This window comes from Arvicanthis niloticus, chromosome 1, assembly GCF_011762505.2.
Source record: "Arvicanthis niloticus isolate mArvNil1 chromosome 1, mArvNil1.pat.X, whole genome shotgun sequence".
NCBI classification, from domain to species: Eukaryota; Metazoa; Chordata; class Mammalia; order Rodentia; family Muridae; genus Arvicanthis; species Arvicanthis niloticus.
Window position 1 is genome coordinate 48,079,577 of NC_047658.1, and position 1,153,433 is coordinate 49,233,009.

Genomic DNA, 1,153,433 nt, shown 5'->3' on the forward strand with positions numbered 1-1,153,433 from the left:
TGGCTTACAGGTTTAGAGGTTCAGTCCATTATCATCAAGGCAAGAACTTGGCAGCATCCAAGCAGGCATGGTTCAGGAGGAGCTGAGAGTCCTACATCTTCATCTGAAGGCTGCTAGAAGAGTACTCCAGGCAGCTAGGATGAAGGTCTTAAAATCCACACCCACAGTGTCACGCCTACTCCAAAAAGGCCACACCTACTCAACAGGGCCACACCTTTTAATAGTGCCACTCCCTGGACTGAGCATATAAAAACCATCATACTCACCTCTGTAGGTTATAGTTTTTAAAACCTACTTTAATAGGTTTTGCTAGGTTTCAAATCCTACTTTAATAGGCTTAATAGGGTTCTTTAATGCTTCAACTTCCCTTCTAAAATGACCATCAACAATGAAGAGTATCTTTCTCCCAATCTATTGTCTCTATATTTAAGATATTCTATATACAATCCCACCATATTTTTAAAAGCACAATTTTTATTATTTCTCTTTAACAGTTTAGAAAATAGGTTTATTGAAGGTTAATCAATTAGTGCAAGTTCATGTTAATCATAAAGTTTTGAACCAGTGTTGAAAGCTATGAAGACTGGAGTTAAAAGATTTTATGAAGCACTCATTAGGAGAGTAGAAGTAGCCACATCTGCTCTAGAGGCTAAAAGGGGTCAGGCGGGTTTCCTTAGGCATGAAATATAATTTAATAATTTATTAAAATTAGACTCCATCCAGCAAACAAACCTGTGCTGACCATCTTACTCTGTTTACTAATGTAATTACTGCATGAATTCAAGAGACTCAAGGGACAAGCCCGTCCCTTCCCCAAGGAGCTTTCAGTGAGAAATGATTCTGTGCCTTGTCTTCTTCAGAGTGAGACTGGCAGGAGACTTTCTTTTTTAACAGAAACAGCTTTGGAAAAAAAGCGTGCAGTCTTTGTGGAAGCCTACTGTGTAGGAAAACAAAGGAAAGGAAACCATCAATGTTGATGAACACCTGCGGGAAAGGCAAGAAGCAGCTGACAGGACCAGGCCAGGAGCCCCTGAGAGAGGTGGGCACTCCCTGCAAAGGATGCTTAAAAGCTTGATTCATTAAGGTGTTTTCAAACTATGACCACTGGTGAGAGCTCTCCTGCAGCTTAGACACTTCCCTTGATGCTAAGTGGGTTCTTAGGCAAATCGTTTTGTTTTGCCCACTCTACAGAGCACTATGTATGCATGCATGTGTGAGAGAGGGCAAGGAGAGAAAGAGCACACATTCTCTGGAACGTGAATGAGGACAGCATTCTGTCATTTGGGGAAACAAGAGGTCAGCTTCATAAAGCAATGCCCCACTGGGAAAGGAGTTTCCATATAAGGCGCAGGGAAGAGCAAACTCTTTCTGTGAGAGATTGGAAAGTGAACGGTTTAGGCTATCGCTGGCTAGATTGATGACAACTAGACACAAACTATAGTGATTGGAGAGGAGGAAACCTCAACTGAGAAAATACCTCCAGAAGATGGAGCTGTGGGCCAGCCAGTAGAACATTTCCTTAATTAGTAATTGATGGGGGAAGGTAAAGCTCATTATGTGTAGTACCATCCCTAGGCTGGTGGTCCTGGGTTCTTTAAGAAGGCAGGCCGAGCAAGACATGGGGAGCAAGCAAGTAAGCAACACTCCCCCAGCGCCTCTGCAACAGCTCTTGCCTTCAGGTTTCTGCCCTCTTTGAGTTCCTGTCCTGACTTCTTTCAATGATGAACTACAGTGTGGAAATGTAAGACCAATAAACCTTTTCATCACCTATTTGCTTTTTGGTCATGGTGCCTTGTTACAGCAATAGAAACCTTAACTAGGACGGGCTATAAATACATATGACTAGAGGGTTGTTTTCGCCACTGATTTAACCAATTATGGTTAGATAATTAAATTTCAACACAAACTTTTGGACAAATATTAGAGGGTTTCCAGGTGGGGTGTTTTAGGTGGGGAGGTATACCCAGAGAGGGCACAGAAGCTCCGTGCTCCCTCTTTCCCACCCCGCTACTCTTTCCTCTGCCTTAAGCAGCTTTTCTGTTTAGTTTCTATATGTACACTTTGAAATAAACTGAGCAGCCATATACGACTTTTCCTGAGTTCTGGAAATCAGTTTAGAGAATGAATTATCAAACCTGCAGAGGGACCATTGAGACCCCTGATCAGAAGTTTGTAGGTGGCCTGGACATCCCCATTGTGATTGGAATCTAGAGCTGGCCCTGATATTCATTTGGTGTTTCTGGATGTTAGGCCATTCTCTTTGAGTAGCTCTGCCATCACAATGGGAGGCTGCCATGTTCCCTGTGGAGGGAAGAGGAAAGGTGGGAATTATGGAGATGCCTTTTTCTGCCTACATCTAGAGATTGCATGTCCCTTGTCACTTCAACTTGATCACAATTAGCCCTGCTGCCTTGCCTCATAGCAAGGACTACACGGTATGAGCACTGTGCATCGAGGAACAGACTAGTGAACTTACATTAATGACTCTTGCCTTTGACTTCTTCCTGCCAGGCTATGCTTCGATGGCTACAAGACTGAGAACAGCTTCAAATGTGGAGTAGGCTTAAGGAGTAGGGACTGATAGGTATCAGTGATAGGATTTTACACAAAATAAAAACCTTGGATAGTTCCCTGGAACTCCAAGTTCATGTGGTTCCTGCTGTGTAACAGAATCCTTTAATTCCAGATCCCACTGATGAGTCTCCAACAGTTTTTCTTGGTCATTTTCCATCATCTGCCTTAGTAGGCAATTTTACAATACACATGTATTCTTGTCTTATTCTAGTGAGAAAGCTCACCATGTGGGGATCAGCCCAAAGAGTAATTCTGATCTCATTTGTGTCCCTCTGAGGCACAGGAGGATGGTCAACCACGTAGTCGACAGCATTTACTGGGCCAGTGTCCCATCGTTCCTCTTCTTGAGATAAATCTTTGTGTCTGTATGTGTGCTCCATGTGTATGTGTGTGTCCACATGTATGTATGACACATGGTACATATGCAGAGGTCAGGGAACAAGCTCCGGTGCTGGTTCTTACTTCTGCCTTGTGTGAGCGTGCCTCTTGTTCATCGAGGCTAATGATCCCGTTTGTGGCTTGCTCTGCAGTAAAAGGTGGAGGAAGCCAGCGTGTGCGTAGGGGTCCAGTGCCTATGGACAGCAGTTTACTTGAGGTGGTATGGGTAGCACAGCAGGGCTTAGACCTACTCCCTCTTACTGGTCCCCAACCTGTCTTCCGCTTGGAAGAATTTGGAATTCTGCCTGCCCTTACCTAGAATGTGGACCCAGACCTTGACTTACTACCCAGAAGATTACCTTGCCCACAGAAGCTATAATCACATTCTCCATTCTCAAGAGGCTATTACTGTGGAAAAGGACCCTAGAGAAATGTGCCACAGGTGTGTGGAGGGGGGGGGTCATGGCATGGTTGGGTACATTAGAAGAAGGTTGGGTTAAGTAAAACAGAGTAATCTTTCTGTAGCATTCCTTGGAACAGGTAATAGAGGAGAAATATCAAGTGTCCTTGTGGAAAAAAAAATGTTCACAGCTGTTGGACATGGGACTGAGAGGTAGAGTTTGCCCAGCACATATCATACACACACACACACACACACACACACACACACACACACACACACACACGGGGGGGGGGAGGGGCGGAGAGACCATACACATATGTACACACATACACTTAAAGGAAAAAAAACCAATATGTGCATATTGAGTAAAATGTTTTTGTCATCTCCTCTTTGTCCTGAATGTATTTGGATTTCATTTTCTTCTAGATTCTGTTGCAGCTACTGTTACCGTGCTCAGTTTCCATATAGACCTTATTTACATATTTACAAAAAAATTCAACATACCATCTCAACCTCTAATTTCTTTTAACAGAAAAAAAAATCTTACAGTGTTTTCCTAATGAGCTTGATTGAGGTATAATTTACACAAAATAAAGCACACCCTTTACTAGAGTGCAAATCAGAAAATTTTTAACAGATAATCATGGCCACGCCCATCAAGCAGTCCCTTGCTCAAACTGTGGACAAACCTTCTCTCTCCACCCCCCAGCACCTGGAGATTATTGGTTTGTTTCTCAGTTCTGCCTTTTCTGCATTGGAATATACAATGAACACATAATGAGTTGTCTATTCAGCCTTGCTGCTTTGACTTGCCATAGTGCTTCTAAGATGTTTGTATAAGAAGTTTATTTATTTTTCTTGCTTTGCTTTTTGCTTCTTTGGAGGAAAAGCCTTTTCTTCTACCTACTTAAGTTCATGTGGTCAAGGATATGTGCATTAATTGGCAAACAGATTAATAGAAGAAAAAAATTTACTCTGCTTGAATGAGAGAACACTTTATAAGAAATGGCTCTATCAGTAGTGGCATATAAGGCTTAGCATTGGCTTAATAAGATGGGGGGAGTAGGAATTTTTCAAGTTAGGAGACGGAAGGTTCTAATTAGGTTTGTTTATATAATTCCTTAAAATACCCTAATGGCAAAAGAAAGCTTTCTTCCTCAAAGCTTCTGCTATAACAAAATGCTATGGGTGGTGTACACTATAACTAACAGACATTTATTTCTCAAAATTGTAGAGCCTGGAGAGCCCAAGATCAAGGCATGGACAGGTTTGATGATTGGTTGAGGGTCACTTCTAGTCTTGCATCATCTTCCTGTGTTGCCTCGTGGCAGGAGGAGAGAAGGTCTTTAGACTTCTTGTAAAATGGCTGTGACCTGGGAAGAGGGCTTATTTGGTGAAGTGTTTACCCCATAAGAACAGAGACTAGAGTTCAATCCATGTTGGAAGTTGGGCATGGTAGCATTTGCTTATAATCCCAATGCTAGGAAAACAAAAATAGGCATATCATTGGCCCCACTTATTGTAGGTCAAATAGGCAGCTCCCTGACTAGCCAGTCTGGCCTACTTGGTGAAGTCTGGGTCAGAGAGAGACCTTGTCTCAAATATACAAGGTGAACAGTGTTCCCAAGAGAAATAACAACTTAGTTGAACATCATGTATACAGTCAACCATCCACCCTCATGAACTTACATACACATAATTATATCCACATGCACACACATGATAACTAATTGAATTATAAAGTATCTATACTTGTGACCTAATCACTCTCAAAGGTACTACCATCTAATAATATTGACTTGGGGGTCAAAATTTCAATATGTGAACTTTGTTGGAGAGGGAACTGATTTTACTATCTTTAAAAAGATTTATTTTTATTTATTTATTTTGGATTTAATTTTTTATGTGAGTACACTATTGTTGTTCCCAGACACACCAGAAGAGGGCATTGGATCCCAATACAGATGGTTGTGAGCCACCATGTGGTTGCTGGGTATTGAACTCAGGACCTCTTGAAGAATAGTCAGTTCTCTTAACCACTGAGTCATCTCTTCAGCCCCCAATTCTAGTACCTTAGTACTTCAGGATATAACAGTATATGGGGATAGACTCTTTTCAGATGTAATTTTTATAACAATAGATGAGTGGGTCTTACCTGATATGATTGGTGTCCTTTTAAGAGGAAAGTAAGACACAGGTGGCCTGGGCAGCTGTGTACAGTGTAGGGATACCTGGAGAAGCTGGACATTTTCAAGTCAAGGAGAAAAGTAGTAGAAAAGACTGAATACAATGACACCCTGTTCTTGGATTTTAGTCTCTATAAATGAAGAAACAAGTATCTGTAGTATCATTCTCATGGCATTTACTGATGCTTAAATGAGAGTGAACACATACAATGAGTAGCATCTCACTTTTTCCCATTTTAAACAATGTGTTTTGAAGATGATCCCAAAGTACATAAAGTCCTTTCATGTATTTTTTGAATATAAAGAATACTGAATTTGATTCTTACAGCAACTCTATAAAGGAAGTAATCATAATTATCTCCAGACTAAAGCTGAATGACTCATTAAAGTAAGAGATTTCTCCCATCTACTCAGAAGAAAAAAAAAAAGATAATTGGTCCCAGGTCTGTTCAAGTCTGTATTAGGCACTGGTCTTGTTGCTATGACAAAAAGATAATAAAATCAACAACAGGAACAAGTTTGTTTTGGTCCATAGCTTGAGTGTGGAGTCCATCATGGACAGGAAGGCATGGTGACAGGAAAGTGAGGTCTCTGATCACATTGTGCCAGGAAGCAGAGATGAACGCTGGTGCTCACCTCAGTGTCTCCTTTTTACTCAGTCCAGGACCTCAGCCCTTGGAGTGGCACTGTCTTCCTCAAATAAACCTTTCTGGAAACATGTCAACAGACATGCCAGAGGTATGTCTCCTAGGCGATTCTAACCCATCCCATTGGCAATGGGGATTAGCCATCACAAACTCCTAGCCTATGTTGGCTATATAGTCAAGCCCAATGTCCTTATCTTGGCTTTCAACCTTGTCATAACCTATCATTTCTCACTTCAGTCCCTTTTCTATAGCAGATCTTCCAACAAAACCAACGACTCCCTTCATTTCTTATTGCATTTGTTATAGGAATGGCCTATTTGGAATCATTTTGTATGAATGTGCACGCCCTGCAAACCTTGCTGCATGAGGACTTTCAAACTTGAAAGCAATGAGTTTTGGTGCTCGGAGGGGAGCAGGTAACCTGTAGAACAATGAAGAACATGTTCAGCTTTGATTGTCATATTAGATCTTGTTCTACTAAGAACAGAGAAAACACTCCGCTGGCAGTGTTAACAAGCCAGGGCTAGCCGTGGCTGCAGGGAGTTAAATCTACCAGGGGTCCTCACCAGCTGTGGAAAGGTGGTCAATGAATTTTCTAGTGAATAGAATTGGGGAAAGAAAGAAATAGTAGAAACCAGTAGGCTTTAAACTAAAGTTTGTGTTGCCATAGTGTGGCGTGCGTTTGTGTCACTCCAGCAGGGGATGCATTTATATAGGAAGGAGAGTTCTGAGAGCAGGATATTTGCTGTACTTCCTGTTTGGGTATCTGGCCAGACAGGACATCCTCTTGTCTTCCACTTGTCACTGCAAAACAAGATTTCCAGTTTATTATAGCTCAAGTTTCTTAAACTGCCCTAGATTGATCACGTGGTATAGATAGATCATAGCAATTGCTGCCAGTACCCTGAGGAATGATTGTTTCAGAAAACAATTGCGTTGGTGGTACCCATTGTAGCTCTTCAGATCCCATTATGGCAACAGGCCAACAGAGCTTCCTGGGAGAATGCCGAGGCAGAGGACATGTGGAGAATGTGAAAAAGCGCCAGGGATTTGGGCAAGTATGGAGGGCACTCCTAGAATTTAGTTCTTGCTCAAAATTTATTAGCAAGTGCATGAAGACTGAGAAGAAAATTATATTATGGATGTATGAAATAAACAGCATTTTCTTTATCTGTCTGAGTTTTGTGCACAACACTCAACAAGAAAAGAATTGAAGACAAGGGGTATAGCCCTGTGGGGCTGCAGCTAGCGTGTGGGTGTGGGTCCTGTTAGGTTGAGTTGTGGATCCCTTGTGTCTGCCACTCAGGAGGCTAGAATTGCAGCTTGGGGAACAGAAGCGTGGGAATTTGACTGAGTTCACTCCTTGCGGCTGGGTGGATGCTGGGCTATGAGAAGCCATCGAGCTCCACCCAGGCTTGGAGAGGTCTCAGCCTGAAGTCCCGTGGGGGCAGAGCTCCTGGGTTGGTGGTCTCTGGGCCGAAGCAGCTGACCAGGAGACTGGTGATTTCTCTCCTTGGGCTCCCAGATGCTGCTGGGAGCCGTAGAAGAACTGAGATGTGACGGCATATTGGCTGGATGGGCTGGACTGGCCCCACAGCTGAGAGGGGCTAGGGAGAGAAGCTCCGGCAGGGTAGAAACTCTTGGTCATTACGACTCACTTGGCTGGGTCAAAGCTGGCTCGGCTAGCTTGCTTGAGTTGGCAGGCCTCCGTGGCTGGAATGCAGAGAGGTCTTTCATGGGAGACTAGGCATTGGCGGCTTGGTAGTCAAAGGCCCCCTCCACGGTTCTCCATGGCAGGGCCCCGAAGACAAGAGGAAGACCATGATTTTAAAAGGTTTATTGTCATGGTGGAAAGTAGATGTAGCTGTACCCTGTGTCCTCAGGGTGGGCCTGAGGTTAAATACTGTTTGTAAGGAGGAGGGTCTGGGGAGGAATGCTTAATTGGCTATGCCCTCTGGCCTTTAAGTATCTCATTAATATGGAGATCCCTTGAGGCTCTGCAGCCTGTAGTTATGCCCTCTACCTGTGGAGGGGCTGGTAGGGGCATTGCCCTATGTGACTGAAAAGTGTGGATCAATGGAGGTCTTTGGCCTTGTGTCAGAAGCCTGGAGTCTGGGAGCGTGGTGAAATGTATGCCGTCCCTTGCAGGGATACCTGTTGAGTCTCCGGCCATCTCTAGCCAGTGCTCCACCAGAAACCATGCTATCCTTTCAGGGACCCACATAGCCCAGTGGCAGAACACACGGTTTCTATGCACGGAACGCCTGTAATGCCTAGAAATCCCTTCTATTAATATCAACCAATCAACCAACCAGAGTCAATATGTAAAAATGCTCACCAATGAATTGGACAATGTTTCTTTCTTTGATTGAAGGCCTGCTCAGCTTTTTGCCTCACTAATGTATAGCATTGTGTGAGCTTCTTTCCTTTGATATCTGCCAATCTGATGCTTGAGGGTTATCCATTCAGATATTAGTCTAGGAATCTTGCCAAGTCCCTTCCCTTTTAGAGCACTAAGGGAGAGCCTTTCCTGCTCCACCTCCATGAGTAACTACCCTTGAAAATAGCTCTCTAAGTCTGAGATGCCTGTGCTACATTTCCCAGAGCCCCTTGAACCCAGTTATAATCACATCAGAACCAAGGCTGAGGGGCAGAAGTGATGTGTGCCTGCCTTCATTTTGGAAGTTGCTTTCTCCTTTCTCATCTGCAGAAGATATGATAGCCTGGAATCTGGAACAATTTAGACTTCAAAATCATCCCATCAAGGACAGTGTGGTGTTGGGGTAAGACTCAACCCAGTGAGAAATGGTCTTCCGTTAGGTAAGGCTTTCTTACTGATAGCAGCTGTCAGCAATCCCTTAATTAATTCCTCCCACAGAGGACTGGAGAAATTAACAATTGAGAAGAGTGGAGGGTGCTTAGAAGGAGTTGGTGGTGATGAAGTATACTTCAGACAACTTATGGATCTCCTACAATGCTCAGAAGATTCATTAGGTACCAAAAAATAGAAAGAGAAGGTAGCAGACAACCATGGCTACTTTCTACTGTTTGAAAATGCTTCCTGCTTTAGTATTATCCTGTAACCTTGAGCCAAAGTTAGGAAGACTCATCTTCAAAGATGGGGCAACTAGAGTCAGTTAAAGAGTTGCAACAAAATAACATATTAGTGACTCTTTTATTTTACTTAAATAAATGTGCATGTACCACGTTTTTATTATAGCTTGTGCTATATTATATTACATATATAATAAAATTAAAAGGACTATATTGTGTGTACCCTCTGGCTAGAGTTATAATATATATATTATATATAGTTTTATATATAATATATATGTCATCAATACAGTATATATACCAATAATGATATATATGATATATTGATCATATATATTGATTATATATACATCTATATGTGTGTGTGATATGTTCATATGTGTATGCCTGAAATGTGATGTGCATACATATATTCCTTTGTGTACATATATGCAGGGGTCTTTAACTGCTCTCTACATCATCACCATCATTTGTTATTGTTACTTATTTTGAGATAGGGTCACTTACTGAAGCTGGAGCTTACTTATTGACTAGACTGGCTGACAATGAACTCTGGGAATCCTCCTGCCTCTGCCTCCTCAGAGTTGGCATTTATTAGCCAGATGCCACTATACCCAGATTTTTTTAAAACCTGAGTTCTGAGTTTCCAAATTCAAATCTTCATGTCTATGTGGTTAGCGTTTTACTGATGGGGCAATCTCCCCAGCCCTAATTTTTTCCTTAGATAAACCTTGAACATCACGAATCACCTATAACTTCAAGGCTTAGTTTCTCTGAAGTGAAATCAAAGCCTTTGAAAGTGATTTCCAAAGCATTTAGCATTCAGTCTCCATACAGGTAGTTTTATTTCTCTAATTCTTTTCAAATTTTAATTTATTTAGTGTGTGTGAGTGCATATGAATGTGTGATTGTGTGTGTGTGTGTGGGTCAGAGCACAACTTGCTAGACTATGTTCTTCCCTTCTATTATGTGGGCCCCAGGGATATAATTCAGGTTGTCAGTCTTGGCTGCATCTTACCCACCCTAATTTATGTTATTTTATCATAGGTATTTGGAAATCAAAATGTTCTTTACGGTTTATTGTCTTAGTGGTGACTTTCATAGGTATTCAACTTAGTTTCCACAGAAATGAAATAATTTTGCATTCATATTTTTTAGTTTAGATATAACTTGATAAAATTTTACCATTTCAATAATTGGCAAACTAGATCTTTGAACAAATCAAACTGGTATTAGATGAAAGGAAAAGTGTAGACATGTTAGCTTCCTGTTCAGTGCCATAGTCTTTGTGTTAAGACAGTAGACAATGACTAAAAGTTGGCTAGCCCCTGCTAGCTAGCCTGTAAGACACACTTCCCTGGGCAGTACTGTACTCTGGTATGTCTTATATTTGATGAATGGGGTCCTAAGCATGATTTCAACTCTCATATTGTCCCTTAGTTAAAAATCTTATGCAGAGTCTGCTGCAGATGGACATTCTTAAGTAGTGGCACAATCTCTTGTATTGGTAAAATTTAAGTATGAGATCGAGACAAGAACAAATTGAGGGACTACCCTAAATTTTTGGGCTTCCAAGCAGAAGAAACCAGACTGAATTCTTTGCTATACGATCCACAGCTGACCTACCATGTGTTCAATTAAGACTTGTCATTATCTGTTCTCTGCCTTTTGCCAGGATTTAATGTATATGACAGATCTTGTATTTGTCATAGGACAAGAACTTCTCCAGCCTCATGAAGCATCAGGGCACTTGGCTGAACTTTGCATGGAGATGCACTGTGGGAGGCTGAGGCAGGAAGATTGCCACAAGTTGTATGTGTGGCTACTCCTGAGTTTCTACCCTCATGGTTTGTTCACCCTAGGTAATTGTCCAATGCCACAGTGCTTGCCTATTCTCCAAATTCTTTCCTCTGCACTTTCTCTTATACAGCCTTTATTTCAGGATTCTTTGTTAATCTGTCCTACTGAGTTTTATTTAGTTACTTATTTTTCTTCCATTTTTGTGTGCTTGTGTGTGGTGTTTATTTGTGTGTGTGTGTGTGTGTGTGTGTGTATTTGCACATGTGTGGGTCCATCTGTGTTACTGTAGGAGCAGGTGTGTATGAAGCCCAAGGTTGATGTCAAGAATTATCCTCTATCTCTTGCCTTCAGAGAGACAGGTTCTCTTTATCAAACCCAGAGCTAGTCCATCTGGTTAGCCTTATTAGCCAGCTTGATCTGGGAATCTAATTTCCAAGACTGAAATTACAGGCAGGTGGCTACCCTGCATGTATGTGGGTTTGAGGAGATCTGAACTCTGGTCCTCATACTTGTGCTGCAAGCACATTGGCTACTGAGGTGTCTCCCCAGCCTCCTATTGAATTGTTTTTTTTTTTTTCTTGACTTTCTTTTTTTTCATTTTTATTAGATATTTTATTTACACTTCAGATGCCTCCTATTGAATTGTATGCCAAGGCTTTTACAAGTACTGCTTGGACATCAGGGACACTTCTCATCTTTTCCTTGTCCTGCTATATTCAGAACCTTTGCATGATTATTTCCTCCTACTTAGACACAAATTACTGCCTTGAGAGGTTGATGATAACTTATTCCTTTGAGTGAAACAAATTTGGGTAGCTGATGGAAGTACTCTGGGCATCGTAGGAGAGAGAGAGTGAGAGAGAGAGAGAGAGAGAGAGAGAGAGAGAGAGAGAGAGAGAACAGAGAGAGAGAGTTTTGATCTCCACTCATTCTCAAATTCCAAGTTCCATGCATTCATTTGTCTGCCTGTCTGTCCATGAGGCAATTGGGGGCTAAGTGCTACTTTGGGGGGGGATGGGTCTGGTTCAGTTGTCATCGTAAGTTAGATCATAGAGAAAGATATTGTTAAGGCCACAGCTCTTATCCATGATAGGGAGCCATCAGAAGAACATGGTTTGGTTCAGGCTTACTAGGGATGCTTGACGTACCTTGAGGGTAAGGTCGTGGACAGCAGAAGGCAGCAAGGCTCTTTAGGCTCCTCACTGCTCTCCTGATAGGAGCCAATAGCAGTTCAAACAAAGGTGGTGGCAGTGAATGTGTAGAAAATAAAACTGGGCTTATGTCTTTTGAGACGTGGGAAAAGGATTTGCTGGTGGATTTGAACTACTTGCAGGTGACAGAGAATGATGAGTCTACCCGGGCAACTGGATGAGTGGAATTCCCTGTATGGCAATGACTGTGGGGAGATGCAGTTTGTGGTTGAAAACTGAGAATTTTACTTTGTTCATCGTAGGCCGGAGCTGCCAACCTGACATCTCAGTGAAAGAATGATAGCAAGTGATACATGGGATTAATGAGGATAGAGTTTCCTTGGTTCTGATCTCATCTCAGACCCTACATGTGACTCAGAAAGCCTGCCTAAAACCCAGTGGTGACATCTCCCAGACGGTACATCAGACTCCTTTCCCTGACCTGAAGGCCCTGTGTGATCTGTTCTTCCTTGGCTTCTAGTCTTGCTTCCTGTGGGTCTCCTCCATTCTCAGCTCTGGCTGACCTTGGCCCCTGGCTAACCTGGTTCACTTCTTTGCCAGGACAGGTTCCTGTCTCTGCCTCTTCTTCCCTAAAGCTTAAGATGTGTCAAGCATCCCTATTAAGCCTGAACCAAACCATGTTCTTCTGATGGCTCCCTATCGTGGATAAAAAAGCTTTAGGCATCAGAAAAGCTTATCCTTGCCTCTTTTGGATCTATTGCAGCATTACAGTCTGGACATTTAAAAATCACAGTTGTGTTCAGAAATCACCATTTTGCTAATTCCCATTCCTCCCTCCAGTCTCTTCTCTTCCTTTTGGTCTCATTCTCTTAAAACTGAATGTATACCTGACTCATGCTATTTAATCTTGGTTTCTTTCGCCACAATAGCAACTCTAAGAAGACAGAGAACTTTGTCCACATGGCTCATGGCTTCATCCCCAAAGCTTACATTATACTAACTCCACAATAAATGTTTGTTAAGTGAGGGAGTACATGGATTCTTCCTACGGTTGGTGTTTGTGAGATACTTCAGTGTTTTCACGGCAAATCCCTTTTAACTCAGATTAGAGGGAGTAGGTTTCCATTGCTTACTTGGGACAAGGTCATGCTTCAGATGTCTTCTTTTTCTTTGTGGTACCCATGATACCTGGGATCCTGGCATCCTTTGCACCACTGTTATTTTGTCCTGTGCCTGCTTCCCTGACAAGACTGGAAACACACCAGGGCTGAGTAGAATTTATTTACATGCCTACCACAGTGCATAAGTCATTAACATGAACAGCAGTCATTTGCAGAATGAAATGATTTTAAGCTAAATTAATTTCCCTCTCATTATAAAGGTGAGACAAATTGTAAGAGCAAAACTCACTCGTGTCTTAGGAAAGCTTTGTGTTGCAGACAGGAAATCTAATTTACTCTTAAAGGCAATTGCCTCAGAGGATAAGTGTTTAGCTAGATGTGACATATTTAACTAAAACTCAGCCAAAGTAGGGGTGGTGGAACATTTGCTTGTACCTGTTAGGAACCACTCAAAAGACTCTAAGTCTATGTTCTCATTGAATTTTTATACCAACCTTTAAGTGTGGACATGACCATGTGCATTCTGCACCCAAGGAAACCAAGTGTCATGGAGGGAACCAGGAAATGCAACTTAATCAAGATTACAAGGTTAGTGGAGGCAAAGTCAGGAAAGAGTCAGGCAACCTGGCTCCATGATATGCCTTCTAGCTGAACAGAAGCAGATCCTTAAACAGGCTTCGAAAGAATCAGTGCAAATGGCAAGATGATCAGGGAACAAGAATGGGGAGAGCCTCCATCCTTTGCATTTTTTTTCCTTTATATAAAACTCAAAAAAACCAGATTATTATAAGCATTGCTTGTCACCTGAAGTGAGAATGCACAAGCAGGTTGGGCTATGATTCAAAGCTAATGCTTGAACTAGTTAGACAGAAGTTCAGTCACTTTTTACAGGTTGGTTCTGGGCCTAATTTGCTACTCTACCACCCTCTATGCATTGTTTCCTGGGTGGCAGCTGGCTCATTCCTTCTTAGTCCTTTGTTTCCATACCAGGAGCATGGCCTGAGCTGTGTGGATATTAGGGTACGTCCAGTCTTTGTGGGGTCCAGTCTAGCACCTCTCCTGGTTGGATTCTGAAATGGCTATCTTGACTTTTCTTCTGCAAGCCATCCAGGGGGTGATCACATGATGATCAAGGTGGGTCTTCCTTGAATACCACCAGCAAATTCATTCTCAGACATTGTCTAAATACTGTCTGTCTCCTCATGCTTCTGTGAACCTTTACAGAGAAGAAACAAGAAGCATTCACTTTGGTTTCTGCCCTTAAGCAGTTACATATTAATTAGAGACATGAGACTGTCTATGGGAAGCAGTGACAGGAAAGGTAACCATGCGTAATAAACGACCAAATTGCACAGCAATGTTGTGAGGCATGGGAGGTCAGAAGTTGAATAAATCAGTGTCCCAAAGAAAACCACCAAGTGCCACAGTGGGGGGATACAAATGTCACTCAAGTTTAGAGGACATAAGTCTCTCTAGAGATACTAAGGATAGAGGATGGTAATGGGACATTACAGGAGAAAGGATACTGAGAGGAATGGAGCAATAGTGGCAAAGACAATGAGAAAACAGACAAACACCACCCAAGAGGACATGAGCCAAACAACCTATTCTGCATCAAGCTCAGGGGCTGCAAGTGAATTCTACTTGCAGCTCAAATAGTGTCATTAGCTAAATGAGTACCTGATCCTCTCAGAGTGTCTTCTTAAGGCATTCCAAAAATGCTGACAGAGAGCAGTTCTCAGAAGAGGATGGAGAGACGCCCATGGGCAGGAAAGTTACTGAGGTGTGAAGACCCATGTATCAGAGACATCTAATGAATGTTTTTTTTTTTTTTTTTTTTTTTTCAGGGAAAGCAATGCAAAGTCCTGTTACTGGTCTCACTGGCTCTTTGTGTCTATTTGGGAAGGTTTTGAAAGATCAACAGAACTTCCTAGCGAGCTCCTGCTGCCTCCAGGCATGGACCAGTTTCAGGGAAGGAGCCCAATGGTTTCTGTATTTTCTGGTTCCATCTATGAACTTGCAGCTGCTCTGAAAGACAGACAGTGGCAACTTTCTTTCCAAAACATTTTTTGTACATTTTCTTAATGTATTGAATCCATAGGATAATGTCACATTTGCTTACAGCTATTCGGAGAGGCTGAGGATAATGCTAAAAGTTGGGAGAAATGAGTTCCTGGCTCTCCCATGCACCAGCTAGGTGACCTGAAGCAAGTGGCTTAACCTCTCCTGGCCTCAAGCAGTTCAGGGGAGATCATTGCTCAGGTCCATTTGGATCCAAATGTTTTGTGAGCCAAAGAAAACAACTTGTAAGAGAAAACACTACAAGATATAATCAGATGGACCAGTGGTTAGAATTTTCAGCTCCAAAGCTTAAAAGTGGTGCAGCTCTGGGAAAGTTAGTCAATGGCCTGAGCCTCAGTTCATACATATATGAACTGAGATATATCTATCTCTATCTCCTCTCTCTCTCTCTCCCCTCTCTCTCTCTCTCTCTCTCTCTCTCTCTCTCTCTCTCTCTCCCTATATCTACCTCTCTCTCTCTCTCTCTCTCTCTCTCTCTCTCTCTCTCTCTGTGGGAATAAAAGTACTTATAATGAAATGAAATGACTGGAAACATGTCAGATAAAATACATTTGTGACACACTGGTTGCTTTACTTTTCCTTTTATCTGTGGTGACCAAAAAAACTCCACTGACCATGTAAAGCAATTCTCTTCTCCCCCTCCCCTTTTTTGATCTAATGTCATTTCCTAAGCATCTATGGAAGTCCAGGTCCAGAGGAAGGCACTCTGCTTGGGTGAATGTGGTTTATCACAGACATGTTTAGTTCCAGAAATCTGTGGGATGCTTTGTGAAGAGGTTATCATTTTGGCTAAGGCACCACCACCACCTCTCTCTCTCTCTCTCTCTCTCTCTCTCTCTCTCTCTCTCTCTCTCTCTCTCTGTGTGTGTGTATGTGTGTGTATATAAGAGAGAGAGAAAGAGAGACACACAGAAGATATACATACATACATACATACATACATACATACATACGACACAAAGATGGGACAGACTTAGAAACACTACTTACTTCCTTTGAGACAAGGTCTCTCACTAGCCTAGAACTCACCAGTTAGGCCAGGTTCACTGTCCAGAAAACCCCAATGATGTCTCTGTCTCCGACCTCTGTGCTAGGATTATAAGCATAAGTCACACACCCGGCTTTTTCACATGGATGCTTGGGATCAAATCCAGGTCCTTGTGCTTGCACAGCAAGCACTTTACCCTCCCCGCCCCCAGTCCTCCCCCTTAGCTCCAAGATATAATACCCTTAATATCCAACTAACTTGTGTGTGTTCCCCAAGGGCTTTGGAGGCTACAGTGTTTTAACTACCTTCCCAGCCTGGTAAATCTGGGAGCTCCACAGCAAAAACAGACAGCATCCATGGAACTCTATCTCATTTGGAAAATACCCATTGTTCCCAGAAGGGTAATTAAGGGGTTCACAGAACTCCCCTCTGGGCTTCACAGCTGTGTCTCTGTCTGACTCTGCCTACCAGGTATAGCCTTGACCTCTTGGAAAGGTGAACTGATGGGTGTTTGTCCCTACCAGAAGTTGACAGGCATCACAACAAACTTGTAACTCTACCCGAGCTGAGCCACATAACTGGAGCCACAGGCTGAGCCAGCCATTTCACTTGGGTCTGATATCTGAGCCACTGGCAGTCACTAGCTCACCTCTGAGGGACAGTGACCTATGGAGCCACCTGGACTAAGCCTGGGAATCTTTGCTTTTCCCTGGAGGCAGCCTGGACCATCTGCCCTTCCTTGGGTTGAATGCTGGGAGCTGTTTCTTTTCCCAGCTTCATCCAGAGTGATTTATGCTGGGGTAGGTAGGTCTTGTTTTTAGAGAGAAGGATGAAGCATAAGGGTTACAGGTTTTGTTTCCTTACTAAAATAATACTTCACTATCTTCATTGATGCGAAAAGGTCAAATGATGGGCTCAAGCAATCAGGTTGAATGAAACCACTGATTTGCCTCCACTTATTTGACCATTTCTTGTCTGCACGCGTGGGCATTGCAAGTATGTGCCATCTGAGGCATGTGAGTGGATGCACGCATGTTTGTTGAGCTTAAAGGTCAATGCCAAGTGCCTTCTTTTATTGTTTTCCAACTTATATTTTGCGACAGGACCTCTTGATGAAACTGGAGTGCACTTAATTTGCTAGAATGACAGATCAGCAAGCCCCAGGAATCTTCCTGTCTCTTTCTTCCCAGCTCTAGGATTGTAGGTGCATGCCATTGAGCCTGTCTTTTATGTGGGTGCTTGTAGTGAGCCGCTGTTTCAGTGGCTACACATTTGCATTTCCAAGATGGCACTGGCCGCATGTCTTCTCCAGATGTAAACATTTATCTGCGCAGTTGCTAGGCAGATAGGCGTGCCTTAGTCACTGCCAATCCCGAGGCATGTGGTGAGCGAACAGCCAACCAGAAGTGAATACGTCACTCTAGACTGTACTTAAGCCGGGCCCCTTCCTCAGCTCGACCCTTCCGTGTCTCTCAGCGTTTCTCCACGTGGGTGATAAAGATTAAAAAGTCTCGTTTCACAGTAATTACCTGTTCTCTGCGTCTCGTGATTTCTCCGCGGACGCAAAGCTCGAAGAGGGGCGCGTTAGAGGTGCTGGGACTCAAACTTGGCTCCTCATGCTTCTATAGTGAGCACATTATGGACCTCACCATCTCTTTATTTCTGTTAGTTGTCTTAAACTGGAAAATAATTTTTATCTAGGATGTAGGAGCTTTTTGTCTTTTCTTCTTTCTGACCTTCCTCCTCCTCCTCTTTCTCCTCCTTCCCCCACCCTTCCTTTTTCCTTGTGATCCATTCTTTCCCTCTAGGATGGAGTACCTCTGCATTGCTTGCATTTAGATGTGAAGGTGCTTATCCTCTTGTATTGCAGAGCCGAAGGAAACAAGGAGGAGAAGAGGCCAGCCCAGCAGACAACACCCCTAGAGCTAGAAATTTCTCAACCAGCAGCAACGTCCCTATTTCAGCATGGAAGCCACTGGCTGCAAGGACCTCATTTGGGCATGCAGATTTGCACCATGAGAAGGACAGTTGCTTTCTCCCAGGGCAATGATTCTTGTTTTCCTGTGGAAACTCATGCTGCCAAAAATTGATAGTTTCTCACAGCTTGCCTGACAGGTACAATTGTCGCCTGGAACAGAATAAAGAGACAATGCAAAGTAGATCCTCTAAGCTGCCTTTAATTGGCTCTTCAAGTCACTTTTCTGAGATGGATTAATCACACTGAGAAACAGTATGTCAGCACAGCTCATAAAACCTGCTTTCCCCCGATCATTTTCCAGGGCCCGGAGATATGTGGTGTCACGTTGGTTCCTATGTAAAGTCCTGTTGTAAGATTTTACAGAGACTGGCTGATGAGCCACACCCACCAGTGTCTTGGTACACTAAGTCCAGTGGACAGGTGTGAATCCCAGAGGCAGGTTTAAGTGCACATGAAATTCTTCCCACTTGTGAAAAAACAGCAGGGCCCCTCCTTCTCCCCCATCTACCATTCTGTTGGCAGGAGGTTGTATTATGCAAACTCTTGCCTGGAGCTCTGCAGAGATTCCTATTAAAATTCTATTTCCTATTTAAGGACACTTCTGTGTGAGTATTGATCACTGGACCAGGGCCATTTCAGTGCTGAAGAGACTTCCAAGTGCACCCGGCTGTCCTTCCCCAAAGCGAATACGCACATCTGAAGACAGTCTTTGGCTGCGGCAGTTTTAATTTTGGGTATAAAGCTCAGTTACTTGGAAGGAGAAAACCACGGAGGCTCAGCATCCATGAAGAATTTAAGGCCAAAATCAAATCAAATCAAATCAAATGTGCACAAGTTAATCTTAAACACTTGATGGTATGCAGATTTGCATTCCTGTTCATGTAAATCACTATAATGAGAATTGGTTTCAAACAGCCAGATGAGAGCATCGTTTCTCCATTTACTTCCTAGTCTGAGGGTGTGAGAGGCAGACAGGTACTTGGATGACTTTCCCAGGCCTTCTTCAGGGTGGCTGGATGGCTGTAGGATGGAGTGAGACGAAGGGAATGATGAAAGAGTGGACATCTAGGCTGGATGGTCAGCTCATTGCTGAGGCTTCATCTGCAAGGTTTCAGTTTAATCCTCTGGCTGAGACATCATGGCAAGTACTTGTATGGAGACAGGCTGAGGCTCCGTGTTGGAGGGTGGCAGCTCTTTGCTGACTGTCCTTTACTGGTCACCTCTAGCTTTCAACCTGACTGCTTCCTTTTGAACAGTGAGGACAGTCTCTACAGTGAAGTTGACAATAGGGTAGAGCCTAATATAATGCAGTGTAGTCACTCATTGATATGTTTTGTTAGCTAGAGGCAGGTCCTTCCCACACTCAAGAAGTCATACATAGATGTGAAGACTGGGAAGTAGAGATGCAGAGCAGGAAGCTGTCTATCATTCTCTTTCTCTCTCTCTCTCTCTCTCTCTCTCTCTCTCTCTCTCTCTCTCTCACTCTCTGTGCGTGTGTGTGCGCGAGTGTGTGTGTGCGTGTGTGCATATGGAAGTCAGAGGTCAAACTTGTTCATTTCCTTCTTGCAACAAAGTTTATGACTAGGTCTGGGGATCACTGAGTATGTTAAGATAATCGCCCAGAGAGCTCTTTGGATCTGTGTGTTTGCCTACTCTGTGCTGGGATTACACATAAACACATACAAGCTACCATGCTGAGCTTTTTAAAGGTGTATTCAAAGGTCAAATTCAGGTCATCCCGCTTGTGTAGCAAGTGCTTTCCTCCTTTGCTGTCTACCCAGCCCTATCATACCATTTCATTTGCACCAACGTGTCCTGAAAGGGTTAAGCAATGTCAACTCTCATGTCACCTAGGCAGCATATCCTAAGGTTACAGAACATTGGCCTTTTTTACCGTTTGAGTATCCCCACTTGTTTTCAGCTATTTTGCAAACTTCTAAATGAATGATGCCTTTCGTTAAGCTATGTTGATAGAAGACAGAAGATTTAGTTTTAAATGCCTCTCTGATGTTATTCTTAATCAAATTTAGTTGTATGGATGGATCATCATTGTTTAGGGATCACACTGGATCATCTAGTGTTTGTTGAGAAAGGACTGAGGCAGGGGTAGAGAACAGAAGAAATCCCACTTGAATTATGTGTATGGCACAGACTAAGCAGGGGAATGGAGAATTCATTCAATGGAAAATAAATCTGTTTATTTCTTAGATCTTGGTCTTGGATAGAATCATGTTGTTTGTTAGTGTAGGAGTTTTGTTCTGAACTACTGTAAAGGCAGACAGCTCTGTGTTAGTTGTCATAATGTAGAAAGGGAATCCAGAATGGCAGATATGGTCCTCAAGTCATCATGGGCTTCCCAAGACAGCCCTATCAGAAGTTTTAATCAGTGGTTTAATTAGTTGAGCACCAGAATCAAAAATGTGGGGACTGATATTTTCACCTTGACCATTACATGCCAGTCCAATGCTTGAGGATGGTAACTACTAACTTGTCTGTGCTTGACCTGGGGATACACATTTCTAATGCATTGCCCATTTACACCTGTACGACCCCTTTTACTCTGCTTGCTTCAGCATTGAGAAATCGAGACATGGAGAATGTATATAACTTATTAAGTTATGCAACTAAAATTGGAAGTGCTTGGAGGTGAACTGAAGTTGTGATCCTAGAGATCTTATTCTTGGCTGCTAGGCCACAGACCCACTCATACTTCCTGCTATAGAACAGTGATTAATATATGTATGTGGGGAGAATGATGGAATGGGCAAAGGGTGGCCTTGGCCTCATAGCTCTTCCCCATTGAATCCATGCCCCTGTCCAAGCTGGTGTTGGATTCCTGTTATCCTGGCTAGCAGTCTCTTAGCCTTTGCTGAGGAAGAAGAAAACATCTGAACGGAAGGCCCTGATGGCTGATATCTCTATTCCTCCTCCACTGCACTCTGGGCAGCCTGGCCTGAGAAGCCCTTGTTTCCAACTTGTTTGTGATCCGATACCTCATCTTGGGGGTTCAGAAGCTGTGAGCCCCTGGGCTGGCTAAGCTGCAAGATCTGATGGACATTCCACAGCTGTCAGCACTGTAGGCCTGGCTCCTGATGCGACTGGCATGGAGGGAGGTTTTTCTTGGCTTTCCTTGAAGAAGTCTGTCAGGTGTCCATAAAGTCCTGAGTAGATGCTGAGTAGAGCTGGCCTTCTGCCTCATAGGGCCAAGGGTATGGTAACCTTTGAGCTGTCTCTTGCTGACAAGGCTGTGAACATTGGCATGTATACTACTCAGCCCAGACGAGGGACTTTTGACTTTTCATTGGTGGCCACTGGAACCCAATATATGTGTCTAGTACTATGCTAGGCATTATGAACATAGAGGGTTCCAATGGCATTTAAAAGACTTAGGGTCTAATGATAGAGTACGCATTCTGACTAAGAATTATAACACATAATTACTACTTTGTTATTTGTATGTGCTCTGGAGACATATGAAAAGGAACATTCACTTCTTCCATTTAATACAGTGAAAATAGGGTAAGATGCCAAAAGAAAAAAAGGCATGGCTTAGTGAGGGATAAAATCAGTTCATCTCCTGCATGGTAGCATCATAAAGTAGTCTAAGAATAGCAATGGGCACGCACTGGGTGTTCAGTGATATGGTTGTGGTGGAGATGGCAATGTTGCCTTTCCTCCCTTGCTGTTAAATTCCGAGTTTGTTTTTTTCCCAAAGGGCAAAGTCCTCAGTGTCAGTCCCCTTTTAACCCCTTCAGGTGAGTTTCCCTTCAGCGCCTCAGACTGGCCTCCAGCCCCCTAAGATCACCCCAAAAAGGCTGAGCACGTTTGCCTTGTTTGCAACCTGCAACTATACACAAGCCTTGTAGTCCCAGGAGGTCATCCCAGAGACGTTCCAAAGTGACCAGAGTGCCAAGTGCTTCTCCTTGCTGGGCACGAAAAGGGATGTTGTGGCATTTCCTCCACACAGTACCCTCTGAGTCCTGAGGAGTCCTGGACAACACTGTTCAGAAAATTTCTATCCACTCATCACTTTCAATGAATCCCTTCCATGGGTGGAACGAAGTTTGTGCCCCAGCATTCTGCATTCGTGCAGTCAACGGAACACAGGTTGAAAAATTTTCAAAAATTATATCGAGCATGTACAGACTCTCCATATCATCACCCGCTAAACAACACACAGTAACTATTTCTCTTGTGTTAGCAGATAGGATACGAGTAAACCAGATCTGATTTAAAGTCTGTGTGAAGACGTGCACAGGGCACACTGCACACCATGTTAGTCATGAGGGTCTTGAGCATCACTGGCTTGGAATCTGCAGAGTGTCTTGGAAAAATTCCTCTGTCTACAACTCGTAATCCTCTCATCAGTTATTTGAGATAGGTTTTATTGACTCCATAGCAGTAGCAATAACATTACCAACACCCACATTTATCAAGCACTGTGCTGAGAACACTGTGGGTGTTTCTCCCCAGAGTATTCTCAGACCCTTGTGAGCTAGACACTACTATTACCCTCCCATTTAAAAGATGAGAAAATTGGATCATGGAGAACTTGATATCTTTCTTAAGGTTATTCAGCTAGTAGACAAGGGGACAACAGTTTCAACACAGACATTCTGTATTTAGAGAAGAGAGATTAGCCCAGAGGGAACTCTGCCTTCATCCTCTCCTTCCACAGAAGGGACCTGCATCCACGAGCACTGAAGTCACCATCAGAATCGTCTCTACTCCCGGCTTCACTTGGGCATCTTCTCCTGTGACCTATGCTGTCCTATAGTCCCCTATTTGCCATTTGAGAGCTCAAATCCATTGAGAATTTTCTGCCTGAGGCTTCTACACATTCAGTCTTTCTGTTCAATAGAAAGCTGGAAAGGATTTTGGGCCAGTGTCTATCTCAGAGGGTTTGTACAAAGACTAAATTAGATAGCATGCACAGATAACACTCTTGCAAACAGTTTTACTTTTAATTGTCTCCTGCACTCATAGTAGGATTGGGATCTTGAGTGGTCTCCCTCCCTCAAACTCATGTGTTGTAGGCTTGATCCCCAAATTAGCTATGCTCATAGGTAAGACCTTTGGAAGGTGATTATTTCTTGAGGATTCTGCCATCGAGAATGTATTATTCCCACTATGGGGTGGGCACTTTGGGGCCATTGAGAGGTGGCAGAAAGAAATATCAGGAGGTGAAGCCTGATTACAAGTGGGTCACTGGTGTCTTTATGTTTTATTTTCACATTTTTAAAATTTTATGTGTACAGATATTTTGTCTGAGTGTACGTCTCTGTGCTATCTGCATGCAGGGCCTGAGGAGGACAAAGGAGAGCACCAGATTCTATGATGACTGGGACTTCAGATAGTTGTGTCCTTCCATGTGTATGTTATTAATCAAACCCTGGTCCTGTGGAAGAGTAACTAGTATTAAATATTAAGACTATCATTCCAGGTCTGATGACAACCCTTTGGAAGGCATATTTTGTCCCTAACCTCCTTCTCCCTATCTCTTCTTTGGCTTCCATGAGGAATGTGGCTTTGTTCAACTACTCTCTCGCTACTACAATGTGATGTTCTACTTTGCCCTAGGCTTTTAATGGTAGGGTCAAGAGATCGTGCCAAAACATACCTTTCTTCTTTATAAGTTGAGTATCTCAGGGATTTTGTTACAGTGACACAAAGCTGAATAATACTTCTACCTCACAACCAAGAACTTCACACATAAAACAAAGGTGGAGGAAGGCTTTTGAGGAGCAAGAGGGACAGTTTGTCAACTCTGATACACATTTCAAGGCAACCTTATACTGACTAGTGAAAGTCAAGGAGCATGTGTTTCTCAGTATGCACACAAGATGCATCTGAGCAAGAGAGATGGCGGGTATTATTTGAGTGAGATTTAGTCTTGCTGTAAAACTATGGATAAAATTGTGTATGTTAAGTACTGGGGAACTCAGAGTAATGTGAGGTTTTCAAAAATTCAGCTGTTAACTACCTTCCCTCTTTTTAAAAAAAATACTGTGAAAGGGTGCCATATATAATCATTGTTTGTTTAATTTTCTTTTACCCATTGACTCCTTTTTAATCCTTCATTGTTTATTACATTTAGTGTGTGAATGTGTGTGTGTGTGTGTGTGTGTGTGTGTGTGTGTGTGTACATGTTCTAGCAGGCACACATGCATCATATGTCTGTATATGTTTGTTCAGAGGACAATTTCCAGGGCTCTGTTCTCTCTTTACCTTAAGCATCTTAACGTCTTAAGAATTAAATTCAGGTTGTAAGGCTTGGTGGCAAGTGTCTTTACTCGGCCATTTTACCAGCCCTCATTTCTAATCTTTAACATTCAACATGGAAATTGATATTTCAGAATATTTGTTGTGGAAATTATAGGTAGGTTGAAATAAAACCTGTCCAAATGTCAAGAATTCATTGAAGTTACACTGAAATTTTCTTTTTGGGAGGTTGCCCTGAGAGAACAGCCAAAAATGGAGACCACATTACATTTGTCATGTCTTGGCTCTGTGGCCCCCTCACTAAACTGAACTTGAAGCTTTGATCACTCTGATTTGGAATGACCTTTGTTACCCTTTGTTACCTTTTCCTATAGATGTCTTCCAGGCCGTGCTAGGCATTATTGTTATTTGGAAAGAACCATCTGATGAATGTGTGGAAAAGGTCAATGCACTTCTTCTCTTGTGTCTCTGGCTTTACCCACTGGCCTTGCTTCTAGCCATTAGGACTCACTTCTCTGTACGCGTTTGCTGTATTTTCATGGGTACTGATGTGTTTCAGTTGAGAACAGTGATTCTCAGCCTATAGGTCATGACCCCTTTGAGGGTCAAATGACCCTTTCACAGGAGTTGTCTAAGACCATGGGAAACAGATATTTACACTACAATTTGTAACAGTAGCAAAATGATAGTTACCAAGTAGTAATGAAAATAATTTTATTGGTGTGGGTTACTACAGCATGGGGAACTGTATTAAAGTGTTGCAGCATTGAGAACAATGAGAATCACTGGAATAGAAGCTGGGCACATTTGAGCAGCCTGGGACTCCTCTCTGACAGTGGTAGGATAGTCCTTTTGCTGCTGTCCTGAACTCTGAAACACCTCCTCAATTCTGGGTACCACACAGGTCCTCTTCAGATGATATCTCCATTCAGCTTCTCTTCTTCTTGGTAACAGATACTACATTTATCCCTATTCTAAATGTGATGATTTTGGATTGGAGTAACACGTTGGAAATATAGGGCCGTGCTGACAACCTGGTCTCACCTCTGGCTAACCCCCAAGCCTTTTCCACATTCAATACCAGTTCACTGAGTTGTTCAACTTTCGTTTTACACCACTGGTGTTGAAGACCCAGGAGAGGAGCTGCCACCTGACTCTGTTCTGTTTCATCTTGTAGGACCTGGTTCATCACTCAAGGCTGCTGACATCTTTTTGGAGCCCAACCGTGTCATCTGATGTATTTCTACCTTTCTCAACTGGTGTCATCAGAAAACATATGATAAGCATATAACATTTATATTCATGAAAGCCATTGATAAAAATGTTGAATGGAAAAACCATGGGATTCTGATGATGTTAGGAAACATACTTTATCCCAGTGAAATTTATTAATTACCACTCTGAGCATTAGCCTGCTGCTAGCTATTGAATAATGCAGACCTAAACTTAAGTCTCCATCTTACTAACAAGATACAAGAATCTAAACCCTGATATTGTAGGGCAGGAAAGCCTGTGTTCAGTAAGGGATTTATTTTGTCCAAATAAAGTTTTGACCCTGTTTTCAGCTTCTAGGAGATTATCTCTGAGCTCTGGGAATGTTCTGTCTATAAGAAGGTCTGTTTACCTGGGATCCTGTGCCAGGCCAGACATTTTATGCAAACAGTAGGGTTTATGCTAGGGTCTTAGCCTGGAAAGTATCAAGTGTTTTGGAATTGTTAGAGGCTAAGTGTCTTATTTAGTGTTTCTATTACTGCAAAGAGACACTGTGACCATGGCAACTCTGATAAAAAAGAAAGCATTTAATTGAGGCTGGCTTACAGTTTCAGAGGGTTAATCCAATCTTGTCATGGTGGGAAGTAGGATGGTGTGCAGGCAGATACGGTGCTGGAGAAGGAGCTGAGAGTTCTACACCTGGATCTGCAGGCATTAGGAAGTGAATGGGACATACTTCCTCCAACAAGGCCACACCTCCTAACAGTGCCACTCCCTGTGATCCTATGCGGCTCATTTTCGTTCAATCCATCACATCACACATTATGTACGCCAAGGAACACCCTAGACCCTGAGTTATGGATAAGCTTCCTTGGTTAGCCAGACTGTGTGTGTGTGTGTTGCCCATGTTGCTTTGGGGAGACATGTTGACTGCCTGCCTTCACTGCCAGCTCAAACCTGCTCTTCCCACTCTTTTTGGACTCTAATACTTGACCCTCCTCGATCAAACATCGGTGTGACTGGGGAGGTATTGAATCAGTAGTTGGTCTTAGGGACTGCAAACTACATCAGGAATCTCTGGAGAGCACCTTGTTTTCTTTGGATCCAGAATGTCATTCTTTCTGGGCTTCTTCTAGAATCTTTTGTCTGTCTTCCTTAACTTCCTTATGAATGCAGGCAAGCAGGCAGCCTCCTCAGAGGCTCCTCACCAAGGGAGGCACAGGGTCCTTCTCTTCACAGCTGCCCCATGTGTTTTAAAGGCACCCATTTCTCTCTACTCCTGGGTAAGATACTATGTCCAGAAAGATTCTAAGCTCTACTTTATCTCCTGCCCTTAGGAAAATTCGTACTTAGATGCAGAAGAGCACATTACCCCACTATTAGGCATTTACACTGCAGCCTAAATGGGTGCCTGCCTCCTGTCTTAAAAAATACACTAAAAATGTCGCCTTCCCTTCCCTCCCTTTCCTTCGCCTCTCCTCTCTTCCCCTTCTCTTCCCTCCCCCCTTTTTTCCCTTTCTCTGCAAATAAGACTGATGATGATCCCGCCATGTACCTTAGGCTGGCCTTGAACGTATGATCCTCTTTCTTCCTTAGCTGAGAGTATAAAAGTATACCAGGATAGTTGGCAATTGCCATGGAAACTCCTTGGGGGCAAGACCTACAAGAATTCATCTTTGAATTTAGACTTTGACCACACCTGACCTCTGACTCAGAGCTGACACTCAGGCCAAATACAACCTGCAAACTTAAACTCTTCTTCCTCAGTTGGGCTACAGGTCACTCTGGCAGCCAGAAGCTAGATGTCTGGGATGCTCTTGAGAGCCCCCAGCTCTGCAGGAAGTGTCACCTGGGAGGTGGGTCTTTCCCCTTTTATCCCCCACTTGCCTCCTTCTCTCTCTTCAACAGCAAAGTCTTTTTGGTCTTTGTTGCTATGAAGAAAGGCTTGCTGCCGAAGGAAGTCAATTAGTGTTCACACTTTCCTGCAAGCTTGGCTGTTTGTGGCCAGACCTGAGCTCCTAAACTCTATGCTTCTGACCCTTCCTTCATATCTCTTGCCCCGATTTCCTCTTCTGTAAAACAAAGATACTTATAATAAAACTTACCTCTCTACAGTCACAGTGAAAATGACAGGGTTATTTAAAGGACTTGTTCCATAAAAAATGATCAGGGCAGTTATTTTCCTTCTCTGCTGGAGCTTCTATCCCTAAGCCTGGGACCTCAGGAAGCCCTGGGCTTCTGTGCCCTGAACAGCCACAGTTGTGCAAGCACTCTTGGGTCTCCTGTTACAACCAGGAGCCGGCAACAGACCAAAATAAGTGTGTGTGAGGGGAGGGGTGGGGGTAGGCGGCAGCGGGGGGGGGGGGGGGAACCGATGCAGGGAGTCTGACCAGGTCAGCTGGGAATGCTTGTCAACCATCCAGGGTGGCTTTTCCTCTAGGCTCCTGTATGGGTCTGGAGGTGGGTGTGTGACTCATGAGGGTGCCCTCCCCACCCCTACATCCAAATGTTCAGCCCTTCCCAGAGCCAGGGCTCACCTAATCCCCACAGTGGGAGTCAGGGGGTATCCACGCCTGTGCTGAAGGCTAAGGTTGCACAGTGGTAACTTCACACTCTGCAGCATGTGGAGCTGAGGCCTCTGCAGAGCAGTCTCCTGCAAGGCAGGCAGCGAGGTCATCTTGGCAGGCATCATCTCTCTAGCCAGGATCCAGCCTCAGGCAGTGGTATCCCAGGACCTGAGCAGAGATGGCTGAACAAGAAGGCAGTGGCCTGCAGGTGCTGCTGCACACGCTTCAGGTAGGAAATGCACAAGCCAGTGGGCTTTGCCTCTGCCCAGCTGGCCTGTGATGCTGCATGAACACTCAGTCCTCCCTGGCAGCCAGTAGCCTGGTTTGCTAACCAAGCAGTAGCATAGGCACCAGCGCTCACCTTGAAGCTGCCCTAAGGGATGCTATGGTGTTTAAATATTAAACACGACAATGCTGATGATTGTTCTGCTTAAATTATTGAACCTGCTGGGATCAAAGGCTCTGGCTAAAAGATACAGATTTGCTAGATATCGGAAAGGGAAGAGAGAGAGAGAGAGAGAGAGAGAGAGAGAGAGAGAGAGAGAGAACTGTCTGGCAAATGAAAGACGTATAGTAAAGCTATTGAATGAGGCTAAAAAAACCTTGATAGGTGTTTGGAGAACTGTGTGGGAGGAATGGGTAGCTAGGGAGAGAACTTCTCTTGCTAAATGGTTCCTTCAATAAGCTTCCAAATTGCATTCTGCATCAGACTGGCCCAGGATGCTAACTGTGTATATTCTCAGGTTAGATGTGGCCAGAAGTCATTGGAACCAATCAGGGGCTGGAGCCTCGGAATTGGCTTTCTCCCCGGCGATGCTATTCACTAGTAATTTTGAGAAGCCTTTTTCTGGGGCAGTGTTTTGCAAAAGTGTTTGCACTGTGGAGTCACTTAGAGAATAGTGGAAATACTGATGTCTGGAATGCCAGTCCCAAACAAAGACATGGGTTCTCTTTTTTTTTGGGGGGGGGGGAGAAATCCTCATTGAAAGTTTGGAAATGTCTGGATCTTAATACACAGCCAAAGTTGCGACTGCTTGGAAAGATACTTATGTTTTGTGGGATTCAGAGGATGTTAGTGTTCAAAGAGGTTTGAGGGGGTTCCCCCCCTCCCCCGGAGGCTTGAACCCGGATGTTATAAACAAAAGCCACAAGACAACAATCTTCCAGGACAGGAGAATGGGGGACTAGGTTTTGTCAGCGTTTCTGTATTTGCTTCTTTCTTCCTGCTGTGAAATGTTTGCTTATTGTTCCTGCAACTTGAAGGGAATTGGCATTCCTAAAATGTTAAGGAAACCCACCTTTCAGGTATTCAGAGGAGAGTAAGTCCTAGCAGCGAATGGAGTAAGTTTTTCAGTATCACGTGACTATTGAAAAGGAGAACCTGGGCCAACACTCAAGAACTTAAATTAATTTGCATGAATATGTTTCTGTCCCTCCTCTGTACGTTTGCACGTGCATGTGTCCATGTGTGCATGTAGATGTGGATGTCAGAGGACAACCTTGGGTATTTATCATTCTTCTCCTTGATCTTTGAGGTGGGCCTCTCATTGAACCCAGAGCTTGCTAATTCAGGAAGGCTGGCTGGCTGCAAATCCCAACAACCTGCCTATCTCCATCTTCCAGGGTTGGTAGTATAAGCACATGCTACCATGCCTAGCTCTTGTGTGTGGATTCTGGCAATAACACTCAGGTGCTTATGCTTGTACAGTAAGCCCTTTACTGACTGGGTCATCTCTCAAGACCTCAAATCCAGTTTATTTAGGGTTGTTTGTCTCATTGTATGTGATGTGTGCAAGACAAGGCCATATCTGGGCCAGGGGTGTGGAAGGTGGGAATGAACCTCAAAACAAGCTGGTGAAGTATATCTGAAAGCATTTAGATGGCTAGATGCTTTGGTAGTCAGATACCACAAGTTAATATTTTCTCGTAATTCCTAACGTCATGAAGAATTCTTGATTAACTGTTGTTCACAGAAGTGAAGACTTGGCTGATTAGAATTTTCTTGCTCTGGCTGTTTGGGGTAGAAAGATGCTGGTGGATTGGTATCAAGAGCTCAGTGGAAATGAATGTCCTGTAGTGGCTGGAAGTCACTGCAGGTTCAGCTTAATCTTCTGTCTTGCTACCAGAGGGGACTTATAATTGATATTTAGAATGAGCACTCTAGGGCACCGCAAGATTCTCAATTATCAAAGAAAGATTTAATTATTTTCACTAGGCCCTACTTAGTTTCCAATTAACTAGAACATTAAAATAACACCGGTGCGTTTTGTGCTGGTTAGTTTGGTTGCTGTGTACTTGATGTGAGCTAGTTTGACCCCTCCTAAGTGCTTCCAGGACCCCTGTGTTTATACCTGTTGTAAAGTTGGAACTATAAAATCCTTTTAAATGGTGAACCCAGAGAGAGCCAGGAATCATCGTGAATGATGGATTTGGTGTCCTGTTCCAATACCTGTTCCCTCTTAGCTTAATCTAGAACAGTTGTCCTCAACCTTCCTAATACTGTTACACTTTAATACAGGGTCCTTATGTTGTGGTGGCCCCTAACCATAAAAATATTTCATTGCTACTTCATGACTGTAATTTTACTGTTATGAATAGTAATATAAATAGTTGATATGCAGGATGTCTCATCTATGATCCCCCAAAGAAGTTACATCCCACAGGTTGAGAACCATTGAATGAGAGACTCCCAAAGGTTTCTGAAAGGAGCTAAGCAGAAATACTCTAATTAGGAATTTCCAAGATCCTGCCAATCCAAACCAACACTTTTTCATTATCCATAAATGTGACAGACAAATGGCTCTGTGTGGCTTTTCAAACCTCTAGAGAAGATGAACAGAAGGTGAACTTCGGTTCTGAGTTTTGAATAGTGGCTCAGAACCTTACTGGGGTGGGGGATAGGGCTAGAAAGAGCACAGTCAATAAGGCAGATGTCCCCGTTATGCCCCCCACAATCCTAGAAGCCTACTTCCTTAAGAACATCACCTCTTCGGAATCGTAACATAAACCTGACCACCAAGATATAATCTTTTGGCCTGTTATCTTTCTCTGTGCAAACGAGGATGGGACAGTTGTTGTTTTTTTCTTTCCTTTAGTTTTAACACAGCCTGATTCCTGTCCAGAGTTCAAGAATCAATTTTCTACTGGGATATTTTTCCACTTGACTGCTTGAGTTTTAGATAGAAAATTAGATAGACTGATGGGGATCCTCAGGGTGAAAGGGAGTTATCTACTCAGTTCAAAGAGGCAGAGAGGACTGTGGTCCAGCCCCAGCTCTAGTGTTTACTGGCTCTTTATCCTTATGTAAGCCCCCTGACCTCCCTGACCCTCCCTCTATGGATATATTCAGGGAAAGCAATAAAAAATGGTTTCTAAGCACTTAGTGTGAGGCTTAAAAGAACATCTCATATATTTTTATCATATTTTAGAAAGCACTTGTAAAGCATGCATGCTGTCCAACGACTGTGGTTTTGATGATTTCCCTAGAGGAATATGCAATTCTGAGATGCTGAGAACACTTCTCTACACCCTTCATAAACCTGCCCTTTCCTGGGTGGACTCCAATATACTTAGAAAAAAAGGCAGGTGTCTCATTCTGTGCTGCTCTTGTCTCCTCCTGTGGTTTGAGTTAATGGGGAAGATGGGGAGCTGCCAGGGTCACAGGATGTGGACTGTGCGCCAGCCCTGATGTCACAAGACCTCATCTAGCAGTGTCCCATGAAATGCCAGTTAAGAACCTTATTGAATCATGAAAAATGTATAATGATTAGGTCAGCTTTGGCACACTCTGTGCTGCGATGTGGGCACATGCTTGCTATTTGCATTCATACTTTAGTATTTTATGGTATAGCTGTTCAGGCTGAATCCCAGGTCTGCAGCTTTGCCAAAATGTGTATAGCTGACTGCTTTTCTCAAATGAGGTTCCAAGAACATCATTTATTCTGGACTGTGAATAAAGTAGCTCTCAGGATGTGGGGTTTCCTGTCTTGAGTAAACATTGACTTTTGCTAGTAGGAAACTTGAACTGAGGCATCCAGTTTATCTTTTGCTTTGAACTTGATCCTCCAAGGATTATTTTCAAGATAACAGGTGACTCAGTGCCTGGGCTGTAATGATGAAATGTGTGGGGAAAATGATTGATTTGTCTTGTTCATAGAATTTAGTCATTTTTGCTTCCATATGTGCTTGATAATTTCGCTTGTAGACCTCTCCATGGGGGATGAGGAACTATTCATGTCTTTTATCTGTGGGACCAGGTTGGACAAAACCAGAGCTTTCTCCTTTGACAGAATCAGAAAGGCTTGAACAGATCTAGCCAAGCATTTCCTACTTGGAAGGAGAACACTGTGAATCAACTCCCCAGAACTTGCTAAGATTGCTCTCTTTGGTTGTTTGAGGTAGCTGAGTTTGTTGGAGATGTTTACTTCAATTATGGCATAAACATGGATGTAGAATGAAGTGTCTTAATTTTGATCACCAGTAAAGAAAGGAAAAGAAAATCACCCTAATGTCATGCACAATGGAAAGAGAAGGTAAAAAACCATCAGGATGTCACCTCCATGAGTCCCTAAGGGATAACAATGCCCGTCCACCTGGATCTTGAAGGGAATGGTGGCGGCATTCAGATGCAGTGCCTTGGAAGTAGAACAAACCCTTCACTTGGTGTTTTTCTCTAAGACACCGCCGATTTCACAGACTATCTTGAAGTCTTTTGAGGTCAGAGAAAGTGGACAAGTGTTCTTTTGGGCCAAATGGGAACCTTCATCACTTCACATCACTCTGCCACCTGGGAAGGAGGTGTGTCTGTCTGCCTTTGAGGTGAGACCATCATTGCCCAAATGAAATTGTTGAAGCTACTCAAGACTCAGTAACATAAATTTTGTAAACACTATGAAGGAGGATGTGAAACAGATCTTGCCACTACAAAGTTTGTCTGAGTCTTTCTTAAGTGATGTTAGATCTATTTATTTGTCACTTTGAGGGAATTACTTTGGCCTGATGGAATGGAAGGTTGGAGGAATGTGAATTTCTCATAACAGAGGGAGGGTTATACTACATCTTAATTCAGCATGGTGGTAGCTTCTGATGAAGGAAGGTAGTGCTTTTGAGATGGGCCAGTTAGATAGTCTCAATACTGTCTACCTGCTACCCATCATCTGTCTAGCCCTCTAGTTTATCTATCACCTTTTCGTGATATAAGATATTCAGAAGACCATTGGGTAGGTGGTATGTGTGTGTGAGAGAGAGAAAGAGCACATGGCCCTTTGTTTAAAACTCTGTCTCTGGACAAAAACCTGCGGCTCCTTTGTTCAAAATTTCTTCGTCCTCAAAATGAGAGTTACACTAACTACTAATAGGCTGCCCATAAATTAGAAAAAAAAGTGTGAAAAAAGGTCATAAACACAGTGGCCTTTGTTCAATCGTTGGCAATCATAATTAAAAGGAGTTTCTGTCTTCATGAAAACCTGCTTCAGATGAAAAGTAGGAAGACCGATATTTGAAAATTAAATTCAACATGGGATGACAGCTATGGTAAAAGTGAACAGCCTGAGACAATTCCATGGAATTTGGAATGGAAGCAACTCCTGAATAGGCCTTAGAAGGTGGCCCCCATGTCACCTTGGCTGACCAGAGTGAGCAGAAGACGTGAGATCATCCATTCCTAGCAAAAATATACAGGGGATTTGGTATGATTCAATTTGAGTTGAATAAAATGCATATGGGAAAAGAGAGATGGAAACAGAAGTTTGCTTCGATTCTGAAGGGTCTTGGGATATAAGCTTTAGGCCTGATACACTCAAGGAAGTTGCTATTAATTCCTGAATGTGGCTACAACCAAGGCGACATCTATAGAGCTGTTTGACTTGGGTGATACTTGATTTGATGCAACACTGTTTCATGTTGCTATCAAATTGTATATCCTTACCTTCCTTTCTTTTCTTTTTAAATTTAATTATTATTTTTAATATGTGTTTATGTAGTATATATAAGTGTTCATGTGGGTGTGCCCATGTGCTATGAATGTACATGGATGTGTTCATGGATGGATGTGTTTGTGTGTGGAGGACAGAGATGTCCAATGTGTTACAATGTGTATGTGTGTGTGAGAGAGAGAGAGGGGGGGTGGGGTGGGGTTGAATGGCTTGCATTAGCATGAACGCAAGGTTAGTTATTGGATTTGGGTAGCTTGCCAGTGATGACATCACAGAGAAAAATGATCATCACCCTCTGTTCTTAAACCAACTTGTGTCCCCAGTTCTGTTCCTATCTCTATTCTGATAAGCCACAGCCTGGAGCTCTTCTTCACTTTCACTCATCTCTGAATCTCACCTACTTTTTAGCTTCTTCCCAACTCTAAGCCCTCTTCACAGGGAAGGGATAGACTAAGTCTAAGGCTAGGCTTGCTTACATCGAGGGAGGAGATTGTTCTAAATACATGGTGTATTTATTTTATAGGTAGTATTCAACTGTTCTGGCATCAGTGCTGCTCTGACTGCATGAGTAAACTAAACCAGACAGAGCTGACTCAAGAAGTACTATGCACACTTTAGAACCAGGGACAGTTAATGTTTCCACCTTCAGAGTCCTGGTTCTGGTTTTGTCGTGTCCCCGATTATCCACCTCCTCACAGAAAAGGGTAAAACTCGGAGGCTAGCATGGCTTTGAGGTATAATTGGAAATTGGTGAGAGGCTGAGGCAAGTGGCCAACATAGAATCCCATGCCCACAACAGAGACTACACACTGGCAGCACTTGCTCTACAATTTACCTAGTTTCTAAAGCTGGAGTGGGCCTTAAGACAGCCAAACACAGTTTCTGTCTGAACCCTGGGTTACGGCTCCCTAGAGGAAATGTTGGTTACTTCTTAGTGTATATATAATCATTGGACAGGCAGCAATGAATCAAACAGACTGGGAGCCTCTTCATATTTCAGAAATAGGTGAATGGAAATGCATCCTCCTGGGTGTGACCTTCATATCCTTCTGCCAGACCTGGACTGAAGGAAGTAGAGGGTTTATTGGATCTGTGCCCTTTTTTGCTGCAAGGTTTCTTCAAGAGATCTGCGGACTGGCTCCTCATCAGTGGAAAGCAGGTATAAGACAAGGGAGACAGGAGCAGTGATGCCGGGCATGAAAGAGGGACCCAAGAAATGAACGGAATGGAAGAGTGGCTCAGAGTTCACCCTGAGCACATTCTTTATTCTCTTCTCTCCTGTCTCTTGTCTTTTTGTTTTCTGTTCATGTGTTTTTATTTAAAAATTTTAACTGTAGACAAGACACATTGGCATAAACCTGTAATCCTAGCACTCTGGAGCCCAAGGCAGGAGGATTACGAATGAGGTCTGATGGGGATTATGTAAAGAGATTTTGCGTAGGCTTAGATTTTTTTAAAAACCTACTTTTAGTTAGGGTTTTTAAATATTTTAAACTTTTTCCCCCACCACCACCCACCAGAGGTAGTGGAAAGGAAAGATTAATAGAGCAAAGAAGGATGTGGACCTGTTTTTAAAATATTTCTTTGGATTAAATCTAATCTATGTCGTCAGGATATCAATACTTTAGGTCACATGAATTAGAAGTGGCAGCTTGATCCACTTGCAAACACCGTTTACGAATCAGCAATGGCAGGCCAATCTAGAAGAAACTGCAAGCCTTTGCTAATTGGCTCTAAACCAAGGAAGTTGTAAGAAGGAACCAGAACATCATTAGAAGTTTTTTCTGGTGTGTGTGTGTGTGTGTGTGTGTTTATGAAGTCATAACAAATGATGAACAACAAAGTATGGTAAGGTGTACCAATACCACTCAGAGTTGTCAGTGAAGACCAGTGTCAGCAAAGCCCAATGATGACCAATAAACAATGGCAAGGTGAACCAATATCATCTGTCAATGTCCACTATCTGTTGGGCTTTATTTATACCCTTTTTAAACATCATGTGCTCTTTCAAGCATCTACTCTAGCAGAACATCACATGCCCTTTTCCTAGGCTGCCCACAGAAAACTACCACATGTCTGTTTTTAGCAAAACATCCTCCCACATGTCTGCTTCAGCAAAAACATCCTCTCATAAGACAGTTCCCAGAATATCACATGACACAACTGAGTCTCCAAAAACACCAAAAATTTTTACTTCAATTTTGTCGGACTAAAAAAATGGAAATAAAATACACGCAACACATAATGTATCATTTAAACCAGTTTTAAGTATTCAGTTCATTAGTGTGTGTACAGTCTCATTTATTTATCATGCAGTCTCCAAGTCATTTCACCTACATCAGCTTCCTCTGCTTCCACACTGGAACCTGACAACCATGATTCTATTTCTCTCTTATAAAACTGACTGCTTTAGGAATCTTGTGTAAGCAGAATCATACGTTTGCTATTTTGAGGCTGGTTTAATAGATAGTTTGTTAATTATTAATAATTGGCAATAATTGTCAGAGCCTTGTCATTTCTTCTAAACTGACCTACCAGTGCTGAGTCCTAAACGGTGTTTGTGAGTGGATGAAGCTACTGCTACTAATTCATGTGAACTAACTACTGATATTCTGTCAACACAGATTAGATTTAACCTGAAGAAATAGTTCTAGGCAGGTCTGCATCTCCCTTTGCTCTATTAAACTTTCCTTTATTTATTATTATTCACTTAATGTAATTAAATTTTTTTTTTTATTTTTAGAGCTGAGTACCGAACCCAGGGCCTTGTGCTTGCTAGGCAAGCACTCTACCACTGAGCTAAATCCCTAACCCCATGAATGTAATATTCTTAAGGCTCATTTTGTTTTGTTTAAGCAAATAAATTTATTTTATTTTTATTGAGAATTTCATACATGCACATGACACATTTTGTTCTAATGCACTACCCATTCTTTCCCCTCTATTCTTCCCCTATCCTATCTACCACCTTCCCCCAACCCTGAGTCCACTTAATATTGCCTGTATCACAGTTTCTGTGGAGAACCCAATACTGTTACTCTCCAAAATGGGCATCATAATGAACTGCTTCCTCAGTTCTTGTCTTTGTCTCCATGAATCCTCAGTTGCACATATAACGACCATTTTCCCCCATTTTGTAGGTTGTCTCTTCAGTCAGTTAACAATTTTTCTTTTAAACAATACAGAAATGTTTTAATTTCCTTTGTGGTACAGATGGCTGCTCTTGGAACACTGGTATCTTATTAAAAACTCTTTACCTGAGCCTATGGAAAAGAATTAATAAAAATTTAATCTTTGAAAAAAACTAAAGAAAATCAATCTTAAAGAAAGCAAACTCTAAAATTGAAATAAAAGCCAAGCTGAACGCAAACAAGCCAACTAAACTATTATAAACATACAAAGAATAACACTTATGTAGTGAACACCTAGATGAAGCAACAGTGAATTCCCAGTACCCAGGGGGACACTGTCATGCTGACCGCACCTCTACTCTTGATACCTACCAGCACAGATCACTTCTGAAGATTTTACCTTTCACATGAGTAGGACCCTATAGCAAATCTTCTCTTGTGTCTGGTTATTTTTACTTAACACTCTGTGATCCCTCCAAGTTTTGTATATAGTTGAACATGCTGATTCTCTTGTCCAATAGAATACCATTGTGTGATTATGGTATGATTTCTTTTTACATATTATGGTTGATGAAAGCTGTGATAATTTCTCAATTTGGGCCCAGATTAAAATAATACTTTTATCCACGTTCTAGTAAAGGTTCTGTGAACACATGCATACATGACTGTTGGATATATACTTATCAGAACATATGCATACATGACTGTTGGATATACACTTATTACTGAAGCAGCGCTTTCGGGTTTCCATATGTTTAGCTTTCATAAATAACAGCAGTTAATTCCCAGAAAGAATTTCTAGAGGAAAAAACCATTTATTATCTACATAGATACCATTAAATTACCTTGAGAAAGTTTTGGCTAATATCTACTTTTGCTGGAAATTTTTCATTTGTATCTGTTAGCTGAAAGTGGTTTGAGATACTTTTTCTTGGACTCTATAGGAATCTTTGTTTTCCTCTCTCTCTCTCTCTCTCTCTCTCTCTCTCTCTCTCTCTCTCTCCCTCTCTCTCTCTCTCTCTGACAGATTGGCATATATGTCTTTTTAACTGGGTGATGAAAATCTGAACTCAGGTTTCACACTTACATGGCAAGTGCTTTACTGACTAAACTTCATCCTGAGCCCTCTCATCCTTTCATAATAATAGCTAAAGAACGACTCACTTCTATTTAACAGTTTTCATGAGTTAGAAGCTGTGTAAAGTTCTTCATGGGTGTTGTCTCATTTAGTCTTTGGAACAATCCTATTCAAAAGCCTAAATTGGAACACTGGATTGGTTAACAAATTTCCCACCATCTCAAGGCTAGAACATGCCATTGCTGAAATTTGAATGAAGGGAAAGTTATTTTAGCAGAGGCACCAGTGCCACATGTACTAAATCTTTCAAGGAAAGGCAAGCCTTTACAAATGCCCCAAAATGGAGATTTTGTTGGGTAGATTGTCTGAGAGGGGCGATATATATTCTTCCTTGCAAATCTGAGAAGAGTGTTAGTTGTGACTTAGCTAGAATCACGGTTATTAAAGGAAGAAAAGAGATGCCCAAATTTGGACTCCTCAAACGATGTCACAAGATGGGTATAAAATATATCCCACAGTCCTCCATCTCCAGCTAGTGGCCCTATTTTAGAAGGTTCTGGAAATTTATGGAAGCAAAGCCTTATTGAAGGAAATAGGTCACTGGGTAGCAAGAGTGATTTCTGATAGTTATGTCTGGTTCCTTGTGTGTTCCTTGCTCTCTGCTTTGTGTCCATCATGAGGCCATAAAATTCTTCTGTCACACATTTCTGCCACTGCAATGTTCTACCTAATTGTATGGGACCAAACAACCCTAGTCAGAACCTCCTGGAACTGTAAGCAGAAGCAAATATTTCCTTCCTTGAGTTATTTACATCAGCCATAATGTCACAACAATGAGAACTTTGACTGGCATTATCTATATGGGGTGACAGTACAAGTGTTAGATCTCCTTTGCTCTCACATCAATGTGCTAGAGCACCCGGACTAGTGCTGGGAGTCATTCCGTAGACTTGGAATGTGATTCTTACTAAGTCTGGTCACTATATGCTGTAGATGACCATAGTAGACTGTGCCTGTGTATCAGTAAAAACAGATATTGCGGTTGGATTTGGCTCATGGTTTGCAGTTTGCCGATACTGGCCTGCAGTTGTAGGCCAGGAAGAAAGGTGGCAGCTGAGATTGGCAGATAGTGACAAAGGGAGCTGTGAGTGGCCACTTGCTGCTGTAACTGCCAGGTGGAACCCATGGGGAGTGTATAACCTCTTCAATCTCAGCCAGCCCTTCTTACAAAGGAACAGACAACACCACATCTCTTCAAGTGTGGGTGGGCCTGGGAGAATCTTGCAGACCCTGAAGTGCACAGATAAGACAGTATCTTCAGAGACTGCTGCTGTCCTGCTGTTCTGGGTATTGGTAGAAACAGCACATGGACTTCCTAGTTCTCTGATATGTGCTTCCAGCAGCATGTGGTGGGTGCTATAGTGTAGATGGTGTCTACGTTCTTCATCCTGACCTACCTGTGGTCTACATTCAAACCAGAACTTACCAAATTGGGTTCTGAGGAACATTTGCGTTACTAAATGTCAATGTTGACTTAATAAAAGAATGAAAGGATGTATGGATTTGAACTGTTAGTACAAGCACATTTCTTAGATAGATTTACCAATGAACTTTAAAACATATTTTCAGTTTAAATATATTTTTTCCTAAGTAAGCTTTTCTGAGAGCATCTTTGGCTGCCCTGTCACTGTATGACTCCCTTCCCACTCTCCACAAATTTCCTGATATTTTCTTTGGTGTCCTCTCTTCTCTCTCACCAGGATTAGAATTTCTTCTGTCATGTTTAATCTTAATCCCACTATTGCTGAAAACATTATCTGCTAACACAGCAGATGTTCAGGGAATGTGTGTATGATGGTCATAAAATATGCACGGTATATTGATAAATTTTAGATATAATTTTTAGCATTTCTAGGTCATCTTGGAACTGGGTTAACTTTGAGGGTCAAAATTCTTACAGTTTTTTAAAAGAAATATATGAATGAATACATTTAGAAACCAATGGTTTTAGACCAATTTGTATTTCACCTCTACTGATTTGTGGGGTTGTCTTTCTTTGGTGTGGGAATTGATCTCAGAATGTTGAAAAAAATCCTGATAGACATGGATTGTAAGTCAAGTCTACTGGAAGCCCAGTGCCATTTCTGTGCTCGGAGAGTTTCAACAGCAGGAAAATCCTAAGCTTCAGAGTTGGAGTTGATAACAATGTTTTTTGAGGCTCAGGAGAATCAGGAAGACATAAAGATCCCACAGCCCTGGCCAATGTTTCAGATCAGAAGCAGGTCATGTTTCAGAGTCAGGCTATTTGATGAAGCTCTTCCCACGGGACTTGGAGGAAAGCAGCATTGTCAATAAAGGGTCAGTAATAAATTCTCTCTTACCATTCCCTATCCCTACCTCAAGCAATGTGTGTAAACATCTCTGATTTCCTGGTCCCTTCAAACTGCATAAGCCCAGCGTCTTATACTCCCTACCCTGGAACATCTTTATTGCAGCCCTTTAAAGACACCACCAAATCCAAGCAGCTCCTAAGGCAATGTAGATATTCTTTACCCTTCATAATAGTTACATACAACTTACAAGCAAATTTCATTTTATCCTTGATATTCATTATTGAATCATAAAAATTATATACTATATGTCTTGAAGGAAAATAAAAATGTTCTAAATGCCAGCTAAAACTTTGGAGAGAAGAGGCTAAGATGATAATATTTGGAGGAAGGTGGCTATTAAAATTCAGGCAGTGTGTTATTCTTTTACTGTGAGCCCCTTATATTTGCTGAGCACTTACGGTGTATTAAGAAATAGTCTAACCATCCTCCACGTTCCTGTCTTGCGTTGTCACTGCTCTGAGACCCATTTAACAGGTGAGAAACAGACCTCTTGACTAAGGTCATGAGGTCCATTAGGTGGCAGAGTGTATATCTGAACTCTGCTGGGTTCTGACTCCACATTTTACTGTGCTCTAGTCATTGGACTATAGCATCTCTTTCCCAGCTACCCACTTCTTCTCTTGTATAAATATAAAAGCAACACGAGTGAACTCTTAAAAATTTCATGAATAAATAACTAAAATTGAAGGAAATAAAAACTCCCATAACAAATCCTATTCTCTAAAACTATTGTATAAGTGACTACTTAATATTTTAAGATGTTTGCACATATATTTCTACAATTATGTATTTAAATTTCTATCCTCTTTATACATCATTTTCAATATATCAATATAGCTGAACACTTTTCAATCTAGAGCTATAGACTCAGTTCATTCTTTTATGTTATATTGTATATTTTAAATACATGATATACAATAATTTAAATAAATACAAGGTTTTTTGTATTTCATTTAAGTCTGACTTTACGGTCATTATTTTTGATGATATATGCTACATTTGAACAGTCAGATTTATTAAACATTTCTTTCATGAATTATTATTGGCTGTAAGACTTTCTCTGTATATTCTAACTCTTATACTAATAAGACTTAAATTTTAAGTTTTGCACTGAATCACTCATCTTTCTTGCCTTGTTGCTCTCATGGAGTTTTATGCCACATTATACTTTATTTGCGCCAACAGTGGTGAAGTTTTTGCACCTGGTATTTCTTTTACCAAGACTTGTCTTTTTTGTTTTTTGTTTTTGTCTTGTTTTGTTTTTGCTTTTTGTTTTTTCTTTTACCAAGACTTGTCTTGGTAAAAGACAAGACTTTTTTTTCAAGACTTGTCCCTACATCACCCACTAGAGCTCTGCCTGCTGGGATCTGGAAGAGCTACATTTTATCTAAAATGAGTATATGCAGGTTTCTGTCTGAGTTCAGGTTGATTTTGGACGCTGTCATTATCTTTATGTTTGACCTGAATTTCTGGGTCAGTATTCTTCATGAACTGATAGCTTCCAGACTTCAGTGCTAGAGTGAACAGTCCAGCAACGATAAGAGAGTGATACATACTTCCTCGATAATTTAAAATTGTTTTCATTTTAATTCTTTCACATATTGAATGGTTCACTTGGCCAGATATTAGTAGACCAGATACTAGGTGTATGACAAGGCTCTCAGCCACATACATTTAGGATCCAACTACTTCATGTTGGGAGGAAAGTGCTCAGGAATGGTGCAATCACTCCCACTCCCAATCCACAGGCCACTGTGCTCAGTGGGACTCAGCTGAAAACATGGTGACATTGTTATTCCCAGGTAGGGGAAAGAGCTGATATCCCAACAGCTGCATATTCTGTTATACCCATTGACCTATGCCAGTTAATATAGATCTCTTAGCTTTTGATTCTTTTCCCTGGGGTGCAATGTTGCAAATATTCTTTAAAAAATAAAGAAATTTTTCTTAGTTACACACACATACACATACAGAGACACAGACACACACACAGACGCGCACATGCACACACACACACACATAGACACACACAGACACACAAGCAGACACACACACACACACACACACACACACACACACACAATGTGAAAATTTTGATTGCTATCTCCAAGTCTATATAGGTTTTTCTAAGGGAGGTTTTTAAAGATGGAGATAGCAGAGCTGGTTCTAATCAAATAACAACTGGCTTAACTTTTAATCTAAACATGGTAAATCTCTCATGCTTCTAGACTTGATACAATATTCCTTTTAAAAGATATTTTTCTCTATTCTTGAGGATTGCACACATGTCTACGATGAAACATGATCATAGCCACAATGTTCCAACAACCCCACTTCTTTCCAGAATATTTTCCTCCAAACTTCTTGTCTTCTTTTCTTTTTCTGACAACTCATCTAGCCCAGGTACTCATGCCCATATATACATGTGTATGAGGCTATTCATTGAGCATGGGAAACCTACCAGTGGCATAAAAAGAATATTTCTCTCTTCCTCAGGAACTGTTAACTACCAATGGTTCCTCAGTAAGAGGTGAGACATGCATGGGAATTATTGACCCCATCTGTGCTAGAGTGTTAGCTGGCTCGGTCTGGTACAGGTAACTCAGCTGCTGTGAGTTCATGATTGCCATAGCTATACCATGTCCAGAAATCAGCATTTAACAATCTCCTCCCATCCTCTGTCTCTTATATTCGAATATTCTTATCTCTGTAACCTAATTTAGATTTGAACATCTTTCATATCTATATGAAAATCAAACCTTTGACTTTTCTTATTTGTAGATCCTAGATTTTAAATGGATACATAAAAACCACACATGTACATAATATAAAAATAGAAGTAAAAATTGTACAGGAAAATGTAGGAGACCAACATTAGTGGGCAGGACGAGAAGGAGGTGGAGAAGGAAGAATGGAGGAACACGCTCAGTGTGTTTTACTTATTTGTATGAAAATGTCCTTGTGAAATCAAGTACCATGTACAATGAATATAAACTAACAAAATTTAAAAGTAAACATAAAGATAAACTTAATTGAAATGTTACTTTAAAAACCAGCCTTTTCCAACAACTCAGCTCTACAGTATTTGCTGTTCTTCAAACAGTACCCAAGCATTTGTACCTCGCGCCTATGCTTTGCTTAGTGACAAGTACAGTCATTCTTGATTTGCTCAAACCTCCCTTCATGAGAATCTCAAAATAAAAATTGTCTTTGCCTTTTCAGATATGTAGAACCAGATTTACCTTTGAAAATTGTAAAAGAACCATCAGATCTCCTCTTACCTAGCACATCTGTTCACTCACAGCATCGAGGTCTCACAAGGTTTATAGTTTGATTAAGAATCATTGCTTTGAGACTTCTTGTGATGACACAGGACTACATAGTTACTAAGCATTATAAATGATGAGGGAATAGCAAGCTCAGGTTCCTTTTGGATGAAGAGGACCTTAATCAACCTTCAACCTTGTGTGAATCTCTTCTTCTGAGCAATGTGACATTGAGTAATTCAGCCAAACTTTTATACAGGAGATAATTTTGAAATATGGTTAAATGTAAGTACCCTTTTGGAGACACATTGGTGTTCTAATGAGATAATGATCATGCAATAGACTGAGGTCAGGAGATGGGAGGCACCCAGAGGAAAGAGCAAAATCCTGGTATTTATGTCTTTGTCTCTGGCTGTTTTGTGCAGCTATAACAGAATACCAAAGTCTGGGTGTTTTATAATAAACATAAATTGATGGGTTACAGTACTAGAAGGTGGGCAGTACAAGACTAAGGGGGCAGGTATCTGGTATGAATTTTTTCACTATTTCATAACATGGCAGAAGGCATCATTTGGTAGACAGGTAAGGATGGAAGGAAAAGGAGAGAAAGGGAAGAAGAGGGGGAGGGAGAAAGGGAAATAGAGAGAAAACAAGGGGAAGGAAAATTGAGAGAGAGAGAGAAAGAGAGAGAGAGAGAGAGAGAGAGAGAGAGAGAGAGAGAGAGAGAGAGAGAGATTCCAGTGTATCTCATTCCTGTGATGAAAAATCATCTCTTGTAGCCTAACTTGGGGAGCCCAACTCTTAACACTATTGCATTGAGAAATATACTTCCAACATGTGCCTTTTGGGTGACACATCCAGACCATATCAACTATGAAGAAGTTTAAAGTTGGGAGAGGTGGGCTGAAAAGGGTGCTGTGACATTCCATGACTTTGTACAATCTATGAAAATAAGGGCTGGAATACAGGCTTGCTAAGAGTGGGACACCATTCACCACACCAGGCTGAAGCTGACACATTCTCTTCTAGATGTTTAGTGAACTTCACAGAAGCAATTCTTCACAGAGAGCCATTCTTCAACTCACCTGGGTGATCTAGAAGTATATATATATTTCATACTTATATTTTTAGATTTGAATTAATGTTCACTTTACATCCCGATTGCTGTCCCCCTCACATTCCCCACCTCATGTAGTCCCTACCCCTCCCCTTCTCCTCTGAGAGGATGGAGGCATCCCCTGGGTATCATCCCTCAGCATATCAGTCACTGCAGGACTCAGCAATCTCCCACGGATGCCAGACAAGGTGACCTAGTTATGGGAATGGGATCCACAGGTAGGCAACAGATTCAGGGATAGCCCACATTCCAGTTGTTGGGGAACCCACATGAAGACTGAGCTGCACATCTTTTACATATGTGTGTGTGGAGGGGGGACTAGGTCCAGCCTGTGTATGTTTTTTGGTTGGTGGTTCAGCCTCTGAGAGCTCCCAAGAGTCCAGGTTAGTTGACTCTGTTGGTCTTCTGGTAGAGTTTTTATCTGTTCAGGGCCCTTAATTCTTCCCCTACCTCTTACATGAGAGTCCTCAAACCATCCAATGTTTGCCTGTGGGTCTCTGGCTGAATCAGCTTCTGGGTGGAGCCTCTCAGAGGATAGCCACGTTAGACTCCTGTCTATAAGCATAACAGAGTATTATTAATAGTGTCAGAGATTGGTGCATGCCCATGGGATGGGTTTCAAGTTGGGCCTGTTACTAGTTAGCCATTTCCTCAGTTTCTGCTCCATCTTTGTTCCTTTATTTCTTGTAGACAGGACAAATTTTGGGTCAAAAGTTTTGTGGGTGGGCTGGTGTTCTTATCGCTCCACTGGGATTCCTGCCTGGCTATAGGATGTGGTCTCTTCAGGTTACATATCCTTACTGCTATCTCTAGACAATTGGTCTCAATTTCCAAAGTTCCTGTTAATAGTAAATTTATTTATTTACTTGTTTGTTTTATTTTTTAAATTTCTTTTTACTTACTCACTTTACATCCTGGTCACTGTCCCATTCCCAGTCATCCTCTCCCACAATCCTCCCCCCTCCCCTCTCCCCTTCTCCTTTGATCGGGTGGAGTCCCCCTGGGTATCCTCCTATCCTGGCACTTCAAGTATCTGTGAGGCTAGGTGCTTTCTCTTCCACTGAGGCCAAACAAGGCAGCCCAGGTAGAAGAACATATCCTACAGACAGGCAACAGCTTTTGGGAAAGTCCCTATTCCAGTTATTGGGGGATCCACATGAAGACCAAGATGCAGATCTGCTACATATGTGCAGGAAGGCTTAGGTCCAGCCTGTGTATGTTCTTTGGTTGGTGGTTCAAATTTTGAGAGACACAAGGGTCCTGGATAGTTGACTGTTGGTTCCTACAGAGTTCGTATTCCTTTGGGGCCTACAATCCTTCCTTCAGATCCTTGTAAATGTATCTGCCCACTTGGAAGTTCTTTGAATGTTGTTGTTTAGGTTTTTTTTTTTTTTTTTTGGAGATTGCATTATGTAGGGATGGCTATTGGTGATGAACTCAATTCTTGATCCCTTTCCTCTTTTCAGAAAATAGAAGATGGGGATGAAAATTTTGAAGCCCCCATTTTGAAGCTATTTGTGGAATTCTAATCACCAGTCATTCTATAGATATACATTGAAACACCAACTCTGAATATCCTAAAGGTTTAAGAAGCTCTCATGTCAGGAACCAAGGAAGAAAATCGAACATAATAAAAAGTTCTCCATTGCTTTGATCTCTTAGGAAGGTCTTAGGCTCTGTGTACCAAGATCTTGAATGATAAGCAAATAGACCAATTATATTACAATATCATATGACATTGGAGACAAGATAAAGAGTGAGACATTACCAAGAGCTGTCAGTCACTGTCTTCCCTCTGACTGGAAGACCTTGAAAGTCCATTAGAACATATACTGCTTGTTGACTGGTAAGTGTGGGCACTGTGTGACCTCACTTTAAGTCCTGGATTTGCTACTAACTGGCATTGAATAAAGCACAGGTCATGATTTATCTACAAAATAAAGGATGAAATCGATTTTCCTAAAGATTGGTTATTTGCATGCTACAATCATAGTTTTTCAAATTTAAGTTCCTCTATGCTATTGTTTATTTATCATCTTTCTAGTAAGCTTATAATTATAACTTAAGGAGATACTGTATATACAGCCATAGGCACTGCAGTAGCTCCTCACACAAATAGAAAGTAGTCACAAAAATAAATGTAATACAAACAACATAATGTTATTAAAGTCCAACTGGATAGTATTTCTCTGGAGTTTATGAGCCTTGGGTCTGCTATTTGTTTTCTAAAAAGATCAGCTCATATTAGAGAGGTATAAAAATGTACTAATAACCAGGACTTGAATGATATTTCCCAAAAGAAGAATAAACACTTTACTGAGAGTAAACATTTTTCTCCATGTGATTCCATGATATTTAATGTGATGTCTCCAGTGGCATCTAAATTCAAGTCATATGCTCTCTGTAGGAGGTTTGTGACCTTTCAAGAACATACTGGATTAGAAAGTCTTTAGGGTAAAATTACATTATTCCACGATTCTCTTCTTGTGAGAGAGGAGTATTGGGGAGTAGGAGTCATATTATTTTTGAGTTCATACATCTATTAGATTGAATACTTATTGGCCAGCAGCTTGAAGAATTAAAGTGATTGGATAGAACTCCATATCTGAAAGGTAGCCATGACAACCAGCTGAGAGCAGTCAGCACTTCAATTCTCCTAATATTCCTGGAAGAAGGAGACTTTCATAGCAGACCCTCTTGGTCCTTGAGATCTGTGCTGTGGCCCCATTCTTTGCCTGGCTTCCTCTCCACCGGTTTGAACTAACATGTTCTGATTTCCCTCATGGCAAGACTATCAGTTTATATCTGTTAAACTCATTTCCAACGCTGACCAGAGGCTAGCCAATCCTAAGGCATCTAGGACATAAAAAAATTTCTCCTTTCCTAATATCTTCCTGGAAGATATAAGATCCTGAAATGAGCTGCACAAAACTGCTGGCTGGTTTCCAGAATTCTGTGACTTCTGTGTAGGTGGGTCACCACCAGAAGCAGAGCTTTTTTATTTGCCATTACACTTTTTAATATTTAAAAATTAAAGCTAACATTATATAAAATGATGCTTTGAAATATGAGAATATTGTGGGATGTTTAAATCTATCTAATTAACAGATGAGGCACCTCATCTTTTTTTTTTTCTGACAAGAACACAGATCAGCTCTCTGCATTTTTCAAGAATATAATATGTTATTATTATAAATAGACACCTTGCTGCACAGTAGATCTTTGGAGATGCTATTGCTTTTAATTGTAATTATGTATTCTTTGGTCAGTTTCTCCCCTTTCTCCATCTATGACAGTCTTTGACAGCCATCATTATACTCTAGACTTCTATGAAATCTACTCTTTAGACCTCTCTCTCTCTCTCTCTCTCTCTCTCTCTCTCTCTCTCACACACACACACACACACACACACATCTATTATTTACTTACTTTCTATGTATCCCATTCATGAATAAGAGGGCAATTTAGTTTTCCTCTTTTGCTATGTGGGTTCTGGGGATTGAACTCAGGTCATCAGGCTTGGCAGCAAGTACTTTTCTTGCTGAGCTATCTCAACAGCACTGATACATTCCTTGGAGAAATGGCTATTTATGTTTTTTTGTCCATTTAAAAAAATTGGGCTATTTAGTTCCTTTTCATCGACTTTGTAATAATACTTTTTCTTATTTTTTTGAAACTTATATTTATGTGTTCAAAGTAACTTGACGCCACCCACTGCTGACTTTGGAGTGCTTTGTGCATTTTGGATATTAGTTTCTTGAAAGGCAAATGGTCCAGAGTTCTGAGTTTAGAATTCCACCGTCATTTTCAAATTTACTAGAGTAAATCTGATATTTGCTTTTGTTTTGTTGTCTTTTGAGACAGGCAGTTTAGGCTGGCCTCCACTCACTATGCATCCCAGGTCTAGTCCTGAGATTCTAGATGTGTACTTATAATGTGTTGTAGATTCTTTATTCTGTAGTAACAATGGTTGCTCCTTCTCAGAGTTGTCACTTGGTAGTCTCTCACTGTTGGGATTCTTGGCATCTCTTGTTGAACTCACCAAATTTCTACTCAGTTAATCTAAGCTAGATGGCTGGAAGCTGTCAGTGATGATTTGTTCTCATGAGTAAACTGGGAGAAGTTCTCTTTGGGATGGTAAAGGTACTTATCCATGTGTGTGAGGTGACTATACTTAATATCTGTAACTTGAATATTTCTAGGGGGAATTGAGACTATAGGGCATAAAACCAATTCATGTCAATGTATGAATAGAGTGATAATGGTAGTTTTCAGCCTACTAACAGAGATGGGAGACTATGAGGAAAAAGAAGAGGGGAAAGAAAAGGAAGGCAACAGGAAAAGGGGACATTAATGAGCACCAACTGCATTCTAGGTCCTGTGCAGCTTTTTATGGGGACAGGGCCAACAGACTTTATATCCATCCTTTCTGTGATATTTCCAGTCTCTAGTTTTAAAGCTCCTTTTAGACTGAATCAGCTTCTTGTGTTTTCTTCCAGAACAATCCAGTTTCAGCGCTTTTATGGTGCTTTGCATCTTTGCAACATGTGTCAGTTTTGAGACCAATTCAACAAGGTCTGGAAAAGGGAGTCAGTGGTGTATGTTTAGTTTTATTTGGTGTGCCTTACAGGCACAGGCACATGGGCTATCTGAAATCACACTAGTATTTGTAGAGTGACCTGCTATCTCATCAAAGTTCATTTGGGAACCACTTTTGTCCCTGTATCCAAATGTTCTACTTCCTACATTATTATTCAGTTCTCTGTGGCCCAGGGACAGATGTTATGTGAACAATAATGTGCAAATAAATGTGTTAGCCTGATGTGTGCTTAGCTCTTCTGGTTCATTATAACCTGGTGTTCTATTGTATTTGTCAACAGCTTAGAAGTACAGAGAATAGGGTAGTTCAACCACTAGTGAATATGTTGCTTATAGTATAGGTGCTGAGTCTTTGTATGAATTGAAAATTGATTCATGAAATTGTTTAAGAAAAGCTAAATTCCCCATTATCTGGAGCAGAAACACACTTGCATGTTCCCAGGTACCTATGGTCAATTCAGTGTTCATGTGTGATTTGCAGAGGGTCCATGGAAAGTGAAAGACATAGTGCAGAAAATCTTTGAAGCAAGCTTAAATCGTAGTAAGAGACAGGAATCCTCCAATGAGTCTTGTGATAACACATGATCTTTTCCCTTGATTCTAGTGGTGGTCAGTTGGGAGCAATTTTTCCTTGTGGGGACATCTAGCTATATCTAGAGAAAATTCAGGTAATCTTAGTTGTGGGGGCTACTGGGTAAACATTTCATTGTTTATCACTATAGTGATGCCAAATAGCTATGATAACACAGCCTTCTTCCCAGTAATGAGTGCTCTATTACAAAGTATCTAAAGTTCCCAGAGTGAGAACCCTGGTGCTATTGTTTAGGTATCATTTGTTCCCCAAAATTCATGTGCTAGTAGTTTTTTCCCTGAAATGATAGTGTTGAATGGTAGCAGGACCTTTAAGAGGTGGGGCCAGGTAGAAGGTGGATGGAACATGACCTCACCCACCCACACTGATGCCATGCCTTTTTATTTCTAGAATTGTGAGTCAAATAAGCTTTTCTTCTTATAGAGCCTCTGGTATTTTATAATGGTAACACAAGACAGATTAAGACATTTGCTCTGTTTAATCAACCTTTTACTTATTTTATTAACCTAGGCTAAAAATTCAATGGAAGAATATGTGATAGCAGAGTATAATTGTCTGTCCAAACAATGCTTTCAGAGAAAGGGAGTGAGGGAAAGAGAGAGAGGGAGTAAGAGAGAGACTATAATTTCTAATTCTTGTTGCTGTTCAGGGAAGGATCAGACTAGTGGCTCTCTGGACATCATTTTCTCACCAGAGCTGCTTCCTCCTTCTCTTTTTCCTCTCCCCCCTCTCCTCCTTCCCATCTTTGTCCTCACTTCCTGCTGGTGTAGTGCTGTTGAGTCCTGAGAGCCAATTGGCAGTGATCAATGTAATTTGCTTTGATGCATTCCTGAGGCTAGAGGAATTTTGAACTCTGTGAGTGACACATGCCCAGAGGCAAGGGATATTATAATTCACAAAGGGGAGAAGGAAACCAATTAGAGTTGATTAAAAACCAAACACACGGTGGGATGCATTTAGGCCCCAAATCATTCAGCAAGCTGATGTAGGCACACCAAGATCCAGGCATGCTAAAAATAAAGATGGATATGACTCCCTGTGGTTTACAAGCACACAGGAGAACACAGGGCAAGGTGAAATAGGAGATTTTTTACAGACAACTCTGCTCCTCCATGATTTCTATCCTGCTCTTGTTTTTCACCCTCTGCAATGTAGTTGAAGACAGTGGAGCTTAATTTTGATCTGTACTGGCTAGACATTGCTTTAGCCCCAGAGAGAACTCAATTCTAATCCTAGCTGTACCACACACAAGCTATGTGCTCTTAGCTACAGTCTTTAGCTTCTTTCAATTTCAAGATCTTGATATAAAAAAGGAGAACATGATACCTACCTATTGTGGAGACAGGAGGTATGATTCTGAATATGCTTGTGTAGTTACAAAACACACTAGCTGCCTGGTGGATATTCATTCACCCTGTTATCCTCTGAAGCTGAGGCACATAACCCCATCAGACTTAGTTATTTTTTTTTATTGCTGTGAAAGGACACCATGACCAAGACAATTGATAAAAGAAAGCATTTGACTTGGGAATCATGGTTTCAGATGATGAGAGTCCATGGCCATAATTGTGGGAAGCAGGGCAGCAGCCTGGCTGGCACAGCACTGGAAAGGTAGCTGAAGGATTACATTTGATCTAAGAGCACCAGACAGAGCAACAGCATGAGGAGAGAGAAAGAGAAAGAGAGAGAGAGAGAGAAAGAGAGAGAGAGAGACAGAGAGACAGAGAAAGCAATAGAGAGACAGAGACACAGACAGTGAGGGACAAACAGAGAGACAGAGAGAGATAGAGGGAGACAGAGAGACAGACAGACAAATACAGAGAAAAAGAGAGTGAGACACACACAGAGACAGAGAGACAGAGACACACACACAGAGACAGACAGAGCTGGGGATGGTGTGGGATTTTTGGAACCTCAAACCTCATCCCTTGGGGCATGCTTCCTCCAAGGAGAAAATATCTTCTGCTGTTTCTCAAACAGTTACACCAACCAGGAGTCAAACATTCAAATACATGAGCTCATGAAGCTCATTCTTATTCAATCCATCACATCATCCTATCAAAATAGTGGGTCTCCTGGAAGCACTGTCTTGCAAACATTTAGGATGATCACCAGAGTGCAAGGCATGCTCTAGAATTTCACAGCATGGACAGGAGGATGAACCACTCATGATTTCATTACCTACATTCAACAATATCATCCCCTTTCTTCATGATCGGGGGGCAGTGATTGAGGGGAAAGACAAACACTGCTTCCAAGTCTTCTTGAGAAACAGGGATCTCTAGGATCAGATTAATCCTTTTTCTGCCTTTCCAGACTCTCCTTTTTCTTTGCATCCAAAAGCCTTGTATTCAAATGGCTTCAATACCATTGTCTCAGAATGGTACCTCACTTTCTATAACTCAATTCTCCAGGAGCATCAGCTCTCTTGAAACAGAATTGAGAACAACAACAACAAAAAGAAAACCAAGTGATGAATGGAACTGATGGCGTGATTCTTCATCAGCGCAAGGACAACCCTATGTTACCACCCCAAAGCCTGCCTCATCCTTATTGCAAGGCAGTTAAGCAAGCCCTTGGGTCTAATTTGCAAGCTAGTTATCTTACCAAGACCAGCAGATTAAAGCAGAAGGCATTAAAGATAACACCTTTAGCAAAAATAGAGATTCTGAATGGAGACTGAAGTTTACACCATGGATCAATAATACATTGGAGTCAATTGTAATTTTCACAACAGTAATAATTCATTATTTCCAAGAATGGTGAGCCACTTTTGAGCTTTTTCTCTTTAAATGGATGAAGAATTTCTAACACACACACACATACACACACACACACACACACACACACACACACACACACACACAGAGAGAGAGAGAGAGAGAGAGAGTGAGAGAGAGAGAGAGAGAGAGAGACAGATCATGTGATAGCTAAGTCATTATATATCCATCCTCATCTTTGAGGGATGACTTATTGCTCCAGGGTATAGGAGATTAGAACAGATCCTAAAAATATTCCCTGCCATCTTAAGATGTGGATATATCTTTAATATATGAAATTAGGGGCTCTGAAGCTCATGATTAATTTGCCTTATGAGGAACCGTTCATGTGCTTCAGTTTATCTTCTGGTATGGAAATTCATGAGAGTTTAAAAAGTTACAAACTGACTTGAGATCCCTTCATAGCAAGGAGCAGGGAACATTGAAGTGAGAAGTCCATAGATGAGATTCTTCTTTTGCATGCATATATGTGTGTTATGTGTGCATTTGTGCATGCCTGTTCATATATGTGTGTACCTGTGTGTGTAGAGGCCAGAGACTGACAATGGATGTCTTCCTTGGTCACTCCTTATCTTTTATATTGAGGCGGAGCCCTGATTGAATACCCTGTTAGCTAGCCAGTTTGCTTTGGGTGTCCTCTAGAATCACATAGCAGGATAGCATGGGCTTTGAGGATTCCAAGGGGCTGCCTACCAAATGCTGAGATTACAGGTGGGCTACTATGCCAATCTAATATTTATGTGGGTGCTGGGGATCTAAATGTAGGTCTTCACACTTGCATGGCAAGCACACTACCCACTGAGACACTTTCCAAACCCTCTTATTTCTTTTGAGTAAAGACTTTTTAGTTGTAAAATGGGCATTTGTTCCCTGAGAGAAGAAAATAAAACGAGAAGGGAGAGCTTATACATTGCAGCTCCTACGTGTACTTAGTATGTACACAGAAAATATTATAAAAGTGATAATCAGATTTTGTTGAGATTGAAGCTTATACAACTTTGGATTCTTCTTTAAGGAAAGGGATACAAAACAAATATACAATTAGGCATGAATAAGGATGTTTATCTAGACTAAGAAGCCTTTAGAAAGCAATGGTTTCTTAAAAGCCGACAAATGCCACAAGCTTCACAAAATCAGAAAAATAACATTTTTAAATTGACTTCTTGGCATTTCTTTATAATGCCTTTTCATATATTCATTTTTTGGCTGAATATACTTTGATTGCCTTATTCATGTGACATTTTATAATACCATTTTCTATAGAGAATATAAAGAGAATTCAAACCTCTTCCCCAGTATGGTTGATCAAAATTTATTTTTTTACTATTGATAATTAAAAGCAAATTTCTTTTGGGTTCACAACTTGTTCTCAGGAAGTATCAGGTAAACATCTAGGACCATTCTCAAATTTGAGGGAAAAAAAAAGACCTCTCTGAAGTTTCTTTCAATGAACTTTGAAGAATATTGCTTTTTTATTGCTATAACCAAACATTTTGACAAGAAGCAACTTTCAGAAGACAGGTTTATTTGGTTCACGGTTTGAGGAGGATATGGCCCACCATGGAGGGGCAAGCATGGAAATAGGACCACAAGGCTGCTGCTCACATTGTATATTCGGAGAGCAGAGAGCAGTCAGGAAGAGTTGTCAAGCTATACAACCTCAAGTCTGTCCCCAGTGACCTGCTTCCTCCAGCATGGCTCCACTTTCCAAAGGTTTCACAGCTTGCAAAACTTCCCAGCATCTGGGGACACATGAGTCTATCTGGGGTACATTTCATATTCAAGCCACAATTATATCTCCCAGCTCCTGTCTATTTTCATTGCATGCCTCATTTCTTCTCTTCTACTAACATTCCATGCTGGGCACTGTAGACAAAGTGTTCATCAGATAGGGCATACATACTCAACCCAGTGGTTCTCCAAAGCAGATGTGCTCCTGGAAGCCACTGTTATCAGGGACTTAATTGTATCAAAAGTTGGTGCAAATCATAGAAATAAATCCAGTTATACTCAGGGCTAAATAGATCCTCAACACAAGGCGAATGCCACTTTTGTTGATAGATTTTACTTGTGCTTCAAATACCTTCTTGTAAGTTACATAAAAACAGATTAACAACAGTAACAACAAATCCAGATGCTTATGTAAACACATGGTCAGGACCTTTCTCAGGATTTAGAAGAAACCCCAGGCAAGTTAAGGAGCCTGAACTGAAGCTGTTTAAGGGTCATGGGAAATCTGCTTGCCTCTGATGCTGACAAAGGACCCCAAGATGTGAATTTGGAAATGTTGCCCACATTCGTCTTGGTAATCTGAAGTTAGTAATTTCATTTTATGGAGATGGATCTCTCATTTTCTTCTGAGCCAGCCCAGCAGTGTCACTGTGGATGGGGAAGAGAGAGAAGACATGAGGATTTTAGGACTACTTTCCTGCTTTTTGCCTCTAGCAGAGACTTCCTTAGTAAACTAACCCCAGGGCTTCCCAACAGAACCAAGCTACATAACTACATCAAAGCCTATACCTACAATTACACATTGTCAGCCCCTTCCGCAAGTAGGGAGATGAGGAGAGTGAGCTGAGTTCTTGGGATAAACATACTCAGGCATTTCTGTTTTGAAAGCCATCAGCCCCTTGAAGGTATCAGGGCTCAGGCAAATTCTGGATTGGTCTCCTGTTGCTCTGGTTTTTGAGGATTTAGAAATTAAATGAGCCTGTGTGTTTAGGGAATCTATTGCCTTCTCCATTCATCTCCTGGTGTTTAATTCTCTTCTTTTGATGGGTAGACTGAGGAGAAAGGTGCATAGTGGCAAGTCCAATATGTACGTGAGTGCTGCGTGCTGTGAATATATGAATACAATTGTACCATCGTATATAACCAAGAACAAACTCATCTTCTGGGGACAGTCTTTAGAGAAGGACATCTTCTTTTGAACATCTGAATCTATTTTAGAACTTGGATGTCAAGGTAGTGGTGAGATTATTTATTTATTTATTTATTTATCTATCTATTTACTTATTTATTTGCCTTTCCAAGCTCAGGAGGTTGAGCATGGAGATTCATGGCTGTCTTTGGCTTGCTAATAACTGAGCCTTTTATGTGAGAGAGTTAGAGATATTCAGGGCAGAAGCGACATGTAAGTTATGTTTTTAAGACCTAGTGGAGGCTTGCTGTGGGATCAGATGTGGTGAGGTCTATGTGTAAAAGCAAAATCACATAGTGCATTGTCTCTATGAAACTGCATGCAAACAGAGACTGTTCCCTATTAAAGAGCTTGACAGCGATGATGGGTATCCAAATGCTCAGGTTCTGTTCTTTATACACACACACACACACACACACATTTAAACAAACATGCACAAAAATGCCAGGACATGTTATAAATATCTTTAATATACCTAATAACATAAAATGAATATGCACATTAATAAAAATGTCTTACAACATTATCTTCAATGATTGAGCATCATTCTATCGTACTCTGGTCATTTATTTAATGTTAGACATTTAGAGTGCTTTCAATTTCTTGGGATTAGCAACACAGAGGAAGTGATGAAGACCCTTGCAAATAGATATTTGTCTCCATCTCTTGGAAATAATTGCAGTGGAACAGTTGGGTCAGAGGCACTGTACGTTTTAAAGGCTTTTGATTAAGTATTTCTTAATTGCCCATCTAAAAAAGTTGCAGCAATTTATGCTGTCTTCAGCATTGTAGGAGAGTGTCTGGTTCCTCACCCTCACCAGGGCTGAATTTTATCATGCTTTTAAATCTTTGCCCATCTGAAAGGGGGAAAGATAGCAATTCATTGTAATTTGCATTTCTTTGATTACTAATGTGATTGAACATTTTTCATGAGCACGTTATCGCTTGCATTCTGTTTTTGTAAATTGCCTGTTTTATTTCTTTTGGACAAGGGAATCTTTTACCTTGGGGAATTTTCTCCAAAGACACCAGGATCAGATTGAAAAACAAAAATTATCTGTTCTTTGATTTTTAGAAACATGGAAAATGAAAGATATTGTCTAAATGGAAGAAATCTGGTTCCTGTTAGCAAGTGCTGAATCTCAGCAATGGGGTCAGGGGCAGATTTGGGGACTTTTGCCTCTATTCCTAAATCAGACCCCAGACTGCCTTTCGGGATCCTCAAATTCTGTTAATGGCTCTCAGGACATTACTGCCACTCTTTTTTATAGGGCTTACCAACAGCTACCTCTTTGTCTAGAACATTTGAGGGCCTGCATTTCTGTGCCTTAAACTAGGTTTTAATCTCCTGAGAGGCAAAGGCAGTTCCTTCTTTATCTTTGAACTCTGCCTATGATGGGTGCTTAGTAACTTGAGTGAAAGGTTGTACCATTTCCTCATTGTTTTTTTTTTTTTTTTTTTTAATCAGACTTTCTGGGTAGTTTTAGATAAATGACCCGACTTTCCCTTCCTTCTCGTTCTCCAAGCCTCAAAGGGGGGAAAAAAATCAAATATTTGTTTATAAGGTATGCAATGTTAAGCACATCTTTGAAGATATTGAGAATTGAGAATTATTCCAGAGCCAAACAAACAAACAGCAGCAACAGCAACAAAAGAAAAACAGCTAAGACTATCCTACACACAACTCATTAACCTCATCTGAAATAAAACGTGGGCTACCATTGACATTTCAAGGGCCATGTTTCCTAATACCCCAGCCTTAACAAATTGTAATTATTTACAAACTTGGCTGCAATGGGAATCCAATAACTATTTCTAGCCTTGTTCAACAATCCAATTAAGGAACTCTTTATACATAACATGTATGCCATGTTTCCCTCTGCAGTACTAAGATGATGTTATGTTTTGAACCTATAACTGGTTATTGGGTTGTAATTCTGTGTCTTTAGCCTTCGACTCTCTGGGGAAGTGCCTGTGAACTCTGCTTGGTCAAAGTTCCAAAAGAAAGACTCATTTCCATGAAATTTGTGGGATGTGGTCTTAATCTATTCAAGTTTCTTTTAGTGTTCCTGCTTGCAGGAGGTTTTTTTTTTTTTTTTTTTTTTTTTTTTTTGTGGAGCCTTGCATTGGTGAAAAGCAATAGGAACTTAGTTCACTATAATTCAAATGTTGATCCCCAACCCCAATATGATTGGGCATCTTACTTCATGTGGATATTCCATCCAAAGAACTTCATCTCTAAAACAGAGAGGGATATGGCTGAGTCCAGGAAAAATCTTTACACTGATGTTACTGTTAGCCTCATGCATCTAAAGCTTGCTGGAGTTCTAGCCCTTGCTTTGCTGGCTTGGAGATTCTGTATACCACTACAGCATAGTCAGCAAAGCAACTTGCTGAGCTTGTTGCAAGTTGCAGTTCACATCATGCTTAGTCACTTCTGAATATTTCCAGTGTGCATTGACTGGTGTTTAGTCACCTATGCACAGCCATGCTGAATATCCTTGAATGCATCTGTTCAAGTGAATCCCCTTGGAACCTAGTCCTGCCAGAAGCCAAGTTCTGAGTGAACTAAGCTCTGGGTCTTTTCTAGAAGGTCTGTATTGGATTTGGGTGTTTTCTGTGATGTCTTTATTGAGCTCCATGTTATACTTTAAGGTAAAGGAGCGGGGAAATTGTGACTGTTTCAGAGAGACTTCACCACTGAACAATAGATAAACACCTGCCTAGCATATCAGATAAGGAAGACTCCAGGCTATATCTTAACTGCTTAAAGAAAAAAAAAAAAAAAAAAGAAGAAGAAGGAAAAGCTATTGCTAGTGCACAATGACACAGTATGACACAGTGAGAATCCTAAAAATATCCTTCTTGGGGAATGTTTACACTGTTCTCTAGGTGGTGTTGTGACATCCATCATGTTGCTAATCCCATGATCCAGGTGAGCACTGTGAAGTCACAGTGGTGGATTGAAACTGCTAAGATAAAATTTTAACAGTGGCATTTTCTTCATTCTTGTCTAGACCTGTCTGTTAAGCGCAGGACCACTAGGTTGTGCTAGAGTATAAATCCAGTATTTCAGGCCTTCCTGCTACATCTTTTCATTATTGACTGTTTCTTTCATTCTTTCATATTTTAAAGAAGCATTAGATTTTTCTATTCTCTGTGTCTTGGAAGAATATACCAAACAGCCCTGTGTTCACTGTTCTTTGATGTGAAGAACCTTTGAGTGACACTGTTTGATTTTGTAAAAAGTCAGAGGAAGTGGAATATTGAGGATTATTTACAGTTCTGCTGAGATAGACAATACCTAGTCATCTCCCAATATCTGGTGTCCTGGTGTGAGAACCAAACCACAGCTTTCCTTCAGTTAGCTCATTTTCTGCTTGACTTACAGGTTCTGGAAAGCTAGAAGCTGTAACTTGGGTTCTTTGAGTTTCCTCTCTCCTCTCTTCCTCATTTCTTCTCTCCTCCCCTTTTCCCTTTCCCCCCTCTTTTCCTATTTTTCCCTTTGCTCTTTTCTCTCTCCTACCCTTCTCACCTCTCCTCTCTTTTTTTCTTTCCCTGCCCACCTTTCTTCTCCTTTTTTCTTCTCTCTTCCTAAGAAATCATTCTTTATCTCATATGCCTCTGACAGTTTGGCATCTTCACTTTAATATTTTATAGGTATAACAGTTATTATGTCAAAAACTAAGTACTCACCAAATTTAATTTTTATAGAAAAAAAATTTTTTTTCATATAACACATTCTGATCATGGTTTTTCTTCTTCATCTCCTCCCAGACCTTTGCCATCTCCTCACACATCCAACTTCATGGCTTCTTTTCCTCTCTCTTAGAAAACAAACAGGCAAATAAAAGTACAAATTAGAATTAAGAAGAAAATCCACAGAAACCTCTCCCTCTCTTCCTCTCCTCCCCCCCTCTCTCATACACACACACACACACACACACACACACACACACACACTCACACAAAGTCAGAAATAATAATATACAAGCAAAAGACAAGTAAGGTGAAAAAAACCCGCTCAAACTGAGATGAAACATTTTCAAAAATACAATTGAGTTTATTTTGTTTTCTCCATCCATGGCTGGGCCTTTCCTTAAGCACACCTCATTGAGATTCCATTGGAGAAAACGAATTTTGCCTTTGCAAGTGGTTGCCAATTAAAGATAATTTGATTTGGGGGGAAGGTTTGTGTCTACTTCCTTCTCTCAGCACTGGGACCCCAATTGGCTTGGATCTGTGCAGACTCTGTACATGCTGCCACAGTATCTGTGAGTTCAGATGTTCAGTTTTGAAGACACTGGCTTCTTGGTGTTATCATCCCCATTGGCTCTTAAATCTTTTCCTAGCCCTAGATTTTATACCCAGTATCCTTATCTTCTCTCAGTTCATAGGATGAGCAGGTACAAGTTGCACATGCCAGCTATCTAAGACATTTTTGATTATTTTTCTTAATTCAATTAATCAATCAATCAGATGTACACACTTTCCCTCAACACTACAATTCTAGTTCAAGCTCCAGTCATCTTTTACTTAGAGAGACCTTGAAATTTACTCTTTGCATGGAAATCAAGTCAACATTTAAATTAGAAAGTATTTCTTTCTTACCTAAAATCCTAGGAGTGTTGGGGCTGGGTTTGAAGGTTAGTTCTGTCTAGTGCCAAAATCCAAGTTCATCTTTTCTAATCACTTGATGTGATGTGTGTCAACTTATCCTGGTTATAGGCAGACCATTGGGAAAGCATGACTTCTGAATGTGGCCGTTGGAGTGTGTCTGGACAACATTAACATTTGAGTTATTAGCCTGACTTAAAAAAGATCTACCAAGATGCATGGGCATCATCTAACTTTCTGATGGCCTGGATTCAATGAGAAAAGTCTGAGGAAGAGTTAATCCACTCTTCATGGGCGGGGCACTGAACTTCTTTGCCCTGTAGACTCTGGGGCTTGCATTTGAGTAGCAATCCCAAACTCCAAGTTCTTAGGCCTTTAGATACAACTGGGAGTTAGAACATCTTTTGCCCTGTGTCACAGGCCTTTATACTTGAGTGGGATTAGACTAGTGATGTAATTAGCTATCCAGCTCAAAAAAATCATGAGACTTCCTAGATTCCTTAGCCTTATAGCAACTTCCTGTAGTAAATCTTTGCATGTCTCTTTCTCTTCTTCCATCCGCTTCTCTTTTGCCCTCTTCCCATCTTTCTATCTTAGTGGTTCCTTGCTTCTCCTTCTCTGCAATATAGTTGGCAACTAGTCATTTTTCTTTATTTGGCCTCAAGAATGCCTTCTTATAGGTTTCTGAGTTACTTGGACCATTTGCTTAATGATTTATCAATTGTCATCATCATAGTCTTGCTGAAGATTTCCTCTTGTGACTGTATTGATTAGAATTAGCGGTGGCTGCGGATGATGAAGAATGGAATGTCACCACTTTTTGTTTCTCACATATGGAAACACAGAGGTAAGCCAGCCCAGGGACCAGTGTTTCTGGTTCTGGCTCCTCCTCCATACAAAATGTTGTGCTATATGGTGGCCTACTCAACATGCATTCTGCACACCAATACGGCTCTTAGAATTCCCTACTAAAGTTGATTTTTTTCACTGGAGAAAGAGAGAAATAAACTTCTGCTGACATAGTAGCTGTTTTTGTTCCCCCTTGTTTTTCACCCCATTAAGTTCCAGTTTACTTGTCAGAAGGAGTCTGGGTAGGTAAAGAATAAAGCCCATGATGTGAGCACTGTCTATTTTTTACAGATGGGCTAACCTAAGCTCAGAATGTTTTACTGTACCTCAATTTATGTAAAATGTGCATGACCAACACCTATCATGGCCTATGAGAGGTCATCAAAACTTATTTACTTAATTTGAATGGGAACTTTTCTTTCTGACCATCACATGGGACCCATTTTTTTTCCTTTATCAAGGTTTTGATGGAAAAGACAAACTCAATGCAATTAGAGATGACAGGAGGATGTTACAGGGCATTAAAGAGCCAAACACAAATTCAAATACTCTACTACATACAGGGAGTTGAAAGATTGGGGGGATTTGTAGTTTAGGAAGTTGATATGCATCTTTATGGGTGAGCTTCTAGCATAAGAAGTAGAGTGTTCATGAAACACTCTGTGACTCTTAATTTGGTATCATCTTCTCGGATTGTGAAATCTATGTTTGTTCCAATGTTTATGTTTGCCTGCCTCTCTGAATTTGGTGTCACACTGACATTGTCTCTACCCTCCTATGAAGTGTCAGTTTAATTTGTCTCAAGAAGTCTCCTGAATACACTTTCTCACAGGCGGATCTCACCTCTTCCTGAGTGAGCTTGGTTGCATTTTTGAGATTGTCGCTTGGGGTCTGTTGAAGTTCTATCCTTAGAGATGCCAGGCTGAAGTTGGCAGGGGACACATAGAAAAGTATAGAGTCCCAACCAGCAGGTTGGATTTCAAAACACAAAAATAATATTCGAGGCATAACTTCCCTGTTTATGCTCACAAAGGCTGTCTCTGCAAGAACTCGGCAGTTCCCCCTACACTGTTGGCCCTCTGCAAATCAGCACCAACGACAACATTATAATTATGCTTCAAAAACAAAGGCAGCCAGAAGTTGCATCTTAAGTATTCGTTATTTGGTTGTTCTAGGAGCATGTGTGTATGCTCAGCAGGAATAGCTTAAACATACACTCCTTAAAAATCTAGAACCTGGGGTTTAATTTTCTGTCATGTCTATCTTAGATAATATCACGTTCCTAGAGGAAAAACAGTCAAGCGTTTTAGGAGGTAAGGGGCAGAAGACATTAATTCTTTGCATGGTTTCTGTTCACAATACAGTTAAGCACATTTAGGGAGGTTTACCAAAAGCCTTTGGGAAGGGGTATCAATGAGGTAAGGTGGGGACACAAGAATATAATCTTATACTAGTTATTGTGAACATCTCAATTTCTCATGTAGTCAGTATTCATCACATATATTAAAAAGTGGGTCTTTTAGGATATAGGCATCCTAATGATTGCCATTTATTCAGGGATGATACCAGGAACTTTGTAGTCATGATAGTTTCTACAATAAGATTTGAAATTGTGGGATGAGGTAGGATAATACTCTGTGTCTGAGGGTGTACATAAAATGGCAGCTAGGTGGTACAAGTGAGAATCATACCTACATGCTCTGGAGTCCTTTCACCCCCACCCCCAAAGTTGTCCTGTTATCTTTAGCTTGATTGCAAACAAAAGAATGCCACTTCTGAATTCCAGCAATTCTAATTTAAACCATGCTTTTGAATTAGAAAAAAAGTAATTCAACATAGCTCCCATTTGCATGTGAAAGAGAATTAATTGTAGAGATATGAATGTTTCAGACCATCAGAATCTAAAGTGGCCCTGTATCTCCTACTTTAAGCCAGTTCTGAAATCTAGGTAGGACTCATATGCACTTATTCATATTACTTAATTTTGTTTGCTTCTTCTTACTCCTCTCTCCCCATTCTCCTTACCTTGTATCCATGCTTATATCCTTCTACCACCTAGTACTACCATTTCCAGTTTAATATCACTTATGCCTCTCTATTAACCCCTCCACTAAAACCTCCCCCTCTTCATAGGCCTCTACCCCCAAGTAGCTCTGTCTTCCCTTTTTGTTACATCAGTTTGCTTTCTTCTTGTTATAGTTTGGTTCTTTCTATCTCTCTCTATCAACACTCACTATATAATTCAACAATCAAATAAGTTCACAAATTTACCAGTTAAATAAAATTCACTCAGTGAGACATGAGAAAAGCAGAGTCCCATCTTAAATGACCTGCTTAGCCCCGCATCCATCAGCTGAGGCTAATGAGGGAGACAGTTACAAATATAAATTTGGCTGTTTACAAGTGGTCAAGATATGGAAAGTGAAGAGCATATTTAAGGAAAGCTATGTGCCAGCCTGGGAGTACATAGGGAGGGGGCCCACTGCTCCAGCTGTATGTGTAGGGGAGGATGACAGTGTCAGGCATAGGTGGGCTAGGAAGTCCTTGGTCCAGTGAAGGCTGGACGCCCCAGTGTGGGGAAAATCGTGGATGGGGAGATGAGAGTGGGAGGATGTGTGGGGTCATAACCTCATAGAAGCAGGAGGAGGAGGTGGGGGAAAGGGGATTACATCTGAAATGTAAATAAAATATCCAATAAAAAATTTAAAAAGAAAAGTGCGTGTATGTGTGTGTATATGTGTGTATATGCTTATCAGTGCACTGCTACTGTGATTTCATGCAAACTGCAGTTGTCTCCTTGCTGTGGGGTCCTAGTGGATATATAGTTGGCAACACATCATTTTGCTGTCTCTAAATAGCTTCTCATAGAGGCAGAAGTGAAAAGGTTTTGGTGATGGATAGAGAAATCCTGAGAAGTAAAGAGTTGTCTATAATCTCTTTTTAATATCAATTTCAAACATACATGGACTATTGATAAGCTCACTTGATTATTCTTCAATTTTTATGTTACTATTTATTCAGTCATTAATCTTTCTATTCATTCAAACCAATTATCTTTCAGTCGACACTCTGAGCATAGGACATCAGGTCATTGCTTACAGGATAAAGTATAAGTTTCCCATCTGCTTCTCTCTGCTTAGGTCAGCTTTTGCTTTTTCTTGCATGTACTTGAGGTTACTGGACAACTCTTAAAGCACTTTCACTTTCTTTACTTGGTGACCAACTATTGCTTAGTTGTAAGGCAAATGGCCATCATCCTCTCCTAGACTTATTTTCTGTAATTCTCATTGACCCCAGACCTAAACTAAGAGAATCCTCTCCAATGTTCACAGAGTACTCAGCGAGCCCATCTTCAGGATGGCTATTAAGCGGATATCTGTGTGATAATGAGAAAAAGATGTTCTTTTCTGGAAACACGCTGTCAAATCTTGAAAGTTTGGTAGAAATATGTAAACCCTTGCTGGTTTTGATGACAGACACATCCTCTTATATCCAGTACTATTGAATAGGGAAAAAGCTAACTCACTGGCTTCAGTGTCCAGCAACTATCTCCCCTTTTGCTTAGTCTAATTACATGATTGTTACTGTATTTTAAGTTCAAATTAGTCCCACCAATGTATATAATGTATGTAGGTATATATAAATAGCACCTAGTAAAATTCTTGGTACATTTTTTGGTTGTTAGTAGATGTATGTTGACTTGATACAAAAATGTTTAAAAATAGTAGAAGAATATTGTTGCTATAGGTTTCTCTTTAATAAGTATATCTCTAGATCAAGGATATTAAAAACGTTTGGTTTCATGTATCTCATGCTGCCTACTTCAGCTTTGATTTTCATTTACTTCTCTCAGTTTTATCTTTTAAATATTTATTTATTTATTTTTATGTGTATGTATATGTGCTTTTGGGAGTTTTTATGTACCACTTATAGTCAAAAGTCACAGGAGACCAGCGACCATTGGGTTCCTCTGGAATTGGAGTCATAGGTGGTTGTGAGCCACTCAATGTGATTATTTTGTAAGAACATTAAGTGTTCCTATAAGCTCTGGAGCCATTTCTCCAGATCACTTCTCTTGGTTTCTATTACAAGCAAGGTTTATGGTCATTTTAGATAATTCTAAATCTGAATAAGCAAAAATTTTTGTGATTCTACTACTCAGAACTATTAATATGTATTTTCCTATGCAAGAGCACATTAACGTAGACTATTTTAAAAAACAAATGTATCATTTTGTCTCAAATAGAATAGGCTAATGTATAAATCTACAAACCATAAAGAAATAGCCAAGACTCAGGGAAACTTCTTTAAAGGCAGTCTAAAAACAGGTTGCAAGCTGTTTTAGAAGATGCCCAAGTTTCTACCCCTGAATGTAGAAGGATAATAATAATAATAATAATAATAATAATAATAATAATAATAATAATATAGGTGGCACATGTTTGCAGTTCCAACACGTGGAAGATCTAAGTAGGAAGATCATGAGTTCCAGGCCAGCTTAGATTATATCCTGAATAGACAAAGAAAAAAAATGAACTCAAACAAACAATGCCCCCAAATTAAAAAAAAAAACACTTATTTTTATACTGTTAGGGTTATCTGTGCAATAGACTACAAAACTAATGTTGGAGATTCTTCTCTACTTGGAGAGGTCTGAAGGATTCTGAGGAGAACACATGTTTTTAGAAGTGTTAGCTGTGTCAAGGGCCAGAAACATGTACACTCTGCAGCCTTCTCTCAATCAGCATAAAGCATAAAGGCAACTTTCTGAGATTAGTTGTAGATCAGTCTCTTAGGCTTACTTACATTTTTCAGATTGACAAATGATTTTTCCTACCACAATGTGCTACAGTCCAACAATGCCTAATGTAGTCATTGTGCAATTAGCATTAAATTAGTTATAGTATAAAATGAGACAAATTTGGCTTTTGAAAATGAAGACTTTCATAAAAGGCCAAACTTGAGTGAAAGAAAGCCAGAGAACATTTCAACTCAAAAGGCAATTTGCTTTGCAAAAGGAAGTCAGGAAAATTACAGCCCATCATACCTAATTAGTGCACACATTTGCGTTTAAATGTATGCTCTTCCTCTAAGGAGCCATCTCCAAGTTCCTTCCCCCTTCACCTCTCAGCAGCCAGAATTCACTGTTGATGCTGATGGTGAAACAGGCATCAGAGAAACATGATATTGGCCATTTCCTGACAGGACTGTAAGATGTACTGACAGATTGAGCATTACAGAAAGTCCTGTTCAAGCAGAGTTAACAGCCACCCGATTATGAAGGATTATATGGAAATTCCCAGGAAAACTCAACGCACTAAATGAATTTCTCCCTGATACTTCAAGGATTTATTAAAGACTTTACCTAGATGTTTGTGTAATCTCTGTGTAATGGAGCTGAATTCTACCTTATCTCTCCAATAATAGGCTAGCTTTAGTGAGTCTATGGTTGAAGAATGGCTAGAAAGAGAAAAAATATTAATTTCATAGCATGGAAACATGAATAACAATCACGTTACTCAAGTGGTTAACTGAGTGATGGCATCATCCTTGATGTCATGTGGCTATCACATGGCCCTTCATATGGAATGGGTGGAAACTCTCATCACCAAAGAAGAGGTAATAGGAAAAGAGAAAAATCCAGATTGAGAACTGTTCTGTAGGGTATCTTCAGCATCTCTCAGTATTGGAAAGGTCATGAAAAGAAAGAAATGACTGACAAGCAATTCTACACCAGAGGAATCTGAGGAGACTTAGCCTTTAAATGAGATGCAGTTACTTGGATGGGACAGTGGAACAGAGCAAGAACAAGGGTCAAAAAGTGCATGAATTCAGGGAAGTCTGGAGTTCACTTAACAAGAATGTATGAGTATTTTTTTTTTCTCCCTCTTCCACCCTTCTTTCTCTGGTGCTGGGATCAAGTATAGAATCTCATGTGCACACTAAACTAATGCTTCATCACTGGGCTATCAGCTCTGCTTTTTTTTCATTTTGGCAAATGTAACCAACCACCATTGGATATGGTTAACAAAAAGGAAATGGGGGGCTTCTGTATGTCTTTGAAACTTTTCTGTCAACCTAAATCATTCAAAATTTTAAAATTCAGGATTTTTGTTTACTGTACAAGTAGCTCTTGATTTATCTCTTTCTAGTTCTACCTTTTCCTCTTTCATCTTTAGCCCAGCTTGGCTTTGAGCTTCATACATAGCCAGGGATAACCTTGAACTTCTGACTTTCTTTACCCCCAGAGTGCTGTGATTATAGGCATGCACTACCACAATGGAATAAGTGGTGCTTGGACTTAAACCTGGGGCCTCATGCATGCCAGGCAAGCATTCCACCAACTGAAACACTGCTCTAGCTTACTCCCATTTTCTTCATGGACTTAGACATGCCTCTAACATTGGCCTTTCATATGGTTTTATATAGATCAATGTGCTCTTCACTGAGTGTCTATGCTTCTAACGTTATGGCTCAGATACAACGTTTCAGAATGTTATTTCCCAAGAGGAAATGGTTTTGGTGGTAATTCATCATTAAATTCTTGACAATTGGCCCTGGAGACTGAAAATTAGAAGAGGGTCAAAATGTTTAACCTAATTATGGACAAAGTAACTTACAGGCATACATAATGGCAAGTCGGCATTATTATAATTACAGATGGTCAGAAAATAGATGAGTGTTTAAACAGTAGACTTGATTTTGAGGAGGAATGAATGAAAGGGGGCTTTAGAAGTAGTTTTATTAAACATTCCTCAAAGTGAGGCAGTGTCTGTGTAGGACCTCGGAGAGACTGAAAGCTGTCTGCTCTTGCTTTTGCAGCTTACTCTCTCTTTGCCTTGCTGGAAGAGGGGAACTGTGGTTTTCAGTCCTGGCTGATCTGTGCTTCTTTTACACAGTTAACTCCTCACAAAATTTAAGACAAGTAATATGCGGCTTTGGTTGTCTACATCCTTACTTGTTGTAGTACAGTGGTTCTCAACCTCCCTAAGGCTGAGACCCTTTAATACAGTTCCTTATGTTGTGGTGACCCCCAATCAAAAATTATTTTTCATTGCTACTTCATAACTGTAATTTCTATAATGTTGTGAATTGTAATGTATGTATCTGCTTTTTTTTTCTGGTGGTTTTTGGCCCTAAATGGACATGCATTAGCCCTTCTCATACACTGAATTCAGTTTAGACATGAGTGTCAGAATTTTGAGTTTGTGGGGGTTTGCGTTTAATTCGTGTTGAGAATCCTCACACGGATCATGTCCTTGATGTCACCTTCCACTTTGGATCAATGTATTAAATAATATCCAATACTTTCAAATAAATAATTGACTAGAGCGGTCAATAAACAGACAGCTAAATGGGCATTTTGTCATAAAGTCCTGACTCCATAATGAATGTAATGACGTTCTCATCTCTTCCTTCTTCTGGATAGGCAAAAGGATGCTGCTGGATTCCTAAGTGCTCCCGATCCAGCTGTGTTTTCAGATTCTTTCAAAGGATAGGCAAAAAACAATTTCTGTTCATGACACTTGCTCAGTCATTCAACACAAAAGAGAAATGAACTCAAAACAGGTAGGAGAAGTGAAACAAACTTGTCTCCATAAGTGAGACTATTGAGCTTGGGGCCTATGGAGTATCTTCTTGGTTCTTGGAATTTAGCTATGACAATTAGATGGAAGAGTTTCCTTGTGTCTTCTATGCCTTTTGTGATTTTATAGACTTGCACACATGTTTCTAGATTATGCTATCCATGCAGGCTGTGTAATCACTTAAGGAAACTTCAAGAAGGTAATAAAAATGTGACTTTATTCACTGACTGCCATATAGACAGACCATTTCCCCCAGTGTCTTGTGACAGCCTTTGACCTTGAAGCCTTGGTTCATAGTGGAAGTATAACACTGCCTCCACCTTTTGATGCTCTTCTCTTTATCATAATTGTTATTGATTTTAACCATGCATTTTTATTAGTTTTATACTCCACAGGGTTGACATTGATTTTGGGGAGTTCTCTGGTTTTCTTGGGTGTGCTCTATAAAGAAGGCAAAATACCATACTATGAGGGAAACCATATGTGGGATTTGTATTCAGCATTATCATATACAAAGCACTTGTTCTTGTCTGAGCCCTGGTGAAATACTTCCTGGATACATGAGGCCTTGTGTGAGATTATCCACCATCATGAGTGTCCAAGCAGTGCTCCTGGCACAGTTCTAATGTGCAATCTGTGCTTTCTTGTAGCTCTAGGGTGGGATTTTTACATGTTCAAAGAGACATCTAGCATATGTATAGATAGGTGGCAAGATCTATGTGACCTTTTCAGTAAAGGATAAAACTTCTCTGGAAGAATTTTTTTTTTTTAACCATACTTACCTTTACATAGTCATGATTAACAGTGGACATCTTATTCAGCAAAGGAATTCCACAGGATACATAATATATAAACAGATGAAATATATCTTAACTACTTCTTTAGTCTTGGGGTGATCTTGAAATGAAGTTTTTGGGCATTTGCAAAGAAATATGTTGCTGAATTTATTTCCCAAACTGATTTCTATTTAGCTGCTTCATTGTAGTTATGTTTATCACAACAAATCCTGTAATAAACTCTCATTGTATATGACCACATAGCCATCCTGGATATACTAGTTAAGGAAGGATTTGCTTTGAAGATGAACATTGTTTGGATGGAAACCACAGTTGAGGTTCTTCAGAGGCACTTGGGATGAGCCAGTCATTTCCAGAAGCTCATGATGTGGTTTAAAATATTCCCAAGATGAACCTCGTCAAATGAGAAAGTTAAGCTATCCATGCAGGCTGTGTAATCCCTTTCTTAAGGAAATTTCAACAAGGTAAGTATTGAGAATTATTTTTCTTCTTGAGATACTCTCCAGCAATCTGACTCTCAAAGAAGGGAATTTTTAATGTCTGTCCTTTCTGTAACTGACCTTGGCTATTGTGACTGGGTTTATAGAAGGGCTCATTTATTTAAAAGAATATGTGATCTTTTTCAATCTTGGCTATTGTTGGTGTCATTGATAACTCCTTATTGTTGGAAGCTCTGTCATTCATATATATGTATATATCATTGTTGTTGAGTATTTTTCTTTCCTGAAAACTGTGATCAATACTAGAGTATTTGATGAATGAGGTGCTTCTTCAAATAGAAAATAATTTGGGAAATTAACTTTCATGGTAGGACGGGAAGCCCAGTGTCTGATGATCTTGCTTATATTGATCTATAGTTCTGTAGTATAGATATACAAGACAATCCAGGATGAAAAGGGATCAATGTAATCCTCTAGAGGGTGAGTCTTGTCAAGGATGAGTGGGAAATCATAAGTGGAAACTTGATTATGGCAGAACCAAGCTCACAGTCTATAAAACCCATTTGTATCCTTTTCAACAGTATTGGGCTGCCTATTCTGCCTACTGTTGTGGTTATGTATGAACATGTGTCAATATTAGTCAAAGAAATGAGGTTAAAAATATTGACCACTCCTAGGACCAATGCACAAAGTCTTCTGAGAAAGAACCTTACAATTTTGTATTTTATTGATGCATCTGAATACTTTTGGACTTTCTGTGAATGAAGAAGAAACCCTCTTTTTGTAATTAGGCTACTTATACATTTGGGGTTATTTACTATATGGTCACATTATCTTAACTAGCCCATACAACAAATAGACTTGCTCCTCTGCTTGCTAAGTAGTTTCTTGTAATGTCAAAAGTATGAGATCTAGAGCTGTTTGTAGCACTGGTGCTCTGGCTCTGCAGGCTAGTAACTAAGAAATTTGGAAGATGATGCTCTTTGAACAGAGAGTCAGTTTCTGAACACGAGCTGTGCCTCCTCTTGTGGTACATCCCATCACTTCCCCCAACTCAATCTCAGTGTTCTGCCATTATCAATGGGGACAGAAAGGACAAATGTAAGTCATTCACCCAAAATTGTTTATCTTCTTTTTCCCTTGCTGAAACATTTTGTTTGCTAGACCCAAAACAACAACCCATCCTTAATACAAGGAAATTTAAAAAATTTATATCATGTGACAGCAGTAGCAGATTTTGTTACTGAGAATTTTGTACATTCACATCACGTGTTTTGACCAAGTCCACCCCCATACCTTTCCCTCCAATGTTTCCCATATTACCCCCAATTTCCCCTCCCTACTTCATGTTCTGTGTTTTTCAATCCACTGAGCCCACCTAGTGCTGACAATATGTGCATGTGTATGGGGTCATCTGATGGAGCATTGGGCAACTTCTAACAAGTGTGGTTCCCGTCTCTTCACACACATACTAGCATTTATTGCTCTGTCTTTTCTTTTCTTCTTAATCTTATCATGCCTACTGGAGTCAGATGAAATCTTAAGGTCGTTTTAATTTACATTTTCTTGATGGCTCAAGATACTTCTTAGTTATTTGAATTTCCTCAATCCCACTCCGTTTTTCTTCTTAAAAAAAAAAAAAAACAAGATTTATTTTTATTTTATGTGTGTGGGTGTTTTGCTTACATGTATGCCTTCAATACCAGAATATGTCCAGAGAGAGAGACTATGTCCTCTGGAACTATTGTGAGCCATCACATGGATGCTGGGAATTAAACCCAAGTTCTTTGTGCTATTAACTACTGACACATTTTTCTAGCTCCTGTATCAGTTTTTTGTTGTTTTGAGAAGTTTATGCTTAGTTCTATATCCCAATTCTTAATTAGGTTGATTATTTTATTGATGGTTTGCTTTGAGTGGCTTTGTATAGTCTAGACACGAGTCAGCCCTCTGCCAGATACTGAGAAATTAAACATTTTCTTATTTTGTAGGCTGCCTTTTCACCAGAATGATGTTGTCCTCTGTCATACAGAAGCTTTTTAGTTTAATGTGGTACCATTTGTCAGCTCTTACTCTTAATGTTGTGCTCAGAGGATCTTTGCTTATATGCTATATGAAGCATATATGCTTTATTAAATCTTAAGGTAATTTTAATTTACTTTCTCTTCTGCCATATTCAGGGTATAAAGCCATATGTTGTGTCAGTGGTCCATTTAGAGTTGAACTTTTTGAAGGGTAAGAAATGAGGATCAAGTTTTATTCTTCTTCGTGTAACTATCGAGTTTGACCTTTGTTGAAGCCTTTGTTGAAGATAATACCATTTCTCCAATATCAATTGTTGGCTTCTTCAGAAAAAAATCCATTGGCTCTAGCAGTGTTGTCTTAGTAGTTCTATTTCATCGATCTATATGTCTTTTTTTATGCCAGTACCATGTTGTTTTTATAACTATAGCTTTTAAATAATTTAATAAATTAATTAATATTAATATTAATATTAATTTATTAATAAATTTAATTAATTTTTAATAATTTAATATTGTTTTTTATAACTTGAAATCTGGAATGATGATACTTCCAGCAGTGTTCATTGCCTGGGGTTTGTTTTGGCTATCTTGGGGCTTTTGTGTAAATCAGAAAACATTTATTCTTTTCATTTGTATCATTGTCTTCATTAGCTATTTTGAGAGGGACATCATATTACACAGTTTTTTTTCAAAGCATTATTATGGTATTTTTCAACTGGAGTTAAGTTGCAATTTGCAGTACTTATATATGCTTTGCTGTCACAGATGGGGCTGGAAGTGGGAGATGGTTTTACCTACTTGAGTAGAAGCCAGAGACATTGCTAAATATCTTATCTTCCACTTCTCCATTTCAACATATTCACATTTGCTTCAAATATAAACATTAGGTTAAGAAACTCTGCATTAGTGTAAGTTAATTTGTTGAAATTATATTTTAAAGGATAATCAGCAGAGTAGGCATTTTAAGAGGATGTGTGCAGATTAAGGAGAAAGAGATACATAAAAAAATTATGAAGGTTGAAGGCGAATGCTAGGATGTTTTAATGGACCAGAGGATTCAGGCCAACAAACAGACTGAAGAAAAAAAAATAATTACTCCTTCCCAGGAATATGGCAATTGTTCAGCTATGCTTTTGAAATGTCTTAATACTGTCTTAAATTAATTAAGACCACCGGAGATTGTGGTAGGGAGAGATCAGGGGCCATTATACTGAGGTTAGGAATGGTCTTTCTCTTATAAGGCCTCTGTCTCTAAAAGCTGGGGGTGTATGCTTTAACAGTGATTCACACTCTGCCTGAGCAGGTACCTGTCCTCTGAAGTCCTTGGCATACTTCCAGCAGATGGACACACTACCTCTTTCTCTTTGACTTCTCATTATCAGAGTATGGCTCTATAAAATGACAGCCGGTCCCCAATACCAAAGAAACATAAAGTGTGCTTTTTTTTTTTTTAGCATAAAGACCTATTGTCACAGTCTGGCATCATAGGATGGTCCTGGCTTTTCAGTGGGTCCTGAAACTGGAAGGGTCCAATGATGTTTTCTTTAATTATAGCATAAGTGATGGAAGTGGACAGCACAGGGAGTTCAGAGAAGGTGCAGGATTAATTAATCTGAAGTCATAATAGCAAAATCAGGGTTAGGACTAGGTTTTCCTTCTCCAAGTCTGATATGTTTCTGTATTCTATGATGGTAGCACTTTAAGAAACAAATCAATAATTCAGAGAAAAGCTCAGTAAAATCTTTGCTAGATTTTCAGTTTAAATACCAATCTAGCTAGCTCAACCCTGTTCTCTCCCCAGCTCCTCTGTTATGTTTGCCTCTCTCTCTCTCTCTCTCTCTCTCTCTCTCTCTCTCTCTCTCTCTCTCCCTCTCCCTCTCCCTCTCCCTCTCCCTCTCCCTCTCTCTCTCTCTCTCTCTCTCTCTCTCTCTCTCTCTCTCTCTCTCTCTCTGAACTGGTTGCATGCCAAATTTAGGGATACCTTTTAGAGGTCAGACTTGAAATGTTCTTTTATTGATCAGCTGCTGAGATAAGTTCACTATTGTTCTGCATAAAATCATAATTTTCTTTTTTAATCTTAATTAATTCACCCTCACAATTTGATGAGTCTGGTATTTAGAAAATACTTCCTAGGTCAGTCTTACTTAGTGTGTTTTTGAGGTTGCTGTCTATGGTTGCCATCTAAAGCCCCCATTGGTCTGGGCATATGAGGCTGCTTACTCAACTCAGCTAACAGTTGATGGCCACTGTTCCCAGATCAGTGGTTTTCTTCACTGGTTGTCCACTGACATCAGCCCAGGTCCCTTATAGTATGGTTATTTCAGAGTATTCTATATTCTTACATGGAAATTCTGGATTATAAATGTCAGTGTCCCACTGGCATGACACTTATTTCTTAACCTTCAAATTACATTGCCTTTTATGAGTTAGCTTCAAAAGGCATCAGGTTCTACTTCTGTTTCACTCTATCTGGTAATAAGAAAGGTTGTAATATTGAAGGGTAGAAGAGACAGCTCTTGCCTGTTGGTGATCAGTCTGCCAAAGTATTTGAGGACATGTTAAGATTCTCACAGTTTGTACCTTACATCTTAAATGCTTTCATGAAAAAGACATTAATTTGGCTATTGTTGAATGATTTCCTTTTTCAGACTTTCTAGATTTCAAAAAATCAATTCACAAAATATGGAGAAAGTTGTTTTTCAGTTTTTGTTGTCCTCAATTATCATCATTACAAGTGGAATAGACACAGGAAAATGAAATATAAAAAATTTGTTTTGAGGGCTAAAAAGTAAATGATTCCCAAAATAGTAGACACATAAATGATAGTGTCATGGAGTTGAATGTATGGCATGCCAGTTCATGCCTGGATCTCTCTCTGTCTTTGTCTGTCTGTCTCTCTCTCTGCACATGAGAGTATGGTATAGGCCCAAGTGTGTGTGTTAATGCCTTTGTGTACATTTGCAGAGGTCAGAAGAGAGCACCTGGACTCCCATTGCATCAGTTTTCACATTTCTTTAAGACAGGGTCTCTCACTGAACCTGTGGCTAAACTGGTGGCTACCAAGTGTTAGCAATCCTATTATCTGTGTCTCCCACAGTCCTATGATTATAGGCCGGTATGAGGTCATACATGGCCTTTTACATAGGTGCTTGGATCTGAACTCATGTTCTCTTGCTTTCACAAAAGCATTACCCCTCTGAACCATCTATGGAATTCATCTACACAAAATGCCTATTTTGTAACTTTAAATTGTATATAATGTCTCTGAAAATATCTCGTAATACTGGGGCTTAAGGATAGCTATCCCCTGTATGATTATAGAGTGCTCATGTTGGTCCAGTATCCATGGAAGAACAGGCATCTCTGCAGTGCATATCACTAAGAAGTTGGATGTATGCTTGTATTAGTTATTTTCTTGTTGCTTTGACAAAATGCCTGAGAAGGGCTTCTTAAAGAAAGAAGAGTGTCACAGGAGCCTTCTATGTCTCTCATTCTCAGTTGTGACCTCCCCTACCCCAAGTATACTCTTGTGGGACCATGATAGGATAGCTTGGGTTTAGGTAGAAGTGCTGGTTGGAAGTAGCCTGGAGACCCAACAGGTGTCCATTGCCTGTGAGGGATGGGCATCTATTCGGATGTGCTCCCAGAATCCAGGTTCCTGACACATGGCAAAGATCTCCATTAACCTGCATCGTTCAGTCACATAGGGCAATGCAGCCCCTCCCAAAGAGCATAGGTAAAGGGCATGACTACAGGCCTCAGCCTCAAGAGATTTTCATACTAATGAGATACCTGAAGGCCAGAGGGAGTAGCCAATTAAGCATTCTTCCCCAGACCCTCCCCCCTTCTCCCTCCCTATTTAACTCAGGTGTGCCCTGTGTTTCATAGGGGGTGCATCCAGATTCAACTACCATCAGCCATGCCAATAAAGCCTGTAAAAATCCATGGACTTTCTCCTGTCATTGGGGCCAAGTTGTGAGGAACCATGGAGAAGGTCTTTAATGAGCCAATGTAGCTGCTCTTCCCTGAGCTTCTCTACATTCCCCACAGAGGCCTGCCTCTTCAAGCAAGCTAGCCGAGCCATTTGGAGCCAAGCCATTTGGAGCCAAGTAACAAAAGAATTCCTTTTCTGTGAGGCGTGGTCTGGGCTTCCCTCCCTCTCCTTCGATTCTCTCTGTGTGCAGGCCATTTGTGCCTGCATGCCCCGCATCTCCATTCTGTCACAGCCCACTAGCAGCATCTGGGAACCCCAAAGCTTGAGACCAGTTGGTCCCTGGCAGCTTCCTGGCCTGAGGATCTCCAACTCGAGAGCCCTACTCCATGTCCCCGAAAAATTTCAGACTGAGTGAGAACTCCCCCCACTGGGTGGGGCCCCCCATAGTGCCTGCCAGGTGCTGCACGTGGAGTGAACTTAGTTGAGATTCTCAAGCTCCAGTCTCCTTGGAGCCATGGGAACCACAACAGCCCAACAAGATTCAAGAACCCACGCCCTCGCCCACGCCCACGAGCGAGCTATCATTCCCACACACTGTTTAGACAGGAAACCATTGAAGAGAACGCTTAAATATTGTGACAGGGATCCTGAAGTGTAGCTCTTCACAGGTGATGGTTTCTGGCAGGGCTGGGATGTGGGGAAGGACTCAATTTTCTTTAAGGGGCTGACTTCTGGGAGTTTGATCATGATCCAGTGAGTATTTGGGCAACATAAATTGGATTTGATATATATTTCTGTTTTCTTTTCTCCTTTTCTGTGAGGAGGTCACAAGGGAGGAGGGGGTATGCCTGAGAATACTGGGAAATGACTGTGATAAGGGTGTATTATGTGAAACTCCCAAACAATCAATAAAAATATTATGTTGAAAAAGGAAGAAAGAAGAATGTATTTTGAGTTATAGTTTAAGGGCACACAGTCCTTCATGGTAAAGACATCAGGAAGGCTGGAGTGCAAGACACCTGATCACATTACATCTGTAGTCAGGAAGCAGAGGGAGAGTGGCAGAGGAAGGAGGAGAGGGAGAGCGACCTATCTTCAGGACACTATCCCATGGGATGATGTTGCCCACATTCAAACTGGATTTTCTCTCCTCAGTTAAACCTCTCTAGAAACAGCCTCATAGATACACTTAGAGTTGGGTCTCTTAGAGAATCTAAGTCCATTCAAGTTGACCTCAAAGGATCATCTTTGGATCTTGATCAAGCTACAATGACCGTACTTTACTGAGTCATAACTCTGCTTTAGGGCATCTGGGCTGGTGGGGTAGTATGCAGCAACCTGGAGCTTGCACAGGTTTGGTCCCTGAATGTGCTGCTCAGTACCTCAGTCACCCTGATTCTGAGCATCAAGAAGATATTTGAGATGAAAGATGCTTCATTTTCTGGATAAAACCTCCTTGAAAAACCTCTATGGTCTGTGCTGCTGCTGGAGGCCATGTTGGTATCTGTGATCCCTGCAGCCATTGCAGGCTGTGTTAATGCCCATAGTTCATGATGCTGCTTGGGGCCATGTTACTGTCTGTGATCAGGATGTGTGTACTGAAGGATACCATGTTGATGTCTGTGGTCAGTGTTGTCACCAGAAGCTATATTGACTGATGTTAGTGATCCATGCTGCATCCAGAAGCCATACTGAGGTTCATGGTCCATGCTGTTACCAGGGCCCATGATGAGTTCTGTGTTCCATGATGCTGCTGGAAGCCCTGTGGTTATCCATGGTTTATGCTACTGCCAGAAACCATATAGAAGTCCGTAATCTGTAGACTTGCTAGCTGTTACTGGTAAGAAAAGTTCTTTTTACAGTGATATTGATGACTGCAGACTCATAATTGAGAAGAAATATTGAAGGCTTCTGTGATACCTCCAAGCCACTACAAGAAAAAAACAGCCTAGACAGGAACCTTGGAAGAATAGGATGCTAGTATAATTGTGTGCAGTGTATAGAAGAAAGAAGAAGAAGAAGAAGAAGAAGAAGAAGAAGAAGAAGAAGAAGAAGAAGAAGAAGAAGAGGAGGAGGAGGAGGAGGAGGAGGAGGAGGAGGAGGAGGAGGAAGAGGAGGAAGAGGAGGAAGAGGAGGAAGAGGAGGAAGAGGAGGAAGAGGAGGAAGAGGAGGAAGAAAAGGGAGAAGAGGAAAAAGAAGAGGACGAGGAAGAAGAAGAGGAGGAAGAGGAGGAAGAAGAGGAGGAGGAGGAGGAGGAGGAAGAAGAGGAGGAGGAGGAAGAAGAGGAGGAGTAGGAAGAAGAGGAAAAAGATGAAGAAGAGGAGTAGGAAGAAGAGGAGAAAGAAGAAAAGGAAGAAGAAGAAGAGGAGGAGCAGGAGCAGGAGCAGGAGCAGGAGCAGGAGCAGGAGCAGGAGCAGGAGCAGGAGCAGGAGCAGGAGCAGGAGCAGGAGCAGGAGCAGGAGCAGGAGCAGGAGCAGGAGCAGGAGCAGGAGCAGGAGCAGGAGAAGAAGGAATTCTGAGAAATAATTCTGGAGGAAAAATGTACCTCGTTATAGGACTCAGAAAGGGGACAATTTCTCAGTGCCTTTGGGATGAAGGTTCCTGAGATGTGATTGATTCAATGGCTTTCCAGGAGTATGGTTGTATCTCCTGTCTTGGATGCTTTTAGCATGTGTTTTATAGGTAGTGGATCCTAGAAGCATCAAAGCAATAAATGGCAGCTTCTGGATGAAGCAGGGTGATGCTGACTTCCTTCCTCAGTGTTGGTTGGTGTAGAGGCCTGAGCTGCAGGCACCGGGAGGCATTATTTACTTGCCGTGTTTAGAATCCATCCTAAAGAGCTGGAAATTGTTTGACACTACTTTTCAGTCATCTTGAATTCTAACCTGCACACTTCATGCTGTAATTTGTCAACTGTGTCTTGGAAAGATATCACAGCCTGCCTAGAATAGAGACAGAGCTGACATTCCAGTGACTGCCATTTAAAAGAAATCAGAGAACCTTTCAGGGATATGATGCTGTTGATTACTGCCGTGATTAGCATTAGGGCTGGGAGACTTCACCATCCACCAAGTGGCAACAAGTGTGCTGGGCGTTGTTGACAAAGCTCGGGGTTCCTGCTTGTTTTTGCCAGAGGAGGCAACCTTAGTCTCTCCAGATGTACATTTTTTCCCCTCTGCGTTTCTTATGAGCATTTTGCTCATAAGTCGGGAACATCACGACCCAGATGGAAAACTGACTCAGGAGCCTGTAGCCCTAATGACCTTCCAACCTAGTTTTAGATTATTCACCTTTTCTCCATCATGTCTGCCCACACACGGGCACTTACTCATGATTTATTGTGTATTTATTGTAACCAGATTTTTTTTTTTTAAAATCTGATGTGCTGTATCTAACCCAACATCACCAGTGAATTCGAAAAAAAAAAATTAGGGAAATACTGTGAATATGGAATTGAGTCTTACAGAGGTAACAGGAACTAGGCTAAAGTGAGCCTGCATTGTAAGTACATCTTGGGGTTGGGGGAGTAACTCAGTGGTAGAAGACTCTTCTAGCGTGTTCAGGCTGCATACTCGGTATAGTTCTGTCATAGTGCTCATGCTGCAACATACATTCAGGAAAATTTCAGGATTGAGGAAAACAGGGCAGCAAGGCCATGGCAGATTTCACATTCTGTGTCTAAGTTGCCCCGAGAAATCCCATCACATCTATTTTGTTCCACCTCACTCTAACCCATCCAGTACCACTTCAGACCGCTCCATCCATTTTCATATCTCCTCATTACATTCAGTCCCACGTCTCCCGTCTGATCCCATTTCATAGCTACCCAAAAGCCTCTCTGTGCAAGAATCCATCGTAGGTCCTATGGATGCCAAAAGGAATGATTCAGAATGCTTAGTCTAGAGTTTATAGCCCAGATGAAGTATGGATGATTAAAAGTGGCTTAAAAAACTTCTCTTGCTTGAGAAGTCATCTAGGACCATCCATTCTATTATGGAATTGCATCATAGCCTAATTAACTGATATAATGTAGTGAATTTGACACATTTGGTTGCTGAGACAATGCCAAAAGAAGCCTTGAGATTTCAGGCTAATTCTCCTTTAAGGCTGTCCCTGGGGGAAATAAGATGCCATGTCAGACATTCAAGATCCTTAAGACTCTGCTGCTAAAAAGAACATATATAGTCAATAGTCCCAGGTGAGCCCATATCTCCAGATTACTTTGCCACATTTGACTAGTATATCTGCTGACCTCTTCTTGACCCCAGTTACCAACAAAGAAAGCAGAAGAAACTACCAACAAAGTTATACCTCAGTTTTCGAGTCCCCAAATCAAAAGATCTGATAAAAGAGCATTGTCTGAAGCCATTGAGTTTTAGAGTAGTTTATTACGCCAGCATACATAAACAGGTAACTTTTTAACTAAGCATTCTAAGGAAGGGTAGGTATAAAATATTGTTGAGAGAACAAATGCACAGAAAGTAAGTTTGTTTCCTGTGAGGCCAAGCATGGCCCCACTTAAGTGGGTACCAATTGTACCATGATCCTTGTGAACAGTGTGTGCCGAATCCCTTGACTTGTACAGTACCCAGTTTGTTCAGACTTTTGACAATGGTGAGACCTGAGAAGGTAAGATAGCTGAGGAAATTATATAAAAGGGAGACCTGGAGCTGGTAACTGAAATATGACTGGAAGAGGGAGGATAAATGATACCAGGCAGTGGCATCAGGATGAACAAATCCCCAAAGGACAAGACCCATGATGCTCTTGGGTACACCCACTGGCTCTGTGTAGTTGACATATTCTGATTCAGGGTACTAGAAAGGACTGGAAATGTTCTTTCATGGTAGTGATGTGAAGGGCCGTATTTTCATTACCATGATTCTGAGGCAGGAAGAAGAAGGTAAGAGGGAGATACAGAATATAGAATTTGAAGGCAAAGAGGCAACACGTTCAAAACAGTCTATGAGAAAATTGCAGTTCAAAACTGCAGTCTCTGAAAGACACTGTTTGTTCTCCCAACTGTTTGTTTCTCCCTTAAAGCTTGGCAGATCCATTTTTTATTGGAAAGTCTTAACTGACAAGGGATTACTCAGTGATTCATTTAAAAGGAATCATTAAAGGAAAACCATGGCACATCACATCCTGCCTTCTTTAATTGCTCATTTATTATTACTGTGGGTGAGATAGCGGCTTTGTGCTATTCTTCTAAATAGTGTAAAATATTTATTGGTAAATATAGCAGTGCATAAATTAGTGCCGGTTGAGAGTTTGTGGGGCGGGGCATTTCCCCTCCACTGATTGCCATAATTTTTACTTAAAGAAAAACAACACTGATGTATTCTGGTTGAGCATTGAGTGAGAGAGTTGTGAGCTCAATATCTGTAGGAAGGAATTGTCTTCTTTGTTTCTCTGTCAAAGCAGGAGTCTCTGGGTGGACCTACAGCATGTCTGTAAAATCAATTTCTTTTCTATTAAGAACACTGCTTGGGAAGGAGGCATATAGAGGTGTAAAATTTTTTCTTTAGGGGTCACAGCTGAATTCAGAGGCAAACTCTCCAACTTTAAGAGACTTTCATAAGTGAGGGTATTTGTTATATTTCTTATCTCAAAGTCCACAGGTAAGTGGTTCTGTAGAGTTGATTTGCTGGCTTAACAATGTCACCTAGGATTCAAGATAATGTCTTCATACAACAACATCCAAAAATAGGAAGTTTATTTTTTTTTCTGCAGAAAACCATTTTTAGAGTCTTCCAGCTGACTTTGACTCAGATTTTCTTTTCCCAGACCTAGGATTGATATCTACTTCTAAACTAATCATGATAACTTCAGATAGGTTTGGAAGGTTGGCTTAAGTTCCACCTGTGTGCTGGAGAAGAGGGAACAGTATTCTCTATTAATACTAGATTGCTCCTTTGAAGCAAGTTCTTTTTAGCTAGTTAGTTATTTATTTTTCTGTGTACTGTGTTTTGTCTGCATAGATGTAGTACACGGCATTCTTGCAGTGCCCTTGGAGACCAGAAAAGAGTATTAGATCCCCTGGGACTGGAATTATAGATGATTGTGGACCATTGTGTGGGTGCTGGGAAGCAAACTTGGGCTCCTCTGCCAAGAGGAGGTCCAGTATTTTAACCCCCATGGCATCTCTGTAGTCCCACAAATAGGATTTTCATTAAGGGATCTACAGAGAGATGGCTCATTTGTGTGAAGCCTCTATTGTTGGCCATAGGTCAAAGTAACTTGGGTCTGGTGATTTAATATATAACATATGGTCAGCTACATCCCTGCTGGAAAATATAATAGGAACATGCAAGACAAGAGTGTTCTCAGGGAGTATTCATGGGCCCTGTAACAGAGCAGGCAATTCTTTATGGGGAGAAATTAATTCAATAAAACACTAAAAACAATAAAACAGGTTGCTTATTACACCTCAGGAGGTGGGAATAGAGAGACAAATAAGACCTAGTTTTTGCCCACAAGGAATTTAAAATTCCCTGTACCATCTGTTTTATTCAATTGGTCACACAGAATGCAGATTCACATGCCAATGTCACCATGCTGCCATGCTTCCCTCTGGGAACGAGGGGTTACAGCATGACTAGAATATCCCACTGTCACCTCTTCATTTGGCGTCTTTGTCTTTAACTTTTCAGTCATGGACACGGCTAGGTTAAATGTCTCTTCCCTTGAGTCTCCCAGCACCAGTGTTTACCTTTGCCACAGGGTTTATTTAGCACTACCAGGTCTGACTGTCTACCAGCTGTTGTCTCAGCCAGGCAAGAGCCCGTGATGGCAGATTGCCTTTTGATCAATAAATATCTTCACTGCCTTGTTGGTGACTAGAACATAGATGACAGCCAATGAATGTCTGCGGGATGAATGTATGAATAATTGAATGGAAGGAAATGAAAGTGAAACCCTTTATTTCTCCTCTGTCAGCTTCTGCCTTATTAGTTTTTTCTCTTTCTTTGTCCTCACCTCTTCATTTCCTCTTTTATTTTCCCTTTCCTCGCAATCAAGTCATGAGTCTAGCATTTTAAGTTATACAGCATTTGCACAGTCTCACACAAAGCTTCTCCCTTCTCTCTTCACGGAAAAATTGAGGCCAACTCACAATTGTCAATATTAACCAGAGAAAGAATCCCATGCACATCTTTTATTCTACTGCAAATAATCTTTTGGTCTAGTTTTCAAAGGTATAAAGTTCTTTAAACCCCCAAATGATAGACCTATGCCAGAATTGTTGCTTCTTGTTTCCAGCTTTGAGTAGAGGAAGGTACTGACATTGTGTATATACATAACTGGCAGTTGCTTGAGGGTGATATGGACTTTAAATTTTGGGTGTAATACATTCAATTAATATGATGACAGCCATGTACAGATATACTTTTTAGGTTAAAGCTCATAGAAAAAAATCAGAATATATCTATATCTATATCAATGGTTTTCTTTTTTGATGGCTCTATATGTGTTAAGTACTAGGAGGTCCTAGAGGCTTTATCTACCTGGAAAAGAAGTTAGTAAACTCCATTTTGAAATTTTGACCATCTTAATTTTGGTGGTATTAGTTTTGATTTGTAAAAATATAGCATTAAGACATCTATGTAAATGTTTCTTAAGTGCCTCTGGAATTTTTTGCTGGAGAAAAATATTTCTGTTAGGTGTTTTGAAATATGACTTTCTGGAAGGATTGGGTGGTAGTAGACTTTGTGTATTACCTGAAGTTCTTTTGGATTCCACTAAAAGTGTTTATTTCTCCTTTTTTCTCTAAAGCAACCCTCTGATGGGTGCTTTTTTTAATTCTAATACCTAGTGAAGGTGAGATAAGAAAAAAGATTACACATCCATGTTAGAGTGAGTGCTTTGTCAAGAACTGAGAGCTGAGTGATGGAGTGATAGAAAGCATCCCAGACCTGGTTTGGGGGAGGTTTGGAGACATCACAGAGCCCAGCATGCACTAGAAGGAGGAATCAGCACTGCCCAGCCTAAAACGCAGGGAAAGAGCTGTCAAAGAGGGAACAGTATAGTCAAGTTTGCAGACCAAGCTATAACATTTCTTGGGAAGGAATTTACAGCTGAGTGTTCCCACACCATGGAAATACCTATTTTGGATAGGAGTGTTGAAATTAATAATGAAGTTGGAAATATCAAGAGAAGAAAATCATGAAGATTTTTGGTTTCCTGCATTTGTCCAATGTATAATGGAGAATTCTTGAGGTCATCGAAGTGGAGAAGGAACACAAGTCTTTTTTTTTTTTTAAGGCTTTATTTATTTATTTATTTATTTATTTAATGTATGTGAGTACTCTGTCTCTGTCTTCAGACACACCATAAGAGGGCATTAGGTCCCATTACAGATGGTTGTGAACCACCATGTGGTTGCTGGGAATTGAACTCAGGACCTCTGGAAGAGCAGTCAGTGCTCTTAACTGTTGAGCCATCTCTCCAGCCTGGAACACAAGTCTTACTCATGGGAATGTTAATACTCATAAATGAAGCACTTACCCAAATAAAGACAAAAATGACCACTCCCTAATGTTACAGTGGAAAGACATTGCCTGACTTCTAGAAACCTGGACTAGGTTGCATTTCCAGAATTATGATATAGGTTACCTCAGGGAATCTTCATGTGCTCTCAACTTCTGAATAAAGACTTCTGAAGAACAAGCAACAATGTCAAGATTTAGAAGGATTTCTAAAATCATTCTCACAATATGATCTGTTACTACTTTACACTTTCTTGAGAAAAATCAAAGCTTATTTTTGCAGTATTTGCATCAGAACATTTTGATGGCTTCCATTTGTGTGTGTGTGTGTGTGTGTGTGTGTGTGTGTGTGTGTGTGTGTGAGAGAGAGAGAGAGAGAGAGAGAGAGAGAAAGAGAGAGAGAGAGAGAGAACCTTTAAAAATAATTCAAGGCTACTTAAATGTGTGATGTTCTTGTGAGTGAGGCCCACAAGGTTCTTTTAGTTTGTTGTCTCTGGGTCAATCAATACTTGTGTTTGTGTGTACCTTAATAATGTTTTTATTAGACTAGTCCCCAAAGAGGGGTCTTGAATACTTTAGAGACACAGCCCCTGAAACTCCTCTCTCAGTGAGTTCACTCATTGCTACTTAAGGAGAGCTCTTCTATCCGTTGGACTTCATGGAGTTGATCTCAGTGCAACAAAGCGTAACTCTGCTTGTTCTTTGCATCTCTAACCAGGCTACTTCTATCCTCTTGCATTCATTGTAAAGATACCTACCTGTCTGTGTTATCATTGCAGAACTCCTCTGAGAAAGCATCTATCCTGCCCATCCTCCAAGTCCTCAGCGATCTGCTTTCTGTTGGTGAGTAGGCTACGCTCATATCAAATCATATTGTAGATTGGAGACAGTGTCTCTATTGTCTGTCCCAGGAAGTGGTATAGCTGGGTATTTTTGTAGCTTAACTTTCCTGTGTAGGAGAGAACCACAAGCCAATGTTTTCCCCTTGATATGACTTGATAAGATTTGTGTAGACTGGGATAATTATACTTGGGCTCCTCAGCCTTGTTACCTTGTCATCTTACAGTGCCCAAACTTAGGAGGCAGTGAGATGTTGGGTGGTTATGCTATGCGTTTTCTTCTGTAAGTTCAAACGACTTCATCTGGGAGAGCTGCTTCTCAGTAACCATATCCATCCCTCCCTAGGCTCCCTTCCTTTGTGTCTCACAGGAGGAGCCAGCTACTTGGGTTTTCTTACATGTATCTTGTGGAGATGGAACTTAAAGGTCGGCAAGTCATTTACTTTTTTAGAAATGAGAGACAGGATTGAGTAGCTATGAGTCACCTGAGTTAACTGGATTAAGAAATATTAGCATAAACAGGCAACACTGAGGATGTATGGCATGCCAGAGATAAAAACCTCCAGGATCCCATCATACTATGTATGGTCTTTTAAAAAAGGAATCAACTTTTATGTCCTCCAGTGGCAGGGCCACTTCCATGCATATAAAAGTTTTTAAAGTGAGTTTCCATTTTGTAAATTATCACTTGTCTTCTGAGATGAAGCTATCTTCAGGAGGTAGGTAGAAATGTTTAGAATAAAGCCTTGGACTTTCTTTTCCCATATGGATGATATTTTTGTTTGTTTGTTGAGACTGGGTTTCTTTATGTAGCCATGGCTGTCCCAGAACTCACTCTTCAGACCAGGCTATAATTATTTTTTTAAAGTCTAGGTCTCATTCTATAGTTCAGGATGCCTTGGAACCAGCAATCCTCTGCCTAAACTTTCTATGTGCTAGGACTACAAGTGTGCATCTCTACTCCTGGATACATGTGGCTCCCCTTGTCCAATATCCCATCTTTATCTTATTCTTCCTCCTTTATCTTATTCTCTTTATTCCTGCCTTTATTTCATTATTTTTTTCAGACAATCCTTTTTTCATTAGGATGGAAACTGAGAATTTCTTCTTCGATACTATTATACCTGTTGACTCCCTTGATTAGGTCACACAGGACCTTCTCCACATTAATATGTAATCACTGCTTTTGAGCTTTCCTTGGGAAAAGTAAGAGAGGTCTTATTCAAATCTATTCTTCTGTAAAAAGACTAATGCAGAGCTCAGGGCTCTGACCAAGAGTTCTTGGATACTATGGGCATTTTGTTTCTTAGGAGGTCCCTATAGTGGTTTCTCTATTTCCCTTCTATTAGTTGCTAAAGATCAGAATTAGGAAATCATTACACCTCCAGTAAAATGACTCTAGATAAGACAGCACCTCACGTCTGCTACTAATGACTCACATTTATTGCAGAAGAATATTTAGTATATAATGATGTGTCGATTTATAGACATCTACATACTTGTGTATACATAAGAGATGACTTAACAGGTCCCCAGAACTTGTAGTATCATTCAATTTACCATAGCTTCAAGATGTGAGTATATTAAAATTTCTAAATATCCTTCAATTACCATATTGCACACCTTTATTCCCTCAGGTGGTAGCACAACTTGAAGACAGGTCATGTCAAGAATCTGCCAGCTTGTGTTTTTGTGGTGAAATGAATGAACCTTCACATTGTCTCTAGCTGTTAAGTCCGAGGTTTCCTCTGGGGAGAGGGTTACCATTTGAATCTCATCTTTCCTCTGGTTTCCTCCCAGGTACAGACCGGAGGATTTATTATATGATCAACAAAGGTGGCAGTGAAGCCCTTCTGCAGACTCTGGTGGACACATCAAGGTCAGCTTCCCCTGACTGGGAGATCCTCCTGCCTCTCTTCAGGCTGCTGGCTAAAGTTGGCCTAAGAGGTACTTACATGTCAAAACCTAATGATGACTAACAACATACTTCTGGAGTTGTCCCCTGAGAGCAATTGGGGTAGCCCTTGTGGGAGGCAGAAAGGGAGGTCTTAGGTGCCCTGGTGATAACAGGCCTTGCCTTATAGGGGAGGGAATTTTACTTTATTGTTATTTTGAGGCCCAGAGTATTACATATTTTTGAGACTGGCTTCAAGCTTTGCTGCACAGGGTGGCCTCAGATTTACTGCAATCCTTCTGCCTCAGCTTCCTGTATACTGGGATTAGATATGTCAGATAATATAAGATGCAGTGCTTAGGAATGAACGAATGACACAGACATTATAGTTACAGCTGTCATGGGCGGCAAAAGCAAGGATCAAAAGTCAGAAAAGAGGGGAGTGACTCCAGCGCATTTTAAATCCTCACACAGAATGAGACCATTTTCTGAAATGTATCTCATATGAAAGTACATTTTCTGTATTAGCTTTTCTCTCTTGTTTTGGAGGCAGAGTCTCATGTAGACCGAGTTAGCCTGGTACTCACTGTGTAGGAAGGATGATCTTGAACTCCAGAGTGCTGAGATTATAGGTAATATATCAGCATGCCTGACCATACTTGTGCATTCAATTTTTAGAGCTATCATAGCAAATTGCCACTGACTGTTTACTATTATCCACCATAAATATAGTCTCTGATACTTCTGGATTCTGTAAGTCACAAACCAAGTCCTTGCAGGGTATGTTCCTTTCGAAAATCCCAAGGGAGAATCCGGTTTTTGCTTCTCCTTGGTATTGCCAGAACACTTCTTCCGCCCCCATCTCTTTCTTGTTTATGGGCTGATTTATTTTCTCTGTCTGTGTTTACACAGTGCTCTCCATGTGTTCACTTTGTGTGTCTTCTTCTCTTTGTATGGGCGTATCAGTCATTAGGTTTAGGATCCATTCTGTCCCATCTGATCCCCCTCTTAGCCAATTCAATGTTCAAAATCCTCTTTTCAAATAAGATGGCATCTTGGATGGCTGGGTGGAAATGGATTTTTGGGGCAACACCGTTAATCAACTCACTGTGATAAGTCACTAGGTATAGCGCTTCTGCCTCTTTCTCTTCACCCCTGGAAGATCCTGAAACACTTCTTTAGGTCTCTGGAACTTCCTAGAGGAAGGTTGAATAATCTAAGCATTCAGAGCTCATGCATACTTTGCAAAAATCCTTTGACAGTTACACTTAAACTGTGTATTAAATATCATATCACATATTATGTCACAATTGAAAAGCTCAGACCCCTTTGATGTTCTCTGCTAGAATCTGAAGCTCTATGCTCCAACACTCAATGTTTAGATCGCTACTTAAAGTTTATTGGCACTCTACAGCTGGACTGAGAAAAGCACCAGCTAGCCCCTGCATGAGTATGTCCCAACATAACTAACAATTTTTCATTTAGTGATCGTTCAGCTGGGGTAACTATATGCAGTGTTCTACACAGTGCAAACATCTCTGTGACCAAGACAGTTTGAGTCAGCTCACACGGAGCTCCTGTTCCAAGTGGGGCAGGATAGCTGGTCAGCAAGTAATTAACTGGATGATAGCAGACTATAATGACTGCCTCAAGGAGGAGAAAGAATGATGCTACCCTAGGATGGCACAGTCTGGGAGAGGTGACATTTGAGCTGAAACTTGAAGAACAGGGAAAGTCAGCAAAGCTGATTGGGTCGAGTGCACTCTAAGAAAAGATAGTAGAGACCTGATATATCCCCCAGTCACACAGTTCAGGCTGTTTTCAAGACTGTTCCTGACTCTGAATAGCTGTGTGACCCTGGTCAAGTTACTTAAGGTTTATGAACTATGGTGCCCTTATGTCTAAAATGTAAGCATAGAATTTAATTCTAGAGTTTCTAGGAAGAATAAATGAGGTATTAGGTCACATCTATCACTGCACTGTCTCTGACCCACCAACTCCTGAATAATGACACAGACACTTATTTATTATAGCTTAGGACTTAGCTGGATGCACACCAGCTAGTTCATCTAACATGAGTTAGCCTGACTATTCTATTCCACACCTGCCATATGGCCTGTTACCTCTCACTTAGTTGGACAGTCCTAGCATCTGTCTCCATGGTGAATCTCAAGTCTCTGAATTCTTCTCACACTTCCTATCTCTGCCTGGAAGTCTTGCCTGTTCTCTCCTGTCTAGCTGTTGGCTGTCAGATCTTTATTAAATCAAGCAGAAGGTGATGGAGATGTAGGTTCACAAAATACTAAGGCAGGTGATGATCCATTAAAAATAACAATACCAAAAATCCAGACGGTACTCTGCTCTCTGCCAGTACAGAAATCAACATCTGAATAATACAAAGACAACTTTCACCCAGTGTACAAAATGTTACTCAAACATACATCCTTAGCATGTGGGGCCAGGGTCCTGACAGTCAAATGGTAAGAAACATTCAAGGGCAGTGGTTTCCAAGTTACTGCTCTTTGTGTATGTGTGTTATATGTATGTGTCCATGTATTTACATGTATGCATGCGCATGTAGAAGTCAGGGGGTGATGTTGGGTATCTGTCTCAATTTTGGCACCTTATTTTTTGTGACCTAGGTTCTGATTGAACACAAAGCTCACTGTGTTAGATTTCTTTGTCAATGAGCCCCTGGGACCCTCTTCCTATTGCCTGGATCAGTGCTGGCATTGCAGGTATATGTGCAGCCACACAGTGCTATTATCATTACTGTAGAGGATCTGTACTAAGTTCCTTATATTTACACAGCAAGAACTCTTACCCACTGAGTCATCTTCCAGCTTCAATATTTTTTATCTTTACAGCAAATTTTATTGTGTATACTTGGGATTTTCAATGTGACATTATGAGACAGAACTATCTGTGTCATTACCACAGATAAGCAGATGAACACATCTACCAACTCATATAGTGTCACTTTATTTTGGTGACAGGAATAGCTAAAGTCTACATATTTAGCGTGGCACAATTGTGCAAACTTTATCTTCATGTTGAGTACAAGAGCTGTAGGTTCATCTATCTTGCTTATTTGCAATTCTTTGTCTTTCGACCCTATCCTCCTTCCCTGCTTAACCCTCAGAGTCAGCAGAAAGCACTTTCATTACTACTGTGCACTCATTCCCTCATGCTAGTGAGCATGGCTTATCAACAAGACAAGAGAGAACAAATGCCAGCTAGGGTATGGAGAAAGGGAACCTTGGCACACTTCGTGGTGCTGAAGATCAGGATGGCTGTTATTGAGATGGCATAGAGAATTGAAAAAAATAAAAGAGCTACCACACAGGCATAGTAAGACATACCTGGCGTCTTGACACTTGGAAGGTAAAGGTGGGAGGGTGAGAAGTTCATAATGTGTTCCAAGCCATATTGGGACACAGGAGACCCTGGTCAAAACAAACAAACAAACCATGAAATTACCATATTACTCAGAAATTTCTATAATCCTTGGTTTGAACATATACCCAAGAAAAGGAAATGACTATCTCAGAAAGATCTCTGCCTTCCCTTGTTTATTGATGTACTAGTCGTGAGAGCCATGACATGGAAATAGTATACGTGTTTATGCATCAATAAAATGTGATATACATATGCAATGGAGTATTATCTAGTCTAATGGGTTGTGTCTAGAGAATATTCTGCTAAATGAAATAACAAAACATGTATAGAAATATATTTCTATGAATCTTATAATAATCATGATGATTTGGGCATTACACTTAGAGAAGGAAACAAACAAATGTGACTAGACATAGTCACCTGATAGTGGGAGCAATGAGCATAAACAAGAGGTGTTTTCCTCTTGTTTTGAATGCTCACTTTGTAACTATTGAGATGAAGATAATGAACGGCTTACCCACAACACTAGATGTCAGGTTAGTAGAGCCTCATAATTTTTAACTTTAGTTTTCTTAAAAGCGTTTCACTTTGTATTATGAAAATTCTTTGTTAAATGGAAATATTGCCATCATCTACCTATAACTTTGATTTATCTTTCTCCAAAAGTTCCACACTATCTTTTGCATATTCAAAATAATATCCAGTCAAAAGAACACAATCCAAGGTGAGTATGCTTTTAATCTCAGCATTACTAGGGAGGTAGTGATGGAGGTAGGTGGATCTTAGTGAGTTCTAGGACAGTCTAGTTTCCATTGTGAGTTACAAGACAGCACAGAGATCTGTAGAAAAATAATTTCAAAAACAAAAGCAAAGCAAAGCAAAGCAAAGCAAAGCAAAGCAAACCAACCAACCAACCAACCAACCAAAACCAACCAACCAACCAACCAAACAACAACAAAAAAATCCAGAACGAAAAACCCAAAACAAAAACCCAAATAGCAAAGGATCTAATCAAAGTTCATGCACTGCATTTGAGTATACCGCTAATTGTTTTATTCAATCCATATTTATCTTAAAGACATTGATATATATGAGGTTGACTAGGAGTATCTGTAGAATCAAAGGCTTGCAGTTTTAGAACCCATAGCTTTCATGTAAATAAGTAATCCAATCTCCACTCTTCTGATGCATTTGGCTCCAATGGGGGAGTATTTAGAATATTTTTAATTAGGATAAAAAGTGTCTTTGGCCATAATTATCCTCTGTCGTCTGTCATTTTTCATTCTCTCCTGAAACCTTCAGCATGAATGTGAGGCATAATTAAGAGAAATGAATTTGTGTTCCTAGATAAGAAGTTTGGACAGAAGGCACTAGAATTAGAAGCACTTGATGTGACCTTGATTCTGGCCCGGAAAAACCTGTCTCATAGCCAGAACCTCCTGCACTGTCTCTGGGCATTGCGTGTGTTTGCTTCCAGTGGTAAGTTGGGCTGGGACACCTGGAAATCATGTGGTGGTCTGGGAGAGTGAGGGTTTGGGCGAGGATGCATGTGGTCCTATTCAGACACATAACGGGACCTGACAACCCAAAGGTTACAGCTCCTGAGCAACACCTAAGTATTGTCTTTGGATTTTCCTCTGAGTTGCATATACAGCATTCCAAATTTCTCTATTAATAATACCAGGTAAGAAGTTCTGTGGCAGGAGAAAGGCAGGCTTTACTCAGGCCTTGACACAGTCATAACAATATCTGTTCAAAACAACATTGTGTTGGCTGGAGAGAGAACTCAGCCAGTAAAATGTTTGACTTATAAACACAAAGACTCGAGAACCCACTAGTATCAAAATACTAGCATGGTGATGTAGACTTGTAATCCCAGTGTTGGGGAGGCAGAGGCAGGAGGATGCCTGGAGTTTGCTAGCCAGCTGGTGTAGCCTAATTGGTGAGGTCTAAGCCAATGAGCAAACCCATGTCAAAGGCAGTAGACTCTATTCTTCTGGATGAAACCTGGCCTCCTCAGACAAGCCTGTGAACTCACCCACACATTTGTGCACACACACACACACACACACACACACACACAAAGAGAGAGAGAGAGAGAGAGAGAGAGAGAGAGAGAGAGAGAGAGAGAGAGAGATTAAAACAAAGAATAGTCCTTATTAATTCCATGTTGCTACTCACTGATGCAACAAAATCCTTACTGATTTTTTTCTAACCTCATGCTTTTTCCTAACAGACCCTCTCTCTGGGTAATCACATCTGAACCTGTCAGAGGATAGTTATTAAGGATCTACTTACTTCAGCTGTTTTTAATTATCGCAACTGTGTGTTTAGATCTATATTTTTATATCACAGAAAAGAAAAAGCCAGCTGCTTCGAAGAGTGAAGTAATTTCTTAAGTTTATACAGATAAAAAGTCCTGAAGGCTGGCTTTAGAATTCCAAAAATCATGTTAATTCTACCCCGTGTGGAGGCACTTTTCATTAATAGATTAGATTCTATACCTCCTATCTCACATGTAATGAACACAGACTTTCATTTCTCCTTTTTAAGCTCCCTTACTGGGGAATAAAAGTGACAATTATTTAGATGTAATATACTCTGTAGGGGAAAGACTGTGGGCTTAGAGCCAGGGAGCCCTCAGTTTGACTCTGATGCTATTTCTCATGAGTCGTGGAACGTGGGCACTTGGCCTGTTTAACCTCATGGTTTTTTTCCCTTTGTAAAATTATAGCAGCAATAATTATTACTATTAATCTGCTAGGTTTTTGTCTCGCTAAAACAACAGAAATTAATTTTCTCACAGTGCTAAAGGTTGGAGGTCTGAGACCAAGATTTTGGCAAGGTTTGTTTTCTTCTATAGCCTGTTTCCTTGGCCAGCCAAAAGAAGATCCCGTCATTCCCCCATGTCCCCATGTGGTCTTTCCCATGGGCTTGTGCATCCTTAGTCTCTTTCTATGTTAAAATTTTCTGTGTGACAGACACAAAACAGATTAGATTATATTCCTTCTCCAATGGCATACCTTTAACTTAATTATGCCTGTAGGTCATAGGGATTGTGGCTTTAAAGTGGATTTGGGGAAGTGCATTCAACCCCTAGCAAATCTCATAGACTTGGTATGGGACAAACAAGATCATGTTCATAGGTAAGGCCGTGACACTGCAGCTGCCTTATCCTACCCCAATCTTTCGTCTAATATTTTGAAATCACATGAAGAGTACATGTGTAAGTGTAGTAACTATATAACCCCTCCATGTATCCTAAGAATGGATGAAATATTCCATTTTTACTATTTTTATTCTTACTTTAAATATAGGGTCTTGTGAAGCACAGAGTGGCCTCATACTCACCATATAGCCAAAGATCACCTTGAATTACATGTCCTCCTCTCTCTACCTCCCAATTGCTGGGATTACAGTCATGGGCCACTATACCTGGTTCAGTATCTCAATTTTCACTATTGAAGACTCTTAATAAACATGGAGTCTACATAAAGAGACAGTTTTCTCCATAATGATAATAAAAAGATTAATAATAAGATGGATTATTGGTTCTTTGTTCACAATGTCCTCCCTCTCTTACACACACACACACACACACACACACACACACACACACACACAGAGAGAGAGAGAGAGAGAGAGAGAGAGAGAGAGAGAGAGAGAGAGAGCGCAAAGAATATCAAAGAGCATTTGGGACTATCTGAATGAATCTGTACAAAGCCATCTCCAAACAATGAAAGAGGAATTGTACCACTTTATGAAAGACAACTGTCATTAATGAGAAACCCAAGAGCATAACAGCCAATCTGCAGCTTGCCAGCAATACAGGACTTAATGTAATTTTTGGTTTCCTAAAGAGTTTGCTGTCTTTAATACATATATGTAATGACAATATAATTAATAAAATAATAGAATTAATAATAACATAGCAATATAACATCAGCTTAGCTCTGAGAAAGTCAGTGATTTGTCTGTGAGTGTGAGAATGTAACTAGTTGGATCATATGTTAGCCTACATTTATCATACCAACTAGCTGTTACATAAAGTCATGGTGCCTCTCTGCATTGCATTTACTTATGAAAGGCTGACAGAGTTCAAGAAGTCTGTGGGTTCTGGGTTTTTTTGGGGGGTGAATTGTGACCCTATTTACTGTCTCAGCAAGATTTCTGAACAGCTATTTCTACCTGATTAGCTGGATGTACCCATAATGTGTTTATGGTAGCCAGTGAAGTTGTTGGCAGTGGCCACATGGCCATGTTGGGCAACCTTTTGGTAAAGGTGAGCCCAGTGAAGTTTCTTCTTGTATCCACTCCTGATTTCAAGTCTTTCATGTTAGAATCAGAGGTATTAAGACTACACTTTCACTACTTTCAGTTAATGTGGTAATTCTTATTGGATTACCTGCTAAAAAATTTATTCTAGTGTTATTTTCCACATTAAAAGTAAAGACTATATTAATAAGTATAACAGTGGGAAGACTGATGGACACAACTGGGATGACAAATCCATCCTGTTAATATGGGTGGTAATGGTCTGTACTCTCCTTGGTGGGGGTATGTGCATAGTGGATACTCCTAGAACATGTACTCCCTGTAATGGGCAAGACTTTGTTCTCAGTCTTCACCTGGTAGACAGAACTGTGGAATTACCACATCCAGGTTTGCATTCCTCTCCCGAGGCCTGAACTAGGTCAGTCTAAGACACATTGCTCTTCTCTTTGCATCTTTAAGATGCCCTGTTCCCACTTATTTTCCCAGAAAAAGCCTGGACCAAAACACCAGGCAGTCTTATGTCTCCCCTCCCAGAAGTACAAGCACCATGGAGGAAAGAGAGAAGTCATCTTATCAGAGAATCGTTTTTCTTTTTCCACTTCCTTGTCTTCTCCTATGGTTCTATATCCCATAGATCCTTGTTCTTTTCAGGGCCTTCTGTACTCTTCCCAAATTCAACTGAGTTGAGAAGGGTATGGGTCATATTGAAAAGTGGCTGGGATATCCTTGGAGATGGTAATGACATCTGGAGGGTTTTATTTATTGGGTGTTCCCTTGACTTTCCATCATTCAGATCTATGATCATGTTCTAATACCCTCTCCCCAAATTGAGCGAAAAGGGAAACGTTCCCAGGCTAGTTATCTTGGAGCACAAGACTCATTCTTCTACTGGTATTCTGATAGTGGTGCAGCCAACTCATTGTCTCAGTCTTAGGGGTGTCAAGTATTAAATAGAATAGAGGTTGAAACTGAGGGAGAAACAGATACCCCACTCACTGTCTTTGTTGTTTCCATTTTTTATTGTTGTGTGTTGACCCCCTTAAAATTGTCAATGGTTAAATCCAAGTTGTGTTAGCACATCTTCTTGTGACAGTAGCTACTCACTACTATGCATTTTGTCTTCAGTAACTACGGGAGCCATGCTGGGAATTAACGGAGCGATGGAACTGCTCTTCAAGGTCATTTCTCCTTACACCCGAAAGCACACCCGGACAATCAGGTATAGAGCATGCTCATAGAACCCTGGGCTCTGGGTGATGGATAGAAGATGGAGGTGCTTGCCCTTAGATCTTCTTGATGCTTCCATTTCAATCCATTGATGCTTTCTTCCTTATAGATGTACAGTGGCTCTATCCCATATAAATCTGTATACAGATGCATACCCGATCCCAGATTTCTTATTTCCTCTCATTCTCATGATAATCTCAAATAATCATATAACTCTCAAGCCAAAATGCACAGAGCTTTATCTAAGGTTACAATGCTGGGAAACGGCAGAGGTGAAGTTTAAATCCATAGCATTCAAACCTCATGTTCTTTTTGTTGTTGTTGATTTTGGTCTAGTGCTTTCAGATAAATACTTTTTTTTTATCTGCAGTGATAAATGAGCATAACCCTCAAAAGACAGCCCAGGAGTGACAGGGTCTCAAAAAATCAGCCAGTTAAACTTCTTAGATGAGTCCCGAGCCTTCTAATAGTTCATCATGGTTGTGTGTTGGTCTTGTTTCATGGTTTTATGACTGGAGAATGAAACCTGGTCCATTCTCTCAGCCTCTGCATCCCAGAGTGGAGTGAATCACTAAGTTAAAAAGGGAGATGGTTTCACATAAAGGCTTTAGAGATATTCGGAACCATTAAGATCCATCATTTATGGGAGTGACTCAGCGAGGACCTTGAGAGAATATTAGAAGAAATTCAGCCAATTTCTAAGATATATGGGGTCATTTGGCAAGTAGCATTTCCATGCCCAGCCATGATATTTTCTGCATCCTAGCATCAATCTCAAGCTCGTGTTTCACCTGATTATTTTTCTCCTGGGTCACCACAGTTATCCCACCACCATCCATTCTCACCTACAGCTCTCTACACCAGTGTTTCCTGAAGTGAAATACATTACATAGCAGCCAAAAAAAAATGGCCTCATCAAATAGAGAAGTTCTGGACTCAACTAAGTGAGATAGGTTTCTTTTTTTTTTTTTTTTTTTTTTTTTTTTTTTTTTTTTTTTTTTTTATAGGTTTCTTTATGCTAAAATTTTGCAGAACCTTTAGTAAAACTTATACACACTGGGCCTAAGATGGCTTTGTAGTGTGCTCTGTCCTAAGACCAATCTGGCCAGAGAACTCCACTTTTTAAAGATCAACTTTTAAAAGGGGCTAGAACAGTCTGCATTTTATTTTATAAATTTCCACTCTAAAGCGGAAACTTATTGCAAAGTAGCAGTCAACCCAACCCAACTCTACCAGCAAAATTCTCATGCAATAGGTGAAACACCTCAGAGTCAAAAACAAGAGTTAAAAAAAAAAAACTCTTTATTTTTCTGTAGTTTCACTTTACTTTGTTCTTAAATGTCCACTGCATCAGATGACAAACATTCTAGCCAGGGATCAAAATCAGATTAGTGATCCTTTAGTTCATGGTGTCTTTCTGTCTACTGTGTTCCTCTTCTGGGGATGTATTCTAGATTTAAAGGTGCTATGGGTGACTGTGAGAAGCACTGATAGAAAACAGTTTGTCCTTAATCATCTGTTCCCATTGGGATGTTCAGGACTTGAGTATGTCACCAATTTTGTCACTGTGCACTGCCTTTGCTGCTGAGATCTGCAGTCTCAACATGTCTTGGCCACTAACACCTGAGTTTTATCCATCCTATTCATAATAGTATCTCGAATATACTGTTCCTATAACATGCAATTGTCTGGTTTTTCTCATACACTATGTAATTTTAACTGGGCCCTTGTACATATGAGTCTCCCTAAGTGATCTCTTCTTCGACTTGGGTACCATGCTTTTTGAAGTGTTTTCTTCTTATCAGTTAACCTTGGGTATCAAGGCATTGGGTCCTAATGTTTTTCCATCCTGATGGCTTCTGTTGTCTCTGTTATGAAGGCCAAGACTGGGAGAACAAAGCAATACAAATACCACATGTAAGACAGTAATAAGTATTTGTCAGGCTCTTGTAGAGCCTCTCAAGAGACAGTTATATCAGGGTACTGTCTGCAAGCACTTCTTGGTGGCCAACCATTGGACTGAGCACAGGGTCCCCAATGGAGGAGTTAGAGAAAAGACTGAAGGAGCTGAAAAGGTTTGCAACCCCACATGAAGAACAACAATATCCACCAACCAGATCCCCAGAGCTCCCAGGGACTAAACTACTAACCAAAGAGTACACATGGAGTGACCCATGGCTCCAGCCATATATGTAGCACAGGATGGCCTTGTCCAGCCTCAATGGGAGAAGACGCCCTTGGCTCTGTGAAGGCTCGATGTCCCAGTGTAGGGGAATTTGAGGACAGGGAGGCAGGAGTGGGTGAGGGAGAACCCTCATAGAAGCAGGGGGAAGGGGATGGAATAGGGGGTTTCCTGAAGGGAAACTGGAAAAAGGGATAACATTTGAAATGTAAATAAATAAAATATCTAATAATGAAAAAAAAGACAGTAATAAGTAATTAAAGCATACAAGTTCCCTTCTTAGGGATACCTCCTGTTGCTATCTGTATTGTTTTTCTTTGCTCCTGTAAAAAGTCACATTCAGGTTCAGGTTCAGATCTGATCAAGGTGTCACAGAACAATGGTCAAACAACATCAGAGATTAACAGGGGTGGAATGCTTCCAAGAACAGAAAATTTGCCAGGGATCTCAGGAGTATTAAGCACTGTACCCACCATTTCTTCATGTCTGATCTGCCTTAGAAATCTTCTGCCAGATCGTGCCCCTTCTTAAGCAAAATGCCAAACTAAAAACCAAATGTTCACAGAGAGGCCTTTTCATGAGCCTTTACAATGTAGTTGGCATTGCCATGGTGTTGACTAGGTACCTAGCACCACAGTTGGCTCTTAGCATGCCTTATCTCTTTAGAGCCTCTTTTCTTCTTTGAGGCAGGTGCTATTACTGTGTCTCCCTTTACAGGGGAAAAAATGGAAGCTGAAAGAAGTTAAGTAACCTGCTGGGGATTTAATTGAAAGAGCCAGGATTTAAGCACTGCCTGATCCATGAGCTCCAGCATGGAAAGCACCATTGGAGTATTTTGCAGTCTATTTCCAGTGTTATATTTCTAAAAACCCCATATGTAAGACAATCACAAGTAGTTAAAGTTTGCTTAAATTTCTTTTATCGCCTAAACGGTTCATATCCATGGAACAATTTGCTTAATGATAGGGAATCTTTCTCCTCAACTGAATGGCCATTTCCTCTCAAAGGCTAAATAGCTATTCTCCCTGCTTTTCAATTCTTTCCCAAAGCTCCTTTGTTTTCTAACTCTCCACCCTTCCCAACTAGAAAAGAAATGAAGGTATTGAAATTGGAAGATGCTCCCCAGCAGCTCCAATTCCTTGGTGAGCCACTTTACCTTTCTTAACTAACCCCTGCATTTCTCAAATGTGAATATTAAGCCTTAACTTACAAGCTTGTTGTAAGTTGGCACTAGAAACAATGGCTAGAAAAGTCTGTGGGGTTTGACATGCTAGGATATGTCACTCACCAGTAATAGAGATACAGCTGGGTAATAGGCTGCTTGCCTACAGCTAGACTAGAGCTCCTGTAAACTCCACTCCAAATCTCAACTAAGACCACCTAAATAAACTGTGCTTGATTGCCTGTACTTACAAGGCCAAACCTATGGCTTTGAGGACTTTTCCATGGGAGGATATGGTAACATGCCTGTAGGACTGAATAATGTCCTCCAAGGCCTTGCAAACTGTGGGGGAATTATTGCAGGATGCCTTTTTGAAAGCTGGTGCCCAGTGTGGTGCCACTGTGACTCCTTCCTCCTGTGAAGATTAAACCCGCTCTACTTTTCCCATGTGTACCTAAAATAGACACGCAGCTGTCCTCCGATCTCCAGTGGTACTCAGGGGAAGATTTATGGCAGTAGCTCCAGCCTTAGGAGGGAGAAAGGGCCTGTGCAGCAATATCCCAAGCCTCCTGTGGCCTCATGCCAGCCTCCATGCCTAGGAAGGCAGCCGCTCTAGACTTCCTTCATTTGCTAGATAGCCACCATTTTGTTACCCTTCACCGATGTGTGAGTGTCTTGTCTTGTGCCTTCTCACTTCCTTTTGCTCCCCACATCTGCCATTTTGGTCTGAAGAGTCATGACAGACTTGGCAAGCCATTTCTGTCCTCTCGGTGGTCTTCTTCCCTGCGTTCAAGCTGCCAGGAATGTGCTTCAGTTTATCTCCCACTCTTCATCGCTTTCTCTCTTCAGCTGTCTCTCAGTGTGGCTTGCTCCGGGAACGGTGTTGCCATTCTACTAGAGGGGAAAACAGCTCTCTAGTCTCCTTGTCAGAGCATGGGGAACAGGGAGTCACCTGTCCTCAGCACTGCTCTGGAGTCTTTTTCATTTTTCCTTTCAACACACTTTGTACTTATCTTTGTTTACTGTTGCCCCGGGGTCTTCTCTCCCCTCTAAACTTTGCTTATCAAGGTAGAAATTGAACCATGTTTACCTTGTTTCCCTTTCCCCAGCAGGGTCTAGCTCCACGTGTAGACTATGGCAATTCTCAGTTAAATTCAAAAGAAATGTATTTTAAAAGATTTATACGTAATCATTTTTACTTGTAAGGTACTGTGTGATAATTTGATGCAAGTATTCATTATGTAATGAGTAAATTAGGGCGATTAGCATTTCCACCAACTAATGTATGAAACACTTCACAAATTTTGCTTCGTGTGTTATTTTGAGCAGAGACTGTACTAATCATCTGTGTAACACCTCAGCGTTAGGATGTATAGTGTCATACATAACATGCACCAAAAGATATAATTTAACTAAAAATTATTGGTGATTTCTGAATGTATCTGTAAGTGCAATGCAGCATCTACCAAGTGAGTCACTTCATGTTGGTTGCCATTTTTGTTCCTTAGCTTATCCTGGGTGTCTAAACATACCTGAAAATTCATGTGGCCCTTTTACCAAGAACTGTATGGAAGAGGGGACTGAGGTGCCTCTGGAGAGAAGTCAGCCAAGGGAAAAGAAGCTGGAACATCAGCCTTAACAGGAGAAAGTTTTTGATCACTAGAGGGAAGGGATGTGTTATTAGAGTTGTTTCAGGGATCTGCCAGGTTGGCTGAAAGGAAGGCTGTAAAGTTGAAGGGCTTTTCAGAAGATAGGAGTAGCACTCAAATGAAAGCTTTACTTCCCTTTGAATTAAATAGCTGGTGCTGGTCTGTTAATAGATTCAGGAAGAGGTTTAGAATCTGTGGGAGTGGTCTATAAAAACCTGGAGGTGGAAATGTCCCTAAGTCAGAGTTTGGCCTTTTGCTACCAGTTCGTGTATCCACACAGTTTTCCTGGATCAGTTCAAACTTACTAAGTAGGACAATTTCCTGAGGGAAAGATGATCACTTGCAGGTTCTTGACTCATCTGGTAACTTAGAAGAGCTTCCGTTGTTCCATGTCTCAACATTCTCTGCTTCAAGCTTCCTCCTTTTTCTTTTACTTACAGGGCTCCAGGTTTTTAGTAGTGATGATATCCATGTGCACTGGATGTTCCCATGACATTTCCCAAAGCGTGGCTACATCCTCTCTGATCCCGCTGGGTCCTCAGGCCATAATATTTAACCCCTGGTTGAAGCTGGATTATCAGCTATGACAGTATACAGCAGCTTCCAGGATTTTAAACTCTGCTAGCTTGCCATGCCTCACAGAGTTCCAATTATCAAAGCCAATTACAATTTTCTGAGCAGGAGCTGCTTCTTCAACCCCATTGTATTCTCTGATCATTGGACCGCATGTTGAGACAGAAGATTCAGGATTAGCCATAGGCTAAGATTATCTCTGAAGCTTCCCCGAGAATATGGGAAGTTGATAATTGTATTCAGGACCATGCTGGCTTCATCTTTACAGGAGAGGTCTTCAATTTTCTCACACCTTCTATCTTAGGCTTTCAGCAGATCTATTATGCTAGGATTTATCTTTCAAGATCAGGGGTCTTGGGGCCATGGAGTATCTTGGCACAGTTGTGGGTTATATTCCGTGCTCTAGAGGTCCTGGGATTAAATACCTTGGCAACAGAAGGCAGCATAGTGTTTGGGTCTCAAACAAGCCACATAGGCAAATTCTTCAGTTTAGTGTCCTGTTGGCTGTCCTAGTTGCTCCCTGTACTTAGAATAGTGTTAGTGATCTTCTCCCTTTTGAGCTCTTGTCTGCCAGGGCTCTTTGGCATTTGAGCTTTGCCTGAGTGCAGGATTACTGGGCATTGCTTCATTGGCAGCTATTTATGGTGATTTCATTTTCAGTTTATGAGCTAGAAAAATGCCTCATACTTCTTTTTCTCCCAAACCAGTGTCTTTCCAAAGTCAAGTCTTCTGAGTGTTCTCTAGCCAGCTTACCATCCCATTTTATTTGAGCATAGTAGTTGATAAACGAATGGAGACTCAGCCAAAGCTAATGGTTTCCTTGTTATCATGAGCAACATAGGTGACACAGCTTTGTCACTGAGAGAGTGGGGACTCAAGTTACAGGGAACAGAATTTTCTGTTTCTTGAAATAGATACCATATTTCTCCTGGGTGTTCTTTGCTTCTATTAATATCAAAAAACATTATAACTTTCCACTCAATGTAAATAAAATCTGAGTTTTTCAGGCATGGGCTCATAATGATGATTCAGAAGCCCTGTGCTTCAGAGCACTTGGACTCAAATATTTTGGAACAGGAACAAAAAAATTCCAACCCAGCTTCACAAGTGATGATATTGGGGATGTGCACCATGGGCTCAACTTACTGACAAAGTGATTATGGCCTTTGCAACCTGACTCCAAGCCTGCAGTTGATAGCGGAATGAATAGTTTCCTACATGAATTAAACCCTGGCAATGAGGTCTATGGTTGAAATCCCTTTCATCTTCTTAAGAAGCCACTGACCTCTCGCTGTTAGGTCTGGTCATAGATATTCAAGTCACAGGATTGAAAGTTGGCAGCTTCCAAGGAACTTTCCTTCTAGTTCACCTCTTTCATCTAAGGTGAGGTCAGTGAAATCCAGAAAAGCTCATCAAACTCCTAATGGGTTTTAAGACATATTCTGTCACTGAAGCTGAAGGAAACCCTACTGCATAATATGAAACAGATATGCTTTAAGACTTTTGTGTGACGTTTGATACATTTGTCTTGGTAGGAGGCAGTGAAGATTTACAAATAGAAGATGAATTTTTGTCCTCAGGCTTCTGAATCTGTGCAACAACTACAGTGCAGCATGTGAGACAGAATGGTCCTCCATAGTGATCCAGTGATTCAGTGATTCATACAAAAGAGAGCACACATCCTGGGTCCTATGTATACTAGAGGGACTTGACATGCTCTTCCTTGTAACCATCCTCTCATTTCCATCGGTATCTGTAAAATTTGTATACTATTTTACCTCTACATAGTTATTTGTCCCCGTTTTCATCTCGATAGGAGGCAGACTCTTGGCTTGCAAAGTGGTGGGGTTTTCCATCCCCTGAAGATGTTCTTACATGCTTTTGTCAATCAGGGCATCTGGTTGAATCTTCCTTGAAATCAGCAGAGTAACCATTTGGGGCCTAGAAAGGCTTAGTCTAGAGGCACTGTGAGTTTGAGGTTCTAGATATTTCCCTTTACTCCCTCTGAGAAGCTCTCTGATCTTTTGTCACCCAAGTGAGGTAGTCTAGATATCTTGGAGAGGGGTCCTCTGAGACTTATATATGACTGAGGTGTGCAGAATTTCTAAAAGCATTCTTTGACTTGTGAACAATGATTGGCAAGTAGATGATTTCCACTGTTGCTGTGGTATTTATTTTCCAGAATGACATGATGAGGGAGTCAGAATTGGTTTGATATACTAATATTAGAAACAGAATACACATCCTGGGTTCATGTATACTAGAGGGACTTGACATGTTCTATGTGTCCCTTGTAACTATCCTCCATTTCCACATGTATCTGCTCAAAGTTACACTATTCAACCTTTCCATAGTTACCTGCCCCAGTTTCCATCTTAATAGAAGGCAAACTCTTGGATACTTTTGCTTGCTGCAGGAATAAGTCTTTGAGCCTAGCCCTGTACGTAAAATTTTATACGTAAGTTTGTGTCTTCATATCTTCCTACAGATCATAGATTCTTTACAAAATTACTTGTGAATATGAGGGAGAGCATTTGGGGAACTGAAGAGATAGAGATAGAGATAGAGATAGAGATAGAGATAGAGATAGAGATAGAGATAGAGATAGAGATAGAGATAGAGATGATAAAGATAGAAAGGAAGGGAGGGAAAGAAATACTTTTAGCAGGAAACACTCTTGTGTCCACCAGTCTTTATTCAGAGGACTTCATGGCCACATTCTACAGGGAACAATTCCACAGTTACATACCAAAGTCATAAGATCATAAAGCAAATTGGGAAAGCTCTTTTGTTGTGTGGAGCTGAGAGTGATGTGATAGGATATCTTGAAGATGAGTATGTTTAACATATAAAAGCCACCCAGTCATGCAGAAAGGAAAAAGCCCAGTAGAGGCCAGTGTGCATAGTTATTGAATGCTAATTATTTTGAAGAGTTTGGGCAGAAATTTTGTGATGAGGTCAGTTTGGAGACTTTCTGCTTAGTTCAATTACGGTGCTATTTTGTTGTTGGATCTCGGTGTGATCATTAGTTAAATTCAACAGAGCAGATGAGAAAAATAGAGAACAATGAATGGCTATTTAAAAGAAGTGAATATTATAAATTAAGTTTGAATTTCGTTCAGACAGCACTTCATAGGTATTCAGTAAATGCCAGTTAATTTAATGAACATTGATGCTTAGGTTTACCTGAGGTTCATCCTTTCAACCATTAATCTATTCACTCAATAGTATTTGAAGATATTGTTTTTAGTAGATATGTGTGGGATTTGAGATGAAAAGAAATGGCTCTTGCCCTCAAGGAGCTTGTAGATGATCCATAGTACATCAGCATTTAAATGAGCAAGACAAATGCCATAATGATGGGGTATTCATGGAGGGGGTCTTAGTGTACCCAGAAACTGGCAGAGAAGAATTTCCAAGGAAAGAAGCTTTGGGCATGGAGTATGGAATATATTTTCCAAATGCTAAGGTTATACTAAACAGGTTCTTCTAGGCAGAGGCAGAAGAGAAAGTGAAAATACAAAAACACACACATTGATGTGTAGATCTGAAGGTGTGCATGTATGTGCACACACACACAATTTAATGCATAGTTGGTGTATACTGGATGAGTATGAAGCAGAAAGCTCACCCAGATTGATCAAAAAACCCCTAGTATCTTAGTTGAAAATTATAAAATGCATAATTCACAAAGAAAGAAGAAAAATGGATAAATCATATGAATTCAACTCTTTAGTAATCTGTAAATATAATTTAGATGAAGGCACTCTGTATAAATCAGAGCAGGAAAGACTTGAGATATGATAAAATTTACTGTTCGTGAGGATTTACTAAGATGGGCACTTTTATGCTAGTGGGAATGTATACTGATAAAACACTCATGAGAACAATTGGTGATGTTTACCAAGAGCAGAAGAAAGTTTCCATTACTCAACTCAGATTTTTTACTTCTTGAAATCTGTCCTAAATAATTACTATGAAAACTGGATGAAGAAGACTCATGCTTACAAATATCAATAACAATGTTATTTATAACCAGAAATGATATAAACAGAAAAATTCAATAACAGAGAATCCTTAGTAAATGTGATATGTTTATCTATTATGGTGTTTATGTGCAAAATGCAAAAACAGACTAGGGAAAGAAGTTTGTCTTGAAAAATTTCTTTCAAGACAAGTATTGAATAAAAAAAATATTAAGTTTCAAACTTTATGTAAACATATAAACAAAATGACCCAGGTCAAGACAGGAAAACTGGGGTTAGATTTTCTTTCCACAAGAAATAAATAAAAATATAGATGAGGCAATATTTTTAAACATATAAACATCTGGCAGCAATGAATAGTGATTCCTGAAAGATTAATTCTAGACGTTGGTAGTGACAGACCCAGGTGTAGCCCAAAAGAAGCCTGTAGTTAAGGAGGTAGAGACAAGGAGCTAATATGAAGCTTGAAGTGTCCCGGGTGCCTAGAATTTATAGGACAGAGTACAGGAGCTAAGGGGGAGAGAGAGAGAGAGAGAGAGAGAGAGAGAGAGAGCGAGCGAGAGAGAGAGAGAGAGAGAGAGAGACAGAGAGATGAATGGGACAGAGAGGGAGAGAATATGAGTGAGAAAATGAATGAGTTTTCTCCCAGTTCATATTTGATGGACCTGAGAAATAGAACTTGTGCCCAGATCCCTGCAGAAAACTCTGAAATGGGGACTAATCTCAGTTCATTCAGCACTGTGGCGCAAGGGGAGACAAAAACAAACAAACAAACAAACAACAAAACAAAACCCATCCAAATAATATTTCTTATGAATAGATGCAATATTTCTAACTTAAGTTTAGCACATTGTTAAAAAAGAGCTATTATCATTCCATTGTGTACATCTAGACTGGTTTCATTTTCTACCTATTGTGACTACAGCAACAATCAATCTGGTTGTGCATGTGTCTCTGTAGTATAGGATATAACAAGGTTATGAGATCAGTAGACGAAAATAAGCCATATCTCTATGGTACTTGGAAGTAAAACAAAATCAAACAGTACTTAAAAATAGTCTTTTTAAGGAACACCTCATTAAAATACATTTTCTTTAATTTTTTTACTTATCTGTAACACATTATGATCATGACCACTTCCTATCATCCTCTCATTTCTTTTACACTCCAACTTATCCCTTCTTCCTCTCCTTTCCTCCATCCTCCTTTCTCTGTATTATTTTATGCAAGCAGCTAACACTATAGTGTGGTCATGAATGTCATGGCCATGTCAGATCTAGAAAATAGCATTTCATGGTACTTCTCCACACACTGACTTTTACAGTCTTTGTTTCTCCATGATGTTCCCTAGGTCTTGAAAAGGGTGTTAGAGTTATCCTAGTTAGAACTGATGACCCGAAAGTCACTTATTCTCAGAACGTTGACCAGTTATGTGTCTCTAAATTAACCATCACCTGGTATAATGAGAAGCTTCTCTGATCAAGGTTGAGAGTGGCATGAGTTTATGGATATATGTATACATGTTTAGAGTGAAGTTTGACCCCATGGCAGCAGTTTATCAAAACATCAGAAATAAATTACCTTCTAGGGCCAGTGACCTCCCTGGGCATAATATCATCACTTTCTCCTTCTCCTTCTCCTTCTCCTTCTCCTTCTCCTTCTCCTTCTCCTTCTCCTTCTCCTTCTCCTTCTCCTTCTCCTTCTCCTTCTCCTTCTCCTTCTCCTTCTCCTTCTCCTTCTCCTTCTCCTTCTCCTTCTCCTTCTCCTTCTCCTCCTTCTTTCCCCTTCCTCTTCCTCTTCCTCTTTTTCTTCTTCCTCCTCCTCTTATTCCTCCTCCTCCTCTTCTTGACTTTATTATTATAATTGATGATGATATTGGTTAATATGATACTTCATTTCATTTTATTTTTATTTTTTATTTTTGAAATTGTCATGTAATAATTTTCCTGTCTCTCTCCTCCCTGCAAATCCTCTCATATACCCTTCTTAGCTCTCCTTCACCTTCACACCCTATTTTCTTCACTAATTGCTATTGCATGGATATATGTACTTGTACATATAAACATAACCTGTTCAGTTCATATAACATTACTTGCATGTATGTTTTCAAGAGTAACCATTTGATACTCGACAACTAATTGGTGTGCTCTTCCCCAGGGAAGAAGACCACCTCTTCCACTCCCATCTTGGCTCAGTTGCCTATAATGTTTTTTTGTGTAGGGTTGAGGTCTTGTGACAGTGGGTAGGGGGCCTGTTTTCCCCATCCAGTTTGTCATGTGAACTGGTGTCATCCTTGTTCAGCTTACATTTGGGCAGTTAATCTTTGGTGTAGATTTATAGTATCAAGCTTGTATTCCCTTCTGTGAACAGGCCTTAGATCCAGTCAAGAAGTGATTGGTTACCAGCCTAAACAGTCATGTCATGATTACATTTATGGACACATCCTGTCTGTGTATTTGTATTGTGACATGCTGGTTTTATAGCTGGATAAGGCCACTGATGAATTTTTCTCTTTGACCTTCTTGCACCATGTGTGAGGGCCCCCAAGGAAGAAGCTTGTATCCTAGCCCATTTTAATTTTTCTGTGTCCAAAGTACATGGGGTGTTTTTAGCAATAGTGTCTTGATAACTTATTCTGGCCAGCAAACAAAATCAATGACGATAGTCTCTATTGTTTGTGGAGCCTCTGAAAGCTTCATGGCTATCAAGGCATAGGAAGTTGTCCTACAGCCAGCACCTAGATTTTGGTTTAAAGGTCACGGCTTCTCAAAGCAGCATTGTCTATTGCTACAGAGGACCTCCATTTACACGTCTCTAAAAAGTATTATAGACCCAGTTAGCTTATTAAAGGAGTAGGTTTCTACATGGTATATTTATACATCACAAGTTGGGTTTTGTTTTTTGGGAGAAGTTGTTTTAAGGGAGTTGATTTTAGAATATTGCCTTTATTTACATAGTTATTTTGAACATCACAGATATTTTTGCATTAAATTTAATTTTTTAAATATCTCTTTTTGTAATATCCCTTAATATTTCTGTAATATTTTTGTAATATCTCTTAACATCAATGGACTTAATTTCCCAATTAAAAGACATAGGGTAATTGACTGGATATGTAAACAGGACCCAGCATTTTGCTGCATACAGGAAACTGCCCCCTCAGTGACAAAGACAGACTTTATCATAGAGTAAAAGGCTGGAAAACAATTTTTCAAGCAAATGGTCCTAAGAAACAAGCTGGAGTAGCCATTCTAAAATTTCCAGCCTGAGAACACAAAGGGAGGGACTCATGACTCCACCTGTATAGGTAGTTGAGGGGGGTATTCCCAGGCATCAGTGGAAGTGGATGGCCTTGGTGCCTAAAAATTTGGATTCTCTAGTGTTGGAAAATTTCGAGAGCAGGGAGGCAGGAATGGGAGGATGGGAAGAGCATACCCTCATAGTAATTGGAAGAGGAGGGATGGGGTAAGGGGTCAGGCATCAGTGGAAGTGGAGGGCCTTGGTGACTGGAAGTTTGGATTCCCTAGTGTTATGGAATTCGAGAGCAGGAAGCCTGGAATGGGAGGATGGTGGGAGCACAAACTCCATCTCTTTTAAGCCCCTACTTAGTATATGCCTTCTCCTTTTATATCATTTGTGCCTCGATGTCCCTCACAAGACCTTCCCTGTGTGTCCAATGTACTTGTATATATAAACATAACCTGCTCAGTTCATATAATGTTACTTCAGGCCTTTAGAGACTTTCCTTTCAACTAAGATCAAACATCTAAATATTCAAAGCTATAATTCACATATGAATGAGAATATGTACAGGTTATCTTTTCAGGGCCTGGATGACCTCACTCAGTGTAACATTTTGTAGTTACATCCATTTTTTAAAAGTTTTGCAATAGCTTTATTCTTTGGTAATTAATAGAATTATATTGTGTCTATGTACTACATTTTCATTAACAAATAATGGGCAGCTAGCCTGATTCCTTCACATAACTAGTGTAAACAGTGATGAACATGGCTGTGCAGGTATTTTTTGTGATAGGATATACAGTTCTTCGGGTATACACCCAGGAGCAGTATATCTGAGTCATACAATAATTGTGCTTTAGCTTTTTGAGAACCTTCCACATTGATTTCCAAAGTGGCTGCAACAGTTTACATCCTCCACAATGAATGAGGGTTTGTTTCTCTTTGCCTACATCCTCATCAGCATTTGTTGTTAGGTTGTTTTGTTTGCTTTTCTATTTTTTATTTTTGCCATTCTAATTTCAGCAAGAAGAAACCTCGAAGATGTTTTAAAGTGAATTTCCAAGATGGCTAATTACATTGAACATTTTGAAAATGTTTATTAAATACTTGTATTTATTCTTTCAGGAACACTGTGTTCAGAAGTATGCTAAAATTTTTATAGAAATAGTGTTGAATTTGAAGATTGTTTCTGATTTTTTTTAGTTGCATTAAATGATTCAATGTTTAGGTATAAATCTGGGAATAGAATATATATTGCAATGTTCACAACCCTGCAGAGACAAAATAAACAACAGCCAAACCAATAGAACTAACTAGGCTTAAAAGACCTGAGAGTTTAAAATGTTGATTTTCCTTTGGTTGAGCTATAGAACCAATACAATCTTAGTACAGGTTATCAAGCTCTTATTTTTAAAATTATAAACTTATAAATTGATTTAAAAATTCGCTTGGGAATGCAGAGGATCTAGAATAACCAAGACAGTTTTTGAAACAGACGTGAAAAGTTGAAAGAGCAAGAGCACTTAAAAAAAATTTTTTTTATTGGATATGTTATTTATTTACAATACAGATGTCATCCCCTTTCCTCATTTCCCCTCCCTAGAGCCCCCTATCCCATTCCCCTACTCCTTTATGCTTTTATACCATTTTAATTAGATGCATATATTAAGATCAGTTCCAGATTGAGGGTCTAGCAATACAATAGATGCAAATAGTCAAAGAAAAAGCAAGGCATTAAACCCAATTATGTGAACACTTCCATGATAATTGTTTCTAAAGGCTTATCAGGATGACCAAAATATCTGAGACAAATTACCCATCCTAGCCCAAAGTCATTTTCATGTCTGAAGCCTACTTCTTTGTTCTAGCCTAATATTTAGAATCCTGTCTGGAATTACTTCTTTGTTCTAGCCTGAGATTTAGATTCCTACATGGAAATTACTTCTTTGTTCTAGCCTAATGTCAGATTCCTGCCTGAAGCCTACTTCCTTGTCCTTGGCTCATGTCAGATTCTTGCCAAGCAGCCCCAAAGGCTCTCTGCCTCTCCCTCCATTTTATTTCATTAACAAGACTGAGTCTGTCTTAGGTTGTTCTGACAAGAATGCCTTCTTTACCCATCATGGAATATGAATTATCAAAAGCAGTGCACTTTTGTCTTAGGTTGGTAAGGCTCTGGAGCACTTTATTTCAAGTGTTATAATAAAGCTTTAGTAATCAGGACTGTCGTAGTAATGTCAAGGTTGACAAACAGATTAATGAAAAAAAAAAAACAGGTAGTTTAGAAATCAGCCTATACATATTTGGACATTTTTTTTTTTTTGCCCTAGGTGAATTCCATGAAGAACAAACATCTGCTTAATAAATGGTGCTTGAAAAATATTCATATGCAAAAGATAAATTTCAACTTATACTTCATACCTAAAGGGCTTAACATAAAATTATTATTATTATTAATAAATGTAACTAAATAATATCTATAAGATGTATGTAAGAAAAGAGATGGAAGTTTTTGTGATTGTTGGCTAGATAAAAATTATTTAGATAAATTAGATTCACTAGTATTGAAAACTCCCAAATCTCAAAGGCTTAGTAAGGTCACAATAGTGTTTGGCATAGGCCGAGAGATATTTGTCAATCATCTATCTCATAAAAGTGCCTTAACTTGTGTATACAGCCAGTGTTTAAAATTAAAAGTAAAATGAAGTATTCAACTGAAAATGGACATAAGATATTACAAAAAGATACACAGAAAATATGCATATAAATGTGCTCAGCATATGTCTCATTAGGAAAATACATATTATAGCATAATATGACAATGAATAGAGAACCTTAAAAATTATTATGTGTTGAGACCCATGCTGGAGCCTTGTTGGGCGCCAAAAATGTTGAGGCCTGAGCTGCCCCACTTTGGGCAGCCAAAATGTTGAGATCTGCCCTGCATCCTCACTTTGGGGGCCAAAATGTTGCAGCCCTCTCCACTCCATGCTTGGGGGCCAAAATGTCCCGGACTGCTCTGCTGCTCTGGTCCACGGGTCAGGGTCTAGCAAGAGAGAGAGTGGGGGGAAGAAGGGGAAGAGACGCAAAGAATAGAGACAAACCAGAGGGTCTGTAGTCAAGTCTCAATTACTGTCTCCCATAGACGATATTCACACCTCCTATTGACTCGCCTATTGACTATTACAAGAAAATCCTGGGTATTTATAAGCACAAGCAGGAGAACACAGGTGAAGACATTCCACCACGTGTACCATGCAGCTGGGGTCACTAAACAGCAAAGCAAGCTATGTGGGATAAACAAGATGTTTTTCAGAGTGTGCTCAGCTGTTGTAGGCTGTTGAAAAACAAGTCTCTATCAGGGTATATGGTTCCAGATGGCTGCAAAGATGATAGCTGCTTTCTAGCTGCTTTCTAGCCACTTTCTGCTAAAAGACAGCTCCCAACAATTATAATTAAAAAGACTATCCACTGATGATGCCTATGAAACACATAAATGACCAGCATGGTACAATAACCCTAAATGTTGTATGCAGTAGTGGTGCACATACCTTAGTGGTAACCAACAACTCTCTAATTAGACATAAGACCCACTCAATAAGAGGGAAACTTTGCATAACACTGGAAATCTAGCTAACTACTCAGTGCTAGCAAAGTTATAATTAATGGAGGAAAATCTACAGCCACTACATTACTAAATCAGCACACTCCTTAAAAACAGTCTATAAACAGTTGTTTATATATCCACAGATAAGTGTATTTATTACCCCTCATCAAGGAAACTTGTTTTTGCAATGGACAGTGATTATTACAGAAAACCACAACCAAGGCTCAGGGAACATTGTAGAAGAGAGTGAATAAAAGTTGTAAGAGGTAGGGAATTATGAGATTGTGTCTCCTAGTAATACCAGAAGCTACACCTATAAAGTCTCATCAACATAGAGGCAGACTTGAACTGAAGAAAGATGACACCACAGGGAATGCCAAAGTGAAGAGGGGAAACTAAGGAAAGCTGGGGGTGGAAACACACCAATTGGTTGCCCAGTACCAAACAGCCCTGAAAACATACATACTAGTAACACAATACAGACTAAGCAGGTTAGATTTAGTAATACACACATGCACACACACACACACACACACACACACACACACAGAGAGAGAGAGAGAAATGCAAGAAAAACAGTGGCCAAGAATTTGAAGGAAAGGGGAAGGGGTATATGGAAAGGTTTGGAGGGAGAAAAAGAAAGGGAAGAATGTTGTAATTAAATTATAATCTCAAAAAATACAAAGAAAAGTATTAGAAGAGTTAGACAAGCTGGATTAAAACCAGAGCTCCCACGCTCCGCTGGTGAGAACACAGAAAATAAAACGATTGTGGAAAATGGATTACTAAAATTAAAGATAATACCTACTATGTGATCTAGGCATTCCTTTTCTGTAGCTACACAGTAGAAATGAGGACACATATCCTTATGCAGATGTAGTCCCAATGTTTATAGCAACTCTATTTACAACAGTGCAAAATAGGAGACAACCCTAACATTTACTGGCTGATGCACAAATAAACTGTAATGTTTTCATACAATGAGATATTGATCAGCAACAAAATAAAAGAAATTATTGGTATAGACATGAGTAAACCTCAAAATAACTGCTGAAGTCCATGTTTATTGCTGTACTCCTTACAACAGTAAGAAAGTGGAACCAGCCTGCTGTCTATCAAAAGATGTATGGATTGTAAAAGCATATGTGTATTGAAAGAATTTTATGTATTAGAAAAAAAACTGACATCATGACATTTACAGGAAAATGGTTGCAACTGGAAATTATTATGTTAAGTGAAATAAGAGACTCAGAAAAATATCACATGCTTTCTCTTATATCAGGGAGCTACACTAAAATTATATATGTATATATATGTATATGTAATATATATATATATATATATATATATATATATTACATTTATATACGTGCATATGAGTAGGTCATGGCACTAGCAGGGTTTATGTGAGGAACCACAGAGATCTAAAGGGGTATAGGAGGAATAAATATGATAAGAGAGCAGAAAGGGGGAGTAGCTGGGGCAAGGAGGGGGCTAATGTGGAGAAGAGCTAACGAAAACAAAGCGTAATACAAATGTATGAAGATGCAATAGATATGAATGAAAAAGCCGGTTACTTTGCATGCTAACCTAAAAATTAATAATAAAAATCGTACTGAGAGAGAAAATCCAGACAAAAATGTATGCTATGTGTTTCTACGTTTACTAAATTTTAGAATAAGCTATGGTAAAAGAAAGCAGATGGCTCGCTGTCTGGAGAAGGAGGGTCAGCATGAAGGCAGGGTGAAAATTATGTAGGAACATGAGGAGATATTTGTGGGTTGTTCCTCATCTTACTTTTTTGGTCAGAGGTTTATGCGTTGTCAGATCTTATCAAATTTTACATAAATGTGCCTAATGTATTCTAAGTCAATTATATCTCAGTATATATCATTTATAAAAACTGGGTGGAGTACCTGAACAGTAAAATATTCAAAGAAAGATGACAAGTGTTCTGTGTCATGGAACTGTAAGTTATTGACATTTCCTGTAATTATTAGACACAGCCTTTGTAATTACAAAAATTTAAACTAAATGGGAATTATTGAGTACTATCTAGTCTAAAATACATATTAGTATATTGTCTGACTTATGTGGAAATTAAAAGCACCACAGTCAATAATTAAGTCATAGCTTTTATTCACTCAAAGAGGACCTGAAAAGGAGTTTTGACAGGTGGCACTGACTTCAACCCTCAATATTAGGGATGAGGAACGGAGGATGGAACACAGAAGTGTTTCCTGGCTAGAGAAACAAGTAATAGTAATATGTGTAGCAACATTTGGGTGAGGAGAAGAAATGGTGGGCTATTCAAAGCAACAGTAGAGATCGATGGTGACAGAAGACAGGGACACAGCTAATGTATGAACAATCTAATGTCTTTTCTCTATGTATTTCTGTTGTCGTCTTCCTTCTCTTCCTCTCTTCTTCCCTTCTTCTTCCTCTCCTTCCCCTAGAAAGTTTTTGTCACTTTAAACAAAATCTATTTTTTATTGCATTCTAGGTAAATTCTCTATTTTTGTTTCAATTTAAATAATTCAATTTCTGCTGAATCCTGCCTGCTGTTGGTAACTGCCAAGTTTCATACCTATTACTATGCATTTCATATAGTTTCCATTTTTTATGTTCTTAGATTTACAGCCTCATGTCAACTTGCTCTTGTATCTCAGACACAAACGTCCTCTAGAATATTCCTCAGAGTGAAAAATCAGATATTTGCTCCCTTTTTCTCATTACATTTGTTCTGCTTCAGAAGTATCCTTTGATTATTCAGAAAATTGACTCCTTCTATCTTTGAATTGAAGAGTAGTGTTCTCTGCTCTGTTATCCTTACAGAGGCATGCATATTAGTTTATAATCAAAAGCAGTCCCATCGGTTGCCACTTAAATATATTATAGCAGGAATTCCAGGGTCAGATTGATGGAATCAAGATAGAAACAGAAATAATTACTCTTTTGGCACTTTGAGTTCTTAGAGAAGGAACACAGAGAGGATCTTTGGTGATGGCCATTGTAGTCATGGCTTTTCCCGTGGCTGTGACCTTACTTGGTAAGAAGAGTTTGTGTTAAATTCACAGTTTGTGGGTATAGACCACCATGATTGGGAAGACTGAGAGGCAGGCACTTGAGGAAGATGGTCACATTTCTTTTGCAATCAAGAAGCAGAGTGTGTGGTGGGTTGTAAAATCCCTAACCTTGTCTGCCCTCAGTGACCTACCTCCTCAGGTAAGAAGTCTCCTAGAAGTTCCACAATCCTTCAAAACCAAGCCACCAGCTGGTGTGTTCAAACACCAGCATTCAAACACCAAAGCTGGTGTGTTCAAACACCATCCGGCATTTTACACCCAAGCTCTTTAGCAGTTAGTCTTGTTTTGTTGCTTTACCAGTGTCACTGAATGATGGTCCTCAATAGGGCTTCTTCTCAGGTGTGCATGACAAGGAGCAAACCTGGAGGATCTCTCGCTTGCAGAGGGGGAAGTATCCAATCTGAGCTCTCAATCCAGAAGTCTCTCACATTGTTTTCATGAGTTCTCATTCGTTTGGGATAGAGGGGTTTTCAAATGTTAACCAGCCCTTCCATCATATCTCTGGCTATCAGAGACTTCTAAATGTTCTGCTTCAGGATGTTGTATGTCTGTTTCTCGGTCCTGCTAATGGTATTGCAATATGAATATTCTTACATGATGACTGGGGAGTGGAGTTTATTTGATTTAGTAATCACACTTGATAAGATGGTAGATCAGAATTAGGTGATGTCCTGTAACTATTCAAGTAGTAGGAGAAGGTGTCCTCATAAACACGTGGCTGCAGCGTGATGACTTTTCTTTTGGTACGATTTACAAACAGAAATGATTGAATAGCTAGAATAAATAAATAAAACATGTGCAGTGGACAGTTTTACTATAGCACAAGGGCTCTAAAGAGGAAAGAGACAGCCTTTGGCCTTGGCTTCCAGGAGGTTGAAATAATTTGTCTTTGAAAACGACCACCCTAATCATAGTAATCATCATTACACACAATATAATCTCATCTTATGTTGCTTGATTCAAGCCAAATGAATCCCCCCAAAAGGATTTTCAGAGTTAATATCAAGGTCCCCCCAATTATGTAATGCTGTTACAGGGTTATATAATAGAGTTGCAAGATTAAAATATAAAAGAGGAAGAGGGAAAGCAGCAAATAATCAGGCAATAGGAACGGAGGAAGGCAATATTTCTGAAACACAACCAAAGGTCGATGAAGCAAAGACTCATGAATGGAGGTTCCAGATGGCACAAACCCATGAGTCCTGAGCATGTGTCACCCAGCGACATCTATTGGTAGCTGTTGGTATTACAAATTCATTTTGTCGTGTTCACAAACTGGTCTTATTTGGATATAAACCTGTCGTTTCAAAGAAACTCAAAGAAAATAGCTCTTAAAAATTCAGTTTGCTATTATTTTCTCCCTCTTGTTTGAAGGACTCAAATATTGACTTCTTAAATTCTATTTCTGATTAAGATACATGCTCACTCCAGAGTAGCCTTTATTATTATTCTCTTTTCTGATCACAGCAGCTGGTGAAGGCTGGAGTGAGTTCCTCAGAGATTAGTCACTGGGTCAATAACTATCCTGCTTTTAAAAAGCATAAATAGAGGACCATATTCTGGAAGGCTACTGTTAAAAAGGCTTTAATTTTCAGTGGTGCTTTGTGTTTTGTACACATTCTTACATTGTCTTTTTTTTTGTCCTTGCTTACTTCAAAGGGAAAACAACTCAAGAACACAATACTAAAATAATTTATTTCTTCGGAAAGGAATTCCAAAATAAAAACATATTTCTGACTGAGAAAATTATTTGACATATATTTAATTTTTCCTTTGAGAATTTAATAAATGTATACAAGGTGCTGTGGCCATGTCTACTTTCTCCCCATCCTGCTCCCCCTAGACTCTCACCCAACATGTCCCTTTTCTTGCTTCATGGCCCATTCTTTCTCTTCTATTTTTAAAACATAACCCACTGAGGTCAATTAATGCTGACCATTTGGTACAAAGCTATCTACTGGAGTATGGCAACCTATCAGGAGTCACACCCTTGAATTAGGCTGACTTCCCCTTCCCCAGAAACCTTCCATTGCCAGTAGCTACTTGGCATGGGTTGAGGAGTGGGGACTCATGAGCTGTCTGCCTTCCTTGATGAACCGTTGACTGTTGAACTTACACAGGTCTTGGGCAGGTAACCACTGCTGCTGTGAGTTCCCAGAGGACAGTGTTTGTTTTAGTGTTTTACTGCTGTGGACAGACATCATGACCAAGGCAACTCTTGTAAGGACAATATTTAATTGGGGCTGGCTTACAGGTTCAGAGGTTTGATCCATTGTCATCAAGGTGGGAGCAGGGCAGTATCTAAGCAGGCATGGTACAGGAGGAGCTGAGGGTTCTACACCTTAATCTGAAGACTGCTAGCCCACACCCACAGTGACACACCTACTCCCAAAAGGCCACACCTACTCTAACAGGGCCACACCTTCTAATAGTGCCACTCCCTGGACCGAACATATATAAACCATATATAATAGTGTTGTCTGTCCAGAAAAAACTGTTTCATAGCAGTTCTCCCCAACCTCTAGTTCTTTTTACCACCTCATCCAGAATGGTCCTCAAACCTTGGGTGTATGTGGACATTGGCGTGTGTGTGTGTGTGTGTGTGTGTGTGTGTGTGTGTGTGTGTCTGTCTGTCTGTCTGTCTGTCTGTCTGTCTGTCTGTCTGTCTGATATAGAAAAATTATCTTTTAAAGAATTGTTAGAAAGTGGTATGACAAGGCAAGAACTAATTTATGAGTGTCCCAGCCTTGTAGAATTGGATTCACCCAGATCTATGATGGCTGGGACATGGTCCTGTACCATGATAGAATTGAAAAAGTCATTCATCCTACTGTCCATCTCTGAGCCTTACTTTTTTCTCATTAGTTAAAAGGAAAGTGGGACAATCAATAAGCTATACAGATTTATCTTTCTGTTTTTTGTACCCTGGGCTTTAGGTTGTTGGGATATTGACATAAAAACCCAACTCTCATCTCAAGGGAGACAAGAGACAGTTTATTGTAGAGCCAGATAAGAGTGACAGTGCCTTGGGAACATAGATTCAGGATATCAAAATTCCATGTTCTAACATGGCAACAGTTCAGTAAAGTCTTATAGTAACAGAAAGATGTTTTAAAACATGAGAAACATTAGTTGGATTTGTTAAATCAAAGCTGGGAAGTCACTCCTATAGCCTTCAGATGCTATTGGATCAACAACATTCTTCGTCTATTGGTTGGTTGAAACTAGAAGTCTAAGTTAATTTATCCCAAAAGTTTTAGCTGTTAGTCACAAGGATATTAGATGAGTCAGAGAGGTGGGCAAGGAATATTGTTAGGGAGGTAACAAGAACACAAGATAAATTGTAATTAACCTCTGTATCTGCAGCTTTCCAGCCCTCCCTCCATGAACAACGGGATGCCCGTCAGTTAGTCACCGTGGCAGGTGGTTTGGTACCCAGTGCCTGTCTTACCCAGGATTTGGTTCACAGTGTCAACAGAGCACACCTGCTGCAAATCTGTCAAAATGTTTCCTGTATGTTGCTGCTGTTTTGTCTTCAGGAGGTGGTTTGACATGGACCCCTCAGGCTACTATATATAAGTGTCTCTCATAAGTAAGTTTCATAGAGGATTGTCATTATCATAATTTTTTTTAAAAAAATTAATCACTAGTATTAACAAAAATGAAACATCAATTGTGTACACAAGGCATGAGAGTTTTCAAATACGTTATCTTAATATTTATGTTACTGCTGTGAATGCGGCATTTGTGCTGCCAACTTATAAACATGGAAACCGAATCTGAAAGTCAGAAGACCCAATCCTAAACCCTACACTTTTTTTTTTCCTTGTACAATATACCATCTTTTGAATTTGTGCAGCCCAAGGCTGTGATAAGCCCATCTGAGATTTGGATTGCTCACCTACTGTTAATACCAATTTATCTGAAATCAAGCAACTTCCTCTTTGCTTTTAAGTAAAAACATCCTAACTGTGCAGTGACTCTCACACCTGATGAAAATCAACACCACACCTTCAAATGAGGCAACAAGATCTAACACAGGATCAGCAAATAGGAAGGATGTGTGTGTGTGTGGGGGGGGAAGGAAAGGCATTGAAGGCATTGCTTTGTGTAGTCATGGTCTGATCTCTTTACAAGATTTTCTTCTTAAAGTGGAAAATCCTTGTTTATTTATTTATTTATTTTTTTAATGAATCCTTACACAAGACTTCAAACGAATACAGATAGGCGCTACCTACTTGGAAGCAGTTATAGAAAACTCACGAGTTTGGTGTTTACCCTACTCCTGATATGTTCCTACCCCATTACTCTGTCTGTTCATAAATATGATTTCATAAATATGCCTTGAAAATTTCTCAAAAGTCGTTCTGTAGATATGCAGACTGCATATGACAAGAACTTTAGACTGCGCCATCTTCCTTGTGCGTGCAAGCATTCTGAGCTGGAATTTAGAGGTCAGTATATGCTAGAAGACTTAAGGCATTTCTTGTAGTTCCGGTACTGCAGGGTCCAGTCTGAGTGAAGGAGGCAAGGTCCACCTTGCAATTTCCCTTTCTACACGACTAGTTCCGAGTGTAGGGGAAAGCTGTGAAAACGAAGGGGATAGAGGACAGATGGACACGAAATAGTCTTTAAAATTGTTAATACTAAATTTCAAAAATTACACACAGCAAAATAGAAAACAGATATTTAAGTAGGTTAAAAGCTGTTTATAATTTACTCTTCTGGTGTGTAGGAAGAATCTATAATTACATTGTAAAAGTTTGTTACATGCTTTATATTTTCTTTCAGCGAGTAATATGTATATAATGGATGTCTCCTATAATTCCGTCTTCATAGCTAACTTTTTTGAGTAGTTCCTTGTAATGTTTGGCATTATTTTATATATTCACTAAATTGTATGAATTTACAATACGCATTATAACTTTTATGATTTTACAAAATGGGACTGTCCTAAAGCTATTTGCTTTCTATTGCATTTTTAATTTAATGATACATTTTGAATATTTTATTAGTTAGGTCATAAATGTATCTTGTATCTTTTTTTGCATTCGAGGTAAAAGACACATAACAGAATATTAACCAATTTTTAAAATTAAGATTTATATTTTTATGCATATCAGTATTTTGCCTTTTTGTCTGTATGAGTACCATGTGCTTGTGTGGTACCCAGGAAAGTCAGAAAGAGAGTTTCTTGGGATAGAAGTTACTGATGGTAGTGGAGCATCATGTGGGTGCTGGAGTCAAACCTGGATCCTCTGCAAGAGTAATAAGTGCTTTTAACCACTGAGCCATTTCTCTAAGCACCCAAAATTGACCACTTTAAAGTTTGCAGCTCTGTTGCATTTTGTATATTCATAATGTTGTATCATGACTATCTCAATCTGGCTCAGCTATTAAAAGCAATGAATTAATGAAATTCTTAGGCAAATGGATGGATCTAGAAAATATCATTCTGATTGAGGTAACCCAATCACAAAAGAACATACATGGTATGCACTCACTGATAAGTGGATATTAGCCCAAAAGCTCGAAATACCCAAGATACAACTCATAGACCACATGAAGCTCATGAAGAAGGAAAACCAACGTGTGGGTGCTTTGGTCCTTCTTAGAAGGAATAACAAAATACTCACAAATATGGAGCAAATATGGAGACAAAGTGTGGATCAGAACCTGAAGGAGGGGCCGTCTGGAGACTGCCCCACCTGGGTATCCATCCCATGTGCAGTCACCAAAGGCAGATGCTATTGTGGATGCCAGGAGTGCATGCTGACAGGAGCCTGATATAGCTGTCTCCTGAGAGGCTATGCCAGAGCCTGACATATACAGAGGCAGATGCTCACAGATAACCATTGAACTGATCAAGGAGTTCCCAATGGAGGAGTCAGAGAGAAGACTGAAGGAGCTGAAGGGTTTTGCGGGCCCCATGGGGAGAGCAACAGTACCAACCAATCAGAGCTCCCAGGGTTTAAACCACCAGCCTGGGAGCACATAGAGAGGGACCCATGGCTCCACCTGTATATGTAGGGGAGGATGACATTGTTAAGCATCAGTGGGAGAGGAGGTCCTTGGTCCCTTGAAGGCTGGTTGCCTTCCCCAGTGTGGGGAAATTCCAAGGTGGGGAGGTGGGAGTGGGCACACCCTCATAGAAGCAGAAGTGGGGATGGGATACAGGGTTTCTGGGGGGGGGGAATGGGGATGACATCTGAAATGTAAATAAATAAAATACCCAATTAAAAAAAAGATGTTTCATTGCTATTGAAATATGTAGCTCAAAGAGAAAAGCTACATCCATTAAGCAGCAACCCTTACTCCTTCCTTGCCTCCCACCTCTTCTGGCCCCTAACAATTACTAGTTTATTTTCTGTCTCTTTCCAATTATTTATTCTAGATGTTTCATATAGATGCTTAACTTACGGCCTTTCCTGCCTTGCCTCTTGTTTCATGTAATATACTATTTTCTAGGTCTGTTGCTACTGCATCATGCCTCAGTACCTCCTTTCTTTGACAAATTAATCTTATTCCTTTGAACAGATATAATCCATTTTGTGAATCCATTCATGACGAGTTGCTGAGCATTTTTTTTAATACCTTTTGCCTGCTGGGATTGTTGATGCTAAGAACACACGTGTGTACGTATCTGAGTACCCGGATTTAATACTACTGATATATAGCTAAGAGTACAATAGCAAATTTATACAAAAATTCCAAGATGAACTTTCTGAGGATGTACCAGATTCTTTCCTACAGTATTTGTACCAGTTTATATTCCTATGAGTAATGAGTGAAGAGTCCCACAGTTTCCCACCTCTGTACCAACCGGTTATTCTCCCTTTTATTTTTATTTTATTCATGATGGGCTTCAGTGAAGTGGTGTCTCCCTTAATACAACTTACCATGAAGACTAATGTTGGGAATGTCTTTTTTTTTTTTTTTTTTTTTATTGCTCACTGGCAGTTGTAGTTTGCTTTCCTGTTGCTGTGGTAAAATACTCTGAGAAAAAGCAACTTGGGTGGAAAAGGGCATTTTTGCCTTATAGGTAATAGTCCATCACTGAGGAAAGCCAGGGCAAGAATGCAAGGCAGGAGCTTGAAGCAAATCATAGAAGAATACTTGCTGGCTGGCTCCCAGGCTTACATTCAATTAGTTTTCTTACAAAGGTAAGGTTCTTTGGTTGGTGGTTCAGTCTCTGTGAATCCCCATGGGCTCAGGTTACTTGGCTTTGTAAGTGATGTCCTTGATCTTTTTGGTTCACTCAGTCCTGGTCCCCACTCTTCCACAAGTCTCCCTGAGCACCTGATGTTTGTTTGGTTGTGGCTCTCTGCATCTGTTTTCACCTGTTACTGGATTAAGCCTCCCAGGAGACAGTTATGTGAGCAATTAGAGTGGGGGAGGGGGCTGTCTCTGACTCTGTCTGTTGCCTGCCTTTGGACACCCTTCTCCCACCCATGACCATTCCCCCCCCCCCCGCTCCCCCCCCCCCCGGGGCTGCCTTGTTTGGCTTCAGTGGGAGAGGATGCTCTTTGTCTTGCTGTGACTTGATGTGTCATTGGGAGGCCTCCTCTGAAGAAAAAAGAATGGAGGAATGTGGGAGGGGGTGCAAGGGTGAGACTGGGAGGAGAAGAGGGAGGGGGCTGTAATCAGGTTGTAAATTGAATAAATAAATTAGTTAATAAAGAAAAAAAAACGGAAAGGTAAGGCTCACCTGCCTAGAAATGGTACTGACTGCTCCCTGTGAGCTGGCCCCTCCTACATTAATTATCAATCAAAAAAAATGCTTAATAGATGTGTCTATAGGCTAATCTGATGGAAAGGAGATTCAGACTCCAAGCATTGTGAAGTTGACAACCAAGTTTGGCTGTCATACTGGCTCTTTGTGTATCTTCTTCACACAAATGCCAAACCAAGGGCTTTACTTAGTATTTTAATTGGTTTTCTTGTTGATCTTGACAAACTCCTGAAATGTTTAGACAGTATTAAATGGTAGGCACCACCTTATTTCTGTGTGGAAATCAAGACATGGCATCCTTGGAAAAGAGGATAACTGCTGGGTAAAATAAACAACAAATATTCACAATTTTAGGCCAATATTCATGGCGATATCTTCTGATGAGCCAGCCCTAGGACAAGTTTCTCATAACCTTGTATAAAAGGAGCTCTATATTCCATGCCCATGAGTTTTAGTCAGAACTTTGCTTACCACATATAAAATGTCATTATACATAGCTACTGGAGAGAAGTCTCTCTCAAACCCTTTGTTTGTGAACTTCTGGGGATAGTGATTTCTGTTGTGGTCCAAGCTTTATTGGAGGTATAATCAGTAAAGCTCATGTGAATAGTACATTTTGTTTACCCATATAATTTGAACTTTGACATTAAATTTATTTATTTATTTTTTATATATTTGATCACATTCTTTCCTCTCCTCCACCTACTCCCAGATCTTCCCCATTCCTCCCACCCACTCTGAAGTGTTTATAAAAAGATAAAGAGATAAAGAGAGTATGTTCTGTGGGTGTGTGGAGAGGTATGGGGAAGGGGATGTCTCAGTGGGCCCATGTAGAGGCATCTCTTCCCGTGAGGGACCAGTCACACACTGGCATAGTATAGAATAAAGTTTATTGAGGGCATGGGGAAGGGAGCCAGGAGGGTAGTAGAGAGAGAGAGAGAGAGAGAGAGAGAGAGAGAGAGAGAGAGAGAGAAGCAGAGAAGCAGAGGAGTAGAGGAGTAGAGAAGTAGAGGCCGGCCATGACCACGTGGAGAGAGAGGAAGAGGGGAAGAGGGGACAGAGAGGCAAGAGGGTAAGAGTAAGAGATTAAGAGAGAGAGGAGGGGGCAAGCAGCCCCTTTTATAGTGGACCAGGCCTACCTGGCGGTTGCCAGGTAACTGTGGGGAGGAGCATACCTGGCTGTTGCCAGGTAACTGTGGAGGTGGAGTTTAGACAAAATACTAACACACCCAACCTCATGTTTTCTTCTCTGTCTCTTCCTCTTTCCTCCCAAAATCCCAATAAAACAAAAAGCAAAGATCAAAACAAATAAAAGCCAATATGTTCTAAGATACAGGGTGACCAACCATTTCCACCAGAGAGTAATGATTCCACTGGAAATCTTGTGTTTTAGAAAACCCCTCAATAAGAAATAGAAAAACTTTTGTTTCTCATTATGGGGGTAGGAAGTTTGGAGAAATGCAAAAGTCATGTGGGAACTTCTAAGATAATGGATGGATACAATGTTGCAAATATGACATAGGGAGGTAGATAACTAGATTCTGTTACATTGCTATCATTTTGATGTTGATGTTGATGTTGGCCACATGATTTGTAGCCTACAGACATGGACTTTCCATTGTCATACAACTCTGAGTAATTCCATTTAAATGTGCAATTTAAGTGTATCGTACCTGAAAATGCTTGAAACTCTGTCTTTAAAGGTGGATATTGTGGCTAGGTTTTAAAAGAGTTCAGTTAATAAAAATGATAGCCACTGAAGAAGAAGGCTATATACTGTATAATTTTAGTGACAGATGGAAGGATGTTCACACCCAGATTGAAGAGATACAACAAGAAAAGCCAAACATATTGTATAAGATGTCAAAAATAATTTGAGATTGGGAACGCTAGAGACAGCATGTGGAGGCAAATGTGAAGACGGAATCACAAAAACTTGGCACAAGATGAGCAACTATTTCTACAATTTAACTCTTTCATTTTTTAAAAATCTTTTTGACAATGGAATCCTCAGCTGAAAGTACTAAATACACATTTAACATATTTGTCCTACTGTTTTATTGAATGTTCTAGGAAACAGAGGGATGTTATAGTTCTTATTCCATGAGTTCCAATTAAAATACCCAGTGATTGAAAAAAACAAAGAAGGCTGAGAAGACAGGGCAGCTGGTAAGCTGGTTTCTCACCATGTGGAGATGTTCTGTTGGCCCTCACTAATGATCTCAAACTCTTCAAGATTGAGTCATGTGTCAGCCCTAGATTTTGGACAAAAATAATGGCACTTCAAACCATCTTAATTTCTCAGGAGATGTTGATGAAGATTACTGGTGATCCCATCCAAATGTTCACTTGATTTTTCTCCACTATGTGCATGTTCCTGGCACAACTGAACTAGAGTCAGTTATGACAATTTGATGAAACTTTTACTAAAGAAAATAAAAGACTTTGCCTGTTAAAGGTCTCACACACCATCAGTGTTGCTTCATCAAAGATAGTGTGGTTTGTTGCCCTGCTCTATTGATCTTTCCTAATACAGTCAGTTACTTGTAGTTCTCCTTACATCATACAGACATTAATAACATGCTTGAGTTTGTATTAATGGAAAAGTATTCACTCTTGGACACTAGCCTATATTATAGTGCTTTATAGTTGCTGCCATCTACAGAAAACATAACACGGACTGGACCTACAGTAACATAAACTCACTTCAAAGGGTGAGTGCTACAATTATCCTCCAATTTGTAAACATACTGAGGATCAAAATGAGGAACGAGTTTGCTGTAAATTAGAGATTTATATGCTCTGCCTTCAGACATGGTCCATGGTCTCTGAGGAACAATTAAGGGGTTGTACTTAAGTTGCTTTAGGTTTTGGCACTTATATAAAAACCAAACAATTATACAATAAGAAAAGAACCATAACAATAATAACAACAACCGCAACAATACCTCCCTAGTTATGGAAACAGAACTGCTTCAGAATTTATTAAAATGTCAACAGAAGGAGCTGGCCAATTAAATAAAGTTTTCTCAATTTCTTCATCAAAATTGTTATGTGACTGGATTCAATTCTGATTTTAGAAGTTCAAATTAAGTTTGTGCTTCAAAACCATTTTCCCTGAGTGAAATTTGACTTTGGAACATTTAAATCATAGTTATTTTAGACATGTATAACATAAAAAGATAAAAATGCAAAAGGCTCAATGAACAGACTTCTCAAAAGTCTACTCTAACTAGCCTGTGGGTACAGGTAGGCAGTCTTTTTTTTTTTTTTTTTTTGGAATGAAAATGAATTTCTATGTGTCCAAAAAAACTATTCTTACAAGTAAATAAAATGTTAAAGTTCCCCGATTAAACACTGTTGTTAATAGAGCCTGCCTAAACTTGACATGCCCAGGTCTGTGAAACAACAAAAGTCAGGACAATGAAGGAAGCAGGGGAGCATGGGAGCAAAGATGCAAGGCAGAAGGAATGTTGTCATGTCAGTCTGGTCCCAACGCACTAGAAAGCAAGGCTGTCCTAATGCCGACAGACACTAAACAGAATCGTGACTTGGGGAGTGAATGGAAAGGTCAGACTGTCTGTGCAGGGGATGGGAACTTTGTTACTGTTTTTGTTACATATGTGTTTAGTTTGGTCATAGTGATGTTTTTAGTCTAAAATTCCTGTTCTACATTTCTTAAGAACACATATTAACATAGCCCAAGGCATATACAGCATAGCCACAATGTCCGATAGAGAGTTGTAAGACGTTAAAGTAAGTGACTCTGTCAGAGAGGAGAAAGAATTATAAAATATTATTGTAATTTCTTTTTACACATTTGTTTTAGCCCACTATTAATTACTACTAGTTGTTAGTCTTATTTTCAAAATAAATATTATCACATATGTAATAGAAAATAAATAACAAGGGATAACGTGCTTCCAAATAAATACTTTTAAATATAAAGCAATAACATTTTTATTTTATTATTATTTTTACTCATTTGGTTTTCAGAATTTTGGTATTTCTACTTAGGTAAATGTATCTGAACTAGGTCCTCGGTCTGCCCTTCTCTCCCTAGGAGTTCATAGAACAGATAGATCTCAGATGTGTGTACATCCACTGTATATCTGAGGAGAAATGAACCAGGAATCAGATGATGGGAAGATGAACTAATTCGTACTTGAACCAAGATCATGTAATATGATTAAAATAGTCAATATGATCTGTCCTTATCAATACAGGAGGTATCAATATGTGCATGCCCGCCTTCTAAATACATAAGCAAGGAGGGGTCCAAAAGGCAGAGGGAGAATCTAAATGAGGAAACTATTACTCTAGAGACAAATGATTGTTTCCTGAAACTGCTTCACAGTGTAGCATAATTTAAGATCATGAATTCAGTGACTCAAGAGCACAAAGACAGATGAGCTGAGAGAGATGACTGAGGAAGAAGAAGTGAGAACACAAATTCTGTTTTTAAACGCAATTAATAGGATGGAGACAGAACAGACGGGGGGGGGGCGGGAAACTAATTCATGACTAAGAGACTTGTAATGATCGAATACAAACAGTAATAAAGATTAACATAATTAGAATGTCGACATTCATATGAAAGCCAGAGATTATAGTATCTAAGAATAACTGGTCTTTCTTCAATACAAATGGAAGGAAATACAACAGTAAAGAAGGAAACAAAATTCTACTACAGTGGTCTGAAAACTTGGACCAGGCATTATGGACTACAAACATGGCAAATATGTTATCAGTATCAAGGTCTTTCTATTCTCTTCCTCCAACATCCTTGAGGTATTGGAATTGTGCTTTTCTCTGTTGATGGCAATGTGGATGCAGGATATGGACCAAATTGCTTTCCACTAGTGTAATTTTATCTTTCTGGGAAGGAAGCAATAAGCACCCCAGAGAGCCTTGCATTTTTCACTGGTTAGAGATGTATCACATGGCCAGACTTAGATTCATGGGAGTCAAGAGCAGTGTTGTAGCTTTTAATCCTTGGCAAAAGGAAGTTATGTGTGGATATGGAGAGGCCAATGCAGAATCATCTACCAGAACAAAAGTCCATTGGTGTTGTCAAATGCCAATAGGTAGTGGTATCAGTGTTATCCTTTACAAAATAAAGATAAAAAGTAAGAGAAATGTGCAGCATGTGCAGGAAAAGTGTGTGTGTGTGTGTGTGTGTGTGTGTGTGTGTGTGTGTGCGCGCGTGTAGATATGGACATGGTGCATGTGTGGAGGTCAAAGGCACCTCCTACCTTTGTTTGATGGAAGGTCTCTGATTGGCCTGGAGCTTCAGTGCATAGGAGAGGATAGCTAGGCTGTGTGCTTCAATAGAGTCTTCTTCTCTGATTCCATCTTGATGCACAAGAATTACAGGTGTTTGCCACTGAGCCCAGCTTTATATATTGGCTTTGGGAAACTGAATTCAGGACATCACACTTGGAAGCTTCGTACTTTACTGTGTCATGTCCCTAACCAGCATGGGAGTTTTAAATATAGAAAAAAAGTGTGGCAGTGTTTTGTGGTTTTCCACACCAATCTGGATTTTATTTAAATCAATAATCATACAGTTATAGTTTTAGCTTTGTAAATTGCAAACATCTTTTAGAAATACAGGAGAATATAGTAAAAGTTGTTAGCTGACTTCTGTGTTTAACTCTTTGCACCTCATTCTATTAAAGAGCAACTGTTACTGGGACAAAAGCCATGGGCTACTAGGTCATTGGCTGTAGGAGGGGCACCAATTCTATACAGACATATTAATAAACTGCCCCTAAGATTTCATCTTTCTACCCACAGACAAGGGCATCTATTGAGCCTCGTTAGAGAGCTTCCTTTTGCAGTAGTGATTGGTAAAAAGTCTCATAGTGGGTCACTGTGCAGAAAGTAGGAGTATAGGACACTCAGCTCTCAATGAGACATCTATGGCACATCCTCAGGCATCAAAGGCTTGTCTTGGGAGAGTCACAGAAAGAATCTATACACTAAAATAGCTTTTGCTTGACATGACAAGACCTTTGTACACACAAACTCATACCAGCTGTGACTTCATGCAAAAGAGTTACACAAATCAAGCCAGTCAAACCCAGCACGAAAAGGAGGGGTTCATGAAGTTTCACCTCTATCTGTAGAGTTAAGGCAGTTGATGGCTGCTAGGGTAATAAGAGTCAGAGCTCTGTAGGAACTTGGCCTCTGATAGTCTAATTCCCTTCAGAAGATGGTTCTGCATATTGGCACATATTGGCAACACTAAGTGGGTTTAGGGAAATTTTAAAATAGACCACATGAAGTTGGGAGGGAAAATGGTGGGGGTGGTCAGGGAGGAACTGAGGGAAGATGGTGAGGGGATTTGATGAAAACTAGGTTATATGTATGTGTAGACTTCTCAAACAATAAAAATGAAAATTAAAAATATTAAAAGAAGATGTCTCTCCAAACTTCCAAATTACAAAGATTGAAAAGAGAGAATAAGAGAACAATACTTTTTTCTAAGTAAAAATTTAACTAAATCTAACTTTCAAGAGCTTACCATATATGCTTAAAATTCCAAATAATTATTAGAAAATAATTTTTATATCTAGGTTGGGTATTGGGTTATGCTTCTGATTGAGTATTACCAAACTTATAAATCCTTTGATTAACATTTAAAAAAATTGTATAAAAGCAAAAAGGAAAGGGGGGACATGGGACAGGGGTTTTCTAGGGAGGGGAAATGGGGAAAGGGGATGGCATCTTAAATGTAAATAAAATATAAAATAAAATAAAAAAAAAGAAAATCAATTGACTGCAAAAAAAAAGAAAATAATTTTTCAAAACCTCAGCCTTCAAATCTGCAGCGTGGAATAAAGAAACACAGTAACTTTAACTAAGGTCAAGACAGTGAAAAGGAAGAGTAAAAAGAATGTCTCAGCTGTGGAAAACACAAAGGAAGGCAGACATCCAGGCACACCCCCATAGTCATGGACCCTCTGAGTTCGACATTTGCATCTGAGTCTGGCTTTCAAAGGATGGTCATGAGATTTAATAAAGAAATTTTATTAAATATGGCAAGGAGACAGGCCGACGCATGAGGACAACTGTAATGGCAATGGCAGCAGCAACCACAGAAGAACTGGGAGTGATGTTACAGCAGAGAAAACACCAGGCAGAAGGCAGTAATGAGGACAAGGAACAGCACAATGAAAGCAACACAAAACAAAACAAAATTCAACAATTAAGTGTAATGTTATTAAAATGCCAACATTCCCAAAGACAGCAGCATTGCTTGTCATGACAAGTGAATGGACATACAAGGGCAGTGCAGTTGTCCTCTGCATCTCTCATCCAATGCAGCATATCACAAACAGACAAAGCTTTAAAAAGATACAGAAACATGAAGAATGTAACTAATCAATCTAGAATAAAAGTACACACCTTTTTTTTTTCTCAAGAAACAAATTACATATCATTTCACACGGAATTTCAAGGAATCATAAACTTATTTGCTACTACTGGGAATGTCATTGGCTGTATTTACATTGGATGTAGGGGTGAGCTGAGGATTTTAAAAAGGATGAAAGAAGTTTTCATGATTATATGTTGTGAAATATTTAATAATTTAATTTGTGTAGCTTTAAGATGTTTGATTAGCTTTCACATAATTAGGCATAACCATGGACGTTTAAAGCAAAATTGTTCTTACCCATTACTTCCTCTACCCATCCCTCAGTCTCGTGGGCCCTTTTGGCCTCAATTGTGTCCTTTCTACATTCATGTCACCCTTTGGTGTCTCCTCCACTTTCCTAATCCCTTAATACCTCTTGTGGTATTCTGTCTGGTTTCATAATCTATACCTACCCTCCCTACCCCTTATTTACATAGACTCAAACGTTTAAAATATGCTGTTATCACTCATTAATAGTATGTGAGAATTCATTTCATTGTGACATTTTTGATCAAGTACATAGTGTATTTAATCCTATCACCCCCTTTATTGTCTCTAATGTACATACATGTTTAGAAATATCCACTCACATATTTTATATATCATATGGTTGATAAGTTACAGCATAGATTTTGGGGCGAATATAATGAAGCAGATTTCTTAATACATCACAGTTGTCAACGCACATTAAAAGCCGTAAAGGTACTTAATTCCTTTGACCTAGAAATTTCATGTTGAAAACTCTTTTAAATTATTTAATACTTATGAACATGGAACTCGTCAACAATCTTTCTAATAGTAAAAGAAAAAGGATATTTTTAAAACAACCACAGAATACTGATAAAGTTAATAATAGTATATTTGTAATATCTCTAGACAGTCACAGAATAATCATATCTAGGGAAATATTTTTAATGTATAGAATAATCCTAAGACAGTTGATAAGGTAGAAAGTGCAGATAAAATTTCTAGAACACCCTTGACACCATGATCAATTAATATTTATGTACATATATTCATGTACATCGTCTAGTTTAAACATCTGTCAACTATACATCCATTGCATTCATCCATCTACTTAGAACTGCCCTCGTATATTCTAAAGTCAGATTTTATCTTTACTTGTTTTTTCACATTTTTTAGTTTAATCTATCTTTAATGTTTACCCTAATATGAACACTTTTAGAAAGCTACATAATTATTAATGAAAAAATAATATCTCGATTCATTAGTTACCCTCATCACGCCAACCACTGTGGTGTGTGGGATAGAAGGAATGTTGGGACTTTTTTCCTCAGAAGAGATGCTCCCCTGGCTCTTTAGAGAGCCACTGAGAGGAGCGGATTTGTCCCTTGTGATTGCCCAGATTCCTCCAGCATTCCTTTGCCAAGACAGGAAATGGGAGAATAGGATGCCAAGGGATGTGGCAGAGTGTGAACATAAAAATAGAGGCCAAAGAACCCGCTCACAGAATGGGGATCTGTGGTCTGCCAGGTCGTGAATTCGTCATTTTGCAGGAGATCAGGAGGGCTCACTAGAGCCTGGATGACATTTCCTCAAATGAGCAGAAGTCACCTGAGGGTGCACAGCTGTTCGCTTACACCTTTTCTATCTGCCTTCTGCTGCTCATTTGAGACCACACTTCCTCTCCATTCTTAGTGAGATCTGCTTTTTGTCAAAGTTAGGGTGACTGAAGCCTACACAGAGATATTGATTTGGGGACAGGCTTTATGGATCTCTCTTTCAGGGATCTGGAATATCCTCCTGGCACAGAGAAGTGACTAAACATTTGAATAAGAATTCCTGTTTCTTGACACAGTCAGGGACACCAAGATACAGATGATGGAGCCCAAATCACTGAGATTTCTCCTGGCATGCCAGTTTTAGCTAGACTCCAAAAAGAGGCTCAAAATCCCTTTAGTTTTGGAGTATTTTCTAAGCTGATTTTAATCAAGTTCCTATTGTAAACGCAAGGGCCTGCTTGTATTAAACACTCATACTGATTACAAGTGATTTTTTTTTTTTTTAAAATCTGGTCAGCCCAGTGTGCAGAGGAGACATCAGAGTGAGAAGCTGGAGTCAAACTCCACATTCTCTATCTGGGAATGAGACTGACAGGCATGGGTAGAAGTCTTTGAGGTACACATCCTCCTGTGAGAATTTGGCCCTGATCCTGGTCCTTGACATTTATTATTTCTTCCTTCCACTCCCACTCACATCTTTTTTTGGATAAGGCATTTTCATCTTATCCTGTTCTGGACTTTTCTCATGAGTGCAAACCAGAAGTACATCTGCATTTTCTCAGCAAGCTCATTGTTTGGCTGGATATTTTCGTAATTAAAAATTTCAAAATCCTCTCTTCATATATCAATTATTTCACTTGCTTAATCATCTTCCCCAGTGTTCTCCATGATCCTAGTCATTTGTCAAGCTGTCTGGGTCTTGCTAAGAAGTAATGATACATACGGATGAAGTTTCCTGTCTACTTACTTGACTATAGCCTTGGGATCTTTGCTCCTGTGGCTTTCCCTTTGCTTCCTGCTTGCTTTGTTGGATCACAGCATCACTTTTACTGTCTGACTCTGAAGATCATTCAGTTTGATGTGATTTGGTATTTCTTTGATGATGGTGCTTTTCAAAGCAGAGAGACTTAGGAAATTGATGCAGTTCAGTCTGCATCCATGTACCAGAACATGTTTTACAATTAGCCTGTAACCATAGTGGTGCCCAGCAAAGAGGTTAAATTGTGGAATGGATTCCTGATTCCATGCCGACAGATAGGACAGGGAATGGATGTGCCAGCATTCAGAGATACAACAGGCAGTTCTCTATTCTAACGGGAATGTCACAGCCTGAAAATTTATACTGTGGTGATTAAATCATGGTCCAAACCCCATCAAACTTGACACAAAAGGAATAAGATACCAAGGCCTTAAGTAAAAGACATATATAAAGAAAGACACATATTTCTACAATTTGTCATTTATCTCTTTCTGTAGAACTTGATTCAAATATACTGTCTTTGACACATTCTTGTCTACTTGTAGACATTATTTTATGATGAGCATAAATTTTTTTCTTTTATTATAGTTGGTGAGACTGAGTAATTTACTTCTTCAATTGCTCTATGAGGGTTTTTAAATGCTTCATTCACTCATGTATTCCTTCTTCCATCATGCATTTATTGACAGCTTACTGTGGGGAGGTTACTACATGGACATGAGGGGTGGAATGCTGTGAGGTAGTCTCTGATCTCAAGGGCTTTCTTCATTAAGAGAAAAGGCAGATGTCAGTCAAGCGTCCCATAGATTCCTGTAGAAGCACCATGTCTATTGCTGCCCCTTGAAAGTTGCATTAGTGAAGGGCATGTAGGTAGGATATTTTGTAGTTCTGTTTGATTAAATGTACTTATGTTTCTTTGAGACCAAAGAAGGCATACATACACAGGAGTGCCTTTATAGCTACTTTGAAGATGAGGTCATCTGGAGGTGTCTATTGTTCAGGGGTGGATGTGGCAGTTTTATTTACATGTAATACATTTTTAACATTGTTTAGAGCACTAGATTTAAGACCATGTTGGTCAGGGTTGTAATATTATAAAACAACACACAAAGTAACTAACTTAAAAGCAAAAATATTTACTTAGTTTTCAGCTCAGAAGTTCAATTGTAAAGTGTGTGTATGTTGTATGTGTGTGCATGTGGAAGCCAGAGGCCAATCTTGGGTGTTTTTCACAGGCAACAACTATCTCATTTTTTTGAGATAGGGTATCTTGCTTGCCTGCAACTCTCCAAGCAGACTAGACTAGCTAGCCTACTAAGTCCAGACATCTACCCGTCTCTATCTCAATGCTAGGATTTCAAGCATGTCACACCTGGCTTTTATATATGGGTTCTGGGAACAAACTCAGGTCCTTGTGACAAGCACTTCATGGCCTTAGCTATCTCCTTGGGACCTAACTAAAAAAATTTTTTAAACATTGACATTTTATTGTTTGTTATGCAAGTTATTTTCTTCTTCTCAATGAAGTATTAAGTCCTACCTTACTCCTTGTGCATGTATGGAATATTTCTTCAATTATTTCTATGTAGGAAATGTTATCAGAACCAGTACCTACACTTACCTGAATGAAAAAAATCTAGTACTTTTGTTTTCCAGAATACTTTTTGGAACTGCTAATCAAGAAGGGTGGGCACTACATTATGTATCAATTTATCCTAAAAAAATGAAACAAATAAGGTCTACTGTTTGGAAGCTCTCCTGACAACTGACTTTTTGGCTATAGCAGAATATTATCTGGCTGACATGTCCCAAAGCGCACGGTCAGATCAGTTCCATGTTAATAACTACATGCTTGACCAACATTGTTTCTGCATCCAAACTCCTAAGGTCTCTTCTTAGAAGACTATGCTCTGTGATGTCATTCATGACACTCTACTGTTATGGAAATTGTGACATTACTCAACAGCTGACTTGTTTCAATTTGAATTGATTCTCTTTTTAGCTACACGAATGCCTTGAATAGAGTGAATCTGACTAATGAATTTGTAGGCAGGATTTTGGCAACATGAAAGACTCTGGCCTCTCTAGAAAAGTTTTCAAAATTTGCCTAGTGTTTACGAGGAAAATTGCATCTCATAATTTACACCATTTGAATCTAATTTTATTTATCAACAAACATTCTACATATGTACAAAACCCAGTTCTTGTAAAGCCATTTAATCTTTAAACCCATTTAATCCTATCAGCGGGGTTGTTAAAATAAACATGGATGATTCTATGCCTGGGAGTTTACACACTGTCCCTTTTGCAAGAGCCAAGATATTGCTGTGTTTATCCTAGACAAGGGATGGCCTTCATTTGAGGATTGTATTGATCTCCAAAGCAAAGATAACTCCACATGCCAAAATCCCACACGAATGTTGTTAACTGTCACTCACACATCTCAATTTGCTGATCCAGATGCTTGCAGGTCCCCAGATCTGTCAACTTCAATATTTAAAAGAATCAAAAGAATTAACTATTTTACTTCTTCACTTTAATGCTTTGCATTGGCTGAGATGTATTTTAGGAGGGTGTACATATACAGAGAGGCAAAGAAAAGGCACCAGCATCATTAAATTGATGGATCAGACACTTAACAATTTTAATGAACTTTTTGTTCTGTTTTCAAAAATTATAAGAAAAAGTTCTTTCCTGAGCTCACTAAATTTTTAGCACCTCATTTATCTCATCTATGGCTCATATATGGGGAGTTTACAAATTATTAGATTTCAGACACCAAGGCTGAGATATTCCACATGTGTCATTATTTAAAGGTGTTTGTGTTATAGCACTTTAAAGACTTATATTGTTTTTGTAGACTAATAGCCACTAAGTTTTTCACTTGTTCCCATAATGGTGATGCTTCAAGAACAAAAATGGATTCATTAAGTTAAAAAGCTTATTTAAATTATTACCCAAATACCTTTACATAGTAAAAGCATGTGATAATGGTATAATAAATATAACTGTACTAATAAATATTGTGTTTGTCAAAGCTGATATTCAATAATACAACATGCATGAATACTTATATTGAAATACTTCATATGTTAGCACTATCATATTCTATCCATTGGGTTAAAGTAACTTTAATAATGCATAGTAATAGTGTAGAGTTTTTCTGTCTAAAACACAAGACTTGTCTAAGGGAACTTTCAAAACTTGGGGAAGATATTGAAGTTTTTTGTAATGCCCATCATGACAGATTTCAAATCCTCTCTCTTCTCCCTCAGCCACTTACAGAGTAAGATGTTCTTATGTTCACACTTCCAGGAAAATGACCTTAGTTTATATGTTAATGAAGAGATGTTATTTGGGTACCATCAAGAAGACCGGAAGGTCTTTTAACCTAGATGTCATTAACAAGCACATCCCTAGAAGATACCTTTTGGGCCACGTTGAGAACCTAAGTCATTCTTTCCATTGGGAAAAAACCACAGTTGTGTGGTGCCTCAACCATTTAGTGCTATCATGTAAGATACTTCAATAGCATGCATAGAGCCAGAGGGTTAGATGCTCCTTATATTTTGAGTATCTTTGAGGCCAATTTATACAATAGAAGTGGAGGCTGGACATGTATAGGATGATTCAATTCTATTGCCTGAGAAAGACAATTCCATAACACCTAAACCCTGTCTTAAGCAGAGGAGAGGTACTGTCATGTGAGTTTATTTTCTAGCCTCTTCCATTTTTATAGTTTATTTTTCTTCTTGTAATCAATTTATTTTAAGAATATATTTGTACCATAGGAATATACCTGTCCTGGGAACAGAACATTCAGGTTGAGAATCAGGAAAAGTGTACTAGATAAGCCAACTAGTTCCCTATACCTCTTTCTTCTTAGTAAGATGGAACCATCTTAGATCTCCTGCCAAAAAAAAAAATTATTTAAAAGGAGGATGGTAAGCATGTGTCACATTGGGTATTCTTTGTAAATTCCGGTGACTATCATGGTGTCCATGGTAGAAGCAGGACAGACCCTTCCATTATGTTGAAGGCTATATTTTGTAATTCTTAAGATGACAAAAATTGAATGTTCCTACTTCCCACTCAGTTTCTGGGAATGCAAGTAGAAAAGAAGCTGGCCTGTCATATTGGAAAATTTATCTCTGTCTGGTACACCTGGAAGTTGTGAAAATTTCAACTCAGACAAGATCCATAGAATGTCATGAAAAGCCTTTGTGTTGAATTAGGGAAGAATGATGTGACTATATCTCTGTCCTAGATCAACTTAAGCTTCTATAAAGGGTTGAGGGGAAGTGCACTTAGTGATCAATACCATGAATCTGACCAAGATGCTGAGAAGAATCAAAAAACAGGAAATTGTAAGTGGATCAGGATATATTTTGGGGTCAAACATTCTCAGGATTGTGAAGGCCCCAACTGGTTTTGACAAAATTTAAAGAATATTATGATTGTACTTTCAAAACAGTCGCAATGTGCTCTTACAAAGGGGCATACATGCACTTACCTTTCGACGGATAACTTACAACTTACAGTTTAGAATATTTTCACAAGATTAACTTCTAAAAGTAATTGTTCCAGAAACAGGCAACCAATGAACATTTTTTAATTAACAGTAGAGCAGTGTGTCTCTCAAGTAGAAGAAACTACTATTTCAGGTGAAGGTGGGTGGTCAGATAGGACTAAGATTCCATAAATTTTGACATTAGCATATTTTGTTTCTTTCTTTGTAGCCCCTCCTAACTTTTTGCAACAAGCTTCCTCTCCTCTGTTATATATGTCAACAGATTTCATCTAAAATTTTTATTTTCAAAATTTTTTGTTGAGTTAATGACTATACTTCTTACCAGGCATGATTTCCCTCTTGTTGAGTGGGTCTTAAGTCCAGTTAGAGAGCTATTGGTTACTGCCAAGGTATGTGTGCCAATACTGCATACCCTTAGGGTTGTTATTCCATGCTGGTCATTATTGGGGTTTGCAAGCATGGCAGGGTAGGAGTTCTGTTTCCTTTGCTCTTTCGGAAGCTTGCATGGCATCTTCTGGCATCATAAAATCTAGTCCTCAGGGAAGAGGTATTTCAGTTCTCTTCCATCTCAGGGCTCTCTGGACCCTGTGTCTGAAGTGAATGTTGTTTTTAGCAATAGAAACTTACCTTCCACCTCTCGGGGATAACTAAAGGTAGCAGAAATAGGCTACGTGTTTTTGAAGTTTCTTAGATATCCCTGGACAACAATTCAAAAGAGGGCGCCTCATGCCAAGTGTTGAGAATTTTGTTACATAGACCATGGCTCTTGGAGAAAGCACAATAAGCTCAGATGGGAAAATTTCATTTATACTATATAGGTATATTTATATATAGAATTCTGTGTACATCAAGATTACTCTTTGTGTGTGTGTGTTGATTGTTCATTTATCCTCAGTGCTGAATAATATTTTCTTGAATAAATGTACCACAAACTGAAGGATACTTTTATTGCTCTAAATTCTTGCCATTATAAATAAAGTCACTATAAATACCCATGTGCAGATTTTTGTATGGATATGAGTTTTCAACTTGATTAAATATCAAAGAGTGAAATCATTGGATTATACTGTATAGGTTTAGTTTGGTAATAAACTTTTTGTTCTGAAAATCCTTTTTTTGTGAAAACACTAATTCTATGGTTTTTAAAAGTGTCTTAATTAGAATTTTATTGCTATGAAGAGACACTATAACCCTGGTAACTCTTATAAAGAAAAATATTTATTTGGGTCAGTGTAAAGTTCAGAGGTTTGGTCCATTATCATCATGACAGGAAGCATGGCAGCATGCAGGCAGGCATGATACTGGAGAAGGAGCTGAGAGTTCTACATCTGGATTGGCAGGCAGCAGGAAGAGTGAGAAATGGGCCTGGCTTGAGTATCTGAAACCTCAAGGCCCATTCCCTGTGACATACTCCTACAACAAGGCCATGCCTACTCCAACAAGGCCACACCTCAACAATTCCAGTTCCTATGAGTGTAGGAGGACCATTTTCATTCAAAACTCTACCACAATGAGGTGATGTGGGGCTCCATATTGAGGTAGTAAAAAACTATTGTCATGTTGTTCAATTATTTATTAACTAACCAAAGCATTTATGGAAGAATTTGCATGTAGCTGATGTAATGATAACGGCTTACATGTAAAAGATTGTAACACAGCTGCTGTCCTCAGAGAACTTACAGACCAGTGTGGAGAAAGATGCACAAATACATAATTCTCATGGTACCAAAATAAGGGAAATTAGAAAGTGGATGAGAACTCAGCAGAATGTCGCAAAGCTTTGAGTGCAGACCAATAGGAGCTGGGGTCTGTTTGATCTGGATGTCGTAAGGTAGGTAGATGAGGAAATAGGACTTTGGTGGATAGACAGAAAGATGAAAATGAGGATGGCTTCCCAGAGCACTGCAGGGCTTCTTGTTCAAACCTGTGGAGCAGTGCAAAGGCCATGGTGTATGCAGAGGGAATTCAGGCAGTGCACTCTATCTACAGTTCTCTGAAATACTACAGTTCTCTGAAATACAATGGCCGCAGTTATACTTTCTTAGCAATAAATCCCATCTTTTAAACAAGTAAGATTGATATTTTCCCCCTAAAGTCTCTTCTATTATCTGGTTTATTTCCAAAAGAGGAAGAATAGTCACGGAACATGGAGGTGGAGGGTTCTCTTGCTCAATTTGAATAGACATTATTAAAAGGCAAAGAGTAGCTCCTTTAGAACTAAGTCTGAGCTTTGCTTTTTTTTCCCCCCTTCCCTTCTCCTGCTCGCTCTGGCCCCGCTCACTCTGGCCCCGCTCAGTTCAGAGTGGTATAACACTGATTCTACCATAGTCATTTAGCAACACCCTGTAAAAGTTTATTTTGCATATATATGCTTACTTGTAGACTTTGCACATTATATATTTATATATACATATTATATATATAGGATTAAAGTTGTGCATTAATATATAACTTACTTTATGAATAATTTAAGGAAATAGAAGCTGTTTACCTTAAGTGCTAAATTGAAAGTCACGTTCTTAAGTTGAAAGAGACTATTTTGTGTTGGGGAGCCCATGGCGACTCCAGCCTGCTTGCTTCTTCTCACTTATTAGATTTTTACTTCTGGTGCTGGGAATTCTCACAAACCTTTGGCAGTCTCTATACTGCTGCTGCCTGCAGACTTGGAACAAGTTCTAAACCATCTCTCCTTTGCAGAGCCTCTGCATATGACAAGCCTGGTATGGAGGGCTCACTCACTGCAGAACTGTATTCCAGATCTCTGTCTCAGACAGAAGCCATCCTCTGTCCGTCTCCCTAGTGTCTGTTATGTACCAAATCAGCCTGGGTTTTGGGTTTCAGTTTCTGTTCCAATTTATAATGATTGATGATGGTTCTCACAAGTAGCCTTTGACAGCACCTGGGTAGAGTTGGGTGTATGAGTGTGTTTCCTTCTCTTTTCCATTCCAGAGAGAAGTGGAAAAGCTCCATGCTGGGCACAGGATCTGATTTAGCCTCGATACCATATGCTCATGGTTTTTCTTCTCTCCCACCATGCAGGATCCATCTCAATTTTCATCTCTGGGTTCTTCTCTTTCCTGAAATTGATGATCAGTTGAAGCCATGTGTTACCCATTTTTCTTGGTCACCTGGCTCGTGTGTGTGTGTGTGTGTGTGTGTGTGTGTGTGTGTGCCTTTGTGTGCACTCATGTATACTATGTTTTTCTACTCTTCTATTTCCTCTCAAGCTAGGCAGGGGGCTGGAGGGGTGGGAATGCACCAGATGGCATTCTGGGTGTCTGTACTCATAGCAATGTGTTCAATTCCTATAAAGGACCTCCTGTCTTATCCAACTGTTATTTAACTTATTCCTATTTTCACTTTATCCTTAGCTATAATACCCCTGCCTCCGTCTGCTGGTTTAGCTTGGATTTTTGTTCGTCCTGCAGGCTATTCTTTCATGTTGACACAGGCTTCTTCCTGATGTTTATGTGATTACTTTACCCCCTCCTTACATTCTGTTTGAGTTCTCCTGCAACTGCCCTAGCACCCCTCTCCAAACTTTCAGCTCACCCTTGCACAGATGGTCTATTTGCTCCTTTCTAACCTTTTTTTTTTAAACATTTATTTATTTTGTGTTTATGAGTGTTTTTGGTTGTATGCATGCATGTGTGTATGTGTGTACGTATGTATGTATGTATGTATGTGCACCATGTGTGTGCCTGGTGCTTTCAGTGGTCAGAAAAGGCGTCAGATCCCTTTGGAACTTGAATTATGGATGGTTTTAAGACACTCTGTGGGTGTTGCAAAAACACAATTGAGTCCTCTGCCAGGGCAACAAGTGCTCTTAATGCCGAGTTCTTAACTCTCCAGCCCTTGTCTTACTTTTAAAAATACCATTCATAACATTTGAGAGTCTAAAGTTAGTGCACTTTACAAAACCACTACTGTTTATCATTTCTCTTACTATATTCTCCAAGATTATAAACTCTTTGAACACAGTAATTGGTTTGTCAATTTGTTCCGGTATGTAATTGATGCTCAGTAAACACTTATCATGAAAACAAATGACATATTCAAGACCTGCCTCCAATGACATTGTCTTTGTCTCCATGACTACCACTGAATGTCTAAGTCTTAAGTCTCAAGATGTAGCGTGACTGTTCTGTACAGAGCTGAGTCAATCAGCAAACTTAGCTGAACACGTTTGTTTCGTAGTTATGTGTTGACCCCAGGATCTTGCTTCTGTTGTCTGACTATAAACCATAGCCCGTATCTGAAAGATAAAAAAGTTACGCTGAACAATATTTTGAACACCGAGAATTATGTTGAAAGTATAAGAAAAACTGAGAACAGTTTTAGAGTGAGGCAGAAGGAGGCGTCTACCTCAGTGTGTTGCTTGCTAACTAGCTGCAGGGCCTTAGGTGGGCTGCTTATCCTATACTGAGTAATTTCATTATCTGTCATTCCCATAAAGTTCAAAAGTGATGTACATTGATAAATATAGGACATGTAGCATTTCACACTTATAGAGGCTCCCTACGTAGTGCTAACAATTACTAACACAACTCTCTTAATGGTTCTTAAAATGTATTTCAACCTGAAGCAGTAACTTGCATCGTTACAACTCTGTGGCTCTTTTGTAAATGCTTGCCAAGAGGTTACTTACGCGTTTGCCAACAGTGTAGCCTTAGTCTTTGTTGAGCAGAGTGGGAGTATCCCTGGTAGCTCAAATCCTGACTGGAGTGAAGAATGGGTGGGACAAAAGTTGTTCCTTTTTGTCTTTGGGTGTCACTGTAGTCCTGTGGATCAATACATTCTTCAAAAAAAATTTCCCAATGACTCATTCATTGACAAAAACACAGAGAAAGTTAGATGGAAGAGTTTTTTTTGTTTTTTTTGTTTTTTTCAGTTCTACTTTCCATTCCGTAGGTCACACAGCACCTAAACCATATGACATAATGGTAAGGAATGATAAACTAACTTCAGGATGAGATAAATTTAAGGAAAAATGGTTTTCCCCGTCCCTTCACAGAATCAGAGGGTCTACCAGAATGATAGCTGCTAGATGTCCACATCCAGAGGATGGCATCTCAAAGCCATAAAGTGGGGCTTCAGTTCACTTGTCAAGTGCAGCGGGCTTGGTTTCTTCACGTTTCTGAGCTTTCTTCCTTGTTTAAGCCCCAATGCCTTATATTTGACTTTTGTTGCTTTTGAAGTAGGGTTTCACTATGTAGCTTGGTCCATCCTAGAACTCATAATTCTCCTGTCTCAGCTTCTCAAGTGCTGTTATTACAAGGCTGTGCTACTACACCCGCCTAAGTGTTGCTTTTCATTGGCGTAGGCATTGGTTGACTAAAGCAGTTGTCTCAGTTCTACTGAGCATCATTGCTTTTCATGTTGTATTGAAACAGGAGAGTCTTGCTCAGACAGTAGACCATTGCTACACACTTGCCTAGTGACCAGACCCCGAACAAAGAGCTCCTTGGTAGCATTCCTGTAGTGCCAGAAGCCACTAAAATAGTGACTATTTTCTGTTACTCATTAGTTTATTCTAGGTATTTGTTCCTGTTTAAATCTTACATTGGCACAACACCACAAACAATATCTTTACTACTGATTTTTTAAAGGCATTTGTAACACAATCCTTATAAACACACACACATTCACACACACACAAACACACACATGAGTGTTGAGATAAAAGTTTCTTGGGTCACTAATATATTACATTCTGCTCCAATATATTTTTATTGCAAATCTAGTAAAGTTAAAAACTTATAAAATTGATTTTTAAAACCTACAACATGGTCACAGATTGAAGTTTGCAAAAGCTCTGGCCCTAGGCAATTTAGCAACTTTTATTTTTGAAGCCAAATATGCTCCCCTGTCCCCTGCCAAGTACCCACTACTGTTCTTGACTGCACATTCTCTCATCCCTCTAGTGGTCTCCTTTCCTTGGTGATGATGATTTGTGTGCGTGTGTGTGTTAATCCTTTGCTCTGTTTTTGTTGAATTTTCTTGAAGATACTATCTGTTCCCATGGTTACAAACTATTGTTGCTATTGTAGAAATTAGTAAATAAATATTTCCATGTTTGAGTGCCCTCCAGCATTGTAGGTGGATGCTGGCAGCTGTATTCTGACCAGTTTCAGGCAGCTTTCACATAGTTTATCTTGAATTCAGCCTGACCTAAATGAAAGCCATTATTTTCTCTAAAGGTATGGCTTCCCTTCTTAGTCAGTTAGTGGCTTTCTTGTGCTTAGATTTACCTAGCCTAAATGTTTCAGGTCGTCCCCCAGCTCCTCTTTTTCTTTCTTTTCTATTCTGTAATGACATTTTTTGAATAATAATCATCATCATCTCAGTTTTCCATCACTGACATCATATGTAAGAATTAAAAGCAAATGAATGATGTCTCATTGTGTAAAAGCTTGAATTTGAAATCTTTAGATTATAAGACTTTGGTCTTAACTATGGTCTCTATCATCATCCTAAGTTTGTGCTTCATCATAAATATTGATTCCCAAATTATGGTCTTCAAAGTAACAATGCTTCACTGGTTCCTCAGGACTCAGTTTCAATTTGGCTGTAACTTTGACCATGTCACACAATATTACCATGAGGATCATACTCATTTCTTATATCATCATGCTATTTGGTACAATCTAGAGAACTAAGGTCTGAAGTCATCTTTAATGTCCCTGTCAACAGTCAAAGAATGACCAAGCCCCCATCAGTTCGTTACCAGATCATTTATTAACATGTTTTAATGTGCACATGAGGATTTGCTAACACAGGATTCCGATTCATCAGGTCAGGGGACAGGCTTGTTCACAGTCTACATTTCTGTTCAACTCTCAACAAATGTGAGGCCGCTGGTAAAGACTCATATTCTGAGCAGCAAGACTCTAAATTTCCTTTAGCCCATCCTTTCTCCTCACCTCTACTCTGTTCTCTGAACCTATTATCTTGTTTCTTGCCCATGATGAAAGTGTTCTGTGGATAAGTTATACCAGGTCTCTTGTCTCTGTAAACCTAGCTGGTGATCTAGACCAGGTTAGGCACCTACTTTGAATATCCCTTATCTTTTCCTGTTTTTTGCACTTCTATTCTTCTCCTCTAACTTGTGTTGGCTTTTCTGTCTTCCTATGTAATATTCTTTGCTGTGTTATTCAACAAGAAGGCATAACCTAATGACAGGAACATGTTTGGTCCATGCTTTAAGATTTACCAGACTTCAGTACAATGAACTAAATAAACCCGTATTCTTTTTAAATTACTCAGTCTTATGTAATTGTCTTAGTAACGGGAAGTAAATTAAAATTCCTACAGAGGAAAATATTGGCTTTCAGAGAACTGCAACATGGAAGAATGCTGTTTGTTTGTCTTGGGAATAGATATATTACATATGATCCTGGTAACTTATGCTTAAGGCAAGCAGTGATGTGCTCCCATCACCTCTGAAGACTGGAAAAGTAGACCAGAGGGATTGTCCCTTCTAGGCTACACACACATGTGAACAGACTTGTGCCCCAAACCAGGAATTCTTTTTTTCTAATGTCATACAGACTTTCTCATTAGCCACTTCCTTACCTCAGCATATTCTTTACAGTATGTTGCCTGATACTGAGACAGAGCCAGCAGCATGAAGAAGACAAATGAATGAGAAAAAAGTAAAAGTAAATAAAACAGAAACAAAGGGTTTGAGATGTAATTGCATCTCCTCTTAGCCTCTAGGATTCTTATGATACGTACCAAAACACACAGTGCAGACTCAACAGCAGAGACAATCACTCAGCTCATTGAAACTAGCACTAGAAAAGTCTCAAGTCAGTGGAGCCAGATTCCACTGTGAGATTCCCCACTAGTCACTCATAGCCATCCTTTTCTCCCCCTAATTGAATTTTGGCTTCTACAACCCTACTTTTCTAACTCCATGGAGATTGACAAAATCCAGATGCTACAGTACATAGTCCCTATGTTGTGATGGGACAGAAAAAAATCAGAACTTATGAAAGTAGCTCAGCATCTAGAGGAAAGACTAGGGCAGCCAAATGGATTAGAAGGGGAAAAAAAAGTATGTGAGTTAGAAGACAGCAAATGTTTGAGAATGGTCCAGCAAGGCACCTACCCCACTAGACCACCAGCCAAGTCTATAGGGATCACATCAATGCATCCTCTGAACCCATTATTAATACTCCCCAGTGTGCGCACGAGGATTTGTTAGAACAGGATTCTGACTCATGAGGTGAGGAGTAGCCCGGAGACTCTACATTTCTCTTTGGGAGTCAGCAAATGTGAGGTTGCAGGTAGAGTCACACACTGAGGAACATGGCTAATAAAAATCACAAGTGACTTCCTGGTACCCTATTCTCATGGTCTCATGTAATTTCAATCACTTCCCCCAAAGCTTCACATTGAAATATTATGGACATATGAATTAAGTCCCCAATGAATATGCTCAGGAGGATACACTCAAAGGGTAGCAATGAGAGTGCTATCCTGCACCTCAGATGCCGGGAACAAACTGAGGGGTCACTAAAAACTGCCACAAGAGATGTTTTTATTCTCCTCTATTTAATTTTGATGCCAAAGTTGTGAATTTTGTGTGTGTATGTGTGTGTGTGTGTGTGTGTGTGTGTGTGTGAAAGCCATGTGCTTGGAGGGAAGGCCTCATCCTGAGGAAGCAGCTTCTCCTCCCAGTGTGCACATTTTCCAGTGTGTTCTAGGCATGAGTGGTTCAGGAGGTTGGCACTAAACTGCTGTGTTCCCTGTGCCTTCTCACCCCATTGCTCCCAATCATCCATCAGAGTCGCCACATGTTTTCAAGTACAAATCAAGAAACTTAACAGTGGCTGGTAAGGGCAGCACCTAAGAAACAAACAAACAAACAAAAAATGCTCTGCAAAGAAGTTGGTGGAAGGTGGGAAGTGATGGGGGAAGGGAGGGTATTTTCAGCAGCAGAGGGGGACCTCTGAGACCCATTTGGAAGATAGACACCTCAGTTAATGTGATTTCAACATTTATGCGTCTTTAATGGTCAGCGGAGATCAATAGAATGCCTTCTATGTGTGGTTAATAATGAATCTGATAGGTGGCAGCGATGAACATGCTACCTATGGGATACATGGACTAACAAAAAAAGACCATTGAACATTGACTTTTGCTTTTTCTTTCTTTTCCCCACCAGGGCAGCCACTGAAGTTTTGGCAGCATTGCTGAAATCCAGTAAGCATCTCTTTAAAAGAGGGGGTTATCTCTTCTTGTTCTTATTTTTGTAATGGGAACTCTTTTGCTCCATGGCTCCATTCTGACCTGTGAAGAAATAGAGAGCCATGTCTCAAATCTGCTGGAGAAAAAGAGACTTTGGTGACTGTAGAAATACGAGTGAATATATCTCCATGTGGACATGTCCACTTATAATCTAAGATCATTAGTATTGATTGTCAAGAGGACAGACTCCAGAATCACCCGGGGGAATGGTTTCTTGGCTTGCATGTGAGGGATTATCATGACTGGATTAATTGAGATGGGAAGATCTGGCCAAAGTGGGTGCCACCATTTCCTGGAAGGGGCCATCATTTGTTGTTCTCTGCTTCATGTAAATAGTATTGCCAACTACTTCAAGCTCCTGGTGCCTTAGTTTCTCTGCCATGATAACCTTGAATTATGAGCCAAGACAAACCTCTTCTACCTTGGGTTGCTTTTGTCAGAGTATTTTATCACAGTAAAAAAAGTAGATAAGACAGACAACTGTCCCTAAAAGTGAAGTAAATTGTCTATTGCAACCCCGGGGACTCTTCAATTCTTTCCGACAGAAGAAACAACCCTTAAGCATTACTAAACTAAATCTCAGCCCATGGGACTGTCCAGTGAAACAAAAGTTTATGTATGAGAGGGTAGGTAGACGAATCTTACATTTGGTTTTTAACTTAGCTCATGATTCTCTATATGCTTGGGCAGGTAGGGTGTTGGGAATTACTTGGACAATGTACTGGTTGCTAAGTTTTTTTTTTTTTTATTAAAAAGTTATTTTTTTTCTCAACTATGTGAGTGATTGCAAAAGAATAGCTTGGAGGTTCTGAATTATTGTGAGGATTTTTTTTTTTTTTTGCCTCGTGGCCTTAGCCTAATTACATTGGAAGTCAATTTCACGTGTGCAATATAATAGACAGCATGATGCACTTGGGAGTGAAGTCTTGGCTTAATGTTTTTATTCCTCCCCTCCTTACTGCTTCATCTGTTTTAATTTGGTACCTTGGAAACCACCTTCTTCAATGGTGATATTTGTTTCTCGATAGGGAGCCTGGGGCCTGTGTGTAATAGGTGAACTTTAATAAAACTTATAAATAAATAAATAAAACACTCTTTCTCCACCATCCATACATCTCTGTCAACCAGAAGCATGAAGAATAAGCCAAAGCACATGATGTTTCCGTTTATAGACCGAAGAGGAAAATGAAACTTGAATTCATTTTCTTGGTTGGAACCTCATACAGTGACGAAGTCTATCCACAAACACAGCTTTTAAACGTGGGGCAGGTGGAAGGCAGTGGGATCAGACTAGGAAGGAAAAGGAGGGAGTCTATGGTCTACTTAAGATGGAGAGATCTTACTTGTGAGTTCTGGGGAGGAGCTGTTGAGTCTTCAGAACCAACTAATTACACGTTTAAGACTCTTGATTCTTATTATGGCAGTGTCATTCTCTCCTCAAATCAACAGCTTTGCTACCTGGGACACCAGTGAGTGCAGTGCTTTGGGACAGGAGCTTTCTCCTGAGTCTTCCCAGGCCAGCTTTGGCAATAGAAAATGTGACTCTTCCTGGGAAGGGAACCCTAAGGGCTAAGTAGGGCCATCTTACCTCCAACATGCATGCCCATTTAGCCCTTAAATTTGAAGTTAAGTAACCTCTCATAAAATGTACCTCTGTTATGAAAAATCTTAAAGTAGTCTCACATTCCTCAACTTTAGTGATGAGGATCATGGGATCTTGCTCCAAAAGTCTAGTAGTATAGAAAACCAGTAGTATGTGCAAATATGAGCAGACTCAGTCACACACTGTTTGGCTGGGTGTTCCATACACTGGCCATGCTTAATAAGCTGAGTCTACAGTCTTAGAGGGCTCAGCTCTGAGTTTTCCAACATATGTTTTTCTTGTAGGGCAGTGGTTCTCAACCTTCTTAAGGCTGTGACCCTTTAATACTGTTCTCATGTTGTGGTGACCTTCAACTATAAAATTATTTTTGTTGTTACTTCATAACTGTCATTTTGCTACTGTTATGAATCGTAATGTAAATATCTGCTATGCAGAATATCTGATATGCGGCCCCTGTGAAAGTATCAATTGACCTTTCCCCGCCAAAAGGGGTTGCAGCACATAGGTTGAGAAACATTGTTTTAGAGGTTGGCTTTTGACTCTCCTCCTTTCTAGACTATTCTTTGGATCACTTGGTTGGGTGCCCCTGCTTTCTGTTTCCATAGGCTTTCCTACCTCAGTGCATTGATATCACTGTACAACTTTTCTTCTTTCTGTCTTTATCTCTCAACAGGCACTTTTAAGGGACAGGGGTTATCTCTATTGATCTGTATGTTTCTTGTATCAGCACAACAAGGCTGAAAGCACATATTTGTTTATTACAATTAAGTGATTGATTCGTGATATTTACCCACACAAACTAGCAAGATTGCTCCCTACTACCTAAATCTAACAATCCATGCTTGGAACCAATGGTCTTAACATTTGTAGTTCTAATCTCTATTTACTTTCCTAATAGGCTGCTAGGGAACTGAAAGCCTGCTGTCTTCTACATATAAAGCAGGTTTTACCATCCCATTAAGAAGATATATGGGGTTATCTGCTAATTCTGCTGAGCTGTCCATATGGGTCTTTGCCTGGGTCTTTGGTTATTTATACCACAAAACAGTTGGATCAGAGGTTCTCTAATATTCTTTCTCCCACTAAATACAAACCCTTCATTTATATCAGAGTCTCTCATCCTTAGCACCATTGACATTTTGAATTGGGTAATTCTTTCTTGTTGGGATCTGTTCTATACAATGTGGAATATTTAGTGACATCCCAGATAGCTATGTACTAGCCTTGGCATTGTGTTTAGATGTAACATCCCACCACACACTATGGGAATCAAAGCTGCTTCTTTTTGAGAATTGCCAATACCTATCTGGGTACACAGGGCTAAAATCTGCCCAAAGTTTCAAAATTTCCTTCCCAAGAGACCTTTTTTGGTATTTAATAAAGATGTTCTATGATTCCTCAGCATCAAGCATCATTCATCATTTGTAAGCAGCAAGAACACAGAAAAGAGACCAGTATTACACACATTCACAAATTACATGGAGGGGACCCTGCTGGGGCAGGGAGGTTCTGTCTCAAACAGTAACTCTAATGTGTAGGTAGAAGGGTGCTGAGATCATCTGTGAGCTCAGTGCAAAAGAAGGCTTCACTTGACCATGGGCTTGAAGTGCAATTACAGCCTACAAGACAGTTGCCACTGTTGTTCCACCAGCCCAGCCAAAGTATACATGGCATGGGATATCTGGGCATAGATGACACCAATCTACTTAGGCTGGAGTTCTTGCAGGGCTTTGAGTGTTTTGGAAATTTCTAGTCATTTTATAATGTCTAAATGTCTCATGCATTTAAACCTTAAAGTGGAATGCCTTTTGACTTGAATTGAAAACTGTTGAATCTATCAGTTGAACTTAAATGCAGGATGTTAGATTCTGTCTAAAATTCAAAACTGTATGTGCACAGCTCTCCTGGAACTTTTATGCAGACTTTTATCTATAAAAGGCACATTTTTTTTTAAGGTGGCTGCTATTCTGGTTTGATGTTTACTTGTCGGCGAATATAAAAGTTGGCAGTTCTAGTAGATCTCAGTAACTGCATCACAAACAGAAGACATTGCCTTGTCTAAATAAAACTAGAACAAAATATTTACTGGTTGGGGTTAGTCACTCAGTGTGCCTATGACCATCATCAATATGAAGGCAGGCTTGGGAATCTGAGGTCACTAAGATCTATTTATTTGTGGCTGACTGGAGTCAATCCCCACTAGTGGCAGAAAAGCCAAGACTCAGTTCTTTGAGGTATGGGGTCTGCCAACAGCAGTGGACAGGGAAAGGAAAGAACTTTGGATTACATTAGGGAGAGTTTATTATTTTCTTTGGCTTTCTCCCTCCCTTATTAAACCGGCTAGAAGTAATGTAGCCAGCACAGGAGATAAGGACAGTAGGAAAAGAAAGGATGCAATGGCATCTCAAATCTCAATTTCTGATCAGGCAAATTCTGCATGAAAAATCTGAGGCCTCATGTCCAATTATCTCAGCCATTTGACACTACAAAGAAAAAAATCATTGTGCATTCGAGAGTCCATCTGTCTCTGTCTTTTAGATTAGGATGGCCTGAGCTAAATTCCACATCATCCTCAAATCAGTTCATTTCTCTGCTCACACATGCACACTCTCCACTAACACTCTCCACTAAATGTTCTGTACAGAGAGCTTGCCTTTTGTGTGTGTGTTTTATTCTATCCAAAAGCACTTAGCTTCTTATTATAGAAATTTAATAGAGATTTGATTAGGAAATCACACTACTTCAATTGCTTGTGTTGTTTTTCTCTAAACCTCTCTCTCTCTCTCTCTCTCTCTCTCTCTCTCTCTCTCTCTCTCCCTCTCCCTCTCCCTCTCCCTCTCCCTCTCCCTCTCCCTCTCCTTCTCTCTCTCTTCTCCCCTCCCTCTTTCCACTAGGCTTTTATTTCTCTCACTTCTCTCTCTGCCCTTCTCTCTCACTTCCATATCCCTCTCATTGTGCCCGCAGTCTCTCCCTCTTCCCTTTTCTTTCTTAACCTCCTTTCCATAAGCATTACCCATAAATACACTTATGAAAAATTGTGACCACGGAAGCAGCCCTTGAATGAGGTACAGCAATGGAATTATAGTTGATTTGTGCTGGCTCCAGGGATGAATCTTCCAATAATGGCCTGGCATTAACCTTGCTACCCAGATTTAAAGGTCATAATCTTGCAACTAGGAAACACCCTCTGGTTCAGGTCCTAAATCTTACTGGGGGAGGAGGAGTCTACTTCATACTTCTTTTCTACTTGAGAATTAGCATTTGGGGGACTCAGGAAGTGTGCAGAAGTTAGGGAGAAAGAGGAGGCTGAGAGAAGTCAGCAGAGAAAGAAATACAGAGAAGAAAGGAAGGAGGATAGACAAGAGGGCTAATGGAAAGTTTGGCAGGAAGGCGAGACTTCTCACAGTCCCTCCTAGTTAACGTTCTGTCTGTCTGATTCCCAGGGAACAGGCTGCAGCAGTGTTACTGCAGAGAACAGGAAGGAAGAGCAAACCCAGTACACACAGAGGAGTCTGGCACGGACAGACAGCCTCATGCTTGGAGAAAATACCTGTGGTAGTCTGGTGATCGGCACTGTAGATGCTGGAGCACATGGTGGCCAGCTGATCACTGCTTTGAGATGCCCACGATGGGCCAATTTCAAGATTCACTGAAAAGCTGGGAGTGCTGGCAGCCATCCTCAGAATGGGCTTTGTGTGTTTAAAGATGGTTGATATTATGTCCCCTTTGTTTTGATGGCCATATGCAAGTACCAGCAGATCAGTACAGCATTCTTTGGGCTCAAGTGCATGTTTCCACAGAGCCTATGAGCTCCTCTCCAGGAGAACTGGCCTGTCTTGACAAGTCTGGCACCCTACGTTTCCCTGCTTCCTGCCTCAGTTTCCCAATGAAACTAAAGAAGGTCAGACTGTCATGGCTGAAAGACCTTGAGTCATCCTTGTATTTCTTCATTCTCTCTCTCAGTGTGTGTGTGTGTGTGTGTGTGTGTGTGTGTGTGTGTGGTGTGTGTGTGGTGTATGTGTGTGTGTGTGTGTGTGTGTGTAGTGTGTGGTGTGGTGTGTGTGTGTATGTGGTGTGTGTGTGTGGTGTGTGTGTGTGGTGTGTGTGTGGTGTATGTGTGGTGTGTGTGTGGTGTGTGTGTGTTTGATAGTAGTTGTGGTGGTGGTGGTGTGTGTGTGGTGTGTGTGTGTATGTGTGTGGTGTGTGTGTGTGTGTGTGTGTGTGGTGTGTGTGTGTGGTGTGTGTGTGGTGTGTGTGTGGTGTGTGTGTGGTGTATGTGTAGTGTGTGTGTGGTGTGTGTGTGTATGTTTGTGTGTGTGTGTGTGGTGTGTGTGGTGTGTGTGTGTGTGGTGTGTGTGTGTGGTGTGTGTGTGGTGTGTGTGTGGTGTATGTATGGTGTGTGTGTGTGGTGTGTGTGTGGTGTGTGTGTGGTGTATGTGTGGTGTGTGTGTGGTGTGTGTGTGTTTGATAGTAGTTGTGGTGGTAGTGGTGTGTGTATGGTGTGTGTGTGTGTGGTGTGTGTGTGTGTGTGGTGTGTGTGTGGTGTGTGTGTGGTGTGTGTGTGGTGTGTGTGTGGTGTGTGTGTGGTGTGTGTGTGGTGTGTGTGTGGTGTGTGTGTGGTGGTAGTGGTGTGTGTGTGGTGTGTGTGTGTATGTTTGTGTGTGTGTGTTTGTGTGTGTGTGGTGTGTGATGGTGGTTGTGGTGGTATGTGTGTGTGGTATGTCCATATGTGTGCACATGTGTGAGTTCAACTTGCACGGAGGCTAGAGATCAACTTCAGAAGTTGTTCCTCAGTTGGTATCCATCTTGTTTTTTGAAAGAGCCAACCTAGAGCTTGCCAGGTAGGCTACAGAACTGGCCAGCGGGAACCAGCGATCTGTTCATCTGGCCCTTCCTCACATTGAGATCACAAGCATATTCATGGTCATGCCTGATGTTTTTGTGTGGCTTCTGGGGTTTGAATTTCACTGATGTCTTCATGCCTGCACAAAAAGCACTTTACCAACCACTGACTTATCCTCCCAACCAAATTATTATTTATTTTTGATAATTTATGGTAACATTTATATTTATCATATATGATGTTGTGGAATGTGGCACACCATGAAATGGCTAAGTCTTTTCTATTTTCTCTAGTTTTAAACTCAGTCTTCTGTAGAGTAAAAAGGCTGGCCTACCACTTACTATATCTAGACTAGACTTAAATTCCTGATCCTCAGACCCCAGCCTCTCAAGTGTTGAAACAGGAGGTGTGGGCCATCCTGCTTGGTCAAATGTATGCCATTTGCAGAGTAGAGAGCATACCTTTATCAATTTATTTCTCAAGGACCCCCTGAAAGGCAAATAAGGGATATTGTCAGGAACATATGGCCTCAGAATGGCCTGGACACTACAGACCTTACTTGTCCCTCTCATTCCCAGAGGAGAAAGCTGAGGTAGAAGACGTGACCCGTGCGGAGCTCTGATAACCAGCCCCCGTGGCTCTTACATCTCAGTGGAGGGCATGTCTGAGCACCGGCCACTGTCACCCCTGCCCAGCGTAAGGTTCCTTGCTAATCCTTCACAGTGTACAGTGGTTCTCAATCTTCCTAATGCTGTGACCCTTTAACATGGTGGCTCATGTTGTGGTGACCCCCCCCACCCCAACCATAAAACTATATCGTTGCTACCTCATAACTGTAATTTTGTGACTATTATGAATAATGTAAATACCTGAGAAGAAGGGTACCTGATATGCGACCCCCTCACTCCAAAGAGGGACAAAACCCACAAGATGAGAGTCACTGCTTTACACAGAATGGAACCAGCCATGGTGTAACGTGCACATAAATATGTGTGACTATTTTCTTCTTTGAGCACCCACACAGGGGCTGTGCTTCTTACCTCATCCTCACATCTCATCGCCACATTAGATGCTCTCCTAATTATCTAATACTAGATAAGGAAGGAGTCCCATTTCCTAGAATCTTTTTCCACCATGCCTTAGTTACTGTGGTATGTTCACGAACATGATATCTCTTTTTTTCTACGATGACTTCTGGGGAAGCATACAATATGTATTTCACTGATGAGCCAAACATCTCCTTCAAATAATATTGATTTTTTTTGTATTTGTCACACTGCTGCAGTTGGCTTCATCTGAAGGCAGCATGGCAAGCTACATCCATCACCGTGCTGGTTTAAAATGACAACACTCATATCCATCATTTATTGAGTTCTTAGTATGTCATACTGTGTATGTGTAGCCCGAAAAGGTGATTTCGCAATCCCCATCTCATAAGTGGGGTAACTGAAGTCTGGAAGACTTAAATAATTTATTCAGCTAGCAGGCTTCAGGGTTTACCTGGCAAGTCTCTTCCTCCCAGTGAGCTAAGCCTATGCTTCACCAGGAAGAGATTAAAGAGGCTAGGTTTACTTAACCCAAAGAAGGAACAGCCAAATGTTGAAAGGAAGCTAAGTAAATATTGTCTAAGTATCAGGAGGATTATTTTGGAAGACCATGTGTTACTTAAGTCAGTAGTAACATTACACGGTCCACTCCACATAACGTTTGAACAGGACCCAGTGAGAGATGCTGGAACACTAGCATGTGTGTGAGGAGCCTGTGTCTGCTGCTTCGAGGGTATCAGGCAAGGTTGATGAATGAGGGCATGAGATCCCGGAGCGAGCAGGAACTGGAAGGATTACAGGCTCCTATTACGTCATGCCACATTCAATTTGGCATATTCCTTTTTACTTTCTTGGCTTCGAGTCCAGTCCGGTCTGCCAAATACTTGCGTATTTTGTATAAGTACATAAGTGATTTTAAAAAGTTTAAGTTAAAAGGTTGCAACTATACTGGTTGTCTCTTTTCCTTCCGTTGCCCCGCCTCAGTCTGATGCTGCAGAAGAGTGGGGCTGAGTTGCAGAGAGTTGCTCCTGTAGTTCCTCTTCCTGCCATGTGGTGGTGCTGTTCTTCTAGTTATCTCGACCATTGCTAGTCCAATATTTATTTTCTGTGAGTAATTTGTTTATCAGGAGGTTATTTTAATCTAATTTTGGCCATATTTGCTAGCGCACACTATCTGTGCTTCCCAGCGTTAGCAGCTTGCATGTCTTGAAGGAAATTAGCTGAAGATGGTCTCAGAGGCATTTGCGCAGCCATTATTTAAGGGAGGTGGGAGGAGGCAGGGTGAGTAGAGCTTGGGGTTAGAACAGCCGAAGGAATTTGTTGCCTTCCAAGTGGTGTTAGCATGACTGAGCAGGATCCAAAGGCGGGGGCATCCGAGTAGTATTTCACAGGCTGTCTCTGCTTGACAGTAGCAACACTGGTCGTTAGGGTTGCTAGTCTCCCAGAACCTTGTGACAGCTTGTAAAGGTTCTGGATTGGTTTGGAAGGACAAGAGTCTTCTAGTTCTGTACCCTCTGCAAGAGACCCTTCTCCCAATTGGATGACATCTTTAATTAACTGCTACCGCAAGCTGTGTCTGTAAACTGCGGAGTGGGAAGAGGTTGGAAAGGGAGCGACTCTATACCAGAGCAAGCACAGCAGCACCCACAGCCTGACTGTGGTGATTAATAACTTGCTGGACACTTTGCTCACGTTTCATTGAACTCTTTTCCTCATTTACATAATAATCATAGTACTATACCTGTTTTACCTGCCAAGAAGAGGTAGTTAGCAGAAAATGAAGACTTGCTGAGAGCCCACAAATAGCACAAGAAAAGCTAAACTTTACCTCAGTTGTGACTGCTGCCAAAGCATCAAATGTTCATATTTCTGCCAGCCTTCAGCAGGAGCCAGGATCCTCAGACTATGGGGTGAGCCATAGATTGACTATGTGATCTTAAACTCGGCCTTTGACATTGCGCTTGAGTTCAGATTGGCTTTCCATAAGTGGAGGATTTGAGGTGGGGCTTGATGCTTCTTTGCAACAGAATCTTACCCTTTTTGTCCTCAAAGCCTAAGCGTGAATGTTGCACATTCGGTAGGCACAATGAGGGCTCAGGTAGAGACCCCAGTTAATAACAGCTCGTTTTTTTTTTTTCCTTTCTTCTGACTTCTGATAGACACTGAGAAGCTTCCAGGGACGTTCCTGAGAGTCTGGAAGAAATAACACAGAAAACTTCTGAATGAATGTCTGTGTGGGGTATTTGGGAGCTTGACCTGTTGTTTGGGATTACAGCTTAAAGATGGAGTGACGTGATGCCTTCTGTGGGAGGCTGGAAAAGTGTGCCACACAACAACAATAATAAGAACAATAATAATAATCTAGTGATATTTGACCCAGAGAAAGCCAGAGTCTTGTATCCATCATCCCAGTCCAGTCATTTTGGAGTCTCTTAGGATTACTGGGTCTAATTAAACAATTGTGCTGAACCTCAGTCATTGAGGACAGTGGGGTTACTTCCCAGTGGCAGGAAGGTAAGCTAGCGAACCCTTTCCTGTGATAGTCAACTCTTCAGAGGTGACCATCCTGGATCTTAACAGAGCTGTGGATGGTGCTGGGGAGATGTTCCTGCTGCACAGAAAACTTGGCTAAAACATTATTGTTGGTGTACCACTGTTAAGTCAGGTCGGTTCTTATGCACAGGCACCACGCTACCCTTTACCACCTCCGTCTTTAGGGCTTTCCCTCTATTCTAACATGTGCCTGCAAGTTTGGGTCAAAATGTCCCTTCAAAAAGACTGTAAAAGTGTCCAAGTTTCCAAGTCATGATGAAGATGGCATACATTTGATATAATTGTATAACTCAATATCCACAGGGCATGATACAGTAGAGAACAGTGTTTACATAGTGGCCATGATGTCCGCTCTCATGCTACTGTGGGGTCAACTACAGAGACACAGTTATCGAGGTAGGCTGGTCTGTCCCATCTAAAAATAATGAGCAACATAGAAGCAGGTGTCAAGCCAGGAGCAGGAGTAGTGCAACGGATGTTAATAAACTTTGGTAAAAAGTCAATGCTAGTTTATTATTACTGCCATTAGGGGCTGAAGAAGTTGAAAATAGATAGGGGTAGGGCTTGTTCAAATTTAAATTGAGCTTGTTTAAATTTAAAGTTGTCTCCCAAGATCTGTCCATCGCATTAAATTGACTCCTGGTGGTTTTTAGTGCCCATCTCCCTCCTCCCCTCCCTCCCACCAGAAGCCTCTTCTGTGAAATGACTAACAGAAAATAGTTGAGTTTGTGGACCACACTCTTTCTATTATAGCTATTTCCCCATGCCCTGAGAAGGCAGAAGCAGCTATAGGCAACACATAAAGGAATAGCTATGGCTGTGTTCCTATAAAACTTTATAAAAATAGGATGTGGGCAGTGTGCTGACCCCTGCTTTAGACTGAGTGAACCTCAGCCCTGGGGATTGTATTCCATTAATTCTTATTTCGTAAGCCATTAACTCTAATGTATTTTATACAGCAGGCACTTAGAGCAAGCTATTTGAATAAGCAAAGGAATGAATACACAGATGCCTTCAAATCCGGTTCCCCTTGGCGCATCATTACTCACTTACTTTGTTTACATTTTTGGGTATTCAAGGGTTAACATCCAGGGTTGTGGAACTGTAAACCCTTTAGGTTTTAGTGTATCATTCTGGCATAATTGATGGCCGCCTGTGGGTTGACAAAGATAAACTATCTCGAAGATTTAAAGGGATAGACAAAAAGATAAACACTCCCCAGCTCCAGAGGCACACGGCTGCTTCCTCATCTCACCCAGGATTGAGTGTACGATTATTTATTTATGTCAAGATGCACATCAGCTGGTTCCCTGAGATCCTAGAAGTAGCAGGTTATGGAGCAACTTTCATATATTATCTCATTTAATGCCCGCAATAATCCTGTAAGACAGGTAAATATTTAACAATTCCACAGCAGCGACTTTCAATGCGATTGATTTTGCCCCGGAGGAACATTTATTGAGGCTAAGGACAATGTGGCTGTCACATCTGTGGGAGGGTTACTCCTGGAGGCCATGGGATCCAGACCAATTTGCTATTAGCATCCTACAGTGCTCAGAATGGGCCCTACAATAAGTAATATCCAGCCCCAGATGTCCACAGAGGTTGAGAAAATCTTGCTCTCTGTAGGCTCAGAGAGGTTGGCTGAGCTCATAGCTGTGTAATAGGCATTGGATGTGTTGGGAATAAGATATACTCATTCACTTCATTCTAGAAGGCTTCAACTCTATGTTTTCAATAGTAAATGATTTGGGATGACATCTTGGCAGATATCTATATAAATAGATGACAGTAAGGGTTAGAGATGTCATTCAATCTGTTCCTTAGCTCTTGTCCCTAACTTCAGACCTCTGCTGGATCCTAAGTTCTTCCATATTTCCCAGAGTCATTATTGTCTATTTCTGATGTGTGTGTGTGTGTGTGTGTGTGTCTGTGTCTGTGTCTGTGTCTGTGTGTCTGTGTGTGTGTGTTTTGAAGCTTCCATGTTGTGCTTGTTCAGGATGAGAAAAAGGCAACCTAAGGGCCATGGAAGAGGTCATGGTTAGTATAGTCCAGGTGGTAGAAGAGCAGGTGGAAATATTGATAGTGGCTGGAGCTGGTTTCAAAGGAATATGCAGAAGGCTCAAGAATTTAGGATTTTATAGTATGTGCCACTGGAGGACGAGGCAGAAGGCAGCAGGCTGGATGTGTATGTTCCTTGCTCCTCTTCACCTACCAAGTCTAGAGGTTCTGTGAAGCATGAGCTGAATTACACATCTGTAAAACCAACCACGTAATTTGCTTTCTAGAAGTGCATAGTGCTCAACTGCATTGTGGCCAGAAGCAGGAGGTGCTACACCACTCAGGCGCCTCACTGTCCAGGAGGGCAGGTTGGGGAAGCCTCTATTTTTTTTCTTCTAGGTGTAAATCCTACCTTCCCCAGGTGTCATCCTCTGATGTGCTTACAGTGGAAACAGCCAAGTGAAATGAGGGGCGGGGTTTCCCAGGGGACCTCAGCAAGGGTAACAGTTATTTTGGGGGCTTGGTGAGTATTTTCTCTCCCCCAGAGAGAATAGGCTCAATGCGAAACTATGGATGCATGGAAGTGTCCCTGAAGTTTCAAGGCAAAGCTGCTTATTCCTTGGGCATTTTTTTTTTTTTTGAGATGTCATAGACAAGTAATGATGAAAGGGGGTGAGGAAACCCTGGCCTGATACTGTTTACGTTTGCACACTTCTCTGCAATGGATCTCAGAGTTTGTGACTCTATGAGAGAGAGAGAGAGAGAGAGAGAGAGAGAGAGAGAGAGAGAGAGAGAGCAAGAGAGAGAGAGAGAGAGAGAGAGAGAGAGCAAAAGAGAGAGAGAGAGAGATTGATTCAGAGACATAGACACAGGCACAGAGACAAACACACATGCACATATGCACACACAGACAGAGACAAACAGAGATGCAGAGAGACCCAGAAACATAGGCACATACAGACACAGAGAGAGACAGACACACACAGAGACACAGAGATAGACAGAGATTCAGAGAGACACACAGAGAGACAGACACAGACATGCATTTACATACATACAGAGAGACAGAGACAGACAGACACAGAGAGATTGAGAGACAGAGACACACAGAGACAGAGACACAGATACACCCATGCACATATATACATACACACAGAGAGAAATAGAGAGATTGAGAGACAGAGAGACACAAAGACATACACACAGAGACACATAGATACACAGACACACAGACACACAGAGACAGACAGACATACAAAGGGGATGGGGAAGAGAGACCATTGCCCACCTTTCCAGGCATTTTCTTTTACTTCTCCCTTTACTTTTCCTCCTGGATTTTCCTCTCCTGCTTCTTTTTATTTTCACTCACCAAGGTTTTGCCATTCCCATTTGCTGTGCTCTCAAGATTCTGGGTATCTCCCAGTTGCAGGTTCTGCCTCGTAACTCCTTCCTGCCATGCAGGTCTTGGCCCCAGGGTCCCATCTTCCTTGACCATGCAGTCTACCATACCCATCCCACCCACTCACCACAGAGTCACTCTTCTGTTGCACTTGCCACTACCTGACGTTCTGTGTGTGTTGGCACCTGCATTTCTCCACGGCCTTCACACATGTGCATGCCCCATGAGGCCTGGAACCTCAGCTTGTTTGTTGCTTGTCCCTAGTGATAGCAATAGTGCCTGGAATATATTGGCATATCACTGACAAACAAATGTTTGTCTAGTGGATTAATATAGTGCCCTAGATGTGTGGGCATGATTTTAGTTGGTAATTCATTGCCTAAAGCAGCAGCAAGATTTAGTTTTGAGGGAAAAGGTTTCTGTTTATTTGTGTATGCAGAGTGATCCATCCAGGTTGCTGACCATTGCTGAGAATCAACTGATTCTAGATATTTTTTAAAGCATCGATATGACAACATGATCATATTATTTTGCACTGTCAGAGAGGTGCATCAATATTCACATATGACTAAGAATGAAATAAATGCCTCCGATGGCCATAGATGCACTCTATGTGGTAACATTGTACCTTTTGAAAAAACTTAGTAAATATGGCTTAGAATTAATAAAAGCATAAACTTGGCCTGGTCTGGTGGACCTGCCATTCCAACTACTCAGGAAGCTACTGAAAGAATGTAAGTTATCATAGCTTGGAAAGTAGTGAGAACCTGATATATACATATATATTATATATATATATAATATATAATTAATATATATCACATATCATATATCAATCATATATATTACATATTACATATTATATATTAATATATAGGTATATAATATATATTAATATATATCTGTGTGTGTATGGGTAGGTAGATAGGTAGGTAGATAGATAGATAGATAAATAGATAGATAGATAGATAGATAGATAGATAGATTAATAAACTGACTAAATCATAGTTCTCTGGTATACCTTGGGCCTGTCTTAGATTCAAACCCCTGAGCTCCACACAAAGAAGAAAAAAGTGAGTTATGATATAGAAGTATTGATTTGCTTAAATATGTGATCCATAATCTTGAATCAGAGGATCTCTGTTCTAATGGGCTTTCTGTCGTGGAGTGTGGCATAGCTACCAGTCTTCCTGTGTCAGGCAGTGAGCATGGAGCATAGGAGAAATGGCAGAAGCTCTTCTTGTGCAGGGAGAGGAAGATACAGACCCCAAGGCTTAACTGAGAGGGTGAAGGCCCCTCTGGTTTGGAACTATGTCATGAGAAGTTAGTTTCTAAGTGTAGCTTCCAGCTTAAAAGAGAAACATCTAGATTCAAAATCATTTGGAAAAACTATGGGTGGCTCTCCATCTGAGTCACTACTTCTGGAATTAAGAGAAAGTGTCTTTAATTTTTATAAAGGCAGATGATGTGAAAACAGGATTTACTTGAAACTAACACTCACCTTATAGCTAAGTTTACTGAGATATGTCTACATTACTAAAATAAGCACATTCAAATGGGGGAGGACAACTGTACACCTCTCCTCAATATCAATGCACTCACACTACATTCTGAAACTGACTTCAGGACTGGCCTCACTTAGCTTTTGGGTACCAGAAAGACCCCCAGACATTGTCTTGAGTGACCTGAATAATTATTGGTTACCTATTTGTGCCCATAAACCTTCCTGAATTTGCTTCTCACTAGGAGATCATAGGGGTCTGGGAAGAATCAGGGCAAATGGAAGATATGGGGAGAAACCCATTTCCTCTGGGACCCTCATGCTTCTTTATCTCTAGCCTTCCAAGAAACATTTTGCAAAGAAGCTAGCTGTATTGGTAAGAGTAAAATGCTGTACTGGATACAAAACTGGATGCTATCTGGGGCACCAAGGGTTTGGGAACAACTTAATATGTCTGCTCTTCGGTCAGATGGGAGATTCCATTAGAACCCTGGAGATACCATTTACAAGCTTGAGAGACTTAAATAAGCCTGTCAGCAAGTCTCCGATTCTGCATCTTCGTTTGCTAAGTTAGAAATATAATGGTTGTTCTACAGCACTTCCATAAGACAAACAAGATGGTCTGTGTGAGATGATTGGCTGCCGCTGAGCTCATAGGAAACATTCAACAAATAAGTAGTTTCCCTCGTACCCAGTAGTACAGTGACAGAGCAGGCCGTTCACTGTTTTATAATGTGATTTGGAAGCCTTGGGAAAGGCTGCTTTGTCCAGAAAAACTTTCTAAATTGGCTCACTGAGAAGATCACCATAAACAATCTATTGCAAAGGTGTACACAGTACATATTATAGGTAGAGACAGCCTTAGCTTGAGCTTCCTAATGTTTCAGAATGGACAGTTCCCGGTGAGCTATTGTAGGGCTTGAGCGCTGTGAGTCAAAGTGCATGTTTTAGTGTGAAGTCTTGATTAGGACTGAGCAAGTTTTGTGATATAATTGTTCCTGGTTGGTAGACAGTGGGGAGAAAGCTTGCAAGAAGACCTCAGACGGCACAGGGGGGCTAAGTGATTGTGTGCTCTCCATTTTCTTTTCTGAGAAGGAAGAGCTTACACGTGCTCAGAAAATGGACTTTTAGGCAGTTTCTGAACAAAGCATAGAGCTCTTTGATCTTTACAGGCAAGAATTTCCCAAGAAAGCATGTTAGAGTATGCGATGTAGCTGAACATAATTTCTCTCCCTGGAAGCGTCAGAAGGGCTCAAATCCTTGCAGTTATTCTTATATACACATATATCTTATTATACCCAAGAATGGTTTATGGTTTGACTGTGAAATGTCCTCATGAAATTGAATGTTGGAGCCCATATGCCCAGCTGGTAGTACTGTGTTGGAGTGTTTGGGAAATTTTAGGATGGAGACAGAGCTTGATGACATAGCCAATGGGATCAGGTCTTTGGTGGCTATCATGCCCTTCCCCTTTCGGAATCCCTCTTCTTACTGTCTGTTACGGTGGGCTGACTTGCTCTGTCACATACTCCCTGTGGTAATTATTGGTCTTGATTTGGTTTTACTACTGCATTCTACGCCCTACTTCTTTCTGGAATGGGAATTTTAACACCGTGTCAATGTCTTTTGGGAAACTGTAACTTGTTCTTGGTCTTATTTAGGGACTCACATCTGTGGATTTATTTTGATTTACATGGGCTTATCCTGAATTATCAGCAGAGGCAGGAGGGGACACATTTAAACTGCATTTAAATCATAGTACTGAATAATGTAATGATGTAATGTAGTGTATGTGACGATGTAATTATATAGACAGTAAATGGTAGAGCCAATGTTCAACCTCAAAAGCTATGTGACCCTGATGCTTCTGTTCTTGCATGGGGATTTCAAAAGAAACACATCATAGTGCAACATTGGACTTTCTGTTGTGCATAAGGACAAAGAGGTTGCTAGAATCATAAACAGTGCAGATTGTGTTGATGATGGTGATCTCAGGCAGCAGGCATTGAGCAGTCAGTGTATCTCTGGCATTAAGTGGCTTACTTCCTGATATTATCTCATTTAATTTTCTCAAACTAAGAGCAAAGAAACAATTATTTGTTTTGTCTTTAAGATAGAAAGACTCAAAAGTGGAGATGTGAAATAGCATGCTTGCTTGTGCACAGCTAGACGGTGGTGGAGCCCAGCCTTGTTCAGGCCTCCAGGTAGACAGCTGTCAGAATGTAGAGGGTCTTCCCAGAGATCAAGACTAGCAAAGCAGGAACATAAGTACCTGTGGATGGCAATGATGAGTTTAGAGTCTTAAACTGCTCTGTATGTCTCATTCCAGGATGTAGCTGCCAGCATCTCATGTGGTCCTCTGCTGCAGGGTCCTACATTTCCTTTGCTGAAGGACCTTACTCTACCTACAAAGAAACAAGACAATCCTAAGATAAGGGAACAGAGAATGGCAATGACAGACAACTCCCTTTTCGTTTGCCAACTAAGAGGGCAGAGTAGCGGGGTGCTTGTAGATGTACTAATCTGGGACCCGAAACATTTCTCGAAAGCAGCTGCCATGAGGCTCCAGATTCTCTAAGAGAAAGTCAATCCTTTGAGGCTTATAGGTCTCTAGGCTTTTCTGTTTAGAAGACAAATATCTTTGTGAGGATGGTTCTGCTCACCAATGCCTTCAGGGGCTAGGGAGATAATTCACTTTTAAAGGAGATGGGGTAAGACAAAAGGTGAGGTGGTTGCTATGGTAACCTGCAGGCCTGCTTGCCCTGTGATTAAACATTGACAACATGGCATACACCAAAAGTCTACAGGCTACTGGACTGTAGCTGCAATCACAGGATTGTTCTTCCCTTACACTCTTAATTATTTAAATGTATTGTAAAATATTTGAAGTAGAAATGTTAGAAGAATCTGAACAGGCAATCAAGACCACCAATGACCCGTTTTTTTTTTAGCTAACTTAGCTAAGTACCATTGATACTTTAGCATAATTCTTTTTGATTTATTTATTTTTCTCCTTACCTGAGTGTAAAAACTACACCAATGGGTGTCTCTAAAGGAAATTTTAACTTCAATTAAGAATACTTTGAAAATAAGGATTCCCATAAACCATGTTTCAGATTGGGAATTCGCTAAAAGTAAGTCCCCAAGAGGACATAACCCAGAGAGATGAGTAGAATATGGAAAGGTGAGTGGGAGTGAGAACACAAGAGAATTAATTCTCTGCTGTTCAAGGATTCTACAGTGGAAAATGGGCCAAAGATCTTTAGCTGTATCTAGAGTGGCCAACCAAACAAGGGATTCCCAGGAAGCAGGGCAATGCAAGACTTAGGACTTCTCACCCTACTTCCCTATTCCAGTCTATGTACCTCACCTCATCTTTCTAGAAAATGAAAATGTGTGTGTACATGTGTACATGTATGTATGTATGCATACATACATACATACATACATACAATAAAAATTGTAAAAACACTTTTAGGAAGAAGCCATTTATATAGTCAGACTATGGAAGAGCTGGTCTTCTTGGAAGGGGGTTGGAAAGCTTAAAGTCCCCCAGACTCTGAGCTCACCCAGAGCTGTATCTGGAAACACACATTTTTTCTGACTATTTTTCTACACTGAGAAGTGGTGTTTTTTCTCAGATCTCCAGGAACTCCTCTGAGCTGCTGATCCCAGTGACTCACGTTTCATTCTTTGGCTCTTCTCTACTTTTGCTCTTCCAAAGTTTGGTGAATCTCCACTTGTCGGCTGGAAGATGCGCATTGACTTTTACAAAACTTCCTAAACTATTCTCGGAGAAAGATTGACTGATGTAGGGTCAGTAAAGAAGGGGGTTTAATTTCTTCGGGTCTTAGTAAACATGGCAGTTTGTTGGGGATTAACAGGAAAACCATGAATAAAATCATTGCTATTTGATAAGGGATTTCTCTCTCAGACAATTAAAGATTTTCTTTTCCTCCGTTACCCACTTCTTTTCATCCAAAGAGAATAATGAATGAAGGTCATTTTGATAATGTATTATTGGTCACATTGCCTTAGAATAGATAAAAAGAAATGTCATCCACCCTCCACTGAGTACAGGGCCCCAGTGTCCCATATTTGCCATTCTGGCACTTTTCATTAAGAAATACTGTCCTTTAATGTCTCCTGGTTAGTTCCCAATTTTCTTTTAAACAGTGGATATAAGATAGACTGGAACCCTATTCAGGCAGCTAAGGACTCTATAGCCAAGACCAGTCAAGGCAAGATATACTTTTGTTACCACGAATAATACTCTGAAGAAGGCTTTGGAAGAGGTTTAAGCCTTTCACAAACATATCACTGGGCATAAGTCTTATCACTTTCAATTCAGGGTCATGGCTGCACAGAATTTTATAAAAAGAAAAGACAAAATAAAATCAACTCTTCACATGGGTCAAAATTCTCAGGGGTGCTAAGTGAAACCCTGTAATTTAAAATGTGACAAACAAGCAAAGAAAAGGTTTCTTAATATTACGAGGAAAACCTCTGTGGAATAGGGCATTAAATTTCCATGCTTTTTTTTTTTTTTTTAAACACTCATGTGCACTTGCATGGTCTTGTGGTAAAATAATACTTGAGATTGTAATCCCACTCTTCTGACTACAGCTCAGGGGAGCTTCCTCACACGCATTTGGCTAGAAGCACGTACTGTCTCGTAAACCAGCATGACTGGTTCCTATAACGGAGCCAGGCAGCCTCAAGAGAAGGACAAGATTTGAACATCTGTGGCAGAGTCACAGAGGCAGCCATCTAGAGCCCCACAGTGTGCCTTATTTATAGGAGCTCGAAGACCACAGCCCTTGAGTTGGGTTGACACCTCCACACTCATTCACTCACCCCATAGTGCAGGGAAGTTAATTTGAAAAATAGTGTAGACGACTAACTGTTGACAGAGGTATCTTGGAGTTGTCCTTGGTCTTGTGTTTCTTCAGAGACAATTGGTAAGATAGCTTGACAAATAGATCCATATCATAGATTCAGTGAATGTAACCAGGAAAACTGGGACAGGGAAATCACGGTGTGGAGGAGGGGCAGGCAGAACTCTTAAATCTCTATCCGCTATAGGGAAGCCTCACAGAGTAACCCTTCAATCTGTCTTGGCCTGAACCTCAGCAGTGTATGTTGTTCCCATCCCACAGCCCACACTGGTATTTAATAGTCTTTTTTGTGAGGAGTTCCCTTCGTGTTCTGCGCCCCACTTTCTGCCTTAATTTCTTCATAGTGTTGTCATACAGTCCTTCTCTCCAGAGGAGCCATAAGCTCAGACAGTCATTCATGAGGACAGTGCTGAGCAGGGTGAGGTTAGTTTGCTGTGCCCCACAAGAAGATACGAAAGAACCTGACACAAGTTGTTATGTTGTTACAGAAGTGGTTATTAGTTTCAGACACAAAGAAAAGAGGGATGGACCATGGGTCCTGAGAAGGAATTTAGATGTGTCGGGGAGTTCAGTGTCTGATGGGAAGAGAGGATATGAAGGGGCCAGCCTTCACTAAAGGTCGTGGTCCATTTAAGGGCACACTCACAGAGGTTGTTGACTGACTCCTTCAAAGGAGTACGGCATGAGGAGGATTTGCTTGTATGACTTTGATGCAGCCCATTTGATCTAACTGGCTGTAGAATAAAGTGCTGCTTTAGGGCCCATGAGTTGAGGAACAAATACATCATGTTGGAATCATGCCTGGAGAAAGGGAGGTTTCACTAGGCCAGAGGAAGCAAATGTTGACGTGGTAATCATATAAACATGTGACACTGTGATTGTCCATTAACTGGCTTCTCTACTGTGGGAAAAGCATATAGCATGTCTCTTACGCATGATAGATAACCTTTGAAGTATGGTGTCTCTCTCACTTAATCCTTTTCTCTACTCAGCTTTGAAGAGATACAGAGAAGAATGGAAATATGACGATGTCCCCTCCTTTCCTTCTTCCTTCCATCATTCTTGTCTTCACTCTGTTTCTTTCCGCCTTTCCTCCATCTCTCTTTCTTCCCAACCTAACATTATTTTCTTTTTTTTCTCTCTGAGAATAACTTACAGACACTCAACATTTTGCAGTAGTGAATTTATTAAAAAGTAGGAGATTTTCTTATATAACCTCTATTTAACAAAATCTAAAAATAAACTGTTGTGTAACTTTTCCCAGGGAGGTACAAACAAATGTCTGTTCCTCTCAGATAGGGAATGACAGACCCAAGAATTGATTCTATAGAAAGTCTATCTTGGGGAACCAATTAATTTTGGGATGTGACTTACAGGAGCTTGAATAATGGGTTACTTAAAAGAACAAAAGAAACTCAGGCGGCTACATCACTCAAACACTGCATCCCTGCCTGGGTCATGACTCATAGACCAGCATGGCTGGCACCGTCTGCCCAGCCTATAAGCAGGTACTCTACTAAACAGTCTTTGGTCCACAATTATTGACTGTTTTAACTTTAGCAATGCGTATCTTGTCAATCTTGTAAGCTTCCTGGCCCTTGAGAAGAGGTGTTCTCTGAGCCTTGGAGGAGATGATGTGGCTGTCTGCTTATTTTCTTCCATTTGTGGAAACATTGAACTACTATGTCATAGTAACAGTCACTTATTCTCAGCAGCGTAACAAGTTATGAGTCTCTGAAGTAAGCACTGCCTGTTGCAAAGGAAAGGGACACTTCTCTCCATAACCGAGGCTGAGAGCAGTGATGATCTATGGGCATTTAGAAGGCCATTTGAAAGCTGGCTTCCTGGGTCTGACAGGCTCCAGGTCAGCACCCATTGCTTCTTTCTCAGCCACTCCTGGCTGCTGAAAGGACCCATCATGGGAAAACAACTCTCACACGTATACCTCCTCGCACGATGAATATGTGGCATGAGCCTCATGAAAGTGACTTACATGCCAGGCTGAGGCATGAAGATTTGTCAGAGTCTTTCCTACCTTAAATGTGCCTTACTGTGCGGCTTTACAGACCCACTAAGGCTTCAACCTAGTCTTGAGGTCCTTGCCCAATGAACTTCCTTTTTAACTCTTTAGTAAACACAAAGTTGTCTGGTCCAGTGAAATGGGCACCACTTAGAACCTGTCACTTAATTCCTTTAGTAACGTCTGTCCATCCTCTCTTCCTATTCTTGGTATTCCTGAGGACTTCACTCAGTAATAGTCAAGTATTCCTAATGGTGTGTATGAGCCTGTCCATGAGGGACCCTTGTATCAATGCATATGAAGTCTTTGTCTCTAGGAGGGATGGGTAGTTACACAGCTTCAGTTACTCTGCTTAGTACTCAGACTGATCTGTCTGCATCCATGTCTCTCAGCATCACCAGCACAGCTGTGGGGGACTAGTCTATTGCTTGCTTAAAATTATTTCCCAATTCCGGCAGTTCAGAGATGGAATGTTTACTGATTATGGAAGCTTCCACTATTAAAGCCCCCGTCTGCACACATAGGCAAGGATCTTGTTTACTCTGTATCGGGTGTTGGACTGAAATAGTATCCCCTATCTCTTTGACCTCACGCTCTTTCTTCTTGCTGTCTGATTCTTCCCATGGATTCCATGTTTGGGGATGCCAGGATGAGCTCATTAGCAAGATCTAACATGTACTTCTCCCCCTTGTGCCCCATCAGCTATAATAAACGGCAAGCAAACACCCCAATCTCATCATTACATGGGCGAAGTTCACTGTAGGGAGAAAGTTCAGATGTGCTTACATGTCGTATCATCCACTGATGCTACCACAACCCTATTTGGAGATTTTTCAGTATTGAAGTATCATCTCTGCTCTAGCAGTCATCTGGGTGCACCTTCAAATCCATGCCTGACTCAAGGTGAACCATCTTGTATCACCCAGAGGAAGACAACTATCTTGTGATTTCCTCAAAGGACACTCGCCCCTCAGATGACATAGCATCAGTTACATGTTTTATCAGTCTATAGAAGGGACCACACAGCAGCCCACTATAGTGAGGAGCCACACTGCATTGGGACTGTCCCCATGGATGTTTCACCCTCAGAAATATCAGACTCAGTTGCATATCTTAATGTCAACAGCTTCCTTCAGTATAATCTATGGCTCTGTCAAACAGTCTTTGGGTGCCAATTGTGTTATGTGACTTTCCCTGTGGAGACATGAATAAATATATATTCATCACAGGAAAGGGTACTGATGACAGACCAAAGAAAAGATTCTATTTAAGTCTAGCTTAGTGATACAATGAATGTTTTTGTGGTTACTTTGTAGGAACGTGGTTAAAGGTTAGTTACTGGGATGTGGGTGACTCAGACAGCTGCATCAAGTGGTATGAGCAGTGACTCATGAAAATTACAGCAGTTCCCTTCAGAACTTGCAGGCAGCAGCTCCCGCAGAATCTCTCCATCACTACAGTTGCTTACTGTTTCGTAGCCTTGGGAAAGGGTCTTGTGAATCTTCTGAGTCTCAAGAACTTCGAGTCTTATGGGCCTCCCTCTAGGAGGGAGAGGGAGTATTTCAGTCAGAAAAAAAATAGCTTATAGCATAAACATTGACACAATATTATGAAGTGATCTACAAACCTTACCCAAATTTTAACCCCTGCTTCACTGATGATTTTTTTTCTAGCAAAAGGAAAAAACTGGCCTACTATTTGAATTATAATTACATATTGTTCTTAGGTGTCACGTCTTCCTAGTCTTTTTCTGTCGTCGCCATTCCAAGTCTGGTTTTTTTTTTCTTCTCATTTTATGATCTTGACATTTGTGAACAATATAGGTCACATGTCTTGTAGCATTTACCTCAGTGTGAGTTTGCTGACTTTCCTAATGCTTAGATTAAGGTCATGTGTTCTGGCAGGAGACTATAGAAATGTTGCTGTGTCCTTCTCAGGTCATCATATAAGGAGGCTTATTACAACCCCATGTCCTATTACTACAAATGTTGATTTTGATCATTTGGTATAAATAACACCTGCCAGTTTTATATGCTGAAAAGTTATTATTGCCATTGTAAGTATTATGTGGGAGACACAGTGTGGCATACTCCCGCAACTGTTTCCCGAGGAGCTGTGATTGACATGACCTTTTGCCTTTGTCTCCAGAGTCTAACAGCCGCAGGGCGGTGAACAGAGGCTATGTCAACAGCTTGCTCAGGCTGCATCAGGACTGGCACAGCCGCGATGTGACCAATACCTATGTGATGATCCGCCATGGGCTTCTGCTCTGCCTCAGGCACATTGTCGCCGTCCGGTCTGGCAGGGAGGCTTTCCTGGCAGCCCAAGGCATGGAGACTCTTTTCAACATTGCACAGGTAGCCAGCATGGGGATTTCCACAGCAGGTGGATGACTTCTGGGTGATCCTCCGAGACTTGAATATTGTCCTGAACAGAACAGGGGTATCGGAAAAACAACTTCAACATGGTTCTTGTTTCAATATGACAGGTGTTCTGGATTCAAATCCCTATTCCCTCACTCATTCTTATTCTCATTCAAGCAGTGTTTATTCAATCATTCATTTACTCACTCATTCAATCATTATGTATTTATTGTCTGCACACTACTAAAAATGACAAAGAGCACAGTGATTGTGCATGGGCTCCAGAATAACAGAACCCAGTCTAAAGCTGTGAAACTTTTAAACTATCATCTTACTTTGCAAACCATCAAATTTGCTTTTTTTTTTTTTTTTTAAAGAAATATGTGAACTGGCATGGTGCCACATACCTTTAAGCACAGCACTCAAGAGGCCAAGGCAGGCAGATCTTTGAGTTTGTGGCCTAGCTTGATCTTCAGAGTGGGTTCCAGGACAGCCAAGGCTATACTGAGAAACGGTGTTTCAAACAGTACTAACAACGAAAGAAATAAAAGAAACATACACATATACACTCAAATGAAGTGGAATAGAAACATTTAGATTTTTCTTGTACACGAAATTTACGTGATTCATGTGTTCAGGCAACTACGTACTGTGTTTTAATAGTTTCTTTATCTTCTTCTGAGTGTGAATCATTACTGGACCAAATATTACTGGGAATCTGTGAGGAACACAGCAAATTAGACTTCTGATCTTATGGGACACACATCCTAGAAAAAGGCAGGCATTAAATAAATGCATCACCCAATGAGGAAGATTTTTCCAGTGGTCTGTGAGACCAACAAAGTAAGAACAACATCTATAGGTGGAGGGAGAAGATCATTTAGAGACCTTAAATCCTCTCTGAGTGGGTGATACCCAAATGTAAATTATTAGACAGATCCTTATACAAAGTTTAAGCGGAAAAACGTCCCAGGCATGGGAAATAGTGACTCCCTTGGCTGGCACATATGTGCACCAAGTGGGGTGTGTAGTATGAGATTATCTGGGTTCCAACTCAAGTAACACCCTCCTCACCTACACTTTAGTAGGACTGATTTAAATGCCATCCCACTGGATACATGAGCATCCCAGATACCCGTTGCCTGCTCACTTTCAGATGCCTTATGTTCCCTGTTATCTTCCCTGTTGCTAGTCTCTGGTGCCCGTTGCTCTTCTCTGGAAACCTTCCAAATTTACTCTACACAAGTACATGCAGGGGCAATGAAGCAGCTGATGGGAGCACCAGTCTCCTCTCATCACAGCACTAGATGTTTCCTATTCTTTTTAAAATAGCATGCTCCTCTAAACACTAACATGATCCTGTGCTGCAAACCAATATCTAATTTTCTGTCTTCTCTCACCTCTGGGTTTTTCTCTGTCGCTACTGAATTCAGAGCTTCTCAGTCATGAAATAGCTGCATTTTGCATTCTGCCTTTTCTGGATCAAGCCATGCTTTCAATTTTTTCAGGCTTCCTTGTGCTCTGTAGACTCATGATCCCCCAAGTCTCTAATCTCACTCAGTCCTTGTGAAATTTCCCTCTTGATAGCTTGTACAGGGCACCCCGATTCTGGGTGGCATGCTCACCCAATCTGTCCTCTATATTATTGGCTGTTTCTCCCTCCTGTGCTAAAAATATCTAAAAGGTTGGTAGAGGGAAAAGATGGTGACTTTTACAGTTGTATATTGCAGAGAGGGACAGTGAAAAATTATATTACAGCAAATGATGGCTCACGTATGTCAGGGGCTACAAAAACATATGTAGAGTTTTGGAAGCAGTTCCTTGACTGGTCAATAATGTCTTTAATCCCTCCATAATGCAAACAACAAAGTCCCAGCTTCCAGTTGCTTTTGTAAAAGGGAGTTAAGTGTGAGTGGAGGCAGAATCTATAGTGAGGTTTATCCAGCCCACGTTGTAATGTCTGGTTGGTACTATATGAAAAAGTAGCCCAGGAAGGGTTATAGGACAATGCTACATGATGTGCTAAGCCTGCCACATGGAAACATGTGCATACTAGGTGGGTGGAAACTTCTGTGGATTGGGTTCTACACATGTGCTTATGCCCCACTTAGCTTTCAGACTTTAAAATAATATGTTCTCCTACAGGGACTTTTACCAAGATCACTTTTAACCTAATGATGTTTTCTGACATTGCCTTTCCTGCCTACTCCCTGGCCCATTATCAAGGGACATGGTGCATGGGAATCTAGAAATTTTTATTTCCTTGGATTCAATAATCCATTTTTAAATCCACAATCATTTCCCTCTGATTAGAAGCTACCCAATATGACATTATTCTTAATGCCCTGGTCTCGGTACATTTTAACACCCCCTCCTTGAAACCCCTGTGTGTCATGCTCACTGCACTAGCCACATGAGCTTGCTTCTCTCCTTTTACTCTCCTGGACCATCTCACACAAAGCAAAAAAGCAGTTGCCATCAATCATCATCAGTGACTATGTCAATGGCCATTACAGATAGAGCTGTGTTCCCAAATGTTGGCAATTTGGACATTCTTGGTTAGGACTTAGCTCTGACTTTCCTAAGGCTGAAGTTCAGAACGTCGTCTCCAATCTACATCTATTTACCTTTCTTCTTTCTCCTCCACACTCCATTTCCTCTTTTTCCAATACTAATAACTTTACAACAAACACTTGGGGCCATTTGACCAGGCCAAGAGGATGAAATATCTCCAACTAACTCATTTTCCACAGGGAGTGTTTCCTGCTGTGTCCTCAGAGACACTTGATTGGTACCATTTGAGGACACTAAAGGGAAAGTGGCATTCTTGATTGCATTAAGACATTTCTGTTTTGAAAGTTGCCTCACTTATATTTTATAGTCTGCCTTTTGTGTTTGCAGGGCTGGCTGGGGACTGAATGCAGGCTTTGCACATTCTAGGCAAGGGCATTAACCCTGAGCAGTATCCAAAGCCCTCATTGCTAATTCTTGTGCATGCTTTTGTATGTACGTGTGTGTGTGTGTGTGTGTGTGTGTGTGTGTGTGTGTGTGTGTGTAAGCCACAGGTTGACATCTAGTGTCTTCCTCATTTCCTTTCCACTTTATTTTTGGAGACAGGCTCTCTCTCTGAACCTGGAGTCCACTGATTTGGCTAGGCTGGCTGGCCAGCAAGGTTTCTGGGTCCTTCTAACTCTGTTTTTCCAGATCATAGATATATTGTTCTGTGATTTCTTGGAGTACCAATGTTACAGATTCATGCTTGCATGACAAGCACTTTATCAGTGGATCTATTTACCCAGCTAAGTTTTTATTGATCTATCTATCTATCTATCTATCTATCTATCTATCTATCTATCTATCTATCTACTTTTATGAGCCATCTGTAGTGTGTACCCCAGTAGGACAACAGCATAACACAGGCCTTATGGAGGATGTTCACCAGCTCACTACTATGGCTCCTTGGTCTAAGAAGTTTCTGTATTCTTTAACACTCTCAAACTGGAAGCTCAGCCTGAACACATTTCTACACCAAGTTCAGTGCACAACACATTTTCTAAGCTACTGGAGAAAATAGTGTTTTGGCCAAAGAGTTACAGAGCCTCATCGACTCTGTCTCAATTTAGTAAACTTGTTTGTATGTTTTTCACAGTGTCTGCAAAGACAGGTATTGTCATGTTCCATTGCCATCAAAATGTTACATCTGCAAACCCGAGTTTTCTTTGCTCTGGGTAGGTATCAAGTGGGATCTGCACAGTGGGCTTTGAGACAAGCAAGTTGGCTAATTTAGGCATCTGGAACTTGCTTAGTTTATCCATTTTCCTTTATATCTTTCTGTTCAGACAATAGCCAAAAAGAGAAAAGCAAGACTTCCATTAATTCAGCCACTCATTTCCTAACTGAGGCAATAATTCACAGTGACTCAGGCGTGCCTGAAGGATTATGTCACTCCTCTTTCCTCAGGCATCCTGGATAAGGACTTGTCTCAGGTGCAGCCTCCCTTGAAATAAGTTCAAGCCTGCTTTCAGACTAAATTCATCACAATATCAACCTGAGCAGCAAAATAGAAATAAAAATGCACATTCTGACTAGACAACATTCTCCATTAGAGTGCTCCAACTACTAAACATCAGACAGTAAGGCTGTTTACTGGCCACTTAGGCTGTGTGCATTTCATTATTTGAAATAATGTCCCAGCATGGGAGGTGCACACAGGGTCTGTTATAATATTCTCTCTGCTCAGACCTGCCTGGAGAACAAGAACATGGAACTTGTGATCTCTGCTGTGATTCAGATCCTCAGGCAGTGTTACCCTGCGAGTCGGCTTCCCCTGGTCACAGCCAGCAGTGCTTACACCTTCCCGGCCCCCGGGAGCACCAGCCCCGAGCTTCCATGCCATCTAACTGAAGGTAAAGTAGTAGATAGCTCGGCTTTAAGACAAGTGTTTGCATTTTACAGCTTGTCAGAAAGATGGGGATTAAAGCAGAAATTGTCATTGTACAGGTCAACTGTGATAAGCTCATTAGAGACATGTATGAAAGAGTAATTTCTCATAAACAGGAAGAATAAGCATCAAGCTCTCTCACGTTGTCCCTAATTATTAGCTGTTGCCACGTTGCCTGGTGGCTACCGAATGCCTGTACCGTCATTTCATCTAATTAAGAAAAATAATCTTTCCACCATTTTGTGACCCGACCTCTTTGCTGTACTGTCTATTGGTGGAATTAATTTGTTGTTTGGAAAAACTGAAACAAAACTTTCACTGTGTAAAGCCCTGTGATACACATTTTATATCTGAAAGTGTCATGATTCAACCTTCAGGAAGACCTTAAAGTCAAAGATTCTAGTGTTTTGTTTTGTTTTGTTTTTTTAAGTCTCATCTTCCTTCAGGGAGCAGATTTTCCACAATCGGAATTTTATCACATGGCATCTGATCCTTTCTGAAGTTAGTGGGTAACTCTTAAATAAATTCCTCCATTTTAAAATTAAGGACCTGATCAAGGCACTATCTAAATGACAATGGATTTAGTACATGTGGTCTGTAAACATTGACATTGTCAGTTGCACCAATACTCTGAAATGAGTGAGAGGGAAGCCCTTCTGTCATTCATGTGTTATTTCTCTCCAGATTCATATGGAGCAACAGTTTAGGCATCATGGCACCCTCCTCCTATATGCTCATGTGCATAGCATGTACACAAATCACTGAGCATCTTAGTGTGCTGGGGTACAGTGTTCTTGCTTAGCAATGGGTTCCTCATTTACAAGAGATGCAAGTCACGGTGTAGGAGAGAGTAAATACCAGACAATGAGTATCCTCATTCTTTCACCTTGTTTTTTCCCATCCAGAAGATTTTGATGATGACGGTGACGAAGAGATGGACAAAGACTCTGATGTGGAAGCTGTGAAGGAAGTAGGTAAACGTGCCCTTGGTTGCAATAATATTCATGCTGACACTATGCAGAAGAAAGGACCACTTCCTTATATTTACTGAACTTACTCCAGCGTTGTCACTGCAATGATAGTGATGTCTGGAAAGCACAGATACTGTTAATTTTTCAAATGTCATTTTCATCTTGATCCATCTAGTGCATGGTTTCTTTGTAAGTCAAGTCTATTGATTATGATTCAAATATTCTATCTGGATGAACCTGACAGATTCGTGTTTAGAGATGGTGTATTTAATACGTGCATAGAATGATGTTTTAGGGACCTTTTTGCTAGACCTCGCCTGTCTTCATAAATTGATTTTCCTATTCCCTGTGCATTCTGCACAACGATGTAGCCTTGTGCATCCTCGCTCACGCCTGTGTGAATCAGTCTTTCCTGCTTTGCAAAGTATGCAGGTTTGCTTCTACAGTACTGACGTTCCTGTTTCCTGTCCCACCATGATCCATGAAAGGAAGGTTAGCAAGCCTTTCTGTTCAAAGTTCACATAGTAATTATCTTACACTTGGTGAGCCACTTCTTTGTTTTAATGACTCCATCATGACAAAATCCTGCCACCCATAAAGCATGAATGAGTGGATATGGCTCTTTGTTGAACTGAACAACATAGTTTGTTGACTGGCTTTTTTGTTGTTGATAGGTGTTTTAAACTTTTTCATTGTTTTAATATTGACTGGATATTTCTTTTGTGAATAGGGTTTCTTGTGTATCAGGGGATGTGTAGCAGCATCCCCGATTTCTACTCATTATTCACCCATAGCATCCATCACTTTGCCCCTCATTCATGAACCAAAAATACCTCCAAGAACTGCCAAATCATTCTTAATTGACAATCATCCTCCTGGAAAAATGATAGTTGGTTTATGACTTATAATTCTGTCTCCATTTCTCCTTCTATATGCAGTTTTGGATAAGTTTCTCCATTTACAGTCCCTTAATTTTGTCATCTGTAGCATAAGATTTGAGCAACAGTCCTGGAGGTGAATTTCAAATTTAAAAATGATTCTGCACCAGCATAATGGCTCAGCAGGTAAAGGCAATTGCTCCAAAGTTTAATGATCTGAGTTCAATCCCCAGGACCCACATGGTAGAAGGAGAGAACCACCTTTGTCAAGTTGTACTCTGACCTCTGTATACACAGACATGTAGACACACAGATATTCACACACAAACGCACACACACTGTACACACAACACACAAACATACATACTATACACACATGACAGACACAGAAGCACACATACATACACACATCATAAAATATTATACAAAAATAAAAGAAAAATGTCCTTCTCTCTCTTCTTCTCTCCTCCCCCTTCCCTTTCTTTCCCATGTCTCTTTCCCTGTTCCCTTCTTTCCTTTTCTGGAAAGAAAGAGGGTTTGGCATTCTCAATCTGAGCAATTTCTCACTTTGCTGATGACAGTGGCAGATATCTAGGGACTATCTCTCAGGCCATCTTTGAGCTTAGACTGCTATTGACAGTCTGATGTTCCCAGGGTTTTGTTGATAAATAGAATCATTTCTGAAGTCATCAGTAGCAAATTGGTTCTTTGCTCTGGCTTGGCCACGCAGGCCTATAGAGTACGTGCAGAATCATTTGAATAATACTGGGCTGCTGTAGTCATTCATCAATGCCACCTTCCACTCCCCTCTTGCTCACACTTTGATAACTGGATGTCTGATGCACTGTCAGTTGCCTCTTGTATCTGATGCTGGGGGACATAGCATATGACAGTGCTTGACTCCACACAGCTAGCTAGAATGGTAGGGAGCACTGATAATTTCTCTGATTCCATTCTGGGGAGGATTGTAGGATAGGAGGGTGTAGAAACTAAACAAATACAAAAATCCAGCTGGGAAAGAAGTGAAAGATAAATTATCGAGGGCAGTGAAACTATTCATCAAAGCCCATGGCCAAGGAGATGGTGAAAACTGGATATGAATCTGACCTGCAGAGTAATGAGGTAGCATAGGAATGAGGTTTGACTCTGGGGTCCAGCCAGCATCAGAGAGCTGCCCATCCTGCAAGCAGCTTTTGCTTGGTGAATGCTGTAGCATTTGTTGCCCATGATGTGGACAAGGAGCCAGGCCCATTTCTTTTCTACTCTCAGAGCTGACCCAGGCCTTTAGCATGTAACATTCTCATTTGAAAATTATAGATAGATGTGACCTAAATCTGAGTAAATATATTAAAAGAAAGTCTTGTGAGAAGGAGGTCTGAGGAGTTGAATCTTCTGATTTGCTTAGAAAAAACTGCCAAAGTCAACATAGGAAAAGAGGAATGGCACATGAAGAGAAGATGGTGGCTGTGTTTTCTTCATCTGTGCACTGGATTTGAATAAACTGTTGGGAGAGGAGCATGCACAAAGTGCACTTGCATTCTTTCCCCAACTTCTTCCTTTTTGAATTTCTTTTCTTTCTTTGGGGTGTTTGTTGTTTGTTTGTTTGTTTGTTTGTTTTGGTAAAATCCATGTACAATAGGGTAAGTTCTGAGGAAGGGTTATATGATACAAAACCAAATAGGATGTTGATTTTTATTGTCAGTATTTTCATAAACTAAAGAGCAAATTAGAATTCTATGGTTTGAACAAGCAAGTGTGAATCAGGGCAGTGATGGTGCCCACAAGGTTAGAAAGCATTATCTAGATTAAGGGGCTATCAGTACCCTTGATAATATGAGAGCAGAGTAGCAGGTTCATCCCTAGATGAGCATAGTCTTTTAAGATGTGATGAGGGTGCCAAAAGATGCAGAGACCAAGCCACAGGGTCTTTGTATGTTTGTGTGTTTTTACATTCACACACTTGTTTGTGTGGTTTATGCATACACACACACACAGACAGACACATGAGTGCAAGTGTGCAGTTGCATATGCCTATGGAGACTAGAGGAGAATTCTGCATGCCCTAATCTACTATTCTTTGCCATATTCCATTAAGACATGCTTTCTTACTGTTTGGAGCTGAGCTGACAGACACTAAGCCTCAGTGATTCATTCTTCTGTCTCTGCCTCCTACATCATTGGGATAACAGGCACACGTGACCTTGCCCAGCTTTTTACATGAGTGTTAGAACCTGAACCCAGGTCCTCATACTTATATAGTAAGTGTTATGAACCACTGAGTTGTATCTTCAGCTTCAGATTCATGTCTTTGTAGGACAGAAATAGTTTTCCCACATCAATCCAACTTTGCTGTTATATAAAGAAATCAGCCACTGATGAGTGTGGGGAGCTGACAGAAGGCGGCTATCATCCTTGCAGCCATCTTGAGCCATATACCCTGACAAGAGACTTGTTTACAATAGCCTACAACAGCTGAGCACACTCTGATAGCATCTTATTTTAGATACCCAGGATTTTCCCTTGGGTGCGTGAGACTTAAAGTGTGATTTAGAGCCCAGACTTAAAGATGTGACTTAAAGGTGTAATTTAGAGATAAGACGTAAAGGCGTGACTTAGAAGTGAGACATATAAAAGGCAAGAGGCAGACAGAAGAAGATTATTAGAACTTGAGACTTGGAACTTGGAAGAGAACTTGGAACTTGGACTAGTAACTTGGCACTTGGAGGAAACTTGGAACTGGGAAAGAGACTAGCAACTTAGAACTAGGATAAGGACTTGAGACTTGGTGCTAGGAACTAGGGACTTGGAACTAGGGACTTGGAGAGAAGAGAGACTGAAAAATAAACAGGATTGAATCACACTCTGTCTGGTCTCCATTCTTCGAGTTCATCCTTACTCTCTTTCTTGCTGAACCCCAACCCGAGAACCGGAGCAGCTTGGGACAGTGCGGGCTCTGACAATTTAGCCCCCAAGGCTTTTGGCAGTGTGGGTTCCAACATTGATAGAGTGGTCCCCGACATTTTGGCCCCCAATGTGGGGCAGAGCAGTCCGCAACAGATAACATATAGGTGAACTAGAGCAACTGTGCCCTTATAATGCCTTATTTACAAAGAAAGCAGTGGACCACAATTTGCTAACCCCTGCTGTATGGTTGCATGGGTCAATGACAACATGTGGAATGAACTATGCTGCCACCTATGGCCTACATGACACTCCTTACTCAAGAAACAGCCTTATTCATTGGTAGGGACGGTCTTCCAAATGGCTAACCATGTTGTGTTCTTGATAGAACCATTCTGGGCCATAGCTCAGGGTAGGGAGCAGAACTGACAGGAAAAGTCTGTAGAGACAAGGTAAGGAGGACTGCCTGAATGGTGCCTGAATGGTGCCTGAATGATGCCTGAATGGTGCCTGAATGGTGCCTGAATGGTGCCTGAATGGTGCTTGAATGTATTATGAAGTCAAACTCAGGAGATTTGCTTTTGAGTTTGTAGGAAAATTATATAAAATGGATGGAACATCAGATTTTCTTCTTTTTCCACTGGTTCAGAAATATAAGCATTTATTTTCCATAATTCTTTAAGTTAGCTCTTTCAAGACTGACAGGTTTTCTCCAAATGTGTTTCCAGTGCTCGTGGTAGGTATTTGTTCCCTATTTTAGTAAGGACATTTGATCTATCCAGAGTATGAAAAGGCAGAGTTTGGACAGTATCATCCTGGGTATATTGTATTTGTAAGACTCTGTAACCCTTGGAAAACACAAACGTTCTCAGAGTAGAGAGAGTCAACCTCACCTTGAAACTATCACATGCTAATCTACAAGAAAAGTGTAATTACTCATATGATTTGTTCCAGAAAGAGAAATTTAGAAGCACTTTTGAGCTTTTAGCTCTACATAGAGACACAGGCACAGCAGAATTGACTGTCCCCAGAAACTGCATACATCTGCCATGCTCCTCTGCTGTCTTGTCTCCCATCTCACTATCTTTCTCTTCTGCTCCATGCCCCTGGCATCTTCTTTCTGTAAGCAAATTCAAAATGATTCTTTTGCAAGAATCATTTTTCTCTATATGTTGCTCACTGTGTCTTCTAGATTTCGTTATATCACAGTGACTTTCTTTGTGTGGCTTCTCAGATTATCCAGTCCAAACAGCTACCATCCAGCGGTAATGCCATCCACGAGCACTTTCAGGACATTTACCACTGCTAGAAATAACTGTGTTTCATTCACTTCATTTATGTCTCAGTTCTCTTACTAGAAGAAGGATCCCACTGGACTGTGGACATGTGTTTCAACATCAATAAGTCTTTGAGTATCTACAAAAGCACTTGCTCATGGAAAGTGCTCATTAAATGTTTGTGCAGGTGAAACACCCAAACAGCAAAGACAGCCAGGCAAAAGGGATGATAACAGCAGTGATGCTATTTATGAACAAGACAAAGAATTTCTCTTACAGCATGTTTTATTACTTATATACTTCATTGCATATTAATTTCTGATGAGGCCAATGAACATTGGCATCCATGCTTTAAGAAAAGCTTTCTATTCTTTTTCTTTATATTCTATTTAGAAATATAACCTAGTACATTAAGTTCTTTTTTCTAGCTGGGCTAGTATCATATTCTAAAGATAAAGAACTACTGACCTCACCTCATAAAGAATCAGATATGTATCTCGTCTTGACACCTCGCAGGGTGGATTTCTTGACTGTGGTCCATTCCTTCTTCTGCTATAGGATGATGACTTGGAAACTGATATGAACAAACTTAGTTCTAAACCTGGTCTTGAGCTACCTGAGGAGGAACTGGCACAGTATGATGCGATGTGTCCTGAGCTCTCCTGTAGCTTTGAGGTAAGCACAGGCTGTAATCAACTTCTTGGTAATTTATGGTGTGATCTTTGAAGAACCTTGGAAGCCAAGCAGAGGTGTCCAGATGAATCTCATTGTTCATCATTACCATTGTTCCTAGATCTTTCTGAGAAAAGAAAAAACAAAAGGAAAAAGAGTAGAGAGACCAGAATGATCTCAAGAACCATAAGTTGTGATACTCTACACCAAGGATAGAATCAGAATGACATTACACATTACTGTGGCCTGCTGGCATTGAGTCCTGGCTCTGCACTAAAGACCAAATGAAAATTCTGGATGATTTAGGTGATCTTTTGACAAATTGAGAAGGTCATCACTATAGATGGATTGTTAAAGGTAACCATCCAGAATCCAGGCTGTTGTATTAGTAAAGACAAAATGAACACCTTAGATCTAGTGATGCTAACCCAGTATGCTGCTGGTGCTAATATTAAGACTCAGACCAGCCCTTTGATCTCTATTATTCTCTTAATGCTTTTTAACAAATTATGAGCCCAGCCATATCAAAGGGCATAGAGAGGCACATGTAGAGAGTAGTTGATATATCCTATTTCACTCTAGAAAACACAAGAGGATCAGTGGTCAAAATTTTAGGGTAGAAAATTTCAGTTCAGTGTACAGACTAAAAAATTGTCTTTAAATCAAAGGCACTGCCTGGGGCACAGTGAAAGCCTGTTCTTTGCATATCACCAAGGCCCCTATAAATGAAGTTGTTCAGTTAGACTGTAATTGAATGGGGTGGGGGGGTGTGGAGGTTTCAAAAAATTTACATACCATATAGAATTATTCTAGACTCATTTAAAGCCTCTTCTGAGAGTGACGTTTATGGGATTCTGGTATTTGTTTACTCTTAAGGCTTAGCTTATTTCCATTGGTTGACCCTTTAAGAAAGTTCCTAAATCACAAGGGTCACACATAGCTTTGATTCCAGACAGCTAGCATAGGAGTGGAATTGTATTCTCTATCTGGAAGAAAATATTAATACACATTTTCTACTTTGAATTTGAAGAAACTAGAACCCAAATATGGAGATGATTTAAACATCAAAGACAATCTGCATGCCAACCACCACCACATTCCAAGTGATGCCTCTCCAAGACACCACTGCATCGTCAGGGAACATAGCTCCTTGCAACGAGAAGACACAGTCCACACGTCCATTCTGCACATGGTGAAGACAGGGAAGTCCAGTGTGCAGCCATCCTCAAAACAAAGATCTGCAACAAATGTGAACCAAAGCAGACAACAAAATGGTTTGGGAATAGATTCTTCAGGACATGATACCTCTGACCTTCAGCCTCCCTTAGAACAGGCGGCTTGGGACATTGAAGCAATTTCTTGCCCAAGGATAACGGCCTCGTTTTTGAACTCTACTAAGTCAGAAGAAAGCAATGAAGTAGCCGAGAAGCTTCTGCACACACATCCCAAGCACACACCTTTCCATGATCCTCATCTTTATGTGGCCAATGCTATGCGAACAAGATCTGTTGTGGGATTCAAGACAATGGCATTTCCTGATCTCTGGGGGCACTGTCCACCTCCCACTGCTCAACCCATGCTTGATCGCAAACTGGGAGTACAGAGGTGAGGGTTTTACTGACTTGGAATTTTCAGTGGTTCTCTTCTAAATACTTTCACAAATGGAGTGGTTTATACAGATAGTCTGCTGTTTGTAGGGAAGTGAGAACTAGCCTAGAGTTAAATACCTTTGGAGACATATAATCTTGTCTCTACATTGGAGATTTTATAATCCAAGTATGAGATAGTGGTAGGCATGTAATTCTGGGCAAAGACTTCCTTGGATGGTTCTAATATAAACCTTGGAATCATATCCATGGCAAACTAGCTCAACAGGGGACATCATCCAGTGTCTCCACATTCTGGAACCTTTCCTAAAAGAAATATTTTCAGAAAAATAAGAAGGTGATTATTTGAGATCTGTTTTCTTTTTTTTTTTTTATTACAAATTGGTGTTTGGCTCCTTGCTGATAAAGAAAAGTACCATGCTTTTTTATAGACCTAGTATTTGTAGAGAGATTTTCCCATATCACCAAGGACAGAATGAAAAACCATCTCAAATATTCTCCAGGGCAGAAATCCTAAGTGATAGATTATTCCCATATTTCAAGAAAAGCTGCATTGTCCTTGGATCAGCATAGTGGGATGAAAATGAAATCTGATAAAAGATATTTCTCCTGAGGAGGGAGATTGCTACACATATCTTGAGCCAGTAGAGTCAAATATTCAGACCAGAATGTTTCTTTATTTTAAATTTCATGTCTTCAGCAAATTAATCTTTTTATAGTAGGTCCCAAGAACTGTACCTACTTGGATTCTTGATTGATCTTATCTCAACATGACTGCTCTGCCTAGGACGCTCATACTTACAACCTCATGGGTGGTCTGTCCCTGTCATCTGTATACCACCTCTTCCTTCTCAGTCCAAGCTTTGGGTCCACCTCACCTTCACATTTCTCTTACCCAATGTCAACAAAATTCATTGAAAATGTGAAGAGGGATTATAAATTCCTCTTAAACTTTCTTCCTCTCTCTTCTTTAAATCTCCCAGACACTTTTTTTTTCTCACTCCGACAGAAGACTGACGTCAGTCTTCTACAACAGGCAGAGTCCGAGGAATGCAAATGTACAGAATAAATGCAAAGTAGAAAGCCTTGCTGGAGCCATTCAAGCTGCAAAGATGTAAATAGTCAATAGTGGCAATTTCTCCCCCAATGCTGTCTCAGTGCATAGGAAAATTTTAATTATACACACAGAAAAGCCATAGTACCCTAGTCCAGAGTCTCTTGAGGACTGTCTTTAAGTTATGAATACCTTAAAGAACACCTATCACTCCACTTTCTGTTTCTACTGATCATGTAGTTTTATGCTTTAAGAATGAGGGGAAAAAAGAACAGTGCTGTTTTTACCCTTTGAATGTAAGATGGAGGAACTGTTAAGTGCCTATCTTCTTTGTTTCATTAAGGATTTCTGAGCTGAGGTAAAGAGCAGGCACCAACACTTACATTGTTTCCAATTTTATTTACAAGGATCAAGATACTTGAAGATGTCCGGAGGCTCCTCCAGCCAAGTGATGTTATAAACAAAGTTGTCTTCAGTTTAGACGAGCCCTGGTACGTGGTCTTGAACATTCATGGAATGGAAACAAGAAGAATTCTGTTAGTTATGTTGATATGTGAATAGGAGTGTTCCGTATTAGGAATCCACTTCTGCTTCTAAAACCAGCATGGTGACTATTCTGTTTCAAATGCTGTAAGAGGATATCTTACTCTTAAGGAGTATAAATCTGTGTCCAAACATAGCAATATGAAATGTTCACACATCTTTTTTTTTTCTTATAGGCCTTTGCAAGGCAGCATTTCCAATTGCTTAAGATTCTACTCGAAGTTTGAATCAGGAAATCTTCGTAAAGCCATCCAAGTGCGTGAGTAAGTAAAACAGCTATGGTTGTGGCTCTTGGCAGGATAGAAGAGCAGGTGCTATTTCTTGCCATTACCTATTCACTGATCTCATATTGGTAGCTCAAAACCAAAACCAGTCAAGTTAAGAGTATCTTTACCAAGAACATTGTCAAACATTACCTACTAATAAAAGTTTTCCACTCTAAGTCATTTGTCAAAAGACAATGAGGGAACCTATTGGCTGATGCCTTAGCAAGGTGAACTTTTCACTACATCCATAAATATAAGTTATTTCTATATTCCTTACTTCCGTATTTCAGTTTAAGAGACTTCTCTCAGTACATGTGTATGCTTCTATTATTCCAAGGCTAGACCTGTGGACACAGAGAGTACATGACATTTCTTATTCTTTCTCCTCCTCACAACTATTTACTCCACATGGCTGTATTTAGGAGGCGACAACTTTGCATTTCCACCTTTCATTCCAGGGAACATCTATGTATCCCTGTCAAAAGCCACCAATGAGCTTTCACTAATAGAAAATGACTGCACAGGCAAGGAAAGACTAAGGATGCATAAAACTAAAATGAAAGAGATGATCCCTTTTCAGTTGCAGCGAGAGAATAATTTTTCATAGTCTCTTGATGTAACACAATTTTGCCATAGAGGAGTAGACTAGATTTTATTAGTTACATAATCCTTCTATGGCTGGCTTTTGACAAATCAAGGGGTTAGTGACAGTTAATAGTATAGTAGCCACACATGTTGGAATGAAACAACCAGGGCTGCCTCCACCTCCTTCTAGGTGGGCTAGGAGTAGCCTACCTTGCTTCATGCCTTTCTTTTCTCAGCTGCAAAATGAGGATAGCAGTAACATCTACTTTGTAGATGTTTTATCAGACGTAATTCACATTCATAAAACTCTTTGAGTAGTGCCCAGCACATGGTAAGCACTCAGTGGACGTGCTTTTATCTAGAGATACATGCTTACCATGATGAGCTTAGAACTTAATGTAGCTCCAATTTAACATGTTATTTTTGAAGGTAATTTTTTTTTGAGGGAAAGAGTTACATATGATATTTTTCTTTTGGCTTTATTTTTGTACATGGACTACTTCAACAAAGCCTGACACATAAGACAGAAAAGTTGAGCTTCTTGGACTAAAGAAAGAAGGGACAAGCATGTCACAGTTCCATTCTGCCCTACTTCTCCACTCTCAGCTCAGCTTCTGCTTAGTCTTATGGCTTCTGTTTGGTTTCTTCCTTTCTCATAGCAACAATGAATTTTGTTAGGAAAAGATTAATATAGATTTAAATATGGAAGGAAGGAGAGAGAGAGACAGAGAGAGAGAGAGAGAGAGAGAGAGAGAGAGAGAGAGAGAGAGAGAGAGAGAGAGAGAGAACCAAATGAAGAATTGGGGTTCTAAAGAAGGGGAACCACACACTGTTTACATCATCTCTTATTTCTAAAGTCAAATTCAAAGGACCTAGGAAGTAAGAGTTACCGAAAAGTTTCCTAGGTGGACAGTTTTCAGTCCAGAATCTGCCTAATTTACTGCCATCCCTAGGATTCTTTATCTATAGATTTACCTTTGATCATAGAACAGAATTATAAATGAATCAGCTGTAGTCAAAGCAGAATAAATAGGGAAAATAAACATCCTAATAAAGCTTTTAATGACCACATTTTTGGGTGAGCACTGTGGGACCAGTGCACGATTCAGGTCATAGAACTGCTTGTAGGCCTGATTTCCCCACCCAGTGGAGTATGCATCATTGCATGGCAAGCTCATTGGCATACTCTTACCAGCCACGGGTTGAAAGGCAGGTTTCTACCAGTTAACTCTGCTCTATTCTTATGTCTTGTATCAAGTTCTATTCTTTCATAATTATCCCTAAGCAAATGTTATACTGGCTTGGTTTTTTGGCAACTTGACACAATCTAGAGTTATCTGGAAAAAAAAAAAGAAGAAATTTCAGTTGAGAGAAGACCTCCATAAATTCTGGCTGTAGGACATCTTCTTAATTAGTGATTGATGGGGGAGGGCACACCCATTGTTGTTGGTGCCACCCCTGGGCAGGTGGTGCTGGGTTCTATAAAAAGCCAGGCTGAGAAAGTCAGGATGAACAATTCAGTAAGCAGCCCTCCTTCATGACCTGTGCATCAGCTCCTGCTTTCAGGTTTCTATTCCTGTTTGAGTTCTGGTCCTGACTTCCTTTAATGATGGACTGACTACAATGTGAAAATGTAAGACAAATAAACCCTTTTCTCCCAAATGTGTATTGGCCATGGTGTTCCATCACAGCAATAGAAATCTTAACTAAGACAGATGTCTTTTACCTGGGGTCAGGAATTGGAGTGTGTACATGAAGTATGAAAAAAAAATCACCTCCTTTGAAAGAGTGACTCTACCCATGATCTCCTTTCTGACTCTGCAGGTTTGAGTATGACTTGTTGGTCAACGTTGATGTGAATAGCTCCCAGCACCAGCAGTGGTTCTACTTCAAGGTGAGCGGCATGAGGGCCGCTGTCCCTTATCGGTTCAACATCATCAATTGTGAGAAACCCAACAGCCAGTTCAACTATGGTATGAGCTCTTTGGGATCAGGGGATTTCTGTCTATATCACGAATGAGTCACTTCCTGGTTGTTTGTATTATTATCAGAAGTCTTCCTGAAGTCCCCGAAGGTTGAGGATGGCCTAATGTGCTTTGCTTGCCAGTCTGCCAAGACAATGGCCAATTGAGGGCATAGTGCAAATATGGAAGGGCAGTGAGGTACTCTCACCCTGCCACAGAACATGAGGAGTGCACAGAATATTGCAGTACATTTTGAGGTATAATACACATTGAACTCTGGAGTCTGGAAGGTGATTATTTCTGCTTTCCACCTTCTAAATATTACAAGAGTAAATAAATATACTGGCCTGTTTGCAGCAAGACAGGAGAGCTGCAAAATCCACCTGAGGACTCCTTTATATACTCAGAAAACTCTGGAAAATGCTTAAATCACTATTTGGGATAGCTCAAGTACTAATGTATTTGATGGTTTTGAATGAAGAATAACTATGGGTGCAACCTTTATTTCATTCTACTTCAGGCCCTGCCTCTATTCCATACTGCCTAGAACAGACACTCATGCCTATAGAAAGATAAAATGTGAGCTTTAACTCTTGCATTCATTTTACAAAAGTGAGGGTTCAAGTGTATGTTGTGTTCTCTGTGGAGACTGTATGGGAGAATGGATGTTGTTCTCCTAATTCAAGAGCCATTTTCCTTGCATTCCTTGGTCCATGGCATCTTCCTCTGTAAAATCGGCAGCACATCACCTTTAATGTCTCCAGTGACATTGCTTCTCTTCTTTAGTCAAATCTCCCTTTGCCTCCTCCTTATAAGGACATTGGTACTTACATTCAAGACCCACATGGGTCATCAGTCTGGCTTCATATCTAAGTTTAATTACATTTGCTAAGTCTCTTTGACAATATATAGTGAACATTCACAGAATAGCTTTGAGGGATCAAGAACTGGGTGTCTTTAGGGGGTCATCATTCAGCCTACTGTTGTATTCTTCATTTGGGTCTCTTTTTCTTTTCTTGTGTATTAAGGCTTGCTTTTATTTCACAGGGATGCAGCCGACAATGTATTCTGTGAAAGAGGCTCTTCTTGGCCGACCTGCCTGGATCCGGACAGGCTCTGAAATTTGTTACTACAAGTATGTTAGAACACACTTGGATTCCTTTCATCTGTGTAGATATTTACCCTCAATTTTTAAACTTGTTTTCTGTTGTTCCTACAAATATCCACAACCTGTTTGTCTGCCAACTTGTTGTCAATGCTTGTCCTGAGACATTTCAGGTTAAATGGAACCCACATTAGTCCTTGAGTATCATTGGAAGTACTGAACTATGACTAGTTTCTCTTCACATACACTGTGAAAACTTGGGAACTTTTTTTGGCCAGGTCTTAGAAGTTGTACAGGCTGAGGCTGTGGTTACTGCTTCAAACCTTAGTTTTTCAGGACCCAGTGAACAGGAAGTCTAAGATTCTGTGTTCTGTCCCTGTGCACACGACCTTCACTTTTCAAGGTCACAAAGGCATGATGACTATATGACAAATGTATATATAGAAGCCTTCTTCTGTAGTAGGATAGGTTTGTATACAAAAGAGGGAAGGATTGCATTATTCATGTTTATTCTTCAATCAATAGACAAGTTTCATCAATTAACTCCAAAAAATGTGATGAAAATTTAAAAGGCCTATATTCTTAATGAAATAAATGGGTTTATTTACATGCACATGCATATTTTTCTTATATAAAAAATAAAATTTAAATACACAAACAAGGGTTAAGGAATGTTGCGATAGGCAGATTTTACATGATACCTTGCTAGTTCATTGCTAGATCTCATAAAAATCAACAGGCTTCTACTTTTTTTTTCTCTGCTAAAGAAACACTCACCTTTCTCAGATAATAACAGGTCCCTAACATACTACTAGCAGATAATATAGAATTTAGGATGATTATCAAAGACTCAGAGAAGGAAGGTATACACTTAACGTCTCTCTGCTTTGAGCTCTGGGGAAGGTATTGACAGGAAAGGTTAGAGGTCCTGTTCTTTTGTTTCGATAAAAGCAGAAATCACCATAGAGATAAGAGCAGCTCACAAAGCACAGACAGGAGCTGATTAACACTGTGCAGTAAGGCAGATAGCAGCTTCAGTCCTTGATGTATCAAGATATGAATCCAAGTAGCATTTTTGTATATTCTTTAGAAGAATAACAAAACCTTACAACTTTGTTGGATTTCCACTCACCTAAATGGCATGTATTTCCTGGCCCACTTATCTTAGGACCCCTAGGACTCTTTTTCTGGTACACTGAGATGTAGGCTAAACATCACCTCAGGGTTGTAGAGTTCACAAAGGCAGGAGACATAAATAAAATCCAATTTTTATTGTGCCAGAAATATCTTTTAATTTCCTTTGAAAATAGTGTCAGTATATGTACAAGATTTAATAAAAAACTTGCTTGGGTCTCGAACGTGAGGTTTGCACAAACATAAGATCTTGCATGATTAAATCAGTGAAGTGGAGCTCACCAGTCATATGCTCTTTTTGGAACTGGGGAATAAGAGTGAAACTCAAGGGGAGGCAGGTATCTCCTCAGAGGAGAAAGATGAAGACATACATCCAAAAGCACCACCCTGGCCTAAGGGAAGCCACTGTTAATAGCTTTTAGATTCATTAACAAGACAATTGTTATGTGAATTAAGGAGTAACAGAGGGATAAAATGCAAACCATGCATGTATAATGTAATTCATTTTTCATATCCCAGCCATGAATGTAACAGAGATGAATGGATAAGGTTGCTGCATTGTGATGCAGTTTGTTTTACAATTATTCACATTGTGTTAACACATTACCAATAATATGATGTAACAACAGGACAGACATGTGTAATCTCTATTCACCCACAGATTACAACACCTCTGTCTATTATGGAATACTTTACTCTACAACATCTTTTACCCTGTTTCCCATCACAATCTGTGATTGGATCTGCTCTAGAGAATTTCTTTGTTTCATCCCTGCATTTATTCTCTTTGGATTATTAGTCAAGGGGAGCCTTACCTCCTTGTTTCCTAGTCTTCTCTATCTTAGTACAGACTCAGATGTTCTGTTGTCTTTGTGGTATTAAATTCCCTGAGTTAGTGTCAGGATACTCAATGTAAGGAGAAATAAGAATGTGGTATCTGGATAGTTAAATACAAACGTGAAAGAAAAAGAACTCCTGGAAAGAATGGGGTCTCATATACTTTGGGGGTCCTTAAATACTTTGCCAGAAGCTAATAGAAAAGAGAGGAAAAGGCAAGTCTTTTCTTCCCTATTCCCTACAAACCTTTGCTGAAGCTATGATGGTGAGGTCCATGTCATGAAACAACCAATATTGAATTTAATGTGCTTCCTATAATCTCTCTCTGGAGTAAAACAGGGGAGAGGGTTTGATTTCACTGGCCTCAAATCAAACTTGTTTTGTAATTATTCACTATATATGATTGACTGCAGGAGCCAGTCAGGTCAATTCCCACATTAAACATTAGGTATTTTAATATTTTTATTACCTAGATAAATAATATGTTCAAGGAAAAACTTTTAATACTGTCTCTGTGTGCACTATTCGGTCATTTCCCCAGGTTACAAATTATCCCCTCTACTCTGGAGACTGAAGAACAAAACGGGTGAACTCATTTTTCTGTGCCCGTCATAAAGTAAAGCAAGGGCACATTGGATTGTTTTATTTACTTTCCTGTGGCCCAAGTCTCCTTCTGACTCGCAGCTTCACACCTTTCCCAATCCTCTCTCAGCTCTGGTCTAAAGTAATACCCATGTTGAAGGGCAGAGGGAGGGAAGCTGCAGGTGCTGAGTGGCCATGTAATACACTGCAGCTGCTCTCTTCTGACATTTATCTCTGCTCATGAGAGGAGATGGAACAGCTCATTCATGAAGATGAATGCCATACAAGAGCGCTGCCATCATCCATCCTTCTGAAAAATCTCAGGAGAGAGATTTGATGCTATATAGAATATTAGGGCTGCTGCAGGCACGGGGAAGCCCAGCGAGTCTGCTGCTGTACCTTATTAGATTCCATTAAGTCAAATGATGTACCCTTGTTAAAGCGCCACCGTCAGTGGGAGATTACCTAATTCACACGTAGCTTTAGTGTCGGCTAATGTAGTACACACAGAGGACAATAGTAACGACATGCAACTTCCTGGAACATTTCTGAGCACAACTGGAAATGGATGTAATTTGTAACTGCCTTGTGTACTTTGCTTCCTGCTTCATTGAAGGTTTTATGGTTACAAAAGTATGAACCCTTCTGAAGATGAATGGTTCAGGGAAGGGTAAGCTTTTAACGGTGGAGCAGCTGGGTCTGCGTAGCTCAGGTCATCTTTGTCCCAAGATTAGGGTTTCCAGCTGATCTGAGAGCATACCAGTAGCCAGGCTGCTTCTTCATTTTTTTTCACCCAGAAGAGATGTTTTAAAGAGAAAATTGTTTGTGTGAGTAAATTTCTACCATCCTTTCACCAGAAAGACATCTGACAAATTACTCCAACTTTTCTCAATCTTAGTTTTTTTGTCTATAAAATAAGGACAAAAGTGGCATCTACCTCCACAAAGCAGCTGTAAAGAGCAAAGGAAATGCAATAAAACACACAGTAGGTCACAGACTTGAATACTGTAGGCATTCAATTAATGTTAGCAATTTTTAGTAATAATTACTAGAACCATCAATTGAGTATTGGTGATAGAGTCACAGTACACAGCTCATCTTCACTAGCCCTCACCTGGACTGTTTGATATTCCTCTTTGTTGTAGTCTCTAAGTTTCTAGCACTCCTGGTGTACACTGATCGCAGATTCTTGCTGAACTGAACAAAACTTCTCTTGTCACTATGTCCATTTTTAAAAGAGAAGTGGTATAATATTAACAATCTTAGTTTCAGAGCTAAGTCCACACTGAATACTGCTTGTGTAGAATTGATCAAGATACTTCACAACAGTGAGCCCCAAAGTTTCCACCTGTGGAATGTGTAAACAATATTTTTCCCTGGAAGGGTAATATTAAGATTGACACAATAGATGACACATCTTAATTATTGTTCAGGGAATCTTAGCTCTTTTTATTCTGTAAATGCCAACTGAACAGTTGCCAATGTTCAGGCATGGCACACCAACCAAGCACAGTGACACAGAACGGAGTATAGTTGGTCCTTTTGATAGGTATTAGCAGTGAGGAATATACAAGTGTCAAAGAGTTATGTACAATATTGTAGAATAATTCTTTGAAGGGCAAACATTTAGGCTGAGAGAAAGAAACACAGTAACTGAAGATGATGATAAAGATTTTCTAAGTCCTTGTAACATAGGAAGGAAGCTGCTAATGTAGGAAGAATGACTGTTACTGCCCTGAAGATGTCCTTCAGCATCTTCACACTGCAATTGAGAAAACACAGACAACTAATTGGATGATTGGATTCTGCCTTGAACAAATCAAATCAGAAAGCCATATTTCAGTTTAGAGACTTACTAGTCATTTGTCAAAGGCCTCTGAGAAATGTTGTCTGTGGGCATTGCCACCTCCTATAGTGTGTTTACCAGAAAAGTATCCAGTGATGAAGTCTGTCATTTGTTTTAGAGTCCTCCAGAATTTAGATCCATCACTAGGAGTTGCAACACAACTTTCTTCAGCTAAATTTCACTCTCTACAAGCTGATGTTTAGTTTCCAATTTCCTGAACTCCTAATAGGGCACAACCATCTTGGGTAAGGCCAGTTTTCAGGGAGGGAGTTGACACCTTGAGGCTATGAGGTATATTATGAGAGATATGTATCTTCATGTGTGTGTGTGTGTCTGTGTCTGTGTGTCTGTGTGTGTCTCTGTGTTTACATATACACATGTGTGAGAAGATTTAAAACATAATCAAAACTACCATCTGGATTCATTCTCCTCTATCACAGGGACCATGGAATCTTAAAATTATGAGTCCATGCTATTTCTCTTTCCATTCCCCCAGAACTGGTCTTTTTTTGGAACCCAGGGTGGTTTCAGTGAGGAAGAACGTAAGGACAAATACAGAGATTTCATTACCCACTCTTTGTTGCTTTCTGTAGCAGAATAGAGCAAGGCTGAGTTTGTGATGGGTAAGTGTCCTTGTTATATGAATTCAGTGTACAGTGGGAAACCTACAAAGTATGATACATGTAGCTACTACTCTCCAGACTTCATGGGCAGACCTATAAGAAAGCAAGGCCATTACCAAATAGGACCACTACAACTGACTCTTATTTCAAGTCAAGATGCTGACTCTGTCTCCACTGTTCATAGGAGAAGAATCTGATGTCAGTGGACATTTGATGATGTTTCTACTTGTCTTCATATTCATGAATGTGTGTGCACATGTGTATTTACATTTGTATTATTTATAGATTGAACACTAATTCATACTTTAATACAGTGTCCCTGCCTCATTTCTCTTGGTTAGGAGCTGTAACTGACCAGTACTTGTTTGCTATTCAGCTAGGTATAAAGAAAATTTGTTTTTTCATTGGAGCCTTTGCAAGTGCAATCAGAAAGCAAATAAAGACAGAACACATGCGCCTCCCATGCCTTCTGGGCGACCATCTGCTCTTTGTATACTTTCTAATAACCAGAGTCTTAGCTTTTGGAGATACTTTAAAACTTTGGGGAAATCTGGAAAAAATAGACACAGCTAGATATGAAGACCCAGATAACAGCATGGGGGAAGATACTCTTTTGAAGCTATTTCTACAAGCACATGGGAAATAGATTCTATTAGTGTGATTCAAAAGCTAGGTGGGACAGTTGTTTTGAACTAGTGTTGTTATAGGGTTATTCTCTTCCCTCTTCCCAGAGTGAATGTCTCCAGGTTGCTAGGTGAACAGAAGCTGAAGCAAGCAAAGTGAGTTGGGCGGTAGCAGTTGGAAGTATTGACAACCTTTCATACGCATATCCCTAGTTTTATAAACATTGAAACATTACAAGGAACACAGGAAGTATGGTGGCATGCTATTAGTTCTTTTCCTACACAACTGCCTTTTTTGGTTAGTGGTGGTAACGGGAGTAAAAACGAAGTTAAAAGAAGAAAAGAATAACCATTTTTTTTATGTTTTGCAAAAACATACAAATAATAATCTATTCTTCTTTCTCTTTTTCTTTTCCCTCACCCTAAATCCCCAAACCTCACAATGAGCCAGAAACCTAATGTTGTGCCAACACCAGAGGTAGAATTGCCTCTGGTGTTGGGTGCATTTTACATTTTCATGAAACCTAGATGACAACCTTTCTCAGGAAAGCCTGTATAGCTGTCTCAACATCAACAGGCAAAACGAGAGTGTAACTGGCAGTGTGTACGGAAAACATTGCATGGAATGTACTTCTGGGTGCAATCTACTTTGATACTGTTCTCTGAAGTATCACAAATGGTCCTTCATCTTTGACAAAGGAAAATGTGCACTCTCAAGCTTTAGGAAGCGAAGTCACCTTTGGGATGGCAAAGTCATTCCTTTGGAAAGAACTTAGTGCGCAGTGAAAGAGCAGTCATTTCGGCTAGAGAAATCAGGGTTCAAATCCTGTATCCAGCATTTCCTTGCTTTATGGTCAACTAGTCCTTCTAAGCTTCCATTTTTTAATTCACAGGATGAGTTATTACAGCAGTGACAAAAGAGGACATATGTGAATCTTGAGATGGAATTCAGTGCTTAGTAGCGATAGCTAATAAATCCATTTGTCAGAAGCAAAGGGTATGAGCTCCATGTTGATATCCGTAGATTAGTGCTCTATTATACCTTCATCAGCGAAGCTTCTTCTAGCAGGAGGCAGTTAATACAGAGACTCATAAGTAATCAAAGTGCCAAGAACTAAATTGTGATGTGTTCAGCCCTGAGTGGGATATCAACATCATGCCATCCAAAAACACAGGAAACAACACAGAAGAGGGGTCAGGAAGAACATCAGAGGTAGAAGGTGGGTCATGTGCAACAAAAATACATTTTATGGATATAACATATCAAACTATAACAAAATGAAAGGAATCAGGTGTACTTTATATGGTTGTGCCGAGTGATAAGGATAGAGGAGCAAAATTTGGACATGTGCTTGCAATAGGACAGTATGAAACAGAAACGGCTTACATTATCCTTGTTCCTAGTGCAATGGTTAGGGAGTGCTCATCTGTGGTTGCAGTTAAGCAAGGGAAGTCACAATATGTATACGACAAATGGGAGATGCTGGGTCAAACTTATGTGTGTCTGAACTGATACAGGAGCTGGCAGTGAATTCGATTGTCTATTTCTTTACTTTCTAAGTTTTACCCACAAAAAATGGTTTTGATTACTGAGTTATTAGTTCTTTTGCCAATATGTAGCACAGGAGAGTTCTGACATTTAGAACTCTGGGGCCTCCCCACCCTCCTCTGCAGCCTCACTCCTTCCTCAACTTCATTCATTCTCATCCTGTCCTTTTCTGTTTTTTTTTTTTTTTTTTTTTTTAGAAATCACTACCGTCAGAATGCAGCAACCATGGATGGAACATCCGGGAAGCGCTATTACACCCTCACGTTTGCTGTTACCTTCCCACACAATGAAGATGCCTGCTATCTGGCCTATCACTATCCCTACACCTACTCCACTCTCATGGTAATGTCCTATAGTATCATTATCTTAGTAAGAGAGCAAAGGCAAGAGGTTTTTCTGAGAACATTCTAGAGATCCCAGAATAAGGGGTGAGCAGGGAGAGGAGAATTATCATTTTCCTAAGACAGTGGGGTGTGTTGTCATTGACTTGACTGATGTTCTATGTCCTTCCCTGACTGGAGCACGTGGTTGGGTCTCATGGTAAGTGCTGTTCTAAAGGCCCAAGTTGTCTAGTAGTTGAGTGTGGAAACTGGGGTTATGTCTTATGGCCTCTGTCTTTAGTAAGTCCACAAGTAAAGAATGAAGTTGTTAGTCAGGCAATGAATTAGGGTCAACCCCTGCAGATTAGGCAGAGATGCAGAAAAAGATTCCTTACTAGAAGAGAAAGGTAGAAGGCAGGAGAGAGATTTTGAGTCTGTGAGTCTGAGCAAATCTGTGAGTGAGCATATAGGTCAGCTTCTCAGTGGATCCCATGTTTGTGTTTGAGCAAATAGTAGAAGAAAACAATGAGTCCAGTGGACATTATTATTTATGTAGAAGGTGCAGCATAAAACAGCAAGATTCACAGCTATTTCTGTGTTTGAAGTCTCTACAAAATTATTGATGGGACAACTTTGAGGAACGTTATACCTAGACTGTACAGTTTCCTATCATTTCCATAAGTTAGCAAACCATCACTTTCCCCTAGTTATTTTATGACTATCCTGTGGAATAATGAGCTACAATATCTTCTACAGAATGCTTTTATCCTCTGTGTTAATACAAAATGTTACTGCCGTGTTTATAATATTATGTATATGCCTGCAATATAGTATTTAGCTTGAAGGTTGAACATTTTCATTTTAAGACTGTGATAAAGAATAGGACAAGATAACAACCGTTCAAAAGGAATGCTTTGATATAAATAAAATCTCTTGGAGCAGGCACACTCAAACCACTTGGCTAAGCCCTTCATGAAAGTGCAGCTGTCCTTTTTTCCATATGTTGTCTTGCCTACAGAGATATTTTTACTGTTTTCCAGATTGCAGAAGAAACACAACTAGTATTATTTGTGTATCACCCTTAGAGAACACATGAAGTTAATCTAAGGCATGCACATCTTGCAATATGCTGAAACAAGCCGTGGCTGTTGTAAGACATGCTTGCTGCCTTTGGGGACACACAACAGGCAGAATTCACGAATGTCTTCCTCTGCACTTATGATCTTGACAGTGAAACACTGTGTATGGAATGTCTATTGGGAAAAGAGGTGCACTTTTGCATACATGTTGGCTTTTTTCTATTGGAGGAAGAAATATGGGTATAGGACACCCAAACACACACACACACACACACACACACACACACACACACACACACACATATATATATGTTAGACTATCTTGGACTCTGAGAAGATTCTTGGCGGAGGTGAATATAAAACATTCAAAGAAGTTTGGGAGCTTGTCTGATTCACCTGTAACATTTATAGATGCATGAACCGAGCCTGAGAAATCCCATATCTGGCTAGTGGCAAAATGAGGAACAGAGCACTGGCCTTTCATGTTAATCCCTGTGGCCTTTCTATTCTACTATAGAAGTATAGAATGAGTTCAGTGGAATTTTCTGCTTTGGGATCAGCTTTGTATTCTTGCTTGCTATTACATGCTGTAGGTACTAAAATTTCAGCTTGATAAATTTTATAAGTATGTATGATCATTGGGTTTTGTGAGGAGATAGATATACAGATCTGAAATTCTGAGTGGTTCAGCTGAATACTAGCAGTTTTTATCAAGCACAGTACAGTTCTGATCTCAGGGGGCTTTGCTAGACTCTTGGTGAGTGTCTACAAGATGACTCAATGACTGGAATCAGGCTTCCATCTTGATCTGGTCCTCTGGGCTACTTCCTTCCTAGAGGCTTGTCTGACCAGGGCACAGGGTCTAATGCTCATGACTTACAAACACCTGAAGAGTAATTGGGATCTAGGGGAAAAAAATCTCATTTTCAAGGGAGACAAAAGCACCAGCAGTGAAGACCCTTCTTAGGGAGAAGAGATGGAGCTGGCTAGCCAGATGAGATAAGATCGCTAACTGAAGTTTGGTGATTTTTGTTTTCTTACCGACTATAGACATTTGAGAAGAGTTAATAAGAAAACTCACAGAAGAGGTGTGCAAGGCTTCTTCCTCTGAAATGAGCAGAATAGCATATAAAAGATAATCTGTTATCTGGAAAGTGACAAAGATACTCTCAATTTTAGGCTTCACATATCCAATGACTGATGGCCTCTGTCCTCTCTGGGTTAGGAGTATAATTGACTCTGGCTTCACTTGTGGAACCCTTCCTCCCACTTCACCAGAATGAGTTGGTTCTGGGACACACACTGGTAATTTTTATTTTTGGATGTGTCCTGAAACAGTTCTTTCCCAACTGATCAGTGACAAATTAATGTGAATGATGTCCCTAGGGTAGAATGAACTGTATGTGAGTTGAGGTTTATGTCGAGGGGTGGTAAATAAATTTTCATGTGGGATTCACAATTTGTAAATCTCTTACAACAAGATTATGTTTAAGACTTAGAAACATTTATTTTTATAGCAGAGGATTGTATGTTGGATATCTTTGCTGTGAATATAATTTTGAAACTTTAAGAACATTAATATTTTCTTATAAGAGAATGAGAATTTGGTTCTTTCAAAATGTTATCTTCCAGATACTTGCCGTCAATTCTGTTGGATAATCACCCAAATTACAGCATTAAACTAAAGCTAAGACAAAGAAATAGAATATTATAATTCTGAAGCAAACCAAGGGGGTTAGGTTTCAATCAGCCATGTCATGATAGAACTGAAAAGACTGCTTGGCTGTTAAAGTCCTGAGATGCTGCTGTAGAAGGCTTATTTGGAGCAGTGGTCCTAGCTGAAAATGAGGCCCAGAGACAATTTTGGGTGGATTAGGAGGTGAGGCAATGGAATTTCACTGAGAACTTCTACTTGCATAAGTTGGCAGGAGATAAGGAAGGAGGTCATGAGTGGGATTCCTATATTGGGAGAGCTTAATAGAGTTGGTGAGTAGTAGATTCGTGGGGCAGAGATTTTTGGGATTTTGTTCTGATATTTATAATTAGTGGAGAAAATATTTCAACCATCTTCAGAGATAAAAAACAGAGTGAGAAAGGAAAAGGAATCGGGGGAACACAGGAGGGAGGAAAGAGAAGAATTCCATATGGACAATGTTGTCCATTTTATAAAGGGTTCAGAATAAATGGAGAGTTTCAGAGACACCACATGGGAAATGTTGACTTCCATGTGGTAGATTAAAGATGCAACCAGCAAGCTATAAATCAATGTTGTTACATAATCAATAGATAGAGACCTAGCCTTGTATGGGCCAAACCAAAATGCCCATGTTGATGCAGGGTCTTGATATTAAGGAGGTGAACATGAAGAAACCAAGATATGTTTGAAGGACAGGCTTTTGCCAAGAGCTGGAAAATGCCAGATGTCTGGAGCCGTTGTGTTGAAGCTGTGCCATCCCATTGGGACATTAATTTAAGCAGTCATGAAGCATAGTTGCTGTGGTAGCTATGGAACACCTTGGCCAAAGAGTCAAGGCAAGAAAATATGCAGAACACCATGAGGACACTGGGTCTTTGATACACTAGTAAGAGGCCATTAATTCCCTAATGAAAGAAGGAGAGCAATCTTACCCTTGCCTGAGACTTGTCTCGAGTCCAGCACCTACTTGTTACATGTGGTCTTGGAGGAGCTAGTGTATAAGAAGTAGAAAGCTGACTGAGACTGGGGACACTTCAGTGGCACTACTACCTTGAGTCACCAATATACCTGTGAGTAGCCCCAATAAACTCATTGGTTCACCAATCTGGCCTTGAGCAAGAATCACTTCTTTACTCTGTCAGTGCCCTCTATTCTTCTGGGGAGTAAATATGTCTTGTGATATCTACTCAGGAAAGCTCACACCATGAGAGTCACAATGTAAGGACAATTTTTGAGAGTCAGATGGACACTGATGAGTCTAGGCCTCTGTTTCCTTGGCTTGTAGCTATGGGCAAAACTTTAAATATTTTTTCCACTTACTTTTTATACCTGTAAAGTGGAAGCAAAATGCCATTGCTCTATAGGCTGTTATAAATATAAAAAAATTGATGAATGAAAGTTTAAAAGTGCCTACCTTGGGTTGGAGAGATGGTTCAGTGGTTAGGAACACTGACTGTCTTTCCAGAGGTCCTGAGTTCAATTCCCAGCAACCAGATGGTGGCTCACAACCACCAGTAATGGGATCTGATACCCCTCTTCTAGTGTGTCTGAAGACAGCTACGGCATACTTACATGCGTAAAATTAATAAATAAATCTTAAATAAAAATGTCTACCCCAGTAATCAATTCTTGTTGGTAGCCATTAGAGCACTGGTGGTGTTTCTACGATAATCCTTTTTTTCTGTTAGAGTCATTAGCTGCCCATTCCATAATCTATACTAGTGTGGAAAGTACTTAAAGATCAAAGAGAACAGCACAAGGAAATAAATACAAGGCTACAGATAGATACTTGTCATAGTGGTCACTTATTAGTTTCACTTTTTAATGGCTAAAAGACATCAAAACGCTCTTCTCTTTGTAAATGGCAAATGTCTATCTTGTTCTTAAAGTAAGTTCCTAGAGCATGAGGGCATCTTTTATTGGTAGGGTGTTTCCCAGGTGTTCTCAAGGCACTTGCAGCATCATAGGAACAAAGCACAGTACTTTAAGTTAGGGAAGTTGGTGTTATCAGACAGGGACATTTGGATAAAGCTTGCCAGGAACTTCCTGTGTGCTCTCTAGCTTCTGTTTTTACTGACGGGTGTTATTTGTTCTTATGATAGGACACTCTGATTATCTGCTGAGTATAGTGAAGTGTCAAGGGGAATAAGCAGTGCAAAAATAAAATAGGCCTTGTGCTTGAGGGTGGGCTCCTCCCACCCCCAAAATTAGGGCACCAGAAAGTGCAGTTCTAAGGGAATCACAACAAGAAAAGATGATTTTTCCAGAGTTTGGAGTTTGGTGCTTTGTAAGTGGCCATCAGCAGAGTAGCCTGCTGAGGTCAGGGAATGGCTTTTGTGGAAGCATTAAGAAAGCCCAAGGGCTCTGTGGTGAAGCTCTGGATGTGGCCCCAGGCTAAGGTTATCAGCTTGATCTTCCTGCAGACAGGGCTTTCTCTTTAAGAAGTCAACCCCTCTGGGTGTTACTACAATCTCTTTGAACTCAGTGCCACTTTAACAAAGAACCCCACCCCTGTGGCTTCCACAGGGCTGTAATTAGCTTCACTTGGCACTTGTATTCACAGGCTCTGCTTCTGCCATCAAGGATCCCAACAATATCCAATTAAGAGAGCCTTTCTGGACCTGAGGTGGGAGCATTCAGCTGGAGGTCAAGACAAAGCCATTCGAGCAAAAGGAAATCTGGCAGAGGCTTTTTATTGGTTGACTGCTAGTCTTTGCCCGTGTTACTAGAACCAAAATAATCCCCTTGGAGTTGGAAGTGTCAGATATTTGGTGCACATTAGATGATAATTCCCAGAGGACATATATTTTATTGAGAGGTGAATGGGGGAGATGGCTATGGAAAAAAAATCAGTTTATGGGAATGAGTTTAAGTTAATGTACACCAGGTATTAGAGGGTGGTAATGGCAGTGATAATTACACATGTAATACAAATGGACAGAACTCAAACATGTTGTGCCTGCATTTGCTGTTGGGGAGTGTAGGGCCATGAAAGGGGTCTTGGTTTGGGTGGAAGCGCTGGCTGGAAAGCCCGGAGACCCAACAGGTGTCCATTGCCTGTAAGGGATGGGAATCTATTCCCTGATGCTCCCAGAATCTAGGCTCCCAACGCGTGGCATGGAACTCTATTGACCCACACTGTTCAGTCATGTTCAGGGCAATGCAGCCCCACCCAAAGAGCACAGGTAGAGGGCGTGACTACAGGCCTCAGGCCCTAGAGAGATTTACATACTAATGAGATGCCTGAAGGCCAGAGGGCAGAGCCAATTAAGCATTCTTCCCCAACTCCTCCCCCCTGTCTCCCTCCCTATTTAACTCAGGTCTGCCCTGAGTTTGGGCCCTTTTGGAAACCCAAGGACTTTCATTGGGGCTGCACTGTGAGGAAAGGTGGAGGTGGAGAAGGCCTTTAATGAGCTGCTGTAGCAGCAACTAACTTCCCGCAGGGAGGAACTCTCAGTGTTTCCAGCCACCCTACCCACAGGGGAGCAGGTTGAGACACACTGTGAAGGACAAGTTCCCTGGCACAGTGATATCTTCGTCAGCACTGACTTTCTCATAAGTAACTTCATAGACAAATGGAAAGCTGAACTTGCCTCCTGTATCTGAGTTCTAAAACCTAGATTTGATTATTAATGTCTTCATTATTATTATGTTACTTGGTAGTGCCAACTATTAAAGTCAGAGTCTCATGCAGATTTGCTAAATTGGTGTTCTACCGATGAGCTGCATTGCTTCTTGCCAAGTTGTTGGTGTCCTATCACTGAGCTGGACTGCAACCCTATTGTTTCATTTATTTTTTATTGTTTGATATCAGGGACTAAACTTCTGTGATTTATTTGGAACACAAAATGATAATCACAGCTTTTCCTTGACAGGCTGCCAATCATCCCAGCCCATCTCGGTGAAGACCCTTGTGGCCGTAATGAAATGAGAGACAGATGAAAGAGAGAATCTGACTCACAGAACAATTTGGCACAATACTATTTCCCAAAGTATATTCTGTAGCACTTCAATTTCCTAAATCTGTAAATTTTAAATGACATATTTATTTATTTATTTATTTATTTATTGTGTGTGTGTGTACATGTACTCACATGGACCACTGTGCACATGTGGACAGTTTGGAAGAGTTGGTTTTTCTGTCCTGTCATGTGGATCTTTGGGGTTGAACTCAGATCCTCAGGCTTGGCAACAAACATCCTTATCCACTGAGCCATTTTGCAAGCCCTCCTGTAATCTTTATTGAAAAAAAAAAAAATGAGAGAATCTAATGGCCATTTAGATTCATGAGGCACTGAGTACCAGTCTTCATTCTCAGTAACTACAGTGCCCGTATCATGTCCATAGTAAAGGAGCTGAGGAGGCCCATGTCATGAAGGTACTTTGATGTTATTTAACTCATCATTTCCGGTGTTTTGACTATGAACGGCTTGCTTACCTCCTTCAGCTCCTTAGATAATCCAGCATTGGTTAACATCCTGTGGCTGACACTTTGGGGAAGGTTCCTTGCTTTTGCAAATGCTAAGCAAACACCCAAATATTAATCTGTACCCCTACAGGGTTAACGCTTACAACAGGGTTTGAACTAGTAACCTAAGATTGATTTTTCTTTTGGCATATAAATTACTTCAGTAAGCTTCTTTGGGGAAAATGTTTTTCTATTTTTCAAACAGTTGTTTTGTTTTTGCTATTTGAAAATAATTTTTAATCTACCTCCAATTTTTCTTAATAATGATCAGAAAATGTGGTTTATATAACTTTCCTTTTTGTTGAATTTTAATAGCCTCATATATGACTAATTATTATTCTAATTTCACGGATGTTTGGGAATAATTAAATAGAACATGTTAAGACAACTATGTAAATGGCAATGCTGTTCGGCTGTTCTGTATTACTGCTCTCACCACATGTGTTTACCCACGTCTGTGGTGCCATTTTACAATTTCCCAATCCTGGTGTCATTTTTCTCTTTCTGCTGTTGTGTGTTATATATTTCAAAGCCATGTTATTTGATTCTTAAGATTTATGAGTTTTATATGTTCGTTGAGAATAGTGCCCTTTATCAAAATAAGATTTTAAAATCCCATTTAATGCACTTGATCTGGAATATGACTTTGCCATATATTACTGTTGCCTTGCCTGCTTTAATTTATGTTTACGTTTTCTTTTAGATTCAATATTTCTCCCTTAAAATGTTAGAGTACAGGCAAACAAAATAAAGAGATAATTTAGGAGTGAGTCTCAAACACACCAGGCTGCTTTCAAAAGTGCCTCTTATATACAACATGCATTAGAATGTGAAAAACAGAAATCTGAATGTTTCTGTCATTTAATAAGACTGATTAACCTGTTTATGCTTACAAGATATTTGGTTATAGCTGTCATTTGAGTAGATGTTCGTTTCTGTGCTTCGCTCCAGTCTTTGTTTTGTTTTCCTGTGCAACATGGACCATATTTTCTTTGAGTTGTTTCCCTCACTCCTGAGTGTTTGCATACTACTAGTTTCATTTTTAGATCTTAAATACAACACAGTTAAAATTGATATTGTTTAACTAACAATAACAGCCAACATTGAGTGTTTCTACATGACACATAAAAACTGGCATATTTGCATGTGTGTCTATATAGGGGGAAGTGCACATGAGTGAAGTTACCCATGGAGAGGGGAGAGAGTGTCAGACTTGTGACATGGAAGCTAGGTTGGAACTTGGGTCTTTTGCAAGAGCAGCACACCTTCTTAACCATGAAGCCATCCAGCCAGACCTTGTTTTTATTTTTTGTTTAATTTTAGGTAACTAATTTTTTCTGCTCAGCTCTAGGGATTGAGTCATGGGCATTGCACATGATAAGCAAGTGCTCCGCCTCTGAGCTAAATACTTAGGCAAAAATATAGAAAATTTAAAAAATCAAAAACAAAACCACTTCATCCAACCACTGTACCCAGCCAGATCCTGGACACCCTTCTCCAAGGTCTAGCCCAATAACTGTAATCCTCACAGCACATCAAGGAAACTTCTCTTTCAATAGACAGAGACCATTAAAGAAAACCACCGCAAACCAAAGCACAGAATTGTGGAACCAAGTCCCAAATGATACATCTACAATACAACTCCCACACCTAAGGCTCAAAGATCATTGAGGGAAAAGGTCAAGGAGTTTTCTGTGAGACTGTGTCTCCCAATAATATCAGAAACTGTACCTTTAACTCTCACCAACATGACTTTAATCAGAATACGAATAATAGGCATGCTAACATGGCCAGGGATAGCCCAGAAGGTACCTACCATACACAGAGAACTATAGAAAATCAAGGAACACTGAAAGCTAGAGAAAGCCGTTCCCAGGGGAATGAGCACCAATTGGCTATCAAATATCAAATGATCATCCCTGGAAACATACATACAATTTGCATTATATAGAACAAAATGATTATATTTAGAAATATACATCAGACAGTTAATGAAAAGAAAGGTCATAAATTTGAGAAAGACCAAGGAAGACAGGATATATGAGAAGGGTTTGGAGGGAGGAAAGGGAGGTAGGGGAAATAATGTATTTACATTAGAATCTCAAACTACAAAGGACATACTTCTTAAAATCTTTTATTTTGAGACAAAGTCTGTTAAGTTGCCCAGACTGGCCTTGAACACTCTGTAGAGCATGCAGGCCTTGAAATTGTCAGTTCCTTGAATTCTAAGCCTGTGATACTTGGCAATAGACATACTTCTCATAGTTTTTATTCCTGAAGTTTAGCAATCAATGCATGACATAGGGAATAGCATTTGAATACACACTCCAAAGATAAAAAACTGAGCTATCAGGAGGCAAAGTGTCTAAGTTTCTCCAAAAGTGGAATCAGAATGCAAACACAGTGAGACCCAAGCACTCACTTTCACTTAGCCTTCCTGCTCTAATGCTTAATGTTATATTTTTAAAAAAATATCCAGGAATCAAATATTGCTATGTGTATGCATGAAAAATGTTAATATTTTGTCTAATTTACTCCTTTTTCATGTATCTATTTTGCTTTCATCTTTTCTAAAAGTCATACGTATTATTTAGAAACTAGTTGTTTTGGTTTAAAACGTATTTAACTGCTCATGATCATAAATGTGACAGATGCAGGACAATTGGATTAAAATTCTCACTACTATCAAGTGCTAGGCAGGCTTCATTCTAACATCTAGTTATTCCAAGAGAAGTATAAGTCAGGAAATTGTGTGTGTGTGTGTGTGTGTGTGTGTGTAGATGCATGTATGATAGGGTTATTTACACGTACATACTCACATGGAACTACATATACACTTCAAAAATGAACTTAGTTACAGACCAAAGTTCCATTCTGTTTAAGGGAGGGCAGTGGTATCAGGTTTAGAATAATAATAAAAATCATGAGACATGAGACTATGTTTTACCAAGAGTAAACTCCATCTATTAGAAAAAAAAATGTAGTTAAGGTGACTGGGCAGAATGTATGGAGAGGATTTGGCTGAGGTCTTTGGACCCAGATCAGTTTCCTTTGATCTCCCAGTATTCATGATGGAGTAGCATGGTCTTAGAAATGACACTGAGTGCACAAGTCCTGTGTTAGCCTTGGGGAGCCATGAGCACTTGTAGTTGAACTTTTTCACCTACATCCTATGCATGTTTGACCAGGATGAAAAACATAGGACAAAATCTTGAAAGTTTCTCTAAGGAGAAAGGACAAAATTGGGCTACTTATTGAAACCTTCAAGTCCAGTTTAAGGGCTGGTGACTTAATGTAGGGGTTGGGGTAGGATTAAGTAAGGGTTATGGCATGGTTGTTTCAGATTCATGGAAATGATTTTGAGGAAAGAGATTCAAATAATTTTGGGTGGACACTTGATTGCTGCTCTGTTTTATTTTTTTGGACAAGACTCTTGTGAAATAGTAAAGGTCGTATGAATGTGGACAGTCAGCCCCAGGTGCTGGGTGACTTTATCCATTTCAAGGAGTATGTGATTCCAGGTCAAATTTCCTTGCTCTTCATCTTTAGCTCCTTCTCATTTTCAGTCTCCTTTCCCTTTTCTTTTCCTTCTTTAATACCTTTTCTGTTTCTCTTCCTCTCTTCACTTTTCTCCTCCTTTTTTTCTTCCTCTTCCTTCTCATCCCTCAACTTCAGCTATCTGCCTGTCTGCCTCTTGATTGTTGAGCTTACAAATGTGAGCCACTCGTTTAAATTCCACATAAAATTTCTGTATCCTCTTGAGGGTAGAAAAAAATCCATAGAATTATTTGGTTCTCTTTTTTCTCAACACATTTTGTTTTTTTTCCGCAGGTCTCAAATAGTTCAATACTTAACTATTTATAGCCATGCCATTTCTTTAAATTGTTAACTATTTAAATCTTTCTTTCTCTCTTTCTTCCTTTCTTTCTTTCTTTCTTTCTTTCTTTCTTTCTTTCTTTCTTTCTTTTCTTGTTTTCTGTTATAATCCTTTTCCATTTCTGCTGTAGCAAATTATAAAAAATGTAGTAGTTTAAATGAGATTAAAAAGAAAACCCTCAAATTAGAAATCTGACATGGCAAAGACCTAAGTGTTAGAATGTGCTTCTTCTGAATTCCAAAGGGATCATTTTTTTGACCCTTTTAGCTTCTGGAGGCTTCTTGTATTCATCTATTGGTTGTGACACCCTTTATCTTCCATATCAGGCAATCAGACTGAGTTCTCTGTGGTTCTCATCAGCTAGAAAAACGTCTTTGCTTTTAACCACTTATAATTACATGGACTCCAACTGGATAAGGCAGGTTAGACTACTTGTCTCTGGAAATTATCATCATAAAGTCTCTGTGCCCATTTAAGGTTAAGTACACACCTGTTCATAGATGAATACATGCATCCTTGGGGCACATAATCCTCCTTATCTATAAACATTTTCTCTATGCTACACACTACCATAATATATTTACAAATATCTTAAATATTCTCATGATTAGTGTGTGTGTGTGTGTGTGTGTATGTGTTTCATTTACCAAGCAGGCTTAGTTATCAAGAGAAAAGGTCAATTGTTTCTTCTTTACTCTGTTGATATCTACCTGATCACAAAGAAAATTGAGATCTTAAGCTGGATAATATTTATCCACCAGTACTCCTGTGTGGCAGTGGGGCTGACTATGCTCTCTCTGGTTCTTGAAGTCACTGTAACCAGATGTGATTCACAGGGCATCTCTAGAATGTTTACAAGTCATTCCCCTTGTTGTGGTTAGTGAAAATATCATCAGAGGTCTTAAAAGGTTGTTAACTAGGTGTCCTTTTTTCAATAGCTTTTTCATATTTTGGGTAATGCTGTGTTTACATCTAGTATTTAAATCTGGAATCCTAGTAGGAAAATCCAGTTGTTACTGATCAGTCTTTTGTTAATGTAGCATCCCATGGGTAAACTGTCTTTTGTTTTCCTCCAGAGTGCTCATAACTTTCCATTAATGCCTTGACCCACTTTACTCTGTGCTTCTGGGGATCATAGTCTCTAGTGCTCTGGGTATCCTCTGTCATCATGATAACCACACTATGGAGATAGGAAAAACATTTTATGTCCTTGCCTTCTTACTTATAGTGCAATGTTCAAACAAATCTCTTATGTAGATGTGTGCAGAAACAATACTGTCTCTTTAGCCCCACTGAACCTCTCCCAAGAATAGCCTCTCATCACTCAATGCTTTGTACACACCAGCCAGATTGGGTTGGCAAAAGCACTTCTAATAATTTCAAAATTTAGAAAATGAAAGGTATTTACTGTTTGAGCTATTAGATAAATATTAATAATATGTATGTTTGTTTTGTTTCTGTTCTAGACGCATCTTGAAATTCTGGAAAGAAGCATTGATCACAGGAAAGTCTACTTCCGGCATGATGTTCTCTGCCAAACGCTGGGAGGGAATCCATGTCCACTGGTGACAATCACTGCCTTTCCTGAATCTAACAGCACCGAGCATCTGGAACAGTTCCGTGAGTAAAACGATGACACTCTTCTCACAAATCTGGCCGAGAGGCTCATCTGCAGGCTTGGGAATGCACCTTCCCTTTTAGAACAGAAGTTCTATAATTGAGTGGGGACTTGTCTGTCTTGACAGAAATACATCACTGAGTCTTCTTAATATGACATGAAGAGTAAATGTTAATATCATTCTGTTGTTAAAGAATGGGGAAAATGAATTGCTAACTGTCAGAAAAAGGAAATGACCTGCTAGAATACAGAGCAGACCATCAGTGGTGATGACTTCCTCCCTCGTGAAAACAGACCCAGGCCTCTGAATCACTTTTTCCAGCTCCAATCCAGGCTCCTCTCTCTGCAAGCTCATTGTTCTGTTTCTCTCAGTCAAGTAGTATGGCAAGGAAGGAAGTAGCATCTTCGAGCCCTGGCAGATGAATCCTCTTGGTAACATGAGTACCTGCATCTGAAAGTCTGAGGATATAAGAGTATATAGCTAGTATTTCTGAAATCAAATTAAAGCCAAATCAAGAGTACAGATAAATGCACTGACAACGAGACACATGTGGATGCATATGCAGTCATACAGACACATGGATGCACACAGACACCCCAATATACAGATCCATCACACCCTTTTGATACTAGAGTCCTGAGTTTATTTGACTATCTTGTTACCAATGAGCTTCAGACATCTGGGAGGCAAGACAACAAAGGTGAATGAGGAAACAAAAAGAAATGTGGAAGATGAAAGAAAAGACTTGAGAATAATTCATCCCCAGAAAAAAACATTTTTACCTGATCAAGTGCTAATGGTGTTCAGGTGACTCTTTGGTAGATACAAAATGTAATTTCTCATAGCCCATCAACATTTGACAATGGATGCTTAACAACCTGGCTAATCAACAACTGATTATCCCATCTGAATTGACAAGGCCCTAAAATGCCTTAATGAATAGTAAGGGCTTTTTAAAAAATTCTCTTATGTGTTTTATGCATTTAAGAGCAATGTACCAGCAGCAATAGAGCCCTCTACTTGGCAGATGAGCAGAGCCTAGAGTTAAAGGTAGTAATCCAAGGCAATCTGCAGTGAGTAATTATTTATTTTAGAAAGTAGATGCATGGAATTCTCTGTTTTCCAACTTGTGTTTCTAGAGAAGAGAACATAAAAGATACATGAAAATATACACTTATTTTAACTAATCATAAAAATACCAAGCAGAAATCAGCCCCTGTCGACTCATCCTTGATCTTTCCCTGCTTTCTTTCTGTTTTCAATTGAATTGTTTCTTGGAGTTTGAGTTTTAGGGCATTATAATCCTCCGGTAAAATAAGAATGAATTCTGCATGCTATTTATGTTGTTAAAATGTATATTTTCACATGTCTTCCTGCTTAGAAGAACTGTGGCTTTGCTTGATGCCTATCTTGAATATCTACAATCTTGGAATTCTTAAATAAATAGTTTCTACCAGGTATTTGTAACAATAAAGAAGGCAGTTCATCTCGGAGAAGGGGATCCAATGGCAGGCAACAGAGTAAGAGACAGGACCCATTCCAATTGTTAGGGGACCACATGAAGATCGAGCTTCACATATAATATAAATGTATAGGGGGCTTAGGTCCAGCCCCTGAATGTTCTTTGGTTGATGGCTCAGTCTCTGAGCCCACATGGTCCCATGTTAGTTGAATCTGTGTCTTCTTGTGGTATCCTTGACCTCGCTTGCTTGCTCAATCCTATCCCCCACTCTTCCACTAAACTTTATGAACTCCGCCTGATGTTTAGCTATGAATCTTTGCATCTGCCTCCATTCAGTACTGGATGAAGCCTCCCAGGAGACAGTTATGCTAGGCTCCTGTCTGCAAGCAAAGAAGCAAGTATCATTAATAGTGTCAGGGGTTGGATTTCTCACAGGGGTTGGGTCTCAAGTGAGGTGAGCCATTGGTTGTCTGTTCCCTCAGTCTCTGCTCCATTTTTATCCCTGTTCATCTTGCAGGAAGGACAAATTTCGGATGAAAGGTTTTGTGGGTGGATTGATGTCCCCCTCCCTCCACTGAAAGTCCTACCTGGCTACAAGAGTTGGCCACTTTAGTCTTCATATCCTCAGCAGATAGGAGTTTCAGATAGGGTAACCCCAATAGACTCCCCAGTCTCATGTCTGGCTAGTCCCAGAGATGCTCCTCCACATTATTTCTCTTCTCATTCCCAGCCTCCCCCCACATTTGATCTTCATTCTCCTCTCTCCCACCCAATTCTCTCCATCCACCTACCTCCAATATCTCTTTTATTTTCCCTTTTGAGTGAGATTCACAATCCTCCCTTGGGTCCTCCTTATTACTTAGTTTCTTTTGGTCTGTGGATTGTAGCATGGTTATCCTGTATTTTATGGCTGATGTCCACTTAGACTTGAGTACATACCATGTTTGACTTTCTGAGTCTGGTTATCTCAAACAGGATATTTTCTAGTTCCATCCCTATGCCTGCAAATTTCATGCTGGATGTCTTTGTTTTTAATAGACGAAGCATACTCCATTGTGTAGATGTACCACATTTTCTTTATTTATTCTTTAGTTGAGGGGCATCTAGGTTGTTTTCAGTTTCTGGCTATTATGGATAAAGCTGCTATGAACATAGTTAAGCAGGTGTCTTCACGGGATGGTAGAGCATCTTTTGGGTATATGTCCAGGAGTTGTACAGCTGGGTCTTGGGATAGAACTGTTCCCAATTTTCTGAGAAACTTTGATTTACAAAGTGGTTGTCCATGTTTGTACTCCCACTAGCGATGAAGGAGTGCTCCCCTTGAGTCACATTTTAGCTATTCTGGCATGTATAAGATAGAGTTTTATGGTCCTTTCTTTTTGTTTTGTGGGGTTTTTTTTAATTGTAGTTTTTGCATTTTTTTTTGATGACTGTGCACATTGAATATTTCTTTAAGTGCTTCTTAGCCATTAGAGATCCCTTTGTTGAAAATTCTCTGTTTAGCTCTGCACCCCATTTTTAATTGTGTCGTTTGGTTTGTTGGTGTCTAATTTCTTGAGTTCTTTACATATTTTGGACCTTAGTTCTGTGTCAGATGTAGAGTTGCTGAAGATCTTTGCCCATTCTGTAGACTGACACTTTGTCCTGTTTCTTAGCCTTGCAAAATCTTTTCAGTTTCATGAGGTCCCATTTATTAACTGTTAATCTTAGTGACTGAGTTATTGGTGTTCTGTTCAAGAATTGACCATTGATGCAAAAATACTCAATATTCAGAAACTGAATCTAAGAACACATCAACAACATCATCCACCATCATCACTTACACTTCATCCCAGGGATGCAGGGAAGCTTCAATGTGTGAAAATACATCAATACAATCCACCATATAAACAAACTGAAAGAAAAAAAACCACATGATCATCTATTTGTTTGTTTGGCTTTTTCTTTTTTTCGAGACAGGGTTTCTCTGTGTAGACCTGGCTGTCCTGGAACTCACTCTGTAGACCAGGCTGGCCTCGAACTCAGAAATCTGCCTGTCTCTGCCTCCCAAGTGCTGAGATTAAAGGCGTGCGCCACCACCGCCCAGCTACACATGATCATCTAATGAGATGCTGAAAAAGCCTTTGACAAAATTTAGCATCTCTTCAGGTTAAAAATCTTGGAGATATCTGGGATACAAGGCTCACACATAAATGTAATAAAAACAATATAAAGCAAGCCAATAGCTAACAAAAAATTAAGTGGAAAGTTAAGACAATTCCACTAAAATCAGGGACAAGACAAAGCTGCCCATTCTTTTTGTATTTATTCAACATAGTACTTGAAGTTCTAACTAGAGCAATAAGACAACTAAAGATGAAGGGGATATAATTTGGAAAGGAAGAAGTCAGTTTTGCTGTTCTCAGACGATATGATATTACACATAAGTTACTTCAATAATTCTACCAGAAAGCTCTTATTGCTGATAAACACCTTCAGCAAAGTGACAGTATACAAAACTAACTTGAAGAAATCAGTAGCCCTCCTTTACAAAAACAATAAAAAGGCTGAGAACAAAATTGAGCAAACAGCACCCTCTACAATAGCCAGAAATAATATAAAATATCTTGGTTTAACTCTAACCAAAGAAATGAAAGACCTGTGTGACAAGAACTCCAAGTCTCTAAAGAAAGAAATTGAGGAAGCTATCAGAAGATGGAATGATCTCCCATGTTCATGGATTGGTAGGATTAACATAGTAAAAATAGGCATCCTACCTAAAGGAATCTACAAACTCAGTGCAATTCCTATCAAAATTCCAACACAATTCTTGTGAAGGAGGAATTCTGAATTTCATATGGAAAACCAAAAAACTCGCTACAGCTAAAACAATCCTGAACAATAAAAGTACTTCTGAGGGAATCACTATCCCTGACCTCAAGCTGTACTACAGAACAATAGTAATGAAAACTACATGAATTTGGCATAAAAACAGACAGGTTGATCAATGGAATAGAATCAAAGACCTAGAGGTAAACCATCACACCTATGGACATTTAATTTTTGACAAAGAAACCAAAACCTACAATAAAAAAATGAAAGCATCCTCAACAAATGTTGCTGGTAAAAGAATGCAAATAACCCCAAATCTATCACCCTGCACAAAACTCAACCCTGCACAAAAAAGTCCAAGCAGGTTAAAGACCTCAATATAAAACTAGACACACTAAATCTAATAGAAAAAAATGGAGACTTTTTTGGACACAGTCAACCCAGCCCAAATTATAGTCCCATGATAAGTGGGCATCTCCATTGCCTTCATCTAATTGCCCTGTGGACAATGGGGACATTTCTTAATTTATAATTGATGTGGGGGAGCCCATTCCACTGTAGATTATGTCAAGATTTTCCTGTGTTTTACAAGAAAGTAAGTTGAGCAAGTCATTGAGAACACCCAAGTAAGAAGTGTTCTTCTGTTATTTCTGCTTAGTTCTTGCCTCTGGTACCTGTTCTGGTTGAATTCCTGCCCTTCTTTTTCCCCAGTGATGAACTGTGACATGGAACAGTAAACCAAAAATTCTTTTCTCCTCCAATTGGTTTTGGTTAATGTTTGTGAGAGCAATAGAGAATCAAACTAACACAGGCTAAAGTGGCATTTTCCAGAGATTGGAAAGATTAATGGGGAGAAAAAAAAAAGAGAGAGGGGATGGCCTGTAGGTATGGCAATGCTGTTTGATAGGTAGAAAACTTGTAATGCTCCAGGACACAGAGAAATAGTTACACCTGGTAGTATCTCAGTATAATAGCTGAAAGTAGCCAGTACGGATATTTTGAAACTGCTAAATATTTGAAGTGGTTTATATATAAAAACTTTGATCAGATCATTGCTCAGTTTAAACATATAAAACCCTTATACTATCTCATAAACATGCACATGTTGTATGTCTATTCAAAAATTCAAAAATTCAAAAGTAATGGCCTCAAGAAAGATTAAATAAATACAAAAAATTTTTGACAGGGGACCCTTCATTTACATTTTGCAGTGGGTTTTGAGAATTGTGTATGTGATTCCGAATAGTCCAAGGTTAATTAAAACATAGGCTTAGCTGATGCTTTTGAATATTATCATCTCATTTCTCCAGATCATGCAAGTTATAGCCCATTTTTCTCATTTACTCACTGAACCCACTTACACACACACACACACACACACACACACACACACACACCACACTACACCTTGTGTGGATTCTGTGGCTATTTTATATATGGATTTCTATTTCTGTGAGCAAACGCCACAAACCAAAGCCATTTGGAGGAGAAGAAAGGCTTTATTTCAGCTTACACTTCCACAACACAGTCCATTACTGAGGGAAGCCAGAGCAGGATATCAGGGCTGGTATCTGGATATGATACAGAAGCCACGGAGGGATGCTGTTTAGTGGATTGCTCTTAGGGCTTGCTCATTCTACTTATAAACTCAAGACCACCAGTCCAGAGGTCAAATCACTCCATTGTGGGCTAGGCCCTTCCACACTCATCATTAATCAGAACAATACCTCACAGACTGGCCCATGGAGACATTTTCTTAATTGTGATTCTCCTCAGATGGTCCTGTGGCTTGTGTCAAGTTGACATAAAATGAACCAACACAGGAGCTGAATGTTACCTTCCATTGTGGGGATTAATTTCGGCAAACCCCAGTTTATAGGCATGTCAAATGGGACTCGCTGAGTTCAATACCATGACCAATGGTGGAGCCAGATTTCAAGCCTTATTTTAGCTCCAGAGTCTACAAGCAAAGCAAATGTGTTTCCTCTGCCATCGTGCTGCACATCTGTATCCTGGTTTCATTTTGAGTAGGATCTTCCTCTATTCCCTTTTGTATTTTGTCTGTAATTTAATAGGAAGTGAGGTAGTTGTGGCAACTCATTAAATAATCCCCAAACATACCACTCTCTAGCTACTTACAATGGGCTTTATTCAGTTCTCTCTTCCTAACGGTAAATGTAGATATTGTAGGTAAAGGAGCAGAAAGGCACAGAGAATATTCTTTTGACTTAAGATCTTTCCTTATATCCTTCACATTGCATCACAGAGCTTGGGTTATAGGGTTTAGACTTAAATGTAGTGGGACATAGACTCTGTGCAGTCATATAATTAAAACATTTTTGTTATATTTTACTTCTTTGAAAATTTATGCATGCATTCAATATATCCTCATCATAACCACCTTCTCCCCTCTTTCACATTCTCCTGGGATTTCCCCAACACATCTCCCTCCTAACTTCATTATTATTTTTAGCATCATCATTATATTTAACCTACTGAATTCAATTAGTGCTGCCCATATGCACATGAGTGTAAGCGCATTTTGCAGTGCATAAATGCCATCTCTGGGTCTGTAAAATCCGAACAACCCAACACAATATAAACACCATCTACTCCAAAGTGCAATTAACCGTGCCTGTAATTCAGAAGTAAAACCACTTAAGTTTCTTTGAACCATAGAATGTGATATATTGATTTAGAACACAGCAAATGAGCCAAAGGCTCAGGGTTCTTTGCCTCCAGGCCTTTCTCCAGGTGAGCTTAAATTGTCTCACTTGCTTCTTCCCCCAAGAGAGACTGGGTCAGTCTCAGTCAGGTGTGCGTTGTTTAGTTGTGATGGGGCCTCTTTCTGGTTCAGTGGCCACCACTCACCTTTCATAAGGAGAGATTTGAGCACTGAAGGGTTTTTCTCATTGGGTAGGATTGTCACTTGAGTTTTATTTTAGAAATCCAAAGAATAGAAGCATGGCTATGGTGCCCAAGAAAAATTTCCTTCCTCAAGGCTGGTTCCCTTGGGCCATTGGTTGTAAAGGCCCAGAACTGGAAAAAAATTTAAAGGACAATTTATTGATTACTTTTACTTCTTCCTTGGGTGTAGACTCCAGAGAGTCTCCCAGAGGCATTTATTTGGTTTGATTAATTTTTCAAAACTATTTTTATTTTTTAAAAAAGTTATTTTCCTGGAATGGTTTCACTTTACTTTCTTGATAAATATACCTTCAGTTCAGTTCTTACCAGATTTACTGGCCGTACATTTCATCTCTGCTTGGAGATTTGAGGATGATGATTCCCTACAATGTTCCTAAGAGAAGACTCAAGGCTTTGTACCAGAGACTGAAACCCTCAGAAGCATGATACCGGCAGATCTTTGAGAGTTTCACCTATGTCTGCACTTTTCAGTAGGATAATGGTTAGAAAGTTTGGGGAAATGCCAATCAAATCATTATGGAAGAGCTAAGCTTCAGGAAAAATTGAAGCTGTGTGGGGAGCACTTCTGGAGTTAAACTTTGACTGACATCTTGCCTGTGATTATTCATGAACGAGTCTGTTGATATGTCTTTGTTTTTAGTTAAGACTGCTTTATACCCTGCCAAGTTCCTGTGCTTCCACATACATCCTTGAGAGACAATCCTAGCCTGAAGGAAACAGCCTCAGTCAAACATAGACACCGTGCACCATAAACTTACCATGTAAGGATTTGTGGTCATTGCCTATCTTCCTGGAATTGGTCATGCTTTGTGTTGCTTGCCTTTAAAAGACACTGAGAAAGTACACTTGCTTGCTGGCATGGTATTCACCAGCAGCCCTCCCATCTCTGTCTCTTGCATCTTCTTTCTGCCTTTCCTATCATCATCGTCACTCCCCTAGTCATAGTTGCCAAGTTGACTAACTGACTGGCCCTAGCAAAAATGAAAGGAGTTCTCTAGAAGACAATGAACAGCTCAGTTTAGAATCATGGTCCAGGAGGGATAATTGAGGCACTGGAGTGTTAGGGAATCTAGGCTCTTCCTAACTGATAAAGGACCTTGGGCTATTGGTTAGCTTAGGTTTCTCCTAACTGGTAAGTCTGTACTACCTAAGGAGTACAGGGCATATGAGACACGCACAGCAGACTGGAAAGGATGAGGAGTGAATAGAATGTAATAGAATGAGACAGATACTCCAACAGGCTGGGACAGAAGACAACTAGCTCATGAGCAGGCTTGCGAATAGTTGCAGTTGGCAAGATCAATCTAGAAAACTTTTTCTCATGTTTTCTGAGGCTAGAGCCCACTGGCTTAATGATGGTTTAGCACAATTACACCTAATATAATTAACATTATTTTCTAATGTGTATGTTAATAAGCGTTGTGTCCTTTGAACAGAAAAGGTTTTATGCTCAGTCTGTACTTGTCAGAAGCTTCTATGTGTGTTTGTGTTTATCTGTATGTCAGCATTCTTGGATTTGAACTGAGAGAAGATGCTGAAGTTTAGCAGAAATTGAGAGTACTTTAAAGTAAAGAGAGTCCCGAGTGGTCATTATTCACACAGACCTTAGTGGAAGTGGAGAGGAGTCTTGGGTCTCATTACTTACCCAAACCTTTCGAGGAGAGGAGTTCTGCACTTTTCTTGACTCAGCCGTTTTCCCAATCATTCCTACTTTTTCCTTTTTTTTTTTCTTTTTACACAAAATATGCTGGCTCTGTGTGCATATTAGTCTTCCTCCTGCACCTCCTCCTCCCCATGCCTCTGGGAATTGAACCTACGGACTTACCATAGTAGACAATCCCTCTGTTATTCTATTGTCAAGTGATCTCCCAAACAGTCCCCCTTTAAAAATAAATATAACAATTGTAATTCATTCTGTGAAGATTTTAGACATGTACACAATCTATTTCATCATATCTACTCCTCTCTCTCTCTCTCTCTCTCTCTCTCTCTCTCTCTCTCTCTCTCTCTTCTCCTAGGACAACTCCATCTCCCACATTTCTTTCTCAATTTCATATTCAGTTTATTAAAAAAAGAGTTCAATTAGTGCTACTTATATGTATATCTTATTTGTGTAGATGTATAAGGGCAGTTACTGCTGCAAACATCTCTGAAGAAAATGGACTCTTTCCCTCAGTAGCTACAAATATTAGTGAGGTTCCCTGAGGGGTGTGTGTGTGCATGTGCTTTGTGTGTGTGTGTGTGTGTGTGTGTGTGTGTGTGATAGCACTCCATTAATAGATGAAAACTCCATGGACATTCTCTGCACTTTGACCAGTTTTGAGGCTGTGTATGGACCATTGTCCACTGCCAAAATATTTTCTGAGGAGGATGAAAAGCATCACTAACCTATGGGTATATGTAGTATTTAGAGGCAATTGGCTGCCTTGTCTATTTAGCAAAATAATCATAGTAGGCTCTTTCTTAGGATGCATGGCTTCCCTAGCCACATGTTCATGGTCAGGCTTGTAGAAGCAGGGATGTGTTCTCTCCTCCCGCCTATGTAATAGGCTTTAAATCCAATCAGAAAGCAGCTGGATACACTTATAACATTGAAACTATTTCATCCATAGGCATATTTTGTCAAGTCAATCGTTACTTTAGCTCACAGGGTTCATGGCTTAGTGTGTTGATGGCTTTTCTCCTGAATCAAGCTACACAGAACCTTCCAGCACTATGAAAGCTAGCCAGCAGAAAGGAAGCTTCTAGTTCACTGTCAACATGATTTCTCCATGCCCTGTGACCAAAGTATGTGGTATCTTCAGCAACCAAGAGCAGTGCCAATAGCCTGTCTTGTTTTAGGGGTTTCTCAGATTCCCCATACCAATAGCTCACAGGAAGATGTATCATGCCCGGCAGTGGGCTTTCTACTTAGCACCTATGGCTAGGAGGACTGGGAAGAGCAACATTTCACCCCACACCCCATTTTGTTAGGATAACTCTATTTCCATTTAAAACACACACACACACACACACACACACACACACACACACACACACACACACACACACAAGGTATTAGAGTGGTTGACAGGCTGTAGTTTGACTATTCCAACAAAGGCTGTCTCCCAACGTCAAGACCAAGAATCCGGTGGTAGTTATCTTTGAAGCTGGGTGTATCAGCTGGTCTTCAGTATACAACAGAATCCTAAAGAAGTAGGCTCTATTATCAGTGAAGAAATGAACTTGCCAACCAAAGTGAAGGCTAAGTAGGCAAATAGCAAGCACTTTCTTCTTCCATGTCCTCCTCTATATAGGCTACCACCAGAACATGTAGTTTAGATATAAGGCGAATTTTTTTTTCCACCTCAAAAGATTTGGATTTGGGATGGGACTTTCTACCTAAAATGATTCATTCATGAAAAATTCTTCACATGTGCACCCAGATGTTTGGGTTTTGGTTTATTTCATATATGGTCAAGCTGAAAACTAAGAATAATTATCATACTTGTTTTGCCTATATGTATGTGTGTTTACCATGTTCATGACCGGTGTCTGCAGAGCCCAGAGTATGGCATTGGATCACCTGGAATTGGAGCTAGAGATGGTTATGAACCACCATGTGAGTACTAGGAATGGAACTCAGGTCTGTCTGGAGTCGCTGCTCGTGCTCTTAGCTACCAAGCCATCTCTCCAGCTCCAATAAAATTCTATCGTGTGTATGTATCAAATTATCATTATCTAGTCATTAGTTGATGGAAATGAAAGCTGATTTCATTTGCCAGATATAAATAGAACAGCAGTGTGCACCATGAGCAAACAGTTATGTCAGAGAATAAAAAGACTTTGAAGATGGGACCAGGAGTCATATATTTACTTTAGCCTTCTGAGAAAACTCCACACTGAGTACAACAGTGGATACTTTTCCTTCTCTCCACATTCTTGTCAGCAATGGTTGTCATCTTTTCTTAACCTTAACGATTCTGACTGGAGTAGCATAAAAATCATGAAGTAGTTTAAACTCACCTTTACCTGTGGGCTAGGGATGTTGAACATTTAAAAATGTATCTCTTAGCCACTTGTATTTCATCCTTTTCAGAACAGCCTTTCCCTTCCAGAATCCACTTTTAAATTGGGTTGTTTACATGGCGTTAGCGTTTTAAGTTCTTTCTGTATTCCAGACACCAATTCTCTGACATCCGTGTAGAGGGGCAAACATTCTTTTTCATTTGGTTGGCTGCCTCTTTCCACAAGTAACAGTTCCTTTTGCAGTACAGAGTTTTCTAATTTCACGAGGTCCCGTTTGTGGACTGTTGGCCCTATTTCCTACACGGCCCATCTAGATTTGCATTCAGAAAGTCTTTGTCTGACATAGAACCTGAAGTGTACTCCCTATGCTTTCTGTTAGAAATGTCAGAGGGTTGTCATTCATTTGTATTTGATTTTTTTTGTGTGTGCAGAGTGAGATAAGTGTCAATATTCATTCTTCTACATGCAGATATCCAGTTTTCCCAGCATCATTTATTGGAAACTCTCTTTTTTTCTCCAATGTGTACCTTATGCTTCTTTGTTAAAACCTAGGCAAGGGTTGGTAAGTGGACTTGTACCTGGGTTCACAATTATACTGTGTCAATCCATATGTCTTTTGTTGTTGTTGTTCCAGTACCATACTGTTTTGACTACTATGGCTTTGTAGTATTACTTTAAATCATAAATGGTAATACCTCTAGCAATAATTTTATTGTTTGGGATTGTTTTGGTTAGCCACAGTCTTCTGTTTTCACATGAATCTTAAAATTAAAAAAAATGTAAAAAATTTCATTGGAAATTTGATGAAAGATTGTACTGAATTTTTGGATTGCTTTTGGTGAGATAGCATCTTCTGTGTCCTACAGTTTTCATTATATAGATCTTTTGGTTCGCTGGCTGGGTTTCTTCAACAGTATTTCTGAGGCTACCTTTTATGAGACTGTTTCTGTGGTTTCTTTCTCTATATAATTGTCTATATTATATTGGAAAGCTACTGATTTTGGTTTGTTTACTTTGCAGCCAGCTACTTCCCTCAATATCCTTTCCAAGATGTTCAAGGAATTTCCTGGTGTGGTGTTGGGGGCTCTTATTCAAGAATCATGTCATATGCAAATAGAAGTTACCTTGATTTCTTTTTTGTATTTATATCCCTTTTATTTTCTTCTCTGTCAGTTTATTTAGGATTTCAAGTACTGTACTGAAAGCAATGTTAAGTGTCTTGCTCCTGATCTTAGCGAGGAGGCTTCGAGTTTTTTTCCATTTGACATGGTGATTATTATTGTTTTGATTTATATAGTCCTTTATTATGGTGAGGTATGTTCTCTCTACCCCTACTCTGTCCAGCATTCTTGTTATAAAGAAATGCTAGTTTTTGACAAAGGATTTTTTTGTTCTGCATCTTTTGAAATGTGATGGGTTTGCCCTTAAATTCAATTATGTGGTAAATTATATTAATTGATTTACATATGTTGAACCATTTCTGGATCCCTGGATTGATGCCACTTTGATCATGGTTGATGATATTTTGGGTATGAATTTAGTTTGCAAGTATTTTATTGAGAATTTTTGCATATTTGGAGGTTGTGATATTAAGATAACACTGGCTTTGGAAACAGAGGACAGAAGTTTCCTTTTTCTATCTTATGAAGTGTTTTGAGATGCTGTGGTATTGGCTCTTCTTTGAAGGTCTGATTGAATCCATCTTGCCTTGGTGGGTTTTTTTTTTTTTTTTTTTTTTTTTTTTTTTGCTGTTTTTTTTTTTTAATTTTCTTTTCTTGTTGTTTTGAGGGGAAGATTTCTTAATTTCTTTCTCTATCTTAGTGTTTGCTGTAGGTCTGTTTAAATTGCTTCATCTTGGTTTAACTTTGATATATGCATCTAAATATTGAGCCATGTCTTTTAGATTTTCCAATTTAGTGAAATATAGTTTTAATGACCTCATGTTTGTCGGAAGTATTATATTGTCTGTTGTAATGTTTCCTTTTTCATCTCTAATTTTGTTAATTCATGTCTTCTCTTTGTTTTCAATTTTTGATTAATTTCAGTCAGGTCTCGTCAATCTTGTTTATCTTTTTAAAGAACCAGTCTGTTTTTCACTGATTCTTTGTATTGTTTTGTTCATTTCTTTTTCATTAATTTCTACCTCAATATTTATTATCTCTGCTTTTTGCTTTTAGAATTGGCTTGGTCTTATTTCTCTAATGCCTTAAGGTTAACAATCTGGTTATTTGAGATACCTTTGATTTTTTTCAGTATTAGTACTTAGAGCAATGAATTCCATTTTAATATTACTTTTATCACACTCCATAGATTTGAGTATGTCATATTTCATTTTTATTTAAGTCTAGGAATCTGTAAAAATTTCTTTTTAATTTTATTAATGGAATTGATTTCATTGTTCAAGAGTCTGTTGTTTAGTCTTTACACACTAAAATTACTGTGTGTGTTTTCTGTAGTTTTACTGATATTTTTATTACATCATTATCCAATAGAATACAGGGCTTCATTAATATTCCTGTATTTGTTCAGATTTGCTTTGTGTTATAATATGTGTTTTATTTTAAAGAAAGTTCCATGGGTTTCTCTGAAGGATGTGTCCTCTTTGGTGTTTACATGATATATTCTGTAGGTGTATTTTTGGTCCAACTGGTCTATGATGTCACTTAACTTAAATATATATTTATTCATTTTTTTTGTCGATCAGTCTAATGGTATGAATGAAGTATTAAATTTGCCTACTATGTCTGTGATGAGAATTAATTTGTGGTTTTAAATCTAGTAATATTTGCTTTATAATATTAAATGAGCCTATGTTTGGTATATTTAAATTACAATTATAATCTCTCAATTTCTCTCTCTTTGTATTTGTGTGTGTGTGTGTATATAATTTCCTTTTGATAGATGGCTCCATTGATTAATATGAAGTGGTCCTTTATCTTTTCTGATTAGGGTTTGTCTGAAGTCTATTTTATCATGTATTAGAGAAGCAATGCTTACTTTTCCCCCCCAGTTCCATTTGCTTACAATGCCCCATTTTGACAGTTTACCCTAAGATTAAGTTTATCTTTGACGGTGAGGAATTAAAAGGGATTCTTTTTCTTAACAGTATCTGCTAGTTTGTGTCCTTTGGTTTGGGAGTTGACACATTAATATTCAGAGTTATTATAAAAAGGTGCACATTATCATTGGTTTTTGTCCACTGGATACAAGCTGGAGTCATTTGGATAAAAGGAACCCCAATTGAGACAATGCTTCCACTGGACACTGGGAACTCTATTTGGCATTTTCTTACTTAATGATTGGTGTGGGAGGGCTCAGGCAACTGTGGGTGGTGCCACTCCTGTGCAGGTGGTCCTGAGTTGTAAAAGAAAGCTGTAGCAAACCAGTAAGCATTGTTACTCTGAGGCCTCTTCTTCAGTTATTGGCTTCAGGTTCCTTCCCTGACTTCCGTCAGTGATGGAGTGTGACTTGAGGGTTGAAAGATGACACAAACACCTTGCTTTCTAAGATGCTTTTTGTCATGATGTTTTATCACAGCATAGAAACCCTAACTAAGATAATGTGTATTGCTTCCTGTTATTTTTATTTTTTTATACTGTTTGGACAATTTTTAGTTGCATTAATTATTTTTTTTTACTTATTCACCTTATGTCCCTCTCACTGCCCTCCTTCCCATTGTCACCTACTCTCATTGTCCTCCCCCATCCTTCCTCCCCTTCTCCTCTGAGTGGGTAGGGTCCCCCTGATGGATCCACACCCTAGCAATCAAGTCTTTGTGGGGCTAGGTGTGTCCTCTCCCACTGAGGCCAGACAAACAGCCACCTAGAAAAAAATATCCCACAGGCAGGCAACAGCTTTTGTGATGGTCCTTGCTCCAGTTTGGGAGTTCCATAAAGACCAACCTGCACATCTGCTACATATGTGACAGGTGCCTTGGTCCAGCCCATATTCGCTCTTTGGTTGGTGGTTCAGTCTCTGAGAGTCTCATGGGCCAGGTTAGTTGACTCTGTTGGTCTCCCTGTGGAGTTCCTATTCACTTTGGGCCACAATCCTTACTCATATTCTTCCGTAAGAGTCTCTAAGGTCTATCTACTGTTTGGCCATATGTGTCTGCATCTGTCTTAGTCATCTGCTAGGTGGAGCCTCTCAGAGGACAGCTTATGCTAGACTCCCATCTGCAAGCATAGCAGACTATCATTAATAATGTCAGGGACTGGTACTTGCTTATGGGATGGATCTCAAGTTATGCTGGTTATTGGTTGACCATTCTCACAGTCTCTGCTCTCTGCTCCCTGTCCCTACATTCTTGTCAACAGGATAAATTTTGGGTCAAAAGTTTTATAAGTAAGTTAGTGTCCGTATCACTTTTAAGCCAGTGTCGTGGAATCATTTTTTTCTCCCCCAGTCTTTTGAATGTGTTTGTATTTTTTTTAAGTCTAAAGTATTCTGTCCAGTATCATCTTCAAGAATGACTTGATTGTCACAAGCTCTTTTAGTTTCATAGAAGGTTTCTCTTTCACCATCAGTCCTGATAGCTTTGTTGGGTGTGTCAGACTGGGTTTGGTAGTTGTGATCTTTCTGAATTTGAAATACATAATTTCAAGATTGGCCTGCTTGTGTATGTTATTTGACCTTTCTCTTTTGCAGCTTTCAATGTACCCTCCTTTTTGTCTGTATATTCTGTGTTTTAGCTATAATAAGTTATTGGAGGTTTTTTGCTGGTTCTAGTAATTCAGCATCTCATATGCCTCTTCTACCTGGGTGGACTTCTTTTTCCTTAAGTTTGTAAATTTTTTACCTATGGTTTTACTAAAACATTTTCCATGCTTGTTGAATCAAATGATTCTCTTTTTCATATATTTATGTTTCCCAACTATTATATTATACATTACATAAAGTCTATTATATTGGCAAGCTCTCCAATAAGACTTTTATCTGACTTGTCATTTGTTTTTCACTAATTTAGTTTTCTTTTTCTTCAGTATTTCTCTCTTTATTTGATTTTATTTCATATAATGAGTTGATTTCTCTTTTTCCATTAATCTCTTTGTGTTTGTTTTTTATTTTTTGGAAAATATTCATGTGTACTTTGAATTATTTGACTATATATATATAATCATTTATTTGAATTCTTCATCTGGAATTTCATGTAAGACATTTTCATCAGGGATTTTTACTATACAATCAGTAATTTTTGGAGGTAATAGTTTGTCTTGGTTTTTATGTTGTATGTGTGTTTGTGTTGTGTGAGTGTAATCGTGTGTGTTTCTTGGGAACTATTCATCTGGGTTAGATCATTGGTTAAAATTGTCATCATTTGGGGATTGTTTATTATTGATTGACTGACTGATTGATTGATTGACTGAGATAGGGTCTCATTATGTAACTTTGGCTGTCCTAGAACTCACTATGTACACTAAACATATCTGAAACTCACAGAGATATGCCTGTCTCTTTCTCTTCCATGCTAGAACTAAAGACACATGCCACCACCTTGCCTGGCTATGCTGTTTTAGATTTATCTGAAGTTACCTCTTTTTACTTAGTGGGTGTATTTGCAGTGTTAATGAGAGACCAGAGTGTAGTGCAATTGTAATGTTTTCCTCTGTTAGACTGGTGTTCCAGAGGTCAGGTTGAATTTTCACTCTACTCCTGAAGATTGAGTACTGCATGCAAAAGTGGTACTATCTAGCAGTTAACCCACTCTTATAACAAGGTAGCAGGTAACTAGAAAGTAGGCATTTGTTTTAGGGAGTAAAGTGATCCAATAGTACTATGTATGCCAATAATTTAGTTATTGTGAAATGAGTGGAAAGAAAAAGACATAAGCAGCCATGAGGACACCAGTGTTAAGTATTAGATTATTCTATGGGAAGTTGAGGAAAGGAACATACACAGGAGTGGAAATAATAGAAGCAAAGGAAAAGAAATATAGGGCAGAGTCTGTGGGTGTTTGGTTAACAATATGCCACAAAGGGAGGTAGGTGGTTAATAAATCAGGCCAGTATATCATAAATCTTAAATCTGGACTTTGGGAGGTATAACAATAAGAGAAATGCTATGGGAAAAGAAGAAAGAAAAATCAAACAGAAAATTGAAAAAAGGAGAAAGACTGAGAGACCCACAGATGTAACTAAATGTTCAGAAATGAGAACGTTAGGAGGAAGAGTGAACCTGCTGCATTGACCTAGAGTGTTCTGTGGGTAAGAAATCCCTGCAGTTGGAAGGACAGCTGACGGAAGAGACAAGATAATGGAATTACTGGCTTGGGTGTTGATTTCATTTCCTTGGTGGGTTTGTTGCATTTTCTTAATCCTGGCCTGGGCTATGCTGGGTATTGATTTTGACCAGTGCTCCTCTCTTCCTTCACTTTTATGTGAAGGTGTTTTGGGGGGAGTGTGGGAATGGTGGTGAGCTACTTAGTTCTATTCTGTGAGCTGAGGACAGACGAAGTAAGTTTCTTCCAGCTGTGGTCGAGGTAGTACTGAAGGGATGCTAGCAAGAGGATAGTGTGATGCCCAGAGCATTGTTTAGGGGGTTTTGTTTAGTTCCTATAGTTTTACTGGTTCCTGTTGAGTGCTGTAAGTCCCCACAAGTATAGCTTGTGTAGATTTCCTGCTAGGTTTGCAATTACTTCAGAGTCTGCTCGATTTTGCAGTTATGGCAGCAGCTGCCTTCAGTGTAGTTTCAAGCAAGAAATCCAGTCTGATGATAAAGAAAGTTGGTGGTTCTGATGGTCGAGGAAGTTTACTTAGCCTGATCTGTTTCTCTAGCTATGGTCATTCGCTTATTCCAACATGGCTCCAGGCCATCACAGTACTCTGAAGTCTTCCTTGTTGCTTTTTTTTTTAATTGAAAATAATTATTTTTCGTACCCTCTATTCTGATGATAATGTCCCCTCACCAAACTCTTTCCAGATTCTCCCTACCTATCTGCCTACTAAACTCTATGCCTTCTTTCTCTTTGGAAAATTACCCAAAAGACCGAACAAACCAGTATCTGAAAAAATAAGTAACAAAGAGAAAACACGGGAAACATACACACCAGTTGTTAGGTTGTCATTTTTAAAAACAAACCACTAAATACCTCTGATAAATGCTCTTGCTAAGTCATCTAGGCAAACCTTCAACATCTGACCTGCCTACCCAGCCCACTGTAGAGCTTATGGGCGTCATGCCTCTAAGAGGTATTAATTCTTACTTAACACCTTTGGCACCCCCTATACTTCTTACCTTCATCTTCATTTTGCAGATAGTAGGTAGCTAAGAAAAGCTCATAACCAGCCTTGTCCAGGAGAATGGGAAGTGGTCACTTGGGAAGGAGACTCCAGGCCACCAATCCACATTCTCCACCACCCTATCATTTTCTCTCTGTTTCAGGAGAAATTTGCCCAGAAATGTGCACAATTAAATCACACTACTTAATAAAGACTGACAACATTTTGTTAACCTTCTGCTTTCTCTGTAGTCCCTCCATAATATATTCTGAAGGATCCATGTCTGCATAAAGTTGACCTATCTTATCCCATAGATTTACATTTTTACAATGGGTTCTTCTTATTTCTCAGAAACTTTTTGACAAAATTGGACATATTGAGCATATATGTATATGTAAACACCTCCACATAAAAGTAAAGGAAGAGAGGGGCACTGGTCAAAACCAGTACCCAGCATAACCCAGGCCAGGATTAGGAAAATGCAACAAACCCACCAAGGAAATATATATATATACACATACATACATACATACATACATACATACATACATATGTGTGCACAGTCCTTATAACATTCTCTTAACTGTAAAAGTGTTATGAGAGAGAATAATTACTCTGTAGAGCTTTTCTGGGCAGGACATCTTATTCTCTCACTAGCAAGTCCTATTCTCCTCTTGCAGAGTCACTATTGCCTCAGTGGATGGTGAGAAGCCAAGAAACAACAAAGGTTCATGAGGGGGTAGATATGCTATTTTTGCAACTGAGGCACCGCCACTCTGCACCTATTATAGCTAAAGGAGCAGAGCATAACCTTTATATGTCTCTGGAGCTGAGATAATCTCACTTTACTGCCTGGGTCTCCCACAGTTAGCATGCTGTTCTTTCTAGGGAGCCAAGGTGGAGGGAGCTGAGGAGGCTGCACTCATAGTTGTTAAAGAATACCTTTGCCTTTTTTCTTTTTCTTAAAATTGTTCTTACAAAAGCAATGTTCTATTCAGCCTGCCATTATGCTAAAAGCTTTTCCTTGGAAGACAATAGCTGTTCTCAGAAAAAAAGAGATTTACATGAGGTCCCAAGGGTGTAATGAGCTACCACAAGGCACCTGCCTCGGGTTGGGAGTTGTCACTTGTAAGTGGTTTTAAATTAGAACCGAGTGGAAAAATACATGGTTACAGACTTCCCCTTTTGGCTTCTTTGCAAATCATTTTCCATCCTCTCTGGCCCTTGTCTGTTTGTAAGATGCATGATCTGGTATGGAGGACAGAGCTTTCTCTCAGGGAGAGCAAAGAGTGACAACAGAGGCAATGTAAAACAGAAACTCAAGTCAAGTGAAAAGCCTCTCAATTTTGGAAATTTCTGCCTGGCTTTATTTTGAAACCTCCCAAAGGTATGTGCAACCAAGCAATATTATGGAGCTGCTGGATTTTTGGAAAGTGGAAGTGGTCCACTTTGGGTAGCTTAACTAAGGGGGAATAGAGGCAGTGCTAGGCTTCAGACTTATGGCCTCCTACTAAACTTCCTTCTTTCATCCTCTATAGGGTGTGCTGTCTCTGACAAAGCTTTGAGTGACACAGAATAATCATAAGACTATACTGTTATATCTCTTTGAATATCTTAAATTAAAAAAGTTAGAATTTGAGACCCCAGAGTGTATGCTTTTCTTGCCTTGGGGTTTTCATTATTCCAAGCAAACAGGACACAGAATCATAGTAGGCAGCAGGAATACAAGGATAAGATTATTCTGTCTTTTGCCACTGAGACGTTCATAATCTGTTGGAAGTGTGTATGTGTGTGTTTGTTTGTGTGTAAGTCATGTAAACAGATCATTATAATAGAACAGTGACTTATGTCACTGTTATGTTGCTGTAAAGAGAAACCATGACCAAGAACATTCATAATAGAAGTTGTTTAGTTGGGGCTTTGCTTACAGTTTCAAAGATTAGTTCATTATTGTCCTGGTTCAGCATATGCAGCATACTGGCAGATGCTGGAGCAGTACCTGAGAGCTACATCCTGATTTGTAGGCAGAGAAGGAGAGACTGGGCCTAGAGTGGACGTTTTGAAACCTCAAACCCCATGCTTAGAGAATCACTTCTTCCAACAAGGCCATATCTAACCTAACAAAGTCACACCTCCTAATCCTTCTAATCCTTCACAAATAGTGCCATTCCCTAACAACTAAGCATTCAAATACGTGAGCCTATGAGGGTCATTTCTATTCAAAGCACCACAACAAGGTACACTGAAACAGGAGAGGAAACAAAGTTGAATACTGTAGAGGCATAGGGAAAAGAGGACTTATCACAGGTAGACTTATACACACAAGGCACCCTGTATAAACCCCACATGCAAGGTACTCTCATATTGATGAAACTTCAAAGAAACTGCAATTGGAAATCCAAAAAGTTTAAAGCACTATCTTACTCTTCCTTGTGACTATATAAAAGAGAGTCTGTAAAAACACACCCAAACCATCTTCAGTTTGTTTTGGGAGAATAAGGTGGGAGAAGTTTCGAACTGATCAAGATAATGGTGACGTGGAGCTCACATACATTTAGACCCATGATTCAGACTTACTGGGGCACAAAGCTTGGCTTTGCCATTTATCAGAGCTATGACCTTGTGTTACAGAACTTTATTGTCCAGCAACAACATGACTGTTATTACCTAAATTAAAAAAAAAAAAAAACTTCATAAGAACAGAGCTATTAATGGATGATGTGGAGAGATTTACTTGATTTTCACTTGAATTTTATTCACACTTCTCCCATTCCCAGCATTCCGTCATTCTTCCCCAGCTATCTGTGGTCTCCCAGGATTCAAGAGTGTATAGGATATGGAAAAAAACTCAACTGGGAAAGACACAATGGTTTTATGCAGGTTCTTTGGTAATGCAGTTTCTTGAGCCATTCATTCTCCTATAAACTACCTTAATATATGCATTGGTTCACCAAACTGTACTGAAGTAGAGCCATTACTTTGGCCTGTCATTCATTCCTGTCTAGGGTAAGCAAATATTTGTTAACTTCTTCCTAGGGAAAGTAAATATGAAGTCTTGGAATAGATGCTCAAATAGATACTTTGGCTTTTCCTTCTGTAAATGGTGGATACTAATAGTACCTCCTTCAGTCTGTATGTAGTAAGAGCCTTAAAACTATGCCTAGCACATAGTGAATGCTCAAGAAATATTTCAGTTATTGGTCCTCTATAAAATAAATGAATGGCTTTCTAAGTAAAAGTAGGTCTCAGCAAATGGGAGAGAGTAAGTTTCTAAGTTTACTATATGTGACAAAAAAGTGAGAGATTTTGACAGTGATTGAAAATAGGATTGATGGCCAAAAATTAATGGCTTGACAGTTTAATGCTAACAAAACCACTATATATTTTATTATATACTTATATATGCATATATATATTATGTATGTATATATACAGACACATACTGATATATATGCAAGAGATAAAGACAACCAAGGCTCAGGAGACTTTGCAGAAGAGGAGAGGAAAGATTTTAAGATCTAGAGGACCGAGGAGTTTTCTGTGAGGCTGTGCTGCCTAATAATCTCAGAAGCAAAACCCATACAATCACACAAGCATGCCTGCCTAAGCACGACCTGAACAAGGATGAAAATAGACACCCCAAAGTGGACAGGAAAAAGCCCACAAGGCTTCACCCCTACACAACTACAGGCAGCTAAAGAATGCCGAGACAGCAAGAAATTGTCTTCCCTAAGGCAAGAACACAAAAACTGGTTATTCAGTACTGAGAAGTGAGCTTTGAAAACATACACAGAGGTGGTATTATGCACAATGAGCATGTTGTGTTTAGGAAAAAAATATATGCATATGTAACAATTAATGAAAAAAAGAGGCCATGAATTTGAAAGAAAGCAAGGAAGGGTATGTGGCAGAGTTTGAAGGGAGGAAGAGAAAGGAGGAGATGATGTAATTATATTGTAATCTACAAAAGGAAAGAAAGAAAGTCAAAGACAGGTGGCGGTAGAGAAGGATACATTCAGTATTTGGAACATTCATTTTCGGAGAACTCAAAATTACCTGAGAACCCAGTTTAAGTGTAATTTTAAAGCCAATATGTGATGAAATATAATCCAATTCAGATGGAAATAAAGCAAATGATGTATTACTTGAGTACTTTGCCCAATTAACATGGAGACCAATGTTGTCTAGATGTGGTTATTGTACCAGAAACACAAAGAATCTTTTTTCATCAGAATCAAATTCCAGAACAAGCTCTTCTATAAATTGGCTCACTTGATGCAATGATTTACATATTTTGAAGTAATGAACTGCTTACAAAGTGTTAATGTGTGACTAATTTTTCCCTGCAACAGCCCTTTGTGGTAAGGATACAAAAAGTAGCTATGTTTATTATCTCCAGTTTCAGATGATGAAACTGACACTCTGAAAAAGTGACAAACCAATAAAAGCAAAGTTTGAGTTTTTATAAAAAACTTTCTGAGCTCTAAACTCCTGATCATGGTTCTTTTCCTAGTTTGCACTTTTCAGTTGTGCAATAATGAAGCTGGATGTGGTGACACATGCTTATAGTCCAGAAGTTGGGAGAGCCAGTACGGTTTCTCTGAGTTGTAGACAGCATGTGCCACACTGAGAGTTCTAGGACAGTCTGTCCTGCATAGTAAGACTGGTCTCCAAAGAAAAAAAAATAAAGGATATGTTTCTCTGTATGTGAGAATAATATCCTACCAGCTAAATATTCTGAGCTTCTCTGACATATTGAACTCTCATGTTAAAAGTAACAACCATTCTAATTTTAGTGAAAACTAAATTTTACTTCTCCTGTAAGATTTTTTTTTCTTACCTTATTGAATGACTTTCCCAATGATCTATAGCCCCTGGAGCATTTTTTGTTTCTGAAACCTAGCAGCCTAAATATCTCTCCTAGCCTCCAAATTCGCCGTTCCCTCTGAGTCCAAGCTTTGCATGGCTGCTTTCCTCTTGTCATCTATTAGCTTAACTTTGGTCTACAATGTCTTCCTGGGTCACCACATGTAATGTTGTTTCCTCCCTTGTAATGTCCTTATCTCACGACCTTGTTACAATTTCCTCATAACCCCTACGATGGCTCCATGAAAGCACAGACTGTATGCTATAGCTGTCACCATTATATCTTTAGAAACTAGCATCAGCCTTGCACAGAGTGCTTATTGAACAAAGCAATAAAACTCTTGTATCCATTCTTGCTTCTGCTCACCAACAACGCCTTTAACCTCTTTTCTGTTCTTGAAGAGTTGTCTCTTTCCTTGAGCTTTTTATGTTTCTCCAAGGATAGCTGCAGATGATCTCAGAGAGGAGTTAGAGGCTGAAGTCATCACCGTGAGCAATTTTATTCTTCCCCTGGACATCTTGTAGTTATCTCCTTTTGTTTTCAGCTCTGCGGCTATGTGCAGCTGTGAAGAGGACTTTGCTACTATGGTTACTGAGTCTTCAGAAAGTCACTGGACTCCAAGTAGCTAAGATGGGAGTAATACTTTTCAAACCTGTGCCGTACATCAGCAGCTTCGGGTATCTGATATTATCCAAGTTTCTAGGACAAATGACTCTTTTGACACAGGCTGTGTGAGGACCAGTGGGCAACCCAAGCCTTCACAATCTAGATGATTATATCTCTCAGAGTTTCTATAGCAGAGACACGAAACCTAACCCACGTGTCTCATGTATTTTTCATATCTATTGACAGGTACCCTGAGTGGTGGGTCATTACCAGCCCCCCCAGGTCTCATACTGAACTCAGAATACTAGTCTGTACTAATCAGATAGTACCCTGATGGATATATTTTGCAGAAGACTAGTGTTATGACCATGTGATAGCCATTACAATTATCATTAAAGTATATTGTTTTTATAGTAAGATTCTTGATTATGGGGGTTTTATAGAAAGACTTAAAGCCATGCTATTTAAAAAACAGTGAGCCATAGGGTGAATGTGGTGAATCCATCTGAGTTAAGAAGAAGCACAAAAGGAAAAGTCTTAATTTTGTAGGGAGTTTCTCCTTCCCAACAAAAGTTTTAAGAAGCACATGATGATGTAATAGTTTTAAAATCTAGATAGTAGTTAAATGAGCATTTGTTCTTTTATTTTTGAAGTATCTCCTGTTTATATTTAATGTATAAAATTAAAAGAATCTTTTAACATATTCTCATTTAAGGGAATGACTAAATTACAGTAAAAGCAAAAATGGTTATAGAAAAGAATTTATTTTATTATACTTCAGACAATCTGTAATGATAATTTCATGTTGATGTGTTAATTCACATGTGCAAAAACAAGTCACACTCACAGTCAAACACAAGAACTCACAGAGTCATGCTCGAGACACCAAAGGAACTAAGTTAACCTTGATAATTTTTTCCTGTGAAAGTTCAAATCCACGTGTATTGACACCAATGAACTCCCCACTGCCATTTTATACTCTACAGATTATTTCTTCAATGGCCTAATCTACCAAACATTCAGCAGTATTTTACATTTTTATTTCTACTAGAGCTTTAAAACTCATAATCTGTGGCTCCAAAGCAAGAAGAGGAAGAAGAAGAAGAAGAAGAAGAAGAAGAAGAAGAAGAAGAAGAGGAGGAGGAGGAGGAGGAGGAGGAGGAGGAGGAGGAGGAGGAGGAGGAGGAGGAGGAGGAGGAGGAAGAAGAAGAAGAAGAAGAAGAAGAAGAAGAAGAAGAAGAAGAAGAAGAAGAAGAATTTTCAGTGTTACTTTAATTTTAATACCTTTGTGTATGACTTAGAAGGACCATGATTTAAAATTTTTTTTTTTTTTTTTTTTTTTTTTTTTCCGATTTTTCTCTTTCAAGTTTTTTTCCTGGAACCCACATGGTAGATGTAGAGACCTGACTGTTTCAAGTTTGCCTCTAACTTCCACATGTACCCTGTGACATGTGCACACACCCAATACACAAAATAAACAAGTGTAAATGAATTAAAAAATATTTGTCTGATTTGTTTACTAATTGACCAGATGATTGATTATTTTCAGATTGATTTATTAGGAGCTTTTGATTTATTAGATGTATTCTTTGTACTGTGGTTTGAATAGGACTGTCCCCTTAAGACCATATTATAGATGTCAAATATGGTGGTAGTATTTAAAGTGGTTTAGGAGACATCTGGAGGTAGCTGCTAGCTGCAGAAGTTATGTCACTAGAGTTGGGTTGTTGGGGGCACTATGTTCTGGATTTGTTTTTATCTCTGCCTCCTTGTCACCGTGTTTTAAACCACCATGGTGCTGCTTCTGATACATTTGAAGCTATGACCAAAACAATTCTTCCCTTTGGAAATTCTCAGGGACTTAGAGATGAAGACACAAAAGCACCTAAGATAATTTGTTCAGTACTCATTCATTTTGATTTTGCAAATATTTATTGAGTGTCAATCATTATTCTGAGCATGGGACAGATTTTCTTGTCTGTCAGTTCTACTTAAATTTCTTAGTCTTTCTTGCTTAATTTTGATGGAGGCTAACATAGGAATGAACATATTTTCCTTTCCATTGCGAAAGCAATATGCTGGAGAACAAGTTCCTACTTCAAACACGATGGAAGTGAGGGCTAATGAGTTGTACATGGTTTCTTGGCTATTAAATGTAGAACCAGAAATCAGAATTAATCCTTCTCTAATAAAACTAAGGTTGTTGTTTGTAATAAAATTCCTATAAAATAATTCATAAAACATATAGATATAGATTAAGGGACAAGAATTAAATGCTTATTCATGAATTATATTCTTATATTCTTAAAATATAAGAAATATATTTTAGCCCCAAATGGATAGCTTTCCTCTCCTATTTTTCAATATTACTGTGATGTCAAATGGACATATGCTTAAAGATTAAAGCTTTGTTTTTGTTATGCATATGTAATTACATACAATTTTATAATATTTTTAATATTTATAATATTTTTATATTATAAATGATGAAATTTATAATATTTTTGTTATTGAACCAGATTGACATGTTTAGGTCTGAGTTAATTCATTGCTCTGAAATTCTACATATTTATGTCAGTTTGCCATTTTTGTAGTTTATGAGATGAAGCCTTAATCCCCAATATGGCTGTCTTTAAATGATGGCAGTGTTAAGGTTTAGTGACTCTAAAAAGACAAAGCCTGATAGAATTAATGTTCTTGCATGAAAAGACAGCAGAGAGCTCATTTCCCTCCCTGGACCATCTGAGGATACAGACAGAAGGTGTCTACTTAGAAGCAAGGAAGAGAGCTTTCACCAGAAACAAGCCACACTAGCAGTCTAGCTTCAGGAAGCTAGCCTCTAGAACCATGGAAGTACATTACTGGTTAAGTCACCCATTCTGTGGTATTTCTTCTGAGTTGTAAAGTTTTAAAAGTGACTTTTCAGCCCTTATTCACTTTATTGCATGTGGTGGGATATGAAGGCCTATTTCCACACAGCTTCATGCAATAGCCAGTTTTTTCAAAATCATTAGAGACACATTCCCATTTGTGCATGTTCTTGTCAGGTTTATGAAAGATCAACTGACACTAAATTCATAGATTTACTCCTCTCCTTGGCTTTACTGTCAATATGAAGTTTGGTTTTTTTTTTTTCCCACAGTGACATGCTTTCCTGGCTACAGCTTCGTAGCATTTTGGAAAGATCAGGTATCTCCAGAGATGCCCTTTAAGATCTGCTTGACTCTTTCAGACACTTTGTGGTTTGTACGAAAGTTAGGATTGCTTTTTGTTCTTTTAGTTTAAATTTAATTTGTAATTGGATAAGGGTTTATTTAGTCTATAGTTTTTTGGATAGTGTGAGCATTTTATATGATCATCTTTTAATCAATAAACATGGTATACCTTTTCAGTTATTCCTATTTTTTATGATGCCTATATCGTGTCAGTTTTCATAGTTTACTTCCTTAAATAAATGCATCCCAAATTAATTTTTCATATTTTGGTAATATCATGAAGGTATTTAATCATGTTTCCAATGCTGTTATTACATAGTCTAATGCATGACCTTTGGGGAGAGAAAATTTATTTTGGTTTATACTTGATGAGTACAATCAAGCAAGACACAGAATTCTTAATGGCAAAATGTTGAGGAATAGAGACATGGTCACGTGAACTTCCTCTCTACTTCTAGTCATGTTATCTATTAATATGGCACTTTACATTTATTGTTTGATATCACATAGTATTTATATAAAATTCTATTTGGTCACTGCATGTAATCCTTTTAATGTGACATTTAAGTAGGTTTGCTAGTGTTGGGGGCCGACTTTTCTTTACAATTTCTTAGTAGTGATTATTAGAAAAATTGATCTGAAGTTTTGTTTTCTCATAGTATCATTAGCTGGCTTTGATGTGGTACTAATTCTGCCCTTGTAAGGAAGTGTGCATGTGCTTCCTGCGTCTTAATTGTGTGGGAGAATTTGAGAAAGATTAATTGGTTCTGTAAATATTTGGCAGAACTCACTGGTGAAGTCCTCAGAGGCTCGGCATCTTTATCTTCAGTCATGCTGGGTTGCTTATTCTTAGGAAGGTATCTATTTAATCAATTAAATGATTTTGTGGCATACAGAATATGGTGTCTGTGCACGAGTACAGCCACTCCCACCCCCACCCTCATCACACAGACTCTGATGAGATCTAGAGACAGGATTTCTGATGGAGTCCTGGTGTCTGGATCAACAGATATGAGGGGATAGAGCATGAGTTTCCTGGGGACAAGCCTGAAGCTAGAGTCTCATAGGATAGGCTCAGACCATGGGTGCACTGGACTGTGAGGCTGGGAGGTTTGGTCAAGAGTCTGAGCCCACATTATTATTAATATTTACTTCTAGTCAGTCATCCAATAGTGTTTTCATTTTGAACCTTACAGAACTTTGTATTTTGAAAAAAATTCATATGGATTATGAATTCAAATGTATGTTAAGACTTTATTTTTCATAGTTTTCCAGGGCAAAATTAAAATAAAAGATCATTTTACTTCCGTCTTGGTCTGTGAATTTGAGACAGACACAAGGACCTATGGGGTTTCAGCATCATGCCAGGGCCTCCTACTTTTAACCCTATGCTTCTCTGCTGGCTTCTTGTATCTTGTGAAGTGCTCAAAGCAGAAGCTCAAGGTTTCCAAGTTTTGTTGAAACTCTCAGGACAGAAACATTCATTGATGCCTATCTACCAAAGCTGCTTCAGTATTTTTTGTTTTGTCTTGTTTGTTTGTTTTTTGTTGTTGCTGTTATTGTTTTGTTTTTACCATCTTCAGGATTATGCATTCAGAGAAATGTAGGAGTGTATGAAGTGACTTGCTGAAAAAAAAATCTTATTTTAGCTAGTCTTGTTGTATTTGAAGGATTGCTCAGACTATTTTGTCTAGTTTTTACAAAAAAGTGAGAATACCTTTTCTTGTATTTATTTGACCTCTCCACTGCTTATGCTACTTCTTTCTAGTAGACTAGAAAATAAAGATCTATCTTACAATTTTACTATGATGGCTCTGAGGACATAGCTTAGCTAATATAGTAGATACCTTGAAAGCATGAAGACCTGAGTTTGATCCCCAACACCCATGTAAAATACCAGGCATGGTACTATGCACTTGTCACCCCAACTGTGGAAAGGTGGGGACAAGCAGGTCTCTGAAACTTTCTGGTCAAACAACATAGGCAAATTTGTACACTACATTTTCTCGTGAGAAACCCTGTCTCACCCCAAAATAAGGTGTATGGTTTCCAAGAAATTATAGTTCAAATTGGTCTGTTACACACACACACACACACACACACACACACACACACACACACACACAGGTGTGTGTGTGTGCATACATGTGAATATTTACCTGCACATACACATGCACTCACATATACATGGTCATGCATAGTGCACAGAAACTGTATATCTATTCAGTACACACATGAAAACTCCATGGTCACATAATAAATTTTACTATGATAGCTAAGATGATTTTCATATTTTGTGATTTGAAAGAGTATGACTTTTATATTTGGAAATAATACTATTTCTAATGAAAAAAAATCTTTCCTTTCCTTTCCTTTCTTTTGTTTTGTTTTTCAAGACAGGGTTTCCCTGGCTGTCCTGGAACTCACTCTGTAGACCAGGCTGGGCTCAAACTCAGAAATCCGCCTGCCTCTGCCTCCCAAATGCTGGGATTAAAGGCATGTGCCACCACTGCCCAGCAAAAAAATATTCTTTATCTGATGATTTTGGGATTTAGTGAAGAAATACTTTGGTAGTTTTAAATTAAGACTTATAAGGACCCAGTTTTCTACAGGTTTTTCTATTTCCTTTGCCATGAGGAACATGAAAAGAGTGAATTTTGTCTTTAAGATGACTGATTTACCTGGAAGTATCTTGGTTGTCTGAGGCTAGTAGTCACCTGTATCTAACATCGACACCAGGAACTCAGTCCAGTTGCTCTGCTCTATGGGATCCACTTGAGATGCAGTGTGAAGGAGCGTGCCTTCTTGAATCTGGTAGAGATTCTCTTGGTTCGAAGGTGAGCTTTCTAAATTCTAACTGGCAGGCTAGGTGTAGAGAGTAATTGGAAAAATGATTGAATCTCAGCTCAGTAGAATCTCAGCTTAGTATGATCTATGTTATCTTTGCTTTACAAAAGCAGGACAGGATGATGCAACAGAACCTAGAGATAGATTCTATAAAGGCCGATAAGGCTCACTCTCCTCCCTGAGAAGTGATTGATGAATGGGTAAGACAGAAGGCACTTCTCCCCTCAAAACAAAGCACATGCATAGAGTTCCTTCAGAACCTGGCTTATCGAATGCTGACATTATACCATATCACTTTTCTCTTCTTGAAAAGCTGGATTTGGTGGAGTAGAGAAAAGCAGATATGAATGACACAGCAATTCCGGTTTGTTTTGGATGATTTTCTGAAGTCATTGTTGAAGAAAAGCTGTAATCTGACGAGACAGCCTTTTGTAAACTGGAGTCTCCAGAGACTACAGCTGAGATCTCACCTCACTGATTCTCACTGTAAGAGAGATTTAAAAGGACCACAGGTTATGAGCTGAGTCATTGGGCACATTACTGCCCAGAATATGATAATTAAAATGTATGTCCATAACCACCTTGATAATGATTGAGTGACTGCCTTCTCGCCTCAAGCTGGCTTGCACAAGTGTTCTGTTTCTGGCACCAGATGATCACTTCCAGAGTTCACAGGCAACAGCTCAGAGGGAGTAAGAGCTTCCCCAGTGTCTGTGAGCACTTCCCCTGCAGCTGGCTTTCTGTGGCTCACTGAGCATCCAGGTGGCAGCTGTGGATTTTGACATCCCAGAGTTTTATAGGGCAAGGGCAACCTCAACGTGTAGTGATGCACTTCCCATTTAGAAGTGGCTATTCAGGAAACTGATAGGGTAAAGCCCTCATTAGAAAGACCAGCAGGTCTCCCTTTACCCCAGGATGCTTTGACAGAGCTGTCACTGTCTCCCCCCAGGCAGGATCATCAGGCTGGAACATTGAGTAAAAAAAAAAACCATTTTGTTTAGTGTTCAACATAAATAACTCTTATCATTAGCACTGTGACAAGTGAAAGGAAGACCGGCATGCCAAAAGATAGGGATTTATGCATCCTTGAGAATGATGAGCAATGCTGAGGTTTCAGCAGCTAGAGAATCAGCCTTAGCCTCTGAGGATGCAGCTTGCTGCTGGAAGCTGAAAATAAAATCGGTATGAATCTCCAGTTTCCAGTGACTGATGCTTAAATGGATCCCCTGGGAATATTTTAAACTGAAAAAGAAAGGGAGTAGGTGGCACCTGATTCAAATCTTGAGCTAACACAGTGGTTTTGTTGTTGTTATTGTTTCTTTGTCTTCTTGGTGTGTGTGTTGTTTGTTTTTGAGGCTTCTTTACTTTTTTGAGGTTTGAAACATCTGTCTTAAAGTGGTGGGTTGCAAATGACTATCTACTTTAACAATAAATGTTAATAGCCTTGCTTATTAACATTCTGAACTCTTTGGAGAAAACAAAGAATTCTTGCACAGCAAACTGGACTCTCTATGTACACACACACACACACACACACACACACCATTTATTCCCTGTGGTTGAAAAGAAATGTCACCAGATGGCATGGCAGTTTCTTCAGATGTTACGAAGGGCAAGAATCTTTATCTTAATTTCTTTCAATCAATAATAATTCTGTATTCACAAAGAAGGGGGAAACAGAAAATAAATGGTCCTCTGAAGGAAGCTGTGATGTAATGATTTGGTGGGCAACTTACATAGTTTAATTAAGCACTCTGATTAAATCAATGTGTATCCAACAGTTCAGGCTGGCAATCAGCTTAATCTCATTAAATGTTGTTCTGGCCCCAATAATTGATTAATAATACATTATCATTTATGAATTATTGACTTCAAGTTATTATAATTGTGCCTGCTTTCCTCATTGCACCTGCTGCCACATGTTAATTACAAAATCCTTAAGCATTTTTCTTGGAATAACTTTACAGATAAAGGTGATGGGGTTTTTAATGAAGTGAGATTATCTTCAGTTCAGAGCTGGTTGGAATGAGCAAGACTTTCTCAACCCACCATTGTTTATAGAAAGGATGCCAGCTTTTCAAAGGGACTCTCAAAGAATGGAAAGGCACAGGGCTGGAGTTAGAGAGTAAGTTCTACCAGTGAAGTGACTGGTGCCAGAGTCTTACGTCCCCAGACTTTGATGGCCAAACAATTATGCCTTTTCAAAGCTCTCAAGTAAGTCCTGAGGGAATAGAGTCATACCTGGGATAGATATTCCTGTCTTGTCTAGGGAAAGAGGTAGTTTCTCAGAGAGGAAAACACAGCTTATATCTTGGGGACAACAGCTTCTTGTGACTTTGTCCTTAAGAAAATGTTTTAGTCAGTTATCTACAGAATTTTTATTTCAGTGGAAAATATAATAAAAATGAATAATTCCAAGAAAGTCATCTTTTGTAATACCCAACTGAAACTTATCTTGAGTCACCATTCTTGACTGGGTACTGATGGCACTTCTGTCTGTAAGGTTTAGAAATCCCATGGGTATCTCAGAATTTTAGGAGAGAAGTGATTTAAGGAAGGGAAGAGATGGGTTGGTGATATTTAGGGAAATTCCCTTCAGAGGGGTCTTTGGCCTAAGAAGGTGAGACATTTCATCTAAGCCAGTTTAGATACTCTGTATTCTACAGTTTTCTTTCAGTACAATCATTTTATTTTTATTATTATTATAATTATTATATTATATGGTTAGTAAAATCTGGATTGAAAGCCCCAATCTGTCTAGTAGGTCTCATAGTAAAGTTAAAGTAAGATCTGGGAAAGAGTGCAGACCAAGAAGCTATTGGCAATTGAAGGCTGCTAAGAGAGGGAGAGCCAATCTTCTGTGAAAGTATAGCCTCTGGTGAGTCAGTCATGCCCCATTGGAAGACAAGAATGTGTGGGCAACATAAATTATACTTGATGAGTCTGTAACAGCAAAGAAGGTGTAATTTCGATAACCTCTTGGTAGAGTGGTTAGAATTTATAAACAGGGTGCTAATGGAATGAAGAGTCCATGGTCTTATGGATAGAAAAATATGAGTTCTTGTAGGGACTCTACTGGACCAGTGTATACTTTGCCTTGAAAGATGTGGACCTGGAAAAAGTGACATTAAAAAATTGTGCGATTAGATGATTGTTGGCTCAGATAGCTGGGTCTTCTTGTAGTTATGGTACATATCACAAATTGTTTGAATGATGGCTTCCTTCTTTACATCTCTTCAGCCAGTAGGGATATTAAAACATAAGCCAAACAAAACTAACAAGCTTTACCAATGTTATTTATTTTTACGTCTATAATTATACTCTATTGTATGAACACACACAAATTTCATATTCATCTTCCCATTTGTCATAACTAGGTATTTGGTGTTAAAAGTGTTGTTTTTTTTAGCTTGTGATTGAACACTTGTTCTAGGCCAAGTATGTACATAAGAGGGGAGTCTAGTGTGATTTTACTTGGAAATTACAATAATATAGATGAGAGATGCTTCATGTACTGGCTTAACTTTTTTATTGGCTATTTTATTTATTTACATTTCAATTGTTTTCCCCTTTCCAGGTCTCCCCATTAGAAATCCTCTATCTCATCTGGCTCCATCTGCTTCTATGAGGGTGCTCACCCACCCACCACCCATTCTGGTCATCATTCCCTGGCATTCCCCTATACTGGGGCATGAAACACCCTCAGGTCCAAGGGTCACTCCTCCCACTGACATCCAACAAGGCCATCCTCTGCCATATATGTGGACAGAGCCATGAGTGCATCCATGTGTACTCTTTGGTTGGTGGTCCAGTCCCTGGGAGCTTTGGAGGGTATTTCCAATTGACACTGTTTTTAATAGCTGATTAATACTTCATTGTGTAAATGTACTACATTTTCTGTATTCATTCCTCTGTTGAGGGACACCTGGGTTCTTTCCAGCTTCTGGCTATTATAAATAAGGCTGCTATGAACATAGTAGAGCATATGTCTTTGTTATATGTTGGAGCAACTTCTGGGTGTATGCCCAGGAGTGATATAGCTGGGTCCTCAGGTAGTGTTGGAAGCCGACTTCTAACAGAAAGTAGCTATCAGCTTTGCAGCCATCTCGAGCCATATACCCTGACAAGAGACTTGTTTTTCAACAGCCTACAACAGCTGAGCATACTCTGATAAACATCTTGTTTATCCCACATATCTTCTTTTGCTGTTTAGTGCCCCCAGCTGCAAGGCACACATGGTAAAGTGCCTTCAGCTGTGTTCCCCTGCTTGTCCACGGCTGCAAGGCACGTGGTGAAGTATATATATACCCAGGATTTTCCTTTTAGTAAACGAGACTAGAGACTTGGTTATACCCCTGGCTTGTCTCCATTCTTCATGTCTCTTCCCCTCCATCCCCACTCTCTTGCTAGACCCTGACCCATGGACTGGAGCAGCAGTGTGGTCCAGAACACGGTGGCCCCCAAGCAGGGCAGTGTGGGCCCCAACAAGGTAGTACTATGTTCAATTTTCTGAGGAGCTACCAGACTGATTTCCAGAGTGGTTGTACCAGCTTGCAATCCCACCAACAATGGAGGAGTGTTCCTCTGTCTCCACATCCTCACCAGCATCTGCTGTCACCTGAAATTTTGATCTTAGGCATTCTGACTTTTGTGAGGTGAAATCTCAGGATAGTTTTGATTTACATTTCCCTGATGACTAAAAATGTTGAACATTTCTTCAGGTCCTTCTCAGTCACTCAATATTTCTCAGTTGAGAATTTTTTGTTTAGCTCTGCATCTCATTTTAATAGGGTTATTTGGTTGTCTGAGGTCTAATTTCTTGAGTTCTTTGTATATATTGGATATTAGCCCTCTATTGGATGTAGGGTTGGTAAAGGTCTTTTCACAATCTGTTGGTTCCTTTTTTGTCCTATTGAAAGTGTCCTTTGCCTTACAGAAGCTTTGCAGTTTTATGGGGTTTCATTTGTGGATTCTTGATCTTAGAGAATAAGCCATTGGTGTTCTGTTCAAGAACTTTTCCCTATGTCCATTTTTTTCAAGACTTTCCCCCACTTTCTCTTCTACATCAAACTTTCTTACTTTATTTTCCTACTCTGATGAGTAGATGATGGTATCTTCTCAGAATTTCAGTTGACATTTTGTTGGTTACAATAAGGTGGAGCATCATTTCAACTCTTCCTTGGCCCAGGGGATTTGTTCTTTTATTAAGTGTCTTTAGTCTTGATTTGTCCTTTCCTGACAATATCTACAGAACTTCCCCCCTCGCTGTGTAGTGGTAGTTGTGATGGACTTCACAGAGGCACGAGGGCCATGCTTTGGTGTCTTAGTTCATTATTTTTTGTGCCATTTCCCCACCCATAGCATGCAAGTTTTATTTCTATCATATTTGAGTATATTCTGATAATGGATGGAGAAATCTTGTACTTTGATTTGCTTTAGGAATATTTTAATGATTCATGAACTTTTTTTAACTTCTAAAAAATTTTCATATCAGCTTGTCTTGTTGCAGAACATAAATACAAAACTCCTACTGGGGTTTTTATTTGGATTTCATTAAAATTATATATCTGCCTGGAAAAAGTTCCAGTTTTGTGATATTGAATGTTCCTTTCTTAGAAGGTTCCATAAACATATATTTCGCCAGTTAGCTAAAGCTCCCCGATAGTTTATGTAAAATTTTACAGTTTTGGAATAAATAGCTTGCTTACACATTATGATTTTGTTCTGGTAATTTATATACTTATGGGCTATTGTAAATGATATATGCTTTAAAATTCCTTGTAAAATGATTCTTATTGGCATAGATATATTTCTAGTACTTTTGTTCTTAGAAAGCCAAGTACACTACCATTAAAAATTTAAGTCATGCTTTCCTGTACGTTATTTAGTGTTCCCTAGATGAATAATCATATCATCCACTGATGACAGCTTTCTGCCCTTGGTTTATGTGTTATATTCTTCATTTTCTCTAATTCTTAATGCACCCAGAACAATTTTTAGAAGTAAGAACAATGGCAGTAGTTATTCTCAGATTCTCATATTCATCTATCTCAAATACTAAAATATTTTTCAACGTTCCATCATTAACTTTGGAATTTATTGAAGGGTGACACCTCCAACCCCTGCCCACCCCACTCGCACATGTGAGTTTATTTATAAGATAAAGAAGGTGCCATTCTATTCACCATTTGCTCAAATGGTTGTGGAAACACGAATGGATATTGAATTTTATTCACTGTTTGTTCCCACATCTACAATGATTATCAGATAGTTTTTCTCCTATAATATGTTATTGAGATAAATCACATTAATTGATCTTTTGTTATTAAGCTAAACCCGCTTTCCTGGAATAAACCCATCTGTCATTATATATCAGCTTCTGAATTCAGTGCTTGGTCAAAGCTGGGAGGTGGAGGATTTGCATATATGTGTTGATGGTTACAAGAAACAGTTAATTTTTCTTTTTGCTGCCTTTGTCTGCGTTGGATATCATGGTTGAGCTTGCTCATGAGAATCAGGCTGAGCAATTCCTCCATCTTCCCATCATGTAGAAATCTCTGTAATTTGAGGCACGATTTAATATTATGGTTCTCTGGGTCTGGTGGTTTTATGTGAGAAAATTTAGACTGCTGACTCAATTGCTTCATAATTAACATTTTCTCCTATGTGTTTCTGAGACAAGATTGACAGGCAGTCTTGTTTGTGCATATGTTAGGGTGCACATGTGTGTTAGGGTGCACAAGCATATGTGTATATCTATGGGACAGAGGTAAATTCAGATGTTGTTTTACAGGTGCTATCAATTTATCTTGCATAATCCTGTCATCCTTTTTGTCTCCTTTCTTCCTTCCTTCCTCCCTCCCTTCCTCCCTCTCTCTCTCTCCCTCCCTCCCTCCCTCCCTCCCTCCCTCCCTCCCTCCCTCCCTCCCTTCTTTATTTACTTATTTATTTATTTCTCTCCTATTTTTTGGTGGACATGTGAAGATAGAGCCCGTTAGTGGACTGGAGCTTCTTAAGTAGAGTCTGAGAGTCCTGAAAGCCTGTCTTTGTTTTCCCACACCTGGAATTGCAATCATGTAGCACCATCTCTGGATTTTTAAATATGGGTTCTGAGGTCCTCATACAGTTAAGATCACAACTAATAGAATTTCAAGCAGCATTGGTGGTGTTAACTTGAATTAAATATCATGTCCTCATCCTTACATAGGAAACATTTTACTGACTGAGCGATCTTCCCTGCATTATTTTCTTTGTTTAATCTTTCTTAAATTTTTATTTTTTCTGATACAAACATTGAAGAAAAATCTAATTTCTTTATTTTATTATATTTTAATTTTTTCTTTATGAATATTGATGTTTTGCATGTATATATGTGCGGGACTTTTGTGCCTGCTGCTCTTGGGATTATAGATGGTTGTGAGCAGTCATGTGGGTGCTGGGAATTGAACTTAGGTTCTCTAGAAGAGTAGTCAGTGCTCTTAATCACTGAGTCATCTCTCTAGCCCCTCATTTTTTTACATACATCTTCAGGTTTATATTATTTGAATTTCTATGCTTCATTGTTAGTTTTTGTCAAGTCTATTTTTATTTAACATCTATTACTGATTAATCATTTCAATTTTATGAATTGATATAAACTTAGGGAGATTTTCTATATTTTAAAAAAGTTAAGTCATCTATTTGATTATAAATTGTTTTTTATTATAAAAAAGAATATGAAATGCATTTTACTCATACTTTGGAAATTATTGAGGCTATTTTATAGCCTTATGTATAAATATTTTCTTAAATATCTCATGTATTCATGAAGGAATAATGTATATCTTTTGACCATTCATTTTGTTATTTTGTATGTATGCCTTAGAGAAAACATGTCAGTCCTTGTTGCTTAACTCTCTTATTTCACCCACTTCCCTTGTGATCGCCAAGTCTAACATTATATAAGAAATTTATGTTTAGTGCTTCATTACCGTGATCATTTAAGTTTTTTCTATGCAGCTAATAATTTAGATTTATCTATGTTGAGACATTTGATAATTATATATAAATGCAGAAGAAAAACCTCATTAATTAATTGAGATATTGGTAATTATATAGTGATCTTTTTTATCTCGATTGCTATAACATCACTTTGTTTGATATTAATATTTGTGGTTTAACAGTTTGGAGGACAAGTATTTATACAGTATAATTATATCTTACAATGTACACCTTTGGGAATCTATTGTCATCGTGTGTGACATTGTCTCTGCCCATTTACCTGGGGTACCTAGAGGAACACCCTGTAACTTCACACAAGGTTCTTGCTGAGAGAATTTTTTCTCTCTATCTCCTGGCAGCATGTATAACATGGGCCAACTTTGGATTAAATTATTAGGTTAATGATTTGCAAACTACATTGATCTATACATTTCAATTGAAAATTAGCTGGAGAATGTGAATGTGCCTTGTCCAAAGCAGCAACAGAATTAAGTAAAGGTAGTTTTCTTACTATTTCCCTTGTGAAGCAGTTTTGGTTTTGGTTTACTTTGCTGACTATGTGTAGCTTGTTTAGAGCACCGATATTTACAATAGTCTCCTCTTAAAGTCTCCACTTTGGCCTGACTTTATGTGTTCTCTTAGATCTCTCGTGAACTTTCCTATTGTCACAATAAAACTTGAGTTGTCTGTAGGTTGCAGGAGACTCCCAGGGCTAAAGGTGACCTCATTCCTCCATTACTCCTGGTTGTCCGTTGTCATTTTGTTTTAGAGAACAGCACAATTTCCTTCTATGGCCTACATGGTGACACTCTGCATTTTATTAATCATGTCTGATGCTCTTTTTTTTCCTTTTGAGGTTTTAGTGTTGCTTTTTCCTTTGTTTCATTTCCAGGAAAAGGAGAGTCTTTTTGAAGAGTATTTTTCATGACTTATTTTCAGAGTGGCTTTAGAAATCAGAAAAGTGATATGATAAAAAAAAATATTAGAAACAAAAGAGTGGTTGGCTCTTCCATGCTTGTTCATGCAAACAACTGGATAACGTTAGAAATGTATATAAAATCTGTCTTGAGTATGTGGTGCCTAGAGATTATCAGGCCACCACACTTGGTTCTAAAGTAGCTTTGTGTGAACTTCCCTGTAGTTACATGAAAGAACTCTATGGTCAAGCTCCAAACTGCTGTCAGGAGAACGAACAGATGATGCTAAGGATAATCTAACTTTCCAGATGCAAATGTATTTTTGAAAGTCAGTGTCTAGTACAAAAGTCAAACTTAGACATTTGTTTCCAGTGTGTTCAAGTCTTTGGGTTTATCTGTGACACACTCCAGATCTAAGCATATCGTTATAATTCCAAAAGGCCAATTCCTATGGTTCTACTTTGCTTGGAGGTCTTTATATTCAAAACTAGAATTGTGACATCTGAAGTTATTTTTTCTACTGTATTAAGGTCATGGATTATTGGTGTTTAGTCTTTCACAGTATTTCACAATTTCAATGGACTTAGCATCAATCTCCCATTCACCACATTTCTTATTTTCCATGTATAGACTGATATGACTTGCACTTTGGAAATAGTTTAAGTTACTATATATTAAACTCTATGCTGTACTATTGGGCTTTCCAGTAATCCAGGTAATTCATGGTAAAGTGTGCAGAGGAGATTGTCAGGTGATTTCTACAGCATGGTATATTTTAGCCTATAAAAACAAAAATTTTGAATCATATGCATGTCTCATTTGATTAGTCATTTAACAACTCAAATATAATTTAATTTTGCATTATGCACTGGGTTAGGTAGTAAAGTGGTTACTGTTTTCTGAAGAGGAAGAACACAAATATGTTTATATGAGGCAACCATGTTATGAAAATTTATACAAATTCAAGATACAGTGTTATACTGGCTTGTTTTATTGTCAACTTGACACAAGCTGGAGTTATCACAGAGAAGGGAACTTCAGTTGAGAAAATGCCTCCATGAGATCCAGCTGTAAGGCATTTTCTCAATTAGTGATCAAGGGGGCAGGGCCTACCATTGTGGGTGGTGCCATCCCTGGACTGGTAGTCTTGGGTTTTATAAGAAAGCAAGCTGAGCAAGCAAGGGGAAGCAAGCAAGTAAGTAACATCCCTCCATGGCCTCTGCATCAGGTCCTGCTTCCTGACTGGTTTGAGTTTCAGTCCTGACTTCTTTTGGTGATCAACAACAATGTGGAAGTGTAAGCTGAATAAACCCTTTCCTCCCCACCTTGCTTCTTGGTTATGATGTTTGTGTAGGAATAGAAACCCTGACTAAGAAAAGTGTAAAGAAGGAACTTGAAAACTATACTTGGAAGGAAAAAAATTCAAATAAGACTGGAAAGAGCTAACATTAGTAACAAGATATGGAAGCCTTCCAGATGCTTCTTAGCATGATAGAGTGTACCATTGCCCATCTTTTGGTTGAGAGGTCACAGTATTCAAAGGTCCTTTATTTAATTCATATATATTGTTTGCTTCATTAAATCAATTTATATTGCATCTATTAGGGACCAGGGAATTCATCAGGGATGTATGTATATATGTTTTATGGTTTTATTTTAAACAGTTTTGGGTACTTTCATGCTAAAAGAAACAAAACTGGTTGTGCTGATAAAGAATAAGAAGAAAGGAGTTTAGATCAGTCATTTAGATAAGTGTTTCCTTGATGAATAGACAAATTTTAAGCCTGTGTCTTAAGAGCATGAACTTACTATTGGAGAAAGAGATTGAAGTAGAGTGTGGAAACAAGAATAAGAGAATTCAGGGCAGAAGGGATAGCATGTGTGGTCACATAGCATGAACAGGCTTGGTGTGTTCCAGGAATGAAAAAGGAGACCATAGTGACTGTGGGGAATAACAAGGACAAGCCCTGAGTCTCATACAGTTTGAAGACACTGTAGCCAGAATCAACATTAGTTTCAACTTTAAATTGGAGATTGTGGGCAATCTCTAATGGTTTTTTCTGTATATTCTATGTGTATGAGTGTTTGTCTGATATATGTATGTCCATGTACCACCTATGTGCCTGCTGTTCCCAGAGGTGAGTACATCAGGTCCCCTGAAAATGGAGTTACAGATGATTGTGAGCAATGGTGCGTATGCTGGGAATTGAACCTGGGTCCTCTATGAGAGTAGCAAGTGTTCTTAACTGATGAGCCATCCTCTAGCCCCAACTTTTTGAAAATACTTTTAAAAAATGTTACTAATGATTAGGAGTTTAAAGGGGGAGAGATGCCTGAAGAGGCAGCCCAGTGGGCAGGAACACTTGGCATGTAATCATGAGGATCTGAGTTTGAATTCCTCCGTCCTCATAAAAAGCCAGATAAGGCTTCACATGGTATTTTTGTTTGTTTGTTTTTGTTTTGTATTGTTTTTTGAATAAAATATCGCACACTGGGGTTTGGAGAAAGGAGGATCTCTGGGGCTTTCTGGCTCCCAGCCAACATTTATATTTAGGTAGAGATACTGTCTCAAGAGAATAAGGCAGAAAGCGATAGAGATACCCTCCTCTGGCACATCTGTACACATGTGAATAAATACACATACGCATATGCATATGCATACACATATGCATACGCATATACATATAATCAGATTCACAAAGATACATACATATACACCCATGGAGGAAGAGGAGGGAGGGAGAAGAAGAAAGGAGAACACACACACACACACACACAGACACACACACACACACGAGAGAGAGAGAGAGAGAGAGAGAGAGAGAGAGAGAGAGAGTCAAAGTCACAGAGACAGAGATGAGACAGACACAAAGACAGTAACACAGTGATAGTCACAGACACAAACAAAATGAATTAGGGGTTTTGAATGTTGTACTTTTGTCAGTAAGTAATCAACATTAGAGGGCTGGGAGACAAGGGAACAAGGAAGGAAGATCACAGCATGGTCACAAGGAGACAGAGAAATATTGGAGAAGTATTTGTGCAAGAGACAAGGAGAAAACCAGGGGCACCTATGCATGACAGGTACACCATGGACGGTTTTTCTAAACCTCAGAATTCAGCAAGAGGGGATAGTTTTGCAGAGGGAGGATATGTTACTGCTCAGCATATAATCTTTAAGTTCATGAGAGTATGAGAGACAAGAATGATATGTAGATAGACATTGGACATTAAGTTCTATCTGGAGCTGACAGAGCAGTCAGGACTTGAATAAGAGATAAATGCATTCTTGAAAATAGCATTTCTGCATTTTGCTAACCTACAAGGTAGGGAATCAGCTTTTACACCTGGGAGTCCTCAGCTCTGCTGCCAGCCTGGAATTGCCATGACTCTGAGTTGGCCACAGCCGGTAAGCATCAGCACAGCCATCTTCCAGCCAGTCAACTTGATGAGCATGGAATAGCCAGTGCTCTTTTCCTTAGTGCCTCTTAGTTAAGTCTCATCAGGCAAAGCACTGTGCAAAACTAGGCTGTAGTGAAGATAGTAGTTGTTATTTGCTAACAAGTTGCATAAATCTCAGAGGCAATGATGTATGTGTGTGCATGCGTGTGCAAGCACAAGCATGCATATGCACTTACAGTGGGAGGGAGGCTAATGTACTGTTGTATTGAATTTGGTAGCTTTTTTTGTACTTTCATGGGAAACACCCTACATATTTTCTCTATCAACAAGTCCTAGGCTTACAGTGACTAAGGACATGGGCACAGGTGAGATTGTGTTTTGAATTTGGATTAGGACAACATGCTTCAACTTCATATGAGCATCAAAAAATCTATCATTCTCCTGAGAAGATGTATTTTTTTTTTTGACAGCCACTGTGACTAGGGTAAATGGGATCTCAAGGTGGGCTTAATTTACATTTTTCTTTTGGCCAAGGATGCTGAATTTTTTCTCAAACACTTACTGATCATCTGTATTTCTTCTTTGAGAAATGCCTTTGGGGAGAGTGCTATCAGGAATGCAGATGGATTCAGCCACTATGGAAACTAGTGTAGGAGTTCCCCTAAAAACAAAAGGTAGGACAGACATGTGGTCCAGCTCTAAGTACTCCTGGGTGTATACCAGAGGCATCTAAGCCAGTATACCATAGAGGTATTTGCTGCTCTTTCACAATAGCTGGGGAATAACATACATACAAACATACAAACAACACACACACACATATACATGTATATAAACACATACATATCTATCTATGTATCTATCCATCTATCTATCTACTATCTATCTATCCATCTATCTTCTATCTATCTATCTATCTATCTATCTATCTATCTATGTATCTATCTATCATGGAAATTTACTTAGCCATACTTTTCAGGAAAATATAAGCATACATATGATTGTATGCATACATATGGATGTGCATATTTTGCATATATCTGCATATGTATATGTTTATGAAAAAAAAGAAAAATTTGTCACTCAAAAAGAGGGCCTGTGAGATTCTGTGATTATGAGTGGATCAGAAGCTTGTTTTAGGTAGGAAAATAGGAAAAAACAGACAAGACTGAACACAACTAATGATAAAATACCCTAGAGAAGTTAGAATAGACTCAGGGTAGATTAACCACAAACAAGTAGGAATAAACTGTGGCTCAGTGAATAAAGTATTTTTTGTTTAAACATAAAAAGCCAGGTTTAGTTTCACATATTTGTAACCCCAGCATTAGGAAGCAGAGAAATCAGGGGACTGCTGGCCATGCAGGGTTCCTGAAATGATAAGCTCCAAGGAGAGGAGAGCCACACTGTGTGTTCTGAATATTTTGTGAGTCATGTGTTATTGGGGTATCAGAAAGTGAGGAAAAGAGGAGGAAATGAATTCGAAGGGAATAGTCAAAGAATACTCTTTACAAGACAAAGAAAAGCTGTCCAGGACAGAAGGTGCCACAGAGAGCGCAAAGGGCCTGATGGCTCTGCTGGGAGAGCTGAGATCACAATGCTCAATGCTGACAGTGTATAGATCCGGAAATTGAAAGAGGGGTGAGTAAAAAGGAAGAATCATGCCACAAACTTTAAATATGGAGTCAACTGAGCTCTTCCCTGATAAGTTTCTGAGAGTCCACGCCTTAGAGAAAAAATTTCCTCCCATGGTGGAAGAGCTACCTTTTTTGTCCTTCATTTAAGACACTGAAGGTTGTAGAGCTTCTGACTCATTGTCACACAATAATGCCCATTCTTTGGATGGAGAATTTCTGGTCTGAATGTAAATGCCACCAGAACACGGTTTGAGTTTGTGCATTCATTTTAGGAAGTGATGAGAGCTGCCTCCGAGGGAATCAATCTTAAGCATATGTCCCCAGAAGTGTTTGTTTACTTAGCATTTGCTTATGTTTTCCTTGCAATGTCAGCTGCTTTTCTACACATAAGCCATTGTGAGCATATGGCACTTTGAGGTGTGTCACAGAAAATTCAGCTGAGTTTGTTAATTGCCAAAAGAGACAGGTATAAAACTCAGACAGAAGCCAGAATGTATCTACAAATGAACCCGAGGCAGGTGTGACTTGCCTAATTACTTAGCGATGAGAAAAAAACAGCCATTCTAATTTATTTACATGCCACTCTTAGAATATGAGGAGGCTCAGAGACTATCAAGTAGGATGCGTTGCCCTGAGGCCTCTAGGCTGTGATTGTTTTTATTTATTTCACAATATTAAAATATTCTTCATCCTTTGAGAATTGAGTATGTTGCATTTCGTCCATGTTTGCCCTTTTCCTCCACCCTCCCCTTGCATTTCTGTGCTCTATCCTCTCTCTCTGGAAAGTCCCCTCATTGTGGAGCCTTACTCAGTTCCCTGAATTCTGTGGGTAATTAGATAAAACAGATAAAGGTTCAAAGCTAATACCTATAAATGAGAGAACACATGTAATGCTTGTCTCTCTGGGTCTGGCTTACCTTATTCCAAATGATTGTTTCCAGATCATCTGTTGTCCTGTGAATTTCATAATTTTATTTTTCTTAACCACTGTATTCAGCTGTTAGGAAATAGAATATTTCTACTCTATAAATAGAATATTAAGTAGAATATTATTTTTTATGTTGTATGAATGTACTATATTTTTGTTACCTGTCCATCTGTTGATGGGAGTCCAGGTTGTTTTCTTTTTTGGCTCTTGTGAATAAAGAAACAATGGACATAACTGAGCAAGTGTCCCTGTAGCTGGATGTCAAGCTGTTTGGGTGCATTCTACAGAGTGGTATGGTTGGATCATGTAGTAGATAAATTCTTGCTTAACATAATACATTTCTAGCATTTACAGGAAACTCCACACTGATTTCCATAGTGGCCAGAGCAGTTTGCATACCCACTAGCAGTGAATAAATATTCATTTTTCTAACATCCACATTATCATTTGTCATTATTTTTTTTTAAATCTTACTAATTCTTAATGGGGTAAAATAAAATTCTAAATTAGTTTTATTTAAATTTTCCCGATGGCTAAGGAGGCTTAACATTTTAAAAGATATTTCTAGTTATTTGTGTTTTATCTTTTCAAAACTCTAGTTCTGGGTCTTGTTTTTAAAATTGGATTGCTTGTTTCTTTGATGTTATTTTCTTTTGAGTTGTTTGGACATTCTAGATACTAGCCCTTTATCAAATGTCCAGCTGGTAAATATTTTTTCTCATTCTGTAGGCTGCCTCTTCTCTTGGATGATGGTATCATCATCTGTGCAGAATCCCTTTAGTTTCATGGGTTCCCATCTAGCAGCTGTTAGTCTTTATATCTGTGCTGTGAAGATCCTGTTCAGAAAGTTCTTTCCTGTGCTCAAAAGTTCATGTGTACTCTATATTTTCTACTCTAGTAGGTTTAAGATATTGGGTAGCATGCTAATGTCTTTGACCCATGTAAAGTTGAGTTTTGTTCAAGATGAGAGATACAGGTCCAGATTCATTCTTCTACATGTAGCTATCCAGTTTGATCAGAGTCATTGTTACTGATAGTGATTTTTTAATAATATTTACTATTGGACTCTGTACAACAACAACAATAACAACAACAATATCATCACCTCCAGCAGCTGTCTAAACCAAACCAAATCAAACCAAACTGAACTGAACCAAACCAAACCAAACCAAACCAAACCAAAATATAACACCCCCAAAACATGTGACTATAGGAATGTGGGCTTATCATAGGTACTTCTTATTTTATGGAAGTACCATGCTGGTTTTATTACCATGACTCTGAAGTATAATTTGAAATCTGGTATAGTGATAATTTTAGCTGTTTTAATTTTAATTATTTGGGAATTCGTAGGGGCATCCTAAACCTTTTTTGCAGACAAAATCTGAAATTATATTTTCAATATCTGAAGAAACATTTTGAAATTTATTTGGGATGGTTTTGAATCCATTGACTGATTTTTGGTATTTCCATATTAATCCTACCAACTCATGACCATCTTCTTATATCTTCTTAAATTTCCTTTTTCCTTAATATTTTCATTGTACAAGTTTCTCACTTTTTTGATTAGATTTATTCTAAGAATGTACTATTCCTTTGTGAAGGGTACTCTTTCTTTCTCAGTATGCTTGTCATTTGTACACAGGACGTTAATGACTTCTGTGTGTTACCTTTGTACCCTGAACTTTTCTGAATGCTGATATCAGCTGTAGGAGTTTCATGGTGGAGTCAATACAATTCTTCTGTATTAAATAGTGCCAAAAGCTGATAAAGATACTCTGACTTCTTCCATTACAGTTTGTACACACGTCATCTCCTTCGCTTGTTATATTTCTTGAGCTAAGATTTCAAGGTTTCTATCTAATTGGGGTGGGGCAGAGTGGACATCCTTTTCTTGTTCCTGGTTGTAGTAGCGATTCTTTGGGATTTTCTCAGTTTAGTATGATATTGGCTATGGGCTTGCTGAATGTTGCCTATAGTATATTGAACTATGTCCCCTGTATTCTTAGACACTCTCCAGGACTTTCATCCAGAAGGTATATGAGAGTTTGCCAAGAGTCTTTTTGGAGTCAAATGAGCTGAAGGTGGTTTGTACCTTTTACTCTATTTATGTGGTAAATTATGTTTATTGATTTGTGTTGGGGACCACACTAGCCCCAAGTTGGGGTGGCCAAAATAAATGTTGCAGCCCAGGCAAAATGTTGAGGCCCGGGCCGACCCAAGTTTGGGCGGCCACTGTATCCCGGCCCAAGCTGCCGCTCCGGTCTTCAGGTCGGGGGTTCAGCAAGAGCGAGGGTGAGGCCAGATTTTACCTAATGTCTGATGTGTATGAATCTCTCTCTCTCATCTCCCTAATGTCTTCTCTCTGCTGTGTCTCCCTAATGTCTGAGATTCGTCTCTGATGATCCCTCTATAGTCTCTGATCTCCGTCTATATTCTCTGATCTCTGTTTCTGTCTTCTATCGTCTCAATTCTGATCTGTACTGTCTCTGCCTTTTATATGTCTCACTTCTAAGCCACGCCTCTAAGTTACACCTTTAATCATGCCCTTAGGTCTTGTCTCTAACTCTGATCTCTATACTTCTAAGTATACTATTAAGTCACACACCTTTAATCTCACACACCTTTAATCTCAAGGTATCTAAACCAAGATTATCCGAGTGTTCTCAGCTGTTGTAGGCTATAGTAATTTAAATCTCATGTCAGGGTATATGGCTCAAGATGGCTGCAAAGCTGATAGCCGCTTTCTGCTAAAAGTCGGCCCCCAACAGATTTGTATATTTGAACTATCCCTGAAATTCTGGAATAATGGTGAATAGTCTTTATTGATGTGTTTTCAAATTGAGTTTGCAAGTATTTTGTTGAGATTTCTTTTCACTCATGTTCATTAAAGAGATTGAGCAATAATTTTGCATATTATTTCTTGTAATTCGGTTATTCTGTGCTGCTTTGCTTGGCATTTTTATATTAAATGTTCTAGAACTGTTTCCTTATGTCCTGTGCCACAGTAGATATGTTTAACTTTCTTTTCATGCTTAAGTACTCTTTTTAACATTCTTTGCCGAAATTGTTCAATGGCCAAGAACCCGTTAAATATCCTTTCATTATGGAAAGTTTTACTTTCCCCTTTGTAACTAATTGTTTTGCATCTTGTAGTAGTAGTCTGTGCCAGCATCTGTGATCTTTTGTAATTTATAGAGCATCAATCTAAGCCATTCTGGCTTTCGTAGTCTCCATTGAAAGTTAGGTATTATTCCGATGGGTCTGTCTTATATGTGAGTGAATATTTCTCTCTTACAGCTTTCCATATCTTTTCTTTGTTTTTGCACCTTTGGTATTCTGATTTATATATGACATAGGAAGCATCTTTTCTGGTTCTCTCTATTTGGTATTTTATATGTGTCTTGAACATTGGTAGCCATCTCTTCCCTTAGACTGGGATCTTTTCCCCCTACAGTTTTATTAAAAATACGTTTTGTGCCTTTGAGATGCATTTCTTTCTTTCTTTTTTTTTTTTGCTACTATTTTTAAATTGGATATTTTATTTACATTTCAGATATAATCTCCTTTCCCTATTCCCCTTCCCACCCAAGAACCCCCTATCTCATCCCCCCTCCTCCCGCTTTTATGAGGAAGGAATGCCCGCCCTCCTCCCCTACATATACAGCTGAAGTCATGGGTGCCTCCCTGTGTGCTCCCAGGCTGGTGGTTTAGACCCTGGGAGCTCTGGTTGGTTGGTATTGTTTGAGCTGTATTTCTTTTGCCCCTTCTATACATAGATTTAGTCTCTTTGTGGTATCTGATAGTTCCTGCAAGTTCAATTCCTAAGATATTTCACATTTATTTGATATTTTATCTCTCTTTTCTTTCAGATCTTATATTCTCTCTTTGGTGAGGCTTGCCTCTGAGTATTTTTGTTTGACTTCTTGAATTTTTAACTTTTAGTTTTATTTACATTTGACTTTATTCAGAGATTCTGTATTTTCATTGCATTCCATTTTCTCATATTGAATTGTTTTACTGTTTCATTAAGTTGTTGGTATTTTTTAGTCTTCATCTGGCAATTGTTCATACACTATTTTACTTATTTGATTGTTTTTATTGCGATTTTGAAATAGCTGTTGATACATATATTCTAAGTTGCTTTGCTACAGGAATCTTACTTTGGGAGTATTGATTTTTCACAGAAATCAATTGTCTTCATGTTTGTGCTTTTTCAGTGTGACCTAGGCATCTGGAGTTTGGTGTCTGGAAGAGGTTTTTTGATATGGAAAACTTGCCTCTCTTTGCTGAATGGATGCTTGGATCTTTATGTCATCATATCCCACTTTGTTAGGTTGTAGATCAGCTGAATGGGGCTGATGATTCAGTCTTGGTATCACTGTTGATGTTCTAATGAGATAACAGAAGTGGTCCCCGCTCAGCTCAGATAGTTTCTAAGCCCAGAAGCAGACTTTCTGTGGAGTTAGAAGGATCTAATCCTCAGGAGTCTGGAGGAGGCATTCAGTACCTGTCCTTAAGCTGCAGGGTAGATAGAGTAGTGGCAGGAGTCTGTCATTCCTACTTGGGAAGAGAAGCATTGAGTGAATAGGGCACATGGTCCTCAGGAAGCAAGTCTGTGGTATTAGGCAGGGTTGGCAGCATGAGCCTGGGATCACTATCAGGAGAGAGAAGGCCATCAGGTGGGCATAGTACATGCAGTACACAGGGCGACCTGATGGGTGGTGGGGTTGGAAGCACAAATCTCTGCCTGGAGAGAGGAACTGGAGAAAGGCTGGCATGTGTCATGCACTCCCCAGGCTGATTGTGATGGTAGGTGGGGATAATCTAGGGTCCTTACATGTAGAAGGGCAGGAGTGTGTCACAAGCCTAGGAAGAGTTGGCAGTACATGTCTAGGGTCAAACTGGATGTGGAGGGGTAGAGAGTAGACTTTGGTCAAGGGTGGCGAGAGTAATGTTTACTGGAAGAGAGGGTCAGAAGGAAAACATGGAACACATGGTTCTCAGGCGTGTCTCAGATATGGCTGGAATTATTGGTATAGGTATAGGGTCCCCACTATAAGGGGTTGGTGTTAGAAGACTGAAGAAAGGGTTATGAACATGTAGTCATCACAAGCAAGCCATGGTGGTGGTGGTGGTGGTGGTGGTGGTGGTGGTGGTGGTGGGGTATATGTATGTATATGTATGTGTATTGTGTGTGTGTGATATACTAGATCCTCCTCCAAGTCTGCCCTCTGATTGTCCCTCATCCCATTCTTCCTCCCCTGTCTCCGAGAGGATGTCCACACAGCCCCCACCCCACCAGACCTCCCCACTCCCTAGGGCCCCGAGTCTCTTGAGGGTTAGATGCATCTTTTCTCACTGAGGCCAAACCAGGCAGTCCTTTGATGTATATGTATTGGGTGCCTCAGAGCAGCTTATGTGTGCTGCTTGGTTGGTAGAGAGTGTCTGAAAGATCTCAGGGGTCCAGGTTAAGTAAGACTCCTGGTCTTCCTTTGGGATACCCTTTCCCTCAGATTCTTCCAGCTTTTCCCTAATTTAACCACAGGGGTCTCTGGCTTCTGTCTATTGGTTGGTTGTAAATATCTGCATTTGACTCTTTTGGCTGCTTGTTGGGCCTCTCAGAGGGCAGCCATGCTAGGCTCTTGTCTGTAAGCACACCATAGCATCAGTAATAGTGTCAGGTCTTGGAGCCTCCCCTTGAGCTGGATCTCAATGTGGGCTGATCCCTGAATCTTCTTTCCCTTAGGCTGTGTATTTTAAGTGAGAGTATGTAATTTATTATCTTAAGTGCCATAAATAAGTGGATCCAACAATCATGTGAGCTTGATTTCTTTGTTTTAAGTCTTACCTATCTCTTCAACATTTTTCTAATATGCCAAAGGCCAAATGAATACAAATTTTTAAAGAATGAAACATAGACCTTACTTCTTTCCTACTCCATAAAGTTTCTGGCTCCTAAACATTCACATTAATGTTTATTGTGGCTTTTCTATAGGAAGAAAAAAACCGTAGAATGAAATACAGCTACTTAAAAATGAGAGGTGGAGAGAGAAGGATATCTATTTATCATCTATCTATTATCTATCTGTCTTTCTATCTACTAGAGAGACAGATAGATAGAAACAGGGAGATAGACATACAGAGAGATAAAGACAGACAGATAGACAGACAGACAATGGTAAATGGAGACTCTGGGTGGAAAATGCCTAACAATTATCTGAACCAGTTTTACAATGTTTCTGTTAGGAGTGACATTTGAAAATACATTTTAGAAAAATCATTATTCAAAAAGAAAAGTAATCTCATAATAAAAGTAAGATGCTTTGTGCCAGACTAGAAAAAAAAAAAAAACAAAATCAAATTCCAGTCTGAATGATAAACTTGAAGGAAATACATGGCTAAGAAGACAGACCCAGGTTACGTGTGAGAATCTGTGGAGATGAGCAGTATGTTCTTGTACAGCAAAGACAAGGGCAGAGGCTAGCAGAGAAACATGATGTGAGGCTGGAAAGAATGCTTCCATTACTGAAAACCAAAGGAGGACTATCTTGGACTAGCTTAGAGAAGAAAAAAAATCTCAAGTCTAGGACACAAATCAGAAAGTGAGCACAAGTTGGGAGAAAACATTTTTCCCTAAAGAAGGCACTTCCCAATGACTCTTTAGCAGCCTTTTCAAACAAGGAGAACTAGGATTCAACTGTTGAAGAAAAGCTGATAATAGACATGTGTTCTGAACCCAAGGAAATAATGCATGGTGAGGGAAAAACCACAAGTTAAAAAATCAAGGATGTTGGATTCTAAAAATGACATGATATATTAATTTGAGAGACCCTTCCAATTATTCATATTTCAAATGGCCAGTGAAGAAAGAAAAAAAGGAGTATAAACATTAGAATAAAGATCTGTAAAGTCCAACAATCACATTGAAAAATAAAGTCAAGTTATCATTGAGGAACAGAACAGAATAGCCACAGCAAATAAAACTGTAGTAGACAAATTGGTCATTCTCTTAGACAGTTGAATCACTTAGAAAAAAAAAAAAAAACACATATGAACACATTACATAGGATTTAGCACCAAAAGATAGATAGGCAAGAAAAAATTAGAAGGTCGCATTTTCGGAAACTGTGGAACATGAAGTAGAGGTGATGTCTTAAATCCCAGGCTGAGAATTTTCCACAAGGCTGATGACAGGGATCCCTAAATTGAAGATAAGAATGTTTCTCACTTGGGCACACTGGGATACAACTGTGGAGCAGAAAAAAAAAAATCAAAGGAAATTCTTGGGCCTCCACCAAGAAGGAAAGCCATAAAATGGTACAGTACTTAGGGGCTGTTTTCTAAAGCGCAACAATAAACTGTTAAGTTGGGGCAAAGATGTTTAAGGAAAAGTATGAGAAAGGAAATTCAAGAACACTTATAAGTGTTAAGTGGGATCCCAGATCATAGCTCTTTGATTAAGTAGACATTATTCTTGTCTGCTGTCCATTACTAACTGTAAGAACTGTATGGAGTCATCTAACTTCTAAATCATCTAACATCCAGTCCATAGAAGGTTTTCTGTTTTTCTCACTTCAAGAGTCAAACCCCAGATCCTCATATATGATAGATGTGTGCTCTAACACAATGTTACAAGTCTAGTCTCTTGGGTTTGTTTTTACAAACTCACACCATCATCTCTCACAGGGATTACTATTGTTTACTACAACAACTCCACACTTTGGTTAGAGGGTTTTGACAGAGTGGAGAGAAAACATGAGATCCACTTTTTGTCTTCTAAGAAGGTCTAAACCCAGAATACCCAGGAAAGCGTTGAACAGCTGCTGCATTGCCATGTCACACTGCCCCGGGGGTTTGGGTATGGCAAAATCCTTGAGAAGCAGGGGCTCACACAAGGCAAAGATGTCCAGCTCATGTCTCCTGTTCAGGTTCTTGCCTTCTCTCAGAGTTACAATTTGGATTTCGTTTCATGTGCTTGCTTCTGTTTTGAGTTGCTAATCAGCGCTCCCTGTAACTTGCAAGAGAAGCCCCTGAGGTTTCGCTGATTCAAGTAGAGCAGAACGTAAACTTATTATGGAGCATAAAGCATGAGACAATCCAACTGAAACAAGTTCAGAAAATAAATTTCATTTAGTGCTAAATGAATAATCTTCCCCACTTCTTGGGCAGACGGGAACAAGACATTTATCTGGAATAAGAACTGTGGCGTCTGAGTTGGCAAGCAATTGTGCTTTTATTATCCAGTGCTCTTGCTTCAGAATGGAGAGATGAAGGGTCCTTGTTGGTGCAGGACTTCTGAGTTGACTGGACACTCTCCAAGTCTGATCCATGATTTGCAACAATGGGAGAGCAGATAAGGCTTCAACCATAATCGTGACCCTTGATGATGGCTGAAAATTTACACACTTTACTATCTTGGAGCAGTGTTGGTGTTGTTTCGTGATTGCAGGAGTGAGTGTCATACTGACCAATGCTCTTAAGGCAGAGTCAAATCAAACACGTTGGATACAAGCTGCTATTTTGACAAATGGTCATTGAAAACCAATAACTAAGAACAAATTACCCTTCCATCTGCTTTTCCACTTATCAATAGTCTTAGCACACCATAGAACTTACTTAAGTGAATTAAGTGACCCGCTGGACTGTTTACTTAGGGTTGAGGAGTTACTACCCAGCCCTGGGAATGAGGACAAAAATTAATACCATCTGAAAGTGTGAAGTATTAGGTGAATACTCAAAATGGCTAATTTAGAGATCCTGGGAGCTTTTGATTCCCAGTGGCTCTCTGATCCTGTGATGACTAATCTTGATTGTTATTGTACTTGATTGAGAATTGTCTAGAAGACCAGTAGAATCTCCTGCATGTGTCCATGAGGGGAGTATGGGCAACACTGCATTGTGGGCTTGCAGCTCTGTGAGGAAAAGGAGAAGGCCAGCTAGCTTAGTGAGTTTTCCCCATTTGCTTCTGTGCTATTTTGCTTGTCCTGTCATGATATCCCTGACATGACAGACAGGAACCCCTAAGAATCTGAGAAAAATGAATCATTCCCTTCTTATTTGTGGGGCGGTGGGCTGCAAAAGGCAGCTGGGCACTTGGTAGAGTGCAGGCCTTGAACCCCAGATACTCGAAAGAGATGGTAGGAGTTCAGCCTTGCTCCCAGGCCCTGGTTCCTTTCACTTATCCACAGCCCCTCCCAAAGAAAGGTCTGTGGCCTTCCAACACTTAGCACAGGTAAAGGGCATGACTACAGGCTGCAGAGCCACAAGAGATCCCCAAATTAATGAGATAGGCCAGAGGGCATAGCCAATTAAGCATTCCTTCCAAGACCCTCCTCCTTTCAAAAGATATTTAACCTCAGGCCCACCCTGTAGGCACAGGGAACAGCTTCATCCACTTCCCACTATGACAATAAACGTTTTAAGATCATGGACTCCCTCTAGTCTTTGGGGCCCGCCATGGAGAATTGTAGAGGGGGCCACTAACCAATGAGTCACTGCCTAATCTCCCACCAGAGGACCTCTCTGCATTCCAGCCAAGGAGGCTGCCAACTCAAGCAAGCTAGCTGAGCCAGCCATGACCCAGCCAAGTGAGTTGCAGTGACCAAGAGTCTCTACTCCGTGGGGTACCGCCAGAGCTTCTCTCCCTTGTCTCTCTCAGCTGTGGGCAGGTCCAGCCTGTATGCCCCCCATCTCAGTCCTTCTGTGGTTTCTTCTGTGGGTGCCCAAGGGCTGAGACTACTGGTCTCTAGCCAGCCGCCTTGGCCTGGAGACCCCCAGACCCAAGAGCTCTGGCCCTGCAGGACCTCAGACTGAGCACAGCCCGACGTCCCCACCCCCCACCCCCACCCCCAACTCAGTGGAGTGAACTCAATCAAATTCCTGTGCTTCTGCCTCCCTGAGCCACAGTTCCAGATGCCTGGGGGACAGACATGGGGGAACCACAACTCAGCACAACAGGACCCAGGCCCACACATGAGCAACAGCACAACACTTATTTACTTTTAATTTTAAATGTCAGGCATTGTGTCTCAATGGTTCAAAGCAAGCAAACACAATTCCTTTTTGTGTGCTCACATTAGAATTTATGCTAGACATTTTGCAGATTGAGTTATGGCCCACCTCTTGTGTCTTATTTTGTTCACATGTCTGGACTATTGACTCATGCATTTCCGAATCTGTGGCTGCCATGTGTCAGTAGTAGGTGTGTGTGAAACTTGTTAAGGAAAAATAAGACATAAAAGAAGGAAGAAGGAATTGAGGTAGAAAGATTTGCATATGGTACTATTTTAACTAATTTGGTTACTTAATGAACAATTCTCAAGTGCCTGGTTTATGCAGACGTTCTGCTAAATGGTGGAATTATCATAGTGATATGTTCTGTCCTCTTAGGGTTTGGACTCTACTGAAGGCTGTAAACAAAAGGCACACACATGGATTAACAATCATAAAATTTTTAAGGGAAACAGATTGGGGGAAAGAAAGTACTGGTAAGAGGTAAGAAAAATCTCTGTCAGGGTCAGCCACTTAAAGAAGCTTGTAGGACCATAATAGAGGAAGGGGAAACTGCAGTGGGGCATCTGAAATAGTACTGAGATGGGAGCATGCTTGGCAGGTCCTGATCACAAGAACTAGAAGAGACTGGCAAGATGAGGGAAGTGGTGGGAACCAGTGCCTGTTGGAAGGTATAGCCTCTGTAAGCTTGACGGCTTTCCCTCAGGGAACTAGGCAAGTGATGGGTTGAAGAAAAGCAGATTTGTTTCAAACACTGAAAGGCTCTTTGTGGTCTCTGAGGGGACTGTTCCAGGATACAGATGAAGTAGCAGCACTCTTATTCATCTCTACCCATACATGAAATAGCAGTGACATTGAATGCAACAGTGTAGGGGAAAGGAGGAAGGATGAGAGAGAGATGAACAGTTTTCCTTGTTGAACAGTATAAAAATACACAATAAGGAGTCTCCCTGGGGATGGTTCTTGGTATAAACAATATGGATACGTTGCTCTGCCTGGTGTTGGGAGACCAGTACTCATAGTATTATTAGCTAATGAAACAAGCCAGAGTTTTGAGCATCAGTTTGGCTGTTAAGAGGAGATATATGTGTGCTGATCCTAATCTTAGGAGGAAAGTGTTTATTCTTTCTCTCAGCTTTTTTTTTTTGTGTGTTTCCTCCACAATTTGAGTAATGCATAGTAGTACGAGATAGAGATGGGTTGGATATGTTATCACGTGTGCCTTTGATCTCAGCACTTGGGAGGTAGAGGCAGGAAGAATTCTCTAAACTTGAAGACAGTTACAAAGTGAGTACAGAGCAGCCAGGACTACACAAGAGACCCTGCTTCAACAAATAAAAACACAAACAAGCAAGCAAACAAAGGGATGGAGTCATCTATATGGTACAATTAGAGAGTTCCATCATGAAAGGAATTCTGTGTCTTTACCAAAGACTTTTCTGGAGAACTTTTTACCTTTTCTTACTCACTACTTCCTGACATGTGAGAATGAAGTGCTCCTTACTGCTGGAGACACCACTTCAAAAGAGAGAAACACTAGCTAGACACGGAAAACTGTCTGAGACTTGATCTTTGACATCTGACCTCCAGATGATACATTTTTTTTGTCAGATTTGTGTATTTGGTGAGATAATACATTTTTGTCCTTTGCACATTTACAAAATTTATGTTCCAATCTTTGGTATCTGGTAAAATAGTACAGAGAGCAAGACAGTTATGCGTGATCATAGCCATTCTTTGTAGATGAATTACACTGAGTGGAGAATGTAGTCCTTCGTTTCTCTTTGCCTAGAAGTATTTCATGTCTGGATACTGGATTCCATGGAGTGCCTTTGGTACAGTCATGTGATTTTTCTTCTTGAACCCATTGGTATGGTATATTACGCTGCTTGATTCTTTGCTCCTTATAGAAGACTCATAGGTTGATGTTTGATTTCTTTCAGCACTTGAAAAATACTGTGCCACCAGCCTCTGTGGGTTTTGATGAGAGATCGGCTTTCATTCAAGCAACTTTCCTATAAGTGAGGTGCTATTCATGTCTAGATTCTTTCTGGAGTTACATTTCTTCTGTTTTTTAAAGTTTGCATATGATGGGTCTTGCTGTAGATTTCTTTGGATTTTCCTTACTTGGAGTTGACTAAGTTTGTTTATTTTTATTAATTTGGTAGGAAATTATGACTCACTCTTTCATCAATAAAGTAGCCTGAGTTCTCTGAAGGGGATAAAGGATACCAGCTCCAGGTGATCTACATTGAAAGCCTGTTCACATGTCTGGGTTTGTGTGGACAGAGGCAAGATCAAGACTCAGGTCTTAGTCTTCAGGGAACAGTTTTAGTGAGTTAATGGGATAAGTGGTAGTTAACTGACTGGTGCTTCCTATGTGTGTATGTGGCATTGCTGATGTGTAGCAGAAAGACAAAGACCCATTCTGAGAGAGAAGATGAGATTGTTTGGTTGCTGAGTCTACAGGCTGGTCTCTGGGGCTGAAAATTCAAGGTCAAATTGATTATCTCTTGCAGTACCTTTTCAACTCTACAATTTTCCCTCTGATTGTGTGGCTATAATTACAAGATTGGTAGATTATTTATATGTCATAGTTCTTTGAGAGTCTGGAATTATTCTTAGGCTATTTCTTTGTGGTTCAGACTTGATAAGGCCCGTTTTCCTACCAAACTAACAGATATATGTCCTCTCTTTTCCATACTGATATTTATCATATCTCTTAACAGTTCTCTCTTAAGTTTATTTTTTAGTTCTAAACTTCTTTTTTATTCTTTTTGCATTTTTGAGATAGGGTTTCATATAGCCCAGTCCTTCTTTGTACTTGATGCATAGCTCATGGTGAACTTGAATTGATTGTCTCATTTTCACCACAGAAATGCTAGAATCATCAGAGAACGTCCTCATACGTGATTTCTATTTGCTTTGAAGTATGCCTTTCCCAGAGCAGCTCCCAGGATGGATCTGGCTGGAACAGTGAGGGAAAGAAGAAAAGATTAACACACAGACACAAAGAAAAGCTAGGGTCAGGTGGACTCGCTGACAAAGAAATGGTCACATGCTAGAAGCTTTGGTATTTTTTGTATGCAGTTGGACAGACAGGTGAGGTAACTACACAAAGCTGTACAAAGAGAAGGAATTATTGCAAACAGATAATCAGAAAGTAGGGCTATTACATACAGCAGAACAAGGAGGCAGGTTTAGCTAATTTTATGAGAGCTGTCTCTAGCAGGAACATTCTTCAAAACATAAATATCTGGGGGGAGAAAGCTGTGGTGGAAATTTTCTGTATGCACTATCAACATTTTGCCCAGAGACCAGAGGTAGGTTTTGCCATCCCTCTGAGACTCACCATGTAGGAGGGGATGTTTTGCTATTTTTCCAAGGGTCAGAGATGATTCTTGACATGGACATGCCATATCAAACAATACACATCTCTTGCTCATGACTTCACTCACTCAGGACTTTCTGTGTTCCACATAGAAGTATATTCATAACTGCCTACTAAAACAGTTTACACACTTTGTATTAAGTGATTCTGGCCTCTCTCTGTCTTCTCGGTATTAACTTTTATTTAGTTTCTCTTTCCTGGGTTATATTTCCATTTGTGTATGTATGTTTGTGTGTGTGTGTCTGTGGTGTTTCTTTGTATGACTGTGTGTTTCTGTGTGTCTGTCTCTGTGTTGTGTGTAAAAAACTGATATGTTACAGAAATTGATATATGTGTCTGTACATGTATAATGGTTGATGTTGTACTAAAATCTAGACATTTCCAGCTATACAGTGTGATTGTACATTTTACTCAAGCCTTCAGTTTTAGCTGGTTTAAATGGGTTTGATAGCAGTCTTGGAAATCCATGTCCGTTTGGGACCTTACAATATAATTACTAATATGAATCTCTGTAGCTATCCTTAAGGACTTTATGATGAAATCACTTGGATTGGAGTACACTCTACATCCAATGACTGATATCCTTTCACACAGAAGATATGCTGGGAAGGGACACATGGGAGAGCAAAGGCCAAGGTAATGTGGAGGGCAGCGTGAGAAACTCTCTGTGTTGTCATCAGCCAAATAAGATGTAGAGGCACATGACGCTAGAAGAAGCAGAAAGGGTGTTTATCCTGGGGATTCCAGCATGAACAAAGTTCTTTAATCAGAGTTTTGGCTTAACTCTCGTTGAATAAATATCTGATGATTTAAGTAACTACATGAGTAGCAATATGTTTTGGGTGCCCTAAGAAATGAAGTAGCTTCTTCCAACACTGTTCTGGCAAGGAAAGGAGAGGATGAAAGTTTGGTCTACGTGTCATCTTGACCTCATAAGGGAGCAGAAGCAGAGCATTCTGATTAAAGTGGGATTTTCCTGCACATGGAGCCTGTATTAACTCCACTGACGAGGAGGAGGTCTCTTGTGTCATCATAGTGTGGGCTGGCCTCATTACTATTAGGAAGTGGTAGAAGTTCTGTTGCAAGAAAACAGTGTTGATACCCCAGCAATGGCCCCATTACTGCTGTGATGGAAAGTAGGAGTCTAGAGTTCTTCCATGAAGTCATTGACACTAGCTTCCCTACCTGGCCTACTCTGAATGGAACACTTTGTTGGCATGGAGGCCTGTCAGGATATCTCACTGCAGACTATTCCAGAGTAAAGAAGTCTATACAACATAATAGTTATCAGTATTGGTGATGTTGGACTCAGATATTATTTTATCAGTTTTCTGTCTTACTAGGCTGCTCTTTGCATGGTTCTTTGACTAGAAACTGCCAGGCAGTTTTTATTGAAACTTTTTTTTGTCTAATTTTCAATGCTAATAATTGTTATTTCCAGGTGATTGACTTTTTTAGCTCCAAATTTGGGAAACAAGATTGAAACAATACCCAGAGAACCAATCCCAATGTCATGATGCAGGTATGGAGAGCCACAGCTGGCTCACCCCTTGTCTACTTGTGGGAACTTCCTGGTTTGATTATATTTGAGAATCAGATTTAAATTGTGCTGATTGGGTACATTAACCTGTTTATTTATACAAGTAGATGTGTCTGAGTACTTTTGAAAAAGTTTCCACTTCTTTATTCTTGGAAGGTTGTGGAAATTATTATTGTATAACTTTTCCTGATGACAACTCTGGCTGCACAGACACAAAGGCAATCCTGGTAGGCTCCAGTTCTCATTGTGAATCATAGACCAGTTGGAGTTCTTTAACTCAGAAGAACCATGAGCCTTAATGCAATGATGGTCAGAAATGTCCTGTGTCCTTCCCCTTTGTTTATGAATCATTGCTTTAAGGAAGAAGGGATGTCATTAACAGTATTTTAAAAAGAGTTTTCACTTTAGAATTTCCTTCACCATAGAATCTCTCAGGCCAGTCATTCCAAGATGAATGAGTTATTATTTAACTTACATGAGTGTTTTCACGAACAGGAGTGTTAAAATGAGTAATTACATATTGGAATACTGGTTTGAAAAGGGCAGTGGGTAACTCTCCTCCTCCCCCTTGCTTTCTCGGGCTAATGAAGGCTTCTGACCTCACATTGTCTCCATGTCCTCCCACTGTCTATCCACAGCTGTGTCCTCTAACACCCTTTCTGTCCCGCTACTCTTCTGCCTGACCAGTACTCCTCTGCTGTGCTCCTAAAAACTGTCAAAGCATTTCAAGAGAGGGACCTCTAGGAAATGGCTGGCTTTCTTGGGTGTGATTTCTCTGCATACCATCTGTAGTTGTGGATAAACTTACTTGTGTTTCTGGACTCATGTTTGTTTGTTGGTGCAGCTTTTCTATAAAAAATAGTGTATTTTGTGTGAATGTCAGGATGGTGCTTCCTATTTTTTGCTACATTTTGAGATAACAAAAAAAATTACAGGTCAAATAATTTACTGTGAAATGAATTGAAGTGCAGCTGAAGAGGTAGTAATAGGGTTGGTGAGTTATGCATTTATTCTTTTAGACTAACTCTGCCCACAGATGGCAGATATCCATCTAAGAAATACAGATAGGATGCCTGGGTATCAGGGGTGTTTAATAAACATTGTAGACATTTCAGAGGTAGATATAAGACAGAATGACCGAATGGTTAACCTTTGAACTTCAGAAAGATCTGATTTGATGCCTTTGTGACAAACTTGTTAACTTCTCTGAGCTCGATGTCTTTATGTTTCTTATGATACTCAAATAATGAATATGTAAATTATCTGATGTAAGCATGTGCACATTTTGGGCAGTCATTAACAAGTCACAGATTTCTGGTTTAAAGACCTTTATAGGATGGAATGTAACAAAGACTATCTTTGAATTATCAGAACACTGGAATCTATTGTGAGCAAACATCTGTGAATTCAAAGGTAAGAGCTCATTTCAAGTTGATAACAAGTACAAACTTAAATTTAATCATCTTGCATGATGCCCATCAGGGTCTTGGAACATAGACATGTATTAGAATAGAACACAGACATGAATTGGAATAGAATGGGAGGTCAGGGATTAAAGTGTGTCTGATTATTATTATGATTTTGTATATTGGAGATTTTTATATTACCTACGTCATACATTATATCAACTCCATAGTTCTGGACAGGAAGTTTATAATTTGGAACTGGTCTTTATGGTCTATATCAATGGTCTCCTTTGCTAGAATAGTTTTGGTGGGATTTGAACAATGGAAGACAATAAAGCTTGATAAAAGGAACAGAGTGAGATTGTGATAGTTTTCTCCCAGAGTTGCCCATGGCTGCTTCCTTCCTTTGAAGGACATAACCTCTGGTAAGATCTTCTTTACATGGATCTTCTGGAGGCCCCATGTTTTTATGCTAAGAATGATTGCAGTTACTCCCAGGATACTGCATCAAATCTTACATATTTCCCTTAGGGTTGTTTGTTTGTTTGTTTTTGTGGTGAGGGAGTGAGTCTTGCTAACACTATGAGTCCTGAGCACTTGTCTCTTTAAAAATGATTCTTCTTTGTCCATCTTCTCAGAGGGTAGATGACTCCCTGTGGAATAGGCCAACACATATCTCTGAGATAATGTTTCTGCTTAGAAAAACAAAGAATAAAGGATTTTCCAGGAAGAATAGAAGATTAGATGAAGAGGGGGAAGGCTTGGAAATTATCTTCTCAAATGAACTCACAGGGGAAATCCTTGTGCCTGCAGGTTCTTAAGTTTCTTGTCTCGGAGAAATCCATCTCTTTCTCTAGCCTGTGACCAGCAGGCCCTGCAGTTGCTGCTGCCGAGGTTGCAGGGCTTTTAATCACCTGTGTGAGCAGTTGATAGGGCTATGAAATATGGCCTCTGAAGGCCTCTGAACTGCCTTTCCCTTCCTCAAATGGTGAATAATCATTGGGCTGCTCCACAGTTTCTGATATGAAGTTCAAATCAAGCCATGAAAAAACCCATATTTCATAAGGTAGCATATTTTTGGTTCCTGGCAGTAAATTTTCTTCACTTTCACTGTGCTATGGGACACATTTGGAAAGGTCAGTTTGGCACTGTGTAAATTAACCAGAGAGCCATTGGAGTTGAGTGCAATCTATTGAAAATATGTATTGATGGGCATTACATGGGGCAGAGACATGGCCATTGGGCCACTGGAGAAAATGGCAGAATTATATCATGGGCTTTTGAGTAATTGTTATTGTCACACTGAGTGATCATTGCAATGGTTATGAGGAGACGATGGCAGCAACTGTCATTTCCAAAGATTCCCGCTGAAGGTGAATATTGAAGTTTTCTACCAAGGAGGCTGCTGAGAGTTTGGCATATGGTGGTTCTATCCCTGCAAGTATGAGCCATACTGGCATGTTGCTCAAACCCACACAGAAAATTTGCATTGTCTTCTACTCTGTGGATCTCCCTGGAGTTGTGCAGTGTGCAGGCTGCCTAGCCATGGAAAGGGTCTCTGGGTTCCCAACTGCATGTCTGGTAGGAGATACCATAGTCCAGGGATTAGGAGGACTAGAGCTGTGAGAGCAGATGAACTTGAGTTGACTCACAGACTTTTCACTTGCCAGTTCTATGACATAGGACATAGATTTTTTTTTTTATTGTTTGGGTTTTCTTTGGATCTGTCCTAAAAGATAGCATTCTAATCCAACCAAATGACAGATAAGACCATATGAAATTAACAAAGCTTCTGCAGAGAAGACGAAACAATGACAAGAATAGAGTTTTGTACTCAAATGTGTACATGCTGACTATGCATCATACATGGATTAGTATCCGGAATACAAAAGGATCTGCTCCTAATAAACACCACTCCTCCTAAATAACCACCAAAAGAAACTGGGCTAGTAAACTGAACAGTCAGTTCTCCAAAAAAGAAATACAAATGGCCAATGTATATGTAAAAATTGGTTTAGCATCCTTATGCACTGAAGAAATGTCAATTAAAGCTGCCTTCAGAACACTTCCTCTTTTCCAGGTTGTGCTGTATGTTCTGGGAAGCAGAAGTGAACAAAGAAGGCAAAGGTCTGTCTCAGGCCCTAGTCTTGTCTGCTCGAATATCAGAATGGCTGCCGTCTTTGTTGCTTTTCTATGGCTGTGATTAAATACCACGACCAAGTGGTATTTAAGGAAGGACTGGTTGATTTTGGCTCACAGTTTGAGAGTATAGACCATCATGGTGGAAAAGTCATGGCTGCAGGAGTTTGAAGCAGCTAGATACTGTCTCTCTCTCTCTCTCTCTCTCTCTCTCTCTCTCTCTCTCTCTCTCTCTCTCTCACACACACACACACACACACACACACACACACACACTCAGGAACCACAGAGTAATGATTAGGAAAGAAGAATGAAGAAGACAGGCTGAATGGGGACATTTATGGATGGTTGTTATGGGGAAGAAGCTGAGAATTGTTAGCAGAAAGTTTTGACTGGCTCTTCTTGAATATGTCTGCTGCTCTGCTGTTGCCAATCCATCCCATTGGTTGTGAATGCCTTCTTCAGTTTGACTTCAACATTTGACCAATCAGCAATTGTTCTGCACCTTAGTGTGTTTCAGGTATTGTGCAAGGTACAAGGAATGTAATGGTGTACATAGTTTAGGAATGAGTATTAAAGCGGAAACTGAACTGAATTATTCAAATAGAGCAATCATGCAAAGAAGCACAGACAGCTGTGGTACTTGTCCTAATGTGGGAAAGCAGTTAAGTCAAAGTTCCCTACAAGTGTCACATAGCCTGAGAATTAAAGGGTGGCCAGGAGGTACCCAGAAAGGCCAGGTAGAGCAAGAGTGAATACTGATGGCTGGATGATTTCTAAATTATTCATGTGTGGGACCATCTATGAAGGCAGGTTTTCCATTTAAAGGCCTAGCACATGAGTGGATGGGTGGTTGTTTCACCAGTATTTGCTTAAATGTCAGAAAGCATAGTGGACTGATCTCCCATCTTCAAAGAATGAATGAATACAATTCTATATTGGAGAAAAAAATATCCTGGGCAATGCCCTGGGTCAGGAAGTGGGCAACGTAGCAGGTTGAGGAAAGCAATTTCTTCTTCACCTAGACTCCTTGGACCTCTTCTCACTAGTTTTGGCTTCTGTAATTTCCCGCTTCAACCCTTTCTTTCTCTTCTCTGGACAGGAATAACTTCTTTTAAAAAGTACTTAATTTAAGCAAGATGTGATCTCCTTTGACATGGCCCAGGAATGTTTGCTAATCTGGTGTCATTGTTATACATATAAATGAAACAATTAGGAACTACCAAAACCGGTCATGTTTAAGTTCATTACACCTTAACAACCCACCAGAAGAAGCTTTTGCAAACAATACCTCTATTGGAAGATTCAAAATTCAATACTAGTGATATGCTATACAGCAAGACTCTGCCTTTGGGTTCCAGTGCCTGCTGCTTTAAGCTGATCTATCATAGGCTAAGTTGTAAGGCAGTGAAAAATGACCTAATTTGGTGGCTCGTTTACACAATATAGATCCTGGTGGAGCTTTGAGGGCTTTATTAATAATAGCATCTGATGGCTTATTGGACGTGTGGTACCCAATTACTGGATTTGACAGTACAAGGTATATATTAATGACTTATTAGGACTGACCATGCTGGTAATTGATCACTAATGAGGCAGACTTGCTTGCATCTAGGCAAAGTAAGATTTTGAAACTTTCAGCAAGCTCTGCATAGATGCCTTAACAGAAGTGGTCTACCAAATGAGTGATAAATGTTTGATGAAGAACTCTTTCCAGCGCTCATTTTGCTAATTTTTAAAATGATAGCTGGATGGTTACTGAAAAAGTTCTCATTGGTGGTTGCTTTTGGTATTCAAAATTCTCAATTGCAGGCTTTGGCATCAAATAATTGCAATTTTTCTGAGTGTTAAATTACTCCTGTGACAACATAACCACATCTTGGGAACTAAGGTGTTTTCCTGGGATGGGTTAATCCCTGTCAAGCTGCTTTAGGTTGACAGAGACAAAGCATATTTTATGCAAGCTTTTCAAATACCACACAAAATGAACTAATTTTAACCATAACTGTAACTGCTCATTGATTCAAATATAAAATATTTTCTCCCTTTTGATCCTGCTTTAAATAAACATGTGTTTTCCTAAAGCTCTTGCATATATATATATATATATATATATATATATATATATATATTGTTTTCAATTCAAAAAACTGTTGAAAAAAACCTGTAATTTTCCATCTGACCTTTCTGCCCATTGTATCAATGAATTTTACCTAATTGAATCGAATGCCACAACTGACAAGTGTTCATTCTGAACATGAGCATCATATTCCCAAGAAGGCATTTTCTCAGTAACACTTAGCAAAATGATATCTATCAAACCACTGGTGCAGTTAGAATTTAATTTGCTCTATCAGCTGCCATTGTCATGCTACTTAACCTTAAAAAAAGTAATTTTCCTCAAGAGTTCATAATTCCTTTTACATTTCTTTTTTTCTCCCTCACTGAATGAATTTAATAAACTCTTAAGAAATAAAGGACTGGGTAAGAGCCATTCTTCACAAGATGACAAGAAAGAGGACAGTCTGTATCACCTCCATCTTTCCCCGCTTGCCCTAACTATCTTTCACCCATCAGTTAGATGCTGAAGTCTTCCGTTGAAATCTTTCTGCTGGTACAATGATGATGTCATGGTGCTCTTCTGGTGCTATGGCATCCTCTAAAGAAGGAAGAAGGGAGACACTGGCAGATAAGTGGAAAACCAAAGGAAAATGGAGAAAAAGGAAGGCTGAAGGGCAAGCAAATCAAGAAGAAAAAACGGAAAAGCATTATTGGGAGAATGGTTCTGTCAGTGAAATGCTTGCCCTTCAAACATGATGACCTGAGTCTGATCCTCAGGATCGATGTAAAAATATAGTGGCAAACACTTGCAATCCTGGCACAGAGGAGCCAGAGCAAGACATTCTGTGGGCTCACTGGCCAGCCATCTGCAGCCTACTGAGAGACCCTTTCTAGAAGGAAGTGAATAGTGTTTTTGAGGCTTGAGGTTGTTCTCTGTCCTTCTCATACACATGTATCTATGTACACATGAACACAAACATATACACAAACATAAAATTAGATGGGGGAGATAAGTATAATAAGAGGTCAAAAGGATGAAGAGGGGAAAGGAATGGTGAAAAGCAGACAAAACTGTAGCCTTTTCTTTTACCTCAGACCTCTGCTATTGGCATCTTTGCTGGATATGTAGCCATGCTAACCTTTCTCATTTTTAATGTCTGTGGAATAGTGATTCTCAGTCATAAGTGATTTTTTTTCTCCACGGAAGAATGTTTGTCACTGTCTGAAGGCAGTTTTGATTATCATTGGTGGTGATGGAATGATGTAATATGCAGAAGCCAAATATTTGGGTTGACCAGTGTCCACCAAATTTTATGTGAGTGAATCCCCAGATAATTGAACACTGAGTTGTTTATACTGTTGTGACTTGGTTCAGGTTGTGACTGTGTTCTGATTCTTCTTACTCAAAGAAGGAATTTAATTGAATTTAACTTTGATTTTTACAGAAGTGCGGGGCTGAAAGACTTTGAACTTTTAAAAGAGGTTTTGGCTTTTTAGAGAGATTGGATATTTTAAAGAGACTGAAATATTAATGTAGTTGAATTTGTAAGGACTGTGAGACTTTTAAAGTTATTTATGTCTCTAATGTGAGTTCTTGGGATGAATAAGAAAGGAAAGGTGTGGGTTAATAATGACATGTTTGTATGTCACATTGACAAGGGTTAGTTATTCTGGCCAACTTTATGTCAACTTGACACAGAAACTGGAGTTATCTAAAAAAAAAAAAGGGAGTCTTAATTGAGAAAATGCCTCCATAAGATCAAGCTGTAAAGAATTTTCTTAATTAGTTATTGATTGAGAGGATCTAGCTCATTGTGGGTGGTTCCACACCTGGGCAGTCGTTCCTGGATCCTGTAAGAAATCAGGATGAGCAAACCATCAGAAGCAACCCAGTAAGTAGCACCCTTCTGTGGCAGCTGTAGATCCTGCCTCCAGGTTTCTGTCCTGTTTGAGTTCCTGTCCCAACTTTCTTCAGTGATGAACAGTGATATAGAAGTATAAGCTGAATCAACTCTTTTCCTTCCAAATTGTTTTTTTTTAATTTTTTATTTTATTTTGTATAATGCTTCATTGCAGCAATAGAAACCCTACCTAAGACACTTTCCAAAAATATGAATGTAATCATGTTTTAGAAATAGTCCTTGTAGACATAATCAAGATAAGGTGAGGGAAGGTCCTAACCCACTGGCTGACATTATAAGAATAGAAAAACTGGGCACACACATATAGACAGAGGGAAGATGGTTACACAGAGATGGGGCAGAATTTGAGATTGTATTGCTTAAAGAGATCAAAACAGTCTTCTAGCGCAGAGATGCTAGCCAATGAAGGATAGCATCAAGACAAGGAGTTGAAGGGTCCTTCAGAAGGATGGAAGTCCTCTGACACATTGATTTTGAACTTCTAGTTTCAAAACCTCGAGAAAATGTATTTCTGTTATCTTATGTTCCCCAACTTGCATAGAAACAAGTTTGTTGAAAATTATACATCATGTATGCTACTTAGCATATTATGAGGCATAAGACAGCTACCACCAACAAAGAACTATGCAACCTAATATTGACCATGATGATAATAAGGTGCCTAGCCTTGGCGATTAGTTCTTATTTAAGACTCATATGTATTTTGAAGCTGTTTCTCTGTTTGCAAGCTCTTGCCTGTTTCTCACATGTTATTTAACTTTCAAGGTTTTAGTTTGTTATACGTCAGTTAACTTACGGACTTCCAGCAGGTGCTTCTTGTTTTGAGTCCTTTAAAATCAGACAGCACAATGAACTTGATATATAGTTTGGAATATGTGAAGTATAACTGTTAGTAAACAATTCAGTTGCAGTGTCCTGAGTTCCCTTGTGTTGGTACTACAAAGGATAAAGTCTTGAAGTGCTGAAATTTGAGAAGTCTTTGAGAAAGTCAAGCCAAGATTTTGAAGTGATTGGGTTGTGGAGGTGTATTAGAGTTCTCGAGAGACACAGAACTGTTCAAACACTCACACATATGCACACACATGCACACACATGCACACACATGCACACACATGCACACACACGAGCACTCATATGACCTACTGTAAAAATTTCTGGGCTTGAAGACTGTTTCTATCTCTTTGAACAATTTCCATCTTTCTAGTGGCACTGGCTAGGTCTTTTTTTCAACTTGACACAAGCTACAGCCATTAGAGAAGAGAGACCCTTGATTGAGAAAATGTGTCCATAAGATCAGGCTGTTGAAAAGCCTATATAGAGTATTTGCTTAAGTGGTGATTGATGGGGGGAGGTCCAGTCTATTGTGGGTTGTGCCACCTCAAAGCCAGTGGCCCTGAATTCTATAAGAAAGCAATCTGGGCAAGCCATAAATAGCAAGCCAGTAAGCAGCACTCCTCCACGTCCCTGCATCAGTTCCCTCTTCCAGGTTCCTGCCCTATTTGAGTTCCTGTTCTGACTTCCTTTGGTGCTGAATGGTGATATGGAAGTATAATCCAAATAAACCCTTCCCTCCCTAACTTACTTTTGGTCATAGTGTTTCACCACATCACTAGAAACTCTACCTAAGACACTACTGAAATTGAGTGCTGTCTTTTGCAGAATGGGAATGTGTATTAGTGTTCTCTAGAGGAATAGAACTGATTGAATACAGAGACACACAGATAGGCACATACGTGTGCGCGCGCGTGTACACACACACACACACACACACACACACACACACCCCTTAAGTAGAGTGGCTTACAGAGTTTGGTCCAGCTAGTCAAACAATGGCTGTCTACCAACAATGCCCAAAACCCACTAGTTTCTCATTCTACAAGACTGGATTGTCAATATATGTTGGAATACCAAAGAAGTATACTCTAATGCTTTGGAAGAACAAACTTGACAGAAAGAGTGAGGGCAAGCAGGCAAAGAGCAAAAGTTGCCTTCTTCCATGACCCTTATATAGGCTGCCATGATAAGGTACTTCCCAGATTAAGGGTGGATATTCCAGTCTAAAAGGATCCAGATAAAGACGGGTCTTCCCACTTCAAACTATGTAAATGAGAAAAATTCCTCACAGGTGTACCCAGACTCTTGGGTGCTTAGGTTTTAGTTAATTCCTGATGTAGTCCAGTTGCCAAGCAAGAATAGTGATAACAGTATGTGATGCTTCATGGATAGAATTGTTATGAGGATCAAGTAGGCAAAGAGCCCGACAAAGGCACTAAGGTAGAAGCTTGATAGTTTGTTCCTATCAAACCTGTCATAAGCATCTTGTCCTCTTTCATGAAGGTGACATACTTGCTGTACCACGTATCTGGGCAACTTTTCCCAATTAACATTAGTAAGGTGTGCTGGCTCAACATGCTGACAAGCAGCTGCATCATTCAAACCAAAATTCAGAGAAGGCATCTATGGCAATAGAGGAGAGAAGGTGATAGGTAAAGCCTTGGGAATCCTATATGGTACTAATCTTACTTATTCTCAGTAACATGACTGGCAGAGATAGAAGACAATGTTAAACATTTGGGAAAAGATACTTGGATAATGTGTGGCCATTCTGAAGAGTATCCTTAGCCCTCTTGTTTAGTGTCTATCAAAAATTTCTACTTTGGCAGGTTCTCTGTGAGGCTGAGCATAACCTAGTGGACTGGAAATATATGCTGATTCATGGAGGAATTCCCAGAACACTTCAAAGGCAAAACAAATTAAACAGGAAGTGCATTTTAGTGATGTCCAAGTGAATAATCTGTATCAGGCAAAGACAGCTAGCTTAGTACTTCTCTTGTACAAGTTAAGTGTATCTTCTAAAAATTACTCCTGACCTTCTGTGGAGGAAATTTATGTTGAAGATAAGGGCTTCTCTATTATTGGTGTCATTGAAGGGTGACTCCTAGTGCCCATAATGCTGTAGTTTGTTTGCAGAAGCTTGGGTTTTATCTATCAGATGACATAAGTCCATAAATTTGTTAAGCGTCCATTGGAGCCCTCTTAGTACACTCTATGAAGAGTTGGTGAAAGGTGGGCTCATCTTATTGGTGCTTACCTCTGAGTAGTTTTTGAAATGTTTTTTTGTTTTGTGTGTGTGTGTGTGTGTGTGTGTGTGTGTGTGTGTGTGTGTTTGGGTTTTTTGGGCTTTTTTGTTTTTTGTTTTTTGCAAAAAATGGACTGGAAGCAAATATTAGAAGTTAGCTAACTTCTACCTTATCAAGTTAATAGTGCTGATCTAGATATCAATGTCTCCCTCAAAATGTCTCAGTTTTGATAATTCTGTATATTCATATCAAAAATAATTATATAGAAATATTTGACATAAAATTCTATGTACAAATGACGTTGGGATCCTTTTCTATATTTCATCCCTCTTTTTGGTCTTGTATCTGAGCTGAAACTATTTATTTATATATGAATGGTGACATCAGACATATTTATCCTCTTTTGCCCCAGATCCTTTCCATCCTTCCTTCCCTCTCTCCCTCTTTTCCTCCCCACATCTTTCTCTACCTGTCCATTTTCCCTTGCCTTTAGCTGTTATTCTAGTTTTAAGAAAACATGTAAGGAGTGGTTCTTGACTTATAGAGTTCTTCAGATCCCTCAGCTCTTTCCAGTAAAGATGCTGTCCACCTTCTAGAGCACTGGTTCTCAACCTTCCCAATGCTGTGACCATTTAACACAGTTCCTCACCTTTGGTAACCCCTAACTACAAAATTACTTTTGTTGCTATGTCATAATTATAGTTCTTCTACTATTATGAATTGTCATGTAAATATCTGTGATTTACAATGGTCTTAGATGACCCTTATGAAAGAGTCATTTGACCCCTAAGATGTTGAGGCCTACAGGTTGGCAATCACTATCCTAAACAATATTCTAGCCACTAGGGGCTGGCCAGTCATTTGTTCTGAAAAGATCCAGTCTCCTCTCATTTGCTATTTCTTAGTAGGGTTTTTGGTTCTTAAAGCTATTCTGAACTTGAATTTTCCTACCAGGAAAATACAGGGTTTCATACTGTAAGTCTCCAAAACCTTTAAAATATTGAGGAAGGCTTAATACCATGTGGAATGAACCCCAACCAATTGAAATAAGAAGCAGAGTAAGATACTTCAGAATATTCTCTATTCCTCCTTTTTTGATGAGTATATGGAGAGGAAATTGACATTTGGACTTTGTAAATAGCCAACCCATTTACATATTTTGGTCCATTTGTAGAAGGCTTTTAATCAATGTGAAAATATAACACCACCACAGCTTTGTATCTTTTCTTGCTTCCTTGCATTTTTTTCTTTCTGTTTTGTTGTATGTTTTGTGCCTTTCAAAGTATTAACACATCACTGCCACCATACTGCTATTAGTCTTAAGCTAAGATGATCACCCTTTCCTTCAGAACTTCCTTTTAAAAATATTTTTATTAACTACTTGAGAATTTTATACAATGTATTTTGATCATAGTTACCTCAAATCCTCCCAGATCTATTGTTAAGTCTCTAATCCTCACAACTCCATATTACCTCCTTTTTATTTTAATAACTCTTAAGCTCCAGTTTGTCCTCTCATATACTTTTAGGTGTCTGTCCATTTATTAGAGTGTGCTCAATCTACCATGAGCCAAGCCACTAAAGAAAATTAACTCTTTTCCCATAAGACACCAGTTCTCTATAGCTCCTTGCTTATGATGGGAAGTCTTTTAGATCCCTCCCTGTTCCATCTTGACATGTTCTCAGGCTTGATTTTATGCAGGTCCTGTGCAGTTGTGATCTCGCAGATGCTGTGAGTTCATCTGTGAGAAGACACTGCTCTGCTCTGCAAATAGCTCTGGCTCTCACAGTCTTTCCTCCTCATTTTCCAAAATGGACCTTGTGCCTCAACGAGGAGGTGTAATATAGATGTCCCAAATGGTATGGGATAAGTGACTATTTTTAGTTGAATTGAAGACCCATTCCAAAGGAGGAAAGTCATGACTAGGAAGGCTTAATACAATGTGGGATGTACCCTGAACAACTGAAGTAAGAGGCAAGTGTAAGTTACTTCAAAAAATATTCCCCATCCCTACTTTGTGGTATAGGGAGAGATGGTTGACATTTATACCTTGTAAATAGGCAACCCATGTATAGAGACCCGATCTTCCTAATTTCCCATGGATAGGGAGTTCACATGTCTCAGGGGTGGACTTATCATAGCAAATACATAGTGTTTTTGTTATATAGCACATAATAGCAAACTATTAGTATGCTAGGTGAGCATACTATAAAATTGCTCTCTAAATTTTTGTGCATATATATGCACAATATATATATATATATATATATATATATATATATATATCCCCATAGGTTATTTCAACTCTCATCATAGTTCAGATTCCACAAAGAAGTTTATTTGTGTAATGGATAATGGTTAATGCAGAAAGTTACAACTAGTCAAAGTACAGAAAATAACTAGCTATGGAGTATTTGGATCAGCTCTTACATTAGAAAGTGGCCTGGCAGTCATAAGAGGATCATTTTTTTGGTCCTAATTGTTTCATTACTGAAGAAAAAAATAGTTTGTTTTAATACAAGAATATTAGAAGTAGAAAGTATGAAGGCTGGTTTCAAGGTGCTTCTTCACTTTCAGGGCTCTGGGGTCTATCCTTAGCCATTGAGAAAATAAAAAAATCTAGAAGGGAGACACTAAAGATTCATCTGTTGGGCAGTATGTCATTTTTTTTTTTTTTATGAAGAACATGGAAGTTGAGAGAAACACAGTGAAAAATGAGTGACCAAAACTTCAGATGTGATTTCCAGTTGTGTGAGGTGTTTGTTTGTTGGTTTGTTTTGTTGGTTTTGTTTTTTCCAACATATGTTATCTATTTTAGCCTTTCTACTATGCTTTACAGAAAATCTGGGTAGGAGAATTTAGTTGATTTGGCAATAGCCTACCTGAAAATATCCAAGATCTGCCAGAAAAAGAGTAAGGCAGAGTTTCATAAGACTGAAATTAAATTGGTCAGTGTTAGGACAGCCTTGCAGCTTCAATCTGCTTTTATCTCCATAAATAAGGACTATCAATACAGAGCAATGTTCTGAACTTTGAGTACATCATTTATTGGCAGTAACTAAGGCCAATACTAGGTCAAGCTTCATTTACTAATGAAAGGGAGAAACAGGACTATGGAGAACACTAATGAAACCCACCCAGATACCAAAGTGGAAAGACCTCACTTGCCAGAAGAATGAAACAAATGACATTCTTATCTCTTCACATTAAAAAGGTTTACCAAAATCATTTTCGCAGAGTATGTGATATCATGATAGAAATCATTTGATGTATAAAATGAATAATGTGTGTGGCAGAAAAATTCAGACATTGAAGATGCTTATCTGGAATCTATGAAAGTAATCATATGGATGAACGTCATTGCAATTAAATTTTGAACAGGAGGGTGAAATATATAAACAGCCACAGAGAAAAGATTTGATAAGAAGAAATACCTAAAGACCACATTAAATCTAGACTTTTAGTGCAGCATGGAATTAAAATTAGAAGCAAGGCTAAAATGACCCAACCAACATGTAAGAGATTATAGTCCTATGAGAACCAGATGACCCAACCAACATTTGAGAGATTGTAGTCCTATGAGAACCAGTGTCTGATTAGGAGAAATGATAGAACCCTGGTGGTTGCTATGATAAACTTGACATAATCTAGTTGACATAGCTGTCTTTTTCACAATGCCCCAAGACAGAATATACAGATATGGTGCAAAACAACATTTTAGTTACAGGAATTGTAGCACAGAACAATATTTTAATTCCAAGGAGGGTAGCACACTCAAGAGACACACGGTTTGTGCTTAACTTCTCTATAGGTTATAGAGCAAGATGAAGGCATTAAACAGCATGATTCCTATGGTACCATCTGCTTAAGCAGAGGGGATGCCCAGACCTGGCATGTGAAAAAAAAATAGATTTTTTTTTCTTCCAGGCATTGCTTTGTGAGGAGCACCCTTGTGGAAATTAGAACAAAATTGCTCTCAGTTGTGGCTCAGATTGATGTGGGTAAGAAGAGATGTAGTTATACATATCAAGGAAAATGTAAGGGAAATTTGGTGGTCCGCCAATACAGTGATATGATTTGCAGTATTGAAATCCTAGGCAGTAGATTGCTCGTGGGTGGATGCTAGATAGGATGTGAAGAAGTTTTCAGCTACTTGAATAAGAGCAGGTGGACATGATCCACTAATGTTGGGTAGACTTTAGTATAGGCATTTGCCTTTGTTGTTATCAGAAATGATTTAGGGATTGAATTAGGCTGAGATAGGAGAGATTAATGGAAAGCCTAAATCAGGGCAAGTGGAGTCACAGACATGGAAACAATGGTAACAAAGAGTGATATCATCATATGGTATACATGTCTGTGTATAGTCAGTGAATATGCTCCAATTAAAGTTTAATATCCAAAGATCTCAGGTGAAAAAATGCACTGTTGAGGTCAGATCTTCAAAGATGGCTTTGTTCTAATCTCTTGGTCTTGGGAATGAGCTATTTTATATAACAAAGGAAACAATGGACCTTAAAGTAGTGAGGTTATACTGGATTACCAGAGTAGGACCAATTTAATTACATAAGTCATTCAAAACAGCTTTCAGAGTCTAAATCAGATGTGGCAGAAAAGGACACAGAAGTAAAGCAGAAAACAGGAAGGGTGGAAGCAGGAAAGGAAGTTGACCTGCAGTTGCTGCCCTGAGGATGGAGGAAGGAACCTGGGAGAGGCTCTGAGTAAGGAAATCATTATTCCTGAACCTAGTAAGGAGCTCAATTCTGTATGCAACCTGAATAAGATTGAAAGGAGATTCCTCATTAGAGCCTACAAAGGAATTCCTTAAAGACCTGACATTGAAAAGGTGATTTTGTACATAATGGCATTGTTTGTCTTCTAAGCTACAGATTATGAAATAAGTGGATGTTGATTTCAGCTTCCAAGCTTGTGCTGATCTAATTGGCTTTGACAGCAATAGAAAATGAACAGACTGATATATCTATTTATGTAGATGCATATATCTGGATATTTAAAACTAGGTACACATATAAAAATTTCAGAAAGGGATTAATACATTATTATATAGAGAAAATAGAAACATCATGATCCAAGTGGATGTAACCTCTTGGTCAACTTCTCTGACACTCATCACCAAATGCTGGACCAGCAACATGATGTATTTTGACTGTAATTTACCATCTTCAGTGGTAAATTGGAAGTTCATGGCATATGTGATGTTTCCACAGTATTTGCTTTTGAAAGTTGCTTAGCATGTGAAAATTGTCAGGAACTCAAACTCAACTTCATTTTTTTCCACATGTTTTTACCAAAGCTTAGAATATATATATATATATATATATATATATATATATATATATATAGTTTGTGAATCATAAGTTTACCTGAAGACATATAATTATCATTTCAAAACATGTTTTAGTGTGTTTAGAATACAAATTGAAATTGCTCTGCTGAGGTACTGAGACTAACAGTTGAAGGACATGAGATGAGGATGGCTTCCTCATCAACACTGAACCTATACTTTCCCCACAGCGACAACTCTTGTAGATCTTGTTTATTGGTGCTCCATTATTTTGAAAGCTCACTCCTGAGTTTACCCAGAATAATGGCTTCTATCTGTTTTCATGCCCCAAACATTCTAGTCATAAGATGTTAATGAAGTGCTCTTAGGAGCAGCCACTGTCTGCCTGTTTCTTTTTCAGCACTAGCTTGGATTGAACAGCACCCTTGGCAGCCAAGCTGTATGTGGGCACTTCACATGCAGTCAACAGAACTGTATTCTGTATTTTAAATCAAAGCATAGATACTGAAAATGCTAATTTATGGTAAACAACAGCTAGATTGATGGAAAGCACAGCAGCAGAGGGATAGACTGTTGTTGAAGCTGGGAAGGGCGATGGAATGGAAATGAGAAATACAGAGACTGATGAGAATAAAATCACCGAAGTAGGCCTTTTAGAAGTTCAGCCAGAAAGGGAATTGGTAGAATAACATGGATTATTCTACATGAATTTATGTGTAGGTGGACTGGGAAGGAATAAGCCACTGAATAAAAAGCTTTCCTGAGTGGTTAATTAATATTCAAACTTTGAGTTTATATCTCAAGAAATAACACGGTATATCTACATTCTACTTTTGAAAAGGCCAGCTTGTTTATCTTGGGCTGGAATCCAGATGAATGTCTTAAAGTGGGTCAGAAAGTTTCAAGTTAGATACTGTGTCCCATGAATCTTACGATCCACAGGGATTTCACCCTGAGAATTAGACCAGAACATGCAAGAAGCATACTGATAATTCTCATGAGCAAGATTTTAAGTCGCAGCAGAAGTTAAGGCCAACTTTTCAAAAGACAGAGGAAGACGAGTTCCTTTTGGTGAGGTCCCTGACCTTTGTATCTATTGGGCTTCTGTGGAATATGGCAGAGTTGTGCTTTTTGCAGATTCCCACGTGGGACTTGATTCACCTGCATCCTACAATGGTCCCATGCTTGTCCAACACCACAGATTCATGAGCTCCTATACTATTTGCTCTTTATACTTTTCTTTTTAGTCTTAAGGATTTTTTTTACCTATTTGTTTACATATTTATGTGTGTGCACGTGGATGTGGCAGTTAGAAGTCAACATTCTAGCCTGACCTCTGTTTGTTGTTATAATGAATAACCATGATCAAAAGCAAACTGAGGAGGAATGGATTTATTTGTTTTACTCTTCCAAGTGATTACTTAAGTAAGTCAGAAGAGAAATCAAGAAGGAATATTGCCTAAATCCAAGGCTCACATTCAACTACCTTTCTTCTTCCTCCTCCTTTAATCACAGCTACAATTTTACTGCTAATTTTATTGCTAATTTTAATTTTTTACTCACATTACATCTGATCACAGCCTCCTTCCTCTTTTCTTCCCAGTCTCATCCTTACAAGTACTTCCCCACATTATCTCCATCCCTGTTCCTCAGAGAAAAGGAGCTCCCTTGGGTATCACCCGCCCTGTGGAATCTAGTCCCAGCAGGTCTAGGCACATCCTCTCCCACTGAGGTATACCCAGGAAGTCCAGGTAGCTTGGAAGGGGACACAGGGCAGAAAACAGAGGCTGAGACAGCCCTCATTCCACTTGTTAAGGGAACCACATGATCAGCAAGCTGCACATTTGCTATAGATGTGTGGAGAGTCTAGGTCCAGCTCCTGCATGCTTCTTGGTTAGTATCCCAGGCTCTGTGATCCCCATTGTTCCCAGGTTAGTTGTGGTGTCCTTGACCCCTTTGCCTTGCTCAATTCTTTCAGCTACCCTTCTTACACATCTCAGGTGTATCTGCCTAGTGATGCTACTGCTGAACCCTCTACCACTTGGCAATCAAGAAAATGTCCCCCACCACAGACATACACACAGACCAATCTATTGAAGGTAATCTCGTAATTGTGGTTCCCGCTTAGCAAATGTGTCAAGTTGAAAATCAAGATCAGCCACCGTTGCTTTCCACTTTAGATTTTGGGACAGGGTCTTGCTTGCACTGATCTTGGAATTTACTGGTTTGGCTAGATTGATTGGACAGCAAGTTTTGGGGTTCCACTGCCTCTCCAGCACTAGAGCTGTAGGTATGTGCCACAGTGCCTAGGTTTTAAAATAGGTTTATGAGTTTTAACACAGGTTCTTAACATTTGTCATCAAGGGTTTTAGTCCACTAAGTCACTTTCCAAGCCCCTTTGAAGCCCATTCTCTCAATGTATTTCTTTCTTTTTGATATTATAATATAATCACATATTTTTTTTCTTCCCTCCAAGCCTTCCTATAAGCCCTGTTACTATTTTTCAAATTTAAGGTTTTTTTTTTAAATTAATTGTTGTGTACAAAAATGGGTGTGGGTATATATATATATATATATATATATATATATATATATATATTACAGTATACATTATGCATACATATATAAATATATGTAAACATATAAATATACATAAATATTTATAAGCACAAAAGTACAACCAGCTCCGTCTGAATAATGCTACTTGTATGTATGTTTTTAGGGATGATTCTTTGATATTGAATAGCTAAATGAGAAGCTCTTCCTTGAGGAAGACATTCAGCATTCCTTAGTGGCTTGTAGCTGTTGTTGTTGAGGTGCATGGGGAGGTGGGAAAGAACATGTAAAGCATTCTAAATGCCCAAGAGAGATACTTAAGGAAGTGGGGAATATTTTGGTTAGAACTAAGGAACAAGTTGGGATGTCATTTATCTTCAGGTATATGCTGATTTAAGAGAAGAATTTGCCTAAATCCCTTCGGTCCAGAGGGTAGATGTGGGACTAAGGTACAGTGGTTATAGAAAACTTACTTTCAATTTGAACAGTCCGAACTAGAATTAGCTAATTTATGTGATAATGAATTCTATGTCTTCTGAGATAATTAAGTCAAGGCTGAATGAACATTTGCCATGGATGCTGTACAGAGAATAATAGAATTGCCAGAAGAGTGGAATGGGCTTGCACCCATAGCCTATATCTTGCAATTCATTATTCCCTCAAAACTGAAAAACTATTCTGTCCAAACGTTTTTACACCAAACTCCCAAGTTATTGTTTATTTCTCTGTCTCTCCAGTCACAGTCTTCTTCCTCCTCTCTTCCCTGTCCCATCCTTACAAGCTCCTCCCACCCATTGCTCTCATTCCTTCTGCTGCCTGCTGCCTACCCCAAATGTTAAAGTAGGCCTTTGCTTAACAAAATGCAACTCACCCAATAGTGCTCAGCCTGCTTTCTACTTCCTTGTATGCACTTACCAGCTTATCTCCTTATAATTTACCTTTTTAGTAGCTTCTCCAGGTATTGTATCTTTGCCCCAACATAACATATACTTTTTTACAGTAAACCTGACATTCTGTTTCCTGCCCTACCTCATGTATTACTGTTTGGAATCATTAAGATCATTAAGTGATATATATATATATATATATATAGTATTCTGAACATCTTTATGTATCTCCTTTTTCATTTTCCATTTTCATCAATAGATGCTTAGATTGTTTCAATATCTTTGCATTTACGAATTATCTCCCATAACATGGGAGTAGAGGTGAGATACAGATTTCGCTTCATATTTTCGGAAGTGGGGTCAACAAACACAATATTATTTTCAATGTGTTGAGGAAGAACTATGCTATTTTCCACAGTGACAATACCAGTTTTCATTCCTAATAAATGGGTGAAGGTATTTCCTTTTTATTTTTAATCCTTGCTAATATTTATTGTCATTATCCTTGTGAACACCCATTTTAACAGTTATAAAATTATATTTCACTGTGGTTTTAATGTTAATTTCCCAGATAACTATCAAAATTACTTCTTTTCATTTGTTTGATTGCCATTTTTATTCATTTTCTTGAAAAATACCTGTTTCGGCCCTTAGCTAATTTTTAACATGTACTTTAAATTTTTCTATTCATTTTTTTCTCTCTGTGTACATTTTGGATACTAGCCACTTATACAATATATACTTTGTAAGTATTTTCTCCTGTTCTATAGTTTTAACTTTTCATTTTTTATTCTTTCTTTTCTTTTTTTTTTTCTTTTTTTTTTATTTTTTTTTATTAGATCTTTCATTTACACTTCAGATACCATCCCGTTTCCCCATTCCCCCCCCCCTTAGAAAACCCCTATCCCATGCCCCCTTTTCCTTTTTGCATTTATACATTTTTTAAAGAAATGTTAATCATAGGCTTTATAAGTTTGGTATTGTTCAATCAGAGGTGTAACCCACTACCCAACCTAGATATATCAACTATCTTTGACTGGTGGAGATACATAAACATCTGCTTCCCTGTTTCCCCCCTCTATCTCTCTTTCATCACCTAGCTTCTCCTCTCCTTCTTCTTCTCCTCTTCTTACTCCTTTTCTTCCTCTCAGTACTCCTCCCACCTTAGCTCCTCCTACACATCACCCTTCCTGTTAAAAGGAAACTTTTCTCTCAAAATACAATTAGAGCATAATTATGCCTATTTGTACCAGTGAGGTACAAGATAGTCCTAATACCCAGTCCATCCTTTTGTTGACTAACCAGCACCTCTGTCATCTATCCTAATTAAAACACTTAGTTCTGAACCTGGCTTTTTCCTTGGCTTTAGGATGAATGTCAGCTGATGACCATACACTCAGATCTTTTCTCTCAAAGTAAATAGCTATAAGTTTTCAACCCCATCAGAAATCCAGAATGACTGAGTTGACTATAATTGTGGGAAGCACCAAGCATAGCTTCTAAAACTTAGCCAATTTATAGAGACCTCTGAACACCTGGACACTCGCTCTACTTCGAAACGTTGGAGCATCTGTTCTTCTGCCTTCTGGCCCAGGATCATCTGACAGACCTTAGTGCTGCAGAATTATTAAGGGCTGATTACTCTGTTTAGGCAGATATAATCAGTCGACTATTCTGCAAGTGTGTCCTTTTCTGGACAGTAATTTGTCTGTAGAAGGAAGGTGGCAATTCTTGCCTAGTGGCTGTCTCACCACAACTGGAGTAACTCCAAGGATGCTCAATTTCTTCTTAGAGTTTAACATAGGAAGCTGTCCGGAGCAGACAGGTCTCTAATGAAAATGAACATTAATACTGAAATGTTTGTCATGTCAATTCTAAGGATTTCTGATGTTTTGAAAACCAGCTATCCATGTAAGGTAATCTGGAGTGTTGCCTGTTAACTCCACTCAGCTATTTCTAAATAAAACATAGAGAACACCCTTATAATAAACTCCAAGTCATAAATTTGCTATAGTCCCTTAACTCACAGGCTGACCATCTCAAATCAGTTAAAAAAGTTAAAGAAGGACTGGGTCTAAGCTTTGTATTCCTAAGTGTGTTATACTGGTACAATGCCTATGAGAGTAACAATATTCATCTCACTCTTATATCACTAAAAAGCTCATGCCACTGAAAACCTTAAAATTTGTAAACAAAGTAAATTGGTGCCATTTAAGAATTTATATCTTCATCTTGATATTAATTATACAGATTTCTACTAATAGGTTATGGCTATGCAATAAACCCTAGCTAATCCTCTCTATTCCGACAAAACCACTACTTTTTCCTAGGGAGACAGCCCAACATTTACCACCTTAGTCCCCATGCCCAGGGAATAGGGGCGCTGACTCATCATTAGCTTCTTCAAGCTGATTATGGGCGTTGAGATATTAGAAGAGGGGTGGGGGGAGTGCAAGTTGACAATCCTCTGATGCTGTGTCTTCGCTGCCTCCAGATAGAATTCATGGACCTCAGAGGTTTGAGCAGGTCTGCCCAGCTTGCTTGTTGAGTAGATACACCAAGGTTGATCATTCTGCAATATACAATTCTCAAAACAAATTTTAGTATCAAGATAGGTTTTTTTTTTTTTAAAGAGGGCTGACATTTTATTAAGAATGTTGGTTCTAACCGCTTTTCTATTTTTCCCCTTTTATTGGATATAATATTTACATTTCAAATTTTATCCCCTTACCATATTTCCCCCACCACCCAGGAACCCCTTATCCCATCCTCCCTCCTCCTGCCTCTATGAAGGTGTTTACCCACCTACCCCCAGCCTCCCTCCCCACCCTCAGATTCCCCCCCCTCAGTGCTCAGCCTTCAGGGTACCAATGATCTTGTCTCCCACCTATGCCCAACAGGGCCATCCTCTCCTACATATACAGCTGGAGTCATGTGTCTCTCCCTATGTGCTCCTGGGCTGGTGGTTTAGACCCTGGGGAGCTCTGGCTGGTTGGTATTCTTGCTCTCCTCACAGGGCCACCAGCCCTTATGGTTCACGGTTCCTTCAATTTACTCTCTGACTCCTCCATTGGGAACTTTGATCATATTAATGGATAGCTGTGGGTACCTGTCTCTGGGTATGTCCGACTCTGAGAGACCTCTAAGGAGACAGCCTTATCAGGCTGCTGTCAGCTTTCCCATCCTGACATCCCTATCAGCGTCTATTTTTGATGACTGCCTATGGAATGAATACCCAGACACAATGGTCTCCCTACAACCCCCCCTTCAGATTCTGACCCACACTTTGTCTCCATATTTGCTCCCTTGGTTATTTAGTTACTCCTTCTAAGAAAGACCTAGGCATCCTCACTTGTTCTTTCTTCTTCATGAGCTTCATGTCGTCTGGTAGTTGAATCTTTGTTGTTTCAAACTTTTGGGCTAATCTCCGCTTATCAGTGAGTAAATACCATGTGTGTTCTTTTGTGATTGGGTTACCTCACTCAGGATGATATTTTCTAGATCCATCCATTTACCTAAGAATTTCTCGAATTCATTATTTTTAATAGCTGAGTAATATTCCATTGTATAAATGTACCACATTTTTTGTATCCTTTCCTCTGTTGAAGGGCATCTGGGTTCTTTCCAGCTTCTGGCTATTATAAATAGGGCTGCTATGAACATAGTGGAGCATATGTCTTTGTTATTTGTTGAGGCATTTTCTGGGTATATACCCAGGAGTGGTATAGCTGGGTCCTCAGGTAGTGCTATGTCCAATTTTCTGAGGAACCGCCAGACTGACTTCCAAAGTGGTTGTACCAGCTTGCAACCCCACCAACAATGCAGGAGTGATCCTCTTTCTTCACATCCTCACCAACATCTACTATCACCTGAGTTTTTGATCTTAGCCATTCTGACTGGTGTGAGGTGGTATCTCAGTGTTGTTTTGATTTGCATTTCCCTGATGACTAAGGATGTTGAGCATTTCTTAAGGTGCTTCTCGGCCATTCGAGTTTCCTCAGTTGAGAATTCTTTGTTTAGCTCTGTACCCCATTTTTTAATGGGGTTATTTTGTTGTTTGGCATCTAATTTCTTGAGTTCTTTGTAAATATTAGATATTAGCCCCCTATCAGATGTAGGATTGGTAATGATCTTTTCCCAATCTGTTGGTTGCCGTTTTGTCTTGTTGACAGTGTCCTTTGCCTTACAGAAGCTTTGCAATTTGATGAGGTCCCATTTGTCGATTCTTGATCTTAGAGCATAAGCCATTGGTGTTCTGTTCAGGAACTTTTCCCCTGTGCCTAGGTATTCGAGGGTCTTCCCCAACTTCTCTTCTAATATTTTCAGTGTACCTGGCTTTATGTGAAGGTCCTTTATCCACTTGGAGTTGAGCTTTGTGCAAGGGGATAAGAATGGATTAATTTGGATTCTTCTACATGTTGACCTCCAGTTGAGCCAGCACCACTTGTTGAAAATGCTGTCCTTTTTCCACTGGATGAATTTAGCTCCCTTGTCAAATATCAAGTGACCATAGGTATGCGGGTTCATTTCTGGGTCTTCAATTCTGTTCCATTGATCGTCCTTTCTGTCTCTGTACCAATACCAAGTAGTTTTTATCACTACTGCTCTGTAGTACAGTTTGAGGTCCGGAATGGTGATTCCCCCAGAGGTTCTTTTATTGTTGAGAATAGTTCTCGCTATCCTAGGTTTTTTGTTATTCCAAATGAATTTGTAAATTGCTCTTTCTATCTCTATGAAGAATTGATTTGGAATTTTGATGGGTATTGCATTGAATCTATAGATTGCTTTTGGCAGGATAGCCATTTTTACTAAGTTAATCCTGCCAATCCAGGAGCATGGGAGATCTTTCCATCTTCTGAGATGTTCTTCAATTTCTTTCTTGAGAGACTTGAAGTTCTTGTCATACAGATCTTTCACTTGCTTTGTTAGATTCACTCCAAGATAATTTATTTTATTCGTGGCTATTGTGAAGGGTGTCATTTCCCTGATTTCTTTCTCTGCCTGTTTATCCTTTGAGTAGAGGAAGGCTACTGATTTGTTTGAGTTGATTTTATATCCAGCCACATTGCTAAAGTTGTTTATCAGGTTTAGGAGTTCTCTGGTGGAAGTTTTAGGTTCACTTAAGTATACTATCATATCATCTGCAAATAGTGAAATTTTGACTTCTTCCTTTCCTATCTGTATACCTTTGACTTCCTTTTGTTGTCTAATTGCTCTAGCTAAGACTTCCAGTACTATATTGAATAGGTAAGGTGAGAGTGGGCAGCCTTGCCTAGTCCCTGATCTTAGTGGGATTGCTTCAAGTTTCTCTCCATTTAGTTTGATGTTGGCTACTGGCTTGCTGTATATTGCTTTTACTATGTTTAGATATGGGCCTTGAATTCCTGATCTTTCCAAGACTTTTAACATGAAGGGATGTTGAATTTTGTCAAATGCTTTCTCAGCATCTAGTGATATGACCATGTGGTTTTTCTCTTTGAGTTTATTTATGTAGTGGATTACATTGATGGATTTCCGAATATTGAACCATCCCTGCATTCCTGGGATAAAGCCTACTTGATCTTGATGGATAATTGTTTTGATGTGTTGTTGGATTCGGTTTGCGAGAATTTTATTGAGTATTTTTGCATCAATATTCATAAGAGAGATTGGTCTGTAGTTCTCTTTCTTTGTTGGGTCTTTCTGTGGTTTAGGTATGAGTGTAATGGTAGCTTCATAGAATGAATTGGGTAGTGTTCCTTCTGTTTCTATTCGATGGAATAACTTGAAGAGGATTGGTATTAGGTCTTCCTTGAAGGTCTGAAAGAATTCTGCACTGAAACCATCTGGCCCCGGGCATTTTTTGGTGGGAAGATTTTTAATGACTGTGTCTATTTCTTTAGGCGTTATGGGACTGTTTAGGTGGTTTATCTGCTCCTCGTTTAACTTTGGTACCTGGTATCTATCTAGAAAATTGTCCATTTCCTCCAGATTTTCCAATTTTGTTGAGTATAGGCCTTTGTAGTAGGATCTGATAATTTTTTTAATTTCCTCTGTTTCTGTTGTTATGTCTCCCTTTTCAGTTCTGATTTTATTAATTTGAATGCTGTCTCTGCGCCCTTTGGTTAGTCTGGCTAAGGGTTTGTCTATCTTGTTGATTTTCTCAAAGAATCAGCTCCTGGTTTTGTTGATATTTTGTATAGTTCTTTTTGTTTCGACTTGGTTGATTTCAGCCCTGAGTTTGACTATTTCCTGCCGTCTACTCCTCTTGGGTATACTAGCTTCTTTTTGTTCTAATGCTTTCAGGTTTGCTGTCAAGTTGTTGATGTATGCTCTTTCCACTTTCTTTTTGTGAGCACTTAGAGCTATGATTTTTCCTCTTAGTACTGCTTTCAATGAGTCCCACATGTTTTGATATGATGTGTCCTCATTTTCATTTAAATCTAAAAAGTCTTTAATTTCTTTCTTAATTTCTTCCTTGACCAAGTTATCATTGAGTAGAGCATTGTTCAGTTGCCAAGTGTATGTCGGTTTTCTGATGTTTTTGTCCATGTCAAAGACAAGTCTTAATCCATGGTGGTCTGATAAGGTGCTGGGGATTATTTCAATCTTTTTGTATCTGTTGAGGCCTGTTTTGTGACCAATTATATGGTCTATTTTCGAGAAGGTACCATGAGGTGCTGAGAAGAAGGTGTATTCTTTTGTTTTAGGATGAAATGTTCTATAGATGTCAGTTAAGTCCAATTGGTTCATAACTTCTGTTAGTTTCATTGTGTCTCGATTTAGTTTCTGTTTCCATGATCTGTCCATAGCTGAGAGTGGGGTGTTGAAATCTCCCACTATTATTGTGTAGGGTGCAATGTATGCTTTAAGTTTTAGTAATGTGTCTTTTATGTATGTGGGTGCCCTTACATTTGGGGCATAGATGTTGAGAATTGCAAGTTCCTCTTGGTACATTTTTCCTTTCATGAATATGAAGTGTCCTTCTTTATCTTTTTTGATTACTTCTGGTTGAAAACTGGTTTTATTTGATATTAGAATCGCTACTCCAGCTTGTTTCTTGGGACCATTTGCTTGGTAGATTGTTTTCCAACCTTTTACTCTGAGGTAGTGTCTGTCCTTTCCACAGAGGTGCGTTTCCTGAATGCAGCAAAATGTTGGGTCCTGTTTACGTATCCAGTCTGATAGTCTATGTCTTTTTACTGGAGAATTGAGTCCATTGATATTAAGAGATATTAAGGAAAAATGAGTGTTGTTTCCTGTTATTTTTGTTATTGGCAATGGAGATATGTTTGTGTAGCTACCTTCTTTTACGGTTTTTGGAGGATTACTTTCCTGCTTTTTCCAGGTTGTAGTTTCCCTCCTTGTGATGGAGTTTTCCACCAATTATCCGTTGAAGTGCTGGGTTTGTGTTGAGATACTGTGTAAATTTGGATTTGTCATGGAATATTTTGGTTTCTCCATCAATAATGATTGAGAGTTTTGCTGGGTATAGTAGTCTGGGCTGACATTTATGTTCTTTTAGGGTCTGTATGATATCAGTCCAGGATCTTCTGGCTTTTATGGTCTCTGGTGAAAAGTCTGGTGTAATTCTTATAGGTCTGCCTTTATATGTTACTTTGCCTTTTTCCCTTACTGCTTTTAGTATTGTTTCTTTGTTTTGTACATTTGATGTTTTGACTATTATGTGGCGGGAAGTATTTCTTTTCTGGTCTAAACTATTTGGAGTTCTGTAGGCTTCTTGTATATTTATGGACATCTCTTTCTTTAGGTGAGGGAAGTTTTCCTCTATAATTTTGTTGAGAATATTTACTGGTCCTTTAAGTTGGGAGTCTTCCCCCTCATCTATTCCTATTATCCTTAGGTTTGGCCTTCTCATTGTGTCTTGGATTTCTTGTATATTTTGGGTTAGTAGCTTTTTGTATTTTGCATTTTCTTTGACAGTTGTGTCAATGTTTTCCATGGTATCTTCTGCACATGAGATTCCCTCTTCCATCTCTTGTATTCTGTTGGTAATACTTGTATCTATGACTCCTGATCGTTTTTTTAAGTTTTCTATCTCCAGGGTGTTCTCCCTTTGTGATTTCTTTATTGTTTCTACTTCCGTTTTTAGATCCTGCATGGTTTTGTTTAATTCCTTCTCCCGTTTGGTTGCATTTTCTTGTAATTCCTTAAGGGATTTTTGTGTTTCCTCTCTAAGGGTTTCTATCTGTTCTTTGAGAGTGTTATTTATGTCTTTCTTAAAGTCCTCTATCATCATCATGAGAAGTGATTTTAATTCTGAATCCTGCCTTTCTGGTGTGATGGGGTGTTCAGGGCTTGCTATGATGGGGGAACTGGGTTCTGATGATGCCATGTAACTTTGGTTTCTGTTGCTTACGTTCTTGCGCCTGCCTTTTGCCATCTGGTTAATTCTAGTGTTACCTGTATTTCTGTCTCTGATTGAAGCCTGTCTTTCCAGTTGTCTCGCTTTTGTTTGGTCTTCTAGGAGTCCAGATGTCTTTGTGATTTTTTCCAGCTGCCCTGATTACAGTGGTATCTCTAGGATGCCTCAGGATATGGTGCCTCCAAGGTAGCAGTCCAGCTAGATGTCTGCTGTTCTGGGTGCAGTGTCTCCTCTTGGATATCTCAGGGTATGTTGTCTGACACTCTGAGTTCAGTTGTTCCTCTGTGGCTCTGGGTTGAGCGGACCTTCCAGTATGTTTCAGGTGGAATCCGGGGTCCACACAACTGCAGACCTGGTAGAGGTCTGGTCTGGGACTCAGACTCTGCAGGCCTCAGGCCGGAGGGGGGGCGAGCAGCAGAAGGAGCGTGCTAGCACCTGCTATGGGTTCTATGGATCCCCCAGAATGTGTCTGGGGGACTCCTGGGTGCACTCACCAACAGGCCTCAGACTGCAGGAGGGGCGAGCGGCGGAAGGGGCGTGCTAGCGCTGGCTATGGGTTCTATGGATCCCCCAGAATGTGTCTGGGGGGCTCCTAGGTGCACTCACTCTCAGGCCTCAGACTGCAGGAGGGGCGAGCGGCGGAAGGGTCATGCTAGCACTGGCTATGGGTTCTATGGATCCCCCAGAATGTGTCTGGGGGGCTCCTGGGTGCACTTACCATCAGGCCTCAGACTTCAGGAGGGGCGAGCGGCGGAAGGGGCGTGCTAGCGCTGGCTATGGGTCTATGGATCCCCCAGAATGTGTCTGGGGGGCTCCTGGGTGCACTTACCCGCAGGCCTCAGACTGCAGGAGGGGCGAGCGGCGGAAGGGGCGTGCTAGCGCTGGCTATGGGTCTATGGATCCCCCAGAATGTGTCTGGGGGGCTCCTGGGTGCACTTACCAGCAGGCCTCAGACTGCAGGAGGGGCGAGCGGCGGAAGGGGTGTGCTAGCGCTGGCTATGGGTCTATGGATCCCCCAGAATGTGTCTGGGGGGCTCCTGGGTGCACTTACCCGCAGGCCTCAGACTGCAGGAGGGGCGAGCGGCGGAAGGGCTATTCTTTCTTTTCTTAAACACAAAATTTCAGTTAAAAGCAATCTATTTGTCTTTTAGATTTAGAGCTCTTTAAAATACACATTACTGTCATGAGGGCAGTGTCAAGAAGATATTTTTCCTTTTCATACTTTTAAACCTTTAGTGGATATGTTTGTTTCCCCCCTATGCACTGCAAGAAAGGATCCAATTTCACTTTGCATGCAGATAACTCTTAGTATTGTGAATTAAAGGGACTTTTCTTGCTTTGTGTTATTGACACATTTGTCACATTACTCTATGGGTTTGCATTGGTTTGTTAGCAACTTCTCTATTCTTTTCCATTGTTCTATAGGATTCTGCTTTTTGAAATGCAGGTGTAATATCACAATGAGTGCAGGTTCTCTTTGAGCTGCCTTATTTTTATAACAGATTGTGAATTCTTAGTGTGATGCCTCTAGCACTGTGCTTTATAAGATTACTTCATCTGTTTGGGGCATTTGTGGTTCTGTATGATTTTTGGAGCCCCCTTTCTCTGTTTATTCAAAAAATAATTTTGATGGCAAAAAGTATTTTTTGTCTCTTTTAAGAATTTGATCTCTTTTTGGTATCAGGATGATGCTATATCATAAGTTAAGTTTGAATGTATATCTACTAATTTTTAGAAGAATTGAATAAAGATGGTTTCAATTATATATAATTTATATATTCAATTTATTATAAATTGAATTATATTTAAATTATATATGTATTTGTATATATATTTGTATATATCTATATTTGTATATGTTTGTACATGTATATATGTTTCAATTATATATATATGCAGAATTGAGTCTTAAGTCTCTCTTCTCCTGAGCTTTACTTTTGGAGAGAGTTTTGGTTCATTTATTCCATTTTCTTGTTTTATATTAGTCTGTTCTATATTTCTATTTGGTCTTCCTTCTCTTCCTGCTTCTCTTTGTGATTCTTTGCTCTATTTTTGAGACAGGCTCTTATTTACCCCATGTTAGCTTTCAACACAGTTTCTCTCACCTTCACCATCTGTGACCTAGGATTATACAGCACCATGGCCAGCATTCTGTTTCCCCTCGATTTTATTTCCCTAGGTTGCATGTTGTTAATGGTTTATCCTTTTCTTCTAGATTATCCAATGTGTTAGCAATTGGTTTTAGTAGTCTACGGGGCTTTCAAGATTATTTATTACAATATACTCTGATTTGTCATTTCTTTTATTTTAGTTTTTGATTTTCCTAATATAACAGTTAATGCTTTGTGAATTTTGTTTATGTTTTAGAAAAATCCAGCTTTTATTATTGATTTTTTAGCTTTGTTTTATTTCTGGTCTAATCTTCATTATAACTTTATCTGATAACATTGGCTTTGGTCTCATCTTTTGTGTAGTTCCTTGAGTTATAAAGTTAAATTGTTTATTTGGGATAGTTCTTCTTTTATAATGGACATGCTTATTGTTAGAAACTTTCATTTTCTAATTGATTCCCATATTCCATTAAGTTCTAGTATGTTATGTTTTCATCTTAATTTGTCTCAGTGTATTTTAAATTTTTGATTCTTAGTCCCTCTATGGTCTATTGATTGTTCTGGAATTGTTATGTTTCAATATACAGCTGGCCTGTCTATATACAGTGAGATTGCACTGTAAGAGTCTACTTAGACATAAATTTTTTATTCCTAAAAATTTGAAAAACCTCAGATGGACCACATAGCTCAGAAATATTAAAAATGAGAGCAAAATATCATGATTTCATTAATGTTTACAATACACATAGGTAATGGTCCACTTTACAATTTACAACAGTAAAATGTATACAAATATATAAGGAAAAGCTAAAATTCTGTGTCCACAAAGCTATTCACAGTCAAAAAGATGTACATGAATATAAGGATTCACAACTGCATAAAATAAACGTCAGTGTATGCTGGTTACTGTAAGAGTTTTATATTCCCCTATGTGGCTATTGAGGTGCTCTTAAGGGCTGCCAATAACTGCTTAAGGTGCCAGGTGGGTCTCATCATTTCCATATGGAGAGTTTGTCTCTCCAGTAAACTGGGCATTCTAGTGAAAAGTAGTCTCAATTCTTCCATATTTTTCACCATGTATAATTCATATGATGCATAGAATAATGTGGTAATTGACCATGCTAACGCTTAAGTTGCCTATCAACAACATGCTATTCATTTGGCTCAGCTTTATGCAGTTGTGAATCTTTACATTTCATGCATATCTTTTTTGAGTGTGAATAGGTTTGCGAATGCAGAGTTTTAGCTTTCTTGTATATTTTCATATATTTAACTGTGGCAAATTATAAAGTGGACCATCACCTACACGTATACACACATACATACATATACACACAAACACACACATATATATCCATATACATATATATATACACACATATATGTATATATATGCATACATATATGTACATATGTAAACATACATACATTCATACATACAGATGTATATATATATATATATATATATATATATATATATATATATGTATGTATATATGTGTGTGTGTGTGTGTGTGTGCATGTGCGTGTGTGTGCACAAGCCTGTGTATAGGACCTATCACTGGCCTGAAACATGACAATTAGACTAGGCTGCCTGGGCATTGAGCTTTAAGGATCAATTGTCTCTATCTTTCTAGTGCTGGTGTTACAGGTATGTATTCCATAATACCTAGTCTTTTAAAAAGTCTACAATGTTTCTACTGATTGTACTTTGCCAAATCATCAGAATGAAAAATAAAATTAGACAGGACTTTCCTGGATTTAGCTTCATAGTAGAATGCTTGTTTAGCATGCACAAGGCCTTGGGGTCAATCCCAAATACTGCTAGATAAATGAACAAATAAACAAGTAAGTGCTGCAAAGTCATAGACTTCTGATTGCACTGGCTCAATATACCTCATTGTTAAGTATCAGCTCATCTGCAACTTTTCTGGTTTCTTACTGTTGTTTTATTCCATTTCTTTTCAATGAAAAGGTAGCTGACATGATTTCAGTCATGAAATTCAGATGTCTTTACACCTTAATGTATGAGCCATACTAGAGAACATACCACCTGTAACTGAGAAGAGCATGCATTCTGGGTAGAATGTTCAAGGCACATCAATGAATTCAACTGAGTCTGTAGTGCTGTTCAGTTCTGATTGAATATTATATTAGGAATATTATGTTTGATTTGTCCACTAAAGTGTATGAGTTCACAGATGTCTTCTATTGTTCTTGTATGTCTGTCTCTTCCTTCAGATTGGTGAATATTGCTTTATATATTTAGATGTTTTGATATTCTGTATGTTTCACTGAGTTGCTGAGTTAACCTTTGCACCATAATCCAATGCCATTCTGGTCCCCTGTGTTTTTTTAATGATCTTTCTATGAACAACCACTTACCCTCTCAGCTTCTGGAAGGCCTCACTTTTCTTCTCATGTAGGAGTAGGACCCTGATAGTAATCTTTCTATTTTATTTCCCATTTCCCAAATGCAGTTTCTCTAGGCTACTGGTTCTCAACCTCTGTGTCAGAACCCTCTTAGGGGTGGCATAGTGGATATACTGCATAGAAGACGTTTACATTATGATGCATAACAATAGCAAAATTATAGTTGTGAAGTTGTAGCAAAATAATATTATGGGGTCACCACACATGAGGAGTTGTATTAAAGGGTCACAGCATTACAAAGGTTGAGAACCATTGCCTTTCTCAATGATTCTGTAGGCATATTACTCTTTCATACTTATAAAGTCTCTCAACTATGTTGTATGTTCTCCCAGTTTCTTATCTGTATGCAACTGGATCTCAAAGTATTAAGTAGAGCCCAAGCTCTTCTTCTGAATTACTGGCTCATGTTTGCAAATGTCTGTTACCCTTGCATGGTTATTGTAAGTATTCCAGTGCCATCACTGTGAAAGCTAAGTAGGTTGACATTCCTTTCTCTAGCTACCTCCTCTTGCCACCACCTCAATTGTTCTCCATGATACTATCCCTGTTCATATAATGCAGACTCAAAACTGTATTCAGAGCAAATTCCCCCCTTTGTATTCATAATCAGAACCCTACCTTCATATCCTCTCATTGATTTCCTTCAAATAAATGTCTTTCTTTTCTGTTCCTACTGTCCATACTGTAGTGTGAAGCTGATTACACCCCAACTAAACCTTGACAATGTACCAGCCCGTAATTCTCATGCCAGCATGCTGCTTTCTCCAAGTAGAAGCTCTGTACTTTGGTATTTATATATATATATATATATATATATATATATATATATATATATATATATCTCAAAAGTATGTACACTTTTGGTTTTTGGTATGATTTTTCACTGGAGTTTCCATCAAGGGATTTCCTCACAGAAGAAATGAAATGCACTTTAAAATTCTGGCTTCTCTTTAATCTATGACCCAACTCTTTTTATAGCATGACAACTGTGAATCATAATAATTTACATGTATGAATGCTTATTCCCTGACAGACTATGTTTTTGTGACTTCAGTGTGATGCTCTGAAGTAGAAACTATAATCATAATTTAGTAATTGCCAAAGATAATGAGTTCATAAATAGTTGAGCCTATATGGATTGGCCCTAGAGTTTGTAGCCATTCCGATGTTCTGTTGCTCACAGCTTTCTTTTACACATATTGCTTTAACCTAGAACATTAATGCTCCTCTCCCAACTTTGCTTGGAAATTTTTCCTTTAGATTTTGTATCTGAAAATATCTTCTCTACTTATCTTTGGTTCCCATTTCAAATCTCACACTACTTACATTGTGCTTTTGTAGTGAACTTTTTTTAAGTATATGATAGGCTAATTACATGACTAAGTAAGTAAAATTACATGCCTATAAACTTGATAATCCACAGAAACTATATACAATGAGGAGAGAACTGACTTCTACAAGCTGTTCTTGGATTTCTCATGCATGTGGAGTACTGTGTGGGTTGGATTGGAATGATGCCATAGACTCATGTGTTTGAATGCTTGGCCTATAGGGAGTGACAATGTTGGGAGGTGTGGCCTTGATGGAGTGGATGTGACCTTGTGGGAGAAAGTATGTCATTGTGGGGACTGGCTTTGGAGGTCTCCTATACTCAAGCTACTCTGAGTGTGGCATATAGTCTCTTTTTGCTGCCTGTGGATCAAGATGTAGAACTCTCAGCTCCTTCTCCAGCACCATGTCTGCCTTCAAGCTACCATGTTTCCTTCCATGACAATAATGGACTAAACCTCTGGAACAATAATTCAGCCCCAAACTCAATGTTTTCTTCTATAAGAGTTGCTGTGGTCATGTTGTCTCTTTAAAGCAATAAATCCCTACCTAAGGCAAATACTATGACACACCCATAGACATACATGTATATATACACACAAATGCAAAGTGTTTTGTAGTAGAGTGCATTTCTAGTTCTTCACATGGCAGTAATTTGTTTGGTTTGGTTTTTCAACACATGATTTCTCTGTGTAGCCCTGGTTGTCCCAGAATTTACTCTGCAGACCAGGCTGATCTCATTTAACTCTGAGAACTGCCAGACTCTACCTCCTGAGTGAGTGCTGGGATGAAAGGCATGCACCTCCACCACCTGGCCCACATGGCGTTTAATATCTCTTCAAAGACAGGAACTATTTGCCACCACTTTTTTTTATTCTTTGTGTTACTTAGAGGAGGGACTAGCCAATAACACTGATCATCATTTATATCGAATAATTTGTTTTTACACTAACTAGATATCAGATCTTGTCTTAAGCGAGTTCAAGGCACCTTTCATGCTTTTGTGTTTGTTTTTGCCAGTGTTCAGACAACCTAAAGGAGCCTTGTTCATTTATGTCACTGATATACGTGTCATTGACATAATTAAGTTTTCAAAGCTGACCTGGTAGATAAGGGTAGAAATGTGCCTATTCTATAAGAGACAGTTGATAACTGAAGCAAGAGTTCCATTGGTTTTCAGAGAGTTGGAAAAAAATTTAGATTTTGGTTCATTATCATTCATAGCACAATTTTGATTTCTTATATTAGGCAGCTTCAACTCAGCTATTCAAGACAATTTATGATTGTCTGAATGTTTTCGATAAAAATGTTGGTTTTGTGTGATTTGAAAAATTTTTTTCTGGTCCTAAAACATGAGGTGGGAAAAGCTGACATGAAGAAGTGATTGCTATTTACTGCTGCTCTCTGTCTTTGGTGCCTAAGATGGAGGGATGTGGTTGTCCTAGCAACTGCCTGCAACAGTGGTTTGATACTGACTGGATAGCCTCATTGCAGAGTGTAGCTGAAAGGATTTTCACCACTTCCTTGGAGCCCATGGTTATACCTCCTCTCTACACTCATTTTTTTGTCTTTGAAACTTCATATTTCTAGCTTTTTTTCTTTATCCCCCTTTCTTACTCCACCCTATGATTTTTCTCTCAATCATATCCTCTATTTGCCATTTCTCTTTCCTAAGAGCCTGTAAGTTTGTTTGGTGTGTGATGAATAAAAAGAATTTTTTTAAAAAATGTTTTGCGACAGAACATTTCTGAAGTAAAGGAGTGATAAATATCAAATCAAGTGGAGGCTAGAAATTTAATTTCCCCTATCAGGGCCAATCTGTGCTTCATTTTATCCTGACAAAAATTGATATTTTATCCTTGTCATAATGGAGGACTCTGATTGCAGTGCCCTTTCATAATTCCTCAAAAAATTATCGTTTTCTTTTCCTTCCCGAGAACTTGAATCAAAGCAGAGTAGATTCTATGCACATTGTGAAGAAAGACACCTGATATTCCTGCAGCGCTTTGTGTCTCCAGGCCTGGCAGGATTTCCATAAAGTCGCTGAGGTTCTTGATTTAATATGCTACATTCAGGATTTATCTCTAGCTGTCTTCCAGAAATTTATGTAGCAAAGGCAGTGACACAGCTCCCCCTCCCCGCACTTTCTTTCTTCAGCCACATTTCTTAAAATTAAGGAGGACTTGAATCTGAGATGATGTCTGAAAACTGGCCTTTAAAAAAAAAAATGACAAAAATTTGATGAAGGCTAGAGACAGAAAAAGCATGACAGATTCAACAAATAAGGGGTGTGTTGCCAGTCAGGCAGTTTCAAAGAATGAATTCATTTATGAAGTATAAGAGTCTCATGACGTCAATCCTGATTTTTAATCCTTGCTTACAGCTCAGGAAACTGAGGTACAGGGAGGTTCATTAACCTTACTTGTGTTACTAGCCGTGACTGACTTTAGAATGTAAACATAGAGCAGCCCATTAGGGTTCAATTTACCGGGACGTCTGGACAGTGAGTGTGTATCTACTTACCATCATTCATCAGTGGCAGAGCAGAAAATATATAGGCTCCTGTAAATCTTGATTTCAGAGAAAGGGAATCTTCAGGTGTGCTTTCATTGAAGGATTAAGTAACTTCAGCAAAGGTGAGTAATTTGCCCAGTTCCTTGGCCATTCCTTATTCTTAGTGGGTTTCATTTTGGTATGGCATTTCTAGATAATCAACTTTTCTCATCCTTACAGAGCTAAGGTTGATTTTACCAATGAGGAATTGCTTTGTGAAGAGTGAACATGTTTACCAGTAGGCTGAGGCAAGTCTTGGAACTGCCTCATGGTAAAGTGAAGTAGAGACTGGGTTTGTCCACTGTGTTGGTTGAGAGAGATGATGGAATATACAAGGTTCTGATGCATGTATCATGCTCACTTAAGCCAAGTGGATGGAAGTTTGGGAGGTAATATTCACCAAAGAAAGTAAAATTTCTAATAGCAGAAGAAAGAAGCCGGGTGGGGAGAATTAGATGAATCTAGGGAATGTTGTTCATAGGATGCAATGTCCACCTTCCCTTTCTTTCTCTATGTACAAGGAATATATAAGGAAAAAGGCATCTTATATTATTTATTAATGTTTTAAACACAAGACTCCAAGAGTTATAACATATATATATATATATATATATATATATATATATATATATATATATATAACACTAATAAAATATAAGACCTAAAAGGAGCTTTGTGTGGAACACAGCAGGATCTGGAGCACTAAGCAGATTGTAATTCAGTGGCTTCTCTAAGGACTACAGCTAGAATGCTGTCATCACTGGGTTGGAAGTACTGAAACTGTCCTGCAGGAGTTGGAAGCCTAGAGCCAGGCTAATTGCTTGCTGTAAGAGGCTAAAAGTGGATTCTATCTACTTCTCACAAAGGAAATAGTGCTGATTTTGTGCTTGGAGATTTCGTCTTCTAGAAGTCTGTGGGCTTACATTGCCTTTAGTCAGAAAGATAAATCAGGACCATCACAATGATGTCATCATTCTAATATCACTGTGAGTGGAGAGTCCTTGAATACTTTTTGGCTAGGGCATCTGATGGTGAAGGATAACAAACATGGATTATATGCGTAGAGAGAGAGGGAGAGAAAGACAAAGAGAAAAACCAAGAAATGTCCAGTTTCAAATAGAGTTTCTAAAAAACACTCTCAGAGTATGGGAAAGGGTGAATATGAAAATTTTATAAGAAGACTATGCAAGAAATATGAGATTTCATATGAAGATCTTTTAAAATTGCTATACTGAGGATCCTCAAAGTGGTAAAGGAAGGAATAATTCCAGTTATAAACATATGAAAGAAGATAGAAAAGGAGTAAGATTAGATGGCTGTGAGAAATAATAAGAAATCTTAGAAATGAAAACATACATAATATATTTCTTTAAAAAGTAATAGTGATAGTAAATAAGAACCTCCTTCTGTTCAGGAGAACAGAATTTCTGGCCTGGTTGAAGACCTAACATTGCCATTGGGACAGGTTAACAACTTAGCTGAGGGAGCATCTTTAGGAGGGTGGACTTACCATGAACCAAGCTAAAGAGATAGCTGGAATAATTAGTTTTTAAATGATATCTATTTGTCTGTCTGTCTGTCTGTCTGTCTGTCTGTCTGTCTGTCTGTCTATCTGTCTATGTTAGAGAGATTGTATTGTTACTTGTATATAGGTATGTAGATATTTTGGTATTGGATCAATTTGTATGTTCTTTCTTTGGGGAAGACTATTTCTTCTGCTCCCAGCATTCTCTAGTTGTCCATAGGTCTTTGTCTAGAGTTGAGGCCTTCATAAGCTTTCACTATTCCATGCTTGCATATTTTTTGTGTTGTCCTTATTTAGGTCATATTTATGTAGCCCTGTTGGTTATATTTCATGGTTGTAGTTACTAATATTTGGTAGGTGACATAATCTCACAGCAAACTCCCTGTTCCTCTGGTTCTTAGACCATTTCTGACCCCTCTTCATCAATGATCCCTGAGTCTTAGGTGCAGAAGTATTATGGAGATGTATCCAAGTGAATGGGCTTCACAACTCTGTATTTTGATCGGCTCTGGTTTTCTGTAATGGTTTTCATCTGTTGCAAAAAGAAGTTTCCTTGATGAGGGCTGAAAACTATGCCTCCCTGTAAGTATAAAGAAAATGTTTAGAATGTAGTTAGAGATTATGCTGGTTTGGTAATATGGTGGTTGTAGATGCTTCTGAAAGACCTATGGTATTCTAGTCCTAGGTAGTTGGCTGTGTTTCCAGGATCAGGCATGATTTTCCTCTTGTTGAATGTATTTTAAAACCTGGCATATTGGCACACAACTTTAATACTAGTCCTTTGGAGGCAGAGGCAGGTGGATCTCTATGAACTTGATGCCAGCCTGGTCTACACAGTAAGTTCTAGACCAGCCAAGGCTACATAGTAAGACCTTGTCTCAACAACAACAGTGACAGCAGCAGCAACAGCAACAACCAACAAAATAAAGAAGTCTTTTATAGGGCACAGCCAAGAGGGTTTCTAAGTTGGCTTGCTTTTCTGCATTATTTCAAAAGTGTAGTTTCTCATTTCTTATTCTCATCTCCTTTCTAAGCCAGCATACTTCCCCTAACACTTTGTTTAGGCTTCTCAACATTTTAAGCTTCATTTGTCTTTTTCTAAAGTTTTCTCCCTACCAAGTAGCTGCTCATCTATCATGTGGCTGATCACAATGCTGGCTTAAGTGACATGCTTTTTGTTCTCTCCTCCATTGTTTCCCAGCAGACAGCTTGCCTGCTCCGTGGTTATTTTAAACTCTAAGAAAATTTTTCTCAAACTTAAAAAAAAAAATAAACAAAATTTAGATCCTAAATTCCAATGAAAGGAGAATTAATGAACTTAAAGAAACTCACATAAGAAACAAACAAGGGAGCATGGTAAGGAGAACAGTCGTGTTCGCTGAAGGAATAGAGAAAGGTAAAATGTATTGAGGGTCTCCAACATTTTCTGATGACTGGAGGGACTGGCGGACTAATAGTAGAAAACACGGTCACTGAGAAATTTGCAGAACATAAACGAGACCAGAATCTTTCAGGGTACGTTCCAGGTACCAAACAAGAGAAAAAGTTATCTCAAAATACTGAGTTGAAAAAGAACAGAAGACAAAGAAATATCTAGAATCTACTCAAGGAAAAAGTCAGACAATTAGCCTGAAAGGAAGTGGTCCCCAGCAAGGTGTGACATTTGTAATAGAATAGTGAACCAAACCTTTGAAATGTTTGCAAGTATGCTTCAGTGAGAAAATAGTCATCCAAAGATGCAAATAATGACTAAGGAATAGGCAATAATGAAGATATGCAAAAGCAATACTAAGAATTGGTTATTAAATAAATGTGTAATTTTACATGATAAAATAAATTTCAGATAGCATCTGGAAGATCAGTCTGTACTTACCATCTCCTGCAGGTGCATTCAGATTCCTGTCACATTTAGGGGAGAGGAAGCACTGTGCAAGATTTTAAATTTTGCTTGGAGGAGTTATTATACTTATTAAAATTATGGTAATGACTAAAATACAGACATAAAAATCTATAATTTTGAACTTAATAGGGAAGGAAAAGGGACAGAATATATCAACCTCTGTCAGTTTAATCATAGGTCAGAAAAAAAAGATAAAGGAGCAAAGAAAATCAAAGTTAATAAACACAAAATATGTTGGTTGAAACCAGCATATACAAATACTAGTAATATCAATAAGTGTTATTGGACTAAAGTCAACTATTTTTGGATGAAATCATAAGATTGATTGTGAATTTCACCATGCTAATGGGAGATAACAATGACTCTAAGAAAAAGTTCCCAGATGTAAAGCAAAAGCAAGCTTTGGAAGAAATAAAAGCCTCAAATAAAAGCGAATGAAGGGATACCTCCCCACTGGGATAAAGCAGTCTACAGCATAGCAACAAGTAAAGTCTCATGTATTACTACCTCTATAGACAGAAGGAGTCAGACATAATTAGTAGGTCTCACAGATCTACAGAATGAGTGATTTACATAAGTGTATCTTGCTGCAACTTAGAGAATTCTACAACCATAAAAGATGCTTGCAGAGTCTAACCATAGTTTAGGTCACAAAGGAAGACTCCTCAGGCAATTTCAAAAAATCAATAACAGGTTTTATGAGCAGAAGGTAATTTAGTTTCATATCAATCATGAAAGTATTTGGAAACTTAATTCTTCATTAAAAACTCACCTTGGAATCTCAAAATGTCTCCAAGTAAAGGACAATGAAAATACTATACATCAAAACATATGGAGTGCAACTAAATTGGTTAATTAGAGCAATTTTCTGCACATTAAGCTAGTATTGGGCATCCTGGGTGATTTCTCACATGATTTGGTATGGATTTTCACTGTGGTACCTATACCTTGTAGGCATCAGGAATGCTCGTCCTTTTATTAGGCCCTTTCCTCAGATCCATCAGTATTCCTGTTCTTCAACAATAGGGTAAGTGACAAGTATCATGACCCTGTGATCTCAGCCTGACCTGTTTCATTCTCCTTCCTCTCTACCTCTCTGCTCTCATTGCATGACTCCTCTATCTCAGTTTGAGTTATCTGTGATGCTAATTATCCTCTCTCTCTCTCTCTCTCTCTCTCTCTCTCTCTCTCTCTCTCTCTCTCTCTCTCTCTCTTCTCCTGGCTAACGTACTTAGGAAAAAGATCTTTGAATCATCTGCACATTGTCAGGAACTGGTATGGTAGCCAGTATAGTACAGTATAGTACAGTAAGGGTTGCCATATATGAATTGAGCACTAAAATGATCAGAGGATACCTAAGCCTAGTCCTCTCCATGTGGAGTCTTTTGTGTCTATGAGACTAGAATTTGGAGTACAGACCAAACTCCAGAGATGACCATGAGCACCACAAATAATTGAGGTGGTGTTGAAAGAGTGGAGACTGTGGAAGGACAGTTAGGCATTGGCTAGTATGAGCCAATAAAGCCCCAGTTCAGAGTAGAATGGGAGTGTGATGCATAGAGTCAGGAGGGCATGTCATGGAGGGTTAATGAGGATCACCAGAAGACAAAGGATGAACGTGGGAGGTAGGAATCACATAGGAAAGATTTTAATGTGTAGTTGCCATCCCATGTGGGGCTGTATAGGGTGCTGTATAGTAAGGACCTTGAACACAGCTCTTAAAGAGGTTTTGTCAGAGCCTTATTTGGATGTGGTAGAGGTGTTGTGTGATAATGTGCTGAAAGGAAGAAAGTGTGCAGTCTCCTCGTTATACTAGTTGGAGTGTGTGACCTAGAAGTACCACTTTCATCTATGGGAAAATCCCAAGCACCCTTCAGCCATGACTTATGGTTGGTCCTATGCCCCTTCTCCTCATCTCCTTTTTTTCAGCATTTCCCAGAAAAGTTCAGTGAGAATATATATGCAGCTGCTGGGAATTTCTCCTAAGTGGGCTTTTTCTTCTGTGCAAAATGGGCAATGAGGTTGGGCAGGGTTGGATGATGGGGTAGGTTTCCACTTCCAGTCACTTGCCTGGATAGGACATAAGTGAGTTACAACAGATGCTGGCAGTGTTCTTCCAAATTCAGGCATGCGAATGCCCAGCTCAGTTAAGAATAGCATCATCTGAATGCTTTGCATCCTGACCTCAAGTACAAGATGACAGACATATTATCCCATTTCTTTATTCCTCCTTACCTAATCTCCCCTTCTTTTTATCCAACCTTTCCTGTATTCTTCAATAGATTCTGACTCCCATTCTACATTTTGCCTGCCTTTCTTTTATCTCATAAATCCTCAGCATTTTTCCATTTCCCATCATCCCTTTCTCTTCACCCTCATGTGTACATACACACATACACACACATACACACACAGATACACACACACACAAATACACACAGTTATAGATAGATAGATAGATAGATAGATAGATAGACCACTAGAGATAAAGAGAGTGCAATGCAAATATATACTTATGTATGTATTCAAGTTTGAAATTCAGATTTTTTGACCCCTTTAATTGTACATTTTCTTTTGCATCATGTGGTGGGACCAATATCTCTGAAATCATCTCCATGAGTGAGGCTCTGGGTCCTACCCCAGGCTGCCTGGCCAGATTCTAATTGCTGTAAAGTTTTCTCTGGAGAAATCTAAAAGCCAAGAACTAGAGCCCAGCAGGCTCTGAGCAGCAAGGTAGTGGTGCCTATGCTGCCTTCTTCACAGACTGGGTGATGCAGCTGCTTCTGGGTGATAAGGTTAAGATTTGGGGCTCAGAAGAGTAAATTTTGGTCAAAGTGCTGGGCAGAACTGATTCAGCCTTGTAATGCCTCCTTTCCTTCTATTTTTCCTTTCTTATTTTTTTTAATTCTTCCTCTCTGGTATGTAATTAAATGGTCAAAGCATTCAGAAGTTTTGGAACTGGCCTCACATCACTTTTAAATTGTGTGCAGCCTAATGGGCCATTACCTTTATAAATATACCTTATGGACACTCACATAATTAACTCATTGTGGTTTAATCAACACATCCTTAGGAAAAGTTGGGTGATATTCTGTTTGAAATTCTCCAGGCTGAATTTTTATGTGTAATTTGCTTTACGAGTGCATGCCTCTTATAGTGTGATTAATTACTTCTCCCAAAGAGGCCTTGGCACCCTTCCAACATTTAGAAGCTCTGTTCCCTTGGGCAAAAAAGTAACCTTGACATATTGGGGCAAGAGCTAGGACAGAAAAGAAATGGTCTGGAGTGAAGAGGGGGCAGGGCTGGAATAGGCTTGCCGTAAAGGCCCAGGACTAGTGATTTGGGTGGAACTTGGGTAAGAGAAGCTGGCAAGTACTGCATGCCAGAGATCAATCTCTAACCTCAGCAGACCCAAGGAGAAGGAGAGCAGGAGAGGTCAAGTGAATGGGGTTACAGAGAGAACAGGCATCCCAATGAAAATAGATTCCAGGAGAGCATCTCCCTTCAAAACTAAAAAGCAGAGAGTCAAGTAGATTTGGGCTATAACAAAGACTGAACTAAGCAAACATAACAGGGAAACCTGTAGCCAAGTCACAGCATGTGGGAATGAGCAGAGGCAGAGTCTTGTAGGAGGGTCTGGATTCCAGTTTGTTTGAAAAAATAATATATGCTTAATTTTTCACATTTATATTTTTTCTATATGTATGTGTGTGGGTGTACACATGCCACAGCGCCCTTGTAGGGGTCAAAGGACAACTTGTGGGGGTCAGTTCTCTTCCTTCCACCATGTGGGTCCCAGAGTCCAAACTCAGGTTGTCAGGCTTGACAGCAAGCATCTGTATCTGCTAAGCCATCTCTCCATTTAAGTTCAAGTTCTTGTGCTGTTTGTGAGGAGTTTACATGAGCACAGTTAATACCTATCAGCCTTTTACCCATTGCTTAAAAGTGGAGCAATAAATCTCTTTGTTATGGTGGGGATTAAGTGAAACTGTATGTATAAATTGCTTAGTACAGGGTTGGCTGTTTAGTAGCTGCTAATGACTGATAATTAACTTACATATGGCCTAGGTAAGACCTGTAACATGAGCAGTAGGTCCAGAAATGGCTCCCAGGAGATGCCCACATTCTCCTACCCTGGCCTGGAATGATTTCAGAGTTAGGCAGAAGTGACAATCCAAAGTGCTAATTTACCAAGATTTAGGCCTCAGTAGTTATTAGAAGCAATGTCAGAAATATGTCAACTTTCTTAAATTCTAATCTACATGTTCCTCCAGTGAAATATACAATGTGTAGTGACGTCTGTTGATATTTTGAGTGAAATAAGACTTATACCGTGGTGAGTTAACACCTGTGGAATTATTACAGAATATATGAAGCTAAATGTAATTTTGCATTTCACAGACACACTTTCATGGATGCCCTAGAGATCTGCCTGTTTGGCTTTAATGATCGTGTTTATATAAATATCATAAAAGTAATACAACTTGGAAGGAGATGCGGATGACCAGGCACACCTTCTCCAGAGCATTCAGGGTGCTGATGGATTGTTTTGATCTATTCATTTTACCATCACAGGCCTTCTGGCAGTGACGACAGTGACTGGAGTTATAGAATAATTTGTGGATTGTCTTACATCTCTGGCCTCATGCTTCTCTCTAGCCAAAAACATACCATAGGACTGTCAACTTTTTCATGTCAGCATATTCCCAGTCATATGTATGCCTGTTGCAGTACTATCTCTCTACAAATGTGGTGGGTAGAATATAATATATGGTGCAGCAGTTCCTGCCTTGGCAGAGGTTCTGCCTTTAGTGGACCTTTTCTATATGACTTCAAACCAGACATATAATGAGCCTCAGTTTTCTGATCCATGAAAGGGGTCTTTACTGTGAGCTGTTTTGAAAGTAGAAAAGTGGTTAGTAACTATGCCCATGAAATCAGTGCTCTTGAATTTGTTGTTTGTTATAAAAGCTGCTGGTTCTTGGCTTTCTTCGTGGAACCTGCCATGATATCTCTACACTCAGCAATATGGGACTCAACCTTTGTCCTCCTCCTGCCTTGCCAACTCCAGGGAGCCCCTGTGACCCCTGTGAGATCACATATGAACATGGACCTGTCTCACTAATTATTGAATTGTGATTTTCATTTGTAGAATTGGATAGATTCCCATGAACTCCATTGCTCTCGTATCGTTTCAACATTTTCATCAATACATTTCCTGTTCCATGAATAGTGTCTCATGCAAAGATAGTGCTTACTTTGTGCTGATCACAGAATTGAGCATAGTGGTGTAACTATGTAGCAGAGGGCTCAGGCTCTTGTAGAAACTTGGCCTGACCCAAATTTCTTTCCTATTTTTCCTTTACTGTATAGAATACTTAGTGGCAGGTAAGGGTAAAAGGATCAGATACAGAGACCACAAGTGGAAGAGAAGTAGAAAAATTAATACAATCAGTGAGGAGATGTATTCATTTGATTTTTGGCCAATGTCAAGGCAAGCTGTATGTTGAGAACAGACAAGAAGAGTCATAGGAGTCATTTGGATTCGTGGAGTTGGACTAATCCAGGGGTCACACTGCTGCAAAGGAGGTATGTGGAAAGATACAGACAGGATTGTTCTAGAGAGAGGCAAAGTTTTAGCTGAGGATATGACATACATTTTAATCCTGACTATTAAGTTAAGGGTTCAGTGGAACAAAGAACAAGAGCTTCAGAATCTTGTCATAAGGTTGTCACAGTCATGAAGGTTTGCAAGGATTTAGCTTAGTGATGGAGCCCTTGCCTAAGATAAGGAAAGCTTGTCAGCTGGATAAGAAATGGGTGTTATGAAAATGTCATTGGCTGGGGGAGGTAGCCAGGTTCTAAAATCCAGAAGAGCTAACCCAATATGAATTTCCTTCTGACAACAGCTGTAAGCTTTGGGACCTTCCCAAACCATCCATTTTCTGGGAATTTTCTTGAGGTTATTGTACTAAAAATATTGTAAATGTATGGAAAGTAAAAATTGCCACCAAACGAAGAGACCCTTAGCACAGTTCATGAGGGATCAAAATATAAGCACATTTTGCTTTCATTTTACTGAGCACTGGATGGGTTAAAAGAAAGGGAGTTTAAAATTACTATCAAATGTATTAATTTACAACAAAATACACACAGCAACATAGGACCATGCCTGTACCAGAAACTATACCTTCCATGAAGGAAGGCTCGTGATCAACTCCAGATGTTGGAACAGAGTCTCAAAGTCAACACAAAGTGAATGGGATGTTAAAGATGTGGTAATTATCATGCTTTGGAGGACTTCCTTTTTCATTGCAAATAGACCTTGGGTTAAAGTAACTGTACCAGACTCCCAAAATGAAAGAGCTATTTCTCCTTGTCTATACTGACAAGTCTCAATTTGTAATTTTATTAGTATATATTTTTAAAGTGTGTGTGTGTGTGTGTGTGTGTTTGTGTTTGTGTGTTCATGTCTGTTACTGCAAGTGCACATGTCACAGAGAACACATTTGGAAGCCGGAAAACAACCTTAGATGTCAAATTTTGCCTTCCACCTCATTTGAGACAGGGTCTCGGCGTGTTCTCTGCTGAATAAGTCAGAGTAGCAAGCCTGCAAGCTTCTAGGGATTCTCCTGTCTCAGCCTCCCATCTTGCCATAGGGGCCCTGAGATTACAAAGACATGCTACCACTTCTGGCTTTCCTGGAGATGCAAACTCATATCCTTTTAGTTCCATGGCATCAAGCCATTTTTTTCAACCCCAGTTTTATGATTTACTGTTAGGTCTCCATGACTTGTTACATTTCTTTGCATTACAAATTACAAGTATATTTTATGTATGTGGCACCAGAGTGCAACTTGTTCTGGCATGTTAGTCATGCTATTAAACCAATTCTAAATCACCATGAAGAATGGGTCAGTGCTGCCCCATACGACAGGGGCTGCTATGTCCTATGGTTCTTGTTATAAGGGTCTTGATGCCCCCTCTTCTCTTATATTACAGATGCTAAAACATGGTGATTTGAAGGCCAACTTTGGGTCTCTGTCTCCATCCTTCATGCTGGCAGTCTGGTTTGTGTTTTGCCTGGTGGAAAAATCTCAAAGTTACTAGCTATGTCCCTGTTACAGCCTTCTGCTCCTTCCTGCTGAAGAACAGAGACCACAGAACAAAATAACAATGATAGAGAAAAAGAAATAGATGGTAATTTCTGAGCAAGGAGTTTAAGTCTGATATGCTGTTCAGGCTTTACCAACCTGGCTTCTCACTCCATCTCCTGTGAACTGTGGGTTTCAGCACAGCATGTGTACCTATGTATAATGCAAAATACACAACTCCTGTATAACCCAGAAAACAAGAAGGGCAAACTCCAGAGTTTAAAATACAGTGTCATCATTTTTTTTTTTTTTTGAGCTGGAGTCACCTTTATACGCTGTCTGCCTCACTCAGGCAAACTTTAAAATAATATCATATTTCACAGAACCCTATTAAACTGTCACATAAATTCCTCTTATTTCCTTTTCCAGTCCGTGCTGATTACCACTGAAGACAGTCTGTGTCACTGGAGATTCTTTGCCTTCCCATCAGCCTTCTCCTCTTTTCCAGTTCTGTCGTCAGCAGGTAGTCTCCTGAAAGCCTTTCCAGAGGGAGATGCCACCACCCTGCTGAACCTGGTGCTTCCCAGAGAACAGTCACTGAGCTTGCAATTGAGCTGTGCTGAGAATCTGCAGGCTTTGCGGGGGGGCTCACAAATCTTCATCATTTATTGAGCACTTGCTGTATGTGTAGTTCAGGCCAAGCCCTTTACATTACTTCCTGTAATTCTCTCAACCGTGTAATGAGGTCAGATCATTTTTGCTATTAGCCCCATTTTTTGCAACAGAGGAAATTGAGGCTTGTGGAGCCTGAGGGATTTCCTACATATAAACCTTCCAGGACACTCCTGAATAAACCACATTGGGGGCCACATTGTTCACTATAGTTTATAGCTCTCAAAGCTCTTTTACCATTAAACACACAGACTCACCTGCATGGAGCAGAATATGATAGAATAATATTATTACATCAGTAAATCGGAGAACAATTAATATAGTCCTGTCTTTCCTTTTATATTTATGTCAAGAATATGTATGTGCTCGTATCTGCTTGGAAGTATATTTACATGAATGCATCTGCATATAAGTGACGTTTTCTGGGAAGACCAAAAGACACTGTCAGATTCCCTGCAGCTGGAGTTACAGGCTGCTGTGTGCCATCCAAGAGTGTTGGGAAATGAACTCAGGTGCTTTGCAAGACCAGTATATGCTTTTAACCACTGTGCAATCTCTCCAGCCTTGTATGCTTTTATACTTCAGATAAAGCTTTCAAAGTCAAATTTCACTTTAATTTCACAAATGAAAAACGACTACACCAATAATTCATCAATCATTCATTTGCTTTATTATGATCACAATAATAATATAATTCTCCTTTTAAATTATGCCAGTAATTAATTGTTATTTGCTGAGTATCACTACATTCTTTGTAAATACCCTTGCATGCACTATTATATCTAACTTTAACTATAATTTAATGATAATGGTAGCATTACTTTCCTTAGAGTTACAAAAAAATTCTTGAAGTTCATTGCATAGTACTACTGTACTATCCATGAGAGGTTTAACCTAAGACCTTATTGATGATCCAAACCAAGGATAGCTACAAGCTTAGTGCCATAGATTTTTATACATGCATGCATACCTGTGATAATGTTAAGTTCTGCAAATTAAGGTACAATAGGAGAGTAGAAGCAATAATAAAAAATATAAAACACAAATAACAACAGTGAACAGTAAAAGGCATACATGTGGATTTTACTCTCCAAAGGATTGAGACTAATGATATTTTCCAGCTCTGGTCACTGAGACCCTGGAAAACAAAACAGTAGTTAGTGGCGGATGATGGTACTTCAGCCACCAACCATGAGAGTGCATACAGCCAAGATTCTGACCTCCCCCTAAAGCTGCTTACCTCACTGATGCAGGATACAGTAACCAGAGCATGATTTGTTTATTTAGTGTGAATGAGTAGGAGGGGTGTATTTGCTTCTGCATGTGTGCATGGAGTCAGACATTGTCCTTAAGTGTCTTCTGTTAACACATTCTTTGCCGAGAACAGGTCTCTCACTGAACCCAGAACTCACTGTTTCAACTTGACTGGCCAGTGAGACCCTGGGTCTGCTTGTCTCTGTACCCCCAGCACTGGGGTTACAGGGGTGAACTGCCACATCCGATGTGTTTTGTGGGTGTTGAGCATCCCAACTTACCTTCTTATTGCCTACCCAGCTAGTGCTTTTACCTCCCCATCTCAACTGCCACTTTGTGATTTCTGGAACACAATGTCCTTATTCTACTTTCCCAGATCTTTCAACTACCTTCTAGTGCTTTGCAGACAAGCAGTCCAGTCACACCCATGCAGCTGGGTTTCTCTTTAAAAAATGACATGGGCAAGCCTCACTTTTCACAAAGATTCATAGCAGAGTGCTTCAAAATTGAGAGCTCTTGAAGTATATTTAGATGGTGATTTGGTTTATAAAATACCCATTTACATGCTATCTGTAATACCTGCCTCTGGCACCATCCTCTGGCACAGTTTAGGAAAATGCCTTAAGCAAAGGCACTGGAAGGGTGTCACTTGGTTTGTATTAGATAGCTTTCTGGGGACCTTTAAATCAATATTGCTCAGGAAAACCTGGTGACCATAGAGGTCCACATGGCATGATCATTTCAGTTTGCTGTATAACCCTTCCTATATCCTTCTTACACATCCGTCTGTATCTCTCAAGTCTCTTTGTCATTTGTCTGTCCTTACATCATAAAAATGGAAGCATTTCACTAACCTCTGAATTTGTAAGGCTTGTCAATACCATGATTTACGGATCTATTTCACTGGGCTCCAATTGAGAGACTATTCCTTACTGGCTGTTCCTCCTCCTACGAATCCACTGTGGTACTGTGAGTCTGGATGGTTTGGCTGCCCTATGGGATCTTTTACAGTGCCTGCTTAGGCACCTGCCTAATTCTCAGACAGAATAACACTTCTTTTAGGTAGTTTGTTCTCTTAATGCACATCTTTTATTAAGCATGTGTGTGTTCCCTTGGTTGTCTTGCTGGTTTGTAATTCTTAAGGGGAAAAACCTGATTAAATCTGTGTACTTGGGGGTCATTTTACAAGCCTTTTAGGTATGAAGTAAGGTAAGCATTGGAAGCAATTTTATTAAACACAATCAAACTTCTCTCACAGTCCACACTGAATGTGTTTTAATTGTTAAATCTAAGCTGATCTTGTGTTTGCTGTTCAATTAATTGGCTGCAGGTGAAACTTTATGGGTAGCTGTCACTCAACAGCTCTGATTATAACTAGGAATTCTTCTGGAATAGAGAAATCTTACTGACACAATTGCTTTCAAAAGCAATGGATTTTATGAATACTTTATTAAATAATAAATAATGAAGTTTACATAATATTTTATTTTTTGGACAATTAAATATTTATTCAATTTTAATGGTTTCCTTTCATGTTTTGGAGCCTATGCAGTTTTTCAAGTCTTGATTTTCTGAGTTTGTATAGCATGGTGTTGGCTCCAGGTGCTGTGACTGGACTAGAGTAGTAAAAAGAACCTTCATATGCTCCCTGTCTTGAGGTTGGTCTTGGCTAGAGATGGATTTAAAAAAATCAAGAATTGGAACCTAAAACAGCCTAGAAAAATTTAATCTGTGGTAGAAATACATTCCAGGTAAAATAGGAGCAAGGATTTAGAAGCATGTAACTTAGACACATCCTGGAAATAGACGGAGACTGGGATGAAGCCCAACCTAACCAGGAACAATGATGACAACAACAGCAACAACACCACCAACAACAATGATGACGATGACAAAAAGTGGAATGGGCATTCCAGTGGAAGAAATGCTTATTCAAAGACATGAAACCAAATAGCATCTATTATAAGCTGTACTGTAATTCCCCCTTATCCATGTTCAAAGACACCCAATATGTCCTGTGTGTTTTCCTATGGTTCCATACTTTTAATAATAAAGTTAATGTATAATTGGGCATGGTAAGAGATTGACAACAATAATAACAAATAACAAAAGAGCCAGAAAATATGGAGAGTGGGAGACCTTGGAACACTTAGTCCTAGGTTGATGTCTTTAGCAAATCTTTCTTCTTTGGGCTCAGGGAACCTGTGGAAGAGGAGGCAAAAAGATTGTAATAGCTAGGGTGGATGTAGTACAGACAACAAGAATACAAGGCCTTTTAAATACAGCAGGACTGATGTATATATAACTCACAGAGACTCTGGCAGTAAGCACAAATCCTGCATGGGTCTGCAGCACATGGGGTCCTAAGAGCCAAAAGAAGTGGACATATGTTCCCATTCCTAACCCAGAAGCCATCTCCAATTTATAGCTAATTGCAAATGAAAAATTAGTTTTCTCTAAGGGTCTCTCACTGGGGAAATGGACCACCCGTAAGGATGGACTCAGGCCCAGCAGTAGATGGCCAACAGAAAGTGAACTCAATGGCATTTTTGGAGTATGTTTGTTTTATAATGTTGAGTCAGGGCAATTTTTTTTCTGCCTTGTGGATCCTTTACATATATACTATGGCTTCTGGCTTCTGCTTTTGGTTTCTTATAGGATTTCTGTGTGTGTGAGTGTGTGCAGCACTGTATCTATATGTGTTTCTTGTGCTTTGGGGGGCATATTTTATGTTTATTTATTTGGTCCTAGTATGATTTGTTTAATTTTGCTTTGTTTTATTTTATTATAATTCCTTAGATGAATGTATGCATTCTAAGGAAAGACAGAAAGAGAATATATCCAGATGGGAGGGGGTGGGGAAGAATTGAGAGGAGTTGAAGGAAGGGAAACTATATTCAGAATATATTTTAAGAAAAATATCTATTTATAATAAAATATACCATAATACAGGTTATTTGTTTATTTATTATTTTTTAGTTATTTTATTTACATTTCAAATGTTATCCTCTTTCCCAGTTAAACACTTTATTCTCTCCCTCTCCCCCTTCTTCTATGTGGGTTCCCCCACACACACCCTCTCACCTCAGCGCCCTAGCATCTTCTTATGCTGGGGCATCAAGCCTTCACAGGACCAAGGGCCTCCGCTCCCATTGATGCCAGATAAGGCCATCCTCTGCTACATATGCTGCTGGAGCCATGGGTCCCGTCATGTGTACTCTTTGGTTGGTGGTTTAGTCCCTGAGAGCTTTGGAAGTCTGGTTGGTTAATATTGTTGTTCTTCCTGTGGGGTGGATAACTCTTTCCGCTTTTTTAGTCCTTCCCCTAACTCCTATATTGGCATCCCTGCACTTAGTCCAATGGTTGGCTGTGTGTACCCGCATTTGTATTGGTCAGGTTCTGGCACAGCCTCTCAGGGGACAGCTACCACCAGGCTCCAGTCAGCAAGCCCTTCTTGGTATCAGCAATAGCATCAGGATTTGGTATCTGCAGAAGGAATAAATCCCTAGGTGGGGCAGTCTCTGGATGCCCTTTCCTTCAGTCTCTGCTCCACTCTTAGTCCCTGCATTTCCTTTTGACAGGAGCAATTCTGGATTAATATTTTTGAGATGGATGGGTGGCCCTATTCCTCAACCAGGGGCGTGCCTATTCACTGGATATGGTCACTACAGGTTGTCTGTCCCCTTTGTTGGGTATTTCAGCTAATGTCATCCCTTTTGGGTCCTGGGAACCTCTTGGGTCCCTGGCATTGGGGACTTTCTAGTGGCTACCCTCTGTTCCCTAACCCCCACTGCTACACATCTCCGTTCAGTTTCCTGACCCTCTGTATTTTTCCCCTGTTTCCTCCCACACCTGATCCAATACAGGCTATTTAAGAAAAATGCATAGTTTACTTTTGGTATCTTCCTTTTAGTATTTTATATCTGGGTTGTCCCTGTGTAACTTAAACCATAGGCAATAAAAGTACAGAGAAGGCTGGATGACTATACCACTTGGCTGTATGTGGAGGCAATGCGGTGTAGCACAGAGGGTTCCTTTTTTTTAAAGCAGACCATGCATGAACAACCTTGCATCCCAATAAGAACGTTTAATTTTAACTTAAAGCATGAGTGAGCCATTTAATATTTTCAAAGCATGTTTGATAGATATCTCAAAAAGTATTTAACAAGAAGGAACCACAAGACTGATACATCTCTAGAGGTGGGGTGACTCTGATTTGGCTCCCTGGTGAGTCCACTCCATTTCTTGGTGTGCTGAGTAGATAGAGGATGACATACTACACATTCCCTATGTCAGGTCATGCAGAGGATCAAGAGCACATTCCCATCCCCATATCCCTCTGGGCTATTTTCTCAAGCCAATGCCTCTGATGCCATCCAACGCATTAGGGACACCTTAGCAAGACAGAAGTCCGCAGCAAAAAGGAAGATCCTTGTTTGGGAGCAGACTAAAGTTTGTAGTTCTCAGTCTCTCATATTCAGGCTCACTGTGTCTCTAATATTCTCCACCAGGCTCTCAGACCAGACCTCCTCTCCATATACATTGCTGTTTCCACACACTCAGATTTCCTCATCTGCCCGGGGCTCTTTCTTGTTGCTCAGTCATCTGTGAATATACTTAATTCAGAGGGTGAATACATTTAAATGGTTTAAACATAAAAGGCAGGTTGCCAAGCAACTGTGAACCCAAAATACCCTTGTCAGGTTATCCAAGTGAAGAATGGGCAGGCCACCACTGGAGTGATTTTGATTGCAGCAGTAGCAATAATAATGACCCTCATCTCTCTTTTCTTCTTTATCTCTTGCTCCTTCTCTCCCTCCCTCCTTCCATATATTACAGTAAGTCAGCAGCAGCTCAGCCTTAATTTTTAAGAGCAATTGGCTCTGTTTAAGCCAAAGGACACCCATAATAGTTGTGGGGTTTTTTTTTGTTTGTTTGTTTTTTGGTAGGGTAACTGAGTAGCCAGGTGATTTTTCTTAGTCCCTACTTTTCTCATTCCTTAAGGACTTCTAGGTTTGCCTCCTGTTCTACCCCTTGGTCCCCAGATAACTCAGACTGTGCTAAGCCTTGTAAGAATGAAAGCTCCCACATCCTAAGGTAAGCAACACAACCATGGGAATTCCTTGGCACACTCTCAGTGTGTTGTGTGTCAGGCAGTGACACATGTATTGGCACTTCAGGCTCTTACATTTTCTCTGCCTACCTTATTGGTTCCTATGACTCAGGGCCATAAATGATCCATGATGCCGATGCTTTCACTTGCTAATTTTTCTTCTGTGAAGAAGTCAGTCTTACACAGCTGGACCTGGGGAGTGCTTAGGGGAAGCTCAAGGTTCCTGAGTCATATGGGACTGAAGAGAATTGGCTTTCAGTGTGTGCAGCGATCCCCTGTTAGCTTTTTAAAATATGGGCATTGTGTAGGTTTCATGTTTTGAAGGTCTCACTCTCCTCATTTTTATCTTGTTTTCTTTATTCACCTGTACTGATGTTCAGGATAGCCCTTATGACACTAAAATGGCCAAGGCCTCTGCTTCCAGCAGCAGCTTGGATTTTGGAGCCTACATTATACCTCCTCAGGGACTTTGCATTTCACCCAAGTAGGGAGGCAATCCCCAGTAATCCCAGCACTTGGGACAAGAAGGTGAGATGAAGAGGATGATCAAGGCATCTTCCCAGTGACTGTTGTTTCTCTGTGTAGCAAATTTCTCAAACCCAATCCAAATATGATATTATTACACTGTACATATTATGTATCATTATAGCACAGATGTATTATTTTTTATTTTCAACATATTATAACAATCTTCAGAAGAGTCTGCAGAGTTTGACGCAGATGAAGAAATGCAGATGAATTTACTCTGTCATAAGACCTTGTGAACACCTCATTTTTCTCATTAAAATGCTTGTTTCAAGAGAAGTGAAGACCTCAAAATTGTATTTGATCTGGAAACAGAATTGGTTACTAGGACTGATTCCCAAGTTTCCTGAGTGATTAGATATGTCTCTGTTCAAGCTTCTCATCTTTCACTGCCTTATGATATACCAATGATGTGTGCAAACACAAGAGAGTAGCAGACTGGGAGATTTAGGAAAGTCATTCGCAAGCAAAGTTCTGTCTTACTTTGGTTATGTTTCTAGCAGTTTCTGTGACATATGTACTATATTGAGAGTATGCACAGACCCTGGATAGAGACTGTTAGAATTGTGGCCATGACTTTATAAAACATTCCTTTAGTGACAGCCTTTAGTGACTTGGCTTCATTCTCAATAGTCTGTTGATGCTACAGGCATCCCCAGAAGCCCCAGAAGCTTTCAGGCATACATTCATGTGTTCCTCCTGGCAGTAGTAATTCTACCAGGAAGATGTAGGAGCAAAAGAAATGGCTCCATGGATTATAAGAGAGGCTGTAAGTCTGAGTCACACTTGAAAGCATTTGTGACTGAGATCAGCTGACATACTGGTGCAGGCGGGCGCGCAGCATCTGTCTGCAATTTTCCTGGTATGATTTCACACTTCTTCCCAGTGACTGTTGTTTCTCTGTGTAGCAACTTTCTCAAACCCAATCCAAATATGATATTATTACGCTGTACATATTATGTATCATTATAGCACAGATGTATTATTTTTTATTTTCAACATGTTATAACAATCTTCAGAAGAGTCTGCAGAGTTTGACGCAGATGAGGAAATGCAGATGAATTTACTCATATTTATGCAGAGTCTAAAATTGTTATCTCAGCCTCTATTACACCACTTCCTCTTGGTTATCTGAAAATTGCCCAGGAATAGATTTGCTGATTTTCTTTTCATTTATACCCATTATGTGAACCCACTTTCTCATAGTTCAGGCAGAAGGCTACAAAATAAGAAGGTGAAATTACCCTTCAGAAAGAAATGTAAGTTTATAATATTTTGAAATTGGATTATTTCATGAGAAATAAGGCAGCGAGACAGAATGCTTTGTGGGAAAGCTTTCTTTTCTTACTTATTTTCTCTGAGTCTTGACTATATCCCATTGGAGTATAATAAGCTTACTATTAAGTGTGGTGAAAACAACCAGTGAGACACACTTGATAGAGAGTGTAGGATCCCACCATTCACTATAGTAAACTATGAGTCATGTGAAGCTTTTGAGCAATTAAAAATATGTAGTTTAAACTGAATTGCTCTAGTTAAAAATTATGTAAGACCTCTCATTTCTAAGCAGCATAACATAAAAACCTCTCATTTTATATTTATATTATCTCATTTTTATATTAAAATAAACATGTTAAAATTAATCCCAGTGTTTATAATTTTTTACACTTATTTTTATAAAAATACACAGAAGGTATCCAATGTATAGAGAGCTTTAAACCTCATAATTGTGATCTCTTACCAACAACTTTCTCTTCTTCCTTATGTAGGGGTTGCTAGATATGTCGTATTGAGTTCAACCCCAGATATATGGAACAGACTTCCTATTTTAATACAATTAACTGTACTAGTTGAGGAAAAAATATGCCCAGTTAGTCATTTTAATGTCATATCGGAAAATAGAGGTATCTTTGATGAGAGAGACTCTGTCTAATAGTCATCTGTATCCAGGGTGGTTGGTATCATCCTTGGCAGACAGATGATCCTATGCACGGAATAAATAAGAGCCTGTTTATCTCCAACTGATGCTTCATGGTGAGCAGTCTCTCAGTACAGATTAAGACATCCAAAGCAAATAATGAGATACATCTCCCATGGCATCCTTTTCATATTTGAGGCATAGATCACTGTGCTTCTGTTTGAGGAAGCTAGATGGCCTCCTTATCGAGACTGTAAAGATATTACTCTTGGATGTACATTCCTCAAACCTCCCTCTTTGCTGAAGTGATGAACCAACTTCTGGTTGGTTTTCATTTCCAACACTTACACAATACTACTTCTGCCTCCCTACCAGAGGGTGAACTTATTTTGTACTTTGACAATTTTGCCCTTAAGATGTATACTTCCAACTCTAGTTCCTGGGTTATTGAAAGAGCTTAGTGTACATCCTTTAAATTAATGAGTGAATAAATAAATGAATGAGAAATAGGATTATCATGTGAAACATTTGTACTGAAGGAATTAATTATGACAGCTTATTACAGTGACACATTTCCATCTTTTCAGCAACCTCTGCCCCAACAGTGTTGTTATCCTGAGATACTGGGACAAAAGTAAGATAGAGGAAGTAGATAGGGGGAAGGACCAAAGGTCAAAGTGGCTTAAAGATCACATTATAGTGAGGTGTGTACAAATTCACAGATCATGTGCTATCCATTCTACTGAAAGGGTGAATGGGTATTTCAGAATGAAGGACAGTGTAAGTCTGTCAGGCAAAAAAGGGCAGAGAGAATAAAATGGACATGGTGTGTTTTGGGAATAGCAAATAGCAAACTGGAAAATAGCATAAAACTAGTAGAAAATAATATTAGATATTTCAACGAAAATAGTTGCCAAAAGTGTAGATTCTGTCTGTCTGTCTGTCTCTGTTTCTCTGTGTGCACATGTGTTCATATATGTGTATGCTGGTGTGCACACTTATATGTATATGCACATGTAGAGGTCAGAGGGTGTCAAATGACTTCCTCTATTGCTGCCCACCTTAGCTTTTTGAGACACAATTTCTCTCTGAATCTGAGGCTCAATGGCTCTCTAAGGGTAGATGACCAGGAATCTCTATGGATTTTCATGCCTTCATGTCATAAATACTATGATTATTGGAGCATGACACATTGTCCAGCTTTTCTTTCATGGAATCTGAACTCTGGTCGCCATGCTTTCACTGTAAGTGCTTTATCAACTGAGGTGTTTTCTCAGCTCTGGGTGTATGAATACTATGACATTTTGTTATAGAAGATAAAGCTATTAGACATGGGAATCTATGCTATTTCCATTTTTTGTTGTTTCTGTCTGTCTATCTATCTATCTATCTATCTATCCTCTATCTATCCATCTATCTATCATTTATCCATCCATTTATTCATCTATCTCAACCTTTCTTCCTTTCTATTTTAAGAGCTGGGATCTTATCACGGGATGCTGGGTATATGGACCTCATGGTGAGGAAGGAGTTGCTGTCATAAATTGAGGAAGGGGGATTAGGTATTTGAGAAAAGATTAAAGAGAAGATGGTAGATTCTTTAAGAGCTGAGCATTCATGAGAAACATACTATAACTTTTCTCCCCTTCTGTGTCTGCTACTCATTATCTGTGAAAAAGGTTAAAAAGTTTAAGAAAAAGCCTTATGGGATGCCAGTAAAACAATCTTAGTCTTCAGGTCAGTTTCACTACTCATCGGCTACAAAAGGCCTATGCCAAGCCTTTTCTTTGGGGGCCTCTCTCCAGTTGTCCTCAAGGATCCAAGATGTGGTAAACTGGCTCTAAGAACCACCTTTCCCTAACTTTATCTGTGAACAAACTCCATGTCTCTTTGTTAAAATTGAGGGAACTTTGAAGGGAATTCAGAGATCTCCAAACTAGTATCCTGTGTGGGTAACAGACTAGAGGCAAAAAAGGTAGACACCAAAGCTGACAAAAAGGATGGGGTCTGGAGGTGCTTGTTGTCAATGTCAAGGGGATAGAGATAAAGATGGGTCATTTAATGTATTTTCTGCTTTTCTTCTCATACCAGACCTTGAACAGCTTTCTTACATACTATTATTTGCATTTACATACTAGGAAAGATGAATGAAAGATGAAAGGACAAATAATTTTGCTCCCTGTGTGTATTGCTGTTGAAAGAAATCAGGACGATGTAATAGACCTAGTATTACTAACTGAAATATTTAGGTCATGTCTATAAAAGTTATAGTCACCATTGATAAGTATGGACTTCAATGCTATCAAAGCCCAAAAGAGTTTGCTTTGTAAGTCTGAAATTAAAATTTCAACAGATTTTTAATTTTGCCAAATCTATTCCACTAAAAAGAGGCAAAACAAGACCCCAAACCTGTTTCCTTATCCATAATTTATAAGGCACTTGTTTCTATCTTAGTATATGATACTTGGTTTTGATAGCATTGCTTTCAGCTTTCCTTTTGGATCTACACACAGAGAATTATACATGATAAATGAGAAGAACATTGCGATGTGATTTAGAACACAAAAGTTCTTTTCTTCCTTGCTGTCCTCTCTACTCTGGCTAACAGGAAGAGAATGATAATGTCCATCTTCTTTCCTTTAAATTCCCTGGAAGCACTAAGCAACGAATTATGTTGGAGAAAATGGCTTCTCAGTGGCAAGGTGCCACTGGCTATCTTCAGTGGGTACTGATGAACATGTTTCAACAGTTCCCGGTGGAAGTACTTATTAATCAGACAGATATCTACCAAATCCCCATAACAATGCAAGACTTTTCTATTTTACAGTATTGAAGAAAAATTTTAAGAAATTAGAAATACACAAAAAGAAAGCCTTTATAATGTATTTGTCAGTGTTATATTGTTATATCTCTGGAAGTTACAGGAGAATCAATAAAAAAGACTCAGGCATGTATAAGACTGTTCAAGATTTTTTAATTATGATGGATTCTTTTTTCCCCCACTCATGGAAAATGTATACAGAAAGCCATAAAACAGAAAACAAAAACTCTCATTCCTATCTTAGATAAAAAGGAGACACATTTCTAGCTACTTGTAAAAGGAATGTTAAAGACAATTAATTTTTTATAAGACCCCAGGTAAAAGAACTTGAAAAGAAATGGAAAACAGAACTTATTAAGCATGTTAGCAATCTATGTCCAACATAAGTATTTCTTAAAACTGAGACTAAAATGAGCCTGTTTTCAAATAAAAAATTTGAGTACTCATGGTTAGTTGACCTCTTCTGCAAGAAATTCTAATGGGTGATCTTCACGCAGATGGGAAATAATGAGACTTGAAGTTTGTTAATACAATACCAAGTAAAATGTAATTTATAGGATAAATATGTGTTTGAATCAAAACTAAAGCAAGTTTATAATACTTTTTAAAATAAATATGTCTCATGAATTTTAATACATTGTAGAAACAAATCAGACTATTTCAATATAAGAAAAGGTGCATCTTATAATCGTTAAGGTGACCAACTGGAGAATAATAAAAAGATCTGCAGCTATTAAGCTAGTCAAGGAAGCAAAGGAACAATGGGATAAAATATCTAAACAATTAATCCAGATGCAAGTAAGAGAGGGATGGAAATCATTAATAGAGAAGTTAGGTCAAATGTAAAGCAAAATTATGATGGATGGCATTAAACCTGCACCTGCCATCCATTGCAATAAGTATAAATGGAATAAATGCTACAGCTGAGATAAAACAAAAGAGTGCCAAGCTGCATAAAGTACACTATCCAGTTTTGTGCTGCTATGAGTGAAAAATGGGTATTGGAAAGTGATAGGAAGTTCAAAATTGGATTTAAAAAGATATGTATTGTGAATACAATCGAGAAGAAATATCACATCGCTATATTAATACAAACAAAGGAGACATTTAGGCAAATTGCCTTAAGAGAGCAAGCAATGCTTTAATAATGACAAAGCATTCAGTAAATCAGGAATATAGAATGGTTGTGTGCAGTTAACTACAGATGGAAAATAAGTAAAAACTTGACAACAATATGAGGAGAAATAGACAGTTCTACAATAATTGTGGAGGATCTTCACAAGCCTTTCTCAAGTGAATTATAAACAAGTGGATCGAACATTAGTAAGAACATAGGAAACATTAGCATTTCATTCAACTGCTGCTTCAGGAATGTTGCATCCTGTAACAGCTTTTAGGTACATAGGTGGCATTTTAAAAAATTTTTATATGTTGGCCCTACATTCCATCTTAGACTTAATTTTGTCCATGTATAATATATTAGAACCAAAGAAAGGAAAGATTTAAAAAAATCATAATATAAGTCAATGAAACACCAAACAATTTTAAAAGAAAGAGAGCAAGTCAAGAGGAATGGGTCCTTAAAAAGGCATAAAATTACAATGCTCACTTTTAATAATAATAGAGAACAAAGAACCCCCATGTGGTATGAATTAGAATTTCCCCAACCTCTGATTGGTGCCTATGTTTGACTACTTATAGCCTAGCTGGTGGAACTGTTTGGGAAGGATTGTTGAAAGAAGTGTAGAAGGAGGCTTTGAAGTATCAGAAGAATGACAGTTCCCACTGTGTTCTTTATTTTCTGCTTTGGTTCAAGATGGGAGCCCTCAGCTGCTGGCCACCTGCCCTTCATTCTGCCATCATAAATTATTTTCTCTTTGGAACCGTAAGCTCCAAATAATTCTTACCTCTACAAGTTGCTGTGGTAAGGGTGTTTTATCACGACAGTAGTAAAATATCTAATACTTCCTCTATATCAGAAAAAAAAAAAATAAAGGGAACAATTACAAGAATTTCAAAACAATTTTATGCCAATAATTTTGGAATCATAAATTGAAAGGTGTGATTATAAAAATGTTTAATTATGAAATTGACAAAAGTAGTAACTAAAATTCTAAATAGATAAATTGTTAATATGTAATTTGAATGTGCGTCTAAACAATTTGGATTTGTGATCATATAAATTAATTATTAAACTCATTAGATATTATTACAGGCCTGGGAGAATGACTGAATTTTCCTGTACATTTAAGAAAAAAAATCAAGTATAGCATTTATAAATCTTACATAAAAGTGAAGAAGGAGTGCTTTCCTGTTTAGCATAACCTTGGTGGTAGGTCTTACTAGGAAGTTGCAGAAAAGAAAAATTATTGACTGATTTTCTTATGAGACAATGATACAAAAATCTTAAAGAAACAAGTGATTCCAGAATTGCATTAGAAGATAATACTTTATAATCCAGTTGATTTTATTCCAGGAGAACACTGTTGACATAACTTAAAAAAGAAGGTCAATGTTGAGAAATGTGATGTCCGAGATTTGATTAAAACAATCTTGTCAGATGTGATGAGCAGGTTGAAAAAGAGTGGCTGTGCCTTGGTCATCATGCCCGAAGGATGAATATGTTTTTTTTTTTATGTGCAGTTTCTGTAAAATAATTGAAGATGAAGCAACTGTTCTTTTTCACTACATTAAGAATGAGAAAAATTTTGTGTTTATTTCAACAGATGGTGAACATTTCACTTGAAATAATTGGCGTAATTTAACTGTAAGACTCTTACAAAGGCAATGAAACAAGCTTTGAAGTTGAATGTTTACCTACCATGCATAAGGCCCTGTATTTAACCCTCAGAACCCCAAAAACAGTCCTTTGAGAAGCAGTAACAGGAAAAACTGCTCTTACATAAGTAACAGTTACTTTCTATAGATCTAAAGGTAAAATGTTTAAAGTTCTCTTCAACACTAGTAAGAAGAGGATAGTGCCCATTGCCCTGTCTATTCATTAGTATGCTGCAGAGTCGAGCTTGTGTAGTGAGCCAGAGTTCTTCAACATGTTTTTATATTTTAGGACAGATAATCCATTTTGTGGGAGGGTGTCCCATGCACCATAAAATGTTTGGCAGCCCCCCTAGCCTCGACTCATAGATGGGAGTAGCATTAGAATCCCCAAGTGTGACAATGAAAAATATCTTTTAACATTTCCAAATATTCCCTGTGGGGAAAATGTTCTTTTTCCATCAAGAAAAAGAAATAAATGTTTTAAGATTTGGAAAGGAGAGATGAAACTATTGTTACTTGTAGAAGATTGAACACATACAACATCCTAAAGGAGACATTCATAAGAAGTGAGTCTCAAGTTTTACATCATTGTGTATTCGGAACTCTCTAAAACCTAACTCTCTAAGACCTAACACAAACAGCCCTAAATGTAAATTAAAGCATGAATCTTATAGCAAAAAATCATGGTCTTATTGAAATTGGAAGGAATTTTTTAATGAGCCATAAAATAATCAAACAATTTAAAATGAATAAACTTGCACCTTTTTGTGTTTCAAAATATAATCAAAAATGAGGGAAAGGGGGAAGCTAACATATTGGAGAAAATTTTTCTTAAATTTCTATCTCTTGATTCTATTTGGAAAATTTTTTTTAAAAAGAAACATCTTGAACTTAATAGGAAAAGGAAATTGAGTTTGAACAGACACTTCACTTATAGTAAACACATGGCTGCAATCACATAGAAATATTCCCATCATTATTAGTTAGCAATCATATGCTCTACATCCTTGTTAGAATGTCCAAATAAAAGTGTTTGCTTATATCAAAGGTAAATCAACAAGAAGGTCAACTGGACCAGTCAGTCACTACAGTTGATAGACCTGATTCTGTAGTGTCTTTTGAAACCATTTTGACAAAAGCTGACAATTACTTTTCATAATACCAGATTACTGTGATGACCAGAAGTCCTATTCCTAGGTACCCACCCTAAAGACAGACAAGCGCACACATAAGTTTAGGAATGCTACCTGAGAAAGAAGAGCAGATCCACGAATGGGTGAAATGATCCAGAAAATGGGGAATGTCCACAATCTTCTGTTTGACATGTCAGAAGACAGTCAGTTTAGTTATTTAAAGGATCAAACCATTGATATGTTGACCAGCACATGGGTGACTCTCATAGAATTAAGTTAAAAGCTGATTAGATGCTGTGTCTTTGTTAGCTATGTTAACTTGATGTAGCCCAGAGTCATCTTGGAGAATAGCCTTGATTAAATAATTTCCTGAATTAGACTGGCTTGTAGGCATGCTTCCAGAGCCTTATCTTGATTATTAATTGATGCAGGAGGTGCATTGTGTCCATTCTGGTGGTAACATTCCCTGGGTAGCTGACTCTTAGCTGTGTAAGAATGCTGGTTTATTATGATCAAGTAAGTTAGCCAGCAAACAGTATTGATTTGCTGCTACGCATTCTAATTGGGATCCTGCCTTGACTTCCCTAAGTGATGGATTGCAACACTGAAATGTAAGCTAAATAAATACTGTCCACTGAATTTTGCTTTTAGTTAGAGTAACTCATTACAGCAACAGGAAAGAAACTAGAACACACTGTCTGATCCAGTTACTAGGAAATTCCAGTAAAGACTACACCATGGTGGCATAAAGCAGATCAGAGGTTCCCACAGGCTGAGGATGTGGTCAGGTCAACTGGTCAAAATGCAAGGAGTAAGCATTTGTGAGGTTCCCAACCACAAATTGTACATCTATACCATATTCCCTCCATCAAGGCTCAGGGACCATCATGGAAAAGGGGGCATGGGGATTGTGAGAGCCATAGCTTTGTAAAAACCAGAGCAAAGCTGTATCATCTGGACTTCCAATAAGGCCACTGAACTCACAGCAGTTATGGCTGTCTGCATGAAACCTAAAGAGGAGCAGTCAACATTCTGCAAGGAGGGAGGCAGAACTGGTGAGAGCCTCTTCTTCTACCTGAGAAGCTATTGACAGTTGACATTTGGTGAAGTGAGAGTTGGTTTTCTTTCAGGCATGTTCCTGGTAAGTAGATTACATTCCAGTAAATGGTTTCATATCTAGGAGTATATGAGCAGCCCAAGTCGACTGAGTGGATTACAAACCCTATACAACAACAATAACAACAACAAAAGAACATGAAATTGCGAGGGAAAGGGGAGATGGGTATGGTTCTCAGAGGACTTGGGTGTGAATATGATCAAAATATACTGTATGTATGTATGAAATTCTCAAAGAATTAGTAAGACTATTCTATTAAAATAGTGTGGAGAGATGATTTTCCACAAAGTGAGTGAAGACAGTGGGCATGATAATGATGGTTAACACTATATCCATTTCATTTCATAGCATTATACACATATTGAAATCTCACTGAATTGTAAAACTGAAGTTGATAGAAATGTATTTCAGTAATGCCAATCTTTAAAAAAACTGGAAGAATGTGTGTATGGAAAGCTACAATTCAAAATCCTCTCTTTGCCTAGTGTATGAGTCAACTTTCCAGCACTGTGACAAAATGTGCGGTGTAATCGACTTATAAAGAGATTTGTTTTAACACAATTTCAGAGCTTACAGTCCATGATTAGTTCCTTTGGAGACTATAAGGGCACTGTTTTGGTAGCTAAAACTAGACCAATAAGGCTGTTGCTCTCCTTATGGAGTATGAGATATGAAGAGAAAGAGACAAGTGTGGATTTTCAACATCCCCTTTGAGGTCATGCCCATAAATGACTAACATACTCTAAGCCTCATCTTCTGGTTGTTCATCCACCTCCTAAAAGCATTATAGGCTAGAGAACATGCCTCAAATACATTGCTTTGAGAGAAATTTTGAAATTCAAACAATAGCCTTAGAACTTTCTTTCAATATGGTGTGTATGTGTGTGTGTAAGTAAGGGCGCACACACGTGCACATTTGTGGAGGACAAAGGACAACTTTTTGTGCCTTCTTTGCTTTCTAACTTGTTTGAGAATGAGTCTCTGTTTCTCCATTTCTCCACTGCATACTGCAAGGTTGCTTCAGCATGAACTTTCAGGGATTCTACTGTCTTCTGCCTTTATCTCATTGTAGATACACTGGAATTACAGATGTATACAACTATGTCCATCTTTAAATGTGTTCTGGGGACCTAAACTCAGTTTCTTACATTCATGTGTCAAGAGCTGTACCCACTGAGCCAGAGTTTCAACTTCTCTTATTTGCCTCTTTCCTCGCCCCATGGCCCATGGTCAATCTGTTTTCATATACCACCTTCGAGATTTTCTAGATTTCATATTAACTGATACCATCCTGAAGTCACAGTCTGCTCTCCTATTACTATTTTCTCTTTTAACCTTAGTAGCTTCAGCCTCTTTCCTCGCCCCATGGCCCATGGTCAATCTGTTTTCATATACCACCTTCGAGATTTTCTAGATTTCATATTAACTGATACCATCCTGAAGTCACAGTCTGCTCTCCTATTACTATTTTCTCTTTTAACCTTAGTAGCTTCAGCCTCAGTGGGCAGTCTATCTGCACATGCCCTTGCATCATGATTTTCCATGGTCCTTTTTAACTCACAAGGTGTTTTTATAGACTCCTGCATAGACTACACGTTTGTTGAAGCAGGTGCAAACTAGTTTGTAGTTGCTTTCCCATGTTTTCTTTCTGTACAGCTAATGATTCAATATCATATAATCACCAATCTTCAGGGGTAAGCTAAAGAAGATATAGAAATTACCCAAATGACCTTCCCTGACAGGTGCATTTCTATGTATAGATATCTTTAAATAGATCTTATAACTATAAACAGATGGGTACTGCTCTGGTGAAATAGTCTTTTCTATTTTTTTAGTTGTCTAAATCTTGTCCTAGATACCTTCTTACATCAACAATTTCAAGAAACTTACATTATTTTTGTCTTTAGTCTCATATATTTTACTTGTGTTTGTTTTCCTTTATTATTATTAATACTATTATCCTTTTAATTTTTGAGATTATAATACTTTCTGTCGCCAAATAGTATTCTTTTTGCATATTATTTCCTTAAACTCATGTCCTGTGGTTGCCTTTTATATTACTCTCAGTTACTAGAACTGTTATGCATAATGTAATAATGAGAATTCCAGTTTAAGAATATCTTGAGAAATTTTTCTGGTCATATTGTGTAGTAACTATCTGTGTTGGCTCTCTTTCTCACTAGACAACTATTAATTTCTCTTGAAAGAAGAATCTGTTAAATTTCTCTTGTAATCTGTACCACCCTGCAGAGTGCCAGTAGGAGCAGAATAGATTTGGTTGAACAAAGAATCTAGAAGGTGGAAATGAACAGGTGTTCATATAATTGGGCACATATGTGTAATGCAGTGCATGCTTTTAGTTTCCACTCAGCTTCGGATAAGCTAATAGGCTAATAGCTCTTGGCCATTGTTCATGTTCATACTGTGCCCTACTTTTGTTTAACAGATCTCACTATCACTGATACAAACTCAGGATTTAACTTGTTATTTAGAATATGGCCAAATTATTGATACCCCATAGGTTGCAATTTTCCTTTGAATTGATTTCAAGAAATTCATAGGGAAAAAAGTGAATCTAAGTATCTGTTGTGTTTTGCCTAGCAGAAATGATTCACTATGGCCCAAATCATCAACTACATGGGAAAACCTCATAGGATGTGTTTTGCATGCTCTTTACAGCTGTTACCTATTATGCGTCCTCAGGAGTGCCATTTGCTGCTACAACTCACTGGTCCCATAAGCTGAAGTCACCAATATGACTGTAAAAATGTTTGAAATCACAGAGGGGAAAGGAGCAAAACCAACGTGAATGGCTGAAATGCTGATTACATCTTCATAAGATTCCACGGCTGTCCCTGTTTACATGCTAAAAATGTTAAAACAACCTGCTAAACCGTGTGAAGTCTTACAGCATAATAGCTTATCCACTCAACTCTCCCAAGGATACAAACACACTGCCGAAGCCTCTATTTCAGAACTTTAGGTTGGCCTATGGACGCACACATTGAATTATAGTTCATATAAAAGTAATGGAGCCATCTGGCCCAGAAAATGAGAGTATTCTGTTGGTATCAGAAATCTGCAAGAGAGTAGCTATTTTTTATGTCTTCTTATGGGGCAAGGAGCACTTGCTATTGTTATTTAATGTTGTCAGTGAACATAGTCTAAGAGGCACAAAGAGTAATATGCAATTACAAAACTGAAAATACGCTTCTGATTGGGTGCGTATCCATCAAGCCTCTTTATTTCTCTGAAAGCTTTTTATTGGCTGCCAACACAGCTTGATTTGGAAGGAACAAAAGTAGCTGAATAAATTACATGATGAGACAACTGACCTCTAGCTGATTTCAGTTGTGCTGTCAGTGAACTGTGCATATTTTCCACCTAAAATATTTGTTCATAACTTTTAGTTAATGAATGATTAACCACACATGAAAACCTAGGGCAGTATAGACAAAGTCTTTACTTTCTATCTAATTTCATGTTGCCATATAAATGTTAAAAGCATAGTAGGGCTTTTGAGAGGGGCCCTGCTCTCAGAAATAGGGTTAGCCCTGAAGAAAAGTATTCTGAAGGTTGTTCATTGTCCTCTCTATCAAATTTTCCTTTGAATTGAACCCTGGAAACATAATTGTCTAAGCTATTCTCAAATGCATTGTATGTATAATAGAATTCTTTTATAAACAGATCCTGGCATACCTTTCTTCTGATATTAAACCATCATAAGGTTATTTTATACCCATCTCCTTTTCTTTGCTTTTTTCTTTCCTCTTGTAAATAGGGTCACAGAGTAGTCCATGCTGGCCTTGAACTCCCTACATAGCTAGGGACAGCATTCATTTTCTAATCCTTCAATTTTTAACTCCCAGTTTTATGTGATGCTAGGGATAGAATCCAGGGTTTTATCTGTACTGGGCAAGGACTCTACCAACTAAGTTCCATCTTCAGTCTAGGTCTTTTATCTTAAAGTAGTAGTTTGTAATTGCTCTTTTCTGCAAAGTATATCAAATATCAACTTTCGTTTCAACTCCTTCTTTCTGTTCCATTGCAGAAAGCACATCTGAATGAATGTCACCCAAAATATTATTTTATACTTGGTCTTATATGCACTTGGTCAATATTTTTTATACTTTGGCTTATATTCACATGGTAGAATTTAGCATTGTGTAATGGAAATCTGATTGCACTATCATGGAAAAATAGTAAGTTGTTTTTCTCACATGTCCAGACATATTGGAGAAGCCAATGAAGGTACATGTAGTTGCTTAAAGAGATTGCTAAGAACACTCATTCTTTCTACTTGGCATTATACTTATCATGTATTTTCAACACTCATGAAGACTTTCTCACTAGAAGATACTATATCTATGAGCAAGATGAGAAGGAAAAGCACGAGACAAATTTAAAAATCAGTAGTTGTTTGCAAGGTAAAATTGTTCCTTTCATCATATCTTTACTAAGACCCTTCTGCTACCATTTTATATCACTAGAAACACTTATTTTTCATAGCCATGCCTACTTTCAAGTGTATTGATGAAGCTGTGTATTTTATTTGGGGGAAATCCCTGCTCCTGTCCCAAAGGAGGTCTTTGGTAGCTAGAAGGAGAGACAGGATAACATGCAGGCAAGCAACAGTTTGTGGCATGCATAATATCATAAACAAAACATTTTTTGTTTCATTAATTTCTGGTAATTTTATAGAGTACTCTGTTACTGTGCATGGCCTACCAGTGACATGCTAACTTTATTGTTAAGAATATTTGAAACCCAATTTCTGCCCCTACTCTGACAAATACATGTATGTGGCAGTCGATTTGAAGTTCATGCTTCACTACCTACATCTCTTTGCTTCAGGCACTGCCCCATCTCTTCATTTATAGCGCACTGACCTCCTCCTCTTCTTCCTCTTTATCATCCTCTTCCTCATTTCCATTTTACTCTTGAAGCTCCTTTAACCTTTTTTTTTTGTCTGATAAAACATTGCTTATACATCAAGAGAGTCCAAATATCATCACATCCAGGAAATGTCCTCATCTCAGATCTATTTCTGGTGCTCTTTACACAACTCCATTAGGTCTCTTGTCATTGTATGCTTGCATATGTGTCATTACTGACGAATGATATGGCATCTTCTAGAACTAGGTCTTTAATTTATTTGACTTTTACAACCTGATGTTGGTTGCAGTTCCTGGAAAGGTTCTGGACACTTGTTTAAGGAAATGAAGAGCTGAAAATTACCTCTAATGTATGGATGACCTACAAAGAATTGAAGCCAACTGCTCTCACTGTAGTTGGAAAAGGCACCTTGATCTATGCCCCTTCTGTCTAGACCTCAGTGGATCAATGACTGGTGGTAGAAATATGAAAGATAAAAAGTGGGGTTTTTTTGTCTTAATCGGTAATATTAACATAAATCAGTAATATAAAGTCTCATTTGTATATTTTGTTGTCTGCTCTTCAACCTGTGATCAATAGTTACTCTGTTTTATATTTTTGTGTATGTGTGTGCAATGAGAGATAAAGTTTGTTTTCTTATAAAAACATCCATACCATTGAAAAGCAGGAAGACCTTATTTAGTTTGAACTAATTCAAACTATATATAAAGAAATTATTTCTTTATTAACCTTTCAGCTGTTTAGTGACTAAATTTATTTATGGTCAGCAAACAGTACTTGTTATTAAAGCAAGATTAGGAACAGTCAAGAATCAGGAGAGGCTACAAAATAAAAAGTGTGTCAGAAAAAAGTCCATCCACAGATTTGGCCAAGGGTTTATAGTTGACAAAAGTGAATTCTTCATATGATGCCTTCTTTCCCTCTTTATCTTCCAGTACATGGAGAATAGACATTAGTAGTCACTCACAGCACCTTTCCCAGGCTGGGGATGCAGTGCAGTAGTAGAGCACTTGCCTAGTATGTGTAGGGTATTAGGAGCAATCTCTACCACCCAAACAGATAGACCAATAAACACATCAACCACTTTTTTGTATGAGCCCAGGAATGGTCAAGAATATATCTCAGTGCTTGGGTTCTTCTTCTGTCTCCTGTGAATAATAGGCAGAACAGTGAGCTTCTCTGTCCATCACTGATACAGCCTCCATGAGATTTATCTGGTCACTCACAGATCGTATAGGTCACTCAGTAGACTCAGTATTTCTTTCCCCCCTTTACAATGTGAAGGAAGTCATCTTAGGAGTGTGTCTTCAGGTCTTTAGGTATTGATCCCTTCCTTTGAAAGATCAGATTAGGTATCATTCAATCATCCACCAATAACCTCTCTCCTTGCTTTCTGTCTCTACTAGGGAATAAAAGGGCTTATCCTCCCCACATCCCCCATAGACTGCAATCAAATAAGGAGTGAGCTAACATGAACTGAACAGCATGAATTATATTTAACACTTTTTATTTATATATTTTTTGTTTCTCTAACCACATAAGGTCATTATTATAAATATCCCCATTTTACAGATGAGGACATGGGCACCAAGAGATTTAGTCATTTGCCTAAAATCTCAGAGCTGGTAAATGATGAAGATAAGATTCAGTCTGAGATCTTTGATATCCAGCATCTTAATGGACTGTGGAGAGTTAATTGGTTTAAAATCTGCTTTGTGGCTTTTTATCATACCACAAAGTACTTTGCTTTGATAACAGCCTAGAGCCTTGGTGTCCTTGGTCTCTTGGGTCTTGAAGCTTCTGGAGGCAGATGGCTAATGTATAAATGTAGATCATATATATCAAAAACAACCTACTTAGGACTGACGTCATACCCTTCAGGTATGATTCCTTCCCCCGGGAGACTCTGTTGATGGAAATGAAAAACATATCTAGGTTTCATTTCTTGTGCCCCCTTTCCTGCAGGCTGTCGTCCTTATCAGGTGATCACAGCCCGAGTTCACCCAGGTGAGAGCAATGCCAGCTGGGTGATGAAGGGAACCTTGGAGTTCTTAGTCAGCAGTGATCCTGTGGCAAAGCTCCTGAGGGAAAACTTCGTGTTCAAGATCATCCCTATGCTCAACCCAGATGGTGTCATCAATGGCAAGTAGGTCACCTGACTGGCCCAATGGATCCACTACTGCATTTGTGTCACTGTAGTAAAAATCTTCTGCCATCTCATCTAAGGGGCGTTAAGTGTAGAGGCCTTGGTACTCTATAGAGATCTCCCTTGAGCTCCTTCTATCTGAAATGATTAACAATGTGCCTTGCATGCACATTTGTATATATCTCACAGTATTTCTTTAAATAGGAATAGATGAAAACACAAGCATTTTGTACGAGAGAGTCACACAGCTACCCTAGTCCAGTGCTTCATTCATAAAGGAGGGGGTGTGTATACAGGGTCCCCAAAAACTCCTCCAGCTCACTTGGTGAACCAGTGGCATTTCAGGGTTCAGTCCATGAGTTTTCATGGTGACTACCAATGCTTCTGCATTAGTATTACTTGTAGCTGCAAAGAAATATCTATTTAGTTATATATTACTGAATATAATTGAATAAGGAGTTATTTAATTAAATAACTGGATATAAATAAAATAAGAGTTTCATGCTAATGGACTGGAATGTTGTCTGGAAAAGAGAAGTGTGGTATCCTCATTTTCAAAATGCTGCTGCAGATCTTTAGGATGTATTAGGGAATAAAACTCTGAGGTCTGTGAGTAGGGCTCAGAGTCTGAGCTCAGGCCCAGATAAGGGACCCAAGGTCACATAACCAGGGAGTGGGAGGATTAACATTTATAGATACCCATTTAGCCCTTTTAGTAAGGAGGACTCTTTGTCCTATAAGAATGGGAGATTCTGTCCCATACATAAACAAAATGAAAGATGAACAGAAAATACTGTGAGAAAATGTTTATTTCAAAGATTAAAATAAAAATCATACTTTAAGATATCATTAGCATAGAAGCAAAAATTAAATTTAGAGAATACAGAAAATAAGGTAACAGTAAAGGGTTTGAAAGCAACAAATAAAAAGGGTCATAAAGAGACACACAAAAAGTTATAAATGATCACGGGGCTTAAATAAAAAGAGACAAAGATTAATCCTTTCAAGAAAAGAAATGAAATATTAAACAACTCTAATAGATTTCTTTTTTGATAACTATATAGATTAAATTTAAAGTGTTAAGAATATAATGGCTACACATATATGATACATGTATTATACATCATATAGAACACAGATTATATATATATATAAATTATATATAATATATGGTCATATAATATGTAATATAAAATGAAATTATATAATATAAAAGAACTAAGACAAATCCAAAGCATGTAATATGTCAAAGTATGTCAATACAAATCAATTAAAGCTATAGACATTAAAAGCAATAGCTAGATACAAAAAAGGAAAGAGTGAATGAAAGAAGTATAAATAAAGAAAGAAAAATTCAAAAGAAAAAGTGTACCAATCTGTATTTAATATATTAGATTAACACAACTAGGTTAGCTCAGTAGATCACAGGTGTAATTTATTTATTTAGTTGTCTATTTTCTTTTCTTGATTACTAATTGATTTATTCACTTATTGAGTTCTTATTTTCTTGGTAGAGATTGTTTGATAAGGACTGCTCAATACTGACTCCACAGAGGATTGGGAGTCCAGGTCCTTCACTGAAGAGCATCAGTCTTCTCTGGCAGCAATGGGGCCTCTAGAATCTTAGACTGGTTCAGACCCACCCTCAAGTGGTATCTTTTAAGGCTACCACACCTGGTTCCTGTCATGTGCTCCTCTAAGTCCGCAGTCAATCTCTGGCTGTTCCCTGCTTGAGCAGCCAAGAATTTTACAGTCTTTCTCAGCCTACATGGATGGAAAAAAGCTAAGGAAGGTATTCTGAGGGAGATGACCCCAATTGGTTATTTTATTATCCAACTTGTCTCGCTTCTCTCTTTCCATGGAACTATCAGGGATCAGAAGAAAATTGGAAAGAGTATCAGACTAGGCATGTTTAACTGACCAGGATCTCTGGGTGTCTCCTGATCTACTCAGTTTTTTCCTTTGGTGGAAGATGATAATGTACTGCTCATAGGCATTTCTTGAAAGAGAAAATCTCGCTTACCCAAAGCTTAGGGATTTCCTATTCAAGCTCGGGGATAAAGTGTTGAAGCTCCTTCTATTTCACATACTCATACCTCCAAATTAGGGTGTGCTCCAGGTCTTTGGTCAAAGTTAATGGGGTTTCAGTCACTGAGGAGCCTGTTGGCTGGTGTGCACATTATATCCAGCTCACAGCTGGTTACTTTGTTTCCCAAATGGCAGGGCAGCTTCTTCCCAGTGACAATGGCATTCATCATCATTACTATTATTTATTATGACTCTGATTGCTCTTTTATTTATACATCTTTCATCATAGAGCCTGAGACACTTTGTAGATCACTTGGACTGAACAAACAAGTATGTCTGAAAACAAATTGGAAATCATAGCACTTTCCACAGATAGAATAATCAGCGGGCCATAGAATGGAAAGGACTCAATGCTGCCATGAAAACATGGAATGTCACAATATAATGCTTAAAACTCTATGTCTTGAACCTATTTATGAATGGACTTAAAATGTGCTTCATCTAAGTTTCACCTGAGACACTTCTGTAGTTGATATTCCATTGTCTGGTCATGCCTACACCACTGTGTGTAATTAGGTGGGTGTTTACATTATTGTGTTTTAACCTTTGCTCTCTGAGATTCAACTATTGTAGTCAGTCTTCCATGTATATATCAAATTATCGCTGTACACATTTTGATTTCCTCATGAGAAATATTCCCCAAGCTTGATGCAGTTCACCTAAACTTTGTATATGGTTGTCATTCCCAATGTCTGGAATGTCACTGATTTTCTTTGGACATAATGCTATTAACAGGCATCTTAAGTGCCAGAAGTGATCTGTGAATGTTTGACTAAAAGGAGATAATATTTGCATCCTATTTGTGGCTCCAAACATCACCATGTCAATTAGAGCTAGACTACACTTTGTGTGCTTAGGCATTTGCTTGCATGCATGTGCTCAGGTATTTGTGCACATGCCTGTGTATGTACACATGTGGAGAACAAAGTGTAATTGTAGGTGTTGTTCCTCAGATGATGTCTATGGTGGATAATTTTGGTTGTCAATTTAACTTCATTTAGGATCAACAACCCCCAAGCATCTGGGCACACTTGTGAGGGATTTTCTTGATTGGGTCATTTGAGGTTAGACCTTCCTCACTCCCAACCAAGGTCATGTTTTCTGGTGACAGCCTACATAAAAGAACAAGGAAGAAGTGAACATTTTGTTTTCTGCCTGCTTACACTCACTATAACTGAAAATTTTCTTTATCTTGTTGCTGACACATACTTCACTTATATTAGAATTTACTTCTTTGGGATTCCAATATAGACAGAAGACCAGCTGCTCTCCATGAATTCCCTGGGATTCTAACATCGGACTGGAACTGGTGAGGCATTTTGTCTTGTTGACTGAACAAATACTAGATTTATGGCTTTTAGGTTGGGATTAAGCCATTCTTGGACTACTTAGACCACAGCTTGTCAGTCATTTAAATAAGTAACCCATATATATATATATATATGTGTGTGTGTGTGTGTGTGTGTGTGTGTGTGCGCATATATTCACATATATGTAATATATAAATGTAGAATTTAATTATACATTTCATATCCATTATATATATTTCACACACTCACACACAAATCAGTATTCTTTTTCTTTAGAGAACCTTGAATAATATACTATCCATCTGTGTTTCACTGGCCTGGGACATACTAGATAGACTGACTCATCAGGGAACCTGAGGGATCTACCTGTCATTACTTCTCCAGTTCTGGAATTTCAAGTGCTAGCTGTTGTACCAAGCTTTTTTGTTTCTAATTTTGGTTCTGGAGACCAAATTTACCTTCTAATTCTTGGAAGGCAAGAGCTTTACCAATCAAGGCATTTTCCCAACTCCATAACAAACTTTTAATTTAAAACTTACCATGGACCTACATGGAGCTTACAAACATGTGTCATAATAGAACAGTTTCCTTTTGTGGCATTGATGACAAACCTCTGAGGATGACTGGAAGATTTTGATAATAGTGGTCAGAGAGACACAGCCAGAATTTCTCGCAAGAAAAATATAGTGAGTCTTGCCAAGTTAAGAATCCCTTAGCAACACAAGTCTGAACAGGGAAACAAATACAACGATATATCTGTTATGATTAATTCCAAAAGAAACAATTTCCCATCTCCTGGCTGAGCTATGTATTAAATTAGGCTGAGTTCTCAGTGAGACAGGAGCAATGCAGTGGTTCTGAGATTCATAATTCTTTTCAACATGGGCTAGAAGAGAATGAGCTTTAGCAAGCCAGGTTAAATCAGAAGGAAGGGTGGGAGATATATTAAAGTGGGAATAGAAGAAAAGGCAGATGGCTTTCAAGCTGCTAAATAGGTACAGATACTATATAAATGGGGAGAGAGTGAAGCAGGGAAAAGGGCATGCCTGATTCCCATTTGTTAAATTTCAGGTGTTGATGGTATCATCAGCATAATTCTTACAAAGCCAACACAAAGCCTAGTGCTTTATTCACAGGAGACTGAACATATTGATCCTAGGAGTATGTCCAACTCCATAAACATGATTATCTTCTTCCAAATGCCTTGTGGACCAGACACAAACAACAATAATAAGCACAGGAGCTAGTGCAAGCAAACACAACAAGGTGTTTAAAAACTAACAGCATAATGTACAAGAGGAAACAAGTCAAGCTATAAAAATCATATATAAAAGACACTTGGCTGGTCTACTCTCATGAAGACACCTTATCCTGAACCTTCCTAGAGCAGCTGAGCAGTGGTACAACTACTGCACTTGGAGCAGCTGAGGAACCATTGCACTCAGAACAGCAGGATTTTGGGATCCAAAAGGAAGCCGTAGTCCCAGGAGCTCTTCTATCCAGGAGCTCAGGATCACAGGATCACAGAGACATCTGGACTCTGAGGAGTTCTGACATAAGCAAGATAACTGGAAAGACAGGCTCCAGTCAGAGACAGTGAGTGCAGGTAGAGTTAAAAATGGAAGTAGAGTTAACCAGATGGCAAAAGGCAAGAGCAAGAACATAAGCAACAAAAACTAAAGTTACTTGGCATCATCAGAACCCAGTTCTCTCACCATAGCAAGTCCTGGACACCTCATCACACCAGAAAAGCAGGATTCAGGTTTAAAATGACTTCTCATGATGATGATAGAGGACTTTAAAAAGGACATAAACAACTCCCTTAAAGAAATACAGGAGAACACAGGTAAACAGGACAGGTAGAAGCCCTTAAAGAGGAAACACAAAAGTCCCTTAAAGAATTGCAAGAAAACACAACCAAACAGGTGAAGGAATTGAACAAAACCACCCAGAATCTAAAAATTGAAATAGAAACAATGAAGAAATCTCAAAGGGAAACCACCCTGGAGATAGAAAACCTAGGAAAGAAATCAGGAGTCATAGATGTAAGCATCACCAACAGAAGACAAGAGACAGAAGAGAGAATCTCATGTGCAGAAAATACAGTGGAAAACATTGACACAACTGTCAAAGAAAATGCAAAATGCAAAAAGCTCCTAACGCAAAACATCCAGGAAATCCAGAACACAGTGAGAAGACCAAACCTAAGGATAATAGGTATAGATGAAGGTGAAGATTCCCAACTTAAAGGGCCAGTAAATATCGTCAACAAAATTATAGTAGAAAACTTTCCTAACCTAAAGAAAGAGATACCCATGAACATACAAGAAGCCTACAGAACTCCAAATAGACTAGACCAGAAAAGAAATTCCTTCCCTCACATGATAATCAAAACATCAAATGCATAACACAAAGAAAAAAATACTAAAAGCAGTAAGGGAAAAAGGTCAAGTAACATATAAAGGCAGACCTGTGGAATGGTACCAGACTTCTCACCAGAGACTATAAAAGCCAGAAGATCCTGGAGTGGTATCATACAGACCCTAAGAGAACACAAATGCCAGCCCAGACTACTATACCCAGCAAAACTCTCAATCACTATAGATGGAGAAACCAAGTTATTCCATGACAAAGCCAAATTTACACAATATCTTTCCACAAATCCAGCTCTACAAAGGATAATAGATGGAAAACTCCAAGAAAAGGAGGGAAACTACAACTTAGAAAAAGCAAGAAAGTAATCTTCTAATCCAAAAGAAGACAGCTACACAAAATAATTCCACCTCTAATAATTAAATGGCAGAAAGAAACAATCACTTTTCCTTAATATCTTTTAAAAACAATGGATCGATTCCCCAATAAAAAGATGTAGACTAACAGACTAGATATGTAAATAGGACCCAGAATTTTGCTGCATAATGGAAACGCACCCCAGTGACAAAGACAGACACCACCTCAGAGTAAAAGGATGGAAAACAATTTTCCAAGCAAATGGTCCCAAGAAACAAGCTGGAGTAGCCATTCTAATTTCAAATAAAATCAACTTTCAACCAAAAGTTATCAAAAAAAAAATAAGTAAGGACACTTCATACTCATCAAAGGAAAAATCTATCAAGATGAACTGTCAATTCTGAACCACTATGCTCCAAATACAAGGGCATCCACATTCATAAAAGAAACTTACTAAAACTCAAAGCACATATTGCACCTCACACAATAATAGTGGGGGATTTCAACACCCTACTTTCACCAATGGACAGATCATGGAAACAGAAACTAAACAGAGACACAATGAAATTAACAGAAGTTATGAACCAAATGGATTTAATGATTACTATAGAACATTTCATCCTAAAACAAAAGAATATACATTTTTCTCAGCACCTCATGGTATCTTCTCCAAAATAGACCATATAATTGGTCACAAAACAGGCCTCAACAAATACAAAAAGATTCAAATAATCCCTTGCATCCTATCAGATCACCACAAACTAAGGCTGGTTTTCAATAATAACAAAAACAATGGAAAGCCCACATACACATAGAAACTGAACAACACAATGACTTGGTCAAGGAAGAAATAAAGAAAGAAATTAAAGACTTTTTAGAATTTAATGAAAATGAAGGCTCATCACACCAAAACTTATGGGACACAGTGAAAGCAGTACTAAGAAGAAAACTGTTAGCTCTAAGAATCTACAAAAAGAAACTGGAGAGAGCATACACTAGCAATTTGACAGCACACCTTAAAGCTCTAGAACAAAAAGAAGCAAATATTCCCAAGAGGAGTAGAAGGCAGGAAATAATCAAACTCAGGGCTGAAATCAACCAAGTAGAAACAAAAAGAACTATACAAAGTATTAACAAAACCAGGAGCTGGTTCTTTGAGAAAATCAACAAGATAGATAAACCCTTAGCCAGACTAACCAGAGACACAGAGAGAGTATTCAAATTAATAAAATCAGAACTGAAAAGGGAGACGTAACAACAGAAATTGAAGAAATTCAAAAAATTACCAGATCCTACTACAAAAGCTTACACTCAACAAAAATGGAAAAATCTGGATAAAATAGACTATTTTCTAGATAAATACCAGTTATCAATGTTAAATCAGGAGCAGCTAAGCCATCTAAATAGTCCCATAACCCTGAAAGAAATAGAAGCAGTCATTAAAAGTCTTCCCAGCAAAAAAGTCTGGGTCCAGATGGTTTTAGTGTAGAATTCTATCAGACTTTCAAGGAAGACCTAATACCAGTTCTCTTCAAACTATTCCACCAAATAGAAACAGAAGGAATGCTACCCAATTTGTCCTGTGAAGCCACAATCACGATCATACCTAAACCTAACAAAAACCCAACAAAGAAAGAAAACTTCAGACCAATCTCCCTTATGAATATCTATGCAAAAATACTCAATAAAATTTCCACAAACCGAATCCAAGAACATATCAAAACAATCATCCATCATGATCAAGTAGGCTTTATCTTAGGAATGCAGGGATGGTTCAATATATGGGAATCCATCCATGTAATCCACTATATTAACAAAATCAAAGAAAAAAAACCACATGATCATCCCACTAGATGCTGAGAAAGCAATTGACAAAATTCAACATCCCTTCATGTTAAAAGTATTGGAAACATGAGGAATTCAAGGCCCATACCTAAACATAGTAAAAGCAATATACAGCAAACCAGTAGCCAACATCAAACTAAATAGAGAGAAACTTGAAGCAATCCCACTAAGAACAGGGACTAGACAAGGCTGCCTACTCTCACCCTACCTTTTCAATATAGTACTGGAAGTCCTATTCGGAGCAATTAGACAACAAAAAGAAGTCAAAGGGATACAAATAAGAAAGGAAGAAGTCGATATGATAGTATACTTAAGTGACCCTAAAACTTCCACCAGAGAACTCCTAAACCTGATAAACAACTTCAGCAAAGTGGCTGGATATAAAATTAACTCAAACAAATCAGTTATCTTCCTCTATTCAAAGGATAAACAGGCTGAGAAAGAAATTAGGGAAATGACACCCTTCACAATAGTCACAAATAATTAAAATACCTTGGTGTGAATCTAACCAAGAAAGTGAAAGAGCTGTATGACAAGAACTTCAAGTCTCTGAAGAAACAAATGGAAGATCTCAGAAGATGGAAAGATTTCCCATGCTCCTGAATTGGCAGGATTAACTTAGTAAAAATGGCCATCTTGCCAAAAGCAATCTGCAGATTCAATGCAATCACCATTAAAATTCTAACTCAATTCTTCACAGAGTTAGAAAGAGAAATTCTCAAATTCATTTGGAATAACAAAAAAACCCAGGATAGTGAAAACTATTATCAACCATAAAAGAACTTCTGGGGGAATCTCCATCCCTGATCTCAAGCTGTACTACAGAGCAATAGTGATGAAAACTGCATGGTATTGGTACAGAGACAGGCATGAAGATCAATGGAATAGAATTGAAGACCACACACTTATGGTCACTTGATCTTTGACAAAGGAGCTAAAACCATCCAGTGGAAAAAGGTCAGCATTTTCAACAAATGGTGCTGGATCAACTGGAGGACAACATGTAGAAGAATGCAAATCCATCCATTCTTATCTCCTTGTACAAAGCTCAAGTCCAAGTGGATAAAGGACCTTCACATAAAACCAGATACCCTGAAACTAATAGAAGAGAAGGTGAGAAAGACCCTTGACTACCTAGGCACAGGGGGAAAGTTCCTAAACAGAACACCAATGGCTTATGCTCTAAGATCAAGAAATGACAAATGGGCCTCATGAAATTGCAAGGTTTCTGTAAGGCAAAGGACACTGTCAATAGGACAAAATGGCAACCAACAGATTGGGAAAAGATCTTTACCAATCCCACATCGATAGAGGGCTAATATCCAATATATACAAAGAACTCAAGAAATTAGACTCCAGACAACCAAATAACCTTATTAAAAATGGGGTACAGAGCTAAACAATGAATTCTCAACTGAGGAAACTCGAATGGCAGAGAAGCACCTAAAGAAATGTTCAGCATCCTTAGTCATCAGGGAAATGCAAATCAAAACAACCCTGAGATTTCACCTCACACTAGTCAGAATGGCTAAGATCAAAAACTCAGGTGATAGATGCTGGCGAGGATGTGGAGAAAGAGGAACACTCCTCCATTGTTGGTGGGATTCCAAGCTGGTGCAACCACTCTGGAATCAGTCTGGCAGTTCCTTAAAAAATTGGACATAGCATTACCTGAAGACCCAGCTATACCACTCTTGGGCATATACCCAGAAGATGCTCCAACATATAACAAGGACATATGCTCCAGTATGTCTTATTAATAATAAGCAGCCTTATTAATAATAGCCAGAAGCTGGAAAGAACCTAAATGTCCTTCAACAGAGGAATGGATACAGAAAATGGGGTACACTTACACAATGGAGTATTACTCAAATATTAAAAACAATGAATTCGAGAAATTCTCAGGCAAATGGATGAAACTAAAACATATCCTGAGTGAGGTAACATGGTCACAAAAGAAAACACATGGTATCCACTCACTGATAAGTGGATATTAGCCCCCAAAGCTTGGAATACCCAAGATACAATTCACAGACCGCATGTAGGTCAAGAAGAAGAAAGACTAAAGTGTGGATGCTTTGGTACTTCTTAGAAGGGGGAACAAAATACGCACAGGAGGAAATACAGAGACAAAGTGTGGGACAGAGACTGAAGGAAAGGTCATCCAGAGACTGCCCCACCTGGGGATGCATCCCATATACAGTCATCAAACTCAGAAACTATTGTGGATGCCAAGAAGCACATGCTGACAGAAGGCTGATATAAGCTGTCTCCTGAGAGGCTCTTCCAGAGCTTACCAATACAGTGGTGGATGCTCACAGCCAACCATTGACCTGAGCATGGGGTTCCCAATGGAGGAGTTAGAGAAAGGACTGAATTAGATGAAGGGGTTTGCAACTCCATAGAATGAACAACAATATCAACCAACCAGACACCACGCCCCGAGGTCCCAGGGACTAAACCACTAACCAAAGAGTATACCTGGAGGGACCCATGACTCCAGCTGCATATGTAGCACAGGATGGTCTTGTCAGCTATCAATGGGAGAAGAGGCCCTTGGTCCTTTGAAAGCTAGATGTCCCATGTTTGAGAATGCAAGGGCAGGTAGGTGGGAGTAGGTGGTTAGAGAGGGAACACCCTCATAGAAGCAGGGGGGAGTTGGAATAGGGAATTTCCAGGGGTGAAACAGGGAAAGGGGATAACATTTGAAATGTAAATAAAGAAAATATCCAATAAAAGAAAAAAAAAAGAATGTATTTCTAAGAAAATAAAAATATTTGAAGGGAAACATTTTTCTGAGGAAATAAAGATATTTAAGTATCTAAAAAGAAAAAGGAAAGAAAATATCCAATAAAATAAAATAAGAAATGTAAATAAAGCAAATATCCAACAAAAGATAAAAGGAAAAAGAAAAAATAATTCTACAGAAAACACTGTTGGGAAAGATACTTTCGTTATCTGTCAATAAACTGACATCTAGGTGTATCATCTATTTTTAAAATATAATTATATAACCATATCCATTGAGACTTTCTACAAATCATATATTCTGTTACATAACTTAAAGCCTAACAAAATCTTCTATGGAAAATATGCAATCATTATTATATTTAAAATAGCAATCTCAGAGCATTGACAGACAATAGTTAATAAACAATTTTCCATTGTAAACACCTTATAGATGGGTCCTATTGTTATGTTCCTAATAAGTTTATTTGGCCACTTCATGATGATAAATTTTCAAGTTCAGATGCTAGAATAAAACATTATGTAAATTGTATATTTGATGCTGATTTGGCTGAGTTCTTTCTATTATGAAATTCAGAGGTTTATGTCTACACTAAAAATGGGTGGTGTTGCTGGGTGTTCATACCCTTGTGAATATAAACATTATAAACATTAGTATTTGCATTGGTATGTTAGATTACATATGACTTTAACCTTTTATAGTTGTGACTTCTAATTAGTAAATTTCCCAGAAAACTGGGAATCTCTCTCTTTTACTCATAATTTCAAGATCAAAAAAAATTAGAAATAAAAAGTGTCTAATACGTGTTTGTTGACTCTCCCCTTGACTGCACCTGATCATTTTGTTATTTCATAAAATGTGACTCACATGTGAAGTTGTAGCAAAGAAAGGGATATGAAAGATTTTGATTAGAAATGAACATATCTTTATTTGGATATAAACTCAGTCAAATATTAGTATGTGGGTGTTATTTTGGTATATGGGACAGTAGTGCTTAAAATTAAAAGAGGAAATTTCTATCTTAGCCTTTGGGATCCACGTTCAGTTGACTCTGTGGCCATGATAATTACCTAGTGTTTTATTTCCTCCTTCTGGTCTTACTCATTTATGTTCCTCAAAGAATTACCAAGGACATTCAGGGAGCCTGGTTTTATGTCTGGGTAATTTCAAGTAAGCTAAAGCTGAATAAGCTTGGCATGTGTGGCTTCCTCTAAGCTCGGGGGATTTATGTTTTTAAGACCTTCAGAACATGGGAGGAGGGGATTCATTTTTCCATAGGTTTCTTGGTCTATACTTGACTTCTGAAGCACATGTTGCCTGTATGCTTGCAGACTTTGAGTTCTGTAGTATTCCCCAACAGAGCAAGGGCAGAGGACCAGGTTTCTATTCGTGGAGATGAGGGAAGGACAAGAAGGAACATGGATAATCAAACCTGCCAGCATGTGTCTCTGTGTTACTGCCTCTTTTTGTTTGTTTGTTTGTTTTGCTGTTGTTGTTGTTCCAATGTCTGTCTCTTTGCTTCTAAACAAATGTTCTCTCTCTCCATTTCTCTTTCTTTTCTCCTTTTCTTTTCACCCTCTATCCAAAAGATACCTTTCTGGAGACTTAGAAGAACACAGGCTGCATAACTTGTAAGAGAACAGTCTATGTGTTCTTTAGACTTTGGAAAGACAGGCACTTTGGTCCCTGTTTTCTGTAGAAATGTGGCTTGTGGTGTCGATAATATAATGCCAGTACTTTCTCTTGAAGGCTCAGCTCCTTAGTTCTTCCTTCAGAGTCATCCCATGGCAATGGAAAGCTCCTACTTTGACATTCGTCTGCAGAACTTTGGTCCCTGGTGCTCTCACCCCCTTAACTGTGCAAGTTTAACCTGAACCAATCATTGGTTCCTTCTACACAGTACTTCTTCAGTCTTCCTGAGAGCTGAAAAGGGGACTGCAAGATCAATCATCTTCCTCCTTCCCTCCTCTTCTTCCTCCCTTTCTCCTTCCATGCCTCTTTGTCATTCCCTCTCCCTTTCTTTCTTTCTATCCTGTTTTAGTGCTGGGAATCAAACCAAGACTCTGCATGCACCAGGTAGACACTCTACAACTCAATGAAAGACATAGCCCTGTGATCGCATAGGTTTTTGTTTGTTTCAAAACAGGGTCTTACTATGTAGCTCTTGCTGTTCTAGAACTCATTATATAGACCATGCTAGCCTAAAATTCACAGAGATCCACCTGCATCTTCCTCCTGAATGCTGGGATTAATGGTATGTGCCACTATGCCTGGCTGCTCACATAGCCTTTATTTTCATCGATTCTATTCTTTTGTATTATTTGTAGCACCTCAGAAATAACAGCGAATGAACTGTTTTTGACTTTATTAATTTTTAAGAAACTTTTCAGGTTTTATGACATGGAACTGAGCTTGAGTAACTGAATGAAATGTTAGTGTAGATTCTGATTCTACCTTGTTTGTGTACTTCTGTGTTTGGGGGCTCTGACTGGAGGGGACTGAAGAATATCTTATCTACTCTTTGCTTTGTCTTACTTATGTTCAACACTTTGGAAAATTTGTTACTTTGATCTACTCAGTGGAACCATACTTTTCTCCATCTACCTCCCAGCCTCAGTGGAAGGGATAGAAGCTACTTTTGGTCCATTCTGTATTCCAATATATTTTATTAGACAAATGGGACAAGTAAAAAGAATAGTTTGATCTCATCGTTTTCCCACTACAACTTCATAAAATGAAAGGCACACATTTAAATTTAAAAAATGGAAGATATCAAAGATACTTTTTTTGTGTCCTGACTTAAATTCTTTCTTTGCAAATGCCTGTCAGTAATTCTCTACTCCTGGTCTAAAGGGAAACTGCAGGGATTTCTTGTCACCTCTCCTGACAGGTGGAAGGAGACAGGGAAGCCCATAAAGAATGTGGTTTGCTGTGACTGCCAATCCTCCTCTGTTCATAAACTGCAGGCACAGTGTGGGCTCTGAACAATGGAGTCCTGGTTCAGAGGAAAATCGACACACTCAATCTTGCTGATGAACTTGTTCATGTAGATCAGAAATAATTTGCTCCGGGTACTCTCAAGGTCCTGCTGTTAAGTCATTAGCGTAACGTGCAATGCCAGATCACTTTGGGCTAGGAGTTCTGGGAGAGCATTCTCAAGGGCTACCTCCATTGCCTGCACGTGGAGATTAGATCAGGTGCTTTAGGACTTCATTTGCCTTTCACAGACATCTCAGATTTGAATAAATATTGCTATTTATTATTCCCAAATTTAGGGTTATTAATTATATCAGCATAAACCTAATTTATGCCATCATAAACAGCGATAATAAATGCTGCCAACTGCTAATACCCAGCTCTTGCCAACTGTGCCTGTAGTTGATGGGTTCCCCCATCCCACTTCCCAGAAGTATTAAATTAAAAATGAGCCAATGTTGCAGAATCATTGATCAAGTGGGGACTGAGGCTCTTGGGAAAATGTGTTTGTTTTGTTAAGTGTTTTGATCCTTCATTGGCTGAACAAGTTCTCATGTTTGACTGTATTCCAGTGTTACTCCCTTGTTGCCTCCCCCTCCAGCTCTTGTAGAAGGGAAAGAAATGGGAGCAGGGATAGCAGGGTGGAAGAAGGCTCAGGGCATCATTCTTCTTTCTCAATATGCCCTTTCGACATGTGTCATCAGGGCATGCCCAACTCCTAACATGTTCTTTCAGCGCATACTTAGAAATCTTTATGAAAAATTCTTAGGTACTATATAGATGCAGTGTTTTCGACTTGCATTTCATTTTGACCATGTATCTAGTGAATTATAAGGCCTTCTAACATACAAACAATTCTGTGACTAGACGTGGGAAGCATAGACCTCACAACCCTGCCAAAACAGAGGATGTTTTTGAAAAAAAAAAATGTTATTTAATCTCAAATCTCATTGGGAGGGTGTCTACTTTATGAGGGGAGGAGGAGTCCATTCTTTTATGAGAGCTCCATAAGATCACATTGCCTTTCTCAAGGGGAACAATTTTTTTTTTTATCATCCTTTGTCCTGGTTCCTGTTTTATCTCTCTGTGGTGGTTGCAGGGTTAATACAGTGTATAATCCTGACCAGATAATCAAAAGATCCTGCCTGAGGTCAAACTTGACTTCCTTTCAGCAGGGTGGCTTTGGACTAGTTACTTAACCTCTCTACTCTTATTCCTTCAACATATTACAAGGTCATAAGCCCTACCCACTGTGCCTTACCTGCTTAGTGTCATGATCAAATATCACAGGGCTTTGAAACTATGCTGTGCAAAGTAAGAGAGGTTCCATTCACTGCCATGATGCCTGGATTTCAGAGGTGACCATCAAAGCTCTTCTCTGTGGCTGGGCCAACCTGGTTTAATCATTCTTATCTTGCTTTTCATTCCTCGGTTTCTCAAAGAGACCCAGATAGGTCATACCAGTGTGACATAAATCATAGAAGAGATGAGATTGAAGGCATGAAAGGTACCTTTTGATATATCCAGATATCATATATAGTATATATTTATGGTATAACAGGATGTGGCTAGAGAGCTGATTAAGTTTGAGTGAAAATATAGTGGTATCTACAGCTTGAATTTTAGAAATTGAAACTAACATCCTTTTTTCTCTTCTTCATACTTGGTCATTAAGTGACTTAGCTGGCCCATCAGAATAGACGCAAAACCTGACTTCTTGATCTAAGAAGTCAGTCTATCATCAGCTACCTCCATGAAGACATCTGTAAGAGTTTCAGGGTATTTGTAATGAGCCAGGTCTTGGGTCCATAGACTCTCTTTTCTCCAGTCTGAACGCTATATACCCCAAACTCAGATCAGAAGAGGCTCAGGTTTCCAGAAAAGTTCTCCTCATTAGGTGCCACAGGGAACTTCTCTTTTTAGGGATGGTTATGGAAAATCACTTTAAAGACTCACTACTATATAGTTCCTAGTCCTTCTGCCCAGTGCCAAGAAAGCCAGGAGAAAGTCAGAATCAGCACTTAAACTTTGGTCATGAAGATCCATCCTCCTCACCCTACCTTCCAGGTTGCCTTTGCCTGGTTATTTATCTCTCTGTGCTACCTAGCCCTTCTGAATTATTAGGCTTATTCCTTCATTGCCCTGCTCTCTTTTTGCAAATGTGATCCCATACATCTTCACTCCCCAACAAACACTTGCTTCTCTATTTACAGCTTCCCCTGCTCTCTACCCTTCCCCCTGGCCCAATAACAGCCAAGGAGATAAATAAGATACATAACTCTTTTTGGCTATTATTTTTTTTTTGTTACCCTGCACAGCAACATATATAATAACAAGGAAACAAATCTTATTACTAAAGTAATTACAATAAATAAAAAATAACCGAGAAGGGAGCTTCAGGAGGGTAAGCATGCCAGGGGAGTGATTGCAGCAGGATTAAAAAAATTTAATTTACTAACACCAGTCACTGCTGCTGTGTTGATATCCAGCTTAGAAGATGGTGTCTAATTAGAGTGGTTATTATTGTGCTTTGAAGACACTCACCCTTAGTTGACTTATGCCTTGGGTCTTTAAAGAGGAAATTTCCCCTCCCCCCAAAAAAATCCCTGGAGAAATCTCACTGTCAATAGTTCTGTGTTTGCAATAGCAGCATTTAGCACGTTCATCTCGATCATCAACAGAGCTTGCAAACTGCCGGGAATGGCTTGCTATCCATTCTTCTGTCTGCAGATATACTTCTTTTAATCGAGGTGTACTCAGGTGAGTTTACCCTACCAACTGTGTATTCCCTAAGCCCAGGTGATTTTGTGACTTAGTGAAATAGGCTAGTGCCAAACAGTCACAGGTAAAATGCAAGTGGGCAATCTAATTTTACCTCAATGCAATTTAAGTCCATTTGTTCTTATATGATTGGCAGTGCAAATGAAGAACAGTTATTTTTCTTCATCAATTATGACGACTATCATCCTGTGTCTGGTAGTCATCTTCCTAAGTGTTTTCAGTTTTTCAGTCATTTTTCTTTCTTTGTGATTGTAAGTCTTATAAGGTCTAATTTGGTTCTAACATACAATATTTAAAGTATAGTCTAACATCACTCCTCTTTAGTTCCTTAAACCTTTTGCAAAGTTATTTGGTAGTGTGCATGATAGATAAACCACCAGAGATTGTTTTCTGTGACTCTTAGCATCATTCTTTAACAATGCCATGTCAAATACATTTGTTAAATCATTACATTCCCTTGTTCTCCTGCATTATTCTAGAGAATAATCTCCATATTTAAAATCTGGGAAAATATGGAGTATAGACAGATAGTATGTAATAACTTCTCTCTAGTCACCGACATCATTACCATCTTTATTACAACTATACCATCAGATAATAACTGAGTAAAGTCTTTTTTATTTATATTTCAAATATTGTTCCCCTTCTTGATTTCCCCTTCCCAACACCCTATCCCAGCCCCCCTTCCACTGCCTCTATGAGGGTGCTCCCCTACTCACCCACTCACTTCTGCCTTACCTCCGTAGCATCCCCCTATGCTGGGGCATTGAGCCTCTTCTTCCATTGATGCCAGATAAGGCAATAGTCTGCTATATAAACAGCTGGAGCCATGGGTCCTTCCTTTTTTTTTTTTTTTCTTTTTTTTTCTTTTTTTTCCCTTTTTTTGTTTTTTTTTTTTGTTTGTTTTTTTTTGTTTGTTTTTTTTTGTTTGTTTGTTTGTTTTTTTGTTTTTTTCGAGACAGGGTTTCTCTGTATAGCCTTGGCTGTCCTGGAACTCACTCGGTAGACCAGGCTGGCCTCGAACTCAGAAATCTGCCTGCCTCTGCCTCCCAAGTGCTGGGATTAAAGGCGTGCGCCACCACCGCCCAGCTGCCATGGGTCCTTCCATGTGTACTCTATTGGTACAGAGACTAACAAGTAGATCAATGGAATATAATTGAAGACCCAGAAATAAACCCATACACCTATGGTCACCTGATCTTTGAGAAAGAAACCAAAAAATTCAGTGGAAAAAAGACAGCATATTTGGTGTTGGGGTCAACAGAGTAAAGTCTTAAATTGAGTTTTAAGACTCCTCCTGCCTTCCTCCTTCCCTCCTTTCCTTTCTTCTTTCCCCCATCTTTCATTACCCCTTTTTTCTCATTCTCTCTTCTTTCCTTTCTCTCTCCATTTTTCTCTCTCCCATCTCTTTCCTCCTCTTTCCCTCCCTCTCTCTCTCTAACTTCTTCATTCTCTTCATTCTCTTTCTTTCTTTCTTTCTTTCTTTCTTTCTTTCTTTCTTTCTTTCTTTCTTTCTTTCTTTCTTTCTTTCTTCCTGTGTCTGGGTAACTTAAACCTGCCCACTTCCCATACTACATTATTACAGAACCAGAGGCTGTAGAATTCAGTAGTGTTAATGCTGAAAGGCATTTCAATATATCACCAAGTCCAGCCCATTCTTTATTCATAGAAGAAAAAAAATGTATGCTGAGAATGGCACTAGAGTTTTAAATCTCAATGTCAGAGATGAATTTAGAATCCAGGACTATAAACTTACCTGGTGAATGACAATACATCCATGTATTCTTCCATATAAAGTTGACTAATTTATATCCTGTAAAGCTAGTTATTCCTACTCTTATGCATAAGATTGGGATATTTGGGCACATAAAACAAAGTATTCATTAGAAAGGAATACAAAGATCTCTGTACTGAAATGGATGAAATGTTAAAAACCTGTTGGCTCAGATGTTAGCAGGAGCTGTAAATGAAAAGGTCTGCAAGGGTGACAGTATCTCAAGCCTAGTATTTCCAGACTGGTTCTAAGGGATACACTGGTGTGATTAGGCATTTCACTTTAAATATTGCGGTTGTTGTAAGTTTAGAAAAGTTGAGTCAAAATTATAGAACTTGTCATTGCCATTGTAATATTACAATGAGGGTTCTCCAGAAATTGTTAAGAATGTGCCATTTCCTAAAGTTATTTATTTGATCAGGCTCATAATTGTAGACCTACAGTGAAGAGCATTAGAGATGCTTCCACTTGGGTAGTATTTCTTCATGAATTTACCTAAGGTCCAGACACAGGATGGAGCTTTATATGGAGAAGCTTGAAGCACAGTGGCTAAGAGCATTCAGTTTGGAGGAAGAGAGCTTGTGTGTTCCACTTACTACCTCTGTAGCTTGGGATAAGAAGCTTTCCCTGAATTGGATAATTTGGAAAATGGACTAGTAATGGCTGGCTATAGAAGATTTAGTTCTTGTGTCCTGGGGAATAACACTTATGAGTAATTGAATGAAGCTAGTATAAGATTGCATTGTGATGGGACCACTATTACAGAGCCTTTGGAAGGTCAATGAGGACATCTGTAGTTGGCATGTCTTACCAAGGTTCCTGAAAGTAGAATGCTAACAAAAGACAGGTGTTGCCTGGCCAAGAAAGATCCCATTGGCTCTTGGCATTGTGAATTCCTTAGTTCTGATGTGTACTCCAAGGGACTGAACACAGCACCCATGCTTCAATATTTAATTCTATACAGTGTAGATGATGATGATATTGTCTTTGTAGCTTCATTGTAAGTTAAAAGTCATTTTACAATGTGTGTATTTTTAATAGTGCTCTATGGTTACTAAAGTAGCTAAGATAAAAATATACAAATTAAGTTACCTACTAGCTGTCATGGAGAGTTAGTTATAGTAAGGATGCTGAAAGCGGAAAAAAAAAAAAATCAAACAGACGTTCTCTTTTACCCAGTATATTAATTGGCTATATTTTGTCTTAGTTTCACCCTGGCCAGTCTCCTCATTTTTTTCTTATGCTTAGTTATAGAGGCTCCTGGTCTATTTTCTGTTATATATTTTCCTTAGCAATGCAGATTACCATGACGAGACCAGTCCCTTCCTTCAGAAGATGCCCTTGCTGACAACTCATGTGTGTGCTAAACAAAGAAGAGCCACTCCAGGCAAATGTGTAAGCTGAGTAGAGCTTGTAGATATTAACAAGTTCCCTTGGGGTTCATTGTGATTTTGACATGATATAAAGTAAAGAGCTGGGCTATGTTAATGTGATATCAGGTGATTCACTGTCAGCAGAAGTGAGATCAATATCTTCCCTTATGTGCAGTGTTAAGGTAAAGTACCCAAAGCTTGGGCTCTATTTGTCCAAAGTCAAGACAAAAAAATTACAATGTTTGTGAGTCCTGATGAGACTGGGCCTCTCTCCAACAAGATACTGCATACATCAATGCCCATCATTTGTGGTGGTAACTCTAGAAACTCAGACAGCAAGACTCTTCTATAGTAATCAAAGCCCTGGAAATCCATCTGATCTCATGTAGAAGGAAAAAAACTTTTTAAATAATAATTCAATATCTAGCTATTAATCTGGCTATCTTGACACTGAGTTATTGGGTGCTCTCATTCAGAGGAACTGGCCACTGAGAGACTGAGTAATAATGCATATAGTTTAATGGATATTAGGGAAATAGCTTACTCTCCTCTGACAAGTCATGTTAAGGCATGAGATAGCATCGAATAGAAAATACATCCAGAAAAATAGTCCAAAACATTTGGTTCAATTCAGAGTTTCATCATATAGAAAAAGGGAAAAGTTTAGATTTTTGTGCTATTTATAAAAGATTACCTAGTTTCCTAGAATAGATGAAATGAAATCAAGTCAAAAGAGAATTGACTCCTCCATTGTACTGATACTTCCACAAATGACATTTCTCTCTGACAAAAATTGGATCCCTATCATCCCAAAGAGAAAGACAGTGTGAATTATAGATGAATATAGTTCTGTAAGATCCTCGTATAACCGCGGACTCTGAAGGAAATTAGCATCTCATCAAACCTCATACTCTGTGCTTGAATTCCTTCAAAGCCTTCATGCCACTTAAGCACACAGCTTGCTCTCCTGCACTGCACTCTGCTGTAATTTCTTCTCATAGAGACATCATCTACTATTGATAGACTTATTTAAAAGCCGCAATGGGAACTACAATAAAACATGTATCTCTTAAGATTCTACTATCAATACTATGATAAATACATAGAAAATTCCTGTTTGGATTATTTGAATAATGTATTTTATATTAACTTATTGATAGATTGATGAATTAAATTTTGGAGTGGAGGACAGAATTAGGCAAATACTCTACTGCTGAATTAAATCCCTAAAGCCCTAAATAATACATTTTAATGAAAATAGAAATGTATTAGTTTCTCTTTCTCTTTCTTCCTTCCAGCACCTCTTAGCTATTCTCACTCCAAGACCCCCCATACCACTCTGATCTCAAATTCATACCCTCCATATATATAGTATGTGTGTGCAAGTGTACACAAATATATAACTGCAATCTTCTGAGTCTGTCTCTGTTGATTTGCTGTTTGTATCTTTATGGTTTCAAGGCCTACCACTTTGTATTGGACTAACCATGAAGGGGCTCATCCCTGGGTGAGAGTTCCAGGGGATCCTCGGAAGAAGGCTATATTTATTTAGGTTTCCTGCCTTGTTATACATTTTTAAATTCTTCCACTGCCCTGAGTAGCATTTGAATCTCACACAATCTTACTCATTATGGAACATCTCTTAACTGAGAGATGTTAGTAAGCCTGTTGATGAAATTGTGAAATACAATAATAACCATATTATAGAAGTAAGAAGACATTAGTATACAGTGCAGCCTAATATTGGCATTATTCTGATGAAGTATAGCATTTTTTTTTTTTTTTGGATAATGGGACTTATTATATAGTCTTCAGGTTCAGGATGACTCTTTGGCATCTACATTGAGATCTGAAGTGAGGGTTAGCCAGCAACTAACTCACTCTGTCTCTCTCTGTCTCTCTCTGTCTCTCTCTGTCTCTCTGTCTCTCTGTCTCTGTCTCTCTCTCTCTCTCTCTCTCTCTCTCTCTCTCTCTGTGTGTGTGTGTGTGTGTGTGTGTGTGTGTGTGTATACAGGTAATAATAGGTAGGAAGGTATGAGAGCTAACTGCAAGTTAAATGATCATATTCAGGAGTTTGGAGAAAACTGGGTTTTTATTGTGGTGAGATTTCCAGATTCTCAGGTAACCACAACATAATTTTTCTGAAAACACACTATTTCATAAGCCTAAAACATGGTTTCTTAACCAATTTTGATGACTTAGTGTTGCTAACTTATATTCCATTTATTGTTAAATAAAGCTGTAATTATTATTAATTGCCATTAGCTCAACTGCTTCCCCCTCTACCACTGTGTAGTTAGTTGTTCTGGAAGAATCAAACACTTAAAGTCACACCTACCCAAATTTCATTCAATTATATTTCATTCTTAGGAGACCACTTTGGATCTTGAACTTGACACCCACTTCATTTGGCTAGCTCCTAATTTACATGGAACTTTCAACACTGACATTAATTTCCTTTGTCTTTTTTATTATGGCAATGATGCACTTGCTGAACTTGAGTGAATCAAGGACAATATGCTAGAAGGCATATTACCAAAGACACAGATCTTTTTAGTTATAATCGCTCAAATGCACTCTATTTTAAGGCTGCTGATGGCCCCATCCTTCTTTATATAACTCGCAAGGGTATCTTGACTTTTGCAAATTCCTTGCTGAAAGCCTGAGGAACCCCCATCTCCTTATCTAATAATTTGTCATACTGTGAAATGAAGTTGGGCTGACACAGTTGGAATAATTCACTAAGTTGGTCTTTGTGGTGGTTGTTGCTTTCTATAAGTTCTACTCCCTATTCTATGTGGCTCTGACCTTCCCTGCTTATGTCTCTCTCCCAGGACTTTGTCGAAGATCAGTGTCTGAATCAGTATTTTCATTTTCAGTCTTTCTTCTCCTTCTCCTCTTCCTCTTCCTCCTCCTCCTCCTCCTCCTCCTCCTCCTCCTCCTCCTCCTCCTCCTCCTCCTTCTCCTCCTCCTCCTCCTCCTCCGTCTCCATCTCCTCCATCTCCGTTTCCTTCTTCCTCCTCTTCTTCCTCCTCCCCCTCCTCCTCCTTCTTCCTTTTCATAACGGGGGATATTTGGTTCTCTCAAAACCTAAGAACTGTACATAGACAGACATTTCTTAAGCTAAAGGCATGCTCAGACAAAGCCTTTGAAAAGTCAGGAGCAGACCCCCAACTTCTGACCTAGGGTGATTCAGGCCTCGCCTATAACTAAAACTTGTGTCTCTTGATCTTTTTAATTCTTATTCATTATGCTGGTCAGGAAAGTTTAGTCTGGAAGGAATGAGAGTTGTATCTCTCAATATTTTCTTGAGGGGGGGGCGACCATAAAATAATTTTAAATCTTTATTTGTTTACATTCCAGTCATTGTCCCCACCTCACAGTCACCCCTCCCACAGTTCCTCATCCCAATTCTCCTCCCCCTTGCCTCCAAGAGGGTGTTCACTCCCCCAGTACTCCTCCTTGCCTGGGGCATAAAGTCTCTCCAGGATTAATGGCATCTTTTCCCACTGAGGCTAGACCAGGCAGACCTCTGCTATATATGTGCCAGGGGCCTTGGACCAGCCTCTATATGCTCCTGGTTGGTGGCTCAATCTCTGGGAGTTCCCTGTGGCCTGGGTTAGTTGACACTGCTGGTCTTCCTATAGGATTGCTCTCACCTTCAGCTTCTTTAATCAATCTTAGTTCACTAGACTGAGATGCTGGCATGAATCAAATCAGTGTATAGTATAGGTTCTTTAATGAATCAAATCAGTGTATAGAATAGGTTCTTTAATCTAGCACATTTCTTATAGCATTAATTTAAATTTTTATCTATTAACTTCATGCTTTGGTACACCAACAGAGGTCCCTCTTGAATATGAGTAAATCATAGATTATAAAGATCACCTGAGCATAAGAATGTGATACACTGTGCATAAATTTTAAGATGAAAATATTGACAACAAATGATAAGCTTAAAACAAAGTTTCAAGCTATTAATATAACCTAGCAAGCAATGTCAGGTAAATTATCCCTGTACTTGGTAGGGTTTAAGTAGAAGTGTTTTCGAACCAGTTCAGAAGCTAGTTAATTATCTTCAAATGTGTTAAATCACCAGAATGACTCGAGGGATTTTCTAAAATCAGAATCCATAGCTCCCCACTGCAGTTTCTGATTTTTTTTCATTTGGGAGAGATTTACTAATTTTTGATTCCGGGAGAATCTGAATTTATAAAAGTATTATTAATTCTTTGAGAATTTTATACAGTGTATTTTGGACACATTCACTTTTACCTAAAGTCTCTCCCAGACCCACTCCATATCTCACTCAGCCAACTCTGGCCCATCCCCATCTTGACCAGTTTATGTTGCCTAACTCCTCTTAGGCATGTGGCCTGGCCTAGAGGTTGTGATTGACCATTAATAAGATAATACATATTTTAGAAATTAGACTATTTCTATACCACTTGACTATGCTATACTGTGCTTCCATCCTTCTGCCTGTCACACTGCCATACAGAGAGAAATTGTAAGCCTAGGCAAAAACATGTGAATGTATGTGGTATGTTCGTGTGTGTGTGTGTCAGAGGTTTGTGAGAGAGAACATAAAAATGACACGTGTAGAGAATTCATCAAAGCAAAGAGACATCGGTCACTTCTGCCTCTGAGAAGCAGTACACATTGTTTTTTAAGCATGCAAGTGAAGTTGACATGAAATTAAGACATGTGTCTTGACTATGGAACATTAGAAGCAAAGAAGGTATAAAAAAAACTGGAGAAAGAAAATTGAAGGCAATACAGGAATAACATGAGCTTTTATTCTGTATTTAGAAAGTACACATTAAAGATTTATAGGCAGAAAGGCTGAAATTTCTGTGAAGTCAAAGTAAAATCCCTCAAAAAAATACCACATTTGTCAGAGTGGGACCAATCAACACAAGATACAGAAAAGTATAGAGGTCAACTGAAGATCAATTTCACCCAAGAAGAGGATTACTGTTCCATTGTAGATCTGATGAAAGGTCATCCTAATATAAAGATTATAATTTTGCCACTAGCTTAGGTGAGCCTTAATGAAGTCGCTGTGTGGGTGCCCAGTGTGGGTTCATTCACATATGTATAATGTTGAATCCCATTGGTCCAATCTCAAACATTTCTTTAGGTAAAATCAACCTGAACTATATAGGACCTACTAAACAACAGAGACCTAACCATGATGGTTGGAGTACCAGAGGGGCTAGGATTGTGTCAACGGAAATTTAAGGAGCTTTGAAAGTAAAATATAATGTAGAAAGCTCACATAAGGTGAAATACTCTGTGGATCCTGCAATAAAACTCCCTCATTGCGGGGGGGGGGGGGGGGGGGGGCGGGGGCGGGGAGAAGACAGCTGAGCTATTTACTTAGTCTTCTTTGTTATGTACTATATTTACTTTATTTAGATAGCATCAAATGATGATCCGTTAAGGACATAAGTTTACTAATACACTCCTCTCACTGAGGACATTTGAACACATTACTAGGAATGTAGGATAATTTTATATCTACTTGACACAACTAGAGTCATCTGGGAGGAAGGAATCTCAGTTGTGGAAATGCCCCTACCAGATTGGCCTGTGGGACATTTTCTGGATTAATAATTGATATGGGCAAGACAGCCCATTGTGGGTAGCCCATTGTGACCTCTGTACTGGTGATCTTTGGTACTTAAGATTGTAAACTAGGTAAACAGTGAGGAGAAAGCCAGTAAGCTGCACTCCTTCAAGGCTTCTGCCTCAGTTCCTACTTCTACATTGCTGAATTGAGTTTCCTGCATAATGGACCATCATATGTAAGATGAAATAAGACTTTTCTCCCCAAGTTGGTTTTGGCCATGGTGTTTTAGCACAGCAGTAGAAAAACCTAACTATGACATTGGGGACAGACAATGAATACGAATACTTTTTTATGTGCATGTTGAAAAAAATGCGTAGTTCATAAAACAAAATGATAAAAGCTCCATTTTTAGTAGGGCAGTGGCAAGTGTGCTGAATCTTTCTATAATATCCATAACAAAGAATCAGAAATTCCATGAGAATGAATATTCCTTTCTTTCATAAGCACATCCTGAACATACTGGGTGTTATTAATTAGGCAATATTTTTATGAGTTTGAAACTAGGACACCTCCAGAGTCCTACGTGACATTTACAGCTTTATGCTGGCATTCAGTACCTCGCATTGTTTTATTTTTCTCTCTGTTTTAATACTAAGACCTATATTTTACAACTAAGATGTTCTATAAATTTGAAAGTTGTTACTAAAACACTTGTTGATATTAGGAAGAGTGACCATTCAAAGATTTGTTCCATTCATGCCAATTTTCATAAGGAATCCCCTCTTATTTATATTATGTGTGTGTGTGTGTGTGTGTAGAGAGAGAGAGAGAGAGAGAGAAAGAGAGAGAGATATTTTATATTTATATAAATATATATATATTTATATATATTTCTCTTTTATATTTGTGCAAATATAAAAGAGAAATAGCAATACAGAAGACAAGAAGACCAGGGCTCTAATGCCAGGTCTAAATTTTCTTTCCTTCTTTTTTTAATATATATATACTGAATTTTCCTAGTGTGATTATTCAGTATTCTAACCTTTAGTTATTGAAAATCTAGATAATGTATTCTTACTACTAACATGGCTAATAGAGTCACTTTATATTAGACTAACTGGCATCAGTGGTTTCCAAGCTTGATTGCATTTAATACTTCATACCTATATTATCTTCAGGAGTTGAGACACATATGCCTCAAATTTTCTCACTCTTGAAACATAGTAATGGAAGTAGACAAAGCACACAGACACCCTCTCTTTTCTCTTTCTTATTTCTACTCTTAGAAATAACTCAAAATGAGATGAATCTTAATTAATCATTTATATGTCCTTAGCCTTCACTTCTATAAATGACATTCAGAGAAAGTATGATGCCTATAGTTGATATAGTTAGACCAGAATTGCTTTCATTTCCATTGATTAAAATAAAAAAAACATTAAATGGAAGGAATCTGATAAAGCTAAGCAAAGGTGAAGGAAGAAATTTAGATATGTTAAAATGAAGCTTTGGACATTTGAAATGCTAATCAAAGTTAACTTTGGGTAGGAAGCCTGAAAAATAAGGAATAGGACAAGGGGAAAGTGGTGGCATTTTAAAGAATCAGCTCTATGACCTTTGCAATAAAGCACAACTGGGCAAACATTGGAGGGAAATGCTGAAGACAAGACTGGGGCTCTAGCAACCAGGTTTATAACTTCCCTTAGATACTCTGGAATTTTCTTCCCTCCTTTTTTTCTATATATACTGTTTGTTCTACATGTAGTATTTAGAAATAATCTTCTGCATTGTCTACTGAAAAATATCTAGAGGATGCATTTTCTGCTTTTAGTGTCTGCTTATTATTTTTTTGAGTTTGTATGAGTTCCCTGATAGCTACAATAAGGAAGCTTATAACTAGAATTTAAGGACTTATATTTTAATGAGTGGATATTTCATTCACAACGATGAATTAACAGAGTACACAGAGTTTGTCTGAAGGTAATGAACAGGTTTGGGTTTTTCTTTTTTTCATTTTTTCTTTTTTCTTTTTTTTTCTTTCTTTCTTTTTTTTTTTGATTCTTACCATCTTATAGCTAGTTAGGTATAAACTTAGTTTTTCTGAAAGGAAAAGGTTGCAGAAGACATTTTCTGAACCAGAGATTGAATTTGTCAATTGAAGACTCCTGTTCTCATCTCTCCCAGAAGGAATTACTACTTTCTTTCCCAGGAGTTTCTGACTCGATGATGCTGTGAAAAAGTAGATATTGAGTACAGAATAGATACAGGAGGAAAGAAGTGATGACTGACTTCATAGAGACTTCTAGAAGCATGTAGACAATGCCATTCTATGTCAGTGCTTCCCTTATAAAGACATCTAAAAGGGTGCCAATTTCTAAGGCCACTGAACACCTTGGGTCTTTGGAAGAGGACTAGTCTCTTTTTTAAGATATTCCTATCATGGAGAGAGGGTACTACACCTTGCATGGGCAACACAGTAGAGTCCCTGGTAGCAAAGGTATGAGTGAGCCAGCCCCAAGGGTGTGAGAGCAGGAGAACTGTCCCAACCCCATACAGACTGCAGCACATGGGAGCGTGAGACATGCAGCTCAATGAGAAGCACAGTGGACCTGACTCTGAAGGCAAGGGTGCAGGTGAGCCAGCTCTGAAGTCATTAGAGCAGGAGAGTCAACCGGACCTCCTGCTGATTGCAGCATTGGGTGGCCTAGCTGGAACAGTGCTGGAGAGCTCATCCTGGTAGTGTAGAGAAGGGAGAGCCAGTGGGCTGACCAGCTCATTTACTAGCCAGGCTCAGATTTGGGGCTTTGAGTGGGCCTACTCCAAAATTTATACCTTCAGTGAACTGTTGAGGCACATGAAATGGCCACTCCTGCTGATCCATAGCTGCAGGATCTCCATGACACAGGATAACTTGGAGGTATCTCAGGCAGGAGCCACTGTTGATGATGTTACAGAAGCCAGTGAGCTCAAACCAGAACAATGACTTATTGCAATGCACATTCCCAAGTGAAGATGTGTGGACAGAGAGACAGAGTGACACATTGTGACATACTATGGTTTTCACAGTGAGATATTTTCTATACTTTGTTTTGTTTATATGTTTGTTTGTATTATTTTTATTTTGTGGGGAGGTTGCAAGTGTGAAGAATGGATACGAGGGGACAGGGAGATGAATGGAACTGGGGTGCATGATGCGAAACTCACAGAGGATCAATAAAAATGTGCAAAAGAGAAGTTTCCATCATATGCTTGGTGGTAGGATATTACTTATGCACTGCCACATCTCTCAAGTACTATTTTGAAGCATGTTAAGTACTAGAGACTTGCCTCGGCTTTTATTTGGAACTAAGCTGCTGTGTCTCTTCTACCACTTGGAAAGGATAACAGATAATCCTCTAAAAGTCCAACATGGGACACGCATGTGTGATGAATAGAAAAGAATAGGAAGGGTGTAATTTTTCTTTGAAAGTAAAAGTTTAAAAAAATGTGCTTTGAGTATAATAGATTGTCAACTGTGCTATCAAACTTGAAATTATAGCTGGGCCCAGCCGACTCACAGTGTAAATTTGACAGATAGGGCAACTGCCAAGTATTGTGCAAATGCTGCTTGGGTTCACAGTTTCAATTCATCTCTGAGGAATCCACATGGAGGACCTTCTCTCTCAGCTACTCACGGTCTTATAATTTCAGACTGTTCTCACCGTGGGGCTGAATACAACCATCAACTGTGGCTACGTTTTTTATCTTATTTCACACAAATGAATTCCTCCAGGACATGTTGCTTGTGAAACCACGCATCTTTCTTGTCATTGCCTTTTAGCTCTGTGGCTTACAGTGTCATGATAGACAAACACACAAATAAAAAGAAAACCTAAAGGAAATCCATGGTTTCAGCAAACAGCAGCAATACATTGACTTTGATGGATATTCTTTACCATCACTCAGGCCAAATGTTCAGTTCAGGGTTCAGTGCCGGGGGGGTTAGGACTGTTCTTCTGGAAGATTAGTAAAATGGATTGAAGCCTATTTTGATTCCAGCAATTCCCATATTCTTAGACATAGGGGTCTTGTTTGAGTTAGCCAATTTTGAACTGCTAAGACAGTATAAATCAAAACAGGGTATCAATGGTATTATATATTTTGGAGAAATACTTTTAAAATGTCAATCATTATTTTGATTTTAGTTGTGATACATGGAGTCACATGGTTTTCTCAGAACTGAGATGGAATTCAGTGATTTATCTCTCTTTCTCCTACACACACACACACACACACACACACACACACACACACACACACTTTACAAAGAATAAACATGATAGATCTTAGCCAAGAGGATTCATGATCTTGTCTTCAAAAGTACACAATGATCATTAACAGACTCTTGATCCTTAACCAACACACTTAGGGTATATGCTTTATTCAAAGTATCAACAAGTTGTATGGGAACAAAGAAAGAAGAGACATACAGGAAATTAATTTTGTCCCAGAAAGACAATAGCATTATCACTATTTGAAAGTGGTAGTTGGGGTTTGGAATAAGGGCTTCATAAGCCTTAAGAGGAAGTAAGATTGTACTACAGTTCAACTTTATCATATGTACTTTTTATAGGTTCCTGGCTATGTTAGCTTATGGTATAACAGAAAAGTTATAAATTTTATATCATTAAATTCTATATGATTCTTGGGACATCCCTCTAGGAGAAGTAATATTAAACCTATTATGTAGGTAAGAAAACTGGGGTTCAGAGACAGTAAATAACTTATTCACGTTCTGTTCTCACAGCTGCCAAGTGGTAGAGATGAGAGTTGAACATGGTTTGCCTTGTTTCAAAGTCCCAGTATTTTAATGGGCATATCAACACTGGCTTTGTCAATTAGCTAGCCCAGTAACTGTTCTCACAATGGACCTTGGTGTCCAGAATTGAACCTAATATTATAAGATAAAGTACCAGAGCTTTTCTTGATACCTAAGGTCTGCACAAATGATCATGAATGAGTTTATCAAGTTGAATAGCTCTCATCTGTAACATGAACACAGTCACCTCTCCAGTAAGAGATATTTAGCAAAATGGAAGCACATGGTTTGCATTGATGAAGGACTTGGCACAATACATGGTAAACACTGTGCTCCCCCTGAGAGTGTTGTTACTAGATTATTTCCCAATTACCATGAGAGACATTCACATGGTTCCAACCTTTGTATAAGATCATCTACCACCTTTGAGTCTTGTCTCTGTAGTGAAAAGCAAAGTAACTACATGTAAAATATTTCTATAACTCAGGTTGCCCTTCATACTAATTAGTCTTCGTTAATAAGATTTTGTTGTGCTTTATTATGAATCCTAAGTACTTATGCAGTGTCAGAGAAGCCACTAGACTCCACCTGCATTTCAATATGCTAAGACTTACTTAATAGTGTGTATCAACATTGTGGCTGGATTGCAGCCATTATGTTAGAATAGTATGGTAATGCTCATGGTGTCATCCTCTTTGACTTACCTAACTCTACCTCACATGTTCTTCCTCAGTGGAGACCCCATGTTGCTCTGGCATTGAGCAGGCAGGTTTAATCAATGCCAGATGTGTCATCTCCCACTAGAAGAGTGGGTATTATGTGGCCCTTGGGGTATGCACAAGTAACCATGATGATTCTGAAACTCTGAAGCCCAGGTATTCATATCCTACCATATCCTACAATTCTTCCTCCAGGGTGGGGATGCCAGTAGTTCTCAGCATTCCGAGATATTAGAGGCAGGTTTTATCTTTGTGTGTTATGAGTCTGTCTGTTGAGAATCTGGCTTTGTCCAGTTTGTTCTACTATATCAACTACAGTAGCTACGTATACACGGAACCGATGGGGAAGAATATTGATACATGTTTATTAACTAAAACTAATACCTTAGTCAGGTGACCTTAGTTTTAATTAAATTAATCTCAGTATACTATTCACAGTACTACATTTTCTTAAATTATGTCCCCTTAGTCTTTTTGAGGGCTATGGTACTTTCTTCGACTTCCTATGTTTTTGATGAGCCTGATAGTTTTGCAGAATCCTGGTCATGTATTTTGCAGAATGGGTCCCTTAATTGGGATTTGTCTGATGTTTTGTTCTTGGTTGGCTAGCCTACTGTTCTTGGGAAAGAGGAGGGCAGGTGTCAGTGCATTTCACTGTATTTTGTTGAGGAAAGACACAAATATCACAAGGCATCAATTTTGATGATGATCTTGCTGGGTTGTGTTTGTCACATTATCCACCAAGAAGTTACTTTGCTTTATGCCCCATATTGCTTTATACCATACTTTTTCTGAACAGTCCTTTTAACTTAAGTTGTATCAGGTCAATGCCAAGGATAGCAGAGATCAAGAGGTGCTCAGATGAAAGCCCGAAGGCAGATAAGGCGACCTACAGCCTAAGGCTCTTCTGCTTTGGTTTAAATTAATTTCCTGCGTCCAGTGGTATGAAAAATTGAAAGAATTTTTTCACCTTGAGATCAAAGAGGAATGGCTTTGGTTGGGTGACTGTAAGGCAGTATATCTGCATAGAAATGGGTCATATTGGTTGGGGTAACTGCTGTCTCCATGCTTTTTACAGGGCTTTGGGGAGCAGTATATAAATATAGTATGGTTTGATTATAAATCAGAACCAGCTTTCTTGTTGAAAGTTACCAAGGACCAGTCTCAGCTTGGAGAGGGGTTCTGAGAGAAGGGGAGTCTAGAAGCAGCAAAAACAAATGACTCAGAATCGAATGGTGGGTCCAAGTTGGTGGCCTATGTTCGGCTCAAGCCAGCTTTCCAGAATCCTCTCTCTGTGTGTTCTGCTTTCTCTGGACATCTCTAGACAGTTCTCTTCCTATTTTCTCCTTAGTAGAGTTCTCCAGGCAGTTCTCCTTTGCTATTATGAAAAATTCTCTGGATAGCTCATCTCATGCAGATCATAAGCCCAGTCTTTTATTTTACATACCAATCTAGTCATTTACTCCAGGTGCCCCTTTGATTATGAGTCAGCATCTCATGACCCCTGCCCAGTGATTCTAGGGAGACAGCAAGCAAATTCTTTTTCTTTTCTTTCTTTCTTTTTTTTTTTTTTTTTTTTTAACATTGCAAACAAATTCAGAGATCTCCTTGCCTCTGTTAGCTGGGTGGGACCGCAACATGAAATTCCCATTTCTACCATGCCTGGGCCTAGACCTAAATTCCCTCTGTCCTAGCCTGACCTTGAGCCCAGAAATCTGTCTGCCTTTGCAAGCAAATATCTCAGCTGAGTGAGATCTCCTGTGATCCCCACTCACTAAATCTCTTTACCTCCTTCCTTAGTATCTTTCTGACAAGTTGGCTCACAGCACAGCTGCTTTTGTTCTTATAGATTCATAAAGCCCCTTATATAATTCATATTACATTCTTATATTTTGCATAGTTGAGAAATTATATGTTTTTGAACTCATGTTTTTACAGTTCTTTTCCACGGTCTTAAGGACTGTCGTGAAGGTTCCAGCATTGATCATTTTGCTGAGACATTAGCCACAACCTTTGCCTCCTGGACTTGTGCTATCTCTGATTATCATGGAATCACTAACATTAACAGGGAGGATATTCCTTGAAGGAGTAACATAAAAATATACACAGTATTGTACAATGAAGCCTTATACCTACAACAGCCACTGATACTCTTGGAAGCCCATGCCCTGTTGCTCCTGTCATTCTACCTCTGTCAGGGCCGTGCCAGACATGTCATAAGGTGAACTGTATTAGTGACAAAATGGTCTGAGGTGACTCAGTGTGCATAAGCCAATGAGTTATGACACAGGGAGGATGGAAACCTGAGCTGGGGATAAACTGAGAACCATTCCTGGACAGTTCTTCCTCCCCTCTGTTAGCTAGAATTGTCTTTGTTTCTGTGGGCCTTTCTCTTAAGACACAACAACTTACACAAACAGTTTTGCGGATATAATATATAAGGTGTACCTGACTATCTTTTACTTTCCAAAGTAGAGCAGCTATGAGGAATTCTCCTTTATCCAGCCAGTAGAAGAAACTACAGACGTCTTAAACCCTGTCTACAAAACCAAACAATTGTTTTAATTGTGACTGAAATGCTGGAAGGCTCACTTACCTAGTCATTTAAACTTTTTAAAATGGTGTATAGGCATCTCATTGCTCAAATTAACCTTTCTGATGTCTACACTAACTGTCTGGGTTAAGCTCTGCACTGAAACCAGTTTCCCACATAAGCAGACTTTTAAAGTCTCATTTACCCTGACCTTTCTTCTAACCACCCCTTTATCGGACAACATATGTCTACAAAGTGAGAAAGGTCTGCTTGCTTTATACCAAATTCAATAATATCTGACCTTGCTCTTCAGCAGTAGAGTATATTGTTTGGATCATGAAATTGATGAGGTGAGAACAAGAGAAGCTGTGAGGGACATAACTAAATTGAAGGAGATCAAAGGAAAAGCCACATAGCACAGTTTGCTTACATTTAAATTAACTGATGCAAATTTATTTACTTATTATATTTATGGGATGCACCCATTGGTTATTAGCCCCTGGATACATTTTAAGAGGATCATAAAAAGAGACACTCCTTGTCATTATGGCTAATTAACATTCAAATTGACTGACTAACTAACATTTAAGTGCTAAGAATAAAATCGGTCATGGGCCAGTCAACATTTTCATCAAAAGTCCTTAAATAGAATCCATTAGATGGTCCTTTTTCCTCTACTTTTCTACCTGGTACCAAAATATCTCACACTAGAGAACATTGAAATTGTTCAGAGGAACTGTACAGTTACCACTGAGGCAATTAATATCCAGTGTGTTTCTGGGCTCATGCAAGGTGGCATGGGAAGCTTGATTAAATGGATATGACTTCTTTCCAGAAGAGGTTTATAGCTGTAATTGATGGAGAAGAAATGAACATGTCATATTCAGGGTTTACATGCCCTGTCGTTTTGGATTTGTTTAGTTCATATACTCATGACTTACTGAAACTTATCAATTAAGGTTCAGTAGTAACTTTTCCTGATTGAATACACACACACACACACACACACACACACACACACACACACACACAGCCTGCAAGTTCTTGCTCTGTCATAAATCCATTCAGAAGAAAAATTATGGGCCGAACAGGATAAAATGCTGATTAAAAAACTCAGCTGGGTTTTTTGTTCTTCTGTTTTTTCAAAATTTTGGGGAAGGAGGAAGTATAAGGGAAGGGAATTCATCTTTTCAGTCACTAACCTACAAGCAAATCTCTCCAGGAATACATGACACCCACACTGAAAAGACATATCATATTATTATTTATCTGTCTCCTGTTGGGGTTCCCAATGTTTTTTTCACTTTTCAGTCCTGGGTTGACGTCATGCTGGGAGCAGCATGGTGTGATTAAGATGAGGCAGAGGTTAGAGCAGCTCTGAGCCATCAAAGTGTCTACCAAGTGTTGTGAGGAAGGTTTCAGTCTTGATAACTGAAGACTAGGCTGGTATCACTACATAACAGTTAATATTTTTATGTCAAACAAATGCTTAGCAAATGCTCATAGAACGAATTCCTAAATTTTAATCTGCAAAGAGCAAACTGTTTTAGAAGAATTGGTTCCTTTGAAATCTGAAATTTAAGCTAAACGACAGACTTATGAATCAGTTGATGACTTCACTTAGAATCCAGAGAATTTAAAGTTGGTTTTCAAGCAGTCACTAGCCTACAGTATAAACATGAAGATTATCAATGGGCTTCACAATCATCATTCTGAAATTTTCTTCTTAGCTAATGAGCTTGCACAAGTTGGTTAATCTCTGTGAGGCCCAGTTTCCTTAACTAGTAAATTTGAGAGGATAATAAAATTTATTGACTAAGTATTAAAAACAAGTAAGGTGCTTAACACAGTGCTAGCAAGAAATTGATACTTAATCTTTTTTTTTTACTTTTATTATTATTATTATCAAATCATAATTTTTACTTTTTAACACAAGGGTTATAAAGACAAAAATGCAGGATGTGGGGAAGGGGATGACACAGGAGCATAGCTGTTCAGGGGGAGTACAGATATCTTTCAGAACAGGGTATCAGCTGGGTAAAGGTTCAGGGGACAGGTCACTATGACTCTGCCTATGAGGTTGTTACTCTATCCAGGGTGTTCCCAAATCCCATCTCCACCCAACCTAAAAGAGGGGACTTCTGCCCCTAGACCAAGCAGAGAGGTGCCACCCAGAACCCCCTCTGACTGGAGATCTGAATTCTTGCTTAGGCTGCCAGGCTAAGCACTGCAAGGGAATATAAGTAAAAGTTAAAAATATGTTTCTGGGTTCCCCGAGGGACAAGCCTTTCTGCATAGGAGATGATGTCAAAAGTATCCCCTCTCCAGGAAAAAGACATCGGGATGGGTATGACCCTCATGCCTCACTGGACAACGACAGGAGGACTGGAGCCATTACAAGGTCTCCTTTAATTACTGGAGGTCAGGCCTCCATCCCCACCTTGGCAAGATTAGAATCACCACAGCCCTTCTATACTCGGAGAAGGGAGGAGATGTCAGAGGCAGCCCTGCTTTTACACCGAAGGCCTAAAATCAGCCTTAAGCCTAAAATCAGCAATAGGCCTGACATACATGCCTGCTAACACAAAGTCTTGTTTTCTCTGTGGAAAAACACTGAAACAGATGGCTATAAGCAATTGTATACAGGCAGCTTTTGTGGAAATTTACCAGCCTGAGTAGTCATAGGCCTTGTAAATAGGTAGCCTTGGTGGATAGTACCAACTTAGATAAGGATACTTAATTAATCTTAGTTATTCTTTTTATAGTAGTTAATTATCAACTTCATAATAATACAATAATAATGATCAACAACTCATTTGGCTTCCTATTTTAGTTAAGAGTTATTCTCTTAGAAGATGATCATTTAAAGAAAACATTTTAATTTACTTTCTTTTAATGACATATATTTTCAGGTAAGTGCAGTAGGATTTTTTAACTATGCCTTCAAGCATTTGTATACTTTTTATTGAACCTTTGATTCTAAACTTTTATGTACAAGTAGATAACTTATTGTCCTATCCCTCTCTATGATGGTAGACAGTGCATATGGAGGAGCCAAGAGCTTCCAAGGGACTAAGCTGGGTTCAAGTTTCATCTTCTCAGACTGTGTTTCTGAAAGGGTTCATATGGATTAGAGGGCAGAGAGAAAGGTTACAACATATGAAATGCCAAGATATGAAAAATAACTAAAATAAATAATTATGGATAGCCACAAAATTAAAGGAAAACAAGCATAAAATAGTTTAAGTGTGTCTGGTGAATATGTTGGAGCAAAATCCTGTTGAGAAGGATGCTCTTTTCTAGAATTAGCCTTATGTACAAAACAGTTTAGGAAGCCTGAAATGCTAGCAATTTCTATCCATTCAATGGATATTTAATGAGTTCTCACTAAAAGCAAAGCACTGAGCTCAATATCAGTGTGAAGTGTGACAAAGCCCAGAACATGACCTTGACTGTGGTGGCTGTTATTCTAAGTTAATGAGAAGAATTACATTAGTCATAATTAATATTAGTTGACAGCCATAATCGCTAAATTATTATTTTACAAATAAGCAGAGTAGAAGCTTTTTATAAGGCGCAGATACCCAAAGTTAATTAGTTTAATGGATCAGCTAAGGTAATACTAGGAAAAAAAATGTATGAATATTTTTCCAGAGAACCTAAGGATCTGCTTGTGTTTTTGGAAAATAGCTACAGGGGAATAAAGAACAAATGATCACCAAGTCAGAACATCTTCTAATATTTTTCAACACTCTGCAACTCATCAAAATAAAACAAACTGGCCCTGCCAAATCCTGTAAAAGTATTGTTATGCAAAAAGGTCTTATTACGGTTTTATTTTGCATGAAATGTTGCCAAATTTTTCAAGGTTTTTCCATTAAAGTCTTTCCGCTAGTTACTATCACCAGAGAGGGTGACTCTGTGCTGATTATTTTTATAATTTTATAAATTATTTCCACTTGAGGATGCTGAGTATGTGTATTAAGGTATCCACTAGGGAGGATAATGAAAACCATTGCTCATAAATCCTGGTGTCATGAATTGTATAGCACTTTAAGTATTTTGGTTCTCTGAACAACACTCTCTCCTTGCAGTAATGATTTAGGATTTTGGAAGTATATTAGCCCAGGCTCTTAGTGAGAGTTACTATTGCTGTGATGAAACAGAATGTCTAAAACAACTTAGTGGGGAATAGAGTTTATTTGGCTTATGCTTCTACATTGTAGGTCATCATCAAAGGAAGTCAGGACAGGAACTCAAGCAGGGGAGGAATCTGGAAGTAGCTAATTCAGAGGCCATGGAGTGTTGCTGTTTATTGGCTTGCTCCTCATGGCTTATTCAGCCTGATTTCTTATAGAAACCAGGGCCATCATCCCAGGCACAGCACCATCCATAATAAGCTGAACCCTCTTCCATCAGTCATTAGTTAAGAATATGCCCTACAGCCTTGCCTACAGTCTGTATTATGAAGGCATTTTCTCAGTTGAGGCTCCCTCCACTCTGATGACTCTAGTTTGTGTCAGCTTGACATAAAAGTAGCTAGTAACCCAGTGATCTGTTACTTCCTCTCCATATTAGAAGAAATGAAGGATCTAAGTCAGAGAGAGGGCACATTGTTTCTCATTTAGACTTTCACTATATTATCAACATGAGGAATTTACTGATTGCTCTATCTTCAAGGACCAGGTCCAAGAAGGGGACCTCTTTCCTATTCCAGTGTGGTATTTTCTGGGTCTTCCAATTCTTATGTTATTCCCTCAGCTCAGATGACTTTAGTAGAGAGTTCAATCACAAGCTTAGCTGGTCCTGATGTTGCTTAGTGAGTACTGTGAGTTCTGATTCTACAAGTGCATCAATAACTACAACTCACACTAAATAAATGCTTTAGAGAAAAGGTTGGGGTTTGATGATGAAATTATGTAAATCCTACTCTTAAGATCTCCTCACTCTTCATATGCTCCCTACCCTACCTTCTCTTCCTATTGTGGAAAAGTATATGAGAGTTAAAGGTGGAGTCGGGTTGAGCCATCTGAGATCAAATATAACGTCTCCCCATGTCTTTGAAACAAAGGCATAATTCAAGCTTCAGGATTTGTTTTCTTTCTTTCTTTCTTTCTTTCTTTCTTTCTTTCTTTCTTTCTTTCTTTCTTATTTTTTTCCTTATAAAATGGGACATAAACCATATAGGTTCTGGAGAAAAAAAGTAACTTTGGTAAACTGTTTCAGGTAGAATCTGGCACAAAATACTCAACACATCCGTCTTCTTACCTTTCCTTACTTGCCATCTATGATGCTCTAAACAGATTGCAGCAATCCTGTGCTTCACTTCTCTTTCCCTTTTCTTATGCCATTCCATTTTTTCAATCACTCTAATACCATCTAAGTCAACTTTGTTTGGTAAATAGAATATAAGACACCCATTTCTACTTGAATTTCAGGTCAACAACAGACATAGGTGTGTGTGTCTGTGTGTGCACAGGCGTGTATGTGTGTGTGTGTCTGTGTGTCTGTGTGTGTCTGTGTGTGTGCGCGCATGCACACGTGCATATCAAGGCCTGAGGACCACATGAAATGTTTTCACTAATGGCTTTCTACCTTATATGCTAAGGCAGGGTCTCTTGAAACCTGGGGCTTGCTCTTTCTACAAGCCGCCTAACTAGATCACTCCAGGGATGTTGTCTCTCCTTTCTAGGTACCTGTCCGACTTTTAAATTGGATCTGTGGATGCAAACTCTCATCCTTGGACTTACTCCAAAGATAACATTTAAGCACAGTTCTGTCCTATGTAGTATTCAATGGGATATTCTGCAGTCTTCTTTGTACAAATACACTTGCCAGTGGTAAAATAGCTGCGCATGCTGATAGAAGCGCCTGTAGGGTGTCAGGAGCTTATCCTCAGCTCTATGTTTCTAGGTCATTATGAAATTCGTATGTTTCTTATTCTCAAGTATAGTTGGGAATTTTAAAAGTATGTGTGATTTACTAGTGTTTAAATATTAGTAATGAGCATAGTTAGGTATTTGAAAACTCAGTCATAGGTCACATGTCTATGACTCATGTGATTTTCTGAGACCATGCTAGAGATGGTGTCATTCTGAGCTCAATAATTGGCTCCATTCTTACAGAACAAAACTAATGGTTTTATAAACTAGATAACAATTGTTTCCACGTATACCGTAAATGTTGCATATTGTAGAAACAATACTCACTTATGAATTTTCAAGGCTTAATATTTAACATGTTGTGATTTGAAAGAGTAAGTGAATAGATAAGTGCAAGGTGAATATATAAACACAGTAGAACTCATTTAAGGTTATGAACAGGTAAACAAAAGGAATAAGAAAAGAAAAATACTAAATAAATCAAAGTAGTCTGTAGCTTTTTCTATCCTCTTAGGAAATGACCTCATACCAGCTTTAAATCCTTCATGCTTCTCCATCATATACATTGCCTTCAGGATACACAAAATGAGGAAATTCCAATAACTGCTTCTCTCCATGTCTCATTTGCTCAAGAAGCCAAGAACAGAATAGGTATATACAGAAACATGCCTGGTTTATGTAGGAAATATTCTGGAAATAGTCAGGGTACACAGGTTCCCGAAGGGGCTTCAGTTGTGCCCTAGCCCACTTTATCTTAGGGAGTTTCTGCAGTAAATCTTACCATGGATAGATATTAATTTTAACATCCTCAATATTAATAACAGCATTAAAAATAGTATAATAAAAGTTTATTGACTAATTTCCCACCATAATTTGCTTGTGATTCCTGTGCAGCCATATTATACTTTTATGAAATGGAGATACTGTATTCATTGGCTGCATAATAATGATAGTAAAAGAGGAAATGATACTTTGAAAATCATTCATTGGGATCTGAGACTTTGGGGGTTAGAAAATTTAATGCTGTTTCCATGGGAGACGTATTGAATAATTTTAAAAAATAATAAGAGAGACTTCTCAACTGGAAAAGAGCTAAAATGTACATAATATATCCATGAGTGGTTCATGCGTTATATGTTCAGAAATAGGCATCTTTGTGAAAAGAAGAACCTGTTGTCAAGGGTTATATTAAGAATTTGTGAGTGTCTAACTCCTTCCAGAAAATTAGTAATTATAAGTACCATAAAATGAATTAGAATTAATTCTTGCCCTATTCCAGGTACCATGCTAAGCACAGACTTGATTTTCCTTATTTCTCATAACCAGCTTATAAAGTTACTTTTCTTATGTAAAGAAATATTTCCAATATATCCTTAAGTCACATAGCTAGAGCATATCACTGATGATGTAGCTTAGGGTGGAGAGGTGACATAACTTCCAACCAAAACCATGGTGTGGATATGATAAGGAACAGAACCAGAAACCAGCAATGTTTCAAAAGTTTATCGTAGGTTAGAACTGAAACAAAAAGAGTGAAATGATGTTTATCAGGGCATCAGATGCTAAGAGTTAAAGAGAATTCACATCAGAAGCAAGGTTGGGTGTTAAAACATGCTCAGGGAATGCTAAGATTAAACATGGTGGCAGTAATAGACAATGACATCAGAATTATAAATTAGAGTAGGGTCAGGATGGATGGAGTAAAATCTCACCTTTAGGGTCAGAGATAAAGTTGATGGACAGTGGCAGCCATTGTCCATCCAACTATAATGACTCAGGAAAGGTAATCTGCTGGATCTAGTAGATGAAGACTTGCTGCCAGAGAACTGATGTGGAAAGGCTCTCCAGGGCAATTTCTGTGTCTTGTCTGTGTCTGAATGAAGGAGCTTCAACATCTCATACCACAGATAGGAAAATAATATATTTGTCTCTGTTTCCTTCTCAAACAAGTTCTAATACTTTTGCATAAGGAAGGCAATATAGAAGATTGTTGGGAGCATGTCAGATCTCAGCCATGCCCTCCCTTTTTATTCCTTTTTTTGTTCAGTGAACAAAGGTCTTTTTGCTCCCAGATCACTAGGGAAACCAGGAATGTTCAACATGCAGGGGCCTCTCCACAATGGAGGAGTTAAAAATACCTGTTTTCTCACCCAGAAAGCTGGAAATGGATATTGTAATGACCTGTTGACCTCTTTGCTATCTGTGGAGGCAGACCTCACTCAAATCTTCCAGAATGATTATCTCATACTTTTCTTCCTTAGACCTTTATCTTTAGCTCCCAGTCAATAGAACCGATCCTTAGGGAAAATGTCACATGGATTTTATGGTCTGCTGGTCTCCATGCTATCTCCATCAGTGACCACACTAGAGTCTAAGCCTTTTAGCTATAGAACCCTCCTTCATGGACACCCATACTTTGTAAAGAAGTGTAGTCACACCTTTACCATTATTGCACACCTGAAATTGGAATGACTGTTGCCTGGAAACCTGGAATGGGAATGATCATTATCTGGAATTGGCCCCAAATTGTACTGTGTTTTAAATATGCTGACAGCGAACTGCCTGGCATTAGACTTCCCAACGTTTGATCCAGGCTGATACAATCAATCTGATCCAAGTTTTCATTCTCCCTTCTTTAATGTCTGTGTCCCTATCTGACACTTGCAGGGGTCTTCTCAGCATATTGCTTCTATTGGAAAATTTTTAAACTATGTGTATATGTATATGTGAATTTGGGTTTGTGTGCCTGACATGGCTCTTCTACAAGAATTTTAGAATGTTATTCACTACCATCCTTCTAGCTCCCTAATTATATCAATAAGCAAATTTCTTTGAGGACCATGAGATACAATATTAGAATTGGTGCACTATAATCTATATATATTCTTAGAGAGCTATCCAGGACTCATGCTAGTGGGTCATCCCAAGTCCCCATAATCATCTCCCTATGGGCTAAAATGACTCAACAACAGTATTTGTGTCTGCACAAAAGGATACTTTGTCACTTGTTGGAGGAATTCTAGCAGCTTCCATTGCCAGAATCCATCCATGCATAACAGTTATACAATCAAGTTATCAATTCACTGGAGTGAATGATAATGATAGAATTGGTAGGGGGCGGGGAGAAGCCAGAGTCTTCTGTCTTTACCAATCACAGGGAAAGGACAAACTCAGAAGAAACAGAAGCCTTGCACCCAGAGTCCCACAGGGATCTTAGATACTGTAATGAAATCAGGCCTCGAAGAGAGAACAATTAGGGCAGCTTAAGTGAAGTTCAGAGAGGCTCCCGAGAGCTTCAAGAGTATCAAAAACCAATAAACAAACAAAGAAAACAAAGCAAAAATATAAAAAACAAAAACAAAACAGTAATTTTAGAGGGGCTGATCTATAACATTAATACCATTGGGGGACTGGCACTTCTAGGACCAGAGAAAGGAAGAAAGTGATAAAACTAAGCAAAATCTATTTTAAAAAATTGTTTGTGTAGTTCCAGGAAGTTGTGTCTGTTTTCCTTGCATATTAGTAATATAGAGTATAGGCACATAACCAGAAAAAGAGAAGAAATGGCTGTGGTTTTACATCTACTGGAGATGGGTGACAGCAGAGAGGATCATGTTTGTGCCCTATTCCTATGTGTGCCAGAGCATCATCTAATAGAGTGACTATGAGCTTCAGAGTGCAACGGGGCCTGTTAAGCTCTGTTTTACTGCTCATACCACTTTAAACATTTATTTATCCTGCCTAGATACCACTTCCTTGCAAACAAATGAGTATATTCACATTTATTTCACAGTGGTGTTCAGAGATCAAGAATATGAATCACAGAATATGAATCAAGGCATATTTTGATATTGTATTTAATAATAGAAGCAATCATAGAAGACTATTTGAGGTCTTCCATTGTTGATAAATCATTATCCCCCCTACATTCAACAAACCATCCTGGCTCTAGAAAATGAACCAGGGTAAATGAGATGTGAAAGAGAAAAATATTAACAGTAGGAGATTCAATGTTGGAAAGCAGGGGAAATATCAAGCCACACTGGTGATTACACGAAGGTCAAGAATGACAGGAACAAAGTTGCTGGTTATATTCATCCTCCATCTCTCAAAGGGGGAATCTGTCTCTCTGTCTCTTTCTGTCTCTCTCTGTGTCTCTTATCTATCTATCTATCTATCTATCTATCTATCTATCTATCTATCTATCTATCTATTTATCTATCCATCCATCCATCCATCCATCCATCTAATATGTCGTAGGTTCAGGTGGACATTCAGATTTTCTTTGCCATTTATATGTGTGTAAAGAAAAACAATAAGATGAGGTTGCTAGACAGGATCTATGCCAAGAAGGGACGGCTTCAAAGGAAGCAATGGAGGCCAGTGTTGTTTAGCATTCTTGCCAACCTGTCTACATCCCCTTTATGAATCTGAATACCTCATTCCAGAAGCTGTGACTTGAAGCCAGAAACCTTGGTCCAGGTTTGAGCACTTCTCTCAGCAGGCAGAAGTCATGGAAATTTCCCAGGTCCTATTGGTACTCAGTGGTCTTGCCAGTGAGCAGCTGCAGTAGGGCAGATGGGCCCAGGAGCTAGAAATCACAAAAATGTGACTTGTTGCTATAACAATCTTTCTAGGGTGATGAGATGTAAGAGAAAATGTCTTCAATTTTTTTGGTTTGGCCAAAGCAAAAGCAGCCATAAAAGATGATTTGATTAGGAAACTTCACTCTGCTTCATGCGGTAAAATTTAAGCCCTTCTGAGACAAAGCAAGTTGGTCTCATGTCATTTCAGACTTATAGGACTCTGTCATTGAATATTCCTCATTGCCAAGCATGACAGATAACATAATCCACAGGGGGAAAAAAAGCAGTCACCTGCCAGGGTCTATTCTAATATAGTGCAGCCTCCATTTTCTGTCTCCTACTTCTTGTTTCTCTTTCTTTCACCATGAAACAAAAGTCTATCGTTGATGTTTTTCTTCCACTAAACCTCATGTGAATCGTTTCAACCATTGATCAGCAACAGGATCCAGTTTATGCTGGAAAGCACACACACACACACACACAGAGAGAGAGAGAGAGAGAGAGAGAGAGAGAGAGAGAGAGAGAGAGAGAGAGAAAGAGACAGAGACAGAGAGACAGAGAGAGAGACAGAGACAGACAGAGACAGAGAGAGAGAGGAGAGAAAAAGAGAGAAGAGAGAGAGAACCTTGCATCCCAAGTCCTAACATTTGTGACTCAGGAATATAGCACGTTGTTTTAAACCATATTTTTTTTTTCTTACTTTTGATACATTAGGGCCATGTAAAAGCCAACAATGGCATACGGGAAAGGACCTGTCAGTAGTATTGGGTCTGTTCTGTGATAAATGACACAGTATGTCAACAAGTATTTGTCACTCATCATGCTGGCTTTCTTAGAATACTTGAAAGTGGGAGGGGGGCAGAAAGAGAGTAACAAATAGGGGGAAAGGAAGAAAAATAGGAAGAGGAAAAAAAGAAAGGAGAAAACACTGACAGAGGGGGACTAAGAGGTGGGTAGTTTCAGCAGAAGTGAGGTCACACACAGATTAAAGGAGGTAGGAAAAGCACCTGCCAATCTTAGGAATTGAAAATGGTCCAGGTCTGAGGCAGACTGAATCTCTAGCAACTTACCTCTCTGTTGTACTTTTCATACTCTTTTCTCTTTATGTATATATTTTTAAAATTTTATAAACCACCACATAGGTGAATGAGGATTTGAGCAGGAAGGAGTTGCTTCCTTCCTTTTATTCTTCAGATATATGGAAGACTCTCTCCAGGGCCAGACAAACTCAATCAAGCTTCCTGCTACTTCTTCTTTGGCATGGCAAACTCTGTTAGACTTGCCCCAGTGATTAAATCATTGAAACTCCTGTTTGAAAGTGAGTTTAGTATCAGGAGGGAGCTTTCGGTTTGGATTTCTTAGTGTCTGACTCTCCTAACATTCCTATCATAGTTATGCAAATGCACATCCTCCCTATCCAGATGCTAAGTTTCTGATTACTTTGGCATCAGAGAAAACTTCCCTTTGCATTGGATTTTGTGAGTATAGGGCTGGGTGCCCAGGAGGATGAGTAGATCCCTATTCCCTTCAAAGACACAACTGTTCCTCATGTTATCTAAGAGAATAATTTTGTATTAGTGAGTCTAAAAGATCAAAACTAGATGTCTCTAGATCTCAGAAGCTCTTTTTTTAGATGAACTTGGCAGTAGCAATGATTATTGAAAATACTTTTACTTTCATATCTACAGATTTACCTTTCTTGGTGATCCTATTCTAGGAATTATTTTTGTCATTTTAATATATATCTGGATTGTTTTTCCTGTATTAGATAAGTGGAAAAAGGAAAACACAGAAACAATAGATCCTTTTAGTTTCCAACCTGCATTAGCTGATAGTTTTTCTAAAATACAGGTCTAGGGATCTGATTGAAGAGTTTTGAGATGAGGTTACAAATCTAATTTTAAGAAGGGCTACATGATCTGGTGAGTCTGATGGTCAGTATTGTGAATAGATTGCTATCAGCTTCTATAATAATGTCCTATTCCTGTCCCCAGGCATTCTTATGTCTGTCTTCTCCATGCAATGGTGGTTCACCCTTCTCATTCATTCAATGGAGGAGAGTGAATCCTAAGAACTATTTCAAAGAACTCCTTCTCTTTGAAGAACTGTGATTATGAACTTTGGGTTGCAGTGGGCATTACATTTCCTATTCCCAGCTAAAGCTTTAAACTATAGCAGCTATTGAGTGCAACCTGAGAATGACACTGACAGTGTAGATAGTTGAATGGTAAGTGGAGAGAGAGAGAGAGTAAAACTAGATCCTTGATGAATCTGTTGAGCTTCTGACTAGGCTTCCCTGACTTAATATCTACTATGTCTGTCTATATCAGCAACTCCCAAACTTTTTAAGCCAAGATAAATGTGTGTGGGGTGTGTGTTTGGGGTGGGGGGGGTGGGTATTTAACACCAAAAGAGCTCAATCAAATTCAAAGAGGCAAAATTAGGAATCCATGTTTTAAATACCCTTTGAATTAGGCAGAGAACATGAAGTGAGTGTTACCAATTCTTATTCAGTGCCTACTAAGTATTATCTTAGGCCCGGCAAGCATAGATACCAGGAATTGAGAAGCCCGGTTCCTACAGGTACCTATTAAACTGTTTTGGTTGCATTCTCTAACGTACCACAAAGCATATATGTTGAAGACCTGGTCCTATTGCAGCCATGTTCAGGGTGGGAGGTGATGGGATCCTGAAGGTTTTAAACTCACCAATGGGTTGATTTCTTATTAGATTTACAACTTAATGGGCTACTGTGAAGTGGTAGTTTTTGGATGGGAGCATCTTGTTGGAAGAGACCAGTCATTGGGATGTTCCCTTGAAGGGTGTATTCCATCCATAGCACTTTTGCTCTGTCTGCTTCCTAACCACCATGCTATATTCCCTGACATGATGTTTCAAGTTGCCAAAGGCCCAGACACAAAGACCCAAGTGACCATAGACTCAGCACAACAATCAACAGGAAAATATTTAAAGTGGACATGGGTACCCTCTGTATGCAAAAAAGAGGAGGAAGATGTCTTTCACTATGAGCCAGAGAGATGCAGCTGCAAGATGAGATAGCACTTGGATTTGTTTCACAGATTCTAGGAATCAGCTAGTCATCATATGTACCATTGCAGATTCCTTGTAGCCTTCCTTGAGTATTTTACTATTTGAATAATTCTACCTAAATCAGTGGCTCAAAGAATTGAATCCTAAAGCTAAAGATGGCTTCATCACATTGGGGTAATGAGAGAGCCCTTCAACCATCTGAGTAACTTAACCTGTATCCATCAAATGAACCCACTAGAAATATTAAAAATTATCTGATTGTAATTTCTAGACTCAAATATCATTCTTAGAGTTCTCTCTGTTCCTCATCCTGGGCATATCCTGTACAACAGTAATTTAGAAAAACTCAATGATAGATTTCTAGTCTGGCCAAATGGGCACACTATTATCCATCTGCACATTTTTATAGAATGCTTTGCCTACACAATCTAGTTCTAAGACGCTGCTATTCTCTACACTTTTGCCTCATGGACACTTTGCTTGGCCTGTCAATTGATGTAAAAACCATTCTTTTGTAACCCCATAATGCGCAGTGCATCCCTTATGACACTGATGAAAGTATGCATTGAGTCTGCCTATCTCAGTAATATCCAAACTTTTTTCACAGCAGACTCAAATTGTTAGAATATTTATTTCATGTTTCACACATACTTAACCAGTGTGAGAGTCAGGCATGGCTAGCATCTTCTTATTTGTACTTTGTCACACTAAGGGACAAGGAGTTAGACTCCCTGTCAGACAGACAGTAAAGGTGGCAAACTTTTAAGATGGTTGGCTTTTTCCTCATCATCTTGAACTGAAACAAGAGCATGGAAGCTTAGAACAAAGGCTTTTCTCCTGCCAGTAGCCCTACAGCTTATAGACTGGCCCATTATGTCCCAGGTTACATCAGTACATAACAGTAATGGGCCAAACCACCACCCATCTTTCTTCAAACTGGTAAGTCCTACGTCAGGGGAAGAAACTTTTCAAGAGACTAAAAACCCAACCTTCAGGAAGAGGCTGAAAATTTGGGCTTCCTAAACCCCCACTCTGCTTTGCAGAAGTCTTTTTCCTCTGTCTGTTTCAGAGGTATGCTTCCTCAGCCACAATAAATCTTCAACTGCTGATTCGATCTGATCCTGTTTATATTTGTTCCAAGATTTTTCAGCTGCTACCTGTTGGGCTAGAGATTTTTTTCTTGCCTTTTTATTCTTTAATTGGTAGAGAAAACAATCCTAATAAAGACCCAGAGACTCCACTGACACCCTATCTACTGCTTCAAGGAAATTCTTCTACATTGAGGCATTCAATTAGCAAGTCTTTCGGTGGTTTTTATTCAACCTCTGTATGCTTCCATATTCTTAGTAAAGAAGAAAATATCTATAAGGTGTCACCATTCTGCCCTCATGTCATTCTTCCTGACCTGTCCATGCTGACCCTGACTACCTGTCACACCTTATCTGTCACATGTTCACTCTCTTCCAGTGGCCATTTTCTCTGCTCAGAATGTTCTTCTGATATCTACATTCTTTGCTATGCTCCAGTGTATTTGCTCACTTTTACCTATTAGAAAGGCTCTTTAGGACCATCCTATATCGTAGCTTCTTTGCATAAATTCCATAACTGTTCAGCATTCCTGCTTATTTTCTCATCCTTAGCCCTACCTGAAATAGGATGTATTTAGTGGTATGCCCATTATGTCTCCCCTCTTGCTATGGTAGTTCTATGAGGGTATTGACTTTGTTATCTAGCACACAGTAGGCACTTAATAACTATTTTTAATATATAATCAGTATATGCTAAAGAAAGGAAAACATAAAGGGAACCCAAGCATACAAAAATGATTGCATTTTTTTGGTGTTGTTAACTAAAGGAAGCTTTTCCCAAAGTCTCATTCCTCTCTTCACATAAATAGACACTTAAATTAAATATAGATGCATGTTCCTGAATCTTCCTATCCAATATAGGTGCAATAGCATTAATAATAAAAAAAGATGTCATGTCTGGCACTGTTTGGTGAAGAAGATTGGGAGAGATGAGAAGAAGACGCAGGAAATCTCCCCCTCCAGCAATCCCACACTCCTTTTAATATTTTGCTATCTTGATAGAGGCATTTTATTCCTGGAAGCACCCTGACATTTACTCAGGATTGCTTGAATTTACTACTGCAGTTGCCAGAGAAAAAATCCTTAGGTTGTAGAGGTTTCTCTTCCATAGAAATCTGGTCAATTTATTTTATTAGCATCTTTTCCAGTACCTGAACATAAAATAGCTGATTTTAGTGTTTAGATGCTTGGAGGTAAGCTAACAAAGAGACCTTGGAAGCTATGGAGAGCCTGGGGTGTCTCAGCAACATGCAGTGGCGATAGCAACATCAAAACAAAAACAAACTGACTCATTGGGAAAAAATGTTATTTCTCATATTTTTTTCAATTATCTTATGAGATTTGTGATTAGCAATTTAATTAAAAACAAGTTTGTGATTACAATGGAAGAATACCTGTTTCCATTCTTCTCCATCTTGGTAGTTGGTAGCTATGACTTATCTTTTTTAGGATAGTCTGTATTTCTCAGTTTATATTTTCCTGATTGTCTTACCTCTTTTCCCCTCATCCTTTTCTTTAGTTAATACTAAAAGCTTTTTGTGACTTACTGCCCCCATTTTCCCTTTCTTTCTCCCTTCCTGACCCCTCAATAGCATTCTTTCTTCAATTTCTAGAGAGTCTTACATGACCTAGGATAGTCTCGCCTCCTACATAGTGTAGGACGACCCTGAACATCTGATACCTGCGACCTCTCAAGTGCTCCTATTCCAGGCATGCACCATCAAATCTGGTTCCATGCAGCACTGGGTATAGAATTCAGGCTTTTTTTTCATGCTAGAGAAACCCCCTATAAAAGAAGTTACATTTCAAGCCCCTCTACCCTTGGAGGGGAATCTGAGTCTGTAGAGAAGCTCTTAAGGAAATGCCCTACCAGGCACACTTGGGCCAGTACCTGCTTTGAGTCCTGCATGTGTATCCTTTCCACATAGTGAACTTCAGTTTGGCCATTAATCAATCTGCCAGTTAAGAATGAATACAAGTGGGCCTTTCTTTGCTCGTTGCAGGAGTGTTAAAAGGTCTGATCACTTCTGAAAATAGTTTTGAAGTGTCTATGGTTTAAGCTGCAATGATTATATGAATCCATAATCCTTCTCTTAGCTACTTCCTGAAACAGTAAGCTACTGTTTTCATAACAGGCCTCCATGTAATCCTAAACTGTAAAGCTCTTAAATATTTATTGACAACTGAATACATAAGCTAATTGTGGCATAGTCATGCAATAGAAGAAAACTTAGAGCAAAACAAACATTTGTAGATCCTTCACATCCTCTGTCCAAAAATAACTTTTATCTCTTTAAAACTCTATTGAGAGTTTAGCCATTGGGACCATATGAGAAACCTTTATTACATTTCCAAGAACAAGCTCTGGATTCTAGCCCTGGTTCTTCATCACTCTTCCTGAGAAATCTCAAAGATGTTTAAGGTGATAAAAATGTTGGATGTGTATGAATTACAGGGCCTGTATGACATTTCAGTTCTTAGCACAGTTCCAGGTGCATAAGAGACACATCATAAATATTTATTGAATAACAGGATATACCTTATAGCAGTATGATAAATGCATAATCACTTTATCACCACTTTATTTATAAGGAGTTTGAGGTCAGAGAGGTTAAGTGACTTTTTTTTTTCAAAATATCTGAGCTAATAATAATTGACAGAGCTAAGTTTTAAGTCCAGGTCATTGGCACTAGTTTGTCTATTACATTAACTTTTGATTTAATATAAAATATTTAGTTTCTCAATTGGCGTCTATTGTTAGATAAAGCTATTGTTCTCATAGCTAAGTCATATTCCCGAACCCACAATAACTTAAAACATGTGAGTAATTATTATAAACTGTCAACTTTTACATAAATATAGAAATTAGTGATATAACTTAGTGTATACTCTGAAATTATATACTCTGTCATAATAGGAGTTAGCATTTGTGCTTTTCCCTGTATGCATTTGTGTTTCTTTGGATTAACCTCATACCTTGTGCATACAAAGTTAAGCACATGCTTGACCACTGAACTACATTAAAGTGTCATCCTGCCACACACTGTTATGATATATTTACATGAGACTCAAGTGTCTCATGTAAATATTTTAGTGGCTGTCATCATCACTATCACAATACCATCATTATGGTCGAATTCTTTATCATCTGTGTTTTACAGGTAAAAGAAAATGAAGTTCATGTAGGTTTTCCCAGAGTCATAGAAATAGACCCAGGATGTCAGATCTCTTAAAGTCATTACTATGCATTTTCTCATTTATCCATCTGTCCATCCATTCATCCTTCCCCAGAACTAGCACTTTGCCCTACAACACAGATGACAGATAACATTGATTTAAGTGATGTTCTCACCTCTCTTATAACTCATGTGGTTGGATCATGCAGATTAATAGAATGAAAAAGATGCATACTTTTCTTGTGCATGTAAGATGGAAGTTAGCCTACTTTTTATTTAAAGTAGAAATTATTTTTCTAGATTAAAACAATAGAAATAATAATAGACAAAATGCCCCTGTGGATTAAGGAGCTTGCTTTGCTGCCAAGCTTGCACATCCAAGGTTCGTCTTTGGGAACCACATGGTAGAAGAAAAAAAATCTTATTTTAGTAAGGTGTCATCTGGCTGTAGCACACACATATCCCAAATAAACAATAAACAAACAAACAAACAAACAAATGTAATTTAAAACTTAGAAGAACAAGAAAAAAATAACAAGTAAAAAGAAACAAAAACAACTGTATGTTTTAAATTTATTTTTGTAAACCCAAGTTAGGTAAATTTAACATTAGGAATCCACTTCACATTTATCCAGTTAAGAAATACATAGGGTTAATTATCTTCAGAAAGCCTTCTCATCAATTTCATCCATGCTACTTTGTGTTTTCTCTTCAACTGAACCTTTTTTGGCCAAGGTAAACATGCTATCATCAAAATTTTGTCTTTAACTCACTCAATGGTTAAAGAGCACAGCCATTCATTAAAGTCTTCCCCAAGGATTACATGATGGTAGTTCAGTTAGGATGGAAATCTCCAAAGCAGCTAAGAAGAATCTCCGATCAATGTGACATGAAGACAGAGGAGACTTTAAAGAGATAGTCATTTATTCTTCAGGTTGGCATGAATCCCTGGGAGCCAGATCTCCCATTTGGGCCAAGATGATGCTCAGATTAGTGTAAGTTTAGAGGACTGCAAGTTGATTAAAAGGTTTCAATGAGGAAACTAATTAAGCATGCCTCTAAAGCAAATAAAATGTACTTCACGGTGGCTTGACATTTCACTTCAGGGAGAGAATTGTTGCATATCTATTATATACATGTGTTTTTATATACATCCATTTTTAGCAGATTGATTTTATAAAGTAGAGAAAAAAATCTATAAATGTTTCCTGTTTAGACTGTAGAACCTCTGCGATTTTCCTGACTCAGGTGGTATGGCTAACATTAGAATGTCACACAAAGGCTTCTTGTGTTTTGCAAATGGACATTTTTTTTCATTACAATGTGCTTTGTCTTGTTAGTAAACTAAAAGGGCAAGAGTCCTTTCATTACAGCACCTGGCTCAACCACCTCATTTTTCTTATTTCCTAGAATGCTGTGCAACAGTCTGGAAGGAAAATACATTCCTCTTCTCCATATTATTTTTAAACTTATGTACATATTCTTTTCATTATGAAGGCAAATTCTTCCTTAAAATCTATAACTCAGGACAATCATTTTGCCTATCACACATACAACAAACTTTTTATTTATAACTGAGCCACTATATTTTGAATCTGAAATGTCTCTCAAACACTCATATATGAGGTATCTACTTTATGTTTTTCCCAATTTATATTTCTTTTAATAACTATATGTGAGAAGTATTATTATTTTTACCTTTTAATACCTTAAAATGTTGTTGGTATTATTGATGACAACATCTTTAAAACATGGTACCTATTGAGTGGTCTTCTGGCAATAGGAAGTATATTTTTGAAGAGGATTGTGGAATTCTGACCATTTCTTCCTCCCCCTTCCCTGTTTTCCTTATCCTGAGATGTGCGTTTTTCTCTGCCATGTGTTACTTATTGTGTATGCTATTTCACCAGAGCCCCAAAGCAGTGGTGCATGTGGACTAGAGCAGCCAAACTTGTGAATTTACTTTAACTAACTCTTGGACAACCGTTGACACTAGATTTCTTTAAGTCCTTAACAGGACTTAAAATTCTACAAGAGGAAGGTCAACTTGACAGGTTTACTCAATACTCCCTACCTAAGAATGTACCAGAAAAAATTATAATGCTGAAATCTGCCTCTGTCTCCAGAGAGGCCAGGGAGTTTGAAAATACTGAGCACCAGAGACATCATCCTGAAGTTGTCTTAATTTATTCAGGAGAGTCAGGAAGGTATGACTAGCGAAAACCATCCCCCTGTGCTTCAAAATTCATCTTTGGTTGAAAGATTTAGTGAAAAATAATCTAAAAATCAAACAAGATTAGAAGTATTCCAGGGAACGTGTCCAGGATCTGTCTTCCTAATAGTCAGGATGATATGGGCTTAGTGGCTTAAAGGATGTCAAAAGATTATATAAATTACCTGCTTTACCAAAGTTGGAAATAAGTGCTCACATTCTACGAGAAGCAGGAAAAGCAATGTCAGAAGCATATGCTTTAGTCACTGATTGCTGTGTTTCCTGGGAGATTTCTTTCATCCTGGGGACAGCAGGTTCTTCCATGTGGGGTCCTTGACCTCTTACAACATCTCTGCTTTTGATACCAGAGGCAGTAGTGTGTGAAGATTTCAGTGATAACAAAAGTGGGTGCAGTGAGTATAGAACAGAGAGAAAACATCTGCCTGCTTTCTGGTTGGAAGGCAGTAGACTACCCCTCCGTTTAAAAAGAGTATTTGTCTCAGTGAGCTGCTGGTAGAGCCTCTCAGAGGACAGCCATGCCAGACTCCTCTCTGCAAGCATAATATGGCATCAGTAGTACTGTCAGGGTTTGGTGTGCATGCATAGGATGGATCCCAAGTTGGGCCAGTCACTGGGTGGCCTTTCTTTCAACCTCTGCTCCATTTTTGTCCGTACATTTCCTTTAGACAGGAACAATTCTGGGTTAATTGAAGATGAATGGGTGGCCCCTTGCCCTCATTGGGGGCATGTCAATCTGCTCGAGGTGCTTCCTTCAGGTTCCATCTCTAAACTCTTGGGCATTTCAATCAATGTCATCCTTATTGAGTCCTGGTAGCCTCTCACATCCAAGGTCCCAGACTTTCTAGAGGTTCCCCCTGTCCCCCACACCCCATTGCTGCATATTTTGATTCATTCTCCTGGCCCTCTGGACTTCTCTCCTGTCTCTACACCCCCCATACCTGTTCCTGCCCTTCTCACCTCCCTCTTCCACCCAGATTTATCCCTCCCTCTGCCTCCCATGATTATACTTACAGCCAACCATTGAACCGAAGTTGAGGACCCCTATGGAAGAGTTAGGAGAAAGACTGAAGGAGCTGAGGGGGTTTGCAACTCCATAGGAAGAACAACAGTGTCAATTAACCTAGACCCCTCAGAGGTCCCAGAAACTAAGTCAACAACCAAGGAGCGTATATGGGTTGGTCTGTGGTCTTCAGCACATGTTTATTAGAGACTTTGTCTAGCCTCAGTAGGAGATGATGCACTTAATCGGTGACAGCTTGATGCCCCAGGGAAGAGGGATTCTGGCAGGGATGAGGTGGGAGTGGGTGGGCAGGTGATGGTGAGGTCTCAGAGGTGGGTAGGCAGGTGGGGAAACATCCTCTCATAGGCAGGGGGAGCAGGGACAAGAAAGGAGGCAACTTTTGGAATGTAAATACATAAAACAATTTAATAAAAAGAACAGTATTTATATTAATTCTTTGAGAACTTCAAAATACTTAAATACAGAACACTGTATTTAGATATTTGTCCTCCAGTTCTTCCCAGATCTCCTCCCACTGCCTACCCACCTAAGTTTGTGCTTCTTCTCACTCTTTCAGACTTATTGAGTCCAATTTTTGTAGCTGAATTACTTTTGAGTGTGAGACCTGCCCTGGAGCATGGTTGAGGGTGTTACACTTGTAAAGGGAACTGACTCTTACTTTCCCAGAAGCTATCAAGTGCCACCAGCTCCGCTGCTAGGGTTGGGACTTTGTACTCGCTCCCTCCATTCTATGGTAGGAGGTTGTCCAGCGTGGCTGTGTGGAGGCAGTTATTTACTGCTGTTACAACTGCTAGGAGTTCCTATGTGCAGCTCCCCTGTTGTATCCAGTGTATGTTTTTCTAGTCATCTACCACTTACAACTTTTAAGTTGTACATACCTGTCCCTGTACATCCCTGTCTAGCCCTGATAATGATGGCAGGTATGAGTTCCATTGTGTGGAGTGGGCTTTAAATCTGATTTAAAAATAAACAGTCAATTAATCTTATAACATTTTTGCCACTCTTGCCTTCATGGGCATATGCTTTTACGACAGTCATTTTTTGTAGCTCATGGCATCGAGTGCTGGTTAACACTAATGATTACAGTTTTCTTTTAGTAGTATGCATACCACCCTCTAGCTCTATAAGAGCTAACCAGTAGTGGGCATGAAGCTTCCTAGTCAGTACCTGCATGATCTTTGTGTCTCAAGTAAGTGGTGTATTCTATATGTGGTGTATTCAGTAATAGTGTCTTACCAACAAGTTCTGGAGGGTAAGCAAGAGGAAGGGCACTGGCTTGTAATTTTGGGGGCCCATGTGACCTGACTGACCAACAACTCAAAAACAGGTAGCCCATTGCTGGTCCTGGGCTTTCATTACTTATAAAAAAAGGTAAATGAGCTATAAAACAAAGTTTTAACTTCCAATTAGCAAGTCTTCAGATGAGTTTGAAGAATTGTGTAGAGATCAAGCCAGTTTTCAAATCGTTTGAGAGATGATTTGTTTCTGAAGTGCTGGGGAATCCCACCTAAGGCTCAGGACATGGTTGCCATGTGCTCTAGCACTGTGAAGCTATGACTTCCACCCTAGTCCGTTGTTGTTGTTGTTTTCAAAATGTTCTTCAACATAAAACTTACCTTTATTGAGATAATAAATGATGGTTGACAGCTTAATAGTTACTGCTTTAAAACGATGCTTTCAATTTCTTTACCAAAGTTTTAAAATCTTAAGACAAGCTTTTGTTATGGAAAGCCCACTGACCTTGCTAGCCTTCTGTCTCTGTCGTCCATATACCGGGATGACAAGCATCTACCACCACACCCAGCTTACTTTATTGAACTTAAATCTTCAAGAAATAGTCTTAAAACAATGGATAACCATGAATCTCATTAAGACATTATATTTTATTTATTTACTATATTGGACATTTTTTTCGTATTATGACACATTGCCTTGATTTTCATTTATACACCAAATATTAAAATATCTACCATGTGTTCATTTACCAATTTTGATTTCTTTCAGTAATTGTATGTGAGCAGTACTCTTACTGCTCTCTTAAAAGATGGAACCCTGGAGGCAGAAAGAAAGGTTCTGTATCAGGGCACACTATTCCTAAGTGCTTATTAGAAGTTGATTTTCCTAGGCTTCAGTCCAGGGATAGAGTTTTAAGTCTCTATTAGTCTGTCATATGTAGTTAGATATGAAGAGGGAAATGAAGTTGTTAAGAAAGTAAGAGAGATGAAAAATTGCAGTCAATTTGCGTGCAGACAAGTAGACATATGAAGGTCCCATTGAGTCTGGCTCAGTCAAAGTCTTTATGAATTAATTACACGTTACATGATTACTTAATCGCTAACTTATAAATGTACTCACCTTTTGACTTTAACACTTAGTAAAGTCACATACGTAGTCTCAGATGAACTACCACTCAACTAAGCTTGATTACAAATAACAACCTGATTCTGGAAACCTGAGATGCCTCACTCTCCTCTAGCCTGTACTCACCTGTGTTGGCAGGTAGCTTCTGAACTTGTAGCCTGTGTACATGCAGTAATCGTGTAAGTATACCAGGCTCCTGTGAGTAATATCTACTTCAGTGACAACAGTGCTATCATTTTAATTTTGACTTCTATTTCTATTTCATATTTATAGAGCTTGGGGCCAATTTTGTAAGATGAATGGGTATTGCACTTCAGAGTTTCTGGTTATTCTTTTATTTCCATTTGACCTGGGCCATACAGTCATATACTTACATAGTCAGTGGCAAATAGCCCTCTGTTCTCAGACTACAAGGTGTCACTTCCTATAGTTTCATCCACTTAGAAAAATGTGACAGGGGGTTCTCTATTTAATATGCCGACATGAAACTCTTAATATTAAATTTCCAATTCTGATTCTAAGTTTGGGTGAAAAGAAAGATTTGAGGATAAACACTAGATATTGTATGAAATGTTGCTCCGGTCTTGTGTCCTGCTCATGCTATAATCTCATTTATCTCTTTGCGAAGTAATGCTTATGATGGATTTAGATACAGAGCTACAGTGCCTAGAAATTTGTTTTGTGCTATAAGACACAAAGAATTTCAAAGTGAGAGAAGGTTGGATCAGGCTTAACTTGGAGAAATGGCAAACTCTTTGTTTTTCTGCAGTTGTTAGAAGAAAATGTTTGCAAGTGAAGCCTTTTGTGAGAGTTCCTAGCCAGATATATTCAGAAATGGAGGACTGTTTACTTGGTATGCACCTGTACTTGGTATCCCAGTTCTAGAAGCCAACTATAGCTGCTTAAATGCTAATGGATGACACTAAAATATAGAGGAGGGGGTCTCAGATAGGAAAGAATATGTACTAGCTTTTATGAATCCACAAGGCTCCATGCAAATTTCCAAAGGAAAGAAGCAAATAACTGTCCTATCACTATGATGCCTATGAGCCACAACAATGGCCAGCATGGTGTGATAACCTCAAGGATACAGTAGTGGCACATATACCTTGTTAGTAACAAACAGCTTTCTAACTGGGCAGACCTAGGTCCATACATATATGGAGCAGATGTGCAGCTTGTTCTTAATGTGGATGCTATAACAATTGGAGCAGGGACTTTCTCTGATTCTTTGTCACTGGATTCCTTTCCTGTAGCTAGGCTGCCTTGTCTGGCCTCCGTGAGAGGATGCACTTAGTCATGCTGTGACTTGATGTACCAGGATGGGTGGGTACCCATGGGAGGGCTCCTCTTCTCTAAGGAGAAGGATAGGGGGGATGTGGGGAGAGGAGGTATAAAGATGGGACAGTGGGGGAAGAGGAGAATGAGGTCTGCTATCATCCTGTAAAGTGAATAAAAAAACAGGCCCATGAGGCCTCAGACCTACACAGAGAATTACAGGCATTTTGAGAATGGGGAGAAATAGTCTTCCCCAGACCAGAGCACACCAATTGTATATCTAATGCAGTGGTTACATGCATACAGTAACATTATACAGAACAAGAAGGTTGTATTTGGGATACATATTTAACATGTATGTAGCAGCAATTGATGAAAAATGAGACCATGACTTTGAAACTGAGCAAAGAAAGGTATTTGGAAAAGTCTGGAGGGAGAAAAGAGAAGGGATCAATGATGTAATTTTACATTATAATAGTAAAAAATAAAGGAAATATTTTTTAAAAAAAAATAACTAAAGAGAGAACTGGGAGATGGCTCACAATGCAAAAGCACTTGCCACTACATCTGATGGTCTAAGTTTGATCTCTATGACTTAAAGGGTATTAAGAGAGAACCAATTTCCTTGGTTTGTCTTCTGATCTCCACTATGTCAGCCCTCTAATATCCACTATGAGGTGATGACATGTATCTATTCTCCCCTTCATGTGAGCATTTGTGTGTGTGTGCACACACACATGTACACAGACACATACAGATACACAGACACACAGACACAGACACACACACAGACACACACACACACAAATACACACACACACACACAGAGACATAAACACACACACACACACACACACACACACACACACACACACACACACACACCAAAACCTCTAAGATAATTGTAAGAAATTAATAAGATGACTAAGAAAAAAATGAATGGGTGTTTGGTACCTGTTTCTGAGTACCCTTCTGGATGCACCCTTTTCTGGGAACATGGGGTTGAGAAGCTAGGATGATATTCAGAATTAATATATTAAATTAATACCCTAAGACATCTTTGCTTTAGAGAATCTTGGGATATTAAGCAGCAGGAGTCAGGGCTCTTTGACCACTTTTATTTATCTCTAATTTCTAGGATCCCATAGCACTGATTTTACATGGCTGCCATTTTACCTTGTGATGCTTCTACTTGATTCCCACGTCACTGGTCTCTTGGATCATAAACATGTCTTATATTCTTCTATTGCAATATTTTTTAATCACTTGACCCTTTGAGAGAACTAGAAGTTTGATGGCTGAGCAAAACCATTTCAGTGCCCAAATTAAGTGATGAGGTGATCTTCTGTTCTGACTGTTTATTGTTGGAGGTATGCTCAGTAATTATATTCTAGCAAAACTTGGCTGAACCCTCTATGGAATTAGCCTGGTAATACTCATGTTCTTGGTCTGAGGTCTGACATTGACATGAAGACTTTAAAGGCATTAGGTCCCTCTAACATTATCCTGAGTACCAGAATCACAACTTACTCCTGCAGTCATCAACCAGTCATTGGGAGGGAGTGTGCAATTGGGTTTAGAACCTCTGCTTTGGTTGTAGAAACTGCTAGTCCACCTTTAAAGGACATACAGACCAGCCTATTACTTGCCCTGACTATTTTTTCCAGGAAGGGAGAATTTGCAATGAAGCCCTTTTATGCCTGGTCACATTCTCCCCTAAACCTCATCTGAGAGGAACATGCTGCAATGTCTCATATTTATTTAGCACTTGTCTTCTAGAAGCACACACATCCCACAGATCTGTTTTAAGATATCATTACTTCTCACGGGTTCTTTTATTATTTAAGATCTTACAGAAGTACTACACCAATACGTAATTGCTGAAAACCATATTTTAAAAATACATATGTGCCATATGACTTTCTGCCTTAATATTCTTATCCCATAAACATTCATGCATATACATATACAGGTATATATAAAACACATAAAATGCCTATAACGTATATAAAGAACAAACTCCTCATATGCACCTGCATTTATCAAGATTTTTTTCACTACCTTCCTTTACTCTTCAGTGCATCATTTTTCCCCCTTTGCAAAAAATTTCATCTCTTTTTATGGCAGAAATTCCCACAGCTATACTTTTCATTGGCTTATTTATTTCTCTCATGCCTGTGTTGGCAGTTACTTCATAGTGATCAAACTACTACTACAGAATACCTTGCATGACAACCACACAAACCCTCCTCACTTTACAGAGACCATGGAATGTCTTAGATGTGTGGTCTTCCCTTTCCTTAGACAACCAGTTACAATTCCCCCTAGCGTAAGCAATTGAATAATAAAATAAGATAAAATAAAATAAGGGTTTGGGCTGCATATATTCCAAACGTTTGTGTCATTTGTGTGTGGAGAAAATACACATAGGAATTAGAAAGATCTGGATTAGAATTCTATAATTATCCAAGTGCATGGCTTTTCTGCATCTCTGGTGGTAAGGTGTGAGAAAGTTTTGAGATAATCTTGTATTGATTGCATGGACAGTAGTGTCTGTGTGATGGAGTAGTGAATGGATGCCAGCTCTCTTACTAGCAGCCATCCTTATGGTTAAGGATACACCCTCAAGTCCTAGTGTCAGCTGTAGTGCCTTGGTGTTCTTTTCTAACTCCAACAAGAGACTTTTATACTTGTTTCTTTAGTACATCATTCTACTAATTTATACTCCCTTAGAGATGTTCCTTTATTGCATTCACCAGCATTTCTATGCCATTTATACTATATGCCCCTGAAGATAAGGATGTGGTCTGAGTCATTATGGAGAATTTGCTACCTGTGGGTTACTCGTTATTTCATACTGAAGTCTTGGGCAAATATTGCATGTCAGTTTTTTCACCTGTCACAGAAGAAGAACGACACTCAGGGCCTCAGTCACCTTTTACTCATGGCTCCTAAACTGAATCTTTAGTCACACCTTGTCAGTTCTGACTTTCAGAATTAAACTCTTGCAACTCTGAAAAACTTCTGAATTATCCACATGCTGAATCTGTTAATGAATCTCCTTAAAAATTAAGTGGCACAGCTATTAGGAGTAGTTTGTAGACCCTATAGTCATAATCTGCACTGAGGGTGTGTGGCTTCCTCATTTTGCTTCTGGATTATGTGCAGGGTATATCCAATTTTTTTTCTCCCTGAGAGGAACCTGGACACACCTGTGTATACTTCAGATTTAATTATTGTCTCTCTATTTCCAAGTAGTAACATGTTTCTTGGGTCTGTTGGAGAATACTAAGAGTTCTCATTATGAGCCCGTGCTGGCCTTTCAAAATGGCACTTCCATTCTGATCCGTCCTGATGTTGGATAAACAGTCACTAATAATACCCCATGTACTTGCTTCTTTCAATTGTGTTAATATTTATGACCCTTTTTTGCACCACTAGCATTTCTTAGCTAATAATCAGGTGATCACAGTATATAAAAGATGTTTTGTGCAATAACTGTGAGGGGGTGTGGAAGAATTAGGAAAAATTGGTTATCAATACTCAAAATGAATGGAAACATATTTTTGTCCCTTTTCCTCAAATCTGTTTTTATGCTACATGACAGTTGGAAGACAGAATTGTGATTGATTTTTTTCCTTTAATGGCATATAATTGACAAAGGTCTATGCATTTATTGTGCACAGTGTGATGTCTTAATGTCTGTAGTCACTGTGAAGCGATTAGCCCAATCAAACTAGTTAACGTATCCAACGGCTCATATGGGTATTTTTTTTTCTGCTGAGAGCATTCAAGACCAACCTTATACAGAACTTTCAAGGATATAATGCATTATAATAACTACAGGTACCTGTGCTGATACCGCTCCCATTGTATACTGTGCTTCTGTGTGTGGCTTTTTGAGAGTAACAGTATTGTCCATTTGTGTCTAGCTCATTTTCACTTCACTTGCTCTCCAGTTATGTTGTCTTAAATGGCAGGACTACCTCCTTTATCAAGGATGAATTATGTCACATTGATACATGCATTGCAGTTTCTTTGTTATTCCTTCTATGTCTTGGCTTTGGGTATTGTGAAGAATTCAAACATCTTTCAGATGAACAGATTTTATTTCATATATATATATACATATATACATATATACATATATATACATATATATATCCAAATAATACCATGTATATCATCATATAGTAGTCTTATTTTAGTGGTTTTGAAGAGTCTCTATTTTTTATCAATAACTGCTCCAATTAATGTTCAGTGTAATAGTGTATAATGCTTTCCTATTGTTTACCACTCCTCTAAAACCAATTATTTTCTATTTGATAATAGCCAGTCTACTAGGTGTGAGGTGATATTTCACTGTGGTTTTAATTTGAAATTTTTAGGTGATTATTAATGTTGAATGCCATTTTAAAAAACAAATATTTGGACTATTTTTGTGTTCTCTTTTGATTGCTATCTATTTATATTACTGGCTCATTAAAAATCTGTCCCTTTTGCCTTAATATTGATTTTCTTAAATTTCTAAAAAAAATCTAATATTAACCTGTTACTAGATGTACAGTATATAAATATTTTCTTATATTGAATGTTTTCCCCCTTAGTTAAATATTCCTTTGCATTGAAGAAACTTTTTAGATTGGTGTAGTCTGCCTGGTTTTGCTCCCAATGTCTGTGTTTCAGAGTCAAAGCCCTACAAGCTGATACCAGGAAGCCTTTTTTATAAATATGCACATCTAATATTTTCTGGTCTTAATTTTAATTCTTTGATTCTTTTTGTGTTAATTTATTATATGTGACCATAGATAAGGTTCTGTCCTTGTGCTCTGTAAGTAGAGAGCTAATTTAGTGAACACTTCATTGATGGAACTGTTCTTTCACCATTTTAATGCTCTTGGGATTAATACTGAAAATCAAGTGAGCAAGAAGTCTGTACAGAGCCCAACAACAGTAACAGTATCCTTTTAGAATTATTGCCACAGATGGGAATGAATAAACCTGTTTTTTATGTCACCAGGTGTTTGTCACGCAATTCCAGCAGCCTTGCAAAACCTCATAGGTCACTAAAGGATTTGTATCAGGAAGACCAAGTGCAGAACTGTTAAGCTTTGCTGATTACAATATCTGGCTAAGGCTTAAAATCTCTTTGCTCTTATGGGCCTAGGATAGAGGGTCCTCTTCAATACGTGTGACTGGCTAGTCAATTGATAACTTCATTCATTGATTAATTTATTCAATAAATGTACACTGATTTCTTTCTGTGCTCTAGCTACTGTGGGAGGAAAATGTCTTCCCTGACATTAAACAATTGTTTTAAGTGAAACATTTCCTAACATTAAGCAATTTTACAGCTAATTAAGAGACCCATTATTACCGTGATTCGTTAAATTTTATTTTATCTGATTATAAATAGTCTAATTGGAAAAAATGCTAATTGAGAACATTTAGGAAATATAGATCAGCAAAACTAATAAAATAAAAATAATTCACTATTCTGACATCAAGATTTAATCATAGTTAATATTTTAATGGATTTCTTTCCGCCCATTTTATAAATAGCTGTGTTTATAAAAAGGTGAATAATATATAATCTTGAACATTTTATTGTTCACTTACCATATAAAATACCATTACAATTACTTTACCAGTCCTTTTTAATGAACACTAGTCTGACTTTGTAGCATTTAGTTTTCAGCCATTTTTTTTATTAATACGAAGATGTTCTTGATATTCTGAGCACCATATCAGAGCATGGAAAAATCAAGGGCAAACAAGACTGAATGTAATGAGGCCTGTGGCTATCACAGAAACATTCAAGGTAGCAGTGAGATAAGCTGGAGGACAAGTTCTATATGTGTTAGATCTATCTATCTATCTATCTATCTATCTATCTATCTATCTATCATCTATCTATCTATCTATCTATCTATCTATCATATAGTTATCTATTTTCTACCTCAGTATATCATACATCTCTAATTTATTCGCTTTGAATTTTGATAAAATTAAAGTTAAAAATATGTACAGCAGTCATAAGAAAACAAAAGTGCCTATAGATTACTTATGTGAGTTGACAACTGTTAAAGTTTCTAAACTTCCACTATTAAGTGTGTAATATGTATATTACTTATCTGGTATTCTTGAACGATCATGTAGTATAGCTTACATAATTTATATTTTCCCCTCATGTCAAAACTATTCTTATGAGCCATCATTCTTAATGTTTAGTAAAAATTTTGTTACAGAAATAAAAAAATGATGTATTTGGTCATATGAGTTTTCCAAATTGTGGTGTTCACATTTATGACATGACACTGTGGTTTGGGTCTTAGTGGAAAATGGTACTTCACACTGGAAAATGAACACTACTGTGGCCAATATTTGCCCATCCCATGCTTATCACCTCAACATCCTTTCCCATATGGGAATTCTGAGTCAAGCCTTTTGTTAGTTTCATTTCTTAATGCTGGAGTGCTTTTAAAACCCTGGGCTCCAGCATGAAGCTGATGAATTGCCCTGCATTTCATCAGGATTAGTATGTGTTTTTGGAATATAGGTAAGGAATCATACTACAGTTGGGGTCAGACTAAGTGAGATTTTAGCTGATCTTGGTACTGAAATGAAAACAATGGGGTAGCTGTGATATAACAGAGAGAATGGAAGATTTGCTTCAGTATCTTTTTGATTAAACATATATCTAATGATATCATGTTGTATACTTTAAATACACACAATGACATTTATTAAAACAGAAAGAGTGCATATTATGAGCATTCAAAATGCTTTACCTTTTAAGACCTTGTGCTAGGGTTCAGGATTCTGGTTGCCTTTATCATGCTTATAGAGATTCATGGTGGAAATCTTATTAAGAGAACTTGTGCCAGAAATGATTCAATTCTACTATAATTTGGAAGAACTTGTTAAACACTATGAATATATGCCCTCTGGTACTATATAAAGATGAACATGATGCTATTCTTTTAAAAAGTACATAGTACTAGAGAGAGATAAAACTTACATATACACGAGTAAACTCATGTAAGAGAGGGAATAGTCTGAGATATCCTCTCTTAGAGATTAAAGGAGAGAGGAGGTTAAGCCAGTACTGTCTTGAAGGATACAACTTAGAGAGAAGCTTAAAAGGCTACATGAGATTTAATAGCTGGAGGTCAAAAGGCCAAGGGAATAACATGGGGGATAGGGCATAAGGTCAGAAAGGTTCCATATTTTTTTTGTTAAGTGTAGACAGTATAGTTTGGTAGATACCTAGGGTGGATGTTAACGTCTTTGTCCACCCTTCTAAGAGCTTTTGAAGCTTGTTCTAATGTAAAGTGCTACAAGGGCATTCCTGCCTTACTTTTCTGCTATTTAATGCTGGTGACTATTTTTCACTAGTGGGAATTTTTAGTCAAAAAAGAGCGTCCATGATGAAAGAGGAAGAAGAAAAAAAGGCATAAAACAAGGAATAAAATAATGTCAATGAGACTGAACTTGTACAAAGGGGATGGATAGAGGGTTCAAAAGAAATGGTCAAAAAATATTCATTCTGACTTGGTCCTTTGACACCTTTAGATGACTTGCTTTGTGGATTTCACAAAGTGGAAAACTCCATTCATCAAATACATTATTATTATTATTATTATTTTTGCTACTACTCCTACTATATACTTGGCTTTTCATTTGATACCTAACCATTCCCTAGCTTTCATTGAAGATGTAGTTAGGGAACTTAGATGATAGTATACTTTGAGTCAGGGAGTCAAAGTATGTTGAGGCCATGTGTCTTGCTCCAACTCACATAATTCTTAGTTATCTATCTGGTGATAAAATTTACATCAGTCATTCCCAAATCTGTGTTTTTCCTACTCCTTGTTTTGAATCTCTAGACTACCTGGATTCAGATATTCTAGTTCTCATAATAACTTTTCCTTCTGAACCTTAAGGCATATTTCGTTTGGGTTGACATGCAATAAATAGCCAAGAGAATTACATGCCTTGCATCTTATACTTTGCATGTTCTACAAACCTATCGCCTTAAAGCAAGATACAATGCCAGGGGTCATCTGGTTCACTGGTCACTCTAGTTGAAGTTCCCACTGGCATGTCTGAAAAATAATCTTTCCTTTAAAACTTTACTGAGTGATCTGCTTTATACAGCTGAGATGTAGAATCAAGAAAGAAAGTCATCTTTGCTTCTAGGCACGCTAAATAGTGATGGGAAAAAAAGCAATACATAGGTGCATGTAGAGGTAAATCCACCACATGCTGTGCTGTTTGCAGCCTTGGCCATTCTCAATCTAGCATCTATCTCTCACGCTAAGGAGAGAGAATTGATACGTTCTGACCCATCACTACATTGAGTTAACCTACTTGGGCAAACTATTTATAATCCTTTTCAGCTCCTTAGAGGAAAGAGGCAATATGAATATAAAATAATAACAGGGCTAACCTTCAAGCATTTTATGAATGCCCAGGTGTAATATGAGGCTTAATGAATTTGTGTTACTGAAATATTCTGAGATCCCAGCTGAAGGGAGCTAGAGAGTGCAAATGGTTATTAATTATTATTATTATCGACTCCTACTCAGAGTCAGGAAGATTGATGTTTTCTGCCATGCATTATCCCCAGAAGTATACTTGCAGGTGCCAGTCCAGTGTGCAACAAATATCCAATTCCTCAGAAGGATTAAGTCTACATTATTTTTTAAATATTAATAACATTCTATAATCTATTTGGAATGGACTCTTCTTTCCTTCTCCTATTTTACATGGTGACTTTGGATCTCTAAAATAAAAAAAAAAAAAAAAAAAAAAAAAAAAAAAAAAAAAAAACTGCACTAAAACCCTACCTAACCTCTATCTTTAAATATTGGAAAAGAATGCAAAAAAACCCTTGCTTGGCTTTGTGTCACCATATAAAATAAGCGGAGGGAAGGAAGGAGAGTGTTTCTGCTCTCCACTGTTGTCCGTGGCATACTTTACCTGTGTGGTATCTGTGGGCATGGATTTACCTATGACCTGTGAGCACCACAGTAGCTCTATAGAGTCAAGAAAAATTTCATGAGTTGGGCATGGTGGAGTAGTCTAGTACTTAAAGTTCTTGAGGGGGGGGGGAGACAGGGAGATTACTGTGAGTTTAAAGCCACCTTGGACTATGTAGTGAGAAGTTTCAAAAAATGATAGAAAAGTAAATTAGGAGCTGAAGAAATAGCTTGATGGGAAAGGATTTGCTTTGCAAATTAGAACCTGAGTTCAGTTCCAAGACCACCTGTTAAAAAGAAGTTGGAAATGGTGTTGTGTGCTTGTAGTCCAGCACTGGGGAAAGCCCTGCCTAAAAAAGCAAAAAAGAAAAAGTGGTACACTCCTTTGTACCGGTTGTCTAAAATGTGGTCTAAATAAGTGAGGCAAGACTCTGAAAGTTGTTGTTGTTGTTTTTTAATCTACACATAAATGTGCACTTACATGCATGTGAACCCACAGGAGAACACATGCATGCGCACACAGATCTCTTCTGCCAACAAGGTAAGGCAAAGTTTTGTTGATCATTTAATTTTACATAGTGTGAACTTCCAACAAAAGCCTCACCAGAAGCCACAGTCCATTCTATCTGTTTTGGGCTTGTACTTGCCCCAAGGAAGGAAGGGCAAAGAGTTGATGACTGTTTGATTCTGCCCAATCACTGCCTGTTGTCACTGGCTGAGGAACACAATGAAAAGAGCTGGGCAGATGGAATGGTTCAAGTGCATCCCAACAGTGATTACAGAAAAGTTTCACTGGCTTCTGAGATATAAACATGCAGCAGTTAAAATAAACAAACTTCCACATCCCTGCAATTATTGCTCGCTGATGCAGATGCAGCTTGAATGAATCCCAGCTTATCCCGGATGCTGTTATGATTTGAAGAAGTGGACTGTCTTGCTGTGTTATTCAGAGAGGGAACCGTTGGTATTCCGTGGAATGTTCTTGGGACAACATCCTCCTGGTTTTCCAGTCTAACTTTAAAGAGCCTTTCCAATCAGGTTAATGAGGACCCTCTGATCCAATGCTGTAGCATAAATTTGTTTACATCATTCTCCTGAAGTATCTCTGTGAAGAACATTTTTTTCATCTGCTAGCCTAGCCATCCACAGCCTGCAAGAACAACATCTGGCTTTAGCAGCTGCCATGAGAGGAAGAACACTTTCTGTCCCCTGCAGCAAGTAGCAAGTGTGTGTAATTGAGAACCTGTAATTGTAAGAACATGTAGACTTTTCACAGAAACTGTGAGCAGAAACTGACAAGAGAGGAGGAAGCCATCCAGCTTTTGTGTGACTTTTGAGAGAGTTTGAGAGGCAGAAAGAAATTTATGGGGTGGGGGTGGGGGGTAACAGAGGAAGAAGCTCGGAATCATCTTCATCTGCATATCTGCAGAGACAGTTGTGAGATGTGTCTGCAAGATCCTGTGCCACTTGTTAATTAAATAAAAGCAAGCAAATAAACCTTACAGATGCCCCAGCCTGTCAGGTAAGCTGGGTGAATCAGAAGCATGGTTGAGGGTCTCTAGCTTAGCTTTCTTTTTCCCTCTGATATTCCTAAGGAAGGTGCTGACTTGAGGCAGGAACTAGTTTGCTTAACTGACATGTTGATGCTAGTTATCCAGCATGAACACTGCTTCATGTTTGCATACTGGAATGAGATCTCGAAAGTTAGGCATCTTGAAGAGTAGCTTGTTACCAATATAGGCCACGTCTTTTCAAGGATGTCTGATAATCCTGATGAATCTATTTTCTTCAAAATCTGCATCTCAACCACAGCAGACTTTAGAGAGTCGCTCTTAAGAACCTTTTTAAAGCTATCTGCAAGGTCAGATAAGAGTCACCTGATATCATTGAACATGTTTGAAGAGGTTCCCTAGAGTCCTCTGACCCTTGACCCTGAACCCTATTATGGAACTTCAGTCAGAGGTGCAGCATTTGTGAGTTTACACCTGTTAATGGCATAACAAACTGTTGGGCCAATGACTTTCAACCTTAGTTTTCTTGGAGAGTTCATTAAGAAGAAAGGAGAATATTGGGGGCCAGGTATGGAGTAGCGTGCAGAGCACTGGTAAGTATCCCCACCAAAACATTCTGAGCAATGTACATGCTGCTGTATTGATGAGCCTGTCTAATTATTCACTGAACTGATGACAGCCTGTTTCACCTCAGCTCAAGAAAACAACAGCATTCTAGGAAATTGTGAGTGCACGTTAGTATTTTGTGATAGGTTGTTTATAAGGCAGTGATTAGAATGTATTCACCCACCAGATGTTTATGAAATGCTGACACTCTGCTGTGAAGTAAAACTCATGATAGTAGAGAAGACAGATAAGTTCTATCAGGAAAAGAAAAACTCACATTATTCTGAAACTGATAGAAAGGGATTTCTGATGGAGAATATTTTCTCTTCTAGGAAAACAGTATGATTTATGCAGGAAATAATGGGTCCTAGCCACAGGGTCAACGATCTTGAGGAAGGAACAAAAGGTTGTGGGCATAATAAAAGTTCTTGGACTCGGATGGAGAGAGAGAGAGAAGATTGGTTAGGGGAGGGTAAGTTAATCTATAAGGCACTAACGATAATGGCCTAGTTAATTGGTCAGGTCGGTTTGCAGATGAGATGCTATTTAGCCACTTTGGGCCTGAACCTTTATCTCCCTGTATAGACAGACCACATAACTTGCCTACAACAAAGGGTCCTGGCCTTGGGTGAAGCACATTGATTTTGGTTGAAAGTGATTTCTGGAGAAGTTAAATATTGTTGGGCTGCGCATCTGCCTCACTGCTCGGGTGCTGGAGCACTAAGGGCAAATCATGCAGGGGGGGCAAAACACAGTCGCTGATTAGGGGTCCCAGCCTGTGTTTTTTCAGGTGAGAAACAGTGAGATCTGGGATGAATGTTGTGGTTCTCAATCTCCTGTGTACCTAGACACCACTGGAAAACAAGAGGAGATGAGAAGGCAGTGGGGGTGGGAAATGCAGGCCTCTCCTTCCCCTAAACTTCAGGCAGGTGGAATCTAGTTTGATTATGAGTGAGTGCTGAGAATATGGAGGGGGTGAAAAAGAGAAGGTTTTTTTTTTTTTTTCAGGGAGATTTATGACAAAGGCCTTTAGTGATTCTTGATGATGTTTTAAGACCATCCTTGATTGTCCAAACTGCTTTATCTTTTGGCAAATGTAAACGCATATGTCTTACTTAGGGTAAACCAGGGATTAAATACCTTTTGTGGGGAGGAATACCCAAGAAGGGAAGCTCATTGGCTAAACACCAAGGGCCTATCTAGGTACCTCATTAGCATGGAGAATTCCAGGTTACATGACTGATGGTCATGGTCTTCTCAGTAGGGTGTCATGGTTACATGTTCCAGGAGACGTAGAGCTTGACAGGGAGCTGTTTCCAGGCCTACCATTCTCAATTCTGAGATCCCCTTGGGTTTTGAATCAGCTTCAAACTTACCTGTTCTTCTGTCTGGTAGCACGGTCCACTTGTTCCACAAAGCATCATTTGGTATTTTGTGCTGTTGGGGATATGAGGATTTTTGTACAGAAAGAGAACCTAGTAGTGCAAGACAGCATTGAAAATGATTGGAGAAGGAAAAATAGCATGTCCTTACACTGGAGCTGGAGATGAAGAAGCTTTGGATTCACAGAAGTTTGAATGTGTTTCTACCTTAAGGGCAATCAGAAGACACTAGAAGGTTATATCTTGTGTTAAGAATAGTTGGCTTTATAACGGTTGTATCTGTCAACATTACATAGTTAATATATCATAAAAGAAATATGAACTTTCAGGTTTATTTGGTTTAACATTTAAAATATTCTCAGTCCAGCATGCTGCACATGTACTCAGTAAATCTTGTGATCATAAAAGTTTGCAACATTCTCAGTTTTTGTCTTTATTCTGTCCCTGTGTATGTGTGTCTGTCCGTCTTTTTCTCTGTATGTCTGTTTCTCTGCCTCTCTCTCTCTCTCTCTCTCTCTCTCTCTCTCTTTCTCTCTCTCTATCTCTGTTTCTATCTCTATCCTCTCTCTCTCTCTCTCTCTCTCTCTCTCTCTCTCTGTGTGTGTATGTGCGTGTGACAAATTGTGAGCACACTCCAGGAAATCACACTTCTAATCTACAAGTGTTAGAGAAAGTTGCTTTTACGATATTAAATTAGCAGAAACACAAGAGGACAGAGCTCCAAGAGAGAAAGAATAACATCATGTTTCAAGAAACATTCTCTTGTACATCTGGATTCCAAAAAGTATCTGTATTGACTAGTTTCTTTAGGTGAAACCACCTTTTGAAGTTTGGATTGATTTTCTGTTGGTTTGAGAAGGAGTTTTGGAGGACGTAAAGTTTTAACTGGAAGTGGGAAAATCTAGGCTGTAGCAAGGTGAAAGGTGTCTTCAGCATGGAGTGAAAGTAACACAAAGCATAGGTCAGACACAGTGTCCTTCACATCCATTCCCAACAATGGCATCTCCCTGCCTTGTTTAACTTTTTACTTTATGTCCTTAGTACTCTGGAAAGCTTCTTGAAGGGACTCTTGGATTCATATCTATCAAAACCAAATAAAGACTGACGTTGAACGAATGGATCTGCATCTCAGACTGAAAATAAACACAGTTTAATAAGTATTCAGGTTTGAAAAACTGGGACTTGTGAGCCAAATCTTACTCACTGCGTGCGTTTAAGTGTGTTTCGTGAGCTCAGAAGAGTTTTTGCATTGCATATGGCTTAAAAATTTCAGGAAAAGATTGTGCAATTACATGAAGATGGTGTGAACTTCAAAGTGCGATGTTTATAAATATGGTGTTGTTGGAATATGACTCCACACATCTGTTGACGTGTTTTCAACATGTGCTTTAACACTGTGGTAATAAAGTTCAGCACTTGCTGTATAGAATGTGTAGTATTTAAAATTTAAATAGCTTCTTTCTGTCTCTTGTCTCTCTCTCTCTCTCTCTCTCTCTCTCTCTCTCTCTCTCTCTCTCTCTCTCTCTGTGTGTGTGTGTGTGTGTGTGTGTAACTTTTATTTACAAACAGTGAACCAATGTTTAAGTTGAAGTGCTCCTGTATCAGAATCCATGTCCTTTCTCTATCTAGATGTGACTTCTATCTTCACTTAGCATGGAGCCTGAAGATCACCACTGATTTGTGAAAATGCGGATATGAATTGAGTAGCGCTGGCTTGAGGCCCACCACTGTACATTTATGACTGATTCCTGTTGATTGCCTGTATACTGCTGCTCCACAGGCCCAGTCTTTAGCATTGATGTCTTGGCAGATGAGCTAGGGGTTTTAGAGCACTGCGTTAGTAGTTGATGCTGCTTTGGCCCCTTTTGTTTCGTACCTACCTGTACTTGGTGCCCAGTTCTGTGGCTCAGCAAATATAGGTACTGGAGTTTCAACCTAGGTCTAACACTAGGTTTTGATATAAATTCAACCATGTCACAGATGGGTAAGTTAGAAGTTTTGAGGAAATATGGAAAATTATGTCCTAGTCTCACCTCAAAGTTGAGTGGGTTAAATGTCAAAAATCCATTTATGTTGCTAATAGCAATGGCCAGCATTTAAGAAATATTCAATTATTGACCACTGTTGTGTATGTGAACATTTAGTCTAAGAGGAAAGAATGATTCATGCTCTCCAGCCTGCATTTGCTCAGCATATCTGATGTTTAAATCTAAAACCTCCAGTTTATTTCTGGAGTAATTTGTTTCTTTCTAATTCCTTCCTAAAAGGGGCTTCAAATTTGCCGTTCTGTCTGAGAATTTAACTTTCATAGCAGCTCACAACTGTCAGGGCTTGTTGTTAGGCAGCACTATAGCTAGAACTGGAGATGTCGATCTTTAGTGCCTGATGTACGTTCTCACATGGAACTACACAGGTTATTAATCTGGGTGTCATTTCTTACAGTATGTGGGACAAGGTCTGGACAAGAAACACAGACTATTATTTTTTTGTATTGCTATATCTGATTGCTTTAGTCCTTAATTTTGGATCATGGACTTCTTAGAGAATCTATTGACATTATTGGTCTTTCATGTGGAAATGAACATACATGGTATTTCTGTATGAATATCTTTTGAAAGGCATTAACCAGCATTGGTTAGGATCCCTGGTTTCTCAAGTTAGGACCCCTTAGTCTCCTTGGTGTCTCTGTCTCTCTCTGTGTCTCTCTGTCTCTGTCTCTGTCTCTGTCTCTGTCTCTCTCTCTCTCTCTCTCTCTCTCTCTCTCTGTCTCTCTCTCTTTCTCTCCTGCCCTCCTTGCCTCCCCACTCCCTCTCTCTCTGTTATTGAGTTTTTTCTTTATCTGATATGCATACCTAAGTGTGATTTCACTTCCACCCAGTTGTCATTCACACATTCCTAACTTAAAATATCCCATTCTCAAATTTCTTTTTCTCCTGAGAGAAGGCCTTTGAGAAGAGAAACTTTGGATGACACCTGGCATTAAATGTCACATGTCTTCATTCTTTTCTACATGAACGTAGTGCTGTGTTTTTGTATAAAAACTGTGTCTCGAGGACTTAAGTATTTCTTTGTCCTCAGTGTGCCATTGCCAGGTGGGGTTCTTAGAAAAAAATTGGATTAAAAAGATCTGATTTTATTAATGGATGAATCCATTGATGGATACATAACCCTGAGTCATTTTGAAATGTCTGATCTTATGAAATGAGTTTTGGGGGCCAATACATTTGGCAGTCATGTTTCTCCCTGTTCTCTCTCCCCTTCCTCAGTGACCATAGACTGAAATGGTAAGCTTAAATGCATTCTTACTTCTTTTAACTTATCTCAGGCCATTTGTCGTGGCAATGAAAACCTGACTAACACGAGTAGTAATAGTGTCTTTCCCAATAGAATTGTAAGAATAGAATTTCCTGTTGAGTAACTATCCCTCAAATTTCTGATAACTAAACTTCAAGGCTGTCAGAGCAGATTTCCCAGTTTTGAGGAGGTTCCAAAATCTTTCCCTCTGGAAAACCTTTTGTTCCTCAAGGCCCTGTTTCATCTTTTCTACTTTATTGTGTCATGGAAAGCTCTCTTTTCTTTGCTAATTATTCTCTTGTACCTCTCCTATTTTCAAAAGAGAAGAAAATTTTTCAAAAGAGAAAGCTGTGTGACAGCTATACTTGTGGGGCCTCGTATAAATCCTAGTTCCTAATAAATATTTGTTTAACACAAAATAACATTTTCAAAAGGCCTTGTGAACCTTCTTCCCTCTTATACAAATCCCATTTATGAGATATTATCACCTTGTTTCCAAGAATCAAGCCTGAAAAATCAGGGACATTTTTAGTACCTTTTATCCACATATTTCATCTTTTATAAGATCTTAGTAAGTTCACTTTCCCAATCATCTCTTCTTTCATTGACACACATTTGGTTTAAATTTCTATTACATTTTGCTTGGGTTATAATACTAATCCACTGGCCAACTTACTTTGCCTCTGTTTTAAATCATTTGTGTTTCCAGAAAAGTTATTTCCTTTGATTTTATGCAGACATAGAGGCCTTTCCCCCTTATTTAATGTTCATCAACTCATATATTTAATATGAATGTTCTTGAGCCCAGTCAGACCCACTGAGACAAATGAGGCTATTTGACAAAGCTCCTGGATTTTATCTTGAATTTCAGGGGACATGTGGATAAAATCTAGTGTTTATCAAATTTTTACTCAGTTCTCTTATAGTAGTGTGTTGTCCTGCCAAAGTTTGCTATTGGAGAGAATTGGGGAAGCCTGGAATAGCTGCCTACTAACCCTCCTTAGCAATTGTAAGGATTCTGCTATCAGTGGCCTCTATTTTCCTTGCATCATGAACTCAGTATATTTCTCTTCCACATGCTTTCCTCTATGACATTCTGCCTCACCATGGACCCAGAAACAACAGGGCTAAATGGCCACAGACTGAACCATCAGCCCAAATGTCATCCTTTGGTTTCCTCAGATATTTGCCCCAATGCTGAAACAAATTGATAAATGGGAAAGGGGACAAAGACAATAAAGTCCCCAGGTTCTGAAAAGCTTGGATATCATCCTATAATTTATCCATCTATTAGAACCTTTCCTAATGTCTCTCATCTATACCCTACTTGGGTGAAAGTCACTTTTGTTTTTGTATGCACTTTGTCATCCACACCATTTCAATTGCTGTACATTTTGCTTACCTCCCTGGAGGGATGGTAGGATCTACAAAACCTGTGCAACTGGCTCAGGCTGTTTCTCAGAGCAGCGTGCAACAACGGTGTGCTATATCAGAGTATGATAAATATCATAGTTTATCTGAGAAATAACTTGAAGATATCTAATAAGTATGAGCTTACAGTTCAAATGATATCCCTCTTCCCAGTTTCCCTTAACAAGACCTCCATCCCATCCCCCTTCTTCCTCTTCCCCCTTGTCTCTTTCTATAAAGGTGCTCCTCTACCCACTCACCCACTCCTACCTCATTACTCTGGCATATACCTATGCTGGGGCATCAAGCCTCCACAGGACCAAGGGCCTCCCCTCCTATTGAGAACACCTCTTTTCTTAGATAGACTTTTTATTATTTACTTTCTTGACCTCACCATGTATTGGTCAATATGATCACCTCTCACTGTCTTGGGGAGGTGATTTCATGACCCACTTCAATTCCTGTAACAAAATCTGTGGATGTTTAAGTCCCTTGTATAAAGTTATACATTTACATATAACCTAACATAACCTATCATAAACTTTAAATCATGTTTTGGCTATCACCAATAACTAATGTAGTGAGTTATACTGTATTGCTTAGGGAATGATAACAAAAAAAAAGCATGTTCAATATACATTCATCCATAAGCTTAGCATGGAGCAGAAGTATGGTGACTGATGCTCAAGAAATGGGTGGTGGGAGAGACTGAAGATCTGTGAACTGACGGAAGGCTGCACATTGCTATGTGTTCACTGAGTAGGGTGACTGGCAAACAGGAATTTCAAGTTTTGCTTTTTGGAACTTTCTAAATTGTTTTATTGAATGTTTTGGGTCCAGATGCAGACTTCATGAGTAAAATGGCTGGGTATAGATGGTGCATTCAATCTCTATATGCCTTTTGGAATCCAAATATTTTCTTTCATTCTCATGTATTTCTTCTGTAGACATGGTTCCAGCCAGGACTGTTTGTATCTGCGATGTTCCTTTCTATGCACTCCTATTCAGTTGTATCTCATTGTGGATTCTCAATCATTTTTTTGACAGTATCTTACTGTGATTGCTAGTTTTATGTCAACTTGACACAAGCCAGAGTAATCTTGGAAGAGGGAACTACAATTGACAAAATGTCTTTGTCAGATTGGCCTGTGGGGAAGTGTATGGTACATTTCCTTGATTAATGTTTGATGTGTTAGGTCCCAGATCACCATGGGCATTGCTCCACCTCTGCTGGTGGTCCTGGGTGCTATAAGGAAGTAGGCTGAGAAAGTCATGAAGGACAAACCAGTAAGTAGCGTTTTTCCATGGCCTCTGCCTCAGCTCCTGCCTTCAGGTTCCCAAGTTGCATTCTTGCCTTGCCTTCCCTTGGTGACTGATTGTTTCATGTAACTCTAAACTGAAATAATTCCTTTCCTCTCCAAGTTGCTTTTGGCCATGACCTTTATCACAGAAATAGAAGAGTTACTAAGTCACTTAGGTAGTACCTGGTATCTCTTTGGATTGTTGAGTGTTTCTTCCACCCACACAGTCTCCACATTTTCCTCTTAATATGATAGGATACTGAAGGATACTTACCTTTATTTCTCTCAGCACATAGGATTTTGTTTCTCTCAGCACATAGGAACAAATAGTATTGAAACCTGCAGTTGCCTGGCACTCTATAGTTTCAGTGCTTGTATAAGTTCTTGACCCTTCCAACTGTTTCTCTTTCTGATGTTTAATCTTTCCTGACCATGTAAAATCTGTACCAGAGTCTTTATGTAATCAGAAATGAAAAGATAGAAAGGTTATGCCCCAGGGGGATGTCCACCTGCTATTTACCCAGACCACTTGAAATCTTAACTCTCATTTTTGTAATTCTGCTTGATAGTGCAGCTTGCTTCTTCCAAGGACACCTGCCCTTTGGTGCCCATGGAGGATGTATTTGAACACTGAATTCATGCTTCCTCTAAGAACTCCAAGCTGTGTGTTTGGAGTTAAGTCTGAGCTGGGAGTCTGAGGAAGAGAGGAAAACCAGAAGCCTGCTTAATAGAATGCCAGTATGGGCCTAAGTTACCGATGTGATAACATTGGGTTTCTGTCTTTTTTCCTGTAACAGGCTGCTCAGCAAGTGTCTGCACTCCTTTCCAGTTCCCCTCATTTGCTTTTACTCTAAATGAAAGTGTTTTACCTGCCCACAGCCAGCAGAAAGAGCACTAACCACCATTAACTCATTCGCTACTTCTTCATCCCATCCCCAAATTGATTTCCGGTCATATTGGCCCACAGTTTTAGTTGCATTTCAGCCAAACAACAGCTGGGAGTTAACATCATCCCAGCTGCAGCCTGCTAGAGTAAACACTTGAGCTTCTAGATGTATAAAAATGATGAAATGACGAGACATATAGGTTTCTAATTGCAGCCAGAATTCTGCAGCTGGGAAGTCACCCGAAGATATATATTCTGTGTTGCAATAGAGCAATCACGCACTTCACCCCCACTAAACAGCACTTTCCTTCCTTCCCACTCTGAAGACGGCTGCCAGATCATGCGGTCCAGTTCCAGCTTCCCAAAACTAAGTTTGCTTCTCATTAGAAGCTGACCCAGCTCCAGTTCTGAAAATTCAGCCAAGGTCTGAGCTAGGGAGACAGATCAGCTGAAGTTTGACGAGGACATGATTATAAGGTAATGCCTGGAAATCAAACTCAGATGCAGACCTACAAAAAGATCTATGGGGTCACAAAGGCTTCCTTAACCAAGCACCACCTGCAACACCATATGCTTGACTCAGAGCAGGGCCATTTGTTTCCCCACTTGAGGTTTCTGATGGGTTGTCTTTCCCCTAATTTCCTCCCTTCCTTGTGTCGTTTTCTCTGGTTCATGTACATATAGTTTCTTCTCTCCAAACAGTTTCTACAAGTCATCACAGATTGCTGGGGGGTAGAGGGTTCTTGCTTTGATATGGAGGCTATTCATCTTAGTTAAATCCCTCTTTCCCCCCCCTAAGTTAAATCCCTCTTTTTCCCCCCCTAAGTAGAGGGCTCTCTACTTGCTCTCTGCAGCAGAAACTGTCCTTACATCTACCATTCATTCTTGGTCTCTGTCATTTGTATTTCGTTTTAATAGTAGAAAAAAAAAACATAACTGAATGTTTGTTGAGTTCTTCCACCTGGTATCTGCCTTACAAGATGGTTGCCAATTTACACATTGGAGTAATAATTTCTGTGCGCCTTCATTCCCTATGGTGCTGTTCTTTATCCCTTCAGACTAACTACCCTGAAGCAGAGGGGCTACAGGAGCTGATGGGGACGGTGTGTGATAGAGGACAGTCAACAGAGGTGGCCTGACATGTTATCTGCTGCAGAAGTTGGCCCCTGACACTTCTTCACCTTTTAATACCAGGGATGATGCTCATTATGAAGGACTCCATGTTTGTCTTTGCATGTCCAGGGTCTCACACAGTGCCTGTACCTGGACCAACTGTTTAAAAATGCTTAGTCAATGGACTGTGCAAATGCATGTGCTCAAGTCCAATCTGGTCAGATCTATTCCAACTGTAATATATCAAAGAGTTTCCCAACATGTTCTTTTTCTTTTTCTTTTTTACATATATCATCTCACTGAGTGTGCCTATTAGCAAACTGCCTTTGTGTGTATGTGGCCTGCTCTTTGAAAAATGAGCTACCAGAAAACATAAATATAACTAAATTGATTGACAGTTTTCACCAGAAAGAGCAATGGCACATTGCTGGGATATACGGCTTCCTATGTGAATTATTGGGGTCTAGTTCAGGACCCATGATGTAAATCTGACCTGTGTCCTATTCTGATAGAGTTCTGCAGAACATGACTAGGCTCATTCACTGTCATAGCTGCTTTCTCACTGCCACAGCAGAGGGGAGTGACTGTGGGATACAGTCAGATCTTGTAAATCAAATGTTTACCGTCCCCCTATAACATCTGTTCTCAACTTGTGGGTTGTGAACCTTTTTGGGGGTCAAATGACCCTTTCAGAGGAGCCACATATAAGATACTCTTCATTTTCTATATTTATACTATGATTCATAACAGCAAAATTACAGTTATGAGTTTTATGGTCACAGGTCATGACAGCATGAAGAAATATATTAAAGGGTTGCAGCATTACGAAGGTTGAGAGCCACTCCCCTCTAACAAGGAACTTGATGGTCCTAAGTCAGGCTGTTAGGGATTGAGCCTTAAGCAGTGGACAGATGAATTTTCTAAGAAAGTCAAAGAAACTTTTCTTCTATTAGAGCCCATCTTGGCAGTGTTTCTGATTGACTGTCTAAGTAATATTTACTTAAGAAAAAAAACAGAGAATGAAAGTGGAGAAGTAAACATAAAATCCCTGTCTGTGGAAGAACAGAGGAGCAGGTGGGGGCTTCAGTACATAGATTTTTGCCTTGTATTTTCTTGGAACACACAGGATAGGAGCTTCTGGGATGCTTTCTTCCACTAGGCAGCATCTGTGATATGCACAGAGAGTCCCCAGCTCCTTTTTTTTCCCTCATAGTTTCTGTTATCATTACACTTGAGGAGTCACTCCAGACACAGTGCTATAATAAGCTTGTAATTGGGAATGAAGGATGATGCTTGCTCGGGCTCCTTCATAAACCTCTGAGTAGGTACAAGCTGCCTTACTCTGAGAACTTCATGTTTTCCACAGTGGATTCACAAGAACACTTTATATATGAGTTCTTCACACCTGTGGGCATGGTAACAATTTTCTTGAATGAATCTACTTATAATTCTTTGCTCAGCCACACCAAAGGATTAAAGAGTTGTATTGTTTTTTAACTAGTCTCTGAAAGATTTTTTTTTCATGAATAACTACTTAGTTATAGGAATTAATGGGTTTTTTGTTTGTTTTTGCATTGGGGTGACTTTTTTATTGTGATAAATTAAGGTATATTTCTATAAGATCAGATAATTTTAATGAATGCAGATGGCATCAGAACTGTAAAGAAAAGCCAAATCTGAGGATTTGCAATTTGTCTTGGCAGCTGTCATTTAGCTTTGATTTTCTGAGTTGGACAGGAAAACTAATTGTACACTAATTAAGTGACTTTGTGATTTAAGTATTTTCATGCATGTAAAAGGAATACTGAGAAGTATTCTCTTCCCAAAACATGCCTACTATATTATCACAGAATAGACTATAGAATATAAGAACCAAGATTTCAAGCACAACTTAACCACTTCCGGATTCAGGTCTGTGGTTCATTTGTTCTGTGACTCCTTGGAGCTTCAGTCTCTTCTGTGGCATCTACAAGATAAGAAGTTAGCCATTATCATAAACTCATTCTGCTCCATTGGTGTGAACAAGATGTCCCTGAATATTACTGTTTTGAGACTCTTTGTCTCTTGCTGTATACTCAATAGTTTATTAGATAGTCAGACACATGCAAGGATGATCTCAACATAATTTGATATGAGTCATGTAAAGTAAGATCTGAGTTTACAGGGATACAAAGAGATATTTTAGTAATGCTGAGTGTGCAACCAACCATCTTGCAAAGCATGACACCCAATCTGCGCTTTTGGATCAGTGTCAATAAAATAAAGAGAAGTATGTTTTAGACGGTGATCATTGGGAAGTGAAAGCAAATGGTGAAGTGTGAAACTGTCTAGTACATATGGAAAATTACATAATGTGTGTTAGTATAGATAAACCATGGCAGACTATGTGGCTGAAGGCCTATAGAGGGATCAGGTTTTGCAAAGCTGTGCAAGCTTTACTTTATCTGGAGAGGCTATAGGGCACTAATTCAAGAAGGGCAAATTGCATAGCCATTCAATACCTCTTCCAGCTTCTTAAGAGAATGTGAATATATAAGTAACAGAAAAAAATAGAGGTATGGTTGTTAGAAACAGTAGACAACTTGAGGGTTAGGGACATTAATTAAATACACTAAATGAAAAAGAGTTGCAGCCCTGGGGCCCTTATTATCTTTCTGCATCTTCTCCCTAATATTGAGTTGAAGATGAACTAATTAAGGAGCAGGGTATTTTATAATTATTTACATTTTTGCATTTGGACCAGTTGTGGATTTCTGTAATAGCCAGCATTTGTTGCAAACAAAAACTTCTTTGATGAGATATGAGAGTCACATTTACCAATGGGTATAAGGATGAGTGTTCAGAATGTAGATAGAAACTATCTTGATTTAGGGAAATAGACATTGTAGGATTTTCTTTGTGGCCTGTGACCTTTCCAGCCTTTAGTTTGTGGCTAGGCTTTTAAAACTGACAGTGAATTCCTTCCTGCTGAGTGAGCCTTTAGACCAATTAGCCAGGCTGTTGACTACCCAAAGGTATAAATACCACTATTTACACCATTAGAGATATGATTCCAGGGTGTTTGTTATTGCGATATAGGTTCTGTGTCTCAGTAGATTTACTAATTGCTTTTCTTCCTTGTCAGTTTTCATAGCTAGCATCCTGATACTATGAGAGCCAGCCCTCAAGGAGGAGGCTTCCAGGTCATCTCCAGATATATTCCTCCAAGTCCTTTATCTTCAACTACAGGGTCTTATCTTCTAGTTCTGGGAACCAACCAAAAGCAGACAATAGCCTATCTTCTTTTGGAAGTCCCTTGAACTCCCATGATCAACAACTCAAAGGGAGGTTGGTACTGAGGTTTTTGTTAGATAGTTCATGGCTCTTGGAGAGCATTATCATCCTTTAAGACATAATTTGATTTAAATGTTGTGTGTGTGTGTGTGTCTAAAAGAGAGAGAGAATTGAAATGTAGTAAGGACTACTATATATATATAATAGTTTTTTTCTAAATATACAAATTTTCTTTATTCGATTGGACAGAATTGAGAACACACATACAGCCTGTCATCTGCAAACAAAGATAAAATAATGACCTTGGGGAGGAGTCAAGTGTATGCGATTATGGCTGAGAGCCACATGTTAACATTTTATTCACTTTTCTTTTTCTTTTCTTTTTTCTTCTATTGGATAGTTTCTTTATTTACATTTCAATGTTATCCTCTTTCCAGGTCTCCCCTCTGGAAACCCCCTACCCCATCTCTCCTCCCCCTGCCTCTTTGAGGGTGTTCCTCCACTCACCCACCCACTCTCCCCTTCCCACTCTGGCATTCCCCTACACTGGGGCATCGAACCCCCACAGGACCAAGGGCTGCTCCTCCCACTGATGTCCAACAAGGCCTCAGCTACATATACGGCTGGAACCATGGGTCCCTCCCTGTGTACTCTTCGGTTGGTGGTTCAGTCCCTGAAAGTTCCGGGGGGTCTGGCCAGTTGACACTGTTGCTTCCCCCACGTGGACGCCAACCCACTCAGCTCCTTTAGTCCCGTCTCCAACTCCTCCATCAGGGACCCCACGCTCAGTTCAATAGTTGACTGTGAGCTTCTGCCTCTATATTTGTCTGGTTCTGACAAAGTCTCTCAGTAGACAGCCATATCAGGCTCCTGTCAGCAAGCACTTCCTGGCATCTACAAAGCCAGGTTTGGTGACTGTATATGGAATGGATCCACAGGTGGGGAAGTCTCTGGGTGGTCTTTCCTTCAGTTTCTGCTCCACACTTTGTCTTCATATTTCCTCCTGTGAGTATTCTGTTCCCCCTTCTAAGAAGCACTGAAGCATCCAAACTTTGGTCTTTCTTCTTCTTGAGCTTCATATGGTCTGTTAATTGTATCTTGGGTATTCTGAACTTTGGGCTAATATCTACTTATCATTGACTGCATACCATGTGTGTTCTTTTGTAACTGAAATACCTCACTCAGGATTATACTTTCAAGTTCCATCCATTTGCCTGTGAATTTCATGAAGTCATTGTTTTTAATAGCCAAGCAATATTCCATATTGTTGTACATATATGTACAACATTTTCTGTATTCCTCTGTTGAGGGACATCTTGGTTGTTTCCAGGTTTTGGCTATTATAAATATGGCTGCTATGAACATGATGGAGCATGTGTCCTTATTACATGTTAGAGCATCTTTTGGGTATATGTCCAGGAGTGGTTTATTAGTCCAGTAGTTCCTCAGAAAATTGGACAGAGTACTACCTGAGGACCCAGCTATACCACATTTTATAATTTTTAACATTTTTTTAGTTTAAACATTGATACTATGTTCTAGAGTGATCAGAGCTATCTAGGTGATCAGAGGTAATTATTGTTCAAACACTATTCTTATAAACTTTGAGAAAATCCTCAATTTCTAATTTAATGCTGTTATGATCAGAGGACTGGGTCTCAATGCAGGTAACTATTTATATTGCTTGTGACACTGTAGTGCCTTACACATTCCTATGGCTATTCAATACATGGTATAAAAGTAAGTGTTTTTGTTGGGAACAGATTTAAGGTTGAACGTTTTTGATTCTGTTCTTTAAATTTGTATTCCTTTCATTTTTATATTAGCTATTTCAGGCTTTGGAGGAAGTTTGTGGGAAACTTTTCATCATTAGTTCTTTGGTAGTCTATTATTTTCAGCATGTTAGACTTAAAATATTTTTTTGAACTACTAATATAACCATATTAGATAAAATATATGTGTCAAATGATTCTCTTTTAAATTTTATCTTTTGCTCATACTTTCAGAATGTATCTGTCTAAGACTACACACACACACACACACACACAAACACACACTCATTAGTGGACTTTTCGCTCATAATTTAAGAATATAAATCAATAGCAGCATATAGCAATTTCTATTAATAGATTTATTTTACATTTATTTTGAGCACTGCTTTGATAGGATTAATTCCTTCCATTTTTCTGTGTGCTATATGTCTGATATCAATTTTCCTTTTTGTTCTTTCTTTGCTCCTTCCCCATATTTCTTCATCCTTCTCTTCTTACTCCCATCTGTTTATCTCTCTCCCTCTATTTTTTCTTTCTCTTCTTTCTTCTTCCATTTTCCCCCTTTAATAGGGATAAAATCTACATGCTCATGAGTGAGGGCAAGCACTCTACCTATCATTTATTTAAATTCCTCTCTTTATTAATTTCATTTTTTCTTTCATTAGATCAGATAAAAATATATTCTTGTATTTTTCACAAGTGTAGAAGTTACTACTTATATTGTATTATTTTTCTTTTTCATTAATGAAAAGATGTTGAAGTATGATATAAAAATTTCCCAGAAAAAAGTTATACATCAGATATTAATTATCCTAAAATTAACATTCTTGTTAGTGATATAAGAAATTAAACATTTCTAATCTGTCAGAAGTATAGCATATTAATAAACTAATATTAATATATATTCATAACTTTATTGAGGCATAATTGATATGCAACATGATGCTTTGATATGAAAATATTGTGAAAATTTTAGTCTTTTTTTTAATTTTAAATTTTAATTTAATTTAATTTTAATTTTTAGTCTTATTTTTTTAAATTTTTCATTATAGTCTTTAATTTTTCATTATTTGAATTCATGCAGTATCTTTATACCTTCTTAAATGAAGTAACAATACCAGGAAAACAAATGTAATTACTAATATGGACTGTTTTGTATCTTTCTTGATCCTATTTTAATTTTATCACTTATTTTAAAGAAGTGCTTCTGCATAAATTTATACATCAGATTCCACCTCCTTTCTCCCGGATTCTTGCTATAGAATGCCCTTCTATATTTCTCTTTATTTTATGAAAAATACAGTCTAAACTTGTTTTATATCCTAAACCGTGTCCACTTCATCTTCAGAAGAATGATCATCTGAACACAGGACTTGTAGCCCCTCAGCTCTATGAAAAGTTTCTCTATTGCCTTCTCTTCTTTGCTCTTAATGATGTTAAACATTCCTGCTGGGCAATTCCCTTTAAAGGGAATGTATCTTTGCAATTTGGTAATTTTCAGGACTATTTTATTTTCACTGTGATAAGTTCTCCTGCTTTGGGGATGGTGCCTCATGCTTTCTCTAGCTAAGACTGATGCTCTTGTGTGGACAATAAAAGAGTGTGGCTCAGCTGGCTCAGCGCCCTAATGGTGAAGAAAATCTGAGGGTCTGACTAGTTCTAGGCAGACTTTCAGCCAATTCATGTCTACTGTGAAGTTTTCTGTACATCTCTAACTCAGAGATTTCCATCAAATATCTGACCTTTTCTGCCAGTAAAATGCCTTGTTTTTGTTGAGCATAAAAGTCTGAGGCAACCTTGAGCTACTGAAACATACTCATGGGCTATTCTCATTATTCTCAATATTAAGATACTTCTTGTCTGTTGCCTTCTCTTCTGCATCCTTTTTCTCAAAGACTCACAAATATTTTTACAAACTTTTGCAATAATTTTGAGAGGGGGAATCTCTGGAGGTACAATGGGTGAATACATACTTTAAATCTTTTGTGTTTAAACAAAAATCCTCTCTATTAAGATTTTTCAGACTGTGGAAATTCTATTAAGAGATGACAGAGTCCTTCATTTCATAATTAAAAATATCCCAGGGAGACATAGCACAGTAATTTACAATTATAAATGGCTGCTATGCTTTCCTCTCTATAATTGACCCCTGATTCAGAATTAATTGCTTCCCTATCCCTGTCTTATCTCCTTCCCATATTTATAGGCTGTGGTTGGCAGGTCTCCTTCAAATTAGTTGGGCCAACATCCTAGGCACTTTGGAATTTGAATATATAGTACCAGTCTCACTGTCTGATACAAAACGCTTGTGTCATAAGGGCTTCCTGAGCAAAACTGAGTAAATTAGAATCGGAGGTTCCACAGAAAGCTCAGCTGTGATAAAATGAGAGGTTTGAGTCAGGTGAATCATGGAAATGCTACCCAACTTCCCCCAGACATTTGTTCGCAGAAGTGGTTGTAATGTTGGGTTCAGGATTTGGTTGTGAGATATATGTTTATTCTTTCAAGGAATGTATGATTTATTCATACATGGGATGACCATTATCAGTTAAATAATTGTTTGTTATTCAATGTTGTTTTATGTAAAGCTATGAAGAACAGAAGGTTCACCCTGTTAAAGTGGTTTCTTTGGAGACTCAGTTGTGTCAAGTTATGCTTTCCTGGAAGCTCTCTTGTGAGAGGATGTTTTGCTGAAGCAGACATGTGAGAGGGCATCTGATGTTATGCTGGAGTGGATGCTTGAGAGGAAGCATGATGTTTAGAAAGAATATAAACATAATCCCACAGTCTAGAGTAAGAGGGTACCCTTGTATTGCTATGCCTTGCAATCCTTTGCTGGTCTTTGCTAGCTGTGCAACACTTTGCTGGTCATGGTATTCCAACTTCTGCTGACTCACGCCAATTCTCTGTAGTCTTGTGGTTTCTATTGGATCTAGCCACTGCTACGGATTCATGTTTGGTGTTTGTTATTGGCTTGGACTGCTGATATCCTGACAAGGAAGACTAGAACCACACCAAAGATCTACTTCTAAACAGTTCCACAACACACTTCCCTGTCAACCTTCTTTCACTGCTACCTCTGTTCAGTGGACTAGAAGGGAGGTTGAAGTTTTTAAGAACCCCAATAAAAGTAGGTTTTTGAAAAAAAAATCTAAGCCTACACCCTAAAAAGTGCTTCTTCAAACAATAAATAGGCATGCATAAAATACATGTAATTTTCCAAAGTACTAAACTGACCTCTTCTTCTCCATATTACTCTACTGCCAAGCAACACAACCAACAAAAAGATAACACATTTATGAATTTAGAATAGAGATAGAAAAGTACTCGGCGCTTTGCAAGTTTGCACCATCAATATGAATGGTCTATGGACTAGACATCATGTGTACACAGAGAGACTGTCCTACCTCTCCACTTTGGTCTACTATTTGTGCCAAAACCTCACTTAAACTTCAAGATTACACTCTCTAAACATTTAAATAGAGCGAGTACAGAAGACTGTTCCTTATAGATAAAAAGTAAGAAAAATTACAGGTATCCCAGACACCCTATTCCCATACAGAACGGTGACAAGTGTGATCAGTGAAGTGATTAATGATTGCTTTTGTCAAGAGTAGACAGACTTGCTGCTGATTCAGAGAACTGTGTAATCTCTTCTCAGAGATGCAGGAAGCCAAGAGATTTGGTGTGGCTAGGATACCAAGACAGAGAATGGTGTGAATGGTGTGGCCTTATGAACGGTTAAATTTCTGTGTCTAAAATGTAAAAAAATAAATAAATAAATAAATAAATAAATAAATAGATAAATAAATTTAGACAACTGAATTCAAGCACAGATATGCCTTAAAAGTTAAGGGAAAGCTCCCAGAGCAACAATCTGATCTATAGGGAGGATTACCACCAGGTAATTGCCTGGCAGGAACTTTAAAGAGTGCTGACTCAGACAGAGAAAACAAGCTATGTATTGAACTGAAGTTATTTATTGTAGAGTGTCAAACACAGAGGGCAGCCTACATTAATTGGTGTTATAGTTTAGATCCAGACAAGTCCCATAGAATGAGAGTATAGGTGTGGATTTTGCTAGCACAAGGTGAGATGTTTATAAAATGCATTAAAGGGAGCTAAAATTGTAAATAAGGCATTCTGCTATCTTAAACTGCAACAAAACAAAACAAAACAAAACTGTGTCCAGTGAAAGTAGTGACGCTATGAGTAGTTAGCAAACACGAGTTTTAAATCAACAGCACAGACAATTCATAACTACGTAAATAGAGTGGGTAAGAGTCTATATTCCATCTTCAAGGAACTGGGATTCACTAAGGTCATACATAGTAACTTTTTAGGTGTGACTGTTTTGGTTACCAAAAGAACATGCCAATCTCCAATCTGATCTATTTTTTATTATTTTAGTTATGAGTTAAGTGACATATTGCTATATCTGTGGTCAGGCTGATTCAATAGACAGAAGGGGCTGTTTTTCTCTTATAGACAGGAAGGGGCTGAGTCCCTCAGACAGGAAATGGCTACGTCCCTATGTGTGCAAGGATAAGGATCCAAGGTGACATTCCCAGCATTCACATAAAGAGCCAGGTGTGAAGGTCTGCACCTATAGTCATAACACTGAAGAAATAGAGATAGATGGATCCCTGGATGTCACTGGCCAGCTAGTCTTGCCAAATTGGGAAGTTCTAGGTTTAACAGACACTGTCCCTACAGGTCAGATGGAGAGTTAATGAGGAACACTCCTGATATTGAGCTCTGGCCTCTACCCACACCCACACCAAAAATAAAAGAACCTGTAAAATAAAGTGTACGTGAAGATACATAGTACATACATCATGGACCAGTTGATTGAGTGAGCATTGCAGATTATATTTTGAGGCATATAAATGCTTATGGAGGGATTCTATCCTTATTGTCTAGTTTTCTGAAGTTTATCTGGTTATAGATAACTCACTAATACTTTGTGATTGACTGCTGAACAAAGGATAGGGGAGAGAGCAAGTCATCTCACATTCTAGTACACATATTTGTTTAAATAGTAAAACCTTTGCCATTATGAAGATCATTAACAGAGTATCTGAAACAAGACATCTTTTTTTTTTATTAGTTTTTACCATTGGAGCAAATAAGGATATAAATTATATAATTTTACATCTAGCTGTTTCATTGTGAAAGGAAGTGCTTTTTAGTATATCCACAAAGTAGAAAATCATCCCCATTATGTAATTCTAGTACCTTTTCAGCACCCCCCAAAAAGTCATTAGCAATTACTGTTCATTTTCTCGTTCCTTAACCCCTGACAATCTTAATTTACTCGTCTGTGCATAGATTTCTTAATTCTCAACATTTACTATAAATGATATCACAAAATATAGCCCCCTTTATGGCTGTCTTCATCTATGTAGCACATATTTAAGGTCCACATTCAAAATATTGTTCAATTTGTCAATATATCCTTTCTTCTTATGGATCTGTGATATTCCAGTGTACTAGAATGGTGTGTTTGTTCATACACCCATTTGTTGATATATATTGGCTTGTGTTCACTGTTTGGCTGATGTACCTAATTCATTGACTTTGATATTGCTTTTTCCTCTTTGTTTTCTTTTTCTTCTCATCTTTTAAAATTTTCTTTTGCTTTCCTTGAATTTAACCTTCGGAAAATGCCCAGTTTCTTAAAGTAGAAGGTTGGAGTTACTGACTGATCCATTTTCTTCATTTCTAATGTTGACCCTTATGTATGCAGGCTTTCCTATGAGTACTGCTTTAACTCAAATGTAAAGGTTGCGATACATTCCTATTATCATCATTCATCGCAAAGTATTTTCTTCCCTATGTTGGTTTTCAGTTCCCTTTGACCTATTTGTTATTTAGGATCACGTTGTTTAACGCCTTGTGATAGTGGATTTCCTCAATTTCCCTCAGATGATGTTATTTGTATTTACTTTCTGTCAAATAAATACTTTGTAGGATTAAGCATGTAACGTGTCTATGTCTGTGTTATGGCCCCTCACATGATCTGTCTTGCATAATGTCTTACTCCATGTGGACTCAGGACAAACCCATTCTGTCATTGGAACAATTGTTCTCTAGATATCTGTGGCTAAGTGGTCCATAGCATTGTGTATATTTTGTTTGTTTCTGAGGGTTTTTTTCCAGTTTCTCTTTCCTTCACTGAAAGAGGGAAAGTTTTCAGTGCTCACTGAATCATCTGTTTCTTCATTCATTTCTGTTTAATTTTTTTGTATTATGGTATTTTGTTATGTATGTACAAGTATGTTGATAGTGGTACTGCATCTCAAAAATTGATATTGATGTGTTGTCCATGGGTATCTTTTGTGACCCTCTGCTGTTGTGGTTTAAAGCTTCTGCTATCACTGTTCCAGCCATCCGGTCTCTTGTCATCTTTGGATGGCATAACTTCAACTGTCTGACTTGTACCTTGTGGATTTTGTTTTCTTCAAATTCACAGTATTTATGTAAGACCTAATTCACAATCCAAAGACTTAATTTTTTTCTTTCCTTCTAATTTTAACCTTTATATTGTATAGTTTACTAGTTTACATTTGGAGTGATTAAGATAAGGAAGTATTTACTATGTCATGTTGCTATTTATTCTGAAGGTCTCTCACTAATGTTTACTATTCTTCCCTAGATTGATTGACAGTTAGTTTGCAGTGCTGGAAAATAAGCCCACGGCCTTACATATGCTAGGCAAGAACTTACCACTAAGATAATGGTCTTGGCCTCTCCACCACTTTTTTACTTTCTGAGTTAATAAATATTATCAGGTTTGTCATTTAAATAGTTTTTCTTTCTTTAATTTTTTCAAGTTCTTTTTTTTTTTTTTACTAAGAATTACAACAAATGTATAAAAATCTAAATCAGGTTGATATAATAATAATACAGTTATGCAAATTATGTAGCTATATATTTTAATTATGTAAAATTAAGATATATATGATGTGTATATATACATATACACTAGTATGTGTGTTTATCTGTGTTTAAATATTTATATATGTTTCTTTCCCTACCCCATGTATTTTCTTATGATTTTCTATTATTTAGTATTGTTTTAATAAATGATCAGATAGATTCTCTTAGTTTATTTGGACTGTTAAGTCTCCCAGCCTTTGGAGGTACACTTTACATGTCTTGGATTTTGTCTTCAGTATTAATCTGGAGGCTTATAACTTCACACTGACTTTCTGTTCGTGCAGTGTCACAAGATGGTCACAGGTGAGCACTTTGGACCTTTCATGTCTTCGCTAAGTGTGTACAAAACTCTGTTTTGCACTTCTATTCCAAGCAACAGACTAAAGCATGCTTCCTTCTCAAACTCTGAGATTTAAGCTTTATGCTGTGCCCACTGCTTGCCTGGTTATTACTCCTGTTTCAGACTGCCATAGCATACAACAACCACAGAAGTGCCCCTGGGGAAACAAATGTCTTTTTCCATTCAGCAATCGAGTCAGGGCAATGGAGGTCAGTACTGCTGACTCCCTTTGCCTGTGACCAGTGCTCACAGCTGGCCTGTGACTTCTTGACACAGTGGTCCTAACTGAAGAGTCTTGACACAACTTTCAAGAGATCGCTAATTGGATTTCACTTGCCATCTGCCACACTGTATCTAATGGAGCCCATGAAAATGTAAATTCAGAATAGATGACAGAGTGAAAGAAAAAAACAGCCCCGTCTTTATAATTGTGAGCTCCCAATCTGGAGTCTGAGAGAGAGAGAGAGAGAGAGAGAGAGAGAGAGAGAGAGAGAGAGAGAGAGAGAGAGAAGCGGAGAGGACTACTTCTCTTAAAAAGATGGACATTGAATAAATCAATGCATGCATCTTATTTGATAAAGTTTTATTAGAACATATGGCATGAAAACAGAAAGAAGACTAGTGGAATGAAAGGGATCAATAGGGCACCAGGCTCGGGAGCACTGGAGGAGGGGGATAAGCAAGAACACATTGTGAATGAAATTGCCATAGTTGAAACAAATTGCTTTGTGTCCTATCTTCAAAAATTAATACATAAAATGTTAACTTTGGCTATTTCTCACTTTGGAACGAGAAGGATGAGGAAGAAGGAAAGCAGGCATTATCCTCAGATAATTTTACCTATGGAATATTATTTTGACAATTGTTCTTTCTCAGAAAAAGATGTAAAATTCATTTTTTTTTCTTGCCTTGAGTTTATTCGTAAAAATAGCATAGGACACTGGTCATCTGCAAATAGTGTGTGGGTAGGTGTGTCACAGCAGTCTTTCTGTCTTCACATTGGCAGGAGACTTTTCTATGGGGCCTTCACAGGGGCCTGGGCACCTATGGGAGCCTGGGCTGGAGCTGAAACCTGGGCCTTAGCTGGAGCTTTGGCCTTTGCATTGGTTTGAACCTTGGGCTTTGGTTGGCAGAGCCTACGACCCTTGGACATGTAGCTTCAAATAGGCTTCCCAAGCTTGGGGTGAGCCATGAAAGCCAGATGGCCGGCTGAGTTTGCGACTTGGACCCTTTGGCTTGATGGCCCTTTGGCTTGATGGCCATCTTGGGCTTGATGGCCTCTGTACGCACTCACTGTTGGTTTGCATCTTTTTCAGGCCTTTCTTGTGCTTCTTGGCAAAGCGCATGTTCCTCAGGAATTGGGGTCAACCCCCTTGATATTCATATCTTTGTGACCGGGGTTTCTTGATGCCATATCTGTGCCGTTTGCAGGACTGGTTGTGTGTGGTGTGGTTCTTGGACTTGGCCATGTCTGCACGGTAACTCGCGGCTTCCGCAGTGCCTGGGACCTGAAGAAAAAGAGCATAAAATTCATCTTAATTGGGTGTATGTATGGAAGTGTACGTTTCTCCTTAAAATACTCAGTGAACTTTTGTATATTGAACCAACCTTGCATCCCTGGGATGAAGCCTACTTGATCATATGGTTTTGATGTGTTCTTGGATCCGATTTGCAAGAATTTTATTGAGTATTTTTGCATCAATATTCATAAGCAAAATTGGTCTGAAGTACTTTTTTTTTTTTGGTTGGGTCTTTGCGTGGTTTAGGTACAGAGTAATTGTGACTTCATAGAACAAAATAAGTAGTTATGTTGTGTTCCTTCTGTTTCTATTTTATGGAATAGTTTGAGGAATGTTGGTATCAGGTCTTTTTTGAAGGTCTGATAGAATTCTGCACTGAAGCCATCTGGCCTTGGTTATTTTTTGGTTGGGAGGATTTTAATGGCTTCTTCTATTTCCTTAGATCATATGGACCTGTTTAGATAGCTTACCTGTTCTTGATTTAATTTTGATACCTGGTATCTGTCTAGAAAAGTATCCATTTCATCCAGATTTTCCAGTTTTGTTGGGTATAGGCTTTTGTAGTAGAAACTGATGATTTTTTGAATTTCCTCGAATTTTGTTGTTATGTTTCCCTTTCACTTCTGATTTTGTAGATTTAGGTACTGTCCCTGTACCCTTTAGTTAGTTTGCCTAGGGGTTTACCTATCTTGTTGATTTTCTCAAAGAACCAGCTTTTGGTTTTGTAGATTCTTTGTATCTTTCTATTTGTTTCTATTTGGTTGATTTTGGCTCTGAGTTTGACTATTTTTCCCTCTACTCCTCTTGAGTGTGTTTGCTTCTTTCTATTCTATGGCTTTCAGGTGTGATGTTAAGTTGTTAGTGTAGGATCTCTCTAATTTCTTTACTAGGGCTCTTAGTGCTATGAATTTTCCTCTTAGCACTGCTTTTATTGTGTCCTATAAATTTGGGTATGCTGTATCCTCATTTACATTGAATTCCAGGAAGTCTTTAATTTCTTTTTTTATTTCTTCTCTGACAAAGTTATTGTTGAGTAGACAGTTGTTCACTTTCCATGGGTATATGGGTTTTCTGTTGTTTTTGTTGTTATTGAAATCTAGCCTTAGTCCATGGTGATATAATAAGATGCATGGGATTATTTCAATCTTTTTGTATCGGTTGAGGCTTGTTTTGCTGGTTCATGAGACCTTGTTGCAAGGAAGTACTCATACCTCATATTGCTAAGAGGACTCCCTAGATAAAAAAGATACAGCCAAAAAAGCTTCTGAATTTGCTCTTTGGATCTTAGCAGAAATAAACTAAAGCACTTCTCAGAGATTAGAGATTAAAACATACATACATTCATTCATTCATTCATTCATTCATTCAACTATGTGCACTGAGGCATTTTGGATGCTCAGGACTCAGTTGTTAAACCAAGAATTGCTAAACCCAAGCTCACATTCTAGTAGTGATAACAGAACATTAACTTCACTGAAGGCAGATATGTGGCATAGTGGTAGTCACTGTTAAATGCAATGAATAAAAATAATAATAAAATTAGTCAGTGCAGCAGAAGAGACAATTGGGAGCCAGAGAAAGACCTTTTCAGATAAACTAGTATTTAGGTAAGATTTCATGGAATAGCCATATATACTTGTGGCAAGAGTGCAATCGGTAGCTGGAATAGAAGACGGAATGTGCTTGCAATGCAAAGCATTGGTGTGGGCGAGTGGGGCAGGTAGAAAAACAATAGGGGTGTTCATTCTGAGGGGTGTGAAGACCTTCTAGAATGAATCCTAATGCTGGGGCAAGTCAATTCTGATAAAAATAATGACAGGGTCTCTTGCTGTGGTGCACAGACTACATCACAACAATGATGGTTAGAGGTTGGTAGAGAGGGGCAGACCAGCAGCTTTACCATGGTCCAGGTAGGAAATGATGGAGTCCTAGGCAGGACACTAGTGGTGAAGAAGATAGATGGTCATGGTTTTTAATATACGTTTTGAAGCAGAACCTACAACTTTCCTAAGGAGTGGTTATAGATGTATAAAGTAAAGTGCATTGGATATGGAAATAAGGTATTGAACTCTAGAAACCTCGTAAAAGAATGTGGGATTCCCTTGCAAAGGATGAGCACAGGAGAGTTGCTATGTTTCTGTTTTTGTTTACAAAAATCTCAAAATAGTAATTTTAGTTTTAATTTCTTGGATGTAAGGTTTATGTATATATCAGTTACATAAGTCAACAGAAAGGTTTTCTTCTAGTAAAATGACATTGAACACACACACAAACACATGGATAAACAATAATAAGGAAGAATCTTTCACAAGGAGAATAAGATTGTGCTTTTAGGAAAAAAAAAATACTGATTTCTCCAGACCATCTATTTTCATTTGAATAGTTATATAAACCTGCACTGCAGTTCCTTCAGACAAGAAATGATGAGTATCTTGGGGGTTAAATAATCAATTTAGGGTGTTTTGCTCTCCTTAAAATTTCTTAAGATTAACTGAAAAATTCAGGAAATTCTGCTACTAATGGTCTAATTGGTCTCTAGGCTTTTATATAACAAGTAGGTATTGGGATTTGTTCAAAGTAGAGCATGCTAAGTATTGAAACAATACAGCATTATGCAAAAGCAAATCACAATGTAAATCTAAAGTTTAGTTAAGTGAATGTTCAGGACATTATTTGCTGGTGATACAAATGTGAATTTTAAAGAAATGAACTGTTTTTGAAATGAGATCTTATGGTACTTCTTCAAGTGCCTTTTGTAGGTCATGTTATTGAACTTCTATGAAATAAACAAAATCCTGAGGATTATCACCAAGCTGAGACTGGATGAGAACACAGCTAAATCATTTGGTCAAATTTATATATCAAGTTGTAAGTCTGAGCTCATATAGTCAGACCACCACTGACTGCATACATGTAAGCTTTCCACCTTTTCATTTCTTCAAGAAAATGCAGAGCTTAGAAAAATGAATTTGGAATTATGTAGCCAGAGCAATACTCATGAAAGGAGCTAAGCTTTAGAAATTTCCAGAAAGGAAGCTAAAAAGCAAAGGATGCTTAAGACTTTGTCTCATCAGCAGTAGAGAAGATTTGAGGCATTAGGGTAGCACACAACACTCTGGCAGCATCCCGGGGCAGGTGGAATTGAGAGTATATAAGAATGCAAACTGAGCAAGTTGCGGAGGGGATAAGCAAGTGAGGGATATATCTTCATGGTCTTTGCTTCAGTTTTTGCCTCCATGGGAAGAATTTGAATATTGTGGGTTTAGCATTATGTCATACTGAGGGGAAAACGTAAAATTCATGGGATGAAAAACCAGAATGGAGGCCACTGATGCACTTGAAAAATCATGGATTGTTTTTGTCTGAATGAATTTGTATTTTGATAGCTAGAAAGTTATAATTTACCTCTGCTTCCTTCCTCGATCTTCTCTTTCTCTCATTCTCTCTCTTTCTCTCTCTCCCTCCCTTCCTCTCTCTCTCTCTCTTTCTCTCTGATTGTTTTTACCTAGTACTAAGAATTCTTTCATGAAGAAAAAAACCATCAACATAGACCACTTGTGTTTTATATATTATAATTTTGATTTGGTTCTTTGTACATCAAAAGCACAAATACTACTACCATATGTTCTATAATATTTAGATATGTGATATAAATGGTGCTATCTCCTTGAGAGTGAGGGCCATGGGAATAGCTCCATGGGACAGTAACTGGGAAGGGCCAGGGAGACAAAATGAAAGGAGTGATGTAATTCTCAACTGTTGACTTTGCTTTCTGGTACATATAAAGAGGCAGTGCCTTAATATAAAGCAAGCTTTTAAAGCACAGAGAAGTAGAATAATAGTTACCTTTTAAATTTTTTTATTCTTTGACATTTTCATATACATATGTTTTGAATTTTATACTCTTACCCCCACTTGCCCTGTTTTACCCACCTCTCTTCATTTTGAAACCTTTCTTAATGAGTCTCTGATCTACTATTCTCTCTCTCTCTTTCTCTCTCTCTCTCTCTCTCTCTCTCTCTCTCTCTCTCTCTCTGTGTGTGTGTGTGTGTGTGTGTGTCTGTGAGTGTCTCACTGAGTTTAATTAGGGTTGACTGTATGAGTATTACTAGGCATTTCTTTACTGGAATGTGGGTAACTTACAGTAGCTACACCACTGAAGAAAACAGCATTCCTTCTCCTAGCCACCATTAACTGCTTATAGTCCTTAGTTAGGGCTGAAGCCTCAACTTATGGTTTGTTGTTAAGTCTAACTATATAGTGCAGATAAGAGTGCCTTGCCATGTTCGGAAGACACTTGTTTGCAACTTTCCTCATAAACATTTCCCTCTCTCATAAAAGTGAAATAAGACTCTTTTATGAATATATATATATATATATATATATATATATATATATATATATTCACCCAGAAATAAACCCACATACCTATAAACATTAAATATTTGATAAAGAAGCCAAAACCATTACAGTGGAAAAAAGAAAGCACCTTCAACAAATGGTGCTAGTCTAACTTTAGGTCTGCTTGTAGAAGAATGCAAATTGATCCATATTTAGCACTTGTACAAAGCTCAAGTCCAAGTGGAACAAGGCCTTCAACATAAAACCAGATGCACTGAATCTGATGGAAGAGAAATTGGGATGTAGCCTTGGATATGTTGGCACAGAGGAAAGTTTCCTTAACAGAACACCATGGCTTAGGCTCTAAGATCAACAATTGACAAATGGGACCTCATGAAACTGGAAAGCTTCTGTAAGGTAAAGGATTCTGTCAATAGGACAAAACAGCAGCCTACAGATTGGGAAAATTCTTCACTAATCCTGCATCTGATAGAGGGTTAATATTCAAAATATATAAAGAACTCAAGAAGTTAGATTCCAAAAAATCAAATAACTCAGTTCAAAATGGGGTACATAGCTAAAGAGACAATTGTCAACAGAGGAATCTCGAATGGGCAAAAATCTCATAAAGAAACGTTCAACGTCCTCAGTCATCACGGAAATATAAATCACAATGACTCTGAGATTCTACCTTACACCAATCAGAATGGCTAAGATCAAAAACTAATGTGACAGCCCATGCTGGCGAGGATGTGGAGAACGAGGAATATTTAGCTCTCTAGGATTTTTTTTTTTCTGTAAATATATCCATCAAAGAAAATGTGACAACTTTTTTTCCCTAAATCAACCGCGGTAGCACTGAGCATACCTTTGTGGACCCAGAGATGATGTAATGCCATCAGTATTCCATACTTAATACTGTTGCTTTAACAGTAAAAATAAAACCAAAACATTACAGTTTGAATTTTAGGTACTGACTGTCCATAAAGAACCTTCCTTTCAGCAGGAGAATAGGGAGTTGAATTTTCTTTATTCTTTAGATAAAGATGAATTAGTTGTTGCCACATGATGATTACTACACTGTCCTGTAGGTGAGAAATGAGCAAAGCAGACACCCGTGTTAGCTGCTGCTCTTACTTGATAATAGTCCCGAGCATGCAAAGTTTTGGACCACATGTATGCTGCTGCAGTGCCCAGAGTGGGGATCCTACTGAGTACTATCTGATGCATAGTAGGCACATTAGTTGGACAATCAATGTGTGGTAAATTAGTGAGTTCAATAATTTTTGGATACTTTATATTTTGAACATCACTCTATGCTTCATGCTGACTTGTGAAACATGGATCCTATTTATTTTAAGGGAGCTGGAGACAAAAGGGAAATATTATGGAACAGTCCTATCATCCTAGAACTAGAGATGCAAAGACAGGGGAATTGGTATAATTTTGTGAGACGCTGAGGCTACATAGTATAAAACTATCTCAGAAAAAACAAAGTCCATACATTAAAACACCACCCCCTTAAAAAAACCAAAAACAAAAACAAACAAACAAACAAAAAACCTCAATATGAAGTTGTCAAAGATATTTCCAAGACTTACAGTAAAGCTCTGAGTCACAACATTGGACTCACAGGTCATTATTTGCGTGTATGTTGGGGGGTGCTTATATGCATATGTGTATGATTGATTGTATTTGCTCTGTGTATACATGTATATTCTAGAAGTTGATGCCACGTGTCTTCTGCTGATCCTATGCTTTGATGAGCGTCTGATTGATTGTGGAGTCTGTAGTGTCAGTTAGACTGGGTGACCAATAAGAGCCAAGGAATCACGTGTCCCCATGCCTTCCAGCGCCACTGAAGTTCAGGAAGTACACCCCTGTTCGTGGCTTTTATGTGAGTGCTGCCGAACTAAACTCAGATCCTCACATTCATGCAGCAAGTGTGTTGTCTCTGAAAACTATTTTCCCAGACTCCATGATCATTTATTTTAAAAATATTGAATGGTGCAACCCCTATTTCAACCAAAAACTGGGTCCCCAAGTTTAACACATAAATTGAATGGCAGAAGCTGGGATGGACTGGTTAGTATGGATGCTGGAGGCAAAGACCCTTCATCTCTGTTCCTTTCCTTCCCCTCTTTCATACCTTAAGGGCTCTAGGTTCATTAAACAGGAAAGTTGTGTGAGACTTCTGAGCATCTTGCAAATAGCCCTCTTGCATGATGCATAGCTTATTCAAATTTAAAAGCTAACCTGACTGTGTGACATTAGGCCAGTTTCTAAACCTTTCCAAACCTGTAATGTAGTACTTATGCCTTTGTTTATGAGCTAGTGTGAAGATTATGCAACTAGTAAGACAGAGAAAAATATGAATTTAGTAACTTATTTTTAAAGGTGATGCCGCAGCTGCTGAGAGCAAGAAGAAAGTTTGATAAGTGGCCTGAACCAAGTTTCTCCAATATATTCTGTATCACAAACATGAGCTATTGAGCATGAAGGGGTTTAGCTTTTATGGTGTACAAAGTATTTTGTTTTTCAGTAGGTTTTGATTTATTGATCATGTAACATTTCAAAAGTCTCAATGTTTAACTAATTTTGTGTTAATATGGTATACCGAAACTTTTTGAGCAAGTACTCATTTAGGCTCTGGGGCCTCCAAGATGAGCAAGTGATCATTTTTATTCTTAGTGGGATGAACTTTTGATATAGGAAAAAAATTACAGTAGGAAATATGTTCTAAAGCTGGGATCTTCTTTAGTTTTATAAAAATTGAATATCCAAACATTTTGCCTGTCTGGGAATTTTTTGAGCATGCTTCTAAGATCAGGCCCATGGAAAATATTATTTTCTGAGGCCTTAAGTTTGTTGACATCTTTTTATATCTAAGGGCCAGTTTCAGTATAAACTGTGTTTAAAAATCTATTTCTTTAGGTACCATATTCAATATTTTACATATCTGAAATACTGTCTTTAGAGAGAGAGATTTTTGTCTTTGAAAGTCTTATTTTCTTACTGCCTATATTGTTAATGAGTCTATGTTTTTCTTAAAAAGTCTAGTAAGATTATTAGATAATCATATTGGTCAGACTATAAAAATAGTCTTGGGTATACAATACATTATGTAGATGTATAGTTTAGATTTTTTCTTTGTTTTATAAATATTTTGTAACATAGGCTTCAGTGTTTGTTCTGATCCTTTGCTGCCTGTGGCCTGAACTGCCTGCTGCCAGACCCTACTTGCCCTTAAGGGTTGGAGGTGAGGTGGCAGGAATCAACAGCATAAACTCCAGGAACAGGTGAGAAACACTGCAGCAAGCTCACCTGAACGCTGTTGCAAGCTCTTTTAATACCCTTCCCCTGCACACCACTGGTCCTAAGAAAGCATCTCTTCTAAACAGCAGTTCCAGATTGTCTGGTATTGTCTGCATCAGCAATCCTTGGTCTCTCAGGCAGTCTTCAATTAGGTCCTCCTTGCAGCTGCTCAGCCCTCAGTGTTTGTGCAGAGGCCTTGCCTTGCCTTCTACAATCCTTGGCATTGCTCTTGCCTTTCAGAAATGTGGGCATTTGGTACTCTTGGCTGATTTTTTTTTATATTTATCATTTTGTCTTAAATTTTTATTATCTCTTTTTTTTCTATTAAAGATGATGTCATTTGTTTCACATTTTTTTTCTCTCAAGCCCTTGCTTCTCTCATGTGTCCTATTTAAACCAAGTTTAACTAGCAAAATGAAGTTATCTTTTTCTAACCATTGACTCTCTTATAATCTCATATTCATTTAAAAAAAATTTTTTAACTTGGTTTTTCAGAAACCATGCGATATTTTACTTTTGCAAATTATAAAACAGCTTTTAAGATTCAAACAAACTTTGGAATAATTTATGACGTTCCTAAAAGTACCTATCATGGGGCTGGAAGGAAGCTCAGTGGTTATGAGCAGGTGTTGCTCTTCTAGAGAACCTGCTTATGGCTCTAGCACCCAAGTTGCGTGGCTCATAACTACCTATAATTCAGCTCCAGGGAATCTGACATCGTTTTCTGACTTTCACAGATACCTGCACTCAAATTGCGTATATATACATGAATAAAAAGTTTAAAAGTCTAGTTGAAATCATTATAATATATTACTTACCGTCTATCTAATTTTTAAAATGACATTGTTCATATCCATATAGTGATTCGACAAACAAAAAAAACATAACATTAATGTACTGTAATTAGTTGCACATACCTTCCATATTTCCATGGTTGTCCTAATTATATTTCACTGTCATATTTGTTTAGTTTCCCTCAATCTAGGATAGTCCTTCAGCCTGCCCTCTTCCCTCCCCTCGCCTCTCCTCCCTTCCCCTCCTATCCCATTCCCTCCCTTTCCCTTTTCTTCCCTTCTCTACCCTTCCTTGCAGCAACCGTTGGCTGGAATGCAGGGAAGTCCTCCACACTTACCCACGGTGGGGCCCCAAAAGACACATGGAGTCTGGTTCTAAGATCTTTATTGACATGGCAAATGGTAGATGGTCTGGATGTGAACCCCCCACTTAAGCCAGGGGAGGCCCGACTTAAATAGGGAGGGAGAGAGGGAGGAGGGTCACTTAATTAGCTACCCCTCTGGCATTTAGGTAATTTATTAATATGGAAATCTCTTGAGGCTGAGACCTGTAGTCACACCCTCTACCTGTGTAGATGACACCTCTTTGGGAGAGGCTGCATAGCCTATGTGACTGAATGGTATAGATCAAATGGAGGTCTTAGACAGTGTCTCAGGACCCTGGGTTCTGGGGGCGTGGCTGAACACCTGCTGTTACCCCATTGAGGTCAGGGTTCGAGGCTTATGCCACACCAAAAACTAAGACACCCTACATGGCCCCACACTCCCTTTCAATTTTCACTTCTTGATTTAGATATTTGAAGGATACTGACCAGTTATTAGAAGACTGTAGCTTACTTTGTGGTTTTCTGATATTCTGCTTTTGTGTGGAATCATCACTCACAACATAAAGTGCATTTCTCAGAATATTGGTTTTTTGGGAATGTAATATGGGCATGTCTCATCAAGTTATCATGGTAACTTTGATCTCTGCAGTAAGTGGGATCCCAGTGCCTTCTCCACCATGAAGTTATAATTTCCTCCTGAAGAATTAGGTATAGTATTGGGAGATACTCAACCAATTTGAATATTTTGTGACTTACATACTTTTGCTCCCTGATATTTACATCTATTGGTGAATTCTTTGCAAAATTATGGCTATTGTGGTGTTTGCCAAATGAGAACTTTGTGGTTTCCCCATCGCTTTTGTATTTGCTAACTGAAATTCTACCAAAATAGGGACTATTATTCTTTATTAATTTATGGCAATTAAAACTTATAAGTATTTTTTATTTTCTATGAAATATAAAACTTAACAATTTCAATTTATTTTATTGAAAAGTATTACTGTGTTTGGCCATTGTAATTCCAAAGACTTGGTATTGTGGGCATTTCAAAATGTATTTAAAAATGAAAGGGGATACTCCTTATTTTCCAGAAACACTATTTTAGACTTATATTTTTCACTGAGTTTCCTCTTTGTGGAACCAGATATTTCTTTAAGTGATTATATTCCTTTGTAGGTAATAATGTTTAGAAATGGCGATCAGTGCATTGGATATGCTCTCTGCTATAAAGACATGTTGTTTTTATGTTTACCAGTATGTAGAACTAGAAAATAAATGTGTGAAAACATGCACACACATACACATACACAAACACAACCCAACACCAACATATAACTGTTTCTGTGTATACAAAACTGTAAGCTCTCACCAACAACCAAGTGCAATACACCACAGATCTCATACCTTGTTTATAATTCTTCAAAGCCCTGAGAATCATAATTCCTGACTAATTTATTTTCTCAGTCCTAAAAGGTACATCATGTAGACTCAGAACCTTTAGCTCAGAAGTGCCTACTGCTCTTTACAAAAGGTATACTTTTTCTTTTATCGTGTAAAATTTTAAATATATACCACATATACACATATACGTATATACTTGCAGCTAATACAGTTTATCTGGAAAATCCTGGAAAGCAATGATTAGCATAAATAACAACATAAATAGATGCACATTAGCATGAAATACTGGAATAATATGGAGAATCCCCAACATGAAGCACTACACAACTGTAACACTACAACGACCCAGAGCTATTTCCCTCTTCTCATTTTGTCAGTTTTGTTTATATGTCATGGCTTTAAATTGCTCTTCAGTGTTCATATCATATTTGGGTTCCCTCCATGGAAAGCTCATGTATGTTTTTACTGATCCTAAGACAATGAGAAAAAACTTGGAAGTTGACTTCCACACTGAGCTGTGAGACAGGACCCATCACTTGCCCCTGCTTCTGTTTACCGAGTCTTTATTTTTATCTTCTATTTCTGCCCAACATAGGTCATAAATTTTATTAATTTCTGATTTATCATTCTTGCATCTGTACACAAATCAATTCATGCATATCTTATTTCTCCTTCATTTTTGCATGTGTTTTCTTTGAAATCACAACTATGTAGCCTGAAAGTCACTACATGAGATCAGTTCACACAGGTCTTTATTTTAAAAAGAAAAGTAGAATACTTTTTTTCTGGATTTGTGACATTATTTTTTAGTGATCTTCTCCTTTCCTGGAAATGTACTTCTTCCAGATAACATGCTATGTCTGTTTCCTTTGTTACGTGTGTTCATTGGTGCTTAAGATAAAGCCACCAACATATATACATAAATGTATATACAATAAATACATATATAGTTCATAGATATATGCTGCATATATAATATACACATATTTATTTTACATACATATAATACGTGTGTCATACATACTCCAAACAGACACACATACATGCACACACACACACACGTCATTTAATGATGGTTTCATGTCTTATTTACCAGGCCATATACCCTTCTCTTCGATATCTCTTTCAGATTCTCTGATGGATTCATGTAGCTACATACTGCACAATTATAGATGTAGTGATCCTTGTTATGTTATTATGAATCTTGTAATAATCCTAGAATGAAATGTCTCTATTAAGTAAAGGTAGGAGGAGGTTTTCTTAAAGTTCCTTAAGTGTGTGTGTGTGTGTGTGTGTGTGTGTGTGTGTGTGTGTATGCGAGTATGTGTTGTACATGTATATTGTGTTGTGTGTGCTATATTACATGCGTGTGTATATTGTATTGTGTGTGTTGTGTTTGAGAATGCATAGTTCTTATCAATTCTTATTTTCTTAACTGTACCAGATCTTGAACTTTTCAAGTTTTTGTCATAGAAATAATCATTAGTTCTTGATTTTAAAATCTTATTCCAGTATTATATATTCTAACATTTTACAAGGCTCAATAAAATATTTAAAATTTCTAAGCTAAATAATTTACTCTTGTCTGGTAAGTAATGTTAATTGCAAACTGCAAGCCAGTTGTCATCTGTGATGGCACTTGGATGGCCTCAGCACTGGTCATGGGTCTTAGGAAGTCACTGGTCTGCAGCAGCAAGAGTGTTTAGCAGATTCTTCACAAACCCTTGTTCATCTCAAGAAATACAAGTACTTAGAAATGTATGCCTTGTGTGTCAGTAGTTTTAGTTAAAAATGTATCTATTTGTATATTGTATCCAAGGCTGTGTGACAATGAGAATGATCTGATCACATATCCTTGATGGACATGAGTGATGTAGGCTCCTCCTTACTGGCATACAAGCTGTTTTAAAGAAGGATAGAAGAAAAAAAAAGAAGAAAGAATAGAAAGAAAGAAAGAAATAATAAAGAAAGAAAGAAAGAAGAAAGAAAGAAAGAAAGAAAAGGCTGAGCAGAATGATTAAAATTGATCCTACCCTATGATAGTTTGAATTGTTCTGTTGGAAGTTTGTTTTTTTACAAAATCAGGTTTGTATAGTAAGAGAAAATACATTTATATTTTACATAGTATTAGTTTCAAATAAAATAAACATGTCAGACACTAACATGACAGTAGGAAGCAGGGTGCAGAGTATGTGTTGTAGCAGGGGATGGATTGTCTTGAAGACTTCTTGAGCTGCTTCTCCTCAAGGTTATAGATTCTAAATATCATCTGTTAGAGTTCTCTTCAATGTGGGGCAATGCTGCCCTTTCTAAAGGACATGGCTCCATTTTTAAAGGTTAATTTTCTTGCTTTCCTTCTGTACTGTGTGAAGCATCACATCTTTCACTTCATCAAGCACAGACTCCAAGGGACTCTTATTTGAATGTAGGTTTAGCAGTAGGATGCAAGGGCAGTACAGATGCTACTGGTGGCTGGAGATACTTGGTGTGTGTGTGGGGCGGGGAGAAAGCATAAAAAACAACCTATTAATACTTAGACTGACTTATGTTAAAGTTTCAACTTTGAGTATTTTTCTTCATGTGTGTGTATTCATGTGTGTATTGAATATATGCGTATTTGTGTGTGTATGTGTGTGTGTGTGTGTGTGTGTGTGTGTCTGTGTGTCTGTGTCTGTTTCTATGTGTGTGTACATGGAGCATCTAAGAAAACTGCTACTTCTCACCCACTGGAACACTGCTGCCTTCTTTGGGACAAAATTTCTTGTTGGCCTGGTCCTCATCAATTAGGCTAGACTGCCTAGTTAGCAAGCTTCGAAATCTTTCTGTGTCATCTTCCTCAGTGTTGAGGTTACAACAATATGCTAGCATGACCAACAATTTATGTAGTTTCTGAGGACCAAACTTAAATCATAATGCTTACAAGACCCGTGCTTTACTGACTGACAGATTCCTACAGCCTCTGGATATTTTTCATAATAAAGATGATGTTAAAGTCAGTTGCTGGTTAATCTAGGCATGTTCAGTATTTGGCTAGCAGAATTTATGTAGCTAAGGACAGGTATGAGTAATCCTAAACTCAGTTAATAAAACTATGAGAACTTCCCGTGACTTTTATCCAACTCAACTGAACAGTTTCCAAGTATGGATATTGTAGACGATGTTTTGTCTCATTGATACCCTAATGGTTTTCCCATTCTTGGGCTGTGATTTTATCAACCTCTGGAAACTTATATCTGAGTCTCAGGTGTTGTTGAAGAACAACTTTCTTGGTTTCTTCTGCTCTCCATCGTTATAAGCATTTTGAGTTACAAATGATATCCTGAGCACAACAAAATAACCCTTAAATCTCTGATTGTCTTGAGATTTCAAACTACCTTGAAATTAATCTGATTTTTTTTTTTTTTTGCTTTTTATTTCCCCTTTTCTACTTGAGAAATGTTTATTTGGAAAGCTCTGAGCACAGCATCTGGACAATGTGCCTTATTTTGAGTTGCCAAGTTCTAGAGGCTTCAATGCATCTCTGGGCTTTTGAATATAGTTTCCTTCTGTACCCACACTTGTCCCAGTGTGGGATATGCTTAGACTGATGAAAATGCTTTGTGGATCCCAAACGCACTGCCATTCCTAAGATCTCAGAGCTTGCTGTGCTGGGCTCTCTTGCTATAAAGCCTGGCCTCATCTGTTCTGTCTGCTGGGTACCTTCTCTCCATTTCTCAGACATAGACAGATGGGGGATTTTTGAATCATCTTTTTTTTTTTACTCCAGTTTTGTAAATTCTCTTATGGAAGATATACAATTTCTCCCTTCCTTTTCTGATTTATGGCCCATTCTTTACTTTGGGACTCCTGGTAGTTCATATTCTTCTTTCAGAAGTAATGTTTATAGTACTTGTCTCCCAGTGTCTTGGTGATCTCTGTGACTGGCTGACAAACATTATCTATAGCTAGTGTTAAGAATATAATTTTGAGAAGTTGGGTCTGGTAGTATATACCGGGACTTGCAGCACTCAAGAGATGGAGGCGGCAGGATTGTGAATTGAAGGGCTACAGAATTAAGCCTATCCAAAGAGAAGAAAGACGAGATAAAGGAAAGAATGAGTGTCATTAGTTGGGTGAGTGGTTTTTTTTCTTCTTGTTTTTCTTTTTGTTATAATTTTTGACACCAGGTTCCATGATGTAGTCAGGTCACCCTAACTGTAACTATATAGCTGAGGGTAACCTTATTTGTCTGAACCTCCTATTTTTGTTTGCCATGTTCTAATATCATAATAATGTGCTACCATGCAGGGCTAGTTTGTCTTTGCTTTTAAAAAGGAAACATATATCACCAAAATTTCAATTTTGAAATTTAAACAGTTAAATTTTAATAATATTTCTACTTTTGTAGATCCCATCTCATTTCCTCCCCTCAGAAGTCTTGACTCATTTATTATTCTCTCTACTTTCAAATTATAATCTAAACAAACAGAACATCAATAGAAACCCTATGTATTATTCTTCAAAATGATGACTATGTGGATACAGATTGTGAATATCTGGCAGATATTCACAGATATGGGTGGGCCATATCTATATGAAGCACTTATTTTAAGACTAGGCAGTGACAGTGCCTGCTCCACCTAAAAAACCCTCATCAACCTCTGTATATGTCAGTCTCTGGCAGACCTCTAAGGAGACAGCTATATCAGGCTCCTGTGATGCTCACAGCTAACCATTGAACTGATCATGGGGTTCCCAATGGAGAAGTTAGAGAGAAGATTGAAGGAGCTGAAGGGGGTTTGCCCCCCGATTGAGAGAGCAACAATACCAACCAACCAGAGCTCCCAGGGTCTAAACCACCAGCCTGGGAGCACACAGGGAGGGCCCCATGGCTCCAGCTGGATATGTAGGAGAGAATGGCCTTGTTGGACATAGGTGGAAAAGGAATTCCTTGATCCTGTGAATGCTGGATGTCCCAGTGTGGGGGAATTATAGGGTAGGGAGTTGGGAGTGAGCAGGTGGGTGGGAGCACATCCTCATAGAAGCAGGAGGAGGAGGGATGGGATGGGGGGTTTCTGGGTGGTGGGGAAATTGGGAAAAAGGATAACATCTGAAATGTAAATAAAATAAAGAATAAAAAATAATTTAAAAAACCCCTCATCAATAGGGGTTCAGGATGTAGCTCAGTTGGTATAGTACTAGCTGAAATGCTTAAAGCCTTTCATTTGATCACAAACAGTGCATAAAATATTTTGACTATGGTGGCACATTCCTGAAATCTTAGCACTCAGGAAGTAGAAGCAGGATATTAATTATTCAAAGCCATCACTGACTGTGGTGAGTTCAGGGCCACTGTGACTTACCTGAGTCTTTGCCTCAAAAATAAACAAATGCATAGAAACATTCAAAGCTAGAAAAAGATAATGAGCTCCTATTTAGGCCGGGCATCTTAGCACTGTGATTCTTGTTATAATTACAGATCTAGATTGAGAGAGAAAGTGATTTGCATTTGAGGGGTTTCCTGGGATACAGGTATTTCAAGGTAACATTGAAATATCTGGATATTTGGGTATATTAAGTATCTCAGTTTCTACCAGAAACTTTATTATAAATGAAAATATTTAAATTTAAGCTTAAAAAATGGAAAACTAGCCTGGGAATATAGCATGGTTGGTAGAGAGTTAGACTAGGATGCCTAAAACCTGATTCCCTGATTTTGATCCCCAGAGGGTCATAAACTAGGAGAGTAACACATGCACTCAGGGGGCAAGGCAAGAGGCCTAGAGGGTCAGAGACTTCCTTGGCTACCTCGAAAGTTTGAGGCCAGTATGAATACATGACACTTTGTCAGAGAGAGAGAGAGAAAGAGAGAGAAACACAGAGACAGAGAGACACAGAAATAGACAGAGAGACAAAGAGAGGAATAGAGAGACAGAGAATCAGACACAGAAACAGAGACAAAGACAATCAGAGAGACACAGAGAAACAGGGAGAGACATACAGAAAGATGTAGAAAGACAGACAAACAGACACAACACACATAAAAGCATAGACAAACAGACAGAGACAGAGAGACGGGGACACAGAGAGAGATAGACAGAAATACAAAGACGAAAGAGAAAGCAAGGGGTTGATAAAAACTGTGGAGGACCAGTTATATCATATTACCTATGTGGACTAGAGGTATGTGATTTTTTTTTCTGTGAGTTTGTCATTTTCAGTATGGAAGAATAGCAATGATCTCTCCTTGCTTTTCCTGTAAGAAAAGCAAGACTTTCAAATAGAGGGATGGCCCCTTCTGAGAAATCACAGGCTCTGAATGTCTGGCCAGCCCATCATCACTGTCCGTCTGCTAATTCTCTGCACATCGAAGCGGCAGCTGTCATTGCAGAAATGCTACAGTAGATAATAAGATGAGGTACATTTTCATCTTCATATGCTTAAAACAAATCCCTGCGAAGAGCGCCAGCAGCTCCTATGACTACAGGGATCTCAGGTATCATTAACATAAAATGCCAAACGGATTTGCAGATTGGGAGCAAATGGATTTGCTTTAAAAGAAAAAGCTCTCAAGGCAGGTGTAGTACACATTGTGGTTGTCGGCGGTTACCGAGCTGTAGGAAATATCAAAGCTGTAGGCACACACAGAGAGATTCCTCCAAATCACAGCCACACATGCAGGCCTGAATACAAATGCAAGCATGTGTGGTTCTCAAATCTGCACAGCCAAGCTCTGCCGCTGGGATGGTTCAATTTCTTTATCCAGAGTACACACTAAACAAAACTTTCACTAAAATAACAGCTCCCTAACGTCTATATTATTTTCACTGTCACAAATTTCTTCACATGCAGATCACAGACAATCCTATTTCTTCTCCTCTCTTAGCCCTGACTAGTAGCCTAAAGAGTAATCAGTAATTCCCTTTGTAATTTTTTATTTTGATTAATTCTTTTCCATTCCATTCCACTGCCTCTACCATGAAGTGTGCTTAAATCAAATAAACTTCAAAGCAGATCACAGCCCCTTCTCTGTGGTTCCTAGTGAAGGTTCTTCTCTTTTCGATTCACCCTGCATATTGATTCCTGACTGCTATTCATAGGCAGTATAGTTTGCATGAGGAAAGGAAACAGTGGACATGGTCACCACTGAGCTGTGCGTCTCTGACCAGTGGGGACAGGAGATATGGATACAGAGTACATGTGAGTATAGTCACACAAGAAGGTGTGGAGATGGATATAGGACTATGCCACTCAACTTCCATGAAAACACAAATGATAGGTATCATTTCATTTGATCTTCAAAACAACCCAGAGTAGACCAGGCTTTAGTGGTACATGATGATCATACCCATGATAATGATAACCATAGGAGGCAGGATAAACACACCTACTTTTCTCTATGTGAAAATACTATTCTCACATAGGATTCTATGTGAGAATACTGATTATAAATGAACTCCCCAAATCCCATACCCAGTGATAGAGCCAGGAGCTAGAACTGTGTCTTCTTAATCAAAACTTAGGTGGTTTCTAGTTGCAATACAGAACTTTATTTTCTTTATTTTTTAAAGAATTATGGTACAGAATTGTGTTTCTGCTGTGTGGTAATCTATGAACCTTTCCATGGAGATGTTGCCCCTGAACTTGGTCTCCATGGAGCTGAGGGAAAGATGAAGGAGAGGGAATAGCAGAATTGTTGGCTGCTGGATACATAACAATACATGCATTTTTTTTTGTTTACATAAACAGGAATGCCTTGAGAGAACCTCAGTTCATTTCATCATGGTCAGTGTTACAGAAAAAATAGTCTGCTCTGTTGATGCGGATTCGGGTCAAGGCAAGAAAAATGACACAGCAGTTAAAGTATTCTCAAACTTTTGGATGCCTAGATTTCAGAATAAACCTAATGGATCTGGGAGGGAGAGAGGAGCGGGAGGGAAAAAGGGAGGCCAGTTCAGATATGGGAGGAGATGAGGGGGAAATACAGAGGGTCAGGAACTTGAAAGTAGGTGTGTAGCAGTGGGGGAGGGGGAACTGGGGATAACCACCAGAAAGTCCCAGATGCCAGGGACCCAAGGGTTCCCAAGAACCCAACAGGAAAGACTTTAGCCGAAATACCCAACAAAGAGGAAAAAGAACCTGTAGAGACCATATCCAGTGGATAGGTATGGCCTCCAGTTGAGGGATGGGGTCACCCACCTATCTCCAGATTAATATTAATCTAGGATTCCTCCTGTCAAAAGGAAATGCAGCAACAAAGAATGGAGCAGAAACTGAAGAAAAGGCCATCCAGAGACTACCCCACCTAGGGATCTATCCCATCTGCTGACACCAAGCTTAGATACTATTGCTGATGCCAAGAAGTGCTTACTGACAGGAGCCCGGTATAGCTGTCCCCTGAGGGGCTCTGCCAGAGCTGGACCAATACTTATGTGGATGTACACAGCCAAACATTGGACTGAACATAGGGACCCCAATGGGGAAGTTAAGGAAAGGACTATAGGAGTTGAAGGGGTTTGCAACCTCATAGGAAGAAAAACAATATCAACCAACCAGATCCCCAAAAGCTCACAGGGACTAAACCACCAACCAAAGAGTACACAGGGAGTACCCATGGCTCCAGATGGATGTGTAACAGAGAATGGCCTTACCTGACATCACTGAGAGGGGAGCCCCTTAGTCCTGTGGAGGTTTGATGACCCAGGATAGGGAAACGCTAGGCCGCTGAGACAGGAGTGGGTGGGCAAATGGGGGGACATCTTCAAAGAGTCGGGGGAGGGAGGAGGGGATAGGAGGCTTGTGGAGGGGAAACTGGGAAGGGGGATAATATTTTAAATGTAAATAAATAAAATAATCAATAAAAAGTGAAAAAAAAAAAGAAGTGAAGCAAATATGCCACAGACCAATTCTGTCATGCTTTACCTTCCCACTGCTATTGGCATTATATCTCTCTCTCTCTCTCTCTCTCTCTCTCTCTCTCTCTCTCTCTCTCTCTCTCTCACACACACACACACACACACACATACATACATATTTTTTTTCTGGCTATAATCTGTCACTATGTAGCTATTGATAACCTTGAACTTCTGACCTTCGTGCCTCTCCTCATTGAGGATTGAAATTACAGGCATGCACTGTCACACCTGGCTTATGTTGTGCTGAGAACTGAACCTAGGGTTTCTTGCATTGTTAAACAAACACTGTTACCATGTTAGCTACATCCCTAGCCCATCAAGTAAAATAATTTATGACAAAATTAGGATAAATAAATTATTGAATATTTTCAATTTCTAGTGATTTCTAAGAGTGAGCTTATAAGCAACTGGAAGCTAATGCTAAAAGATAGTTTCAGAACATGGAGACTTAAATATTGTAAAAAGGAGCTTGAACCATTTCTTCTCTAAGATTAATTGCAAATAGGCCAGTGGTTTTAAGAGGGAAAGTGTGTTTGCTTCTATAATTAAATGTCAGGGCAAGAATTCGTTCTCTATTGTTCACTTAATACCAATTATGGTAATTTTTTGAGAATTTTATACAAGAGTTCACTATTCACCCCCTTTTTCCCCATAAACCCTTTCAAATTCATAGACCTTTCTATTGTCTCTGTTACACACACACACACACACACACACACACACACACATCTCCACATATACATACACCCTACTGAGTCCATTTAGTGTTGTTGTGCATATGAACTAGAGTTTAGGACTGACCACTTGGGATTGGTTGAATCATCAGGGGCTTTGTCCCTGGAGAGAACTGATTAACTGATTCTCCCTTTCTCCTTACTCAATGATTAACAATAGCCCTTCATCTAGGGATGAAGTCTTGTGAAATTGCATCCTCCTTCAAAGTTGGAACTCTGACAAGTGTCATTATACAGTCTTATGTTGTTGGCTGATACAGTTCTTTTTAGAATTTTAATGGTACCAATGAGTATTCTTGCCCCTAATGGAGCAAGCCCCCATTTCTTCCAGTCTATTAAGGAGGATAAAATAAATAAAAATGATATTAGTGCAAATTTCTCCAAAATGGTTCTATAAGGATTCTTACAACAACAAATAGGACAAGAATTTCTAAGCTTGGGAATTCATGAAGTTTTGGGGGCAGGGCTGGCCTGCTGAAAGTTAAATAGGTGAGAATGGGTGAATATGGGAAGATTGGTCAACCACATATCAGGTACACTGTTCAGAAGAAACTAAGCAATTTCATTGCGTGGGAGATTGGAAGGGTATTAGTGGGAGGGAACCTAATGGTGGTTGTTCTGGTGATGGGGTTGTTGTGTTGGTCCCTTCAATCTGTGGCATCTTGCTGGCTTACCATATAAATGCCATCATAGCCACTGTAGCCATCATACCTGGGAACATATCCTATGGATGGATTGCTTCTGATAAACTTTTCAGTTGTCTTGGGCTCATAGAATAACTCTCCCTAGAAGCTTTGCTTCTTGTTAAGGGGTTGACTAATCTTTGAAACTAACATGTTGGCTTTGACTATGAGTATCCCCAGGGAACATATAATCTTGAGCTCGGTTCTGGTAGTTTTCAAGGATTTTCCAAGAGGAATGTGTGGGCTAGAGGCAAAGAGTCCTAGGTGTAAATCTTTAATTAAATATCTTGGGTCACTGTTTTTTCACTGAAGTGTAATAATAATATTGAGTTTTATAATGTTATTGGGCCATCTAGAAATATTGTATTTCACTATACTGTGTGTGCTATCTTGAGCTCAAATTAGTTATTTGTAGAACTAAAGGACCTGGAGGATTGTAGATTGACTTTCTTTTTTTTTTTCTTTGTTTTTTTTTTTTTTTAAATGGGTACATACAGTTGGAAACCATGTTTCCCAAATTTTGTTTTAAAACACTATTAACCCTGTATTAAGTCAAATACAGTTTCCAATTCCCACAGCTGCAGATAACTAGGTCACTCCACACTCTTCCAGTACAGATCTGCAGCTTCCTGGACATCTGGAGCTGATGGCAGAAGTCAGAAGTTGGATTCATTAGTTTAATTGTTTGTCAGCTTGGGTTTTATTTTATGAAGCTATTTTTTGTCTAAATGTGTTTTTTTTTATTGTTCCTTCTTGCAGTCACAGATGCTCACTAAGAGGCGAGGATCTCAACAGACAGTGGCTCTTTCCCCAAGCTCATCTCCAACCAACCATCTACCATGCCAAAGGTCTCCTTCACTACCTAAGCAGTACTGGCCGCGGGCCTGTGGTGAGTCACTTCCTTCTTTTCATACTACAATGAAGTTCCTTTTACTCTCCAGGAGACAGCTCATCAGCTGTCAAGGCAAGAAAAATAGACAAAGGGGACAAACATGTGGGAAACTTTAATGACAGGTTTATTATTATAGTTGTTATGTCAAACGACCACAGGCTGGGTGGCTTAAAGTAACAGAACTCCTCATATCACATTTCTAGAGGCTGGCAGTCTAAAATGAAAGACTTGGCAAGCTCTTCTGATGCTGGTGGCTTTAGAAATATCATCTCCCCCCCGCCCCCATTTCTTGCAGTGTTGTGGCTACCCACAGTACTCAGTTGTCATTGGCTTATGGTGGCCCATTTGATCCATCACTTACATCTTCACAGGACTATCTGGGCTTGGTGTCTGGTGGTCTGCACTCTCCTCTTCTAAAGGCACTCATCATTGGGTTAGGACAGTTATTCAGTTTAATCTTAGCATTCTTCCACTTATTAAGATGCACATCCCATACAAGACCATATTCCTAGGCTCCAGGAATTAGAGTTGCAACATACATTTTATGAAGACCCAATTCATTTCACAATAGGTTCAGAACAATGGTTTAATGCTTACTGGTAAAAACTGGAAAATTTTCTAGTTTTATTCTTACATTATTAAACTAGAAAAAATATTTTCATATATTTTTAGGACAATTCTAGCACTGTTCTAGGTTGTTTCATATGTAGAATTTTCTCTCTAGTCCCAAGTACTATGCAACTGATGCCAGACAACCTGAAACCAGATGCCTTAGTTCCAGATAAGAAAAAAAAATGGCAACAGAGTGGCCTATGGGAATGCTCATGTGTTTTCTACGAACTGTGACCAGATCCATCTGCAGAAGTGTGAGGACAAATGTCCACATGTACTAAAAATGAAGGAATGTCAGAATGAGCAGTTCCACCAGAACCTACTTTCTAAAGCTTCTACTCTGTGATTAAAAGAATGGCATGTTTATTGAATCCTGGAAAGACCTATGAGGTTTTCACTCCAATTTCAAGAGATGACCACATAAAGTGCTTTCCCTAAGGCCATTCAAATGTATGCAGTAGAGATTCAGTTCTGTGTTTGTGATGCTTAGGTACAGCCTCCCTTTGTGATTTACTCTTTGAGTGTGTTCAGGTTACCCACCTCCAGGTTCAAAGATTCTTCAGGATTCAGGGGACTCAAAATAGCTGTTTCCTTGTATTTGTAGTATACTGTGGTAAAAAAAACAACAACAACAAAAAAAAAAAAACCAAAAACATTAAAATTAACATCTGTAAAAAGGAAAATTATGATGTCTTTTTGGAATAGAGCCCAAATCTTTGGCAACAGTGTTACTACCAATCAGCTAAGTTCACCGGAACTTGGTGTAAGAATGTGGTTTTTTCCCTAAATTTTGTTATTTTAATTATATTTGTCTATGTAGTCTAGTATGGGATTCAATATATGCATATGATAAATAATATTCAAATGAGGGCACACAACATTCCTATACCTTTAAAAATTAAAAAAAAATATGTGGTCATGGAAAGACATATACTCCAAGTCCCTACCTACTTGTCGATACTTAAAATGTTAATTTCAGTACAGAATATTTAGCTCTAGTGTTCCTCGACACAGTAGGCTGACTGCAAATTCACAAGAACTTTCATAGGTTAGAGTTTCAGAGGCTCCAGAAACAATGTAATGATGAAGGTATAGATAGATACGCTGCTCACCCCACATTGCATATATGTGTATTGAAATATCACAGGATACCCATCAGGAGGTTCAGAGAAGAATTGGAGGTTGGTGAGCCATATAGCCATGAATTACATCCTTTATTCCATGCCCATCCTCCTCCAGAAGACAAACTCATACCTCCTGGGTCAAGGATTGCACCTAAACTCACACCACTAACATTGACTGCCTGATACTCTACAAATCCCCAGTTAATGAAAGATACTGTTGTCCACCATAATATTCCAAGGATTTAAAGGTTTGTCTCCCAAAGCCCATAAATAGACAGACTTTTGTTTAAAAGCTGCAAAACTGTACTGCCTTGATTGGCCGAGTCAACTTCTCTTTAGCCCATAGAACAACAGCATGTGACCCTGCCCCCAAGAATATAAATTGAATCCTGGTTCAAATGTTTAATAATGTACTGTAGTCATCCCTGCTTCCAAGGACACCTGCATCTCAAGGAGGCAGTGTAATCTCTGCTGTTGACTCTGTTCATCAAGCTCTACAGAGCAAGGCTCCAGTCTCACAGTTGAAAGCTGGAGAAAGGCTGTTTCTCAATGCGGGAAGCTTTAGCCTCCAGGAGAAGAGAGTGATTTGGAAGGGAAGAACCCTGTATCTGATACACATTTAAACACACACACACACACACATGTTAAGTCCTCAACAAAACAGGATTTCTTTCTGCTCTGACAATCTCTAATTGAAGAGCGGAGCATTTATTTTAAAGAGTGACAGGTGAAAGGCTTGTTTAAAAGTATAAATAAACATTAATTAGCTATAAACATGACAGCCGCAGACGTGTTTCCTGCTGGGACCATCTGAGAGGTGGGTGAGAAACAGCTGAGTACTAAATGCTATTCCCAGTGTTACCGAGCTCTTTAACAGCCAGGATGCCACCTTTTAGGTACCTACTGGGCTATATTTAACCCACCACCCGCCAGCAGCTGCAGCACTGCCACTCACTCTTGCTGGTCCTGTCCTGACAAAAAAGAGTCCCTTTCTGTCCACATTGATTTTTAAGTTCTGTGGCTGGAGAGTAATGTTGGCTCTGCCCAATTTTTGGGTCTTATGAAAATGTTTATGGAAGCGCTGGACCAAACACTCTGTGATGGCTGGGAAGATGCACCTGTCACAGATGCTACTCAGGCATTTGACTTGGGTTAATTGATACTAGTTGCAAGACCAATGAAATGGAAGTCATTGACCTGATTCTTCTGAGAATTGCCAAAGAACACAGGCAATGCACCTCTCTTCTTCATTTCCTGCATCTGTTCATCTTCTCAGGAATCTGGGTAGCTTCTTTCTTTTGTACATTAATTTATACTCTGCAGTTGTAAAGATTGAAGTAGGTAGGGATGCAAAGCCTATATACATATTTTACTTCATTTTTAGTTTATGAACATATTTTAATATTCATAATACATATAGTGCATTTTGAAGAACTCAGCCCCATTCCATCTTCTTTTATACCACCCACCACTCTTCCCTTCCAATGTCATGTGCTTTAAAAATAATTTAGTACCCACAGAATCCATTTATTGATGACTTTCTGTGCATAGGTGTGAGACCATCTACTGGGGCATACATCTCAGGTCCTGTGTTCCTAAAGACAATTGGTTCTTCATTAACTAGTAGCCTTCGGTTGCCAATAGGTCCTTAGATAGGATGAGACCACAAGGACATTTCCCCCCATCCATGTTTTTCCCAGTAATCCCTCAGCCTTGAGAGGCGAGGACATCATATAATGCCCCATTTAGAACTTAATGTTCCACACTCTTATTTTCTGCACATTGGATGGTCGAAGATCTCTGAATTATTCAACACATCACTTAAAAAAGGGGTTAACTGATGCATTTATCAAGGGGCATAAAGATAAGGACTCAGGGTGTGGTTTCTTACTATGCCTATTTAGCAGAATAAAGATTGCCAGTTGCTTTAAGATCATTTTTAGGTAGGAGGGAAGTAGCTCTCAAAAGAAGCAATGTGATACAAAGCAATAAAAATGGTGGCAGAGGTGTGTGTGTGTGAGGTTGTCTGGGATGACTGGGATACAGATGAAGAATTGAACAGGAATATGGAAGGACTAGGTATTGATACTTCAGCTGAGTTTGAGGGATAAACTGGTCGGTGGGGGAGAGACTCCTGGAGTCTTCTGGACCTTCTTTTAGCTCTTTCCCATTTTATTGAACCCAGAAAGGCTATTCTTGTTCAGATGTTGAACTCAGGGTAATGTCATCTAGGCAGTTCTCTCATTGAAGTTCCCTCTTCCTACATGACTCTGCATTGTCTATGGTTGACAATAAAAACTAACCAGGACAGTGATCAAAAGAAAATCTAATTAACTACTGATATATTCAATAATATAAATCAAGTTCAAAACATTATGTTAACTGAAAGAGAGTGAACGTGAAGGGAGACATAATGAATGTTTGCATTTCAATAATAAGGGAAGGTTAACATTAAAGCAGTGATAACTCTGGGGAAGGAGACTGAAACGTTGGGTTTAGGAGAGAACTCCTAGGTAGTGAAAGTATTCTATATCATGATTAGACGAACAGTTATACCAAACTTGCAGAGTTAGATATCCAGTAGTCATACTTTCTAATAATGTAAAATATCTGCTTAAATACAGAAAGTCTAAAAATATACAAAACAAAAATACAGAACTTTAAAATGCAACTAGAGAAAATTGGGGTGCATTAAAATAGGGCTGGCCCGCCAAAAAGGGTGCAAGTCAAGTAGAGAAATACAGCTTTGTCAAAGCCTAAAGAAGATAGTGAAGATGCTGTTCTTCACAACAGAGGAGAGAGAGAGAGAGAGAGAGCCACAGCGAGACAGAGAGAGAGACAGAGACAGAAAGCGAGAAAGCTAAAGCATGAAAGCATGCTAGCAGGGAAACCCAATGAAGCAGAGGCAAGTTCAAGAATCATCTGGTAGGAGGCATTGACTTGCTTCCTGCTTGTGAAGATCCACACGTGAGCCAGGAGACCCTTGATTCAGGGGATAGTCCAGCACAGCATCACCAGTGGAAGAAAGCTTTTAGACTACCAGGTCATGGGAAAACAGACAAACTGTCTCTCATGATTTGCCATGTTGCAGTCAGCCTGGCCCTTGGTGGGGCTTTAGGATTAGGAGAGGTATCGATTCTCTCCCATCCTCATGGCTCTTGCTATGTGAGTGCATGTTGATAAAGGGATTTCAGGGCTCTTTGCAGAGCTCATTGATTTCCATTTACAACTCACACAAGCTGGGCTGCCTTCTGCCAGAAGACTGTGTGTGTGTGTGTGTGTGTGTGTGTGTGTGTGTGTTCTTTCTCAGAGCCCAATAGAATATTAGTTTTCTCCATTTGACTGATTTTCCTGGTTATTTCAAATCCCCCATCATATTTGTTTAATAAAAAGGCACAGAAAAAGAAGGAGGACAAGATCACAGGCCCCTAAGACCCAGTTACGCAGACAGAGCTCAGGACACTTAGTACTGTTTAATTGTTGGCACTGTATACCTCAGAAATGGCACGAAAAACTGGTGTTTCTTTACTTATATCCATTGCTTGTTAATGAACTAAATTTATAACTCCTTGCATTTGAATATATGATGGGGGACAAACTACCTCAGGCCATTGCTGCTATAACTGGTAGAGGAGAAAATAATGTCCATGAAGGTATGGGAGAAAAAGAGTCATTTCAATTTTGTTTCTTTTTTATTAAGAATGATTCCTTGCTAGCAGAATAAAGGTATCTATTGAAAAGCTGTGTTTAGATGTGTATTTTCCTGACACAGATAACTTACATATAAATGAATTGCCAAAGTTTCTTAGATTGATTACATTGAGTACATTGAAAACCCGAGGCTACTTTTCATGTTGCTCCTGTTGGTGCCTTTCATGTACTTTTTAAGGACCATGGAGTAGAGGGGCAATTATGGTCCTACATATGCCACAGGTGGGGCCAGCTAGATTTCCCAAACAGATCTGCACACTTTGTGTTTTTGTTTGAGCTGGGATGAGGGGAAAGTAGGAAAAAGTTTCTGAATCAAAGTTTCCTTTCAGATGTTATGAGCACTTTTGTTGTGAGCTGGTAGAAACAGCAGGGGATTGGGGCAGGGGAGAAAAGTGGCAAAAACTGGGAGGAAATGGGACAGGTGAATGGGTTTTGCTTGGTGTTTTTCTCTGGAAGGGGGCAAAAGAGGCTTCAGATGAAGTTGGGTAAATGGTTTAAGTGTGTCAGGGGGTAGGGGTGGAGCATCTTTATTTTCTTCAGCTTCCCACAAGATTGTCCAAAGACAGTTTATCTTGCGAGTGGATAAAGGTGACAGTAATAGTTGACGGGTTCTCGCTCTTAAAGTAAGACTTGCATGGACCAAAGTACAGTCAGCCTCTGGGGTCAAGATCACCTCCAATTCACGAGAGGATGAGGCAAGACGAGGGTAAACTTTCCTTACTAAAAGGGTAACCACATTATGGACAAGCATTCATACTTCCCTGTGCTAAAAGCTTACCCAGACAACTTGGAAACCTGTTGTAGGTCAAAAAGACTAGTCTGGGCCTTGCCTTTCCATAGACAAAGAGAGTTTGCTAACATAGCTTCCCTGGAAAGTACATGATATAAATAAATAGTGTAGCAAGACCTTACTCAGAAGTTGTAAGGACTGAGTTTAAAGGTGGCACAGGAGCTACTGATTCACTCCCTTCTACATGTATAAATGGAGGAAGGGAATTATTTCAGCCCCGAAGCACCTGCCCAGGGATCCTTGCAGAACTCTGCCTTGGTGTCAAACTTACCACTCAGGGACAGCCAACCAGTGACATCGAGTAAGAAACAGCTAATGCAAGACCTTGGAAATACATTTTGTTTGCCAATTAACAATCATTGTATTATTCTTTTTCACTGGTGGAGCCACAGTTTTTAAATGTTTGATTGCAGAAAACTTTCAGAGCCAAAGTGATCAGAGTATGAGATGCAACATCGCTCTCTTTCTTTGGGCATTCAAGGGCAAGATGTTTAACCTCCTGTAACATTGGCAGAAGTGAAATGGCAGCTTCTTCCTTGGGAGACATTTATACTAAATATGGATGAGTATAAGTTCTTAGCATGGTAATTGGCCCATGCCAGACATTCTAATAGATATAAAGCATTAAAATTATTGAGTTAGTGGTAGGCATTCAATACAAAAGAAAGCCAAATATTCAACTGTATATTTTGGGTTTCATATGAGATTTTTCAATGTAACTGAAAAGAAAAAACTTTCATGTTGCCTGTGGCTAATCTCATCCATCATTAGATGTCATGTACAAGTTAGATAACATGTCACCTATGGAGAAAGTGCAGTTAAACATTGTTATCCATGAATTGTGCATCCAAAGATTTTAGCAAGTGTAAATTAAAATATTTAGGAAAAAATAGCTATGCTGAACATTGCAAATTTTGTTTTCCTGCCATTATTACCTAAAAAGTGAATAGCAATATACATGTTGTTATAAATACATAGCACCTATGATATGTTAGGTATTTTAGGCAGTATAAAGATCATGTAAAATATATGGAAGCTTTATATAACTTATATGCAAACATAATACTGTTTGCATAAGGTATTCAATTATTTATGAATTTTTGGTGTCTGTGAGGGCTCCTGAAAACAGATGCTTTGTAGATACTTGGAGAAGACTCTATAGTATTGAGGACTGTATCTGGGATATGCAGTTTGTAAAATGGACTCTTGGAAGGTAATTGCATATGTCACTAATTATCACTTCCCTTATGGAGATATTTACTATTCTCAGAAATATGGGCTGAATGCTGCCTGCCCAATATTGTGTACAAGTGGAATCTCTAGGGCTTTGAGAGCCTTGGTTGGTTTAATTGGAAGTGGTGCTCTTTGGGGATTCCATCACATTCTCCAGAACTTGCCTTTTCCCAGATCCAGCCTTGCTTTCATTTTCCTCTGGCAATTGTATAAATAATGCAGAGGTCTCACTGCAGAGAAGTAGCAATGAGACCCAGATGTCAAGATCGGAAAACACAGCAGCTCAAAGCTGGCAAAGCAGAGCAGTAAACACAATCAGACCTAGGTGAGCCTCGGGAGCTGGAGAAACGCTAAAGGAAGTATTTGAACAGGGCTAACCTCATGAAGATGGAGGCCCAATTAGCTTGCAGAGAAACCAGACTTGGAGCAAGAGAGGAAGAAGGATGGGAAGAAGTGTGCAGAGCATAGCAATGGGAGCCTGACCAAATTCTTTGCTGCACAAGGAATGACAGAGCTCACATTTTCATGAATTAAATTAACCTTGCAATTAAGCTCAGACAAAACCCAAACTTTCTTTCTCCAGATACTCTTCTCTGTTGACTTCAGCTATGTCCTTGCTATGATTTTTGTTTGGTCTCCGTTCTGGGATCCAGTCTTAAGCTCTCAACCTTTCTATGTGGTCCTGGTTTTCCTCCTCACTCAAATACTTTAGAACATCCTTCACCACCTCCAGGAAACCATCCTGATACCATAGAATGGCACATAAATTCACTAATAACCAGACTACTGCCCATGTCTCTAGCTTTCTAAAATTCAGTCTTTATTCACATTCTGTTTATTCTGAATTATTGCAGTTCCTCAAAGGCATCACACATTCTTCCCCATTCTCCATTTACTTGGTAAGACTCACCTGATGTTGTAGCATGCCCCTGTGTCTTGCAGGACCACCATAATGCACTCCTGCTGAGGTGACACTCATGAATGACATATAAAACATTCCTCTCTGAAAGTAGGAAATATGGTGTTAGTTTGATTTTCGGAGTTAACTTTATCTTTACCTTAGCTTTTCCCTCTGGCTACCATGTTTGTTAGCTTTTGGAATCATCCCCACTAAACAGCTTCTGGATGGATCAACATAGAAAGGAAGAAATGGTGTTTGTGTATTAAGGCAAATTTGGATTCAAATATTCACTCACATTCTCAATAATTGAAACTTGAGAAAGTTATGTGTTTGAAATTCAGTGTTCTTATTTAAAATGGAGATAATGACGCCTATGTCATCATAGGATACTCACTGTTATAATCATCATGAGATGATTATTGTTATAACTTCATAACAACATTTACAAATTTTTAGCACATGACTATACAATTAAATGTTCTATAACATCCATTTTGTATAATTTCTTAACAAGCCAGCTGACTCCTCATATATGTTGGATAAATTAACTATTTATTATTGTTACTGTGGAAGGCAACACTGAGTTATATTAAAAATTTTAATTTTTTTCCTGCCACATAGCAGGCAAGCATTTTTTGGGGGGGTCAAATACATTGACGAGTGAGATAAGGTTGTTCATTGATCTATGGGTATTGTGGTCTCCAAACTGGGCATAGAGACTACTATTCTGGCAAATAATTTTACTGGAAGAAAACAAATGTATCAAATCTTCAAGTAGAAAAGAAAAAGCTTTCCTCAACTGAAATAAGTTGATAATTTGCCTTGTAATTGCCCCCTGCAATTTGAAGAAGCACATGTTTCTTATAATTAACAGTCATTTATTTTTAGGGATGTCATTTGTGCAGCAAGCAGAACAATGTCTCCATTTCTTTCCTCCCGAATCCTCGGAGGCCACTGGAATCCTAGGGCTTAGCAGTGTTCATTCCCACAGGTGAATAGGTCTGTAATTTGTCATTTACCTCAGCTTTCAGAGTCTGTAAGGATCAGGAAGGAAAAAATAACAGCTTTTATCTCTATCTGAATCCAGCATTTAAGGAGCTCCTGTCACCGAACAGCCTTCTGGCTTTATTGAGAAATCTGTTGCTAAGACACAGACTTAATTTGTTTGCACACTTTTCATAAGAATGGTGCATGTTTATTCACACAGAAAAACCAAGATGTAAGAGATAAAGGTTGGTGGAAAGTTCACGGTAGTAGACGATTAGACCTTAAACTGTTATTCTGTTGGCTCCTTTAGAAAAGAGGTTTTTTAGACTATGATCTTGGTACTAGGACCATCAGCTTCACATGGGAGCTTATTAAAAAGACGAATTCCTTAGTCTCTCTCAGACTTACTTGAATCTCAGAATTGCTGGAGCAGGGCTCCAATGTCTGTTTTGCCAAGTCCTCCATGTTTTTTCTGATGCATGTTGGTATCTGAGACCTATTGTCCTGTAACATAGGCTGGAACATTGTCTCTATCTCATCCATCAATAGAACATAAAAACAGAAAGATGGTTTGAAAGAAGATGCTTGTTTTTTAAGGTTCCTCACAACTCATTCATGTACTGCCCTAATATGAACATAATGTAGAAAATAAGTGCATACTCTGCCCAAGAAGGAAACAGTTCATAAAATAAAAGAATCATAAAGGTTTGTTAACAAATCCTATGAAACCCAGAAAATACATGCAGGAATACAGCCCTATGCTGCATTACTCATGAGGGCAGACCATACTGTTAGATTTGAGCTGACATCACTGATAAAAGTCTATCATAATCTATAGCTATTTCGTTAGCCTGAATAACTGGTTATGAATTCACAAGCTTAACCCAGTGATTCTCAGCCTTCCTAATGCTGCAACCCTTTAATACACTTCTTCATGCTATGGTGACCCCCAACAATAAAATTATTTTTGTTGCTACTTTATAATTGTAAATATACAGTTATGAATTGTCATGTAAATATCTGATATGTAAGCCCTATGGGGCTGTGACCAACAGATTGAGAACCACCGGCTTAATCAGTTATTTGGCTGACACCTTTGCTCAATAGTCACTCATATTTAGTTAGGGAGTGATGTTTGATCTTCTTCAGCACAGGGAGAAGTGAAAGCTTGTGAGATAGAATCTGTACTGCAATTATCCTGTGACACCTATGCCTACCATCTGTCTATAATAGGAGATATTTACTAAAGTACTAACAATGCACCAGTGAAGAGGACATATTTATTAAACTCCGAAGCCATTCCTCAATAAAGGCCAGGTCTAGCTTGTAGCAGATGCCACTATTGATGTAGGTCTTTGGTTTGAATAGAATATGAAAAAATAAAGTAGAAGAGTAAAGGAATGGACTTATCCATCAAATGCAACATACGTGTACAAGCCATCAAACATTCTTTACTCAATACTTCCCATATCTAAATGAATACTGATCTTCTATATTTCCTTTGCCTATGGTTTGTCCTTATACACATTTTACAGTTTTACTTTTATTTTTTTGAACAGGATCTTATATAATAGCCAAGTCTAACCTCAAACTCTCTATATGACTGAGAAAAAGCCCTGTACTGATGATTCTCTTGGCTCTACCTACCAAATGCTAAGACTATAGGTGTGTGTCACTTTGGCTCTTAATCTATGACAATGGAGTTAAAAACTTGTCTATTTATCTAATCTGGCATTGTCTTTTAGTAAACATTTAATGATTCACTTCATGTATGTGTTGGAACTGAAATTTACCACTATGCTCAATATTTCATATTTGTTTCATGTATTAGTATAGATTTCGATTCTGTTTGATATGGCAAAGACTTTTGAGAGAACAGTATATATCTTTGATTTTTATTTACACATCTTCAAATAATTCAGTGTTCACCACATTCTGCCATCTTAATAAATCAGAGTCTACCTTCAGTTAATATGTTACCTCATGTACACTCTACCAACCTTATACAAGTATACTGGTAATTTATTTTTCTTGTATTTTATGATATTGTGCTGTCACACTTACTTGCACATATGCTGCAGCTATTCTCCACATTGTTAGTCTGTGCATTGGAATGTCATTTACATATTACAAGAATTAAAATAAGAAAAACATTTTCTTTACCATTGCATGTTCTTTTTTTCTTGGTTCTTCTCCAGTAAATTGACTGATAGAGTCTGCAATGGAAGACCACAATGATTTTTGACTCTAAGTACTTCTGTGTCAGGAAAATGATAGGTACTTGGACTCTTGGAGGCCACAGTTTTTATTCTCTAATGACCTTTTCCTGTGTGGTCAATAAGGCTAATGAGAATAAATAATAAGAATAATGAGAATAATAAGGCTCTTACATAAAAGTGAAGAAGCATAGGAAGAAGCAAAGCATAATTTGACCAGAATACTAGATACTAACAAATTCAATACACTGGAACTCTCTAGGTAGAGAACTAGTTGTATTGGGGTCTAATCCACCACTTGGCTGGACCTGCAGGGTGTAGTCTCCCAAGTAGCACTTCTGGGTTGTTATGGAACAGTACCTACTGTGTGTATTATATTCATCTGTTTCTATATGAATGCTTTATGGAAATCTTATTTCTGCATCCAAACAAGGGAGAAGAATTTTCCTATCTTTTTTTCTTCCTTTTTTTTTTTTTTTTTTTTTTGATGGAGGATGTTCATATGACATCTAGAAAGTATAATGAAGACTGAAACTCTTACAGGGTAGAATTTTTGATGCATCTTCTGTAAGGAAGGAGCTTTGTATACTTTGCTTGTCATATGGTAGAAAGAATGTTCATTTTGAATCAAATAACAAATTATTGTAACACTTAACTCCTTGAGATAACATGACCCCCAGGCTTGGTAGCTTAAACAAAGGCTGTATTTTAAAGTTAATGATTTTGACTAAGATTCATCTATGTCAACTGGATGATTCTCCTGGTTTGATGAGGGTGGCCAATAAAGAAACATATTCAACCACGTGACAGCAGTAGAATGCAGGAATTGTGGAAGTCCTTCTATGTGAGGTTGAGGAGAATTTGGTATCTTTTAGATTTCATAATTTGTTCTTATTAACATATTTTACAGGATTCTGTCTCTGACAATTTTCTTGTGACTTGCCAAGAAAACATGTAAAAAGAATGTATTTCCCTTCCATACCAGTGTCCCTGTGACTTCTTTTAATTAATATGAGCAGAAAAGCTTCAGCAGGTACAATAAGAGTGTATTCTTAGTATCGTTTGCCATTTGATACAAACTAGTATGTACCTAATTAGGGCTTCTCCTTCATCTTAAATTCTAGAGTGAAGTTATATAGTGCAGCCTCCGAGCTCATCTGTAGCATGAATTAAAAAAAAAATAAACTGAGTCTTGAAAACAATTGACTTTTAGGGGTCATTTATTTTTGACATCAGGACTTGGAGAAGAATCATGATTGTTCTTTATATAGTTGATATAGTCCCTTAAAATGCCTTTTTGTTTACTTTTCAATTTTCTAATCTTCATTTGTATTTCCTTATAACTGCTGTTGTTTCTTTTCTTTTTTTTTTTTTTTTCTTGGCTGTGATTCTATGTCCTTCCAGTCATAAGGGATTTTTTTTTTCAGAAGAGCTAATGATGACATGCATTTCTTCACATTCTATTGTCCCATAAGAGCCTTGCAATCTACTTTCTTCTCTGAGAGCTTTTACAATGCAGCTGTTCCAGAATTACCATGAATCCCACATGGCTGAGTAAACAGCATCTTTCTGACAACTTTGACATTTCAAACATATAAGGGAGCAGTGCACTAGCCTGGATTTATTTTCTCTTTCTGTTGCTTATTGTAGGTCTTCTGTGATTTCCATGGTCACTCCCAAAAGAAGAATGTATTCCTTTATGGTTGCAGCATAAAGGAAACTTTGTGGCAAGCAGGCTGCACTGTGGGTGAATCTGCCCTCTTGGAGGATGTCAGCTACAGGGTAAGACACTCTATGGTATAATATGGTATATTATGACCAGAACATTACTGTGAGTACATATTATCACTCATCTTTGTTTCTAGATAGAAGCTTTACCACTGAACCATATCTTTAGTTTCCAGTAACCCCTTTTTTTCTTAACATAATCATGTTATTATACCCGTACAGTTATAATATAAGCAGAAAAGATATTTCTGTATCTTTCCTACAATTGTTTTGAATAATGTCACACTATCTGGTAACTTTATTTCTTATCTTCTCTATGGCCCAGGGACTTGGTGACAAGAAGCCTTATTTTAATGTCTGGCTTTATAATTGTTAACTGTGTGAATTATCATTCTGCCACCTCTAAAATAAAGACAGTATAAATACTGTTTCTTTTACAAAGATTATAGGATGATCCTGAATACAAAAGAACCTTAAGCAAATATGAAGGGGTGAGTGCACCCAGACCCTCATCAACTCTCATCGTTCTCCATGATCACTCTTTGAAAAGCAGAACAGTTATCCTATTCATTCAACTGAATGTTATATTACATGGACTCTGGTAGTATAGACTCTCCATTCAATTACAACAAAATGGAAGTTAAGTAGGACCATTCCATGTGAGGATAATATAACTTCTTATGAGACATAAGTAGGAGATGAAATTTGCAAAGTTGTCCAAATGCAAAATAAAGACTAGCCTTGATTTCAGATTTATGAAGAAAAGAAATACAATTGTGATGTATCAAGTTCTGCTAAATCTTTTTTTCTAAGTATGATAATTTACTCTATACAAAGTAAGTTAATTTCTAAGGCTAATGATGGAATTAATGGAGAAATAAAAGCCCATCAAACTAAATAGGAGTAGCAGTCAATGAACTTAATTTTAGTACTAGGAGGTTGAAGTTGAAGGATGCTTAGTTGTAGACCATCTTGCTATATATAGCAAGACCCAGTCTGAAACAAATCAAAATAAAACAAACAAATAAAAACAAACAAACAAAACATTTACAGAGATAAGCCACCAGAAGCCTAACTGCATTATATTACTTAGGTGACATTCACCTGGGAAGCTCATGCCAAACTTTAACAAATAACCTCATGTATAATGCATGTGCATATAAAATATATCATTCAAACTTACATAGAATTGGTTTGGCTTTTATTGTGTCTTTTCTTAGAAAAGATAACAATATTCATGGACAGTTCTCTACATGGAAAACTGAGAAGAAACAACCTAAGAGCTCTCTGTATAAAGAGAATATGAGGCTGAGCAGATTCTGGGCATCATGGTTGTCTTAGTTCCTTCTCTTTCACTAAGATACCCCAACCAAAGCAAAATTGGGGACGTGGTTTGTATAGCTCATCCTTTAAGGGATAATTTGTCATAACAAGGAAGTCAAGGGAATAGAGGTTAAAATTCTGGCAACATCACAACCATAGTCAGGAGGCAGAGAGAGAAAGATACATACTTAGCTCAGTTTATTTTATACAGTCCAGGATCTCAGCCCAACTGATGGTGCTGCTCAAAGTTAGTCTGCCCACATCAACTAATTACTAATCAAGAGAATTCCCTGCAAACATGAAGGAATGCTATAAAAGTCCATATGCAGCTCATTCTGTAGCTCATCAAACTGACAATTGAGATTAGCTATCTGAATGACCAATTGCACAGGGGCCTCTTATATTCTGTATATTACTTTTACTGCATGATGATCTTATTTATGTTATATTATATTAGTTTATTAATGCACCAAACATTTCAAGCTCACTTCTGTGTCAAGTAAGGCAAAAGGCATGACAAGGGAGAGAGACAGACAACAGTTTCTGCCTCTGAGAACAAGTTAAGGAGTGTTTTATAGCAATATTGTTAAAATATTAGCCCATCTGCACATTGACAGTCATCTATGTGATACCTTATTTTAGGTGGTCAGTTGCCAGAATCTCAATTTTTCTCCCTTATAAAATGATAAAGTCAGGGTTTGTAAAAAATGTATAAAATTGAGTTTGATGATACTCTGGAGTTCTGCAAGGGTTATTCATGGCTATTAAGCAATGGATGTAAGAGGAACATGAGTAATATTGAGCTTCTTCCCACACCTTCAACACTTACAGCCTCACTTTGCAGGTCCTGCTCAACAGTTGAATCCTTCCACCATTGGTATTTTATATCTAAGAAACCATGATCTATAATGAATGAATTTGACTGTGGTGTTTAGTCAAAAATTTGTTTTGCATAGGTGCAAGTTGATTTTTCAGAATCAAGACGATGTGTTCACTTTGTCACAAAGAGATGGAGACCTTGGTGAGACCCTTTATGCAAGACATGTTTGTAGTCCTCTCAGTTGCCAGGAGTCACAGCCTTGAGAGAATATTTACATATCAGACAGAACAACTCCATCAGAAGAATTCTGTCCTTTAATATCAGTGTCAAAATAATAAACACATTTTACACACACACTCAAAATATTTATTCAATTTTATTTATCAACCATACCGGTACTTCTGGTCATTCTTCAAAACACAATTATGAAAAAGGACAAAATTTACAAAAGATGTAATTTTAAATATCTGTAAACTGACCAGATACAGATGGAGAAATAGTGAGTCTTGAAAACTGCTAGAGTTTTGTGCAGGAACACCTCAAATGGGTGTTCTACTTAATGAGATTTCCTTAACCATGTTGAAATTACTCAAGATATACAACTTAGAGGGAGGCATAGTAATGAACATGCTTCGTCATAGTAGAGCTGAGGTAGGAATATGGAGAGTTTAAGATTCTATGAGTTACATAGTGAGACCCTATGTCAAAGCAAAGGAAAACAATGAGCAGCTTTTAAAAATGTCACCAAGTATCGAGGGAGACAAGGTCCCAACCAGACATTTCTTGCCACTAAATGAAGCCTCCAAATCTGGAATGAGATACATCTAATTGAGTTTTTGGGCAAAGAGTTCTCATGAAAGTCCCCAAACAACCCAGATTAATGCCAGGGTTATTGGTTGCTCTCCACAATCTGATGGTAAGGCTCTATTGCTGAAGACAACACCTAAACGATTCATTGAGCATGAAGATTTTGACATGAGGCCTAAATAGAACCTTCACTTCTACAGGCTAGTGGCCACAGTACTAGAAGGTCCTCAGAACTCTACCAAAAAAAAAAAAAAACCCACCAAACCAGCTAAAATTCCTTCAATCTCAATGGTAACCTGCCTACTAGAGTGGCATAAAAATTGTGGGAGTAATCATTCACTATCTGTTTGAAATTAAGGCCACTCTATGAAATTGAGCTCATGGCTGACACCTCACAGGTGCCCGAGTATCTGTGGCTAGATTCACCATGAACCTAATGGAAACCAAATAATACTGTTCTGCTAAAGGAACATAACAATAAAATGACTCTCAATGACATTCTCTTATATTCATAGATTAATGTCTTGTTCAGCCACCATCAGAAAGCTTCCTTTTGTAGTACATGGGAACAAATACATAGTCACACCATTGGACAATATGAAGAGAGTTAGAGACTCTGAAACACTAAATCCTAAATGAGATGTCTTCAACAATTATCTACTCAGGGCTCAGGGAATTCTTTGGAAGAGGAAGTGGAAAGATGGTAAGAGCCAGTGGGAATGGAAGACACCATGGAAACAGGGGCTTCTAGACAAAACTGCTATATTAACTTATAAAGACTGTAGCATCACCCAAAGGCCTGAAGAAATCTAAGCCAAATGGAAGTGCCAGTACTTAGAGGGGAACTGGATACAAGCCCCTATCCCTAACCCAAAGCTATCTCAATTGATAATTACTCACAAAGAGAAAAATTAATTTTAACCAATAGAATCTTACCGGAATCAATATAAACTACACTTAAGGGCAGGTAAATCATGTCAAGAAGTAGATGGCTAAACAAAAAATGAAATTAATGATATTTTAGGAAGATTTTTGTTGTATAATGCTATGTGAATTTTTTTTAACTTTAAGGTCTTTTGCTTATAAAGTATGGTTTCTAATTTATTTTTATGAGTTATTGTATATAAGAATTGTGTGTCTTTTGTGGTGTTTTTGTCCTTTTTTGTGCGTTTTCTTTCTGTTTTTGTTTGTTTTGGTTTCTTTTTCTTATTTTGATTTTATTTTGTTTTATTTTATTGTAGTTTATTTTGTCACCTTAGATGCTTGTTTGCTTCCTTTCCTAATAAGAATGAGAAAGGAGGTGGATTTGGTTGGGTGATGAGTTGGGGAGTATGTAGAAGGGGTTGGGACAGGGAAAAACCATAATTAGGATATAGTGTATGAAAAAAAACTATTTTAAAATGTAAAAAGGCCAAGATAAGAACAAAAATATTTTTTCTCTTACACCTATATGCACATACTCAGCGATACATAAAAACAGAGAAATAGGATGGATAAAAAATGTCACAAGAATGCAGGGCAGTGGTGACACACACCTTTAATCCCAGTACTTTGGGGGCAGAGGCAGGTGGATTTCTGAATTCAAGGCCAGCCTGGTCTACAGAGTGACCAGGACAGGACAGCCAGGGCTACACAGAGAAACCCTGTCTCAAAAAACCAAAAACCAAACCAAAACAAAACAAAAAGTCACAAGGCCTAGATATAAGAACAAGAAAAAAAAACTAATATATGGCTTCTACATAATCTCATGTTATTGGAAAATATGTATATGTGAAGAGAAAACCTCAGAGCTAATTAAACAAGAAAAACCTCAATGATTTGAAAATTGGCCACAAATTGTCCTCTAAGTTCACTTATAATCAATCACAAAAAAGGAAGCTGCACAGACTCAGGATGTTTGAGGGCAAGTTTTATCCACATTATTAGCTAGTCACCATGTTGAGCAGATACTGAGAAGTACCAAATTTAAATACATATTTTAATAACTCACACTGTGGCACATATCACAATAAAAGTAAGGAGATTCTACAGATTAATCTAAAAAAGAAGTAAAATTCTAAAAAGATAGAAAATACAGGATGTAGAAAAGGTACAAAGTAAAATTTGTGATGTTCAGTTTTCTTCTAAAAGCTATAAACATAATGAAAATGAAGAATTCATGTAAACTTTATTTAGGAGACATTGCAGACAATAGAAATTGACTCTGAGAACACCGCAGTTAACGTATATTCAAACAGTTATATTTAAAAATTACTGTTAAAAGTGATGATGATGACTTTGCATATAGGCAATTGGTAGAAAATTGGAAACAAAAATAAAAATAAATGAGAAAAGAGAAGGGGGATTCTTTTCCAGTTGAACTGTCTAGTCCAAATTTGATATGTGGGCTTCAGCCTTGTCTTATTGTATCTTGTTTTGTCCTGTTTGGGTGTAGTCTCTTGGAGGCCAGATCTTTTCTGAAGAGGAAACAAATGGGGAGTGGATATGGTATAGAAGGAGATGTATGTGGGAGAACTAGAAGAACTAGTGGGAGGGAAACTAGTTGGGATGTATTGTAGAAAAGAAAAATCTAGTTTCCAAAAAAGTACTATAATTACAGCAAAAAAAAAAATAGGTTGACAAATTTATCATCAGAATTGAAATTCTAGTTGAAAGAATCAATAAACTTTATGACATAGTCAAAATTATTCACTTCAAGCAACAGAGAAAATTATATGAGAAAAGAAGACAAACATTGAGATGTACACAATAGCATCAAAATTAAACAATTTATGTGCAAGAATGATCTAAAAGAAAAGAATCTGATAAATATATGAAGAAGTAAAGGTAAATGACAAAGAAAATGTTTTTAAGAAGTAGACAAATGATAACCTATTACAAAAGAAATAGCAAAAGAGCAAGTATAAGTCTAAAATTGTGAGTGCTAACACTAAACATGAATGGACAAGACATTTCATTCAAAAGACAATGACTCTAACATTCAACTAAAAATCCTCAATTCTATGCTGTTTGTGAGAGATTAAGTACTTCCAGAAGGATTAAAGTGAAAGTTGGGAAGAAATATACCAGGTAAGACATCCCTATACCAGAGACCAGTGATTATATTGAGATAAGAAAGAATGCATTTTTGGTGGCCAAAATATTTTTTGACAAGAAGGTAATTTATCATTCTCAAAAGAATATCTGAGAACATAACTATGATGCATCATGAAGAGATGGGTTAAAATTTGATGCTAAAGCTTGGCTAGTTCACTACTCTTCTCTCAGGGAATGATACATTAAATAAAAAGAAAACAGAAAGTCAGTAAGGTTGAGACTACGTTGTGTGACCACACATACATGACATCTGCCCCTCAAAGAGTGCACACTAATTCTGAATGCACACCAAGATAAGGTGCTCATGATAAGAATGTGATAGTTGAAAAAAACTTAAGGACATTATTTAAAAAACAATCAAGTAAACAAATAAGCAAACAAGAACTCGAAACCTTATAAAAGTATTTACATGCAGCAGCAGAGTGTATTACAAATAAAGTTTGCAAGGAACTCAATGTCCCTGAGCGTTTGGATGTTATACCATTCCCTTATCATTACTTTGTGGCTAAAGAAGAAATTGGAGAAATTAGAAAATATTTTTACCTGAGTAACAAAACATAATACATCAGAATTTTTGGCATATAGCTGTGTCATTAAGAGAGATAAATAGATTACTTCAGATGATTCTGTTAGCAAGGTCAATCTCACATTAGTCATCTAATCTTGTACATTTGAAATTAAGTAGAAAGAAGAAAAAATATTGGGGTTTAATGATGGTTCAGTGGTTAAGAGCATATACTGCTATTGAAGATGAGCCAGTTTGATTCCTAATACCCATTCCAGGCAGCTCACAGACTGGAACTTTAACTTTAGCTCCAGACTGTGCTTCAGCCAGATGTACGAGGAAAAGAAAAAGATAAATTACCAGTCAGGAATGAAAGAGTAAGCTTCTCTGCAGAACCTAAAAATTATATGTGTATTTTGCTGTTGTTATTATTAATAAACTATGCGTCAAATGTATAAATTATTTGCAGGATATAAACTATGAAATTTGGCTCAAAGAGACAGAAAATCTAAGTGTATTTCAAGAAAATAAATTGAATTACAAATCAAAATACATCCCATAAATACCTATACCCAAATAACGTTGTAGGTGGATTTAAGCTGACTCTCAAGACATAGATAATCTTCAGTATAAAAAAAGTATTTTCACTCAGAAAATAGAGGAGGAATATTTGCTATTCCTTTATGAAGCCATGGTAAAGCCATGAAAAGCCATCAGAAGGAGGGATAGTGACAGCTCAATGATTTTTGGAAATGCCTATGTAAAACTATTTTTCAAAAATATCAACTCAATCCAAAAGCATGTAAAACATTCCTCACTGTGATAAAATAGGACTTTAGCTCATGAAGGCAAAATTAAATATTTAAAAATAAAATGCTATCGTATTTCTTTCAGTTACAGAGTTGACAAAGACTCCATCCTCTCAACATATACTGAAAAAGAATTTGACAAAAACCCTCATTTAAAATGAAACCTTATAACTGATAATGAAAACGTGAAGTTTTCAACCTAAAATCAGGTAGCTAAAATAACCTAGGACAGGCATCAGTGAGGTGGCTCAGCTGGTTGGTACAGGACAGTGCTTCTGAGTGGGAAGACTTGAGACCCTCCTGGTAGAAAGAACCAACTGTGCCAGGCTCTCCTATTTCCCTGGGTATTTTAGCACCCTTTCCCGCACAAATGTAAAAGAAGTTTTAAGTATGATCAGTAGTATCATATTTAATGGCAAAAGTATGAGTACTTCCCCATAAAAAGTAGGAACAGAACAGGATTGTTTGTGTTTGCCACTTCTGTTCAAGATTGTGTTAGATATTCTAGCAATCACAACACAAGCAAATTATTGAAGAGAATCATTTAGAACAGAAGCAAAACTTTTATGAACTGATGGGGTGGTACTTTTATGTATTAAATTCCTAAGGAATCCTCAAACATAAACTATTGAAAATAGTATTCATGTTTAGCAATGGAGCAAGATATGCGATCAATATAAAATTTGGTGTGTTAGCTCTATATGAGCCAGAAATAATCCTGAAATAAATTCCATTTGCAATAATAATAAAACCAAGATAACTTGTAGCAGATTTAATAGAGAAAAGTAAATATATTAAAACTGCTAAAACAGTGATAGCAATTGAAGGAGTCCCAAATAAATTGAAGTTACAAATTATGTTACAAATACAAATTAATGTATTGAAAGATCCAATATTTTTGAAGTGGAATTTTCTCTAGACTTTCTATAGAGTCAACACAATTTCTATCAAAATCTCAGCAGGCCTTTGTATTGATATTGACAAGCCAATCTTAAACACAAGAGAGCCAGAATAGCTCAAGCAATTTTGAGAGAGAAAAGTCTTAGTAGATTATTTATATGATTTCAAATTTTAAGAGAAACCTGCAGAGTTCAAGAAAACATTCTCTTTCCATGCTGATCAAAGCTTTCCACTTATGACTGCCTTTTGCCTAAGAAACCTTGTACATGGCGTTGAGCACATTGGTTTATAAAGTGGATATGAAAGCTGAACACTTAATGATAATAATCTATAAATTATTTTGAAACAATTCGTTAGTATATACATTATTTTAGATTAGTTAAATGCAATTATAAAAATTCACGCTTATGAGATAGATATCTTAAACTTTTCCAGCTTTATTCTTTTATTTTTGCTTTTATAACCTCATCATTTCTTTCTTCTCTTTCCTCTTCCCATGCCCTTTCATACACCCCTCCTGCCTTCTTTGAAGTTAATCACTTCCTCTTTCATTAACTGTTGTTGCATGCATATACGTACATGTGTTCGTGTGTGTGTGTGTGTGTGTGTGTGTGTGTGTGTGTGTGTGTGTGTACCTAAATATAGCCTATTCGGTCTGTGTGTTTTAAGGGTGGACATCTGTGATTTGATAACAAAATGTCTGGGGAAGATATTCTCTCATTCTCAGAATTCCTTAGTTGTCTGTGGTTATTTGTAGGTTGAGGCATTGGCATTTTTCGCACAACCACTTTGGTGTTATTTTGATGTTATAATTGTTCAGTTCATGTTTAGCATCCATATTGGTGAGTCTTTACAGGTGAGTTTCTGACATCACTAGGAGACAAGGTCTCATCGCTAGCTACCTAATCCTTTGGCTCTCTTGCAATCTTTCTGCTCTATCTTCTGCAATGTTTCCTGAGCCTCAGAAACATGAGTTACTCATAGATAAATCTTCTTGGACAAGGCTTCACAGCTGCACTTTATTTGGCTACAGTTTTCTGTAATAGTCCCTGTCTGTTGCAAAGAGAACATTGATGAGGGATAAGGACTATATCTATGGGTATAAAAATGAATATTTTGATTGCAGTTTGGATCATAGTGATTTATTAAAGGTTGCAAGTTTCTCATCCAAGATCTATAATTTCATTAGTTTTTGGTACTTGGTTAGGTTTCCAGGATCCAGCATAATTTCCCTCTTCTTGAGTAGGTCTTAAGTCTATTTAGGAAACTTTTCATTACTGCCAACATATGCCTTGCAGTTTTAGAGCAATCACACCCTTGTGGGTTCATAGGGACCATAGCTGGGTAGACTAGTATATGCTTCTTTCTTTTGGAAGCCTGCATGGCACTTTCTAGTTCCATGAAAGCTAGTCCTAAGGAGGAGATATTCAGGTCAGTTCCAGCTCAGGAGTCTCTGGACTCTATGTCTGAATTATATGTTGTTTTCAGGAATAAGGACTTACTTTCCCTTTCTGAGGGGAAACAAAGAGTGACAGCAACAGACTATAATGTTTTAGAATTATCTTGGCAACTTTGACCAACAACTCAAAAGAGGTCTTCTCATACCTGATGCTAGGATTTTTATTAGTTGGTGTTTAGGGGCTTAGGGGAAGCATTGTCAGTCCATATGAGAAAAATTAATTTAAACTGTATATATACAGACGTATGAGTATTGTGGGTTTTGTTGTTGTTTTTAGACAGACAGTTAATAGTATAATTCCTTAAGAATTTTCAGACATCCTTACAGTTGTTTCATTGTATCTTTTTGTTGGGTAATTATTTTCCTTCTTCTCTCTAATTAGAGTCCCCCTTTCCCATTTCTCTGATCAGATTGCTTGTAGTCTGTTTCTTCCCTCTCTATTGCTTCCACACCCTCACTACCCTGGCAATAGTCGCTTTTGATTTCTCTGGTTTCTCAGTCACTCCAGGATGTATACTTACATCTGAGAATTTGGAGCTAGGAGGATTTGATGAAAGATAAGCAAAATTTGTATATTGGGGTCTGAGTTAGCTTACTCAATATTATCTTTCTGGTCTCATCTTGTAATGTGCGGAGTTCCTAATCTCATTTTTCTTTACAGCTGGATAGTATTTCGTAGTGTATGTGAACCACATTTTCATCATCCATTCTTTGGTTGTAGAGCACTTAGGTTGTTTCCATTTTCTATCTATTCTCAGTAGAAAAGCAATGAACATGGCTGAGCAAGGATATGTGGAGTAAAATGTTTAGTCCTTTGGACATATATTAAGGAGTGATAGAGCTGGGGCATAGGGTAAAATAATTTTACCACTTGGAGAATTCTCCACAATGATTTTTATAGTGCTTGTGTTTCTTTACAATCCCACCAACACTGAAAGAGGATGGTTTTTTTTTTTTTTTTTTTTTTTTTTTTTTTTCCTCCAGATCCCTCTCAAAGTTTGTTGTAGGTTGTTTTGTTGAATTTTGCCATTCTGGCTGACTCAATGTTTGTGTGATGTAATTGCCAGGAATGAGGAACTTTTTTGAGATATTTTTTTTTCTTCACTTGAGAAATCTTTATTCAGATCCTGGGCCCATGTTTTCAAACTAGTCATTATTTTTATTCTTTGTGTTTTGAGTTCCTTATATAGTCTGGATTTTAATACTCTGACAGAGATAAAACTGGCAAACAATATTTCCTGTTCTGTGGACTTCCTCTTCACCTGGTTGTTACTATAGCTTCATAGAAATGGTTTTAGTTTTTATGGCATCCCAATTTTTAATTGATGGTCTTAATTTTGTGGCAAACATGGTCCTACTCAGGAAATATTTTTCTATATATCTATCATATAGGGCAGTGCCTATGATTTCTTCTAGAAATCTTAGTGTTTCAAATTTCATATTTAGGTCTTTGATCCACTTGGAGTCAATTGTTGTGCAAGGTGATAGGTATGGGTCTCATTTTAATCTTCTGCAAGTCGATATCTTGATTTCCCAGCCCCATTTGTTGAAGATGATTTCCCCCGCATCTGTTTTTGAATTTTTTGTCAAATATTAGGTGCCTGAAGTTATGTGTACTCATGTTTAGATTTTTTATTTTGTTCCATTGGCTTGCATGTGTGTTTTTGTATCTGTACCATATTATTTTATTATTGTTGCCCTATCATATTTCATAATATTTGGAATGACAATACCTCAGGCATCCAGCATCATTCTTTGTTTGGGCATCCTGGGTCTTTGTAGTTCCATATTATAAATATATTCCATTTTAAATATAAAATATTAGTACTATATTTTATATTTCTATGAAAAATGTTTTGGATTTTCCCAATGTGGGGGTTGTATCATTAAGTTATTTATTTGCAATCTTCCTAATTTTTCTGCAATATAGGCACTTAGACTTTTAAGTTTCCCACATGCAACTGCTCTCAATATGTTCTAGAGGTTTAACTGTGTTATGTTTTTATTTTCATTTATTTCCAAGAATTTTTTATTTCTTCTTGATTTATTCTTTGACCCATATATTACTTAGTAATGAGTTATTTAATTTTCATGAGTTTGCGTATTTTTTGCTATTAATTGTAAGTTTTATTGCATTGTAAGTTTTATTACATTGCTGTCTAACAGGATACAGTAATGGGTATCTTTTTTGAATGGGTCTGAGAATATGGTTTACTTTAGAAAATCCTTGATGCACCAGAAATAGAATGTCTGTATTCTTTGGTTATTAGGGCAAATATTCTGAATATATCTGCTAAATTCATTTGAAATATGATGTCAATTAATTCTAATGTTTGTCTTTGTTTTTTGTGTAGATGGCCTGTCTATTGGAGAAAGTGGGGTATTTAAATCACCTACTATTAATGGACTGTTGTTAATAAATCTATAAAACATTTTAAAAGAAAATATACCAGAGTTTAGTAAATGCATGTGTAGTATAGTAATATCTTATTGGCTAACTGTTCATTTGATTATAATGAAATAACTTTCTCTCTTCTGATTAATTTTTCTTTGAAGCATATTGTGTCAGGTATTGCGGTAATGATGCATTCTTACTTCATCATCTTACTCGACTAAATTTATTTTGTCCTTCCTTTTACTCTAAGGCTCTACTTATTATGTGTTTCATGTAAATAATGGATTTTATTTCTTGGTCTATTCAGCCATCTAGTTTTTTGATAGAATTGAGGCCACTGATATTTACATGTATTATTAAAATGTGTGTTTAAATTGTTTTCATTGTGCAGCTGATTTTTAGTGTTGTTTGTTTTCTCAATGGAACTTTAGGTTTTAATAATGATGGCTTGTGTTTCTTTCCATGGTCTCTCTATCATGCTAACTCTTTTTTAAAACCCAAAATAATGCTTCCTGTACTTTCTTCAGGTTTTGTTGGTTGGGTAGAATTTGCTTACATTTCAAATGATATTCCTTTTCCAGGTTACCTTTCTACAAACTCCATATCCCATCCCCCTCTCTTTTTCCTCTTTGCCTCTATGAGGGTGCTCTTCTACCCATTAACCCATTCCCATCTTGCTGCTCTAACATCTTCCTATGTTGGGGCATTGAGACTCTACAGGACCAAGGGCCTCCCCTCCAACTGATATCAGATAAAGCCATCCTCTGCTACAAATATATATATATATATATATATATATATATATATATATATATATATATATATCTGGAGCCATGTCTCCCTCCATGTATACTTTTTGTTTGATGGTTTAGACCCTAGTGGTTTATACCCCTGAGCCATTGGTGTACTGTTTAGGAAATTGTCCCCTGTGTCTATGTGTTTGAGGCTCTTCTCCACTTTCTCTTCTATTAGATTTGGTATAGCCAGTTTTATGTGGAGGTCCTTGATCTACTTCGACTTGAGCTTTGTATGAGGAGATAAGAATGGATCAATTTGCATTTTTCTATATGCTGACTCCCAGTTGAACCAACACCATTTGTTGAAAACGCTGTTTCTCGCCCCTCCTCCCCCCGGATGGTTTGGGCTTCTTTGTCAAACATAAAGTGACCATAGGTATGTTAGTTTATTTCTAGGTCTTCAATTCTATTCCATTGATCTTCCTGTCTGTTTCTGTACCAATACCATGCAGTTTTAATCACTATTGTTGTGTAGTACAAATTGAGGTCAGGCATGGCGATTCCCCCAGAAGTTTTTTTTCTTGTTGAGAATGATTTTTGCTATCCTGGGTTTTTGTTATTCCAGATGAATTTGAGAATTGCTCTTTGTATCTCTGTGAAGAACTGGGTTGAAATTTTGATGGAAATTCCATTGAAACTGTAGGTTGCTTTTGGGAAGATGGCCATTTTTACTATGTTAATCCTGCCAATCCATAAGCATGGGAGATCTTTTCATATTGTGGATCTTCTATTTCTTTCTTCAGAGACGTGAAGTTCTTGTCATACAGGTCTTTCACTTGCTTGGATTGAGTCACACCAAGATATTTTATATTATTTGTAACTATTGTGAAGGTTGTTGTTTTCCTAATTTCTCCCTCATACCATTTATCCTTTGTGTAGAGGAAGGCTACTGATTTGTTTGAGTTAATTTTATATCAAGTCACTTTGCTGAAGTTGTTTATCAGTTGGAGGAGCTCACTGGTAGAATGGGGGTGGCTTATGTATACTATCATATCTTCTGCAAGTAGTGATATCTTGACTTCCTCCTTTCCAGTTTGCATCCCTTTGATCGCATTTTATTGCCTAATTGCTCTGGCTAGAATTTGGAGTATTGTATTGAATAAATAGGGTGAGAGTGGGCAGCCTTGTCTTGTCTCTGATTTTAGTGGGATTGCTTCAAGTTTTTCTCCATTTAGTTGATGTTGGTTATTGGTTTGCTGTATATTGCTTTCACTATGTTTAGGTATGGACCCTGAATTCCTGATCTCTCCAATACTTTTAACATGGAGGGGTGTTGTATTTTGTCAAAGGCTTTTTTAGCATCTAATGGCTCAGCCATTAAAGCTAAGTTCACAATCAAAAATATAAGAGTTTAATAGAACTTTTTAAGGTTTTATATCATGGAATTATTTTCTTTCTCAAATTATGGCAGATACTTTTGCTCATTATATCAGGTTAGGCTGTCTGAAACAGTCTGTTAGGACTTTGAATGCATAGCTCCAGCCTCTTTTTTCTTTCAAAGTTTTTATTGAGAAATCAGCTGTTATTTCGATAGTTTATGTTTTATATGTGACTTATACCTTTTCTTTTGCAGCTTTCAACATACATTCTTTATTATTTATACCTGCTGTTTTAAGTAAAATATGCTGTGATCATTTTCTTTTCTGAAATTGTCTATTTCGGTGTTCTGTATTCATCCTGAATCTGTGTCAGTACATCTTCCTTAGTTTTCTTCTATGATTTTGATTAAGATCTGGTCTATGCCATTGAGCTGAAATATTTCTTCCTCTTTTGTGCTTATAATTTGAAATTTTGGTTGTTCATGGTTTCACTCATTTCTTCTATGTAACTCCTGTGCTTCCTTAAAATTGTTTATATTGCTTATTTATTTAATCTAGCTTTTACATTTTGTCTTTGAGCCACAATATTTTATCTTCTGACTGATTATTTCTACTTGTAAGGCTTTCCTTTGAGTTTTCTCATTGAGTTACTGGTTTTTTTTTTTTTTTTTTCAACTTTATCTTCACTTAAGATTGAATGTTCTTCAATTTTTTTTATCTTGTTACTGAATTTTCTTCTCAAATCTTGGATTGTCTTTATCATAACTACCAGTCCTGTGTTTGTGTCTTTTCAGTCATTTATTTTTTTAAACTTCTTTATCTTTAATTTCATTGAGCTGTCTCTTTGTGTCTCCTTTAAACTTCTTGAATTTTTTAACCAAATTTAGTACTGTTCTTTTAAATTCTGTGTGTTCTATACTTCATCAAAGTAAATCTCATTGACAGACATTTTACAAGACAGTTATTTTGTGGGGGCAAAGATACTGACTGGAATTTTCTTATTTGTAGTAGTTTGAATGAGAATGGCCCCAATAGGCTTCTATATTTGAATGCTTAGTCACCAGGTAATGGAACATTTTGGGAAGAATTAGAAGGTATGAACTTGTTGGAGTGGGTGTGGCCTTTATGAAGGAGGTATGATACTAGAGCTGTGATTTGAGGTTTAAAGAGACCACACCAGACCCTGTTCTATCTCTGCCTGCTGTTCAAAGATCAGTATGAAAAGCTCTCAATGATTGCTCCAGTGCCATGCCTGTCTGCTTCCTGAAAGATAATAGAAGAATTATCTTCTGAAACTAGAAATAACAGTGCAATTCATAATACGTATTACCTTCAAATCTGAGCCAATATGTTTATTGTTAGTTTGTACATGCATAGTGCAACGTGTCTATGTTGTGTGTTCAGAACCAAGGCTCTAGTGAAGTTGCTTGATCCTGCACAAATAAGACTGCCAGAAATGTCTCAGGTTCTTTGAATATTTGATTTTCAGTCATTTTCTGGTCATTGCATGCTAATAAACTTTTTAATGTTGTCATATTTTTACCCCTACACTCATATGTACATCAGCTAGAATATGAATAAGAAAAATACTCTCACAACCATTTTTTTTTCAAAAGATAGCAAGACAGTTTATATGGGGAAAATAATAGCCTACCCAGTAAATAACATGGGAAAGATTGTTGTACTACATGAAAAAGAAAGAATTTAGACCTTTAACACACAACATGGATAGCACTTTAAGTACAAACTCTACAAAAAAAACTTTTTTAAATTTTGGTCAGACATAACCTACTTTACAGCATCCCTAATATCAGGACCATAAAATGTAACTAAATTGGGCTTTACCAATTTTAAAGTGTTTTTTTTCTCTTCAAAAGACTTTATATAGAAAATAGAAATGTATGCCTTACACTGAGAAATATTTTGGAATAATTTATGTGGCAAAAAACTTTTAGCTAGAATACATGCTTGAACTGTAAAAAAATAATAAAAAAAGAAATAACTCATGGCTTTAAATGGAGAAAAATGTGATTAAACATTTCACAAAACCAAGAAATGTCATGTGGCCAAGAGGAATGGTATCAATTTCACACATTCATTAGCTAATTTAAAAGTTAAAATCAAAGTAAAATAACAGTTTACAATCAATAGGATGACCTTGGTATAAAAGACTGTGATTATCACATATTAGTCAAAAATATTTAGAAACTAGAATCATCATATATTATTGGTGCTAATGTAGAAAAATAAGTATACTCTAGAAAACACTGTCAGGTTCTCAAAAGTTAAACAACAAATTAACAGAAGTTAACAAACATTGCTCTTTGATAATTCTCAATATTAATGGTCTCAAGTCCCCAATAAAAACATACTGACTAATTGACTGGATGAAAAAACACGATTCATTCATCTTTTTGCTGAACTCAAGAAACACACCACACCATCAAGGATAACTATTACCTCAGGGTCAATGGATGAAAAAAGGTATTCCTAGCAAATGGAGTCAAGAAGCAGGCAGGTGTATCTATTTTAATATTTTACAGCATAGATTTAAAACCAGAACTAATCAAAAGGGATAAGGAAAAGTACTATATACTCATTAAAGGAAAATGCCACCATGGGGATATTAAAATTCTAGACATTTATGTACTGAAAACAAAAACACCCAAATTCATACAAGAAACACTACTAAATCTCAAATCATTTATTGACCCTCACACAGGGATAGTGGATGACTTACCCTGTTCCTGCCAAAAGACAAGTCGTTCAGACAAAAATCAAACAGGGGAATGTTGGAGTTAAATAACTCCATAAATTAAATGTACTTAGAAGACATCTACAGAAAATTCTACCAAAACATTAAGAAACATACTTTCATCTCAACAGCTCATGAAACTTTCTCTAAAATTATCTAGGTATCAAGATACAAAGTAAGTCTAAACAGAAAGAAGAAAGTTGAAAATGCACCCTGAATCCTCTCTGAATACTTTGGGTGAAACCCAGATATTACCAACAATTGATATGGTAGGAAATATACAAACTCATATTTTAATCTTTAATCCAACAATTCCATGCTATGTTTCTAAGAGAAAAGAACATTTATAGATCTAATAAACCCTTGCACATGAATGTTTGTAACAAGCACTACACATAATACTAAACTAGAAATTCTTTATGTGTGTTCAGGAAATACTGGATGAATAAAATACAGTATATTCTTACAATGACTGCTAATCCAGCTTTAAAAACATTGAACTATTGATATAAGCAACAGAAGTGAACTTTAAAAATATTCAACTAAATGAAAGAAGTCAGAAAAATACTATAATTAAATAATATAAAATTTCTGAAAATTATAAAACTGTTGAAAAAATGTCTTAGAGATTGGCCAAAGCAGGGTGTGGGTACAAATGAGCAGAAGGAAGAAAATGGTTAAATCCATGAGCTCTAAAGCCTAATTGTGGCAATTATTACAAACTGTATGCATTTGCTAAAAAGCTTTAGGCTGTTATACATACCTTCATGAAGCTGATGTATATTTTCAAAACCACATTTATTGATTATGCACCAACTGCTATGCAGAGTGCTGGATATTTGTGTAACACTGATGAATGAGGTCTGAATCTCTAATTTTAACACATTATAGGCAGATAAGACAGATGATCAAAAATTCAAAATAAAAATTAAATACAAGAATAGAAAGACTAACTGTGAGATAATACGGACAGGACTGACGGCTTTTGGGGGGATGGGGTACGAAGTTTATTAGATTATCCTGGGTGACTTCTGTAGACATTTTTTTTTTTTTTTTGAGGTGTAAATCTGATGATCTCTGTTAGGACCTTAAATGTAGAAAAACATCTCATGAGAAAACTTTTAGTGCAAATGTGATTTCTACAAACCTTAGAAGAAGTAGAATCCAGAAATTCTGTAATAATTAGAAGTTGAATCTGAAAGAACTTGCATGTCCCTGTGAATGATAGAACACTGTGTTAAGATGAACTGGCTGTAGGTTTTGTGCATCGCTGCTAAGCATGTGTTTTTCACCACTTGCTAAGCACGTATTATGTACCACTGCTAAGCATGCAGTCCCTTGTGTGACATTTTCAGTAATTGATTCTCTTCACAGATTTCTAATTCTCAAGAGTTTATAAAGATAACAGTAATCCTTACTCCTCCCATAATGCCAATACCAGGCACCAATATAATTCTCTACATACATTAATATGTTAATATACTTCATATTTCCAGATATACTTTGTGCAACACCAGTATGCATCATTAGATGATGCTTCAAAATATTTGTTAGTGAATAAGTATTTATAGTAGCATCTAGTTTCACATAAGAAAATAAACACAGAAATCAATTGCACTGTGAGAGGTTTTATAATAAGAGCTAGGATTTGAAATACATTTTAAAATTCTGACCCCTGAGACACTTTTGTAAAAGGGTATGCTGTGTTGGAGAGAAACTAAACAATAAGTCAAATGACTCTATACTTGTAATTCAAGAGATATTTAAAGCAAGAATAAATTCTTATTTGGAGCCTGAAAAATGATGGACTGCCTTGGTTAAAGAAGGGACATACATCATGTTAAGAGATGTTTTAAATATTTATTAATTTTGGATGGCTGGGGCTGGGCAATGTTATTTCTCTTTTCCAAACTTCATTAGCAGCAAACTATGTTTTGAACAGTGCAACAGTAGTCATAAATACTGATGGTTCTGCTTGTCCTGCTACTACATTCTTGCTACATGATTGACCCCAAAAGGAGGGGTACATTTGGGTTTTTCAAAGTTGACCACAGGGCTACACCCTAGAAATGAGCTCTGGCACACATTCTATTTATAGAATTCTGACCATAATTTAGAGAGTTTCAGTCTTAAAATTTTGAAATTGTGGTTGGTTTTGAAAGAGTAGCCAGATTGGGGTGAAGTAGACCCAAAAGGAATTTCATGGTATGTACTCACTGATAAGTGGATATTAGCCAAAAAGTACAGAATACCTAGGATACAACATACAGACACTAAGAAATGTAACAAGCAGAAACGCCCAACTGAGGATGCTTCAATCACACTTAGAAGGGGGAAGGAAATAATCAATAATCATTGGAGGCAGAGGGAGGGAGAAACCTGGGTGGGAGAGGGAAGAGGGAGGGGAAAAGGGAAACAGAATCAGGTATGGTAGGTAGAGGACAGGAGAGAATCCCAGAAGGCCAAGAGAATGAATGGAAATACGCCTCGGGGAGTGGGAGGTTGGGGGACGCTCTAGAATGTATCAGAGACCCAGGAGGCAAGATACTCTCAAGACTCATTGAGGGTGACCCTAACCAAATTGCCCAACATTAGGGAAAGGGAACTCAAAGAGTCCACCTCCAATAGATAGGCAGGGCTTCAGTGGAGGGATAGGGCTACTAACCCACAGTCAAATTTCCTTACCCAGAATTGTTCCTGTCTAAAAGAACTTCAGGGACAAAAGTGGAGAAGATACTGAAGGAAAAGAGGTCCAATGACAGCCCAACTTGGGATCCAGCTCATGGAGGATGGAATGGGGTACACCAAAACCTGACACTACTATGTTATGATGTGCTTACAGACAGGAGCCTGGCATGGCTGTCCTCAGAGAGGCCCTAACAGCAGCTGACTGAGACAGAAGCAAATACTTAACACACCCAACCATTGGACTGAAGTTGGGGACCCTATGGTTGAATTAGGAGAAGGATTGAAGTAGTTAAAAGGGAGAATGACCCCATAGGACAACCAACAGTTTTAACTAACCAAGACTCCAGGGAGTTCCCAAAAACTGAGCCACCACCCAGGAGAATATATGGGTGGGTCCCAGGCCTCTGGCACATATGCATCAGAGGTCTACCTGGACTGGTCTCAGTGGGAGAAGATGTGCTCAATCCTGGAGAGACTTTAGGCTCCAGGGAATGGGGAGGCCTGTTGTAGTGGGGAATCACCCTCCCAGAGGCAAGGGGGATAAGGAATAGAATGGGGAACTGTTGAAATGGGGACTGAGTGAGGGCAATGACTGGAATGCAATGTAAATAAATATCTACAGCATAATTACAAAAAAAGAGTAATCAGAAATCAAAAAATGTAAATTACAGTGTGGGTTTCTGAAATATGCCTTGACACAAAAATAACTGAATCCAAATCAACGTGTCTTCCTCAGTTGAGGGTGTACTTGACTCTTCTCTTTCTGGCCAGGTGTGATTCCATGTCTATAAAAATATAGGAGACAAATTCTCAGGGTAATTCTGGACTAGTTTCTACATTCTCTCATGTCTGGGTTGAACTAATAAGGGACTTCTAACTCTCTCACTTAGTAGAGGATAAGCCAAGACTCAGGGAGGTGGAAAGCTCACATAAGTCACAAAGCAACTACCTACTCAAACTAGGTTTTTCCATTTACTTGTCTGTCAACTACATCCTGCCTACTTTTCAGTCATTGGCTGTGATGCTTCATAGCTGGTGTTCAAGCAGTTTCTGAGGTTAGTATTCAGAGTCTGTGTTCTTAAACCTACTATCAGAAAATAAGGAGAGACAGGGAAGGATGTTCTTCATAAGGTAGGTATCTAATGCTCAAACATAACATTGAAATGTCTATACACATGGGGATTGTCTATACAGACATCTATACACATTACATCTTATTTAAATCTCTTAAAATTTTGGTGGGATGATAATGGTCCACTTGAGGTTTTTTATTGTTTCTTTCTTTTTTATTAATCATTTTATTCATTTACATTTCAAATGATATTCCCCTTTTTGGTTACCCCTCCTCCAAGAGATTTTGAATCCATCTTTGTCCTGCCCATTAGCAAGCAAAGCAAACAACCTCCAGTTTAGAATAGCCATCATTGCCTTTTCTCCCAGATACAAATGTATGTATGCAACATAAAAAAGAGAAATGATGAGATTGAATGAAAATTTCCTATAAATGACACAGCTTTAGGATAATTTTTTAAAAGAAGTGGATAAGCTGCAGCTATGGAAATGTAAGTGGGGCGATCCCTCATTTCACCTTATAAATCTTCTGCCCCCAGGCTTCGGTGAAAAGAGCACAGTTTGTTAAGGTCCCCAAGAAACATGAAATTAATTTGAATGTTTGATCATGTCTACAGAGGTAGATTAGCTAATAAAACTGACTTTACTTAGTGTCAGACCTAGAAACCACAGATTCAGAAAACTCAGGGAATATTGCACAGAATGTGGCTACAAATACCAGTTGAAAACTACTGGAAATCAAAAAATGCTGCCAAAGAGAGCCAGGAGAGAGGATATATATTTATTTCAGAAATCATTCAAACAAAAAAGATGGAGGTTATAACCCAGAGTTTTATTTTTAAAATACGACATGCTTTGTTTTTTGAATGTTATTTGCTTTTAAGCTTCTTTCTCAAGACAGAAGGTGGTTTCTAGCCTCACCCATCAGTAGTGTGTGTATTCAGAGTTATCCTAGAGACAATTGTGCTACTGGAATAACTTTAAATAGCTTCATGTATTTCCTGTAGTTTATGATCATTATTGCTTTTGTTAGTCTTGCTTAAAATACTGCATTCATAGTTAATAAGTGTGTGTACTTAAAACAATAAAAAAACTCTTTTATACACATTAGTATAGTTGTCTACTAGAGTTTGGAACTAAGAAATTTTGTATAAATTTATTTTTTTAAATGTCAATTTTTATATCATGATTACTATTTGAAGAATAACATTGTATTAACATATTAAGTTAGAACTTGTACTCAGAACGGAAGTCCTACCCCTTCACCTTGGATTCCAGACCTTTAGTATTAGATATATTTTGTGCACTTAACTGCCACCTAACCAAAACATCAATCTATGACATAATTAGAACTTAAAAAATGTTTGCTTTACATTTGTAAACTTATACAATTATATATACAATACTAACTACATGTAAGTTTATCAAGTTGCATAATCTTTGGGACTGGTAAATTTTTGCATGTGATGTTTACATTTCTTTTCAAAACTTTTAAAATGAAATAAAATAAATAAAAATAATTTTTAATATAAAAAGGCAAAGAAATAAAATATTTAAAGTGTTCATCCCTAAACCACACTAGACTAGGATTATTTATTTATTTATTTCACATAGATATCTTCATTGATATTTTATTGGCAGTAAGGTATCATGATTGACATTTGTAAGGGTACTCTGGAATTATTAAAACAAACTTGGCTATGATTTGTCAAAGGGAAGATGTAAATAATACATTTAGAGAGGTTTTAAAATCTAATTCATTAGGTTAATAAAAATGTTCATGTGTTGAGACATGATAACAGGATAAATCACTCCTTTCTGTGAATTGATGCATGGACAACAGTCAAATCACTGAGATGCTCCAGGGAACAAGCCCAGTCTACTGACTCCTGCTGATGGACTGCTGTCTTAGTCTTCAACATCAGTTCTCTTCATATTTCCAGCCTTTGTCTTTTACCAACAAATGGCAGCTGCTCCTGCTGCTGCAGCTCTTCTACTCTTCCCTGGGACAGGCTATGCTTGCCTTGTTTCTATCTGAACATCCCTAAGAGAATCCTTTCTTCAACTTTCTCTGAACTCCACATTGCTTCTCCTTAGAGCTCCCATAATGCTATGGGGAAACTGACTGGGAATTTTTAGACACTGCAGTACAAGGACAATCTGAGATGATCAGATACTAAGGGCAGGGTCTAGGGCTTAGTACTATGCTCGTAACTTTTAAAACAATGTGATATCCAAAATATGCCTGATGCATGGGTAGATAGTTGAATGAATCAGTTAGACTAGAATTCTTTACCTTGCAAAATTATGTTTCAAAAGTAAAGGCAAAATACAGGCACGCACCCATAAACAGATATTGAAGAAATTTGTACTGGTTCCAAAAGTGTTAAAAAGAACTTTTGGAAAAAAGGGAAATAACATAGCCAATATAATGGATGTATACGAAGACAGAAAGGATACTGCAAAGGGACAGGTGACAGTAAAACAATGTCTTTTTTATAGCTCTTTATTAATTTACCAAATTGGCAAGTATTAAAAAGTAATAATAGAGAGACCATATTTGAAAGTCAGAGCATGTTTACATATATGTTAAGATAATGACATGGATGACCCAAGGGGGAGAGAGAAGAGTGATTCAAAGCACTGATACTGTTTTTGAAATTGAAATATCATCCTACTTCTTACTTCAGTAGCAGGTGTATGTTGCATACTCAGAAAAAGTCCTAAGACCAAGTGGAGAAGATCCACTATATTAAGAAAGGGGAGAAAAATGATAGAAAATATTGGCTGTAATATGCTGACACTAATCAAAACAAAACAGTAGTTAATAACAAGTTCAGGAAACTTCAAAGGATGAAAATTATCATCGATAAAGAATGGCAATACATTAATACTAAAGGAATAAAAAATTCTAAAACCATGTAACAGGTCATGGCATACATGTGTTTAATTACATAAGACACATATGGGAAATGAGACCAAGTGTATGAAACTAGAAAAGATGCATCTGCTGTTACACCTGCAGATTGCACAACTCCATCAGTAGGCAGATGTAACAGGAAAAAATAGGAATCATCATCAACAGATGCAATTTATTTTTGTAGAGGGCTTTACCAAAAATCACAGAATAGACATAGTTTTAAAGCCTACTTGAAACAATCACCAACACAGACCACTTTGCATGCTAGAAAACACATTTTAGACCACTTATTAGGAGGAAATTTGCGACAGGCATTATAAACTTAGCAAACTACCCATGACTGGAGAAACTATGGCACCTAGAGAAGAATCTACTACTGCCTCTTTCCCAAGCTAATATGCTTTCTAAATACTTATCTTTATACTCACAGATGAATGTAGCTCTCATCACTCATCAAAGGAGCTTCTTTTTGCAGTTGACAGAGTCCATTATGAATAGTAACAGCTAGTCACAATGTAGAGATAATCTGACTTTGGAATGTCTATCCCTAGTTAATACAATGGCAACACAATGCTACACTTAAAGCTCATACAACATTAGGAAAGAGGAGGTGAAAACATTGTAACAGTCAGACTACCAGGACACTGGCTACAAGATAATATCTTTAAGAAAAAAAAAATACTATATTGAGGGGACTGGTAGGAAAGAGGGGGTGGGTCTGAGAGGATTTGAGGGTAGAGTGGGGATGTGATCAAGATACATTTTATGAAGAGCTCTAGAGATGACTTACTGGTTAAGAATACTAGCTGCTGCTCTAGAGGATCTGGGTTTGATCCCCAACACCCATATTATGGTTTATATGTCTTTGTAACTTCCGTCACAGAGGATTCTTCTTTCTGGTCATGAGGGATGCATGCATGTGGTACATGCACATACATGTGATAACATGAATACACACAAAATAATAACATAAAATATATAATTTAAAATATACACATGAAAACAAGTTAATACAAATTTTCAAATAATATTGAAAAATGATATCACAATATGTGCTCCTAGACATAATAAAATTAATTTATCCATCAATTGGAGGTATACAATTTCAAACATAGAGAGAATAATAACAGATTTTATATAACAGGCATGAGAGGGAAACTTCCAAGAGACATTAAAAATATTTGAACTAAATGAAAATGAAACTTGTAAAATTTTTAGCATGATAAAATCTATACATAGATGAATCTGTATTGCACTGTATGTACATATAATTAAAAGATGAAAGTCCTGAAATCAAACATCTAACCATACATCTGAGGAAAGAAGTTAAATGGCAAATCAAATGCAAAGAAAACACAAAGTAGGTAACTCAGATTAGGGAAAATAAATCAGAATGTATACACTTAATAGATGTAATTTTGATTTGTATAATATATTAGAACATAAATTATAAAAACTGAAAACATAAAATCAAAAAATGAAGTAAATGAAACCAAAAGATGAATCTTAGAATCCACAAGAGTATCACGTTTGTGTTGAGACTAAGTAGAAAGCAAACAAGAAGCCAAATTGCTAATATCAGAAATGGAAGACTGAATGGTTAGAACTCCTATGTGCATTAAATAGAGAAGAATGGAATACTGTGAAAATCTTTTTATCCTTACATTTGATCATCCAGATGAAATACATCAATTCCTTGAAAAACACAAGTTTTCACTGAGTTGAAATACCAGTGTTCACTGAGTTGAAATAGATCCTCTGAACAGGCCTACATATGAATGATGTTTAAGTGATAATAAATAACTCATAATCTACTTAAATAAATAGAGTTAGACCCAAATGAGTTCAGTAGTGAATTTTGTAATATATTTTATGCAGAAATTGTTCCAGTTTCTATAATTGCTTTCTGAAAATCAAAACTGAGGGAATATTGCTCAATTAATATTATAAGGCCAGTCAAAGATATAAGAAAAAAAAACCCAATAGATTAGTAATTCTCGTAGACAAAACTTCAAAATTCCTGAAGAAAATGTCAGAAAATCAAGTATTATTGTATATATAATTATATACCCTGACCATGTAAGATTTTTCTTGGTCACAGTTCATAATTAGAAAATTTATTTGTATAAATCATCATATCAAAAGATGAAAGAAAGTCTCATGAGCATATAATATATTCAGATAAAATATTTGACAAGATTTAATATACTTTTCTCCATACCAATAGTCCCTGTTCTCAACTTAACAAAGAATATTTTGCAAAATCTGCATGGCTAATATGCATCTTTCATGTTCTGTAACAGAAAGTTTCTCACTAAATCAAGAAAAAGAAGCTCTGCAAGAATGTTCTCTCTCACTGCTACATTTCAGTGCCATGCTGAAAATTTTAGCAATGCAAGAAGACAGGGAATGCAAATAAAAGCATGCTGATTACATGTTGGTTGCAATGTAAGAGGGTGATATACAAAATTCTATTGCTTTCCTATGAGTTAGCATCCAGCAAATGGATTTGAGATTTAAATACCCAGTAGTAGATAGAGAAAGCAATATGTGTCTGTAATCTCTACACTCAGGAAGCTAGTGTAGAAGAAATGCTGTGAGCTTGAGACCAGTGTGGTCGACATAGGGAGTTCTAGACCAGCCTGGTATACAAAGTAAGATTTTTTTCTACACACAAACACACACCATCCTAGTAACACTTACATCATTACCACATATGATAAAATACTCGAGTGAATTTAACAGAGTTACATTTATATGCTCTATAGAAAGAGAAATATGATGAACAAAATCAATGAAAACTTAGAGAGTAGGGAAATATTCACCTTTATGGATAGAGAAACATAATATTGTCACGATTTCAGTTCTCCCCATCTTTAAATATACATTTAATGCATTTTCAATCAAAGTCCCTGGAAATTATCTTGTAAACAGAATGGAGAAGCAGATGCTCCAGAGCAGCCTAATAGAACAAGGGAGTAAGACAGTTGGAATTCTGTCACTGTCTCACTTCAAGGCTTACCACAAATAGAATACAAGTCAGGATGGTAATGATGAAAATTAGATGAGTGTGTCATAGGAGGAGTTTAAAGTATCAAGAAGCAAACTCTCATAAGGATGGTTACTCATCCTTGATAGACATGTAATGATAATATGTCAAAGATAGTTTTTACAAAAACAGATCTAGAAAAGAATGGAGATCTGAAGGGAAAAGCAAAATAACCTAGGCATAAGTGTGTACCTTTCACAGAATTAACTCAAAATAGATAAATGACTGTCCTAGTTAATGTTCAATTGCTGTGAAGAGAAACCATAACCAAAGAAATTCTTAAACAAAACTATTTTATTGGGGGCTTGCTTACAGTTTCAGAGGATGGGTCCATAATCATCAGAGTAGGAACAGGGGCAGTAAGAAAGCACAGTACTGAAGCAGTAGCTGGAAGTTTTACATCTGATCCATAGGCAGTAAGCTGGAGAGGGAGGATAGGGAGAGGGAGAGGGAAAGAAGGAGAGGGGGAGGGGGAGGGGGTTAGAAGGAGAGGAGAAATCGGGAGGAGAAGAAAAGGGGAGGGGGAGAAAGGGAGGGGGTAAAAGGGAGAAGGAGGAAAGGGAGAGGGGGAGAGAGAGAGGAGAGGGAGAGGGAGGAGAGGGAGGAGAGAAAGGAGAGGGAGGAGAGGGAGGAGAGGGAGGAGAGGGGGAGGGGGAAGGGGAGAGGGGAAGAGAGCGAAAGAGAGGGGAAGGGGAGAGGGGGAGATAGGGGCGGAGGAGAGAGGGGGAGTGGGGAGAGGGAGACAGAAGAGGGGGAGAGAAGAGGAAGAGGTGGGGAGAGGGAAAGAGAAGAGGTGGGGAGAGGGGGGAAGAGAGGGAGAGAGAAGAGGGGGAGAGAAGAGGGGGAAGGAGAAGCCTATGGTAAGTAAGCCTATGGGGCCATTCTCATTCAAACAAGCATCCAGACAAAAGTGTAAACTGAAAGACTGTACAAGATAACAGCAGGAGACTATGTATATGATGATGACGATGACAGTGGACTTGACAATGGACTTTGGCATTGTGCCCCTCCTTGCCACCATGGCCTTTTAGATATCACACCAGCAGCATGATCGTTAAGAGAAATAATCAGTAAGGTGAGATCCATAAAAAAATTATCTGCCGTTCTGAGAAAAAAATACTGTTAAGAAGATAAAAATGGAAGAAAACAGTAGAGACAATTATTGCAGAATACATATGGCAAAGCATTAATATGAGTTGTCGTGAATAGAGCTTATGTGAGATATCAGGAGGTATAAAGCCCTTCTAAACTTAAAAGAGGGGGAAAGTCCAGATTAGAAAATAGTGAAATGAAGATACTTACCAAAGATGATACACAAGTGACCCAAACACACAAGAAGCAATGACCTTTATTATATATCTCAGGAAACCAAAGACTAAAATGTGATAGCCTTACCACCTGTAGGGGTGACCAAAATCTAGAATGCTGACATCAAATTTTGACAAGGACTTAGAGCCGCAGAGATCCCTGTTCCCTGTTGGTAGAAATCCCAAATGGTGTAATCACTTTGGAATAGGACTTTTGACTTCTCAGATACATTCTTGCTATTGAGTACAGTACTGCTGGCTTGAGTACTTACCTAAAGAAACTGAAACCTTAGATCTACACACACACACACACACACACACACACACACACACACACACACGCACGCACGCACTCGCACGCACACATATACACACACACACACACACACACACACGCACGCACGCACACATACACACACACACACACACACACGCACGCACGCACACATACACACACACACACACACACGCACGCACACACGCACACACACACATGCACACACACAGACACACACACATACCCTGCTACATGAGTATTTATGTTAGCTTTATTTATAATATCTAAATTTGGATAATCAGAAGATTAATAATAAAATAATATCAAATAATATGGTGAAATATGAATAGTATGAATAGAACAATGTGGAGTTACCTTAAGTGGGTATTACTAAGTGTCAAAATATGGATAATTAGCCTGTCCACAACCACTACCATTCTGGATAAGACAGAACTTTGAAGAGAGTCAAATATCAGTTGTTGCCAAGGGTTTAGGGGAAAAGGAAGGTGGCAGGTAGAGCATAACATTTGTTATGGCAGTGAAACTCTATGCTGATACGATTATGCTAAATGACTGTCATGGAACCTACTTTCTAAGCCTTTTCGATGTATGTTTTCAATAGTTTATCCTAATATCAACTCTGCCTGTTGAAAATGATGTTTCAATTTGAGTTCATCAATTAAAACAAGCAGACAATTTTTAAAGGCAGATGTGATGCAAGGGTATGGAGGTCCATGGGATCTCTCTGCATCATTTTCTTGATTTTGCTGTGAAACTAAAATGTGTCCTTATTACAAAAAATGAAGTCATTTTAATTATAAAATTATACATAAATAAATAGCTATATAATACAATGAGTTATTGTTTAAATAAGAGTAAACTTTTTGTAACAAAGCAAAGCACTACTAATTAAAGTGATTTAAAAATATTCCTTATCATATTTTTGTAGTAACAGTATGTCCATGCATTCTTAATCGGTCTTATAACTATCTCTATTAGTAGATTCTATTTATTTCAGCAATTAATATCTGTGAGCATCATTTCTCAGTGTACAGAGATTTTCCTCTAAGACCCATTCTTGCCATCATGGAACTTCCATGATAAAGAGGAAATGCAAACTAAAGAACTCACACACATAATAATTAAAATTTTTAATTATTATTTTTGTGAACACTTTGAAGAAAGAAACATAGTGAAAGCTCACCCAGAGAAACACACACCAGTGTGGATGTGAATAAACCAATCAGTGGACAATTGCTGAAACTCAAATAAGAATGACCTCTAGGCCTAGAAGCTATGTGATAACTCAGAGATCATAATAAGTCAAACAATTAATTATGGTAACATACTTATAAAACACATGCTTTTAATGATAATTGTATGATTAAATTACATTAAATATAAGGACAAAAACCACTAGAGAGAGGAGAATTTGCTGAATGTTCTAGAAATGACCCAAACTGCATTTCTACTAGTAGAACTTATAAATTCTTCCGTATAATTTGACTAAAAGCTGGAGAGATGGCTAAGACGTTAAGAGCACTGACTGTTCTTCCAGAGGTCCTGAGTTCAATTTCCCAGCAACCACATGGTGGCTCACAACCATCTGTAATGGGATCTGATGGCCTTTTCTGGTATGTCTTGAAGACAGGAACAGTGTACTCACATATATAAAGTAAATAAATCTTAAAAAAAAAAAAAACAACATTGACTTAAAGGCTGAACTTCCTCTATTTGTTGTATACATGATTTTACATCATATATTATTCTGTACATATTCTGTTAATACTGAAGTGAATGGTACTTTGAATGCTGCTAAAGGCTGTGACTGTCAATGTTTAGTGTTTCTGTCTATCCAAGGACCGTGTGTCCTATCAACTACAGAACAACATTCCCTTGGAGGTAGATCTGGTTGGCTGGAACCCCACTCAGGCAATTGGAGTAGAAGGAGGCTATACATGCCTTCTAAATGGAGATTCAAAGGTCATAAATAAAACATTTTTTTGCCATTAAAAAAGGTGAGACATATGAACCCTGAGAGGATGGAGTTTTAGAACTTTCATGATTGATCCAGCTTCAGATTTATGGCAGAGGACACGAAGAGAGTTCACTCGGGCAATTACACACTCACGGGAAATGAGAGAACTTTAGATGTGCATCCGCTTAGAACCATTAGTGATTGGCTCTCCCACATCCTCCATGGAGCTGGATAGAATCACTAGAAACTGGAGGTCTCTGACATGTATAGTTCCCAACTGGCACAACTCAGCAATCCTTGAAAGTGGAGGTACAGTGACATAGAAAAGGAGAGACCAAATTCAGTGTTGGAGTAGACCAGGCTGGCTTTTCAATCCCATTCTAACCATCTCATGGTTGTGGGTTTTAAATTATTTATTGTTATATTTTCCAAGCTTCACTGTTTTGATCTACAAAATCATACAAATAATGTTCATATCCGTTCATTTAAGTTAGGGACTCAGAATAACATAAGTGTGGTTTGATATACAGTGATATTTAATAAAGGTTGTGAGGCATTTTTTTTAATGATGACTATTCCTAATCACCCTACTTTATCATGATTTGATTTTATTCTTTTCATTTTAGACACTTCCTAAAATCCTGGACAAGCTAGCACCAGCATTCACCATGAACAGCTGCAGCTTTCTGGTGGAAAGATCACGAGCTTCCACTGCCCGAGTAGTGGTGTGGAGAGAGATGGGGGTTTCCAGAAGCTACACCATGGAGAGCAGCTACTGTGGCTGTAACCAGGGCCCCTATCAGGTATGTGAGTTTATAAGGGCCATGCTCCCAGCTCAGCAGCAGAATATATAAACGGGGAACAATAACAGACCTATCTTTCTTCCTTGCAAGGGGCAAAAAAGCTCCAAGCTAGGTCTTGCCTCACTCCTTTGCTGTGAAAAACTGGTTTGATGATTATCCTTTCCCGCAGCAGCTTGTCTGTTGATGCTGGAAATAATCTGTGCATGCTTTTCAGTGTAGTGCCTCAATCAGCCATCCTCACTAGCAAGCAGCAGGGAGCCTTTCTCTGATGTGAAGTATCAGTTCGGTCTGTAACATGCATGGAAATCTGTTATCTGTTTCAGTAACCAAGCTGTTCCCATTTATATTATAGAGGGTATAGGTCTATAGGTATGATCAAAACAGCTCGGCATTGTGCGATTCCTGTGCCAATGTAAACCAGCAGCTGCCCACTGTAACCAGAGCATAATGAGGTGTGTGCACACTATGAGTCCACCAGAATGAGTGGGATTTGGACACGTGTGCTAGTGTTGAGGGAAAGCACTCCTGTATAAATCATGTCCTTTCTACAGCTATATTAACTGCATGAGCAGCTGGATAGCTGCTACAGCATGCAGCTCTGGCTGCTCTTCCCCCTCTCCCATCGAGAAACATAAATAAGAGACTCCATGACACTGCCAGAGTAATAGACTCTTTTAAATTTCTTAGGCAAGTTGACAGACTGTTCCTTGGTGATTTCCATTCAACCCCAACATTACCTGGTTCTCATGAGCACTAAACCTCATTGGGTGTTAGTTTTGAGATGCCTGGAACAGCCAGGAAACACTTGGCATCTGTCATGAATTGGCGAGAATCTGTTAACTATCACAGGGATTTTAGGGACTGGGATGTGATGAGCTCTGCCTGTCTTCTGACCTGGTCAAAGAGATTTCTGACACAGAGCTATTGAACCATTCATTTTGTCTCACTAATTCTGTCTGTTAATTAATCTACACAGTTGCTTCAAAGAATTATTTTGTTACTGGCTTAATGTTATTAGACTAAATTAATTCAATTTGCTCATGTTAATATACATGCAAAGTAGAAAGACTTGGGATCTCTTCATAGACAGCAAAGGACCTTGCTCTTCTACTTGTCAGGATATTGGAAGCTCCTTTCCTCATATGCCTATATGCTTACCCAATCAAATGAAGATATTATTAAGGATTCCTCTCCTTATGACACAAGTTCTGTAAATGCATGGATGATTGGAGATTGTTTTACGAGAAGTTTATTCAGTCTACTGGCAGTCAAAAACCTGTGGGATCAAGAGAAATAAGCCTGTAATATTATGATCTCTGGCCTTTTAAATAGAGAATTTGCATCTTTGCTATATGTCTTAATGGAAAGGGCCCTGTCATTCAAAGACATCCCATGCATCTTTTTGCCTATTTATTTGCTTGTTGACTTTTATTGACTTAGCCTCTCCAAGAAGTAATTCATCCTAAAGTCATCCATTCACATAACTATTAGTGCCACTCATAGTAGATCAAATGGATCCTCAAAGGCTTTTCTGGATGTCTGAAAAGAGAATGGCTCCCAGGTCAGGTTCTTTCTAGATCTTAATTTTCCATGTAACATATATAATGGCTGTTAGCAATGACAAAGAATAAAGGATACTCAGCCAATGGGGTGGCTTTTGGGCGCAAACCCAACATTTATCCTGTGAAATTTCCCACATCGCCATTGTATGAGCTCTCTTAAAGGAAGAACGTAGAAGGAACTGGCTAGAGAAAACCCTCACTGGGCCAGACTCGGTTTTGCTTTCCCAGTCCCATGCTCTATATGAAACACCTCTATGAATGGATTGGTTTTCTCCTTCCCTTTGTTTCTCTCTCCTGACAAACACCACAGAGTCACTGAGCAGAATTACAGACAGTCAGCAGGGATGGGTGAGTGATTTTACATATGAGAAAGCCAGCCCAGAGTTGGGTGTTTGGGTGATTTTTGTTTGAGGCATATCATAAAATCTATGAGCTATAGTGTAGTATAGAAATTTCCACCCTGAAAATATTGCAAATAATTTTTTTTACATTGGAAAGCTTAGTCCCAGTTGGATCTTGAGATTATTATTCTAAGGTCATCTTTCCATTTTTTGTTTAAAATTACCATTTATCCAAAAGATTGAGGGTACTTAAATATACCCACGAGAGGCATTTCTTGCTTCCTTCATAAGAATATAAATATTTTTGCAGTTTCTCTGGTTAACATGGCTTTAAAGCAGTTCCAATCATTTCTCCCCCAGCACACTAAGTACCTGATTTGTTAGTAGTGAAGTGAAATAGCATTTCTTTCAGTGACATTTTTGCTGGAGCTACATTAAAGAACATTAGCCATTACATTCAGATAATTGTTATTTATATGATATTTTTCTCTTCTATTTTCCAGTCTTCCAGTTGGATAGTTTTAAAGAAATCTCCTGCTTGTATCTATTTGGGATACCATCTCTGCTCAATTTGTATAGTTAGATTCATAATTTTTGTTTAACCTGGGAGTCTAACCCATTGAGAGAATTACATTACCTGTTGGGAACTTGCCTAAAGCTTTTGAGGCTTCTGAGAGAGAAAGGTAAAATGAAATGATACAACCATTGGGGATTCATGCTTTTTAGAGATATCTAAATGATAGGGATGTATGCTTTTTATTAAATATTTATGACCTGAGTTTCACACACATCATGTGCTTTGTACATACAAAGTCATACATTTGAGTTTCATGGGTTGTTAATTGCTCTGGAGGTTGACATGAGTACTCCCACTCAAGCAGGTCATAGACATGCTTCTTGGTCACATCATGGACTTATCAAAGATCAGATGAAGAGTAGAAGATGGGTGACTCAGTTAAACTCACAGAGTGACTAGCTGGTGTTTAATCTCCTTCCCATGAGTTAGCTGCTTTACGTTGCGGATCCTCCATGTTTATGAGTGATCCATCCTTTCCAGAATCTACTGAGGTATTTCCCGAATTACTCAAGTCATAGTAATGCCCATAATACATATATTGCATGGCATTTGCTTGGAAAATGAACAAGGGCTCTTCATTTATATATGCACTAACAACAGACCAAAAAGATAATTTGAGTTAGTTTTAATGTGGTGAAACAAAGAGCTTATTACTTGTTTATTTGTAGTAGCATGTGTGAGATATGACTTAGAGGAGCATATGCTGTCCCAAACATTTGTACTACTAAAACTCCATACCCAAGGATGTATAACAACTTCATGGCCATTGCACAGATTGAGTCCTCTTTCACTAGACCTTCCTCCATTCCACTTTTACATCGGACTGCCAATGAACCTGATCTTGGGAGGGTCTTGTATGGTCCATGACAGCTGCTCTACTTAAGATGGTCATAGGCCAGAGAACAGCAATCTACAACACTATCTGTTTTTTTTTTCCCTAAGGAAAATTCAGCTGTTTATCATTAGGCTAAGAACTTTTACAATCTCTTAATCTTTTTAAATACTCAGTTCTGAGTCTAGTATTGAGCTAGTGTTCAAATGTATGATGAATGAATAAATAAACGAATAAAATGAGCCAAATTTCTAAATAGCAGTTAAATGATTATTCTATATGCCCAAATAGCCAATATAAGCAAAATCACTGTGGTCCAAGTGTGATCAGAAGCCACTGTAAAGATGAAGGTTTTTTGAGAACTGTTGGAGGATGTTCAAGTGGAAAGAATGTGGGCAGGAGAGGGAAAGTCAGAGAAACCAGAGCTGAGACCTCGCAGACCTGTCATGGTGTACATGATTTGAGAGCACCTAATGGATTCTTTCCCAGAATAAGGCAATCTGATCCAGGTGTGGGAACTCTCATGGCCACATTCTCATAACAGATGACGATTAGGCAGATAGGTTTCCATTTTTGTACTAGATAGATGTTGCAGTCCATGCTTTAGGTCCCATTATAGGCTCAGTCACTCATTTCCTCCACATGCTTATAACTGTGTCAGTCTCCATGTATTATCTCTACTGGAAGGAAACTTTCAGTTGCTTTCCCCAAACTTCTGGCTCTTCTAGGGTAGGCATATTCAGTAGGAGGTGTAGTTTGGAGGCAAAGGCCTAGCCCTTTTGCCTCTGATAGGACAACTATAAAAGGTCTGTTGAGCTTTCAAGCTCTCTGGTGGATCATCTGGGGCCTCTGTTGCATTTAAAGTGGGAGCCTACTTTTCTCCTGCCCAACTCTCATTTTTCATTGTAGATCAGTGTTTCTGGGAGCACTCTGCATCTTTCTATGAGAGCCTCTAAGACTCAGAAGATTCTCCTTGGTGCAAACAACTTATAACAGTGTTTATAAAAAGACTTAGATTAGGAAACATCAATGTTAGAACTAAACATTTAAATACTGAGGATGTCCTGAGAGGGGTACATTTCATATGGAAATTTGATTATCTACACAGGGCATACAAGGCTCCTATGATCCTACATTCATACTCTATTGGCTTTAGTTATGTAGGACATGAAGCCCTCTATTTGGCCAAAGACTTCGCCTGAGTAGTAAGATTTTTTTTTTTTTTTTTTTTTTAACAGTGTTGTAAAATGGAGGCCAGGTAGTCAGGCTCTGAGATGTTGCCTTCCCAGCATTGGGGATATGGAGAAAGGGGGATCATAGTATCATGGCCGATCTCAACTATGTAGTGAGCACAAGGCCTGTGTGAGTTATTCCGTATTCTAAAATGTCACAGGCTTGAGATGCAGCTCAGTAGAAGAGCACTTGTTCAAGGCTGTGGGTTCAATCCCAAGCATTTGAAAAGAAATGGCTATTGGGCATATTATTGTGATTATGTATGGCTACCATAACAAAGAACTGTAGACTTAGTGTTCAGTACTCTTTTACGGTTATGGAGGCCAGAAGTCTGAAGTCAAGGTGTCAACAGGACAACCTTCTTTCTGGGCTTCATCAGGGACACTATCTCATGCCTTTCTTTTGGCTGCTGGTATTGCCAGAAATCTGTTACATTTACATGGACTTTCTCCAATTGTGTGTCTCTCTCTATCTCTTCTCATCTGATACAGATTCCAAGTGTACATGGTTGAGGTTCTATCTTGCTATACAGAGTATACATTTTTAATAACAAATTACACTTGCAGCCACCCTGTTTCCAAACAGGATTATATTCTGAAGTTTGGGAAGAAGTACATTTTGGCAGGATGTTATTCAGCTTCACTCTTTGGTTTGTACAATATATTCCAGAACATGTAGACCCCAAAATGAAGAAAATGGTATTTATGTGAAATTTACCATATGTGTGTGTGTGTGTGTGTGTGTGTGTTTGGACATGGCATCTACTGCACAGCACAATGCTGTGTAAATGTCATAGGACAACTTTGTGGACTGCATTCTTCCCTTCCACTTTTAAGTGGGGTTCTAGAATTGCATTCAAATAATGATGTTTATATGGCAAACACTTTTAACCATAGATCCTAAGAAGATGCTTTTATTACTGTATTTTTTTTTGCAAAGTTACGAAGCCCTGTACAGATTATGATGCCTTTTATTTACTCTATTCCATGATGAGGAAAGCAAAGTTTAGAGTTTCTTAGCGCTTCATGAAAGATGATCTTGATTTATAAGTGCTGACTAATGTTGCTCAAATAATACAACGATCAAGCAGCAGTAACATTAAAGCACTTCCTATAGTGTTGAGTGGATGCAAGACTCTTAGCATCTACTAAATTACTCAATGGGTACTGCTGTGCAAGAAAGCACTACAGTCACTGTTAGTGCCCTGTTGTCCATGTTTTGTATATGAATACAAGGGAGAGTTTTGGTAACTTGAAAGACTGACAGCTAGCTAGTTAATATTCCCATGATGCCTTGCGGTTGTTTGAAGGCTCCACAGCTTTAGACAGGAGATCCATTTTCATATATGTGACTGTTTTTAAGTGGATCTAAGGCACCAGGTAAAGTATATAGCCTAGTTTTTATTTTTATGGAGATCATGATTAACACTGAGAGAGAGGCAGGGTTTCTGAGAAATTATGCTATGCAAAGGCTACTTCTGGTGAGGATCCAAGGACTCCCTTAATCTGAAGTAAACTGACATGAATGTAAAACTAACATGAATGTAAAATTCTGTAACTCGTTCTGTGTCTGTCTATTTTTTGCTCCAGAAAGAAAGTTCTCTTCTTTTATCAGAATCTTGCTAGTGGTCAAATTACTTCTTTTATGTACCATTCCCCCCTCTTCTTCTTTTATCTTATCTAGGAGGCTCTCTCCTTTTCTCCCTCCCCTCTTCTCTCCCTCCCCTTCTTCCTCTCCCTCTAATGGTCATACAAAGAAGAAAGGGAACACAAATGAAGTAGTAGCATTCTATCAGCAGCAAAATGGGTGTGGAAAGTCTTAAATAAAACAGCCATTTAAATGTCATGTGACATGGCTTGTTACATAGTTACCTATGCTAATATCACTTCCTAATCACTTTCCTTCTATTTCACCAGACCTGTTACATTCAGATAACTTTTTAGATTTGTGCAAACCTGGTTGAAGGAATTCTTCTCAAAACCATCTTAAACTGTAGACTTGGCTTTTACCAGGGCATACATACACACAGAGGAAGAAAGACTACAAACATCTGTGCATGCCAATGGATTCCATTTACAAATTCTCTAAGTAATCTCACCCTGTTCTTCACTGTGGGTTCCTTGTCAGACATGGAGTTCCAGAGAGGTCTCTGGATCTTACAGTGAAGAACATGATACACTGCTGACCTCTAGGTTCTTAATAGTAAATACTATGCTCTTCAGATTTCTGACTATAGGGAGGTATGGACTGTAGAGACTGAATGAACCACTGTGTGTGTGTGTGTGTGTGTGTGTGTGTGTGTGTATAAAAAGAAGCTACCTGTAATTCAAGCATGCAGAACACTGAAGCAGAAAAACTGTGAATTCAAGGCTAACTTGTCCAAGAAATGCCTAAAACTTGACAAGACTGAAGAACCTATGGCTTATAGAACACTCACCTTAATCTCCACAATAAAAGCTCACTCCACTTTTAAACTCCAAACAAGCTTCTGGTTTGCATTGATAAAAATTATTAATGCAATTTTGCCTTTTTATCTTAGAAATTGTGACAATTTTTAATCATGATATTATGTTTTAGATATTGTCTCTTCTTCTTTTTCCTCCTCTTCTTCCTCTTCCTCCTCTTCCTCTTCTTCTTCTTCTTCCTCCTCCTCCTCCTCCTCTTCTTCTTCCTCCTCTTCTTTTTGTTTGTTTGTTTGGTAGGTTGGCTGGTTTTAGCTTTGGTTTCTTGAGATGGGCTCTCACATTTGTAGCCTTGACTGTCCTGGAACTCACTGTAGATAATGCCGGCCTTGAACTCACAGAGATCTGCCTGCCTCTGCCTGACAGGTGCTGAGATTAAAGGCATGAGCCACCACTGCTCAGCTAGATCTTCTTAATCAAACCTTTAGGATTTTTTTAAAGATGAGGGCTCTGAATTTTAAAAATTGAAATGAGTGGTCAGACTTTAAAAAACAAATGTTTTTGACTCATGTGTCAACTATTATCAACACACCTCTTTCTCTCACACTTTCCTCTCCTCTCTCTCTCTCTCTCTCTCTCTCTCTCTCTCTCTCTCTCTCTCTCTCTCTCTCTCTCTCCTCATTCTTTCTCTCCCTGGTGTGTGTTCATAGATTTACTTAGAAAAACTGTATATATTTTTTAGACCTTTCCTTTATCATCTACTATTTGGTCTATTACACTTACTACATAGCATAGTCTCTCTATATTATAGACATTACATGTCTGAAGTCCTGAAAAACAATGGGGAGAGAGAAGAATCTGAGAGTCTTTTTCTAGGAGAGCAAAAGGAATAAGGGAGGAATGGGTGACAGTGTAGAAGACAACTTAGTTTTCTACAAAGATGGCTGAATTAAAAATAAGCAAAGAGACCTATTCTAACCATAACCACAACTGGGAAATATTTATATTCTCAGGTCATTTTTATATACCTCTATACCAAGAGTTATATCTTCAGGCTTTTGATTGTCAATGGAGGCAGGTTTTACTTTCACTAAGGTAAACGGGAAAATTAAGGACCCCCTCAAACATATCTCAAAGTTGTGTTAAAAATCATTTGGAGGCTTAAACAGTGAGATTTCTGAACCATGGGATCTTGAGTTCAGAAATCCTTTGAGCAAAATCAAAGTTTAAGAATTTATTCTCTTTCTTCTTCTTTCTTTCTTTGTTTCACTTTGAGTTCTGTTTTGTTCTTGACAAGGTCTTTCTGCTATAGTCCACAGTGCTCTAAGACTCACTGTATTGTCTAGATTGGCCTGAAACTAACTCAATGATTCTCTGCCTTAGTCTCTCTAGTAATGGGATGCCTGGTATAAACTGTGCTATCTCACCTTGATTGTTTAGAGCCTGGTGACCCAGGATCTGCTCATGTAGAGACTGAGACAGGATATCCAGGTGTGTATAGCAGGCAAGATGGGTTTAAAACGATTTTTTTCTCACTCTAGAACCTTTTTCAGGCTATCAAGAAATTTCTAATTCCACACATAAGAAACAGCTTATGCTACAGACTCTCAAATTCTCCTATTTCTGCCTGCTTTTATTTTACTTTTTAGCTGTCTTCTGTACATTTAGATGGCTAGCTTAGTTCTTTCATAAGATATATATTTAAACATATCCAGTATCCCAGGAAACTTGTGGATGATTCTGTTTGTTTCTTCTAGTTTTGGGGCCAAGCTCAAATAGAAAGACTTTAAAAACTTTTCTTAGGTGAACTTACAAGAAAAATAATGTAGTTATGTAAAGGATGGAACTAGTAACTGTATGTGCATTCACTAGGAGAAGACTTAACACTTTTAAAGTTCTTCTTTTGAGAGTGTATGATCACCTGCAAAAAGATTGCAAGAATCTGGGATCTCTAGAGGGCCCTTCAATGCTTCCTAGCTTTTGGTCAGCATTTTAAGAGCTTTGCTTGCCTTTCTGAAAAAACAAACAAACAAACAAACAAACAAATAACAACAACAACAAAAATCCCTACCAGAGTCTGTAAATCACTGGGTATTTCTGCCTCTGCATCAATTAACAGAACAATGATGTATCTCATTAAGTGTGTATTGGATTAACCTCAGTCTAAATCTTCTGTGATTACACAGGACACTAATCTCCTAGACCTCTTGTCCATGGTGTACAGGTGGTACTTTACCTCCTGGGACATCTGCAGTACCTAACATTTGTTTTAAAAGTCCAGCCTGCTGAAGAAGCTCCCTGAATGACTGCTCCCATTTGAGGGACTCAGAATAGGTTGGCAAGGGTCAGAAATGAATCTGAGGAAGTTGAGAGTGCTAACCTTTCTGGTTAGGGCAAGGCGATTGTTATATTTATTTTTGAGCTAGCATGTAGCGTCATATGTGAATGTGATTTACAAGCTGAAAGTAATCCCCAGTATGCAGCATTTGGTTGCTCTAAGCTAACATTTTAATGTTATATGTGTTTTTCTGTTTTCACCCATGTTCTGGAACAGCCTTCCCCTCCCCAGGGCTTAGAAAAGAGTACTGTTTTCCAAGCGCTTGGTTTTTTGCCATTGGAATGCCATTTTAGTTCTTTGCAGATACACAGATGAAATCCAGATGCTAATCCATCATTTTGGGAGAAGACTGTTTGGACCGTTTATGTCAGTGCCCTTTCTTTCCTTATTAACTATGATTCCACGCTTGTGGTTCTCTCATTTAACACGTCATTTTATTGTTTATTTATGGGGCTGGTGATCAAACCCAGAGCCTTGAACACACTGTACAAATGCTTTCACCAGTGAGCTACAGCCTTTGCCCCTTTGACCTCTTGCTATATGATCTCAAGGCACTTTGTGAGCAGTTTATTAGCTCACTGCAGGCTTGATGATACAGTGAAATACTGCCCTCATTCTGGATCCCTAAGCTCCATAATGTCTGTCAGCAGTTAGATAGAATATTAAAAGGAATTAAATAAAAATCAAGAGGCAGTGATGCTAATAAGGTTGCCAGCAGGGGCCTTTCCTGGGATTACTAACACCCTGGTGGCCTTGAATTTTAAAAGTCTGTTGTAGAAAATGATTCCCTGTATCAAAAATAAGGAGGGAATCTGACACTTGGAATAATCCAATAAGCCTTAAATGACCTCTGGTTCTTTAAAAATAATTTAGCTTCAAAGACCAAGAAGAAGAAAAGGTGGTTTATCTCAGTAAATCTTATTCTCCACATGTGATCAATGTAAATGCACTAAGCCACATACCCTTATGGAGCAGACATCTAAAACCAAAGGAAGCAGGCTTAAGCCAGGGTTTACTTCACTTGTAGCATTGGGGCACAGGATTTGTCCCACCTGGGATGCTTGACTTTGGTCCCTGGTGGGTGGCTGAGTCTTTAGAGTAGCATCAGCATACTAATGTGCCCAGAAAGGCTTAGTCCAGGTTAGGAGCGCTACCCACAGGGGCAAAGATAAAATGAAAAAGACAGCTCTAACCCCTTCCACCAGAACTGCTTTACTATGTGAAGAAGGGGAAAGTTCCAGACCTCTAGCTAATTCCTTGTCATTTTCTTCTGTGTCTTCATTCCAGAAGAGTGACTTAAAGAGTTCTTTTTAAAAAAATAAGCAAGCAGCTGAAGACCCCCATACTCGGGAGACCCTTCCTCAAGCCTCCGGAATCGCGACCACCCAAAAATCACAAGAAACCATACCTGGATGCAATCAGCAGAGGTTTATTAGGGGAGGAGCCGGCGGTCAAAAACGACAAGCTCTTTAGCTCCAAGAGCAGGGTTTTTGGCCACGTGTGGTGGGATAAAGGGTCTTTTATAGCATGGGGTGGGGGGAGGAAGGCATTTTTGCACGCTTACACATGATTGGTTGTTTTACAAATTTTGAACATAGCACTGGGAAGACCAAGGGAGGGGTAACCAAGAACAGTGGAACATTTCAGAGAATCTAGCCCAAATGATCTAGAGTCACTTTTTCCGGCTATAGGGCTATGGCCCCACCTAGGTGATAACATCTTTATCTGTAGTCAGGAATGCCTTCCTACCTTGGGTGAGGCTTGGGGAATGTAATCCAGCAAGTGTCCTTCACCTGGAATGTGAAGGCCTGAAATCTTATTTTCAGTTCCGAGTTCTGTAAGGAGGAAAAATCTACACATATTTCATAAAATGGCCTTTATAATTTTTCACTCTACACAGCAATTCTTTTAATAATATCTTTGTTTCTAGATTTCAAACAAGTAGAGAATATTTTAGAATACTTTGAACTCTTATATTAGAAGACAGGTATGAGATGTTTTTATATAAACTCATAATTGTCTCACCAGTCAACATACACTTATTATCTACTTTACTTAAAGCTGGCTGATGACTGTGCAAATATATAGAATACTAAGAACACTTCATGAAGGCCAGATATGTGGTCACTGCATCTTCAATCTCCATTTGTTCTTTCATACATCACTCAAGGAATGTTTTTAAAAAAAATTAACAAAAACCCCACAATATGTTAAGTGCCAAGAATATGACAGAGAGTAGAACCGACAGCTTCATACTCCTTGAGAGCTTGTCTTCCAGCCAGAGAGGCAAATAATTAAATTAGCAACAGCAGCAGAGAGCAGTAGGGAAAGATCTGGGTGCTATGAGAGAGGAGGAGATGGTGATTTGGGTCTTCTGTAAATGTTGGTTTCATTGAATATGAATTATCCAAAAGGCTTTTTTTGGGTGTGTGCATAACTGAAAAAAAAAAAAAAAAAAAAAAAAAAAAAAAAAAAAAAAAAAAAAAACAACATCTGGGAAAACAGAATCATTTACAAGTAGGACAGGGTGAGGAAGTTCTTGATTTCTCTTTCATCCTCATTTCCTCTCATCCTTCTGTCTCATTTCACATTTCTAAATCTCACCATGGGATTTGGTACCCGGCTTTTGCATCCTGCTGTATCTGAGCACATGCATTGGAGTCCTCAGGCTCTTTATCCTGGGGCTGGCACCAGGTAATCCTCCTTAGGAGCACTCCACAAATCCTCTGAGGGCATTGCTATGTAGTCCATTGTCAACTCTGCCTCCCTGGAGGCAAGGAGAGTCAGAAAGATTCGAAAGGACTAGAGAGTGTTCTTAGACCAGTGAAGCAGAAGTCAGTCTTTAAATGTGAGTCTGCTTAAATATTTTGTTCCGAATGACAGCCTGGCCACATCATCGATTTTTATTTTCCTGAAAACGCCTTCTCTTTTCAAAGAGATCTGTAACCTACACTTCCGTCAACTTGTTTCAAATGAGTCAGAAACATATTACCGGACTGGACATGAGGGAGAAGTATCCACGGAGGGAGCCAGGAACCTGAAAGTGATGAAAAATGAGCATAGTTGTAATGATTAGAGCCAGCAAGGGGCCTTGCTCCTCTACGAAATGTACTGGGGGACACGAGAGCAGAGCACACAGAGCAGAGAGTGTGTCCTACCTGCTGGCATCATCATCACCCGTCTACCTTCTTATTAGTCAGAGTATCCTCAGAGAGTTAAAAAGCCATTTTCAGTTGTATCTGAGTCTGGGTTCGGCCATGGTCCCTTGCTCACAGCCAGAATGATTTGACTGGCCAGAAAATAAGAACCTGAGGCTGATTGGCCTGACTGGATCATGGCAGCACCTGAAGCATTTTCCAGGCATGTGAAAAGGAGGAGGCCCAGGTGAAAATCTTCCAGTTCCCAACCAGAGCTTCTGATAAAACTCACCACCAGGGATTCTGGAGCTGATGACCTTGACAAAATCTAAAAACATCCCCCAAATATGCTCTTTACAAATCTGAAGAAAGTATGAATATTTTATACATTAATTACAGTACACATGTGCAATATCCCACAAAGCACAGGCATGATTTTTGACCTTGCGCTTACACTTGCCAGAATTTAATTTTAGTAATGCACTAAGGTGTGTGTATACCCATGTCGCTGCTTATTAATGGTGGAAACGTGAATGTAAATGCAATTCCCATCAGCAGAGGACCAGTGAAATAAACAGATATCAGTATGAATAATGGGTGGCACATAGAACAGAAGGAAAGAGATAATTAATAGTCTCTGGCCTTTTCGTATGTGGGTACATTAGGTCCACCAGTTTTTGACGGCATGTTAAATGTGTTACTTCTTCTTTTCTGATTTCTATACCTCCAGATGTATAAATACTGTACTCAGCTTATATATTATATAAAATACACTAATAGGCACTTACACCTTCTTCACATGCTAATTGTCATCATGTCACACCCAGACTACTAAGTGATGATCAAGACGGAAATTTCGGTGACGTGTCTATTTCCAGACTGCTGGCAGTGGTCATCCACTTCACCGTAGAATGGTGACATTTTCAGATGTTACAAGACTAGTACAAGCAGTTCTGCTCATGGCAAGACTCTGTCTTAAGAAATACAGAAAATGGAAACCTGGGCAAGATCTCAAAAAAGAAATGTAGTATGTATAAATAGAAAGCCTTGTATTTGCTTAAAACAAAAAGAAGTCATTCAACTGTAAGACAACTTTTTTTAAAAAAATCTAAGGTTTTTTTTTCTTATTTTAATGTAATATGATTTAAATGTGAACTATGACTGTTAAAATATGAATGTGATATTAGATTACATTTCAATGATCATAATGCTTTTAGAGAAGAATGATATTTCTCCTTTTTTCCAACCCTATCTAATTGCACTGAGGGGAAAATGTGTTTCATTTAATAATATAACTTAATTTTTAGATACTTGTGGAAGAATTGTGGCAGAAGTAAGCAATGCTCGAAGAAAATTGCTTTATAAGTTATCTTAAAGGGGTGGAGTTAAACTCAAACATAATAGGAGACTAACGGTATGATTTAAGGAGATGAGTAACAGTGTCAACATGTCTTTTAACAACTCTGTAGTAGATGGACAAGTGAAGGATCTGAGACCAGCCAAAAAGCTACCACAGCAGCCCAGTATTAGGGGAGGGCAGATAGCATGAGTCTGAGCAAAGACATATTCAGGAGGTGTATACAATCCATCAGCCATGAATACAAGGTGATTGACGTGGTAAGGGGTGAAGTCTCATGAATTCTACTGTGAGTCTTATGTTCCTGGCCTGGGTTGGGTATTGTAAATATTAGAAGGCATGACTGTCTATGTGCCTGTAAGTATGTGTATGTGTGTGTGTGTGTGTGTGTGTGTGTGTGTACAATCTTATGGATCAGGTGAGGTATTGGTGAAGAACCTATCACCCATATATTCTGAAAGAAGCAAAATTTGGATTATAAGCTTCATAGACAAGTCCTGCTATAATCTGGAGTCTGCTCTCAAACCATTAGTGGAAGAGGCTGGAAAACTGTGGACTTAATGGAGAAAAACTTTGTAACACACCTTCGTCACTGCTTCAAATCAACTGAATTTATATCAGTTGCAATATAATTTAAATCTAATACTTATTTTCTTGTGCAATGGATGTTCTTATATATTTTCTTGTTACCACTAGGTTTCTATAAATGTAAATCTATAATTTCATTATTATTTTGACTGAGGAAAAGAAATATAGGTCAAAGTTAATTGTATGTGTGTTTCTATGTAAACATATATCTAGTATAGTTGTGTTGTAGAAATATCAAGGAAAAATAAGAACACAGTGTGGTCCATAAATATAATATGTGTATCTATTTTTGCTATTTAATCATTTTGCTATTTCTTTAAATACTTGGTTTACATGCTTTAGTAGACTGGTGACTGATATGCACGTATTTTTGTGAATAATTAATTTTTAATTGAAAACAGATTCTTCTCTTATACAATGTATTCCAACCATAGTTTTCCCTCCCTCCATCCCTCTCAGCTCCTTGCCCCCACCCTACTCCATTCACTTAGCTGCCTCCATCTCCATTCAGAACACAGCAAGCCTCCAAGAGAAAACAACTAAGCATGACAAAACAAAACACAACCAAACAAGGTAAAAGACCTCACACCAAAGCTGAACAAGTCAACCCAACAGGAGGGAAAGAGCTTCAGGAGCAGACAGAGACATACCTGCTGCCAGTGTTAGGAGACCCACAACCAAGCTAACAGCCACAACACATACACAGAGGACCAGATACAGATCCATGCAGGCCCTGTGCTTGCTGCTTCAGTCTCTGTGAACATATTTGCACTCTGCTGAGTTGATTCAGTGGGCCAGGTTCTCCGGGTGTCCTCCGTCCTCTCTGACTCCTACAGTCTTTTTACCTCTTCTTCCTTGGGATTCTCTGAGCTCTAAGGGGCAGTGAAGACCTCCAATTTAGACTCTTTTCCCACATAATCTCTGGTTGTGGGTCTCTGTATCTACTCCTATCTGCTGCCAGAGTAAGACATTCTGATGACAGCTAGACAACTCACCCATCTATGAGTATACCAAAATATCATTAGGAATTATTTCACTGTTTTATTTTTTATTTGCTAGTCCTGTTTGGTTCCACCCTAGGTCTTTGTGCTATTTGCTCTCTGCTTCTTGGCCATTCAGACAGTGCTGAACATGGGCTCTATCTTGCGGTGTGGGCCTCAATTTAAACCAGACATGACTGGTTATTCCCTCAAGTTCTATGCTATCATTGCCTCAGTACATTTTGTGGACAGGATAGATTATTTAGTTACAAAGGTCTTGGGGCTGGGCTGGTGTACCCTATTCTCTTTCTGAAACCTATAGAGTACCTTCTTGCACCAAAAGGATTAGAACAAGCCTCCAGCTTGACCTCCCTAAGCTCAATGAGCTGTATTATGTTGTCATCTGCAATGATGCCCTGCTATCACTTCATAAAGTGTAACTCTCTTCTCCATCATCATCATCCTGTGTAATTTGGGGATCTCTACAGAATTCTCTTGGTCGACAATTCAATGGAACACAACCCAGTCTTACCACTGAAAATCTTGCCTGGCTACAAGAGATGGCCAGTCCTGCCTCTTTTCCTCCGTTATGAGATTTCCTCACCTGGATCAGCTTCATACTTTTCAGGAAGTTTCTTCTGAGCCAGTTTTCCTCACCACCCCTCAAATCCCACCCCCCATTTTTAGCCACCTCTTCCTGCATTCTTTTTATACCTTCCCCATGCCTCAGCATCACCTATCCCCTATCTAACTTCATTTTAACCGATGTTTGATAAATCTGATGATATTGTTCAGTGGAAGAGCATGTGCCTAGGATGTGAAAGGAACAGGTTCACTTCTCAGTATTAAAATAAGAAGAAATAAAAAATAAAAACCCACATAGTTTTGAAGATTTCACTGTTCAAATGATTATGTTTTTGTTGCAATATTGAATTGATTGTTATGGAATCTACCTAAAATACTTGTCATTTATTTTGTATATAAAAATTTGCTAGTTTCTCTATCTATATGAAGAAGATCTTTGAGTATAAAATTTCCCACACTCATTAGCAATAATTTTATCAATTAGTTAGAGTTCCAAAACTGCAATTGTTAGTTAAAATAATGGAGAAAACTGCAGAATTTGATTTTAGATAATGTCATTCATCCAGTAAGAGTTGGCTTGGTCTTCACTTATGGCTCATGGCCAATGTGAAAAATTGGCTTTCCACATGGTCTTTTAACATTCCCACTTATAGCAGCAATTTAATCTGTGTAAACAGGTAGAGGATGGGAGGTAGATAGAAATGGAATGGCTACTTTTACTTTAAATATATTTTCCAAATTCTCTCATCTCTTTTATTGAATGGGTACTTCTCCAATCCTTCCAAGATTAGCTAAAGGCAAGATATAGTTTCACTTCCCCCTTTAAGTTTTTTTTTTCATTCAGGTATTTTGCCAAACGTAAAAGTGAATTCATGAATTGGTTTGTCTATGTGTTAGCTCTTGTGATTTAGTATCCAGAAAGAGGCCATTGCAACAACAGATTGACTTCCAAATTGCATCATCATTTTAGCAGTCATTTGAAACCTCATTTACCACTGACAGCCCTTGCCAGTTACCATAACAAATCAATTTGTGTGTCCTAACACTCCTCAGGCACTCTTCAGTCACTCATGAACAGGTTGAATACAGTTGTCCTAATCAGCCACTACATATAACTCAGCCATTGAGTCTTTCTCTCTTACAAATCTCCCTGAGGTACTTACTTGCTCACTAGATCAACAGACAAATTAAAACCATTTATATATCTCAGTCATCAAACATTGCAGAGCTTCCTGATGAGAGGGGAAAGAAACATTCTTCCTCTTTTCACCCAGGACACAGAGATGGTTTTAGTTTGGACCATGATGTTCTTACTGAGTGGTTGGTAAATATATGATAAGATGAGACATGGGAAGAATTACTGAACAAGGCGATCTTTCTAGCTTGGATTTTCTCACTCTCAATTCTGATGTATTGTACTGTGTGTTTCTTTATTGGTAGTGCCTTTTAGTGTGTCCCAAATGGTGAGCAGAACTAATAGATTAGAGTCCTGCTTCTCAGGCAGAAACATTCTATCTGAGCTATAACTTCTGATAAGATTAAATCAGCAAGAACATATAGTAAATCCCTTGTTTGATTGATTGTTTGTTTTGTTTTAGTCTATACCATATTCTTTCTCATCTAACCTATAATTCTAAGTTATCCAAGCAGACTTCAAAGGAGAGTAAGTAGGTATTCATAATTGTGAATGTAACAAAAGAGTATATTTAAGCTCCTCTCATAAACTTCCTCAAATTGCCTTTGACTTTATAATAAATCATGGTATTTATTGAATCTTAATTTGTGTTCTTACATTCACATGCATTAACTGTTAATATAAACCTATACAGTGGTTGCTCTTTTTGTCATCTGCTTTTTAGGACCAGGAAATTATAGCAATGACTAATTGGGTGTTACATATCAGATCACACACTAAATAAACTGAAGGAGCTAAGATTTGAGCTCAACCAGAATCATGACAGCTGAGCCTGTGCTCCTTGTTGCCCTCTCATACATTGTCACCAATGCATATTCTGGGCATGGCTGTAACTCAGCCTTACATCGACCTATCTATATAGGTCCTATTTTTAATTTCCTTTCTATAGATGAGAAAACCAAGGGAAAAGACGGCTGGCTAATTCATTTAAACTGTGGAAACACAGAGAATTGAGATTTAAATGTGTGTCATTGCTTTTCATTATTTTTCTTCTAGTCTCTTGCTGCTCTCCAAGAGTACAAAGGTGATATAATGAGAAATAACGCAGGAAAGAGAGAGTAACCAGATTCACACATTGTTTGAAAAAGGAACATATATTTGGTTGATTTTGATGACATCACAGAAGGAGTGATATAAAATACAGATCTGATTAGAAGAAAGAAATTGGGATTTTCCTGGAAGATGGGTCACTCGAAAAGCCAAAGCATGTGGCCCAGTGTTGCAATGTGAGCTATTGGACATCTTATAGCTCAGTTGGCCATCAACTCTAAAGCACTGAGAACAAAAGAATCTTTTCTTGGCAGTAGCTGAAAGATTTTCTTGCAAAATCTTTCTTGAGGATTTTCTTGAAAGTACTGTGATTCACCAAATCTCTAAACCAGACAACTGTGATTGGTTTGAGAAGAGATATGGATATGAAGTTTGTCAGCCTTTCTGTCACTGTAAAACCCCTGATAGAACAGTTTGAGAGGAGGAAGAATTTATTTTAGCTCATGGTGTCAGAGGATTTAGTCCATGATGAGAAGGAGAGGAGAATGGACCAAAGGTTTTCTCATAACTGTGGCCAAGAAATTCAGGGATTCAGGGCTGGCTGGCTTTCTTTTTTCCCTTCTGTTACATCTGAGTCTCCAGCCAATGGAATGCTGTTCTCCCCTCCTCCCACATTCAGGATTACCTTTCCCCTTTAATTGCTTCTTTCTGGAAATACCCTCACAGACACACCCAGACATATGCTTTACTAATCTCCTGGGAAAAACCCAATCCAACCAAGTAAGTAAGATTGACAACTATAGTCATGCTGACTAAAGAAAGTCCATGGTGACCAAATGGAAAACTTTCTATGGGATCTTCCGTGATAATCAGGAAGCAGTGGCTGATCTGAGTGGATTAGGCCCAAGGGCTCTAGACTACCTTATTGCCATTGTACCTTTTCTTGTCTCTCTTTGTGAGCTTAGTCTTTAAAATGATCTTTGTTTTGAAATAGTTTTCTTGTATTTATTGTAAAGTGTTAAAATACTGAAATATGTGCAAGTACATATATGGGTATATATATATATATATATATATATATATATATATAATTTACATATTTAGGCAATACACACATACACAGACACACTGGGTATTATCTTCTGTAATTTGAATTAGGAACTTATTTCAAGGAAAAAAATATCTTTAATTAGTTGTCCAATTAACTATTTTTACAGATAAGAATAAGGTTCATGAGCAGAATTTAAAATTTTACATTAAAATTTACCAAGACAATAAAATAATATTTAAACTCAGAATTTAGGACTGGTAAAATGGCTTGGACAATTATGCCACTTGTCAATAAGCGCAATGACCAGAATTTAATTCTTGTGATTCACATGAGAGAAGTGACTCCTGTAAGTTGTCCTCTGACCTCCACCCCACACCTGCACTGTGACATGTGTACACATATAGTGCGTGCATGTGCGTGCACACACACTAAATAAATAAATAAATAAATAAATAAAGATGTAAAATGAAATCTAAATGTGCCTGGCTTGGCAGCATTGCTAACAAGAAATACAATCTGTTCAGTGTTAAAGAAGATAGAAGCTAAGCTTTAGGGATCTCATTGCTCGAAAGGTGATATCAAAGGCTCTCTGACACAGTTGGTTTCCTCTAGTTATCACTATCTGAGGAGATTCTGCGAATGGGAACCCTGTAGATTCAAACAATGGGACTTGCTTTACCCCATCCCTCCATCAGAAGAAAACTGACAGCTGCATCCATAGAATACAGGCCTGCTTGCTGTGCCTGCACACTAGAAACTACTGCAGGGAGTGCTTCCATCTGTCAAATTTTCTTTTCAACATTAATAAGATTGAAGCACACAGGCAAATACAACATGTTTGCCTGGGGTTAAACAACACTGGAAATTTAACCCGATCAAATCCTACCTCTGGTGTCTGTGTCAGGCACACTGTGAGGGAGCCCAGCAGGCTGATCCCCAGAGTTGAGCCTTTCTCTTAGGCCCTCCTATGTGTACTCCAGTGAAGCTTGCCTTCAGTTCTCTTTAAAGCAAAAACTAAGCCAGACTGTGTGAGGTGTAAAAATTGAACCAAGACCCACAGTTATTCACAGCATCACTTTCCTAGAGGAAACTGAAGCAGATGTCTTTTGTTTTTAGAGAAACCTTGGTTAATTCTTTGTAAATATATTTATTAATTTCGAGAACACTGAGACTATACTTATTAGGAAATGATGTGACAAAACACCAAACATGGACCTTGGTCCTGAGGCACACTGTGGATGAGCCCCCACTATAAACACAGTACCATGTTTTCCCTACCATAATGAACTCAAATTCTGCAACTGTAAGCCAAAATACACCTTTTCTCCATTAAAAATGAAGTCAAACATCCCCACTCTTACATATATGTGTTTATAATTTTCATCCACTTTCTTTTTTTATGGAAACATGTACTTGCTCACAGATAAGTATGTGTACACCATGTACACCAATCGTTAAAGACAATTTTTTAAAAATATGAATATCTTATAATTGTTATTATCCTCACCATCATGGGGTGGTTGCTTCAGATGTCACTGAATGGCTTTCTAAGTTCTTGTGTGGATGAGAGCTTTATTGTCATGCTCTACGACCATGCCTTCTGTTTGTATATTCAGTCTCTTAGACTTGTCTTTGCTATTTTATCTTTTGCTTGTAAGAGACTGAACAAGTTCATAATGGTCTTGAATCTTCCCTGTCTAAGAATTGTCATCATAAGAAAGCATATGATAAGATCTTGACCTTTTTGTCATTATGTGACCATATACAGTATTCACAAAATGGCTGTGTAGAATTACATATGCAGAGTTTTGAGACCTTTATGGCAACTATTACAATAATACTTTTAGGTTACATAAACCCAGTGCTGTGGAACTTAGTTAGGTACCTGCTACACAGGCATGAGAGCCTGAGTTTATATTTCCAGCAGCCACATTAAAAAAGAAACTCACAGAGACATGAGTATCCCTGGAATCCCTGGAACTTTTGGGTGAGCTGGACTTGCTGAATTGGTAAGCTTTCTGGTAGTGCCTCAAATAAATAAGGTGGAAAAACTGGTGAGGTGGACCACAAGGTTAATGCACTTATTGTATAAACCTGGTAGCCTGAGTCTGATTCTTGAAATTCATATGAAGGTAGAAAATGATTAGTATGCTGCAAAGTTCTCCTTCTAACATCTGCATGTCCACTGTGGAACATGTCCCTATATACATACATTATTCACACACACACAATTATAAGAAATTTCAAATAATTAAAATCTTAAGGTGTAGAACATTAAAGGAAAACACCTGAGACTAATGTCTGGTTACTACATTCAGACACATGCATATACATGTGAACACATACAAATATGTACACTGCATCTACTATCACACACACAAACGCACGCACAGAGAGAGAGAAAGAGAGGGAGACAGAGAGAGACAGAGACAGAGAGAGACAGAGAGAGGTTGATCAGATACCAAGAGAGTAAATTCCAGAGCCAATGGAGGTGAACCTTAGGTATCTAAGTAGTTTCTCAACACAAAGTATACCCTGCATGTCTCAGCTGTTTGATCCAATTATACATAGTTTTAGTGATGGCACAGGTGCCATGATGACTAGCCCAAAACAAATATAGTGTGATATACTTGTTCATCACTACTGACATCAACAAGTAAGACAATATACCTCAGGCTTAGTTATCAATAAATGTTATTATTGTGTTCATTTTCTACAACTGGGGACACTCCTCTGATTTTTATAAAAATGGTCCAGCTTAAATAGTGGTCCAACTTAATACTTAAACCCAAAATACTATATTGTAGTGACTGATTGCAGATAAATTAGTGGACTTGCAGTGTAGAAATTCAGCTTTATGTTTATAGATGAAAAGAATGTCAAAAGTAGATCCAGTATTAAATTGTCCATCTAAAGTTGCATTTTATATTATCAAGATCTCTGAAAGTACAACAGTCTGCCTCCAGAAAGAAGCAGACTTCTCACTTGAATGCTTTCCTGTATTAACTGTTGTCTCAATGAGTTTGGGATGCTGTGATTGTTTGAGCTTTGAGTGAGAGGTTGACATAAATTACATGTAAAGTGGTTTTCATTTTGTTTTGTTTTTGTTTTTGGTTTGTTTTTTTGTCGATGCTAAGAGTCTGCAACTCAGACTAGTGCATAAGAGATGTTGATTAAAGACTAACGTTGATTAATGACTGTTTTAAGAAAGAGAGAGAGTGTGTGTTACATCTTAGGATAATCCTTTAGAGGAAAGAGAGATTGGTTTTATGCTGAGATGATTTTCTTTCACCCAAGATGCACTTGCTTAGCTCTTGAGTCAGAGATACAAAGCAAAACTTACTATACTGAGGCCCTTTCATCTGTCACAGAGAATTTCCTGTAGAAATCTGACATTATTTCTATAAAGACCATGTGACTCCTATAACTGAAGATGTTTCCACTTGTGTTTTAGCTGCCGTGAAAGCCCAAGGGTCAATTAACAATGAACATATTAGCTGTGTCAATTCATGTTGCCTCTACTTTTAAGTTGTTCCTTTTTAGTCTTAATTTTTTATTAGAAATGACACAGTAGCTGGCCCCATTTTCATATTTTAATTTGACTTGTGTTGTACATTTCTTGAAATATCTCAAATACTTAGGAAGATGATATGTGACTAATAAACAGATTGATAAAAACATGTACAATAAGTTGGCAAGTTAATATTTTCTTGGTAGGTGACTGTAAGTAGTAATATCCTCACATTCCATGATGAAGAAGTGAGCTTCAATCTTCATCTCACATTTAAGCACCTCCTTCCCAGCTGAGTTTTTGTTTTAATAATCATCAGCCCTATTCCTGAATCTGTGCCTTCAAAATCATAACTAAGAATCAATACTTCCAGATAAAAGTGAGAATAACCCTTTTACAGTACATAACCATACTATGTTGACAGTGAATGTTATTAAAATAAAACAATCAGATGCATTGCATAAATTTTATTTAGGTGGAAATTATATCAGACACCAAAATTATGGGACATTGATTTGCTATTTTTTAATTTTAACTTTGGGTTGCTACTACAATGGTAAGGAAGTGATTGCTTCTGTCTATTGATTACTGACTTGAGCATGCATACAGTATGTGTTGAACACTACTCAGCACAGGAGAAGGAGCTGAATAAATGAATTCAAAGCATCAAATTGGCAAAAAATTTTAATGCACATTTCGTGCTACTTCTGGAACTAAAATCATAGCCTGAAAATGTTTTACATCTAAATTGAAGTGATGACTTCTTTCAAGTATTAGATCTTAATTTGTTAACTGTGTGTACATGGAACCTTGAGTATTTGCAGCTTTTAGTAATACAAATGTACAAAGGCAGGTGCTATAGATTCCTTGTACCAAAATACCTTTCACTGTACTGAAAGATTCTAAAGATCTTCTCAAAGCCTGTGTGGGTTGTGGCTTTCTGCCAACTTGAATATGACCACTCCTCTGTGAAGATATCTCTCTGCATATATCTCACAGACTATGTTTAGGGAAAAGTCATCCTCTGGACATATTGGGGTGGATTTAGACTGTCACTCCAACAGTCTTCCCCCTTTTTCTACTGCTGAAGCTTAGATAGATTATAAAGAGAGATGAAACTTGAGAATTGGTCACAGGGGGAGGAAGGTAACTCAAAATGGAACCCTGTTTCACTATCCTTTCTATCAGGCTCCTCCCCCAACAACTTCAGAATTACTCTCACAGCTAAGAATTTTTATACTTAGAATATGAACAAGAAATTGGACTGACTCGTGTATTCAGTGGCACAGACCCAAGGAGCTTTATATCTTAAACATGTTGGACACTCTTGGAGTAGATGGGCAAAGCTGACGATAATTTAATCAAGCCAGAGGAGGAACTCTGCAATAGCATTCCCTGTCAGCTTTCATGTCTCTCCAAGAGCCCATGGCATGCTTGAAACCATTTGTAGGCTTTGCAGACTTCTCCCTTTTTGAAGCTTTCCTGAATACGGAAAATATCCCAGGATTGGTGGTAACTAAAACAACTCTATCCCATCTGCCTTCTTATATTGACCTCCAGCCAGACCCTGTGGAGCAAGCAGCCTGACAGCAGGGCTCCTTGTCAAAGAAGATGGTGGAGACACAAAAGAGGAGTCTGCTGGCTGCAAGTCAGTTCATTACGGAGGGGGGGGTCACATAGATCTGGCACAGATGAGCAGGTTCTTTTAACAGAGAACTCAGCTGGTGGCTATTAAATCCTGAAGCCAGCAATTGTGAAAGCAAACCCCATTATACATTATTCAGGGTTTTTTTTTTTTTTTTTTTTTTGGTCTTGTTTTTCAGGTATTTCCCTTTCCAGTTATGCATTGCTTATGCTAATAATACAACTAATTTGCATTTCTTGGAAAAGTCTTTACTTGGAATTGAAGGCTAGAAAACATTAGCACATCATAAAAAAATGTAGTTGTAAAGTTAAGCATCAGTAATGCTTCAGTTGGGCAGAAGTAGGTTAATTAATTCAATGAATGAGCAAACACATGCCTTTTTTTGAAAAGACAAGCAAGGTGTTGTTAGTCTGTGGCAAGATAGACAAGTTTCTTTCTCAACTAATTAAGACCTAAGAGGAAGGTGTCAGTGATGTGTTATGGGAACAAAAGAAAAGAGAGACATTTTACCTGCTATTTCAAGTAGTCATCAGTAAAGATGTAGCCATGGACTGATAGTTTTAATTTTCCAAATATCTTCTATATTCACTGTGTCATTGGATTTTGAGGTAGTTAATGATCCTGATGGTCTGTATCATCCAGATTAAAAAAATAGCAGGATAAATATTTCCAGGAGTCATGTAGATGGCTAATAAACAGATCTAGGCCAAAGCCCAGGCCTTTTGGATAAGCCCCACACTCCTTCCAGGCAATGTTGTCTCTCAGAGTTCTCAAAAGATCTCCATTCAGCTCAGGCTACCAGATATTAACTATGCATTGCATGTGTGTGTGTGTGTGCCTGTATGTGTATTGTGTACATGTATGTGTGTGGTGTGCATGTGTGTGTGTTCTATGCATGTGTGTATGTGCTCTTGCATGTGTATGTGCTGTGCATATGTGTGTGTGTATGTGTGTGTGCCTGTGCTGTTGCGCGTGTGTGTGTGTGTGTGTGTGTGTGTGTGTGTGTGTGCTGTGCATGTGTGTATGTATATAGATGGAATCTAGTGGCCAGAGAATAGAGTTTGATGTAAGATGTTGTCCTCTATTGCTTTGTCCTTATTTTTTGAGAGCAGATCTCCCACTAAGTTCATCAATTGGGTAAAGCTAGTGAGCCAGAGACCAGTTTCCTCAGGGCTAAGATCATAGGTGTGCACCACCAAACTGACTTCTTTTATGTAGGTGCTGGGAATTGAAATCAGGTCCTCATCCCTGCTGAATAGGCATTTTACTGACCTAACCATCTATCCAAACTTAGCTATATCTTGACTTCTCTCTCCTTTTTTTCCCTTCCCATCTTCCACTTACCTCATCTCCTCTTCTTTCTCACTCTCATTCTGTCCCTCCTTTATTTTCTGTTGTCATTCATAACACTGAGACATCAATAGCCCAGTTGATTTCTTTATCAGAGGAGTCCTAATCTTTAGTTGTTAAATGTAACCATGCCCTTTCAAGCTGAATTTATCACACATGGCCTAGTCAGAGTAGATGGCATAACAAATTCCTCCCTTACGGGATTCTTCTGAGATTAAACTTGATCACTATGTGGAGAACTCCACACAACTCCTAATGCATTGTGATGCATCAGTACCTGATATATGTGGAGAACTCCACACAACCCCTAGTGCATTGTGATGCATCAGTACCTGATAAGTATGCAATATAAACACTGTCATCTATCTATCATCTATCTATCTATCTATCTATCTATCTATCTATCTATCTATCAAACAATGGCTTCTGTTGTGTCGTTGATTTGCTCAATAAGTAATGATGAGATAAGAACTTTAGTAAGGACAATGGTCTATCCTAATTTCAAAACTAGAATAAACAACTCTGATTTAAGATAAACTTAGATATTCTATTATCAGCTGGTTAGAATGATTTCTGGGCAAGTGCCAGTTGATTATAGTACCTTTCTTTTATAAGAAAATGTTTTCAGTGGGTAGAAAAAAAAAAATCCCTAGCCTAAAAACTCATCCCTAAACAAACCTCTAAGTATGAGTGTACTAGTTGCTTATGTTTGTTGTGGAATTCTGGTTGTTATTTAGTGGAATGGATGGCCTCTGTTTTATCAACATGGTGGGAAGTTATTTTAAAATCAGACTATGAAAGGAGGAATGTCTTGGAGAATTCTGAGCTAACATGCATTTGGAGAAAAAAGAAGTCAGAGCCTGAGGTTAGGGAGCCTTTAGTCATTGCTTTGTCTGTTAAAGTCAACATAAGATGTGTGTGGCTCAGTGGAATTCTATAATCGCTGTTCCTCCAGCAATGGACCAAGAAGGGCTGCTTTCTCAGTAGTGACACATCTTAAATCACTCTCTCACCCTGGCTGCTGACATGCTGTTGGGTGTAGAGCTCTATTGGAGATGAAACTCCACGCCAGTGGTGCGATTGCAGCTTACTTCTAGAGACAACAATAGAGTAAAGGCAGAATAGGTCAGTATCCACTTGGAATATCTGGCTCTTTCTCATATCACTTAAATAGGGGAGATAGTTCCTGCTCATTCTCAGAACTAGAAGATCTCTTACCGCTTATATTACCCTTCCCTTCTAGCCATTTCTCCATTCTTCGTGGCCTTTCTAAACCATTTTCTTCAAATACAGTTTTCCTGCATCTCAGCAGAACCTGTCCTCTGATGAATATTTGAACATCTAATTTCTCTATGTGATATTATAACTTAGAAAATAGCTGGAGACTGACCTGAGGACATGAATATAAAGCCCATTTAGAATCTCTCTTAACATCACTGTTTTGTTCCTGTCTCCAACATCTGGGCCCTTGGCTATGGGTTTGGTATAATACTGCAGTCATGTGTGCTTCCTGCTTCCCTAGCCCCCTGCTTTTTAGTCCATCCACTTCATTTCCAAGGTGGGCAGTCTGCCTAAGAATGGGATAGAGCTGGCACATTACTTAACAGAAAGAGAATCATTTTCAGACAGAAGTGGAAGAGCCCGACCCCTTCCTTCTCTTCCCACTCTGTCCATCTGGAAGAGAAGAGAAACAGAGAAATTTGGAAGTTGCCAAAGTTTAATTACTTCTACTGAAAGTGCCAAAATATGGGAAAGCTTATCCTGCCGTGGAAGGAGCCCAGAGGGCCCTGCGGACATTCTCAGCAGTCTGTTTGCCATTTGTTTTTTGTCTTTCCTTCTTTATCCCCTGAGTAACAAATTTCCACTTTTCCCTTCCAAGAAGAATGAAGACAGATTGTTCTTTGGAGACATCAAAAGGGTCTCTCAGAGGCTGCCACTGGACTCAGAGCTGTTGTGCCACCTAAATTCTTCTGTGTGAAGACACAGAACCATATAACCTGAACCACAGGGCAAGCATTTGCTGGCATGACCAGGCACTCAGGTCAGCCATTAGCACATACAAATCGCATTAAAATTAGCCTATTGGTAACCAATTCATGGCAGGGCACACCACAGCATGTTAAATAGTTTGTGAGTTTCCTTTGTAAGGCAGAGGGGAAGCAAATACTTAAGAATGAATCACAGAAACAAATATAAAAAAATTAATATGAAATTATAGGCAATATCCTCATTAAAGAAGTTGCCAACCAATACTATGCATTTGCTGAGCTACAGATATTTCTGTGGCTTATCAGGTTATTTCTTATGATAATCCCAAGAACAAATGCTAATATTCCCACTTAGTAAATTCAAAGAAAGCTGTATTTTTTTTTTAAATCAAAGTTGTGAGACTTCACTGAAATCAGTCAACCAACAAAGATGAGAACACTTTCCATTCTGTATACCATTTCCTTCACATTCATTTCCCAATCGCACAGTGGCTGAAGCACTTCTGTGGCTCAGCTATATCTTAGTTACCCGCCTCTTCTGTTTACTTCTTGGACATATCTGACATCCGCAACTTCAATGGACGGGAAGGATAATTCACTATTTCAATTGTAAGTTGATCCATAGGTGGTTGAAGTCAACCATTAAAAATTTTTGTATAAATAATTATGAACTAAAATTTTTGCTGTTTTCTAACTTTATCACACTAAGGACTTAGAATGGGCGACATAGAATGATTTTGTTTCAAGAATGAATTGCTTATTTAAGAGTTAAACATTCAAAAAAGAAATAAACTGAAAGTATTTTCAGCTTTTATCATAAACCTCCTTAAGTCATGAAGGAAATTCTTTACATTGAAAGGGGGCAGTATAAGTTTTCTATCTTGTGGCATAGCTCTCTTAAGTCTTCTGTGAAGCCAGCATACATTTCTTTTATTTTTATTTATTTAGTTAGTTTTGTTTCTTATGACTCTTGTTGTATAAATCTTTAAAGTGGCTGAACAATCATCCTGTTACAGAGGAGGCACTAAGTGTAGACTCCTCATTGCAGGCGATTGGGAGATGATAAGGGTAGCTTCTGGATTAGAAACTGATTGGACTTTCTACTTTAAGGTCTCTTTGGCTTTTCTAATCTTTGATTTATAATCCGCATTCTTAACATTCCCTTACAGGTTAGGACATTTATTTTACTAGTTCAATTTCTGCAAAATATAGCAAATGTGTGTGTGTGTGTGTGTGTGTGTGTGTGTGTGTGTGTGTAGATATATGATATACTGGACCAGTATATCATATATGTATATATATAGTTCTGAACCAGGCACAGATGTGTATGTGTGACAGAGGGTGTGTGTGTGTGTAACTATTGTATTTGTATGTTTTGCGGCTGTACAATAATTTGAATCATGAAGAAAAATAAAGGAGAGTATCTTTGTTATAATGCCTTCTTTATTTTCCCTTTCTTCTTTTACTTATTTTTCCCTTTTATCAAAAACAGATTTTTCCCCACATAATATATCCTGACTATGTTTTCCCCTCCCAGTTCCTTCCCACCTCCCTTTTTATCCAGATCTATTCTCTTTCTCTCTCTCATTAGAAACCAAACACGATTCTAAGGGTTAATAATACAATATAATAATGTAAAACAAAAGTTAACACATTGGAGTTGGACAACACGAATAGAAAGAAATGAGTCCAATATGATCAGTGCCTTGCTCAGCAATGATCAGACTCTTCTTTCTACAGCAGACAGGAATAAATGTAAAGACCCATGTACAGACATTATACAGAAAATGCTATGTACCTGGTTGTAGCCACCGGAGGCCACAAGTCAACTGGGTTCACCTGAAAGGGGGCTGGGAATGAAAGGGGCCGGAGGGCGAGAAGAGATGAAGCCAAGACAAAGTTCTCTGATCAAGGCTCAAAGCTTTAATGTTCAGCTCTCAATTTAAAGGGGAAGGCCCAACCCACAACCCCTCCTGGTTTCAGCCAGAGATGGGTGGGATAATCCATAATCTAGGTCAAGGTCAGAGATGTCTCAAGGCAAGCCCAGGAGCAGTTCTGCTTCTGTGTTCTGTGCAGTCAAGGTGGGTAACTCCACCTAGATCCTATCTGTTGTAGTAAACAAGGTCTCTCAGGCCTGCTCAAGGCTGGTGGGGGGAGGGGGGAAGGGCACACCTGGTCTTAAATGAGATGTCTCCATCAAAGCCCTCTCTTCAGCACTCAATGGATCCCACTGAAGAGAAGGCTGAAGGAGTATAAGAAGCAGAGGAGATGAGGGGACACCAGGAGAACAAGATCCTCTAGATCAACATGATTAAAGCTCATATGAACTCACAGAGACTAAAGAAACATGCACAGGGATTGCCCAGTTCTGCACCAGGTCCTCTGCTTATACAGGGTGTTTCCTGTTTAATGGTTTTATGAGATCATTGAGTATAAGATAGTGTCTTCTAATTCCTACATCAATCACTCATATCTTAAAACCTATGTTTGATGTCTAAATTACATATTTAGAGGAGTAGCAACAATCCTTAGCACTCCCTCAAAACCACAGAAATGTTGTAAATTTTATCATGAATCTTAACTGCTATCATTCACCTGTACATTAACTCAGGTAAAGCGTTCAGTAAATATAGAGAAATGGCTAAGATTTTGTCTAAATGACCTTGGGCCAGGTGTATGACAAAGTTGCTTATTAATGATCTCATACATCCTGGATACCTGAACACTGTTGAATTACTCACTGTTTAATAGTTATTCTAGGCTGTATATGAAATATATCTAGGCAAGAACCCAAGAGCAAGCCCATAAGCAGTATGTCTACTTCAAACTCCTGCCTAGAGTTTCTGTTCTGGCTTTCCTCTGTGACGGAGTAGAACCTGTAAGATGAATAAACCCTTTCTTCCACAACTTACTTTCGGTTATGGTGTTTATCACAGCAATGGAGAGCAAAGTAAGAGAGGGACTTTATCAATTTGACTAAAAATTCCTAATGACAAATAATGTTGAGCATCCTCTTGCAGGCTTACTTCTATCTCGGCATCTTTTTTGGAAGAGGTTGCTTAAGATCTTTTATATTTTAAAAAACTAGCTTGTTATTGTTGAGTTTCAGAATGTGCTTTACTTTTTGATATCTGATACTTTAAGGGAAATGTTCTTAAGAGAAATAATTATTATGTAAATTTTATGTTTCAGAAACAGAAGTAATAAAACTGAGACAGGTCAGGTATATATTGCCTGAGGCTTACAAAAAGAACTCAATTAAGAACCACCTTTAAAACTAAGTCCTAAAATCTACACCATGTACCTGTGTTTCCAGTAGTGTTTTTAAAATCTAAAACCCATAACAACACAGCAATCACACATTGCATTTTAATGCAATTACTTTAAATAATAATCAGTATTTTCTTGCTAATGTATAGACATAATATTTAGGGTTTAGGGAAGTTTTAGCCCTTTAATTACTGGAGAGAAATACCAGAAATGTCATTTTGGTCCCAAACTGTAGTCATCTCTAACATGTAAAGAAAAAAAATATATATGGTCAGATTCAGGCTGGGACCAGATCCAAACTAGAGTAGAAAGTCTGGTCTTTGTCTATTCCTCCTAATTTACTCCTGTCTTAAAATTTTAAACCATGGAATTAAAGAGCAAAAAAGTTTTGGTTTGACACAACTGTGATATCCAGTTCTTTTGATTTTGCAACTCGTCACTAAGAACTTAAAATGCTTACATCTCTAGAAGTGTAAGAAACTCACACACAGCCAGGCTTCCTTCTGACCCCAGATTAGGTACAAACCACATCAAAACACTTATTTGAACAGAGAGAACCTTCATTAGGGAAGAAAAGTAAAGGTGGTGTCTTTCTGACTCAGGCAGAAAAACAGCAGCAAATGACCTTGAAGGTGTAATTTTTAAGAAGAGAAAAAGGGAGACTGTGTTAGAATGGGCTAGGACAAAGGGGTGTCTTTTGATTGGGCATGTTAATTAGGTGAACCAAAGGGGGCTTTTGATTATTGGCCTTTGGTAGTCAGCCTCAGAAATAAGTCTGGCTTAAGAATGTGTCAAAATATTAGCAGAGACCTTGGTGGCTAGCTTCAGCGACATAACCTATAGTTTACAAGGGAGGAGAGGAAAGGGCAAAGACTGCCAGTGCCATATTTGCCAACCCAGGTACTGCTAGAAGCCTTCTGAGAGTAGAAGAATAAAGTGGGTCTTCAGCTGCCCCACCTGAGGGACCACCATGTGACCCAATGCTGAGCTACAGGATGGTACCTGGTAGGCACTCATATTGGATGATGTTGGTAGTGGAAAGGGTAGTTGCTGTCAACTTCAGTCTGCCATTGAGTTTTAGAATGTGGACCAAGTCAGATTTTACTGTTCAAAGGAATCAGATTTTAATGTGAAAGATCCTCATTTCTAAATGTTGACATTCGATTCATATCTTTAAAGAAACCGAGTATGCTTTGTGAAATCTACCTGTGATGAGATCTGGTTTTCAACAGATGATATTCACTCTATTTGGCTTCCCTTTGCTAACTAACTGTTTCTTTATGAGAAATTGCTCTCTGACAAGCACAAAATGGCCACATAGATGATGATAGAGGAAGCACATTTGTTTTACTTTTATATAATTTTATTTCCAAGGATGTCCAAGCCAACACATTCTGACTGGTTTATGTGAGGATGTAATGCTACCTGTACTTTCTGTATGTTACCTGATTCATCACCAACATTCACATGAAAAGATGAATTCTTTTTCCCAGGTCCATGCCTACTTCTATACTCATCCAACATTGTGTCTCTGTTTACTTTTTAATCCATCAAATATAGTTGGTCTTGTCTTATACAAACCTAGATATGCTGTCTTCAACCAGTCCAAGGTCAACTCATCAGGTCTGTACCTTTAAAGAAAACATACTGTCCTTCTCCCATAAGCTATCAATTTCAATAGCTCCTTAGTTAGGGGTATGAACATATGCCTATCTTCTCTCTCCATGACATACTTTTGTACAATGTATTTTGACAATTGTCCACCCTTGTAGCTCCTCTAAGAACTACTCTTTCCATCCTCATGCACCCACTTCAAGTTTTCCTCCTTCTCTTCTTTTTTTCTGCATCCTTCTTCTTTTCCTCCTCCTACTTCTTCTCTCATTGAGCCAATTTGTGCTGTCAACATATTTTTATGAGTTGTCTTGGTGTACTAAAGCCAAAGCAAGAAACAAAAAGCACAAAACACAACAAACAAACAAACAAACAAACAAACAAAAAGATTCTCCTTCTCCTAGAAGCCATCAAATACCACAGTCCCTCACATAGTGATAGGTGGGATTTTGTGTCTGTCTACCCCTTTAATGGATGCTGTTTTTGTCTGTCTTGAGCTTTAAATGCTACCACAATTCCTATGTATTCATATGTGAAATTGCTCTGTTCTGCCTGCAAAACACTTGTTCCTTACAGTTATTCACCTCTGAAATCTTACAGTCGTATCTTTTCCTCCTTTTCTGAAAGGATTCCTGAGCCGTGGTGGGCGGGGTGTGATTCTGCATGTACCATTTTGAAGTGATACTGCATACTCTCTTATCCTCAGTGTTTTTACCAGTTAAGGGTTTCTGTGTTAATTATTCTCTACTGTAAGAAGAAACTTCTTTGAAGAAGATTCAGAAATGTACTGATCTATCTGTATTGTAATAAGTCATTAGGAGTCATTTTAGTACTATGCCCACTTAGTAGAATGATAGTATTTGAAAGTTTCTTCAAAGTGTTGCCATTTCTTCTTCTCCCCTGCCTTTGTTTGTCCCTGTGTGTGAGTCTCTCTCTCTCTTTCTCCCTCTCTCCCTCTTCCTCTCCCTCCTCTCTCTCTCTCTCTCTCTCTCTCTCTCTCTCTCTCTCTCTCTCTCTCCCTGTGTGTGTGTGTGTGTGTGTGTTTATGCACTGCTAGGGATTGAACCTACAGCCTCTCTCTCCCCCATTCAAGGAAAGTACTCTACCACTGAAATATGTCCTAAGCCTTTGTGTTGTTGTTAATTATTCATTTTGAGATTGTCATGCTAAATTACCTATTCTGGCCTTGAATTCACTCTGTAATCCAGGAACTTGCAATTCTACTCTTTTAGCCTCCCAAGTAATTGGGATCATAGACAAGGGCCAGCTAGTTTTCCAACTTTATAAGGGTTAAACACTGGTGAGACTGATCTTCTAGTCCAGTCATAGATCTGAAGCTATGTCAAAAAGACAGAAATGAAAGGCTATCAGGAGGTTATACTCAATGGATACTACACACCTATATAAAATTTTTTTATGCATTGCAGTGTCATGTACAATGAATAAGCATCAATGGTGAATAAAAATAAAATACAATCACAATAGAGAAGAAACTCAGAATAGAAAATTTAAAAATACAAAATCTGTAGAATATTTCTTGGGTCTGGCCATCTCAAAAGCATTCTTCTGTACAGTGATGTCAGCTTCTTGGGCTCACGAATGCTTCATTACTATACATAGACATCTGCAAGAGGGACTGCAGAAACCTTTAGGGTGAGTATATGAAGCCTTAGAATTTGATTTGTGGTCATAGTAGTTAGTTCCCTATCCATCTAGCTGTGATTTAATTTTCTCCGGTTTGCATAACTTTGAGTCTACTGCTGTTTTAAGGTATTAATGTTCATTTTAAATATTTCTCAAGAGACCACATTCACATATCTTGCATTGTACAGTTATAATTATTCTATTTATTTTACTGCTAGTTATTGTTCTTAATCTTAATGTGCCTAACATGTAAATTAAATTTTATTATGGGTATTTATATATAGGAAAAACAGTATAATGGGCTTGGGGATTTATCCATAATCTCTTATATTGTCTGGGGATTAAGAAGGACATTTAGACTTGTTACTATCTCGATGAACTAAAAAATAATTAATGTGGTATATATTATATTTTCTCTTCAAAATACTCATTCGCATAACACTTTTTTAAATAAAGAAAATCCATTAATTCTAACAAATGTCTCAGCATAGTAAATAGGGATCACAAGGGGAGAATTTTTACCATTGTAGTCATATGAATAACAAATGTTCTCTCAGAATGACACACTAGTTGGGGTGTATAAACAACACTCTGGTAGGAAAATAAAAACAAAAAGGGAACAAGACAAAAAATGTGAAGCAAAATAATATCTCTCAGCAAGGGAGTCAAGTCCATAACAACTTGTTGAGATTTTTATGACTATTTAGTAAATGCCAACAATATGCCTGAGTTTTACAGTTTGTTAGATAAACTCTACACCAGATCTTCAAGTTTTCATTATATATATATTTTCTATTATTATTTTTTTTCTTTGAGACATGAACTCCTCACAAACCCAAGGAAGCCTTGAACTTACAAGAATCTATTTATATGTTTGTATATTTGAAGGCTTGCTCCTTGGAAGTTAGCAAACAATCTAGGTATTGGTCATACAAAAACATAAATCAGTACAGTATCTAACTGGCTTTTGAAGAGTCTTTAATACAGAGTGTATGGAATGTGGTCCTTCAGTATATTTTATCCATCGGGAAGCCAGTCAGTTTTTCTGTGAGGTGGACTCTAAGCCAGAGTGAAAAGGGAGTCACAAATAGATGGATAAAGTACAAAGGACAAAGTGTTAACTTCAAATACTATAGAGGCAGTGCAGTGGAAGCAGGCTGTGGAAATCTTTGCAGGCTTGTTGCAGCCCTTCCTGCCACTGTATTTTATCCATTCCTGATAATCTAATCAGAAAGCCAATTTACTTTCATGTGGGACTTTTATTATCATTCTATTATTTTAAACCTTGATATTCAGTAAGCCTCAGTGGCCAGAGACTTGGTTCTTAGTTTGGAGAGCAAGCCCATCTTAAGATACTGTGAAAACAGTAGCTAAAGGGAAAATTTCAGCGGCAGCTGCCATTTACTGTAAGCTTGAGGTGAGTCAAAAGAAGGGCAAGACTGCCAAGAAAGTTAATTTGATCTTGTGCTGCATGCATAAGCCACTTGTGTTTAAACTGAGGGACAGACTGGGAGAGCTGCACTATACATAGGTCAGGACACACCTGCAGAATTGCCTTGTGGTCTGTGCCCTGTTCTGTAAGCGATTTGAAGAAACAGCTTCCAAGTGTCTAGTCCACCTTAACCTCTACTGTTTGTTGTGTGTAGGTGTGAAGGAAATAGAGGACAGTCAAAATAAACTGGGAATAAATTTCCCATGCTGTTCACTACTTGTTGAAAATTGAGTGACTGAGAGGAAGCCTGAACCCCAGAGAACTGTCTTTGACAGACAGCAGAATGAGTCACTCATAGGTATCTTTGAATATGCAAATACAAGATACTGAAAGATGGGGGGGGGGGGTGCTTCTCCAATCATGCCACTTTGACACAGGGTTATTTTGAACTAAATGTGTTTTAAAAGGCCAACAGATGCAGCAAGGGCAATCTGGCCTTCCCAGTATTCTTTCCAGAAGCAGGAGGTTACATCCATATGGAGATGTCTTTCCTATACCAAAAAGAAAATAGTGTTAGTGTTATCAAGGATAGCAAGCTAAGACTGAGAGGAATCTATATAAGCAGACCTTGTTAGAATAATTCTTTCCTCTCCATCCCCTCCCTATATAGTGTGGTTACTTTTCCACAGTTGCTTTTCTTTGTTCAACCTGATTTTTGAAACATTTAGAGTTTGTTACCATTTTTGGATTTCCTTTCTTAATGAGGGCTCCTGTGTGACATAGAATCTGTATTAAACAAATTTGTGTGCGTTTCTCCTGCTATTTATCTTATGTCAAATGAGTTTGCAGGCACAACCGCAAGACATTAAAATTTGGAGGTAAAAATATATCTCCTCTCTGCCATCTATAGTGAGATCATGAGAGAAGGAGATGAAATACTCTTTGCCTGAACTACTCTCTGTCTCAACATTCTTAACTGGGGGGGGGGGTCTCTCCATCTGGCTTCAAAGCATTTCCTTCCCTCTCTTTCTCTGCTTTACTAGTCTTTACTCCTCTTAGTAATATGTAGCTGCAACATGCCATTTGTTTTCTGACTGTCTGTTCAAGTGGCCAGGGACTTGCCTGCAGCAGTTACTGATGTGTTTACTCCTGTGGTAATATTGGGCATGTCATGTTTTCTCCATATTGGAAAATGACAACAACAAAAAGAATTAAAAGGGGAAATGGGAGAAAACTTTGCTCTTTTTGAAATAGAAGTCTAGAAGTAGGATGGCTGGAGATGGGCAAAGAACACAACGAGCTATGTCTTTGTTCTGTCTGTCTGTCTACCTCTCTCTCTCTCTCTCTCTGGAAAGGAAAGAAGCATTGTGTGCTCTATGTGGGTGGCTCTTATCAAGATGGGTATCAGGGACCAATCTCAATATAAACAGTCACATAAGAGAAGGAGGGGGAGGGAGTCTGTGAGATTCAAAGCCAGTATTGTATCATCATGAATGCTGTAGGATTCCATCAACTTGGAGGTGACTGAAGCTGCATTATTCAAGGCAGGCTGATGTATAGACAGCAAGTTCTGGTGCAAAGAAAAAGGACTTTAATGGGCAGGTGACTCCAAGCCACTTAGATCAATGCTCAGTGTGGGAAGATAGGAACATTAAACACAGGCAGAGAAGGCTGGGTGTTTAGTAATTCAGAGCTGCCATGTATGAAGGAGATTAGATGTACACACTGAGTTTATTAGGGAAGAAACTGAGTAATATACAGCAGTAAACTACCAGGATCCAGTCGTCAGATCAGGAGTGCTTCCTAAGACAACACAGTTATCATGAAGGTGTAGCGTTTTGTTGGAGCCAGTTTCCTAATGAGTGATAGTCTCCTTGTTAGCCTAACACTCAGAGTAGGATCATCAAAATAGCAGCATCTTCCTCACTTGAAAACAGATTAGCCCACCCAAACCTAATGGATTAAAATACATAGCATAAAGTTTTGCAGGTGACTTGTATGCACATTCATAAGTTTGAGAAGCCCTGAGTACAGCACTCTGGGTTCATTATTAAAGAAAACACAGGTAATTAGTAGACAGCTAAATTTCTTTTCATCTACAGGGGGAGAGAGAGAATGCCACTAAATGTTCTGAGTGGAAGAAGGAAAATGCTAGCCCTTTCCGAATGCTTGTTTAATCAAAAACAACTTCAGGCCAGAAGAATATAGAATGCAGAGCTAGTTATCTGATTCCAGGTAGAAGATTCAACCTTAATTAAACATCTGTTGCATTCTTTAAGACACTAGGAATAAAGCAAAGTTGTCATATTCTACCCCTAATGTACAATATCACATTGCTCTTAGAATATGTCTCTGCCATTGCTGGACACACTACCAGTTCTCATTGTCACCCCTGTTCAGCCATAATGCTTTCTTAATCTTTGGTGATACCTACAGTATCCAGAATCATGTTATGTTGTTCTATTTATTCCACCCACAGAACATGAAATCTTTAAACACCAAAATGAAAGTCATTTCTTATTTGACATGTTGAACTTTTACTTCACTAGACTATGTGTTTCCTAATACAAAGAACTTTGTGTAAGGTTTCTGATACACTGCTGATACACAGTAATTAGGGCGGGACACCAACATCTAGTGTTCATTGATTTCTATGGTGTAAATATTTCTTTTGCATTTACTTTCAATCTGTCATTATGATTTCATTGAATGTGGCATTAAACATCAGTGTGCACAGGCTTCTGTGAGTTGATCTGAATGAACTTCATCACATAATAGCTCCTCAGTACCCAGAACAATGCCCAAAACATAGATGTTCAAATTGCATGTGTTTATTCATATAATGATGTCATGTAGTAAAGAAACAGGATTCTCTCAGAATCCTTTCCTAAAACCAAGAGGAAATGTTTGCCTTGTTCACAAACAGCAGAGGGTGTTATACCTTCCAAGGCCCACTGGAGATTATTCTCTGGAGGGGGCAGACCTGCCGAGTATGGAGTCGGCCAGGCGTTAATGGTGATTTCTAGGAAAGATGTGAAGTTGCGTCAGTGAATAAACCAAGGCTGTGAGAGCTTATGCATGGCAATTTGGCTAAAATAATAATGATACCAAGAGGAAGGATTTCTGGAGAGGTTTAGCCTAAGACCAACTTATTTTACATGGCATATTAAATATCACAATGAAGTGAGTGGGGAGCCAATGAACTCTAAAGGAAATGTAAAAGCAAGAATAACATTGCATTCTGGAAGAATCCTTCAGGGAGGAATGTGGAAAATTATTTCTAGTATTGGAAATACAATGGAGGTCCAGGAAAATAAGAACTACAAGAAAGACTGTACTCCAAACATAAGTCTAGGGAAAGATGTGGTAAGTGATTTGATAAGATTTGAACATTAGGGGAGGAGCAACAAGAACACATCAGGAAACAATTTAGGAGGAGATGCAGGTTGTACTTAATTCAATGGGAAGAATGGAAAGAGAGTGAAAGAAAATTACTATTGTATATAGTTGGAGTGAATTTTTGGCTACTTTGGCTTTATCTAAAATTATCTGATATACATTTCACGATGGGATATAAATATAAATGATATAAATTTCACGCTGATGATAAGTCAAACCTGAGGAGGCCACTTGCTGTCCATGTGGAGATGACACAGTTCTGAAGTCAGCGATATTGTAGCAATTGTAGCTAGACCTAAAAAGGTGATGGGGATCTCTGAAGATGGGGATACCTGAAGATGGGGATACCTGAAGAAATGGAATTGGTGTTAAGATGTTGAATGACATATAAGGAAAAAAAATGTCTGGGCTTAGGACTGTGTAATTCTAGCTACTCAGCAGGCAGAGGTAGGACACAAGATCACAAGTTCAAAGCCTGCTTAGGAACTTTAGTGAAACCCTGTCTCAAGAACAAAGCTGAGAACATACACGCTATGCACTCACAGATAAGTGGATATTAGCCCCCAAATTTTGAATACCCAAGATTCAATTCACAGACCATATGAAGCCAAGGAAGACCAAAGTGTAGATGCTTCAATACTTCTTAAAAGGGGGAACAAAATACTCACAGGAGGAAATATGGAGACAAAGTGTGGAGCAGAGACTGAAGGAAAAGCCATCCAGAGACTGCCGAACCTGGGGATGAATCCCATACACAGTTACCAAACCCAGAAGCTATTCTGGAAGCTGGAACGTGTTTGCTGACAGGAGCCTGATATGGCTGTCTCCTAAGAGGCTCGGCCAGAGCCTCACAAATACAGAGGCAGATGCTCACAGCCAACCATTGGACTGAGTGCAGGGTCCCTGATGGAAGAATTGGAGAAGGGACTGAAGGAGCTGAGGTGGTTTGCAGCCCCATGGGGGTAGCAACACTGTCAACCAGCCAGACCCCCTTGGAGCTCCTGGGGACTGGACCACCAACCAAAGAGTATACATGGAGGGACCCATGGCTCTGGCCGCATATGTGGCAGAGGATGGCCTTGTTAGTAGGAGGAGTGGCCCTTGGACCTGAGACAGGAGTGGGTGGGTGGGTGGGGGCGCATTTTTACAGAGGCGGGGGAGGGGGGATTAGATAGGGTGTTTACGAAGGGGAGACTTGGCAAGGGGAAAACATTTGAAATGTAAATAAAAAAATACCCAATTAAAAAATAGGAAAGAAAAACAATTTACTTTGACACAATCAGGAAACAAAAAGAGAAGGAAGCTGAGTGCTGGGAATATATATATATATATATATATATATATATATATATATATATATATATCACAATAGTAGAGTACTTGCCTAGTCGTCAAATTAAGATACTGAGATAAAACTCTGATTTTGAGTGGCCAAAGCAAAGGAAAGAATATATTTACTTCTCAACAACACAGAAAATTGTTCTAGAAAGGAGTGGCTACTCAGAAACAAAGATGTGTGCAATGTGCAAAGTCAATAAAGATGAAATCTGGGAGGCTTCCATATGAAGAGGGACTAAACAAAAGATGCAGAGGCATCACCATGAAGGAAACAAAAATGTTCTTGGAGTACTGAGGGTGGAAATGGACAAGGGAAGGTTCACAGTGGTGGAGGTCAGAAAAGTAAGCTGATTGCAGAATCAATGATCTCAGTAAAGCAAAACAAAGTTAGGATGCTGGTATTTCTTGGAACAGTGACCACAGTGAGGTAGTTTATGTGAAGTTTGGTAATGTACACATTTCAGAGATGTGAGTGAGAAAGGAAATGAGAAAGAAGTTGAATACTAAAAAAATGAATGTTATAAAAATTTCTGACCAGAGCAAGGAGAGATGGCTCAGTGGATAAGGGGACCTGTTGCTTTTGCAGAGGACCTGGGTTCAGTTCCTATATTGTGGCTCACAAATATCCACAATCCCAGATCCAAGGATCCAACAGTCATGAACATATGTAAAACATCCATCCACTACCACTACTACTAGTAATACTAGTACTACTACTAGTGAAACTACCACTACTACTAGTAATACTAGTACTACTACTAGTGAAACTACCACTACTACTAGTAATACTAGTACTACTACTAGTGAAACTACCACTACTACTAGTAATACTAGTACTACTACTAGTGAAACTACCACTACTACTAGCAGTAGTAGTTTTTTAAAATTTAAATTTATCAGATTTGTTATTTATTTTGCATCCCTCTCAGTGTCATACTGCTGATCAACCCCTCCCACAATCCTTCCCCTTATACCCCCATCTCCTCTGAACAGAGGAGGGCCCTAGATATCCTGTCACCTTGGCACACCAACTCTCTGTGAGACTAGGCACATCCTCTCCCACTGACAGCCGGAAATGGAAGCCCAGCTAGAACATATCCCACAGACAGGCAACAGCGTTTGGGATAGCCCTCACTCTAGTTGGTTTGGACCCACATGAAGCCCAAGCTGTACATCTGCTATACATGCACAGGAAGACCTAAGCCTGTGTATGTTCTTTGGTTTATGGTTCAGTCTCTGAGAGCCCCAAGGGTCCAGGTTAGTTGATTCTGATCATCTTCCTGTGGAGTTCCTCTCCCTTTAGGGGCCAGAATCCTTACTCCTATTCTTCCATAAGAGTCCCCATGCTCTATCTACTCTTTGACTGTGGGTGTCTGTATTTGTCTGAGTCACCTGCTGGGTGGAGCCTCTCAGAGAGCAGCCATGCTAGAGAAATAGTGGCTCACAAACATCCGCAACCCAAGTCCAAGGATCCAATAGGCATGCACATATGCAAAATATTTATACACCCAAAATACTACTACTACTTCTAAATATTTCTTAAATTAAAATGCCCAAGTATTGAACAGACACAAACTAGATAGCTTTGCTTTGCTTTAAGTAGCAGTGGGTCCTGGAAAAACATTGTACTGAGGCTACCGAGTATCAATTCATTTAGTGTTTCTCCAAAATCGAAGATTTGTATTTCTGTCAATTTTAGTTCCTAATGCCAAATACTCAGTTGATTAAACTTATTCTTTGCTCACAGATTTGTCTCCCTTTAGATAATGATACTGTTCCTCTCTACCCCTCAATGGCTTAGTTTTTTCAAATTATGCTTCAGCTAAAATATTCAGCTCTGAGATTAAAAGAAACACTTGCTATTTCCCTCCTTCCTCTTCTGCTGTGAGCTTGCTTGCAGGAAAGGGCTTGTGTTGTTACACTTGCCATGAGTGAACAGTAGAAGCCCCTCGCCACAATATGGGGTCTCTCTCCTTTAATCTTTACTCTGCTGAGATAGAAGACTCTCTCAGTATCCCTGGCCTTGGTAAAGTAGGCGTGTTCACACCTAACCTTTGATCTATGATTTCTAATTGTGTTCTATAAATATGGTGTGCTGCTTTCACACACTTTATTGACCTTTTGATGGGAACTTGGGCTCATGTCATTGGCCAGAATTGATGTTTCCTGCAGTCTGACAGCTGTGTGGATCTCAAAGGCAATTGTCAACAATACTATTCACCTGACCTTTCAGCACTCCTGTTTTCCTTTGCCTTCAAAACTAGACACACAAGGTTTAAAAAAAAAAAGCCCATACTTGCACTGATTGTAGGAGACATGATACTTCTCATTATAGTCGAGTGTAAAAACCTTTCTCTATACTAATCAGTTACATGTATGAAGATATTCTATAATGAAATAGCAGCTCCAATATTTAGCTGAATTGATTAGACAATATTATCAATATTGTAGCCACACTTTTATATCAGGAGAGACTATGACAATGCTGTTTTATGGATTGAAAATGGTCAATTATCTGTACATAGGTACACGAAGAGACGGAAATTTTGTCAAAATGCAAGTGCTTGGCAGCAGAACTTCCAGAGACTCCTGTGGATCACATATTTTAAATATTTTTGATTTAATTTCCATATTTCTGGGATGTAGGAATTGATTGACCAGGGCTTATCACTACATTATGCTTCACCTAAAACTCATCATCTCCCCTTGCATCTCTTAGGAACTGAGGTCCTGGTAGTTTATCACAAACAACAAATGGAGCTGCCTTCTTAGTGCACTTTGTCCAGGATGTTGTTGAAGAGAAATTAGGTTCTAAAAGAAAAAGTGAAAGACATGGTTGGCTACTCTCACCTTTAAAATCCCGTGCTTTTGATAAAGAACTACAAAATTCTCTGTGCTTGCTCCCTACCCCACCCCACCCCACCCCCACCTCCCAGTTTCAATATGTTCGGTTGGGTGGATGCTTGCTAATTTATAACACAAGCAAATTTATTAAAATACTACAGAAGATGGAGTTAAACATCTTCCTCCACATTTGGTTCTAGGACCACCCTCATGCACCCTCATGGAACGCAGTTGGGTTTTTCATTTATTTAAGTATTTGTGGGCTCTAGTCTTAGAGTCACAGAGTAGAAGTCCTTAGCATAGAGCTAGTGACTCTGAATGACAGATAGCCAGCATCATCAAGAGTCTGGTGTTTCATTGGCCATTAACTAAATGAAAGCTAATATAATATAATCAGAGCACAACAATAAGCCTCAGTTACCTAATATTCTAGAGCCACTAAACCAGAAACTATGGTACAAACACAGCACACAAGGCTTACTTATTATTTGATACTGGGCTTCCACCCTTCCACCAGGACTGAGGATGTGGACCATCTCTAGAGTCACAGGGTTTTCAGGCTCAGAAAAGGAGAGTTCATTCTAAGATCTCTTTTAGTTCCATGGTAGGATGCTGCTGCATCTGGCCTTCTCTTTGCCAGACCCTCTGACACTGAGCCCTCCGCTTGGGTCCTGCTTCCAGAATTGTTAACAGTGCCTCTTCGCTCCTTAAGAATTAAATTTTGTGACTTTGACTGTCAAAAAATATCATAGGTCCATCTGTAGCTAGAGCCCTCAGGCATCTGGGACCCTGGAGGCACTGATCTAGATTGAGTCTCTTCATTTCTTCTTTATATTAATTTAAAGCAAACTGCTGTGTTTTATATATCCACTGTGACAGAAGCACTCCACTATGCTCAAATGTTCTTTAATATCATTGTTATGTCAAGCATGATATAGGTACTCAATAAATAATTTTAATAGATATAATACCTATTTTCTGAAAGTCCACATCATCTTTAAATTTACTGGAAACACAAATGCCATTTGTGTGTGGTCTTATAGCAAAATAACCTACTAGCAAAGGGTCTCTTAACACCCACCTCCTACTTTCTAGTTTTTCCTGTTACTCACACTCCTCTCCCTTTCTCTTAATATCCTAAAACTCAATGAAAAGTTCAGTAGAAAATGATAAAGTTCAGATTTCATTAGCTTTTGATATCACTGTTCCTTGGGGAGGAAAGAAAAAAAAAAAGTCACATTTCTGGTGACCTTTCTAGTTAATTCATGGCTGAGAGAAAATCACCTTTAGTGTCTTTTCCATTTATGGATAATTAGACTTACCAGTCAGCATAGACTTGTGAAGTGGGCTGTGCTGTGAGAATGAAGAGAGGTAGAATATAAGTCATCTCACCTTTTTACCTCAGAATACCAGACACTGGGATAAGGCAAGGATGTGATCAGTAATTAACTGGCATCTTAGGGTGTGACAACCTCTAGCAGGACTTGTTACCTAGGACTGGGTGAGCTTCATGGCATCCTAAGCATCAGGAAACCCTCTCAGGATGAAGAATATTCATACTGAGCTTTCAATGGCACAGGACTTGGCTTTGAGGAATAGACAGTGGAGGCTGTTTTCATGAGCAGTTATAAAACATGTAAAGAACAGAAGATTATGTCCATGCGGAGTAAATGGACAAACTTGATTTCTGCAAGGCTCTACTTCTAGATATTTCTGTGTAGTTGAATCTTCTCAGTTAGAGCCTGGTTTTACTCCTGATCAAGGATTTTCCAGACAGACTGATATTATGATTCTTCCAGACAAGCTGGGTCAGGATCGACCTCAGAGAGTTCTTTATTAGAACAGTGTGGTCTCCAGTAATATCACTTTGTTGTGAGTTTTCTACATGGAGAGGGTAAACCAAGTTGTTGGTGTCAGATACAATTCCCATAAAGAGAAGATGAAAAGAAAGATCTATGAGGTCACATCCAGCCAGTCTCTGGAGAATTGGGGCAAGAGGACTCCAAGATGTATCTATTTTCTAACACTCTGTCCAGCTCAGACGCTTGTGTTTACATTTATATAGCACCTTTCCTCAAAGGAAATGACTTCACTCAGGGAACAGTGAGAGGTCATTTTCCATCTGAGTTACACGGAGATGCAATAAACTTCACCCTGTCAGGAAGTTTGCACTGAGAGTCTGTGAGTATTCTTTTGTGGCTTGCACCCCATCACTCCCACTCACCCACCTGCCTGTGTAAGATGTTCTAAGCTATTCTACACCTGCTGTTCAGGACCTCTGTCCTCTCTTCCCAGGCAGCTCCCATGGCTTTCCCAGTGACCTTAATTATCACCTCGTCAAGTACATGCATTTTGTGCATTTAATATGTCCCCAGAAATCAATCTATCCTCTCAATGCACTCATTTCATTTAACCCTTCCATCAATCCCCTGTCTCATTGGAGTGTATGTTCACATTCTGGTTTAAAGTGACTCACAAACACTCTGTTCTCTTATTAGAGCCTCATAAAAGGGGACTTTGCAGCCTGTGGGCTATGTGATCTTTCCACCTCTGAAAGCAAGCTTTGAAATGGTGTTAGCTCCCTTTTCTTGTTGTAGCATTGTGTGACTGACTGGTCTGGTCTAAATCTGACTCACTGCCTCCATGGTCTCTCCTTTTCAAGTTTGCAATGTGCTTTGAATATTTTTCGTCAAAGGGAGCAGCTGCTCTTTCCCTCTAGTTAAATTTTTATTTTCTGCTTTCCTTGCTATGGCTGCTATGTTCTGTTCCTCTGCATATTCTCTCTCTCTCTCTCTCTCTCTCTCTCTCTCTCTCTCTCTCTCTCTCTCTCTCTTTCTCCTGGCATTTGCAATCCTTTGTACTTGTAAACACCTGAAAATTTCTTTACATGAATAGAGATGGTAATTCAACTAAAGGGAATTTCCCTTATGTATGGGCTTCTGCTGTTTCAGTGTGTCTGTGTAGTTAGGATGTGTTGATCAAGGATGGCCTCCATGCTCTAGAGCTCTGGACAATAAGCTGAGACACTAGAATAATTCCAGGTGATTTGGAGCTAATGGATCAAGGTTCTAATCCTTGCTTAATATTTACCAGTTTATGATGTTATGTTTGCCATATATGGGAGCTGAAACAAATGATCACAGTGTGGCTTAAAACAAAAGACACATATTCTCTAACAGACCCAGTGGCCAGAAATTCCACTCTACTTAACTTTTGGCCACTAAACTTCTGGTGGTTACTAACTGTGCTGGTTAGTTTTAATTCTCAACTTGATAAAACTTACAATCAACCAAGAAGTGAGTCTTTTTCAGTTTTAAATTTTTTTACTCGATATTTTGTTTATTTACATTTCAGATGTCATCCCCTTTCCCCATTTCCCCTCCCTAGAAAACCCCTATCCCATCCCCCATCCTCCTTTTTGCTTTTATACTATTTTAATTACATGCAACTATTAAGGTCAGTTCTAGGTAGATTCCCGGCCAGGGAAGATAAGTTTTGGGCTGGAGAAATGGCTCAGCTGTTAAAGGCTAGGCTCACAACCAAAAATATAGGAAGTGAGTCTTAAGAAGAACTTCTTAGATAGGGAAAGTTTGGTCCATTTGGCATGTCTAAAGTGGGTAGGTGGAGTTTTGTCTTGAATGTCAGTTGAAGGTGAAAGTCTCCTTGAATGGGAGCAGCACCATTTAATGGACTGAACCTTGGACTGTATATGGGCAGAGAATGCTGCTGAGTAGCAAAGAGGTAGCACAGATATCTTTGTTTCTCTCTGCTCTTGACTATGGATGTGGTGTGACTAGCTGTTTGGACTCCTGCTTTGGCTTCATTTCAATAATGGAATGCAATCTGCCAATGTTTCCTCCCCACTGTTGATTTTTAAAAGTAACATCACAAAAAGAACAAGGAAACGAGAACACCAACAATCTGAGACAGTTGCTGGTCATAGATTCACTATCTCAGCTTCTGTCTCCATGTCCACAGGGCTGACTTGTCAGTCTCTCATTGTCTTATTTTCTTATAAAGACACCCTTGACTATGTTTGAGACTCATTTATGTCTAGTACAATATCATTTTGACGTCCTTATTATACCTTAAGAGGCTTGATTTCTTAGCAAGGTCATGTTCACAGGTACCAGTGGGTTGCAGACAACCTTTGGAGGTTGCTGTTTAGCTCACTACTACTTTAGTCTAGACAACTGATTGAGGATGATGCCTGATTTTGACCTCTGGCAACATACATGTGCATCAATACACACATGCACCTATGCCCACGTACATATACATATACACTGGACATTCAAAACACCCATGCTAAGTGACATCATACTTTTATAAGAAATTTTATAAAACTTCATATTTTGTTAAATATATTTGCTTACACCGAAGAACACAATTATTCATCTATGCTCTTACTATCTTTTAAGGAGGTAATCCTGGGGGTAATCCTGAAACCCAGGGCCTAACACATGATAAATAAGTGCTCTATTACTGAGCTGCATTCATATATTTTAAAAGTTTATTCACCTATAACTAAATTCAGATATGCTTTGTGGGACTTTGTCTTAGGAAAGAATATAGTTAGGGTTCTTTCCTAAGTAGGTTAGGGACCTGTCTTATTGTGCTCTCAGCAACTGCTGTGGTAAATAATTTGTTTGTTTGTTTGTTTTCTCTTGGGAAAGTTTAAAGACATAAAACTTCCAAAACAAACCAACAGAGATTAGGAAGAAGGACAGAGTGAAGGCAACCTGAATACAGTCATAGAGGGTCAAAGAAACCACGATAACAGGTATGAACAGTATGGCCTCATTGTTCTATAAAGAAATTTGTACAAAGTTCCCTCATCTAAATCTTTCTAAGCCAAATAGAAAAGCAAGGCTTTTAGAACCCACTCTTGACAACTCAAAGTTAAGAGCAGGTTAAATCTAAAACCCTATGCTAAATGTTCAAGATTGATTAACCAAATATAATGCAATGAAAATGCCATGTATTACTTTTGGTCAGGGTACTGGGCCTGAGACACAGTCAGTATTCAATAACATTTACTGAGTTCCTGTAGTATTCATTGCCACTGATGAATTGAGTGTGAATCCATGCAGAGGAGGAAATGGTCTTTGCCAGGGGAAGTATTGACTCTGAATTATTTCTCTTATTTCTTCAGATTTCTTTGATCTTTCTTGGGCCTGTTCTGAATGATTCAAGGCCAAGTCATCTAATTAAGGATGGAAGTAGGGTTAGATGGTGGAAGAACAATGACAAATACTTCACGCCCAACAGTTTCGACTTACCCCAAAACTACAGACACACACACACACACACACACACACACACACACACACATGCTCACACACATACAGTTCATGTACCTACACTATGTACTCTTTGTTGTATTGAGGGACACTGCTGTGATGAATCTACTTGGCCACAAGGTATCACAAGTCTCCAGGGAGTTGAGAGTCAAGGTATCAAAGGTTAACAGCAGCAACAATTAGGAGAGAGGCACCTTTTGGCTCATAAAGCTGAATTAGTCAGCCCTGACTCAACTCTGCTATAGTAGAAGTCAACTGAAAACCATTGCTGCTGGGTCAGCAAGATTGTAGCTGCTCTTCAAGTAAGGTGAGGGACCTGGAACATCTCTATACCTCTCAGGACTGGAACACTGTTTGTTGCTGGAGGTAGATTCAGACAGTTTTTGTAGAGAAACAGCAGGAAGAAAGTCCAGAAACATAATCTCTTTTTCCTTGGGGTTGATGCTCTTCAGCTCCTTTGTCTATAGAGTTGGCTCTCATTTTCTTCATCTGTAAAACTAAAGCTTCTTGGGAATAGACATGGCTTAGCAGTAAAGAACAACTATTCTTGTAGAACACTCAGGTTCCTCCTTCAGCAGCTAGTAGGGTGATCCACAACAGCTTGTGGGTTCCAGCTCCAAGATGTGTATGTATGCCTTATTCTGGACTTCATCGTCACCTGCACTAACTTGTGTACACACACACACACACACACACACACTCACTCACACTTTATTTATTTTTCAAATTTGATCCTGTAATTCTGAAATTAAAAGGAAGATCTGCCACATATTAGTTTATTGAACCTTCCAGTCTCCTTGCCTTATTTGGTTCTGAAATCAGATAATGAGGTGGGAGAATTTAGTCTTCATTAAAAAGAGCTGAGGCCCCAATGAAATTAGCAAGAGGTAAAGAAAACACAACACAGATAAACATTTTCACCCAGAGCTGCTCAGATTGACTATGCCAATTAGGATATTAATTTGGACATCATACCCAGACTCCTTATTATTCCTGAAAATAAGTTAAAAGAAGGTGAGTGGATACACAGAGGGCAGCTCTGAAGGAGTCTTGGAAGGGGTAGATTTTCAATCTTTGGAATAGAAGCTAAGAAGCTTGTTTGTGAATCAAGTGCTAATAAAAAACTGGGATCAAGAACAATAGGTAAAGTCTACAAGAGAAGGAAAACAAACCAGTTATATCCAACCAATATTTATTGAGTTTCTCTCTTAAGAAACTCACTCATTAAGGCAGGAAAGACATGTAGCCCTTGAGGCAAGATGTAACCAAGGCAATCCAATATTTAAACATGAGTAAGAGCAACAGAAAGCCAGGAGGGACATGCAGAGCTTTGTAGAAATTCAATGAAGGGGCCATCTCCCCTGACTGCATTAGGATAGCATCATGGAGCTGGTGCTTTCAGCTGGGTAGTAACACACAGGATGAGGTAACAAGGAGATGCAAGCATGACAACCACTGTCAAGAAAGAGAGAAGAATCTGGGAAGTGGAGCAATGAGAGATGCAGATTGCACTGCATGGGTAGTGTCCCAAGGAGGAAGGTTGATAAAAGAAGCATGTCATTACTTTCACTCCAGGGTTAAGGGGGCACCAAGGCAGGATTTTTGGTAGTGTTTATGAGGATACAGTTGTAGAAAACTTCATTTCCTCTGAACATCAGAAGCTCTGCTTGACCTTTTACAGTCACAGTATCCTACAGTTTCGCAGTACCAATCATCTGATACATTCTATCAGTATTGCTGAATGGAGAAACAGACACACACACACACACACACACACAGACACACACACACACAGACACACACACACAGACACACACACAGACACACACACACACACACACAGAGAGAGAGAGAGAGAGAGAGAGAGAGAGAGAGAGAGAGACAGACAGACACACACAGACACAGACACATACACACACACACACACACAGAGACACACAGACACACACACAGACACAGACACACACACACACACACACACACACACACACAAGCCCACACTCATGCACATACATAGACTCATACACACTATGGTGCTTAAGAATGCTGGAGGTTTATTTTTACAATGTCACTAAAGAAGAAGTACTGAGGTCCATCTCAATCCAGGGCAGCCTCAGAATCATCTGTAGGATGATTGTAAACCCCGTTCCCACAGTTCCTTATTGCATCTGAGGTGAAGGCCCTGCCAATTGAATTTTTAACCTAACATATTACCTTAGATGCTGTTGCTTATTGAGAATTGTCAAGTGAGTCAGAAGGCTTCTGGAGACTCAGTTTGAAGGCAGGTATAGAATCCCAAGAGTTTTTTTTTTTTTTTTTCTATCTGAACACTGCTATGGTTCTGTGTTGATTTTCTCCCAAGCAGTGTTTTGCCAACAATACAGGACTCTTCGATGTGCTAACCCAGATCCTTTAAACATGCCTGTCGGTTTCAAATATTTTTCTCATTAAAATTTTTATTTATTTATTTTCAATCTGTCAACTTTATGGAACTATAATTGACAAAGCTGTACATATACAAGGTGACAGTTTGATGTTTTGATGCATATATTCATTGTGAACTGATGACCCAAATCTAGAAAATTCATATCTCCAGTACCTCACACAACAAAGCTTATGTTGTTTTCATCCATGTAATACAATACTTCATATCTATTATAACTTCTTAGTAAATTTGAAGCACAAAGATTATTAACTGTCATCATTATGATGTGAGTTACATTACTAAGATATATTGTAGATTCATTTTGTAGAAAATGCACATTTCTTCATTTGACCAACATTTCATTTCTGTGATTCTCATTTTCTTTTTTTTTAATATTGAAAATAGATTCTTTTCTCATACAATACATTGCAACAACAGTTTCCCCCTTTTCCACTCCTTCCAGATTCCCCCCGCCCCCCACTTATTATCTCTCCCAGATCACAGAAAAGAGCAGGTTTCCAGGAGACAACACGAAACATGACAAAACAAGATATAATAAGACAAGGCAAAAGCCCTCATATTGAGGCTGGACCAAGCAACCCAATAGGAGGAAAAAAGTTCCTAAATCAAGTAAACAAATTAGAGACACACCCACTCCCACTGTTAGGAGCCCCACAAAACCACCACACTAATAGCTATAACATATACATACAGAACTTTGTGCAGAGCCTTGCAGGCCTTGTGTTTGCTGCTTCAGTCTCTGTAAATCCATGTGTACCCCACTTAGTTGATTCAGTGGGCCATGTTCTCCTGGTGTCCTCTATCCCTTTGAACTCCTCCAATCTTTCCTTTTCCTCTTTCTCAAGGTTCCCCAAGGTCTGAGGGAAGAGACCTTATGGCAACCTCCTATTTAGACTCTCCATACAATGTCTGACTGTAGCTTTATGAATCCACTTCTAGCTGCTGTCAGAGGAAACCTTATGGATGACAACTGTACAAGGCTCCAATCTATGCATATAGTACAATATAATTTCATTTATTATTATTATCATTATTATTATTATTATTATTATTATTATTATTATTATTATTATTAATAGTAGTAGTAGTAGTAATATTTGGCTAGCACTGTTTGGTTTTTTCCCTAGGTATCTGGGCTATCTAGTCACTAATTCTTAGCCATCTTGGGAATATAGGGCATGGGATTTCTTTTGTAGAATGGGCCACTAGTTAAATCAGATATGGTTGGCTACTCCCATAAGTTCTTTCCCACCAATGCCACAGAAAATCTTGCAAGCTGGACAGATGGTAAGCTAAAGGTTTTGTTGGTGGACTGCTGACAGGATTCCTCTTTCAGTGGCCTGCAGACTACTTTCTGGCACGAAAGACACTAGAAAGTAGTGGTAGAAGCGCCATGCAGGGACCAGCTCAGCCTCTCTATGTTCAGTGAGATGTTTGGATGTTGTCCTCAGCAATAGGGCCTTGCTAAGAGTTTTCAGAGAGCAGCCATCTGTTCCAGAAGCTACCTCAGTTTTTGGCTGGGTCTCCAGATGATACCCTTGGAGAACAACCCAGTCCCACACTGGGAGTCTTGCCTGGCTATAAGATATGGTCAATTTTCAGTTTTTCATAGTACAAAACATTTTAAAACAAGACAGAAATTGGATTTTCGCAGGTAGCAAGAAGGAGAAAACCATATTTATTTTGTTTGCTTATGAAATGGGAAAGTTTGTATATGTTTAGGTTCAAAAATTCGCTTAAAATAAATCGATCCTTGTGGACTAACAGTAGGTTTCCCAGCTGTTTTGAATTTTATGATTATATGCACATCTGTCAGTCAATCTTTGTGGCTAGGACATTCTTATACATAAAGCTTTATCCTTTTGCTCATGCAAAGTTAACCATGGCCCCAAACTCCCACATTTGGAGGGGTATGAATAAAATAAAGCACCCTTTGAATCACACACAGATGCATAATTTGATTCCAATAAAAATGGAGATGAGCTACAGCTAGATAACCATCAGCTCAGTCCAAGGTACAAAGGTTTACTTCTTTATGTTTGCATTTAGTCATTTTTATAGTACTGACTTCCCAGCTCATTTCAGAATAAATCCATGCAGCATTGAAACAAATGCCAAAGAAACAGAAAAAAAAAAAAAAACCTTCCTCAGAATTTCCCGTCCATATTTATAGTGAGTTGACAGATATTGCATTTCCTTCAGATCAAGCACTAATCAATTCATTGCTAAGAGGAAAAGAGAGAGGAAAAAAAAAGAGAGAATGAAGAAAACAGATGAAGAGGAACAGTTCATATGGAGCTTCTGGTCATTTTCCTTCTGCTGTAATTCTCATTAGGAGACCTAATTAGCATTACATTAATAAATATAGAAATTGAAGATGCAGTAAGCAAAGATGTTGCTGTCACATTTGCAAATGTGTTGCTGCCGTTTGCTTCTTTAGCCCAGCATCTTGGATTCTCAATTTGGTGTTTAGAAGAGGGCAGTGAGGTTTTTCTCACCATGATTCTGATTCTACTATTTGCTCAGAATACAAATAGCAGGGTGAAGGGAGGTGGGGATGTGACCAGCCTTGTTTGAATCCCCCAAACATCACCTAAGCAGCACCGTTGCAACGCAGTCTCATTTTCCTCTTAGCTGTGGATGAAACTGTGACTTTGCCTCTGACAGACTCCCTACTTCCTGATAGATTTTGGGAAATTTAGCTAGCCTTTGCCATTGACAATGGAATGTGCTGGAGTGTTAAAGAACAGACACTCCAGATTGTGTCTCTGGTCTAGATAAGGGAAACTGGGGTAGTGGTGCTGATGTGCAGGGTCGCTGTGTGACATTTCTTAAAGGATAATGTGCATATGACCTACTAGGGGGATTTTGCTACTCAGAAGGTGGATTCTGCAAACTCCCACAAATACAGACTCTGTGTGAACTTCATCTTGGTTAACTGTAGAACTCCATTCTCTTTCCCTGGCCAGTAATGTGTTTCAGTTTTTCCACCACTGCATCCTTCATCTTCTGTAACAAAACCAAAGTGATCTTTACTAGTCAGGATGGCTATGAAGCTTTTAAGTTTCAAAAAATAAAAAACCTTATAAAAGATGATTAGTAATTTTAGAATTTTATAAGGAACACATCTTGATTCCCCACCCTTAATGTAGCAATCAGTGAGTCATTGGTGGAGTGAGTGTCTTCTGGTGAAGATGATGGAGTTCTGCTAACTGTTTATCTCAGCCATGGTTAAGTCTGGCATTCAAGGTCAGACCCTAGAAGCAAGTAGGGGAGATGTAGATTGGGTATAGGAGAGAGAGCATGCTCACACTCACTGAGCATCCCTTGTGATAAATTGACTCAATACATCAGGTTTTAATCATTGTAAAGGCCACAAGAGGGTCAGTACTATTTTATATCAACTATAAAACAACTCAGATGAGTTTGGAGAGAGGGATAATAAAGAGACTTAGGAGTTTATAGAAAGAGGAGAACATGCACTTTTTTGCGGGGGGGGGGGGAGGGGCAGAAACAGCACTGAGATAGTGTATTTACATGTTGCAATGTTTGACATAAAAATCATTCATAATTTTTCTGCATCCAGAGGGCTGAGATGATAGGCACTCAGATGCCTTTAACTTCTGGCCCAGAGCTCAGTTCTTCATGGATACTCTCCTAATTTTCCAAAAGCCCCCAGGGAGATGCAAAACAAGAAAGCTCAAAGGCCCAGTGACTTCTCTCAGGTTCTGGATTTCTTCCTTTCTGTACTGGTAATCCATCAACCAAGTTGAAAGCCCCTTCCAACCACTTCTGTCTCTCCTATCTTTTACTCACTCCGATCGATAATTTTTACATACTAGGAATTACCCCTTTATTCTCATTAGGTTCCTGACTTTCCTGTAATTTTAAATGTAAATTAGGTCCATTGAAACTATGTAATTACTACATATAGTAAAATGGTTAATCACAATTGTTACCTAAGGATTGTCTAAGGATTAGAATCACTTCTGGATATGTCTATGAGGTTGTTTCCAGAAATGTTTAATAGGAGGAAAGATGTACCATGAAGATAAGTGGCATTATCCCATGAGGTGAGGTTTTAGACATGAATAAAAGGAGAAAAATGAACTGTGTATTCACCTCTCTCCTTACTTACTATAGACATAATGTGGTCCACTGTCTCTCACTCCTTTTGCCACCATTTCCCCACCATGATGGACTGTAAGTCATAATAGGTCAAGATGACCGTACTTTTGTCAGATTTCTTGTTCACAGCAATAAGAAAGTAACTCATACACGTCAAAAGATGGAAGTGATAAATACAGTACAAACAATTCCAGCTGCTGATACATTACATGGCTTAGAATTTCCTTCTTTTTGACTACAGGTATCCCATGATAGCCTTTGTGAGTTGTTGCCTACCCATAAAGGAACCAAAACAACTGTGTTAAGTGCCATTGCCCATAGAATGCATGCACAATATCAGATTCATCTTCTGTCAGCATCATTGTGTTTTTAAAGTTAACTTGCATGAAGGTTCAGTGATACTCCAGGCATTTCTTCTTAGTGTAATTGTCTTTAAGGAGAGGTTTTCTCTTCAAACTAACCATTCTTGTCTTACTTTCATATTTCATTAATTAGTCCAAAACTCTTCCCACAGAAATATAAAAGCAATGTGTAAAGACAAAATATAGAGATAAACATTTTGAATAATAGTTCATTCTCAATACTCATGGATAACATAAATCTATGCAATGCATCATAATGAAACTACTAAACAAAACAAAAAAACCTATCCAGAAAAGGCAGTTTATTCAACTACCATTTAGTACTGACACAAAACTACTACTCTGAAAAAGCAAAACTAGTTTATGTGAAGATAAATCGATGGAAGTTAGGTGAATCATTAGCCTTTATGGCTTCTACACACTCATTAATTACTGTCTATATCATTAAGGTAAGTCTTATTGGTTCTTATACATTTGATTGCACCATGAGTTATTTTCTAATGGAATGTGGTTACCTGCTCCCAAGTTAAAAGTACAAAAACATCTATGTCAAGGTGACCTTGCTTATGATAGAATATAGACTCTGATTAATGTTGTGGATAATCTTGATTTTTTTATGCACTACTTTTGTTGAATAACACTTAGAAAGTTTTATATACAGTGAACTTGAATAAATATATACCACTTGAAGAATTCTGGAGTCTTCAGCAGAATTTTTATCTTAATTTCTTTTAGCTATATCATTTCTAAGTGGGATGAGTTCACTCTTGAGGTGTAAAAGAGACCATTTTCTATGACAATTTTAAAAATTTCATGTATTTGAAGCATTTTTACTGAATGTCTCATGTTACATCACCTTTGTTCTGCCTTATTTATGATTTCATAAATAACCATGTGCACATATAATGGGGGCTAAGATCCAAATATAAAAAGTATCTGAGTTGCAAATCAGTACACCTTTGACGATCTGGGGAGATAACTCTGTTGGTAAAGTGTTTGACTTACAAGCATGAGAACCTGAGTTCAATCCTCAGAAGAGACATGAAAACAAATGAACCAAGCAACAACAAAACAACCACAACATGATGTGGTAAGACATGCTTCCCACAGCACTGGGAAGCAGAGACAGATGGATCACTAACCAGTGTAGCCTATTTGGAAACTTCCATGTCACCGAGAGACCCTACCTTTAGGTAGGTAGATGCCAATTGCGGAAAAACAACCAAGGTTGTCCTCTGACCTCCACTGTGGTAGTATACAAGGTGCTTGGTGCTGAGTCTGATGAATGAGTATACGCATACAAACCTGTATGAGATACCATTTTGTGTCTGAGGAGGTAGCTGCATAGCTGATGCCATGAATAACATGTAAGCTATTCGTAAGGTAGATGTTATGAAAACCATTAACGTATTCATGCTATGGCATGAATGATCTTGAAAGTATGCTAAGTGAAAGAAACCAGATGCCAAAAGTCACATATTTTATTCAGTTAAATGGCTCAAATTCCTGGAATTATCTAGACCAGAAAAAATTGTGTGAGAGAAAATATTTCAATGATTGCCTAGAGCTGATGGGAACAAATGTGAGGCGCGGTTGCTAATGTGGGAAATTTCTTCCCAAAGTGATGGAAATGTCTAAAAAATTAAAGAGGATTAGGGTTGTACAACCCTGTGACTACACAAAAATCATGTGTATGTCATAAATGGTTGGATTGTATGGTATGTAAACTCTCAATAAAATTGTTATTTACGAAATTGAGGGAACTGGAAAGATGGCTCATGGAGGGAGCTGCCGAGCCTGATACATTGAGTTCAGTCATTGGAACCTCCATGGTAGAAGGAGAAAAGCAAATCTTGCAGATTGTCTTCTGGCCTTCACATGTGTACCGTGACACACATACCCCCAGCTAAGCCCAGAGCACACAGGAGAGAGTGGAATCGAGGATAGAATAAACTTTCAAAATGAAAAAAAAAAAAAAGAGTATGAAAACCATTGTTGTAGGTGAATGGACACATTAGTTGAAGCCAATTCAGTTGAGAGGGCCATGCCAATAAACGTGCTCAGTTCTATTCCTTGTTTCTATTTTGAATGACACAGGCTCCAGAGGATGTTTTTCTTTACATTGTTTTCAGAAACACAGATGTTACAAGGGATGGCGCATGCCCTCCTGGTGTTCTCAAAGGCATAGAGTGAGAAAGTGTGGCTCACAGGACAAGCATTACACTGTTCTATTAGAAGGAATTAAAAACCATCTCATTGGGCTTGCAATATATTCTGTGAAAGGAACTGTAGAGCAGAGAGATGAATGAATGGTTTACATTTTCTTCTTCTTAATCCTAATGAACCCAGAAATTTCCCACAATTCCTTTGCTTGCCCTGGTCTCTGAGTAGCAGGAAATATTACTTTGTTTTATTTTTATTTCTGCCTTAATTGTCAGAGAAAAATTTGTACTGAATTGAGCTGTTATTCAAGTTGCCATGGAGGCAACCCCAGAAAATGGTATTATGTGGCTAAATGCTTAGAAGCTAAAGGAAAAGACTCAGCTTTGTTTGATGTTCATGCAAGGAGGGATGACTTTAAGACCCTGAAGGGTTTGGCAGTTGCCATAGAGCTTATTCTAAAAGAAGTTTATGTGCTGGAGTTAGAAATTAGGTCTTCCTTGGTACAGATGTACCACCTAATGTGGTTTTTTTTAAATGAGCATTTACTTAGAATAACAAAAGATATTACAAATCATAACAAACCACACAGAGAAAAACATTTCTGAATTGTACTGTGGAATCTAAAAGCATGATCTCTTCAAACACGGAGTCCCATCATTTCTAGTGTCCAGGTTAAGTACTGTGGGATGTGTTTGTAGTATGATAGAATGCCTGACCTTGTGTTTTATATCATGCTATTGGATGAGTTAGTGAAGTCAGAATCATTAGCAGTGTTCTTTAGAGAACGTTCCTACGCTGAAATGTTTGTTAATGAGACATAAGAGTCACTGTAAATTATATACAAATTGGGCACTTCAATATCTTTTTATTTCACCTCCTGAAGTTAGTGTCCTGGTGCCTATAGACAGACCTCAGCGTTCTCTGAGAGGAGGTACATGACAGAGAAGAGTGGAAAGCAGCACAATTAGAGAAGCAAGATGGCAAGGTCAGCCCACTGTTGTTGAAAAGCCTCTCTGAGCAGCACATGGTACACAAGTGTGTATAATTTCTGTGCTTTTATATGCTCATTAAAATAAATTTAGTTTAAGCTAAAAGAAAAAAAAGAACTCACTTCTGAAGATTATATTAAATAATAATAATAATAATAGTAATAATAATAATAATAATAATAATAATAATAATAATAATGATAATGATAATGATAATGATAATAATAATAAGGGCCTGGAGGAAGTGTGTTCCCAAGAGGCCCTAAAAGTATCAGCCTCTTGAGAGTCATGTTAAATTCGTCTCTTTTGACTGCCATATTCTAAATACACACAAAAACTTTTCCCCATTTCCTCTACATCTCTATAAGAATGCTGCTATTGGAACCAAGGTAAGTATAGACATTTATTAAGGACATCAGCCTTATCCCTAGAATAAAAGAACTTTTATGTGTTATCAGGCACATTCATTCCAATTTAAAACACAGAGACCATCCAGATGGTGACTCAATATGAAAAAAGAATTCTTTAATTTGTCAAGATTTCTTTCTTTTCCTAGAATATTCTCTATTCTTTAGACATTCCCGTAACCTAGAAGAGAAATGAAACCTTCCTTTCCCTTCATAAAATACATTTTTAAAACAAATTCATAGTAATGTCTTCACTATGAGAGTATTATTAGATTACTGAATCACTGTGAGTCAGAAGCCTTAAATCTTATCACAGTGGCTTAGAGGACACTTGCTCCGTCACACATATAAATCTGCAAAGCAGGAAAGAATCACCTTCCTAAGAAAACAGTGAACTGAAGCACTGTTCTGACCTTTTGATCTATTCAACACTACTTATTAATGCTAATGGTGTCCAAGATTCTTACTGAACCCATGCTAGGTTTCAGATCATAAGATACAGCCTAATCATCCCAGAGCTAAGAAGTTGTAAACAATATAGACTACACATAGAAGACACTGAGCGGCAGGTGATGTAAGGCAATGTGGTACATTAGAAAGAGGCTGCATCCTCTAACCCTCAGTTTGAAGATAAAATGTACTGATCCCTGCCCTCAGTTGGCTTACAGTTTCTTGAGGAAGCAACTTGATGGATAACATAAGATGGATGCACAATTGTGTGGTTTATTTCTGGGGAGATGTGAATGAATACCTATTTACTCCAGTTAGGGCATCAATGACAGATCAAATAAATGATTTCATTCAAGTTCAGTTTGGTGAACCAATGAGTTTATTGGGATTATTTATAGGATCATGTGTGACTCAAAGGCAGCTGCATTACCAAAAGGTCCATCTTAGCATGGGTGATGGATTCAAAGAAGCTGCATGCTCAGAGGTCCCAACATGGCTTACAGGCAGCTCCACAGAAGAGTCATCTTTCTCCAGCAACTGTTTACTGCTTTCATAATGTTGGAGAGTGGCCTTATCATTCCTGTGATTTTTCTGACCTTCCTGTGCCGGTAATTTTGTAAGCTTCCTGTGCTGTTTTAGTTTTCTCTAGCTTCCTGAGTCTTAGAAAACTCTCTCCCCTCCTCCAGAAGGAATTGCACAAACTTAGAGTAAATAGGTACACAATACAAATGCAGATTTGTAATTATCAATTATGATATGTTATGAAAAAGTAGATATTAAAAGCAAGGAGGGTCATGGTTCAGAATGGCGGTTATGGGTCTGGAGAGATGGCTGAGTGTCGAAATTGATTGGTATGCACGAGTGAGAACCAAGAGTTTTTATCCTCTAAACCCACATAAAAGCTGAGCGGGTATGGCAAACTTCTTATAATCCCAGTGCTTGTGAGGCAGAGATAGGGGTTCCCCAGGGAAAAATGTCTAGCCAGACTAATCAGAATTGATGGTCTTCAGGCTCAATAAGAGAATTCTACTCAATAAATAAAGTGGGAAGTAATTGAAAAAGACAGCTATTATTATTCTTTGGCTTTTATATGCATACAAACATGCACACACACACACACACACATACAAGTATACACATGTGCATGCATGCACACACACACACACACACACACACACACACACACACACACTCAGTTGCTTGTAAACACATGCTTTGTGCCCCAAAACTTATGAACATGCATGCACACATGCACAAACACACACCACACAAATATACACATGTATAATATACATATAATATACAAATACATATATATCATATACATATATGTATACATTGTATGCATATGTGTACATATAAAAAAGATTGGGATCAAGGTAAGTATGAACTGATGAGATGATGTGGAAGAAAAGCTAAATTCTTTCATTTTGAAATCTTCTCTGAGTGTCTCCACTGGAATAAAGATGTCGGTTGTTTCAGTTCTTAGTGTCTATTCTTTTGTATGATGGTTACATGGATATGCCTTCAAAAGGTGCTTATGTACATGTTTAACTTTTAGTGAGCATGATTTAAGATCTGACACTTTTTGATTCTTTACAGTGGAAGTGATATGTTACTTGGATTTCCTAGTGTACCACATGACTAATTTCAGGAACATAAAGACCATACTAAAGCTTGAATCATGGTGTTTCTCTGTCTCATAGGCAAGCAGTTATAGCTGATGTGTTTAAAGGCTAAACACTTGTTCTACTTTGCCATGGACTTGGTGAATGCCCACAGCAAAAGCACATTTTCTTCTACCTCAGAATTCTCTTCCAGCTCTGTACTATCTTTTGTTTGTTTGTTTGTTTGTTTGTTTTTTCCTGGGGCTTTAGTGTGTAAATAACTTGATTGGAAATACTTGCCATAGGAAATAGAGTGATCTGGAAAAGAAAAACATTTTTGAAAAAGAACAAAGTGAAAGAAACAGTGACATCATATGACATGCTAATCACCATAGCTGAGTGAAAAATCACAGCACAACAATTTCTATAGGTCATTCTGGCCATGGCTTGTCTGGGTGTTTCTTATAGTATGTCATAGATGTATAGACTTTCACATTGTGATTTCAAGGCTCAATGAGATAAAGAATGACATCCAAGATCACTCTGATTGTTGACAGGACTCTTCCTCCCTGGCAGATGGCTAGGGGGCCACTTTTGTTTCCTGTGAGTCTCATAGCTCAATGACATTGCCGTTTACTTAATCTATCTAGAGAAGTGGGAAGGTGATAGACACACTACAAGTTAAATAAAGGCATAGCTTTGTAATCTAGTCAGGGGATAGACAACTTGGTGCCTCTGTATGCTCCTTTGGCTAGAAGCTCATCACTAGTTTTGATCTATCCTTGAGAAGTACGTCTAGAACAAAGGCATAGTTAATATAACATGAGTATCATTGACATTCCTCTTGGATTGTTGACCTTCACAATGATCTAGTTACAAGTTTCTTATAAAAAGTTGAGGCACACACACACACACACACACACACACACACAGACACAGAGAAACCCTGTCTCAAAAAACCAAAAAAAATAAACAAAAAATTGAGGCACAGAGAAGGAAAAATAGGTAATTTTTCAGTACTGTTTTAGTTTTGTTGTTATTTGATTGTTGGTTTTTGTTTTGTTTTGCTTTGTTTATTTTTTAGGCAAATGCCTTCCACCATGTGTAGAAACAACTCTAAAATTCAAGTAAGATGAGTGTGTTGTTTGAAGAAATAGTCTGATAGCCACATGTGATGCCATGTTGACATAAGTTATTTACCACAGTTGCCCAAGTGTCATGGAAGATGAGCAGCCTTCGTATTACATCTGCTTGAGATTACTCCTTTGTCTGCCACCTTTTTAGTGGACACATTATAGCAGAGTTGCTTTAAAGTTTCTCTCTCCCTCTCTACCCCAAGAAGCTGCCTAGAACGATTGTGTTTCCCTCCTATCTCGGAGGACAGAAGTCAAGAGGAAATGTATGGCTATAGAACTAAAATGCTGTACAAGTGTTGCTCTTGTTTTGATAGAAGCAACCTTAGAGACTTACTGAGAAACCAAGGCAAGCTCTTGTAAGCTAGAGGGGAAAGAAGAAAATCTAGAAACCCAACATATTAATATTTTCAGTCTCCTCACATAATGCACTTTATTTGCAGGTTTAATCTCTCTAAACAGACTGTGAGCTCCTCGAAGGAATGTTCTTATCTTCTGCTTTCTTGTATTACCCAACACCATATGTTAGGCTGGGAGTGGAGGAGCGAATGGCATGTGTGCTGGGCTGTAACATTTTTCTCCAGTGGACTGGTGTTATTGAAAGAGATAATATGCTTGGGAGCTCTCCGTGAATTGTAGCTTTCTATATGTGCCACAGTTATTATTGCTATGCTCAACCCATCAGCATCATTCTCTTGCACATCTCTTATGTGCCATTTACAAAAATAGGCCTCTTCCTAGATAGATGGTCCAGATAGACCATTATGACTTGAGCTTAGCAACATCAAAAAATCCTTTCTAAAAATGCATTTATGCATCCACCTTGTGCCTTTGTGATCCAGGATTATAAGGTTGGAACTGTCACCTGTAGCTGCATACAGGTTTCTAGATGTTACTTTTGTACTTATATACACAGTCAGGTTTGTATAAAATTGGGAAATAGAACTGGAGACTAGAATCAGAAGAAATCTCTGCTAGTATTACATCACTTCTTTCCCGGACACTGTGTGTGTGTGTGTGTGTGTGTGTGTGTGTGTGTGTGTGTGTGTGTATGTCTATTTGTGTGTGTGTTTCTTGCAAACAGACCTTCTAACTTGCTGCATCTGTAGTCTGTTGTGAGCAGCTTTATGTCATCCAAAACACTTGGAAATACTTATTTTCATTAAAACCTTAACATAAATAACTTGTAAATAAAAAACCTATTCACACACATAAAATTTAGGCAGATAAAACGTCCACATATTTCTGAGGACATTTAGAATGCCCTTCTGCATTAGTGGCATTCCACATTGTAATTTACATTTTCCTATCAAATATAGATCTCATTCCCCACCATAACAGAAAAGTCATGTGACAATTAAAACATGACAAACAATTAGCTTTATAGTCTCTTTCTTGCTCCTGTGTCCTTTAACTGTACCTAGTTCTTCCCAGTCACCCAATACTGAGCCTCCCTTGTTCTGCTTCTTACAGATTATGCACCACCAAGCACATTTGTTCATATACACATATTATAGCTGAGGACCTGAATAAGAAGGAGAAACTGTATGACCTCTGAAACTGTGTGACTTTATTTAAAATTACACGTTCTAAGTCCCATTTTTCTATAGATTTTATGATTTCATTTTTCTTTAGTGTTGAAGAGCATCCCATTTTATACATGTGCCAAATTTTCATAAACCATTCATTGACTGATGGAAACTTAGGTTGTTTCCATTTACTTGTTATAGTTTGTAAAGCAGTAATAAAAGTACATTATTTTATTGGTGACTTAATGTTTCACTTAAATATATGTAACAAAAAGTTTATTCATGTTACCTTTCTTTTCTAAAACAAATTATTGATGCAACTCCATAACAAGTCAGTGTCTACATAGCTGGTTACATTTCTGGAGTTTAAACTTTTGATTATGAGGTCAGTGTTAGGATCATTTAAAAATACCTAAATTTTTTTGTTACTAAGATTATAATATAATTATATCATTTTCCTATTCTTCTTTTTTTTTCCTCCAAACACCCTCATAAACACCCATTTACTCTCTTGTAAGGTCATGGCTTCATTTTGTATATATAAACATATACACACATATATGCATATGTGTATACGTAAATGCATTTTCATAAGTATTCATAAACAAATATACAAATATAAATATATATTCATTAATACATGAATACAACCTGATCATCATATATAATGCTACTTGTATATATGTTTTAAGGGATGACCATTTGGAATTGGATAATCATTTAGTAGGCCTTTCCCTGTGAAGGACGGTTTCTCTAGTTCTCAGCATTCTTTGGTGGTTTGCAGTTGTTTGTATAGGGTTAAGACCTTATGAGCTTTTTCATGCTCGCGTTAGCCTATCTATTGGTGTTGAGGTCACGTTTAGGCAGATATTGGTGAGACCTCATGGGGTAGGTTTTGTCATTTCTAAGAGACACAACTTCACTGTAAAATTCCTGTTCATTTCATCTTACAATATTTCTGTATTTTCTTCAGCTTTGATCCTTGAGCCTTAGGTAAAGGAACTGTGTACTTGTAAAGTATTGCACTAGCAAAGTATTTTTCCTGAAAACATCTGTGACTAAAATTTCTTCACGATTTGATAGAAAATGATCAATTTCATTTTCATTTTATTTTTTACTTAATAAGGTTGACTTTTTCCCATTTGTTTAAAAAATCATTTGCATTTTCTTCTGTGAATGATTAATTCATGACTTTTGCCAACTTGGCTCTCAGTGTTTCTCTCTTAATCTGTGAAGACTTTTTAATTAAATGTTTTTAATCTTTTGACTTGAAGTCTTGAAATCATTCCCTACATTTTATTTGCATTTAATACTGTGTCTATGATGTTATTGATATCTAAACACATTAATTTCTGGTGTAATATTTCTCAGAGCTGAACACTCTATTCAAGTCATTATGAATTATCCACTATTTTTAAGCACATATAGATGCACAGAATATGTAAAACAAGTAAATAGAGAACATTTAGAAAGCCTGTGTGCTGCTTAAAGACAAATGACAAAATGAACTCTGGTTCCTCACATTGGTTTAGAAAATAAGCCAGGTCTAGTAGTTGGCCATCGCCCAGGTGTCTTCCCTTGGTGTACAACCCACCCCCAATTCTACAGTGCATGATGGACCTGATTGTATGATATTAATTTCCTAAGCTTACAAATTATATGCACCCAATATCTAATCAATGTATCATTTCTTTTTTGTCTTTGGATTCTACATAATTGTGACCACATTTCTATTATTCATTTTAGCAGCCAAAAATCCATAGTTCTGAATCGCACTGGTTGAACAATGGCACACTACTTCTTCTTCATTGTCATAATCTGAATACGCCACAATTTATTCATTGCTTTCCTTTCTTGTCATTTAGACATGGATATGTGTGTGTGTATGTGTGTGTGTGTGCGTTGTGTGTGTGTGTTGTACATATAGAGTGCATGTATATATGTTCACACATATGTGGGCACACATATGCCAGTATATGTGCACATATATGCTGCTGGTACATATGGAAGCCAGAAACTGACACTGAATATTTTATTGGATGCTCTGCATGTATTTACTGAGGAAGGGCCTCCTGATGAATCCATGGCGCACTGTTTCAGCTAACCTAGATAGCCAACTTGCTCAGTACACCTCAAGACTATACCTCTTGCGAACTGGTATTACAGCAGGGCTGTCATATTCACCTTTGTCTTTATGTGGGTAGTGGGGATTAGCATAGCTCTCAGGCTTGCTCTGCACATGCTACATGCAGTGAGCCATCTTGCCTTCAGTGGTTCTAATTCTTATGCATTTTTCTTTTTAAAGTCAGTTTTAGCTGATGAACCAAGGTCTTAGCTTTTCTATAAGTGGATGTGTACAACCCTGCCTTTATGCAGTATTCTTTTTGTATCTTTCTTTAAAAATCATTCATTACCCTGCCAAATCATTAAGAATCTTTCTGCCTCTTCTTAAACATTTATGGTTTGGAGTTTGATGTTTCCAATATAATTTTTGTTTAGGGTGTCAGAAAAGGATCTGGTACCTTCTTTTTTTCACATGGATGAACAGTTGTACCCAAATATGATATTTTCCCACAGTGACTTGAATGCCTGCTTGATTGTTGTCTCATACTGTATCCATTTGTAATATGTTCTTCTTTTCTCTTTTCTTTTTATTTTTCATTTAATTCTTTTCCTCGCTATATCTAATTTTATATGCATGTAAACAGAAAACATGAGACACAAATACAGTGTAAGACACAGAGAAGCAGTTGTATAGAATGAGTCACTTCTGATATTCTATTGCACAATGAAAAAGGATGATGGACAATTTTATTAAAAATTGAAGAATAGATACTAGAAAAGATTTTATATTTTCCTAGCACCAAAGAAAGGTGAGTACTGGAGATGGTAACTATACCAATTATTCAAATCTAGTAATTTCACAATGTGTCCTATATTGAAATGTCACAGTGTGCACCATATATATACATAATTACTGTTAATCAGACAATTCAAAATTCATACATGTACAGCTAAACTAAAAAAGATATTTAATTTTTACTAAATTGCATTATATTGAACTAATATTTAACATGTGGTCAACATGAAATTCGAATATTTGTATTTTATAGCATGTCCACAAATTCTTTTATACTTTATATTGCTATATTTATAATACATCTTACTTTGGACTTCACCATAGATAAAATGCTCAGTGATTGGCTGCTACCTGCCTGCCTTTGTGATAACCATTGACATCTGGGGTATCCTGCCCCACTTTGTTTTACTTGTCAGAAATATGTCAGGAGACATTTCATGTGCATTGGCATCAGGCTAAAAGGTGGATTTCAGCTTTTTGATTTAAAAATTTTAAGTATTTTTCTTGAGAAATTTACAGATAAGCACTGCGTGTGCATTATCCACTCTCTTCCCTCCTAAATTCATGATGTCTTCTTCATTTATTACATATGTGTTTGTGTGTATGTGTGTGTATATGTATACACACACATCCTACTGTGTTTATTCAGTTTGCTTATATATACATGTGTTTAGGCCTGAGCACTTGGGATTGGTTAACTTATAAGGGACTTGTTCCTAATAACATTGTTCTCAAATAATACCCTCATCTAGTTGTGTAGCCTTGTGGAATTTCCTCTACCTACCTTGGCATGTTGACTCTTGTGGTCATCATTTCGGTTTTGCTTATGCAACTATATTGTTGAAATGTCATAGAAGTAGCATCTCTGGCATGCCTAGACGATACTGTGTTATGGCTAGTTTCCTGATCTTCTTGGTCTTATAATTTCTAAGCTTCCCTCTCACAATGCTTTTTAAAACTTAGATGTAACACTTAAGTTATAGATGTGTCCATTAGAATAGGCTCCTTGTGATCATAAAAATAGAATCAATTAGTTTCCTGGATATATTAGCCATCTTAGCAGCTCATTTAGCATGCCCAATGTTCTGGGTTCAATATCCAGTAGTGAAAAAATGAGCTTTGAATTGAAGTTACATATCTGTCAAATTCCTTAGTTATTTTAGTAAATCAAGGAATTGTTCATTATTATTATTATTATTATTATTATTATTATTATTATTATTATTTTACCTTGGTTTCCAACAGTTGTTTGATGCTGTTTCTTTCTTGCCTTGCAATGTTCCAAGCCTTTTACAAATATCAATCACCCACTCATCTTAAAGTCTTCACAGGTTTGGTACCTCTTATCTTCTTAGTCTATATGAAAAATATCAAGCATTAATGTTAGCATTCAGGAGCATTGTTTTTGTGTCACTGCCCTTAAAAGACAGATTGAATGTGAATATCTATTTGTATACCTGTATGCATTCACCCCATCCCTTATTCAAAGTCCACATTTTTCTTTCATTTACTCTCTAAGTTATAAAAGTGATTCAAATGTTATTATAAAACTCACTACCTCAACACTGACATTTAAAGAGGCACACCGTCTACTTCAATTCTTCTTACAAGAGTACTGCATAGCAAAGCTCATGTCACTTGATGAGTTAAAATAACAAATGTCTGTTTCTCAGCTCAAGAACCTGATAGCCAAATATATGTTAGACTAGGCTTGGAAGCTCTGCTTTAGGCTATACGCTGATCTTAATACAGTTTTTATGTCTTTCCTTATGGGCATTCAACCTTGGATATGTTCTCATGGCAGTATCATACCATGGAAATCAAGTATTCATATCATCCAAGTACATTTCAAGTCTCCATTTTGCTCGTGCATAATACAATTCTGTCAGGCTAAGCAAACATCACAGCTCAAAGTCATTGAAATAGAAAAATATATTCAAACATATGGTAGGAATGTATAATCATGGAAAACGTGTTCTTATATACCATGAACTATAAATATGAAAGCAAGAGGTTGAAGAATTTGCAGCAACAGAGAGCTATGCTGGGTTTCCTAAACATGTTCCTCAGTGTCTACTTTTACTATTATGGACCTCAATCTTGCTTTATCTTTTAGGTCTAATTTCTGAGAGGTGATAGTTCATGGCTTTGCAACTAGGTTTTGAATAATTGAGAAACATCCCCTGTGAAGTTGATATTATCCCTTAAAGTTCTTCATTTTCATGTCATTCGTATCCATTTTTCTACTTTACTGAAAAGGTTTAATCAACACACAATTTTTATACTTTAGATTTACAATAATGATTTAAAATTTTCTCTTTTGTCACTATAGATAGTGATGTTTAATGTTACTAAATTAAGCTGTCCTTACTCCTATAATAAATCACATTTAGTGATAGTTGACTATCTGAGTTTTACTTACAAATCATTAATTCCTTCAAGACTCGGTTAGCAGCTCCATTTTCCCCCCTTTCATTCTATTTGATGTTTAGAGCTGTACTTCCTTTGTCAGAGGTTCTGCTTCTTTCAGGCTCCAGGACAATTGTGCTATTTATTTTTGTTATTCACAATAGTCTCTGAAGTAAATGTGTTCCTGTTAAGTATTCGTTAGCATGGGAAGAAGATGAGTGTTTTGGGACTGAGGTTGCTTTCATTCAGTGACCATGCAACACCAATGCTTGGCCTCTTTTGTAATTCCACTAGGCTTTCATCTGAGTCCCTGGCACTAAGTGTCTTTAGGCCAGTGTTTGTAGTGAAAGAGAGGGCTGCTTGATATGTTGTAAAATAGATATTAATTATATGCAAGAATGGATTTCATTGTGACATTCTCATTTATCTATGTAGTGTATTTTGATAATATTGGCCCCCCATTGTCTCTCTCAGACCCTTTCACACCTGCCAATCCCAGTCCTTTTCCAACTAGTGCCCTCCTACTTTTGTGTCTTCTTGTTACTTATTTTATTAAGTGGACCCATGATTTTTAATTAGGGTTCTATACAGGAGCATGGTCAACTTACTAGTGACTATACCACTAGAGGAAATTATTTTCCATTTTCTTCAACAGCCATTAACTACCTACTGATGTCTAGTGAGGGTTGATTTTGAACAACTTCTCATAAGACAGAGGGAGAAATCTTTGAGAAATCTATTGAAAGTGTTTTCTTGTGATTCAGTATTTTAAACTAAGCTGTAAGGACACCAAGTACACATTATTGCTATGCTTATGGGTAGGCAGCCCAATTTAACCTCATTAACAAAAATCTAATTTTTGTTTTTTATTAGTTAGTGCAACCAAAACTCTGATCTGAAAATTGTATTAGGACCAATTCCTAGCGCTATTGATAGTGTGGTGGGATAGACAGGGACTGAGGAGTCAATGGCAAGAGTAACTTAGAATCTTTAAACAGGTACAATTATTTACTTTTAAAACCAAATACAAGTTCAGTGCTTTTTGTATACATAGTATTTTCATATTTGTTTCTAATTTTGCTACTCTCTTTAGATTTCATAGGTTTTGTTCAGATCATTTGATAATCTGTACCTATCCCAAGGGTATCATTCATTTTATGCTGATTTTCAAATATGTTAATTTATAATCTGTGTAGTGTTTGATAATTTATAATCACAATGTACTAACTGATCTTTCTTAATAATCATAATATTGAGACCTTAATTTGGGTGTCTATGTTAGTTACTGAGAAATAAATTTTACATATTTTATTTTCCCACTTTTCTTCTTTAATTTTAATATTTTACTTTTTAATTAAAATATAATTACAAAATTTTCTCCCTCTCTCTCTCTTTCTCTCTCTCTCTATATATATTAATATCCCCATGAATTTAATTAGGTTTGTGGGGCATATCCAATATTTGTGTCTTATATTTTTCTTTCTTTTAAAAGAATTTTTAATTAAATTTACTTTTACTTTTATGCTTGTTCACAGTTTTTAATGATTAATTTAAAATTTCAAAATTAAATAAACTTTATTGTGTTTTATCATTTTTCCAAATTTCCTTGAGATAGATTTTATATTTTCTCTCTACATTCTTGAAATTAAAAACATATTATTTGGTAAAGCACTTAAGAATTTACATCTATGTATATTTATATTTGTTATATAGCTATATAATATTTTCACTAATAGAATTCCCACAGGATATACTATTTTATTATGAATTTACTTCTGATTCAGTGGACTTTCAGATTAATCCCGTAACTATTGGTAAAGCATTGTAAAGTTGTTTCTGAGACTTCCACTCCAGTTGAATCATATACAAATAATGTAACCTGCTCTAACTTGGAGGAATACTACAGATGTATGTACCAGTAATAAAACAATTTAAATTTTAATTACTTAATTTATTTTATTCTGACACTTATGTATAAGAGAGTTCATAAAAATATGTAATCACACCTTTATATAATCAGTTGGTGGCTAAACTATTAACATTTATATTCACATTAATGAGGAGATAGTCTAAACTATGTAACATTTCTATCTCACATTCATATACTTCTACAGTCACTCCACATTACTTTCCATCTCTCTGTGTGTGTGTGTGTGCGTGTGTGTGTGTATTCTGCACACACATATAGACAAACATATGTGCACACAGAGGCCAGAGGCTGACATCAACTGTTTCCTTCAATCAGTTTCCACTTTATTTTTTGAGAAAGGCTCACTCTCTGAATCACGAGCTCTTCAACTTCACTAGACAGGTTGGCCCACAAGCACCAATGTTCTTCCTGATTCTGCTTCCCCAGCACTGAGGTTGTTACAGCACTTGCTGTAGTGCTCACCCTCCATACATGGTTCCAGGAGAAACAAACTTAGGTCCTCACTATTTTGCAGCTATCAATTTAATTGCTGAGCCATCTTCCCAGCCCTCCCAGCTTTCATTCTAACAGCATAGGTAAGCTATGTCTGTTTTGAAATGTGTTGTATCTGGTATCTTTCATTCAACATTTTATTTATGGGTTATAGAAGACACTGTATAAAACAACTGCTATTCATTCTTAAAACTTAAACATCATAAAAGCCTGTGAAATTGTACCATCAAGAGACTGAAGAAAGAGCCTAGATGAAAGAGTCCATATGACAACCAAACAGCATATTTAAGTGGAAACATTTATATATGAGCTGTGTATTTGCTTGTGTTTTCTTATTGGCACTACATTTTGGAGTATAGTATGGTGGTGTTGCTGTGAAGAAAATTTTCTCTGTTCTCAGGCACGACATATATAGGTGATAGATGCTATGGACCTGCAGGACACTTTAAAATAATTCAGTGAGGTCTTATCAGATAGCTCAGCTGGTAAAAGTGATTGCAAGCCAAACTGGAAGAATTTTTTTCTATTCTTTGTGTCCACATGGTGGAAGAAATGAAGCAATGTTCTGAAGTTATCCTCTGACATTCCTGCATATGCCATAGCACATGTGCATGCACACATGCATACACACACGTACACACATATGCACTCACACAACAATAAACAAAATGTATGTATAACTTTTAGTATTTTAGAATTGCATTTTATTCATTGTTGTATGCCTGTGAGTAAACAGAAAACAGAAAAAATGTAACAGTACAAAGTGTTATAAATTAGCAGAGAACGTATTGGTGTCTGTCAGGTTATGTCTTAGCTTTTCTGTAGGGTTGAAATTTTTAATAACAAACATTTAAACACCAAGAAACAGGTTTTCTGCTGTTTTTTAATTCATCTTGTGTGGGCAGTGTGGCCTGGGACTTTAGTAAATTGTCTACAGTGTGACCCTGGAGCCTCTATAGTTCAGGTTCTGTGACCATCTTCTGCTCAGCTTCCAGGAAAGCCACAAGGACACACTTGATTGACAGTTGGGAAGGCAAAAGCCCCAAGACCTCTGAGAATTTGATAGTAGAAGGGTATTGAGTAATCAGCTAATCAGATACTGTAATCTTAAAAATGTCAAGAGGGATCAAGCACTCGGTCAAGTTCACACAGTGTGTTAAGGGTGTCAGAGCCTCTATGGCAATCTTGATTTTCTGAGTTTCAAATCAATATCACTCTCACTGCATCATCAAAGATCTGAATGTAGGAGGAGGAAGAATTCTGGGCCTGGAACATTAGGATAACACAGTAACTTTTCTTTCTTTTTTTTTTATAATTTATTTTTTTTATTTTTATTTTATTTTTTTATTAGATATTTTATTTACACTTCAGATGGCATCCCCTATCCCCATTCCCCCCCCCACCCCCCTTAGGAAACCCTTATCCCATGCCCCCGTTTCCTTTTTGCATTTATACATTTTTTTAAAATACTGTTAATCATAGGCTTTATAAGTTTGGAATTGTTCAATCAGAGGTGTAACCCACTGACCAACCTAGATATAACAACTATCTTTGACTGGTGAAGATACATGAATATCTGCCTCCCTGTCTCCTTAGAGGTCCCCCAGAGTCGGACATACCCAGAGACAGATACCCACAGCTATCCATTAATCTGATCAAAGGTTCCCAATGGAGGAGTTAGAGAGTAAATTGAAGGAACCTTAAGGGCTGGTGGCCCCGTGAGGAGAGCAACAATACCACAGTAACTTTTCAAACCAAGGAAAAACAAAAACAACCATGTGATTCTTAGCTTGCTTTTTGGGCTTACATTTTACTTTCGATCACATGTCAATCAGATATTTTCTGCTTGGCATACGAGCATTCTCACGAGCTCTTTTCAATATGTAATGCTGTGCTCTCTTGCTTGGCCTGGCAGGTAATGGTATCATGGCATTGAGCAGGATTTCAGAATCTTTATTTCTCTGCCTTTTATCAATGTTTGCTGATTCATTTATTTTTCTCCTTATACAGTTTCAGTTGTGCATCAGGGAAGAAGGGAGTTATCATGGTATCAGGCACTATGGGTAATTCTACATCAATAGTTCTGTGAAGAGTCATGGTGACTCTCATGGCAGCAGTACAAATACTTCCAACAGAAGGCTTTCTGTTGTCTGGCATTACTAATTTTGGGTTTCTGACTATTAACAGGCTTCCAGAAAATACGTATGGTGGGTGAATCCTTGACTCTCTTCTCAAATTTATGGTATTTTCTAGTATTGTTACCTTCTGACAGAAAAGGTATTATTTTAGGCCTTCTTTCTGGGATGGCACATTGCTGTTTATATTTGTTTGTCTCCCTGTCATAGAGGGAAAAATAATTCTGGCTAATGTGTGTACATTTAAGACTCTGTCATCATTGGGCATTGTGTTATTTTATGATGAAATAAGATGGGAATTTCTTCATCGGGATACCCTGTCTCATCTAGAGAAAGTTTACCCATAAAGTTCTTTTAGATTCTGTATGTAGAGGTTGGGACTGGTAGAAAAAGAACAATGATATTACTTTGCCATTAGTCATGTAAACTCATTCATGTAGCTTGTTTTATTATTTATTTCTAATTGTTAATAAGGAGTTTTAAGGTCGGAGAAGATGGCTTAATAGGTAAGATGTTTGTTTTGCAAACACATGAGGACCCAAGTTCATTCTCAAAACTTATGTTAAAAATCCTTAGAGTCAGGTAGATTTTAGGAGAGACTTGGTTACACAGCATATCCTTTACATAAACACACAAACTGCTTCAAACACACACACACACACACATGAGACAAAGACACAGGGGAACAAAGGAAAAGGAAAGAAAAGATGGAAGGGCCAATGATGGACGCTGTTACCATACCTAAAATATCAGGTATCCAGAGATGCCATGATCAAACACAATTAACTTTATCAACATTTTATGCTCATTATAATTTAACAAGTAATTGTATTTGGATGAATATGGAAAATAGAAACCAGGATTGACTGTCTTTGAGGAACAAAGCCAATTTGAGGCTTTGAATCATGATAGATTAGGGGATTCATGTTTTGAGAGTACAAGACTACAAGGTTTTAACAATTGTTACTCTGTCAATGAACTGTGCAGTCAATGAAATTCCCACCACAGACCTGAGATTGGTCCTTGGAAGATAATAGCATGGATGAGACTAGCTGTAAACTTTAAAGATTATATTTGTATTTAAAATCTAACGCTCCAAGAAAGGAGTGAACTAGCGAAAGAGGACTTAGACAATGTGCTGGTATATGATGGGCATGCTATGATGCAATGAGAGCTGCTGTAGGATACTAACTTTGTATTTTATAGACATGTTGTCTTTTGTTTACTGTGGTTTGAAGCCATAAGCTCTTGTGTTTGAACATGTGGTTCTCAACTTGTGGTGCTACTTTATAAGGTTATGAAACATTTCGGAGGTGAAATTAGCTAGAAGAAGTGGGTCAACAAGTGTAGGGTCTAAGGGTTCATAGCCTGGCCCACTTCTCATCTCCCCTTGGCTTCTTGACCATGGGTACAATTAACCAGCTCCCTTATTTCCTTGTCATCATGGTGTCTTCTACATGATAGACTCTATCTTTTCAAATATTAAGCCCCCCAAACTTTTTCTTCTTTAAATTGCTTCTTATCAGATATTTCATCACAGCAACAAGAAAAGTAACGAATACAGTTATTAGATTTGGCTGCATTTCCTTTTTTATCCTCTTAGAAATAATTATTTGTTTACTTATTTCTTTGTTTTAGCCTTTTGAAAAATAATGAAAAATACGAAATGAACCATTGAAACATTAAATGGGGCATTAGGCTTTTGTAATATGGGGTGGTTATAGATAATCTGAGTTCTTAAGAGGCTACAGAACAGTGGCTTATGGAAGAAGTGATTCTCCTTTATAGTCACTTTAACCAGAGGTATTATTCTTTGGTGTTAGACAGCCAGATTTCTTGAATCACATGAATGTATATAGCTTCTATTGTGATGGACGGACACTCAGATGATGCATTCACCACTCTTATCTTCAACTAATTGCTTGAAGTTGATCACATGGCCCTATAAAGAAAAGAACCTAGAAAATATGATATTTCTTTCAATAAAAATTATGCATCAATAAAATTATAAAAAGGCATTCCACTGCTACTAAAGGAAAGCAAAGTGAATATCTGCCCAAAACAGAAGCAAAACCAGAACCAAAACAAAAAATCCCTAGCAGTTGTTCTGTTCTAATGGAACTAATTGCTCTGAGAGAAGTTGATACTTATATGCTGGCCAATCCAGAAACTAGAGTAATTTTAAAGCCTAATAAAAATGTTGAATGAAAGAATATAATTCACAGGAAATGTTAATGTTACCCCATTCCGTTTATTCTATTCATAAAAGAGAAGACGTGCAATAAATACGGTGCTAATTATGAAGATACCTACTTTTCCTACTTGGCTTAAACTCTAAAGCCAGTTAATACAATTGCATACCTGCATTTGCTCTCAGCTTTCATTTCTCTACCTCTGAGACACATCTGTGTCCACACCACAGAATGTCAATAGAATGAATCTGACCATCTCACTAGACATCCCCAGTCAAATCAGTGGATTCTTTCCTCTGCCAATTATTACAGTGTTTCTCTTGCTTACTACTCTGAAGTCTTTGATCGGGTCCCTTTCATTTGCCCTTTCCTTTGTCTTGAAATTTCAACAGTACTTCTGTCCTCATTAACAAAATAAAAACATATACATAAATGTATGTAACAATAATGAATGCAAAAAGAAGTCATTAATTTGATGGAGACCAAGGAGGCCTACAGGTGGGTTTGGAAGGAAGACAGAAGGGGATAATGTAATTATAATTTAAAAATATAAAATAAGGAATGGAGAGATGGCTCCATTCTTAAGAGAACTGATAGGTTTTCCAGAGGTTATGAGTTCAATTCCAACAACCACATGGTAGCTTACAACCATCTGTAATGGTATCTGATGCCCTCTTTTGATGTGTCTGAAGACAGTGATGGTATGGTCATATACATTATATATATATATATATATATATATATATATATATATATATATCAATCACTGATGAAAGTAAGACAAAAAATTGCATCTTTGAAAAGTGCTCTTGAGCAAATCTAACCATCTTGCAGTATCTGTTCCATCTGTTCTTGATTCTTCCTCTTATGACGAATGAATTCAAGTCTCTCCTAGGCCAATTTGGGCTTATATGTGTACATAAATTCTTTTTATTTATGTTTCATCAAAGATATTTAATATTACAGAGGACGTAACTCAGTGATAGAGAGTTTGCCTGGCATGGGCAAGGTCTTGGGGTCAAGTCCCAGCATTGTGGAGAAAAATGGAAAAATAAATTGGAGCCACTAAGATGGATCAAAGGGAAAGGTGCTTTCATGAAAGTCCAAGTTTGATCCTTTAAACATATGTAGTAATGAAGGAGATAATAAACTTCACAAATTGTTGTCTGACATCCAAATATGCATCATGGCATGTGCATCCACACAAACACACACCAAACACCAATAGTAATAGTAGTAGTAGTAATAATAATACCTAAATATAAACTCCAGTAATATATAAGTCAATCAATTTGTTCAGCTTTTATATTCATTCATTCAAAGCCTAGTGTTGGTTATCTGAGTCATGGAACTCTCATAGAAGTTGCCAGCTCCATGTGTGCAAATATAATGTCAAACCAATAGAATGTTCAGTTGATTACTTAATGAGGAAACAAAATAATGTAAATCAAACATGGATTTTTTAAAACATATCTTTTGGAAAGAATGTACATTTAAGTAATATATAATCACATACTATCTATCAGACATAAACTGAGGAAGAATTCACATCTCAATACAATTTTATTTTCTTTATTTTATTTCTGTACCTACATATTTATATTATTTTGTTTATGAATATATGAATATACCTATTGCAAGGCACAGAACATTCTCCACAAAAAGTCTCCCCTGATCCAAGTGTCAGCAGCCCTGGCATAGAGGCCAAATAAGAATTTATATATGAGATGCATATTCATGTTTATTTTATGGACAAACTAATTCACCCATTGGCCAGTTAGTATACTGCCAAGTAGACTTATTTTTTGTCCTCATATCACTTTCTCAACTCCAAATTAAATGACTAAAATAAGCATAAATATAACAGGAGATGCTAGTTCCCAAACAAGGGATGAGTAGGTGGCTCGTTCTGTCTTCATGGGCTCCTTTCTATTCTCATTGATAACATTCTCTTATATATACATTCTATGTTCTCCGGTATCTGCTCTTTTCCTATTTTCCTATCACTGTTGAGTACTGGATACAGATATATTACAAATCCTGTCATACCCCAAAGCCTCATCCTACTGTATGATTATCAAGGCAAGGTCAAGACAGACTTTTTGTGTTCAGCCTAATAAATGCACTACCAATAAGCCAATAAAACCTTTATAGACATAGGACATAAACTATCAAGATATGTGGTATCCAATCTATAACTGCTTGCTTCTTTTGGTTTTACAAACCCTGTACTTGAGCCCTGAAAGCAAAACCAATCAAAGCTAATAAAAGTGCCAAGGTTTTATCCTTCTTGTTCCTGATGGGTTGTTTCCTCTACCTGTTCTGTTTCCAGAGTGATCACAGGCCGCCTTTGCTCTCAGATGAAGGAGACTCAGGCCAGCATATCCAAGAACTAATTTCAAGTATGCCTTTAGTGACAGTGACTTTCTACTTTAGTTCTGAATAGTTAAAGAAAACTAAACCCTAATTAGTTGATCAGGATATTGCCAGTGTCTTTATACTCCCAGGAACAGAACGCAAAACAAAGCTAAAGCCTGGAACTTGAGTTCCTTCCAGCTGCATCTTCAGGTGGTCAACTTTATAAGGGAGCTGCAATAGTCCGTGCTACAAATAAAAACTGGTTAGAACACACAAACATGTATGACTTACTTAATAAAATCAAAACAAAAACCTTATCCTAAAGTGAAGGGAAGAGTAAACTACTGTTAGAATGTTAGTATCTTCACATGAAACATTTTGCCTTTCGACAAAAGGTTTTGGCTAGTAATAAAACAATTTAGATTTTATTCTGAGCCATGAACCTGAATGTTCTTATGGCCCAAATTTGTAATAAAAAAGTAAAAAGAAGGAGATGAAGAGAAAAGTATTGCAGAAGCAGTCACACAGGGATATAGTTGATATCTGCAGAAAATTGACTTCAAGATATACCCCAATCTAATTTCTTATAATGCGGCTATGGTACTTTTGTATACTATACAAATATATAAATTCATAAATTCTTGAAATCTTTCTATTGTATATATGTGTTCCCTATATATATATATCTACATGTGTACTACATTTGCATACATTGCTCATATACTACATGCATGAGCATGCTTGCTCTTGTATGGGCCTGAAATGGACATTAACTTCTCTAGAACTGGAATTATGTATACTTGTGAGCTACCATGTGAGTATTAGGAACTGAGTCTGGCTTCTCAGTAAGAACAATAAGAGCTTTAAATCACTGATTCATCTCTCCAATACATCTTCATATACATTGAACAATTTTCTGATAACATAATCCTAAATATAAAATTCTATGCAAATAGTTGGCACTCTATGTTCTTTAGGAATAATGAGAAAAATATCTATACAGATGTAATTTCCATGTTTCAGTATTGTCAGTGGTAGTCTGTGATTTGTTAAATCCAAAGATGTAGAACCTGTGAGCCTATCTGTCGGTGGGCAGGATCTGGTTTATAGTACAATGCAAGACCTATTCTTTTCCCGTGGTTTCATATGTAGTGCATGTGTCTTGAGACTAGTAATGCCTATTTAGCTTAGGACCTTAAAGCATCCCTCAAGGTTTTCCTGCTTTCTTGTTTAGAATCTATATGCATTTGTGCAGCAGAACAGATGGCCAGTACTAAACTTATATAATCATATTGCTTTTGTTTTCACTGTCTTTGGCAGTAGAACTATGGTCATTGTGCTTTTAGTACCCTTCTAGATAAGGCTCTACAAATGACTGAGCCCTGTCTAGCCAGCCAGCCATGGAGAAAGCAAAGATTAGACACAATATTTTTTTTGGCTAAACATGTTGGTAGCTTTCCAAATCAAATGATGACTTTACAGAGCTCCAGATAGTGACAGAGTGTCACACTGTAATCTCAACTCAGTAAGGTCTTGTTCAGTTGTAACATAACGTCTCAACAATTTCTAATTTTTAAAGTAGTTCTGCAGAAGAAGCAGAGGACAACTGTGTTAACCAAAACCTTATACTCAATAGCCTGCCAGGAGGGTTTGTTATATTCATTGGCATAGTCACTTCAGATTCATTCAGTGGGAAAGTTCTGGGGCTGATCCTAATTTCTGGAAATGCATTTTTCCCTGAGAAAGTGATTATGGAGGAGGTACAGGTGCACAGACAGCACGGGCCAATGTTCTTTTCAATTCTACTTGAATTATGAATTTCTAGTAACAATCTTCCTCCCAGTGGTTTACTAACATGTGGAGCACAACTGAGTATACACTCAGAAGATAGAAACTGAACCAGCCAATTGTCAGTATGTTCTATTGAACTACTACTATGCACATGGGTTTCCCACTGGCATTAGAGAGAAGACATACACGAATATATTATGTTTAAGTATCTCCACAGTAACATTCTGAAGTAGGTGATCAACAGTTTCCTGTTATTTACCTTTCTTGTATTTTTTCTCCTTATTTCCCAAATTTGTTAATCAACTCCATTTTACATAATGGTGGTTATATCCACCATCTAGGAGGCTTCTTCATTGTCAAATCAGTATGTATTAATAAGAACATACACCAATCGGAGTATTTATAAGGCAGTTGTGTTCCAATAGACACCCAATAAATGTTGCAATTGTAGAGAGAAAGGAAGTCATTGACAATTTGGAGAAGTTAAGAAAATATATAATTTGTTTGAAGAGGTAGTTAGAGGTGAAGCTTAGTTGAAGATTATAAAGAAATTCTGCTTCTGTTTTAGGAATGTTTTAGCTGGAGAAATGAATTCCCACAGATAGTAAATATGACTAGCAGAAAACCTAATAGACAATTCATATATTAAGCAAGGTAGTTTAGTCTCTTCGACTGTCCATCGGCTTCTTCCATCTATGATATAGGGATAAGTATGCATCCTCATTTAGAGTTGCTATAAATACATGGGATATGCAGTAAAACATTGTAAGACAGTGAATGATGGTACCAGGCTCTTCCCTCACCTTCTAAGTAATGGATCAAATCATGAAGTTCTTTGTTGTATGAATTTGGATATTTTTCCTACAGGCTGTTGGATGATGGTAATTGTGATTTATAGCTGGGCCTTGTATTCTATATTAAATACTCATAAAATAGTTCTACCATTTTACAACTGGCAAGAAACCATGCACAGTATTACATTTTACTCCAATTACTTGAAATTTATATGAATGTGCGTAGAGCTGGCATTTCAAGAAGCAGTGTACTAGTGATTTTATATTGTTTAAAGTGACAAGGTATCATCTTAGGTCTCAGGGAAAGGTTTCAAATTGTCTTGACAATGTCATCTTCAAATACTGGTATACAGATAAAAAGTAACTTGTGGTTTAGGTTACATACCACTCCTGATCTCCACTGAAGAGCACATAAAGTGGGCTTCTATTTAACCAGCCTTTCGTAGTGAAGTTCTGAGTACTTTAGGCATATGAAGCAACACAGTATATGGTAATGTAAGACATAGATCTGACTTGCAGGCAGTTGGTTTCTATAATCTGATTACCTTCCTTCCTGGAAAAAAAAAATCTCCTTTCCTTGTTATATGTATTATACTATAGCTCTCACGAACAAGAATCTTGCACTCACATCATTTCTTTTATTTTGACTCCATTGTAGAAGATAGAAATAGGAAACAAGAGCATGAAATTAAGTAGACCTTAGAAGAATAAAATGTAACTATGTATAGTTCCCTTTCCCCCAAAAGTATTAACAAATTAAAATTTTAAACTATTCACTACTTGAAATTCATTAATGCATGTATTAATACATTTTTTTTCTCATTAGATCTTTTTCCTCCTCAGCTAGTATTGGAAGGCCCTCCTTTCACTTCCAAGTGTCCTGCTTGAAAGGCACAGTCAGGTATGTCAAGTTGGGGCTATCCCACAATGATAGGAATAGCCCACAACTGGACACAAAATCTGAATCTCAAAGAAAATGAGACCCAATTTTAAATGACAGATTTTGGGTTTTTTGTCTCCCTTCTTATATGAAATTGTGTTTTCTTTTGTCCCTGCTTTTATCTGATTTAATTGTATTGATTCTTTAGTTCTTAACATACTTTTTTTCAAGATCACCAGATTTCTTTATTATAACTCTTAGTGCCTCCAAGACTCTCTTCATTTCTGAATTTGATTCCTTTCAATAATATCCTAACTACCCACCATACCTCTTCCATAGCCCTCAAATAGCCATAGGATTTTAGAATTTAGAAAAGAGAAGTAAACCTGGGAATAAGTCAACTTACATAAGCACCAAAGACGACATGACACCAACCTCCAGGTTAGTTGGTTTTCCTATTGGGGGAGCAATAATTTCCTCTTGCCTCTTGTCACAAGCTTTCCTTCCTTTATGAAGGTTTCTGATAACTATTTTGAAAGAGCCTTTTCTTATGGCATTAGCAGGAAATCAAACTATTTATATCAAGCCTCAGGGCAAAATCACTGTGTATGTTGAAAGCTACTGAAATGCAGAAAATATGCCCCTCCCCTAGTTAATCTTCATCTCACCTTCTTCTTTTTTTTTTGTTTTTTTTTTTTGGTTTTTCAAGACAGGGTTTCTCTGTTTAGTCCTGGCTGTCCTGGAACTCACTCTGTAGACCAGGCTGGCCTCGAATTCAGAAATCCGCCTGCCTCTGCCTCCCAAGTGCTGGGATTAAAGGCGTGCGCCACCACTACCTGGCTCATCTCACTTTCTTATTCATACCTTCAAGTGATTCCTAAAAGGTCTAAAGATTTTCAAATTCTTGTTTTTCCCCCAGAATTCACAGTGACAATTCTCTCCTTCCATCTCCACATTCTACTAATAGAAGTGTATAATTGGCAATGAAAATGTTAATGTTATTTTATGACCTTGCTGCAAGCCATGTATTAGTTACTTTTCTGATTCTGAGACAAAACATGAAGACCAAGACAACTCACAAGATAAAGTATTGAATCAGACTTACACTTAACTTACTTACATGGGTTACTATGATGGGGGAGCAACAGCTCAGTGGCAACAAGAGCTGAGAACTCACAACATGATTCACAAGTAGGAAGGAGAATTACACACTGTGATTGGAATTACTCTTGGAACCTCAAAGCCTGTCCCCTGTGACATGCCTTCTCCAACAATGTCATACCTCCTAATTTTTTTCCTGAACAGTTCTACCAACTGGGGGCCAAATACTCAAATACATGAGCTTACAGTGGCTATCATTCTAATATCCACAGGTTGTGATGCCAAAGGTTTGAGTGACAAGGCCTAGCCTTGCAGGAGTTTCTGGTTTCATCTCCTTGTCCCAATGCAGGGCATTTCCTTCTTGAGAGTAGTATCAATTGCCCTTTCCCCAGAAACCCCACAGCTATCTGCTGCTCTGTGTTGAACTTCCAGAGCCTTTGATTGGCAGTACATCCTGGTTCTTTTTGCCAACAACAGGATCTAACCTGAACACTCTGCCTTATGTAAAACATGATATCTGAATGAGGCTGGAGGCAGGCGGGAAGAAGACAGGGCTGATTGGAAAGAGCTTCATTAAAAAATAAAACATTCCTCCCTGTTTGAAGTGAACAAAGTCTGCTAACAAGGATTCTGCTTGCTGGAGTTTCCAGCTGTTCCCTCCTGAGTGCTTGGGTATCAAAGCTGTGTGGGCTGACAGTAGGACTGTTTGCTTGGCTGCCAGAGCAATTACAGCCTGGCGGTGCTTAGGTCGGTTACTGCTTTCATTACTATTATTACTTGTCTGCTCATGGATTCTGAAGCCTGTCTACATAGACAGAAACCCCAGGGAATCACCAAGCCACAGGCACAGTGTTTGCCATCCCTGCGCTGTGACTCTTGGATTGATATGAATTTAACGTATTTCCTTTATCTGGTAAGCCAAACCAAAGAAATGTAGACTTACATTCACAGGAAAGAATGTTTCCTGCAGAAAATGTCAGTTCTCTAGGCAGGCATAAGATAAAGGAAAAACCGAATCTTCCTTTTCATTTGAAAAGATCTACCACCAGTAGTTTTGGACCAGGGTTCTCTTTTTGCATCTGGTTCCAGAAGCATATTTGATGTAAAACTGTGCACAATATATATTCCATTAGTGCTTTGCTTAGAGTAAAAAATAAATAAATTAATTGAATAAATTTATGAAGACAAACACACTAATAAATTTCTCCTTCAGATAATCAGAATGCTTTGCATTCTTAGAGTGTGCCTTTCACCCATATTTTTGCAAATATTTATGTAAATGTGCTAGTCTCACTGTCTGAAAACAGCCACAACTTAGAAAGCTTAAGAAACAATCATCTTTAATGTTAACTGTATTAATATTCCAATGTGGTCAATAAGGTTTTCTTATTGATATTTCAGCTCAAATACTTAAATTAATCTTTACTTCTTAATTTACATATTGACTCAAATCTTTAAAAAAAAAACGATTACACAGCCATCTTATTGCTTTTAAGCTGTCAGTGATGATTTTTCTTTACATTTGGTCAAGCCTTATTGACTGAACTGAATACAAAGTGATCCTATTGCTTTTGTTCAGATATCATTATTTGGATCTTAACAGGAATCTTGCCATGCAACAGTCTACAGATCTCAGTACTTGTGAGACCTTCTTCTCATTTGTTTCCCATTTTTCCCATTCCATCCCTTTTTAATGTATTTGCTCCAGCAAAAAACCAGAAGGAAAATAATGCACGTATTAATGAGGGAGGGTACAGGTGACAAACAATGCTCACAACTTGAGTGCCTACAGGTACTGGGCATGCGGCATAATTACAAGGAACTGGGGAAGTATAAGAAAAGGTGGCCAAGCAGCTGTGCTTCTAAACACGCTTAGTTGGACTACATATAAAACCCTTTGAAAAGATAAGCATTGTGTCTAACCAGAAGATGCCTGCAGGTACACATTTGTGTCTGTGACTTAAGGTGTCAGCTTAAGTCATAGAGAGGTTTTGTTTCCTGAAAAAAATGCAAATGTTTCCCCATTTTAATGAAGTTCTACCTATATGATTCTTGGGGGACTGACACATTCTTTTTTATCCTTTCTGGTGATCTTTTAACTGACAATCTAGGACTAAAATCACACCACGAACCAAGTCCTACACTAGCTGTATGAAGTGGAGGCATTCTTTGGGAGTGTGGCTGATTAGTATGTTGTTCCTACAAACTGGAAACATGGCTTCCTTCAGCTTAAATCCTAGGACACCATGAGTTACACTGATGTGTATTAGATGAGTGAGATGACCATATGTTCACAACTATCTGCCAGTCATGATCATTTGGTCCAGCTAAGCTGTCAATCATCACAAAACTGTCTAATTCTTCTTGTAACCTGAGATGTTGAATGAAAGAATCCTACATGGATATTTACATGGTATTTAGAATAATCAATTGTTCACAGCCTTTTTATTCTTATTACTGAAACCCAAATAAATACTCTTGGAGGAACAAACAAACAAATAAACAAAATATACAAGTACCTTGTGACCTATGCTTCTGGAAGAAGATGTTAAAGTTTTACCAGGATTTACAAGAGTTTCTTCCTTCTTTGCTTACCATACTTGGCTAGCTATGTTAGCCGTTCAGTTTTCCAATAAACACATCTGAGTCAAATGGATCTTTGTTTTGGAATAATTTTTCTGGGCTTCATTTTCTTTATTCTAATAAGCTTATATTTTCTATACTGAATATATACCTTAGAAATGTTATTCTATATTTCCCTATTCAGTAATTTAATTAGATATAATGATCTTTGCATGTGCATACACAAGCATACACACACACACACAAATACACATACATGCATATGCATATAAAATCCTTGAATTAATTCATACCTAGAGATAACATTATTCTACACCTTAAGGCAAGGCATATGTTCTTTATATCTCATTGACACAGAATCACTTTAGTAGTCAGAAATATTTCCCCATTTTAAAAATGAGGGTACTGAATGCAAAGGCATCATGAATGTGAATGCAGTTGTTTAGACAGGGGAGTGTGAGAGTTGGGATTCTGATTACCTAAGAGCTGATTATTAACAAATTCTATACTATTTGATATGGGTGCCTTCCTGGGGACTGCATACTCATGTGTAGTATCCTTCAACTGTTTATGGTCCTATTTCTTCTAAGGTGTTGACCCATGGAATGTCATAGTTCTATAAGAAGTTAGTAGACAGTATACATTAATGTAACCATGATGCTTCCTTAATTTTTTAAATAAGCTGAACTTAAACCATGTGCTTAGTTACCAGCTTGGCTTCCCATTTGGCTCAGGCTTCTTTTTTCATCAAAGACACAAGTTCATAAACATTTCATAGGCAAGCATTAATATGCAGATCACATTCTGAACATTATCAGACTAGATTTTAATGGTGTTCTTACCCATAAAACCTGCCAACCAGCCAACGTGACTGGCAAAGGCTGGATCCTTTTTTCATAGACAACATATACATGGGCAAGTAGTAGCTGCAGCTTCATGTTCAAGTTATTCTGTTCATACTAAAGAGTTAAACATTCATGGGGAGAACCTGTTCCATTGCCATGGCCACTAAGGATCTAGTCGATCATTGTCCTTTTAGGACAAGATTCTGTAAATGATGGTGGTAACGTTGGATCTATGGGGAATGCAACGTCTCTGAGTTTTCTTTCCAGTCTGCTGGGGAAGAAGGAAAATTCCAAGTGACATCCAACAGATTGCACACAGACCCAGAGCTAGAGCCAAAACTCTTTGGTCATCATGTAAAATAGGACTGACCAAGTTGTAGAAGATGAGTGCCTAGGTTGTGAGTGGCAATAGTGAAGGAGGAAGCCATCTGGCTCTATGCCTACCCAACTGGGATATACATGTTCTTGTGCCATACTGGGAAACATGTGGGTAGAGGTATTCAGAAAGAACAATAGCTTTGTGAATGCATAGCCTGTAACAAAGGAATACCTCCTGATCTTCAAAAGCTTTTGAGAAGCAGTTATATGAATCTTGACTTATTTATGTATTGTCCTGGCTTTGAACAAGGATTTGTTTCATCCTTGTGTTGGTCAATATCTATATAACTTTGCGTACAGAACTGAGAGGCTCTGCCAGAGCCTGAGCAATACAGTTGTAGATGCCTGCAGCCAACCATTGGACTGAGCACTTGGACCCCAGTGGAGGAGTTAGGGAAAGGACTGAAGGAGATGAAGGGGTTTGCAACTCCCAAGGAAGAACAACAATATCATCATCATTTAGAGAAACTTGTCTGAAAGGGGCAGTGATCTACTAGAGCCTTACTGGATATGACAATGGAGCAGATTCTCCCCATGAATGTTTAACTCTTTAGTACTCCCATAATAACATGAACATGAAGCTGAAGCTACTACTTGCCCAATGTTTATGTTGTCTACTAGACCTCCCAGAGCTCCCAGGGACTAAACCATCAACCAAAGAGTACACATAGAGGGACCTATGGCTCCAGCTGCATATGTAGCAGAGGATGGCCTTATTTGGAATCAATGGGAGGGGAGGACCTTGGTCCTATGAAGGCTTGATGCCTCATCATAGGAAAATGCTAGGGTGGTGAGGCAGCAGTGGGTGGGAGAGTCGGGGAGTACCCTCATAGACGCAGGGGGAGGAGGGATTCAATAGGTTATTGTGGGAGAAATTGGGAAGGGGGACAATATTTGAAATGTAAATAACCAATAAAAAAATAAAATAACCAATAAATATTTTTAAATGTATAACAAAAGCACTGTTTTAAATGGAGTGAAAACAAATCTCAAATTTAAATAATTTTTTTTTTAAAAAAGAACTGCCAGTTTATATATCTGTGGATCAGAGAAGTAAATTTGCTTAAATTCTAAGCTATTTAAAGACACAGTATCTGCTTCCACAATTTACCATCGGGTTGTGGTTTTTAAAGACATGAAAGGCACCCACAGACAGCTTTGGTGTCTGTTATGTGGTTATTCATGGTATAGGAATAATATCACCAACAAAAAACCCAGTAAGTTCAACATAGAAATAAAGACATATTTGAAATCCAGCTCACATTTTGTTCCCTGCTGGGCCAGTGAATCTATGGGTTTTTTTTTTCCCCTTTAGTTACTAGGGAAACAGTTGTCAGTAATGGAGAGGAAACTTGGGCTGAAAGGGTGGGCACTGGGCGGGGGGCGCACTTTGTATAGAGGAACTCATCAGATAGAGTCTGGCAGAGACACCAACACGTTTTCTGATTGATTTGGTCCCCAGCGTGAAAGCATTAGAGTCCATTTGATGGAGTCGATACACGAGGATGCCATAGAGCCTGTCCACCAGCCTCTCTCTTTCTTCCTTGCTACCTATTAGAGATCTCAGCTCTGCATAGCTGGATTGGCTTCTCTGCTGGGTGCATGTCAAGGTGGAAGATTCACAAACTGAGTTCTAGTTCACAGCCTCCTCTGAACTATTTAAAAACCATATTGGGTCTGGAGAGGTGGCTCAGCAGTTAAGAGCACCACTACTCTTGCAGACAATCCAAATTAAGTGTCCGATATCCATACTGGGCAGTTCACAACCACGTATAATTCACCACTAGAAAGATCCAACATCTCTAGCCCCTGTGGGCTTCTGAGCTCATAAGTACATACTCATACACAGAAACATAGATTTACGTGATTAAAATAATAAAAATAAATCTAACAAAATTTTCAGAGAAAAAATTCTCTCTTTCTCAGTCTATACTTGCACTTCATAAAGGTTCTGAGAATGTTTCTAGGAAGAATTCCAAGGAAATAGATATCTCATGGCTATTATTAGATTTAAATTGAAAGATTCTTACATCATAAGGAAAATAGTAAAAGCCTAGAATGGGATTCTAAAGGGTACAGGGAAGTGCACACAAAGAAAATGGAGGCTTACAAAACTGGATATGTTAGACAAATACCCACTAAAATGAGCAAGAGATTCTATCTCAAACCAGTCAAACTGGCAGTTGTTCAGGTAATAACAGATGCTGGTGCGGATGCAGGCAAAAGGGAACTTCTATATACTACTGGTGAGAATATAACTCAGTCAAGCTACTCTGAAAGGAATTATGAAGTTTTTTTTTCCAAAAATTAGAAATAGCCACATCACATGACCTAGATGTGCTTTCATAGGTATTCAATGAAAAAAAACCCAAGTCAACATGTCACAGAAAAACCTGGCAAACTTTGTGCCGTGTATGTGTGTGTGTGTGTGTGTGTGTGTGTGTGTTTGTGTGTGTGTGTGTGTGTGTGTTTGCACGTGTGTTCAATTGAAATTTATGCATAAAAAGCAAAATTATGTAGTTTTTAGGAAAATGAACGCATCAGGGATTATCATATAGACAGATTCATCGAAACAAAATTGTGTTTTCTTTCGTTTGTTCATATTGGATTTTATGTAAGGTCATGTATGTATAAATGACAAAGTCTTAGTGAAACTGTTCTGAAAAGTGAAGGACACTAATGAGCAGAAGTAAGAGGAATGGAAGGGATGTATAGCAGAAAATGTGGCTAAAGCAATTTATACACTTACATGTAAATCTTCTATAAAGCTCAGTGCTATGTAAAATGAATATACTTAAATAAAACCTTACACATTCCTTAGCACTAATGCTCCCTCTATTTTTGTACCCATTGAACATTTAAATTAAAACAATTGAATCTCAAAATCTGCAAAATAATTTTAGATTTAATTTCATCTATAAACATGAAATTTCCTGTTACATAAAACATCAATTCAGATATGATGCTGTTCTTTGAACCATGTGAACTGGTTGAAAAAAGTTTGAATGAAATTGAGTTTTGCTGATTATTAGAAAACAATAAAGAAAATTCTCAGAGGAAAAAAACATATTTGAGATGACATGACTCATTGTGTACAGCTATCTGATGCTGCACGGGATATCTCAGCATAGAGATCACTTTAAGATTTTGTGAAAGAAACCCTGTCTGCTGGACATGACATGCCCTATGTACACATGATCTCATAACATCTATGTATAAGTAATTCATTTGTACAAGATCTGCTCAAAATCAAGCTAGGCAAAACTCAAACATGGCTCCGAGAGAAGCACCTGAGGCTCCATCCTAGAGGAGCTAGCTGAAGGCAGTTGGTAGTTACTGGGGTAGCAAGTCACTCTTCTTTGGAGAACATGGTCACTGGTAGGTTGCTCATGCTCTAATGATTTGTTGGGAATACCTATGGGAAAATGAATGGAAAAGTTAGTGTTTAGTGCAACTCTTTCATATACACAGGAACTATATAAATATATCTATAAATTTCATATATGTAATATATATGATATATATATATAGTATGAATGTATGGAAATTTAAAATAATGTTTTAATCAGATAATATCAAGAAGTAATCATAACATCAGAGAAAATCTTAAATACATACTGGAATATTATTCGCTATGTGACCATGAGTGTATTCATTTCATGGAATGTATTCTAAACAGGTGATACCACAGACATAGACATGATGTAGTGTAACAGAAGAAGCCAATTATTTCCTTCAGATTACTTTGTGGAGTTAAAATTCTGAAGACTTTGAAGACTGTATACTCAGCTGGTCCTTTGTGGACACAGTAATGTGTATTTCCATCGGTGATGGGATCGAATGGTTTCTGGTTTTCAACTCTTCACCAGCAGTGTATTATGATAAAACATTAGTCCTTAGTGTTTAAGGCCTTCAAAGTTTAAACACTCAACTTTGTAATCAAAGTGGGAGGATAGTCGTACTAGGGCTAAGATTTTTCCTCAAGCGTCATGACCAATTTCTTGTGCTTTTGCATTAGCACACAGCTTACGGAGACAATGAAGATCCTCTGCACTGTACAAGCCATTTCTTGCTATGTGTGTTCATCCCTTGCTCTTCCTGACATAGTTTGTATCAATCCTAGTACATTTAGTGACAAGAATACTTCCTGGATATTATGAGTTTGGCTCAAGACCATTGCAGTAAGGCCATTATTGCAATAACTGAGGCACAAAACCTTTTCAGTTTCCAGTGAATGTATATACTTCAATTAAAATGTTTTATTGCTAAAAGTTCTCGTCATTATCTGACTTGTAGTTTAAATGATATCAGTAATCTTGATAATACACAGCTGTTGCCATCCTTTAATTTGTATGCAAACAAACAAGCATGTTGTTTGGAGAGTGCAATAGAGAACAATATGACAAAATGAAACATGTTTATTTTAAAGCATATAACAGGATTTTCCTATCTGTGAATGAAAATTCATTATTTTTTTAGGCTGTTTATCAAAGGAATTGTGGGAGGAGGATTTTTGCTACATGTTCTTTTGGAGGAGAATTATTTTATCAACTCTGAAAACCATCTATTGGCATTTTGATTTCCTGTGCTTTTGTAGACCAAGATGCGGAGAATTGATGTTATGTGGTTCTGCCTTGCTTTCCCAGAGTTCACTGTATTTGTTCATTTGTTTAAATATTTCTTGTTAGCTCTTGGTAAAGTGCAAGAATGTATCACATAACTCCTGGATGGTTATTACTAAGTCCATTTTCAGATATTTCTTAGCTAGATTGCTATTGTGACTAGACTTTTTTATTACACTTAATAATTTATTTTGCTGTTTCGGGAAAGAAAATTGATTTTCATGTATTTAATTTGTAACCTTGTCTACTTACTCAGTTCTTTATGTGTGTCTAATGCATTCTGTGTTCATGTTGATTCTTTTGTCTTATATTACTATATGATCAGTCTTCAAACAATGATAATGGGATTCCTTCCTTTGTAATATATAAAGCTCATTTTTCTTATTGGATTTTCTGGAACTTTCCAAGTAATATTATTTAATAGTGATGAGAAAATGCTATAAATTAGGCCATAGTTTTAATAAAGACAATGTTACAGTTGTCAGTTTTAGATAGTACTTGCTATATTGTTGATAACAATGAAGACTTTTGCTCCTTCATAACAATGTATAGGCTAAGTTCCATGCCCACCCATACATCCCCATACAATTTCTCCCCATCATGCCAGAGATAGAGAAACACACAGAGAGAATATTTCTCCAAGGCTCCATAAGCTGTAAGACACTTCATTTCCATTGTACCTACAAGGAAACTGAGGCACTAAAATGTCATATGGCTTCCCTCAAATCACACAGATAGACATGGTAGTACTGCAGGTGAAGCTCTCCAGGTCCAGAACATGGTGCCCTCCTGAGGTTTACATACTGCAACTTCCAACAGGAATGCATGCACCTGCCTTGATTTTCTTCTTTCTTGTCTGCCTTTTATTAATCTCCTGTGTCAAAATCTGTTTTATGGACATTCCCAATGATGCCACTATACTACAGTTAAAAAACAAACAAAGAAACAAACAAATAATATTTTAGTTCACATAGCATAACTTTTGTGTATTCTAGTTCTAAATATAGGATTCATTAATTTCAGATATAGAAATGTATATATGCCTGCCTCTAAGTCCTATCTAATATCTACTAACCTATCATCTGTCTCTCTTCTGTCTAATTAGCCTATTATCTATGTACCTATCATCTATCTATTTTTATGTATCTTCTATTTATCTTTATCTGTCTGTCTTTCTGTCTATCATCTCTGTCATCTATCTATTTATCTACCTATCTATCTATAATCTATAATCTATTATCTATCTATTATCTATCATCTATCCATCAAATGTATGATATATACATAGCTACATATATATTTATATCTATCTATCTATCTATCTATCTATCTATCTATCTATCTATCCAATCTACCTACATAGCCATAATCTATTTATCTATGTGTGTATGCATATATGTATATGCATATTTGTGTCTATATACATGCATGTATATGTATGGTGAATAACATTATATAATGATAAAAGGACACAGATTTGAGTAGGGAAAAAAGTGCAGTCATAGGAATTGTGACAGAGAGAAAGGTATATATGATTAAGAATGAAATTCTTAAGAAAAGAAAAAAAACAAACACAACAAAATAAAAACTAGGATAACATCATTATTTCTTCATCTGTAATAAATACTTATCATTTGTACCTATTTTCCCTTGAAGTATTGGATAAAACCATGAAGTTATTCTGTGATGGATCTTAAATCTTTCATAATCCTGTTAAGCCTTTCTCTATCTGCCTTTATCTTAGTACTTCTATTTTCTATCTCTATTCTGCATTCTTTCCTAATTTTTTTTTAACATACCCTTTCCATGCTTTTTATTTAGCCTGCATTAAATATACTGTTGCTTATTTCTGAAAATATAAACAAGACATTCCCCAGCTACTTTCCCAATCTTGGTAATAAATCTATTTTAATAGAAAACACTTGTTTTATGTCTGGAAAGTATTATTTTTAATTTAACCACATTATTTCTTGTTAACATACTATTTTTCCTATATATTTATAGGCATGTTCAGTGGTACACATCTTTTATAAAATGAGACCTTTCTAGAGTTCTTCAAAGCCCAACAACAATTCCTGTTTTGGGATTTGTGGCAAAAGTTGAAGGCCATTCATAGTTTGAAGACAGACTGGAGAATGAATATCATCACATGAAGCCAGGATCACACACTGACGACACTCATTAATGGAAAGTGAAACTTTAATTTGTAAAGAAATATGATAGGAATATTCAAAGAGCTTGGCAGAGAGCACCCAAGCTTTCATTTGTACTCACTCAATAGAACCCTCTTTCTAGAAAGTTTTAATCAAAATTCACAACATAAAGATTTTTAAAATGTGATCTATAGTAATTTTCTATTGAACTTGCCCCTAGGTATGTATGGCAAAAATACATGATTTCTAACTGAAAAAGAAAGTATAAAAACATACCTATAAAGGATCACTTCAAATTTTAAAAGATATCAACATAGAGTTTCAAAACTTGTAAAATAACTGAGCAAAAATACTACTTTAGTGCTATTTAAAAGCAAATGGAACTAATAAATAAAGCCCAGGTTGATTGTGTATGACAAGATATACACAATATATAAATATAAAAAAATGTGTCAGCAACAGGTCTTTTAAAAATTACTTTTAGTTTTTTTTACAGTCAAGCTGTTACTCCAGGTCTGCCCTCCCACAGTTCCCCATCCCATTCCTCCCCCGCCCCCCCCATCCGAAACAGTTTTTAATGTGGGAGCATTGACAAGAAGATTCAATATCCGCAGAACATTAATAAGAAGATTTAATGTGGTTGGAGAAAGAATCATTGAAATGGAACATTTTTGCCAAAATGCACCCAGAGTTCATTGTAATGAGAGAAAGAAATGGAAAATCTAATTTTAAAGTTAAATCACATGAAGAGCAGAGCAGCAAAAATATCATAAACTTACTAGTCACTTAGGTAGAGGGATGGGGTTGCCATTCCACAGTCAAAAATTCTGACCCAGAATTCTTCCTATCTAAAAGAACTTCAGGGACAAAACATAAAGAAACTGAGAGAAAGGAGGTCCAGTAACCAGCCCAATTTGGGATCCATCTCAAGGGGAGGCTCCAAGGCCTGACACTATTACTGATGCTATTGTATGCTTACAGACAGGAGACTAGCATGGTTGTCCCCTAAGAAGCCAAACAAGCCACTGACTGAGACAGAAGCAGATACTTACATCCAACCATTGGACTGAAGTCGGAGACCCCTGTGGTTGAGTTAGGGAAAGGCTGGAAGAAGCAGAGGAGGAGGGCACCCCCATAGGAAGACCAGCAGTCTCAACTACTCTGGACCCCTGAGATATCTCAGACACTTATCCACCAACCAGGCATCATATAGGAGCTGATATGAGGCCTAAACATATATAACATATATAACTGCCTGGTCTGGCCTTAGTGGAAGAAGATGCACTTAACCCTCAAGAGACTTGAGGCCACAGGGAATGGGGAGGTCTGGTGGGAGGGCATCATCTTGGAGACAGGGGAAAGAAGGAATGGGATGAGTAACTGTGGGAGGGGAACTGGAAGAGGGGCAATGGCTGGACTGTGAAAAATAAGGCATAGTAAAATCTTTTGTCAGAGAATGGGGTGAAGTAAACCTCAAAGGGATAATGGATATTTTGTTTCTAGAATCATTGAAAGACCCTTTCAATGAATCAATGAATTCCTGAAGATAGAAATGAATATCTAAATTTTCTTAGGAATGGCTAGAATTAACGGATTTTCCAAAAGTCTGAAGAAAATTTACCTTCCATTTATTGACAGACTTTAGTATCTTTAGTAATCTTTTTTTGAAGTAATGTTCTCTTAGAATTTTAGGAGGCAAATATTTTCAAGATATCATTGTAAAGCTCCCTTTCTTCTAAATATCTGCATTTTACTGAAAGATTATAGCATTAAAGCCTGACCGAGTTTGTAGCCCAGGAAGCTGGGTAAGCATCTCTCATCACTGTTAACTCTTCAGGATAAATTGTATCATCGCACAATTTGTCTCTGGCTTTATTTTATCATTAAGTCATGAGCATTCTCCATATTGCTAAATGGTTGTTATAATTATCCATTTAATGGCTCCATTACACCCTATCAGATTTCTTCCATTAACGTTTCCTTAGTCATTCCTTCTTTATTAGACATTTAGGTTTTATTTCCCTCAAATTTTGATTATTATATATAACATTGGTATAATTTACATTTTATGCATATAGCTTCACTTTTATTTTCAATCAGTTCATTAGAAATAGTTCCCTGAAGTGACATTATCATGTCAAATGTTATTGAGTTATTTCCCTAAAGGTATGAATCAATTTACAGTCCAACAGACATTTTGGTATCTAGGAGCTTTGGGTATAAAGGCAGGTCAGAAGTATATAAACTTATATATTTGTACTAATTTACTGGGTTTAAATGGTAGGTCTAGTTAAAATAGTGGAACTGACATTTTTCTCATATGTGTTTTTTTTCTTTGTAATTATTTTACTGTTTTAGTTTAGCCCTTTTGCTACTTAAATTTATGTGGGTTTTTTAAAACTACATTTTTGGTCTTACTCTTTGTAACAGATATTGTTTAGGGGAGGATTATCAGAAGAAAACATTTGACGGTTGCTTCAATGAGGTGAACAACTACTTGTATATTTTAGCAACATTATACCAAAATATCAATGTAGAGCACATGGTTTTCTCACCCAACCTGACACTCATTCTCTTATTCTCCTCTTTTATGAGATTGAACAAGGTGAAAGTGTCTAGTAGAGACTGTTCAAAAGCATGGGGGTGGCTCTAGAACACTGTTCTGATGAGTGAAATGTAAGCAAATTCATTTTGGTGATATCTCTCCCTACTTTTTTCCTCGTTTGGATGGTATCCTGGATGGAGCTACAACAGCCATGTTCTAATACAAGAAAACCAGAAGAAAGACAGATGATTGATTTCTTATTTTAGATGTTGAAATAATACCAAAAGGCTTCTCACACTCACTACATTTACGAACTATACAAAGCAAAATCTTACTTACTGAAGGCAACGTAGCTTGACTTTTTCTATGGGACAGCTAATCAACTGTTAGGGGGAAAAGTTGGTTTCTATTTTATTGGCTCTCGCTTTTAAACCATTCAACGATAGCTTTATTTATACACTCATTACTGTGAGACCACACTCAGTTAGGTGGTGCTTTACATTTCATACCCATGAGTATGACTCAAGTGGGAGAACAGAATTTGAAAGCAATTATGAATTCTCCACCCAGAGAAGTCAAAGTCCATGTGATGAGTGCTGTGTGTGCCTAAAGAGGAATCCAAAAAAGACGTCTTCGTGTTGACTCAGGAAGAGGTCTTGTTTATTCGATTACTAGGCAGGGACAGTAGCATGTATGGGTGTAAATTCTGTGCCTGACAAATAATGTTAAATAGGACAGAGACATTGCTGTGTCCTTTCCCTTGAAGATTTATTTCCACGCCAGGACATGAATGTGAGAAAGAGATTGTTTATATAAAGAAATATTGTTAATACTGTGTGAGAGTGAAAATGAAAATAAAATAGGAAAGAAAAAAATCAATAGGAGAGAACAAAATGAAGCCGCAGACTCTCCCAAGTCTCCCAGTCAATAAAATGATATGAGTTCTTTGAGGAGTTTTCTGAACTAGTGTTTTTATGACACCACAAGTGTTGCCTGGAATAAGTGGGCCTGAACCTGAAATAGAATCTATTTTCATGTTATAAACGCTATCTCTCCAGCTACAACCATATAGAAGCAGGCTGGTGTGAAAGAACGACCCCCAGCCCATCAATATTGGGCATGCTAGTAGATGTGTTTCCAACAGTGCTTGTTCAGTTATATGCCTAGCCAGGAGCTGGGATTTCCATGTGTAAGTGGTGCACCCAGAACTAGAAGGCTGGAGGTTTTTTTGTTTTTGTGTTTGTTTGTTTGTTTGTTTGTTTTTCTTCTGAGAGACCTTCCTAAGTCACAGAAATGAGGAAGGTCACTAGTTGGATGTGACCTTTACTTCCTTTCCTGTGACCCAGAGAAGTTATTCTCCAAGGAAGAAAACAGTCTACATACAGCCAGGCAAAGAGTCAGATATTAGAACCTCTGTGCATAGATATGAGCTCTGTTTTTTTTCTCTTTCTCTTTAAAAAGTGATCTTTTTTTCCTCCTGTGGACTTGAGGAGGAAATAAAAGCAATTTGTTCAACATCTGTCTTCTCCTTGTATTGCAGCTGTTTACAGAGGAACTTGCTTCCTTCAGCTCTGATGTAATGTCTCTTTTCTTGAGGAAGCAGGTGTCAAAACAAGCAGAAAATCCAATTTTCAAGCAGCTCAAATCAACTTGAGACTTTCTACACACTGGGCTGCTTTTACCTTCGAAGTCTCCCATGAGGCTTGGTGCTTCCCAATATCAAGTTTTGTTTTTTGTTTTTATTTCCCTTGGCATGTTTAAAAGCAGTTCTTAAGAATCAATTCTGCCCTATCTTGGTCCTCTAGAATAACAGCACTGTTATTTGGATAGAAAATCATACATTTTAATTTTAATTGACATAGTAATTGTACCTATTTTGGGGAACTGCACTGGGTGCATATAATGTCTAATGATTAAGCAGTGTGTACATGGGTATAATGTCTAATGATTAAGCAGAGTAATTATTATATCCGTCACATCAAACATGTATCATTTTTCTTGTGCTGGTAAGATTCAAAATTTTTCCTTCAGTTGTCTTGGTATATAATATATTGCTTATTATTTTATAATTATTTGTCATAATTGTAATGTACTATATTATAATACATTGAATGAAACCAGTTATTTCATACAATTATTATATCCTAGTAAATATGATATGATCAAAATATAATTTTTTTTTTAAAAATCCAATTTTTGATTATTTTTACTTAGGTTTTATATATAGGTCCCAGGGCTGTTCTAAACTCTGTCTCATTAAACCTTATTTTTAGCAAAAGAGAAAGAGAATCTGGGCTAACCTCTATTTATATTGCAGGGACTCTGGAACATTTCTTCATCAAGTATAAAAGTGATAGAATTTATAATGCTTTAGGTATCTAGAGAAGAGATAATCCCATTTTACAGATGAGAAATTCAAGAGTAGTAACGTTTCAGTAGCCCACATAACATGATCAGAAAAGAGTGAAACTAAGATTTAAGCCTAATTCTGGAAAGCACATGCTCTACCTTGCTGTGTAACTATCTGTATTTGCATATCAGATTTTATGGGCAATAGTGGAGGCAGAGTTCATTGCTGGTCTCTGTTACTTACTAGCAATGAAACTTTGAATAAGCTCCTTGGTTTTATATGTCTGAATATCTTTCTCTGTAGATTAGAGAAGATAATTACCTCATAGGACTTTGGTGGGGAAATAGCTTACCATGATGTCTGTGGGTCTGTTAGATGGTCTAAACACTTACTGGCATTGAGTAGGTGCCTGAAAAGGTCATGACAATTGCTATAATCTGCTTTTCTCTCTCTACCACCTTCTCTTATTCTACTTCAGGTTTCACTATGTAGTCCAGGTTAGTCTGCAACTTTTAATCCTCTTGCCTCATCCTCCCAAGTGATAGATAACAAGCATATTCTATTACACCTGGTCAGTGTGCTCATTTCTACTTCATGAATTATGACATAGAGTACTAGGCTTAGTTTTGCTTTTGTGTATTACCTTCGGACAGAGACAGAGAGAAGTGTATAGTTTATTTTGCAGTTTCAGTAATTATATGTGAAGGACCCCTCTCTTCTTTGCCATAGTTTAAACTAATGACAAATTGTATATCTCCTAAAAAGATGTTGATGATGGTGATGATGATGATGAAGATGATAGCTTTGTTTCCACAATAAACTCTTTTTCAAAATACAGGTGGAAGATTGGTGAATTTCATTGCAAAGGGATGGGGTGGCATCCTGTGCCACTCATGATCTTTATCGTCCCCTTGAACTTGCTATCCTGTTGGGAAATGCAGACATGCAGAATGTTTGTGCAGCAAAAGTTGAGAAAAGCCAATTTTGGAAAGTGACTGACAAGCACTATATATCCTCAATATTTGTGACAGATCTACATCTAGAGTGTCTCCTCCTCATCTGAAAATGGCACTACTTGATTCCCACTGAGTAGTCACTGTTGATTGCTTTGTTTAACTGGCAGGGTCTACAGTTTGGTACTGGAGAGCTGGAAGAAATGGGAGCTATGTACTGCTTGGGTCTGCTCATCTTGGAACTCAAATCTGCAAGCTGTAGCCATAAGCTCTTGGCTCAAGCATCAACTCTGCTGAGTGCAGAAGTTCTGGAATACTACCTCGAGCGGTAAGATGCTTACCTACTGGGAATCAAGGATAGCTCAGGTATTTTTAGAGCAAGTGTCCTGGTGAAGTGGATCAATAGGTTCTTGATAGACAGAAAAGAAGGATGAGCTACCAAATGAAGGTAGGTTCAACTGTCCTGTGAGGAAAGCCAAATTGTGAATTGCACCAATACAGAAAATGTGGGGAGGTTACCCCTTGTACACACATGTAAATAAAAATTTTATATATTTATAAACATATAATTAATACTCATTGCTTATGACAATGGAGCTGAAGCTTGGTGTTACAGTCTTACACAAGGAAAGACCCTTTTCCATGTGCTACATTCTTGCATGTAACATTTCTGAGCTATTGTTCCATATTAAAATAGAGAAGTGTCTCACTGTTGATAATTTGATGATTGGTACAAGTGTCTCTTTTTCAAACAGTGTCATTCTGGGCTAGAAGATGATTATGATTTATTATTGGTCAAGAGAAATTACTTGACATGGCAGAGAATGGCTGTATGTCTGAGACCTGAGCATCAGTAATGACTCAAGGGGTAGATAACCATTATACAAGTGAGCTCGTCAATGCACTTCACTGTAGACAAATACTTTATTTCTTGAGCAGAGTAAATCTGGGGACAAGAAGTGGAGAAAGGATGCCATGTAAAAGGTGAGATGACCAGGAGTCATCACAAGCCCCAAAGAGGCTAAATCATAGACTGCACTTTGAGCAATGGGACCTATGTAGGATTCTTTGTCTACTGGTAAATGAGGAAGCATATAACCACGAGCTTTACCTCCAACAGCAGAGGCAAAAGTGTTAATATGTAGAAGACTTTCATTTCCAGCTAATTTTCATTAGTTTTCTGCATGTCACAGTTAAAACGCTGCTTCACTGTGGCAGCTCACCAAATGGTCAGTCAAGCCTAAAAAGATCTAGCAGTGTACATGAATACAACTTTGGAAAGCCTCCATTTCTCTGGGACTTAATTACCTAAATGCAATAATTAACTTACTCATCACAGAGTAATATAGAAATCAAAGAACAGAGACTTTAGTTAATCCAGTGCCAGCCCCCTGACCAGGTGAGAGTGCCACTCTTTATCTTCCTTTGGGCGTCCCTACTTCCGTCTGAACTTCCTATGCCTTTCACCAACAAAACTCTTTGCATGTTTGACTTTATCTCAGTTTTCAGATTCCCCCTCTGGCAAGTGTATTCACCTGCTTCAACTTATATTTCCAATTGTTTTCTCATCTTTTCCTTTGCTGAGCCATCTTCGGTGGGGACATGGATGAATCTTCTTCCTTACCTTTCTCTCCCCTCCATCCTCAGCTGCTCATTGAGGGAAGATTGAGCAGAACTGGCATGGCTTGCTTTCCCTGAATTGATTGTGCCCGTCTATTTGATCCAATGCAGTAAGGATTAGTTGCCTGTAAATGAGAACAAGAAGAAATCTATCAAAGAAATGCCTTTTCTAGTTCAACTCTAAAGAATTCAGTGTCAAGCTTCAAATACAACGGGTGCTATGCAGGATCTCATAAGAAAATAGACGTAACACACACACACACACACACACACACACACACACACACACACACCATACCACTATCAGTTTTTGGCCGCCATTAGTCCAAAGATACTGAGGCGAGACATTGTCCTCTGACTTCTTTCTCTGTTTAAACTGACTCGGGAACCTAAGAACAGGATGCCTGAACAGAGGGAGTGATTAACATTCTTGTTTGGAACATATTTGAATTAAATTGGATATGTATGTTTGGTAAAGATTAACAATAAACTATCTCTTGCAGTTTGATTCTTCATCACAATATCCATTTTGTGAAGCCAGTGGACAAAGAGACTTTGGTTCCTGCTCAAAGGGCCTGGTGACTACTTGACATGGGAAAAATCAGCCTGAAGGTTTCTTGATACCCATATATCCCAGAGAACAAATCCATACTCACCGACAACAGGGAAACTAATAAAATAAAATCTGCTGGCTTGAAACCAGAGATAGGTGTTTGAGTGCACTTGATAAGTTTCTATCTGGTGAATAGAGTTAAATAAAGAAATACAATAATAATCAGTTATAGCTGATTAAAACTACTAAAAACAAAAAGCGCACACACACACACAAACACGGAGTTCATTTTATGTTGGCCACCTACTGCTAAGCATCAGGCACGCCCTGGATTGCAGTTGATATATCCAGGAACTCTCCATCGGAGATGCTTATTACCCTCTACCAGCAGGTATCAATTCCAAGTGGCTTCTTGTTTATGGGTGGGACTTTGTTTCTACTTCAATTTTTCAGTATTGGGATTCTGTTTTTCTTCTTCTTCTTCTTCTTCTTCTTCTTCTTCTTCTTCTTCTTCTTCTTCTTCTTCTTCTTCTTCTTCTTCTTCAATAAAACAAAACAAAAAAGAAATACACTAATCAACATGAAATATTAGGGATTTACCTAGTACAAGGACTTTATATTTTATACAAATACCAAGCATACAATTAATGCTTGTCAACAGCTCTCTGTATATTTTCTTTTTATTAATATGTTATTTAGAATAATTTTACACATGCATGTATATGGTGTATATACACATGCATGTAGGCATGCACACCCCTATACATGTGTGCAGAGGCCAAGGATTCCATTTGATGACCATTAGTCCCTTGACTCAGGGTCTCTGAACCTACTTGTCTGGCAGCCAGAATGCTCCAGTGATCCTTTCATCTCTGTCTCCCAGTGCTCTGGAACTTTAGGTCACATCTGTCTTTATACATGGGCACTGGGGATTTGAACATTTGTACAAATGTTGGTACTGCAAATGTTCTTAGGCACAAAGCCATATCCCTAGCCTCTCTTAGTATGTAGTAAAGATTTAAAGTATGTTTTAAAGCTGTGGCAAACTTCTCACACTCTGCCTCTTCTCTGTGTATAATAGTGTTTCTACTACCTTTTGCAAAGACTCTGTTGTCATATTCTAAAAATGAAAAGGAGAAAGGCTGCTCTTTTCCAAATGTCTGCTTTAAAGAAATGCAAGCATACTGCATTTGAGCCTTCGGCTTCCTCAAAGAGATTAACCCCTGGGGACAACCTGCAGGGAAGAAAGTGTGTGGCTGTACATGGACACAGTGTTTTCTGACAATAAGTTTCACGCCTCATTTACCATAAAAACAATTAGAGTGCTGACTGATCCACCGAGCTGAGTGGAGGAGAGGTGGAAATGGTGAAAATAAAACGCGGACGTTCTTTGCTTCCTGTTTTCTTTTATGTCCTCTTCCTCCCTGTTGCTCATTAAAAAAAAAAAAATGTCTGCCGACTCCTTAAAGCATCTTTTGATCTTCTTTTTGTCTCTCTTCCTATCTCCTCCCTCTCAATCTTCTCCCTGGAAGTAACCGTGTGCAGGGCAGGGTTGGCTGCTGAGCGGCTTCCTCTGGAGGTGCTGTTCATCCGCTGTGACAGGTCTTTTGCAAAGTCGTTTAACAGTTGTGCCGAGTCAGCTGCTGTTCATCTCGATTTGTGTCCCTCCGCTGCCTCTTGATCTTCTCAGCTGAGCGACCCTATCTCCATGTGTCCCTCCATTAATAACAGAGGAATGTTCTGCGCCTCAGCAGCCCCTCAGTAACTCGTAGATTCTCCAACTCACAGATGGCCTCTTTAGTCTGACTCTCCTCAGCGTTTACACAGAGAAAATTTGCTTAGTTGTTTCTTTAGTTTGACAGGACAACACTAAAAGCCAAAACTCTTACCCAGATTGTAGAAAAAAATACTACTATTACTTTTTGTCTGTGTCTTTGTGGGGTGGGATAGAAATACTGCTTTATTGGCAGGTAGAGAACACATGACAATCTCGGATATCTTTTGTCTGAAATGACATCATATTATTTTGAAATAGCATCTGTCTTTGGCTTGGAACTTACTACATAGGCTAGACTTGCCAGCTAGCAGGTCCCAAGATTCCTGTCCCCAATATACCCCCATCCGTACCCCCACACCATGTGAGTATTATAAGAATTACTACCATGTTTGACTTTTTTTATGTGGAATCTGCGGATTGAACTCAGGTTTTCTTGCTTGCAAAGCAAGCATTTTTCAATGGAGCCATCATCTCCTTAGCCCTGGGAAAAGATTAATAATTAAAACTGCAATTGATTTTTATTGTAAACCTATAGTTTTATTGGATAGAGAGAGATCTCAGCACTTAAAAGCATTGCTTTTGCAGAGGACCCAGGATCATTTCCCAGAACCCACATGATGGCTTACAACTGCCTGTAATCCAGTTCCGAGGGAATTGAAGTCTCTTCTGGCTTTTGTGGGCTCCTGCATGCACACACACAGACACACACACACACACACACACACACACACACACACACACACACACACACACGCACAGAGAGAGAGAGAGAGAGAGAGAGAGAGAGAAAGAAAGAATCCTTTCGTTTTTATTTTTAACTTTTTACTGATTCTTTGTTAAATTTGTTAATTTCTCTCTGTCCTTACAATAAAACAAAAACAAACAAACAAATAGACAAAACCCCATCTCACTATGGAAACTGCAATGTGTCAAGCTATGCCACACATCAATACCCTTTTATCCAAACAGCTTTACTTGCAAATGTTTACTGCAAGGAGTCATTGGTCTGGTTTGAGGTTTCTGGCTGTTACACCATCAAGACTGGATTCTTACTGGGACTCCTCTGAGATGTCCTGTGTCATGGAGACCCTGTACCTTGGATCTTCAGGACCTCCCCTTCACATGCTCCAGCAGTTCACAGATAGGCTAGATGTCACATTTTTTAAAGAGGAAAATAAAGTTTTTATTCTATGAATCAGAGCATATAATTCAGAAAACACACATATTAAAAAACCCCGCCCCAGCCTTTAGCCATCAGATGACCCCTGCCAACATTCACAATGAATATATTAAAAGACCACATCATTTTTTTCACATTGTTTACCATGATATACTTCCATCTTTAAGGCTCGGTGGTGCTGACGTGTAATCTCAGCTTCCTGGGAGGCTGAGACAGGATAATTGAAAGTTCAAACCTACCTGGACTACGAAGAAAGTTAAAGGCCAGCCTGAGCAACTTAAGAAGGCACTATCTCAAGCTAATATGATGAAAAAAGGAACTATGGATATAGCTAAGTAGTCAAGTGTTGGCCTAGAATGTACAAGACCATACGTTCGATGCCCTATAAATAAGTATATACATAGTCTACCTTCCTAGCCCTGATTAGTAATGTCGCCATGTTATATAATGTATCTACATGCATGGACCTGTATGCTTTTCGTTGTATAGTATGTTCCATCAGATTTCAAGGGACACAGGGCTTTTTAGCATTTCAATGTGCACATCTGATGTTGAAAGTACAACTCATTAGTATTTGCTTAAGTGAGCTGTGTTTTCCTACACTTAACTTCACTGAGGAATTCTCTACTGAGTTTTGACTGTAAAGTTTGACTTCCTGGAGGGTTACCTTGAGTTATATTAAAATAGTAGATGTGCTCAGTTTATTGACTGCTGAACCCATCACCAGATCTGATACCTGTGTCTATTCATCTGAGTCTTGGATGGTTTCTACCAAATATATTGTGGCCTTTCTCAACACTCTTCATGTGATTCTTTCATAATGCATTATAAGCTTTTAACTTTCATATTTAAAAAACATTACAATTCAAAGACCTGTTACTTCCTATTATCATTTTAGTTATATAGAAAAAGATTGTGTTATTTTTATATTTATTTGCAACTTTATTGAAGTCAATAATCATACTTAACATTGTTTTTTGTTTGTTTTTTTTCCCATTTTTTATTGGATATTTTATTTACACTTCAGATGACATCCCCTTTCCCCATTCCCCCCCTTAGAAAACCCCTATCCCATGCCCCCTTTTCCTTTTTGCACTTATACATTTTAAAGAAAAATGTTAATCAAAGGCTTTATAAGTTTGGTATTGCTCAATCAGAGGTGTAACCTACTACCCAACCTAGATATATCAACTATCTTTGACTGGTGGAGATACATGAACATCTGCCTCCCTGTCTCCCCCCCTTTCTCTCTTTCATCACCTAGCTTCTCCTCTCCTTCTTCTCCTCCTCTTCTTACTCCTTTTCTTCCTCTCAGTACTCCTCCTACCTTAGCTCCTCCTACACATCACCCTTCCTGGTAAAATGAAACTTTTCTCTCAAAATACAATTAGAGCATAATTATGCCAATTTGTACCAGTGAGGTACAGGATAGTCCTAATACCCAGTCCATCATTTTGTTGACTAACCAGAACCTCTGTCATCTATCCTAACTAAAACATTTAGTTCTGAACCTGGTTTTAGGATGAATGTCAGCTGACGACCATCCACTCAAATCTTTTCTCTCAAGGTAAATAGCTAGGATTGGCTATGAGGCTATGAGTTTTCAACCCCGTCAGAAATCCAGAATGACTGAGTTAACTATAATTGTGGGAAGCACAAAGCATAGCTTCTAAAACTTAGCCAATTTATAGAGACCTCTGAATACCTGGACACTCCCTCTATGAATTTTTAAGATGCACAATAGTATCATTTATATATTTCAACAGCTTTTTTTTACTTTTTTTTCATCCTTTATTTCTTTGCCTTTTTAAAAAAATATAAGAGGTTTTCTATTTATTATAAAATTTATTAATATATGTGTGATGTGTGTGTGGTGTGTGGTGTGAGTGTGTGGGGGGCTATATGTGGAGGTCATAGAACTGTTGAGGCAAGGTCTCTCTTGATTCTTGAATTCTCTGCACTCGAGGATGGCGCGCCCATGAGAACACAGGTGTTTCCCTTGTCTCCAACATCCACTTCCTATCTTGCTATAGTAGCTTGGCAGTTACAGATCTAAACTACCATATCTGGCATTTATGTATTCCAAAGACCAAACAGAGGCCATCAAGCTTAGGCGGCTAGTACTTTCATCTATTCTGAGCCATCTTGTGGGACGCTTTCTTTTTTTAATTGTCTTTCAATTTTGACATAGAGTTTGTGTATTCCAGGCTCATTTTGAATGTATTGTGTAGCTGAGATTGGCCTTGAATGCCTTATATTTCTCAAATATGGGAATTATACAGGCCCCCACCATACCCAGTCTTTCTTTTTCTTATTCTATGATATGTATATTATTTTATAGAATTTTCTAAGGTCAAAGAGAATTTTATTAGCGTTTCAAAGAAAAAACACAAAGTGAGCTCTGAGTTAGGTTAACATGTAGGTCAGTCACATGTCAGACAAGCAGCTACATTAGAAGGGAGGAGAGTTTTGAGGCAGAATGAAGCCCAGCATGCTTGCAAAAGCATGCCTAGGACAAAGCTAGGGAGAAGTGGAAACTATTTGATTTTAATTTGGGATGTTTGTGTCTCAGTTTGTAAGGATGTTAAGTCTGTGCTTAGTTTTCTTTTATGTTTTTTTATCCTATATACATAGGATTTCACAGTTCTCCAGTTTTATCTATTCTTTGAACATGCATACATTGTTTTTTTTAAATCTTGTTTATTTGAAACAAAAATGTATTTTTCCCTTGTTCTCCTTTCTTCCATTCCTCTTTCCCTCTTTTTCTGTTCATTTTCTCTTTTTATAATTTAAGAAATTAATTTATAATTTAAAAAAAATTTAATTTTATAATTGCTTTTTTTATAATTTAAGTTCTTTTAATTGATTTTGATTTGAAACGTCAATCTTTGGGACATATATCAATCATATGACAACAGTGATTCCTTTCCTGTCCTTTGATTTTTATTCTCCCCCTGAAGCACTTGATAGATGTTTTCTAACTTCTATATCATCTTGATCTTTTCAATATTTTTCTACTTTTTCTCACATTCATCAAATTCCAGCAATCTAAAGACTATCTTTTCTGTATTCAATGTCTTCATCCAGGGCTGTGTTTTCTGTTCAATGTGTTTAACATCAGTGACTTCATATGTCTGTTAGATTGCAACTATTTCCTCATCTCTCAATGGTTTCCTTCCATTTTACTCAAATTTACAATACAACCAACTCTCTTTCCATTTGTATCTGTTTATCTTTTCATTTACTAGTCCATGGATTCTGATTTTCTTGAATGTCCTTGATCTTTAATATTAGACTCCTAAGGTTTACTGTTTGTCTATGGTTAGCCAATTCACAAATGCCCTGTCATTCCACTGCTGAAAAATGCATTTGCCTCTTACCATACAGAACATTTCACTAGCTCTGGGTGCTACCTTTCTGTCCACACTGTCTCTCCTTTTCTTTTTCAACAATTTCTATTTGTTGTCCAATCACCAGAGCTCTATCAAGCCTCGTAATTGCTCAGTTGTCAAGAGCTTTGAATTCCACCATACTCCTTATATAGTGTAATAAACATAGTTGGAGTGATTATACTGGAGAGGTCCAGGAGAGAGGAAAGGGAGACACCATTGAAGACTTGTGGGTACAAAGATGCCATATGTGGGCCAGAATTAAAAAAACAAAAACAAAAACTCAGAAATCTGAGAAAATGGTTCCTTGTAAATTACCATTCAATCATTCAGAGAATGAAGGCTGTGGTATGAAATCTGTGGCTTTCAAATTAGCACTGTTTCCATCAATTCCAAATATCCAAGTTGTGTGGCTATCCTGTTGATACCTCTTTGACTTCTCTTACACCAATTCCTGTGGTGTATAACATCTCAGAATACTCCTAGCTTCATTCTATACTTGTAGGCCAAGAAATTCTACATGAAAGGAAGAATTTGAGTGGAATCTGGCTTAGGACTCATTGCCAGTATTGAGGATGACAAAATGCCCTGAAAATTGAATGGCTCCTTAATTTCTCAGGGAAATTAACTGATTAGTCAAGAAGAAGTGCCAGTTTTAAACTGGGAGAGCTAGGACTCCAACAAAAGTCCCTGTTACATCTGTAGCTAAAAAACAGTAAGACAAGTTTTTATCAAATTTTATGCTGATTCTTCTATAATAAATAAATTAAAATAATAAAAGCTGAATGTAAGTGTGTCTCTGAGAAAAGAGGTTTAATATCACACAGATATCTGCAAGTTGGTTTACTTTCCTCTGGATAGTAATTTAGCAATTTGCAAGAAGGTCTATAAAAACCTCTCACTTGATACGACATTTCTATCTTGCAGAATATCTCCCAAGAAAGTAAACAAAACCGGAAACAATATTTTAGTACGTAGATATTTATAGAAAGGATGCTGCATGGACACATAATTTTAAATAACCCCCAACCCTACTAGTAGTTAAAAAAAGAGAAGAACATCATTGATAATCTCTCTAGGATACTATCAAACCACAAAATAATGAGCATTTCAATGTATAGATGAAGCATTAGTATGTCCTGGATGTTAAGTATTTTGTAAGGATCAATGTCATTTCTGTAAATGAGCCTTTATGGCAGATATTACTACTAATATTTGTTTTTACATTTTGTTTATTTACATGTTTATTGTATATGTAATCATGTTCGTGGTTTGTTTATGTGTCTATATGTGACTCGTATGTGTGTTGCATCATCTGTATATGTGTTGTGGGGAGTAAGTGGGTGGCAAAGCATGTGTGTGCATGGGTCCTAGGTTGATATTGGGAGTCTTCCTTTTCCTTATTTACTGAAGCAATGTCTCTGAATTAAGCCCAGAGCATGTACATAAAGCTAGTCTAGTTAGCTAACTTGCTCCAGCACAGGTCTATGTAGCCCTCTGAGTACTGGGATTGCATATCCATTCAGCATTTCTGGAGATACCAGTGAATCAAACTCCACTCTTCATGACTATAGTATTGCTGTAAATTTTTTCAAACCCTATTTTTAATATGGGTTCTTAAATACTTTAACATCCCTTCTAGCCCACCACCCACCAGATTTGGTAGAAAAGAGGGGTCATTAGGATACTGGGGAAGTGGACCTGCTTAGAAATTGTTCTTTGGAGCAAATCCAATCTGTCTTGTCAGGAAATCAGTAGTTCAGTCCACAGGAATCAACAGTGGCAGCTTAATCCATTCACAAACACTTTGCAAATATATCAGGCAGTCCAGTTCAGTAGTGTCATGATAGAAAACACAAATCAGCAGTGGTGGCACCATTTAGCAGAAACTGCCAGGCCTCAACAGAATAGGCAATTAGCATGAGTCAGCAGGAGCAACCAAAGACCAGCAGGGACACTAGGAGAGGTTCTTTGCTGTGTCTTTCTCAACCATGTGAAGATCAGTGAAGATGAAGACGTGAGTCCAAGAATTGTTGCAAAGCTAACAATGCAAGCAAGCCCCATTCACAATCCCTTGAGTCCTATTTATAATCCCTCCAACCATCATGTCATTCCATGGGTCTTGCCTCAGCATGTGAGTCTGTCTTAGCAAAACTCCACATGAGTCTGTATCAACTGACATCATTCTGCCAATTGGCCTGAGTCTTCAGAACACCACCAAATGGTTTTTTTTTGTTGTTGTTGTTGTTGTTCGTTTTGTTTTGTTTTGTTTTGGTGTGTTTCTCTCTATGGAGTCACAGCAAATGGATCTCAGCTACGAAATGTAAGGGAAACCAGTACACAAGTGTCATTAGCAAAGAATCCTTCATCATGTGTCCTTTCATGTGGTTGCTTTAGCAAAACATCTTTTCACCTGTGTCTGCTTCAGCCAAACATTCCTTTAGGTGTTTGCTTTAGCAACATATCCTTTCACCTGTGACCACTTTAGGAAAACATTCCTCCATTTGTCTGCCCCAGCAAAACACTAGCAGACACAACTGATATTCCAAAGAAACCATAAGTTTTCACATCACTATAGCTTGGGATTTAACTGTTGAGCCATCTCCTAGGCTACTACCATTTATATAAATAAAGAAATTAGATTGTAGGGGAGCTTAGAAATATATCACATGTGAGAATCGTTGGTTGATTATGCCAGATTTTCAATTTATTTCCAACTCCCACATTCAAGTTCTTAGTATATGTTACGTTCAGCCATTCAAAGAATAAGTGAAAAAAATTAAAAGCATGGTAATTAATGTTGCACACACGATTGTCACTTTAGTACCCTGCAGAAGCAATAACAGAAGTGAGGGAGATGTAAAATTCATAATTTAGACTAATTCAGTCTTATTAACTTTTCTTTTTGTGGTGCATTTCTTGAAAATATTTGCTAGGTGTGTATCTATGAGCCTGTGCTTGTAAGTTTGAAAACTGAATGACTGTATTTTGGCCCAGAAATACATCTTGATCATTTTATTACCATACAAGAAATGGTGAGTCTATGTTGCCATAGGCTAAATATTTCAACACCTATGGAGTTAAAACTTTAAGGGAAAATGTTATGCATAAAAAAAGAATGAAGTATTTTTTTATATTGGATTTGCAAAATGTTTCTTTCTAATTTTAACCATGAAAGCAAACCTAAAGGAATTCCTTTTAAACAGGTGACTTATAGAACCCAGGAATCTATATGAACCTCTAGATCTCTGGTGTAACTGAGTTTCTCATGGCAAATCACACAGGCATCTCACTCTCTTGAGCCCCAGGCTCAGTCAAATGGATGGCTTACCTTTTGCCTATGAAATGATAAACATTTGAAAGTAGAATAGGCTCCCAGCCCCTGGAGGAGAATTTCAATCAAGAAACCCACTCTTCCTGCTCTACATCAGTGCCATTTATTGCATTTTGTCATTAATTAAAAAAAAAAACAAAACAGAAGGGCTAATCAATCACATTCTTTTTTCCAAACAATAAAACAATTTTATTTAAATTATGGAAGCTCCAAATAACCTAGGGTGTATGATCTAATTTCAGAAGCTCTGCATATGAGCCAAAGACAAGCTCTTTTGTATTAAGGTTCATGGCCATTTCACTTATACAAGTTAATTTACTAGATATGGTAACGGAATACAAATACATGAATGTAGCAGCAAAGGGTGGAGAGCCAGAGAAAAAGGAGAGAGGGAAGAGGAGTAGGAAGGAGAAGAGGAAAAAAAAAAGGAAGAGAAAAGCTATGATGTAGAACAATGTCAGAATAGAATGTAAGGGTGGGGATAAAAATAATCATAGACAGTTCAGTTTCTCTGTATATGTGTATCTTTTTTTCATTAATTTTATTTATTTATTACTTGTTAATTTTATTTATTTAAGCCCAATTGGAACTTCCCCTCCTCCTTCTCTCTGTCCTTCCCTCTACCTTCCCTTCCCCATATACTCCTTCCATTGCTTCTCTGAGAAAGGGGACCTCCAATGGATATCAAGCCACCTTGGCATATTAAATTGTAGTAGGACTGGGCCAATCATCTTTTACTGCAATAAGGCAGTCCTGTTAGGGAAAATAGATCCAAAGGCAGGCAACAGAGTAATATATAGACACTGCTTTAATTTTTAGGGGTCCCACATGAAGACCAAGCTGCACATCTGTTACATATGTATAGAGGTCCTAGGTTCATCACATACATGTTCTCTGGTCAGCGGTTAAGTTTCTGTTAGTTCCTATGGGCCCAGGTTAGTTGATTCTGTAGAGATTCTTGTGGTGTCATTGACCTTCCAGTTGCCATGAGGGAAGAAAACGAAAGATGGAAAGAAACTCGTAACTTAAATATATCTCTACATCTTCGCACTGACTAGTTTTATGTCAACTCAACACAAAGTAGTCACTGGGGAAGAGAGAGCCTCAGTTGAGGAAATACCCCCATCATACTGGCCTGTGAGTAAGCTTGTGGTGCATTTTCTTGATTGATGGTTGATGTGAGAGAGCCCAGCACACTGTAGGCAGTGCCATAACTGGGCTGATGGAACTGGACACTATAAAAACCAATCACTGCAAAATAGGAAGAGCAATCCACTATACAGCACTCTTTTATGGCCTCAACTTCACTTCTTCCCTCCAAGTTCATGCCTTGCTTAAGTTCCTGCTTTGATATTCCTGGATGAAATAAATCTCTCCCTTTCCAAGTTGCTATTTCGTCATGGTGATTGATTCATCGCAGCAATAGAAACGTTTCTATCTATCTATCATCTGTCTGTCTGTCTATCTATCTATCTACCTATCTATCTACCTATCTAATATCTGTCTATGTATCTATCTGTATCTAATATTCATCTACATATATATACATATATGTATAAAATATATGTACTTTTATAGACATAGGTATAGACATATATGTATGTCTGTGTAGTAGTAGTAAGTAGTAGTAGTAACAGTAGTAATTTCTTAAGTATGGTTCAAAATAATTCTGCTGACCACAACTTCTGAAATAGTAGGGATGTGGCAGTTCATATGCTCTTTTAGATTTCATAGATTGAAAGTTAAATACACTAGTGTAAACCAAATGGCTCAAGGGTAAAAGTGATAGCCACCAAGATTGTGATCTGAGTTCAGTGCTGTTACATGGTAGAAAGAGAAAAACTATGCCTACAAGTTGCTTTTACCCTTCACATATAAAGTCCTGCCATACAAAATAAAGAAATTCAAATTAAGTTAAGTGCTTTAAAATTCCTTTCAGTTTTGAAGTTGTTATGCTTAGCCTCAAAGCTATGGGCACACACATGATCATCTCATTAGATGCTGAAAAAGCCTTTGACAAAATACAACACCACTTCATATTAACAGTATTGGGGAGATCAGGAACTCAAGGTTCATACCTAAACATAATAAAAGCAATATACAGCAAACCAATAGCCAACATAAAACTAAATGGAGAAAAACTTAAAGAAATCTCATTAAAATCAGGGACAAGACAAGGCTACTCATTCTCCCCCATCTATTCAATATAGTACTCAACATTCTAGCCAGAGCAATTAGAAAACAAAAGGAATTTTTCTCATTTTACATAATTTGGAAAGCAAGGCAGAATTGTGAGAGTCATGCAAAGCTCATGTTTGGTAGAATCAAATGTATGTTTTGTCTTGATTTTAATGGAAAGTAACAAAGGAGCCAGTAATTAACAGTGCACAGATAAAAAAGAAAGAAGTTACAGAGACATGGCATGCAAAAGGGAGACAGTAGCACTAGATGACCTAGACTTGCAGGAAATAACATGGATTGTAAAAATTCAGAACCAAGCCAACATGAGAGGCAGAAAGGGAATACGATAGAAAGGCCTTTGGACAGGTTTTTCAGTGTCTTCACTAGCATATCAGTACACAGCGTGTTTTGTTTTGTTTTCCCTAGGATGTATGTTTGGGGAGAAATGAATAGTGGTTTGACTCTGAAACTGAGACCAAAAGAGTGTCCCAGTAACAGAAAGTAGTTTTTCAGCCATGGGAAATCTAATTATGGACTTACAGATTGTATTTATGGAGACAGCCTAGCCCATTAAAAACTGGGGATTACAATGATATTTTGTAATGGTGCAGTATTCAATACTCTGTCTTATGGCTTTGATTCGGTTAAGCTGATTACTGTCCTGGGTTTTGCCAATGATTAACAAAATGACTGCAGTGAAGAGGTACAGTAATGGTGACAAAGCAGTTGGACATGTGATGCAGATATGTTGTTCACTGCCTTAAACCAGCCCTTAGGAAGTAGTCATTATTCCTATTATCATCAATTGTTCATGTGTGGGGAGTAAAAGCATGCTGAGTATATCAAATGCTTGATAAAAATAAAAAGCTATAAGGCTTTTTATTATTTCAAACACAGTTCAGTGATTTTAAATTTCTCTTTCTTTCCTGAAACACATTACAAATTATTCTATAATATAAACATAAAGCAAATGAAGCCTTAGGAAATTATTTCCATAAATCAATGTTCTTTCCCCCAAATAACCAGCTCATTTACATTTAGTACAAAGTTCAAGTTTAGTACAGCACTCTCCTGGGCAGTGAATCATACTTGAAAGTTTGGCCAAATATTCTGAATGCTTTACACACTAGCTACTGGAGCCATGAAGTTGAAGCATCTCATTTGACTTTGTTATTGCTCTTGCTTATGTATTAATAACTTGGGAATATCCTAAATGAATCTCTAATTTATCATTATCCTCTTAAAAATGGTGTAAAATTATCTTTTTGGGCTTGCATAGTATCAGCTATTGAAGGTTTACCTTAGAAAAGGATGATGCAGTACATTAACTGAGCAAGATGGTAAGGCCTAATTAGTGATGCTCTGTAGATCTAGAGGAAACATGCACCCCAGACTTAGCATTGGATTAACCAGTTCATTCATTGCTCATCTAGGATATAGACACTTGAGAATTGAGTTTTCTCATTAGATGAGCATGATTTAGTTAATTGCATTGATAATAATATAGTTACAGTGAAGGGAGGGAGGGAGAGAGAAAAAAAGTCATGTAAGAAATGAAGGAAGAAAAAGGAAAATTAAGGAGAAAATGACTAGGAAAGAAGGGAAAAGCAGATGACAGAAAATTGCTTCCAAGAATTAGGGTAAAATGAGAAACTAGTTGATTGAATTCAGGTTTTTCAGAATGACTAAATTAAAATGGAATGTTAAAACAATATGTTCAGCTTTCTAGCTCTTTTACAAAGTTCTTGAGGAGACATTTGTAAATAGAGTTGGTAAATATTCTTACTGTCCTACACTGAAAATGAGTCTTCCACATACAGGAGAATAAGGATCCTGCACAGATGAGTAAAGTCTAATATAGGTTATCAAGAGAAGTTTTTTCAGTACTTTTCAAAAGTGAGCAGGAGATGCTACCGACTAACCCGCATGAGAGAAATAAACAAATCTGACTTTTCTTATATTCTAGTCAGATGTTCTTATTGTAAGTGGAAACCCACAGACACACCATTGAAAAGGAAAGTTATAGCACAATTGTGAACCATCTCATCACAGCAAACAAAACTCTGATCATTCCCAAAGATCTCCCTCAGTTCCTTTGTAACCCAGTCCTGACTCAACTCTGTATCACCAAACAACAGTTTGCTTATCTTTTCTCAAATTCACTCTGCACTTTTAGAATCTTGTATGAATGCAGACAGTTGGCAAGTTCTCTTTTTTCCTTTAGCCTCAATTTGTAAAGTCTATGGATTTAGAGGTGTGTCAGTGTTCTCATATAATTTTAAGTTTTACATGTTGCTTTTCTGTAAAGTGAAGGATGATAGAAGAAAGTGTTCACCTAGACTTCCATTGCTATCTGGTTTGCTAACAAACAGCTGAACCAATCTGAGTTTAGTTGTTGTTTTCATTAGTTGTTCACCATACCCAATACATACTTCCTACAGATACTTGCAACACTACATTCTCTTAGATGTTCCAGCCTTACGTAAAATGTCATAAGCTCAGCTTCATTCAACCACCTCAGCAAAGTATTTTTAAGACCACACTGTCTAAATTAGACCTTTTACTTGCTATTCCTTTGACGGCTCTACTTTCTCATTGTCTGTCTTCTGCAGATAGAATGTATACTGTATCAGAGAGAGAATTTTAGCTGCCTTGTTCAGAACTGAATCCCTAGTACACAATGCCTGATGCAGATGAGGTAGTCAATTAATAAATGAGCAAATAAATCCTTACGAAGCCTATCGTAACATGTTTATTGGGAAACATGTTACATTTATGGGCTGATAAAATATAGTTCAGTGTAATTGTTATTAGCCGAAAGAATGCCTTTCAAAGTATGCTGATTAAGGAAAGTTTATAATACTGGTTGGGGAGTTCCATTCACATCTTTACCCTAAGTCCTGTCTCATTCAATTATCTATATTATCTTTGCAAATACTTAGCTCTATCTACCAAAGCAATGGTCATTTTTTCTCTGTAATATGATACCACAACATGTTATAAATATGAGATAAATAATACTATGAACCGTAATTACAGATCAAAATGGTAGATGAAACTAAACAAGAATAATAAACTCTGTTCTGAGATTCTCTTGCTAAAAGATAAGAGCACACCTCCTCAGAAGGACACAGCATTGTTTATTATATACAAGGAGCTGAGTATAATTTCCAGAAAGTATATTTAAAGGTTATGAGTGGTAGCATGCATACCCTTGTAACCTTAGCACTGAGGAAATAAAAACAGGAAGATCCTTGAGCCTTCCTGGCTGGCCAGACAGCCTACCTTAATTGGTGGTACACTTGTCTTGGTGACAGACTCTGTCTCCAAACACAAAAACACAAGTTCAAATTTGTAAAGTAAGTGATTCCAGAAACATATGAAACTGCACCTATTGTACATGGTTGCAGCTACCATTTCCTGGATCTCTGTGATTTTAGCAGAGCTAGATTTTCATGATTCACTTTAGTAGAAATTCAATGGGAAAGATATCAGTGGGACAGTAGAGAAGCTGGGGGAGCTAAAGATTGTGTAAAAATGGCATGCATACTTTATGCTTGCTACTTGGTAAAGTTGTATTTTATTTAAGAAGGCTTTGAAGTAGCTGCTGGAAACCTAGCATCTAGCAAAATAAATGAGAATTATGTGAATCTTGACTTTCATTGATACCTTGTTGTACTGCAGTGGTTTCCAAACTGTGGATCAGAAACCCCTTCTGGGGTTGAAAGACCCTTTTAAAAGGATTGCCTAAAACCATCAGAAAACACAGATATTTACAATACAACTAATTTATAACAGCAGCAAAATTATAGTTATGAAATAGCAATGAAAATAATTTTATGGTTGGGGGTTTTCCACAACGTGAGGAACTACTGTATTAAAGGAAGGTTGAGAACAACACAACAATAACAACAACAACAAAAGCAACAAAAACCAAAGCAACAACTAACAAAAAATGTTAACCACAGCTGTGGAGTAACATATAACTACATTACTTCTATGCCTTGGGGTCAGGGAGAGGAAAGAAGAGAAGAGAAAAAAAGAGAGAATGAAGTTAGAACATAATAGTCATTTGTGAACTAAGCAATCTAGACATTGGCTTGGTAGATTGCTTGGCTGATAGTTAACAGTGAACTGTAGCAATTACTCTTAGATTCCACCATTCTTTCTTAGAGAAGCTTATGTAATAATCAGAAATACCTAGCACAGAAGGAGCATGACATACTGCATGCACACAGACAGGCCTGGATGAGTTGTGAGGTATGAACAAACACACAGTAACACAACATACCATTTACACTGAACTCATTTCGAGTGAGATGTAGCCCATTCTCCTTTTTAAACATGTCAAATCCTGAATTATTTATTTAATCACTTATTGATATTACCACAAAGGTTATTTTGAAGAAGAGTCAGTACTTGGAGTATGTTTATAAATTGCTCTGAATTTTTCTTTTATCACTGGGGTTACTAAAATAAATAGATTTTCATATTAAGTGAGATAAGAGAACTGAAAGTTGATGTGTAAGGTATTGAGTTAGTGAGAAGCTAGTCACCACACATGCTAGATTTTGTTCTCAATTTCCACTCAGTAGTTTGCTTTATGTGCTCTTTCTTGAAAGGGCACTGTCCAGAATATGGGTGCTGAATTTTAGAGCACTAGAGAGAAACTTTTCTCACCATCTCATTACTATAAAGAAACTGAAGGCTATAAGGTAAGTGCACACAATTTATTTTCTTAGAAGTTGTGTTTTTAAAACTTGTGTTATTATTAAGAGAAAAATATTAGGTATTGTTGAATCGTTTACACAGATATTCATTTCAAACTGTAAGAGACACGGAATACAATAATCCATATTAAGGAATAGGTTGCATAATTTTCTGGGATGATTTTCTCTACTAACAAGAAGGGAGACAAAGAAAGAACAAGGACAGACATATTTGTTATGTGATAGAGAAGCAAATCTATTTCTAAATAATACCGCTGTGTGCTGTATTCCTGAGGGTTACTGACAGCTCCTTGTAAGGCAAATGAAAATTTCAGCTCAAGTTTGCAAGCAAAACGCAAAGCTAATTGCAAAATATTTTTTGGTCCCTTAGCAAACTTCAGGGGGCAAGAGTGAGCTTGTATAAGTGCTGAACACTTAGATTTCCCTGGGTGCTCTTCTCTGACATGTGCTTTTAAATCTTCCACCTTGTGGTTATTATTTTTCAGCACTGAATTAGTGAATCATTTTACATAGCACCATTATGTAAAATAAAATGATACTTTGTTTCTCTGCATTGGCCAATTACTGGGTGGAGAAAATTGGACTCCTGAAAGACACATGTGTGCATAGTTTGGCAGATTACAGGAAAGTCTTGTAAAATGCTCCCAGATGTTTGATGTAAGGGAGGAAAACCACAGGAGCAAGGAGCAAATGGAGGTGAATTTAACACAAAGTAAAATCCACTGATTCCAAACAAAAGACAAATATAATCGCAGATATGAAGTCCCTCTGGAAGTTCAACAATTGTAGAGTTTTACTGCATTAAGCTAATTCAATCCATTCGTATCTCCTTCCTGCTGTGGCTATGATAGAATATATTAAGGCATATAATTCCTAATCGTAACAAATAGACACTAACTATGAACCAACTCATTTTTTCTCAATAAAAACAAATAAACAAACAAACATTAAAAAAATGAGAGACATAGGCTCATGTGTGAACAAATGCCAATGGGCCTATTTTCATTGCAAGGGCCTGAGTATATATCCCATTGGTTTCCAAAGTGGTTTCTGATAGCAATTCTGTTATTTAAATATCGATACACCATAACCCTAGTTTCTTTCTGACATTGGTGAACATCTCCAGTTTTTCCCATGGCACAAAGCATCTTAAATATGTCTACAAAAAGTCAGGCAGAATGAGGTTTGTCCAACTGGGATTGCTGTTCATTTTGCTGATGACTTAGCAGCAAAGTAGGAAGGATAATTGCATTCTGTGTGATGGGGTAGAGAAGCAAGCCTTCATCCTCCATCTGTAGAAAAGTCACTGTCCATCAGAAACTTTTTCCTTAAGCACAGGAATGTTACACCAACAATAGCTTCTCAGGGATAGAGACTAGAGAGGCAATATACTTCACTGTTTGATGTTGAGTTCTCGGCACCAGATAATGCTATAGTTTGCCTGAATTGGAGCCTACGACCTAAAGAAAGACAGACAGTCTGCTTAAAGCAGTCCTTGGGACCAGTTGCCTAGGATACAAAAATATATTAGTCAGTGTTATCTAGAGCAGCACTTCTCAACCTATGGATAATATGTGGCTTTTGTAGGCCACATATTAGATATATTGCATATCAGATATTTACAGTATGATCCACAACACTAGCAAATTACAGTTATGAAGTAAAAACAAGATAACTTCATGGCTGGGGGTCACCACAACATGAGGAACAAAATTAAATGATTGTAGCATTAGACAGGTTGAGAACCACTGATCTAAAGGAACAGAACCAGTGGGACAAATGTATGCATATTAAAATAATTTATTAAATCAGTTTACATGAAAATAGTAGTAAGAGTTTTCTTGCAAATGAAAGACTGAGAACCCATTTATTGTCCATTCCTTCAGGGTAGGTCCTTCAACAATTAGAGTAATGGATGTCTTAAGATAAAGAGACAAAGATCTCAGCACTTTCTCAGGCCATAAAGCCAGATACCTCAGTAGTTCAATCTTGTGATAAAAACTAGGAGGCTTGCCAGAAAGCAACTGGTCTTTAGTCAGTAATGGAAGCCTGAAAATACTGGTTAGGATATCATTGAAGGATGTAGCAGCAGCAGCAGCAGCAGCACCTGGGCAATAAGGGAGGCCTAATAAGCAAAGGGTGAATACTCCTCCTTTGCCATGGCCTTTCTTATACTGAAATACAATTTTTTAATAAAGTATATTTTGACCATGTTTCCCCTCCCCCAATTCCTCCCAACCTTTCTACTCACTTAACTCTATGTTCTCTTTCCCTCTGTCTTCTCTTCCCCTCCCCCGTCTCTATCTCAAAAACAAACCAAAAAAAATCTAAAAAGAAAAATATCAAGAATCACAGGCAAAAACCGAAGCCGACACAGGTTTCATGCATAGTGTTACAACCTTTGTGAGTTTATACATGCAGCTGATCAGTGTCCAAGCAAGGTTTTTTTATAGTCATTATATACCTCTGGCCCTACAATCTCTTTGCCTCTTCTTTAATGAAATATATATATATATATATATATATTTCTTTCATGACCACTTGTTCCCTGTATTGTGTCCAGTTGTGATTTTCCATGACATTCTCCATTTTCTTTTAAAAAAAAAACTTCATCTTTATTGATGGTTGAGTGTGACATATATTTGGTTTCACTTCTTAAATAACCAGGTAGAAATGTACACAGCACACTATACTAAACCAGTGGTAACTGACACTGTAAAAATAATGTGTTTGTTTTAAGTAAGTCTCATTTAGTTGTCAAATCTCAAGTTTCCCTTAATCTATAGCAGATGGATATTTTAATCTTTTCTGATTCTTTTCTAAAAGACTTTAGGCAAAAGCATCTCTTCATTTTTGTGTCCTTGAAGTTTTCACTCATGATCATTCACAGGGTATGCACCTTAGCCAAGAGTGCTGTAGAAATGGCTCTTTTCTCTCTAGGTGCATCCTACCAGCACCCACTGAAGACATTTTTATCCTTTTATTGATGGTTTAACTTTGATCCCTCTTTTAATGTAGTGTGTGTAATTCTTGCCACCATGAAATTTCTGTTTCCTCTTTGAAATTCATATGAGTTCTATAGTATAAAGCCTTGATATTTTGATTATTTGTCTACCAGTTTCAGCATCTACTGAATTTTTCCTAAAACAGTTATTATTATAGCAAGTGCGAAGTGGTTATTTTTAATTCCATCACTTCCCTTTTACATATGGTAGTTCGTATTTTATTGTAAGAAAGAGGAGTGATTACTGTCAGACATGGTGTTGGTACGTATTTGTAGTTCCAGCACTCAGAGTCAAAGGCAGGGTGAAGGGGCTGCAAAAATCTAAACTGGCCTTGTCTACATTCCCTGAGCCTTGTAATGAGGACTGTTTCAAAAATCAAAAGGAGCCAAAATAAATTAAGAAATAAAAAAAGCCACTATGCTCTCTATTGAACTATACACATATTTAATTTCACATCTGTGGATTTCTAGATTACCATTTTGTTCAAAAATAAAGAAACTATTACTGTCATTAGTTTGATGCTCAAATTGTCCTAAATATGGATCACAGGCGTTCCATCAAGTGATGTCTGCATCCTTTGGCCACATCCTCATTTTTCCTTGAGAAAGTTTTTTTTTTTTTGTTTTTTTTTTTGTTTTTTTTTTTTTTTTTTTTAATTTTTCTGGTACAGCAAGATGTTCTAGACTTATATTATACTTTCTCAATCCATTCATGGACTCACTATCTGCCTGCTGCCCCCAAATCCCTCATTCTTTTCGAGATGATACTTGGAAACCAGAGCCCTGGGGTCAGGAGTTCCTCCTTTTGTAGATTGGAGTAATATAATCACTCACTGTTTTTCAAGTAGTCAGTCATTACAGCATCATTTAGGCAGCAGCACAGAACACTTTTGAAAATGTCCAAGTGACATTAGACATTCATGATTTTTAAGTTATTCCTGGAAACTACTATTTTCAACAAGAGGAAACTAAGACTAGGAAGATAGAAGTGAACCCCAAAAAGTGTGGGTGACAATTAGTGCTGCCTCCATTACATTCTGTGCCATAGGCATACATAAGTTTTTTTTTAATTGTTTTTCATTATATCCAGGAAATTGTCTACGTGAAAACCAACCCATAAACAAGAAATTTGATGTCCTCAACATTCAGGTTTAGGTTAAATTCATCAGTCCAAGTGAACACAATAGTGTTTGATTCCATGTTTATGTGTCCTTTATACACAATTCTATAGACAGGTGGAGGCATCTGACTCAGGAAACAATGCTGTGAATGGAGTGTGCTGACCCTGACTGCACCACACCTCCACACAGGAGAAGGCTCTGTTATAGAGATCCAGGAACAGTCCCCAAATGAATTCCTGATACATACTAACACTATAACTTGTTCATACAGTGTCAGCTTTACTTTGTCTGCATTCCATTCCCCACAGTGCTATTTAATTTCGTACATGCTTTGTAAAGTAAATTATGACATTCTGCTGGGAAGATTTCAGCCTATGTGCTCCTAAGAAAGTAAAGAAGCTCTGTGATTATCACTAAGATGGGGAAGAGAGAAGTTTTTCTCACTTGATACTTTTAGAGTTTGGTGGTAGTGGTACATGTACTCATGTGTAGGCTGTATTGGAAAGAAGCTGGAGAAAGTGAAAACATGGTGAGTCTGGTGTTGAATGTGATTCTGGAAAAAGTCATGCACCTGTAGAAGAATTCACAATGGTGTGCATATATCATTGGAAATCTGTGTAAGCCATAGCCAGGCTTTTAAGTAGCAAGAGGCTTAGACTTCTTCGATGGTCTGAAGGAGATATAAATGAAGAGCTGAAGAGAACCATACAGAATGATAAAACCTAAGGCTCATCCTTTCCTTCCTTCCTTCTTCCTCCCTTTCTTCCTTCTGCATCATTTTCCTCTTGCTCATCTCTTCCCCTTTCCTCCCATTCTCTTCCCTTTCCAGACTTTCACATAATTCTATCATCCTTTCCATTCACCCACTGTTAATATTAAACAAATCCAAGCATCGGACTACCTTGGAAAGCGACCTAGAAGTAAATTAACGTTTTGTTTTAGATTTGAAGGCTTAAATCTACTAATGAAGCTTGCCAATATTATATAAAATGGGTGTAGTCAAAGAAAGGCCACTCAGCGCATGCTAATTCTGTGGATAGTCACCTCAGAGATGTATTATTTAGTTTCATTTATGATTTAAGTTCAGGAGATTGAAACTTAGCACATCTTTTCTTCTTTTCTATAACATGGGTACCTAGTCTGTTTAACTAGTTCTACACATACAGTAGAGAACATAACACCCTCAAATACTTGGACCATTATTCCTATGTTTAAAGAATATCTTTGCAGGGATGATTGTAGGTAGAGAAGAAATGGTATCCCGCAGATTGAGCCCTAGGACACTCGAACTTCTAAAAGACTAGGGGATGAGAGTAAGTTCCACAGAAGCTTGAGAAATGTGTGGCCAGAAAGACTACAGGAACATCAAAATATATCTGTGTCCCTGAGCCCCAATGGGGGAAAACAAAACACTAACACTACTTTAATGTAGGTAGAATGGTGACAGACAGTGAATTAGAGCTCCCAACCATGGATGTGCTATTTTAATGAGTTCATATTCTCAGAGACAGTAATAACATTTGTCTTTCATTTGCTATGTTTAAATGAATAACAGTTCAAATATATGTTCGGTAAACTGCATTTTCACATGGCCCCTACCTCCTATGGTCCTGGATTGGTTGTAATGGTTTGACTCTTTATGCCAGATGACTCAATTCTATCTCTAGTTCTTCAAAAGTAGATAGCATGCTCTTAGATGTGTTGCTCATGTGCTTGAGTTTGCTTACACATTAGATGAACATAATAGCATCTTCACTTGACTGTTCTAGGAAGTACATACAAATGTACACTGAAAGGTTTTATCCAATGTCTTGAACTCAACTCTTACTAATGTGCTGTTATCTTACAAATTGATATTCCCTTACCTGTAGAATCAGTGTATTAAGTAGTTCCAAATTCATAGAGCTTTTGTGAAAATCACACCACACTATCTACATAAAGTGCTCCAGCACTGTAAACTGTCTCTCGATGCTGGTTGAATTACTGTAAAGAATGTTAGGTTTTGTACTGGAATTGAGTGAACCTTACACTTAGTTCATCCTGCAGCGATAGTGTTACAGAGCTATAAGCACTATGCAGCCTGACATTATTTCATTCCCAGTCATATGTTGTGTAATTTATACTCAGAATGTGTCATTGCTTGATGACAGGAAACAGAGAAGCACTGATGTGCTCATTTCCACCAGTTACTTAACATGCATTCATCTGATTAAAATTCTCACAGAGTGCATCAAGGTGTCTGCAGTGCTTTGAAATGCAGTGCTAAAGAGAGGGAATTCAGTGACGAATGTGGGTTTTCATTTTGAGGAAATAAGCGTTTTCCTCAAAAGCAACTTGATGTTACTGGTAAAGAAGTGTTTGGAAATGAAATGCTGAGCCTGTCTCTCCTGTTCAGGTGTGTATATGACCCAAGTAGACGGCACACCTGAGGAAATTTTCTTGATGGATGCAAACACTACATAGAATGAATATATGTCAATAGAAATGTTTTAAAAATAAGAAGAAACTTTAATTATAAAATACAATCATTTCACATGACAGTCACATAAAGCAATATTTTATTTCATAATTTAACTTCAATATGAAAGCAGATATTAAATATTAAATGGAAGACAGTAAATTAGTCTGTATGGGTTATGAAGGTTATTAAAGGTTATGATCAATTAATTTCACAATATATTTTTTTACTCGTTCCACCCTTTATTGTCATAACAAAAACTACCAAATATTTGAAATCCCAATTCTTTTGGTAAATTGTATATAACTATGAGTTTATACAAAATTACTAATAAAAGCACAATAGTACCAAAAAACTAAACAGGCAAAACTCAATTCTTAGTTCTGAGCTAGGCAAGATAGCACAAGCCAGTATTCTTAGCACTTTGCAGATAGAAGCATACATATACACAAGTAGAGGACAACTTGAACCATATTGTAAGTGAGACCTCTCTCAAACAAAACAGAGGAGCAAACTTGAAATTCTTAGATGTGAACTGTTAACTTTGGGAAACAGAAGTGTTTCCTCGAGCTTCGGAGTGGTATTCAGTAATGGCCACTGCATACAACCCCATCTTCTAGCCCTGAGTCACTTTCTAGAGATGCCTTATTTTGTAAACTTACAATAGTTGCGAGGGCATGCTATTAGTCACAGTTTATTCTGCCATAATGAATCCCTAAACTTTTACCTATGTTCTACACAGACAGTTAAAATGCAGGCCAACTGTGCCCCTGTCGTCCTACCAGCACCAAGTCTCCTTTATGAGAAACATTACACTATTTAAAGTTTTGGGAGTTTATTATATTGTATATCTAGGAACTTCACAATATGAGCATTCTCATGATCTACTTCAGTCCAAATCCAGGCAGTTGCATCAATGTGTGGTGGAGTATCAGAGAAACCTACTTAACTACTTGAGTGTTTCAACCCCACATACCTGATCTATAACTTACTTGCACTTGGTCAGGAAAATGTAATGAGTAGAAAATGTAGTCAATGGGAATAACTGAGTAGTTTAATGAGAAAAATCAAGAATTTGCACGCCTTTATGAGGACAACAACCATGAACCAAGGAATGGAGATCAGGAGTTCATGCATGGGGAGTAAGTCTGTTTATCTCTCTCTTTGCTAGTTCTGTGTCCATGAACTTCACATAGTAAGTACCCAACTCATGGGGATTTATTTTTATGCCTCAGTACCAACTTCCTGGTCATAGCAATGTACTGTCCTTAGAGTTATGTATCACACCAAAGAGACCAAGATCCAGATATGTGACATACTACTTTTTTCTCAGTTGTGTCTCAGTGATGACTTTCACTGTGATCCACTTAGAAAGGTCATGGAACATTGAATACATTACTATCTTCTACTAATTCTCACACAAGAAAAGAGAATATGCTTCTATAACAGATATCACTATGCTCACTCTATTAAATCATCACTATTAAGAAGTAGCATTAAATAAAACATTTTTCCCACTGCAGCCCAGTAAATTCTAAATAGATCTCATAGTAAAAATAGATGTGGATGTTACCTCTCTTATTACTATATTGCCTATATAATTTAGCAACCAGTCAAAGCCATATGGATAGAACTCATAGAAACCTTACTCAAAGAAAGAAAAGCCTTGGAAGTTTAAGGCAAACATCTCCCAAACTTTGTTTATAAGATATTGAAGCAATGTTGAATGAAGTGTGTGTTAAATTTCTCCCATGACAAAACCTGTTATTTAAAAGACTATTGCTATCATCACATGCTCAGAGATTTCCTTAAAGCAGAATCAGAAGCTGGGCTTTAAAAGAATGGAGTTAAGAAAGTAGCTCTGTTTTGATCCATTTTACAGGGCCAGACTTTATTTTATCATGAACTATTCCTTGGGGGAATCTTAGGAAAGTGGCATGTTGATAGAAAGTCCAACAGAATATACAATTCTTCTAGTCAGTTAAGTTAAAAACATAGAAATTCTTCTCATTGTGTTCTTTCTTTATTTTCCTTCTCTAATGCAGTTAGGAGCCACAACTTATCAGTTTCCATTCTTAGGATTATTTTCATGCTAGCATGTTCATAACATAGGCAGTGCTACACACAGGCTGCCCTTGAGCTTCATTGTTCATTATCCCATTCATGTATTGAAACTCTAATCCCCTGTGTAGCTGTATTTGGGCACAGGGTCATAATAGAAGTAATTAATGTGAAATGGGGTCATAAAGGTAGGACCCTCATTTGATAGGATCAGTGATCTGTAATAAGAGACACTGGAGACTTTCTCCCCGCTTCTCCATGCATAAACACTCCAAGGAAGGACTGTGCAATGACCCAGTAAGAGAGGTATCATCTGGAAACCAGCTGTACCCTTCCCTGGAAGCAGATACCAGCACTACCAGACCTCATCTTGGGCTTCTAGCCTCTAAGTCTGTATCACCATGGGAAAATGTACTTCTATTGGAATTATATAGAGCCTATGTCTGTGATGTAAGCTATAGCAACTTAAGCTTAGTTAAGTCCAACTAAAATAATACAGAATCAGTGATATTAAATATGCATATAGACTCCAAGAAATCACGCAAAAACTGCAAGTACAAGGTCTTCTACAGTGGAAAATTTAAAGAGGTTACTTCATCTAGACACACAGTGCAAAGAACATCATATATAGAGTGAGTATCCTTTTATTATGCTTGCTGCTTCTGAGATTGTCAGTCCAGACCATGCCAGCTTGTTCAATATTCCATTCCATCCACACCACCTCCCTACAGATATCCAACACTATTGTATTGTTTTACTCTAGATAAGTCCTAAAATTACCATTTTAATACTCCATCCTCATCTCAAAGTTTTCCCCAGGCATTCCCTAAATCCTTTACTTTTATTTTAAAGTGTGCTCAAAATAGCTCATGTAATTATAGTGTATTACTACTGACTCAAGGCCCAAATGTCAGATCTTCAGTTCAACTAATTGTAACAAGAGTATATAATATTTATTTAAACAAATTATGAGATTGAAATTTTAGGCTAGCATACAAAGTGGCATGTTACATTTTGGAATCTTCATATGTGTCTCACTACTTTATAAACATATTTATAGTTTTCCCCAAAAAACATTTTTCTCTCCCCTTCTGCATGAGACTGTCCTTAGTGGCTAAGACCATCTTCAGTGCCATAGGTTACACAAGGCTCTTCATAGGTCTGTTTATGGTGATTTCCTGAGTAAAATGTTTTCTGAGAAAATTTTTTTTGTAGTGCATTTATTTGGGCTTGAGTTCTGCATTAAACCCTAGTTGCTTTCTGTTTAAGAACATTTTATAAAAATAATTTAGAAATGAATAAACAAAAGGAAATGAAGTACTTAGACATAAGTTCAAATCTCCATCCCACCAATAAACCCGCTAATCAAGAAGCAGCTATTAAACTTTTACTCAGATCCAGGCTTTGTAAGATGAAAATGACATTGGTTAAGAAAAAAAAAAAGAATATGTTCTTTCTCCTGAGTATATTTCATAGCTAAGCCTACTGCTTTAAATATGTTCAATATATTAGGGAAATATTTACTCAATGCATAGGAGTAATGATGCCATGTATTTAAAAATGAAAAAGAGTATGCAACACAGTTTCCTCTTTGTCTTTCAATAACAACAAATCTTGAATAATGATTTAATACTCAGTGTGGAAGCCATAGAAAAAGTTCCACAGGCCTGAGCTGAAATTCTATCTCATTCCTTTGCTCATTAGCAAACTCATTACAATTGTTTACTAAAACATAGTTTCTAAAACATAGTTTCCTTATGTAAAACTCTTACCATAGAGTCTGGTTTATATATAAATGATTTTAGTCTCCAAAATTGTATTTGCAACTATTCAAAAACACGAACAAAGAGTCTTGCTATTTCTTCTCTATTGCTCTTCCAATGGCCAACCCTGACCCAAGTTTATCTTGTCTCAGAGTTAAAAATGTATTTAAGTGAATCTACCATACAATGAACTTCTTTGTTGTGTCCCGAGCTGCCCCACGTTGGACGCCAAAAATGTGGAGAGCCACACTAGCCCATGTTTGGGGGCCTAAAATGTTGCGGACGGCTCTGTCAATGTTGGACCCGCACTGCCAAAGCCTTGGGGGCCAAAATGTTGCGGCCAGAGCTGCCCCATGTTGGGCACCAAAAATGTTGCAGCCCCAGCTGCCCCATGCTTGGGGGCCAAAATGTTCTGGACTGCTCTGTCAATGTTGGAACCCACACTGCCAAAAGCCTTGGGGGCTAAATTGTTAGAGCCCGCACTGCCCCAAGCTGCTCCAGTCCACGGGTCGGGGTTCAGAAAGAGAAAGAGTGAGGACAGACTCGAGGAATGGAGACCAGAAAGAAAGAATGTGATTCAATCCTGTTTACTCTTCAGTCTCTCTTCTTAGTCTAAGTCCCAAGTCTTGAGTTCTTAGTTCCTAATTTCTAGTTCCTAGTGCCTCCAAGTTCCAAGTTCAAGTGTCTAATCCAAGTGCCTACTGTCTAATTCCAAGTTCTTCCTCCAAGTGCCAAGTGCCTAATACCTAATAATCATTCTTCTTCTGAGTTCTCTATTCCATGTGTCTTCTACCTCAATGCCTAATTCCTACTACTCTCTTCTGTCTGCCTCTCACCTTTTATATGTCTCACTTCTAAGCCACCCCTCTAAGTCATGCCTTTAAGTCATGCCCTTAAGCCTTGTCTCTAGATCTGATCTCTAAGTCATGCCCTTAAGTCACACACCTTTAAGTCTCACACACTTATCTAAAACAAGATGTTATCAGAGTGTGCTCAGCTGTTGTAGGCTATTGTAATCAAGTCTCTTGTCAGGGTATATGGCTCAAGACGGCTGCAAGGATGATAGCCGCTTTCTGTCGGCTCCTCACACTTTTTAGCTGGGCTTTGAATGAGCCAAAGAGGAGTCAAACAAAGCAAAACAAAATGAACATAAAACCCCAAATACCTACATAAAGTAAATGTGTGTAGCATAGGTTTTACTGAGAAATGTGGTATCTGGAACCAGCTTTCAGCAAAAACATGTCTATTTATTGTACTTTGGGAAAAACTACAAGAAACCATACAGATTCCCTATAATGATTTAGAAAGAATATAATTAAGCAAAGTACCAGTGATCAGTAGATTGCATTTTTGGCTTTTGTATATGATTAGACATCTTAAGAATACCTATTAACCAATTTTATGTATAAGGGTAAACATATCAGATAATGAATCTCATTATATTTTATATAAAGAATGATCGATCATCTGTGGACTCAGGCACTCCTGTTATTTCTGAAAGGAAGATATTACAAACTGATGCTTAAGGCTCTGCACAACTTGCCAACTAAGATCTGCAGTTTAATTGCTGTGAGGTTGTATAGATTTGTGAAAATAAGTCATGTCAAACACATTTGAATACTTAAAATGTTAAATTGCCACTGGACTTGTTAAAATGAGAAGTGAGTAAATTCAATGTCAGTAGAATTTTTTGAGGTCACCTGACAGCATTCCTTATCCGTGGTAAACATATAGATACTTGTCACTTAGGTTTAGAAATAAATAATAATGTTGTGATAGACAATGCATACTGGAATGAAAAAAATCTAGAGATAAAAGAATCTTTCTTAATGGTTGGCAAACCACAAAATCATGGAGTGGGTAGCTTTTCAGGCAAATGGACTTAGGGTCAAATATTAACACTTCTGGTTACTGATTTGGTGATGAGTCCCAACCATACAAACCTTAACTCTGCCATCTGTGAAAGAGGAATCATAATATTTCTCAGCATTATTGAGAAGAGCAAAGTGGATGGTTTTAAAGAATGTAGTCAGACTCTGACTTATGCCTGTATTGGCATGGTTCTTTTCCATTAGATTTACAGACTCTTTCACAGAGGATGGCACTTTATAGCCACATAGGTCCCAGGAAACGTGGAAAAAAAAATCCTTCCCTCTCCACCTAACCTTTGAGTAATACCTAGGAATTCCTACAGTTCTGCAGTGCTCTCCCATCCTTGATACCATATCCATACATTAAGTGCCCCCTTTCCTGGATACACTTGTTTAACAAGCTCAGAACTATACATTTCAGCTCAGTTTTTTGAAAACAAAACACTTGAGAACCTTTAAAATCTTTGTGAAAATCCTAAGAAAAAACAGCAGTGATGTCAAAGAGAACCTTTCAGGAAACAGTTTCTATAGTATGCCACTCTGTGTACTTCGCTGTGGCAAGAAGCCTTACATATTAGCATGATGCATACACATCACTGGTCTCTCCTGCTAGATTCTTCATAATGTCTTGGGATATTTCCCCATTGACATCACCCATGTGCTTACTGATGCACTACTTCCTTTTATAACCAAGAAGCATACTCTGAGAGAATAAAGATTTATTTATTTTTTCATCATTTTACTGCTGTAGTCCAAAAGGTGGTAGCACTTATAATTTATAGTCAAGGTATAGTGTCTAGCTTATTGCACACACCAAGTAAATATTTTTTGAGTAAACCAATGGTAAATGACATTCAAACAGGACTTTACAAGCTACAGCCAGCCGGTGAAGTCCAACCTGCCTGCTATTTTGAGTAGCCTTTAATCATGGCCATGGACATTTACTTATGCATAGCCTACCTTTGATTACCTTACACAATGGCAGAGCATGTGGCCGTGACCCACAAAGTTTAAATATTTACTGTCTGACATAATCATCACCATCATGATAATAGCTTTCAAAAAGTCTCTTTAAGTATCGGATGCATGGCATGCTTTTAATGGCTTTCCAAACAGCCTGTGTAAGGTAGATCTTATCTCTGATATTTTTCAAATAAGAAAGATAACACCCAGAGACAGGGCTTAATAAGATCTGAGATCAAACCCACCCCAATCTACAACCTAACTGAATCCAGATCCTTTGATGTTTATATTAAATTAAGCGATCAACATTTATACCAAGGTATTTAAAGTGAACATATAAAGGTATTCCCAATGCTTTCCAATAGCAGTGTGTCTGTTTCCTAAAGAAAAATAAATAAATAAATGCTGGACACCCCCCCCCCAAAAAAAACAAAACCCCAAAACAACAACAACAAAAAACAAAACAAAAAATAAAAATGCCCTGGCCTGTTTTCATGTCTTTGGGTCTTTGGTTTCTGTGGACTGACATTGCCTTGTATTTCTTTCTTGATGAGCTTAGTTTTCAGTGGAAATGATTACAGGCAATGTAAGCTCTTTTTAAACATCTATCATTGGCATTAAAACAGAGAAAATGTTGAAAATGAAAACAGACTCATATAATAGGGAAAACTCTGGGAGATTATTCAATTGGGCTTCAAAGTAGAATATGAAATTTAATGTCGCTAATTGATGCACTTGGGTAAAAATAATGCCAGGCTAAGTACAGTTTAAATGGTGCTTAATTAGTTAATATGGCAGAGAAAAAAAAAATCCTTGCTTGCTCCAGGAATGAACATTTACATTTTGAGTGAGGTACGGCAGCCATGGAAAGAGCTGAAACACTGTCAGCCTGTGTTCAGAGACCATACTATTTGTCCCAGGATACATGCCTCTTGTAAAGCACCAATTATAACATGCCAAGACACCTGGTCCAATTCTGGACTCATTAGGCAACAAAAAGAGGGGAAGTCTATTTCCAGGAAGTAGACATGTCTGCCAAGAGTGTGAAGACTGCCCAGTCAGTGCAGACAGCAGGAAAGTCTGGAGCTACAGTGGAGTGTCCTGGCTGAGATCCCTACAGACTCCCTAGAATATGCCCTCTCTTCCATGCTGCTGTCCTGAGTTGAAGTTCTATTCACCTCAGATGAGCTCAGTAGTATCTGCATAACAAGAGTCTAACAGATACCCGACCCCTATGGGACTGGAATGTAAATCACAGACCAAGCTCCCATGAAATAGAGTTGTTTTGATATATACCATTCTCCTGTAGGACTCAAACTTATTCAGAATGGGATCTGTATCTTATTTACATTACTAGAACCTACACTACTCATTCTTCTGAAAAAATTCTTCATTCTACATTTTTACTTTCTCCTTTTCCTCCTTTGAAAGAAGAAAGGAAGCTAAGTATAGCTACATCATTAATTATGAAAGAGATCAGGAAGTACAAAGATAGAAAAGTCAGGCTTCCTGTTTATAGGAGTCACTTTACTGGGGAAAGGACATTGGGGTGGGGTAGAAAATACATTAAACTTTTATGAGAGGGACATATCACAAATAATTGTAGAAGATTATGAATGGAGTCAAATTCACTTCTAAAATGCATGAATAGATATTTAAATAGCCTTTAAAACAATTATGGGTGTTTTCAACATAATAAACTTTTGGTCTAGACTGCATAGTACTAACAATTATGGAGTTGGAATTATGTCAGAATTACTTTAGTGTTATAGTATGACATTGGAATCTCTGGTGCTTGTAGAGTGCTGGAGGAGATTAAAGTATGCTCAGAATAAATGACAGGACAAGGCAGAAAAAAAAAAAAACAGGGTTGTGCAAACTAGAGAATGATCTGATGAAAGACAGAACTGTGCTCCAACACTCTTCAAAGGATTTCAGGTCAGCATAATAAATTAGGTGAGGGAGCCTGAAGATTCTCCTTCAGGGCCCATAACTCACCAGGAGATGACTCCTTCAGCCCTGCTGTGAAAAAAACAAGTAAATAGGCTTGGGACTATGCCTGCCTGTCTTCCTTCCTTCCTTCCCTCCTTCCTTCTCTCCCTCCCTCCCTCCCTCCATCCCTCCCTCCCTCCCTCCCTCCCTCCCTCCCTTCCTTCTATATTTCTTCCCTTATATCCTCCTTCTTTCCCTCCCTCACTCCCTTCCTTAATTCCAGTTTTCCTTCCATCCTTCCTCCCTTTCTTCCTCTCTCTTTATTGTCTTTGATCCTTTTCTTTCTACTTTTTATAATGATTGACAGAAACACACTAGAATCAAATCATTCCTGAACAGGTTATAAAATAGACACAGACATGGAAAATTCACTAAGTTCTTAGCTTTGACTCACATTTAGCATGCAATTGTATGTACAAATTAAACCATGTATAACATATAGTTTCCTAATGCACACAAAACTGGAGCTCTGGGCAAGAAAAATGAATAAATGTGCAGATGAGTAACTGAACTTATTTTTCCATTATTTATTTATGTATTTATTTATGTATTTATTTATTTAATTTTATAGCCCATTTTCAGATCCTCTTTTCTTCCCAGTCCCTGCCGCCACACACACCTTTTCCCCTTCACCTTGAGAATGCAGAGGTCCCCCCTGGGGAACTAACCCACCCTGGCACCTCAAGTCACTGTAGGACTTTGTAGGCAAATCCTCTCTTGCACTGCGGCTAGACAAGATAGCCGACCTAGGGAGTAGGATCTGCAGGCAAGTAATGGAGTGAGGGTAAGTTCCATCTTCAGTTGTTAGGGGACCTGCACAAAGATCAAGCTGGCCATTAGTTGCATATGTATGGGAGGCCTAGGTCCACCCCTTGTATGTCCTTTGGTTGATGATTTAATCTCTGGGAGCCTCTAAGGATTCAGGTCAGTTTTTTCGGTTGGTCTTCTTGTATAATTCTTATCCTCTCCATGTTTGAAAATACTTCCACCAACTCCTCCATAAGACCTCCCAAGCTCCATCTAATGTTTGACTGTGGATCTTTGCATCTGTTTCTGGCATCTGTTGGGTGGAACCTCTCAGAGGACAGTTTTGTTAGCCTCTTGCCTGTAAATCCGGTCTGACTAGTATAAACATATCCTGTGGCTCCAAGGTAGTTGAACTTTTATTCTATTCAACCGTGTTGATTACCAGCTTTGAGGACCAGGAGGTACAAATATGATTGCTATGACTGATTTCTCTCAGAACATATTGTATTAGGGAGATAGCATGGGAAGGTGGACATAAGCACTGGATTAGGTGTGAGGTAACAGGATGAAATATAATTTATATGCTACTGAGTTCCAGAGGATTCTTAAGGCACACTTCATTGGATAAAGGGATTTCAGGCTTAGGTGATACTGGAATCAGAATTTGAATGTCAAGTGTAGATGGATTTTGGATGCCTGAGTTTTGGGAAGGAGTAGTGTTAGCAGAAGTCAGAGAAATGAATCACTGTACAGTTTCAAAGGAGAATGCAGGTGATATGCCTGTGAATTGATTCAGTTTAAACTCAGGGAAATATTCCACCAAGTCAGCTTCATCAAAACTGTCAGTGTGTTTAGACAAACAGGGACCCAAAGGGAGTGAGCCACCAGGGACTACTGGAGTCTCTAAGAAGCTGTTACAATTCAAATGCTTCAAAAGAACACAGCCTGTAGACTTTGAATTTCAAGGATAACCTTCCAGAGCAGTCAGGGCTAGGCTCTCCCAGCAAGGTTCTCCACCTCAGGTCATGTTATGACCTTGTCAACAACCCTCTTGAAAACAGCTAGGCTCACAACCAGAAAGAAACCTCTTATTGATGCCCCTGGACCGTACAGTCTCCTCAGTCGACCAAGTCATCAAGGATGCTGTCAGAGAAAAGCAGTTTAAATGTTTGAATGAGGGAGCTTTGTCCAGCATCTTTTCTCTTTTGGGGTCTGCTACTCTGAGGATTCTCAGCAGGCAGACACTCTGAGTGTTTACAGTGCTGTGCTCCTAATTTGAGGCTTTTGGATTATTGAAATTAAGGATAGCTTATACAAATTTGAATGCTGTGATCCTTCCCCCACTTCACACTGAGCCTCTGACACTACCAGCACTTCAGCTTCTCCAGACTTTGGGACCTAATCGGCTTTTTACAAAAGGAAGATGGAGGAAATTGACCTGAACCAGCAAGTCCACTGATTTGTCTGCAAATCCAAATGTTCAGAATGGAGTGCTTCTTCAAGTCCTGAAGTCAGAGAATGGGGAAAATAGTCTAAATCCTGTGCAGTGAATTAGTGGCAGAGACCTATGTACCTGCCATTGTTGTGATTCACTATCCCTGTAGTGGCAATTACCCTTATCGCACACACAATAGAGAAGCCACAAGGAAAAACAGTTCCTGCAAACTACTCTTCGGCATTACACTTGTGTCTGTCTCCCAGCTGTGATCTTGGTCTTCTCAGAGAAGAGTATAAACTATATTATTTCCTATAGAAAAGCAGTGATTCCTGGTTCCTTATCATTAAACTGTTATAAGTTCCTTGGTAATTTACAGTTACTTTCCCTTCCTGGGTGATGTGGAAACTGATCATTAGAAATCAAAATGACATGAATCCTATTCTCCAGAAATCTGGGAAATGGGAGATAGCTAAGTAGATCTCTTGTTTTATTTTGTGAAGCTGTTCATTTATTTATAAGAAATGAATAAAGAAAGAGAAGAAAGCGAAACATAGGAAGAACTATCTTGGATAAATTTTCAATGGTTATTTTTAAAATAAATAATAAAAAAGTTGTTATCTAGATGCCCATTTAGGAGTGACATCAAAGTTTTACATCATCTACCAGTTTACATGTGCCTTATTATTTTCCCTTTAGACTTATGAAATTCATTCTTAGAGGAATTGTCTCTAAAGATGATAAATATTTCTGAGAAAGTATTGAGACCACATGAGTGAAATGGAAACTGTAAACTTCCAGGGTAAGTTCAGATCCTCAGGTTCATTCTAGAGCCTGGGACGAAATCTTGGTTCTGCTTTTTATGACATGATTTGAGATGAGGTAGTTTTTTTTATCATTCTGTGGAATAGAGGGTTATATTTTGTTCTTTTGTTTTGTTTTATTTTACCTCTAGGGCAGAAATTATAACATAACCCAGTTCAAGAAATGTTTTTGTGAGTTAACACATTTTAAATGCTTTAGGCTATTCCTTGGCATATACTAAGTATAAAATTATTAATGATTAGCATTAACACAAATCAAAAAGATGCCCAAGATGACAAAATTGTTCAAAGTGAAAGATGAAAGAAATCTCAAAGGAGAAGATGGAAAGGCAATGCATGGTGGTTTTGGAATGAATATGGTGAATGATGGGAACCAAAGTGGAAAATGGAGACTACTTCCCAGAGACAAATATGAAATTCTCTCTCTTTCACCTAAATTCAAGTAGACTCATTTGCTTCTCTGCTAGGGAAAACAATAGTGGACTAAAGGGCCCAATGCACAACTTAACAGGTTCTTCCTCTAGCTTGTGAACCCAGGGGAGAATCTATTATTGAGTAGATTTGAAGACAGAGCAATGCAGCTCTGTAGGATCCTACATGGCAGATGCCATGGTTTTGTGTATCACTGTGACTGCAAGGAACACATGGGGTTTACTTGCTATTCAAATATAGTGCTTCATTTTGAAATTCTCACCTGTTCTTTCTGTTCTTTTTTGTCTCCTCCTTCCCCCATCTGTTCTTCTTCTTTTGTTCCTTCAGATTTTCCTTAGAACATTCTCATTTTACAGACTGGTCAGTTGCTACATAGAACAGCAGTGTCCTAACCTGAGTTGTAAACTGACTGTGTGCCAGGTCTGGTTTCTCTGCTTCATGGTTAGTCTTCTTACTCAACAATGCCACCTAAAAGCAGAGTCAGTGTAGCAATGGACTTTGGTGGAATATATTTAGAATATTCAAAACCCAAATCCTTATATAAGAAAAGCAGAAAAATATTAAGCAGGGTGCAAATAAACAAAGTTGCCAGGGACCCTACTGTGGAATCAGCCTGTGGATAGTTGAACTGGAAGACCAGGCTGTGAAAACACAGAGGCAAACAGTCCAGCCTAGTTGTGGGATGGTCAGAAGAACCATCTGTGCCCAAAGCCATGACAAGGTGGAGGAACAAGTTAACAATCATTTCAACTTGCCAGACATGTACAGACATATCAGGGCTTAAAAAAGCAGACAAAGTTAATGGCCAGAGAAGGCAGATGGCATCCTCTCCACAACAGCAGAAGGCAGAACCTAAGGGAATTTTTGCTTTTTTTTTTCTGTTTTGATAAATTGTATTTTGTATGTTTATCTTTGAACAGGAAAAAAAAATAAGAAATTAAGGCTTTTAGAGGAACAAAGGGAAGTTGTTATTCTACCAATGATTAGTGCCCTGTCTTTGCTACCTTAACCATTAAAGAAATCATTTCTGAGGAGAGCCACCCTCTCAGTTTCTGGCCCCCATAAAAAAGCTACAGTTCATTCTGCTGAAGGATTAATGAGATTAGTTACCCATACCCTAGAACCCCTCATCTAAGCAGGATATTTTTTTTTTTCTTTTCAACATAGAACAAAATCAGTTCTGGAACAACTCACTGAGAAGCATTACACTGGTAGTCAGTAAGTAATGGAACAAGGAGAAATCTGCAAACTTTTGATCAAGAGAAACTGCACATCTGTAAGGGGGAAATTGAATCATGCCCGGGAGAGAAAAGGGTGCTCCAGTGTTTAGAGCCTATAGCCTCAAGCCTATCTTACTCTCAGTCTTAGTTAAGGTTACTGTTGCTGTGAAGGAACACCATGACAAAGGCAACACATAAAAGAAAGCTTTTATAAGTGCTGGCTTACAGTTTCAGAGGGTGAGTCCATGGTCATCATGGCAGGAAGCATAGAGGCAGGTATGGCACTGAAGCAGTGGCTAAGAGCTACAAGCATCAGGAAGAGAAGGAATAAGACTGGATATGGCATGGGCCTTTGACTCTCTCGTCCTAGTGAAACACTTCCTCCAATAAGGCCCACATTCTTCCTTCAACAAAGCTACTCCTAATCCTTTTCATGTAGTTCACCACCTGGGAACTAAACATTCAAATACATGAGCCTATGAAGGGCATTTTCTTTCAAACCACCCTACCCTCCAGCACTGTATAAGATCCAAGGTAATTATTATCAGTGTAAGTAGATGTGCCTGCTAGAGATAACACAGGAAAAAATTTACCTGTCTTTGAAAAGAGTAAAGGTTCCTGCCATTGAGGATTAAAATTCTTCCTCAGGAATAAACTCTTTCAATTCTATCTCATGTACTTGGAATATGAATCAGTTGTTCAACAAAATCATTCCATTCTAAACATTTCCACTTAGTCAGTCGAACTCATTTACTCATTGGCTTTCCTTTACTTCACTCACTCTGTATTTCCCCTCCACCCCCATTTCTTTTTTGTCATGAACATCCCCATGTATCTTCAATGAAGACAGTTGAGCATGATGGAAAAGCTAAGAGTTTTGAAGTTAGCCACATTCTATTCATCATGCTAGGCTAGCTTCCTGATACTTAAATGCATGTGAATTAATTGACTTTAAAAGCTAGCCTAATCTACATAGTGAGTTCCAGGGAAGCCAGAGCTACATATTGGGAATCTTTTTCTCTGTCTCTCTGTGTTTGTCTCTATCTCTGTCTCTTTCCCTCTGACTCTGACTCTCTACCTCCTCTCCCTCTCCTTCCCCTTCTCTCTGTATCTCTCTCTGTTTCTTTCACACACAGAGAAAGAGAGAGAGAGAGAGAGAGAGAGAGAGAGAGAGAGAGAGAGAGAGAGAGAAAGAGAGAGAGAGAGAGAAAGAGAGTGTGAGAGAGAGAACAAAATGAAATATAAGAAGATTTATGTTAGTTTATAATTTTGGAGAATTCAATACATAGACAATTTACATATTTGGGGGGACTGGAATCAAAGCATATCACAGTGGTAATTTGTGGCAAAGGATGCTGCTTCCCTCATATGTGTGTCAGTAAGAGGGAACTAACATTGCAAAGCTCCTTTTAGACACAGCCCCAATGACCTCCCAGTAGGCTTCACCTCAAAAAAGTTCCATCACCTTCCTTTATTTCCAGGTGATAGAGACCAAGCTGTCTAACACCTATGATTTCAAGGACATTGTCAATTCAAAGTACAGAAAGTAGCAACACTCAGATATTCCTCTTGTGTAAGCTAGTCTTCCTGATTATTGATGGATTCCCCTATAGATAGAAAGACAAATCTCCACTCAGTAAGGGACAGAGTTTAGGAAAACTTGTGTTAAAGTCTGGCATATGCTATTTGCTCTCTTTGATTTTGAATACCACTGTAGCTCTGTGCTCTCTGTTTCCCATGTTTACTAGCTGATTTATATAACCTAAAATGTTAGGGTTGACTGTGAGCCTGACGTTTTGTTTATGTGTCTTATGTCCATATTTATAACATTATATTGCAACAACCCAGACACACACAGAAGGGCACACACACACAATGAACTGGGAAAGAAAGAGCAAATGTTATTGTTAAATTAGTTATTTTGACTTCTTTCCATGTCCATATGGCTTCATAAAAACTATCTTTAGATAAGTCAGACTTTATTTAACCTTTTTGACCATCTTATACCTTGTGTCAGTTTCTTCATTCCCTCTTCCCCATCATTTTTTTTTCAATCTGAAAATATATCTAAACAATTATCAGCCTCAAAGCCTGAACATTATCGTGTGTTTTTCTTAAAGAGGTAAACATCATTCTTTGGCCTCTATATGCCAAGCAAGTAAGTCAAAGTGTACTATGTAGAAAATCATCTACAATTTCTTCCTTTCCAATATGTGTTTATCTTTTATATCCTTAAATATCTTTAATAACCTGTTCATTGCTATAGTTTGATGTGTCAGTGGTATCAAACATTTGACTGTATAGATTTTACAGACTAAACTATATGCCCATCAATATGAGAAGCTTCGTTTCTCTGGCCATAGAACTATTTATAATATATAGTTATTGAGGTAAAATGTGATCATGTCCTCAGATGTCCCATGGCATTGTAGGACATACAATATTTATTATGAGCAAAGACATGGGGCAAGCACTGCAGATACTGGGCAAAAATGATGCAAAGGAATACAGACATGGTTGAGACTATATGTCAAGAGTAATTACACTATTGAAACATGGAAAATAAGATAAGTAAGACAGGAAGTAGATACATGAAAAAAACCCAAGGCAGAGAGAAAAGAAGGGGTGGAGAGGGAAAGAGGTAATTGCATCCACGGAGAAGAATATTCTACAGATTTTGTAAACTTCCCAGTTAGCATTCTAGATATCAAGTACTAGAAAGATAAAAGGTACTTGAAAATGAGAAGGTAAAGTGAATTAAGGTCATAGGTGTGATTATTTTTTGAGTGAATGGCTGTTATCAATGCCAGAGTCTTCAGAGATAAACTAGGAACTGAGGTGCAAAAGACTATGAGGGTCACTTATGGAAATATTGAAATGAACTATAAGATTTGAATTGATTTAGTGATATGTTGTTTTAAAAGAAGAAAGAATGCCCTGACATGTTTGGGTGACTACACATAGAAAGATAAGAAAAGTGAAAGTATTTAGGAACAGAAATAAAAATAAATAGGGACTGAATAAAAGGCGAAACACAGTGACATGGATGAAATTAAAAGACAAGGAAATATTTTATTTGTTTCCAGAATAACTGGTATATGGGATATGAGAGGGAAATTAAGTACTACCTGACAGTAATAATAGGAGATAGTTATTTAAAAGGCTAGTTAGTAAAGTCAAAAAGTCAAATATGTGTGAATCCAGAGTAAATAGTACATATTTTCATTCTATTTCTTTGGAATTTTCACTCTATGATGAAATAAAAGAGAATACAATGAGGCCTGCCACTGAGGGAATTCTAAAGCACTTTAATTTTGTATATCTCAGATCACAATGCAACATGACAAGTATATAGATATATAGCCTAGGTATTGTGGGGACAGAAAACTGACACAATGACCCATGCAACCTAGTGGAGCCCTAGGTGACACAGAGAGTAATCCACTGACTCTTCCAAAGTAGTGAGGCTCTAGATTGTACAGAACATTCCATAAAGATGGAAATGGTTTAAAGGAAGTAAGTATATCTCAGAACCTTAGGTCAACAGAGGAAAACATAGGAAAGATAGCTTATCATTATGATATAGGGCCTGGATATCATCTGTTCCATCAATGCTGGGATTTTGGCAAGCTTTGTCTTGTTTAGGCCTTGTATAGGCAACCACAGATGCCACAACATGATTACTGTGATAAACATTGTGTGTGTAAAAGACATGCTGCAATACTCTTTTCATCCTCTGGGTCTTATATTTTTTTCTGACTCTTCTACAATGTTCTCTGAGCCTTGGTGGTAATAGAAATTAAGATTCCATAAGACATAAGTAGCAAGTCTCTTATTTTCATGTTTTGAACAGTTACATATCTCTCTATTGACTTTCATCCTCTATTTAAAAAAACCACTTCTCTGACCAAGGTAGAGGGAAGGACAAGTCTATAGTCATAACAGAAAAATTTGGAGGATAATTTTCACAATGATCATTAACATTAACCATAACAAGTTCTACGTTAGGGCCTATGAAACCCCTAACCATATGAATTTAACGAGAAATTATAGTTACTAGGCATGAAGTTCCTTCTTGTGGAGAAAAACTCAAAATCTAATCAGAATGAATTGAGTTACCCCATAACAGCTTTGTCACTATTTCAGTGGCAAGTCCATCTCTCCTAGCAGGTAGATATTACAGCATTCAGGGTCCAGTGCTGGGTAAGACTACTGTTATGGTTTTTTTTCCCTGAAAATCAAAGAACCTATGACAACATGAAAGCTAGCCAGAAATAAAGTTTCACAGTTCATTTGAGAATAATTTCTCAGTGTCCTGCAGCCAAAGTGTATGGTGCCTCACTATGTAAGTTATCACAGGTAATAAAGGGTAATGACAATAGCCCTTGCTGTTTGAGACCATTATGACCAATAAGTCATAGGTTATTATCCCATGTTTTGTACTGTGATTTTCTTTTAATAATCCACATCTTCTGGGAGTGATATTGTTGACCCATGCAAAGTAATCCTGCTCAAACTATTTTTTTGAAGTTGTCCTTTAAAATTATTTCAGTAATTAGTTGTTTCCATAAGGCTTTTTAAAAAGTATATGCCATTAATCTGGGTTAGCCTTCTCTTCTAGATAGTTGTGTATAGGACATCTTGTGTACTGTGCCTTGGCGTAGTTAGGGATTCCCTTGGTGTACTGAAGCTGTTTTGTATGTTGGCCTATTTTGGCTTTTGTTTAGTTTGTTTTAGAGGTCATATCTAAAATATCAATGTGAGTATCCTACTGTTCTCCTTATGTTCTTTTCCAGTAGTTTTAGAGGTCAGAGTCTTACATTTAGGTCTTTGGTCTATTTTGAATTGAATTCTGTGCAGAGAATCATTATGGAGATCAGTAAGGTATGCTCCCAAACACCAAGAAGTAGGTGTATCATATGATTCAGCTATTCCACTGCTGGGTGTATAACCAGAGCTATGGAATTAGTACACACACACACACACACACACACACACACACAAAAACATGCATGTTGATTGCAGCCATAGTTATAATAGCCAAGTAATGGAAACAACCTATGTGACCATCTTATGTACATATTCAAAGTATTTAAAGAAAATGTTTTACACAAACACACACACACACACACACACACAGAGAGAGAGAGAGAGAGAGAGAGAGAGAGAGAGAGAGAGAGAGAGAGAGAGAGAGCTTAGCAATCCAGAAGAATGAAATATTGTCATTGCTAGCAAAGTAGGTAGATCTTAATATATCGTGTAAAATGAGTCTACTGTAGTACACTCAGTACTGTGTGTTTTCTCTCATTAGTGGAAGACAAAAAAAACTGACATAAATGTGAAATAGTCATGAACTTAGTTAATAGAGGATGGGGTAATTGAATTGAGAAAGTAGAAAACTGGGTTGAGGATGATCAGTGCATACTATGCACATACATACATACATACACATATACTCATACATATACATATGTATGTGTGTGTTAAAATATCACCATGAGCCCCCTAATATGTAAAACTAGTACATGTTGATAAAAGCAAAACTAAATAAAATACTTGAAGGAAATAATCCACATAGAGAAAAGGATATTAACATAGAGAACACATTTTTGTTTCCTTCTGGGTTGCATTTAGTCAAAAGGAAAGAAAAAATTAATAAAATGGTGTTGGGGATGATGCTATGGTAAGGATTATGACAGTGATCTCCAAGGTGCAAACTGATGCCATTGTGGCTGAGGAGGCAATGTGACTGCACCATTCAGATGTTTAACACGTGCAAATGGAAGGTGTGAGACATTCTGCCATACTCAGGGACTTTCTACAGCACAAAGGTGACACTGAAATGAAAACTCCAGGTGCTTTTTATGGCCCTCTGAAGACTGGATGTGTGAATTTAGAAGTGTCAGTGGAGGTGTGAAGCAGTAACATGCATGGTTGGCAAAGAATAATTTTTCCATGGAGGAGGTACCTAGGGAAGCCAATGTCATTAAATTTTTATAATTTCTGTTTAGTGCCCGTGACTAGTGGTCCTGACAATAGTGCATCAATTAGTGAGAATGGCCTTTAATCTCTTAGAAGAAAGGTATGGAGCTAATAGCCTCCCAATCTTGTTTTCACTTCCAAGGACAAAGAAAGCAATTGTTTTCAGATTCATTATCTCTCTAAACTAAAAGGTACGAATCAACCGAGCTGAGTGCAATTGAAACTGGAAAAGTAAAATATGATCTGAGTAATAAACCTAACAATGTTTTCCATGGAGTGAACACTTTCATGGAATTTTCCAACTTAAAGACACAAAATAAATCAATTTATAGACTCAGAGTCATTGACTGTCAAGCTGCACAGGGTTCACATATAGAATCTAACTTTTTGCTTTAATGCATGAGGACTGAGGTGCAGAGTAAGCACCTTGTCATTGAGTGTGTTGAGTTACATCAAAGCAGATGAAGCTGGGTCAGAATACCAGGAAGTAGATGTTCCAGTTCAGTATGGGGCAGATTTTGTCTTTGTTTCTTTGGGTTCTTTTGCAATATGTATGTTTTAAATTTTGTTGTCAAAAAGTCAAATCTAGGGAGATGTTGTTTGGCATTTACTTTAAGCATAAGCATGAACTCTAGGCAGAACTGGGTGTGCCCTGCCTTCCAGGCATTGTATGAAGCCAAGTTGGCATTCTTCCTGTCTCAGAAACTTCATGATGGGCCCAATAATCATTGAGGTACAAAAGAAGTATCTGTTCTAGCGATGTGATAAATGAGATATAGAAAAACTAGGTGAGTGCCCCACATATGCACATAGAATGAAGTGCTGAGTCAAGAACTTCTCCTGATGCAGAGTTCTTTTCCTTCTGTCATCTGATAGCATTTACCTACAAACGAATTAGAATTGTCAATTGAGTCTTATGATGTACTGAATTTCTAATAATATTCTACTCTTCAGATTTTATCTAACCCCATTCAAAAAGGCAAATGACCCCAGATGTCAGCAATGTTGTGAGGAAAGTACCTCATTCATCACTAGTGGGGATGTAAACTTGTGCAGCCACCACAGAAAGCAGTGTGGAGGTTCCCTCAAGAACGAAACCTAAGAACCATATGACTCACTTATGCTCCTTTGGGGAATCTGCCTAATGGATTTGGAGTTAGCATCATACCAGGGTACTTGCACATCCTTGTTTATTGCTATACTGGGCACAGTACTGAGGAAATGAGAATGAAGTAAAATATTCATTCACATGAATGAAGATGCTCTGATGATACCTAATATATGCCACCTATGAAATCAACATTGTTTAAAAAGTTACCTTGGTTCATTTTAACTGTTTTGCAACCTTCAGTGGTATTTGCATAAAAGTATATTTACAGGCTTCTGGTGGTGAGGAAGGATGAATATACAGCAGAGCCTACTTCATTCCAGCCATTTTCCAAAGCCTGCTCATTCAGAGCCCTGGAACCACATAAGCCTGAGGCTAAAGAAAATATATACCTTTATTACAACTTTTGATTTAATTCTCAAGCATGTATTCAGAGTTAGATGTTTAACTTTTATTTCAGAGATATTGCTAATCCTGTGTTGAGGCTACAGGTCAATTGGCAGAGTGCTCTTCTGGTTTCCAACTACTGATGCACAGGACACTTAATTTCTTGTTGAAAACTTCACAAGTAACAAATTGTACAATCACGTTTTAAATGCAGGCAATGACAGCCATGTAGATGCATGCAAGTTTTCTTAATAAATAACAGATAGTGTGTGTGTGTGTGTGTGTGTGTGTGTGTGTGTGTGTGAGAGAGAGAGAGAGAGAGAGAGAGAGAGAGAGAGAGAGAGAAAGAGAGAGAGAGATTTTCTATATTTATAGTTGTTTTCAGAACAAAATAACCAGTCTAAAAATCTACCATCTATATTATCATCCCAGCAAATTTCTATACAGAGATGTTATAATTGCTTCTAAATATGCAGTAGCCATTGTTAGTAAACAGTTCTTTTTCTGGTTCTGGTTCTCAAGCCTGTGCACCCCAATATTATATGTACATACTCCTAAATCTGGCAGATTTGGCTATGGTTCCTTGCTCTCAAAGCCATGATTGATGTAAAGTGTTACAGAGATTAGGAAAGGCAGTGCTCTTGAAAATTAAGTCCTTGAATGTAGGGCATGTGGCATGAGGTTCATTTTTTTTTATATATAATTTTGGAGGTAGCAGAATATCTAATGTACAGACTACATTTGGAATGATTGGGCTTGCTGGGGTGACCCTAGGATCTGCATATATTAGCTCTTGATACAGGCAAGCCTATTGCTGTTTCTACGTCAATTTCCTTCATCTTGCATAGGACAGTAATATTATCTCATATCTTGCTTTCTGATTATTTAATGATACATTATTCGGGCTTCTATAAAGTACGAATGTGAGGGTGTGTGTGTGTGTGTGTGTGTGTGTGTGTGTGTGTGTATGAAACTGGAGAAACAGGTGACAATGTCCCAACTCAGAGTGAGAGTGAATTCATCCTCCCAGTATCTTTTTGTTCTGTTTATACTCTTAATAAGTTAGGTGCTTCCTACATACCATGACAAAAAAGGCACACAAGCTATTAAGTCATTCAGGCGATTGTATTAGATGGTATTCTCTTACAAAAACACCATTGTAGTCACACCCAGAAAGAATGCTCTAACATCTGTCTGAATATCACTTAGCTCAATAAAGTTAATACATAAGCTGACCTTCATATATCAGAATAGTCAACTACCACTTATGATGTCACCTGATATTTAGTAACTAAAACATAAACATTGATTACTGTTCTTTGTGTTCCAGGAATTTGCTCCACATGTGTCTTAGTGTAACTAACATGCATTGATTCTTTATTATATAAAAGTCATGGCTCTAATGGTTTTATATGTGCTTACAGCAATATAATAACCACCTGTCATAAACCAAGTTTATAAGTGAGGACAGTGGACTACAGAAAGTAAACAGATCTTTCCAAGAATTTCACAACCAACAATTGGCAAGTATTGTGGTTTAAATGAGAAATATCTCTGAGAGGCTTGGGTATTTGAATACGTGGTTTGGGCCCCAGCTGATGGTACAGTTTAGAGTGGTTATGGGGGCTATAGCCTTGCTTGGAAAGTAATATGTGTGTGGGATAGTCTCAATCTACTTCTAGGTTGGTTTCTCTGCTTCATGTTTGTAGCCGAAGAGGTGATCTCTCAGCTTACTGCTCTGGCTTCTGGTTGCCATGTCTTCTCCTACCTCATTATGGACTCTCCCTCAGAGAACATAGGCCAAAATAAATGTATCCTTTTATAAGTAGCAGCCACAAAAACATTAGAAATATCTCAGCTTAGTACTTTTATCAGGTTGCAAGTTTCTTTATCCTTCGCACCACAGATGGTAAAGAAAATGTTTTGCATAGTGAAACATATCTAGAGCAGTCTCCATTTGTAGCCTTACTGTTTCTTCCTGCTATTGAGACTATGGAAGTTTTCTTAACCTCATATAAGCAATCTTCCTATTTATCCTATATCTGGGACTTAACCAGTGATCACTTATTATATGGAGGATGATCCCTGCTGATTGCCTGAAAAGGAAAATTCCTTTAACTGAAGTCATATTTTGTGTTAGACCTAAGCAGTTGAGACATTTACTTTCAAATTTTCATGTTGCACTGGGCTAAAGTATCTAACAGAAATTACTTAAAGGAGGAAGCTTTTTTTTCTGGTTCATTGTTTGAGAGAGGATTTGGTGAATTATGAGCATTGGTGCCTTGTGGCTGGGGCCCCGTGGTAAGGAGGTTGTTCAGCCAGTTTGTGGTATCTTGCCAGAACCAGGAGGCAGAGAGATTTCCAACTGTCAGAGGGTCTATATAAGTAGCCTACTTTCATCTGTCACTTACTGCAGGTACTATGACCTCCATAAACAGTGACACCAGTGCATCAACTGTCCAGTCACATGATCCTGAAAGAACACTTCATGTTCAAGCCATAGCAACACAGAAGCCATTCTCTTTAATTCAAGAAACTGGGTTGCTGGAGGTTGTGAAAATTATTCAAGGTTATATAAATTATTCAAGGTTATCTTTAAGTATAGTCAGGAGTGAAGACTTGGCTTATAGGACTCTTCTTATGTCTCTATTTCTCATGTGATATGACCCTGAGTGGGTCTTCCAATAAGAAAGATGACTGGAGTGATAATGACATCATAATTCAGGTTCTAGGAAGAAGTGCAACATGATGGATTTTTGCTGTTGATGGCAAGGGAATGGCAAGGAGAGTTTAATCCGTGAAAGATGCAGAGACTGGGATAAAAACAAGTGTGAAGAAGAAGAATGAAGATGAAAATTTAAGGTGGCAAAGAGATGTTTGTATTTTTTCTCTTACACAATGTGGAAGATAATGGATGGAAAGAAATCTGCTGCCTTGCTTAGAATACAGCAAGATGACCTCTATGTTTAGACTCACTGCTACTGAGGGCTTCTTTATCTCTTTAAAGTATAATGTATTAATTTATTATTTGAAAATCGCACATTTTCATACAGGGCATTTTGATTGTATTGGACTGCCCCAGTGTATATCCCATGCCCCTCCCAAGTATATCCCAACCTCATCTTTTCTTTATGCTCATTTATAACCCATGTGTTCAATTAGTGCTGCTAAAGTGTAAATGGGAATGGGGGCATCTAATAAGACTTGAAAACCTACAACAGTCATATCTCTGAAGGAGAGTGACTCTCCCTCAGCAACCATCCACCATTAAGGGTGGTGTCTCAGAGGCCTCTCCCTGACAAGTCTGTGCTTTAATATGTTTACAGATTTTTCCTCCTACACCACATGAATAAAGAGTGTTTGTTCATTCTTGGCTGATAATTAAGTTAAAGCTGTTTCACAAACATAACAACAATTAACTTTCAAAAAGAGGCCATGAATTTGAAGTGCTCAAGGTTTGAAGGGATAAAACCAAAGGAAGAAATGATGTAATTATATTGTAATTTGAAAAAAATAAAATAAATAATTTAAAAAGTGATTGATGCTGATTGGAAATATTTTAAAAGTATAGTATTCACATAGTCATGGTGCACTTTTGTTGCTGTCTTCTAGGTCAAACTTTTATTTATTTTTATTTACATCCCGAATATTGCCTACCTCCCAGTCCCTGAAGATCAATCTTTTAATAAAGAGAGCTATTATTTGCATGTATAAAACAGACATGTGTAATTCTATAAATAACTTAATATACTTTATATTTGTGTATGCATCTATGTGCATGTGTGTGCTTCTGTATGCATGTGTATTTGTGTGTGCTTGTATGATATAAGAATGTGTTCATGTATGCGTGTTTAATAGTGGCCTATACTTGTTCTGGCAAAGACCATAACTCTATCACTCTCAGCCTGCCTTATTCTACTGAGATAAGGTTCTTAACTAGAGCCAGAACTCACTAGCTTTTGCTCCCAAGCAAAGGATATAGGTATGGATGGCCACATCTGGTACTTATGGGATTGTTCAGAATCCAGCCTCGGTTCCTCACACTTAAAAGCAAGTTCTGTTATATCTTGAGTCATCCCTACATATGCTTTCCATTTTCATACTCATCTCTGTGTGAGGTCTTATACTGTTGAGCAGAAGCATTTTTTCAATGTGTAAATGTGATACTTATGTGTCATAATTTAAAATAATGTAAAGGTGCCCTGTGTCATTGGAATGAAACTAGAATATCAATAAAGGAAAGTAATAGGTGAAAGCATGCTTCATTTTGCTCTCAGTCATCATTATTTACCCATTTTATTATACTGCAAATATTCCCATGTTTCATTGCATACTTGGAACAGTGCTTAGCAGTGATGGGATTACCATGAAATGCTTGAAACCTGAATGAGCTCAGGAGGAATAAGTATCAATTATTAATAGATAAAATTTGTTGCATGTCTACACGGTGTTAGATATCCTACTTGGGAAATGTATGTATATTGGCTTCTATCTAATTCACAAAACTTTATCAGTGTTCTGTTATGAATTATTGTATAAGAGGGAAACCAAAGTTTAAAGATCTTTTATAAATAGCTCAAAGCTATTAAGATAGTATGTGATATGATTACTTATTTAGTGAACCTTGATGGTAATTGTATGTTAGAAAGGATGAATAGGTTTGGACCATTAATAGTGATGTAACTTCAAAACATTCTAAGGACTGTTAGATACTCTCCATTCTTTAGTATCATCCCTTAAATTTTAGCTTACAAATTAAGTTTAGTTTTGTTTCTGTCACTATGAAAAAAATTCCAAAAGCAGGATCAGAAAAAAGAGTGTAATCTTAGCATACAACTTCAGGTTGCACTGTAGAAAGTTAATATAGGAACTTGCAGTAGCTGATCACATCCACAGTCAAGAAAATGAACCCATGCATGTTCTCTTATGCCCAGCACTCTATCTTATCTTATCTTATCTTATCTTATCTTATCTTATCTTTTTATGTATCTATGTATCTATGTATCTATCTATCTATCTATCTATCTATCTATCTATCTATCTATCTATTATTCCCAGCCCACAGGGCTGGGTGTCCCCACATCAATTAAGACAATCTCACACACTTATACTCACAGGCTAACCTGGTCTAGACAATCCCTCACTGAGACTCTCTTCTTCAGAGATTCTAGTCTCTGTCAAGTTGAAAAAATAAAACTTCCCATCATAACACATTAAATTTGATAACATCATATATAGTGTTTACTGATTAACTATTTTGGGCAGAATGTGAATTCTCTGGAGGAAAAAGTCATGCCCTATAACACTTTTCCTTTTATCTTCATGCTTACAATATTTTTTGATCATCCTGTTCTCCTGTGGTGCATTAGACACTGGGTAAAAAAAAAATCACTGTGTTTGTGGCCCAAGCCTTGTCTTCAAAGAGCTAATAGAGAAATTACACATACAGAGGGCATTGAAGCTATGTGATGAATGAAGTTGGATAAGAAACAAGGAACACTTGAAGGGATGGTCAAAGAAGCAAAAAGATATTTGAGGCAATAGCAGAAATGTTCACAGCAGAAGTAAGTAATGCTTGAGCTGGGCCTAAGTCAGTGACAGGATTTTGTAGATCAAAGGGAAAGTCAATGTCTAGGTAATGGGAAAAATCACATTTGCCATAAGAGCCCAATGAGAGCAAAAGGACAGTGACTTATTTCCCATGATTTAAACACATTGATTCTAGTTATCATATTTCTAAAAAGCAAAGCTGTTACTTTTTTGATATTGTTTTAAACCACCTTTTCTCAACCAAGAAACCCAAGATTGAGAGGCCAAACTGCTCATAACTTTACTCATGAAGATAGGTGTGGGATTCGGAGGCCAGGGTTTTTCCTATACAGCCACTGTCTTAAAACAACTCAACATGGAGATGCAGAGCTCTAGTGAGCATAATAAAAAAAAAAAAAAAAAAGAGCATTGAAAGAATAAGAATTCTATATGGTTTGGAATGATCTGCTCCCCTGCCATATTTACAGTTCTACATGAGGTATAGTTGGGTCCTTCATTTAACTACGTGGGACATTTTGGCTTTCCTCACATGTGCACTATGCTCCAGGATGTTCCCGTGACAATAGAATACATCCTGTGTATTATAAAATGGATTTCTGATGTCAAATAAATTTGTAAAGCCTGATTTACTTAGGAAAATAGTTTGTTAGTGGAAATCTTCTGCAAAGGTGCCTTCTGAAGTTCTTACAATTAAAAGCTATGTGAGGACAGGTCATATAGCTAAGAATCCACTTTTCGTGTTCAATTATTTTTGCAGGAATTGATGAGGATGAATATTTTTATGAGAAGTCAGAAATGTTGATTTAACAATGTGAAGCTCATAATTTATAGCCTGCAAAAGATCTGAACTGAACTCCCAGTTCTGCCACTAACTTTTTTTTATAAATAAAGTTTTCTTTCTTTTCAATTTATATATACTTAATTTCCATTTCTTTTCTGTTTTTATCAGATATTTTATTTACATTTCAGATGTTATCCCCTTACCCCATTTCCCCTCCTCCACCCCCCCCCACTGCCCAGGAACTCCCTATCCCATGCCCCCTCCTCCTGCTTCTATGAGTATGTGTCCCCACCTATCCCCCCACTCCTACCTCCCTACCCTCGAATTCCCCCACACTGGGTGTCCAGCCTTCATAGGACCCACAATCTCCTCTCCCACCTATGCTGACAAGGCCTTCCTCCTCAGCTGGAGCCATGGGTCCCTCTCTATGTGCTCCCAGGCTGGTGGTTTAGATTCTGGAAGCTCTAGTTGGTTGGTATTGTTGCTCTCCTTATGGGCCCTTTTAGCTCCTTCAGTCTTCTCTCTAACTCCTCCATTGGGAACCCCTTGATCAGATTAATGATTAGCTGTGAGCATCCACCTCTGAATATGTCAGACTCTGGCAGACCTCTAAGGAGACAGCTATATCAGGCTCCTGTTAGCATCCACATCAGCGTCTACCTTTGGTGACTGCACATGGGATGGATACCCAGGTGGAACAATCTCCAGATGTTCCCTCCTTCAGTTTCTGTCCCACACTTTGTCTCCATATTTGCCCTCTTGATTATTTTGTTACTCCTTCTAAGAAGGACCGAAGCACCCACCCTTGGTCTTTCTTCTTTATGAGCTTCATGTGATCTGTGACCATATTCCATAAATCATCTAATCACCTTTAGCATAAGAGGCGGAGGCTGACACTTAGGAAGTAGAAATGGCAGCCACCACTATTATTATATCTTTCTTAGTTTCAAAATAGACTCTTGGGATATGAGTAGATGGGGAGACATTTTTTATTCCTCAAACTATTCATCTAGTGGGCCAGCAGGGAGGACTGGGTATCTCAAGGTTTATAGCAATACTGAGTCTGTGCACAACCTCCAGTAGGGTGGCTCATGAATAATCGAGTATATGAAGGAAAAGCTTTATGGTTTTCTGATAGTGTGTATGTTTGCAGCTGGCTGGTTCTGATAACACTCTTAAATAACCTCTTTCACCTTTAAAGCCTGAAATACCTGTTCTATGTTTATGGTTTCACGAGTTCTATGCCTATAAAAATAACCTATCTTTAAAGAGGCAATTCAGTCTTTAAAAAAGGAATAAAAAGTACTCAGCTTAGAGTCTCAGTCGTTTAGACAAAAGTGGCCAGCCAATGTGTTTCATTCACTAGGGCTCACTCTGCCCTATTCTATTAATGAATAGCTGCATCGTTTTTCTCTCTTCATTATAAAGTCTAAAATACAGCATCCTCGGTATGGCTCATGTACACTATGATGACCTGTCAGATGTGAGAGCTCATGCTGAATGTTATTACCAGGGTGACCACTAACTGTTCTCACCTTCCACACATGTAGTGATGAACGGATGCTATATTTATTTATATAAATTTTTCATCCCAAAGTTTCTATGATTCTTGGCATAAGATTGTTAATATCTAAATCTTACACGATAGGCTGGATATCTGGCAGAAAGAACGTGATTAAGAGAACTTCCACAAGTAGATTCCAGTTGATGTAAAAATTTATGTTAGAGAGATGGCTATCTCACTGGGGACATAAGGCTGAGTAGAAGACAACTGGCTGATATAGAGTTGAGTGGTAATTAAGGCCCATGAATTAAAAGGAGTAGAGAGATTGGCTGCCTCCATTCAGATATAGTTGGATAGGCTGACTAAGCAAAAAAAATTGGGAGTGTTCTAGGCAGAATCCTTTGCCCTATAAGGATGAGAGACTGACTTAAGGTTTCTTAAATGAAATCCCAGGCTTCATTAAATGGTGACTTCCAGATTGAAAATTAAATCAACCAGTATTTAGCTGAGTAGAAATGAAGGACTGGAAAACGTCAGATCTCTGAAGCAGTACTTTTTGTACCCATTCCATAACACAGTTGACACCAGATTCCCATGAACATTTCCCTCAGGATAGATGGAAGACCATCTTTTTCTTCTTTATCTTGTGAAAGACCCCACACAAAGTGCACCTTCACCCTCTGATTGGCAGGATTCCTCTATGTTTCTATTTGCCACCACAAAGCCTCCTGAGTTAGGGAACAGTGTTACTTATCAGGTATGCTGGAAGTAAGATCACCTAATATGGAGTCTATCTTGCTTCAGGGTCTGGAAGAGTTCTCTATAATAACTGGGAACACATTCCTCAAGAGAATATACATCACCACTAACAAAGAAGTCAAGAGCTGTGTGGAAAGAAGGAAGAAAGAAAGCATCTAGAATGTTGTGGGAATTGCTTTGGGAGGACAAACAGTTATCTGAAGCATGGTTACAAAGGAGGCATTTGAGAAGAGGAGTGTAAACTTTGACCTTTGACCTTCAAGGATAACAGAAAGTATTAGAGAGAATAAATAGAAAAAACATGGAGACAACTTATTGTTGATTCTGGTGAGAGGAGCATGGTTGAAATTGTGAACTTGACAAAACATCACAATTCTACATGTTGACAGAGTTCCTTAAAGACACTGAGAACTCAAATGACAATTAGAATAGGAATTTATACTGTGTGCTAGTCAACCTTCAAGATAATAATTGGGTTCTTTATCGACATTTGAAATATCACCCCTTAGTGGATAGGAGCCCAAGTTAAAACTTCAAATTGACTTTAATGTGTGTCTTCAGATGTTTATTTATCCTTATCTTGCACTAGTTATGTAGTCTGCCAACAGGAGGTAATACACTGAAGGTTTATTTAAGAATCAATGCCATACACACACTATATGCGTATGAACCTGACACAAGGGAAGATGTTTATAGATATGAGTACCATGTCCCCCTAAGCCAAATCTTTAGACTGGGGTTCTTCCTAGTTTACCTTGTTCACTAGATAAGTTTTATAATTATGGAAGATTATAAGCCATGTCAGGTTCAACATAATGAAAAAAAATACTAATGCCCTCTCAGTATGGAGGATACTTCTTTAGTGCCTAGAAGTGACTTCAAGTCAGCATTGACGCACTTAGCCATGAGAAATCACTGGTGACATGGACATTCTTTTGAATAGGGTTGAAATAAAGAGAAGTGATGCACACTGCAAAATGCCAGTTGTGCCAGATCTATTTTGTGTTCTTTGAGGATTTCCATTCTGAAATTTTTATGATCCACTGCAAAAGATATCAAATGGTATGGTCTTTTCTGATACCTTGATGTCTTAGGGAGATTGATTAACAGTAGTTGACAAATTATTACTATTTTTTGTTTTTGTAAGGTCTCTTTCAAAAGAATTAACAGTACTTAGGAGTGACAAGACCCTCTTTAACTCATACTTTGGCAAAAAAGACAAAGGTCATGATTCTGGCTGTGTGAGTTTTCCTTCTACACCAATCACACTTTCCTCTATTCCTTTGTACCCATGGGCTTGGAGAATCAAGATACTGAGTATGCTTACAAAGAACAAAGGGAAAGTTTGTCTTCTGGTTATCTCTCCATTGGTCAACACCCCATCTGTCTAGTTCTTTCCCTGAAGGCTCTTCTCAGCTTTAGCTTTACTAGAGATTTGTTTGCTTTGTCACAGAAAGGTACCTGAACCCTGCCAACCCTGATATGAGCAGTGCCATAGCAAAGAAACTCTTTCTTTAAATGTCCCGTTACCTCTTTGGTATAATCACCATGTAAACATGTCTCCTTATGGAAATCAAGTGGTCCCCATCACATCTCTGCCTTTGTCTATTATCTGGATCCTCCTTTCTCCATTTCTTGAGTCCTGGGAATACAGGAATGCATTATCTTAAAGTCTCTACTAGAGTAAGAAACTCACAGGTAGTTTTCTTCAGAAAATAATGTGGAAACAAAATGTCACATCAACGTATGTTGACACTTGTTATATAGATAATTTCCATGGATGCTGTGGGGGTAAAGATAACCATACAGCTTCTTTTATTTTTGTATTTCTATTCTCACGTTGAACATAGAGTGAGACTCATTTATCATTTTGTGCGTGAATGGAGATATTTTGAAAAGCTCCAAAAACCTTGGTTAATGCATATAAATACTCGTAATATTCCTTAAAATTATTGTTAAATTACTTATTAAATAGCTTTGTTGTTATAATTTATACATCATAAAATTTGACCATGTGAATGGGTTACCATTAGTATTGCAATTACTCTTCTATTAAACCTGTAGTAATGAAAGAGACTTCTGAATGAAGCTGTTGGAGCCTAGTTCACTCTTAGATGTTCTGGGAATCTGGCCCCTGGCTTCCTGGAGAAGCCTGGGCTGCTGGCAAGAGAGCTCCCCCTGGTGTCAGGTTATGAGATAAAGGAAAGGCTGTATTGGTGTATTTGGCTCTATGCCTGCACAACCACAGATTTCCTTTAAAATTATCACTATTATGGTTATTATTATTATTATTATTATTATTATTATTATTATTATTATTATTACTGAGAGTCTCATGTAGTGCAGTTTGACTTTGAACTCAATTTGTATCTGGGAATGGCCAGAACTTCTTATTCTACTGTGTCTATTTCTTGAGTATTGAGATTACAGGCATTTAGCATTATCCCTGAGTTCCTGAGGGCTGATCCGAGGACATAGTGCATGCTAGACAAGCAGTCTGTCAACCGGGTTCTGTCTCCAGTCCTGGAGAGTTCTTATCTTAACAATCCAATGTAGATCAGTGGCAGGGATGTATCTTTAAAGGAATATTCCCAAAGTCTGTATCTAAAATGCTGTATTCAAGGAGTGTATAGGCTCAAGACATCTCTATTTTTAAAGGGCCTCTCATAGGGAACTCTGGAATCAATGGATCCTGAAGGATTCTGAGACATCTTGGCTCACCTCATCGTAACATCAGAATGACTATGGTTTAGAAATGTAGACTGTACCTATTTAACCAACTCTAGGTATGGAAATTTGTGGGTCATTTTTGTTCTATTTATAGTAGTTTTTAAATTCTCAACACTGACTGTATAGTGTTTAGTTACAGACGTGCTTTATTTTTTCACAAATCAAAAGGGCAAGTTGATATGGATAAACTAGAATGTGTAACTTAAAAGGAAAATAAACTCTATTTCTGTTAAATATACTTTAGAAATTCTCCAATTTCAAATACACACACACACACACACACACACACATACACACACACACACATACACACACACGCACACACACACACACAATCTCACCACTCTTCAAAATGTTATTCTCTTTGGAATTGGATGAGATGAGAGATTTAAGTTTTGCCTATAATATGAAGCCCCTTTATGACTCATGGTCTCCTGCTACTTTAGTTAAAGCAGAACTTCCCATTGACTGGAATAATTAGCTTTGAAAATAAAAGTTGAAATAGAAACCTAGGATGGTAGCTAATGAACCCTCTCTGCATATTTATATGTTCAGCTAGCCTCTCGCATTGTGCTTTCTTCCCAGGAATAAATTTTCCTTTATTGTTTGTCCAGGCCTCCCCCATTCTCACAGAACTCCTGCTGTGCCAAGAGAGATGTGAAAAAGGGCCAAGTGATCTGCTATTGAAGTCAGAAGACATATCTCCCTCCCAGTGACCTTCCTAGATAATGAGCAGATATGGTTTTCTAATATAAAGGGAATAAATCAACAGGCCTTTCAGGAGCTGGGGCAATAACAGTGGAGTCCAAGACCATCAATTCTGAAAGCAAAGGACAGAGACATCCTTCCTTATAGAACAACATTAGACTAGGGCAACATGGGGGCAGGGATTCTACTCGGAAGCGGACGGAGCAAATGTATATCAACCTTCTCCCATTCCCCTATTCCCTAATTCCCTATTCACCAACACACTCCTTGTACAAAGGTCAAGCTCTATTATAAGAGAAAAGTCACCCCTCCCTTAGTTGACTCTGGCTGAGTTAATTCATCGTCGTTTAAAATGACGAAGTGCTCATCTCTCTCTGTAAAACAGTTTCTGTTGTGGATTTGGAGCTAAATAAAGGTGATGGGTTTTGTCACTCTGCACGTATTTGTTGATCCAGAGTGGTCTTGGTCTTTCAACTTAACTCTTAGTATCTCTGAAAGATACATGGGGATGGAAACATAGGCAGAAAGTGTCAAGGGCCACAAATCATTGAATTGAGGCAAGCACAGGTAATATATGTATGAACAGACATATTACTGATTTCCCAGTCTGTGTATTAGGTGTGTGTCATGACAATACATTAATGTTTAATTAGAAGAACAATAAAACATTTCAGTTACAATAACTGATATTCATCAAGCCCTTAATATGTGGTGCATGTTATGCTACACCTTCCTAAATGAATCAAGTTTTAAAGAGAAAGTTTAGTCATTTTTTTTTTTTTTGAGATGGCTATATAATTTTTAAGTACCATCTGCACCAGGGCATGTGAGTGTAGATCCACTCAATAGCACAGTACAGTTTATTTAGAGCTGTGTGGTCCCATGGTGTACTCATTAACATGGCCCATTTCATGCTTTGTGTGCTGCATGAAATGACCTTAGAACACCTAAAAATGAGGGTGAATTGACAAGCTCTGCTCCATTTCTGGTTCTTATATAGGGAGGAGCATTTGGATCACAACCATGGCCAGTAGGTAGTAGAGAGTTCTTAGTGTTATAAAATACTGGGTAGCATTTTTTTGGGTATATGATTTAATAAATTTTCCTTATCACCCAACCTAGTTTATTTATTTATTTATTTATTTATTTATTTATTTATTTATTTATTTATTATATTTCTACTGAAATACAGAGTCAAAGTTGCCACACAGATATGTGGTCTGTTCAATCCTCTGCTTCAGTCATCATTTTGTTGTTGTTATTATTGTTGGTTTGTTTGTTTTTCATATGAGTTGAACATTTTGTGTAAGGTGGTAAGATACATTTACCTAATTTTCCCCAGAATACCTAAAGAAGTTTATGCAATTGAGCTTGGTTCCATAACTGCAATCAGCAATAGTGCTAGTCTAGAATCCTGTGCTCCATTCATACTAGAAACTGTCTTATCTTCAAGATATTCTGGGTCTCTCTCCCTCTCCTTCTCTCCCCCCTCCTGTCCTTCTCTGTCTGTCTCTCTCTTTCTCTCCCTCTGTTCTTTCCCTTCTCCCTCCTTGGTCCTCCCTCTCATTCTGACAAGCATAGGACAGGACCCTAGTTAGTCCATTTTAATGTTCCCCGTGGTCATCTCATTAAAGAGCATCCCTCCACCCCCTTTCTTTTCACCATACTAGGTAATTGCAGCTTTCTGGAGACATCTGTATCCCACTCCTACTGGAGAGATGAAACTACATTCTTCTGATCTCTTGAATAGAGTTTAGAATGGAACCCTGGAACTCTGAAAAACATAGCTTTTCCTTTCTCTATAGGCTTATCTAGAGTCAAACATTTGTAATTCCTCAAACATGGCCAAGATCCTTTATCTTTTAGTCAGGGCTTATGGTTACTCTGTGTCTAAACGTTTGTGCACCTGACTAACTCTTAGGTATTTTGAGGTATCAGTTTATACATCACTTCTCTGTTTCACCCTCTATCCTTATCATGTTCTTAAGAGTTTACCTAAGAATCAGAATTCCCAAAATGTGCACCTTAGCCTCTATCCATCAACTCTCATCACAATTAATTAGGATAAAATGCAACACAGAGCAGGCACTGAACAAATATTTAAAAAAACAATGGGGAACATTGCAGTTGCGTTGTGACTCTTTTTTTTTTTTTTTTTTTTTTTTTGCTTTCTACTTTCTTTTATGCCAATCTTTTCACCTGGTATTGGTGACAAAATTACATGTGTAGAATATAGCACTGACTTTTTGGACTTGTCAGTTAATTGGCAAAACCACTTGCAACCTCATAACTACACAAACCCACAAACCAAAAAATTTATAAATTATGGAATGTTCTTGGTGAAAAACATTACAGAGACAATGTCACATGGTAACTTCATGGTTTTCAATCTTAACTTTCTGATATTGTTGAGCTATTATGGAATAGATGAAATCACAAGAAACTTTAACGTTTAATAACTTGGTGGTTAAGGTGCTCATTGGTGTTAAGGAAACTAGAAAACATGAGGATACTTTGTGCTATTGCATGACGCCTCTTCAAATCTTCCCCAAGAAAGCCATCTAAACTCTAATGGGTATATATCTTTTCTCCCTGCCTATGACTGAGACTCAAGACTCAGCCTCATGACTGAGACTTTCTCTTAGAATAAATATGCTCCTTAGGCTGGAGAGATGGCTTAGTGTTTAAAAGAGCTTGCTGAGCTTCCACAGGACCCAAGTTTGTTTCCTAGCCCACAATAACCTGTACCTTCAGTCCCTAAAAATTCCAACCCCCTTTTGGCCTTCATGAACAGTTATAGCCATGAGGCATATACCACTTACATACACACAATCAAAAGTAAAAACAAATATTCAAAAAAGTATCTATGCCCCTGCAAGGATAAAGTGGAAGTGTTGTCACATATGAAACAACATTTGTCAAATGATTTATAAAATATTGAAAATATATGAAAATCCACCTTCCTATTATATACGGATATGCTACTGAATTGTGTTAGATAAAGTGACATATATTTGTAGTTTCATTATTTAAAACTTGGTCAAAATATAATATACAGAATTATAATATGCATACTTTTAAAAAATACATAAAAATACAAAATATAAAAAGGTATAAATAACATGACCTGAAGTTATTTTTAAAGGTAACAAGACTTTGTATTGTTTTAAAACGCTTTCAGGAAAAAAAAATCTCTTTTCAATGATTCTCTGTGTGTGTGTTTCTGTGTGTTCAATCATCATTACAAATCAAAAATATCTATACCAAGATCTAAAATTCTCCAAAATTGGAAAAAAAATTAAGTATTAAGATGATGCCACAGTAGAGATTCCATTTTTCCTTTCCAACTCCCTTTTTGTTTGTTTATTTCTTCATCTTTATTTTTACTGAAAATAGATTTTTTATAAAATATATTTTGATCATACTTTTCCAACCCACTAATCTCCCATTAAAATTGTGTGATGATTCACAATTAAGATACAGATATAAATAGCATATAAACTATGTATATCCATTCCATATAAGTAAACAATACACATGAACTTTCAACATGTTTTGTGTTTAGACTTGGATCTCAGCCCCAGGATCAATCACTATGCATACTTAATTATTTCAAACTGTAAAGAAATTGAAAATCCAAACCACTTCTAGCTCCATGCATTCTGGATAAGGGATACATTACCTGTAATGCAAACAGGAGCCATTCGATAATACATGCTTATTTACTTTTCATTGAAGAGTAGACCCTGCTAAGTCATCTTTGATGAAACTCCAAGAACTACTTTGTTCTCTTTAATAGCAATGCACTATTCTGCTTTATGGCTAGATTCTTGTCTATTCCAAAACATCATTCCATTAACAAACATTTGGGATGTTCTACAGCCAAAATTCTGTTCATTGTTATACTTTCTATTTAATTTTGCTTTATAAAATGAAACTAGTGGTCACTTTATGTAATTCTGCTCCTAATGTGACAGTAAATTAAGCAGTGGAGTAGCTGGCAAGGTCTACAACTAGTTTGCATTTTGTTAGATTTTCCAGATGACCGATTTCGTCACATCGTCAGTGTAGAAACCCTTCCTTGCACCTTCCTTAGGACTGTTGAGTATTATTTTGTCTAGTGAGTGAAAACCAGCATTTTGAGTTTTTATTTAAATGTCTTTGTCTATTTGGACTAATATTTTAAAGGAAGGAGGCAGGAAGGATGCCAATTTAAGAGGAACCAGATCATACTTTATTGATTGATTGATATATGCATTCCTGTTGAGAATGCACAGGATTGTAGATATTGTTGAACATCATTTTAGGACAAAAAGAAAATACACATTGTAATGGCAGACAGATCCTTAACATTTTACTGGTAATAATAACATTACAGGTCAAACATGGCCTCCAGACACCAGATGAAGGTGTTCTGTGATGGTCATTACTAGGAGGTACTTGACTACTTTGCTCCACTTTTTCTACATATGTAACAAAATAATCTTCATTTTATGCTTTTTTTTTTGCAATTACATGCTTGTCCCAATGGTCCATCTCAGTAAGAATTTAAGTATCATAGGCAGGTGTTCTGGAATGTCCACTGATCTGGGTGAAAAAATTACCATGATGAAAGCCACAGAGTAAATGAAGGCCACAAGTTATGAATCCATTTCTCTATAAGGTCAGAACTCAGCCTCAACCCTGTCTTTTTCCAAAGTAAGTGTGTGTGTGTGTGTGTGTGTGTGTGTGTGTGTGTGTGTGTGTGTGTTGTGTATGGAAATGTAGATGTAAACATTGCCACTGGGTATGTTTAGCAGTCAGAGAATAACTTTTAGAAGTTAATTCTCACCTTCTACTCACAGGGGATTCTGGGAATTGAACTCAGGCCATTAGGCCTGCACAGCAACTATTTTTACCTCCCAAAACAGCTCCACTGTGCTTTTTAGAACTGGATCTTGCCTGACCTGGAGCTCCAAGTAGGCTATGCAGCTATGCTGACTGGCCAGGGCTCCAAGAGATTCATTTATCTCCCTCTCCAGTGCTGGAATTAAAAAAATGGATTCTGAGAACTGAGCTCAGATCTTAGGTTTACACAGTGAGCTTTTCTCACTGGGGTCCTCTCCAGAGCCTTCCTTTGCACTTATGCCAGTTTTCTGTCTGTCCATCTTCCCAGTTTCATGGGAAGCAGAGGCAGATCATGTGGGCTTCTAGTATTCTGGGTGCTGAAGCAAAGTTGATGCATTTCTCAAATGTGTCTTTATCCTCCTAGGTTCTCAGGATTAGGTCATCCATCTTTTATTTATTGCAGTGAGGATCTTGAAGAACTTCCTCAGGTGACAAGTCTGATTCAAGAAATGTGAACAAAGGCACAGCCCATTCTTTTCTTGCTGTCTCATCTCGGTGGTACCATACACTGGGGGAAAAGAGAGTTCAATAATTCACTGTTGTTCCCTATAAATGTTTGCTCTTTTTCTAGAGACAAGTGGCCATGCACAAAGCACCCTGAGAACATTTCCTAAATGTCTGTCAACTCATCCTCTGTCTATCAGTTGTCATCTGATCATCTGAATATATATGAATAGACAAAAATATGACTTTCATTAATGTCTCCAATGAACATATTTTCTGTGCCATGAAAAATGAAAGCTAAATTCTTTGTGGCTCACTCTTTTGTTATTTGTTATACATGCAAATGTAAATTATATTTATGTTATTTGCTTAGTAAACATATTTTAATTAAAAAGCAAACACAATTAATACCAGAATATACTAATCAAATGAATTGAACAGATTGTTACAATATTAAAATATTAATTCAAAAATTATCCTTCTTCTAGATTTCCCAAAATATTTAAAAAATATTATTCTACTTTCTCTTCCTAATATCTTCTTTAATTATATTTTAATTACCAAATAAAAATATAAACTGAATGCTGAGATGATTTTGATAGACATATGCATTATGTAATGCTTACATTATGATAAATATGTCTATTTCAACTATTCATTATCTTACAAAATAAAAGAAAACATTCAAAGTCCTTTCTCTTTGCTCATTGGAACATGCAGAACATTGTCAGTGACTATAGTTCTGCCACTCTGAACATCAAAACTTATTTCTCCTATCCAACTGTTGTCAACTCAGTGTAGTTACAGTCAGGCTTTGGGATCCACTCCTTCCTTTTCTTTCCTTATAGAATTACATTCTTATGTAACCTGATTGTCATTAAGTACAGATTATTTAAAAGCAGATCAGAGATTTAGGTACATTTAGCAGAATGCGTATTAATGCTGTATAGTTGTTATTTAATGTGAATTATTTTATCATATTTTCCCACTTTTGCCATAGACAGCCTGAGCTCCAAGAATTTTGTAACACAGCTCCTATCATATCTGTCTGTGTTGGCCCAGGCTCTTGTATATTTTTAGATACAAGAGAATAATCTGGAGAAAGATAAAGGTTGCCTTTCTTACTGCACATGACATCTAGATCTAAGGAGAAAGATATGGCAATATATCTTGTGCTTCATTACTATATGTGTCCATATTTATCTGGGAGTGTCAGGATACTGAATGAAAAGTCTCTGGAGCACATGTTTATCATTAGCTTAGATATCACTCTACCTGGAGTACCTTGACTTCTCAGACTCCATGTGCTTCCTATGTCTCAAAACAAGTAATCTGAAAACAAGGACTAATGTCCTTCCACATCTCACTGGTCCTAAGGAATTCGTTCTTAGGGAAGTGTGGTGAGAGCCTTGACAGCCAATCTGTGCTATAGCTGCTGTTTGTTTAATATTATAAAAATTATTATCTCATTGTATGTTTATGCAATTAGTATCTCCATCTTTAATGCACACACTTAAGCAAGTCTGCAAGAATATTGAGGATAGGTTTTGTAACTCATGTCTTGCTGAAAACCCTGAGTGGCCAGTGACGTAAGTGATAAGCAATATTGATTGGCTAATGGTGCTGTCACCATGTGGCTTTTGATGTCTGGCTTTTTCCTTTGCTCTGCAGTTTTGCAAGAAAGGAAAAAGACCCATGGATCAGGGTTGCTGGCTGGCTAAAGGCATGGCTACCAATTCTGTGCCATCTGTTCTTGGGTGAAAGGGTCCCTGATTCAATGGATTCCTGGCTGAGTTTCCTGAAGGAATTTAATATGCATGTCTCTCCCAACTGTCCAAGTCTTCTGTGCATCTGAAAGTCACTGAGCAGCCATTGCTCAGTGGCACCTTTCACACTGATGATCAATTGTGGCAGTGTGGTTTTATTATTGCTGATAGCACTAATTCCTCTGCATAAAGTGGCTTCTTTGTTCCCATCCTTTTATCCTCTGTACTCCTGTCTCAGTGCCACTGACCTTTCAGTTTGCATGCTTTGCCAACCTCAAGAGAAAAGCCAATCTGTCTTTCCTTTTACCTGGCATTTATGTCTCACTCCCATCCTGACCGTCTCTCATGCATTTTGCATTCTTTTATACCTCTTTTAGAAAACACACACATGTGTATATATATGTATACACACACAAACACACATATATACATATTTTTATGTACATGTGTTTATATGTACATATGTACATATAAATGTATACATATATACATAAATACATATTATATGTAATTTATATATGAAACACAGAAATACAAGATGTAGAATGTGAGATTTATCTAGATATTTCCAACAAAAAATGCTAACATTAGAAAATTTAACACACACACACACACACACACGTACATGTTGGAGAAAATCTATTCACAAAATGATGAGCTTTTTTTTATATTGGTCCCTGCTCTGTGGGAGAGACAAAAATGCAAAAGGAATAGAGGAGGACAGGTGAGGCCAATATAAGTAGGGATGGGCTAGGTAGACTCATGCTTTTGGCTACCTCTCTGGTTAATACAGAGAAGCCATTCCATCCTACCCCTGTTCAGAAATAAACAGAGGCATGAACTCAACTGTGTTAATCCAAAGTGTGGGAATTTTATCCTATGTTTCAGTTAAGTAAAAATTATTGCTACATCTGAGTAGAAGTTTAAAAAACCAAAGTTTAAAAAAACCAAAGGGTCCTTTAGGGTCTCTAAAAGGATAAGACTTCTCTAATTCTCTGGTTAGAGTGAACATGTTCCAGAGATGAATCATCAATTCTTTTTAATTGCCATCAAAATCTCCTTCCTCCTTGAGTCATGCCTGGTACCTGATATCTGCTTGAATCTTGCCTGGTGCCTGAGTTCTGTGTTGATTTGTTTCTTTGTATTACTTTTAGTAGCTTTTTATTATTATTATTATTATTATTATTATTATTATTATTATTATTATTATTATTACCCGTAGTGTGGGATTAGTACAGGATCTCTTATACTACACTGTCTTTTATTTGTTTGTTTGTTTTTTATGTGTCTAGTAGATCCTTAAATGCTGTGATTTTCTAGCTGTAATCCCTCCTTCCAACAACCTAGTTGACCATTTACACACAGCTTCAAACTGTTGTCACATGCTGCCAGACTTCTTATACTCTTTCTATGGATGAGCAGCATAGAGGAAAAGCCCCTACCAGAACCCTCAGCCATACATGCAATACAAGAACTTGATTCAGGAAAGCTTGGACCAAGAAGATACAATGTATATCCTGACAAGGAAGAAGGCATCCAGGTACTGAGATTCTTCCATATCATGTAACAGTGGATCCCATCCTGGGATATAATACTCACAATTTTTATCTATCTGATTGCTGTTCCTCCCGGTGCCTCAACAACTCTAGTGATTGCAGACCAGTAGCAGGTTTTCCTGATAGCTGGAGGGTAAAAGGAAGGTATTACTGATATTTAATGCCAGGAGCCAGGCATGACAAGCATTCTGCAATATAACAAAAAGCCATGCTAGAAATACAACCTCACAAATTTCTTGTAGTACCCCATTAAAATGAGGAGAAGAGACAATAGGGTGACACAGCCATCTTCTCACACAGTGCTCAGGCTCCAAGTGAATTTGTTTTGATGACCTCAAATCCCCTTTTGAGAGTCCATTTAATTATTCATGCATTGGTTTACAGAGAAATTATATCTTGCAGGGTACTGGGCTGGGTTAATAAGTAGGATGAACACATTAATTATCTGATGCAAACTTGGTGCTATTATTGTTGCTGAAGAATAGCAAGGCTCCCTCCACATTCTCCCATTAAAAGCTGAGTGTGGTGAGTGGCCCTAGAATTAAAGACCTCACATGGGGAGGGGCTTCAGAGATTACATGGTTGAATATGAACACTGATGACCTTCTATGATCTACAAGAGTGAGCTGATAGGTGCTGAGCAAGTGCTTCCTTTAAAAAAAAATTATGACTTTATTCTTTTACAATCCAATACCAACCTTTCTTCTCCTCCCAGTAACCTCTTACACAAGTCCTTCCCCCACTCTCCCTTCCCCTTCTCAAAAGTGTTCAACCTCTACCTGGTCTGGGTTTCAACAAACCCCCAGCATATTTAGTTGCTGTGGGACTAGGCATAGCCTCTCTCTGTGAGACCAGACAAGGGGTTTAGGGGCGTGAGATTCACAGGCAGGGAGCTAGGCAACAGACTCAGGAACAGCCCCTGATCTAGTAGTTTGAAGGACCCACATAAAGACCAAGTTGCTTATCTACTGCATATGTCAGGGTGCATAGGTCCAAGCTTGTGCTAGCTCTTTGGTTGGTGTTTCAGTCTCTGGGAGCCTCCAAGGATTCCAGTTAGTTGACACTGTTGGTCTTCCTGTGGAATTTCTGTCCGCTTTGGGTCCCTCAATCTTTCTCCAACTCTTCTGTAAGACTCCCTGATGTACATCTAATGTTTTAGTGTGAGTCTCTAAATCTCTTTCCATTGGATCCTAGGTGGAGCCTCTCAGAGTATCATTAGTAGTGTCAGGGATTGGTTCTAGCCCATGGGAGTCAATTTGAGGCAGTCATTGGTTGGCTGTTCCCCCAGTTTCTGCCCTAGCACTGTCCCTGAATATCTTGTGGGCAGGGCACATTTTGGGTCCCAGGCTTTATGCATGGGTTGCTGTCCTTATCCCTCCAGTGGGAGTCCTTTCTGGCTAGAGAAGTGGTCACTTTGGGATCCAAATCCCACACTGCTAGGAGTCCGAGCTAGAGTCTCCCCCTCAGATCCTCTTGGGCCTCTCCACATCTCAGATCTGTGATCTCCCTTCTCTCTGCTCTGCTCTCCATACATATGACCTTCCTCACCTCCCTGTTCCTATCCTTATCCCCTTTTCCACCTAGTTCCCTTCTTCCATTAATCTCTGATATTTATTTTGTTTCCCTTTCTGAGAAAGATTCAAACATTCTTCCTTGTACCCTCCTTGTTATTTGAGTTCTTTGGGGTCTGTTGATTATAGCATGGTCATCCTGTACTTTATGGCTAATATCCACTTATAAACACATACCATAAATAGTCCTTTCTAATACCATGTCTTTGTTTTCTTTTAGTTGCACTTTTGGAAAGGATTTGTTAACACTGATTTTTACACAGTAGATTCCAAGGCTCAACAGAGTAAAGTGAGTTGTTGAATAATCCCATCACTCCCGAGTGCCCAAAGAAAACAGGAATGGCAGTGAACACACTTGACAAACACATGCTTTGTATCGCCACGCTTGTCATCTCCCACATATTCCAAAGTTGTCTTGGCTCCATCCTTCCAGTCCTTAGGCTTGTTTTCTTATCTGTCCCCCCCCCCCAGCCCTACGCCCCCCCCCCCAGTTCTCTTCTCTGGCCAGTTGTGTCTCTTTAAGCTGATTTGCAGTTTGAAGCCTTGAACTAAAAAACTCCCTGCCATAGAGGGCCCTTTGTTCTTTTGCCATAGTGTAGCAGACAACAGATGCAAATTTGAATGTCAGAAAGCACAATTTTTTCTCTGACTGTAATCTTGAAATGTAAGACAAGCAATTATGAGCATTTTATTTCACTTCAGAGAGCTTTCGTTAGTCCCATGCCTGGTGCAGGAGGTCAGAATTCTTTCTCTTTACCAGAAGCACATGGTGGTGTGGTGGTGGTGGTGGGGCAATCTTAAGACCAGCCACCATCAGGGCATTTGTTCAGTTTGTGCATTTGTTCAAAATGGTGACTCAAGCTGGCACTTAGAACTACTAAGCTCCTAGTTCTCTGATTAAACCCTCAAACTCTGCTATAGCCTGCAAAGCCCATCACTTTTCTGTATTCCCATTGCTACTATACATCTGCTTTTCATGTGTTTCATCTCTTGGTCCTTTGGACTTCTCTCCTGTCTCTTCTTATGTACTTTCCATGGTTTCTAGTTCACGTGTTTTACAAGGTCTTTGCACAGGTTCTTTTTCTGGTACACTCTTCCTAACCACTTAGTTATAATAGCCTCTGAATTGAAATCATTATAGTGGCTACTTTGCAAAGGCAGAATCTCTGTCTCAAGAAGAATTGAGACAAATATATCCACCCCATACTGTATGTCATACCATATAAATCACTATAGGTATTCATATTTGAATTACTGATGTCTATATGTTTTAATGGATTATAAACTTCACGACAGGATCTAAATCTGTTTTTGATTACTATCATAGTTCCATGACGTGGCCTTTAGGATACTCCCTGGTTGGGTGCTAAAATTTTGAGTGTTTTAAGGTGGTTTGTGTGTGTGTGTGTGTGTGTGTGTGATCCAGTTGCTTTGAAGTGTTGTGATCCAGTGGTAAGCATTCAACCCTGTTAGAATTGAAACTGATACCACAGCAATTGGAGAGTATGATCCTGCTTACTTTATATATTTTTTGTATGTATAAGTGTGTATGTGTGTGGAGACCAAAGGATGGCACAATGTCTTCAATAAATCTCTACCTTATTTTTACAATTTATATTCTTACAATTTCACAGCACACACACACACACACACACACGCACATGCACACACACACACACGATGCAGTCTGAGCATGTATGCCGCTTAACACTCACACTTATTCCTAACCCACTCCCACTGAACCCCTTCTTCTTCACAAAACAACACAGATTTTTATAAATGAAAGGAGTCTTTCAATCTGCCTTCTAAATTTGTAACTCTGTTCCTGCTCATTTCAGTTCAGAACAGTGTTTTAAACTGTTTCAGGATCCATGTTGAGTTCAGAACTTGTAGATTAAGTGTAATTCACTTTGCCTATCAAAGATCCTTTTGGACTGAAGGAAGTGAAAATGAAGAAAAATGTTCATGGATTGGATGCCATAGTGGTTTAAGTCCAGTTCTAGTATTCAACTTTTCTAATTCCAATATTGCTCATGTTTACAAATTATTTGCTTCCTCATGTTTTTTAAATTTGCATAATGGACATAATAATAGCAACTTCAAGTGACGCTGATGACAATTAAACACAACAATCTAGGAAAATAAAAATAGTGTGTTGAGCACTGAGTGTCCCGTGACTGTTAGAGATTCTACAGCAAGGGGATGTGATCTGAAATGATTTCACAAGTAATAAACATTAACTCATTTACTTTGGCTTTTCCCTCCAAATTACCCAGTGTACTCTCTATAACCTGTGATGAGATAGCCATTGTTCGAAAGTTCCAATTTGAGGTAATGTAATGGATTACTGATAATCTGGATATGTGATATTGAAAAATGTTAAAATCATCAACAGGAAGAAAGAATTATGTGGTCACAGAGAGGAAGGAGTCACATTGATTCTACTTTCTTCTCCTCACCCCAACTTGATTTTGATTCCTCCCTACCCATAAGGGAAACATTTATTATGCCCACTTCTTCTTATCACAAGCTGCATTGCTTCTGTATTCTTCTGTAAACCTTATAACCTCGGCTAAAGTACGTGAAGTGGATGAGATGGCCAGAGTTGGCCTTTGGAAAATGAACTAGGCACTTATGTTTAGATGGGCTGAAATAGCAGCAGGGGGATTCCATTTATAGAAACCGTAAGAACGGCCTCCTATCTGGAAAGTGGTAATGGCTTCTAAGTAGTGACAATATTGCCATTATGAATTTTATCCTGGGGAAGATTCCCAGAATCCTCATTTGGCTTTGTAGTCTGTGCCTTTTTTCTTTTTAGTGTTAAGCAAAGGAACCCTGAGCATTCTTGCTCTTTCATCATCTCTTCTTGTGCTGGAAGAAAATGAGAGGCAGAGGTGGACTACGTCTCATGGTTAAATTGTTCCTGGCTAATAAAACTGCAGGAGCTGTACATTAGGGTGTCTTCCATAAATCAGCCTTGGGGAGAATTAGGTGCTGTGAGATGGAGGAATGATGGTTAATCATCACTTGTAGGAAATCATTAGCCGCACACCCTCATTCTGCTGCTTGCCCATTCGTCATTCCCCAAACACGACTTTCCCCCTCGACCATTAACATTCCTCAATGACTTTCTAAATGCAGAGAAAAGCCACAGAAGGGGTGAAGGATGGCGAGGCATTATGGAAACACACAACTGAGAGATGTCTTTGCCGCTTGCCTTCTGTGCCTGCGCATGTAAATAGAGCAACGTAAGAACAAGTTGATCGATCATCCAGCCAGCCAGCTGCTGCAGTTTGAGCTAAAGGATATCCAGGCTTCTGTTTGCCTACAACAATAAATAACTTCTCTAGATATATTTCATTTTACTGTGTACAAGGATACTCTGTTGTTTTTCTTCAAATACATAATTTCAGAGGACAAACTCAGCTTGGTTGGTGATGGCAGGCCACTGGCTTTGGGAAACTGAGTCTCTGTGAATTACTTTCCCTAATCCTCTCTAGAAAAAGAAAACAAAATGTTGTGATAATGATTTCTTATGTTCATGCAGTGTCTGTAGTGTTTAGAAAAGAGGAAGAGGAACACAAGTTCTTCAAACTGGTTCACTGTCCAAAGGTTAAACATCCTTCAGTGGTTGACAGGTAATGATGTGTAAAACATACCTCAGTTCAGCAATTTACAGGAGAAAAGGATATTCTAGCATTTTCTTCTAGAAACACAATGTACTTTCCAATGTTAATGCATGCATAGAAAAAGCTTTCAGAAATCTCTTCTTTCTTCTTCTTCTTCTTCTTCTTCTTCTTCTTCTTCTTCTTCTTCTTCTTCTTCTTCTTCTTCTTCTTCTTCTTCTTTCTCCTCCTCCTCCTTCTCTCCCTCTTCCTCCTCTTCCTCCTCCTCCACCTCCTCCTCCTCCCCCGTCCTCCTTATGAAATTGTCTCAAATCTCTGCCTCAAGTTATTTCTTAATTACTTTTGGTCACATATCACAGAAATTTCAGTTTCCATTTGCTTTTTTGTAGGCAGAAATATGATGGTCAGTGACAAGAAGTTCACTGAGAATGTACTGCATGTCAAGCATGATAGTAAGAAACATGGCCTCTACCACCACACTGAAAAGAAAGGGCTATTATCCTGATCTTACTATCACAAAACTTGAAGGTGGTGATAATGATTTCCCATGTTCATGCAGCTTGTAAAAGTCAGATCGAAGAACTGTGGGATGTGGAAGTTGCAGTGTGAAAGGTGTCATTGAAAAACAATGAGGAAGATAATGGGAACTGTGTTAGGTGCATGTGAAGTTTTGTCAACTTCCTGCTGGATTTGTTCCCCTCCATCTGGCTGTGGAAAAGATTGAGCTGGACTGAGTTTCCTTTAGCTATCAATTTTACCTGGTTTGTACATACATGAAAGATATATGCCCTCTCCATTGACATCCATTCATGAGTTGTAAGAAATTTAAGTGATTTTAATGTTCCAATAGTCTTTGAAGAGTGTGCCAAGTGGAGAATTAAGGACTAATCATGAGCTGTTTTGACATGGCAGGAATTCTTCCTTGGTCCTGTAAAACTGTGAGGGAAGAAGTGACAAAGACCTCTGGATAAGTACACAAGAGAGTCATATCCATTAAGAAGAAGCAGTGACTAGTTATGAATCTTCATTATCCACTACTCAAAAGATATCTCTCTGACTAAGGATGAGAACAGCAGAATTCTATGAACGTCCCATATCCCAGTTAATAGCCTGATACCCACACATATTTTTGTCAGCACTAATTGAACACAGGGGATAATAGTAGTAAGTAGTAGTAGTAATGTTAGTAATAATAATAAATGTTGGTAATATGAATAAAATAATGTTAGTAATATTAATAAAATACAATAATAACATAGGTCCTGAAGTCATGAGACCAATAAAGGAGATAGATTAGGAATGAGTGAAGTATGAAAGTAGTGAGTAAAGAAAAGCAGGTGTTTTAGTTAGGGTAGATAGAGACAAAACCAGGCAACAACTGATAGGCACCATAGTATGAAAAGTAGGACCAAATATATGATAACAGAAAATCCAGAAATGCATCACCATGTCTTTCAAAGTCTGTAAAGAAGTGTGTTGGCATTTGGATGGGATGGTACTGAATTTGTAGATTGCATTCGGTAAGATGGCTATTTTTACTATGTTAATCCTATTGATCCATGAGAGTGGGAGATTTTTCCATATTCTGTTATCTTATTCAATTTTTTTATTTGAAGATTGGAAGTTGTCGTCATACATCTTTCACTTGCTTGGTTAGTGTTACACCAAGATAGTTTGTATTATTATTTGTGGCTATGGTAAAGGATATTGTTTTCCTAATTTCTTTCTCAGCCCATTTATTGTTTGTATAAATAAGGGCTAATGATTTTTTTTTTGAGTTAATTTTATATCTTGCCACTTTGCTGTATAGGAGTTCTCTGGTATAATTTTTGGAGTCACTTATGTATAATATCATATGTGAATAGTGATACTTTAACTTCCCTTTCCAATTCATAGCCCCTTTATCTTCTCTAGATTTTTATTGCTCTAGGTAGAACTTCAAGTACTATGTTGAATAGATAGGAAGAGAGTGGGTAGTCCTGTCTTGATGAAACCAGAGGCAAATATCTTCTTAAGACCTTTAGGCATTGGTAGGAAAAGAAAAAGACAAAATGGATTGGAGCAAGCAAAAGAGCTGTATTATATGAGAAAATTGAGGAAAACATTGAAAGAATGTGTGGAAGCATGCGCTTATATGTTTCAGCCAATGAAGATTCTCTGAAGAGAGGTCTATTGCCTTGTTCCTCTGTAACAAATATAGTTTCTTACAAATGATCACTGTGATTTCAATAAGTAGCGTGTACTATGACTGGAGAGTTTTATGAAAGCACTCATAGTCCACTGAGAAGGCAGAGGAGTTCAACAGACATCCTTGATCCTTACTGGACAGTTCTGTTGCTAGAGAAGTAACCGTGGGAATAGAAGATAGTATCTGTGGAGCACTTGTTGAATCAGACAGAACATACTGGGCAGGCTATCACCCACAGGACCAAATGAAGGAGATAGAGACGTGCCATCTTTATGCTAGAAGCAGTATTTACAGATCACTGGTTAGGGGCAGAGTTGAATCCTGATAGGCAATCTCTTCTTACAGTCCACCATTGTGGCACAATGTGGATTTGATGTATAACATGACTGTACTTCTGTTTGTTAGAAAAGATAGAATCCCTCCTTTGGCAGTATAGATATTGTTTTATAGGATGATAAATCCAAAGATAAAAATATTGATACTTGGGTAATAATTTATAGCTTACATTAAAAAATGTTACTGAAAGTACAGGTATTTGGTATGACACATTTTGATTTTTTTTTTCAATAGAATTCTTTCTGGCTTCTCACCAGGCTTTGAGGACGTTGATAAAAATGTCTAGTCCTAGTGCATGTTACTTATTGAAAACACAGTGATCCATTATACAATTACTGAATTTCATGATGCACAAAATTGTATAATCCTTCTAGGGAAAAATAGATTTAAATGAAGTTGGAGGAGAAGACAAGAGCTTTAAATTAGACTAAGAAATGTATGTAGCAGAGGAGCAGAATCAAGGAATGTTCCCATTCATAGAAGTACACAGTTCTCACTTAGACTGCCCTGGCTGGGGGCAGCAGCAAGGTGTGGATATTGTGGGCTGTGGCTGCACAATCAAGAGAGTTGCCTTACTCTGATGAGCTTTCTCTGCAAATGAACTCTGTTGAAGAAGGCCCCTGTCTCACTTGTGTGTAGGTCTGTCTGTTTCTGCTCAGTTCATGATTTTCAAAGTTCAGCAAAGAGATGCAAACTGTAAAAGGGTCGAGTTCCGCAGAATCTCATATTTGAGCAGACACAAGCTTGTTTGGCTTCTCAGATTGGGCAGTGTGTACTACCCATGAGACGAATTGGCATGCTTCATTGCATGCTACCAGGACAGCAACAAGAAGAGGTGCTGGCAACTCTCATTTTAAAATTTCTGTTCTTTTTCTGACAAACTGTGTGATCTCAGGAAAACCTTATACACATGCTATTATTTCCTCAACCATAAAACAGGATGTCAGTGGAGCCATGAGAGCTCCTGAGATATGTAAGTCAAGTGAGAAGACACAGCCTTAGCGTCCTGCAGATCCTACATCATTCTTTCCCCCAGATAGTGTGAGATTCTCCGGCTATTTGCCCAGGACTGTTTGATATTTCTTGATACTAAACCTTGATTTGGATAGAATGTCTTCACTGTATTTGTGGCCGGAGGGCGGGGGCTCCTGACAATATCATGTTTTACAAAGTTTTTACAAGAAAAATCCAAATGAGCAGGGAAGAGCCTCTCTCTTCTTAATTTGGTTTTGCTTAGCTTTGGAATGATTTATTATAGTGTTAGAAAGAGGCCTGTCAATCAAGCCCTTTGTAGGCAAAGCCTCAGAATCCATGTGTTGTTCAGAGAGGTGATGGCCGAAGGCTAGCTGTCAAGGATCTGGTCCCACCATTTTCAGGATTCACCTCTGCACAGTATTTCATTCTTTTAAAAAAACAGATTTTAAAATATGAGCTTTGCTTACAGAGATAAGCATGTCTTTAAAGGGTTGATCTTTAAACAATAGTTCAAGAGAAGTAAGCATTAGACATAGTGGAGCACTACGGCATTAATTCTTAAACACAATGATTATTTAATACATTATAAATTTTCTACTTAAAATTTAATACAACCCGTTTTACTAACTTACTCTAAATCCTCTTGTCACAGCTCTATTTTCTTCCTCTATTCAGCCATGTTTTAAAAAGGAGGTCTTCCAATCACATAGAGGTAATCAGAGAAAATCTCTCTCACTCTCTCTCTCTCTCTGTCTCTCTCTGTCTCTCTCTCTCTCTCTCTCTCTCTGTGTGTGTGTGTGTGTGTGTGTGTGTGTGTGAGTGAGTGTGTGTGTGTTTATGCAAATTCATGTGTTGAGATTCTTTACCCAAGATCTTTTTTTTTAATCACCAGTATAAAGGCTCCATCCTTTTTAATAAACTAAATAAAAATGGACCTTCGCTACCTTAGTTTGCTGATTCTTTTCTGTTCTCCCTTCTGTTAGCACAAAGAGAAATTTGACTCTAAACCCAAATACTGGGAGGATTTTCTCAGATTAGGACTGTGTCTTTTTTTGTTTGTATCCCTGACACATATTTAGAGACCAGCACCTAGATTATAATCATAAAACATTTGACAAATGAATAGATGGATGACTGGCTGAATAAGAGAATATCTGCATAGAAATATCAATCATTATGACTTGTTCCCTTATAATAGAAAAATTAATATATGGCTATCTATCTTTTCATATGAATTTTTTATCTCTTATAAATGATGAGTCTGAGAAGAAATTAAAATGGTGAATGTAATAACATTTTTATCAATAACCTTAATGTATGAGTAACTTTAATAATATCAATTTTATAAACTTCACAGGGACATAGGGGTTAGACTTAGAAAATCCTAAACTTACACAGATCAATAATTTTATGAAGGCAATAAACTAAAAGAATTAAAATCTAAGTAACAACCTAAGCATTTTAGAAAGGGTAATGAACTAGATTTACAAATGTCAACAGAAAATGGATTTAATAGGCAAGGCACAGGCACAGGAGGAAGTGTGAAGAATTGATGATGAGCATTTGGGGCTTTACTCTTGGCTCACAGAACTTCCTGGCCTTATGACCCTGGGCAAATTACTCAATATTTATATGTCTTATCTATAAGACTGGATAACAGCTTCAACCTGTCTCACTGGGTTGGTGAGAGAGTTGAGTCAATTCAAATGAAATGTAAGACTAACACCTGGCATGTAGCCCATATGGGGTGAGCATTGACTCAGTTGCTATTGCTATTATCATGTGAGATCACCACAAGCCTGTCTGCTCAAGAGCTAAGTAAACAATTGATCACTGGGCTAAGTTAGATGCTGTCTTTTCTTGAAGTAGCCTAGACCCGTGCAACTCTTTACTCTAAAATTATCACAATGGTCAGATCTGTATTGAGTCCCACAGTCTCATTAGTTGCTACATATGTCAGAGACAGATGCCATTCTCCCTGTTTCCATAGTATAATAGAAACATCTTAGAGCCACAGAGATGGAAACAACTGCTAACAAAAATAGGTCCAATATGAACTGAAATATTCAATTCTATTTTTAAAAATAACATTTTTAAAAAGTAACTTCTACTGAGTTTGACTTTTGACTTTTTCATAGGCATATAAGGTGAATTTTGATTATTTAAACTCCCACCCTCTTTAACCTCCCCTTTCTCACCTTCATTATCCCTATTGTCTACAGTTTCATGTTTGATGTTCATGTCTTACTTTTACATTCCACGGGCAATGCTGTACAAAAGCTCCAACTACCTCACATTGTCCAGTCTGATGGGCTTCTGGCCAAGCCACCCAAAGCAGAACATGCATGTCATCTGTCCATATCTAAGGAAACTTCTTCATTCATCATCCCTTTTATATTAGTGACTTTGATATGATCAGTGACCTTCCTTGAATTTGAAAGAAAGACCTCATCTCAAGTGGAGCTGTGATAACCCAGTGGTAGAAATTTATAATATAATGTTTCTTCTCAATGGAGCTTCTTAAATACTTTCTTTTTAAATGAAACATTTTTCCAAGTCACTCTGTGTATATAGGAATATAAAATAGATATACATATTAAACATTTACTAATGGTAAGTCATAGACATTAGTTTTAAACAATTTATATGGATATAATTTTATCATTTATTCAAGATGAAAACAAATTTACATACTAATGAAATACATGTGCTTTTTTTTTTGCCTAAATAAATCTTGGTGGATAGAACAGGACATTGAACATCTTTGGGCCCTTTCAGAGTTGATTGATACTTCAATTTGATAATCATCAATGCTGAGAAGATTGCTGCACATAAAATTATAGTATAAAAATAGCAGAATTATGTTTAGTGCCATTTCAGAAATTTTTGGAAACTCTATCTTAATCCGAAGCCAAAATGCATTGAATAGTTTATTATGAAACTCGGTTAATCAATTTCAACAGCAAATTTTAAAATAAAACACTTGAATACAATATAATCCAAGATAATAATTTGATATTTACATGGTGAGAAAATATTCAAAGGCTTTGATTTTTCTAATTAACCCATTCTGCTTCTCTAAAAGCAGAAACCTTTCCATGTATAGAAAAACACTCTAATGCAGGACAAACTAAAGTCTCAAACCTAAGCTGAGGTTTTCCAGGCAACATTTGTTGGTAACGTATGGTGTGCCCACATGCACAGTTAAATGTGTGCATGTTGTGTGTAAAGAAGCAATGATATAATAAAGTTACATGAAGCAAAACAGGCAAGGAGAACAGAAACCCCTCACATTCATTTTACATTTATTTGGAATTAATTTTTGATCACTGTGTGTTTAGAAACATTTATGGAGACCACTAATGGGTCTTTCCATATTCAATTGCTTAATCCTACATGAGGTTGCAACCCACAGCCTAAGAATATGAGATCTGGAGAAATACTTAGGATGAACACATTTTCTCCTCTCTGTACACACACACACAACCAAACAACAAAAAATCTGGGAAAGCCTCTAAGAAAAGCAGAATAAAAGGTTTAATATTGCCTGAGTTCTTATGGATATTTCAGAGTATCTCATGAAACATGAATAGTCTGATGCATTCTTTAACACTAATTATCTCTTAAACTTTAGAGGCTGCAGATTAGCTCCGTACTAATCTGCATTAAAACTATTTTCTTTTTTTCTTCTTTTAAGCCAAGTTTCTTCTTTCTTTTATATCTTAATGTTTTTCATTTTTATTTATTTACATTTCAGATGTTATCCCCTTTGATAGTGAAAAATGTTCTCAACAATAAAAGAACTTCTGGGGAAATCACCATCCATGATGTCCCCCATCCCCTTTTTAAAATGAACTGAGAGTGTTCACAAAGCAAAGAACTTTCCTGCTTTCCCAGCTTCTGAAAGCTATGTTTCATTTAAAATACTGAGAGGTTATTGGTCTCTAAGGATGCTGGACATGATGTAGGCAGGCAGACAGTAAGGAAGTTGGTGTTTATGCCTGGCAGACTTGGGGACATCCTAGACATTTGTACAGAGCCAGAGGACGGAAGCATGCACATCTTTCACGGGTACATAACAAAAAGAATAGAAAGAACAGTGTAGCTTGATCTCAGAGTGCAGGTCACTAAGGTTGAGGGACACTGAAGTGGCTTTGCTTACAAAGTGTCCAGTATTATTTCTGGGAAACCAGCTCTTTTAGATTTTTGATCTTAGAAATTTAATTGAGTTAAGCACTCCCTGCCATTTCCAGGGATGCTGACATGGCCCTCAATTGATCCATTACTTTTTTCTTTCCTTGTTTTCTATGAGTGCCCAGTACAGTTATTGTGATAGGAATAGACAGATTGAATGGGCATCAGCTAAGGAGCTGTCCTTAGTATGGTTTATGAGCTGAATTAGGAAAAGTCCTCTCTGATTCCCAACATCCCACCTATATGTGCTAAGCCATGTGTAAGCCATGTGTAAGCCATGGCACCACACAGGTGTCCCTTTAGAGCTGAGGAATACAACATCATAGAACATAGCCATTTGGACTTAGAGTAGTATTCATGTAGTAGTAGTAGTATCTAATAGTATTAGAGTAGTATTATGTGTACCCAGTACTAATAACAACTACCTAGGAAGCTAAGGCAGAGAGCCATATTCCTCACTTAATCTGGGTCACAAGAGAGCCTGAGCAACTCAGTCTCTCAATAAGAAGAGGTTGGGAATATAGCTTGCTCAGTGCTATTTTTAAAAGCAATTAAAACTTGTCTTGGTAACATAATTCAGCTTTTAAATATTACTGTAAATAAAGATAACTAATGCTTTGTAGTTTCAGGTTTGAGAGTCGGGTGTTCTCTTATTCTCTGTGCTGCCTAAGTTAGCTCAAGTCTCAGTCCTATCACTTGAATACAAAATAATACAGACTGTCCATGTATTTCTGGGCCGGGTAGGATGATTACTATTAATGAAAGCATGGTAAGATCTAGCATTATTTAGGAGGCATGCCTGAGGGCTTATCTAGAAAAGGTTAGCCTCTTGGTGTGCCTGAAGGTACTTTCTTGATTAAGTCAATTAAGACGGGAAAAATACATCCTAAAAGTGATTGCCAGTGTTCCATAGGCTTAGGTTCTAGAGTAAATAAAAAGGAGCAAGCAAGCTGAGTGCAAGCATTCATTATACACTGTGGAGACAGTGTGACCAGCTTCTTCAAGTTCCTGCCATCATGACTCCCACGCCAAGACAAATTGTACCCCTAAACTTTAAGCTGAATTAAACCGTTTTCAAAAGTTTCTTCTTGTAAAGAAAAACTAGCTTATACAACAGGCTAAGAATGTGTGACTTTTTTCTAGGAATGATAAGACATTATTAAATGATTTGAGAAAGAAGAAGACTTTTCAAATTTGTTATTATACACAATGCATGCAGGAAAATGTCACACAGAGGTCTAAAATTGATGTGAGAAGACTCTTTCCCAGGCCCTTATGGTAATGTGTGCTGCTGTTAGTATGGATATGGGGAAGACAACACAGATTACAGACATACCTCGGATTAAAACTTATTAATGTATTGATGATAAATATGTGAGAAAATGAGAAGGATGAAGTAATTTGATAAAAATCCTTCTAAAGTTTTAGGCTTGGAAAGTGGGTTCTGAAGTCATTTAATGGAAAAAGGAGGTATACATAGAAATTATAAATGTAGAGGGATATCAGAGTAATGGATTTTTTGTAACACACTTGTCACCTTTATATAGAAATTTTAATAAGACAGTTAGAAAGTTGAATTTGTGTTTCAGAAGAGTTCTCTCTACTTGAAGCAAACACTTGCAAGTAATTTTCACATTGATAGTTGCTGTATGAGTTTCTCATGTGGAAACAAGTGTCTATTCACTCCACTTGGGGCTCCATCAGTAAAACAACATAGCAAGTTCACTCAAGTCCACCTCTGTGGACCAGTGAGTCAAATTAGGGTTACTGAAAGGATAAAGTGTGAAAGTTATTCATAAGAACATAGACAAATTTCCAATGACCATTAGCTATTTATATTTCCTTGAGAAGGAGCAAGTGTTTTTAAGTCCTCTCCTACTCAAAGATGGAGGTTATAGCCCCAGTTTTATATGAGTCTCATGTGAGTAGTGAAAGATGCTAAAGATTTCAGAATACAATAGCTATGTCATGCCCAGAGGATCGTGCTCTACAATAGTAGTGATTTAAGTTATGGGACTCTGTGAGATCATAACATTAAAATTGAAGAACAAGAGGAGTAGAAGACCTAGGTTAGGTGTGGGTAACTCCAATGCTCACTGGAAAATGAAAATGGAGGAAAATCCAGGGAGATAGGAGGAAATAAAAAATATATGTTGCAAGAAGCTGAGGTGGCAGAAAAATATTTGGGGGGCATCATGGGGAGCACTGATGATTGCTACAGTTAGATGAATTTTCCTAGGAAGATGTATGAACAATCTCCTTTCCTCCAGATAAAACGCTGTCAAAAACAAACAAACAAACAAACAAACAAACAAACAAACATTCCGCTGAATTTCAGCCTGGTGAGCAAATGAGTTTATTGGTGTAACTACAAGAGCCTGGGAGATTCAGGAAATTGCATCACCCCAATGTGAAAGATTAAGTCTGAAAGCTGCATCACTACAGTCCCAGGGAGGCAATGAGTCGGTTCAGGCAACCTTCCACCTTCCATGTGCACATGTATTTAGAGCAGAATTATATGCAGTTGGCAGTATTAGAGGAATGATAGAGTGGTCAGAATATCAAGTAAGAATCTGATGCCTGCCCCTCCTTTAAAAGATGTTAATTGGCCTGCTTTTCTGAGGGTCTTGTGTAGGCAATGACGACCTCTCTGATTTCAAGATGACAATGGCTGTGCTATAACTTGAGGACAAAGCTATACTACAGTTTCTGACAGTTCAATAAACAGAACAGAATGGATCCAAGTTGAGCAACATGCACACACCACTGGTGATCTTAGACCAGTTCAGTAGGACTATCAGAGAAAAAACTCAATGGAGTGTGTTGAAGGGTGAATGAGGATGAGGAAATGGAGATAAACACTCATACACAGTTTCTCCAGGCCTGAGAGCCTTTCAATTACAAAACTAAACCATCTAGAGCCAGAAACATACTTGATAGATAGTGTACTGGGCTTAGCAAAGTCATAATTTCTCAGAATCAAGAGCATTGTTACTGTCATTTTAACTTCATTGCCCACTCAACTGGATTTAGAATCTTCTAGGCAACACAATTGTAGGAATGTTTGAGTGTTCCAGAGAGGTTTAAATTAGGAGAAGAGATATCCCCAGAACACATTCCAGAGACTGGTATCTCAGAGTGAATAAAAAAGAAAAAAAAAACAAGCATAAACGTCAATATTCATCTTTCTCTGCTCCCTAAGAAGACAGACAATGTAACTAGGCATCTCTGGCTCCACCATCATGTCTTCTCTTCCATGGTATATATGTTATATATCTCCCTAATCTATGAGCTGGAAACAAACCCTTTCCCCTAAGTTGCTTCTGTCATTTGTTTTCTCACAAGGATGTAAAACTTACTAACGCAATAGTCGTGCTCAGCTTTTTGCCCAATCAATGCCTTGTTTTTTTTTTGTTTTTTTTTTTTTTCCTCAATCAACAGCTATTGAGCACGTACTTGCATAGAAATTTATTCTAAGCTTTGAGGAACTAACTGATGATTTAAACTAGAGAATGCATTGGGTAGAGATAGCCTAATTCAACGTGGATATTTAGAGTCTGGATATGGAGGAGGAGCTTTTACAGGGCGCAGCTTTCCTTCTGGGAGAGAAGGAAGCCGACCCAAGTAGTTGAAGGATTTTAAATATTCTTTTTTTAAAATGTAGGTTTCCATTCATAGATCCAGGGCATAAATAATGGATTTCAATGCAATTTTAACCTTCACACACCCAGTGGAGATTGAAAAAACTAGAATTCGATTTCTCCAAACTGCCGCTAGTTGGTGCTGCATCCATTGATAAAGAAAAAGGGAGCACATCAGGTATGGGTTGAGAAGAATCTCTTCTACATTGCTTATCTCCATGGGGTTTCAAATGAAGTATACCAGCTCCACAGGGAAGCCTCTAACAGATGGGAACCTATTTAACAAACCATGGAAAATGAATAGGTTGGCTCTGATAAGGGCAGCACTGCCACAGAAATCTATTCTCAGAGATGTGGGTGTTGGTGAGCCCCAGTGACCCACATTCAGAAATGTTTGCCTATTAATTAGGGCAGGTGGTTCTATCCCAGAAGGCTTTGCCTAGCAACTGTAACCAAGAACATCTTCAACCTCAGAGCTGAGAAATAACTCGTCTGAGGAATCACAGTGGTGTGTACAGTAGCCAGAGAAATCAATAAATCGGAACCCTGGATAGTTATGGGTATGCCCGTTTTGATCAAAGAAATCTGAAAATTCTTAGAATATGAGTACTATGCAATGTGGAACTTTTATTTTAGAAAATGACTCACTTACAAACTTAAAGCTCTTTGTGGTCTTTTCATTTTGTGTGTGGCTAACAATGACAGATGGCATCAAATAGGAAGTTTAGAGAATATTATTGTAAAACAGTTATAGCATAGGGAAAAGTCAATGGTTTATTTCATACATTCTTGTCTTTGTTTCAAGCACTTACAGATACATATTTAACTTGTTTTTCATGCTAAGGTATACTATTTAACACAAATGTCTACATTTAAGAGATGACATTGAGTTGGTATCAAGTTTGAGTGCATGGGACTCTGTGGTTGTATACATGAAGTTTGAGTTACAGTTGATATTTGCTGGTGAATTTAAATGCTTCTGGAGGAAAAACATGATTGGATTCAGTATATTCCACAAACAAAACTGAGCCCACTCAAACTTTACTAATCTATAAGTGCATCTCAGAATTATTTCCTCCAGATGTGAAAGATGACATAGAACTTTGAGTTTGTACATTAATTTGAAAGTAACTATTAGTATCTCGCATCATCACAGGCAGCAGATCCACCGGCTCTAGCTATCTTCTGAGTGGATGACTTAAGGCTTAATGCAGGATAAGATTAAAAACTCCTTCTAAATGCCACTTTATAGCCCTTTCTTACATCTGAGCTCTTGCCATACATGATTCATTTTATATATTAAGCTCATATTATTAAACTTGTAGGATGCGCCTGCACTTCTCACGAAAACCATATTAAACTTTAATTATCATATTTTAAAAAGAGAAAACAACCATAACAGAAAATCGTGTACTCATCAAAATAGTATTAAATATAGTCGACATTATGTTGTACTTGTCTCAGGTTTCTTTTTAGAGCAGTAAGATACAATTAAATATCATTGCTATCTTTTCCTCAAATTCAAAATGTCTTCACTGGGCTTGATGATAGATACCTGTAATACCAAACAATCAGGGACAGGAGAATTGCTCTAAGTTCAAAGTCACCCTTGCTCATATAACAAGTTTCAAACCAACTGGTGATATAAAATGAAACTCTGCTTTAAAAACAAAAACAAAAATAACAACTCCCAGAACTGGCCAGGCATAGATCCAATTTGTTATTGTGAGACAATACTTTCTTTTTATTCTCTGTTTTCTGTAGCCGTCCCCTCATGTCATCTTTTGAGAAGTGGAATTGCTGATACCTATGCAGTGCTCTTTGACTGTCTCGGAGTGCTATGCAATCTTACCATCACCTTTATTATAACTTTTCTGATTACTAATGGGGCTGAAATCTACACTCACATTTTATTATCATTTAAATTTCTTCTGGTCTCAATCATTCATTAATATACCTAGGTCTATTTTTGAATTTGTTGTTCTTTATAATTTTAATACCTTTTATTAGATATTTTATTTATTTATATTTCAAATGTTATCTCCTTTCCTGGTTTCCCATCCAGAACACCCCTATTCCATCCCTCCTCCCCTGCTTCTATGAAGGTGGTCCCTCATATGGGTGCCTGAAATTGAACCTGGGTCCTTTGTAAGTTAGCAAGTGATCTGACGTGCTGGGTCATTTCCTAGCCTTAAGTTTCTTTTTGAACATGAAGACTCAATCTTTATCCTACACTGGTGGTGTCTTTTCACTTCTCTGATGCTATTTTCTTTATAGAAGACTTTTTTTTTTTATTTGACATATGTTGGAATATGTATGTGAAATGTGTCTTGTGAAATTGGTTTTTCTTTTGTACTCCTGGAAAACTCATTTTATAACCAAACAAATCTGAGTGTTTACTTCTATGGAAAATATTAAAAGCTTATTTTTCTCGCTGTTACATAGGTTCTTTGGAAATTTTTCCTAAATATAGGGAGAAAGAAGTCTCAACAGAAGCCTCAAAATCTTTAAATGATTTCTTTCTTGTGTAAGCTCTGGCATGCGTAAGTGCCCAGTCTTCCTTTAATATTCTGTTTTATTTTTGTTTATTTAATTTCTGTTCTTGTACATGCACCATCCAGATTAATGTATTAACACCTTAATATTTTATGTAATTTTTATAATTAATAATAGAACATATTTTGTGTTTTTAAATTATTACTAATATTAATTCATAGTCTTCTTGTTTCTCTCTCTTGTTCACATAGCATTCCAATTGCCTCTTCAAACTTACTTTCCTCTCTTATCTTATTTTATCTTAGACACTGACAAATTTTGAAGCTTCCAGAGGTTGTGTAGAATTTGCTCGTTCAAATTAAGAATCATTATTTTGCAATTTTGACTATAACTGTATTGAATTTACATCTTGAGTTTTAGAGAATTGTCAGCTCTGTGACATTATAGTTATCATCCATGTAAATATACCTGGTTTTGTATATTTATTTTTAATCTTAAATAAAATTTGATATCCTGGCCATCAACCTTGCATATACTGAGAAACTAATTAGGAGCATGTTTGGCCTGGAAAATAATTTCCATCCACATTTGGCAATAGTTAAGCTTCTTCGTTTCTATCTGTTCTTTAAAGTTTTGTGTTTAATATAAATACAATTGTGTGAGCATATCACAGTGCCGGGATATCTCGGGAAAGAGTTTATAACCAACAAAGAAGAGGACAAAATGTGCATGTCCCAGAAGGTAAAGGGGCTATTGAACACCTGATGGTCCCTTCCTAGGGAATCTCTGAACACCATTACCAAACATTGATAGTTTTCCTTTAAAATGTTACAGATAATGAAGTCACATACCTTGTGAGATTAACTTGTTTTCCCGCACTATGGGCTTTGTAAGTTTATTCACAGTGCTGCATAAAACTTCTGTTTTTACTGCTGAATGGTATTTCTGTGCTTGCATATTTGAGTAGGCCCCAAAGTTACAGTTTTGATTCTCATCTCAAGGGTAACTGTATGAAGATGGAAAGTCATTGGGAGGTGATTAGAGCCCCAGAGTAAAGCCCATATGAAAGGGCCCTAAGTCTACTTTGATATAAGGAAGTCAGAAGTTGAAACCTATGAATAGGGAACTGAGCCTTTGTCAGAGAGTAACTCTTCTAGGCCTTGATTTTAGAACTTGCAACATCTATAGCATAACTTCCTATTGCTTGTAAAATACTTTATTAATAGTGTTTTGTTATAACAACTACAACTGAATGTATTTTATTACATTTTTAAAATTTACATACTTTTTGGTCCATTTCAGCATGTATCCAGTGAACCATGAGGGGTGATTTATGCGATTTCTATAACTGATAAATACTCAAAGTATCTTTTTGTGCAAGGGAATATTATTCAGAAATTAAAAGAAAGAGATGGTTGATCTATGCTATAATATGAAATGAATCTTGAAAACATTGTCTGTGCTAGAGAATACCAGTCACAAGAGATGATGGTCTGCACAATTCCATCTACAGGAAATGAAACCTCTTAGAGCTTCACTTTCCCATCTTTCACATACAAACCTGTCCTTTTTCCTCAGATCTTTTAGTGTACCTGCTGATGTAGGAGTCAGGATACACTTGATCCCTGTTGTAATCAAACTGGTACAGAGTCATGTATGAAGAATGATCCTAGCTCTCAGTTGCTTGCTGTGCCACTTTTATCTAACTCATGTGACCTCGCATGTGGTAAGCTGCTTCTGGAATCTGTTTTGTTCCACACATCCACTTCTTTGCCATCAGGATGCTGTCACGCTATCTTCATGATTGTACATTTTTAACAGGTCTCACTAGCTACTTACATCTATCTTTTAATTTATTCCCTTTTTATTTTTTATTTATTTTTCCTTTTTATAGGCTATCTTATAGGCGATCTTCATTTCCATTAAAAGAAGTATAATCAATGCACGGGCATCACCAACACTGTTTCCTGAGTATTAGGAATTATTTAATAAATTGATCGATGTGGGGGAAAGATATGGTTTGCTAGGGAAGCATCCATTCCATAAACAAAATATCATTCTACTTAGTGAGGTCTTCTCAATTTCATAATTTAAAAGTTTTCCAGTATAGGCATATCTTAAACTCAGTTTTATATCTGTTTTTTTTTCTTGCTGTATTGTCTCATCTCTTTTGTATAACATGGAGAGTTTGTCTAAGCTGACCTTTTTTTCTGTTACTTGATGCATGTCACCCATTTCTTTCTTGACATGTATTAACGTATCTTTTCTCACTCCATTCTGCTTTCCATGCTTCCTCTTTGTGTTCATTCCATATTTTCTACCATCTGCTGGCTTCGCTAACTTTGACTGTTATCATCTTCTACTTTACTGTCTGGAAAAGCATGCTTTATGCTTTCTACTGTATAATATATTTCTTTTAATGTTTCAGTGTCATGGCTCCTTTGGGGGTTGAAGTGAGAGTTTTGTAGTGATAATGAGGCTGAGTATTCTGAATGCAATACTCATGATAGGTGCTCACAAAATAGTAATTATCAGTATCAGTGTTCCTGAGGCTTTTAAAAATATTTAAAAATACTGCCACAATACAAACATGATCTTTGTTTCTATTCTCTCAGTATATATATATATATATATATATATATATATATATATATATATATATCATATCAATATATGGACAATGGGAACATCAGCTGCATCATAAGATTTGAGGCATGATTTATTACACCATTAAATAAAACTGAATCACAGAATGACTTTCTATGCTGTTTCAGGCCAGGGGCCCAGTTGATTCAGCATGAAGGTTAGAAGGCTTGAAAGCTAACATGCACCCTTCTTGCCTTACCTAATATGTGACTTGTTCCAAACTGATTATATGCCCCTATAATTATCTACTAGGGAGAACAAAAACAAGGCATTTTGTGCTCTGATATGTTGAAATTGGCCCTATATTAGCTATTAGCAAAATTTGTATTTGTTAATTTCTATTCTAATTTCCCCTGAATCTTAGTTCTTCTCTCTCTGTCACATTTACAAGCTATTTACCTCTGAGAAGCAGATGAAGATTATGAGCTTTATATATTTAATCTACCAAACCCCAAAGTTATCATCTCATAAATTCATTCAAATATAAGTATTGATACAATACAGAGTAAAATAATCTTTAAATTCTGCATTACACTTTGTGGATCTTTTATATAGAGATGAGGTTCAAGAGCCCTTGTCTAATTTTTTAAAAAAAATATATTTTAATTTTAATATTGTTTAGCAATAACCTTATGTACCAAACATCAGGGCAAGCTTCTATGTATGTTAGAGTCATTAGACACTACGCTAACTGGTAGATGTAGTCTTTCTTTTCCACATACATTTATTTCCCCTATAAAAATGAGACAGGAGAATTCAGGTGTAAATTTGGTAGGATGTTACTGCTTCTTATTTTAGAAGCATGTGTATGAAATGCCACGTAACTAGTTCTGAAATTACAAGATCCAAAACCAATCCATTCCCCCTTTGATGGTGACATTTAAAATGTACTGATGATACTGAGTTGTGAATAAAGCCTTGAGATCATATTCTCAGTCATTGATCAGTATCACTCTTCAGAGTTGAGACAGAAACATGTTAATCAGTCCAATTCAAAGCTAAAAAATGTTCGCACGTAGCCATGGAAAAGATAGAAGGCATTTCACAGTAGCTTTAAAAAATCCTCCATCCAGTAGAATTTGCTTCACAGTTGTAGAACGCATCTTGTAGGTCATTATGAAAATATTTTCAGAGTCAGATAAAGTGGGGATATCTTTGCTAAAATTGATACACTCCAAGTCAGCTTTGGAGGAAAACAAAATTAGATTCAAATTGTACTACCTGAAGTCTTTAGTTGCTTTTCCTTGTTTGCTAGTTTTAAGTGATGTCTCATCTCTTCAATGATATGTATAATTAGTTCAAAGTCAGGAAAAACAGCTGGATCCCAGGGAAATCCATACCCATGAAATCACTTCATTCTTTCCCAGTATCTTATACTTTCAGTTGCTGTAGCAAGTTGTTTTTGCTGAATGCTGCTACTTTTTTAAAAACTTTGCTTTACATCCTGATTGCAGCATCCACACCCTCCTCCCCTTCCAGTCTCATCCTCATACCATCTCTCTCAATACCCTTTTCCTTCTCTCCTTGGAGAAGTTGAGACCCCCTTATCATGGGTAACAACTCTTCCTGGCAATCAAGTCACAACAGGACTAAGTGTGTCCTTTCCCACTGAAGCTAGGTAAGGCAGCCCAGCTAGGTGAAATGGATTCAAAGGCAGGCAACAGAGTCTGAGACAGCTCCTGATCCAACTGGTAGGAGACTCACATGAAGACTAAGCTGCACATCTGCTACATATGTGTAGGGTGCCTAGGTCATGCTCAAGAATGCACTTTTGTTGGTGGTTTAGTCTTTTTGAGTGCCCATTGGCCCAGGTTAGTTGACACTGTTGTCTTTGCCTCTTCCAGTTCTTTCAATTCTTATTGCCACTCTTCCCCAAAATTCCCAAAGCTCTGCCTAATGTTTGGCTATGGATCTCTGCATCTGTTTCTATCAACTTCTGGATGAAGCCTCTCAGAAGACAGTTATGCTAGGTTTCTGTTTGCAAACATGCAGAGTATCATTAAGAGTGTCAGGGTTGGCACTCTCACATAGGATGGATCTCAAGTTGTGTCAGTCATTGCTTGGGCATTTCCTCAATCGCTGTCCTTTATCCCTGTACATCTTGTAGCCAGGACAAATTTTGAATCAAAGATTTTTTTGTACTTCTCCTGCCACTGGAAGTCCTGCATGGCTATAGGAGATGGTTGCTTCAGGCTGTTGTTTTAATGGTACTCCCTTCACTATATTCTGGTTGCTATTCATCTGCTTGCTATTCAATGGATTCATTTGGATGCAATGTCAGTCACAAACCATAAATACTTACTCACACCTCTGGTTCTCTATTCTGTTTTCTGTCTTGTTTTCATAAAGTTCTATTCTGGGTTAATGCAGATCAGTTTTGTAGAATAATATAATTTCTGGAACACTCAGAAAAAAGTAGTGATGGGGGAAAACATTTCTAATTATTATTATTTTAACATTTTTCTATTTCAAAGCAAAAATAATACTCTACTCTTTTTATAACACAGAATTAAAAGGTCTGGACAAGAAGCAAATAAGTCTCTGAGTATGTATCTGTGTCAGCCCGATTCTGCTTTCAAGGAGTGTGATATTCTGACATTTGCTTTCTTAGGTCATATTATTATTATTATTATTATTATTATTATTATTATCAATAGTAGTAGTATTCTGTTTTTTCATGGGTCCTGGGGTCAGGTTATCAGACTTGCATAGAAATACTAACATGTTTAGCCACTGAACCATCTTCCTGGTCTCATACCTATTATGCTTTAAACTACAATGCAGGAGATAATTATGCTTCTGTGTGACTCTAGTCTAGTTGCTAAGAAAATTAAACTCCAGATTGGTAGGAGGCTGTGTACTCTAGAGTTAAGAAAGTGAAATTTGAGATAGGATTTAAGTGATTGTGAGATCCTCTTCTAGCCTCTACTTGCTATACAATTTTGCATAATTTCTTAACCTATGAATCCCATTGTAGATGGGAATAAAAATAAAAATAATATTTTCTCTAAAGGGGTATTATTAAATTTATTAGAAATAATGTATATGAAATGTTTCAAACAGAGCTGGTATGTTATAAGCGTCTAATGCCATGTTAAATATTACTAATAATACTAGCAACGTTGGAGCAAAAAGATCTTTGTTCTGCTAGAGGCAACCTGCTGATGGGATTCAGAAAAAATACAGCCAGGAAGTTAATTTACTGGTGGACTGAAGACAAGAGATGTAGTAATGCAAATTTCAGAAATAATAGCTAGTGACCGGGTGGTGTTGGTGCATGCCTTTAATCTCAGCACTTGGGAGGCAGAGGCAGGTGGATTTCTGAGTTCGAGGCCAGCCTGGTCTACAGAGTGAGTTCCAGGACAGCCAGGGCTACACAGAGAAACCCTGTCTCCAAAAACCAAAAAAAAAAAAAAAAGAAAAAGAAATAATAGCTAGCATTTATTTGAGCTCCCAAGAGTATATTCATTGCCCGTCTGGCTTGCAGATTTTTCTGTAAAAATCTCTAAGTAACTAGTTATAATGTCAACATCAAGGTTCTTTCCTTTGAGTTCTCACCTGCTTCAAAGTCCAGGAATATGCTTTATGGATGTTGGCTAGGTGTTTCTATTGATCTATGTACTAGGCTTGGATTCAAACTATTTTAGTGCTTAACAGCACTTATTTTTCATGTATATTCCAATTTTCATAAAACCTCTAATCCAGGGGAAACTGTAGTGTCTGGTTTTTGTAATTTGCCCATGGAGTGTGCTAGCCAGCCTGCACTGGAATACATATCTTTCACAAAATTAAAACTCTCAGTAGATCTATCTCAAATTCATTCAAGACATTGAGACATGTCTACTTCCTAGCATGTTGACCAAATGAAGTTGGAAATAATTAGAATGGAGAAAGTTTATTTTTATGTAAACTCAATATTATAACAAAACAAAGTATTACTAATTTTTTTTGTCTGCCCATGCCTTTCCTACAGTATTATAAATATTAGTGACAGTATCATCACATTCTAGGAAGAGAACTACATGGTAGGCTTAGTGACACATAACTGTAATGTTAGGACATAGGAAGCAGAGGCAGGAGGACTACTCCAAGTTCAAGGCCAACCTGGTACATACTGAATTCGAGAGTAACACAGTGAGAATATGTCTCTAACTAAAATAATAAAAAACAGAATCAATAACAATTTTATAATTATGATAATTCATCAACTGTGAGAATGACAGGAATCAGTAAAGAATGGCATTTCACATTCCAGATTACTTTGACCGAAGAGAACATAATTTTAATGCACCGAGTTCTTAAATATACCAATGGAGCACAGAGGGTATGAGATTATATCTGGGTAGAGTATTGTGAGAGAGACATGAAGCCAGGTCTGACACAGGTGCAGAATATGAAACTGAGTTGAGGAGTGATTTTAGTATACATTAGTGCTGGTGTATGGCATAGAATAGAGTATTATATAGAGAAGCTTATTATGAACACTGCTGGAGAAATGGCTGTGGAAGGGTTTGGGTTCTTTTCATAAACTCCATGCTTTTCTGGGTCTTTTTGAAGCATCACTGTTTCTCCTATATTCTTATCATTATATTAGAATCTGGCTGAGAAAAAAAAAAAGAATCTGGCTGAGGAATCTGAAAAATGCTAGAATCTCAGCATTATTTAATAAAGTAAGGTTTGTTATGAAATGAACAGATATAAAGGATGTTGTATATAATATTTTAAATATAATTTTAGGACTTATAAGTACATATATATAAAAATATATAAATTTATAGTGTTTACAGATATATTTAATATTACATAACAGAAATTATTAAAATAGGAATAAAATAAATATCTATATACCTGTACACAATACAGCTTCGCTTTGCAACCTGAAGTTACCACTATCAGAATTTAGCTTTCATCACTCTGAGAACTGACCTATACTTTCACTGCCTGTGCTGTGTTAGCCAGATATCTGTTACCATGATCATTGTCTTATACAAGGAAAAGATCTTCTGACTCACAGTTCAGGCATGTCACTCTTGGGCTTCTGGTGGTAGAAACAGCCAGTTCTTTTTTTGTGGAAGCATATGGTATCACAACATCCTTTGCCTCACAACTGAAATGCAAAGACAAAAGAAAGAGGAGCAGTCAGGTTGGGGATTTCAATTATTGACTTCAAGGACATACCCCAGTGTCTAGAAGGACTCCCAGTAGAGCCTTTCTGTTAAAGCTTCCACAAATTCTACAAATTCTGTCATTTTGGGGATCTGTTCTTTAATACACAATGGGACAGGCATTTAAGATATGCAACATGTATCTATCTTTGCTAGCCTTTTGATGTTTATCCTTCTCTCTGGGTATTTGACTGTTTTTAAATTCTATACATAGATAAGGTTATGCAGTAATTTTAATTCAGTGTATGCTTTCCTTCACATAGATCTATTCTTTTGATTTATCAGTGTTGCTTCTGTAACCTAAGCATCATGAATAGTGCTACAGTCAACATGGGCACAGATATCTCTGCAGAGTTCTGATCTCATCTCTTCTGTGTGTGTTCCCAGTGGAGAAAATGCTGGATTGTGCAGTTAATTTGCATTTTCACAACTACTATTCAGTTTGAGCAACTCAGTTCTCTTCCAGAAATTTTCTAATATCCTATATCTATATTTTTATCATTTAATTTTTATCTTTTTACAGGCCTATTTCAGGTCATATGTAGATTCTAGAGGCTAATTCCTTCCATTTAACCTATATTGGAAACATGATTTCTCAATCTGTAGGGTATTTTCTGGGGGGCCATTTTCTTTTATACAATGGATCAAGTTACAGAAGAAATATATATCAATTTTTGAATAATAATAAAATGCTGCATGCATATATGCACATACATATATATTCCTAAATATAACCAATTCAATTTGTATAATGTTACTTTTATGTATTTTTCCAGTTGTTTGTCAAAAGGGTGGTTTTTAACATATGGCAGTTTTAGCATTCTTTAGAGGACTTGGAGACATCCTATTGCTTTAGGAAGACAGGAAATAATCTGTTGACCAGATGAATGCTGATGATGGTTAGGACATAAAATACCTCACCCTTCCCTGGGGGAATCACTGGGAAGTCTCAGTTCCATCTTCACAGCTCTTAGTTCTGTATAAATGATGGCAATCATTTGAATCATTTCTGGTGATGAAAATAGTCACTTGGAGACAAGAGTGTATCACACCTCTTAATCAGTAAGTAACACACCATCATCTCTGATTTTCATGCTTTCTTTCTTATCTGATTTCTTAAAAGTTTAGGCATTATTTAAAAATAAAACTGTTTTACTTTTAGTACTGATGATGGGTTTTCATTACTTAATTCTCATCCTGGGGATGGAAAAGCCTGCTGAGGAAGGTACATAGAGATTCACTTGTTACTTGGCAAGCATTTTCAAATGCCAAAGCTCCCCCAAAATCAGACAGAGAAAGTGTGGTATTTCTTCTGGAAAAAAAAAGATTCTATACAAATTATGCCATCATGTATCCACAGGACACTGTCAACCTGAAGCAAAGAAACTGGCATGCTGTGTTAATTTTAACAGCTGAGAAGAAGCCAGGGGCCTATTTCTTTCCTCAAATACAGACACACAGAAAGTAATGCACACACAGAGCTGTATTTTAATCAGCATTTGATCTTTTGCAGAGCATGGCAGACATACATGCAGGAGTTGCAATGGGGCATTCTACTCTCAGAATACCTCCCAGTTTGTCTTCCTTGTTAAATGCCCCTCCTGTCAAAAGGATCTAGCATACCTCTAATAGAATTCAACAAGTACTTATGCAGAGCTACATGTGTTTGCAGGTCCAGTAACATACCCTGTGTCTGCTGTAAGCCATAGGAAACATGTTCACGAAAGAACCTGTAATTATTCTCAAACACTGAAAAGAACACAAGTGCCCAGAAAAATCCATAGAAAATATTTATGGCAAATGACAGAAGAGAGAAAGATATACTTTCAGAGTTTTCAGGCATTCACTATAGAAGAATAAGTGAACAGTTTAGCTTCTGCTGAAACCTTCCTCATTGACTTAGAAGTTCATCTTCTTCATATCTACATTCTGCCATCCCTCTGCATGTCCTTGAGTCTTCTTACCTCCAAATAAACACCAGTCATTTAGATGAAGTTTTCTCTTTTTTTAAAAATTTTTAACAATTTTTATTGGTTACTTTATTTACTCACATTTCAAATGTCCTCATTCACAGTTTTCCCTCTTCAAACCCCATATTCCATATCCCCTCCTTCTGTCTCTATGAAGATGCTCCCCCACCTATCCACCTACTTCTGCTTCACTGTCATACCATTCCCCTATGATAGGGCAACGAGGCTACACAGGACCAGGGGCGTTCTCTCCCATTGATACTAAATAAGGCAATCCTCTGCTACATATGCAGCTGGAGCCATGGGTTCCTCCATATATATTCTTTGGTTGGTAGTTGAGTCCTTGGGGACTTTGGGGACTCTGGTTGGTTGATATTGTTCTTCCTATGGGGTTACAAACCCCTTTAGCTCTTTCAATATTTCCCCTATGTCTTTTATTGGGGTCCTCCTGCTCAGTCTGATAGTTGGCTGTGTGCATTGATATCTGTATTAGTAAGGCTTTGGCAGGGACTCTTAGAAAACAGCCTATACCAGGCTCCTGTCAGCAAGTGCTTCTTGGCATCAGCAATAATATCTGGGTTTGGTGTCTGCAGATGGGATGGATCCCTAGGTGGGGTGGAGTTTTCTCCCTTGCAGATAATCTGATGTTGTTTCCCAAATGCCTTATTTCTGAAAAGAAACATACTAGAGGTTAGAAATTTGAAAAGAAAAAAAGGAAAAAGAAAAAAATTTAAATGTGTTGTCATTAAAAGATGACAAATATTGGGCAGGAGAATGTTTGGCTGTGCAGTTATGTATTCTTCAAATACATGCCTAGCCTCACTTCCCCATCAGGGAGTACTGTTGTCATGACTGGACTCCTGGTCTTTATATGACTTTAATAGTAAATAATACATATTTTATACTCTTTTATCTAGTCTAAGAATTAAAAATGAACTCCTGGAGTATTCTCCATGATCCTGATATATATTCAATGCATGATGCACACAGATAGAAAGACAAGAAAACACACAAACCGATGTAAACATACCCCCACACACAGGTGCAGAGAGATATATACATACAGAGAAGCATACACACAGACAACACACACAGATGTATACAGAAATGCACACAAAATAAGACATGCATACATATGCATAAACACAGATGCAGACAAATGCAAGCACACAAAGAGACCTAGACATATATATATGCTCCTTCCTCTCTCTCAAACTCATTCTCTTTCTCCTTCTACCAAAAATCTAAAATAAAAAGACCGACTTAACCTGACATCAGAATCATTTGAGGGAAGAAATTGCCCTAATTCTAGTCATATAATTTAACAAAATACTGTTGAAAACAATGCTATAAGGCTGCACATGGTCAGTTGATTTTGTTTGAAAAACATGCTACCACTATGTGGTAGGAAATGAATGTTTTAACAAATAGGCACAGGAGAAACTTCTGTACATTCAAATAAATGAATTTTAAAGTCTATTTTTCTACATTTAAAACATTAATATGACATTTGTCATAAACCTACACATAAACTATAAAATTACAAAATTATTAAAACACATTTAACAATAAATATTACACTTAGCAATGCTTTTAAAGTCTGACATGAAATGCATGAAAATAATTTAAACTTTATAAAATTAATATATTAAAGAATATTATCAAAACAGTAAAAAAATCTCATATAGACTTTGAGAAAATATTTGCAAATCATATCACCATAATGGTTTAGAGTCTTTAGGGCATAACAACTCAAAAGCAGAAAGATAAACTGTAATATTTTGAAGTGAACATATTATGACAGTTGCTCAAAGGTAGACTTATCATGTGATCAAGGTATCTCACTTTAAGGTACAAGTTCTAAACAAATAAAATCAGCATATCAAAGAGATCTCCTTGTTTTCATGGTAATCAGAGGACTATTCACTTACGGTATGTAATCAGGCTCTGTGCCCAGCAGTGAATGAATATATATATATATATATATATATATATATATATATATATATATATAGGCAAGAGGTATATATAAACAATTGATTATTATTCAGACATAAAGAAGAATGTGATTCTGACATTTGCATCAAGACAGATGGAAGTGTAAGACACAATGTTTTATCTTGTGTGTGAAAACTAAAACACCAAAATCAACCTGAATATGGTTGCAGAACCATGACTATTAAAGATAGGAAACTGAGTAAGGTATAAAATTAGATTAGATAATGAACATCAAATTCTGACATCAGAAGTGAGTTCTGTTCTTTTTCAACAGTACGATAAGTAGGTTCACAGTAAGTTATTGCATGTTTCTGGAATAGCTAGAGGACTGTGAAAATTGAGATTACAAAGGGAAGTAAATGCTAATTTCCTCAAATTGAGCCATATTGCTGCTTTACATCTCATGAATTGAATTAGAAACTGTATCATATACAACAAATTAATATATGTTAATAAAAATTTTAAAACATGAGCCAAATATTTAAATAGATATCACTTAAAACAACATGCAAATATTTAACAAATACATTTTCAAAAGAGTTTCGATTTCATTTGAGAGATGCAAAGTAAATCTACGTTGGGCTAGAGATATATACGTACTTAATGATAAACAAACAAACAAAACCCCAAAACAACAACAACAAAAAATTATTGCTGGTAAAATATGAAGAAATCAGAATCTTCAAAAATTGTGGTAGAAATATAAAGCGCTACATCCTAAAGCATGTTGGTGGTGGTTAAACAGTTAAATATAAAATTAGTATGACACAGTGACTCTACTCTTAGGAATGTATCCAAAAAATTGAAGACAGAAAAACATAACAAAACAAGACATAAAACCAAAATCTTGTATACATACCTAGTCATAACAATACCATTTTCAGTAGCCAAATAACAGATACAACTCAAATTCCTACCAAGAGATAAATGAATAGAAAAAAAAATAAACAAACAAAAAGCCCAAAACCAAGTTTTTGTTTAGTGGAATATTATTTAGCTATATGAAAAATTAAATTACTGATTTATACTACAGTATAGATTAAAAACACTGAGAAGGATGTCATGTCAGATACTATCTGGATGGCCAGAATCTGGAAGCTGGATGGCTCAGAAGAGAGTTAGGTTAGAATGAAGCATGACTACACACACAAAACAAAAAGAGACTACCAAACACAAAAAAGAAACACAATAAGATTATTTGTAGTGATATTCTACTATACTCATAAACTGCACCCTAGCACAGTAATCATCAGAAAGGTGACTTTCTTCAGCAGCTGATGGGAACTGGTTATGTAGAAACCCACAGCAAAATATTAGTTGGAGTTCAAGGAATTCTTCAGAAGAGGATAAGGAGGAATTGTAAGAGCCACAAGGTTTAAGGACAGGAAAATAACACAGCCCATATAATAATAATAATAAAAAAAAACAAAGCCTATGGGGCTCACAGATACTAAAGACCCAATCACTGAGCTTACATGGGTCTGTGCTAGGTTTTCTGCATATATGTTGTGGTTGTTTAGCTTAGAGTTTTTGTTATATTCCCAACAGTGGAAGTGGGTGTGTCTCTGCCTCTTTTGCCTGCTCTTCGGACCCTTTTCCTCTACCTTGATATGAGAGGTTTATGCCTAGACTTGTATCTTGTTGTGCTGTGTTCATTTGATATCACTGGGAGGCCTGGTCTTTTCTGAATGGAAATGGAAGAGCAGTAGATCTGGATGGAGGAAATAGGGGAAGGATGGGACAAGGGGAGAAAGGGGAGGCTACAGCAGGGATGTATTATATGATAGAAGAATAAAGAAAAAGAAAAATAATTATTTGAAAGAAACCAGTTGCAAAGAATCATTGTATGCTTCTTTTTTATTGAATGTTCAAAATGGGGAGACTAATGAATAGAAAGAATATTAATCCTTCCCATGAGTGCAAAAGAGCATAAAGAGTAACTGTTAATAGGTATCAGGATGCTTGTAGGTGAGAATGTTCTAGAAGCAAAAGTGGCAAATGATTGTATGACATTGTGAATGTAGTAAGAGGCACAGACAGACCTTTGAGCTGGACATAAGGTAAACAGAGAATTTTATGTTAAGTGAATGTATTTACAATAGGAAAGAGTACCTGACATAATTTTCTCCATGTAAATGTAATGTTTTCTAAATTCTGTTCTCAGTGAATGTCTATAAAGAACACTTCTTAGACACTTATCTTGTGGCTTTCTGTACAACAGAAACAACAGGAACATTTGCTTATTTTGTAATTAGCTGTATAGGTAAAGTGCTAGGAATTTAAAACTGAACACAGGCCGCAATACAGACAACTAAGCAGCTAGTTTTGAGATTTTTTTTTTCTCATTATGTCAAAAGACTTGCAACATAGATCTGAAGAACTAAATTATCATATCCCAGAGACTTCATAGTTGGAGGACCACTTTCTCTAGTCCTTGCCAAAAAAATCCCACATACACCACACACATGCACAAACATGCACACATACAGGCATGCATGCACACATGCATGAGAGTGAGAGGAAGAGAGAGGGAAGAGGGGAGGGGAAGGGAGGAGAGGAGAGAAAAGAAGAGGGAAGGGGAGGGGAGGGGAAGAAAGGAAAAGAAGAGAAGGGAAGGGAAGGGAAGGGAAGGGAAGGGAAGGGAAGGAAGAGGAGAGGAGAGGAGAGGAGAGGAGAGGAGAGGAGAGGAGAGGAGACGAGACGAGACGAGACGAGACGAGACGAGACGAGACGAGACGAGACGAGAAATCTTCAAAATTTGAATCTAGTCTCTGTGGCCCTGAGAGCTCTAATGACCATCTCTGGTTCTCCAGTGTCAATAAGAACCCTTTAATGGTCACATCATTGATTTCCATTGACTACTTTCTTTTGCCTAGATCCCTGTATGGGAAAAGCAGAAATAAGATAAGACAAATTATTGCCTGGATGAGAGTTGATTGACAGAACCCCACTGTGATATCTGACAGTCAACCATTATAAAGCTTTCTTGTCTGAACAGAGCTATTAAAATTGTGTACTGAACTCTGAGATGTTCACTCTTAAGAGTAAGAAAAGCTAAACATACCCAGAGGCTCCAATTATTTGGATTGGATAGCATAATTCCTAGATTGCTTGCATAAATTTCAGCCATAGGATAATGTTTGAGAGTGCAACTTCTCTACTTACAGGGATCTCTGTTCCCTTGCAGAGGCATAAGCAACTTGCTTACTTCTTAGTCTTATAACCAAAAGAGCAGTGTCAAATGGCTCACAAGGGACAGTTCCTGGGGTAAGAAAACTAAACACACACACACACACACACACACACACACACACACACACACACACACACGTATCATATACCCAGGACTACTGTGATTTGTTTTCTTGCATATGCAAATGACTAGATTAAAATTACATTTGCTTTATGTGTCTGAAGCTTTGCCCACATGTATTTATAAGCACCTGACAGTGGTACCTGTGAAAACCAGAAAAGTCTTCAGAACCCCTGGAACTGGAGTTTCTTATGAGTGTGAGTAGCCATTGATGTGGGTTCTAGGAATTAATGCCAGGTTCTCTAAGGCTAGCAAGTGCTCCTACTACTTAGTAGTCCCTATAGCCTGATAAATGACTATATTTTTTGTGTTACCTAAATATCTATATTATTATATAGATGAAAGTTATGTTGCACAATCACAGATTCATAGGATAAGTGAATTGCCCATCACTGTGGAAAATGTTCTGTTATTTTTATAGTCATTATAATTTAAAAGTCCACATCTGTGCCACTTCATGATAGGATAAGTGAAGAGACAAGTTGGTTGACTAGACATTTGTTCTCTTAGAAAAGTAAATGTCATTTAGCTTTGAACATAATACACTCTATTCTTTCATTTCTGTCACAAAAGATCATCGCTGAGCCCCCAAAGCACAAATGAGAACTCTAGAAACTGAAGTCCTTGACCTCAATTCTTTCTTTGCCTTCATACTAGTATGAGAGGGGATCAAGGTTGAAAATGGGATTGCCTTGTATGTACCACTGTCAAAAATGCTTCTGACCCAAATCACCTCATGTAGGCTATGGCAAGAATCTGTAAGGACAGACAGATTTTAATATGGCTTAAGAATTCTATAGTCATTCTGCTTCATAGTCCTCAATAACTTACCTCATAGAATGGATGTATGGCTTTAGAATAAAGGGAGAGTCCTATCAGAAGTGACAGGTATGGTCCCACATGCCTACCTGTAACACAAACATTTTGGAAGCCAAGGTAGGAAGAACATGAATTTGAGGCCAGCTTGGGTATATTGTAAGCTTGAGAACAACATCATTTTTATGCTATTGTTATATGACAGAAGAAACTTAAAAGATGGGCTGGAGAGAAGGCACAGTTGTTAAAGGCTGGGCTCACAACCAAAAATATGAGAAACCTAAAGGAGACACAAAATAATTTATTAAATGAAAAATAAAACAGGGGGGGGGGAGGGAGCATCAAGAGCCAAGTACAAGCTTCTACCTGCTTTTATAAATAAAGTTTTATTGTAAAACGTTTATATTCACTTATTCACATGCTATTCCAAGTGGTTTTTTCACTTTAAAAACGAGCTCTGTGGTTGCATCAGAGATTGTATGATCCATAAAAAGCAAAATATCTGCCATCGTCTCTTCTCACTGTTAATCTTGATGACTAATTGAATTTGTTGTGATGTCACTGAGCAGCTGAGCAGTGCGGTAGAGAACATGAGCTGTGGATATCAGCACCCTGAATTCATATTACAACAGCTGATTGCCTGTCCACTGTTAGGCAAGTTGCGCATCTCCTGTGTCTTCATCATCTGTGAAGTGCTTATGGGAATTCCTCCCTTGAAGAATGCTTTGAAGTCTAAATGAGAAGGCTCATGGATAGCTCATAAGACAGTGTCAGGTGGAAAAAGGTCTCAGCAAATGATATATTTATTATATGACCTCCCCCAGATGTATGCATCTCAACATCACAAATGCTTTGCCTTAAGCTGGGTATCAGAGCACATATGCACCACATAGCTCTCACTGTCCTTAAACTTTCCCACAGTGGCAGGTTGCTGTTTACATCCCCAAACTAAATGCTCACAGTCTCAAAGAATGAACTGAGTAACAAAGCAAAACAAAAGAAGCGTTTCAAGAAGAAACACAACCCTTTCCTTTCCACCTCTTGTTCACGTTCCTCAGTGCTAGATCTGATATTCTGCAGGTATCTCAACTGCCTGCTCTGATAAAAAGAAAAGTACCAGGCAATCACTAATTGCTGATATCTGCCTCTCTATTGATCTCTCCATTTGGCTCAAAGATCTCAGATTGCTAAGTGATCCTTCCAGCTAATCACACTTGAGATGGATCAAGACAGAGAGCCATTTAAACATCTCTGTGCTAGAATAGTTTAACTTCTTCAGGGAAACCAATCACAGATTCATCTCTGGAGAGAAAAACCTTCAAGTTAGAGCTTCATGGCATAGGTAAGTAGAGGAAGTGGTAAGGATGTTTCAACAGCAGAACAGATTAGAACATAACTATGAACTAAGCTGTAATAAGGGTAGCATGTGTAAAGAGTAAGTAGAGGTGGTCGGTTCAAGTTAATACAAGAAGTTTGAATGTGACACAAAGCTGCTCCTGTCTTCTCCTACCCCCTCCATCTCTTCTTCATCTTATCTTTGGGTATAACTTTGTCATTGTCAGTAAAATATTGGCATTGTATCAGTCAGGGTTTTAGTGTAAGCAGGAAAGGAATTAGCTCTAATGTGTCTTGGAAGTTAAGTAGCTATTGTCTGGTGTTATTTAGCTACAGACAACATAACCAAGAGGAACATCTAGCCAACCTTCAGAACCACTCTAATTGAAGTCTTGCAGATGCTATTGCTACTCCGTGGTACCCTCTAAGTACAGGTCACAAAACCAAAATGGAGCTTATGGTATGATTTCTACAAAAAACATTTAAATAATCCATTATAATATTATCTCTACTTTCAAAATCATAAAAGACAGATTATACGTGGAACTCTAACTGCAAAATAATTTTGGAAACTCAGATTTGAGTATCGTAGCTGTCACTTAGCTGAAGCATCCCTTATCTATAAGTAGTATTGAAAACAGAGCTTAGTGCTCCAATACACAATGTTCATATCTCAATAACAGTCTAAACTTGACAAGGCTAAAACATCATTGCTACTCTTTATGACACAAATACTCTTAATTATCAGGCATTCTCTAAACTTTGAATCCCAAGGATTCTGTGTTCCATTGCCACAGAGGTTGATCACCACCCTTTGGATAGGCAGTGCAAATAAGCTAGAACTTACAGACATTATGTATTCATTGAACATCCTTGTGAGATGAAAGTCATTCATCCTATTTACCATTTTAGGAAGTGAAGAAAAGGAATTTTTCGTTAATTAATTTATTCTGGTTATATCCCAATTTCAGCCCTCTTTTTTCTCTCTTCCCAGTCTCACTCTTACAAATCCCTCCCTACATAGCCTCCAACCCCTTTCTGCTCTGAGGAGAAGGTCTCTCGTGGGTGTGAGCCTACCCTGACACAAGTTGCTGCAGGGGTAGATATATACTCTCGCACTTAGGCCAGACAAGGCAGCCAAGCTAAGGGAAGGGGATCCAGTTGCAAGCCACAGAGTCAGTGACAGCTCCTGCTCCAACTGTTAGGGGTCACACACATAAAGACCAAGCTGCACATCTGCTACAAATGTGTAGATAGCCCCTGCATGCTCTTTGGTTTGTAGTTTAGTCTCTTTGAGCCTCCATGGATTCAAAAAGAAAGACTCTGTAGGTCTTGTAGTGTTACTGACCTCCTTCAGCTTGCTCAATTGTATCCCCCACTCTTCCACAAGTCTTCGTGATCTCTGATTTATGTTTGGCTGTGGATCTCTGCTTCTGTTTCCATCAGTTGATGATTGAAACCTCTCAGGACACAGTTATATTAGGCTCATGTCTACAAGCAAAGCAAAAATCTCATTAATACTGTAGGTGAGGGAGAGAAAGACTGAAATGGCCACTCCCTGTAACCAGGTGGTATTTCCATGGAGGGAGGGGGACATCAACCCACCCAAAAAAAAACACCTTGAACCCAAAATTAGTCCTTCCTCCAAGATGCACAGGGATAAAGATGGAGGAGACATTGAGAGAATGGCCAGCCAGTGACTGGCCCAACCTGAGACTCATCTCATATGAAAGGGAACAAATTTTAAGAAACTCTTCTTGTTCACATCACACATTTAGGACTGACACCTAGATTGCTTGTAAAGCAAGAGTCTAGAAATTTTTGAGGAATGTTATGAATCAAGTCAGGAGAGCACTTATTCAGTTAGCGATAGGACTTTGTATCATTTTAGTTGGTTGGTTTTAGTTCTGGTTTTATTATTACTTTTGCTGCAATGTGACTTCTTGTGTTGAGGATTTGAAAATGAAGACTTGGGAAAGAAGATGGTTTGTGGTAAAGTACCATCTTTACTTGGTGTAGACCATCTTTACTTGGTATCGTTGGGAAAAATACAGAATGAATTTACTTTTCTAAGTTGAGTCTTCCTTTTGGTATCATCTCACGGCCTTGTATGGGTCAGAATGCTCTGGTTCTTTCTTTACTTATCTGAATGTAATTGTAACATTTAGCCTTTCTTTCTGTGGGCTGTGATTGGTAATTAAGTTTTCCAGGGTATTAAATATGAAAATACTAAAAAATGTAAAGTGCATAGAAAGTGTCCACTACAAAGCTCACACAAGGTGAGAAAGAGGAAAAACTCTAATTCACACTATGAATGTGCCAAAAGGTGACTTTTTTACACTTGGAAAATTCAGATATTGTACACACATGTATCTCAGTGATTTATAAGCCTTACTTTGTGCCTTAGCTCTTTTGCCCTTTTCATCCCATGTGTCTAATATTTCTTATGCTCTGATCTACATATAATTTCTTCTCTTTCATTTATGGACACTATTTGTCTCTGTCTCTTTAAACTTCATGCTTTGACATTTGGTTTTTTCTTTAGATTTCACATGGGTGATCAAATAAAATTTTCTTTCAGTGCCTGATTTATTTTACTTATTGTGCATTCAAGTTTCATGTAAATCGAGATAAATGCAAAGGTGATCTTTTTTCAGATCTCTCTCTCCCTCTCTCCCTCTCTCTCTCTCTTTCCCTCTCTCCCTCTCTTCCTCTCTCTTCTCTCCCTCTCTCCACTCTCCCTCTTCCTCCCCCCTCGTTCTCTCTCTCTCTCTGTGTTGTCAGTAGACAATAATTTTGTGTCCATGTCTTGGTTATTATGCGTGATACTACAGTAAACATATTTGCACAGATGTCTTTATGATATAAGTAGACATCTCTCCAAAGAAGACGCAAGTGGTGAACAAAGAGACAGATATAAGGTGCTAAGCATCAGAGTCACCAGAAAGTTCTAGGTCAAATTCATTATGAGATTACACATGTGCACGTGCACGATCGTACATGTATAGGTGCACACACACACGCACAGAAACACGTTGAAATGTAAATGCTTGTGAAATGAAGGAAACAATTACCAAAATAACAAGGGAGCCTATAGAATGGGAGAGAAATCTTTTATAACTTTATGTCAGTTATTGTGTTATACAAAAAAATGCAGAAATTAAATATCAACTGAGTGAAATAAGTAACAAGCGAATATATATCAAATAGACACTGCCTCCAAATAAACCTACAACAGAACCAACAGTAAAAAACAACAATCAAGCAACAACAACAACAAAATAACAGCAACAACAAAACCCAAAAGACATAGAAGTAAAAATCGCCAACAAATTTTTAAATTGGTTCAATCTTCTAAGTCATCAGGGAAGTTCAAAGAAATAATGCTTTGAGATTCCATTTCAACCCTATCTAAATGGCTGTCAGAGAGAAAACAGATGACAGCAAACACTGACAGGAATTTGTGTAAAGAAAAATGTGGTTAGAGTGAACACTCTTGTAGTAGCCACTATGGAGATTAGTATGTGCAATCCTCTGGTTTGAGGCCCCCAATACATATATAGCAGAGGTCTGCCTGGTCTGGCCTCAGTGGGAGAAGATGTGCCAAACCCTTAAGAGCCTTGAGGCCTCAGAGAGTAGAGAGGCCTGGCAGGAGTGGGAATATCCTCTTGGAGACAGGGGAAGGAGGAATGGGATGAGGAACTGAGGGGGGGGGGGGAGGGCAGGATGGTAGGAATGGTTGGATTGTAAAAAAATAAAACTAAGAAAAACTTTGAAAGTCAGTTATTATATGACCTAGTTATATCCCTCTTCAATACAAACTCAAAGTACTACAAGGATATTTCCACATCCATGGTCACCTCTGCAATATTCACAATATCTAGTAACCAGAATAAAACCTAGATGTTCATCCACAGATGAAGAGAAAGGAAACATGGTCCATATACACACTGGAATTTTATGCAGGCATAAAGACAAAGGTAACCGTGACATTTGTGGAAATGGATGCAACTGTAGATCTACACCTTAAGCAAAGATAAACTCAAAAAGAAAATGCCACTTGATTTGTGTTTTCTTTGTACATGGAAACAGGATTTAAAAATTTATAAAGGTTAGTGTTTAGGTTGAAGAAATAGCAAAGGGATCATGAGAGGTAAGGAAAATATTTTAAGAGAAGTGGGGAATAGGTTAGTTGAATATATGTGATATGGTATTAGTAAAAAGGGTACTAATCAGAAGAGAAAAGAGAACCAGCTAGGAGGTGGCAAGGGGGAGTCAGGAAGAGGAAAAAGCAAAAAATGTCTGATGACACATATGTATATAAAATAAATCTTTAAAAAAGGTAATTAGTTGTTTACTTACCCAAGAGCCCAAGAATAGTACTTTAGAAGTCATATAGAGAAAAGCGAACTATTGAAGACCATTTGTGAGAGTATTTTATTAGATCTCTGTCACTAAATCTGTGATAAAAAACCAAACATAGACAAAAGTGATGATTTTGGCTCCTGGTGTCAAAGAGTCTAGCCCTGGATCAGTTGACCCTGTTGATTTTAAATGAGTGGAAGGCAGCATAGCAAGGAAACCCATCATAATGAGACGGTGGAGGAAAACTTCTCACTTAATGGTCAAGGCGTGAATTAGAGGAGGAATGGGGATTGCAGCAATTCCATAAAAGAGCATTGACTCAATGAGCCAAAGTCTGCCCCAGGCTCACCTCTGGTATTTTCTAAAACTTCCCAATAGCACCAAGTTAGGAAATAATAGTTTGGGATGATATCCTAAATACAAGCTCTAGGACACACAAAATGGTGAAGTCATTATGGAAACCAGAATGGAAGCTTCTAGAAAGAAATTAAAAGCACAATTACCATAAGACCCTGCAATCTTTTTTTTTTCTAGGCATACACCCAAAGAAAATGAAATACTACCTTGTAATGGTGTCTGAAAACACTTATTGTCTTAATACTCCTTCTCACTTGTTTTCAGAGAAGCTCATCTATGAAAAAAATGGAATTAATGTAATTGAATTATCTAAATTACAGAAACCTTGCACTAGGGGAGTCCTGCAGGCATTAGGCTGTTGAGGAAATGAAATAAGCAATTTAAACTTCACTTCTATTTTTTGTTGACTTTAGCCTACATTCAAAAAGTGGAGCTCCAACATCTTCATCATTCATCTCTGAGCCATTTTGAATTCTTACCTAAAATGTACTAGGGAATTGCATATAAAACTAATCATTACCTTGTAATGAAATGGTTCTGCAAATTACTGCTTAATAATACTTGAAGTCATCAAAAAAGTTCAAAGATTAATTACCATGTAACTGGCAGTGTTTAGATCAGAAAATTAAGGTTCCAGTGAAAAACAGAAAATATCCATATAACTACCCAGGTATAAACTGCAGCTTAATACATTGTGGAATCTGGGTGTTTCAAAATGGCACATTCCTTTTATGCACATCAATAATATTTTATTATACTAATACACATCAATAATATTTCATTATACTAATTTCTGCTCATGGAATAGCCAATATTATGCTTGTTTATCATTCTGTATCTGATGTCCACTTCCCCTGTTGTAAATATCCCTAAGATATGATTAGAATGATAACATCTGATAAGGTTTATTTATTTATTTTTATTATGGATATTTGACAAGTTAGTGGCACATAGTATTTATATGTATTATTTTGGGATATTTTATGGGCATAGCTAGGAAAGCATACATTAAAACTCTACAAAATGTTAGGAAGTATGGGAAAAGACTTTCAAACTCATGAATATACCCAATGATAGAAATTTTGAATTTTATCACACTAACTTTTCCATGTATAAATGAATAATGCATTTTAGAAGACAGGGGATTGGAAGGGCTTACTATTCTCTAATACTTTAGTTAGATGGATGGGAGTATGGAATATGACACTTAAAAAACTATTTCTTTGAGAATATCCAGGGAGCAACACTTTCTCATGTAGCAATGAGTATACTTTTTTAAACAGCACAATTAGTTTACAAGTTTGCTGTAGGATGGTGGCCACTAATGATTTTAGGGACTTTTTCAAAGTGAGACATAATTTAAGAACTGAATTTGGCAAGCTCTGCCTGGTTCAAGCAAGAACCATATGTTAGCGACCAGGCACCACCTGGCAAGCTTCTTTCTGAATAATTTTCACCTGCTGTCTATTCAATTTGAAAATATTTGCTCAACACATTCTTACCTGATTGAAAAAAAAAAGAAGGCCACTCACAAACAGAGAAGAAAGGAGAACTGGGATAGTCACAAATAAAGGAAAGCTTGGCTGTCTGATGCAAGAGAGTCACTTCTTACTAGAAGCCATGTTTCACAATTAGAGTACAGTGGGTGCCGTACTGAAGGGGAGACACAGATGTCTCTTATGTCTCTTCAGGCATCCTTGCCTTGTCATCACACTCTAGAACTTCCATGCATCTTACATCTTTAGGGACTAATACTCAAATGGACTTCCCATTCAGCCCCTCACAGCTTCAAATGCTGCTTCTTCCGAGGGAATCATCTTCATTCTCCCACAGTTTTTAAATTTCTTTTCTAAATTCTACTTGTTAACAAAATGATGTGGAGATGCAAAAAGGGTTTGGGGTACTGAAATGATTATATATTTTTGCTTAGCTTAAGTCTGTGATAATTTCCTCTTGATTACACTAAAAAGCTTACAAAACCTTTCATAACTTCACTCATTCTTAAGTCTTCCTGACACTGCTACTATGTAGTTTTATGATGAGCAATTTCTTGCTTACTTAATCTGTGTATGCATCCTGGGGTTCATTCATGTTTAGTCATACCTTTTATCTTCATGAGATATTTCTTTCTTCTATGGATGATGATAGCACACCCCTAAGAACTTTATTTGAATTATATCTGCCTCTCTGTTTCTGTCTCTCTGTCTCTGTCTCTCTCTCTGTCTAATATCTTTGTATTGATTGTGTTAGTATTTAGACATCTGATCTATGTATTTGACTGTGTATCATCTGTCTACATGTCTGTCTGTCTATCTGCTGATGTCTATGCCTATCAATTGTTTAACACTATATCTATTCATTTATTCACCATCTATGTTTATTGACCTATGTGGTTTCATAATTTATATGCATCTGCTATTACATCTATTTATCTGTAACCTTACATCCAGCATCTATCCAATTGTCCCTTTGTAATTGCATAAGGATTCATGCTGTAGGTCTCCTCACAGAAGAGATTTAAACTCTCTACTGAAAAAAAATCTTGATAGGTTTATAATTAAACTGGTTAAGATACAAAGAAACAATAAGCATTAATTAGAATGTATTGTTATTACATATCCTATCTGGAAAGAGTCATAGAAACATTTAGAGGTTCAGGAGAGTTAAAGGTAATGAGGTTGAAAATCTGCTCAGTTTATGATAATGATTGAAAACATGCATGCCCTGCCAACAACTCAGGGACATTATTAAGCCTTGGAAGAATTAAACTTTATTCCTTTGGAGATCAAATTGCTAACTAGATGGCAAGAATAAATCCTTAAAAAGCCTTTGGTCGAGTCTAAATTTATGAGTTTCCTTTAATGGTTCTGAATAGAGAACCACTGGGCAACATTTATTCTTCAAGTTTTACACATTAACATTCAAAATGTTACTCATATGTTTTAGATTTGGTACTATTGTTTCTAGTCCCTTTGGTGGGTTACTCAAATCTTTCAGTTTCCACTAAACAGATTCTATAGTATTCATTATGGCTGCATCTCAACTGTATCACAGTTTGTATCACAGACCCTTGAACTTGGTTGGCCTTAATAAACATTTAATGCTTAGTTGCATTCAGTAAATAAATGTTCAAGATTATAGACACAGTCTAGTAGTCAAACAATTTTGTCTCTCAAAGTTCTATAGATAGATTACAGAATATAAGACATTACAAGCACTGGTTTTCACAAAGCAATGTTAACTATAGGTCAGATAGCAAATGGATCATGGGAAAAGACTTTTTTTCAGAATTGAGTTTATTTAAAATAAAAGAAAATATTAAGGAGTGAATAAAAGCATCATAATTTCCATTTTAAGTAAGTTTCCAGCTATCAAGTTGAAAAGAGTGAAAAAAATCTACATCCATTAAGCTGACACATTGTCTTACTTTACTTGCTTGAAACAGTAAGGTAGGCAGTACTATTTACTACTGTGAATCTAGGCTCATATAGATGCCACTGGTTAAGGACAGCATCATTACTGACTCTAGAACTCTCTTGCCCATTTCTATTTCACCGTATTTCCCCCTTAGTTCATTTTCTTTTTCCAATGATAGAAGCAGAAACATTACAAAACCTCCAAATTGAAAATAAGGCAAACACAAAAACAGTCAATCCAGCTTCAGGAAAGATGCAAAACAGAGGGAAGCGAAGCCAATTGTGAATGCTCCATGTGTGCCTGGATTGCAATTTAATGTGATCCTAAACTGAAAGACAAGCTACACCTCAAGTGACATGAGCCATGCTGTTTTCTCTTGCACAGAGATACCTAGGTCACTGTTGCCAGGAATGAACAGAGTGTAGAGAGGACTCAGGAACAGAAGAAGGTAAACAGCAAGGAAGATCCTATGTTTATGTCTACAGTGAAGGAAAATCATAGAAGAACTTAGTGTCTTAAGTGCCAAAGTGACTTTGGAACAATTATTTTCCAAGCTAACACTGCAAAAAGAAATGAAGCATTGTCAGCCAAAAATCATGGACTGTGAGCCAAGAGCTTAAACCTAAGGCAGGAGAAGTTTAAGTTTGCCAGCAAGGGCAATGCTATTCTGAGAACCACTGAGATAGTAAGTAGGGTCACATGGGAATAGCCAAGAGACTCCCTGTGCCAAGCTTCTAGTGCATATTAGGTAAAATAATTGCAAGGGACTTGACTGGTCTTTTCTGGCCCCAGGAGATTTTTGGTGAGCAAGCAGAGCTGTCTAACCCATGGGCCAGTGACAAATTGTAACAATCCATTATTTTTACAAAAGGAGGAGGAAATCGAGTCTCTTTTGTTCTCTTCCTCAAAATGAATTTTGTGTCTCTAAGGAGCATTGGACAAATAGACCCTAGAGAGTGAGGTTTTCTATTACCTCAAACAATAGTGACTTAATAGAACAAAAGCAGTATGAAGTTTTCTTTATAAATTCTTACAGCTTGCATCAGGAACCTTTACAAGAGGCTACCCTACTCTAGGGACTTTTGGTGAGTAGTCCCTCAATCCCAAGGATATACTTCAACTGACCCTTTCTGTTAATCTGCAGAAAATAAGCTACTTAAATATGCATGGACATGAGCCATTACGAAGAAGGTTGAGATTATCTGACAGTAGTTATAATTAGAAGTAGCTTAGGATAACTCTTTTGATACCATAAAGAGAGCTGGTCTTAATACAATCCCATGAGATGGGTGGAACATCCTGATTGGTTTTCCTACAGTTCACTGAGTGGTTCACCCCACATATTTTACCTGAAAGATTTATGTATGCTCTTCTAAATAAAATGTTAAATTTGCTTTGAATACTGAGGAAAGTCATTGACAAACTTTCAACAACCAGCTCCAGCATATTATAGCTTGCATAACACATTTTTGGACCTGAAAATATATTGGTACCAGAAATACATCCTAATTAATTCATGGCAGTCTACTAGAAAGTGAAAATATTAATAATAGTCTATAAACCTGAGTTACTGGCATGTAATAGCCCAATGATCAGAAACTATTTCTGGGGTCTCTGTTGATTTCAAGGGACCTCTCAAAGAGCCTTCTTCCTGTCTAAAGATGAACAGTCTGTAATAGTTGATGTAGTCATACCTTGACTGACTGGAGACTTGTTGAGGATTATCAGCTGAAATGATGTACAAGAGGTCTCAGCAACATGAGGACTGCTACAGGCAGCCACTCACCCAGGAAAAGGCATCAGTACAATATTTTGTATTCCCTGAGTCTGATGATAAGAACATGTTATAATTTAAGCCAATGAGGTTGAACTGTAGGTTAGAGTAGTCCCCATCCCCATATACAACCACCAAATTACCCCTACAAGTTAATCAGTATAAAGGTCTGAATAAAATAGAAAAAAATCAGAGGTGGATCCCCTTAACATTAATCAAGTTTTTACTTTCCTTTCAAGTGTGAGTTCTAAGTCTAAAATTTCAGATTTTATATGATAGTATGGTCCCTGAGGACAGGTTTTCAGACTTTCTTATGGAAATTTTGTTTCTATGGCTTGCTAGTTATATGAACTCAAGTAAAATGGTAATTAGCAAGAATTCTTCTTACTCCAAGTGTACTGAAGGTGAATTGAGTTAGTTTTTATATATTATCAATTTAGCAATTTTGTTCCACATGAAACCAGTGCAAAATGCCTCATTGTTATTTTACATTTTTTTCATTATGATTGAATATTGTGCTTGAGAATTTTGACTCATTGCCTGTTCTATACTCACTCTGTTGGTGTGATAAGAACACTATAGCTGAAAGCAAATTAAGAGAGAGGAGGGTTTATTTCAGTTGACACTACAGGTCATAGTCTCTCATTGAGAAAAACGAAGGCAAAGATACAAGGAAGGAACCTGAAGGCAGGAACCATGACAGAATATGTTAAATGGAATCTTACTTTATAATCTGGATTGGCCAGAAGCTGTTATTCCCTCATTCTCACACTCTAGCCTCACCAGTGCTAGAATTACAGGCACATGCCACTATACTAACAATGGTGGTTCTTTACAGTTAAAGTCTCCATTCTTATCTGGATAATTGTCTCTTTGCTATTGTGAATTATGTTTTACATGTGTGTATGAGTACCTGCATATATGTGCATGGGTTATACATACATATTGGGTGCATTTCCATATGTAAATATGCCTATGTATGCACATATGGAAATCAGTATTCAACATTGGGTATCTCCCTCAGTTTCTCCCTATTATGTTTCTATTGAGACAAGGTCTCTCATTGAACCTGGAAAGCATGAATTTGGCTAGGGTATCTAGCCACTGATTCCCTGAGATTCTCCTGTCTCTTCTTGGCCTCTAGTGTTGAGAGAACAAGTGACTACCACCAGAGAATTTTGCTCATGGGTGTTGTACAGCTGAGTTCAGGTCTGCATGCTGACATGCTCTTTAGTCAGCAAGCCATATCTCCAGCTTGCTCTTCTTAATTCTTGACTTCATTTTTGCTATCTGTCTTTGCCATCAATCATCACAGGTGGAATTTTCCTTTAGTTAATTCATTCAATTATGTACTCAGAAACTATTCATTGATCAGTCATGAATGACAGTGTAAGAAACTAATAAAGGAACAAAAATGAAATCTCAGGATTTCTTTTGTTCAGGGCTTTTTTTAATGTTTTTTAATTTATTTAAAAGCATACATAAATATATCTAAGAAGAAGATATCTGAGGCATTCATGGCCTTGTTTCATCCTCATCCCTGAAAAGACTAGAGAATGTAATTAATTTATCTAAGGTCAGTAGCTAGAAAGTGGCAGACTTATGATTCACCTAATATCTGTTCAACTAAAACACATCAGTTTGTTCTAATCTGTATATACAGTGAAGGAGTTTCTGTGAATCTTCTTATTTCTAATCTTTAGGATAATTACTTAAACATTTTTTACCTACAAAATATAATATGGAGTTCTGAAAGTTTTTCTTTGCTGGTGTCTAAAATTCATCTGCTACACATAAACTTACCAGAATCACATCAGCACCTGTCCCTTTTTCTCTTGGTCACATATGTGAGCGTCTAATAATACTGAGTGTATTTCCAAGATGTTTATTTATTTATTTTTTTGATTTAAGTGAGCAGAGCCTAACAGACTCTGGAATCACATCACTTGGTAGACCAAACATTTTAATCTAGTAGTGATATTCAGGCCACCCAGAAAATTGAAAATGTTCTAAGAGGACAAAAAGCTGTGGATCTGGCTCTGAGTTTCTTTGGTATGAGTTTTGCCTGGTGTTTATCTGGGAAAAGTTCTATTGGGTCATTAGCCTATGAGTGTGTATTACCTCCACCAGAAAATATTTGGGATAGAAACATTTTTTTAATCCCATTAAGACAATACATTAATTTATCCTTGACTTTGTTCTATCTTGAAGCAGAGATCTTTATAGTCTTTGTCACAACATCTCAGAGAAGTTCAAAAGTTCTTGGACACGGGGCGGGAGAAAGGACAAGCAGAAGGAGAGGAGAGAGGGAGAGTGAGAGAAGATGAGGCAGACGGATGCAGAGAAAAGGAGAATAGAAGGATGAGGACTAGGGAGAAAGAGATAGAGAAAGAAACACAGAGAGGAGAGAGAGAGAGTGAGAGAGAGAGAGAGAGAGAGAGAGAGATAGGAGAGAGAGAGAGGCAGAGAGAGAGAGATTACAGCATACCTGTCTGAGTGAGCCTGATTCCTGAAGATAAGTGAGCCTGATATTTGAAGCTAAACAGGATTGGGCTCTTTTAGTGCTTCCTAGGTAGTTATTCATAGTAATCCCTTTTGTCTGAGTAGAGATTTCTCATATGTCCTTTAGTTACAATATGACCTGTGATTTTCTTGCTTCTCTCCAGCACACACAGCCTACAGGGAATGACTCTTTCATCTTCTGAGTCCAATAACATAGATGATTTTCTTTCTTCTATTTTCCACTTCATTCCTCCTTGTCTCCCCGAATCTTCTCTCCTTCTAGTTTTGGGAGTACAACTTGATTCCCTAAACTCTATTAATCAGCACCACTGAATGATCCCTTTACCAAGAATATTTAAAATCTGACAGGATAATACACTAGGAAATATACTGTGGGGAATAGTACAGTCCTGGCAGGACTAAGTGACCTAAAGTCATCTCAGTCTTCTGTGTTGTTTTGATTAATTAACCTTGTATCTCAGAATTCTTGAGTTCATATTCTTTCTGGACTGATGCTTCCAAGTGGCCCACCCAGAGGAGGATTTTCTAAACTGACATTTTTCTTGCTTTAGCAGTATCTTTCTTCTTATAATGTACATTTATCTATTAATATTAGTTTGTACAATAGGCAAGATTAAGCTACTGGCATGTGATAGACTCTGGGTTTGTAGCTGATGAGATATGAGTTTCATCTTTCACAAGCTCTAGGTCTTTGAGGAAAACTGAACTCCACCAAGACTGCACTCATAACTATTATTAGACACTAGAGGATGCAATCAATACATTAGTAAATTCTCAAGGCGTTGGTTCTTGTTGTCAAGAAATGGACCAAGGAATTGTTTATTGCATGGGGAGAGGAATACAAATACCTGGAAGTTTTATACAACACTAAACCTGAAAAAAAATCAGTATGTCTGGGATATTCAGATTAAGGAGAATATTAGTAAACATGTACATCAAAACCAGCTACATAAAGAACTGTCTTAGGACAGCTCAATGTGAAGATGTTCACACAGTATACAAAAGACCATGGGTTTGACACACAGGAACTTTGTCTTTATCCTATAAGTTGCTAGTTATTACTAGAAATATTTTGGCCAAGCTGAGACTTAAGATCTCTTTGGAGAAAGCTAATGTAGAAATCAGAATGACATTAAAGATGGGATAACAACAAGGGGAAGGCTGGAGAAGTTCAGATGTGAGATGAACAAAGCAGAGGAATTAGGGTATTAGATTCAACTGTGGTCCCTCTGTAGATATCCTTTTCTCTCTTTGGCTTGTAACATGTTGAATGAGCTAAGATAAAGAACGAATACATCTCCCAAGTTTCACAGCAAGTTTTCTATTGTCTTTGCATGTAGAACCCACTTACTTTCTTTTCTGTGTAGTTTAATGAAAACTGAACTTTTAAGTGCATGGGTTTTCTACAACTAAGTGGTCATAGGTATTCCTAGTGTCCTAATATTTTGGAGGATCACTTTCCAATTACATAAAAATGGAAATACCACTGAGAACTCAATAACAAAAGAAATTTATTGGTGCAAACAAAGTGACAAGTATTGTGCGCTTTTAAAAAGCATCATTGTAATGATTGAAATTGAATTTGTAGTGGTTGTAGGAAGTACATAGGTCATGTTTCAAGCCTTGTGATTATACAATTTCAACTACAAATGATAATTCCCCTCAACTGACTCTACTATATACATCTTCAATCCAAGGCTCAGCTGCTTTAACTCTGAAAAGCAGAGAAAAATGCCTACGTTGGTGTCTCAGACTGAGTCACATATGGGAAAATACTTTGTGAATTTTCAATGAGTCCCAGGTTAATTTGTGACATCTATGAGAAACTTTATGATTAGAAATAGATTTAATGAAAATGGACTTAGTTCCTGTGAATCTCTGGAAGCTAGGTTTAAACTAGTATAATGATTTGTTAACTTGTTTTTAAAGTATTTTTTATGTGCTTTATTCAATTTCAAAAGAAATTGAGCCTGAATGATACATCACTTACAGCAAACTTAAACTCCTTTATATATGACATCATAGTGTCTTTCTAATTCTGATTCCTCTATATGAGGTTAAGTTTACTTTAAAGAAATATAAAGTTGATAATTTGTCTTTTAAAAATGGCTTAGAATCCCAAGTGCTGTGTAGGAATTAGAATCACCTAAGGTGTCCCATTTTTATTTTTTTAAAACGTGATAGTTTTTCTTTTTTAACTTTTCTTCTCTTATACATTACATTCTGACCACAGTTTCCCATTCCTCTCAGTCCTCCCCCACTCTCCTTGATCAATTTCTCCTGTTTCCTCTTTAAAAAGAAAAAATGGAAGAAACAAAGAAAAGACCTTCCAGAATATCCACCAAATATGGCTTAACATGTTACAATAAGACCAGACACGAACTCACAGTATCATGGCTGAACATGGCAACCCAGTAAAAGGAAAAGAGCAGGCAAGAGAGTCAGAGATAGTCTCAGCTCCCACTGTCAAGATTCTGACAAGAAAACCAACCATAGGGTATATACAGAGGAGCTACTTCAGTACAGGTATTCTTAAAAGAGTTTCAGTGACTGAGCATCCAAGGTCTGCCACATGCCTCCTGCCTCCTTTGGTATGACTTGTCTAAATCCTAGTAAGCCTGGTTCTATGGGCTGTGTTATGGCCAAGCTGACTACACAGGGACTGAAACTTCAGAGAACAACCATGGTGAGCAATGATTATCAGCAAACTTCAGATATGCACAAATGTTCAATCTTAAGTGAACCCAGGACACAGACACACATTCTGACATCCAAAACAGATATTGCACCCCAAATCCTAGCAGATCAAGGAATATGAAACATGAAACATGAAACAAAGGAACATTAAAAATTACTTAGAGAAGGAATCAGAACTATCTGGTTCCAGTGTGAGTCTGCTGCCACTGTTCATATTCAAAATTCAATAAGGTAGGTCTTGTATGTCTCTCATCCCAGTGCTCAGCACAGAGAACACTCAGTTTTCCTGCTGATACCTTATTTATTCATACAGACCTTTAATACCTTTCAGCTTTCCTTCTTTCTTCAGTGAAATGGAAACAGACAATGCTTGCCAGATTCTTGTCCAGACACCAAATTTAACCATCCTTTTCTATCAGAGTTCTACCAATTATCTAAATAGTAAATTAGGTGTTGGTGGCTTTATTGCTTTTCATTTATGTGTTCTTATAATTATATAATTTGTGTAAAATTGGCAGAGAATTCATTTGTTACATGGGAATTGATTACCCTTGTATACTTGAAGAAAGAACTATAGACAGAATGATACTATTTTGTGATTTAGCATCTAAGCCACACATATGTGTAATATGTGTGAAGTTGACTGATAAACTAATTTATATTTTAATATTCCTAGTATAATTATCTAAATATCTTTTATAGACATCTTATTGTGGCTGGGGAGATGGCTCATCAGTTAAAAATGTGTACTGCTCCTGTAGAACACTCAAGTTTAGTCGCCAACACTCCTGTAAGGTACCTCACAGCCGTCTGTAACTCCAGCTCTAGGGGAATTCAACACTTCCCAGGCATCAAGGTCACTTTCTCTTGTGAGCACACACTGACACAAATACACATAATAAAACAAATCTTGTTAAATAAACATTTTATTTAGGCTCATCTTTATTAGTTATTTGAGAATTTTGTGCAATGTATTTTGGTTATATTTAACACCCTCCTCGAAGTTCTCAACTTTGCTTTCTCTTACCTTTTATTTTTTTTTTAACATGTCAAGTCTAATTTGAGCTTCCCACATATCTCAGATATGTAGCCTTCCACCAGACTATGCTCAACCTACCAAGGGGCACATCCTCAAACAAAACTAGCTGTCAATTTCCCAGAAGTTATCAATTGTCAAGAACATTTTCTCGATTGAATCACCTTAAAGATACATGTGTCTTTTAACCTTTTAGTTTTAAATTGGGTGTATTTGAAACAAATGAAAATTTGAGTTTTAAGTGAATTGGGCTATTCCAGTGAACATGAATTTATTAGGTATACTTTCTATTGTCTTCATAGTGTTAGTATTCCTTGCAAAACCTACTGAGACATCCCTCTATCCCTGGGAATGGTGTAAAGGAATTAAAGTATTCTTGGTTAGAAAGCAAGAAAATTCATGAATTGGGTCTTGATCATCACATAAATGAAAACCAAATTATCAGGAGTTGTAGAAGCAAAAAAGTTATCTGTTTGCACCCTTAGAGTGATTGATTAGAGTAATGCAGAAAGACAGGGATCTGGGAGGCAAGTGGAGTTGTTCAGGTTTTGTTAGATGGACTAAGAAAGAGATGATGGATCTTAACACTTGTAAAAGGCTTGGATGGAAAAGCGAAGAGGGATTCGAGAAAGGGAGTAGAGATGCTTTGGTTTATTTATTTATTCTGTTGTTGTTTGTCATTTGCTTTGCTTTGCTTTGCTTTGCTTTTGAGGCAGGAGCTTGTTATGTACTCTAAGCTGGCTTCAACCTTGTTGTATGTTAACTCATACAATGCTTTTGGTGAGTTGACCTCCTCTGCCTCATTGAAAAATGACAGAATTACAGATATATCCTACAGTTCCTGAATGGAGTTCTGGGTTTTGACGCTAAAAGAATATTTGCAGCAATGGTGAATTTTATAAAAGATGCTTCAGTGAGGGGAAAGTTAAAAGAACAACTAAGTTTGTCACATGTGTTTTAGAGTTGTTGAACCTGCAGAGGTAGTGAGAGTTGGGCCCATATGTTCAAGTGCTGGGGAGGAGGTTCCCTTTCATCAGGGAGGTAGATATTGTGTATCAGTTAAAGGCATAAAAAGAACCATTTCTTTCAGAAGGACTGAAGAGAAGACATGTTATAAAAGCCCCAAAAAACAGAGAACAGCCACCACCAGAACAGAGATTAAAAGTGTATGGTTGTAAATAGAATGAAAATGTCCTACTCACAATGGCAAAGGTTCGAAAGAGTCACCTATCATATTCTGAAAGTTAAAAGCAAGCAAAAGTCAAGGAGGCAGGGTGGCCAGCTGGGAGCTACAACAGAATCATCAGAAAGCATGCTGCCTGAGAAGAACAGTCCTATTTGAGAATGGCTATTTGCTTTTAGTGCATACATTCTGTAATGCCATTGTGACTTCCAAAAAAGGCAGTTTAGTTGACAGATGACATGGACACCAAAGAAATAACAGGAGACTAGGTTAAAAGGACATGGAAGCAGAGCTGTAAGACATTCATCAGGAAGTCGAGTTGTGTAGGGAAATTGACAAGTGCAAATGGTGAGGCGGGTCATTGAAAAATCATTTCAGGATTAAATAAAAATAGTATATTTGATGGCAATTCAGCTGGGGAAAGAAGTCTGGGGACACTAACTCAAACCAAATCTGAGAATTGTAAAGTAGAAAGTTTCTTAGGAGACAGAAAAGTCTTGGAACAAGTAGAAACCATTTTCACTCTGAGATGTATGGCTACAAGAAGGTGAGTGGGTGTAAGTGTGTGAATGTCTTCTTTACTATGTGACATCACAGGACCTAACAGGATTCAGTTGTTCATGTTTTTATTTAAACATATATCATTAGGTTATTATACCACCACAACTATAACTATAAGAAAAACATAAGTAGGGGCTGGAGAGATGTTTCAGCATTTAAGAGAAATTAATTCTTTTTCAGAAAATCTATCTTTTGTTCTCAGTAACCACATGGTGAGTTACAGGTTGAGTTCCAGGAGAATCCAATTTCTTCTTCTGGACTCTGAAGAAAGCAGACATGAACATGGTATGCATGCATGCAAGCACTCATGCATACATATAAAATAAATAATATCTTGAAAAAGTAAAACATTATTACCTTTCTCTTTTGAACTCCCATAGTAAATAAATAAGTGATTTACATTTTGATTTCTAGGCAGGAGTAAACTAGTACCAAGATCTCATATCCACCCATAAAACACAAAGTACCATCCAGACTTTGTTCTCTATGCTTACCCATTTCTCCACACATAATTTAAAATAAAAACCAAAGATAGCCTCCAACTAAACAGTGTGTGTGTGTGCACGTGTGTGCTCATGTGCGTGTGTGCATGTGAGAGAGAGAGAGAGAGAGAGAGAGAGAGAGAGAGAGAGAGAGAGAGGAAGGAGGGGGGAGGAGAGGGGGGAGGAGAGGGGTTAGGAGAGGGGTTAGGAGAGGGGTTAGGAGAGGGGGGAGGAGAGGAGGAGAACAGGGGGGAGAGGGTGGGGAGAGGGGGAAGGGGGGAGAGGGGAAGAGGGGGAGAGGGAAGGGAGAGAGGGAGAGAGGGAGGGAGGGAGGGAGAGAGAGAGAGAGAGAGAGAGAGAGAGAGAGAGAGAGAGAGAGAGAGATATTTAAGATCAGGCTATTCTGGAGTAAAGTCAGTTCATAATTACATACTATATCTGTCCTCCCAAGAGAAAAGAGACACTGAGATGGGTACAAAAAAGAACAGCAAGAGATAATAGAGGCAGACTGGTGTGGTGTATCTATAGGGTAGGTAATGGCACAAATGCCATTAGTACATATTAGTTCCTAGAAGAGTCAATGAGAAATTATACTATAGGCTTGAGAAAAAGCAAGGTTCTGCTCATGTATTGACTTCTGACCTACAGAACTGCAAGACAAAGCATTTCCATTGTTCTCAGTTACCCTTCTTTCAACATTTTTTTGTGAAAGCTGTAGCAATATTAATAGCAAAGGAATATCTCATTGGTGTTAGATGAAAGCTGAAGAAGTATTGAGAAGAGGGGGAAAGTCAGCATAGATGGCAAGTGGTTAGGATTCACAGGGCGGGGAGATGACAGCTCAGAAGTATTTATACGAGGTCTTGACTACTTGTACATTGTGACTAGGTACACTAATGTTGGATTTAGACAGCTGTGTTTGAGTCATTATTCTGCCTGTGTTTGGACAGGAAGACATAGACAGTAATTTAAGGTTCTAAGGCTCTGTTTACTTAGTTCCAAAAATTGAATGTAATAATTCCTACAGCATAGGACTATTATAAAGATTAAATAGCATAGGACATGCAAAGCATTCACCAGAGTCCCCTTTTAGTATGCAATAAATTTAGGTGAGTTGGTAGTGCTTGTAATGGTTGCAGTTTTCTTTTATGTTCTTATCATTATATGTGGTTTTCTGTGAGTGTTTTTGTATGGAACTACAGGAAATAACTAAAAAAAGTGACGAAAGCAAAACTAACACTGCAACCTTCTGTACAGTAAAGGTGCCATGGTGATAGCAGTATTAGCTCTCAAAGAAGAAGAGGTGATGGTAGCCATAGAGAAGGAGTAATGGGGAAAGAATAAGAGGAAGCACACCATTACTGTGTGGTCACCATATCTCACACATGACCAGTGGGTTTTTTTTTTAATAAATTGACACAATAAAAGTGTATCAGTGACCATGTATGATGGTGAATTTGGAATCCAAGTCTTAAACTGAATTTGGTTACTCGGGTAACGAAAGGATAATACTCTAAAGTGGAAAATATGAAAACAGTACAGAACACAGAGAGGGCTGATAGAGTTTAAGACTACAGGTAGAAAAAGTGATGGCTAAGATAAGTGTTGGAAATACAGTAGACACAGCATCTTCTCTGTGGAGCAGAACAGTAAATCAATTTCTTTTTGTTGTTGTTATTGTTTTGTCATTTTTTGATGACTTTAGATATGAAGAAATGGTGTTAAAGTGCCTATGATTTTTTCAGTATTAACACCAACACTAATACCAAGGCTAAGAAAGTTATGTAGCTAAGCTGTACACTTTATAAATCAACTTAAGACACTAGTCCAGACAATTTTATTATAGAATGGCATCGTTATCTCTATGGCCTTTATCTCTAATAACATTGATGAAAAGGTAGAAGAAGACGGATGGACTATATGCTAGTTTTGAGGATGCTACACAGTTAACACAGACAAATATAAGGATTATGAAGGACAGCTCTGTTAACAACTGCTGTCACCTTGATGAAAGAAAATGATAAGCTCAGGGCAGTCAACTGCCAGCTATGGAACCTACGGGGCATTTGGAACAGTTTTTCTTTAAACTCTCATGTTCTGTAAGTTTACGTGTTACTGAACTGAAAATCATATACAGAGCATACTATAAAGGTAAAAAAAGGTAAGTATAAATATTCCCCTTCAACTGGTTAATCTGAAAAAAGTATGATGCGGATTGAAAAGAAAGACACATGAGACCCGGCATAGGCATACTAGGCAGGCATGCTAAGATTTAGCACTAAAATTCCTTTTAGTAATTTGGTCTTGCAAAAGAAATCCACCAACACTTAATTCAGGAGAAGCTCTATCCTTGCCTAGAAACTTGAAATGTCTTCACTTGAAGAAGGGCCATGCAAAATAATAGTATACTCTCCAAGATTACTCGCACTTTGTCTCCAGACTAAGAGTTAAGGCTTAGAAAAGATCACATAAGAAAGCATAGTTTCCATAGTTTTCCAGAACAATTCAGCCTCTTTATAAAAATTTACTGTATCTAGGCAGGAAACATGAAAATCTTAGTGGAGATGGGTCTTGAATAGATGATGTTGGGATAGGGACAGACACAGGGGGCAAGACAAAAAGGAACTGACATATAAACAGTCAACTAGAACTCTGATTAATGTTCTATCAAAGTCACTAAGAGTAACTTTTAAAGTCTGAAGGATACACACATTTATAGACAAAAGAAGAAAAATCATATGATCATATAGCTAACAAAAAATCTTGTTGAAATTCAACACCTATTATATAATATACAATATAAATTACATATATAATGGTATTTTATATGTAATATACATTTATAGTCTCAGGAAATTAGAAATGAAGAAGACATACCTTAAAAATAAAAAAATCTATAAAAACCATATAGCTAGTTTCAAACTTAATGATGACTGTCTAAATGCTTTCCCTTTAAGACTGGATCTAAGAAAATATGTTATATTTTACCAGTGCTGTTTAATATAAATATGCAGATTCTAACAAGCAAAATAATATAAGAAAAATAAAGTAAATGTCATAGACCAGAAGAAGAAAATACTATCTTTTTGTTTGAATGTGACATGATTATGTAAATAGTTCCATAAAATATATTCATTTTAACATCCTCAAACATACCCTTGGTAATAAGAGGTCAGCTATAGAATATAAAATCAACACACAGAAATTAATCACATTTCTATATACTGAAAACAAACTTTCTGAATATGACATATAAAATAATATTTATAATTGCTACAAAAATAAAACACCTACACAAATACAAATATAGTAATATATATAAAAGATGGTGGGAATTAAAGAAGTCCAAAATACATGTGAAGAGGCAATATTCATGGACTCAATGAACACTTCCCTTAAAGTAACTTAGAGGTTTAATAGAATGCCTCTCAAAATAACAAGTGTTCCTATAGATATACCTGAGTTTGTCACAGAACTCATCTATGTGGCGGTGAATTCATTCTAGAGTATCTAAAACAATCCTGACAATAGAGTGAAATGGGAAGAACCATTCTACCATTCTGTCCAATATTTAGCTCTCTCTCTTCTTTCTCCCTCTCCCTCTCCCTCTCCCTCTCCCTCTCCCTCTCCCTCTCCCTCTCCCTCTCCCTCTCCCTCTCCCTCTCCCTCTCCCTCTCCCTCTCCCTCTCCCTGCCCCTCCGCCCTCTCTCTTTCTCTCTCGAGTGTGTGTGTGTGTGTGTGAAATGTTACAGAAAAGATTCCATGTATGTATTTTGCCTAGTTACCTTCAATTGTAACATCTCTCAGAATTATAGCACAACATCAGAGTTGAGAAATGCACATTAATTAAATCCATAGATCTCATTGGTTTTCTTGTCTAAATGCCACTTATATGGCTGGTGTCACAGTGGCCAGGATAGGTAATTGGATCTCTCAAATCTTAGGGTATAGGCTACTGTGTGTTGCTATGTGGTTGCATTGACTTGAACCCAAATCCTCTGAACGAGTAACCTCTTCTTAACCACAGAGCCATCATTACAACCTCAAATGCTCATCTCTAAAATGTTTCCAGGTAAGTTGGGTTACTCTTTCATCAGAGAATAAAAGGTGGGGAGGAGGCTACACCAGCAGGTTTGAGAATTTGAGAAATTTAGTGGCAGCTGTTCTCAGTAGGCTAGACATCCACACTGAAAGACGTTAGTGTAGAGAGAGCTCTTTAATATAAATGGTGGTTCTGAGATACGAGACTGACAGAGGGTAGGTGGCAGTTCTTAATCACCAGAAGCGAGGAAGCTGTGTCTGATGTAAGTACTGTAATGAGTAAGAAGGCAGGCAAGGCAATCTCCATGTCTTGATTGCCTCTATCACTCTATAGAAATTTTTGTGATGAAGGTGCCTTTGATTGAAGGTTAAGTCTGGCCCACAGAGAAGAAGAACCCTTCAATATCATCGTAAGTTGACAAGGCAAAGATCCTGATTATTCCCAGAGGGATCTGTGCCAGAATTATACATGAACTCCAGGAAACACTCAGACTATTTACAGACTGTTGGTGGATCTTCCCATATAACATTAGCACAAGGGTTCCACAAAGCCCTCAGTCTCCATTGGAATAATTTGTATGGAAAATTCAGCTATTAAATAGACTTTGGCTCAAGCTTATCTCACATGGGTCCAGAGGACATGTAAAGCTAACATACTCATTTGTTTGTGTCTTGAATGGTTAATTAGCATAGATGAAATGACAGGATTCTCTAAAATTGTCTTGCCTTCCCAGGCAAGACACTAAATCAGAAACAAAATAGGAACATTAAATAAGCTTACCATTTAAGACTTTAAGTATACAGTGGTAGTTGTCTTCTTCCCATATCTCTTGAATATCCCTGGCCTTTGAAAGACAGTTAGATGTTGTGGACCACGGACCCTGCCATTAGAAAGTAAATCACCATAGTGGTGCATTGACCTACACTATCATGTTGATGGCATTGCTGATACCAACAACTGATATAGCATCTGGTGTTTACTGTGTAGCTTTTAAAATATATCTACAGTTTATTGATTCCATTTGATAAGCTTAGTAAGAATAGCAAACAGTGTGTAAGTACAAAGAAGATAAAATAAAGAACAACAAGCCAAGAAACATGTGGCCTCTAAGAGAAGAAACTATATGATCAATGAAATGATATAGATGTGATATATAATTCATATCTATTGTATATATTGAATATATATATATATATATATATATATATATATATATATATATATATTATATTATTCCCCTCCATTCATGACATAGTGTTTTATTGAGCAGACATTGTGAATATACAATGAAATATTACTGATTTCTGAATTGAATATTGTCAAAGATTACAAACCATTTTCAACAGACATTTGAGGGAACGAGGCCTGGCTCTGCCCCATGAGGGGACTCTATAAGATCAAAAGTAAATTGTTGGTTTTTATTTGTTCTGCCACTAAGAGAAAAGGCAGCTGTTTCTAATATGTTGAAAGAAGTGTGGACTGATAGGAGACTATGTTTTGTCTTGAAAGCTTTAAGTTTCAAGCTGGGCATTTATGAAGAAAACATTGTAGGTCATATTTAGAATCCATCCAAATATGCCTTTCCATTAATGATGACACATGACTTGGTAAATCTGATCATGTCAAATTATTCTTTAGCAATGATAATAATGTGTTTCCTTTAAAGTAAGCTGTAATGGGGGTGGCAGTTCAGAGCACACACCCAAGAGTTCTGAAAACTGTTCAGAGACTTCTCAGCAGAGAATTACTTGCATTTAGTAAGGAGTTGTTTTCATGTGACTGAGTAGACACAGGGCACCCAGAAAGTGTGTCTGGAGCTGCCCATCTTGAACTGGAAACTATCAGACCTATCAACTTATATAGCTTCTAGATAATAATTTACATTATCGTGTCAGTGAGACATTTGAAATTGGAGTTTGTCTAGTTATAATCCTACAACCATGCTTTGGTTGTATTAATACCTCACACTCGTTTATACCTATGGCCATGTTAGGGGTGCTCTACCCCAAACTGAAAAAAATATAGTAAGCTTTTGGTCTTGTTTTTAGATGAGTTAGTACAACATCCAGTGCCAGTTTAAAATACATGGCTTTTTCAACACTCTGCATTTTTTGGATAGAAAGTGAATAAAAACAATCTGATTAGTAGATAAGTCTGTGATTAGTGTGACTCAATCACTGGATGTGAAAGGAGAAATGGTTAGGCATTGGCATACACAGACTATCACCAGGTTCTGAAATATGATTTAGCTTATTGTATAGCATCCTGTGATGATGATGATGATGATGATACTTAAACATTAGGGACAAATAGCTCTGAGTAAAAGCTATTTTCATAGACCCAGGGGAATAGTCTCAGAGCATGTAGATCTTTACATGTTACTTTAATACTTCCAAGAAATGTGCCTTCAAAGGAGGTGTCAACAGCCAAGTGAGCAAAATGACTCATACTGGCTAACTGGAAAGCTAGCCAGCAACTCAAGTTACGAGCAGCCAACTGAGCAGACCACTGTCTTTGTGTATACTCTAAGCCAGTTTGTGGGATCCAGCCCCATGCCTGTGTCTTCTGCCCTTGTCAGTGCACATTCTGCTTCCAGCCTCTTCTTTCCTAATTGCACTAAGGCATAAGTTGCCATTTAAACTGTGTGGCATCCAGCCCTGCACCATCCAGGAGTGTGCCAATTAATTCTCTCTGGGGGAGACCTGTGGAGTCTGTGTATCTTGGATATTCTTGTTTTCTTCCCTCTCTACAGACTTTCCTAGGAAGATACACATCTTCTGGCCACAGTAGTGGTAACCCCACAATGCTGATCCTGAGTTGCAATCAAGCATTGCCCCACTTTGAAAGACATCCTCATATTAGCTTTCTCCGGATGAATACTCCTTTTCCCTGACTTTCTTGCTTCCCTGGGATTACACTTTCTTTCTTAATTAGTAGCCGCAGGCTCTTTGTTCTGGGTAATCCATGCTAAGACAGGTATATACTATTTTTATCTCCATCTTAAGGATGAGAAACAGAAGCAAAAAGGAAAGTAACAACTTGTTGAAGGTCACATCTAAGTCCTTCACTCAGGACTGCTGTGCTACACACTAGCTCTTAATTAATGTATTTAACAGAGGACAGACGTGATCGAGTTGCTAACAACAGCTGGGGTAGTAAAACTCCATTCTGTAGAGTAAGCAGTAGTAGGTAGAGTGAGGTGGTTTATAATGACATACCTGAAGTATAAATGATCACGTATTCAGACTACCGTCTATCAGTAGAAGGAGGAGTTCTTTTCTTTCTTATGTCCCACAGGCAAGTGTAATGTACAGCACAGAGAAGCATGCTGTGACTGACATGTAATATGAATGTGGTGAGGAAAGCCTTTTTTTGCTCGTGGTGCTCTTTGCTTATTTGTTTGCTTGCTTGCTTTTAAAGTAGAGGTGAGAGGGGATACTGGCATAGAAGAACAAAGATGAAGACATGACTACAGAGCAAAGGGAATTTCTTTGACATGATGGCAGGTAAAAAAAATGGTACCATGTCAATGGAAAGGTAATGACTTAGGGCATGGATGAGGCCGAGTCTTGGAAAAAGAGAATACCTTGTGTGGTAATAGCTTGCAAAGGTGGGTAAGTTATAAACAGAAGAAGCTGGCTCTGATCTCCAACACAAATTTCTCTGTCTCATGTGTGTGTGTGTGTGTGTGTGTGTGTGTGTGTGTGTGTGTGTGTGTGTATCTATGTGTTTCTTTTGGTTTATGTCATGAAAAGATAATCTTTTATACAGGTGTATGTGATATATCTTTCTTATAATTAAAAGAAAACCAATTTCTTATTTCTGATCTTCGAAGATAAAGTTTTGTCACATTAAGTATTATATTGGTTACATGTGAGAAAGTTTGTGCAGTAGACAGCCACCCACAACCCCTCTCCAAGCAAACAACATTAAAAGATGGAGTGAGTGGACTAAATAACACTGAAAACTATCTTTTTACGCATTTCACAGTATTTATGCTACCAGGAGCTAACACTGATTAATGATTTTTTTATGGTCTTTTCTGAAATGCATTTCCAAGAAAAAGCCAATTTGTATAAAATAAACTCTCTATCTTTTAAAGAACTGAGGAAGTTTCCTTATCTACTTAGTTCTCACTGTATGGCGGCTGCATTGATTAGCTTATGTGCTATTCTACATGTATATTTTATTTCTGATTAGTATGCATTTGTTGGACATGTTAATGAAATTAATTATAACATACATGTTAAGTGCATATCCTGATAAAATAACTATTTCCATGTGCATTAAGCAAGAAGAAGAAAAATAAACCACAATTCCAGTTCACTCTATTTTTATAAATGAAGTTCTGTATGAACCCAATCCCACTTCTTACAAATGTGCTTTGGCCTCTGTATTTCAAAGGCAGAATTTAGATTGTGCAGCAGAAATAATGTTATGTCTATAGCTAAGAACATCTGGCAGGTAGTCTTTAGAAAATGTGTAATGACCTTGATACTAGGCAGTATGGGCCCAAAGACAGAAATTATAGAAAAGTAAGTTGGAAAACACCAGAGGATAAACATAAACATTGACTAAAGTTTTTTTGGGGAACAATCCAGGAACTTTTATGATGTTCAAAATAGAAATCTATCTTTAAAATGCTCTTGGATGAAAGTATGAGAAAGAAGCCCTCTCTATAATGGTTAAGCCAGAAGTGAAAATTTTCCTGACTACACCTCAAACTGCCCTGACAAACTTGCTCTAGATTCTTGTTCTGTGGGATACACAGTCTCTGCCACTTCATACCCAGTCTTTGGTCCTATCTAAGTTAGCATCTTCTCACTGAGATGTGAGTCACATAGCCACCTGTGAGATGAATGGTCCACTCTATTGAATTGCAATTATAGGCTTTTAATCAGTTCACCATTCCACATAGTTTTGATTTCCAACAGTTACTCTGTAGAAACTAATTTAATTGGCTTTTACCTCAAGGCAGCACCATGAGAGAATGTAGTCTTGCCATTTGGGAGACTTTTTTTTTTGGCTGATTGAACAATTTAATCTTCAGGACCCTGTTCCTCATTAAAAAGTGATTATTTCCATATTTTTATTTGAAATTTTTTGTATTGCTTTTCTAGACTAAATGCATAGTTCCTTATACTTTAGGCTGAGCTATTGACTGACAATGTGAAGTTCTACATACACAACATCTTATGCAGGAAGCTATAGAATGGTGACACAGAAAACCCTTATCCTCCCTTGGATTTTTCGATCATTTTTTTAAAAACTATAGAAGAGTTTGCATTAAAATGCATTGCTTGATTACTTCATAATGCTGCAGTTTTAGACTATTGAAGACAGTTCATTGAGCAATGTTTTTTGAGTATCTGTGTATGGATGTATTTCTCTAGCAATTCACTATGGCCTATGGCCAGATTCTCAGTGGGATACCTCACTGCATAGCACCAAGATGCCAAGGCTTTTAAATATACTCAAGAACTAAAAATATCAATCATCCAATCATGAGGGGAAATATAATAGCCAAAGATGGTAATTTTATCTTTCCCTTCAGTGAATTTCTATTGGAAGGGTTAGACACATGAGAAGCAAATGTGCAAAGTGTTTACTAAGTACAGAAGTAAGATGAAGAGAACTCTGACAAAATATCCTACAGCGCCATCTCACAATAAGAAGTTGCATCAACACACAAGAAACCCACAATGTGGATCAAAGTGACTCATATCCTAAAATATCCAGGATGGCTACTTCCTGTACCAGTCTCTGTGACACTGACATTTTTTTGCCTGCATTCTCTGAAAATATTCCTGCATTAGTTATTGTCGGGTAATCAATTATCCCATCAAACTGTCTGCCTTCTGCTTTCTGCCATAGGGACCCTCATTCTCTGAAGTTGATGTCTACATATTTTATATTTGATCCATTGCATGTTAAATTTATTAGTCTGACTCCCAAAGCCCCAGAGTTTCTCATGGCTGTCTCTCTGTGCTATTAATATAAAGCAAAGCTTTGAAAACTTGACATTGCCAATATTAGGGGACAGATGATAGCTCGGTGTGAGGAGCTGCGCTGTAGATTGTAGGGTGTTTAGCATGGCCCTGGCCTTTGCTCTCACCATATCAATAACAACCTCCTCTGTGACCCCTATCATACTTTTGACAACAAGAAAACATCTTTCCTGTCACTGCCAAATATTTACAGGCATTCAAATTCTGTTTTGTTAAAATGGATAAGATGTAGGATAGTTAAGCTAAAGGAATAGACAGTTGTTCCAGATTCTTGACAATATTTAAGGCCCAAGCCATCTACTCCCACTAGATTTCACCTTCAAGTCATTTGAAGAATGTACAGATCTGAGACTTACATCAAAGTCAAATGTTAGATTTCCTTAGTGAGATAATTCTGCTTCAATGTTGATGTAGTTTGAATCCAAAACATATCTTCACACCTCATCTATTGAAGATTTTGACCCCAAGATGTGATGTTATTTGGAGATGAAAACTTTTTGAGAGGTAGCTTTAGCAGTGTGAGGCAGGAGGGAGTTAGGTCATCTGGGGAACATCCTTAAATGGGATGTTAAGACTCTGATTCTGTCCTCTTTCTTTGTTTCTCTGCTTCTTGGATACCATGAAGGAAACAACCATAATCTACCATGATCTGCTTCTGAGGATATTTTGTCCCATCACAGGCCCAAAGCAACGAGTTCAGTGATGATGAATGGAAACCTCTTAAAATAAACCTTTCTAATTTTATCATTTGTTTACCTCAGGAATTGTGTCACAATGGTACACAGGTAACACAATAGTTTCTAGAAAATATCACAATGTCTGCACATCTTATTGGGCAGAAAGTTTATTGTAGCTGATAAAGAATTTTATTTAGTTATAAACAGCACCCTACTTTCATTTGAAAAAGAAAAATATTTCAAAATGTGATGTATGTGCAGTGTCTGTTGACAATATACTATAATCTACTTCTGAGACCCACATGGATTTCAACATTCTTGGGCTCCTCAAATCTTTTTCTTTGTCAACAGAGGCCTGAGTACTTAGAATACTGATGCCATGATATTGATAATCAAGAAGGCAAAAACCACACAGGATCCATATGAGCTCAGCATTTTTCTTCTTACCGTGATGCTTTTTAGTGACGACTATACAGAAATAGATATAATAACATATAGGAATCATCATTTACCAAGTCAGACTGTTGTAATATTAGAAATTCTTTATGATTATATTTTAATCTTTTAAAATCTACCTCTGAATCCCAGCCTTACATTCTAGGCTCTGAAATGATCAAAGTTTTGGGAAGATTTCTCTCATTCTTGGTCAGATATGAACTGGTAATTTTTGTAGATAGCAGGTAGTTTCTTCAAATCTCCTACAGACTAGTTCTTGGCAAATGGAAACCCAACAGGGACCCATGCCACTATGATCCTCATTGCTCTGCCACTTCTCCAAGAGTTACACATTTTAACCTGAAGGCAGAGATTCTTCTTCAACTCACAAGCCCCTCCCTTTTATTTTTGCTGTTCCTCATCTTTAGTGGTGTGCTCACGTGAAAGCTCATCCATTCTGTTTGAGTTTAGTGAATAGAAGGAGTTTTTAACCTAACATCATTTATTTTCTACAGTTTTAGACTACTTGAAACAAGACACTGTCAAAATTCTGGCTACATACTTAAAACAGGTGAATACATGGCAAAATCCAAATATGATACATACTAAAATAATAGACAAGAAAAAGAGGTCCATTCCTCCCAGACTTATTCAGTATAGTTCTTGAAGCCACAGCTATAGCAATGTGAAAGGTGATGGAAGTTAAAAAGAATACAGAGGGAACAAAATGACAAAGTATCATTATTGGCAGGTAATATTACTTTATATCTATTAGAACCTAAAACTCTAGCGAGAGAAAGTTTTCAACAAATTGACAGGACACAACGTGAACAGAGAAAAGTTAAGAGCAATCCCACATATCAAAACAAGAATACCAAGAAAGATATCAGAAAAATAATCTTATATATAGTAGAGTTAAAATCTAAAACATCTAAATATATGATGATATGGTTTCTGTTCTTAAGTCTGCTCCTTAATTTTGGATTGCATTTATTGGTTTCTATAGGTTGAACCATCCCTTTCTATCTAGGGTAAAGCTCATTTGTTTGTTATGGATAAAATTTTGTCTTGTTTTTATTTTAATTAAAATATAGTTATATCAATCCCCTTCTCTTTCCTAACTCAAACCCCTCTCTACTATGTCCTCTCTCTCCAACTCCTCTATGCATCTTTTCTTCCTCTCAAATTCATGGCTTCTTTAGTTTGATCATTATTGTTACATCATGCATATGCATTTGTAATGCATGCTCTCTCTCTCTCTCTCTCTCTCTCTCTCTCTCTCTCTCTCTCTCTCTCATATGTACACATGCACACGCATACAAACACACATACAAACGTGCACACACAGACACACACACACACATGCATTGCTCTTCCACCACACCCTCTGCCTTCTGTGATGTTCTGTGAGCTGTAGGTGAATGAGTTATGTCATAGATGTATCTAATAGAGCTGAGTACTCCAAGATAAGTTGCTTTCTGTACTTTCAGTTGTGGTTTTCTGTTCTGGTCTCCCTCTGATGCAAGAGAAGCTTCTTTGATAAACGATGACTGCTTCATTTATCTGTGAGTATAAGGATAAAATTTTAAATTGCAATTAAGGATTATATTGATTTAGGAAAGTGAAGAAAGAAGGTTTCCTCCAAGATCCATGACCTGACTAGTTCCAGGTAATTTGCTAGGTTCTCAATACCAAACAAGATTTATTTTCTATTGATAGGTCCTCAATTCTTAATTGGATAGTTGTTGGCTACTGACACAATATGAGTACCACTATTGAACCCTTAGTGATATCTTGTCATGTTGGCTATTGTTGTGTTTCATAGGCATCCTAACTTTGTTTAGCTATTGATAGTTCATTCTGCTGACAGCTTATATAGCAACTGCTTATACTACAAAAGCTACTCCTCAGGGAGAAGTTTTTCATACCAGATTCAGTTCAAGTCTCCTAATTCCTATGTCCCCAATACATGATGTTTTCTTCAGCAATAGTAATTTATCTGAGTAGCCTAATTTCCATTTCATTAATTTGCACCCTATTTTAATTATATCTTCATATCTACTTGTTTTGGACATTATTTGTTCTTTGTTTCCCTAGGCCTTCAGGTGCATAATTAATTTATTAACATGTAATCTCTATATTTTGAAATATACACATAGTATGGTAAAATATGTCATAAACATTATATAAAAAAGACTTTTGACAAAATTAAACATGACTTCATAATAAACAGTCCTCGGGAATCTCTAAATGGAGGGGACATATCTCAACATATTAAGGCAATATGGAGAAATTCTGAAGTTAACTTTAGATTGAAAGGAGAAAAACTCAAAAATATTCCCACAAAACCAAAAGGAACTCAAAAATGCCCATTCTCCCCACTTCTATTGAGTGTAGCACTTTAACTCTTTGTTAGAGCAATAAGATAGGAGCAATAAGAATAGCAAGGAGCAATAGCAATAAGAAGGAGATAAATAGAGACACAAATAGAGAAGCAGAATCTGAAATACAATTGCATGCAGGTAGTATAATTCTATTGAAAGAAAAAAAGAAAAGAGAGAGAGAGGGAGGGAGAGAGAGGGAGAGAGGGAGAGAGAGAGAGAGAGAGAGAGAGAGAGAGAGAGAGAGAGAGAGAGAGAGACTCTAAATACTCCAGGAAAACTCAAACAACTGATAAAGACATTCAGCAAAGTATTCGGACACAGATTTACCACACAAGCATCAATAGCTTTCTTATGTACAAATGACAAACTTACTGAGAAAGACATTGAGAAAATGGAGGAAATGACTCCATTTGCAGCAACCTCAAAAAAAAATCACTTTATTGGACATGTATATAGATGATGAAGTGAATGACTTTTACAGTAAAACTTTAAGACACCAAATAATAGAATGTGAAACAAACACCAAAAGATGAAAAGATCTATTCTCATGAGTTAGTAGCGTTAATATTGTTAAAATAGACATCCTAACAAAGCAGTTATCAAATTCATTGTAATTCCCAGCAACATTCTACATTTTTAAAACCTGAAAGAAAAATCTTAAGTTTATATAAAAGCATAAACAAGCAAAGACAGTGAAAACATTCCTCAACAATAAAAGGAATGATAGAAGTAACCCCATCCCTGATTATAAGTTATGCTACAGAGATATAGTAATAAAACTGCACAGAACTGGAATAAAAACCAGACACATTAAGTAATCCTTCTTATAGAATTAAAGACCTGCTTATAATTCCAGACATCTGTAATGACATTAACAGAAGCAAAAAAAAAAAAAAATACACACCAAAGTTAAGAAAGCATTTTCAACAATTGGTGCTGGTCAAACTGGAAAGCTGCATGTAGAAGAAGAAAAGTAGATTCATGTCTCTCAAACTACACAAATCCATCTCCAAGTGTTCAAGAACCTCAATGTCAGATCTTATATCCCGAATCTGATAAAGAAATATGCTTGAAATTATGGCACAGAGGAAAGTCTCTCTGAGCAGGACCACAGTAGCCAGACATTAAGATCATGAAATAGATGGCAATGAACAGAGACTGACAATAGCAGTCATTTCTAAATAAGGTGTCTTCATCAAGAGCACGCCTGGCAACCTTCAGTTCTCAGGGAACTATGTGGAAACGAAGTAGGGGAGATTGTAAGAGTGAGAGATGCTTGCTTGTTTGTTTGATGTTGCTTTGCTATTTTTTGCTTTCTTTGTTTTTGTTGTTGTTGTTGTGTCTTTGTTTTCATTTGTGGGATTTTTGGCATGTCTTTTTGAGAGGAATAAGAGAGAGTGAACTTGAAATTCTGTGGATAAAGGGGTAGGAAGAATCTAGAGGAGTGAGGAGAAACATGATAGAAATGTATTATATAATAATTTTCAATTTAAACAAGATAAACTGAAGAATGGGGCTCCACGAAACCATAAAGCTTCTGTACAGAAAAGGACATTAACATTCTGTCAAAGAAGCATACAGAAAAGGAAATAATCTTTATTACCTATGTATCTGACAGAGGTTAGTATCTAGAATACACTAGGTTTTATAAAAATAACACTAAGGAAAAAAACAAACTAAAATAATGGGACATGAAACAAAATAGAGTTCTCAAAGGATGAATTAAAAATAGCTGGGAAAGAAGCTGAGGAGGAGGGTGACCCCATAGGAAGACTAGCAGTCTCAACTAAGCCAGGTACCTGTGATCTCTCAGACACAGAGCCACCATCCAGGCAGCATATGCCAAGTTGGTCCTAGGCCTCCGACACGCATACAGCGACTGCCTGGTCTGGCCTCAATGGGAAATGTGCACCTAGCCTTCGAGACACTTGAGGCCCCTGTGAATGGGGAGGCCTGGTGAAGGGTCGGGGGACATCCTCTTGAAGATGGAGGAAAAAGGAATGGGATGCGGAACTGTGGGAAGGTGGGCCAAGAGTGAGACAATGACTGGATTGTGAAAAAATAAAAGTAATTAAAAACATAGCTGGGAAACGATTTTTTTAAATGTTCAATGTATCCTTGGCCATCAGACAAATGCAAATTAAAGCTACTCTGAGATTTCACCTTCTTCCAGAATCCTAAGATACAATATCAAATGATAACATGTACTGACATAGTATGGGAAAATGGGAACATTTATCAAATGCCTATGAGAATAAAAATTGGTACAATAACTTTGGAAATCAGTGTAAACTTTCCTGAAATACATGGCAATATTTTTTACCACACCATCTAGCTATAATAGTCTTTTGGTCATATGCCCAATGGACTTTATGTTCTAATACAGAGTTATCTACTTCTCTGTTCACAATGACCACAATACTAAAACAACCTGTATGTCCATCAACTTATGAATCAATAATAATAATAATGTGGTACATTTACATGATGAAATACTATTCAGCTGTTAAAAAACTAAAATTACACAATTCACAGGTAAGTAGGTAAAAATGAAAAAATTATCAAGCTGAGGGATGTAACCGAGTTACAGAAAGACAAATATATTTTCTTTCATCTACAGATGAATTTTTAAATATGTTTCATTTGGAAAACCACCTGAAGTTAGAAAATTCATAAGTGATCCCTGGAGATATGGAGATCTTTCAAGGGAACAGTAGGAAATATAGTGAGATAAAGGGAGAAAGAGGTACAATAGAAAAGGAAGGGTTAAAGGGGTCAAGGTAGCAGAGGTAATGGGGGGAGGACTAAGCAACACATAGGGAAACTGTTGTGAAAGCTTCCTAAAATGTATGTGCATACATAATTGAAAAGGGTTTATATGTAAGGGGAATCACACCCAATGAGGTATCACCCAGTCTAGCAAAGAAAAACCACGGTTCCACAAGTATGCTATTTCTTTTTCAGTTGTTGGCTAATAGTGCCCCCCCCCCAGATCTCTAAACATTACAGGTTATTGCCATTGCTCCTGGCTATCCTCTACAACTTGACAGTTTGACCCTGTTGCTGATGACATCACACACTTGAGTCATAAAACATGAAGAAATCAAGCAGATAATGACGTGGATACTCCCTTTCTGCCAGGTAGCTTTCATAGTGCTGGAAGTTGGTGTACACAACTTTCTCATTGGAGAAAAGTAACCATCATTTTACATAACTACACACTCTGTGAGTTACAAAAAGAACTGCCCAGGTATGATATGCTCACTGCTGCAATAGTGCCATGAATATGACAGAGCCAATGACATTGTGATTAGACTTCAGGAATGTCCCAAGAAGTAGAACCCTCATCTGGTAAACAGCTTGTAGCTAGTTAGATGTCAGCCACCAGAGGAAAGCCTACTACTATAACTTTGCTAAATTTAGTCTTAAAATAACCCTTAATGATGTATAGATATACCCAATAGATTAATGAATTTCTTAGATCTCACCAAGCTGTTTTTCCTTGGATAGAAAGCAAATAACACAGAAACAGACAAACATGCAGAAAAATATGAGACTGTGAAATATTCGTTCCTAAATGCGACGTCTATATCATATGTTTCCCTGCAAGGCTCAGTAGTCATTGAGGAACAGAAGGGAAGAAAGGCTATAAGAGCCAGAGGTGGTAGATGATTCCAAAGAAACAGTGATTTCCAGACACAAAGGAACTTACATTGAGTGTTACAACTTGCATAAGACCTATTCTAGTTCAATATAGACAAAATTTAAGCATGAAGTAAGGGAAAAGAGTAAAAATCTACCACTCTCCTCCATGACATGCCCTATTGGCAAGAGTTTCTGAGCAACAGAAATTATACCCAGATTTTTAAAAGAAAGAAAGAGGAGAGGGGAAGAAAAAGTGAGAAAGGGAGGGATGGGGAGGGAGAGACAGATAGATATCAAGAAAGCAAGCAAACATGAAGTTGGGTGTGTGTGAGGTAGAAGGAGTTGAGGCAGCATGATATAAATACATTGCATGAAAATTTCAAATATTTAAAACAAATATTATTAAAACATTAAAATAAAATAATAAAATATTTAGGTAAATTTAAGTAAGGAATTAATGGCTTCATAGATCTTTACAAGGAAACTCTTAAGATACCAAAGAAGGGAATCTGAAGAGACTTGCTACCATAGCTTATATGAGTTCATGAGTGTGTCACTCCTGTTGTTTCTTCAAGACATAGTTTCCTTAATTTTTCAGAAAAGCTTTAAATTCACAGCAAAATGGAGAGGAATATTTATAAAAGTAGCCCTTATTCGTTTAGGACCACACACTCTTAACATCCTCTAAACTGTTAGATTTACTCTAAGAGGTCAATCTTATACTGATACATTATTATTATTTCAAACACCTAGTCTAGTATATTTTATGTTTTATTATTTGTAATATAGATATAGATAATTGCATGTCTCATATATGACTTGCAACATCCATCACACAACTATATAATTACCTATTGCATTTTTATTTTTATTAAGTAATTAATTAATTTTTAATATTTATCTTTGATCTTATTTTTACAGTCCAGTCATTATCCCCCTCTCAGACTGCCCTCCCACAGTTCCTCATCCCATTCCTCCTCTTTCCTGTCTCCAAGTGAATTTTCCCACCCTCAGCACCCCACCCTGCCAGGCCTCCCCACTCCCTGGAGCCTCAAGTCTCTAAAAAGTTGGGTGCATCTTTTCTCACTGAGGCCATACCAGCCAGTCCTCTGCTGCATATGTGTCAATGGCCAGTTCCAGCTACTGTATGCTGCCTGGTTGGTGGCTCAGTGTCTGAGAGATCTCAGGGATCCAGGTTAGTTGATACTTCTGGTCTTCTTATGGGGTCACTGTCCTCAACTTCTTCTAGCCTTTTCTTAATTCAACCACAGGGGGCCCAGTCCATTAGTTGGGTGTAAGGATCTGTGTCTACCTATTTATCCCTTCCCTCAGTACAAACCCCTGGTAAGCTGTGAACCTCTGAGGACTTTATCATCTCTGTAGTCTTTAATTTTACTAAATATAACTTGTGTAGTTTTTCAGACCTACATCTTATGCTTAGTGATACTCCTGTGAGTTTCCCCCATGTGCTGCTGCTGTCATGTCTTTTTGCCACTAGTTTAGGTTCTGTGTCTATCAGTTTATTAATGCACATAAAATACTTTTCAGGAATTTTAACTATACTTGCATTGATCATATAAGCCAAGGAGAAAACAACTAATGTTTGGATAGTATTGAGTCGTCCTATCTCCAGATATAGGATCTCTTTCTATTTATGATGTTTGCTGACACTTATAAATATTTCCTTATATTTATATTGTAACTAGTTAGATAGGTTTTTTACATATGTTTTCATGTTTTGCTAACTTTAATAGAGCTATTTTTAAATTTCAGTTTCTATTGTTCATTGCTAGTACACAGTGACTGGTTTTTAGAAGTTAATCTTGAATGTCTGACTTTGCTTTAGTCATTTATGTACTTAGAAGATCATGCTTGTTCATTTTGACATACAAAGAGAATGATATGCCTATGATGAAAAGACAGTTATTCTTTAACATTATGTATAGGTTTTTAATTCATCTTAATTTTTATTACATTTGTGAGAAATTTCAGCACATTGCTACAAGCAGTGTTGGTAGTCATCAATGAATTCTATATTAGAGTGGAAAATAAATGTTTCTTACCATTAATAGGATTTTTTGGATAGCATTTCATATATATTTTGGAATTGAAAAATAGTCCTCTATAAAAGTTTACTGAATTTTTTTTATATTTAAAATTATGAATTGTTTTTTTTAATGTTCTTTGGGTGGTTTTCAATATTATCACCTAATTATTTTTCCTTTTTAAAGTATGCTTACATGAAAGGTTGCATTAACTGATTTTTCTAATGTTAAATCAGACTTGCACACTTAGGCCAAATTCCCCTTGGCTGGGATTACCATTAGTTTTGTACATTGTGAGATTTGACTTTCTAATATTTTTCTGAAGTCATGATCTTTATTTTACTTCTAATATCTTTATCAGCTTTTATTACTGATGGAATGATGGCTTCATAAAATTATTAGAATGATTGTCTCTGAAAGACATTGCATAGAATTTATAAAATGTTCTTTACAGTGTCTGCAGTGAGGCCATGTGTGTATAGCCCTTTCAATTATTATGAACTTCTATTTTAATTTTTGATTAAAGTTAAGTCCATTCAGAGTGACTACTACTACTTATGTAACTTTAGGTTGTTTGTGGTTTTCAAGGAATATTGACATTTAGTCAAGATTATCAAATTTGTATACATGGAATTTTGCATAGTATGCCCTCATCATTTTAATGTCTATAAAATATGTACATTTTCCTGTTTCACTTAAAAATTTATTATAATTAATTAGTGTTTGTGTATGTGTGGAGGAGATTGTATATGTAAATGAATGCTCTCACCCTAACATGTATGTCCTAAGAACTGAGCATAGGTCATGAGATTCAACAGAAGGTTCCTTTAGAAACTGAGACATATCAACAGTTCCTATTTTACTTTTCAATCAATAACTTGAGTTCTCTTATGGCTAAAGGTGTATCGATTTTACTTATTTAAAAAAAAAAAAAAAACCAGTGTGAAGTTTCATCTTGTCCTTTTACTTTGAGAGACCTGCAGCACACAACTCTGGAAGAAGATTAGCTAAAGGAACACTTTCTGCCTTGAATCTGCAGAGCTTCATTCCATAAGTGGACCTAGGTGTAGTAAAAAGAGACAAACATGAAAAGCCAATCATGCATTCCAATTTATTCATTCCCAGTCCCATCTCTCCCATTGTGTGAATGTCTCTCTTCTTCAGTGTCCATTCTGATGAATTTAAAATGTGAGCCAAAATAATTCCTTACTTCAAGCCATATATACTTGTTATTGGGTTTTTGGTTGGTTTGTTTGCTTATTTTGTCAACTTGACACAAGTTACTGTTATCTAGAAAAGAATTTCGACTGAGAAAATGTCAAAAAACTGACTTGTATGCATCATTTTCTTAATGATTGATGTGGATAGGTCCAGCCCTTTGTCAGTGCCACCTGGGCAGGTGGTTCTGGGTAATCAGGCTGAGCAAAAAATGGAGAACAATCCAATATGCAACCTTCCTGTGTGGTCTTTACTTCTGTTCCTGTCTCCAGGTCCTTGCCTTGAGCTTTTTCTTTGGCTTTCTTCAATGATGGACTATGATAAGGATGTGTGAGGCAAGTAAACCTTCTCCTCAACAATTAGCTCTGGGTCATGTTTATCATAGCAATAGAAAGATAACTAGTTATTTTGATCACAGCTCTGTGACATTGGCTAATACAGAAAATTGATAACATATAATGGATGGCATTACTATGACTAAAGTTGACCAGGAATTTCTGATGTCTTTGGAATTGCTCTGTCAGAAAACTGGAAAAAAAATTGAAAATTGAGACAAATAATGGCCTATAATGCTACATGCAGTATCTACTGGTGATTCTGATAAAGTCCAGGAAAGCTAGAATACCAAAAAGAATACAGGTGGCTATGACTGCCCTCAAGATTTTAAACATCAAAATAAAGACTCTGAGCATTTGGACGACATACCATTTCTTTCAATTCTGGTGAAGAATTTTTACACATTCTATCCATGCTCTAAGACTATATATATTTAAATATACCTAATAAACTAATCTGGCTAATTATTTCAATGCAGCCAAGCATTCTGTCCAAAGAATAGACAACCATTCTTCTTTGAATTTTCATGGGTTTAGTTTGCTCTTCTTTTATTAATTTCTTAACAAATAAACTAGAAAGTTAAGATGTTTCTTCCTTTTTACATCTTCATATACATCTTATATTATATGTACCACTTTTGTCACATCTCACCACGTTTGGCAAACAATGTATTCCTATTCTTCCTCTTCCTCCTCCTTCCTCTTTTTAGTTCAAAATATTTTCTACTTTGATTCAAGAATGCTATTTTCTACTTTGATTCAAGAATGCTTTTTTGACTTCTGTCATTTAGAGTCTCTGTTGCTTAATCTCCTGTTCATTCAGAGGTCATCAAGTTATTTTTCAGTTGGTCATTTCTGATTTAATTCCCTTGGCCTTAAAGCAGCCATTGTGCAACACATAATTTTTAGAATGTGTTAAAAGCTGTTTCATGACAAAGTGTGGTCTATTTTTGTGGACACCTCCTATGACCTTGAGAAGCATGTACATTCTGTTCTTGATGGATGACATTGTCTGTAAATGTGAACTCTAATTAATAATATCATTGAGTTCTTACCACTGTCTGCTCACTTGATCTCACTATTACTGATAAAGGGGTGTGGAAGTTTCTAACCATGATAATGGATTCATTTATTTCTTAAAGCTCAATAATTTCTTACCTAGAGAGTTTGATATTCTGTAAGGTGCATGTCTGAAGAGAATCAGTATCTATTCTCTAAGAATACATATTCTCTTTATTACTAGGGAACATATTTCTTTATGATTGATAGACTTTTGGCTCTGACATAGCCTCTGTCTGAAATTAATAAAAAGAAGTCTTGTTTTCTTTTTAAAATCAAGTTAGTATTACATTCACTGTTTGATATTATTCACATGCCTCTATAGAAAAACATGTTCTTGCCACATGTGGCTTGGCCTTGTGATTAAACACCTTACTCATATGATTCATTTCAACACTCAGATGATAAACTTTTTGATGCTCTAAATAAAGTTGGTTATTGCATGAGACTTTGGTCCATCTCATTTTTAGACTTTGCTTTCCCATGTTTCCACTGCCAACTAGAATGGCATTATTTTTCTTCCTCCCCCTCCCTCTGTTCCTTCCTTCCTTCTTTCCTCCTTCTCTCTCTCTCTCTCCCTCTCCCTCTCCCTCTCCCTCTCCCTCTCCCTCTCCCTCTCCCTCTCCCTCTCCCTCTCCCTCTCCCTCTCCCTCTCCCTCTCCCTCTCCCTCTCCCTCTCCCTCTCCCTCTCCCTCTCCCTCTCCCTCTCCCTCTCCCTCTCCCTCTCCCTCTCCCTCTCCCTCTCCCTTCTCTCCCTCTCCCTCCCTCTCCCCCCTCTTTCTGTCTTGCTTGTTTTCTTCCCATACTTTGAAGCAGTCTCATTTAAGAAACAAAACTAGCCTTGAATTCATAATCCTCCTACTTCAGTCCTATCTTTGTTAGGGTTTCATTACTGTGAACAGACTCATGACCATGCCAAATCTTTTAAAGGAAAACATTTAATTGGGGCTGGCTTAGAGTTTTATAGGTTTAGTCCATTATTGTCATGTTGAGAAACATGGCAGGATTCAGACAGGTATTCTGCTAGAGAAGAAGGTGAGCATTCTACATCTTGCTACATACATCTGTAGGTAGCAGAGAGGGGCAATGTGCCACACATAGCTTGAGTATAGGAGGCCTCAAAGCCTCCTCATAATGACACATTTCCTACAACAAGACCATACCTGATAACAGTGTCATTTCACTTTGGCCAAGCATCTAAACACATGAGTCTAGGGAGACATTACCTATTCAAAACACCACAAGCTTCTGATTGATAGAATTATAGGTGTTTGGTTTAAATTTTGCTTGTAAACAATATTTAGTCTGGCCCTGGTTTTTGAGCCACTCTAACAATATCTGCCTTTTACCTGGTACAATTGCATTATTAGCTTGATAGTCAGTTACTGATGTGGCTGGATTAGCATTTGGCATAGTTATTACTGGTCCATGTTTGCTATTCTTGTTACTTGTCCCTGTTTGATTTATTATTTTTCTACCTTTTGTAGTGTAAAATGCATAATTTATAAAATTCATTTTTTTCATGCCAGCTTTACTTCCTTTTAAAATACCTGTCCTAGGTTTGCAATGTAAAATTATAATAAGCCCATATCCAGTATAAAAGTACACTATATTGTTTAATTTATATAGACCAGCTTCCCAATTCATTATAGAATTCCTAAAACTAATTTCACTTGAATATAAGTGTTTAATAGATATATACTCTTGTTATACTCATGTATCTCATATATATATATGTATATATATATATGATAATAATAGATAATCAATGATAGTATTGACCATTAATATATTAAAAACATTGTTAGAGCAGAATTTAAAACATTTTACTTGCTTTTTAAATTCTTTTATAATATTCTTTTTTATATAAATATAGATGTCAACCTTACTTTTTATTAGATATTTTTATTTTTTTCTTATAAGGTGCTTTCCTAAGGATTACTTCTTAAATTTTTTGTTAGCTTGATAAAAATTCTAGCTTCTTTTCTCCCTCTAGAACATATTCCTGTCTCTGCTTAGACATATGCTTTTCAGAGATGCCATTCGTAATTCTTATTATCATTTCTCTATCGAGTAATTTTTCCCATTTTGTGGATACCTTTGTTTTCTAAATTTATGAAATATTATGCTTGTGTATATTTTATTTTTAATCATATGAAAATTAGCATCTTCTCAGTAATGAGCTCCAAGCTTCCTAGTGTATGACTCCACGGCTATTAATAAATTTGGGTAATTTTCCTACTTTATTGTTGATTAAACTTTTCATCTCTTCCTTTAGATATTTGCAGTCATTATTTTTCTCCTCTAAACATGCATGTTATACTTTTGTTCCACTTCACAGTCTGTTGATATGAAATTATTTTCCTCTGACTTTTTTTCTCCTTGATTGTCAGGTCAGCTGACTTCTATTTTCTCCTTGGTTGTTTCCCTTGTACATTGGTCTAAGGGACTTTCCTTCTATTGGTCTGTTTTTGTTCTCAGCTTTGCTTTTAGCTCATTTTAGGATTTCCATCCACTCTCGTTGCCCACCTGTGCTGTGGGCTATCTTATCCATACATTAGAATCTTAAATATTAACTACAGTTGTTCGAAATCTGGGTCTGGCATCCTTGTAAGACTGATTGTTTTGCTTCCGTTTTCTCTAATTCTGGTGCCTACTTTTTGTATATGACACACGGACATGAGGTACAAAGTATGTAAGAGAAACTCTTGGAATAGTTTCTGAAGAGTGTCCTGGTAAAGAAATATCGACAGATGGCATGCTCTACTCTTCTGATTGAAGTCTTTTAAAGTTTGTATCTGTGAAGTATGTACCTCACACTGTTTGTATGATTCTCTATCTTTAGATGAATGGGATAGCCAGAGTAGTCTAGACCTGAGTGTTTTCTTCTGAAAACCTGAGTGTGAATTCTGAAGTTCCTTGGAATTGGTTGTTTCTCATCTGTCAGGTCACTCAAGAAACCATCAGATTGGAGTTTGTTTGGATAGTTTCCCTTGAAGACAAGTGTTATTTAGGAAAAAAAAAGTTCCAGCATATTTCAAAATAGTTCACCTTCCTTAACTGTTACTAAGCACCTAAACACAGGGATCTAATACTTATCATTCATTCATTCACACACACGCACACGCACACGCACACACACACGCACGCACACACACACACACACACACACATTATTGACTAAAAGTAAGTCTACAAGGCTATTGTTTTCAAAAATGTCTTTTTAAAAAAGTCGATCCATACTAATAAAAATGTTGTAGGAAAAGGCTATTGAGGCTTTACTTGGGAAGAACAGAAGGGGAGCAATGTTATTGATCCGCACTTTGCTTTGGCTACATCCTGCTTTTCATTGGCTGATTCCTGTCAACAACAAGGGGCCAGCAATTGACCAGATAAGTAGACACGTCGACATGATCCAAGCATGTATCATTCATTTTGAGTTGATAGGCTGATTTTCAGAGGATTTTTGTTGACCAAGACATGAGAGAGAATAGGAATTGAGAGTCAGATCAGAGAATGTCAATACTGTGATGAGTAGATAGATTACTGCACATGGAAGGGATGCCCAGCTTGTGGACACATGCTGGATGCTAGTGAGACTCTCAAACAATACTTGAAGCAGCTGTGCTGTCTCGCTGAAAGACCTTATGGAAGCCTTCAATTTGAATGGGTCTTTCGAATTTATTATTTTAAAATTTGATTTTAATCTATCTCTAAAACCTGGCCTTTCTCACATGTTTCAGGATTTCTGCTCTAGGGTCAAACAAATCTGGTTTCACCACCATCCTTGGGCTGAAGTTATACATGAGTTAGTAATCATCCTGCATGCCCGCATGAGGACCTGATTTCTGTCTAGCACCTATGTGAAATGTCATGTGTTAATAGCATGCACCTTATAATCCCAGCTCTGGAGAGGCACAGGCAGTAAGATCACTGGGGCTCACTATCCAGGGAGCCTGTTCTAATCAGTGGACTGCAGGACCTTGTAGAGAACCTGTTTCAAAACACAAGGTGAGTGGTTCCTGAAGAACAATTCTTGAAATTAACCTCTGGCCTCCACCTTACCCCCCCTCCCCCCCACACACCATCATCCACACCCATGCAGAAATGAAAACTAAAGAAATAAATGTCAATCTTATCCTATGTGGGACTCTATTTGCTCCCTCTCTGGAGTAATGAAAAGCAACCATACATGATCGGCTCATGTTAGTTGCTCAATAAAGGCAAGGAAGATTTGGCATTAGCTGTGTATATATATATGGTTAGGAAAATAAGAAACTAAAGACATAATATGAATGCCTACTTTGACGATACATCTTTGTCTCTTTGTCTCTCATTGACTATGTGCAAGAATTGAGTGTTCATTATTCAGTAAGGTCAGGAGACCCCTGGTACTATCAATATTGAAAACGCAAACTGCAACTGTGGCTGCCTTGATTGTTTTTACTCCCAGTAAGGAGCAAACTTGTATTAGAGTGGCGGTACAGGAATTGCCTAAGAACTTTGCTCTGGACTCTGAGCCCTTCAGACAGATCAATTTCATCCTAATGAATCAACTCCTGAAACCTACATTCGGCAGTTCTCTCTGCCTGAGCTCTGTGGTCTAGAGATGCCTCAGCCACATGTTGGGCTCTCTTTTTCACTTCAGTGCAATTAGGATTCTTTCTTTCTCTGAATCAGAAACCAGCTGACAGAAGAAATGGTCTGGGAACATCTCACTGGGTCCTCTGGCAAGCTAATGGTTAATAAAGGTCTAGAGAGACTCATTATATAGGGAGACATTCCCCTGTACAGCAGAAAGCTGAGGTTGTTAGGATTGTGCTTCATGCCACTGAACTGGGTATTTGTCTTATTGTAATTCATACAACATCCAAATGGAATCCTGAATGTTTCCATAATTCCTCCAATTATCCAAGTACTATCCAGGAGGATGCATGATTTCTTTCCCTCTGCCCTCCTGAGGTCTGGAAGAACAGAACTGCTGAATTAGTCTTCACTGCAATTCAGACAGAGGTGTTGCCTTTCTTGGCAGCAGACAGTTGCTTTTAGAGAGCCGACATTCCTCCCCTTTTCATCCTTAATGAACTCCTTAGACAATGATCCAGTTTGGAAAGAGTTTCCAAGTTCCATGGTTCATATAATTGCTCCCAGAAATGGAACTGTGGTGCCTGCAGACAGGTCAGATGCCTTATGTTATGATAAAAGGAAGCAGTTTTTCAAGTATAGGGCAACAAGTGTGGACTATGTGCTTCTGACCTCAAGTTACCTATGAGTAAACAGAAATAGAATAGTTTCCTAAATAGACAACAGAAATAAAATACAAGGTGTATGCCTCTCTGTTCCATGCAACTCAATGCTTCTGACAGATTTCCAAAGTACAACACTAGATCAGGGAACATTTGTTCAGCCCCATCAGCTTGATGGCTATTCTTCAGGGAGTTCAACAGATGCCATTGCTACAAGAGAAGTCCAGGATCAGTACAGGCAATACAGGGACCAACCATTCTCCACTCACAAGTGCAAATAGAGAAGAGTTGATCCCCTTAAAGCAAGACATAATAATAAACATAAGATGAAGAAGTGTGAATGGATTTAAAGAGAACTTCCATGGCACAGATACTGGTGAACATTTAATATTGAGAAATTCCCCAAATCAGAAATATAGTTAAGTGTTTTTCTTTCTGCCTCCTGACTAAGCTCTATGGCTCACCCTGAGCTTAAGAATCTTGTATGTAAGTTACTTTATAGCTTGCTATAAATTTCCACCCATGTAGATGTTCATGTGTTTCCACAAAATATACAAAGATGTGAGATTCTCACTCTAATCCAGTTAGAAAATGCTAGCCTCATCTCTGCATGACCAGTTCCATCAGAATTTATTTTCTCAGTGAACCCCAACAAGGTAACAGTCCCAATTCTTTTTCCATCCATTTTATTTTTTTCAAAGTCCATGCAAGTAGTATCATAATATATCATCTTTAGAACCAGATTTTTCCCCATGACAGAGTTTCAAGGGTTCTGCATCATGTTATATGCATCAGTATGTGGTTCCTTTTATGCAACTGAGTAGTATTCATTGGTTGGGATATACCACATTTGATTTATCCGTTAATCAGTTGACAAATAACAGAATCCTTTCCACTTTGGAGATACTATGCACAATGTTGCCATGTATATCTTTAACAAATTGTTTTATGAATATGAGATTCACTAAGATGGAACTTGCTAAACTGTATGTTAAGAATATTTTTTAATATTTAACTTAGGTAACTATTTGCTTTAGGGGCCTGCAGATTTTATATTTCTATAAGTAGTATATGGAGGCTCCGGTTTCTTTACCTCCTTATAATTATTTGTCATTTTGTTTTGTCTTGGTTTAGCTTTCTTCACCTTTTGAGACAGGGCCTTACTCTGTAGCCCAGGGTGTCCAGAGATTTACAGTGAATGCTATGTAGCTTAAAGTGTGCTTAAACTCACATCAATTCTCCTGCCTCCACCTCTGAAGTGCTAGAGTTTCATGATCTTTAAATGTAGGTCAGTGAAACCATTTTGGCTTAGATTTTTTTTATATAAAATATATTTTAGTTTTAATTTAATTATTTATATTACAAATAATAAAAAATTCAATTTTACTCTCTCTTTAGACAAATTAGACCAACTGTGTACTTTTAGGGGTATGTCTGTATTTGCACCATTAAATGTCTATTAATTTTTAAAAATCATTTTTCTTCTTGGTTTTGATCATTTGTACTCCATTCTCCCTTTGGCTTTCTGCTAATCAGAGTAAATGTTGCTGACTTTGTACCAAAGAATCAGTGTTGATGTCTATCTGGTTTTTTTTTAATAACTCCCATTATACTGTTTATTATTTGTTTCCTTGAGCTTGATTACAGTCTGTTTGTCTTTATTATTCTGTGGACTGATGATAGAAGTTAAGACCATAATATAGAATCTTTTTGCCTCTCAAAAGTACTCACTTAAACTTATAAATTGTGTCTAATCCTACCTTAGGTTGAGCCTTTGCCTGGTATGGTATCTTTCTCTCTGAACACTTTAATTACCATGTTTCTTGTGATTTATTTGCCGTGTGTGTGTGTGTGTGTGTGTGTGTGTGTATGAGAGAGAGAGAGAGAAAGAGAGAGAGAGAGAGAGAGAGAGAGAGAGAGAGAGAGAGAGAGAGAGAGAGAGAGAGATGTATGCATGTGAGCAGATATGTGTACCTCTGTATAGACATAACGAAGCCAGAGGTCACATTGGCTGTCTTCCTCTATTTCTGGAAGCTTGGACCTTACTGAATGGCTGGCTTGTCAGCATGCTCCCAGAATCCTTTCTATCTTCACTTCCATGTTCTTTGTTTACAGATGTTTGCCATGTGTCTGAGCTTATTGGGGATCTGAACTCAGGTCCTTATGTCTTGCATAGTAAGCTCTTTACCCACTGACCAATCTCTTCATCCCTTGTTCTGTACTTCTGGGATGAGTTTTTAAGTTGTGTGTTTCATAATTTATCAATGTCTGGAGAGTAAGGCTCTACTGCTTTCTTTTGTTTTGAATATGTGATTAAATTCTGTTTTCATAGGAGAACAGATTTGTGCATGTTCTTGGTTGTTTTAAATTTTGAATATTTTATTATGATTTTAGCTTATGAGTTTTCATGAAGGATGCTCCAGATTCTTGACATGAACATGCATTTTACAGCCTCCAAGCAGAAGGTAATGTGTATCTTAATTATAACAAGATGGCCTTCTGTCCTGTTTAGTTATAACACATACTCCTGAGAATAGAATACTGATGTTTTCAAACCATTGACATGGCTTTTTGTTTTTTTTTTTCCCCCACTTCTGTCAATTTTTGCCTCCTTGTTTTGGAGCCGTGTTGTCAAGTGCACATGTCTTTGTAATTATTATCACATCCTGCTGAATTGATCCTTCTGTTCTTACTTATGCATAATGTTTCTGATAATAAATCTTTCTTCAACATATCAATATATTTCATATTAATATAAAGACTCCCATTTCCTGAGTTGTGTGCTTTCTTGGTATACATTTCCTTTTACTTTCTCATTTAATATGGTCTCATTTAATGGTGCATGTTTTCTGTGTTTTCATTTACACTAATTTGTATCTTTGAATCTGGAGTGTCCTCTGAACTGAGGTTTCAGTTAGTTTTTAATTTTAGTCTACAGTTTGAACTTCCTGATTTCCAGTAGGGACACATCACCCATTGACCTTTGATGAAACAATTATGCTTTGGAATGACGACTAGTATTTGGCTCTTTGAGATTTATTGGTCTCCTTCTTTTATTCCATTATTGGTCCTTTGCTGTCTTTATTTTGTGTTGAATGGAAATTTTAATTGTGTAAATTTAATTCCTTTGTTGGTTTTCTCATTACTTTAAAATTTATTTTATGAGTGTTTTCTAAATAATGCAATGAACCTTTCAACTCAGAGCAAGCTAATTTAGATTGAACCCTAGTGAAATATAGGAATTTGCTGTAACACAGTTTCGGTTCTTCTATTAGTTGTGGTTATGATTATTATATTTTATACTTTTGTATGTCAAGAATTGGAATAGACAGTGCTATAGCTTTTCTTTCCTTCTAGCTTACATTTTAAAGCTTAGGAAAGAAAGGAGAAAATTTGTGCATCCATGTATAACAGGTTATATTGACACATATATTTAGGTGAGGTTATTTTACTGTTCTTTATCTTTTCATGGAGATTTGAGTTACCATCTGGTGTCATTTCCTTTCCACATAAATGACTCTGTTTTTTTATGTACAACATGTTAGCTGGAAAAGCCCCATTTACAGCTTCGATTGCCTGACATAATTTTATTTTGTCTTCAGTTTTGAAAGATACTTTTGCTGACAGTCCAACAGTGTCTCATTTGTTTATTTTGCTTTCCTTGACATGAATGTGCCACCTCTCTGCCTTTTAGCCCCCATTGTTTCTGAAGGGTCATCAACCATTAGCATTATTTTCTCTTCATCCTAGTAGAACAAGAAATTCTTATTCTATGAGCCACAACTGGTCAAAATGAAGACTGTAAGTGACTGTGGTTAGCCTCACCCCAGCTGATACATCTTCAAAGCAAGCAATACACCCAAGGCACAAGGGACACTGTGGAAGAGAGGGTAGAAAGATTGTAAGAAACAGAAGACCACGATATGAGATAGTGTCTTTTATGTATGACAGAAAGCTGTTCTCATGAATTCTCAACACATAGGCAGATATGGATATGTACGTGTATACAATAATCATTAAAGATGATATCATGAGTTTGTGTGGAGGGCACAAGAGTTGAAGGGGAGAGGGAGGGGTAGGAGTATTTTTAACACAGCGGTTATGTATGAAGTTCTCAAGACCATATTTAAGGAATCTACTTGGGTAATATGACTAGGTGTGATCTCTTATTAATATTTATCTTACTTGGAACTTGTTAAATTTCATTAATTTGCAGGTGAATATTTTTGTTAACATTTGGGGATTACTCCATTTTCATATTTATACTTCCTCTCCCTCCATTCACATCTTGAAAGTTCTGTGGCATGTTTATTGATACCTTTGTGTTATAGCTACTTATCAGATATTTTTCCTTGATGATCCAGTTGGACACATTTGATTGTTTTCTCTTTAGATTTTCTAAGCATTTTTATTATTTTCTTTTTCATCCTGATACAGATTCCCTCATGTCATTTCTTTCTTTTTTTAAAAATTCATTTATTTTATTTATATGAGTACACTGTAGCTCTCTTCTGACACACCAGAGGAGGGTATCAGATCCCAGTACAGATGGTTGTGAGATATCATGGGGTTGCTGGGAATTGAACTCAGGACCTCTGGAAGAATAGTCAGTGCTCTAAACTGATGAGCCATCTTTCTAGCCCCTGCTCATGTCATTTTCAATGTATGTTTCTCCCATAGAATTTGTGAATGGCTGCTCTTGTACTTTCAATTTTCTTATTGAAATTCTCTAGTTATTCATTCATTTTTATTATATTATTTAAATATTGTTTTGTTACTGTAATATGTTTCCAGTACTCTGAAGCCTTTTAGGTACAACATTCGGGTCTTCTCAAAGGCATATTTCTTGGAGGGGTGGGGGAAGTGGGTGTAGGTTAAACTCTCTCTGTATTTCTCATAAAGTTTCTGAAATCCAGAACAGTTTAAGCAGTATATTGTGCTAAAACTCAATGTTTTGGAAGGTTTATCTCCAATAATGTGTGTGTAGATGAATGTAAGTCCCTTTGGAGACCAGAAGAGGGCATTAGATCCCCTGAGGCTGGAGCAACAGGTGGTTGTGAGCTTTCTGCTATGGGTGCCGGGAACAGAACTTGGTGCCTCTGTAAGGGCACTGAGGGCTCTTAACTCTTGAGCCCTCTCTCCTGGCAGCCTGCAACCTTGAATTTTCATTTATATTATTTGCCCCAAAGTTGTTTGTTTGTTTTTGTTTTGTGTGTGTTTGTTGTTGTTTAGAATTTTTTTCTTCCACTGACTTTGTTTTGCTTTGCTCATGGTAACTCTTTTCTAACTAAATTCTATGGGAAATGTAGTATGTGCCTGCTGTCGCTCTTGCTCAATTTAAAAAAATAACCCTTAGCTTTATTTGTGTGTGTTTTTCTATGTCACTCTGACCTGTTTAGCTTTAGTGATCAGGCTGTGTTTGAGAGGTTATGCTCAAATATCTTAATTTCAGAAGTCTCTACACTCCACTAACGAATCTGTGAATTGTTAGGCACACATTCCAATGCACTCAAGCATTTATTTATTTGTTTGTTTGTTTGTTTATTTACATTCCAGCCATTGCTCCCCCTTCCTCTCACAGTTATTCATCCCATTCCTCCTCCCCCTGGCTTTTGAAAGGATGCTTCCCTACCTCACAAGGCCTTCCTTCCCTGGAGCCTCAAGTCTTTCCAGGATTGTCAGTGGGTGCTTATACTTTCTTCAGTCCCCATTCCACATGCATGTAGACTTGAAGCAGGCAGACATCATGTGGGGTAGCAGGGTTTAGCTCACCTTGCGGGTGTATATAACCTACCCACAATGTCATCTAGGAATTGACAGAGACCCTCTCTAGGTGCCTTATGATTGTCATACATCTCAGTCTCTCCTTTGAAATTCCCGACAATGCCAGATTTTTCTCTGGCTTGCTGAGTATTAATTCATTTGAGATGGTGATGGCTGGACCCGCTGACAATGCTGTTTAGTGTGAGATGCTTTTTCCTGCTTACTGCAAATCACCCTTCTCCTTTGATGGAGTTTGTTTTTCACTGACTGGCCCAGCTTGCTAGATTCTTCATGCCAGATGAGTTGGGAGTGGAAAATGAAAGCAGCCCAATGCAAGGATGGCACCAATTTGAATTTTAACTTTTTCCTTTTTGACCTGTTTATAATTTTTTGAGCGTTTCTTATATGAGGACTGTATTTGAGATCATTTCCCCCTTCTTTTCCTCCTTCCATTCTTTCCATATGTTCGGCCCTCCTCTACTCTTTCTCAACCTCCTGACTTCACTTTTATTGTCATTTATTGTCATTCATTCTTTATTACTGGTATATACACATATGCATACATTTATACATACAACCTATACTCATGTACATCTAATGATGGTCACATGTGGGGAGTGTGTTTTCTTGTGTATGTTTTTGTGTGTGATTTGTGTATGTATGTGATGTGTGTGTATATGTGTGCATGTGTATGTGTATGTGATCCATGTATATTGGTCTGTGTATGTGCATGTGGTGTGTGTGGGTGTGTGTGTGAGTGTGTGTGTGTGTGTGTGTGTGTGTGTGTGTGTGTGTGTATTTAGGACTTAACTTCTTGGGGTAAGAAATTTCCTTGGAGAAGACTCTTCCTCTAGGCAGCAGGTATTGTCTGTAGCTCTTTGTCTCTGGGTGAGACATTGAGAACGTTTTCCATCAATGTTCTCTTGCCAATTGGTGTTGAGTTTTCTACATAAAATTCAGCATTTTTCATAAATACTGTGCCACAATTTGACAGATAGCTATTTGGTTATTTCCAAAGCCCCATTTTTTAAGTGTTATTTTTTTCTAGCTGATTTTTGGAGACAGGTTATCTAAGCTATAAAATAACCATATTGGTTCAGTGATTATTTAGTTTTTTTAGATAGTTTTACCTGATAAACTCACTATGCAGTCAAGACTGACTGTGAATTTGCAATCCTCCCACTTTAGCTTTTCAACTGTTCAAATTGCTTTACTCTGCCCTGTCTTGGTGTTATTAGAAAAGGAATGCATGAAAGAGGCTATAAAACGAGCTATCATACTTGACCCATTAAACAATAAAGTATGATGTCCCCTTTCATTCTTCCTCTCACATGATAGCAGGTCACTTTACAATTTTGGTCAATATGTGAGTTATTAATGCCCTCACTTAATTCATCGTCTCCAGAAACAGAACTTAGCATTGCAACTATGGCCTCATTCTCTGAGGTAGTTTATTTTTCTTCCCTGTTACAATGAAAAAATATATTAACCTAAATTTAGTAGACAAAATTGAAAGTTCAACTGTTCAGTCAACATTACTTAAACTCTAGCTGAGGATCTATGAGAAAAGACCCTACATTAGATTTCCACCAAAAGAATTTGTGGTCACTTGTAAATAAACATCTTTGTTCTTCCTTTTTGAATGTAGCAGTAGATCAGTAGACTATATGGAGACTATAATGATATTAATAAAATCCAACATCTCTTGAGTACATTTCATCATCTAGATATTAACAAAACTTGGCAAATTCCTTTATTCCTTGAAATACTGCTGGTGAAAGCAGCTGGAGCAGGCCACATGGTTAAACTCACAGTTATCATGTGAATGAGTCACATAGAATTCATAGGTGGACACTCTTAATGGAAACCTGCTGCTTATTGAATGTGCAGAGGGGCTCAACATCTAGAGAGCGAATGACAATCTGAAAATATTTTTCTTTGCCATTCTTAGTTGTAAAGGAGACTGAAAAAAAAGACTAGTATAAAATTTCAAATGAGTCCAATTTATGAAATATTACTGTTGCATGGTTCCATTTCACACAGATTTCTGTGCTTTGCCTCATCAAATCACTGGTCCCTCGAAGGGTCCTTAAGAATGGGTTTCTCTGGATGTTGCAGTAGCTAGGTTGCTGTGCATACTGGGAGTACATCCAGAATAATAACTAGGCATTTCCACAGCTAGAATGGTTGCAAACAAATCAGTGAGGGCTAGGGAATGCAAATCAGAATTGCCAGCAGAGACTGAATACAAGGGCATTTGTTAAGCATAACAAAAGGTTAGAAAAACAAGGTCATGGCCTCCAATAATTCTTCCCTTTTGGACCAATATTATGCAAATTACAAAGGTAATTATCAGGGTAGCAGGTTCTAGGAGAATGAAATTGCTGAATGTGGATAGACTTTATTTCAGATGAAAATGGAACTAAGTATGAAATAGGAAAGAGGATGCAGCTCTGGGCAGTTTTGTTTTCCAGCTTCATAATGCATGACACAGTAATAGTTGGGCTTCTTGTCTGGGACCAACTGTGGCTAGTCACATTTGCCTGAACCCGGATCCTCATTCTGATAGCACTGTTTGCACAGCATCCAGGAAGAAAAGCTTCTTCGGCTTCAGGAGCCCTGGACTTGTATCAGAATAGATATTTTTCAACAGTGTGCTTTGGTTTTAATGAAAAGTCACACAAAAAAAGCTATTCCTCTTGATACCTGTGCAAGTGAAAATATAAAGAAGAATGTCATTCAGGCCATGCCTCTGTCCAAGCATGTTGGCCCAGGAGACCTTAGTGTCAATACCTCATATATCCTAGAGCATAGACACATCTACCTGTGTGATAATATTCAGTTGCCCTCAACACAGTTGCACTCAGCTGAAAGGATAGCTTTGCTAGGCATCAATTAAGCATGAACTACCTATTTTAATATAGACAGAGATGCACTGATCACTAGATTCAAAGGGAAAATGATTTCCAAGGCATAAGAAGCAGCAAGATGTCAGCATCCTTGCGGCCTCAGGCTGTGAACATTACTTATTCATTCCTTCATCCATTATTTTATTAAGCAGTGTCTGGACATGGCCTGGATTAAATGTTGGAGGAATTACCAATATGCAAAGGGCATGTTCCTTGCTTTGTTTGATGTCCTGATCTTATTTCTGTCACTTCTGTTCTCTCCCTTTGTTTCACTCATATCCTACAGCAGTTGTCACATGTCATTTCTATGAACAGATCTTAATTAATTTTTTACTAAGGATAAGAATCCAATTGCCCTAATACTGCAGGTATACCAATAGCCATGTCACCTCTGCTTGTATTGTGCGACCTTGCATTGGGACAGTCTTTATTCACAAGAGCCCGTGATTTCCTTCTGTCAACCTTTTATGGCCTGTTCACTGTTTTTTATTATGATACAAAATTATTGATTGTTAATTTTTAAAAGTGTTTTAAAACACGCGTTTCAAGTAGCCTGAGCTGACATCACACTATGTAGCCAAGAACAGTCCCAAAGTCTTGATCCTCCTGACTGTACTGCTCAAGATCTAGAATGAAAGGTGGACATCCTTATGCTTATCTTTATTATTTAAATCCTCTGTGACCTTTATCTTAATATAATACAGGAGTGGTAATTGCTCTTGTAATATATGTTGTAACGCTTACAGGAAATGATAAAGCTGCTCAAAATAAAGGTGTGCAGTATCCACTTGTCAATCCTCCTTTGTATCATGTGACCATTCTCTAGAACACATAGAAAATAAAAAAAAAAAAAGAAAAGAATATCCAGTTAGCTGAAAACAATGTTAATAACAGACACTTTTCACCTTCTGTCAGCTGGATATTTGATGCACAGGCCATGGAGGGGTGTTACTTATTGACTTGTTCCCCCTGGATTGTGCATCCTGTATTCTCATAGAACCGAGGGCCACCATCCTAGGGAAGACACCATCTACAGTGTGCTAGTCCCTCCCCCAATCAAACACTAATTAAGACCATGCTCTACAGGCTTGCCTGTGAGACCAATCTTATGGAGACATTTTTCTTAACTGGGGCTCCCTCCTCTCAGATGACTTCAGCTGTGTCAAGTTGATATAAAACTAGCCAGTACAGTGTCATCGTAATGGAGAGACCAGCAGCTCTCATCTCTTAGTGCTTTTATGATAGCAGCACCTTTATCTACTATTGTGGGAGTGAGGGAAGAAGTGGATGAGCACAGCACAGGACACAATGCTCTTACTTAAAAAAGAATGAGAGTTGGGGCTGTGGGTTCTCTCTCTCTCTCTCTCTCTCTCTCTCTCTCTCTCTCTCTCTCCTCTCTCCTCTCTCCTCTCCTCTCCTCCTCCTCCTCCTCCTCCTCCTCCTCCTCCTCCTCCTCCTCCTCCTCTTCTTCTTCTTCTTCTTCTTCTTCTTCTTCTTCTTCTTCTTCTTCTTCTTCTTCTTCCTCTCTCTCTCTCTCTCTCTCTCTCTCTCTCTCTCTCTCTCTCTCTCTCTCGAGACCATTAATCCCCAGGGTTTAGAACAGGTGTTGGTCTTATTTCACAGAGAATGCTACAACTGCCCCACTCCATGCTCCTAGCTCCTCAGGATGGGGCTGAGATAAAATCTGATGAGAGCTATAAAGAAGTCCATAGCCTGGTCAGTAACCATCATCAGTGCTCTGAGAAATAGGTTTGGTAGAAGAAATGCTAAAGATACATATTAGACATATATGGTGAATGAAAGTGTGTGTGTGTGTGTGTGTGTGTGTGTGTGTGCACATATGCTAAGGGAGGCCAGAATTTTTAGCATCTTCCTCAATTACATCTCTGTCTTACTTTTTAAGACAGGTTCTCTTACTGAACCAGGAGCTCACTGATTTGACTAGGCTGGTTAGCCAGGAAGCCCCAGGCACTTTCTCTGGTGCTGAGATCACAGCACCTGCTACTGTATTGTCTGGCTCCTTACATGAATGCTTCAGGGAGTGGGGGGTGGTGAAGCATTCAGATCCTCTGCTTGTGTGGCAATTATGTTTACTAATTGAGTCATCTCCCCTGCTCTCCAGTAAATGAAGCTTTCCATTTTCTCAAGATTTCCAGAAAGCTCTTTGGAAACAGCACTTACTTTCTGATCAAATATGCCAGAATAAATTCTGTGTCACTTGTGGATTCTTCTGATTCTACCCTTGCAAACTCTAGAATGGTAGCTAGCTTGAAAAATTACTAGGGAATTCAATAAGGAACAGCATCAAGAAGGAAAGGCAATATCCACTTGAGCCTGACCAGAAAAGGATAGTGAGGGTCAGTGGTAGGCTCTGCCATATGCTTTCCTCCTGATAGACTTGGAAGCCACTATCAAAGGGGGGCAGCAGTGGCCAACAGAAAATTTCATTCTGTATACATAAAGGGGAATGGTAGCAAGGGTAGACTTACAAGAATTAGCCATTCACTTGCATTCATCTATAGTAAGTTTTGGGTTTTATTTTTTATATGTATGTGGTATGCATGAGTTTTTATGCATGCTGTCCTGTGTGTGGACACATATAAGTATGGGCACATGTGCATATGTGCATGAGTATATACATATATGGAGGTCAGAGGTTGACATCAGGTGTCTTCCACTTTTGCTTCCATCCTTATTTATTGAAGTACGTTCTCCTATTCAGCCCAACGTTCATCTATTCTGATAGCCTGTTTCTCTTGAGGATTCCCCCTTCTCTGTCTCTCAAATTCTTGGTTCAGTGGACTTCTACAGTCCCACAGCTGTTATATGTATCCTCTTACTTGATTGGCAAACACTTTGTCTATTGAACCATTTCTTCAAACCCTCTTTGTTTATTTTTGAGTTCAGAGAAGACTGCTGTGTTTGTCTTGTTCACCACAGTCATGGCTTTTACTCCAGTGGACATTGCTAAATGGATGAATGGATAGATGAGCATTGTCTGAGACTCTTCTTAAGCACTAGGATGTCTGGCATCATATGGACATTCCAGTCTAACCCATCTCCTGCTTGCTGCATACCATGTCTAGAGGACCTACTATTCTTAAGTCCCAATTAGCTACTCACCCAATGCCCCACTTTGCAAGGTAGATTATGACTATGAACATTCTTCCATCATTCCTATAGGTTTAAAAACACTACAGGGCTTGCTTCATAGCAACAGTGTGTGACATATTACCTAAGATCAACAATCTAATGAGATAGACACCATAGCATCTGGCAAGTCCCTTTCCTTGAGTCAGGGGAAAGGAAAAAGACAGGAGGCTCCGGTGTAGATCTCCTAAGAGGCAGCTTGCTCTGAGTTTCAGAGCGATGGTGCTTAGCTCTAGCTAAGAAACATCTCGGGATTTCTTGGATATGCAAGGGCAGCACCCTTGCTTGACCAATTAAATCAGAATTGATGGATCAGAGGAAGCTTGGGCTTGGACCTTTTTAAAGCTCCCCAGGTATATCATATTGTGGTCAAACTTGAAAGCTCTTAAGTTAAGGTTCTTTAACTCTGCTCTAGTTAGGATCACATTAGGAAAAATTTAAAAATCCCAAAGCTTATGGCACATCCCATATCAATTAAATCAAATCTCTGGAGTGGTACCAAGAGCTCTGCTCTCTTACAACTCACTTGATGAGACCAATGAACAGCCAGGTTTGAAAAGCAATATGGGAATCTATGAAACTATGTGTACCCTGGTTATACTGAGCTACTGTTATTTGATCATTGAATGCCAATTACTATCACTGGTTTAGGGATTTGACCAAAACTAAATTATTCAACCCTCATACAAGACTATCCTTTGACATGGGTAAACATTACCAGTTAAGCACTTAGAGGGGAGATAATTTATTGTTTCATGATTCCCAGGTATCCAAAATAAAAGAAATAAAATTAGCCACTGTTACTTTAGTACTGGGTCCTCATAGCAACCTTGAGAAGTGGGTAATACTATCCTAAATGTAGAGACAAAGAACCTGATGCTTACAGAAACTAAAGAATGTGTCCAAGGTCATTCAGACCTGAACTATTGTCTAATGACATGGAGGCCCAGACTCTGCTTACAACACCAGACTTCCTTTTTATAATAAAAGGTACACTGAAAAATGATTTATATACCATAAAGCTCACTTGTTTTAAGTGTACAGTGATTTGTAGGAAATTTACAAGGTTGTGCAGGCCATCACCCCATCTACTTTTTAAAACATTTCCATCAGCCTTAAAGGATCCCTTGTGCCCATTTATTTGATTGGCTTAAAAGAGCTGGGAAAGAGAAATATGGGAGCCTTGGTTTTATTCCCAACCCTGTCATTTATATAGTCCTCTGACCTTGAAGAATACAGTAACCTCTCCGGGCCTCAGCTATTTTTAATTAGTCACTCAGAGATAATAATTCCTGCCGGAGGAGAAAGGTCAGATAAAGCACAGGGAGGTGCATTGGCGTGGCTCGCTCTGAGAGCTGCATTTTTTAAACTGATGAGACTCATTTTCACCTTCCAAGTGTTTTGGATCCGAAACTGAACTCAGGGAGTTGCAGTCACATAAGCCTAGCTCTTTCTCCCTCTCCCTCACATTTCTCCGTCTCTTGTTCTTTTACCTCATCAATGCATGTCCCGTGACATTTCTCCAACAGCCACCTCAGTGTGTGATGGTGTGCAGTGTAGATCTCTTCTGACCACTGGAATGACAGTTGATATTCAGGGCAGGATGGCTTAAAGCTCTGCTTTGGTTCTTAGGGGTTTAGCTGGCCCTGGCAGAAGCCTGAAGTACCCATATGCTCCTGTAATGACTAACTGTCAGGGAGATGTATGGTGTCCTTTCAACAGAAGAACACAAACAGATGTGGTGCACCATGGTATTTCTGGCTCCTTAATTAGCACTGTGATGGGTGACAGGGAACCCAACCAGATGCATTTGATCAGGGCCACAGGAGAGTCACGACAAGGAAGCATCTTGTTTATCTAGCTCCAGAGTATACAGTAAACCCCGTTGAGCAGTAAATATATTCACAGTACTTCTGTTTCAACTGCTTTAAGCTTTAATGCTTGGCTTGAGTTGGTGTGTATTATGTGTTCTATGTATGAGTGAATTTGTATAGGATAAAGTTTGGTGTCCTCCTCAATGTCTTACTTTGTGACACAGGTCTCTTCTTGAACCTGGAGAGCTTCATTTTGGCTAAACTGGCTAGCCAGAAAGCCTCAGGGATTTATCTGTGTCTCACTCAAGCACTGTAACTAAAGAAGCTTGTTGGCATATCCAACTGTTTATATGGTTTCTGAGGATTCAAACTCTAGTCCTCATGCCTGCAAAGCTAGCACTTTACTGACTGGGTTATGCTACCATCTCCCTTGAGACACTGTTCTGTCTTTATGGAGCACAGACAAGGAACAGCCTAAGGCTATAAACTCTTTTTTCCTAACCACTTTCTCTAGCCAAGAGTATTGATGAACACTCACTAAAATATGAACAATGCTTAAATCCTCTTGTAATTTCTTACGTGTCTCCTTTTCTCCATATTGAAGTATCTAGTTCTTACCTTCTAACTACAAATGCACACTCCTTCTACTCAGAATCCCAGCAGCATCACTGCATTTAGATAATTCCCATACAACAAAGGGTCAACGTATAAATGACAAATACAGTGGCTTAGTTGTCTTAATATTATGACTGCCCTATTTAGACTAAAAAGAGTAGACATTCAGTATGTGGTTTCATCTTTATATTTAAAGTTTCTTTTTACAGGTATTTGGAAGATAAATACTATGTGTGGAACACTGGGGACTAGTCAACAAATCAGTGAAGTAAACAATAAAGGAGCTCATTTCCAAGCTCAGAGAGGTCTAGAAGACCAGTAGTTGATAATTAAATGTATTCCTAAGAGTGACCTGATAATTCCTTGGCCTAAATGACACATGCATAAGCCTTCTTCCAATGGGATCAAGGGGTTGGTAACTCCCATATTGCTCTCTGTGACTCCAGATCTCCTCATTGTCCACAGAGCTAGGCACCAATGTGGGAGAAATGAGCCTCTTCCGACTGAGCATCTGGTAGATTTCACTGTTTCCAGTCACAATGAAAAGCTGGAACAGACAGCTGCATGGGAAAGACGATGGCGATATAAATACATGTTTAATTGCACATCAATTACAATTACTTACTAGGCTGCATTTATTTAAATGCAGTGTAATTAGAGGAAAAACCTTGATTTAATCATAACCCTATCAAACACAGATCCCTTCATCTTCTCAGTATTGCTGTGTGCCTTCTGCTTCCCTCTGTGCTGATGCTGAGAGAGGGGTTGAAGCAGAATCAATTTAGGGCACAGGCTGTCTCAGAGTATTCTCTCGTCATTCTGGACCTCTGATCCAGAGCTGCAGAGCAGTTCATCCTGGCCTCTTCTCTAACCACTCCTGATGAGAGGGACTGATTAGCCAGAGTGACTTATTAGAAATATAAGTCATCCCTGATGGCAGGCTTCATAACCCAGGAGCCCAAGATTAGTAAGGACATTACATAGGTTCAGCCTCCAGAGATAAATTACTTCTTGGAATGGACCCTCTCCAAGGCCCTATGGCTGATTTCTCATCACTGTTGATGGGGCCTGACATGACATTGCTGCAAAGAGGTAGGCAGCAGGCAGGCAGACTCACTTTCCCGGTCAGCTCCTGTCTGTATCTTTGTTCATTTTCACTTTCCTTCATCCTCTCTTGGCTTTCCTGTCCCTGTCTCCCAAGGGGCCATCTCTATGTGTTTGAAACAAGAATGCCTTTTTCTATAACCATGCATAAGAGCATCACTCTTTTCAACCACTAACAAGGCAAATCTCTGATTTGATTTCTTGGTTTCTCCCCACACCCCCTACACACATACATGATGACATCCTTTATGATTACTTGGAAGAAAAGGAGAAACAGATTTTGTGACCATTGCATGAAGTGGATAGCTGAGGTCTATCTAAAAGAGACAGGAGCTGACGTATGTCCATGTGAAATAATTGCATGATGCAAGGACAATCTCCTGATATACATAGGTGCTCCTCACTATTCCTGCCAAACAGAAACTGGACAAAATAATGTGCATTGAGCTTGACACTGTAACAGGCATTGTTTACTCAATGTCCTTTACAAAAGAATTTAATGTAGTGACCTTTAAGTTATTTAGATTAGAAAAATGAATACGCAAAAAAGTTAAATATGATGGCTTGGAATTGCAAAGGGAGTCATGAGATGACCACTAAGGTCTATCGGATTCAAACTTAGAGCCAGACACTAACACACACACACACACACAGAGAGAGAGAGAGAGAGAGAGAGAGACAGAGAGAGACACAGACAGAGAGATGTGTGTGTCTATATAGATAGAAATGTATTTATATACTATATGTAATAAGTTTCACTTTGTATATAAGTATATATAGAGATAAATATTTGATATTCCTATATAGATAGATAAAACATAGATACATAGATTAATAGGCATTATCCATATATTATATATTCATATATTATATGATATCTCTATAGATTTGGCCTTATTGCCCTCACTTTGAAAGTGAGAAAATGAGCTTTAAGGGGTGAAGCATATGACAGAAATTTTATGCTTAGATGCAGAGTTGAATCAGCTGAATTTTATGGGAACACTCTAAAAATGCCAGACATCTTGGAGGAAACTTCATTCATTTATCATGTTTACATCTCTCACCAGCTCTGGTGCACTTTACAAACTGGCTTCCTCTTCAAAACACCCTCATTCCTCTGTCTCTCATGGCCTGCACAAGGTCCTCCCAACTCTGCTCTTTTAGTTGACTCCTATACTTGCTGCCTACCTGAGTGCCCCTCCTCTTTTCTCACTTATTCCTGGACATGAATTCAAAGAAGGCAAATTCCTTGTCACTCTGACATAAAACCTCTAACTCTCTGCCCTTCCCTCCCCAAGGTCTGTGGTCCTCCTCCCTCTCCCTCTCTGGCTGCTTCTCAAGCTGATATCTGTACATCATTGCTCTAGGCTTTAACCTCTTTTTATTGCCCTTTCCAAAGTATATGCTATGCTTTGCATGTAACTTCCCCCTCTGATTGGACAACTCTAAAATTGTTTCTACTTTCCTTTGCCCAGTTACCTCTCCCTTATCTTTAAGTCTTAAGTCTAAGAATGCCTCTTTCAGGGAGATCTTCTCAGACTCTTCCAGAGAAATCTGATCTCCTGTGACACACTTAGAGATCACTCTTTGTACTCTTCCTGTAACTATTTCACTTCACTCTGGCTCCCCAGTGGACTCTGAGATGAAGAGGCAAAAGCATCCTTGCCAGCTCTGAGAAGGAATTCAGTCAATACTGACTGACTTGATGAGTAAACACTCTCAATTTAGAAGTCCCTTCTCTATTTCCTGACATCTGTCTTCCTCTTTACAACTTTGTTACCCTGTCCTGCACCTGAGTCTCTTCATTCCCAAATGTTTTCTTGGCAGTGAAGAGTGATCTCTCGCCTTTGCTGGGAGCCCTTGCCAGACTCTCTTTCCTTCCAGAATAGTCTTTCCAGCTCCACATTTCAGTCTGCCCAGTTAACACCTTACAGTCTCTACACACAGTCTAGGGTCCTAGGACACCACTTTGGCTGACAGTATATAGGCCTTTGGTGTTTTACAAGCAATCTCTACAGTATATTCTCCCCTGCACAATCTCCCAGGATGGAGAACTGGTGTGCAGTAGAATATGAAGGGATAACGGGGGGCAAGGGGGAATCTTAGCATAAAATGGGTAAATAATTGTTGGATGTTGCATGCTAGAGTGAAGAAAATAATGTAAAAATCAGGCTTATCAGAAATTCTATTATATTTCAGTACAGTGCATCTCAGTTCTCCAGCTACTGTTATTTCCAGACCATGTCAGTGTGGTATTTGAGCTAGACAGAATGGGAAAGAGTTCTGACTTCAAGTTGTTGTCAGGTCATTGTATTCTGGTGTCTCTGTGTGTGAGTGTCAGTGTGTGTGTGAGAGAGAGAGAGCTGGTGTTTGAGTATGTGTGAGTGTTTATGACTGCCTGTGTGTGTCTGAGTGTGTGTAAGTGTGAGTATGAGTGACTGTGTGAATACATATAAGTATGTGAGTGGTGTAAGTGTGTGTGAGTGAGTGTGTGTTTGAGTGTGTGTGACCGTATGAATGACTGTGAGTTTGTGAGTGTGTGTGTGTGTGTGTGAGGGTGTTTGAGTGAGTGTGAGTATGTGTGAATGTATGTGAATGAGTGTGTGTGAGTGTGTGTGTTCATATGTATATATAACTGTATGCATGTGGAAACAGCATAAGATGAGAGGCCCTGAAATCTGACACCACTCCCTTTCTTCCTTTCCTTTTTCCTCTTTCATTTATTTGTTCCTCTCTTTATACAAAAATAATAGCCTAGAATATATTATGTCAATGGCATGTCTCTAATCACTTAGTCTGTTATGTGCTATGTCACATAACAGAATAATCATACTACTTTTTAAAAATGTTATTTATTTATTTATTTTATGTATATGAGTACACTGTAGCTGTCTTCAGACACACTAGAAGAGGGCATTGGACCCCATTACAGATAGCTGTTAGCTACCATGTGGTTGCTGGAAATTGAACTCAGGACCTTTGGAAGAGCAGCCAGTGCTCTTAACTACTGAGCAATCTTTCCAGCCCTCATGCTACTTTTAAGTGTTAATGTCTCGGGTAAAAATAAGAGTTACAGTTGTAGGCTCCAAAGTAAACAGAAGCAAAATTGATAGAAGGTGAAAGGTGGTACATGTCACTAAGAGATGGGGAATTTCAGTGGCATAGGGGGATTCTGAGTCTCTGGAGATAGACTGGTGTGTGTGTGTGTGTGTGTGTGTGTGTGTGTGTGTGTGTGTGTGAGAGAGAGAGAGAGAGAGAGAGAGAGAGAGAGAGAGAGAGAGAGAGTTTTCATTTATATATAAAGTGAGGTATGCAGGAGAATCCTAAAATACAATTATATGCAGACAGCAAACATGTGAGCTCCCCTTGCTAATACCCATTCATTTCATAGCAATTCCGAAATCTTGTGAAAGAATCAGATCAGAAGATTTGAGCATCTTCCCTAAATTCACACAGCTTCCAGGTGTTATGACCAAGATTCTATACTAGGTCAAGCCACTTCTAAAACTCATTGGTCTTCTGCTATCTGATTAGTGAAAGCACATGTGGAGGTGCGGCTAAGAGAGATGAGCTATTGCTAATCATTATGGCTGGGAAGGGTGAAAAGAACAAGGAAGCAAATCCAGCTGTGACCAACTTACAGTGGAAGCTTCTGGCCTTGGTCATTTGGAAGGCCAGGTGTTGTGTTCAACATACCCCATGCCAGTCTGATTCCACCATAGATAATAAAAGGTGTGCACATCTATGAAAGGAAAACTCATGGATACGACTTGAGTACCAGTGTACCAATATGCCAAAGGGTAGGGTGAAAACTCATCAGGATCTGACAAAATGAGCAAAGCATCTTCCTTTTTACAGATGGTGTGAAGAGAAGGGCTTCAACCCCTTCCATTAAATGCATCTCCTTTAAAGACCATGCTATCTGGAGTGGGGTCTCCTAGGTTCAAATGTCACTTCCACCAAAGAGTTTTTGTTTCAAGGAAATCACTTTTGCTATCCAGAGAGATTTCATCACATAGGGTTGTGGGAGCATAGGCTTTGCAGCAAAAGACTCAGGCATATGCAGCAGATTTGAGAAAATCAGTTACAAACAAACCGTGAAGGGATGTGGCACTCAGGAAAAAGTATATGGAAACACAAGACCTACAAGCTACAAAACATTTTCGAGTCAGTCATAACTTAATTTCAAATTCCATGTCTAGTGCTAACCCTCTGTCTGGTATTTTGTAATGTATGACCCTTTCTGATCTCAGTTTTACTGTATATAAAATGGGATGAATGAAGCTGGGAACATAAGCCAGAATGAAAACAATTTGAATCCACTTCGACTTTTACTGGTCTATTGGTCTGGTCTTATCCAAAGGCTGTATGTTGTATTCTCTCTCTCTCTCTCTCTCTCTCTCTCTCTCTCTCTCTCTCTCTCTCTCTCTCTCTGTCTCTCTCTCTCTCTGTCATTCTCTCTGCCCCCTGTGTGTGTGTGTTGTGTGTGTGTGTGTGTTCTTAAATGGTGACTTAGTGTCTTAGGGTCTGGATATCTTAAAGCCTTACAAACTACTCACTCCACAACAGTGAGCATGGCACAGGTTATTAAGCTCCTCTGAGCCTGTTTTGTATCTGTAAGGGAAAGAGAATGAAGCTTACCTCTGTGCCATGCTTCTTGAACTGTAGGAGGTGATCATATAAGGTTTGAGAATAGAGTCAGCACAAGTAAGCTCCCAGTCCCTATTATTAATCTCCAAGTTCCACCAGAAGAGACAGTATATGTTCATTCCCTTTGTGTCAGCAATATGGTTTTTCTCTCTCTATCTTGGTATATTTTTTATATTTCTATTAAGAACAGGCCCTCATTAATTCTCACAATGTGTTGCATTATATATACTGACTTTATGCATCTTATTCTCCTGTTTATGTGCATACAACTATGTGCACAGAATATATGAATATGCATATAATTATACATATACATATATAATTCCCTCCCCTTTTTTTCAACTAGATTAGAAGTGTGATAGCTAAATGCAGATGTAAAGCACAGAAGCTGTTCATTAGCCCCTGATTTGTAAATGTTTTAGAGTGACATCCAAGCATGATAGTATTACATGACTGCAAATTAAGCTCTGATACGGGGACCCTCAGCAGGCACTGCTGCTGACAAACAATTCTGGGTAACATTATTGTTGTTGTTGTTAGTGGTGGTGGTGGTGGTGGTTTTTCAAGACAGGGTTTCTCTGTGTAGTCCTGGATGTCCAGGAACTCACCCTGTAGACCAGGCTGGCCTCAAACTCAAAAATCTGCCTGCCTCTGCCTCCCAAGTGCTGGGATTAAAGGCGTGTACCACCACTGCCCAGTACTGGGTGACTTAATATTTGATAGCCTCCTCAGTATAAATCTTTCCTTTCATATCCCTCTCTCTTCTCTCACTCTCTCACTTCCCCCTCTATCTCTTTCTCTCTCATCTCTCTCTCTCTCTCTCTCTCTCTCTCTCTCTCTCTCTCTCTCTCTCTCTCTCTTTCTCTCTCACTATTTAGATCTCTGTCTCTATCTCTGTATATAAACAATCATCTGTTAGGATGAACACATACTTCTTTGTTTCTAGAAGCGTCAGCAAGATTCCTCTCAGAAAAAAATCAGATTTCTCTATTATGTCTCTGTAGGCATACCTCTATAAGATGGTGGATAGGTATGAAGAAGAAGCCCTACATTAGTTCTTACCTCGCTTTTTAACTGCTTCTCTAATGGATAGACCATGAAATGGGAAGTGGAGATGTAGAAAGCTGTGTTCATCTTTTTCCTGACCCTACAGATGGCAATGGAATTATAACAGATGGGGCTTGTTACAATAGAGATTAAATTTTAGATTTATTTTTATTTACCTGCGTGAATTTTGTGTCTATGCACATGACTTCGATTGGCTGTGGATGCACTATGAAATTTTTGGATCTTGTGAAGCTGCAGTTAAAATGAATTGAGCCTCCCAATGTGTGTTGAGAACTGAACTCAGGTCTCCTGCATGAGCAGACACATTCATCTTTTTAATTATTATTAAATGTATTTATTTATATATTTACAGCACAATATCATCCCCCTCCTCACAGTACCCTTCACACAGATATTCCAACATTCCTCCTTCTCCTTTGAGAACAGAAAGCCCCTCTTTAGGTATCACTCCTCCTCACTACCACCACTACCCTGGGACATCAAGTCATGAACAGATATATTTAACCACTCAGATATCTCTTCAGTAATAAGATGGAGGCAATTTTATTGAAAGAATGGAAGAACACTTATGAAATAATAACACATCCATTCAAGACCTCATTCATTTCTGAATTTCTCTGCTCCTAAAATTCTATGGAATTCTGGTGTCCACCATACACATGCATTATCTCCTCAGTTTCACTCAAAAGTAAATACTGTGCATCAACCCAGGATAGGAACACACTGTCTAGTTGCCACTGGAATAAAAAAACTGAGCTAGTTTCTGGTTTCTGCTGTTAGAGAGTTCAAGGTGAAGAAACAAATTGTAATATAATTAGTTTATCACTCTCTGGTCAAAGGAGTATATCAAAGACAGGTTCTCTTAATGTTCTTAGTTAGGAAATATAGTGCCCATCACATTCATACCAGAAATGAAGCATTGGGAGGTTTATAAACTATCTGAATAATGTGGAAGCTTCAGAGATAAAATGTCAATGCTAAAAACTTGATTTTAATAGTGACTATCAATGTGACTTAAACTTTTCTGTTTCTCAGTTTCCACATTTATAAAACTGAGCATCAATATGATCTATTATAGTTTAGAATTGGGCATGAGAATCAGATGATATAACGCTCACATCATGCACTTAGTTTTATGTGATGACACAGATCAAATCCAGTAAAAGCAGTTATTTGTTAGTTTTGCTGTATTAGTGACCTTTATATGCCACACAAATCCCCTATCGAAGACTAAAATGGCCAGCTCCAAGGCATTTATATCCACTCATGGGTGAACTGTCAAGTTTATTTACAAGGTTAAAACATTCATGTGGTCATTGAATAATACAAACAAATTAATGTGACTTCAAAGATATGAGTAGCTCATGGCAATCAGGTCAAATCTTAAAATCTGGGCACTGAGGATATAGCAGTTAAGTCTATTCATTGCTTCTGATTCAGCAATACTGAGGGTTGTAATCTTACTCCCTTTTCTTTCTATCAGTATATTCTTACTCAGTTATCAAGGTCTGTGAACAGATATTGAATATGTGGTTCATACACATCTATGGCATTTGGTTTTCTCATTTTTTGAAAACAAATTAACAGTAGTATACTTTATGGTATTCTGTACTGCCCAGTTTTCTCATTCTATGAATTTGGATCAGCAGAGATGTATGTTTTTACACATACTTCGGGTTAAATAAGATAAACAATACATGCCAATACAAAAATCATAGTTCTGTACATGCAGTAAGTGGCTCAAAATGCCCTTTAGGTAAACAGGTCCTTGACAATGTGTAATGTACAGAAAACTAACATACACAATCAACAGATAACAGAATTAAGGAAACCACAAAGCTTAGCACTGGATTACTAATCAGGTCTTATAGATGAAATGAGTCAAGAAGTGTTTTGGATGGGTTGAAAGCAGTATATCCATAAAGCTGAATGCAAGGCATAAAGTTGCAGACCCTCATTTTAAAATGAATGTTCTTTGTAGCTTTGTTTTTTTTTTTTTTTTTTTTTTTTTTTTTTTTCGAGACAGGGTTTCTCTGTGTATTCCTGGCTTTCCTGGAACTCACTCTGTAGACCAGGCTGGCCTCAAACTCAGAAATCTGCCTGCCTCTGCCTTCCAAGTGCTAGGATTAAAGGCATGTGCCACCACTGCCCGCCTCTCTTTGTAGCTTTGTGATCACAGCACTAATTCTATCATAATTGATGATAGAATGTTAGAAGAAGAAGGTGAAAGATAGAATGAGAAGTGCAATTTTTGAGAAAGAGTTTTCACCAAGTTTGGGACAGACATTGTAGACAGAATGGTGCGTAGTCACTGAAGGATGCAGGAAGTCATGGAAGGACCAATGAATAATTTTTCCACATATTGACTATGGGTAGAATGAGCAGTCAAGGAAAAGCATGCACTGTCCTTGAGAAAGAGGTGAATTACTTTTACTCACTAGTTAGAGTAATGAAAACAATTAGAGATAGGGTCTAAGAATATAAATAGAAGGTGAATGTGTATATATAGGCAGTGTGTAGTGACAGATAATGCCATGGATAAATGCTGGATCTGCAGAGACACACAGAGCCTCAGGATAAATTATTCCATAAATAAATATTGCTCATAGATATTTCAGATGCTTTTCTGTTTATGAGCATTTGACATTCACCCCTAAGGAATTGTGTATTTCCTCATCAAAAGCAAAAGTGCTCATGAAACTGATGACTGCATGTCTGATTAAAGCTGTAAACATTCACGCCATGTTAGCTGCTACAACTATGACTCGGGCTGGAGCGCTGAGCCCTAGGGGCCTAATGCATATCTCATTTATGGCATGGCTGGCAAGTCACAGCAATAACTGCTGAGGAGAGCTCCCTACCATTTCTTGTTAGTCAGCTTCGTTTTCTTTGAAAAGTTCTCATTGTCTATTTCTGAGATAAGTACAGAAGCCCTGCTCCTTATGGCAGAGGGCTGTTGGTGTAGGGATTGGTAAGTGTCTATGTCATCTGTAAAATAGAATTTCCCATCCGAATGATCAGCACTTCAAATTTAAACGCTAGAAAGTTTCATGGAACTGTGAGCATGTCACAATCAATCACATTAGTAAGACTGTGGTGGTAGCAGTATAATGGGATAAGGAGGAAAGCCACATAGGCTTTCAAGCCCAGTGGACCTAAAGCGAACAGTTTAGGAACCTAAAGCGTGCAGTTGCTTTTCTTAGCCTTACAAGAAGAAATAATCATATCTCTTTCTAAGACTTGTCCTGGCTATTAGCTTTTTAATTAAAAATTATTTCTAAAATGTATAGACTGAAAGCCTCATGCCTGGCATATGGCCAGAGCAGATGAACGGCACCCATCCCCTCCTGTCCAGACTTTGGAATGTACAGTATGCAAGTGGCACGACTTTGTGTGGCAAAAAGCCAAAGTGCCTATTCAAGAGACAGCTGCTAAGTTCACTGTCATTGTGACTTTTTACAGGAGAGAAAGTCGTGTGTTACATACATCTAGTGATATTTGAAAAAAAATTCCCAGCCCAGAGGACTCACCTGAGTTTTAGACTCTAAATTGTAGTATAAAAACTAGTAAAAAAAACTAGTAAATGACACATTTGTTTCTAGCTTTATTATTATTATTATTATTATTATTATTATTATTATTATTATTTTATAATAACTTGTTTTGACTCAAGTGGAAAAAACCTTGAGTTAGTTTTGGTTTTTGCACCTACTCAAAATATGTGTTGAAGATTCAATATATCCAGGGCTCAATATACTCAGACACCATGCTAAATATACTTTTCATTTGTTTATATCATACTGTCAAAAATATTATGGATTAACATGTTTTATACTCTTCTTTTATAGATGAGAAAATGGATTTACAGAGTTCATATAGTTTGGCTATGGTAATTGGTGATAAAACCAAGATAGAACCAATCCTGTTCTGTCATACCCTAGAGTTGGCCATCACACTATTATACTAAATGGCTCCATCAATATCAAACTGATTGAAGCCTTCAATCCCACATTAACTCCAAAACCTGAGGCTCAGTTATTTATATTCCATGACAAGAGTGCATCAAAAAATGATCAGTCTCCACCATATATTTAGTGGAGCATTGAACAAACAATGGTTCTAGGAGCCATGTAAGAGTTACAGTGAACATTAAGCAATCCACTACAGATATCACACCACTCTGCTATGGGCATGTGGGAAAATCCTGTATGTGGCATCATGCATGTAGTCACACACACTGCCATTCATCAGTGCTAATGGCTGAATATGAAGTGGCAAAAGCAGCATCAAAAGAAAAAGCTGCAAACACTGTGAGCTGCTATGGCATGCTACTAACTGCAAGACAAAACATCTTCACCATGTTTTTATTGTTCACAGATCCCATTAGGTAGCCTATCACTAGTCCAGGTATTCTTTCTTTCTGTTTTCTTTCTTTCTTTCTTTCTTTCTTTCTTTCTTTCTTTCTTTCTTTCTTTCTTTCTACCTTTACAATAGAAATAGTGCTCTCTCTGGAGCAGGGCTTTGTTTATTCATTCCCTACAGAACCCCAGAAAGACTAACAGTTGGGGCTGTGTTGGAGCACAGTGGAAATTACATAGATAGCTATGGAGCAAGCAGTGAGTGATCAGAACAATAGACCCTGACTTAGCAATTCGGCTCATCTCCCTCACATTTTGAAGCTGCTTACAGATATGCTATTTCACATGAGATATACCCACAGCCCCAAGAGATGTCAAAACAACACTCTTCATTTCATGGAAGAGGAAACAGAAAAATCAAAGTGTTTATTTGAATTATCCGTAGTCACACAAGCGATATTCCAATCCTTGTAACTCAAACCCCCACATTCTATATCATAACACATTGCAAATGAAGCTGTAATAACTTTTAGAGATAATCCATACGTAAACCAAGTGTTTTAGGAAACATGGGACCACAGCATAGGAAGTAAGAGCAAAAAGAATTAATTTCTGCCTTCTCAATTCCATGATGGTCTGAGGAAAAATTACAAACAAACAACAACATAAACAAATGAACAAACACAGTTGAGTGTGAATGCTGGAGATGCATCCTAAGTTTTCATGAGCTGTACTGAGTTTTCTTGACCTAAAATGACTGAGGGAATCCCATGGACCCAGAACTAGTTACTATAGTTTCTTCCTAGAGCAGAATTTTAACTTATGCAATGAACACTTATCTGCCAGCAAGGCGTAACTCAGCAGCATTCATTCCTCCATCTCCTCTAGCTTCCCTTTCCCCTGCCCCTCTTCTAAGGCATCAGAGCCAGTGTTTAGCCTTTTCATGTTCAAACTCCAGCACTGCTTCCTGGTTTGTAGCAAGTTTGGATTCAGTCAAACTCCCTGGGCTTCAGCCCTTTCCAGAGTTAATTGAGATTCAATGACTTAGCACACGTGAAATAATTTCTTATGCTCACAAGTTTGGTAGCTCTTGGCTGTTGTGATTAACACTCCCATTGCTGTTATTCTAAGGAAGACCTGAATGCTTTGGCTTCACTCCGGTATTATTTCCTTCCCTAAGACACTGGGATCTGGAAGACATCACTAGTTATGCAGACACTTTTTTTTTTAGCTCTCTTCTATATTTTCAATACATTATTCCGTTTCACTGGAACTCTGAATATGAAAACAAGACTATCTCTCTTTTCATAACTGGGCTGTAACTCAAAATGAAAATTGCATTATAAAACCCAAAGAATTGGCTTGACAAGGAAGGACAGCAGATATTTTATAGTGGTATTACCAATGACTACATACCACTTTCTAATATCCTTTTAGATTCATGTCCCAGATGCCACCACATATGACCTAAGCAGCATTTATTACATGTCAATATGACATTATTAACACTCTCAAAAAGGGACTACAAGACTCAGAGTTGAAGAAACTGGGTTAGCCAGGTTATTATCCATTTCTCAAATGATTAAAATACATATATACATATTTTCTATAGCCAATTATAAGCATTCAATATATTATATATTATATATTTTATATAATATATTAAAGTCTTATAATTATAATATATTCATATTGTATATTATATTTCTTATATATCACATATTGTATATCATATATATGGCTATATATATTATATGTTTCTATAATGTGTATAATATGCTTATCATTAGCCATAGAATATACATACTAGTGAATTACCAATAAATAGAATATTCTTTCTGCTCTCAATCATTGTATTCTGAAAAGAGGTTTATTGGAGAGAATAAGTACACAGATAGACTATTATACAGTACAAAACTTCTAAAATAGGCCTCTGCTTATTTCACTATGAGCCAACAAATAATAGAATACAAGTTGGGAACACTTCCCACAGCAGAAATATGAGAAGTTAGGAGAGAACAACAAAGATACCATCTCATTAAATAAAATGTGCAAAGACATTAGGTGAGAGTACATGATCTCTTGCATGATGTCTATATATATATATATGGCAGTGGTGTGATGCTTTGGAGGGGGACATGAGAAAGGGTGACATGGCCTATACCATAAAACACAAGCAGTCTATAATCTAAGGATGAAAGATTATTCCTTTCATGCAAAGAGTGGGGACCTTCTGCTTCATCACAATTAGTTATAGTGATAGAGTTCGGTGATTTATACTCTTGCCTCCTTGTCCTGTACCCATGGCAGCCTCAACCTAACACCTCCTTCAAGACCATGCTGAAAGTGCTGGTACTTCGATTTTCCTCTCACCACAAACTGGCATTATGTTAACTTTACATTTAACAAATCAACTCCCTCACTAGGCAAGTGAGAGTAACCTTGAGTTTCTGTGGTACACATTTTAATTCACTGGTCAAGGGAATGAGGGTCTCCAGTTTTACAAAGCAAGAGTAGAAACAACGTTAAGAACTCAAATCAAGTGTAGATTTACACAAAATACTCTTAATGGTATTTTCAGTAAATATCTCCGCTAGTTTTTTGGAGCCCATTTGTGTCTGTGTTAGACTTAAAATGGGACTGTCACATGTGTGTGAACCTGCAAGAGGAGCTAAAATTCTAAATATAACTTCTCTTGGATATATGGATATGATTTCCTTTGGTTGATTTTGTCTTTGACCCATGGCATAAAACATTAAATTATGCTAAAAGTTCCTAGCAACATTAGCCTTGTTTACATGCATTTCTTTTTGTTAAGATTCCTTGCATGCTGTCTTATTTTGTTTTCCATCCATTTGTATTTAATAAATGTCTCCATCTGGGCTGTATTATTGGCAACATTATGCAAGAGAAGTCACATGACAGAGATTTTGCCATGTCAAATTAATATAGCCTTATCAATATGCAAAAATTTGTTTGTGGCTAAGAGAGGGAAGTAAGGTTGGAACATGAATAAGGTTGAGACATACCAGGTGAGGTTACACACACACACACACACACACACACACACACACACACCACTCACATTACTGGAATAGGTGGTAAAGATATTTTTCAATGCATCAAAAGAAAAAGCTGCAAACACTGTGGGCTGCTATGGTGTGCTACTAACTGCAAGACACAACATCTTCACATATCAAATGGATCCACAGTCCAATGTTGAAATAAAAGAAACCAATCTCAAAACATGAAGAGAAGTACTATAACAACTGGATAGGTAAAACTGCATGTTGTGCTATTTTTGCAGAAGATCAAAAAAGTGTCATGTGCACCTTGGCTCACAGTTCAGCACATTCCAAATGCAAGATCTGTAGATCACATAGCCTCAAGGCCCCAGCAAAGGCATCCTTCTGCAAGAATTTGTCGAGCATTTTTATCCTTGCTGTCAACTGCCTTGGTGGCAGGGTGATAAATGTCATTGAATTTGAGTTAAACAGACTAAATCTATGAAGAACTACTGAAGTCTGTAATAGTTCATCAACTCTACACCAGAGAAACAATAGAGGTATATTAAAGAAAAACTGCCAGGAGGCTCAAGAATATGGCACAGTTACCAAAAAACCCACCCACTATCTCTTCCCAACAGACCAAGTGATGCCCACCTTGAATGCATGGTGCAGAGGCTTCTAATGCTCACCAGCCTCCAGTCTCCAGCCTCCAGCCTCCAGCCTCCAGCCTCCAGCCTCAGGCCAGGCCCCCTCTCTGCCTTTCAACCTTTAACACTTTGGATTAGTGATGAGGAGCATCTTTAGGACTCTAGTTTCTTTTTACAGAAATGAATCTGTAGATGACTTAACCTAAGATATGCTAACATTCGAAGAGACTTTAGCATTCTACTTGCTTAAAGAAGATTTCAGGCTCAGCCCAAGAGCTGGGAGAAACACACTTTTGAGGATATCAGTTTAAGCTTTGTAGATCTGATATGTGGCCAGAGCCTAGAGACCTTAATAGTGATACCAGTAGCAATAGCAATGTTAATAATAATGAAGATGGATGTGCCAGGCCCTGTGATAAGTGCTCCACACATTATATCACAGTTGAAAAAGGTCTACACTCATCTTCAGAGTACCTTCTGTATTCTGCAGCTATATTAAGTTGGTTTCCCACTTTCTCAGGGAGTTTATCAAAAGAAAACATAATTGGAGACACAACAGGGCTAGGCTAATCATCTGCGCTTATGTCCAATGGAGCTGGAAAAGAGGCCACTCGCCTGATTAGAATTCTTCTCTTTGAGACAGCTTCAGCAAGGTAGAATTTCCTTCTTCCATCCACTACAGCACTCCACCCTGGCTCAGAGAATCCTCATCCAACATACAGACATCCTGATGGGGAGATACAACGTTTATTTTTAAAATTTAATAATAGGATCTTTCTGGTTAAATTGTCAACAGAAAAGGAGAGGGGAGAGAAGTAATGTATAGCCACCAATTTTTAGTTCTTCCCACAGACTAAGTCATGTCTTATATTTTACTCAGTTTGCAAGAGACAATTCCAGGCTTATAGAATTTAAGTCCCACATTGACGGTTGAATAACAAGTCTGAGGTACAAGCAGGACATAGGTATCTTTACAGTTAACTCTCCTTGCCTCAGAAGGGACATGTTAACACATATCCATAATCTGCCAGTCTCACCTTAATAAGAAAAAGAAAAAGAAAAAGAAAAAAATCTAGAGAGAGAGAGAGAAAAAAAACAACACCTAACAAAAGCTCTTTTCCTTTGACATTTAAACATTGTTTGTAAGAACACACTGGTGGAAACTTCATGTGCTAACATAAGCATAAATATCCTGGGAGCTTGGTATTTATTTCAGACTTATCTCAAAAGAATAGAGAGAGAGAGCAAGGATGGAAGGATCATCTAATGAATAAGTGAGTGCGAGAAACCATGAAGAAAAGAGAGAGTATAACCGTGGCTCTGATCCCTTCAGGGAGAAACTGGCATGCTGGTGGTGTCTGCACTGTAGCGAATGCATCTGATATACAGAGATTACTGTTTCATCAAAGTTGGTATTGGATCTGATCTTTCCATTTTCCCTCTTGGCTAAAGAAACAACACTGGAAATTTCCAAACAAAGTTTTGCTTTTTTTGTTTATTTGTTTGTTTCCTGTTTAAGTTATGTGTGTGGCTAAAACGTGAAATTCCTTTACTACCATCATTTGAAAAGAGAATTTGTAGCCTTTGGAACTCAGCAGCTAACTGTGGAGGGATCATGATGTGGACCTTGTTCCCACCACTACTCATAATATATATAAAAGATTTCACTGTTAGGAAATTTCCATTAAAATAAATGTTTCTAAGTGACTTAACCAGGATATCAGTTGGAGAAAAAAAGTTAGGAATGCTACTATAGTTTTTCTTTACCCATGTCCTTTCTCTGTCTTCTTTTTTCTCTCTCTGTCCTTTCCTCTTCCCCCTTCTCTTCTTCCAACTCCTGTTTCTGTGGTATGGGAAAATGAATGAAAACAGTATCCTCAGGTCCATGGTCTTAGCAACACCTGTCTTTTAGCTAAAGGACACAAGACATCAGAGAGAATATCTATGCACCATCCTGTTAAAGAAAGCAAGACTATATCCTTGACCTGTCAATCTGACAACTACTCCAATAGGAAGCCCAGATACATTATTCATCAAACAAGTCCAAGTGAACGTCTGAACTTTCAATAAGAAATCGTATTGCTAGTGATAAATCATTATAAGTGATATTGTCCAGGTTGCTGATTTGACAAATCAGCCTTCCTTTACTTCTGCTATCCTTCCACAGGCTCCTGTGTTAGGTGCTGCCTGTCCTCCTCAATGTCTAGTTCCTCCTGAATCCCCTCTTACTTATATGTTCTCTCTACCAACCATCTCTTAACTAAATTCAAGGATGTATAACTGCTTCAAAACCTCAGAGTGAAGGTAACTTGGCTTCTTCCAATAGTTGGTTCTTTGGTCAATCTTTGTATTTTTACTTTGGTATCACATCTGAACCAATGGGTATCCTTTATCCTTTGCCATGATGCTGTTCAAACTGACAACATGATCTGCACTCCTTCAATCCCTATGATCCAGATTCCCAAAATTCTTTCTACAGATAACTTCAGAGCACCACGCCCCCTCCCCCCCACCCCAAAATAGAAGTAACAATTTGGACATTTGTGTTTTATATTTCTACATTATTCCTAAGGGAAATATCTGGGTTGATTGTTCTGAATCAATAATGAGATGACATATTTAACCTTAAATTCTATCTATAGGGAAACACTTTAGGAGACATTTTCACACCTGATGCCGCTGACAGCCCAGTGATTGTCACATTCCTCTATTCTTCATTTAGATGAGAAAATGGGTTGTGACGCTAAGATGAATTTCTCCAATTTATATTGATTAACAGAGACCTGTCTAAAATAGAAACAGCAAATTCCAAAGCTGTGTATTGCAGGCCCACTCTCAAAAAAAAAAAAAAAAAAAAAAAAAAAAAGGTAATGATTGAATTGCTAGAATAAGCTTATCACTTATTTAATCACAAATATTGCTTATGAAGTTCCACAAACTCTTTTTGTATTTTTCTCCTTAATATATTTTTTAGATCAAACAAGACAGAAGCCTTTCATTTCTTACTATGTAAAATTCAAGAATACTAAAGTTCATATTTGATTAAAACAACTCCATTGAGAAAAGTTCAACTCCAGCCCATGTTTTGAATCCTAGATCATGTCCTCCCCACTCACGAGTTTATATACAGCAATGTGGTTGCTATGGGAACCATAAGCCTGTTTACCTTAATTGCAGACAAAATAGAAAACTAGACAGACCTACTTACCATATCAATTGTCAATCAATAACTGTGTGAACAGCAAGCCTTGTTCATTGAGATTACACTATTAGATTGTTCAGTAGGCTCACCTTGTTGCACATGCAGAACAGATATGAAGACAATAATTTTCTAACATGAAAATTCTATAAATCTTACCTTGCTCCCTCTGCCTATCACCAGCCTTCAGCCTCGGTGTCTGTGGAATGAAGCATTTCTACTTAGAGATGGATCTGGCATTTGTCTGTGTGAATATATTCTTTAAGCTCCAATTTGCTGCCAAACCCTAAGTCTCCACAGGTGGGGACTGAGGGGAAAAAAAAAAAGCATTTTGCACTGGTTTCTTTTTAAATGTAAAGTTTTCATCTCCACAGGAGCAATTAATTTTCTCTGTTTAAAATGACAGAGAAAACCCTTATCTTTGCTTTTCATTCTAAGCACTCTGGGAATTGCAGTTTGAGACCAAAGGCATGTTGATCTTTCATGCTTCCCTACTGGGCCGCATGAGTTGATTTGTGAATAAAATCCTTAGAATTCTATTAAGGAGTTAGAAATCTGCCTAGTTGCCATTGAGTACCACAAGATGATAAGGGATGATAATTCAAGTTTTAAGAATGCACCTTTGAACAGCTCTTTCAAAGGTATTTGAAATATCTCCACCTCACAAGGCTTAATAATGTCAAATTTCCCACCCTGTTATAGGACAACTGTCTATGTCCCCCACCCCCAAAATTTATATGCTCCATGCTGATCTTCAATATGATAGTATTTGGAAAGTAATTAGGCATCGAGGGTATGACTATCTTGGAACATCTTAGTGCCTTTAAAAAGCAGAGTGCACACCTGTCCTTTGTGCTTTCCTCCTACCGGCGCAGAAAGCTTTCATGTAGAATTTCGAAATATGGGTAGCAACCCATTTTGATATGAGTCTTACAAGTCATTAAAAACTATATGTTCTTTACAAACTACCTAGTTTATGACATCTTGTAATAGACTTCATGAGGGGTAGTTTTTCTCTCCATCATGTTAAGAAATGAAAAAACATAGCTATAAATATAATTATCTTTATTATCTTATAATAGCAAATATGGAAGAAAGAGGAAGAATTAGAAGGCCTGGGTTTAAGCCTCGATTCTGTTGCTTATTTAGTTTGTGGATCACTTATCCTTATGGTCTCAGTTTTCCAGTCTCTGCAGTGGACACTTGGCTTCTCGACACCCGACAGGCACATGGTGAAGCCAGCTCAGACCTTCAGAATCACACTTTGTTCATTTCGAAGCTCATTGACAGTTACATGGATTGCTTCATTAAAATAAAATGCCATTGTTAGAATCACAATTTTTCTGATATTTCCCAATCTATCTGAAAGGGCATTGTAATTGTCATAGAATAACTTAAATAAAAGGGGAAAATATCAGAAACCTAAAGCAGACAGTAAGGATTTTTAGAAAAGCACGACATTCTAATTTTCAACTTTAATCTTATGTGAAAACTGTTGAGAAAACACCTGCCATAGACTTGTAACATGATACACACTTGTAAAAGTGATAACACACACACAAGGCAGTAACTGGTACCAATAAGAAGTAAATTATTGTTATCTCCTTTTTAACTACACTAGATGAAGGCTCGCTTAGTCTGAGTTGCTTTCAATTTGAGTATAGGTCCTTGGCTTTATGAAGAAAGGGGATATCAGAGGCTATGTCTGGGTCCCTACAACAGAATCTGGGAAACATGAGCTAAGAGCTTAGTCTCAAATCACACAAGGGCAAGGAAATTATTATATATGAAAAAAATCACAAAAATCAGGACGTTCTTTGTACCCTTGTTGGCTTAGAGGAAAACATTAGAATGAGTGTTTTTGGAAGCAACCCATATATCATATATTTACGAAGTGGCCAATTTATATACATGTACATATACAATTCAAGGCACAGTTTGATGAATAGATATCCATGCTTACTTTTGACAATATATGATATGGCACTTTCAGATCTATTTGCCACATCATTATTTCATACAGGATTTTAGGATATGAAATTTTATAATGGATTATAGGATATGAAAATTGGTCATAATCAGATTTTAAAATATCATTTTGAAATCCAGATCTTGTCCCAACTTTATCTCTTGCTATCATAACATCATAGAGAACTGCAGCTAACTTCCAAATATGTCCTTCTTCTCTAAGCATAATATTCAGCTTTGTAACCTCTCTACATCTGCCTAGGATAGCCCTTTGTGATGAGTGGCAAGGTTACTGTTTGACAGTTCAGAAAACAAAAAGGTCATTCCAGGATTGTGGACTTAAAACACACTAAAAAAAAAAAAAAAAAAAAGAAAGAAAGAAAGAAAAAGTGTGGCTTTTTCTTTTGTGGATATTTGATAATGAATACCAGAGAACAAGTCTCATAATTTCCATAATTTCTCTTCCCATTAAATGCTAAGAATCTTTTAATAGCAATAAGAGGCTGAAATCTGTCTTAGGCTTTCTTACACCCTGCCCAGGGCAAGTACTTCATCAGGTTCTGCCACCAGCACTATAAATAAAATCTGGGTCTCACAAATTTGGACAAGCCTGTAGCTGATACCCAACCTTTAACTGGGTATCTGATTGAAAAATGGGCCATATTTCCTTAGGCACACAGAGTGTTCTTGCCATAGTCTCTAATCAGGGTTTTTAATTTTAATATTGATGTTTAAGTTTTCAGTGAAATGAGTTGATATGTCAGTGATCAGGATCAACACTGAACCCTCTAGGATTCCCTGTCGTGTATACTTTGCATGTGTACATGCAAGATTGTTTTATTAATGTTTGGTGGCCTGAAGCTACTGCCAAAGTTAAAGATGCAGTGTTAGCACAGTACTGACATATAGATTTGCTTTCTATAGAAAGTTAATGATTGCTTAGGATATTGAATTTTTGGCTTGGCTCCAGCTTTCAGGTCTCCATGTTCAAAGGCTGCATTAAAAAGCAAGATCAGAAAGTAACTTCCAAGAAACATGTTGTTTACATCTGGGTAGAGATCAGGGAAATGTGGACTAGGGAGTCCAGCCTGAGCTATAACTTTACCTCCCCAGGAGACCTGATTTCTTCCTAAGTGAACAATCCTCTACCATCAGGACGTGTGTAGTGACTCTGAAGTATTTACTGAACAAGGAAACAAAGTGATCCCTTGACTCTAGAAGCATCCTTACAGCAACATCTCACAGGATGCAGGCCATTTAGTTTGTTTTGTTTTCTGAAACATTCTGAACTCGTCATCAAGCATAAAAATGCATATCTACTCTAATTTAATCTAAGCCAGCATTTTTATTCAAGATAATTAATGTTCACATTTATTTATTATTGATTAATTTGTGTTATATGCATGCCATTGTGTGAGTGAGTGTGTGTGTGTGTGTGTGTGTGTGTGTGTGTGTGTGTGAAGACAACCTACCCAAAGAGTAACTAAATCCTTCATGGTTAAGGCTGGACAAAATCCATTATGGCCTTCAAAGTTGAGTCTTTAAATTGGCTTTACAGGGAGTTCTCACCTTAGTTATCAGTACCCACCAAGAGGCCTTGTAGGAATGGACTTGAGAGAGAACAACAGAGGAGGAAAGGCTCAAGCAGGTAAGAAAGCAGAGACAGGTTGGTGGATCTTACCTCCTCTATGACTCAACTCAGGGTATCTAGACTAACAAGGAACTAGAGGAGAAATGGGAACTAACAGTTGGAAGACAGTGGCAAAGCAACACGAATGGGCTGTACCGAATGGGGGCCAGGAATCTAAAGGTATCTGCCCAGCTGTGCTTAGACAAGATGCTCCAGATAAAAGAAAAGCAGATCCCAATGAGACGCCCTTCCTGTGGGAGTGTCCCTTTCAGCCACGGTTGTCATTGGTTCTGGATCAGGGAGGAGTTAAGTTTCTGGTTGCCAAGCTGCATGTTATACAGATGAACAAGTGTCATGGTTTCCTTATTTCTACAGTGTTGTTGAGAAGCTCAAATAACTTAATGCGTGCTGATCGTCTAGTACTATGCCTGGCAGGATAGCAATGACAGCACTGCTACAGCCTTAATCCATATTATTATATTAACTTCATGTTCCTGGGCTGTGTTAAAGCATTGAAGAAGAAATTCCACCCACACATCTCTCTACCAGATTCAAAAAAGTCATTCAAAGCCCTTATGTAATAGAATATATGAGTCTATTATCATCTCCCAAATGTATTTCTGTTCAAATATGCCAAACCACATATCCAAGGTCCTGCTATCATCATGTCTTCCATTGAAACGGAAAATGAAGCTTACTTTCATCTTTTTATTCTGGCTACCACTCTATGGCTAACTCACTAAGAACATCAAAGTAACAGTCTCCTACCTCAGCCTGGATGTGGAGAGGGTGGCAGGTGCTCAGGTTTATCCTTTTTTTTTTTTTTTAAAGTACGTGGCACAGAAAGTGCCTATACTTAAGGGAATGAACTGTTACTAAGTATGTCACCTGGCCCAGATGCCATTGCTTTATATGAAAGAGGTTGTTCTGTGCAGGCAGAAACTAGATAGCTTTTTTTTTTTTTTTTTTTTTTTTTTTTTTTTTTGAGATGGAGGGATAAAATCACTTGACCTCTGAGTACAGAATTATTTGTGGAAAGATCTATGGAAACTGTCATGTCTGGAGACACCAATGGAGGAGCAGGTAGAAAGTGACAAGGCGTGAGGTCTAGTACTAAAGGAAAGACACCCAGGTATCTCCAAGAGCAATTATAAGTTTGTTATCACTGAGTAAATAAACTCCCCAAACTGAAAAGGCACATAGCATCCATCCACAGCCCATAGTGTCAGTCACAAGGATACCCATACACAAAGAGATATGAGGGCCATCAAATGTACCATATCTCTCTGGCTTCCTTTTTCTGTTGCATTACTACAGGATACCACATACACACCAGCAGATGTGTTGTCTTTACCAGCCTGCTCCTTTCCCCCCTCACTCCCATTCTTACTCTCCAAGGAAAATGTTTTAAAAAAAAATCAAACTTCATGTGTACATGTTGTTATGAAGGTATGTATGTGTGAAAACAAGTACAAAGAACACAGGGCTACCCACTTTCTTTTTTGAGACATAGTCTTTCACTGGCTGGGACTCTCTGGTTATCCTAGGATGGTTGTACTCCAAACCCCAGGTATTCGTCTGGCTCTGCTTTCTCAGCACTGGCAAAATGTATCATTTTTACCTGGGTCCTGAGTATCAAACTGGAACCTTATACTTTTAAGGCAAGAGCTTTGCTGAATGGGCCATCTCTTCGGCCCCCCCAAACACATAGACACTTTAAAGAGCACATTTCTATGTTATATAATGGAGAAATTTGTATTATGAACACTCTTCTGTTCTGCTCTGTTTGATGTTTCAGGTAAACAGAGAACATTAGAAAGGGTAGACTATCTTTTTCTCTGACCAGAAAATGTCCTCCTGTACCAGAACTGATTTCTACATGGAGGGCAGTAGCTTGGAAACTTTCCACACTGGCAGATCCTGCATTCTGAGAATCAGTAAATAAATGAACGTATCCCTTTTTTGATATGTATTTTGCTCTGAGAAGGGCATAACCAACATCTTCAAGGAGCTAGTAAATATGTCTTTCTGGCTTTTTCAGGACACTCTGTTTTGGTTTGTTTGTTTGTTTGTTTGTTTGTTGCAAGCCTTCAAGTAACTATGCAACCCATAGACCAAAAGAAGTCACAGGTTTGAAGAAGAATGAAAAAACTATGCCCCAAACTCTTTATTTAGAGGAGCAGCCATTGGGTTCGACTCATCCCACAGACCTGGGTTACCTGCCACCTGCTAGAAGGGAAATCATTATTTTCTCCTCAAGGCCAGCCCTTCTTCTGGGGCAGATTTCTGCTTCATTGGCCACAGCTGCTGTGTCTTGGCACTTGGTTGCCCCTAGTTCCTATATTGTTCTTTTTCTAATAATTTCTATGTTCTGTCGTGTTCTTTATTTGTTTCTTTCCGTATTTCTCTTCATTAAAGTAAATGCTCCCCATTTTGCAAAACCATTAGCTATACTGCAAGTCAGTCTGCCATTAGATTTTAAGACTGTATCTGGAGCCACTGTGATAGTGTTCCTATGCTTCCTCTTGTGCCATGGGCACCAGGTAAATGTTACTTATCAAATTCATGAACTTGGTGTACCGTCTTCATTTTCCTATGTCACCCACAACCTCTACAGCAGGACTCAATGTTACTCAATGTCATTGAGTCTAATGACACTGGCAGCCAGGATCTTCGTTTTCACAGCAGCACCAGCAGCAAGTGAACCAAGGAGGCCTGGAGATGGATAAAAGAGACACAGAAGAATGGAATGGGAAAGCGTGTGACAAAAAGGCCCTAGAAAGCAGAGGGACTTTTATAAGGGTTTTTTGATGTTGCTGTTTGTTCTTGGGTTTTGTTTTGTTTTGGTTTGGTTTGGTTTTTTTATCAATCAAGTTAGTTCCCATTTATAACATGAAAGCAAGGGACATGTAAATAATTGCAGAGGAGTGGGTTAAAGCAATAAATAAATAAAACTCAAGAGGCATAGGAGCATCAGGAAAGGCAGCAAAACTTAAAAAACTCGCCCCCCCAACACATACAACTGCCACCACCCACTTCCTCCTCTTCTTCTTCCTCTTCCTCATCCTCTTTTTCTTATTTCTTTTTCCTCTCTTCCTCTTACTCCTCTCCTTCTTCTCCTCCTTTTCCTTCACAACTTCTTATTCTTCCTCCTTCTTCTCTTCATCATCTATTCTTTCTTTTCCTTATCCTTTACCACCACCTCCTCCCCTCCCCCTCCCCCTCCCCCTCCCCCTCCCCCTCCCCCTCCCCCTCCCCCTCCCCCTCCCCCTCCCCCTCCTCCTCTTCTTTCTCCTCCTCTTGAACATAGCCCAATCACTAAGAGGAAAACTTCCCACATCCTCAACCAATCTCTCCTGATTCTCATTCTTACTTTTTCCAAGGTAGGGCTCTATCTTCAGGTGTAGCAAAATATCTCATTTTCAATTAAACTCACCCCAGGGGCCCAGTGGTCACTTACTGTCCATATAGGGCTGAGGTAAATGTTTGACTTCATAAACCCCTTCATAAACAGAAGCTCCTCTGATGGTTACAGATCAAGGTAGATCAGTACAGAAGCCACTTTGTCACATTCTATGGCCATTGTTAGGGAAGACTTTAACATGGTAAGTGTGCTGCTTTAGAAGCCTGGCCTGGAGAGGATGTCATCTGGGTCTTGGCCTGATTTCAGTTACTTTTGGTCCCCTGAAGTAAAATGCCCCTGCCCTCAATAAGCCAACTTGCCCTTCTTGTTAATATCACTAATATGCCAAAGTGTCCATTTTTAGTCAGAGCTAATCAAGTACAGATATTACAGATTGTAATTACCTGAGGAACTCAGGAAAACTAATTAACACACAACAGCCAGAATAAATTCTACCTTTCTACCTTTCTTTGGGTTTAGCGTCTCCCAAATATGTGTTCTGGGGACACATCAGAAAAAAAGCTTTGCTTAGGTCTGCCAGGGTCAGTCATGTAGCTTTTCTTTGACTCTGCTATGTGCTACTGAGTGTTTATAGGGATGGCCATAGGCACAGTGCCAGGGCTCTGAGGGGCAGCCATATCATTGTTTCCACTAAGGAGGGAAGCCAGGTACCCCTGAGGCCTTGCCATTTCACAACAAAATGAGACTTCACTTTATCTGGAAATCTGTGAGAAAGAGAAAAGCAACAAGTGAGGAGGTGCTTGGGGAAACAAGCAGCCTGCTTTCTCACATTGTCCCCAGTGAAGCTGTAGTAAGTGATGGGTCACAGGGAACCTGTCAGTGAGAAAACACTTCAGACAGGACATCATACAGTGGATGAGTCAGTGGGCTTTTTTTTTTTTTTTTCATTCTCTTTTTTTTTTTCAAGTAACAATTTATACAGATCCCCAGAGCCTGCTGAATTTTCTAAGTGAGTCTGGAAAATGGATTCCAAAATAACCTCAAAGATAAAGTAAGAAATCCATTCATTTACAGACTCATTGTCAGAGCTAAGGACCCTTCTCCCGGAATTGCCATTTATTTAAAGGGTGATTGCAGACTGTTTACATAATTATCAAAACAAAGGGAAAATGGAGCAAACCCTCAACACTGTGAGCATGGAGGCAGGGATAGAAACATGGAGAAACAACAGCTAGTGCCAGAAGAGCTAAGATAGCCAGCATAGTGGAATGCTTTCTGAAATGCATCAGAAGTTTGAAGGGTCTTGTGAGGAGAGCTTGAGAGGCCTTAGTGGTCCATGTGTGTGAACATGTGTGTGCCCATGAAAATATGCATGTGAAGTGTAGACATGATCTATGTACATGTGTGGATACATGAGAGTCTTATGTGTGAATGTGTGAATGTCTGTGTTTATTTGTGTATAGGGTGTTGGTGATGCGTGTGCATTTATGCTGATATGCATGTGTGAGCCTGTGCACGTATATATGTACAAAGGTATAGCTATGTATTTCTATATTGAACAAATATATGCCTATGTATGTAGGCATTTGTATAAATGCAAGGGTGTGTGAGCATGCACAGCTTCATGTATGAGTGCATGTATGTACATGTACTTCTGTGTTTATATTCCTGCACATATGTGATATGATTTGTGTGTAAATGTGGGTATGCACATGCACACATCTATATATGTTGGAGTGTGGGTATGATCATATATATAAGGAAGACCAATATGATGTACATGCAGGTTCCTTTAAGTATATATATATATATATATATATATATATATATATGCATAAGAAAGATAAAGGTACATTCATATGTGTGATAATGTCCATGAATGTGATACATGTGAATATATGAGAATATGTATATAAGTAGATTTGTATATACATATGTATATACAAATCATATATATGTGTGTGTGTGTGTGTGTGTGTGTGTGTGTATACACACATACATACAAGGGTATGCATGTGAGAGCATGTATGTATGTACATACTCAAACTATATCAATATCTTCTAGGTCAGGTTAGATTCCTTTCTATCTATGTTCCACTTCTAACCCCTTATCCAAGCCCACATCATTTTCATGTAATAGCCTATTGAACAGCCATCCCCACCACTTGGAGGGCTAGAGTTGGAAACAGGAAGTGTGGTTTGCTTGTGACTCTGGATCCTGGGTGGTGCTGATTAAACATGCTCCCAAGGAGAAACTGCACCTTGTACTGATGTGCATGAGAGGATGGCCCATATGGAGGCAGGCAACTCTCATCTTCCTCTTCCCTCATCAGAACTGTTCAATGTTCCATGCTGAAATGTTGGGTGTCTGGTCTTTCTCACTTTTTTTTTAATGTTTCTTTTTGGAACAGAAATGCATTTCTTGAAATAAAAAGGAATTACATACAAGATCTAAGCCCAGAGGAAACATGAAGAAAATATCTTCAAAATCCCTTACATTATGAGAAACCTTACCTCCTAGAATGGTCTCAGTTTTTAGTGGAAATCTCAGCATCCTCCTGATGATTCTCATTTTTCTGTCTTTCATATCCACTTGGTCCTCTGTTATTTCAGTTTGGATGTAATTCAGAAACCTCAACTTATATCTCATGGCTGCTGCACTAGGGAAAAGGCAGACTTTCGTGCTTAGCACTGTAAGAATGTTCTGCCTTTCTTCTTCATTTCTCCTATATTACACTATACTATGGATCCAGCAGCCTTTCCCTAGAAAGACCTACTTATGAAGTCAAAGTGAAGGTAATTAATAACATCCAGCCCTTTCCTGGCTATGAAGCTTGGGGGTATAGCTGATCCTAACCCCACTCTCTGATTTAGATCTGTGCTGTATTCTATGACAGCAGTCTCATGGAAGAATATGCTGAATTCCTCAGATCTAAGAAGCAGAGAGTATTAACTAGCTTTTCATCACCATCATAATATGTTTGAAATAATCAATTTGAAAATAAAGAAGGTTTATTTTTGACTCACAAGACTAAATTTTTCATTTTGTGGTTTATTTTATTTACTGGCTATGGCAAGGCAGAACACTATGGCTAGGCTGAGAGGCACAGAGAGAAAAGGGAAGGATGTAGATCTTACAATCACTTCAAAGGGCTCTCTCCAAATAATGCAAGATCCTTTGAATAGATTCCACCTATCCAAATAATCCAAGATCCATTGAACAGATTCAACCTATTAAACATCTTCCAGTCTCCCAATCATGCCACTGATTGGAGGCCAAGCCTTTTTAACACACATAGGATTTCTATGAAAATGTAACTAGATTTTTCTTAAACTAATATGGTTAAAATTTTAGCCAGATTCCTGAAACTGAATGATGATTACCATAGATGTGGATGGTGAAATGAATTCAGTCAAGTTGTTGAAGTTTTTTTAGTTAGTATGCTTCACTTCATTTTATGAGAAAATATTGGTATTGCACTAAGCTTTTAAATAACACATATAATTATATCCTCATTAATAGATGCCAAATATTATCATTTAATACATTGCTCCAATTAATTATGTTTTAAAATTGAACATCTAATTTCTAGCAAGTTATATTTAAATAATTATGTTTCATGCTAATGAAATAGAGTGTGCTTCAGCATCTTCCTCATAAATGCAAAATAAAATGACCTATAAAACCAAACCTGGCTTCCTTTGTTGACTTATTGGCTTGTCCCTCTCTGGTACCTTACCCCTTACTTTCTGACCCCACGAGGACAATACAGGTCATGTTTTCCAGAACATGGAGAAGCCAATTCTCTGTGCATACTTTCATCTTCCATAGTGCAAAACTATGCTTATGTTATTCTTCATCCCAAGATCCCCTTCTCTCACTTCTATGGTTAAAATTCAGTTGCTTTTTTGGGGGGGGTGGGTGGGAGGAGGAAACGTTTCTCAACTTCCTGTTAAACTCCCAAATTTCAAGGCCCATTACCCTCCTAGAATAGTCCCTGAAATACAAACCTGTCACCCGCCTCCAAACTTGTCTGCTCCCAACTCTACTTTTGGTGTCTTGTAAACCTTAAAGCCCTAGCATGTGGTGGCAGGTGACAGACTCTTTTTGACCCTCTCTTCCTCTTTTCTGTTTTTTAAATTAATGAATAGAGAAATAAACTAAGGAGAACTGCCAGAGGAGATCAATGTTTTTTTGAATGACTGAATAGAATAACGAAACTTCTGAGTTTATGAGTGTTAGAGGGTTGGGGATTTATATAGTGTAGACACACATGATATGAATAAGAACCAGAATATTTATATTTTCAAATCAAAAGTTAAAGACACACTAGAAGGCAATGCCATTGAGTTAAAGGAGGTAATTTATTTAAAGTATCTAGCAAATGCCTCTCAGCAGCTCTGAAATTCAGTAGATGGATTTTATTGTGCTTCTTATTGTTGCTGTTGCTATGTTGTTCAGTAATTAGGAAATGAACAAAGCTAACTAATAGAACATATGCTACCAGATAATGCTAAGGCATTTCTTTAACAATGCTATCTTCATTTGCATCAAAAAAGTCTTGAGATAAATTATGATGCATAACAATGTAATTACAGATAATGCATAAAACAACTTAATACATGATATACTTTGATATAATTTTTATAATGGATTATCATACATTTGCATACTGATAGTAACTTACTTCTTCATAATTATAGATATATATTTTATTATGCTTTATATAATACATTTTAATTTTTGTAATAAACAATCACACTTCCTCTTCTAGTGAAATTTAACTTTTTTGACTCTTGGTTACTCTTAAGTATGCCATTAGCTATTATAAACAGAGCCAGTCACACAGTTCACTAGTATTTGGATATGCAAATAAGGCCCACATTTATTTTTGCCCATACTGTTCTTCATTAGCCCAGTTCAAGCTGTGCCATTTAACTGTCCTTGAAGGTCAACAGTCATGTTTATAGTAAAATTGATTCTCTCAGTTCATTTCCCATTAATTAAAACTACCTTAGAATTGAATGTGAGCTAAACTAAACTTGGATTATGAAGGTTAAGAGAGACAACCTCAGGGGGTTCAAATAACTTCCTCTGAGGCATCTTGTAAAATGAGTAGATTTCCAGGCCATAAGATTATACAGTGTAGTTGTATCTCTTAAAACGCCATATGTTGATTACCTGCCTACTTAGCATAAAGTAGTGCCACTCTCTACCTCACAGAACATTTCCTAAGCAAGACCGCTTCATCATTATTTCATTCATGCAGTTATTTCTTGCAGGGGTGTTAATAGAGCTCAGATCATTGGCCACTCAGGCTGACAATCACTCAAGCCCATTGTTAGGAAAATCATCCCAATAGAACAGAGAATCTATAGGTAGCAGCAAATGTGTTACTTCTAACTAAACTAGACCAAGGCATCTAGAAAATTGTGCATTTGTTTCAGAGTCAGTACAGGTGGTATCATAGCTGGCTCTATGCTCTGGATCCATGAGCCAGACTGGTTTTCTTCCTACAAGTGAGATCAAAATTCATTGCTCTGTAAACTCCTCTGAATCCCCTGGTGTTTGAGAAGGCAAGGAGATTTGATTTTTGTTCTTACAACAAAAAGGCCTGTGTAAAGAATTCTTTTAGTCTGCAACAATAGCTGCACTAAATCCTTTTATCTGAAACCTGAGAGTCTGAGTGGAAACATAGAATTTGGAAGACAGTTTCCAACATAACAAAATACTCTTTAAATAGCTCTGCTGATTTTTTTTTCATTTATTTTTTTCATGTGTGTTCTCAGACATCTATCCCATCCTGCAGATTTTGGACTTCTGTCCATCTTTGCTTTCTCTATCATAACTGTAAGCAGCTTGATGCAATTTGGGCTACGCTGTTGTAACTGTGAAGGAAGAAGCAGAATAGAACGTAAAATAAAATAGACCATGTAGTAAAAGAGAACACAAATATGTGCCCATGGCAAGGGAAACAGACTCCTGTGAAATTGCCAATTAACTTAGTCTTAGTAAATGATCTTGTAAAGAAATGTCCCTGACTAGCACTTGTTACTGTTGCAGTTTCAAAAATTAAGAAATGAATTCTCCGAAGGATTTCCCCCACCACTTTGAGTTCTGTGTGCTTGCCAAGTAGAAAACAAGAGAGTTATTTGTTTGACCTCATGTGAGGCAGAGTGTGTTTTCAGTGAGTTTAAAAAAATGCAGTATTCTTTTGCTTGTATTTGTTATTCATTTTGAATATTTGTATGTTTAAGACAAGGGATGAAAATCTATGATGAATGCACATTAATAAAAAAACGTATCTCTGATCTCTAAGGGGAAGTGGAGTTGAACAAATGTCCTAAAATCAAATGAGCAATTATTTCTAGACCACAAGATCATGGGTACTTTTCTGGAGGATATGACATTTGGGCTTGATCTTAAGACAGGGGAGGTTTCAATTAGCCATGTCAGTAGGGATTGCATCCCAGGCAGAATCCTTGTGTGCCAAGTTAGAGACTGAGTGAGGCCCAGAGGGTATTTGAGGAGAGGAGAGACAGACTTAACTTTAATGGAAGGATTATGTTGGAGAGAATAATGCGTAGGAGAAAGTAAATAGATATCAGATTGTAGAAACTCATTTTTTTTTTTTTTGGCTAAGTATATAATGCCAAGTCACAAAAATAAGAGATTAAGAAGCAAAATTCTACTGAGGTCAGTGATGGAGAAGGGGCCCAAAGTTTGTACCATGCTGGTATTCACAGCTACTTTAACAGGACTTCCTTTACCATATATGTTTAGGAAAAGGTTTATAGCTTAACTTCAATGAAACTGCTCATGTTACATTCTGCTTTGTAAAGTAAGTTATTTAAACAATCATAATGAGATATAGACATGTAATTGTGTTTTGCATCTACAACATTCTTTCTTTCTCTCCCTTGTTCATCCATCTGTGCTAATCAGCATTGCATTGCTGTGAGAAAATACCTGAGATAATAATATTACAAAGAAGAAAGGTGATTTTTGTTCAAGAATTCAGAACTTTTATTCTCAGGTTACTAGAACCAATTGCTTTGGGCCTATACAAGGCAGTATCATCCTGGTAACTTGTGGTGAAGACTTCCTCTCAGAAATCATAACTGCCAGTAGCTCTTCAGGGCAGGATGGAGTTTCATCAGCCCCTCTCTATGACCATGGAATGTGACAGGGCCACTTTAGTGTAGGTCTTATTCAGGTAACCTCAGTTGGTGAGAATTCATAAAAGCAGTGGCCATGTCATATCTAGAAGAAAGCATTTCACAGCACTCTCCTATCCTCTGAAGATTTGGTTCTTTCTTTCTCTTCTTTGATTTTTCCCTGAGCCTTAGAGGTGGTGATATAGGCTATATAGGTGATATAAATGTCATGGGTAGAGCTAAACACTCAATGGCCACTGATTCTCAGCAAACTTCCCATCATTTGAACCATACATCTCAGTTTTAAAGATTTAAGTGCCTTCTTTAAAACACATAAATCTAACTACTTATGACCCCCTACCTGATCTTAAACATCCTACTCACCAGGTGTTATTGTTCATTCTGTGCCTGCTCCACCCCCTGTATTGCCTACATAGGTCCCCAAGCTGCATTTTGCTGTGTTCTCATGTTCAGTTATTGGCTGCTAATACTTACGGGCATTTTGAGTTTATTGAAGAGAAGGCGCTTGTGAAAATGGGAATACCATCCAAATCAAAGGCATTCAAGTTCGTAGCCCAGACATAGTCTCTACGGCAATGAGTTCCCAACATTCACTTTACAATCCCCGTTCCCTTTTCATTTCTCGATTGTTCCACAAACCGCACCAAAATATTTTAAAGCCATAGATCATTCAATTAAGGGTACATATCTCTCAGGGTACAGTGAAGTTTCTGAAGCTCAAAGTGCTTCCAAAGGTTTCCAATTGAGTTAGTATGAATCAAGAAAAGAATGAAAGAAAAGAAAATAGATCTCCCCCTGGGATCTCCTTGGATAAGGAGATCTCCACACACAGATTCATAATGATATGTATAAATCCCAACACAATTTAGTTTGTCTTTCACTCATTCCAAACCCTCTGAGGGAGGATACAAGGAATGCAACAAAGAAGAGGTGGTTAGGGTGATGCCTCTGCGTGCCAAGGAGGAGAAAGGGGGCACATCTTAGGGGGATATCAGGTCTTTAGAAAGCTGGATTCAATTCTCTTGCATGGACCCAAAGAAACAACTTAGGTTTTGGAGAACACCAGAGGAGAGGGAATAACTGACGCTGTGTGGGCCAGCCTGTAGTCTCCGGATTCAGAGATTTCAGCATGAGAGTCCTATGGCTCCAGCTCAGAACTTCTCTGACTAGTTCAGAAAGACCTTGTTAGCAGTCACGTGCTTCTAGGCTACCTTTTAACATTGTATCGGACTTCCTGGTAGAAACAAATTATTCAGGAAACAGAAGCTCTTCTCCCTACAACCAAACAAAAACCCTCAGAAGCCCATATAAAATATACACTTAAAATTGATCATGCTCCTTTGTTTTAATAATGACATCGATGCTGAAGTGCAAACTATTCTCTTCAGGTTCTGTCAACCACAATTATATCTAACACTTAACACTCATTACTGCCACTTTGAGGAGAGAGGATGGCAACCGTGTGATGCAATATAGAATTTTCTGGGGTTCAGGGGTAGTTGGGTGACTCCAAATGTATTGTAAGAGTTTTTCAAGGAGCTTTTAATTGACCTTGGATATTTATTTTAAATTCTCTTATGTCCTTGTACTTAAATGTGCTTATGGGGTTAGACTCATTTGAAATGACCAGTTCACTTATATCTGTGTTTACATCTCCAGGAGTATTATCTACAAGGCTTTTGTGAGTCATTGTGATTCAAAACTGTTAATTAAAACATAAAGGCATATCAAAACAGAAATTTACAAGAGAGTTAAAGAATGAGCATTTTGTTATGATTAGTTTTAATTCTTTGGAGGTAGGCATATACATAGTCTCAATTGGTCTTAAACTCACTATGTAGCTTAGTAAGACCTTGAACTCTTGATCATCCTGCCTCAACTTTCCAAATGAGGGATTATAGCCATCCATTACCAAATCCAGCTGGGAAACTTCTAAGAAAAAATTGCGGATTTAGATTCATTGACTGAGAGCAATAGACGGTGTTTACATGTGGTACAAAATGAATAATAAACATTTATAACACTAAGGGATCCATAGTAAGTAATGACAGCCTGGCACTTAAGGGGACCTGCCAATAAAATTAGGAGTCAGAGAATAAATATACATATTAATTATATTTTCACTCTTTCCAGAATTAGAACCCATGTCTACTTTTTGAAGTTGTATAATTTGTTTTCTTTACAACGATAAACTATTCCTGACCATTTCTCTGACATAATTCGCCCTAAAATGTTTCATTTATATCCCATGACCAAGTTTATTTCTTTGTGGTTTTAAAGTGTATTAAAAAGGAAAATCCTTCTAATATAAAACTGGAGTGGCAAGGCCACTTAGGATAGAAGGATAGACTTCAAATTAAACACACATCTAAGTAGTTTCAGCCAACATATACCTCTTCCCAGATGCTCCGATTTCTTTTCAGACAAGAAAATGCTCCCTTGTACATTGTATGGAGATAATGTTTTTTGCAGGTTTGTGGTTTAACTGGATATATCCATAGCTTGGATATCTCATGTCGTTTATTTCAGTCACTGCTGCAATAAATGTACGAAGTGACAACATATCTCCGATGCATTCAATGATGCTACCGCCCACAATAGATTGGATCTAGAAACGTTTCACAAGAAAACACACACACACACACACACACACACACAAACTATAAATCAAGCATTGGGAATAGTTGTCTTTTCTTACAGTAACTATCATAGTAAGAATGCCAACATTGTTATTCATTTCTAAAGTAAGAAATTTGCTTTCTCCAAAAGCTCTCTCGCGCTGCTTAAAGAATATAAGGTCATCCCAATTGTGATTTAAACACCTATAAGGGCATGGGCTTTGGATGTTTCCATGGATTTATCTAATATCTCTTGGCTCCTTATCTGCAGAACATAGACATTCATGGACACCTGAGCCTACATCTATTGTGACACTAAGTTTAAACAAACAATAAAGCAAATAGATGTGGCTTAGCACAGAGGAGCTTTATCCATTATATCAGATAAATCATTTAAATATTCTCTGCTGAATCTTCAATGTATTGTATGACATTCAAATATGTTTTCCCAGCAGCCTTCTCCAGGGAAGAACATACCAACTGGTTATCCAAAACCCAAAAGTCAGTCCTAAAACCATGCATAAGAATAACGTGATTGAGACCATGCAGATTATAATTAGGAATATTTACACATATACATGTACATACACATGTAATAAGAAAAAAGAGGGTATGAATTTGAAAGAAAGCAAGGAAGGGAATGGAGGAGGGCTAGGGAGGAAAGAGAAGGGAGAAATTTTTTAATTATAATCTCAAAGATAAAGTAAAAAATATATTTCTCTCTACAATTGCTAGATATTGACCTATTGACTATCATGTATAGTGCACCAGCCTTTTAAGTATCTTTCCTTTCAGCCCATTGAACTCTACCATTTTGAAAATAAAAAAATGTTCATGCTGAGAAACAAGGTGAAAAGGTCTCTTTAAACACCTCTCTCTGTCCTCTGTCTCTGTATCTCTCTCTCCCTCCCTTTCTGACTCTTGTCTCTGTCTCTCTGTCTCTCTGTCTCTCTCTGTCTTTCTCTGTCTCTCTCTGTCTCTCCCCTCCAGTCTTACTCTCATACATTTCTCATTAACTCATACTCTTCTGCTCTCTTCTTCTGTCTTCTACTTTGATGAATACTTTGGGTCACACTTCCTATGTCCTTCCAGGGAACAGTTGTGCAGTAAGAAGGTGACAATTAGTTTCATGATGTTCCATGTGAGACTGACAGTTGGTTTATACTAAATCTCTCTATCACATGACAAAGTCCCTGGCTTCTGTGTTGCCTGAGTGATAGTCTGATCATAGCTCTTCCTGCAGTGAGGCAAACTAGACACAAATGTGCGCTGATTGAATCATGGGCTACAGGAGTACTTAGCCCTATGTGATTAGCACACATCTTCTTCTCCACGTGTAGCTCCAAGATATCGAAAAGAAATTATCTAAACCTTTAAGATCTTTCCTTATTCTGGTTTGAGAAGAGTGGCATCTGCTCTCGGACCTGTTTGCTAATATTTTAAGTGAACTAAGAAGGAATGCAAGTGACTAGCTATGTTTGCTCCTCATCCTTTCCTAAAAGGGCCTGAAGCTTTCTTCTGTGCATAGGAAGTACCTCATTCACTTAGTTAACTTTAAAACACAAAACAAGGAAATGATACGTTATGCCCTTTCTCTAGAAAGTGTTGAGTCAGTGGCAGACTTGGTGATGGTGTGAAGAACCTGATACACACAAAGCCCTGGGGAACCATGCTAATTGTTCAGGGTGATGATGGTAACGTGCACACGGTGGCAGACTGTCGAGTAAGCTGCTAGAGCTTCTTGGAGGAGGTATAGCATCCATATAGCTCTTATCCTGAGAAAAGGAGAGGATACACAAGAGGGATAGTAGGATGCAGGCAAGCTGTCTAAAACCTCCTTTGACCCGAGAACTCAGGCTCTCAGGTGGGAATCAGAAATGCCCTTTGCTGTCCTACACAGACTGCAGGGCAGCCAGAGTTGCATTTCATTAACAAGAAGCAATGGAGGTTCAGCATTCTCAGACGGGAGTTGGGTGATAGGCAGCTGGGGAGAGCATGTTGGATAAATACGAGTGTCTGGAATTTTAAAAGTGTTCCACTCTTGCCTCTCTGTAGGTGGTTGCCTCTCAAGGCCTGGCAGACACCCAAGGTTGAGCATTACCTTTGCATTTGAAGAGAAAATAAGTGCAAAAGGAATCCACAGAGCTGCGTTTTATGCAGCATCAACATGAAGGAGTGCCACAGGCTGAGTTGTGTTCACCCTGTTAGCATGCAGAATTATTTTGCACTATAGAAAGCTGTCTTTCCCCAACCAAGAAAACAAACAGAACAAAAAGCAGAACTAATTAAGATCGTCATATCTCAATAAATATGTAAATGAAAAATCCAAACAAAGAAATTCTATTTATCACATCATAAAGTTGCAAATTGCTGTACAGGCTGGCTTGGAAGAATTGCAAGTGATGGAGAGTTCTTAATGACTTTGCTTGGAGACTCTGTAAAGCTGCATCCATAGGTTGATGTTTAAACAGAAGATGATGTACTTACCAGGATAAGATTATTTTTGTGCTTAGTTTTCCAATTGTAATGAAGATGAAGGGATAGAAAGGGCAATAACTGTCTTAGTTACCTTTAAGTAGCTCTGATAAAATACCCTAATAGAAACAGCTTATCATAGATAAAGTTTATATTGGCTTTCAGTTCCAGACAACCCTATTCTATCTCAACAGGGAATACAAGTCCCTGTTGGGGAAGGAAATGTTTGGTGTCTGGTATTGGATGCTGTCTGGTCACATTGCACCCACACACAGGGCAGAGAAGGATTGTAGCATGGCGATTAAAGCTCCAGAACCTACTCCCACTGGACCACTTTTTATAGTGAATTTCACCTTCTAAAGCAGGTGTTCTCAACCTGTGGGTCAAGTATCTGATAACCTGCATATCAGATATTTACATTGTGGTTCATAACAATTGCAAAATTGCAGTTATGAAGTAGTGACAAATTATTTTATGGTCTGTGATCACCCCAACATGATGAACTGTATGTACAAAAAATGTCACAGCATTAGGAAGGTTGAAAACCCCAGTCCTAAATTTCATAGCCTTCCCAAACAGTACAATCAGCTGGAGACCAAAGGTTCAAATACATAAGCTGATGGGGTTATTTTACATTCAAGCAAGAGTGGTAACTAACTGTGAGGTCTTGTTTTATGATATTTGCCTCTGGATTTTCAATTTATGAAGGGAAATAAGATTGTCACTTTATAGATAAATCTAATGAGGTTCACAGAAGGTAAAATTTTATTCTACACTTTGTGCTTATAGCCAGAATTCAAACCCCATGTTGAGTGACTGGTTCCAAGTTCTTGTCTTGTTATTAATTTATGCTGTTCTCCTGTGTCACAAGACACCTCAGCACCACCCAAAGTAAATTTTGGGTGTGTGCCTAGAAGACATCAAAACATCAGTTGAAAAATGAAGAGATGAAGAGTCATTTGGAGATGTCTCTATGTAGCTCCCACATCCAGGTGTTAAAATGTACTCTCTCTATGGAACTACATTTAGATTTCTGTATCATAGTATTTCCTTTTATTTATTCTCAAGCATATTTAATATTTTCTTTTTATATTTATACTCTTAGAAAAGGGAAAGAAAACAGGGACATAAGATAGCTACCACTCAACTATTGCTGAAGATGCTGTAACTTAGATTTACCACATGCGTTTTGTGCTTAGGGAGCAGAATGAAAAGCTCCAGAGAGATAGAGTACAGGAAATACCCATACCACTGCTGGTAGCTTCATTTTAAATTCTGTCCTCTGCTTTTAGCCTTATAAAATGTTGCATTTGGCAGTCTCTCTCTGGACATCAGGACTGTGTTTTGTGTCTGGTATGCTAGATTAGCATCAGGGGAAGACTATACGTATGTAAGGATAGAGAATTATTTAGAACGAGCAAATAGTTAATGAGGTAGAGGTAGCCAAATACCTATTAGTACTTCTCACTACTCTGGCCCAGTACTCAAGGACAGTGATGTTTACACCCTTGCAAGGAACAGATGATCAGCATGCTAAGAATTCTTGCAGCCAACCATTGAACTGAGCACAAGGTCTCCATTGGGATCCCCAAAGGAGAAGTTAGAAAAATGACTGAAAGAGCTGAAAGGGTTTGCAATACCACAGGAAGAACAATAATATCAACAAACCAGACCTCCACCCCCCCCCCAAGCCCCCAGAGCGCCCAGGGACTAAACCACCAACCAAGGAATACACATGGAGGGACCCATGGCTCCAGCTGCACATGTAGCAGAGGATGGCCTTGTTGGGAATCAATGGGAGGAGAGGCCCTTGGTCCTGTGAAGACTAGATACCTCAGCGTAGGAAAATTCGAGGGCGGGGAGGCTGTAGTGGGTGGATGGGTGGGGGCACACCGTCATAGAAGCAGGGGAGGGGAATGGGATAGGTGGCTTTGGGAGGATCAAGAAAAAGGATAACATTTGAAATGTAAATAAAGAAAATATCTAATTAAAAAAAAAAAGAATCCCTTATTACCACTGGCAGCCATCAGACAAATTGATATGACTTTTCAAGGATCAGTTAGACTAAATGTTTGAGCCTGTGGGTGGCTGGAAGGAGAGTCTTGCTGGTATTCCCAAGAAGGTATCAACATCAGATGACTTGCAAGTTTTGCTGTTCACATGAGAAAAAAGCTAGGTGTGCCAGAGATGTTTGTATTATATTTTGGTAGATTTGAGTGACTTTGTTTATAGGAAGTGTTTTAAAGTGGATGGAATGATGTCAGAGTATGGATGGACAGCTACTCTGCACAGTTGCTGGAGATAACTACTGGCTGCAGCCTTTCTTTCCCTCTCCTTTCCAGTCCCCTGTTTCTCCCTTCCATCCCATTCCTTCTCTTTTTATTTCCTTTTTCTTCTTATTCTTTCTGCATTTTCCTCCTTTTACCTCGAGAAGAATACTCTTCAAAACTTTTTTCACTATATCTTTCCATTTCTGAAATCTGAATTTGATGACTTTTGGTGTCCTAGACTTTCTCAAGTTCTTCCTTGTGCCTATCTGCAAATTTCTAGGAAAAGCAAAATATACAAACAAATACAAATAAGCAAGCTTTTGTATTTGGGGGGTTGTAGCCTGTGTGACAATTTTACCGTGTAAACCAACTTGATTGTTATAAAGTAATTTGGTCAGACCTTACTGTCTGCCTTTCTGGCCTTACATTAAATCAAGCTTCGCTCTTTACTTTAAAAGCCATATTTTTGTGTTTTCATGCAAACATCCTTTCTGTTTCACCTGGCATGAGCTTTTCAAGCACATCTCTCTCAGATCCAGGCAGACTGGTGGACAGAGAGAAGGCTCAGAGTTGCATTGGTAAATGTGGAAGACTACACTTTGCTCTGAATTAGGCTGTTTATATGCCTTTAATCAACAGATCCTTTCGATCAGCAACTTTATGTTTTTCTATATATCGTGTTTTCATTTTTTTATCTTTGAATTGTGTATTTTACCATTGCTAACTTTCGCTTTCATGTCTAAAATTTGCACACAATATTTAAATTCCAATTGTATTTACTTCTCTTGCTTTTAAAATTTTTTATTTATTTTTATTAATTATTTATTTACATTTTAAGTGTTGTTTCTTTTCCAGGTCCTCTCTCCACAAGCACCCCACCCCATAATGCCTACCCTTTGCATCTAAGAAGGTGGTCTCCCACCCACCCACCCACTCCCACCTCTAGCATCCCCCTTCTCTGGAGTATCAAGCCTCCACAGGACTAAGTATTACCATTAAGGCCAGACAGGGCAGTCCTCCAATGCAAATGTAGCAGGATTCATGAACCAGTCCGTGTATGCTCTTTGGTTGGCAGCTTCGTCCCTGGGAACTCTGAGGGGTCCAGTTACTTGATATTGTAGTTCTTCCTATGGGGTTGCAGTTCCCTTCATCTCCTTCATTCCTTTCTCTAATCCTTCATTCCTTTCTCTAATTCATCCAGAGAGGTCCCCAGGCTCAGTCCAATGGTTGGCTGTAAGTATCTGCATCTGTCTCAGTCAGGTTTCAGAAGAGCATCTCAGAACACAGCCATTCCTGTCTGCAAGCATAACATGGTATCAGCAATAGTGTCACAGTTTGGTGCCTGGGCATAGGATGGATCCCAAGTTGAGGTGGTCTCTGGATGGCATTTTTTTTATATCTCTGCTCCATTTTTTGTCCTTGTATTTCATTTAGACAGGAACAATTCTGTGTCAAAATTTTTGAGATAGGTGGGTGGCCCCATTCCTCAACTGGGGGCCATTTCTATCTACTGGGTGTGGTCTCTTCGGGTTCCATCTCCCCACTGTTTGGGCATTTTGACTAATGTCATCCCGATTGGGTCCCGGGAGACTCTTACATCCCTAGTTTTCTCTACCCTTCACCCCACAGTGCTGCATATTTCTATTCATTTTCCTGGCCCTCTGGATTTCTCTCCTGTCTCCCCCTACACCTAATCCTTCCCCTATCTCCTTCTCAGATCCCTCACTTTCTCTATCTCTCATGATTATTTTCTTCCCCCTTCTGAGTAGGACTGAAACATCCACAAATTGTTCTTCCTTCTTGGGTTTCATATGATCTGTAAGTTTTATCATGAGTATTCTGAGCTTTTTTTTTTCTTCTAATATCCACTTTCTGATCTACTTATTTCTGAGGCAAAAACATTACCTTTTTTTCCATTCCATCATATACCCTGTGATACAGCAGTAAATTATAGCTTCATAAGTATGCTTATTACTCCTTCTAGTCCCTGCATTCTAAACAAAGTCTAGAGTTCCTAATGAAATCTTACTGATTGATCCTAGCAATATGCTTGGGTTTGAATAGTAATGACACCCATGGGTTCACGTATTTGAATGCTTAGAGAGTGGCATTAGGAGGTGTTGCCTTGTTGAAGTAGGTGTGGCTTTGGTGGGTGAAGTATGTCACTAGAGCTGGGGTTTGATGTTCCAAATGCTCAAGCCAGGCCCAGTGTCTCTTCCTTCCTGCTGCCTGCCGATCTGGACGTAGAACTCTCAAATTCCTTCTATAGCACCATGTCTGCCTGAGTCACCATGCTTCCAATCATGACAGCAATGGATTAAACCTCTCAACTCAATGAAATGCTTTCCATTTTAAGAGTTGCTGTGGTCATGGTATCTTTTCACAGCAATGGAACATGGACTAAGATAGCTACTTTCTTTCATAGCAGCTTAGTATACTGGATAACTAGGGAAGTATGTGTGCATTCTTAGTCTCCCCTCCAATTATTCACATTTTCATACAGTTTAGTAGTGTTCATGGTTTGAAATTAAGGTAATTCCCTAGTGTTTGCTAATGGCATTGAAATAGTTCATTTACTTTCCTTTTATTATTTCTGGAGAGATTATGTATAGAAACAGAAGACATAATTCCGCTCTACCTGAACCCAGGAGCTTTTGTCCTCACATTTGTTCTGAATGGGCTTCTTGGCATATAAAACAGATTCTCTGAACCACATTCTCATATCTGGCCTCCTAGATCTATGTCAATCTCATAAATTCCTATGGTTATATACATTTTAACTAACTTTTCAAATATAATATTTTCTTTTTTTGTTATTTTACTTTTCATGTATTCTTTGTGAATTTTACATTTTGTATCCCAATCCTATTCATCTCCCTGTCCCCTCATACCTTCCCTCTGTCCGTATAACCTCCTCCACAAAAATAAAAGAAATCTCATTGTGGAATCTGTAGTGTGTCACAGTGTGTCCCACAGTGTGCCCTTTCCCCCACATGTCTTTGCTTGCCAATGTTTATTGCAATTGGTTATTGGTCTGATTCAAGGCCTCTGGCTTCTGCTGCACTATCAATACTAGATCCTCACTGGGACTCCTCTTAGATACCCTGTTGTTTCTGTGTGTATTAGAGATCCTGCAGCCTTGGATCTGGATGACCAGCTCCTTCCAAACTCCAGCAATTCACTGAAGAAATAGATGTTATGGCAGACCAACTCAAAGCCCTGGATCTGGGTCTGGATGGTATCTATGCTATTCATCCAAACCACCAGAACAACCTCTGCAGCATTTTCCCCAGCTAGCTTATCCAATGCCACAGCAGGGAAGGGTCACAGCCAGCTCAGGAGCTCTCATGCTCTCTGGGCCAGCTTACCTGCAACCAAGCCACCTGGGCTAGGTGTACTATGTTGCTCGGATAAGGTGCAGAACCTACTCTCTCAAGGTCTGCAGCAGATGATGGGCTGGAACAGCTCTCAACTTTAGTGATCCTGTGGTCAGCTCTGATGCTTGCTGTAGGTTGTGAGGGATAAGGTGGAGGTAAGGGTCATCATATGGGTCAGTGCTACAGTGCCACTGAATCTTCTATACGTATTGGCTGTGTTATGAATAAAATTTTTTCTTTAAAAATGTCTTAACTAGTTAATGTTCAAATATGAATACTGTACACCCATAAGTGTGTAGTTATCAAAGTCATGTTCTGTTGTTCTAAAATATTCTTTTAATTTTTTTTGAAAAACATGATCCTGGTATTCAAAATAATAGTTATGATTCTTCTATATTTAAATATTTTGTGTTTTACAAACAATTATTAAATGTATTTGTTTTGTGAGTGAAGTTCACATGTGAACATCAATGAGTAACTTGTGTGAGTCAATTCTCCCATACCTGTTGGTCCCAGGGACCTGGCTGGGGTTGTCAGACTGGCAGCAAGAACCTTTATCTGCTAAACTGTCTTATCACCCCAACAACCCTGGTTTTATTTGACAATTGTTATTAAATTGAATACTAAGGCAAAAATTACTATTGTTGCTTTGACAAGTGACCCTTGAGGTTGAATTTAATTTGATTGCTGTGATGTTTCATAATTATTCTATTACATATGGTGGTGGCCGTTGGCATTTTGATTGAATTAAATGTTCGATTTAATTGTAGGAAATTGACAACTTCACTGATTGTCTCTTCACCATGATTGATGTTTCCTTTCATCTTTTGGGGATTGAAATTTTATTCCTACATATGTTTTTCCTCTAGCAATGCAATATTTAATCAAGATTGTCTTTAATCATTCTACCTTTATTTCACACAAAATTCTTCCAAAAGTATGCTTCCCCTTGTCACACCCCTACTGACAAGCTTTCTCACATCTTAACACTTTAAGCAATTATTCTCATCCAGAAGTGTGCTGCTCAGACAGAGAGCATTTGGCAACACTGAATGCTATTTAGGGTTGTTATTAAGGGTAGAAGAGTCAGGAATGCTATTGTCTGCTAATGGATAGAGACTAGCACCCTTCTCTGTAAAGTAAGGGGAGAATCCTAACTTAGGTAAAGAAAGACCTGTTGCTCAGGGTGAAAAGTCTACATCAGAGGAGCAGGCTGTGGACTGTTTTCTCTGTACTCAGTTATTTACTGACCAATGTTAGGAAGAAAGCTGCATAGATATAAACAAAGAGACCTGCAGATTTTATATGAGAGTCCAAAATTCAGGATGTGTGTGTGTGTGTGTGTGTGTGTGTGTGTGTGTGAGAGAGAGAGAGAGAGAGAGAGAGAGAGAGAGAGAGAGACAGAGACAGACAGAGAGAGACAGAGAGACAGAGAGACAGAGACAGAAACAGAGAGAGGAATGACATGAATGGATCAAGCCATCAAATGCTTTATGAGTTGAACTTTATGGGTTAAATTGGATTGCTATTGATTAGGAGTCAAGGGAGATGGGAGAAGAACGTATAGGATAGATGGCACCATGTTTTCTAAAGCCTAAAGAGAGGTCTTTCCTGTCAGGGTATGAAAGAATTCATTCTGTACCACAATGTACAGGATGATATGAGTGATGTTAACATGTCAATTTTCATAGAATCTCAGTGTTAAAAGACAAAGTTGGAAACTGATGTGACTATTGTCTCTACCAAGAAAGCATGGAGACACTGAAAGCTTTTTTGGTTTAGTTTTGTTCTGGTTGGTGTCCATTCTTCTCTACTCATTTAAAGTTTAAAAACTTTGCATAACACTTTAATGATATTGCCTTACCATATTACTTCATGGTAAATAAAACCGGTCATCCTGTTTTCAACAAGAATCTGTATAAAAGTACATCATATTGCATAGGTACTAGGCACATACAGTTTTTTTCTTGTCATTAGTCACTGTAAAACATACTGCAACAACCATTTACATATCATTTACATGATATTAATTATAAATAATTATGAGATGATTTAAAGTATATGGAAATATATGCATAGGTTACATGCAAATTCCTTGCTTTTTTTTTTTATACTTAATGAATTTTGGACAGTATCAAGCTTAATGTTTACCAAAGTCATTGAATTGAAAATCCAGATATTTAGCATCTTCAGGAAACACTAATTCCAGGAAGATTGCTTATAATATGATTTTTCACCTTAAATATTAGAAAACCATGCTGGAAATTTTCAGTAAGTTCTTTGAGCACTTAGTGTTGTGTGCGGTTTAACAACTGATCAGTATTTAGTTGCTACAAATGATGATTTGTGCAACTATTATTAGTTATTTAAATGGAATCCACTAATAAAGAGTCTGAAGATGGTACTGAAAGGGATAATGTCAATGAAGATTTGGCTTTTTCTGCTGAGCTGACTGACTGCAAGAAGCCATCCTACCATCCTGAAACAGTGGCAGAGCCTTCAGCAGTTGGTAGCACTTAACCATCCCCAAATTACCAAAATTGGTTGGAAAAATTTGCATACAGAACTGAGGTGTTTTTAAGCAGATGTTGAATATTTTCTGCACTTCATAGTTTCCTTTGACTCTATTCCTGCGAAGGCTGAAACAACCTAAAATATTTTCAAATGCATGAGTTATTGACATAGTCCAGCATTTGTGAATAGCAAAATAAATCTTACATTTGGCTCACCTCCTTCACCCAGTACCATAGAGGATTGTCAATGACTTTGGTAAACATTAAGCTTGATACTGTCCAAAATATTCTGGATAAAGACCAAAAAAGGAGATGATAAAAATAAATGTAGTAGTACTGTGTGCTGGGGTAAGGGGAGGGGCACTACTAAAGCATCTGTTGTGCTGATTGGTGCAAACAGTTTGGGAACCATTAAGGTGCTAAAATTGCTATGAAAGGATAACTGAAGTCAAGTGTCTTGATCATCATAAAATCCATCTGCAGCTGATAATTTTTGAGAAAGAAAAAGGAGAAAAGTAATGTCATGTCTCCCCCAAAGTCTTCATGGCTTTTGGATTGGTTTTGAGGACTTTTTTTTTTTTTTTTTTTTTTTTTTTTTTTTTTTTTTTTTTTTTTAGAGGGGTATCATCCTCTGTAACCTTTAGGACATTGAAAATACCTAGTGAACCCTCTGATACCAATGTGGATGGTGTCATTATGGGTGGTTCCATCCCTGGTCTAGTGGTTTTGAGTTCTATAAGAAAGCAGACTGAATAAGCCATGATGAGCAATCCAGTAAGCAGCATCCCTCCATGGCCTCTGCATCAGCTACTGACTTCAGGACCCTGCCTTCTGTGAACTTCCCCCCTAGCTTCCTTCAATGAGGGACTATGGTGTGGAAATATAAGCCATATAAGCCCTTTCCTCTCCAAATTGATATTTGTCCGTGGTGGTTAGTTGCAGCAATAGAAACCCTAACTGAGGCACATAAGAAAGAAAATTCTTTAAGATAAAACAAAAAAACCCAAAACAACAACAAAAAAACAAGAAACAAACAAACAAAAAAAACTAAAGGAAGGAAGGAAGGAAGGAAGGAAGGAAGGAAGGAAGGAAGGAAGGAAAGAAGGAAGGAAGGAAGGAGGGAAGGAAGGCAGGCTGGCAGGCTCCTTTCTCACCTCACTAGTTACAAAGGAATTACAGGACTTGTAGTTATGGGAAACAAACAACACTCAATAAAATTGCCAAAAGCAACTTGTATAAACATAACTACTTACTTAACTTGATTGATTGTCCACAAGTATACATTTTTCTTCATATAGAAAGTGCTTCCAGTGTTTAAGAAAACTTTAAAAACCATTTTCAAGAATGGCTGCACATTCCTACTAGCAATATTTTAGGGGTCCAGTTGATATCCTCTTTGTTATTTCATATTATGGCTATTTTTAATTTTTCTCTTAATAGTCTTAATTTTCATTTTATCATAGTCGTTTCCTAATGATGGCTATTGATGAATATCTTATGACATACATATATCTTCTTCATGCCATCTACATATTTCATAACTACATTTTTATAATCATTTTGAGAGCCCTTTACAAATTCTAAATGTGACTTCTTAATCACATATACATTCTGAAAATAATTTCTCACAGCAATTAGATTGTATTTTTCACCTTCTTAATGAGTTCTTACACAATAAAATTTTATTTCTGATGAATTCCAATCTATTAGTTTTTTTCTCTTACAGATCATATTTTATATAATTTCTAAGAATTCTTTGTCTAGACTCATTTCATTTACCATTTTCTAGATATTTATGCTCTGAAAATGTTGCAGCTTTGGATTTTACATTTGAACCTAAAATCCATTCTGAATTAAATTTATATAAAATATAGAGTTTATGGAAGATTATATTTACATTTTGTTGAGAGGCATTCAGTTACTTCAAAACAGGCAATTTTCTTTTATTCACTAACTTTCATTTTTGTAAAATTGCAATCAATTGGCTTTATTCATGCACATCTACATCTGTATTCTCTCCCCTCTGTTGGTCTTGTCTGTTACTCTTCCAGTCCTGAACTAGCTTGAGCACAGTCACTCTTTATATCTTGAAATGGAATGGTAAGCTGAGGTTATAACTCAGTTGGTAGAGAATCTGCAGAAAATACACCATGCCCCAAGTCTGCCATCTAGCACCACATAAACCTGGCATGACAGCATATATCTGTGATTCTAGTACCCTGGAGGATGGAGGGGGGGACATATTGGAAGAATATGAATTCAAGTCACCTTACCTACATCCTGAGTCCAGTGCTACCCTTATATATGACTTCCTATCTCAAAACATTGTTTAAAAATGATGTAGTGGCCATTCCCACTTTGGTCTAGTTTTCAAAATTATCTTAGCTACTTAGTGTTCATTTTCCTTTCCATGTAAACCATACAGTAATTTCAGTTTTCAGTCTTTACTACACTGAATTCTTGAAGCCATTTCTCCTTGTCCACTTGTTTAAATGTCTTTTCTGTGATCAGCTTCCTATGCCATTTCTAGGGCATATAACTCTGGCATATGTCTGGTATTTGCTCTGTTAAATTAATACCCAAGTGCTTCATTTTTGTTCAGTTATTATGAATATATTATAGCTATGATAATGATTTGTTACTGTGTGGAAATGCAGTTGAGTTTTGCATGTCTATAGTCTTCTTATCTCACAGTTGTAGGAGGTTTGGGGCCTTTGATTATTTTTGACACATTCCAAAAAGGACAGTATATTTTTCTGATTTAACTGTGTATATATTTCTTATTCTTCTCTTACATTCCTCACCCAGACTTCCAGTAAAAGAGTAATGATAAAATTCTATCATTTTGTTCTCCCTAATCTTAACAGAAAAATCAGTTCATTTTTAGCCACTGTGCCTAGCATTAACAGTTAATTTTATAGGTATTCTTTGTTAGTATGAGAAACTCTTGGTAATTTTAACTGTGTCCCTTTTTATCATTAATGAAGATAGAATTTTATCAAATTTTTTGAATAAATATATATGATATTTTAATTCCTGCACAGTATCCTATTAATATAGTGGATTAAAATTATTGATTTTTAAGTATTAAACCAGACTTAACTCCTAAAATTTAACTTCATGAGGTCAGGATTTATAATTATCCTGTATAATACTCAATTCAACTTGATATCTTTTTTTTTAAAGAAAAACATGTTTTTATTTATGAGGGATAGTATTTTGCAACTGTTTTCTGTTTACAAGGCTTAGTTTGGGTATCACTGTAATATTAGATTTATAAAATGAATAGAAAGTTTTTCCTCTTATTTTTCTGGAATGAATTGTATAGAACTATTTTTATTTTTCTTTAATCATTTTGCATACTTCTTTAGTGAAAATATCTGAGCCTAAACACTTCTTTATCAAGACGTTTAGATTATGAATCTAATATTTTTAATAGTTCTAGAGACATTGGGATGATTCATTCCATATAAGTTCTTATCTGTTGATGCATTTAATTTGTATCTACCCAATTGTTATAGTGTCTTGTGATAAAAATATTCTACATAAGAATAAAAAGATATTAAGCTTTCTATTGCATGCTTTATATAGGTTTTCTTCACTCTACAACCCAAACTTGCTAGAACTCATGGCAATCCTCCTGCTTCAACCTCCCAACTACTGGGATTCAAAGTATGATGTACCACACTGTGCTGGATTTTAAACATTCACTTTGGATTTTAAACATTCATTTTTCTCTTGGTATAACTTTATTTGTATATAAACGATTTTAATGTTCATTTTACATACTTTTTAACATACAATATTCTTGCCCGTGAGACATCCTCTTTGATTTGTTTAGCCATCTAAATGTGGTGAAATAGCATTGACATACTGTTGCTTGTTGTTGAAATCTACATCAAGCCACTATGAGCTATGGATGGATGAAAAATGGTTACTTTAGCAAAGTCAACTATACATATTTATTTTTGTATATATAAGAAAAGCACCAAAAGTCTATTTATCTATTTAAGAAAGTTCAATACATAATACAATTTTATTACCTTTAGTCTATATGGTTTACATTTGATGCACAAATGCATTTTTTTTCTGCAGTAGCTGCAACTTTGTACTATTTAACTCGTACCTACCATTCTACAGGAAACTATCTGTTTTTTTCATCATTAATAACCAGTGATATAATAATTGTGTCATATATAATATCTACAAAATTTTAGAAACCAGAAATTTTCAAAAAGCAATAAAAAATAACTATATAGAATTATTTGCAACAAAGGTTTTTCAAAGTATCCTTCACATACAAGTTCAGTTTGGCAACTTTTTGTTTTGCTGTGTTCTCACACATTCTAGATATTCTGTAGAGTAAAATAAATATGAATTTGTCAAGGTATGAACCCTATTTTAATTGCAATTAAATAGCTAAGTTCCAGTTCCATACCAATTCATTTACTATCAGAGGTTAATATTTAGAGAGGAATTTTTCAGTAAAAGAAAACTTTATCAAAATAGTCTGTAAAAGTTAAGATAAATGTGTTAATGGAGCCATATTTTATTTGCTTGGTTCTTGAGAGCTTAGAAGATTATAAATATAAGTAGTTGCTTGAATGAGTAAAATATTGGAGAGGCTTCAAGTCTGACGTATGAGAAGGCTAATAACATGATCAATTTATCAACAAGACTGTGGTAGAAGGCCACAAGTTTATGATAGACTGGAGCAGACTCTTCCAGTAGCACAGGCATTTTGAGAGTAAAATGCCCAGGTTTTCTCCTGAAAATGAACCCTGTTTGAACATTTTATCTACTAAACCCATTGATATTCATATTCCATTTAGGAGCAATGGAGAGCTGCTGCAAGGTACTAAATTTGGAAATAACACACATTCTAGAGAGATTACTAGCAATACCCATTTGTCTGCAATAATTACTACAGTAACAATTACTGTAGTAATTATTGCAGACAAGTAACATGAGTAGGGATAAATATATTTAAATGCATACTTTTCTTCTGTACTGTGTTTTAGTGTCTTCTTAACATCCAAGTGCCCCAGTCACAAGGGGCACTGAACTGGGATCAGAAGACCTGAAAAAGAGAACTGGAGGACAGGGGACACAAGGAACAAGCAGCTTTTCTATAGGCTGATCAAACCTCTATTTTTACTTTTTCACACGGGGGTTATATACACAAAAAGGCAGGATGTGGGGAAGGGGATGACGTAGGAGTGTAGGTGTTCAGGGGAGTACAGATATATTCCAGAACAGAGTGTCAGCTGGGTGAAGGTTCAGGGGACAGGAAACTATGCCTCCGCCTATGATTCACTTGTCCTAATCTAAGTTGGTACTATCCATCAAGGTCAACTATCTACAAGGTCTATGACTAAAACCTGGCAACTATCCACCAAAGCTGCTTATTTACAATATCTTATAGCTATCTGTTTCAGTGTTTTTTCACAGAAACCTGAGACTTTGTGTTAGCAGGCTGACTTGGGCCTATGGCTGAATTTAGGCCTTCAGTGTATAAGCAAAGCTGCCCCTGACATCCAAGGCAGAGAAATGGAATTGAAATTTGTTGAGTGACATTCTTTCACAAGGCACTCTGCTAGACAATGTCTTTGTGCTTCTCTACCAGAAGTCACCTCATCTTCTGAGTTCTCTTTCTGAGATTAGGATTCTCTCCAAAGTCCCATAGCCGGGATTTGAAATCAGGCTTTTTATGTTTGACTGAAGTATCACCATAGTATCCAGGAAGATAGCAGGAGGGTTTCAGACACACAGGATTCTTGCTGAATATTTACCGCTGGTAGCTTTTACTTTCCTTTATTCAATGACTTTATTACTGACAATTCAGTCTGTAAAATATAATGGCCATTTGATGCCATGGGACTGGGCAAACAAGGTTTGTATTTCTCTTCCCTCTTCTCCATTTGTGACTCATCAGACTTTCAGTTTATGGGACAGAGCATGTGGAAAGCACAGGTGAGCTCCTGTCCATCAGTAAACAATTAAGAAGCTGGCCTGATTCATTTCCTCAGCTAACGTGTAACCATGCCACTGATTACCCATTTTCATTGTTTATGGAGAAGCAGGTGGATGAACAGCACTGCCTGATTTATGAAGTGCTTGCCTTCTATAAATCACAAGTAGAAACCCAGCATGCTGCTAATCCTAATTGGTTAAGTCCTAAGTAGGGAGTGATTAGAAAGTCTTCAGGTATCTCATGCAAATGAGGGAGATATATGGCTCCTTGGGAGGAAATTCTCTCTGTTCACAATATGCAGTAAAGTCTTTGGTCCATTGCAGCTGATCCCTGTTGTCTCTTGCTGCTCAGCCCCTGTTGATCCTTCAGTTGTTGATAAATTAGAGAGAGGCAGATAATGGAGATTTGTAAGCATGGAAGAAACAGAATGTTGTTTTCTTGCATGCTCATTTATTAATTTCAATCTGTATTAATTTCTATTTCCAATAACTATTCATCACGATGCAGGAGATCTCTGTGAAAGTCACAGTGTGCATTGGTAGAATGAAGACCGTTATGTCTAGGGGTCCTCTCTACCTTGATCAATCCTACTCTGTCCTGGGAGAGTACAACTCAGACATTTAGTGACAACCTTCCGGTTGTTACCACATGAAGCTTAACTTATCTTAAGTGTGCTACATATGCCAGGCTGTCTACATATTTTATTTGGAAGCATACCAATTGAAAAGCAGTGCAGATTTAGTCAGCAGAGATAGAAAGGAGTCTAACGATTTTGAATGGTGTCCTACTAACTCCCAAGAGAGGAATGGAGCACAAAACGTATTTAAGTGTGAAAACCACTTAAGGGAGAAATGAGTCTTGAGTTCACAGCATGGATGGGGGAGGAGCTCACGATTCCCCAGCCCTTGTTCAGGATTTCCTGGAAGTTGTTGGCTGCTGTAACACAGAGTCAACTTTCTTTCTTCGGGAGTATGGCTTCTCTTAACATTTCCCATTGTTTGGTGGAGAGCCCCAAAACACATATAAGCAGCACTAATTGGTCTTAGTGTTATCATTAAGCAAAAGAGAATACAGAATTAATAGGTAGGTGTAGCATAGTCGGGGGTCTTGGAGGAGTTGAACAGGGTAGTGAAACATTTTCAAAAAATAAATTTCAGTAAATCTAAGAATAGGGATTAGATATTCCCGTTACATATTATAAGTTCTCTCCTGGCTAACTTATCTTTTCCTTCCTCCTTCCATTCTCTACCACCCTGTGTCTATTTCCCTTTCCCTATGTGTTTTTTCTTCCTCTCCTCCCTCATTCTTTTCTTTGCTGGGGGAGATAAACTACAGGTGCAGTAGCAGCAGCAGCAGCAGCATGAACAACAGAACTGCTGAGGTAGACGATGAGCCAGCTTGCCTGGAGGAGATTGACTACAGTGCAGACAGCAGCTCAGACTCGGAACAGAACTTCACTGAGCTGGACCGGCAGATCCAGGAGTGTGCCTTTACCAAGGATGAAGAAGAGGAAAAAGAGGAAGGTTTGGGGTGGAGAAGAAGATCTGTCCCCTAGTCTCGAGGTTCAGTGCCATCTCTGTGTCTCCAGCCATTGGACTAGTGGCTATCACATGGCTTTTTCTCTATTAAATATATAGCGCCTAAGCCAGTAGAAAAACTTGTTTGTATGTTGTTCTAGCTTTACCATCCATAGATACTAGGTATGTCATAATTATAAGATTTTATGTACACAGCGTGCTGTCATTACACTTAAAATTGGACTTGGGTGGTATTTTCAGTTTTGCAATGGCTCCTCTCTACACTGACCTCAGGTCTCCACAAGTCTGGTTCCTGACACAGAAGACTATAAACAGAGAAGAGATCTTTCTTCTTGGATTCTCAGAGGGAGTTCCTAAGCAGTTAAGTTGCTCTAAATACGAATGTTTTCCAAAGAACATAGCATCTACACTTACAGCACAGACACCAAATTTGCTAAGGCCCTGAAAGGCTTGGTATTTCTGCAAGTCTTGGGTAATCCAACATGAAAGCCTATGAAACCAAGTCACAGCTAGTATTGACTTTGTTGTTCTATAAGTGTACATTTTACAGAGGATGGAGAAGCCAGAGGCTAGACTATCTTCTATGGTAAAGATTGTGACTGGTTTTCACAAATTTCAAACTTGTACCTCTTAAGCTCTTTAAACACACACTGGAGATATAAGATGTGCTGGAAAATCCATTCATTATAGAATCAGAGAGGCAGATGTGGCTCATATCCTGCATCTGGCAGTGGCTTGTTCTGAAAACGTAAGCAAGCAATTAAATCTCCGTGAACTTCAGGGTTTTTATATGTGCCTTGGGAATGGGCATATCTATATCACAAAGTTATGGTAAAGATGAAATGAGATCATATATGAAAGTGTGCAACTTGGCACCTGCTACATGCTAACACTAGCTCACAGAACATTTCCCAACCAGAACGGAGAACTCTATGTGATTATTTGCACAGTTTTGACCAAACTCTCTCTTGGGTATGGGGTCACATGTGGGTAATGTATTCCTTGATAGAAGATATTCCTTTATAGCAAAGGAGGACACAGAGGAGACGAACAGAGATTTAACATAGTGCAAAATAACAGAAGGCCTTTCAGCAGACAGAGGGACACATCCTTGAGACTGAACTGTAAGATGAACAAGACCAGTGAGCAAAAGCCTGAGAAACCTTGGAGATGCAGATACACATGGGAGAGGAGATGTATAGTGTAAACGACACTTACTGTACACATGGTGTTCATATTTAGTTAGGATTGGATTTGACTATGAGAGAGGGAAATTAAAAAATAGTGATAGATTTCAGAAATACTTTTCTGTTGTGTGTAATTCCATATGGGAAGAATACTTGGTGTTACAGTTGCTTGGTATCAGAGACCCAGTATCTGCTACTTCTTCAGATATTGAACTCTGTGAGGTGTGGGTTCTACTAATCTAGGATGGCTGCAGAAGCATCAGTCTTTGCATCTGCATCCCATGCCTCATCATCAGCAATGACAACAACAAAATGGAAATGGAAAGCTTTTTCTATCCTTCAATAATTTACACATAGCATATTTACTGGACCCAAGCCATAATATGGAGGTTAAAAACTGTGTCTGAGATAGTCTCTGAAACTTGAATACTAATACAAAAGAAACAGACACTATTGCATGTATGACTGCCAAAGACGGCGTTTCCTAAGCTGCCCACCAGGTGCAGATAGTTTTTTTTTTTTTTTTTTAAACATTTAAATAATTATAGAGAAACTTCATGAAAGACAGGGGGCAAGACTCTGCCACACTTTAGCAGCAGGTTTAGAAGAAAGACATGACCATTGCAGTTTAGAGAAATCAGAGCATTGGTAGTCTTTCCCTTTCACACCTCTTTTTCAAATTCTTGCTACATCTCAGAAAATCTATCCTTTCTATTAAGAAATTCAGTGTTCTGTAACATGCACGTAAAGTTGAAGGAAGAAAAAAAAAATCGAAAGACAGTTCAAATTCCAGACCTATAGCATCTTGTAACCTCTCCTGTGTTCATCACCTTACTTTCCTGCCCTCAAAAAGAAGATCAAAAAATTGCTTCTGGATTTTCATTGACTGGAGGAGTCAAAGACATAATCCTGTTGAAATATAAACCACCAAAAGGGCAGGGAAGAGTGATCCTTGTCAGGAATTAGCACTCCAGTCTTAATATTTCAGGGTTCTTCTCTAGGGAGAATTTATAAAAAGTCACAAACATGGAATATTCACTGATCCATCTGTGGAGAGAAGCTATATGAAATACCTAATATGTGCTATGTACTCTACCGAGTTCTATGAATGCAGATGAAAGCGACTATGTCTTCAAGTTCAAAACTCATCTGAGCTATGTTAACAATAAACATTTTATTTTATTTTATTATGATAGACACATTTTATTATGACGGTGTACACATTTTATTATGCTATTATGGGTCCTGGTGAAATTATACAAAGTATAATATGAAAAATATTGACTCAAATATAGATATTTATATTGGTAATATTTTATCAAAAGAAGGCAATAAGTATAGTTACTATTGAAAAGTATTCATGAGTTCTTTGGAATTAAAAAAAAAGAACATGCTAAGAAATGGAAAGCATGGGTTCAAAGGCTCCAAGTGAAGTCATAATTTGGAATAAAATGATCAACATGCCTTATGTAAAGACTATATTTGTAAATTAGGAAAGGAGAAAAAATTAAAAAATGAATTTTTAAAAAGCAGATAATAATCAGACTGGATAATATGTTATCATGAGTTGATGAAAAGGTTAAATTTGGTCCTGAATGTGGTAGAGGGATGAGCATTTATATCAGGAATATGCCCATCATGTTTGCATCAGTGACACAGCCCATATGTTCATGGGCATTTTGTTGGCACCCACTCCACACAGGATGTTGACTGACTTGAAAAATACCCATAATTGTGACTACATGCTTGCAGGGCACAACACATCCAATGAGGTGAAAAGAGGGAGTGTGGTTTGAGATGGGGATGAATATTGGAATCCTAAGATACAGTTGGAGAGAGATTCTGTAAATGAGAGGGTACAGCTTGGAATTGAAGTTCGGGTCACTTCTATGCATATAGACATAGACTCCCCCAACACACACACACACACACACACACACACACACACACACACACACACACACACACATTTATGCATATATGTGTCTATGTGTGCTCCATTTCTTGAGCCATAAAGTTCTCCAAATTCCTTATTGAGTTTGTAAATCCTTTCATGGGATTCTGTTCTCTGATGAGCCTTCCATAACCTGATATGGATTCTTGAAAGATGGCTCAATTAGCAAAGGGCTTGCTACCCAAGCATAAAGATCCTAGGTAGGATCCCTAACATCCATGTAAAAAGTCAGGTGCTATGGTACATACATGTAAATACATTCTGGGGAGAAACAGAGACTGGATGATATCTGGACCTTAATGACATGCTTTTCTAGCCAGTCAGTAGGTCCAGTAAGTAGTGAAGGACATTGTCTAGAAGAAGAAAATGAAGAGTTATTGAAGAAGTACTGCATTCTGTTGACTTCTGGTCTCTCACATGCATGCCCACACATGAACACATAACCACTAGAATATTCACCCACATATTCATAGACAACACCACAAATAAAATTAGAAGCCACTTCAAATTAACCTTTGGCTATGTACAATCTTTTATAATCATTTGAAGCCAAGTTATGATTTCTCTTCTATGTCCCTATCTACATATCAATATACACACAATGCACACACATATGCACACACACTTACGATATCAAGATATGTTTTATGATATCTATATCTATATATAATTATTTTTAACAATGCTGTTTGTATGCTTTTTATACACACATATCATGCTCCATTGAGCAGCAAGCTTTAAATGCACAGACCTGCTACTGTCCTGTATCTCTGCTTGTACCTGGCATGCTTCCTTCCATGTTGCAGGATTTAAAACCATGTTACTCCTCATTCCTGATTCAGTTTCTACCTGAGATGTCAAGCATCCTAATGGAATTCTGTATATGTTCTTTATATCCTTCCATCTCCCATCTAAAACCTTGATTTGTGTTATGGAAAGGGTTTCATTTAAAGGGTTGCATTTATCAGGAACACGGCCTGCCTCTAGGGTGGTGGTTAACTTAAGGACTAGTCCCTATACAGGCAGGCTAAAAATGAAATGTTGGCCTTGTTCTTTGTACATGATGCAAATGTACAGATAGCATGTTGAAGATAAAGGGACAGCATCTTCGTGCCCCCCAGTGACTGCAGCATCCATCCAAGTGCTACAGATGCTACACTTACATTGGTGAGAACTAGCTATGTATGTGTTGCCAACCTAGCTGTCTGGCCACTGGATATCCGTTGACGGTAATTAACATCCTACAATAGAATCCATTGCCTCCAGTTTCCTCTGAGCTTCCAGAGAAAGGATTCTGAGTCACAAAAACATTTGAAAACAGCCTGATCCCTGAGTTATGAGATTGTACTGAGGGCTGCCAGCACATGTAAGGAAACATTACACCCCAAAGGGAGGTGAAATCCTCCTGCCCAGCTTCCATTTGTCAGTCTGGAAAACTTAGCTGTGGTGTGGATTTCATATTCCAAGAGGAGCCTGTTCTTACTGCCAAGAGCAGAGGCTTCCAGGAATGCCTGACATAAGTCATCCTTGTTAGGGACTCAGCACAGTGACCCACAGGGTTGATGTGAACATTTGGATCCACATTAGAGTGATGGATTTGCTTTGCCCTGCTGATACCTCTCACCCAGGGCCCACCAAAGGCTCCAGCCTTGGAAAGACACACAGCCAGTAGCTGGTACTCAGCATGAAAGCTTTTTGGGCAACAATAATTCATCAGGCCTGGAGCCTGCTGTTGTCTGCCTAACAGATGTCCCCTTTTGTTTGTGTTACAGTTGGGGTTTTCTGATGTCCAATGGATTCTTAATAGCAAAGTGTTGTTCAGGAAAATTGTGCATGGTAAAGGGAAATTTTGAGAAAAAAAATGTATTTCTGCACCTAAATCTACACTGTTGTATGGAACTTAAAAATATTTGTTATGTTCACCTAACACAATAAACATGGCATTAAATGTGAATTCCCTATATCACAGAGAAAAAAATCAGGAGAAGGAGTGGGGAGGGAGTGAGGAAGAGAGAGAGAGAGAGAGAGAGAGAGAGAGAGAGAGAGAGAGAGAGAGAGAGAGAGATGCAGAGAAACAGAAAAACAGAGAACCAGAGAATGAGACAGACAGAGAAGGGAGAAAGAAGGAGGAAGGATTCAGATACACACAGAGAGACATACAGAGAGACAGACAGAGAGACAGATAAACAGAGAAACAGAGACAGACAGAGAAGAGGAGGGAGAGAATGAGGAAGAGGAGAGAGAGGGAGAGAAAGAGATGAGGAGAGAGAGAGATGAGAGAGGGCAGAGAGAGAGAGAGAGAGAGAGAGAGAGAGAGAGAGAGAGAGAGAGAGAGAGAGAGAGAGAGAGAGAGAGATAGAGATGATTTAGAGTCACAAACAGATTTGGAGATAGACACCTTGGATTAAAAATAGGATTCCTTGATGATCAGCACTTTATATAAGACAATCTCCAAGATTATGTATCTTTTGGGCCTGCTTGGTCACAGAACAAAATGAGTTCTGCTCTTGGAAGAGACCACACACTGAATATAGTGACCACACTCAAGTCTCACAACAAATGACTGTGAGAAACCTACAATTCTAAATCAGAAGAAACTTTTAAAAATCTCTAGAGTTCTTGATATAATTGAATAACTTTTTGATAGCAGATTATCCCTGAAGAGGTGACAAACTCTAAGCATGCTTCTTTGGAAGAATCTGGTTGAGGTATTGAATGTGACCTTGGTCTCTTGGTGTAAGGTAAGTTAGCAGTGAGTTCAGTTCTGTGTCAGGTGTGGAATCCACAAGCAAATCCTATTAGTCCTGTGTCCAAGTTCCATGTCATGGATGCTAAAAGCATACACTTTCTTGCTTAGAGCACCAAGACCAATCCTGAACTCCATATTTAGGAAGCTGTTATTACAGAAGTCAGTGGAGGAGGAGCCTCCTCTTGATTTCAGACCCTGCTCTTTTGCCACTTCCAACTTGTATAAGTGTAAGCAAAGGAGACCGCTATTTTCCAACAAAAGTCTTTCCTTACAGGGGGAATTTTAGTAAAGGCGAGAGTTGGAGTTTGTCCAAGAGGAGTCAAGAGATGCCCGCTCTGGGTCTCTCCACATCACCAGAACAGGCGGACACTGGAGGGAACATAACAATGATTGAATATAGCTGCTCCCTATCTACAGACAGCCAGGACCATGGTCTGGATTGCCAAGTCTAATCCTAGTAGCCCTCCTGTGATGATCAAATGAGGATGTTAGGGAGCAAAGCAGGTAAGGCCCTGTCTAATATTATTATGGAAGTGAAAAATGGGTTCATACAGACAGGCTGACTTCTGCTTCTCCTCAAAGATCCATAAAACCTACTGAAACCTAGGCGCATCTCTTTGTCTTCAGCAAAGCATGTTCTAATGGTTTAAATATGGTTTCTAAATTCCCACGATGTCCTGAAGAAATCTGCATGGTGCTGCTGTCAGCTCTTCCGTCTACCCAGCAGACTGTAATTTCTGGAAAAATAAAAATGATTTGTTAGCCAACTCCATTCGTTGTATATGGTACCAGTGGTGAACACTGTGTTGGGCTAACTTTAAATATGTATTGAATGATGGAGATCTTAATTTCCATTGCAAAAGCCTCCTGAAAAATGACCTCTTCCTGGTTGCTTCAGGAACCTATTAAACGTGGATAAGCAAGCTGGAGGAAAGTAGGACACAGATGTGTCTGGTACTTGGAGCTGTAAAGAAGCACACACACACACACACACACAGAGAGAGAGAGAGAGAGAGAGAGAGAGAGAGAGAGAGAGAGAGACTCACATATACACACACACACACACAAACACCCTCAGATACACCCAGACACATAAACACACAGAGACACATTCACACACACACACAGAGAGAGAGAGAGAGAGAGAGAGAGACAGAGAGAGAGACAGAGAGAGAGAGACACAGAGAGAGACAGAGACAGAAAGAGACACACACACAGACACCCTCAGACACTCCCAGACACATAAACACATTCATACACACACATAGACACACACTCACAGACACACACACACACATACAGAGAGAGAGAGAGAGAGAGACACACACACACACACACACACACAAACACCCTTAGACACACCCAGACACATAAACACACAGAGACACATTCACACACACAGACACACAGAGACACATTCACACACACACACACACACACACACACACGGGGGGGGGGGAGAGAGAGAGAGAGAGAGAGAGAGAGAGAGAGAGAGAGAGAGAGAGAAAGCTCTGTCCTAGTCTGTAATTTCCAGAATCAGCCTTGTTTTTTTTCCTCTCCATGGCCTGTAGAGGTCAGAAAAGGGCCTTGCTTTCCAATCACTGGCTGTCCTCTGTCCCCATTAGAATTCGCCTGGGTATGTATAATTAAGCCAGCTGAGGCTCAGCACATAGGAACGGAAACGCATTGACTTTAATAAAACAGAGTGTGAAACAAGTTGAGATTGACTCTAGCCTTGTTTACTCTCGCATATCCATAATACTGGTCAGTATATTCCCAGTCAAAAGACCATCGTCCTGAGACCTGAAGCATGTCCTTTCATTGCTACCACAGCCTGATCTAGCAGGCAAGCCACACTAGCTCACTGTTCCTGACTCATTGGAAATAAAAATTAGAAAGAGAAGAAGAAAGTTCTGTTTCTTAAAGGAAAAGAGGCAATGACAAAGAGAAAAATAGTGGGCACCATGCACTACACTTCCATGAATATTTTTATCATTTTGTTTGATTTATTTTTTATGAACACAAGTAAATTGGGAATCCAGAAAAAAAAAAATGATAGCAAGATTCAAACTGGGGCAGGCATTTTGGTGAAATTGAGCAAGTGAAGTTGTTGTTCTATGGGGAGTTTTGGAAGCTAAGACATAATTAAACAGCTTTTTTTCATGGGGTTTACAAAGAGCATCTCACAGAATGTCTAGAAGCCAATGTTTAGCATGTTGTTGACATGCTACTTTGTGGATGAGCTTTCTTTTCTCTGGGTCTCAGTTTTCTCATTGTAAAAGGAAGACTCAGGTCAGAGGAAAACTAACGTCACTAACACTTCTACCATTCACAAGCAGGGCATTGGATGCCCTGCAGAGAACGCCACTCAGAGGCTGCAGGCTGGCTGGGCCAGTGAAGAGGCAGCGTGAGGCGGCTCACACTGGTTCTCTGTCTGGAGAGGATGGAGACCAGAGCTGGACAATGATCCTTTCAGAGCTGTGAGTGATGCCCTTGACACCCTGCCAATACCCAGCAGAATAAGAGCTTCCGAAATCAGGGCTAAAAATAAAGAATGAAACCAAGTGACAACATCTACAGGAAGACAGAAAGAACAGACCAGGGGCTTGAGTCAGCAAACCTGTGAACAGGGTAGAGAAGAGTCAAATTCATCTTCATCTGCATTGATTGGACGGTTAGGTGTCTGGACTCTTAGAATTCAAAGCATTGTTAGTGATGCGTTTGATGCCACCATGAGGGAAGGAGGAAGAGGGCTGAGCAGAGGCGTGGCTGCTCCTCTCTCTCTCTCTCTCTCTCTCTCTCTCTCTCTCTCTCTCTCTCTCTCTCTCTCTCTCTCTCTCTCTGGTCCATTTCCTTTCTGTGGCACAGTTGGCCCCTTCCTACTCGCTGTCTCTTTGTTGGTTGTTCAAAGAGAGGGCTCTTACACAGTCCTTTCCCTGTCCCTGGCCGCATCCTGGGCACAGGCCAGCTGCCCTCCTCGACCTTGTCTCTCAGCATTTGGGGCCCAGCTTCCTCTTTGCCTTTCTGCAGCACACACAGCATTTCAATCAAAAAACGACTTTCAGATCTCATTGTTTGGGGTGGGGCGTTTGCAAGAGGTTTAGGGAAAAGGAGCTTATAGCTGTTGGGCCTGTTTCATATTCTAACCAGTCTGCACTTTTATGTGGCATGCAAAGAGACAGCATACACTTAACACTACAGGGGAAACTGGACCAATTCTCTCTCCAAGCCCTATTTAAGTTCGTCCAGGTCTCAGTCTCCAAAACTGTAGATTCATACCTGGTGGAGACTCCCCTTCCTCACATCTTTTTGTTTTATACATTTAGGTATATGCAAATGTGAGCATGATTAGGCCAAAGAAATCTATGATCAGACAAATTTTTAAAGAACATTAAACTTTTGGAGGTATACTCTAGTAGAAAAGGAAGGAAAGGAAGGGACCTTCCCAGTGAGGCTGGAGAATCAAGAGTCTCCGAGACATTTTGATGCATGAAAATGCAACATCTAATATTTAATTCTATATTGTGTCTTATTTGGGGTGGTGCCGCATCATCTCTTGTCCAGTCTTTGAAATCTTCAGGCAGATTCCTCTGGCTCCAAACTGCTCAGATCTAAAGATAACTGGAGTAGATGAAATATGAGGTTGCTTATTTTGGATGAAAACAGGTGAGATCTCCAAGGAATTCTAAGCAGGTAGAGGAAATTGAAAACTTTGTTTCTAAAACATTAGAGCTCAATTTGATAACACTTTAGAAATATGATGATAATAGTAAACATTGGCAGAAATTCTTACCATCAATCCTTTTGTGGGTTAGATCTTATCAACTCTCAGAGACTTGGGAGGAAGTCACTCTTGTTATCCCATCTTATGATGAAACACCAAGAGTGATCCTGCCCACCACAGCATGTTGAGTGGCTGCTAGAGAGACCAACTTGGGATCTATAGTAAGTATACTTACTGTCTCCGTTTTCTCCATAGACCAATAGTATTGTAAAGAATGGTGCTTAGGGACAAAGAGGCCCCTTTCTCCAAATTATTTTCCACCTCATCCCAGAGGCAAATTTGCTTTTATTCTTTCTTCTTCAAATTAAGTTAGAGGTGGATCTGTGATTTTCAGCATCTTACTTGTAAACTTTGTCAAGATCTATCATTTCCCCATGTGCCCATCAATCTCGAGTTTTCTTGGCTCTCCATTCCATATTTCTAAAGGAAAAAGCCCACTGACATTTTGATGAAGTTCTTTTATGAGTTGATGGTGGTAGTAGGTGCTGTACTGTATGAGGGAAATGTGAGAAACATTGTATGGTTTTCCCCAAACAAATGTCCAGAGCAACATTCTAAAAGATGAACATTAATTTCAAACCAAGGTTAAGTAAATATCATAGAAAAAACAGTTTTAACAAAACCCAAGTTTGGGTTGGGATAAGCCGCATGTGCCTTACTGTGCCTACTGTGGATTAGGTCCTACTGTTAATGCCTGTGAGTGCTCCAAATCACACCACCTGCCCATACAGCAATGAGACTTTCTTCAGAATTCAAATTCAACCAACTCTGGAAGAGGGCTGCGGCAAATCCACCCCCTCTAATGCTCAGATCTGTTTTGCAATGTGAAACATCAACTCATTTCAAATGATTTTCAATTTATTTTACAAGGATAAGATTTTATATTTCTAATTCTTAAACAATGTCTGACTTTTAGCTTTTACTTAGCTTCTACTTAAGAATCAGTGCTTACATGAGCCAACTCCTTCAACAACTCCACTTCACTCACCAAAGAGCAATTCGAGGAGGAAGACTTGAGTCAGCTTTCCCCTCCTCTGTTGTGATGGGTTTCCATGGAGCTTAGTATACTCCAATGGTGGTCCAGAAAGTCTGTTTACCTGACCTATGTTTCTTTTATTTCCTTTTATTTTTTTTTTTTTTTACTGAATATTCTTGTTCTTGTTGGATTGCTGATTGCTGTTATTGATGTCTTATCTGAAGTGTCTCTAAGATTACAGAACCAACAATATCACAAAAGGTAAGGACACACAAGGCTCAAAAGGCAGATTGAAACCAATACTCATATCCTTAAGAATCATTGATAATTATCTGTATACCCTATGTTCTCTCTGTCTTTTCAAGAATGTCATTAATTCTTTGAAAATTCCATACACTATAACTTGAATATATTCACACATCTCCCAGCCCTTCTAAACTGAATTTTGTTTTTTTCCCCTACTTCCATTGAGTCAGGTTTCTATTGTCCAACTAGTCTTTGGAGTGGGGCCTGCCCTGGTTTGTGGTTAATTTAACCATGGAGTCACATCTTTAAAGAATACTGACTCTGCCTCTCCTAGAAGATATGACATGCAAACAGCTCCTCAGCCCATGGTGGAAATTAATGCCGATTTTCCTCCCTCTGTGCCAGGATGTTTTTCTGGTTTGAGCTTGCATGGGTCTTGTATATGCTGTCTTAACATCTGTAAGTGCTCTGTTGTGTCCATAAAACACTGTCTTTTTAACATTAACCACCACCTTTTGCTCTTTGAATCCCACTTTCCCCACTTCAGATAAAATCCCTGAGTGTTGGGAGAACAGGTGGGATATGCATGTCCATTTAGGGCTGAGCACTCCAGTCTCTTATTCATATTGATAGTTGCTACAGGAAGAAGATTCTCTGATGGGGCTTGTGAGATGCTCTTATCTAGAAAGAACATGGGGCTATTAAGCAAAATAATGTACTGACTTTGTAAAGGCTATCATATAGAAGTGATAATAGATAGCTCTTGAATGGTGCTGTATACACCTAGGGACATAATAAGACGTCGTACTGGTCTGTGTGGGAAAAATATCACAATTTGATGTCTTCAGAATCTTTTCCTTTTGAAATTCTTGTAGGACAGGGGTGGAACAAAATAAGATGGGAGCTTCCTTTGAACTGTGGGCATAAAGGGCCACTCCATACGGAATATTAATATAAGCCTTTGTTTATGTTGCTGCAGACTATATCAGGGTACTTAGAGCATCACCAAGTTCAGGAGGAGTCCTACAGTTAAGTATGAGGAAACTCCTTGGCTTTTATTCTCCAAGTGTATCCTGCTTGTGATTACCTTGAGCTCTTCCCAGGAGAACCAGGTGTAAGCTCCATAGAGTTATTTGCTAAATTCTGCTCCTTGCAGAATTAAGACTAAACTCTTTATTTTGCCTTAGTGTCTTCTGCATATTGCCATCAGCTTCTACTGGCTGTCTGCATTTCCTCAGCTTATGGCATCCTAAAGCCATCAACAGCCTATTGAACCTCTTCCTTCAGTCGAGTGACTATTTTTATGTTGTGAGATCTTGGAAAACCTCTGCTGCTACATTTAGCTAGACCCATTCTGCTGATTTCCCTTCTGTTTATAATGTAGCACTATCACAAGAGTAGGGTCTTTTCATAGTCACAGGGCCCATTCTTATGTAGTGGTTTGAGTGATAATGGGTCCCCATAGAGTCATATATTTGAATATCTGCTCGTCAGTTGGTGGAATTCTTTGGAAGTATTAGAAAGCGTGGCCTTGCTAAATGAAGTGTTTCATTGGGGGTGTACTTTGAGGTTTCAAAAGACTCATTGTTTCCAGTGCATATTCTCTCTCTCTTCTTTCTTCACTCTTTTCTCTCCTCTCTCTCTCTCTCTCTCTCTCTCTCTCTCTCTCTCTCTCTCTCTCGTCTCTCTCTGCTCCATCCTCCCCTCTGCTGCATGATTGTGGATCAAGATGTGTGCTCTCAGCCTTTCTGTCACCTCATCATTAAGGATTCTAAACTTCTGAGGCAGTATGCAAAATTCAACACAGACTGCAGTAGTCACGGTGTTTTATCCCAGCACTACAAAGGCATCTCAGACACCATGACTCATAGGAAGGAGCCTATATAAAGGCGAAGCCCACTGAGGTTTATTTTTATAATTTTGCTTATGATAGATAGTAGTCGTAGAAGATATTACATAATATTATGGTATACTGAAACAATCTAAGTACTGTACTGCACAGCCATGATCTCAGTGGACTTTGACAATCCTATGAAAAGAATACTGTTATTATCTCCACTCTCCAGCATATTAACCTCTGAGGAAACTGAGGCATACAGTTTTAATGCAATATACACTGTTAGTCCATGTTTAAGTTGGGATATGAACCTAGTATGTACTGGATTTCTTAAACAGGATGCTATGAATCTATATAAACTAGACTCCATAAATCTATCTAAATTTACCCCCCCCCATCCATGCTGTAGGATGAATATGACCAGAAGTTGTCCATAATTAGAATAAGATGCACATAGGAGTTTGTATAACCTACTTAATTCAGACTCCCTACAGCCGTGGCTTTAAACTGAAGTCCTATGTGGCGTGTTGACATCTCTATCTGCATCTCAAAGTTTTAAATAGCTATCTGGGATGCACATATTCTCTTGTCTATCAATCTGAAACTTAATTTTTGAGACAGGGTCTCTTGCTGAAACTCACTGACTGGCTATGTTGGCTGGCCAGAGAGCACCCAAGGTCCTCCTATCTCTGCTTCCCAATGCTGGGACTGTAGGAGGTATGTACCACCATAGCCAGATTCTGATGTAAATGCTGTGGATCTGAAACCAAGTCTTCATGCTCACTCAGCAAGCTCTGTATCTACTCTGTTCCCAGGCCAAGAATATACATTCTCCTAGTGTCTTCTCTCCTGGTTATTTGCCCCTTCAAAATCAGGGAATGATGCTATAAAGTTTGAAAGCATGATGTAGGGCCTTTTTATTTTCAAATTATATATGGGTGTATGCAAATGTGCCAGAAAAGGATGTCAGTCTCCTGAAGTTGAAGATACAGGTTGTTGAAAGTGACCAAATGTGGGTGTTGAGAACTCCTTTGAAAATCAGCAAATGCTATCAATCCTAAGAATCATCCCTCCAGCCCACAAAATTTTAGTCAAATGCTCATTGTTACATAATAATCAGGCAGTAAATGGGTAGATGCTCACATGGACTTACCTAAATACACCTTACACTTGGTTACAGGGGAAACTGGGTTAATTTTATTATTTTCTAATTTATTTGCTGGATTACATATTACTTTTATAGCTAAGAAATACAGATATAGTCTTGAAGACAAGTTTAGAATTAGGGATTAGAAATAACAGTGGGCTAATGAATATGAGACTGAACTCATAATGAATATGAGACTGTATATATATATTTCAGCAGTGGTGTTTGGTAGGGCCTGACTACTTTAAAACTTTGAGAAGTTCACAGTGGAAATGATGGCAGAAAACAGAATGATATAAGAAAAACGTAACAAAAAAGTAACATCCAGGAAGCTGGAAGTCAAGTAAACAGAAGGCATAGAACTGTCAACATTGAGTAATTGTAGTTATAAATTTAAGTTTCATGCATTATACCACTAAGTGTCATTGATCAAGCATGATCAAGAAAAAGAAAAGAAACTATTTTTCATTCATTATCTAAAATAAAATAAAAAGATTTTTCATAATGAAACTAATCTAGGTAGAAAAGAAGAAACTAGAAAGAGACCTCCAGGAAACAATGAGAAAGATTAAAATGCAAACAGTCAAGCTCAGACTAAATGACCTAGACCAAAGCTAAGCCAGTGTGTGTGTGTGTGGGGGGGGGGGGGGTGGTAACCAGCAGAATGAGCCATTTACTAATCAGAGCTGCTATAGACAGCCTTGGTGACCAAAAGAAACCTTTTCAATCTGACTAGGAGCGTACATGATGAGAAAAAAAAAAAAACAAAACAAAAAAACAAAACAGAACATGCTGATAGTTTCACCCAGAGTATCTTCACAAGGAGCCATAGGTACAGGCAGAGGCTTGAGGCTGATGGGAGACATTTGTTCTAGCTATACACTAAGAAGGTGACGATATCCTAACTGCTCTTGCTCATCCTTTAGTTTTGTCTTACGCTAGATAACTTTCAAAGGACAATGAAGAAGTAGCAAGGGTAACTAGATCTGTTGAATTATGTGGGCTTAGTACAGATTAAAGTGAATTGCAAAGACAGTCTCCTTCAGTTGTCTGCATGATGCATTAACTTGACATTCAAAGATCGCTCTCTAGACTGTAGCCTGCCCTGTCTGTCTTTGTGTGCTTATCTGCAAATATTCAGGGCCCAGGAGCCAGATTACATCCAAATGGGACTCTCTTCTATTTCTTGCATCTCTCTGGCAGGGTCTCACCTCCTCACCCTTCTTGGCTGTATCTCCTTCTCTTCAAAAACCAGTTCAAATCTTAAATTGCCCTCTAATCTAAATATGATTTGTAAATCCTCTCTATTCTTCCATCTATGACCTCTGATAGCATTTATTATGCAATTAACTATGTCCTTTCATGCTCCTCTAATTGGCCGTTTATCTCTTTCCCTGTGGTCTAATATTTTACATTTGTCTGTCATATGTTGGCAAGCATACTGTTAACCACTGAAAGAAGACCAGGACATTTTATAATATTGTTTACTATTGTGTATTTCTTAAGTTAACTTTCCTTACTGATATTACCTTACCAAATGCTCACTATAAAATTTCATGTTAAGAATTATTTTTCTTGTTTTTCTTATGAGATAAGGAGAACTTGGAGATGTTAAAAGCTAGCCATAAGTTACACAGCAGATAAGTGGAACAGAAAATATTTTAAGCCACGTGAATTGTGTAAAAAATTTCTATATTTTCCCATGATTACATGTTTTTTTTTTTGTATCATTTCTGTAGAGGATCAAGCAAAATAAAAAACATTTTTTAAAGATTTTATTTAAGTACATGAGTATACTGTCATTTCTTCTGATACACCAAAAGAAAGCATCAGATCCCATTACAGATGTTTGTGAGCCACCATGTGGTTGCTGGGAACTGAACTCAGGACCTCTGGAAGAGCAGCCAGTGCTTTTAATGGCTGAGCCATCTCTCCAGCTCCTCATTTTCAAATAAATTTTAAGACAGTATCTCAAAAGTTAATTAAGTATGTAGGTATACTGTCTAGTCAGACTTACTTATGTATTCACCTGGCTACACACACACACACACACACACACACGCACACACAGACACACACACGCACACACACACACACTCACACTCATATACCCACCCCCACACACACAAATGAGTGCACACACATGAATACAAATACACACAGAAACACAGACATTCTCACCATGACAGATTAGCTGGTAAGTACAGCTTGGGGTTCTGCCTGAAAAGATACTGCTGTGCCCATAGCACAATGAATGATCTTCACTGCCAAGGACATGGAGAACCTTTAGTCCCATTCAAGGAGAAAAGTGTATAATTGTAAAAGGGTGCTTCAGAGCTTGATTTTATTGCAAGCATGCCCAGAGCTTATTGATTAGGTTTATGGTTGGCATATTGCTTTGAAATAAGGCCCCGTTAGTAGAAATATTAGCTCTGAAGAGACTCTCCTGTTGAAAAGCTCCGTGTCCATTCTTGTATTAATCACGATTCTGGAAAGTATAATGAATGGGAAGAGTGATCAGCAGGCATGTTGTTTGTTCTGTTTCCCAGGTCATTCTCTATTCAGGAGCGAGAAGCCTGACAGCATTGAAACTTATGAAAGCGTGAGAAGCCTGGCAATTGGAGGGAGACCTGTAGAGGGGATAGCACTTTCAGACTGTTCACAGGTTACCTGGATAACTACAGTTCTTAGCATCGTATGCGTTGTAATCTGTCTGCCTGATGAGAATCACAAACTTTTCCTATGTTCTGACCCCTTACCTCTCAGCACTTCTCAAGTATGACAATTAGTTGTGTGGCTTTTACAGCAAGGATGAGCCCCAATCTTGCATAGTATTTTACAGCCTGTGCTGAAATCCAATAAGATACATTTCTAACAAGTTCCCAAGTAATATTCATGATGTTGGTCCCTTGGAGAACCTACCTGGCATGGCATGATCATATGACATAAGAATATCAGCATCCCTTAAGAAAATGAGTTAGAACACCTTTGCATAGACAACTTTTTCTAACACAGGTCCTAAGTATTTGTTTCTTCTATTTTACTCTTCTCCCTTATAACTCAGAAAATGTAGAGAATCTCTCTGTATCACACAACACTCACCATCTATTATATTTTGAGCTTTTTTAGGCTGAGCATCTGTCCATCAAATAGATGTTAACATGCTTCCAATCACAGTGGAAACTTTTCTTTTTGTCTTAACAAGGAAGTTGGGAATCATTGGCCAAGAGAGAGCAATTCTTGACATGTAGAGGGAGAAAACAACTAATCTCTACCTCACCACAGCTACTTTCCTTCCATTTCTTTCATTTTTCTTCCATTTCATTTCTTTCCCAACCTACCAAGTTCTCTCATGTTACTACCATGTTGCTCTATCTTCTCTCCTTCTCTTTGAAATTTGGGAGTTCTCTCTACTGTTTCCTTTTCCGTAGATATGAAAGGGTGCTGTGGATGAGTGTGCTCTGCATCGACACCTTCATTTTCCATGGCTTTACTTCCTCTTCTGTTATCTTTGGTGCTCAAGTCCTTTCTGAATAAAATGATTAGTTTTTATTTCTACTCTATGAACATATTCAAACATTGAGTGATGTAGGATAAGCAAGAAACGTCACTATTATCATGTTCTTCTGAAGAGAGCTGGATAAAGTAACATGCATATATATTCCTTTTGGTGTCAAATGGTCAGGTCACTATGGTTGTTCTCAGTGATAATATGAAGCCTGTGGATCTGATTACTGACACAAATGGAGCCAGTCTGCTGGGAAATACGCCTTAGGGTGAGTAGTTGTTGGAGTAGTTAACAGGACTATTGCATTCTAGGCAGTGAACTTGTGCACCAGTTTTATTTTTTTATTGTTGATGAGAATTGGGAAATGTGAAGAACTGTCTTAAAAGAGCAATAACAACACTATAGGTAAAAGTAAAGTGTTGCTATCTTTGTAAATCACAAGCATAAAGGTCTTGATGCAACAAAGCAACTATCTTTGTTTCTCTTTTCCTGAAGCATGTGTGTATATTATACTGACTGATTGACAAAACAGAGAGAGAGGGGGAGAGAGGCGGGGGCGAGGGGAGTATTTCTTGTATACCTCAATGGAAAATAATTTATAAATAAGAAGAAAACCTACTTTAGACTATGAACCAGAAAGAATGATGTAATAAATACATAGTACTATGAACTCACAATATAACACAATATTAATACATATTAGAAAAGAATCTCCATATGCTATTATACTAGACAAGTCACCAAGGTGTCTTTCTGCCTGAAATAGACCTCTAGGGCAGTGAGTTCTCAAAGACATTGGAAGAAGGCAAAACATATGTCATAGTTTTATGACAATTGAACTTATAGTGTTATTTAAAATTTTAGACCAGAGAAGTGTAACTGATTGCTTCAAGGATAATTTGTCTGTGTGTGTGTGTGTGTGTGTGTGTGTGTGTGTGTGTGTGTGTGTGTGAGAGAGAGAGAGAGAGAGAGAGAGAGAGAGAGAGAGAGAGAGAGAGAGAGAGAGATGAGTGAGCAGACATAGACAACATTCTATATAAGGGACTTGAACATCCACAATTCTAGTTATATGAGAGGTAGTCTGAGGACCAGTCTTCTTTAAATAAGAAGTGATATATGTGTGTCTATCTGTCTGCTTATTCCTTTATACATATATGTGTACATGTAGGTCATGCATTTAACTGTATATATTTTGCTCTATATAACTGCATCAATCAATAAACTTAGAGGTATAAAGCCAAACAAGAAGAAACTGGTACATTGAGATCCCTGCAGGAGCCATTTAAACTATAAATAGCAAGACAATGATTTATTTAGATGAGGGAAACATTTAGAAATTTCTGAAGGCAATGGAGCCCATGAAGGATACTATGCAAATGAAAGTAATAAAAATGCTGGGTCCTCATGTTAGCATAATCTACTTTAAACAGATAAAGGAGTTAGAGCTGAACAAGACCATGAACCACACAGGAGCAAAAGGCAGAGGGGATTCAAAACAGGGAGGATAGCCCCACATGGGAAGGCTGGACAGGGCCTGTCTCCTGACATGCCTTGTTTGTACGAGTTTCTGGCCCAGTCTGACAACAAACTCTTTCTACCTTTTTTTCTTAGAGATCCAAAACTTCTTACTTGAGATTGCTAAGCTAGGAGTACATGTTTATTGTGGGTTGGGGGTGGGGGCAGAGGCTGCTCCCTTTACCCCTCTCACTGTTGCAAGTGCTACAGAGCCTTTGTGAAAGTAAAAGAACAGGCATCTTGACAATGAACGTGTTCTCTTCTTTCTCTTCCTTCCTTTGCCCCCATGGACCATGCATGCTTTGCAGATGTTTGCATAACTTAAGTCTCTCATTTAGCCACATAGAGCATTGCCTCCTTCCTCCCTCAGTCAGACTCCTCTAGCTGGATTCCTAGCTATCTTATTTAAATGAATGGAAGCCAGTACTTCTCATTGAAGGACAAAGCTAGCAAACTCATCTTCACATTTTACCTGTTTTCGTATATGAGTTGATCTGTGTTGATGTAAGATGTACTTATTAATGATGTGTCTACAGTTTATCCCAGTGTCAGCTATCTCCTCCTCAACTCCTACCTTCTCTTATTTTGTATCAATTTCATTGCTGTCATTGGGTCTTGAAATCCTCTCAAGAGACAAGTTGACTTATCGTGAACAGCAATAGTAACCCAGTCCAACCCAACCCAACATTTTTCAGTAAACACCAAAGGTTGAGGCACTTTTCCACTGCCCATCTTTTCAGTTGGATTCTAAAATTCATCAAAATCATTATCCAGGAAACAGGTTTATATTACATTTTCTTGGCCTCTGATAAATACTCAAATATCTCTAGCTGTATTTCAGTCTTGTGATGTATTACCTGTCCAGTAGGCCAAGGTCAGTGGTGGATGTTTCCCACTTACTTTGACTTGCATAGTGTAGGAGAGGCAACTAAAAAAGAAGCATAGGAACACTCAGGAAAGGTTGGATCCCTCTAAAGAGCTGGAAATGTTGGGAAGAGTGCCACCCTGGTATGCATGAGACCTTAGCACTACATAAACTGGGAATGAGAATACATGCCTTTAATTTCAGTGCCCAGGAGTTAGAGCCAGAAAAAAAAAATTCACACTTGTCCTCAGTGATATAGTAACTTTGAGGCCAACCTGGAATATATGAGATCCTATAAAATATATACAAAACCATGAGAAAATGTAAAGAGGTTTATGTTAGAACATGAGATACCTTTCAAATAAACAGTTCAATGCCATGGAGTTTCCAAAATATCAGGACTTCTTGATATTACTGATGAGTTTGAATATAGCTGGCAAACTCCCAATAATAGCTTTCCTTATGGTCATTGGCATTCATCGCTGACTCCTTCTGAAATGCTATATATCATATTCACAGATAAACAGGGCATGCTCTTTGGACCATGTAAACCAGAAGAGCCTGTCTCTGGAGAACGCATACCTGCCTTTTTTTTCCAATTGTATAACCACCCTTTAGCAGACTAATGCTTTAGTAAGCAGAGGCAAAAGCATTTGTTATGTGGATCCCCTGAAGCTGTGCAGCTCATGCCCCTGTCCTTCCCTAGCCATTTCTTTTTTCTCCCATGCCTCCCTGCCCACAAATTCCACAAATCTGGCAATTCATTGTACCCTGAGTGCTAACAGTAAAAGCACAAATAAATTTCAAGTAAAAAATGTAGTTGAGGGCTCACACTCATACCTGACCACAGAGAGTAGAGCAAATGATCCTAGAGAGGGAGGCTGAAGGCCTTAGTTCTTATTCCAGTTTAAACCTGACAGTAGTTGTAGGTAGGTCACTTCTCTGAAAGAACACTAGAATGAAAATGCAAGTCCAGTGTTAGCTGGCACCCAGGGCAACCCAGGGAGGAATGTGATTGTCAATCTATTTCCCACTATTACATAGACAAAGGGTCAGCCTGAGAGCTAATGACAGAAAGAGGTCTAGTGGCAGCCATTGAAGAAGAGATTCATTCTGTTTAAGGACATTGCTTTGAGCGATGGATTGAAAAAATTACAGAGAAAGAGAGAGACCTCTGAGAAGCTTAATTAGAAAGTAGTATGTTCAGTTTGACCTCTGAGCTTAGTCAATGTTTTTTTTTTTCTGCCTGCACTTGACACATAACTTCCTTTAAATAAATAAATAATGACTTTTCAAAAGAGTAAAAAATAAGAAAATAAAACAAACAAAAACAAAATCCAAAACAAAAAATAAAACACATTTCTCAGCTAAGTGTTAGCTATCTGTTCCAGGATTCATGAATGAATGACATAAAATGATTCTAAGCAAAACAAGACAATGTAGAAAGAATTTCCATAGGAAGTACATAAATGTTAAATTTTCTCATTGAAAAATATTGAAGCTAAAATGATAAATAGTGTATCTTTTGTTACCATTCCACTAATATTCCACATGCTAATAAGATGTCTGTAAATTTGATTTGATCTGAAAATTCAAAGTGTGATCATAGGGGGCTGGGTTGGAAACACTTTGAATTCTACTGGGAAACATTTTCCTGGAGTTATTTGCTTCGCATAACAAGCCAATATCATCATTTATAATCATAACCCCGAAGGCATCATGGCTGCCTAAATATATAAACAAAATGAAATGTACAATTTGCAAGTTCTTAAGTTGAAGACATTAAAAAGCCAGAATGATTTAGGGGAAGAAAGACAGTAAACATAAAAAAGCAATGCCATCTAGACATGTTTATTAAATGCCTATTTGTGGTTCTGTTTGGTATTCTAAAGGACAAGACAAATGTAATTGCAGAACCATAGAACTATAAAGTTGAAAGGAATTAAAGCTGCATCTTATCTACTTTGCATTATGTTACTGATGGACAAGCTGTGTCTAAGGGAGGACCAGCACACTAGGCACAACTAGCAGGGCAGGGCTCAAACCTAGGCTCCCAAGACATACATCAATGTTCTCCATACTTCCCTAAACATCTTTCTATATCAATCTTTCTCAATATGCCATGTAATATTTCCTAATACAAGTGAGGAGGAGATGGCTCACTCAGTAAAGTGATTGAGAACATAAGTTCAATCCCCAGAAGCTACATTAAAAATTCCAGGTGTGATGGCACATGCATACAATCCCTAGTTCTGGGGAATCTGTGAGAGGCAGCTCTCTGAGGTTTGCTGGCCATATAGCCTGGCCTATGTGACAACTTTCAGGTCACTCAGAAGGCCTATCTCAAAGAGAAATTTGATGGCATCCAAGAAACAACTGAGATTGTCTTCTGCCATGTACACACATATATACATGTGCATAGCACCTATGCACATATGTGAACCTTACACACACACACACACACACACACACACACACAGAGAGAGAGAGAGAGAGAGAGAGAGAGAGAGAGAGAGAGAGAGAGAGACGAGGAGGCTGAGGGAGGGAGAGAGAGATGTTAGAGAGAAAAGGAGGAGATGAGAGGGAGGAGAGGGGAAAGAAAGAAGAGAAAGGGGAAAGAAGAGCGGAGAGAGTGAATAAGAAAAATGGGGAAGGGAGAGAGAGTTTTCTTTTCATAATATTTCTCTGGTATTTCATAATATTTTACTTATTTGAATAAAACCAATAGTCCAGTTCTTTCATTTTTCTAAGAGGCAAGAGTGTGTGAGTGTGTTAGTAAAGAACTGTTCAGACAATACATAATACAGGGCCGACTAAAATTCCTTGCAGTCCCTTCATGGCAATGTGGATTTTCCTGGAAATGGAGGCCAGGGAATGGTTAGGAAAGAGAATCGCCCAGAATAAATCAAGTCATGAGGCTTGGGAGGCAAACAATGAGGTCACATGCAGTCAGCCCCAAGAGGCAGGGAAGGGACTGCTCCTTGTGGTTCAGTCCTGAGTGTTGTATTTATTTTTCAAAATCACTTTATAGTGACATCAACTATGGTGTGCTCCACATTTCTCCACCGTTTTCTGCATAATAGCCCATTATGAAGGCATTGCTGAAGGCAGAAATTAACCTTTTAGAGAAATTTAATTCCATTAAGACTAGGTGCATGAATCCAGACTGATTTTCTTTCTGATGGGAAGATGTCTTAGCCAGCATTTAAATGCCTGTGAAAAAATGTGCCTGTGTAGGAGGGCCTTCCCACTGGAGACAGAATTGTTAGTCAGCTATGGTCTCCATGGTGATTTTTTTAAAGGCTAAGTTTGAATCAGTCTTCTAAATATTGAGGTATAATTTGTGAATGTACAATTGAATGAATAATAATAGAATTACCAACGATATAGCATTAGCTTTAATTCTGCCATTTGAGATTTTACAGGAACTAGTCTGCAAATGACCTTCAAGTTGGCCTTGAAATGTGGTCTTAACAGTATTCCCTCCTTGGTTATCATGTGTAATTTCTCTCTGTCACTTTTGGTGTGTCTGCTTTATTTTTGTAGATATTTGCCTCTTTTTCTCAAATTCTTTCCCAAGCCATCTCCCTACTGTCTCATGAAAGTCCTAAAGATATGGGCTCAGCTTTCTTGGACACTGATGATCTGGTTTGCAGATATATCTTGGATCAGGCTTCTACGTTTGAGAAAAACTGTGGTCTTACCTACTAAGTTTTTGGACTGATTTTTTTTTTTTTCATTTTATCATTGAACAAATGAGATGTCCTCCCCTGCGGCTTTCATTATTGGGTTTGACTAGGAATGTCACGTAGGAGAAAAAAGTGAAGAAACCAACAAGCATCATTTCATGTTCTGTATTTATAAGAGAGTTCTAAGATAGCCTGGGGGACACTGTGTCCATCATTTCTTTCACTTTGTGCTTAAAATTCATAATTACAATAAACAGCTAGATGCAGATCTCACCTTGGGACAAGGCAAAGATACCTTCCTGAGGGAGACCTGTTTGGCAGACTGACAATGTCCAGAGCCTGGTCTTTTCCAGGACATACTTGGATTTCAACTGCTCCAGTTCTTATACTCCAGCTAAAAGTATTTAAAACACTGTTAACAGGAGAAGGTGGCACAGCTCCCATGATGTACAGGGATCGCCCAAGTGATAGACCAAAGGAACAGTTGAAGAGGAAAGTGAAAGAGTCTGTGTTTTCTGGGCTTTTGTGTCTTTCTTTCTATTGTCATGTTTTACTGTTTATTTTTCATTTCCTTTCTGTTTCCTTGTTGCTTTGACTGTTTGGTATTTTTTTTTGTAAGAATGGTTCCAAGGTGGCCTTAAACTTGTTAAGTAGTGCAGTCTAGCCTTGAGCTATTGATATCCTCTCTCCACCTTCTAAATCTGAGATAAGAGCTGCTTGCCACTGCTTTCTTTGTATGTGGCCTTGGAGATGACAGTCAAGGATGCATGGTTGGCATGTGCTCTGCTAACTGACATGCACCTTCAGTTTTAAAGGTTTTCATTAAATAAAAATTTCATTTAACGTATCACGTTTTGTTTATTTTCTGATTTATTTCTTGAGACAAAGTTTTGTATATCCTAGACTGGACTCCGACTCATCATTTAGTTGAGATCTGACTTTGAACTGCTGACCCACCGCCACAACCTTCTATCCACTACAACTATGAGTGTGAGGAGTATGGGGATACATCATACATCACACACACACACACACGCACACGCACACGCACACACATGTGTTAATTACATATATAGAGAATGTATATGTGATAAGGAAAAAGATAGTTTCACAGATCAGTGTGTACTTCTTGGAGTCAGTTAACACAAAGATTACAACAACACCTATCTTACAGTATCCAATCTGGAACAAGCAGTATAATGCTGTCATCTATTCTTATATGCTGTGTTCTGAACTGAGGTGAAGAAAAAAGGAAACTTCATACCTTCCATGGACAGCAAAAATAAACCACACATATATTAACAAGTCCTTTCTGAAAGCTGTCTTTGGACAAATGGTGATTGGGAGAATAGAGTACATCAGCCAGCCATTCTGGAAAGTTCTCTTGAATGAATCACCTCACAAGTCTCATGCTTGCTTGGGACATTGTTGATTGGGCAACAAAGGATTTAAGTTATAAAATGACAGGTATAGCATAAATATCCACCAGAGCTTGGCCAACATCAGATCACCCTATTTCATGATCTTCAGGCAGATTAAGATTTCTTTTTGTTATAGGTGTGCAAATAAATTCAGCTGGTTCCTCTCAAAACTCCTCTCCCTGCCTACTTTTCAAACTTGCAATCTGTCCTTCCAGGAGCCCTTCCTTGTATCTTCCATGACTCCAGGGATCTTCAAGAAGGTAGTTTTAAAATGTAGATACCATCAACTTAGGAGAGTTGATTGTACACATGACATTAAAATTAATCATGCACTTGAGTCCATTAACTGAACTTTAAGGCTGAGAGAAAGAGAGATGGCTGAGGAAAGGCCAGAAGGCTAAGAGCTAGTTCTAAGCCTGAAAGTAAGCTAGCTGAGAGAAATTTCCACTTTGCCTGCACAGTGTTGATAGCTCCCCAGGGGCACACTGCCATGCACCACTGCACTTTTGTTTTATTAAATATGCCTTTCCTCTTCTCTTAAAGACTGTAAGCAGCACCCCATCTGGCAGGTCAGCACAGAGCTCTTTGGCTGGAACCTAAGTCTCTGATTCCCTTGCTCTTTCTGTAGCTCCTTATACGGAGAGTTTACAGAAACATATAAACCCCCGTGTTCATGTTTAGTTGGTATCAAGTCTGACTAAAGTGAAATCTTGTTCATGTCACACTGTGGGATTGCAAAGAGAGCCACATGGTGGCAAGAAAGCGGAGGACTAGAGGCATTAGTTTTGTGTGAGTTTCAAAGGGCAGTCACGATTAGAAATATGACTACAATGTGGTATTTCAATGTTCCAAATATACATTCCCTTGGTGACTTCTATGTCAAATCCACTTAGTTTACAAATATAAACAAAAGATTCCCAGCCACAGCTCTGGGGAGTTAAACAAAAGTCTACAATAGAACAGCAACCAGCCCTGTCCTTTCTAAAATCTGTAGATCCCTGACCTCCCCACTGAAACTCTCAGGCAAGGAAAAGAGTGGGAACCAGCTGCACAGGCAGAGAGCTGGGGAAGGATTTGAATGATGGGCAGGCTGTGCAGCTGACACTGTTTTCCTTGTGCCTGTGGTGATAAGTAATTATAATGGGACACACATATACATATATGAAAGAAACTAAGATAACATTGGAGTCACAGAGGGAAGGAGAGACAAAGAATCAGATATACACACAGAATATGGAAAAAAACAGATCAGGGAATTAGAAGGGAACTATCCTCTACACAGCATTGAACTGGGCTGTGGCAATGCCCATAGTCTATGTCTGGTGGTGTACTGGCTGAGAACTGGTGTTGCTGACAAGGCTTCTGATCCACTTGACATAATCCAGGTCTTAGCAGAGAAGCCAGGGTATGACTTTGGTCCAGTACTTTCCTAAAAATGGAGATGGGAGAATGTTAACAGGAATATTAAAATCTTTCATTAAAAAAATTCCTTTCTTTCAAGAGTCAGGTCCTTATACACAAGGATGGTAAATCTTGCTTGTCAGCCTTATTATATCTGGATTTAAGCCACTTGTGAGGAATTTTTTTTAAAATCAGTTTAGTTGAAGTGGGAAGACCCACTCTAAATGTGGGTGGTAATGTCCAGTATCTATGTCCACATAAGAGAAAGTGAGAAAAAGAGAACAAAAAGATTTTACTTTTGGTTCCAGGTAAAAGAAAGTGAGAAAAATGAGAACAAAAATATTTTACTTTTGCCTTGTTTGTCTCTTTATTGTGGTGGTGTGTTCATCTACTCTTGGGTTTTTGCTGCTGCTGCTTCTGATGTCTCTGTCACCATTCCTTGCTGATATAAGCACCCAGATTCTTCAGCAGTTTGCCATGGACTAAAGATCATGGCTTCTCAGGAATCCTCGAAACTTTGAATGCCTGACTCAGACAGCTGAGGCACCAAGACTCATGAACTGAGAAGCTATTCGGGTCTCAGCCACTCCAGTGTGAACACAGCCATTACTGAACCATCCAGGGTGTAATGTAAACTAATGTACAATGCACACAAATTTGATTTCTAACCCCCAGCTTTCCTTGCTTCTATGGGAAGGCATGGATCAATGGACATCTGCCTATAAGGGAATCGACAAATGCAAAAGGTCTCCTTCCTATATTTGATCTTGACTGAAAGGTTAAAAAAATGATACTTATACCTTTATGATTCAAGAGAATGTGGCTGAAGAGATCCTTTTCCTAGTCTATCCTCCTGTGTCTTATATGCAGATGTGATGGTTGCACTTGCTGTAACCACACTGTAGTATTTGCCAAAAATTGTTCTTGATATTGGAGTAAAGTAAAACCTTGTTTAAAGATTTTTTAATCTATTATGACAACTGAATAAAATCATTTTTCACTTTAAAAGTACTTTTAAAATTAAAATAGAATTCAATTACTTTCTCTTCCTCTTTTTTTCTTCAGCTCCTCCTAGAAGTCCTCTTACCTCTCTTTCAGATAAATAACCACCTTTCTTGACCACATGGGCATGCTTCTATAGGAAGATGTGTGTGTGTGCACGCACGTGCACGCATGTGTGCATGCACACACACACACACACAAACATACATGCATGGGCAAATTCATAAATAAGACTGAAAAACTCAAGAAGACACTAGAAAATGTAAAGATATTCGTAGATAAGTACAATTAATATTGTCAAAATAACCATCCTACAAATATCAATTTAAAGACTTTATGCAATCTGAATCAAAATCCTGAGTATATTCCTAACTCATCTAAGAGATAGAGTTGGAACAGCTCCAGTTTGATGTATGACACTCAGCTTCTATAACTATCAAGTCTTTGGTTAAGAAGAAAATCAAGTCTGATCTATAACAGTGTCCTAAAGGACTTGCATGACTATGAAACCATCAGAACAACAATGCTGAATAGCTATATTAACACATTGGGCACACAAGATACAAGGATCACCACCTAGATATGATTTTGCCTATAAAGGTATTCAGTTATACAGAAAATAAAAAGAAGATGAATTGTAGTCTTTACTACTTGGAGTGTGAGGTTTAAAAACAATAATCCTAGCTATTAGGGGTGAAAAAGAGCAACACTGAAAAACAAAGACAAGCCTTCTTGGATACTGTGTGTATCTACTTCAAAGCATATAAAAGCGTAGTCTGGTCCTGGTGGAAGTTTACTGACCCAAAGCAGAAAGCTGAGCTTTTCCAGTGATTTGGTTTCATTATTACTTCAAGACTGCATTAAAAAGCAAAAACAAAGAGAAAGAAAATCTGATTTCCCCATGGAGCCTGATTTATAAATTGGCTTCATGAAAAGAAGGCCTCTGCTTGGTATTTCTATGAAGAGCCCTGGGTGTGGTCCATGTCCACTGTTTATACCCACGTGCCTTTTCATTCAGCAAAGGCTTCCTGTTACTTAGAATCTTGCTTCCCATGCCTCTGCTGTATCAGTCTGTCTACAACTGACTTCTCACTTCAAAAGATTACAAATTGTCTTCCCTTACTAATTATGCCTCATGGTGCTGTGACTGAATTTCCCCTTCATGTCATCAAGCCTTTCTTCCCTGAGTCTTCATGTTGAAAAACTAACAAAAACGTAGAAGTTTAAGAGACTCAGTGAAAGACTTTCTCCAATTAGGTTGGATCATGATGCCCTCCTTAGATCAGGTTACAAGGTTTCCCATGGAGGTTATTGTATTTTGTTTGTCTGTTTTCAACCCATTTTCTCTTATGAAAACCTAAAACTTAGTGTTATTTCAACAGAGAGGATAAAGCATTATGAATTATTCTCAATTAATTACATAACAAGCGTTGAGAAATCTAAAGGACTTGCATGATTATGAAATCATCAAACCAACAATGCTGAATAGCTTTATTCACATATTGGACACCCAGGATATAAGGCTCACCTCCTAGATATGACTTTGCCTATAAAGATATTTGGTTATATGGAAAATACAATAAAGATGAATTGTATTCTTTACTTCTACAGGATGAAATTCCAAGTAAGATACAAAATGTCAGGTAGCATATAAGTCACCTGCAAAGGAGGCTTGATTCATATCTAGAGGGATATCTGGGAACCACAAACTTTACTTTGCCAACTCCTTTTGTTTGGCAACTCTTGTTTGATGCTCTCTGTTCCCATGAGTGAAACATATGTATACCTATCCAAGTGTACAATTAAGCATTTAACCCCTTTTGTTTGGTAGTATCAAGAGAAAGAAATGACAGGAAACTAATATAAAACACTATTAACACTAATGGGGATAGGTGGTCAGAAATTGATGCTTTGTAAAGAATGTTGAAAGATATAAGTATAACAGACATAAAGAGAAGCCCTTACAAGGGCTCTAAACAAAGCACCTAATCCAGAGCTTTTACAGTAGATATTTCCTAATCCTGAACTAAAAGTCCAGCTTCACTAATGAGTCTATTGTATGTCTCGAGAGGTCTTCCATGTCACTGTACTCTCTAGCATATCTAGCAAGAAGCCTAGAATGGAAATCTGCCATCTAAAATTTGCTAGAATGAAACCATCAAGGAGAGCTATTAAGAAGGAGCCATCTTACAGATGACACTCTATACCAAAGGGATGCTAGACAGGCTTCTTGGTGCTGGGAACTGCAGGGCAACATGTTCTGCAGAGGCCCAGTACTGCTGTGGCATGAACTGCAGACACATGCACAAGCAGTAGACAAGAACAGGGTCACAGACCTGTTCTCTCTGGAATCTCTTTCAGTCTCTAATGCTGCATCTCACCGAAAGACATGCAAGTAAAACTCGGTGGTTTACCCTCAGAGCAGATGAAAGAGAAATGGATGATTTCAAGTGCACCTAGGCTGTCCAGTCTTCTCTGTTAGGATGGAAATTTCACCCTTGGAGTCAGAATTGAGAACTAACACATCATTTACCTCAACTCCCTTCCTCAGGGTTCATGTGTGCCTGAATGCATGTGTGTTTACCCCAGGCCCCACTACACACACAGTACAGAACATTGATTTCACTGACTGACTGACTCTAAGACAGTTACTGTAGGAGATCCTCCCACACACTTAAAAGAAGAGTGAAATATCCAATATCAGTCATAGCCATGGATTCTAGAGGAAAGTTATGACACTCTAACATAGGCCTATTAGAATATCCATGGACAAGACTCTGAATTTGTCTCCTTACTAAAATATCAGGACGAAATTCTCAGCTTTACATGACAAGCTATGCTTGGTCATACTTTGTATCAATATGGCAACCCAAGACAAAGTGAATATCAAGAGGAGATTCATCAATGGTATGTGCTAGGAAGAGGAACACCAAGTCATTGCTTGACTAACGCCCATCTTTAGTATGCTGACAAAACCATTAGCTTTATATTTAAGTACAGAAAACAATTGGGCAGGATCCAAGAGGTAGACATAATTAGGCGGCCTTTGTCAGGATGTACCCTGATTGATCACCATCTCAGTTCTGCCTGTACAATGTGGTCTCAAGGAACTGTGATCCCTGTCATCACCAGAAGGGAGTAATCTGGCTTCTCTTACATGATTGTTGTTCCTCCACCCACACATGGAGAGCAACAGGTCATCTGTCCTAAGAGTTGTTGCTTGTTTCTGAAATCCTAGGTGACATCAGATTTAAAACAATGGCTAGAGGCCTTCAGGGACCTTTAAGGGGTCTGGAGCAAAAGACTTTGAAAGCTGAGAATAAAATGCCATTAGCCTTATGGGTGAAGAGCTAGATTGAGTGTTCACAGGGATTTAGGCTGACGGTCCTTGAGTGGTTAACATGACTATGCAGAGTTCAGCCACTGGCTGGCTCAAAGTCAAGACCTACAAAGGAAACCAGACATGCCTGCTTTCACCCTGCTTTAGTATCCAATGGGCACATGTTAATCAATGTTCTGTAGCAAGCTCAGTTTTAAGTGCCTGCTGTAAAGTTTCAGAAAGCACTTTTCCATGTTAATCTTGATGCTTCTTAGTTGACTAATCCCCTTAAATATTTAGATTCTGATTAATTTACTTTTCCTGCCACTTGCCACTAAGCACATAGGCAGCCTAAAGAGGTTGTTAGGTCCACACTCCCTCCTTTCCCTATTGCCCTCATAGCTCTTCCTCAGTTTAATTAAAACCACCTCCAAACTCAGCCTGCTCTTTGACCTAAATCACTGTAACCCATTTGGGCATTTGTTGTTAAAAACCCATCTGATACTTCTTACTATTTTGGCTTCTCTAACAGCTATTCCAAAGCTTCACTACTCAAAATCTCAACATACAATATCTATTTTATTATTCTTCACTTCTGCATACAAGAAGGATAATTATTGGTTAATCACATTCCCTTTAAGAAATAGCTTTCCATCTACCACTAGTCCCTGTATCTCCTTAGTAATACCTATTAAAAAAAACCAATATTCTACTCATCCTCCAAGCACAGTTACCAGGTTGGGTTCCTTGCAGTTTTATGTTAATCATATATCCAAATCCTGCATGCATTACATTTTTGTAATGCCAGTAACTATACTTTTAGAACCACTGTGCATATTAGACAGGATAATTAATACTAACTGATGTAACATACTGCTTTTAAAATCTCAGTGACTTGAACATAATTTTTTTTTAATCCAGGTGTTGTCTGAAACTTTATAGCAGACACTTAAAACTGCTTCTGCTAAAGAGAACTGAATCATACAGGCCCATAAGGGAACTAAAAGCAAAGTGAAAGATGGGCATCTCCATACAAAGTGGCTAGGCCTTTCTTGTCTCAGAACTACATACATGGGACTTCCACAGACTTCCACATAGCAAGGCAGAGAGAAAGACAATAGTTCTCTTTGGAAGGCTGTGTGTGGGCTTAATCTCAGGGGTAAAAACCATGGAGATGACAAAACATCAACACATGGAAAAGATTCACAAGATAATAAAGATAATTTCTATTGATTGTAGAATATGCCAAATAAACTCCTTTTCCTCCAAGGCAGTTATCAAAAAGTCAGGGGACCAGATTAACTGCAAGAGGGCCTGGAAAATATCGGCCATCTGTAGAATAGCATGTGAAAACTCACATAGGCTTCCCAAGACCAAGTAAACACTATAATAAAATGCCAAAGAATGAATAGAAGAAAGGCAGACATGTTCTAGGATGGAGATCACTGTGTAGAAGGATATTATGTCAGTAATTGGGAAATACACCAGGCTGAGTCAGGGAATGAATCTGAAAAAAACTGATTATTGAACCCAGGGCCTTATCCATGCTAGACAAGCTATATACTATAGAGCTATGCTCCAGATTCTTTTATTTTAAGGCATTTATTTTATGTATATGAGTACATTGTAGCTGTCTTCAGACATATCAGAAGAGGGGTTCAGATCCCATTACAGATGGTTGAAAGCTACCATGTGGTTGCTGGGAATTGAACTCGGTACATCTAAAAAGAGGAGTCGGTACTCTTAACCGCTGAACCATCTTTTCAATGCTTCAGATTCTTAATAATTCTTGATTATGTATAGATATATTTTTAAACTAGATATGGCTTAAAGGATATTGAGTTCATATAAGATCCATTATAACCTTAATATAAAAGGTTAGACAAATGGAAAGTCATAGAATTTGTAATCTTTATAGAGAATGTAACCTCCATCTGCATATATGTAACCCAAATACTTGAATGCTTTCTTTTTCAGGGATGCATATGTGTTTCACACTTACTAGAAAGCAAGTACAGCTAGTATCTTTTTTACATGAACTCATATTTTATCTTTTACATACTTTAGAAAAATTTTTCCAAACAGAATAATTGTGAATCATTAAAATAATCATAATTTATTTCTAAACTGGATAATTTTTCAAGACCTTAACACAACAGGATGGCAGATCTAAACTGGTTCTTAGAGCACAGAGGATAATGCATGGTCCTCATATATGTGGTGCTCATCACAGACTCTGTTGTACAAGTTTTAAAACTGTCACATTGAATAAACAAATAATAGCAATAAAGAAATAGGTATCATGTTTATGGATAAGCAGCTGATTAAAGGATATTACAAATAAACAATTTGATTCCATGGAAGAGTTCCCAGTATATTAAAAGAAGAAAAATGACCAGCTTTGAAGTTCTTTCCATTTATTCTGCTGTGTGCTGAAAGAAAGTGGAAAATTGCAACATCACATTCGATTTATTTACTTGATTACAGACTAGAGTTATAGTGTATGTATATATAATTTGTTTATGCTTATGCATTTGTATACATGTATATTTTAAGATCTTAGGTACTTAGTCTTGCTTTTAACAAAATAATTAAGACTGAGAAACTTATAAGTAAAACAGTTTATTTCTAGTAGCTCTGGGTTAAGAAATCCAAGATCGGTGCACTAACAGATGTGCAATAGACTGGGTTTGTCACCCATTGATGGCACTTGATGGGGTGTCTTCACATTGAGGTGAGATGCAAGACTGCTTCCTTGGCTTATTTCATATAGGAGCCAATCACACTCATGACAGGAGGCTTCATAGCTTCAACCATTTTACAGACCCATCTTCTTGATGCTATCATGTTAGGTGTTAGGATACAATGTCTGATGATTGGAGAAACACAATACTTTTATAGAGTGCCAATTACATACCCCTCAGTTCTTCTCTTTGATCTTTCAACTGTGTTCTCTAGTCTGATTAATTTTTCCCCAGTCAGCATGCAGAAAGCCTGTTCTTTAAAAAGTTACTTTGGGAGTCGTCAAGGCTTTTACAAGAGGATTCACCTAAAGGGCAAATGAGAATTAAAGAATAATAATTCTTCTAGAATGTGAAGCACCTTCCATTAAAGTGCTTTCGTGTGCATTGCCTGGTTTGATTTGCTCAGGGTAGACAAATATGATTTTTTTTTATTTTATACCTCACTATCAGAATTTCTAAAAGTTTGACTTAATTGCACCATGTCAAACAGGTGTTTTGAAGTACAGTTGGAATTACAACTCACGGCTCTCAACTCCAAGTCAAAATCTCTTTCACAGGTAGCTTCTTCGTTTGCTACTTGTTATACAAATTTTAGAATGAACCCTGCTAAGGAGATTCTACCCGTTGGGAGTAGTCTCTGCAAACCTATCTTAAAAGTCTACACATGATGTGTTTAGCTCACTGTTTATCTCTTTAATTCTATCAAATTAAAGTTACATTGAAATTTGTTATACCTTGATACTTAAGGTTGTAGTCTACCATAGCCAGATAGTTTTTTTTTTTTTTTTTGAGCTCAGTGCAAAATGGAGGACCCCTTTTCTTAGTGGGGCTTCCTCTTCTCTGTCTGATCTAGGGAGCCTGATCCCCAGTCTTCTACCTGAGGAATGTCACATGGTTCTTGGCAAACCTACTTCTTTCCTAATAAAGACACATCCAGCAAGTACCTGGGATTTTTGGAATGCCTCTCCATACAAATGAGCCATTCACAGCATTTTAAACTCCAGACAATGGTTTGATTCACCCTTACAACTCCTTCCCATTCTCCAAAGTTCAAATATAGCCCTTGTTCACCCATAATAAAATGTATGCATGCAAGCCCACTTTGAATAAAGGTATGTTCACAGGCTAAGATTGTCTAACAGATCTGTTTCATTAAAATCCTTAGCAGAAAAGCCCTCCCCCAACTCCCTACCTCCCTGTACTTACTCCCAGTTGGATTCCACCTCTCTGAGTTAAGAACTAGGCCTCATTCTTCCAGCCAGGTATACGGCAGCATCTGTATACCATGAGGGAGAAAATGAAGAAGAACCACAGCTGGACCCCCAACACACATATCACATATATCAATGCAAATTCAAATTCCTTTCTTATAATGGACTATTTCCCTGGGTTTTATTTAAATAGTACTTAGGATTCTCCTTTCTTTATCAGTGGAATTTATTCCAACACTAGTTTACATAGACCAGAACTTTCTATTCATTTCTAAGTAGGTTTGCTATAATTATTGAAGGGTTTTGTAGAAGCGAACGAAGGTTGGAGGTGGAATGAAAATTAATCCAGTCTTTACTGTGTCCTCGGTTTGCTACTCAGTAATCTGTGTGATGTTTCATCATCTAAGTATTAGTCCTTGGAAGCTTCTTCAGGGACAAAGCTCTTCCTTGACATAGCTCCAGCCCAGCCCGAAAACATCAAATTAATCATCTGGAAAGCAAAGGATCAGTCACTCTGGTTTCTCTATAAGTTAAAGTATAAATTTGAGAAAGGATGGTGTGGGATAATTTCCTGTACTCCTGAATCAAAGGTTCATGGATTCTCTATCTTAAAGTCCTTGTTTTTTGTTGTCCCTGTGTTTTGTTTTGAAATAATTCACTGAGAACTTTGTTCACCTTTGTCATCAAGTTGATTAAAGTAGACCAAAGTTTCTTATTGGAAAAAAAATGAAGATAAGGATTAAAGATACATTTGTATACATGTGTATGTGGATACTGTGTCCCTGTATGTAGAAGGATAAATCAAAGAATTGCCAACAAAGGCAGAGACTGGGGAGCCAGATCCCAGGAAAGAAGCCATTGCAGAGAGGCACTCTTATGTTCAGTAACTACCTAATTTTTAAATGAACTTTTATATTTGCAGTATCAAGCCAGATCAAAGACTGCCACTCAGGAACTGAAAGAACTCTAAAAAATGCTGAAGTTCAGAGGATATAGAGAATCGGGTGTTTTCAGCCATCAATTAATAAAAAAGTAAGTTTAGCCTTAGTATATGAGCAATAAAGATTATTCTCTATATAAAAGTACTGCTGAAAGAACAAAGGGATTACAGAATCACAAAAAGGTTAACCAAGTCAAGTGGAAACTTAAGGTTGCTTTAGAAAATCAGTTGTGTTAGAAGGTGTTTTGCTGGGGCAAACATGTGAAGGAATGTTTTCCTGAAGTGAACACAGAAGAAAGACTAAGGCAGACTCATGAAGGAACATTCAGCTGAAGCAGACACAGGTGAAAAGATGTTCTGCTAAAGCAAGCACATAAAAGGACACATAATGGAGGACTCTTTGCTAACAAAACACATGTATTGGTCTGGCTTACATTATATAGCCAAGATGCATTTGTTGGGACTGCATAGAGAGAAACTTGGAAAAAAAAAAACCCTTCTGGTGGTGTATGGTGTGGTGTCAGCTGAGACAGACGCATGTGCTGAGGCAAGAACCCAGCTGCGGCATGGCCAGTGAAGGACACATGATATTTGGAGGGTATAAATAGAACTTGGAGGACAGTGATGAAGTCTGAGGTAGGCTTGCTTATAGAGCTAGCTGGGTAATGCTTGTGGGTCTGAGTCTTTGCTGATCTTTGCTTCCCTGAGAGAGGCACACCTGAGAACTGGTGTCCTTCCAGGCTCTTCCTGCTGACTTGTGCTGAACCCAAGACCTGGCAGTCTCTGCTAGGTTGTACCATCCCTGCTCATTCATGTTTGCAATCCTGACTCAACCTAATTGGACTTCTGGTGTTTCTGTGAAGTGTTTGCAAGTGGATCAAGCTTCAGCTGATAATCTGTGAACTGAACTGCGGATTTCCAGATTGCACAGATGGGAGTTGCTCTAAAAAATCTTTCAAACAGATCCACTTTCCCCATATTCTTTTTTCCCCCACTACCTGTGGTAGGTGGTGGGCTAAAATGGAGGTTAAAGCATTTAAGAAACAACATTAAAAATAGGTTTTGAAAAAAATTAAAGTTATATTCAAGTAATATATAAATATTTTAAAAGTGTAATGTATAATAAAATTTTAATATATCAATATTTTAAAAACTAAAATGATCAATAAAATAGCTGATAAATCCACTTACAAAAATTCAAATACAGTAACTGACAGATTATGTCAACAGGGAACTATCAAGAATACAGGGAATCCATATCTGGTTTACAAATATGCCTTCTTTAATATACACAGAACACTAGAGTGGGCAGTGATAGCCAAATATATATTTTTGATTACATGTGGTATTTAAAAAAAATCAAAGAAGCCAAATACTAGGTCTTAAGACCAGCTCTGTAAATTCTGAAAGGAAGACTGCATTCCAAGTATTCCCTAAATACTGAATAACCAAACTATACATCAGTAATAAAATGTAGATTCTCAGTTCTTTAAGCAAGAAAGGGAAAAGGAAAAATTTTTTAACTAAGTGGCAATAGAAGTATTCTCAAATTAAATTTTAAAAATTAATAAATATTTAAACATTAAATTTCTACATATTGGAGAGTTAGCTCTGAAGAGGTTTTAATGAGAATGAATTTTAAAACAGCTTCAAAAACCAATGACCCATGTATTCATCTCAAGAAGAGAGGAAAAGAATATCCAATTAAACTCAAATGTTAAAATGTTTTGTAAAACAAAAATGTTAAAATAAAGAAATATAAGATAAAGACAGATTCATGAATTAGAAAACAAATGTTTTTCAAAGACTATAAATAACTTTACATCTGGATTTTTAGAAGACTATATTTAAAATTTTTTTTATTGTTAACAGTATTACAAGAATATTACTAAAAACATTACTGATATAACAAGAAAGATCTTAAAAAATGGAACACAGCAGCAGCACGTACAAAAAAAAAAAAAAAAAAAAAAAAAAAACCATTTCACATTAAACTTGGCCACAACTGAGAAATTTCATTTACTAGAAGAAACCACTCAATTTAAAAAGGGAAATCCAAGTTGGAGGAGATATTTGCAATAGAAACTGCAACAAAGGATTCATGGAAGAATTATAAAAAGACTTCCAATAATTAGTGAGTGGAGTCATAGCTAATCCAATTAAAGTTGGACAAAGGACTTGAAGAGGCAATTCACTAAAGAGGATATCAAAAGGCCTCACAAACAAATGAAAATATGCTCCGCACCATTACTCATCAGGGACATGTAAGTAAAAACCACCGTGATTGCTATACATGCCCTGAGAAAATGAAGTATATAAAAGGAAGACCCTCGAGAAAGGTTGAAGGGGGCTCCGAGTCTGTAGAGCTCCCCCAAAAGGTGCCTTATAAAACTCTATACCCAAAAAACCAATTTTCAAGGTGATGTAGCAGCTCAGGTACATGCCAGGGATGCCAGAAGCCAACGTCAGTGAGCAGCTTCCTAGATTTCCCTCTCTTTCTTGCCTATCCCAGGATCCCCTTGGGCCTGATGTTAACAATTTGTGATGAGCAGAGCTGGCACATGCGCTAACTGGCACAGACCCCTTGGTATACTTACTCCAGTGTGGCCTACAGAAGCCGATGCTGCAGCTGTCCTATAGTTCACAGTCAAAAGACTTAAAATGCTTATTACTCGCCAAGAGTTAAAAGGAGTCTTTAACTACAAATAAGGGTTGGTCAACTCCAAAGGTTGAGTGAATCACTGATTCATGGTCTTAGAGGGTTTAACCTAGAGTCATTTGTCCATGTCACTTTGCCCATATGCTACACTGCACTATTGTGAGAGCACATGGTGGAAGAAACCAGTTCACTTCAGGATAGCCTTGAAGAGGGCTGGACAGCGAGGCAGATACCCACACCCAACCACCCACTCACACATTCACACACACACACACACACACACACACACACACACACACACACATACACAGAGAGAGAGAGAGACAGAGAGAGAGAGACAGAGAGAGACAGAGACACAGAAAAACAGAGGGAGAGAGACAGAGACTGAGAGACTGAGAGACAGAGGGAAACAGAGACAGAGAGAGGCAGAGAGAGAGAGATTTATTCTGACCCCTTGTGACCTGGAGTACAAGCAAAAGGAAGGCCTGTGTCTCAATAGCCTCTTCAATGGTGTGCCTGAGGGACCTAATTCTGTCCCTTAGCTGAAAATCTAAACCATATATTGGTTTCTAACCCTTATCAGAAACCCAGATCTGAAAGAAAGAAGCTAAGAAATCATAAATAAATAAATAAATAAATAAATAAATAAATAAATAGTAAATCCAAAGAAAATGGTACCTCATAAACACGTGAACGTGCAAGGCAGTAAAAGCGAGACTCAGACTTGGTATGTAAAGAAAGAAAAAGGGAGGAAAACTTTCTACAAGCATGATTAAGAGAAAGAAACATTTAAACAAATGGTGAATATAAATCAGATATAATGACAAAATTAACATAGCTGTTTAATCTGCTGAGAAGGTACTATAAAATATACATGATTAAATATCTAAAATTGAGTAGATGAATTAACTGCTGAAAATACATTAGTAACCAGATTTTGGAGATGAAAAAATTTAAATCAATGTAACTGTATTTTAGTACACTGAAATGACAGTCTAAGGCTTTCCCAAGATTTTTAAAAATACAACTTTAAACTGAAAAACGTTAAAAATATTAAAATTCTATCATATATATGGTATTGAGGTGATGGAAGGAGCTGTACCTTCCTGTACTCAGATGGGAGTACAGATAGAGAATGGTAGTTGTAGAAAGCAAGCTAGTGATGTGGCACAAGATCAGGTATACACATGGACTATGGACTACAAAGAGCTTGGCTCATATACAATCTCCCAAAATCCGACCCAACCAACATCATTTGTAGGGACAAAAGATTATAGAAAATTTATATATACATTCATCAGGAAAGCAAATAAGAAAAAAGTATTCTATTTGTCAATAGTTTCCACAGAACAGAATATATACTTACACACACACACACACACACACTAAATGTAACAATAAAAATGACAAAAGGAAAAACTCCAAATGTTCACATAAAGATAGTTCATATCAGGTATTTTCATGTGAGTAATGAAAGCTCAGCCTACTCATAAAGCATTAAACATTCTTGTTCTTGAAACCATAAGGTGACATTTTCTGATGAAGACAGGGGCAGAACACTTCATTCTCTTACACAATGTGAAAGACTTTTCAGAATTATCATGTAAGCTTCACTTCCCCAAAAAGTATGTGTACATGGGACAGATCACAGGTATGTTTGCATGAGAACAGTGAACACTGGGGGGAGGGAAGAGAGAATGGATGAGTTGAGAGAGAAATCATTTTAAAGTCTTAAAATATTGCGAAGACCATGATGCTAAAGCCTGTTGTTTATGCCAGTAGGTTAGAAGTTTATTTGGAAGTTCATGTAATTCTGAGCCTGGATGATAGGTACTGAGGCAGATTTGTCATGTGGAATCCTAGAAACAACATTCATTATTTGAAACAAGTGAGTCAGCCGGGTGGCACATGCTTTTAATCCCAGCACTTGGGAGGCAGAGGCAGGCAGATTTCTGAGTTCATAGACCAGCCTGGTCTACAGAGTGAGTTGGGGGGGCAGCCAGGGCTACACGGAGAAACCCTGTCTCAAAAACTAAAAAAAAAAAAGAAAGAAAGAAAGAAAAAAGAAACAAGTGAGTCTCCACTCCTTAATAATGGCATGTATGACATTTTTTTAAACAAATCCAACCAATTTTAAATGTTTATTATATCTAAACTATTTTATAATAACATCTAGACAAATATTTGACAAAATAGATTGTTTAAGGTGTTCAGCCTAATCGACACACAAAATTAACCATATAGATAAAAGGTGAACTACTTCGTATTTTTATCAGAAGTAGTGAGTTCCATTTTCATCAAGCCATGTAATACTATCTCAGAAGTGCTATTACTGAAGAAGCTGGAAAGACTAACATGCCATTTTTCTAACTAACACACATGTAATGCATAACACTACATAGGTATACAAATGTATGCATAAACAGAATGGATTGAAGTGACTTGCATTGCCAAAACTAAATTGCACATCTAGGAAAGAGGATGTGAAGGCAATAGAGTAAAAGAAAGAAAGAAGACATAAAGCATATGGGAAGCTACACATGGTGTGACATGGAGGACACTATTGATTTGGAACTGAGGAATATAGGCTAATGAATTTTGTGTGCATGGAATACAAAATCAAACATATACTACAGTAGTTCCACTATGCCCTAAAGTCAAAAGCCACTCAATAAAACTTGTTAACACACCATGGAGCTTTGACCAGGAAAGACCTTAAAGGATTCATATATTTGGATGCTTGCTCCAAAATTGATGGAACTTTTTTTGGAAAGAGTCAGATGTGTGGCTTTGTTGGAGAACATGTGTTACTTGAAGATGAGCTTGGAGGATCAAAAACTCCTATCGTTCCCAGTTAGAATTTTCTCTGTTGCCGGGTGGTGGTGGCACACACCTTTAATCCCAGCACTTGGGAGGCAGAGGCAGGCGGATTTCTGAGTTCGAGGCCAGCCTGGTCTACAGAGTTAGTTCCAGGACAGCCAGGGCTACACAGAGAAACCCTGTCTCAAAAAAACAAAAACAAAAACAAACAAAAAAAAAAAAAAAAAAAAAGAATTTTCGCTGTCTCTGTCTCTGTCTCTGACTCTGTCTCTTTCTCTCCATTCCTCCCTCCCTCCTCCCCTCCCTCCCTGATTTCATCCTTCCTTCTCTCCCTCCCCTCCCCCTCCCCCTCCTCACTCCCCTCCCTCTCCCCCTGCCCTCCCCCTCCCTCTCCCTCTCCCTCTCCCTCTCTCTGTCTCTCTGTGTCAGTTCCTCATGTTTGTTGATCAGATGTCAACTCTCAACTTCTTGCCCAGTCTTATATTTGCTTGCTTGCTGCCATGCTCTCCACTAATGTGATCATGGATTCTAACCCTCTGAAACTGTAAGATCCTAGTGAATGATTTCTTTCCTGCAAGTTGTCTTGGTCATGGTACTTTGTTTCAGTGGTAGAAAAATAACAAAGACATACTCCTGTAAAGTCTAACCTATTTCACTTCTGTGTAGGTCAAGCCACCTCTTCCTCTGTCATCACAATGGGGTAGAGAAATAATAACTCAGAGAGAAGAAATTTAAATAGATTTTAAGTGAATGATAAAACTTGAGAAAGTTGTCATTCTTCTGATATGTGTTATCTACTAAGAAGAAACTATGAGAATCTTTAGAAAATATTTAGAAAATAAGCTAATTACACAATGCTATCATATTAATATGAAATACTCATATATAAAATTAGTTACATTCTTATACAGCAATAACAATAATGCAGGTTATGAAAATATTATATGAAAAAATATAATCAAGTAGACTAGTCCTTCTGTAACATATATCACATGCATAACTGATCTTTAAGGTTAAAAATATTAACTTTAGAGAACGAACCTTTACCAAACAACTGAGTAATCATTGACCTATATTATAATAAAGACTAAAAATTAATACAATAAACTCATGATTCTTGCCATAATTATCCACTAAATAAAATTTTTATTCCATGACAATTTTCAATAGTAAGCTTCTGGAATTTATTGGCTTGATCTTAAAATTCATAGAAAGTATTAAAAGACAGGCAGTTCATCTTAATTCTGAGTGGCAAACTGCAATGTCCTATGTGTGAGGTGTGGGAGAATGTTGTACTTACAAGTGCCTCTGGCTTCTTACTTCTACAGATGTAAAGGCTGAAATGCCCTATGTAAAATCACTCACCATAGAGAAAAATTGTTTAGGTATTTGGTATTAATACAAGTACAGTTAAATATATTAAGTATAAGCTAACTATCAAAAGGAAAAGACAAGACAAAGACACACTCATAGATAATGGCATATATAAGAATGCTAATATAAATGTATGGAAAATGTTCAATACAGAGAACTATACAATTACCTAACTATGTAAAAATAATAAATGAAATAGAATTCTAAGCAACTCCCAAAAAATTATTTCCCCAGTGATTAAATCAGCATTGTGAAGACCTTTAAGAAAAAATAAGTAACACACAATTTACCAACTTTTTTGTATCTTATGAATCCACCTTGGAAAATCTCCACAAATATATTCAAAAGTCATTTAAGACAATATTCATTTGGCAGAGTTTATAAGAGTAAAAGCTTGCAAACAATTTTACTGTTTATTATTAAGGCAATTAAACTTCCTATTTTAATTCAGTGGAATACTCTGTCTCCTAAAGTGAATTAAGAAAGATCTGATTATGTCTATGAACATGAAGAAAGCAAGTGGTGGTGCAGACACAAAGGAAAACAGTATTTAATATGGTAAGATGCTCAAAACAGTAGTACAATGTTTATTTTTAAATACACAATAAATATCTAAAATGAGAGGAAAATATTTTACTCTTATGGGAATGGAAAGGATGTAGGGCTGATGCAGGAATTTAATTAAAAGTGAACCCAAGTTGGTAATGAAGAAAAGACTTTGGGGGGCTTCAGATGTGGCTCGGTCGTAAAGCCCTTGGCAAGCAAACCTGACCAACTGTTGGGATTCCTCGAACCCACGTAAAGTTCAGGGATTTGCTGACAGTGGAGCCTGTGCTATGCAGTATGCCTTGTCTCAGGCTGCTACAGAGACAACAATTAAAATGTGGGATGTAATCCCTTTACTGGGAGGTGAAGACAGAATTTCCTCTCTGTAACCTGGCTAGCAGAGTAGCCAAAATGCTCAGCTCCAGGTTCACAAAGAGACCCATCCTCTAGTGGAAGTATCTGGGACATGCTAAGTAAAGCAGATATGACCTCTCTTCTGGGAACATATTGGGAATTGTCTAAAGGACAGGGACTGTGGAGAGGTTAATGGGAAGTAAATTGTGAGGTGCTTGATGAAAATAGCTTATGAGAGCCATGAAGCCTGTCTAGGAATACATGCTCCTTTTCTCAAAAATAGAATGGACAGCCACTTTAGGCTAATGTTCAGTGAGAGGTGGAGATACACTTAGCTATTAAGAATATAAAACTAGAGTGAGAAGTGATTAGTGACTGGAAAAGGAGTTACTGAGTAAGTTGAAAAAACACAGACAAGATGGAATCAAAGCCCAAAGCAACACAAGGTATCCAACACTCAGATGTTTGTTGATACAACAGCATGTGCTAATTAAAGCATCAAAATGGATAAATACACTGTTGAAACCCATAGTACTACAGTCTTGTGTAGTCCTAGGAAAGTTTCCACAATACTATGGTCTATGTGTTAGTGCCAGAAGCAGCAGAGCAGAAAGTCATTTGCCTGTAAGCTTGGGAGTGGCAGTCACCTTGCCTGAAGTGGTTTAGAGAAGTAGATTTTCTGTACATTAGATCCAAAGCCAAGAATTCTTTAATCACTTCGTTGTATTCAGTTAGAGCAAATTATGGTAAAACAGAAGAATGAAAAGAGTTCAAAATAGGAGAATGAGGTTTGTCTTTCTCTATTCTGAGATGTTGTACCACCAGCACCACCACCATTACCACCACTATCACCAACACTTCCACAACCGACAACAAAAAAATCCACTGTGATTTCTAGATTTCCAATCTCTGCAGTTTTAGGGCTCCCATCATAGACAATTTTAAAGCACCAACACTATGTCAATCCACTCAGTAAATCTCCAAAGATGTATCAGTTCTGACAAGCCAATGTGAACTTGTTTTAGCACCCTACTGCTTCAGAGACTCAACTTTGCTATCTGGAACATAGGAATCATACACCTGTCCATGCCAGGGTTGAGATACTTAGGATGAAGTATTGACTTGACAGAGAATGTCTTGCATGGGCTCCTGTGTTTGAACACTTGGTTCCTGGTTGTAGGCCCTGTTTCAGAAGGTTATACAACTTTTAGGACATGGAGTATTGCTAGAGTAAATATATCTTTGAGGGTGAAATTTGAGAATTTACAGCCTCTCCTCACTTCCAGAACTTTTTGTTTTCTGTTTCTTTTTGTCTGTTTTCTGGTGTGCCAGTGTAATATGAATGACAAACTTCCTGTCCCAGACACTCTGTGACATGCGTCCCTATCATTATGGACTTGCTGCCTTGAACCATAAGTCCAAATAAGCTCTTCTATTATAAATAAAATTATGATATCCTGCATCAATATATGAGGTGAGAACTGATCAAGGAAGACATCCAAAATCCAATCCTGGGCTTCCATGTACATGTATATTCAAACACAACTATGCTTCATGTGCAAACATATATAAAAAACACCCATACCATGCACTCACAAAAGACTTCTGCTGTATATGGCAATTTTCATATTTTTAAGATATTTGATTGTCAAATGTAAAATGTTTCCCATTTCCTGTATTTTATACTTGGAAATACAGTAACAATAAAAATGTAAGACATCACTGGTTGTGATTGCCTCATTAATTAGAAGCATCTCTCTAATGCTTAGGGATAAAATTACACCTAAAAACATAAAGGAGAGTTCCAAAGTCCTATAGTGTTTCAAAAGAACCCCTGTGGATGTTTCTCTCTGTGGTAGATGAAAGTTCTTTGGTTTTGCCAGCAGAAGTTACACATCCCAAGGGAAACTAACCTACAATATGAATCTTGTCCATCTACTTGGAGAGAATCCCCATTCCTGAAAGAAAAATCCTGTTCACATTTTTATAATATTTAAACAAGAATGACAATATTTAAATTTCATGTATTGGATAACTGACACAGCCACCCTATTTTCCCTGATGATTAATGACGTCCTCTTTGCTTTTCTCTTCTTCTTTACTCTTTTCTTCTTTTTCTCACCTTAACACATTCATCTCTGTTCTCATGTGCTGTAGTGTCTTTTCAGTAGCCTTATCTTTTTCTTCCAAAGCCAAAATAACGATACCCATTATTCTTATCTAAGTCTCTTCCCACTTCCCTATCTGCAGAATGGATTCTGCTTAACCAGTGAATCATTGATCTGTGTTTACATGGCCACACTGGGTCTTTATTACTCTGCTCATTTGTCTTGTTCTAGGAAAAGGGATTAACTCTGTAACTGTGTCATCATTAAAGGCACACAAGAACTCTTAGAGTTTGAGGGAATGAATAATGACTATATTTAATAAAATTTAAAAAATCATCTGAAAATCACTTCTTTAACTTTCTCTACTGAATTGAAAGGAATAGAAAATGAAATGAAAATATAGACAACTACTTATGTTGCTTTCCACACCGCCTGTCTTGTTAAATTCTTAGCTATTAAATAGATGGACTTTAAGGATGGAACTTGCTGACTCTTGTCTTTCCTGGGAAGGAACCAGATCTCTCTGTCATATATTTACCATTCTCTATTTTGCAACTTACTTTTATTTATATAGTTTACCCACTCAATATAATACACATTATAAATAACTCCATGGTATTTAGAAATATAAATATTGAATGGTTGAAATAAAAGACCAAATCCATAACTTGCGCTTTATTTCCAGCAGACACAAGTCAAATTCTAGTTGAGATTGGCACAAGAGTCAATCATTTTCCAGAACAGCACAAGAGTCAACTATTTTCAAACAGTCAGAAGAAAACAGCTATTATTGTGTCTGTAGAGCAAACAGAATACTTATATGTGTTGTAAGAATAAAAGTCACAACTGCCACAGAAAACTGTACAGAGACATCATTAAACACTGAGTTGCTAAGATCCCTCAGAATTTAAAGGCATTTTCTACCAATCCTGACAATGATTTCCAATTCCAAGAATCCATGGCTAGAGGAAAAAAGGTCTCTCGTATGCAGTTCTCTGATCTCCTCATAGGTACTATGGCCCATGCATCCCCTATCTCTATTCCCACTCCTACAAAGTTCCAAAAGATACAACCATCACACTAATGTATATATATGAAAAAAACAAAATGATTTCTTCAAAGAGATAGCTGTATTCTCATATACCTTGCAACATTAACACACTGAGATGTGAGGACAACATGTTCCTTAAGGAATTAGAAATAAAGAAAATGTGACATATATGTATCTATAGCATCCCATATATAGGCAATGAAATATTATCTAATCACTAAAAAGAAAAAAAAAACCTTACTTTTTAGAGCATGTATGATCTATGATCATAGAGAATCTCATGCTAAATGAGAACACACACACACACACACACACACACACACCCCAAACCTGTTGCTTCGTGATTTTACTGATACCAGGTACATGAAATGTTTAACTCATGTCATGAAAAGATAAAAGGGTAGCAATCAGATGAAAGTTGGAAGAAAAGTAAAAGTTGAAGAAATGCAAACAATATACTCACTGTGAAAATAGTGATTTGGAGACATAAAATGCACAGCACCTACATGTAACAGTGCAGTATTACACACTGAAATTTTGTGGAAAAGAGATTTCTACATTCTCACCACCACACATGCTCTCATAAATAGCAAGCATGGTAGATGACTGATAGATTGATAAGCTTGGTGGTAGTTCATTTTCCAATGTATACAGATGTCAGTCCATATTGTATTCATTGCATATGCATATTTTTACTTGTCAATAATGCCTCAGTAAATCTAGAGATACAGAGAGCCCTTACCTGTTGCAAATATTTATAAACTCACTCTGGGCTGCTTCAGTGTCTCTCTCTCTCTCTCTCTCTCTCTCTCTCTCTCTCTCTCTCTCTCTCTCCCTAGCAAAAACAAAAGATAATAGATTCCACACTGTAGTTGTACTATGAAATCCTAAGTACTTGTCAGTGTTATAGTGACCTTTCCTCATGGAGACTAAGATGGACTTGATTCAGCTCCTGTAGAGGGGACGGTATGGGCCATAAAACAGCCATTGCTCTTCAGATAGATTGGAAGCCTGCTTTACAGTGGAGTGTGTGAATAGCTTGGAAATGTGAATAAATCATCAATTTCTTCATTTCTTCTCATAAAACATTAAACAAATATCTTGAGATGTGTTGGCAAGATCTTATTTGTAGTCATATGATGTTACCATTTTCTATAACAAATCACAAATTCAATTTTCAAATTCAATTATCCTGGAGAAGCCAACCAATAAGCTTAGAAGGGTTTGTAAAGCAGGGCAAATTTCAGTCAGGCTTACAAACACATGTGTAGATACAAGAACATTACCGTAATAAGCCTCAGTAAAATGCAAAATTCATAGTTTCAAGACAGGAACCAGCAAGGAGGAGAGAGGTTTTAGTGGTACTCATACATTCCCGGTGTTGTGTGATCTCTGTAAAAGCATTCCAACACGATATTCCAAAGCTAGAGATAAGACACAGTTAGTAGAATTCCTACCTACCATAAAGGAAACTCTGTATTTGATTCATAGCACCAAAATAAAATAAAATAAAAACAGCAACAACAACAAAACAGGCATAGTGTATCTTACATGTAAACAAGAGGTAAGTCATTATGATCTGAAGTTCAAGTTTCTCCTCAGGTGCATAGTAAGTTTGATGCCACACTGACCTACAAGAGACCTTGTCTCAAACCACTAAAGGAGCAGGAAATTTTCTATCCAAATGCTATTCAGTAAAGTAACAGGTTATTATGGTTATTTATAAGGTTGTAAACATGTATGTGACTCCAAATATTCCTAATGAAAATTCTCTTTCTTTGTTTTGTTAGTCTTCGCAATATTAATGCTACTTCAAGTGTTTTGGGGCAGGGATGAGAGTTGAGGGAATGTGACAAGAGTTCGTAAATGGAGAAGATATCAATATAAACTGTATGCATGCAGAGGATTATTTTAACAAAACAAATTATTCTGTACAAATAACATGTTAACTAAAATTACTTTTCTTATAATTATCAAGAGTTTGCAGACCTTTATGTGTGTGTGTGTTGTACTTTCTACATTGCATTTACACTTGTTAGTATGCATTTTTATACATGAACATGCAAAGAACTATACTGTATTAATACTTGTTAATATGTTGTCTGTGTGCATGACTCTGGGCATGTGTATGGAGAACAAGATTGAGATCAGGTGTCTTTCCTCACTCATTCTCTACCTTTTGTATGTGTGTGAGAGAGATAGGATCGGGTGTCTTTTGGAATCTGATGATGTCTTTTGCTAGTCTAAAAGTTCAGTAAGTTTTAGGGATCTGTCTTTTACCTCTCCTCATAGATCTTGGACAACAGGCATCGGTCACCTTGCCTTGCCTTCTGATGACTTGAACTTGTGCTTTCTTGTCAGACACTTTACTGACTGAACCATCTTCTCATCCTAAGAACATTTCATTTGCTGAGCTCACCCTGTAAAAGAATAGATCAGGGTAAGTAGATTTTATATTATGGAGGACAGCTCCCTCAACATAAAACTTGCACGTCAATATATTCATTTGAAGAGGGCCCTTTAGAAGATACCCTTCTGAAGTATGCGGATTTTATGCATTTCTACATTCAGATTGAAAAAACTACAAATTAAAATGATTAAAATTAAAGTTATTAATATTTATCTTTTAGAATTTGAGCACCATGAACAGTTAACTTCAAAGTAAAAAAAAATGATATTAAAATAGGATAGCAGTCTTGCATAGGTGAGAAGTTTGTGTAAACACTTTTAATATCATGGTTGTATCAGTATACACTAAGAAAATGATAAAAAGACATAAGATGTAGATAGGACCATAAGTGAGCAGAGTTTACTTGTTAAGATAAAGCAGTTGTTATAAGTTTACTATTGTTATATTGGCACATTCCATATAGAACTCTGATTTCATTCATACTTTTCATTTGGATCAATTACAATTTAAGACATAGTCTAATAATGTAAAAAACATCTATTTTAACAGTCACTCACTAGTTAATTAAATCATTTTTACATGTTTTCTTTGGATTAGTACTATATTAGTTCTACAAGGGGGAGTTACAAAATCTTTCTAATTCAAAAGCACATAATCAAGTATATAAAATGAATTATGTATAATCTATGATGTTGAAAGCCAGAATATTACAAAGCTGTTTTAAGAAATTCTATAAATATGTACATGTATTAGCTGTTACAGTATGATTGAGGATCTAGAAAATTTCAAATGTTTCATTATCTATATAGTCTCAAATAACTCAAAATCAGTGGGGATTAGCTGTAGGTGTGGGCTAGAGAGCACAGCTGCAGTCTTCCTTCCTCCCAGAGTCATTGTGTGAGTCCTTTTCTGAGCTGCTGGCTTTCTTCTTCTTCAACTAGTGTTCAATGGTTTTCTGAACAATGGTTCTCTGAAGACTGTAGCTTTCTTGTAGTTGAGTGTCTGATGTTTTTTCCTAGCACTACCTAGTATGGAACTGAACTCAAATTCGTACTTGTAAAGACAGGGAGAAATTTGGGTGAAGTATTATGAATGATACAATAGTAAAGCATTGGTCTCATTTAATAATAGAGAAATAGTTGTAAACAATTAGAATAGTAGAGCTGATCTATAAAATTTCTCTTCTTTACTTCTCTGTCTCCTGTCTGTTAGACTGTTTGTCTGTCTCTCTGTCTCTCTCTCTTTTTCTGTGTGTGTGTGTGTGTGTGTGTGTGTGTGTGTGTGTGTGTGTGTGTGTGTGTTGGGGGGATGTTACTCCAAGCAGTTTGGAAGATCTGTAATACTAATCTGACAACTGAGAGAAGTTACTTATCCCTTGAAAGGTGACATTGTATACAGAAGTATGACTCACAATATAGAAGGGGCTCATAGAGACTGAAATGACAAAAACAGATACTGTACGGTTCCTCTGTATATACTTCATAGTAGTGTAGTTTGGTGTTCTTGTGGGACTCAACAGTGGCGTGGCCTATGCATGGGACCCTTTTCCTCTCACTGGGTTACCTCATCCAGCCCTTATATGAGTATTTGGGTCTAGATTTACTATACTATGTTAGGCCATGTTTGGGGGATATATCCAGGAAGCCAGGTCTTATTTTTTCCTGTGTTAAGAGAAATGGAGAAAGAGTGGATCTGGGGGAGAGGGGTTGTGGGAGTGGGAGCTGGGAGGAGTGGAAGGAGGAGAGACTATGATCAGGATGGAGTATATGTATTTTCTGCTTCTTGACTCAGATGGAAATATGCTATAACTTATATAATCTAAGTCTAAGTCCTTCTGAAGAGGAGAAAATGTGAGTGGATACAGAACTAAAGATGAGACTATCAGAATTTGGTTAAAGAATATATTCTCTGGTCAGAAATAAGAGCACTAACTGAAGCAGCAAGCATAGGGACTGCATGGGTTTGCACCAGATCCTTTACATATGTGTTTGGCTATTGGCTTGGTGTTTTTGTAAGAATCCAAACAGTGAGAGTAGATTTAACTCTACTCTTTTCCTCCAATTAGGTTGCCTTTTCCAGCCTCAATATGATACCTTTTGCTTTGTCTTGTTGTATCTTGTTTTGTCCTATGTGGGTGTTGTCTCTTAGAGGCATTTTTCCCTGAGGAGGAAACAGAGTGAGAAGGCATCTGCCAAAGAGAGGAGGGGAGAGAAGCTGGGCAGAATGAAGAGAGGAGAAATTGTGGTCTGAATGTATTGCATGAAAGAAGGATCTATATCCAATCAATAAATAAACAAGCAAACAAATAATGAAATTATGCCTGAATTAGTAAACATTAAATAAATCTCCTGTATTCTAATGAATTACCCCTACATAAAAGAGTTCAGGGTTTCAGAATCACAAGTTTCCAGATGTAATTCATACTTAATTTTGTGTAGTTTGTGGCTTGAACTCAACTTAATTACATAGGTTGCTCAGGTACTTTTCAAAGGAAACTGCCTTTGTATCTAACTATATTGTTTGTTTTCTAACATTATAATCAAAGAATTTCAGCTAATGGAATGTAAACTGCAATGCCCTTGCCCTTAAGAGAAACAGAACTTTGATTTTAAAGTCCTAACTTCAGCCACAGATATGTAAGTATAATAATCAGAGAAATTTGCTCTTTAAATTTTGATTTTTGATACAGTGCCTTATGCAACCCAAGCTGGTCTATGTAGACAGGGGACCTTGAATTTCTGACCTCCTGTCATTAAAACTGTTGGGATTATAGAGATGAGTTATCATAAGCAGTTTAGTCCTTAGCTGTTCTTTAAGTAACCCTGTGTTACTACAGTCTTAAGTCCCTGGTTTTGATTAAAGAATGATTCCCAGACTATAATATATAATGTTATAAAATATAAAGAAATGAGTTTCTAAAACAAAGATATGGTGGGAATAACTCTACAGTATGATGAGTGTGTAAATCAAGGTACTTGCCATGGAGACAAAATACTAGGAGGGAAATAAAGCATAAAGTTTAGTACACCAGAAGTAGAAACACAGCATCATTCAAAGAGTGAATAATGAATACTGGGACAGGGTATAGAGGAGGATTTGTAACTACAAATATCTACAATCATCTATAGAGCACTTTATAAGACTTTGGACATGCAAATGGACTACCACTTTCACTGTATGGTCTGACATTTCTTGGATACTGGAAAAACATCTGAATCTAGAAAATCTAGAAAGTACTCAGCATCCAAAGGAAAAGTGGCAGAAAAACAATTATGTTGTCTTTGTGAACCAGGTTGGGGCTGAAAGAAGTATGAGTAGGACAGGAAGTCACTGTAGTTAGGATGGACAAGGTTAAGGATTGAACCTTTGACATACGAAATGTCAATATTATATTTGGCTAGAAACAAGTGTCATTTGAGACACTAAGATAATAGGAAAAAGAAAGAGCAGGGGGAATAGCTAAGGAAGAGAGAGTGAGAGCAAGAAAGGGGGAAGGGAGGGGAGGGAGAGAGGGGGAGGAAGTAGAGGGAGAGTAGGAGCTGGAGGGGAAGGGAGGGAGGAGGGGGAGGGAGAAAGAGAGAGAGGGAGAAAAAGGGGAGGGGAAGGGAGAGAGGGAGAGGAAGGGGGAAGGAGAGGAAATGGAGATTAGAGGAACAAGGATATCTCTCTTCTTAGTGTGCAAATGTCTTTCTGGCCTGAAAGCTCCAGGTCTTTCTTCCCATACTCCATGCCATCCTACCCTACCACCTTCTTCTATTTCCTTGAAGAATTTAACTGTCTACCTCCTCACTTTTCATGAGACACTGGGAGTAACACAAACTTGCCATTTCCTTGAAGCCTGGCAGCCAAGTCTTATGGTGGAAATCAGTGGCGTCAGAGTTCCCTGGAGAGTTTTGATCAGGAAGATTCACCTGTCAGGTAAATCCTGCTCCCCTTGTCTTTTTAGACATCATCTTCTACATAGCTGGTTGTCCCTAGAGGAATCCATTATGATTTATAAAATAATAACATGAGTATAACCGCTGTTGCAAATAGTGAAGCAGAAAAAAAGGAGGGGCTCTTGGGGTTTTTGTGGTTTTCTTTCTTGAATTTTGTTCATTTGTAATTTTCCACCTAATCATAAAGAGGCAAAACTATTCACACTAGGATGAATAGATACAGTTAAGATACAAGGGAGCTTACATTATTTTATAACTCAAAACAAAAATAACATTTTCTGAGAGAGTTACAGGATATCTGGATGTCCAGTTTGAATTTAGATTGAGAGATTGAAGCTTTTGCAACAAAATGTGGATTCTCTTTATGCCAAGCCTGGTTTCCTGAATTGCTCAGATTCATGGGTAAAGAGGACCTTTCCCTGAATGTTTAGGTGAAAAGACACCAAAGGCAAGGTTGCCAAAGTTCAAGGTTGCCTGAAAGGTTTTGATCCCTAGCCTTCATAAATGGCGCCTGTCTTTTTGACACTCCATGAACAAGTTTTTCCTTTGTTTTCACACTTCCGTTCTGAATAAATGTCATATTTGACTATGTCATTGAGAGATTATAAGGTTTATTTAAATTCAATTTTCAGTGAAAGAATACACACACACACACTTACTTGATCATGGATTTGATTTCTTCAACATCAACATTACTGCTGCAGAGACCACAGGAAATTGCTTCCCTAGCACTTTATAATGATAGAAATGGCCAGAGGTGATTATACCTTCAAACAATATTCATAACACAATGCTATTTTATAATTTTATGATGAATGCAGTGTCCTAGTAGTATCACGAGAAATGTTCTTAAGTTTGTGCCTGCCATAAAATTCAGTCTGATTTCAATGTGAGCATTAGCACATGGGTTGAGAATCTATTCGATACTTTTCACATTCAGTATTCTTGGTTCATACTCCTTTAAGATTTCCAATTGCATTTGAGCTTCTTTACCGTGTGAATTGAAGATATGATAATGTGTAAATCAGGGATGAAAGCATGGTTTGAACTAGGGTATGATGTGCTTCAAATTGTGTTTATTTCCTGGGTTTATTTTCTGAACAAATCTTTCTGCTTTGATTTTATTTGATAGCATAGCAAGCGATGTACAATAAAGAAACCAAGTAAGGGAAGTAATGATTCACCCAATTCAACGTAGTCTGACTGCATTGCATCTCTACTTCCAGACGAGATTGAGTTAGCTGAAACTTACCCTTGTCTTTCTGAATGGCAGGATGATACAGCCCAAAGCAATTATGATGAAATTAAGAAGCCTAAGAATCCAAGTTGAAGATGGCTTATTTCATCTCTTGTCTCTACTCACATTCCTGTAGTTTTTATAGTATCATACATTGGTAAGAATGGAGCCTACAAATCTGAAACAAAGTTAAACCTAAAAGGAACATCTTTTGTTTTACAGTTTCTTGGATATATTTCAATTTGTAGTCATATTCTAGCACATGTTGGGAGACAAAGACTAACTAACATCTATTATGTGATCCCTTTACCATTTCCCCTAAATAATATAAAATGGGAAAGGAAGGCATGCTAATTAAAGCCACCAGTTGGCCTAAATGTTAAGCTATGCCTCATTAACACCATTTCTACCCTCCTGGATATATCTGGGAGGAAGAAGTTAACTTCTTCCATAGAATATTCAAAAGCAGAAAGCAAATAAATTGTGAACCCTGAACACCGAAAAAAATAGAAATTTATTGGTACTCCAGTTGCTGATGTATTACTGAGGAAGTAAAACCTATGAGTCTCATCTTCTCTGCTTGTCATACATACTATGCTACTAGGCTTCTTCCTACCTTGCCAGTTACTCTAAGCACTTTTTATCACTTTGTCTGAGATCTCAGAACCCTCAACACACTGTCAGAGATTCACTGCTAACAGAGAGGTGTCACTTTATGAACCCTACTTTCCCAACTCTGTATAGACCAATGGTCTGAGGAGAGAAGTCACAGATGCAATTCTCAGATCATTAAAATAGCTGAATTGGTTTATCACATTACTAAGATGTGAAACTCTGGCAGCTCCAAGGAGGTGGTACACAGTTTTCATGTGTCATGACAGAGCAAGGCATAGGTTTCATCCCGGCTTGGATGATGAATGGTTTATTGTTAAATAAGATGGTTATCTTAAATGAAGCATTTTATTTACTGGGATTATTAAATTTGTGAACTCTAAATTGAAAAATGGAATCCTATCCACTATATTCTCACCGTGTAAGCCAAGGTCATTTTTGTTTTATGCATCAATGCATCAAGCTTTTGCCCAGATGTCCCCAAATCTTGGAATTACCAAGCCTATTTGTCATTTTCTCTTCTATGACCATCACATATCTTCATGTTGCTTTTCTTTTCCTTCATCCAAAGGGAGAGAACACACAGATCATCCTAATTTACATTTATTTATAAAACATGCTTCTCACTTTTATTCTCCATTAATCTCTTGAAATTCTGTTTTCATATTTTAATGTTTAGTATTGGGCAATCATGAATCTTTTATTTTCCACTTTGATTCTGGTAGACCCAGTGAATCAATAAGCTCTGTCCTGTCCTGACTTTCTAGAGAAGCAACTTTTTTCTTTTATTGAGATTTGGTTTAAATAGTAGACGAACAGTCCAGAGAAGCAAGATTGGACCAAACCGACATCTTTGTAACTTTGTTTGTGTGACTTTGGTTGAATCTCAAATCATCTGTCATATACAGGTACAGTGCCAGTGAAGTACTACTGAAAGTCTGTATTAATAGTGTTTTAAGCTTGAGAAGATGGGTTAATGATGAATAGATGTTCTTAGCACCTCCATTAGTTAGCACTTAGTGTATATTATCTATTGTCATTATTACTTTTTTACAACTCCAGTGACACTAAATTACCACATGGAGAACATGGTGACATATGAATGCCATCATGTCCCTAATGATCTTATGCCCAGGAGACTTGAACTTGCCTTTAAGACTTAATCAGCTATTGTTAGTTGCCTACTATCAATAGTGGAAACTTCTTGATGGTGAGACATCTACTTTGCATATAATTACTTAAAAGGGCATTTGCACTCTGGCTGCAATTTCAGCTGACTTCATGTCATTTCTAAGTCACTCAGTGCTAGTCACTACGTGCTCTCCAGGGAACTAGTTTCCCCAGACTTCACTTGATAGCCTGCCATAGCATGCTCAGAAAAAGATCCCACTTTGGCTATCAATGATCAATTACAAAAATGTAATTGTTATGTATTGAAGAGAATGTTGTGCTAATTCTGTGCATAGCGAACTACATAGATATAGCCCCAAAATAATACATAGCCCTTGTATTTGCTAGGGAGAAAGCTAAAGGATCCTTGGACCTCACGGGAACTAGTGTGTTGTAAAAAGAACATTCTTTAACTGTTAAAGGGACTTGTTTTTCCCAGGTCTGTCCTTTAGTAACTCAGTATAAATCTCAAAATTTGTTTCCTCATTGAGAAAGTAAAATTATAAAATCTGCCCAGCTCCTGCAGGTAATGCTTTGAAAAGTCCTGCAATTAGCCATGGATATTTGCGTATCATTTTCTAAAAAATAATACTGCTTCAATTTCAAATTGAGCAAAACAGAGAAGATATGAACAAGAATAGAGAGCAAGAAGAGAGAATTATAAATATCTAATCTTCCTTGGATTAAAGAAAAAGAATTTCACGTAAGTTTGGTAGGGGTAGATTAAGAATTATTCTATGTTGATTATAGTCAAAATCGGCAGAGCTGAGAGAAGAAAAATCATAATTTGGAGAAATGTGTGTGTAGTACTTGAATGGGGATGTGATCAGAAATGAATGAGAGTAGACCAGGGTCTTCGTGTGGTGCTGGGATGTTTGGCAGGAGAATGAAAGGTCTCTAGAAAACTTTCTTGAAGGTTTTTTACTATCCACATCTAATCATACCTTAGGCTCTGGAGAAGACCAATTATAAACCTTGCCAGAGTGTTTTTAACAGGAAGATTAAAAATAAAACTTCTCCCATGATCCATAGTTTCTAAGCTATATATATAGATGAAGCTCATACATTAGTTTCTAATGGGAAGCTCCTTTGGAACCACATCAGCAAGCATCTTCAATTTTTCTGTTTCATGACTGGCTCTCCTGTGGACAGGTAGAAAAATGTTAGTGCCTCTATCTCATATCCTCTACCCTTAAATTCTGTCTAGTTGATCTCAAGTCCTCTTCTAGCCTTTAGTTCAGATATTACTTCTTCAAGAAAGTATCAATTGAGTCTCCAGAAAAATATCAGATGATTGCTTTAAAATATCATGAGCTAACCCAGTTGATGGAAACTATGGAATTCCTTTAGGCTCCTATGGCCTGGATGCCACACTCAGCAACGAAGTTCAAGGTAACAGAAGCAGTTTTCTCTGACACCTAATAATGAGCACAGATACTGAAGATTAATCGTTGAATGCAGGCATGAGCAAAGGAGGAAATAAGCTAAATATCTACACAAAGGTATAATTTAATATTTTAGCTAATAGCTATACAAATTCTATATAGAAAAATATAAAATGCAAAAAAATAAACAAGACAAAATACTTTATTTCTATCACATAGGAATAATGATTCATTATCTTTTAACATACTCATTATCTTTAATACTTTTTAAAATAATGAATTTTAAACATTATAATCTATCCCAGCAATATATGTACTTACAGTACATACTTATGCATATCTAAATATCTGTCATATGATTTTGGATTACTGGACATTTGTTGTCATAAGATCATTTTTGATAAATGTATTATGAAACTTTTTCAAAATAATAAAAATAAAATAAATCAAGGAAGGCTGAAGAGAGAGCTCAGTGGATTAGAGCATAAACTGCTCCTTTATTTTTTTAATTGAAAATGGATTTGCCTCATACACTATATTCTGAGTACAGCTTCTTCTCTCGTCATTCCTCTCACTTCCTCCTCCTTCTCTCCTCATCTGGATTTACATCCTTTCTGTATTTCTTTAGAAAACAGACAGCTATCTAAGGAATAACTCTAAAGCAGGATAAAGTAAAATAAGGTGAAAAAAAATAAACAAATCAAAATAACACAAAAGTAAGCAAAGAGAAGAATAAAAGTCAAAGAAAAGACACAAGAAACATATACAGATACAGAGACACAAGTTCCCAACATGAAACTAAAACATAATATAATAACATAATATATACACAAAATATATACATAATATATACACAAACATAATATATACACAAAAGACTTATAAGGTTAAAAGCAAAGAAACTAACAAAAATCAATAACAAGAACAACAACAAAATAAAGCCCTGACATAACATTATGATCTTCCAAAGATGCCATTGAGTTCATTTTGGGTTGACTGTCTACTTCTGAACAAGAGAGGTTTGACTCTATGGAGAATTAAATTTTTATTTGCAAGTGCTTTTTCACTGGAGATAACTTTTGGGTTAGGGTTGGAGGTGTGTCCACGTCCTTATTCAGCTCTGGAACACAATCTGGCACAGAGCCATTCAGGTCCTGTGCACACTGCCTCAGTTTCTTGTGAGTTCATATGTGTGTCCATTGTGCTGTTCAGATCTTGTTTCCTTGCGGTCCTCCATCCCCCTAGCTTTTACAATTTTTTTGACTCCTCTTCCACAGGGTTTCCTGACCCCTGAATGAGGGGATTTAATAGAAAAATCCTATTTAGTGTTGAGTGATCTAAGGTCTTACCCTCCACAAATTATCTGCCTGTGAGTTTCTGTATTTGTTACAATCTGCTGCAGGAGAAAGCTTCCATATATTCTAATATATGGAATACATTCTAGATATTAGGTTTGCATACAACCCCTTAAATGGCCCTTAGTTTTAGCTATACTGCATTCCTCCTGTATTTCTTCCTTCAACCTTTTTTCCCTCCAACTCGACTCCCCATCTGATCCTTCCATTCCAGCACTACCACCTCATCTTTCCATAGGTATCTATTCTATTTCCTCTTCCTTGAGAAGTCCATCCTTCCCTCTGGTGAGTCTCTGGATTATAGCTTGCTTATAAATGACTTAACCCCTAACATCCACACATGAAGTCACACCCACATCCATGTAAAATATCACATTTGTCTTCCTGGGTCTGGTCTGCCTCACTCAGGCGATTCATTTCTAGCTCTATCAATTTCCCTTGAATTTCATTATTTCATTTTTTTTTAATGGTTGGAAAATAGGCCATTTTATAAATATACCGTATTTTCTTTATCCATTCACCTGATGATAGACATTTAGGCTGTTTCCAATTTGTCCCTATTATGAATAAAACAACAACGACCATGGTAACTTAAGTTTTTCTGTAGTAGGATAAAGTGTGCTTTGGGGATATGATTAAGAGTGGTATAGCTGGATTTTGTGGCAAATAGGTTCTCAGCTTCCTGAGAAATTTCCATACTGATTTCTATAGTGGTTATACAAGTTTGCACACCCACCATGAATGTATGCATGCTCTTTTTACATGAACTTTCGTCTGTTCTATTGATCTTTATAACTCTAATTGGTATAAGATAAAATTTCAAAACAGTTCTTATTTTCATTTTCCTGATGACTAAGAATGACGCACATTTCTTTACATGTTCTTTAGTCTCTTGAGGTTCTTCTCTTGAAAATTCTTTGTTCAGATGTATACCTCATTTTTAAATTGGATTATTTGTTTTCTTGATGTCCTGTCTTTGAGTTCTTTATATATTTTGGATATAAGATGTCTATTAGATGTGTATTTGGAAAAAAAAAAAAAAAAAACCTTTCCCATTCTCTAGCCTGATGCTTGTGTCAATGATGGTGTTCTTTGCCACACATGTGCTTTTCAGTTTCATGAGATCTCAGAGAGATTCCAAGCTCAGTTATCAGATTGACAGCAGGTGTCTCATAAGTGCTTGTAAATTCAGTTCCAGTGAATTCATCTCCTCTGGCCTTTGACCATACACAAATGCAAGTGCATCCCACTCACACAGACATGAAGACATGCATAACTAGACATACTCAAAGGAAATCTTTAAAAGAAATTTCAAGTCACAATATTTTCTAAAATAAACTGTTTTTATTTCATATTTAATCTATAATTTTTATTAGTGTATATTTGTTATAAGTAATTGATCTTACTGCACATTATATATATATATATATATATATATATATATATATATATATGATTTTGTAATTTTAAAAATCAAAGTGCAATTATATCATTTCTCTCTCCATCTCCTCTCTGTAATCTTTCCCTTACATCCTTTCTCTGCTCCCACTCAAATTAATGGCTCTTTTAAAAAATAGTATTGTTATGCACACATACACAAGGTATATAAATATGATCTCCTGAGTCAGTCTCATTTTCAATGTACAGACACAATTTTATAAATGACCACTTTGTAGCCTATAACCCTTTAGAAGGCTCATCCCTTGGAGAGACTATTCTTCTATCAGTAGTTACTATTTGCTTATAATTCTTTCTTTTCTTTTAAATTTATTTTGGAAATTATTATTTAATTACAACATTTATTTCTTACCTTTGTCTTGGAGTTGCTTATTACTTTTTGAGACAGTCTCAAGTAACCTGAATTAGCTTTGAGCCCACAGATAGCCTACAATGTTCTTGAACTTCTGGTCCTTCTACCTCTGCATTCCAAGGGCTTGCCTTACAGGCCTGTGCTACCACATTCAGGGGTACACAGTTGTGTGTTCAAACCCAAGGCCTCTTGCAGGCAAGTCAGTCATTGACCCATCTGAGCTATGTTCCCAGTCCTAAAATCATTTCCCATAGCTATGTTGTTCTATGCTACTTTTTCAAGCATTGCAGTTTAGTTATTTAATAGCTTACACTTGTCATTTGGACATAAATATTTTATTATAAACATGCTATAGTAAACAACTGTTTTGCTCCAATTTATGCAACCTTTTTCTTACAGTAAGTTTCTAAAGCAGAAATGGAGTCTAATGTTTTGATACGTAGTGCCAAATTGCCCATAAAAGGCAAATGATTCCAAAGCTTTCTCTGAGTACTGAAATAAAGAAATCTCCACACATATGCATTCTTACAATATTATTTCTAGTCTTTTAAGAATTTTCCAGTCAATGAAACCTGTATTTTAACTTTATTTTCTTATAGTATTTAATTTATGCATGAACACACACATGAACATATTTCTATGTCTACCACTATACAAACTTATTTTCTTCCTATACTATATGTACCTCTTACTCAAGATATTTTTACTACTCATTGGTGATTCATGATAGTCTTTGTGTGTATGTGTGTGTGTATTTGTGTGTTCACATGCATATTTATGCATGTTTGTATGCATGTGGAGTATCTGAGTATTGGACACCAATTATCTTCCTGAATCACTTTTCACCATAGTTTTTTAAGCAACGCTCTGTCACTGAACCTAAAGCTTGCTGATCAGGCTGTATTGACTGTCCAGCAAGGTCCAGGGCTTCTGCCTCTACCATTCCAGTGCTATAATTTCAGACAAGTGCTGGTATATATTGCTGTTTTGTAAAAGTAGGTACTTGAGATTAAAAAAAAAAATTAGACCTTTATCCTTGAGTTTGAATGCTTAAGTTATTAAGTCATCTCCCCAGCCACTAAGTGTCTTTAAATATGTTTTAAAGATGCTGATAACTACATTTTCAACATAGTATATATTTCCCAATGCGTTGACCCTTTTGACTCTGATGTAGTATTTTGTGTACAGTAAGCATTTTTAATACAATGCAAAATATGTCTTACTGTTCTCTTCAGGTATTACACTTGTCATTTGGACATAAATATTTTATTATAAACATGTAATTGTTTTGTGTATGTATTTCATGTCATAATAAATATTTCATATTTATATTAGTATAAGTTAGAAGGTAACTTTAAGTTTTTCCATGTAAATGTCTTGTTGTCCCATAAACTAATTTTTTATGTAAAAAGTCCATTTTGTTTATTGGTGTATATTATTTTGTTTCAAAAGGTCATTTTTCAAAATGAAATACGTTTGCTTTGACCCTAATCACTCATTGCAATTGTCTTCTGTGCCTCCAGTCACCTGCCCAAATACTCCTGCTCCATTTCTCAAATGAGCTTTTCATGTCCACTCTCACATAGGAGAGTAATCATGCATATTTGGTTTTTTGAATCTTAATGTAGTAACCTCCATTTCTATCAATTTTCCCTCAAAGATAGAATTTCATTCTCTTTGTAGATGAATAAAGCTAGTGCGTGCGTGTGTGTGTGTGTGTGTGTGTGTGTGTGTGTATTCCTGTGTTCCTAATACATAAATACAACCTACATCACTCCATCTCTTGTTACTTGTCCAAGTACATTTCAAGGCTGAACATTGGGAATCAGATAACCAGTTGGTGTGCTCTTTTCTGGGGAAGATTGTTTCTTCCTGTACCCAGCATTCCTTAGTTGCATGGAGCTCTTTGTCTAGGGTTCAAGTTTCTGAGCTTTCTGCCTTATATTTAGTTAGCATGTCTACTGATATTGTCCTTCTCCAGGTCACGTTTAGGCAACCATGATGTTGAGACTCCATGTATGTAGCTTCTGAGCTTTCTAGGAGACACAATCTCACAGCAAACTTCCTGTTCCTCTGGTTTTACAATTGTTCTGCTGCCCTCTTCCTCAATGATCTCTGAGCCTATGCAAAGAAATTATGTTGTAGATGTGTCAGTAGGAACAGAGCTGCACAGCTCTGCATATTCATTCATTGGCTGTGATTTTCTCTAATGGTTTCTGTTTGTTGTGAAGATAACATTCCTTGAGGAGAAATATATATATATATATATATATATATATATATATATATATATACTTCATAATTTTATTTTTTATTGGATGAATAGTAATCCATAGATAGTACACATGTACATTTTAATTATGTGTGTGCCTAAGCATAAGACTTAAGAGAAACAAAGAACACTTAGAAAGAAAATAAGACATACCTGAGAATATGGGTGTGGGCTTCTCAAAGGGTAGTTCTTGATTGTCATTAACATGGACACATGAACCATTTTGGTGGGGTTTGAAGCTGTTGTCTTCAAAGGGTTGCAGAAGAATCTCAGTTAGAAATCCAGACGGTTCCTGAGGAGTACCTGACAGGATTACAAGTCATAGGGTAAACTAGCTCCTAGGATACAGGAAAAAGGCTATCGTAACTCTGACAAAGTGAGTACTATTGCTTGTGAAAATTTACCAAAAATTATGAATAGGATTGCCTAACAAAGGATGGACACACACACACATTCACACATGCACGCATGCATGTGCACCTTAAATCAGACTCATTGCTTTTTAAAAGTAGAGTATCTGCATAGGAAGTGATGCAAACTCTAAGTCAGCAAGCTTCATAAACTATGTTACTAACTCTGCTGCTGTTCTTGAGTCTCACAGAGCTGGTGAGAGCCTTAACCAGACTCCGTGGTGATGGCTCCTCTTCTTTCTCATGACCCCATAATTTTCTAACTGATCCCCTGTGAAATTTTGATTTGTATTTCCCTGAGGACTAAGAATATTAAGTATTTTTCATGTAAACAGTTTTCACTAACAAGGGTTCTGGGAACTGAACTCAGGTCTTCTGCAAGAGTTGTAATCACTCGTAACCTCTGAGTTACTTCTCCAGCCCTGATATACTTAATTTTTGTAGATAAAACTCATTCTTTAAGTTTCAGTGAGCTTGTTATTCTATTTTAAGATGAGATTTATGTCTTTTGTATCCTCAAAAAGCTATTCATTTCCCCTTTTAACCACTGTATAATGTTTGTCAAGTTGATTCTTAAACACTTACTTTCTGTTCCTGTGGTAGCAAATGACATCGTTCTTGTCACTGTATTTCTCTGACTTATTACAAAAATGGAAAAAAAGTAGGTTATATTAAGTTAAGATGTAGCTAATTGCTTGATTTCTAGATACAGTTTTATTACAAATATAAATTTGCATCATTTAAATGGGTATAGATGGTACTGGAGACTGAACTCAGAGTCTTCCATCATATATTTAAGTGGCTCTTTCTCATATTATTTTTAATATCAGGTAAATATTAATTAATATGTTAGTAAATTAATCTTAATCTTCACATATAAGTTAAAGTGGCTCCTCTGTTATTTAATTAAGGTAAATTTGTATCTCCAGATACAGTAACTTAAATGAGTCATTCTATTTCTCATTGCCATGGATGTTTAAAATAAAGCAGTGATGCTTATCAAAACTATTGCCTATCACACACGTCACACCTTTTGACACTAAAAAGAGATGCCATCTAAAACCTCGCAGTCATAAACCAAGAATCGCAAAATATATCTCATAATGTTTTAAGTAAATTTATAGTTTTGTGTTGGTCCACATTCATAGTTGAACACGCTTGGAAGCATATTTTCAAGATTATCATTGGATTCATATTTTATAAAATAATTTTTTAGACTAAAATCAGTATTGTTTTAAAATTAATGTTAACTTTTGTGATTCACTTATGAATATGTATAACTAACTCCAGTAGCCAAATTTATAATCAGTTACTAACTTACTTTTGGCTATTTGCCTTTGATGTGGTTAGGAATTAGGGGAAAGCTTTCACACTGGAAATTCTATACACAGACTTAAAACAACTCTAAGGAAATGCCCAGAGGCTCTGAAAATGGAAGAAGAATCTTCTGCTGCAGGGGAATAATGTGGATGGAATTAACCATACTGAGAAAAGAAAATAAATTATCTGTGATGTAAGTTCTGTGATGTCAGGCACACTAATGGGGTTCCTAAGTATCTACAGGCAGTAACGGTAAAAAAAATAAGTCAAATTTATCAGAGGAATTCAGCCCAGTAAACCACTTCTGGAGGATGACTACAGGACACAAAACCTGTCAAACCAGACTCAGGTTTTATGGAACAGATCCAGCACACATAAAAGGTATCAAAGGAAGCCTGGTGCTAGAAGACAAAAATTCTATCAAACCTCCTTTAATACCACTTTAATTTTTAAGAGATGAATTACTTGACAGTCTACAATGGGGCTTGTAAACTTTTCAACTCACAATCCCTTTTAATTCAAGAAAATTTTACACAATACTCCATATACAGGTATATAAACTAGAGATATATAAATCATAATGTTGCTGATAATCATTGATGAATGAATTCAATTCTTTGATATACATACAATTTTATAATTTATTAGACATTAATTCACTTTACATATTAATGAAATTGGTTTGCTTAATTAACATGAATAATTAAATTGACTGAATATTTGGTATTGCAGGAAGTAGAACACTTCACATACACACTAAAAACATCTCAATGCAAAGGACCCATACTGTGTGGTTAGAAGACGGCTGTGTGATGTCACATGGTACAATACAGAGGAACACTGCCACAAACTCCTTGGACTTATTGTGCTTTTGATTTCAAATTTGATATGACCATTGTGCAGTCACAGAGTTTTAAATGTTGACACACCTTTCAGTACCTCAGTATTCAGATATGCAACCTCACAGTCATGACCCAATGGTTTAGATGTTACATTTTCAATGAAAAAAAAATGGTTTAGGATATCTATTTCTATGACATAGGTTGTTCATATTTATAACTAGATAAAAGGAATTTCCATACATAAAACAGAAGGTACAAAGAAAATTCCATTGGTGAGTTTGACATACACCTGTCTAATTTTAGTATGACTTAAACAGATGGCCTCTTGTGATTGGCTGAGACTTGGTCATGTTTAGCTATCAAGCTAGGTTGCAGTTCACAGTTTTAGGATAAAATTAAAATATATAAAATATATACAGAGTCAGCTTTAGTTCAAGCTTATCACTTGACACTTATTGATGTAGAGTAGGAAAGGAGATGGATAAAGAACACTGGGCCAAAGAAGGCCTGACAATGACAGTAGCACTGGGGTGTGTATGTAGTGTCAGAGGACCCATGAATCTGTGCTTGTTCACGGTTAACTAGTAACCTGATAAACAAGCAGGAAGACTTAGACTCAGAGACACCAAACCTCCCTGCACTTCTGGTTTTCAGACTTACTCTCTTATTACAAATAAATCTGAAGTTGCATAACCCATTGGCCTAGGTAAGAAGGAATCTCTGAGAGATGAAGAACAGAGTTAAAATGCTTACAGGAGAAATTTAATGAGCTGTGGCTTCTCAAACTCACACTGAGATCCAGGGAAAATACCCTCTATGTTGTTGATCCTGTGGTCACTGCTGTAGCCAATGGTTTCAGAAAGCCCCCAACATACTGTCTTATGACCCTCAGGGCTAAAATCTTATTTGTAATGTTGAGTTTCACTTTGGTCAACCCCATCATTAAAACCAAACCACTTTGGTCAATTTTGGATAGTTATTTTTAACCTGCTAAAATGTAAAATATATATTTATTTCACTATTTCTAGCATGAACCAAAAAGAATTAGCATCTGTTATTTAAAATAAACAAAACCACTGTGGTGACATGATTATGGTCCAACAAGGCTGAAGAAGTCAGCAAAAATTCATAGGTACCTTACTTCTAACAAAATGCATATCTAGCATCATAAAGTATGCATTATCTTCTGAGGTTTGCACCATGACAGGAATCTTACTATGTTGCTATACAATGTAATACACAGTATATTTTCTCACCATTTTTTAGATATGTGAAGCTAAATGAGCCAATATTGAAAACAAACTTAGACATGACTATGGTTGAGGAACATTGATTCAGGCTCCCCCAAATAGAATGTTCACTGTGAAGGTGGTTTATAAAATAATCCTGTAGAGACTTGATGCCCCAGGAAAGAGGAATGCTGGGGAGTGAGGTGAGGTGAGGATGGGTGGGACAACGAGGAAGGACTACGGGATGAAGAACTCTGGGAGTGGGGACCAGGAAAGGTAGCAACTTTTGGAATGTAGATAAATAAAATAACTTAATAAAAATAAACAACAATACCAAAATAAAATGAACATTTGATTTAAAAAAGTACAAATGCTTTATAAATCAAGGCATTTTCCACATACATCCGTGTGAACATTAGTTAGGCAGTTAACAGAAAATGGAGAAAACTCTTGGTAGATCTTAGGGGCTACATAACGACATTCTTAGGCTGGTGAATATTTGTGATCTGCTAAGGATGCATTGCAAATGTTTTCCTTGTTATTTAAAAAGATGCTGAGGATCTGAGAGCTGTTTGCTGCACAAGCCTATTGATCTGCATTGGGTCTCCAGAAACCATGTCTAAATCTGAACACAGGAGCACATGCATTTGTAACTCTAGTACACTCGCCTGGGAAGAGAAGCAGAATGAGGAGAATCCCTGGATGTTTGAGAGCCAGTTAGTTGGCCATATGCAGTAGTGGAAAACAAGAGACCTTGTCTCAAACAAGGTGGGAAAGCAAAGAGCCAAACTTAAAGTTTCTCTCTGACCCTTATATGTGCACTATGACACATGTGCCACCCCATTTACATAGCATGCATACATACTTCATGCAGCACACAACAAAACACACACAAACAAAAAATAAAAATTCAAAAACTTATAATTTTGAAAAGAAACTTAATAATGGGCAAAAGACACAGAAGTAGGCAATGCATGTCTATTAAGAGACCAAAGAGAACCAAACATAGTTTTGGTTTTCAGTCTGCAACATTCCAACCCTCACAGAAGTTCTAATCAGCCAGTTAGTCTGCAGAATGCACAGGTGTGGCTTTTTCTGGCAACTTTACTTCTGTGAAAGAAGACTAGGGAGCTCAGAGGATAACTCCCCAAGAAATATCTTTATAAGCGATGTTAATTTTATTGCAAAGATGCTCACAGTCACACTGGAGATCTCCAGTTCTTATTTCCTGACATGTGAGTGTGTTGACACAGCATGTGGTGCATGGTCATTCTTCTCTGTACTTGCATTTTTTAAAATGGCAGCTGAGATCTCTGAGGCTCGGAAATTAGCATTGTGATGAGCAAAGTATGCTCTTACCTGGAAGAATAGGAAGCTTTTTCTGGTTAAAGCCAGGTCTTTCTTTCCTTTTCTAGGGAGTCTTATCTCAAACAATCAAATGAATGAATGAGTTGTGTATGCATGTGTATGTGTATATATGTGTAAGTGTATGAATGTATATTTTTGTATATGTGTGTATGTGTGTGTGCTTGTATATATGTGTATTGATATATGTGTATATGTTATATATGTATACATATATGTATGTGTGTATTTGTGTATATGTACCTGTGTATATGTGTGTATATTTGTGTATGTACATGTATGTGTAAATGTGTGTAAATGTATATGTATGTGTGTATGTATGTGTGTATATGTGTGTGCATATATGTGTGTGCATGTATGTGTGTATGTGCATATATATGTGTATTTATGTTATAGTATACATATGCATGCAAGAAAAATTAATAAAGAAAGAGGTCATGAATTTGAAGAAGAGCAAGGAGATAAATATTCGAAGGTATGGATGGCAATGGGGAAGGGAGAAATAATACAATTACATTATCATTTATAAAAAGAAACAGTTTAAAAAACAAGGGATTTCAGCAGTCAACATTGGAGACAGAAACTTTGCCTTCATAACTATAAGTGTTTGATCCTAAACTTTTCTTCCTGTGACTTAACAAGCTTTGCCCACTTCCTATTACATGCCATTAGAGAAAAATCTACCAAACGATAATCACTGGAATTTATTAATAAAGGTTTTAACCATTGAGAGTGATTTCTCACCCACCTTCTTTATCCTTCTTCTTTAACACTCAGATCTTCTGTATTATAAGTTATACTGGTAAATTGCAATGTGCTATTTGAACATGCTGAAAATTGACTCTGAAAACAAGCTGCCCCCTTTCCTCACTTTCTCTAGTACTCAACTTGTTTATATGATACATCAAGCATCTTTCCAGACTCTTAGTCTGTGATGACAGACCAGTCCTGCACCCAGAGAGGAAAAAGAACAACAGAGAGCTTAAAGTGTTTCCAAAACAAACAAACAAATAAACAATCACCCCACAGGACACATTTTACGGCCTAGAAGGCAAAGCATTTCTAAATTGTTTATCTCATGGTATAAAAGAATGAAAAGCCAGATGCTTACCCACAGATGGACTGCCCTGCTCTGCCTGGACATCTCTCAGCTGGGGACTCCAGTGTGACTTTGTCAACCTTTCCTGCTGGGTATGTAAGCACATGACGTGGTGATGTTTTGCTGTATCTATCTGCTTCATGCTACTTACTTATAGGTCATTCTCTAGACAGAACCTCATTAAAGGGACTTAAGAAGTTATTAGACATAAAGTACTCAAAGAAAGAGAACTGTTGCAGGGTATGGTGGTGCACAATTTTAATTCTAGTATTCAGGCATCAGAGACAGGTGGATCTCTGTGAGTTCAAGGCTTGCCTGGCTACATAGCAAGTTCCAGATCAGCCTTATCTATACAGTAATTAGCTGTCTTCATTTTTCTCTGTGTTAAATTTTACATTACTGCTATTACTACTACTACTATTATTGTTGTTGAAAACAAATTCAGTGGAGAGTTCTTAATCTTAAACCAAAAGGGGAGTTTTAACCATTAAATTTAGCAAATGATTATCGAAGACGTGGCTGATGTAAGTGGAGCATAGGAGCTAAAACGGCAAGCAGATTAGTTTGTGTGTGTGTGTGTGTGTGTGTGTGTGTGTGTGTGTGCATGTTTGTGTGCATGTGCATGAGAGAGAGAGAGAGAGAGAGAGAGAGAGAGAGAGAGAGAGAGAGAGAGAGAGACTTGGAACTGTATTTAATGGTCTCTTTGAATGAAAGATATTCCTACCTGGGGGGACATTACAGAAAACAGTACTGGTGTATAAATGTCAGAGTCGGTTTCACACAGCAAAGTGACTACAAAAATTGTGAAGGAGAAATGACCCAGAAAATCTCACTAAAGCAGCTTCCCTGTAAAGTGTAATCCTCTGGCAATGGTATTTTAAAAGTAAGTTCCATTTCTCCCAGGTCATAAGCTTCTATCACACATTTTTGGATGAAACAGAAATATGAAAGTGATTTGTTTAGAAAATATGCCTCTTTCATTTGGCTCAGAAATAGAAATATATATTCCAACCAGCACAAATGCTACAACATGGAGTCCATACTGAATAGATTCCTGCATGCCATTTTTATTAAATACTGTGAGTTCTTACTGACTACATATGCTATCAATATTATTTAGAAGTTCATAATAAGATAATGGACTATTTCAAGCCACCATCATTATGTAGCTTATTTATCTAATGGATATGTAAAGTTATACTAATTAAATATGATAAACAATGTTTCAAAATAGCTACTATACATGTAGATAAAATAAATGGTCTTATACAAGTTTAGATATGAAGTTTTATACATATATGTTTGGATTATTCTCAGCGTTGTACCTAGAAAAGAAGTCTTGAGTCATATGGCAAGTGCAGGTTTACCTCCAAAACAGGTTAAACATTTTATTACTCAGGTTACGTTTTCACTAGAAATTTTTGAGGCTGTCAGATAATTCATATTCAATAGGAACGTTTAGTTGAGTGTTTGGTGTGAACTTAAGCTAGTTTAAGTAGTTTAAAATCTGCATTTCCTGAAGAATAATGATCCAAATATCTTTTATGCCCTTGCTTGTCATACATATATCAACTTTATAATGTTGCTTTTGAAATTTTATTTGTCTTCTAAAGTAGGTTATTTTCTGAGTGATTGTTGTTCAATCAACATTTCTTGGGGAACTGCAAAACACACACACACACACACACACACACACACACACACACACACACACACATGCTTGTTCACCTGAAAAAAGGGAGCTCAAAACAGACCAAAATCGTGATGATATCAGTGTTCCCCTTGGTAATCCTATGAGTTATTGAGATTACTTAGAGGAATAGGAGTGAGAGGTTACTTAAAAGACCATGAAGGACTCAGAGGTAGCTCTATCACAAAGATTCACTATAGTGGGGTAACAGCTCTCCAACCTTGAAACCTGAAGCTCAATGCACAACTCAAAGTTAACTTAACAGAATGGAGAGTGTTCTTTCCTGGTAGATTAGTTGGTGTGAGCTCCTTCCAGGCAGTTAGGTTTGTCTGAGACATTTTTTTTTGTATCTTTGACTTGCCAAAGAGTGACTTTAAACAATAATTACTATTTATATTCCTTTGGGGAGGGAGGGTGCTAATGAATTTGATCAGTTTTAGGGATTTCCCAAAGCTATTGTATGTTGTTTACTTCTTGTCTTAAGGAGTTTCCTTCCAAGATAGAATTTTTAATCTTGCAGAAAACTATTATATAACAATGATGCCATTATTTCAAATGCACCGATACATATAATAAACAGCATCAGCTTAAAGTGTATGATTTGATAAGATTTGACAGACACACATAGTATTTAAACCACAACCAACATAAAACTATGTAAATGCTTCTACCTTTTGTTGCCCTTAGCAGGCCATCACCTTCCCACAATCTACCCAAACTTTGTTTCTATCACTGATTTAAACTATTTATTACATCAGAACACTCATCGGATAATCATTTCTGGGAAAATTCTCATGTAAATCATAGAAACACGGCTAAAAATTGGCTGGGTGAAAAGAATACACGACGGGTAAACATGAGGCCCAGAGTTCATATCTCAGGACCCACTTAAAGCTGAGTATCATCCTGTATCCAATGACCTATCTGCCTTTTATCAAAATAGATTACTTTGCATTTTCTAGATTTTATATTTGGAAACACCAAGCTTTTTTTTTTTATCACCTAATGACTGTGTCATAAATAAGTATCCTTCTGTATTGCTGCATGGTTTCAGAGCCTATTCTTTTTTACTATAAAAGAGTATTCCACTGTACAAATGGGTCTTTTACTGGCTGATGCTTGTATATCAGCTGGGTCGTGTGTGTGCATGCAAGCGCGTGCGTGCACGTGCGTGTGTGTATGTGTGTGTGTGTGTGTGTGTGTGTGTCTGTGTGTGTAAAGGCTGTTTTAAATATTCACCCACAAACCTATGGTGCAGACACCTATATTTTCCTTACTATTGTGTCAGTGCCTAGTGACTCAGTGGCTTGTTCATCTTGTCAGTTAACGCAAACATAATCAAACAGAGCCTAATGATTTCCTCATCATTGTAGCATTTACACTCCCATCAGCAATTTATGAGAATTTCAGTTGCTCTATATTTCACCAGCATTTGGCATCATCAGCCTTTATAATTTTAGCATGCTAATGTGTGTGCAGTGACATCCTATTATGGTTTTAATTTGCTTTCCCCTGATGACTGATGCTGCACAGAAGCCTTTCATGCGCTGATTTGCCATCTCTGCAACTTCTTTGGCAGTGTGTCTATTCAAGATGTTGCCTATTCTATATTGAGTTGTTTGTGTTCTTATTTTCTCATTTTCTATTTGTAAGGATTTTGTTTGGCTAAAGTGTATCATCAGATGTGTATTTGCCAATGCATTCTCCCATTCTGTGATTTGCCTTTTAATTATCTCAGTGGTCTCTTTCAAAGAGAGATTTTGTGTTTAATTCTAATGAAGTTGAATTTGCACACTTTTTCATCATGTTGTTGTTCTGTCTAATCTAGAAATATTTCCCATGTTTATTGCTATACTATTTCTTTTTAGTTTTAGCTTTATATTTATTTTCAAGTTTTGAATTCATCTCTGTATGCAATAGTTCTGAAAGAATTTATTAAAAATAATATAGTCATTTGTTTATTTCCTGGGGAATCTTATGAAAATCAGTTGGCATTGCTTTAACCTCTTCCTCCCTCCCTCCCTCCCTCCCTCCCTCTCTCTCTCTCTCTCTCTCTCTCTCTCTCTCTCTCTCTCTCTCTTTCTCTCTCTTTCTTTCTTTCTTTCTTTCTTTCTTTCTTTCTTTCTTTCTTTCTTTCTTTCTTTCTTTCTTTTATCAGAGTCTCATGTAGACTAGGCTGGAGTAAAACTTATACAGCAACTGAATTTCTTATTCTCTTGCCTGTTTCCTGACTTCAGAGATTAAAGGTTTTTCACCATGATATTCACTCTTATGGGGATCAAATTTAGGAAAGGCATCGTGGAAGCTATGCAAATCCTCTTCCTAAGCCTGTTTTGAACTATTCCTCAATTTCTACTAAATATACCAGGAAGAAAGTGTGTGTGTGTGTGTGTGTGTGTCTGTCTGTCTGTCTGTCTGTCTGTCCGTCCGTCTGTCTGTCTGTCTGCCTCTCTGTGTCAGTGTGCATGTCTTATGCATGGCAATATTTGAAAAATATCTTACAGACCAACTTAAAAAAGAAAGTTATATTCCAACTCCTTGGAAGATTTCAGTTCATATTTTGGTTGTGTGCTCTGAGACTATGATGAGTTGGAGGATCATGGTGGGAGAAGCATCTGTGTCCAGCAATCAGAATGGAGCAGTAATGTGCAGGCCCCATGATCACCTCTGAAAAAACTGTCAGGTAAATCCTAGACACAGAGCTTTCACGATAACTAAACAGTTAAGAGCATGAGACTAAAGACTAGTGTTAAGAACTTTGTAGCCACTTAAAAACTAGGTATGATCCAACACACACCCAAATCCTCAGCAGGAATGGTAGTGAATCCCATCACAAGAGAATTACTAGTGCTTGATAGTTTCCAATCCAGCCTAACATCATCCAGGTTCAGCAAGAAACAGTGTCTCAAACACAAAGAAACAAACAAAAGCGAAATGGATAGTGAAGTGGGGTAGAATTGGCAAAAACACGCAGACATATGTGCATGTACCATGCAAACACACACCTTCATACACACATGTACATGCACAGACACATGCAAAAACAAGGATTAAATATATAACTCTCGTTCAATTAAGTGAGCAATCAGCCAGTAGGCACCACAGCACACGTATAGGTGAATAGTAAACGCATTCAATTTTGCCAATGCTTTCTTAATAACTTAATCAAAGTTTTGAAATCAAATATTGCCCGGTTTAATCCAGTTTCAAACTTGTCTTGGCTATTGTAAGACCATCATCTATGTGTACACATTGTAGCATCAAATCATTCTTTTCTTCAGGAAATAAAGCCTGGGGTGGGGATAAAGAAGAGAAGATGTCAGTTGAGGAGGAGGTAGCCAGTCACAATTCTTGAATTGTATGGAATCTGTCGATTGTGGCGGGGAGAGAAATAGCTTAGTTATATCTTTTTCAACATGCAAGCATTGCATAGAGCTCTATTTATTTGTGTTTGCCTTAACTCTGCAGCACTATGCTTTTCACTGTCCAGGTCTACACCTCTTGTTAAAGCTCTCCATAAATCATTTGTAGTTTGATGATCTTGTCTCACTTCCATTGTCAATTCTTATTAGTCTCTAAGATAACAATTGGTTTCTGCCGCTATTGACTTCATACCTTAGCTCCCCTGACATACTTACATTAGTTCTAGTAAGTAGTTTGTAAATTTCTCAGGAGTTTCTATGTTAATGGCTTTATCATCCTCAAGTGATACAGTTGCCTCTTGTTCTAATTTGTATGCCTTTTGTTTTCTTGCTTAACTTATTTTATAAATTGTCTTTGTACACTGTTAAATAGAAATATGATCATTTTGCTGGCTTTTCATAATACTTATCTGTAAGGTTAAGGAAATGCCTTTTCTACTTCTAGTTTCTAATGAGTTTTTAAAAATTGTTATAAATAGTAGCAGGTATCCACTTTTATCAAATTTATCTGATATTTCAATTTATATTATTATGTTTTCTTTCAAGTCTATGTATATCTAATAGATTTTCAACCATGATAATAGGTTCTGACCATTTCATGTTATATCATGGAATAATTTTGCTTTATTATAGTTATACATAGACAAAAGATCCCACAGTCATATATTAATTCCTTATATTATATTACTAGTACTAAACTATCTGTATTATACTATAATTTATTTTAATGGCCCTGACCAAACATGATTGTTTTGATTACTACATTTTACAATCACAAACTTCATTATGAACGTGTTCATAGGTTTTTTCTTAAACACCTGTGAGTTTTTTCTTTTTATATTTGCAAGAGTAAAACTGATGGGTAAAAACAATGCATGAATTATGTTAGGAATAAACTAAGAGAGAGGTTATTGTGAGATCCCACAACAACAACATCTTGTTAGCTATACAATGCTGACTTTGTTTCCAAAGTGGTTGGCCCATATGTATTCAACAAGTAAACAAAACCCGGTTGTTTTTATGTACTAAATGCTTAGAACTCTGAATTTTACTGTTTTGTGGAGCTGTAGAATGATCCCTGCAAACTACAGTCCCTTTGTGGCAAATGAATATTATTTCATTTACAATTATTCCTGTGATTTTTATTTTATTTCTGTTTTTTAAGTCACTATTCATCTGTATGATATTATCATATTAAAAGCCACTTATTTTTTCTTCCTTAATGTTATGGCATCAAGATTTTCTATTTCTACACTTATCTTCATTGTTAGGTATATACATTTATTAAGTTTCTAGTGTTTTGACTTTTGTAAATAGGACACTAAAAGTAGATTTTGTTACTGTGTACTATGAGAATAAAATAAAGGACAGATTTTGTTTAAAAAAAAAAAAGAATGTACTTTATTTTAACATTTGGATTTATGACCAGAAGCCTCATAAGAATATTTTAGGATTTATTTTAAGAATTGACTTTGGAATCTCTTGCTTATTTTCAACAACTAATTAATATTATCCTCAGGGTGACAGTCTTTGGAGGTTCCATATGGAAGGTATTTGTTTGCTTTTATTAGGTAAGAATCAATTAACTACAGAGTAGAGGTATGGAAATAAATTACTTTCTTAGGTTTCTGTGTGTGTGTGTGTGTGTGTGTGTGTGTGTGTGTGTGTGTGTTCTAAAGTAGTGCTGAAGCTTTGATTGCACAGTTTGATGAGTTTGGGGAAATACTGTTTATAAAGACAAGGAAGTTCCCTGTCAACAAATGTATGGTAAGGATTTTATTATTAGGATAATCTTGTGCTATAAAGTTTCTCTTTTAACAAATTCCTTTATACTTTTCTCTTTTAATTTTGTAAGCTTGAAAACAATTAAAATATTTTCTAAGTAAACTACAGTTTGGGGCATATATATACACACATATATATGTACATATACACACATATGTACATATACATGCATATATATATATTATACACACACACACACACAATGACATGCACAAATGCGCTGAAACAGAAACCAGGAGCACCAATTGATCTAGATTATTGCTGAGCAACTGACATCAGTTGGACTAGAAAGGAGTATGTAAAGTCCAAGGGAAAGTTCCATTTCTGATTCCGCGGGTTCTAAGCAGTAAGAGGCTCTGTTACACAGCTGGAACATTGTCTTCTTTTCTTGAAGTTGACAAAGCCCTGTGGTGAGAGTAGAGCTGAGAGGTAGGACATTTACATGGTTGATAAATTGATGGAGGCTCTGAGTACACTATTCTGTGGAAGATAGAATTCATGAGGGCAAAAACTCAAGCAGGTGAAACTCAAGTGAGAGGAAACAGCATCATGGACATCACAGAAAGCTCACCATTCTGGATTTACAGTGTGGGCAGCACAGAAAGCTAGTCATTCTGGACATACAGCAGGTGTTTTATACTAAGTACTCTCTGTAATAGTTACTGCTTTCTACACCCTTTTTGAAGAGCTATATACATAGTTACTCAATTCACTAACCAACACTATCCTCAAAATGTGGAGACAATTATCAACTCTCAACTTCAGTTTATAGGCAGAAATAAGGGTAGGGAGACTCTTTGAATTTGCTTATAGAAGCTTCTGGAATTGACTGAACATCTGAAAACAAGAGTTTTCCCTCAAAAGAAGACAGTGCCAAGTGCCCAAAGCTACCAGCAACAAGTGCAGTGGGGGATCTCTAGAAGACAGGAACTGAACAGGGAGTTTTTGCAGTTGGTTCCTATTTCATTTGGACGTGTAAGAGTGGTTTTCATTTTCTAAGATTCCAGGATGTGTTTCATATAACAGAAATCCCAACCCCTGCAGAGGACACAGAGGACTTTCATTTTTTTTCTCCAGTGAAGGAAAACAGGAAGAATGTACGGTTGATTTTTCTGTTATTGTTACCATTTCATTTTAAAGCTGACATCTACATATTCTGTATCTCTCAGACCACCAGGAGGTAGCAGCTGGGTTCCTCAACTACTGATATAGTCTCCCTTCCCACCCATGCCAAATGATCAATTCTTAATATTCAAAATCTCTGTTTAAATTTTTGCTGGCTGGATGGTAGCAGTTTCCTGTTTTTTTACTTTTGTGCATGTGTATGTGTTATTATTTTAATAAGGCTCTCTGGAGTGTTAGTGCAATGGCATAGAATACCATGTTCCCTGCAGAAAGCTGTCAATCAGTGTTAAAAATCCCCCATCTTATCAGAATGGCTTGTACACACTTGGCAATTTTCATTTTTTTTTTCTGGAATGATGCCTTCCAAATCTCTTAGATATATGTGCTTGTTAGTTTGGTCAACTTGACACAAAAAAGAGACATTTGGAGTTAGGAAACCTCAGCCTAGTAATTGCCTCTATTGGATTGGTTAAGTGATTAATGATTGGTATGGTAGAGCCCAGTTAACTGTCTATCCACAGTGCTATCTCTGGGTAGGTGGTTTAGGGGTATAAAAGAAATTGAGATGAACAAGCCTTGGAAAGCAAGCCAGTAAGAAGGTTCCCTCCATTGTTCCTACATCTGCTTCTGCTTTAGTTCCTGTACTAACTTGTTTCATTGATGGACTGTGATTGGAATGTATAAACCAAATGAATCCTTTCATTTGAAACTTGCCTTTCATCATGATATTTATCACAGCAATAGAAATCAAACTAGGACAGGAAATTTTTCACTCACTTTAGAGTTATACTTATTAATTCTTAAAAACTAACTTTCAATGTTAAGGAGACTGGGATATACATATGCATGTATAATATTTTCATGTTATAATGATTGCTATTTATAACAATACTCTCATATAATATTATGTGCTTAAATTAGCATATGTATACTAACACCTGATGCAATGCTTGAAATACAAAAACGTTGAGGGTGGTTTTTTCATATTTGGAGAAATCTTGCTGTTGCCTGATAAGTTTAATCTAAATTATTTGAAAGTGTCAGGTCACAAATGTGGCATAACCAGAGCCAGGCATCAGAGTTTCATGCTAACCTATACCTGAGATTATGCAATATAAGATAGTGGTATGCAACTACATTAGTCCTGTACTTTGATAATCATAGTGTTCTTATATATGTGTCCAGGTCTCCAGATGTTTGCATTAATAGAGTATGACAATGTTTAAAGATAAATCAACATAACTCAAGCTTAATTCAATCTCAGCAGTAAGATAACTTCATGGAAAGGAAAAGTGGATATGGCTGAGAGACTGGGGAGGGGTTTGAAAAATATGACGCTTATTCAAAACAATTATTTGTGTCTCATAAATGTACATAAGGTACTTAAGTGTAGAAATGAATATATAGTTATACCTATATCTACTACTCTTACTTCATGTTCCAGCCAGGTTTCTTCACATGCTATGGTTGAGAACAGTTTCTTCTATAATCATCATAATCATCAAGGTCATGCAGCCTCTCTACCTCAGCATTTTTTATTCTAAGTCAAGACTTAGAATAAAGTCTTGACTAAAAATGTCCCATCAGCTGGGAATAAATTTGAAACTATCAGCTTTGGCTTTGTCCATATCTCCCCTAACAAGTTCTTACTTAATATTCAGCAAATGTTTGACTTATACAGCAAAAAAGAAAATCCCACTTAACTTGAAATCTTTAACATTCTACTCCCCCTCCTTCATTAAGCCACAGCTTGGCCTATTGTACTGAGCACAGAAAAGGATATATTGTTAAATTTATTTCCCAGTGAACAGCCATCTGCTGAAACTTGTGTCTCCTCTAAAGCACTAACCTAGGAAATGTCTCAGCATTGTTCTTGAGAAATGTATTGATTTCTTGTTTGTGGTGTACAACCAGGAATGGCTAAGTACCAAAGGATTTGATTATGTCAATGACTGGATCCTAATATTTCAGATTCAAATATATTTTCTAAAAGAAATCTAAGGGAAATTGATGAAAATGTTTGAAGGAATACAAGTAAAAATAAGAAAATTTCTTTGACACCAGGAATGCCATTTTATACAACTTAGGTCTCTGAGTATATTATTTATACTAGATTACAATTAAGCTTTCTTTTGTTTAATTTTAGAAAGTTCTCTTCAAGAACTGAATTTTATGTACTGTTTTTCCCATATGAAAGCATCTCAAGTCACCTTCTTGGACATGTAAGATGATCTGCAGTGATCTGCCTTGATGGCTTGTTTTTATTTTCCAGTCCTCAGGTTCTTAGTTTAGGAGGCTTCTGCTTCCAAATCAAGAAGTATCTCATCAAGTAGCTAGAACCTATCCAGATATAAACCATATACTTAAAGATGTGCACTGGGATAATGTCCAATTGTATGCTAAATACTTACCTTTATATCCAAAGATAAGTATACCTCTCACTTCTCATCAAAGAACCTTATTTTAGAGTGAACATAGACCTCTAGAAAGCTACAACTAATCAAAATGTAAAGAAAAACTAACCGTGTGATGCTCAGCCCTAACTTATATACCTAAAATACATCCCCTGCAATTCAAGCTCAAGAAATATCATAGAAAATGGAGCAGAGATATTAATACTATAAGAGCCATAAGTTCTTTCTAGGAATGACAGAGAAATCTCAACAATATGACTGCATAAGCAAGACTTGAACAATGACAATATATCAATATAGATGGTGAAAAATCTCACCAGGTCCCAGTCCTAGGTGAAGAGATATAGGCAATTAATGACCACTCAGAGACAGTGTGTGTTAATTTTCCCCAAGTATAAGAGCCCTGATTTGTTAATCAATACCCAGTGGTCAGTCTTAAAAACATATACATACAATCACTGTTAAACAGGTTGACTAGGTTGCATTTATTCATAATAAATGTACATTATTAAATTAATAATAATAATAATAGTAATAATAATTCTGCAAGGTCAAAAACTTGAGAGTTAGCAGGAAGGGGTATATAGACAGGGTTGGAGGGGAAAAATGAAAGGGAAAATTACATAATTATGTTTTAATGAAAAAAATTATAAAAATGAATGTATACTATCATGCCCTCTAACATTATTTTAATTTTGCCTCATTTTATGCTTTTCATCAACAGGATAACAGCTTTCTTTCTGTCAGCTCTGCTTTTGGAGATTGACTCCTAAAGCTGCCCTCATTCATTCTACCATTGATAAGATTTTATCATGTAATTTGTTCAGTTCATCTCTGTTTTCTATCATTGCTAGACATTTAGATAATATGTTATTTTGTATTGTTATAAAATGAATTGCTGTGCTTTTGTGTGAGCATATGTATGCATTTTATTTAGACATATAAGTAGGAATAAAATTACTGGTTTGGGTTTACTTTATTACTAAATATTTGATGTCATTTTAATCAGTTACAGTTTGAATATAAGACATTCCTGATTCTGGGGGATCCATAGAACCCATAGCCAGCGCTAGCACGCCCCTTCCACCACTCGCCCTTCCTGCAGTCTGAGGCCTGTGGGTAAGTGCACCCAGGAGCCCCCCAGACACATTCTGGGGGATCCATAGAACCCATAGCCAGCGCTAGCAAGCCCCTTCCGCCGCTAGCCCCTCCTGCAGTCTGAGGCCTGCGAGTGAGTGCACCCAGGAGCCCCCCAGACACATTCTGGGGGATCCATAGAACCCATAGCCAGCGCTAGCACGCTCCTTCTGCTGCTCGCCCCCCCTCCGGTCTGAGGCCTGCAGGTTCTGAGTCCCAGACCAGACCTCTACCAGGTCTGCAGTTGTGTGGACCCCGGATTCCACCTGAGACATACTGGAAGGTCCGCTCAACCCAGAGCCACAGAGGAACAACTGAACTCAGAGTGTCAGACAACATACCCTGAGATATCCAAGAGGAGACACTGCACCCAGAACAGCAGACACCTAGCTGGACTGCTACCTTGGAGGCACCATATCCTGAGGCATCCTAGAGATACCACTGTAATCAGGGCAGCTGGAAAAAAATCACAAAAGACATCTGGACTCCTAGAAGACCAAACAAAAGCGAGACAACTGGAAAGACAGGCTTCAATCAGAGACAGAAGTACAGGTAGCACTAGAATTAACCAGATGGCAAAAGGCAGGCACAAGAACATAAGCAACAGAAACCAAAGTTACATGGCATCATCAGAACCCAGTTCCCCCATCATAGCAAGCCCTGAACACCCCATCACACCAGAAAAGCAGGATTCAGAATTAAAATCACTTCTCATGATGATGATAGAGGACTTTAAGAAAGACATAAATAACACTCTCAAAGAACAGACAGAAACCCTTAGAGAGGAAACACAAAAATCCCTTAAGGAATTACAAGAAAATACAACCAAACGGGAGAAGGAATTAAACAAAACCATGCAGGATCTAAAAACGGAAGTAGAAACAATAAAGAAATCACAAAGGGAGAACACCCTGGAGATAGAAAACTTTAAAAAATGATCAGGAGTCATAGATACAAGTATTACCAACAGAATACAAGAGATGGAAGAGAGAATCTCATGTGCAGAAGATACCATGGAAAACATTGACACAACTGTCAAAGAAAATGCAAAATACAAAAAGCTACTAACACAAAATATACAAGAAATCCAAGACACAATGAGAAGGCCAAACCTAAGGATAATAGGAATAGATGAGGGGGAAGACTCCCAACTTAAAGGACCAGTAAATATTCTCAACAAAGTTATAGAGGAAAACTTCCCTAACCTAAAGAAAGAGCTGTCCATAAATATACAAGAAGCCTACAGAACTCCAAATAGTTTAGACCAGAAAAGAAATACTTCCCGCCACATAATAGTCAAAACATCAAATGTACAAAACAAAGAAAAAATACTAAAAGCAGTAAGGGAAAAAGGCAAAGTAACATATAAAGGCAGACCTATAAGAATTACACCAGACTTCTCACCAGAGACCATAAAAGCCAGAAGATCCTGGACTGATATCATACAGACCCTAAAAGAACATAAATGTCAGCCCAGACTACTATACCCAGCAAAACTGTCAATCATTATTGATGGAGAAACCAAAATATTCCATGACAAATCCAAATTTACACAGTATCTCAACACAAACCCAGCACTTCAAAGGATAATTGGTGGAAAACTCCATCACAAGGAGGGAAACTACAACCTGGAAAAAGCAGGAAAGTAATCTTCCAAAAACCGTAAAAGAAGGTAGCTACACAAACATATCTCCACTGCCAATAACAAAAATAACAGGAAACAACACTCATTTTTCCTTAATATCTCTTAATATCAATGGACTCAATTCTCCAGTAAAAAGACATAGACTATCAGACTGGATACGTAAACAGGACCCAACATTTTGCTGCATTCAGGAAACGCACCTCTGTGGAAAGGACAGACACTACCTCAGAGTAAAAGGTTGGAAAACAATCTACCAAGCAAATGGTCCCAAGAAACAAGCTGGAGTAGCGATTCTAATATCAAATAAAATCAGTTTTCAACCAGAAGTAATCAAAAAAGATAAAGAAGGACACTTCATATTCATGAAAGGAAAAATGTACCAAGAGGAACTTGCAATTCTCAACATCTATGCCCCAAATGTAAGGGCACCCACATACATAAAAGACACTTTACTAAAACTTAAAGCATACATTGCACCCTACACAATAATAGTGGGAGATTTCAACACCCCACTCTCAGCTATGGACAGATCATGGAAACAGAAACTAAATCGAGACACAATGAAAGTAACAGAAGTTATGAACCAATTGGACTTAACTGACATCTATAGAACATTCCATCCTAAAACAAAAGAATACACCTTCTTCTCAGCACCTCATGGTACCTTCTCGAAAATAGACCATATAATTGGTCACAAAACAGGCCTCAACAGATACAAAAAGATTGAAATAATCCCCAGCACCTTATCAGACCACCATGGATTAAGACTTGTCTTTGACATGGACAAAAACATCAGAAAACCGACATACACTTGGCAACTGAACAATGCTCTACTCAATGATAACTTGGTCAAGGAAGAAATTAAGAAAGAAATTAAAGACTTTTTAGATTTAAATGAAAATGAGGACACATCATATCAAAACATGTGGGACTCATTGAAAGCAGTACTAAGAGGAAAAATCATAGCTCTAAGTGTTCACAAAAAGAAAGTGGAAAGAGCATACATCAACAACTTGACAGCAAACCTGAAAGCATTAGAACAAAAAGAAGCTAGTATACCCAAGAGGAGTAGACGGCAGGAAATAGTCAAACTCAGGGCTGAAATCAACCAAGTCGAAACAAAAAGAACTATACAAAATATCAACAAAACCAGGAGCTGGTTCTTTGAGAAAATCAACAAGATAGACAAACCCTTAGCCAGACTAACCAAAGGGCGCAGAGACAGCATTCAAATTAATAAAATCAGAACTGAAAAGGGAGACATAACAACAGAAACAGAGGAAATTAAAAAAATTATCAGATCCTACTACAAAGGCCTATACTCAACAAAATTGGAAAATCTGGAGGAAATGGACAATTTTCTAGATAGATACCAGGTACCAAAGTTAAACGAGGAGCAGATAAACCACCTAAACAGTCCCATAACGCCTAAAGAAATAGACACAGTCATTAAAAATCTTCCCACCAAAAAATGTCCGGGGCCAGATGGTTTCAGTGCAGAATTCTTTCAGACCTTCAAGGAAGACCTAATACCAATCCTCTTCAAGTTATTCCATCGAATAGAAACAGAAGGAACACTACCCAATTCATTCTATGAAGCTACCATTACACTCATACCTAAACCACAGAAAGACCCAACAAAGAAAGAGAACTACAGACCAATCGCTCTTATGAATATTGATGCAAAAATACTCAATAAAATTCTCGCAAACCGAATCCAACAACACATCAAAACAATTATCCATCAAGATCAAGTAGGCTTTATCCCAGGAATGCAGGGATGGTTCAATATTCAGAAATCCATCAATGTAATCCACTACATAAATAAACTCAAAGAGAAAAACCACATGGTCATATCACTAGATGCTGAGAAAGCATTTGACAAAATTCAACATCCCTTCATGTTAAAAGTCTTGGAAAGATCAGGAATACAAAGCCCATATCTAAACATAGTAAAAGCAATATACAGCAAGCCAGTAGCCAACATCAAACTAAACGGAGAGAATCTGAGGGTGGGGAGGGAGGCTCGGGGTAGGTGGGTAAACACCTTCATAGAGGCAGGAGGAGGGGGGATGGGATAAGGGGTTCCTGGGTGGTGGGGGAAATATGGTAAGGGGATAAAATTTGAAATGTAAATATTATATCCAATAAAAGAGGGGAAAAATAGAAAAGCGGTTAGAACCAACATTCTTAATAAAATGTCAGCCCTCTTTAAAAAAAAAAAAAACTATCTTGATACTAAAATTTGTTTTGAGAATTGTATATTGCAGAATGATCAGCCTTGGTGTATCTACTCAACAAGCAAGCTGGGCAGACCTGCTCAAACCTCTGAGGTCCGTGAATTCCATCTGGAGGCAGCAAAGACACAGCATCAGAGGATTGTCAACTTGCTCTCCCCCCCACTCCTCTTCTAATATCTCAAAGCCCATAATCAGCTTGAAGAAGCTAATGATGAGTCAGCGCCCCTATTCCCTGGGCATGGGGACTAAGGTGGTAAATGTTGGGCTGTCTCCCTAGGGAAAAGTAGTGGTTTTGTCGGAATAGAGAGGATTGGCTAGGGTTTATTGCATAGCCATAACCTATTAGTAGAAATCTGTATAATTAATATCAAGATGAAGATATAAATTCTTAAATGGCACCAATTTACTTTGTTTACAAATTTTAAGGTTTTCATTGGCATGAGCTTCTTAGTGATATAAGAGTGAGATGAATATTGTTACTCTCATAGGCATTGTACCAGTATAACACACTTAGGAATGCAAAGCTTAGACCCAGTCCTTCTTTAACTTTTTTAACTGATTTGAGATGGTCAGCCTGTGAGTTAAGGGACTATAGCAAATTCATGACTTGGAGTTTATTATAAGGGTGTTCTCTATGTTTTATTTAGAAATAGCTGAGTGGAGTTAACAGGCAACAGTCCAGATTACCTTACATGGATAGCTGGTTTTCAAAACATCAGAAATCCTTAGAATTGACATGACAAACATTTCAGTATTAATGTTCATTTTCATTAGAGACCTGACTGCTCCGGACAGCTTCCTATGTTAAATTCTAAGAAGAAATTGAGCATCCTTGTAGTTACTCCAGTTGTGGTGAGACAGCCACTAGGCAAGAATTGCCACTTTCCTTCTACAGACAAATTACTGTCCAGAAAAGGACACACTTGCAGAATAGTCGACTGATTATATCTGCCTAGACAGAGTAATCAGCCCTTAATAATTCTGCAGCACTAAGGTCTGTCAGATGATCCTGGGCCAGAAGGCAGAAGAACAGATGCTCCAACGTTTTGAAGTAGAGCGAGTGTCCAGGGGTTCAGAGGTCTCTATAAATTGGCTAAGTTTTAGAAGCTATGCTTTGTGCTTCCCACAATTATAGTCAACTCAGTCATTCTGGATTTCTGATGGGGTTGAAAACTTATAGCTATTTACTTTGAGAGAAAAGATCTGAGTGTATGGTCATCAGCTGACATTCATCCTAAAGCCAAGGGAAAAGCCAGGTTCAGAACTAAGTGTTTTAGTTAGGATAGATGACAGAGGTGCTGGTTAGTCAACAAAAGGATGGACTGGGTATTAGGACTATCTTGTACCTCACTGGTACAAATAGGCATAATTATGCTCTAATTGTATTTTGAGAGAAAAGTTTCCTTTTAACAGGAAGGGTGATGTGTAGGAGGAGCTAAGGTGGGAGGAGTACTGAGAGGAAGAAAAGGAGTAAGAAGAGGAGAAGAAGAAGGAGAGGAGAAGCTAGGTGATGAAAGAGAGATAGAGGGGGGAGACAGGGAAGCAGATGTTCATGTATCTCCACCAGTCAAAGATAGTTGATATATCTAGGTTGGGTAGTGGGTTACACCTCTGATTGAACAATACCAAACTTATAAAGCCTATGATTAACATTTCTTAAAAAATGTATAAATGCAAAAAGGAAAAGGGGGCATGGGATAGGGGTTTTCTAAGGGGGGGGGAATGGGGAAACGGGATGGTATCTGAAGTGTAAATGAGAGATCTAATAAAAAATTCAATAAAAAAAAAAGACATTCCTGATATGCTCATGGTTTGAATGTTTTGCCTCCATTCTGTGGTACTATCTTGGAAGTTTCTGGGAGTCTTAGGATAGGGAGCTTAGCTGAAGGAAGTAGATTACTGGGGGTAGGCCCTTGGAAAGTTTCTTGTTCTTGATTGTGACTTGTCTCCGTCTACTTTTGTCCATAGAATTGCTTTGCCATATCACTCCTGTCTTGGTAGATGAGCCATTCTGAACTGAGAAGCAAAGCATATTTCTTCTTCCTTAAATTTTTCTTAGGTGTTGGAACACAGCGATGAAAATGAAACGAATACAAAAGAACAAAAATATTACTACATTGGGACAGCATCTGAAGTTTAGCTTGAGAATCTAACGTGTAATTTGGCTTGATAAATATTACTTACATTCAATATCCACTCTATTATTCATACTTTAAATTTTTCAGCTGAATCAAAATGAAGAAATTATGAGTCTACCACAACTAACATATTAAAGTATGTAAATACCAACGAATATTTTTTATTTTATTTTAATAGAGCATTGTACATTTCCTTTCAATATTATTTAAGAAAATTATATGCTAAAAGTATCCATAATTGAACTTATTTTTTTAGAATCTTAAAATTAAGCATCTCTCCAAAGTTTCCATTGAAAAGCAAAATCAAAGGATGAAATAAAAAGGAAAAAAAATTGCACAGCTGATTCTTCTTTCCTTTTGTTTTGATTCATATTTGTTCAATTATGCATTGCTGAATGAACCCAGTCCCTCTAGCATTAACCTTCTGAACTTAAATGATTTGTATGTGATCTAATCATATTTTTTTGGTCCCAGGCCACTCTGTAGTCTAACTATGTATGCTTGTGTCTTATTTCCATACATTGAGTCTCAGAGATAACCAAATGCATGTCCCACTTCCTTAATTAGAGTCACCACAGGTCCCTATGGCCTCTTGCCAGTGCCCTTTCTTCCTGCATCCTATCAGTTTGTGGCATGTTTTTTCACATCCCTTTCTTGAGACAACCTCTCCTTCAATTCTGCCTGCCCCTAAGGAGTCTGCTTCAGCATTTGTTTGTATATAAAAATAATTGGAAACTAAATTAATTCTCGGCTTCAATTTTCCAGGATCCGTTTCCATTCTTGTGGATTCCCCCACCCTCTTCAGTCTTGGGATTTTGGTAACCAGCAAGGACTTTGAAAACAGAAAGCACAGAACACATATTGATTGATTAGTTGATGATTTAGTCTATGATTTTATGATTGACTGACTAGCTTGGTTACTTTTTCTTCTCCTGGGCTCCAAGTATCTGATTATTATAGTACACAGAGAGAGTCATTAAACTTGTTTGCAAAGCCCACAGTCACAATACCCTCTGCTGCTTTTATATAAGAGAATTAATGGGAAACCCAATACAAACCTCTGAAGTGTGTGTTATTTAGTGGCAAGAAAATACAAATTTTATACTTGTTTATGTACTAAACACTTCCTGGTGTGCATTTATAGACATTTTGGTTTATAACTATCAATTTTACTTGTTTAGTTTTGCATAACCATTGTTTTATGCCTTTATTTGTATATACAAAATTAAGTATATTAAAATATTATATAAATTTATATGCATATGTAAATATATGGTTAGAGACAGAGGGAGTAAGGGAGATAAAGATAAAGCTACTGAGAGAGGCAGAGTTCTATAATGTCCTGGAGAAGCACCCAGGTGAGGATAAATGCCAGTAGTTCCCAAGATAGGCCTTACTGATCCCTACTCTCTGTACTTCATCCTCTGTGTGATTCCCTGTGTACTGTCTACCCTAATGAATTTTCTTACTAAAAAAAAACATGTTAGTGGCTCATTTCAAGAGCTTCTAATTCTAATATTCTAGAAATTTTCTACTATCTCCCTTACTGGTTTCCAAAATGCATGTTCTCATACTGGAAAGCTCAAGGAAAAATGAACTGAACACAGCTTCTCTCCAACAGCTGTATTGGAACTAGGTCCTCCACTGATTCATAGTATTTTGGTTAAGATCGAGTATGGCACTTACACTACAAGTGCTTGAAAAACTGGCTCCTATGGGTACATTGATTCAGTTGGACATTGATTCTCTCCCCATCAGCCTTCAGATAAGGCTGATTATCCTAGCCAATATCTTAATTATATTGTTTTTAAAGTCCCTGAAATAAAGGATTCAGGGAAGTTATGACCAACTCCTGACTGAAAGTTAGCAACTGTGTAGAGTTTTAGGCACTAAGCTTGGTATAAGTTGTTAATTGGAAAAAGTCATTTCTGGAAGCTCACATCTGTGGAGTGTCTCCTCAGTGCCTAACAATAGGACACCTGAAATAAATACAGAATTTAATTTGTTTTTTAACAACTGCTCTATGAGGCAAGGCTTTGGCACAACTCTGGTTGAATGGTGAAAGTCAAGGGAACTAAAACTCTTCAGAGAGGCTAGCTCAACCTCCTAAGGTCATAAAGAAAAGTATTACAAATAAAGACTTCATTCTATAAAGAATGGAATGAGAGGAATGTTTCATGAATTAAGAATGATATACACCAGAGAATGAGAAAAGGAAGAAATGAGCAATGATATTTGTATACGGTACTTTAGTGAAAAATGAAAATCTGTTTAAATTCTCTTGTTCTAAAATCTACTCACAAATGAAAGTACACAAAATACACACACACACAGAGCCACACACACACACACAGACACACGCCTAAAACCTTTTATTTTTCTTTCTTAAGAAAATTCACCTAAGAAGGTTTTACAATAGATAGTACATTTCTTCCATGAAAGGGATGTTTTATATGGGTACCAGTTTTCCAAGCTAGCTAGGACTATAGCTAACAATAATGCCACTGAAATACTGCACACTTGTAATGAAAATAATGGGACATGAGACTTAAAATGATACACATTAGATATAATGGCAAAATGAAGCCAGTAAAGTAGAAAAACAAATTACTTAACTAAATTATTTCCTCAAGAAAACCACTTCTAATGGGAAATGTGTGGGGAACTGGACTTTGGTGAGACCTTTAGAATTGATATCACTGCTTCTGTATTGTTACTTCTAACACTGTTATAAAAGAACCTACTCTTTTGATACCAATCTATTGCTGGAACAAATTTTGTCCATAAGAGACATAAATAGACACAGTGGGGGTTATGTGTTTTCATTTAGAGATGAATACATAAGAAATTAGAAGCAAAATAAAAGAAGAAAGGAATTAAGAAAAAAAGATACAAAGGAACATAGACAGATTGTTGGTTAAAAGACAGAACAGTTAGATATATAGGGATGTATTACATGAGCAAAGGGGAATGCTGTGTAAATTGCATCAGTTTCAGAATATCAGATTTATTATCTTTTTTTAAAAGGTATCCTCTTATAGAATACATTCTGACAGGAGCCTCCCTTCCTAATATTCCTCCAATCTACCCACATCTCTCCTTTCCCCTATATCCTCTGTCCTCAGAAAAGATCGGGCCTCCCAGAGGTATCAACTGAACAAAGCATAAAAAGATGCAATAAGACTAGGCACATTGTCTCATACTACAGAAGCAGGCTGCTCAGTAGGAGGAAAAGGGTCCCAAGAACAGTCAAAAGAATCACAGACATCCTACTCCTACTGTGAGGAGTCCCCCAAAATCTCTAAGCTAAACAACCACAACAGATAAGCTGAGAACTTAGCACAGATCCATGCAGGCTCTTTGATTGCTGCTTTTAGTCTCTGCACGCCTGACTTCAAACACCTTTTTGAGTGAAGCTTAGGTAGTTCTGTAGGCCAAGCCCTCCTCATATCCTCAACCCCTCTGGCTTCAACAAAACTTTCACCCCTTCCCCCTTTTCTGTGAGGTTCCGGAACTCTGCTAGATGTTCTGTTGTGAGTCTCCCTACATCTGTTCCCATCAGTTGCTAGAGGAAGCCTCATTGGAGACTATTGGGCTAGACACCCTCAGATTCAGCATCTTAAAACTGAGATGACAGTGACTGTCTCTTTAGTGAGTGTCCTAGGATATATACCAATTCTGTAGCTGACTAACATGTTATGACTGATAGTCAAGGAATCTGCAGCTGAATATTTGTAACCTCTTTAAGAGGAAAAAGGGAAGTCATAAAGAAATTTGGAATGTCACCATTTCATATATGATTTATCTGTTGAAGAAGGATTAGTATGGTGGTTAATATGTCTGTCTAACAGATTAAAGGATAAATGTATAGATGCCAAAGTACTATTTCTCAGTGTGTCTGTGAAGGTACTTTTTGAGGAGCAATCTTGGTGGACCACAGTGTGAAGAACTATTTCCCTTATGTGAGGGCACATCCACTCCAACAAGAGCACAGCAGAAGAACAAGGTAAAGGAAAGATAACTTTGATTTCTCTGAATCTAGAACACTTCTTCCTGCTCCTGGATATCAGATCTCAAGATTGTCATCATTGAGTTCTGTGACATGTATTGGTCCTCTTTTTCTACATATAAAAATTCCTATCTCCAAGGATTCTGAGTCTGTGTTCTAGATCTAGGAGTTAAATCATACCTTCTCTGGCTCTCTAGATTTAAGTCAGATGGCCTACTGTGGGAATCTCTCTTCTCTCTCTCTCTCTCTCTCTCTCTCTCTCTCTCTCTCTCTCTCTCTCTCTCTCTGTGCATACGCACACACAGTTATTCACATTATAATGGTATTTTTGTTTGTCAACTTGACTATATCTGGAATCAATTAGAACACAAACAGCTGGGCATTCCTGTGATACTTGTTTTGACTAGATTACCTGAGATGAAGACGCATCCTACATTTTGAACTCTCTGGTAGCAGCCTACATGGAGGAATGAAACTTTGCTCTTCTGCCTTCCTACCTTCACTCTTGCTAGCAAGTTCATATATTCTATCCTGAGAGGTTTTTTTTTTTTTTTTTTTTATTTACTTGTTTGGAATGCCAATGCAGATTGATGACCAGCAACTTCCAGGAAATCTGTTTAGAATTCAGCACATATTGAGACTTCTGGGGCATACAGCCTTGTGGATTGAAAAAACTACCGGATTTTTAGTTTTTTTGTAGGGAATGTGTGTGTGTGTGTGTGTGTGTGTGTGTGTGTGTGTGTGTATACATATATATACATGTGTATATATATATGTGTATATATATATGTATATATACACATGTATATATACATATATATATATGTATGTCTGTATGTATGTATATATAAAGTTCAGCTTGTATGTTGAAGCCATAGCACAGTATTTGACTAACAGTTCTCTCCTTCTGCCTAGTTTGATATGGAGCCTCTGATACATCTTATATACCAGCTCACTGATGTTGAACTTTCTGTCTCTGTCATATCCTATTGTCATAAAAGCCTGGTATTACAGATGGTAGACCATCACATCTGGACTTAAATGAGTCTAGAGTCCTGAATTAAGGTCCTCGTGGGACAATGGATTTTCCTACTGAACATCTTTCACATTCAAGTTGTTTTGTCCTCAGTTTTGCATGTATATTTCCTTTAACTAACTATGCAACATCTATCTATCTATGTATTGTCTATCTATCATATCTATCATCTTTCTATCTGATATATATCATGTGCCTATCTGTTTTTCATAAATCTGTTATCTATGTACCTATGTATGTATCAATACATTGTACAGTTTCTGCAAATAAGGAGACTGTTAATACAACTAGAAAAAGAGACAGAATTGGCCAAATAGGCTCCAAGCTAGAAGAAGCAGCAAAGCCTATCTATTACCTTTTTCTTTTTTCTGTAAGTAAAGATAAATTACCTTTTGTGAACATCTTTTTATGAGAGAGACAGTATGAGCAACTTTTCCACCAATGAATTGCAAATGGAAAGAATTTGTCACTTTCAGTTAAAACATGACTTCTCATGACAACTCTGAGCCACGCATTGAAGTAAACCAACCATGTGACAGGGGCCTGAGTCTCTAAATGGCTGCGAGGAACAGATGCCCACTCACATGCCATAGGCATTTGAACTGAGGAATGAAAGGGAGGTAAACCTGAAGTGTGCTTATCAATAGCCATTCTTTCATTGTGTGCAAATATAACATAAATGGCAGAGGAGCAGGGACGTAATATAAGTGAAGGTTGAACTTCTGTGTACACGATAAAAAGAACAAAGGCTGGAGAAATGGGTCACTGGTTAAGTATGGGTACTCCTTTTGAAGAGGACCTGAATTGGGTTTTCAATAACCATGTTTAGTGGCTCCCAACCACCTGCAACTCTGATGCCCTTTTCTGGTCACCATAAGCATAAGGGTATATGAGTACACATATATGCACACACACACACACACACACACGAGAGAGAGAGAGAGAGAGAGAGAGAGAGAGAGAGAGAGAGAGAGAGATCAAAAACTTTTAAAATAGAAAACAAAATCTAAAGCTAAATAAAAGTCTAGACTCAGAATGGAAGCAGCACTTGGTAATAAATTTGTGTATAAAAGTATTGCTCGGTTCCTGTCAGTGTCCAGCATTTCTTGTCCACTGAAAAGAACTGCCTTGGCAGCATAAATTTGTGGGGATAATCATTACAGACTAAGGGGTCAGCATGCTTTCCAAACAAACTGCACTCTAATGGATTCCCAAGGCTGGAGAGATAGCTCTCCACTGGAGATGAGTTTATTTAGTCATCAGCAAAGTGCAAGAGTGTATTTTTCTGAAATAGTTGCTTGAGAGCTCAAAATTTAAACTTGTAGCCTTGGCTCAACCACGTGTTCAAGGTAATAAAAGCCACTTCTGTTGAAGATATAATATTAGAATACCCATTGTGTATATTTTTCCAATTAATTGGACTTTAATTACTTTGCAGAGAATCTATAAAAGAGTCATCAAAGTTTCCAAGATGAGAACAAGCTGGTACATATTCCATTTACTTTCTGTAGAGCTATCTCCCCATGAAACTTAAAAAAAAAAAAACAATAGCCAATTTAATTTTATACTGTTGAGATTTATAAAAGGCCCAATAGAGGTTACTATCTCTAATTTTTTAATAGAGACAACTCTATTTGGAAATGTAAATGCTGAGAAATGGAACATACTCAAAAATGCTGTTAATCAATGTGACCCTATACATTATTTAACCAAAGAATCTCCCCTCTCTAAATATATATATAAATATATATATATATATATATATATATATATATATATATATATATATATATATTATTCATCTAAGCAAAGCCAAAAAAATCCAAGCAAAGCCAAAAAAATCCAAGCAAAGCCAAGTCTGGTGGTATAGCCCTATAATAGCAACATCTAGGAGGTCAAGATAGGAAGTTTGAACTTCAGGGCCACCTGAGATATGTATTGATACTTTGTGTCAAAAAATTAAGAGATAGCAGCATAAAACTAATATTCTATTATTCTCATTTCTCATATCAACTGATTTTCTGATGTTTCAAAGGGAAGCAATTTAGAATGTACCTATGAAAATAGTTAAGAAAATTTATTTAACCTTAAATACTGAATATATGATGCAGTACAGTTAAGACTGGAATTCTAACAATAAGATAAAAAAATTGAACTTGAAGAAAATTACTTACCAGTCAACTGGTAAGTGGACCTTACATCCCACTGATGCAAAAGCTAATGGAGGATGGCTGAGGACCAAAGGAGAGACTGCTCCAAGTTATCTGAGGTTGAACCCTGTCATTTCCTCCATTAAAACACTAATGCTAACACAGAATGGAACCACTTTTTTATACTATCCTAATTATGTTCAATTTGGTCAATAGAAAACATTAGCATTTTGAGCAATAGAGCAGACCAAATTGGAAACTAAATAAATAGCGAAATGGGAAATTAAAATGCATCAGAATCCATCAGTTCACTAAGGCTGGAATACACACTTACCTACAGGGAGCCAATTGCCCTTGGGTGTCTCACATCTCTTCTTACCACTGCATTTTGATGCTGTAAGATTCTGAGCTGGGAGATAATTGACTGACTATTTTCCCTTTGATTTTGAATCTCTAATTTTTAACCTTGTACTATATGCTGTGGTTCTAAGTCTTATTTTCTAACCAAGGCCACTTGGATTTACTTCCCAATACTGTCGGTTACATTCCTGTAGCCTGAATTAGTTTAATGTTTCTGACAATGAATTCCCAAGTAATTGAAATGGCTTCACTCCATGATATGTCTCTCAGGGCACTCTTGGAAATTAAATGTTACTTCTCAACAGTTATTTGCTTACTTCATCCTCATTTTATTAAATAATCATAAAACCTTTTCAAATTTAAATATGCATGCTCTGTTATCTCAACGGTCTGGCAAGATGGAGAGGCTGGATGAAGCTTAGCCAAATCCATGGTCCTTTTGCTTCTTGGGGGATTCTCCATGTGCATTCAAGTACATCCCAAGTCATGAGCATCTCATAGATTGTTGCTTCTTACACACTAGGGTCTAACTATATTTGTGACAGAACAGCAGAAATTGCATCTGATTAGAACTAGCTCAAGGCCTTTTCAATGTTGGACATACCTCACGCAGTTAATAGAAAGGGAGTGATCTGATCTTTCATTTGCTCAAGAAGACTTTAGCACAAGATTTATTCTGACTGAGAAAACAGAGAGATGGGTGTCCACTGTCATGTAGGTGAGGATTAAATGCTCTATTAGGTCCAATTTGTAACAAAGCCCTGCTCCCCATTGTAGAAATGCTTCCTTTCACATGTCTGCCTACACACTTACAAAATTCAAAATGGAGAATATATCCTCATTTGAAGTTAACTCTTGAGATTTCAAATGACGTATGCAGGTTTAATTCCCAGCATAACTATTCCACAGTAGTGTATAGTAGCAGAGAGTTGGTAAACAGTGGATGTCGACAGTACCACAGGGTACCAAAGCAATCTTAAGTTTTCCACCTCCCACATGATAGCATTGAACCTTCAAGTTCCTCCAAGACAAAAATCAACCACTCATTATTTTATGAATACAAAAGTTAGTTTTAGTATGCACTCAAAATATAAAAAATGGTAATATTCATAATGCTAATATGACAATATAAATCTTGTTATTGTGTTAATATTTCTAGTAAGTGGTTTTAAGGAATGTGGAACTGTGTTATAGCTTGAAAGGTGTGCTATTGGGAAAACATTAAGTTTCATTCTGTTTGGTTGTTCACTGCACCTGATAATTTTTTCATCAAAACCACATAATACAGGCTGGACATTTCCACAAAATGGCTTTGTGTGTTAGCTCATAAAAAAGGGTTTGCATTCTGGTCTCAGCTTTCCTCCTCTGGATCTATTGAAGAATTCTAGGCAAGGAAAACACATCTTTCTATTCCATTAGGGAGGGAGGGCAGATGGCAGAGGGCTTTATCTGTGACATCAAGGCAGGATCTATGTAATTATTTCCAAGAGAATATAAGAGGGACTGCAGCATTGTCCCTTAAGTACTTGGCATTCCTTGGAAGAAAACATGATGTAATTGGACTTTAATAACTTGGAGGAAAATGTATCCTGGGGCCATAAAATGTTTCTCTACAACATTAGATCTAGGCAAGTTATTTTGATTACCTCTTTAAAAGTGTTTGGATTAACGGATGTATGATTATAAAGTCCATTACAGAGGCAAGAGCAAGAGAAAGATTCAGAAAAGGTATAGAAAGAACAGAGAGGAGCCCAATATTCAGTGCTTTTACTCCTGAACATTTTAGGCAGAGAAGTGCTTTTATCACTTGCATTGTCAAGTTCAGTAGGAGAATTGTAGAACAAGAAGGCTTGCCCTGAATACAATTTCCACCTCCCTACTACCTCCCATCATGCTTCAGAATCCCATTTAAAGGAGCTCAAATCTATCTTGCTGCATAGGCAAGAGTAAGAATAAGGGAGTGAAAACTGTTGGCTCTAGAAGCTCTCACTAAGCTCTGTGATTCCCATCACAACCATTCATCAAACTTTAAGTACGTGCTGTGGTTGCTGTTATAGGTAGAAAACAAATATAACATGATTCTTGAAGTCAGTTGAAAATGACCTGGTAGAGCAGAGATGTTGTTTACAAATGTACTTATTTATCTCCTAAAACAATTGATTGTTGATTCTTACCACTGATTATTTCTAGACAATTATATCAATCTCATTCCTCATTCACCACCCTATGTCATTGTTGGTAGTTTGAAGCCTGCCAACTTGGAATGTTAAAATACTAGGACTGATTTTTCTAGAGCATTCAAGAGAAAATTTTCTTAGTCTTCAGAGAACACCCTACATATGTAACTCAAACAAGTCTTAGGATAAGGTTAAAGCTGCTATCATAGAACAGGCAAGAGAAGGACTTTGCTTCCTGCATGCCATAAATCACTGGAAAAAAAAATAAACTGAGGCTTTCCCAGGTTGCCTCTGGTTTTTCTGTCATATAAACTTTCTTACAAATTATGATTTAACCCATCCCATAATAAATTTTCAATACTTACATCCAAAACTATCCTTACTACATACAGATTCAAGTTAATGCTTCCTGCGATTTATAATAGCATCAGTCCCCCTCAGATTTTTATTTAAAACAAGACTCTGAAATAACCCTTAGAGATTCTGCAAACTGGTTCTGTGTGGAGCTCACCAGTAAGAGTCTTGTCATGGTTATGATGTTTTTGTCAACTTGACACAGTTAGGGTGATCTTGGAAAGAGAAGCTCAGTTAAGAAAATCCCTCCATCAGATTGGTATACAGGCAAGTCTTTAAGGAATTTTCTTGATTAATGGTTAATGTGAGAGTGCCCAACTTCTGGGCAGGTGATGATGGGGTGTATCTAGTCTCTGGGTAGGAGGTGATTGCATCTGTCCAGCCTCTGGGCAGGTAGTGATGCAGTGTGTCCAGCCTCTGAGCAGGTGGTAATAGTGTATAAAAGGATGTTTAGTTAAGCAAACCAGGCAAAGCAAATCAATAAGCAGCATTCCTACATGGGCTTTCCTTTTGTTCCTGCTTTACATTTCTGCCACTGATATCCCTTCATAATGAAATATACACGCTCAGATCAAATAAACCCTTGTCCTCCCCAAGTTGCTTTTGGTCATGGTGTTTGTCACAACAAAGGAGAGCAAACTAAGACAAGTTTTCATGAATATCTAGCTGATGCTCATGCTCAGGAAAAAAAACAGATTTAGCTTTTGTTATTATGAAATCAACAAGAAGAATTAATGGTAGATCAGGCACCTGACTTCATCTGATGAGTCAATGGCACCTTACGCAGAACTTGGCATGGGTGTATTTGTTTCCCAGTTTAAGGGATGAGTCAAAAGGTGCTTCCTGTATAGGGGGTATCCACAAAACGCTTGCCTCTGAGACTCAGCTTGCATCTTTAAAGTGAGGGCATTAGAGAAGAAAGATACATCTTCTTCAGACACCCCCTGATTTTCATGATAATCTTTGAAAATGGAAATTTTAATGCATTTTGCCTTCTGATCTAGCTGATTCACTGCAGTAACTTATAAGATTTTCTTTAATAGAAAGTTCCTTCTATTGAAAAAAATGGAACCATAAACACTATTGTAACTTGTTTATGCAAAAACGCTGTATTTCTACTTTACTATTCCTGTATTGCTTTACAGAGAACCTGACCCATATATACTTGGTCATGATTTTATTTTATACTAATTAAATTTATTTTTGACAATTTTATACCTACATAATGAAACACATTTTTATACACACATATATATTTAATTCTGATTATTTTCATCTTTTCCTTCTCTTATTTTCCTCCAAGTTCCCTCCTCCTTTAGACCATTTTCCTACATTAATGTATTTTTTGTTTTGTTTTCTGACACTAAGTTTATTCAGGACCTTCTGGGTGATTCTTTGGTTTGGAACGATCCACTAGAACCTGGTGGTCTTACCAGTATATACATAACTAATACTAAAACCACTGACTACTTCTTCACGAGAATACATCAGTAGCCAATAGTTCAAAAAGAGAATAAAGCCTTATGAACTCTTCCTCCACCCATGAGTAACTATTGATAGGCCCAGTCTTCTACTGCCTAGGTACAAGAAGCCACAGGTGGTGTGAAATCATGGTTGCAGTGTCTCATGCCTAGACAGTGAAATTTAGCATCTTTTCTTATCTTTTGGTGCTTGCATTCCTGCTGACCTTTCTTCCATGATGTTCCCTGAGCCTTAAAGGAAGTACTATAAATGTGTTGGTAAAGGCCGAACACTTGCCCTTTACTTATTTTCTGAGCCTTGAACGACCATGAGTCTTTACCAGTGTTTACTTCAGAGAGGCTTCTCATATTAAGGATGAGAATAGCATCATATCTCATTCCTGCATAAGTGAATTAAATGGTAGAATAGGCCAATGTCATCTAGGAGAGTTTAAAAAAAATAATTGCAGTGCAAAATGAGTGATATTTTAACTTTTTATTGCATTGCAGCTTTATTATGTGTAAAATTAGTGTTTTCTTTTTTAAAATGTTTTAAAAAGAATCAGAGTCACATCACTCTCCAAGTTAAAATTTAGAGTTTTAATACATTTTAAACCTATTTTTAAATTGGCCACTCATTGAATAATTTATAACTGGGCATTTTCTAGGAGTCAGATATTACTCGGGGCACTGAGAATAAAGAGGCAAAGAAAAACTCATCTTCTTATAGCTACCATGGTGGGGGTAGAAGTGTGAGGACAGTTTTTTTCTTCTCTTACACAAATTCAGCAGTAATTATCTACATTGTCTAATGAAAAAAAAGAAGTCTTATGTTTTGAAGATTCTCTCATTTTACTAAACATGCAACAGAAGTGACACAGCCTTGAGCTGTGGTCCTTGTGCTCTTCATTCTTACACATAAACCTTGTGATGTCTTGTGATGTCTTGTGATCCTTTCAAATGAACACACTATGTCCTGGCCGCTTGCAGGATAGACATTGTCTTCACCATTGTAAATGTCTTAGGAAAGGCTTGGCTCCCACATCTCTGTGGTGAGTGAGCATAACACAACTTGCTAAGTAGGAAAACAAAAATAAGAAAGCATCATAAAACTAGATTGTTTTTGAATGGTTCATACTTCCTAGATTACAGACTAATGGTGAAACAGAACTAATATTTAGTAGATGTTTTCAGCAAAGATTCTTACTATGAAATCTATGGCATGGCCATTGTCTATTCACACACCAAAATGGGTCTGTCTCATCTGAGACTGCATTTCCCTTTGACTCAAAGATACATGTGTTGTTTTCCTAAACCAGGGGATCGATGTCTCTTTCATAGGATTAGAACAACTCATCTATCTAGAAATCACTTTCCAGGAGTGCCCATTAATTTAACCATATACCACAACTAGAATCAAGAATTCAGTAAATCGAAGCAATCCAGAGGTGCCTTTATTTCATGCATGCACTGCTTCAATTGTTTTCTTTTAGTGTGTTTTTTTTCCTCAGACTTTTAAAGCAAAATACCTGAAGCCCACAGTAATATAAACACAAAGGGAGAAACTGTTCATAAACACTTATGGTTAACACATTAGTGTGTCATTCTACACACCTTGTTATGTGAATTCACTTATTCCCACTCTGAGATGAAAAAAATCAAGTTTTGCAAGGTTCGATTTACTTTGCAGTGTTAATGAAGTAAATGAGAAGAGAAGTAAGAATGGCAGCATTTTTTTTTATATTTTTGTGTGTCTAGCATATAGTATATACTTTCTGTTATCTGATTTCTCAACTCATAATAGCTAATCAATGGAGGCACAAATAAGACACACATGAACACACACCGCAGACCAAAGACACACAAAGCAGATTTATATAAAATTCTTGAATATTTTACTGTACAAGCAAACACTCACCTTGCCACAGTGGCTACTGGGATGATAACATAATTAAGATATGTAAAGATAGTACTGAATTATAAAGTCAAAGTGAAATTTTATTGATTTTTTTGCTTAAAGGTAGAAAGGAGAAATATGAGGATTCTATAACTATGCTTAAGCAAAATTATTTAAAATAAACACATTGAGCAGGAGAGAAGCTCAGTAGTCCAGAGCAATTTTTTTTTTTTTTTTTTTTTTTTTTTTTTTTTTGCTTTTGAAATGGACCTGTGTTCAGTTTCCAGCCACCCATGGGGTAGCTAACAACAGTAATTTTAGTTCTAGAGTATCCAACACCGTTTTTTGGCCTCTAGAGACACTGCAAGTATGTGGAGTGCCTCCATACATACAAAATACCTTTGCATAAAACATGCAAATAAATATTTTAAATTAACTATTAACACATTATCTGCCTAACTAAATTAAACTTTGGTCATTTAAAAAATGTTTTAATATTAAGTGATGCGGCTGTACCTATAAATGATGTTGCACTTAAAATTAAAATATTAAGCATCTATTGCATATGTATAACATCTCACAAAAAATACATAAGGATGTTATTTAAATGTTATTTCATATTCATGTATACAAAGTTAACATTGGTGGTTAGAAGGCAACTTGTAGGATTCAGTTGCATATTTCTATGATGAGGTCCTGGAGACTGAACTCATGTTTTCAAACTTGGCAGCAAGTATCTATACTCAATGAGCCATACAGCCGGATCTTGTTTTTTTTTGTTGTTGTTTTTTTTTTGTTTGTTTGTTTGTTTTTTAATAACTATAGAGTCATATTGAGCAAATAAGTATGTCTTAAAATATATCAATAATGAAACAGCCACTTTCTCCTCGAATCTAAGAGCATCTTACCATCACCCATTAGAAAACATACAAACCAAAAACCTTGTGAGATATACTGGTAACCAACCCTATTGGGAGAGTTTAACAGAGTGCAACCTGATCATGAGTTAAATGCATCTGTTCCCTTGGAAAACCCCCTCGTTTCTGTCACTAGCTGGCCCTTTCCCAATTATCAAGGTGTTTGACTTTGGTTTCTGTATCTACCCTCAGTCTCTGCCCCTGATCCTCAGAGCTCATAGCTTTCCCTGGGGACAAATGTTCCTCTGATGTGCATTGTTACCAAACTGAAAACTGAGCAGACAGCATCCCAGGGTCTCTGTTTTCGTTACAAGCAGCACCACTTCAGAGAACAGTGACATCGATTTGCTCTCTCAACTGAAAGCAAATATTTGCTGTTATAAAAAAGGGATTTTTCATTTTCAGGCAAACATATTTGCCTACTTCTTGAGTTCCAGCTACAATACCCTAAGCTTTCTATAAGGCAGAGCAAACTCAACCTCTCCTATCATTCCGTTGTGTCAGCTGTGTGTATGGAAAGAAGCGACTTCTCAGACCTTTTATGATGTTGCTGATATGTTTTCTCATTGAGTCTTAGTTCTTTTACAACAGCATTTGTGATGCTCTGGCTCTGGTGCAACTATATTTATAAAGGGGAAAGTGATTTGAGGGGAACTTTTAGAAACAAAGAAATATTGACAGTATAGTGGGATATTTCTTAGGTCGAATTCCACTTACACTGAAAAGAAACAAAAGCTCCCTTATTATACAAAAATAACAAATTATATTCTTAAGGACTGATTATAAGTACATTTATTTATTTAAAGTGACATTTTTCTATTATATTCATTTTATATTTACCCTAAATTTCTAGGGTTTCTTCTGTACATATCTTTTTATTGTGGTCGCATCAGTATAATTTACTACATTGTTTTAAAGTCATATGTTGTTTGATTACCTTTTTGCTTTTGCTAGAGTAAAGTTGGAATTTGTTTCATATTTAAAAGTTCTGGCAAGTCCTACAGCACTTGACCAGTTAGCTAAGGATAGACCATCCATGCCATCCACTTTACATACACATCTACACATGGCATTTCTCCAATTTCCTTAGCTTATATTAACTTCACAGTGAAATGGGGTGTATTTTGAGTATTTCAGTCTAGTATTTACCTTTTGTATTATGGCATTTTGTTCCTTTACACCCCACATCATTTTTCTTTTATATTTTTATGGTATTTTAATGAGAATATCTCCAGTAGGCTCATATATTTTAATGGTTGGTCTACTGTTGATGAAACTGTTTGGTAAGGGTTAGGAGGTGTGGCCTTGTAGAGGAGGTATGTCACTAGAGTAAGTTTTGAATTTTTGAAATCCTACACAATTTCCAGCTACTTCTCTATGCTTTATATTTACCATCTCAAAAACAGTGTTTTCTGCTAATGTTCCAATGTTAGGCCAGCCTTCCTGATGTCAAACTATCTACTGCTGCTGATGGTCTTAACTGAAACTGCTAGCCCTGTTAAACTCTTTCTTTTATAATTTTGGTCATGGTCGCTTATCACAACAATGGAAAATGGCTAAGACATGCTTTATGTCCCTAGGTTATATATGAGAAAAAATAATGAGAGTCTGATTTTTGGAGTCTGGGCTTTTTTCTCTCAACATGACAATCTCCAACATTATGTGAAATTGAGAGATGGGCAGTCCACATTAACTCTCCGGCAAACCAGAGAAGATTCTCCAAGATGGAGTTGGCTTTCTCTGAAAGAAACATACTTTTCTAAGTAGCTAAAGAAGGGGCCTGTTACAATGGAAATTGCCCTTCTGTAATGCATATACTAGCTATTTCTCATAGTTCAAACATACAGTTAGTTACCAGGTCTCTGAAGTTAGAGATTTCTGCAGATTCCATAACTCTCTGAAACATAAAGTCAACAATGACATATCACCAACCATGGTTTAATACACACACACACGTCCAAGATGCCCTGTAATTTTACACTGTGCCCTTGCAGGTTCTCCAGGAGTTGACTGTGGGATGAAGCTTGCCTTTGAGGTGATTTATTATGCTCATCTTCTGAGGATGAACAAGCAGAAGGGTGGGGGTTAAGACAGAAAGCTGGAAAAGATAGTTTTTGGTGTGACTACAGGCAAGTCTAATCTTCTGGTCCCATAAGGCTATCTGATATAGTTTCAAATAACAGTTTGCCCTAGTTCTGAGTACAGAAGCTCAACATTAGTGATCTTGTAGAGGACATTTAATGGCTTGGGATGCTTTGGACATGCAAAAACTCTCAAACATGTGGAGGAAGTTGGCTATAATAGAGATCGATTTGGAGAAAACTGCAGGCATAGACCATTTGAAATAGTAAACAGATACTTGAGATAAATGTGCAGATGGAAATAATGAAGCAAATTTACAGGATATGGAAGAATATATTTCTTTTTATATCAGTGCACATCTGAAAATATCCATATACGTTTTGTGTGCTGTTTATTCATAAAAACACAAACTATGACTATATCTCAGTGATAAACCCACAGAAGTATAGTATATGTCACATGCATAGTTTTGAATTCCCTTATTCCCTAACCTTATTAAAAAAAAATAAGAGCTACAGATACTTTTAATTGGTAAATTTGCTTTTAGATATATATCCAGACATGTCATTAATAAAATTAACAAAATAGTTTACATTCTGATTTTTAGTTACTCTTCAAAATCTAAAGTATAGTTTGTACATACTGAACACTGCAGATGAGACTATGTTCATTTCAAGTGTTCAATAAGATGTTTGTGAAGCAATAGTTCACAGAGCAGCAAAGAAGTAACTGGATTCCTAAACTGATGTTTTGAACATTATCAAGCACCATGGTGAGAAATAAGCCATGTTCTTTGTAAAATAATTTCTCTCTTACCTATATGTCCTATAAGGAGACTTGTGGAATGCTTTCAGAAAAGGCCTCACCCACTTCCACTAGGGGGCTCCCTTTGGCCACCTTTGGACACTGTGGCTTGCCTATTGGATGCCCATGACCTCATGATGAACTTAAAGTAAGATAGGTCAACACTGTGAGGGCACTAAAGGGGTTTATTACAAATGGCAGTCCAGAACCCATAGAAAACGTGCCTTCATTTTTCATCTTGAATCTGAGGAAATATGGCTATAACTGTAATGTCATTTTATTAAAATGTTTTATTAAAAAGAATCTTAAGTAGTAATAGGAATTGCTATCCCAAGTATAAAAATGTTATGGATGTTTGCCAATATTAGGTCATAACAAATAGTGATGGATGTTGACCATGCTAGCCTGGACACCAACAGATCATGAAATGTCTGAATGTTTATCCTAGAAGAACTCATTCATTGATCAGCTTTGATGGGAGTTACATACAAAATATTAGGTTATCACATCATAGTGTTTAATTCCATGTTGAAACTCCATAAAGTTTCCCTGTGTCAAGAGTCCATGATTATTTATCTTGAAGAAAATAATAACAGCTCATGTTTAAGTCCCTTTTACCCTGGAGTTCATTACTAACACTTAAAACTCTTTTTAGCATATTCTGAATTGATAATTGTTTTAGAATATAAATCAAATCATATTACTTTCATTAAAGTATCAAAATGGTCCTTGAGTTAAATATAGCTCAGAACAAAATCAAAAGCCCTTAACATGACCTTAAAAGTCCACCGTGATCTGTTGGTACTTGGGAATTGATTTTCTCCTTCTACCAAGCAGGATTCAAGGATTGGCTTCACATGGCTAGGCTTAGCAGCAACTGATTTTACATACTGACCCATTTAAATGACTTTTTAAAAAAATATCACTCATGTCCTACTGTCCCACTTTCAGGAGTCCCTACTTCTACCCCTTTCCCCATAAACATAGAGCCTATGGAGGGGTACATAGAAAATGGAGGAGAACTAACTGGGAAAAGGGGTGGGATGGCAATACAGAGGGAGAGTGAGAAGGAAGATATTTGAAAATGCCATAGAGGAGAAGTAAGTGTGTGTGTGTGTGTGTGTGTGTGTGTGTGTGTGTGTGTGTGTTGAAAGAGGGGGTGTTAAATGGAATTACAGTACAAGTGATGACAATGGTCTCTCAAGAGTCATAGACTCTCTAATAAAACTACAGTGACAGACAAGAAAAATATTTCCATTCAACTGTTGCTTTGGGGTACAATGCAAGAAAATATCAAAACAATATAGGCTATTTCCATTGCTTTTGCTCAACTCACCATGGAAAGACCCTATTGCTAAAGGCATTTCATACTTTGCCCAACTGACTAGGAGGCGTAGAGCTGATACTGGCCTAGTAGCCTCCTTCCTAAGAGCTAAGTTTCATAGTAGCTTGGCTATAAAAATTGCCAAGGGGAAAAAGCTATCAATAGAATTTCCTGCTCTGAAGCCTATGAAACACCATATTCACTGGCCTAACAATATATTCCCAGTGGTGCAATAGTGGCACCATTCTTGTGAGCAGCCGGTCACTGCCTAATTGGACCCAAGGCCCATTCAACAGGTAGGAATTCATAGCAGTTACTTTAAACATAGCCAACTGCCCATAGACAGAGAGGTTAAGAACACAATACCTACTACTGCCATTTTGATAATTCAGTACAGTTTCTAAACTGTAATCTAAATACTTATCCGGTTAACTACAGATAAATACAGCTCAAACTCTTAACCAAAGAAGCTTATTTTTCTGTAGACAGAGGCTACTACAGAGATCTTCAAGAAGTAAAACTCCAAAAAACATTAACGATCATGAGAAACCCAGCCACAATTAGTTTATAATACAGTCTTTTTACCTAAGGCTCCAAGGACTCCATGAAAGAGGCAGACATTTACTAAGAACCATAGAAAAAAGAAATTTGCTGCTAAACAGTATCTTCAAGACACTACAAGGATGCTGTGCCTATAGAATTTCAACAGTATGGCTGAGTCAATAAGACGTTCATAATGACCACTGTAACCAACCCGATGATTTAAATAGGGGAAATTTCTTCAGGTACCACACTTAGATGAAGAGCTATAGGCAATCAATGTCTTCTGAGACATTAACTGATACCAAGTGATCATATGAGCAACACTAAATGGATATTTTCTCTCTCTCTCTCTCTCTCTCTCTCTCTCTCTCTCTCTCTCTCTCTCTCTCCATCTTTCTCTCTTCTTCTCTGTGTATAAAAGTTTATACTATATTTTATATATTATATTAAATATTATATATTACATATATTTAATAAAGAAGAAGAGAGAATGGGAGTGTACAGAAGAAAGTGAGGGAAAGCAAGGAGTGTAAATAATGTCAATATAGCACATTAATGAAATTTTATTAAAACAAAGAATCAAAAATAATTACAAATCATTAATGTGTACATAAATATGTGTTGAACAATCTTAACAAATATAACCCCTCAGAGTAACACGATAAAAGTTGACCATGCTGCCATTATTATGACAGCTGAAATTAAAAAGAATTTACCATAGTAAATTGTAAATATAGTAAATTTACCATAGTTGGAGAAGGGTCTAGAACAAATATAATATTCTAACACAACTGAAAATGCAAATGGTAAAATATTTACCATTGCCTGAACAGTTCTTCTCCTTATAGGCGTTTACCCAAAAGAAATGAAAATATGAGATGATGATATCTGAACATGTTTAATTCACCACAGTCCAAAACTAGAAAGTGTAAGTGTACACCAACAAGTTCATCGACACAGAAATTTGCGTTTATTTGTACAATCAAATGCTGCTTGAAATTGCTTAGGAATTGGCTAGAAATGCATGGAAACATACAGGTGGATTTCAAATGATTATGATTTGCAGAAGCAATAGGTCACAATGTAAACAATTTATAACAAATTTTATTAAACATGAATTTCTATATCAGACAAAACTGGAAGAATGCATGATGCAAGCTTTTATGAAAGAGTGACGCCAAAGTTCTTGACAATAATTTGGCAAGGGTATAGCATGTGGATGCATTTGTTAAGTCTCATCATACTGGGCATTTAAAACTTTTTGATTATAAAATAATTTAGGAGATTTAGAGAAACTTAACTTTATTTTCTCAAATTAGCTGACTTAATTTTCTCAAACCCCTAAGTCCTAATGACAGATTAAAAACAAGCAAACAAACAAACAAAAAACAACCTCAGCATCAGTAAATAAAATTAGAGATCTTATTCAAACTAAAATGAAGGTGATTTTGTAGTTCATATGGCAGAACATTACTGAAGGCACCGGGGCACTATGTCTAAGCTAGAATGTGCTAGAGTAAGTGGCAAGTCACGGTGGGGACGAGTGGATAGCTGTTATTACAGAGAAAAGGATTTGTGGAAGAAACTGTCCATGATCAATATATAGTCGATTGCATCAGGAGCTCTTAGATAAAGTTGTTCATTTGAATGCATGCAGATTCTATGACTTGCTTTGCCAACAGAAGGCACCTGAAGCACTTCTAAGTGATTCTTAAGATTGGCTCTATTGAGAAAAACAGCATTCCCCTTCATTTCTAGGATAGCCTTTCTTATTAGACAGGCATTCTGTACATAGTATGGCTATTCTGAAGTCATCAAGGCATCAGAAAGCATAGCCAATCCCCAAAGAAGGAGGAGCAACACAAAGGAGTACTGAGGGGGACATGTAAATGAAGTCTTCTTGTATAGTTTATTCATTCTAAATACCAGATGAAAAAACAAGCAAAATTATTGAGTCAGAGACATATGGAGCAAACCTACTAAAAATATGTGCCAAGTTCTGGCTTACAAGGTTAGGATAAAATAAAATGGTGGTTCTCTACATCCTGTTCAACTTTTTGGTTATGCAGTAATGAAGAGCACGGGCTGAATCAGCACCTCAAAATAAGTGTGACATCATAGCAAATACCTAATACATGTGATACTGGCATTGATTTCAGTGGAAAATAGGGAATTATGTTGGTAGTAATAGCCTGCAGCAAGGGCTAGAATCATAAAGAGCTTGGAGGAAGCAAGTTAGGTTACAAGGTGAAAGGACATTTAGCAGTGCTGTCACCTCGGAACATATAAAATGGACTCACCCACTGTGTCCAAAAAATGAAGGATATTTCCAAGTTGGATGATCAAGAGCCAATTGTATTGTTCCAGCTCCATTTGATCCAGAGACAGAGGATGTACTAAATAATATATTGTTTAACTTTGAGTAAAATAAAAAGAACAAAAGGTCCAAATTTTTTTCTTTCTTTTTTAATTTATTTTTTATTGGATATTTTATTTACATTTCAGATGCCATCCCCTTTCCTTATTTCCCCTCCCTAGAAAACCCCTATCCAATACCCCCTTCTCCTTTTTGCTTTTATACAATTTTTTTAATGTTAACCAATGGCTTTATAAATTTGGTAATGCTCAATATCAATCAGAAGTGTAACCTAATACCCAATCAAGATATATCAACTATCTTTGACTGGCGGAGACATGTGAATATCTGCCTCCATGTCTGGCCCCCCTCTCTCTTTCTCTCTCACCACCTAGCTCCTCCTCTCCTTCTCCTCCTCCTCTTCTTACTCCTCCTCTCTGTACTCCTCCTCTCCTTACTCCTCCCACCTTAGATCCTCCTACATATCACCCTTCTTGTTAAAATAAAACTTTTCTCTCAAAATACAGTTAGAGCATAACTATAGTAATTTATGTCAGTAAGGTGCAAGATAGACCTAATACCCAATCCATCATTTTGTTGATTAGGCAGAACCTCTGTCATCTCTCCTAAATAAAAGACTTAGTTCTGAGCCTGGCTTATTTTCTTGGCTTTAGAATGAATGTCAGCTGAAAACCATCCTCTCAAATGTTTTCTCTCAAAGTAAAAGGCAAGGATTGGCTATGAGACTACAAGTTTTCAACCCCATCAGAAATCCAGAATGACTGAGTTAACTGAAATTATGGGAAGCACAAAGCATACCTTCTAAAACATAGCCAATTTATAGAGACCATTGAACACCTGGACAAACCCTATACTACAGAATGTTGGAGCATCTGATCTTCAGCCTTCTGGCCCAGGATCATCTGACAGACCTAGTGATGCAGAATTATTAAGGGCTGATTACTCTGTCTTGGGAAATATAATCAGTAGACTATTCTGCAAGTGTGTCCTTTTCTGGACAGTATGTTGTCTGCAGATGAAAAGAGGCAATTCTTGCCTAGTGGCTGTCTCACCACAATTGGAATAACTCCAACGATGCTCAATTTCTTCTTAGAATCCAAGACAGGAAGCTGTCAGGAGCAGACAGGTCTCTAATCAAAATGAACATTAATACAAAAATGTTTGTAATGTCAATTCTGTGGATTTCTGATGTTTTGAAAACCAACTATTCATGTAAGGCTATCTGAACTGTTGTCTGTTAACTCCTCTCAGCTATTTCTAAAGAAAATATAGAAAACTCCCTAACAATAAAATTAAAGCCATGAATATGCTATAGGCCCTTAACTCACCGTCTAACCATCTCAAATAAGTTAAAAAAGTTAAAGAAGGACTGGGTCTAAGCCTTGTATTCCTAAATGTGTTATACATGCGCATTGCCTATGATAGTAACAATATTCATCTCACTTTTATATTTATAAGAAGCTAGTACCAATAAAAACCTTAAATTTGAAATCAAAGTAAATTTTGTACCATTTAAGAAATTATAACTTCATCTTAATAACAATTATACATATTTCTACCAGTAAGTTTTGGCTATGCAATAAATCCTAGCTAATCCTCCCTGTTCCACCAAAACCACTACTTTACCCTAGAAAGACAGCCCAATATTAACCACCTCAGTCCCCAAGCCCAGGGAATAGGGGCGCCAACTCTTCATTAACTTCTTCAAGCTGATTATGGGTGTTGAGATATTAGAAGAGGGGTTGGGGGAAGAATAAATTGATAAGCCTCTGACACTGTGTCTTTACTGCATCCGGCTGGAATTCCAGGACATCAGAGGTTCGAGCAGGTGTGCTCAGCTTGCCTGATGAGTAGATACACCAAGGCTATGTATTCTGCAATATACAATTCTCAAAACAAATTTTAGTATCAAGATAATTGTTTGTTTGAATTCTGGAATCTAGTCTTCTGGCTGCCTGACTCTATCATGTCTAATCCATATAATTCTGGGCGTTTCTATGAAGGTGTGCTCCCACCATCCTCCCATTTTCGCCTGCCTGTTCTCAAATTCCTCAACACTAGGGAATCCAATCTTTCAGGCACCAAGGCCATCCACTTCCACTGATGCCTAACCCCTTACCCCATCTTTCCTCCTCCAATTACTATGAGGGTGTGCTCCCACCATCCTCTCATTCCCACCACCCTGCTCTTGCAATTCCCCAACACTAGGGAATCCAAATTTTAAGGTACCAAGCCTGTCCACTTCCACTGATGCCTGGCAAGGCCACCCTCAACTACCTATACAGGTGGAGCCATGAGTCCTTCCTTTTGTGTTCTCAGGCTGGAGATTTTAGAAGGGCCACTCCAGCTTGTTTCTTAGGACCATTTGCTTAAAAAATTGTTTTCCAGCATTTTACTCTAAGGTAGAGTCTGTCTTTGTACTGAGGTGGGTTTCCTGTATGCAGCAAAATGCTGGGTCCCATTTATGTATCCAATCCATTAGCCTATGTCTTTTAATTTGGAAATTGAGTCCATTGATGTGAAGAGATATCAAAGAAAAGTGATTGTTGTCTCCTGTTATTTTTGTTATTAGAGGTGAAGTTATCTTTGTGTGGCTATCTTCTTTTGGATTTGTTGGAAGAGGGTTACTTTCTTGGTCTTTCTAGGGTATAATTTCCCTCCTTGTATTGGAGCTTTCCTGCTATTATCCTTTGTAATGCTGGGTTTGTGGAAAGATATTGTGTAAATTTGGTTTTGTCGTGGAATATCTTGGTTTCTCCATCTATGGTAATTGAGAGTTTTGCTGGGTATAGTAGCCTGGGCTGGCATTTGTGTTCTCTTAGGGTCTGTATGACATCTGTCCAGCATCTTCTAGCTTTTATAGTATCTGGTGAGAAGTTTGGTGTAATTCTGATACATCTGCCTTTATATGTTACTTGGCCTCTCTCCCTTACTGCATTTAATATTCTTTCTTTGTTTTGTGCACTTGGTGTTTTGATTATTATGTGATGGGAGGTATTTCTTTTCTGGTGTAGTCTATTTGGCATTCTATAGGCTTCTTGTATGTTTATGGGCATCTCGTTCTTTAGATTAGGGAAGTTTTCTTCTATAATTTTGTTGAAGATATTTATTGGCCCTTTAAGTTGGGAATCTTCACTCTCATCTATACCTATTATCCTTAGGTTTGTTCTTCTCATTGTGTCCTGAATTTCCTGGATGTTTTGTGTTAAGAACTTTTTGCATTTTGCATTTTCTTTGACAGTTGTGTCAATATTTTCTATGATATCTTCTGCACCTGAGATTCTCTCTTCTATCTCTTGTATTCTGTTGGTGATGCTTGTGTCTATGACACCTGATTTCTTTCTTAGGTTTTCTATCTCCAGGGTAGTCTCCCTTTGTGATTTCTTGATTGTTTCTACTTCCATTTTTATGTCCTGGATGGTTTTGTTCAATTCCTTCATCTGTTTGGTTGTGTTCTCTTGTAAGTCTTTAAGGGATTTTTGTGTTTCCACTTTAAGGGTTTCTACCTGTTTACCTGTGTTCTCCTCAAATTCTTTGAGAGTGTTTTTTATGTCCTTCTTGAAGTCCTCTATCATCATCATTAGAAGTGATTTTAAATCTGAATCTTGCTTTCCTAGTGATATGGGGAATTCAGGACTTCCTTGTGTGGGAGAACTAGGTTCTAATGATGCCAAGGACCCTGGGTCACTGATGCTTAAGTTCTTGCGCTTGCCTTTTGCCATCTGTATCTCCTTAGTGCTACCTGCCCTGCCCCTGACTGGAGCCTGTCTTTCCTATTTTCTTGGTTGTATCAGAATTTGTGGGGTGGGTGTAACTACTGGTGTAAGCGCTGGGGCCCAAAATCTGCTCAGTGCTCAAGCTCAGACAGGATACTGCCCGAGTTAGAGCACTTGGGATCCCCGCTTCATCTGGGTTCTTGGAGATTGGGGGCAGGGCTGCCACCCAAAATCTGCTCAGTGCTCTGGCCCAGACCAGAAGGAACCAGTGTTCGGGGCCGGGAGTGACTTCCTGGGTCCTTGTAAGTCCCACTTACTCCCTGTTTGGGGCGGGCCTTGCTGTCTGCTTACCTAAGACACTGCCTGAGTTAGAGAGCCTGGGATCTCTGCTTTCTCTGGGTTCTTGGAGATTGGGGGCAGAGCTGCCACCCAAGATCTGCTCAGTGCTCAAGCTCAGACAGGATACTGCCCAAGTTTGAGCACCTGGGATTCCGACTTCCTCTGGGTTCTTGGAAATTGGGGGCAGAGCTGCCACCCAAGATCTGCTCAGTGCTTTGGCCCAGAATGGAAGCAAGGTCCAAATTTTTAATATGTTGTTTTAGAAAGCTAAGCTTGTCTTCGTCTCAGTTTTTTTTTAAACACTACTGATGGTCAAAGAAAAAGATGAGGCAGGATAAGAATCAGGTTCAAGTTTATCAATAAAGGTGGCCCAGAATCAAACTTGAATCAGACTGAGCCATGTGGTCCTTGTTAAGCTCCAGAAGAGCTTAATGTGAAATATCTAGTGTGTGTGTGTGTGTGTGTGTGTGTGTGTGTGTGTGTGTGTGTGTGTTCAACAACACAAGGAAGAGTCTAAGAATTGTAAGAACATTGTTTCCTTCTAGGTCAAAATAAAGGGTGATGATGTGTCTTGAAATTTCTGAAGATATAGCTTTTATCTGACACAAACACTGGTATGATTTACAGATACACAGATGTAATACACAGATGTAATACACAGATGTAATAGAAACATTAGTAACTTAGGTTTGAGTGACCAGAACACCTCCCAATGGCATGAGACTTTTAAGTATTTGTTATAGGACATTCAACCAAGAAGACCACCACTCACCTATACAAATATAGGTCATTTGCATGTTTTAAAGAAAGGACAATGCAGAAGGCAGAATCTGCAGCTAAGTAAGAAGATACAATTCAGACACATACACACATACACACACACACAAACACACACACACACTTACTCATTCACTCACACATCTTTTAATATTGAGCCTCAACTCAGAAATATTTTTTGTCCCTGAGGTAGGGCAATGGTCATAGGCACACCCATGGAGGTTTCAGAAATTCGACAAATCAGCTCACACATATTTTCTTCCTTTTTGTATATATATATATATATTCTCTAAAGCCATTCAACTTCCGTGACTGTGTAACTGTCACAACTTTGGATACATGGTGCCAGGTTAAATATCTTAGAAGAAGAAAATATGGACTCAGTTATTAACTCTGAAGAATAGAACACGGGCTTTCTCATTCATGTCTGAGTCTGGTCTATAAAACAACAGCCTGAACTTCATATCTAACTATAGAGATAAGATGTGGCTATACAGGTTTTTGTTTGCATGCAAGTTTATTCTTTTGATATTATAATATAACTACATTTTCCTCATTTCCTTTTTTCTCTCCAAAGCCTCCCACAAAGCACTCCCTGATCTCCTTAAATTTCATGCCCTCTATACCTAACATTATATATTATATACTCATAATATAATATCTATTCTTAATTAAAACCTATTCTGTCTGTATAATGTTACTAATATATATGTTTTCAAATAGGGTTAGGCAGTGCTAGTAAAATCATCATGGCTTTTGAAGGAGAAACAGAAACCTCTAACTTACCAAAGTAACATAATCCCTAACCAGAATTTATAAACGTTTGTGTTCATACTCACAAATAAGTGTTGACTTCAGCCTTCATCAAAGAAAATTCTCTTGTGATGGAGACCACAGTGAACCAAAACAACCCACAATCTAGACTTGTGGAACCTGGATCCACTTGATACATCTACAAGAACTTTTGTCACTGAGACTCAAAGAACACTGTAGAAGAGGGGGTGGAATGATTGCAAGAGCCAGATGATCAGAAAGTTTGCCATGAGTTTGTACCTACAAATTCCTGCCCACATGACACCCAAATGTGAGCAGAATAAGAAAGATACTCGTGGCCATAATATTTGAACCCTGTGTAATGGAGAGTGGGCTTATCTTCCACATTGAAAAAATGTAAATCGTGATTAAACTGAGGAGGATTGTGGTGTTCTGCTCTTGGTTGTGGACCAACTAATCCTACTCTCGAATTTATGCCCTTTTTGTTGTTGTTCTAAAGAACCTGAAATAGATGAAGCAAGATGAAGACTTACAATACATAATTCACAAATGTGCCCACTAGGATTTGTCTCGAGACCCCTTACTAGCCTTCACCTACCCTGACATTTTTTTTCCTGGGCTAATGTCTTTGTGTGACCTGAACTATGAAACATAATATGTTGGAAATGACACTCTGCCAGTTCTGGACCAAAGTCTTATGAATCTCATGGAACCTTTATGAATTAGAGCTCTGAGCCTCTAAGCAACAAGTCTAGTTGTAATAATGTCCACAGTGCAAAAAGAAATAAACTGGGTCTTTCACACAGGAAAAGGGAGACTTGAGACCACATGGGCAGAGTAAAAGGCCCAGACATTCCAGAACCCCAGCTGAGCCCAGTTCCCAACTGACCTGCCAACTGAATGCAGTCACAAAAATGATCACTGGCAAGCCCAGATGAGCCCAGCCTACAAGTTAGAATCATGAGCAAATAAAATGGCTGTTGTCTTAAGCCACTAAGTTTTAGTGTGTTTGTTGGGCAGCAATAGATAACCAGCACAGAAACAATCCTTGTCTGCTTTGTATGCTCCTATGGCTTACACAGCTGATATAAATCATCATGGGGAAGGCAGAGAAAAGAATCACAGAATGCTCCATCTGGAAAACCAAAAATAGACAACAGATTTCTTTGCAGATATCCAGAGGTGGGTGGCCTGGATGCTTGAATACTTAAGAATAGATTAGGTCAGGTTAGGAAGATGGCTCAGTGGGTAAAAAAGTGCTTTAACCACAAACGTGAGAACCTAAGTTCAATTACACAGAACCCACACAAATCTAGATATAGTAATGTCTGTGTATAATCCCATATTCCTAATGGGGATAGAGGCTCATGGGCTAGCTAGGCTGAGAGACATGCAACAAGGATACCCTTATCAAATATGGTAGAAAGTATGACTCAGCATCAAAGTTGTCCTGACTTCTTTAGAGGTTATGACATCTATGCATGTGTACACATCAACATGAATGCACACATATTCTACACACATGCATCAATACATACATGCATTACACATAGAGATGCTTCACACAAACATATACACACACACAAATACAGAAAAATAGTTGGCAGAGTTGAACAGACAGCTCAGGGTCTATGAGCACTTGCTACTCTTCCACAGTAGCCCAGTTCTATTCTCAGCAGTTATTTGGTGGCTCAGAATCATCTGTAACTGCAGTTCTATGGGATCTGATACCCGTTTCTGGCCTCTGTCAGGTCAAGCACTAAAGCAGTGTTCAGAAATTAATGTAGACAAAACACATGCAGACAAAAGACATATGCAGAAATTAAAAATATAATAAAATTTTAAAAAGATGGAATAAAATTATGAAAATAATGATGTATTACTCAGGAAGTGTTTTCCAACGCACACGCATATATTGGGGATGAGTATGGATGTTGATGTTAGTGTATTAACATTTCACAAGAGAAATAGAAAATGAAAGGGGTCTTATTGGAGCTTCCAGCAGAAACTACTTATCAGCATTCAGACAAAGATACATGAGATATTTAGCACAATAAACTAGAATTCAATTCCTATCTTTATCTCAGTAAATATATATATATATATATATATATATATATATATATATATATATATATATATATATGTGTGTGTGTGTGTATATATACATATATACACATATGTGTATATATGTGTATATGTGTGTATGTATATATATTTGTGTGTTTACATGTGTGTGTTTCAATATGCACGTGTGTCTATGAGTGTGTTTGTTAGCATATGTATGTGTGCTTGTGCATGTGCTTGTGTGTGTCCGTGTGTGTGTGTGTGTGTGTGTGTGTGTGTGTGTGTGTAGTACATAAGGCACAAGACCCCTGAGCCAACCTTAACACAAACCTAGACAGCCAGAAATATCAAGCCTTCTGGGACTCTCTTCTCTCCTGCTGTGATTATATGCCTGTTTCTAGAAGCACTGTGCAAATTATCAAACCTGGGGAGTCTAAACAGTAAGTGAATGTAAATTAATGTGGCCTCCCAGGAAATAAAAGTACAGGCTCATTATTTTGTTTTTCAATCCAGAAAGGAACACTTTGAAATGGCAGTTTCTGGCGAGAATAAAATAATAGTAATAATGATGATAGCTCTGCCCAAGTCAATTTTCTCCAAGTGGCAAAATCTGATAGGAGCTGGCAAAGTAAGGGAACATCAGCCTATCTTGAGCACAGCAACCTCCAGGGAACTTGTTGTGAATCATCACTGGGCATTTTACCAACAGCATTTATTCAGCTTGTTCATCCCATGAGGTGGAAGGGTCAGAACTGTACCCCTGCTATAAGCACAAAATGCATTGCTAAAGGGGAGGTAATATACAAGGTGATGTAAAAGTGTTCCATTTTAAACATTTGCAAATTGGCCAATTTCCTTGATCTTTAAAAATATTTGCAAAGCACTGTGGTGATGGAAATATTTTTGCTATCTTTTAAAAGGCATAGGCCAGATTCATCTTGGAGATGGCTATGCTATTAGAATATTTTATGGATGTCATTTCTGCAGGCTAATTTTACTCAGAGAACTTAACAAATGCTCCAAGGAAGGTTTTCTGGGTTTGCTAAGCTATTTAAGTGGCTTTTTCTGAGCCTGTTGCTCAGAGACTTCTGGGTCATAGGAATCCTGTGGAACTGAAGTCTCTTATGAGGTCTGTATTCTTTTAAATAGTGCAAAGGTCACCTCTCCAATTAGTCCACTGCTGTGGAACTCTGTCCTTTGGGTACGACATGGCTGCAGTTGTTGCCTTCTTGAAATAAGAGCAAATGTACCTGTACTCATGAGATGCTCACAGGATTGGACCTATTAACATTCCCTCATAGAATGAATTGAGGACAATCATCAGACTATTGTGTGGAATTACAATGATTCCAGAAACCTCCAACTACACATAATCCTGCCTTGGCAATACATGATCTCAGGAGGGGAAAGAGTAAATAGAAGGTGGAGAATGAATTTAGGATGCAACTCCAACTACACATAATCCTGCCTTGGCTATACATGATCTCAGGAGGGGATAGAGTAAATAGAAGGTGGAGAATGAATTTAAGATGCAACTCCAATAACTATGCAGCTATTGGGATGTTATCACACCAGTGTGGGACTTTTTGGTGATGTAACTCCTTTAGAGCTACCCATGGTTCTGTATGTAACTCCTCACTGACACTTCAGTATGCAAACCCAGTGAACTCATCGGTTCTCCAAAACTGAACTGATGTGGAATCGATTTTTGCTTTGTTGTCAAAGCCATAATGTATGAAGAATAGATGCCTGAGCATAACTTTTAGCTTATATTACTTGATAACTCAATGCGGGTATGACAGAACCAAAGATGAATCTGGAATCAGCTATATAACCTTCACTGTACATGGTAAGACATGCAACTGAAGGCATGTCACCTGAAGGTGTAGCATCCATAGCATGACTTCTTTTTTTGTTTGTTTGTTTTTTTTTTTTTTTTTTTTTTTCAAGACAGGGTTTCTCTGTGTAGCCTTGGGTGTCCTGGAACTCACTCTGTAGACCAGGCTGGCCTCAAACTCAGAAATCTGCCTGCCTCTTCCTCCCAAGTGCTGGGATTAAAGACGTGCACCACCACTGCCTGACCATAGCATGACTTCTTATGTAGCTGTCCATCATGATGAGCTATGGAATAGTATGCCTCCTTGCTATGTTGAAATCCTCCTGTTATGGATGACAAGAAATACAACCAAGGCTCAAAGTTCTATCCAGAAAACAAAACAACAACAAAAACAAAACAAAACATAACAAAAACAAAAAACTCAACCAAGGAAGGAATTAAAATAACAAAAAGACTTGCAAGTGGCATCATACATAATTTTGTAGGTAAGTTGGACAAGAGAGAGAGAGAGAGAGGATAAGGTGTAAGTTTGGGGGGGGGGTGTTGGTTTTTTTGTGGCTGGATGTGGATAGAAGGAGAAAAAAGCACAAATTATACCTGTGTTTAAATCATGCCATCCAATAAGAAAATAAACCTTAGAACCCGTGATAAAGTTAAGACAAATGAGAGAAAATTATAGAGAAAGAATTGGACAGGAGAAAGGTGGTCTATGGTGCCAAGTTCACCAAACCAGATAGGTCTGGGCTCACCCAAAAGTTATGAAAGTTGCAATAGTAAATGAGTTCAGCAGAGATGTCAGTATTGATATTTATGTGGTGAGCTCCAGTTTGATATTTTCTCAGCCCCATGATGGTTCATAATTTTTATGAAATTGAAGAGGCTATAGAAGATCTGAGTGCCTTAAACCAGTTAAATAGATTTGAGAAAAGAGGGTGAGTAGAAAAGGGAAAAAAAGAAAAAAAAAGACTTTTGCAGGTTTCTCAAAAACAAATTTGTCAAAATAAGTGTCAAAGTAGAGTCTGAAGGAGTAAATTGGAACAAAGCTAAATTCAGTATTAGTCCGCCTATCCAGGGCTTTAAAGCCTGGGTAGCACTTTATAGAATAGGTGAAATTAGGAATGAACAACTGATAGGATGAAAGATTAGATAGATAGATAGATAGATAGATAGATAGATAGATAGATAGATAGATAGACAGACAGACAGACACACAGATAGGAAACTAACTTCTCCCAAGGCTGTGTTTATTTATCCTATGTAAGAAATTACACTGGAGATGGAGGTTCTTCAAGTTCCTCCATACTGTTTATGGAACCAGATATAGCAAATGGAGCAAGAGCAGCCAGTTTGAAGTGTACTGTTGTATAGCTGGCAAGGGAAAATGGGGCAAGAATATAGCTTCTGTCACACTTGGACACAGGCCAGTTTAGCAAGCTGGGTTGCAAAGTTCCTTAAGGGTGGGGAGATGCACAGAGATGCTTCTTGTCAGTGCCAGGAAATAAGGAGGAAGGATGTTGCACTGAGAATGATTGCCAATCATAGAGCACTAGATAAGGTAGCATCAACCATCCATACTAATTCTAGATAACTTTGCACATTTGAGGCAATAGTTGATACAAACAACGACATCTTTTTATGGTGTATTGAGTCCTGTTCATTCTTTTAAATCTTCTTCCCCCTCTCTTTCCCCTGCTGTTTAGCATCTCTCTTGGTGTTGGATCTAATTTTAAGTAGCACTTGTTTCCAGTAGAGAATTTAGCCTTCAAAAATGTGGCCACTCATTCTTAATTTCTTTCAATTATACAAATTATATAATTTGAACCTCTGAGTATTTTAGATTCAGAATAGCATATGAACGTTGTGCAAATATATTTACATGAGTAAGGATGGAAAATTGATTGTACAAAGTACAAGGACAAGAACAGCTGTGAAATTCTTGAGAAATGTCTGGTTGAATGAGGCACAGATGATACACAAGGTGTTAGAGAAAGGTCTGATGATAGCCTATGTTCCTGTAAATGTTAAAACAACAACTAACCAGTTTGTAGTTGATAATCTATGTGAACAAAAAAGAACATTGGTAGGAATGATGTTAATTAATAAGAATCTCAGTATCAAAGGTGGGTTACTTTCCTACAGAGTTTTGTCCAGGGGAGCATCAAGGCTCCACTTACAATATAGGCTATTGGTACTGGTTTTGCTGGTATGCTTGAACTAGATGCTCAGACTCGCATATTTGAAGATACCAAAGGCTCTGACTGAAGACCCAGAGAAATTACAATGGGACTGAGATGGATGTTTCAGACCTTCTGGCTGTTGTTTCTAAGTACCCAAAGATGCTACTCTGGCATCTGTGGAAAGACTATCACCAATAATCTTGATCAGCTATAGACATGTATGTTGTACACCAACATGTAGGCTAGATAGCCTCTCTGATTTGACAGTGACATGACTGTTATGGCTACAGACACCCATGTTCTGATTAGACATAGAGTTACCTCTACAGGAAGGAACTCATGTTTGGTACTGCAAGGAGAAAAACTGTGACAAGAAGAAAGTTATAGAACTTCAGTGGAGGTTCTGCCATTTTTCTGTTAAGTGGATGGACAATGAATGTTAAAATAGCCCTCTAATTAGGCATGATGTAGCCTCTGGGAATACGATATGGTCTTCAAGATGTTTCCTACTACACAAAGAGCTTCAAGCCTCTGTGCTGTTTTTAAAAAGGGATAAATGAAAAATAAAGGGTAGAAAAGGAAAAGAAAAAAGAAAGAACAAGAATGCCCCTGAAACATTTGTTTTTACAATTGTACATTATTGTTGACTTTGACTTTGGTCAATGAATGTTCCTTTTGCAGAAAGTAGCACTTATTGCAGACACTTATAATGGGTCAAAGTGTTAGAGTAAATGACATTTTATGTGTCAGAGCATGCCAGTGATAAGTCCTAAATGGAAGAACATAATACTTACAAGACTCAGAGAACATCATAGAAGAGGGAGTAATAGTTCCTGTAAAGGGCTGGAGGAATGTGAAGGGTTGTAGAATGTCCAGATGTGACTTGACTAGTAGCATCTTTAATTGGAGTAACTATGATTACAAGACTGAGCATATCAACAATATCTCATAGAAGAAATATGGAGACGATGCTTTGATTCTCATTTATAAGGATAGCCACTCTCTCTTATTCACTTAGCCAGCCTATGAAATCACAACTACCTGCAGCATGGTCTTAGGAAGTACTAGGAGATAGCATACATAGAAGAGCATAGGAGATAGATGATTCACTGAATAAAACTCTATCCATGCAGTGTTTTTTTCAAGGCATCACCCATGTTCAGATAGAACTTTTCAGAGATGTATTTGTTTTAGAGTTACATCTGCTCTTGTAAATGACCTTTATCCATACTACTTATGAAATCCCATTGAGCTCACTCTGTCACAAAGCTCTACTTAAAGCATTTGTTTTTTTGGTTTTTTGGTTTTTTTTTTTTTTTTTTTTTTTTTTTTTTTTTTGTCTGCCAACATAAATGTGAATTTTATAATAAGATAATGGTGAGAAGAGAAGTAAATACAAAGAATAAATATTATAAAAATAAATCTGCCTCTGTCCAGACCACATGTATTGTATTCAAGACCACTTCTTAAATTCATATTTTACCTACACCCTAGCTTCTTCTCCATTAAATGTTAACAAAAATATTTTTATTCACTCCAGCAGGACAAGCTTTATAAAAACAGAGGTCTGGGTCCTTTACGTCTAGTACATGCCTGCTTCTGAATTAAATGGGGGTGAAGAGAATAAATAAATGAATGAATATCTGATAAAACTTTAATTTCATGTCCTTGGATAAAAAAATTATATTCAGCCCTAATGGAATACAAATATTTTTTAGGTTTTAGGACTAATACAATAAAAATATTTTGCTATAAGTTCACTTCATGTTGAGTGATACCTAAGGACATTTTTCATGTATATGTAATTCAGTAAACAATCTCGTAAATTAATTATATAGGATTTCAATTTTTTATTTATTTTATGTATATGTGTAACCCTTTTTGTTTTCTTGCATGCCTTTGTGTCCCCATGCATGTAGAGGGGAAATGGGGTGTTAGATTTGGTGTAATTGTATTTACAGATGTTGTGGGCTTCTATGTTGGTGCCATGAATAGAACTGGGTCTGGGAAGAGAAGCCATTCTCGAGCTACACACTTTCCATTTCTTGATCTCAACATATAAATCTTCCCCAGGACATACAAGATGATAGTTTAGACAATGTAATTATGGATAATGTGACTAAACTAGTTCAACATTTGTTCACTTGTTAAATGTGAATTTGTTAAGAAATAAATATAGACAGGAGGAAAGGAAGGGTAACACAGAATGACCATGAGCAAAGCACATACTGAACATATATGAAGCAGTCACAGTGAGATCCACTGCTGTGCACAACTAATGCCTACTGTTAAAAATGAAAACAAATATTTTCGTATGAGTTCCCAGGTTAATCATGGGACTTGCTATGTAGCCCATGATATCCTTGAGCTTGTGATTCTTTTATTAATCTCCTTGGATGATGTACATCATAATGGCAGTTAAAGCTAAATTTAATATTAATATAGCTCACTGGTTCCCAGGTTAATCATGGGACTTGCTATGTAGCCCATGATATCCTTGAGCTTGTGATTCTTTTATTAATCTCCTTGGATGATATACATCACAATGCCAGTTAAAACTAAATTTAATATTAATATAGCTCACTGGTAGAGCTACACTATAGAGCTCTATAATGTAGAGCTCTAGAGCTGCCTTGTGCCAGGGCACATATTTGACTTGTAGCACTCCAAAATTAAAGGTGGAATGGAGAGAGCCACCGCTCCATGCATCGGATATTGTGTTTAGCATGTAGAATCAAAAACTGATCAATTATTTGTTATCTGTGCTTAAGATTATCACAATGGGATGAAAAAGACATACAGGTGCACACATTAGTGATGAAATATGAGTCTGTGCAAGAGAACAATTCTGAATGCTGAAGAGCAAAAAGGGAAAAGCGACAGAGTTTACTCATCACAAAAGAGGCTATACAAGAAATAGTTATTGGAAAAAAAACAGTATTTTCCAGCTAGACTATAATGAACGATAGTGTAAAAAATTCTAGAAAAACAAAACAGACACTATTGGAAAGGAAATATGTTAATGAAGAAACAGTAGACATTTGAAAAGGGCTACAATGCTTTGTGGAATAAAGGATGGCTTTGTGAGGCCTTCATCAAGAAGAAAGGAAAAAGACTCCTCAAATTTTGGCTAAAAGAAATACACAGATTCTCAGACTCCAAAACAATAAAGGAATTCATAACGACAGCACCTGATGAGTGTTTATGGCCTGATCCATATGGATTTCATGTTTGCCCAGGAAGCTTCAGGACTTCATTGTTGTAGGTACCTTGATCAAATAGATTCTAGATTCTAAAGTGCCTATACACAGTAGCCATTAATGCTATAATACTGAACATGCTCATATATAAACAGAAACAAAAACATATTAATGTAATGTAAAGTTTGATATGATTCAGTTCAATGAGAAGGTTGGAAATGGATGGCATTGGTATGAAAATGATTTAATTATAACCTCTGTTAATAGGACTCTGCAGAGGGTTAACAGGGGAAACCCTCTTTGTCATATTTCTCCCAGTATCTTGTCACTGTATTCAGGACATGCCCAGAGTTTGAGATACATCACCTTCTTGCCACTAACATTGTCTGTCATGATGTTTGCAAGTATTTCTCCAGCATCTGCTATAAAAACAACAAAAGTGCTTAATGTCATCTCTGTGATATTTACCTTTACTACACCATTTATATAGTTATTCCCTCTACCACTATCCCATGAGATCTCCCCTTCTCTGAGCTTTTGTGCTTGCAGTTACTCATTTTGCACTGTATTGATTTGTTTGTGATTGTATTTTCCTCATAGCAGTTGTTTGCAAATTGTGTTACTGTGGGATTTCTGAATGGGAATAGATAGGAGGGTTGAACAGACTGGGCTGTTCTACATATGTAGTTCTAGTCTATGTATTTCAATTTTACTTGTCTTTTATAAATTTTAAAGTCTCTGATTCAGTGGCCTATATCATAAAAGTTAGACAAGAAAGCACGCAAGACAAAATTCAGGACACATAGATTTCAGTTCTACATCTTTTTCTAGATAAATGAATGTCATGTTCCAACATTGTACCTGTAACATGGTAGATGAAATAATGATTGTGGCTTCTATTCAAATAAAGTTTTACAGAAACGAGACATAGTTATGCATGTTCTCTACTGCTGCAGACCAAAGAAATGGCTGCTCATGAAAATGCAATTGCTACAGAACCCATACAAGAGCAAGAACTGCCATTATCTAGATGTGTGGAGGCGCAGTCATAAATCAAGAGAGTGATTGCCATGCTTTGAATGAGAACAGCTCCCATAGGCTTATATGTTTGTGTACTTGGTCCCTACTTGGTAGAGCTGTTTGGAAAGGATTAGAAGTTGTGACTTTGTTGGAGGACATGCTTAGCAAGGGTGGGATTTGAGGTTTCAAAAGCTATGTGCCCAATTAGCTCTCCTTGCTTGCATCCTACTTTGAATATAAAATGAGAGCTTTCAGCTGTTCCTACTTTCACCTTTGTCCTTCTATCTTGGGCTTTAACTTTATGGAACCAGGAGCCCAAATTAAATGTTTTCTTTTTCTAAATAAGTTGCCTCACTCTCGGAGTTTTTATCACATCAATAGTAAAGGGACTGTTCAGATAGGGAGCTAATTGTAAACACCATCACTGCCTGGCCAATCACTTCACTCAGTTATGGCTACTTGCAGCAAGTACAAGGCACTATAAAGACTCCTAGAATCCAGATGAAGATTTTAGTGTGTAGATTTCATGTGACTCATTTGATAAACTAAGGATGTATTTTGAGACTCAAGCTTTAGTAAGTTGGATCACTTTCTTCTTGTGTATCTAATAAAAGACAACAGCATCTCCCCCTTAGAAGATACAAGTTTAATGGAAATTAGATTTCTTTCAGACCTGTCCATGAGAATTGTGATGGCAGCTGGTGTGGAAATTCTATGCTAACTCTTTTTTGTTTGCTTATTGGTTGTCTTATTTATGTACATTTCAAATGATATCCCCCTTCCCAGTTTCCCCTCTGCAAACCACCTATTCCATTCCCCTTAACCCTGTTTCTATGAGGGTGCTCCCCCACCCATCTACCCACTCCTGCTTCATTGCCCCAGCAAGAGGCTTGCAGGACCTTACAGGGATGACATTAGCTGAAATATCCAACAAGGGTGAGACAGAAACTGTAGAGACCATATCCAGAGGTTAGGCACTGCCTGAGTTGAGGGATGAGCCACCCACCAATCACAAAAATATTAACCCAGATTGTTCCTGTCTGAAGGAAATCTGGGGACAAAGGGTGGAGCAGAGACTAAAGGAAAGGCCATACAGAGACTGACTCACCTAGGGATTCATCTCATTTGCAGGCACCAAACCAAGACACTATTGCTAATGCCAAGAAGTACTTGCTGACAAGAGCCTGGTTTGGGTATTCCAACATATTTTTTCTTTTTTTGTTAATTGGATATTTTATTTATTTACATTTCAAATGTTATCCCTTTCCTGGTTTCTCCTCCATCAACCCCCTATCCCATCCCCCACCCCTGCTTCTTTAAGGGTGCTTCCCCATTTAACCACCCACTCCCGCCTCCCCACCCTGGCATTCCCCTACACTGGCAATTCGAGCCTTCACAGGACCATGGGCCTCTCCTCCCATTGATGCAAGACAAGACAATCCTCTGATACACATGCAGTTGGAGCCATGGGTCACTCCATGTGTATTCTTTGGTTGGTGGTTTAGTCCCAGGAAGCTCTGGGGAGTCTGGTTGGTTAATATTGTTGTTCTTCCTATGGGGTTGTAAACCCTTTCAGTCCTTTCTCTAACTCCTCCACTGGGGACTCTGTGTTCAGTCTAATAGTTGGCTGCAAGCATGTGCCTCTGTATTTGTTAGGCTCTGGCAGAGCCTCTCAGGTGACAGCTAATCCAACTCTTAATCATGGTACACATGAGCTTTTACTGGAAGGTCAAAGAAGAAACTAGTTAAGAAGAACTGTAAGTCATGGATTTCCCTGTATCTGTGACCTGATTAAAATGTCCCAGTCTTCTCTGCTAAGTTTCAATGCCTTCCTGTTATTTACTTATTTTGAACTGTGAAGAGTAGAACTATCACGAGGAGCAACTTATTCTTACAATACCAAATAATTAATCCCAGCATAAATGGTTTTACTTTGAAAAGTTAGTGAAATTTTATTTTGCTTTTGTACAGAGAAGACCACAATCTATCTCTTATCTCTATCTCTGTCTCTATTTCCTCTATCTCTAATATATATCTATCTAATCTATGTCTATAATTTTTAAAAGAAAACTAACAGTAATTTATGGACTTTTACTTGGCACTTAGCCTCCAAATTAAAAAAAAAAAAAGCTAATGAAAACATGCAAATTTTCTATCAACTGTTTTTAGGCAGACATTTATGTCACATATTGGAAATCTGGCTTCTAGATTAAGCCATGGTGTAATGAGGAAAGGGAACATAGATACCTGCTGAATATGTCAGTGGGTGAATCTCAGGTGATTGTCCAATAATACCAAAGGAAATGACAGAAATCGTAGTAGAGAGGAAACTTAACTTACTCAACAATAAAGAAGAAAGTCATAACAGAATGTTTCAAAGTCATGTTCCTACAATGAAATTGAAATGAAAGATGAAAATAAAATACCAAAGAGTTCGAGGATCAAAGACTAAATAAAAAGTCCATTTCCAGAGTCAGAAAATAATGTCAATTAGAGCAATAAGCACATATGAAATCTTACAGAGAATAAATCCAGTCTTTAGAAAAATATTTATGAGTTCAAATACTTAAGTTGTTAAGGAAAAATGGAAAAAATACAGTAGTAACTCTCTTAAAAGGAAAACTTAAGATAAATACTAAACAGGATATTGGAAAGCAATACCTTGTAAAACTGAAAAAAAGATAAATGATTGAAAAAGCTAATGTTTCTAATTTATTTTAAAAACAGGCATCGTAAACACAGTCATTCATGCAAAATTTAGAAAGTTAAAAATGTCCAATTCCCATAGCAACAACACAATACAAATATGGAAGAATCTTGCAGGTGAAGCATTAACTATACCAGGACGTGGTCATGCAGTGGGGTTTTTTCTTCTAACTTGTTCTCAAGAAACAGGTGTTAATTTAATAAATTTATTAAAACCAAAGAACCTGAACAACTTTTAAAAAAGTCTCTTTAGCTCCTGGGACTTGAGTGCTGCAGGTTCTAAAATAGTGTTATTATACAAGATGTTCAGTACTCTAAAACTGTCTGTGTTCTAGACAGCAGTCACTTCTCAATTTAATATATAAATCAAGAATAATTGTCATAATAAATTATGAAAATAGTTCAAGAGACTCAAAGGCTAATTTTTTAAAGACTAGAAATCCTGTAGTGTATTAATAATTCATTAGTAATCTTAACTAGCAAGCTAAAACTATAATGTACAATTAAATACAAGAATGTGAGGTTGGTCAAATAGAGGAACATATTAAAATAATTTATCATTGTAATATACAAAAGAAAAATATTTATGGATATTAATAATCACTAAAAGAATTTATATTCTTTAAAATTAATAATACAATATAGGATTTGCATACTGTATGTAGAAATATACTGTGTATGAAAACTTTAGAACCATTAAATAATATCAATTTAAATAAATTCTAGAAAAATAAATTCTTGCTAAAATACTTAATGTATTATATATTTTAGGTATTTTTAACTTAGACTCTATTTGCATTTCTTAAGAACCTATAGTGAATATAATTGCAACAATTATTAATAGATAATGACATTTTTACATAAACAAAAGTAATAAAAACATCCTAGGTAGGTAAGAAATAATGAATAAATCATAGAAGCAAGAAAACACGGCTCTCACTTTAAATGGAATTTTAGGTTATTCTAGAACCAAACAGGAGTGACCAAGGCCTTAAAAGATGAATCTGGGTCACTCCAGGTTGAATAAACAAGCAACTTCATGATATTCTCCAGTAGCAAGAGAGGGCTGTAAATCAAGGCAAATTTCCAGTACATTGGTACATCAGAGAAGCAGATGAGAGCCAGGTAACCTTGGGTTACATGATAGCATTCTCAGCATTTCCACTGGAGGATTTTAGAGGGTTAAGTTAATCTATCCCAAAGAATTTTATCTGTTGATCAAGATGTTAGCTATGACACAGTGGTGAACAAGGAATGGCTATTTAGTAAGCTAAAGATCACTGAAAATAAACTGTAAAATTAGGCCTGGAAACTGCAACATTCCAAACCCTCTATATTCACTGATGTTTTAATCAGTCTATCAGTATTTGCACACAGCTTCTTTCCAGGAATTTCTTTCATAACATATACAGCCAAAATGGAAGGTTAGTTTCTCTATTTGCCAGAAATAACAACTTTGAATTTCAGAAAAGCTTGTTAAAAGTAAGATCTCTTTTTCTCCATGTAATTTCCAGAGACTGAACTCAGAAACCCAGGCTTGACTGCAAACGTTTATATCAGTTCTGTCAACTCACCAGGCAAATGTATTAATTTTATTTTTTTAATAATATATTCAGTTTTTAAAACTAGATTCTTTTCTCATACAATACATTTCCAGAAGTTTTTTCTCCCTCCACTCCTTGCTCCTCCTAACCTCTACTCTCTCCTGAATCAACTCCCCTCTGTCTCCAATGGAAAAATTAAGAGACAACACCAAACATGCCAAAACAAAATACAATAGGACAAAGGAAAAGCCCTCACATCAAATTTGGACAAGGAAATCCAACAAGAGGAAAGAAGTCCCAAGAGAAGCCAAATAGTCAGAGATACACTATTCCCACAGTTAGGAGCCTCACAAAAAACAAGCTATCAGCTACAACATATACACAGAGGACATAGTGAAGGCTGATACAGTCCCTGTGCTTGCCACTTTTGTCTCAGGGAGCACAAATGCACCCTGCTTAGTTGATTCAATAGGCCATGTACTTCTGGAGTCTTCCATCCCCTCTGATTCCTATAATGTTTTTGCCCCTTCCACAAGATTACCAGATCTCCAAAGGGAGTGGCCCAATGGAGACTTCCAATTCTGACTCTTGCCACATAATGAAAGAAGAGTCTCTTTCTCTTTGCTGCCTGAGGGATCCTCTCTGATGATCACTAGAAAAGGCAAAAATATAGCAAAATATCATTAAGAAATATTTCCATTTTGAGATACTATTTAATACATATGTCTTCAGTAAAACATCTTCAGATACTCACCACTTTGTGTTCTTTTGTTGTTTTTTTGTTCTGATATTTTTATTAATTATTTTATTTATTTACATTTCAAATGTTGTCCCCCTTCCCAGTCTGCCATCTCATTTGCTTTTAAGAGGGTGCTCCCTTACCCACCCACTCACTCCCGGCTCACCCTCCAGCATCTCCTTGGCTGGGGCAACAAGCCTCCACAGGACCAAGGACCTCACCTCCCATTGATGTCAGATAAGGAAGTCCTCTGCTATGTATGTAGCAGGAGCCATGAACCCACCCATGTATACTCTTTGGTTGGTAGTTTAGCCCCTGGGAATTCTGTGGTGTCTGATTTGTTTGTTGATATCGTTTTTCTACCTATGGGATTGCAATCCCCTTCAGCTCCTTCAGGCCTTCTCCTAACTCATTGACTATTATTTTTTTAGACAAGACTTGTTTGGTTCCACCCTAGAACTCTGGCCTATCTTCTTTCTAGTTCCTAGCTATCCAAGCAGTATCAGGTTTGGGTTCCCTCTTGTGGGATGTTAAATACAAAAGAGAATGAATCTATCAAGTTAAATCAGATTTTGGTTGGCCACTCCCACAAACGCTGAACCACTATTGCCCCAGCACATCTTACCAGCAGAATAGAGCCTGGTAGCCTGGGGTCAAAGGTTTTGGGTCTGGGTTGCTGCCTGAATTGCTCTTTCAGTAGCCTGCAGAGAGTCTTCCTGCACCAAAGATGTGAAACTTCCATGAAGGCTTCAGCTGGACCTCTCCACTTTCTTTGAACTATGTAGATGTTGTCTTCAACAATGGGGGCCCTGCTGTCAGTTTGTAGAAAGAGGCCCTCTGGCCTAGCTTCAAGTAGGGTTGTTTAGGTGATCTCCACAGGATTCCCTTGGCTAACAACTCAACCCAATGCAAAGGAGTCCTGCCACTGGAAGTCTTGCACGGCTACAAAAGATGGACAACTGAGACTCTGTCTCCCCAGTTATTAGGAATTTTCACTAGCATCATCCTGATAGATTCAAGGAAATGTCCACTACACTAGGTTTCCTCAGCACTCCACAAAGCCGCCCAATTCCAGCCATCTCTCCCTGAACTTCCTCCATCTATCCCAACCCCTCTTCCTGATCACCTCCTGCTTTCATCCCCACTAGCTCAAGTCTACCTACAAAATCTATTCTGTTTCCCATTCCAAGGAAAAGCCTTGTATCCCCGCTAGTTCCATTCTCATTACCAAATCTCTCTGGATTTACTACTGAAGCTTTATCATCATCTATGTGTGGAATGGCTAATATTTCCTGAGATGTGATTATATACCATACTTGTCTTTCTGGATCTGGATTATCTCATTCAAGATGATTCTTTTCTATTGATATCCACTTGCCTGCAAATTTCATAATGTCTTTTTTTTTTTTTACAGCTAAGTAATATTCTATTGTGTAATTGTACTACATTTTTTTAAACCATTCTTCTTTTGAGAGACATCTTAGTTGTTTTCAGTTTCTGAATGTTATGAATAAAGCCACAATAAATATGGTTAAACAACTCTCCTTGTGGTAGGGTAGAGAATTATTTGAGTATATGCCTAGTAGTGGTGTAGCTAGCTCTTAAGGTAGAGAAGTTTCCAATTTTCTGAGAAAACACCTTATTGATTTCCATAGTGACTATACAAAATTCACTCCTGCCAGCAATGAAGGAGAATTTCCCTTGCTTTACATCCTCATAGCATGAGCTGTCACTTGTGTTATTGATCATAGGCATCCTGACAGATGTAAAATGGAATCCCAAAGTAGTTTTGATTTTTACTTCCATGATGGCTAAGAATGCTGAATATTTCTTTAAATGTTTCTTAGCCGTTTGGTTGGGATTCTGCTATTGAAAATTTTCTGTTTAGGTCAGTACCCATTTGTAATTGGATTATTTGTTTTTGATATCTAGTTTCTTGATTTTTTTTTTTTTTTTTTACATATTTTACATATTAATCCTCTTGTGCCCTTCCCCCAACCTTGAGCAGTCTAGAGAGACCTTGCTTACTGCAACAGACCAAGTGATAGGATCTAGGTGGAGTTACCCACCTTAGCTGCCTGGAATTTAGAAGAAGAACTGCCCTTCGGCTTGCCTTGAGATATCTCCCAGCTGTGACTGAGAACAGATTTGGATTATTCCACCCATCTCCGGCTGAAACCAGGAGGGGTTTTGGGTTGGGCCTTTCCCTTTAAATTGAGAGTGGAATCTTAAAGCTTTGAACCTTGATCAGAGAATTTTGCCTTGGCTTCATCTCTTCTCACCTTCCGTCTCCTTTCATTCCCAGCTCCCCTTTCAGGTGAACCCAGTTGATTTGTGGCCACAGGTGGCTACATCCTTTATTAAGTATGGAGTTGGTAAAAGCCTTTGCCCATTCTGAAGACTTCAATTTTGTCCTATGCCTTAAGGAAACTTTTCAGTTTCATGAGATCCCATGTATTAACTGTTGATGTTAGAGCATGCCCTATTGGTGTTCTGTTCAGTGAATTATCTCATATGCCAAAGTGTTCAAGATTATCCCCCACTTTCTCTTCTATCAGGTTCTGAGTGTCTAGATTTGGTGAGGTCTTTGGTCCAATTAGATTTCAGTTTTGTGCAGGGTGATAAGGATCCACTTGCATTCTTCTATATGTGGACATCCAGTTAGACCAGCACCACTTGTTGAAGATGTCTTCTTTTTTTCCATTGTAAAAATCAGTTCTCTATAGGCATGTGAATTTATGTCTGGGCCTTCAATTAGATTCAAATGATAAATAATCTGATTGTATGGCAATACTAAGAGATTTTTTATTACTATATTTCTATAGTGCATTTTTTTTTTTTTTTGATTTGGAATCAGGGATAGTGATACAGCCGACAGTTATTTTATTGTTCAGAATTATTTTTTTTAATTTTTAGCTACTTTGGGTTTTATATTTTTCCATATAAAGTTGAGAATTATCCTTTCATTGTTTGTAAAGAATTGTGTTGAAATTTTAATGGGGATGACTTTGAAACTGTAGATTGTTTTTGTTAGGATGGTCATTTTTACTCTAGCATGGGAGAAGTTTCCATCTTATGATATCTTCTTCAACTTCTTTCTTAAAGACTTGAAGTGTTTATCATATAGGTCTTTCACTTGCTTAGTAAGAGTTATCCCAAGATATTTTATATGATTTAAGGCTATTGTGAAAGGTAGTGTTTTTCTGACTTCATTCTCAGTGTGTTAGTTGTTTGTATATAGGGTGGTTACTGATTTTTCTTAGTCTTATTTCCAACCATGTAGTTAAAAGGATTTTCAGCTATTTGTAGTACCTGACAGAATTTTTCTGGTCACTTATGTATACTATCATATCATCTGTAAGAAAGGATACTTTGACTTCTTCCCAATTTGTATCCCTTTGATCTCCTTAAGTTTTCTTACTACTCTAGCTAAATGTTTAAGTATTCTCTGGAATAGATAAGGAGATAGTAGAAGCCTTTACTTGTTTCTGAATTTAGTGGAATTGCTTTAGCTTCACACCATTTAATTTTATGTTGGCTATAGTCTAGCTGTAAATTGCTTTTAATATGGTGAGGTATATCTCTTGTAACTAATCTCTTCAAGTCTTTTATCATGAAAAAGTGTTGAATTTTGTCAAGGGGCCTTTTTGTATCAAATGAGATAATCATTTGTGTCTGTGTGTGTATGTGTGTGTTTTCAGTTTTGTATTTGTTATTTGATGGAGTACATTTACTGATTTTCATATATTAAACCATTCCTGCATTTCTGGAATGAAGTCTATTTCTCTGAAATGAATCATCTTTTTGGTGTGTTGCCGGATTTGGCTCACATATTTTATTTTTTTTTTTTGCATCACTGTTCATAACAGAAATTGGTCTATAATTCTCTTTCTGGTTGAGTTTTTATGTGGTTTCCAGATCAGGGTTACTCTGTCATAATGTAGTAAATTTGACAATGTTCCTTCTCTTTCTATTTTGTGGAGTAATTTGAGGAGTATTGGTATTAGCTCTTCTTTGAAAGCCTGGTAGAATTGGTGCTAAAACCTTCTGGCCCTGTGTGTTTTTGGTTGGAAGACTTTTAACGGCTACTTCTATTTAACTTGGAGTTATAGATCTATTTTAATTGTTTAACTGATCTTGATTTAACTTTGGTAAGTGCTATCTGTATAGAAAATTATATATTTCATATAGATTTTCCAATTTCGTGGAGTACAGGTTTCTGAAGTAAGACTTAATGATTCTTTGGATATCCTTCATCTCTGTTGATATGTCTCCCCTTTCATTTCTGTATTTCTTAATTTGGATATTCTTCCTCTGCCTTTTAGTTAATTTGGCTAAGTGTTTGTCTGTCTTGTTGATTTTCTCAAACAATCAACTCTTGGTTTTATTGATTCTATATATTGTTCTATTTGTTTCTGTTTTATTTATTTCAGTCTCCAGTTTGATTTTTTTTTTTTTTTTTTTTTTTTTTTTTTTTTTTTTTTTTTTTTTTTTTTTTTGCTGTCTTTTCCTCTTGGGTGTGTTTAATTTTTTTCTAGATCTTTCAAGTGTGCTGGAAGGTTGTTAGTATGAGAGCTCACCAATTATTTTCTGTAGTCATTTAGTTTTATGAGCTTTCTTCTTAGCATGGATTTCACTGTGTCTCATAATATATCTCTGATAATTTCATGTAATATATCTTGATCATACTCACCTTCTTCCCTCAATTCCTATATCACTTTCTCCTCACTACACTATTAATCTCCTCTTCCTCCTCCTCCTTCTCCTTCTCCTCCTCCTCCTTTTGTCTCTCTGTCTCTGTCTCTCTCTGTCTGTCTCTCTGTGTCTCTGTCTCTCTCTCTTTCTCTGTCTCTCTGTCTCTTTGTCTCTCTCTGTCTCTCTCTCTCTCTCTCTCTCTCTCTCTCTCTCTCTCCCTCTCTCTCTCCCTCCCTCCCTCTCTCTCTCTCCTTTACTTTAGATGAGACTATCTGGCATCAGTTTTTCTTGTCCCCTAAACCATCCTTGCATTCTCAAGAATTCATTGCTTTAGTATATTTTTCATTTTATTAAAACCAGATTCTTTTCTCATATCATATATCCTAGTTATACTTTGCCTCTCTCTTCTCCTCCCAGTTTCTTGTCATCTCCTCTCCCATCCAGATCGACCTTCTTTCTGTCTCTCATTAAAAAAAAAAAAATCTAAGGGATGACAGCCAAACATGACAAAATAAAAGATAATAAGATAAAACAAAAACTGCTACATACTGGCTGGACTAAGGAAAGCAACAGAAGGAAAAAAGCCCCCCAAAAAGGCACAAAAACAAAGACCTATTTGTTTGCACATTCAAAAGTAAAAACAATAAATAAAAGTTTTATAATATATAATATGTGTGTATAATATAAATGTATATACACACATATTATATATACATACACACACACACACACACACACACATATATATATATATATATATATATATATATATATATATATATATATGAAGGACCAGGTATAGACCCACATAGGCCCTGTGCTTTCTGCTTCAGTCCCTGTGATTTCTTATTAGATTGGTTCATTTGATTAAGTGAGCCTTGTTCTTCTGGTGTTTTCTATCCCCTCTAGCTTTTACACTTTACTCTTTGTTTCTTCTTCCATAATTTCCCAGAACTCTATGTGAAGGGATTTGATGTAGACATCCAGTTTAGAGCTGTGTGTTCTAAGTGTTCTCTATCTCTGTCTCTCTGTCTCTCTGTCTCTCTCTCTGTCTCTCTCTCTGTGTCTCTCTCTGTCTCTGTCTCTCTGTCTCTGTCTCTCTCTCTCTCTCTCTCTCTCTCTCTCTCTCTCTCTCTCTCTCTCACTCTCTCTGTCTCTCTGTGTTGTGAATTTTATTTGCTGGTATCATATTGAGGACACTGACATATCCATTTATATAGAAAATATTTGACATTTTCTCTTCATGTCTTTCTAGATTTTGGTGTCAGTATAACAACAAAATGAAAATGTTATTTAGAAAGATTTTGTTTTGTTTTGTTTTTCTTTTAACCTTTTCTACTTGCTGAAAAATTTCAAGGAATACTGATGTTATTTCTTAGTATCAAGACATCTTCAAATTCATTATCCTTCTGTCTCAGTCTTCTTAACCCATGGATTTTAGGTGTGTGCTACCATTTTGCCTCTCACCATAACCTTTTATTTTACTTTATTTCTCATCCTCCTTCCTTATCTTTCCACTATGCTTCAAAATCTACTTTGCAACAAGTCAATTTATTTCAACTTTATAGATTTTGATTTCTATTTGGTATTCAGCTTATATTATTAAAAAGTTTTATTAACACTTAAAACCAACAGTTATTATAGAATTAAGTATTCTGGAAGGAAATAGTTTGCACATTACTATTCCTTCAGTTGTAATGAGGTTCTATGCTCTATAGAAGACATGATGTTCAAAACATGATGTTCAGAAGTAGACATAAGTTATATTCCTTACTTGTACTCTCCTTTGTGTCTTTATTCTGATAGGCTCAAGAAAAGATGTGAATATTCAGTGTTCAAAGTTAACTAGAGTTGACTTCAGTAAGCTTTGCTACATTTTCCAACCTAAACTGATAAGGGAAAATAAATAAAGTTTCTGATGATGTAAAATTTTGTTGGGAGCTATACAGTGCATACCCATACTCTCATCATTGGGGAGACTGAGACAGAAAGATTCTATGAGTTTAGAAGTTAAAATAAACCTGGACAACATAAGTCAATACAGAATCCAACAAAGAAACAAGGAGTCCTGGGTTGGATTACCACCAATGCTAAAGAAAGAAAGAGAGAGAGAGAGAGAGAGAGAGAGAGAGAGAGAGAGAGAGGAAGAAAGAAAGAAAGAAAGAAAGAAAGGAAAACAAAGAAAGAAAGAAAGGAAAACAAAGAAAGAAAGAAAGAAAGAAAGAAAGAAAGAAAGAAAGAAAGAGAAACAAAGAAGGAAGGAAGGATGATTTTTATTAATGTGGCCCAGTGCCATGATCAAATACATTAATTTGATATCAGAAGATGGAAAACAGAATCTATCACTATTAAATTTTTTGACATCTATAACTATACACTGTAAGTGAATCAAGTAGAATAGCAAATGTCTATGATGAGACCCTGTAGCCTTGGGAAGTGTGTTAATATGAGACTGATGAATTTATTTTGTTATCTATGTTATATAAGTTATACATAACATCAGCTATGTATTAGACATTATTAAGGCTTTATAAAAACTATTTTGGAATTTGACACCATGCCCTACAATAGCCATTTAGAAACAGAGATATATATCACTTGGGTAATTATGGGAAACCTATAGATATGAGCATACAACTCAGATAATATTACCTTTGGTAAAACAGAAAAAATTATATAAATTTTCCAATGTATATTTCATTTCTTGTTAAAGTTTTGGGTAACTTTAAATGTGGTTGTTAGTCTTAATCACTCCAGGTATCATTTTATATGTTTATAATACTTCAAAATGTAAAAGAAGCTAAGGGGGAAAAAAAGATGATTGGGGGCTAAGAGGATCAGAGCCACCAACATCTTTGTGCTGTGAAAGGGGTAAATTGGAGTTCAGAGAACTTCAAGGTAGTGGGACTTGGGTAAATTCCCCATGATTTCATATAGAATCACCTGAAAAACTGGAAGAGTCATCAGCCTCCATCTGCCTTAGTCCCAGATTGGTGCTTTTCTACTCTCTTAGTTATTTTTCTTGTTGATCTGAGGGGGAAAAAATACTGACAGAGTAACATCAGGGAAGAGAGATTTAAAAATAAACCTGTAATAATCTCAGAGTGCAATCCATCATGACTGGGAAAATATTGCTGCTGTTCTAAGGCAACAGAAGTAAAAAAAAAAAAAAAAAATGTGTGCCTATCACTGTGCACATATGTCCAGCTAAGAAACACAGACTAACTGAAACAAGGCATGGGTAGAGCTTTCAAGTTCCCACCCCAGTGACTTCTGCCAGCAAAGGTTTTCACAGCCTTACAAAATGTGTCCTCACTTGAAGCTGTATTCACAGGCTTTGAGTCTGTAGGGGCATTTCAGGCTGAAATCAATGCATCTGTGTATCTGACTACAAATCATACCCTAAATGAATTTACTGAATTAAGAGATTATCAAACATAGATTCATATTCATAAGATAAGCCTTTCTTGAATACTTAAAAATTTTCCTATTCCTTTAAAAATTATCTGGAACTTCCACCATTCTCCAGAAATAACTTTGAAAGGAGATATTGAGTATAATTATAGCCACAACTGATGTAAGTATCCAAGAAACTCAACATGGACTTACAATAACTTGAACTCATAATATTCTTAAAATAAGTAACAAATTTGAATTTATCACAAAAGATACACATTTTCTTTGAAAAGTATCTATATGTACATGCACATATATCCTGAACACTTTTAGTACCTAAAATATAAATGTTGAAGACATGATCCTCCCTCTTTTTTCCTTTTTTTATTACCTTGCATAAGATGACTGGGACAGGGTGGATTCTGAGTGATGGGCTACTAAAGCTGAAGACTTGCCCTTGGTCACTGAGGCTTGTGGGGATAAGAATGCATCCAGGGCTGGAGAAGCAGTTGAAGCTCCTATGACTTTAGAGGTGAATGCTAAGGGGGTAATTACAGTCAAAACAGTGACCAATGGCATTAGAGCCTCTGAAACCTCACATACACATTCTCTTCATGTAAATTTTATAAGTTTATATACTTACATGCAAAAATAACATCTTATCACAAACTATCTAAGCTAGTGGTTAATCTTTTGGGAGCAATACTGTGACCAAGAGTGCATAAAGAATGCTTCTAGAATACAGGGAAGTTTCTATTACCTCATCTAGATTATGGATTTCATGGTTGTGTGCTTTTGGATGTCTGTGTATAAAAATCCATTTAGCTATACACTCAGTATTTATAATGTTTATAGGCTAGTTATATTGCAATAAAAATTGCTTGAAATATAGATCCTGACTTGTGTGGTTATGAATAAATTATAATTAACAAAACATAAGACAGGGAGAGGTACAAACTTGGCAATGTGAATATAGGTTGAGGAAATAAAATAAGATGATATATCTGCAATTCAGAAGCAGCTCCATAAATGAAATATAATAAGTTTTGTGCACATTTGTAGCAGATTTGCAGCTTGGTCTTCATGTGGGTCCCCTAACAATTGGAGCAAAGACTGTATCTGACTCAGTTGCCTGCCAATAGATCCTAGTTTCCAAACTGGACTGCCAAGTTGGCCCTTAGTAGGAGAGGGTGAGCTTAGTCCTGCTGTGACTTGATGACCCAGGATGGGGTTGTACCCAAGAGGGGAACTTTCCTTCCATGAAGTGAAAGAGAAGGGGATTTCTAAGGATGGAACTTGGAGGAGAGGAGTGAAGGGGGGCCACCTTTGAGATGTAAAGTGAATAAATAAATAAATAATTTAATGAAAACATATTAAGAGATAAACTAAAGACACGAAAATATGAAGATAAGTAAAGGTTAATAATAATAATAATAATAATAATAATAATAATAATAATAATATCTATAACAAACTGAATTAAATCCTAAAGTTAATGACAAACAGAACTTTATAATGACAGGTAGAGGCACACAAGGTATCAGGTTCTCCTGACTTTATATCATGAAGAGCCAAACAAGGATTTTAAGTATTGAAGAGAAATAAAAATTAAAACATTATAATTTTCAACACTTATATTCATTCTCAGTCAGTGATGTCAACCTAATTAATACCTTTAAACGTTGGTGCACTTACAAAGGCCTGTAATATAAGCACTTAGGAGACTGATACAGAGCAATTAGAAGTTTAAAGCCATTTGGAAGTACATAGCAAGACTATTTTTTAAAAAAGAATAAATATGATTTCAAAGGTAGATCACTGAAGAGATCTTAAACTCTATAATTCATCATTGTTATGAGATGTTAGCATTGGTTTTATTTTTTAACAAGGTAGAGATTATCCATGCTCATAGATGCAAATATTTTTAATTTTGATTTCTTTTTTGAAAATAGCTCATAATTTCCAAATAAAAATTTCAAAGAATATGCTTCAAAATGTTTTAATGCCAGGCCATGGTAGTGGGTGCCTTTAATCACAGCACTCAGGAGACAGAAGCAGGCAGATCTTTGCGAGTTTGGGGACAACATGACCTACAGAGTGAGTTTGAGGACAACCAAGGCTACTCAGAGAAACCCTGTCTTGATAAAAACTTAACTTAAATATTTATTGAGGATATATTATTATCTAACACAGAGTAAGAAGTGATAAACATTCCTTGCAAAAAATTTACCTCTCTGATATAACCTGTCAACTTCATGCTATTGGGCAAAGTAAATCACTAAGGCATGTAACCTAAGGCAGCAAGGTCACAAGTTCGAATCCTGATTGGGCTATGGAATGTGATAGTAGTTTATTTTAAAGCCACTAATGGATCAGTCTGATGGAGAACATACTTTGTTGTTTCAAGGCAACAAAGTGTTCATGCTATAGCATTGGTTTTTCTGGGTACATTTATTCAAATTTACAGAAACAATTGTGATTAAAAGCTGAACAAAAAGACTTGAAAAAAAAAATTATTGTTTGACCAGTAAACAAGGCATGTTGAAACCAAAGGAACTGGGGTCTTGAAGAGATTGAATCGTTTTTCACTGTGGCAATAAATGCCTTCATGGCATTTCTAGAAAGGCTAGACCAACTTACTATAGGCTGGAAATATAAAATGTTTTAAGAAGAGATGGATTAGAGAAGACATCTTCAGGGTTCTCTTATTTCACGGGACCATCTAAATGACCTGAGAACTCTGGCTACGACTGCTGAGGTCTCAGGGAAATAGGGTACCACTCAAACTGTTGCTACATCTTAGCATAGTCTGTGTAATGTATTTTTCAGATATTATATAATGTAGGTGGTTACAAGGTCATAAAAGCTTCTACACAGATTTCAAAAGAAATTCTAAGAGGTCAAACAATATGTGTCAGGGTCAAGATTTCTATAGGCAGCCCAAAGAGGACAATGAGTCATGTTCTAAGAGTGAAGCCTAACACTCAGTAAAATTTCAAGGAAATTTGGAGTGCCAGAGAAGTAGAATGTCTGCCAAGAAAAGCTGTAGGCAGTAAGTAGAGTCAGCCCAGGATAGAGGCCATGCATTCTGCAAATCGCAGGGCCATGCAGAGGTGAAAAGGGGCAGAGCAAGTCCTTTAAAGTTCGCATCACTCCACCATACTCTTCATAAAACAGACCTAGAGTAATAAAATGCATTGCTTTTTTCCAGGGTTCAAGTCTTTATTATTTATTTATTTACTTATTTATTTATTTATTTTGGATTCATTCAACCTTTCTATCTTCCAGTCCCTCCATTTGTAATATAGGTATTTAAGCTATGCCATGTTAACTTAAGAGTAACTTTTGTTTTCTTTTTGTTTACAGGTTTCACAAGCTAAGATTTTACCTTGAGTTTCACAGTACTTTTGGACATAGACTTATGAGCAATACGGAAGAGCTAGAACTTTGTCAGATCTTAGAGACGGATTCACTGCATTTTTATATATGAACCATTAAGGGTCTGAACGGGGAAGCTATGGTTTGTATATAAAATGTCCCAGTCCAAAGCTCCATATTGAAAAATTCCTGCCCAATGAAAGAAATTTTCACTAATAATAGTCAGTAACTAATTGCATTATGAGAGTTCAAACTTTATCAATTTATTGATCATTGGTGGATTCAAATTTGAAGAGAATATTCAGAGTGGGTGGAACTATGAATATCAAACTACAATTGAAAAAAGAAGTTCATATTGAAATACTCTGGAAAGATACATGGTATCCTTAGTTCCTCCCACTCTTCAACCCCAGCCTCCATTCTCTCCTCTCTCTGATTCCTGGCCACCATGAGGTTAGCAAGATTTTGCCTTCAAAAACCTTTCCCATAGCTTTTTTTTTTTTTTTTTTTTTTTTTTTTTTGCTTCACTGCAGCTCCATCACAGTGGACTGAGCTGACAATGGACTGAAGTCTGTGAGACCATGAGCAAAGATGAATTTCTCCTCTGCTGAAGATTTCTGAGACAGATATTTTGTCATAGAAATTGGAAGCTTAGAATAGATATGCAATTACTTATGTTTATAAAAACACAGACACGATAAAATATATGCAAATAGTCTCATGGATAAAATACATTGGATCTAGATGTTTGAAACATTTAAATAAACACATTTTAAAGGTATGTTAAAGGTATGGAATTTCCTGTATATTGCCTTTGCACTCATAAAAACTAAGTATGGAGTCCCTCTACGTAACCAGAATAAGTCTGAAGCATTTTGTTCTTGCATAAACTGTGGCTGGACTATTATACAAACTATTTAACATATAATTAGAATGCACATTGATACCAGGAAATTTTTATCATCAAAAAGTATGTATATAGGCTGAAGAGATGGTTCATCAGTTAAGAGCACTAACTGCTCTTCCAGAAGTCCTGAGTTCAATTCCCAGCAACCACATAGTGACTTCCATCTGTAATAGGATCTGATGCCCTCTTATCATATGTCTGAAGACAGTGACAATGTACTCATATTCATAAAATAAATACATATTTTAAAACTATGTATATAATTAAAATATGTCTGTATATATTTACAAATACATAAAATATTTGGACATACTTGTAGTAATATTTCTGAAAAATAAATTATGAGTACTTGAGAATCCACACAAGAAACTTGTTTAGGGATACTTACAGGAACACCAACTGTGAGGGATAAAGAACCAGGACTGGGCAGAAAGAGATTATGAGTTACAATGTAGTTACGCCACTGAACCCAAATTGTATAAGTGAGTCAGATGGTAACACTGTAGCTGGTTTATTTTGTCTTAAAGTTGACACAGGAAGTCAAATACTGACAGCTTGTATACCTTTCTGGACTCTACAAAACTTCTATTGATTAGAACATGGATCTACTAACTACTACTCCATATCTCCACCATCTCCCACCACAGTGTCCTTTGTTTCCTAAAAGATATTTTATATCACCAGAAGAAAATCTGTTCTACTGATTAAATAGGTTGATAACGCACTCCTGACAGCTGGGAAGACCAGGGCCCCTTTCTAATGTGGAGAACTAGGTGTGGTGCTACTCTGTACGTGACAATGTTACAACATCATTCTGGCAATGAAACATATTCCCAGGATAAAGATGGCTGAAGTGAAAAAATGCACGGATTTAAAAGTTAAATGGATGCTGCCAGATGGCTTTGTCCCAAAACAAAAGCAATCCACAATAATTCCATGCTGAGTATAAAAGCCCTTTCCCTGCCTCCCACATGGCATTAGATGTTGTTTCTTCTCTTAGACCCCATCCACCTGAGACTGCTGAAAATATGTGTTCTGATTTAAATTTATGCTTCTCACCCAGGTGATGAATTGGAGCTGCTTCTCTTTGTTGATCATTTCAGTATCTTCTTGAGCAAATGGTTTGCATCTCTTGCCCATTTTTTTCCTGCCATCTTCTGCATGTTTTTCTGGTGAATGTGTAATTTTTTTTTAACATTAGATGCCCTAACCTTTTACAGTTACTTGAATTGAAATGATTTTATCAACAGTATATTTTTATCATCATTTGATATTTTATCATCAATTTGCATCTTTCAGATTGAGATTTTTTTTTACACTGGAAGTTCCTTCTGAAAATGCTATAAAATCAAAAGTCCAAATAGACTTTTTTTTCTTCATCAGTTAAAAGCACTAACTGCTCTTCCAGAAGTCCTGAGTTCAATTCCCAGCAACCACATAGTGATTTCCATCTGTAATAGGATCTGATGCCCTCTTATCATATGTCTCAAGACAGTGACAATGTACTCGTTCAACTAGTTTCATTAATTAGATACCAAACTTTCACTATTGATCTGACAAATAAAATTTTATATTTTTTTATTTATTTCTAAATACACATAGGGATGTATTCAGTTTCATCAACTGAACACAGTAACACAAAAATCAATTATTCAGTAAATTGAAAATTTTAAATATAAATAAATTTTGAATATTTAATGTGGGGCATACACAGAAATGAAAGACAAATATGATTAATGAGTAAAATATGAGCATTACCATAAAAATCAAGAATAAATAAATTTGTACTTAAATAGTTTGGATAGTATAAATCAATGTGTTAAGAAAAAGTGACTGTATTGGATATAGAAGTACATAAAAATATTATTTGCACATGATATAATTGCATACTTGGAAACAGAATCAGCTGCAAAGCTATTTAAGTGATAAAGAATTTTACATATTGACTGCTTAAAATTAATATACAAAAATCAATAGCTTCTTAGACACAAACAGTAAAGTTAGAAAATGAAATGCAGGAAAGAATCCATTTGCAAGAGCTACAAAATAGATAAACTGTCTGGGAATAAACTGGAGAAATGCTCAGAGTCTGTTGAAAAAAAATGATGACACTCTACTGAGGCACATAAAAGAAGAATTTAAAAAGAGAAACCCACATTTATTATGTACATAGAGAGTTGGGAGTGTGAGGGTTTTCTTTCCAATTCTGTCTGTAAATTCCCTGCATGGGTGTCATATCTCTAGGAAGTAGAAGGACCTGGGATCTTGAAAGAAAGCAGGGAGAAGATAGCTCTCCTCTCCTTCAGGAGGGAATCTAGGAAAACGGGTGGTTCCCTGATAGCAGTTTTCTACACTGGATTAAAAAACAAAACAAAACAAAACAAAACAAAACAAAAAACAAAAAAAAAAAAAAAAAAAAAAAAACTTGCCCCAATCTCCATCAGGAACTCAAGGAAGGGATTCTCCAGTCCATTCCTGGTCCTAAGACAAGAGTAAAGGGAAATGCACAGGTGTGGAGCCCAGTGAACAAGCCAGACAAAGGTCCCCTCCCCAAGTTGTCAGTCAAACAACAGCTTTTGTCATAGAAGCAGAGTTATGAGTTGGAGACTCTGCCTCCCACCAAGGTACTGCCCCTACCCCTTGGACCTCTCTTTTGTTGCTTTCTGATTATTTTGGATTCCTGTTCAACATACTCAAGGTCCAGTACTGTTTAAAAAGGATATTTAACAGTGGACTAAACACTGCACAAAGGTGTCAGTGCAGAAGCGAAGCCTGTTATCAATGCCTATGGATTCTAAGGCATTTTTGAAGTATGGCCGTGCTTGACTCTCTTGGAAGAATAAAAACACACAGTGTTATATAATGCACAGGGCAAATCAATGGTTAGCATCTAACAGGATTTAAGAAGCACCTAGGTGCCAAGAATTTTAAAGGCCCTCACTTTCCCAATAAAGGCATCTTAATTTTTAATGCTTCCCTCTATCTTATGGGGTATGAGGACTAACATCAAAAGGTGACAGAAATGTTGAAGGTGCAGTACAATTTGATAGAGGGAAGGTAGCTTCTGACTAGCAAACACACAGCCACAGTCACACACACATGCACCCGCACATGCACATACACTCATACATATACAAATATAGATACACACATAGACATTCACACACACACACACACACATATACACACAGAGTTTTAGTATGGGTTTTAGTGCTGTGAAGGGACTATATGACAAAGACAACTCTTTTTGTTTGTTGGTTTGTTTGTTTGTTGTTTTAGAGATTTATTTGTTTATTTTATGTATATGAATGCTCTATCTGCCTGTACACCTGAATGCCAGAAGAGGGAATTAGATCCCATTACAGATGGTTGTGAGCAGCAATCTGGTTGTTGGGAATTGAACTCAGGATCTCTAGAAGAGCAGCCAATACTCTTAACTGCTTAGCCATCTCTCCAGTCCTCCAAGGCAACTCTTAGAAAGGAAACCATTTAATTAAGGCTAACTATGATTTCAGACATTCAGTCTATTATCCGCATGGCAAAAAGCATGGCATCATGCAGGCAGACATGGTACTGATAAAGCCAAAAATTTCGCAGGCAGATCTATAGGAAGAAGAAGGGGACTATTCCACACTGGGTGGAGCCTAAACACTAGAAGACATCAAGGACTAAGCCAATGATGACAATGACATACTTCCTTCAACAAGGTCACACCTTCTCCAACAAGACCACACATCCTAATAGTGCCACTCCCCATGGGCCAAGCACTCAATTATGTTAGTCTATGGGAGCGAAACCTATTCAAATAAAACTCTCTCTCTCTCTCTCTCTCTCTCTCTCTCTCTCTCTCTCTCTCTCTCTCTCCCTCCCTCCCTCCCTCCCTCCCTCTTTTACTCATACTCACAGACACATACTCACACATGCACATAAATGAGAGAGATACACAGAAACACACACACACACACACACACACAGAGAGAGAGAGAGAGAGAGAGAGAGAGAGAGAGAGAGAGAGAGAGAGAGAGAGAGAGAGAAAGAGAGAGATTTCATACAAATGTAAACTGGAACTATAGCACATCACACAGTTGGTTGATGAAATATCAAAGGCTTAGATCTGGTTAACATGCAACTCAGTTTCATTGTAACCTCTGTGATGCTGTAAAAATTTCATCCTTCTCAGTATTCATTTTAAGATGAAATTCTGAAGCTGTGTGCTATCAGAAAACTGAACATTCCAGGCACTGCACTAGAAGCTTTGAAAATAGCCAATTAATTTTTATAGCAACCTTCAAACCTAGGAATATTTTCTTCTTCCTGTTATTGATATGGAGCCTCACCTTGGATAATAATTTTTTTTCTTAAAGTCACTGCTAAAGTAAGAGAATTATTATATAAACAAAGACCCATTTAGCTTCAGATATTTATATGGTTAATCCAATCATTGAGCAAGTTATTCTACAGTCAGTTTATCCATGACACTGCTGGAAGTATGATGGGATCTGGCCTTCCTTGTGGAAATTACAACATTGTATGGGGGTTATTAATTGTCTGAGTAGAACTAGGTCTGGGAAACAACCCTGTAAGCAATATGAAACTTGTTAAAATATATACAGGGATATTACCCAGTTCTGGAAATAGATTATGTCTAATGTATAATCTAATGAAAGCCTAGACATCCATCAATTGCATGTGGTAGGGCTTTACACTAGCATGTACAGAAGACACAGAAGGCAGAGAGGACAAAATTCAGATTGGCTTTCCAGTTATAAAACTTGCATGACCAGTTTATGAGCATAAAGATGATTTTAAGTATTGAACTGAAATAGGATAGTAACATGAATAGGTTTTCATTTTGAATTCTCTCTTTCTCACTCTCTCTAGTTCTGTGTGTGTGCATATCTCTGTGTGTGTGTGTGTGTGTGTGTGTGTAGTCTGAAAAGCTAAGAGGAGACTAGAAGATCATAGTGATATTCATCTCAATATACCCAGATACAAATGATAAAACAATAGTTGGGCTAGATAAGTGGCTCTGCAGATGGCATTAACATAAATTGTTGAACATCAAGACTTAGCAGTAGACTAAATGTCTGTATATAGTATAGAAAATGAAGAATACATGAAGGCTCACAACCAGGATTTTTGTAGTTGCTGCAAAGTGGTGTTATTCACTCAAAGAAGAGCTGAGGAAAGAAGTGGCAGGCTTATTTGATTTCAAATGGAAGTGAATATAGAGGTATAAAAAATATTATCACAAAGATCCCAGAAAACACACACACACACACACACACAGAGAGAGAGAGAGAGAGAGCTCTGCAATATATCTTCTTTGGTTCTGTAAAGAAACATCTCCTGCTCTTCAACTGCTGGTCTGTTTCCACCTCAGAAACTACTTTGACAAATACAATGTGACAGATATGAGATCTCAGTACTTGTGAGAATAGATCTTTAGAGGATTTGTGGGTTCTGCTTTCCCTTCCCCTAGGCATTTGGAAAATGGTTTTAACCTATAGAGGAAAAGAAGCAACAGAGAAGAAAAGAAAATTCTAGGAACTCAATAATCAGGCAGCATTAGCCGACATGTGTAAGGATAGATTAGGTCTTTTAGCCTACTGTACAGTTGCTGAGGAGCCTCCTGGGAAACTAAAGAGGAAACTCTCAACCAACCCACACATCTGGAAGAAATAAGAAATTGCTGTTTTAGCTACTAACTTGCATCATTGGCTATGCTTCAATGATAGGCAAATACAAAGGTAAGGAGAGATGAGATAAACATTGCCCACTAAATATCTGATGTAGGACACAGAAGTTTTGAGAGTTCACAACTAAGTTTCTTTCCTAGCTTATGGGCATGTGACCAATCACTGATAGGGGACATTAGGGCAACAACAGGCAGTCAGCTCATCCAAAATTTCATCGAATATCTGTTAAGATAACCTAAATGCAGTACAATAGTTTTCTCAACCTCTGAACTGCCTTGGTCAGAAGCCTAGTACTTTAATTACTATCTGTAGACTTGTACCATGATTAAATTTTGTGAGAAGTGGTTGGAGAAATGGCTCAGCATCCTTAGCCAGCATTAAGACCTGGGTTTTAATTCTATGAGGTGATGAGAAGAGGAAAAAAAAAAAAAGACTGCCCTGAGACTCTGTCGCCGGACTCCCTCCCTTCCCCCCGCCCCCCGCCCGCGAGATTTCTGCCCCACAGTTTCTATGTATTAAGATGGTCATGCTACTTTTATTATTTTATGAGCATGTTGCTGTTTTGTTTTTTCTTTTAAACAAGCCCCATAATCCTGGGATAAATCCCACTAGTCAGAGTATACAGCTTGGCAATTCGATACTTACGCTCACATTGCTAGTATTTTGTTGGAAATTTGGCATGCACATTTCTAACAGATATCAATAGAAAACTTGATGTTTTCATCTCCTTTTATATTTTACCTCACTTTGGCATTTTAATAATATTGGCATCAGAATAAGATTGGCCCATATAGTTATTTCCTATGCTTTCTAATACCCGCAGTGGACTTTGATCCAGGGATATTATTTGGGAGCAAGGTCTCAATTAACTAAACATGTCTGAATAACAAGTAGTCCCCCAAGTACTAATGTTCCTCTACTCGAATATAACCCTGCATTTGTTTGTGTTCCCGGACAGAGCTTTCAGTATGCTAGGTCAGTATGGTTTCTAACTGATGATGCTCCTCAGAAGCCACTACTTGTCTATGAGGGTAATTCTGCCATTCTGATGGCCTCCTGTAATAACTTACTGCTGTCACTCATCATCTCCAGAGAATTCCATAAAATGTGCTTTATACCAATCTTGGGCAGGGTGGCCAAAAGAGAGGGTTGCTCTCAATTACTCTCACAGTCTTCTACCCATGCTAACCCAGTTGAGCCTAGACTATAGATTTGAGGACACAGGAAATGCTAACATTAAAGGATACCATTTGCCTAGCCATGCTTGATGGAAAGAGTGGATGTCACTGGAATATTGTCAAAAGCTATGAATAAAGACATACAAAGAGTACTAAAGATGTGTGAGAAAATGAGGGAGCCAGGCTATAGCTATACCCCTCAGCTCTGGAAGGAAGAAACAGATTATCAGGAATAGCTGAATAATCTAATATGAACAGTTCTAGAAGAGTTTCTTGATGGGAGTAGAGTACAACCTAAAGTAGCTTATAATAACGCCAATTAAAAGCATATTCACAACACAGGAAAGCCTCAAGAAAGCTTGGTAAGAGCTTGGATTCCATCTTTGTGTGATGCGGCAGCAGAGATTAATGACTCAGATTTGTTCCATCAGATCATATTCAACAGGAAGACTAAGAATTTTGGGTGCTTCCACTTTACAATACTTTGTTTTTCTGACTGTTTCCACAAAAAAAGATTTCATGAGAAATCCTGACCTGTCTCTGTGTTCTACAAAGAAACTTCTATTTGCCACATGTTTTATTGTGTCTTTTAATTTTAGATGTGAGAGTTTGTGTGTGTGTATTTCACTTCTGTCCAACCCTATGTGTGGGTAGTTGTGGCTGGGGATCACAGAGAGGGTTCCTCCAGGCTGTGGGTAGTTAGGCATGGCTGCTGTGGCTCCACGGTTCCTCGCGGCACAGCCCCAATGACACAAGAAAGTCCATGGGTTTTACAGGCTTTAATGTCATGGCGGATGGTGGATGGATCTGGCTGCACTCCCCCCTCCCCCCCAAAACAAAAAAACAAAAAAAACAGGGCGGACCTGAGTTAAATAGGGAGGGAGAGGGGTGAGGGGCTGGGGAAGAATGCTTAATTGGCTCCACCCTCTGGCCTTCAGGTACCTCATTAGTATGTAAATCTCTCTAGGGCCTAAGGCCTGTTCTGCACTGTTGGCCTTAGACCTCTCTGTGAGAGTGCTTGTGGAGGGCTGAAACTAAATGAAAAGAAGCAGGGCCTGGGAGCACAGGTGAACTCCTGCCATCCAATAATGGTTCTGGGTTCCAAGCTTGAGCTCGACCAAGCACCCAGCTGCTTCTCACAACCCACCACGCCATACATATTTGTTTTGCTATAGTGGTATTTATTGATTATCCCTAAATATGAAGAAGTTAATAAGGAATATTTCTGTTTTCATTGTCATCTTTTTAACAGTTTAAGAATAGAATTTGATGCTATTGGAACAGTTGGACATTTTATAATTTTATCTATTGAGAACTTCAAATAAGAACATTGAATCCATAATACAGATTTCCCCCTCCATGTTTTTCTGTGTCCTGACTCCAAAATTCAGACTCTTTTCGTTAATTAGTATTGCCATATGTATACAAAATACACCAAGTCCATTTAGCATTGCTTTTAGATACATGTGTCCAGGACTAACTAACATCTTTGGATTTGACAACTTATATGCCAGCTTGTCCTGGAGGAAACTGATTCATCTTCTCTTAGCAGCCATTGCTCACTTATAACTTTTCACCTATGAGTATAATCTTGTGAAATTTGTTTGTTTTCTTTTTGTCAGGAAGATGCAGAGTGGATCAAACAAAACTAGACAAACATTAGCTCCAATGTCATATTGCTAAGGCTGCCAACAACTTTATCTTTCTAGGTTTCTGTTTATAATAAAGTAACTGGATCAGAGTTCTAAGACTATCAAATGTTCATCCCTAAAATAAATTTGATTAGTGCAGCATCAATCTGTATCCACTGAGGTTAATTGTTCAGTTTTAAGTAATGATGATGAGAAATACAAGCAAGTTGGCCTATTCATCTCTTATGGGAAAGAAATACTACTGCACTATGGTTAACTATAAAATGGTTAGGAGAATTTTCAAATGCCCTATTAATAAGAAGGTAAATATAGACATTTGGATAACTTTAACTAAGATCTTGAAAATATTTAAGATGTGGTATAGAAAATCTAGTGATACTTGTGAATTTTTCTGATATATAATATAATTTCTATTTAGGTTTTGAGGCATAAAATATGCAAATGGCTTATATGGAGACAAGAAATAGTGTTATGTTTAAAGGTAATTCTCACACACAATTACACTGTGTCCCACCAGGAATTAAAAGTAGGGCATAAACAGAACAATTTAGATAATCCACATGAATTATTTGAGGTATATTTCCAAGACTGTAGTTCTCTGAGGGATGTGAGAGTTTTAAGTCTAGTAAATAAACAAACAAATAAAAAAGACATCTTTTAGCAGAGAAATGTATATATTATCATGGAGGCCAGAATGGTCAATTTCTACAGAAGATCATCATAATTTTTCTCACTGTGATGACAATGATCTGTGTAAAATTCCAATAGTGTCTAGATGTTGGGAAGGTTCAGCTCTGGTCTACGGTCCGTTCCATGGGTCACCATTGCTACCAAGTAAAAGAAGGAAGGCTTGCAAAGTAATTAGAAGTTCAGCAGAGCAGTGGTTAAGGAAACCACCTTTGTTACTTGTTGCACATCTGACACTTTCTTCACAGTGTGGTTTTTGGGAATTGACTTCAATTCTCTGTTCTCAATTTTCTGTCTTTCGAACATGCATATAATACCTGATATTGTGTGACACATAGATGTTCATGCATAACAGCAAACATCATAATAGTCATTGAGATGATGCTTACAAGGCTGTGGTACTGTGAGAAGGATCAGGGCCTTTGCTTGGCTGAAAATGATCTTGCTTCTGCTTAAAGCTAGGGTGTTTTTCTGCCTTATTCATTTAGAGGGAGTAAGTTACAACTACAAACAACAGCTAGAATCCAGAAAGAAGAGGCTAAGATTTGCCGGGACTTAAAAGATAGCCATGTCTAGTTGAATTAAGTTTTCAAAAAGAGGTCCTATCCCACTAGTTTAGCAGACACTAAGTTAAGGAGTTAAATTCTACAGCTTGAATGAATTTGAGATGGGAAGAACTAGATCAGTAGTGAGCCTGCAGCTCACTGGATTTATTAAATGAAATTCCAGTAACACTTACAATGCCTAACTATTAGAAAAAAGCTAGCATCTAGAGCATCCAGTGAGAGTCCTTTACCAATTGGTGATGTCATCCAAACCTGGCACACTTTACTAGAGCATTGATGAGCATCAGACATAAAGGTGAGTATCTATAGTCTGTCCAAAACTCTGGAAAATTTTTTCAAGAACAACCATAGTGCTGAGAAGTAAAAGTTGGACCTGCTTTTAGAAAGAGATAAATGGAATGTTAGTTGCATTCAATAACATTAAAAGAATCTCATAACAAAGTAGTAAATAATAATAATATGATATTGAGAAACAGTAAGTCATACTTGTAATGATGACAGACAGGGTGATCAGTAAACATTTATATTACTTACAGTATTGTTCCCAAATACCAACATATACTAGAAAAATATAATAAATATTAATATGATTTATTTATAAATTTGAATTTTTATTGTAAACTTGAAAATTACAAAAATATACCTAACTCTGAGTTCTGTAAAAATTTACTGTCCAGAGTAATGTTTTCCCCTTCAGTGCATTTGTGTTGTGAAGTGTTAACTACTATATCTACTGACCAAGTAGATAAATAGATGAATTTAAATTTCTCTTTTTTTTGATGATGCTTCAGAAAAATGAACTTAGGAAGCAAGAGACTGATCTAACAGATTGTCAATGAATAGACTTACAAAACTGTAAACTTTGGGATGTACAAATTGCTCGGGATCTCTTCTTATAGGTAATATGATAAGGAATTTATCTATTTATTCTTTTTAAATTTTGTTTACATGCATTCTTAAAGCTCCACAACTTTCATCAGCAGATACTGGTAAGTCTGCTTACAGATGAAGATTCGGATATTTTGGTTCAATGGTCTAGCTCTTGCTGTTTAATTCATCTGAAATTCAGTAACTTCAGAACTACTGGCTTTGTGGACAGACAGAAATACCCTGGATGACTCCTCTATGTGCTTTCTTAAGCTATTGGAAAGCTGGACACAGCTGGCCATCTATAATGAAGTCATTGTGCACCTGGCTGGTGCCTCCTATTTACATGGAGAGCATGAGCTTCCTCACAGTGTTGGTCAGACCCTCTTAATGATCATTTTCACCCTTCAGACTGGACAGTGGGCCATTTTAGTGGACTAGGCCTTGTTTCTTATGAGTTCTCTTTCTGAAACTTAGAATATCACTTCTTTTAGTAAAGCAGTTCATAAAGCCATTTCAGATTTTTGAGTGAGTGAGTGAGTGAGTGAGTGAGTGAGTGAGTGAGAAAGACAGGCAGACAGACAGACAGACAGACACACACACACACACATACACAAACACACAGAGGGAGAAAGAGGATTAACTAGACATTGTGTATCATTGAGAAGACTTTCAAACAGATTTTTTGACATCTTTTAAAAAGCCACACCCTATTAACCCACTTCATATGAGAATTAAATTTTGTATAGAATAAGCTCTGAGGAACATGTAATTTTGCTGATTTGAGCTCTGATCCCAATAAGCAAAGTCAGGTAATTCAATTTAAAACCTTATCTAGGTAACTTTCTATATGCAGTGTTCTCCAGGATTAAATTTCTCAAAAACAATAAACTATTTCTACCAAAAAAGGTGTTAATACAATTGATTAAAAGGAATTAAACTCAAAGTCTTATCAAAAATCTCACAAGGAGTTCTCCAGAGCAAGCAGTGTATCATCGGATTTGCATGACTCTAAAGTCTACAGCCCATCCTAGGGACAAGAGCTGCATCCTCATCTTTCAGCACAGCCACCAGGCATCTGAGACCAGGAACAGATAGGCATGTCCACAAGAGTGGCCCACACCATACATCTGGGATATTAATATGTCAGCATTCAAAGTCCTCTTGCTTGTAGTTGCAAAAAATCTTATGTAGTTGCAGAAATCTTATGTACTTCTTCTCTCTTCACTGAGAGGCATAAAAGTCTCCACTGATCTGTGAATATTCAAAAGGAGCTCCAACTGTGATGCTAATGCTAATCCCATGATCAAAATAAGGATATGGGAGGGAGCCATCACCAGGATTTCCATGATTAATCCATGTAACAGGGCAGACATAGAGAGAGGGTTTAGAAAGTAGCAAAAGAGGTGAATGGGACAAATTCCCCACAGTAGGGAGAAAAATGTTACTTGTTAATATTTTTCCCCATCTCCCAGTGGAGATAATGAGAAATTAGAGCAGAAATCATTGTAAAAAGCTATCCCTATGAAACCGTTTTAAATAAAAAATAATGAGGACAGAACTAATTTACTTAGCTAATTATCACATGCATTTCACATCAGCCCAAAAGCAACCAGAAGCCATTAGTCACACACCCCGCAGTTCTCATCAAGCAGTGGATGAATGGGGACAAACCTGGAACTTGGCTTTGCAGAAATGAATCTACGCTCTTCAAAAGGTATAATCACCATGGGCCTCCCAGGAGTGTTCTGGGCGGTGTGTACACGCTTCCCGGGAGCCTTCAAGAGCAGACAAGGTCTTCATCGTCACCCTTTTTTTCGTTGCCTCCCAGGGTGCTGGAGGTACAAGGTACATTGCTTTACACCATTTAATTCATCTCATTAGTGATTGAATGAAATCTCAGTCTTTAGACCCTATTCTGCCACAGGCTTTGTAACCTAAACTTAGCTTGATCTGATTCTATCAAAGGAGAATGTTGGAAAATTCTTTTTCACTATGCTCATACCTACATATATGGAGTTGGTGTAATTAGTACCCCATCTGACAAGCATTAGTATCCATTCATTGATTTATTCGTGCATCCATCCAGTTAGGCAGTTACTACTATGTAACTCGGACTTTATGCTTTATTGGGTAATGAGGAAGAAGGAAAGAAATTCCTGTATTTAATGAACTTGTTATATGGAATGGGGAAAAAATGTCTGAGGTAAGAATTCAGTATGACACATTATGACATGATAGCTGCATCAAAAAAATGTAGAGCAAGAGATTGGCCAAACAAGGAGATCAGGAGAGAGTCATTTCTGCATTGAGAACAACAAAGATTAAAAACAATAGATATCCTGCCTGGTCTTGTAGACAAATTACAGATAATAAATTATATAAATGTTACAGTGGCAAGTCTTTTTCATATTTGGATATAGCTTTCCTAGATGGGATAGTGCAGATAAAAATTCAAGCTATACCTTATTATTCCTAGTTTCCTGCATGGGCCAACATGTTTTCCAGCTGCTAGGTACTCTCCAGAACTGCAGTTTCTCAGGTTTCAGCCCAGACCTCATGAATATAAGTATGCATTTGATCAGGCTCTATGAGACTCCTGGGTATAAAAGGATAGGCGAAGTACTAGTGTATGGCACACAGTGCACAGTAGGTAACAGGTTGGTCAGGAAATAATAAAAAATAAAAGTATAATATTCATAACAAAGCTGCTGGTCTTTGACAAACAAAACCCTGCCACGATGAAAAAGACTTTGTAATTGTGTTAGAAAATTTTCAGCATTTGCTTATTCAAGTGTCAACAACAGAGGGTCAGCCTGAAAGCCCTTTTGAGCAGAACTGTCATTGTTTTAGATAGATTTGACTACATATTATCTTTATTGTTTAAGGGAGCTAGTAAACTACTATTTTTATGTTTCTTCACTCTTCATCCCTGTTTGTTTGCTTTTTTGGTTTTTTTAGGGGGCAGGTCACTTGCTTGGTTTTTTGTTTGTTTAAATTACAGATTTTCTTTAAAATAGACTAGAAAGATCCACAATTTCAGATTAAAATTATTAAAGAAGATCATAGAAAATGAAAAAGTCAATTCTAGGCTTCTAAAATTAATGATGAATTCTGAAGGGTCTGGGATTTGGAGAATATAAGCCTTTATTGTTGAAATTCTTGATTACAAATGCCTGAGATAAATAACTTCACCTAAGCATAAACAACTGAGAGGGCAAGAGACTGACAGGCAAATGCAAGAGCTCCCATGGGGTGTTAAAACCTCCGGGGTTCTCTGGAGTAGAGAATTGTGAGGAGAGCTTACTCTAAGTTCCAGAGAAGGGATTCTGCATCCCTGCTTCTGCAATGAGACTTGGCCTTCCACAGGCTTGGCAAGACATTCTCAACTTTTCTCCTGGTTGTTTCAGATCTCTATCATCTTATGTCCTCATTTTCTCTTTGTTCCTATGATAAACTACTTTGACGAAAAGCAACTAAGAGAGGAAAAGTGTGTATTGGGTTGACACTTCCAGTTCACAACCCATCATCGATGTAAGCCAAAGCAGAAACTCAAGGCAGGAACTTGAAACAGAAACCGTGGGGATCACTTCTTCCTAACTAGCTAGCTCCTAGGCTCACATTCAGTTGCCATTTTTAAATAGCTGGGGCCTACTTGCCTAAGGATAGCACTGACCACAGTGGACTCTGCCATACTGTATCAATTAAGAATTTTTAAAAAGCCCCCTCCATCCAGAGCCCACCCAACTCTTGAAGGCAATAATTCAATGAAGGTTCTCTCCTCCTAAAAGTGTAAAGTTGACAACCAATATTAGCTATTGCAGATACAATGAAGGAAAGAATTTCTGTTATCTCAGAGTACTCAGTGACCATAGCAAGTTTTTTGTTTGTTTCTTTGTTGGGGGGGGGGGGGAGCTTCTAGAAAGAAAGAGCAACATGAGTCATGCATTTATCAGAGTTATTCTGAGAAAAGAAGCAACACACATATAAACATTTATCAATGTATATTAAATGTGGTTTTGTGTTATAAGTCCTGTGGACTGTTGTCTGCAAGCTAGAGGCCCAAGAAAGAAAATGATAGACTTCCAGTCTAATTCAATTTCATAAGACATAAGGGAATTTATACGACAAGACGTAGTTCGACTTTATAAATCAAGGAAACAGTGGCTATGATGTTCAAAGCAGAAGAAAATGGATGTCTCGGTCCCAGTGAACACTACGTGTGCCTTCTCCAGCTTCTTTGTATCACGTGGGCCCTAGAATTAGATGATATCTGCTCATAACAGTATAAGAGAAGTTTCAATACCCAGGCTACCCATGTAATTGATAATCTCTTCAACAGACCCATCAGAGAAGCACCTAGAAAACAACGTCTTAGTAGAAAATCTAGGAAGTGCTAGCCTAGTCAAATTGAAACTTAAATGAATCTATCACAAATAAGGAAGAGAGGAATGAAGAGGTCTTACTGTGATTTTTTCTTTGTTTGTTTTGTTTTGTTTCATTTTTTTGTTTTTATTTTTGTCTTAGCCAGTAAGTTTATTGTCTTTATGAAAAAAAATATCTTCAAAAAAATAATTTTATTCCTGCTCAGCCCTTCCTGAGCTCAGAGAAAAGCTTGCCTTCTTAGGAGCAACTAGATCTTCTAGGCAAGTGACAGTTTGGATAGCTCCACCCCTTTTTCTATACTTCACTCACCAGTGCTTTCCACATTGCATTCATCTCCAGTCATCTCTACTTGGCCTTCGAGATCTTGCCTATGCCAAACCTGGAGAGAAGCCTGCAGGCAGCAGCAGGCCAGTGTAAGAAGCTGTAGCTTATTTGTCCAGGCCAACTTTCATACCATAATTCCATGTGCCTATACTGACACACTATTGTATTCCCTTCTGTGTGGGCATATACAATCTGACAGATGATCTCTGTCTGTTACATGAACTGTCATACTGTGTTGTGCTTACTTTTCATTTCTTAGATCATCAATCATTTCCAAGTATAATAGTTAATTTTACCATCTTAACACCTTCTACACCTTACTTGGTTTGTTAAGGTAGACCTTGAAAATTTTCACAAACCCCATCCTGGGGAAAAGAAACCTGAAATTTCAGTTCCACATAGACCTGCAGGCCTGATGGTGCTAGGCTGGTAAAAGCCTACAGTGTACTTTTACAATGATGAGGAACAGTTTGCATCTACCAGTCAGGTGTCATGATTCCACTCCATCTCCAGCAAAACTTAGCTTTTTACTGCTTCCCCACAGTATATAAAACATGATTCAGCTCACCAAGACATTACTAAATCTTGTTAGATTATGATTGTCTCTATTAAAGAGGACTTAAGAATTACATTATGTTTTTCTTACTCCCCTGATTTGTGATGTGAACCTTGATAAATGCTGCAGAGTAAGTGACTGGATATCAGGGCAAGCTCCAGCACTGTCATGCAGATTCTCTGAGCTCTGTTCACTGGCTGAGCCAACTCATGTGAGGAGAAACATGCACATAGGTAACATTTCTTCAGCATATCCAGCATTCTGGGCAAGTTATTTGGAACTGATTCCTACTTTTGAAACAGTGTAGAAAAACAAAAATGTCAATGATGCTATCACAAAAATGGTATTCAGCCTTCTCCACTTAAAAGCATAATGTAAGACAGTGTTGAATGTTTATTGGGATCCATAAAGTATTGACCTCCATATTGATAAATACAAATATTGTGACCGAAATGGGAATCAATTGATGAAGAGAGAATATTTATTTAATATTGACACAGGTAAAATACTGGAGTCAGACCACATCTTAACCAATTTTTCTTTATGAAAAATGTTGCCTATTCTCATGGCAGATAGAGTAAAATAGCATACTACTTCCCCATAGTATATGAAATATAATCTTGTGTGAATAAGTTAAGTTTGTAATGATTATACACTGAGTGTTTTTCTAGAGGGTATCTGGGACTAATTGCAAACTTGGTTCCTTGGACTCGCTATTTGACTTTAAGACAATGACTTGGGATTTTTGTTTTCTGTTTTCCTGAGTTTGACCTTTTGAAGCTGTGAAAATGGATTTATTTTGTGATGCAAAGAAAGGTCCAGGGGTGAGAAAGAAGAATGTAAAAGTGATAGTTTTGACAGTGGATCAATCACAAGGAGATTCTGAAGATGGACTCTGAGCTTGTATTTGCTCATTATAATCTTGGAAAGCCCCTTTTAAATGCCCAAATGTTATGCTGTAAAAAACAAGGATTTAGACAGACAATCTTCCATATGCTTCCATGGAGATTCTGTCCACATGCACACTGAATCACACGACTTGTCACCCTGCTTTACAAAGGAGTCTCCTCGTGTTTGTGATCTTTAAAGGGGTATTAACATTACCATGAGATCATTACAGAAGTTTCTAATCCAATCTTATTGATGTTCTCATATGAAAGAGAAATTTGGACATGGAGTGGCAAAAGGAATACAGTCTGAAAATGGGCTCAGAATACGATCCTCTACAAGCCAAGGAGAGAAAAGAGTTCTGAGACTAAGTCAACCCAAAACACATATATCTAGTCTCCAGAACTGTAGGAAAATAAAATCATGCTGGGAAAGCCTGCAGTCAGAGCTATTTTGTTCTGAAGGTGCTAGCAAGTGAATCTAGGCCCTATGTGTCAGGATGATACCCATATAATCAGATATGGCCTTGGAGCATGTTGTCTCAGGAACGCAACATCAACTAAAAGGAAATGTAATCTTTTCTTAGGGGCAGTCTGACTCTGATTACTCTTAACCAGCATGTAAAAATGAACTTGTGTTGGTTCCACTCCAGGACCACTGAGCCATGTACATCTGCACATGATTCAGGAACCATAGTGGATATTTAGTCAGTCCTCATTGGAGACTCTGTGTCCCCATGCTGCGTTCTATCTTGGGTTGGCATAGCCATTCCAGATGTTTGTTTTCCACTGTCGAGTTGGACTTTCCTCCTGTGGGTCTGACCTCCATAATATACTATCAAGGAACCCTGATTTCTTCTTAGGGTCTGGGACTTAGGCAGGGTAGACTGAGTGGTAACCAGGTTTTCTGTACTTATCTGAGATATTTGCAGTAATTTTATGTCACGATCCTCCACATATGTGACAACGTGCAAGAGCCTGTAGTTTCTTACAAACATTGAAAAGGATGGGCAGTATATGGGATCAAAAAGTTGCAGTATAAAAATAACAGTAATCCTAAATTAAAAAAAAGTCACATTTTAGCTCCATAGCAATTTATTCATTTTCCTATCTTCTCTATATAAATACTTTAAAATTGTAACAATGTAATGGAAAATATTTTTGTACTATTTTTCTCATATTGCAGTGAAGATACTGTTTCTTGCTACTATGTACTCTTAATTATTATTCTTAGTCTCTTCATAACTATTTTCATCTATTTTCCACTTCTGTGACAGATAATCACTAATTGGGTAGTTCATGAAGAACAGAGGTGCTTTTGTTTGTTTCTCTAATTCTAGAAGCTGGAAAGTCCAATGCAAGGTCAAGGGTTTCCTACTTAGTGGGAACTTTCTTGCTTGCCATTTCATCTGAGGCCAAATATCACAAAGGAGAGAAGGAGAAAGATGAAGAGGAAGAGAGGGAGGGAGAGACAGAGAGATACAGAAAGAAAAAAAAGACAGAACAGAGACAGAAAGAGAGAGACACAGAAAGAGACAGAGAAGCAGACAAAGAGACAAAGAGACAGAGACAGAGACAAGAGAGAAACAGAGACAGAGAGAGACAGAAGCAGCAAAAGAGAGACAAAGACACACACACAGAGACAGAGATAAAGACAAAGGTAGAGACAACAGAGAGAACATACCAAACATTTGTTACCACAGCCTTATTCCATTTATAGCTAACTCACTCACTCTGTAGTGAAAGCATTGATCCACTTGAGACAGCACCCTCATGATCTAATCAGTTTCTAATGATCCCTTTCAACATCAGTGCTTTGCAGATTACACATCGCTGTACAAACTATAGAAAATACCCAACCGTAGCCATAACAAGACATGGAAATAGATGCTTTCATTCTCATTTCATTCTCTCTCTTTTTTTTTTTTTAAATAATGCTGAAGTGAACATATTTCTTCAGATAGGATGTTTTTCTAAGGAAATTTCCCAGGAGGAAATAAAATCTGATCATTTTTAAACTTTTAAGAGTGCATTGACTTTTTAAAAAGGAGGTAACAACAGAGGGACATTTGTTTCTTTTTAACCTCATCATGAGTTCATGTCATTATTTTGTAATTTTTATTATAAGGGGAATGTGACCTTCATTTTGTTTTGGTAGTAATTCCCTGATCAAAATGTTCAGGATCAGACTTACTCAAATCTCTGAATTTATCTTCATATTAACAGATAAAGCAGTAGCAGAGAGGAATGAATATTCATAACTCATTGTCTGTTGGGCAATTTACTGGGGGTTTAACTTTGCTACATTTTAATCTTCACAATAACACCTCATCTGAGACTTTCTTTGCTTATGGAATGTGGCCCTGTCACTGCTCTAGTTGGTACAAGAGCTGAATTACAACTCAGAACTCTCTCCAGTGATAAATATGGTGGTATTGTTGGGTGCATTTTTAGATCAAAGGCATTGTTCCTGACTTTCAAAATAGCTCAGAGACCAGATAGTTGGTCAGGACTCTCCAGAAGGACCAAACAATACAAAGAATATATATTAAAGAGAGTATAGGTAGGCTTGCTGGATAATGACTGGATAGTCCAAGGCTGTCCACACATACAGAAAAGCTGAGATTCTTGTAGCCACTCTGTCCATATGGCTGGATGTATAAGTAGTATCATTCTTATACTGAAGGACTAGAGGATTGCTGCAAAGCCTCTGGTCCTTAGTCTACATTAGAAGCTGGAAGAACCTGGGTTTTAATGACAATGAAAATCAGCAACAGCAGACACAAAGACATGGAAGATGAACTCACCAGCAAGAAGCAAAAGCTGATAGGCCAAAGGTAGACCTCTTCACAGCTGGGCCACTGTCTAAAAGTACTGCCCACTCTCCAGGAGGATTTCTTTCCCTATTAATATTTCCAGGAGAACCCTTCACAGATTTGCTTAGATCTCCTTGATCCTGAACTCAGTCCAGTTGACAATGAAGATTAGTCCTTACACTGGAACTTCTTTGTCACAGCAGAAAGTAAAATTGGTGAATTATCAGTTAGAGATGCCTCTGGTGCTGATCCGTAAAGCATTAGATGAATTCGTAGGCCTCACTTACTGGGGCTTATGTTCACATGAGGTAGAAACTGAGGATCCTTTGTGGGCAGTTCAGACAGAGCATCTAGATCTAAAAGCTTATGATCAAGTGTGGTGAGCCTGAGTGGCCCAGAATGCTGAATTTTTATTTAATAATCTAATTAAATCTCACTAAAAGGAAGAGAAATTTATATGCGATATTAACTTTCCAAGTAAAATAGCTGGACATGTTGCCTCTTGCACATAATCTCTGAATTCATTCTCTGAATGAAGGCATTCAGACTGAGATTGTCCACCAGTTGCCTGCATAAGCATTTATGAGATTCTCCCTTCCCTCCCTCTCTCTCTCTCTCTCTCTCTTCCTCTCTTTTTCCCTCCCTCATCCCCTCTCTCTATACACACACACACACACACACAGAGAGAGAGAGAGAGAGAGAGAGAGAGAGAGAGAGAGAGAGAGAGAGAGAGAGAGAGAGAGAGAGGGGAGAGAGAGAGAGAGAGAGAGAGAGAGAGAGAGAGAGAGAGAGAGAGAGAGAGAGAGAGAGAGAGAGAGAGAGAGAGAGAGAGAGAGAGACGCACGCACGCACGCACACACTCCGCACTCAGGAACATATTTTTCTTTTTCTTGTTCTTGTTTTTGTTTTGTTAAAATTATCTGAGTCCTCCAGTCCCTCCAGGGTGCCACCTCTAAGCTGCCACAATGGAATGTGTGGGATCTCCCAGCAATGGCTTTGTGGATGCTTGTCTCAAGTATCTAATTAAAGTGAAAGGCTATTATAAGGGCCTTTAGTTGTTTACCAAACAAACAGACTCCTCTGTAACACCACAGCATTTGAGGGTATTCTAGGTAACTGAGACTTCTTCAATTTTTCGACTCTACCTGGAGATCACTACCTGAACTCCACAAGCCCTTCACAAACCTATCAGATTTCTTGAATACATTCACATCTCCGTTCTTATGCATGCTAATATCATATTTCTCTCTTACTGCCACAATCAGAATGTCTGCTCTCCTGACAAGGCACAGCGCTAAAAACCTCCTCCCTATTTAGCCTCCCGGTAATTGTTATATTCACACTTTGGATGAAGAGCCTGAGATAAGGGTTTAATTTGGATTAATAGGATAATTACTATGTGACAAATGAATGCCAAATACTGTGAAGACTGGCTTTGTGAGGGAGCTTTTGGTTTGACAAAGGTTGGCTTTCAGGTCTGTTGCCTGAGTTCTGAACCTCAGAAATATTTCTAAGGTTTCTGATGAAATTTGGGTTCAAACATACAGTACAATCTTGCTGTTTTCCTGACTATTTCTAAGAGTCAAGTTTCACATTTCTCCTGTGAAATCTTTTTTTTTTTTTTTTTTTTAAATAATTCCTATGGTTCTGATGAGGATCTGTGTTGACCATGTGTGTTAGTATTCTGTCTAAACTTCACCTCCACAGTTACCTGGCAACAGCCAGGTATGCTCCTCCCCACAGTTACCCTGCCAGGTAGGCCTGATCCACTATAAAAGGGGCTGCTTGCCCCCTCCTCACTCTCTTACTCTCTTACTCTTAATCTCTTACTCTCTTACCCTCTTTTTTACCCTCTTGCCTCTCTGTCCCCCCCCTTCCTCTCTCCACTTCATGGCTGGCCTCTACTTCTCTTCTCTCTTATCCTTCCACCTTCTTCTCCCACCTTTGCCCTATCTCCTGAATAAACCTCCTCCCCCTTGGAACCGTGTGGTCTGGAATGGTCTGTTCTGAGCTGTGGTCAGACTTCTTAAAAGAACTAACAATGTGTGTACCCGCAAATTCAGCCTCCAGAAACTGTGGAGACAGACTTTTTAATCTACCTGAGGAAGATCACATCCTGCCTCTGACAAAGCATGCCTGTGTTCACCAGGGCATGCACCTTGAGCTATTGTGATTACATCTCTGTATCTCATCCCTGTAAACTGTGAGTTCTTTCAACTGCCATGGCCTTGTATTAACACTCTGACTGACAAGAAGGGCAAGGCATAGGAAACACAGAATAGACTTTGAGCAACCTTCCTGCAGTAGGTATGGAGCTAACATCTTCAGAGAAAGAAAGTACAACTCACAAAGGCAAAACATTTGTCAAAGATTCTTGAAATAGTAAATGGCAGAAGTTGAATTCAAACTGTGAATGGCCTTATCTTATCCAAAGTCTGTTGTATTATATATTACCTTGTACTTCTGTTTTCACTACCTGATCCATAGTAAGGACATGGCATATGGCATGTACAATCGTGTGTGTGTGTGTATAAAGAAAAATGGTAAAATTTATCAGTTGTCTGTCTTCTGCTAAGTAGCATGTTTGATTTAGTACAGAGTTTGCTAAAGACTTTTTAAAAATTCTGAGTATGTGTCTGTAGTGCTTCCTGGGTGTGAGTATAGGTGTACATATGTCACATGGCTTGTGTGGAGGTCAACAGACAACCTCAGGTGTCAGTCCTTTACTCCACCTTCTTTGAGAAAGTATCTTTCTTTTACTGTTTGGTACAGTGTACTCTCTACTAATTGGCCCGTGAACTTCTGTGGTTTCTCCAGTCCCTGCCTCTCACATTGACTTAGGAGTGCTGTGGTAACAGGTGTGAGCTAGTAAACATAGCATGAATGGTCTGAGAATTCAAACTCCAATCTCCATGTTGCAAAATGCTTTCTCATTAAACTATCTCCTCAGTCCATGACTAAAAATTTCATAGTCATTATTGTCACCATAAATTCATCTACATGAGGTTTTCCTGAAAGAGGGGACAACAATGGCTGTATCTGAGGACATGGTATAGAAAGCTGGCTTTGCCCACTATGGGAGTAGCTGCCATCTCAGCAAAGCATAACCACTGGATATTTTATTTACTCACTGATCTTCTTGCACTGTCTTCTCCACAATGTTCATGCCACCCCAATTATATTATCTGAAAGGTCTCCTTTCTATCTACCTTCAGTCTACTACCTGCAACTTCTTAGTAATATGAAATACATATGGAATTCTTCTCACAGGCCTTCTAATAAATGCTGCTCCCATTCAAAGCTCCTGTCTACCATACACACTTTTTCATTCCTTCATAGCCAACATGAACAACCATGGGTGGGATAACACGAGGTGCTGCCTTGAGTCACAGACACATTTCATTCTTTATTATCTTATAACTTTGTTCAGTTGGCTTATTGTAACTGTGTGTTAACCTTCCCGTCTATGAAAATGGAACACTAGTAATGTTACCTGTTTCCTTGCTTTGGAGGAGAGATAAAAGAATAATTTATATATTAAACCTAAAACAGTCCCTAGATCATAACAAGAGCACAGTCTTCTTGGATAGTCTTCTTAATGTGCTTCAACTCCAGTTGCTAGGGGGAATTGCATTCTTTGTGTGCAGGTACTCTTCTCTGTTCTCCTTCTAACTACTCTCTTCAACATCATCTTCCTTTTACTTTTCTTTGTACTTTGCTGTGCTTCTTACTAGTTTGAAGACACACACACACACACACACACACACACACACACACCACATCCCTTATTTATATTATATAACTTCTTTTTTCAATGTAACCTTTCTATAAGTTGAAGTATAACAGTCACTTAGCACTAGGGATCCTTTGAACTACTCAAGCACACAGCACCAACACTGAGTATTCTCCAGTGGTTGCAGATGCACACTTATGTAGATGGTGCTACAGAGATATCAAAAAAAGATGAATTATAGAGGGGAAAAATTATCAGGTGCCTCTTATAGCCTTATTATTAATTTGCGACTGTCTGGGTCATTTCCATACCATGAAAAAATTAAATTGGCAAATGATGGGAGGACATAAATCAGCATTAACATTAGTTCTTCTATGGGTCTTCAAAAAACAAACAAACAAACAAACAAAACCAACGAAAAAACCTTGTCCCCCTTACTGAAAAAGAAATGCTTGTTGGTTCATATGCAGAGACTAAAAACTTTCCTAAAATCATAACATGTAATCCAGTCTGTAATTTCTAAATACTGCCCAAGGATCTGTGCCTCTAAGGATGACAGTAAAGTGACTTTATCTATAAAGCACCTCTGATATTTTAAGAACCTCAGAATATTTTCAACTTACTCTCAGGCTCCGGTTCAGGTGATGTTCTGTCACCTGGTTCTAGGATCAGAGCTTAGGACGTAATCCTAAACAAATCTGTTCCAGTATATACACATGCTAAATACAGTTGTGACTCAAATACAATTAACATTTTGATGAGGTCTTATAAAAGTGATGGTAAGAATTGTCATCTGACTTGAATTTCAACTGTACCTATTGAAGTAGCTACTACTGCTAACTTGAGAAGAATTAGGTTGAAAATGACATTCATCTAGGGGAAGCAAATCAAATGGAAAGTTTGAGAAACACATTGGTTCAACTTGTAAATGATAACATTTTTCATAAAAAGATGGGGCAACTGAGAATAAGTCTACAGTCCACTGCACTGATATTAGCCAAAAGAGGGACACCTCTCTCAAGGACAGTCAAGGAGAAGCATGCTGGATGCTCTTGTTTTTTCCTTCTGGCTTATGGGGTCTTGGAAACTTCAGTATACAGGTTTTTTTTTTTTTTTTTCTTAACAAAAGTTAGCAATTTATTTATCACACATGGGCCTAAGACCAATAGCAGAAAAATTATTATCACAAGACCGGCCACTGCAGAGAGTAGGGTCAGCAACCAAGGGGACTTATTGAACCAACTTTGTTGCGCCTCTCTATCTTGTCTCTGGTCTAACCTTTCTCTGAATTTACTCTCTAGTCACTCCTGAATGGTCTACATAAAAGTCTCTTAGAGCAGCACACAGACTTCTTTCTTTTAAGAAACAGCAAGTCTAGTAACAACTTAACTTTGTTACCGACTGTTCTAGGGCTCTCAAATCTACATCAGTGGCAGCTCTCAGCTGATGAAAATAATGAGGTGTCTGTATCAATGTAGTTACACCTGTCTCTATACCTGTGGCCACTCCTAGTCACAATGTAACAGCTAGAGTCAAGGAAAATAGGCTCTCTGCAGAAGCTTCTATGGTGTATCTCAAACTCAGTTCAAGAGTACCTGCGGGAACTAGCTGGACAAGTACACAATAATCTTTGACTGCAAGCTCACCATTTATCAATCTTAGGAACTAAGTATCTATTAGCAGGGCTTCTTGGGCCCTATTCTATTGACTAGGGGTTTCAAAACATTTTCTTTGAAACACACTTTCAAAGTTGTCCTCTGACTTTTATACATTTTGTGGCACATAGTCTACATATACATAAAATTACATATATAATAAAGAGAAATTGCAAGAAGGAACAAATCTGTGTAACTCTAGATTCACATTTCAATTTCAATCTTGGAATCACAAACTGTTATTTAACCTTGGGTGTATACACCCTAAGCCCTACCCTCTAAGGCAGCATTAACCCTGTGCCTCTAGGGTGGGATGTCTCAGGAGTCAAGGCCTGCAGTTCTTTAGCCTTGTAGAATAGCAGATGACCTTGAGCTAAACAGCAGGAGGTTGTTCTGGCATCTGGATGTTCAGGCACACGTGTTGGTGGATTTCAAGGAGGTCGGATGGTCAGCAAAACCAGGAACAGTGTCTTACTAGCCTGAAAAATCATTTCTCACACAAAAAGGACATTCTGGGTGTGGAACAAGGACAAGGGACACTCTAGCCAGTGCCAGCTCTCGGGGGTAATTAGCTTTAGGGTTCTGTATATTCTCTCTATCTGTCCTGAGCTCGGAGACAGTATAAACAGTGGAGCTTCTAATATCTCTGACAATTCCTGACTTACCTTAAAACTGCTATCTGATCTAATTACCTAGGACACTTGAAACTTCGGGAAGGTCCCTATTCTAGGCTGTTTTCTCCTAGGTATTTCTTATTTACTCTAAGTCTTATTATTTCTCTGTCTCAAAACCCGAGGTCCCTTATACACTTTAAATCTCTTGGCTGCTTGGTTGCACTCATACCTTAAGAGTCCATCTGTGCATTTAGCTTGGTAAGTCTTTTGCTTTCTGGGGAGTATAGTTCTCCCTTCTTGTGTACGCCATTGTCTCTTTTAGGCCCCAAACCGGGAAGGGCTCCTATATCAAGCCACTTGATCTGTCCAGTTATTGCCTCAGGCTGGAGTCCCCTCCCTTTTTGGTATCCTGGGCAACAAATATTTACAGCTCCCGGTTTCATCAGGGTTTCCTCTCTTGGCATATAGCCTGGCGGGCATGGACTGTGGCAAAAGCATACCTGCTTGTGGGCCCCAGGCTCCAAGGTTGCTCTCTGCACCGATGACCTCAGGGGTGGGGAGTCAGTCCAGATGACATTTGTGTCCACCACAGTAGCGCTGGCTTGTCTTTGACCAGCATGGAGAAAACTGCTCCCGTCTGTAAAGCAGATTACCTCGGCTTCTGGCTGGAGTCAGTCCTCTACTTGATGAATTCTTGTCAGCTAGTTGCAGCCCGGGTAGGAAGTGTTGTATCTGGATGTCCATCCTAGGGAGTAAGTCTCAACCGACAGGGGATAGGAGCAGTCTAGGATGACCATAAATGAATGGGATATCCAGCCCATCTCTTAGTCCACCATTTTCAGGTAGTCCATGAATACATTTTGGCCCACTGGCCTGGAGGGAGACCCTGTGTCTATCAACAGTTGGGTGGCTCCAAGCCTCCCTGTCTCCGTCTTCACACAGAGCTATTATCTTCGCCACTTGGGGTGTTTTTCAAGGCCTGGGATTTTCTGGCCCTGGCTTCTATTTGTTAGGGCCCTCTTGGACCCTGAAGTTGGCTCCTTTACTTGTAATGTGCACACTGGTCTTTTTCAAGGAGTTCCTTATCTCTCTTTGATTGAAGTCCCTCTTTCCTGCTTTCTGTAAATTCTTTTCCTGCCACCTTTTTTCTTCACCTCTCTCTAGACTTTCTATCTTCTCCACTCTTTTCCTCCAGACTTTCACAGCAACTTACAGTAAACCTTTTATCTTACTCTAAACCCTTTATCTTCTCCACTCCTTTCCTCTAGACTTTCCAAGTAACTTATCTCTATTTTTCTAGACTTATAATAAACCTTCTCTACTCCTCTTCTCTATTCCTTTCTTTTAGGCTAAACTTTCTCTTACTTGCTATTACCATCAATAATTTTAATCCTGTCTATGATCCCATCTATCTTATCTTTCTTTTCTTTTCTCCCTGATATAGTATACTTTCTAAATCTTTCAATGACTTATCTTGTAGTCTCTGTAGCCTCTGAAGCCTTGTCTACACTGACAGAATGTCTCTATGAGCTAGTATAGAAAGGCTGAGGGTAACTTATCTGATCCCTGCTTAACCTCATGTGTCTTGGTGAAAATAGTGGGGTCTCATGTAACCCTCTCTCTCAAGATCTATCAGCGGGATTTGGCATGGGCCTTTGGGTGTCCCTTACCTTCTGTCACATGAAGGTCTCAGTCACATCTGGTCCGAATTAACCCGCTGCTGACCACAGCCTGATCAATTGATGGGGTCTCCATGTCTGAGGCTTCACTCCTGAAGACCAGAACCTACAAGGGTCTTGTGGAAGAAAGGCTTTTATCTTATTTATTGCTTTGATCACCTCCAAGGGGTTGTCGTGGGCCCTGGGGTAGCACACTTCCCGGCCCATGCACCAAAATGAAAGACCCCCCAAAGGGGACCCTCACCCAAGTCTGGACCTGCACGAACCCAAGGACACATGAGAAACCATCTTGATGCAATTGCAAAGGAGGTTTAATGATGAGGGCCCTTGAGCCAGAACATATCTCACGCAGGAGATAGAGGTTCTGACCCAGTATACATGTTTTAAGCTATAGGACTAAACACAAAAAACATGCTGTTGGTGTGATATCACTAATGTTTCTTTTCTTGTATGCCACTCTTCTGATCTTTTACCTGTCAAGAATACATAAAGAATGTGGAAGGAATGGAAATTTAGAACATGGCCTCAGTGCCAGAAATCTTTAGTTTATTGGCTTGTCAGTGCCACTTGCAAGAAACACACACACACACACACAGACACACACAAATACACACATACACAGGCATACATATGCATATATTTTTTGTCAGTTCATGACCATTTGGCACTAAATCTGAAAACATATTAATAATCATATTTACTTGTAGACAGATCATATACCAAATTACGAATATAGTTGTCAATGTCATTTGCAACCTATAATCTATCTATCTATCTATCTATCTATCTATCTATCTATCTATCTATTAACTCTCAGCAATCGTTCTATCTTTGGCCTATTTATTTAACCATTTTGCACTTAATATAAAATACTGATAATCATAAGCACTTAAAATTTGTTTTTAATGTGTATTGAGGTTGTTTACTTCTATGAATATATTACTAATATTCAATAATTACTTAGTATATAATGCAGGAAATCAGAAGGAACATTTATGCTTTTGCAAAAATAAACTTGTCCAAATTACAGATGCCTATGGAGTTGGAAAGACCAGGGGGAAATCTTGTGAGAGTTTTATTTCTGTATCTGGCAGAAAATGCAACATAAGACTATAACTAGAAATGTGGGCCTTCATAGATTAGGCAGGATGCCCCCAAAAGGCATTTCCATTTGTGAGATAGTGGTCAGTGAAATGCAAAGGATCCTAATGAATGGGACACATGGTAGACATCCTGTGTGGTCATTCAGTATGAAAGATGCACTTTTGTTCTTATAAACTGGAAGAATCCATAATACAGAGGAAACTCAACTGTAGAGCTGTAGGAGGATGTTAACAGATGGCATTTTTAAAATATTGATCTTTCTGCTGAAGCATCTGCTTTTGCATCATCCATTTCTTATATGTGAGGTATAAAGAACAGGGAAAGAATGGGAAGGCAAAGGAAGAAAGAGAGAGGGAAAAGATGAAAGGTGATAAGAACAGAAAAGCTGCTAGCAATTATTTTCTGTTTACTATAGAAGACACCTATGTCACACAGTATATATGAATAACTTTATACATTTCATAATAACAAGGTACTATTAGATCCATTTACAGAAAAGAAATTATATTAATGGATGACTGCAATCTGCTAGTTATGGAGCATGACTAGCCTTGTTCAAAGCTTCCCCACAGCACTGCACAAAAGTAACCTTAGACATAGGTTACTGTAGGTTCATAGACTAAATGCATGCTATTCCCAAAGTCGACATTGAATCTTAATCTCAATTGTACTGGTAGTAAGAAGAGGTGCATTTCGGGAAGTGGTCTAGTCTTAAGATTCTTGTATTTAAGATGGTAGCAACCAGTTCTCTAGTAGAGCTACAGAGGACTAACATGGCTCTCTTTATCCTTGTTGTGAACATACAATGTTTGTTCTTTCTGGAGGATACTGCAGCAAACTGCCACCTCAGGAGCAGCGATCAGAACTTCACCAGACATCAAATCTCCTGGAGCTTTGATCTTCAATGCCCCCGTCTCTAGATCTATGAGAAATAAATTTTGGTTTGTACAAATTAGCTAGTCTACAGCATTTTTTGAAAAGGGTGCCCATAGATAAAGACATAAAGACTTCCCAATCTGTCCATAAAGAAGAGCTGAAACACAATTCTCAACTGAAATACACAACCAGTTCTCCCTTCCAATGCTTTTGCTTTCTAAGGTTTCAGTTATATGGCATTCATTCTCTGCCAACAATATTAAGTCTAAAAGGAAACAAATATTTTATAAAACTTAAGGTAAACAACATTTACATTTGTATGATTAGATTGTGCTGTGTACAATTTTGTTCCATACAGTGTTTCTGCAAGCCATTTTTCTAGTTCTGGTCTATGTGCTCATTACTTGGTAGCTGTCTTGGTAACAGACATGTTTTCACAGCATTTCAGAGCTTATATACTAAGAATCCTGCATAATAACTTGCTGCTATGTCATAACATCTTATTATAGAGGTATTACCTCAGCCCACATCATCACAAAAAAATATAGAAATATGGGCAAACACTCATTGTTCTCCACGAGAAACTGATTCCAGGACCCGTTGAGATAATGAATGAACTCTGCAGATTCTTAATTTCCTTATACACAGTGTGTGTTGTTTACATAGAAGGTACTCTATTCTTTATGTATACATACATCATTTTCATAAAACACAAATGCAATATAAGTACTGTTATAATTTATCCATTACAACTAATTTCTAAATTAAAGTTCCTCATGAATATGTGTACATTTTACTTACATGTTATCTTTAGTTTCCAGCCTACACTGGGGAATTTGTATCATATTCCTTGTGTTTAGTGGGCATTGTTGTGTAGGAAAAAATAGTCTAACTGTTCTAAACTTCAGGTTCCTTTTGAAATGAAGTGCTTTTTGTTTTCTGTCTATGTTGGTTGACATTGGGATACTGAAGGTCTATGTGGTTGTAGTTGCTAAAAGCTGGGAGTTGAACTCTTGCTGTGACACCTAGGAAGAAATGGCACTACTGTGGAATTTGAGATTTTATTATCTGCTCTTGGGATGCTTGGAATACTTAATAATATATAGTATTGGTCAAGCTTAAAAGTTTTATCCTGATCATAGCCAAGCATCCATGAAAATATAAGAGTCACTATTCTAAAGACACAAGTTCCTTGGTGACACAAATATTTGGAGACTATTTCCAAAGTACAATTAGAGTCATTGATTTATACCAATGTAGTATTGGACACATTGTATTTCACAATACCACAATATTTACTAAAATGTCAGGTGTTTTATGAAGAAAAACAGTACCTTGGTGGTGCTCTAATAGCTGTACTATAGACAGCTACCTCCTTTACTTTGGGACAGATCCAACTAGCAGCTGGTCCTACCTCCCATCACATCCTCTTGCTAGACAAGTGTGATTGGAAAAGAGCCATTGTTTTGTTTGAGCATCTCTCCTGCATCTGACATTCATTCCATCCTTCTCAGTATTTCAGCCATTCATTCACGGACTCACCAAATGGACACTGAGTGCCTATTGTGTCCCCAAAACTGTTTTGCCAAAAGGATCACCACGAATCAAGAAGAAAAAGTAAATACAAATTACAAATGACACATTATAGTGATGAAAACATTTATTGACATCAATAAACTATGCACTCTCATTCAAATGCTCATTCATTCAGATTTTACAAACAATGACAAGTGCAGAGAGAGTCTCTCAGATGTTTCCAATCATGTTAGTATGCAAAGGGACCAACTCAAACTTCGAAAAACTGAATAGAAATATATAGCTATCCGTCTGGAGTATTAATTTATCTTCATTTTCTGTTTTTTCACATTGTTTGAACTCTAAAAATTTAAAGGGTAAAAAAATGTAAACATATGTTAAAGTATCTTTCCCTTTAGCATTTGGAAAGAACTACCTTTATTATTTGGATTTTCAACTTTTTAGTATTTCTTGTGCAGAAATTGTAAGTTCTTAATGCATAAATGCATACAGATACACAGATGCAAATAACAAACACACAGCTTCATGGAATCCAACCCCACTGATTGTTATTTGTACCCACACATATATGGCATAATCCATCTCTCTGTCTCACTGTCTCTCTGTCTCTCTGTCTGTCTCTTTCACACATACACAAATCTTTAAAAGCATGTAAAATATATTGTTTTAGTAGCAGCAGTACATGAGAATTTACTCAGCAAATTCTATTATTGGGCATGTGTTTTGGAATATTTCTATATTATAAATCTTACTGATGTATCAGTCATCTTTTGTTAAAATCATGCTGGGTAACAAAACATTTCCAAACTCAGTAGCTAGAAATATCAATATTTGTATTTGTGGCTCCACAGGTTGGTGATGATAAATCTAGTTTGTTTTACAGGTCTGCAGTTTAGTTTCTCCATATGACTCTATCGTTTTTGGCTACTACCCTGTGAGGGACATATTATTTCTATGAAGACAATGGCAGGACAAGATCCACTACAACTCATCTCAAGCCTTTCTTGACACTGAACAACATTATAAACAACACTTGATGGCACATCACAGCCAGACTGGAAAACTTCTTAACTCTGTAAAGGGACATTCCAAAGAACACAAGAGCAAGCATGGGTAAAAGACAATGAAGGCTATGAGACAGGACTGCCATTGATCATTGCCTCAGAAGGTCCTGCTTTGCCTACTAATGAAATTCTAACAGGAGAAATTGGGACACATAATTGACATTTGTCTTTTAGCACCACACAAAGTGACCTCTGGATCAGGGTACTGCCAACCAGACCTCCAGAATTCAAAGATATTTAGGACTAGAAGAAAGAGCTCAGCCTTAGCTCAATAGCTTTACTTGAGATATTCGACTTACTTGTCATTAATTTTTGGCTTTCTTATTTTATCAGAAAACAAATTATATCATGATATGTTCGTCTTCACTGGGAGCAGGTTGCTTGAGACTGCTGAGAGTGGTAAGCTGGTTAATTCTTGTAGTGTCTAGCCATGGGATAATAAACTATGTGAAATGATTTACTTTGAAACTGAAATATACCTGATAAAATTTTGGACCTTGCTTAGAAAACACAGATATTTAAGCTTAAGTTGAGCTCTCAAGTCTACTCTCAGCTATGATTATGTTACTTAGTAAATACCAAGGTCATATATTTGAGGATGGTTTTGAAAATCCAACTCACTTGAGTTTACATTCTCCGGCAGTGGTTAACCGGTAGGCATGTGCTCCAGCCTAAAAATATCAAGAACTGGGAATATTAAAATCTAGTTCTTATGAAATCTTTCCAGGCAGAGTTGTTATTGTTTGTAATCTGGTTGTACATTTAAAATATGTGAAGAAGCTTTAAAATGCCACAGTTTTGGTCCCATGAAGGCTAGACACTGAGTGTGGGGAAATTCGAGGGTGGGGAGGTGGGAGTGGGGGGTAAGGGGGGCACATCATCATAGAAGCTGGAGAAAGGGGGATGGGAGAGGGGGTTTCTGGGAGGGGGTGGGTGTGGGTATGGGGTAAGGGGATAACATCTGAAATGTAAATAAAATATCCAATAAAAAAGAAAAAATATAAATTAGCAAAAAATAAATTAAAAAATTAAAAAAATTAAATGCCAAAGTTTGAATTCAAAAATAAATATTTTTTAAAACTTATTTAATGTTGGCTTTAGCTCAAAGACTAGTATTTTACAGATATCTTTCCACAGGCTTTAAAATGTAGACAGTTTATTATTATTATAAAATTTTAATGACTGTGAGTGTCACCATGTTACTGCATATACACATGCACATGTATGAATGTGTGTACACACACATACACACTCACACACACACAGTTAAACATGCATGCAAATACACATTTTAACACATGCACATGTTTGTGCACACATATCTCCTGGAACCTCTAGTCTGGTCAAGAAGATTTATCTCCTGTTAACCACTGCTACAAAAGGTTCATGAATAATTTTCTTCAGAAAAGACTATACTATTACAGTGTTGGTTAGAAATTCAGTTTTAAGTCTGATGTGTAAAGACTTAAAATGGCAATACTTCTGTACTTTCAATAAGAAAATCCTGAAAAGAGAAAAGTAAGGCTTCCTTTTGATTTTCCAGAAATCTCAGGTTGTGTAGTACATCAGTATCCTAAAAGTTGGACAGCTGGACACACACACACACACACACACACACACACACACACACAAAACAAAAACAAAAACGAAAACCAAATGAACCAACAAAACTAAAACCAACCAATTAAACAAACAAACAAAATCCTGATTGCATCTATTTCCCTGAAGCAGAGGCTGGGGACGACAACTTTGATAAGTCAACACAGCAGGCCTGAGAGTACCCCCTCAGAACTTATCTATAGGTGTAGCCCATGGATAGAATTTCAAAACTTGGATTTCAAGAAGGTCACCATAGTTCTCTGAGCTCAAACCAGGGCTCACTGTGCTTAAACTATTCATACAAAGTATGTTGTTTGGGCTGAACTCATCTGCAGCTGTGGCTCATTGTTAGCGTTGGAAAACTTGGATTTCAAGAAAGTCCCCTCAGTTTTCAGTACTCAAAACTGGGCTTACCTTACTTAAACTATTCATAGAAACTATGTAGTTTGGGCTGAAGAAAGATTGTCCTCGGGGAATTTGAAATTTAGGGATTTGCTATGCTGAAGGTGACCTCAATAAAATGATGGCCACTGAATCCCTAATAAGCTTGCTGAGTACATAACACATTTAATTTTCAGTTTCACAACTTTGTTATTAAAACCCAGAGACCTGAAGAGTATTCTGGGGAGGTTGAACCTATTTCTACCCGACTTCACTCCATATATCTTTTGTCTATGAGGGTTACATTTCTTATTATTTTACTATAGAAACTATGGCTGGGAGGCTGATGAAGTGCTGAGTCTCTAAGACTCACTGAGCCAAGGATGGTTTTAGGGGTTCCCAACTGTAAAGAGCTTAAAGAGAATGGGTGTGGGCAAAAACAAATGAGGAGAGCAAAGTTTAGCCCATAGTTCTAGGTGATAGTCCACCACAGCAGTGTAACCTAAGATTATAAGTAATGAAATTAGTATGCTGGTTGCTTATAGAATTAGGACAAATGAAGTGGATGACAACAGTCTAAAGAGGGAGGGGAGATCTGGGAGAAGGATGAGCAGGCTACAGTACACATGAACTGATGTAGTGTTATTGGAAGTCGAGCTAGATTTGTTTCATTGCACATTACAGTTTGGAGCGCCCATTAACATTTTAAAATGAAATATAATTGATCTGCTCAAAAGAATTGCAATGACATCATATATAATGCTCAGTTATCACCAGAAAAGGCAGATCAAAGAATAAAAACCAATACAAAGTTCATAGGAAGCAAAAAACATGTCCCTTCAAATGTGCATTTTAAATGGGTACCAATTTAAAGCCAGAGATCCATTCAAATGAATAAAAATTAAATCCAACTCTGTGTTGTCTGCAAGAAATTCATGTTAATGATAAAGAACAATGTATGTTTAAGTTAAAGGAATGTTAGAACTGGGGATGTGGAACTGTGACAAGAAAGCTTGCTGAGTATGTTTTTGTGCCTGGGAGTCAATCTCCAATGTTAAAAAAAAAAGCAGTAAAATACATGAATAAAGGAAGCTCTAACATGCTCAAAGTTGGAGTAGCAGCACTAATTTCAGAACAGAATAGACTTTAGAGCATGAAAGAATAGTAAAGTTAAAGAAAAAAATCACTACATAATGATAAATGTGTTGATTCTTCAGTAACACCCAATGTTGCTCAAACTACATATTCCTAACAACAGAGCTTCAAAATACATAAAGCAAAACACAACAAAACTAAAATACAGACAAAGCCACCATTATAGTTAAGCACTTTAAAATATGTCAGTAATTTCTAGGTTGGCAAGAAAGAAAATTAGGAAAAGCAGAAACGAGTGTCCAACACTCTCGATGAACTTGACATAATTGGCCTTGAAAGAGCACTCCATCCATCACTACCAGATCACACATTCTTTCCAAGCTCACATGGAATGTTTAGGAAGATAAACCACAATCTGGGTCATTGAATACTATATAACAGATGTGAATACTAAAAATCATCCAAAGTATATTCTCAGACCACAGTGGTATTAAACTACATAATCAACAACAGAGAGAGAGAGTGGGACATGCATCAAATATTTTGGAGTTAAATAACATACTTGTAAAGAACACATGGACCAAAAATCAAACCTCTAGAGAAACTGAATTTTTTTTTTTTTTTTAACAAACTGAGAATGAAGATTCACCTTATTAAAACTTATGGGGCATAGCAAATAGAGCTCAGTAGGGTTGGTACTGCCTATACTAGAGTGTACAGGAGTACAGAATCACTAACTCCATGCTGATGTTTTAGGAAACTAGAGAGGTAGAAAGAAAACTGTGTCAAACAAGCAGGAGGAAAATATAATTAAACGTTTGAGTAATAGAGTTGCTGAGATTGCTGAGCGAGTAAGGTGCTTGTCTCCAAAGCAGACTAAGGACCAACTTCAGTATGTTTCCCTCTCACCTCTACACCTACTGGCATGCAAGCACCACCATCTCCCAACATAAGTGACTGTAAAAATAAAATTTAAAGTTAGAGTGGCAACCAACAAAATTAAAGCGGGAAAATAATATAGAAAAAAAATAAAAAGGAAAAAAAAAAGAAAACTAGATTTTGCAAAAACAAATAAAATTGGTATCAGTTTGATTTAAACAATGAGAAAGATGAAGCACAAATTTCCAGTATCATTAATTAGAGACAAGTATAATCATCCTGTAGATATTAAAGGGATGATAATATGTGAATACTAGAAACAAATATATGGCAGATAATGCAGATAAATGTAATTAATCAATTAATTGATTAATTAATAATTGCACAAACTACAGACACAACCATTTTAAAGCACTATAAATAATAAAGAAATTGTATAATTAATATTCTAAAGAGATGAGTGTACTCAGTTCCATTCTATGGAGAATTTTGCCAAAATGTAGTGCAAAATGATAACAAATTTTCTAACTCGTTCTAACTCATTATGCTCTCACCAATTCCAGATCATCACAATAATAGCTACAGAGCACCCATATCTCTTATTACCGTAGATTCAACAATTTTTTAAAAGGTAGCAAATGAACAGTGTGTTAGAAGAACTGTGCACCACTGTGAAACTTAATCTAGGAACACAAAGCTGGCCTACACTCTAAAACTAAATCAATGCAACCAACTGTGTCAACAGATTTAAAAAAAGAAGAAAAATTGTCATTGTAAAAGTCTTTGAAAAATGAATATCCAAGCATGCTAAAAATGGCCAGTATATTAGCTAAATGATATGTTGAGACATCAACAAAATTCTCAATTTGATAGAGAACATTTTACCCAAATTTATTGTTAATCTTATATGAGAGAGAGAGAGAGAGAGAGAGAGAGAGAGAGAGAGAGAGAGAGAGAGAGAGAATTTTCCTTCTAAAACTAGTAACCTAATGCAGAGACCACAGATGAATATTATTTACTGGCTCACTCCCTTTGGTGTGCTCATCTACTTTTGTCACACATGCCAAGCCCATATACCCAGGGATGTCATCACTCACTTACAGTGGGCCAAGCCCTCCCCAATCAATCAGCAGTCAAGAAAATGTTACACAGGCTTGGCTACTGATCGACCTCAAGAAAGCAGTTCCTCCATGTTGGTTTCCTTTTCCCAAATATGTCCAGATTAGTATCAAATTACAATAACTTGTATGATAATTAGTCAATAATAAAAAGACAAAAAGCTACTGAAGACATGGAAAGCAAGGTTGAACTTTCAATATTTAAGCTAAGTCAAGATAAGATGAAATGAAGGAAACAGTAAATGTCTTCAATTACATAATGCCATAAAATAACAAAACAATGGAAACACAAAGGCGACCAGTAATTATGGGTCACAAAATGAAGAATGTATGAAAAGTAGAAACAGAAAGTTTTGGAAACCATCAATTAGGTTGAAATAATCCCAAAACAGAGAAACTAACTTTATTATTTATATTATATATGGAAGAACCTCACTGCAATGGATTGGGGAAAGTAGTTAACTTAAGTCCTATGAGAAATTTGTAAAACCAGTGGCTAAGAGATCTTTGAATTTCCATGTATTCTTACTGATAAAGAGTTTTCCCATGGGAACATGGTTGAATAATTTTAAAATCAATTCGTATAATACTAGCATTAAATAATTAAGTGGATGGAAGGTGATGGGAGTAGCTTTCTCTCTACTGGTGTGATAGGCTACAGAAAAATGAAAGTAACCAGGAGCAAGAATGATAAATGGGACCACTTCATCAGACATGGTAGGACTAGTATGAGCTCATATTTAGCTTAGTATGAGCAATGATTACAGCTTGATATATTTATGGATATGTGTGTCTGCACAAGTTAGCATACATATCTGTACTTGCCAGTGTTGCATGCTAAGGAGACTTCACCAAGTAGCAACAAGAACAACAAACACATTGCTCATGGTTTCTGATGGTTTTCTCTAGATAAAAGATGTGGAGCTTCTTGGAGAAATGGCAGGTTTATGACTGGGACTTGGAATTTTACAAAATGAGCCTGTGAAATGTTGGGATAACACACGGTAAAAGATTGTGGTTTTTAAAATTTACATATATGTAATGCTGGGGCATAGAGTGGTAGTCAGATGATAATGAATGGATGACATATAATTGAAGTGTTTATATCATTAATAGTAGTAGAGAAAAATCTTCTATGTAAAGAAATTTTGATATTTTTAGATATTCCAATTTTGTCTGAAAGAGTAGAGTAGAATAGAGTAGAACCTTCATTGCAGAGAAAATGACAAACCTCATGGTAAATAGCCTGTTGAAGTTGACATCACTGATGATATCCTGGAGACAGCTTGTATCCTTGTTATGAAGGAACAAATAAACAAATGAGAAGATATAGAAGCAAGGAAGCCATGGAGACATTGTGTACCTTGACATGATGGGGGTGAGAATGTCATGGAGATAGCATATACAAGTAATGTGGATGCAAAAAAATTTATAATGATTGCGTATGTCCTTGAGGTGATGAGAGATAGGAAAGTCATTGGGACAACATGTTCACTTAATGTTAAGGGAAGGGAAGTCATTGCACATATCCTTGTCCTGATGGAACCAAAAAGAAGAGAAATGTGTACTTGATATAATGGGATAGAAACATTATTAAAAAGGACTATACCCTTGGTTGATAAGACAGGGCAGTTAACATGGTGGAACATGGAAGTCATGGAGACAACATGTACCTTTGATATGATAACAACATATAAATCATGAGATGATCACATATTTATGATATAATGGAACAGTCACAGAAAAGGCACACACCTTTAATATGATAGAACAGTGAGACTGGAGAAAACATGTACTCTTGGTGTGTTAACAGCAGGAATGTTATGAAGAAAGAATGTACTATTGATATAATGAGATAGAGATGTCAGAAAGATAACATGCACCCTACATAGGACCAGGAAAGTCATAGAGTTATCATTTGTTCAAAATATGAAGGGCATGTTAAGTAACATTGATAACCTGTGCTCTTGCTATGGTAGGGCATCTAAATCACAGAAATAACATGTACCATAACATGGGGGGAGGGAAGCTCATACTTTATTTCTATGTTCTTTTATATCAATGACCTAACTTGAATCTAAAAAGCAATATGAAGAAAATCCCAAATGAAGGATAGTCTAAAAATTCTTGACCATTAATCCTCAAAACTATTAAGGTCATGAAAGAAAAAATGTTTGAGACACTATCATGGCTCATGGGGGTGTAAGAAACATGACAAAATGCTTTGGGAGATCTCAGATAGGTAGGTATGGGGCTTTAGGTAAAAAAAACTACCCTGAAAGAATGTATAAATCATATATATTTTACAAATATTTTCAACTACATTTAAGACTCTACTACTATGAATTATGCTTCAACCAATTTCTCTTCTGCTCATTTGAACACTGCAAACAAGTTACACAGACAAATGCAACACAGTAACCCGAAACCCTGTGAACTCTGTACAAGTTAAATTCTGTAATACAGTTGCTTTTGACACTTCATGGAAATGAGACCTGGCTTCACCCTATACAGAAAGGCCAGCACTAGCTTCTGCAGCTGTCATATCCAAATCTACACTGTTCTTGGCTGATATCTAGGATTTAAACAAGGCTCAAAGCTGGCTGTAAGTTGTAATATCTTCACCAGAAACCAGTATTTATTTTTTTTTCAGAATGTGTAATTTTCAGTTTATTCCAGTTTTCCCTCTTGTGTTTGGAGACTTACCTTTCTGCTATGCAGGTTAATTTAACCAGAGAAATTAATCTCATTTCTAGGCAGCATTTAAAACAAACAGTTCATGATCAGATGTTTCATGGATTATTGATCCAGTGTTCTCCCTTTACCCACTTGAAATACTTCTAAGACCACAGTTTATGCCTAATGTTACAGATATACTGATCTCTCTCTCTCTCTTCCACTCTCTCTCTCTCTCTAATATGTGGTGTGTGTGTGTGTATGTATATGTGTGTGCACATGCATGTATGCAATGTTTTTCATATATACATAACTATAGTAAGCATTATTTATGTTAGGTTCAACAAGCAATAAATAAAAATAACATAATGTATTAAAACCTATAATAAGTTTAGTCAATGTATGTTTCCCTTCATTGTATTTTATTTCACTCTCCTCACCTTTGGGATTCCCACAGTGATGAGAGCTTATACAATGTAACGTTGCTATGTAATAAAGTGTGATGAGAGGAGCACCATAGGTCTCATAATGTAGGCTTAGGTCACAAACAGAATGGTTTCTTAAACACTAGTAGCATGATACATGACAATCCAGGCAGACAATGAAGTGACTTCCAGGTAGGTAGTATATCCAAGATGGTGATGCTGGGCAAAGCTATCATCCACTTGTGGACGTATTGATGTAGGTAATGTCCACATGTGGACATACTGATGTAGACTGTGTGAGGTTTTATCACACTGCATAGAACAATGTGAAGGTAATACTTGTGACAATTTGTTTCTGGAATTTTTTATTTAGCACTCTTGGAACATTGTTAAAAAAACTGGTGGACGAAATTACAGAAAGTGAAATGGTAAACAATAATGAAGGTTACTGTGAATGACTCAAATATTTTTCTTTAAAAATTATAATCTATTCATTTGTTCAATATATACTTATTAGGCATGTATTATATTCAAGGCATTCTACTAACCAATCCTACTAAGTGATAATATGCTCTTTCTGTTGGGAAGACAAAACACTGACTGAATGTTTCAGAGTTAAGGTCTTGTATGGTGATTACTTCTATAACACTGCAACACCCTAAGAATACCAGGTTGGAGTGGGCTGAAGGCTTTCTTTATTCAATATCAGGACAAAAGGGTACTCTGTGTGGAAAGAAAAGAGTGACATGTGACAAAAATAAGCAAGCATTTTCAAGGACTGAAGTGCAAACCAATAAGCTCTGATAGCAATATGGAGAGAAGAACACATTACAGAGGTGGTTAGTTCAGAACAAAGGTGCCTCAACTCCATTTGCAAGGCACAGAGGAACCTCTGAAAGGGGACACTTGAGGTCATAAAAATGCCACAAGCAGAGTGTTCTGACTGTGGAAACTCATTCCAGCATCTGTGTAGATAAGAGCCAGAAACATAATTTGAAAGTAGCCAATTTGGAGTTGAAAGTGAGAGCCTTGATTAAAGCAGAAACTGTGAACTATAGGGCTGCAAGGGGAAGTTTTATATGGGAGGCCAAAAGTCACTGAGAAGGGGGTTTCAAACCAGAGTCACATGGCTGGTGATGTCACCATCATTACAAATGAGAGGTAAAGATGATTTGAACTACAAAGAAAAAGGAAGCCTTTCCTCAGGTGGATCTCAGGTTGGGTTCCCTGTTTGTTTCCCTACTGATTTTCAACTGAAGAACTATTAGTTGCATCATAGAAGATATATGCTCATAGTCATGTCTCTGGATCTAGATTTATGATCAGCAATCACAAGTAACAGTAACATATCTTGCTGAATGCATATACTGCCCCAAGAGGAGCTCAGTTCTCTTGTTTCTCAAAAATTTGGATAGTATTACGTCTAACGCCTATCACTATGGTTCTGTATATAATCTGAATTCCCTTTTCAAGATTCTGGTTTCAAGAAAATGTCTGGTCCTTCATAATAAAGAGAAGTACTCATTTTTTGTGCTATAGTTACCTCAAGGTGAATCAAGAAAATATAAAGAGAAAGTCACATGTTCTTGAAGCTTAAGAGATCAGCCACTGACTTTGGGAAACAATGCTTCTCCACCCTTCCTCAAATACCAAAGTAGGCCAAATGAAAGGAGGGAGTGAAATCATGTCCAGAGCTGAGGGTGTACACAAAGCAGTTGCCTTGGGGCTTGATGGCTCATGAAAGGTCTATGTGTTATTTCTTGAAAGACTGTGAATGTTCATCTTTGGTTTAGCACCCATGACCACTGCACAGCAGAATGTATCCTTGATTGACTTAGACCACTCAATGCAACTGTGATAAGGCTATTTTCCCATAAATAGACAACATAGAAAGAAGAAATCATACATATATATGTTTAATATCTCTATATCTATCTATCTATCTATCTATCTATCTATCTATCTATCTATCTATCTATCTATCTATCTATCTAATTCATCTCAAAGACAAGTAAGAAATAAAAACAAAGCCATAGCAAAGTAGCTGTACTGGTAAATACTGAACCAATATTAGGAGTGAAGGAATACAGACACTCAAATATGGTCTACTCGTCACTATATTCTAGAGAAGAGAAATACCAAGGCCTTTGGAGTCTGTGGTCAGTTCTGAAATAATCAACATTCAGTGTTTGAATGAGGGATCCAAATGTTCCTAACTCTATTAACATTTTCCTCCATCCAAATATGAAAAATGGGCTCATTTATTATTTATCCTGTCTTCATTTGATATTTCACCTCCTGCCAGCAGTGGCAAGCCCAGCCAAGTTTCCCCTGAGGCTAACCCTGCAGCAGATGATCCCAGTAAAGGAGAATCACACCCAGGGAAGCAGATGGGTGACCTTTCGCTCACATACTCTTCAGACTACAGAATGGATAGCCAAACTCTTTGGGTGGCCCAGGCTTTTTGCTTTTATAAATTAAAATATATATTTCCCGACTGATAGTCTGTTTCCCAGAAACATCCATTGCACATTTGTCAAACACCATCTTTCCTGCTTTATGCCTGGAACAGCCAGTTTTCTGTTATCCGAAATCCCTAACACGACATTCCCTCCCTTCTAGGCGACCTCCCCTCAAAATAACTCAGTGTGAACTTTTCTCCATTGCTTTTCCTTCTTCTTAGGCAGCCATGTGTTTGAAACATGTTTAAGATATTGTCACATCTCATATTTTAAATATCATGAGGACAAGCCAACTCTACGGTATTTTAAGTGCCCTCATTATGAAACATATGGCTGGGGTGGGGGAGAGGAAAGTGGGGAAAGAAACATGGCAAATGTAATATTTCCCAAGAGGAGGGGTTGGGGAACATGACCTGCAAGATGCAAGAATCTATGTGTGCCACTACTGAAATACCATCTGTTTCCATTCAAATTATCATCTTGAAATTATGACTTTTTTGCATATGCCATAATGTATAGGATTCAAGGGCCAAAACACATCAGAGTGTTTGTAACCAACATATCCAGTTGCTGTCAAAGCTGTGGTGTTTTTTTTTTTTTAAAGAGAGCAAAAAGGAAAACAAAAAAAAAAAATGTTGTATTCCTTGGGTCCTCATCATTCATGTCCTTTGAAAAGACAGGTATAGTTATGAGAGTAACAGTGAAGGGGATTGTCATTGATAGCATCATTCTTTCTCTTACTAGTTAACTCATTTATTATCTCACTCCTTTAGCATATAGATAATAGATTTCAAGGACCCCTGATACCTGGAGATGAAGACAGAGAAATGAGCAGAGAGTGATCAGACTGTTGAAATGTGAATGATAAAACCTAGTATAGAAGTGCATACAGGTGTAACAGAATTATTTGAGCTTCTCTGGAGAAAACAGCAGCATTACCCAGTATTATAGAAATTATTTTAAAGGAGATTACTTCTAAGATCATTTTACAATTAAGTAGGCTTTACCTATACACAGTGGATATTATATATTATATATTCCCAGGCTCTAGACAAGAGTAAGCAAAAGCATTAAAGTGTGGGTAAGAATTTGCTACTAAGAATTCATTTATGGAATACATAAGGGTGCAGACAAGCAAGATGGAGATAGGAATATAATATAGGTCATAGCAAAGATCTATCACCTTCATACAACTGAGTTCAGACAAATAGTTTAGCAGCTCATATTTGAATTCAAACTGAGAAGACAAATTCTTTTTATTTAAAATAATACCTTGATTTAAAAGTATTGACAAAGCTATATGACCTTTTATGTTGGACATGAAAAGGCTTTCAGGGAATCCATTAAGATACTAAGTAAGATGCAGAGAATAATTCTGTTTATTACCCTGATGAGGGTGTGAAAGTAAAGAAGGTGAATGTCCAATGGATTGAAACAAGAACCTTGTAGGAAAAGGGGCCAGAGGATCCCTGTGTGACAGAGAGAATAGACACACAAATTTGAATTAAGTGACTAATTTTAATTGTTTAGTTTCATTGTGTAAGACATCTATTGTTTTCTCTATGTTTCCAAAGTGTCTTTTCAGCTGTTTGATAAAGTCAAGGACCATTATGCAGCTTTTATTATGGGCTATGTTTTATGTGGGGAGAAATTAGTAAAGCATGGAATTCCTACTCTGGAGTACCATGGTACATTAAAGAGATCACAAAACAGAAAGCAAACTGGGCCCAAAAGAGGCCGTTCATAGGTGAAAATAAATGCACATGGTGGATGGGCTTTGGGCCGTAAGTGGCCATATAAATGGGGGATGCAAGTCTACCAAACATAGTTTGTATGTATACTGAGGAATCCAGCTTGCATGACAACAAAATCATAAGTGTGATGACTGCATTTAGGAATAAGTGTATAAGAAGGACCTGAAGCTTTTACTATGGGATTTACAGTCAGTTTAAGGCGGTATTCATATGAGCAAAAATATAGAAGGTGCACTTGACCAGCCTCATCTTTGACCCCTTGAGAACAAAATGGGAAGTACTAAACAAACCACTAGCACATCCACAGACTGTGAGTCTGGTAATTATCATTGTGAATTAAAGTCAGCAAATGAAAACTTACCATCGTTCATTCTGAACAATTCTGCTTTCATTCCCTTACCTTTTTTCACACTATACCCCATGGCCTGAAGGAGTCCTATGGATATGTGTCTATTGAAATCCTCAATGCTATGAATGGCATGTGTGGCAAGAACCTAGGTAAAGCATCTATCAATTCATACTTTTTTTAACTTTCAAAATTACATGTTAAACTAGTAAATGCATTTATTAATTCCCATGGATTGGTGAGTAAACAGAAGCCTTTCTAAAGAAATTGCCTGAGATTCATGTTTTAAGGGTACATATATGTTTTAGCAGACTCAGAAATTTAAGTAGTTCTTACACTTCTGACTACTTATATAGACAAGGAAGAGTCACAGCAAAGTAAAAGTTATATGACCAAAGAGTAATAAAAAAATTATGATTAATAAGCTCACAAGTATTGTTCATTGTTTTGTGCTGGTTTAGGTCCCTTTAATAATTCATTATTTCATTTGTTCTTTACTATATGGAATTGTCCCTATTCCTATAAGGGACACTGAATTTCACTGATAAAAATCTCCAAATTTTACATTAAAGTCCTTCTACCCTTTTCTAGTATATAGACTGGAGTGTGGTTGAGTATGATTGAGGCTCAGATCATTTCTTGACTGACTCTGTGATTGACTGATTCCTGTTTTACCAACTTCCCCACTCAAAAATTCTCCATCTATTCCTTAAGACACTCTGATATCCTCATGTATATTTGAGTATCTATTGTGTGGCAGATACTGTTCTAGATCTGAGGAAAAGCTTAGAAAGCAAGACTAGAGCCCTGTGTTGAAGACTCAGGATGACTCTTGGTAATATGTATCTGTGATCCCCAAGTGAAAAAGCACTGTAATTCAAAGGAGACCGCATGCACTTTAGATACAATTTCTGAATTCTAGATAGTGTAATAACTTCTTATCAGTTAGAATGCAGTACAATGAAGTCTATAGATCTCAGACAGCTCTCAATCTTCCAAGAAGTGTATTAGCAGTGATAACAAACACTGAATCTGCAAAGCACATAGCTACTAAGCAGCTAGTGTAAAGGAGGGGCACAGGGTAGCTGTTTTATCAAAGGACACCTCTGTTAGTGTTGTGTGGACTTTGTAATCTATTTACTTCATCCTACCTTCTGTTTATTACATAGTTCAATACTCCAATGCCCACTGGTTTTAGCACTCTTTCCTCACATGATTCCTTTTCTGTGATGTTGTGAAGCATATCTTAATGGCAAAGCATGATTTAAAACAAACTGGATCATGTTTCCCCCCTTGATCCAAAACATTCGTTGCTTTTGGTTTTCTTGGCGTTGAATTTACCAAACTCTTGTCCTGAGATCTGTCACATCCTGACCCTCCTGCCTCACCCCAGTCCTCCTTGACTTCTCACTTTTCTTCTAGCCCTTTGTCTTGCTGTTTCCCCCAGGACGCCTACTCATTTTTGCTTAGAATCTGGAATGTAACTTTCTTTCAGGGAGGAATATTATTATTCCCCAAATCTTTGTCTAAGAGACTCCTAACAAAAATTACCGCCTACTGCAATGTGTCTTATGCATGGTCTCATCAACCATACTGCTAATTACTGTAACAATCTCTACTGAGAGTATACCTTAATTCAGTCATCCATCTTCTGTCTCTAACAAATTTGTGGAAAGCAAGGGAGTATCCATTGGATTTGCCCTAATGTCCCTAGCAGCCAGCACAGTGTTGGACACAGCAAACCCTCAGCAAACATTTCTATATGACACCGTGAGGAATGCATACTTCAACCTAACTGCTAGACAAGACTTCCTTCTAGCTTGTCTAACTTTAGCACGGACTGTATTTGTCTCTTGAATGAAACACCATTAAGTTAGAAAGAGCAGGCAGTTAAAACTGTTTCCAACAAGCACCCATAAGCAAGCCCACACTCTTTATTAAAAGGGTCCCCTTTGGGGCCTGCTGTGGGAAGCTGTTTTATAAGGCTGAGTGGGTGGATGATCTGATTATAGAGGCAAATCTTTGTAAGCAAGTTTCCAAAAAGGTGCATAAGATGTTCGCCCTGACTGGATTACTGTCCACCTTCCATCTCCTCCTCCTGTCCGCCTTCTTTCATAAAGAGGTGCCAGGACTGTCATTCCATTGCCAATAAATCACTTCCTTCAACTCCCACTCATTGCCCTTCATTCCTTTGCAGCATAATTACCATCCTGCTAATAAGTCAAATGAGTGGGTACAGCAGAGTGGGCTGGTCCATTTGGCTGCCTCCCTGAGCTCTGGCACAGAGTGAATGGGAAATATGGATAGCAGGGCTGCTGCAGCCTCGGCACTCCCAGGGAAGCCTGCTAATAGGTTTTCTCTTCAGTGACTCTTGCTTAAAAGGATGGCAGCATGGGAATCCAGCTGGAGGGAGGCATGATGATGCCTCTACCCCCATTGCCAAGCTTTGACCTGACAAAGAATAGTCAGATCCTGAAAATTGACTTGGAATGCCTAATGTTGTCCTTTTCTCCTAAGTCCCATGTGTATCTCTTGCAGTCTTTCTTCCTAGAGAAAGTATCCTGTTTTGAATATCTCTTCAGTTCTGCTCAGTTGAATTTATCAGCTTTGTGACTCTGCCCAGAAAATTATAATCTTAAGCAAGTATTTATGGACAAAAGACAGAAGCAGTGGTAGGGCCTTTGAAAGTCTCTGCTGGAAGTTCTAACAGCAAGACAGACATCTGGACCATAGGAGTATCACATGGTGTCAATGGAACAGAAAGTTCACTAATTAACACTAAAATAAGTTTAGCCAATAGAGTGTTTCCCAAATGAGTCTCAGTCAATGTCGTGGGCATGTGGGCATGTGTGTATGCGTGCATGCATCTTAATTTGAGGTTTTATTGCTGTGAAGAGACAGCATGATCAAGGCAACTCTTATAAAGGTGACCATTTAAATGGGACTGATTTACATTTTCAGAGGTTTAATACATTTTAATCATAGCAGGAAGCATGGCAGTATGCAGGGAGACATGGTGCTGGAGGAGGCAAGAGTTGATCCAAACAGAGCCAGGAGGAGACTGACTTCCCCAGGCAGCTAAAAGGAGGCTCTCTTCCATAATGGGCAGAGCTTAAACACTAGGAGACCTCAAAGTCCACCTTTGCAGTGACCCATAGCCTCCAACAAATCTGCACCTATCACAACAAAGCCATACCTCCTAATAATGTCACTTTCCAACCACCACAGTTTGATATGTTCTTTTATCTTGTTTTCATTTTTTAATTTTAAAAAAATGCACAGTTGCTTTCTTTCCTTTCTTCCCTCTCTTTGCCCTTCTGTAGATTTCCAATGAGCTTGCTCTTGATCCTTTACATAATCGCATTTATTTCCCTTAAATTTTATTGTAACATCTATGAATAAACATATAGATAGATAACTATTACCTGTTGATTCAATTTAGTGTTGTATGTATAAATATGTTTTCAAATCTGACCACTTGGTATTGGATGACCAACTAAAAAGCTCATGCCTGAAGTAGACCATGTCTCCCTCTCTGAACATTCGTTAGTTGCCTATAGTTCCTGGTGTAGATGTGGGGCACTGTGAGATTTCTACTCTGTGTTAACACATCTGCTGCTGTTGCTCTTAAGATCTTATTTAGGCAGTCATATTGTTGAGATGCCATGTGTGCAGCTTTCCTCTCATCTCCGAGATACAATCTCACAGTCGATTTGAGTCTACTCTGGCTCTAACAGTTTTTAAGCACCTCTTCTCTGACTTTCCCTAGAACTTAGGTGCAAGGAAGGTGTTGTAAGTATATCAACTGGCCTTGGGTTCCTGACATGATGGTTTTCTGCATTTTGACTACATTTGATTTTCAGCAATGGTCTCTGGTAAGAAGCCTCTATTTTAGACATCTGTTGCTGGTAAAATTTGGGATGTTACAAGGCTTTTGAAAATTGTCTTTTTATGTTACTTTTTAAATCTATTCTTCTATTCATCCAAGTTTAATGATGATGATTTTTAATTTCTATATTTTCATAATTTTGCCCATTTTTCTTATGTTATGATTAGTTGAATTATTATGATTTAATGGAAGACTATCATTGCAATTTTGGGTTTTACTAAACTTTGCAAGTATACAATTTTAGCCCTACTTTTCAGGTAGGAAGCTAAAGAAATTTAAGTGACTTTTTATATCACAAAGTTCATTAGAAAAAAATTCAAAACATATCATACTTACTCTTTTGGCTTATTAATAAAATTTCCAAGTTTGTTAATCAGATCTAAGCTGACCAAAGTGTGATCAACCTAAATTTTACTAACATTCAATAAACTTCTCTGTTAAAAATTATGAAAATATACATTCTGATATTAAATAACTTTACAAAACTTGTTTCTGTCCCAGCTCTTTGGTGGCTGGTTTAGCTATTGGCATCTGATGCTAATAAATCTCAACAATGGATTCTGATGCCTCTTCACCTCTAAGGGCTAGATAATTACTCAGTAACATCATGATGTGGTAATTGGCCCTGTGATGTGTTCTATTTTCAAGAGGTATGATGCTAGAGATTAGTCCTGACTATCATATGGTGACGTTAGCCTTTCCCCATGTGGCTCCTACTCCTCTCTTTCTTCATTATTTCTCTGTTTATTTGATCAAGTTTACATTGATGACTTCTGTTTTTCACTAATTTTCAAAACCACAGCCATTCATATTTTCTTGCCAATTACTGTTTCGTAACAAGCTATAATCTGATCTCTATTTTAAATACTCATTAAAATATACTATATTTAAAAAGATACAGAAATGACACGTAGAAAATGTATTAGTGATTCATTGCCATGAAGAGACACCATGTCCAAGGCAACTGTTATAAAAAGGACAACATTTAATTGGGGCTGGCTTATAGTTTTAGATTTTCAGTCCATTATTATCATGGCGGGAAGCATGGCAGCAGACAGGCAGACATAGTGCTTGAGGAGCCAAGAGTTCTACAGCTTGATCTGAAGGCAACCAGTAGGAAACTGTCTTCTGCAGTCCACTGGGAGGAGACTACCTTATCTAATGGATGAAGCTTGAGCACTAGGAAACCTAAATGTCCACTTCTCCTAATAAAGGGATAATCCAATAAGGCCACACCTCTGAATAATGCCAATTCCTATGGACATTCAATCCATCACAGATAAATTGATAAATATGTTGACAGGCAAATGATGGACTCCAAGCCCCAATGCATCTCTACTTGGTCCATGTTAAAGACCTTTATAGAAAAAGTCTCCTTTCCATTACTACTATCTGATCCCAAGTGGTCTCATATCCAAGTCTTTTTCCCCCTGTGACAAGCTCTTATAAGTAATGGGTAAGTTTTACCTTGAAAGAACATCATTTTTAAATCATAGATTTGGCCTAAGGCTAATCAACACTTTTGTTCTTAACTTAAATGAGAACATACATGTCCAGATCAATCTATGTTGATATGGAGCTAGGCAGAAGAATGGAAAGGGATGCAATGAATGTTCCAAAAGCTGCAGGCATGTGCTAGATGCAGCATGATGAAAATTAACAGGCACCAATGTCGACTTCAAAATAAAACTAATGGCACTGCACACATGAAAAATTGGGGGGAAATTTATCAATAACACATGTGATAACACAGGAGTCTTAATTGCCTTCAATCAGTGTTCTGGTCAACTATGTATATTATACTTCTGAAAAATATTAATGCCAGCACAGGCAATAAAAGAAGAAATGGAATGTGCTTTTCAAAGAAAGAGGCAAATTTCACAGTGTTTTCTAAGCTCAGGTATTGGGTTTGCCTATAGATAGGTACATAGGTACTGAAAGTAGGGAACTTGATCTATCATTTAGGAGAAGTGGAGTGGGTGGAAGCACAGATAGAAGAAAATTATGATGGGTAACAGTATACACACACACACACACACACACACACACACACACATAAACAGAAGCATGTTTTTTCATGCAGTTCTTTGCATGGAAAATGGAGGCAAGTCCAAGATCTATAGAAGAAACTTTTATCTTTTAGACCACTGATTGTCAACTTTCTTAATGCTAAGACCCTTTAGAACAGTTTTTGATGCTTCAGTGACCCCCGATAATAAAAATCATTTCATTATTACTCCACAACTGTAATTTTACTACTTTTATAAATCCTATTGTAAATATCTGATATGTAGAATATCTAATATGTGACCCCCAAGGAGGTTGTAACTCACAGATTGAGATCTGCTCAATTAGATTGTTCTTTAAAAAGCTTTACTACTGAAAACTAAAACTTAAATATATTTTTCATGTACAGTATAATGTTAATGCTATGCACAGTGTAGACTGGTTCAGAATGTTCTTTGGTGGAATAAGCTGCACTTTAAAAATGACTCATCAATTAATAACTACATAAGGCTTTATAAAGTGGTTACTTATACCTTCCATAGACTAGAAACAGATGAACAAAAATGGATGAAAAAAATGTCAGTTTCACATTGTCATAACTCATTAGACATTCATATTTTGGAACAATCCTGAATTATTTGTTTTATTTTTGTGTCATGTTCTCTTTTTTTAAATTAGAATGGAAATTGTGTGTGCTTTTCTTCTCATTTTTGTCTTGCACATCTCTCTATATATTTTCTTTCTCTTTTCTTCCCTTCTTTTCCCATCTCTTCCCTTCCCCTACCGTCTTCTCCTCTCCTCTCTTCTTTTCTTCTTTTCTACATTCCACTCTCCCTCCATCCCTCCCCTCCACACACCACCCTCCTCTCTCTCTCTCTCTCTCTCTTTCTCTCTCTCTCTCTCTCTCTCTCTCTCCCCTTTTCCTCTTCTCTCTGGCAGTGTCTCATGTATCACAGACTAGTTTTAGTATCACTATCTAGACAAGGATACTTTGAATGTCTGATCCTTGTATCTCCATTTCCAAAGTGCCTGGGCCACAAGTCTGGACCACTGTATTAATTATATGGTAGAGATCAAACCTGGGCCTTTGTTCATGACAATCAAACACTTTACCAACTAAGCTAATCATCAGCCCCAGTGTATTTTGGCCTCTTATTCCTTATAATACACTTTAGAGAAGAATCCATAATACAAATGTTCCAGCTGATATTTTTTTCACTTAGAGATAGGAAGCCAGTGTTTATTGGGCTATTAAATTGTGATCTGAATATAAAATGTACCTTGAAAATAGCTCATATGTGAACGGTCTGATTCTAAGGAAGTAGCAATATTGAGAAGTGTTTAGATCATGGGGTCATTAATCTTATCAGTGACTCTCATAGATGAATGGCATAGCAAAAGTTGGAGCCTAGTTGAGGGACATAAATCATTTTGGGAGGGGTGTGGTAGCAGGAGGGCAGCATGTCTTTGAAGGGTGTATCTTTGCTGTCTTTCTCTGTTTTTACCAGAGGAGCCATTCCCTACCATGTTCTCTCCTCTCTGTGTTCTGCCCATGAAACTGAGCCACTTGAGTATGCATTGAAACCCCTAAAACTGAAAATCAAGACATATTTCTCCTTGTCTTCATTTGTTTGTTCAGATGTGTGTCACAGGGACTAAATACTCACTGACACTGGGAATCTAGCCTCTGTAGAGATTGTCACAATCATGCCATCATGTTTGAGTTATCACCCTATGATTCTGATAAACTATTATTTGTTCATCTCATTTTGAAATACAGAAGTTCTTTCCTCAGAGATATCCAGTTCTCTGTAATAAAGACATCCAGGGAGTTTTCTCCCTGCCTTAGCATTCTGTTTGTGAAACAAACCACTGGGATTTCTAATGTTCTGTCATCTTGTGAATCTCATCATCTGAGTTGCCTTAAGAGTTCTGATTATTTTGTCTTTTCAGACACTCCCTTCATGTCCCTCCTTCTATGTTCCTTCAGTGACTTTGATATCATCAGCACCCAGCCTTGTGTGTTAGCACTGGGTCCTGAACACAGCATCTCAAGGACTGTTAGAGATTAAATATGTAGAGTATTATAAATATTTGAAATACCCTGGGGCTAGTGCATGTACTGTCCTTAAAAAGATCTTTTTGATCTAGTATCTTTTATTTACTTGCTTGTATCTTGGTTTCTACCCCTCTGTTAGAACATCAAAACCTTTTTAGGCTTTCAGAGCAGTGAAAGACAGTCATAGCACATGATCTTCCTGCTCCCTCCCATGCATAATAGAGGCTGAAAAAAAATTGAAGATCACAAGCTGAAAAAAAATTGAAGCTCACAAGCTATGATATCTTGGCAAAGTATAGTTCCAAGCCTTGCTGAGACTGAACCATCTTTATTAGGATGAATCAAATGGCTTGGAAACAGGTCTTAGCTTTACTAATCACTTAGAAAGCACCAATGGCATTGCAGGAAGCTTCCTATCTAACGTTGATTCACACATTATACTGCATTTATTATATATTGCCCTTAAATATCTATTTATGAATGCATGATTGATTATGACCAGATGTCTTTTGTTGTTCTGTGTTTTGTTTTCACTGTAGTTCTGCCCCAAATATAACTTTAACAGAAAATGTTTCTATGTTAAACAAATGTCCAAAAGGATTTTTGCATGGAAGTATTACACATATTTACTATTTGATTATTTATTAAAACATTTTATGGGTTTTCTTTTTTGTTTAATTTCTTCCTTATTTCTCCCCTTTCATTTTTCATCACAAAATGTGTAAAGACATAGACAAAATGACAGAAAACTTTTAAAAAAGACATTAAGATAAAAAGAAAAATTGGATGAGCTCAGGATAAATATGCAAGTGTGTATAGATGTAAATAGTGCATCTAAAATATAGTCACAAGCCACATAAAGACATAGAATGCAGTTATGTATTATGTATTGATAGAGGCATGTTCTGAGAAATGTCATCATTAAGCAATTTTGTTACTCTGTAAAAACCAGAGTGTTTCTACACAAATCGCCACAGCTACAATGATGCTCTACGGTAAATCATCCTAAACCACTGCTGTATGCATGCTTGTTATAAGTTCAAATTTCTCTACACATGTGTACCTACATATGCATATGAGGGATGCTCATAAACAAAATATTTCTAAAATGTTTGTGCACTTTCAGAACATATTGATGTGTTTTATTATATCAAGAAAAGGGTGAAAAATGAGGAGTTACATATTTTAACATAGCTGCAAGCTCAGCGTCTATTAATCAGGAGAAATACAGCTATTGCTCCTACAGACAAGAAAAGAAAATAGAAGAAAATACTATGGGTTTGTGGATTGTAGTAAAGATGATTGTCAACTATCTTGACATTTTATGCAATGCTGAATTTTGCAAGGAAGACATTGTTTATATAGAGAGAAGATCATCTAAAGGTGTTCTATAAACTGTAGGAGAGGGGACCAGATTGGGAGGAAAGACATCGTGTTATTTGTCTTGCTTATTAATTGGTGTTTCAACACTTACAGAAAGAGACCAACTGTACCATTTGAGTCATTCTCCATGAGCTTTAGGACTCAAACTCTTCTCATAAACTTTGAAGAGTTTTTAGTAATTGTTGATGTCCATAGGTTGCCACAAACCAGTCCTAAGCAATTAAAAGTGAAGTCTTGACTAAGATCAAACTCTTTGATAAAATATTTATTGTAGAGTATTCGCTGCCATTATTTAATGTACAACATTTCTAAAATTTCTAACACTCTCTATAGGTTGTATTCCTGGGATTCCTTTTTCCTCAGTGGGGAGTGTGGACTGCAAAAAAAGATTCATATACCCATCCCTCTTATGCCTTCCTTGATTGTCTATCCTTTTTTCTTTTATTGAAATTATATTTATTTTCATATAGTATGTACTAATTGTATTTTTCCATCCCTACTCTTTCAGGTCTTTCCAATGTCCCTGCTTCACCAGGTCTATATCCTTTCTCTCTCTCCTTAGAAAATGAATGTGTATCTAAGTAATAGTAAGAAAAAAAGTAAAAGAAAATACAATAAAATAAAGCAAACCGAACAAATCAGAATAGGATAAATTATCCTAATAAGAAAAAGAGCCAAAGAAAATGCACAAAACATGCATAAAGACACGGGGACACACAAATTCACATACATGGAAATCCCATTGAAATTGAAAAAACAGAAACCATAACACACACACACACACACACACACACACACACACACACACACGGATTCTAAGGCTACAAAGAAATTCTCTAACTTAACAATATGAGATAAATAACGTAAAAACATGCCATTGAGTTTGTTTTGTGTTGGCCATCTACTGCTGGGAATGGGTTACGTTTATTAGTGGTTTGTTTCTTCAGTAGGATTCCCTTGCTACCAGTTTGTGGAGAGCCACCAATAGCCTTGGCAACAGCTTGTATTGTTTGAAGTTTCCCATGGGACATCTTTGGGTAAAACCTCAATTAGATGTAACACATTCCTGATAGTGAAAGCTTCATTTGGTAACAAGAGATGTCCAACTGGGACTCTGTGCCCTTCATTATTTAGTGATTTCATTCAGATTGCCCTCATAGATGTATATATCATAGAAGGCTTTTAATTTATTAGGTTTCCATATGACTCCTCAAATGGCCCTTAGTTTTAGCTGTCCCTCCCTGTATTCCCCATCTTCATCCCTCTTCCTTTCCTCTCCTTGTTTGGTCTTCCTTCCAAATATATAAGCATACCATAATAATAAATTACAGAATCCTTATCTAGTTTAACACAGATTCCAATGATAAGGGGTCTTGAAATTGGTAGCTCAACATTTATTGAGAGACTATAGATATGTATGTCTCAGAGGTTACAAGCATGCACTGTCTCCCCACACCCTCCAGGGGACCAACTTCAGTTCCCAGCTGCTCACAATTGCCTGTAAATCCAGCACCAGGGGACCTGAGTCCCTCTAGTGTGCTTACTTTCAAACATGCTGCATGCACTCATAGAGACAAAGATACAAAGTTTAAAAAATGAAATATTTTTTTTTAAAAGAGATTTATTCAGTAACAAACTAAATAAAATAAATGCTAAGTTTGGCTCAAAGCTGCAAAATTTTGGCACAAAGAAAGAAGAGGCTGTTTTCAATTTCCAATGTTATATAGTTTTCCATGTTTTTGATGTCTACTCATTTTTACATAATAAGATTTCAAAAATAAGAAGAACAAATAGTTTTGATGTCACAAAGTATATGATGAATAGACACCAAGGTAACTGCCGTACAATATAACATATACACTTCCCTTGCCTTCCATGAGCCATGTAGAATATTTGTGACACCAGAAATGTTTATGAGAAACATAAAAGGATGTGACTCACTAAACATTCCCTATCAATTAATGATGATCCTCATCTTTTATAACTATTCTATAGTTTGTAGCTTTAAGGTTAATACATACAAAATTATAACAAAAATGTACCTGATGAGCAATAGAAAACATAGGATTGTACAGGAGAAGAAAAAATCTTGCTCATATTACCTCCATGGTATTATTACTCTCTATAAATTATGAAGACATGTCTAGGTTTATTTTTCCATTTATTCTAATAAATACATGAATATATATTAGAAGGGACATGTTTATTTGACCATAAGGAGATTAGGAATATACAAAATGTAACAGTAAATCTTGTTTTTAATCCACATTATGAATGTATTTATGCTGACTGAAATAATCTAGCCACAGACAATGCCAGTTTTACATGAAATCTAGAAATAAATAACAAAACAGAGAAATACATACACATAGGAGAAAACAGTGCTTAGAGTGGGAAGGAAGGCATATGAGACAGGAAGAAACAGAAAGACGTAAGTATAGGATAGGAAGTAGATATGTTTGCTCAGAACACTAAGATATTTAAAATTCAGCAGAAAGAAGATAGCAAGTTTGTATTGTATTAAGAATTCTTACTATGTGATTGTATTTTATCTGTGCTCAAAACAAAAGGAACTGAGATTATGTTGACTTGAATCACAATTTTGATCCTTTTATTCCACATGTATCCTATGATATTAAATCATTGATCTCAGGCAGATACTGTAGACTATACTAGAATGAATTTATTGAAATTGTTAAGGAATATTTGAAGTTGATGCATAACATGCCAGTGTAGTTTATAGTTTAAATTATTCAATTTAATATACATTTATGGTTCATTTTTTCACTGTGTATAGGAGTTGATCTTAAATGGATTCTGTACCTTCAGACAGTTTTAAATCACTATAAGCCTGAGGCATGCCCTGAACCAGTGATTCTCCTGCATTAGACTCCTTGGTATCTTGAGTATCATCAGTTCTGGGCCACCAAGATCAGATCTTTTTATGGCCTTTGCAGCCATCTTGAGCCATATACCCTGACATGAAACTTGGATTACAATAGCCTACAACATCTGAGCACACTCTGATAACATCTTGCTTTAGATACCCAGGACTTTCCTTGGGTGTGTGAGATTAAAGGTGTGTGAGATTAAAGGTGTGCGAGATTAAAGGTGTGTGAGATTAAAGGTGTGTGACTTAAGAGTGTGACTCAGAGATCAGATTTAGAGACAAGACCTACGGGCATGATTAAAGGTGTGACCAAAAGACATGGCTTAGAAGTGAGACATATAAAAGATCAGAGAATCAGACACTTTAGAGAGTAAGAGAACAATTTGGAGTAACAGAGATTCAGACACTAGGAGTAGGAATAGACATTAGACACTTGAAGGAGTACAACTAGGAACTAGGAACTAGGAACTAGGAACTCAGGACTTGGGACTTGGACTAGGAAGAGACACTAAAGAATAAATGGGATTGAAACACACTCTGTCTGGTCTCCATTCTTTGAGTCCGTCCTCACTCTCTCTCTTGCTGAACCCTAACCCACGGACCAGAGCGGCAGCTTGGGCAGGGATACAGTGGCAGCCCCAAATGTGGGGCAGCCCGGGTCTCAACATTCAGCTCGGTTCCCAACATTTTTGGCGCCCAAACGTGGGCTAGTGCGGTTCTCAACAATAATGCATATTAAATCACTTTCTCTTATACACGTGAAAAGTTAGTACTTAAGGATTTTTCAGTTAACCAGGAAAGCACAGAAGTTCTGATCCTGGTGACCAAGACCTGATACTCAGGATACTAGGCAATCTGGCATAGGAAGATCATAGGTTCAGGGCATGCTTCAGATATACAGTGATTTAAAACCATCTGAAAGTACAGAATGAGTTTAAGACCAATTTGAGCAACTAGTGAGAGCTTATCTCAAAATAAAATGTTATGAAAGGGTGTAGGAATGTGTTTCATCAGAGAAGGTCTAGCAAGCATGAGACTAGGTACCTATACAATATTTAGTAGCTTTAGGGATCATTGACAATGGATATTCATTGTCTGTTTTAACTTTGCCTCCTGTTTCCTAGATAAGTCTATAAAGGTAAATATCATTTATGACCACATAAAAATGTGGAGAAAAAAGAAAGGGATACCTAAACGTTTAAAAGGCCCTTAATAAGAAAGCTACTTCCTCAGAGTCAAAATAATGCAATTTACCTCTAGCCCTAGATGAGTCAGAGATTAGACCATTGTATACTACTTTCTATCTCCTTAAGAAGTGATTGAGGGAGGGGGCATGATTTCTTAACTGTCCATCACCTGGCAGGCCAGTAGACTGCCTCCCAGAGTCTGATTCACTTGAACACATTGAGGAGATAGGAAGGATAATCATTCCTTTTATAATATAATATAATATAATATAATATAATATAATATAATATAATATAATATAGTTATCCTTTTTATAACATAGCCACCTACCCTTCATTGCAACTTCAAATAGAGCCTTTCTCATACTTCTGCTCTGCCTGTTCACTTTCCCAAGTTTTACCTCAGAAGAACATAACCTTTTCGTTTTTCTTTTTTCTTTACTTAAAATCTCTTAGAAGAGGCTACATATCTGGGTATATTTTTCTGGTGGGTTCCTCACACTGTCTCTGAGTTTCTCTTCCCCTATATGTTGCAGATGCTTGCAGAGCTGTGTCAGCAAAGGTGTCACTTTCTCTCTTCTTCATCTCTCGTGTCTTGGTAGGTACCAAGATTTCCATCCTGCTGTCTGTTACTTATATCTCACACTCTAATAAAAGGATCCTTGAGCTTCTTTCTGTGTCTGTTTCTAAATTCTTATATTAAAAAAGACTAAGAATCTCATAAGAAGCTTTGATTTTCCCACCAACAATGACCCTACGTTCAATTTCTAGCACAGACCCATCTCACCTCCAACATGGAAATATGGTTAGAATTTCAATATGGAAAACATATGCAAAGGTCTAGATTCAGGAATAAGTGTTTTTTAAAAGGTAAAGGCAGTTAATGAATCAAAAACATTGGGAGGAGTAGAGCGAGGCAGAACAAATGAAAGAAGGTAAGTGAAGAAAAACAAAAATAACCTGGATTTTGAAATTAAACTGGAAAAAGAATACTCTTTAATGCTTCATTCAAAAGTGTAGTCAGAAGTGAAGCTTAAAGCAATTGTTGCTTGGTTGTGTGAGAAAGATTGGATACAATGTTCATGGACAGTAGAGTAAAATGACTGTTGTCATTGGTTCTAATGAGAGCTAGCTACAACTTAATATAGGATAACAAAAATTAGATAGTAACAAATGAATGGACTCTGGGGACAGTGAGGTGATACACCTGTGATAACCTTCTGGCAGATGAAACATGGATGGTAAGTAAGATAAAAGTCATCCTATGAGGCTGACTCTCCGGTTTCTGACTTATAAAAATGGGTGCTGCCATTCAACAAAAAGGGGGATACTAGGTAAGGGTCATGTTTTTGGATACAGGTGATTTTATTGAGTACAAAAGTGTATGGCAAGGAACAAGCAAGACAATAAACACAAATAGTCAAAGAACAAGCAAAGAATTAAACCCAATTATGTGAACACTCCCATGATCACTGTTTCTAAGGGTTTATCAGGATGACCAAAGTATCTGAGCTTACTTCGCTATCCCTAGCCCAAAGCCATTTTTATGTCTGAAGCCCACTTCCTCCTTCTAGCCTAAAATTTAGATTTCTGTCTGAAATTACTTCTTTGTTCTAGCCTAAGATTTAGAATCCTGTCTGAAATTACTTCTTTGTTCTAGCCTAATGTCAGATTCCTGCCTGAAGCCTACTTCCTTGTCCTTGGCCATATTTCTGCCAAGGAGCCCCAAAGGTTTTCCACCTTTCCCCACTTTTTATATGCATCTATTGTATTGCTAGACTCTCAACCTAGAGTTGGCCTTAATACATGCATATAATTAAAATGGTATAAAAGCAAAAAGGAGGAGGGGAGATGGGATAGGAGGTTGTAGTGAGGGGAAATGGAGAAAGGAGATGATATCTGTATTGTAAATAAATAAAATATCTAATAAAAAATAAAAATTAAAAACAAAACCAAAAGTATGCGGTCAGAAGACTAAGGGGGATTTGTGTTGATGCAAAGTTCCCAGAGTAAAGTCTACTAGTGTTACCAAAACCTGAGGTCCAAGGTAGTCACTGAACATACTAAATTAGCTAAAATGGTTAGCACATCCAAAGTAATAGTAAGTAGAACTAAGACATTATTTATGTTTAGGCATGTTAAACATACTTTTATTGATCTTGTGAGATAAAATGTTTGGAATGAGGCAAATCCTCTCCTGCAGAGATGGAGACCTGAGGAATAATTAAGGAGACAAAAGTCACTCAGCTCAATGATCTCCACATCACAAAATAATGTTTAGAGCAAATTTATATGTGAATGAGGTGCTTTTCCATCTGGTCCTCACTCTGGTCCCTGCCCTGCTGTATTTTGTCACAGTGACAGTCAGAAGACAAACACAGTAACCAAGTAATAAACCCTCATGGAAATGGAGTTCACCTTCTCAGGTTCTTTACAGCCTTGAGTCGTTTACTCATTTACTCTCTTGGCTCCCCTTTCCACAAGGTAGCTCAATCCTCAGATGGCTTATGACTTAACTTACATCTCAGTATGGCATCCACCAAATCTCTCTTCCACTGATACTCCCTCAAACACTTCTCTGCACTTTCCTTTACACCTTGATTCAGGGTAATACACTTAAGGAAGAATGACTTATTTGTGGTTTCAATGGTTTTAGTTCATGGTGACCTGGTTCTATTGTTTCTGAGCCTAGTTTGAGGCCAAACATAAGTGTAGATGGGTGTGGTGAAACAAAGTTGTCCTTTCAAGGCTATCAGAAATTTGGAAAAAAGAAATGAGCCAGAGCCACCCTATTTCCTTTAAAAGCATGCTTTCTCACCTTTCTCCAATATGCTTTACCTTTAAATTTTTTTTTCATTTCCTAAGAGCACTGCCCTCTTTAGCACGTGACTTCTGCCAGACATTCAAGATCGAAACTGTAACAATACCTCTGATTCTCCCAATAGATGACAAATACAATCACAAAGTCTAGCAAATTATATTATTTGTGTTATATTCCTTGTATTATGATTGTAACCAAATGTGTGACAGAAACATTTTGAAGGAGTTACTATTACTTAGACTCACAGTTTTAAAGGGTGTACTGCAGGTTTGCATTTTCCCGTCTACTTGGGGAGAACATTATGGCAGTAAGAGTGTGTAACAGAAAAAAAAACCAAAAAACCAAAAAAAAAAAACCTTTACTTCATGGTGAACAGAAGAAAACAAAACAAAATAGAATAAAATTTGACAAAAAGGAGGCCGGAAAAATAAAGCTCAAGGACCCTTGACCTACTTTCTTTAGCTATGTCTCACTTCCCAACCTTGGATCAATGCCTGAATTTCTGTTAGACACCTTATGTTGAACTGTCATAAGACAGCTAAAAGGGTATTTGTTGAGGTAAAGAAAATTCTTTGTCCTAAATGATTCACATTCTGGGATCTAGGATTGAAAATCATGTTAAAATATCCAGTGATGACCCTTTAAAAGAAAGTCTACCAGACTCTTATTACTGAGCCAATGGGTTTGTGAGTGAACCATCATTCCTAGACAACTATAGGGACAGGATAGCATTCACAAGATGTTCATGGGGATCTGAGTGTGTACCACATCTAGTCAGTTCTCCATAAGGGTTCCAGTCTCAGTTTAGTTCTGCTTTATAGGTTACTTTTCATTAACTGGCCTGAAACAGTCTTATTGCCTGTCTATGTTTCGGGAACTGGAAATATACATATTCATGAAAACACAATAACATTTATTCTCTTTACATCCTGCTCACTGCCCTCTTCCTGGTCCTCCTCCCATAATCCTTCCCCTCACACTCCTTTCCCCTCCTGCTCTAAAAGAGTGTTCCCCAGATATCACCTCCCACCCCCACCCTAGCACATAAGGTCTCTGCTGGGCTAGGTGCATTGGTTCCCACTGAGGCCAGACAAGACAGTCCAGCTAGAAGAACATATCCCACAGACAGATAATAGCTTTTGGGATAGCCCCCCATTCCATTTGTTCAGGATCCATATGAGGACCAAGCTGCATATCTACTATATATGCACAGGGTGGGGGTGAAGGGGAATGGTTTAGCCTATGTATGCTCTTCAGTTGCTGATTCAGTCTCTGAGAGCTGCAAGAGGTCAGGTTAATTGACTCTGTTGGTCTTCCTAACCCCTTTGGGGCCTGCAATTCTTCCCCCAATTCTTCTATAAGAGTTCTTAAGCTCCATCCTCTGTTGAACTATGTGTCTCTCCATTCCTCTGAGTCAGCTGCTGAGTGGAGGCTCTCAGAGGACAGACTTGCTACACTCCTGTTTGCAAACATAACATAGTGTCAGGGATTGGTGCTTACCTATGGGATGGATCTCAAGTTGGGCCAGTTATAGGTTGCCCATTCTCTGGTAGAATTATAGAGTTCTCTGGTCAGTTATATATATACTATCATACCATCCACAAATAGGAATACTTTGACTTCTTCCTTTTCAATTTGTATCCTGTTAATCTCTTTTTGTTGTCTTATTACTCTGGCTAGATTGTCAAGTACTATATTGAATAGATAGTGAATTAGTGGGCAGCCCTGTCTTGTTCCTGATTTAGTAGAATTGCCTCAAGTTTCTCCCTATTTAGTTTGATGGTGTCTATTGGCTTACTATATATTGCTTTGATTATGTGTAGGTATTTTTCATCTACACTTTTAACATGAAGGGGTTTTGGACTTTTTCAGGGCTTTTTCAGCATCTAATGAGAGTATCATGTATTTTTTTTCCTTTTGCTTTCTTTCAGTTTGTTTATACAGTGGATTATGTCAATGAATTTTCGCACATTGAACCATCCCTGCATCTCTGGGATGAAGCCTATTTGATCATGGTGAATGATGTTTTTGATGTGTTCCTGGATTTGGTTTGTGAATACTTATTGAGTACTTTTGCATCAATGTTCATAAGAGAAAACGGTCTGCAGATCTTGTTCTTTGTTGAGTTTTTGTTTGGTTTAGGCATCAACATCATTGTAGCTTCAAAGAATGAGTTTGGCAGTGTTCCTTCTGTTTCTACTTTGCAGAATAGTTTGTGGAGTATTGATATTAGCTCTTCTTGAAAATTCTGGTAGAATTCTGCACCCAAACCATCTGGCCCTGGGCTTTTTTTTTTTTTTTTTTTTTTTTTTTTTGACTGTTTTTGTTTCCTTTAGGGTTATAGGGCTGATCTTGATTTAACTTTAGAAAGTGGTGTCTTCCTAGAGAATCATCCATCTTTAAAAAAAAAAAAAAAAAAAAAAAAAAAAAAAAAAAAAAAAAAAAAAACTTCTATTTTGTGAAGTACAGGCTTTTGAAGTAAGACCTAATGATTCTTCTAAATTCCTCAGTATCTGTTTTTATGTCTCTCTTTTCATTTCAAATTTTGTCTATTGATACTGTTTGTCTATCTTTTGGTTAGTTTGGCTAAGAAGTTCTCATTCATGTTTATTTTCTCAAAGAACCAGCTCTTGGTCTCCTTGATTTTTTTATATTGTTTTCTTTGTTTCTAACAGATTGATTTTAGCTCTGGTTTTGATTATTTCTTGCTTTCTACTCTTCTTTGATGTGCTTACTCCTTTTTTTCTAGAGCTTTCATGTGTACTTTAAAATTGCTGGTATGGGAACTTTCTATTTTCTTTATAGAGGCACTTAGTGCTATGAACTTCCTTCTTAGCAATGCTTTCATTGTGTCCCATAAATGTGGGTATGTTGTGTCTTCATTTTCATTAAATTCTAGAAAGTCTTTTGTTTCTTTCTTTATTCCTTCCTTGACCCAGAAACCTTTGAGTTGAGAGTTATTCAGTTTATATGAGTGTATAGGCTTTCTGGTGCTGCTGTTGTTGTTGAAGTCCAGCTTTAATCTATGGTAGTCTGAAAAGATACAAGGCATTATTTCAATTTTCTTATATAGCTTGTGGCTTGCTCTGTGATCAACTATATGGTCAATTTTGGAGAAGGATCCATGAGGTGCTGAGAAGAAGGTGTATTCTTTGCTGTTTAAGTGAAATATTTTACAGATGTTTGTTAGGTCTGTTTAATTCATAATGTTTGTTAGTTTCATTATTTCTCTGTTTAATGTTTGAATGATCTGTCAATTTATTCCACTATTAATGTATGTGGTTTGATATGAGATTGACCTTTAGCTGTGTTTCTTTTACAAATGTGGGTTCCTAAGTGTTTGGGGCATAGATGTTCAGAATTGAGATGTCATCTTGGTAGATTTTTCCTTTGATGTGTATGATGTATCCTTCTATGTCTTTTTTGATTAATTTTTGTTTGAAAGACTGTTTCATTTGATATTAGTGTGGTGGGAGTGGGTAGGTGGGTGGGTGGGTGAGCACCCTTATACAAGCAGGGGGTTAGAGGGATGGGATACGGGGTTTTTGGAGAGAAAACTAGGAAGGGGGATAACATTTGAAATGTAAAAAAAGAAAATAACCATTAATTTTTTTTTTTTTAAAGTATGGCTACTCCAGCTTGCTTATTGGGCCCATTTTGTTTTCAACTTTTTTTCTAATCTTTTACTCTGAGTTATGTATATCTTTATTGCTGAGGTGTGTTTCTTGTGTGTAGCAGAATGTGGAATCCTGTTTTACCATCCTTCCTGTTAGCCTGTATCTTTTTATTGGGTAATTAAGTCCATTGATGTTAAGAGATATTAGTGACTCATGATTGCTAATTCTTTTTATATTGATGTTGGTGGTGTTAATGTGTGTGTTTAGTGTGTGTGTGTGCTTCCTTTGTTTTTGATGGTATGAAATTACTTACTCCCTTCATTTTCTTGGATGTAGTTATCCTTTTTGGGTTGGAGTTTATTCCAGAATTTTCTATAGACCTAGGTTTGTGGATAGTTTGTGTGTGTGTGTGTGTGTGTGTGTGTGTGTGTGTGTGTATGTGTGTTTTAAATAAATATCATATGTTCTCCATCTGTGGTTATTGAGACTTTTGCTGGATACAGTAGTCTAGATTGGCATTTGTGGTTTGTTTAAGGGTTGAAAAATATCTGTCCTGGACCTTTTAGATTTTATAGTCTCTGTTGAAACATCAGGTGTAATTCTGACAGGTCTACCTTTGTATGCTGCCTTATCACTCAGCATTTTAATAGTCTTATTTTGTTCTGTAGATTTTGCATTTTGATTATTATGTGGTGGGAAGAATTTATATTCTAGTCCAGTATAATTGATGTTCTGTAGGCTTCTTATATGTTTATAGGCGTCTCTTTTTTGAGGTTGGGAAAATTTTCTTCTGTGAAAAATACTTTCTGTGAAAATATTTGCTGAAAATATTTTCTAGGCATTTGAGCTGGGAGTCTTCATTTTCCTCTATTCCTATTATTCTTGTGTTAGGTCTATCCATGGTATCCCAGATTTCCTGGACATTTGTGTTAGAAAATTTTTAAATTTAACATTTTCTTTAATGGATGTAGCAATTTATTCTAATGTGTCCTATAAGCCTGAGATTCTCTTATTCATCTCCTGTATTCAGTTGGTGATGTTTGTATCTGTTGTTCCTATTCTCTTCCCTAAGTTTTCCATCTCCAGGATTTCTTTAGTTTGTGTTTTTTTTTTTATTAGCTTCTATTTCGATTTTCAGATGTTGCACACTTGTATTTATTTCCTTCACCTCTTTAATTGTATTTTCCTATATTTCTTTAAGAGATTTATTCATTTTCCCTTTAAAGACCTCTATCACCTTTGTAATATTGAATTTAAGGCCATTTTATTGTGCTTTAATTATGTTAGGATTGATACCGAGGTGTTGCTATAGTAGGGTAGCTATGCTGTGAAGGTGTCATATTGCCCTGGCTTTTGTTGATTGTGATCTACCTGAGATGGCAGCTTGGAGTGACCCAAAGGACTCAGCAAGCAGGAAAGATAAGTAGGGGAAGGGGATCCCACCTGCCTGCTTCCAGATATACAGGTCTAATGAAGGTGGTCGGAGAGGTGACAGGAAAATATAGGTCTAGAGGGGATAACAGGCTATTCAGGGTAACTTAGGGTACCCCATAACAGAGCAGTTTTAAACTTTAACTCAGTAAGACCTTTATTCTTTCTTTGAATCCTATGTGATTTCTTTACATAGGATTCATGAAATTATCTCAATGTAGCCTTAAACAATCTTTTAGTATAGCCTTAAATCAGTAACTCACCTGAATACTATTAATGAAATATATCTAGAGTATATTAATTTCCATGAATACTTCACAAAGATACAACACACACACAAAAAAAGCCCATCAAGGATGAAACAGTCTATGTTTCAACTCTCATGTCTTGGTTGTGGTTTGGAGAAGCCTCACAAAGCCAATGTATAAATCATTTGTTCACAGACCTGAGGTGCTATTGAGAAATATGAAATGTTTAAGAGCAGAGGTCTAGTAAAAGACAGTTAGGTTATTAGAGACATGGCCGTAGGACTTTTTCTTTCATATGTTTTACTTCCAAGCTGCTATGAGGTTGACAGGCTTCTGTTGCCATGTTTTCTTTCCTGCCCATGATGTACTATGTTACCACAGGCTCAAAGGAACAGATCCAAGACCACAGATTGAAACCTCTAAAACTATGATCCACTCTCAATATTTTCTTTATATAAGGCTATTGTGCCCAGGTAGTTTGTCACAGTGATGGGAAACTAACACAGAATCCAAATCTTTTTGCTTTTCAAAAACACATGTTCTTCATATTCTGTCCCCGCAGCCTGAAGTTAGTTATCGGAACATCCAGAGTATATAGCACTCATCTGTGCATTCCCTAGGCTAATCATCATCTTGTTAAATAAATTAACATAGAATATTGGATATCTAAAATCCAATTATATTTTAGTTATTCTAGCTAAAAACAAGCAGAGCTATTTTGAACCCACACCTAATTAGAAGCAGAAGATGAAGCTTTTTATTTGTTCTGGTGATTATTTTCAACTCTTTCCAACTATATATTTTTTTTTTGTTCCCTTATGCAGTGGTTTTTCTTTCAAGAGGCCAGCTCTAGCTTCTTTAGTCAAGCTAGGGTTTCAATGGCATTGCTTTCTTAAATTCACCTTGCATTACATGCCATTTCATTACATCATGTTAGTGTCTTATTATTCTTGCATTAGAACTCTTATATTATACATGGATTCATTAATTTAAACAACAAAAAACCTTTCTGTTTCAAATTCAAAGTTTAATTTAAAGGGTTAAAGTGCCATGATAAAACCAAGTGGGGATCATTCATTAAAGTGATTTTTTTTTTACATGTGTAGAAAACAAATGAAAACAGCAGGACTCAATAATTCTCAATTCAAAGAATCTTTAAAAAACTGGTAATAATATAAAATAATGTGTTTGCAGAACTATTGCATGACATAGTACCACATTTCAAATGATTGGACTCAAAACTATCCAAATACCAATTACAAGGACTGCTGCAATAAGCTATTTCTTTAGAGAATGTGGTTGTAAATAAAAAAAGATAAAATACTATATATAAAATATTATATACACACATTTGTGGCACTGTATACGAATATATGGACAGAAGAAGTGTAAGAGAGAGGAAGGGATAGAGACAGCTTAGAAAAATAAAGGTGTATTAATCAATGGTTTTCAGAGACATAGAACCAAAAGAAGACGTATAATTACAAGAGGATATTTATTTGACTGACTGACAGTATTTACAGGCTGGAGACGCCAGAAAAACAGTATTCTTCCGGTTAAAAGCCTGGAAACCCAAAGGAAAAAGAGAGAGAGAGAGAGAGAGAGAGAGAGAGAGAGAGAGAGAGAGAGAGAGAGAGAGGTGGGAAGGGAGGCACAGACACAGACACAGACACGGACACGGACACGGACACAGACACAGAGAGAGACCTGGGAGAAAACAATTAGCACTGTAAAGACTGCAAAGCAATTGGGTTGACTTACATGAACTGGAGAGAGGAATCTTAAGTTGGAGGCAGTGGAAAAGCATGATAATTTAATTTTTCAGGGCACCTGGTTCTGTGATGCTTTTCTTCAGACATTGAACTGATTAGAAATGACTAACTAAGAATATTGAGGGGGGGGTGTCTTTGGGTTTTCTATAATCACATCCTACAAGCAGAGGAAATACAATAATATTTAACTAAAATTTCAAATTTAGAGTAAATTTAGATTTGCAGAAAAAATGTAATATAGTGTGAAGTGCTTAAAACTTCATTGAGCTCCTATATTAATATGACTATATTAATCACTGGCTAACTGATGAACCACTTTGAGACATTTTTATAATGAATTTCATACTTTAATTTACATCCCTAGTTTTGCTATAATATCCTTTTCTGTTCCAGGATCTTATGCAAGAGTTAGCTCCTATGGCAGATGTTCCATGGAGGTCTCTATTCTTCCTTCCACTTGGAAAGCTCTGTTGGATTACTGATGTTCCATTGGGTTTTATTTTTGTAGGTACTTGTTAGTTTCGCCAGTCATCTTCTCTATGTTTCTGTGTTCATCTTGCAGATTTCTGCATTTTAATATTTTTAGACTTTTCCTTTATTTCCTTTTACCTACTAAAGTTTTGGTGTCTGATTCTTGGGTGTAACCCTCACCTCCTTATTTTTTAGCCTTTACCATTTTGTAAAAAAAAAAAATCTTTGGCCTATTTACTACCTCACTGGTTTGCTTGGAAATTTTTTTTCATATTTACTTTCGAATTTGTTAATATTTTCTTCAATTGATTTACTCTGCTAGATATAGACATAACTAGATAGCAAAAGAATTTTATAAGAAATAGTATAAAGAAATGTGAGAAAATACTTAGAAGAATGGGATGATGGAGTAAGGTAACATTTATGGTCAAAAACCATTTTAAATGTAAATAAAAAGTCAAAATATGTTAGAAGTTGTCTTTAAAAATAAAAATGTATTAATTTGTATTAATACTGAGTTTAGTATGCAAAGTAATAATTATACAACTGAAGCTAGAAACAATTGTTAGCAGTAATGTGGTTGTAAATATGCATATACATACCAATAAGAAAACAAGACTGTGCTATACTTGAATGTGCTTCTAACCTTAAGTTTAAAGCAATAAAAATGAGAGAAAATTGTTAATCAAATAATTTAACACCCTTGAAATTTGATTTACAGATACATTTTTAAAATGTTTGCTGTATGTTATCTTTACACAAACAAAATTATTTGTAGCCAGCTGGTGAATGTGCCCCCTTTCCACATACACATATACTCAAGTAGGACAAGGAAAACAAAAGTTAGGGCTGGTTCTAAAGTCCGCCAGATGATGGGAAGTCAGTCTCCTTGTATATGGCATATTACTTGGTGGCTTGCTCTTCTAGACATGCCACATTTTCAGACTAGAAAAGAACTAAAAGAAAATATTGATGTATTAGACATACCAATCTCCTTTATCCATCTTGTTACCAAATGTGTTACCATTACTTCCTCTTGTACCACAACTCCTGTTCATTGTCTTCTACTTCATAAAAGCTTCCCTTCTACTTTAATATCTTTTTTCTTTTCTTTTATAGTTTTTTTTGATTGTTCTGGTGTCTCAATGAGCATAATTAGGGTTTCTTATAGGAGCATGGGTGAGAAGTTATTTACACAGGTACGGGAAACTCACCAGTGTCTATACCTTGAATAAAAGATACACAGTTCCATGAATTCTTAAATTCTTAGTAGTAAAAAGTCAAAATAAGTATGATACCCTAAGATTTCCAAAAGTTAAACTCCTTCAGAAATAATTAAATAACACATTTATTTATTCATTTTGGTTCCATACATATTTGGGGAATTTTTTTTTACACTTTCAGACACTGCTTGAAGTAATGTGAGTTCTTATATTTTTTAATAATATAGGCCTACCTTGCAGAGATGTTCACTTAACACACACACACACACACACACATACACATACATACATACACACACACAGAGAGAGACAGAAAGAGAGAGAGAGAGAGAGAGAGAGAGAGAGAGAGAGAGAGAGAGAGAGAGAGAGACATAGATCATGGATACAGACACGAACACAAACACACAAAGACACACAGAGACACATGAACACACATATACCCCCCCCACACACAAACACACACATGATGTAAACTTCATGCACACTTCCAAACTGTATCTATCCTCCAAATCAAAATTCTTTCTCATAGCCATGCTTAAGATACAAAGTAACTCATAAGTACTTACTACTCTAGAGCCATGGATTTTAACAGTAGGACACAGCATTCTACAATCAATTCAAGTATTTGAGTACAATTCTTCCCTCCCCCTTTTTTGAGGGGACTGATCTCGGGACCCTCCTGCAAATACTACAATATGCACATACTAGAGATATTCATATAAAACGATTTAGCGTTTGTCTAAAGGCTGCATATATCATTCAGAACACAGAGCTTCATTCCTGTGTTACATTAATAATTAACACAATACAAATGCTTTTTATTAGTTAGTATACTATATTGTTAAAGAATTTATAACATGGAAAAATAAACTGCACATTTAGCACAGATTTTGTTTTTCAGATACTTTGTTTGTTTTTGCTCATTTCCAGCCACAGTTCTTAAATCTGAGGATGAAAATTCTCACATAAGGAAGGCTGCTTATTTACTGTTAATGCAATTGTCCATTTCTTAGACTACAGTATCTCTATGTGTCAATGAACTTATAAAATGTTTTCAGAATATCCATAAGCTTCTCAAATAGATATTTTATTTTTCTTACATTTGAAGGGTTCAGTACTCATTTTAGGCAAGCATAATTTTAAGTGTTGTATATTATCCCAATAGCATTTCTAACCATTTCCTTTTTAGGGTGAACATCTAAATTATTTTCTGCATTTTCTTATTATAGTCAATTTTTGATCCACATCGACACTCATGAGCTTTTATGTAAACTGTGAGCTAATACTTCAGGATAACTTGCCAGAAGTGGAATTAATGGATCAAAGGAGTTTTAAGTTTCTTGATAATATTGCCAGAATGATTTCCAAAGTCTTGGACTGACTAACATGCCCTGCAGCAGTGCATGTTCAGCACACTCTGTATCAGCTAGACTATGCTGATTTTTATCCCAAGTGAGCCTGATGTGTATCCGTGCTGTGCTTTTGTACTGACACGTGCATCTGGTGTTGCTTTTGTATTAGTAAGAGCTGAGGGAAGGGGATGAACTCCAGTTATTTTTTCCCCTGGACCTGTTTTTTCCTGGTTTATTTTTGTGCTATCACATTGCCCAGAGATGGTTTCATTGACCAATGCTCCAATTTGGATGCATTGGTTCATTCAGTTTTCCTGCTTTTTAATCATCTGAATTCTTTTGATTTGTGAGCCAGTTTAAAAACAAAAAGAATCCTATGGCTGGCACACAGAATACAAACAGGTTTCAGATGAAGTTGCATTTTATTAGTCATTACAGGCTTCATGGATAAAAATTTGTTCTTCATGGTTTTCCACATATCTATAGTGATATATCTGTTTCAACCATCTATATGTATTATATGCCCCTATCATGATAATTATGGATGATTATAAATAAAAACAATATTATTTTCTACCTAAGAACTTAAAATTCAAAGGAAGTCTGTCTGATTTATGATTTATTCTGACACAATATCCCCTGTGGCAAACAATGTTGGGTATTGCACCCTAAGGAGACATAATGAAAAACAAAAAAGGGTAAAACATTGTTAAGCATTTTCCAAACCACCTTCACTGTCTTCATGAAATATTTGCAATGTCAATTATTATTTAAGTTTATCAAAGGGAGCTTTGAATCAGAAAAAAATAGATTCTTTGAAATAGGTCTTCTTTTCATTCATTCTTCAGCAAGCCAGTAAAATTTACACATTCCTGTCTTCTAGAAAATGTTATGAAAATGTCCAATTTATGTTCATTAATTATTAAAAAATTCCAAAGTATAAGGGCTTGAAGACCCAGTGATGCTGAAGGAAAAAATATTCTAAGGACCCATTCTTTTTGGTTTGGATCTTGTAAATGTTTTTGCCCTATTTTCCCATGTTAGGAAAACTTTTTGCTAGGATTTTTAGATGACTTGCGCTGTAATGGTCCACTCATTGAACAATTTTGTGGTTGTAAGAGGCAGCAAGACTTTTTTTTTTTTTTTTTAATAGGTAGCAATTAGTGTGAGTTCACTACTGGATCCTGTTTTTTATCCTGCCTCTTTTCAGCAAGTATTCTGCCCACCCTCTCATCTAATCCTGATATGAAGCTGTCAACATGATGCACAAATGGAGTCTTTATCCAGAAACACCCTGATACTGATTTTAGGCCCTTGAACCACCACAGCTAAGCTAAATATTCTTGTCTCCATAAATAGCTTGGGGCATTTCATTATAGTTATGAAATACATATGAATATACCGGGTGTCAATTTTTGCCCTTGCAGGAGGAGCTGAAGAAACAATTTCAGTCATGCAAAGTTGCAGGCTGCCCTAGTGTTAAATACTTTTTTTGGTTAAAAGTTAAATTTGTTCTTATTTTCATGAGGAGTAAAAGCCATAACCCTCATCCCTTTTATAGTAAATAAAAAACCATAATATTCGTGGAATAAGCATTTCCAGGCAAGTTGATATTCTCTCTGTCCTTGAAGAAAATATACTGCTTCTTGACTTTAAACTTTTTTTTTTTTAGATTTCTGCATACCCAATTCTTGCTCGTACAGATCCCATTGTCTGACTCTCTTCACCAGCTATCCACTCAATTCACATCCAAGATTCTACATAATTCTTAACTCTATCTCTTTATGAAAATTACCCAGATGAATAACTTCCTCATTCTTGCTGGATTTCTAGTATGAAGCACAGTGTGTGGCACATAGTTGGAAGATCAACTGATGACTTAGATGAGCTCAAAATATGCCTTGGCATCACTAGATTTCTTCAAAACCCAAATGAAGAAAGTGATATGTAATTGTTTAATTCACAGGGAGGCTGCTGTGTCTATATCTGGTCATCATGTTCAGTGGGTTCATATACCAGGCTCCTATGCAGAGATATTTGATCATTGAAAAGAACTGCCTTACAGGATGAGAACTCAAGAAAGTACATGAATTGCTGCTCATTTCACCAAATCTAAGAGAGATGATTGGAGAAAAATTGCTTTCATTCAGAAGGCTTCACTGATTGGCAAGATTTACTAACCTGTCTTAGGAGTCTGAATGGGAAATTCCTCCAAACAATAACATATTGATAATGAAATATTGGTCACGGTGCTCATTGCAGGGCAACCTTATCCATTTCCTTGATGTTGGAGCCTTGCTCATGCCCCAGACTGGCATCTTCTGCCCCCAGTATTCGTTTCTTCACAACTTGCCTGTGACCTTTATTCAGTACTTTCAGCAAAAGGGACAATATTTATGTTTTCTATGGCATTTAAGTTGTCTGTTTCTTCCTTCTCTTTATCTCATCCTGTTTTGTTATATATGAATATATTTCAATAAATAGATTGTTTCAATTCATAATGTTCTTATAGTAGAGGACACACACACATAATTGATAAAATGAAAGACAATGGTATGAGAAAGCCTCATGTAATATAAACTTTGATATCAATGAGTCAAACTGGCCCAAGAGCAATTATATCTATAAGTCAATGATGACTTGCGCAGATATCATCTCAGCCATTACATCAGAGACACCCTCCTTTCCTGCCCCAACGTTGTAATGCCCATATGGACCCTGACAGAAGGAGCACACTCACACAATGTCATTCAGATGGCAGAGACTTTTGGGGCAAAACATCCATCAGAACTTGGGTGATATACTTCAGTTTTTCTCCTACTTACAACAGATAATTCCCAAGCATCTTAAATAAGTGCTATGACCAACACTCACACAGCACTTCTACCTCTCCTTGAGAATTAAACAATTAGTTATGTATGAATACAGAGATGGATCCTTCTCAGAAGCCAAGACAAGCTGGAATCAGAGTTTCCTTGCTGTACATAAGTTTATTTTAGTTTGATTTGCTCACACTTGTCAGTCTTTGGTTTTAATGTCTGTTCTATCATTAGCCTCTTGGAAGTCTCCCTTCCTGTTCCTATATTTTCAAGTATATTCCTTACTTCCTTCTCTATCAGAGCCAGGTTATCAGGTTGTATGTTCAGGTCTTGAGCCTTTGGGAGTTGAATTTTGTGCAGAGTCAGAGATAAGAACCTACTTTCACACTTATACATGTAGTTATCCAAACTGACCAACACCATTAATTGAAGATGCTGTCTTGTTGTTTTGTTATTCAAAACTCAGGTGCTGTAGGTATGTGGACCCATGTCCAGTCCATAATTGTCAACCACACTGATCAACATGTTTAATTTTTACACCATTATCATGCTATTGATATATTAAGTGGTATTTTTGTGCTTTTATATGTTTTACAATTATTTTTAAATTTCTCTGAAGATCTGTATTGGAATCATTATTGGAATTACATTCTTCTGTTTCTATTTATGTCCTCTTGATTTTTATTACTTGTCTTCTTACCTTAGCTAAGACTTCAAATACTACATTGAAGAAGTTATGGGCGTTCATATCTTCCAATTTTAGTGAGCATGGCCGCATGTTTTCTATATTAAGAATTATGTTGGCTGTGGATATGCTGTAAACTGCCTTGATTATATTAAAATATGCCCCTTTTATTCATTCTACCTCTAGAACTTTTATCAAGAAGGGGCATTGATTTTGTCATAAGCCATTTTAAGATATAATAAGATGACCACATGGTTTCTGTCCTTTAGATTAGTTTTGTAGTGGATTATGTTACTGGTTCATATATATTGAGTGTACATCTCTGGGATGTATTCAACTTGTTCATAGTATACAATAATTTTAATGTGTCCTTGAATTTCATTTACAAATATTTTACTGAGAAGTTTTGAAGAATATTTCTGAGGGATCTTGGGCCTATAATTTGTTATTGTGGTGTGTTTATTTGATTTTGGTGTCAGGATAATACAGGCTTTTTAAAAGAATTTGGGAATGTTTCTTAAGTTTCTCTTTTAGAAAACAATTTGAGAAGGGTTGATATTAATTCTTCTGTAGAACTGTGTGATAGATCTGTGATTTCTTGCACTTATTTCAGTTGGAAGACTTTACATTACTGAAGCTATCTCATTGGATGCTATAATGTCCATAGAAAATAAATATTTCACTTTGAATATGCTGGTAGGTTGAATCCATGAAGACTGTCTTCTTAGGTGTAAAGGTTTTGTTGTTGTTGTTTTTTGCTTGTATTTTTTTTTGTTTTATTTTGTTTTTCTTGTGGTAAAACACTCCATCCAAAAGCAAGTGAATGTGGAAAGGGTTTATTTCAACTTTGATGTCTCAGGTCACACTGTTTCACTGTGGGAAGTCAAGGCAGGGACTCAAGGCAGAAACAGGAGGCAAGAACTGAAGAAGACATGAAAGTTGCTGCTTTCTGGCTTGCTTTCAATGGCTTACCCAACCTACTTTCTTATACAAATCAGAACCACCTACCAATAATGGGTAGCTGTGCCTTCATATTAAATATTAATTAAGAAAATGACCCTATAGTCTTAACTAAAGACCATTCTGAAAGGCCTATGGCCTATTTCTCAGTAGAGATTCCCTCTTTATAAATGACTCTAACTTGTGCTAAGTTGACAAACACCTGCCTGCACGTAGACACTCATCACCGGAAAGGTTTTCTATCATTTTGTGAAAGAGTTTGTTAAAGTATGACCTGATGATTTTCTGAATTTCCTTAGTATCTCTATAATGCCTCTATTGTCATCTATAGTTACATTAATTTGTATTATGTCTTTTGCTTTTTTAGTTAATTTGTCTAAAGATTTGTGAATGTTGTAATGCTTTTACAAAAATAATTCTTGATTCGACTGGTTCCTATTATTGTTCTTTTACCCATTTCTGTTTTACTAATTTTAGTCCTGAGTTTGATTATTTATTCTTGTCTAGTCTTTTGAGGATATCATTTGCTCTTGTGTTTCTAAAACTTTGTCATTTATCATTAAGTAATTAATATGAAACTTCTTTAGTTTTTGATGAAGATACTTAGTAGTATAACTCTTTATTAGGAATGCCTTCATTGTATCCCTTAAATTTTTAATTCAAGGTTTAGATGAGACTAGATAAATAATTTCAGAGATACAAACAAAATCAGTGGGAGTTATGGTGGTCCTATATAGCACAACACTAGTTTAGCTAACTGAAAATTATAGGAGTCTCAAATCATGGTTAATCTTCATCATAGATAAACCATGGGAGTTTTGGAAAATGAGAGACTGTATATTTCAATCTTCTTCTAATGGGAAAAATGAAATACAACAGAGAAGGAAATAATCACAGGATTATGTCTCCCAAGATGAAAAACAATATGATACTCTGTCTAGCTACATGGAGTGCTCAGTGTTTTATTTATTCCTAAGATATTTGCTGAGATTTAATATAAGCAGGATTGAAAATTGAAAGCCTAAACACAAAATGTTTGAAGGCCAGAAGCTTGTGACGGAGATAAAGGATGAAGTGCTTGCCAGTGTGCACTTTTACCAGTGTGCACGAGGTCCTGGATCTGAACTCTAGCACTAAACACATACGTAAATAAATTAATTCTAAAGGCAAAAGCTTAAATCTTGAGTCTTCAGTTCCAAGGAGATAAAGGCTTCTTTGTTTCTTAGTATGTTGGAAGAGAACAAAGGCTGAGGAACATGCATGAACTCAAAAAATGTTGTGTTTCATTAAGTCTCCTTTTTTTTTTTTTTCTGATTGAAAAAAATCTATGCTTAGTGTGATTGGGATGTTCTCTTCTCTGTCGAAGATAGTGAAAGGTACTTCCTTTTGGCCCAAAACAGCACTATTTGGACATTCTAAAATTATTTTATACTGATACTCAGCATTCAGCATAGATCTTAGATTTGCAAGTCAGTGAAAGATACACACTTAATAATAATAATTTAGAAAATACAGACGTACAGGGAGTTAAATAAGCAGAGAAGGATTAAAAATTAATAAAATGTTCCAGTAAGTTAAGGAATGATCAATGAAATTGGGTAGAAATGGAGACTACCAACAGTCATAACTTTATGAAAAGACTGACTGTACATTATGAAGCAAAATCATAATATTTTTAAATTATGAATCTGTTGGATTATTTATCAGTTACCCATTATTGCATGGAGAACCACATCTAAAACTCACTATTTCAGAAGAATTTATTATTTTATTTATAATTATGTAAGTAAGGTGACTCATTCCAAGGCTCTGTGCCAGGCTCCTCTGCTGCAAGACAAGGCAAAGATTCAGGAAAGAGTGCAAGTGTTCAAATCTTTCAGGGACCTAAGTTCAGGACTAGAATAGATTCTTCTATGACCTTTGATTATCCCGAGTGACTCATGACTGCTCAGATGGAAGAAAAAGAAAATAGACTGTGTTGTGTAGACATAAATGTACAAGAGTAAAGTTGTAGGAAGGAACAGTTATTTGGGCCACAGTGGCCTTCCATCAACCACAGTACAGTACATCTGATATGTTAAAAGACAATTTTACTAGACTTGAAGGAAAGCCAGTAGCCTCAGTGGATTATATCTACCACACAGTTGCTACCCAAAGACTCAGAGAACTTAATGAGAAAAGGGAGCAGAAATGTGGCAAGAGCTAGAGGACCAGAGATTTTTCTGTGAGTTTGTATTTCCTAGAAATGACGGGGAAGCTACACCTATGATGACTCAGAAATATAGCTGTCTAAACAAGACCAGAAAAGTGATAACACCAGTAGACATGTTGCCATGGAAGGCTGTGGAGGTGGTAGTGGGGAGTATCACAGCAGATAGCACTCCGAGACAAAAACTGTAGGCAATTGAAAACTGCTGAGGGTGGGGCAATTGTCATCCACAGGAATGAGCTCCATAATTGGCTATCCAAAACCAAGTGTTCAGTTCTGAAATTATATACAGCCAAACAACATTCAATAGACTTAGAGCTTGTGATTCTATATTAACATGAACAATTTAAAAAAAAAATAGAGGCCATATGTTTGAGAGGGAGTTGTGGTAGGGTATGGAAAGGGTTGGAGGTAAAAAACAAAAGACAAGGGAATGATATAATCATATTTTAACTACAAATAAATGCAGTGGTATAATAGAAAATAATTTTAAAATAAAAAATTCTGGAACACAATACTAGAAGTGTATGATGTATACTGAAAGGGTTGGCTGTGCATAGTGCAAAGGCTCTGAGGGAATAAAGACAACAACGACCCTAGTTATGATTCAAAGAGATTGTTACCTGTGATTTTTAAAATTATGAAATTTATAAACATGCATACTCAAGAAGATGAACAAACACAAAGCAGAGTATTAACAAATAATATCATGATAAGTTACATTTTTTATTATACTGTGGAATGTTAAAAGCAAAGTTAAATTGCCTTTCTGCTCCTTGACAGAAAATTACCAGAAATATTTTAACACCATTTAAAATGACATCAAATTTTACATTTCTATTAGTAAATACAATAGGATATGGCCAAGTTAAATTTTGAAGTAAATTTAGAGAAAGAAATACATCGTGCTTGTGAACTAGAAGCCTTAGAATTATTAAAATGTAATTTTTCTAAAAACAAATGTGTATAATTAATTTCTATCAAAATTTTACCATATGTGATTTTGTGCAGTTCAAATGGTGATTTAGAAAAGTATACATAAAAGTGAGAAACCAAGGACAAATGAAAACCCCTTAAGATAGTTTAAGGCCATCTCATACTATCAAATTTTATTGAAATGTTACAATTATTACAGCGATACATTACTTGCAAGGAACACAGAAACAAACTCATCCGTATCCAGTCCTCTGCTTCACAATCAACAACCAGTAGAAGTTCAAACAAACAAAAAACTCTTTCAATAAATAATTTATAGTATTTACATTCATATGAGAAAAATAATGGATCTGGACTGTTACACAACATGGAAATCTGGCAACCAACTCATCAGCATAAATTATAGAACTAAATATCAAATATTTCATAGGAGACACTCAGTGTATATTAGTTAGATAATTATTAAACATAACAGAAGAAGCATTAACCTTAAATAATTGATTATTTTTACTGCAAAACATATTTAGAGCTTCTAAGTTTCAAAGTGCATTATTAAGAATGTGATAATGCAAGCCATAACCAGAGAAAGTGTATTTTAGTGTATATATGCTACAAAAGTCTTGAGCAATAGTAGATTTAAGTAAAAACTCCTGCAAATTAAAATAAAAAGAGAAAATGTCTAACCCAAACCAGACAAAATAGCAGACAATTACCAAATATTGGCATCAATATGGTAAATAAGCAAATAAGGAGATTAAAACAGTAGTTCTTAAGGAAATACAAATTAAATATTCAATGAAAATCATAACACACATTGACAGAGATACAGAACAACTGAAATTCCATTCAATGTATATTGTTAATACATAGGAAAGATAAAACAATCTATGAAATAAAAAGAATGCTTTACCTCTACCTCACTAACTTTATGAATGGATGGATGGATGGATGGATGGCCCCCAGAAGACATGATGAAGAATGCTCATTATCCCAAATTGGAAAAAAACCCAAATGCCCATCAACAGGAAGATGAGAAAATAAATTGTGTTTTAATCATGCAGTAGAATCCCACCAACTCATCAACTGAAGAAACTTCTGATACATTCAATCACAAGGAAGAATCACACAGAGACATTGAGGGATGAAAAGAGACACAATAGAGTGCATGACATTGCATACACATACTATTTCAAAGCAGCAAGACACAAATCAGGAGAGAAAGCGTCTAAACATTGGTTACCACACAGTAGAAGTCTGTAGTTGACTGTGGAGCAGCTTAAGATCCCTTCTGACATTTTATCTGAACTGGAGCTGGATGATTACACTGTGTGTAAACATTCCTGAAGCCACTCACTTAACTCTGGCAACGTTCCTGTTTTTATATTATATACATAGATCAAAATTGGATCTTACAGGGTTTTTGTTTGTTTGTTTTTGTTTGCATAATGTCCCATAGCAACAAATCATAGCTGGTAATGGCATCAATAATCAACACCTGTGTTTGGAATAACATAAATCAGAGAAGCATACACTATCCCAAATGGTTCTACACCTATAATTAACCCCAGCACTTGGGAGATTGAGGCATGTGTATCAGTTGTTTGAGACCAGGCTTGGCAACAAAGCAGATTTGGGGATAACTTAGGCTGGATGAGACTTTATCTCAATGAAATTATATATATGATGAAATTATAGGTAGGATAAAGTAAATCACTCATCATCAAGAAAGATATCAATTAAATACAATCAAAGACTGAAAAGTCAACTCAAATTTGTCTATGATAGATAATATATGTGACTAGTCAATATGTTATGAAATATTATTCTTTGGTGATGCTTTTAGGACCCAATTTTAATAACTATAATGCAAAATCTGAATAGTAAAGCAAACTAAACAAGAACTATTCATGCCATCTGTGGGAGTAATACTGATTTAAGTGCCAAGAGATGTATAGATTAAAATTCATTCTGATACTCATCCCATATTCCTTGTCTTTATCTATTCTTCAAGCCTGGATGCTCTGCTACAAAATGATAAAATGACTATTTTATTTTTTCCAAAATTATATTTCCAAATTATTTTTATATAAAATATAAATTAAGAAAAACCCTACCTGTACAAATTTGGCATTATCAACTGAGGACTGGCCTTCAGTTTCAATCTGTCCTTGAGGTTTCATTGAGACACAAATGACTCTGGAAGATAATGCTTTTCTCTGGTGTTCTATGATGAAAGTGAAATCTCAAAAACATCACCAGGCTAGGCTTGTCTATCTCTTTGAATCTTAGCAATTCTGTTTCAGCCACTATGCTCAGAAGAGGAAATATTATTCCTTTTCATGTCCATGAAACTCCCTTTTTGCAGTATGCTGCTACATCCAGCTTCACAGGAGAAGTTACAGAGAAAAACTTTATTATGGAGGAAATAATTGTCTGTGAGAACTTGCATTCCCTGTCTTTTCAATTTCCAGCATGTCTTTTCTAATATTTTAATGTGCTATGTCCCCCCTTTTTTGCTTTTGGATGCTCAACAACATCTCTATTCATTTGTTTCTGTTTTCTTTCAAGGAATTAATTCCCCTTTACCAGGAATTACTGAGCAATAGTGACTTAGTCACCATATACAAAATGTACAGTGAACAGAACTTTGGAAGTGGGAATGTTGAGTTGGTTATTTACATATAGTTTTAACTTAGTCAATGCATTTCTTTGTGTTGCACTCATCACTTTTACACTATGAATAATAAACTCATGTACAATGCTTCATGGAATGAAGTGAATAGATATGAAAAATTGCCATATACCTCATAGCAACATTTTAACAAAATACATTCATTCGTGTGTGTGTGTGTGTGTGTGTGTGTGTGTGTGTGTAAGGGAGAAGAGGCATCTTGAAAGATTATAATGAAGCTAAAAATTTGTATCACCCATTAATGTCAGAAACATCTATTACACGTACTGTTGTGATGATTGAGCTAGTGTAAGGAAAACTAATTTTCTTCCAGTAATAAAGGATATAGTACACATAATTATGTACATATAAAAACATGCTTACTATTAGATACTCTACCAAGACACACCAGGAACAGGATAAGAAAGCTTATATTTATCATGTATCTTGTTCTTATGAAGTGGTCATATCAACTGTTTGAACTTTGCCCTATAGGTTTATGTAACTACAGAGAATGAGGTCCACTTGATGATGAATGGTCTGAGGTTGTATTTCTTAGAACATATCCCCACCTATAAATTCAAGTTTAGCATGATTATACTAGATATTAAATTTGATATATAGTATCCATTTGTAAATGGCATTTGCAGCAGTATAAATTAACTTATGGTAACTTGCATAGTTTAACTATTATAGATTTTCCAGAATAATTATGTGTTAGAGAAAATATTGGAATTGCACAGTAATGGTTTTATGAGAATATAGTGTGGTATTTTCATAGGGATATAGAGTTTGCAAATAGACTCTTCATATATATTTTGAGGGTTGATTGATAGGGACAAATCTTAAGTGCTGAGTTGCCATTAAGAAATCTATCAAGGGCTCCAATGAAATCAAGGCTGATGGGAACTTCACAGCCACCTTCCATTTCTATGATTCACCATCAATCATGTAATTGCCTCCATTCAGAGTAATCCAGAAACAAAATAAATGTCCTACTCACCTGTCGAATTTTTTTTTAAATGAACCTTAAAAATCAGTGAATCATCCTTGATCCACTTGAACCCAGTGAAGGGGAAGTGACTCAAGAAGTTGTAATTTCTAGATCCCATCCTTTCCCTGGCTTTAATGTGAACCAACAGAAGGAGCACACACCCATTAATAAATAAAAGCAACATGTAGAAACAGATACTATTAGACAGGTGATTGGCTCTGCAGTGAGAATGCAGATAAGTTATTCAGCCAGTGTACACTCAACACAGGCAAAAAAAAAAGGCTTGTGAACTTGTTGTTGTTTCAAAATAATAATGAAAAAGCATTCAGTGCTAATTCTCCCAAACTATAGAGCCATTAAAGTCCAAATCTGCAAACACTGAGAGTTCTAGATGAATGGGTCCAATGTGAAAAAGAAAAGAAATGAGTAATCAGGGAGAAAATAGTATTTACCTAGTTTTGTGACATAGCAGTCTTCCCATGTTCCTAATCTACAAATGATGTTTATTTAAGAGGAGGAATCTTAGGATCAATGGGTTTTAGCACTTTGCCTAAACAAACAACAAACATGCTAGTGATCATGCTAAAATTTTAATTAAAGTCTGCCTGTTTATAAAACTCATAAATTCTCATTAATATCTCATCATTCCACTTTGTGTTCAATCAGCTATTTCTGGCAATTAAATCCTCACAGAGAGCTAGGGACTGACCAATAGCTTATCTTACTTATATTACTTTCAGGTAGAAAAGAGAATCAAAGTCAAAAAAGAATGAATGTTCAATTGTAGTAGATCCTGAAAGGAAACAATAGTATGTTGAACTAAATAAAAGATATGGTGAATGGAATGCTTTTTGATAGAGGGGTCTGACATACTTTCATAGAAAAGGTAAGATAAACATTGAAAGTGGTTGAGTACAAATGAACAAATCATGCAATGGCCAAGTGAAAGAATAGGATCATTACCTTGGTCCCAACAAATGAGCAAGTCAAGGCCCACTGTGTCAACACTGTATAGTGCATATGGCATTTTTATTTTTGAGGATTGGGATAAAAGCAAGACAGAGTCTTCTCTGTGTGTGAAAAATAGACATTTATATATGAAAGTCAAACTTTGCATTTTGAGTTAACAGAGAAAGAGATAGCTAACTGCATCATATTGCTTTGGATTCAACTATGTATTTAACTATGGGCTACTTTCCATTGCTTTCCATAGATCCAAACGTGGGCAGTATGTGTGCTTATATAAATAATAATCCATATTTATTTACTACAATTGTGCACATATACACACACACATGTGCTACTGATTCTATTTAACACTGCTTGTATGTACAGGTATTCAGGGATGACCACTTGGGATTGGATCACCCATGCATGCATACATTTTTCTTTGGAAGAACATGCTTCTCTCTCTCAGCATCCATTGGCTCCCAGTAGGGCTTCATCTCTGAGTTGGGACCCCATGGCCCCCTTTAAAAGAATTGCAAGCTCTTTATTGTTTATACTGATAAATACAGCTCTGATGCACCCAACTCTGATATTATATATAAATACAATGGGGTTTTATCCTAGAGAATTGAACTTAGTTATATAACCCCTTGGAATTGTGACAGTTGTTTGGATATGTGATAACATCTGAAAACTTTGTTTTAAAATGAGCAGAAGCTGGTTAAGCCAAATGACTTTCTTTAATCGACCTTACAAGGTCTAAGTTTTCACTTAGACCATCACAATCAAGGCACATTGAGAATCCCCAGACATGGCTGGTAGAATTGTGTTCTTCTAAATTTTTTTTTTTTAATTGATGGGAGCATCTCTTCATGGGTGTCAAGATTTTTGAATTTTTGAAATGAGGTTTTGTTTATTCTTGTGATCATGTGTGATTTAAAGAAGTTACCAGAATAAGAGAATACAATTGAGCATAGAGAAACTATTAACAAACCTTAATATTTTTACTTTGCCATCATGAGATATATCTAAACTTCCTTGATAGTTATATGAATTGTTTGTTGGAAGCAATCTGACTTGGAAAATTAGGTGGCTTGAGTACTCGGGAGAAGCTACTAGAGATAAGTGCCCTTTATTTATTTATATATTTATTGCCCTAAGTATCTTTTACATAGGAGGTAAAGATCTGTTTTCTTAGATTCCAATTGATTCTAACTTTCAATAACTCAATTATCCACAGTAGTGCCAAAAGTTGGCCCATTTCTGACTTTTTTTCATATTTCTAACATAAATTTAAACTAATTGATTTTCTTTTGGTTGCTAAGTGTATTTACTAATAAATATTCTAACTTATTTTTGTTGCACAGGGGCAAATGGGCACTTATCACTGCAATTTAGGGTTTGGTACAATGACATAAAAATATCTGACAATGGAGAATCTTAGATTGTTTACTTTGTCTTTTATAAACTTGTAAAAAATATAACTTAAAGTTTCAGATCTGTTTTTCACTTTTCAGTTTTCAATGATGCCTAGTTCATTACTTGAACTGAACTCTGTCTACAAATTTTCCGAATTAATATTAAGAAAGCACTTAAATTAAAAAAAAATGTTGAATGAAGAAGAAAGTTTAGAATCAAGCAAGGGGTCTGGAGCATTTGTCATACATGGAAACAGCCCATATTTGAAATCATATTACGTGTAAAACGGTGATGTATTGGAAAAGGATGGAAGTCATTTTTGGAGAAACTCATGGGATTGACAATCTAGACAATCTAGACTTCCAGACTTGCAAACAAAGTTGGGGGGTATAAGAATTTGTCAGTATTGTTTATTGACCACGATGTCCTTTGCTGTGATTATAGAGTAGATCCTCTAGTAGGTAGCACAGTGTTAAGAATCCCTCTTTGGATCTATCCCAATGATTTTACTTTGTAATATCAGTTTCTCTAGTTTTGGGTTGTACTTATCCAGTGGATTTATTTTTTATTTTTTATTTTTTATTTTTTATTTTTAGGGTCAGTTAAGTATCCTTAGAGGATACTCCAAGATCTGTATGGTGAGTTTGTTGGCTCCTTTAGCTTGCACATCTACCAGTTGTGCATCCCTTAGCAACAAAACAGTCTTATAGACCAAGGGGCTTCTCTTAGACACACTAGGAATATTTCTCCATTTCATAAATGTACATTAGTTACAGCCCAGTCTCTGATGTATTCGTAGAATTGGATCATGCGACTTATTGAAGTTGTTGGACTTTTTTTTTCAATAGAATTCTGTGATCTCCAGGTTTTGCTAACTTCAGAGGACATGATTCCAAATGTCAGCTGTCTCTTAGACTTGTTATTCTTCTTCATTCCAGCCTCTACATTTTGGTTGTTGAAAACCAAAAACAACAGCTTCACCAGTTTTGATAAGGAAGTAGTGAATTTTATTTCTAACCTTTGTACAACATCTAGATAAAGTTTTGGCAGGCAATATACTTTCTGACATTTACATATTTCACATATTTACAAGTTTTAGTCATATGTGTAACGTATTCCTTATGCCATAATAACCTTAAACAATAGTTACTTATTTAACTAGAGTTATGAGGTGATAAGAATCTTCAAAGCAAATGGAGATTTAAATAAACACAAATCTTGTCAAACTTAGTTCTTTTAAGTAATTACAAACTTTATAAATTTATCAGAAAACATAAGCAGGAAAGACTTTGGGAGCTTTTTATATTTTAGTTAATGATTAGGAAGATGTTTCTGAGATATAAGTAACATGGACACACTGTATTATAAACACTAGTAGTTATAAACACAGAAGAAAGATATTCATAGATCTTTTTAAACAAATTTAAGGTAATTAATCTTTGAATGCCAGACTATGTTCTTTATAATTGTACATACATTCTGAATATAATTTTGGTTTACACTTAAAGCCATAATTGCCTGGACCTAGAACACATGAGTCATTTGTCCTATTGCCAATACATATGAGGTATTATCTTTCTAAGCCTTTGGTAGAATCTTTCCAAATGATGAAGAATAAATCCCAGTGGGAACTGAGAGATAATAGAAAACTGTTCCCTATTCTACAATAGAGAACAGACAGGAACCGTGAGGGAGAGAAGAATGCAACATTTGATGTTGTATTGCTATGAGTTTGAGATACCCACCATAGCCATCATGCAAAGGCTAAATTAATCATGTCTATATTCTTTCTTATCTCGAAGGCTCCCAGCATCTCTAGCATCATCAAAGAACAAGAAAATCTGTGGTTTTTGTTCTGCACTGAAGCAAAGAGGAATTCAAATTTAGGGCATGGCACTATAACAAAACTTAAAACTGAGCAGAGCCTAATTCATCTATGAAATTTATTATATTTTTATAATATATTATTGATTTTATATGTATACAGGCAAATGAAAGAAAAATGGAAACAAAATAGATGATGGAAAATTTCTCATTTCTAAGACTAAGAGTCTTAACATTCTGTTGAGCAAAAGCCCTAATTATTAATTAATAAGACAATTTCCTTACAAGACATTATTTACCAGATTGGCTATGTTAATGAGGATGCTTTGCATTTAATTTCATGCTCTGCAATGAACATTTTTATCATGAAAAGGACAAACCTTCACTATATAATAAATACTCTGATTAGCAGCAAACTTGTGGTAAATATTTCCTGATTTCTGATAGGAATGCCACATGTACTACAAATTATTTTTCAAGAAGGCAGAAAATTTTCAAATATGAATTGGTCATGAGATATTAGCTATTAATATTTTCTAATATTTTAATATTCTAATATTAATATTTCTGATATTCTAATATTTTCATTTCATATGATTCTCAAGGTCCACATGGCAGAACTCCCAACTACAGCCACTAACCTGCTCTGGCCTGATGCTCATTCTTGTTTGCTTAAGAACTGGTTGTACATATAATTCTAAAGCATGTTCAATTGTATATTTCCCCCCACCCCATTACATTTATAATAATTTCTCCTACTCAGCATTAAAGTTGGGTAATTGAAGCACTATTCCTAGCCAAGGGCACTCTTATTCAAGTTCTGCATAAAAGCATCAAAATTTTCACTCTTCTACTTTCAACTACTCAACAAGTCTCTTGTAAATGATCATCTTTATTAGTCAGTATGAAGCTATTACAATGCATAGGCCTCAAGAAATTGTCCACTTGGACTAAGTACCATAATGCCCTGAATTAACATGGACCTCAAAATTTATGATGCAAAATTAACAATTTGGAAATCTGACTTTAGAGTCCCATGTTTCCTCTCTTCAACTCACCTTCCTTTAACGATAATGAAATTATTCATTCTTGGCCACAACTGGCCTTTCTCCTTCCCTGGCTACTTTTCTCCACCAAGACATAAAGATTATATTTTTGATGTTGTTATAGTTTTAGTAGATGAGATTTCTGTCTTTACCTGTTTTAAGGAAAAGCCTCCGGCTGAAATATTATCTCCCTCTCTGGTTTTCAAATTAGAAACCAGATATTACAATGTAAGGAGTATGACTATTTTGAGGATAAGAACAAACCAATTAAAAATTCTAGCATGGAAGGTTTGTGGGCTCTAAGGCTGAACTATAGCTGTAAAGTTATTGTAGTTAATGGTTACCAGTGAAGGAAGAGTCACTTTTCTTTAGGAGTATGGCCATTGGGAGATTCTCCATGCTCAGGTGGTGGATGATCCAATGTCCATGTACACATGGAAAAGACCAATTAGTCTCAGTGGATAGTAACACTCTACAGACCAAACGAGGTATAATTATGTATGTAGGAACATACATGTCTGTATGTGTGTATGTGTGTGTGTATAATATATATATATATATATATATATATATATATATATATAAAACAATTAATGAAAAACGAGGTCATAAATTTGAGAGAGCAAGGAAGAATGAACGAAAGTTTGTGGGGGAATAAAAATGGAAAGAATATGATGTAATTATAATTACTAAAACAAAAAATATATATTTAAAGGATAATAAATAAACAAATAAACAGATATGCAAACAATTAAATGAAAGAAGGGTGTGAAGTTGGGAGGAAGCTGTGTTGGTGTCTCCTAGAAAATGTTACAATGAATACATGAGGAATGCTTAAATTGTATACATTGGATACATGTATGAAATTTTCAAAAAAAATTAAGCTACATGTATCCAATGTATGCAGTTTCAAAGATACATGTATGAAAATTTTGGGAAAAGAGTGGCAAGTTTACTAAATTATTTGAAAAAAATTATTTTTCAGTATTGAGTATCACAGATATGTTTCCCAGTTATGTCAATGATACATAAAGACTCTTCTCTCTGGAAAGGATGATGAGATTATACATTTACAAAAACAATAATGATGTGCTTAGTAATATTTAGGAGAATAAATAGTCACTTCCTTATTCACTCTAATACAGTACAATGAACTTATGTCTGTTTCTAGAGCTCTAAAGGACACCACCAGCAAAAATGGAAATGACTTTTCTCAGACCACTCTTATAATTTTGAGGCTGCTATTGATTGAAGGTTTGGAGATGTGATTGATCCTTTCATGGCCCAGGTATGTGTGGCCCAAGGGCCTAAGGTACTTAACACTCACTATCACCCACGATTAACTTAGTGCAGCAGGCTTTAGTTCTCTCACAGCAAAGATTAATGATGCTGATTCTCATAGGTGCACACAAAGTAGAATCATTCTTTATTAAGTATTATTAGAGAAAAGTGATAAATTAAGATGAATTGATGTAAACTTCAGGAAGCTTCCAACAGAGGGACAGAAGTTGTCATTTTTTTCTTGTCTGGGGTTTTACAGGTGTCAACAGCAAAACTTGGACAAAAATCTGATGTAATCTCTATTGACATTGGTTAGTTCTCTGAGTTGTCGTGGGACAAGCCAATGAAGGATTGACAGGCTCTATTGTCATCCTCCTACCCAACTAGAGAGGTGATCAGAGGCTGTATGTGTGTTACTCACTGACTTAGGAGTGTTTGACGTTCACCTTTCCCATCTTTAACTCCAGCTTTGTTAGTTCTTGACCTGAGTGTCTGTAAACTGTTGGTGTCTTCAATGCATGACTCTCAAAGATGACAGGTGTCACGGGGACTGTTAATTATGCTAAGCTCTCCTTGTTTCCACATTTAGACAATCAACTTAGATTTTTACCATTACAGAAAATTAGCTTTATTACAGCTACCAAGAAATAGCTTTGCCCCAGTTACTTGTCTATGGGATCTGGGGTGGTCTCTTAGGCAGAATCATATTGTTAACAGCCATCTTTACTCATAATGAAATTTGTTAAAATCAGACTCAGAAGTAAAAATATATAGACATATAATAATGTATTACATATATGGTCCTCAAGGACTATGGTGTGAGAGATGGTGGAAGGAGGTGAACATATTTTTTCTTATCACTGATCCAGAGCTCTGTCCTTCCTCTTATCCGTTTACTTGGTTATCTTTGTCCATGAAACACCCCTCGTATTCATTTTCTTCACTGTTACACTCTTAATTTCTTTGATCCTTAATCTTCCTTTAAATCTAAGCTTCTTTTCTCATTGCAATATATTTGAACAACTTTTAGTTTTCTCCATGAGCCTTTTTCTCTTAATACCTACAAAAAGCTATCCCATCCATGCATTATTATGGTCTTTTGTTTTCACCTACCTTGGTTGTACTCAGTCAACATGAGTAGATTTGATGAGCATTCTACATTGTCATTATCTTTATTGAAGAATAAGTGGCATTTCAGGACCAGAGAAGAGTCAGTTCCAAGTAAGAGGTGGGATTATCCAGCCCTGTCAACTTGGATGCTCTCTGTAAGCCTCATACTAGCTCTGAAAGGCCTTTTGATTTCTCTCATAGCCATGATGTCATTTTCATCCTGGAACCCTTATTTCTTAGACTGTTTCTCTACTTTTGGGTTGGAGAGAACTCCACCTCCTTCTCTAAAATTCATTTTGTATAGTCTACATGATAAGGAAGCTGTTTACAGAATAAATTGTTATTTATATTTGTGTATAAACTCCTTCATAGGAAATGTCATGCCTTTCTCCAAGTTCCCCAACTTTTGACTTAGTCTTCATCTTCAGGTAATTAGTTTGTGTAGTTCTAGTCCTAATACCAGTAGAATAACTTATCAGTAAATTATCCCAATCTGTGAAAAGCATGGTCTTTAAGCTTCTATAGTATCTAAATGAAATACATGTAAAAACCTAGTAGAGGTAGGTATCCATCTAATCCTGTGTGCTTCACAGCTCTTCTGCAGTATCCCCATAGGTGACCATGCTGCCATCTGCCTTTTTCCTTTGAAGGATGCTCACACTTTCTGAATTCATTTTAAAAAGATAAAAGAATTTTGTCTGATGCATAAACAGTGATACCAGTTGGTTTGCAACCCACAGTGACATGATCTTTATTCACATTCACTTGACCTTTGTGAACTTGAAATACAGACAGCAAACCTAGGACTACACTGTAAAGCTACCAGGCTGTAGGCACAATGCTTGTGTCTCTGGGTTCTTATTTGTGGTGTCTGTACAAACTAATTTTTCTACTTATCTACTGCATCTACTATCATTTCATTCTTCATAAACTCTCCACTGAATATGCTGCATAATTTTTCCTGGGACAATAAGAAACTCGATTCACCGTAGATACAGCACTCAGGGCAGGTTAATACAACAGCAACTTTATTCAAATCCAGCTTGGTGAACCAATGAATTTGTTGGAGACACTTACATGAGTGTAGGAAGATCCGAGGTAGCTAAAACATCTAGCCAAGCATGAATAGACTCCCAAAAGCTGTATCCTTGTAGCTCCAGGAATAATTCTCAGTCAACTCTGTAGGAAAGAATGTCCTCTCCCCAACACTTTCCCCTGTTTTAATAGCTTTGGGAAGGATCTTTATGAATCTTGTAACTTTCTGAGCTTCTCCAGCATTGTATATGTCATTAGCTTCCAGGGTCTTATGAGCCTCTATGTCCTCCTCTAGAAATGAATGCTGCAATTCATAGAACATGGCTGCACAACATGAGACAGCTCCAGATGTCGGCTGACCTTGCACAGAGCAGGTGCTCAAGTAATTTAGGATAAAGAATTTACTTGAAAGCTTCTGTTAGTGCTTAAGAAATCTGTTGTTTCATGTCTGACAAAATGATAGGACTAACTGGTTGTATAATTAGTTAATCAGTTGCTTCTCTGTTAAAGTGGTAATTTTGAGGGAGAATCTTTTTTTCATATTTTTTATTGGATATTATGTTTACATTTCAGATTTTATCCCCTCACCCCATTTTCCCCACAACCCAGGAAACCCCTATCCCATTCCCCTCCTGCCTCCACAAGGGTGTGCCCCCACCTACCCCCTCTCCCCCTCCCCACCCTCAAATTCCTTCCCTCTTGGTGTTCAACCTTCATGGGACCAAGGATCTCCACTCCCATCCATGCCTGACAAGGCCATCCTCCCCTAAGTATACAGCTGAAGTCATTGGGTGCCTCCCTTTTTGCTCCCAGGCTGGTGGTTTAGACCCTGGGGAGCTCTGGTTGGTTGGCACTGTTGCTCTTCTTTTGGGGCCACCAATCCTTTCAGCTCCTTCAGTCCTCTAACTTCTCCATTGGGAAACCTTGATCAGATCAATGGGTAGCTGCGAGCATCCACCTCTGGATATGTCAGACTCTGGCAGACCTCCAAGGAGACAGCTACATCAGGCTCCTGTCAGCATGCAAATCCTGACATCCATATTGGCGTCTATCATTGGTGACTGCACATAGGACAGATACCAAGGTAGAGTGGTCTCCAGACAGCACCTCCTTGACTTTCTGTTTCAGACTTTGTCACTATATTTGCTCCCTTGAGCATTCTGTCACTCCTTCCAAGTAGGACCGAGGCATCTACACTTGGTCTTCCTTCTTTATGAGCTTCATGTGGTCAGTTAGTTGAATCTTGGCTATTTCAGGCTTTTGGGCTAATATCTGCATATCAGTGAGTAAATACCATGTGTGTTCTTTTGTGATTGGGTTACCTCACTCAGGATGATATTTTCTAGTTCCATCCATTTACCTAAGAATTTCTTGAATTCATTATTTTTAATAGCTGAGTAGTACTCCATTGTGTAAATGTACCACATTTTTTGTAACCATTCCTCTGTTGAAGAACATCTGGGTTCTTTCCAGCTTCTGGCTATTATAAACAAGGCTGCAATGAACAGAGTGGAGCATATGTCCTTGTTATATGTTGGAGCATCTTCTGGGTATATGCTGAGGAGTGGTATAGCTGGGTCCTCAGGTAGTGCTATGTCCAATTTCTGAGGAACCGCCAGACTGATTTCCAGAGTGGTTGTACCAGATTGCATTCCCATGAACAATGAAGGAGTGTTCTTTCTCCACATCCTCGCCAACATCTACCATCACTTGAATTTTTTATCTTAGCTGTTCTGACTGGTGTGAAGTGGTATCTCAGGGCTATTTTGATTTGCATTTCTCTGATGACTAAGGATGTTGAGCATTTCTTAAGGTTCTTCTCGGCCATTTGAATTTCCTCAGTTGAGAATTTTTTGTTTAGCTCTGTACCCCATTTTTAATACAGTTATTTGGTTGTCTGGAGTCTAATTTCTTGAGTTCTTTGTACATATTGGATATTAGCCCTCTATCAGATGCAGGATTGGTAATGATCTTTTCCCAATCTATTGGTTGCTGTTTTGTCTTATTGACAGTGTCTTTTGCATTACAGAAGCTTTGCAATTTTATGGGGTCTCATTTGTCAATTCTTGATCTTAAAGCATAAGCTATTGGTGTTCTGTTCAGGAACTTTTCCCCGGTTACTAAGTATTTGAGAGTCTTCCCCACCTTCTCTTCTATTAGTTTCAGTGTATCTGGTTTTATGCGAAGGTCCGTTATCCACTTGGACTGGAGCTTTGTACAAGGGGATAAGAATGGATTGATTTGCATTCTTCTACATGCTGACCTCCAATTGATCCAGCACCATTTGTTGAAAATGCTGTCCTTTTTCCATTGGATGGTTTTAGCTCCTTTGTCAAAGATCAAGTGACCATAGGTGTGTGGATTCATTTCTGGATCTTCAATTCTATTCCATTGATCATGTTGCCTGTCTCTGTACCAATACCATGCAGTTTTTATCACTACTGCTTTGTAGTACAGTTTGAGGTCAGGGATGGTGATTCCTCCAGAAGTTCTTTTATTGTTGAGAATGGTTCTCGCTATCCTTTTTTTTTTTTTTTTTTTTTTTTTTTTTTTATTCCAAATGAATTTGCAAATTGCTCTTTCTATCTCTATGAAAAATTGATTTGGAATTTTGATGGGGATTGCATTGAACCTGTAGATTGCTTTTGGCAAGATGGCCATTTTTACTAAGTTAATCCTGCCAATTCAGGAGCATGAGAGATCTTTCTATCTTCTGAGATCTTCTTCGATTTATTTCTTCAGAGACTTGAAGTTCTTGTCATACAGATCTTTCACTTGCTTGGTTAAATTCACTCCAAGATATTTTATATTATTTGTAACTATTGTGAAGGGTGTCATTTCCCTAATTTCGTTCTTAGCCTGTTTATCTTTTGAGTATAGGAAGGCTACTGATTTGTTTGAGTTGATTTTATATCCAGCCACTTTACTCTGGTGAAAGTTTTAGGGTCACTTAAGTATACTATCATATCATCTGCAAATAGTGAAATTTTGACTTTTTCTTTTTCTATTTGTATCCTGTTGACTTCCCTTTGTTGTCTAATTGCTCTGGCTAGGACTTCCATTACTATATTGAATAGGTAGGGTGAGAGTAGGCGGCCTCATCTAGTCCCTGATCTTAGAGGGATTGCTTCAAGTTTCTCTCAATTTAGTTTGATGTTGGCTACTGGCTTGCTGTATATTGCTTTTACTATATTTAGGTATGTGCCTTGAATTCCTGATTTTTTCAAGACTTTTAACATAAAAAGATTTTGAACTTTGTCAAACACTTTCTCAGTATCTAGTGAGATGATCATGTGGTTTTTTTCTTTGAGTTTATTTATGTAGTGGATTACATTGATGGATTTCTGAATATTGAACCATCCCTGCATTCCTGGAATAAAGGCTACTTGATCATGATAAATGATTGTCTTGATGTGTTCTTGGATTCGGTTTTCGAGAATTTTATTTAGTATTTTTGCATCAATATTCATAAGTGAGATTGGTCTGTAGTTCTCTTTCTTTGTTGTGTCTTTGTGAGGTTTAGGTATGAGCATAATTGTAGCTTCATAGAATGAATTGGGTAGTGTTCCTTCTGTTTCTATTCTGTGGAATAGTTTGAAGAGAATTGGTATTAGGTCTTCCTTGAAGGTCTGGTAGAATTGTGCACTAAAATCGTTTGGTCCCGGACTTTTTTTTTTTTTTTTTGGTAGGGAGACTTTTGAGACTTTTAATGACTGCTTCTATTTCTTTATTTCTATTTGTTTAGATGGTTTATCTGCTCCTCGTTTAACTTTGGTACCTGGTATCTGTCTAGAAAATTGTCCATTTCATCCAGATTATCCTGGATGAGTATAGGTCTTTGTAGTAGGATCTGATGATTTTTTTTTAATTTCCTCAGTTTCTGTTGTTATGTCTCCCTTTTCAGTTCTGATTTTATTAATTTGGATACTGTCTCTGTGGCCTCTGGTTAGTCTGGCTAAGGGTTTATCTATCTATTGTTGATTTTCTCAAAGAACCAGCTCCTGGTTTTGTTGATATTTTGTATAGTTCTTTCTGTTTCTACTTGGATGATTTCAGCTCTGAGTTTGATTATTTCCTGCCGTCTACTCCTCTTGGGAATATTTGCTTCTTTTTGTTCTAATGCTTTCAGGTGTGCTGTGAAGTTGTTAGGGTATGCTCTCTCCATATTTTTTTTTTTTTTTTTTTTTTTTTTTTTTTCTTGTAAGCACTTAGAGCTATGAGTTTTCCTCTTAGTATTGCTTTCAAGGAGTCCCACAAGTTTTGGTATGATGTATTTTTTTTTTTTATTAAATTCTAAAAAGTCTTTAATTTCTTTCTTTACTTCTTCCTTGACCAAGTCATCATTGAGTAGAGCGTTCTTCAGTTTCCACATGTATGTGGGCTTTGGGTTTTTTTTTTTTTTTGTCATTATTAAAGACCAGCCTTAGTCCATGTTGTTCTGATAGGGTACAAGGGATTATTTCTGTCTTTTTGTATCTGTTGAGGCCTGTTTTGTGACCAATTATGTGGTCTATTTTGGAGAAGGTATCATGAGGTGCTGAGCAAAAGGTATATTCTTTTGTTTTAGGATGAAATGTTCTATAAATATCAGTTAAATCCATTTAGTTCATAACTTCTGTTAGTTTCATTATGTTTCTGTTTAGTTTCTGTTTCCACGATCTGTCCATTGCTGAGAGTGAGGTGTTGAAGTCCCCCACTACTATTGTGTGAGGTGCAAGGCATGCTTTCAGCTTTAGTAAAGTTTCTTTTATGCATGTGTGTGCCCTTGCATTTGGGGCATAGATGTTCAGAATTGAGAGTTCTTCTTGGTACATTTTTCCTTGGATGAGTATGTCGTGTCCTTCCTTATCTTTTTTGATTACTTTTGGTTGAAAATCAATTTTATTTGTTATTAGAATTGTTACTCCAGCTTGTTTCTTGGGACCATTTGCTTGAAAGATTGTTTTCCAACCTTTTACTCCGAGGTAGTGTCTGTCTTTTTCACAGGTGTGCGTTTCCTGTATGCAGCAAAGTGCCAGGTCCTATTTATGTATCCAGTCTGATAGTCTACATCATTTTATTGGAGAATTGAGTCCATTGATATTAAGAGATATTAAGGAAAAATGATTGTTGCTTCCTGTTATTTTTGTTATTATAGGTGGAATTATGTTTGTGTAACTATCTTCTTTTGGGGTTGTTGAAAGATTACTTTCTTTCTTTTACTTGGTTGTAGTTTCCCTCCTTGTGTTGGAGTTTTTCATCCATTATCCTTTGAAGTGCTGGATTTGTGGGACGATATTGTGTAAATTTGGTTTTGTCATGGAATATCTTGGTTTCTCCATCTATAGTGATTGAGTTTTGCTGGGTACAGTAGTCTGGGCTGGCATTTGTGATCTCTTAGGGTCTGTATGATATCAGTCCAGAATCTTCTGGCTTTTATAGTCTCTGTTGAGAAGTCTGGTGTAATTCTTATATGTCTGCCTTTATATGTTACTTTGCCTTTTTCCCTTACTGCTTTTAGTATCTTTTTGTTGTTGTTGTTGTTTTGTATATTTGATGTTTTGATTATTATGTGATGGGAGGTATTTCTTTTTTGGTCTAATCTATTTGGGGTTCTGTAGGCTTCTTGTATATTTAAGGACATCTCTTTCTTTAGATTAGGGAAGTTTTTTCTATAATTTTGTTGAAGATATTTACTGGCCCTTTAAGTTGGGAGTCTTCACCCTAATCTATACTTATTATCCTTAGGTTTGGTCTTCTCATTGTGTCCTTGATTTCCTGCATGTTTTGTGTTAGGAGCTTTTTGCATTTCACATTTTCTTTGACTGTTGTGTCAATGTTTTCCATGGTATCTTCTGCACATGAGATTCTCTCTTCTATCTCTTGTATTCTGTTGGTGATGCTTGCGTCTATGACTCCTGATATTTTTTTTTTAGGTTTTCTATCTCCAGGGTAGTCTCCCTTTGAGATTTCTTTATTGTTTCTACTTCCATTTTTAGATCCTGGACGGTTTTGTGTAATGCCTTCACCTGTTTGGTTGTGTTTTCTTGCATTTCTTTGAGGGCTTCTACCTGTTTACCCGTGTTCTCCTCTAATTCTTTGAGAGTGTTGTTTATGTCCTTTTTAAAAGTCCTCTATTATCATCATGAGAAGTGATTTTAATTCTGAATCCTGCTTTTTGGTATGATGTGGTGTTCAGGACTTGCTATGGTGGGAGAACTGGGTTCTGGTGATGCCAAGTAACTTTGGTTTCTGTTGTTTACATTCTTACACTTGCCTTTCCCCATTTGGTTAGCTCTAGTGCTACCTGCACTCACTGGTTCTGACTGGAGCCTGCATTTCCAGTTATCTTGGTTGTGTCAGAACTCCTAGGGGTCCAGATGTTTCTGTGATCCTGAGCTCCAGCTGTTCTGGGTACAGTGGCTCCTCTAGGACGTCTCAGGATATGGTGTCCCCTGTTCTGAGGTCAGTGGCCTCTCTAGGATGTCTCCTGATGCAGTTTCCACACAGGAGCAGACCAGCTGGGTGTCTGCTCCAGCCACAGGTATCTGCTGCTCTGAGGTCAGTGGCCTCTCTAGGATATCTCCTGATTGTTTCCACAAGGGAGCAGACCAGCTGGGTGTCTGCTCCAGCCACCGGGATCCGGGTGAGCGGTGGAAGGGAAGGGAGAATCTTTTGATTTCCCAGGATTCAAGAAAATCATCTAATTTGTACCCAAGGAAATGTATTTAAACCCCCCTTCAAAATATAATTAGTTGACTGGCCTTGATTTTTCATAGTTGTAAATGAAGCTCAATTCACCTGGCCTTGGAGCAGCAGTGTTTACTTTCCCACCACCTGTTTCCAGTTTTAGATCCACAGTATGCCTTTGTGATACCAAGGTCAACTCCTATAATAGTATTTATAACCTAGGGTAGAGCTGTGCTTGTCTCTAAGCAAAATGAAAATTCTAAACATCCTTCCAACATAGAAATTTTTGTCTTTCAAGTAGCCAATATGTCTAACATCTTTCTGTCTGCCAACATACCTGCCTATCTGTTATCTATCTATCTCTATGTACAAAAATATTATGTGAAAATAGAGAGTAAATGTTTTCGAAGAGGAAAAATTGAAGAAGGAGAGTAAAGATATGCAGATGAGGGTGGTGTTATACTCTAAAAAATATGTTATCAACTAAGTCTATCTATTATTTTGTACAACAAATGGAATATTCACCAAAATTAAACATAATAAATGGGTGAACACTATATTCCATATACATGCATGTGAATACCTGCATTCATATTCATCTGCACATTTATCAACATTAGAACATTATGTACACTCACACAGAAACACAGACATCCCAAAAGTTTTTGATTCTTTAGGTTTGAAAAGATTTTACTGGAGTTTTTGGTATGATGCATTTGATTAAATATGTAGACTACTCAATACTATACAAAACCATAATGCCCTAAGCTTCAGTGTGATGTGATTTCTTAGGCTCATTACAGCTTACAATGTCACTCTAATTTTCACTCTGAAAACACAAAGCACTCTTCTATCACTAAATCTATATAAGGTAGCATGGTATTTTGCAGCATCAAAAGGCTTTCTTTCTACCTCCACTAAATTATTTCAATTATACTCCCCCATTCCTCCTTCTCTTCTCCAAATAGATTGTATAGTGACTCACTGTAGAAACAATGACAAATACTCTGAGAACTGTCTTAGATAGTAAGCATCACACTTCCCTTTGCAGAGACTATCTGTGACAGCTGCCAGGATAGAAGTAGATCCAATGGAGCTGGGGAGACAATCGTGTAAGTACAAGATAAACTTCCATCTGTGAAGAAAAACATCACAGGGACCAGAAAGCTGCCACCCTGCATACAGGGCTTTTCATTGTCCTCCAGGGGAGTCAATCAGTCAGCCCATTGTTCTCAGAGGTCCAGGATGAAATATTCTTAATCTGTGCTCTAGAGAATGTACCCACATGTCAACTTCAAACCAATAATTTTTGCATGAACAGCCAAAGCTGATATTCTAGGGAAAAAAAATCCTAACCCACCCACAGAAAACAACTGAGTTTGAAAGACCTTCTAGGAGGATGGAGGCACTCAATAACCTTAGTTATGAAGGAGAATGATAGAGAATTATTCTAAAATTTTCTGCTGAGCCAAGAATTTGGAAGAGAATACCACCCAGTTACATATATATCAGTTTCATGGCATGGTTGATCATAATACTGATACAAATGTTAGGCAATAGCATAATTAAGTAACAATTGAAATGCATCAAAGCACTGAAGAAAGAGTACATAAAGAACTCAAGTACAGAGGTGGAGTATAACATGTAGTTTTTCTGTCTGTTTTAAACTCTAGGCAGACCATGCTACCAGCCCCACCCAGGTTCCCTTGGATTAGCTCAATGGTCAGACTCCTCTAAGCCTTTGTTGGCTAACCTGACTTTCTCTTCACTCCCAGCTCAATACTCCTCTGTCCTCAAGTCAGTTGGTCAGTTACCTTTAGTCCTAGTTCAATATCCTTAATCTGCCTTCAGCTTAATTATGTTTCTAAAATCCTGTCTGCTACCCCAGGCCCAGTATGGAAGTGGCCAATGGCCATTCCACCCTAGATCTCACATGAGTGCTGGCTCCCTCTCTCTCTGAAGCAAGGTAAAAACTTTCTCTCTTCCCTGTGTCTGCTAGCCTGCCTGGATTTGCTAGAGTCACAAAACTTATGAATCTCTCTCTCTCTCTCCCCCCCCTTTCCCTCTCCCTCTCTCCCTTTCTCCCTCTCTCCCTCTCTCCCTTTCTTCCTCTCTCCCTCTCTCCCTCTCTCTGTCTCTCAGTAAGGAAATTTATTAGAATCTCTTATAGGCTGTAGTCCAGCTAATTCAACAATGGCTAGTTAGTTCAAGAAATATAGTAGTTAGTCAGTCCTACAAGGATGAGTGTCTCAACTGGTATTCTGTGCATGACAGATTCTCAAAGAAGTAGGCTTCAATGCCAATGAAGAAATAGATGTGCTGTCAAGCAGGCAAAGAGCAAAACCTTCCTTATTCCATGTCCTTATATAGACTTCCAGCCAAAGGTGAGGCCCAGATTTAAGGTGTGTTTGCCTGCCTCAAGACCTGGGTTAAAAGCCTGTGTCTTCCCACTTTAAGATCCAGAAGAGAGGTGTCTTTTTCTACCTCAGAGACTCCTCTAGAAGTGTATTCACCCACTTAAACCAAACCAAGCAGAATCTCTCTCCCATCTGATTCTTCCATTCCTGCATGGTAGTTCATTCCACATATAGTCAAGTTGACAACCAAGAATAGTCATCACAAAGTCCCCAGGTCCCAACAGCCCACAGGTGTTATGAATCAAATTTCCAGTTTGTTGTTTCTCAACTCACCTGAATCTTTGAGGTAATTACCATATCATGCCCTGGGTTGGCCTAATGCTGCTTGTATTCAAATGCTAATTTGGGACTCCCTAAGAGTGATGTCCCAGAAAAACAGAGAATCTGCAGGGAAGTTGCTGAGTGACCCTGCTACCAATTGTGATTTATAAATAAAGATGCCAATAGCTAGAAAGAAGAGACATAGGCAGAGTTTAGGTTTAGCTTGGGGTCAGAGAGGAAGATGAAGAATGTGCAGGAAAGGAGAAAGGAAAAGCTGCTATGGGCTAGCTGAGCCATAAAAATGTGGCCTGGAGGGCTGCCCAATTGGAGTTAAGAGAAGCCCAGGTGGAAAATGGTAAATAGTAAATCATAACTCAGGGTCATTGGTAGGAAAGTAGATTCTAACTGCATGGAGGGTAGGCAGCTGTCCAGTTATTGTGCTGCATAAGCACTATTAAAATATAAAGGCTATGTGTTTTTTTGTTTTGTTTTGTTTTAATCCAGGAACTCAACAACCAAAGGCAGGGAAGAAACCCTGGGCCAGTATTTTAATAATTTTAATAATTTATACTACATTTCCACTTAGACTTAATGGAAAGTAAACAATTATTATTGTATTCACATCTCAGCTGGCAGAAAGCTGTGAATCAAACCATACCTCCTAACAATCAATGAACTTTCTCTGAAGATTCAGGAGGAGACACAAACTTCCCCACTAAAATATCAGATTTACCCTTCTTTTTCTGTTAGTTTTCGGCTTTGGTGTAACAGAATTTGCCATAATATTGATGCAACACAACACTTAACGTTAATATATTTCAAAAAGACCCTCACAGAAACAGCCCTAGAACATACTTTACCAACATCTAGGTCTCCCTTGGCAAAACCAAGTTAGCATATAAAATCAGCCCACATAAACATTAATAGAGTCCTTTATCTGACAAAATGATATTTGAGCACATGTGAGAATCAGATGGTAGAGGGAACAAGGGGTTGAGATTGAGAAAGGTCTGGTCAGGTATATCAGACAAAATATTTTTTCCATGTAGGGGAATTCCTAGGTAGTAGAAGTTGAAGCTTTCACTTTTTAATTTAAAAACTACCCTGACAACAAAAGACATGTTATTATTATCTACTTGTGTCCTATAAAGCTCATATTATATCTATGCATGAGTATTTATTAATCCCCTAGATATGTATTGAAGTAGTTTCAACAGTACTGAATTCAAATATGTCTATGAAGAATGGCAGTTCAATTTATTCTGGTCTCTAAATCTTAAAACAAATAACTTTCAATGAATTAGGACTTTCTTTAAGAGCCTGGATCCTACCAAGGTTCACAAATGACCTGGGCTACTAGGTGTTCCAAAAAAATAACATCCCTGTTTTGTTCCTTTAATTGCTTGATTTTCTTTCTTTCTCTCACTTTCCATTTCATTTCTTTTAGATATCATCACATAGTGTCTTTATGATATTTGCTATATATCTCATCTTCCTCTCATTCCCATCTTACCCTCAATTCCTTCTAATATGTTTAAGTTTGACTTTTGGTTGGACTTATGAGCAAAATTGAGGTTCTGTTATTATGAGTGATGACATCACTGAAACACCAAGAAGCAAATAGGAATGATTTCCAACACTGACTTCGTGGTATTTATCTTGGCAGGAATTTGAGTGTACTGTCAACAGTATGATAAGTTGAAAATATGTTTAAATAACAGAGTTTATTAGATGACGGTAATAGTGATGGTAAAATCATAGTGATTTTTATAATCTCTGGGAACTTGACCTTAAACCTTTTGGGGCAATTTATAGATATGATCATATTATATTTGATACCATACCAAGAAAAACATGGAAACATGGAAAATATTTTGCTTTATATCTTTCAAAATCTCTTTACCTCTTAAGCCCTTGTTAGTTCTGTGACTCAATTGTCATACAAGCCAATCATATTACTTGCTTTGTTATTAAGTGCTTATACAAGGCTGTGAATGTTGACTGACTTTCTTGTGCATGGTTAGATAGCCTGGTCAGCTAGTGTGAGAATGACTTGGAATACATGAGAAAAATGCTGTGGGACGTGCATAACAAAAAATAAAGTCAGCCTATGCATACAGTTATGTCTTCTGTTAATTATTTTTTTCAGTCTTTTGCCTAATTTCTTCCATGGTAATGACTAATAGGAACCAGAATATTAAGCAAGATGACAGTCATACTGAAAGCAGAATCTGGAGCAGTCAAATCAACCAAAAAAAAAAAAAAAAACAAAAACTGGAAATCATCAGGAAGGAAGTAAAGAAATGCTTCTTGTAAATGAAGTGATTATATGATTGTAAATGAGCAGAGTAAAGCTTGGCATAATCATGTCATTTTTTTCAATAAAATTTTAGATGATTTCAAGTCATTTAGAATACTACTGATTGGCACACTGGACTAAAAGTAGAGAAGACTGGGCTTTATACTTTTTTATAAGAGGAAAGTGACTACACATTTTGTTTTTGTTTTTGTTTTTGTTTTGTTTGGTTGTTTTTGTTTTGTTTGTTTGTTTGTTGTTTTTTGAGACAGGGTTTCTCTGTATAGCCCTGGCTGTCTTGGAACTCACTCTGTAGACCAGGCTGGGCCTCGAACTCAGAAATCTGCCTGCCTCTGCCTCCCAAGTGCTGGAATTAAAGGTGTGTGGCACCACTGCCCAGCTATACACATCTCTTTACAGATTACTTCATTTCTGTGGATTTGACTTTTCCAGAGGATAAAAACACTATACCACCATTACTTAAATGTCTTCTTGCTTCTAGAATGCAAAATAGGCAATTAGAGTGGACCATCTTGGTCTGGAATATGGGGCACAGGTCACACAGAAACTGAACATAATTCTAGGAATTAGATCAGAGCACAATTTGACTGCCTCTGCATGTGGAAAAAGACATATCATCCATAGCTCCTGAGAAGAAACATTGAGTTCAGTGTTGCAACCTTTCTTTAATTTTAATCATTAACCATGGCAACAAACCTTTTTTCCTTTGCTCTGGTAACCACTGGTCAATTAGGAGGATAGCAGGTACTCCTAGTTGGGAGGAGCCTCATTTAGTCTATCTTCAACTGAGACTTCTAGAATGGCTGGCACAGGTGCACTCATGTGTGAAGGAGTCTCTCATATTGGTGTGTTCATTAGGTTTAGATTCACAGTGGCCTTTAGTGGAAAAATGCCATTAGCTTCATTTTAGTCCATGTGGGAGCCATTTACTGGCCACTTCCATAACTAGGTCTCTAGTTCTTTTCTTTCTTTGCCTTTATCTTTGTGTGTTAAAGTTATTTATAACAAGAAGACAAACAAGGTTAATATATTTAGTAGATTTAATTATTACAAGTGATACAGTGAGTAACATCTAACTTGTTGGCTAGCATTAAGGGCTTGCCCTACCAACACCTGCTTACTAATTTAAACTAATTTCCAATACTAATTTTCAGTTTGCATGTTCATCTGAGATGCTTAGGTTATATAATGCTGAAACTTCTCCCTGGGAGAGGGGTTGGCATCAAAGCTTCTCAGCCCAGTGCTGTTAAAGAGCATACCTACGGTACAAGCCCAGGCATTCAAAGGCCAAGATAATAAAATTAGCTGTAACCATCCCAAGTGACCATCTACAGGATGAGCTCTGGCCAGATTAGGCTGCAGAAGATATTAGCTGTTCTGGTGTCGATTCAGAGATATGTCTAGGAATAGCATTGGATTCTAGAATATTTGTCAGCATTAATCAAAATTAATCAAGGCATTTCTTTTAATTCCAAACACTAATGCCAGATAACCACTATTCCCCCCTTTGGTCTTTTAGTATTTTAAGTGTGTGTGTGTGTGTCTACATAAGGATCAAAGGACACCTTTCTGAAGTTTATTTTGTTCTTCCATTTTTGGATATCCTTTATAATTAAATTGAGATTTCCAGGCTTGCACAGGATCACCTTTACCCAACAAGCCATCTTCCAAGACCCCAGAAATTTTCTACTTTTCCACATCTCATATTATTTACTATATTTCATACACCTTCTCCAAACACTGTTCCAGTTAACTATTTATTAGCCAATCAGGATAGCAATATGAGGTACATACTTGAAGTCATTGATATGGAAGAAGAGTTTCTTAAATGGATGGGAAGGAAGAAATATAGTGACATTTGTGTCCTTGGAAATATTGAAGAACTAAATCTTTAAAGAAAAATTGGTGGATGACAGGGGAAAGTAGGTGGTTTGCATTTGTTGTGGTATTTATAGGCTCACTGTCATTATTTCATGATAATCAAAAATATCAATTATTTTGGTAAATTCTAAAGAGTTGTGCAAGTGATTCTTGTATAATTTGGCTCCAAGTTTACTTACTGTAGTTGACTCCTGGCTGAGGTAAAACAGAATGTACTAACTCAATAAACGTTAGCACAAAGGTGTGCAAATAGCCATCTAAGCTGTTTTTGTGAGCCAATATGAAGATTTCAATAGACAATTAATGAGATTATTACCTCCACACAATATCTATGGTAGATATTAGCATTAATGCCTGACTCAGATCTCCTTTGAAAGTATCTTGGAAGGCTATCTTGTTTACCCCTCTAGTAGTTAGCTAGATACTAACTAATTTCTTGGAGGTGATCCACAAACACAGGTGGCATCTCTTACTTCTAAGTTATAGATCTATATTTTAATTCATTTGCTTGTATCTCTGCATGACTTTGTGCAATAGAGAGCTTGCCAATGCTCATTAGGTAATAACATATTTAGAAATAAATTTTGTTGCTTTAATCTACTAGTAGGGTTGGGGGATGTGTGGATGTGAAACCACAGTAAAACCTAGACTGTTTCAAACAAACTTAACATGGCACTTGTTAAATTTCATAAATGAAAATAAATGGTCAGAATTGAATTTGTTAACCTAGAAAAAGTCTTTTTCTGAAGTATCCCTTATTTTGGATATAATCTGGGCCTGATATTACAAATTGAGCTTATTTTTCCCCTCTGCATTGGCCACAACGTTGTGAAAGTCCATTTTGTAGTAGTCAGATTTCACCATGGGACTCCTCTGTTCCATGAAAGTACGTGTTACTTCAAATATTGGTTGACATCACATGCACACTTTTTATTCATGCAGTCAACTTGCAGTATAGATCAGATTGTATCAATATCAACCCTGATGGGCGTTATCATATTATGTCAAAAGGGTAATGAGCTGAACAAACTTAATTTCAGACACAAGTATAATACAATTTTTATATACCCTAAGAATGTTTTCTTCAACCAAATAGCTTCTTAGCAAGCATAACCTGACTCAATTTCCATGATTATACTTTTTTTTTGACCAAATAAATAGCATATTTAAAAACTAAATTCTTTTGAGATTGACATGGTTCAACTATCATTCATTTTCATTATTGTAGGGATGATGACCTTTGAAAGAGTGTTTTCTTAGAATTGTAATGAGAACAATGTATTGAATTTTGTAGGGATATGAACTTGCCTCTTAGAACTGCTCTTACTGTGTCCTATAAGTGTGGTTATGCTGTGTATTAATTTTCATTCAATTCTTGACTGCCTTTTATTTTTTATCTCTGTCTTGACCCATTTTTTACTTAGTAGAGAGTTATTCAGTTTCCACAAGTTTGCAAGCTTTCTATTGTAGGTGATATACAGATTTAATCGACGGTTGTCTGTTAGGATGCCAGGAGTTATTTCAATTTTATTGTATCATCTGTTGAGGCTTGCTTTGTGCCAAAATGTGTGGTCAATTTTATGGAAAGCTATGTGTTCTAGAGAGAAAGGTATATTCTTGGTTTTTGAATGAAATTTTCTCTATATATCTGTTAGGCTAATTTAATTTTTAACAATTAGCTCCAGCCTTTCACTGTTATGGGGTGTCTGGATGACCTGTTGTTTGGTGATAGTGGGGTATTAAAGACTCCCACTTTTGTTGTGTGAGAGTCAATGTGTGGTTTTAGTTGCAGTGATGTTTCTCTTATATACTTGGGTGTTCTTGGTTTGAGGTCATATGTTATATGTATGTATTAGCCATTAAATAAGTGATAATCAAGGTAGAGTCCATAGACCCAAAGATGGTAGGTGTAGAAGAAGGAACTAGGAGTATACTTGGATCTCTCTTGCAGAGGAAAAATAAAATCTATTTTATGGGTACATTTGGTGTGGGTAGAGTGGATCAGGAGGATCAGAGGGAAGGAAGAGGGATTATGGAGAGAGACAGCTAGAATTGAGGAGCATTTGAGGGGTGGTAGGAAGACTTGTGCAGTGGCAACTTCCTAAAATATACAGTCAATCCTAATGAAGCCTCCCAATACAAGGGAAACAGAAATCCAAACTGGTCTGTCACTAAACAAAGCTTCCAGTGGCCAAAGTAGTTCCATGGAAATCTCCAAACAAATCTAGTTGTTGCAAAAAAAAAAAAAAAAAAAAAAAAAATTGCTCTTCACAAACTGAGAGCAAGGGCCCATTGTTGAAGATAATACCGGTCCAGCAAATTGAATCTGGAGAGGCTGAGTGGGTTCCTATGTAGAAACTTCATTCACTTTTGTTTTCTAGAGTATGGGAAGGTACCAAAGACAGGCTACCAAAAAAAAAGTGTATATCAGCTTAGCCACAAAACTTTTATCTACAGTGCAGTCTTGCCTGCAAAATATTCAGGACAATGATAGCACAAAACTTGTGGGAGTAATCAACCAATGTCTGATTTGACTTGAAGTCCATTCTATGAGATGGAACCTATATATGATATAGCTTGGGTAACCAAAGATGAGAGACTAGAGAGCCCAGAGACATAGGGATAAAAGAAAATACGATTAATATTAATTTTAAAAATTAATGAGAAAAAAACTAATGTGATATTTTATTATACTTATAGATTGGTGCTTTATTTGGTCATCATCGAGAAGCTTCCTCCTATAGAAGATAGTAGGAAATACAGAGACTCATAGCCAGATGTTCATTCGGCAGACAAACAGGTAGACAGACAGACAGACAGACAGACAGACAGACAGACAGACAGACGCGCACACACACACACACACACACACACACACACACACACACACATAGATACAGAGACAGAGAGAGACAGAGAGAGGGGGAGGGAGGGAGATGGAGAGGGAGAAGAGAGGGAGAGGGAGAGAAAGAAGAGAAGAGAAGAAGAGAAGGGAAGGGAAGGGAAGGGAAGGGAAGGGAAGGGAAGGGAAGGGAAGGGAAGGGAAGGGAAGGGAAGGGAAGGGAAGGGAAGGGAAGAGAAGAGAAGAGAAAAGAGATTCCCCACAGAAGATGAGGCAAAAGAGTGTCAGAGCTAGAGGGGATAAGAAAAGGCCCTCAACATTCATATAATTATGTGGGGAACTGATTCAGCCTTAAATATATTATTGATGATGAAATTAATTGATATATTTAGAAGAGAAACTTCACATATAAAGACAATACTGCTTGGTAATTTTAATTTTATATTCTCTCTAAACTGTGTGTGTGTTTTTCTCTCTATTATGTGTATTTGTTTGTGGGTTTTATTTGTTTTTGAGAAAGATCCTGGCTGGATTGAAATTTATAAAGTTGTGTATAATGAGTATATATATATATATATATATATCCCTCAGGGTAAACTCAGCAAGCTCATATTAATTTACAGAGACTGAAAGACTGAAGCAGCAAGCACAGGGACTGTACAGGTCTGTGCCAGGTCCACTATGTTTACATTATGGCTTCCAGCTTAGTAAATGAGTGTTTCTCTGGTTCTTATGCAATCTCTTGAGGATATTTTTCTTATGTTGGCTTGCCTTTGTCTATCTTTGATATGGGGGTTTTGTTTTGACTTACTATATTTTATTTTGTTAAGATTTGTTGTTATCACTTAGAATCTTGTTTTATTCTTATGAGAGACATAGATGGAATAGGTCCAGATGGGAGAGGAGGTGGACAGGACAGGAAGAGTAGAGGAAAAAGAATTGGTAATCAGATATATTGTATATCAGTCAGGGTACTCTAGAGTCATAGAAATTATGGAATCTCTCTCTCTCTCATGTGTGTGTGTGTGTGTGTGTGTGTGTGTGTGTTTATATGCAGAGAATTTATTGAATAAAATACAGGCTGCAGTCTACCTAATCCAACAATGGCTACTTGTGAACTGAAAGTCCAAGAATTTAGTAGTTGTTCAGGCCTACAGTGCTAGATCTCTAAGTTGGTCTTCTGTATACACTGGAATTCTAAAGAATTAGGCGCTAATGCTGGTGAAAAATGGGTATGTTAACAAGACAAGGAGCCAGCAAGTAAAGAGCAAAAGCTTTGTTCTTGTATTTCTTTATATGGACTTCCAACAGATGATATGGCCCATATTAAAAATATAACTTCCCACAAAGTGATTTGAATTAAAAGTGTATCTCTTCCAGCCTCTAGATCTGAATTAAAGGCTAGTAACTTTCTGTCTCAAGATCTGAATTAAAGGTGTATGTCTTCCTATCTCAAAGGTCTGGACTAGAAGTGAAGCAGAAAATCTCTCACCCATGTGTCCTCCATTTCTAGATTGCAGTTGATTTCAGATGTAATCAAGTTAACAACCAAGAACAGCTACCTCATATTGTATGTCTAAAAAATTTATTTGTAATAAAAGGTTTAAAAGTATAAAATGAAAGAAAAGAGAGAAGGAAGTTAGGAAGCTTTTGGCTCTACACTTGGATTCTAAGAACTTAATATTGTTTATGTTTCAGAATGCTTAAAACTCATAGTTATTAAAAAAAGACCAACTACACATAACGAAAAAATTTTAAAATGTTACACAAAGAGTAAGAATTGAAGAGTAAATAGTTTATGTGCTTGGGACACTAAAGTTTTGGTGTCACTTAAGATAAACATTATTCTGCTTTTTGAAACCCTCTATGGGCATTCCTCAAAGGAAATATACACAAATTCAAGGTTAGAAACGAATCTAAGAATTTATCTCCTAAGGTTTTATAGTACTTAAGATGGTTAGAAGTATATGATAGGATTCTTTTTGCTGAAAGAGGAAATGTTTGATACGGTGTACTTTTCTACCAATAAAATCACCTCTATTTAGTTCTCTCTTCATTAGTTCTTTGTCTTTTGGGAATGCACTGTGGAAAATATTGGTAACAAATTGAATACAAATATGTATTCAGGTAAAATCTTGAAATTTATTTTAAAATAAATATATCAAAACTTTTATAGTATTGTTAACAAAATAAAAGATATCTATAGGGGGAGAGAAGTGAAGGAAGAAAGAATGTTATTGATAGTAAAAACAGGACTGGAGGAAATATGTGAAAACCTTTCAGCAATGTATGCATTCATAAGGAAGACACAACTGTTACTGACATTTTATGTATTACAGACTTTTTATTTACAAAGATGAGTTCTCACTTACATGAAAGAAAGGAATTTGGGGCCAGGAGAACTCAATGACTTATCTTGGATAGTCTACCTTGTGGGTGCTGATCTTTTCATTGTCAGTTCTCAAGCCTCATTAGGCTCTGTGGACATGAGCATGCAGAGAAGGTAAAATGAATCTTGCTAAAATAACCAACACTGGCATTTGCTGATGGCCCATAGTAGGCTTTTAAAAGATTATATTAATCACTAGAACATTGTGTAACCTATCCCTATTCACTATATCACAATGTGACAGAGTTCAGATGCAACAAGACATATAACATCTATGTCTACAATAGGTCTGCCATTATTGTAGTTTATGCTTCACTGCCGCTATGGGTAGACAAAAAAATAATGTAGTATTGCCTATAGACACAGAGTCACAGGTCATATGTTCCCATAGCAAAAGAAATTGCAAAACATGTAAGTATTCTTTTATTTTTGAAATCCCATACAGCGATCCACAGTAGGAAACTTCATGCTTAGATCTCAATAAGGACATTTCTCCATGATTTTCTTATAGTGGCCTTGTCTGGATATTTCTGGGGCTTGGGTTATTCATTGTAAGTGAGCAATAAAGGGCAGCTTGAATAGAGTAACTAAAAAAATAGAATAAGATTCAGAAATTCCAGAATATTGGATATGTCATAAATTAAGTCAGAGGCTTCAAATTTATGTTCAACTAATTTCTATATGAACTTTTGCCAATTACTTAAGCACTTAGTCAACCAGGATCTAACTAGAATTTAGATACCACAATGATTCTTTAGGAATAAATGATTTATTCCAAATTATCACAGATTGTGGGTAGCTTAGAATTCTAATGGTGGATAATCAATAATGTAGAAGATAGCTAGAGAGATTACTCTCTTAAATAGCAGAAACAGACAGAGAAATAATAAAAAAAAAAAATAGCAAAAGACAAGGTCACCTTCCAGAAATGTGTGTCCTTGAATGTGTTTTCCTTAGTTGGTGATACCAAAGAAGAGATTCAATGAATACTCGAGAACTCAGGTAGAAATACACTGGCCTTTCTTCTACTGGCCACTTGACAACCTCTTGTTAATGCCTTGCAAATAACCATACCTAGCCAACAGTTCACAGTCATGCAAACTGAGAAAACATTACAAGGATTTAGCTGCCTTGCAATGTAAAATTTGGCCCACTATCATATGGTTTTATTAATAAGACACCCATAGGTAAACAGATAAAATACAACCAATTATATGTTAGTAAATTTTTAATAATTGATTCTTTAAGGTAAAGGCCTTGATGGTAGCCAGTTTCTGTGGTATGAATGGGTAACTTTATAAAATCAATTCAAAGTCATTAAATATGGCTAGTGAAGATATATACAAGTGTGTGTGCAGTAACAACTAAACACTGAAAATCGACATTTGAAGAGAATAATAAATTAACATGCATAATCTTAGGGTAATGTACATAAGTGTTAGCATATATAAATTGCAGAGAAATTTGGACTCTATTTATGCAGAGGACTCATTTTTAAATTATTTTATTTACATTCCAAATGTTGCCTACTCTTTCTGGTTCCCCTCCCCAAATTCTCAAACCTATCCCTCTTTTTCTATGATTCTGAGGTTACTCACCCACCCACCCACTCACCCACTCCCACTGGTGCCACTAGCATTCTCCTTCCCTGGGGCATCCAGTTTCTACAGGAGTTCTCTGGTAGAATTTTTGGGGTTGATTATGTATACTATCATATCAAGAAAAGTTTTGAGTTTGGAAGCATACTCTGCCTTTTAGCATATAATTGTCCCATCACTTGGAGGAATACTCAATAAACAATTGATTACTCTGCACAATTATTTCTGAGGCGATCATGTAACCATCTATGTTACATGGATTTTGAGGAATGATGGCAGATGTGTTCATTTTTCCATAAACATGAGTATCAAACCTCATTTTGAAGATCTTTCAGTCTCATGATGCTCTCTTGCTGCCAGTGGGCAGATAGATATGAGTACTTACAAGCTAAACTCTCCATTGGAATTATTTTATACAAATGAGGTCTTGATGTCATTCATATGTTTCCTCTTCCCTTGACTTTCAATAGTTACTCCCTCCCTCTTCCCTTTGTCATCTTGTCATAAAAATACCAAGAACAACCTGGCAGGGTTCCTTCAGCTACTGATATAGAGCAGGCTTGAATTTCAGACTTGCTGATTTTCATGATTATACAAAGTACTATAGTCATCACTGACCATTCAGTTCTCAGGAGCTCTCCACAGCTTCTTTAGTCACTATTCCTTTCAACAATTTTAAGAGGTAATCTCCTTGACATATATTGATTCTCATACTTGATGGGGCATTGACAAATCTGATGACAGGTCAGAAACTGTTTTTGCATGTGTACCTTAAACCAATCCCAGCATGATCTTGTGTCTTTTCTTAAAATATTTGCTCATATAACATAGTATAAAAATTATTGAAATAGAATTTGATATTATTTAATATACACATAAGGATGCATTCAGGTTTTTTTTTTTTGTAAGGGTCTTGAGCATCTTCAGATTTTGCTATATAACAGAAAGATGCTGAATCAATTCCTAATGGATACAGAGGGGCAATTCTATAATCATGGTAACCAAGAACAACAATAAGTTCATAGCTGTCCATATTCATATAAGTAAAGTGTCTTTGGCAAATGTTATTCTTTTTCTTGTTTCTGTATGTTTACCTACTTGGTTGAAAACAACTAAGAGTTAGTCACAGTTTCTAAAATATTGAAAAATGTATGCAAACCTTTAGTGCAAATGTTAGGAGTACAATAGTGAAAATAAACTTGTTGCCATGATACCTTAAGGATGCTTGCAGTGTAGAAAAATTGAAGCTGTTAAGAACTGGAAACAGGAAATCATCCATCCAGCCAGTAACATTGCCCAGGGCAGAGCTGGAACTCTAGACCCTCTCCCACACTCAAAGGCAGCCCAGGAGGTCCATCATAATGAGGCTCACAGATGAGATGCTCCACCCCACTCCCAAATCTGGCCTAACTGGGACACCCACAGGGCCCAGGAGAGGTGAGACCTATCTATCCTGCAAGAGACACATGATCCTTCATGTCTGCAACTTTGCCTCAGACAGACAAAGCCCATGCTTGAGACCCCCTTTCAGAGCCAGAGACAGTTTGACTCCCAAGGTCCATCATATCCAGGCTTACAGGAGGAACAGGCTCCAGTCAGAGAGAGCAAAACCACCTAACAGAAAAGATAACCAGATGGCAATTTGCAAGCATAGGAACATAAGCAACAGAGATGAATATCACTTGGCACCATCAGAACACATTTCTCCCACCACAGCAAGCCCTGGATACCTGAACATACCTGAAAGCAAGTTTCTGACCAAAAAATTCCATCTCATAAAGATGATATGGGATTTTAAGGAGGACATAAATAACTCTCTTAAAGAAATACAGGAGAACACAATTAAAGAGTTAGAAGCCATTAAAGAGGTAACATGAATCCCTTAAAGAAATACAGGAAAACACAATCAAACAGGTAAAGGAATTGAACAAAAATGTCCAGGATATAAAATTGACAATAAAAACAATAAACACGTCACAAAAAGAGGGAACCCTGGAGATAGAAAACCTAGGAAAGAGATCAAGAGTTACAGGAACAAGCATCACCAACTGAATATAAGAGATAGAAGAGACAATCTCAGGCATAGAAGATACCATAGAAAATATTGACACAATACTCAAAGAAAATACAAAGTGCTAAAAGCTCCTAACCTAAAACATCCAGGAAATTCAGGACACAGTTTGAAAAGACAAAACCTAAGAATAATAGGAATAGAAAAGCTTTCCAATTCAAAGGGCAACAAAATATCTTCAACAAAGTCTTAAAAGAAAACTTCTTTAACATAAAGAAAGAAATGCTTACAAATGTACAAAAAGCCTACAAAGCACCAAATAGAATGGACCAGAGAAGAAATTCCTCCCATTACATAATACTCAAGACACTAAATACATAGAAAAAAGAAAGAATATTAAAAGTGTTTAAGAAAAAAAGGTCAAGTAACATATAAGGCAGACCTATCAGAATTGCACCAGACTTCTCAAGAAAAACTATAAAAGCCAGAAGACCTTGGACATGTGTCATGTAGACCCTAAGAGAAAACAAGTGCCAGTCCAGGCCACCATACCCAGCAAAACTCTCAATAACCATAGATGGAGAAGTCAAGATATCCCATAACAAAACCAAATTTAAACAATATCTGTCCACCAATCCAGCCTGACAGAGAAAAACAGAAAAAAAATCTGACATAAAGAAGGAAACTATACCCAAAAAAGGCAAGAAATTAGTTATGTCACTCCAAACCCAAGAGAACCACACAAATATAATTTCACCTCTAACAACAAAAAATAACAGGACGCAACAATCATTGGTCTTTAATATTTGTCAACATTAATGGACTCAATTCCACAATAAAAAGACATAGGCAAATCAATTGGATATGTAAATTGAATCTAGCATTTTGCTTCATATTGGAAACACACCTCAGTTACAAAGACAGACACTACTTTAGACTAACAATCTGATAAAAAGTTTTTAAGCAAATGGCCTCAAGAAACAAGCTGGATCAGCCATTCTTATGTCCAATAAAATAGACTTTCAACCAAAAGTTATTAAAAGAGATGAGGAAAGACACGTCACACTCATCAAAAGAAAAATCTACCAAGAGGAATTTTCAGTTCTGAATATCTACAACCCAAATGCAAGGGGCACCCACATTTGTAAAAGTAGTGTTAGTGAAATTCAAAACACATACTGCACCTCACATAATAATAGTGGAAGACTTCAACACCCCACTATCATCAATGGACAGGTCATAGAAACAGAAACTAAACAGAGACACAGTGAAGTTAAAAGAAGTTATAGATCAAATGGATTTAATAGATATCTACAGAACATTTTACCCTAAAGCAAAAGAATATGACTTATACTCACTACTTCATGGTATCTTCCCTAAAATTGACAATATAACTAGACATAAAACAAGCCTCAATAAATATAAGATGATTAAAATAATCCCATGCATTCTATTAGATCACCATAAAATAAGGCTGATCTTTAATAACAACAAAAATAACAGAAAGCCCAAATATTCATGGAAACTGAATAACTCTCTTTTTATGATTTTATTTTTTATTAGATATTTTATTTATTTGCAATACAGATGTTGTCCCCTTTCCCCATTTCCCCTCCCTAGAACCCCCATTCCATCCCCACTACTTCTTTATGCTTTTATACCATTTTAATTACATGCATGTATTAAGGTCTGTTCTAGGTTGAGGGTCTAGCAATACAATAGATGCAAATAGTCAAGGAACAAGCAAGACAATAAACACAAATAGTCAAAGAAAAAGCAAGGCATTAAACCCAATTACGTGACTAACTCTCCATTCAGTGATAACTTGGTCAGGAAAGAAATAAGAAAAAAAATTAAAGACATTCTAGAATTTAAAGGCATATCATGCCCAAATTTATGGGACACAATGAAAGGAATACCAAGGGGAAAATTCATAGCACTGAGTGCCTCCATAAAGAAATTGGAGACATTCTACACTAACAACTTAACAGCACATCTGAAAGCTCTAGAAGAAAAGAAGCAATCACCACCAAGAGGAGTAGATGGCGGGAAATAATCAAACTCAGGGCTGAAATCAACCAATTAGAAACAAAACAAAACTACACAAAAAATTAAGAAAAGGTGATTCTTTGAGAAAATCAACAAGATAAACCCATAACCAAACTAACTAAAGGGAAAAGATACAGTATCCAAATTAACAAAATCAGAAATGAAAAGGGAGACATAAGAACAGAAACTGAGGAAATTAAAAAAAAAAAAATCAGATTCTACAACAAAAGCCTATACTCAACAAAACTGGAAAATCTAGATAAAATGGATGATATTCTATTTTATTTTCAGATATGAGGTATGAATGTTCATTCAGGACCATATAAACTATCTAAACAGTCCTGTAACCCCTAAGGAAAAAGGCAGTCATTAAATTTTCCATCCAAAAAAGCTCAGGGTCAAATTATTTTAGTGCAAAATTCTATCAGACTTTCAGAGAAGACCTAATAACAATTCTTCTCAAACTATTCCATGAAATTGAAACAGAAGAAATACTACCTAAATTGTTCTATGAAATCACCGTTATTATGATACCTAAACTGTACAAAGATTCAACAAAGAAAGAGAACCTCAGACCAATCTCACTTATTAATATCAATGCAGAAATACTCAGTAAAATTCTCTCAAACCGAATCCAAGAACACATCAAAATAATCATTCAACATGATCAAGTAGACTTCATTCCCAGGATGCAAAGCTGGTTCAATATATGGAAATCTATTAATGTAATTCACTATATAAACAAAGTCAAAGAAAAACATTACATGTTCATCTCATTAGATGTTGAAAAAGCACTTAACAAAGTACAATAGCCCTTCATGTTAAATGTCTTGTAAAGATCAGGAATCCAAAGCACATACCTAAACACAATTAAAGCAATATACAACAAAGCAACAGACAAAATCAAATTAAATGGGGAGAAATTTGAAGCAATCACACTAAAATTAGGGACCAGAAAGGCTGCCCACTTGTTCTCTACTTACTCAGTATGGTACTTGAAGTTCTAGCTAGAGCAATTATACAACAAATACAAGTTGAAAAGAAAGAAATCAAGGCATCACTATTTGCAGATGGTATGACAGTATACATAAGCAACCCCAAAATTCTACCAAAGATCTCCTACACCTGATAAACAACTTCAACAAAGTGGCTATATACAAAATTAACTAAAAAAAATCACTAGAGCTCTACACAAATGTTAAACAGGCAGAGAAGGAAATGAAGAAAACAACACCCTGCACAATAGTCACAAACAATATAAAATATTTTGATGTATTGCTATTTATCAAGTGAAATATCTGTATGACAAGAACTTTAAATCTCTGAAGAAAGAAATCCAAGAAGACTTCAGAAGATCCTAAGATCTCCCTTGCTCATGGATCAGTGGGGTTAACAGTAAAAATGGCCATTTTACCAAAAGAAATCTACAGATTCGATGCAATGCCATCAAAATTCTAACCTAATTCTTCAGAGAGAGAGAGAGAGAGAGAGAGAGAGAGAGAGAGAGAGAGCAATTCTCAACATCATCTGAAATAAGAAAACCCCAGGATAGTGAAAATCATTCTAAACAATAAAAAAAACTTTTGGGGAATCACCATCCCCAACTTCAAGATGTAATACAGAGCAATAGTGATAAAATCCACATTGTATTGGTACAGAGACAGACAAGCAGATCAATTGAATAGAATTGATGAACCAAAAATAAACCCATACACCTATGGTCACTTGATCTTTGACAAAGGAGCCAAAACCATACAGTGGAAAAAGAAAGCATTTTCAACAAATGGTGTTGGTTTACCTTGCTGACTGCATGTAGAATAATGCAAACTGATCCATTTTTTATCACCTTGTACAAAGCTGAAGTCTAAGGGGATCAAGACCTCAATATAAAACAAGATATGCTGAATCTAATAGAAGAGAATGAAGCAGAAGGAAAGAGCCTTGAACAATACACCAGTGGGCTCAGACGCTAAGATCAACAATTGACAAATGGGACCTCATAAAACTGAAAAGCTTCTGTAAGGCAAAAGACTCAAACCATTTGATAAACCAGCAACCTACAGATTGGGAAAAAAAATCTTTACCAACCCTATATCTGATAGATGGCTAATATCCATAATATCCAAAGAACTTAAGAAGTTAGACTGCAGAAAACCAAATAACCCTACAAAAATAGAGTATAGAGCTAAACAGAGAATTCTCAACTGATAAATCTTGAAATGTTCACCTTAAGGAATGTTCAGCATCCTTAGTCATCAGAGAAATGCAAATCAAAACAACACTGAGACTCTACCATACACCAATCAGAATAGCTAAGATCAAAATCTCAGGCAACAGCAGATTCTGGTAAGGATATGCAGAAAGAGGAACACTCCTCCATGGCTGGTGGGATTTCAAGTTGGCACAACCACTCTGGAAATAAATATGGCAGTTTCTTAGTAAATTGGAAATAGCTCTACCTGAAGACCAAGCCATACCACTACTGGGTATATACCCAACAAATGTTCCAACACATAACAAGGACACATGCACAACTATATTCATAACAGCCTCATTTATAATAGCCAGAAGCTGAAAGAACCCAGATGTCCTTCAACAGAGGAATAGATACAGAAAACATGGTACATTTATATAATGGAGCACTACTCAGATATTTAAAAAGATGATTTCATGAAATTTGCAAACAAATATATGGAACAAGAAAATATTATCCTGAGTGAGGTAACCCAGACCCATAAAACATACATACTTACTGTTAAGTGGATATTAGCCCCAAAGCTCAGAATACCCACAATAAAATTTAGAGATCATATGAAGCTTAATAAGAAGAAAAACCAAAGATTAGATGCTTCTATCTTACTTAGAAAGGTGAACAAAATAATCCCAGGTGGTAGAAAGAGGGATGGACTTGGGAAAGATAGAGAAGGCCCAGGAAAAAAAGTAGGCAGGATCAATTTTGTCAAGAGAGAGGAGAGAAGTTTAGGGTATCAAGAAAATGAATAGAAATATGTAGCAAGGGGGTTTTCAACTAAGAAAATCACTATATAGTCTCAGATATCAGGGAAATAAGAGGTTCCCAGGACTCCATGGGGTTGAGATTAGCTGAAATACCTAAGAGAGGTGAGATAGAACCAGAAGAGACCATTCACAGTAGATAGGCACTGTCCTAGTTGAAGGACGGTGCAACCAACCCATCTCAAAATTTTTAACCTATAATTGTTCCTGTCTAAAGTCAAAACAGGGACAAAAATGGAGCACAGACTAAAGGAAAGGCCATCCAGAGATTGCCCCACCTTAGAATTCATCCCATCTGTAGACACTAAACTCCTACACTATTGCTGATGCCAAGAAATGCTTACAGACAGGAGCCTGGCCTAGATATCCTCTGAAATGTTCTGCCCTTACCCAACTAAGACAAATTCAGATACTCAGAGCCAATCATTGCGATGAAGTGGGGGACCCCAACGAAAGATTTGGGGAAGAACTGAAGGAACCAAATGGGATTGCAACCCTACAGGAAGAACAAAAACATCAACTAACTGGACCCTTGCAGCAACCAAAGAGTATACAAGGGTGGATCCATGAGTCCTGTTACATATGTAGCATATAGTCAACAAAACTGGAAAATCTGGATGAAAAAATTTTTTCCTAGACAAATACCAGGTATCAAAATTAAATCAGGATCAGATAAACCATCTAAATAGTTCTATAACCCCTAAAGTAATAACAGCAGTCATTACAAGGCTTCCCATGGAGGAAAAAGCCAAGAAACAGATGGTTTTAGTGTAGAATTCTATCAGACCTTCCAGGAAACTCTAATACCAATTCTCTATAAACAATTCCACAAAACAGAAACAGAAGGAACACTACCCAATTCGTACTATGAAGCCAAAATTACCCTCATACCTAAACTACAGAAAGACCCAACAATGAAAGAGAACTTCAGACCAATCTCCCTTATGAATTCAATGATGAAAAAAATACTAAATAAAATTCTCACAAACAGAATCCAAGAACACATCAAAACAATCATCCACCATGATCAACTAGGCTTTATCCCAGGAATGTAGGGATGGTTCAATATTCGGAAATCCATCAATGTAATCCACTATATAAACAAACTCAAAGAAAAAACCAAATGATCATCTCACTAGATGCTGAGAAAGCATTTGACAAAATTCAACATCCCTTCATGGTAAAAGTCTTGGAACGATCAGGAATTCAAGGCCCATACCTAAAAACAGTAAAAGCATTATACAGCAATCCAATAGCCAACATCAAACGAAATGGAGAGAAACTTAAAGCAATCCCACTAAAATCAGGGACTAGATAAGGCTGCCCACTCTCTCCCTACCTATTCAATATAGTACTAGAAGTCCTAGCCAGAGCAATTAGACAACAAAAGGAAGTCAAAGGTATACAAATAGGAAAGAAAGAAGTCAAAATTTCACTATTTGCAGATGATATGATAGTATATTTAAGTGACCCTAAAACTTCCACCAGAGAACTCCTAAACCTGATAAACAACTTTAGCAACGTGGCTGGATATAAAATCAACTCAAACAAATCAGTAGCCTTCCTTTACTCAAAGGATAAACAGACTGAGAAAGAAATTAGGGAAATGACACCCTTCACAATAGCCACAAATAAAATAAAATATCTTGGAGTGAATCTAACCAAGCAAGTGAAAGATCTGTATGACAAGAACTTCAAGTCTCTGAAGAAAGAAATCAAAGATGATCTCAGAAGATGGAAAGATCTCCCATGCTCCTGGATTAGCAGGATTAATTTAGTAAAAGTGGCCATCTTGCCAAAAGCAATCTACAGATTGAATGCAATCCCCATCAAAATTTCAACTCTATTTTTTACAAAGTTAGAAAGAGCAATTTCCAAATTTATTTGGAATAACAGAAAAATCAGGATAGGGAAAACTATTCTCAACAATAAAAGATCTCTGGGAGAATCACCATCCCTGACTTAAAGCTGTACTACAGAGCAATAGTGATTAAAACAGATTGGGAAAAGATCATTACCAATCCTACATCTGATAGAGGGCTAATATCTAATATATACAAAGAACTCAAGAAATTCGACTCCAGACAACCAAGTAACCCTGTTAAAAATGGGGTACAAAGCTAAACAAAGAATTCTCAACTGAGGAAACTCAAAAGGCTGAGAAGCACCTTAAGAAATGCTCAACATCCTTAGTCATCAGGGAAATGCAAATCAAAACAACCCTGAGATACCACCTTATGCCAGTCAGAATGGCTAAGATCAAAAACTCCAGTGACAGCAGATGCTGGCGAGGATGTGGAGAAAGAGGAACACTCCTCCATTGTTGGTGGGATTGCAAGCTGTTACAACCACTCTGAAAATCAGTCTGGCGGTTCCACAGAAAATTGGACATAGCATTACCTGAGGACCCATCTATACCACTCCTGGGCATATACCAAGAAGATGCTCCAACATATAACAAGGATATATGCTCCACTATGTTCATAGCAGCCTTATTTATAATAGCCAGAAGCTGGAAAGAACCCAGATGTCCTTCAACAGAAGAATAGATACAAAAAAATGTGGTATATTTACACAATGGATTATTAATCAGCTATTAAAAACAATGAATTCAAGAAATGCTTGGGTAAATGGATGGAACTAAAAAATATCATCCTGAGTGAGGTAACCCAATCACAAAAAACACACATGATATTTACTCACTGATAAGTGGATATTAGTCCAAAAGCCTGAAATAGCCAAGATTCAACTCACAGACCACATGAAGCTCATGAAAAAGGAAGACCAAGTGTGGATGCCTCCGTCCTACTTAGAAGGAGTAACAAAATACTCAATGGTAGTAAATATGGAGACATAGCGTGGGACAGAAACTGAAGGAGGGGCCATCTGGAGACCACTCCACCTGGGTATGCATCCCATGCTGATAGGAGCCTGATATAGTTGTCTCCTTAGAGGTCTGCCAGATTCTGACATATTCATATGCAGATGCTCACAGCTAACCATTGATCTGATCAAGGGGTTCCCAATGAAGGAGTTAGAAAGATGACTGAAGAAGCTGAAAGGGTTTGTGGCCCCATGAGGAGAGCAACAATACCAACCAACCAGAGCTCCCCAGGGTCTAAACCAGCAGCCTGGCAGGTCATAGGGAGGGACCCATGACTCCATCTGTATATCTAGGGGAGGATGGCCTTGTTGGGCATAGGTGAAAGAGGAGATTCTTGGTCCCATAAAGGATGCACACCGAGTGAGGAGTGGGTCAGAGGAATTCGAGGGTAGGGAGGTGGGAGTGGGGGGGTAGGTGGGGACACATCCTCATAAAAGCAGGAGAAGGAGGATGGGATAGGGGGTTCCTGGGTGGTGGGGGGAATGGGGTAAGGGGACAAAATCTGAAATGTATATATAATATCCAGTAAAAATTTTAAATGTAAAATAAAATAAATTAAAATAAAATGGTATAAAAGCAAATGGAGAAGGAGTGTGGGATAGGGTGTTTGTATGGAGGGGACATGGGGTAACAGAATAACATCTGAAAAGAAAATAAGTAAATATCCAATAAAAATATTTAAGAAAATAATAACTTTTTAACAAGTACTGGCATCTTTTTTTCAGTGTTATGAGTATTAAATAAAGTCAGTCTAGGGTGCACTAAAGCAAGGAGGAAGTTTGGTTTGGGAGATTTTTCCCAAAAATATATGATTCCATAACAGTTTTAAATACTTGAATTAATATTTCAAACAGACAGAATAGTCCAGCTAAAGCTCATAGCATGTGTAAACACCAGAAAATAAATTAGGAAAATGTCACCACTTTCTTGTTGCAGCAGTTGTTTGGTACCTGAGATAAATGAAGAAAATCTGAAGAAGTATATGTGTGATCACGAGTTTCAAATCATTAGACTTCAAACAATGAAGATGACCCACTCAACATAACAACTGGTTTTATTTTTTTTTTAGTATTTATGTTATTTCAGGTATGATCAGAAACTCAAAGATGGTTTGAAGTTCACAGGAGGATGTGTAGATGTCCTTGGGCTACATGCAAATACTATGTGGTCTTATTCAAAACACTTGAGCAGCAATGAGTCTGAGTAGCCAATAAAAGGTGAACTGGTGTCTTGGAAAGGCAGTCTAGTGAATACTGAGTGATGACTGTAATGGGAAGATTAGTACCTAGTGCTCACTCAAGATCAAAACTACTACCTAGTGCCAAAAGCCCAGCAGGAAAGCCTCATATTGCCTGGAGTATTAGTATTTCATGTATATAGAGAAATATTTAACCCTGAAAAAAATTTTTTTTTGGATACATATAAAATTCTAAGAACAAAATCTAGTAGAGAAGAACTACTTCTAAGAAACATAAGGGAATCCCAGGAAAGGAAAAACCTAGATGATTTTTCAAAATGCCTAGTTGTCAGGCTATAGTGTCTACATTCACAATGTTTTTTTTTTTTTTTTTTGGTTTTTCGAGACAGGGTTTCTCTGTATAGCCTTGGCTGTCCTGGAACTCACTCGGTAGACCAGGCTGGCCTTGAACTCAGAAATCCACCTGCCTCTGCCTCCCAAGTGCTGGGATTAAAGGCGTGTGCCACCATCGCCCGGCCACAATGTTTTACATGAAATCAAATACTTCCAAAGCATCATGAAGAAAAATATAAATCAATGTGTTAAACAGACATCTGTATGAATGTGTCCCAGTCTTCATAACCTAAAATTTACTATTAAAATATAGGTTATGTTCGAGACTTTTATCAAAGCCTTGGAAAATAGTCAAATTAGAAAGTATCTTGTACTTGAGGTTGGTGCAGGGTGATAAATATGGATCCATTTGCATTCTTTCTACATGCAGACATCCAGTTATACTAACACCACTTGTTGAAGATACTCTCCCTTTTCCAATATATGGTTTTGGCTTCTTTGTCAAAATTCAAGTGCCTGTAGGTGTGTGGGTTTACTTCTTAGTCTTCAATTCAATGATGAGGTACATTTCATCAATAGACAGAAATATTTAACGCCAGTGTAAAACTTTTTATGGATAAAACAAAATATTCTAAGAACAAGAGCTAGAAGAATAGAGCTACTTCTAAGAAACTTAACTGCATCCCAGGAAAAACTTAAAATTTGTATTTAAATTTGTAAATTTAAATTTTTTTATTACAGCTAGTTGTCAGGGATATTGATGCCTCCAGAAGTTCTTTAATCAGGATTGTTTTAGCTTTACTGGGATTTTTGCTTTTTCATTTGAAGATGAGAATAGTTCTTTTTAGATTTGTAAAGATATCAACATAAAACCAGATGCACTAAATCTAACAGAAAAGAAAGTGGGGAATAGCATTGAACTCATTGATACAGGAGACAATTTTCTGAACAGAACACCAATGGCTCTGGCACTAAGCTCAACAATTAATAAATGGGACCTCATGAAACTGAAAGTTTCTATAAGTCTTTAAGACAAAACAGCAACCTACAGATTAGAAAAACATCTTCACTAACACTCCATCTGACAGAGGGCTAATATCCAAAATATATAAAGAACTCAAGAAGTTAGATACCAACAAACCAAATAACCCAAATAAAAATGGAGTGCAGAGTTAACCATAAAATTCTCAGCAGAGGAATCTTGAATGGCTGAGAAGTACCAAAGACATGTTCATAGTCCTTAGTCGTCACAGAAATGCAAATTAAGCCAACTGGGAAATTCCACCTTACACCCATCAGAAAGGCTAAGATAAAAAACTCAATGGACAGCACATGCTGGAGAGGTCATGGAGCAAGGTGAACACTCCTACACTGCTAGTGGAAGTGCAAGCTTATACAACTCTTCTGGATATTAATTTCATAGCTTCTCAGAAAATTGGGAATAATTTTATCTCGAGATCCAGCTACACCACTTCTGAGAATATACCCAAAAGATGTTCCACCATCTCTCAAGAATACTTACTCAACTGCATTCACAGCAGCTTTATTTGTAATAACCAGAAAGTAGACATAACCTAGATGTCCCTAAACTGAAGAATGGATGAAGAAAATTGTGGGGTGGGTGGGCTGTGAGAAGCAGCTGGGTGCTTGGTCCATCAAGAGCTTGGAACCCCAGAATCTTTATCAGGAGGCAGGAGTTCAGCTCTGCTCCCAGGCTCTAGTTCTTTTCATTTAGCTTCAGCCCTCCAACAACCACTCCCACAGAGAGGTCTATGGCCAACAGTCATGAGGAACAGGCCTCAGGCCCTAGAGAGATTTACATACTAATGAGGTACCTGAAGGCCAGAGGGCGGAGCCAATTAAACATTCTTCCCCACCCCCTCCACCCTTCCTTCCCCCAAACCCAGGGCAGACCTGAGTTAAATAGGGAGGGAGAGGGGTGAGGGGCTGGGTTGTTGGAGGACTGAAGCTAAATGAAAAGAACCAGGGCCTGGGAGCAGAGCTGAACTCCTGCTGTCCAATAAAGATTTCAGGGTTCCAAGCTCTTGCTGGACCAAGCACCCAGCTGCTTCTCACAGCCCACCACCCCACAGAAAATGTCATTCATTTACATAATTGAATATTACTCACCATTAAAAAGGACATCATAAATTTCTCAAGTAAATGGTTGGAAAGAGAAAATATCATCCTGAGTGATGTAACTCAGACCCAAAAGGACATGCATAGTATATACTCACTTATAAGTGGATATCAGCCATAAAGTACAGAATAATCATGACATAATCAACAGACTCAAAGAAACCAAATAACAAGGAGTGTCCAAGAGATGATGGCTGAATCTTTTTCAGAAGATGAAAGAAAATACATATCAGAGGCAGATGGAAAGAGGGAACTGGGTGGGAGAGGGAATGGGGAGGGGAACAGGAAGGGGATCAGATGTAGGGAAATAAGGGGAGAGAGAAGGAAAATTGGGGGGTTGGGGGAATCTCTAGTATATGCCAAAGAACTAAGATAGGGGGAGGCTCTAGGGGTCTATGTGGCCACTCTAGCTGAAACTCCTAGCGGTGGAGTATATATATGCAGAAATGACCAGTTTCTGTAGCCATACAAGACCCACAATGGAGGGACAAACAACCCACCCATAAAACCTTCAACTCAAAATGTGTCCTGCAGGGACAGAGATGTGCAGGGACAAAGATGGAGCAGAGACAGAGGGTATGACCAACTAATGATTGCCCCAAATTGAGACCCATCCCATGGACATGAACCAATACCCAACACTCTTTATGATACTCTGCTATGCTTACAGACAGAAGTCTAATATAACTATTCTTTGAGAAGCTCCACCCAGAGCCAATGGAAAGAAATGCAGAGATTCATAGCCAAACATTAGAGAGAGCTCCAGAAGTCTTAGAAAAGAGTTGGAAAAAGCATTGAGGGATCCAAAGAAGACAGACACACCACAGGAGGACTCAAAGAGTCAAATAACCTAGACTCTGAAGGGCTCTCCAAGACTGAATCACCAACCAGCAAGTGAGCACAGGCTGGACCTAGGCTCCTTTCATATATGTAGCAGATGAGCAGCTTGGTCTCCAACAACAGGAGCAGAGGCTTTCCCTGAATCTGGTAGCTGCCTGCCTGTGAAGCCAGTTCCCCTAAATGGACTGCCTTGTCTAGCCTGAATGGGCAAGGATGTTCCTCACAGAGACCTAATGAGCCGGGGTGGGGTGTTATGCATGAGGTGGTACTGGGAGGAGAAAGGAAGCTGATATTGGGATATAAAGTCAATAAACAAACAAAATTTTAAAAAAAGAAAAAAAAAGTAACTTGGGAAGGGGTAGTAGAAGTTGTTTAAACTTGTAAATACACAACTCAAAGAAAAGGGGAGCAGACAATAGCTAACAAAGCTAGAAGGTTTGATCAAACTGTGGGACACCTACAAATAGCCAAGTACAGGAATTGAAGTCTCTAATACAAGTAGCTGCAGAGCATGGAAGGATATTAAAAAAACAATGGGTGAAAATTCAGACTTAAAGAAAGTATAAACCATCATGCAACACACCAAAGGAGTTCAGCAGCTAGAAGGGTGAACAGAAAAAAGGACAAGTGCACATGCATCAGAGACCCATGACTCAGAAACGGTGAAACAATGGTACAGTGGAAAGGAGGCCAGAGGAAGCAGGGCATTATTAATATGGAAATAAACACATAGATAACTCAATGTCTCATCAAAGTAATAATAATAATAATTAATAATAATAATAAAAGATTGGGGCTGTAGAGATGATTCAGTGGTTTAGACACCTGGATGCTCTTCCAAAGGACTGAGGTTTGAACCTAGCAACCACTACTTTCTGCAACTCAAGTTGCAAGGTTTCCAATGCCCTCTCCTGGCCTCCATTGGCAAGAGTCACACATATGTGACACATATTTACATTCAGGCAAATTACCCAAACAAGTGCAATAAAATGAAATAAAGATTCTTTTAAAAAATCAAGAGCAAAATAACAATTTAGTAGTACAAAATCATTATCTCCTAGCTCAAAATTTTATACCCAATAAAAATATGTGGATACAAATGAAGATTCAGGTATGGAAATATAAAAGAATTTAACATCAATAGAGATCCTAACCAACACAATGCTGAAGGAAGGCAGAAAATAAATAATATCATAAGACATATGAAACTATTTGAGTGTAAAACACTGGAAATGGTCACTATATGTATATTGCTTTTAAAAAGATGTTTATAAGAAAATTGGCTGTTTAAACAAAAATGTATTATCAAATTTATACTAGTTGGTAAGTGCTTTCTAATAACGCCCAAGGCTAGAAAAGAATTGAAAGTGTACTATTAAGGTTATTTTACTATAGATTAAGTTGTAAATATCATTTAAAAGCAGCTAATTATACATTAAAGCTCTACACCACCTTAAAGCAATCACTGGAATGGCAGAGCTGAGTTAGATCAAGTGATGAACAAAGGCAATTCAGCATAGTTATGGACCCAGTCTTGAAAATAAAGCAAAAACAGGACCAGGACACATGACACAGATGGATTGAAAAGAGTATGATGATAAAACTAAAGGAATAAAAATACTAAATGAAGACATAGATAATAAAAGTAATCTAACAATTTTAACTGTCTATTTATTGGTTGGAGACATGCCCAGAAGGTTAAGGAAGCATAACTCTGGGTATGTCTTGTGAAAGTGGTTTAAAAGAGGATTGACTTGAGGGTAGGAACATGCCCTGAGTGTGGGTCATGCCATCCCACAAGATGGGACTCCAAATACAAGACATAAAGTCCATTGTTGATCTGCTTCTTTGCTGCTCTTATATAAACTACCCCACAATACTCCCTACCACATAAACTGTGACATCCAAGGACTGACCTGTTTCTGACACTATGAATTATATAAAATTACTTTGTTATTATTCTTAGGTACAGAAAAGGTGACTAACACACTATACATAAGTGCTCCAATTAAAAGATGTATTACTGAGATTTATTTTTTTTTTTTAATGCATGAGCTACTTTATCCTAGTTTGTCTGTTTTGTTGTGATAAAACCATGAACACAACCAACTTGGAGGAGGACAGACTTACACTCTCATGTCTTAGTCCATTATTTAGAAAAGTTAGAGCAGGCATCTTAAACAGGAATCAGAGACAGGAACTGAAGAAGAGACCATGGACAAACAGTTTACTAGCATGCTTTCAGGCCCCAGCTTAGCTACAGGAGACATTCTTCTATAAGGAATAACAAATGGAGCTCACATAGTATATTGTCAATTTACCCCAAAATGTACTTCAGTGCCAATCTTACACATATATAACATCTAAATAAAAATAGATCATAAGCCTAAACATGAAACCCAAAACCAGCAAATGCAGAAGAAGCCCTTAGGGACCATGGTTTAAATAATGACTTCTTAAGGAAGTTACTAAAGGCATGAATGATAGTACTGAAAAATAAAAGGTTTTGTAAACTAAAGAACTGACTACTCATTCTCAAAAGCATATGTCAAATAATCCTTTAACCCTGCCTTTGGAAACATACAAAGAAAGTCATTGAAGTGTAGTGAGTCTGGGATGGTGAGACTCCGATTCAATACAACATGTATCCTTGTAAGGAAAGACACTTAAACAATCTCCTTCTTTCTTCCCTCATCAAATATATTCCTCAAAACTTAACTGACCACATGACCAAACAGGAAGAGGACAGATGAAGATAGAGAGGCTTCACTAGATTCTAAACCTCCTGGAACATTGATCTTTAACTTTCAGTCTCCTGGAGTCTGAGATACTTATAGACCACCCAATCTACATGATAATGTTATAGCACCCAAAGACCACTAAGATAAGGGGAAAATTAGAGTTCATCAATGTAACAGCTTCTACTAATAAAAAAGTCTCTCTTAACAAAATTAACAAGCCATAAAATGAGGAAAGTTTTTTTTCAATCACATTCTGGAGTAGTATCTAAAAATATAAACAATTCTAGACTAATTAATTTGTTTTTAATGTATGTAAATAATGATGTTATTGATAAGAAGTAACATAATAAATACAGAAAATTAAAAAAAAATTCCAAAATGAGATATGGTGGCAAATAAGTATGTTAAAATATTCCTAATACAGTTAATCTTTAGATACTAAAGAGTAATGAACCCTTTGACAAAGTCCTATCTCCAAAAATATTTACACCATGATTCATAGCATTAGCAAAATTACAGTTATGAAATAGCAATGAAAAATTATGTTTGGGAGTCATTATAACATGAGGAGCTGTTGTAAGGGCCGTGGCACTAGAAAGGTTGAGGACCACTGCTGTAGAGAATTGTAAATGGAATCCAGAGTGCAGTCCCAATACACTGTGATTAGATGAGATAACAATTTTGCAAATGTACTATGCTAATTATTAACTGGGTAAGGATGTGAGGTTCTAAAAGTCTTCTTGTTCGTAGAAAGCAAAATAGTACAGCCATTTTGAAAGAGATTACAGTTTCTGGAAATGTTGACCTCATAAAATAAGATCATATTACACAAGGGTGAGCTTCCAATCTGCCACCAGTACAGTAACGCCCTTTTAGAAGGACACAAACATGTACACAGATCAAGGATAGCACAAATCTTTCTGGACTGATTGGTAGCAAATCACCAGAAGCCAGACTGAAGTTGGGATGATTTCTCCTAACAGTGCTTAGAAGGAATAATTCATCTGGACATCTGATCTTCAGAATTACTGATTCTAGCAATGCAATTATATTAAAGAATAAATAATGTATCTACCACTGACCAATCTACTCAACCACAAGTGACTGAGAGATTAGAAAACATTGGTCCACAGATTTATACTCAAATGTTCTCAGTACTCAGAACAGTTACATATATCATTCCAAAAACCTAGTAAGATAGCAACTACAGAGAGTAAAATACCTTCAACAATAATAAAAAATAATAAAAGAAAGTAGACAATGAATATAACTCAGTAGCAGAGTGCCTATCTAACATATGTAAATCTTCAAGGTTTTGATACATAGCACTAGATGAAAAAATATTCACACCCCAACCATATAGATAAATTAAAAATTAATTTTTGCTCATTGGAAAAAGCCAACAATGAGACTCTAAATATTTGAGTCAATCTATAGTAATGAGAGCAGATAGGTGGCCATTCAGAGTCCAAAGGAAGGATAGGCAGAGGAAATAACATGAAGCTGCAGATAATGGCTGAGGGTAATTTGTGTGGTTCCAATTGATAATGGTTTCATGTAAGTCCTGCTTTCAGCCTCCACCATGTGTACATAGTACACAACAATGAGAGTCAATTGAGATTGAGTCCAGGGAATGAAAACAGTGCCTACTATGAAGAAGAATGTGTACTTATTCGTAAACACAAATGGAAACACTAGGCAATTTTAAATGTGTTTCTTATAAGCTAGTTCATGATTGCCATTTCAGTAAAATTTTTACACATTTTATTCCAATTTTACCAAGTCAAAGCAAACTAGAAAACAGTAAAATACCTTTAAAAAGAAAAACATAGGAATTACACCTCAAACACAATAACTTGCTCCAGTCTTCCTCTTTTCAGAATATCCCTAGGACCTCAGATCTCATGGCATACTGAGGAAAATTGACATGCTTGGGGCTTTTGTTTTGTTTTGTTTTGTTTTCACATAACGAGGTGTACTTCTAGGGACAGTCATGGACAACGTTTTTTGCCTAAATCATTCTCTGAGAAGACAGTTAATCAGAGTGATTTTCCCCTGTTTGCCCATCTTCAGATCCTCCTGAGAAAATATCTTTCACTTTAAGAAGGCTGCAGAAGTCCTAAATCTTAAGCATTGAGATCTTTGCATAATCTTGGGCTGATCCAATCCACTTTGGAAGCACAGCCTTTTCGTATGTGTAATGGTTAATAACCGAGGCCTTATCAAGTGGTCATAAGATTTTAGGCTTCAACATTTATAAAGACCCCAGCAGAGAGATGTGTGTTGAATTAAGTTAGTTCCCTTTGGCTGACTTTTTGCTTCTTCCTACCATTACCTTTGTCCCCATGAGCTTTCCCACCAGATGATGAGTTCAGAATAAGATATTTTATTCATTACGTACAAATTTAGTTGAGTGTAAATCCATGATATACTCATATGAAACATTGTTTAAATTAGGGGAAAATTCTATAAGGCTAAGTCTGCTATTATGAGAAACATAGGTTTGAACTTGGTCTGAGGAAGAGTCCTGGCCTGGATTTTAATCAACAGAACCAGTGTTTTTAAGTCAAGGCCAAATTCTTGTGGTACATGATACAAAATTTATGAACGTACTGAAGGTGATTTATAAACTGATAAAAAGATAATGTAACCATACAGAACCATTGCAGAATAACCACAGGGTAAAATTGAAAGTTTATTAAAATGACCCCCAATCATTTTATCTTTTGCATGTACTAGGTATATAGTCACTTTTGCAGGTTCTGTAGGCACCAAGAAACTCCCACCTCACCAAATGTATGATGGACCTGAGATAGAAGACAGTTGTTTCAGAAGAAAAATGGCGCATTAAAATAAATTCTACAAACAATTATTAAGCGCCTCTTCCATGTTTGGCTTGAATATTTTGAATCAAAACACATTTCCTTAGAAAGGCATTAAGGACAAGGTGGAAGAAATTTATGTCTGCAGATAGAAAGTCCATGGGGAATTAGAAAAGTCCAACAGATTAGCTTAGGGGAAAGAGATTGCAAGAAGCAAACTGACTGAGCCAGAATTCAATCATTAAAGTATTTATCCATTCAGGAAATATTACATTTTGACGAGCATCAGGGACAGCGATAGGCATTGAATAATAAGAACCCAGGTTGATTCCCACTGAGGCGACTCATTACAGTCATGTTTTGCTTCCTAACAAAACTAAATTTCCGAGAAAAAAAAAAAAAAAACTCTACCTTCTGAGAAAATAAATACTAATATTTTATTGTTCACATTCACTTAAAATGATGAAAAACAGATTTCTATTAAAACATTTTATTACATTTACTTATCGTGTCTGTGTGGGTGTGTGCATGTGCCATGTTTTTTATGGGGTGAGCAGTGTCCGGGACAGTTTGTAGGAATGAGTTTTTCCCTTCAATAATCTGGCTCCAAAGGATTGAACTCAGGCCACCAGGCTTGACATAAAACATTTTAAACATCAAGTCTCATCTTATTTCTCCATAGACCAATTTTTAAAAATATATTTATTTGCTTTACATCCTAATCACAGCTTCCCCTCTTCCCTATCCTCCCAGTCCCTCCCGATCACTTTACCTTCTCTAATCTCCTTTCTCCTCAGAGAATGGAAGGCCTCCCATGGATATCAAACCAGCCTTGGAATATCAAGTTGCAGTTGGAGTAGGCACATCTCCTATTGAAAATAGGCAAGGCAGTCCAGTTAGAGAAAAGGGGTTTAAAGGCAGGCAACGGAGTCAGAGACAGCCTCTGCTGTTTGCTCAGTTAAGGGTCTCACATGAAGCCCAAACTGCATGTCTGTTTGTCCATTATATGTCCATCATATGCATGCTCTTTGGTTGTTAGATCACTCTCTGTGAGCCTCTGTGGGCCCAGGTTAATTGCTTCTTGTAGGTTTTCTTGTAGTGTCCATTACTCCTCTGGGTCTGTCAATCCTTCCTTCCCCTCTTCCACACGATTCTCTAAGCTCAGCCTAATGTTTAGCTGTGAGTATCTGTATCTGTTTGCATCTGATGTTAGGTGAAGCCTCTTAGAGTACAGTTATACTAGGTTCTTGTCTGCAAGTACAAGAGAATATTATTAATAGTATCAGGTGTGGGCTCCCTCTCATGGCATGAGTCTAAAGTTGGGCCAGTCATTAGTTGGTAATTCCCTCAATTTCTGCTCCATCTTTAGCTATGCACATCTTGTATGCAGAAGAAATTTTTCATCAAAGGTTTTGAATGTGGCTTGGTATCCTCATCCATTCATTGGAAGTCTTGCCTGGTTACAGGAGGTACCTGTTTTAGGTTCCATATCCCCCTAGTTCTAGGAGCCTCAGAACAAATCTTATGAACAGACTTTATTAGAAGAATGAAAAACTACATTTTTTTGTCTTGTTTTGTTTTGGCATTTTCCCCTTGTGGTTCTTGAGCTTTTGTAATATTCTATGCTTATAGGGTGGGTGAGAATATTGCTCATGTGGTCCTGCAATGGTCATACCTCATGTATATCCTTAAAATCCCTAATACTCACATCTCCTAAACAAATGTACTTGGAGTGTATTGTAGAATATTCAGTGGGGGTAGGATAAAATCTAGAGCTTTATTACAAGTTTAAAACTGAATTGTAAGATTTATATATATTTAAATTTTTAAATTCTTAGATATTCGTGACTCTGTGAATCTAACTGCACCAGTATATCTTAGAGCAATGCATCATCTGACATAAGAAAAATTTCAAATGTTTTAAGAAGGAAACATTTTGCAGAAACCCATAAAGGACAAGCCCTCAACTATATACCATATATATACATATATATGAAAAATATAGATCCCTTTATTCTATCACAACTAATCTAATCTTCAGTTTCTGTTCCTCAGATTTGAAAATTAAGACAGACCAAAAAGGACTCAGTCACTGAGGAGACATCTCAGTTGGTAAAGTGGTTGCCACATAAGTCTGAATGTCCCAGGACCCATGAGAATAAAATGCATGCATGGTTATGCTTAATTGTAATTCCAGCAAAGGGCAGACAGGGCAGGCAGTCTCTGGGATTGTCTGGCCAAAGAGCATAGCCTACATGTCTAGCTTAAAGCAAAGACAACTCTGTCCCAAAGAGAAATGTGGAGGTGATGAGATTGTTCAGCAGGTGAAAACCATTTAACTCATACATTTCGGTCTACCATGGATCCCTCAGAGCCACATGGTGAAAGAAGCTGATTCATACACAATGTCCTCTGACCACCACAAATGTTTCTTGATATTGCTTGTATGCACACACGAATGTGCACACACAAATAAATATAATGATACACTCAAAACAAAAACACATAACTCAAGAATCATACCCAAGGCTGACCTCTGGTGTCCACATGCATGTGTGCATATATTTGTCTGGACATGCACTAACAGGAATATACACCACCACCACCGCTGCCACCACAAACTCTGAAAATTCTTTAAATTGCTGGCAGAAAATTATGATTTTTAGTCAAATCTAGTTTATTTAAGCATTTATAAACTTCTAACTTTCCATAAAGTGCTCTGAATGGCTATCTAGTCAATGACACCTTGTAACAGCAGGATGGAACTCTGCTCATCCACTGCATAGTTAAATAACTCTTTATCTTGACTCTTACTTTCTGGAGAAAGAGGTCTTGCTAAGTATTACTAGATGGCTCTCTTCTGAGCATTGCACCACACTAATGCCCTACTTTTGGGTTATTTATTATTTCTAACCATGCTATTGTACTATTTTTTACTTGTCTTGATACTTAAAAAAAAAAAAAACCTCAACCTAGAACTGACCTTAATATTTGCATGTAATTAAAATGGTATAAAAGCAAAAAAGAGGAGGGGGATGCGATGGGGCGATTCTAGGAAGGGGAAATGGGGAAAGGGGATGATATCTGAAATGTAAATAAATAAAATATACAATAAAAAAATCAATAAAAAAGCTACTTTTCCTCTATGAAGAGTAAAGGAAACCCTGAGCGAATGTTTATTGTTGACATGAGAACAGCCATACCAGAATCTAAATGGCTCTGATCCATGAATATGGCAAAGCCTTTCTTGATGATGCTCAAAGTCAGGATAAAGCCTTCTTCTGATCCAAATACCAGGATTGCCAGTGTATATAGAAACTATTCACTACAGCTTTCTCCTCCCAGATGGTTATTGCATGAGACTGGTCCTCTAGAGAGACCACACACAGAGATCAGCTACCTCTGCCTCCTTGTTCAGCCATATTTAATAAATTCTCATTGTTCAGTCATGTAAAATGCATTTTCTTCTTCAATTAATATGTACAAAATACATTTTCTGAGCTTCTGGTGTTGATGGTGTGTCTCTGGCGAGCACACGGCCTGCACCATCCCAGCTTTTCTGTATCTGTGTAGTTTCTTTATTTGTCATCACCACAGTCCAGTCAGTCTCCATACAAGTCCAGTCAAGAAGACCACGCCATACAAAAGCATGTACAGGATTACTACTGAGTGCTTATTCTAGGTCCAAATCGGGTGTCTACTAGTTATTATCCACATGATCTTGAAAAACTTTCCTTTTGTTTGCCTCATTTTCTTCCTCTTAAAAGGAACAATATTAGCACTCATCTAATAGGGTTGCCATGGAGATTATCTAAAAAACATGGTAAATATAACACTGCCTTGAATGAGATAAGCATCCAACAACTGTTAGGCACTACGATCGTACATTAGTGGAAAGCCAAATCTACCTTCTGCACACCAAAGTATCTAAGTCAATACTGTGAACACAAGCCATTATTGTTAAATTCTGTACAGATAATACTGATCTTGAAGGCAACAGACTCCTGGCTTACATTTTTGTTGTTAAAAGGAAATGTCAGTCAATTGCCAAGGTTATTAAGGAGCCCGTAATACCAAGTCTTTCTCTTTGTTACAATCATATGGATTAAAGGTGACTAAAATGAAAGCAATTTCTGTGTATGATTTGATGACAGTTAATTTCTTAACTTAGGCACCAGTTACAAGCTAAAATACTTGAAGCTGGATATGAACAACACATCCAGAAATTCACATTGTAAAGTGCCAAGGTTCATAGGCAAGTAGGCAGTCTTATTCCAGGCTGGTATAACAAAATTAACCTGAGTGACGGTAACAAATACATATTCCTCATAGTTCTGAAGACTAGAAGTCTAGCAACATGGCACCAGCATGGCTGGGATCCAATAAGTCTCTTTCTCCTTCTCATTCTACCTTTCTTTTATTTAGCCTTGATGTATCATTACATAGATTCAAGCAAGGCAGCTAGCTCTCTGATGTCTACTTGTATAAGAACACTAACTTCACTCATGATCCATCCACATCATTACCTCCCAAAGGTCCATCTTTTGACATCATTACATTTGGAGTTGATATTTTAGCACATGGGTTTTGAATGTCCATAGACTATAGTAACTCCATGACTTCTTCTTTATTCCAACTTCCATTCCTAAGATGACACAGTCATTGTTACAGATCTATCTCAAGAGATCTGGGAAAGTTGCTGGATAAGTATGTCACAGCATAACTTCTGCAAGGTAGTGATGAGATTGTAGGCATATATTTTATTCTGTAATTGTCCTAATCTATATCTAAGGAGACCTTTACTAATGGTAGAAATAACACTGATATTGGGATAGGGGACATTCTATATGACAACAAATATCCTATCAAAGGATCAGAGTTACAAAAAAAATTTACTCTGCTCTAGAGCAACTCAGTCCACTGAAATATGCATGCAAGTGGAACCCACAAACCAACATAAGATTTGATAATGGACAGAATTGCTAACACTCCCTGTCAGCAAATGGTACATCTGGGAGATCGTTGGAGGAAGTCCTGGCTGGAATTGGAAAGGAGGCAGACTGAGACTGCCATCATGTCTTGAATTATCAACAACTAGCATTCTTAGGACTCAAGGAGGGTTCCAGAAAAGGATGTAAATAAATCTTAGTATATGGCTATAGAGAAAGGGGTATCAGTTTCCCTCTCTTTTCTTTTTTAATTGACTCATTAAACACACACACACACACACACATATATACATACATAAAAGAGAGAGAGAACAGAGAGACAGAGACACAGAGAGATAAAGAGACAGAGACAGAGGAGTATTGTGTATTCCTCATAGTGCTATAATTTGTGAGCCACATGAAACAGAAATTTTCATCTAAGTCTTCTGATACAATAAGGGGAACTTGTACAAATAAATTCTCTATATCTTTTTAAGGGTGACCACACTCATAAAACAACAGTGATAAGTTATAAGTATCATTTGCATAGTAGAGAAGTTATTTGCAATCATTGGACCTTGGTTTCTCAGGATGAGAGCATCTATTACTAGAAGAAAGGACAGAATAGACTGAATGGTTTGGGAACTCAGGCACACAGAAAGCATAAAAGGCATATTCCAGGAATGATTGACATCCAGATAAAACTTTACTAAAGTGATAGTGATCTGGAGAGACAGCTCAGCAGCTAAGACTTCTTGCTGATCTTCCAGTGGGCCTTAGCTAGCTTCCCTGATATTATGTTATGTGCCTACAAATAATAACTTGGATCTCCATCGCTAATGGACCTACCTGAAAGCTTTCTTTAGCCTATATGGATAACCACTCATATCATATGCACACGCACACATCCATATACACATGTTCCTCCAACAATAAAAACCAAACATAAATATTAAAAATGAAAACAAGAAAATTGAATTCTGGCAGAGAACGTTATGAAGTGAGGAAGGTTAGCAAAAGCAAGCAATAGACAGGCTTTGGGTAGCAAGGTAAGGAGTGTGTGGTGCCCCGAATTCAGGTGAGTAACACAGTCTCTGAGGTATAAAGGAGTCTTTTAGGCTGCCCATGACAATGGGTCATTGTGTTGGCTGTCACCAACCCCTGGCATGATTATTCAGCCTGTTTCCCAGGCTCATGGGTTGTCTGCAGCATCCCCTCCATCCCACCCCCACCACATACATAGATGAATTTAGTTATTATTTGGACAAATGATGGAGAAATAGAAATTAAATAAATCTGTGGGCTCTAGCGACTTGCCTGAGTGGACACATGTGCTTGTCCCTAAACTCAGAGTAGGGAATTTGCTGAGATGAGCAGAGATAGAACTCAATGCATCTGATCATTTGTCACCACCACTTGGCTGAATGTCACTGCCCTGCTGCTACTGTTGCCCCCTCCTTCTTTTGCTCAACCCATATGAAACACTCTGTGATGAGACACCCCTCACCACATGACACCATGGTAGCAGCAGCTGTGGTCCTCTCATCAGTAAGGTAATGAGGATTCATTTCCGTTTCATCGCCTCTGTCACGTCTGCTTTTTTCCCTCTGCGTTATTTTATTATCATGGCTGAAATTGATTGCCTTAACCAAGCAGGCATCTAAATTGTCTCCCTCCCCAGAAGCTCCCATGAGCCCTTGCCTCTCAACCTTGTCTCTCTTTTTTTCACCATCCTCCCTGCATCCACCACTCCCCCTCCTGCCTTGGTTCATTAACAGAAGAGAAAAAAAAAAAAAAAACTCATTTGAAACAATTCGAGGGGTGAATCTGCAAGCTGTGTTCTCCTAAAAGCCAGGCTAGGCTGCAGCCTGAGAGTAGCCTGTGGGTTGAGTTCTTTGGGGGAAAGAGAGCCTTCCTGTTATCCCTGGCTGTCCTGCAGCTGTCTGCAGTCCTCTCTATTGGGAGGCAGGGGGAGGTTCAGACACGGGTTTTGCAAAGAAAAAGAATGCGTCTGATAGGCAATCCCCAGGTGGTTTGGAAAAGCAGGCAGAGAAGAGGAGGCAAAGTGGAAGATATTGTGTGAGACATCATCTTGTCATGTCCCATTGTCTGGGAGTGTGTGCTGGACAAATTGGTTTCAGGAGCTGCTGTATATTGTAAGACTTGGGATTCCTACTGAGCCTAGAAGCCTGGCTTCTCAGAACTCAGTTTCTTACAATTTCCTGAGCATTGCCTTCTGCTACATGCTGTGAAGTGGGGGAAAACATCAGGTCGGGGGATGGCTAGGAGGTTTAACCCATCACATAGAAACATGAGCAGTTATATTTTGGGGGCATGCTATTTGGGGGAGAGAAGGAAAAATCAAAAGACAAGAAGGAAAAAAGGGACAGGCTTAGGTTCAGTGTCTAGCACCAGCCCTCAGTCCCCCTGCAAGTATTTAATGATTGGAGGGTCAGATCTACGGAGACCTGAAACAGGGCTTCAGGATCCCTCTATTTGGCTGGCACCACTCCACTGAGGGCTGCTGCAGAAGCAACTTCATCCTAGCAAGCTTATACTGAGGAGGAGATATTTATTTGTAATCATTCCCAAATTACTATATCTGGGATGCTACTTAAAAAATTCCCTAACATGTCAAAATTAAAAGTTATACTCCATGTAGAAAAAAAAAAAAAAGATGTTCTTCATTTTCCAACCTTGGAGGCTGTAAAGACGGCATGGCATTTCAAAGTGTGTGCTACTCTGGCACAAAACCTGAGTATAGTTTCCAGCTCCTAAGATTAACAGTTCACAATTGCCTGTAACTCTAGTCTCAGAGGATCAGACCACTCTCCTTTTATCTCTACAAGCTAGAGTGCACATGCACACGCACACGCATACACACACACACACACACACACAAGTACACGGAGACTCACACACATACACACATGCAATTAAAAACAAGATAAAATTTTAAAACAAACTTTGAAAATTGAAAAATTGAAAAACACACAATTATTTCTGTCTTGCTAAGATATGTAAAGGTTATGTATGATTTGGAATCTCTGTTTTGCCACTATCCTGAGACACAGTAGTGTTTTGTTTTAAGTTTTCAAAATAAAGTTTTTCCCAGTGAGTAGTGTTCAGGTTCTAGACATGACTGCAGGCATGACTTTTCACTAGGGCTTACCTTGTACAGCATAGACCTGTATAATCTTTTTGTAGTCAAGGTGTGGATTTAATTAGAGTGTGGGTTTGGATGTGAATCTGTATGTAACACACCAGTTTGTTCAGACTTACCCAGATCAAAACTTTCTGTACAACTACTCCAAAAGTGACTATCACCATGCTTGTGACCTCCTCTTTTCTCCCAACCTCTTTCTTAAATCTTAATGTCTTTACTTGTGATATGTGGTGTGTGTGTGTGTGTGTGTGTGTGTGTGTGTGTGTGTGTGTGTATTAAGCACTATGCAGCTCTTGAAGCCAGAAGATCAGACTCTAGATCAGACTCTTCTTTTATGGTTATCAAGTCCTTATAGATATATTTTTCCTTTTTCTAAGTACACTGACTATGACTTCCTTGCTCATTCCAAATGATTCAGACTCTGTCCAGCTTTGTGGACCTGTTTACCAGTTTACCTTTCCCCTTCCCTCTTCCTTCAGCCTTAGCTGACTCTTTCATCTATCTTACGATATTAACTCAGATCAGCTTTATGGAAACTTCAGGGCTTGTAGTAGAAGGGAGACTGACTAATATTGGTTCTCCTTTACTAATTTTCCAAAATAACTATTTCTGGGGTGAACAAGTGTATGATTGATTGAATGCCGCTTCCCCGATGGTTGCATTACCTGTCTTTGTCCAATTCCAGATGTGATTACAGAGCCTGGGGAACCTGCCTTTGACAGTGAGCTGGACTCTGTATGACTGCTGAGTGTTTTCCCTGTGCAACTGAGTACTCTGAAACTTTACCCTTGTCTGTTTCCTGCAACTCAGATGCCTGCTTTTCCAAACACAGCCACAGAGAAATGAGAAATCACTTTATTTTAGGATTGGCAGAGAAAAGGTCTCTCTTCTCCATGAATCCCAGAAGAGAAAGGATTTAATGTTTCTTAACTGTTTACATCTGGACTCACTGAATCACAGAGACCTGATTCAGATGTATTTTGTGGAACTACTAACATCTGGTGCCCAGCTCCTAAACTGTGTGGACAGAAACCCCTGGGGCCACCTGGACAGGGCCAAGTTCATGGACAAGGACAGAAGATAATCGGTGGGAAGAGTTTGGGAAGGAAGATGGGGAGGAAGAAACTCCTGGTAGCCAAGGTATCTGGCTTCAAACCTGATTCATTGCCTTTTAGTTCTGGGCAATGGGAGTAACCTACAAAAACCTTTTACAGTTTACATTCTCATTTCCATATGATCTCATGTTTCCAACATCAGTGAGTGAAGAGTAAATGGCTTGAAAGCTGAGAACAATTCTAGAATAATGTTTAGCATTCAAGCCTAGTGTATATTTTCTGGAGATCTCCCCTAGCTGTTCTTTAGAGCCAGAGTCACCTGAAAGTACGCTGAAGACATCTTGCCTTAAATTTCTGAAAAGCCACAGCAGAATCATAGAGAGCAGTTCCTTTTGTATTTTCTATGTTTGTCAGTAGTATCAGCATCCTGTCATTTTGCCTGCTAATTTTGCTGTAAAACTCTTCAGTTAAGAAAGTTCTCTCTCTCTCTCTCTCTCTCTCTCTCTCTCTCTCTCTCTCTCTCTCTCTCTCAACTTCTCTCTCCCTCCATCCCCCCTACACACATGCACCTAATGTATCTGAGAAGTACAAATTTATTTCCCAGAAAGCTCCAAACACTTGTCATGAGAGAAGAGTGAATTTATACTTTGAGCTATGCTAAACCCTTGCATCCAAAATAGCCTGTTCCCTAAACCTCATATACTTGAATATATAATGACACCATATATCAAAAGCAGGGCTCCTGTTCCTACTGCCAAATCCCCTGCCACACTGTAAGTTTTCACAATTTCTCCAGTCCCACAGAAGATACCAGTTACTGCAGAGCACAGAGTTAGGCAGAAGGACACAGAATTAGATTTCACAGCAGAGTTCTGCCAGGATGTGACATCTAATAACTCAACACTGTTACTTCAAGATCACAGAAGGAAGGGAAGAGGATCCTGTGTTGGAACTGCTTGTCTGGACCACCTACCTTGTTCTTTCTCCACTGTGCATTGTAGTCATCTTTCTCTCTGCATATAGTAGTGCTCCTCAAACTTCCAATGCTGTGACCATTAAATAAGGTTCTTCATGTTGTAGTGACCCCTAACCATAAAATTATTTGATTAATACTTCATGATTGTAATGTTACTACTATTATTGATCATAATGTAAGTATTTCATACACAGGATAACTGATATGTAACCCGTCAAAGGGTCATGACCACAGGTTGAGGCAAACATAGCATTCTTTCAAGATCTGGACTCTACAATCTGTTGTTCCAATTAATGTCACTTCTGTTTAGGAATAATATTACACTATCTTGTCCTCTTATAATTTTTGCTTAACGTCATATTCTTTTCACTTTATCTTAACTTGTACAGTTCTTGACATTTTTCTATAAATACCTACTTTTTCCAATTTTTTTCTCTAGAAGATCTTATTTTCCCAAAGTCAATTTAAGTGGTTTTGTGGTGCTAGCAAAAATACTTTATAATGTAAAGGTTTTTGTTACCATCCTCACCAGACTGGGAGATGCTTTTCCAATGCTGATTGAACAGCTGGACATACAAGGTGAATGAATTGCTAGATGGTGCCATTGCCTAATATTCTAATTTTAATTTGTTCTTGGCTTAATTGCTGGGTGAGTAGAAAATGAACTAAGCTCAAACGGTGGCTCACACTGAGCTGGACTGAACACTTAACTCAGTAAGGCAGTGACTTCTAAATGTTTCTCAAATCATCCAGGCTTAATAAGGAATAGATTCTGGGTCTTACCACAAAGTTCCTGATTCAGTAGCTGTGGGTATATCTATAGACCTTTCTACAGCATTGTTAGGAGTTATGATATTTCATCAGAAATTTCCCAAAGTTTGGGACAATTTAGTCCTGTCTGTGGTATCAGAAAACAGATTAAAAGATTATTAACTCATATACAGTTCACTTAAATAGCCATAAGGCCAGGATAGAGGAAGACTAAAGTCTTTGTACCCATTCCTTCCAGGTACCAAGTTTAATATCAAATAGGAACACTGAAGTCACAATTCCTCTATACCATCACCCTCTCCACACAGGCAGTATTATCTCATTATTTTTCCTTTTAATTATTTAGTTATTCAGTTAGATTTTAGGTTGGCAAACAATAATTAGTTGCATTATTTTAATGGATATGCTTCATTAGATGTTGATCTCACTCATTTTTCTCTTCTAGTGCCTTACCTGCCCCTGTCCTCTTGGCGTGGTAGCTTTCCAGATAGTTCACCCCTTCTCTTTTCATGCATTATGTATCCCATGATCCCCAAACTCCTACTGCTTAAAACAGTTTCTAGCTCCTCCATACTACCCAGCAAATGCCCCTCAATTCTAGTTATCTCTCCCTGCATTCCATTCATCAACCCCACCCCCTCCTTTGCCCCACCTGATCGTCTCTATTCCTGTCCCCTCACCCAAGACCACTCTTAAACATCTATTCTTTTTTCTCCCAGGGAGATCTAAATGTCACTTCAAGTCCCTTCCTCTATATCTAACTGTATTGTGTCTACAAACTGTAGTTTGTATTTATTTAATTACTAAAATTTACATGTAAGAGAATATATACCATGTTTATCTTTCTTGGTCTAGGATACCTTATTCAGGATAGTTTTTTACTAGTTCCATTCACTTGCCTGCCAATTTCATGATGTCATTTTTTTATTTTTATTTTTTATTTTTATTTATTTATTTATTTATTTATTTATTTATTTATTTGGTTTTTCAAGACAGGGTTTCTCTGTGTAGCCCTGGCTGTCCTGAAACTCACTCTGTAGACCAGGCTGGCCTCGAACTCAGAAATCTGCCTGCCTCTGCCTCCCAAGTGCTGGGATTAAAGGCGTGTGCCACCACTGCCCTGATATGATGTCATATTTTTAATAGCTGAATAATACTCCATCGTGTACATGTATCTCGTATTCTTAAGTTGATGGACATTTAGGTTGTTTCCAACTTCTGGCTATTATATGTAGAGCAGCGATGGACAGTTGAGAAAGTGTCCTTTTGGCTGACTAGATATCCATTAGTTATATGACAAAGAATGGTTTAGCTGGATCTTTAGGTAGAGTGACTCCCATCTTCTTGAGGAAGAGCCTTACAGCAATTTTTGAGTGTTTTTCTCATTCCACAAGTTCGCCAGCATTGTGTTATTGATCTTAGTCACTCCAACAAGTGAAAGGTGAAATAATCCTCGCCTACTGGGAATCAAATAATTTTTATTAAAAGAATTTAAGAGCAAGGTAAACTTGTTTTGTTCTTGTTGTTTTAGAAGTAATATTTGGTACTCACAAAATAATAAAATAAAATCTATGGGGAAGAAAATCTGCAGCGAAATATGAAATTCCAGAAAGGTTTTAGATGGTAAGAGAAAATTTAAATGTAATTAAACTGACAGAACATGTCAAGAAACTATAAAGTATAAAATTAACACAGTAGAAAATTAAAGCAGTAATGTAGGCGACAAACTAAACCCATAAGAATGGAGCAGGAAATAAAATCTAAGAAAATTTGAAGGAACAGAAATGGATAGGTGGCTGAACAATATAATTCATTTAATTTATTAATTTTTCCTGATGCATGAACTCTTTCTTTTAGAAACTGTTTATGTACTCTCTGTTGCTATTACATCTGACAGCCATTCATGTTCTCACTAGCACTAACTTGTCAGGTAGGATTTTTCTAAGGGAATGTTAAAGGTATCAGAAAATAAGGATTAATATTATATTAAGAAATGTTATTTTTAGGATAGGTCCTGAAAAATGAAGCAAACCAGCAAAATGGTTCAATCAGTAAAGGCACTATGATGGAGCTGGATAGCCAGTGTTCCATTTCAAAGACTACATGGTGAAAGGGTTGAACCACTTCCCTCTGGTTGTCCTTCTACAGCCACTGGCACTATGGCATGCACATGCAAACACACACATACACACATACGAATAATATCTATGTACATGCATACATGCACACATTCATTCATGCCTGTATACATCTAATAAAATTTGGGGACATTCATTTTAATATTTTCTTGAAAACTTCTTACATGAGTATTATATCTACATTACTGCCACAGTTCCCTCTTCTCCTCCAAATTCTTCCATGTGTCCTCATTCTTGGATTCATGATTATTTTTATTATACACACACACACACACACACACACACACACACACACCCTAATGACTCTACTTAATGTTGCTCATCTGTATGTGTCCAGGACTATGCCCTCAGGATAGGAAACCTATGCTGAAGCTAGATTCTCTTCCTTGTAGCCATTGAACATGAGTAACTCTTCATTATTAGTGGCATCATGTGGAATTTCCCTTGTCTATACTGGCATGTAAACTGTTTGATTTATTATCTCTCCATTCTTTTCTCCTTTCTTAATTCATTCTTGACTTCATTTTTATTAATTTTCTTCTTTTCTTTATAGTACTGGGAACTGAATCCAGAGACTTGTACATGCTAAGTGTGCTCTATTACTGACCCAACTCCCTAGCCTGCTTTTTCACTTTTAGTTTTAGTCATTTTCTCACTGTTACCCAGGGTAGCTGGCATCTCACACTGTAACCTAGGTAATGTTTGAATTCATGAGTCTTCTGATTCAGTCTCACAAGTAGCTGAGACCTTTGCCATCAGGCTGAACTGGACTGATTTCATTTTTCTTGGTGTTTTTGTGGAAATGGAATTCTTAAAACAATAAGTTTACTGCTGCCTACAGATTTACTTATCATAAGCTGATATATAATGATTTTATTAGAATTGGGCTTGTAATTTACAACAATCAGTCATAGACTGTGATTTCTTATATATATATTTAAGAAAATATGTTTAAAATTGTTCAATATATTCTGCACCTTTTCCTTTTAAAAAAAAAATTGTTTTTATGCTTAATGCAGCAACTTCAAAGTATTGTTAACCTGAGAAGGCAAAGGGACATTCCAAACATTCCTACACAACCTTCTATCTCCACTTTTAAAACCTCTCCTGTTGTCAATATCATACATCTCAGTGAAATATTCACTACAACTTATAACATGCATTAATGTATTTTAACTCAATAATATAGCTTTGTTTATTATTGTGCTTATGCTAGTGTTTTTGATTCTGTCTGTGGGAATTGAAACCAGCACTTCACTCATGCAAAGTGCTGATTGTATGTTTTATTTTCTTTTATGATGTTCTAGGATTTTTGTTGCATAATTTAAAATTATATAAATATATTTATGAAATAATATTTGAGCTTTGCAAAAAAGATTTATTTCATTCTGGGCTCAAATCTTAATGTATCTCTAGACTGAAAGTAAAGGCTTGATGTACAAGAGAAGGAAAACAAGAGTGATCATAAAAATTGGCATCAACTGTTGTGACTTTACTTGTTTCTCATTACTGTCCATGAGAAAATATTCACTTCCGTAAATTCTGGCCAGCATCTCAGTAGAAAGCAATACACGTAAGTGATAATAGAAGTGCATCACTTTACCTCAGTTGAATATAATACTTAAGCAAAACAGCATTTCACCACCACATATTAGCAGATAAGTCATGTATTTCTTAATGAATATGCTACGCTTCTCCTTTCCTCTGTTTTCTTTTATTCTAATTCAGTTTAGTCATTGTGTAGAAATTATTTATAACAATACATTTCCCTAACTCCTATAAGTCTTATTTAAGTTATAAACTATCTGTTTCTGTAGGGTTTGCTTTAGGGAGCGTAGGGGGGAATAGAAAATACTTATCAGATTTTCTGTCATGTTTTAATCTAATGATCTCTTGGAACACTGATGCCTCACACATTTCTGTGATATCATAACATGTGAGCAATCACAGTGAGTGGGTAATTTTATTTCTCTGAAAATAAATGTTGTCCTTCAAGTCCTACAGACTCTTCAAAGACCATTGCAACCTTACTACACTCCTGACCTAAATCACCTATTAATAGTCTTACATTACTCAAATGGTGTAGCACTCTCTTTGGGATGGTGTGTATACTACCATTGTGAAGCCTGGGTCTCCCATAAAGGTTGCATGTACACTCCTCAGGTCAGCTGGACCCCTTTATCCTGCAGATGTGGTTATCTCCTCACGGGATATGGTGAACACCATTCCAAAGTGTTTCTCACGCCTGTGCTGACCACGAGATAGAGTCTGAGAAGGGTCAACCCTCCCTACAGGAGTGGAAACCCCATTGCTTCTCTAGATTTGCCTACATTTGCTCAGATTTATCTCTCCTACATTTGCTGTGGAATAATAAATTCTGAGCTTCTCCTCTATTCTTCTCCTTCTCAAATCTCATTCAACAAACTTTACTGTAATTTGTTTCAAAAAGTATACATTGTCCCATAATATGGTTTCCAAAGCCGATTAAGTTTGCATAAACATTCGGTCATAAAGGAAGCTACAGCTTAGGGCCTGCGTCTACCCTGATTACTTCCATAATGTTCTAGCTTCTCAGTCAGATCAAAGTTTCTCACTAACATTAACATGACATGATGTCTGCTGCCCACACCTGAGGTTTTGAAAATGGATCTGGCAAGACCATTATTCACTTGAGAGATGAGATGTACCTGCGTTTGTATAATATTAGAACTAGAAGTGGAGGCTTTATGTACAGAAGAAGACTCTGGGTTGTCATATTTCAGAAAGATTTCTTCTCTCACACACAACCACATATAGGCTTCAATATCAAATGCATTCTTGCATGTTCATAAACTGGAGACTTAGATAATGCTGGATTCTGAGGGCTCCAATTTAATCAATGTGTTAATCCACTATGGATTAACAGTGTGACACTACTGGAAGAGGGTGAAAGTAGGAAGTGGGAGGTATGTCCTCAACAAAGGACATAGGTCATTAGCAGTGAGATATGAAAAATGGTATCTTGTCTCTTGATCCTTTTAAATTTTTCTATTTTTCTGGCTGCCATTGAGTAAGCAATTCTTCTTTACCTTTTATACATACACACATACATGCATACACATGAATATATATTATAAAATATATAATATATAAATATATAATATAAATTATATATACATATATGCATATGTGTGTGCATTCACACTCATGCACTCTGAAATAATTGATTCCAAGTTTCTTCTCTACATGGCCAAAGACCATGAACTGAGAACTCTGAAGCCATGAACAAAAATAAACTGTCCATCCTTCAAACAGTTTATCTCAGGTTCTTGTCATTGTGGTACCTAATACAGAAAGATAAACAACATGCTTTAGCTTAAATTATGGAAAAATGATTTGTGGTAATATAGTATTAAACAAAAACATCAGTTTAGATGTTTGAATGCTTGGTCTTTTACACAAACTGGGTGATATTGACTACTTACTGCATATGTTTGGGGTGATTTTCTTCATTCTTACACACATAAAATCTATTTTTGGTGGCTGTGACAGGTATCTCTCTCTCTCTCTCTCTCTCTCTCTCTCTCTCTCTCTCTCTCTCTCTGTGTGTGTGTGTGTCTGTGTGTATGACTTCTAGAACTTGCTTCTATATTCATGCATAAAATGATAAGCTTTTATATAAAATTAAAAACAAAAAAGAAGTATAGAGATAAATCCAAGTTTACCTCCTCTTTCTCAGTATTGGTCAAGTCAATGTCTCTTTTGAGGGGTATAAGCCACCAGGCCTGAGTCTGAAATTGAAATGTAGAGGGACCTATGAGTCAAAGATCTCTACTTCTTTTGCTCACCAGCCTCCATCTCTTGAACTCTCAGTACTAGGTGTCTAGTTCTCCTCATTGAACCAGTTTTCATCCCATTTCAGCTTGCCATTGTTGTGTATGAGAGGCTAGTGTAAAAGACTGAGCCAGCTCTGGCCAGTTATAGATTTCTGTCTCCCTGGGATGTTTGCTTACACAGATGGGCCCATTTGATACTCTAAACTTTGAAAACTAAATAGAAATTTAAGGATTCTTGTGATGAAGTCAATAGCTGTTTCCATCTTGCTACTGTTAAATGAGGACAGACTGTTAAAGGGTGGCAGACCTTTAGGGAAATAAAGAATAGTGACAGGAGGTCTGTAGGTCCTTGGAAGCATGTTCTCAAAGGGTCTGTATGACCCTGAATGCATCTTTTGTTTCCTTTTTCTGTGTCCTGGCTCAGTACATGAGCCATGCTCTAGACATTGCCTCAACAACACATCTCTACCATGAAGCCTAAGTGATTAAGTTACCTGATCTTGGACTGATAACACAACCAAAGTAAACCTTTTCTGTGGGTGACTTGAACCATGTATCTTGTTACAATAGGTACTGACAAATGATATCAGTGTTGGTAAATGCACCTATTCTGAGTTGTATTCTTACCATTTCCAACAGAATCATTCCTGACAAGCCTTTACATTACATAACAGGTATGTTGTTTGGATGCTCTTTTAAAGAAAATAACACCATAAGAAAATGAAACAAAATACTTATTAAGAACTTCAAGAGAAATAACATCATGGTAAAGATTTCACAAATATAAGGAAATTTAGTAAGTATATTTATACATGTTCAAGTTGTTTATAGATGATGTTTTTCTGTAAAATTGTTATTACATGATAATCGTTTCAGTGCCTTAAAACATAGATCAAGATTTTAGCATCCTCTCTTGTCTAAGCAAAATTTACTTTAGTTCAAGTTTTTGATAGACCAAAGCATTTTTTCTTAATCTTACAAACCAGTATTGGTAGGTATGTTACTGTTCTGCCATGGATTATTGTTTACCTTAAGAAGTCTCACGTGAGGATGCATTCACATATGAGCAGTAAGTTTCTGTGTGTTTCTAGGTTTCCTGTCTAAATCCTCATTAAGTATCTTTTGACTTGCTGCCATTTGCACTTCCTCCTAATTATTGCTGATGTCCTAATTATAATGATGTCATGGGAACTTTATGTTATCTCTGTCACTGTCAATATTTCATATCATATTAATAAGAAAATTATTTCCAATATACTCATACAATTAACTCATGCTTATGAATTCACCACATAATCCAAGGAATTATTTTAGATGCATTTCTAAATATATAGGGAAAAGTTTCAATGGTAGAGACATTTTGATTTGAATTGTGTCGCTTACCTTGAAGGAATAGCATCTAATTTTATTTATAGCTTCATGTTTCTCATGATTGGTAGAATTTTCCTCAGTCTACCTTCTACCTCAATACTCTTTGCTTTCTTTTCTTTATGTATTTTGCTTGGTATTATGCACTCTAGGGTCAGATTGCTTTGATCCTTGGACTTTTCATTTTCTCCCACATTCTAGGTCAGCAATACATTAATAGGAAGGGGGAATGCTAGAAGCCATCCACAATCTAACCTTTCCTGAAACACCAAACTTCTCATAGCCCATCCAGTATGATCTAACTGGAAGAAATAAATGAGGGGGTGGCATCACAGTGGATACAATGACTCTGTCAAATGAGTTGCTTATTTTGCAAACTAGTTACTCAAGATGAAACATTATAAGCCACTTCCAGGGTTTTAGAAAGAGCTCCCACAAGCAGAGAATCTGGAATATTACACTTAATCTACTTTGCTAAACGTTTACCTCTGTTGGTATAGTATGTGATTTGGGGGTGCTGAACAATATAGCACCACTAATTGGAGTTCTTGGACACTCAAAATATTAACAATCAGAAACATAGTGTTTTTATTTCTCACTGTAAGAACTCAGGGAAAATCATGAACTATAATACTGTCACACAAGACACAGCTGACATCTGTGGCATTCCAATGGCTTCATGACAGGTTAGCATTGACACAATGATTACTGACACTTATGGGGTCACAGTGGATAAAATGCCACCTCAAGTAAAATAAACAAGTGTGTTTTGTTCTGGCATTTGAAACAGACTTGGAGAGTTACTTTTGGCAAAGCAAGAGTCTTTCTATTTTTGTCAATATCATATGATTGGGCTTCCTTCTCTAAATATTTTATATATCCCCTTATTTTCTTTCTAGTCCCTTGACTGTGATCTTAAGGACTGAGTGACTTACATTTGTCACCTTGAAAACTAACAAAAGGACTTGGATTATCGAAGGTAAATGATAATAATAGGGATTTGCAGGAGTTTTGTCCTTCATCATTGTAGGTCACATCCCAAGAAAGATTTATGCTGATCTAACAGTGAGGAGAAATTGAGATTAGATTTTTCAATTTGAGAAGTCAAATGGGGCCAAGGAGATTTAATCAGATATTCTACATGTGCTTCACTGGTGACCAGAAATCTCTAGATCTGTCAGTTTTGTGGCTATAAGAAGAGTGATTCTTGGTAATTCATCTAATCTCAGATCCCTGTCTGAATTCAAACTGACTGGAAAGACCGACCAGAAAGTTGAGTGTCCTTATTTAAGTTGCCATGATTTTGTCCTCTGTATGGGTCTTTGGAGAAGTCTATAAGCAAGTAATTGAAGAATGGAAACCCCACATGAAACAGGACCTGACATCTGCTTTGAAACAGAGTTGTGAAACAGAGTTGTGGAGAACCTTTTTAGTATTGTCACTTATAGCAGAAGCATGAGATCACCATTTGCCTAAGATTAATGTACTGTGAAAGACTAGACAATACCAGTTTTAGAGTTTTACAGGAATCCTTCTATTCTCAAGCACAAATGTCCTATCAGAAAAACTACAGGGAACATGGATCAAATATTCCTTGAGCCCATAAACACAATGCACTGGCTCGAGAATTCTAATTGTTACCTAGTTGTCCTTGAACATATGCCTTATGGTTATTGGCATAAACTTTGGCATCCAATAAATAGACATTCAAATTTTCCAGTAAGAGCACTTTAGGCAAGTGGCATAGTTACCTTCAGAATAGTTTTCTCATTTAAAATTTAATAAAATATGCTCTTTACTTTTTATTGTAGAGTTGAACTGTGGAAAACTGGATTAAAGTGTCCACAGCTGGGATAAGCATAGAGTGGCATTCATAAAATGCTTGTTCTGAGAGTTATGTTTGTATGTATTGGTTGGAATTAGGAAGATAGCAGTCTGACTCATTCAATGAGCTTGTTAATAACAGACACTCTGTAGTCCTTGATACCTGTGCTCATATTCACCTAGTTTACATTCATAAAGGATAGGAAGAGATTCTTGGTTAAGTCCAATTCCGCATTTCATTCTATGTCAAGTCTATTGAGATGAGGCTGAAAGATGTCAGAAGCTAACAAGGATGCCACATTGATGGCATCTATAGAACTAAGGTCAATTACAAAGGTGAGGCAATGAAACTAGAAAGAGATCCATAGTATAGTCACTTAGTCAGCTAATTTAATGTATTTGTATTCCTAAAAAATGATTTGTTATGGGATGTTAGTAGAGAAAAACAGGAGCCAGTTATTGAGAACTGATAGAAAGAGTTGTAAGAGTCTATATAAAGAAGACTCTCTCCTAAAATGCCTACAAATATCAAGGTGTTTGATTAAAAAAATCTTCCTTTCATATCAATGAGATGGCCCAGTACTTACAGTTAAAAGTGACCTTTGAATTCTATCCCTGAAACCCACATGATACAAAGAGAGAACAGATATGATATGATATGTGTGTGCTCAAGTTAAATATATGGATATAAATACACAGACACACACATATATATGTATATATATAGTGTATATGATGCATATGTATATGTGTATATGTATATATTATATACATGCACACACACACATTCCCCAGAGAAGATTAAATTTATTCATTGATTTGTCTCTTTTTTATGTCTCCTCAGTTCCATACATGTGACTTCTTCTGAGTTTGAGTGGCCAATCAAATTTACCCATTTCAGTAAATGTGACTGATAATCTGAGGAAATGATTACTAATAAAAGTTAAGACACTCTCATGCAAACTTCATCCCTTCTCTGTTTCTGCTAAAATTTAATTCAAGTCAGTTACACTTGTGAGCATTTTCTAAGTGCACATCCTATTTCAGGATTTGTCATATATTTGTGGATATGGCTACTTTGTATCCAGTTTGTGGCACATAGATGTAGTTAAAACAGCATGAGTTAAATAGTTGGAATATTTTAACAATTTATTGGGAATATTTTTGAAACTAGTAATAAATGCTTTTTTGTAACACAGTCAGAGAAACTTCGTTGGGTAATGTTGTGCTTTTTATTTCTTTTGAGATATGTAACTGCAGGTTTTTCTACCCAAGTCCCAGTTACTGAGTAATGATTTGGAGGCTTATTTATGTATAATGCTTATTGCTGTGAGCTAAGCTTGTTTGCTGACTAGCTTGTAACTCAACACTTTTATACTTTTTTGTGTCTGCACATGGCTAGTTACTTGCCTCTTCTCAGTTGCATACATCTGGTTTCCTATGAGTCTGGGTGGATAATCTACCCACACTTGACAATCTCCCAGAATTACAATCTCTCTTCCAGAACTCTCACTTTCTACTTCCTGCCTTTTGCTAATAGGCTATCATCTTTTTCTTGATAACTAATGCTTCCACACCTTACACAAGAGATTATCCCTACATCTCCCATGTTTATTGCAACAAAAGGTTCTTTCTCTAATGTCAATGAACTATATACATTTATATATGTAGATATAAACATAATATATACATATCTTATATACATATAATTTATACATGTATACATAAAGACATATATAACATGTATATAAATAAAATGTATACATATAAAAACAATTGTGAAAACTATCATGTAAGAATTATATTCATAATATATAGCCCATTTGTGTTTGGCAAACTTGGACAAAGTATTCTGTCTATCCTAGCTTAATGTGTTAAAACTTCTCTACCTAAATCATTTTCTATTATAATTTTCATTACCAATCTAAAATATTTTTTAGACTTTAAATCCTAAACAACTTAAGCTTAATTGTGATACTATAACTACCTAATCTTCAATCCCATCAGAGACCTGAGAAGGATACATATTATCTGAATAAATTGAAAGTGTAGAGCAAGCAGGTATACTATAGAAATGACAGGCTGATGGCTACTTGAACAGTCACCAAAGGTTCCTCTGCAACATTGGAGCATCATTTTCAGCCTTCTGGCTCAGAATATTTAACAGACTTTTCTGTGATGCAGGAATTATGAAATATTGCCTACCTTTTCTTGGCAAAGCTTGGTAGTCAACTTCCCTGTGTCCCGTTTGTCTAGTTGTAACAGAATACTTTCAACAGTTGAAGCAAGGGCAATATATTGTCCAGTGGCAGCTTGCCACATTTGAATGAAACTCTATAAAGAGGTTCTTTGATGCTCATCATCTTCTTTGAAGTTGAACAGGGTTGCTGATAAAAGCAGACATCTCATTGTCACAAAATAACATTATGTCAATAAATCACATTTAAATGTCATATTCTGTAGATCTCCAAGGTTTTTGAACACCATCCATCTATCTATAATATATCCTAATAGGCATATAGTGCTTGTTTCTAGCTATTCATCTGTTCAACCTAGGAAACATATTTCTGTAATTAACAAAACTAGTATCTAACATGACCATAAGTTTGATTGACTAACCATTAACTTGAATTTCTTATTTATCCTAAACAATTTGTAATAACAACTTTTCAGGACCAAAACTTCACATTGCAATTTTAAATGGGTTGTATCAGTACAATTGTAGCATGTAGTTCCTACTACCCTGCCTTGAGCCCTAGGCAGATTGTGCTATCAGCCCTGCCCTGGATCCCTTGCATCTGCGGATGAAAGACACACACACACACACACACATGTGCATGCATGCTACCTTATTTTTAATATGCTTTAGCTCAATGGCCAGGCTCTTCTAAACAGTCTTCGACGATTGTGCTCTTTTTTCACTCCCAGCTCAGTGAGCACACTAAATTTAGCACACTAAATCTTCCCTCAACTTTAGTTGTTCAGTTACTTTTAGTCCTAGCTCAGCACCTTAAATCTTCCCTCAGCTCAGTTGGTCTCTAATCTCCCGACTACCACCTCAGGCCCAGTTGGTGAGCAGCCAACAGCCACTCCACCCTAGAGTGGCTGATGACTCTTTTTCCTTCTGAAGCATGATGAATCCTTTCTCCTCCCTTGTGTCTGCTCACCTGCCTGCAGAAAAACTGGAAACTCCACCTATAATGTCCAGTTCATTGGCCACTATCATCTTTATTGATCAAACAAGAACCAATTGGGGAACAGGACCTTCGGGGTTCACAAGCAGATTCCTGATCAGAGTATCAGAACCACTCCCTGCATACAGTACCTTAAATAAGAGGTATACATATATACATATATGGAAACATATATACATAGTATGTTGTAGCAAAATGTAATCCTAAGTCTTTATTAATATATAAAGTTCATACCAATTGTAAAGTATCTGGCTTTCAAATGCTTTTTAGTCCAAAAGTAGATTCAATATTTTATACTTTTATCATATTATTCCTAGAGAACCTTTTATTCTTTTCATAACACTAGACAGGATAGAAAGAAGGATAGAGGAAAGACAAAGAAAGAGAAAAAGATATGCATGAATCCAACCACCTTTGCTTTGTTTCCTTCCTGACCATTAATAACTTGCAAGCAACTCCTCCCCCCACCCCTGAAGTGATGACAAACACCTGCCATTCATCAAACAACCAAAACCACCCACAAAACTTTTGTTATTGTTAATAGTGAATCATTCTCTTAAAATTGCTTTCCCTTGTCTGGGGGTAATGTTCCATTTTGTGGATCCTAAAAAATTTTGAATATTGGTCAAGCTGTAGAAAAGCTGGCAGTATCATTTGCTCTCAAGTGTTTTGTGATAAAAAAAAGTGCAGAAATTAATTGAAGTCCTGGGTGAAACAATCTATGATTCTGGAATACCTAGTTAGCCACATAAACGTTTTATTTTATGTATGAAGATTTTTGAGGAAACAGCAATCATGGCAGTCTGTAAGGATGAATGACCTGTGCTACTTGTCTTATCTTGTTTTCTTTAGTGCCTGTTTCTTTGTTCTGTAAACATATTAACTTTCATGGGTAAATATACATGTGTGCATTAACAAAATGTATGGCATATGCAGTATGCACAGATCAGTAAAAGATAATTCTTTGTTCTATGTTTAAGCAGAAAAGAGGCATCAAACTTTATAAGTCCATATGGACAGTACATGCAGACTGTAGTATACATTCCCATCCATGACATTTGAAAGGATGATAGGATAAGTCCTGAGGACTCTCTAGCCAACAATATTTATTGGTTACATTGGCAGAAATTTCACCACTCTGATCTTTTTTTCTTGTTATCTACACATCATGCTACATGAATAAAAGTGTTTTAAAGATTATTAATTAAATTATTAATCAATTTATTTTTAGTCTTCATTTCTTCAGTGCTAGGAATTGAATCTGTGGCCCAGGACTTGCCTAGCAAGTGTTTTATCTTTGAGCTAAATATTTAACCTCAACTTTAAATTTTGAAATGAAGATATGACCCTCTTTTTGATGTTAGTGCTGATGGGATCACTGTACTCATTTAGCTCTTATAGTAGACATTTTGCATGATGGCAAAAGGGAAAGCAGATACACATGATGTGGAGTATGGCAAAATTCAAAGCAGTAATGGAGTCCTACTGCTATGTCTTGTTTAATAAATGGAAGGAATATTGTTTCAAAGATGGAGTTAATGTTGAGCCAATTGAGCCAAGACATGGAAGTGCCTCTACAGTTCATAAGCTGTAGCTGACAGTCACTCAAATATTAGCAACCCACAATAACAAAAACAGGATTTGATCTGAAAAGTATCTACCCCTAAACACACATGACAAGAGTACAACTTGACCAACAGCAGCTAGATTACAATGCTGTGAAAAACTAAGTGGACATCCTCCTAGAGTTCCATTGCATATGGGCATTTGAATCCAGAAACTAAGAGATAGTATCATATTGCTCTAAGCAGCATATTCAAAGCTTTCAGATTGCCAAGGAAACCAGCATTATGTAATGTTAAAAATTATAAAAAGAAAATTAAGAAAAATAAAACCCAGTCCATTCCAAAGTCTATGGATATAGGGAAGATATAATAAACACAGTATCACAGTTGTCCATAAGTGAAATGATTAAGGAAGACATAAATACATTGAGTGTGATATTATTGGGAGATATATCTGAAGTTAGATTGTAGACATTATTGAAAGAAAGATTACATCTCAAACATAGCAGAGAAGTGATCTGAAATTACAGCAAATGTGCATGAGTATGACTCAAAACACATGTGAGGTAAGATCATTGATACATGTGTAATTGTGTGTGTGCATGTGTGTGTTTGTGTATGTATGTGAGTGTGTGTTTGGATATGTGTATACACATTTTATTCTCACATGTCTCAGTATAGTCTCCTAAATCCACCTGGTGCAAATGAAAACAAAACCCTGAATAAGCAAGTGCAAAATGCACACTGCACTTTATCTGATATGCTAATATATCAATTACTTTGGGACAAATTAACTGCTATTAAGTATAATAGTAATCATGACTTGATGCAGGAAGAATGACAATTGAATACCCGACACAACTGGCTGTGTGGCAGCCAATGTTAAACATATATCAATCATCCTGACAACTAAACTATCTACATTTTTGTATGTTTGGGTAGATAATGCTGCTCTGAAGAAGGCCTCATGTAAGCACAGGCAGTTCAGTAGGTCATCTTTAGCAGGTGGTTTTATTTCTTCTGTATACCTTCACTCCTCCAAAAGCAGATGATACGAAGCCAAGCCACCTATGAGATCTATACCTTGATTTTTTTCAACGTCTTGCCCGCTGTAAATCTCTCTATAAATCTTTTAAACAGAATTTCACTCTGTTATGGCTCTAGACCTCAAACAATTAGTGCTTTTCATTGATTGCTTTTCTACACCATTGCCTCTGCAGAGTCAAAAGAAACTTAGTCTTTAGTAGAAAAACTTCAGCTACTATTGCCTGGCTAGGGGCAATCATACAGAAAAGAAAATAATCCGAAAATTTGTTTTAAATAGAAAATACACATTATAAACACAAATTACAAAACTCAGTTTTATTTTATCACCTCAATAACTAGAAAAATATCTACAATTTTGTTTCACTTGCCTCATAGGTTTACTTGATGTCCAGCAAGTTGGGAGTAGCTTGTTCAAGATGAAAATTGTTTGAGATCAAGAACATAGGTTCTCCAGCATCATTTACTGTGTAATGGTTATATATAGTTTAAATCTTCCAGACTTTGCACATGAATAGGCTGTTTTAGTTTCTTTGTTTTTTTTCTCCAAGTTTTCCTCCAGGATAACAAAGAAACATCATGGTAGAGGGACCTATCTCTTTTCATGAGCATATTTTACGGTAGCCTGTGCTCTTCTGTAGTCATCATTATTTCCTGTCTATGATCAAGAGGCTAGATGCACCCTAACAATGGCTGATATAAAAAGAGGAGACAGAACAATGAAAAGATACATACTCTATTTTCAACCTCATTATCTCCTAATCCAAATCAAGTCTGCTCTGAAAACCCATATGCTCTGAAATACTCTATTACTCTATTTCTTTCTATCACTACTGTGTTTTCAGGTACTGGCCTTCAACCTCATAAATATCAGAGTCACTCACTATTTTTTTTTTTTTAAATGTGCATGGAGGTGTAGATAAAAAGGAGTTCAAGACAAAAGTCAGCCCCATTTTTATGTGTGGGGAAATTCAAAGCTAGCCCCATGTCTTTTTCTGCCTGAAAAACGATCAAGTGTCCTTAGGCTTTCAAGTTCTTTCCAGATGCTATGTCATCTTCTTCCATCATCACAAACGTTAAGTGGTTTCCATGGCAACTGCCTCCTCAAAACCATCAATTTTTTTTGGTAATGTCATTTCATTCTGTTCCACAGACCACATTACAGGTTTTTCTTTGTTTTTAATAATACTAAAATTCTGATAAAACACATTTATGAAGATATCAACAGGCAAAAACTAAAATAAAACTCTGTAACAATAGCCATGATATGCTGAACATAATAAGGTTCAAGAGAGAACTTCCCAACATAATTAGGATTTAAAGTGTTAATGAAGTTTTGACATAAAGGATGGTATTTTAAGAATATAGACTGTAATCAAGGAAAAGACAGCTACACATTAGAGAGATTGTACCATGGTCCAGGCCAGCCAACTTCCTCTTGCCTCCTTCTTCTCTGATAAGCATAAGGTCTCTGGCACTGAAATAGAATTAAGATAAAGTTATAAATGAGGTTTCCAGTAGGAAAAGCTGTCTCTCACAGAATTCAGAGCAGAGCTGGGAGCAAGGCCAAGTGCTCGTGAAGCAATTCTGGAAGGTTCAGCTGAAAAGGCAGGGATTTCTGTCCTTCCATCTCACCCACAGTGTTTCACAACTGCCATATCATGGAATCAGGATCTTCTGGTACATGTCAGAGTTTGAAGTGGCTTGGACAGTATCCATCTGTCTCCTTCCTTTCAGATATACTTCTAATACCACTGCAACTTTAGTTGGTATGAATTTAATGAGTGTCCATTTCTTCTCCAAAGTCCTGGTGAAGATTCAGCTCTCATTTTCTAAATTCCAATTATACTATACCATTTCTTCTATAAAAGAGTTTTCTTATATCTGTGATTGTCAGCCTTACTATTTTCTAACTGCTTTGGAAGCAAGAATGACGTGTCCCATGCCCCCTATTACCTATAGTATATACTTATTGTCTTAGTTAGGGTTATTGCTGCTGGGAATGAAACACCATGACCAAAGTAACTTGAGGAGGAAAGGGTTTATTTAGTGATGTTCACTCTCTAATAGAACCCAGGACCAACAGCCCAAATATGGCAACACACACAATAAGCTGAACTTCTCCCTGCACACCAATCACCAATTAAGAAAATGCCTTACAGGCTTGCTTGCCTACGACCAGATCTTGTGGAGACATTTTCTTAATTGAGTTTTCCTCCTTTCAGATGTATCATGTTGACATAAAACTCTATAATGAATATTTCTTTAGATTCCTGAGTACTGTGTGACCTGTGTACATATGGAGAAGAGGATGAAGTTTAGGTGAAGCTCCTACCTATATCTTAAATCGATCCAGAGGCAATGATTAGGAAGATTTCCAAGCTGACATGGACACATGTGTTGCACTGTCAGAAACTGGTTTCTTTGGTCTGAGCTCTAGAAACTGGCAAAAAAGTATCATTTTTCCTTGGAAATGTTTTCTCGTGGTATCACATCTATGACAAGGAAAAAAGTTTAATGTCCAAATAAAGGGCTTCTTTGAAGAAACAAGAGGGCTGTTCTTCGAAAGAGATACAAAAGAAACAGAATCCTGGGAGAGAATAAGGGTAAATACATTAAAAGAATGTGTAAAGAGTGATAAACTTTTCCTTGGGTAGAATCAATCAGGATAGGTTATAGTGTAGTAACAAACACTTCCAAAATGTTTGGGTTTAAAATAATAAAAGTTGGCTAGTGAGATTGGACAGTGGATAAAGGCATTTACCTCCAAACTGCATGACCTTAATTCAATTCCCAGGACCGACATGGAAGAAAACAAAAGCTAACTACAGTTAAGGTCCTCTAACCTCCACATATATATACCATGGCATGTTCATACCTAACTACCACACGCGTGCGCGCACACACACACACACACACACACACACACACACACAGAGAGAGAGAGAGAGAGAGAGAGAGAGAGAGAGAGAGAGAGAGAGATACACATGCACACGCACATTCACATGCAAAAGCATGCATACATGAATGTGCAATCATGAGAGCGCACACACACACATGCACACATATACCAGGAATATAAGTATTTTTAAAAATAACAGTTGTGGCATGATAGTTCATATCAATAATAATCTTAGTGCTCAGAAGGGTAAGGCAGGAGGATCTCCATAAGTTTAAGACACGTCTGAGCTTTGGAGTAAGTTCAAAACAGGACTATGTAATGAGATGTACATTATGGACAACAGGACTACATATCTCAAAAAATAGATGACTAAATTAATTAATTTTTATTTTTTAATTAAATACTGTCATGCAGATAGTATTCATATGCTCTATTTGCTTTTGCTACAATATTCATCATGATTTGGCAGCAAAGTCACTCTGCATGCCCTTGGTGCCTCTACTAGAGAGGATCCAAACTCAAGGTCCTGAAACCTCAAGGGGAATGTACAATCCTTGGCTTCTATGCACAGCATATTTAATTAGATCTAATCTGATAGTTTTATTTCATGGGTCTTTGGGTAAATAGCAGCAAATTTTCTGAGGTATTGTAATGGCAATCACAAGGGGAAAATTTAAAGACATTTAAAATTATTCTACCTTTATGTATGTGTATATTTGTGTCTGAATATACATAGTCTCTGTGTATGTATGTGTCTGCATACTCATGTGTGTGTTTGTGTGTGTTGGCAACTGAACTAAGGGTTCTCTGGAAGGACAGGAAGTACTCTTTACTGCGGAGACATCTTTCTAGCTCCCAAAGACATTTAAATTTCTGATATTTTGTTCATCATTAGATATAAACACAAACAAGATGTATAAAACAAACATTATTTATAACTACTCTAACCTGTACACTTTCCAAAAACCATTTGTCCTATTCTTTAATGACAAAAAGAAAGCATAGGTTTCATCACTTGTTTGTTTATTCTTCAACAGATATTTACTAATTTCTACATCTTGTCTTGTACAAGACAGGATGCCTCCTTTTGTTCTGTTTTGTCCATCTTGGTCTGTGACTATCCCATTATCACCCCTGCCTAGTGTTTTCAGGTAAAAGCAATTAGATGTCAACTCTGGCCTGGATTGATAGAATTCTTATCTGAAATCCCAGAGATATGGTGATTTGAGTTAATTCGGCCTCTTGAAAGGGTCTACTCTCCCTATTCTGCCTCATTACGCTTGCTCTCATGGTTCATCCTTCACACTGCTCTGAGCCTATTCTTATTTCGTCACTATGGGATATGATCTACATCTGAGTCAATTTACAGCTTCTTTCATTGGCTGTCTCACATTACTTCCTAATGTAGTTTATCAATCATAGCCAGAATGGACCATTCTTGCCTATGATAATTTATGATCTTTTAGAAAGGTCTGTCTTCTGAATTCCTCCTAGTTAGATGAAGAAGTAGATTTTAAATCCCGATTTATCTGATATGTCAGTAATTCAGAAACCATAATTTTGACAGTTACCTGTGCCTTAGAATGGTATGTTAGTTTCAGGAAAAAATGATAAGAATTAAAATGTTTAGTTGTTAAGTTTCTGACTTCTGGGTAAGATGGAGGACTGGAAGCACTCTCTCTGTAACACACTGAAGGAGAAGGGTGAAGATAAGAAAAATAAATAGACTTTATTTGAAAAAATGAGAAACAGCGTTTTAGAAATTCACAATATGAGTGATAGGACTACAAATGTAAGTGTAGACAATCAGAAGGGTGAATGGCTGAAAAAAAAGTTCAATAGAGCTCTAGCCATGAAGCTCCCCAGCAGTGGAATGGGAAGCTTCATCCCAAATGTAGGTCAGATAGCTTCTGTAAAAAGAGACCAGCAGTTCTATGGACAGGAGTTCACAGCTTTCACAAGCTTCAAATTCAACTGCAGTCTTGCTGAGACAGTTACTTCTCCAGTAAGTGTGTCAACAGGGGAGAAGATTCAGCCTAGTTAAAAGAGCTGTGTATAGATACCATGCTGATAAAGGAACTATTGTATAAGATCAAGATATGCCATAGACTTGAGAATAGGGAATAATCATAAATTAATGAGACTAAATACAACCAATTGCAGACATGTAATGAGAGACAACCATGGGAAACAGTTGAGAATAGTGAAAGGGATCAGATAGGGATAAATGTAAAATTAGAGGTATCAGAAAGCTCAGCCTAGGCAGCAAAGTATCTAGTTAAAAAAAAAAAAAAAAGACGTATCCTCATTGGCTGGGGTAAACAATATCCCAAACACCATAAGCATAAATAGTAATACAAGAAATGTAACAAAGCAAAACATTATGACTACTTCGCCAATTGTATTTCATGAACTGCTGGATTCAGAAATACTGAGAGTTAAACACCAGATGAAGATCTAAAAATGTACTATCAAAAATGATCAATGACCTGCAAGAGGATTCACACAAGCAGATGAATAAGTACAGAAATCATCCTTTAACCTAAAAATAGAAGCCAATACCACAGAGAAAACGTCAGAAAAATAGAAGTAAAATTGAGCAAAAAACTTGAGATATGAAAAAATGCTATAAATTAAAATTTCAATAAATCAAGTAAAGTATGTAGTAGAAACCACAGCTGGTAGACTTGACAGCACTGAACAATTATTGTTTGGGATGGAAGACAAGGTTTAAGGAATATTATGTTCAAGCATAAATAATGACAAAATAAAATAAATGAATATGATACACAATATCCAAAAACTCTCAGATATGATTAAGAAATTAAAAACCTTCATATAAGAAGTGTTCAAATGAATAATATAAAACCCTTTTCAATAAAATTATAGCTAAAAATCTCCAAATCTACAGAAACATTCAAATATAAGGAACATATAGAACTCCAACTAGACATGACCAGAGAAGAACATTTCAACATGTCAAAATGTCAAAATATAAAGCAAGATCTCTATTTTAAAAGTTGAATGGGGACAATTCCATCTCACCTACAAAGGCAAACACATCAGAATAAAATTGAGGTCTCCCATCAAGCACCATAAAAGCCCAGAAACCATGGGACAACATATTTCAAGCACTGAAAATAAATAACTGCCAACAAAGATTGTTGTATTCAGCAAAGCTATCTTTTAAAATTGACAGAGAAATGAGACATTTCAAGGCAAGTGTACACTAAGGCGGTTTATGACCTCCCATTCTTCACTGCAGAAAATATTTAAAGAATACTATATACAAAGGAGGAAGAAAGACAGTCTCAATCATTAGAAAACAGGAAAGAATAACTTCTAGAATTGAAGCAGGAAAGAGAGAGAGAGAGAGAACTAGAAAGGAGGTAACCATGTAGATAAATGTTTACTTGTTTTGTAAACTATGGTATGATGTGGCAGGAGGGGTGCCTCAGTGGACCCATGCTGAGTTACCTCCTGCTCCAGGTACTAGCCATATGACAGGTCTAGTATAAAATGAAGTTTATTTGGGGCATGGGAAGAGGGGCTGAGAAGGGAGTAGAGTAGAGGCAGAGAGGGGTGACAGAGAACTACAGAGAACTAGAGAGAGGGGAGAATGAAGAGAAGAGAAGAGAGGAGAGGAGAGGAGAGGAGAGGACAGGAGAGGACAGGAGAGGACAGGAGAGGACAGGAGAGGACAGGAGAGGACAGGAGAGGACAGGAGAGGACAGGAGAGGACAGGAGAGGACAGGAGAGGATAGGAGAGGACAGGAGAGGACAAGAGATTAGGCTAGTCCAGAACACATGTGTGAGGGTAGGGGGTGAGGGGAAGAGAGGAAGATGAAGGCAGAGAGTGGGAGAGGGGGAAGAGGAAGGAAAGGGTCAGAGGGAGCAAAGAGAGGCCAAACAATCCTTTTAATAGCAAGCCAGGCCCCTACCTGTCTATTGCTAGGTAACTGTTGGGCAGAACCTAGAAGGAATGACAACATGCTAACAGAGGGTACTCATTGTACATGTAAAACAGAAAATCCTTATAGTAATGGGATGGTAGTGGTAGTAAGCAACAAAAATGTTGCAAACTACCAAAAACAAACAAACAAAAACTATTAAAAATGTTACAGGAATCTCTCAATAATACCAACAAAATATGCCTATACTCTAATGAAAATAAAATTATAGTTATTGTATCTGTTGGATACAGCAATGGCAATTCTATGAGGAAAGTTTATAGCATGAGGTATGATTTTACATTAATAATATTAAGTAGATACCCAAACATAGCATGTCAAGGTTGTAAAGAAATAAAAGCAAGCCAAAACTAAATGCAGTCAATGGCAAAAATTAACAATGACCAGGACAAAAATTAACAACATGGAGATTGAAAAAAAAAAAAAAACAACACAAGAAATCAATCAAATGGACTGTAAGTTATTGGAGAAAACACAAAAAACTGACCAACCACTAGTTAAACAAAGCAAAACAAAGAATATAAAAATAAGATAAGATACAGAAAAGGGTATTACATTGGATTTAAGTAAAATAGGATGATAAAGAAATGTACAAAAATTCAAAAAATGGAAAAGTAGATGTTTATAATTTTTAAACACATAGAATTTATCACTGCTAAATAAGGAGTATAGAGTCAATGTCAACAGACTCACAACAAGAAACAAGATTGGATCTGAAAATTTCTTTCACAACATCAGCAAATCTCAGGATGGACTCACTGCTGAGTCCTATCATACTTTAAAAGAAGAGTTAAGACAATATTCCTTAAAATGTTGTATAAATTAGAAAGAGAGTGGGGTTAAACTCTTCCTGTGAAGCCACCATTGCCTTAATATTCAAATATAACGTGTAATATAAATTGATATATATTTGTGTGTGAAAATATCAGGAGTTCTATTTCTATGTAATCTGATAAAAAATGAAAACAAAATGCTAAATGTTAAACTTGATAAAAGTAGATTGATATTTATTTAGAGATTATCCATTCTGTCTCTTGATGAGATGAGCTCCTATGGGAGAGAAAGAAGGATTTTGGATGTGGGTGTAAGAAGTGAAATTTGACTAATTTAGCCAATGTTAAAAAAAATCTATATACATGTTTTTGGGAGTAAATTTGAGGTACATTTCTCTAATCCAACATTATATAGCAAGTTGTCTCATGGAAATCCATTTTCTTACGAATGCAAGCAAGCAAACAAACAAGCAAGCAGGCAGGCAAGCAAACATGATGAACACAAAGACCAGGTAACATGAAGTTCCAAGTTTCTCAACTACTTACATTCAGTAGGGTATACGTTCTTGCTCATGATATTTATTAATGCTTTAGTAATCTACCTCTCTGTGCCCCAAAATATTTTCTCAACATGTGGAAGATCTTTGTGTCCTTGTGCCAAACTATGTCAAGCAGTAAATAACAGGCTTCAAAACACAGCTCCCTGGAACCTGTATGTAACACTCCAGCTTTCTTCTCTTGCTGGACTACTCTAAAGTTTTGAGTTTTGTGACATTTTCAAGAATTTATTTGTTAACTATACCACTTGTCCACTTTGATTACTGACCTACTAGTGCAGAAGTACACACAGACACACAGACACACACACACACACACACACACACACAGAGAGAGAAAAAGAGAGACAGAGACAGACAGAGAGACAGAAAAAGACAGAAAGACAGAAACAAAGAGAGACAGAGATTGGAATAATCACTAGAGTGTGAAAGAATGGCTCATAAAGAGCCAGAATTCACTGGCCTGAGATAAGCAGGCTGATCTTGAACTTGTAACACGCTTTCTGCATCAAGTAGCTCACCAGTACTTAAGGTTTTAGCATTCCATCACTACACTATATAAAAATATGTACAAATAGCTAAGGATTTCCATCTTGGTGTTAGAGTGTAGCCTTTCCTGCAGAGCTAGTTTACCTGATTTGCTCCTACCTGGAACAGACTCATTGAATTTGTTTCAGGCACAGGAAGCTAGATTATATCTACTTCCCTGGTGCATCCCTCCATTCTGCTCCATCCTTAGCTTTTCTCAGTTGAGCTCTACTCATGGCTGAGCATGAAAATATGTTAATATCAGAAAGCAAAATCATCATCCACATTTACTGATTTTCTTCATGCATCTTCAGTACCATGTCTTTCTCTACATGGTTAGTTTCCTGGGATCAGCCTCCTGGGAGACATTTGTACTAAAAGCCAATTGTAGGGAATAACTAATGAGTTTGAAGTTGTGTTGGAACTTGAGCTTCCTGAGTGATGTAAAAGGAGAACCTGAGCATTTGTGTATATTATGGGGATGTCAAGAGAAAACTGTTGATCCTTTGCTATCCATTATTTAAGTCTTGCAGCACAAGGCTTACAGAAAGGACAGTGACTAAGGGAAAGCCTGGGCTACTTCTCTAAGACTCTGATATCTCACCATAGTGCTTGTTCTTGCTCTTTACCACAAGTCATGGATAGTGAGGAGGATAAAAAAGACAAGTTTGAGACATAGTAGTGGAAATCCCTGTGTCTGTTCCAGCCCTCCATGGCTACCATCTGTTGTCATGCCCATGCCTAGACAAAAGAGGACCTCAGAGTTATTACTGGCTTTTTTCCCACTTGTATTTGATGCTTCATGGTGTTTCTCCCGAAGGGAATTCAAATTTGTCTTAGATAAGGATTACAAAACTAACAAAGAAAAGGGGATTTAGTTGGTAAAACATTAGTAAAATATTTACTATGTGCCTTACTTATGTGGAGAGCTAGCCTAGTTACTTTTCATGTTATCCCACCTGATGTAGTTCACAATTAAGAAAGAAGAATGTGTGAATGGCCCCACTTCACAGTCAGTGCTAGTATGCAAATATGAAAATTCACATTTAAGCCAAGATTCAAACTATCTAACACGCCCTCAGCAAGATCTAGGCTTTGCACTTGACTCTATCTGTACTATATATTCAAGCTTGGAGGATGTTCAAGTTTCTAGTAGGAGAATGTAGCTCCCCATGTCTGATAAGTTTACCCCATGAAATACTTCCTACCTATTACAAGACTCAGGAAATTCAGATAAAAAGGTTTAAACTATTATAATATTTTCCTTCAAGGAGATGACAAGACAAAGAAAGGTGAGTGTTTTGAGGCCAAGAATGAGCAGAATACAAAAGACTTGGAGGAAAATTTCAAGATCCCAATATTAAGGCCTCACTTGGCTTTTAGGCCACAAACAATAGAACCATCTGCTTCAATATTTACCATGATTTCTTATCTTCTAAACTATTTGAATTTTTTTGTTTAGTTTCCTTTCTGTCGCAGTCACCAGATACCCCAAGAAAAAGCAACATAAGAGAGAAAGGGTTAATTTATGCTCACATATCTCATCACATTCCATCACTGAGGGAAAATCAATGCAGGAACTTGAAACTAGTCAAATCACCATTAAAAGCAGAAAGTGATGAATGCATGTATGCTTGCTTGTGCTTGGTACCCTCTCTTCACTTACATAATCCAGGACCAAATCACTGGGAACAGTACCACCATTCTGGAGGATCATCCTTTTAATATCTTTTGGCATAATCAAAAAAAAAAAAAATCACCCACAGACATGTCCACACACCAATCTTTTCTAGACAATTCCTCAATGAGACTCTATTTTGAGGTGATTTGGGGCTGTGTCAAATAAACTCTTAAAACTAGCTTTCACATTTGATGACAAGCTTTGGTGTCATGAATTTGAATTGCTTATGTGTTCGAACATTTGGTATTCAATCACAGTTACTGTTTTGGAAGGTTGTAGAACAATCAGGAAGTAGAACCTCACTGAAGGAAGTAGATAAATGACTAGATAACACTTTGAGGTTTTGCACTCCTTTATACTCCCTGTCTATAATCTGCTTCCTGGTTCCAGATGTGACATTTCCAGCTTCCTACTCTTTGAACAATGATAGACTATATACCTTAAAATTGTAAGCCAAAATAAACTGATTCTCCCAAATGTAGTAACCAAAATACTAGTTTCTGCTATACAAAATGTCCTTCCTCTCCTGCCCTAACCTGACTTCTGTGGGGCCTCATGTGATCATGCCCTGTCTTAACCTTATCTCTATGATTTATATGCCAATGGCAAATGTGACAAGACCACTGAAGTCTGTGGCAGTTTTGCAGTCCTGGTAGTTGATGTGGAATATGCAGGGAGGGTGAGAACCCTAAAGAACAGTTTGTTTTCCTATTCATGTGAAGATTTTTAAAGTCTAATAACTAGATAGTTAGAAACACTTATAATTATATAACTTGAAACTCTTTGGTAATGCTCTAGTCTGTGGCAGGTCAAATAGATTTTATGACCCTTGTTTCTTGAAAGAAACAAATAATTACAGGAGTATACTAAATAAAGTATTTCTTTGGAATAGATGAGGTAATGTCTGTGGGTGATTTTTTTAAATTTCAAGTCATGATGCAAGTAATATTTCTAAAACTAATAAGAAAAGGCAAGCTAGCTGGTGGCAGGCTCAGGAACCTGAAATGAAAACCTTACCAATAATCATAATGTGGGGAAAAGGTATAGCTTATTAGACAGTGCTAAAGACAGACTCAAAGAGAATTTCTAAATAAGAACTGAAGTGAGTCTCGATGGCTGTGTGACCCACAAATATTAAATGCTGGAGATGAAGGATTGCTATGAAGCTTGATGTTCATTGTTGACTTGGTTGAATTCCTAATCATCCAGTAGCTTGAATCTGAAGGTAGTTCCAGAGAAATGTAACCAAGAATGGATGACACACTCTGATTGTAGATAATAAGCACCTATGTCAGGGCTTCCAGGTGAAATAAAAGAGTAAAAAGAAATGCCAGAATCCATCTCTCACCACTTCCTGACTATGGATCACAATTTGAGCAGGAACCTCACATTCCCACCACCATGACTTTTCTATCATCAGCACCATGCCTTTCCCAATATGACAGATCACAACATTCTTGCCAAAGAAATTCCTCCTGCATTGTTTCTTATTAAGTCAACAGCAATTATAGAAGTAGGCAATATACTTGTTTCATAATTGTAAAGAGAAAGGAGGATGTCATAAATAGGGTATTGGGAATGGAATAGAGTTTAGTGGCAGAGAATTTGCCTAGCGAGTGTTAGACCTGTGTTAGGTGGGTTCAAATCCCACCTGGGGAAGAGAGAAAGTGGGGGTTAACTTGGGATTCTGTGTTTTCAATGGCTTATCCCTTAGAAGCTAATCCCTTATAACTTCTATGGTAGGAGTTAGATTCATATACAGATGTTGTCTATATTTTCAGATGAAACTAAATCTTAACTACTATGAGACTAGCAAGTATGGGTTAATATACAAAGTTACCTGAAGACTAGGAAAAAGAAAATAACAAACTTAAGAAGCAAACACCGCCTTGAGTGTAGAATAAATCTAGAGACTGTCAACAGCCTGCTCTTTCAAGCAACTTAAAATTGATGAGGGCAATGCGACAAGTACGCAAACAGTTTTTGTATGGAACAAGCAAAAAAACCAAAAGATTCAAAGTGGTCCAAGATGTGGGGTGAGAAATTCATTTTGGTGGGTTGAAGAGTGAGCCACAAGTATTTACAAATGAAAGCACGTATCTTACAATCAGGCAGGTGTGGCTTAGATGTGAAGTGGTCCTTCAAGGAAGAGAAAACTACTTGAAAATAAAACATCAAAATTCAAATGTAAAAAGAGGATGCAGCTTGGCCAAACTGGACACATATAAAGACAGGCTCTAGAAAGAATGTAAGCATGTCTAAGAATGAAGCTTGCAAACCAGGTTCTGAATGTGGCTTGGAGTTTAGCAGGTATTTGTTATGGAATTTCAAGAAGCCAACCCACTAGAAGACCACTTGTTGTCTAAATAGTGTATGTTGTTAACTTTCCATTTCTTCTACCATAATTATGGCAATAAATCCTATACTCAGTCAGTAATGCACTAGATCCTAATGGGGGGTCTTGAAACATAGTAGACCTGAAAAAAAATCCCATCACCTAGTACTGTTACTGTATTTTTAAATATTTAAATGAATTTGAACACATAAATAGTATTATGTTACAACTGCCCTACAGTATCCATAGTAACATAATGTGCAAATCTGTAGACGAGATGTGTAGGAGGCTATTCCACTTGAGTTTACATAAGTGCATTCTAAGTTTTTACAAAATTTTCCGAGAAAGCATTTCTTAGAATATATCTTTGTTGCTGAGAAATGTTTTCGTTAGTCCCTGACTGGAGTAGCTGTGTTGGCTGGAATTACATTGGCTTCAATACTTGAATACTTGGTTCCAGCCTGGTGAAACTTGGAAAGGACTACCAAGAGTGGTCTTGTTTAAAGAGGTTGGTCCACTAGGGGTCAGGCTTTTAGGTTTCAATAGACCCATCCTATTCCCAATTGTCTCTGACTTGTGCTTGTGGATAAGACACAAACTTTAAGCTACTGCTCCCACCCCATACCTGTCTTCCTGCTTGTTAGCTCCTTTCAACTTTGAGAACAAAGTTTATTTTCCAGTTTCTAGCACTGCCATGTTTCTAGATATTTACAACCCTGAAATAGTTTTTCTTTTCATCTTACATACTTTCTAATGTCTACCTTCAAAGTATCCATTGACTAAGTTGAATGTTTTTCTTAGAGACTGGTTTTGTTTTTTTTTTTTGTTTTGTTTTGTTTTTTGTTTTTTTTTTTTTTTTTTTTTTTTTTTTTTTTGCTAAACAATGATAGGTGTTCTTTAAATAACCCCTTGGACAAACAGACTACAAGAGTGTTTTGTCTATATGTTTATATATTATTTTTTTCCTAAGTTTTAGTCTGGAACACGGATTTTCCTGAATAATTATGGATCTCTTATACTCAGCATAATGATTGGCACAAAACTAGGATAATAAATAGATGAGTGACAGGTGACACATCAATTCAGCATTTTTTGATGGTAATAAACTAGCTAGATTTAGTATACTCCTGTGCAGTCTTTCCAGCTGTGCGTGTGAGCATATCTCTGACTCTTCCGAGCAATAATCCAAAAAATAGATGTAGTAAACCCATGGCTAGATAAAGGACACATTCAATGGAATCATACTGATATGGACAGAAACAATATCAAGGGGAAATTTTCTGGTTATTCTGTTATTAAGACAGTTACATTGAGGCACAAGAACTTGAACACAGGTATGCTATTGATTTCACCAGGCTTTCTTTTATGATTTTAAATGTATGAGTGTTTTCTAAGGACAGACCTGTGAATAGACTTTTCATAAATTCTACAACAGTATGTGTTGGTGGTCAGTGGTACTTCATGAATCCTGCAGGATTTAAGCACAAAGGCAGTAGCTTTACTTGGGTGCTCCCAGAAGATTATATATATATATATATTTTTTTTTTTTCATGACCCTTAGCTGTACCAAACTTTATATAGCTACAAAAGAATGCTTGTAATGGATTTTCTTCACCATTTTTTAGTTTTATGTGCTATTAAGTACCAAAATAGGGCTTGTATTTTAAGTGATTTGTTCAAAATGAGGATGTTCTGTCCATGAGCCGGGTGTTTGACATTCGTACCTGAAAGGTTTTGTGTAGTAAATAAGGTTATTTGCTCTCTGTTTCCCCTTAAAGGTTTTGTGTTGGTGGTAAATAGGTGCAAGACTCATTTGTATCCATTACATCTTTAACCTGATCCAAAAACAAGGAGAATTCTGATTGCACATCTCCCTCACTTCAGTGTATGAAATGGAGAAAAGAAGAGACAGGACCCATATCTCAAAGCCAAACTCAGCCTTGAGTTATGCTAATGAGGGAAAACACATACTGTCAGGCTAAGGCTTTGAAAGAGAAAACAATGAATATTTCTTTGTCCCTCTCCACTTTTTGCTTCAACTAATTGGTCCATTTCTCTGCTACAGTCTCTCAGAAGATGGATTTTTTTCTCCCCCCTTTGTAAAATAACCCCAAACTTATTTTTCTTTCATGTCCATTAGTGCCAGCTCTTCACTAATTGTTCCTATAAATGAGTAGTTGAAACATTATGTTAGGAAGGAAGTTTTTTTTTTTTTCCCCTCACAGCATTTTGTGGAAGACTTATTTGCTCTTTGTTTCCCCTTAAGAAATGAACCAGTGTTTAGAACCTTGTGCATTTCAAGTAAAAGCTTGCAAAATGAAGGAAAAATAATTTAAAGCTCAGCATTTAACGTCCATATGGTCTCTATTCATAGTGAACAATTAATGCAGAGCTGGCAACCATGCTCTAGAAACAGATGTGCCCAGCTTCTGAGGATGCTGATTGAGTTCTGATGGCAGGGTTAGCATCTCACCTCAAATGGATCACAGCTAGAAAGATGATATTTGATGAAGTGCTAAACTGAGTGCTCCAAGTAGTCAGGTAGTCTTAGGCATTTCTAAAGAAGTGTATAGAATTCTCAAAGAATAAATAAAAATATATATTTTTAAAAGACAGGGTTATCCATCCAGAGACTGTCTCACCTAGGTATCCATCCCATCTGCAGACACCCAACCCAGACACTATTGCTGATGCCTAGAAGTGCTTGCTGACAGGTGGCTGGTATGGCTGTTCCCTGAGAGGTTCTACCAGCACCTGACCAATACAGATGCAGATACAGCCAACCATTTCACCGAGCCCAAGGACCCCAGTGGAAGAGCTAGAGGAAGGACTGAGGGACCTGGAGTGGATTACAATCCCACAAGAAGAACAATAACAACTAACTGGACCTCCCAGGAACTGAACTACCAACCAAAGAATATACATGGAGGGAGACAGAACTCCAGACACATAAATAGCAGAGGATGGCTTTATCTGACATCATTGGGAAGGTATAGAGGCTTGATGCCCCAGCATAGGAAGATGCTAGAGGATTGAGGTGGGAATGGGTGAATGGGTAGAGGAGCACCTTCATAGATGCAAAGGGGATGAGGTGAGGGGGCGTGGAATGGAGGTTGGTGGAGGAGTAATTGTGAAGGGGGATATCATTTGAAATGTAAATGAGTAAAATGATTAATAAATAAAAGTCCGGGGTATCTATGAGTCACAGAGTGAAGCATATAACATGGGATATGAGTAAAAACTCACATATACCCAATCACTACTTTAGTCATGTGGTTGTTTTCTGTGTAGTTTCTTCGTTGTTTTTCTAAAATAATATTCAACCAACCAGATTGTTTATATTTTCCCCCAACAATAATGATTTTCACCTTATCTCTATCTTTAGGCTAGCCCATTCAGTTAAAAACATTAGGTAACCAAAAATTCACCTTAGAGATTACAATGTAGAGATGCAATAATGGAAATTTAACCGGACCTAAAATGAAATATTCACCATGTGAACTGAGCAATCCCAAGGCCAAGATCACACCCTATCAGAAGAAAAATAGCATTGAGTCTAGCTAAGTTTATTATAGTCTATACTATAAATGTAATGTGACTAAGTACATTATAGTCTTACTGTAGGGAAGTATGAGGCAGATTTTTGTGGTCTCACCAGGCTTAGGTAGGTTTTGACCAAGCAACATTGCAGGATAGTATATGTGGACACACCAGTAGTATGAAAGATAATGTCAATGCGGTGCTGCTCTCTTTGGTTATCCCTGATCTAACAATAGTGACCCTGAACCTCATCTTTCATATAGAAAAAAATTCATCAGAGACATGAGCTGATGTCTTTACTTCCATAAGGCATTTTTGTTACTCTATACTGGCATTAAAACCAAGAAAAGGAAATTACAGACTCATTTGTTCTTCCTTGAATGTTAGGGTGAAGCAGTCTAAGAAATAGATAACTTACCTACTCCTGGAACATCTTCAGTGGGTTTCGCATACTGATTTGCATACAGTGGTGGAGGCAGGGGAGTCTCCAACCTGTTGCTCCTCAGGAACTCACCCTTGCATTTTAACCAATTCCTCTTGAATCTTGACCTTAACTAGACTCTTTTAAATTAGGTCCTCATTGTCTTTCCTCCACAATAGACTACCTGTGTAGCGGGTGCTTTATAATTACATGTCCAAAAAAGATCATTGACAAAAACTCCTGTGTTATTTTTCTACGGCTGCTTTAAAATTGACCACAAATTTAGCACAGAAGACAATATTCATGAGTCTGCGGAGCTCACTCAGCCATTAAAAGCAGTTCTTATTCTAGAGGTCCCAAGTTCTGTGCCTAGCACACAAGGTGGGCAGTTTGCAGCCACCTGTAACCCTTGTTTCAGGAGATCTAATGTCCTCTTCTAGTCTCTGCAGGGACATGCCCATACCCAGCCCTCAGGCACACATCTAAATAAAAATAGAATAAATCTTTAAAAAACAATATTCATCTATTACTATTGGTCTAGAATTGTGGTAGAAGTAAACTAGAGGTCTTATTAGAGAACTCTTAGCACAAATCATTAGCTTTTCTCATTGGAGACTCTGATGACAAATCTACCTCCAAACTCATGCAGGTCCCCGGCAAGAGCTGATGATTCTCAGTAGAGGCAGAACTAAGGTCTTCATTTACTCAGTACCCTTGTCCTGGGCTCTGTCTTAGCTTCCAAAACTTTCCTGGTTTCTTGGCCTCTGTTTCCTTCTATCTTCTAAACAACAATGTCTGGATGGATCTTTCTCCTCTCCCTTTCTATTCCATTTAACCTGTCCATGTTGCTTCTTCTTTCCTTAATGAGAAGCAAGGACATTTCTCTGCACTTAAGGTCCATGTAAGTAGATTGAACTCAACCAAATAAACCAGCATGATCTGCAGGGGTTGTGGAAGCTGAATTATTTTACATTCAGACAACTCTTTTAGCTTGTTTAGTAAATGTCTACAAAACTGAGGGGTTGAGATATGGACATCCCTTGTCCCCTTTTGTGGAAGTCAAACAGTGGCAAAGTCCAAGCTCTTAAATCTTGCTGGAACTATTAAAAATGGAGGCTCCTAAGTTGTAGAATTTTCTTCTGGCAATATTTTAAGTTTACAAGAGACATTGCCAAACTTTACTTCAGATAGGCCAGCTCTTCATGAAAAGCAGCTAGCCTGGAGCCAGGGACAGAGTCAGTTTGACAACTATGCATTTCTTTCTCCTATTCTTACACTTGGCATTCCCAGAGAGAGCACTAATGTGTGACTTTGAAGTTATCAGATTGATTCTACAAGCTGTGCTGATGAGTCAGCTTCAAAAATGTGATAGTTTGGAGCTCACAAAAGTCTCTAACAAGTACAGCACTGTACTCTAAATCATCTCAATTACTCAATCATGAATAGCTCCCCATCAATATCAGATAACAACTCATGTGTCTGTATATAATACATAATATATTCATATGTGAATATACATATGTCTTACATATATATGATAATGGGATTTGGTGTTTGGCTCAATAACCTTTGAAATCAAGTAAGGACCAAGGTTATTGGCTCCTTACCAAGTAATGTATCATCTCCCTTATGTACCCTAGAAATCAAATGTACTGGTTGCTACCTAAAATGCTCAAGACATTGCCTTTCTATGAATTTTACAAATAAAATATTTATTTTTCTATCATTATTATTTTATACACAATAAGGTTGCTTGAGGATTGGACACAAATCTAAACATGAAAAGAATTCATATTTTCTAGATACCTGATATGCTGAATGTCACTTCACATGAGGTTCATACTATACTTGTGCTTGGATTCTGTCTGCTCACATGTCAGATGTGAATTATTTTTATTTATTTTTTTAAAAATAATTATTTTATCTTTTCGCATCCCAAATATTGCCCCCCTCTTACTGCTCCCCCTACTCATATCGTAATGCTAGTATTCAAATTTTTTTTCAGACTTTGGAGGTTTTAAGATTTCTGATTTTTAGATTAAAGTTGTTCAATTTGTTCTTCATCCTCAATATGTAGTTTGAAAGTGTCACTCCTTGTTTTTTGCATCTATCAACATTTTGCCTGCATCTTCTCCTATAATTTAGAGAAACATAACTGCACAAATATGTGCAACCTTTTAAGTAATGAAATTCATAATTATCACATTATCCATGTAAAATCTTCATCTATAAGTAGTACTGAAATTTGTTCATACATCTACACAAACTTTTGGGGTCTGTTCCAAACTTTTCTTTCCATATCCATCATCTATCTCAGGGGTCAGCACATGATACACACTCAGTGTCTATACTACTACTCAATCTATATTACCCAGTGAGATAGTATAGATTATATAGATTAGTATATATAGTATACTAGTATATATCATATAGTATAATAGTATATATAGTATAGTATAATATACAGTATATATAATATAGTATAATATATAGTATAGTATAATAATATAGATAGTATAGATAGTATAGATTATACTACTCAGTGAGTATAGATAGTATAATCTATACTACTCAGTGAGATAGTATAGATTATTTTGAAATTGTTCATGCACATGTTTTAGCCCCATAAAATACATTATAAATTTATAATCATGACAGATAATTATTTTCACTGTGTATGCCTCAAACAGTATGGAGAAAATTTATATCAGGAACTCTCTTATTTCATCAGGAGCACACATCATTAATGATGCGCATTGCAGTTATATGAGGTACAAAGGTGAATCTGGATTCACAGCACTGCCTTCTTGCAGACATCTAAACAAGCATCAACAAACATAATGAAGTCTATTTGCCAAGTCTTACCTTATGAAACACATAGTATAGTTACAAGCTTGATGATCATTTTCAAAGGTGAATAAAGACATAGTCTAGCTAACAAAGGTTTAAACAAATATTACTCTTGTTCTAAAATTTAAAAAATGATCAGAATAACAAAGGAAATTCAAATCAAGCTAACAATTTATCATAGAAACAATAATACATAAGGAATACTCATGGAAAATGTTGGTAGTAACTACATAGGTGGAATTATATGAAAATGACCTTAAATGCTCACAATTGCTTTCTATGCCTATAGCACTTCTAAATTCACTAGCATGCTTAAACATTAAAAAGAAAATACAAGTATTGGTTTTGAAACCTTACTTTATTATCAAGATTATTAAATAGAATTTATTTGAAGTTTGTAATGATTGTTTTCACGTTGGTAGTTGCCTAGGAGTAGTTTATGAACTTTTGTTTTGTTCTGTTTGTTTCTAAGTCTTTAAAGACAGCTAAATATGAAGACAGCTTTCTGTAATCCTAGCATTTGAAGCCAAGGAAAGACTCCTGAAAGGTCTACACCAACCTCATTTTCCCAGATATTTCCAGGCCAGCATGAATTGCAGAGAGATCTTCTATAAAAAGAAGGGCAGGAGATATACACATATTTGAAAATCCACATTTCTGAGAAAACTGGAGTATATTCATGATGAAAACAGATATGATCAGGCAGTGAATAATGTTGGATTTTAGCCCCACAGGTTTTTTCCATGAACTCATGCCTTCTTTTATGTGTATACTCTGCTATATGTGAGTTGATAACTAATCAATGGTTACTACTGGGGAGAAAGTGGAGACCGCCTCAAAGTTATTCTCTTATTCTTTTCTAGGGCAAACATTATATTCCTTCCAGGAATCTCTATTACTGGTAAACTTTGACATTCTTCTGAAGCTAATTGAAAATAAACTCAAACTACCAGCCTTAAAAATATTAAAACTGTCAACATTCTTTTTGGAAGGAATCAAAACTATAACATAAAATTTCATTAGACTTGTAACCCAAGACCAAATTGTAGAATCTGGGTCTTCCAACAACAGAAACAAGACATCACTTCATTCATAAACCACACTACAGACAGATGCTTCTGTCTTACATTATACAATCAACATCTTTGTCTGAACATGGAGACACAATACTAAGCCCCTTGCAAGGCCCACAAAGATAAATTTCTCACAGGCCATAGAAGGCGTCTTCACAAGCAGGTGTTAGAGAGTTTGGATTGAGGCTGTCCAAAACTTTGAGAAAAGGCTGTTCTTGCATTAGTCATGGTCTGACTGGGAATTCCTGAAATCTCATGTGGGAAGTGGTTCTCCTCGGCTTCTTGAAATGCTCAAAGTTTGGATAGTTCACAAAAGATTCTGATAAGCATCTAGCCATCTGGGTTCGGATTGCAGCCAAACTTCTGAAACACCTGAGGTGCATCCACCCATGCTCGTTATATTGTAAACAAGTGCAGATGAAAGATACATATAAACTGTTATAAGAGAATGTCTTGGCACCTATTATAGATCGCAAATTAATGGGGGAGTTTCTTTCTCCAGATAAATGTGGACTGGGCTTTTGGTCCAACTATCAAGCATAAGCCAAGAATCTAAAGTGATTCCCATTCTTCTCATTCAGAAAGGAAAACTGAGCCAAGAAACACAGGCCAGGCACCTATCCTTGGTTGTCCATGTTTTCTTGGCTGACAGATTTGAAATCAATTTTCTCTCCTTTACAGTGAATATACAAGAAAGGGCAAGCATGGGAGTGAACTTGTGTTCACCTTCTCTCTCAGTCATGGGAGACTATTATCTTGCCTCATTAGTGCTGTTAAATTGTAGCCACAAATTCTATCCCCGAGGCCCTGAAATTATCTATTTACGTCCGGGGAGACAATCACAGTATTTTGTCAGTAGTCATAACACAATACCTAGTCAGGGCTTTGGGACTCCCCTGAGCAAATAGGAGAGAAAGCAAGGCCCATATACACATGGACAGATATCTCCATATTGGATCAGAATCACTCACTAATGTATCTAAGGATGACTGTCACTGTCACGGGGGGGGGGGGAGTTCTTTTCTTCTCATTTTCTTTAGACATATTTGATGTCTGTGATCTCCTGTGTTTTAATTTTTATAAGCTGCTTAATGCTAGCTGAAATGTTAATCCTTTCAAAAGAAATCCCCAGCCTTCTTATTCTTCTCAGCAGCCCAAGTGAATAGTAATAAAACATCTGACTAGAACTGCTCTTGTGTTTTGCGCCACAGACCTGTCATTCCCACTCACCCTTGACTTTGACCTCCCAGGTCCCAGTGCCACAGCCAGTGGAGAAAAAGAAGGAGTTAGGGCTGGGAAGGGCAGAGAGGTAGTAATATCAATGTTGTTTCCCCACTGAGGCAAGAAAAACAAAGCTTATGAGAAAAAAAATAGTCTAAGCCAGAATAGCATCTATTTCAGTGTGTCTGTAAAGCCATGTAATACAGAAATTCAGTCTAGAGAAACAGAAAAACACAGGAAGATTAAACTCCACCAACTCTCCATCCTTGATGGTTCACAGAAGTAAGACAAATATTAGAAACCAAAATTCTGCTTCTGAATGACCTTACTGAAAATGGTCTCCTTTGTGGCTACTCGGTGAGGAAGCTGGGAGGAAAGCACAGCTTCATGTGCAGATGCAGCTGAAGGATGAGTAAGGTCATCCATTGGGAAATGAGGCAGTTCCTTAGCTTGTGACATTTAGACATGTGGCTCTGCGTCTCCAAAGTCACTGGTCTGGAGTGGAAACTGACATTCCTGCACACAGCATTTCTCAGAATTATCTGGAATGTTTGCTTAATATAATGATTCCTGGAACCTATTTAAGCTGAAATGGGGATCTGGGAATACTTATTATTTTTTAATTATCTCATGATATTCTCCTAGGCATGAACACTCAAGGATGACTGCCTACAGTACTGTTTGTTTTGATTGACTGAGTGCAGAAGTGCATATCTTATTTGGGGAAAATTTTAAATCTACCATTAAAGCTTTAACTTGATTGGTTTGCAAGCTTCCTAGAGGAATACATTTACCTGGTATGGGAGAATTGAGAACTCCTGGGGCAGCTCCAAGGATTCAGTGTTGCAGGAGGAGTCTTGGAAAGAATCATATTCATAGCATGCCTGCGGTGTGCTAAAAAGAAGGAACATCATAATACAAGATAAGCTAAGGGAATGGGCAGATTCAACAAATAACGATTCAAAGCATCAACATCTTAAAACAAAGCATTTTACAACAAAATGTTCTCACATTTCTTGCCCTCTTTGTATATCCCAGTTGCACAAAGGCTAGACACTTGCCCTTTTACTTTACTGCTATAGATGTAAGACAGGCATTTTTTTTTTTTTTTTTTTTTTTTTTTTTTTTTTTTTTTTGAGCTAGGAATGTAGTCTGGTGCTGGACCACCTGACTAACTTATAGAGACACTAGGTTTGATCTTCAGTAGCATATACAAAAAAGAAAGTATAACAGAGCTTTTAAATGATTTACCTGTGTTTGCTGCAGCTCTAAGGAAATTCATTGCTGCAATATCAAGATGCAGCTAAAATTCCACATGCATTCTCTTTTTCCAAATTTTGTCTGTTCTTTGTCATATCAATGACCAATTATCATCAACCAATTTTCACTTCGTTTATGTTTTCTTCTCCTGCTAGAACTAGTAATAACATCTCAGTTTGAGGCTGCTTGGTCTTTGCATATTTCCATCATAATGCTAATGCTAATTATGATGATCATAACAATAATAGCTGCCATTTATTGAGTGATTAAATTGCTAGCCCCAGTATACGAAGTTTTAAAATAAACTGTCTGATTTAATTCTCACAACAAACCTGGTGGATGTTTACTATGATGTGTTTCTTAAGGATAAAGGAACAGAACAGCCAAACTTATTTAGGGTCACAATTGTTTTAAGAGGCACACCTGCCATTGGGGAGTCGGTTTGCATGACTTAAATGACCTGACTCATGCTAACAGTGATATCTTACTGTGTTGGTCAGTTTTATGTCAAGTTGACATATATTAGAGTTATCTGAAAGGAGGGAACCTCATATTGAAAAAAATACCTTCATAAGATCCTGCTGTAAGGCATTTTTTCCATAATTATTGATGAGGTAGGGTCCATCCCATTGTGGGTGTTGCAGTCCTTGCACTGGTGGTTATGGGTTCCATAAAAAAGCAGACAGAACAAGGCATGAGGAACAAGCCAGTAAGCAGCAGACTTCCATGGCCTCAGCACCAGCTGCTGTCTCTAGGTTCCTGCCCTGCTTTGGTTCCTATCCTGTCTTCCTTCAGTGATAGACTAAGATCTAGAAATATAAGTAAAAAAAAAAAAAAAAACAAATTGTTTTGGTTATGATGTGTCATTACAACAATAGTAACATTATCTAGGATACTAGGATGCTCACTTTTATTTGTGTATTTGTGTTAGGGTTCCTTCTGGAAAATTTGTGTGTGTGTGTGTGTGTATTTATAAAGTGAAAATTGGCAGATGATATTATATCACTGATATTACATTGATACTGATATTTCAAAGAACAGACAAAATTTAGAAAGAAAAATGAAATGTGGAATTTTAGGTGGATCCTGATATTGTATTGATGGATATTTCCTTGGATTTGCAGTAAGTACAGGAAAATTACTAAAAATGTCTGTTTTATCTTTCTTTTTTATATATGCTACTGAAGAGCAAGCCTAATTTTGTTTTGATTTGGTCATGATGTTTCATCTCACACACACATATGTGTATGTGTATATATGTATGTATAGATGGACTGTTTTGGTATTAATGATGTAGTGTTAATAATGATAAAGAAGTATCATATAAAAGTGGGAATAAAGTATAATCTAGTGGCTACCTGTTTTCCTCTCACAAAGGAAGATCTGAGTTGAACTAATGCATGCTTTTTCTAAAGGTGAGGAAAACTGGATGAAGATAAACAACCCATCGTCTAAGAACTCATATATGGAAACAGCAGAGTAGTGACCACTCCCTGAGTTTGTAATACCTCCTCTCCTCCTGTTCACAAAGCATGTACAATGCTTATTGATGTTAATGAGTCATTTTGTGTGTGTGTGGTAGAAGGCATGGCAGCAATGCCAACCAGCTGTGGATGAAGCCCTTGCTCCTGATTGCTGGGTAGATATGGTGAAAAGGTTAACGATGTTGAAAACAAGAGCTGTACTTTATAGAGCTTGTCCCTTCTGTGAGCATCAGGACAGAGATGAAGTATACCTGTCACACCGAGGTGTGTAAGTGATGGGGACTGGGTTAGGTGAGGGATGGAGTCAGAAAATCAGTACAACACAAGAGATCAAATTGGTTCTCCTTGGGAAGCTATATCTGTTGTTTGTTCAGTCTTGCCTTTGCAGAATGTTGGATGAGTTTTGAGCTTTCTGCATTAACACTCCCATTTAAATTTGAGTAGTGTTTGTATGCTTTTGAATCATAGTCACAGGAAAGTATCAGAAAATAGTTTGAAGGACAGTTTCTCTTAAGGACAGATAACTTCTATCTTTTAAAATGAAATCCCCCTCCTTGCTTATTTTCTCCAGCAGTTAACTGAATGATAATAAAGCATTTGAACCCAGCTGCTCTCATGTTATGTCCCACAGACAATCAAGAGAGATGCTTTTGAAGTTCAGCTAGTCTAACCACATTCTCTTTCTCTCGCTTCCTTCTTGCTTTCATCCATCTGCAACCTCTCTCACTGAATATGCTGAAAACAGTCATAGATATCAGTCTATTAGCAACTGGATGACTAGGCAGATACAGACCTCCAGCATCATGTTCCCTGGTACCCCGTGACACTGAACTTACTCTACCGCCTACTAATTCTAAAATATATTTGTAAGGAAAGAACTACTGACTTCTAAATATAGGGCTCATGTCTATGACAGCTATGATAAATGTCATTGTTGATGAGAAAAAGAATAGTGGTCTTGGAAACAATCATTTTAACTACAGCTAAGGATGAGTGGGAACTTGGCAGGGGGGATTGAGAACAGTTATTCAGCACTCAGAAACACTCCATCCTGCGCTGGTTATTTTACAACTAATGTTAATACTCTCAGGGAATATGTGGTTGCCTGGAAACAGAACCCTTTCACTGAATTCATTAATATTCATCTGGCATGCTTTTATGAGCTATATTATATGAATTTTCTCCTCTGATCCTAATTAACAGGTAAATATCATCAAATGAAACATATTCAAGAATTTATGGAGCTGAGTTTGAAGTTTCTTTTTTTTCTTTATATTTACATCTTCCTTATACTTGGATTATTTTCCTATGCTGATTTCTTGTGATCATTCAAAGAATAAATCTAATTTTAAAACCTTATAAGAGAGAGAGAGAGAGAGAGAGAGAGAGAGAGAGAGAGAGAGAGAGAGAGAGAGAGAGGAGACGATCATAAGGTATATCCTGGTGAAAACTGGAGAGGATCAGAGTAACCATCCTTGATTTTGAGAGATCATACAGTGTAAAATCTACTAATTTCTGACAATATTTTAACTCTGTAGAGAAAGAACTAGCATTCTGATCAGAGATGAAACTGGATTTTGACCTTAAATTAAATTCTCTATACTTAAAGCTGTAGGAGTTCTCTAATACAGTTTTGGGATCACCTATGTATACTATCATAATATCTGCAATAGCAAACAGCAAACTTTGACTTCTTTTCCAAATTTGACTTTGTCCCTCCCAATTTGCATTCCCCGATCTCCTTGAGCTGTCTTATCACTGTAGCTAGAGCGTTACATGCTATATTGAGGAGAAAGAGAGAGAATGGATACCTTTCTCTCATCCCTGATTTTAGTGGAATTGTTCTAAGTTTATCTCCATTTAATTTGATGTTGGCTATTGGCTTGCAATATATTTCCTTTATTGTGTTTTTGTATGTACCCTGTATCCCTTTTCTCCCTAAGACTTTTAACATGAAGGTGTGTTAATTGTTCTCAAAGGCTTTTTCAGCATCTAATGAGATGACCATGTGGTACAGGACCTAAGCTCTGGAACCTGTGACTGTGACACTGTGTGGAATTGAAACCTTTAGGGGGAGAAATCTATTTTAATTCATGTCCTTAGAAAAAAACTTAATCTAATGGTCATTGTAGGAATACAAGAGACTGTCAGGTATGAAGAGGTAGAAGATTTATATTGATTGATATTTAATCCAATGAATCCTTTCAATGGCCAGTACCTAAAGTTAGGAGAGAGTCATGTATCAGAATCTTCCTTAGAGAATGGTTTATTATTTTACTTTGTATGTGTGTGTGTGTGAATGTACATATGCACTCATACACGTGTGTGTGAGTAGATGTATGACATGTGTGGGGGTACCCCAAAAGCTTAGAAAATAGTGTTCACATCTCCTTGAGCTGACATTGCATGTTGTGTGCTGTCTTACATGGATGCTGAGGGCTGAAGTCTGGTCCTCTAGAAGAGCAGGAGGAACTCTGAGTGGCTGAGCTCATCTTCTAGACTGTAGGGCACAGAGATTTCAGAGAGTATGGCCCAGTTGATACTTTAATTTTAGTATTTTAACTACCACAACTGTGAAAGAGCATGTTTCTGTATTTTTACTATCCTGTCTATGAAAATTTGTAATGACATCCATAAAAACTAATACAGGTAGAAAATCACATTTCAAATATCTTAAATATTTATCAATACCAATACTGAAATGACTGCATTTTAAAGAAGCTTTTTAACAGCAGGATCTGGGGCTAAGATTTCTGATTCAAGAGAAAAGTAGATGGTCTGTCAAATTTTAACACTTTTTAAATGAATCTGATAACAGAAGATATACTAAATCTTGATTCTGAAAGATATATTTAGGAGGATTTAGTTTTTATAAATACAAACCTTAAGCAATAAAGTAAATTACAGTTATAAACAAAACTGTATTGGCTAAGAATTGGTTTTGATTTTATTTCTGTTGTGTTAGAGTAAGAATTTAGCTGTGGGGATGCCATTCATCTATTACTTTCCTCACTCATTTTAAGATTCATTCGTAACCATGCCTTCTGAATCACATATAATGTCTTATCTATACTCCATTCTTCTTATCTGTCCTCTAAACCCATCAAATCAGTTAACAAAATTCACTGATTCCAGAGCATCAAGATAGTCACCTGGTAGAGACTTAAAAACACTTTATCCTTTATTTATTCAGTAAGCATACTTTTTATTATGCTTACATTAATACAATTTGCCAGTATTTTGAAAAAAACTGGATGAAATTATGAAGGCCTTAAAATTAGAGAAAGTCTTGCTGAATCAACTTGATGCTTGTGACTGGAAGACTCTCTCATCATTTCTCCATAAACACCTGCTTCTATTCTGATTGGCTGTGGAAATGAACATCATGTAAGGTAAAAGAAACTGGAGTTCATGAATTTTTCAGTGCAGAAACCTCATACAAATGATCCTACAACACACTCATTTAATCTATTAATACTACATAATTGTACAAAGTTTTAAAAACAACTTTTTAAAAATAATTACATAAATATTATATATAATATTGTTAAAGCAAGAGTGCTGTACCAATCCATGTAAATAATAAAAATGTAAGTAGAAGTTATGTCGTTAATAAAATTTCTGTGAAGGGATAATTATATATATTCAATTCTTCTTAAATTATTTTCAAAATAGAAGAACAAATGAAATAATTAATGTTGCCAGGCTTTGAGGACATAATCTACAGCAATCATCACAAATGCAGAATTTCTTTCAAATCTTGTTGGCTTTGTTATTAATGAAAAGACATTCAGTTGTAAAATACATCAGTTTTATTAAAAAGTAACTGTAATTTATAACCATAGACCAAAGAATTATTGAGTAGGTTGGGTGAAATAAAATTGATAATATTATGCATTGCTGGATGTCATTTTTTTCGCGAGCAGTTCGAGTCTAATATCCATAGCAGCATTTCAGTCAAGAAACGATCTCTACATTATGGTGGTTCCATACAATTAGAACAGAGCTAAAATATTTCTACCTACCTTTTAATGATGTTGTAGCCATGGTAACACTGAGCAGAGTACTTGTGTGTTTGTGGAGATGCTGGTGTAAATAAATGCTGCAATGCAGTTATGTCATTGTACAGCACATGTTTTTTTGACAGTTCCCAATGATAAAACACCTGTTACTAGATTATATATTTACTACACCCTACTTTTCATTGTTATTTTAGAGTACACACCTTCTACTTGCTTTTAAGGATGTACTCCCATATTTTTAGCTTCTTTGTGGAAGACTTACATATCCTATTTACTAAATCTCTTGGTAGTATTCTCAAGACATATGGTATGATTGGCTTCTACAATTTAATCTTACAAAATGGCAAACATCACTGAGAAGGGTACTCCTTGTAACTTATAAGTATTGTTGATGAATGAATGCATGACTGTGTTACTTAGTTGCATAAAATAATCAGAATCAATAAATTATTACTTTAACAAAACGTGTTTAGCATATCTCTGGGCCAAATAATGTCTCCTAGTAAAATTTCCATCTTTTTTTATTTTCTTAATAGAGGGTATGGAAGCATAGCCTCTACCTCTTAAGTAAAAGAAGAGGAAAAAATGGTTGGAAAGATATCAATTAAGCTTTAGGTAGCTAGGTCTAGATAGTACAGATTTTGGACCATTTAAGAAAGAAACCACCTCATAATGCCATAGCTTGTTATTCTATGCTAATCTCATGCTAATTTGCCCAACCAAATAGGCTATGCCCCTTTCTTGGTTTCAGGAATCTCATGATCTATAGAACTATATGTAGGTAAAAAAAAAATATGAGAAGAGTTAGATGTGAATATTTCTCAAGGCATTCCTAGTATACATTTCTTGGAAGAAATTGTGGAGTTTACTAGGCCTTGGTGGGCCAAGAGTGACAGGCTAAAATATATATAAACTTTATTATTCTGGCACTGAACAAATATCATAGAGTACACTGTAGCAGACTGAAGTGATCAACCATTCACTTTAATAGGCTTATATGATGTTTGAGTGTCTGAGTTCAGCAATCAAAGCAAGAAAGATCTGAGGTCAGGAGACATTTAGAAGAGTGGCTCTCAACTACTGGGTCATGACCCATTTGGAGTAATGTATCCTACATATCAGATATTTGCATCAGTATTCATAACTGTAAGAAAAAACATAGCTATGGAGTTGCAATGAAATAATTTTATGATTGTTGGTCACCACAATATAAAGAACTGTAATAAAGGGTCCTAACATTAGGAACAATGAGAACCACTAGTTTAGAGTGTAGCTGTTGATATACTCATGGACAAATATGATACATTAAAGAAATGAAAGAAAAATTCCACTTTTGTCAGACAGTTTTGAAAAAAATGGATAATATAATTGAAGAAAAAGTTGGAAACAAAAATATGACTTCAAAATTCCCAATATAAATAACAAATAATGTTGGTTACAACAGATATATGGGATTTACACAGAAAATAAAGTTCACAAAGAGATGATTGCCTCATAGTAAGTCTTTACTAAGCTAAGTCCTATCTTGCTCTTGATCACAGAAAATCAAACCTTTTCCATCCTTTCCTATCAAAATCATAACAGAAAAGAAAGAATAAGGTAGAAGGATAAACAGACGCCTAGTATGCCCAGAATGTGAGAGTGATGCCCTTCCGTACACATCTGACTTAATTACATGGCCCTTATGAAAATGCCATGTGTGGGAGACAAAAATGTACTTGACTGCCAATCACTAACCTAGGTACTAGTCAATATCTACATGTTTCATTATGCTTTTGCTGCCATTGTTGAAATTCACTATGGATTAATGCATTTTAGAAGATGATTATTCCCTTTTGGCTGGGACAGACACCTACCTGGTTTGCTCCCGAGAAGACACCATATCCTGAGCCATCCTATAGGAGCACTTAGAGCAGTGGACACCTAGATGGTCTGCTCCTGGGAAGACACCATAACCTGAGCCACCCTAGAGGAACCACTGCATTCAGAGCAGCAGGATTTCAGGATCCCAGAGGCAGCCTGAGTCCCAGGAGCTCTTCCACCTAGGAGCTCAGGATCACAGGATCACAGAGACATCTGGACTCTGAGGAGTTCTGACACAAGCAGGATAACTGGAAAGACAGGCACCAGTCAGAGAGTGCAGATAGCACTAGAATTAACCAGATGGCGAAAGGCAAGTGCAAGAACATAAGCAACAGAAACCAAAGTTACCTGGTATCACCAGAACCCAGTTCTCCCACCATAGCAAGTCCTGGACATCCCATCACACCAGAAAAGCTGGATTCTGATTTAAAATCCTTTCTCATGATGATGATAGAGGACTTTAAGAAGGACATAAATAACTCCCTTAAAGAAATATGGCAGAACACAGGTAAACAGGTAGAAGCCCTTAAAGAGGACACACAAAAATCCCTTAAAGAATTGAATGAAAACACAACCAAACAGATGAAGAAATTAGACAAAACCACTCAGGACATAAAAATGGAAGTAGAAACAATAAAGAAATCTCAAAGGGAGACTACACTGGAGATGGAAAACGTAGGAAAGAGATCAGGAGTCATAGACAAATGCATCACCAACAGAATACAACAGATATAAGAGAGAATCTCATGTACAGAAGATACCATGGAAAACATTGACACAGCTGTCAAAACAAAGTGCAAAATGCAAAAAGCTTCTAACCCAAAACACCCAGGAAATCCAGAACACAATGAGAATACCAAACCTAAGGATAATAGGTATAGATGAAAGAAGATTCCCAACTTAAAGGGCCAGTAAATATCTTCAACAAAATTATACAGGAAAACTTTCTTAACCTAAAGAGATGCCCACAACAATACAAGAAGCCTACAGAAATCTAAATAGACTAGACCAGAAAAGAAATTCCTCCTGTCACATAATAATCAAAACATCAAATGCACAAAACAAAGAAAAAAGACTAAAAGCAGTATGGGAAAAAGGCCAAGTAACATATAAAGGCAGACCTATTAGAATTACACCAGACTTCTCACCAGATACTATAAAAGCTAGAAGATACTGGACAGAGGTCATACAGACCCTAAGGGAACACAAATTTCAGCCCAGACTACTATACCCAGCAAAACTCTCAATCAGTATAGATGAAGAAACCAAGATATCCCATGACAAAACCAAATTTATACAATATCTTTGCACAAAGCCAGCACTAGAAAAGGATAATTGATGGAAAACTCCAACACAAGGAGGGAAACTATAACCTAGAAAAAGCAAGAAAGTCATCTTCCAAAAAACCCAAAGAAGAGAGCTACACAAACATAATTCTACCTCTAATAACAAAAATAACAGAAAGCAACATTCATTTTTTTCTTAATACCTCTTAACATCAATGGACTCAATTCCCCAATAAAAAGACATAGACTAACAGACTGGATATAAACAGGACCCAGAATTTTGCTGCATACAGGAAACACACCTCAGTGACAAAGACAGACACTATCTCAAAATAAAAGAATGGAAAACAGTTTTCCAAGCAAATTGTCCCAAGAAACAAGCTGAAGAAGCCATTCTAATATTAAATAAAATTGACTTTCAACCAAAAGTAATAGAAAAAGATAAGGAAGGACACTTCATATTTATCAAAGGAAAAATCTACCAAGATGAACTCTCAATTCTGAACATCTATGCTCCAAATGCAAGGGCACCCACATTTATAAAAGAAACTTTACTAAACCTCAAAGCACACATTATACCTCACATAATAATAGTGGTAGATTTCAACACCCCACTCTCAGCAATGGACAGATCATGGAAAGAGAAACTAAAAAGAGACACAATGAAATTAACAGAAGTTATGAACCAAATGGATTTAACAGATTCCTATATGGTACATTTCATCCTAAAACAAAAGAATATAGCCTTTTCTCAGCACCTCATGGTACCTTCTTCAAAATAGACCATATAATTGGTCACAAAACAGGCCTCAACAGATACAAAATGATTGAAATAATCCCTTGCATCCTAAAAGATCAGCACGAACTAAGGCTGGTCTTTAATAATAACAAAACCAACAAAAAGCCCACATATACAGGGAAACTGAACAACGCTCTACTTAGTGATGACTTGGTCAAGGAATAAATAAAGAACGAAACTAAAGACATTTTAGAATTTAGTGAAAATGAGGACACATCATACAAAAACTTGTGGGATTCTGTGAAAGCAGTGCTAAGAGGAAAACTCGTAGCTCTAAGTGCCTACAAAAAGAAACTGGAAAGAACATATACTAACAAGTTGACAACACACCTGAAAGCTCTAGAACAAAAAGAAGCAAATACACCCAAGAGGAGTTGAAGGCAGGAAATAATAAAACTCGGGGATAAGATTAACAAAGTAGAAACAAAAAGAACTATTCAAAGTATCAACAAAACCAGGAGCAGGTTCTTTGAGAAAATCAACAATAGATAGAAAGACCCTTAGCCAGATTAACCAGAGGACACAGAGACAGTATCCAATTTAATAAAATTAGAACGGAAAAGGGAGACATAACAACAGAAACTGAAGAAATTTAAAAAAAAATTATCAGATCCTACTATAAAGGCCTATACTCAGCAAAACTGGAAAATCTGCATGAATCGGACAATTTTCTAGATAGATACCAGGTTCTGAAGTTAAATCAGGAGCAGATAAACCATCTAAACAGTCCTATCACACCTAAAAAAATAGTCACACTCATTAAAAGTCTCCCCCCAAAAGGCCAAGGGCCAGATGGTTTTAGTGCAGAACCCTATCAGACATTCAAGGAAGACTTACCACCAATTCTCTTCAACCTGTTCCACAAAATAGAGACAGAAGTATCACTACCCAATTCGTTCTATGAATCCACGATTACACTGATACCTAAACCACACAAAGACACAACAAAGGAAAAAAAAAAAAAAACAAAACTTCAGACAAATCTCCCTTATAAGCATCAATGCAAAAACACTCAATAAAATTCTCTCAAACCGAATCCAAAAACACATCAAAACGTCATCCATCATGATCAAGTAGGCTTTATCCCAGGAATGCAAAGATGGTTTAATATTCAGAAAACCATCAAAGTAATCCACTATATTAAAAAACTCAAAGAAATAAACCACATGATGATCTCAGTAGATGCCAAGAAAGCATTTGACAAAACCCAACATCCCTTCATGGTAAAAATCTTGGAAGAATCAAGAATTCAAGACCCATACCTAAACATAGTAAAAGCAATATATACAGCAAGCCAGTAGCCAACATAAAACTAAATGGAGAGAAACTTGAAGCATTCCCACTAAATTCAGGGACTAGACAAGGCTTCCTACTCTCTCCCTCCCTATTCAATATAGTACTAGAAGTCCTTGCCAGAGCAACTATACAAGAGGAAGTCAAATGGGATACAAACCGGAAAGGAAGAAGTCAAAATTTCACTATTTGCAGATGATATGATTGATATGATATGATATGATATGATAGTATATTTAAGTGACCCCAAAACTTGCATGAGAGAACTCCTAAACCCGATAAACAACTGGATATAAAACCAACTCAAACAAATCAGTAGCCTTCCTTTACTCAAAGGATAAACAGGCTGAGGAAGAAATTAGGGAAATGACACACTTCACAATAATCACAAATAATGTAAAATACCTTGATGTGAATCTAACCAAGCAAGTGAAAAAGTGTATGACAAGAACTTCAAATCTCTGAAGAAAAAAATTGAAGATCTCAGAAGATCGAAAGATCACCCATTGGAAGGATTAATTTAGTAAAAATGGCAATCTTGCCAAAAGCAATCTACATATTCAATGCAATCCCCATTAAAATCCCAACTCAATACTTCACAGAGTTAGAAAGAGAAATTCTCAATTTCATTTGGAATAACAAAAAGCCCAGGATAGCAAAAACCATTCTCAACAATAAAAGAAATTCTGGGGGAATCACAATCCCTGACTGCAAACTGTAATACAGAGCAATAGTGAGAAAAACTGCATGGTATTGGTACAGAGACAGGCAGGAAGATAAGTGGAATAGAATTGAAGACCCAGAAACGAACCTACACACCTATGGTTACTTGATCTTTGACAAAGGTGTTAAAACTGTCCAGTGGAAAAAGGGCAGCAATTTCAACAAATGGTGCTGGTTCAACTGTCAGTCAGCATGTAGAAGAATGCAAATTGATCCTTTCTTATCTCCTTGTACAAAGTTCAAGTCCAAGTAGATAAAGGACCTTCACATAAAACCAGATACACTGGAACTAATAGAAGAGAAGGTGAGGAAGAACCTCAAATACCTGGGCACCGGGCAAAAGTTCATGAACAGAACACCAATGGCTTATGCTCTAAGTCAAGTATTGACAAATGGGACCTCATAAAATTGCAAAGCTTCTGTAAGGCAAAGGACACTGTCAATAGGACAAAATGGTAACCAACAAACTGGGAAAGGATCTTTACCAATCCTACATCTGATAGAGGGCTAATATCCAATATATACAAAGAACTCAAGGAATTAAACTCCAGACAATCAAATGACCCTATTAAAAATGGGGTACAGACCTAAACAAAGAATTCTCAACTGAGGAAATGTGAATGGCCGAGAAGCACCTAAAGAAATGTTCAACATCCTTAGTCATCAAGGAAATGCAAATCAAAACAACCCTGAGATTCCACTTCACACCAGTCAGAATGGCTATGATCAAAAACTCAGGTGACAGCAGATGCTGTGGAGGATGTGGAGAAAGAGGAACACTCCTCCATTGTTGGTGGGATTGCAAGCTGATACAACCACTCTGGAAATCAGTCTGGCAGTTCCTCAGAAAATAAGACATAGCATTACCTGAGGACCGAGCTATACCATGCTTGGGCTTATATTCCAATATATAACAAGGACATATGCTCCACTATGTTCATAGCAGCCTTATTTATTATAGCCAGAAGTTGGAAAGAACCCAGATGCCCTTCAACAGAGAAATGGATATAGAAAATCTGGTACATTTACACAATGGAGTATTACTCAGCTATTAAAAACAATGAATTCGAGAAATTCTTAGGCAAATAGATGGAACAAAAAAAAAATCCTGAGTAAGGTAACCCAAACACAAAAGAACACACATGGTATGCAATCACTGATAATTGGACATTAGCCCAAACACTCTCAATACCCAAGGTACAACTAACAGACCACATGAAGCTCATGAACAAGGAAGACCCAAGTGTGGGTGCTTCAGTCCTTCTTAGGAGTAACAAAATAATCATGGGAGCAAATATGGAGACAAAGCATAGTACAGAAACTGAAAGAGGGGTTTTCTGGAGACTGTTCCACCTGGGTATTCATCCCATGTGCAGTCACCAAATGTAGACACTGATATGGATGCCAAAAAGTGCATGCTGACAGGAGCCTGATATAGCTGTGTCCTTAGAAGTCTGCCAGAGCCTGACATATACAGAAGAGGATGCTCACAGCTAACCATTGAACTGATCATGGGATTCCCAATGGAGGAGTGAGAGAGAAGACTGAAGGAGCTGAAAGGGTTTTCGAGGCCCCATGGGAAGAGCAACAATACCAACCAACCAGAGCCCCCAGGGTCTAAACCACCAGCCTGGGAGGACATAGAGAGGGAACCATGGCTCCAGCTGTATGTGTAGGCGAGGATGGCCTTGTAGAGCATAGGTGGAAGAGGAGGTCCTTGGTCCAGTGAAGGCTGGATGTCCTAGTTTGGGAGAATTCAAGGGTGAGGAGGTGGGAGTAAGCAGGTGGGTGGGGGCACATTCTCATAGAAACAGAAGGAGGTGGGATGGGATAGGGGGTTCCTGGGTTGGGGAGAAATGGGGAAAGGTAATCACATCTGAAATGTAAATAAAATATCCAATAAAAAAAGTATTGTGATATTAAAAAAGAATGTTAAGACAGTAAAAAAAATGATTCTTCATGTTACTTAGAATATTGAAAACAAAGGCAGCTATATGGTCATCTCATTCTTGTCTTTAAAGTTTAGAAAAGCCAAAACAAACAGGAGTTTCTAGGAAAAACAAAGCAGGGTATCATAGTAATATATAGTGAAATTTGTAAGGGGGATGGGATAAAGGGTTCATGGGTGGGGAAAATGGGGTAAACAGATAACATCTGAAATGTAAATAAAATATCCATTAAAAAAGTGTGTGTGCTCCAGTCTTACCTAGAAGGGACTGAAGAGGTCAGGAAATTGAACAGAGGTGTGTAGCAGTGGGGCATGGGGAACTGGAACTAGCAGTAGCCACTAAAAAGCCCCAGATGCCAGGAAAGCAAGAGGACTCCAGGACTCAATGATGATGACACTAGCTGAAATACCCAACAAAAAGGAGAGAGAAACTGTAGAGAACAAATCCAGAGGTTAGGCATGGCCCCCAGTTGAGAGATGGGGCCACCCACCCATCTCAAAAATATTAACTCAGAATTGCTCCTGTCTAACAGAAATACAGGAACAAGGAATGGAGCAGAGTCTGAAGGAAAGGCCATCCAGAGACTGCCCCACCTGCAGATCCATCCCATATGCAGCCACCAAACCCATATACTATTGCTGATGCCAAGAAGTGCTTGCTGACAGGAGCCTGATATGGATGTCTCCTGAGAGGCTTGGCCAGAGCCTTACCAATACAAATGTTAATGCTTGTAGCCAACCATCAGACTGAGCAGGGGGACCCCAATGGAGGAGTTAGTACAGAAGGAGCTGAAGGGGATTGCAAACCCATAGGAAGAACAACAATATCAACCAACCGGACGCCCCAGGGCTCCCAGGGACTAAACCACCGACAAAAGAGCACACAGAGGAAACCATGGCTCCAGCTGCTTATGTAGCAGAGGATTTCCTTATCTGGCATCAAAAGGAGGGAAGGCCCTTGGTCTTGTGGAGGCTTGATGCCCCAGCATAGGGGAATACCAGAGTGGTGAAGCAGGAGTGGATAGGGGGTGAGGGAGCACCCTCAAATAAGTAGGAAGAAAGGGGGATGGGATAGGTGGTTTTCAGAGAGGAAAGGGGATAACATTTGAAATGTAAATAAATAAAATAACAATAAAAAAAGAAAAAATAAAGAAAAGAATAAGCTTGGGGTTCATCTGAAGCATGACAATGTGCTGCATGATTTCTTATTTGGCTTGATTTCTTGAGTTTAATATCTTCTTTTATGGATTCTCATGGAATGATGACCCTCCAGTCTCTGAGTTCTGATTTTTTTATATATCTCAAAAAAAAAAAAAAAAAAAAAAAAAAAAAAAAAAAAAACAGATTGACACTTTTAATGCCTGAATAGGCGGGGTCAATGTCCCTGTTAAGCAGCAAAGAAGTTAACTGAAAATAGATAATTGGATATCTTCAGAACTGAAAAGTGAGTAATCAAAGTCTCAAAGGGGAAACTGAGGCACATAGGAAAGAAAAGGTGTATCACACTCAGGGGTCTGATTGAAGCTTCATGCCAGCTGAGATAGTCTTTAGGTGTCGTTAACACCACTGTGAAAGTTGCTACAATACAGACAACACTCCTTTATAGAAAGAAAAATAAGAATATTAAAATGTCCATAGGCTATGCTTAATCCCTGAATGTATACAGCATTCCCCTTCCCAATGTATTTCCTTGGACAATCACAGACAAGATTGTAAATATTTTTAAAACAGTAAAAATATCTTGTTTTCCCCTATAATCATTTGTGATCTAAGATTTTTACCATAGTGGTGGTAATTTTATTCAGTGCACATCAGGGAACCACCTTGTGAATCTAATTGCCAAGTTAGAAGCATCCCTCAGTAACACTTTGGGTTGTAACTTCAGGAGCATCACTCTACACACACACACACACACACACACACACACACACACACACACACACACACAAAGCTATTGTCAAAACTCGTAGGCCTAACTCTTGAGAAGCCCACATCCTGACATGGGTACACCTTTTTCTTTCCTTGAGATTCTTTCTTTCTATGAAGTCCTGTCCTTGAATCTATGTTAAAGTATATTTCACACCGAGAAAATAAATAGTTACATGTGGTTGCCTGAAAATCTGAATTTATTACACGAGTGCTGGCATTCCATTTCACTTAGGTCTGGACACATTTCAAAAAAGCCAACTCACATATCTAAATCTTTACCCTTGTGAGGGAACAGCTTTCATCTTGCAAGCCATTCTGACTAAAGAAACACATGGTGATTTCTTATTATTAGATTTAGTGATTGGTTGGCACACAAAAAGCCACATTAATTGTTCTGAAGTGGAAGTACAGATGAAAAATGAGGTTAGAGTAGATAGTCACTGAGTCAGGTATTTGCCTGTTCAGATACACATCATTCCTTCAGTATACTCTTAGGCATGGAAACTGGCAGACAGGTCTTTTCAGGTTTCTGGCTTATCTGCCATTCTACTGGGAAATCACAAGACAGGTATTTGCTTGCGTTTTATGTGTCTCTGAAGGGCTACAGAGTTAACACTTAACCATCAGCTGATAGCACTGCAAGGAGGTGATTTAAACTTTAGGAGTTAAAGTCAGAGCCTATTTGGAAGCCTATTAGGTCATTGCAAGGGAGTGCATTGAAGGGGTTATTAGTCCCTAAATATTTTTTTTGGCCACTATGAGGTAATCAGCTATGCTCTATTGAAAGTTCCTTATCACGACATCCTCTTTCGCCACAGGCCCAGTAACTGAGTCGAGTGACAAAAGACTAAAGGATCCCAAACTCTATGTTACAATGAACAATTCCTTCTTTTAACCCTCTTGTCACAGTGGTGGAAAGCTGTTGAACACATCGGGAACAAAGAAGAGTTTTCCTGCTTCTCGATATAGAAGTATGGAAGTTGAGGCAGAGGTATCAGGATTTGTCAAGGTGCAGAGAGGCTTGTATCTTTTTTGCATGTTCTGATTTTTATCATGGTGACAGTGATTTTATGCAAGTAGCCAAAAATGTGTAGCCAATAGTACATTAGAAGTACAAGGAACTACCTTCTGGTCTACTTAGGCAATGGCAGAGTCTCATCTTTGAGGGTATTACCCCTTTGCTATTTTCTTCTATAGTCATTCATTGTCTATTTGAGGTACCTACAGTGGTTGAAAGGACCCTGATTATCAGATGAGGAAGGATTCTCACTCATAGTCTGTAACCTACAAGTTTATATGGACCTAGGGGTACTTCAGTTAAAACTACCAGATGACAAAAGGGGAAACAGACCCCAAGGAGCCAGACCCTGATTGAAAACAGGGCTCCAGTGAGGAGCACTTCATATCCATTTCTCCCTGGGAAAATTCTGTTATGTTTTTTTCCCCTCAAGTAAGCATACACACATTTCTACTTGTAGAGTTAATAAAACACAATATTTTTATAACCACATTTGAAGCATACTATGATTCAAATAAAACAATCCAGGATTCAAATGTTATCTAGATGATACACACAGCCTATTAAATGTCATGAAGCATCATTAGCCCTTTCTTAAAAAATATGGATAATATTTTCATAGTATGAAATACTTTTATTGGCTCTCATCCATTTTTCATCAAGTGTATTAACACTAATATTAAAAATCAAGTGAGGTCAATGATGCTTGCTAACATTTCTCGGGTGTTGTCAGAGCCACTGGAGGGCAAAAAGTTCTTCACATATAATGTTGCATGATACAGACATGACACTGCACATATTTTATAAATACAAAGCCTAAGGCTGAAAGAGGTCAAATAAGTTGTGGGAGTCTTTGTATCAGTATCCCCAAACCCAACACAATTTGATTTCAAGTCTCCAATCATCATAAGACAGCACTGCTGTGTGTATACTGAAGCCTCTTTAAATCCATGTCAAACCCTTAACCTGTCTTGTTACCTTACTATTTATTAACAACCGGATGGCTAAGTTTGGTTGAGTTCAGATTACAACATTAATCCAAGAGCAGTGTAGCTCACCTGAGCCTATGAAATTGGGCTTGGATGCCCTAACTTAATCATACAGTGAGGATGGACTTTGGGCTAGCTGGAAGAAGAATGGCCTTCATTGGCTTATTTGTTTGAACACTTGGTCATCCACTGGTAAACTTGTTTGGAAAGGATTAGGAAGCATGGTCTTATTGGAGGATACAAGTCACTAGGGGTGAGCTTGGATACAAGTCACTAGGGGTGAGCTCAAAAGCACATTTCATTCACACCTAGCTTTCTCTCTGCCTCCTACTATGGAGCAAGTGTAAGATCCCAGCTACTGTTCCTGTACCATACCTGTCTACCCGGTGCTATGCTTTTTACCATGAAGTCCATGGACTTAGCCACTAAAATTGTAAATACCTGCACCCAATAAACTCTTCTATAAGTTGACTTGGACATGAATTTTTGTCACAGAACTAGAAAGATAACTAAAACAGTTGTGCCACTCAGCATGGCAGAACAGTTGAGTCTTAACTGCCCTCCCTGAGGGAGCAGAGGCCATTTATAAAGGTTAGACAATGTACTTACCTTCTACCTTGTTGTAACTCATTTTCACCATTCAGCATGAGGATTAAAGCAACAAAAATTAAAGATGAACTACAGAAATGACCGGATGCAG

At 37.8% G+C, this 1,153,433-nt stretch overlaps 1 protein-coding gene across 2 annotated transcripts; it reads left to right on the forward strand.

Moving 5' to 3' along the window:
* The first annotated feature begins 28,426 nt into the window (after positions 1 to 28,426).
* Positions 28,427 to 817,010, forward strand: Agbl1 (AGBL carboxypeptidase 1). Of its 2 annotated transcripts, none has more exons than XM_076936072.1 (23): positions 28,427 to 28,592; positions 85,685 to 85,748; positions 87,545 to 87,691; positions 92,385 to 92,516; positions 96,438 to 96,531; positions 147,385 to 147,422; positions 171,480 to 171,688; positions 175,935 to 176,100; positions 177,041 to 177,105; positions 182,721 to 182,837; positions 183,865 to 184,439; positions 185,903 to 185,986; positions 186,215 to 186,301; positions 188,714 to 188,862; positions 189,901 to 189,988; positions 197,350 to 197,494; positions 210,059 to 210,212; positions 340,841 to 341,021; positions 454,530 to 454,659; positions 467,887 to 468,018; positions 498,866 to 499,042; positions 598,301 to 598,458; positions 813,695 to 817,010. In XM_076936072.1, exons 1-23 carry the CDS (start codon positions 28,542 to 28,544, stop codon positions 813,912 to 813,914), a joined length of 3,363 nt encoding a protein of 1,120 aa, XP_076792187.1. In that variant the 5' UTR covers positions 28,427 to 28,541; the 3' UTR covers positions 813,915 to 817,010. The 2 variants fall into 2 exon arrangements, with proteins under 2 accessions (XP_076792187.1, XP_076792192.1); XM_076936077.1 differs by lacking the exon at positions 813,695 to 817,010 and adding an exon at positions 600,254 to 600,417.
* The last annotated feature ends 336,423 nt before the right edge of the window (positions 817,011 to 1,153,433 follow it).

Bases quoted from the DNA above. Each gene is read 5' to 3' on its own strand.
- Agbl1 (XM_076936072.1), top strand. From the start codon at position 28,542: ATGGCTGAACAAGAAGGCAGTGGCCTGCAGGTGCTGCTGCACACGCTT. The intron at 182,838-183,864 runs GTAAGCACAGGC...TTGAATTTGAAG, and splicing joins AGCTCTCCTGTAGCTTTGAG to AAACTAGAACCCAAATATGG. The intron at 188,863-189,900 runs GTATGAGCTCTT...TTTATTTCACAG, and splicing joins CAACAGCCAGTTCAACTATG to GGATGCAGCCGACAATGTAT.